This window comes from Equus przewalskii, chromosome 15 (genome assembly GCF_037783145.1).
Source record: "Equus przewalskii isolate Varuska chromosome 15, EquPr2, whole genome shotgun sequence".
In the NCBI taxonomy this organism is placed as follows: domain Eukaryota; kingdom Metazoa; phylum Chordata; class Mammalia; order Perissodactyla; family Equidae; genus Equus; species Equus przewalskii.
In genome coordinates, this window is record NC_091845.1 from 78265767 (window position 1) to 79419199 (window position 1153433).

The 1153433-nt window shown below is 41.5% G+C and overlaps 7 protein-coding genes and 7 long non-coding RNA genes across 28 annotated transcripts; 11 read left to right on the plus strand and 3 right to left on the minus strand.

The window, feature by feature from the left end:
• Positions 1–283: 283 nt before the first annotated feature.
• On the plus strand, positions 284–58394 carry TRPC1 (transient receptor potential cation channel subfamily C member 1). Of its 6 annotated transcripts, XM_008507723.2 has the most exons (13): positions 322–970; positions 5671–5825; positions 11930–12031; positions 16253–16455; positions 25866–25997; positions 28756–28951; positions 33662–33998; positions 41150–41289; positions 42957–43100; positions 53206–53381; positions 54860–55061; positions 55345–55539; positions 56508–58394. In XM_008507723.2, the coding sequence occupies exons 1-13, from the start codon at positions 802–804 to the stop codon at positions 56733–56735; spliced, it is 2379 nt and encodes a 792-aa protein (XP_008505945.1). In that variant the 5' UTR covers positions 322–801; the 3' UTR covers positions 56736–58394. The 6 variants fall into 6 exon arrangements, with proteins under 6 accessions (XP_008505938.1, XP_008505945.1, XP_070432359.1 ...); XM_008507716.2 differs by lacking the exon at positions 11930–12031 and having other exon boundaries at positions 284–970; XM_070576258.1 differs by lacking the exons at positions 5671–5825; positions 11930–12031 and having other exon boundaries at positions 594–970.
• Positions 58395–68434: 10040 nt separating this feature from the next.
• PCOLCE2 (procollagen C-endopeptidase enhancer 2) lies at positions 68435–135058 on the minus strand. The gene is made up of 9 exons (XM_008507704.2): positions 134473–135058; positions 133338–133446; positions 94874–95129; positions 89708–89832; positions 86555–86691; positions 78624–78778; positions 73744–73827; positions 71027–71194; positions 68435–69019 (listed from the first exon to the last, which is right to left on the minus strand). Exons 1-9 carry the CDS (start codon positions 134550–134552, stop codon positions 68889–68891), a joined length of 1245 nt encoding a protein of 414 aa, XP_008505926.1. The 5' UTR covers positions 134553–135058; the 3' UTR covers positions 68435–68888.
• A 14035-nt stretch (positions 135059–149093) lies between these two features.
• Positions 149094–175823, plus strand: LOC139076217 (uncharacterized). 2 transcript variants are annotated; one of them, XR_011527595.1, is made up of 6 exons: positions 149094–149223; positions 151586–151683; positions 168940–169348; positions 174258–174348; positions 174606–174725; positions 175241–175823. It is a non-coding gene; the product is annotated as an uncharacterized lncRNA (long non-coding RNA). The 2 variants fall into 2 exon arrangements; XR_011527594.1 differs by lacking the exons at positions 168940–169348; positions 174258–174348.
• A 19740-nt stretch (positions 175824–195563) lies between these two features.
• Positions 195564–198523, minus strand: PAQR9 (progestin and adipoQ receptor family member 9). 2 transcript variants are annotated; one of them, XM_070577582.1, is made up of 2 exons: positions 198179–198523; positions 195564–197808 (listed from the first exon to the last, which is right to left on the minus strand). In XM_070577582.1, exons 1-2 carry the CDS (start codon positions 198503–198505, stop codon positions 196525–196527), a joined length of 1611 nt encoding a protein of 536 aa, XP_070433683.1. In that variant the 5' UTR covers positions 198506–198523; the 3' UTR covers positions 195564–196524. The 2 variants fall into 2 exon arrangements, with proteins under 2 accessions (XP_070433683.1, XP_070433684.1); XM_070577583.1 differs by having other exon boundaries at positions 198097–198306.
• U2SURP (U2 snRNP associated SURP domain containing) lies at positions 198342–285383 on the plus strand. Of its 2 annotated transcripts, XM_070577580.1 has the most exons (31): positions 198342–198419; positions 203726–203776; positions 224254–224312; positions 235576–235969; positions 242660–242704; positions 244025–244156; positions 246190–246288; positions 248133–248247; positions 248703–248836; positions 251683–251750; positions 252320–252414; positions 252498–252533; positions 252624–252706; positions 253681–253846; positions 254032–254243; positions 255166–255209; positions 258292–258396; positions 259487–259553; positions 259635–259798; positions 261363–261525; positions 261935–262014; positions 262926–263013; positions 264033–264155; positions 265177–265333; positions 265989–266084; positions 266757–266823; positions 270830–270989; positions 275273–275383; positions 277742–277860; positions 279057–279233; positions 281162–285383. In XM_070577580.1, the coding sequence occupies exons 4-31, from the start codon at positions 235925–235927 to the stop codon at positions 281298–281300; spliced, it is 3090 nt and encodes a 1029-aa protein (XP_070433681.1). In that variant the 5' UTR covers positions 198342–198419; positions 203726–203776; positions 224254–224312; positions 235576–235924; the 3' UTR covers positions 281301–285383. The 2 variants fall into 2 exon arrangements, with proteins under 2 accessions (XP_070433681.1, XP_070433682.1); XM_070577581.1 differs by lacking the exons at positions 198342–198419; positions 203726–203776; positions 224254–224312; positions 255166–255209 and having other exon boundaries at positions 235887–235969.
• A 38722-nt stretch (positions 285384–324105) lies between these two features.
• CHST2 (carbohydrate sulfotransferase 2) lies at positions 324106–326446 on the plus strand. Its single transcript, XM_070577584.1, has one exon. It carries the CDS (start codon positions 324287–324289, stop codon positions 325868–325870), a length of 1584 nt encoding a protein of 527 aa, XP_070433685.1. The 5' UTR covers positions 324106–324286; the 3' UTR covers positions 325871–326446.
• Positions 326447–361007: 34561 nt separating this feature from the next.
• LOC139076218 (uncharacterized) lies at positions 361008–364430 on the plus strand. Its single transcript, XR_011527596.1, has 3 exons — positions 361008–361174; positions 361579–361691; positions 362366–364430. It is a non-coding gene; the product is annotated as an uncharacterized lncRNA (long non-coding RNA).
• Positions 364431–395466: 31036 nt separating this feature from the next.
• On the plus strand, positions 395467–401622 carry LOC103540956 (uncharacterized). Its single transcript, XR_542353.2, has 6 exons — positions 395467–395602; positions 396067–396252; positions 396688–397644; positions 398474–398582; positions 400634–400845; positions 401258–401622. It is a non-coding gene; the product is annotated as an uncharacterized lncRNA (long non-coding RNA).
• Positions 401623–440053: 38431 nt separating this feature from the next.
• On the minus strand, positions 440054–951647 carry SLC9A9 (solute carrier family 9 member A9). Of its 5 annotated transcripts, none has more exons than XM_008507627.2 (16): positions 951249–951647; positions 935745–935947; positions 908829–908906; positions 906990–907066; positions 812262–812377; positions 780349–780454; positions 714633–714771; positions 709889–709994; positions 690953–691041; positions 643503–643616; positions 641810–641921; positions 622879–623032; positions 549172–549223; positions 536213–536292; positions 444020–444125; positions 440054–442670 (listed from the first exon to the last, which is right to left on the minus strand). In XM_008507627.2, the coding sequence occupies exons 1-16, from the start codon at positions 951421–951423 to the stop codon at positions 442443–442445; spliced, it is 1935 nt and encodes a 644-aa protein (XP_008505849.1). In that variant the 5' UTR covers positions 951424–951647; the 3' UTR covers positions 440054–442442. The 5 variants fall into 5 exon arrangements, 3 of the variants coding, with proteins under 3 accessions (XP_008505849.1, XP_070433686.1, XP_070433687.1); XM_070577585.1 differs by having other exon boundaries at positions 441020–442670; positions 536213–536288; positions 549168–549223; positions 951249–951612; XR_011527598.1 differs by lacking the exons at positions 440054–442670; positions 444020–444125 and adding an exon at positions 445767–446330 and having other exon boundaries at positions 536105–536292.
• On the plus strand, positions 476017–497747 carry LOC139076219 (uncharacterized). 2 transcript variants are annotated; one of them, XR_011527599.1, is made up of 4 exons: positions 476017–476778; positions 491005–491148; positions 492239–496501; positions 497256–497747. It is a non-coding gene; the product is annotated as an uncharacterized lncRNA (long non-coding RNA). The 2 variants fall into 2 exon arrangements; XR_011527600.1 differs by lacking the exon at positions 497256–497747 and adding an exon at positions 478690–478842 and having other exon boundaries at positions 476642–476778; positions 492239–492419.
• LOC139076221 (uncharacterized) lies at positions 531463–537186 on the plus strand. Its single transcript, XR_011527602.1, has 2 exons — positions 531463–531826; positions 536907–537186. It is a non-coding gene; the product is annotated as an uncharacterized lncRNA (long non-coding RNA).
• LOC139076220 (uncharacterized) lies at positions 550982–557685 on the plus strand. Its single transcript, XR_011527601.1, has 3 exons — positions 550982–551150; positions 555366–555503; positions 556533–557685. It is a non-coding gene; the product is annotated as an uncharacterized lncRNA (long non-coding RNA).
• Positions 621695–623080, plus strand: LOC139076222 (uncharacterized). The gene is made up of 2 exons (XR_011527603.1): positions 621695–621842; positions 622869–623080. It is a non-coding gene; the product is annotated as an uncharacterized lncRNA (long non-coding RNA).
• A 113392-nt stretch (positions 951648–1065039) lies between the features above and the next one.
• Positions 1065040–1087001, plus strand: DIPK2A (divergent protein kinase domain 2A). 2 transcript variants are annotated; one of them, XM_070577588.1, is made up of 3 exons: positions 1065040–1065961; positions 1080171–1080474; positions 1084142–1087001. In XM_070577588.1, exons 1-3 carry the CDS (start codon positions 1065305–1065307, stop codon positions 1084471–1084473), a joined length of 1293 nt encoding a protein of 430 aa, XP_070433689.1. In that variant the 5' UTR covers positions 1065040–1065304; the 3' UTR covers positions 1084474–1087001. The 2 variants fall into 2 exon arrangements, with proteins under 2 accessions (XP_070433689.1, XP_070433690.1); XM_070577589.1 differs by lacking the exon at positions 1065040–1065961 and adding an exon at positions 1072551–1072618.
• The last annotated feature ends 66432 nt before the right edge of the window (positions 1087002–1153433 follow it).

Consider the following 1153433-nt stretch of genomic DNA (forward strand, 5'->3'; position numbering starts at 1 on the left):
GGCAATCCCACAAGGGGTTTCGACAAAACGTTAAGTCGTCAGAGGCTCAGCGAACCACGGCGCTGCAGACTGACTTACGTGCAGCAGGAGACGGCGGGGAAACTACCTTAAATCCGCAACCCGGGTGTGCAGATAGTGCACCCGGCTGTCCTTCAGCAGCTCGAAGCCTCTACCTGGCAGGCGGCTCGCGAGGGGCAGAGGGGCGGGGCGCTGGTAGGCCCCGCCCCGCCTCAGGCCCCGCCCACAGCAGAGACCGCCCCCCTGCCGCAGGCCCCGCCCCGGCGTCGTCGCTATCGCGGAGCGGAAGGTGACGTGAGAGTCGGGAACGCCTCCTGCTAGCGTTGCTCGGCCGGAGGTTCCCACAGCCCAGGAGCTCGACGTGCGCAGAAGCTCCTCTCGGAGCTCCTCTCCCATCGATCTCTCATCCTCCTCCTGGGCTGGGCCGCCCCTTGCGCGGCCCCTGCGGCTCCTGGCACGGCCCCGCGCTCGGCTGCCGCCCTGGCGCGCGCCACTCTGTCGTCCCCGGACGGGCGCGGACCTGCTCGGCCCGGGCGCCGACGCTTGGGGAGGGGGCGCTGGCCCCGGGGCCGCGCATGCGCCGCCACCAGCCTGGGGCTGTCAGTGGAGGGCGACTGCTGGCTCCGTGGGGAGGTGACGCCCTTTGGGACCAACGGGCCGCGCGGCGAGACAGCCGTGGGAACGACTCATCCCTTTTCCAACGCTGGGGCGGGGCTGGGGTCGGGGTCGGGGCTGGTGGGGGCCCCGCCCCCGTCGCCTGGCCTGCCCCCCTCATGGGCCGCGATGATGGCGGCCCTGTACCCGAGCACGGACCTCTCCGGCGCCTCCTCCTCCTCCCTGCCTTCCTCCCCATCCTCCTCGCCGAACGAGGTGATGGCGCTGAAGGATGTGCGGGAGGTGAAGGAGGAGAACACCCTGAATGAGAAGCTTTTCTTGCTGGCGTGCGACAAGGGTGAGAGCTAGGCCCCTTTCTCCGCTTCTGGGCGCCCCTGCCCTCCACACCCTTCATCCTCCCCCGGCTTCAACTTGGGGCGCTCCCTCCGTCCCGCGCGCCCAGCTCTGTGGCCGCCGCGCCGCTGCCTGTCCCGCCGCCCGGCGCCGCCCCTGCCCTGTGAGTGAGTGCGGAGCGGGCGGGGGCAGCCGCGGTGCCGCCCTCCGAGCGCCGAACCTGGGCGGCGGCTCCGGCTGTGGCCTCCCTGCGTGGCTCGGCTGTTTAGGTAGCGTCGTCGGGGCCCGGACCCTGGGGTTTTCGCCCCACCTGTGCTACTGACCGCCTTAATGACCTGATCTCCCTCTTGGAGCTTCACTTCTTTCTTTCTGGAAGCCCACAGGGTTTGTCTAGTTCCAGATCTTCCGTTCCGAAAATTCCATGACCTTGCTTGAGGTTCCTCGTGTTTGTAGGCTCTCACCTGGTTTTTGTTTTCCGTTCTCTTTAAAACCTTACTTATCTAGTTTAGCTTCAGCCACCAAGTGCCTTGGTATTCAGAGACTGTTGAATGCGATTGGGTATGTTACTTTCTCGGGCGGAGATACGTGAAATAGACAGGACTGGAGAAATTCTGCCTTAGTCTCAAACTTTCCCCAAATTTACGGAACAACTGTTCGTGCTTTTTATTGGAGAGGAAGATTTGTTGCTCCCTAGCCGATTTAAAATTTCTAGATTTAAAATCTAGAAGTCGATCACTTTTAGGGCCGTAATAAAGTCTCTTCACTTAAGCATACTTTCTATTGATGCATATAATAAAAGGAATGGGAAATTGGTTGCCCTAAGACTGCTTTTATTTCCTATGTGTAAAAAAGTGCTGTACATTTTCTCTTTCTAAATTTATTCAGCTTGCCTTACAATGGCTGTGCTCACTTAGGAAAACTGTGTTTAGGATCATGCAAACTTCCAAAACGTAAACCCAAAGGGCAGCTTACACTGTGAAAAGATTAACTACAGAGGGTTTTTTGTTTGTATGTGTGAGTGTGTTTGTAATAAATGACAGCCTCTCTAACCTCTTACTGCTTTTGAAATAGGATTTTATTTACACAACTTTTTGAAAACATTGATATAGAAACGAAGTCCGCCTATGTCTGTTGTCAAGCTACTTTTATTTTCTTATGTAATAGTATTAAATAATATCATGAAAGCATTCCTTGAAGTCCACCACGGACACAACTTTGACTACTCTTGAAAATGTAAACAAACGATATATGTCTATAACCTTACAAAGATCATTGTCTCTGGATTATGTAAAATGATTTAGTGTTACTGGAGTGAATTGCCTGAGTTCTCTATTCTCAAAAATTGTCTGAGAGGGGAAGGGAAAAGAGTGTGTTGTCCTAGGATGAGTAAGTAGCTACTGCATATACCCCAGCTTACTGAGCTATGGTTATTTTAAAGCAAACAGAAAGTATGTCAAGAAAGGGAATTTAATATTCCTGTCAAACTGAGGACAGAGGAGTGTCATAATGAAATACAGTTGGAGTAACTATTTGTATGGTGTGTATATTTAGGATTATTGCATGACCTGTCTCAAGCAAGAGAGTTTTATATGTGATAGTTTTGTAGCCTATCCTGTAGTGCCATTTGAAATAGCTTGGTATTCTCTGTCAGTTTCCCATTTTATAACGTCATTAACGTCCTTGGAGAAATTTGGCTTTTGGGGGGGGCAGTAAATATGCATGCTTCCCCCCATATAAATTTTTTTTTTATTAGCGAGATAAAATAGGTGTTTTCTGTTTCAGGTCTGTTGAAATGAGTTCTTGCGATTTAGAAAAATGGCTTATTTCTTAGCGTACTTATCATATACATTTACAATGAAAAATAAATTTGTTACACCAGTATATTTTTTTTTGTTTGCATGTTTGTATTTGCTAATATTGTTAAATATTGGTGCAGACATTGTAGGGGTTTGAATTTTAATGCCCATATGAAAACAGGTTAAAAGGCCTCCAGCCTGTCCAAAGTAGGAAATTGGAACAGCAGCCAAGCATAAAACCAGGATCCTTAAAGCACTATGCCTTTAACAAAGTGGTAGATGAGGAAAAGAACCCATCCAGCAGCACAGGGAGACTGCGAAGAAGTTTGTAAATAAGACTCCCCTAAGGATTGTAACTATGGTCCTGCCTCTTATTGGCTAGGGGTTTAAATTGATAAATGCTACCTACTTGGTCTGGGAAAACCTAAACTGAGAAATTAATATGAAAAGGATTTACAGAGTAGCAAAACCTCTGAGTTATCTGGAAGAAATAAACACGAAACATCCTTGGTGAGACAAGCTTTCAAACTAGGCTGCCTGGATTCCCACAATTAAGCTGCGTGCAGATGAGTTTGCAATACCCAACTTAAAGGAGACAGTCACCCATTATCAGAGGCAGGAGCACAACAAATAGCAGGATTAAATCCCTAAGACCTTAAGATAGCTATCATATAGAGCCCGTTAAATAAGTATGTTTAAAATGATTAAAAGTTTAAAATAAGCAAATAAAAACATGATGAAGTAAGTCAAAAGATTTGGAAAGGATCCCAGTAAAACTTATAGAAATAAAAAATATAGTCATTAAAAAAAATCAGTGAATGGGTTAATCAGCAGAAATAGCTGAAGGAGGAATAAGTGACTAGAAAAAAGATCTTAAGAAATTTATCCAGAATTCCGGAAAGACAGAGAGAAAGAGGAAAAATAAATCTTTAGAGACAGAGAAGTTGGAAGGAGATGATCCAACATAACGCCCAGTAGAAGTTCCAGTGGGAGAAAAAAATATGTGGGAATGAAACAATATTTGAAGAGATAATGGCTGAAAATATTGCAGAATTAAGGAAGGGCAGAAGACTTTAGATTCAGAAATCCTAATAACTCCCAAGCAGGATAAGTAAAAAATTAACCCTCACCTAGACACGTCATGAAACCAAAGAAAATACAGCAGAGTTTTAATGGGTGGGTAGCATTCTCCTGCTACTAAAATATTGAAATAAATTCACCTGACAAGGTTTTAAGTGTTATTTTCCAGTAATAGTGATGAATTTTCACTGTTCTGTGTGTTCACTGTCAGTTCAACTTGTGACTAAGAGCATTACTTTGTGAAATATTTGATAAGTTTTTGCCATGAAGTGTTAGTGTCTAAATGTTAATTAGTAGTGCTATCAGGAAAATATTCCTTTTTGTGACTAGTTTCCTTCTTGAGGGAACTCAGGAAATATGCCATCAGGAAAAATACCATTGAACTTCTTCTAAAATGTGTAGGGACTTGAAAGTCATTAGTTAAAATAATAGCAAATTTATTTGAAATTTCAACCAAAAAAACATCTGTTACTATTCTTTTTTTTTTTCTTTTTTGAGGAAGATTAGCCCTGAGCTAACTGCTGCCAATCCTCCTCTTTGCTGAGGAAGACTGGCCCTGAGCTAACAACCATGCCCATCTTCCTCTATTTTATATGTGGGACGCCTGCCACAGCATGGCATGCCAAGCTGTGCCATGTCTGCACCCCCGGGATCTGAACTGGTGAATCCTGGGCCGCTGAAGTGAAACATGTGCACTTAACCATTGCGCCACCAGGCCAGCCCCTGTTACTATTCTTATTCGCTCACCTAGTCCAGTTTTAGTATTTTCTCTTTCTTTATCATGAAATCATTCATTTCTTTTTCCTTCTGGTTTCCACTCTGTTCTTTTCCTGTTGCTTGTTCACAGACTTCTAAGGAAAAACTATATTTGCAAATCACTTAAAATGGTTTATTCATTTTATGTTTAAAAAGTAAAATGAAATAAAACAAACAAAATGCACCTTGCTTTCTTTCTCTAATTATCATTTATCTTGATTTATTTCCCTTATTACTGCACCAGCTGTTCAGCAAACAAATATAGTGGCCCTCTGTGAAAATGATTACCTCTATAATTATTCTCATTTACCCCCATGGGTCAACTGATTTGATGTGGGCTAGAGTTACGCAGAAGGTAATCTGCATGCTCCTGACAAGTCAGAATTTTGCTTTGAAATATTCTGACTTTGGCATCTGTCAGCCACTCCTGCCTTAAAGTTTTGTTTACTGGCCATTTAATCTAAACAGCTTCATTAATAAGATAGGGGTGTGTGTGTGTGTGTGTAGAGTGGAGAAGAGAGGAATTTGGGGGTATCCTTCCCTCTTGCTATACATACACACAAACAGAGGAACATTCACTGTTTTTCCACAGTATGTTTTCCCCTCTAAAACCTCTTTATAATATCCTCCACTTATTACTAGGTCTCATTTTTAACCCTTAGGATGTGTGAGTAAATGTGGTATGTATTTGAAATGTAAGACTTAAATCCTTTAAGCTTCCTCTATCTTATTTTTCTAGCCTCCAGTCTGTGCTTTTGGGCATTCTTTATTTGCATATCTTCTAAAAGTTTCTCTTCTTATAATCAGTCAGTTATGAATTTTAACTAACAACTTTTTATTTCAAACTGCACATTTAAAATTTTTCTACTTTCTGTGTTTTCAGCTGCTGTACATATTATTTTATCAGGATGTAAGTTTTCACCAAGGAAATGTTCACATTTTCCTTGCACATTTCCATATATGAAAATGAGTTTAGGTTTTTAAATCTTTTAAATCAATAAGCTAAGTTTTCTTTACAGTCATTCTTATTTATGTCATGGATATTAAATTATGTTTGTATATTATTATTTAGGTGACTATTATATGGTTAAAAAGATTTTGGAGGAAAACAGTTCAGGTGACTTGAACATAAATTGCGTAGATGTGCTTGGGAGAAATGCTGTTACCATAACTATTGAAAACGAAAACTTGGATATACTGCAGCTTCTTTTGGACTACGGTTGTCAGGTACAAGGCTAGATGATTTTATCCAGTAGCTTCTAAGTACTGTTAGATATGCCATGTTTTCTTCTTTCTTTCTAGTTTTCTTTCTTCCTCCCTCCCTTCCTTCTTTCCTTCCTTCCATTCTTTCTCTCTCGTGCTTTCTTCCACCATTTATTTGGTTTTGAGCCACTGAAAATTTTTTAAATAAACAAAAAAAAGCCTTTTTTTAAAAAGTATAATATTTTGACTTGATTTATCTTTTTCCTCCCCACTTTCACTTTTCCCTCCCTTATATGTTTTACAACATCTGACAGAGGTAAATTATCATGACTTATTAAAGATGACTTTGCTTTTATTACCTATGTTATTACTATTTATATTGTGTATCTAAAAATAGTACACATGTTCTGGAAGTGTCAGGGGAACTGGTTTTTCTGTGGCCCATATAATTTACAAGTATAAGAACAAAATGCTCCTGACTCACCAAGCAATTTTCAATTTGTCTTTGATGTTCTCCTGTTAATTTCATTAAATTTTCCCTTTTTTCCTGAAATTTAGTGTTTGCTTATAACTAAAGGTGAACAAGTTTTTTTAAACTGGAAAATATTGACCTTTTTGCATGTCTTCCTATCAGTTCAGGGAGAAAAGTAGGCATGCGAATAAGCCTTGAAAGAATTCAGTCAAGAGATTCTGAAGGAAATGTAATAATATTTTCCTTTCCTTTTTGATTTGCTTATGATGGGACTTAGCACATGAATTCTGGCTCCTTTTTTTTTTGTTCTTCTTTCAAATACTATGATTGTTTGCTTTGTTGTGGCTTTAAATTAATAAGGCATTTTTTTTTTGAGTGGCATCAGGAAATACAGAAGATTTTAAAAATATAAGTAGATTAGTTTTAGGTACATTTCTATTCTACATATATATTTATATGTATTACAGCATGTGATACTGTCTGTACATACACCTGTTTAGAGTAGAAAAAGAAATTGCTTTCCCAGCAATTTCAGCTATCCAGGACACCACTGAGAACCAGAAAGTAAGTCACAAATACCTCTGAGCAGCCAGAGTAGATGCCGTGAAGTTTCCCAGCTAAGTCTGTGAACTTTAGTCAGAGGAGTACTTCTGGAGCCCTCCTTCAAAGTCTGTTTTTTTCTCATTTTAGACCACTTGAACAAACTTAATTAAATTGTTTTCTGATCCTTAGAGGGTTAGGGGGGCAACAAAGGGGCATGAGGGCTGCAGTGGAACAAAATGAGGCACAGTACCTCTGCTTCTATTTAATAAAGAGATCAACAGCGTTATACATCTGATCATCTCTGAGCGACCTCTAATAGTAAGCTGAATGATAATTAATGTTTATAACAATGGCCCAGGGTCAGAAAGGAAAAGTTAAATTATATTCAGTCCCTCTTGTTTTAGAAGAAAGAAGAAGATATATAGTAGTTCTGAAAGCAGAAAACTTCCACCAAAATAGTTTAAATTTCAAAGTTAAATACTTAAAGGCATAAGCTTCAGTAACCTAGAAAATAAGGTTATAAAGAAAGTCCCTAATGATTCTAGGTAAGAGGTATTATTGTATAATAATCATTTTTGTCTTGTTACACATATGATTCTATGTATGCAACAGTTCTGCAGTATGCATGGTTCTTTCACATACCTGATCACAGCTGAACATCATAGCCAGCCTGTATAGATGTTCCATTTTATAGATCAGAAAACTGAGGCTCATAGACTTTAATGAATTGCCCAAAGTTCTAAAAGAAGTAAGGGCAAAGCTAAGATTTGTGCCTGACCTTCTGACTGCATTTCCCATGCTCTTTCCAGTTCACTGTGTTCTGTCTCAGGTTATCTGTGTCTTGTCTATCAATCAACAAATGTCCAGGGCCTTCAGTTGGTTGTGATTGTGGAAGAATAGATAAAACATGAGTTCTGTACTGAAGGATATTAAAACTAATTGGACAATGAAAGTACGTGTGAATTACAAATGAATTAAATAATACAAAAGTATATTTGATAAGTGCTGAGTGGTAATAATACTTGACCCTTGTATATTGCTTTGAGATTACGAAGTACTTTCCTGTATTTTGTCTTGTGTTATACTAGTGCCTCTCAACTGGACGGTTTTGCCCCCCAGGGGACATTTGGCAATGTCTGGAGTCATTTTTGGTTTCACATCTAGGGGATGGGTTCCTACTGGCATCTATTGGGTAAAGGCTAGGGATGCTGCTAAACATCCTACAGTGCAAGGACAGCCCCCCACAACAAAGAATTATCTGACCCAAAATGTCAGTGGTGCCACTCTTGAGACACCCTGTTTTATACTTAAACTTTTGTGGTTTACAATAAATGTTTTGGAAACATAGAAGACAGAAGATCACTGTGGATTGGAGCTATCAAGAGAGTTTTCATGGAGGAGTGTCAGTTGAGCTCAGCCTTGAAATATTAATAGTTGCTAATATTTATGTAGTGCTACTGTGTGCCAGGAACCTTACAAATATTCACTTCGTTGCTCCTCACAACAGTCCTGGGAGATGGGTACTATTATTATCTCCATTTTATAGAGGAGAAACCAAGGTACAGAAAAATTAGGTAACTTGCCCAAAGTCACTCCATAAATGGCACACCTGGAATTTGAACCCAGGTTTTGGCTCCAGAGTCTATGTTTACCTACTACCCGAAACTACTCTCAAAAACGTGTGGATAGGTTGGGTACAGAGGATGTTGAGAAGGATGTAAACAAAGGCATGTACAGTGTATATTCCTGAGACAGAATTGGCTTAGCCTTTTTGAACAAAATATTTGAGTTGGAGAGTAGTGGGAATTATCTGGGAAAATAAGTAAAACAAAACTGATGAAAAGGATCTGAATGCCAGGCTAAGGAATTTGAGTTTTATATGATAAATAGGGGGATTATTAAATATTTTTTGAGGAAAGATGTGATATGTGTTCAGTGGTATTCTTGGAAAAACCAGTCTGGTGGCTATATTCAGTATAGATTAGAAAATAGAAAGTGAGAAAGGCCGTAGCTTGGGTGAGCAGTTTTTGTAGTAGTACAGATATGAAGAGGTTAAAGCCTCAACTAGAATAGTGACTATAAGAATGGGGGGGAATGGCAAATGTGAGAGATGTTATGAAGGAAGAGTTGATAAAACTTAGAGAATATTTGAATTTGGAGGAAGGAGTTGAGAAGGGGTCCAAGATGATTTGGAGATCTTACACATGCGTGACTGGGAGAGGGGTGGAAGGAAAACAGGAAGTTCAGAAGAGAAGTCAAGCTTGAGGCAGAGAAATAAATTCTGGTTTTAGCCTTGTCTATTTTGGGAATATCAGGCAGTCTCCAATGGGCAGTTAGAGTGATTGCATCTCTAGGGAGAAGTCAGGCTGGAGAAATACAGTAGGCGGGCGTGGATAGGGGCAAGATCACCCATGTCGTGAGAGTGGGCAGAATCACAGGGAAGAGCAAACGGCTGGTGCGGATTCTTTCTTAGGGAGCTTCTACAGTGATAAAGGGCCTTAGAAGAAAAGGGTTTCAGTAAAAGAGTTGGGATACTGCAGCATTGTAAAAACCAAAGGAACAGTTTTAATATGTTGCTTAGAAAGCAAGGAAAATGAGGAGGTAGGCAAAGGCCTTGGAGACTCTGGGATCAGTGGAATTAGAGAAAATGATTGATTTTGGCATTGATTTAAGAACTTTGACAAAGTGAAAGAAAGAAGAAAACTTGAGTAGTAAGAGAAAGATAAGATCAAGTCAAGTTAGCAAAGAGTGAGGAAGGATTTAATGTTTTGGGAGGTGGGGATTAGGACTGTATTTCTGTGAATGAAGGACCAAGATCCTAGAGAAGACAGAAGTGCCTTAAATAGGATGCCAAGGTGGAAAACTTAGCTTTGGAAAGGAAGTAGCTTCTTAGTCTGAGCTTAGAGGAAAGAGTATGGGAATTGTTGAAAATACAAATTCTGAGGTGAATAGGAAGATAGCAACCTCGTAAATACATTATAAATATATGTATTGAATAGATTTTAATAAGGAATGGTCAAATATCAGAAATTGGGGAGCAAAACTAATGAGAACATTTTGTATACCTACGGATATTTTAAAAATAATTTAAAAGTTTTTTTTCTTTCAGAACTGCCTTTGCTTTATCAAATAACATACCATTTGTGCAGAATAAATCAATGGTAATTTGATTTACGTGACTTTTTATATAAATGTCTTTTTATACCTGAAGCTTATCCTTTTAAGCATTGAAAGATTTAACATGAATCTTTCTTTGTTCTTTACTAAATAGTGTGTCTGAATATAATTTAACTTTATCATCGTAGGTGGGAATCATTAAAGTGTAGTCATTGTCTTTGCTTTGTATAGTCTGAAAGCAGCAGCGTGTTTGTCCTCACAGTCAGTGGCTTCGGACTGCTGTGCGTTGATAGCGCTTTTGCTTCACTGATATTTCATCTTTTCAATGGTTAACTTTTAGCAGTTTTTCTTCCTTTCTCCCTTCTCTGTTGGTTTTAATCCAGCTATTCCCTTATACAGTAAAGATCTGAAGGATACTTGGGAAAGCCAGATATCTGTCATTTATAGACAACTCTAAGTCGGGGTGCCTGGGGCTGTTTCTTCTGGGAAACATGCCCGTGAAGTTAGCTTGTGACAGCTCAGTATGGTTTTTTGGGAAATTTAAAGCTGATCCATGGCTGTGTTTCAGATGATTGAAGTGGCCTGGTGTTTGACTTTGAGAGCAGTGGCATTACTATCGTTAGCTTTATAGGTTAAAATTAAAAATCATAAATAGAATGTGTAGTAGTAATGGACACCTGGTTCTTTTTGGTTGTTTGCCTCACCTGACCAAGAATGGTAAAAACTGGAGAAATGTTTGCATTTCTAGCAGACGAAGAAGAAGAATGCTAGACTTTAGGCTGCAGCCCAGGGAACCCTCAAAGTTTTAAGGGATAAAATAATTAAATTTCCCAAGAGAGTGGGAGTTTTTCCTGTGGGAATACATAGGCTGTTCCTAACGGTTGAATGTGGCCCCCAACCCTTTCTTTGGGGTGCTTAGTCCTATTTTTAGATATCCAGATAAAGTGTGCCACTTTTAGTCCTATTTTTGACATTTAGATACAGTGGACGAATGCTTTATTCTTTTCAACTACAAAGAATATTGAAGATCTGATATAGTTTCATTTTCAAAAGAGAGAATGTTGATTTAAATAATTTTTAAAGATTATAACAGTTTAAAAAACGTACAGATTGAAAATAATCAGAGCATTTTTTTAGATTAAATCATTGTTGACCTTCATGTTTCCTTTCTGCCTTTATGGTTTTCCTTAAAAAAACAGAAGCAAAAACAAAAAGAAACCCCCAAACCTGACATCATGGTTGCCCAGCATCATAATAGGAATGTGGATTTTGTTACAGAGGGTGGAAAAGTCTCTATTTCCTCAGCTTCTGTTTACTTTTTCCTCTTGTCAAAAGTTGGAGCTTCAAAATGAGCTGTAGATTGGGAGTGAAATTATCAAGTCATTTCTCCCTCCTGTCTCTAAGGACGTTGGTAGCCTACCTCTTTGTGGTTTTTACTTGGTACGATTACTAATCTTAGTGTCAAATTTGTCCCATTTCAGTCACCTGTGTGTGTTTTAAAGATGAGAACAGAGGATACCCCCCGTTTACGTTTTCCATTGTCCCCTATCCTCATGGTTGCGTGGATGATCATTTTTATTAGACTGAACACAATCCTTTCCCTGTAGTAATAGTTCTTGGCAATTTCTTTTATAGATTTGGAATGTTAAGATTCTTTTGGTCCAAAATTCAAGATAAAGGTCTTGAAAAAAAATTTCAATTTTAAATACTGCATGGATCAGCACTGTTCCGTTAATAAACTCCTCTGTTGAGCGTTCATTATTTTACCAGCTCATGCAGTGGAATCAGGACAGAAACGTGTGTGTTGTGATACACAGAAGTTCTGCTAAGGCGAGCAAATGTACTATTTGGACAGTAAATTTTTGAAAATTTAGTATTACTGTATATAATACAGTTTAAGTCTTTTTTAAAAAATAGTTTTATTCATGAATTAGTAAAAATAAATAGTTTACCTTTTTATCCTCCATTCTCATTTTTAACCTTTTTTTGTTTAAAGTCCACAGATGCACTTTTGGTGGCAATCGACTCTGAAGTAGTGGGAGCTGTTGATATACTACTTAATCATCGACCAAAACGATCATCAAGACCAACTATAGTAGTTAGTACTCTTAAATATTTATTAATTTGGATTTTTAAACCAAAATAGATCTCCTGCCCCGTTGCCAATTTTTTCCCCCAAATTTATTTTGTTTTAAAAAAATAGATTTTTTTCCCTCTGTAAAATATTGCTTTAAAGTAAGTAGATGCTTGCAAGAAGAATTGGTATTGCTGTCAGGAAACCTTTTTAAAATTAGCGATATTCCTACATTTTTGTCAGTGTGCACCCGTATTTTTAGTTTGGAAAATTTCTGTAGGTTACGTTGAAAATATATATTAGTTTCCAGATGGATTTAAGAATTAAATGTCATCAATGAAATCATAAAACTGGAAGAAAACAGTTGATGACTGTTTGATTGGGAGTCAAAGACTTTCTAAGCTTTCTTTAAGAACAGTGGAAAAAATCACAGTGGCACAGGCTTAGGCTGTATAGAAGTTAAATTTCTGAAATTGAGACAGGCAAAATTTAGAAAGCAGATGGGTAACTGGCAAAAGATATTTTCAGCTTACATCACAAACTCATACTCTTAATACTAGACAAATTGGTGAAAAACACCAAAATCAGAAAAGGACATGAAAAATAATCTCAGAAAATACAAAATATTACTGATAATGAAATGCGATGATAACGACTGATAAATACAAAGAAATATTAATTTCTGCTTATCAAATTAGCAAAGATTTTTAATAAATAATAATCGTTGATGGCAAGGGAGTGATACAGTCTAGTCTCATATACTACTGGTGAGGAGGATATTTTGGAAAGCAGTTTGGCCAGATGTGTCATAAACAAGAAAGATGTTCATGTTATTTCACCTAGTGCCTCCTCCTCTATGAACTTATCAAGGAAGTGGGCAGAGATATGGACAGAAATGTTAATTGCAGTCTTAACTGTAGCAGTGAAAAAAACATGTGACACAATCTCAACATCCCGAAATACAAGATTGGAAATAAAAATAATTACATATGCATTAAAATGGTATTTTGTAAAGAATATTTAGGAACGTGCAAAAATATGATATAGGAAGTGAAAAAAATAAGAATAGTAAACTGTATATATAATATAGTCCAAGGTTAAAAATATGCATAGAAAAGAACTGTATGGAATTATAGCGAAATGTTACCTAACAGCAATCATCTCTGATTGTCAAATTAAGGATATTTTTTTCTTACTCTTTTTTTTAATTTTTAATTTTTATTATTTTTTATTTTTCCTTCTTCTCCCCAAAGCCCCCCAGTATATAGTTGTGTATTCTAGTTGTGAGTCCTTCTAGTTGTGGCATGTGGGACGCCGCCTCAGCATGGCCTGATGAGCGGTGCCATGTCCATACCGGTGAAACCCTAGGCCGCCAAAGTGGAGCCTGCAAACTTAACCACTCAGCCACGGCGCCAGCCTCTTTCTTACTCTTTTTATTTTTCTTTATTGCTTTTGTAATTAGGAAGATAGTCACTAAAAATCAAATAAATGCTACTTTTAAAAAATGAGATATTTGTTGTATAGCAAAATTTTAAAATTATAGCGTTCGCTATTGGTAAGGATATAGTGCAACAAGCAGTATAAAGAACTACTGGGAGTGTAAACTGGCTATACTCAGAGGAAAAATATTCTTTTAAGAAAGAATTATAAATGAGTTGCACATTATCTGAGAACTATGAGAAGCTCTGCTAAATTGAATACATTATCGTATATTAACCGAAATATTGTACGCTCGTTTAGACTATTACAGAGTTTGTGTAAGCATGACTTTCCTCAGAGGATAGTATGAACTAGTCTGAGTGGTGATAAGAAACCACCAGGAACAGAGAAGAAAGGGCTAAGAATGTAGTCCCTGTCCAAACAATCAGAAATATCTAGAATCCTATTCAATTTTCTGTCATCTAGCCTGCAGTTATTGTCATATTTTGGTATACCTATTCCACCTTCTATACTTTTAACCCATTTACTTTCTTGGGGCCGGGGGAGGTGTAGTGTGCTGGGGTATTGGAGCAATGGGCTGGTCTTGTTTCGTCACCATGACCCTACCAATTGAATCTTGAGTTGTAAGGCCGTGGCAGTCTTCACCTACTTGGTGAAAAAACACTTTCTACTGTATCTCTAACAAAAAAAATTATCTAGCCTCTGCTTGAATACTTCAAGTGACAGTAGTAAGAGCACGTTTTAAGAGCCCTATTACTTCTAGCCAGGCAATGTCAAATATTTTTATATACTTTTTTTTTTTACCATTTCAGTGAGTTAATTCTGTCTTCTTGGCTTATCAAAATTGTCTTTTGATAAAGTTTGACTTTTAAATACAGATTGCTTTTTGATAGTAGGTAAATTATGTTATGAACAATGAAATTATGAACTTTAATCTTACTTATCTCTAATAGTATTTTTTCATATAGTTAAGTATATTTCATAGGAAAAGTGAAGACCATTTTTCTCTTAAGGGATTAAGTAAATTTTCTCTTCTTTGTAACCAGCAGTAAGGGGAAGAGGGTTAAATTTTTAGATTTCTCTGTAGTTTTTAAATAAATTCATTAATTTGAAGTTCCCAATAAATAAATGGGAAGTGTATAAAATATTCATAAAAGAGGGGAAAAAAGATAAGTATGTCAATGATATTAAAACTTAGCAGTAATCAAAGGAAAGTAAATTAATATTTCATGATAGTTTTTTTCACATAAATTGGGAGTGATCGTGCCCCATGCTGGTGAGTACCTTTAGTGTGAAAGGGTACATTCTTATATTATTGGTAATAAAAACTATTAAAAGGACTTTGATAGTATGTATCAAGAGCTTCAAAACTGTTCATGACCTTTAGCTCTATAATTCCACTTCAGGGGTTCTATGTTAATGAAATAATCCTACATTTTGAAAAACCTGTATTCATAAAGATGTTTGTGGTAGTGTTATTTAAGTTAGCAGAATAGACTATCTTGAACATAGGGTCTATGAACTTCCTTGAATTCCTGCGAAATTCTGTACATGAATTTTTTTCTAGAAGATTCTGGATGATAGCTTTCTGAGACTACTAAAAGGATCCTTGATCTACAAAATATTAAGGACCATTGTTTTTAGTCATTCGTACCAAATCATTTATGCCCAAGATGTCCTTAAAAGGACATGTGGGAGAGAAAGGACTAGAAGGAAATACTGTAAAATGTCTTTTGGGTAGAAGGAAAATGGGTATTTTTATTCTTCTCTCTGCTTTTCTATATTTTTCAGATATTTTATAATGTGTGTGCACTACTCTTACAATGTGAATAAAAATTACAAAAAACCCTGTGAACTTGATGAGTTTATATTATGGAATCAAACAGCTCTCAGGAAAACCTCTTTGAAAGAGTGAGAAGTATTGGAAAGAATATACAATAGTCATAAAATAGTCAGCCTTTTTTAACCCTCATTCTTTATTAACTAATGTTTCTTTCCTCACGTCATGCCATCACCAGGCCCATGAGCCGATGGTGAAAGGAGTTCAGGCTCCGGAGTCAGACACACCTGGTTTCTGATCTGCACTTTGCCACTCTGTCGTGTGGCTTGGGCACATTAACTTCTCTGAGCCTCAGTTTCTTCATGGGAATTATAATGCTCAATTTTGCAGGCTATTGTGAGGATTAAATAAGATGATAAATGTGAAGTGCCTAAGAGTTCCAAGACTTATTAAACAGCGGCTATGATTGTTGGTGTTTCTGTGCGTTTTTAACGTGAAGTAGTGTAGGTAATGATTGGGGCTATGCAGACAATTATACAAAATGAAGCATGCTTCCTGCGTACTTATCCCTCTCAAGCAGCGCTCTTGCTGTGACAAGGTTTGCCATAGAGGTGAAGGTTTTAGAGTTTTTCTCATGCATTTATACTCTGGCTATTTTCAACATTTCTGTTTTTCATTATATTTTTTTTCCTAAAATTCTTGTTCTTGATCCTTGTTCTGCATATTTTCGTAATCTTGTGAACATTAAACACTTTTTCGTAAAGTATTTCTCTAGATAGCCTCGCTTCTTTTTAGTTGTGTGAATGTTTCCTATTGAAGATTTTGTCTGTCATGATTATATTGCATTTATTAATTAAAGTTTTGAGGTTTCAAAAAAACTTAGTCCCGGTAAAGTGTTTATCATATTCCTTAAAATTCTCATGTTCTTTGTGCCTTCTGATTTTTTTCATTTCATTCTTCAGATACATATGTTTTTTTGAAGTCACAAATAATAACTTTTGGATATTCACATAAATATTTTTCAGAAACTAATGGAGCGAATTCAGAATCCTGAGTATTCAACAACAATGGATGTTGCACCTGTCATTTTAGCTGCTCATCGTAACAACTATGAAATTCTTACAATGCTGTTAAAACAGGACGTATCTCTACCCAAGCCCCATGCGGTTGGCTGTGAATGCACATTGTGTTCTGCCAAAAACAAAAAGGACAGCCTCCGACATTCCAGGTTAAGAAGTTAAGATTTTGATAAGTAGATGTGTGATACAGTAAGGTATATGTCAGTGAAGTTTTTTTGTCGTTTTCTTTCTATGTAGCTTTTAAGAAATATGGTGCTAGGATAACTTATGGAAGCCAAACTTCCAGCTCCTTTGCTTAATACAGTGAGTTATGCATTTTCTAGGAATGTTGACTAAATGATGAATAGTTAAGAAAATCCTTGAACTTATGAGTAAGGTTTATCTCATACTCCTGCTGGTGGTGGATGGGGGCACTATTTGCTTTTTGGAAGCAGAATTTATTAATTTAAGACAATTTTCAAATAGTGGAAGGAGTGGAGATACCACTTTGTATCTTATTTATAAGGAAATAAAAATTATTTTCTATCTAACTAAATATTCAACCTGTTATGCACTTAATTCCCCTCTCACATAATATTTAAGTCTTTTTCTCTTCCTCTTCTCCTCGGTCGAAAATATTAAGAACAACTGAGGAGTAAATGAACAAGAAAGTACTCCATCTTGGACAGGTTGAACAAGATTACACATGTGGGCATGTTGAATCAGGTGCAAGGTTCAGGGCTAGACTTGAGAACCTAATTTTCAGCATAAGCCTTTATATATATTATCCATATAAATATAGTTGAAATAATGTCAAGTGTAACATTCATTATGGAAAATGTGGTCTAGAAATGCCAGGCAGCCTGTTGACAAACTGTTTTCTAATAGAGGATTGTGGTGCGCTCTATCAAATTAGCTTTGAAGCTGCAAACCGTGCACCTCACTCCTTCCTCACCTTCAGAACAGATCTTTGGTAGGTTGACAGGCATAAATTCAGAAATTGGGAAAGTCTCCTGGGAATCAATTTAATGTTTATTTGCAGAGGTTTAACTGGAAATTTTTTCTATTTTCAAGTCTATTTGACAATGCGATCTGTGTTTCTCTTTGATAAAATGTGGTAATAGCTACGGCTATATCCTTTAACTTTTTAGCTTTAAAATGACTAGTCTGTAAAATGACAAACAGAAATGATCTTTAAGGTTTCTTTTAGTTTCAAAATCCTTTATTGATATTAAATACAAATACTTTCCAAATAGTATGCTTGGTAAGTACATGTGTGGTTGAAGCCCCTGGAGGTGGGAGGCTGGGGCTGGAGAGAACGCTTAACCTGGCTTGGTGTGAGGTGGGGAAAAAGCTTGTTCTGAAAGCTTTTAGAGGAGCTGTGGCTTGAGTTTGGTCTTTAAGTATGAATAAGAATTGCAGGGTGAAAGTATGGTATGTGTGGGCTTGTGGTTTATTTGGGGAACTGGAAATGGTTTGGTGTATTTGTAGAAGAGTTTGAGAGAGTTTGTTATTGATATTTGAGAAAACAGTTTAAGCAAATGTCAAAGGACCTTGACTAAAGTCCTTTCCAGGAATTGCTAAGTAGGGCTGCAGAAGAAAAGGACGTTAACAAAATGAGTCAAAAGAGATACAGGTAAAGGTTTCAGTGAAGTTGAAGAGCCAATGTACTGCAATAAGAAGTGAGGCAATCTGTATTCGTAAGATGCTGGTTTTTAAATTTCAGAGGTGGTGCAGTTCCCGGTGATGATAAGGTTTAGGGGCAATAATTTTAAAAGGGAGAGGGAAGGATGGTAGACTGTTGTAGTTTAGGAAAACATTTTCAGTAACATAATTGCTGCAATTTGGTTTTAGTCTCAATATTTGATGTATTATGAAATTTCAAATAACTTTGAAAGGAAATATGAAATCTTTATTATCTATTAAAGGAAGGCAAAGTTTTTAAAAAGTTGAGAAACACTGAAATTGGAAGAGATAACAAGTAATGGACTGCCAGTTAAATTTAATTTGCAGACGTACTTTGTTTAACCTGCACAGTTTTTTTTATGCTTTTGAATTTGAACGCCTGTAAGCCCCGTGTACACTCAGCTTTATTCACATTATTACCCACTTCACCCCTGAAAGCAATTGAATTTGTAAAACTTGGCTAGGTATCTACCAAGACAGTAGGATGTTGGTGTTGAAAAAATCAGTTAACTATGAGACTAATCTGAGGGATATGGAATTCTTTTATTAAAAATTATTTTGGGCTAGCCTTAGTGGCCTAGAGGTTAAGTTCGGTTCACTCTGCTTTGACAGCCTGGGTTCAGTTCCCAGGTGCAGGCCTACACCACTCATCTGTCAGTGGCCAGTCTATGACAGCAGCTCACATACAAAAAAGAGAAAGATTGGCAATAGATGTTAGCTCAGGGCAACTCTTCCTCAGCAAAAAGAAAGGCATGGAGTCTAGTCAACCCTTAGGGGGAAAATTATGTTTTTTTAGGTACACAAATAATACGTGAATAAATCCTTGTAAAAATTGTAACTTTAATATTGACCAATCCCAATTCTCCTCCCGTGTCTAGAACTAACGACTATTACCGGTTTGGTGTTGTATATCTGTTGCTTACTGTCTAATATTCTCATTGGTTAGAAATGTGATTCTTAACTGCGATGCTAGATTGGAAACTAGAGTCTCATCAATGGCTGTCAGTTAATGTTAAAGTTAGAAATTCCCTCTCCTGTGGAGTTTCTGCCTCTACGGATTCCATTCAAGTTTCCTCTCCCATTTCAATAATTTTGCCTGTTAATTAATCTTGCTTCATCTACTCCAGTTCTCTTATGCTTGTCCAAATATTTAAGTTGAACTATGTGTTTTAAAAGTACTTTGGATAATATGGAATTACATATTTCTGTATTCTTGGTGTGGATGAAGCCAAAACCCCAGAAAGCTACACAGAATATAATCACATAACTCCACAGGGCCTCAAAAAAGTTCTTTTTCTAAAATGTGGAGATTGATGATTTATAGCAAATATATTCAGTTGTATACCATCACCATAATGCAATATTCTAACATTTCCATAATTGGGAAAGATTCTCTCATGCTCATCAATGGTCAGTCCCTGCTCCCATCCCCAGCTGCAAGCAATCACAGATCTTTTTTCTGTCTGAAGTCTATAATTTTTTCTTTTCTAGAAATTTCATATAAATAGAACCATATAATGTGCTGACTTATGTCTCTGGCTTCTTTCACTTAGCATAATTTTTTTTGAGGTTCATCCATATTGTTGCATATATCAGTGGTTTGTTCCTTTTTATTGTTGAGTAGTATACCATTGTAGGATTAGCTTTTTGTTTATCCATTCACTAGTTGATGGACATTTGAGCTGTTTCCAGTTTTTGGCAGTAAACATTCACGTACAAGTCTTTGTGTGGACATTATGTTTTTATTTCTGTTGGGTAGATACCTAGAAGTAGAATTGCTGGATTGTATGTGTAACTCTTTAAGTAACAGCCAAACTGTTTTCCAGAGTGGTTGTACCATTTTACGGTCTCGTCAGCAATGTATGATAGTTCTAATTCCTCCACGTACTCACCAACACTAGTATAGGTTTTTGTGTAGACGTAGGTTTTCAACTCACTGGCTAAATACCAAGGAGTGTAAGTGCTGGATCATATGGTAAAAATATGTTTAGCTTTGTAGGAAATTGCCAGACTGTCTTCCAAAGTGCCTCTGCCATTTAGCATCCCACCAACAGTGAATGAGAGCTCCTTTCGCTCCACATCCTCGCCACCATTTCATGTTGTCAATGTTTTGCATTTTAACCATTCTAATAGGTATTTAGTGGTATTTCATTGTTTTAATTTGCAGTTGTCTAATGATGTATGATGCCGTGCATCTTTTCATATGTTTATATCCCATCTGTATATCTTCTTTGGTGAGGTGTCTGTTTAGATCTCTTGCCTATTTTTTAGTTGGGTTGTTTGTTTTCTTATTGTTGAGTTCTAAGAGTTCTTTTTGTATTTTAAATAACAGTACTTTGTCAGATATGTCTTTTTGCAATTATTTTCTCCCAACTTGTGGCTTATCTTCCCATTCTTTTGGCTCATGGGTTATTTTAAAGTGTGCTGTTTTAGTTTCACATATTTGGGGGATTTCCCAGATTTCTTTCTACTGGTTATTTCTAATTTTGTTCCAACAGTTTCAGTGTTTTTATACTGTATTTTTAAAATAAGTTTTATTGAAATAGAATTCATGTACCATAAAATTCACCCTTTTATTGTATTCACAGAGTTGTGCGTTGATTAACATTATCTAGTTCCAGAATATTTTCATCACTTCAAGAAGAAACCTCATAACCATTAGCAGTCACCCTCCTAGCCCATAGAAACAACTAAACTTACTTTCTCTTCTTATGGATTTGCCTATTCTGGATATTTCATATAAATGACATCTTTCTGCTTCTTATTGGTCATTTATATATCTTCTTTGGAAATATGTCTATTCTAATCCGTTTCTTGGTTTTTAGTTGGTTATCTGCCTTTTTATTACTGAATTATCTTCTAGATACAAGTCCCTCATCAACTATATGATTTGCAAAACTTTTTCCCTTTCTGTCAGTTGTCTTTTCACTTTTTTAATGGTTTACTTTGAAACACAAAAGTTTTCAATTTTGATGGAGTCCAATTGACCTCCTTTTTCATATCATAGCTAGGAAACCATTGCTTAATTTGGAGAATGTACTTTGTATGATTTTGTTCTTTTTTTTTAATGTATCAAGACTAGTTCTGTGGCCTAGCATGTGATCCAACATGGAGAATATTGTAGGTACTCTTGAAATAATATATTTTCTGCTGTTTTGGGGTGAGCATTCTATAAATTTCAGTTTGATCGTATATTTTTTCATAGTGGTCAAGTCTTCCTTATCCTACTGGTTTTCTATCTAGTTGTTCTATCAGTTTCTGGGAGATGAATATTAAAATTTCGAAATGTATCAGAATGTATAATCTGTCATTGGATGGATATTCTACAGATGTCTCATGTCTAATTGGTTAATAGTGTTGTTCAATTCTTGTTGTTGATCTTCTGTCTAGTTATTCTATGTATTGAAGGTGGGGTATTGAAGTCTTCAACTGCTGCTGTTCATTGTCTATGTCTCTATTCTGTCAGTTTTTCTTCATATATTTTGGTGCTCTGTTGTTAGTTACATATATATTTATAATTGTTTTCTCTTCCTGATAGATTGACCTTTTTATCATTATAAAATGTTGCTCTTTATCTCTAGTAACACTTTGGGGGGGGCGGGTTTAAAGTTGATGTTAGTGAAGCTTTCCTGTGGTTTCTGTTTGCATGCTATGTCTTTTTCCAGATTTTTACTTTCAATCTGTTTGTGTCTTTGAATCTAAAGTGTGTCTTCTGTAGACAACATATAGTTGGATCATGCTTTTTTAAATCTAGTCTGACAACCTCTGCCTTTTTATTGGATTGTTTAAACCATTCACATTTAGTGTTTAGGATATGGTTGTAATCACATATGTCATTGTACTTTTTGTTTTCTATGTGTCTCTTTTTTTCTTTTTCAATAAATTTGGTAAGTTTTTGGCTATTATTTTTTCAAAAATTTTTTCATCTCTTTGCTTATTTTGGTTATGAGTATGTTACGTTAGTTTGATTAATAGTATTCCGTATCTCTGTGAGTCTTTGTTCATTTTCTTCTTCTTTCTTCTCTCTGTTCTTTGGCTTGCATAATCTCTGTTAATATATCTTCAGGTTTGCTAATTCTTTCTTCTGCCAGTTCAGATCTACTGTTGAGGCTTGTATTATTTTGCTTGGGCTGTCATGTCAAGGTACTGCAAACTGGGTGACTTAAACAACAGAAATTTCTCATCTTACGGTTGTGGGGCCTACAAGTCTGAAATTAAGATGTTGTTAGGGTTAATTCCTTCTGAGGGCTGTGAAGGAATGATCTGTTCCAGCCTCTTTCCTTGGCCATCTTCTTGTTCACATGGCATCTCACTATATGTGTACCTGTCCCCAAATCCCCCCAAATTTTTTATAAGGACACCAGTCATATTGGACTTAGGCCCACTTTAATGTCTTCATTTTAACTGGTTTCCACTGCAAAACCCTATCTTCAAATAAGGTCATATTTTAAGATACTGGTGGATAGGACTTCAACACATGAACTCGGGGGGAGGGGGATGACACAATTAACCCATAACAAGCCTCTCTAGTGAATTTTAATTTCAGTTATTGTACTTTTCAATTATATAATTTCCGTTTTGTTCTTCTTCATAATTTTTTTCTCTCTTTTTGATATTCTCTATTTGATACAACATTGTCATTATGTCCTTTTTTACTTCTTTAATCACACTTTCCTTTAGTTCTGTGAATATATTTATAATGGCTACTTTGAAATCCTTTTCTGACATCTGTTAAATCTGACATCTGGTCACTCACAGGCATTTTCTGTTCCCTTTTTTTTCTTCTGGGATATGGGCTATATTTTCTTGTTTCTTTGCGTGTCTCTCAATGTTTTGCTGGAAACTGGACATTTTAGATAATATATTGTAGCAATTCAGTATGCTAGTCCCCTCTGTTTCCTGGCAATTGTTATTATTTGTTTGTTTATTTTTTTAGTGACTAGCTGGAAGATTTTAGTGAAGTCTATTTTCCCCACTCTGATGTTGCTCCTCAGTGAGTCACAGCTTACCTTTTTCTTGTACATCTAGTATTTCTTTCTTTGAAATCTGAACAGTCTAGTATATATTGTAGTAACTCTAGATACTGTTTTATTTTTTTAAGGAGTTTTTTTAAATTACTTTCCTGGTCTGCAGAAGCTGCCTACCTATGGTATATAATCATTGATCTCTGTGCTTAGTTTATTTTTTTATTCTTATTTTTCTTTTTTAACATTGATTCCTAAGGGTCATTTCAGTGTCTGCCTAGGTCACCCAATGATTTAGGCAGAGGTTATGTTAATACACTTTGAGCTCATAAGGGTTCTACCCACTCCTGATCAATCTGTGGGTTCATTGGCGAATACATTCAAAATTGTAGCCATTTCTCAAGAGTTCCATGTCGTTTTCTCCTTACCAAACTTTCTAATGTTCCCCACACATGCCTGATTTTTTTAGTCAGCCAAGGATCTGTGGAGCCCTTCTAGTAATCCTTCTATGGCTTTTATCATTTTCAAGATTTCTCTGTTAAATTTCTGCTTGGTCCACTGTTTGCTTCAACTCAGACTGCAAGCTCTGTCTTGCAAAGCTATGGGTTTTCCCTGTTTATCTCCACCAAAGATAGCAAAGCTGTAAGTTTTTGCCTCCCACTGAATTGATTTTTCTTCTTTTGGCACAAAAGTACAGGTTTACCAGCTTCAGGCCAGAAAATTGCAGTTCTCATTAACTGAACTGGGGGCAGGGGTGACGGAGGCAGCTTCAGTCAAGAAAGCCACAGATTCCAGGCATTCTTGCCTGAAGCTCTGGCAGTTTTTCAGTAGTCAGCAATTCTCAATAGACACTTTCCAGTGGCCTGAAATGGTTGATTTTTTTAAATATCATTTTGTCCAGTTTTATGCATATTTTTTGTGTTGTGCAACCACTAACCTCTTCATACCACCGTTACTTTTGATAGTGTTTTGAATACCATAAATGATAGATTTTGTAAAGTGAGGCAGCCTCATTATTTGTCAGATCATATCTAAATGCTTTCCACACAATGGCACTTCATTATGATTCCAGCATAATTGGTTGCCACCATTACTAGCAGTCACTCTTCCTGTGCATTTCGTCGCTAATCCTTAATATATTTTGAGACATGATAATGTAAGTTAATACAAAAGTCATTTTTAGAAACAATCCGATAAAATTAATTGATGAAGACATTGATGGAAACAGAAAGGTAAGTTGCTTATATACATATTTTCTTAGCTTTTTGGACAGTTTCAGTGTCGGCAAATACCTCTTCAGAAATCCTTACTTCAGATACAGATAATTGTGCCAGTTAATTGAATAGCTAGATCATAACTGGATTTCATAAATATTGTTGTTTTAAAATGCATTATACAGGGCTACTTTTGTATCTAAGTGAGACATGAAACCTATAGAGTGAGTAAGGACTATTTCAATAAATTTGTTTAAATAAAAATTTTAAATTTCCACATAGAAAACTCCATTGCAAGGAAAGTAAAAAGACAAAGAGAAATCTGGGAAAAAATATTTAAAACACTTTTGACTAGACAGAGGGTTAATTTCTTTGATATGGAGAGAGCTCTTACAAATTGATGAAAATGATGAATAATCACCAGAAAAATAGGCTAACAAAAATGAACAGGCAGTTTACAGAAGAAGTATAAATGGATAGTAAACATGAAAGGATGCTCAAGCTTCTAAAGAAATTCAGAGTAAAATAACTCTAAAATTCCATTTTTCATCCTTAGGTTGGCAAAGATTAAAAAAATTGATGATGTCCAGTATTAATGAAGATATGAGGGGAAATGGGCTCTCCTTATTGTTAGTGCTTTGGAAGCATCTATCAGAATTTAAAATACATATGCCATTTTATCAGGCAATTCTAAGTGTGCAAAGGATGTATGAACTAAAGAATATTCATTGCTTCATTATTTACAGAAGTAAAAAATTAGAAGCAACCTAAGCGTCCATTAATGGAGATCTCATGGACCTCCACCAAATGAAGAACCGTCCAGTTTTAGGAAGTAATGAGGTGGCTCTGTACATAGTGACATAGAAAGAGATCCTGATGTATTATAAGTTGTCCCTTTATGTAGCATGTCTGATTATATTTGTGTGTGAATAGAAAATATCAGGAAGCATATTTGCAGTTCTCTGAAATGTAACTATCTTTGAGGGCGTAGAGTTGTCGGAAGGAGGAGAATTGAGAGCATCATGTTTCTAAACTGCTTGTTTTTTTAATAACAGATGTATTAAATTTATATTTAAAAGAGAGATATGCATTATATAATGTCTACCAAATTAATAAATTAATAAGATATTGAAATATATTGACTATATTGAAATATGAACATTAATTAGTTTACAGAAGGTAAAAGGAGTACTTTTCTATTAGCTAGATATTATGCATAAACGAATAATTTCGTTCTTAAGACTTGAAATATCCTTCAAAAGTAACCTGGTTGAACTGAGTCATACGATGTATATATATATATATCATATTAAAGTAGTCTTCATTGGGGAAGGAAAAATTTAATACTTATCTATATCATATTCAAAATTTATTAGTTATTAGCATATTTCACTTAATGTTGAGTTCACGAATAGAAATTTTTAAAAATTAAATTGGATCGAGCAATACAAAGTTTTGAACCTATGAAAAGAAATACTAAAATAATTTCCTTAAAAGCAATAAATATAAAATTTTTCAATATTTATATCTCAAAATATTTAATTTTTAAGTCTTTTTTATGCATTATCTTGTAATAAATATATATTATGGTTGTTTTATTTTCTTTTAATTTGATAATACTTGAATTGTAAATTTATGAAAATTATAGGTTAAAAATGCTGATCATATGTGTATAATAAAGTTTATTTTACCTTATGGAATCAAATTTTATCGCAGGTTTCGTCTTGATATATATCGATGTTTGGCCAGTCCGGCTCTAATAATGTTAACAGAGGAAGATCCAATTCTGAGAGCATTTGAACTGAGTGCTGATTTAAAAGAACTAAGCCTTGTGGAAGTGGAATTCAGGTGGGAATGAATGGAAATTATAAATTACATAATGCCTTTTTTTTCTCCAGAATCTTTTCAGCCTGAGTGTCTTCATAAGCCAAATTATGGTTTATATTTATTTGCATTTATTTATATTGATCCAAGATGACCACACCTTGCTTCCGCCTACTTGGGATCTTCCTGCTCCCTCAATGGAACAGACGCTGGTGCTACTCAGGTCACTCCTTCCCCATCTGCCCTCTGCCACTCTCATGCTATCCTAAATCCCCCCTTTGTTCAGTGACCCCAAAGGCATTCTAAGCAGTGTGAAGAGTGGAGCCTTCAGCAAACTCGTTTATAACTGCTCTCTGTCCTTCCTCCCTCCTTCCCAGATTCTGTACTCGCCCTCGGAGCCTGATCCTTCAGAACTCTCAAAAACAGAATGCTTTCTGTGTGTCAGGGATGTTTCTCATGCACAGACATAGTCCCTTTTCACTGTTTGGTGAGATTTTCTGTTAGGAGAAACATAACATGTAGACATAAAAGTAAAATACTGCTGATTAAGAGGGTCGAGTTTTCTTCTGAAATGAAGAGTTAAGTGTACTTCTGGCACTTTGTATACCCAAAGAATCACTGTTACAATATTCCCTTAGAGAGGTGAGTTGGGGGTGGGGGAGGGGAGCTTTGAGACAAACAGCCTATTAAACTACTGATCTAAACATTAAAAAAAATAGTCCATAGAAAACTACATTTAGTAGACTTGAGGAAGAGCTCTGAGACTTCGCCTTATGTTAAAGCATCCCTGGTGCCCTCTGAAGAAGAAGGAACTGGTCGAGATTTCTTGCCAGCCCCTACTGTGAGGTTTCTAGGGGAGTCACACCTATTCCCACCTATTTTTTCAAGTCCGGCTGATATTGGAGCCCCATGTGTTGCATTGCATTCCTCCAGTGACTTGACAAGATGGAGAAAGTTCAAACTTCTGCTTCCTGCAAGGACAGTGAGAAGCTTAAAATTTTCTTTAGCCTTAACAACCGTATATACTGTGTTCTTGATAGCTCTGAGTTCTAGAAATTTTTAAAAAATGCCTATTCATAAGTTTTCAAGTTTGGAACTGCTGTATTTTAATTTGGATAAATTAAAATTTATTTAAACTTGATGTGACATAAAATATATACTTTGATTAATACATAAGACATGGTTAAAATGTAACTTGTTCCTACTTTTAACTTTATTAGCACATGAGGCTGTTAATAAATTATTCCTTTTAAATATGAATAGCTTCCTATTATAATCTCATAATTAGAGTTCTGAGTTATCATATAAAATAGAATTCATTCAACTCCTTCAGAAAAGGATTTGAAGCAACTGCTATGATTATATTGTAATCATAGAATAATGAAGTTAGATTTTGACGTGATCATAGAACCCGTTTACTTCAATTCCCTAGACAGGGAAAGTGATCTATATAGGTTAGATGTCTTACTGATTTCAGCATCTAATTAGGGACAGAGTTGACAATGAAAGTAGGAGCAGAGTTGTAACTAGAACATAGGACTCCTGGCTTCTAGTCTACTCTATTTCTATCTAAACTATACAGCTGCTAATTAGTTTTCCAGTAATCTGTTAGAGATTAAGCAAATTAGATTAATAAAATTATTAATTTTTACCTCTGAATCTAGTGGTCTGTCAATGTTTAGCTAAAGGTATCTTTGTGATGATAGGCACTTTTGATGAATGTTCCCATCTGCAATTAGATGCCTAGACTAGGAAGCAGGTAATACTTCATTTGTTAAAGAAATCAACTACTTGTTCTTAGATAGTTTTAGTTAACAAATGCATTATCGTCAATGCAAAGAATGGATGAGAAAAATGTTAGCCTGTAAGGAAAAGAAATTTTTAATTCTTTGAGTATGATTTTATGCAGCCAGTTCATTGAAAACCCCATTGTATGAACGATTAACCAGTAAGAAATCTTCCTATTTTCCCTTCCTTTCCCTTTAAGGGAAAAAAAAAAATCTGAATAAAAAATTCTTTTCTGAAGTCCAATGGCAGTTGACTTATAATTATTGACTTCTAATTTCGTTTTTAAATTGTTATTATGCTCAGGCATAAGTTTAATGTAATTACTATTTTTTAAAAGAATTATCTACTAAAACTTCTTAGTTTCTTACAAATTGGTTTAGGTATGCCTTTAACAAGCAGTTAAATCCTAAGTTTCAGGGAAAGTGATTCTGAAAGAGAATTCTTTGCTAGGCATGTTTCACTATCTTTCTTTCTAACTTGAATTTTGTTCAAGTGAGCACTTTAAAAATGAATCAAAACACTTTTAATATAAGAAATGCATAAACATATTGTAGACTTATTGAAAAAACCTCTAGTTAAAAATTATATAATATTTATTGGATAGCATTAAGATATTGTTTCTATTGTTTAGATAAATAACATAAAAGGAAATTCTGTAGCAAACTTCTAGAGAGTGAAGGCAGGTGAGTTAAGTGAAGAACAGCTAGTTGATAAATATTATCAGAATTTCTAGAAATATCATTACATATAAAAGAACGCTGTGCTCATCTAAGATTATCAGTGTGAACACAGGGAACATAATTGTTACATTTTCCCCCAAAGCTGTGGAGAATTTCTGTACCTACTAGTAGGTTCGAGTGTCAACACAAAATGACTTCAGATTTTGTGTAGCAGTTAGAATTAAAATGTCACTGAGTAACAAAATTTCTAGTGAGAACAGCTTCATTAGAAGATGGAAGTGACATTTCTAAGAACAGACTGTTGCATTTTGCAGGAATGATTATGAGGAACTAGCTCGGCAATGTAAAATGTTTGCTAAAGATTTGCTTGCACAAGCCCGGAATTCACGCGAATTGGAAGTTATCCTAAACCATACGTCTAATGATGAGCATCTTGACAAACGGGGATTATTAGAAGAAAGAATGAATTTAAGTCGTCTAAAACTTGCTATCAAATATAACCAAAAGGAGGTATGAGGTTTTCTGTGATCTATCTAAATTATTTCCTCCACAGTAGTCTGGTGGCTCAGAGCAAAGGCTTTGGAGCAACACATCTAGGTTGAGATCCTAGTTCTGCTTCATAAAAACTGTTTGTCCTTGAGAAGGTTATTGAATCTGTCTGAGCTTTAGTTTTAAGAATTCAGTAAGAATATGTATTTAAAGTTTAGCACGAGTACTAGTATTAAGCAAGTACTCAAAAGTGGTAGTTGCTAATATTTTTAAGACTATTACTTATAATAATATAGATGTTAATTTAATGTTTTTGCCAAATATTAGCTACGCAGGTGAAATTCTATGTAGTAAGTGACTTCAAAATGAAGTTGCTATCTTGGCATTTTGTCTGTCATAGGTTTGTTTTGATCTGGTTATAAGTAGCCCTTTCTGTAATAATAGTGCCTTTCTGTTTAAAAACAAAGTATCAGATATTATGTTTCCTGATTCTTCTTATTTGTTAATTCATTGTGAAACCCAAGGTGGAGAGGCACATGCTATGATAACTAAGTTGAACCTGGCTCTTCTGGCATCATCCCTTCCTATTAAGGGAAATACCTCTTTCTACTCCCCATACACACACATGCACATGATCAGGAACTTGAAGAAGGAAGGTATGCATTTTAAATTTTATTTTTTGAGATAATTTACTAAACATGTAGATAATGATAATCCAATTGATAGTATGGGGTGTGGATAAATGGTACTTTTAAGGTATTATTTCTAAGACATTTTTATTATTGATATAGATGTTGGAATAAAACTTGCTTGTAAAATTTATATTAATATAAAAATGGGGCTGAAATAGATAATGGTAGAAGGCAAGATACAGGACCTTTGGTGCTAGGAGCAGGATTTTTTGTTATCTTGGTTGAAAATTGGAGCCTCATAATGGCTTTTTTTAGGAAATTGATGCAGGAATTTTAAGCTGTTTACTTTAAGATTACCTAGACAGTGTATTGCTTATCTAGATCCCTGGCTCAAACCCTATACTTTTTCTAGTACACCAAGATTCTTGCTCCAGGTAGAACATTTATAGGGGAAAAAAATTAAGTACCAGAATTTGGTTTAGTGTAGCTATAAGATTATAAATCAATAACATACCTATGTGGCTTAAAAAGGAAATACAATGCTAATGTCTATAAGTGGAAACAGAGAATATAGCAACCGTGATGTGATCTTCCTCTAGTTATACATTTTGACTAGATCTTATTGGCTAGATCTTAGGTTAATTTACTTACTTGTGTGTTCCATAACCTAAAATAGACGTGAATACTAGAAAATGATAGAGTAAAGAGATAACACGATACAAAATCAACTTAAGTGATTGAAAAAAGAACCTTAAAGAAAGATAGAACCAAGATTATCGTGGTTAGGGAAGAAAAACTAAAAGGCCATTCCCTAATGAGATATATATATATATATATACTTGAAAGACTCACAGAGGATAACCAAATGTTCCATCCTAAAGAAGATGAAAGGGAAGAAAGCAAGAATAGTAATATTTTTAGTTGAAAGGAAGATACTCTATAATTTTAGTCATCAGTGAAAATGTAAACTAACTTTTGAAACTAGATTTCTAAATGTGATCAAAGGTAAAGATGATATTTTCCCAAATAGTTGGTAGATTTTGTTCAGATTATCCATCCTGGATAACAAACTACCCTGAAGCTTAGTTGCATAAAACAGTGTTTCATAGTCATTTTATAATAATTTCATAATCATTTTTTATGCTCTTGGATTCTCTCGGTCAGGAATTAGGAAGGGGCACAGCAAGGATGATTTGTCTCTGCTTCACTGTGTCTAGTGTCTCACCTAGAGATAACTCAAATGCCTGAGGGCTACAGTCCGTCTGGAAGCTTCTTCACTCATATGTCTGGTGCCTGAGCAGCAGCTGAGGACTCAGGAACAGGGAGCTTTGAGTGGGCTGAGTGCTCAGGTGGGTGGGTCCATAGAGCATGGGGCTTCCGAGAACTCATGACTGGAACCCTAGAGGGGCATGGCCAATGTGGTGGGTAGGCTTCGAGGAGATGGTCTGAGAAGCCTCAGAGGGCTGACTGAGTGCCTGCGTGTAGCCTCTCTGTGTGACCTGGGCTTCTTCACAGCATGGTGGCTTCAGGGGTGTAAGACTTTTTACATAGCAGTTCATGGCTCTAAGAGCATGTGTTTCTCAAACAAGGTGGAAGCTGCATGGCTTTTTAAGACCTACTTTCAGAAGTCACATAGCACCACTTTGTCCAGAATCTGCTGGTTAAAGCAATCACAAGCTTGTTGAATTGAAGGGTAGGGAACATTGATAGCCCACTTCTTGATGAGAGGAGTATCAAACAATTCTATCTATGCTTTTTTTGTTTTGTTTTGTTTTTTAAAGATTTTATTTTTCCTTTTTCTCCCCAAAGCCCCCCAGTACATACTTGCATATTTTCAGTTGTGGGTCCTTCTAGTTGTGGCGTGTGGGACGCTGCCCCGACATGGCTGGATGAGCAGGGCCATGTGTGCACCCAGGATCAGAACTGGTGAAACCCCGGGCCGCCGAAGCGGAGCGCACGAACCTAACCACTCAGCCACGGGGCCGGCCCCTGTATCTGTGTTTTAAAACCACCACAGACTTAGAACATTTCCAACTGAAGTTTTGTTCTTCCAAATACATATTAAATATCAGTGTTAATTAAGTCACCACTATATAGAGGGATGGCAAGGACAGCAGTCAGTCCTGAGATTGCTTTGATATTTGAGGGAAGGGTAACACCTCTAAGTTTGGGATGCTACTAAACTGGGTTGTTGGTGGGAGGCAAAGCTCTTTCTCTCTCAGGTATTTCATCTTGAGGGACAAATTAAGATTCCCCAAGAACACTGGAATCTGAGCAGAAGAATAAAGAATGACGTAAAGCTTAACTGTCAAAAATAAGTAAAGCTTATTAGGAAATTTCTTGATAAGCACAATAATAACAACAAAAAAGTCTGTCCAGTCTTTTTTTTTTGTGAGGAAGATTCACTCTGAGCTAACATCTGTTGCCAATCTTCCTCTTTTTGCTTGAGGAAGATTGTTGCTGAGCTAATACCTGTGCCAGTCTTCCTCTATTTTGTATGTAGGACGCTACCACAGCATGGCTTGGTGAGCAGTGTGTAGGTCCACACCTGGGATCTGAACCCATGAACCCCGGGCCACTAAAGTGGAGTGTGTGAACCTAACCACTATGCCACTGGGCTGGCCCCTGTGCAGTTTTTTTTTTTACTACATTGTTGAATAAAGTATATTCTATCTCAGGATAAATCATTTTAAAACAGAAGATTGCCAAATATTATTTTAGAGATTATGATCACTTGTACTTTACTTTGGTAATTTCAAACCTGATCACATTATTGTATCCAGAGTTATCAGAATCCTTAAATTATACAGATCTTCCTTAACTTGTGATGGGGTTACGTCTCAATAAACCCATTGTAAGTTGAAAATATCATTCGTCAAAAATGCGTTTAATACATCTAATCTGCTGAACATCATAGCTCAGCCCAGCCTACCCTAAACATTCTCAGAACACTTACACAAGCCCACAGTTGGGCAGTGTCATCTCACACAGAGCCTGTTTTGTAATACAGTGTTGAGTATCTCCTGTAATTTACTGAACATTGTACTGAAAGTGACAGACAGAAGGCTGTACTTGTGTCAGTTGTTCACCCGGTGATCGCGGGGCTGGCTGGGAGCTGCCGCTCACTGCCCCTGCCCAGCATCACGAGAGGGATCTTACTGCATGTCGCTGGCCAGGGGAAAGATCAAAATTCCAAATTCAAAGTATGGCTTCTACTCAATTCATTGCACTTTGGCACCATCGTAAAATCAAAAAATCATAAGTGGAACCATCGTTGAGTCAAGAACCATCTGTACTTCACTACATGAGCATTATATTGGGAAAATATTGCTTCTGAAATTTGCAAACTAAGAAACTTTGTAAACTTTGGTAAATTAATTTCTGTACTTGAGCTAAAATTTTCCCCTTATTTGGGAATAGTTTTCCTTTTCTTCTCATACAGAATTAAATTTTAAGCAGATTAAAAGTATCTTTAATACATGTTAAGAAATTTTCAGTATTTTCATGGAGCATAAGCATGTCTGATGTTTAGACTTTGCTTGCTTCACTATCTTGACATCTTGGTTTCTTGTAATTGAAATCATTAGTTTTTCTAGACTGAAGTCTCTTTCTATGGATTGTGCCTGTTAACTTTAAAATTTCATAAACATTATTATGAGTCTTTATAAATTAAATGTTTCAAAATGACTAAGTAGGCTAGTAATAGTAGTTAATACTTATATAGTACATGCTATGAGCCAGGCACTATTTTAAGAGCTTTATATTTAATCTTCATAACAAGTTTATGAGTAGATACTGTTAGTATCCCCATTTTACAGATGGGGAATTTGAGGCTTTGAGAGGTTTCAAAACTTGCTCAAGGTCATTTCATCAGTGGCAGAGCCTGGATTTCAATCTAGATAATCTGGCTCCAGAGTCTGTGCTCCTAACCTCTACACTCTTTTATTTTAGTACATTTAAGGAAAAAAGAAAACTATGCGGAGTGTATAGAATTGATTTTCAAACTGTTATTGAAACTTGGAATACCAGTTAAATAATGGTATGATCAGTTCGTATTTATAGATTTTATTTTACTTTTGTGTGTGTGTGTCCTTTTCAGTTTGTCTCCCAGTCTAACTGCCAGCAGTTCCTGAACACTGTTTGGTTTGGACAGATGTCAGGTTACCGACGGAAGCCCACTTGTAAGAAGATAATGACTGTTTTGACAGTTGGCATCTTTTGGCCAGTTTTGTCACTTTGTTATTTGATAGCTCCCAAATCTCAGTTTGGCAGAATCATTCACACACCTTTTATGAAATTTATTATTCATGGAGCATCATATTTCACATTCCTGCTGTTACTGAACCTGTACTCTCTTGTCTACAATGAGGATAAGAAAAACACAATGGGACCAGCCCTTGAAAGAATAGACTATCTTCTTATACTGTGGATTATTGGTAAGTATCCAGTTAGTTTGGAAGGTTCTGCCTTTCTTTAAACCATTAATTCTACCTTGCTTGGTGGCATTGTAAACATCTGCGTTCAATTTCTAAGTTTACACTGTTTACACAGCAAGAATTTGAACACTTCCACGATCATTGAAGACTAATGAACTTGATGGTAAGGAAACATCTCTTATTTACTATTACTTAATTACATGGAAGTAAAAAATTCTTTATTCTCAGTCTAAAATTGTTCATGATTGTTAAAACAGAAAAACAAATTTTACTGATGAATGCTTTTTTTGGTATAAGAGTATGAACCTTTGCTTAGGTATTTTGAAATGTAAATACATTTTGTACTCATTTGCATTGTATAAGCTAACTGTCTTGTTTTATTATATCATTAGGTTTCCTTTTAAGAACTTAGGAACTTTTGTAGTTACATCTTACTTTATTTCTATTATAGGAACATTTAAATTAAGCTTAATCATATAAATCAGTTCTTTATAATGATAGCCAGATCTCTTTAGAAATGGCAGTTTTGTAAAATGTAAGGCATTTTATTTTCTGAAAATTGTTTTTTATAAGTTTTATGCTATATAATAAATATCTTAAATGACCTTCTGCAGTTTTTACTGCTTTTGCCCTGGGGGTGGGGAGGAGTTGAGTTACAATCACATTGTATATTTATGGTCTTTTAATGACGTCTTTTTTATATCCCTCTGGATCTTCAACCTTGTTTTTAACCTCAGCATTTCCCACCTGTCCTACTATTTGCTATAGATAAAAGGATATTGAAATTTAGTCCTTTCTATGGTATACAGCACTGATTGATTACTATGTTCTTGATTGATTCAATTATTAAATAATTTGAGAAGAGTTATTATACAGTTTTCACTTTTAGTTCTCTTTCAGCTATAAAAATAATTTTCATATTTTGGGATTTTTATTTTTACTTGGAAATCACTTAATTTCAAGTAACTTGACTTCAGTCACAGTTTTATTACTTTTAGCAGTATTCGATCTATGATACATTAATGTTTAAAATTAGGTAGATAAAGTAAAAATAATACACGTCTGATCTTTAGGTTAAAGAGAATTAAATAATTTCTTCTTGTTAACATTTTCCTGTTTTCTGTATTTCTTCTGTCCTGTAAAATTCAATAGTTTAGGAAATAATTTATGCTTTATCATATATAGTTCCAAATTGCATGTTGTGGATCTTTCCAATGTGGGATTTATTTATATTGTTTTTTGAATAGGGAAAAAAAGTTAGGCTGAAAGGAATCTCTAAGAAACACTTCTTCCCTCTATTTAGTAACTACTTTTGAAAGATGGTTATATATCTTAGTCATAAAGGAAGAAGATTATGTATCATTTATCTATAACCTGTTGTTTAAATAGTAGTAAGAAAGAAAGAATATGTTCTTCATTTTGTAAATAAGAGTTTACCCAATTCCGTATAAGAATTGTTATATTCAATGTCAAATTAAAGTTTATATTTCTCAGCAGTGAGTAAAAATTCACTCAACTCAAAAAGTCATACCACTCTTTGAATATCATAAATATTGCTGCTGTCACTGATTTTCATAATAATGGTAAAACTATGGCTACTCCTTTTTAAGCATGATAGCCCTCTTTTCAATATCATTTACATTTCAATGTATACACACATGCACGCGCACGCACGCACACACAATATGACTAATTTTCTAACCGTATTCTGCCGCAGTAGAAGAGTGCAATGTGAATTAAGCCGGTAAAATTCCTGGGTGTTTTACTTTTCTCAGCACAGTTAGATCTGAAACAGTTAGATCTGAATAGACCTTGCCAAGAGGTCTTCTAAGCCTGTTATGTAAATAGAGCCCTCTGGGCTTCCTTAAACATATAGATCTGACCCTATTCTAACTGAGCGTGTAGGACTAGTTTGCCTGCTTCTCTAAGGCACTCCTTCTTATTTCAAGAAATGAATACAAGTTTTGGCTCACAATGATAGACTTTTGTGCATTTGTTTCCTGTTTCTTTTCCTTAGCCCTCTAGAAAAAAGTAGAGTTAAAGTATAAAAAGCAAGGTAAGGAAAAAGGAAACGATGTGTTGATGAATGCACAGAATATTAATAGTATCCTTTTACTTAACTTTTTGCCGTTAGAAGGTAATAGAACAGCTACTGTAAAATGTTTTTGGGTCTGGCCCTGTAGCGTAGTGGTTAAGTACAGCGTGCTCTGCTTCGGCAGCCTGGGTTTGTAGGTTCAGATCCCAGGCATGGACCTAAACCACTCATTAGCCATGCTGTGGAGGTGTCCCACATACAAAATAGAGGAAGATTGGCACAGATGTTAGCTCAGGGCTAATCTTCCTCAAGCAAAAAAAGAGGAAGATTGGCAACAGGTGTTAGTTCAGAGTGAATCTTCCTCATGAAGAAAAAGAAAAACATGTGTTTTTTAAAATGTTGTACACCAACTTTGTCCAAGTACAGGCGGAAACAGATGTGGTCCAATGGGACCAATGGAGCTTATAGTCTAATTAAGACAAAAAACCCATTAACTTGAGAATCACACAGATAAATAAAAAATCGCAAATGAGTTAAGTGCTACTACGTAAAGGCATGGAGATATTAAGTAAAGGTCATAGGAGAGCAAGCATATTATACGGGCATTTTACCTAGTCAGAGGGGTTGGAAAGGCTATCTTGAGGAAGTGATAAGTGAGCTAAGATCTAAAGGATAAATAGGAGTCAACTAGGAGAATTGGAGAGAAAAGTATTCTAGGCTGATATGAAAGTTACGTTCAGAGGCCCTATGGCAAGAGGGAGCATGGTGCAAATACGGGATTGAGTAAAGTCTGGAGCAAGAACAAGGGATGTGGAATTCAAGATAAAGCTGTAGAAATGGGTGTTGCACCAGACTGTGGACAACCTTGAAGGCCATGTTAAGTAATTTTGACTTTATACTAAGAACAATGGAAAACCTTGAAGTTTTTAAGTAGGTGAGTGACGTGATGTGATTTGCCTTTTGAAAAGATCATTCTGGCTGCAGGTGGAGAATGTGTTGGGAGGATTGGGCTGTGGCAAGAGTAGATGGAAGGAGACCAAAAGGGGGCTGGTGCGGGAATCCAGATGAAAGCTGATGGTACCTTGGACTTAGGGTGATTGTGATAAAAAAAGAGACAAGGGAGCAGATTTGAGAGAGATTTACAAAGTAAAGCCAATAGCACATGGAAATACATAGTATATGGGAGGTGAGGGAGAGGGAGATTATTAGGAACAGAGGTATTTGGGAAGAGCACTAGGTTTGGGAATTTATGAGAGGGTAGATCCTGAGTGTGATTTTGGATATGTTGAAATTGAAAAGCCTTCGAGATATCCAAAAGAGATGTCAGTCAGACAGTTGGATATCACAGTCTGGAGCTCAAGAGGAAGTCTAAGCTTGAGTTAGCAATGTGCAAATAGTCTGCATGTAGGTTGTATATGAGACTATGGTATGAATGAGACAGTTGAGAAGGCATAAAATGAAAAGAGAGGACCTAGGAGCAAGCCTTGAGGAATCCCAAAATGATGGGATTACAGGTTACTAACGTTAGTTACTAATTCTAAAAAACAAACACAAAAAGGACAAAAATAGTTTAAAATTATTGTGTTCTTTCAGTCCAATTCAGAAATATGAAATATGTCAAATGTATTAGTTTCATTTTGGTGTGGGGTGTTGTTCAGGAGGTGGGAAGTTACCTGCCAGTGATACTCACTATTCTTTCATATGTCTGCCTATTTTCATCAAAAGTCTTCTCCAGTTCATGATGTAATTGTTGTCAGGAGTTCCCTTTAGTATAATGTTGCATTTTACAGAAATAAAACACTTATTTCTGTAAGCATCTTTCTTGGTTTAGTGTTTTTCCTGTTACAGCATTGAGTTAATAAAATTGAGGGAATAAAATGTTACCTGCTAGACTATTTGGTTTAACATTTTCAGATTTTTTTTTCCCCCAAAGGAATGGCACCTCAGCTAACTACTGTTACCAATCTTTTCTTTTCTTTTTTTTTTTCTACTTTTTCTCCCCAAATCCCTCAAGTGCATAGTTTTATATTTTAGTTGTGGGTCCTTCTAGTTTTGGTATGTGGGATGCCGCCTCAACGTGGCCTAATGAGCAGTGCCATGTCCGTGCCCCGGATCTGAACTGGCAAAACCCTGGGCTACCAAAGCAGAGTGTGCGAACTTAACCACCCGGCCACAGGGCCAGCCCCTCAGATGGTTTTTATCTATTCATTTTAAATAGAAGCTTATCCAAATGGAATTTAAAAAAAAATTTTTTATTGATGTTATGATAGTTTACAACCTTGTGTAATTTCAGTTGTACATTATTGTTTGTCAGTCGTGTTGTAAGTGCACCACTTCACCCTTTGTCTCCCCCCAGCCCCCCCTTTCCCCGGTAGCCACTAATCTGTTCTCTTTGTCTACGTGTTTAACTTCCACATGTGAGTGGAGTCATACAGAGTTCATCTTTCTCTATCTGGCTTATTTTACTTAACATAATAGCCTCAAGGTCCATCCATGTTGTTGTGAATGGGACGATTTTATCCTTTTTTATGGCTGAGTAGTATTCCATCGTATATATATATATATATATCTTCTTCATCCAGTCATCAGCTGATGGGCATTTAGGTTGCTTCCACGTCTTGGCTATTGTAAATAATGCTGCAATGAACATAGGGGTGCATGGGACTTTTGGAATTGCTGATTTCAAGTTCTTTGGATAGATACCCAGTAGTGGGATGGCTGGGTCATATGGTATTTCTATTTTTAATTTTCTGAGAAATCTCCATACTGTTTTCCATAGTGGCTGCACCAGTTTGCATTCACACCAGCAGTGTATAAGGGATCCTTTTTCTCCAAGTGGAATTTTTTAAGTGTTTTCTCTGTCAGATCTGAAAATATTTTGAAGTGTTTTTTCTATATAAAATATTGGTACTGTATAATTAAGATGTTATGAACAGAGTTTTTGAAGAATGCTTCATGTGTTTCCCAGGGGAATTATTCTGCCTACTGGTGAGCCAGAAAATGACTCTGATTGGCTTAACTTGATCCCCACCCATATGTTATGTTGCAACACACTATTCTTTTGTCACTTTATATTCTCTTTAAAAATGTCTTAGTAAAGGAATGTATCATAAAACTATCCTGGGTTGTATTACTGTTCTCTAGTACTCCTAGGAATATATAACTATGGAGGAACTTCTTGTCAAAAAAAGGGCAGGGGTTTTTTTGTTTAGTTTTTATTTGTGTAGATTTATTCATTTAGCAAATTTTTGAGCACCCACTATGTATGGGTCATTATTTGGGACATTTAGGACACTGGTTAGTAAAACAAAGATTCTTACGCTTGAAGAGCTTACTCAGACTGGGGGGAAGATAGTCAGTTAGTAACAGACGTAATAAGTAAACTATATCCACTGTTTAAAAGTGGTAATAAGGGGAAAAAAGAAGCAGAGTTAGGGGATTGGGCATGGGAGCCATGGGGTGTGCATTTTTAAATAGGATGATCGGAGTAGGTGGTGAAGAAGTGATGGAGTTAGCCAAGTGGATGCCTGGGTAAGGAGCTTCCAGCCAGAGGGAAGAGCCAATGTAAAGCCCTAAGGCAGGAGACTGTGTGTTCAGACAAGAGCAAGGAAGCAAGGAGGCCAGTGGACTAGAGGGGTGGAAGAAAAGATTTATAGGAGATGAGGTCGGAGAGGAGAGGTTATATAGGGCCATATAGGCCATTGTAAGGAATTTGGTTTTGACTCTTGAGTGAAATGAGATAAAAGGGAAGGGGCAGTGCCCACTGTGTGCCATCAGCAGCAGTGATCTTGGGTTCTCATTGGCATTCACACTCACAGGACACAATAGGCTGAAACCTGGCACCAGGTGTACTTAGCTTTGTAAGGTACAAGACAGAAAGTACAGCCCCATAGTGGGCACACTCAGTTGTATGGGATGAGGCCATATGGCCGTATGGAGGGGTGTGGGCAACCCCAGCTAGAGAAGTCTGTTAAGAGGGACCTCACACAGAGAAGCTGAGGCCTGTGTTTCTCGACTTGTTTTCATATGGTCCTTGCTGTGTATACCTTCAGGGTCTGTGAGTCTACTCATAACCCTCCCAGTCCAGATGCAGTTTCCCAGTCAGTGGTTGTTTTTATAATATGTTGAACACAGCCGACCTTCCATATTTTTCTTAACATAGTATGTTTCCAAGGAAACCACTTTAATAGGTGATAACATGAGGTTATGTTTCCGTGGAGAAAGACTTCTGTCCTGGAGTTAATCCTGTCTCCTCTGGGAGTTGCTACAGGGTTTTGAGGAGAGAAGTAACACTTGCATTTTAACAGGATTCATCTGGTTGCTGTGTTGAGAATAGATTTAAGGGAGATCAAGTAGGCTATTTCAGTAATCCAGGCAAAAGAGGCTGGTGGCTTGAAGTTGAAGTGGGCAGAAGGGCTAACTCCTAAAGACATTTTGAAAGTAGAGCCAACAGAATTTGCTATTGCATTGAATGTGTCATTTAAAAGAAATATGAGTCAAGGATGATTGAAGGACATTTGGATTGAGCAACTAGAAGGATGGAGTTGCCGTGAACTGAGATGGGGAAGAAGTCTTCAGGTACATGAATTTGGGGACAGAGACCAGGAGTTCAGTTTGGACGTGACAGGACGTCCACCTGGCTATGTAGAGTAGCCAAGAACCTACACAAGTTGAGTTCAGAAAAGAGGTTTGGAGATATTATTATATAAATACCGATTGAGTTTAGAGAGAGAGATTTGAAAGTCTGCCACATAGATGGTGTTTAAAGCCATTAGACTAGATGAGGTCACTATAGGAGTGCGTGTAGATAAAGAAAACAATGAGGAACTGAGCCTTTTGGGGGGTGGTGTGTGTTTCACATCAATTTATTTGTTTTCTTATGCTTGTTTCACATTACTTATTAAAATCCCTCTCAGGGAAAGACATTGTCACATGAAACTTAAGGTTACTTTCTTTTAAATTTTGAAAACTTGTTACTAAAAAGTTCTTTTTCTCTTCTGAATGGGGCTCTAGCTGACGCAATTGTTATTTAGTTAATACTTTGAGTCTTAAAGTATTTTTTAGTTTATTATTGAATTAAGCGAGCATTATCTGATTTTTTTTTTCCTTTTTTTAGGGATGATTTGGTCAGACATTAAAAGACTCTGGTATGAAGGGTTGGAAGACTTTTTAGAAGAATCTCGTAATCAACTCAGTTTTGTCATGAATTCACTTTATTTGGCAACCTTTGCCCTCAAAGTGGTTGCTCACAACAAGGTGACTATTAACTATGTCAATTGGAGGCACAAATGAAATTTACTTAAGAAAAACCTGAGGTATTTAGCTCTGTAACTCAGAGTTACTTTGGCCCAAGTCTGTGGCTCATGTATTTCCATTGTAAGCCTATCCCTGTGCAAGGAAATAATGCACATTGTTTGAAGGATGTTAATTACCTTTAAATGTTGGTTACCTGTTGTATGCCAGGCACCATGGTTGATACTTGCTATACTTTATCTCATTTTATCCTCACAGGGACTCTATGAGACAGATGTCCTTATCCCCATTTTGCAAATAAGGAAAACGAAGCTCAGAGATATTAAGTAACTTGTCCAAGACCACACAGTAAGAAACCAAGACTGGATTTAAATCCAGGTCTGTCTAGGCATTTTCTTTCTACCAAGTGCCAATCCCTTATTCCTGAGTTAGGCTCATTCACCTCATTAACCGTCTATACTGAAAGTGAGAGCACAAAGTTCCTGAAATTGATTAGTGTTAGACATCTTTATATCTGCCAGAAAAAAAGTTCATCTGAATGGAATTCACTATATAGTATTTTACACATTCCAAATCGTGATGATTATGTTCCGCAGCTTAAAAAGTGATGTAAATGTACTAAGTTTCTGATACCTATATTTTTAAATTTAGAATTTGACAAAAATATAACCTTAGTAGACGTCTTGTAATTTTACTTTTAGAAAGATTTAAGCTCCCCCAAGCCCAGAAAAGGTAATAGATTTTGTTAACTATCTTTATTTAAACCCTGAGTTTAAAATTCTTCTGAGGTGTCACATTCAAGGAACTAAAAGATAGAATATTTTCTGGTTTTTGACTAATTTATAGACTATAGAAAAAGCAAACATCATTTTACTTTATTTAAAAAACTCTATTCTTTTAATTGATCAGTAGTAGGGAACATGTTTGTTAGGTATGTTTAATGACCAGAGTTGTGAAATGGCTGAGAAAATAAAAATTGGTCATACATAGAAATATGGTTCAATAAAGAGGTTGAGGGTCATTGGTTTTTAGACTGGTCTCTTTGGTTCGGGAAATGGAGTGCCCATATAATTTATTATGTGAACTAGGACACTTTGAGAGTGAAAGGGGGCACTATTATTAATAAGTATGCCAGGAAAACTGGTGTATAATCTGGGCCTATGCCAGGCAATTGGAACATGTAGCCACTCTATGTCTGGGTATAATAATGTACACTTTTTTTCTTGCTATTTAGAAGGGAGAAGGACTTCTGTGGTTCATTCTAGAATCCTGAGTAAAGGGCTGTTAATTTAATATGATAGCTAATTAATTAACAGCAAGCATAATTAAAGTTTGTGTTGTGGAATTTAAGAAAAACTAGCAAACATTTCATTCATAAAAAGTTTAATGACAATCTTTTCAAAATTGTTTACTTTTTTAAAATCTAAGAATTTTTGAGAAAACCTCTTTATAAAGAGTAAGTGGTATGGCCTCACATACATAGAAATCTTTTATTTAGTTAAAATGATGTTATTACTATTAAAAGAGGAGAACTTTATAAAATGTAAATGAAGATTACTCCTACAAGGAGACATAATTAAAATAGTTTTTTTTCAACGCTCAGAATATTTGTTTTTATTTTCCTGAAGTGAGAGAGCTATTTACCTTTGGCTTTTTCTTCCTAACCTTAGTTTCATGATTTTGCTGATCGGAAGGACTGGGACGCATTCCATCCTACACTGGTGGCAGAAGGGCTTTTTGCATTTGCAAATGTTCTGAGTTACCTTCGTCTCTTTTTTATGTATACAACAAGCTCTATCTTGGGTCCATTACAGGTAAATCATTAAAACTTCTTAAAGAATAGTTGTTAGATGTCATGATTATTACATCTTTCTACTTGTCCACTGGAACATTCTTCCCTTATGATGTTAAAGCTAAGCCTTGCTTTTGAAAATAATTAACAATTGAAAGGACATAGCATGTGCATCTGCTTTGCTTCTGGCTGAACGATAATCCTTGGCTTTCAAGTATTCAGACTTTATTAAGCTGTGGTCCATTGTCCCTCTCCTCTCTGTTCATAGACATAGATGTGTTTAAAATACAGTATGCTTCAGACAAGAAGGACATAAAGGTTTGCTTTTTACCAAAATGAACCTCACATTTAAAGTTTTAAGTGATAAATATAAAGAAGTGTTGTGCAAACAGAATTCATACTTCATGATGATTTTGAAAATGTGTAAGCTATAGTTTAAAAAATACTCTTACTTTGTTTAATAAATACTAAATGTAATATGTTGGAAAATAGCCTGTTTAGAGCTAAAAAATTTCATAGCGTTCACGTAGCTCAGCTTGATGCTTTATAGTACTTTATAGTTAAAGAAATTGAGCTTTTGAGATGTGTGTGATTTGTTCAAAGTAGTATGGTCATTATGCATGAGAGTCCAGGACTCGTTTGTAAGTCTCTTTACACTGAAGAAAGGACTCATAATCGGTTGAACTTAACCCACAGATTTTAGTAGTTGACTGTTTTTAGAAGGTGAGATCAACTCTGCTAGGTGACTAGCACTGCATAATAGTCTAAGTTAACTTATAAGTCTGAAAATCTGAGCAATATTCATTTTTCCTTGATAAGTCAAAATTTACTAACAATTTAGATTCTCTTTTATATTTTTAAAGGAGATATTTTAAATAAAAGGCATAATTACCTTCTCCAAACAGAGAGAGGAAAATAAAATCTGTAGGAGAAAGCTGATTTGATTTGGCTTGTCCTTTCATCCACAACAGTATTTCCTAAGATGTGACTCCCTTAAGCAAGTCCTGTGAGGTGCTCTGACTGAAATAAGTTTGGGACACACTGCACTCCTTATACCTGTTTTGGGAATTCACAATGCACATTATCACATTAAAGCCTGTGAGAAAGAATTAAGGAAACTTGTTTAACTTTGTTCAAACTATCATTACCGAAATGCATTTATCAGCATACCCGTTTTTCATGAAATATGCTCAGGTCTCTGTTTTTCTCCAAAACATAGTATGTGAAACACTGGTTTAGACTATCTGTTATTTTGATTTAATTTTGCTACTAGTATCTTCTGTAAATGTTTTAATTAAGAGTCAATAGTATTTTTATGTGCATATTGATTTTTTTTAGTTAAAAACTGAAAATGTCACTCAGTTCCTACTAGAAATTTCTTAGATTTTTTTCAAAGAGTTAAAAAGGAGGAAGTTATATTTTCTTAGTGAATCATCTGTTTGTTTTTCTTAGAACTGTTGAGTCATGTCTTCCTGATTTAATCTCTTCCCAAAAGAACTATAGATGTGTATACAAATATGGCATAAGTGGGTGTTGGTCATTTCAGCTGTTGTGCATGTTTTTCTCCTCCAGCAGGATAATTTATAATGTTCTAATAGCCATAGAACTAACAAATAATTTAAGTCAAGCCAGCAAGTATTTATTGTGTTCCTATTTTTAAAAGGTCTGCAGGTTAATCATAATATATGTTTAATTATTATCTAATCCAATAAATGATTTTTTAAATTATCTTTATTAAGATGTAATTTGCATACAATAAAATGCACCCGTCTTAACTGTAGAGTTTGAGTTTTGCAAATATGTAAACCTGGTTAATCACCACCATAATCAAGATATAGGACATTTGCATCACCCCAAAAAGTCTCTTGGTGCCTTTTTGCATTTAGTATTCCCTCACCCTCATCCCATGCAACCATTGGTCATCTGTGTGTGATGGTCTGGTATAGGCTAGTCTCAGAACTGAAGGATTTGAAAGTACCATAGAATTAATATGGTGTTATAGAGCAAATCTCAGACAGAAGGTCGTCTGCCCTCCTTAGAGCGTGATTGCTTCTCATGGTTGCAAGCTCCCTGCTCCAAGCCATTACGTCAAGTCTACGTTCAGCAGGAAGAGGGGGAAAGGCAGAGGGCGAAAGGCGGAAAGCATGGGCCAGCTTCTTTCTCTTTTTTATCAAGAGAACAGTCATTTTCCCTAGAGGCCTGCTAGATACCTCCACTTATGACTCAATGGCAGAATTTGGTCACATGCCTATTTATAGCTACAAGAAAGTCAGAGGAGATGAGTACTTTTAATTGAGCATATTACCCCCCAAGAAATCAAGGCCTGGTTAGTCAGGAAAAGGGTGAAAAGTAGAGATTGAATAGGAATCTGTAGAGTCGTATTTTCAGGCTTTTACTTAAGTTTTTTCAATAAAGACATTTGTTTTCCAGTGTAGTCTTATTAACATGACAGATTTGTATTGCACACTGGTGCCAAAGTATTCTAGAATAATTTTATGCAGAAAATTTATGATACATTTTTTTCATTTTGTTCATCTTAAGTAAATAGTGATCCAGTTATGAATATAAAACTAAAGGAAGTGCAAAAAGAAAATTGACTCTAAGTTAACTACATTAGCAAACTGCAACTTTTTTCCTGTTTTTTACATAACCTGCTATGTCAAGTAATGTTTTTATGTCATTACTGTGCTTGTTTGTTAAATTTGTCTCTATCTATTAACAATTTTTCCTTCCACATCTTTGCAGATTTAGAAGCTGACAGACTTTTGTTTTAACTGGTTATATTACCTGTAGTAGAGGTACAGATCGCTCCCTTGGTTAGAGTGACCATATTTTACCATCCAAATGGAGACGTTTTGGGGAATGAAAAGGAGGCTATGAAGTTGGGACAGCAAGTATAAACTGGGACTGTACCAGACAAATCAAGGTCATAGGCTTACCCTATAGGAGAACACAGAAAATGATCCCATATTCATCAGTGATTGCATCCCTTATCCTTACTTGACATTTTTATGATTGTATTTATTAAATTTGTGACTTATGTTGATGGTAAACTTTGGAAGGTGGCCTTCTACAATCTGACCCTACTCGTTTTCTAGCCATTGCTCGCTATACTCATCTCCTTGTCTGTTTCTGAAACCCTTCTTCTCCATTGGGCACGAGACCAGTCACTACTCTCACACACGTCCTGTGCTTTTCCACTTCCGTGTCATTGTTAATGTTATTGCTCTGTTTAGAATGTCCCAGCCATATCCTCTGCTTGTTGAAACTTTACTTGTTCATTCAACAGACATTTATTGAGTGCCTGGTAGGTTAGACACTGGGAATGCATCAATACACTGCAGTCTCTTTTTAAAGAGCTCATAGTTCACTGAGGGTTACAAAACAAGCTAATGACAACATTTAGAGAGGTAGATGCTTCAATAAAGAGCTCAGAGGAAGGGCGCTCACTTCAGTCGAAGGCATCACGGAAGACTTCTCAGAAGAGAGGACTCTGGAATCAAGCCTTGAAAGATGAGTAGAAAGGAGGTTGGGTTGAGGGAGAGGGAACATGCCAGCTTTAGTGTCCCTTCCACTGGAAAATCTATTCCTACTCCCCTACTCCTGTGTGAAAGACTATCCTCATCCAATAGAATTAATCCTTTGGGCCTCTGTAGCTTGTCTTAATTATAAGACAAATTTAGTTTGTCTCAAATTGTAAATTATGTTGTTTCTACTGAATCTAAAAGTCCCTGAGCATGGGGAATATATCTTCCTTTTCTCATCTGCACCTTACTCACGGCCTTACCATAGTAGTTACTTAATGAATGTTTGTTTAATTGAATTGGAAAACTGGTTAGAATGAGGTTGGGTAGAGACAAGTGCTGATTGGTGTGAGAAAAGAAAAAAGCTGGTGGAGAAATAGGGCTGTATCTTATCTGTTGCGTTAGCTGCTTATTCAAAATAATAACAGCAACTAACATTTGTTGAGCATTTTGTGTGGGCCAGGCACCGTGCTAAGTGTTTCCCACTTTAATCCTCATTACAACCTGTGTTATGTTTTTATTCCCATTTTACAAACGGGGAATCATCTAAGGCTTAGAGAGGCTAAGTAGTTCACAGAACTAGTCAGTGGTAGATACAAGGGTTGAACTGAGTCTGTCTGACTCCAGAGGCCCACCTAATCTTTGAAGTTAGCTTTCCTCCTTTTGTGAAGGATGCCAGCTGACCCACCTCAGCAGATGTCAGAGTCGTGGTTGGGCATAAATCAGTGATGTTACGTATTTTAACAAAAACAAACGTGACGATCGAATCTATAAATAATGGTGGTAATAGTAATAACAACAGTGGACATTTGAATCCTTTCTGTGTGCCAGCTATTGTTCAAAGATCTTTATGTACATTTATTACCTCATTTAATCCTCACAACCGTTCTAAGAGGCAGACTTTTATTTCCATTTTGCAGAGGAGGAAACTGAGGCATAAAGACATTAAATAACTTGCACACGGTCACACAGCTGGTAAGTAGCAGAGCGGAAATTCCAACCCAGGTGGTTTGGCTCCCCAGCTAATGGCCTTAACCACTGTGCTAACTGGCCTCTCAGTGTTTTGTATAGTACAGAGTAATATGATTAACTTTTATTGTACAGTACTTCTGTGGGCAGGCTTTAATAATCTACAGATTTTAAAAATTCTTCTGGTTTGTGCACGTGTTTCAAATGAATTAACCTTTAACACTGGTAGTTGGGTGATTAGACAGAAATGACAAGACAGAACCACAGAGCTTGGTTCAAAATGTTGCTCCGTGATTTACTGATTTACTTTATCTCTGTGCGTCTCAGGTTCTGGGTCTGTTGTGAGGATTAAATGGGTCTGCGTGTGTAAGATGCATAGCAGAGTACCTGACACCTCCCAGGCTTCACATGAATCCATTTGGATCCATTCTCTTTATATAAAGTTAGTGGAGTTAACCATGGCAGACCTGAAAAATAATACAAGAAAAACTTGGAAAGTTAATGTAATGTCTGACACCTGAGTGCATACTTTATTCCTAGTGAATTATTCGGTGGTACTAGATAATTATCAGATTTAATTTCAAGGCCTGTATAACGTAAATGGCATGTTGTCGTTTGTAGTGGGTGAAGTGCGATTCAGTGCTTTGCACTTTGGAGTATCCTGGGGCTGGATATTTTTCTGTTAAGAAGCATAGAATGGTAGAGCTGGAGGGAAACTTAGAGGTCATGTAGTCTAGGGGTTCCCGCCCTGGAGCAGCTGCAGAATCCTCTGGGAGCACATTAAACCTGCAGACTCAAGTCCTGGCCTTAGAGACTCATTAAGTAGATTGGGGTCAAGTCTGGTAGGTTTTTAATAGCACGTAGCTGAGTGAGTCTGACGTAGCATTTGGCCGGCCCATTTATGGGTCAGGGAACTAAGGCCCAGCTCACACAGTGTTAAAAATAAGACTTGCTGTAAAATGTTAGTTAACAATTACATTTTTTTGGATATTTATTCATATATTAATTCTACAAGCCCTGCTGTGTAGAGGAACTGTTACATGAGAACTAAATCCATCATACTTGTACCCAGCCCCAAATGTTTAATGGGAGAACTAAGATAAAAACCACAAAGTGACGTTTTTAAAAGGGCTTGCAAGGAGTTAAATGCAAGAATTCAGTTCCACCTCTGCCATCTATTAGTTCTGTTGATCTGAGCAATTCATTAAATGTGAGCTTCAGTTTGTCACTTGGAAGAATAGAGGTAATACTAGCCTTCCCTCCCTTGCAGGGTAAATGAAAATATGTGATAGCTCTTGCAAAATGGTAAAGGGTTAGATAAAAGGCATATAAAAAGTAGTTATATATTCAGCATTTTAATTAATATCCCGGGCTCTGGAGTTTGCCGATGTTGGGCCTGCCCTTCAAGACTGCTAGAGGAAACAAACAGAAATGGTAGTACAAAGTGACAAATACTATTTTAGAGGTTACATACACAGTACTTTGGGAGCCTGACTGAGGGGGTGCCTGGAGAGAGTCAGCAAAGCTTCTTAGAGGAGGTGACGTTTGATCTGGGCCTTGAAGGGGTGAGAAGCTTGCCTCAAAGAACAGAGGGAGAGTAACATGTGCAGAAACATGGCGTCATGAGAGCATGGCGCGCTTGGAGAAGACAGGGTGTCCTGTGTACTTGAACCATGGGTTGCAGTTGGGGAGAAGAGGCCGAAGAAGACGCTGGGCTGAACACTGGAGGTCTCTGTGCCAGAAATATGAATATTATCACGTGTGCCAAGGAGGTTTTGAGCATAAATGGCTTGATTAGATAAAACTTTTAGACAGACAGTTATGGCTTCTTCCGTAGAAAGTTTTGGATGGAGAATGATTACAAGTTGCCATTATTATTGCTTTCTTTTGTCAACAATTTTTATTTTTTTATTATTAATTTATTTTATTTTATTTTATTTTGAGGAAGATTAGCCCTGAGCTAACATCTGCCGCCAATTCTCCTCTTTTTTGCTGAGGAAGATTGGCCCTGAGCTAACGTCCGTGCCCATCTTCCTCTACTTTATATGTGGGACGCCTGCCACAGCATGGCTTGACAAGCAGTGCCATGTCCACACCTGGGATCCGAACTGGTGAACCCAGGGCTGCCAAAGTGGAATGTGCGCACTTAACTGCTGCGCCACTGGGCCAGCCCCATGTCAACAATTTTTATAATTTAACAGTTGATATGAACCCTAATCATATCAACCTTTCCACTAACAGGCATTTAGGATGTTTTTGCTGTTCTAAATAGTACTCTGTGTGTGAGAGGTTTTGCCTCTGTCAAATTATTTCCTAAGTATAAGTCTCCAGTAGTATTAACATATCAAAAGATAGGTCCAGAGAGTGCGTCAGTACTTCTGTTTCTTTACAAAGGCTGTGTTAATTGTTACACACAAGCAGTATAACAGTACTTTTTCATCACGTTCATAGCATTTGGTGCTATCTTTTTAAAATATACTAACTTAGTTTGCTTTAATTTCCATTTTTCTAATTAGTAGGAAAGATATATATATTTTCTCAGTGTGTACTAATATTAACTCCTATGTAAATTTTAGTATTGCTATTTTAATTACTTTTCCCTTCATTTCTTAATTCTCATATTTCTCAAATAAAACTGCTAAGTTGTTTTAAATAAGTAAATATTTAAGAAAGCATGATTATTACTTTTACAAATAAAAAGCTTTATAGTCTTTCTCAGTCTAAGATAAATGTACCATTTTTAATGTTTGCCTTTCATGTGAATGCTTTCTTGGTGGACTCCTCAAGCCAGTGCTCACTTCAGTGATGGCCACTGTAGCAACTTTTTGTTCTTCCATCTTGTAAAGAACTAATATCATGCTTTTAAAAAACAAGTCATGAAGTTTGTGGTAGTCTCGTTAAATATTGCTCACCTTGATATTGAAATTGAATTACACTTACCTTTTTTTTTAACTTTTTATTAAGCTTATGATAGTTTACAACCTTGTGAGATTTCAGTTATACATTATTGTTAGTTCTGTTCTGGGTGCACCACTTCACCCTTTGTGCCCTACCCCCATCCCCTTTTCCCCTGGTAACCACCAATCAGTTCTCTTTGTTTATATGTTTAACTTCCACCTATGAGAGGAGTCATACAGAGTTCATCGTTCTCTATCTGGCTTATTTCGCTTAACATAATACCCTCAAGGTCCATCCATGTTGTGAATGGGACGATTTTATCCTTTTTTATGGCTGAGTAGTATTCCATTGTGTATATGTGTGTGTGTGTGTATATATATATATGTATATATATATACCATATCTTCTTTATCCATTCATCAGTTGATGGGCACTTAGATTGCTTCCATGTCTTGGCTATTGTAAATAATGCTGCAATGGACATAGGGGTGCATGGGACTTTTGGAATTGCTGATTTCAAGTTCTTTGGATAGATACCCAGTAGTGGGATGGCTGCATCATAAGGTATTTCTATTTTTAATTTTTTGAGAAATCTCCATACTGTTTTCCATAGTGGCTGCAGCAGTTTGCATTCCCATCAACAGTGTATGAGGGTTCCTTTTTCTCTGCAAACTCTCCAACATTTGTCAGTTTTTGTTTTGGATATTTTTGCCATTCTAACAGGTGTAAGGTGATATCTTAGTGTAGTTTTGATTTGCATTTCCCTGATGATTAATGATGATGAGCATCTTTTCATGTGTCTATTGGCCATCCATATATCTTCTTTGGGAATTACACTTACTTTTTAAAACTTAGTAATGTTAAATTAAGGCTTCTACTTTTGGACTAAATTTTTTAAATTAATATTACAATATCATACATGGTTACTCTTAGAAAACCCTATTCACCTATAAGCTTACAGTGTCTAAAATTTCTTCAAAGGCAGTCTTTTCTGTAGTTATCTAAAGCAGTTATTATATTCTTACTCTCATAAGTTCTCTACTAATATAGTAGGACTTTATTCTAAGCTCTTACAGTCTGGAGAAAGGATTTCTTTTCCAAAGTGACCCAATAAAGCTATCGTTGATTAAGAGGGAAATGTATTTCTTATCTTTCTCACACTTTTTGAGCTTTCTGATTCTAAAAGGTCCCTGTTTCTTCCATCAGAATTTTACAAGGGGACCAAGTGAGGGAAGCATAAGACTTTGAAAAGTACCACATGGCCTAGTCAAATGTGCCAAAATCAGGCACATTGGACCTCTTGTTGAGAGGCTGAGTTACTAGCTTGTGGTGTGCCTACAAATTTTAGCACACCTTCTCTGCTTCATTAACTGGCTCACTTTAGTGGGCTAGAGGGCCTTGGCCACTTGCCTGCTGCTACCCTTTTGTATCACTGGTGACTGGCATATGTTATGTTGGCAGGCTTGAAGCAGTTAGGAGTTTTATTTGAAGCTGGATTTAACTAATTGTATAAATTTGACCTGGTTAAATTTGAGGGTGGATTATTGTTAAACACTAATAACTTTTGTATCTTAAAAGTAATACATGCGTATAGTAAAGAAAAATCAAAGGGATATAAAGTGAGAAAATCTGCCTTCTGCATCTCTGGTTCTACCTCCCATAGATAAGCATTGTTAACAGTTTCTTGTGTAAATTTCCAGAAGTTTTCTGTGTCTATTAAACCATATCTGTGTGAAAAAATATATATGATCTATCTTTAAAAATAGAAATGGGAGCTGTTGTAATACTGGCCTATCCCCTGCTTTTTTGACTGAATATTTTATAGACATCTTTCTAAGCCAGCACATACAGATGTACTTCATTCCTTTTAACAATAACATTTAGGATGTTCTAATTTTTTCACTACCTGTAACAACTCTGCAGTGAAAATCTTTGTACATACATCTTTATGTGCTTCCTGTTTATTGGCTAAAGTCCAAGGGATAGAATTGCTGAGTCAAAAGACAGTCGAACAAATGTCAAATTGTTCTCCAAATTTGTATGCCAATTTAAACACCAAGAATTTATGAAAAGTACCTATTGCCCAGATTTTGAAGGGTATTGAAGGAGAATGAAATTAGACTAGAATAAAGCTCCCGGATTCACTACACATGTCTAAATTACTAAAGATACTTATATTAACACTCGACTCTCTCATTTGGCTTGCACACGTATTTTCTTATAATGGACCGCAGATGAAAGAAAATTGATCACCCTGGCAGAAGAGATTAGGGCAGTCCTGGAGGAGGAAAGGCTGTCCTTTAAGAATTCGTTGCAAAAGTCAAATGATACTTTATGTTATAATGATTTTATATTTGTAAAATTTAAGAAGCTATGTAAATAATAAGCATTTATCTCCCTTTAGGTGTGAGCAAGGAATTTTCCTTTTATCCCTTGCAAATTAGGCTTTTCTTAAACCTCCATGTCTCTACCTTCAGAGCAGCACTTGTCTTCTGCAGACTTGGTCCAGATTCAAGGAGTGCACCACGCGACGCTCACACTGTGGGCATGACTAGAATGGCTTTTTGTTAGGCAGCTGAATTCTTGATGTTTTGAAAGTGCTGAAGTATCTCACCCAGCTGGAACAAGAGTAGCCTGTGGCTCGTGCGTTTGTCTTCCTTTTAGCCTGGTCATTTAATAGTTAACATTTTGTTTTCCTGATAATTTTGATGAACACCTATGTAATATATTCCGCAGATATCGATGGGACAGATGTTACAAGATTTCGGAAAATTTCTTGGGATGTTCCTCCTTGTCTTGTTTTCCTTCACAATTGGACTGACACAGCTGTATGATAAAGGCTATACTCCGAAGGAGCAGAAGGACTGTGTGGGCATCTTCTGTGAACAGCAAAGCAATGACACCTTCCATTCGTGAGTGTCTTTTTAAATTTTTAGTAAATATATTGTTCTCTTTCTGTCATGTTATGCATGAATTAGTACCTACAGAAATAGGACTTCAAATTTTCTTCAAGAAATTCCTTTTTAATGTTCACAACCTGTAATAAGTGCTTATTTTTCATGAATCAGTTAACAGTCGTCTTTACATATAGAATTTTAAATAAATAGTAGGCCCAGATTATTACGTCGTCTCTCTCACTGCAGTCTGTCTTAACAGAGGATCTCTCGGCATTTGGTGCATGTTAATATTTTAAGGCAGGACAGTCTTTGTCGGTCCTGTATTGCAATATGTTCAGCATCTCTGCTCCTCAAGTGTTAAATGTCAGTAGCAATTCTAGTCATTGTTACAGCCAAAACGCTCTCACATTTTTAATGTTTCTTAGGAGGTCATTAGAAATGAGAATCTTTAGAGCTTCAGGGATAGTTTTTTTCGCTTATTTACTCTATCATAAGGAATTGAACAACCAGTTGTGAGGCAGACAAAATACCTCCCCTCATTGTTAAATAAAATAAGGGAGAAGGGGCATGGAATTACATGTTTGCTGTCTTCCTATTATTCTACCAACTATTTTTAGTTACTTGCATGTCATCTTATTTAAGGAATAAGATTAAATGAATAATAAATATTCATCTGACACCTTCTATATAGCAGACACTGTTCAAAGTGTGCTGAGTGAATGAAGTATCAGTAAACAAAACTAGCTCATGGAGCTTAGATTCCAGTGAGGTGATTCAGGCAATAAAAAGAGAAATAAAATATGTAGTACATTTCACAGTGAGCAGGGCTAAAGAGACAAATAAAGCTTGGGCTGGGGAAGATAGATGTGCGAGGGTGAAGTTTTAGATAGGAGGCTCGAGAAGGCCCCACAGGAGGTGACGTTCCAGTAAAGTTATAAAGCTGGTGAAGGATCCAGCCATGAAGAAGATATCTGGCGGAAGAGCACTGGCAGATAGAGGGAATGGCACAGGCAAATGCCCTGAGGTGGGCGTATGGCTGGCATGTTCAAGGGAAAACCAGGAGGCCGGAGTGGATGGAAGGTAGTGAATCCAAGGAGAGTTGTAGGAGATGAGGTCAGAAAGGTGAGGGGGAACACGTAGGACCTTGTTGGCCCTTGTAAGGACTTTGGGCTACTGGGATTGAGAGCATTTGGTTTTTGAGCAGAGGAGTGGCAAAATCTAATCAGATGCTAACAGGATCACAGTGGCTGCTGTGTTGAGAACAGACAGAAAGGCAGTAAGAGGTTAAACAGGAATAATTTATCTTCCTTTTGAGTCTCTTTCTTTGTTTAAAGTAAGACATGTCTGTACTGTTGGGTTCAACCTCATTTATAAAGTATTATTCTTGGATTATCAGTGTTTTCTTTACGTAATGTTGATATAGATGAATTCTTCGTTTTTCCTAATAGAGTTCTTTAATTTCCTTTTAAACAGAAATGTAATTGTCTTTACAGGTTCATTGGCACCTGCTTTGCTTTGTTCTGGTACATTTTCTCCTTAGCACATGTGGCGATCTTTGTCACAAGATTTAGCTATGGAGAAGAGCTGCAGTCGTTTGTGGGAGCTGTCATTGTTGGGACATACAATGTCGTGGTCGTGATTGTGCTCACCAAGCTGCTGGTGGCAATGCTTCATAAAAGCTTTCAGTTGATTGCAGTAAGTGTTCATTCTTCTAAAAACTTTATATTCTCTTCAGCTCATACCAAGTGTATGCAGTAGAAAGGGCAACCAAAGATTATAATTAAGAATTAGTATCATTCTAAAATTCAATATAGACTTTTTAGTGTAAGTAATATATAGTAACAGCAAATCTTGAACCAAATTTTTACCCACAAAGTGTGGGAACATCTAGACAGTTTAAAACTCTCCCTGCCCCATATGTGTGTGTCTGTGCGTGTGTATTCATATCCTGGTCTGCTTTTTGATTCCCCTCCTACAGAATCATGAAGACAAAGAATGGAAATTTGCTCGAGCAAAACTGTGGCTTAGCTACTTTGATGACAAGTGTACCTTACCCCCGCCTTTCAACATCATTCCTTCACCAAAGACCATCTGCTATCTGATTAGCAGCCTCAGTAAATGGATTTGCTCTCATACATCAAAAGGCAAGGTTAAACGGCAGAACAGTTTAAAGGTGAGAAATTACGGTCACAACAGGGGAGTTTTATCAATTCCTCATCTCAGATGTTCCCTAAAGCATAAATTTGCAGATTCCTTAAGGCCTGGGACTGATGTTTTTCACTCCTGTATCCTTAATGCATGGCATAGTATCTAACATAAAGTAAGGATGCAATAAGTATTTATTGAGAACGAGAGGTAAAGCTGCTATTTTTTCATGAATCTCATCTCACAGTTTTAACACGTGGAAAATATTTAGAATATCTATTCTGTCGGTATAAAGATTGACTACTAGAGTCACCTCATTTTTCTGGTTCTTCTTGAAAGTTATTCAATACATAAATAATTCAATACATGTTGCTATAAACCTTTTTCTGCAAAGGGCCAGATAGTAAATATTTTAGACTTTGCAGGCTGAGACAAAATCAAAGATACTATGTGAAAAGAAATAGAACAAGAAAGAACATAAAATTTCCACAAAGCTTTTATTGATGAAATTAAAAATGTAATAATAATTGAATAATAATTTTTTTGTATTACAGGTCTATGAATTAAAAGAATGGAATTACATTTGGGGGGGAATAACATTTGTTTAATTGGGGTTCAAGATTAGTGTTCCCTGTCGTCAAATTAATTACAAATGTTCATCTGTAAAAAACGTTCTTAGCTGACAGGCCATGAAAACAGGAAGTGGGCCATACTTGGCCTATGGGTCCTCGTTTGCTGATCCCACCTGTAAACGGAGGACTCCTAGGACTATTTTTACATCAATGTAAGCACACAGGTGAATGAATAAAACAAATGTGCAGGCTAGATTTGTTTTAAACAAGTGTTGGATACTATTTTGTAACGCATAGTGGCAAAAATATAGTCTAATAAAGCATTAAGAGATATGTGTTTGTATCTGAATATTTTTTAAAAATCCACCTTGTTTAAATATTGTTTATGCACATTGTTAGTATCATGTTATTGTTTGTTTTGAAGGAATGGAGAAATTTGAAACAAAAGAGAGATGAAAACTACCAAAAAGTGATGTGCTGCTTGGTGCACCGTTACCTGACTTCCATGAGACAGAAGATGCAAAGTACAGACCAGGCAACTGTGGAAAATCTGAACGAACTACGCCAGGATCTGTCAAAATTCCGAAATGAAATAAGGGATTTACTTGGCTTTCGGACTTCTAAATATGCTATGTTTTATCCAAGAAATTAACCATTTTCTAAATTATGTAGAGAATAATTTTCAATAATAAATCTGAAAGACTGCATTTGCATAACATGCAATTACATTAAAAGGTATATATTGAAATCAAGAATTATGTAAAAGCCATTCTTTAAAATATTTGTACCATAAATATATGTTATGTAAAATATGTACTATAGAATTAGTTTTTTAAAACCCTCTGTGGGTGGCTTTTTGCAGGAGCAAAACAGGTTAGATAGATTTTGTTAGCATGCTGCTTGTTTTCTTATTTGCACAGTGCTTTAACCTTTTTTCTTTTTATCCTTAGGGAGGGCAGTTGTAATTGTACACCTTGCCAGGAAGTTTTAGAACATGAAGATCAGCAAATGTGGGCTGATCTCCATCCATGGGATACACTTGAAATAGAGAAGTCATGGTTTTTAAAAATCTCTGTTTTAGGAGTTCACATACATTTCAGTATTTATTGTTTAGGAGTATGGTTTCATCTAAAATAATAGTCTATTTTTCCTTTTTTCTTTTGTTATAATCTTAAGTAACAGGGAATGAATATGTGAATCTATTTATGTCTCCATAAATTTAAATTCACTTCAGTTTTTGTTATTGTAGTATATTTACTTTTACATGGTTGTAATCACTTTATATTTTTAATTTTGCTTTTTTCACTTAATAGTATTTTATATATACGTTTCCATGTATTGATATAGTCCGTGTATTTAACTTTTTATAGAATTATATAGTTTTTGAAGGATAGAGTTGGTAGACTTTTCGTTTTGCAGCCATGGAGTACTTGATTCTGTCTGTGGGTTTGCACAGGTGCTTTTCGAAGCTTAGGCATTTGGTAGCTTTTATTTTTTCTTATCATAATAGTGCTATAATTTTTTTTCAAGTTGGAGTGAATATTCATAGTTACAAAGCTAACCCAAAATAAGGATTTAGGAAATACTTCTTTATCATGTGTGGTCGTAGCCTGTTTTGGTTTTGTAAACATTGGAAGACCCTTTAATGCAAGGATTTGTTTTATGTTTAGACTATGGTTCTTGAACTTCTCTCCCAAACTGTTTTCCACAGAATTTTACGTAGCTTCTATAAAGTGACTTCAGGCTTATTTGTGGATCATTCTTGCTGCTTAAGATGAAAAGCATTGATTGTTTTAATTGGGGAATAAAATATGTATTTGAGTTTTTTCCTGTGTTCATGTGAGGGATGTGGTTAAGAATTGTCACAGGCCGTTGCTTATATATTCTGTAGTGCTAGCAGTTAAGAGCTTCTGGGGGGTGTGGTTACCTTCCTGACTGAACATCCGACGTCTGACGGCCGCAGGGTGCGGGCAGCCCGTGGTCTGTGAGCACCACCGGTCCAGGGCTCATTTGCTGTACTGTGTTTCAGGTTGCTTTTTACTTTTTACTTTCCAAGTTGTAAGTGTTCCCTCTTTGGGGAAAATTCTTATAAAAATGTTTATTGTAAAGTTATATATTTTGTCTACAATGGGATTCTGCACTTCCCAATTGGGATTTTACATCAGGATTTTTAGTCATTCTAAAAAATACCTAATTATGACATCAAAATATTTATAGAGTGCCTACTGTATGCATGAGTTATTTATGAGGTATATTTTGAATGACAGCATATTGTAAGAAAAAGGTGAATAAAATGATATTAGATTAAAAATTGAGAGTCTGTCCATTGTATTATCTATACCTCTATACTTTTTAAAAGTGATATAATTCATATATTATAAAATGCACTCTTTTAAAGTGTACAATTCAGTGGTGGTTTTTTTTTTTTCCCCAAATCATGGTAAGAAAGGCCTAAAATGCAAAACAGCCACATCAGACTCCTCTGTAGCCTTCCTCTCTCTAGTGGCAATCACCTTTAACTCTTAGCTGTTTCTGCTTAAATTTATAAGTACCATGTTTTGAAATAGTATGTCCACACAAAGACCTGTATGTAACGTATATAGCAGCTTTATTTATGATCCCAAACTGAAAACAAGCAAATGTTCATCAGCTGGTGAGTGGATAAACAAATTGTACATCCATACAATGGAAATCTACTCAGCAATAAAAAGGACTTGTTTGTTGTCAGTCAGAGTTCAGAGCAGCAGGACTCCCAGGATACTTGCAGCCCGTATGTGTGTCTGTGTAGTGATCCGTTTGCGAGGATTCCATGTTACACAGTTGGAGTTAATGAGGAGGGTCTGTGATGCTGTTGTCTTTGCGTCCAATGCTGGAGCGTGGAGTTCACAAGGGAGGCAGTTGGTAAGGGAAGATAGATGTAACAGTGGAAGAAACAAGCACAAGCTGGAACCACGAAGACATGTCACTTCTCGCTGTCCATAACCTTGATGTGAGTATTCTGTGGGAAGAGTTGCCCTTGGCCAGGTTGCTAAACATGCACTTGGCCCAGGACTCAGAGAAGCTGAAGGAGGACCCAAGGAAAGGTGGAACAATTGTGGGCCAGACTGCTGCCCCATGCTGACAAGTGGACCAGCAGGTAAGTTAACACATGTGGGAGCTACAAAAGTGCCTGCATAAAAAAATAAATAAAGGCTATGACTTCACCTCTGCCCTCCAAATTTCACACTAAAATGTATCTTGTGGCCCACCCTAACTGGAAGCATACAAGGAGCAGAATTCTGGGAAGCATAATCCAGCCTAGCCAAATTGCCACAGAAACAAACTACTGATATGTGCAATAAGATAGATTAATATTAAAAGTATTATGCTATGTGAGGAAACTCATCACAAAAGACTACATACTGGATGAGTCCATTTATATGACATTCTAAAAAAGACAAAGCTATAGAAACTGAAACAGATCAATAGTTACCAGGGTCTGGTGGGAGGAGAAGATTGATGGCACAACTCATCAAACTGTACACTTAAAAAGGGTGAATTTCAATGTCTGGAAATTATGCTTCCAAAATACATAATGCTACAACATACTAAAATAAAGAAATGAAATAACAGTGGAATGTTATAATTCATTATCACTCCAAAAGAAAACAGTGCTTGCGGGGCCAGTACCATGGTGTAGTGGTTGGGTTCGGTGTGTGCCACTTTAGTGGTCCAAGTTTGCAAGTTCAGATCCCAGGTGTGGACCTAGAACACTCATCAGCCATGCTGTGGCAGCAACCCACGTACCAAATGGAGGAAGATTGGTGCAGATGTCGGCTCAGGGCTAATCTTCCTCAAGCAAAAAAATAGGAAGATTGGCAACAGATGTTAGCTCAGGGCAAATCTTCCTCAGCAAAAAAGAAAGAAAGAAAACAATGCTTGAATACGCAAGTTGTTAACCTATCACTAACACAACACAGTGGGGTGAGGTATACTAACAAAGGCCAAGGTGAAGAATTTTATATTACTTTTTGAAAAGTATTTTGGCTGTTCTAGCTTCTTTGCTTTTTCATATAAATTTTGGAACCTGCCTATCAATTTCTACCAAAAAACCTTGTTGGGATTTTTAATGGAATTGCATTGAAATTGAAATTAATGTTTCCCTCAGAAAATACATTTATAAAATACCAAATAGCCTGAGTTTATAGGCCCTGGGGAGTAAACTAGTTGGGTCTAATTATTCAGAATTACACTAAGAAGATATTACTGATACCAGAGATAATATCTGCTCTGAATTTCTCATTTGTAAGTTAATTTGTCAGCTTTCTGGCATCACTGCCCCATTACAGGTTGTGTTTCTTGAAGAGAGACGTAGAAGAATCGCCAATTACAGTGTTTCATTTGATAATTTCATATTGTTTTTTATTTTCCTGCTGCCCCTACCCTCAGTTTGAAATAGATACTTCAAATAGGCAACTCAAAATTAGTGAGGGAAAATTTCATGTGCTAATTACATGCTTTAAAAATAACTATCTTTAAGAGGCGTGATTCCTGCTGTAAATTAAGTTACAGGAATACAAGAGGCCAAACAGCAGGTTTCTGTGGGAGCTAAACGTGTGTTTAAAAAAAGACCTGTTCTAGCCAATCAGATAAACGACAGGTAGACTCCATCTCCTTCATCCTGCTGCCAGCAATCTAGAGGTTCTCTCTCTCTCTCTTCTTTAGAAAGGGTACTTAACTCACCCTTCAATTTTAAGCAAAATTATTCTTTTTGAAGGATATTAAAATTATCAGGTGCTATTTGAAAAGAATTTTGAGGAGCAAAATAGACCAGCCACCTCAGTAACTCATCCAGAAACTGAATTAATTCTGTGAGGTTATTTTAAAATATCTAAAATTTTAATATTTTAAAACTCATTTTCTCCATTGTTATATTTCAGTGGAAATAGCAAACAATTACTATATTTTCTGTAAGGATTGTTTTAATGCAGAAGTTCTCTTTTTTTAAAAAAAAACTAAAACTAAGTGGAAACAGTTCTCTTATTTTCCTCCTGATCCTCAGCTTAAGTACAGTGTTGCTGTTGAATGGCACAAATTTGTTAAATGAACACTTAGCCATTATCTATTTGTGTAAATATCCTGGGACGGACATCCAGTCAGTCAGATACCCATCTAACATCTCCGTGCTCTAAAACCTGTTTCATCAAATTGGATTGGAAGAAAACTTAGGTTACCTACTTCAACCTGCTCATTTTATAGGTGAGAAAACTGACATTTTAAGTAATTTGTCCCAGGTTGTATAATGACTGACTTGAGATCCTGAACTCAATTTGTTGTTAGTATCAGGTAATATATAGCCAAAAGCTTTGCTTTTTGGCATTAATTTCTCCTTTAGGTTCATCTTCGTCAGAGAACAGAACTTAAGATGTCTGGTCCCTGCTTTCCTAAATGACTAGTTTATTAAAGACTTGTAATTTATGACAGAACAAAAACAGAAACCAGCAAGATGAGCAAGAGTTAAAGGGAAAGGATGGACAGGGAGGTAGTGACATAAATAGAAAAGCAGGAGACAGGAACCAGCCTAACAAGACAGGGTCCTCTGCAAGGCCCCTGGCCTAACAACATGAGGCCCCTAACCAATGGCAAGCTAGGAGGATCAGATAGAGGCCGCCCAGATCCACATTCCACAACCTCTGGATGTTCCCGGGCTTACGCATGCGCCCTAGCACCCAGGAGTTGTCTGAAGGTGACCCTAGCCTCATTACTATACTAAAAATCACACCCACGGGTGGAGAGCTAGCATGCTGATGATACATGCAATGCCTGTGGTGGCCTGTTGAACAACAGTGCAAGCACAAGCACAACCCCCCCTCTACATGCCATGACCAGGCCCTCCTCCCCAGCCTTTGCTTAATAAAAGCCCCACAGTCCCGCTTCCTAACGAAGCTGTCACCTGCCCCTTTCCTTTCAGAACTGGCTCCCTTGTGCCTCTCCTGTGCACAAGCTAATCAACTTTTACCTTTCTACTCTCATTTCTTGTCTCTCTTGATTTCTATCCTGGGGGACAACAAGAACCCAATGTGCCGGCAACAAGTCTCAAAACATAACAAGCCAGGCCATGGAGGGACGAAGGGCTGAAAATGGAGAAACCGGTTAATTTTATTTCTGTGTTACTTTATATCCTGGTCAATTTGGTTAATCAAGGATCTAGAAGCCTAGAAGGGATCTCAGAAAGGATCCAATTTAACTTTCTCGTCTTACAGTTAAGTAAGTTCTCCCAATGCCCTGCTGTGAAGGAGACCCCTCGTCCTGGAGGCTCTTAACTACATTATGTTACTGTCGTTTCTTGTTTGTGAGATAAATTAATCAGCTATATGGTCTTACTTTAAGCTTGTAAATTTTCTTAATAGATTTCTTTCCTTAAAGGCGCCATCTCACTGTTGAAATCTAACCTAATCTTGGTTTCAGAAGGCCACACGGACATCCTTCGAGCAAAAGATAATGTTTCAAATTTCTATCTAATCAAATCTTAAATCTAATCATTGACTTTATTTTTTAAGAGGAAGAAGCAATTTACAAAAACAAAGTAAGTGTTAGGATTTTAAATAATAACTTTAAAATTTCTCAGAACGAATTTCCATGTACGTATGCCCCAGAGCTCCTCTGCAGAACACCCAATTCTCGAGGCATACTCCGACACTTGGATATCCATCGATCCTATGTTAAAAGGAGGCTGTGAGTGTGTGAATAATGACTCTCATATATTTAATTCAAGATGATGAATTATAAAAGATCAAATAACATTCAATATTTTGTCCTTGGGTTAGAGCTCATACATACATCTAAGGGACAAACTTGTGAACCTCTGTGAATTCTAATCACTTACCCGCAGGTTACTTTGGATTTTCTATTTGAATAATTATATTATCTTCGCATTATGATAGTCTTATTTCTTCTTGTCCAGTATCATTTATTTCTTTTTCTTGCCTTACTATACTGACTAGCCCCTCTTGTACTATTTTTATAGAAATGTGGATTTCAGGCATTCGGTCTTATCGCTGATCTTAAAGAAAATGCTCTCACTATTTTGCCATAAAGTACGAGATTTGCTGCAGGTTTTCTTGTCAGCTTAAGGAAGTCTATTCATAGTTTGCTTAAGGTTTATGTTGTCATGAATAAATGTTGAGTTATATCAAATGCTTTTCTGCACTATTAAGATCAACTGATTTTTCTCCTTTAATCTATTGTGAAAAGGGCTTAACAGAACCTTTTCCCATTTTGTTAAGAATTGACCTTTGTTTAACTCTAGCTTAGTTTACCTGGTAATCTGATAACATAGCATGTCAACTGTGTTCTTAGGCAAGGCTACTTATACAAAATATGAACCCTGATTGTTAAATTGCTTTGGATTAGGAGGAGCTATAATTGAGCTATAAGTACCTGAGAGGGGAGGTGGAGCTCTGGGTTTTCCTGAGTGTGTGACTCTTATCATTAAGCATGTCATCTATGAGGCATCTGGAAGCTTTGCCTATGTTAAGCCAGAGTGTCTGCAGCTACCTGACATGATCCTGTCTCCTGGCATCTGAGTCATCATCTAGAGAGGCCAAATAAAAGAGCTCCCGGATGGCTGTGTGAACTGCTGCAGACTCCCGCAGAAGATTAAAGGCCGGCATGGTCCTGTTAAACTCTGGTCCCTGTACTTTGGTCTTTCCGAGGATATTGGTACCAAGAGAGGCCTGTGGCACTCTTGAGTCTGAATGTTTAATTGCACCTAAGACTCTTAGCTGGCAATGCACATCTATTAATGCAATGAAGTATGATCATTCATTTTCTAATGTTAAATCATCATACATTTCTGGGATAAACCCAATTTGATCATGACCCTTTTTGTTTGCTGGGTTTTGTTTGCTGATATATTTTTTTAGGGCTTTTGCACCTATGGTCATAAGTGAAGTCAGACTATGGTTTTCCTAGACCCTATTGACTGCTAAAGTTTTGGTATTCAGATTATCTTAACCTCAAAAAAAGAATTGCTGCCTGTTATTTATTGATACTCTGGAATAGTTTATGTTAGATTGGTATTTATTTGTCCCTGAGATGCTTGGTAGACCTTCCAAGTAAAACCACCTGGGCCTGGAGTTTTATTTGAAGAAAGATTTTTAATTACTGATTTAATTTCTTTAATGATTATAGGACTATTTAGGTATTCTATTTCTTCTTGAGTCTGAGTCGATAAGCCCCTCTCCCCTTAGAAATTTGTTTACTACATCTAAGTTTTCAAATCGATTGCTATAAAGCGGTTCACAATATCTTCTAATTACCTTTTAAGATTCTGTAGCATCTGTAGTAAGCTCCCCTTTTCACTCCTAAATTGTTTTCTTGTCTATTTTTACTTCTTTTCCTCCTTAATCTTGGTCAGAGTTTTGTCATTGATATTAGGCATTTTAGAGAACCAGTTTTTGGCTTTGATAATTACTCAATTTCTGCTCTTATGCTTATTTCCTCCTACCTTTTAAAATTTATTCTGTGTTCTTTTACTAACTTCCTACTATATACCAGTCAAAAATTATTTTTCACCCTTTCTTTTATAATCTAAACATTTAAGGTTATAAATTTTAAAGTAAAGTACTGTTTAAGCTGTGTTCCACTTGTTCAGTTTTTAATATTTTCTATTTTCCATTATAATTTCCTTTTGATTAGGAGTTATTTAAAGGCATATTTCTCAATTTCCAACATTAGGGTTTTTTCTTATCTTTTTTACTATTGTTTGCTTTTTGTTATTAATTTCTAATCATTGGTTGTTGTTGAAGGACGTCTGTATGATACCAGTTCTTTGAAATTTGTTGGGATTTGTTTCATGGTGCAGTAGGTAGGCAATTTTTGAAATTGTTCCATAATAAGATTAAAAATGTGTTTTCGGTTCCATTCTATGTATGTCCATTGGGTAAATTTAGTTAACTGTGTAGTTCAAATCTTCAATATCTTTATTATTTTTCTTTTAAATCTGTCAGTTACTGAGAGAAATGTGTAAAATCTCCCACTATGATGATAAACATGTCAATTTCCATTTATACTATGGCAGATTTAGTTATATATTTTGAAGGATATTAGTTGCAAATTTTAGAACTATGTCTCCTTGTAACCCTCTTCATCTTGAGCAATGCCTTAAAGTCTGTTTTTTTCCTAATATTAATAAACTCACATCAGTTTTGTTTTGGTTAGTATTTGCCTGGTATAATTATCTTTTTCTATCCTTTTCCTCTCAACTTTTCTGTGCCCTTATGTTTTAGCTGTCTCTTTCAAATAGCATATAATTGGAATTTGTTTTTCTAATCCAGTCTGGTAATATTTGACTTTTAACACAAGTATTTACGCTGGTTTTATATATTGAAATTATTGATATATTTGTATTTCTACCATCATATTTTGTACTATTTTCCCTTATTTCACTTTCTTTAATTTCTTGACTTCTTTTTTTTTCTCTGCTAGTTCTAAATTTTCAAACTCTATATTCTTTTATGGTTACCCTAGATATTTTAATGTAAATACTTAAGTTATCAAAGTCTTAAATTAATCAATATTTTTATCCTTCTCTCTCTCAATATAAGGGCCTTAGAACACTTAGGACAAAACTTTTTTTTCTTTAAATGTTTGTTTTCTACTTGAATTTACTTTTCTGCAAATTTGTTTGCACTTATATAAATACGTCCACAAATTCAAGCAAAAGGAGTTTCTGGTTAATATTCCTTAATTCTCATTCGAGCTTCCTGATTAGCAGATGTGTTATTATAGGGCTTTTCTTTAAAGAATATTTTTGTCATTTGTTTATTTTATTTCAACAGTCCAGAAGGTATAATGGAGCCTGGCAGTACTTTCCTACAGGAAGTAAAAACAGAAGGTAAATTTTGGGGCCAGCCTGGTGGCACAGTGGTTAAGTGTACACATTCTACTTTAGTGGCCTGGGGTTCGCCAGTTCAGATCCTGGGTGTGGACATGGCACTGCTTGGCACGCCATGCTGTGGTAGGCGTCCCACTTATAAAGTGGAGGAAGATGGACATGGATGGTAGCTCAGGGTCAGTCTTCCTCAGCAAAAAGAGGAGGATTGGCAGCAGATGTGAGCTCAGGGATAATCTTCCTCAAAAAAGAAAAATTTTAAAATTAAAAAAGAACGTAAATTTCTTCCAACAAAGGTTAACCTTCAAGTAAATAAGTAATATAACAGAACTTAAGATCTGGGAACACTGCAAGATTCTTCTATTTTTTTTCCTAGGGAGATTCACCCTGGGCTAACAGCTGTGCCAACCTTCCTCTATTTCATATGTGGGTCACCACCACAGCATGGTTGACGAGTGACGTAGGTCCACGTCTGGGATTCGAACCCGTGCACCCGGGCTGCTGAAGTGGAGTGCACCGAACTTAACCACTACACCACAGGGCCGGCCCCAAGATTCCTATATTTTTGCTACAGAAATTGAATTGAATTCAAAGGATGAAAATTAAGCTAGCAGGACCCTCTGAAACATCAGAATAGTTTATAATTCTGAAACGTTTTGTGATGTCTTAGTATGGTCACCCATTTGTTTGCCATGTGTGTTTGATTTCCCAAGGACAAAAACCTAAAAACAAAAACAAACGTTTCTCAATTATTCTTGAAAAAGAATAAAATTTGAAAAAGAAATAATCCCTAAAAGAGAAACTAGTACGGAAGCCCAGAGTTATTTAGCCAAACACCTTCAATTTATAACTCAGGAAACTGAAGTTCAGTCAAAATAAATGACTTAATAAACAAGAAAGAAATTAAGGAATGGTTGTTGGACCAGAAAGACTGGCCTCACTGCTCAGCTTTTCTCTGTTTTGAATAACTGAATTAAAAGACAAACCAGGGCCGTATGTTTTATTATTTATTATTATTATTATTATTTATTTATTTATTATTAACCATTAACCCCTTAACTAGTTGTAAGTCTTGTGTCAGAATGTCAATGGGACAAATAGTTTGGACTACTTTTCCCAATTTTTACCTAGAGTGTCACTCAAGCCCCCGCTCAGAAACCTGGAAAGTCTCTCCACTGGCAATGCAGGCACTGAGAGGTGTAGGCACGCTGCCCAGACTGTGCCAGTGAGAAGTTCTAGTAAAACGCAAGAAATACTGAACTCTTTAGGAATCACTCCCAGGTCCCATAACACGCATTCTCGAAAGGAACTAACTTGCCTCGACAAGGTTGGAATCAGTCAGGATCCCATAGTAACACCCTGGTTGGACGCAGCCGCTCTGTGAAGTCCATCTGGTTGAGAGGCCCTTGCTAAAAGCGGCGCTGGCCAGTGAAGACAACCCCGTGTCCTCTAGTTCATCCACTTCCTCAGCTGGGGAAATCTCTGGTGCTGATGGGCATCCTCGAGGGAGAGCCTAGGAATGACTCCCGACCCTGCCAGCCAGCCCCCATTCTTTGCTTCCTTCTGCTCACTTGCTGCCAGAACAGAAAGTTTGAACTTCCATTTTGCAGCCCTTTGAATGTCTGGTCACCTCTAAGGCTGGGAATTATTGTTTTCACCACAAGAATATTTTCCCTTATTTCTAGAACGTTGCTTCTACTAGGGAGACATGGTGACCCAAGTCTTTGTTCATCTCTAAAGTTCTTTCTACCTTCTTCGGAGAGGGATGGCTGTCCCTTCTCCCAAAGCTTCCGGCTGGCAACCTCCTGCAGGGGCTGGTGTCCACAGGCGTTGCAAGTACAGCTGCATTCCCAGCAGCCCTGTGCACGTGCTGGGAGCCCTGTCACTGTTCTTCCTCGAGGGAGTGAGAACAGACTTTTCAAAGGCAATGGCAGAATCCATCCTAGCTGCTTCAGCCTGATCCAGTTACCCGGGGATGAACAGGAGACAGGCGTCGGGCTCACCTCTAATTCCAAGTCCTTTAAAATGACCTATTAGGATTTAGCCTAGAAAAACAAGGACTGAACTCTGCAATCCGGATAAGCGGGCTTTCCTCTGGGGCAGAGAGGGCCTCTTCCAGTGCCAGTGAGGGCACTGGGTTTGGAATTAGGGCTTCTGAGTTGGGGTGCCAGCTCTGTCTCATGGGAGATGGGTGCCCTAGACAAGTCACCAAATATACCTGAGCTTCAATGTCTATTACAAAACGAGGGGGTTGCACTAGAGCCCCGAGGGATAGCACTCGAGCTCGAACATTCTCTGGTTCTGCAGAGAATTCGTGTATTTACATTACTGGATCCGTCCAGGCCCTGAAATTTGGGAACTGCTAACTTTTTTAGCATAGTGTAAACTGCTACAAAGACAACCTTGTATGTAAGTACCAGGGACTATTCTTCGTTCAGTTGTCCCACTTTCTACAAAAACAAGTTTAATGTCTGCTATATAGTCATTTAAAAATATTTTATTAAGCATTGATTTAAAAAAATGCAAGAGAAGAATATAACACGTCGGAGCAAATGCTTGAAGGTAAAACAAATATCACTATAAATATTGCACGCATAAAATCTCTTTTTCACATCTTCACACAACCCATTTCTAAAATACCCTTTTACAGCGATGTATGAATAAACTGCTTCCAAACTGTCAGTGCTTGATACATTCAGTCTCCTACGGCCGCACGAAACTGCAGGTTTTCGATCAGCTGTCTGCTCCTCTCGGTGCCGGAACGGAACTTCCATCAGCGATAGCGGAGGTCTCACACCTACAGCATGTGAAGAGTAAATCTTTCTGAATGCTCAATATTTAACTTTATAAGATGTGTTTTTTCCTACTGAGAAAAAAATAGATCTCCCAAAGGCAGTGACAGAACGCAGCTCCACTGGACACGGTCCGCTGTTAACACTGCTTGTTTTCCAAGGCATTCAGGAGCTTCTGGTTCTTGGTCTTGAACATCATGATAAAGCTGTTTGGCATGATTTTGCCTCGCCCATCTTCACCCACTTGGCCCATAATAATGTAATTTAGACCTAAAGAAAGAGAAAATCAATTTTTTTCTCTCTTGAGTGTTGGTTTGAAACAACTTAGACTATAATTTACCTCTAGACAAAGTGTAAGTAATATAATTATACTTTTATTCTATCTAGGATAAAATCTGGTTTAAGACTCTCATCAGCAAAAAACTAAGTTCCACTGAGTAATACATTCCAGCTCTGCGAACACTAGGAAACTGGGTGGAAGGGTTAGACCCAGGCGTGCCCTGCTCTGCCCTGCTGCACGTCTGCTGTTTTTCCTGTCTACCATGAACCATGCGCAGTGTTCATGTGAAAGGCTCTCCTTCCGCGGGGGCCCCCAGTGCTCCCTGACACGCCATGTTCCGACGGCCTCTCACAGTCCCATAATGCTTCCGGACTTCCCAGGCATTTGGCAGCTAATGATCCGCTCTCTTCTGCTGCTGTCTTGAACTTGTTTCAACATCTCAAGCATGTACACTATGTAAGTTTCTTGAGGGCATGATTGGCTTACATACTTCTTTCTATTCCCATAGTCCCTTGGAAAAAACAGGTACTGAAAGGTACTGATCTCTGTTATACCATTTTTTAATACATCAGTGTGTCTGGCTAAGCTGGGCCCAGACTGGGGCCCAAGCTGAGGTATGTTGGGTCAACTCTGAAGATTTATATTGCCTCAGAAAATGTCATAAAGAGGTGTGTACTACCACCTCCTCCATTCTCCCTCTGCCCTTGTGTGTCATAGAGAAATACATGTTTCCTTTTCCTCTGCATAATCCTTCCTTCGTGGGCTAACACTGTCATCATCATGGTCTGAGCCTGTGAAAGCGTGGTAAGCTGGGCAGTGGCTGCCACCTGAAGCCTGGACTGCCAGCTTCATTAAGAGACCGTACAGTAAGTCCCTAGACGGGAATTATTTGCTGTCCTGGAAGTTCTGGCGAGAAATGTTACCTTTTATAGATCCTTTGCCATTCCCTCTGAAGAGTCAGTGTGAGGCTGCTGAGCTCATGGCTTTTCTGAACAATCTGAATTTACAGTAAAGCTTTCATGCAGTGAGTATTTCTCTGTGTCTGTGTGGTCTGGTTTGATTTGTTTATGGGAGAGGTTTGCAACAAGACTGAAGAAAGGCATGAGCTGAGATTGACTAGAGAAATCAGATATATCACACAGTGGAATACTAGGCATTATTCCCATTCCAAAGAAACAGGGAGATCTATCTATATGAGCTGTTTGTGGAAAGATGTCTACATATACCTTGTGTGGGCGAAAACTTGCAGTAGAACATGTATAGCATGATCCCATCTGTCTAAGTGCACATGTGCATGCTTTACATTCATGGAACATTCTAGAAGGAACTTTTCATAGTACCTTTGGAGAAAGGGAAAGGGCCTCACTTTTTATTTTATATCCTTCTCTACTTATTTAAACTTTTTAAAAACCATGCAACATACATTACTTTTATAAGTTAAAAACTTTTTTTTAAAGTCATGTGCTCTGGCGTAACTTTCCTTTTTCCATAATTTTTCTGAATAAACTCATTACTGTCTATGGATTTAATGATCCTATACCTGCAAATGATTCCCAAATCTTTAATTCTAACATACAGAATTTTCTGAACTTCAGCTCTGAACTTCCTGTTGCTTCCTGAATGTTAGAGGAATGTTTTCCTCTAAACACTGTATTGGCATCTTAAATGCAATAATTGAAAATCCCTTTCTCCAGACTGCTGCTTTTATGTCTTTTCCCTAGTGATCCAACTTTCAAATGCTTCTTGGACTCATTCATCATTTCCACTACCTCTTTTTCTTCCACAAATGACAAGACCTGTGGTTAGAGCCCAGTTCTGCCTGACTCCAAAGGCCTTCCTTCCATTCCAGAAGTGGGCAATACATAAGCCCTGAATTTCCTTCCCTACACCAGTGATGGCATGGAAAGATCCACGGCTTGCTCAGAGGGGCTCTCTTGTTCCCTTCTCTGTCCCCAAGCTCCCCTAGAAGAAAGACTAAAGTTTTCCTCTTTACTCACCTCTTCTGAGGAGAGGACATTGCTTGCAGACCACAACGACCTTGGCACTCATGTTCTTGCCAGCCTGCTGAATTGCCAGATTTCCCTCTTTATAGATGTTGATGATTGAGACTGTGGCGTGCAAACTCCCACCTCGAGTGATGGTTGTGATAACAGTGCCAGCCAACACTGCAGGAGAAAACACTTTTGAGATAATGGAAGGGAAAGGCAAGCAGAACTGAAAATAATTTTACATTCTTCTAAGTTTCAGATGGGATACATTTTAATGTTAAAGAGAGGGGCCCTAACAGAGCTATCACATTTGATTCAGTACATGTGTCACCAAAATTCAGGTTGAACAAGGGGCCATGGAGCTGTAATGTTACCCAGTTTGTCTGGTGTTGATACCGAGGAGAGCTGGTTTGAGCCATGAAGATCTGAGTCCTTGTGTCTGTGCGGGTGAGCATCTACCTTTCTGTGTCTCTCCCCTTATCCCTCTCTTTCGCTGTCCTCTCTCCTTGAACTTTGGTTCATCCCATGGGTCCCTTTCTCTCTCTATCAGTAAATATCTTTTTCTGGGTCTTTCATATTCTCTTTCTTATCCACCCTGTTTATCTCATTTAACAAGTCAAAGTAAGGAACCGAGGTATAACTTAAAACATTTTCTTGCTTTAAAAAAAAAAACCTCTAGCAAAAATTAGTTGCTTTTCATTATGTAACTCTTTTTTTTCCATTGTGACACTTAGAGAAAAGAGTCTCACTTCTGAGCCACAGAAGGAAAGATGCTGTGTTTCTCAAACTGGTACTTTTGGTAATTTGGGGGGACAATAATGTGTGGTGCAGGACTTGCACTGAAGGACTTTTTCTTTTTTAAAGGAAGATTGGCCCTGAGCTAACATCTGTGCCAATCTTTCTCTATTCTGTATGTGGGATGCCACCACAGCATGGCTTGATGAGCAGTGTGTAGGTCCACGCCCGGGATCTGAACCGGGAAACCCTGAGCCTCCAAAGCAGAGTGCACAAACTCAACCACTACGCCACCGGGCTGGCCCCCTGAATGACTTTTTTATGAGCCCTGTCCCTGTGCAGAAAAACCAGTAGCACTCCTCAGTTACTGTGACAAGCAAAAGCTGCCCCTAGAGGAGTGTTACCAACCCTGGTAGAGAACCAATGGGCCAGCAGTGATAGTATTTGGTCATCTTGTCACATGAGTGAGTCACAACAGAATAAATCACGGTTTGGACTTGGCTGATAAAAGCCCTTCAGGATAGAGTGAGAACTCGCTGCTCATGTAGTGTGCAAAGCTCCTAAAATCAGAATTCTCGGGGCTGGCCTAGAGGCACAGTGGTTAAGTTCGCATGCTCTGCTTCGGTGGCCTGGGGTTTGTAGGTTTGCATCCTGGGCGCAGACCTAGCACAGCTTGCCGAGCGATCACCAAAAAAAAAAAATCAGAATTCTCATCATACCTTATACTTTGACTCCTGGGGATGAGTGCTCACTGCAAAACGTCAGTCTGTAGCCAAGGGACATCAGTGGCTCCCGAGGGCGGGGAGGGTGATCCCCCTAAGCACCCCCTTCAGAAGGCTAACTGGATGGGGTGTCAGTGACAGCTGGTGCTGTTTGTTTTCACGTTTACGCCAGCTGTTTGAGTTTCAGCACGCAAACTGCAGGAAGATGTGGGCCCCAGACTCTGCAGGGCCTTCATGCCTGCACTACTGCACAGTTCGTCCGGGCTGCGGACACACCACTTTGAGGTGCAGAAAAAGCAAGCAGAACCTCTTCGGGAAGGCCCTTTGTTTGGCAATCTATTTAGGTCATAGCAACTTTTGTTTCCGGATAAGACTTTTCTTAAATGTTCCTTTAAAAAATAACCAACATAGGTGCCGGCCCCATGGCCGAGTGGTTAAGTTCACGTGCTCCAGTACAGGGGCCCAGGGTTTCACTGGTTTGGATCCTGGGTGCGGACATGGCACCACTCATCAGGCCATGTTGACGTGGCGTCCCACATAGCACAACCAGAAGGACCCACAACTAAAATATACGACTATGTACTGGGGAGACTTGGGGAGAAAAAGCAGAAAGAAAAAAAAAGGAAGATTGGCAACAGTTGTTAACTCAGGTGCCAATCTTTAAAAGAAAAATAACCAACGTAATTAAATTTGGTATCTTTTGCTCTTAAGTGGTTTTCACGGAAAGTGCAATTTTTTGATTTGGGAAAAACTCCCAGAAATTCCAAGTCATTAGGCAGTATCTCCTCGGTTCCAATTTATAAGAGTTTCCAAAGGGATTTCAGATTTCCAAGTTTTAATTTAGCACTTTGGAAGGACACTACAGAGGAAATACCTGAATTTCTTCTGAGAGAGGCCAGCTCAGATATGTTTTTAATTAAGTTGAATTACAGATGTGTGAAAAAATGCTCAGAACATGAGAAATATGTGAGGAGAAAAGTATACAGGGTCTTTCAGGAACACTGAGCCAGCCAGAATCCACAGAGCAGCAGTATCATGTAGCGGGGGTCAAATTAGTAAGTTTCTGTGAAGAGTGTATTTTCTGAATACATATTTCTCTCTGTTGTGAAAACACAGGTCAGCACACCTCAGTTTGTTGGGAAATACTTTCTTGGGTAAATGAAGAGCGTTACTGAACTTTCACGATCACATTCATGGCAATTCCTTTGAGGCCAAGCACGCAGTCTCAAGTTTCTGGTTAAAGAGAAAAGCCTGGGTTTTATTTCTTACCAAAGTTACTTGAACAATAATTGCTCTCCAGAGTCCCCGTCCGTCTACACTTTTGTTGACACAGGGCCACAGTGGGCTTTAAATCTTAACGCAAAGGAGAAAGACATAAGGGTCAGGAAAATGAATTCAGTATAACTGACGTTTAGATCTGAACCCATCAATGTAACGTTCCCAGTTATTTCCCTGAGCCACCAATCTGTCACTGCGATGAAATAATTAAAAAGCAAGCATAAGAAATTCTTCATGCTACCAGTTGCTGCTCTCATTTCCTCCGTGCAACTCAATATCCTCTGCTGAATTTTAAACCTGAGATGAAAGATAACCTAAATGGAGCCCTATTCTCTTCTTTTATATATAAATAGCACTATAACCCAAAATAGATATAGCCTCCATGTGCCTTGCGTAGAAAAATCCAGCACAGCAAATGTGAACTCAGAAAATATAGGTTAATTCTTCACTTTACGAAAGGAATCGTATGGTGTTCCCCCTGAGGACGGAGGGAGTGTTCTTGGTACATTTAAAACATGCAATTGCCCAAATGTGAGTGGTACAAGTTTTTAGAAACACCGCTCATATGTAACCTGTGTTGCATCTGTAATTAGATGCAACTAATCACTAAATATTTGGGTTTGAGCCTGTCATTGGCTATAGTACCTTAAAAACTGAGAAGCAGACAAATGTAAAAGTAAAACTAAATAGATAAACACAGTGGTTCTGAACCAGGGTTGATTTCACCCCTGTAGGTGACATTTGGCAAGTTTTGGTTGTCATGACTAGGGGGTTCTCCTGGCATCTGCTGGGCAGAGGCCAGGGGTGCTGCTAACCATCCTGCGATGCACAGGACAGCCCCTCACAACAAAGAAGTATCTAGCCCAAAATGTAAACAGTGCTAGGCTGAGAAACCCTAGGTTAACAAGATGAAAATATGTAATCCCCCTTATCATCATTAAAACTGTTTAAAAAATATTTGCTCATTATTCACTTATATGCGGCAATATGCTGGGAAGAATGAAACAAAACAATGGTAACAGAATTATACTCGCTGGGTAGGATTTTGCAGTTGTCATATCGCCCTTCTAATATGTTCTGCTGCTTCTGCTGTGAATTTATTATTTACTCTTAATTTGTATCCCTACTTAATTCCAAAAACGATCTGAAGTGGATTACAATATTAAAACATATACAATTTAATGTTAAAATACATACCATAGCTTAAATATATATATATATATATTTTAAGGAGAAATAGAATAGAAAACATTTAGAAGGAACAGTGTTCCAGAAGGTGGGGACCTCACTTTGGCACTAAATTTACCTAATTAACTGAGCCAAAAAGTAATGGCGAAGGTGCGTCTCAGTTTGAGGAAAGAGCATCCTTTTATGTGGACCCCTGGAAACCAGCTCCTTGTCAGCGCCGGAAGGTCAGTCTGGAAGCTGGGTGGGTGTCCTAACGGCTCCTTCTCCGCCTCGGGTAGATCTCTGCTGTCTCACCTTTAAGTCGTCAGCTGGCCACCCTGACCCTCCTCCTCTTACTGTCGTCTGTCTCCTGCACTGCACTCCCCAACGTGGCACCAGGTTCACAGCCTTCCTCCTTATGTGCTCCGCGACCATCTCAGTGGGTCCACTCTCCTGGTGGATGATCCCTCTCCATGCCGGGGCCTCTGCCTCCCCAGGGACTTTCCCTCTGCTCCATCTCGTCACTCAGTCCCAAGCTCACATGTCCACCTGCTAAAGGCTTTCACCTCCAATCTCTCAAATTTAGACATCCTATATCCAGAATAGCCCCCTCTCCTTCAAGCTTATTTGTTCATTTACTCTCATGACTACTTTTTTCCCTATGTCTAGAGGTTCAACACCTTGACCTCTCTCGTTTCCTCTAATCCATCAACCCTGGCTTGTCTTGACTTCCTCAGCTATTCCACTTAGTTTCCGTGGTCCACTATTTCAGGCATTTTCTTGACCATACCTTAAACTCCCTCTTCCCTCTGTCCTTCAGCCCTGTGGGAATCCTGTAGGAGCCTCTGTTTTTTCTCTGCCTGCACTCAGACAGCTGAGTACACAAATGGACCTTCATCAAAGCGACAAGCTGTTTGGTGGATCAACTTACTCCAATTTCCAGAGCTGTTTTTCAAATTCTTTCCTGTTCTCCTAACCCCTCAGTGCTCCTAACTCCTTCTCATTCTCAGCAGGTGACTTTGCCCATTTTCTTGAGAGATCACAGATCATAGAAGAAAATGTCCTCAAGACCCCCACAAACCTTCCAGTTGTCTTTATCTGTACCCTCTCTTCCTCTCCTCCCCTGAGAGAGGAGGTCACCCATCTCTGGTCTAAGGTCTATCCTTCTGTGAGTCCTCTGGAGCCCAGACCCTCCCACCTTTGTAGAAATTTCCTCCTCAGTTTATTCCTTCTGTGTGCCATTACATTCTCCTTCTTGCTGGCTACTTCCCATTAGCATTAACATGTTCAAGACTCTCAAGGCTTCTCTCTCTCCTTTAGGGCCAAACTTATGGAATGAGTTGCTGGAACGTCCTGTCTCAGTTTCTCCACCTTGTTCCATATGCCCCTCAGCCCACTCTGTCTGGCTTCTGCCTGCACAGCTCCACTCACACAACTCTTGCCAGCCTCTCTAGGAGCCTCCATGTCACAGAACCAAATGGAAACATTTTACTCCTTCCCTCATCTGAAGTCTCATCAATACCTGGCTCCACTGACCACTCCCTTCTTAAAACGTTCTTTGCCACGGCTTCCATGACACACGTTCCCGGTTTTCCTTCCTCCTTCTCAGCCGTTCCTTTTCAATCTCCTTTGCCAGTATGCCCTCCTCTTTAAAAAGTGAGAGTTTCTAGGGAGTTAATTCCAGCCCTAACCTCTCCCTAGGCAATCTCTTTCTAGATCATGGTATCAACCATGTATATGTTGATGATTCTCAAATTTAAATCTCTTGCTTAAATCTCTCTTTTGGTCTGGAGGCCCATAGATCTAACTGTGCACATGACGTCTCCACTTGAGTGTCTCACAGACACCTCAAACCCAACAAGGTCACAGCTGGACTTACGGATCTACCCCTAAACCCAGTTCTCGCCTTCAGTGAACAGTAACATTACCCCTGAGTTGTGCGAGCCAGGCATCTGGGAGGCGTTCTTGACAACTCTCTGATCTCCTAGTCAAATTAATCACCAAGGCCTGTCAACATCCTCCAAGGTCCCTGGCTTGCGCAACAGTCAACACCTCTTGACTATCTCTGTATTTCCATCAGAGCACAGCTCACTTGGACAGCCACAGGAACCTGCTGAGCCCCCTGACCCCTACAATCCATTCACTTCCCAGTGGCCAGAATGATCTTCATAAAGTGTGCATGTAATCCTGGACTGTGCTTAAATCCACCATCAGCTTCCTCCGCACTTAGGATGAACTCCATAACACATAGAGCGTAAGGAGAGAGGTGGTAGGGCCTAAAGATGAAGCTAGAAAGGGGCTGGGGACAAAGTGCGAAGGGTCTTACATACCACGTGAAGGAGTTTGGCTCCTGTGCTGTCCAATATGGTAGCCACTAGCCACATGAGGCTTTTAAAACAATTTAATTAAAAATTCAGTTCCTCGGTATCACTAGCCACACGTCAAATGTTCAATAGTGGCTAGCCTTTTGGACAGCACAGGTGTAGACAATGAATTTAAGTGGGAGAACCACGTGGTCTGCTGTGTGTGTGTGGCGGTGGGGCATGCAGTGGGGACGTAAGACAGAGGAAGTCAAAGATGACCCTAAGAGTGTGGCTCTGATGCTGTGGACCATGCTCAGGGAAACAGGTGGACAAGCAGGTGTGAGGCAGAAAATAGTGTGATAAAAACGAGTTGAGTTTGACACATTTTAATTTAAACGACAAGCAGTCGAAAAACTCAAGGAGATAATTATAAATCCATGTTTGAAATTTCAGAGAAAGATTAGGACTGGGGATAAAAGCTCGGGAATCATCAGCACCGTGAGTGCAGCCCGACAATTCACTGGAAAGAACAAGAACATCCCGGTCCCCTGAGATGAGCTGGAGAAACACTGCAGGAACACGAGGCAGTACTCCTCCAGGCCACGAGGTGGCACACTGGTGGAGTGCCCGGAAAGGTCAGCCCTTCTCGAAGCATCTGTACTCAGCACGGCCTTATGCTGGATGCACGCAGAAAACGGTGAGCAAGAAAACCGGGCTTACTTCAGGCTATTTCATACCTTAACCTTAGATCCCTCCTCCCTACTTGTGTTCTCCTCCCTCAAATTGGACTTTGAGATCTGAGGCCTGAAAGTCCCGTGGGTGGAGCCAACAGGATGTAGAGACTAGACAGGGACCCACTCCTGCGTCTCCGATCATGCCCTAAACCAGAGTTTCCCAACCGACTTTTGTAATACATCGAATATTTTTGTTCGATTTACTCCAATTTGAAAAAATAATATATTTTGTATGATACATTTTGGAGCAAAGCAAAAAAAGCCCAACCAAAGACTGGCAGAAGTGAAACAGGCAGGCATCAAGGCCCTAGAGTTTTAACCTAAAATACTACAATTCTATGTAATAAAAAGAAAAGCATAATTTTATGTGACAGAAAAGAAAAATTAGGCTTACCATGACCTACGGCTATAATAGGGTTCCTAGTAATTTTTAAGTGGTCATAATTTTCTTAGATAACATTTAAAAGTTATTAGCAAATAAGCATTGTTACACCTTATACTCTGCCTTCATTAGTGGAGTCATATTATTCTCTTTCATAAATTTTCATCTTATTCAACTTTATTTTAGTTTCCGGTATCTTCCTCTTATTTAATTTTTTTTCTAATTCAAAAAATGTTTCTTATACTCCTCAAGTTGGTGTACAAACTTCAAAACCGAGGAACTTACCTGTAGTTACAGGGAACGTGGTGGTAACAGGTGGTACTGTAGTTGCGGGCAATTTTTTGGGCCTGAATTGGTAGTGAGCAATAAATCCATCTGCAGTTAAACTTAAGTCTGACAAAAACTGAATGAGAAGTTCATTTCTCTCAGACACAATTGGCCTAAAAGGAGAAGAATACGTTTTTAAAATATATATATATATACATATATTTTTTAAAATTTTAAGTGGCACCGCTCTGAAATGTGGAATGTTCTAGCTTTCCATTAATCTCTGACAATAAATTACTATTCGTTTAAACTTAAAAGTTAAAACACTTGAAAAGGTGAAAGTCTTAATCTGCTTAATATTAACGCTAATGGCTGACACGTCCTGAGTGTTTGCTCAGCGAGGCCCTGGGCTTCATGCAAGCTGGCCAGTTCCATCCTCTCAACAACCCTGTTATTATCATCCCCCCTTTTTATGAAGTTCGGAGAGTTCAGTTATTTGCCCAAAGCCCTACAGCTAGAATGTGGAAGAGCCAGGATCTGAACCCAGGATCAGGCGACTCTAGAGGCTGTGGTAGACACTGGGGCCGATGTCAACACTGACGCCGCGGCTGGTTCTCCACAAGCACCTTAGGGTTTGGCCTGACTTTGGCAGCACAGCTTTTTGAACTAAGCCTCTGGGTTCAAGCTGGAGGGGGAGCTGGGGATGCTGGCCATGGAGAATCAGATGGACAAATCCGATGAACAAATTCCCACATCCTGTGAAGACACAGCCCAAGGGACCATCTCAGTGGGCTGGTTGTCTGGGGATAGGAAAGCCATGTGGGGTTTAATGGGACTTGCATTTCCTGTTTAATGGTTGCTCTTATGCATGCCTGAAATGGAGACATCTCTGTCTATAATCTTTGCAGCAAGACGCCATGAATAAAGAGAACGTGATTACTCTGTTTTGGTGGTCATGAACGACAAAGAACTCTAACTTTAAAGCTATTTTAGGGGCTTCCTGGTTAGTGTGATTACTAAAGATTTGGTGGAGACAATTACTGAGGCTCAAAAGCTCTCTTAAATCTTACGGGATCACTACAAATACTGCATGATCTCACTTATATGTGGAATCTAAAAAAAACCAACAAAACACCAAACGCATAGAAACAGAGATCAGATTTGTGGTTACCAAGGTTGGGGGGTGGGGGAGGAATTGGAGGAAGTCGGTCAAAAGGCACAAACTTCCAGTTACAAGATAAAGAAGTACCAGGGATGCATGTAGAATGCACAGCATCAGGACTATAGTTAACACTGCTGTATGATATGATATGTATGAAAGAGTAAATCCGAAGAGCTCTCATCACAAGGAAAAACGGGTTATTCTCTTTTTTTTGCTTTCTCTTTTTATTGTATCGATATGAGATGATGAATGTTAACTAAACTTGTTGCGGTAATCATTTCAGAATATATGTAAGTCAAACCATTATGCTGTACACCTTAAACTTATATAGTACTGTATGTCAATTATATCTCAAAAAAACTGGAAAAAAATGAAAATAAATAGGTAAGTAAGTTTAAAAAAAGGTCTCAAATCTTAGGGGATAACTATATTATACAAGATAGCAGTTTCATTTATGCTTTTGCTATTATTTTAAACAATGGTAAAAAATGCTGTTTGCTTAATTCTATTTAAAAACTATTTAATTTAGAAGTGCGGAAAAAATTAAACAAGTTATTTAATTGAGTTAACTGGTGGTTTGACTAAACTCCTTTTTTGAGGCATCTTTTCAGCCAAGCCACTTCTTAGGCACCAGGGACAGCAAATTATGAGGCAAGGCATCGTTTCCCCTCCTTTGAGTGGGGGTGGGTGGAAGGGAGCGTAGATCTATACTTAACCCAACCAGTTAGAAACACTGCAGGATCTTTTCTGTCCTGAAGGTTATTATTCTCTGAGCCAAGGGATGGGACAAACCTAAGAGTGAACTTCATGACCTACATGTATAGTTCTGGTCACAAAAGTGACCAACATCATTTAAATTATGCTTTTGAGAATGAAGCCTTTAACAAATATTCTATCTTGCTTTTGAAAAACGCATTCCATTAAACAAATACAACCCGCGTGCACTAAACACAATTCTCACCTACAATTACAAATAAAATGTGTTGCTCTTGTTTAAATGATAAAATTATAAAAAGCACTTTTTTAAGCAGCAAAGGAAACCTTAAGACGCAACTGGGTCAGCCTTCTAGGCGGGATGTTATAATTATAGTGATCATTCACTGCCTCTTCTACGAACTAATCTTGGAGACGTTACATTGGAAATTGAATTTTTTCAAGGAAGAGTATTTTAATAACAAAGACATATTTTTGTTAGGCTGCTACTGAGCTTCAGCATGAACGTGCAGAATCACAGAGCCATAAATGTACTGAGCGCCATGTGTTGCATCTGCAGATTAATGTTACAAATCACCAGAAAGCCAACAGGAGGCCTCACTTGGATCCTGGCCGCACTGGTAAATCCCAGGAATGGATCAAGGATCCTGTTTGGCGTCTTACGTTAGCGGGCTCTGCCTTGTCATCCGAAAGTCTTCCTGTTCTTCAATCACTACAGCCAATCCACCACCATGTGCTGCCAGTTTTGCCTCCTAAACATTTCTTGATCCACATCCTCCTCTTCGTCTCTTCATTACACTTCCTACTCCTCAACTTTCCCTGGACCACTGCCGCAGCCTCCTAACCAGCCTCTCTGCTCATCTTGTCTAGGATGCGGGTTCTAGAGGTACTGGTCCTCTCACTCCCCTACCTAAGTGCACTTGGTGGGCTCCCATCTCTGCAGGACATGGAACCCGACTCAACCCTCCAGGCTCATCTCTCTAGGCCCCAACTCAAGGTGTAGGCTCCAGAACAGCATAGATCTCCCCTGCGTATCTTTATCAGTGGAGTTCCCTCTGCTTGGAATGAGTCTGTCTTCCCTTCTGCCTCTCACTAACTCCAACTCTTCTTTCAAGACTCCGCTTAAGAGGTACAGTCTCCTCCAAAAAACCTCCCCCGGCCTCCCTACCACTCATCTCAACTGGGCCAAAGATCTCGTCAGAAATCCACCCAGGACATCCCTTGGCCAATTAGCTATCTGCCTTAGCTCCCTCTCTCCCACTGCTAATCTTTGTATTTTTATCTATCTTTGTATTCCAGGTCCTAACATAGTCCCTAGCACATACTGGGGTGTAGTAAACATTTCTGAACTGACTTCAGTGGCATTGATCCTGCATTGAACCAGACACAGGGATGAGGAAGTGATGTCCCACTAACCCCAACACTCCTCCTTCTAGTCATACTTTTAACAGGGGAAAAGCTCCCCAAACAGGTTTTCTCATTTTGGGCACTGCCCTACTCAGAAATACTCTGACTATGGAAAAGTACTCGTCTGGTAAAAGTATCAGCTGGTGGGTGGGCAGCAAAGTTACTCCAGCCAAACTCCTCCGAAGTGAGTGATGCTCCACCGGCCCCTCCATCGCCTCCCTATCCCCCACCCTCATGGAGGTAACCACAGACCTGAATTTTGTGCTTATCCTTTCCTTTCTTTCATCTATAGATTTACAAATATATAAGCATCACTAAACAATATATTGTCTAGATTTGCATGCTTTTAAACTTCATATAAATGGAAGGGTATGGTGTGTATTTTTCTGTTATTTTTTTCACCCTCAACATTATAACTGTGAGATTCATCCACTGTTGCCGCTGTGTATAGTGCATACTACAACACAATTTAACATTCTCTTGTTGATAAACAGTGGGCTGTTTACTCTTTTATTCCTCATTACAAACGAAATTGCTGAGAACGTTCTTGTATATGCCTTGCGGTGCACATGGCAAGTGTCTTTAGTGGGCCCACCAGGAAGGAAGGGTTATGCTCTGTGCTAGGTCACAAGATACATGCTCACTTTCAACTTTACTGGATAACCCCAAACTGATTCCCAAAGTGGTTGTACCAATTTACAGTCTTTTCAAAGATTTATTCACTGTGTAGCTTTCGTCTTCGGGGAATGCCTTTTCATGTCTTTTGCCCACTTTTTCTATTGAGTTGTTGCCTTTTCCTTATTAATTTTTAAGATTTCTTCTTTTTTTTTTCTTTTTTTGAGGAAGATTAGCCCTGAGCTAACATCTACTGCCAATCCTCCTCGTTTTGCTGAGGAAGACTGGCCCTGAGCTGACATCTGTGCCCATCTTCCTCCACTTTATATGTGGGACACCTGTCACAGCATGGCTTGACTAGCAGTGTGTAGGTCTGCGCCCAGGATCCAAACCTGCAAACCCCAGGCAGCCGAAACGGAGCGTGCAAACTTAACTCCTGCACCACTGGGCCAGCCCCAGGATTTCTTGATGTATTCTGGAACCTAGGTCTTTGTCAAATGTGTTACATCTGTTTCCATTTTGTGCCTTCTCTTTTCACTCTCTTTAAGGTGTATTTTGATGAGCAAGAATTCTCATTTAAGTTCCCAGTCCATCTGTAATTGATTTTTGTGTGATATTAGACATGAATAAAATTTCATTTCCCCCTATGAATAAAAATTGTCCTGCTCCATTTTTCAATGGGGCCGTCATTTCCCTGCTGACCTGTGGTTCTGTGCAATGTGCTCAATCTGCAGATATACGTGGACATGTTTCTGACCTCTCTGCCATTTTGCCAATTTGTCTGTCTCTCCGTTAAAGCTACACTGTCTTCATTACAGCAGCTTTCTGATATGGCTCCATCACACAAGGCAAATCCTCCTGACAGGTTCTCCTCCTTCAGAACTGTCTTAGTTTTGCCCCACCCCCTTCCCCCTGCAATTCCACGCGAATTTTAGAATCAGGCTGTCAGGATAATGGGAAACCAATTTCAATACTTTAAAATGATATTGATTCTTCCCATTCATGAGAATAGTATATAGCTCCATTTATTTAGTTCTTTTAAAATATCTTTTGGTAAGGGTTTATAATTTTCTGTCTTGAGGCCTTGCACATGATTTGTTAGATTTATTCTTGAGTATTTTATAGTTTTTTGGTTGCTTTTAAGATAATCTTTTAAAAAATACAAAATTTTTAATTCAAGCTATTTAAGGAAAGATATTCTTGAATAAACTGATGTTTCCAACAAATAAAACCATGAATCTACAAGTTATACTTTAATCTGGTAGTGTATAAAATTAAATCACAGTAGTCTTCCCTTATCCATGGTTTTGCTTTCCATGGTTTCAGTTACCCACAGCCAACCCTGGTCCAAAAATATTAAATGGAAAATTCCAGAAATAAACAATTCATACATTTAAAATTGCTTGCCGATCTGAGTAGTGTGATGACATCTTGTGCTACCCTGCTCCATCTCACCTGGGAAATGAACCATCCCTTTGTCCAGCGTGTCCACGCTGTATAAATGACCCGTTAGTCATTTAGTAGCATCTCGATTATCAGAGCAACTGGTATCACAGTGTTTGTGTTCAGGTCATCCTTATTTTACTTTATCATGGCCCCAAAGTGCAAGAATAGTGATGCTGGCAATTTGGATACGCCAAAGAAAGGTATAAAGTGCTTCCTTTAAGTGAAAAGGGAAAAGCTCTCAACTTAATAAGGAAAGAAAAATAATGCAGGCTGAGGTTGCTAAGATCTACAGTAACTTTTATTACAATTTATTGTTATAATTGTTCTATCTGATTATCAGTTGTTGTTAATCTCTTACTGTGCCTAATTTATGAATTAAACTTTATCATAGGTCTGTATGTATAGGAAAGAACACGGTATACATGGGGTTTGGTACTATCTATGGTTTCAGGCATCCACTGGGGTCTTGGAACGTATCCCTGAGGATAAGGGGGGAATACTGTAATAGATTTTCTAAATTCAAACCAACCTTGAATTCCTGATCATGTAGTATATTTTAATAAATTGTTAGATTTGAGTTGCTAATATTTTTTCTTTTAGGATTTATTTTTCATCATATTCATAAGTCAGATTGGTCTTTAATATTCTTTTCTTGCACTCTCCTTACCTTGTTTCGGTGTCAGTTTACACTAGCCTTATAAAATTAGTTGTGGAACAATTCCTATTTTTCTCTAGAAGAACGTATGTAGTGTTCGAATGATCTATTCCTCAAATATTTGTTAGAACTCATGGAGAAAAATGATCTGGGCCTGTTTTTTTTTTTTTCCCCTCTTGATAGGAAGACTTTAAACTACTTATCAAATTTCTTTAATGATTATTTGACAATTCTGTCTTTTTCTTTTTCCTATGTCCATTTTTGCTTGAAAAAAAATATTTTCTCCAGTTGTTGAATGTAGTGTTCTCTATTTACCCATTATACCAAGCCTGTTAATGGTTGTTCAAATCTTCCATATCCTAATTTTCCATCTTTCTGAAACTGATGGTTAATCTGCCAATTATTGAAAGAGATGTGTTAAAAATCTCCTACCATAATAGTGGACTTTGTAGATCTTATATTTTTTGCTTTATATATTTTTGATGTACATACAAGTTTACAATTATTACACCCTCCTCATAAGTTGCACCTTTTATCAAAAGGACTTTGCAGACGTGTTCAGTTAAGGATCTGGAGAAGGGGGAAGAGTATCTGGCATTTTCTGGGTGGGCCCTAAGTGTAACCAAAAGTGCCCTCAGAAGAGGGAAATCTGACCACTGGAGAGGAGAAGGCAATACGACGACGGAAGCAGCAACTGGAGTAATGTGCTTTGAAGACAGAGGAAGGGAGCACAGCCAAGAAATGCAAGCAGCCTCTAGAAGCTGAAAAAGGCAAGAAACGGACTCTCCTCTCAGAGCTTCCAGAAGGAAACTGCCTGCCAACACCCTGACTTTGGCCCAGTGAAACTGATTTCAGACGGTTGACATCTAGAACCGTTAAGAGAGTAAATGTGTTGTATCAAACCACTCCGTTTGTGGTAATTTGTTACATCAGCAATAGGAAAAAAATACAGAGGGACATCTTCTCAAGGAGCTTAGAAATGGGCCTTTCTCCATCACATTCATCTGTAAAGCCAAATTTGGGCATAAGAACGTTTAAATTATCACTAACTTGTATGTATTAAAACATTCTTCATATTATCAAACTTAATAAATATAAATGAATTGAAACTGAAAAATATCTTGCTTTAACTCAGATGTGTCTATGGGAAATCACAGAAATGCATGTAAAATCAAGAGATGCATATAATCTAATTATGTTGAAGCCACAGAGTAGAAAAGGGTAAACTGGCATAATGGTGGTTTTGATGGCAACATGTACTAGTTTAAATTGCTGCTCTTCCTGGCATCGTATGTGACGGTATGAAATATCTTCCACCAAACACAGTCAAGTCTTGCACCAAAATACAGCATAGAGGAGTTGAGGAACTTGCCCAAAGTCACACAGCTAGTAAGTGGCAGAGCTCCTAGCTCCATAAATGTTGCTAAATAAATGCAGGATGTCTTTAAGGCTCATTCAGCAAAAATTTGAGCAAGAAAGCGGAGAGGAGGCACAAAGCCCCACAAGGTCCAGACAGATCTCTAACCAGGTAAAATCATCTCGGTCTGTCCTAAGCTTCCAGTTTTCCTTGTTTGGATCCCGCATAATCAACCGCCTGGTTTTTTCTTAGAATTTTCCCGATGCCACTCTGATGCTTGAACTCACCTTGGCAGGGCAGTGATGTACCCAGGTGTCTGGCTCGGCATCTGCCCCTGGGCCATCACCAACTCTGCTGGTTTGTTTATTTGGCTGTGGAAGCCTCTCTATACTCTCGTTAAGGTTGCCTCACTTTCTGGGTTGCCTATTCCTTGTGTTGGCGCTGCATGGGACCCCACCGCCACGGAACCCAAGGATTTCTGAACAAAACAACAGCGTAAAATCTTCCAGAAGATAAAATATAATTGGGCAATTTAATAAGAAACAAGTTTAGAGCCACTAAAATATTAATGGAATAAAACAGGTGCTACTTACGCAGGTGGACTATCACCACAATACTTTCCAATTCTCTGAGCGTCATTGGCTTCCCCACCATTAAAGACAGCCACGTAATCGTACCGGCAGTAGTTATCGCGCTCAACATCAAACTTCTCAAACTTTAACTCGACAAGCTTTAGTGAAAGCACAAATCAGAAGTGTCAAAACAGCATTACTGAATAACCTGAAACAGAATTCTTGCTCTACCTGTATTTGTAAGGGACCATGATTTTCCTTTGTAAAAAATATATTCATTCTGTTTAAATTACTCTTTTCTTGTTGTCTTCCTATTTCTTTTTTAGTTAACAAAATTGTGGTATTCTCTTGCTTTAACTTTTAATCCTTCCAAAAGATCATCTCAACCCCAGATCAACCCTAGGTAGAATCTTAAACTTAGGAACTCTGTTCACTTACAGCTACGAAAGTATAGGAACTCAGTAATCCTAGCAACCTCCATTAAGACTGAAATTGGGTGTGTGATGGCATAGCCCATCTTCATTCTTCTCTAAAAGAAAACTAATAGAAATAAAAAGTATTGTCTAAGATGTCCCCTAAGATGAGTGTTGGCGTGTGGTACATATGTATGTGGGTGGGTGAGATGGGTGGATAGAGTGGTTCTCCTTTCAAGGGAAGGAGACTGCCATTCCCACAGGTAAGAAGTGAGATTCTTCAGGATCAGAGGTTTAGGGAAGTGGGAATTGACTATGATGTCTTCTTGAAGTATGTTTGAAAAATGTGCCTACGGAGCACAACCTACTTGGTGATGTGGTTGACTTTTGAAGAGATTGCCCAGAAGCACTGATATACAAAATTGGTGTTAGATTTCTTAAGTGTTTCTTAATTCTTTTGCACTAGTACCAATAATAGTGTCCTAAATTACATAAGTCAATAGGAAGTTTTAACGTGATAGGCAATCATTCCCCTTGCAAGCAGGTTTTTCAAGAGTATCTTCAGTATGTGAATCAGAGGAAATCTCACTGGGTTCCTAAAGATGCATGGCACCCAGACAGCTGGTCCCCACTTTTGCTGGGTGGCAGGTGGGCAGGCAACCCTCCCTGCTGCTTACGGAAGATAATGGGGATTAATTCCTGTCAGGACAGGCACATGGTTATTAGCTACAGAAGACTCAGACACAGTAATCTGGGTGAAGATGATGACAGCCACAGCATCACAGAGACACAAAGGTAAACTCTGGCTTTGAACATAATTGCCACATCTCTACGCGTTTATCCACCTTTTAAAAAGTCAGCACCAGTGATGGGTGAATAATGGCTTTTCATACTTAACAACTGCTTTAAATCATATTAAAATATTTCCCCTCTGAGTCCAGTAACTTCTCATCAGTTAGTAATAAAATGCTTTCCAGGTTATTAAAACATTGGCTGAACTTCCTCTGTTTAGAAATTAGTCACAAAAACTTTTGGAGAGAAGATAAAAAATAAGTAAAGGAGCGAGTGCCGTGGCGTAGTGCTTAAGTTCGTGCGCTCTGCTTCAGCGGCCCCGGGTTTGCAGGTTGGGATCCTGGGTGTGGACCTAGCACCGCTCATCAAGCCACAGTGTGGCGTCATCCCACATACAAAATAGGGGAAGATGGGCACAGATGTTAGCTCAGCAACATCTTCCTCAAGCAAAAGGAGGAGATCGGCAACAGATGTTAGCTCAGGGCAAGTCTTCTTTACAAAAAAAAAAAGTAAACAGGAGGATAACGGGAAAAGTTATGATAAAAATTGGAGGTAAGTCTTTAATAGAAGAAAATGCCCATAGACTTGCACAGGAATTACTTAGGACTTAATTTTCCCATTATATTCCTCTCCTACGGACAGAGCTTCCAGTGATTTCAGACACTAAAACAATGATTAAAAACTCCCTCAGCTGGAGCCAGAAGTCACATAATAAAATAAAACCCAAGTTTAAATTGAAATAACCAAAAATAACAATGAAAAAAATGCTAAATTGTAATCTGTGAGTATAATTAAGTTGAAATTATTTAGTCTAATATGTTTACAAATGACAGAGAGAAAAATGACCAATACAATCTTAAGAACTACCAAATGGCTTAAACGTTTGAGAAATGTAATTCTTTAAATGTCATTTTAACTATAAAATATTGAATAGACTTATAGAATCTTTCACTATTAAATAAATGACCATATCTTTCTTCTTAAAAATAAAACTGAGCTTGGGGATTATGATCAAAGTGTGTACATGTGTGTGTGTGTTCAAATCACTAACTTCTTGCATGGTCTATTTGCCTGAATAATTTTCCATTAAAAAATGAATACATGGCAAATAGTATTAGTGTTAAGTGATAAGAGAAGATCAGTTTTTTTAAAACAATATCATAACCCTCACCATACAGTGTTTGAATTAAAGTCTACAGTGTCTGCAATAATAATAATTTTTAAAAAGTTATTTTCAAAAGTCCACAAAGTAGGCTTGGTCTATTGTCATGCTAAGTTCTGTCCTGCAATTAATTTCTAAAAGTGGTTCCCAGAAAGGGTAAAAATTCATACAACCACAAACTAATAAACACTGGAAAACTAGACTTTCTCTGTTGATTGTTTTAGGGCAATGAATAATTTGTGGGGAACTTGCAAACACTTTATTTTAAACAGCAACCAAAAAACCCACAAAGCAGACTAGCTTTCACCTCAGGCGCCCATTCGTTCTTTGACGAGATGATGTGGCCTGCCTGCAGTGGCTTTGTCAAAGCAGAGCGTTCAGACTGTTTTTGACTTGGTGACCAGGATGGCCATTATCAGGACTGGATGGGTTTGCTATGTGGGCAAATGGTAACTGAAATGTACCTGGACTTGGGGATTTTTTACCCTCCCACAGCTAGCCACTGCTGCTTATAACCACCTGCTTATAACATCTTCCACGGGGTTAAAGAATCTCATGTGGGATTTGCTTACCATTTGCATTTCAAAATCTGTTTTGAAATTGGAATTCTATAATAGGAAATTAAATCTGTGCCTTTGCAAGTCAAATAGTGCAAAGGCAATTTTAATCTGGGTCTTTGTATGAAGAAATACCTGTGTCCAGCAGGGCCTTGTTGTCCTGCATCCTTAGCTCTTGAGAGTTGGGGCTCTCACACTGTCCGGGCAATTCACACACGCATACTTTCTTCATATTTCCAGGGAATCTCACCTGATTCTTTGGGGCTACAATGTGCCACACACAGGTGACCCCTGCAGGGTAATCGCGGTCTGGCCAGTTGGGGGTCGTAAAAGAGCCGGACGGTCTTTCAAGGAGTCCGCCACAATACTGATCCCCTGAAGTTATGACAAACGAAAAAGAAAAACAGGTTTCTATCCTGATACAGGTTATGGCAACACAATCAAGTGAAAATTATGACTTTGGACTATAAAGTGATAGGATAGTAAATAAAAACAATGGCAGAAGCTCTTAAATTTTCTCTTAAAAAATTATTACACACACACACACACACACACTGAATGATCTCCATGTCACCTGACATATCACATCAGCAAGAGACAGTGAAGGAGTGGAATGAGGGCCAGAGCATCTTTTCTTTTTTCCATATTTTTGGACCAGACAAAACATTCAGGCGTGCACTCATTCAGAAATCATGCAGGCTCAACAAATTATATAGATTTTAAGAACTTTCTAGGCAGGGGTGTTTATTAATAAGGGTAAAATCCATGCCCAAGGACAAAATTTGAATTAGTTGGTATAGACAACTCTCATTACTAGAAAACTTTATATACTATATATCTTTGGTAATTTTTAAGAATAATTTTGTTTGTAAGAACAATACACGTTCATAAATTTTCAGCAATACGGAAAAGCATTAAAGAAGATGGGAGTGATTTCCAGATTGGGCCTAAATTGGGCAAGATCTCTCTTGATCTGAGAAAAGTGACTGCTCCAGAAACTAAGTCTCCTAAGACCAGGAGGGACAGGTGTCACGGGGTGGCCACTCCATTCCTCTCAGCTAATTATGACCCCGGGCTTGGTGCTGGACAGTTGGCACCAAGCAGTTGGCAACAGTTGGCAGTTCTGCTCCGAATGAAGTCAGTACAGGATCAAAATGACTCTCTCCCAGGGGCCTCAGGAAAGGATGCCAGTGTTGCCAGGACCTGCTGGAGGCGCCCTCACACCAGACTGCAGGGAGCCCTCTGGATTATGGGTTATGACAGACTGCCCAGACATTGCGCTCCTTCAGCCAGCGTCCCTCTGCTGCCCTCTGTCAAAAAACGTGTGGTCCCTCTGTCAGCTGCACGTCGAGATGATCTTGTGTGGGTGACGAGAGCATCCCCTTATCTTTCCTCTACTTTCCCACCCGGACCCACACCTTCCACAGAGCTCAGACTCAGCAGTGCTGGCGAGCTCTCCTTTAACGCACAAATCTCATTCTTTCACCAGGAGCTTCCAGGAGTTTCATCAGAGCTAAACTCTGCAGCACTTGTGACGGTTGGGACGTTAAGATGGAGGTTTCAGTTTCACGCTTAGTTTTCCAGAGAGTATTCCGTAGATAGATCCCTGCCCTGTACTAACATTAGCCTCTCTTCTCTGTGACTGGACTGGGTTTCTTGGACTGTCTAGCCTCCTAATAAAGCTATTTCTGCCTTCGTGAAAAAAACAATAAAATTAAATTTGGGGTAAAACCACCCCAAATCCCACCACCTAAAACTAACCACAATTAATATTTGACAAACATCATTTCAGACACCTCTATGCACATGTACCAATAGGTTGACAGAAATAATTTTAGAAAGATATTTTAATATAAAAATTTTAATTGAATTTTACTTGAATTTAACAATTTTACTTGAATGAAACTAAAGGAATTAATATACTTTAATGAAATATTTATTTGACACAGAAGATCATTCTTAAATCTCTAAATTTAAGAAAATATACTATAAAAATTGAGGTTGGAATAATTTCTAAAAATTTTTATTTATGGGAAACTTCAAGCATATACAAAGTAGATAGAATAATATAACAAATTTTTATGCATCCATCACCCAGTTTCAAGAATTATCATCATTCTACTATTCTTTTTATCAATGCCATTACCCAATTCCAATCACCTGCATCGTTGTTATTATTTTATAGATTTTTGGGACATAAATTATACTTTGAAATGCACAAATCTTAGCTGTAAAAATTTGAAAAATGGATATACCTATGTAAGCCACCCTCCTATGACGATATTGAATCCATTTTCCACAAAACTCCTGTATTCCTTGCCAATCAATCTGCCAACTCTCCACACAACTTTTCTGGAAAATTCCACGTGAGTTTTATTCCAGAGCGTCACATAAATGGAATCAGAAAGTGTGTACTCTTCTGTGTCTGACTTCTCTTGCTTAGCACAATGTCTGAGACTCATTCACGTTGCTGTGTGTAGTGGCAGTTTGTCCCTTTACACTGCTAAGTACTATTCCAGTGTGCGGAAACACCGCACCTTGTTCACCCCTCCTCCCACTGATATTCATCTGGGTTGTTTCCAGTTTGGGCTATCGTGAATGAAGCCACTATGAATATTTTTGTACAAATCTCTCTGTGGGCATGATTTTCACTTCTTTTGCATAAACACCCAGGGATGTAATTGCTAGGCCAAGAGTAGATGCAGATGTCTAACTTCATTAGAAATGGCCCCAAGCGGTCTTTATCTTTTTATTGTTGAGTTGTATGAGTTCTTTGTATATTCCGAATACAAGTCTTTTATTAGATATTTTTGTGAATATTTTCTCCCATTCTGTGGCTTGCCTATTCATCTTTGTAACAGTGTCTTCTTATAAGCATTAGTTTTAATTTTAATGAAGTTTGCACAGTGCATATTTCTCTATCCTTTCATGTTCAACCTATTTTGTCTTTGTATTTTAAGTGCTTTCTTGTAGACGACATATAGTAGGGCGCTGCTTTTTAACCCATTCTAACAATTACTGTCTCCTAATTGGAGTATTTAATCCTTTACCTTCAAGGTCTTTATTGATATGCTCGGATTTAGTGTGCCAATTACTATTTTGTTCTCTTTGTCTCCCCTTTCTTGTGTTCCATCTCTTCTTCCTTCCCTGCCTTCTTTGGGTTAGTTGAATAACTTTAGTATTCTATTTTAATCTTTTGGCTTCTAGCTATAACTCTTGCATTTTTAATGGGTTCTCTAGGGATAACAATATGCATCTTTAACTTATCACAATCTATGTAGAGTTGGCATTGCATTTCTTCATGTGTCGTACATGTAGGTGCGTGGATGGGCAACGGCACAGTTCCCTTTGCCTCTCCATCCTTTGTTCTGTGGTTGTCATGTGTATTATACATACATTACACATTCCACAACAGTGTTAACATTGTTTTGAACAGACACACATAAAGAAATTAAGAGAAGAAAAGAAAAGAATATATATTCTTGTATATTTACCATTTCCAGTGGCCTCCAATCCTTCCATTACCTTTTGTTACCCTGTGGGGCCAATTTCCTTCAACTTGAGGAACTTCCTTCAATATTTCTTGTGATGCAGGTATTTATCTGAGAATGTCTTTATTTCACTTTCATTTCTGAAGACTGGCTATACAATTTGGGGTTGACAGCTTTATTCCAGCACTTTAAAAATGCTGTGCCACTGCCTTCTGGCCTCCATTGTTTCTGATTAAAAGAAAGCCATCACTCACACCACTGTTCCCCTGGATGTAATTTAGTTTTTATCTGATTGACTTTAACATTTTCTCCTTATCTTTAGATTTCTGTAATTTAATTATAATGTGCCTAGGTGTGGCTTCATTTTTATTTATCTTATTTTGGGTTTGCTGACCCTCTTGGCTCTATAAATTGATGTTCTTCACTAAATTTGGGTAGTTTCAAGCCATTATTTCTTCAGATGTTTTTTCTGCACTATTTTCACTCTCTTCTTCTGGGATACAAATTGGAGTTACGTTAGACCACTTGATACTGTCTCACAGTCTCTGAGGGTCTTTTTCCTCCTGGTTCTTCAGATTGGATCATTTCTATTCAAATACACTGCCCTTTTCTTTTACCATCTCCAATCTGCTTGTAGGCCCAAAAGGTAAATTTTAACATTTCAGATTCTGTATCTTTTTGCTCTAGAATTATCATTTTATTTTTTAATAGTTTCTGTTTCTTTCCTCAGATTCTCAATCGTTTATTTTTTACTTATTTTTATTTAATTTAATTTTTTCATGAGGAAGATTGGCCCTGAATTAACATCCGTCGCCAATCCTCCTCTTTTTGCTTGATGAAGATTGTTGCTGAGCTAACATCTGTGCCAATCTTCCTCTACTTTATGTATGACACCACCACAGCATGGCCTGGTGAGCAGTGCCATGTCCGCGCCCAGGATCCGAACCTACAAACCCTGGGCTGCTGAAGCGGAGTGCACGACCTTAACCACTATGCCACTGGGCTGGCCCCTCTCAATCTGTTTCTTTCTTACACACATATTTCCCTTTAAGTCCTTAAACATATTTATAACAGCTGCTTTAAGTGTTTGTCTGCTAACTGCAACATCTGAGTTACCTTGGGGTCAGGTTTTATTCACCTCTTTTTTCTTCAATATGGACACACTTTTCCAGCTTCATCACATAATTGGATACTGGACATTATGAATGATACATTATAGAGTCTCTAGATTCTGCTGTGTTTCTATGCAAAATGATTTTTGTTCTAGCAGGCATTTAACTCAGCTAGACTCAAGCTCAAAGTCTATCTCCCTGGCAGTGGGCAGCTGCTGTAATCTCTGCTCAGTTCTTTCATCTTCCAGCTGATGCTTTTATGCCACGCCAGCTGGGCTCTCCTCCACAGATGTAGAGTTTAGCTGTCAGCCAAAGATCTGGGTGGATTTTATATGTATATTTTGTGCCTCAATTCCTCTGTAGCTCCCAGCCAGGACTCCCTCCCAAACATTCTGGCTGCTCTGACAGCCCCAGATTCTGTCTTGTGACATCCCAAACCAGTACAGCCCAAGGCAAGAGCAGATCAGGGAGTGCCAACAGGCAAAAGGCTGCAGACTTCACAGATCTTGCCTGCTGCAGTTATCCTCCCAGGGGAGAGGCTTCTACTCTTGGGAGCTCACATGTACTGATATAAAAACATCCCAACACACAGTGTTAAGTGAAAAGAAAAAGTTGTGAAACAATATGAATGTATGATCCCAATTATATATATATATATTTTTTTTCTTTTTTTTGAGTTTAAGCACTGTTCTTAAACTCAGATTAAAGGAGTAAATACATATAAAGGACCCAGAACAGGGCCTGACACACAGGAGGCATCAATAACAGAGACTCCTCGTTATTGCTATTATCGCCATTATGTGGAAACGATACCTCTTTCGTTTGGTTCAGCGGCAGAGAACATGGCCATGAAGCCATTCCCAGCAGTGTTGGCATCGGAAATCATCTGCACCATCATCTTGTTACCACTGGACACAAGGGCTCCAGGCCGAAACGTGCCGCAGAAGCGCCCAATGCGCTGGCCATTGGCGTGGCCATTGTACACATCCACGAAGTCATAGCGGCACAGGTTGTCACTCTCCAGGTCTATGAACCGGAAATTAAGAACTACCACTTTTCCCTCAGGAACCTGCCGAGAAAAGGGCCAAGTGGAAAACTGTGTCATGAAAACAACGTCTGAGGCCTTCACAGCCAATTACTAAAGTGAGCAGATAAAAGGATAATAATACCCAAGATGAGGCTTTTTCTTCCCTCAAATGTGAACTAAGCCAGAGAAGGTTTTTTAACGTAATGCATTCCTAATAAAATCTAAGTATTTATTCTCTTTTGACAAATCCCACAATTCTCTAGGGCACACGATCTTATTCCTTAAGAGTTGATCTCAACAAGTTGAAAATATTGGATCAGTCTTATTGATAAGTCATTGTTTACGAAGAATACCAGTCCTGACTGGACCTGGGCACACATTTGCATATTCTAAAACACCAGGGCACCCAGAGATATGTTGGCAAAGGAATATTTGAAATATCATTTCTTACAAATAATACAATAGGACAATCTCGGCATATAGACTGGTTCTATGAGGTTCAAACTGAAGGTATTTGGCAATTGTGCAGTTAATCACAGATAATTCACTTTGGGTCCTCAAAAGTCCAGATCAACTATCTATACTGATTACATTAACTGAGTAATTGTTGAATCATCTCTTCTGGAAGTCACTGCATTCTTATTTGTTTGTTTTCCGGGTGAAAATTTTACATACCAGGCAACCCTGAAACACAAGGCACTGACGAAAAAGATAAATTTTCACTTTCTCATTAGAATTCCTTCACCATAATTTCCTCCATATAACCCTTACAATGCTTCTCTCCTTATTCTCTGAAAAGGTAGAAAAAGTGGCTACAAAAGCATTCGGAAGGATTCTCACAAAAGCCCCATTTCTTTCCCAGGTCACACCATCTTTGAATTTCTTTATTCACGTTGTTTAGTCGTAAAGTCTCAATCAGATCTGTTTCACCTTTTCAACTAGATGAGGTCTCCACTGACTATGTTAAGAATTTCATCCTCTAAAAACTTACAGATGACAAAGGAAAAAAATAAAAGACCCACAAACAACACTGGTTGGTTTACATTTCTTAATTAACTTTCTCAGACACAAGGGTCAGTAGACGCTTTAACATACACGTCGCTTTCCCAGGTTGCTGAGTTGAGGTCCATGAATTTTGTTTTCCTATGATAACAGGAAGTGTTTCAGTGCTATTTGCCTTTTGAGCCAAACACATACACACCTCATGGTAGACACTGTAGTGGAGTCGTCACAAGAAGGGGGTTATTTTGCCTTTGCCAAGGTTGCATTCTAAGTGCTAAGAGCTTATCTTAATGGTGTGAATAACTGAAGCTCCTAAGCCACAGCCTAAGAAGCTGACAGCACAAAATGCAATTTAATTTTTAAACATTCTCACTGAGGCATCTGTGGTAGGACTTGTTTTTTGTTTTGCTTTGTTGCATGCAATCTCTATTTCTTCCACGATCAGAAAATTATCAAAACGCGATGTCACGTCTGTCACTTTAAATATAAGCAAGCTCTCTATGAAGCATTGAAAAATCCCCAGCCAGGAAAAACATTTTGAACTAAATTAATTCAAGTTGGATTGTCCTTGCCTGAATAATGACTATTTGTATAAATGTACAGATAAACTGTATGGAGGCCAATTCAAAGCTATGAGACTCATCAACCCACAGAGTGAGTGCAGAGGAAAAGGGGAGAGGTCTAAGGAGAGAACCGTGGGCACTCCAATGTCATCAGGTCTTCAAGATGAGGTCAAACCACCATACACGCAGTCAGTAAGTAGAGGGCAATCCAAAGGGTGTGGCGCCCAGAAGTCACGTGAAGAGAGTGTGTCAAGGAGGAAACGCTGGTCAACTGAGTCAAGTGCTGCTGCTGAGTCAAGGAAGACGAGGACTGAGAAACGACCACTAGGTTTAGCAACCAGCGGTTACTGGTGCGTCTGACAAAGCTGTTTTGGTGGAGCAGGAGGGACAAAGCCTGAAAAGAGAAGGATCAGGAGAAAATGGAGTGAGAGGAACTGGTGGTAATGAATATAGACCAGCCTTTCAAGAAGTTCTGCTGGAAAGATGAACAGTCATATGGGGCTGGCTGGAAGGGGATGTGGGATCAAGACAGGGTTTTAAAACGGGCTCTATCAAAGCATGTTTGCATGTCAATGGGAATAACTCCACAGAGAGCAAAACTGATGAAGTAGGAGAGAGGCAGAACCGCTGGAGGGTGTCATTGAGCAGGCTAGGGGAGATCCGACCTAAGGCCTAGTTGGAGGGGGAGGCCTTAGAGAAGAGCATGGACATTTCTGCCCACCGAGAGGAGGGAAGGCAGATGCAAGCAGGTTAGCAGATGAGAATGTGAAAGCATATGAAACTTCTCTTCTGATCGATTTTCATTTCTTAGTGAAATAGGAAACGAGGTCATTGACAGCAAGGGTGGATGTGAGAGGAGCTACTGAGAGTTTGAGAACAGAGGAGAAGGTGTGTAAATGGATTAGGGAAATATAGCAGGACTGTCAGGAGTGCTGAGGGCCCACCTGAAGTAAATGAATTAAAAGTGAGTCCTCTCTGCATGGTTGTGTTTTTTTTTAATCAGCTCCCCGGGTGGAGGTGCAGAGCAAGTGGAGAGGTGGATTTAGGCAGCGAAGGGCGGGAGGCTGGGGGACTATGGAGGGAGAGAGGGTCAAGAGAGCCGAGGAAGTAGCCAAGGGAATGACCACATGATGGACCACGGCATCCAAGCTGGGTAAGGACAGAAATCAGGACTCAGTGGGGTGAGGACAGAAACAACCCAGATTGTGATGGAGGCAAGGATAATGACAATGGAAGTGGGTGGCTGAGGAACAATGGAGGATAAACTCATTGGAGGAGAGAAGGTTAAAGACTCAAGAGCATCATCCACATAAATACTGAAATTACTATGAATTATGACAAGGAAGAATGCTGAAGACAGTGACAGTGAGCCAAAATTTACAAGAAATGAAGAAGACTGTCCTGGGATCTTTAGATGACTCCAACAAGGAGGGGCATGGAGGGCACAGCCTTGTCTCATGGGTAAGTTCTCAGTTCTTTGACACCAAGACTATTCTGTTGATTCATTCCTGTAGTCAGGCTGTTGAGAGGGAATACAGGCCTTGGATACCCTTTCCCAATGGGATAAATAATTCCCCCTTAGGAGTTCTTTACTTGGTCCCATTGCAATGAAAAGTTGAAGCTTCTCTGAGAATGAGACACAAATATGTTCAGCAACAGAAACTGGGTTATATCATTGCTGTTTTGAACATATGTTGATCCCAACAACCCTGGCAAGAAAACCTTTTGAAGGAAGGACACAGTGGAGACCTGTATCAGTTGTGGGTCTACCGTAACCAAAGACATATGCCATCTTGCACTGAAGGCCTAAGAGAAATTCTATTGCAAGTGAGGTGCAGCAAACCCCTTCACCAATACACAGCTGCTCTTCATATTTACGGGTGATCAAGACTGTCTGATGCCCTGGGATGTGAACCTTGCTGTGAGTGCCTGGACTGTCCTTCTAAGGGACTTTAGAAAGCGTATTCTCTGAAGATGATCCTTCCACTTGAAGAATCTACAGTCTGTATCCTTGCTTTTTCTTTGTTAAGGAAACAAAATAAAAATCCAGAAAAATAAACATAGAGTAATATAGCAAACACCTGGGTATCAACCATCCAAAACTGATTATTTTAACTTTTTGTCAACACATTTTTAAAGTCTCCTTTAATAAAATAAATTTAAAATTTCAGATAAAATGAGGTTTCCTTTGTCCCCATCCCAAGCCCCATTTCTCCCTCCTTTCTCAGAAGCAACCACTGTCACAGATTTGTGGGTTTCCTGCCGTGCCACCTTCCGTGCCATTCCAAATACTTTTACATGCATATACATATATCCATGCAAAATACATAGTTACATTTTTGTATCTGTTTTAAAAACTAATAAAAATAGGATAATGCTGTACATCAGTCTACAACCTGGGCATCCTTGAATTTTCTGGGTGAGGAGGAAGAGAAGGGGGAGAAATAAAAATAAAAACAAAAACACACAGGCCCTTCACAAACTCTTCCTTCTGCTTAGAACCCCTGTCCACTTCTGCCCTGCTCCCACTCATGCTTAGGGTCTCAGTCTCAAGGTCACCTCTTCCTGGAGGCACTCCCAGCCCCGTTGCCCTGCCACCCCCACCTCCCCCCACCAAGATGGACTCCGCCCACTTAGCAGCCCGCCTCTCCCGTCTCTGGGTCTCTGGGCGTGGGATAGCTCCACCCGCTGACTCCCTCCCTGTCTGAAGATGGAGCTCTAGGAGACGAGGCTCCCTCCTGCCTTGTTCCCTGCTGCATCCCCAGCCTCCAGACACTGCGTGGCTCCAAGAAGAGGCGCATCACAATTATTTGTTAAATAAATGAATCCAGCAGGTGCTACATGGAACGCCAGCTTCTCTGCACAAACCGTGGACAAGCACCTACTGAGTGGCTCCACCTCTTGTGTCCTAATATCTCCCACCCCATCTGGCAGGAGAGCTCCAGAAGGCTGCTCTCCTTTCTAAGTCATTCATTACTGAAAAAAAAAAAAGACACCTATCTTTTGGGCAACTTTATATTTCAAATCTCCCATAAATGCTAACATTTAATGCAGAAACTCAACTAAAACACTTTTTTTGGTGGCAAATTAGATAAAGCTACTGTTTTGTCAGATTATACTGACCAGAGGAGTCATTATCTGCCTGTAGAAAAATAATTCTCTGTTCGCGTTTTTTCCAATCAACAGCCAAGTCTAGTGTGGGCCAAAGTCTGGTGCTGCAACAATGACCTTAGCTCACCCCACAGCCCCTGGGATGTCCTTACTGTCACAGGCAAACGTGCCAAGTCTCTCAATGCCTGCCCGGGGCTGCTGCCAGAGAGTCAATGGGGGCCAGGGGATGAAGGGGGGCTGGGGTAGGGTGGTGGAGACACACAAGGGACTGGATTTTAAGCTGATGGTTTGCACTTTTAGGATACTAGTAGCAAAATGCAAATAAGGCCAGCTTCCCTTTTTAGTATAGAGGAGATTTCTGCAGCAATGGTAACGTTCCCTGGAGCCTGCAGCTTTTCTACCCCCAACACATCATTTACTAACTTGAACAAAAAGATCTGTTTCTGCAGCATGTCTGATTTTTTAAAAAGCCATTGTCTGAATCTTCTAAGATTTCCTCTTCCACAAACAGACCTTTGGGAAAGCATGTTCTAAAATGCAGCCCACGTTTTATTTACATAAAGGGGAAGAGGCAGGCAGAGCAGTGTCATCTCACACACAGCCCCAAACGTAACCCAGAGAAATCTAGTGCCAATTACATACAGTTATTTGGCTATATTTCCAGAGGGGAATAAATCAGAAGCTTACAAGATCTTATTTCTGTATATTCTGTGTATATTTAAATATTCCTCTTTTTAAAGAGGAAATCTTATAAACATTTGCAAAAGAAAACATACATTTTGATTAGTGGAAATAACATGGGATGTTTTGGACTTTTTTTTTTTTGGTTGAGTATTTCACCAAAAAAGCCTTGACACCCTCCCATCCGGGAGGAAGGAGGAAGGCCCCAGGCACCTCACGCCCAGCCCGGCAGCACCAGTGAAAACTGTCCGAAAACTCCTCCACTGCACGTGGAACAGAATGCTCACTGTACCTACAGTCACACACTGACGTCGTGTGTATCAGGGGCCAGGTATTTTTCTAAGCACTTTACATATATTATTCCACTAAATCTCTTACAGCAATCCAATGAAGTTGATATTATTAGCCTAGTTTTACGGTTTTCAGGTGAAGAAACTGAGGCACAGAGAAGTTAAGACCCTGCATGATATGCCCTCTGACCTCATCGTTCCCTCTTACATAATAATTTGGTTGTTCAAGGAACACTCCAAGCTGGTTTTCCCCCTCAGGGCCTTTGCACTGTCTGGTCCCTCTGCTTGGCACACTCTCCTCTCTGATGTTCCTGTGTCTGCCCCACCTCATCATTTAGGTCTCAGCTCATGTGTCATGGTTCCAGAGAGGGCTATCCTGAGCCCTTCCGCTGCTTTAGATCGTGTAGATCACATCACGATGGTATTTCTTTATAGATTATTTATCATCTGTCGCTCCACCAGAATGTGAGATCCAGAGATCAGAGCCTGTCCATAGCTAGTCCAATGCCCGTCTATTACAGGAGTTCAAAAAGTAGTTACTGAATATCTGGACACATTTTTGGCACCCCTCTCCCTGGTCTAATAGGCAAATCTAGCAAGCAAACTGCATAGGCAATAAAACCCACGCTGTCCTGTGCAGCAGCTGTGCCGTGAGGCAGCCGGGCAGGCCACCTTCAGCCTGTGTCAAATGACCTCGAAACCCCACGCCTCATGACTGAAGGCGCCAGCTGGACAGAGCCACAGCAGGAAGAGACGAGGGGAATCTCCCTCTCACATTTCCCAGCTGCATTTCTTAGAGACCGAGGGACTAATGAATGACCCCGGTGCTTCCTCCCTCCACACACAGACAACGTCAGCATCTCTGAACCTGTTTGATGTATGACCAAGAAATTCTTGTTTGTTATACCTTCAACATATAATCTAGAGAAAAGTCCAGATGTACTCTACCCCGTCTTTTTGAAATCCAGTTGTAAGGTTCTTTTCTTTTCCCTGCACGTGTCCTGTTTTGTGAAAGAGATCTAAGCTGCACTTAAACTCACGCCCCTTGGAGCAGTTCCATCAGAGCACTATTGAACGGTTTCCCAGGGTTCAAACTCCTCGCGCTGATTACTGAATAAACTTCACTAATATCTCCTAGACTCTTTATTTCAGTTGAAAAATAAATGACTGGGACCCTTAAAATCTTAATTTAAAAAAACATACCGCAGGCCACAGCACCCTTTACTAGCATAAACATTTACATAACAATGTAAACTCTCGCTTACGGGCACAAGGCCAGCAGCATTAGCACCCTCATGGGAAGGAAGAAACAGTTCAGAGTGGTTATGATGACTTAGCTAAAGCCACCCAGCAAGTCAGTGGCAAGCCCAGGTCTCCTGATTCTACCCCACTGTGTACTCCATGGCCTGACCACCGCAGAGACTGACGAGATGCTCACCAATCTTGCCTCCTCTCGCTGGGCACACATGAAGTCGACATTCCCCAGCCTCCCCCGCAGGTAGACTGGGGCCATGTGACTGGGTCCCGGTCAACAGAATGCAGGTGGAAGTGATACCCATCTCCAGGCCTAGCTGTAAAGTGTCCTGTGCAATCCTTCTGGAGTTCTCTTCTTGCTCTCAGGAGGGGATTCAATGAAGGAGACAGGAAGGTTCTAGGAGAAGCAGAGTGCCACACAGGAGCTAATTCTCGAAGGAGAGCTGCCTGAGACAGCTATCCAACTGCACGGACTGTGAAGGGAGCAAGAAATAACCATTTGTTGTGTTTGGGGGGTTGTTTGTTAGAGCAGTTTTGCACTTTGTGTAAATCTCCCTGATTAACAACCGGATGGTGACATTCACCAGTTGTCCTTACCTAGCAGCTCTGTGACAGGCAACTGTGGAGACATCTTTGTTGTTTTTGGTGCTTTTAAGTTCTACAGAATCAACAGTGTAATAGGGACACCAAAAAAGTGGACACAATCTCAGGCCGTGTGAATAGCAGGGGAAGCGACAGACAATTGGAGCAATCGCAGAAGTGAGAAAATTCAGTATCACTGAGGCACGTGTAATTTCAGTGTTCCCGGCGGAAGTATAAGTAGGACCTCCAGCCCAACCATCACGACCCCTGACTCCTCCACCTGCGGCTGGTCAGCCGGGGCGAGAAGGCACTCAGCAGCCACAAGGACTTCTTGAGCTGAGCGAAGAAATGGATCTTTTGACTGAAAACTTGGCTATGAAATGAACAAGAGGCTGGGGCTTTAGGAGGTGTCTCTTTTGCAAACGCTGCCTAAGGGTGAAAAAAATATCAGAGAGGAGACGGTGGCTGGGGCAAGCCATTCAGCACTGAGAGGGTTACTGAACTCAAGTCTGCCAAGAGACAACACAGATGGGAAAAACGTGAGCGAACAACAAAGCAGGACCCTGAGCAACAGGAACTCTGAGGAAATTACAGCCAGGATGGGGAGCCAGGAGCCAGGACAGGGAGCCAGGAGCCAGGACGGGGAGCCAGGAGCCAGGATGGGGAGAAGGGCAACTGTGCAAAGAGCTGCTGGTTTAGGTTTTGCTTGGGGGAGGGGATAAAGTACATTTAAATGCAGAGTATTCCTTTTCACAGATGTGCATCTTCTGAGTTTCCCGTGGCCGAGGATGTCACTAGGACCCTACGGTGGATGTAAGTGATGACAAATCTTCTGACCAAGTTATGCATTCATCATCAACCTTCTTGAGAACTGGAAATCCACCACTTAATTTTTCATTAAACATGAGCTGTCTTTTCAGGTGTTTGATCCTGAAAGGGTTTACCGCAATCAAAAACCATTACCAAACAATAGAATTTGAAAAAGTACTACCAAGCAATAAAATAAAGAGCTGGAGATTTATACCAAGCAATAAATAACAAAACCACTCTAGCAAGAGCACTCAGACGATTCCACAGCAGGGCAGCTCACCTTCCAGCTTGTATTTTACGTACAAGGAATCTATACCTCCCATGTTGTCCACTGAACCAGCCGACTGGTAGCCTGGTGTCTTCGTGTGTCTCACCGGCCACCCCACTGACCACAGCGCTGGTACCACATGACTGACAGGAGCAGCAGCATTGAATACTCGTCCCCCTACCACCCAAGACTGGAAGGAGCCCAGCAGTTTCATGTGTTTAGTATGTGTCCTGAATGCTGTCCTTGAAAGGTGTTAGCTGTGTCAGGAACAGAGAGCCGGGTGCTCACTGGTTGTCACTCACACGAACCACGTGTTGGAGAGAGAACTCCGAGTACTACGTATGTGTAAGATACACTCGTAGACAAGACCACCGGAGAAGACAGAGGTACAAAGCGAAGCTCTACCAAATCCATCCTGGATTATTTTCAAGCTAATATTGGGCGTAATATTTCTTTTAAAACAATGAAAAATCCAGGACAAATGGTAAATCATGTGAGATGCCCTGAATGACAAGTACTTATTGGAAATGTCCAGGACAAATGGGGACATACGGCCACTCTGGCCTTTGGGCGCCTGGGCCTCTCCTCTCAAGTTTGAAGCTGCCCCACTGCATCCTAAAAACCACAGGTTGACTAAATGAATAGCTGCTGAATAAATACAAGGATGAAAGAATAACAGAATGGCTTCCTGGTCCCTGCAGAATGAAGTCCAAGCTCCTTAGAACAACGTGTAAGGCCCACCTCAGTCTACATTCTGGTCACATCTTCTCCTTCGTATCCTGGGTACAAATCTACCCATCCTCAGAGATGCCCAGCCCTTCTCCTTTGCCACCTCTACGAGATCATGTCATTCCCTGCAGGGAATCCTTTCTCCCATCTCAGGTTGCTGACCGCCACGCTGATTTCAAAGCCTGTGCCAAATGTACTTTCTCTATGAACCCACCAGCCTCCCACTCCTCGACCAATGTCCTGACTCAGGGGGATGTTATCTTCCCTCTTCCCACACCCAGAGCCCACTGTCCTCCCCTCTCTTCTGGTAGATTCCTCAGCATCTACAGGGCCCACAGGGTCTCACAGGGCCTGGGGTGTGTTCCCTGCCTCGCAGTGGACTGTGACCCTTTCACAGGCAGGACTGGTCCATTCTGATCCATCTGTGTCTGAGTATCTGACACGCAGCTGGGCACCAGGTGTCAAGATGCAATGAAGGTGAGGAGGGAGACGGGGCAAAGTTTTCTATCTTCATTTCACATATTTTAGTCTCAGATCTCTGAATACTTTGGGACTTCCTATGCCACTTTATTTGTTCAACAAGTATTAATTAAATCAATCAACAAGTATTAATGAAATACCAGCTGCTGGCCAGTAACATACATCCAGCTAGGACAAAATGTAAACTCCAAGGGTCCACGTGACCCAGAACCTGGCAGTCCCTCCCTGGGGCAAGTTGGGGCCCCACTAAGACATACGAAAGATGACACCAGAAGTTTGTAAAAACACTTGACCCAATCAGTCTGCTTTGTTATAATCTCTCAATCTTCATATACAGGATTATGATTTTTTTAAAGTAAGGATATTTTTAAATATTTTTTAAGCTGTGTTTCAAGATAGAAGACTGCAGATAGGTCAGAGAAACTAAATCTAGCCAATTTCTTCACGCCTTCAAAAAATGGAACAAAGTGCTTAAGTCCTTTTAGGATATTCTTTCCATTCTCCAAAAGTTGTCAACATGAGTCACTCCAGAACAGCATAAACAGGATTGATGGAGATTCTTGGAGCAAAAGCAACCCTACCCTAAGCCACTGGTACATGTTGTCTGACGGGTAGGCTTCAGGAAACAGACATAGAAGCCAGGGGAGCCTTTTGCTAACTGGGGGACTTTCTGTCATACCACACCCATGTTTTCTTCTTAATGACATGTGAGTATAATTTTTTAAAGCTTTTAGAGGATAGACCTGATTTCAATGCAATGACCTAAGAAAAAATCTGAAATGACATTCTCAAGAAAATACTTTTGTAATCTGTAATTTCATCTGAGAAATCCGTAATGGATCAGGAACACAAAATTATACTGTTTTGCAAGGAATGAAACAGAAAGCCCTTCCCTTCTGGGATAAGAGAAATCACAGTAAGGTAATAAACACATTTAAAACAGGACAGATGCAAATGTGAACATCCAGGTCCCCCGGAACGAATAAGAAACAGGGTTTACATGGTAGCGTTAGGTTACTAGAAGAGAACTAAAATTGTTTTCAAACCTAATTCTTATATCAGAAAAGTTCATGTCCACAGATAGTTTATGACCTAAAATAGCACTAGGGCTTTACGGGAAAATAACAGTCCTGGTTCCTCTGCCCATCCCTGGTTCACAGTCCTCAGAGGCAATCAGTTTAACTCTTTCAACTGTTTTGTTTGGAATTCACCTCCTTGCTTCTTAATAACTTGTGCTTGTGCTGCTATTTCTTGATTTATCCCTTTAAAAGTTTCTCTCTTGGCTTACTATTATGGCCCCCAATTCTGCATCAAAATTCTGGTCATATCAGAATCCAGGATTTCCATTACTATGACCACACAAATATTACTCGCTGCTTAGCCAAGGTGTTACATGTCTTGCCAATGTTTTGTTTTTCCTAGGGCTAAGAGTTGCTTTGTGCTTTAAGTTTTCTTGGTTTTCTATGTACCTATCACTAAACCCCCTCTAGGCATGGTAAACTATCAGTTCTGTTTTATTCTTGGAAACATTTGGAGCCCTCCACCCTCCCATTCTCCCTCTATCTGGTCTAGACTGGCTGCTCTCAAGGCCCACTGCACAGCCGTGGACTCGTTTTATCATCAACTCAGGAAATCCCCCCCCAGGGCTGCCATGTCTTTCTTGCTTGCTTTATTCCCTCATTTTGCTGGGGCTCATCCTTTCATAGTTTTCTTACAAAGCGTGTACAGAGATAAAAAGTTTAAGATCTTATATCTAAAAGCATCTTTATTCTGTGCTCACACTGGCCTGCCAGTTTGGCAGAGTACAGAATAGCAGCTTTAAAATAATTTTCATCAGAATTTTAAAGGCATTGTTTCACTGCCTTCTAGCTTCCAACAGGCTCATGTTCTTTTCCTTTTCCATGTGATTTTTCCCTTCCAGAAGTTTGGAGGATTTTCTTGTCTAAACTGAACAAAGATGTACTTGGTGTTTGTCTTATTCCATTCATTGTGCTGAATATTATTTCTTTGATAATTCCTTCCCCTCCATATTCTCTGTTCTTTTTTATGGAACTCTCAGTCAGATTGGGACTTCTGGTGAGACTCTCTGATTTTCTCATCTTTTCCCTCCAATAGTACTCTCTCTCTCTCTTCTCTTTTGTTCTACTTTCTGAGAAAGGCTTCTTCAAGTTTATCTTCCAGCCCTTCTATTAATTTTTTCATTTCTACCACCAAGTTATTAATTTCCAAGAGTGTTTTTCTTATCTTAGTCTTTTTTTCAGCATCCTGCTTTTATTTTATGTGCACAATATCTTGTGATCTCTCTGAGGATAATAATCATTTTGAAGTTTTCTTCTGCTCTCTGCATTGTCTCTGTTTCCTTGGAGTTTTTGTTTTCTGTTTGAGGCTCCATTCTTTAATGTAAGAGGCTTTCCTCAAATGTCTAGTAAAGATTGTCTATTCATATTCAGAACTGAGGCGAGGCTGACTGGAAGCTCTGTGGCAGGACTTGTCACCACAGTGTGACTGGGGACAGGCTGGCTTTTTCACTGGGCCTCCCAAATGTCTGTACCCAGAGGTTCTTCCTCTGGCGCTGTTCCTGGTCTCTAAGATCCCTCAACGTCTTGCCTCTGGGTAGAGACCTTGCTGCAGCTTTCGTGGAGGAGCAGGGGGAAAGAGGACGGGGAGGGCCTCACCATTCACAGTATGTAGACTTTAATTTAATTATCCTGTTTTCAGTGCCACACCTCAGCCTGGCCCCTTCTGCTGGATTTGCAGTTCCCACATCCAGAGCCCCTCTGGTTCCCACAGAGTAAGCCCTGTGATGATGGAGGTGAGCGGCAAGGGAGGCAGCCCCCTTGCTGCTTGGGGTGGAGGAGGGAACCTGGGAGGTTAGCTGCTCTTGCAAAGGTTTCCAAACATAACTCCAATTTTTAACCTCACCTGCTCTGCTGTCTTCCAAGAAACCCAGTGCCTCCAATTCCTGAGCCTTGCAGGGCCTGCTTCTCGCTGGCGCCTCCCCTCCCCTCTGGCAGACACATTGATCTTCATTCTCGCTCCTTCGCTAATTCAGTTACCACTGACCATATGCTTTCTTATCTTCCAAAATTTTGTTGGTATCTCTTGTCTACTTCCAGTTCCCTTTGTTCTTGTGGGTCTAAACTTTTTAATTTTCTTACTGTAATTCTGGTGGGATTTTCAGAAGGGGCAGAAATAAACACACGTGTTTATGTATAAGAGTATATTTTAAAAATAAAAGCCAGATTCTACTAAGCACCTATGAAATACCAAGAATGATGCCAGATGCTATGGAGGACTCAGCAGAACTGAAAGACAGCTATATTACCATTTTTAATGACGTTATACTAATCTAATGTATGCTTGTACCATAATCTATAAAAAAATTCCCATATTTTTCTACATTTAGTATGCTTCTAATGTTTCATTAATATAAATAATGCTATTATGAACACAATTATATAAATCTTCTTGTGTTTAAGGGAATATATCTGTAGGATAAACTCCTAGAAATAGATTTGCTAAATCAAAGAGCATGGCATTTTAGATTATTATGGAATACCCTCAAGAAAAGCTGAATTAATTCCCATTCCCATTTTTCGCACCCTCAGCTACACTGGTGCTGTCAATACATATCAATCAGGTAGGCAAAAAAATGACATCTCGCTGTGGTGCTAATTTCACAGTGGGCATCTGCATGGGAAAGCTGGCTTCACTTACAGTGGTGGAGACAAGACGGATGCTGGCAGGTAAGAGAAACCTCACCAAAGGTCACCTCCAGGTTTCAAGCCCCACAGGCAGTATCCACATTAGAAAGGCAGTGAGAGGGTGAGGAAGGTTTCACACCGTTTTGTTTTAGAGGAAAGTAGATTGGGAGGGAGAGAGGGTATAATAAGTTTGGTTTTGAACACATCAAGTTTGAGATGTTAGAGGTATATGTTTCAGCATCAAAAGGCACTTAGAATGATGGTTTGAGGGGAAAAAACACGATTTTAAAAGGTGTAGTTCTCTTAGGAATGAGGATATGGAAAAACTTTTACAAGAGAAAACACAGTCCGAGGCCACAAATGACTCTGACTCCAGCCAGATGTCTCACAAACGCGTAGCCACAAGGAGAGGGTAAGAGAGAAGAGGGTGTGTGAGGGGCTCAGAGGTGCCAGGAGCCACAACCCAAAGGGCACGTCCCGGGGATGCTGGTTAGCTGCATAAACAAAGGAGGCCCCTTCTGTATTTCCCCCACTCTCTTCCCAGCCTGCCGACACTAGCTAACCTTGCTTACAAACTCTCCTCCGCTCACCCCCCAGGAAAGCATTTCAAAAAATGTAAATGAAATTAAAAACAAAAGAAAAATGGAGAAACTAACATGCTGTTTGAGAAGAACCTCAGGATTCCCAGAGGAGAGTTCAGTCAGCAGGAGAAAAGCCAGTGAAGTGTTTTGCTCAGCTGGTGTGACATTTAAATGAAATGTTCTGTGACAACAACACACTTAGGAAAAATCGTAAAAAAAAAGACACTAGAGGATAGAAAAAAGAAAACTGGAGCAAGGCTCAGAAGGAACTCAGTAGTGCAGACTGCACCCAGCCGGCACAGATGGCTCGAAAAGTTATGGCAGGTAGAGGTAATCACCTTCAGACACTGCCATGGTGTCCCCATCTGTTCTTGTTTCTTCAACCGCAAATCTTGGGATTAGTCATAAAATAAGAAAACCCAAGTTGGCCCAAGCACCCTTTACTCAAAGCCCTCGGCTGCCTGAAGGGGTGGCTGATGTTGAGGGGAGCCATTATCTTGTGGGTCTTCAATTCAAGGAGAAGGTTATTCTTAAAACTGAGAGTCCTACGCTGCCCGATGGAGCATTTCTGCTTTTATCCCGCCCCACTTGGCCACAAGTCTCAGGAAAGTGTTGGTGTTTCCTTGACCTTAGACCCATTCAGGTGAGAATTTTTCAATCCTAAAACATTTAACAAAAATCCACTGAGGTAAAATTTACAACCTATACAACTCATTAGTTTTACGGGTATATTTCAATGATTTTCAGTAAATTTTCAGTTGGGCAACTGTCATCACAATCCAACGTTAGAACACCTCTATCACTCAAAAAGCACCCTCGCATCCATTTCCAGTCATTCCTCATCCCCACCCCCAGCCTCAGACAACCACTAAGGTACTTTTGGTCTCTAGACATTTGCTTTCTCTATAGATTTTTTTTTTTTTACATTTCACATAAACGGAATCATATAATATGTGGTCTTCTGCATCTGGCTTCTTTCCCTTAGCATAGTATCTTTGAGGCTCCCCCATGTTGTAGCATGAATCAGCACCTCAGTCCTTTTTATGGATGAGTAATATTCCATTGGATGGCTATATCACATATTATTTATCCATCCATCAGTTGATGGATATTTGAGATGTATCTATTTTGGCTACTATTAATAATACTTCTGTGAACATCTTTCTACAAACCTTCATGTGGATGTATGTTTTCATTTTTCTTGCACCTAAGAGTGCAATTGCTGGATCATGTGGTAAATATTTAACTTTAAAAGAATCTGTTTTCCAAAGTGGCTACACTGTTTTACATTCCTATCAACAATGTGTGAGAGTTCCTGTTTCTCTAGATCCTCAACCACACTTATCTGGTTTTGGACTAAGTCATCCTGGTGGATGTGAAGTGGTGTCTCATTGCGGTTTGGGGTTGCATTTCCCTAATGACAAATGATGCTGAGCATCTCTTCATGTGCTTATTGGCCATTCACATATTTCCCGTGGTGAAATGTCTATTCAAATCTTTTGCCTATTTTTTTAACTGTCAACCCTAAAACACTTTTAAAATACAAATAGAAAAAAAAAGCATCAAAACTTAACTCGTAATAAAGATAAGTGTCTGAGTCATACTGCAAAATCTGGTTTCATGCATCCATTATATGCCAAGAGGGAGAGGCAAGTCACCCCAACAAGCTTGTTTGATGAAGTTATTCTACACAAAATAACAGTGAGCTGACAATAGTACCTCTTAAAGAATGAGTTGGCCAGGAACACTGGTTTCTCACTGTAATTTCTCGATCAGCAACAATTTCTACAGAGTATAAAAAGGAAGAACACTCTGAAGGATGGAAGGCGTCTCACTGCTTTCAGAAGACAATATGGAAGAGCAACCATCAAAACACATGGGGAAGTTTTAGAAATAACTACAAATGCAAATATTTTGTAATCAACATGTTAACCCATGATATAAATATATCAGAAAAATCGAAGTATGGAGAGTTTAGAATAATTTGTGTGCCTGGGAAGAAAGAAAGGAAATGTGGATAGGTTAAGATCTTTTAATCTAGGACATTTTCCCCCTTTTTAAATATGTGGTTCACTTAATTTGTTGTTTGGAATCACCATAGTAATGGTGTCTCAAAGACTCCCTGTAAGCACCAGAAAAATAGTCAGGAGAGGCAAACAGATCAATGGAATAGAATAGAGTCCAGAAATAGACCCACACTTATACAGTAAAGCCATTTTTGGCAAAGCTGTCAGAGCACTTCAACGGGTAAAGGGACAGTCTTTTCAACAGAAGATGTTGAGAAAGTAGAAATCCATAGAGAAAAATATGGATCTTGACCCCCATCTCACATCACACACAAATTAATCTGAGACGGATCACAGACATAAATGTAAAAGATAAACCTGCGCAGCTTCTAGGAGCCAACACAGAAGAATATCTTTACAATCCTGGGTAGCAAGAAAGCACTAACTGCAACAGTAAAAACTGACAAATTGGATTTCAAAAAATTTTAAATTTCCACTCATCAAAAGAAACTGTTAAAAAGTGAGTAGACAAACCATAGTTGGGAAGAAAATATTTGCAACACATATACCTGACAAAGAACTTATATTCAGAATAAATAAAGAACCCCTACAATTTAAGATAAAAGACAATCCAATAAAAAAAACTTGAATAGATACTTCACAAAGACCAATATGCATATGAAGAGAGTTCAGTCTCCTTAGTCAACAGGGAAATGCAAACTAAAATCACAAAGAGACATTACTTTACACCTTCTAGAATAGCTAAAATTAGAAAGATTGATGATATCAAATGCCAGAATGTGGAGCAAATAGATTTTTCTACCATTGCTGGTGGGAGTGTAAAATGGTCAACCACTCTGGAAAGCGACCTGGCAGTTTCTTATAAACACATACCTGCCCCGTGACTCAGCAATTCCACTCTTGATAACAATACTTATCAATAAAAAGAACAAACTGCTGACACATACAACAATATGGATAAATCCAAAAACATTATGCTAAGTAAACGATGAAGGAAAAAAAAGACTTATCTTCCATATCATTCCATTTTTATGAAGTTCTAGAACAGGAAAAACTAATCTGTAGTCCTTGGATGGATGGAGAATTGGCTGGGAAGGAGCACGACCGAAGGTTCCAGGTGCTGGAAAGTTTATCTCGACAGAAGTCAAGTCACTTGACAGAAGTGTCAGTTACACAGGTATAAGCGTTTGTCAAATTCATTGAACTGTAAATTTAAGATCTGTGCATTTCACTGTCTGTAAAGTATACTTAAAACAAAACAAGCGGAAACACACAGGGCCACGCAGGTGGGTGAACATGTATCGATCAGTCTACTGAGTCCAGAACAGTGCTTGCTGCTTACTTAGTACTCAATAAATGTTGGCCAAAATTACCAGTATTATCTATTACAACAAAGCCACTAGTTAAGTGTATCCACATCACTGTGTAAACTTGAAACCTGCTATTTAGGAAAAGTTTGAAATTGCTATGAATCTATATAATAAATTACTATAAAATCCAGTCATATTCTATCATCCTGTGATCTATCATAAAAATCCTATAATTTAATACATGCCACATCCAATTTATCTTGTCTTAATACCAACTGTATCCTTAATTCGAAATAACAGCCACTTTGTATATGAATAAAGGTAGAAAATATCAGTGGTTAATTTGGTAGTTTCCCAAAGGAGCTAAAGCTAAACTGTGGAGGGTTGTGACCTGTGGTTCTTGGTCTCTGCTCAGAAAAGTACCTGAGATGTGTCAGAAAACTGAAGCTGAATGTGTTGACGAAAACTTGTCAACAGTAAAACTCAGAAATGAAATGGCTGAAAACTCTTCCCAAACGAATGTAAATTCCTTGAGGGTGAGGCAGGAACACATGGGAACAACGTGTGTTTCTTTTGTTTCTCCCAGAAAGGCCACCCAATTTTTTTCCAATAAATTAATCAAATATTTATTAAGTTCCTACTACTTGTCAGGTCACATGCTGGGCTCTAAGGAAGGACAAAAGCAGAACTATGGCTTCTGCATTTAACGAGGGCGTTATCTCCGAGACGGTTTCTCAAACTTTTGGCCTCCAAGGACCACTTCATGGATATTGACAACATACACAGTTCATCAACTTTAGGCGCGTATTTAAAAGCCTAAAATTAATTTACAACCTTAAAATTAATTCTGTTTTCACATAAACGAGGGATGATTCTAACATATGCCAGTACATTTGGTAACAGTCCCCCAAAGGCAGTTTTATTTTTTATTCATATCTCTACAAGTTAGAAAATCCTAAGAATCAGATGACAACAACGGCAGCAAGTGTTTGCTGGCTTCGTCAGAGTTGTGGATTGTCAAGTCAATTTAGGACCCAGAATAAGGCAGTGATGTCTCCTTATAAACCGTGGTATTCTGTAAAACGTTAGCTTGGTGGACAGATTACACTCATGACCTACAGAGCTGACTGTTTCGATTAGGGCAGTAGCAGTGAATGGATTCCCGACTGTCTCTGATGACATTCAGCTTTACAAAGTATTTTTTCATGTTCTGCTTCAGCATTTGGGTGTGGCTTGAAAATATGCCCAATAATAAGTTATTGACTTATTTCTCTAAAAAGTGAAGAAAAACATCAAGTGTTGGGAATATGCTGAAATCTCAGCAACCAAGCTCTTTGTACCACAGTTCAATTGCAAAAGATTCCAGTACCTTATTTTCAATGTCAAATAGTGGTATTTTGGCTGTGGATAATAGGTTTAGGCTAGACGTGAAATAGGATTTATTGCTGTAACACACCAGAACAGGTCATTTGAAATAGAAAAAATGTCTCTATTGACATGATCAGTGAAGTGAAGCAATGTTTTTTGGGGGTTTTTTTTTTTTTTACTATATACTATTCTTCGTTTCAAAAATTTGCACGAATACAGCAATACATTAACAGGATCATACACTATGATCAAGTAGGATTTATACTAGGCATGCAGGGATGGTTCAACATCAGCAAATCAATCAATGTGATATGCCACATTAACAAAATGAGGAATAAAAACCACATGATCATCTCAATAGACACAGAGAAAGCATTTGATAAGATCCAACATCCATTTATAATAAAAATGCTGAATAAAATGCATATAGAAGCAAACTACCTCAACACAATAAAGGCCATATATGACAATCCCACAGCCAACATTATACTCAGTGGGAAAAACCAAAAGCTACCCCTCTGAGAATGGGAACAACACAAGGGTGCCCACTCTTGACGCTCTTATTCAACATAGTACTGGAGGTTTTGGCCAGAGCAATTAGGCAAGAAAAAGAAATAAAAGGTATCCAAATTGGAAAGGAAGAAGTGAAACTCCCTATGTTTGCAGATGACGTGATGACATGATTCTAAATATAGAAAACCCGAAAGAATCCATCAGGAAAACTATAAGAAATAATAACTATAGGAAAGTTGCAGAGTATCAAATAAACTTACAAAAATCAGTTGCATTTCTATACTCTAATAAACTAACAGAAAGAGGATTCAAGAACACAATCCCATTTACAATCGCAACAAAAAGAATAAAATATCTAGGAATAAATTTAACCAAGGAGGTGAAAGACCTATACGATGAAAACTATAAGACATTATTGAAAGAAACTGATGATGACATAAAGAAATGGAAAGATATTCCATGCACATGGAATATTTTTTTATTCAATAAAGTTAAAAATAAACAAAAAACTTGGACGAGTGCCTAGATGACAGCAATAGCCTCCTGACTTGTCCCCCTGCTTCCACCCCTGGACCCCATGCTCTATTCTCAACACAGCACCCAGGTGATCCTTTAAAACCACAAGTCACGTACGTCACTCCTCTGCCCAAAGCCTGCCGTGGCTCTGTGAAAGTTTTATCTGTCATTTTGGCTGAGTTGTAGCACCTAGTTATTCAATCAAACACTAACCCAGGTACCACTGTGAAGGTATTTCACAGATGAGTTAACATCTACAATCAACTCACTTAGAGTGAAGGCCGTGATCTTGATAATGTGGGTGGACCTCATCCAATCACTTGGATGGCCGTAAGAGCAAAAACTGAGGTTTCCCTGAGGAGGAAGGAATTCTGCCTCAAGACGACAGACTCAGCACCTGCCTGACAGATTCCAGCCAGCTGACCTGCCCTGCAGATTTCAGAACTGGCCAGCCTCCATGATTACGTAAGCCATGAAACCAATCTCTTTATATGTGTATGTATGTGTGTATTTGTATGCATGTGTGTGTATATATTTACATGTAATATGCTTATGTTTATATGTATATATGTCTTTCCTGCTGGTTCTGTCCTCTGGAGAACCCTGATACAGGCTCCCTGTGTCAAATGTCTTCACTTTGCCCCCTGGATCCCTTCTCCTCCCATCTCCACCCTACTCTCCTTCCTGGGTGGTTGACCTGGATGAATACATCCACGACTGTCTTCCCGCTGCTTGTGGCCATGGGAAACCCCAGCAGGAAACTGAAAATAGGGCAGAGACCTAGGTCAGGATATTTACTTCCCTGGTTTTTTCTGTCCCAGGTTGGCTTGGGTTGACTCCTGGGTTCTACTAAGCCTACCTTATTAAACAGACTCTCTGTAAATAAACCCTCCTGGAATGATCCCATTTTGAGTGTGCTGTTTCTATTGGGGCCCTGACTGATAAAGGTCTTATAGCATCAGCCCCACTCTTCCCTCTCTGATCCCAGCTTCTGCTACTTTCTCCTTCGTTCACTCCACAGGCCTTGTCACTGCTCCCAGTACATGCCAGGCCTGTAAAGCTCCTCGAGGACAAGAGTCTCTGTCTGCTTGGTTCACTGGTGCATCCCAAGGGCCTAAATGGTACCTGGAACATGGTAGGTGCTCAGTAAACATGTTTTGGATAAATAAAATAAAATAATTTCATCGATTCCCATGTTAGCATCTTTCCTTCTTGCATCCATGTTCTGTCTTCATCACAGCTCACAAAATAACACTAAGTGGAAAGAAAAACCTTGTCTCTTGTTGCATGGCTCTGCCACATGCTGCCAGGCCTGTTTCCCTCGCGATGTACTCCAGGATCACTGAATACATATTTTGGCTAAGTGTGAACATCACTATTTAGGCAGAAGCAAATATCATCATCATCAGGATGACAATTTTACTGTTAATTCTTCCTCACAAAGTGTGAAGAATTCCCCCCAAAATGACTTTTTTCCCCAAAAGATTTATGCCCTAAATAGAATGAAATACCTAAACTTAAATATAATATTTAAGGTGATTTTGTTTAACGTTATAAATGCTAGTTCACCAAACAATTCTAAGAATGTTAGAATTATGATATAATCTAACGTCTATCATTCAGCCTTATATCACTTACATTTTTTTAATTATTATTTTATTGAGGTCATATTGGTTTATAACACTGTGTAAACTTCAGGTGTACATTATTATATATCAGTTTCTGTATAGACAGCATTGTGCTCACCACCAATAGTCTAGTTGTTATCCGCCACCATATATGTGCCCCTTTACCCCTTTTGCCCACCCCCCCTACCCGCTTCCCCTCTGGTAACCACTAATCTGTTCTCGTTATCCAAGTGTTTGTTTATCTTCCACATATGAGTGAAATCACCTGGTGTTTGTCTTTCCCTGTCTGGCTTATTTCACTTAACATAAAACCCTCAAGGTCAATCCATGTTGTTGCAAATGGGACAATTTTGTCTTTTTTATGACTGAGTAGTATTCCATTGTATATACACACCACATCTTCTTTATCCATTCATCAGTCAATGGGCACTTGGATTGCTTCCATGTCTTGGCTATTGTATATAATGCTGCAATGAACACAGGGGTGCATGAATCTCTTTGTACTGTTGATTTCAGGTTCTTTGGATAAATACCCAATAGTGGGATAGCTGGATTGTAAGCTAGTTCTATTTTTAATTTTTTGAGAAATCTCCATATTGTTTTCCATAGTGGCTGCACCAGTTTGTATTCACATCAGTAGTGTATGAGGGTTCCCTTCTTTCCACATCCTCTCCAACACTTATTATTTCTCATCTTGTTAATTATAGCCATCTGATGGGCGTGAGGTGATATCTTATTGTAGTTTTGATTTGCATTTCCCTGATGACTAGTGATGCTGAATACCTTTGCATGTGCCTGTTGGCCATCTGTATATCTTCTTTGGAAAAACGTCTGTTCATATCCTCTGCCCATTTTTTGATCGAGTTGTTCATTTTTTCGGTGTTGAGTTGTATGAGTTCTTTATATATTTTGGAGATTAATCTCTTGTCAGATACATGATTTGCAAATATTTTCTGCCAGTTGGTGGATTGTCTTTTTGTTTTGTTCCTGGTTTCCTTTGCCTTGCAGAAGCTCCTTAGTCTGATGAAGTCCCATTTGTTTATTTTTTATTTTGTTTCCCTTGCCTGAGTAGACATGGCATTCGAAAGGATGCTTCTAAGACCAATGTCAAAGAGTGTACTGCCTATATTTTCTTCTAGGAGTCTTACCTTCAAGTCTTTAATCCGTTTTGAGTTACTTTTTGTGTATGGCAAAAGCTGATGGTCTACTTTCATTCTTTTGCATGTGGCTGTCCAGTTTTCCCAACACCATTTATTATAGTTTTATAGTATATTTTGAAGTCAGGGTTTGTGATGCCTCCGGTTTTGTTCTTTTTCCTCAGGATTGCTTTAGCTATTCGAGGTCTTTTGTTCCATATAAATTTTAGGATTTTTTGTTCTCTATTTCTGTGAAGAACATCACTGGGATTCCAACTGGGATTGCATGCAATCTATAGATTGCTTTAGGTAATATGGACATTTTAACTACGTTTATTCTTCCAATTCATGAGCATGGAATATCTTTCCATTTCTTTATGTCTTCTTCAATTTCTTTCAATAGTGTCTTATAGTTTTCAGCATATAGGTCTTGGTTAAGTTTATTTCTAGATATTTTATTCTTTTTGTTGTGATTGTAAATGGGATTGTATTCTTGACTTCTCTTTCTCCTAGTTCATTATTAGAATATAGAAATGCAACTGATTTTTTGTAAGTTGGTTTTGTACCCCGCAACTTTGCTGTAGTTGTTGATTGATTATTTCTAATAGTTTTATGGTGGAGTCTTTAGGGTTTTCTATATATAGAATCATGCCATCCACAAACAGCGAGAGTTTTACTTCTTCCTTTCCGATTTGGATACCTTTATTTCTTTTTCTTGTCTAATTGCTCTGGCCAAAACCTCCAGTACCATGTCGAATAGGAGTGGCAAGAGTGGGCACCCTTGTCTTGTTCCTGTTCTCAGAGGGATGGCTTTCAGTTTTTCCCCATTAAGTATGATATTGGCTGTGGGTCTGTCATATGTGGCCTTTATTATGTGAGGTGCTTTCCTTCTATACCTATTTTATTGAGAGTTTTCATCATAAATGGATGTTTGTTATATCACTTACATTTTTACAAGTATTTGTTGACTTTAAAAGAAAATAATGTTTTTCCTAAAGTTAACTAGATATAATATACTCTCAATTCATATTAACTGTTTGTCTATTTCCCTATTTAACTATTCATAAATTCCAACCCAAAATGGTTTTATACATAAAATTAACAGCTTTCAAATTGCAGCACTGTACTCTTGCATATTCCAGAAGTGTAACGTCCATTTATACTTCAATTGAGTAGTGGAATGTCAACATAGAAAGTATCTAAGAAGAGCTTCACTCCATGATACATCTAGAACATTCACCTATATTGGAAAGTAAATATTCAGAAAGTGGCCTTAAATCCAAACAGCGTGTTGTTTTGTTCATGTCACTGAGGCTGTTTTGCTGACTGTTTGGTGGTCCCCCAGGACAACCATATGGTGACTGATAATGCACAAACTCAGGGGGTGGTGTAAAGAGCACACATATGGAACACAACTAGAGACGCGGCAGGGGAGGACACAGGAAGAGAACATCTCTTTCACCTGCAGCATTCCACAGACTATGAAAATTTATGGAATAAGTCTCTTTTCCCAGAGATCTTTGGTAATAAATAGATACTTTTCTGCAGAGATGGATCGCTTCTGTGCTGTTCCGCCTAAAAGCACGTGGAGTAATCAACCTATTCATTCATTCATTCTTTCATTCAGGAGACATTCTGTACTCTTCATGCATCCATTCTCTCACTCAACTACTACTGCATGTGTGAAGCACTATGTTAGCTACTCGAAGTACAGACAACTAAAACAAGGGCCTTGACAGTTTAGCAGAGGAGACAGATTAGTAAACAGATGATCAGTGGTCAGTGCTGCAATAAAGATACTCCCCAGATGCTATGGGAACACAGAGGAAGTGGATGCCCTGTCTGCACTAGGGGAGAGAGAGAGAGTCAGGAAGGCTGTCTGGTAACCTTTCTGACTTAATAATTCTATGCTTTATTTCTATTTTAAGAAATACAGTTTCATTATTTTCAGATATAGATAGCTAATATTTATAGAGGGTAATGTAACAATATATGCATTGCTAAGATTTATAGGGATAAATATATATATCTCCAAGATTTATGGAGAGTAATGAAACAAGTTACTTAAAATTATAACACAATTATAATAATAAAGAGAAGTATATTGGGCATCTCTTGGAGTAGCTAGCTGGCTCCTGATGATTCCTTTGCTTAAAATTTTTTTTATCACATATATATGTATCCCCAAACAGTACACACTTAGTTGTAATCACTAAAGACCAATGGTGCAAGTTCCTATCAGCTTGATGACTGTGCCAGAGTCCCCCCTGAAATCCCAGTTGTTCTGGAACATCTCCAAGGGACGTCTACACAGGCTGACAAAGCAGTCTGGCTCCCTGGTGATGGTGTTCACTACGTCATTTCTCTCTTAGAACTGGAAAACAGTTTGGTGGCTCCTCAAAAAGCTACACATAGAATCACCGTATGATCCTGCAATTCCACTCCTCGGTCTGTGCCCAAAGGAACTGAAAGCAGGTGCTCCAACAGAGACATGCACACCAGCGTTCACAGCAGCACTATTCAAAACAGCCACAAAGTGGAAAAAACCTGTGTCCATTAACAGATGAATGGATAAACAAAATGTTCCTGCTGAAAGACACACCCTCCAAGTCCCCTGAAACGCCCAAGAAGAGGAAGCCTCTGTCTGTCTCAAGGGTGCTACTTCCTGACGCTCCTCTGTTTCCACATCCTCCCCAGGTCGCAGAAGAGTCATGAGTGGGGATGAGGAAAACAGCCTCCTCCCAACTCTGCGTCACACTGTGGCACCTGGGACCCAAGGCAACACTACTCACAAAAACAGACCTTTAGCTCCTCCCCTCTCCACATGCCAAAGCACCTCTCAGAAGTCAAAAACCGACAAACCCAGCATAAATAAGCACAGAAGCAAACCAAATCCACTGCCCTCTCCACAGGAGCTAATCTTAACCCATGAGCAAGGCCTTGCCATTCACGAGCATCCAGGAGACATTCTGTACTCTACTTACAAGGGACAGGAAATCTCAGAGAGGTTGCTGATACTACACCATCTGCATTCAGAGCGGTGGTGACCTCACGATTTCTCCGAGAACCACCAGTGGCTAGATGCCTGGCACCATCCAGGTTTCGGCTCAGAAGCCACATCATCGATGTCAATCTCTATGACGTCACTTTGTTTTACTGTCTTCATGGCACTTTTTCCCACCCTACGCTTTGTGGTCCATTTTACTGTCTCTCTTCCCCTCTGGAATGTAAACACCATCAGTGCAAGGACCTTCATTATTGTAGCCCTAGAATGTAAAACAGGGCCTGACACAGAAGAAGTATCCAATAAATATTTCATGAATGGATGATACTTATTATTTTGGGGGGTATTTACCGTGTGCTGGGCACTGTTCTTAATATCGTACGTGCAATAACTCATTTAATCCCCAAAGTGATCCTACGAGGCAGGGAGTATTATTAGCCATGTTTTATAGATGAGGACACTGGGACACAGAGAGTTTAACTTACAAACTCAAGGTCAAACAGCTAGTAAGTAACTGTTTTGGTAACTTACTGCTGCATAACAAACCATCCCAAAATTTAGTGTCTTAAAATAATAATGTACTCTTATTTCTTATGGTTCTGAGTTCACTGGTCTCAGCTGGGTGGTTCTTGCTTCAATTCTCTCGTGCAGTTACTCTCAGCTCTCAGCTCGATAAGTCATCTGAAGGCTTAATCGGGCTAGTCCTCCAAGACGACTTCTGCACTCACATGTCTGGCCCCTCAGCTGGGAAGACTGGAAAGACTAGGCGCTGTGAGGGGCTCTGTACCTCTCTCTCTCTCTCTCTCTCTCTCTCTCTCTCTCTCTCTTCATGAAGCCTCTCTCCATGGCTAGCTTGGGCTTCCTCACAGCATGGTGGTCCTTATATGGCAGTTAGCTTCCCCAAAAGTGCACGTTTTCAGAGACTAAGGCAAAAGCTTTAAGATTCTTATGCCCTAGCCCAGAAGTCACGTAGTGTGGCTTCTGCCCCATTCTATTTGTTTCATAGGGCCAGCCCAGACTCAGTGTTTGAGGGTACTAGAAAAAGGCATGCATACCAGGAGGCGTGGTTACTGGTGGCTCATCTTTGGAGACTCACCACCACAATAGCGGAGGTGGTATTTGAACTCAGGCAGTCTGGCTCCAGAAACCACACTCTTAACCATTATATCATGAGCTGTCTGATGGAATAAATGAATAAATTCATCACTTAATTTGTATAACTAGGGGACTGTTCTGGTGATTTGGGTTCCAAAGGTGAATTAAGGTCTCCATCTCTAAAGACAGAAAGTTATTTGCAATTTTTAACTGACAGTCCTTTCTCTTCTTCTAAACACCCGGCTTTCAAAAGTTAAGGGGCACTCTCGGCTGGTGCTGGGGTGGGAGGTGGGTGGTTGAGGGGACACGGCGTGAGGACAGGCAGGGAAGGTGTGGAAAAGCTTCTGTGGACAAAGTCTTATGAAAGATCCTATTTTACATGAAGAAAGGACATAGTGAGTAGGAATGGGTATTTCCAATGGGAGCTAGCCATGCCCCAAAGGGATTACCATTCAGCTCGAAATGCATTGGCTTGTAGACAAGTTCTATACAAACACCACACTTTTAAGCCTTATTACAGCCCTGGAAGAGAGGTAAAAAAAAATAATCACCACCACCACCACCACCATTTATTGAGTGCTTGCTTGTACCAAGCACTGTGCCAAAGGCCTTTCATCTACTACCTCCTTTCAATCCTCACATCACCTTTACAAGGCAGGTCTGACCATGACACCAACTTTGGAAAGTTCTGGAAACTGTATCACATACCAAAGAAATGGTTGAACAGTATGTCAGTCTGACTCTCCAATGCCCATTCTTCTAGTCGTGAGTAATGCCACATGTCCAACCCTCCACCTTGAACTTTGTCACCTTGTGCCACTGTTATTCATTTCCTTGACATCTCCCTCACTACTGAGAGTCTCCTTACCTCCCCCAGCCCCGTCCAGGGATGTGGTTTTCCAATTATTGCAGTCTCGGTGCACAACCCAGCACCCAATCTCTGTAGGCACTTTAAAAATAGTTTTAATGAATTAATGAATTATGATTTCTTTGGAGAAGGTCAGTCGTAGCCCAGGGCTTTTAGAAAGTCTGTGCCTAGCAATCAGACATTTCTAGGAGCAGTCAACAGCAATAAAATCTCTACTGGCTTCCTTGTGCCCTTCTTCTTGTCAGCCGGGTGCATGGAACAGCCCGTTTCTGACTAAATGGTCTCTCCCTCCCTCCACATTTGGGAAACACTATTTTATTATATGGAGCGCTCAGGAGTGTCTTGGGGGTGAGGTGGTGAAAGAGGTGATATTTAGTGGCAGGGCTTGTGCAGCTTCAGTTCCAACTCCCCCTTTTCTGTGGGTGTTCCATCTATTTTTAGATGTTTGTATTGGTTTTCTAGAGACTTGCCACATTGACTCTCATGATCTAACAAATAATACATCTGAAAAAAACACTTCTCTTCTCCCAAGTTCCTAGAGTAAGAAATTCAGAGTAATCAGCGGCTATAGCCACTGTTGATAAAGCTGCTAAATTATGATGTGCAACTGTGTAAGTCGAAGGTAGTCATGACATTTTTTGTGGGATCCAGGAACAATAATGCAAACATGTAAAACTTCTCTGTGCACGGAACATGGGGCAGCAAGTATCCACAGGAACACTCCTAACTCCAAGCAGAACAGCGTGGAAAAAAAGAGAGAAACCCTTAAAATTAGGAGCCTCTAAATGCTTCTCTGGTCACCAGCATAAAGCAAGCAGCAAATGAGACCACTCTCTTTTTTACTGTCAGTATCTGATTTTAAGGAATCTGCAAATTTATGGAACAATTCAAATTTGCCCATAATTTCACATCATAAATTGAACTCTGGAGGTGCACAAGGAATGTGAAAGTAATTCCATCAGTCTTTTTAATAATACATTCTTAAAAATCCTTTCTGAGTGTTTTACCTCTGTTAAATGCCTTCTCAATCCACATTGCTTTGTAGTGGAGCGGTTTTAAATGTGTTATCTTTGTGCTCCATTATTAGAGCAATATCTTAGGAAAGAATGACATTTTTGCTCATTAATATGTTATTAAAGAGAATCTCTTTCAGAAAAAATACTCAATGAAGACTTCATTTCCATGGTTTCTCACTTTCTTCTCTTCTCCTGAAGCCCTTTCTAAGGCATCTGCCTGAACACCACGCTAAAAATACAAGCAGTACAAATAAGCACATTCATAGAACATCAGGTTTTCAATCAATAAAAACATATTTGATTTCCATGTGAAAGAGCAAAGAAAAATAAAACAAAATCAAGCAACACAGACCCTTAAAAGTAAGCAGAAAAGTAAACAAATTTAGAAAAATTGGACGGAGGCCCCAGTGGGAAAAATGTCTCCTACTTGCTTATTTATTTAGGATATTTATTCTCCCTGCTTCCCAGGAGGATTTAAGGCAGCACGGAAATGTTTTTATTCTTCCATTCTCTTATCAACTGAAACCTAACTGGGACAGTTTAAGTGTTATAAAAATCACAAAGTCTCAGAATTATACTCTCTTAACTAAAAAACAAAAGAAAACAAACAAAACCAGTCACACAGCTCTTATCCCACGCACACGGTCCTCAGGCCTGGGTACGCAGACACTCTCTGCGAACTATACTCAGCTTTACTCAGGAATCAGATGCAAATCATATTAAGTCAAGTATTCGGTTAAATGACTATTCAGGCAGCTGAAATAATCGAGGCTAGTCCAACAAATGTATATGGACTTTAAAAAAGAAAACCCATAGTTACGATTGGAATTTACGTCTCTATATAATTCGAAATCCTACATGTAGTTCAAAGCCAGGAAGCATGTGTTTAAGGCCAAAATTCCATTCCCCTATCTGTCCTGCTGTGGTTATGCCAAGCAAATAATAGTAATTTTCGAATCCCTTGCTATACCCTTAGGTATAATTAAGTGACTTAAAATATTGAGTTCCTGTCTAAATTCACAACAGCAGCATTTGTTTTCTCAAATCATATACCTAGCACTGATCTTACTAGAACATCACTATATGTTTCAATTTTCACCCCAAACCCCATGCTGTTGACTTCCTTCTCATGAAGCCATATGAAGGTGATTCTTGGAAGACAAACCCAATCACATGTTTAATCTGCCATTTCTTTAAACTAAGCGCCAGTGCCACTGAAATTTAAGCAGGCTTTGGGAGGATGAATTCAGCATGATGACTAACATACATTAGCAACAAAATCCCCCCCAAAGCAATGTTACAGGAACGCCTTTACCTAATTGCTTATTAGGCATATTTGGAAATATCAAGGCCTGTGGTGTAAAACAGCCCTGTGATATCAAACAAAGGACATAGTAACAATTCCTCAAGTCTTGGAGCAGCGCAGATGTAAACGGGGTCATAACATCTTCTACTCTTTGCATGAGGCAATAATTATTTTCATCTTAAATAATCTAAGAGGTTCAGTAATTTTAAAAAATGTAAATAAGCCTCATTTCAAATTATCAATACTTAGGACTACTTGCAATGAGCATCATATCTATTTACACATGTAACTGCTACTGATTCTCGTCTCTGACTACTCCCTACCAGATTACAAACTCCCTGAGCACAGAAACTATGCCTTGTCTTTTTACCCCAGGGCCCAACCCAATGCCTAGTACGTGGTAGGTGCTCAATAAGTGTTGAGTGAATGTTTATTTATTTGCTAAATAAGTGCATAATAGTGCATTTGGACTACCAAATCAGAACATTTTGTGTTAGTCTTTTCATACCATACGAAAGCATGACGACCAATATTAGGCGAGATACAGTTCTTCAGGTCTCAGCTCCCCCTTATGAAATGGACATACTAATACATATCCCACTGACATCACAGGATTGGATGCAAAAGAAAGAAAACGATACAATATATTTAAGGTATGCTGAAAACCGTACATTACTATTTTAGATCCACAATCCACATAATAACTAGTATAGTTAATCCCAGCTAAATAGAAAAAATAGTTATCAAAACGATAATCCATGCATTACCTGGGGAATCTGAAGATCTTCTACATACGCTAATTTATGCTTTTTTTCTTCTGCATGAATTAGCTAAATAAGGAAAATTTTGCCTCATACTGTCAGCTTAAATGGGATTGATTCTAATCATCCCTATAATTCTCCTCCCCGTTCTGGCAAAGGTCTGCGACTTTCTGACCCTCCTACAGTATTTACTTCAAGGTTAAGGGGACTTCCAATGCTAAATTTTAAACTGCTCACATGTTTGCTGATTCTCCCCAAGCCCAACCTGTGCTGAAAATAATAACCGAAACCTTCAACAGCCGGCTCTCTAACTTCAATACCTTTAAACCTGGGGCGGGGGGAGGGGAATAAAGAAGACATATAAATAACAGATAAATACCTTGTAATCTCAATAGTGATTCATAAAAATGGGAACACATAAATGGATTATCTCATTTTAACAACTGTTTTGTAAATTACGCTCGGCTTTCAATCTAAGAACACAATCATTTTCTCCGATCCCTGCACACCAATTGCTGTTTTTGTCAGATAATAACAGCAACTGCCTAACACATTCAGATGCGATATTTAGTTTAACTTCAGGAATCAACTGAAAAACAACAATTCCTACATACCAGGCTTCAAGTTTCCTCTAATTTGCATGGTTGCTATGAATAAAGCTTCAGCTGGTCCTGCTTAGCTGGCCATAATATGTAGCCCAAGTCAAACTCTGAACCAAGTGCTTTCACAAGGTATTATTTTACTACTAATGCCTATTTCTCTTTTTCAAAAAATTGGGTCAAATCGTCAATATGAATCTCTAGTTCTACTATGGAATTATAAAATGAACAAATTACAGATGAAAAGATCATGGAAGTATTGGTGATTTGCCAAGTTTGCAATGAAGCCATGAATGGAAGGTGGTCTCTGTGTCAAGGTGCCTGCTGGGCCTTCTCTCGCTCCCACTCAGAGCCTGGGGAACACATCACAGGCAGCTGTCCACGCTCACATCTCCTCTGAATTCATCTGTGTGTCTCCAGCACTTCGCTCCGTGTCTGGTGGGCTCTTCATAAAAAATGCATCTTGCCTATGTAGCGGTGAAGTGTCACCGACCCTCTTCATCTCAAGTTCCTGTGCCCAACGTGTAGTAAGCCAAACACTGAGACATCGGTGCTTGGAGATGGAGAGATTTATTTGAATTGGCCAAAACGAGAAGGTGGGTTCGCTAAAATCCGCCCTCACAAGAGCAGAAAGCAGGGGTTTTATAGAGCTAAGGGGCTTGGCAGGAAAAGCCTTGGAGAAATAAAGGGGTCACTCCTGATAAGCCCCTGGGCAATCTGCAACGGCTGCTGGGGGCCGGCCTTGCAGTGACGGTGATTGCAACCTCCCAAAGGCATTCTCTTTCTTCTGCAAAACAAGCTCACAAATCTTGGAGACCCCTGAGTCACCCATCAAATTAAACAAGAAAAGGGCAATCTGCTTATTGAATATCTACAGTAACCCTCAGGTACCCGGCTTCAGAACCACATCACACTGGCTGTGTGCTAGCTGACAATGGTCCACTCTCCCCGACTTCCTTTAAGGATCTCAGAGATCTCTTGCTGTCTCTTCACACAGTCTTGCCCTTTGGACACATGGACCCAGGAGGAGGACCACTGTGATAAACAGGTCCAAGCGGTGCTATGTCAATACTTGGAGGTTCATTTCTTGTTGCAGGGCTCAGTACAGGTGGAGTCACTGATTCTCATCCTTAAAGCAATTTTGCCTCCACCCAATCCTGTTGTCCTTCCAACCTTGCTTAGAAGACCAGCCACTATTTTCAAAAGGCTTATATGTCCCCTGGCTGTCAAATCACACTTAACTCCTGCCCCTCCCCCATAGGAAGACTAGGTTTTTTAATGCAGATGCCCCTTAGGTTGCAGTCCTGAAAATCAGCTCTTACAGGAAACTAAGAAATGCTCAGCCCCATCATGGATTATAAAATATTTGACAATTTCTTAACCCTCAAATTCTCTGATTTCATCTCTAGCCTTACATTTTTGAGAACATACTCAGCAAAGTTAATTAGTAATTTAGTAAAAAGTTAATTAGTAATCAGTAAACCTAAGACTAGCTGAGGTCACCAAGAGTTGGTGGCCAGAAGGATAAAGCTGACTCAAGAGGCTGAGTTCCTGTCACAGCTTCCAGACCACGCAGAACAAGCGTCAGCTTCCGCATCTGCAGAGCAGAAGTGCAACTCAGCAGCAGGCAGCGCCTTCCTCCCCGACGTGTCTTTACATGACCAAATTAACCTCAAAGATTCTCCAGAACAGCACCGTCCAAAGGAACTTTTTGTGGCCATGGACATATTCATATTACACACTGTCCAGTATGGAAGCCACTGTCCACATGTGGCTACAGAGCGCTTGAAATGTGGCTAGTGTGACTGAGGAACTGAATTTTTAATTTAACTTTTATTAATTTAAATTTACATAACCAATATTGATAGCATATTGGATAGTATAGCTGTCTAAGAAATTGCTATGAAAATTGTAAAGTGCTATAATTTAAGGACAAAGCTAAATTTCCAGTGTGCGTTGTATACTTCCACACCAGCAAGTCCAATACAATTGGCTAGAAAGTTTGGTGGTGACGACTGGCATTCACGTTTCTCGAAGCATGCAGATGCTAAAATCAGACCTTCCACATTCGCCCACCGATAGTTTATGAAAACGATTTGGTGCTGGGACACACCTCCAGCGCGGAAGGAAGGAAAGAGAGGCAGGTACACTCAAGTAGGATCCTTCTCTCCAGCTACAGGAGCTCGAGTTTGAGGGCTACTCTGAGACTCTCCCATCCTGAGGGGTCTCTTCTCTGTGATATTTTAGTAAAAGTCATTTTGACTCACTCAGTGGGAACTCTATTCTTGGTTTACTGAGTGCAGGAGCAGAAAAATGGACTAGATCCACCGGCTTTGGGAAAGTCTTTCAGAGCCTACCCTAGATGAGACCAGAGCACAGCCCAGTCCAGAGCAGCTGCCAACCAAGGGTCCAGCCTGGCGCGGCCAGCCTGGTGCATCTGGCCTCTGGGCGGGCGCACTACCCACTACTGCATTCAGAACTGCTGAGACATGCTTTAGGCAGAAGATTCCAGGCACGTTCGTCTCCTTTGTTACCGCCCTTGTCCACTCCATCATCTTGTCTCTTCTGGATACCACAGGAGCTTCCTACGTGGTCTCCCTGTGATTCCATTCCTAACTCCCTACAAGTCATCCTCTGCATAGAAGCCAGAACGATCTTTCAAAACCAGATGCTCTCATTCCTCTGCTTAAGATTCTCTAGTGGCTTCCTAATCAAAAGAAAATTCAAACTCCTCACCATGGCCTACAGGGCCCAACTCACCTTGTTTACTTCTCTTACCATCGTCCTCCTTGCTCATTCTGTTCCAGCCACACTGACCTCCTGGCTGTTCTTCAGACCAATCAAGCTTCTTTGCATCTCAGGACCTTTGCACTTGCTGGTCCCTCTGCCTAAAATCCTCCTCCCCAGACTTGTACAGGGCTTAGCCTTAGCACTTAGGCCTCAGCTTAAATGTCACCTCCTCAGAGTGGCCTTTCCTGACCACCCCATCTAACCTAGCTTCGTAGCCACTCTCTATCCCACCGCTATGGGGTGCGTGTGTGTGTGTGTGTGGGGGGGGGGGGGTTTTACAACTTTCTTGAGGTATATTTTACATATTATAAAATTCACTCATTTCTATTCAATGATTTTTACTAAGTATACCAAGTTGTGCAACCATCACTATAAGTCACGTTTAAAACATTTCCATCCTCTCAGTAAGATTCCTCGTGACCATTCACTGTTACTCCCCTTACCTATCCCTTGTCCCAGGCAACCACTAATCCACTTTCCATCTCTACAGATTTGTCTTTTCTGAACATTGCATGCAAGTAGAATTACACAATACTCCCCTGCTTTGTTTCATTTTATTTTTAAAATTTTTTTATTGTGATAAAATATACATAACAAAGTTTACCATTTTAACCACTTTTAAGCGTACAGTTCAGTGGCAAGTACATTCATATTGCTGTGTGACCATCACCACTATCCATCTCCAGAACTTCTTCCTCTTCCCCAACTGAAACTTTGTATCCATTCAATACTAACTCCCATTCCCCCGCCCCCGGCACCCACCATTCTACTTTCTACTTTCTGTCTGTAAGAATGTGACTACTCTAGGTGTTTCATATAAGTGGAATCATGCAAGATTTGTCCTTTTGTGACTGGCTTATTTCACTTAGCATAATGTCCTCAAGGTTCATCGATGTTGTATTATGGGTCATAATTTCCTTGCTTTTTAAGGTAATTCTATGTTTAATTTCTTGAGAAATCACCATACTGTTTTCCACAGCAGCTACACCATTTTACATTCCCACCTGCGATGCACAAGGGTTCCAATTTTTCCACATTTTCGCCAACATAGCTATTTTCATAACATCCATCTTAATGTGTGTGAAGTACTATTTTCTTTTTACAATGCGTTTATCATTACTTGATATTTTCTTGCCTACTTGTTTGTTTAAACATTAATTGCCTGTCTCCCCAAAGTAGAATGCTAGCTGCATGAGGCCAAGGAGGTGGCTGTCGTGTTCGCTGTCGTAACTCCAACAGCACCCAGCACTCAACACGTTTGTTGAATGAATGACACTCAGGATTCCTAGCTTGAGCTCTACCACAGCTCTCCTCCTTTTCTCTCCCCCAGGATCTACAGGAGCTGGGGAGCTCCCTTCTGCTACCTGGATAAATCAGAGCACCAGGAAGAAAAACTGGGAAGATTTATACAAATGAATTACTTGTATTCCTGTGAAATACAAAGAAATAAAGATGTGGTCAAACAGACTTTGAGAACACCCAAGGCCTTTGTGAACGTTCTGCTGAGGCTGTATTTATAACCAGGAGAATGTGCTGGGCTCCTCTGGAAGTTCTTCATAGCTACTCATAGGCAAATAGAGAGGCAGCCCCTTGCGACAGAACAAACTCAACTGGCTAAGCTTGAAAAATATAAAGCTTTTAACTAGAAAAGCAAATTGTGCAGCCCTTTCTTCTGTACTACCTATGCTTTCTACAGATATATTTTTTCAAAAAAGGCTGACATTTGTTACTCAACTTTACGAACATTAGTTCAGGCAGCCTTGGCAAACCACAAATAAATATGTCACAGAGACTCCTTGTCGCCTGCTAGTTTTCCCTTCTTTGTACAGTGATAGAAAACTTAAATTTTAGCATTAGTGGAGCCTCTGGAAGCCTGAAAGGAAACCTTCACTTCTTAGCTTCCTTATAGCTATAAGTGGCCACGTGACTAAGAACCAGTCAATGAAATGTAAGCAGCAAGTTGCATGTAATTCTGCACGATGTCCTTAAGGAGAGGATAGAAGCCCTTCTTCTCTTCCTTTTTGTTTGCTGGAACATGAACATGATGGCTGGAACTTGAACAGTCATCTTGGACAATGAGGTGGCAGGCTCAGGGTGGCGGAGCAGGGAAAGAGAAAGATACCGGGTGCCCAATGATTGTGAAGCTGCCACATCAATCCTGAATTGCTTACCTCCAGATTTACTTTGTGAGAGAGAACCAAACTTCTGTTGGAGCCACTGCTATTTTGGGTCTCTGTTACTGGAAGCTGACGTAGACCTAACTCACATAGAACCTGTCCAAGAAGATTACAGTAGAACCCAAGCACAGAAATAAGGTCTTCCTAGATACAGATGACAAAGTAGACTGTTCCATAAAAGTCTCAGCTGTTCTGAGCTAATGCCATGCCCAGCTTGGCTAACGTGGTGAGGGGGTGGCAGCGATCTGCCATATTGCCTACAGGGCAGAAGGAAGGACAACTCCATACCAGCAATAATGAGGATAATGAAAATGACAACAGTGATGGCTAACATTTATTGAACATTTATCATATCCCAGGCACTGAGCTGAAGGGCTTTACGTGAACTATTTCATTTTATCTTCACAACAATCCTGAGGTTTACAGAAGATAAATCCTGGCCACACACTTTATGAGTAATGGGAAGAGAATGTGAATCCAGGGAAGGATGACTGCTGAGCCCACAGGCCTAAACCCTGCCTTACCCTTACAGTGCATCCCAATGCAGCATCCATTATCCTTGCCCTGCCCCGACATGTAAGAATGAGGCAGTCAGGCCGCTGGGAGGCACGCCACTTCTTTACCAAGGAAAACCTTCACTGGACAGTAAAGTCTGATGTCACACCAACACTGCCCAAAACACATGGCCACCCATGAATATATGCTTGTTAGGCACATGATGCCTCTCAGTCATTAACTTCTTTGAATCATTTTAACTTATAGCCATTTAATAACAATTGAAACACAACTACAATATGAAAACCAAGTTATATGTTTGTTTCAGAGCCTTATTTCACATTTATGCTAAATACCAATATTTCAAAGCTATTTCCTATGACTAATTCTCTCCTGGCCCCATGTCTTGCAATAATATAATTAAATTGGTACCAGTTCATCAGATAGTTGATATTTTATAGGACAGCATCAATGCATATAGGAGCCAAGTTTTATATTAAGTAGGGGGACTCCTCATATCTGCCTGTCAAATGACCTTCTTGGTGAGAATGCCTCATTGCGAAATAGGTTTCACTTTACATAAAGTTGGACTTAGCAAATGTTTGATCAAGTCAATTTACATAACTGCTCCAGGCCTCTGCCTTCCCATCTTAAAACGAGGATAACTTTCTCAGTTACTTTCTCAGACTGATCTCAAGGATTCAGTGAGATGCTCGTTAACTACTCGGCACAGTGCCTGGCACACAGCAAGTGTTCAGTAAGAGGCAGCTACTTTGAAAAATCCCAACCGTGCGTGGTGTAATCTGACTGAAGGAAGCTCTCAGTGAGCCAGTGTGTTCAATTACCAAACAATTTCCCAACAAGGAAAACATGAAGAAGATAACAGTCACTCCTATGCTGAATGGAAAGATGACTCAGTCCAGCTGACTCTAAAAAGTCTAAATCCAGACCTTTTTTTAAGCTGGCTGTCTCTAAATCTGATTTCTTATCTTGACTCAGCATAATCTATGCCATTACCAACCAGCATGGGCATTTTGTTGGTCTTTGTTTGATATTTACCGCTCCCCCCCCACCCCAGTTATTATTATTCTCTAATCTTACATTGCCTGTAGTGGTTGTAACAAGTCAGGGACATTAAGTGGGATTTTTTTTCCTTCTCTTTTTACCCCTGTTGGGTATAAAGTGGTCAGGGGTGAGGACCACCTTTGATCTTTCATTTCTTCCTGGGAGGCATCTATGCAAGGCACAGGCAACAAACAGCTTCTAAAAGTCACTACAACAGGCCTTTGACTGAAAATAGCCTTAATTTTGAATCTATGAAACTCAACTGAGTCAGGCTGGGTCTTCAGAAACACATCTGCTTTCAGAATTTATTCCTTCAAGCATTATCTTGTGCCCTTTCTAATCACTAATGCAGGACACCACTAGCTCTATTAATAAAAATCTCCCAAATAGTTGAGGAAAATCCAGAATTTCACTATTTCAGGCATTTGCCCCTAACCCAAAACCCGACACCAGACACCAGCAGCAGCCTCCCACTGTTTCCAAGACCCACTTCCAGGAGAATACCCTTAAAAAACGCTTACTGTGATTTTCCAAGTACATTTGCTATTTGGAGGGTACACTCCAGGAAAACCTTCGCTGCCAATAAATCCAGACTCTCCAGTAAGAATGCCACCACATGCGAAAACAGGTCTGGGAAAACAAAGGAGGAAAAGAAACTTAATTTGAAACATGGACTTACAATCTAACCTCAACTTCAGAAAGGTGTAGCCTATTAATATGGATAAAGTTAATACTGATTAATAAATGCCTGCACCATATAAGGGATTTGAAATACTTGCTAGCTCTTAGAATATTTAAATTATAGCCTGATAAAACATTCAGTCCAGCTACCATCTGTCTCCATCAACATAACTCAGTATCTCTTTATCCATCCGTCCATCTGCAATCAAGCCCTCCACGTAGTGGTAAGATCTTACAGGAAAATGGTAAATGGAAAATGTAACCAGAGGGGAGAAAGAGAGAGGGTGAGACCTCGGCTGGGTGAGGAGAACGGTTTTAAAGCCAGACAAGCAACTGATCAATATACAAAAGTTTTAATTTCCTCGATTTGGAGAAATGCCTAGTTCTCCCCTTTTCTGAAAATCGTGGGCCATTGGCAGAGCCTCTCATTGAAAAGGGAGCTTGACGGTGATGGAGGGGGAAGAGGAGATGCCAAAGTTGCCCATAGGTTGGGTCCCCCAGCCCAGGACCTGGGGCTGTCCCTCAGCGCGCAGGTTGGCGAAGAGTTAACTGTCCGAGAGCGGCTGCCTGGGCGCCGGTTGTTTCCCCAGGCTTCGGTCTCTGGGCAAAGCCTCCCCGGGGCAAGAAAACAGACGTAAACCAAAGGCCACACATCTGGGCCCTAGGGCTCCCTCCGCCCGCAGAAACCCTCGGGGAGAGGAGACGCAGGTCAGATTAAGCCCCCGCCACGTGGTGGCCGGGCCAGCTGCGGGCCCACCCGCAGGCCGAGCGGGGCGCATGAGGGAGCCCCGCGGGCAGGCGTGCGCCGGGGTCCTGCGCTCCTGAGGTCGCCGCGGCAGCCCACGCGGGGGCGGCGGCCTCAGGGTTGTGCGCTGGGTCCCGGGCGCCCCGAAGCGAGTGGAGTGAAGCCTCGGGCGAGGCTGCAGGGCAGAGGGAGGGAGAAAAGGAGAGGGGGCAGGGCGGGGGGCGCGTTACCTCTCCGGGGGCTGCTGCCGCGAGGGCTGGGCGGCGGCCAGCAGCAGGCAGAGCGGGGCCCAGGCGCCCGCGCCCCTCATGGCCGGTGCACACGCGGGCTCGCCCGCAGCCGGCGCGCACGCCGGGGCTCCCACCCGTCCGCACGCGCCCGGCTCACACGCGGGCTCCCACGGGCATGAAGCCCGGCCCGGCGGCGCACGGCCGGCTGGCTGCTCGCCCTGTCTCTCGCTCGCTCTCGCCCGGCCGGGGCAGCCAGGTATCCGGGTGTGCGCGGCGGGCGGGCGGGGCGCTTATAAAGGCGATTACGGTGCCGTCTGACTCGACGCTTAATTTCCCCGGAGGAGTTGCTCTGGCAGCCGCAGGCCACGGCTGAATATCCCGTTTGTTCTCCGGCGGCGGGAGGGGGCGGCTCCGAAGCCAGAGCCGCCTCCTCTCCTGGGCGGGCGGGCGGCTCCTCCCTGGCACCGCGGACCCACAGCCCTGCTCTCATCCCGCCTGCAGGGGCGCTGGGAGGAGGATGAAAGCGGAACCCCCTGCCGAGTGGTACCCAAGCGGGACCTGGCTCCGTGATCCACAGACGATTCACGGCGGGGGGGTGGGAGGGTCCTGGTTTGCTTTGAGGAGTGTTTTTCCCTAGTTGCTTTTAAATAGAAAGTATTAGCGCTTGCTGTTTGCTGGAAAACCTGAGGTTCCTTTTATTTCTGTCTTCTTCAAACATCCAGACCCAAGGCACGAAAACGGAAAGTTGAAGAGGGATTCTATCATATTTTAACTTCTCTTATTCTCTTACTTTAAACACATGCGCACACACGCTCTCTTTCTCTCAATAGATTCTTTCCTGTTTTCGCTGGTATATGAGAATAAGGGGACAGTTTCTGTGTGGGGATTTAGAAAGGCGTTTTCAGCTAAGCGATTTGTGAGTGAATTGTCATTAGCTGTCAAATAATGAAGACAGACCCGAGTCATCAGATCTCACCATCCTGTGTTTTTTGGGTTTTTTTGAGGAAGATTAGCCCTGAGCTAACATCTGCTGCCAATCCCCCTCTTTTTGCTGAGGAAGACTGACCCTGAGCTAACATTCATGCCCATCTTCCTCTACTTTATATGTGGGATGCCTGCCACAGCATGGCTTGCCAAGCAGTGCCGTGTGCACACCGGGATCCGAACCTGCGAACCCCCGGCCGCTGAAGTGGAACTTGCGAACCGCTGCGCCACTGGGCCACCCTGATTTATGTTCTGAAAATGGTTCTTTGCTGGCCTCTCTCTGTTCTTAAAAGATCTTTTCCAAGAATTTCTTTCTGTAGTATTGGTGAGCTAAGATTTACAGAGAATTTGTTTTGCTGAGAACAATTCCAGCCTTGTGGAATCAAGACTTTCCTTTATTTAATTACAGAAAAATAATTTTAAACCCTTATTTTGTTAACTGCTTCCCGATAACCAGGGATTAATAAAACAAAAACAAGAACAGAATGGATTCGTTAAGATCTTCAACAACCACACCACCACGAGAGGGATAGAGCTGAATTTAGATATCTCATTTGTGTTGTTCCCTCTAAATTATTTTCACCTTTCTAGGCAGAAAAATTAAGCATTAAGATAGTACATATGAAGACTTCATTTCTGATGATGAGCTTACAATGTTAAGAACATAAACACTTGTGGCAAGGAAATAAGTAAAAACCAGCTCCAAGGGAGAAGCTGACTTTTAGTAGTGAGGGAACCCAGGAGCCAATGGTAGGAACCAGAATTTCCCTGTGGGGTTTGTATTATCTTACTATTTTTGAAAAAGTGAAGGAAAAAACACCAAGAACTACAACTTAAAAAAAATTTCTCTAAAGGCACCACACCCTGTGACATTAAAAAAAAGGATTACAGAATTTGGCAAACAACGTTATATCCTGAAACCTACACCCTCAACCCAATAAATATTGCTTGAAAACAGCAAAGAGGAAAATAAATGATTGTTTATTTTGCACATATTTCAAGAATATGCTACCCAATAGCATAAGTATTTCAGAGGATACTTTCTTTAAAAAGTCATAGTTTTAAATTATAAAGTGAAAATATTGCTCAATTCACTTTCTGGTAATGATTTGAAGCCATCGTGGCCAGAAAATACTTCATTCTTAGGACTAAGCGAAGTTTTCAAAATTTAAAATTAAAAAACAAAGTATTAAACAGGCCTAAATGGGTAAAAAGCTATTTGAACATAAATATGCAACCGTATTTTCTTTTCTTAATTTATAGATTGATGACTGTGTTCCCATTCTCACTAAAGAGTTAGGGTTCAAACACGGACGGTCCTGTTGTTGACCCACACAGAAAGACACTGATGTTACCATGTGATATTAAAAGTTTACTGAAACCCATATAATTTGCTCTTAGAAACACATATTTGACTTGGAACTACAGTCTGACCAAAATTATAAACCTTAAATGTCCTGAGAAGCTTAACGTGTTAAAATTGAGACAGACCTAAGTAGACTCTGAAGATGTACGTAAGGTACATTTCTCTGAGACCACTTTCTGGGCTTTCGCGATGCAGAAGTAGTATAATGGGCAGAGAGCCTCAGAACTCCAGGCAGTAGGAGAGGGGAGAGGTAAAGAGGACAAAAGCCCTGTGGGCGGATTCTCGAAAGAAAAGTAGAGGGGTAGGTGAAGTCATCCTTGTTATCCAAAGCATAGATTCCCCAGTCTTTGCCATTAACCAGGTTGCACAGAAGGTCAAAGTCACCGGAATATGAAAATATTCCCCAATGAACTGACCACTTAAGAAATTAGACCCCACTCACACATTCCTTCCTGCATAATATGAGCATCAAGCTGGACCCAATATGGCAACATCTTTGTTGGTTAGTCTCTGGTCAGTTTATCAACCTTGCAAACATCTGAAAATGCAGTCTAAATGCGATGCACATTCAATCCACAGTGCAGTGCTGATCTTTTAAAAGATCTAGAATTTCATAAAATGGATGCAGGTGATGCTAAAAGAAGCAAGAGAATGGTGGGTTTTTTTGATAAGTGAAGACCTGGATGAGTTACTACAGTGAACAACTGAGGGAAAGAAACTTTAGTTTCCTTACAAGGTTGCTGGCCAAAAATCCCTTCAAAAGAATAATTTTTTTTTAAGATTTTTTATTTTTCCTTTTTCTCCCCAAAGACCCCCCAGTACATAGTTGTATATTTTCAGTTGTGGGTCCTTCTAGTTGTGGCATGTGGGACGCCGCCTCAGCGTGGCCTGAAGAGCGGTGCCATGTCCATGCCCAGGATTCGAATCAGCGAAACCCTGGGCCACCGAAGTGGAGCACGCGAACTTCACCACTCGGCCACGGGGCCGGCCCCCTAAAAGAATCATTTTTAATGCCAAAATATTAAAGAGAAGTCCGTGAGAAAAATGAAGAAGCCCTGTAAGACTTTTCCAAAAGCCATCTTCTATATTAGGATGCTGTGCAAGTCAGAAGTGAAGGGAGGGAGGTCCGTATTTTGCTAGAATGCATTTCTGTAGGAAAATTATGCTAAAAAATTCATATTTGATTCCTTCTTTGTTCATTGAGAATTGGCACACAGTTGCAAATATAAATGAAATTTTGTTAAAAGCAAAATAAATTTAATTTTTAGTTTCATATTTGAAGATAAAATCTTGAATCAATTTTCAACATCTGCTGTGAAAATTTGAAGCCTGTTTTAAGTAAATTTTAAGGGGCCTTTTCCAATACACTTAATCTCAGATGTGGACAATCTCCGATTACCTTGAAACGTACCTGAGCAACAATGCAGGGCTGTGCATCAGATTGAGGGGGAGGGGATGGCAGAGGAGATAATGGGGCCTGGACTCCATCTTTGGGTCACTCCCTCTGTTCTGTAGAGGCACGAGCCGTATCTGGAACTCAGGTGCGGTCTGTGCTTCCTTGAACACGCCACCGCTCCAGCTGTACCACAGGGATCTCTAGATTCATAAGTGCCACAGATGTGTAAAAGGTATAAATGAAAAGTATCTGGAAAGCAATGAGCGTGGAAATTCTTTTATCAGCCCAAGTTAGTGACAATACAATGTTCGTGACCTTTCCCTGATGTCTATAGTTCTGCAGAGCTATCAACCTAGAATTTGCCATGTGCTTTTCCCTGGGAAAACATACCAGTGTAGATTATGATATTAATACTTTAGTGATGGAACTGCCTTTTCTGAATTCAGTTTTTTAGGTACTATCAACATTTAGGAATTCCCCATAATCTTTTAATTCTTTGAATTTTTTTGAATCAAGAAGTCTTTGCTGGGCCGGCCCCATGGCGTAGTGTTGAGTTTGATGTGCTCCACTTCAGCAGCCTGGGTTTGTGGGTTTGAACCCTGGGTGCAGACTAGACCACTCGTCAGCCATGCTGTGGTGGCAGTCCACATACAAAATAGTAGAAGATTGCCGCAGATGTCAGCTCCAGGCTAATCTTCCTCAACCAAAATTTAAACAAAGAGGAAGATTGGCAAGAGGTGTTAGCTCAGGGAGAATCTTCCTCAGTGAAAAAACAAAACAAAACAAAACAAAACTTTGAATTCTTGTGCACAGATCCATCAGTAGGTACTCGTGTGAACACGAATTTTTAGAGTTAAAAGTTAGTTCGTGGGGCTGGCCCCGTGGCCTAGTGTTGAAGTTGGTGCGCTCCGCTGCAGGCGGCCCAGTGTTTTGTTGGTTCGAGTCCTGGGCGTGGACATGGCACTGCTCATCGAGCCACGCTGAGGCGGCGTCCCACATGCCACAACTAGCAGGACCCGCAACGAAGAATATACAACTGTGTACTGGGGGGCTTTGGGGAGAAAAAGGAAAAAAATAAAATCTTTAAAAAAAAAAAAGTTAGTTCGATGTTTTTTGATGTTTGTAAACATACATTAGAAGTGGACCTCCCCAGCTTCCTCTCAAGAGTAGAACATTGGAGTGGAGCCGTATTGGTCAGGCTTCTTAGCTACAAACAAATGAGTCCAGTCTAGTTTAGATAACAAAAGGGATGCATTTTAAAATAGAAGGTAGTTCCCATTACCATTAAGAGAATTGGAAAAACTGTTCCCAAGCTAATTTTCCTGGAATAATGGCTAAAGCTTCGCTTTAGAAATGGCCCAGTGAGAAATCTGTTGCCATTGCTGCCACCAAGACGAGCACTAAATGCAAGTGCTCCACTTTACTGCAGTTGGGACTGCTCTGAGCACGTCAGTGCATTTCTGCCCTGGGAAACTCAACTTCACAACAGCACTCCCACCCCAAAGGCCAGCCAGCTCTGCTGCCGCCCACAGAACGAAAGTCCGGCACAGACCCTCTTTCCTCTTGTTGATCTCTTGAATCAGAGCCTCATACAAATGCATGTGATTGGCAATGTCTGTGTCACATGTCTGCGTCTCAGCTGCAAGGGAGACTAGGAATTCAACTCTTTGTGGGGGATAAGGGCCGCATACTGTAGAAATGTCTCCAAATATTAAAAGGCTACTAAAAAAATAATGGACAGGCACAAGTAAGATTAATGTCCATGACAGGGCTCTACAAAGTTCAATTCATCTCTCTCCTTGCGTCGCCTTGCTGAGGAAAACAGCCCCAAGCGGGTCTTTATATATGTATAGGGATGCCGGGGGCAATGTAATGCATGGTGAGTGAAACCAGCTCCACTTACCTGCCCACGTTGGACAAAGGAGTCAGCTGTGTTTTGCTAGATTGGACGAAACTTTGTCCACTGGAGGTACTCCATAACGAATCGTCATCGTCAGCATCATCATCCCTATCTTTTACTAGCACTTATTATACACCAGAAACTGTGATAATTTAATATTTCACTTAATTCTCTCAACAACCTTGTGGGTTTTACATTTACATTACATTTCACCATTTTACAGGTGAAGATTCTGAGATTTACGCAGGTTAAGCACTAATCCAAAACCTGCAATATATAAATGAAATGCTAGGATTTGAACCCAGGCTGACTGGAAAGCTCAAGCTCCTAATCCATACCGCATGCCCATCGGGCAGAGCCTCCTGTCAGTGCACATGGAGACGGTGGTTGTAGTGGACGGACGTCTGTGTTTGTCCACCCAGGATCACTGAATCCATTCCTTGCTCCTCTAGCCCCAACATGGGGCATGCGACCATGGATTGTTCAATCAGAGAGCTCTCCCAGGACTTTTCTGCTGGAGACACTGGGAAAAAGGTTCTTCTGCATCTTTCTTCCTCTGGAAGAAGCATTTAAGCAAATGTTTTCCTAGGAAAGGAGGAGCAAGCCTGAGGTGACTGTGTCAGAGCAACAGGACACCCAACTTCCACATGGAGATGGACCTCCAAGAATTTGAAAAGGACTCTGTTGAGAACCCAGGATTCTACCACATAATACAAAGACTTGGGCATGAGGAAAGATAGGATGAGTGTTAATCAAAAAACTAACTTGAACCTAAAAAATCCTTAATGAATGGGCCATTAATGGTAATGAGGACCATGAAGTGAGGAGTATAATTAACACTACCACCAAATCAACCCAAAACACCTTGGAATTATTTTATTATGTTGACTGTTGGGGAGGACCCCTTGCCTATAAGAATGATTGTTATCAACTGTAGGTGAGAAATGTCTTTTCATTTGTTGGATATACTCTCCATATTTAAATACCCTCATCCAATAGATTGATCCAGTTAGCCAACTGGGTGCTTTATGTGGCTAACTCATCTGGCTATTTCACCAGGACTCAGTATTACTCATAATCATGAGTCATGCCAAGCTGGAGTTGTCTGCAAGGAAGGCAATGCAATAAGGCCACTTGGGGAAGTGCTGGGACCGCAAAGATGAGAGGAATGCCACCACGACTAGCTGCTAACAAGGAACCAGGAGTCTGGAACAAGAAATGCCCAAGTACCAGAGGGTATTGGCCCAGATCCCTCTGCCCCAGATGACCCTGGGGCCCCTGTGTCTTCCTCACTGATTCTCAAAGCTCAGGGCAAGAGTTTGGTGTTACACCCAAACCGTAACCCACACCAAGGAATGAGAACTGAAGCTCTCTCTTAAGTTGTGTGGGTTTCCATCTTTGGTCACCATCTTTCTTCTTTTTATGTTTTAAGTAAAAATTTCCCTGAGTATAAAGGAAATACACGCTCATTCTATAATATCTGAAAAATATTTTTAAAAAACAGAAAGAAAATCACCACCCAAAGACAACACTAGTGTCACTTTAGTCCCCTTCCTTTCCAATGCATTTCTTCTAAGATAAAATTTTATCTAGGTATTTGAAGAATTTGCTTTAATTCCAAGCCCTTCTTTGCTTTTGGAAAAGTTGCCAATAAAGAAAATGACTTTATAGTGTCACTATTACTGTAATAACAGCCTGATGGAGAATGACTTTCCGAAAGGAGTAACAGTGGGTCTTTTTCTATTTTAACCCCACTCACAAATAACTTCCTGTTAACTCATTGCCCTTCTCAACTGCTGTTTGGAGAAACCAGTTCTAATCACAGGCAGAGCTGACCAATCTACCCCAATACAAATATCCCTTCATTTGTTCCTCAAGGAAAAAGATTCACATTCATTGCTCATTAAACATCTGGAATAAAATAGTTTGTATTTCCCACTTGAGCCTGGTTTGTTATGAGTTGCAAGACTGCTTAAGGATTATTACTTTTGAAAAAGTGAGAGTACTGCCTAAAAGGCATTATTCAAATCAATATCATGTGCAGACAAAGGCATTAGAACTATGAGACTGAGTCAATAAGAGCTTCTTTAGAGTTCTGAGCTTGAAAGAAAACCAACTGCAAAATTCACAAAGGCATGTCTTGGTGAAAGAATTTCTCTGAAGTATTTAAGAACTAAAATTAAATTAAAATCTAGGAATTTCTCTAAAGAATTTGTATATAAAGACTTTATATATACAAAGAACTATATATAAAGAATTTATGTATAAATATATAATATATATGTATGTAATGTAGGTATATATATATATATATCTAGTTATGGCGATGAACACAGTCCTCAATCCATGATATTAATAAAACTAGTTTAAGTGTGTGCCCTGAGTCCTTTGCCCTCAGAATTCTAAAAACATTTTACGCTCGTCTAAATGCTTTTGAAATAATCCCAACAAAAACTTTATTTTTCCTAAGAAACAAGTAGAACTCTGAGTACACATTTTTTCCACTAAGATAATTGCAAAAGAAGATATATGTGGAAAAACATCACTTTCAGTAAATTCTAAATAAAGCCAAAATGCTTGAACATCAATATATATTTATTGTGGATATTAAATGGTTATTAATTTTAAAAATTAGCATGAGACTTTTTGGATGGAATTTAATAGGATTACAGCTCTTGATTGCGTCCAGAGCCTTTTCTCGGGGACACTGCAACTGCCGCTGCTTAAGTGAGGGAGGTTTGCCAGACGCTAATGACAGGAGGCTCCTGGCCCGCTGCGGAGGACTAATTGCACAAATGGGGGGTGGAGTAACGGAAGCGTTGTCTCCGTGCCTGGAGCTGGCAGTTGTCTCTGTTTTCTCAACTGGTAATATTTCCATTGGCAGTATCTGGAGGAGAGTTTTTTGTTTGTTTCATTTTCCTTTTACCTTTGTGGTATATTTAGGTATTATTTGTATATATCGGGAATTCTGAAGAAAATAGCTGGTGTATAAGTATATGAGTACTATACACATTATTTCCTGCGTGTTCTCATTTATGCATGTGTAGGTAAGGAGGCAGGTAGGAATGCGTGTGTGCGTCTGTGTGTGTGCACATCTTCCCCAGACAGTGTGGGAGACACACTCACAAATTTTCACCGTTTGGAGTTCCCTTTTCTAAATTCTATACTGACCATCCTCTTCCATCTACATAGTTCTCCTTCTAATGCTACAGTTTTTTTTTTTTTGTTTAACATTCACTAAAGTTTGATTAGATTTTTAATGCCAGCTAATCCAAAATCTTTCTTTCTTCCCTCCCTCCTTCTCTCTCCCCATCCCTCTGTCTCTCTCTCCCATCCTCCCTCCCTTCCTTCCTTTCACAAGTTCTGGAGGGCCTGCTTTATGCCAAGTGCTGACCAGGCTCTGGGGATACAGTGTTGAGGAGCACAGACCTGGTTCATATCCTCACGGTTGAGAATGCCCTTTAAGGTTATTTCTTCAAATAATTAATCTCATTCATGTTGTATTGGGTTGGTTGGGGTCCTCTGTGAAACAGACAGCAATACAGACTTAGATGGTGTATTGGGGGAAACGCCTGTGGAGGATAAAGGGAAGGAGAAGCGTGAGTATGTGGGGAGCCTCCAGCTGCAGTGCCGTGTGACACCTGTGAAAGGAGTTAGGGGAAGGAGGCAGACTGGGTTGGAAGAGCTTCAGACCACAGTGCAGCCCTGAGTAAAATCTTGGCCGGGGCAATGAGGAGCTCCAGCAAGGAGCCGGTTGGAGGAGTCCTGTGTTGGGGAGCAATGGCCTGACTCCAGTACTCCTGCCTTGCTCAGCCATTGGCTGCCAGCAGCTGGGGTAGAGGTGGCCTCGGCATGCCTCCTGCAGCAGATCCCAGAGGTACCGCAGCTGGAGGCTGCTGGCTAATGACAGTCCTTGCAGCAGGTCCTCTCTTGGAGGAAGAGCTGTACTCCGTGGCTGCCATGTGGGTGAGTTTTAGAGTTTTATCCTCAGAGGAAACTTGATTTTCAAGTTCTTGGCACAGGTGGGAACAGAGATGGGAGGGAGTGGGAGAAACGTTTCACTGCTGCCCTTGTGTAAAGACAGCAAATGTCAAGAATTTAATTTGGTGGCACTCAAATGCATGCCTGCATGCTTCCCAGTTTGAGCAGAGAGTCACTGTGTTGGGTGGGCAAAGCAATGGAAGTCCAGCTCCATTGGAAGTATATACAGGGCTGAATGCCTAAGGCTCCAAATCCTTTTTTTCACTCTTGTCCCACAGTGGATGCCTGCCAGCATTCAGGTATAGAATTAGATACATAGCAGGCATCCTGCATCACCTGCCTCTTCTAGGCTGCTCCTGTCATGGTTCCTCCTGGGCCTGCAGATCTAGGGACATCTTTGGATTGCATTTCCTCTTCTCTTAAAAGAAAACCAAACCAAAAACACAGTATCTTACATCACCACCACCCACAAAAGACTTGCAACAAAGGAAAGAAAGACCAAGCAAGAAAAATGAGTTTAAAAAGAAAAACTACAAAACCATCTCCAGAATAATTAGGACCCAACTGCACTCTGATTGAACCCTTCTCCGGGTTGCCCTCTCATCAGATAGCTCTCAGGGGTCTGAAAATGGAGGCAGCCCAAAGTATTTTAACCAACCACGTACCAGGCAAGTAACTCTCCACCTTCAAAATTATTACTACCAAGGAAATTTCGAAATACCCGGACTAGTGGTCAACTGAACTCTTTGGGGCAAAAACAACCAACCAACCAAGTTACTGAATCAGTAAGCATTGAGGGGGTAGTGTTTCAGATGAAGATCTGGTGGTTGGACTTTCTCTGTTTTTATCTCTGCAAAAACACTACATAAACAGGAGAACCTTGCTTCTTGGTTTCCAAAAAGAGGAAATATGAGAACGTTAGACACAATGAGCAGCCAAGAAGGTGATCAGGAGATCCTCTCTAATTGTTGCTTCTTCTCTATTGTTTCAAGATTGGATCTCCACTCAGCCAGAATACTAGCTCCATTATGTTAATTAATTTTGAAACATAACTGTGATTTCTTATCTAGATCTGTACTGGCCAATAGGGCAGCCACTAGCCACATGGGGCTACTTAAAATTAAATTTTAATTTTCAATGAAATGTTTTTAAATTAAATTTATATTAAGTGAAATAAAGTTTAAAAATTCAGGTCTTCAGTTGTACTAATCACATTTCGAGTGCCCAACAGCCACAGCTACTGGACAGTGCTGATCGAGGTGACTGGTTAGATTTTAAACTGACTTGGCCTGGTGTACAGGAGAGTCAAACAGCTTCTCACTTGCAAATGATTGAATAAATAGAGCATTTGACTTTAGCAGATGCTTATAACTTCTCTTTGCTGCGAGAACTCCCCTTCCTGCTTTCCTTCCTTCCTTTCCTTTGTTTATTCTTCTAATGTCTGCTGAGAAGAAGAGTTATGCTCCTAAACATCCTCAGCAGGTTGGGCCTGCCCCTCCCACCTCGGGTGTTTAAAGCCCAAAGGAAAAGAGAGACCTTAGATCAGTTAGAATTTCAAAATAGCAATCCACTGGAAACTGTCCCCTTCCTCTTGGAAATGGGCTTCCTGATCAGGTTAAATTCAAGTTTTTAAACTCAAGTTTTTAAAATTAGACAAAATTATATTATCTTAATTTATTTACCCATGTAAAGATAAACGAGCTTAGAGTTACAAAAAAATGAAAAATACATTTGAAAATTAAGAAAAACAATTATATTTTCAGAGGAGACTTTAAAAAATCAATGGCTTCATTCTAAAGACAGATTTCTAAAAGTTTTTACAATATGTAAAAATCTTACCAACATTTTAAAGAAATCAGAAATATTGTTATATTTAGTTTGGTGAAATGTCATGTATACAATTAAGGGCCCTGGCCCTATTGCTTAAATCATTAATAAAGCCTTCCCCATCAAACCAGGCACTGATTTTGAATTGAGTAGTCTCTACATGAATAAAAACATTCATTCATTTGGTCAATTGTGCAACATTTACGAATCTTACAGTGATGGATCTAGGTGTCACAAGAATGGAACATTCCCTATTCTTCTATAGCTGAAATTAAACCATCTCTCAAGCTCTAGGTGGCAGAAAGCTTCATCTTGCCTATTGACTCTAACCTCCATCACTTTCAGATTCTTCTCAGTTTATTTTGGTTAATCACTCCAGCAATTTGGTGATCATCACTTCCCTTCTCTTCCCTTTCTCCACGGGGTGATCTCATTCATTCACTCATCAAATATTTATTGAGCTCCTACTATGCACGAGGATGTAGGAATTGAGGATATGGTGGTAAATAAGACAGAGTCCTTGCTCTTGGGGAGCATAGATCCCAGTGGGGAAGATGGACAATGAGAAAGCAAACAAATAAGTACATGAAAAAGATCAACAGTGATAAAAGCTCTACAGAGAAGTAAAGCAGTGCGTTGTGATAGAGGCCTCGGTAAGCAGGCATTCAAGCTGAGAACTGACTCATAAGAAAGAACCAGCCTTGAGAAAGGGGAAAGAGCACTTTGGGTGATGGGACCAGCAAGGGAATAGACTCTGAGGTGAGAAAGAGCTTGGCTACCTAGTTTCTGAAGTCTTCGAAGTCTTCCGTGGTCTCCAGCACTGGCAAAGCGGGTACTGCATCCCCATCCTGACCCAGAGCAATGCATGAGGCTGCCTCAGTCAGGGTGGGACTTGGGCAACTGGAAAATTTTGAGAGAAACTTTAGTATTATCTCAGAATTTTATCACACTAGTAAACATTCTTTGATAAACTTGTGCATTTCTTCCCTTTTATTTTATATTCCTTGCCTTGTTTATTTTTAGCTTTTGGTATAAAATGGAAATGGTACTAGGAAAGTCTAAATAGAACTTGATATGGCATAATTTGAAGCAAAGACAAGATGACCCTTTTCCTTTGGCGGGAGCATCATCTTTCTTGTAGGACCACACTGGCTAGCTGTTGCTCTTGCCATACCTGGACACCTAAACAAGGCAATGCATATCACAAAGTTGTTAAGGATCTTCTTTAGGCCAATGTGATTTTTTTAAAACATGCATCACAAATAAAATAAGTTTAGTGTTCTCCCTATATTTGTTTAGTTGTTCTTTATTCCTTGAGGCTATGTCATCTACCCATCCGTCCATCCATCCATCCATCCATCCATCCACCTGTTAGGCAAATTTAGTTGAGCATCCAAGGTGAGCTCCTTCTCTGACTCCTTCAACCCTCCCTTATCTCCGTTCCTCAGAATCCCTACAACCTTTTTTCCCTACTGCACGGTTTAGCCCTTTATGACAAGTTACGTACATTATCCATTCTGATCGTTACACTGGTAGCAAGAATTAGGGCAAATATTATTCCCATTTTGCTAATGAGGAAACCAAGACCTGACATATATGAGTGCTCTATACTTCTATTAAATAGCCTTCTGCCTAATTTCTTATAAAGTTAAATGTACACTTTTGACCCAGCAATCCCACCCCAAGTTATTTGCCCAAGAGAATAAAAATGTATGTCCACACAAAGACTTATACCTGAATGTTTATCGTAGCTTTATTCATAATAGCTCAAGCTAAAATACCCAGGTGTTTCTCAGTAGGAGAGTAGATAAACAAACTGTGGTGTGTGTGTGTACAATGTCAAACTACTCAGCCTCCAAAAAGGAACAAACTCCTGAGAGGCCAGAACATAGGTGAATCTCAAAAACGTTATTCTGAGCAAAAGAAGCCAGGCTGATAAGAGAACATGCCATGGAATTCCATTTATATGAAATTTTACAGCAGGAAAACGAATGTAGGAGGCAGAAAGCATATCAGTGGTTGTTTGGGGCCAGAAATGGGGGGGGGGGGTATGTATGGACTGCAAAGGGGCACAAGGGAATCTTTGGGGCATGGAAATATTCTACCACTTAATTGTGGTGGTGACAAGAGTGCATGCTTTTGTCAAAACCCGTTGAACTGTACACTTAAAATGGATGCATTTTATTGTATGCACTTTATATCTCAAGACAATTTAAAAAATACGTATCTACCTATAAAGTATATATATCCATATGTATGTACCTATATGTCTGTATAAAATTTCCCCCTCATCTGTACAAGAAGGGCTGTGAGGATCCAGGGAACTGTGTATAAGTCAGCAAGTTCCAGACAAGGAAGAAGCTATACCAGGAATGAGAATGTTTCTTAGCTTTGAGGATAACATATAATGAGCAGATAGAAATAATTTCCAAAATGCAGGAAGCAGGCCACTACACAGACTTGAAGCTCAGCCCCCGGCAGATGAAGCCTCTGGCTGTTCTTACCAACTGTGAGATTCCAGTGAGGTATAATAAAGTGTAGAAAACTGAGGTGGCACTACCTGTGGCCTGGCCTTGGTAGAATAAGGGACAGAGAGGGGAGGAGTTGATGGTGGAGCAGGAGATGAGAGAAGAAAAGGAGAATATCTGGTCTAGTAAGTCAGCCAGGCCTCCCCTGAGACTCCAGGAGCCCCACCAGACCGCAGCTGCTTGCTGGCTGCCCCCAGAGTCTGGGGCTCTCCAGCGGGAATGAAGAGAAAACCTTTCCCAAATTGTCAACTCCACAGAAGATGGCTGCTCCAGCTAAATTAACAGAAATTGGTCCTTTTAGAGAATCTGACTTGGTGCTGGTCACCAGGGGCTCTGTGGTGTTCAACTTCTTGGCTCCAGATTCCTGGTCAGAGTGACACAGGGCAGCAGAGGTCAACAGGACTAGTGCCAAAATGGACATTTGTTGTTAATTCCCCTTTTTGTGATAATGGTGCTTGGATTGTCTTTCTCAGCTCTTAGTCCAAGTTGTCCTGGAGAGGACGGCTCCACCCAGGCTCTCAAGAGAGCAATGACTCAGGCTACAGTTAATCAGAGCTTCACGCTCCCCTGGCGTAGTGATTTCCTCAGGGATAGGCATGTGACTGCTTCCTCCCCAGAGCCAGAGGGATGCCATGAGACGTTTTCGGAGAGTGAGACTTTTCTCAGAAGAGCAGGATGTGAAAGTACTTTTCGCTCTGAAGCTAAAAACTGAGAGGATGTAGGGCTGGATCTGCTGTCACCATCTCGATTCTACTGGAGGCATCTCAAGGTGAGAGACGGAGAGAAATCAAGTCAAGAACACAGGAGAACGGTGCTTGGGCCCTGCGTCTAGCATGCCTGACAAGTCTATCCTTGTACTTTCTGTTTTCTCACTTATTTCCCCAATAAATCCACTTCTTGCTTAAACCAGTTGGGGTCAGGTTTTCTGTCACATGTAACTGAAATGACAAGCTCTTGTTGATTCCTGTCTGGAGTTTACCCACTCCACTCCCCCCACCCCCCATCTACTGCAAGTACCTCCTTCTCTCTCTCAAGACTCGCTGTAAGCAGCAAGCATCAATGAGTCCTTCCTGCTCCCCTGCCTCAGGTGCAGCTGACCCTCCTTTATTTCCCCACGCTATGCTCTGTACACACTTTATCACAGCACCTAAACTGCTTTAGAATCCGTGTTCTTATAGGGGTGACTCTCTTTCCCAGAAGCTGTAAAGCGATTGAAGGCAGGGGCTATCTGTCTGTGGGCTTTGTATCCTCTGAGTCTAGTCCAGTGTCTGACACATAGTGGTGCGTGACTAGTATTTGTTGCATGAATGAATGAATGAATGGGGAAAGAATCTACCCCGAAGTTTTCCAATAAGAGATGTTTGCATTTCAGCTGGTGGGCAGAGTGAGGCCATGGAGAATTGGGGATGGACAATGGAAAGAACCAGTCTTTCTGTCCTCCAGTCAGTCTGTCTGTGTATCTGAATGTCCTTGGGCATCATTCAAAGCTGGGACTCCCAGGCTAGGAGAGTGACTCATGATTGGGAATAGGAAGTTCAGGGCTGTTTAAATGCTACCTATGCCCAGCACTGATTTTTGTGGCCAAACTTAGCTCTCAGAGGGGGAGCTCAGTGGGCAGCTCCGGAGAGGCGGGGACACAAAAGCCAAGAAAATGAGGTCGAGGGTGAGGGAATAGTTTCTAAGCATTTAATAAATTCTTACTGAGCAATTGAATTGGTTTCTTATAGGTACTCTTTTCTCTCCATTAATATGAAAAGCTGAATGAAATTGTAGATATGACCTATAGCAGAATAAAATGACATTAAGGATGTAAACAGAAAATGTTTGAAGCATCAAATGATTTTCTAAAGTGTCCTCAAGGCAATATTAGTGAATAGTCTGATTAACTATCCTGTTATGGTGCACTGAGCTTGTTGACTTTTCCTATTTCCCAAATCGGAAGGTCACCAATCTCAAGCTCAATCATCTATTGGCTAAAAGACTTTGGGCGAGTCATTCAACGTATCAAGGGTATAATCTGATCACCTTTTCAGTGGAGCAATAAAACCATCATCCTCACTTACATCTCACAGTTGTAATGAGGAATAGATGAAACGAGAGAAGGAGGATAAAGTTAGCTTGCATACCTTTGTGTTTCCCATCCTGTGCTGTTTGTTTCATAGACTGCATCTGTTTTGATTTTCTTGGTTGCAAGTGACAGAGAAAAACGACCCAAATGGCTTTAAGCAAAAACAAGATACATTGGCTCTTCTAACTGAAAGATTCAAAGATAGATGTAGGCTCCAAGGGTATCACTGGAACCCAGTCAATCTCATCTCTGTTCTCTTCAATGTTGGCTCAGTTTCCAAACATTACCGTCTTTTAGGGTAATGAGATGCTTCTAGCGGCAGCAGACTGCATTCAAGTCTATTAGAAAGGAAGAATTATCGTTTTCCTAGGATTCCCAGCAAAAATCTTGTTGAGTCTTATTGACTGTTTGGATCATATGCCCCTTCCCAAACCAGTCATTGCAACCAAAAGAAAAGTCATATTCTTTGTGATTGGTTGGGCTGAGTCACATGCCCATACCTTGAGTCAAGGATGCAATCACCCCCACCATCATTTTATGAACTGAGAGAGGAAGAGTTGGTGATCTCCCTGAGGGAAATTGTGCTACAGTTACCAGTAGGGAGAATGGAAGCTGAGTGACAGAACAACTCGTCAATTACCCATATGTAACTCTAATTCCTCAGGCCACACAAGGGTGGTGGTAGTGGAGGAGGCAGAAGAGAGGGACAAACAGGGTCACAAGAGCAAACTAGAATTCCTATGGCTTTATCCCCACCTGTTGAGTGACAACTCCAGCGCCTCAGCTTCCTCTCAAATTATTTTCGGAGTCCCTGGAGACTTTAGCGAGGAGTCTCATTTGTATTTGTAAGACAGTTCTTTTGGGTAGCACTCAGGACTTGTAACCTCTTCCCCCTTTGCTGTGGCTCCTGTGATGTTTCTGTGGCTGCCGAGGCCAAGGTACCCATAGCACAGCACGGCTGCTGCAGCCTCCAATGCCCTCCAGAGGCGGCAGAGACCCCGCACACTTTGCTGAAAGGACCAAACCCTTAAAAAAATGGTGTCTCTTCCCACTTCTCCAACAGGTGCTCTGCCTGAGGACAGTACCCTTCACTCCCCTTTCTGCCATTCAGTCCCTCTTACCTGACAGATGAGGATCAGGTGGTGTGTGCCCAGCCAACACGTAAGCCAGGGGCTGGGCTGGGGCTCAACTATTTGTGGTTGTATAGCCGAGGACATGGAGCCGAGGAGTCCAGGGCAATTCCTGGATGCAGCGCCCTGTTAAGTCCCAGCTAAGAGTGCAAGTACACAGGGAGTAGGGGAGCAATAGCTGAGGAGCACCAAGGTGGAGAGGCGGTCCTGAGCTTGAGCTGATTGCCTGGTGAGCATCCCACAGCTGCTCTCCCAGAGCTGCTGGCCTGGGCAGGCATGGTATTCTGAGAGGGGCTATGCTTATAGATTTTGGTCAAACAGCCCTGTGTGTTACTACCTGCTCTTTCTCGCAGTCCTCTTACACTGTGAGTCCCTGGCGGCAAGGCTGACCATCATTCTACATGCTAGACTACAGGGACCCATGCCTTTCCTTCAGGGGTAGCTTATTGTTGCGCTTGGGCAAGTCCAGTGTTCCAGCTCTTTCTCCCTTAGAGTTTCCTCTCTTCTTCATGCAAATTCATGACTGTAAAGGATGGCAGCAGTGGCGTTGACTGCCCTGCTGGTCCTCCAGGCAGTCCTCAAACCCTGTAGAGTAGACATTGTAAATAATAATAACGACATCTAATATTAATCGAGAGCTGTGTACCGGGCAGAATTCTAAGGGCTTCACCTGTGCCATCTCCTTCACTCTTCACAGCAATCCTCTGAGTTAGGAACTATCATTATCCATAGTTCATAGATGAGGTCATTGAGGCAAAGAAAGTTTCAGTAAATGTAACTCTACCATGAGGCCGAGTATTTTTCTGTCTCCATCACTGATGTGTTTTCAGTGCCCAGCACAGCATCTGACTTATAGTAGTTATTCAACAAATATTTAATTGATGGATGTACAGTGGATGCTATGGTGAGCCTCCTTGGTCTCTCATTTAGGACGAAGGCGTTCATTCTCCCAGCGCCTGGGATGTTGGCTGCTAAGAGCTCCCGGTTGGCATCTGTCTAGGAATTTCCCACAGGACAAGATTTACAACCACTCCCTAAGGACAGCACCCAGTGGCTGGTCTACACAGGAGTTAAAAGATCAGTCCCAACTTGAGACTATTCCAAAGGACCATCCCAGCTCCCCCTGGGGATGGAATCAGCTAGGCCTCTGTTGCATCTGCATTGCAGTTCAGTCTCTCTCTGCCCAGTCTTGCTTTGCTCCCTCCTTTGTAGGTGTTGTTACTGACTACACCCCTCAATGAACCACCTGCATGCCAGTCTCCATCTCAGAGTTTGTTTCCAGGGAACTGGACCCAAGGCAGATGGAATGTGTTACTCACTCAGCCTTGTGGCTCTCACTTCAACAATCCTCTCTATAGATGAGCCTGTTTTCTAGAGCTGTTTGAGGTGACATGGCAGCTGGTTGCTCCACAATGTGCCATTGCTGCTGCAAAAGTCTTTACTATCCGCACTGAAACTTCAAAAGTTCATTCAGCAAGATGCCACTTCTCGTCACTGCTGCTTTCACTAAAGCGGAAATTCTTTGTTCAGCCCTGGTGGCCAGAGATGGCACTCTCGCCACCCTAGGGCCCAGTGCAGATCCATGCCCAGGCCGCAGCGATAGTTCAAGACACAAAGAAGGATGCGTCTTCCCTTGAGATTCTCTCAGGAGGTCCACCCACGCTTTACAGCCCTCCCTATGCACCCTCCATCCTGGCGACCCTCTCCAGTCAGACCAGCTGCCAAGGCTTCATGACCAGCACCAGTGTTCCCCCCATGAGCTAACGGCACCTCAGCCATTACTTCAGTCTCTCCTTCCTGCAAGGTGAATTCCCCTGGAGCCCTCTTGCTCTTTCTTCCCATCTGCCTGTCACCAGGGCCACATCATGCACTGTTGAACCATAAGATGGGCCCAATTCCTTCCCTGGGTTCTTCTGTAAATTTGCCTGACTCTCCACTCCCCTCACCTCTCCCCGGGAACAGCCAGGCTCTGAGAATATTGAATATATTGAACAGGGAGCAAAGGTAAAGGTGCAACATCTGCTCGTGGAGACAGGATTCAACGTCTTGTTATGTACAGCAGAGGAGTTAAGAAGTCAGATAAACCTGGCTTCGTTACTTACCCATGTGCAACACGCGGCTACTTCATTAAGTTGTTAAGATAACTAGATAGGGTAACGCATGTAAAGTGCTTGGCATCGTGCCGGGCATGGAGTGAGTGCTCAATACCTGGCATGTGCCGGTTACTAGGTCTTTGTCTCTCGGTTCTAGACCCACCCTTCTACGCTCTGCTTTGTGGTGCTGGCTCTGTCTGGGACTCTGCAGAACACTTTTCTGCTTTACCAGCTACTCCCTGTTGGCCTCTGCCTGGACCAACCAGAGGGAGACCTGGAGACTGGAGGAGGGAGGAGGGCCTTGCTCCTCTCCTGGGGGCTCGTATTTACTGCCTGTGCCGGTGGGCATCATGTCAGCAGTGCTCACTCATCCCGGCAGAGGCAGTTCCCTCCTGGAGCAGGCTGAGGCAGCACTCCCCTCCGTGCAGGGCCAGCTTTGTTGCACGCTGCAGAGACCCAAGCAACGATGCGCTGGCGCCCCGATCCCAGAGCTCCCTGCTCGCTCCTCCAGCTTCTTCCTCATTTCCCCACCTCTTGGAGGATAACTATTTCCTGCTACTGCTCTGAATCCTTCATGTCCTCTTTTTACCTTTTCAGTCACCTAGTCGACAACCTTATGCCTGGTTAACAGTTTTTGATGTGAAATTGTCACTGCTCAGACAGCTGATGTGGTTTCTGTCTCCTGACTGGACCTTGAGTGATATCACAGGCTTTCCGTTTTACCAGTGACCAAACAGGGGTTTGTGTTGGTTAAGGAGTCTCCCAAGGTCACAGAGTGGCTCTTTGGGATTGGGATCCAGGTCTACCCGCTCTATAACACACCACACTGCCCCCTCTCCAGGTCACTCTCATTTTCATCCCTGCCTCGGCCTCACCCAGCACGTGGTGGGATGTATTCCACCCACTACACCAGGGCCTGAAGGAAGGATCAGGCACGGCTGCTGCGTGGCTAAAAATGTGACACGAGTGCCTCCAGAAGCCGGTCTCCTCTCAAAAGCCTCTGTTTAAGAAAGTTATATTAACCGACTTCTGATTTTTTCATTAAGTAAAAAGGAATAAATAGGAAATCAGTAATAAAGCTTTTAGATGATGGTGAACGGAAAAGGGTTCCCTAAGGGTTGTGCAATCCTCTTGATGGAAGCTGATGCTCTAGACCTGACCCAGAACTCTGTGGGGAAGAGAGCCCCTCAAAACACAGCTATTTTAATTCTACCGTTATCTTAAAAAGTGTTTTACAGAGCATTTTTTGATGGAAGACAGGTGGTCAGAGGAAAGAAAGGGAGTTAGGCCAAGAGAACTCTTTGACATCAAACAATGATGGACTGCTCATCTTTAAAAGATGAGAAAGCAGCATCCTAATAGACTATTTGGGGAAAAGGCACAATGAGATTACTGGGAATCTGGCCAAAGTAGGGACAATTATTGGATGTTTCTGACTTTGTTCAGAATATTCCTGGCACTTAATGTCTCTATAATGCCATAGAGATAGAAGTTTTTCCTAAGATGAAGGATGCCACAGCCCATTATCAGAAATTGAGCTATATTTTAATTTTACTATAATGAATATCTAATTAGAAATGATATCCCAAAGAAAACAAATGAGTTGTTAAATAATCATTGTCAAGAAATAATGAGCAATGTCGTTAGATGAATGGGAAAGACCTACTGTTTGTGAAAACAGAAAATCCAGTCCAGCTGGTGGGTCACCACCCAGGAATGAGGGCAGGATTCCCGTCCAGGAGGAGATAAGTTGTTATGCTTGATGTTTCTCCTCTAGCAAAACAAGGTCATGTAAGCAAAGAGTCATTTTTATAAGCCTGAAGAACTAAGGCCACTTAATTTTGTATCACCACAAAAGAATGTTCCTAGGAAACTCACTGACAAATATAATTTTTGTAAGACATTGGTTCTTAGAATCATGGCAGGGAGTTGAATATTAAAAATTTGCTAAATATTAAGTGTTGCCAAATCAAAGCCAAGAAAAGTGAATATCTAGCTGTTTCTCTCTTTTCTAGTATCCCAATATCTTGCTTTTTCACGGAGTGTGTTTTACTTGGCTATTTCTTGGAGGCTGCTGTTGTTTGTGCTATTTAAGCACTACTGAATTTTAAAGAAGGAAAAATGACAGAATCTACTGACTTTTCTACTGGTCTGAAAGGGCTTCCTAATGCAGCATATATTACAATCTTTCGTATGACTGTGACCAAGAACACTGTTTTAGAGCATTTCCTAAAATTATTTTTCTCCATTCTTCAAGTCAGCAAGGAAAGCAGAGAGAAGTCAGCAATGTCAGTTGTGTGGTGTCCTGGATAAGATCACAAGCTTCAAGGGCCAGGAGATCTGAGTTTGGAGTCTTGGTTCAGTCATTCACTAGCTGTGTGATCTTGGGCAGATTTCTTAACCTCTCTGAGCCTTAATTGCCTCATCTATAAAATGAGGTGATGATAGTAGTCACCTCACAGGATTGATGCATAAAGTAGATTATATGCCTGGCACATAATATGTGCCCAGGGAGTTACTGTTAAATGAAAATACAGGGGCCTGGAACAAGATCGGAGTGAAGGTTGCCTCTTGCCAAAGCATCAACTGTGTATGATAAAGAAAGACTTCCATGAAGTTCATTGAAACTATTACTCATCCATATTTATTGAACTGTTGCTGCATAAAAAGAGCTTAGAATGTGGGGCTGGCCCAGTGGCGTAGTGGTTAAGTTTGCATGCTCTGCTTTGGTGGCCCGGGCTTCATGGATTAAGATCCTGGGGGTGGACCTATGCACCGCTCATCAAGCCATGCTGTGGTGGCATCCCACATATAAAGTAGAGAAAGATTGCCATAGATGTTAGCTCAGGGCCAATCTTCCTCACCAAAAAAAAGAGCTTACAATGTGCTAAGTAAGATACAACCCATGCTTTCAAGGACTTTACAGTCCAGTAGGGGCATAAAAGAACTATCCACATAACCGGTACAGAGGCTAAGTAGGGACCTGAGGATGAGACCAGCCCTGACTCTGGGGAGCCTCAGGATGGAGAGTCATGGGGCTCCCGAGAGCCAGAGGTGGGCAGTTCACGTGGTAAGCTTGTCCCGGGGGAGGTGACAGGGCCATTTCAGGTGGAGGAAACAATATGAACCAAGAAACGGAGGTGGCAGACTCTGAAGTCTTTTGGGGGAACAATGACGTGTTTGGCCGAAGCACAGGGTGGAGGTGGGAGAAGAGGAGGAAGTAAAGCCTGCTGGAGCCAAGCTGTGGAGGGCCCCGAATGGTAAGGAAACTAGGAGTTTTGTTGGTTGTTTTGTTTTGTGTTTAAATAGGTGGTAATAGGTAGCCAAAGGTAGCATCCAATGTGCTCAAGTCTCTTTTGCCTTCTTCCTCTCCAGCTAGGCCCCGTCTCTCTCCCCTCCCTTCCAGCCATACTTGTTGAAAGTCTTCCCTAAATACTTTGTCTGAAATTCAGATGCTTCTAAACCACGGCAACCTGGCTTCTGGCCCATCATTCTGCTTGGAGCTGCCTTATCCTGCACATCAGTGACCTTCTTGTTGCCACTTTGCGGTCCCTAACCCGTTGACACACGGACTGTTGCTCCCTCACCGTCTTCTCTTGGCTTCCATAACCCAACCTTTCCTTGGATTTCATCCACCCCATCGGGCTGCTCATTCTCATCTCCTTAGCAGGCTCCCTCCCTCTGCCTAACTCTCAGTCTACCTTGGGGATCTGACCTCACGCCTCCTCCCTTCTCCTCCTCCTCTCTCCCTGAGGGATCTTACCGCTCCTCTTCGGTTCCACACCGCTTGGCTGCCGTGCTGAGAATGCCGAGACCCCCATCTGCAGCCCAGCCATCTCTCCTGTGCTCCTGAACTACATTTCCGCTCGTTTTACAGACAACGCCGCTTGATGTCCCTCAGGCACATTAAGACCCACGGGTCCAGCTGAACTCAGTGGCTTCCCCCATCCTGTGGTCTCTGTCTTAACAAATGGTATGACAGTCCACTCACTGCCTGAGCCAGAAATCCGGTGTCAGCTCTCTCCTTTCCTTCATTTCCCACGTCCAGACACCGAGTGTCATTGTTTCTGCCTGTGCCTGCCCCTGGAACGCATCTACCTCTCTCCTTCCCCGTTGTCATTGTCCTATAGTCTCTGCTGGTCCTAAGCGGTCTTACAGTCTTACCTTTTCCCTCCATCCATTCTCCTCATTGAAATCAGGTTGGTTCTTCTTTCTTTTTTGAAATGGAAATATTGCCCCCTTACTTGAGTCCTGCAGTGGTCTCCGTTACTCTTAGGCATGAGTCGCAGACTCAGCACAGCTTATTGGCTCTATAGGATCTGCAGATCTGCCCCTGAAATGGCAAGTGGATTTTTCCAGTTTAATGGCTCCCCATTGCCCTCAGGATACAGGCCACACGTGGGGTCCCTAAGACCTTTCGTTTTCTGGCTCCTGCCTGCCTCTCCAGCTCATCCCTGGACTCTCGCCTTTGTGTCCCCTGCCCTCCAGTCACCCTGAGCCTCTTCCGGGTCCTGGGATGGGCCACGGTCTCCTCTGTGCCCAGCCGTGCACCTGCTGCTTCCTCTGTGTGGAGCGTTTGTCTCCCTTTCCGCACCGGGCAGGACTTCTTTATTTTTTTTACGATTTTCCTTGGTCTCTTCCTCCAGGGAACCTTCTTAAGCTTTGAAGTCTAGGTTAGGGGCCCCTACTATGTGTTTCCATTGTCCCTTTTGTTGCCCAGAGCTTTGATGCTTTTGCATTGTGATTGTCAACACACTTGTCAGATTTCCTTGTAATGTAGGCTGTAAGGTCTGTGTAGGAAGGTCTGTGTCTATCTTACCCACTCCTATATTCCCAGCACCACCCACCAGTGCGTGGCACATAGTAGGTATTCAACGAGTATGTGTTAGGTGAATGAATGCATGAATTCAACAGAAGTTATTACTATAATAGCAAAAAAATAGAAACAGCAGCTATTAAATATTATAATCCATTCAATCCCTATATATTAAGGACCTATCACGTGCTGGGCACTGGGTTAAGAAACAGATTATGAAAAAGCTACAGAAATATGGCAACATGTTTAAAACGCAATCTAATGTAAAATAAATAAATAAACAAAACCAGAATACAAAACTGCATGTACACTATGATTACAGCTCTGTAAAGTATGTAGGCAGCAGCCTGGTGTTGTGCTGTGGTTTTTAAGGTTTTCTATTTTTAGTTAAAGGCTTTTTGTTCAAAAGAAATGTTAGAAGCCCAACATATAAAACAGAAAAGAGCAGAGATTTTCTGCTTGACGTGGGGGCGGGGGCCAGAGCCTGCCCGCGCTTCCCCCGCCTCTCCCCTCTCCTCTGCCCCTGCATGGCCCCCACTACTCCCAAGCCGGAAGGCAGCAGCCACTGTGGCATGTTCACAGAGCATTATTTGAAAAGCCCCAGAATAGGCTTCTGGTTAAAGATTGCAGTTGAAAAGCATGCACTTTTCTTTGATCCCTTCAAAATGCCACTAAAATGACAGCAAAGCAGCCCAAAAGGCCCAAGTCTACAAGGACAGAGAGAGTGAGTGAGGAATCAATGTCGACTCATTTTTTGGAACTTGAACCGGGGCTGCATGAGTGGAGGCTAACCCAGCAGAGCTGAGAAACCCGAAACCTGAGTGTCTGCAGGTGGGGACTGTTGAAAAGGAAGCCAGCTCGTGGCACGGCACCCCAGAGAGGCCCTGGAATTGGAGGCAGGCTCTTCTGAGACAGAGCGGAAGAGGCAGGGCTGCACACAGGAGGTTGGTGGAAAGTCCTCTGAAGGAGCAGTTGGATCCCTGACTCCTTCGCCTTCTCTCAGCATCCAAATGACTACCTTTCTCCCAGCCCAGCAGTAGCCAGGTTTATGCTCTGCGGAAAGTGAGCCAGAAGAGGCTCCAGACTCAGGGACACAGGCCAGGCAAGGGGGGCAGAGACACCTTACAGACAGAGGAGAAGTAACTGATTGGTCTAGAGTTGGACGTGTGACCCAAACTGGACCAACTGAGTCCATCTTTGCCATTTTTATATTGAGGCTGAGAGAGAAAAAGCAGAGTCAGAAGCCATGTTTCCCCTCCACATAGAGGAAGCCCATCTGAGATAGGAAAGAATGGAGTCAAACACAGAGGAGAGAGAAAGAGAAAGAAAGAGAGGGAGAGCAAGAGAGAGGAGAGAGAGAGGGAGAGAGATCGTGTGTCCTAAACGTTCTAGTCCTTGAGGTTACTGGTTCTGACTGGTTCCTATCGCCCTCCCTTCAATTCTGTAAACTACCCGGTACCCTTCTGTGTTAGTTTCCAAGGGCTGCCATAACAAAGTGCCAAAGATTGGAGGCTTAAACAACAGAAATTCATTTCCTCATGGCTCCAGAGGCTAGAACTCTGAGATCAAGGTGTCGGCAGAGTTGCTTTCTTCTCAGGCTTCTCTCCTTGGCTTATGGATGGCCGTCTTCCCCCTTTGTCTTCACATCGTCTTCGCTCTGTGTTGTCTGTGTCCTAATCTCCTCTTCTTATAAGGTAACCAGTCAGACTGGACTAGGGCCCACCCTAATGGTCTCATTTTACTTTGCCCCCTTGAAGGCCCTATCATCCAGATACAGTCACATTCTGAAGTGCTGGGGGTTAAAAGTTCAGTAAATGACTTTGGGGGGAGGACACAATTTAGGCCATAACAACTAATGTGGACAAGAAGTAAATAGCTTTTGAAGTAACTTAAGCTATTTCTAATTTACTTTCTACCACTTGCACCCAAAGAGCTCTGACTTCTGGTTCGCTCAGCTCTTGTGTCCTGCCTGCCTTGTGGGTGTGACGGTCTTCCTTAACTCTTTGCCAAATCTGCACTGCCAGTCACCTTTCCATGTTTGTTTCTTAAAACGAGAAGTGCACAGCCTTTGGAGCTGGAAGATCGGACTAGCAGAACTCTACAGTGACGTGCTCATTAGGGGTCTGATCTTGGAGTTCTCTATGCCTCGATTTCCTCACCTGTAAAATGAGGACGATGATGACAGCAGCTTGTTGGGAAGATTCAATGTGTCCATGAATGTAAAGCATTTGGAACAGAGACTGACGTATGGTGAGTGTTACTTAAGTGTGTGCTGTTATCTATTCATTCAGTAGTCTCTATAGGAAATAGCTACGTGTCAGGAACATGGTGGATGCTTAACAAATGTTTATTAACTCTGCTTCATAAATGTTTGTGCTATAATAAGTAGCTCTTAAGGGTAACTTCAAATCTTCGTTAATCAGTATATTGCTATCTGCCAATTAAGGATGTCTTTATAACAGTCTTTTTCGTTGGTTAGTCAATGACCACTATAAACAACTGTGACTCTGGACCACCTATCTTAAATGCTTTAAGCAAGTATAGAGCCATTTTCTTATGCTTTAGAAGCTCTGTTGTTTAGGACGAGAGTCTTGGGTAAAAGTCGGGCTTGCTGCTTCTGGTCCTGCCTGCCCACTGCGCTGTGAGACCGGACAGAAGTCTCAGGTTCTTGGGCTCTGGCTTCTTCATCTACAGCCTGAGGCTGGACCCATCTTTAGGGTCTCTAACTCTGACATTCCATGTTCCTTATCTTCAAAAGAACAACTTATATGAGCTGCTCAGATCCTTTAAAAGTGACATACCCTCTCCTTTCCTACTTTGAATATAACTTTTAGTAATTCTGACACATAGTATTAATAGTAGGTGTATTCCTGGGCATCCATTACATGAATGAAAAATAAACTATTAAAATTGGGTAAAGATCAGTATCAGTTACAGTATCTTTTAATAAGTTGAGCATTTTATTTTTTTTAATGAGTAGCCCTCCTCCCAAAAGAAACCTGTAATATAGTAAGAAAAAAATTAAAAATGGTATTTTATTTTATGGAATTTTAACTCCTTGGCCATTCTTAGTTTCTTCAGAATAGTGTTTGAGTCCTGACCAGGCAGTCAGTTGGTCAGTCAGTCCGCAGTGTAGAGTCTCTGGCCCCGCCGGGAAGTTGGGGGCCAGGATGGGGGAGTTGCGGGGGAAGAAATGCAAAATCCGTGATGTCTGCTCTTGATGCAGTGCCCATCTTGTCTGGGAACACTAGCACAAAACACTCAGAAATATGAACACGCGCACACTCCAGTGTGTGCAAAGTAACTTCACACTCTTTCTTTCATTCACTAAGGATGTCCTGACTGCCCACTCTGTTCTGGGGATGGTGCTGAACCAGGCGTGCTCTGGTCCTCATGGAGTCCACATCTTAGTTAAATGTGCGTCTCTGAAGAAAAGAAGAAGGTGAAAGGAAAGTGAGGATGACACTGCCTCTGTCAGCCTTGTCTGCCGGTTCACACCCAAGCAGCGGGGGCAGCTCCCCCTCCCCGGCTCTGGGGATCCCCGAGGTGGGGCTCTGCTCTGGGAAGCAGCCGTGGGCCTTTTGTATCTGACGGACAGAGCAGATTCCTGTTTAACAGACCCTCCTCGATACGTTATCTTCAGTAATAATAATGAAATGAAAATCATAATAACGGACAGAAAAGAAGCACAATGAGATTTTTCTTTTATTGAACATTCTATCTATAATCACGCCAATAAAAATAACTACGTAATAAAATAAATTTTACAAGATCACAAAAAAGGGAAAGGTAAGGGATTAATACTTTTTCATCACATTAATTTTTTCAAGTGAAAGTGAAAAAACATACCAGCATACTAGCCTGCCACAGAAATGAAGAATAACATTACAGGTTAATAGTAATTAAGTAACAATTAAATAAGAAAAATAACAAGAAGGGATGAATTTCAATTTTTAAAGATGTTATTCAAATGCAGTAAAATATTACATGCATGAACTAAAACTGGCACTTAAACAAAAATACTATCCCTTGCGGTCTGCACTGTTTGCTTTAAATTTTAACCATAAATAAAAGTTCTAAGTGGTCACACAGAATGAGAGAATCGAACTGAATGAGAGAGAACTGCAGGAGCTCAAGGTCCATTAAACCACGCCTGCAGTTGTTTATTTCAAATCCGTCTCAGTGTGGAAGCAGAGAGTTCCACCACAGTCGGAGACATGGATGTGCTCAAAACAACCACGGGTGGTTCTGAACCATCGGAGCTTAACTCTCAGACAAGTGCATGTGGACAGGCCCATTTATGCCAGGGCTCCTCCGAGTTAACTTCTAGGCAGAATACAATGTTGTGAAAGGGTAAGCAATAAGATGCGTGAATTTTACTTATTACAAAATTAAATAGTAATCACAGAAATTTTTTAGAACTTAGACCAACAAAAGATTTTGGGGGAGGAAGAGTATTTTCCATTGTATCTGCCATTGTGTAGAATTGGCAGTGTGTGACGATAGTAAAAGCAGACCAACTTTTAGTCTGTTTTATTATAGTTTTAAAATTTTCTACATACAATGCACCCCTTATTGCCTGCGACCACTCCTGTCAGTACTCCCGGGACACTCATGCCACAGGGAATGAGGACAAATAGTATAGGAACTATGACTCAAAGCCAGATTATTTATTCTGTAAGCCCCTCCTGCCCGCCCTCCCCATTGCAGGCCCAGTGGACACAGGGAACCTCACGAAGCCCCAGCGGATATGCTGAATCTCACAGCCGAGTGAGGAGGCTGCCTGAGGCTGCTCCTCATGGGTTCTGAAATGATAGCATAAGCCGTTTGTCTCCTGGGTGAGTGCAAAATAGAGTGAGGGTGTGTGTGTGGGCTGATGTTCGGCAGGGTGGTGAAGAGCACTAAGAATAAACAGAAAATGAATTTGTGCCCTCTTCTGGAAACAATGGGAAATTTTGGTTTTAAAGTGACTGTGGATTTAAATAGGCTCTCCCTTCGAGAAGTTCAAAATACCTCACAGACACTGTTTAATTCATATTTTCAGTTTTCGTGTGAGTTTGGCAAGAGATGCCTACTAGACGTTTAATAAGAGGAAATTGGGAAAGGACATTCAGTGATTTCCCCCCAGCGTGAATTTATGAAACAACAGATGAGTTTTCGATATATCTATAGGAAAGGAAAGGAATCAGACCAAATCAGTAACAGGCCACTATTTAAAGTTATTACTTAGGAGCATAATATGACAGTATCGGGCACAGTTGAAGATGGACATTCGCAGTGACCCAGCCATTCCAGTTGTAGATACACACCACGGGAAACCTCCCGGATGTGCACAGGAAGACTTGCGTGAGAATGTTCTGACACACTGAGTTTATTGGGCTCAGCCATGCTTTTCTACTCGATGCTACCAATGACTCTAGGAAAATCACCTTCTTTTGGGCCACAGAGGGGTGATTTGATCATTGTTATAGAGAGGCTCACAGAACTCCGTTGCTACAGAAGCCATGCAGTTGCAGCGTTCCTCCTGCTCAGCCAGCTGGGCCCCTTGCATGGCTGCCCCGGGTCTCCCAGCTCGCTCACGGCACAGCCCAGTTATCACCCTATCTTGTGCCTCACTGCAGGCCTCTTCTCTCCTACCCTGAGCCCTCTCTGTCACCGCTGAGGCACAAGACACAACAGGACTGCCAGGGGCACACTGGCTTGATAGCCCCAGGATGCTGCGGGCTTCAGGTACAAAGGGACTGTCCCTGGCTTGTGCCTGCTCACGGGGCGGTAGATGCCACTGCTGCTTCCTGGTGGCTGCCAAGAGGAGCCTGGAAACAACACCCGGCAGAAGTGCGGGAAGTTAATACCCAATGAAGCAAATTTTAACCACGGAGAGAGAGAGGATGAAAGAGAACCTATGGATTCTAAGGAATCCTACAATTTCTGGAAACTTCCCACATGACCGAGCAAGCAGTTGTGCTTTCTAGTGAAGCAGGGACTGACTCTTGACAATCCACCTTCTGTCTGCTTCCCTCCTCCCTGCCTCATTGCCCTTCTCCCTTCACTTTGCTTCCTCGGGTCTGCATCCTTCCAGAAAAGCTTTAGAATGTAAATTTTGCCCAAGGCTATAATTTTTAGGGAACTCAGACTCAGACAAAGAATGTTTACTGCAGCAAAATTGTCACAATGCTCAGACATTGTTTTATGATCACAAAAAGTGATTAAACCATTAGTACAAAGAAAAATAGGGAAAAATAGAGAAAAAACGGAATTTCAAAGCTAGAACCTAAAATTAAAACACGCACTCACAGTGTGAAGAATAGCCTGTGACTTAGAATTCCCTTCAAGTCTTTCTCTGCTGCTCACCTGCAAGCCGTCCTGTAAACCTTATGTTTTAAATGATGACAATATTGTGAAAAGCTGTCAGTTCCTTAAAACATACTTAAGTGTATGGATGCCAATGATTAGTCTAGAAAAGAGAAAAGCAATATTCAGAAGAGCGTTATTTCACATACAACTTTAATACAATTTATTTTGTAAAATTGACCAGTTTCAGGAGTTTGTCCAAAAGTTATGGGTTAGGTGACCTCAGATTAAAAACTCAGATCTAGCCATCACTTAAAAGTTACATCTCTTTAAGTTTCAATTTTCTCTTCTTTTAGGTAAGGATAAGATAGTACCTAAGTCATAGGGGTGGCATAGGTTTTAAATGAGATAATTCAGTGTCTGGTACATAGTGCTTAACAAACATTATTGTCACCCATTGTAGTCCCATGAGGAAAATCAATTCTTCGTGAGCAAAAATTGGTGCTGAACAAAACTACATTTATGCTTGTCATCTTGAGAAAGAGGAATTACACTTGGAGCTTTCGCCATGGAAACAGCATATGATTTTTTTCATCATTTTAAGTGTGTATATGTGTGTGTGTGTATGTAAACACATTGAACCCACTTTGTTGAGCACCTACCTTAGGCCTGGCATTTTTCTAGGCATGAGGGTAGATGGAGATCAAGACGGATTAGGTCCCTGTTCTCAAGGATTTCTTGTTCATGAAAAGCCAATTGTTATTTTTTGTTCGTTTATTTGTTTGCTGTTTCAGAAGGAAAAGTTCAACCCTTGGCAGGGTGTCAAGAGGCCAACATCCCAGGACAGAATGGAAACCTAAAGTTTGTATTTTTGATACCCCAAGTGCTCTTTTGAAGGAAATCGAGAAATGTCTGGTCTCTGGGAAGTTGTGGAAGGGGCAGAAGGAGAACAGAGTCCAAGCGCCAGAGAGCACAGGTGTGGACAGTTGTCCCAGGGAGGTGATGCTGCACAGAAAGTGTTGGGGGCATGGACCGTAGCAGGACCACAGCAGGGACAGCGCTGTGTCAGAAGCCCTGCCCAACCAGGCTCCTCTCCTGGCTGTCCAGCCTTCGGCAGCGAGGTCGAGGTGGTAGATCGCAAGGCCCCAGGGCCCGCCCAGCTGAAAGTTCTGCCCTCCCAGGGATGGGAATTGACTCCTCTACACCTGCAGGAGCAAAGTACGGTTCTGCCACTGTCTGGTTGTCTGGCGCTCACCTCTCACCTCTGTGTCACAAGCCAGGTCACCATAAGCCCAGGGAGGACTTCCCCTTTCCTTGGGAATTACCAGTTCCGTGAAACTAATTATCGTAAACCATATGTACAGACTTAGTGTGTGAGCAGAGGCCTTCACCAGACTATCTTTTAACATTAAAACTCATCTTCAAGTGCTCACTGTGTTCCAACCACACTTGTCTTTTTCTCCTGTTCTTCAAATATACCTTATTTCTGTTTCAGGGTCTTAGCACATGTTCCCTCTGCCTGGAGTCCTTATGCCCAGATCATCACATGGCAGGCTTCATACTGTTCAGGCTTCAGCCTAAATGTCACCTCCTCAGAGAGGCCTTCCCTGACCACCCTATTTCATGTCGATTGCCCTACTTGCAGCCCAGACAGTGTCTAATATATTACCTGATTCCTTCCCTCCCCCTTTCTCTCCCTCCTTCCCTTCTGTTCTTCTATTTTCTTGGTCATCGGGTGAAAAGTGTTGAGTCAATCATACACCTTAGTTCATGGTGTACTGTTATCACTCTTCTTCCATGGATATTTCTCCCGTTCATCCCTGGTTTCCATTTCCATTCCTTCTGCTTCCACATATGCATCCACTATAAGCTATTAGATATATATCCTTTGGTATAAATGCAATGTTGTAAAATGTCAGGTGTTGTTTTGTATATGTTTTAAATTTTTATTAATAGTATTGTGCAATAGACCTTGTTCTATTTCTTATGCTTTGCACTCAACAGTGGGTTTTAAAGATCCACCTATATTTGCTATATGTACCTCTGGTTCACTGCTTCCAACTGATCCCCAGCATTCGGTAGTGTGCATTCATCCCCTCAGGATGCATCCAGCTCCCAGATTCCATATACAGCTCTACAGCGAGCATCCTCATCTTTACTCCTTTATGGACCTGGGTGAGAACTGATCTGGATATATACCCATGGAAAGGATTGCTGGGCCATATGTATATGCATATTTATATACACGTAAGTTCTAAATGCTTTACATATATTAAATCACTCAATCCTCACAATAACTCTATGGGGTAGATGTTACTGTTATTCCCATTTTACAGATGAAGAAACTGAGGCACAGAGTGGTCAATGACTTGCTAAAATTTAGTAAGTGGCAGAGCTGGGCTTTAAATTGTAGGTGACTCCCTCCAGGGAAGTATAAGAAGAGCCCCCAGTGCCACAGCCTGGGCTTTCCTGCCCCTCAGCCCATCCCCATATGCCATACACAAAGGCCCACCAGGGAGCCACCACCACTGTCCTGCCCTTTACCTAGACTATTTCTCCCGGGTCAGTAAGCCCCTAGCCCTCAGGCTGTGGAAGAGACAGACCAGATGGCCCCATCGTTATCTGTTCCTCACCCTGGCCAGGCTTTGGCACTACCCTGATGATATCCTACCACCCTCAACTAGCTGATACTTTGCCTCAAGGTGGCACCAGCCCAGGCAATGATTTGCCAAGGACAGTGATGCGGAGAGAAAACAGCCCCCACCTCTGCCCTCACCATGTCCCAACAGTGACCCCCTCTGCTTGGCCTGTCATTTGCCCACAGCAGGTCACAACCACCCCTTCCCTCTGCCCCCAGTTCCTCATGGTTCTCACCCAGATTTCCATAGATTTGTAGATTCATACACTTCCCTCTTCTTTCTGAGGAAACATCAGGGCTGGATTTTGTGGGAGACCTTATATTCTTTATAATGCTAATCACAACCTGAAATCATCATCATTGTTTATTTGTTTACTTGCTTATTGCCCTCACTGTATGACTGTAAATGCATCGTGAGCAAGGACCTTGTCTGTCTCATGTATCTCTATAGCTCCAGCTTCAGTTCAGTGCCCAGCACATGTTAGTTAAGAGTGGTAGAAGAAATAGCCATGTTTTCTACAGAAACACAGTTGAAAAACCCAATTCATTGTGTTCCTTGGTTTCCTTTATATAAAGTTCAATGGTCAGATAAGTAAAAGCATAGCTTTTGTTAGTGTAATAAAGAAGATTGTGGATAATGTTCTTTATCTGTTTGTTTTTCCTGGGAAGAGGTGTGTTTGCAAAGAGATGGCTGCTTGATCAAGTAGAATGTAGACTAAGCCTATTTGATTCTCCATACGAGGGGTTCTCAGAGTGTGATCTGAAGGTCGCTTGGAGTTCCCAAGGGCGCTCATCAGGTCAAAATTATTCATTCACAAAAGATCTATTCGAAATGCAGAATGGACCAATGGATTTTACTGTAACAGTGCCAAATGTTCATCAATGTGGTTTCAGCTTCCACACTGCAACTAACCTTTAAGAAACTACCATTTGTCAAGTTTTGATGTAGTAAACAAAAGAATGTATTTGATTATCTGAAAAGGCTATTAAAATGCTCTTCCATTTTCCAACTTCATACCTGTATGAGGTCAAATTTTCTTCATATACTTGTACCAAAATAACATATCGCAACAAGTTAAAGTCAGAAGCAAATATGTGAATCTAGTTGTCTTCTGTTGGACCAGACATTAAAGAGATTTGTAAAAATGAAAGACAGTGCTACCTTCTCACTACATCTTTTTTGTTCTTCTGGAAAATATAGTTATTTTTCATAAAAATATGTCATTTATGTTAATATGTAATGGGTTTATTATGGCTATTTTAAAATAACTTAATAAATAAATATCTTAAAATTTCTCAGTTCTAATTTGTGATACAGTAACTATCAATAGATGTAACCCACCAAAAAACAATTCTTTGAGTTCTCAAAAACTTTTAAGAGTGTAATTGTGTTCTGAAAACCCATTACAGATGAAAAAGTTTAAGAACATCTACTTTATTCCATTGCAGGGAGAAGAACCACAAGTCTGTGAACTAGCTGCAGAGTCTCGCTTCTCAGAACCTGGAGTCTTGATTTTTAAGAGCAATTTTTATATCTTAAGTAAATCAAATTAATTCCCAGAAGAACTGATACAAATACTTGTTTAAAACAGCCACAAAATCTCAGAGGCATATGACAACAAAATATTCATATAGCTCAAGAAACTAGGGGTTGAGCATCAAGGCTTCTGAAGCCTGGGCTTGGAGCTGGCACACTTTCTTTCACTCTTATCTCATTCTGTTGGCCAAACTCTAAGTCGAAGGACTCAACTTTACGAGAGTAAGTGCAATGTCATGTTGCAAAGAAGGAAAATACGAGGAGGAGTGAAGGTCGGGTCTTCGAGGCACTCTACCACACCAATGGTGTAAAATTTAGATGGCAAGTCCAACTTTCTAGTTACTGTTCTTACCATTGGAGGCGTGGAACTGCTTTCCTTATTTAGATCCTCGGAAGCTTACGGAGAAGTCTTTGAAAGACTTTTTCTTTTTTAATTGACCATAAACTACTTATGTAAATGGACACTCAATCCATAAAACTTTACTTTTGTCAAATTTCCAAGTCAGTTATTTAAGCCAGTTCATTATCTACCTCCCAAAGGATGTTCAAAAAAACTCCCCAAACCATCTCTTTATAGTGCTCACTGCAAATGATGAGGGAGTTAGACAAGGTTGGTCTCGAAAGTATTTTCATGCAGATAAATTTACTGGATAGTTAATAGAGTAAGAATAGTAATTATAAAGTATATTATTATACCAGTTCACCCAAAGAGGATTAGTTTTGACACTAAACAGAGCAAGGCACACTTTTGAAGAAATGTGTGTCTTCTAATAACCAGTTGTATTAATCGTACTGTAGATTGGGATAGTGAGGAAGAAAGGGGTAAAGAAATTAACTAAAAACATAAACTCAGAGGCAACACCATAAATACATACCCCATAAATAAGGCTCTTCTTGACACCTTTAAAGCTCTAAGGGAAATAAGAACAATGCTTATATTTAGATGAAGCTTTTTTCCAACTAGTTCAAAACTCTTTAAAAGAAATCCCCATAGTCTCTGTTATATGAAAGTTAAATATTTTATTCTCATTTTGTGTATAAATTTAATGAGTTTCTGTGAAAAACTAAAACAACTGGTGAAAAGTCTAGTCATTTAATTATTTGACTCAATTCAACTTCACTTAAATGATCTTAATTAATTGATCACTGGAACAAGAGGGAACCAACAAGGGGGATCTTTAATTCGTCGTTACTGAGCACCTGTCAAGTTAAACGCCGAGGGAATTCTAAGATGATCAACCTTGTCCTTGTTTGCATGGATCCAATAGTCTATCTGGGGAGGTGATCAGTGCATATATATGTATTTTAAGAAACTAATAAGAGAAGGCATTAAAATATAAGTGCTAAAAGTCCAGTGAGAGTAGTTGAAGAGGGGCCAGTGTTTTCTCCCGAGCATCCATAAAGCCTGAACCCACTTTGAAGAAGTCATATTATTTATGTGGGATTACCCTCACCCCCAGCTCCAGGATGATCCCTAGTTGGGCTAAATCAATCAAAGCAATCCCAATGTCTGGCCCAAATGATGGGTCCTGGCAGTTCATGGGCTTCCTATGGCCACAGGTACTGCACATAGGAACCCAGTCAGCAGGCAGCTCAGGCTTTGTGAGACTCCTGGGATGCAGATGCGCTCCTTCCTTCTGAATGAATGTGGTATGTGGACGTGAGGCCAGGACCTGCCGCTCAACTCCTTGCCAGGTTTGGCAGACGTTCCCACTACACGTGTCTCAGTAGGCAACAGAGATGCCCCCCAGTGCAGAACCACCCAGGGCCAGATATTCACAGTCTCTGGCGGCTTTACAGCTAAGGCGAAGGCTTCTCTTCTCTGGCTGCCATCAGATGGACCTGTGCAGTGCTGTGAATCCCAAGCTGGCGACGCGAAGAAGCTGGGGCAGTGGAAAATTCATTTTGTAGCAGCAACTTTGGTGACAGCAGCTGACTCCAGGGTCCTGTGGCAGCAGTTTCATGAGTAGCACTTAGTATCCTATGTCCAGGGACAGAACTTAGTGCCACCAGCAGCACTGTGTTTACCAGACTGGTTCTGTGGACTAATTTTGGCTGTGGTTCTTTCCACCTAGCCTTTGAGCTACCCAAGATCCTGTCAACAAATTTGTTATTTCCTAATTCAGTCAGAATCAATTTTTAGTGCTAAAACTGAGAACTCTCTCTAGAACTTTTTGCCAAAATATCCCCTTTTATCGCTTAAGCCCCTCTGAGCTGGACTTTCAGTTACTCGTAGCCAGAGGAACCCTAACTGATGCAGGAGTACCAGCAATAAGTGTTGCCAGAGCTCTGAGCAATAACAAATTGTTAGAGCAGGGCGTGTGCAGAAGTAAACTTAGCCCAATGCATCTCCTGCAGGCAAAGAGGTTTGTGGCGACTGCAGTAGGGAGAGGACTGCAGGTCTGAACTTAGCCCTGCAGCCTGGCTCCTCCCGGAACTGAGGGTGAGCATCATGCCCTCTCCACTGCCCTCTTTGTTGTGGGTAAGGCAGGTAGGAAAAATGACAGGCTAGCTCATCCTTTCCAATTATTGTGTGCTCCCCTCACTCCAACCCAATTCTACTTTGATACTGTTAACTAAGGGTTTGCAAACCCATCATCCTTCTGGTCCAGCAGGGTTGGCTGTCTGTGGTCTAGACTTTCGAGGGACAGATCTAATGCTGAGATGCCCAAGAAAGTGCCCTCTCAATTGGCCCCTATCCAGACAAGCCCACTTATTGAGTATCCCCAGGGCATAGGGGACAGATGTTCAGTGCTGAGGCCTTGTCAAGGGTTATGAAGACACGAAGTTATGAGGCAATGCCCCCATCTGAGGGAAGAGTATGTTGAGAAATTATCTTGAATGAATAAATTCTGGCTTCTTTATCACTATGCTTATTTCTCTGTGTTTCCACTTGCACTTAGATTTTGGCTTGGTTATTTCTAACTATTTTGTTAGCTCTTGGATGCCTCTAAGACTTTTTTTTTTTTCTAATTTGCTAACATTTTTAGTTATTTTCAGTGGAGAGTAGTCCAAAATATCTTGGTTACATATTGTCAGAAATGGAAGTCTTCCATTGAGATTTTAATTTCATCATTATATTTTTCATTCTTATAAGTTTTAAATAGTCTTTAAATCTCTTTGACTTTTTTAAATGATTTCTTACTGCCTGCTCATATTTTCGGGCTTGTCTTGTATTTCTCTAAAATTGTTAAACATAGTTATTTTACATTTTGTGTCTGGTATATCTAACATCTGAGGTCATTGGGGTCCTTTCCTGACACCTACTTTTTCTACTGGGTTTTGCTCATGGTGCTTTGTTCCTAGTATGTTTAATGTTTTTGCCTGAGGTTTCTTTGTTCTTTGAATTTGTGTGTGTGTGTGTGTATGAATTTCCCGAACTTATGAAAAAAAAATCCATAGATTCAAAGAGCCTTCTCCACTCCCACCCTCATCCCTTCTCAAAAAAAGGAAAAATTTCTAGGAGGACAAATTAAAAAACATGCATGTACACACATCTATATTTATAAGATTACATCAGCTTGAAGAGAAAACGTGGAAGGATGCACAATGTATTTTTAACATGGAGCATATGGGCCCGGAGGTAAAGGAGACGGTGGAGAAGGAATGATGTGGGTGATGAGGAGAAGGAGGGTGGGGGATAGCAAAGCCAAAAAGGGAACAAAAGATGCAAAAATTCATGAGCACATTTAGGAATTTTTATAAATGTATATATGTAGGATGAAAGCTTAAAAGTAAAATGTGTAAACAAAGGAAAACCATATATCTCTCTGTAGAGAGAGAGATTCAAAACACAATAATTGGAAACTGAACCTAAAAGTGGATTCAGAGAATAATGCTCTGTGGCCACATGCAAGGATGATTCAATCTTAGGAAATATATCAACATAATTCTATATACAGTTTTAACTAATTAAAAGTAAATAACCTTATGTTAGAATAAATATATGCCCCTAAAAGAGGAATCGATAAAATTCAGAAACCATTCCTAACAAATAAAGAACTTTTAAAGTTGGTGAAAAAAATATCAGCAGACAATTAAGAAATAAACGACGTCCCTGAACAGGTTAATTGCAGAAGAGGAAAAGCAAGTGGCAATAAAAATATGAAAAAATTAAATTGTCATTAAATTGTTAAGGAAACACGAATTATGGACCTCAAATCTTCATTTGTCATATCTGTAGTAAATATTGTCTTCTAGTCTGATTCTGACTTTCAAACTTTTTAAAGTTGTCTTTTTATTGACATACATATTTTAAACATTTCTCATGCGTGCAGATTTGTCGGGTTTTTTGAGTGTGTTATCACTTTTCACCCTTGAGATTTGCAAAATGTAAAGAGGTTATCAGAACACATAGGTGATAGTACCATATGTAACAATATTGTCAAGGATGTGAGGAAAGCAACGTTCCCAGCCCATGTTGTTTTTGTTTTTGTTTTTTTTTAAAGATTTTATTTTTTCCTTTTTCTTCCCAAAGCCCCCCGGTACATAGTTGTATATTCTTCGTTGTGGGTCCTTCTAGTTGTGGCGTGGTTTGATGAGCAGTGCCATGTCCGCGCCCAGGATTCGAACCAACGAAACACTGGGCCGCCTGCAGGCGTGAACTTAACCACTCGGCCACGGGGCCAGCCCCCTCAGCTCGTGTTGTTGATGGGAGTGCAAGCAATAGATTTTGAAATATGATCCACAAATATTAAAACACTAAACATGTTCATCTTTTGAACTTGCAATCCCACTTCAAGGAATCTGTATGGCAGGAGTAAGTGAACTAGACAATACAGGATGTTTCCTGCAGCACTGTTTATCACATAAAACTCTGAGAAGCGCGTAGCGGGGAGAGACAGCTGAACATCCATCAGGAATGAAATAATTGATTACTTTATATGGAGGGATGTTCATAATATACTATTAAGTGAAGAAAGCAAGATACAGGATGTAATAGACAATGTATTGTTTTTCTTGGCCCAGGGTTCATTAACCTTTCTGGTAAAACAGAACCTGGGCTTTCCTTTTGAGAGTGTTGTGGACTGGATGTTTGTTTCCCCCCTCCCACTCCCTGCCAAATTCATGTGTTAAAAACGGAACCCCCAAAGTGATGGTATTAGGAGGTGGGGCCTTTGGGAAGTAATTAGTTCATGAGATGGGATTAGTGCCCTTATAAGAAGAAACATGAGAGCTCTCTCCTCCTCCTCCTCCTCCTCCTCTTCTTACTCTTCTCTCTCTCTCTCAGATGAATAGCCATCTGCAAAACAGAAAGAGTGTCTTCACCAGACACCAGATCTTCCAGTGTCTTGATCTTGGACTTCCCAGCCTTCAGAACTGTGAGAAATAAATGTTTGTTGTTTAAGCCACCCATTCTCGGATGTTTTTGTTATGGCAGACCAAATTAAGACAGGGAGCCTATTCCTGATTCATGTGTGCCCATGCGCATGCCTGGACGATCGAGGTCAGAGCATTCCTCTGGCCACAGCGACGGATTCAGAGATGGGCATTTGATCCAATTAGAGGCAGTGAGTGCAAAATCTCTGAACTTTTGTTGATTCTGTTCAAAGAGAAACATACTCTACTTTTCTCCCAGGTTTGGAACTCTGAAGCTGTGAGCCAGGAGCTGTGGTGCCCATCTTGCCGTCACAAGGAGAGACTTGCCCAAGAACGGACCAATATAGAGAAAAACAGAGCCAAGACAAAGCAAAACCAGGTGCTGATTTAAGTTCCTAGGGCCAGCTATGCTTGAAGATTTTCAGTTTTGTGAACCAATGAATCTCTCTTTTAATTTAAACTACTTTCTGTTCATGTTACTTGCAACCAAAAGCATCCTGTTAACATACAGAATAACGTGGATGATTGATCCTGACTTAGTAAAATGGAGCCTTTATACTTACGCATTTGTGTTTGGATAAATGCATAGGTACATATTTGTTTGGTGCAGAGGAAATGCACTAAAAGGTTGACAGTGGGTTTCTTAGTGGGGTGAGAATTGAGAGGGTGAGGGGAGATTACTTTTTCTTTATACATCTCTGTAATGTTTGACTTGCAGACAAATGTTTGTTTCTTTTGTAATTTTTAAAAGTCTATATTTTGTTTAAATGGGTGTCATATATTTTGTGTTTTTCCAAATATGGGATTTTATAGAGGGGGTAAAGATGCAAGTGACCTGGAGAAGAAAAAAAGCTTAAATTTGACACTAGAAATTTTTTTTTTTTTTTGAGGAAGATTAGCCCTGAGCTAACTACTGCCAGTCCTCCTCTTTTTCGCTGAGGAAGCCTGGCCCTGAGCTAACATCCGTGCCCATCTTCCTCTACTTTATATGTGGGACGCCTACCACAGCATGGTGTGCCAAGCGGTGCCATGTCCACACCTGGGATTTGAACCGGCTAACCCCAGGCCGTTGAGAAGCAGAACATGCGAACTTTGCTGCACCACCGGGCTGGCCCCCGTGACACTAGAAATATTTTTTAAAAAATAATCATATTAACTGATGAAAACTTAGAAAAGCTTTTCTAAGTAAATTCTTGATTTCAGAACTTAAAGAGAACTGATTATTGCTCTTTGTATCTCTATCTTGAATATAAATGATTAATGCTCTTTAAAATGGCCTTCTTCCAAGCTAAACTGATGTGCATATGACATTAATCCAATATATTTAGGAATAGTAAACAGGACTTCTCCCTAAAAATTAAAATATACTTCCCTCCATGTTAAGAAAACAAGATAATAATTTCTCTATTGACCTGGAAATTTGTCTTTCTCAAATTCTAATTCTGAGTTAATAAACTAATTATAAGTTCTTATCATAGTTAATTTGAAATATGTTTTAAATGATTACTTATGACAATATTTGAGACTTTTTTCCACACTGGTATCTTTCATTTCTTTATTCTAAATGTATCCAAGTATCTGATCAAATTAAATGATCAAAAATCTTGATCTCACAATTTTATGAAAAAACAATTTGGAGGCATATGTTGTCACGGGGTATTTACATTTGCATTATTTAGTAAGATGGTTTTTTTTCCCTCCTGGAGGTTGGGCAAGGGAGATCATTGGGAACATTAATGACGAGAGTGCAGGGGAAAACACTGCCAACTCTTGCCTTTCAGTGGCATTTCACAGGTCTTAATCTTACAGCCCATTTTAAACCCATAAAGGTCATTTACCTTCTCTCACAAACCTTTAACTCACCTGAGAGATGGGTTTAGCCAAAGATAAAGCTCCTGTGAATTGGTAACCTGGCTTTCGGAGAAGACTTACATAGTAACTAAGGTGTTGGATAAACACTTACCATTTATTTACAGAAGCCTCACAGCTATGATTATCATACTGATTGTTTCTTCCTAGCTGTCTTGAAGCTCCTTTTTCCAGGAAGAGAGTCAGTTTAAACATAATTAAAAGTTGGGAATTATTTCCTTTAATTTGGGCTTATCAAGTTATTAGGTTGTATCAGCAAATACCATGTTTATAGGTAGAAATGATCACGCCTATTAGCAATTTTTAGGGAAAAAAGGGGTTTTTAGCAGAGTAAGATTTCTAATATACCATGTATTGAATATTATCCATTAAATCCATCCAATGAAAATTTTGACAAATGACAGTGAGTGAAATAAGTAAACAATGCCCTCTGAAAAAGCACAATATGTAAATACTTTTTATCTTATGAAATCCATCCCATAAGAGAGCATAATTAATTTTATTGACTTACAGTACCCTCAATATTTTTGTAATGTAAAATTTAGTAGCTAGTCTGGACATTAAATTTTAAACTCAGAATCACCATCAATCTTTTATTTAGATCTGATAAACTTCTGGGTTTCCTCCAACAGTGGAATCTTAATATGGGTCTCCCACATGGAGCAATTCACCTGCAGGATATTATGTCCTTTTTCACAAATCAGCAAAAGTACTACCTATTATAATGGAAATCACGTACAGCTAATTTTTTTTTTCACTTTGCATTGGAGCGAGGATTATGTTGCTTTGACTAACAGTTTATATTTTTTTTCTCAGCTTTAACTCTAGCCAAGTACTTAATTTCATGAATAGAATTGAAAATGCTGGGTTTTTTTTTAATCTTCTGGGTTGAATTCTGGGTCATGCAAAGATTAAGTGAAGTGACTCCAAACCTAAAATCCTATAATTATGGAATGTCTGTTTAGGTTGGTGTTTGGTCTTAATTTTCCCTCTGCTGCTAAGTTGGAAAGAGCGCTTTCTGAACCGCGAATTAAGTAAGTCTTGGCTTGTTCATCTGTAGTAAAGCAAACAGATTTAAAGAGGCCGTCTATTTAGCTACCATTTGTTTTGTTTAATCTGAGATTAGACCTGGGTTTACAAAAGAAATCTACTAAATTTAGAGGGGACGGGATTCTTTGCGACAGCATTACTTGATGGTAGTGTCTTCCCAGTCTCTTCTGAGCGGTTTGTGATTGGGAAAAAAATGTAAATACTTCAAGCTCTGACAAATTTGAGGATGCAGTTTTGGAGGGAATAGAAATATCTACAAATTGATCAAATAACTTACTAAAGGACTTCTAAACGGCAGCATATGTCCTTTAACCAATTTTTAAAGAAGCTTGTAATAATTCCTCTAATATTCTGTTGAATGTGTTTTTACCACTGACCATCACCTAAAGGAAGACCATGTGACTCATTACTGGAATGGCCTGTGAAAGAAACTCCCCGGGGAGGGAAGACTTAGAGTTACAACCTCGTTTCTGATTGGAGTGTGGTGAAAAAGAAACCAATCACAGCTGGAACCAGGGGCCAGGAGGGCGGCTTGCCTGTCTGGGGCCACTGTCGTCAGCAAAGCTTGGTATCAGCGTATGAGATAGTTTTTATAGCTAGTTTGGGGGTGTAAATTATGTCAGGTCTCAAAGGGACCTAACAGAGGATATTTCCTAGATTTAGAATTTGATGCTTAGTTTGTTTTAGGAAAGATTGCAACAAGTAATGTGACCTTCCACCTTAGAGATAGTATTACTAATTAATGAAGGGTATTCGTTTAATTTTGTTTTTGTAACTCTGATAAAAAAATGTCTTGGTGGTCATTGAAAGTGGGAAAACATATTTATGCAGCTGTGTTTTTCTGCCTGTTGCTTTCTCTGCTTGGAGAGGCTGCTGGGAGCAGAATGGTGTATTGGAAGGAGTAAGGACTCAGGGCCAGGCAGACAGACAGACCTGCGTTCGTATTTCAGTTCTGCAGTTACTGGCTGGATGGCTGTAAGCCTGAAACATACCCTCTCTCTTTCTTCAGAAGCTAAGTGGAATCAATGTTAATTGTACTGGCATGTGGAGATAATGCAGTAACACGTGCAAAGTACCTGGCACATAGTAGATGCTGTAAAAGGTTGCTTTGCTTCCTCTTTTCCTGTCTGCCTGGTAAATCACTCATCTCTTAGGTTGTCTCAACAATTCTCTTACCCTCCAGCTCTCAAGACTCTTCTCTTATCATGAAAATGGAAAAGTAGGCCAATGGTTGGGATATTGACCCCAGGTGGTCTTTGGAACACAGAGGACTGTGCTCCATCCAAACGACACAGAATATATTGTCTTCAGACAGCCAAGATTCCCGCAGAAGCTGGAGCAGCAGACCACTTGGATCTTCAAAGTGCTGGGAACCTGAGTCAGTTAAGGAAGATCTCTTGTTCTCTTTTGTACAATCCAATAATGAGTTCTGACTAATAAAAATCTCTGCCTTTATCATTGACTTCCCCACCTAATAACATCTTCAGTGACTAATCGTCCCGATTGATTTGCCCGTTGGTCTAATTTTCCACCTACTGTTTGCCTGTCTAAGAAATCTGCTGCATCTACGCAACCTGACCAGTCATCATTCACACCAGCTCAGGTTGCTATGCCAGCTGTCCTTTGACAAACTTCCCTCCTCCATCTTCTATCTTCAGAGTGACCTTCACAGCTCTGCATAAGTTTCTGTCATACTTCCATATAGAGGGACAGCTAAATCAATATTTTTGATCTGCTCTGCTGCCAGAATTCGACGATCTGTCACAGTTCTTGCCCAATTCACCCAATCAATATGGTTCAAATGTTTTTAGCTTTGTTTAAAGTGTTGGGTTAACTGGTTTAGTAACCCACCTCAGAGCTAAACTTTGCAGTATAACTTAAGCCACATTTTACTATACTTTTCCGCAACCCGGAGCACACACCATTTTATGGTTAATGGTTAATCTAATTGCATTCATCTTTTGCAACTCTCTTCCAAGATTTTTCCTTGATCTTCCACCTGGGAAGGTTTTTACTGATAATCATCCTATCTTGAATCATTGCTTCTAACCGATAGACCAACCATCACTTACTCTAAATGATATTGAATAAGATGCTATGGTTCACATCTGAATTTAATCGCTTGTAGATTTTCATAAAATAAACCTCTCACTTCTACAATTGAGAGTGTTTATAAGTTGTGTATGTTAACCAATTCCCCTTTCACGCTTTTCACATAAAATAAAGTAACCTTTTCAATCAATTTTCTATTGTGTCTATGATGTTATCATTTGGTGGTGTAGGTCAGGGTTGGCAAATCTTTACTGTAAAGGGCCAGAGAGTAAATATTTTAAACTTTGCAGGCCATACCATCTCTGTTGCAACTACTCAACTTTGTTGCTGTAACAGTCACAATTTATAAATGAATGAGCATGGCTGTGAGCCAATATAACTTTACTTATAGATATTGAAATTTGAATTTCACATAATTTTCACGTGTCATGAAGTATTGTTCTTCTTCTCAACCATTAAAAATGTAAAAACCATTCTTAGTTGTGGGCTGTACAAAAACAGGCCAAGGGCTGGACTTGCTCTGTGGCTGTAGTTTTCTGACTACAGTGTAGTTTATGGCTGGGAGCACATCCAGGTTTTGTGGGGAGGGAACCTTTTACAATTTGTGGGGCCTCTCTTTAAGAAAAAGAATACAAAATTACAAATACAAAATTAGGTGCAAGGCTTTGGGAGGGACCCATACAGATGAGAGGCCCTTGAAAATGGAGCCTCTTTAGTGTCCTGGGGGTCTGCTTCCGGTGACACTTGGACCATTCTCCTGCAGAGGTTCCCAGACCTGGCTGATTATTGGAGACACCAAGAAGGCTTTCCCAATGACAGGTTCCAAAGCCCTGAAGGAAAGCCCCGACACGTTGCCCGAATTAGAATCTCTGAGCATCGACCCTAAGAATCAGCTGTGTTGTAAAGCTCCCTAGGGAATTCTACTATGCAGCCATGTGTGCAAGCCACTCTTTTACTCCCCATTTCATAACAGTGAATGAGTCCATTAGAACTGGTACCACAAACACATCTATTGCCTTCATTGTGTAGCTTACCCAGAGATGGGTTTTAACTATTGTTATTGACCCATAGTCCAAATGCTTAGTTTTATCAGGAAAGCTCTATTGTTAAATTGTCCCAACAGAGCATATACACATACTCTTATGCTAGGCCAGCTACTCTCTTTTTAGTGGATGTTAACCCATCCATAGTTAACTGGCTCTTCACCATTGGGACTCAGTTTAATATTTTTACATATTAATCTTTATTTTTAAAACTTTTTAAAATCTTAAATCTTTGAGTTGGCGTACATTCCAGATAACCCATAAAATAAGTAAAAGGGAGTTGCAGAGCATCTGACCCTTACGTCATCAAGTAGCTGAGTCCTTGTCATTGCCTCATTGTCGAATTCGTAGAAGCCTGTTTTCATATCCCTGTGAGTATTGTGCATCCTTTGAATTTTCTTCAAATATAATATGATTATTTCCACCTTGCTGAAAGATCTTAGTCAAAACTGGATAGCTCTGTCTGTAGAGTGGGTAGACACTACCACAGACAGTCATTTATTCATTTGTTAATTCATTAATTCATACGTTCAATGCATATTACATGACTGTCTACAATGTGCTAGGCGGTGTGCTGGCGCTGCAGACTTAGAGCTTAGATTCCACTGGAAGAGAGAAACAATAACCAAAGTAACGTCACAGGGTGATAAACGATGTGCAGGAACTAAAACGGGGAAGCCACCGCGAATGTGTGCGTATGTGGGGAGGGGGAGGAGGTGGGAGGCTACTTAGATCATCAGAGGTGGTGGTGACGTTTGTGCTGAGACCCGAATGGTGACAAGAAGTCTGAGCTATGCACTCCAGTGCCTGGGAGATTGAAGCTCTTGAAACGTGGCTGGCGCCATATGTTGAAATGATAATATTTTGGATATAGTGGATTAAATAAAATATATTGCTAAAACTAATTTCGTCTTTCTTTCTTTTACCCTTTTAGTGCGGCTAATAGAAAATTACGTATGTGGTTTGTGTTATATTTCTATTGGACAGCACTGATCTAGAAACAAAGTTAACTCTGGGGGCCGGCCCCGTGGCTGAGTGGTTAAGTTCCCACGCTCCGCTTCGGTGGCCCAGGGTTTCTCCAGTTTGGATCCTGGGCGCGGACGTGGCACCGCTCATCAAGCCACGTTGAGGCAGCATCCCACATACCACAACTAGAAGGACACACAACTAAGATATACAGCTATGTACTTGGGGGATTTGGGGAGAAAAAGCAGAAAAAAAAAAAGAAAGAAGATTGGTAACAGTTGTTAGCTCAGGTGCCAATCTTTAAAAAAGAAAAAAAAAATTAACTCAATTCCATATTTTTTCCAGAGAGCACACATGGCCCCAGGATCCTCATGGATTGAGTGTGTTATGGGTTCTGAAGAATCTGAGCTAATATAACACTAGCTGAAATGTACTGAAACGGTTACCATGTGCCAGACACTGAGCGAAACTGCTTAACATCCATTTATTGAATCCTCACATTCCTATGAAGTAAAAAATATTTCCAACCCCATTTTACAGATGAGGAAATGGAGGTTCAGGGGGGCCAAATAACTTCCTAAGATGACAAGACTATGAAATAATGGAGCGAGAAGTCAAACCCAGTCCGGGTCTGATGATGCAGGAGGCAAGGAGCTACAGTAGGAGGAAGGAGGAGGCAGGATCGTAGACCACGGATGGGTCTGGACCGTCCCCCGACCCCCCTCCCCTGGCGAAATCTCCCACTCCACAGCCAGAAAACACCCTGCGTCCCCCTGGCTGCTGGGAATGTGTTCCCGAGCCTGCATTGGCCCTGCAGGAATTCCTGCAGGAATCCAGCAAGAGCCATTGCGTGTGTGCGCCTGTGTGTGTCCACAGCTCTGTGGGTACCACTCTCTGGAGGGGCAGAATCTCTCCTCCCACCTCCCACCTTGGGAGTGGGTTTTTTTCTGCCCTATTGGGTGGCTGCACCTCCACAAGGTTGCCTGACTGCAGTGGTCCAGCTCTGTGACCACAGAGTGGACAGTAGGATCAGAGCGCCAGACATAAGAGCCTCGCTGGATGCTAAGATGTCTCAAACACCTGGGCAGCTATTCCAGATGTGGCCTCCCATTTTTCAAGATGGCACTTGTTTCCTCTTTGGGATTTCTTAAGAGGGGTTTTGAATAGTCACCAGCACTTGTGAGGGGAGCCAAGTGACACTGTGGCTTGACAGATGTCTTGCCAGAACTGTGTATGGGACTGGACACAAGGTTGGGGGGGAAAGGTTTATTTTTTAAGGCACCCTCGTCTTCATGTGATGAGCTCCATTTTCTTCTGCCCAGGAAGAAAGAGAGAAGCTCATGTTCATCAGACTTGAGTCTGACTCACAGGACATCTGTGACTCATCGTTCCAGGACAGCTCCCTCTGCCACAACCCAGCAAATGATGGCCCGGGGCCAAAATGATTCTGTGAAACAGTAGGATGGGCAGATAGTGCAGAATTGCCACCTGGTGCTAAGAAAAGCCTCCAGTTTTCCTTTTTAACTATTAAATTCATTTTAGCCAGATTCCTCTTGTGTAATAAAATGGATGTGGGGCAGTGATGGATACCACTGGCCCTAGACCCCCTTATGTGTTTCTGTGATAAGTTGGGACCTATAAATTAACAACCTTTACATTTGGCAAGACATGGGTAACACCAGAGATCAAAACAAGGGGCTTCTGACAGGATTTTGCCTCTGTCATCTTTTACATTTGACTCTTTCTCTAGAGCTAAAAGTGACAAAAAGAAAACACCAAAGTCAAAAGCAAAAAAGTAAATGAAAACCAAACAAACCAAAACAACAACAGGAAATGAGGAGATGCATCTTTTTCTTGCCTTGGATGCAAGATATGATCATCTTCTTCTCATAGTTAGTGTATTATGTGTGTATATCTGTAGAAACATTTATTTCATTAAACTCATTTCTTTTTGCACTTTAAGACGTTTCTGTGTAACTAAAATAAAAAAATGAAAGAACTCTAAATGAATATGTATAGATTACCATCAAAACAGATTGATAGTGAGTAAGGATGAACAAACATAGTGAACCTCTGAATTAAGAGCTGGAGTCAGAACCCACTCGAGTCATCTTGAATCAATAATGTAGCTCTTATAAAAATATGTTTTATATTGGTAAATGTTTACATTCTCCCTATCTCTCAGTGTTCCACATATATTTTTACAGTTGTATAGGTCCAAGGTAGAAAGGATGGAAATTATGTGAGCAGGCAAGATATGGGACCTCTTTTATTAATTCTATGATTTTAGGAAGTACTTATAAATTGTGAAGGTGATCAGATTTCTGAAATTTCCACCTTCTTTTAGGAATTCTTTCAGCTCTTGAGAAAAAATTTTTGGAAGTTAGACACTGATAGTAGTCTTCTGAGACAGAGAAGAAAGAAAGAAAATATTTACAAAGGATTCGAAAGTCATGTCCCATCTATGTGGAGAATTTCCTTTCCTTTCAAGTTGCAAATTTTGAGTGGGTGTTCTATCAGTCAGTATGTTCTGTTCCTTTCTCTCTTTTTTCTCTGGTATTCCCCTAACACATGTGTTACATCTTTTGTAGTTGTCCCACAGTTCTTGGATATTCTCTTCTGTTTTTATTTTCCAGTCTTTTTTCCCTTTGCTTTTCAGCTTTGGAAGTTTCTGTTGACAAGTCTGCAAGCTCACTGATTCTTTCCTCAGCTGTGTCTGATCCACTAATGAGCCCATCTAAGGCATTTTTCATTTCTGTCACAATGTTTTTGATTTCTGGCATTTATTTTTGATTCTTTCTTAGAACTTCTATTTCTTTGCTTACAATTACCCATCTGTTCTTGTGTGTTGTCTATTTTTTCCATTAGAGCCCTTAACATAGTTGTTTTAAATTCCCAGTCTGATCATTTCAACATCCCTTCCTTCTCTGTCTGGTTCCAGTGCTTGCTCTATCTCTTCAAATTATGTTTTTTGCCTTTTAGTAGCCTTCTAATTTTTTATTGAAAGCCAGGCATAATGTACCAGGTAAGAGGAAGCCAGTACTGATTCCTGCAGGGGTTGCTGCTCATGGATTCCTAATGTAGCAGGTTGTAATTCTCTGTATCCACCTGTCTGTCTCTCCAATTTTGAGGACAGTGGTTTGCCCTGTGACCTCACTTCTCTGACGGATCTAAGAAGAGCTGTTGAATTTTCTGTTTATTCATCTTTTTCAGTTGTTGTTAGAACGGAGTAACAACTTCTAAACTCCTTATATGGCAGACCAATATTCTTTAGTAATATTTTTTTCCATTTAGTAGGAAATGGAAATCTTCTGGCTAACTTAACGGGGAGAAAATAATAAGAAAAAAAGAAATAGCTTATTGAAGGCTACGTGGTAGCTCACAGAATTGCATGAAGAGAAATGCAGGCAAGTCATGGAAAGTTCAGAATCCAGAGAAGCTCTGTGCTTGCAGGCCTGGCTTGGGTCACATGCCCACCCATGGCCAGGGAGAGCAGTCCCACCAAGGTTCAGTGGGAGAGGTGCTTCCTAAAAGGAAATTTAGGGGACTGCTAGAAGAAGCAGGGAGACGCGTTACAGCGATAAGCACCCTTGTCTATGGAAGGACGAGACCAAGTAGCTGCTGAAGCTCTGGCTAGCTTCTGATTGCTTCCCACTGCGATGTAGAACCACTGTTAATGTTTTCAGATCAAAGATTCGTAGAATTCCTATCCAATGTTATAACTGTGTGTACTCTTTTTATTGGATGGATTTGTAGTTATTAGGGGCTAAGTCTCTATGTGAAAATTATATGAACTATCTGATACATGGGAATGTCACTTACTGTTTACGGGCTTTACTATCTTAGATTCCTACTACTTGACATATATTCTAAGTATCCGTGTTGTGTCTCCCTTCATCTATTTTAAGTCAACATTAAGGGGAAAAAATTCCTAGGGAATTCTTTTCCTAAAGTTTCTTTTTTGCTTTGAAATAGAACCAGATTCTCTGAAGAAGCTGCCTGGTCCAGAACCTGCTTTGTCTTCCAAGGAAAATTAAAGCTAAAAAATCAGAAACCCAACAGACACTTGCAAGTGATTGATTTCAGGAATAAAGAGCTATGTCTTCCCATTTCTGGCACTTCTGATCACCATCTTTTTCTGCTTACCTGTTGTATCAGTTGGAGTTCAGTTGCAGGCAACAGAATCTACCAAGCTCATTGGGGCTGAAGGGGATTTATGAGTAGGCTTTGGTTGGCTTACAACCTGTGGGAAGGATTGGAGGAGTAGGCTTAAGGCTGAGCTTCAGAACAAGGATTACGATGCCTCTGCTGTGTGTGAGTGCTGACAGGAGGCGGCAGAATCAAGCTGCGGACCAAGTTCGGAAAGTATACTAATGTAGCTGGTCCGGGCTGCCACTTTGAGAAAGCTGGCTTCAGGCATGAACAGGGGAAGAGAAGTCAGCAAAGGAGATTGTGGAAGAGTAGCCAGAGAGGTAGGAGGGAATCCAGGGAGTGTGGGGTCATGGAGGCCAAGGGAAGAGTGGTGGGAGAAGGGAATAGAAAAGAGGATCTAAGAAATGACCATCAGTCAAGAAGGAGGTTGTTGGAAATCTCCTAAGAACTATTCTAGTGAAATGAATGGAGCCAGAATGCAGTGGGCGAAGGAGCGAGTGGGAGGTACAAAAACAGGACCGTGTCCACCACGCTTGCAGGAAGCCTGGCTGGAAAGGAGAAGAGAGAGGTGGGCGGTTGTTAGAGTGTGGCATAGTGGGGAGAAGGCGACTTTCTCTTTTTAGAAGATGGGGAATACTAGTGGTACATTTTTAAATGTTCGTAGGAAGAATCCTGTTGAGCAGAAGTAGTTAAACATACATACAGGAGAACAATGCACGACAGATAGAGGGTGATTCCTGAAGAGATGGGAAGTGGTAGGATGAGGGAGAGGAGGTAGTGAGGGAGAGGATGTGAGATGAGTGGTAGGATGAGGATTGAGGAGAGAGTGGGTGTGAGGGGATCAGAGATATGACATACTTGCAACGGAGAACTGGAGAGAAAGTGGTTTAGGCAACACAGGAGGGTCAGTGGGCAAGCACTGAATCCTAATACAGAAATCTGTACTTTATTTTAAGGTTTTTTGTGTGTGTGTGTGTGCCGGGGAGGATTTGCCCTGAGCTAACATTTATTGCCAACCTTCCTCTTTTTTTTTTCCCCTCCCCAAAGTCCCAGTACATAGTTGTACATTCTGGTTATAAGTCCTTCTAGTTCTTCTATGTGAGCCACTGCCACAGCATGGCTACTGACAGATGAGTGGTGTGGTTCCCTGGGGAACTCAAACCTGGCCACCGAAGCAGAGCATGTCGAATTTTAACCACTAGGCCATCAAGGCTGTCTGAGAAATATGTACTTTAAAAATGAGATATTTCAGATATCTAATACACAGATCCTAAAATGTGGGGCTGGCTGACTGAAGGTGAGCTTGCGGCAGTGCAAATCCTGTTTTATATGGCTGGGAGGTTAGCAAACCTTATGGATAAATTAAGATACTTCTGATTACCAGCAATAAACACAACTTAAACTGGATTGTAAAATGAAGGACATTTATTGGCTCACATAAGGAAAAGTCCAAAAGTATATAGGCTTCAGGCACAAAGTGATCAAGTCTCCTTTTTGGATTTACTCTATTTGGCCCCACTCCATGTGTTGACTTTATTCTTTTTTTTAAAGATTTTATTTTTCCTTTTTCTCCTCAAAGCCCCCCGGTACATAGTTGTATATTTTTAGTTGTGGGTCCTTCTAGTTGTGGCATGTGGGACACCGCCTCAGCGTGGCCTGATGAGTGGTGCCATGTCCGTGCCCAGGATCCGAACTGGCAAAACCCTGGGCTGCTGAAGCAGAGCGCGTGAACTTAACCACTCGGCCACGGGGCCAGCCCCTTGACTTTATTCGTATCCTGGCTTCCCTCAGGGTTTCACTTTGACTGCCAGTAGCACCTAGGGCTGAGGATCCCAGGAAAAAAATTGGAACCATAAAGGAAGAGGGGGGAGGGATGAGGGAAAAATATCTGCCCTCGGCCCTCCTTTTTCCATTCAATCTTCTACCATTTTCCCCCTCAGCAGGACCTAAGAAAAAGCCAGAGGGCAAGGGGGCCTAGAATCAGCTCCAGTTCAGAGCAGATGAGGGGAAGGGTGGGGAAATGGATGTGAGGGCAAACAGGCAGATGTCTGGCACAAGCCCAAGAGACACTGGGTAGCCAAAATGGGGTGACCCAGGAGCAAGGCAGACAGAGATCCTCCCAGCACACAGAACCTGAGGTACTCATCCCACTACAGCTCATGGAGGCCTTGTCCCTTCTAGACCACAGGAGGTGATGGCTGCCAGGTGCTGGGGGCACAGTGTGCCATGAGAAGCGGTGTGCTATTCTGAGTGGGAGTGCCTCTCGGCGGGCCAGTTCTTCTCTGCCACTGTACAGTGAGTTGGGGGGTGGCTGCGTGTCTCACTTAGCCACATCCTGACCTGAATGAGGGGAATTCACATCACGTGGAGATGCTGGGTGCTGGCAGCTGGCTGTAGTTCTAAGTGAGAACTTTGGGTTGACTTTGGGGAGAGGGTAAGAGCACTAAGATTATACAAGTAATAGTTGTATTACACTAAGGGAAGCATATAGAGAAAGGGGGGTGTGGGCTAAGCCAGCCAGGCGCTGGGCTGTGGTTGCTATTGTTTTGGGGTGCGGCATGTTTTCTCCTCCTGCCTTCTGCAACCTGGAGCTCCAGAGCTTGGACGGGGACCCCACGCTGGTAAGACACTTGGCTTGGACAAGTGCTTTACAGAGCACCCATCAGCCCAAACCTTCAGCCTCCCATTGTCCTTGTCCTCACACTCCCCAGGAGTTGGGATTACAGAGGTATGCCTGTGTGCCAGACAGCCAAGGGCGAGGATGAAGTGGCAGCTGTTGTTGTCTGCCCATCATCCCTCCCTTTGGAGAACAAACCTCTCCCCTCCACGTGGTTCTGGAAAGGGCTGCAAATCACAGGCGCCCATACTCTGACTCCAGAAGAGTCCATGTGACCTAAGCTAGGCCAGTCAAATACTCTCTCCCAGGAATTTGAATTGGGGACAGATATAACAGGGCCAGAAGATAGCAGAAGCTGGCTCACTCCGGTAGCAGCGCCCAGAGAGCTGCTAGGGCGGGAGTTCCCAGCTGGAATCTCGAGCTCTGCCCTGCTCCTTGTCCTTCTCAAGGCGGGTGGTCAGCTCTGCGCATTTTGGGAACTCCCCAGCATTCTTCCTACAAATCTTTTCGTGCTTAATTGAGAGGAGATTTTTCTGTTCCTAATAACCAACCAAAAAACTCTACCTGAAACAAGAATCAATGTGATTTAAAGACTTAGCAATCACCACAGAGCTTAAGAACTGAAGTCGGATCCCTTGCTAGGGTCATCTGGGACAGAGATACTGTGTGGGCAAATTCACACACATCACCAGAGTTCCGGGACAGGCTGGACTGCACAGAAGTCCATGGACCACAAGTGCCTGTGAACAATAGGCAGGTGTAAGGATTATATAAGTATTTTCTTAGAGGATACGGTTTTAAAATAACTCATGAATTTTCTTTTTCATTTAACTAAAATTGTAAAAGTAATACTAAGGGTACTTCTTCAGAACTAACGTACATTCTTCCCCTTCTGCCTGCTGATTTTGATGGAAAGGGTAATGGTTTTTCTTATCATGTTTTTTAGTGTTACACATACTTACTATTAATTTAGGAATAATTTGTTTGCTGAAAGATATCTTCTCAACACCCACAGAGGCGCACAAATGCAGTCCTAAACACTATGCTTACAAACAATTTATTCTTATTTCATACATTTGTTTTCCAGCAAAAAATGCATAGTTCTATTATTTATACAGAATTTCATTTTCAAGACTGTAGGGAACAAATGTCTCAGAAAACCAAAACCATAGCAAACTATACAACAGAAGTGAGTCACAATTTTGTTCAGCTACATGCACAGAACCGACCCAAGTGATATTTATTTCTATGGATTATTTTGCTTAATTTATCAGGTAATGTGGAATTATGACTAAATCACCCTTTTCTGGCAGAATACACTACTGATGTGAAACCACATCATGGTCCCTGTGTGGAAGTTCACACATCCTGAGGCAGCCTCTCTAGCTAGCTAAACACAGCTATTTAGGACGGAGGTGATGGCTGGAGTCAGGCTAGCCTAAGAAGAATTAATTTAGCAAGCAGTGGGAAAACATCATTCAGTTTACTTCTTCACGCCTGCATTTTCCTTACTCCCCTCTCCCTCAACTACCACCATTACGTGAACGTAAAACAAGGAGGTCTCCATTTGGTTGCTGCTAAATCCTCCCTCTGCCTCTGACCTGAGGAAAAAAACGAGTATGGCCCTTCAACCAATGCCCTTTACTGCAAAAGGGGACCTGCTGGTTGTACATTCTTGTAAACCCGAGTACAGCAACCGTGTTTAAAGCCTCAGTTGAGAAATGGATGAACCTCATAAGGCAGATGGTTTGAGAAGGCTTAAATACACGTGGAGTCCTTGGAGAAAGCTTTTGTCTTCAAGGCTGAGTTTATGGAAAGGGAAGACTGGTGGAACTGGTCTGGGAGAGGGCTGACAGGAAGAGTTCAGAGCCACCCTGTGCTTTATGCAGATGCAAGAGCAGCCTCGGAATGTCCCCCAGCCCTGAGACACAGCCAGCCTTTCCTGGCCTGGACAGCGATGGCACGGGCTTTCTTCTTCTTTCCGCTCCTAAGAAACAAGGAGCAGAGTGTCCAGGGCGGCATGTTACTGGCTATCTTATTCACTGCGGTTACACCCTCATCAGAGAGAACCGTGCCTCAGCTCTTTATTGCCTCGGTACTCAGTTGCTTAGGATAACTTCTGTCATAACCTCCATAAAAGAAAACCAGTCTGGTAGAAGCACAGACCTTCTCTGCTAGGCCTTGCCGGGAGAGGGAATTTAATGAAGCTTCTAACTAGAATTTTAAAAAGACTTTTAAATTTAGCCTTGTTACACACCTATAACATATCTGACCTGTTTTCCTCTTTTTTAAAAAAATGGTTTTTTATCCCTCTTTAAACTATACATTATTTACATTTTTAAAGACGTACTAGGTCTTCATCATTTGGGTAAGAGCTCAAGGTGAATAACTTCCAGGACAAAGATGAGGCTTTCCAAAAAACGCTGGTTCTCATCTATGTGCTAAGGCCTGTTTTTACAAACAAATTGCTATTAGAAACTTTTAAAGTATAAAATTAGAATACTTCTTTAAAAAATTTTCCTATTAATTTTCTTTTTTTTTTTTTTTGCATCCAGGATATTAAAAACAGATTACGCTTTCTAACTAGAGATGGAACTAAAAGAAGAAATGAAATTAATGTGTCCCCGTAACTCCCTTCATCTAGAAGCAAGGGTTTATTTACACGGTGTCCTTTCTTGCGGTTGTGGTGAGCCGTGAGGAGCAGGGCGATTTCTACAGCATGATTAAAGAACCAGCTGAAGACCCCTCCACCCCTCCTTGAGTGCTTATTGCATATTGTAGGTGGAGCTGTAAGGCATGAGAGAGGGGACCTGCCACTTACACACATTCCAGAATAATTTTGCACATTGAAGAAATTCTCCTTGAGAGATGCCATGTCTGGAATAGCTTTCAGAGACTGTTCAAGAACAACAAGTATGAAAGGTCATGCATTACATTTAGAAGCACAATACACTGGAGGACATTTTCAAAAGCTCAAACAAAAGGCTGTTTTTCCATTGAGTTCAATAGTAAATAAGTGAGCATTTTGTTGCATATAGGTGTTCAGAGCTTTCAAAAGTCACATCCTGTCACAGTTAGCAGCCCAATGCACACTCTTGGCCCCTGACCTATAAATAAACACTCTAATTCTGCAACCCGCTCACAGACTCGTAAGAAGCTATTCTAAAACAAAAAAAGCTACAAACTGCTTAGAAATCTGCCAACTGGAAATGCAATACACTTGTCCTTTTTTAACAACTACAAAAACTTGTATCAGCTTTTTGGAACAGTGACTAAGAATTGACACTGACACCCATTTTCACAATTAAGAAAAAATTATTCATAATATTGAAGAAGGAATGAAATCTTCAACAGGAAGGTGTGTGACCTACCACGACGGAACACGGCGATGTCAGCCTCGCCAACGAGGCACGCTCCCTGTTTAGTGACTCTAGACTTGTTCGCCTTTTGCTGGGCGATATATGTCAGAGGATACTGGCAATCCTTCAAGAAAAGGATTCCAAAGGTGATTTACCATTGGCTGGTGCTATCCCCTAATGCCTTTTTGCCGTATGCCCTAATTTTATGGAAACAAATTAAGGACATTAAGCCAGGGGTAAGTGTACTACTCAAAACATACCTGGGTGCTAGTGCTCAGGTCAAAAGCTGCAGGATGTGTTTAGGCTGCCAAGTAGAAGTCCTCACCTGCCTATCTGAACGCTAACATCACGGGAGTTCACACGCTTTTCTAGGGACAAAATTTAAAACTCAGGTGAAACTGTCCAGAGTTGAACTTGCTGTTGGAATCGAATCCTTGTTCTCCCCTTCTTGTGCCGTCTTCTCATCTTTTCTATATAGGATACTTTTCCTTTATAATTTCCCCTTGATTAATTTTTTTCTAAGACATGTTTCATAGGTTATAACACAAAGACTTTAAAAGAGGAAAAAGGCTAAAGAACATTAGTTAATCTTTGGAGATGTAAGCATTTAAGCTCACATTTTAAAAACCTTAAATATGCTATCTACGAACTTCAGACACTAACGACATCACAGTCTAGGCACTTTGGATGGACCTAATGATATGAATCCTAACCGTCCCAAAGCGATTGTTATTAGTGTCTTTATTAATTAGTAGTGATGATCCAATGTACACATGCCTGCTATCCCTTCTCCTGGATCGTACATTAAATTTTCTAGTTATTTTTAAGCATAAAATTCGCATAGGCCTAGGAGCAGACAGGAAAAAAAAAACAGAATAAAGAAATTGATTGTGGGTAAGTTACCATGTTAATTGAAATAAGATTCTACGCATTGCTCTCATGCTAATAGAAAGGAGAAAAGGACCAAACCCAGTGGCTTAGGACATTCTGCTTATGGCCAAGGTCAGAGTTTGGTCCCTGGCCAGAGGGCCTTTCCTACCTCTGTTCCACCAGCATACAAAAAGGTAACAGCTGTCATAATATGGATGGATCCTCACCCGGTGTCTCACAGGTAGTGGGTGCTTTGCTCAATGATCACTAAAGGGGTTACATGAATGAGTGAAATCAACTCCAAGGACACTGACAGAGTGAAGTCAGCAGTGGTGGACGTCAGCAGAGGAAGAACAACCCAAGACGGTGCAAACTATTTAAGTAGCTGATAACATTTTGTTTAAGATTCTGTAATTTAAGTTCAAGGATAGCCATACCTTACTTTGCCCTATTTTATAATTATGAAGTAGTCAATTAAAGAACAATTAGTGTCTGTATGCTTGGCCAGGCATCACAGCCCTGCAAACTAGTAAACGCTCACAATTGAACACACAACCATCTCCACATTCTAACGCCATTTTGAAAACTTAATTGTCACCTTGGACCAATGGTATGACCTTGAAATGGAGATAACTCCTACTGTTCCTGTCTCCAACTCTAGCTTTGTGCAGATTAACTAATTAAAGTTATGAAGAGATCTGAAGAAAACTATCCCTGTATATTATTGCCATTTGCCTTCAGATTCAGCACCAAATCAGAAAATATTATAAAAATCACCTCCATCCCCAAATTTTGCACTCTTAGAAATAATTCCCTTTAAGTATCATGATGAATTAGGCTAAATGGCTTTGGACTGCAAGCACTCACAGGCAGGATTTATGAATGGAAACATGTGAAGGCCGCTCCCGCCAGCTCCGAAGCCCCATACTTTCTTCCTGGGCTATTTATAGAAAGCGTATGGCCGGTGGAAAAGACCACGTTTATTTTTACAAGGCAGTCATGACATGACCAAAGAACTCACTTCCTCTCTCTGGGAAGGTCGTCCGCTTCACCTGAGGGTGCAGCTGCAAGGACAGGCAGAAAAGGAACCCCTTTTAGCCAACTAACTCAGCCTGAGTCACTGCCAGAAATCAACCCACTGGACAGGCACTGGAGTCAAACACCCTCATTTACCAGGCATGACTCTATGATGCTGCTCCTTGAGATGTCATCTAGATCATGACTAATAAGTAAAAATAAAATGCATTACATAACGTGCTTCAAAATTCTGCTGCCAGAATAGGTTGCACGGAGATAATGGAGTGCATTCTTATTTATCTTTTGTCCTACATTTCAAACAGCTGAACACAATAAAGGAAAACTGAATTTTTATGGATGTGGCAAAATGGAGAGTGGGAAAAAATATTTTTAAAGGTATTCTATTCTGATTGCCATACTACCCCTGAAATATATACTATACCTGGATAATTCCACGCAAATGGAGACTCAGTAAATATTTGCTGATTCTAAAATATCATCATTTATCTCAACAGAAATCGACATAATTTAGCAAATAACATATATGGTTTCACAAATCATCCCTGGTCTTATATAGTGTGTATCGTACCTATTTGCAAACATGAAGTGAAGCCAAACCACTGTTATCAACTAGAATGTCCTTTTGTCAAGGTTATGTGTGGTTTATAAAAACTAAGATGGAATTGGAAAAGAAAAGTGGAAGAAGGAAAAGGTAAAGGGAAGGAAAGTGAGTCCTCCTTCTCTCTGGGACACACTGGGTGCCGAAACCTTTGAGGGAAAAAGTGTGTCATCTTACTGAGCTCATGCATCATTATCACTTGAAAATGATACGGGTATAATTTTATCCTTAAGTGGCCTCTGCTTAAGGACAAAGACACAGCCAGAAGAGAATTTTCCTTGTGGACCCAGAAGATCTCCAACAAAAATTTAAAATGATAAATACAGGGTTTATTTCTTATTCTCAAACTCATCGACTCTTTTTAGAAGTCTAACTGTTGAAATTTCCTTCTGAAAGGGGAGGGCCCATTTTACAAGGCAGCTACAAAATACTCTTCCACCTGTTTCTCCAGCTTCCAAATCACCCTTCTTTGGAGCTCTAGAAGAGACAACAATGACATGCAAATAAGTTTGCATGTGGAAATATCCTGATTTCCACAATTGTCCTTGAATACACGTCCTGAATTAAGTTACAGCTGTGGATTAACATCTGTGGTTAGGCGCAAATTCTCAGCCCCTGTAACCTAACAGGAATCTCCTTGCACTTTGCAAAAGATGAGACACTGACACTCACCAGCAAACGTGCAAAAAGTGTATTTACAATCCCATTAAGAAGGTCTACATTAAATACAGACGTATATAAAGGTAACTTCTGTGTGCGAAGTAACACACACGAATACTGGTTCCTCCAGGGAACTGTGTCGAGCCTCTCTATTTACAAATACAGCAGCGATTAAAAGCATAAACAAAACCAGCAATCTTTTTAGAAGCTCCAGCCTACCAGTGCTGAGGTAAGTGTTCATCGACTTTATGTGCTTGATCTAAACTATACTATGAAGTCAAGACTCCCCATTCAACAACTTACTTGCCCCTTAACCAAAAGGACTTGTCAGGAAGCGTTAGAAGTATTTAAATAAGCCGCCTCAAAGGTTTGTGTTAGAGTTGCCATCTCAAGTACAGGTTAGCATTTCTAAGAAATGTCTTAAATAACACTGGCTGATATAGTTATTAGAAAGGATCTCAGGAGTGTGGTCACTAATTTTTCAATGATTTAGGGTGACCAGCATTCATTTCCACAGTCTGGATCCAAATGAGACATACAGTGTTTAACTAGGCAAAGCTAATCGTACTTAACTCAAAATCTTCAGTTACAACTCAAGTAATATGCTCCTAACTTTCACAATATAACAGCCTCATTTATTCCTGAATATTATATTTCCAACTTTAAGCAAGGATAGATGGCATCAGTCTAACACAGAGTCCTCTCACCCTCCCCAGTGGCTGCATACACAACCACAGCCACATTAGTGAGCTGGCTCCTTCTTGTAGAGAAGCCAAATGCTCGCATGTCCTGGTAAACGACTTCTGGTCCTATCAAAAACTTAGAACCAACACCATCTTCCTCCCCTCCTGGGTGGAATGTTAAACCTTGATTTGCAGTCAAGTATGAAAAGCTTATTCCTACTGCTCTCCCCATGTAAGAAACTATGTTTGAGGACCAGTCATTTGGGCATTGCTTCAAAAGGCACATTTATTCCAGTGGCAATTTAAGTCAGTAGAGAAGAATAAAATTAAAAACCAACAAAAAAAAAATAGGATGGAATACATTAAAGGAAATAGGAATCTGGGATCTATACAAACCACTGAGCTCCTCTCCAATAGTTTCACCAGAGTGCCTAAGGGAGAATAATTCACAGTTGTATCATGACACACACAGGCCTTCAGAAAACACTGTTTAAAAAAGTAGTTGAGAACTCTCAAGCAGCTCGCCCTGATGTCCAGTTCAAGTGAATGCAATGCAGAAGGGCTGCAAAGTTCAAAACTACGTGACAAAGAAAACTCAGTGCACATCACAGGCTTTGATAAGTTATGAAAAGTCATTGTATATATTACTATGTAAATAACATCTGAGAAACATTCTGAAATAATTAACTTGCGTTCACATTCCATGCATTTTCTAGCAGGTTAAGCCCTGGGTTTGTGTCTTTGTGCCCGTTTCCTACAAAGCTCCATTCTTTGGACAAATCCCAGTACTCCTAAGACTGAAATGGAAGTACTCAGGGATTTTTGTCTACTTACCCTCTTTACTGCACACCTGACCTCACGAGAGCTACTTGTTATTACCGCTGGCACAGAAGACGATTGGAAAATCGAACTGTTCGGGGTTTTATTTGGGATTTTATTCGCTGCCTTTGAAAAATCCCTGGATGTCACAGACACTACCTGATTTTTTCCCAGGAGCAAGAACCAGCGGCCCTCGCCCTCCTGCTTGACCCGCCTCCCTCTTCCAAAGCCCAATGCACCGAGACCCCCTTGTTGCAGTGGACTTTTCCCCTGTGGTTTTGCAGCACCCTCCTCGAGCAAAGAAGGAAACATAACGAAACTTGAAAACAAACCAACAATAACAACAACAGAAACTCCGACCAAACAGGTGGGCCAACCGGCAGCCTCCTCCAAGGCAGAGGCTCACTTTTTACTGCAGAACTCGGAGTTGTTTAGGAACTTCTTGATGACCAGCCCTAGACAGAGGACCAGCAGCAGCATGTAGCCCACGGTGCCTGAGAAGGTGGGCGCGGCAGGCGGCGCCTTGAGGAATTGGCGCAGGCCCTCCTCCACGTAGTACACCTGGTCATAGATGCTAAGGAAAGTGAAGATGTGGAAGAGCTGGTGGCTGTGGCCGATGATGTCAAAGAGGCCTGGGTGGATGCGCTCGGGGATCTTGCTCACGTTGAAGAAGGCGGCCACCACCAGCCAAAAGTAGCGGCGGTAGAAGTGCACGAAGAGCGTGGGGTTCTCGCCGCGCAGGTCGAAAAGCCAGCTCTCGAGCATGATGGGGCAGGCCATGCTGAGCGGCATGATGAAGACGAAGGTGCGCAGGGCGAACGGGTAAGAGCACCAGTCGGTGCGGCTCTTGCAGCAGGCCACGGTGCAGGCCACGGCCAGCACGAAGGCTACGGGCAGCACGAGCGCGCGGTAGGCGGCGATGAGGCGCGTGCAGTCCACGTGCCAGCCCAGGCGTTGCTGCACGTACGGGGTCATCACCCTGGCGTCCAACAAGCTCAGGCCAGGCAGCAGGTAGTAGTAGTAGGCCACCGTGCTGCCGAAGCCGTAGTAGCTGATGGACGCGTAGTCCAGGTAGAAGAAGGCGGCGCGCAGGCGCAGCGACAGGCAGCTGAACACGTGCGCCGTGCAGCTCATGGCGAAAGTCAGCAGCACCCCTGACGCGTAGCACCACAGCGGCAGCAGCCACGGGTGGTGGAAGGGCACGTCGCGGCCGCTCAGGAAGAACAGGCGGCAGAACTTGCTCAGGAACAGCAGCAGAGGGATGAAGTGCGTCCAGAAGTTGAGCGTCTCGTTGGTCGGCTTCAGCACCGAGGCCAGGCACTCCTGCGCCGTGCACGGCAGCCGCCGGTAGCCCGACAGGATGAAGCACTCCACGAAGTCGTCGGGCACCTCGTCCCAGCGCAGCAGCGGCCTGGCCGAGGCTGCGGGGTCCCCGGAGGGGTGGGGGCGCGAGGCAGCCTCCGAAGCCGCCGCGCTGGCGGCCGGCGGGCCCTTTGTGCCCGCGCCCCGGGGTTGCAGGCGCCGCGGCATGGTGCCCGGGGCTTGGCTAGGGCGCGCACAGGCGACCTCTGGCGCCGGCTCCCGCGCGCTCGGCAGTCCCCGCCGGCCGCCGTCGGAGCCTTTGTGCACCCGCCGGGGGCGTCGCTGCAGCTTCAAGAGAAGACGCGAGCCTCTGAGCAGCCGCTCCTGAAAAATAAATAAATAAGTAAAAATGATAATCAATTACCAGCCGCGCGGCGACCGGCAGGAGCGCGCGGGGCTCGGGGGCCCCCTCGCCAGGCTCCCCGCTCCCGGCTCGCGGCCGCCCGCGCTGCGGCAGCGGCGGTGGCGGCGGCGGCGCGGCGGACTGCGGCGGCGGCGGCGCTGCTGCGGTGACTGGGCATCGCGCGGTGCGGGCGCCGCCACCGCCGCCCCCGGCGCGGGAGGCGGGGATGTGGGAGCCGAGGCGCTGGAGGGAGGGAGGGACGGGCGCACCAAGGGAGGGCGGGGGCCTCCCCGGCTAGTGTTTCGCGGCCGCCACGGGGGATAGAGTTGTCCCCTGTCTCGAGTTCCGTACCATCCCCCCTCCCCGGGCCGCAGCAGCCGGAGCTGGCCCGTTAATGACTGATGCGGGGGCCAAAGGCTGCGCCAGCGATGAGCTGTGCGCCCGGAGGGCGAGGGTCCGCGCCGGGGTTCGAAACCCGACAGCCCGCTGGCGTTCGAAAGGACACTGGGCGGCCGCGTTCGCGGGGGGCGGGGAGCGGCAGCCGCGGGGGCCCGAAGGGCGCCCGCGTGTCCGAGCCGGGGCTGGCGGAGAGGTGCGACAACAGGGATCCCCACAGGGGCTGGGGGCGCTCCGGGATCGTGGGGCTTGGAGACCGTGTCTGGATCGGGGCAGTGTCATTGTCAGCTACCTGGGACTGCTCGTCTCTTTCCCTGTGTGTGTGTGTGTGTGTGTGTGTGTGTGTGTACGCGCGCGCGCACGCACGCGCGCGAGGCTCCCACTCTCCCACCGTATCAAGCTTTAGTTATCTCCTTTCGTCTATCGGACTTATTCAGGTGCGTCACTAACCTGCCTTCTCCCTGATTGTTGTCTGTCCAAACGAGTCGTCCCTAAACTGGCCTCCGGTCGCGCTCCCCGGCCCTCGGGGGCCGCAGGTCACCCATCCTCGTGTTCTTGTGCCTTTAGCTAGGCATCTTGTTTGGCGTCCAAAGTCCTACATCTCAGGGCGGGCTGCTCAAACGCCAAGTTTCAATGAAAAATTTCAGAGGACGACCAGGCGGTTCAGAAAGCCTGTAACGATCCGAGGAATTTATTAAGAAGGGGTTCCCGGCCCACCCCGTGGCCGAGTGGTTAAGTTTGCGCGCTCCGCTTTGGCTGCCCAGGGTTTCATCGGTTCGGATCCTGGGCGCGGACTTGGCGCCACGGGTCAGGCCATGCTGAGGCGGCGTCCCACATGCCACAGCTAGAAGGACCCACAACTGGGGCGATTTGGGGAGAAAAAAGAAAAAGATTGGCAAAAGTTCTTAGCTCAGGTGCCAATCTTTAAAAAGAAAAAAAAAGAAGGGGTTCCCAAGCAGAGCTGTGCCCCAGTCAAAGGCTGATCAAGTAGAGGACGTTGATGAGAGAGGACTTAAGGTAGGAGGTGCATTCTAGCAGGAACTGAAAAGAGAACGAAGATGAATTCATGGAGACTGGAAGGAGGTGGCTTGGAAAAAAGTTATGCATAATTAACCAGAAGTACCTGGCAGGCTAGACTGGGTGTCTGGAGGCCAGAAGAAAGGGAGAAGAGTGGAAAACGGTTGTGATGCACTGCGGGATGAAATTATGCCCTTGAGCCTTGTAAAAAAAAGCTGTCTGCTCTAAAATGTTTACCATTTCACAGAAGTTTCTGTTAGTGATGCTATGAGGGTGTGACTGAGTCTGACTTGTGTCATGGACCTGCAGTACAGTGTCATGGCGATAAGAGCTAACTTTTAAGGGACCAGGCACTGTTCTAAGTGCTTTACAGTTTTTAAATCTTTTAGGTGTTACTATTTTTCTCATTTTACGGCTGAGGAAATGGAGGCACCACGACCATAAATAACATGCCCTATTGGTGAAGGGGGATTTGAACCCAGGCAAACTGCTTCTCATGTGCTTAAACCAGAACACCCAACGACCTGCTTTTGCCCAAAGGAAACTAGTAAGAAATGGCAGTCTGATTTAGCAAAAGGCTTTCATTTTCGTTTTATAAATGAAAGGCTGCCTTCATCACTACAGCAAATCCTTTAAGTAGGTCAAGGAAGATTTACTCAGTAGTGGCTCAAGAAGGACTTAAGTTATGCATAAGAAATATTTATAACGAAGAAATCATTCAGTATTGTACATGTCTAAAATTACTTAAGGGTACTAGAGACAGTCTCTTTAGAAGTTTCGGCCTTCTCTCTCAAAAATGTTTTCCGCTAGTAATGGACTTAGCAAACTCTTATGCAATTAGGCCAAAGGTACATTTAGGTCTTGAGCCTTTCTGAACTATCACAAATTTCTGATTAATAGATTTTAAACAAATGAGATTTTCCTGTAGTTACTTAACTAGTATTTTGTTTTAGTATTTTCTGCTTTCCCACTGTCTATAGCTTTGTTGTTTCAAAGCAAGACCTAATTTCCCTTCTTATCTGGACTAGCACCCAGGCTAATTTGAAAAAGGGATTAAGATTCAGGCATTTATCAATCAAGCCTAGGAATGATAAACCTGAATCCAGGGCAGACGGAAAACAGGGTCTTTTTTCATATTCTCTTTGTTACTCCACAAACAACCTGAGCTGTAACCTGTAAAAAATATTGATCCTATAAAAATTCCTATATTTAGCAACCTCTTAGTTGCATAATCAGCTCACTTACATAATCAGGGAGAATATAGGAGAAAGTTCATATCAAGTAAAATAATGGAATTGACTGAATGTGCAAAAACTCTAGTTAGATAAAAGAACATTTATCTTTCTGACTAAGAATGGTGAGACTGGCTGTAATAAAATATGACGTGCTTTAAAACACTCAGTACTTTATAAAGTTAAAAAATCTGTCGTAGCATTTCTTGTAAGTCTTTGAGAAAGCCTTTGTGATTTCTGCTTTTCTCTTTTCTCATCCATCTCCCACCCCACATGAGGCACAGAGTCAGCTGATGCCATGAAGTGGTGTTCCTGAAAGCTCTCTGGTGCCAAACCACACTGGTATCCTTGCTCTACCTTGACAAAGCCAAGTAAAAAGGAACTAAGAAAACAGCAAAATTGACCTAACTTATTAAAAAATAAAGAAATAAAAGTAATGAAATTTAAAAAGTCAGCAATATGACTTCAAGTACTACCAATCTACAGAAGTAATTTTTCTTAAGTTTTTTGAGATATAAAAATGTGTTCCCCAAACCCTACGCAGGCTGGGTTTTGTAGTTTAACTCCAGTAAACTAATTGCCTCTGGTCAGTGAGAACCACGCGCACATCCCCTGGGCTGGCTGGCTGCCATCCTCTGGAGGTGCCCTGAAGAAAAGTCATATCTAAGGGAACCGGGACTGCCTACCAAGTTCTTGACAGAGAGGACTTGCCAGGTGTTACATCGGAAAGTCACTGCCAGCATTTACAGGCAGAATCAGCTGGTTCTCCCAATCGAAAACTTGTCAAACCAAGACCACAAATGTGGTTTCGTAATTTTGTGGCGGCTCTGTACATTCTGGTGCTGAGGGGTCCTGGCTGCAAAATGCAGTCATGTATAGGAACTGCAGCAAACGGGACAAATGCTTCGCCCATGTGGTTTGCTTTGGTGATATTCTTATAGAGCACTATAGGTTTATTTGTATTTCTTTCTACAGAAATAAAGTGAAGCATATATAAAATTCCACAGCAAGTTTGTTGTTCTCTAATATGGACAAGGAGCTGTTTGTAAAACCTGCAGAAAAAGTATGCGATGATATTTGCAAATAATACACTGTTTTCAGAGGAAATAATTTTTCCCTTGTCTCATTTTTAGCCAAAACCAATCAAACAAACAAACAAAACCCACTGTGGACTCAGTACTGAACTGCACCCAAGCCTCTGTATAAAGAGAATTCTATGAGCTTCAGTCCCTCTCCTCAGAATATACAGTCTAAATGAAGTGCCTCCCTTCCCCAAATGGAAAACAGCCAGAATGTTATCCAGACTCTTCCCAGTCAGCTTTGGTTACTACCAAATTTTAGGCTCTGAGCTTCCTGATGGTGGAAAACCGCCTGGCAGTGGCATCAGGTGTAACTATGGCAACCGTGGGGAAAAAGTGCAACCGGAAGTCCAGGTAGAGGGCGGGAAGCCAGGGAGAGAGTGGTGGGAGATTAAGTTCTATCTGGCACTATTTCTGCCCATTTACGGACATGGTGACGGGGTTCTCTTTTGAAGAAAAGCTAAGGGAGACTTGTTGAGGATGTTTTTTGAGGTTCCGTGCAGGAAATGACAGCTCCATACTGCCCTCTCTCCCACAAGTTGGCCTCTTCTCTACCAGTGGCCTCCAAAGTGGGGTGCGCAAGAAGACTGATTAAGGTGAAGAATAGAACTACAACTTCTCTTTCAATAGTTCTCATCCTTTTTTTTTTTTTTTTAAAGATTTTATTTTTCCTTTTTCTCCCCAAAGCCCCCCGGTGCATAGTTGTATATTCTTCGTTGTGGGTCCTTCTAGTTGTGGCATGTGGGACGCCGCCTCAGTGCGGCCTGATGAGCAGTGCCATGTCCGCGCCCAGGATCCGAACCAACGAAACACTGGGCCGCCTGCAGCGGAGCGCGGAAACTCAACCACTCGGCCACGGGGCAAGCCCCTCTCATCCTTTTAAGTGTCTATACTCTGGGAAGGTTTTATAATACACTTAACATGTAGTAGGTGAAGGTAATTTATAAATAATATGTTGTTGGGGCATTGAGGAGCATGGAAACGCCCGCTGATAAAGGGTGTGTGATCAAGACTGTTGACTTCCGTCCTATAGCCCATTGCTCTTGTTTGTCTGGCCTGCTTCCATCCCCTCCCCTGGATCCAGAATGGACTCCCCTTTCCTGCCTCTCAGGTGGCTGGAAAGAGTGTTTCAGGGTCACCATCTGTCAGGCACCAGTCCCTAAGCTCTGCCCAGACCTCCCCAAGGCTTCAGCCCCTCCCACAGCTTCTCTGAGCTAGGATGGCAGTCCCCATTCTGGACTTCTTTCTCCCAATGCTGCCATTCCTGTTTCCTGGCTAGAGCGTATATTGTCTTCCTACAAAGACCTCATGTTTACATGTTATGTTCGTCCTAATTCAGACTTAGCTTTTGGGGAGGAGACTGTCATTTGCTGTTGCTTGCGTTTGGTAGGCCCTTTTAGGTGGCTTCCATTTATTTAACTTTAGAAACAGTTATATAAGTCTGTAAGATGGATTATTGAATTCCTGCTCTTCATTATTTATGGACAACTCTCCTTGAAACACAGTGCCATGCACATAGTAAGCACTCAACACGTATTTGTGATTGGGGAAATTCTTTTCCGTACCGTAAGGCTTTAAAAGGTTAGAACTTAGACTCCTAGAGTCTTAGAATAGGGAAGTCACTTAATCCTTTAAGTCATTTGGTCCCACTCTCTTCCCATTTATGAGAGTTCTTTCAATGTATTGCTCATATACTGTCTTCAGGTACTGGGATATGCACTTTAGATTTATTATCTCTAATTCTCAGAATTCTCTTGGCAGGCGAAATCCACTCTCCTCGTTTTCAGACAGGAAAACAGAAGCTCAGAGATGTTAAACAGCTGGGTGGCAGAGCTGGAGTCAGACTTTTTTTTTAAATGGAATCTGCATTTTTTTTTTTTTTTTAGAACGATTGGCCCTGAGCTAACATCTGTTGCCAAGCCTCCTCTTTTTCTATTTTCTCCCCAAAGCCCCCCCAGTACATAGTTGTATATCTTGGTTGTAGGTCATTCTAGTTCTTCTGTGTGGGATGCTGCCTCAGCATGGCTTGATGAGCGATGCTAGGTCTGCGCCCAGGATCTGAACTGGCGAAACCCCAGGCCGCTGAAGTGGAACGTGTGAACTTAGCCACTGGCCACTGGCTGGCCCCTGGAGTCAGACTTTGTTAATTCCAAACTCCCATCTTTCCTTTACAGGACACCGCCTCCTGAGCGAGGCTGTTGCGCAGCCAGCCCAGAACATCTCCAGTAAGCGCACTGACCATCTCACATGGCCTTCCCTTCCATCTTAATTTTTTAAAGTTGTTGTTGGAAAAGTTTGTAAATAGTTAAATGAGCATGACGGATGAGAAAAAAACCACTGTTGCATCTTGGCCCAAGGATCAATCATAAGTGCTTTTGAATGTGGTCACCAACTGGATCTGGTTAGAAAGTCCCCAAAAAGAATGATGCCAAATAAGGCATGTGTGTATGTGGTGTGCAACAGGTGAATGTTGATTCGGCACGGCTGGAAGGGACATTTCATATAAAGAGCATTTTCCTGTAAATGAGTAACATCTGTTCTCAGGGGACTTGCCGTACCCTAAACCTCCACAGAGAGGCAACTGGCAGATTCCACGGTTTCATAGATGATTGTTGCACTTCCCATAATGTTGTTGACTACAGTGATTAACAGAAAGGAAAATATTCTGCTATGATATCATGGCATATTTAAAATCAAGGGGACGACATTTCAGTTACTGGGCTCTGTTTGGGCCTCAGTTAAGCTCACCTGCCATTGGCTCCATTTAGGTTAATTTCTTCTCTTTAAAAAAAATAAAAAAAATTTTTTATTGAGGTATAATTGACATATAACATTAAATTAGTTTCAGGTGCACAAAACAGTGATTCAGCATTTGTATATACTGTGAAATGGTCACCACAATAAGTCTAGTTAACATCCCTCATTATACATAGTTACGAAAATTTTTTTTGTTTTTTTGTGATGAGGACTTTTTTTTTTCCAGTGAGGAAGACTGGCCCTGAGCTAACATCTCTTGCCAATCTTCCTCTTTTTGCTCAAGGAAGATTGTTGCTGAGCTAACATCTGTGGCAGTCTTCCTCTGTTTTTAGGTGGGATGATGCCACAGCATGGCTTGATGAGCAGTGTGTAGGTCTGTGCCCGGGATCTGAACCTGTGAACTCCAGATTGCCAAAGTAGAGCACACGAACTTAACCATTATGCCACCAGGCTGGCCCCAAGGACTTTTAAGATTTACTCTCTTGGCAACTTTCAAATATGCAATATAGTATTATTAACTGTAGTCGCCATGCTGTACATTACATCCTCCTGACTGACTTACTATATAACTGGAAATTTGTACTTTTTGACCCCCTTCACCCATTTCACCCTCCCCAACCCCTGCCTCTGGCAACCACCAATTTGTTCTCTGTATCTATGAGCTTGTTTTTCTTTTGTTTAGTTTTTGTTTTAAATTCCACATATAAGTGATTTATATGGTATTTGTCTTTCTCTTTCTGACTTTCTTACTTAGCATAATGCTCTCCAGGTCTATCCGTGTTGTCGCTGAGTAGTACGCCATTATCTTCCTTACCCATTCATCCATCGATGGACACTTAGGTTGTTTCCACATCTTGGCTACTGTAAATAATGCTGCAGTGAACATGAGGGTGTTTATATCTTTTTGAGTTAGTGCTTTCATTTTCTTTAGATATGTACTCAGTTAGTTGACTTACTGGATCTTATGGTTGTTCTATTTTTAATTTTTTGAGGAAGCTCCGTACTGTTTTCTGTGGTGGCTGCACCAATTTACATTCCCACCAGCAGTGCACAAGGGTTCCCTTTTCTCCACATCCTCACCAACACTTGTTATTTGTTGTTTTTTTGATGATAGACATTCTGACAGGTGTGAGGTGGTATGTCATTGTGGTTTTGATTTCATTTCCCTCATGATTAGTGATGTTGAACATCTTTTCGTGTACTTGTATATTTCATTTTCTAATGTAATGATTTTCCTTTGAGGTACGATATCTGCTTTGTTGAAAATATTTATCAACATAATTATCTAGGTGTCAATCACTAAACTCATTTAGGGTATCATATCTTACACATGTTGATTTTTTAAGAGCATATTGCAGTGATCTTATGTTCCTTTTGTGCCCCATTCATGTGAAAACTACAAGAATTGGGGCTTACCAATAGGAGTTTCCTCAGCACACTTAATCCATTTCTACACAATGAACAAGAAGCTTTTTCTTCTAGGAACATCCTTATTCTTGTGGCCACCCACTGGCACGCTTCTTTTGAGCCTTGTGTTGAGAATTCTGTGGTCAAAATGCATTAGTTTTGTTTTATTCTTCCTAGTCCTGGGTAGAGATTATTAAACCAATCTATAGGAAGCATCCAGGAGACAGGCCCCAGTTGTTTATTTAACAAGGAGTGATAAACACCACCTATGTACAAAGCTGATACTACGTGCTCAGGCGTGGAAGAGCAGAGGAGCAAGCTGGAGCACAAGAAAGAGAAGTCAGAATCATCTCTGTCCTCAGCTGCAGGGGAAATGGGTCCACAATGTTTGAATTGCAACCACCTTGTGACTACTTATCTAATGCAGCCATTTTGAAACACAGACATTTCAATGCTGCTTCAAGCACCATTAATCTTTCAATGTTTTTACTTCTAAGCAATGTGCGAGCAGGACACCTGCATCCCATCCCTGACTCCCACCCGAGGGAGGTCAGGCTGGGGTGAGGGTTGAGCACCATCTGGCAAGCAAACCTTGTAAAGCTAAGAGCCGTGAGTCAGCCACACGTGTTCATCTCAAGGAGAACTGTCAACTCTGGGTTATTTGCTAGTCCCTTCCTTGGCTGGCATCTCACCTTCTCTAATTTCTCCTTTACTGTAACAATGCCCAGGCTCACTTACGTTTAATTAACAAATGGATTTGAATACTGGAGGATGGAATTTACTTTGTTTCTCACTTTAAATTGCATGAATGGCCACTCCTGTATTTTGGAGGCTTTTTGATTGTAACCTAACTTAACTGGGTCTCTGTTGGGAGGGACGCCGAGTGGGAATGGCACGGCTCTGCGGGCTGCACTTCTCTCTCAGATTCCCAGCTCCGCTTTGCATTGACAATCTTCAATTAACGTTTCTAACAGGTCCTTCCGCAATGTACATGCCTTCTACCTACTGTCATCAAACTCCTTATAATAACCACTTAGGGGAGACAGGCTAATCCGGGTCTGGTAGATGTCATCACAATACAACACAGCGCTTTGTTTCCTGAAATTATTGGAAAAATTTAAAATAGTATCAAGTAATTGGATGTGGGCTTGTCAAAACAATAGCTTTGTGAAACATTTTAAACAATTCAGAAATAAAGTGGAAAATGAAAGTCTCACAAAGAAGAGGATTAGAGATGGAAGAAGGGGTGAGCAAAGTCTATTTTACTTGAGGCTCTTTTTTGTAATTTAAAAAATATTAGTGACTTCACACTTATGCCAAGGCTCTTTTGACTTTGCTGTGCAGAAGGTCTTGCCTCCGGAGAGACGAGCATGGTACAAATACTGTAAAGGAAGGAAGAAAGGGGGAGGGGGAGAGAATTTCTCTGTGAGATGGGCATGGAAAGAGCCAGCCTTCGGTTTCCAAATTGGAATGGTATTGTCACTAGGGCTAACGTGGTTCTTAGATTCCATCTGAGTGTCATGGTTGGAGGCAGAAAATCATGGCCCCATCAGGGGAGGGAGGGGAGCCCAGTGGAGGGGCTGCTCCTAAATCCTATGTGATTGGTGGTTAGTTCACTAAGAAAAGGATTTTTGTTCTGAGTCACTAATCTTTTAAGACTGAGGTTGCTAGTTATCACTCTCCCCCATTCTAAACTGTCTCCTATCCAACGGCGCTAGCCTTCCTGCAGTTCCTCTAAGTCCCAAGCATGTGCCACTAGGAGAGGCTTCGTGTGGCTGTGCCCAGGCTGTCCCCTGCACAAAGACCTGGCTGAGGGGGCAGGGAGGTCTGAATGGCAGCCGGTAATCTGCCAGCCACACTCTGAGCCTAGACATGTTTGTCTGTCCAGAAGGGCTGCCTTTTCCTGATTCACTGGTAGGTTGACAGCTGCCCCAGGACCCTTGCACTTGCTGTTTCTGCCTCCCTCTGCCTCCAGTGCTTTCTGTCCTGACTTTCTCCCTTCATTCAATTCTCTGCTCAACATTGCTACTACTCAGAAAACTCTGCCACCCACTCTATTTAAAATGACAGCCTCTGCTTCCTCTCCCTGCTTTATTTTCTTCATAGTTCACTACCTGACATTATATAATATATGATGTAACATCTATCTATTCATCTTTTCTCCCCTACTGAAAGGAAAGCTTTATGAGGGCAGGGTCTTTGCTTGCTGCTGGGTCCCCAGCACCTGTCAGAGTGCCTGGCACACAGTAGGCACTTAATAAACATTTTTGGAATGTTTGAAAAACATCCCACCCCAAGGCTGTCTAAGCCCAGAGTTGAGCTGGACTCGGAATATTTGTATTGACCCTGCTCAGGCAGAATCTTCTCTAATTAACTGACCTCCACAACCCAGAAAAGCTAAACCAAAAATAGAAAACACAAAAGCTGTTGGCTGCGAACCTCAGTGACGAGAGCAGTGGTTTCTGCACTTCAGAATCAATCGCTTGGGGATCCGAACAAAAAAATCAAAACCACAAAATGATGCGTACACCCCTGCCCCCGGCTGAGCCTCTGGAAAGAGGCGCATTCACTTGGTGGGCTATTATGATGGGAAAGACTGACACAGCTTTGACTTGAATTTTAAAGGTCAATTCTCACCAAGTAGTTTGTATCAAAGAGAATTCCTCAAACCTCTTCTATTAATAGCCTCGTTTAGCACCCCTGCGGCTCAGCAGAGACTGGTTAGGATTCTGTCTCACCACGGTTTCACCTTAACTGAGATACGGAGAAACAAATGTCAGTGCGGATCCAGTGCTGTAGAGGTATAAAAAATTCACACCCTCTTTGCCTCTGGCCTGAGTTTTTAGAACTCAAACGGATCCTTCTCCTGAAAGTCTGGTTTAAAACTGCTTGGAGTTTCGTAGATGTCATAAGAGCTTCTAACAGTGCTGCATACTAATTTTTGACCCACTGGTGAGAGCGCGGCCAAGCATGCAGCTGCAGAGGGACACTCTGGTTCACACAGAGACCCCATCCCCACTCCCGCACTGACACTCGGGGTGGCCCTCTCGCTGGCACACTCATGGCCCCGAGGCCAGGCACGTTTGGGAAGAGTGGAGGGAGCAGCCAGGCGTTGGCTGCCGGCCATCGTGTTTGCTGAGGGCCTTCTCCGCGTGCCCTCTCCTGGACACCACAGCACCTGAGCTGCCAAGTACCCTGGAGGCCTCTCTCGGGGTGGCGGGTGGTGCGCGGCTAACAGCAGAGTCCAGCCCGGCATTGTTTGCGGGCGCTCAGGAGGGAAGGCAGCTCTGGGGAACATGGGTTCATGAGACACGGAGGAGACTTGAGTTCAGCCTCAGTGACTGACCGGTTAAAGCTGTATTTTAAATGTCTTCCATCTCGATGGAGGTGGGATTTCATTTCATCTAAAGTGTTTAATAAGAAACTTAGGAAAGTATAGTCTTGTGTTTTCCAGAGGGATGATGATATGTCTGTGTACTATGACCCAGGAAGGTGGCCCCTGCTGGTAGTTCCTGGAAAAGAACAATTTGTGCCTTTTTCGGGGGGGGGCGGTTTATTCCAGTTGCGATACTTCCTGTCATTTGCATTCTGCATGTCTGCTTTGGTGACAGAGCCTATGGTGAGATCACTTAGCCCTGTTGTATTTTCTCTTCCGGCCCTTTCTGCAGATTCAGAGCCTGTCCCAAGAGGCCTCCTCACTCTCACCCCGCGGCCGGGGTTCCACCAGGGCTTCCCCACACCTCGTGGCAAGGTGTTTATATCACAGGGCTTAAAACTGCCGGCTGAGAGCTCTCTGTCCGAAAGGCTTCTCTTCCCGAATGTGTAAGGAGTCCTGTGCTGCTCTCTGCATGTGACACCTGGGGAAAATTCAAGGTCACTGTGGTGACCACCCGTGGCCTTTTCTCCCCAGTGGATGGATAACATGCCCTGTGGGCACCCAGGACGGCCTGTCCATGGTCCTGGGGTGAAGTGGGGAGGGAGGGCCTTTGGAGACCCTGTTGGACATTTCTCTAGTCTTTTCTGTTCCTTCCTAGGGGGCAGCTTTTTAAGTTCAGATCCCGCACTTTACAGGTGAGCAAATCAGAGCTCAGAGAAGTGCCGTCTTGTGCAAGTCCACGCTGCTGTGTTTCTGACTCCCAGCCCTGTGCTTCCTCTGATACTACAAAAGGTACACAGTGTGAGGTAGTTGAAAGAGCCCTGACTTTTGAGTCAGATAGGCCTGTTGAAGTCTGACTTTGTCACGTACCAGCTGTGTGACCTTGGGCAAGTTGTTTCACCTCTCTGATCTGCAAAGGGAAACCATAATGCTTTCTTGCAGGGTTGTTGTGAAGACCGCTGTATAGAAAGTGCTAGACACAGACCAGGCATCAGTAAAAGGTAGCTGGCACTGTTACTCCTATGGCCCCTGCCTCCCCACCTTTCTCAGGAACAACAAACCCAGCCACAATATTGCAAAACACTGGCTTAAGATGGTACAACTTTCAAGGATGTTTATCTTTTGGTGGAGATCCTTAAAAATGAAAAGCCATTGAGATATAAAGGGATAAACTTTAGTGATGGAGAGGACACAGGTGCACAATCCAGCTAAACGCAGCAGGATGGGTTAAGCATTAGGAGAACAGCTCCATCTGAAGGTGCTGGGAGGCGAACACAGGAGGCATGAAGACCCACAGGGCCGTGTTCCAGGCACACAGTCAGCCTTGGGGGCAGGAGCCGTGGTCAGGTAATGCTGTCTAGTTAGACTGAGGGACAGAGGACAGCAACCAGAAACCCAGAGGAGCGGAGATGCATGCTTGCAGGGCTGAGTAGCTGACATCAGGGTGATCTGTTACGAAGTGCTGGGGTCTCAGAACCTGGTCTCCAGTTCAGGACCTGGAGAGGGGGGAGGTGGGGCCGCCTGACAAATCCCAACATGCCCACCACTGCCTCTGCGCCTCCCTTCTAAGCCAGGCTGGAATAGGTAGTGCATGTCCATATGTCAGTTGCCATTTATTATTTGCATAAAAGAGTGTTTTTTTCCTTAAAAATAGAGAGTTCTAGGGAAAAAACTAATTAAATTCTGAACCATTAGCAACATTTTAAATTCTCTTCTAATAGTTCTTGATATACCCACAGATGTTTCATATGATTATAATCCACGTGTGAATTCCATCTTATGTTCTGTTCTAAATGTAGCTATTTCCATGAGTTAACATAGTACACATCCTTTCGATTTTTAAGACCTATGTAATGTGTCATCCAGTTTACATTGCAGTTCTCCACTGGAAGTCTTTGGGATACTAAGAACTTATCATGATTACCAATTGCACTGTTATGAGGATATATTTGGACAGTTTGGTGGCTCCTGTTACAATTAACGAGTTTCTTTTGGGAAAAAAGCTGAGGTGTTTCTCCTCACTCCCCTATCAACCCAGAGCACCGACAGGTCTCACACCTCATACTCCACAGGGACGTGCCCTCCCTTTTGTCCTGGACCCTGGAGACACACAGTGCACGTGTGCATCAAGCTTTTAGCAAGGCTGACCTCCAGGCAGAGGCGAGAGTCTGTGCTGGGCAAGCTGACTCATGCTGGCTTCGCCCCAAGGCTGACTTCAGCCCCAGAGAAAAGGCGGAGAGGAAATACTGCTTCTTTCTGCTTAGAAAACAAGTGCCCCGTGCAGTAGACGGGAGCAGGCCCCGGAACTGAACTGGAGAGGGACCCTCCTGTGTGTCGTATTAGAATTTACTGTAGTGTCCTGGGAACAGGTCTTTTCGTGATAAAAGACCCTATTTGTTCATTTAGAGGTGGACATAGCCAACCCTTCATTTGCCAGTTGCTCTCCATTTGTTGTTCCAAAGGAAAGCGCTGAGTCCGTCACAATTCCGGCATAGCGCTGTCCTCAGCCTGTAAGCTGCATGAGGGTGGGGACTTGTCCGGCTGTGCTACCGCCCTACCCCCAGCACCTGGTACGGTGTCTGGCGTGCGATAAATATTTGTTAAATTCATAAAGGAACGAATGTATTCCTAGATAGAGGAAAGTTCCAATAAATGAGAGAACCCAGTTCTTTCTCTCCAGGGGACTTTCTATCTAATTTACACGTGCAGCTTTTTAATTTGCTTATTTTCATAGTTAACAGTGACAATGCAATGTTCAACAGACCTAAAGTGAACATCAGCCATGCCCTTGATGTAGAGACCAGCCCCAACAAAAGGAATTAATTACAGAAATTCTCTTGGGAAATGCAATTTAATCAGTAATTTTCAAGGAAACTACAGGATTGTTTTGAGTTCGGCGGGTGCCCTTGTTCCTGTGCAGGGAAGGGAGATCTGCCGAGTCAGCCATGCATCCAAGGCTTCGTCTCCAAATGGTCTCGCGTGAATTAATCATTAGATGACATCCAGGGCCCCACCCATGTTTATTTTCCATTTTCAAGAATATGTTTCACAAATCCCCAACTAACACTGAAAATAATTTTTCTTCCAAAAATTCTGTTAAAAAAATAAAACTATGATATAAATAGGATATATTTTTTTCCATTTCCAGTTCTAACTGGTTGTTAGCGTACAGAAAAGCTACTGATTTTTGATATTATTGATTTTTGATATCTGCCCATTTTTTCAAATTTCTTTAGTGTTTTTGTTGTTGTTAAATCTCTTAGGTCCTCTCATTATACTGTATCATTTGCTATCATTCTTTTAACCCACTGCTGAATTTAAATTGCTAATATTTTATTTAGAATTGTTTACCTCTGTCTTCATAAGTAAAATTGTTCTATAATTTTTGTGTTATATATTTTGCAGTAGGTTTTGGTATTAAAGATATGGTGAAATCATACAGTGAATAAAGTGCTTTTTGTCTTTTTCCATGGTCTGGAATGGTTTGAGAAGGATAGGAATAATCATGAAGTGCTTATCCCAGAACTGTAACGTTTTATAACATAAGGAAACATATCAACGTAATCTAAAATATTATCACAGTAAATGTTAATAGATGAAAATAATTTGATAAAGTTGAGTAAGTTTTCTAATAAAAATTCCAAATATAATAGGAACAGAAAGAAACTACCTAAACCTGCTAAAGACTATGAATTACACTCGGCGCATCATATTATTGAATGAAAAATTAAAGCTACTGCCACTAAAATCAGGGACAAAGCTGGGATATCCACATTCACCTCTGTTCAATGTTTTTTGAAAGTCTTAACTAATGAAATAAGACTCATTCTCCATAAATTTAACAAGTGGTATAAATATTGGAAAAGAAGATAAATTTTTTGTAGTGATGTGACTATATACCTAGAAAATGCAGGGCTCTCTTAAACAAAATTAGAATAATTAGAGATTTTAGCTGGATTACTGGATACCAGATAAATATGCCCAAATCTTTAGTTTCTTCTATATTAGCAATTGACTGTTAGATATGGGGAAAAAAATCCCATTCACGTTAGTAACAAAAATTATAAAATAACTTGGAAGAGATTCAATGACAAAGGTACAAGAATTCTATTTTTAAAAACTCTAACATTTTATTGAAGAACCTAATAAATGGAGCATTATACTGTATTCATGGATGGAGAGATTTAATATATAATCGTTAATTCTTAAACAGTTTAATAGGCACATTGAATAAAATTCAAATCAAAACGTGAAGGTATATTTTCTTTGAAATTGGACAAATGATTTCAACGTTTGTATCGAATAAAAATATTTAAAAGTTTATTGGATAAATTTAGAAGAGGAGTGAGGGAGCACTTACCTTATCAGAGAGAGAGGACAAAACTTACTATAAAACTGATAAAATCAAATCATGTAGCTGCAACAGAACTAGCATAGAATCCAGAGATAGACCGACTGTATTTGAGAACTTGTACATTGTTTGTGTTTAATTAAATGGGAAAGGATGTTTGTTAAATGAGATTGGCATAATTAACTGTTCATCTGGATATTTAGAAGGGTGAGGTCTTGAGTGAGATTGCTTAGGTTCAAACCCTAGTTTTGTGTCTTAGTTGCTGTGCAAACTTGGCTGGTTTATTAACTTCTCTAATCCTTAATTGTCTTATTTATGTGAACTGTATGAAGTGCTTACAGAGCACCTGGCATAGAGAGATTGCTCAGTAAATGCTAGCTGGTATTGTTACTCTTATTATTATTTCTTCACACTATACAAGAATAAATCCCAGATGGATTAAAGAGCTAAATTTAAAGCATTAAAAATAACAGAAGGAGGGGGCTGGCCCAGTGGCATAGTGGTTAAGTTCGTGCACTTCCCTTTGGTGGCCCCGGGTTCAAGGTGTTGGATCCTGGGTGCAGACTGACACACTGCTCATCAAGCCATGCTGTGCTGGCATCCCACATACGAAATAGAGGAAGCTTGCCACCAATGTTAGCTCAGGGCCAATCTTCCTTAAGCAAAAAGAGGAAGATTGGTAACAGATGTTAGCTCAGGGCTGATCTTCCTCACCAAAAAAAAAAAAAAAAAAGTAAAATAACAGAAGGAAATATAGGAGAATATTTGTATAATCTCAGTTTGGGGGAGACTTAGCCTATAGCAGGGTAGGAAACCCAGCAGCCATAAAAGAAAAATCTTATGAGTTGAACAACATAAAAATTAGAAACTTCTGCCTAGCAAAAAATGGTAATCAAAGTCAATAGAGGACAGACAAGAAATTAATATCTTTAAAATATAAAGAACTCCTACAATCTGATAATAAAATAGGAAAAGAAAAAGAAAAATGGGCAAAGGATATGAATAATCAGCTCACAAATGAAGAACTTCATATAGCTGATAAATGTATAAAAAGATGCTCAACTCTACTAGGCCAGGGAAATGCAAATTACAATAGTAGTGAGCAGTCTTTTTTTTTTTTAATCCATCAGACTGACACTAATTGGTGAATTTATTGATTTATAAAACTGAAGACAGCCTGCTCTGGCTGGAGGATGGAGAAACGCTGTCCTCAGCATTGCTGGCCAGCGTGTATCTCCTACAATTTTTGAAAAAGTCAAATCGGTTGGCTAATCAATTAAAATTAAACTCTCACATACCTTTTGACCCAGCAATCCCACTTTTGAAAATCTAGCCTATAGAAATAAAAGTGCCGGGGGCTGGCCTGGTAACACGGCGGTTGAGATCACACGTTGCGCTTCTCGGTGGCCCAGGGTTTGCCGGTTCCTGGGTGCGGACATGGCACCACTTGGCAAAAGCCATGCTGTGGTAGGTGTCCCACGTATAAAGTAGAGGAAGATGGGCACGGATCTTGGCTCAGGGCCAGTCTTCCTCAGCAAAAAGAGGAGGATTGACAGTAGTTAGCTCAGGGCTAATCTTCCTCAAAAAAAAAAAAAAAAAAAAGAAAGAAAAGTGCCAATAATTAAAGGATGTGTGTATCCGGAAATTTGTTGCATCATTTTTTTGGTAAGCCACTCCCTAAAAAAAAAATAATAATAATAATAATCTGAAGGTTTCTTATATTATGCATTTGTACAAAGGAATAAATTACATGTATACGTACTGACCTGGAATAACAAAAGCAGGTTCCTGAGTTACGACATAATAGCTCACGTTTATTGAGAACTTACAAGTGCTAAGCCATTTAAATGCAACATCTTCCTTCAAAGTGCTGGCCAGGGTTCTGTCCCACCTTACCCGCATCCTCCTCCCTGGGTATGCTGGGTTTCAGCTTTCTCTTCTGTTTTATCTGACTTGTCTTCCAGAAATGTATTGTCCACTGGTGACTTCCTCACCTGTTCTCTTTGCTGTTTTAATTTTATCTATCCCCCCCTTAAAAAAATATCTCTATGATGATGGTTTCTAGAACAGCAGGAGGCCAATGTGTATATTGAGTCTACTCTCTTGAACCAGAAGCCTCTCATTTCATGTTGTTAAACGAGAAATAGGGAACAGACTGCCCTGCATGTGCACGCACCGTTCATATAGATTTGTCTGAGGGCACAGGAAGGTATGAAGGGTACACACGAGAGTTAACTTTTCATTTGACGCCGAGGCAATCTTCCTCCTTGAGTGGAAAGCTCCAGTGACTTGTATGTAGCATTATTTCTCTTCACAACTGTGGCAATGACCTGAATCAACAAGGTGCTACATCTATTATCATCATATTACTTTGTCAGTTTTGAATTATTTACTCACAAAGAAGGCAAAACTTTTTAACTGCCCAAACAAATCATCTTAATTACAGCCTCAAGCCAAAGTCTTTTAAAATCCCAACAGCTAGGAATAACTCATATTGTCTCAGAACTTAAGAGCACTATTCCTTAGATTTTTATTTTAAATTTAAAAAAAGATCTATAGAGAAAAAGTTACAGGAAAAGGAAATTACATTTAAGAACACCTTTGTGACATGTGCAGAGAGCATGAGGAGATTTAAAAGCTACCTTAGTCTTCTTAACATGTGTGCATTTATAAAATTATTTGCTTTTCCGTTAGCAGAGCACACTCATTAAAAGTCAATGGAACAGCATGTTCCATTAGCAGCACGCAAAACCACAGGATTAACGAATATTCTAGCAAAAGCAATCACATTTATTAATGTCCCCATGGAGCTGTGGTCTAAAATAATAAACTGAGCCATAATAATTTGGTATCTATTAATCAAATAAATTAATTCCTCCATATACTGTTTCTCGTATATTTCAAATTCCCTGGTAATAAAAAGAGGAAAGAGGGGGAAAGTTTATTTTTAAAAAGGATGACTTTGGAAAAAGAATAAACCCAAAAGAGTGTAAGCAATTAATTTGCATTACTTGGCAACTCATGATTCTGGCAAAACCACACGCAAAGAGTAAATGAGCTGGGTTGACTCCGGGATAACCACATTCTGTAGTTGGGGGGCTGACAGGAATTTGGAACCAAGATGACTGCCTGGAAAGGCCGGCAGGGGCACAAGACAGATGGCAGAGAAAAGGGAATGTTTTTCCGTTCCTTCATCAAATATTAATAAGTACCTCCTTTTTACCAGTGTTACGTGCGTTTCAAAAATGATCTCACTTAAGCCTTTCACTAACCCTTACAGGGGAAGGAATCTGGTGAGAGAGAGAGAAATTTGACCAATGTGACATAGCCTGTAAGTGGGAGAGCGGAGTTTTGGATGCAGAGCAGTCTGACGTCAAAGCCAGTGCTCTCTTCTCTGTCACACTGCATGTGAACTGTTGTCTGCACCCGAAATTATTTGCTTAATCTCCGTCTCCCTTGCTAGGGAGTAAGCTCCCTGAAGGTGCAGGCCGAGCCCGCCTTGCGGATCCGCGTGTCCCTCGTGACGCTCTACGGATCCCTCTGTTGGGGGCAGGGCACTTCCGGCTCCAGTTACCTCCCATTTGCTGCAAGCTGCTCAGCCTTCCTTCCTTTCACTTTGCCAGGCCTCCGATGCCCGTTCTTAAATTCTTCATTGTCCGGTCTCCTGCTAACACACTTTCCCTCGAAATCATTTCCCATTTGGAAGCAGAGTAATCTTTTAAAATGTAAATCGGATACTCTTGATCATAAAATAAAACCCAAAACCTTTCCGATGGCTTCCAGGCCCTATCACGGCCGCTCTGAGGTCTGCAGGCCCCTTGCCCCGACCCCGGGCTCCAGCCACACTTGCTCACTCCCGGTTTCTCATCACAATGAGCTCTGTTCCACCTTGGAGACTTGGCACACCTGCTTACTTTGCTTTGTTTTCTTTAATTTATCTTAGAGAAATACATGCACGAGGAAGCACATACAAAGATATTTATTGCAGCATTGTTTGTAACACAACAGTTGAAAACAACCTAATGTCCTGCGTCAGTAGGGGGGGGCTATACACTGTGGAGTATATCCTCTGTACTTCAGAATACTGTGCAACAGTTAAAAACACTGAGACATGCGCTGATGGGAGCATGTATTGGTACAGCACCTGTAGAAGGCAATTTGGCAATATCTATCAAAATTAGCAATTCAAATACCATTTGACTGTGCAATTTCCCTTTTGGGAATTCATCCTACAAACATATTTCCACGGGTGGAAACTGACATAGGTACAAAGATCTTTATTATTGCACTGATTGTAATGGTAAACATTGAAAACAACCCAAGACTCCATCAACCAGGGCCTGATTAAATTATGGTATCGCCAAATAATGGAATAATACCGTGGCACTGAAAAAAGAATAAAGATGCTCTCTCTATGTTCTGATATGGAAAGGTCTTCAAGATGTGGAAAGGCACTTCAAGGTGCAGAACAGTGTATAAAGTTGCATAAGATGTGGGTAAAATGGGAGGGAAATAAGAATCTACGTCCATATTTGCTTGAAATGTATGAAGAGTGACTAGTCATAAGAAACTAACAACAGTGGTCACGTATGAAACTGGTATGGGAACGGTGTCGATGGACAGAATGGGGAGGGAAACTTTTCAGTGTGCATCTTTTTATGCTTTTGGGGCTTTAAGTATGCGAATATACTACCTCCCCCCACCCCATATACATATAACTAGCAAGAGGTGGGTCTACATATTCCTACGTGAAAAGGCCTGCAAGACACATTGCTAAGGAAAACAAGCAAGCTGGACAACCATGTGCACACACATATGGGTTGAGAAATGGAAGGAGAAGGGGATTGGGAGAAGGGCTCAGAAAGGGGCCTGACATGAGGGGCGGACTGGCCAAGGGGACTTTCCCTTTAGGTGTATGGTTCAATTTTTTTTTTCCAGGGAGAATATTGTATGTATTACCTGTTAGTTAATTATAAAGAAAGAAATAAAAAAGATTTCTGGGATGGAGTAGTGCTGGGCAATGACCAGATCAAGGGTCAGGTTCTGGGAGTAGATGACTAAAATGAAGTGAAGGTGAGGTTGGAGTCAAGGAGGTACAAGAAATGTTCAGGCACGCTGTTACCTAGATGGGCACAGATGTGGAAAAGCCTCAGTGTGATGCTGGGAGCTTCACACTGGGTCAGGACAACTGGGGCAGCTCTGAGGGCTATGAAGAATGAGGAGGACCCTCTAAAAGTCTTAATCAGGAGGGGCAGCCCCATGACTTCCAGAAGGGCATGGCTGGAGGTCCTAGAGCTGCATGGCAGACGTCTTCAAGGACAGAGGCCTTTATCTGATGGTGGAAGAGAAATAGTCTACTGTCCAATATGGTGGCCACTGGCCACATGTGGCTATCGAGCACTTGAAATATGGCTAGTACGACTAAGAAAATGAATTTTTTATTTTAATTAATTTAAATTTAAGTAGCCACATGATTATTCATGTTTATCATATTGGACAGCACAGACCTACACTGAAGCTGCATGAGGAAGTGGTGGTGGTGGTTTGGGGTGTAGAATACGCGGCCTCTAGGAGAAATGCCCAAGGGTGGTGCAGTGACCTCAGGAGAGGGCCACTACTGAGCCCTTGAAATGTGCCTAGTCTGAAATGAGGCGTGCTGTGAGTGGAAATACACACTGGATTATAAAGACAGACCCAAAAGAAGAATGTAAAGTATTAATAATTTTTAATATTGATTACATATTGAAATTATAATATTTTGGACATATTATGTTATTAAAAGTCATTACAATTTCTTCAACTTTTTTTTAATGTAGCCCCTAGAAAATTTTAAATTTAGCTCTCCTTATATTTCTATTGGACAGAGTTGATCTAAAAAGTGGAGAGGGAAAGGCTGAGTTGGGGATTAGGTCAGAGCAGGGCTCAGGATTACGGGGGCGAAAGGCGTTTTGGAAATGATAGCCTCGCTTTGGTACCTTTTGGTCTCAGGAGGTGTCTGGTTTTATCTCAGTTCGATGGAGAGGCCTCCTATGAGATCTGCTGAGAGGCTGAGGCCCCAGCACAGAAAGCAATAATATGGGCCTGAATAGGAGGGGTGGAGCGGGGATGTTGAGGACCTTGTTTATGGAGACAGTTCAGGACTTTCTCAGATTCTCTTTTCCCCATTACAATGTGCTCCCCTCTGGTCTTAACTTGGCTGATAATACCTCAACATTTTACCCCCTTTTATGGTAGAATTTGCCCTGATTAAGACCAGCCCTTCTCTTAAATATGTGAAAAGATGCTCAACTCTCTTATATTAAGAGAAACACAAAGCAATATACAAGGAGATATATTTTTCACGTAGTAGATTGACCAAGATTAAAAAAATGAAGTACAAATTGTGTGGTGAGACACGGGAAAACCAGGTGGTGGGAATTTAGTCAGTACAACCTTTATAGAAGACAAATTGATAGTGTCTATCAGAACTGTAATTGTGTATATGCTTTGACTCAATCCTGGTATTTATCCTGCAGATCTACACAGTGGAAAATGACATATGCAAAAGGGAATTCATTGCAATAGTGTTTATTGAAGAAAAAGACTGGAAATAACTTGTGTCATTAATAGAGAGTGATGAGGGGCCGGCCCCATGGCCGAGTGGTTAAGTTCGCGTGCTCCACTGCGGTGGCCCAGGGTTTGGCAGGTTCAGATCCTGGGCGTGGACATGGCACCGCTCTTCAGGCCAAGTTGAGGCAGCATCCCATGTGCCACAACTAGAAGGACCCACAACTAAAATATACAACTATGTCCTGGGGGGATTTGGGTAGAAAAAGCAGAAAGAAAAAAAAGAGAAGATTGGCAACAGTTGTTAGCTCAGGTGCCGATCTTTAAAAAAAAAAAAAAGAGAGAGGGTGATGAAATAAATGAAGGGTATAATTTCAGTAGAATTATAAAATAATAATGTAACTTCAATAGCAGGCAGCCACTAAAAATAATAAGGCAGATCTGTATGTACAGAGAAGGAGCTCCAAGATAAATTAAGTTAAAAAAAAGGAGGACAAGGGAGCACAATGTAGGTAGCGCACTGCTGTTTCTGTGGGGGAAAACCAATGCATTTGTTCAGTTATATGTTTACAAATGTGTAGATTTTGTTTGGAGGATATGTAAGAAATTAGTAACAGTGGTCTCCAAGAAGGGGAACTGTGTATTACGGGAAGAAGGGAAGCTTTACCTTTCACTGTGCTCTCTTTTGTACCTTTAAAGTTTTATGATGCACATGTATTGTCAATCCAATAAACTAAATAAAACCTCTAATGACTTCTGAGTAGGGAATTTTCTCTTCTCACAACCCCGTCGAGCATCTTTTGCCTGCACTTCACAGCAGAGCTCTTCCCTCGCGCTGTGGCTTCCTCTTTTCACTTCCCAGAGAGTCACACTTCCCCTCCTTCCACTTGGTAACTGAAGAGAAATTTTACGTATCTGTTTATTTGATTGTCAAGTACAGTACCTAGATCTACCAATGTTTAGGTGTCAAGGATTTTGATTTTTCCCCTCTATTTAGTCCCTTTCTTCATACTTAACCAAATTTTTTCAATGTTGACATTGAAAAACATCAAACTTCTCCTATTCTTTGACATTCTCTTGAAATATCCATTTAAATTATACAGAATTGGAAAAAAACAAAACACCGATGCAATGTGCCCTCTAGTGGTTAAAGAAAACACTCTCAAACTATTCTTTCACTAGCCCCTCATTTTCTCAAAGATCAAAGACTTCTGTGTTTTTAATATCTGAGTGAAAACCCCGTGTTCTAAATTAAAAACAAAAAGCCATGAGAAACATAACATGGTAGATGCCTTAGTCCATTCGGGCTGCCATAAGAAACCCACCACGGACTGGGCAGCTTAATCAACAGATGTTTACTTCCCACAGTTCTGGAGGCTGGAAGTCCAAGATCAAGGCATCAGCAGATTTGGTGTCTGATGAGACTCCCTTCCTGGTTCGTAAATGGCTGTCTTCTAGCTGTGTCCTCACATGGCGCAAGGGGCGAGAGAGCTCTCTGGGTCTCTTTTATCAGGGTGCTAATCCCATTCGTGAGGGCTCCACCCTCGTGTCCTAATCACCTCCCAAAGACCCCACCTCCTAATACTATCCCCTTGAAGGTTAGGATTTCAACATATGAATTTTGGGAGGACACAAACATTCAGCCCATAACAGTAGGTACTTTGCCTATGAAAGAAATAAAGGATGCATCATACAGTAAATAGCCATTGGAATTGGTTAATTAAAGAATGCCTGATTTTAGTAAACGATTTAAGAACCAGATTCATAGAAATTTTTCAAAAACTGTGTCACAGAATGTGGCGGTCAAGGTCCTTCATTTGCAAAGTGTCCTTAGACCTGGCCATGGTAAACCAGGGTCTCTTTGAAGAGGTCTGGAAGCCTATGGAGAGTTGGGATGTGGTTTTCTACAGGCAACTTTGTCCAACAGGACTGGACGTTCAGCTCACAGTGGGGTGAGTGGTGGTCATCTTGATGAAGGTGACTGACAGTTCCACTTAGGTCACTGGTAGGAAAACAGAATAGGTGTGGGCTACTTTTCAAGGCAGAATACCCAGTTCCCATGCCTGTTGCCCTTGGACTCTGGCAAAAATGCATGGGATAGTAACAAGCCACGTTTTCGTGGATTTACCACCTGTGAAAGTGGCCTTGACATAGAGACATGGCTTAAATCTGACTTTGTCACCTGGACTAGCCCTTCCTACCCCTTGACTGTTGTCTTTTTTGAAGTTGACAATTCTTTAATGTTTTAGATGAAAAGGAATGCTGGTGCAGGATGGGATCAAAGAAATGAAGGAGCTATCATATCTAGCTTTTTCTTCCTGGCCCTCAGATAGACAGGTTTCAAATAATCACTCTGCTCATTTCAGGGGACATTGTCATCGTTGGTCTGGGCAGGGCTCCCCTTGTGACTGATTGATTGATTAAACAATTTATTTACTATCTCCTCTTTCCTTATCTGCTTGCCTTTAAGCCTTCCCCGAAAGGCAACTATGATTCTGGGTTTAATGTGTATCTGTCTGTATGTTTCCTGCAAAATGTATGTTGTTGTTTTATGTACATGTATTTTTAATTGAATGGTACTGTATTATATAAATCATTCTGTTCCTTTTCTTTTCCTTAAGCATGTGCCTTTGAGATCTATGTATATTGCTGTGTGTACTTTTAATCCGTTGTTTTTAACTGTTGCGTAATACTCCATGCTGTGTCTACCACTTTAACAATCCACTCGCCCAGTGATGGATATCCAATTGTCTCTAACTCCCAGCTACCACAAATAAGCTGTTTCCTAAGGAAGTTGAGTGAGAATGTCTTTGGGATATATACTCAGGAATGGAATTGCTGCGCCATGGAATATGAATATATTCAATTTGACTATAGCACCAGACTGTTCTCCAGAATGGATGAACCAATCTATACCTCCCATAGCAGAGGGCAAAAAAATGTTCACAAATTCTTTGTAGCAATTCCTGTCAAAAAGTGGAACCCATTTCCCTTCCCCTTGAATCTCATTTCATCTTATCATTTGCTTTGAACAGAATATGGCAAAAAATACATTGTTTGAGTTCTGAGTTTAGACCTCAAGAGATCTTGCAACTCCTGTTGTTGAGTTGGGAGCCCTTCCACCGTGACATGAACGATCCTGGGCTAGCCTGTTGGAGGACGAGAGCCCCTGTGGGGAGAAGACCCAGGTGCCTCTGCCACCTCAGCTGAGGCCCCAGACATGTGAGTGAGTGGAGAGCAGGGGGACCAGAAGACTGGGCTGCCCAGTAGAGGCTAGTCCACATTGCAAACCCACAGAATTGTGAGCTCAATAAAATGGTTGTTGTTTTAGGCTTCTGGGTTTGGGGTGTCTTGTTGTGCAGCGATAGATAAGTGATAACTCCCTATCTGCAGGGCATGATAGATTCACATCCCCATCAACACTTTGCATTATCCAGCTTTCTAATTTTTGCCCATCTTATAGGTATATAGGTACAAATGATATCTTGTTTAATCTGGATATCTTTAGGATTACTAAAAGATTGAGTATTTCTTCACATGCTTGGTGGACTTTGGGCTTTCTCTTCTTAAACTGCCTGTTCAAATCCTTTGTCCATTTTTCTTACGAAATTGCTGTCTTTTTCTTGATGGTTTTCAGTTCTTGCATGTTCTAGATATTAATACCTTTCCATGTTTAGACACTACAAATATCTTCTACTATTCTGCAATCTATTATTTTTATCCATGATGGCCTTTGTTGAATAAAACTCCATAATTTTTTATGCAATCAAATGCATCAACTTTTTGCCTTATGATACATTTGTGAAGTTTTGTTTAAGAAATGCTTCTCAACTCCTAGGGTCACAAAGACATCCGACTATAATTTCTCCCGTCGACTTTATAGTTCTCCTTAGACAATTAGATCCTTCATATATCTTGAAACTAATCTGCTAATTTGGGAAGTGCAAAGGGCATTTTCCACCATGGTCCCATGACCCTGCTTTCGTGCATGATGTTAGATAGGGACTGGGATTTCTTTTTCTACATAATGAGCCCGTTTTTTTAGCACCATCTGTTGAGCAATTCATCCTTTCCCCCATTGATTTGTGGTGAGACCTTTGTTGTATATTAAGTTCCCAAATGGCACCATGCTAGAGATCTCTCTTCTATCCCATTGGCCAACCTGTCAGTTCTTGTGCTATTATAACATTGTTTTTTTGTTTGTTTGTTTTGTTTTGTTGTTTTTACTATGACAGGAGGTTTGATATTTTATTCTTATGTTCTAGGCATTCGGCTATGTACTTTCCTTCCAGATCCTTACTGAATGCTCTCAGAAACCTGCAAGGTCAGTATTATTATCTCTATTTTACACATAAGGAAACAGAGGCCCAGAAAATTTAATTTCATTGCCCAAGGTTCATGTGCTATTAAAAGGTGGAGCTAGGATTTAAAGTCAGTCAGTCTGGCTTGAGAACCTTGTGCTTCCTTCCTACAAGATGCTGAGCTTGTCAGCTCACGGTTTGGTTGCCCTTTAAGCTCACAGAAGAGTCCTGGCCAAGTGGGGAAGGGGAAAAAAATTCATCTCTGTCCCTCGGCAAACACTGGCATAGTTCTCGGTTTAATTGCCTCACTCTTCTCACTCAGACCCCATCATTTCTTTCCCAAATAACAAGATCACCAATGCTCAAAGTTTTAAAAACTCATGTTCTGAGCTGGATTTACATGTGTGATAATTTTAAAAATAGACCTCCAGGTGCCGGGAGTGATGTAGTGTTTTCTAATAATAATATATGCAATTTAACTCAATAGAAGAAAAGTTCAGTCAGCCTAGATCCTCACAATATCGGAGACTATCATTATTACCCGTCCTCTTTCTTCTTTTTAGCAGAATCTAAATTTGATTCAGATAATGCACACCCTAGTCAGCCAGGTGCTCATCCAAGCCAGTCATAGTCATCTACTCCTCTTGCCATCAGCTGGTTTAGGCATGGGCATCTACCCATTTCTGGACAATGAGACACGAAGGGACAGTCTGCTGGGGTGGCTTCCAGAAAGTTTTTTTCTTAGTCTTAAAAAAAAAAAATACTCAAGCTTTCAGGAAGAAAGGAACACTTCTTGTCCTGGTGTGATGTTAGGAGCTGTGGTAGCCATTTTGTGACTGTAAGGGGAATTAGCCTGAGGAGCAGGCTGCCCCATTGAAGATGGCAGAGCAGAGAGATGGAAAGAACCTGGGTCCTTGATGAAACTGGGCTGCTAAATTAACAAATCCTGGAACAGTCTTACCTCTGATCTTGATGGGTGAAATAATAAAATTTCCTTATAGTTTACACCACGCAAGTGAGGAGGCTTCTATCAACTGCAAGTAAAAGTGTCATATATGTTCCCCCTAAGGTGATACACGTGTAAATCCTCAAATATCTCTTGTGAATTCATGTCAAGAATGTAGGTGACCTCTAGACGGGCTACCCATATCCACTCCCCCTGCTCGGGGTAGAATTAGGGACTGGGAATGGGGAACGTCAAACCACAGGTCCCCTATGCCTGCCTTCCATCTCTTCCCTTCTCATCTCCCAGGAGCTTACTGTCTAGCAGGGCAGACAGAAAAATGACAGTACAGTGGGTGAGGACCTGTCTGGGACTAAGTGTGAAGTACAGGGATAGCCCGGAGGAGTGGGAGGCACATCCAGGAACAGAACTGCTGGATGAACAGTGGAGCGTGAGGGGGTTGGGGCAGGAGTGGGCTGAAGGTGTCAGAGGAAGAGCCTGCAGGTGGGTCTGGAATTTTGCAAAGGAATTAGTCAGAGGAGGGGCCTGGGAGGAAAAGTATTCCAAGCTGAGAGGAGGTGTGAGTAAAGAGTCAGAGACTGGAAACAACAGGCCCCAGTGGGGGAACTGGAACCCCTGGTGTGGCTGGAGCACAGGGCTCTCATGCCAGGAGAGGCTGAAAGAAGGGGTTTTTACTGTTTCTCCCACAAAGGTGAAAGGAAAGAGAGTCTCTTTTTTTATGTGATGTGATGTGATGTGTGCCCAAGTTAAAGGAAGTATGAAAAAGCTTCTTTGTGAGTGAGTAGCTAATGTATGTAGATATAGAAAAAAAACTCATATGAGAATTTTAGAAATGGACCTTTGGAATGATTGTTTATTGGAGGATATTAAAAATGCTATTATTTGTCTCTTTGTTCATTTGTTGAAGAAACAATATATCCAAGCAGACCAAAGGGCAGACAGTAAAGACTCAATTTCCTCCCACCGCATCCCCAGAATCTTAAGTTTCCTTCCCCAGTGGCAAGCAAAGTGGTCAGTTTTTAAAGAAACATATTGTATATATGCATAAACAAACATATATCTTATCTTAGTTATCTACTGCTGTGTTAGAAATTACCCCAAAACTTAGTGGCTTAAAACACAAACTTTTATCATCTCACATTTCCTGCGGTCAGGAATCCAGCAGCCTAGCTGGGCCCTCTGGCTCACGGTCTCTCACGAGGTCTCATCAGGCTGTCGCCTGGGGCTGCAGTCACCTCAGAGCTCCACTCAGGAGCATCTGCTTTCGAGCTCACTCAAGGGGTTGTTGGCAGGATGTAGCTCCTCACGGGCTGTTGGCGAAGGCCTCATTTCTTCACTGGCTCTTGGCCTGAGGCCTCTCTCACTCCCCGCCCCCGCCCCCCCCCCAGGCCTCTCCGTAGGGCACTCACAGCATGGCAGCTGGCTTCAGCAGAGCCAACAGGTGAGAAGAGCCAGAAAAGTCAAAGAAGACAAGAAGCCAAAGTGTTTCTGTAACCAAATCTCAGAAGTGACACCCTCTCACTTTTGCTATAGTATTGTGTTTGTTAGAAGCACGTCACTAGGTTGAACCCACATACACGCATGTGGCATGGATGCCAGGGGCTGGTGATCACAGGCGGGTTATCTCAGAAACTGCCTAGCACACATGTGTGTGCTACATTTCTAACTATAGATGCCTTTAAGCACAAAGTTTCCTGCCTTGCTTTTGTCATGCATCAGCGTATCTTGAGCAGTTTCCAGGTCAGTACATAACAATCCCCCTCATTCTTCCAGCAGTGGCAAAGCATTTCAGACCCGCTTCCACACTGAGGGAGTGTGGAATGGACGCACGTCCATCTTGGGGCGCGCCTTCCCTTATTAAAGTCCCTCACGGATGCATGGTTAGGGCATTTTTGATCTTTTGCTGCACATACTCTTCACACCAGAGTGAGAATGCACCTGGAAGGTAAATTCCTACAAGTGGAATTGCCGCATCAAAGGGTATCTGGACTTCACGTTTTGGTAACTACAGCCAAACTGCCATCCAAGGGAGGTTGTACCAATTTATTTTCCAACCGCAAAGTATAAGAATTGTCTACTTCTCCACAGCTTCTTGAGGTATTTTTTTCATAAGTTTTAATGAAAAAGGAAAAGAGAAATCACAGGAGAAAAACTGAAATCAAAGTCTCATAAGTGGGACAAATTGGAACCACTAATTTTTATTCACTAAAAATGGAACAAGGCTCTGCTATTTGTTTAATTTGATCTGGACTTTCTGGGGTATTTTCCTAGTATGATATATACAAACGAGAGCAGGGACTCCTGAGTTTAGGCCCCAGTGTACCTGATGCTCTGTTCTGGCTCCTGTCACTATAATCTTAGATGATGTTTCCATCTCTGAGGGTTGTGGGGCTCTCTAACAGCACTCAACAGTTAGCTTATCAGATTCCAACTTCATCTGGAAGACATGACACTAATAAATATCAAACCAAGTTTACACTGAATAATTATTTACTTTGGAAACTTTACAGCTTTGATCATCTTTTGTCTTTTCTACTGATATTTCAAGTATTAGAAAGACAGAGAATGTTGGGATAAAGAAGCCTTAGAGCCCAGATATAGCTCTCCTCCAACTTTCCTCCAAATTCTGGAATCCTTTCTACAGTCAGTCAGCTTCGGTCTGTGTATTTTCAGAGGGAAATACTGATATCATTAAGCTAGACTGTTCCATTGTTAAACAGTTCTAGAGGTTCCAAAATCACTTTGTACCTTGAGTTGGAATCAGAAATCTATGGCTCTGTGCCTGCATCCAGTGCATCTCCATCTGCCTTCAGAAGCAACAAGGAAAAAATCTTTGTTTCTTGTAAACAGCTGTCATAGCTTCCTCAAGTCTGCTGATCTCCAGGCTGACAACTTCATTTTGCATCGTTCTTTCTTCCCAGGAGTTGATTTCCAGATGCACCAGCACACTGATTCCTCTCCTTTGAAAATACTCCTATCCTAAGATTCAAAAAGATGTCAAGCATGAGAACACCTGTAATGCCAGTTTTTCTGCTGATCCCCACATGACAGCAGGTGTACTTTTAGGACCCTTGATTGAGAGTATGCATAATGACAAGGAGCTGTTGTGAATCCAAGAATGCTTTGACAATGTTCATAGCAGCATTATTCACAATAGCCAACAGCTGGAAGCAACCCAAATATCTATTGACAGATGAATGGATAAACAAATTGTGGCACAGACATACAATAGAATATTATTCAGCCTTTTATTAAAAGGAAAAGGAATTCTGACACATGCAAGGTTCACAGATGAACCTTGAAGACATTATGCTAAGTGAAATAAGCCAGCCACAAAAGAACCCACATTGTATGATTTCACTTTTGAGATATATAGAACAGTCAATTTCATAAAGACAGAAAGTAGAATGGCGTTTGCCCGGGGCTGGGGGGAGAGGGGAATGGGAAGTTAGTGTTCAACAGAGTTTCAGTTTGGGAAGATGAAGAAGTTCTGGATATGCATGGTGATGGTCGCACAGCAATGTGAATGTACTTAATGCCACTGAACTGGACACTTAAGATGGTTAAAATGGCAAATTTTATATTATGTGTATTTTCCCACAATAAAACAAATTGTATCCTACCGGTCCCAGCAGCATCTCCAAACATAAGAAAAATAATTGTCTATGTCTCTGAGACCTATTCATACACTTTACACTTAATTTTGGCTCACAGCCCCTACACCCCCTCCCCCCGCCATCTACATTCACCCCATGGTAGTCTCCGGGAGCCATTTGTACCACGTGGCACTATTTCCCTGGGCACAGTTGATTAGAACGAGGAGCAGCTAACCTGAGCTGGACTGTTCAGAGGCTCGCTGCTGCGATTTGGGAACTTGGTTTCAGGAACTTTTTGTTACTGTCTGTGTAGGGGTCAAACTGAGAGGACATATGGTTGGGAGCTATAAGGCAGCCATCTTCCATGTTCATTTGTTATTTATTCAACAAATATCTATTGTGTGCCTACTGTGCGCCAGGCATGGTAACAGGGGTTGGATTCAGCCCTGTCCCTGCCCTGCTGCCTGTAGAGATATTATCTCTAATGTTATCTCTAATATTCTTGTTATCACTAATATTTTGTGGACTGTTCTCTCCTAAACGAGCAACACAGTATACCATGGTTTTACCACATTTAACTTCCCCTTCTAAACTATGTTTTAGCACATTTTTTTAGCACCAGCACTAGCACAATTTCTCGATGAAAGCTTGGTTGACAGCGACAGGACGTTAGAAAAATTTTAATTGTAACAACAAATGTGACAGAGCACCATGGTCACTGGCAGAAGCTCCGTGTGTGTTCACAGGACTCCTGAGACGGACGGCGGGTGCTTTTCTTTACCTTTTACCAGCTGCAGCAGTGCCACCACGTGGCAAAATAGTAAATGATGTTTGCAGTCTGTTGAGCCTGCCTACATAGAAATTACACAATTCTTGAACAAATTTTTTTAATTGAGGATGAGAAAAGATTCATATTATTTCAAAATTTGTACTACACAAAATGAGACTTTTAAGTCTGTTTAAAATTAGCAAAATTTGCATTTTCTTAAATGGAGACCACATTGTGTGAAGGTCTCCATCCTGCCCTCTGAGCAGCCTCTAGTAACTCCTGGGAGTCAGCCTCAGAGGTGAACTCTTGCAAGTGGGACAGACACCCGCTAAAGTTCTACAGCATCCTTCATGAGGTCTTCCCTGACGCCTCTTATGCTGTGCTCCCCCAAAAGCGGGTCTGATGTAGATTTCACTCATTAGCAAGCATTCATTGAGTACATGCATGGTGCTCACCCTGTTGTAGGCACCGCAGAGACAGCAGTAAACAAATCGGACACAGTTTCAGTCCTCACTTATTACACTCTTATTGTGACATATCTGTCTCCTTTATGCCCTGTAAATCTAGCGACAGGGACCTGTCTCATTCCATCTTCACTGGAGCCATACCTTCTACCCATTGAATTCCCCAGTAACCATTTCAGAACTCAATTGATTCGCGATGACTGTATGTATTAGCACCATTCCCATGTCAGTTTTCTGGTGGGATCAAATCTGTGCCTGCCGGCCAGGGACAAAAATACAGAAGCAGACAGTTCATTTTAGATCCAGTAGTAGGCTGAATCATAACCCTCCAAAGATGTCCATATCCTAATCCCCAGAACCTGTGACTGTGTTAACTTTCACGGCAAAGGGACTTTGTGGATGTGATTAAGTGAAGGCTCTTGAGATGGGAAGATAATCTGGATTGTCGTGGTGGGCCCAATGTAATCACAAGGGTCCTTCTATGAGGGGGGCAGTAGAATTAGAGTTAGAGAGAAGATATAAGGACAGAAGCAGAGGTCAGGGAGGAGAAAAGATACTATGGTGCTAGCTTTGAAGACGAAGAAGGGGCCATGAGCCAAAGAACACAGGCTAACTCTAGAAGCTGGAAAAGGCAAGGAAACGGATTCTCCTCTAGAATCTCCACAATGAGCAGAGGCCTGCTGGCACGCCTTGGACTTCTGACCTCCAGAGCCATAAGCTAGTACATTTGTGTTGCTGTAAGCCACTAGCTTTGTGCTAGTCTGTTACGGCAGTAATAGGACACTAATATCGATTTCTTCCTGTCCTCCCTCTAACTTGCCCTCCCCACTGCCCATTCTCCCTGGTGCACAGAGCAGGACGTTTCTACTTTGTTCCCTCATTTTCCCAAGTCATGGAGATGTTCTAGTTTTTCTTAGCACAAGCCTGTAACAGTGTTTGTCTAACAGGGTTGTCTGACCATGGGCACTCTTTGGCATATCATTAGGGTCCCTGAGTTTTCTATGAGAATTTAAAATTCTGTAATTTTGCTTCCATGGTTAGCTAAAAAATGAATATGTAATTCAACTTACACCTCCAAAGTCAGTCTCATCCTCATACGAACACTAAAAGCATTCTCATTAAAGTCAGAAATAAGACCAGGATATCCACTAGCCTCACTTATGTTATTTTGGAGGTACTGGCTAATGTTATTACACAAGAGAAAAACAAAAGATATATTTTAAAAAATTGGACAAGAGGAGGTAAACTTGTTATTTGCAAATAATATGATCATGTACCTGAAAACCTAAGAGAAAAAAACTGGAAAACTATAAAAATAATAAAAGAATTCATCAAGGTGGCTGGGAACAATATTAATGTATAGTAATCAATATAAAACAATAATTAGGACATATATAAATAATGGGAAAGCTTATTCTATTTGCAGTAACAACAGAAAAGATAAAATAAATAAGGATTAAGGTAACAAGAAATATGCAAAGTTAATGTGAAGGAAACAGAACAAAACTTGAAAAAGAAGAAAGGTATGCCATGTTTTTCAATAGAAAGATTTACCATGGCAGCAATGTCAAAATAAAGTCTTATGTGTTTAAGACCTGGAGTTGGACTCGTTATTGGCCACCAGATGAGACTGATAAGATAAACAGTCTTGTTTCATTTTCTCTTCATAACATCATTCTCCAGCTGGCCTTTTGTATTACCTGGTCTTGTCTCAAGAGTTTTAGTCTTCATGGGGGATATGTAGGCTTCCCACTGGCAGAAGGAAGGTCATAGGTTAAGTGAGGCCTGATCTCTGGGTGGTCCAAGCCAAGCCCACCTTTGGACTGCCAGGCCATGGCAAATGAGGACTCCCTAGGAGATGCTGCCCTCTGCTGGTTGTCATGACTTGCCATGGGCACCTTCAGTCCTTTGTCTCACATACACATACACACACACACACTCGTTTAGGAACACCTATTTCCACAATACTCCATCTGGAACATCTTAGGTTTTATTATCTTGTTGATATAATAATTGCTACATAGTAAGGGTAATCTCACCAGGATCATAGCTAAAATAGCAATTTTTTATTATCTTCAACATGTCACCAGCCCATTCTTGGGCTATGTGCCTTTTGACACCATTTTTACATCTCTCTTACCTCCTGGGCATTTGTAGTTAAAAAAAATGCCACAGCTAATTATTATTGTCAAAGGAATTCTGGATATCATCAATAGGTAAGTTGGGTATTTTGTTTTTTTGGTGGGGGAGGGGAGATATGGGAGAAGCTGCTATTGCCACCCAAATGACTGGTCAGGCTAGTGTTGTGGGGGCGGGGCAGGCAATCAACTTCATTAGAAAGAATCTTCCATTCCACACAGACCACACCCTCCTTGAAGGCTGTTCTCTATTTCTAGAAGCCACTAGGATCTCTCTTAGCAGCAGAGCTAAGTCTGATTATTAGCTGTTCCTCCCTGCCTCCTTATCTTCTTTTTTCAGAGCATGGCACGTGCTAGAAATTCAATAACTGCCAAACGAACAAATGAATGGCATTGTGCTTTCACCAGCCTATATGCTGAAGCCTAGAGAGCAGGGAGACGCTGCTTAACAATTCCCTGGAATGGAGTGCCACCAAATCTGAGCAGCCCATTGGCATAGTACAGGAGATTTTAGCTTTGGAGTAATCATTTTTGAGGTCTCTATCTTTCATTGTGTATAATGCTAACTGCTGCTTTTGTTTCAGCCTCTTCACCTTTTTTCCCCTCTTATTTTAAAAGAAATTAAATCATCTAGGAGGTCCCTAAAATTATAGCGGGCCCTAGGCCTTGAGCCTTCTGTGCCTAACGGATAAGTGCCTGGGGGACCGATTGGTACATGTACTGACCATCACCCCTGGCGAGACTTAAATTGTACATGAGAAGCAGAACTTAAATGCCTCCAGGCAGGCGGGGTGTGGGGCATTTGTCCACTCTGTGTGTGGTGAAGGCCCTTTCTGAGAGGTCGCTATGACTCATCTCCACTGGATTGTTGCCAGACTTTCCCATTTTTCAAGAAAAACTGGAAATCCTGAGTATAAAAAAATAAAACCTCTCAATTTTAAAGTACTAGCCAAATTTCAAAGAAAAATAATCTCTCTGCTCAAGCCAAACAGAACACCTCTGTGGATTGCACCTGGCACTACTTTGTAATTTCTGTTGAACACAGTGGCAGGGAGGACCCTTAAAAACTGGTGACAGGTGGGGACTAGAGAACCAACACATCAGGAAGAGAAAAATGGCATGGTTTTAGTGTGATTGTAAAAACGCAATACTAATTGCAGTAAACTGTATGATTTTCTTACTCTTTACGAGCAGTCCCTTGGGAATAGTAATTGTGAATCTAATTAAAAATTTCAGATTCTGTAAAATTCCATTTGTATCATATTCATGCTATCTCATCCTCCTTAATTCTTGGTTTGAGTAATAGTCAAGATTTCATGACTTATATGTTTTAAGGAGAACTCTGCTCATAACCTTGATTGTGAGTTTTTAAAGGTGTATTTAATTAGGGGTAATACAGACCTATGTATTACCCGTAGTCAGGTCACATTTGTCTGACTTCCTTTGGGGCTTTACTGTATGAAAAAGAAGAGAGGGAAGAAGTTTGTGTTCTTTTAACTGTTTAGGGGTAAATATTTAGTAACAAGTATTTTTATGAGAAGTAGGACTTTAGGGATTTGAATGAAAAGCATGCATATATTCACTTTACAGTGACGCTCAGCCTGCAGTACTGCCAGAACAGGACGAGGCAAAGGCAATCCCCCTCCTCCCTTCCTCTCAGCTGATGATTTCACTTTCTAATCCTAGACTGTAAACAGACCACTAAGATCCAGGGTGATGAGTATCTAGAGCGGGAAAGCACAGGTTCCTATGGAAACAGAAGCAGAGTCTCTCACTTAGGCTTGGTGGAGGAGGGAAGTCTGAAAGTCTTCTTGGAGGAAGCGCCATCTTCAATAAGAGCAGAAAATTGATTAGCCTTCAATCAGAGGCCAGGAGGAGAGTGGGGGAAGAAGCCCACGACTGAAAAAGTGTGACAAGATCTGAGATTGGAAATAAATTCAGTGGGACTGGAGGTTGCAAAGCATCATTCCATTTTAATTTCAATGTATAGCACTTGTCACTTTCTGATCATTTCTTGTTTGTTTGCTTATTTGTTTATTGTGTGTTTTTCTACCCCCATCCCCTCACACAGAACAGGAGCCCTGGCCTGCTGATACCTCAGTGCCTGCCGCGTATGGCTGCTAACCTTTCCTGAGGGCCTGCCGAGTGTCAGATCTAAGTGCCTCCCTCACCACCACCCCAACCAACAGACAAAATGCTACTTCTTCAGAGTTCTCTCAAATGCTTCCTTCTCTGTGAAACCTTCCCCATCTCTTTACCTACCGCCTACCCTCACAATTAATTGCTTCTTCCAGAGTTCCCACAGCTATTGATTCTTCCCTGCAGCATGGGCTTAACTCCACATAGTTAGTTGGCTGTTCCCGTATTTGTCTCCCCCATTCTGCGTTGTTTTAAATCATATGAAGCAACGTGTTTTTGTCTCTGTATGCCTCTCAACACTTTGGGCAGGCTTTTATACACACAATGGGGCTCAAAAATATTTTGAATAAATGAATTAGGGAAAGTCACGAACCCTCCTTCTTTCTCCCTTCCCCTGGTCCTCAGAGCAATCTTTTAAAACTTAAAGTCCGACCATATCACAGCCCTACTTAACCTGTTGAAGGCCACGCCTCATCCTCAGAATAGAATTCTTACTCCTAAGCACATTGGTAACCTCCGGGCTCTGGCTGAACTTGCGCCCATCCACCTCTCCAGCCACGTTCCCCACTACACCTCGTCTAACAAAACTGGACTGCTTGCGGTGACCGCACAGTCGGCTGCACTGATCCATGCCACCAGGCTTTCATTGCAACTACTCCCTCTGCCTGGCATGCCTTTCCATTTTCCATGCCTGGCTCGGTTCAGGCATGACTTTCTCAAGCAGCTTTCCTTCTTTGAAGACAGACCCTATTAAGAACTTTTAAAAAAAGAAGTACTAAGTACAGAAAAGTGTATGGTGTTCCCCTCCATTTATGTGTTTAAAAGTGAAAACAGTACTAAACCTTAAAACGTAATTCTTAAATGATATACAACTTACGTGCTTGCCAGATTTGGAAAACCACCTATTTATCATTTTCTCTCATTCACCCTCTCTCTGCAGGTACCCATTTTGTAGATGCCCTAAACAATCTATCGGATCCCCCCAATGCCAGACTCTCAGGGTGAGTCAAATACTCTTCTCCGCTTGCCGGGCACAACTCAATGTTACAGTGACTTGAGCAGATTGCAAGTTTGCCTATCTCAGTAGGGTGTGAGCTCCCGAGGGGGCGCAAACACCATCTTTGTCCGTGGAGCGCCGGACCCCCTAGTTAGCCCCAGACTTATTTCCTGCGTTGAAAAGCTTCTCCCCAGCTGACCGGTGCATTTCTTCTTTAAGGAGCCGTTCCCTCCTCGCCCAGGAAGGAAAACTGGCTCGCCATCAAGGGTTGCCGCTGGGAAAAGGGTGAAATAGCAGCGGCGCCGAAAGTCAGGACGAAGACATTCCGCAAACTCCCGGCCCAGGAACCAGACCAACAACCCAGACGCCCACAGACGCCAGCGGCGTGGGCGGGGCCGGGGAGCGACTGACTCCGGAAGTCACGTGGCGCCGCGCCGCGCGAACGCCTCACCTCCGCAATCGACTATTCAGCCTTGCGGCGCCTCTGGCGGGCTCCGCCGAGATCCACTCTTTCGGCGCTCGGCTCGCCCGTGCTGCTGCCGCCGCCGAAGGAGGGGCAAAGCGCAAGATGGCGGACAAAACGCCAGGCGGATCTCAGAAGGCCAGTTCAAAGGTAATTTCTTAGAGGACTTCGTGAGTCAGTGGGTCTGTCACTGTCGTCTGGGGCCTGTCGACGCCCCTGGCCAGCTGGAAGGGCGTGGGGTGGGCGTCCGCGTTCTGGTCGCGACGGTCGGCCGGGCCGCCGACGCACGGTGGTGCGCAGGTTGAGAGGCCTGGTGTCTCTCCTTCGTCCCAGCCTGGATTGGGCTCCAGACTGGCGGGCCCAGGGGGCTGGCGTGGGTAGTTGGGCCCGCGCTCGGCACTCGAGTGCAGTCAGGGATTTAGATGGAGGTCCAGAGCCGCGAAAACGCGCTCGTGTCTTTCAGCTTGTTGCGCCCTGGGGCCGCCGGACAGCGCCTGGGAGAGGCGGGAATCGCTTCCCCGGGCTTTGGGGTCTACGTCTCTTTCGTCGGCGCTTTGGTTTTGGATCTCACACGCTGCCGGCCTCCCTCCGTGTCCTGCGCGCCCTCCAGAGCATAAATAACCTCTGGGGCGCAAGTTGTGCGGGGAGGACCACTAGCGGAGGGACGCGGGGCGGGGAGTGCAGAGGCGGGAGCAGCCCTCCTTTGCGGTGCTGCATCGCCAAGGTGAATGCTGCGCGCTACACGTGGTCTTCCCTCCCCTGAGAGGAAGCGTAAACTGAGCTCTTCTTCTGGGGCTCGTTTCCGAGGACTCGGAGACTCCTGCATCTCCATGTTGTGTCTTCTACGGAAAGGAGAACTTCCGAAGACTTGGAAGCCGCCTAAGATTAGCAAATCGCGTTTGCGTTCGCAGGGAACCGTGTGCACGTATTGTGAAACCGGTGAGCTGTAGAAGTAGTTTAGCGTTAGTTAGGTTACGGTTAGCATCAGGTCTTAGTTGCCATCTTGGGCGGGTCATTTAATCGTTTTTTGCTTTGAGTTTCTCATCTCGAACACGGTATTGAAAGTAATAGGTACTGCTCGAAGTAGCAGTTAAGCTTTTTGATGGAGATGCAGTAGGTTTTGTAACACTTGAAGGTTCTAGGGACTGTTCTTCTTAAAGAGTATGATTGTAACTTGGTTATTAGGAAGTTAAGTTTACGATAGAGGGGGCAAGTCTTGCGTTTACAATTCTCAGAAGCATAACTCGTTTTATACTTGCTTTCTCAGTTTCTAATAAATCATAATTTATTTTTAATCATCTTTTTTTTGGTGAGGAAGGTTGGCCTTGAGTTACCTTCCGTTGCCAATCTTCGTCTTTTTGCTTGAGGAAGATTGTCGCTGAGCTAGCATCTGTGCTAGTCTTCCTCTGTTTTTTTGTATGGGACGCCTCCACAGCATGGCTTGAGCAGTGTGTAGGTCCTCGCAGGGGATCCGAACCCCGATCCCCAGGCTGCCAAGTGGAGCAGGCGAACCTAACCACTACCCCAGCAGCTGGCTCCAATAAATCATAGTTTTTAAGCCATTTGTTGAATGATGTCCATAATTAGTTTGTAATTAGTAATGGCTTTACCGGACATCCTTTAGTTATGTAGAAACTATGGTACAGGGCCAGTTTGGGTTGCTTTGCCTTCTTTGTTTACTCTGTTAGTTTCTTCCCTCCCCAGTACCTTTCCCCTTGATGAGCAGGGAAATAGTCGGATACCTCTCCTTGCCCACTTCCCCTCAGCAGACTCATGACAAAAACAGCCCAGCTTACTATTAGGGAACTATTAGGAAAGCTACCTACATCCATAATAATTGATGCATAAGCTTCACGATTTTTGTTTTTTCTCAAAGTAATATTTTAAGTATCTCCTATTTGGGGCCTTGGATACATTGAAAACATTTTAATGTACATGTTCAGTGTTCCTTCTTTAGTACTTCTCATGGTTGAGGGTGGTGGTTCCTATAAGTAAGTTGTTGGATCTTCCAGTAATAAATCTTGTCAGGTTATATTGCTTTAGGGTATCATCAGTTGATGCTATTAAGAGATTTCCTACTGATGTCTGTATAAAGAATCAGAATGTCTCAGGACTCAAGTGATATTGATGTGATTTTCTACAATAATATGGAGGATGCATAATGTGGGAAGATTATGATTTTGATAATGAACAAAAGAGATGTGGATTCAAATTCTGTCTTGGTAATTAATTATATTTGCGATATTAAGGCAAACTGCTTAAACTTGAGCCTCAGTTTCCTCATTTGTAATTTGGATATAATTTCTTTTTTACAGAGTTCATGTAAGGATTAAATGAGTTAATGTCTGTAAAGTACATAATAAATCTTAGTTTCTTTCCCCTCTCCTTTTTTTTAGAAGAAATAAAAAATTGCTTACTTTTCAAAATGTCAGGATAAATTCTAATATTGAGATTTATAGTCTAAGTCATCGACTATCATAATGACTGCCCAGATTGTTGTTTTTTGTTTGTAACCCAAGTCCAGAAATTATTGGAGAGAGTCTGAAATCATTTTGACTAACACCACAGTGGTTGGAATTTCTAGCCTTTGATCTCTGTGGTTTGATTTCCCTTCCTCTGGGGAGAGCAGATGAGTGACACATTCTATAGTCAGATGGAGTGAATGGGTTCTTTTTCATGTTCATTCTTCTTCTTTGGTAGTTAACTTCCCATGGATATGAGTGGGGATGCTTGTTAATCATATTTCTAGACTTTGAGAAAATGTTAATTTTAAAATGTACAACATACGGATTTTTGCTGTTGAAATAGCAAAATTATTTGACATGTCTTAATTATAAAATAGATTAAATTAGGTAACCTCTACCATTTCTTCTAGCTTTAATAATGACATTTTAGGTATGTATAGTCAAATAACTTATGTATGTATAGTCAAATGACTATGTGTAGTTGTCCCTGACGAAGAGACCCTGGGCCCTTTTATTTTTTGTGTAGTTTTGCTGTACTTTTCATTTTAAAGTCTGGCAAATGTTGAAATTCAGTAAATGTTTTAGGAATGAACTAAAATTTTCCTATCCTTTTATTCTTGTTTATCACCAGACTAAAATATTGCTTTGGGGGAGAAGGGTGTTGGTGCCATGTTGGAGCTTTGATTTGCGGAGGAGAGACAGAGAGAGCCTGTAACTGCTTGCTTAGACATTTGTTAAACATTTTTCTTTAGCATTTAATTTATAAAAATTAACTTACTATTTTGATTTTAAGAGTTTTGTTTGCTTGCTTAGCAAAATGAGGATATGAAGAGAATGTGGTATTTTCTTTCCTTCTGCATCTCCTTTGCTGGTAATACTACTAATGTAATTGAATTGTGTGCCCTGTTCTTTTACGCTGTGACAGTGCTTACTTTTTACTGTATAGTTAAAAATTGGGTTAGAGAGCTAAATGAACAAAGTAGAAAATACTGCTGGCTTTCTTGACATCCAGTGCTAAATTGGTTTGGGAACTGTTTCAATTTGCTGCTGGTTAACAAAAGTATTTCACTTGCAAGGAATAAGTAAAATGATCCATTCAAGGCTTGTGATCCTTAGGTGTTTATTACTGCCTTTGTACATTTTTTTTTTCCTGTGGTTCTGAAGATATCTAAGATTTAAATATGATGAAAAACTTCAAGCAAAACACAAACCTTGAAAATTAGGCTCTTCATAGTTTGCCACTTCTGGTTTAAAAGGAAATCTTTATTATGGTATGGTTGTAACCTTATCTTAAGAATATAAGATGGCTAGTTTTATGGATGGAATGTTGTGTTTTGGGGTGGAGAGTGGAATTATGAACTTTGGTTTTCTTGATTGGTGCTTTTTATTTATTTATTTATTATTTATTTTATTTTATTTTATTTTTGAGGAAGATTAGCCCTGAGCTAACTACTGGCAATCCTCCTCTTTTTGCTGAGGAAGACTGGCCCTGAGCTAACATCTGTGCCCATCTTCCTCTACTTTATATGTGGGACGCCTCCCACAGCATGGCGTGCCAAGTGGTGCCATGTCCATACCCGGGATCCGAACCGCTGACCCCCGGGCTGCCAAATCGGAATGTGCATACTTAACTGCTGCACCACCAGGCTGGCCCCTTTATTTATATTTATTTATTTTTTACTTTAAAGATTTTATTTTTCCTTTTTCTCTCAAAGCCCCCTGGTACATAGTTGTGTATTTTTAGTTGTGGGTCCCTCTAGTTGTGGCATGTGGGATGACACCTCAGCATGGTTTGATGAGCGGTGCCATGTCTGCGCCCAGGATTCGAACTGGGGAAACCCTGAGCTCCCGGAGCAGAGTGGGTGAACTTAACCACCCGGCCACGGGGCTAGCCCCTCACTGGTGCTTTTTAGAAGCTTGAGTATTTGCAGCACTGGTGCTTGAATATGACTATTGATATGGTTAAAAAAGATTTCTTAGTGGCTTGAATTGATTCTTTTCTCAAAGTCCAATTTTTATTTTCTTTTGATTTTTTTTTTTTTATTCTTGAAGCTTTTTTTTCCCTGGAAAGTTAACCTATGAAAGATACCCATTTGCCTTACTGGCAAATGAGATGAGGGCTCATTTTGTATGCAAGTTGAAGACTCCTGCTTGTCTACCCCTTTTTACAAAGAGCATAATTTTTAAAATAAAAGTAAAAACTTGATACAGGATAAACTTGAAAACCCTAGTATTACACAAAATTTGCCTCTTATACTATTGTTAAATAGCTTTAACATTTTATTGCAGACCAGCCATGTGCTAGATATTTTGCTGAAGCAACTTTTGAAAGCAAGAAATGCTTCCCCTGTAACAATTGAGGCTCTTTGGTACTGTTAGGTGTCTTGAGGAGTTAAATTTTTTCACTAGGCCCTTCCTCAGTTTAGGTAAACGACAGGACATTCGAAATGTACTTACAACTTTTCGTGTGTTAGTAGTGTTGTGGATGTAATTTTAAAGATCATTTGAAGTTTGTTATTTAACTTTATTATATATAGTGCATGTCTCAGCGATCTTACAAAGTTTTTTTGAGAGGGAGACCTTGATTTGGCTTGGAGAGCGGTATTAAGCTATGTAGCTGCTACTTGTTAGTGAGTAAACAGCATAGTATGTTGACACTGTGGAGTGTAATTTTGTTGGCTAGGTATTTGTTTCAGCAGGTTAAGTCAACAAGTATGTTGAGGCTCTGTCACTTGCCAGATCTTGTGCTTGACTTTGAAGAAGAAAACATTAACAAGACCGCACTCCCTTTTGGGGAGCATGCTGTCTAGTGGAAGCCGAGTGTCAACATGTAATAGTACAAGGCTGAGCTATCAGAGGTATCTAAAAATTTAGAGAAGGAAGTGATAGTTGGTTGAATGGGGGATGGAGAAGGGGAAGCTTCAAGAGCATAGAGGAATTTGATTGAGTCCTTTTGAACAATGAGTAGAGTTTTGAAGGGTAGAGATAGGGGTATAAAAAAAGAAATGGGTGAGGTGAAAAAAATAAATTGCTGGGAAATGGTTTGATAAATGGTCTGGTTTAGCCAGTGGTTAGGGAAAGGTAAGTTTGAACTAAATTGTGGAGGGCTTTGAATGCTACAGAATAAAATTAGAGAGCCATGGGAAATTTGAGGCAGGAAAGTTCTTTAGAAAAGCCTCTCTATGAGCATAGTTTAGGAAGGATTTGGGAGTGAGGAAGGTGAGTTGGAAGATTATTGCAGTGCTGCTGATAATTGAGGATTGCTTCAGAAGTCTCACCTCAGATCTTCATTGGGAAGCTTTTCCTAACGTCTTCCCCACTCCTTTTAATATTTCCTGCACTCTGTGCTCTTGTGGCATAGCCATATTGTTTTACTTGTGTCTTTTATTAGCTCCTAAGGGCAGGAGCTGTGTCTTATTTTACTTTATATCTCTTACACAAGGCACGGTACCAGTAAATGGTTGCTCAGTGAAATGGTTGAATAAAGGGAAGATCTGAAGCGCAATGGTATCTTTGGAAAGGAAAAGAAGGGTCCCTGGAGAAGAGCTATATCAGAAGAGGGATGAACAGAATTTGACTCAGTTGATTATGGGGGAAGGAAGGAGTCCAGGGTGACCTTGTTTAAAGCTGCTGCTGGCTAATACTTATTGAAGAATTATTATGTACCAAGCATCGTTCTAAGTGCTTCACTTGTATTTGTCCTTCATAACAATCCTGTGAAGCAGATGCTATTCAGCTTTACAGATGAAGGAACTAGGCCCAAGGATACAAATCTGGGAAGTGATAAAACCAGGAAGTCTGTTCCAGAATCTGTGCTCTTAATGTTTTAGTACTTCCAGATTCTTGAACTATTTCTGCAGTAGAATTTGTACCTTTTACTAGACATTAGGGGTTTATGTGTGGATTTTCTTGCTATTAGCATCTGTTTCTTATGTCTTGGGTGGTTGGAGAAAGCAGGGGAGGTTTCTTTGCTGTGTAGCAGGAAGTCGCTGCTCTGTCAGTGTTGTGGCAGTAAACACTATATCTTATGACTTGAAAGAACTTTTGCACAAAAACTCTATTGTAAAATTAGTGGTTAGGTTTCTAGTCTACAATATAAAAAGGTAACTGTGGGTCAGACATGTCCTACTATTATTTGTATCATATTTTGGGAAATACACATTCTGAATTTTAAAGAATTGACTTGCACATTTATTTTGTGTCACAAACTTTCTGTAAGTCAGAGATTGCCGTTATTCAGTGTTACTAGCTGAGAAGAAATTGCTATAAGTTTGGAAAGATTAAGTCTCTATAACATGAGAAACACTTGCTTTGTGAGCATAGGAAGACATTTTCTGATCATTTAAAGATTGACTTTTATTTTTAATACTTGCAGACCAGATCATCAGATGTTCATTCATCTGGATCTTCAGATGCACATGTGAGTATAAAAGGCGGTTTTTGTCTTTAAAATTTAATTTCTCTTTGTATATATCCCTACACTTAATGATTTTACTTGATAAATAAATATGATTATAGTATATGTGCCTATTTTTTCACCTCTTTTGCTAGGTGCCCTGCTTTTTTTGTTTTCTGTTTGCATAAGTTGGCCCCTTCAAACCATGTTAGAAACCTAATATATATGTTTCCTTCCTTGTTTTTATTGTGTTTATAAAATTGTGTGCATACATAAATGTGTGTACTTGTACTTTAACTATGGTTTGCATTATAGACACTTGTTCTTTTCTCACTGCACAATACACCTATTGGAAATCCCTGAAAGTCAACAAATGTAGCTCTAATCTTGTCTTTCTAATGGCATCATAATATTCCACGGTGGGAGGTACATTTATTTATTAAGCTATTTCTCTGTTTAGGGGCATATAGTTTTTGTTTAAAGTTTTTTGACATTTTGGGTAATAACTGCAGTAAACCTTCCTTTACATATGTTATTACAGCAGTGCTCAAAGTGTGGTCTTCAGACCCCTCAGGGTTGCTGAGAATCTTTCAAGGGGTTTGAGAGTTCAAAACTATTTTGTAATAATACTAAGACATTGATTGCCATTTTCACTTTGTTGACATTTGCACTGATGGTGCAAAAGCAATTGATAGGCAAACTATTGGCACCTTAGCACAAGTCACAGCAATGTTGCCAAAATGCACTAGTAGTCATTATATTCTTCCTCAGTAGGCACTTTTGTGCCTAAAAGTATGCTGGTGACACTTAAGAGAGTTCTTCATGAAGCAGTGAAAATTATTAATGTTAAATCTTGTCGTCGTATATGGATATTTTTAATGTTTTTTGTGATGAAATGGGAAGTACATACAAGCCATTTCTGCTTACCAAAGTGTGATGTTGTCTTGAGGAAAAGTACTTGTGGGATTGTTTAAATTGAGAAATAAAACTGGCTCCTTTTTTAAAGGAATACCATTTTTACTTGGAGGAACAACTGACAAAACTATGCTTATCAGACTTGAGTTGTGGCAGATATTTTCTTGAAAATGAAGAAAATGAACCTATTCCTATAAGGAAACCAACTATTTGTTACCACTATAAAATTCGAGCCGTCAGGTGCAAGTTAGAATTATGGAAAACTTTCCCTGCACTTACGGACTTTTTGAATGAAATCAGTGGTGATATTAAGGGATGAGAGTTTTGATAATGTATAATGAAATTTGTGAATATTTGGACATTTGGGTTGTTTCTGGTTTTCAGTACTGCTAATATGATTTTTAAAAACTACTTGTATTTTTCCTGAAGATGGATGCATCTGGACCCTCAGATAGTGATATGCCAAGTCGGACACGACCTAAGAGCCCAAGAAAACATAATTATAGGAATGAGAGCGCCCGTGAAAGCCTTTGTGATTCTCCTCATCAGAATCTCTCAAGAGTAAGTATTGATAAAGATAAGAAAGGATAGTTAATGATTTTAATCTGTCCTTGATTGAATTTGGTAGTTGAATATCTTGGTTTTGTACTTGTTTCATCTTGTACTATTTGAAAATAGCATTCTTTATTGTATTCGGGTTAATGATAAACTTGACTTCATATAAGGAAATGTTTTTTAGTTCGTATGTCAAGTATGTTTTATTTAAAATTTAAAATTTTATTTGAGAAAAACGAGCATTTTGGGTATAAATGGTTAATGTTAAGATTTATTGTTCCCCCTTATACCAAACATTTACTGAACCAAATGCCAGTCACTGGAAATGCACAGATGGTTAAAACACAGTGCTTGCTCTCAGGGAGCTTGTAGTCTCGCCCTGGGAAGCACAATGGAGCAGGTGCTGTTCACTCTGGTTAGTGCAGTGCCCAGGACAATATGAGAACCCAGAGAAGGAGCTTTACCTCGTCTGTCTTCAAAGTGCTCTTGTGCTCTTTTAGTCTTTTTTTCTAATTCAAATAATGTTTTCTTGTGATTAAATTTGGAAAAGATAATGAAGAAGATAATCATCACCAGCCAGTATTAGCATTAACACTTTATTTTTCTTGTTTACTATTTCTAAGCATAAATATATTTGTACTTCGCTGAGATCCATTTTACAGGAACACGTTTGAAATGTTCTGTTTTCAGTTCTAATTTTTAAAAAATTTTAGCAAAAATTCTGTAAACAAACTTTTTAATGGATGGTTGTATTTCTTTGAGTAAACATTCCATAATTTCCTTAACCATTTCTCTCTTGGGTGTCTAAGTTTAGCTCTTAGGATGTAAATAGAATTTGAGCACAAAAATTTTGTTTGGTAAAAATGTTTTTCACTGATTTTATATGTAATTTTATCATTTGTTTAAATTTTTGAAATTTTGAAACCAAAGATGCTGAATGATGACAAAACATTTTTCTTTCTATTTTGAGGAAAAAAAATTTACTTTGAATCTGTTCATGAAACCCAAAATTGACTTTTGGGTTGTAAACCACTTTATTTTTTCAAAAGAATTTTAATGTAACTTTAAAATAGTTTGCAGCAGTATTACTCTTCCATTCTGCATCTCTCAAGGGCAAGCCTTTTTAATAACCAGGAAATTGAAAAAGTCTAATTTTGTAATTGGTTAACCTCTCATTTTGATAGGCACTAGAGAAACCGTTAGATTTCAGTTGCGATTAATATTTTAGGTTGTATTCAATAAACATCCTTCTCTTATGAATCAGAATCTAACATTCAAGTGCATAACTGATTGAACAAATACAAGTCTACAGACAGTTGATATTCAAGCCATAGTTCAGAAGGAAATTTCTTCCAAGTTACATAAATGAAGACTTCATTAAAATACTATTTTCTCATATTCAAAATTAATTGATGAATATTTACTTGTAGTGAAAACTAAAATACTGTATGTCATATATCCCAGCAAAGAAAATGAAATTATGATGTTTATAAACATCAGTATTATTGGTGAAGAATGAGGTAATTTACTAAATTAGAAGAGGAAGAGAGAGAATTTGTAGTACCCGAAATGGGGATTATAGATGGTATTTAGGTTCCTGCTACTGAACCATGGAAATGTATGCCTCTTTCTCCCTATTTGAAAACGTGTTTTCTATTACTGCTTTTTTTGCCCAGAAACATTTGTACTTTCCCTCAAGTGCTTTTATTTTTGCTGCCAACAAGTAGGTTGAATGAGTTCTAAGCCTTGGCATCTCTTTCTCCGTTTTATTTTTGCCTTTTTTTTTTTTAAAGGCTTTTGTCTGTTATTGACCTTGAGCTAGCAAATGAAGACGTTCTTTCATGAATACTTACATCAGAATCAAGCCCATGGTAGGCACCTGACACTTAGGGTAGCCTCAGCTTTTCCTTTTACAGTGAACCATTTTTTAAAAAGATCATCTGTTCTGAAGACTTGGTTATCAGTTGAGGTGTATCACTTGAGTTGTGGATAGCATTAAGAATGTGTATTAAAGGTATCCTTTTTATTTCTTTTTACAGCCTCTTCTAGAAAACAAACTTAAAGCATTTAGTATTGGAAAAATGAGTACAGCTAAGCGAACTTTAAGTAAGAAAGAGCAAGAAGAATTAAAGAAAAAGGTAATGTTTAAAATGTAGGTTTTGAGTTATCCTTGGAAATAAATGTGTCTAAGGGGGCAGTAAGTGTATGGACAGTAGAGGATGTTTTTCAGAGATTTTTGACCTCCAAGGTATTCTCAGCTCTTATCCTCCAAGTCAAGTCTATAAGTCTATCATACGGGGTATGTTCAGAGGAGTCCAGCTTTCTATGCCTGTCCCCTCCACTGTTTCCTCTCTTCTGTGTAACAATTTTGGTTCTTTTCTGGTCTTGTCTTTTTATATAAGCAATTGTATATACATATATATTGTACCCCCTCCCCTTTCTTCGATGAATGATAGCATACTGTATATAGTACTCTTTTCTCCACTTTGCTTTTTCCATTTAACACGTCAGAGATTACTGGAAGTGTATTGAAATACTCCTTGTTCTTTTTTTGTAAAGCTCTGTGGATATTCAATAGTTTATTCAATTAAAATTCTGTTGAAGGCATTTGTGTTTTGTTCTTTTGCCTTTACAAATAGTGCTGTTATGGATAGTGTTACGCATATGGTTTTTTGATAGTGTATCTTTGGGATACATTCCTTTAAGTTAGATTTCTGGGTTAAATGGTAAATACATAAATGTAGTTCTGCTAGATATTGTCATATTGCTCTCTGTAAGGGCAGGGCCATTTTGCATCCCTCTCAACAATGTATGAGAGGTTGTTTCCCCATAACCTTGCCAACAGGATATTAGCGAAGGAATTCTGCCAATCTGCTAGGTGAAAAACGGTCTCAGTGTTGTTTTAAATTTGCATTTCTCTTACAAGTAAAGTTGAACAACTTTTCTTGTGTTTGTTTCTGTGAACTATCTGCTCATATCTAAACCAGTTTGTCAAGTTAGTAGATTATCTCTGTTTTTAGAAAAACTCTTTCGTATATTAGTAATATTAACGCTTTGTCTATGACAAAAGGTGCAGTGTTTTTTTCCAGTTTGTCGATTATCTTTTTGTTTTGCTTCTGATGTTTTTTCCATGCAGAAACTATTTATTGATAATGGAATCGGATTTATTAGTCTTTCCTTACGATTTCTGGTTTTTCAGTCAAGATTTTCCCACTCTCAGCTTATGAAGGAGTTTCCTCATGTTTTTTTTCTAATACTTACATAATTTCATTTAAAAAAATTAAATCTGATTAATTTGCAATTTTTCCTGGTATATTATGTGAAGAATTGGTTCATTTTTATCTTTTTTTCAAATAGCTGTCAAGTTATCCCAAGATTATCCATTAAAAAGTCCATCTATTCTCCACTGATTTGAGATGCCCCTTTTATTGAATACTAAATTTCTACACGCTGTTGGATTTATTTCTGTGTTTTCTTTTCCATTGGCCTTTCTATTCATACATGTTTTGGGGACATTTAGAATAGTTATAATTGAAGTTGTCAAGGTTCTTCTGAGCCTTTTTTCCTTTAATGCCAACTGTCTGGAGATACTGCTGCTTCAGCTTCTAATACCCATGTCTTCAGTGGTTTGTAAAGGAAATCTTTATCTTCACTGATTAAATCATTGTGCTTTGGAAATGACAAACATTAATAGAATAATACATTTTATATGGTCAGTTGTCATACATTTTTGACCCTTGAATTGTGTCTAAACAAATTTACTTAGTAGGTCCTTTTCAGGTTATGCAAATTGCCAGTAGAGGAGCAAAACTTCTCTTAGTTTTAATGTTAATTAATATATAGTGTCTACTAATGACTAGAGAGTATTACCTATTAGGACTGCATAACCTGCTGTCATTTACATTATTCCTTGATGAGTTTCCCCCTGTGTGCAATAATAATTTTTATATTAGGTGATACTAATATTTTCACGTGTAATTAGGAGGATGAAAAGGCAGCTGCTGAGATTTATGAGGAATTTCTTGCTGCTTTTGAAGGAAGTGATGGTAATAAAGTGAAGACGTTTGTACGTGGAGGTGTTGTTAATGCAGCTAAAGGTAAGTGTGAATATTACAGTCCTTGAGCAAACCCAAAAGTCTTGGTTGAATGACTGCAGATAATTATGAAAGAAGTTTGGTTGCTTTTGAATTTTACGTTTCTTTTCTATTAGCACCCTCTAGTGGTGGTATTAACTAGCAAGATAAATGGCCAAATAATGGATTAATGAGAAATTAGAGCAAAATAAGTTTTTAAAATATTTAGTTCCTTTCAAGTTTCGAGATAGCAGAACACTTTGGAAAAATTTTAATATATTGCATAGTTTTGCTGTTAAATGATTAAATTATATTTTTGAGAGTGGGGTGGTAATATTTGAATTTAACTTCATATTTTGTCAGTAGTGATGTATCTTAATACTACAAGCATATTACATTTTTGTTTATTTTTAAATAAAAATAGTAAAGAAAATCCAAATAATGTGAAATTAGTTTTGAAACAGTATTTTAAATTTCAGAAGAACATGAAACAGATGAGAAAAGAGGTAAAATCTATAAGCCATCGTCAAGATTTGCAGATCAAAAAAATCCTCCAAATCAGTCATCCAGTGAAAGACCACCATCTCTTCTTGTGATAGAAACCAAAAAACCTGTAAGTCATACTTAAATTAAGTGACCATTTGTGTTCCGAGATGATACTGCCAATGATACTTTCAGTACTTCCACTGTAAGCAGGACTTTGGTATCTTGTTTTTAATTATTTTGGGAGTAGATGTTGAGTTTTGATGTTTAATCTTCCTGGATGAGAGATAATAAATTAGAGCAGGGCATATGGATGGTAGTCTTTTTTATTCTCTTTGAGCAGTGAACATATGCTTTTACTATACTCGTAGCATATTGCAAGTAAAAAGTTAACATATTTTAAGTGTCCGTGTAAAAGAATTCGGTTGTCTTTTTAAACAGTACTGAACTGAGGTTTAAATTATGTCAGCATGTGTCATGTCAGTTACCTTGGAAGACTATCTGTACTCTAGCAATGTGTCTGTTACCTAGAACATTTTTGGAATTTATTTGGAATTACTGTTAGAATTAGTGACACTTTCTTTTAAATATTCTCAGTATTAGAAAAACTCTTGTTTTTTGCGGGTAGGGTTTTCATGGTGCATGGTAGATAGATGTGGGTCATGTCATTTGAGCCAAATTTGGTGAAGAAATATGATTATATTGAATAGTGAGATTCATTTTTCTTGTGTGACTTTTAAAATAGCTCTGAAAGCAATTAAAAAAAATAACAGCTTTATTGAGATATAATTCATATACCATAAAATACATGCTTTTAAAGTATACAATTAAGTTTAAAAAAAATAATATTCATGGTTGTGCAATAATCACTAACCTCTAATTTCAGAACATTTTTATTACCCCAGAAAGAAACCTTATACCTACTTTTAGTCATTCCCATCTCCTGGCAACCTCTAATCTACTTTGTCTCTTTGGGTTTGCCTGTTCTGGATATTTCATGCAGGTAGAATCATACAATATGTGGCTTTTTGTGTCTGTCTTCTTTACTTAGCATAATGCTTCAAGGTTCATCTATGTTGTGGCATATATCAGTACCTCATTCCTTTTTATGGGCAAATGATATTCTATTTTATGGCTATACCACATAATATTTATCCATCTATCACTTGATGGACATTTGGATTTCCACTTTTTGGCTATCAGTAATGCTGCTATAAACATTTGTGTACAGGCTTTTGTGTGAACATATGTTTTCACTTCTCTTATATGTACCTGAGAGTGGAATTGCTGGGTCATATGGTAACTATTTGTTTAACCTTTTGAGAAACCGGCGAACTATTCTAAAGTGGCTGTAGCATTTTACTGTCCTATCAGCAGTGTATGAGAGTTCCACTTCTTCCACATCTTCGTCGACACTTGTTAAAATTGCCTGTTTATTTTAGTCATCTTAATGGGTATGAAAGTTGTACCTAATTGTGATTTTGATTTGCACTTTCCTAATATTGAACATCTTTTTATGTGTTTATCATCTGTTTATAGTCTTCTGTGGAGAAATGTCTTTTTAGATCCTTGGCCCAGTTTTTGTTTTTCTTTTTAAAGATTGGCCCCTGGGCTAATGTCCATTGCCAATCTTCTACTTTTTTTTTTTTCTTCTCTTCTTCTACCCAAAACCCCCCAGAAGGTAGTTGCATATTCTAGTTGCAGGTACTTATGGTTGTGCTATGTGGGATGCCACCTCAGCATGTCCTGATGAGTGGTCCTTGGCCCATTTTTTAATTGGGTTGTCTTTTTATTGTTCAGTTTAAGAGTATTTTACACCTATGAGTCAAGTCTCGCTTTTTTTTTCCTAAGGAAGATTTGCCCTGAGCTAACATCTGTTGCCAGTCCTCCTCTTTTTTTGGCTTAAGGAAGACCAGCCCTGAGCTAACTTCTCTGGCAGTCTTCCTCTGTTTTGTATGTGGGACACCTTTGCAGCATGGCTAGTGTATGGAGTAGGTCTGCGCTCCGGATCCTAATGTGCGAACCTGGGCCGCCAAAGTGAAATGTGCAGAACTTTAACCACCTGGCCATGGGGCTGAGCCCCGAGTCAAGGCTCTTGTCGGCTATAATGATTTGCAAATGTTTTCCCCATTTTGTAGGTTGTCTTTGCACTTTCTTGATAGTCTCCTTTGAAGCACAAAAGTTTTTAATTTTGATGAAGTTGAGTTTATCAGTTTTTTTTGTTGCTTGTGCTTTTGGTGTCGTATCTAAGAAACTATTGCCTAATTCAAGGTCATGAAGATTCACTCAGATGTTTTTCTCTAAGACTTTTATAGTTTTAGCTCTTAGATTTAGGTCTGTGAATCATTTGAGTTAATTTTTGTATATGGTGTGAATTAGGGGTCCAACTTCATTCTTTTTTGCCTTTGGATATTCAGTTGTCCTAGCACCATTTGTTAAAAGACTATTCTTCCTCATTGAATTATTTTGGTGCTTTTAAAAGAGGGATTCCAAAAGCAGTTTTGGAAGGAGTTTTAAAAGAGGAATTCCAAAGATGTTAACTGATTGTTTCAGTAATTCATATCCTCCTAAGGGCATTGTTTTGAAGAGCGCACATTTTTAGTAGTTGTTTATGGCAGTTACTTTAGATGGTAGTTCAGTTACTTTATGTTCATTAATTTTGTCTCCTGTTCCCCTCCAACAATTGTCAGGCCTAGGTATTACAGGCTTTGGGGGATGAAGTTGGTGGCTCCTTTACTTTAAGACTGCTGCTTGTCCTTTTGTTTAATTTTTTAAATATTTTGATTATTAAATTCTTAGTTTGAGAGGACAGGAGGGAAAGTTCAGTGATGATGGAAGCATTCTTTCTTTTGAACTTAAATAATTAGAACATAATTGGCACTAAAATAAAAATTATTTAAAATGATCTGATTATTGAACCATTAGTCTTGCTTAACCTTGTTTGGTTTGAAGTATAACTTGTCATATCCTTCATAGCCACTGAAGAAAGGGGAGAAAGAAAAGAAAAAAAGCAATTTGGAACTCTTCAAAGAAGAATTGAAACAGTAAGTTTTATAGTGCTGAGAATGGCTCTCATAGGTATATCGAGCTGGTAGTTACAGATGCAGGTATGAGGAGTGTAGTGTACCAGTTAGTTATCACTAACTGGCTTACCGTGAGGTTGTTTTCGATATTATAGTGGTATTTTGTGGGGTATGCTTGAAAATAAACTAGTGTTTTGTCCAGCGTCTAGGTTGCTTAGATTATGTGGATGCAATTCAATTGATTTATCTAATGTCCGGAGTCCTGTTTGCAGTGGAAACAATATAGTCACTGAGGTGGGGGTGAGCAGAGGTTGAACTTAGCCAAGAAAGAATAAATTCTGTGGTTTTACTGTTGAATTTCCTCCTCACTATAAAAGTGGGCTTTGTATTCCATTGCTTGTGTAGCAGAAATTTGCTCATGATTCTGTTATAGCTGGGAGACTCTCTGATCTTGGTTGTTGGTACTGGCGTCTAATTACTCACCAATATTTCAAGTTATTTGAAGATGGTGCCTGGATAAGTTCTATTCTTATTAAATGTGAACAAACAAATTTTGGCTCATTATTAGTGATTATAAATATTTTCAACAGAATTCAAGAAGAACGTGATGAGAGACATAAAACAAAAGGCAGGTTAAGTCGATTCGAGCCTCCTCAGTCAGATTCTGATGGTCAGCGTCGTTCTAGTAAGTGATGTTTATTTTAATGTTTCTATTTGATTAACTATTCTAAAAACTAAGAGTTGTTTTCTTTTCCCCCTTTTTTAAAGTGGATGCGCCTTCAAGAAGAAATAGATCATCTGGTGGTAATACAGTTTTTTGCTTTTTTAATTAATAGAAATTGTCCAAACTTTGTTTTTTGCAGGTTATAATTTTTTTTTTCCTCTTTGCCCTAGTTCTTGATGATTATGCACCTGGCTCACATGACGTAGGAGATCCAAGCACTACTAATTTATACCTTGGAAACATTAATCCACAGGTAATGTTAGAAAAGTAAGATGAATGTGGGCTCATATGCTTTATACTTTTGGAAGAGAACTACTTTGTCAATCACAAAAATAAAGTCAGGAATCTGAAGTAAGCAAATTTGATGGAACTAGATAGTCTCTAAAATTATCCTCTAAAGTTGAGCTTTATTGGTGTGGGCCAAATTGTCTTGCTACAATTCTTAAGGGCTCATCTCTTCTTTCTATAACTGGACTATATTCTGAGTTTGAAATGTTTTACTAGCTGCTGATTTATTTATAAAATCAGGATATGACTAGTGGGGGACAGTATTCTTTTGAGACTACCTTCTTCTGAGGCATAGCTTGCTTCCTTATGGATTTTTTCCCCCTCATAATAGCAAGCTAGTGTTTGTGCTTTCGTTTTTTATATTTTAATTATTTTCCCCGCTTCAGTGTTAATTGTGTTATGGGGAATTTAGTGGTTGTTATACATAATGTGCTCTTTTTAAAAAATTATGTGTTTTAGACTTCATTGCATATTTACCATTTTCTTTTTTCTCTCTTCTTGATTACACTAGTAGCTGGGTGCTGGGAAAAAAAGTGATCATATCTTTTTCTTTCGTTTACAACAAGTATTTCCTCCTTGACCTAAATGTGGTAATCACTGCTGCCTGGAGAATGTTGCTAAATGCCTAAAGGAACCATCGCTGTAGAACAGCATATTTTAGATGCAGGATCTCAAAAGGAGGAAGAGGGGAGGTGAAAGCCACCCAGCCTCTTCCTTCTGGCCACTTGTTTGTGTGAAACAGAATGTTTATGGTCTGAAAAGATTTGTGCATGCCACATGAGGGCAGGATTTTACCCGTGTAGAGGTCCTAGTTTGAATGGGAACTTGTAGTGTTAGTATGTCTTTTTCCATTTTGCAAAAACTACTTTACTTTCTTCTTGCTTGGAATTTTTTTCCTTTCTTTTTTGCATACCAAAAAACTCTTCTGCTTTTTAATAGATGAATGAAGAAATGCTGTGCCAAGAATTTGGAAGATTTGGGCCATTAGCCAGTGTGAAAATTATGTGGCCTAGAACTGATGAAGAAAGAGCAAGGGAGAGAAATTGTGGCTTTGTGGCCTTTATGAATAGAAGAGATGCTGAAAGAGCTTTAAAAAATTTAAATGGTAAAGTTTTTATTGTCCATTTATAGAATTCAGACTTTTTTTGGTTCTGAAAAATATTTATAAAAACTTTAGGGAGAATGGACGAGAAATGGAAGGGTTAAAAATGAGAATTAATTCAAATCACGAGAAATCTTTTATTTTCTTTTGAGAGTTAACCAAGGTGACCTTTCTTTTCTTTCTTGCAGGAAAGATGATTATGTCTTTTGAAATGAAGTTAGGTTGGGGTAAAGCGGTGCCTATTCCTCCACATCCGATATACATTCCGCCTTCTATGATGGAACATACGCTTCCCCCACCTCCGTCAGGACTGCCTTTTAACGCGCAGCCTAGAGAGCGGTTAAAAAACCCCAATGCTCCCATGTTACCACCACCTAAAAACAAGGAGGATTTTGAGAAGGTAATTTAAAAAATGTACATAGGGCGCATCTAATTTGTAAATACTAAATCTGGTAGTATTTCTTTTCAACAATTTTTTATAAATTTGTGTGTAATTCTGTTTGGCAACTCTTAAAGAAATAAGTAGATGTGTTCCCTGCCTTAGCCCGTGGAAACCTGTATTGAAATACTAGGTCATATTTTTATTTGTGGCTACCATTCCTTTTTTTGACCACTTAAGTTTTTTTCCCCTTTGTCGACTGTTGTATCCAGGTTTGCTTAAGTGCAAAATATCTAATTTTACTTTGTTCTGAGAAAGTGATACTTTGTATTTGGTAAAGTGACTTTTCAATTAGAATAGACCTCCTAAAGAGTTAAAGTGTTTGGATGGCAGCTAGCTAACTTAGTTCTCAAGATCTGAGCTGTTAGATACTGAGAGCATATGTGGTTTTTAAAAGCAGTTAACTACTCTAGTAAAAGCAAAGGGTGAGTATTTTCTTTTTATTAAACATAAAACCAACTTAATTTCAAGTTATAAGAATTTGTTGGTTCTATTATGAGTTAATTACACTTAAAATGACAGGGCTGGTTTTAAAGGCTTGGGAACAAAGTAGCAAACTGTATGGTAAGATGCAAACAGTTAATTATTTCACAAATTAAAATCTTTATCTGATAATTCTCGGTGTAGTACCTATTTCAGTGCATTGATGTGCATTCTGGCAGGAATGTTCTGATTCTTTGCATTTGGTGAACATTTATTGTTCACTGAACACATCCATTTGCATTTATGTAATTGCTTAGTGTATAATTCAAATGCAGTGATTGCCTGCAAAACTTGTGATTAGATGTGTAGTATTTTCAATGCATATGTATATTTTTGCTTGTTACTTGTTAACAATACTCACATATTCTATGTTTATTATCTGATGTGACTTCATATACAGACTCTGTCGCAAGCCATAGTCAAAGTGGTTATCCCAACAGAAAGGTACATGTTTTTCTTTATTATTACTGATCTAAATATAGACAATATCCCCTTCTGAATTAAAAAAAAAATGGTGTTGAGGAAAAGGTAATATCTTGACTGAGCAATGGTTCCTTCCCAGTCCTTTTTGGGGGGATATGTGAAATTCAACTAACTTTAGTATACTTTGCAATTTTATGTCTTTATCTTTTTTGTTTTTATTGTTACCAATGTAGAGAATTTTATAGCTTTAGTAGTTAGAATGTGTTTAATAGATTTAATCTGGAGTTGTTAGTCTAATATTAGACTATTATGATGGGAAAATAGGTCTTTTTAATGTCATAAATTTTGGTGTTGCAATTTGACCCAATCTTTTATTTTTTTCTTTGTTTCTGAATTATCTTTGTTTAATGTGCAACCGTAGGTTGAGTTCTCCTTACCTAAGGCATAGTTTGTTTTTTTCTAATTGATTTTAAGAAGGAATTCCTATTATTTTCATGAACACTGAACATACTAGAAATTTTTTCACGATAAAGGTGTTTGGAATTCTTTTATTTTCTTTTCTTCCTTTTTTTCTTTTTCAACATAATGTTAAAGCAGAAGAATTCATGCTCTAGGTATGCTCTTGCTCAGTCAAGCTAAGCCTTTTCCCAAACACAGGAACACAACACTGGTTGAATAATAAATGAACACAAAAGAATACCAAATTCTCTTTGACATTGGCCTTGGTGAGCAACACCAGCTGAACTGTCTGCGGCAGCGGGGGACCAGGAAAACATCATGGGATGGATTGGGAAAGTATACAGTTTTTGACCAGACATTGGTACGATCGACTCCAATAAATGTGGTTTTATTATAACTGAGAGACAATTTTTTGGTTTTTTTTTGTTGTTGTTGCTCAGAATAAGATAATTACCATTTTAAAATAAAATAATGCACTTTAAAATATATCACATTTTTGTACTACACTGTTTCATTCTGATAGAAAAGTCACCCTTTTTTAAATAAGAAATTAAACACACAATCCTTAAGGAAAGAGTTTGATTACAATTCTTTAATAATCTTGAATTCAAGTTAGCAACAGCTAATTGTCAGATTTTGATTTTAAATAATCATATGAAGCATTTTAAAACTTCCTTAAACTTTAAATTTTCTAAAATAGATTTTATCAGTTACAAGCCTGTTTAAAACTATAGTGGGTTTTTTCCCCACTGATGAAGCGCTCACAGAAAAGTATTTTTGTAGCATTCACAAAACATTTATCTGGTAGTAGCTTTACATGTAGCTCGGCTTATTTCTAAACAAAATTTTGAGTATACATTTTGCTGAAAAGTCTTGACTCACCATTTCAATGAATCCTTTGTTTTAAACTTGCTAAATCATTTTTCATCTATCTTTAATACTCAAGTCAACTTGCTTTTGACTTAATTCATACAAGTTTCTGAATATATAGCGTTTGTCCACCTATAATTGATTTTATATATTATGATACATAAAATTTCCCTTCACTTTAATTTGACACGTAACAGTGGGAGTTTTGGAACTGAATCATAACTTTGCATTATCTCCCTTCATCAAAATAATGTCATTAATTATATGGATGCTGAGAATACATTCTCATTTGGATATCAAGAACTGCATATTTGCAGAGTAATTAATACTTCTGTGAAACAAAAATAATTTTTAGATTTAAAATGAAGTGATGCTTTTGGTTTTTTGTTTTAACAGTTTGAGGTTGAATTAATAGTTTTAAATATATAGTTTCCCCTTTGTTAAAGATTTAAATCTTCATATAATTTTTTTTACTAGAGATTTTAGTGTCCACTTAAGTAGGTTTGTTTGCAAACTGTGAAAAAATAATTTTAATCACCATGAGATAAATTATTTTATTGTTCATGTACTCTGAAGCAGGGCATAATAGAGCCCCCAAAAATCTGTCTTATTCTATAACTGTATATTTATTTATATTCCAGCAGTTATTATGAACTTAATTTGAGCTGGGAATGCTAAAGGTGTAATTTAGTGTGTGCCTGTACCAAGAGCCAATATCCTTTTGCTTTTCCCACTTGTTATTTATCAACTCTATATGTTGGGGACTGGTGAAATGAGAGATCACAAGCAGCTTATAGTAAGCTGAGTCATTTTTGCCTGACAGTGTAAATCACTGTCTAAAGTTGTATTTGGAGTCTGATAAAGTATCACATGATTTTGGGACCCAGCTTCAGATTTTAAAACTAAAGGCTTTCTATGAGCCCAACCAATAAAATCGCGTATTAAGAAGTTATGTATGTTTATTTTTGGCATTAATATTAGAAAATAATGGTTATGACAAATGGAAAGGGCATCTCACTCTGTTCCGTATTTTGGAATATTTTGGAAAGAGGACTCCATTTATTTAAGGCTTTGGCAATATAATTGCTTCTTTGATTCATAGTACAGGCAGAATTGTATATATCATGAATTGTGTGAGCTAGTTTGAAGTGTGGTCCAAAGGGATGTTGCCTCATCAAAGGTCAAATTCAATAAAAACTCCATCTGCTATATGTGTACCAGAAAAGCACAGGAGTTGGATGGGTTTTTTATTAAATCAGGCCTTAAACTTGTCAGATAGTTTCACATTTCTACAAATTATAGTCATGTATATAACACTTCAATACCACCACAAAAGTGCTTGATTTAGGAATATTTTCTTTAAAACTGAGATAGTGTGTAAGTTTTTAGATGGCTATAATAACATGTAAGCTCTAAGTTACTGATTTTATATATTTGCAGCTTTCTCATTAGTTGTGATTCATAACTTAATGTTTTGCATTTGGAAAATAAAATTAAGTGGCATTTAGAAAATTAAGTCTTTATTACTATGAAGCTGTGTTGTGGTTTCCCACCCTCCCTGCACCTTTCCTTCCCCTCCCACTCCCTTATCCCTGTTGCCCCCTTCCCTCTTAATGCACAAGGCATTAACATATGCTCCAGGTTACTTTTTTGGTATAAAATTCTGTGTTAGCAGAATAATCTTTTTCTGCGCAATTATAGTAACTTAGGTCAAGTGTAGTTTTATATAGTGGTAGGTCTGAATCCATTTTCTTTAACTGTGTTGTTGTTGTAGGAATTTGCTCGCCCTGATACATCGAATGATAGAGTTTGTTGTACGTGAAGGGCCAATGTTTGAAGCTATGATTATGAACAGAGAAATCAACAATCCTATGTTCAGGTGTGCATTTTTTTATTATGATAAAATATACATATAAAATTTGCCATTTTTACGAGTACAGTTCATTGGCATTAAGTACATTCACATTGTTGTGTAGCCATCACCACTGTCTTGTCTCCAGAACTTTTCTCTGAACGTAACTGAAACTCTGTACCCCCTAAATAATAACTCCCTATTCCCTTGATCCCTCAGCCTCTGACAACCACCATTCCACTTTCTGTCTCTGAATTTGATTACTCTAAGTACCTCAGATAAGTGGCGTCATACAGTATTTGTACTTTTGTGTCTGGCTTATTTCACTTAGCGTAAGTCTTCAAGGTTCATCCATGTTGTAGGGTGTGTCAGAATTTCCTTACCTTTTAAGGCTGAATAATATTCCATTGCAAGTATATACCACATTTCGTTTATCCTCAGGTGTGCAATTTAAAAATACTTTTGTTTTTTTGGAATGAAAAATATTTCTAAGAATAAAGTTCTAAAAGTATGGGGTTATTTTTGCAGTGGAATGACAAAGCAGTTTTAGTAATTGGATGAAAATTTGCTTGGGTCAGTTTTCCATCTGATTTTGATTTAGTTAATTAAATAACATTGTTTTTAACATTTTCTAGGAGGAAAATGCTTTCCATTATGCTTTTCAATGAGAGAGTCTTTCATAAGTGAGATATAATAGAACAAATGAAGTGTATAGGAAATTGTTTATCTTCTGAATAGCTATGGTATCTGAGACATTCATTTGACGCTCTTAAGTTGTTCAAAAACCACTGCTTTTGAAATTATATTTTGGGAAAAATCTCTCCATTGCCAGACACAGTATCTGATACATAAGTATTCAGTAAAATTGATAGTAAGACTCAGCAAGATGCATACACACCTTTATTTTAATGTCAGTCATAAAGCCAGTCTGTGGTTAAGGTGAGAAAGGGGGTAGATGGCAGATGGCAGTGGATGAGGATTTCTCTTCAGAGATCTTTGCTTTAGTTTCGTTTAGCACTAAATAGGCAAATAATATTTGTCATTTGTGTATATTTACTTGAAGAGAGTTCTTCATTAAAGAATGGATGTTTAATTTTTTAAATTTGTTTTGTTTTAGGTTCTTATTTGAAAACCAGACACCAGCCCATGTTTACTATAGGTGGAAGCTTTATTCTATTCTACAGGCAAGTATAATCAATTACTTTGTTAATTTTGGCTCTTGAGGTATTAAACCTTTCTAATAACATTCTGGACATGTTTATTAGGGAGATTCTCCAACTAAATGGAGGACGGAAGATTTTCGTATGTTCAAAAATGGATCATTTTGGAGGCCACCACCATTAAATCCATACTTGCATGGGATGTCAGAAGAGCAAGAAACAGAAGCTTTTGTAGAGGAGCCTAGTAAAAAGGGAGCACTTAAGGAAGAGTAAGATTTTTTTCCTTACCGTTAATATATTCAGAAAAGTTGCTTTAATTAATGGTCTTTACTAAGATGTTGACCCTAAAATAAGATAGTTTTTTTCACTTGTGAATGTTTAAAATAGTAACATCTCTCATCATATGCTTTGTAATTTTAAACATCTTGTCAAGTATAAGTGTGTGTCCTTATAAGTGTGTGACCTTGACCTCTTGCTACTGATAAAAATTAGTCATGACCTCTTAAGCAGTGATTCTCTAGCAGTGGAATGCTTCAGATTCTTACAGAAATTACCCCGAGACCCTTAGAATTCTTGCCTTTCTGAATGCAACATAAAGAGAGGACAGATGATTGTATGGCTTAGGGAGGTCAGATGGTTGCCAAGTCTCTCCACACAGTTCGCAGTGTGTGGCCACCATGCAAGCATATGTTGTTATTAGTGCTCAGTCAGCAGTGGTACAGTGCTGTTAGCCTGGTTTAGGAAGCAGAAACAAATTTAACTATTAAATGTTCAGAGAGGAAGTTCTGTATACCTCATGGAAAAAATTAGCTAAAAGAATTTTTAGCATATAGGATTCTGTATAGTCTATAACTCTTAATACTAGCTGCATTGATGCATTGTTTGTGAGAGCATTTGCTAATGGAGAACTGTAGTATTTGAGAGTATATTTGCTTCTGAAGATGTATATTCATCATTACTTTCCTCACAGGCTAAATTTGGTTGTCTCCTATTTTTGTAAATAAAGTTTTTTTGTTAGTTTTTTTTGTTGAGGAAGATTTGCCCTGAACATGTTGCCATTCTTCCTCTTTTTGCTTGAGGAATATTTGCCCTGACCTAACATCTGTGCCAGTCTTTCTCTGTTTTGTATATGGATCACCACGTGGCACAGCAAGGCTGATGAGTGGTGTAGGTCTGTGCCTGTGATCCAAACCTGTGAACCTAGGCCACCGAAGTGGAGTGTGCCGAACTTAACCACTATGCCACGGGGCCGGCCCTGTAAATAAAGTTCTTTTGGAACACAATCATGCCCATTCCATTCCATGTTGTCTATGGCTGCTTTGGTGTTTTAGCAGCAGAGTCGAGTAATTGTGACAAAGACTGTGTGGCCTGCAAAGCCTAAAATATTTACTGTCTGATCCTTTACAGAAGTTTGTCATCCTCTGCGTTAGCCTGTCCTAATCCTATGCAGAAGTGCTAAAGTAACAGGCAGACGGCCTTCAAGGGAAAGAAAAGAACACGGCAGTTCTTTTTCAGTGTAATGGGCTAATAGGACTGGGACATGCTCAAAGATTCTTGAGAAAAATGCCCATAATTTTAAATTTACTTAATTTGTAAACTAGAAATCACTGGAATCATTTAATTGTTCCCGGAAAAGTATTCTTCCCCATGTAAGTTCTTCAGAAAAAAGTGTACTGTATTTGGGGAACTTAACACAAATCAGACTTAATACAATTTAGTCGTCAGAATTTTATCTTAGTGGGTTTTAAAGAACTTAGTTTATGAACAGAAACTAAAATGGCATTTGAAATTTATGTCTATAAATATTTATAAGTTAAAAAAATTTGTATTCAGACAGAGGGACAAATTAGAAGAAATCCTGCGGGGTTTAACTCCAAGGAAAAATGATATTGGAGATGCAATGGTTTTCTGTCTTAATAATGCTGAAGCTGCTGAAGAAATAGTGGATTGCATTACTGAGTCATTATCCATCCTAAAGACACCCCTTCCCAAAAAGGTATGGAAATGGTTTCTCTTTATGGAACATTTGATGAAGTGAAAGGGAGATATTAGTTGACTTCTTTTTGGATTGAAATTGGTTTGCTTTTTTGCATGAAGAACTTGACTGAAGAAATCTTTCCCTTGCAGTCTTATTTTCCTTCTGCCTGGAAAACTTATGTTAATTGACACAGAAGTTATCAACAGGTTGAAATGTAAATGCGTTACAAATTTTATCCCTGCCAAAGTCATGGTTGTGGTGATGTTGAATTTCTTATAACTCTTCTAAGTAGCTGTGTTTATTAAATTATAGCTAAACATTAGCCTTATGCCACTAATTCCAAAAGATTTCAATATGGAATTTTTTCCCAGATATGTTATTCACTGTTGGTTTTTAATCTGTTTTATGTTGTCTTTTGGTATTCTAGATTGCCAGATTATATTTGGTTTCTGATGTTTTGTACAACTCTTCAGCCAAAGTTGCTAATGCTTCATATTATAGAAAGTTGTAAGTATAATGATGTAAGCTGATATTCCTGAAATAAAATATTTATGGGTAAGGAGTTTATTAAAAGGATTTTGTTCATTAACACCCTAATAATAAATAATTTAAATTTTTTCATAGTTTGTAGAGTTTTGTAAAAACTTGGATTGCGTTCATTGAACTAAACCAGTTTAAGCTAAATTACCGGTTTTTGGGGAATTTTTTGTATCAGTTTTTTGATTAACTATTGATAATAGAACAAATAGGAAAAATTAAAAAATGACTTTATTTTTCTTGCGTATTTAGCTACTTGCATAATGAATAAGCTGAAACAATAGAAATAATGGCAAACATAAAGGCAGAGCATTAACTGTGTATAGACTCGACGTTCTCTTCTGATTGTCATTGTATTGCTGTAGTTCATTGTTCACGTTTTCCCAGGCAATAGGAAATTATGTTTCTGTACTGTAATTAATATATAGCTCTTCCTCAATTCTCCAGAGTTCTTTTTGGTGTTTATTTTATGAATAGGGAAGCTTAGGAAGTTTGGGAATTTGGGTCCTAATGTTAGCTCTGCTATTAGTTTTTTTGCCTTGGAGAAGTCACTTTTTTCCTTTTCCTATTTTATAAAACAAAGAAGTCAGACTAGATGGCTCAAAGTATCCTAGATGTAGAGTTCCTTGATAATCAAGGGAACTAGTTCTTAAGACTTTTAGGGATTTTGTAGGAGAATAATTCAGAATAATAGGAGTTAAAGCAGTTAAATTATGGTTTTAGAGTTTAAGCACCTAGTTCTTGATTTTTTAAAGAATTACTTGATTAATTTATACGTTTTTTTTTTAAGTCCACGAGGGGTTTTCAATGGCTAGCATGCTGAAGTGGATAGGGATTTTTAAACAAATTCTATTGTAAAAAATATACTATTTGAATTTCAGTTTTGAAACAAAGTTATGTCAGATATTTTCAGACCTCAATGCTACCTATCGTACAATTCAAGGCCATTTACAGTCTGAAAACTTTAAGGTACGTTTATTTTATTATTTTTGCCCTAGTGTTTTAAACGGGGGATGGTGGCTAGGAAGCACATTGGAGGGCTAGGAAAGTACCTAAGATAAGTATAAGACATAACTTGCATTTTTCAGAAATTATCATTTTAAAATTTAGTGCCATTTTACTTTCAGTATCAAAAAATGTCCTGAATTTTAAAATGTATTATCTATTATTATTTTGTCAGATATTTGTTTTAGGTTTAAGTGTTTTATTTAAATATTTTAAATATTAGCCTTCTCTTTTCACAAAACACATTCAGAAGATAACTTGTTTTGTAATGGTGTATATAATTTGGCTGGATTAGGAACATTCATTTTAGTTACTCGTATTTAGAAAGTATATTGACTTAACTAATTTTTTATAACCTCTTAAGATGTAGATTAATGTTAAGAAAAGCCAAAGTACCTTACTTATAATTGAATAACTAGATATACTTATCATGGGAAGAAGACTTATTAAGGAAATTTCTTAGTTTGAGAAGATGCCCAATGACCCCACCATTTAGGGGATTCAAACAAACAACTCCATTTAAAAACTTCTTGACTTTAAATTTTCTCCATAAGTCAGAGCTTATAGAAAAGTTTACAGCGGAGACAGAGAAACGTGTGAGCCAGAATCAGGAAGTACTTCTTTGAATCATTAGGGAATTCAGGTCAAAACTTGATTTACCTTGATATCCAGCTTTCCTAAGTTTCTCAGCTGGTCTTTCCCAGAATGTGGCCTCAAGCGTACCTCTAGTAGAATGGGACATGGAACTTCAGTGGTCAGGAGCAAATAGTTACTTTCTTTTTCGTTGTATTTAATTTTTTTCCTTTTAATTAGATGACATTGATTTTTTTAAAAGCATTTTAATGATAGTTATTCTCTTTGAATTTTAAAAACAATATCTGGTTAAAGGAATATTCAGCAAATTGTGGTGGTCATTCTCATGAGATGAAGTTTGAAACATACTGCCCTAAATGATAATTCGTCGTCTTTTCCTATTTATTTAGCAACGGGTAATGACCTGCTTCAGAGCATGGGAAGATTGGGCAATTTATCCAGAACCATTTTTGATCAAACTGCAGAATATTTTCTTAGGACTTGTAAATATTATTGAAGAAAAGGAAACAGAGGTAGGCACTCAGTGTATTTGTCTGATTATTTTAAAATGTATTTCTGGGGATGCTGTGGAAGTGTGATAGATTACAGATGTGAGTAACATTTCTTTGGGGAAAATACTTACTGTTTATCACTAAATAGTGACATTTTTTTTGCTGGAAGATCTGAAATTACGTATAACAGGAATTCTCTGTTTTGAGTCTTTATGTGAAAATTGGTGACTGGTTTTTTATTTGATGACATGAAAAGATTTATATTACTAGAAGAAAGCAAGTAATAGAGCAATATATAGCATGATTTCATTTTGTTAAACTAAAGATAGCTATATAAGTTAAATATGTACATGAAAAGATGTACCACAATGCTAGCAGGTTCTGTTCATCACCATTCTATTACTATTTACTTCCTCAGTAATTCTTGAAACCTTAGTCTTCATTTCTACCATCCTAATGCATCTATCATAATTTCACTGTGTCTCTTATAAGATCCTCCTAATTGGCCTCCCTTCTCCAACTACATGGTCCTCGTTTCAGTTTCTTAAATGTACAGTGTTTCCTCCTACCATATACCCTTATACATGTTCTTCCCTCTTTCTGGAAGTCTCCTTTTTACCTGAGATCCTTCAGATCTCAGTTTAAGCATAGCTTCATTGAGCCTTCTCAGAACTCTTTGGGTGAAACCTACTTATTATACACTGTAATAGTACAATATACCTCTTTGTTGTAGCAGTCATCATAGTTGCGGTTATATATATATTGTCGTGATTATCTGATTGCCTGGCTCATATTCCCACCCCAGTTCTGTCCCCCCTCCTCCAACTTCCCCCCATTCTACAAAGCTCTGACAGGAGGGACCAAGCTCATTTCTGCTCGTCATTGTATCCTCAGTACTGGATGATAAATTATGTTCTTATTATGTCCTCACATTGTAGCTAGGAATGTGGCTATCCAGCTGGTTGGTTTATACTGGATTGCAAATTAATGTTGTAACAATATGACTTTAGCAATATTACGAGTAGTATGTGTGTTTCCATAGGATGTACCGGATGACCTTGATGGTGCCCCTATTGAGGAAGAGCTTGATGGGGCACCTCTAGAAGACGTGGATGGAATTCCTATTGATGCTGCTCCCATTGATGACCTCGATGGAGTCCCTATAAAGAGTCTTGATGATGATCTTGATGGAGTGCCTTGTAAGTTCAAATTTCAAACTGATTATATCTAGCTCATAAGTCTGATTCCCAGAACTCTTTAATTTACATACATGCTGATATGGAAAAAGGTTACAATTTCTGATTAAGGTGTCAGTCATTAACTTTTTTCTGTCTTTTATTTATTTCTGACTTTGCAAAATTCAAATACCCAGTTATACATTTGACTGTGCCAAGAAGGTTTTCTTTCTGATCACGTGTCTTTTATTATTAGTTTTCCTAACTTACAGGTTCAGTTTTCCTGACTGCCTAAAATCATTTTTGGAAGTAGGAAGTGTACACAATGTTCAGTACATTTGAATTATATGTTAAAATATTGAATAATATATTCTATAGTTTAAACAATAATTAAGTAAAGATAATAAGGATTTTTTTACTTCCTCCACTTTTGCATTTGCTTGAAATAATAATAACCTGAATGTTCTCAGTTGATATATATATATATACACTATTTAAAAATTGGACCTCAGATGCAGAGAATTGGATTAGTCACGATACTTAATCTTGACACTAGCATTTTAGTCCATGTGTGGCCTTATTTTATTTTACTTTTTAGTAATATAGTGAATACCCATGAACTCTTTTAAGTTAGGTCATCCTTAGTAGTCAGGGTTAATAGCTCATCTTTCCTCAATAGTGGATGCGGCTGAAGACTCAAAGAAGAATGAGCCTATATTTAAAGTTGCCCCATCAAAATGGGAAGCTGTAGATGAATCTGAATTGGAAGCACAGGGTGAGTAAAACTATAAGTATTAAGCTTTAAAAAATTGAGTACTTAAAATTAATTATTGGTGCGTGTGTATGTTTTCCCTTTATATTTTATAGTATGTTTCAACCTTAAGACCCAGTGTTATCATATTTTATTGTCTAGGTTTTCATTGTGGTTGCTGTTATAATTTTCTTAGGTCCTTTGGTTTGGATGCTTTGAGAGGAATCAGAGAAATCACTAAAGACATTTCAGGTTAAGGCATTTCAGTAGAAAATGTAGAAGGGAAGCTATACCTATTTGGAAATCTACTTAGACGTCAGTTTCAGAGAAACCAAGCTTTGACTCTCCCATAATGCTTCACCTGTTAGATTCAGTTTAGACCTGCCTTTCATACTTACTTGGACATGTATCCTAGGCTTATAATCTGTAATTGTTAATATTTTTAGATTCTAATGAAATAAATCCTACCATCCTGCACAGAAATAAGGAGACATTGTGTCATTTTGTGAATTTGAATAAAATTGTAGTGTCGGTGTGAGGAAAGAAATAGATTTAGCACATGGGAATGGCTGTTCAAATAGATATAGATAACTTCTGTAATACAAACTTTCAGTTCTAAAGCTGGGCTTCTACTATGCTACTGCAAAAACGCTAATTTACCTTATGGAATTACATCCTTTCTTTCCTTCTGTTCAGCTGTAACAACTTCTAAATGGGAGTTATTTGACCAGCATGAAGAATCAGAAGAAGAAGAAAATCAAAAGTAAGAATCTAAGTTTCAAATATACTCAGTTTCTTATTGCATATATGCTCCTTTTTTCATTAAGAGATATGCTTGAAATAATAGTGAAGAGGAAAACTTCACTCAGAAAAACTTGAGGATCATTTTTAGTTCTCCATTGTTTTTCCACTGAATAAAGAACTTTTGATTTCTGGTCTTGATGCATCTGGTTTCACTGTGCCTTTGAGTTTATTTCTCTGCACTAGGTTATATGTTCTCACTTTGTAGTTACTAATTGGTCACATGTATTTATTTCAAATCTTAGCTGTCAAGTATTGTTTTGGCTCCACAAAAAGTGATTTTTAAAATGTGAATGGGAAGGTCATGTTCTTTTTCTTTTGGGTTTACATTGCTAAGAAAAATATTGTATTATGATCATTCCGTTATGTTATTTAAATACCTCAGAAGAACTAAGTAAATAAAGGAAAAAAACTTTTCCTTTAACCTATAGAGAAATTATCATTTTGAATTTTGCTCTTCGGTTATTACCCCAAAATTGTTTTTGCATTTAATACTGACTGTGATTATAGGAATTCTTACCCCTGAATTCTCCTGCAAGTTTATATTGGCAGTTTTTAGATAGCACTTGACACCTTTTTAAATCAATGTAAAGGAAGTTAATTTTTTAAGCAGGAAAAGAGATGACTTCAAGAACACAAAGCAGAGGCTTCTGTTTTTTGAAAAAATCTTCTTCTGTTCTTCTTCAATGGAAGAGTGAGCAAAGGGAGGGTCCCGTGTGTCCCAGCACAACTTGGGCATTTGTATGGATTCAGTCAGTGGCATTAGTAGCTTTTAGATTGTTAAGGAAATGTGATTGATCAGCATTTATGAAAAACAATTTGATATGATGGGGGAAACTTGGCAACAGTGCTGTCTTTCCAGAAACGTTGTTGTGATCAGATCAAGTCAGCAATGATTATGACAAAATATTTACAAAATATAGATGTGGTTTGCTGATGGAAATACCTATCCGAAGCTGTTTAGGAGTACGGGAATTGAGTACTAAAATTGGTAGTTTGCTTTAAAAAACAGTGGTTCTTTTAACCTTTTTTATATCTACAATCCCATCACTCAGTAGCATCTCTCACCATTTCTAGAATCACTGCTTTAAAATGACTATTTGTACTCATAGTTAGTTAATTTAGAGGAAAGGAAGGGTAGAAAAGCCATTTCAGAACTCAAATATTGTTGAATTGGTTTTGTTTCTACAAGTATTCACTTTATTGTGTTAATGTTTGAAATGTGAATGCCTTTTAGTATGATGGTAGAATAATACATTGATACAGTGAAGCATGGATCCCTGGAAATATTTTTTTGATTTTTCTTAGGAGCTCCAAGTAAATCATGATAACATAAAAATAACTTCGTGAAAGTACAAAGCAAGGAAAAAATACTTTTTCACATACAGTACAACTTTCTGGTCCTTGAAATTTTCTTATGCCTCTCTACTACTCCCTGGTGGCTGAATCCAAAATGCCTTTTTACTAAGGAGCTGCTTTTTGAAAGTAGTAACTGTATTTATTGCAGAAATGTGATTAAAAAAATATATAACACTACCAATGTTTTGCAGAAAAGTTAGAAATAGCAATTTAATTTCATTTGTAATGAATTCTGTATGGGTTTAGAATCTGGAATTTACATTTCTTTAAAAGAAGAGCAAGATGAAGCAATGATGAGATCTGAGCCTGAAACTGGTAACTAAGAGCTAAAGCTAAAACCAATTAGAGGGCCAGCCTGGTGGCGCAGTGGTTAAGTGTGTACGTTCTGCTTTGGCAGCCCAGGGTTCGCCGGTTCAGATCCTGGGTGTGGACATGTCACTGTTTGGTAAAGCCATGCTGTGGTAGGCGTCCCACATATAAAGTAGAGGAAAATGGGCATGGATGTTAGCTCAGGGCCAGTCTTCCTCAGCAAAAAGAGGAGGATTGGCAGCAGTTAGCTCAGGGCTAATCTTCCTCAAAAAAAAAAAAAAAACCAATTAGAACAGACTGCTCAGGCCTTGCAAAATTAAAATAGCAATTGTAAAATATGTGTATATTTTAAATTACCCAAAGTATAATGCAGCTCACTTAAAAAGTCTTAAATAATATGATTAGTCTTTAGTGCCTAGCCATCTAGATCTTTTCTCTCTCTATATAACAACATACATATCTACTTTAAACATAAATTATATAATACTGTACATACTGTTTTGTGATCTGCGTTTTTCATTGAAGTGTCATGGATATTATTTCATGTCCATCTGTGTATTTATCCACTCTGAATTAAGCATTCAGATAAGTGTACAAGGATGTTTACCAAGGACTATTTGAAATTGCAGAAAAAACTTTTTGAAAAAATCATAAATAATAGGGCTGAAATTGGTTAAGTAATTTCCATTGTGTAGATAACTATAGTTTAACTAACTGTCACGTCCTTATTGACTGACCCTTTCCAGAGTAATCTTTCAGTAAATGTCTGTATTTACACCTACACACAGAAATAGTTTAATCATTTAGAAGCATCTAAAAAAAAGCATCTGAAATTCTTGTGTTTTAAAAAATTAACTAAAAACTGCGTTTAGGAAGTTTCTGACAAATTAACAAGAAATATTAAGTAAAGTATTTTGAAGAAGAATCTAGTTTTTTCGTGGTTGGTTTTGATTTTTTTCTTTCTCACGTAAGTATTGTATTGAGTTGTACTTGAGTGTGGTAGTAATGATTTGTGGGGCTCTTAGAGTGTAAAGTTTGTAAAGCATTTTATTAGTGTTCTGGAAAGGATCTTTGGATGAGAAATTCAAGAGCTAGTAGCATGATCTTCTGTTAGTACCATGTTGTGTCTGATTTTGAATTCCCAGCACTTTGTGTGTCTTGCTTAAATATTTCTCATTCAGTGTGAATCTAATTATCACTCTAAAATAATTAAATGTTTATTTGGAAAGGTTTTGGTTATAACTTTCTACATTATGGATAGTTTTAAATATATGCTAAAAGGATACCCTCTACTTAAGGTAAAATGTATTTAGTACCCAAATACCAACAAATAAGGGTTTATCATGTTCAGATATTAAAGGGAAAAATGACATATTTTCTAGGCTATGCCAGTAATGTTAATACACAATCAATATTGTTTATAAGGAATTTTATTTGTGTAAACATAAACATTCTGAGTTTGTTTGTACATGGATGAATTGTTTTGCCCAGATTTAACATAGATACACACAAAGCCCAGTCCCAGAACATGCAAGTCTTTTTTTAAGCTCCTTCATTCTTTCTGCTTCAAGAACATTCTGTTAATCCTATTCTAGCAATGATGACCAGTTTTACATATAGTTGCCTGCCTCTACACTAGATTGCTTCTGGAAAGAAGTTTTCTTCTGTAGCTTGCCCATGGTAGTCACTTATTTTTTCATTTTCTTCTTGTCTGACCTAGAACCAGTACAACTTTCAAAATCACCTATGACATAAAGTATTAATGTGTGGTAATATTTAAAATATATCCATTACTTTATTCCTGGGGTTATGAGCTAACCAAATAAGGTCTTTCCTGCTGCATTGATTGTTTCATAGTAACTCTGTGTGACTCAGACTCATGTTCTAGTTTATAGGCTCTGCTGAAGAAAGGGTAAACATTTGGGTTTTTAAACATTAAGCTTGATGAAATCACTCTGAATTGTGAAGTATGCAGAAATCTTTGATTATTCATTTCATTTAACTGCTGCAAGGGAAGTTGCAGGATGAAAGGCATACAGATAAGATTAACAAACAATTTTTAAAAGTATGATTATGTTGAAGCTCAAACTTTTTTTGTGAAGGAAACAAGAATTTTATAAAATTGTGTATATTATTGGATCAGATATTTTATAAAAAATGTTTTAGTGGTGAATTGTCGTCTTACGTTTTGTTAACGTTACTTAAACTCTAAGGCAGTGAAAAATAAAAATGCCAGACTGAAGAATGTAACTTTTTTTTGCTGCCTTGACATACAGTGTATGTTCTGCTTATTTCCAAAGTCAAGAAGAAGAAAGTGAAGATGAAGAAGACACTCAAAGTTCCAAATCTGAAGAACATCATTTGTACTCTAATCCAATCAAAGAAGAAATGACTGAGTCCAAGTTCTCTAAGTACTCTGAAATGAGTGAGGAAAAACGAGCTAAACTTCGTGAAATTGAGGTTAGTATTGCAGTGAAGTTTAAACAGCACTTCACTGGCCTTCTTTCACCTTTTCCACCAAACTAGGCACCCTCTTGGCATTGTACCTTGGTACGTACCGTTCCCTCTCTGCCTAGAAACCTTCAAACCAGCTGACTTCCTTCAGGCCTTTTTAGTTCAAGCATCCTTTTCCTCGTATCCTTTTCGTACTCTTCTGGATTTGCTTACTTCTCCCTATTTATCTCTGTTGTGATTTTACAAGTATTGTGGTATATGTATTATGTTTTTTTTTTTCTTGCTTGCTTGCTTGTTTAATGTCTGTATTCCCCACTAGGCTGATTTCCATTAGAGGAAAGGACCATGTCTGTTGTCTGTTCATCATCATATCTCCAGTGCCTGGCACATAGGAGATCCTCTGAAGATACTGATTCTAATGAATAGACTGTATCTGCATTATGAAAATCATTACATTTTGGGGCTGGCCTGGTAGTGTAGCAGTTAAGTTTGCATGCTCTGTTTTGGTGGCCAAGGGTTTGCAGGTTCAGATCCCAGGTGCGGACCTACACACTTGCTTATCAAGCCATGCTGTAACAGGTGTCTCCCATATAAAATAGAGGAAGATAGGCAGAGATGTTAGCTCAGGGCTAATCTTCCTGAAAAAAAAAGGGAAAGGAAAATCATTACATTTTGAGTGTATGTGGTGTGTAACAAGGAAAAGTGAGATTTTCTGACATGTTCAAGTTATATGTACATTTTATTACAGTAGGCTCATTTTATGTGTCTGCACCCCTTAGTGATGGGGAGAGAGTAGACATTAAGTGGGGCTTAACAATAAGAAGGAGAAAAACTTGAAAGAGTCCAAACTATCTCAAGCAGATTTTTCCCTTCCTCTAGCCCCTGTCCTTTTTCAGTGCCTCATTTTTATTACCAAAGGTATTCAGACATGTCAGAGAGGGAAGGGTTTTGCAATAGGAGCGTTCCTCCTATTTCATCCACCTTCATTTCACCTCCACGGTGATGAAACATTCCCAGTAAATGTTAGCTGCAGTGTTTCAGTCAGTCCAGAGCCTCAGAAGTATATGTGAGAGTGAATCTTAATACTCTGTCCTTTCGTTTAACAGTATTTTGAATGCCTCTTGTGTGTCAGTGCTATTCCTTTTACTAACTCGTAATCTCTACCACATTAGTTACCCTGTTTCTGCTTCTCCACCCACACACTGTTAGGCTGATGATAAGTTCTTGCCCACCTCTTTCTCCAGTATCACCTAGCCAGAAAGTTAACGGAGAAAGTATTTTGTTTTAACCTTACACAGAATCAGTATGGTGTCAGTTATAAGTGGAGAGGAGAGATTTTTAGAGTTAATAAGTTGATTCATTTTTCCTGGGATGTATGCATATACATTCTTTATAAGATTTTTAGGGGAATAAGATATTGTGTATCAGTGAATGCCCTCAGCTGTGGACGTTTTTCAAGCTGCACATGTCCCTTCTTAACTCTCAGAGCTCCTCCCAACCATACTCAACTCTGCCTTACTGACCTGATGGAACTGTTGGAGTAGAAACAAAGACTGAGTTCAATAAAAATATGTTTTCTTGATAATTGGAGTTATCCCCTTATAAATGTCAAAACAGACTGATCATTGTTAAATGTTCTGTCTCCTTATTGACTTAGAAGAAAACCATGTAATTTAGCTTTTTATTAATTGGAATGGTTTTTATGAATCTTACTATTTCCACACTGTATATGTGATATACGTGTGTACACGCATTTCTGTACTTTGTGTGCTCTTTGATAATGTCTCTTCTCCCTTCGTTGTCAGACACTCAGCGCTTGTTTCTCCTGCTCTCATAGTGCCTACCTCTTAGAATTTACTTGCCCTTTTGAGCTTTGGACTGTGAACCAAATCCTAATTTTAAAACATAGATCTTGGCTTCATTTTAGAATTACCTAATTCTTCTCCCTTATTTACTCTGAGATTTAGTCATGTGGCATAAAGGTCCACAACTGGTGGCAAATTTGGACTAGAACTCAGCTCATGAGCATTGTTGCTGTGTTCTTTTTTCTCTGCCCCTAAATTGAATGCCACTTTCTGAATATGGAATCCAGTGAGTACTCTTTTATTGGAGAATCCTTAAATAAAGAATAAAGTTCTAATTAATTTTATTCTATGTTATAGTATATATAGTATGTATGATGCATCTGTATACTGTAGTTTTTCTTTTTAAAAGCTCTTCTCGTTCCCCAAATGTGTCCTAATAAAGATATCTTTAGGTGAACATTTTTTAGCATGGGATTAATAGACACCAAAAGATTTGTGTTATAAAATATTGACATTCTCTACAAAGCACTTCGAAAACATCCAGCCGTATGATGTTGTAGCGTTGCCTGGAAGCAAGTTCTTAATCTTTCAGATACCACTTAGAGCAGTGCCCAGGCTGGAGCTGTCTTTTCCAATTCTGCTGTTATCCTTATTTCTCCTAACAAGGATTGGAAGAGTGGAACACTAGATGGGGAGCCAGGTGGCGGGTCTTCTATGTTGTTGGAGAAGAAAGATCCCTTTTCTGTCCTGATCCCCGAGGAAAAAGTGAATAGTTGAGTGGGAAGGTGATACTTGCTACTGTCCTAGGGGAACAGAGGCGTAGATGGCTAAGAAGCCATTGCACAGGCTGTTCTCTTTTGAGTTGGGACCCTTTGTTACCTGTTTTTTGGGTGCCCTGGACTTGTGCTTACACCTAAGTTAGGCCACATCAGCAGGAACTGTAACTTGGGATTTTATAATGATTTTTAAAAAGGTTCCCTAGGAATGCCTTTCCCCAAAGTAGCATTCAGGTCTGTTGTTTGGCTCTTGGACACTTTACTTAAACTGATTTACCACAAATACATTCTATAGAACAGAGCCGTTTTAGTCATGAGAGGCTTCACACAGTGTTGAACTCCGACATTTAAGTATCTCCCCCTTACCTTTACATCTTACCGTCTTTTAAAATGTTATCATCCTTAAAACGAGAAAAAAAAAGCCAAGACCTTGTAAGGATTTTGAAAGAAGAGAACCTCAAAGCTCTGATTATAAATGACCCTGGTTATAGAAGTGGAATTAGGTAGAAAAAGGGCAAAAATCAGAGAACTTAATAGAAATGCTCATGAAGTCAGAAATAGTGAAAATACCTCTTTGAAAGGAAAAAAAGGTTTTGTAGCTTGTTTCCATTCTATTGGAAACCCTCATTTGTAGGGAGGGGGGGAAAGCCTAAAACAATTGAGATCTTATTTTTAAAATATAAATAAAATATTCTAACAGCATTTAGTCCATTTTAAGGACATATCACTGCTGAATAAAATAGTTTATGATGCTTGCATCTACAATAATTCCATTAGACAAGAATGTCTCCCCCACCCCCCTCTTCGAGTGAAACAAGATTGTACAGGTTTGGGACCGTAACCAGGTGGTACCATCCAGGATCCATGTGCTGTCCACCTCTGCCTCTAGCATCGTCTAAGTCCTCCTGCTTTTCACCTTATTTGTCCTTCCTTAGTTCAATAAGGAGGTGTATATAATCAGCCAGTAATCTCTTGGTAAACTATAGGTGGTCATTCTTTCACAAACAATGCTATAGTGAATATTTCTGTACAGATAGTTTTGTGTTTGTGTATGGATACATTACAAGAAATGGAATTTGAAGTTTTTGTGATCTTTTTTTAATCAGTATATACTCTTACTGTCTTAAAAAGTACATTCCAAATGTGATTTAACCTTTTTTGATGTCTTGATGACTAGTGATTGCACTATACTGTAAAAGGAGTGAAACCTTCAAACTATGCAGCTCTGTGTTTTGTCCTACACGAGCTGTAACCAGCATGCTGCTGTTCTTTTTAAATAGTTGCTTATCTTTGTATGTTCTGCTGGCTGTCATATCTTGCTGGAAGTATGCTTGCCTGTAGCGACATTGCCTTTCTAATTTGGGGAACCAGATACCAAATTCATTATCATTGTGTTGAGATAATAAGTAGATTCTTCAGGGCATATGAATCACAGTCATCTCATATGGCTATGCAGGCTGTGGACCCACAGCTAATCACTTGAATTTTGCGTAGTTGGGCATGTCTCACAAGTGGCCTTCAGATAAGGGGGTTTTATGTTGACATTATATTTTGACTGAGTCATAATCAGTTACTACTTTGCTGTTTTGATGTTTTTCCTTTTTACACACTTGTTTTAAAGAAAAGAATTTTTTAAAAAAGGGGCAAAGGAGGCCTTTAGAAGCTATAGTGATGAAAAGATTTATTTTAAACATGTTTTATTTCACAGCTCAAAGTTATGAAGTTTCAGGATGAATTGGAATCTGGAAAAAGACCTAAAAAACCAGGCCAGAGTTTTCAAGAGCAAGTAGAACACTACAGAGATAAACTTCTTCAACGAGTAAGGAAAACATATACACAAATAATGTGCACTTTCCAAAGTTACTTGTTTGACTACCTAGAAAATTGGTATATTGGTATACTTAAGGAAAAGTATATTTCAAATTACATTCTTTGGTGTGTAAATGCTGAATACTGGTAGACAGGGACATTTGAAATTTGATGTTCTACAATTATTTCAACTTGGAGAAAGGTCTTAGGGCATCAGCACAGTATTTTATTCTGGATACTACAAGTGGACTAGAAAACCCTGCTGAAAACATGCTTTCAAAACTGGAAGACCCTCCAGAAAGAGTCACATTTGTGGCAGTGAGATACTGACAGCCCCTGAAGGGGCACAGAGACAAAGATGGAGTTAGAGATTGGGAAGTTCGTTTAGGGTTCTTTCCATTGTTTCCAAGGAGGGACAGCAAGTGGTAGAATACCTTGTCAGTGAATTCTAAGCTTTTGAGGGACCTCATGTTCTTGTACATAAAAAAAGTATGGATATACAGAGAATTTTAGAACAAGGAGGCCCATATTGTAATTGTTGAACGAACTCAGGAATTTTATTGGGACTGCTATTAATTTTTACCTATGTCTTGACTGTCATTACAAAATAGATTACATAGAAAGAGAAATAGGACAAAGCTAGAAAGGAGCTGACAGTCACTACGAAGCTATTAATAGTGTACAAGTGGTGGTGTGAGCAGCAGTATGGTAAAGCAGCTTTGTGCTGCACTGATCTGTGGTCTCCTGGTGCCACTCTGCTGAGCACTTCTAGCCAAGTCACTGAAGCCTGCCTGTTCTCTGTGAGACTGGGTTGATTGTCCCAATTTAGCAGTATTTTGAGTTAGATAATAGCTACTATTACTCTTATTATTGAATTAAAATGTTTAAAATATTTTAAGTATTTTAACTGTAATTTGATTCCTATAAAATTATGAATCAGGAAAATACATCCTACAGATCACCAGAGGGAGTCAGTCTCCTCAGCATCACTTTTTAAATTTGTACACTATATGTTGTATTAGGAAAAAAGATAAATGAGATTTTTGAAAAGATGCCATGTATCTGTACCCCATGAGTGCCTTTGGAGATGATGGCAGGTGTTTGATATGCATGAAAGACTATACCTTGAGATGCTCACTGGTCCTGCTGGTAGTAATACATGTATTACCATTTTAGTCTCCTTGCATTCCGTGATTGTAATTGGAGAGAAGGATGTGTTTGAAGGTACATACCAGGAGTCAGCTGACTGGCCATCAACTCATTTTTTTAAATAAACTTATTGCAACACAGCCATGCCCTTTCAATTATCTGTGGCGGCTTTTGGACTACAGGGGCAGAGTTGAATACTTGTGACAGAGACTGTATGTGGCCCACAAAGCAGAAAAATATTTACTATCTGGCTCTTTACAGAAAACATTTGCCAACATCCTGTATAGGCTTTTTATCAGCTCTCAGATAGCTTTCTTGATGCATCCAAATCATAGAGAAATTAAATTCCTGTTAGCGGAGAGCTAAATTGGCTTTGTGGGTTCATTGTTTGTAGCCACTCCTTTAATTGTATTATCAACAGAAATCATAATTTCAAGTGAGAAGTGGTGATTGTCAGTAGCTGGGGATAAGCAAATAAATTATTTTTCTGGTTTATATAATTGTGTAGTCATGTCAGCAGTTTGTACTTTTATAAAGTAGGATTTAAAATGTCCAATACAGTGGTACTTGTTTCTCACTAATGAGATTTTCTGATGGACAGTTATCGTGAATAGTTATTTCCCCTTTTCGTCCTATTGCTTTGGTAAGAGTTCTCTTGATTAAATCAGCTTGCTGTACAATTAGAATCGCAGCTGACTGTTTTCTTGTAGTCTGAGATGGAAAGGTCAATATATTGTCAGTTTTTCATAGTTTTTTTTAGTGGAGGGACAGTACTCAGTAGGTAGTAGTTAAGAGCCCTGGCTCTAGAGCTTGGGCTCAAATCCTGACTTCACCATCCTGTGTGACCATGGGCGTGGTACTTAACCTTTCTGAATCTCATTTTTCATCTCTAGAATGAAGATAATAGTACTGTTCTTACGGGTCTTTGAAGGATTACATGAAATAGTATATGAAAGTTGTTTAGTAATTGCTTGGCCTATGGTAAGCACTCAGTAAATGTTTAGCTGCTGTCACTGGTATCACTACTATTATTAAATGCAGTAGAAGGAATGACTAGTTTTTATGGAAAAGTGGGTATTTTTTAAAAAGTCGTGTTATGCCGTTAGTAGTGATTTAAAAAATGGTTAACCAAAAGAGAAAATACAGTTACATAAATGAGATTAACCCAGGTTGCTATTTTTTAATGACTAAGTATTCTTTCTTTAAAAAAACAAAACAGGAGAAAGAGAAAGAATTAGAAAGAGAACGAGAAAGAGATAAGAAGGATAAAGAAAAATTGGAATCTCGGTCCAAAGACAAGAAGGAGAAAGATGAGTGTACTCCAACAAGGAAAGAAAGGTAGAACATTTCTCATTTAATTCCTAAACTGGTTTCAAGATTTGGAATGATGTTTCATTTTGTAATATTTTCATCACTAATGCCAACAAACTGAAAAAGTATTTTTTCATGATAAATATGTTTGACTCCTGCCTGCAGGAGGCAGAATTAGCTGAGAAATGGGGCATTTAGTTGGCACTTGGCTTATTAACTGGGCATCATCCCTTTACATGGTTCATATAGTACCTTCACCTTACTTCAGTGCAAGAATTCAGTTACCGTATTAGATAGCAAACCTGAGGCTTAACTAACTAAACAGCTAGCTAGGCCTTCCTTGTTGCCTCTATTTAAACGTTTCTTCTGTGCTGAGGCTCTACCTGCAAACTTGAGTCTCCCAGTCCTGTCTCAAAAGGACATTTTGTACCCAGGCCATAGGGACTTGATCCTCACTTTGTCTTCACTCTAATCAAAATCATTTCTCTTTTAGTCTTTATTTCTTACTTTCACAGTTCCTCAATTGCTGATTTAGTAGAGAAAATTGCTTCAGTTAATGGAACTGAGGTTTTCCTAATAAAAACCAAGTGAATGCAAATAAAAAAATTCTGGCTTAGTCACTTGACAGATAGTTACAAATATAGTATATTAATTGGTTAAATAATAAATCTATCACTTTTTTGTCTTTTATTATTGTTTTGTTATAATGTCAATTTCTAGAAAAGTTGCGAGAATAGTATAAAGAATTCCCAGATATCCTTCACCCACATGTCCCAGATGTTAAAATATTTCTATTTGTGCTATATTTTCTTATTCTCCTTTTTCCCCCCCTTCCCCCCTCAACCATTTAAGAGTACCTTGCCTTCGTGATGCCCCATTTTCTTATATAACCATAATAAAAATTTTATGATCAGGAAATTAACATTAAAAAAAACACTGTTATCAGAGACCTTAATGAAATTTTGTCCATTGTCCCAATAATCTCTTACAAGCAGAAGAAAATCCAATTTAGTTGAATTCAGTTTTTGTCTCAATCAACCTATCTTTAAGACTCATTTATTCTTAGTAAAAAGGGCTTTGAATGTTGTTGGAAAATAACGTTAATAAGGTCAGTGAAAATAAAGTTAGTGTAAACTGGCAGGAATTAGTAGCTAATTTAGTAGAAGGAAGATTAATGCCTGACCCTTGCTCACTTATGGAATGTTGGGGGCTTTGTTCCATAGGAAAAGGCGGCACAGCACATCCCCCAGCCCATCTCGCAGTAGCAGTGGTAGACGAGTGAAATCCCCATCACCAAAATCGGAGCGATCAGAGCGTTCAGAAAGATCTCATAAAGAGAGCTCACGATCCAGGTCATCTCACAAAGATTCTCCTAGAGATGTTAGCAAAAAGGCCAAAAGGTAAATGCAAGTCCTTTCTTGTAATATTTCCAATGCCAGTTTCCTTGTCATTCTACCAACTTTTGAAAATAATTTGGTTGGCAGCCATTTTTTAAAGGATCTTAGAAAACCAGAGAGATATACTTTGATTTTAGATTATTCCTTCCCACCTTCCCATCCCAGTCTCCTCATGACCAAAAAATGCTTCCAACAGGTAAAGACCAGCCAGGAGTTTTAAACGTTGTATCCAGTATTTCCTATGGAATAGGGGTAGCTGCTTTACTTTTCATTCTGTTCTTTAGTTTCTGTAGACTATTCTTTGATTTTGTCAAGGCTAAAAGAAAAATACATCCCACCCTACCCCAAACAGTCTTATTATAAGCAAGTTCTTGGGTAGAGACTTGTGGAAATAAACAGCATAAATACCATTTCTTCAGTGTGTAATTTAGTGTGTTATACCCTTTTCCCCTTGTAGTTCCAGAAAAGTGGTTCAGAAATGTTTTATTTATCTGGTGTTATACAGAGGAATTTTCCTGAGAGCTAAAACTGCTTTATATCCTAAAACTTTATTATTGTACTCATTTTTAGTAAAATCTTTATGACATAATTTTCTCCTTTTTAAAATAGCGCTTGCGTATACAGTCAGGCGCAGCATAACAATGTTTTGGTCAATGGCAAACTGCATATACAACAGTGGTCCTGTGCGATGAGTACCGTATGCAGCTTAGGTGTGAACAGGCTGTACCATGTAGGTCTATGTAAGTACTGGAGGAGAGGAAGAAATTTTCCTGTACCTTTCTAGGTTCTTCTGGCTGGTCTAAGAATTAAATTGACATGAGACAGATTAATAGAAAAACAAAAAGAAGTTTAATAACATGTATGCATGGGAGAAACCCAGGAAAACTGAGTAACTTGCCAAAGTGGCCAAAGCTGCCACCTTAACTACCATACTCAGCTAAAGACAGAGATGTTGAGGGTGGGGAGGGTCATGGACTTCAAAGGGAAGGAAGGCAGTTCACAGATAGGAAAAGAATCAAACGTTTGGAAAACAAGTATTTGGGGCATGCAGAAACAGAAGAACACAGAGTGGAGCCCAACAGGCTTTTCTAGGTTCCTCCCTTTCTGCCACCTAGTTCATGTTATGCTAAGGTGATAGCTTGCTTCCTGAGATGGGTTTATCTGAATTCTTTTAGGCAGTTAAGGGGGAGTAACAAGAAAAACTTTGAGTCTTTTGTTTCTTAAAAATAATCAGCCTAAAATAATCCTCATGTTAAAGAGAGACATTTTGGGGTGGCAGGTTTTGTTCCCCTTCAGTATACTCTCTGATGTTCTCATAGTGACAAGTCACCTGATGACACATTTCTCAGAACATACCCCTGTCATTAATCACTGCTTGACTGTTTATATATAGCGTATTTATTTGTTTTGGTCATCTTCGTGAACAGCACTTAGGCAATCATGCCGTCTCTAATGATTCCCTTGAATGAGCTTGCAGTAGTTGGGGCTTTGTCCCTCAAGAAGATAGGCTGCAAAGCTGCCTGGGCTTTTAAAATTGTGAATGATCTTAGGTGCCGTTTTGAACTTTATCTTATAGATTTAGAGGTTCAGACTTTTGGGGTATGTTAGTAACCTGGGGAGCTTGTTAAAAATGCAAATTCCCAGCCCCTAACCTCAAGACTTTGATTCAGTAGAGCAGCGGTAAGGTTCAGGAATCTGTCTGTCTTAAGCAAGCGCACCACTGATGATTGCTGATGCTGTGCAAAGGAAGTACAAAATCCGTGTGCACGTGTGTGTGTCCAGTAGGCAAAGTCTAAATTTGGAAACTTTACAACCTTTTTTATTTCAGTGACTTTGATTGTGCTTTGTTAAAGATCATTTTAGATGATATAAGGATAGTCAGTTTTGATCGCATGAGTGCTTTGATAAATTGTTTTTGTTTGTTTCCTCAGATCACCATCTGGTTCAAGGACACCTAAAAGGTCTAGGCGCTCACGGTCTAGATCCCCTAAAAAATCAGGGAAGAAATCCAGATCCCAGTCCCGGTCTCCACACAGGTCTCATAAAAAGTCAAAGAAAAACAAACACTGACGTCAGTTTTTAAGATGCTGTCATTTAGTGGAAATGCGATTTTGTTTTGTGCCTGAACGGTCTGTTTTTTTAAAAAAAAACAAAAAACAAAAAATCAAATGAAAGAGCATTCCTGGGGTTTTTTGTTTATTTGTTTGTGAATGCATGTGTAAACTCATGAGTAACTGCATCTGTAGACTGTCATTGTTTTATATTGTATAAATTACTTTCGTTGTGGCTGTTTTTCAAGATGAAATTTTTATTGTGCTAATGAATTTCATCAGAAATGTGTATAATGGATCTGCTGGCAGTAGTAGTATTTTGTTTTAGGATGTTGTGACTTAGCAAAAATAATACAGATGTCTTCCCCTCTTTTGTAGCTTTGACAATTTGAATTAGATTTCAAATAAAATCTGAACAGAAAACTATGATGTTGTGTTTTTGCCCTATTGGTGACATCAAGTCCCTTGAAGTCCTACTAATAAGTGAGTTTAGCACTTCTGTTGTGTTTCTTATACCTGACTGCACTTTACAAGCTCCATTGTTCAAGTAGCTAAAGTTTTATATTTACTAAGATGATTATCAAAATGAAGGGACCTGAGCCTCCGATTTGGTAGGTTTGCCAACCAGTTTCTTTGATGAGGTTCCCTTGGGTAATACTAGTACCCGGAGATCAAAGCACTAGGTGAATGTGGCATGGTGTTTTGTTAATGGAATGCCTGGCTAAACTATTTTTTCTTTTTTCAGAGAAGCAATATGATTTCAGTATACTCAACCTATGTCCTGAGCAACTACTTATTTTTAGGGAAAAATTAAATTTCTATCTTTTGATTTCATCTTCTATCATGAAAGAAGTTTATTTATAAAAGAAGTTTCCTAACAAGAGTTGGCCATAGAATTGTGTGTGTGGTGGTTGCTGCTTTATATTCCTCTGTAGGCTTGCTCTCAAACACTGGGATTGGTAGATTTCTACAGGGTTCTGTTGAAAGCACCTTGGTATTTTGTTTTTTTAAAAGAATTTAGTTCTAGGTTTAGCTTTAAGTAAAATTTAACAATAAAATAGTTTTCAGGAAGCTTTACATCCAATGATTTGTAAATTCAAGGTACAAAAAGTTGATTTAAACATTTGCAGTCAAAATCTCTTATACAATGGGAGTAAAATTGGTACAGTATGAGGAAGTAAGAAAGCTTGTGTGATGATCATAATATTTCTATAAATATAGTGTAATAAAAGGGTATGTAGACTTGAACTGACATTACTACTGTTTGTGGATCTTGCTTTCAGTTTTCATTTAGGTGCTTTATACAGAGACCGTGGAAAACTATTCTAATAATGGATTGTTTTGAGTTAGGTTACTTTATCTTTTCAGGTTGTTTTACTTAATCTTGCCTAGTCACAAAATAAAATAAGCTGTACCCAGAATTTGGGCAGTAGGTCTGTTAGCTGAGCAGTGAGGCATGCTGTTTCCAAACTGGGCAGACATAAGAGCTTTAGAAACGAGCTCATCAGATTATTTTACTTAGCGGTTCTTAGCAAAATGCAATATTGCTTGAAAGTTATTCCCTCATCATTCACTCTTTTGTTTATCCGTATTGTCAGGAAATGTTAGTTCCTAAGTGTTGCTCGACATGATTAAACATGAACGTTTGGTGCTGGTTTTTAAAAACCTACGAATATAGCCATTTTTGAAGTAGTATGCTTTTCTACCTTGTTCATTGCTTGGGAGAATGGAATTTTATATAATTATCTTTCTTTTCGAAAATAACAGTTATGTTGAATGGCTAGTGATTTGGGCATTCCATCATTTGTTGGTATCTACTATAGGCTTAGAAATAATTGGTAAGGTAATGATTTTGCCAGTCAGGTTGCAAGGAATGCTTGTTTCTCTCCCTTTAAAAACCTGGAGAAGCAAGAGTGAGTAGAAATTCTTAGGTCAGTCTTGGGTGCTTATTTGTAGTATTTTCGTACTGGAATGGAATTTCGTAGTTCTTTTAATCTTGATCCAGATACAGCAAACATCATTTGTCTTACAGTGGGTAACACTGGCTTCCTTTTGGGTGGGTGGATGGGAATTGCTTAGGCTTGATAGAATGTGTATTCTTTGAAGTTTGTTAATGTGTGTATTAGATTGTATTGGACTGTTAAAATCAGGAATTGCAAATGGTATTGATAGGTAGGTTACTTCCAGTTTTACTTAATGAACAAATATCTAGAGTAAACCTGTGTCATTCTCCATGGACTCTATGAAAGTTTGACGGTATCAGAAATTGGTGAGTTGTAAGGGGGGAGATATTCTAACATATTTTTATAATAGTATATTATTCATCTATTTCTGATCTAAAGAACACTCTTAATTAGATATAAAAATTTCTGCAGGTTGACTAAAATGTTCATGGGCACGGCCTTCTAGTTACAGGAAATACCTGTTCCAGCTCTGTAGTAGACAGTTCTTGTCCTCTCCCACAGCCACATGTGAGAGGAAATCCTCTCTTGTCTACTTATGAAGGGCGTGGCTTAAACTCTACCGTTTAACCTAACATTTATACACAGGGATTTCTTACCAGGTTAAAACCCTTTGATGTCCCTCTCTTCTACAGGTGAGAGAGTAAATAAATGGTGGTCTGTTTCTTACCTAGGAGAGACCTAGGACTGAAAAGGATCGTGTTTGTGAATCTTTTCTTGGACTTTGTATTTCCTTATTACTGTTAGTAAACATGGGCATTTCTCAACTGTAACATGTTGGGAAGTTAGAGATTAAAGAACTAAAACAACAAAAAGCCCTGACCTGAAAGAATGCTTTTATTTGGCTCAGAATGTTCTTGGCTTTTCTCCTAAAGTTTGCAGAAGTTACTATACAGTGACCTAATTTTTCTTTATTGCAGACCATTCTTGTGGGCTTAGCCTGAGACTTTTATCCCAATTAGACTCTTAGAGGGAGGAAATACTTGCTTATGACTTCTGTATTTTTTCCCCCAAACTTTAATATTCTTGAGCACTTGAAATGTTTTTAAGAAATTTCAGTCATCATCTAATTTAGGTTTATTAGGAATATTCTCTACACATTTGCCTCTGTGGTGGTATCAGTTCTGAAAATTATATAGCCATGATAATAGTTTACCACTATGATTGTTAAAAGTGAGACTAAATAGATCTCTGTGTTGCCAAAGTGACTTTACCTGTTCTGATGACCACAACAGTGTGATTTCTTTAGCAGAGAAAGTTGTTTTTGAAAACCCATAGTACCAGTTTTCCAGGACTGTACCTTTAAGAAATAAGAGCTTTTTTCCTTTGTTGTTTTCCTCTTCTATTAATGTTTACTGGGAAAGCTAATTTTAGGAAATTCAGTGCAGATACTAATGAAGACACTAGCATAAGTTGAAAGGAACATGTGACTAAAAACTCACAAAGTGCTTGGTTTCTTCATATTTCACATGCATGTTTTAGAATAGATTTTAGAGGATATTCAATTCATTATCTTTTTGGCTTATTTCTTTATTTTTGTTAACTTCCCAGGACTTAGATAATACGCAAATACAGATCCAGGGGCAGTATCGTGATGATAGACTAAAAGGTGGGAATGTGCTGCTGTTCAGAGTGAGCCTGTTCCATTATTGGAAAGCAGTGCCGCAGTGTCTCTTCAGCACCACCCGTGGAGCTTCAGTGTGAACGGGCTATATGTATTACTGGTTATTTGTATAGTTTTGTAGATCTTTAGATAAAATGCCCTTGTTCATTTTCACATGGCATTGTGCTTGGAGTATTTGTGTTCTATCCTTTTACTTCAGCAGGCTCTCGTACCTTCTATCTCTGCTGATTTGAAATATCAGGAAAGACAATTTTTCAGAAATGAGAATAATATAGTTGAAATCAGCCCAGCTGAAATATCCTAAGTGAGACAATTTCTTTTGAGTGAACTGATTCCATAATTTAGTTACTCTTGATGTAAGGATTAAGTTTATTGTGGAGCTGCTTTCCAGACTGTCACTTTATAGATTTTCTACATAAAGATTATATAGTTGCAAACAAAGGTTGTGGAATTTCCTTTTTGTTGTTGTTTTTTGACTTTTAATTACTTTAATAAAAAATGTTGTTTTCATAGCAAACTTTATACTGTTCATGTAATTTTCTCCATCCGGGTGTTCTGATACAAGCCCAGTACACTGTATCTAGGTTTCGGCAGCTTTCTAAGTGAAATAAGCGATGGGTCCCATTGTCAGTTGTAACTAAAATGCTACTACATTTTATATGTTTCAACTATAATAAAATATTTTCATGATAGATGATTCCTTTGATTAGGAAATGTCATTTCCTTATTGGTTCCCCTTTTTCTGATGAGTTATTTTGTTCTGTTTATTTCATTGAGGAAAATTTCAAACATATAGAAAAGAAGAATAGCAGAATAAACATCCCTAATACCCATCAACCTCAAATATCATCTTATAGATGTATCTCTCAGTGTTTTTAAAGCATAATCACGCTATCATTATCACATTAAAAAATAATTCATTTGGGGGCTGGCCTGGTGGCATAGTGGTTAAGTTCACACACTCCGCTTCAGCGGCCCAGGGTTTGCAGGTTCAGATCCCAGGCACGGACCTAGCACTGCTCATCAAGCCATGCTGTGGCAGTGTCCCACATAAAACAGAGGAAGATTGGCACAGATGTTAGCTCAGCAACAATCTTCCTCAAGCAAAAAAGAGGAGGATTGGCAGCAGTTGTTAGCTAAGGGCCAGTCTTCCTCACAAAAAGGAAAGAAAAAGAAATTCAGTGGTTCCTTTTTAAAAATTTTAATTTTTCACTGTGGTAAAATACTTGTAACAAGAATTACCATATTAACCATTTTTAGGTGTATGGTTCAGTAATATTAACCAGATTCACGTTGTGCAACCAATCACCAGAACTTTTCATCTTACAAAGTTGAAACTCTGTGCCTATTAAACAACAACTCCCCATTTCCCCCACATCCCCCACCCCTGGCAACTGCCGTTTTCATTTCTGTTTCTGGGAGTTGGCCTACTCCGGATAGCTCAAATAAGTAGGATCATACAGTGTTTGTCTTTTTGTGACTGGCGCGTTCACTTAGCCTGATGTCCTTAAGGTTCATCCATGTGCTAGCATGTGCGTGCGTTCTTTTTTAAAGCCTGCTTTTTTAAAGTTTCTGAATTTCCTTACAGAATTTGAAAAGGATTTTCCCCAAATGGCACATTAGCATTTTCCATTTTGAGTAAAAACATCAAAAGAAAACAAAGTAATACCAAATATATATGCCAACTGCTTCATACCACTTTTCTTTACCATTTTTATCATTTTTTGTGCTGTGCTCTCTTTAATGGTTATGTATGATGTAATTTCACATCAACACTTCGTAGCATGAGGTACAAAATATATTTTCAAAGTAAGCTATGTGGTTTTGAAATTGTAGTGTATTAATATTAATGATCACACTCATGCTTTTTTAGTTTATTGCCTGCTGAAAAGTGAAACTAAAATTTGGCATGTAGTAAACTCAGTGTTTGAATTAGATGTTCGTTTTGCCACAAAGAAAGGAAAAAAAGAGCTTTTGTTCTAACTTCTTTTTAGGTATTTTTCCCTATCCTTAGGAAACAGAGCATTAAACTCTTACAGAGTAAGAAGGAAACACAGGAAGGAAGTAGGAAACACAGAGCATTAGTGATGAAAACCTAATTTTAAAGTGAGATGTGGCTTGGCATCGTGGTGGAGGAGAAGGAGGCGCCTGAGCTGTGAAGTTGTATTTGGACTTGAAGGCCAGCTCTTCCTCCGCTGCTAGCTGTGTGATCTTTTGGAATCTTAGAATCTCTATTTTCTCACCTATGAAATTGGGTTTGAAATAAACCTTGCGTGTTTATTGTGAGGATGAAATCCCATGTAAATTGCTGGCACATAGTTGTGCTATGGTGGCATTTAAAATTAATAAACATTCAGTACTGAAAACTAACGATGGGAACATCTTTTAGCTAAAACGGAGTAATACTGCAGTTCCACAACACTGGTACCTTTAAAGATTGGCACCTGAGCTAACAACTGTTGCCAATCTTTTTTTTTTTTTTTCCTGGTTTTTCTCCCCAAACCGCTCCCCGCCCAGTACATAGTTATATATTTTAGTTGTGGGTCCTTCTAGCTGTGACATGTGGGACGCCGCCTCAGCATGGCCTGATGAGCGGTGCCACGTTCCACGCCCAGGATCCGAACCGGCAAAACCCTGGGCCGCCTGAAGCAGAGCGCTCGAACTTAACCACTTGGCCACCGGGCCGGCTGCCTGCACTGGTACCTTTAGAAGATATCTTTTTATACTTGATTTGTATTTAGTTAGATTTGTTAAACTTATACTTTGACGATATGTTGATTTATTGCACACTGAGTATCATTTCATAGTCTGCAGTCTACTGTCCCAGTCTTATAGATGACATTTACTTCTTAATCTCCTTTGAGAAAAACATTTTTATTAAGTGGACTTTTAAAAATAACTTATTATTAGTTGTCACTTATTATTGTAGAATTCCATTAACCAAAGTTCCTGAAAGGAAGCCCATAAAGGGAAATCTAGATGTTAACAGCTTTAAATAGAGTATGTGTGGAAAGATCCAGGAGAATAATATGAAATATGATGAAGCACTGGATTCTTTGCCCAAGTTCAAAGAAACAAAAAAATCTATACAAATTACCAGAGCTGAGCAGCAATGTGTAATTTTCACAAAATGAGTTGACAGAGAACAGTATCCTGAGAGAAGACTAAAAAGAAGGTTAGTAATGTGAGTGTAATTGATCTCTGGTATTTTGTGCTTATTTTCAAGTTATAGTTTGTATTTTCAGATTATGCAGAAATAAGAAATGTATCCTAAAACTACTTTGAGAATGGAGAGCTGAAACTATATGGAATTCAAAAAGGAAATTACACTTTAAATTCTACTCACAAATAATGGCTTTTTAGTAATGTCCTCAGGACATTTGTAAAGCTCTTTGGAGTTCTCATAGCCGCACAAATGTGAATCTAGAAGAGCAAAACTTTGATTAGAAACACTGTGCGGTCCTCCATCTGGCCGAGACATTGAAATTGAAACGAGTAAGCGCCTCACTGCACACTGGCTACCTTGGCAGCTAAACAGTCCTATTACATGAAGTGCTATTAGATGATTTTTCTTATTTCAGCGTATTTTGTTTTATTGCACTGCAGTAGCTACTGGGTGTGAGCAGTTTATTAGCATCTGGGAAAATGCTGTTCACATGGATTTTTGCCGTGCTAACATCTTAATAAAAGCTCTGTCAAACTCTTCACTTACTTCTGGCAAAGTAAATTATCTGGGCCTAATACAGATCTTCCTCACAGAGTGTAGTGAGGTCTCAAAAACCAAAAGGTGTTCTAAGTAGATTTTTTTATCTTTATGTTGTCCAGTCACAATAACATTTAGCTAATGTGAATTTCAACTCTAAATTTCAAGATCACATATTATGTGTACCTTATTTTTTCATAGGTTCCTTATCCTCAACTTCTCCTGAGATATCCTATCTTAAGACTGTGTCCTTCCCAGAAAAAGCTGCAGTGTGTCCAACTCGGTGCCGAATACTGGGGATGTGTAAGTGCCACAAAGCAGAAAGACCACTTATCAAGTTCTTCTCGAGAGCATCAAAGTCTGAAAATCCTGGATTAATTCTGAATTGATTGCCCTAAAAGCATGTTTAATTTTACTTAAAGAGCAGGTGTATGTTAGAGAAAGCCTTTAAGCAGGGAATGATCTTTTCACTTGTTTGTTCTCCTGACTGACCTGGCGCTTGTGAAAACCTCTCAGAATATTCTTTATTTGTGTGTATTTTGTAAGGAAGCCTAGTGTATTCTTTATTTTGCCTATTACATAATAAAACCGTGACTAACAATGTATGAAGAATGAGAGAAAGCTTTGGTGCTAAGGGAATTACTGTGCCTCCTGTGTATTTCAGAGCTTACAGTACCATTCGTGGTAAGTTGCAGAATTCCACCATCTAGATCTGAGAGGATTTCTGGAAGAGCTTTTGATATTCTTCGTGATTAACAGTCATGGCATGCACACTGATATTGTCCTACCTAGGAAAGAGTTTAAATGACTCTTCAAGTGCCACAGCCCCTCTCAGTGGGATTGAAGGTGCTCGGCTATACAGACCACCACTGCGTAGATCTCCTTGTGCCCCACACTGCCTTATATAACTTGGATTATAGGAAAAAGCCTTGAAGCTATTTTTAGTGCCTGAGCATACTAATACCTACCCCTCTTTATCCTAGACTTTGGCCTTTTGTCAGTTTATCTTGATGTGTCCTTACATGAACCCGTTAGGGATCCAAAGGCCCTTGAAGACCTTGCCAAGCTCCTTAGGACTGCCTGGAAGATGGTTCACCTGTCTTGAAACAGACCCTTTTGATGAAAATGGAGGAGAATATAATGTACTTTGGAGAAAATAGAGGACTTACCCTGCCCTCCTTACTGCTTCTGACTACCTTATAGTGCTTTTTCTCCTCCCCACTTTCTCTGAAGCTTTTGGTTCCCCCCTTGCAGAATGTGTTGCAGACAGCAAGGTAATTATGATAAAATATCTGATCTTAGTTAAAATGGTATTTCTCTCTGATTAATTTGTACAGATCCTTACCTTTGTCCAAAACACTGCCCAATGCAAGAGGAAAGACTGGGGCAAGGGCATGGAATGTTGGATGTAATCACTGCCATAATCTCATGTACGAATGGGTCTAGTTGTCCAACCTCAACACCTTAGAGCTCTTTGGATATTTTGGGCGGAGTGTGATTTCTAAAGAAGAATTTCTGACTTTGATCATTTAAATAAATCTAGATTAGCTCCTATAGGGCTTGATAGGCAGAAAGTTCACAGAAGCTGAATGCCTCCTTGAAAACCTAGCTCTTTGTATTTTGTGGCTCAGCAGGACTTGGCCAACCTTACAACAGAATATCTGGACTCCAAAGACCCAAAGCCTTCCTTCAGCCATCCACCATTGAAAAGCAGGGGTTCCAATCACTTCCCAGCTGTGTGGCCTTGATCGAGATGCTTACCTAAGGCATTTTGAACCTATGTTCTCATCTGCAGCATGAGTGTGCCATCCGCTTCACAGAGTTCATCAACAGGTTGAGCATTTACTACTATGCACTAGGCACTCCTCTTCTCGGTGCTGGGGTAAATGGTGATGAGCAGGACAGACAAGGTCTTTTGTCATAGAATTTACACACTATTGGGAGGAGCCAGACGCAAAAACAAGATCATTTCAGATAGTAAAATGTACTGAAAAACAGGTTGGTGAGACAGAAAAGTGGGTGAGAGGTACCTTTTTTAGATAGAGTGTCAAAGAGGGCCTCATAAGGGTGGTAACGTTCTAAGACCTGAGAAATAATGTGGAGCTGGCCATGTGAGGGTAGGGCCCTGAGTGCTCCAGGCCGAGGCAGCTGCAAGTGTGGGTGTCTAAGCGGGGACAAGCTTGGTGTGTTGAGGACTGGGAAGCAGTATGGCTGAGTGCAGTGAGGAAAGAAAGTGTGGCAGGAGATGAGATTAGGCAGAACGTGACATTTTAAGCAGACTACCTGATGTAGTTTCAGATCCCTGGCCACTGTGCAGAGAGAATGGGAGAGGGGTAAGAGGAGAAGCTGGGAAACTAGTTAAGAGGTTCTTGGCTGTGAAGGTTAAGTGGGATCATTTAAGTAAAGCATCTAGCATAGCCCCAAGTACCTAGCAGCCCCCTGATAAATAATTCAACCTCTCCTCTCATCATTTTCTCGGATTTTGTGATTCCTTTCCCCACGAGAGAGGCTAGGTATTCACCCTAAGATTACCTTCACTTGACCTCTCTTAAACAGATCCAGCCAGATCAGGACATAGCGGCCCTGTTGCTCTCAGCTGGAAGTTGTGTAGACTACATAAGCATTCTTCTGTATCTCCAGTTCGCTGCCACCCCCTGCTACCCCTACCTGCTGCACTGCAGGGTGTTAAAAGGTGTTTGGGGAAAGGAGTCATGTGGGCAAGTGAGCTGGGAAACACTGGGCTAAACAGGCTTCTTTACAGCAGTACTTCTCGGAGCCTTGAATGCGTACCATGTATCCCCAGCCAGGAGACAGCTCATATTTCCCGAACTTTTCTGGTCTCAGAGGGCTAAAGTGCCACTGAACGTACTTTGGAAAACACTTTCAAACTGGGATTGGGCCACTGTATTTCTCAGAGTCTGATGGTCTGATTAATGGGCTGGTTAGATGTGTCAGGGTCTTTTGGCACAAACAACAGAGACCATCTCTACCTAAATTAAACAAAGAGGAATTCACTGGAGGCCTATGGAGACTCAGAGGATTGATGGTGCAGCTGGAAAGCCAGATGTGGGAATCAGCAGGACGTGAGAGAGCAGCAGGCTGAAGGAGCTGGACTCACAGCTGTGGGCAGTCTGGCCAGGCCCCCCCCCCCCTCCGCCAGGAAGGATCGCAGCTGCAACCTTCACCTCTTTGTCCTTCTGCTGGAGGATTGGAGTCCAGGAAGGGGGCCCGTGATGGACCGAGCTTCACAGGTGGTGAATTTAGAGAAATTATAGCTTTAATGGCTACAAACTATCATTTACTGTAGTTTGCCAACACCCTGTGGTTAGAAACTTGGGTTGTTTCCACTTTTTTCTATTCTAAATAATGCTGTGATGAACATCACTATGCATAACATTTTTGTTTTCATTTAAAAAATTTTTTGGATTATTCCCAGGTACAGAAGTATTGGGTCAAAGAATATGAACATTTAAAAGCACATGTGATGCATGTTGCCAACTTTCTAAAAATGTACTGTTTCAGACGCTCTGTAATGTTGGGGGATGGTATTTCACCACACCTTTGCCAGCCCTGGGAATTTGTGACATACTATTTTAAAAAGTAATTCAAATGGGATGAAATTACTTGCTCCCAGCTGGGGAGATTTCTGGAATCTAAAAAACAAGAGGGTGATTTTGGCACGCACTCTAGATGAGCGAGGTAGTCAATGTAGTCATCTGAGGAGACGTGTGGTCTAAAGCCCTCCCATGTGCATGAGCCACACTGAGCGGCACCATGTCCCTAGATCCACACTGATTTCCTCTGACGGCTGAGGCAAAAGGCCAAAAACTTCCCAGTATGAATCTATGGTAACTGAGTTTTTAAAAAAATCACTATTTTATACTATTTTTAGAAGAGAGAAATTATGTAATAACTTAAGTGTAAGTCTTTGGGTGACTTTAGCTGTTTTCAATTTTTCAAGTGTAATTTTGCCAGGTATGTTTTTCATGTGTGTAAGTGTACGAGTATGGTCGTGTGTGGCAGGGTGAGGATTGTGGGACGTTTCTGGTACATTAAAAAATCAAGCCAAGGAATGCTGTGTCCTCTTTTACAGACAAGGGACCCCCTGAACGGGTTTCCATTTTTATGCTCTATCCTGGTGGTGAGGGACCTCCTCCTCCAAAGTGAATACTGAGAGATCCTCCTGCACTAAGAGTTAATACAAAACCGGACGTTAAGGTTCTCATCCTCCAAATCTTACCTTGTTTTTGATTAATCTGAAGAGTAGCAATATTGAACATCAAATGTCAGAGCAAGGTGGCAGAGTGAACCATACTTGCCCTAAGCTTTCTATCCCTGTCATCATGGGTGATGAGACACCTCCAGCTTCCGGGCCAGAGAGGAGCCAGTGCTTTTGGTGTGGGTTTGCCTCTTCAACAACGGGCCAGATTGGGAGGGAACCTCCCGTAAGCCTCTACCGCCATCAGCAAAGGTCGAGAGGAAGTCCTCACTCATAAACAGTGGTCAGGAGAAAACCACAGACACCCAACCCTGCCTCCTCCCCTTCCCTCCTCACAGCTTTTCACAACCACTCCTACCATTATTTTTCTTTAGTCTGCCAAGACTGCATTTACCCAATCCTTTATCACAGGTCACGTCACTTATCATGAGAGGCCCCGATTCCTATGCCACCCTTCACCTCCGACATTCTAATACCCCTCAGGCTAAATATCCTCTGCTCGGTCCAGGATTCACAGTCCAACAGAAGCAAAATCCCCGATGTCCTCAACCTCCTTTCTGAATGTTTCTACTGCCTTCCAGTTTCCATTCAAACACAGGTAATAGGAACATTCAGAAAAGAGGTTGAGGACATCGGGGACTTTGCTACCGTTGGACTGCGAATCCTGGAGAACAGCTGGGGGAAGGTTTGTGATCTCCGTGTATAATCTCATTTGGAAATAACATTGGAGGTCTTAAGTTTGAGTTCCTGTGTGGAGGTGTGACTCAAAACCCCCCACCTTTTCCGTAACAGGGACTGAGGTCCTCATGGATCAGGTAGCCCCATGGCACTATGATTTCAGAGTGATGAAAGATGCTAGACAACTCCCAGGGTGCTTTCTGGACACATGCATTGAGACTGAGTTGAAGCATCATGTTGCCTCAGAGGGGAATATGTGTAGGAGCTAGGGCGTTTGCATCCGAGAGGCTGCCTCTTATCTTGAAAAGGACCCTGTGCCAGAGTCAGGCAGCTTCGGTTCTTCCACGAACTAGCTGTGTGAGCTTGGGCAAGAGATGTACTGTCCTTGTGCCTCAGTTTCCTTGTGAGTCAAATTACTCTTTCCCAGACACAAGTCCACAGCCCTGCTACATCCGAAGCACGTGGGAGCTCTCAGCACTCTGATTCCAGGTCCCTCCCTCCCTCCCTCTGAGACCTTGGGTCAGCAGGTCTCGGATGGGGCCTAGGACCTGATATATATGTGTTTACTTTTAACTCTGGAAGATTCAAGCATATACAAAAGTAGACAGAATAGCAGAATGAACCCCCTTGAATATCATCAGCCAGCTTCGACAATTATCCCTTCACGGCCACTTTAATCTGTATAAATCCCAGACGTTATTTTAATTGTACGTATTTTAGTATATTCCTCTACAGGATACAGACTAAAAGTATCCACAACACCAGTATACACCAGAAAAATAATTAACAGTAATCCTTTAATATAAAAAATCCTGTTGGTGTTCACAAATGCACAATTGTCTTATAAGAAATGTGTTTTTTTGCAATTTGTCTGAATAGAAACCCAAATGAGGATCATGCATTATGATTGGTAATATATCTCTTAAGTAACTTTTAATCCACTGGTGTCCTCCAATTTAATTTTTTTCCCTTTAAATCTTTTGTTGAAGAAACTGGCTCATTCATTTTGAAGACTTCCCCAGAGTCTGGATTTTGCTGACTGCACCCCTGCCTTCCACCACGTTTTATCTTCTGTGAAGCAGTAATTTGATCTAGAGGTTTGATCTGATATGAGTTTGGAAATTTCGGCAAGAATACTGCATAAGAGATGGTGTGCCTTCCATCGGGCACACGATACCTGCTTGTGTCTCTTGTGACATTAGCAGCCAATGATGGTTATGGCCTGTGTCCACTAATCCATTATGGTTGCAAGTGGTGATGTCCTGAATTTATCATTCCTTTTTCACTTATTAGCTTAGATAATACAGAGAAACTTGCCCTCATCCACTGTTTGTTTATTCCACAGTGCAGTTCAGATAGGAAAGGCAGCCTAAATGCTCGATTCTTTTCCTTTATTTTCCAATTTTCAAAATCATTTTGATGCTGAGCTCTCGCTACCATCCTTCAAAGTGACCATTGCAGTGTTGTTATTATTTTTAGTCTCATCATAACCTCGTGGGTTTTAACGTGTTTGACGTGCTTCAATCCATTACAGTTATGATCCTTAGCACTCCTCTCTTCGGCCAGTGGCACCTCCTTCAAGTTGGCTCCTGAGTCCTTTGATGCATGACCTTGGTCTTCCATAGCTTCTGTGTTCTCTGAAATGACAAATTCTCCAGGCTCATCTTGTACATTTTTTACTCCAGACCTAAAACAGCCATTTCTCAAGCATTAGTGGAACTCACATTATCAAAAGACTCCTCAGGTAATTCTGACGTGCATCCAAGTTTGGGAGATGCTGGGTTAGATGTGAGGTTCCTTCCAATCCCAAAATGCTGGGGTTTTTTTCTTCTTGCCAATTAAAATAGCAGAAATACATTTGCAATGATTTTTAGATGTTTATATGAAATAAAAGTACGTTTCAATCACTGATATTCTTTACCTCTGCTCACTGCACTTTAAATTGGTACAACGTTTTAAAATGCAGTTTGACTAAATGTATCATATACTTTGACCCAAAATCCCACTTTTAGAAGTCTGGTCTAAGGAAATAATAAAAAAAATATTGAAAGAGATGCATGCATCACAGATTTATTTGCAAACTGTAAAAAATTAGACATAGCTTGAACATCCAAAAATAGAGGAGCAGTTTAGTAGATTGCAGAGAATTTACTGGAAGATATATTATGAAGCCATTAAATGATGCCTGGGAGGACTATGCAGCCAGATGCAAAATTGCGTTTATGATATGATGTTAAAATATGCATACGAAATGTTTAAAATGGATTATATCAAAATGATAGCAGTAGCTTAGTAGACTTATGGCTGGTTTCTCTCTACCCTCCCCCATTTCCAAATTTTGTTCCAAAATTACTTAAACATGTATTTTAAAATTCTACAAGTCTATGGTATTACATGATTAACTGACTTGCAGTCCATTGTCATTTAGAAACAACAGGGGTTAGAGAAAAGGGCACAGGGCATAAGGCACAGCCCAGAGTTTGGGGCATTACCTAGGAGTAATGGGGGAGGGGATATGGCACCAGGCTGAGAAAGGCCGGTGGAGGTGACAGTGGATGTGACCTTGCCTCCCCTTCAGTCTTACCTGAGCTTTGTCTTCATTATGCTCACAAACAAGTCAGCTACAAGCATGGGAATATTTAAAAGCTCCCTTGTCTCCTTGTTGGCCATCCCAGGCATTTCGTCACTGGGAGTACTGTGGATCAGTTTTCCCACCAAAGACTTCGGTGAAGTGGCTTGATGGCAGGGATGAGTGTTCAGCCTGGCATGCTGAGGAATTTGGCTTCAATATGTTCAGATATCCAAGGGAGACAATGAAAATTTGTTTGGGGCTTGCCCTTTTCATTCTTTAGACTTAGCACAAGCTCCTTTGGGTTGTCCTTTTTGGTAGGCGAGGCATCTTTTCTCAGCCGCTGCCTCACATCTGGAAGGCCCTTCCTTGGCTTTCACTCTCTTGACAGGAGGTGGTGCCTGAGGGGAAGCTGAGGGTGAGGAAGGGGATGAGCCCCAGGCCAGCTACCAACACTTAACCAGGCCTCTTTCATCCACATCTTTTGACGTCTACTAATGGGCACGTGGGAGGGAGGACCCGGGGAGGGGTAAGGATGGAAAGGCAGGTAAAAGCCGCATTACGGAGGACTTGGAACACCAGCTGAGAACTCTGGACTTGCTTCTGAGAGACCTACAGGGGATTGTGAGCAAGGGAACGATGCAATCTGACCCGTACTTTGGGAGACACTCTGGCAGCTGAGAGGGAAAGATGCTGACATGAAGTAAAAATCAGGGCCAGGGCAGCCAAAGCCATGCACCAGGTGAGAGGCCACGGGACCGTGAGCCGAGCCTGCAGCAGCGGAGAGGGTGGCGTGGATTATCCACTGAGGAGAAGTCTGCTATTATTTACCAAATTCTGTTGCCTTTTCCTCCTTGGCACATAGCTGGACCACCTGTATCAGTCCTATTGCTGCTGTGACAAATTGCCACAAACTTAGTGGTTTAAAACAACATGGATTTGTTCTCCACGGTTCTAGAGGTCAGAAGTCTAACATCAACATGTTTGCAGGGCTTTGTTCCTTCGGCAGGGATCACGGGGAATCTGTTTCTTTGCCTTTTCCAGCTTCTAGAGGCCACCTGCATTTCTTGACTGGGGCTCCTTCGTCCGTCTTCAAGCACATTACCTTAACCTCTGCTTCCATCTTCATGTCTCCTTTTTCTGACTTTGACCCTCCTGCCTCTCTCCTATTAGGACGCTGTGGTTACACTGGACCACCCATACAATCCAGGACAATCTCTCCATCTCAAGATTCTCAACGTAATCATGCCTGCAAAGTCCTTTTTGGCAGATAACGTATAACGCAGGCTCTGGGGACATCTTTGGGGCCATCATTCTGTCTCCCATACAGGAAGGTGGGATGATGAGGCCCAATTCTGACCATTGGAATGTGACCAGGGAATGAGGTTTTTACTCATCCCTTCCTGGCCTAACCCATAAAATCCCCCTTGTAGTTCATGTTCTCTCCCTTCCTCTCTGCTGAGCTCATAAAGGCGGCAGAGCCAGAAGATGGAGGCACCTGGGACCCTGGACGACCAGGCAGAAAGCTGTCAGGGGTGGGGACCACAGGGATGAGAGACATAGCAGTGTGAAGGGTCATGGCTGGAGGGACCAGGGGTCAGGGAGGGAGCAGCCCTGGCTGGAGGTCAAGGTTTCTGGATAAAAACAGTTTTGGTGGGGGTCTTAAGTAATTTTTAGTTCTACGTATACTCAGAAATAATAAAAAATTGTAATATGTAGGATGTATAAACCGTAAAGTCAAAATTCTCAGTGGTAATGGCTAACACTTTGTTGTTTAGAGTTCCTGTATTTTTTTCTATTTATGCACTCACACACACACTTTCACTTTTTATACTTGCTGTATCTTGAAGACACTGCCTTGTCATTACCTGTAAATCTGCCTCGTTCTTTAACTGCTAGTGATAGACATTTCAGCTGTTTCTGTTTTTTTCATACTACATACACCGTATCAGTGAACATCCTTGGGGCACGGGGAGGGCATTTCAAGGACTCTGCCCACTGCAGGACAGAGAAGTCCCTTGGAGTGGAATTGCTGTGACAAAGAATAGAAGCATTTTATAGTTGCGATGGGTATTTAAATTTCCCTCCCCAAATATACCAGTCCTCCCCTTTTAAGGGGCAAGTTGTGGAATCAGGGAAGTGAGGCATGGTGCAGAGGGAGGACGGATTCTTGTTCGAAGGCATGAGGGAGGTGGGAGGATGGGGAGGGGACGCATTAGAACTCACTGGTGTGAACTGGGGGCCCCAGAGACCAAGCTCTGGGAAGAAAGGCGCATGCTTGGATTAATACTCTGTTGCCTCTGTATTGAAACTTTTCATAATTTTTGCACAAGGGGCCCCACATTTTCATTTTACATTGGGCCCCACAAATTCTATAGGTGGTCCTGGCAGGGGAGAAACAGGGGCAGAGCCAGCGAATGCTTGTCCTTGTGCTGAGGGAGTTGCTGCGTGGACAGCACTTGGCCATGAGGTCATGGGGAATGGGCCTGGGCCTATCCAGGGAAGGTTGGACTCCTGGGGAGTCGGGGCTCTTGGTGAGGGCCAGGAGCCTGAAGAGCAGCTGGCCTGGGGAGTCCATCGGAGCCTGTGTTCACTGGCTCCCTGAGAGCGTCCTCTAACAGTGACCATCTGGGAACGCCAGTGATTCTCGAGTGTGGTCCTCAGAGCAGCAGCAGCAGCAGCAGCAGCCCTGGAAACTGGTTAGAAATGAGGATTCTCGGGCCCCACCCCAGACCCACAGAACCAGAAACTCTGGTGGGGCCCAGCCATCTGCGTTTTGACCGGCCCTCCAGGGGATTCTGATAGGTGTTCAAGTATGAAAGTCACTGTCTAAACCAGCTCCGAATCCTTAGGAGGCCTCAGAGCTAGTTTCCAGAAGAGCGTGAACCTTCCGGTCTCTCGAAGGCAGACGTGAGCCCTGTGAGACGAGGTCCAGGAGCCTGACTTCCTTCTTGCCCAGGCTGGGCTTTCCCCCTCCAGTTTCAGCCTGAAGGAAAAGCTTTGGACCATTACAAGTCTCCTGGGGGTATTAACTCGCATTTTCTCCCTCTCCATCATGAACATAATCTATTGGACTAATAAAATGCCACGCAGACCTCATTTCTGAGGCCCCTGGTGGATCCAATATATAGTCCATAATAAGTCCTCCTCACATAGGGTGTAAAGGAGGCTACACAAAGACGAATATCCTAAAAGACTTATTAATGACGTGAGTTCTGCTTTGGAGAAGCTGAAAGCCACCGTGTTAACTAATAGCTTTATGATCATATTTTAGACTCCTGGAAGTTACACATATCTAAGGTAAATATCTTTGTCAGGAAAGGGGCCTCTTGGGATGCCCAGAATATGAGAATATTAGAATCGGAAAGGGCAGCTAGAGATGGTAATAAAGTTGTGTCTCATCTAGGAATAATATTGAAAAATGCTAACAAAAACTGTTTAAACTCTCTGAAGAGTCAGCTCTCTGCTGCAGCTGGTAGAATGGGCTGCAGAAGCACCGTGCAGAATGGAAATGACAGGGACGGGTTGGGCCCTGCGGTGGAGTCCAGGTCTGCATGGCCCCCTCCACGTCCCCCTGGCTGGGAGAGCTGAAGCCATTTGAACCAGCAGTGGCTGAAGCCCAGGGGGCTGCACTCATTTTGAAACCGTGTAAAGGGAGTGCCCATCTCTGATGGAGTGGAGGCCTCTCCTTGTGCCCTGGGAGCAGGGCATGGCAGGCCGAGGGTAAACCTGGCACGCCCAATATGCCCAGCACTGGGACCTGGGGCACCCCAGGCCCCTGCACAGGCCTGAGGCTCACCTGGGGGCCGTGTCTGACTGGTCACTTTCGTGCTGCAGGGAGAGGTTGGAGCTGAACCCTCCCCACTGGCCGTCTTCCGCTCTCTTAATCCTGCAAGTACTTTGTGAGTTCGTCTGTGTGTCGGGCACTCCTTCCAGGAGTGTGGAAGTATGGATAAACTCAGCCTTCAGAGCCGGAGAACATTTGCCCTCTCCCTGCCCTCCGGGCCCTGGAAGAGGTGTCTGGTTCCACGGAGACAGCAGGAGGTCTGCGGGTCGCCCTTACCTGCCCCCACACTTTGACGTTCTTTGGGCAGCGCCTGCCCTTGCAAGGCATCTAAGTGTTCGCCTCAGGCAGGCTGGCTGCAGCCCCCTCTGTGTCTGGTGGAGACATGCCGAGGGAGGCTGGTGACAGACTGATTCACAGATTTTTCTCTAAGCTGCAGGTGTGAAAAGAAGATGGGTTCAGGGTATCATAACTGATGAAAAAGCCTCGGCGGAATAGAATCGACTTTCCAAGTCATTGACACCGGCAGGAAAATGTTAACTCAGTCCAAGCAGCTTGTTCTGGTCTAAAGCCCCGGAGTCCCTGGGGCTCCGGTCCTTCCAGCGGTGTCAGCCCAGGGCCGGCTCTTGTTCATCTTCTCCAGCACGTTTGCAGTGAGAGAGAACACGGTGCTGCTGGATGGCTTTGCAAACCTAAGTGTGTGATGTTCTCTAAAGGTTGTGGGTCCCTCGACCTTACACAGGATTAGAAAGCAAGTCTTAAGGAAAGAATATTCTCCAGATGCACTGCATTCAATTTCCTTTTTTATTTTCCCCCCGTAAGTGACCTTTTCTTCTAAGAACGGGCCTCTGCAGTGCAGGGTTTCCTTGTGTTTGCTGCGTTTTCTCCTTCTGGTTCATTCTTCGTGACATGCTTGCCACATTCCTAGCCTCTACCTTGGATGCTATGATTGGAAGGCACAGCTGGTGAGAAGAAAAAGTCTTCAACAGATGAATTCTTAAGAGACCAAGGTCCTACATTTATGTCAGCAGCTTAAAAAGACGCAGGGCAGGGAAGCCCACGGACGCTATGACACAGGTGGAATTGTGGCTAAGTGGGATGCTTCCAAAGCTTTAGATGGCATTGTTGGGGCTGTGAAAAACCTCTTCTCTTCTCCAACGTGGCTCCATAAATTCTGAAGTCCAGTCGGCTGCTGTGCAGCTGGATTTCCACTTCCTGTCTGAGAGAACAGAACATGGATATGGAACAGCATTTCTGCACACTCTTTTCTTCTCCTCTGGCTTTGAAATTTGTGTTCTTTTTAGTAAAACATGTAGGTTCAAAAACATGTATACAGACTTGTTTTGTCTATGTCACTTAATTCCAAAGAACTCTTGCATTTTTGCAAGTTATTCTTTTCAAGAATTTGGGGAAATAGAGGCTAGTGGTAACAACTCCATATTTTAAGTGGGAAACCGAGGCACATTTGAAGTCTGGCATTTTGTCCGAGCACAGTGTCCCGACACTCCTGGTTCAGTACTGAAAGAGTCAGTATTCTGACTCAGGGTTCTCAGCTGCAAGCAACAGAAACTGCCTAGTGCTGACTGAGGAGTGCCTGGGCGGCTCCGGGATGACTAGGAAGGCAGGCGAGCCAGGCTCAGAGGATGGGCAGGAGTAGAAATGCTAATGGCGCAGACCTGCAGCCACCGCTGCTGCCGCTCTCAGACCCGATCCTGGATCCTCGCCTCTTCCTGCCTCTGCATGGCTGGTTAGCCAAGCTGAGGTCAAAGGCTGAGCATGGATGCAGAGTCTGGGAATGTGAGGGTCAGCCCTTTCATTCGTCTAGCAGGATGGACTCTCATGTTGGAGAAGTTTCCAAATAACGGAAAGGAATTTGGTTGCTGGTGAAGTGTCTGTTCATATCTTTTTGCCCTGTTCTTTATCAAACACATTTAAAAAACATCTTTCTGACATGTCCTTCTTCAACATATCTCTGGGAAATTTCTGAGAAACAATAAAAAACTTAAGAAGTGAGAGCAAGCTTATCGCCAAACCATAAATTTAAAATGAAATATGTTTATTTCTCAGGCTACAATATTTCCTGTCGGCAGGGCATTATATAGAGTTATTTGGAGATGTTTGGTCTGTAGAACTAAGAAACCCTGGATGCCTTGATCTCTCATTCTTCCAGCTGTCAGACACAGTCCCAGAGGTGAATGAAAGATAAACAATTGAAGAAAAAAAGGAATCTCATTTGCTATGTTTTCGATTTTCAGAAAAGATAATGTTCTAAATCCGCAAGCTCAGAAAACTAAGGAACAATTTATTTTGAGCCAATTATTTGAATCTCTTCGTTTTTCTGTAATTGTAATAAAACACTTAACCAAGAGTGCGTTGCTCTGCTAGAATTTCACACCACTTGCTTTAAACTGCACAGTCCGTTCTTCCTACCACATCTGTGAACATGTGTTGAACATTAGTACAACCTGTCATTGAGAGGGCGTTGGAAGACCCGGTCTTGAAGCGTTTGCCGATTGGGTGAAGCACTGGGTTCCGGCCCTACGTTTAGCTGCTGCATTTCACGAAGGAGGGCTGTCTGACTTCCCGGCCTGCGCGGAAGTCAGGGAGGACCTCGCCCCTGGGTTTGTGGTTTGATAATCTGGTCGAGAGATTTCACAGGCTTTCCTGAGGTTTATGCCTTGGGATTTCTCTGCTGCCTGAGCCCACAGCCATTCTGCTGTTCCATTTTCTCCTTCCCCTTCCCTGGTTAGACTCTGCACACACCTGCCAGCCCGGGGCAGTGGCCTCTGTCAGCATGTCTTACGAGAAAAAGGAAGGAGCTGTCCAGTCCTCAAGACCAGAGCTGGCCAAATGCAAAATGAAGGAAAACACAGAGAGCTCCCAGATCAAGAACACAGAGTCCAAAGGCACCTGCATGGAGTGACATGTCGCTAGATTAAGAACAATTCTGTGGTCCAGTCACAAGTAAGAGCTTTCATTTAGTTCTGTGATAGGTTTTCTTTTGGAAATCACACAGATTTGCATCCAGGGACCCTGGGACCAGTGCTGTGTGAAGAATTGATTCTGTGATCTGAACTCTGTGTGTGAAGACTGCGAGTTGTGGAATTGGCGTGTTGAAAGAGTAGGAGTCCTGAGGGCTCATAAGGAACCACTATTCTGGCCTCTTTCCCCTCCTACAAGCCTCTCCCCTCCCACTTCTCCCCATAGAAGGAGGGAGAGGCAAGTTTTCTTATCTCGCTAATATCTTTCTCCATAATCTCTCAGCTCCAACCTTTTAGTACCTCAAAGTGGTCTTGGCCAAGGATTGCCGTCTTGAGCCCTTCCTTTGCAAGTCTTGTTATGGGTGGTCTAGTACCAACCTGTGAAATGTGGGAGTTCTTGACATCTATTGATTTGTTCTTGGCCATATGGAGAATGAAAGAGGCCCATTTTAACATCCTGCTGTGTGTGGATATGTGAGGGCGTCTTCGTCTTCATCATCTCCCAACTTGTTCCATATCACATTTAAAGTGCCTTTCAAGGGTGCAAAAAGCAAACAATATCGCATAAGAGAAAGTAGGTGGAGTTTAGGCAGGAGTGATGGAAAAAGAAAAACAAGTATGGGTTCTAAAAATGGAATGAGGCTAAAAACCACACATAGTTACGATCAGCGAGCCAGAATTTGACTCTGAGCTTTCTGGTCGAACTAGGAGGAGCCCAGCTGGTCTTAGAATGTGAGCCAGAAGGAATTTCTTTTGGGTCCAGGTAATCAGCAGATTGTGATGATTAAAGTACTTTTAATCTATTTAAATCAGATTTACTTTTAAAAACTAGACAATTATAGTGCTATTAATGTCCTCTGTTACCCACCTTTCCTCCAAAAAAGCTCCAACATCAAACAAATAAACAACGTAAAAATCTCCCAAAGAAACAAGTCTGTCCCAAAGACACAAAATTATTTTCACCTTCAAAGTAAAGTTCATGAAATGCTCTCTCCGTGAATATTGTTGCAGAGGCAGTTTTTACTTAAGAAGGAAACAGGAGTGGACGGTGGTTTTTGGATGGTGCAGAATCCATTCTATAATTGCACCTGAGCCAGGAGTTAAGGGGTGGGCGGGGGACCCAAGCAGGCCGGTGGGAACTCCCTCCCTGGAATTTGAGTCACCGAGTGACTTGGAGATGAAGATGCTTGGCTGTCATTCACTCCAGTGGCTGTGCCTGGGTACCACTGGAACCCAGTGTCTTGGGCACCCCCACCCCCTGACTGACCCACTGGCCCTGTCCTTTGTGAGCCTGGGACTCCTGCCTTCCTCCCTCTCCTGTGAGACTGTCCGCCCCGCTCCCACAGCTTTCTCATAAAATCCCTTTCTATTCATGGTGGTCAGACTCAGCTCCTGTTTCTTGGTACCCAAGTATTCTGACACACTCTCAGTATGGCTTCAGAGGGAAATACAGTCAGTGGGATGATTTGAGGGGGTACACAAGGAACATTTAAAGTTTTCGGTTATGTAATTGTTTTAATGCATATTGGGAAAAACTATAAACAGCACATCAAACCCACAATGTCATGGGTATTACTGCTTAGAATGACGATACATTTATTTAAGTCAGAAAGTGAGTCATTTTCAAGAAAAGCACTGAGTGATAGTACAGGTGTCTGTGGCTATGGGGAGAACATCTCAACAGCGGTGTGCAAATAGCTGGGGGAGGCCATGGGGACCTGCCACATTTTCCCAGGAAAAGGGACACCAGATTTCAATTTTGATGAGTTCCCTCTGTGCCATCCTGGGGCAGGTTGGAGAGAGGAGACGCTGGCAGTGGCCAGAACCAGAAAGAAGCCTCCTGCCATGGCCGCAAAGTGAGGCGCCCAGGGGCTGCACAGTCAGGCCCCGGCTGGAAAGGAGGGGCTGACCTGCTCCCTCTGAGACCCCCGGTGACCCCTCGTCTTCCCCCTTCTTGGCCTGTAGGGGTAGAGAGATCTACTGAGGCAGGGTGAAAACTGCCCGGGGCTTCTTATCTTTCTCTCCTTTTTTCCTCCTCCTCCCAGCCCTTCCTCCCCTGACCACCCCACCCTGAGCTCAGGCCTGCCTGGCTTTGCTGGCTGAGCAGCCCAGGGCAGTGACTGTGGTAAGTGTGGGGCTTCTGAAGCCACCTGGCCCCCAACAAGGGGAGAAGTGTGGAGCATCCCCCCAATTCTGCAGCCTCTCAGCTGGGGCTCAGGTCATCAGGAGGAGATCCCTTTGATGCTTTCTGATGTTTCTCCCATCTGCCAACCTCTAAGCTCGGGCTTCACCAACAAGGGGGGCACCCTCCAGCAACCGTGGGGGGGCCCCTTTCCCTTCCACCTCTCACCGCCCATCCCCACACGTCAGTCTTGAGGTTTCCTGGTACTTGGCCAAGTCAGGGAAGGGGAGGGTCTGAGCGGTGAAGCCTGAAGCTGGAACTCTCTTCCACCTGTGGCTCTGGGCTCCCAGCTGGCGGCTGATCTTTCCAGGGCATGGTGGATGCAAACCCCATAATACCTATGGCTTCCTGAGACCAGGCACTGTTCTGTCTACAGCAAGACCAGGGGTCAGCCAGCAAGTCACAGGGGCTCTTATCTTAATTCCACCATTAAGGGTCTGGTGAATGGCTTTACCTCTAGTTCCTTAGCTGTAAAATTAGTGGACTGTGCCATCTGATCTCCACTGGTTATTTATGGCTGCTGACAAACCGCCCCACACCTTAGTGGCCTACAACCACAATTTTGCAGCGCTGTGGGCTGAATGGGCTGTTGTTTGCTGGGCTCGCCCATGTGCACTGGTGAGTGGCACTCAGCTGGGTTGGCTGGGGGCTGGACTCAGCTGGGACGTCTGGACATTAGCCTCTCTCTCCACATGATCTTTCATCCTGGGCTTCTTCCAGCCATGCTGGTCACAGGGTCTCTGGAGAGGACGAAGCTGGAAGCTGCAAGACCCCTTAAGGCCTAGGTTCTGAAGGCGCACAACTTTACTTCCACCACATTCTCTGGTCAAAGCAAGAGATGAGGTCAACCCAGCTGCAAAAAGTGGGGAGATGGACCCCTTTTCTGGATGGGAGCATCAAATTGACATTGCAAAAGAGTGTGGACCCAGGGGGTGTGAATCATGGGGAGGGGCATGGGCATTCATGTAACAATCTACCTCATCTCGAAAATCCCTTCTGGCACAAACTATGGCTCTTAAAACCAATCGCACTTAAGCTATTGGGGGAAGGAAAGTATTACTTCTGGAGGAAGCGTGGTTCAGGGAGGAAGGCAATTGCCTGGCTCAAATCTCAACTCTGTATTTCTGTCTAGCTGTGTAACTTCAGGTAAGTCACTTTACCTCTCTGTTTCTCAGTTATCTCATCTAAAAAATGGGTATGCTAATATGATACCTACTTCCTAGGGTCCTGTGAATACTGAGTAATGCGTGTTCATGGAGCACATTGAAGCAGCTGCAGAGTAAGCATGCTATAAATGTTAGGTATTCCCACAGAGATTTTTAGTGTCCATTTGGGTTTTAGACAATAGAAAGTGCAACTCTGGAACCACCGTTGGGACCACGCTTTGACTTTCAATAACTGTGAGGACAGACACTCAGATGTTTCCCCTCACTCTAAAACTGGAGTTTTAGATAAAACTGTATTTTCCTAATAACAATTCTAATATTGGACTGGTTCTCTCTCCACAAGCATTCACACCATGGAGGCAGTTATTGAGATTTTTATAAAGTTCTCAGGCGGATAATCTGAACCACCTGACTCTCTCCCCAGATCAGGGTAACAGCTGCCTTCTGATGTCATTGTCCAAGGCGGGGGGAGCAATGGATATGCCTTCAGCTTTGGGGCTGGAGTTATGTTCCGGAGCTGAGATTTGAAACTGTCTGACCTCAGGAAGAGATTAAGACCCTTGTTTGTAACAGCAAGAGAGTACATTTTTACTGCTGCTCCACAAAGGTGTCAGGCTTGTAGTGGAGATACTAAGAGAAAACCAGTCTCCAATGGTTTCATCACAAGAAACATGGAAGGGGGGCTTCTGGTGTGTATTGTTTGCTTAGACCCCAGAAGCCACAGGGGTTCGGGATTTCCTGAGGGCTTCACCTTACTTTCCAGCTTTCTCATCCAACCCCAATAAGGAAATATACACATAATATTATATATATGTGGATATATCAGCATCATTATCAAGCTCCTAAAAGGGCTTACCATTCAGAAAGCGAGAAAGAAGGAAAAAACATTGCACACATTTTCTCTTAATATTGGTATGGCATATTTGGGGACATCAGTAATGGTTTTGGAGCCATACCATATGCTTATTCTTTAGTCTAAAAGTGTGTATTTGTGTGTGTGTTGTAGTTCTCATATAGCTAGTCATTTTTTCTCTTAAGATAAAAAAAGAAAATGTCTAAGACTTCATTCTGATCTTTAACATCCAGCTCAATGAAGTTCTTTAAAGATAAGTGGATTTTGAAGTCTGGTGAAGGCCATAAAGCTATTTGATTCAGTATGTTCCTATTAACTGCATTTGAGAAACATTGATGAAGACTAAAATATTATCAATGTGAAAATTCATCTTTTATTGTGAAGATTTCATATAAAATATATGCCTATGGTAAAATAATAAATTTCAAACACATAGAAGAGCAAAAAAGGAGATTAAAAATCTCCTTCAACTACTGGGGCCTCCCCTCAGAGGCAACCACTGTCAAGTTTCTGTCATAAATTCTTCTGGCACTTACCATCATAACTTTGTGTAATATGCTTGTACCTCTGTTTCTTGATTTATTGTCTTTAAATGGAATCTTTTAGCTTCTCTATCAGGGAGAAGACTTTAGCTCACTCGTACCACGGCCACCTTCCCACTGTCCACACTGGCTGCCTACAGCCTGTAATTTGCCTGATTCTTCTCAGGGTTGCCTCCATCAGCTGAGAGAATCCAAATAGATTACCCACTTGCTCTTCCTTCCAACTCTTATGTCTCCTCTTCGACCTCTTTCTCCACCTCCCGATTTATGGTTGTTAGAGGTACAAAGTCACGCTTTACCACAACTACATTCTGTTCATGTAACTGTTACTAAGGCTTCCATCCTCTCCTTAGCTTCATTCTAGAAAATTGAAAACCTATTAACAGCATTTACAGCAATGTTATTAGGTAGGTGTTGGTCATTGTAGAGCCAACTATGATTTGAGTCATACAGTAGAAAATGTAGTCATTCCTTTGAAAAACTTTGCTCATCAAAGAATTTTCTAAGCATCTCATCCTAGTGGATTTTCCCTTAAATTCTCCCAGTTTCCTTTACTTCTGTGAAGTCATATTCAACGGCTACTCTTATTACATGATGTAGATTTATTTTGTTTCATTTAATGTACTTGTCTAGTTCTTTCATATAGGGTATGGGTGTGATAAATCCTTTGGTACTTGACTGAAAATACTTTTACTTTTAATATTTGATCAAAATTGCCAGGGCATAAAATTCTTGGTAGACAATAATTTTTCACTAGACTATTAAATACACCATGATTGTCTTCTAGAATCCAGTGTTGTTTAAGAAAAGCCTGATTTTTATTCCCTTTTGGTGATCTGATTTTTTTTCTGAAAGCTTTTAGGATTTTCTCTGTCTTCTTGGAGTCAGGAGATGTGAGCAGAATGTGTCTAGATGCGGGTCTGTTTCCTCAATTTTGTTTGCCGCTTGATGAGCCCTTTCAGTCTGAAAATTCACATCTTGCTTCAGTCCAGGAGCATCTTCTTTTACTCTCGTTTTGATTATTTTTTCTCTCCAGGTGTGACCGTACGCTCCTGCTGGAATTACTGTTGGACGCGTGTCAAACTGCCCAGATCTGCTCTCCTTCTCTACTCCTCTGTCAGATTTTCCATTTCTTTGTCTTTTTACTCTATCTGTTCTGGGAGATTTTTGACTCTGCCTTTAAAATCAACAACTTGTACTTCAATCCTTTCCACTATTCCCTCTATTTTCTTTTTTTTAATTTTGGCGATCATATTTTTAATCAATCTCCCTTCTTTTTTCCTGATTGACCATTTTCCATAGCACCCACTGGCTGACATGAGCTTCCTCTGCAGATGTGTGGGTCTGAGTTTTGGTGAACAGGGGCCTGGTGCTTTCATGTAAGTGGGTGGGGCATCTTGAAAGACCAAGCTCATAGTTGCGTTGACGAGAAAGGGGGGGCAGGTGGCCTTGGGAGACGCACGTTGGAAACCTCCAAATGGGCTGGAGCTCGCCTTGTGGTGTTTGAGTGGGCCCTGCCGAGAGCCCTGGTGTCCTCAGTGCCTTCTTTGCCGCGCGGTGATTTCTCCAGGACAGCCCTTTGCATCCGGCAGGACTCACAGCGTCTGCGGAGGACCCGCACCCCACACTCTGTCTACCATCCGGCTCTGCCTTTTTCTCTACTCTTTCCCTCGGTCAAGCCATTTCTCAGAGATTCCTCAAAATTTCTGTCTCTGAGGCTGCCTTTCCTGGTGGTTGGAGAAAGAGATGAGATAGACGGGTGTCCTTGGTCCACCGTCAGAAGCCAGAGGTGGGAAAGTTTTTATCTTATGCTGATCAAAATTCTGCTATAAAATCCCCATGCGTGACCTGCTTTCCCACGAAGAATGCACCGAGTGTGCCCGTAGGCGCCATCTCTCAGGTGCTGAGATGCGGTGTGTCCAGAGGCCCAATTAGCAGGAAGAAGACGCCCGCCGCTCCCGCACATTCTTTGGTTAATTAGATCTGCTATGAAATCATTCATTTGATGACCACCCTAATGAAGCTAATAAAAGCCTCTTCTGAAGCAGTCTATTCTTCGTAACTTAAGTCCTGGACCTCGCTCAGCGACGCTGGCAGCAGAGCTAACAGACTCATTATCTTCCAAATTCTGATGTCTATTTTCACACTCCGTTGATTTCATTAGATACAAAATAAAATCGCTGCCTATTAAAATTGCATTAAAGTACTAAGTTAAACTGACGAAAGCCTAGAAACCTAGAGCCTTCGGTGCCCAGGATATGGGAAATTCCTGTTTCGCCAACTGAGGGGCTTGGGCCTGGCCCGTCCATATTCTATGTTTAGCGCCTAAACCTTCTGCGTTTCCCCAGGCTGTTGGGGGCCGGGGGCAGCAGTGCAAGCTGCCAATGAAATTATGTGGTTTCTCATCAGTTAGTGATTCCACAGTATTTTAGTGATTCTGCGGCTATTTTCAGATTTCTAGAATCCAGTGAGGCAAATGCAGGGATGGGAAGAGAGACGATTCCCATGGCCACATGGTGTCCTCAGAAAAATCCCCATTGGCGACCTTTCCACTGGTCACGGCTTGTGAGGAGGCCAGAGGAGTGGTTGTTCTTCCAGCGTCACATGTAATCAGTGTTACTTTCCTCAGAGATTTAAAAAACAAAAATTAACCAAAAAATAATCTTAGTTCTTATAGCAAATAGGAACCGAAGCTTTTGGAAAGCCCATAGCTTTCCAAAACCAATATGTAACCTGACCGTGTGCAGGGGAGGGAGGGGGGCCGAGAGGGCCTCTGAGGGCTGGTTTTGGAAGTTGCTGCTGGCAGCTGCACAGGGAGAAAGGCACTGGCTAAAAAGAGCCCGTGTTCCTGGACCCCATCTGGGTTCACTGGCGACCTTCAGCCGGTCACTGTGGACTTTCACTTCCTTCCTCAGCTGTAACGTGATCTCTCTTATTTTCTCCCTCCCTCCTTCCTTTCTTCTTTCCTTGCTTTGTCTTCCTTCATTCTCCATTTGTCTCCATTCATTTCCTTTTATCTTATAAAATACACCACACACAAGAAAAGTACATACAAATGTACATTGTAATTAATGCTAATAAGGTAACACCCATGTACCACCACCTAAATCAAGAAGGTAATCTCGCGAGTCCCCAGAAGCACCCTATACGCCTTCTCTATCGACACTTGCTTTCTCCTCCACAGAGGTAACCACTACCTGACTTGTGTGGAAAGCATCTGCTCGATTTTTAAAAAATATAATCTTGTCACCCACGTATAGCTCCCCAAAGTGTAATTCACCTGCTCTTGACCTTCCCGCGAATGAGATGGTCCTGTATGTCTTGCTCCTTTCACTCAACAGTGTCCAAACGTTCATCATGTTTTGATCCTCTAGTTCCTGTCTTCTCATTTCATGTTCCATTGTTTGATCATACAATTTATTTATCTATTTTGACTTTTTGGATTTTACAATTTTACAGATTCTCCAGCAAATAGGCCCTATGAGTAGAATTGCTGGGTGACAGGCTCTGAACATTTTCAAGTTTACTAGATAATGCCAAAACCTTTTTTTCAAAATAGTGATAATTGATGATCCCCACCAGCACGGAGTGAGTGTTCCCATCCTCACCAACAGTTGGCACTGCCAGATTTTTTATGTTTTTAGCAGTTTGGTGGTGTGTAGTAATATCTCATTGTGGTTTTTAATTGCATCTCCCTGACTACTAATGAGATTGAGCACCTTTTTGCGTGTATTGACAATTTCAACCTATTCCTTTGTGAAGAGCTTATTCAAATCTTTTGTAGTTTTTTTCTATTGGATTTCCTGCCTTTTTCTTTCTGATCTGTGGGAGTCCTTTGTATAATGTGAATTGAAGTCCTTTGTCACTCACATGGGTTGCAACATCTTCTTCCATTCCATGGCTTGTATTTCCATTTTCCTTATGTTATTTTTTAACGAACAAAAGCTCTTATTTTTAATGTAGTTAAACACGTACATTTTTTCCTTCATGGTTAGTGCTTTGGTATAATGTTGAAATGTTTTTCCCTATTGAGATCGCTAAGCTCTTCTTCTGCAGCCTCTTCCCAAAGCATTAGTGTGGTCCCTTTCACATTCAGGTTCCAATTTAGCTGGACTTCAGTTTTGTTATAGGATCCAATGTCATTTTTCCATATGGACACCCAATTGTCCAAGCATCATTTATTGAAAGAGAGCCTCTGTCCTACCCTTTTGCAGCTCCCACTTTGTCACAACTCACAGTCCATATATGCCTGAGTCTCCGATGCCTGAGTCTCCGATTCCTGAGTCTATTGTAGTTCACGGTCGATTTTTCTGTGCCTGCACCAATACCCCAGTGTCTTAATAATGAGAGCTTTATACTATGTTTTGAAATCCGCAAGAGCAAAGCTTCCTACTTGTTCTTCCCTGAGGTTCTCTTGGCCCTCTACATTATATATCCATCAACTTTTTGATGTTGGGTGTGTTGATCTGAATAACCAAGTTTGTCATTAGTGGAAGCAGTATCTTCTGAGTAGAACATTTTTAAGGACTCAGATATGTCACAGCAAATGGCACTCTGCAGAAGGTGATACAAATGTGCACTCCCACTAGTGGGTCATAATAAGATTTAGAATGGAAAAGGACTATATATATGTTTTGTGATTTAATTTGGGTGGGGACATAACGTTGACCTCATGCCTCTGGTAGCTGCTTAAAAAGTATGTGCTGAATATATGAATCTTTTGGATGAGTCAAAATGCCAAGTGTAATGACAAGCAGAATGTATTTTCCCTTATCATTGTAACTGCAAGTGCGATACCCATGTGACTCTGATCTTTCCAAATAATTGATCATATACTATTCTGAAAAGAAGGCCTAGATATACTTAAAGGCAAAGTGAGTATTTTTAAAAGCTCTTTGTTAACTATGAACCTTAACAGCAAAAGCAAACTGTGTGTATATAGTTTACAGAAGCATTTCAAAGGCATTAGCAGATTTGGGTGCAAGGAGTTTGCCAGCATCTTTTGCAATGCTCATGAGCCAGGAACGGAAATATTTACCGCTAAGTTAACCAGAAATATCACGAAGAAGTCATTCAGTGAGCTGGAGCGGAGCTGCAGGTTGAGAGAAATGGCTTCAGGTCGCACAGGCAAAAACACAAACCCTCAGCAAGGAGAAGCTAGCGACCGGAGGATGAATATTCGACGTGCGTCCTAAACCAAAACCCCGACATAAAAACCAACCAGTGGCTCCAATAAACTGTGTGGTTCATGACCTAACATCAATGAAGGGGGTGATTTGGCATGCAAGATGGAAACTGTAGTAAACAAACAAGCAGACAAAAACCCCACTTCAGTCTCTGTTAATGAGCATTCTGACCCCAATCAGACCCCATGCAAATGAGGTGCTGTCGACTTGAATTGTGTAATTGGAACTCACTGCACAGTGGAAGGAAGTCACGGGGTAGAGCTTATATTGTACTAGAGAGACACTGGACTAGGGAAACACTAAAGGTTAACGGAGCAGTTAAACTGAGGAAAGTTGCAAAATCAATTTTACAGCTAGGGGATGTTTGTACATTCCTTCATTCATTCGCTCAACAAATATTTGTTCAATGCACTCCACGTGCAGAGCACTTGTGCTGAGTCCTGAAGCCGTTTTGAAGAGGTACATTACGTACTGTAGAATGCTCACATGGGTTTCCTAAGGGACAATATGTCTACCTTTGAACGGTTACATTTCCCATAAAATATGGTCCTTATCTTTGAGAAACTTTTAATTTCCAAGGCAGCGTTTCTTAAAGACTAGGAACCCTACCACTCATGGTGTGCCAGCTGGTTTTCAGGAGAACGAGGAAGGATTTTCAATTTTAGTCTGGGGCTGGTCTGTCTTCAATGCTGTTCAATCTTGTGAATCTTCCCCTCCTTTTTAATTTAATTATTTAATTAATTTAGGTGATGAAGATTCGCCCAGAGCTAACATCTGTTGCCAATCTCCTCCGTTTTTTTTTTTTTTTTTTGGCTTGAGGAAGATTAGCCCTGAGCTAACATCCATGCTGATCCTCCCCTACTTTCTATGGTATGTGCGATGCCTCCACAGTGTGGCTGGTGACTGGTGTAGATCTGCTCCTGGGATCTGAACCTGCGAGCCCGGGCCGCGGAAACGGAGCACCTGGAACTTCAATCACTGGGACATGGGCCGGCCCCTCCTTTTTTTGTTTAAACAAAGAGAGAGCATATCTAAGCCTTCTGTGGGCTATAATCTAACTAGGATTTAATAACTTCCTTTGTTTTTGTTACATTTATTTTTTGATTGCTTTTCATTTCTGGAACATAATGGTTTTCATTTTCGGTGGTGATGTACAATTTCTATTTAACGTAAACATAGATTAGGTCTTGAACAGTGAGTCGGCTGAAAGAAACTTTTAAATAAACAACAGAACAAGTGATATCCACACATGGAAGGAGTGAAAGGCGTAGAGGAAGGCGTGAGGTTTGGGAACCTCTGCCCAGGGAGCACACACCGCTGTGGACTCAGTGCTTCCTGCGTGAAGGGCAGAGAGCGCGCGGGGCCTCTTCCTGCGTCCTTATGGAAGGCTCTCTGGAGGAGGCTTGTCAGCCTGTCTGTCTAGGGATGGAGACTGGCACTGGAGCAAGGGGTCTTCCAAATGGAGGAAATGGCTGGGGAACCTGGTGTGTGTGTGTGTCAAGGTGCGTGTGCTGCAGGTGGCAGCAGTTTCCCAGTGTAAGCATGCCTCAGAATTAGCTGAAGGGCTTTCCCAGGACCCATCCTTAGAGATAATGGTTCGGTAGGTGGGGAGGGGAGTGTTTAAACGTTACTTTGAGAAGGTCATTGGACCACAATTTGAGAAGGCCTGTGAATCTAGAGAACAAACACAGAGTTGGAAGTCAGAAGCCCCTGAGCATGGAGTCAGCATCCCGTTTGTGGTCATGGACTTGCACCATAGCTGGGCCGCTTCCGCTGTCCTCGGCTCTTCGCTGCTGTCATGGGGAAGCTCAGTTTCAGAACATTTAGGGATCTCCCACGTTGCCCAGGAGGCTCCCACGCATGTTTGCTCCAGTTAGGTGGCATTTCTGCGGCAGAGATCAGGAGGAGAAGGCGTGGATGTGCGAGGACAGAGGGAGGAGACATCCTTTTTGGAGTTCTCCGTTCGTCCTTTCCATCTGAGCCTGGTACCGTGTCAGGCATTCAGTCAGTGGTCCTTGGGGAACTCCACAAAATAAGGGCGTTAAAATTCTCCTGGGTCCAGCTATTCATGGGCAAAATTAATGCCCATTTTCAGTCTTCTTGAAATTTCTATCCTTCTCTGGTGGGAGATTATAAGGGCGAGCATCTGTACATTGCTTTGACAAGTGAACCATGACTGCATAAGCAGATGACATTCTCTACCTTCTCCTGACAGCACGAATCGGCGATGGGGGGAGTCTGGGAGGTCAAGAGAGACTTTCTCAGTCAGGAGGAACCATGAGATTAGACTGAACGTGAGCCCCAAATGCACACAGTGCACATTCAGCACTTTGCCTTGAACTTCCAGATGGATAATAATCTGTTAGGGGATATTCTGTGTGGGTTATTTAAAAGGATATAAAAGACTGCTGACCCAGGCTGGGACTCTGGGCAAGCCGTGGGCACAGCTGCAGCGATTGAGCACACACTTCTAAGGGTTTTCAGCAGAACATAAGTAAACAATTGCCTGCCTGAGTGATATGGGGGCTTCTTAAGGGCCATAGACACCCAAGCTGATGGCCGACGTGGTTGGACAAATCCAGCTGTTTACGGAAACGGTGCTATGCAACCAAAACATACCAAATGGCACCATCTCTCTTGGGTTCTTCTCCAACATGGCATGCCAAGCAGAAGGGCAAAACTGTAGAGATGGATGCCCAAGTGCTCTGAGCCGGCGACACACGCAAAAATGCTGCAAATATGTGAAGATGTTGCAGCTTCCACCTCATTATGGACAGAACTAAACAGGCCAGGCATCCAAAAGTTTCCAGAGCAGTGCCATACATAGTAATTGAGAAGAATGAGTTTTCCCCAGTGGGAGAGGCCTTCCTTCTGTCACTAGTGACTGTTACTCCCGCTTTGTCGGCACTGCCTTTCTGTCGAGTGCAATGCCGTGTGCTGTGATGCTGTCCATCAATTCTTCATTCTCTGGGCAGAGTCCAGGCCATGCCAATGGCTGAAGGCTCGTCCGCCACAATGAGTGTAAGGTGGGGGGCTGCAACGGCAGGTCTAAAATCCACCTGTCTCCTATGTTCCGGCAGAGGAGACTTTGGGGAAAAAGAAACAAAGTGTCCATCCTTAAAATAATGACGGAAAAATAAATCTGGATGAACCCAGATGTTTGTCATAAAAATCAAAACAGATATCTCAGTACAATAAATTCCTAATTTCTTACGTTGTACAGAAATTTCATCAAGTCAATTAGATCCTGAAACAAATGACAACCGAAGCATTGGCTGGAGATGAAGAAAACAATATATTTTCATGGAAGGCTGGGAGTTTAGATATTTATTGGATTGGAATGGACCTGTGGCGTTAAAACGAGGATTGTTTCCCAGAAACTGTAAGTGGGACACGGATACGCAGAGGAGAATTTTCTGCATAATAAGTTGTGTCCTAACAATGAAATCTTGCATAAAAACAGACAGCTAACAAGGCAAAGAAAAGATGCAGTTTGACAAATCAACAAAACATTTTGTGCTCTGGAAATGGATGTGGCAGAAACTGCTAGAGCCGAAAGGGTGCTCCTTTGAAGTAAGTAAAACCACATGTGATGTCGTGACTGAGAAGGACAAGGATATATCATCTGAAAACTAATGAGATGTTACATTTTGAGCCAAAATTGCATCCAACTTTTCAGCATGTAACTAGGCAAGATCCGAGCCAAATTATATAGAGTTGACTTAAAACTCTGGGAATTCAGAACTGAGACACAGCCATGGAAGCTGAAAGGGGAAAAGACTAACCGTACAGCTGAGAAGACGTGGAACAGAACCTTCCAGGTCGAGAGCTACTTTCTCCCTCCAATTTTTCCCCCCGTTGGGTCTTCTATCTTGTGACTGCCAAAACAACGCGCGCATGAAATTGCACATTCCACTTCATTCACCAGGACACTGTAGAAATGAAATACAGAAGCATGGAGGCCACCTGTGGAAAATTGCTACGTTTCTGCATCATAGTTTGTCTGTAAGTTACAAGAATGGAGGTAACATTGCCTAGAATGGAATTTGCTTTCGTGTGTGGCCACATGCACCACGAGACTCATGCCATCTCCAAGGCACTCATCTTTCTTCAGAAAGAACCTATGTCACAATGTGGTCACTAGTCTAATTAAGTGCCATCATTTCTTTCTCTTTCTGTTTAATGCAAGCAAAGCAGCTATTTCTACTACTTTTGGTAAATACAGAAGTTGAGAGGGATGGGCCAGTTCTGGGAATCTGTCAGTATTTTTTGACTTATTTTTGTGCTAGGAACAGGCCCTCACACAGTTGTGCAGGTTGTGTCCTGTGCAAAGGTTCCAGCGTCTGCTCGTTGGCTGTGCCATACCTGGGGCGTGGAAATGGGGGAGGGAAGCATCTCTTTTTAATTTGCACTGCATGGGCTACCAGCTGCTCCGGAAGCTTCTACGAGCCTTATACAACAGAAAGGGGGCAGCGAAGGGGGACAGTCCACCCACCTGCACGACCCTGAGTTATTTCTTGTAGTTATTTCTGAGTTATTTCTTTACCCCCATTAAACACCAAAGAAGCTGCTTCTGTGCTCCCAAACTGCAGTGTGCAGACCAGTGACTCAGGGATCTTGTTAAAATGCAGATTCTGGTGCAAGAGGTCTGGGGCCTCAGATTCCGCATTTCTAACAAGCTCTCAGGTGACCTTAACTTGGCTGGTCCTCTGACACACTCGGAGTAGCAAGTCCCCACAGACCGCAAGGCCAACGAAGAGCACAGGTCAGCTCCCGCCATGATGGCTACGCTCTCTGCTACCACGGAACCCTTCCCCTCCTCTCTGCCGTTCCGAACCTCAACCAGAACCTTCCCCGCCCTGCAAAAAGCCCTCACCAAACCGAATCTCCAAACATCCCGAAGAAAAAAGGGCTGGAGAAAGGGACCCGGCATGCTTAGTCTTGTAGACCCTGAGTTCCTTTAACTCACTTCATTCCTCCCCGAGAAGAAGCCCTTCACCAGGCTGGGCAGGATGATCGTGGACCACTCGCTCTGGGCCAGGCCGCGTGCTTTCCCTCCACACGCCCCTGGCTTTTTCTAGCCATTCTATGAGACAGCTACTGTTAGCCCTATATCCCAGATGGGAAACTGAGGCTCAAAGAGATTACAGACCTCGTCTGAGAACAGAGAACTAGTGAGTAAGCTTGTGGGGAATTGAATCCAGGGCCGATTCTGAATTCTGTCCAGGAGCCACTATGTCTTGTTTCTAAATCTTAAGGAACTTAACTCCTTCTGTCAACAAAGAGAGGGTTTTCCAACTGACAGCCTTTTATCAGACACTGTGGCACCTGCGGTAGAAGTCACACTGAAGGCACGGGAACCGTTAGACATCCCTTCATTTGTTTTAAACAGAACCCTATTACTGCAGAGCTATATGGATGTCCCACGGAGTCTCTACTAACGTGACGTGTCTCTGCTTCCTCATGACAGTTGATTTTGGTGACTGGTTGATCATTTTTAAAGCATTTCTGATCAGGGACTGGAACCTCAGTGTCAAAGCTCCTCCGGGTTTTCAAATGTGGTGTTTCACAATATGGTGAGTTATCTCTCCGGACTGATTAGGACCAGGTGGGAGACGGGTCCAGACGGTCCACAGTGAGGGGGACGGCCATCTCGCGGCAGATGCACGGGGGCCTGGCCTCTAAGCACCGACTGTCAGGGGACAGGCCCTCCGTGGGGACAACAGGTTTACTCCAGGGAGGAATTCCTGCCAACTGGAGCACCAGAAGGGGTGAAGGGCAGTGGTCAGAGCAAGACTCACTGAGTGCTCCCCAGTTCAGCCCCACTGAGTGTTTTCATGACTCATGAGTCCTGGGAAACTAGGGGAAAAGCCAGGAAAAATTAAATGATTTCCAAAATGCTTCAAGACCACTTTCCAGCTGGGGATGGCACAAGACGCAGCTTTTACTGCCCTTGGGAGTTTTGGCATGGAGACGTGGAAAGAGATGACAGAGTTTGGGTCTCTTGTTTCCAGGCAATAGTCTCTCCAAGATGTCTTTTTCTAGAAGTTATTCTTCCCTGTACTCTTTAGCATGACAAATAGCTTCATCAGAGTGGTGGACGTGGCCCACACTGAATTGCCTTTAGTGAACTGAGCCTTGACATTATGCCATTAGATTGCATTGATCGGGCTTATACAAACCAGCACCTTCTGCCCCAACTCCATAGTTGTTTTTATTGTAGATTGTAGAGACATACTTAAGGATATAGTCCACTTTCTATACCATATAATTCTTTTATAAGGACCCTTACTAAGTCAGCCAATAAATATTTATTGAGCACTTACATGCCAGACATTAGGCTAGTATTGTGAATAAAGTAGTGAACAAAGAAATCACGTGAATGAAGCTTACAATAAAAGGAAGATACATTTCTTCTTTTTTTAGTTCTCTATGTACGATAAAGCTATCAGTCTCTTGAGCAACTTCCCTTCTTTGCTCTGGCTATGAGGAAGCTCAGAGCCAATTTTTTGGACTCATCTCTAGCAACTGAACAGGACTTCATGGAATGGATTGTTATACAAGACCATACCCCTGGCTTCACGTTATTTTCGCTTTGATCAATTTTCTTGTATTTATCTTTGTTGACCACCTCACATCACACAACCATTATCTTTTTTTTAATAGGGGGGCTATAATTTAATAATAATTAAAAACCTGGCAGGTCCTTAGGACCAGAGGTTAGGAGATACTGATGATTAGGTATGGTTTCTGGAAATAAATCTCACTAAAAAGGCATACTAATTAGCGTGAGTGCAGTCCTGGCTGTGTGGCTCTTGGGGTCAGGGGTTCCAAGTGAGCAGCCCCACCAGTGCTGTGATGCATCAGGCCAGGGATGGGTGGGCTGTGAGCTCGCCGATGCTGCTGTGGGGGCTGGGCTGGAGTTCCCTAGGATCGCTGGCTGGCCAGACACTTAGAGTTTAAAGGTGGGAACTCAAAGGAGAAAGCACTGCTCAAGGGCAGATGGAGAACAAGGCACAAAGACAAAGCAGGAATAAAACCAAACCTGGAATTAGGCCGGAAGCTGCCACGTCAATTTGGAATTTTTTGTCCTAACAGAAACTAACTCTGCTGAACTTAGTGGGGAGGAAGGAGCTATTCGTGGATGCATTTAGAATAGCTCACAGAATATAAAAGAAAAACCAAATAACATGCTTGAAAGGGACAGGGTCCCCTCTGAGAGGACAATGGGACATCGCTCTAGGCTCCACTGTTGGGGTGAGAGGACAGCAACTCTTTTCCGTCTTTTGGTCTGTTGGGTGAAGCCTCAGATTGCCTGGCACACAGTAGAGCTCAATACATATAGATGGAATGAAGGCAGGAACGGAACTTTCATAGTGAGAACATCTAATTTGCTGAGCCTGGGTCACAGACATGCCCCTTGGGAGTTGAGGAGGGGAACTTCGGCCAAAAGTCCCACCAAAGCCACATACAGTGGGGTGGGGTAGTTCAGACACTGTTGCCAGAGGAGGGGAGAAAGGGCGGGGGCAGGGATCCAAACCTTCCAACCCTGGGCTGCTGAAGTGGAGCATGCGAGCTTAACCACTATGCCAGCGTGCTGGCCCCTCATTTAAGTTTTTAAGCTAAATTAAGTAGCATGGTTACCTCTGGAGATTCTTAGGCTGTGTGATGAGTTCATGAGTATTCACTATATTATTTAAAATTATATAGAATAGAAAAGGGCCACCCTTGAACTAATGATGACAGTGTGTTTGAAATCAAGGATTATGATTAATCCAATTCTGTGCACTCAAGTTCCATTGAAAACGCATAATTGCTGAAAATATGAGTGACTTAATCTATCTTGGTGCCCAGGAGCAGACATTCCTCAAAGGTGAATCCTGCAGGCCCCAGTGACACAGACAGGCCTGGAGGGAACTTTCCAGGTAACCCAGCCTCACATCTTTTCCCAGTTCACACTCTGGAGGAAGGTTCTGGAAGAACTCTCCACCATATTCCATGGGCTGGGTGCTGAGCCTCCAGCACCCCAGAATGATGGGCCCCCTATCTGTCTAGGATTAGGTAAAAGCCACAGCAAGTTTCCAACAGCAATTTCCTTTCTACATGACTGACAGCAGTGAAGAGAGACTGAAGGAACGTCCTGGAAAAGACTGAATTGCAATGAACCAAACATCAGCTGAAATTCAGGACAGCTCTGTGGCAAGAATGGCTCCTCTGCCAATGAAATGATTATGTGACTTATTATATGTCTGGGTCATTACTACGCTAAAAGGATAAGTGGATTAAAATGAAAGGAATTTCTGAACAAACGCAGGAAGGAAGGCATTATCAAGTCTTTGGATGTCATTAGTTGTAACAAAGTTTGGAATTAATTGCGACACTGTGCAAAATGGTAAAATATTTGCAAGCAAGGAGAGATGGAGATGCCGGAACCTGTAAATTTATGCCAGCTGAGCACTCACAGCTGAGCACTCACTGTGGGGGCGTCTGGCAAATGGATTTACTATTTTGCCAACTCTAGTAAAGTGTGACAAAATTGCGACAAAATTGTTTCTATGCAAACAATTGCTTAAAAACGGGGTTGTTACATCAAATGACTGTAATTCACGTGCTTTATGAGTAATCACAAAGCCAGAGACTAAATGAAAAATATTAGAAATTATTTTTCTTGGAATCATGCTGAATATTAAGATTGAGATTTTCTCTCCTCCCCAACTCCCTTCCTTTTCCATCAGTCTTACAATGTGCCAATATGACTTTGGTTTTTGTGGGGACAGGGGAGAGGGAGGAAGGGACAAGGATATCTGAGACCGCAGGGGAAGGGAGGTCCAGAAATGGAGAGATGGGAAGTCATTCAAACCCTACCACTTTCGTCTGTAAACAGGGATTAAACAGTGTCTGTCCGCACCGGCTCCTAGAGCTAAGCCTGTGCTACTTGAGCAAGCTGCATATGAAACTCGTGCTCTACTCTCCCTCCCCCTATTTGCATAAAACCTGTCCTACAAAAGCCTCACCCCTACGCTTCAGCAGAACCACAGGGGAAAGCAATTAGCTGAGCTCTACTCGTGACATTCTGGATTTTTCTGCAAAACGGGGCCAAGTCAAGATCCTTGAACATTTTTCTACCCTGAAGACCCATATGAGTTAAGTCACTTTCCAAGATTCCTTGCACTCACAAGATTTTGTAAGACGCACCGAAGAATAATGGCGCAAACAGTAACATTTTAAATTTAGAAGGTTCCTCCGGCTGAGAGAGGCTGCCCAAAATAGCACAGAAATAAAGTTGCAGTAACTTTGTCAAACTTCTAAAAACTCCATCGGGACAGGAGGCAACAAAACGCCTCCAGCAGATCAGCGCTCAGTCTGTCCGCGGCCCAGGAGCTTTGGCGCTGGTCGCGATTCGTCGCCGTTCAGGCCTCAACTGAGGTTTAACCATCTGAGCATCCAGCCCCCAACCACAGATTAACTACTGGAGGCCATTATAACTGTCTCCACTTGACGGATGAAATTGAGGCTATAGCTTAGTCTTCTTTGGTTCACTTGCGGGGGGGGGGGGGGGGGAGGTGAGGGGAAGCTTTTCCTCATTATCTTAAAATATACTTAAACCAACTCAAAGCAACTAAAAATGATCTACTTCCAACAACGGTGTTTCCTTTAGGGCTAAATCGTTCAATTTCATCTCTAAAACCAAGAAGCAAGACAAGTATTTCACTATAAATTAGAACCAAGTGTCACCTCCCGACCCTCCATCACCCAGGGGCCGGAGGACGTCAGTCACAGCGGACCCATCACTTCGAGCGGAGATGGGGACAGCATTTGCTGGGGGCGTGACAGAACCGAAGTGGCCCTGTCCATAGGTGGAGTAAAGCGGGGAGAAGACGCCCCGCTGGCACGCTCCTCCGGAAAACTGAAGCGTCTTCTTTGACCCCGGGGTCAGAAAGATTTATTACTTCCTCGGTGAGGGAGAAGCCGCTGGCCAGCTGGAGCGGGCGAGCCGGGAGAAGGAAGCCTGAGAGCGGCGCTCGGCATCCTCCGAGCGCGCCTGGCGCGGGTGCGTGCTCGGTTCCCCGAGGGGCCGGGCAGTGCCGACCCCGGGGGAAGAGTGGAGTGAGCGGCTGCCGAGGGATTTCCACCCAAACTTTATCACCAACTCTTTCTGAGAGCAAAAATGTGCGGCTGAGCCCGGCAGCGACACGGAGAATCCAAGTTTCTCAGAGCTCGGGGCGCCCGGGCGCTCGGAGCCCCGCGTCCGCGCCCTGGCGCTCTGCGCACGGATTGCTGCGGCCTCTGCCGCGCGGATGGCGGCCCCAACGGCGCCGCCGTAAACGGGGCCCCGCATCTCCGGTCCCCAAGGCGGCGGCAGCGGCGGCGGCGGGAGCCGGGCACGGCGAGAGGGGCGGGCGCGGGATGCGCGGAGGAGGAGAGCAGCGCCGCGAAGGGGAGGAGCCGCGGCGACGGACGGCGGCGCGCACCAACCCGGCGCCAGCTGGCAGGAGCCGCGCAGAGGCCGGCCCGGGCGCGTTGCAGCCGCTCGGCGCAGGGGGAGTCGGATAGCAGCATCCTCCCGGGCGCCGCTTTAGTGCGGCGGCGGCGGCGGGGGCTTCCTCTGGCCCGACATCTCCTTGGCCAGAAGCGGCTGGTACCGGGGGCGAGGCGGGCAAGGGAGCGCTGCGGCCCCAGGCTCCTTTGTTGAGAGCTGTGTGTGGAGGGTCCTTGCGGGCCAGTCGGAGGCTGCGGAGCAGCGGGGGCTGCCGGCAATGCCCGCCCGGGCATCCTCCGGATGATGGGAGAAGCAGCTGCTGCCGCCGCCGCTGCAGGGACGCGCTGCGCCCCATCCGCCGCCGCCAGAGAGATGGGAAGATTTGGGGCTCGGAGGCCGAGAGCGAGAGAGGCGGAGCCGCTTTGCCGGGAGCTGGGTCCCGTATAAGCCCCCTCCCCCCACCTCCCCCAGCCGGCTTCGCCCCCTGGAGCGAGGAAGGAAGCTGCGGTCCCGAGAGGGCGGAGGAGACGCCGCTGGAGCCGGGCGCACTGGGCTCAGCGGAGCGCGAGCAGGGCTCCGGGCCCGGTGAAAGTTTCCCTTCCCGAGCCGCAGGGCGCTCGCCGCCCGGAAACTCTGCCCAGGGCTTGGGCTGCCGAGTCCCGCGGCCCCCTCGGAGGCGTGGGCACCCCCAGCGAAAGACAAGGCGCGAGAAATCGAGGAAAGAGTGACAGCAGGATAGACCGCTGGGCGGTGATCCGGGGCCGCTCCGGGGCGCGCCTGCGGCTCCAGGTGAGCGGGGGAGCCAGGCAGACCCGAGGGTGGGCGTTACTTAGGCGGAGGAGGCGGCCGGGGAGGAGGATTGGGGGGCACCGGCTTACTCCGCTTCCCCTCGCAGGTCCTCCTCGGAGCCGCTGCCATGGGAGAGCCAGCCCTGGGCGCCGGGGACCAGCCGCCGCTGCCGCCGCGCCCGCCTCGGAGCCGCGGCCCCAATCCCCGCGCCCGAAGCCGGCCCGCTGGGTCCCCCTCCCGGGCTGCAGGGCCGCCTCCCCCGCGCCGCCGGCCCAGGCTGTGCCTGTGATGAGCCGCAGCCCGCCGCGAGCCCTGCCTCCGGGCGCGTCCGCCCGGTTGCTCCCGGCCGCCCCTGCCGCCGCGCCGCGCGCCCTGCTCCCGCCGTGGCCCCGGCGCCCGGGCCGCCGCTGGCCCGCGTCCCCGCTCGGAATGAAGGTGTTCCGCAGGAAGGCGCTGGTGCTGTGCGCGGGCTATGCGCTGCTGCTGGTGCTCACCATGCTCAACCTCCTGGACTACAAGTGGCACAAGGAGCCGCTGCAGCAGTGCAGCCCCGACGGGCCGCTCGGGGCCGCGGCGGGGACAGGCGGGGGCGGCTGGGGGCGCCCAGGGCCTCCTCCAGCCGCGCCGCCCCGCGCACACACCCGCTTGGACCCGCGTATCCCGTACCGCCCTCCCGCCGCTGCCGTCGGGGCGGCTCCGGCAGCTGCGGCGGGGGCCGCAGCCCCTCCCGGCAATGGCACTCGGGGCACCGGGGGTGGCGGGGACAAGCGGCAGTTGGTGTACGTGTTCACCACGTGGCGCTCTGGCTCGTCCTTCTTCGGCGAGCTCTTCAACCAGAACCCCGAGGTGTTCTTCCTCTACGAGCCAGTGTGGCACGTGTGGCAAAAACTGTACCCAGGGGACGCCGTTTCCCTGCAAGGGGCGGCGCGGGACATGCTGAGCGCTCTCTATCGCTGCGACCTCTCGGTCTTCCAGCTGTATAGTCCCGCCGGCAGCGGGGGGCGCAACCTCACCACGCTGGGCATTTTTGGCGCGGCCACCAACAAGGTGGTGTGCTCGTCGCCGCTCTGCCCCGCCTACCGCAAGGAGGTCGTGGGGCTGGTGGACGATCGCGTGTGCAAGAAGTGCCCGCCGCAGCGCCTGGCGCGCTTCGAGGAGGAGTGCCGCAAGTACCGCACGCTGGTCATCAAGGGCGTGCGTGTCTTCGACGTGGCCGTGTTGGCGCCCCTGCTGCGTGACCCGGCCCTGGACCTCAAGGTCATCCACCTGGTGCGCGATCCCCGTGCTGTGGCCAGTTCACGCATCCGCTCGCGCCACGGTCTCATCCGTGAGAGCCTGCAGGTGGTGCGCAGCCGGGACCCGCGAGCCCACCGCATGCCCTTCCTGGAGGCCGCTGGCCACAAGCTGGGCGCCAAGAAGGAGGGCGTGGGCGGCCCGGCGGACTACCACGCGCTCGGCGCCATGGAGGTCATCTGCAACAGCATGGCCAAGACGCTGCAGACGGCCCTGCAGCCCCCTGACTGGTTGCAAGGCCACTACCTGGTGGTGCGGTACGAGGACCTGGTGGGAGACCCTGTCAAGACCCTACGGAGGGTGTACGACTTTGTGGGGTTGCTGGTGAGCCCTGAAATGGAGCAGTTTGCCCTCAACATGACCAGCGGCTCGGGCTCCTCCTCCAAGCCTTTCGTGGTGTCCGCACGCAACGCCACACAGGCCGCCAACGCCTGGCGGACCGCGCTCACCTTCCAGCAGATCAAACAGGTGGAGGAGTTCTGCTACCAGCCCATGGCCGTGCTGGGCTACGAGCGGGTCAACAGCCCCGAGGAGGTCAAAGACCTCAGCAAGACCCTGCTCCGGAAGCCCCGGCTCTGAGAGTGGTTCCCGGGGGACCTGACTCTCTGTGGAGACCCCCACAGGAGGATTGTGGTGTATTTAAACTAGAACAGTCTAGACCCAAACTGAGGAAGCCCGAATATTCGGTTATAGTTCTATAATATAAATAACCACACAGGCACTTGCTGTCAATATTCTGAGTCATCGAATTTCAAGGAACAGCCACAATACTACACACACATCTCGGAAAAGACTAGACTGGAAAGTTCTGACGGGCTGCCCCTCCTCTCCTCTCCCCTGCCTCTCTCCCTTCCCTTTTCTCCCATTTCTTACCCTCTCCCCTACCTGCCTTCCATCTTGAAGTGGGATGTTGATTAAATCAAGATCCAGTAATCCAAATCTTGTTTACAAAATTTTCGTGGTATCTGTGAACATGTGAAAGAGTAATTTGGATGTGGGGGGTGGGGTGGAGAAAGGGGAAGTGGTCCAGGAGCAAAAAGCCCCATTGGGCATGATAAAGCAAGGAGGCATTCTTCTCAAGTAGACTTTTGTGAAAAAAGCAAGGGTTATATGTGAGTATTAATAAAGAAGATAATAAATAATATTCTTTTTTTATATTTGCCTCCATTACTTTGGATTTGCCTGTGTTGCTTGTCCTGTGTAGCCTCAGACAGACTCTGCTTCCCCTCCCCCACACCCTCTGTCCCTCTGATTCCTAGAGAACAGCTAAGATGGGTGGGGGCAGCTTCTGACTCTGATAAGAACCCGGGAGTTGTTTTCTCAGATGTAAATCACGGCCTGTCAGGTGCCCAGGAATGGGAACAAATCTTCAAATTCTAAAGGCAAAACCCAAGCAGGGCAATGGAGGAAAAAGCACACACTCCTTTCCTGTTCCCTGCGGGCACAGAGAGGAAGAAGCAGCCCCCTGGGGATCTGAAGCATTCGGTTTTCGTTACTGTTAAGTCTGGGGAACCTTGAAGCCGAGACCAATGTTTTTTTGGTTCTGAGGTTAGTTCAGAAAAAGAATTTTTTTAAAGAAAAGTGTGTAATTAATAAAACTTCTGATGATTAGAACACATGCCTCAAAAATCAGGGTGGACCTCTTATTGGCGATGGTAACAACTTCTTTGGTTAGAAAAGTGACAGAAGTATATGTGTCTGGAGTGTTTTTTTGCCACTGACAAGCACACGGTGCCATATGACAAGGGAAGTTTTATCTGGGAACTGTAGGGGCACTCAGACTTTTCCTCCTCTTCCTCGCTTCCCATCCAGATTAGTGCAAAAGAGAACGTGAACTTAAAATGGCTTATCTGCGATGCCCATGGGGTCTGTTGCTTTTCTTTATCATGTTTCCTAAAAGTAAAATTGCAAGGAAGCTATAACGTTGCAGACAGTATAAGGCTTCAGCCAAGAGCTTCTTTTAGATGTGAAAATGAATTATAAGTCAGTGTGTTGCATTTTGAGATTTGGTATTCTCCAGGGAGAAAACCATTGCAATTTTCCTGCGGTGGTAATGGTGTTGCTGCTGTCCTGAGCCCGTTTGTACTGAAGCATTCTACAGAATGTCATATGACGATAGGAAGTTATGAAGCCTAAACAGGCACAAGAGACCGTGTAGTTATATATTATATTAAATATGGTACAAGTTCAATATCATCATGACTTTATTTTACTATAATTTATTGTGATATCTCTGCTGGCCAATCTGTACAGGTTAAATGCTGAGGATTTTATTTGATGGAAAATAATATGTACATGGGAAGTATTTTAGCACAAGAGGGTTCTTAAGTGTAATTTTCATTACAATGTGAAATCTAACTGTTAAGAATTCCAGGATAAAGAAGCACAGAGGTTCAAAAAAAAGATGTATTGAGCAGTGGGTTTTATAACACCTTCTAGAATGGTTATGTCTTAATCTAGTAAAATCGTTTAAAGCATTGTGTTTATTAAGCCGGATTCTGGTTATGACACGTTGACCATGTTTTCTCTATTTTCATGGTAGTGCCCATGCTGACTTATCTTTAGCAGCAGTAGGAGATTGTAATAGCTTTAATTTAAGAATACTTTAACATTAAATGAACAAAATAAATATTAATGTTGGATGACTACAGATGAAACAGGTTTAACAGGAAATTAAGGCAGCGTCATTAAAAAGCAACTACTCTGAATAAAATAACCATTTAAAAATAAATTTCATGTGGCATTAGAACCAGCTCTTATCACTTAATCACAGTAAAATTCGTGCTTAGTTTTTGAGTGAAGGATTTTGAAGCAATCGAATTCATTCTTCTCTCAGTAGATCTAAGGACTTTGATTGCGTTAAAGTGGAATTATGATGTTTTTGGATCTTGTATTTAGAAAAATATTTGATGCTGTGTCGAGCCTTTGCAGCCTGCAGAGCGTTTGTGGCCTCCGCCCAGGGGAAATTTTAAGCTCAACACCCACAGTTCTGTCCTTGCTGTGTTTGAACGGGCTAATTCCCTTGTTTGTAGCAGCTACCTGCTCTCCACTCTGCCACTCCTGGGCTCTGTAATTTGAAAAGGTGAATTGCTGCTCCTGGAGATTTGTAGCTGGCTGCATTCTAGGAAAGCGAGACAGGTGTAGTTCCCACCAACCGCCGAGATGGCCATAGCACTGACATTCGGCTTCCACAGGTTTGAGACGGAGAGAAGCTTTTTTTTTGTTTGGTGCTTACAAGCTTCTGTCAGCTGCTGGTGCAAGCAGGCCTGTGCCACAACAAATTGCAACAGAGCCTGTGTCCATTTCTGAAGCAGCAAACGAGCAAGAGATCCTTTCACATTTCCCAACTTGGCAATATGTCCATCGGCAGGAAGAAATAATCTTCAGAGCAGGTTATCAGAGTGATTTCTATTTTCAAATTCTGCTCAACTAATAGCAGCCCTGACTTACCCCTTTGACGTTGGAATGCCTTTGTCAATTAGAAAGCTCTGTTTATGAAAACGAGGTCTGCCCAGTGCATTTAGTTAACAAATAGGAGTTTGCAACAGGGCAGTGGCACAGGCTGGGGGCTTGAGTTTCAGGGATCTCCGAGGCCACTCAAAGGCCTCATTCAGACTGGCCCGTGGGTACCTGGCAGGCAGGGACTGGGACAAATCCTGGACCCTTCAGTGTCCACCACCATCTTTAGTATTTTATTATTTGTTTTCCCAATTGCCTTATCAAGATAAAGGCGGGGATCTGAACATGCCTGCAGAGCTGATGCTCGCCGTGCCAAAGGGGGGGCGTGAAAGGTGTTTGTTCTTGCAGAAACTGCGTGCTACTTTTATTGTCGTGAGTCCGTGAACGCACAGTCTGAAGGACTGTGAGGTGGATTTTACCTGGACACAGGATAGCTGCTTTCAGGAAGTTTGTCCTACTGTGGGTGCTGAGTGAAACAACGGCTGCCTGTTCCCGTGCATCTCCATGCCCGGCCACGGCCAGTTCTGTCCAGGATTTCTCTTGCAGGCAGTACAGTTGTGGCTGGATTATGCCGTCGCTTTGAAATTAATGTGAATCCGAGTGAGGCCGTTAAATTAATATTCCCCAGGTCTGAGCAATGAAATGAAGATCACGTTTGAAACCCGGTCTCTAGAGATGACTTCAAAAAGACCAAGAGGGAAATGGAAAGGTGTGTCTGACCCGTAGTGTTGAATAAGGATGAGGTGTCACTTTACCAGCCCCCCCTCTCGCCCCCGCAACTTTCTTCCCCCCCTACACACAACACGCATGCGCACTCACACATGCAAGTGAGTTTCTGCGTTGTCTTGAGCCTGGAAAAGAGAATGTTTTAATACCAGCCAACACGTATGTGGGGAGGGTTGCTTGATTTCAGGCCTCCGGAGATCAAGTGGCAATTATTCTATCAGAATCTCTGACAGATCTGTGTCAGGATCCAATGTGGACAGATAGAAAATGACAATCGCAATGTGAAGAATGGCTTCAGGTGTGTGACGGGATGACCCGAGGTAAATGCACAGTTTGCAGGCCCCTTTTGTCACCCACCTGGAGGGCCCTTTCACATCCGGCTTGGCCTAGAACACAGTTCGTTCCTATACTTTCCTGCCTTTCCGGGCGGCCCCGCTGCTACTCGTGCAGTTTGAGTCCGAGCCACCGGGCTGCTCGGGTACAGGCGTTGGTACAAGTGTTTAATAATTGAAGTTACAGGGCTTGACTTTTATTACATCTGGTGCAGTTCTGCGCACCCTGAATCAAAGTATGCGAGGGGAATTGTTAAATTCTGAATAACGCATTAAGTTTGTAGAATGAGAAACTTTATGAACCAGTGTTTGGGGACGGTATTGTTTATAAACTTCAAGGGGGCTTAAAGGTCAGGAGCCTGTCTGTACATCCGGCAGGATGATAAAGGGGTGCCAAGGCCAAAGCTTCAGTTTGGTTATTTGTAATCAGATGTCAAAAGTATTTTTGGGCTGCTTGAACTTTCAGGCTTGTGACAGTCGCCCTGCCAAGTGAATGACAGTGAAAATGATTACTGTAACCAAAAGCTATACTCAGACCCAGTCAGTAATGGCTTCCATCCTGGCGTTTAGACAGGGCTTGACGGAAATTCACCTTGAAGCCCTTACTCCTCTAGACAGGACTAGCTACCTAATTCGTGAGGCTCAATGGAAAATGAAAATGCAGGACCCCTTGTGAAAAAATTATTGAGCATTTCAATTCGTCAGCAGCGGGGAATTGAACCAAGCATGGGGCCCTTGTGAGCGGGGAGCCACAAACTGCACAGGCTGTGTGCCGTCAAGTTAGCCCTGCGTCCAGATGCGGAGACTAAATGCCAACTACAGGAGAGAGCAAATAACAGGGGCCTACAGGTCCCTGGAAAGTGGATGCAAAGGTATGAGTTATTGTGTATAACTCTAATTAAATCAAAGACATCCTGGCGAGACAAGAGCATTTTGCATGACGGAATTCTAAGGGGATGAGTGCACACAGGACAGATGATCCTTGGTGACTGCAGTGAGTGACTGACAGTGCCCTCTGAGTCCTTGGTTGGGCTCGAGAACGATAGGGACCAATCCTGGTCGGCACCGAGACAGCCTGTGCTGTTGTGGGAATCCTCACAAGAACAGATCAGACATCTTCCATGAGGATGGAGAGTGTGGCCAACTTGTCCTCAGCGTGTGGATGCTGGCAAGTTCTGCTAATGACAATGTTCCCTTCCTTCTGGAACTGCTGTGGGACTCTCTCTATTTGCTTCGTGTATAATAGAGAGGGAAGGTCTATGTATGGAAAGCAGAAGGTCAAGTCACAATAAACTCAAGAAATAAAGATGCAAGATGGCTAAGCCAACTGGTACGCCTCATCAGTATGCTGAGGATAGCCGGCTAAGTCCATTTTTATTGTGGGTGTGATGTGTCCCACTCTCCTCTGGGTAGCAGTTTTCTACTCTCTCTATCCTTCTCCCACCACCTATTTCTTCTCTACTTTGTGAGTTCTTACTCATTATTGGAGATCCTGGATCTTTTTGAAGCTTTTATTTATCAGCCCTGTTCCAAGATGCAGAACTGTCTTTCTGTCTCCTATTTCCTCCTACTGCCTTGTGCACAGTTCCCTCGGTGTGGGTCCCTGCTGATTGGGATTCTCTGTTTACAGCCCATCTCCTCTCCTCGTGCAGGTCCTTCAGGAGGGAAGGGACTGGATCCTACTGTGTGTGTATGTCTCCCCAACACCAAAGCTGCGTCTTGCTCATAGGTCTTTAATAAGTCAGTGCTAAATAAAAAGTGTCACCCAAGAAGCCAGAGCAGAAGGGAGTGAGGGGCAGACACTTTGTCTAAGAGGCTTTAGAGTTAGGATGCGACATTCCACCCTGTCCTGAGCTTTGTGTGTGTGACAGATGGAAGCTGAAAAAGAAGGCCAGTTGACTTGGATGAAAAGGAATACCAAATAACTCCTGCGGAAGGCCCCAACTGTGGTCTTTCCATATTGATCCTTGAAACAGAGGAACAATAAACTGCAGCCCAAAAAAGAAAGGTAACAACTGAATTATAGTCAAGCAGAAATGATGCCGTTTTTTAAGGGCCCAGTAGGAAAATGTGTCACTGTCACGTAGGCTGAGGCTGTGTGTTTGGTTTTGATATGCTAGCTCACCACCAGTGTGATTGTCTTTTAACCTTTTCAGGGACTGGAAATTTTTAAGAAACAATGTGGAGGTCTAAATGTCACGTTTCCATTTTCAGATGTCCCACTTACTCTGGCACACTCTTCTTCCCTCTAGGACTGAATAGCTCCTGGGAGGAATGAAAATATTTGATTTTCTTATATGGGTGCTCAGCATCTTTAGACGAAGGAGGGTATTAGGTTACTCCTTTTCAAAAGAAAATAGAAGTAAAACACATTTTCTTTCTGAAATAATGGCATTCGCATTTGTAGTTTGTAGCCGTGTTGTTTAACCAGCCCAGCTTCCTGGTGAGGCCAGCATCCTTCGTAGGACGTGAGTTCTGAGTGGACTCTATTTATGCTAAGTGTTTGCTGCACATAGTTTTTCATTTATATTTTCACATTTCCCAAGTGACTTCTCGATGAGCTGTGCTCTTTATAACTTTCTATCACCATTTTAATTTCACCCTCAAATGCCTTAAGCAGCAATAACGATGGTGGCGATAATAATAATAGTGCCATCGTTTTCCCTTTGTAGAACGTCCGTTATGTGTCAGTCACTGTGCAAAGCACTTTATGTGTAACCTTCTATTTGATTCTCATAACAATCCTATGGGATGAGTATTATGATTGTCCCCATTTTACAGAAGGGAAATACAGGTGTAGATGGGTAATTTTCCTAAGGTCACAGAGCCAGTAAATGTCAAAGCCTCATTCTTTTTGCTTGGTACCTCAGAGACCACACTGTCTCCATTTAAGGGACAGGAACAAAAGAGCAAATCATTTTGTCCCAGCCCGATGCTTTCTGAGAAATTCATCCTGAGAGCTGGAGGCATCGTGCCTTCAGCCTGGGAACAGGAGTTACCGGCATCTTTAGAGATACGTTTTTTGCAGCAGAAAGAAAAAAGCAATTATTGGCTTAAGAGCTGTTGGTCAAAATTCCTCTTAGAATGACCTGTGTTAGCACAACGTGTCAGAGGCCATTTTGGTGGTGGGAAGAAGCTCTGTGTAAAACCTGAACAGGGAATTTAGGGGTTGGGAGAAAGAGAGTTTGAAAGGAGAGGCGAAGACGTACGTAATGGAGGAATAACAGGAGACAAGCAACGTGGTGGGATGCTGGAGCGACGAGCAGGCAGTGGCCAGTGACAGGAAGAGCGATGCTCAGCTTCAAGTTGTTTGTCCCCCTGAGCGGCAATGTAGTCGCCTCTTTTGCCCCAAACCTCCAGTTAGGCAGCTCATGCTTCTCCTTGAGTGGTGGCGCTTTGCAGGCTGAAGTGACCAGAGCAGCGCCAACCAAGAGGGCCTGGGGCAGAAAACCACAGGAGAGGGAGCACAGGGAGGTGCTGGAGATGTTTGAGAGGGAGAGAAACTTGTCTCCAACTGTGACTTGGGGCTTCTAGACAATCTTACTTAAATTTTAAAGGATGAAGTGGCCCAAGCACGGCTCAAGGAGAAAGTGATGTCCGAGAGGCTGATGTGTGGATTGCAACTCTAAAGCTATGCAGGTAGGAACTCAGTGGGCGGGTGGAGACCTGGCAAAGTTAGGAAATAGCGGCGTGTTATAAAAGCTGCTGTCATCAAGTCAGCTCAGACATTTACGAGCGTGGAAACTGAGGTTCAGAAAGGCTAAAAGATATAGTCTGTACCCCTAGAAATCACAGCCCCCACTTCCCAGTCGAGGGCGCTCTGACATAGTCTTGCCCTGAGCCGTTTCATTGCCTTGGTTCCTACCAATCTTTTGGCCACTCCAATATTCTCACTGTCTCTCTAGAATGTTTGGGATCAGAGAGGTGTGCCCTTTGGGATTCTGGTCAGGCTTTAATAGGAGATGAGGTGAAACCAAAGCAGACAGCTGAGTTTCTGGGTGGTCTGTAAGGGTCATTCTATGAGGCATCCATCAAGGGTCTTTGGTTGCAAAACTGACTCAACTACATTGAGCAGAACAAGAGATTAAGTGGAAAAGCTGTGGGGAGCCCACAGAACTGAAGAACAGCTAAAGATCAAGGCTGGACACTCTGGATTTCTTTCTTCCCTCCCTCCATCCATTGTCCCCGCCCCCCCCCCCCCCCCCCACTCCTTTGCCTTGCTTCACACATTCAGAATTTAAACTCTTGGAAGAGAAAATTACGTTGGCTGAGGTTGGGCCAGGTGTCTGTTCCTTGACACCTGAGCAGGGCATCTTGACCTACAGTCCCACCAACCTACACACAATTTGGGGAAGTAGTTTTCTACAAGGAAATCAGGGTGCAATTATCAAAAGTAGGGACGTGGATGCCAGGTGGCCTCAAACCAGTAAATGTTTTCTATATTCACGTATAACTTTAGTATCATTCTCCTGTTACCTTGAATAATTGGGGGCTATTTGCTTTAGAGTCCACTGCACACGAGGTTGTTCACTCCACACTGCTATGTGAAAATGTGGGCAGAGATGTGCCTTATTAGTTACTGCGGCTGCCATGCTTATTGGATATAAACAAGAACATTCATTTAGTCTTAAGTAATGTGGATTAATTCATGTAGTGAAATCCCTGTGGATACTGTATTTTGTGAAGTACTTTCCTTTGAGTGTTAATAATAATGCCACCTTACACTGCTATAGTGCTTTCTAGTGTACCAGGTATGGCGGAGATTGCTGGTCTCCCACCCCCTATCCATTCTCCCTTCTTTCTTCCTCACAGAACCTTAATTTTGTTCAAGGAGGCAATGTGCTCAGCTAAAAATATTTCCCAGTCTCCCTTATAGGTAGGAATGATTATGTGACAGCCAATAAGATGTAAATGGAAGTCTGCTGGGGATTTTTAGGTAAGTGTTATATTTCTGATATAGATAGAGCTTTTCTTGCCTGTTTTGTCTCCTTCCTTCCTTCCTTCTTCCCTCTCTTCCTCTTCTCTTCCTTCCTTCCTTCCTTCTTTCTCTCTGTCTCTTTTTCTTTCTGTCTTTTGTGCAGGTTGAGTCTGGAAGTGGAGGCTCTGTCTCGTGACTGAGAGGCAGCCATGAGGGTAAAAGTCACTTGTAGTAAGACAGAAGCTGGGGATATTGATGACATCATGGAGCCGGCGCACCAGCTGTGGACCACCAGCATTTAGAATATCTGTGGTGCAGGAAAAATAAACACATCATTGTTTAAGCTGCTGCTGTCAATTTTTTGTTACTCACAGCCAAATATAATCCTAATGAATACACTACATATTCTCGCTACTATTTTATTAGCTCATTTGAACTTGCCACCACTAGGCAGAGGTAGAATTATGATCTGCCTTTTAGGAGAAGAAACTCAGAGGGACTAAGTGGCTTGCTCAAGATCTCAAAGCACAGTAAATGTCAGGTGTTTTTTTTTTTTTTTTTTTTTGAGGAAGATTGGCCCTGAGCTAACATCTGTGCTCATCTTCCTCTATTTTATATGTGGCACGCTGCCACAGCATGGCTTGATGAGCGGTGCCATGTCCATGCCCAGGATCTGAACTGGCGAACCCTTGGCCGCCGAAGAGAAGTGCGTGAATTTAACCACTCGGCCACGGGGCTGGCCCCTAGTAAATGTCAGTTTCGATGTCCAAATTAGTACTCTTTCCACCCAGCCAGCGGTTCTCAGCTGGGTGTGAGACTGTCGCTGCAATCTGGTTGGGAGGAGGATTAGGGAACAGTCTTCGGGAAAATTTGCTTGTATGTGTGTGTGCCGTGAGCGGGGGGTGGTGCTGGTGTTTAGTGGACTGGGGCAGTGGTGCTGACTGTTCTTCAGGCCCAGGGCTGTCTCATGTAATGAAGACTTGTCCTGCTCCAAATGCGAATAGTGGTTCCTTTCAGAAATACTGAGCTAAATTAAGCCAAAGAGAATTATGTTCTTACTGACTCAGAACCAAGAATAAGGGTGGCTCATAATGAAACTTAATAAATGTTAGGCGATAACGATGTCATCGTTGTCACCAGTATCGTCATTGCTATTTTGGGCATTTGTGGCTATAATGAACTCAAAGCTTGCGTGTTTCTCTAGCTGCTTGAGGTTAGGTGTAGAGAAGATGGCTAATTGGTTGGTGGGTAATGGATAGGGAAGAAGGACGAGGGATATTGGATTGGAACTTTCGATGAGATCAGAGATTTGAGATTTTATATAAATATAAATAATATAGAGAGCGTTCTGGCAGGATAGCAAGTGGAACGTGTGGTCAGGAATTCTTGAAACCTGCATTTCCGCGATGGCGCAGTTCTGATTGATCCAGGGCTGAGGCAGTTGCGTTGGATGGGAGGCAGAGATGTTGAGGAGCTGAAAGGCTGGGATGTCACACAGCTTCCCAGCCTGATTACTGAAGTCACGGATAATGGTGGCAGAGGCCAAGGTGGGGAGGAGGTCATTGATCTGGGCACCCAAATCTTGCAGTTGTCCCTGGTTTTTGAAGATGACACTTCTCTCCTACGATTTGTTTGTCTCTTCACGTCCCAGTGCATAAGCTGGCTCATTACTGCACCTGTTTGTCCACACCGAGGGAAGCTCCGATTCCAGCTCACACCAATGTCTCCTTTCTTTGAGCACAAATCGGTACTCAGCCATGCAGTATTGTGTACTGGCTTCAAAATAGCTGACCGGTGTCAATCTGTTCTATATTCCTGTTTAACTCTAATCTCCTCAGGAACAATTAAACCATGCTGGTCACTTCCTATCTCCTGTACAGAAGTAGTGAATGAAATTTCTGGAGTGACTGAACTACTGTGGCTGAGGTGGACGAGGGATAGTGTTGTGTTAAAGGCTCCCAAGAAACTTAACAGTAGTCCTTCCTAGACCGGGGACTGTGTGAACTTTGCCTGTAGCTGCTGAGACACACACGCACACGCGCGCACACACACATTGTTGTTGACAGTACTTATTCTCCATGCTCTCATTGCCTCCTGCACGTGCTTCTATCACACCTCTGTCACGGAGCCTGTGGGCTTTTGGCTGCCCAGCGTCCAACCCCTGATTTTCTTTTGGGAATCCGTGCCTCCTGCTCTCCTGGTACATGTGGTTCTGCTGGGGCCAACTCTGTCCTGTCTCTGGGGTTTGCCATGGTGGAAGTCTGACTTCCCAGGGCGCAGTGATGGGTTAGGACCTAGCACGTGAACCAGTTAGAGCTGATGAGAGACCTTGAGATTTCTGCTGTGACTTCTGGGACAGGCAGGCACTCTCATTAAGGGGAGAAGACGTACAGACTGGCATCCAATTTGCCTCCAGGAGAAGGGAGCCAAACCACCCCGAAAGATGGAGAGAAAGAAACCAGGGACTGATGGGGAAAGAGAAACGAGGGACTGGTGACATCATTTTACCTGCTTTAAACTGGACCTGAGGTCGCCTTACCCGGGCTTTGCAATTACAGGAGCCGTTACAGTCCCTTTTTGCTTGAGGCACTTTACATGGGCCCCTTCTTCCTTGTAATGCAAAGAATCCAAATGAGTGCCAAGTTGCCCAGCATGTTGTAAGCTGTCTCCTCTCTCATATGCAAGCTCCTCTAAGTTGGGCCCTTGTCTTGCCCTTGTGCAGTCACCAGAAGGCACAGGCCTGGCACCTGGGATGCCTCCAACCCATGTTTATTTAATTGTGAATGGAATGGTCTTGAGCTCACTTTACAGTGTTGCTGCTCAAAGTGGGGTCCTCAGACCAGCAGCTTCAGTCCCTCCCTCTCCTGCCTGATCAGAACCTGCATTTTAATAGGATCCCCAGGAGATCTCTGTGCACATTACAGTTTGTACAGACCCGTAGACAACTTCGTTTGCAAACATCCAGCCTGGAGTGGTTCAGCACGAGGAACGCCACCTCAGCTCAGTAATTAGAGCTGCGTTTCAGGCCTTTTTCAGTGGGCCTCCTGCTCACAGGCTTCCATAAATGTATGGAGAAAGATGCTCAGAAAGACAGGAGTGGCAGCCACAGCTGGTCCAGCGCCACAGAATGAGGGGAGTAAAAGACCCCTGTGGCTGCACCTTGGCTGCCTGGATCCCTCCGTGGCACCACAGCCTGGCAGCCTGCCAAAGGAACAAGCGTTTGTTTACTTATGAATATGCTAACAACCCACTAGATTTTTCTTGGTTTTGGGAGCCCGGAGAAGGCTAATTGAAACTTGAACGGTGTCACAGTCAAGGGAATACTTCCTGTTAAAATGAATTCTGGGCTTCCATCCAGCAGCATGTTAGCCATGTGGCTGACTCAAGAATTGGATTTTTCGAGTTTTTTTGAGCGTGCATTATTAGGAAGACTAACGGCAAACAAGCATTGTATAAATAACAGAAAAATGACGTATACTCTCATTTCCGACCCTGTTGTCAGGTGATGAAAAAATTTGACTTGCCAGACTTCCTAAAAATCATGTTAGCTGTAAATGACAATGTAGAGCTTTTTCTTTTTTCTGATTTCTGCTCACCCCATTTAGAGAAAATATCTTTCTACTGCAAGAGTTTTGCACCTGACCGTAACATGAGCTTTGAATGAATTTATACAGAGTCTCATCTAAAGGTCATATGTGCATCTTTATGCATATGTGCATGTGACATAAGTGACTTGCATAACTTTGAATAAGGCAGGGCAGAAAGAATGAGTCATTTCTTTTCCGTAACTTAAGAATTTGTTTAAAAATGGCTGTGAGGAGACCTCAAGCTGCCAGGAGAGGAACACACTCACATCCCTTCCAGCTGCGGTCATCTCTTCTGGAAATGAGAGAGGTGACTGACTCAGCATCGTCCCTATGGGGATGTGGTCTTGGCATTGCCATTGGCAGTTGCTCTTCCAGGCTTTTCAAACCACCTGAAATAATTTCAGACCTTTGGCCATTATTTCTTCCAGGCTCCAGACTACAGTCATGAGTCAGTTGGGGATCAGTTCTCGGGGTTGCAGTAATGTTATGATGGCTGATAATAACATCAGAGGACTTCCAGGAGCTCCTAATTGCTTATAGATTGTTACCGCACCACTCTGATGAAAATATCCCAGTGTGGTAACTTGCATTTTAATATCCAATGTGTTACTCATCTTTTGTTTCTTTGCGGCAGTTAAGAGCCTTCATTTACACAATTTTTGGCAGCCAACATGGTTTACAAAGCCAATAAATGGCAGAGAGCAAAGCCACCACAGACTAAGCAAGACACATCGTGAAACACACCTGACTCTCGGTAGCCTGGAGGAACTCTCCTTGAGTGAGGGTTCTGACAGCTGGCCCCGCCGGCTCTCCCTGCAGAAGGCTGAGATCAGTCCTCACAGCGTGGTGACAAATCAAGAGTGTGGTAATAGATGGTTGTATGTACATTCTATCCATTTATCTATATAGATGAACGCACAAAAAAACATGTATGTGTGCGTTTTTTTTTTTTTTTTTAAGATTTTATTTTTTCCTTTTTCTCCCCAAAGCCCCCCGGTACATAGTTGTGTATTCTTCGTTGTGGGTTCCTCTAGTTGTGGCATGTGGGACGCTGCCTCAGCGTGGTCTGACGAGCAGTGCCATGTCCGCGCCCAGGATTGGAACCGACGAAACACTGGGCTGCCTGCAGCGGAATGCGCGAACTTAACCACTCGGCCACGGGGCCAGCCCCTATGTGTGCGTTTTTAAGGAAGCTATTTCATGGACAAAAAGCATTTTACATATCAGAGCTGAGCAAGGAAATGCTAGACACCCCACCTTGGGCTGGACCGCCCCTAACAGGTGGTGCCTAACCCACCAGGTTAGGCTGGAGCGCCCCTAACAGCCAGCGTGCAGATAATGCTCGCTTCCTCTGGGAGAGGGAGGCCCAGCCCTCTTAGATTTGCTGAATTGCTGATTGGTTCACTTTTCAAGAGTAACTTTATATTTGCAATGAATGGGTAGAAAAGATCCTCTTTTCTTTGACCTCCAGAGGATGGTAATAATTTGCTGAACTTGACCCAGTGCACTGTTCTAGCCACTGTGCTGTGCATACGTTTAATCCACACGGTGACCTTCTAAGGTAGCCACTACTCATTTCCTTGCTTACAGAAAAGGCTCAGAGAGGTGGAGTCATCTGCCCAAGGGCACACAGCTCAGTCCGCCCAAAGCCCAAGCTCTTACCACTTAATTCTTTTTCCCAGTTAAAGAGTTGGTAGTTGTTCTCATTTCAGACTGACATGGCTACCCTCTGTCAAGTCAAAAATCTAGGATGGGCCTGACGATTTGCTAAGAAGAGGAGGAAAACATCACACAGCTCCCTCCTTACATGTGGCAATTACTGAAGGATCTTTGTTTTTTAGTTTTTTTTTTTTAAAAAACTTGAAGTTATCTAATCCGGAGGCCCACTTAGGATCTAATTTCTGATTTGAATCATCATCACGTGTCATCCACACTTTGAATCAAATGAACGGTTTGAATGGAAACGTCCTATCTAGGAGCACAAAGAGAACAAGTATTTCTGTTTTGGTGCAGTTTGGAACCAGCTGAGGTGGTATGATTTCGGAGGCCTTATTTGTGAATTTTCTCAATGAGAAGTGCTCCAGGGGGCCTCAGGAACCTCATTGTTAATCAAGATTCACGTTTAAAACTTAATCACACATGGATATTGGATTTTAGAGTTTGGGTCTTAAGGCATTGTGAAGACAGCCTGTGATGTTCCAAGTGGTTGAAAAAAATCCCCAAACCTGTCATCTTCCACAGAATTATGTACTTAAAACTAAGGATAGACAACGTGTGTGTGTGACAACTATTACTGTGTCACGTGATAGCTCTGTGTTCAGGACAAAGCAGACGGCCGCGGAGCACAGATTCGGTTATCCAGAAAGTACACCCAGATTGCTCTGGCCTGTTGAACAACCAGTGAGAGGCAAGAAGTCAGGGCGTCTTTGGTGAAAAGTGGTGTCATCAGCTGGTGACATCACAGACTGGTATGGGCCGAGGACCAGGACAGTCTATGGGCTGATTAACTTCCTCAGGAAAGAGTTCTTGGGTTCCCCTTAACTTTCCCGGAGTATTCAGCAAAAACATTGTATCTTCGGCTGCTTTTTCCAGATGGTGGTCATCTCTGATGAGAAGACACTGTCATTTACCAGCTGGGGACCATTGGGCACCCTGTTTTGTTACTGACTTTACATGGTTGGCTAGAAAAGTGAATGAGATGAAACTCCTAGGAGAGCCTGACACTTAGAGGACGTAGTGGTCTCATATGGAAGACCCTTCCTTCCTTCCTTAGCAAACAAAACCTCGATCGGCAAACTTAGTTTAAACCAGTTTAAAACACTGATTTGGAAGTGAGGGAAAGGGCACTGAGTAAGGAAAGGAGATTGAGACAGGAATTCTAAGCCCAGTAATAAAGTGAGAATTAGGATTAGGTTTAAAATTAGGTTTCCTTTAAGAGAACATCCTTAGCAAGTGGTAACTTTTCTTCGTTCTTCCATCTGAGCTTGGTATTTTTCTCTCTTCCCCTTTTTTTGAAACTTGGGCAAGAAAAACAGCCTGAAACCATATCCTTCACTCCCCTTCCTCAAACAAACAATAGCAAACACTGGACCCACAAACATATATTTAAGAGTGATTTGGAACTCACAAAAACGATATTAAACAAGGAAATTCAGTGTTTTGGTTGAAATGACCTTTCTTTTTGGCTCATACAGTTTTGCCTATAGCTCACAGGGCACCAAAGGAATCAATCTGGAAGAAACAAAAAATCAAAGCCTTTTAACATTAAACAGCCTTTTCATGTTCATAAGCCATCTGTGCTGTGACTTCAGCCAGCAGAGCCCTGATGTTGCCACCCTAACTCTCCTTGCCCAGGAAATGAGTCCAGAGACAGCCCCCGGTCCGGCTGATTGCAGTGAGGGAGATGCTGGTGATGGGTCTCTATTGTCCTCCAGCTCAGCGGGACATAAACAGGAGTTAGGAGCAGGACAAGCAGTCCCAGGGTCCTGTGGGGCCCACAGCATCTGGATTACTTCCTCTTTTAAGCAATGGGGCCTGATTTCACTGGTACCTTCTCTACTACCTGCCTGGGTCTGGGGTGGTCATATTTATGCCAAGAATATTCTTCCCATTGGGCAAAGCAGCAGTAGCTTGGGAATTCAATACAGATTCTCTAAAGTATATACTTAATAATTCAGCAGAATAATACACTAAGGAAATAGTGAGTTACAGAGTTTATATGTTCAGATAGATTGAACTTAGAAATGTTTGTCCGAGAAGATGAAGTTTTAGCAACTCTTCTAAAAGATGAATTTTCTTGTCAATCATAATACATTGCATTTTAGGAAGTCAAGAAACTATGCAGAGATGGGAGTAAATTGATCAGATGGTAGATTTCTTATTTATAATCATTCCAGTTATTTTTATAAATGATATTAAAATATTTTATAAAACTAAAAAAATAATTTAGCAGAAATTCAAAGCATTGGCACGTGCAAGGGACCCAGACAGACGTATTCTCTGCCCTGTTGGAGTGTACATTGTAATAGGAGAAACAGACAATAAAGAGTTTAGATGCAGTGTGACAAGTGTCACTGTAGGGGAAGTTCAGGGAAGGAGCTAATCCCTCCAGGGTGGTTGGAGGCGGGTGGGGGTGTGCTAGCAGTCTTCCAAAAGGAAGTGACGTCTCTTCAGGGGTCTGAAAGGTGAGATGGAAATCCTCTAAAGGGGTGGGGTTGAAGCCACGTTAGGGCACCAGGTAGAGGGAGCAGCGGGTGTAAGTCCTGCCCTAGAGCTGGCCTACAGAAAGTGAGGGATAAAGCTGGAGATAAAGATTGGCTGGACGACTGGCAGCTTCCCAATAGCATTATCCTCTTCATCTATAGCAGCAGAATTGCCAAACTGAGCCAGGCACATGGCGGCCCAGGATAAAGACTACATTTCCCAGCCTCCCTTGCAAATGCATGTGGCCCTTGTCTAACTTGTCCAGTGAGAAGGAAACAGAAGTGATGTGTATATCCTCTTGGCTGCCCCCTCGAACAATGTGTCCTTCTTCTTTGCCCTTCCTGCTTCCTGCAGGCTGAAATGTGGAAGAGGTCATGAGCTTTCTGGGGATGGCTCTGCCCCAGGAGAGGATCTTGGGGCCTGTTCCTGGAGGCGTCTTGCAGGCATGGACTGCTCGTGCGCAAATGGTTCTGTGGGGGAAAAATAAACTTCTGTCTTATTTCATTTATTGCTTATTTGGGTCCCTATCATAGCGGCTGTATTTCTGTTCAAAATAATTGGCGAGGAAAGCTGGGTCCAGGTGTTCTTTCCTTCCATTTGAATAGCACGTCTACTGAGCACCTTCTCCGCGGGGGGACTGTGTGAAGTGCTGGGGTACAGCGGTGACCAAGCCCAACAGAGGACCCGCTCCCATGGAACGAGGCTCTAGGGAGGCAGTCTCTAGGGCTCTGGAAGCAAAATAATAATAGTGATAATGAGGAAGATGATGATTAGAGCAGCTGACATTTATGAAGAGCTTTCTCTGTGCCACACACCAACCTCAGTTCTCATGTTGTGTCGTGTCATTCTCACAACAGCCCTATGACTTAACTGCGGTTAGGGCCCCACTTTATAGATGAAGAACCAGGAGGTGAAGTAACTTGTCCTAAGCCCCATTAAGAAATTCCTTCTCCATTTTGAGGTCAGTTGGAAGCAGGATGGGGTCTGAAGCATCTGTGGGTATAAATAGGTAAGTGTGGCCAGAGGTATGGGTTAGGTTAACAGGGTAGTGCTGGGTTCATGCGTTATCTAAACCCTTGCGCTGTCAGGTCACTGCTGCCCCCTGTTGGTGGATGACTTCCCAGCTCTCAGACAGACCATACCCTCCAGTCCCTACAAAGCTGGTTCCAATAAGAGGCCACCTGCTACTTGCCAACTCCAGCCACGGCCCCAACCAGAAACATTGTAAACATTTGCTTTATTTTTTAATGCTTAATTTTAAAATTGTTTCAGACTAACAAAATGTTGCAGGAATACTGCAAAGAATTTTCATATCCTCTTCGCCCAGATTCCCCAAATGCTAACATCTCACACAGCCACAGTAAAGTTGTAAAAATCAGAAAATTAATGTCTATACTGTTGTAGAACCTAGAGACCTTATTCACGTTTCTCCAGGTGTCCGTCTAACCCCTTTTCTGTTCCAGAATCGAATCCAGGATAATATGTCACGTTTAGTTGTTGCGTCTCCTTAGTTTCCTTTAATTTGTGACAGCTTGCTCCTGTTTCTGTCTTTAATGACCTTGACATTTTTGCAGAGTACTGGCCAGTTATTTTGTGGAGTGCCCCTTAATTAGGCTTTGTCCAGGTATCACGATGATTAAATTCAGGTTATGCCTGTTTGACAAGAACACCACAAAAGTGATCTTGTGTCCTTCTTGTGCAACGTATCAGGAAGCACGGGAGACTCGTTTGTTCCATAACTAATGATATTAACTTTGATAACTTGGGTAAGGGGATGTCTGACAAGTTTTTCCATAGGAAAGTTACTGTTTTCCCCTTCGTAATTAATAAGTATTTAATGGGGAGATACTCTGAGGCCACGTAAATACCTTGTTTCTCCTACTTGTGCCCATTAATTTTAGCACCCATTGGTAATTTGGCCTGCAACAATTATTACTGTGGCATTTGTCAAATGGTAATTCTCTGTTTCTCTCATTCCTTCTACATTTATCGATTAGAGTTATATTGCAAGAAAGAGCTTTCCCTTCTCTCTCATTTATTTGTTTATTCAATTATTTATTTATATCAGTATGAATTCATGGATTTTATTTTATTCTATGGGCAATTATCTATTGCTATCTATTCATTTCATTGCTGAAATAGTCCCAGATTTGGCCAATCGGTTCTTGTATCATTTTGACATATTCCCATCATTTTTTGAGCATCTCTTACTTTTTGGCAACATAAGATGGTCCTGGTTCATCTTTTGCTTTTCCTTCTCTGTTCTGGAATCAGTCATTTCTCCAAGCAGCGATGACTTCTTTCATTGGAGAATGGTGGTTAGAAATTAAGACCTGGGTGCTGACAATGGTCAGCCTCTCTCTGAGGGCCTCCGTTGTGTGTTGCCATTCTTCGTTCTTTCCCACTCAGTTACTTCTCCATTGTCAACTTGTTTTGATGGCCTGTGAAGTGTCAGGATGTAAGCTATTGTTCTGACAGTTCTAGAAATATCAGTGTGTATATTTATTTTTATTTACTATGTTTCAGCAAATATTTATTGAATATTTACTGTTCTAACAACTCATCTATTTACCCATGAGCACCAAAATTTATTGCTACTATAGTCGAGAAGAGAACAGACTATGGATAACCTAACTCTGACTAGATACTTGCATGTTTTGGTATGAGTAGATTATTTAATTCCTTACCAACTGATTAACTCAGCCCATTTGCACAAGCTGCTGATCAATTTAGTGGAGCAAAAGTCAGCTTGACTAGTTGTTTGGCATTGTTAATCCTAATGAACTAGCTACATTTTTCATTTTTAAAACAATTGTGCTGTTGTGTAGGTAGAGCTTTAATTAGAAATTAAATTTCCCAGTTTGCAGTGCATTTGCCAAGATGGTTGAATCTTATCAAATTTCAGCATAGCTGGTACTCTGGGACACCCAAGCCCCTGAAGGATATCACAGGGCTACATGCATAGTCAACAGGCAATTTATGAACTCCAAGGCCAAATCTCCGAGTGCAAAAGCTAATCTATTCTGTGGTGGTGAAGGATGTCTCTATTTCATTTTCTATGGATTCCTCATCAAATTCACTCTATACATCAAACAGGAGTGCAGTGAGGAAATCCTTGGAACACGATTCAATCATATTGATTTAGCCAACAATTTCCCACTTGGGTAGTGCAGTTAGTGCAATCATATAAATCCAAACATCTAATTCTTCTCATCTAGAAAGTCAAAGACTTTTCTACATTGTATTTGATGCATTTAGCGGCAAATGATAGATTAAGAAGGAAAAGTGCGAGATTTCAAGAGAGAAGTTAGGAGGAATTCTATATATTCTTCTCATAAAAACGCATTGTTTGGTTGTTGCTGTTGCCCAGAGTCAGTTCCCCAAAAGATGAGCAGTTCCTGACATGATCCAACCTGGGTTGTCATTGCAAAAGCAGCTGCTGTTCAAGAGAGACATCTGAGCAGGATGTACACCAGACTTGACAATGGCGCTGTCCTTCCACAGAGAAGGATGTCCCCAGCAGGCCTGGGAGGAATCCACATATCTCCGTTACTCCCTGTGTACCTCAAGGGACTGTTTCAACACAAAAACTCTTCTTATGAGTAGTTCTTCCCTTAGAATTGTATTCTGAAAAGATAAGATCCATTCAAGTCTTCCACCCACCTCTTGGGACCCAATCTGATACCATTTCAAAGGTACTTGGGGGCATCATTTCTTCATCCAGAGCTCCTGGTGCAGAGAAGGTCAACTTCTCTCACCCCAGCCCAGGCACTCGCCCTCCTGTTGGCTCCTGCCGCCCCAAGTGATCGTGCTGAAGCTAATTCCCCTTTGTAGATTCCCACCAAGGGCTGGTATTGTTGCCGTCACGAGAAGTGTGGGGCAGAGGAAAACTCGTGACTGACCCGGATCAGCCAACGTGGGACAGAGCATGTTGTCCCTCAGTATCTGTCAAAAACCTAACAACCTGGTGTTGGTCAAACACCTTGTTGGGACCCCCACACCCCCAGCTTTGATTCCATGTGTTGTTGCTATTGGTAATTGCCCTAGAAGGTTCAGAGGGGTTCTATGGACTAGTCCTTGCACGTAGAAACAGCACTCATATTTTCCTACTTTCTTGGAATTCTGTGCCCTTATGATCACCTAGCACTACAATCACATCTTCAATAGGTGATGATTTTCTGTATGAGAAACACACCCATATTCTACCCTGGAGAGCTGGGCCCACCTGTTCAAGAAGTGCTGCAGTGGGGCTGGCCCCATGGCCTAGTGGTTAAGTTCAGCATGCTCCACTTCAGCAGCCCGGGTCTGGTTCCCAGGCGTGGACCCACACCACTTGTCAGCAGCCATGCTGTGGCGGTGACCCACATACAAAAAAATAGAGAAGGATTGGTACAGATGTTAGCTCAGGGTGAATCTTCCTCAAGCTAGGAGAGGAAGATTGGCAACAGATTTTAGCTCAGGGCAAATCTTTCTCAGCAAAAAAAAAAAAAAAAAAAAAAAAATGCTGCAGTAAGAAGGTCTGACGTAATGTGGATCTGCTTTGATGGTGAAAGGAAGGGAACATGGCAGACTCACCTCAGGGCCTTTGCACTTGCTGTACCCTCTGCCTGGCATGCTATTTCTGGGGATCTTTGCATGTCTGTTCTCCTCTTGCCATTCAGGTTTCCACTTAAATCTACCCTCTGCAGAGAGGCTTCTCTGACAACATGGGCACTCTCTTGCCTGTCCCCCAGTTTTATTTTCTTCATATTATTATCTGATATTATTTTGTGGGTTCATTTGTTTACTTGACATCTGGGGCTAGAATGGAGCCCCTTGAGAGCAGGGACCTGGTCTGTTTTGGTCATGCGTGTGTCCCAGGGTTTAGGCCAGGACTGGTGAAATCTGTCTTACAACAGGCCTGCAGCGCCCGTGCCATGTGTTCATGGAGCTATCCACTTTACCAGGAAGAAACGAGTCCAGGATCCTCCTTTGCTGGCAGGCTGTCATGTGGAGAATGTCTCTAAATTGTAAATCCACACGCCCCCGGAGCTGTCTGTCTGCTGGAATTTCACTACTATGATAACCCTCTCTCTAGAGATTAGAAAAGATGGATTTTGGTGGCAAGTGAAGAATCATTTGCCTCTTTCTTACTTTCAAGCCTTCTTCCCTGGCTGAACTTTGCATAAATTAAGCAGTGGCAGCGTCCAGGCCAGCAAGCTGTCCTCTGTGTGTGGAGAGCACTTCCCACTGTAAGTCATTTCTAATGTGGGGTGCAGACAGGGTTCGCTCTACTAGAACATTCTGGGGCTGGCTGCCGCTTCTAAGGGCCAAGGGAGGCTGTGCACCCCCACCTCACTGTGCAGCCAGGATGGAGGTCTGCCAGCTGACATCTCTGTCCTAGCTCATCCCCCCACCCCAATTAATATCACGAAAGGGCAACGTTGATGCAACACCGCACCCCAAGAGGCCCTTTGCTCCTCATTTAAACTATTAAAATGTCATTAAGAATTGCCCAGCACATTTCAGCTCTGTTTGCCTTCATTATTTCTTGTTGAAGAACAGCCATGTGGAAAGGAATGCATCTTGTTTCTGTGCAAAGTGGAGCTCATTGTTCTCAGGATGGTTTATGGTGTCCATCGCTGGAATTTATATCCCCAAGTCCACCCCCCCTACTCAGAGCTGGAGTTAGCAGATACAATTTCTGTCAGTGAAAATGAGGACAATCAATGCAAACACACCAAGACATTTATTTCCAAGATTTGACTGAATGAGTCACCGCGGCCACCACGTGGCAGACGACCCTCATTCCAGCCTCGGGGCCGTGTGGAGCTGAGACGCCTGGCCTGTCTGCCTGTTCTTCCTCGATAAAGCCTCCACCGTCCATGTGCCAGGCGAAGACCCCGTCAGAGGGACGTCCGTGGCTCAGAAGCAAGGCTGGTATCCAAAGACCAGCTCATGCGTCACGAGAAACTTCTCGTGAATATATAGGCTACCCGCAGGGCTTGTTATTTTTGAAATTTTGGCCCAATTTACATTTTTTGGAGATTAAAATGCACGCAGTTTGATCTCAGCTTTGACCTTTTAAATTGCTACAAGTTAATCTTTGGCTAAAAGCCTGGAGAGCAGGAATAATTATATTTTGTGCAAGAAGCAGGTTATTCGCACAGAGGGTGACGGCAGTTATGGTAATGTGCCTCTTAGACAACGTTTCGTTGCTAGAAATGGTATAAACAAAGAAAAACAGTATTTTTGTGCATTTTTATCAGAAAAGTGTACTTTGAGTCTGGACGGTTGCTTTGCAAACAAGCTGCTCTGGGGTATTTTCCTTCGGCGGGCTCTTCTCCGCGTGAGTGATGGGGTCCCAGCCAGCGCTGCCCCCGGGTGCTGTGGCGGGAGGCGAGGACACTCCCCAGCTGACGCACTTTGTGGAATTCACGCAGGGAGCCACTTTGGTTCAATCTGAAGTCAGAGTCCCTTTAGGCCACGTCCTGCTGACCTGTGAAGGAAGAGCAGTTTTTGCGTCCCCTGCCCTGTTCACTCCCCACAGCTGGGAGGCAGTGGCTCCTCTGGGAGCATCTACTTCTAGCTGGAAGGGACAGAAATAATAGACGAGCTTGTTCAGCGCCAGCACTGTGCTCAAGGCTCGGCATCCATGGGGTCATCCAGTCCTCACGCCCACCCCTGAGGGATGCCCTAGTTAACTCCATTTTATTGGTGGGAGAAAGTGAAGTTATTCACCTGGTGGGTGGCAGAGATGGGAGTTGGACTCAGGTCTGGCTGACTCTAGAGCCCAGCATGACAGGTGGCCTGTCATCTAAGGGATTCAGAAGGTCTTTCAATCCTGTCATTTGCTTGACTGAGGAAATGAGCAGAAATTCCAGAAATCTCTAAGCCCCCATGTCCAGGGGAATACGTTCTCTGGAGAGAGCCTAAGGATGTTTTCTCATGGAGGACAAGAGCCAACAGGTCTTCACATATTAAAATCTCATGAGCTGTGACTATGAAGGAAATCAATGGCTTTATAACACATGCAGGGGTGATGTCCCCAAAGTCAAAACCTGAGCCAAGATGGGCTTATTCTAAGGACGCTGCCAATGCCCATAATATGTTCTCTCTTCCTCCTCTTTAGCTTCTGTATTCTGTGCAGGACAATGAAGTTCCTCTTAGAAATGGAGGAAAAACACAAGGTTTAGTGTCATAAGATAAGGGTTCAAGTCTGGGCTCCACGGATGACAAAATAAACGACCTCAGGCAATTTACTCAAACTCTGAGCCTTATAAAATGGAGATAACAACCACCTCGTCATCATCTCCAAAGATGGGCCAATCTTTATCCTTTAAAGGTGGGTTTGATCTTTGGAATAGAGCTAAAAGCCTTTGCAGAAAGGGGCTGTGAATAAGGGGCTCGCTCCGGGAGAAGCTGGGCACCTGCAATGCGATGGCTGAGTCACGAGGCTCCTTTCCTCGTACGGTTCGTGAGCTGGCCCTGCGGCAGTCTGAGAAATGCTTTCCTCTTGGCATGACTGTTGGAGGAGCATCGCACCGTCTCTCCTTGGATGGAGAAGTTCTGTTTGCTCCGCTCTCTCATGGGTCACATGACGCCTGTGGATTTCCATCTTCCTGAGACCGTGGGTGAATGTGTGCTGCTCTACACGTTCACCCGTGAGGGCCTCAGGCCTGGGAAGGCACCGAGTTCATTTCCAAAGCGGTGAACGCTAGTGAACGGGAATCCCCATCCTCTGCTGACTCCTTACGACACGACTTCAGACAACTCACTGAAACTCCTCAAGGCTCTGTTCCTCAACTCCAAATGGGAAAATGTTGCCTGTGTTAAAGGATCGTTGAAAGGAACAGAAATGATGTATGAAAAGCATCTGGCACCCCACTGGCATGAAGTAGGTGCTCAATAAATTACAGCTGCTGTGCCTGAAGCTCCTCGAGCAAAAAGGATTTTCACAGTTGGCTTTAAAACGTAGGTTATTTCCAACAAACTAGGACTCTCCCAAGCACTTGAGGACTTTAATACAGTTTTAGATAAAAATTTACCAGTGCCTCCTTTGTGCCCAGTTAGCGAAGTGTTAAAGGAGATCTGGGGTCACTTCAAGCCGTGACTGAGAAGGAGAAAAAGATTAAGAAGAAGGATAACTGGGGAAGTGAATGGGGTCCCCGGGTTAACGTGTCGGGAACAGCAGATGGGCACTGCCACCGCCCAACCCGCCATGCTGTGGAAGCTTCTACTATGTGGAGGCAGAACAGACCGGTGGCCACCATCACGGCTCTGCAGCCTCCGGCTTTGAATCCCAGCTCTGCCGTTTACTGTGCAGTCTTAACTTCTCTGAGTCTCAGTTTTCTCATCTGAAAAACGGGATGGCAGCATTGACCTCATAGGGTTACTGTGAAGTTTAAATGAATTAATACGTGTAAAACATTTAGGACTGTACCTAGTGATACTCAATAAATGTTTACTTAAAAAGTATTGGGCTGACATTCATGGATATTATTTCCTATATGCCAGGTGCTGCTCTGAGCAGAGGAGAGGGGACTGGCAGAGTACTTGGCTGCGCGGGGCTTTTAGTGTAAGCAATGTATGTGGAACAGAAGCCCTGTGAGCAAAGGGCAGGGAGTGAGGACCACCAAGTGCATTAGGGAAGGCAGCTGGGGAAGGCCTCTCTGAGAGAGTGATGCTGGACGTGACCTGTGATGAATGAGGGTGATCTTAGAGCCTATAGCAAGGGTTGGAGGTAGAGAAAGACTAACTGGCAAGAGAGTTTCAGATCCGTGACATAGTCCTGTGGTCAGGAACTCCCTGGGATAGTATGTGGCTTCATATCCCCATGAGCACCTGCAGTGGCCAGTGGGCGAGGTCACCTCTGCAGAATGGCGGTGCACTCAAGAGGCTCCTCTCTGGAGGAGGCTGCGTGCAGAGGCAGCCCACGACTTCCCATCCGGGGTGCTTGTCTTCCGGAGGCGTGGACCCAAGATGCAAAGCCTCAGTGAGGGACCGTGATGGAGAGGACTCTGATCCTCCGAGGCAGGTCCCACCTGAGCAGCGTTCCCAGCCCCGTGTCACCAGGAAGCCCAAGAGCCTCACTGAGGCGGAGCTGGGCGTGAACCAAGGGCTCAGGCGGGATGCAGGAGCAGCTTCTCCCTCTGAGCCCCTCCCTCACCTCCCCTCACTTTCATCCCTTCCCTCCACCTCTGCCTGCAAATGCCCAGGGCTGGCAGCCGGTCTCGGAGGAAGGAATTCTGACAGCATCACTGAGGATCCACTGACCCATGGCCCCGTTGACTTAACAGCGACAACCGTAGAGGCGGACTTTGCCTATGCAGCTTAGGGGCTTTTAATGGGATTGGAAATTGGGTAATTATGGGAACAAATAATCAGAAGTGGCAGACTCTAGGCAGCTGAGGAGAAAACGGAATCAGATACAAGTTCCACATGTTATGAAGGCTATTTACCCCTTCTGCCCACCAGATGATTCCAACTCTGCTCAGAGCCACATTGCAGATGTGGAAACTGAGCTACTGAGAGGACTAAACCACATACACCCTTACCAGCATTACGCGTTTGTCCATTAATATGAAATGCCAGTGTTCTTCACACAGCGTGGGAACTCAGCAGACAACAGCACCTGCGCTGAACCACAGGCTTGCTTGCTCTCTGGCCTGGCACTTGTGGTCGTGCATAGTGCAATGAGCCCAGCTGTGGTGGTGGCCTGCTGGTTGCCTATCCAACATATATTTTCACTTTCAGTAGAATGATGACTCTGTTAGGGCTTGGCAATATGTCCAGCAAAAAGGGCACACTTCTCAGGCTCCCTTGCAGCTAAGAATGGCCGTGAGACACCATTCTGGTCACTGGGTTGTAAACAGAATGCTTCTAAGGGATTTTGGAAAAACACTTGCTTTCTGGATAAACACTCTTCCTCTTTTTGTTTCTTTCTCTTCTTCCTGCCTGGATGTAGATGTGATGACTGAAGGTATAGCAGCTATTTTGGAACCACAAGGCAACAAGTATGAAGATAGAGGCCTAAAATAAAAGGCTTGTGGAGCAGAAAGAAAACCCAGAATGCTGATGCCAGCGTTGAGTTTCTGAGCTGTGGCTAGACTGCTGTTTGCATAAGACCAATAAATCCCTCTCTATTTAAGCCCCTTGGAGTCAGGTTTTCTGTTATTTGCAGCAGTCCTCGTTTCTAACGGATACAAATAGCTTCCATAACAATGGGCTAGCGGACATAAATACATTTCCCCTTTTGAAATGGACACTAGATTTTATGTGAAAACAGAGGCACATGAGCGGATAATCAAAGCGATGCACTGTCTAGTTTTCTGTAGGACAACCAGCCTCTCAGCTTTGTCTTAAATTATGGCGTCTGGGTGCTTGTGTCTTTCGTTCCTTACAAACATTTAAATTGAAGCAATTCTTTGTGAGGACGCCAATGGGCCACTTGCGTCTCCAGATCAGGTGAGGGTTCGTTCGGCTCCTATTTAGCCTGATCTCTTGTCCTGGCTCCTTTCCTCTCGGCCATGTCCCCCAGCTTCTTCTTGGCCCTGTTTGCCACCCAAATACTGCTTTCTCTGCAGTTATTATCTCAGAGGCTGTTCCTGTTCCTTCATTTCGACCAAGAGTGACGTGAGCTACAGCCATGAGAACGGCCAGAGAGAGACCACTACAGTCCCATTCGCTTTTCCTGGCCTTTGAGACAAAAATTCAGCAAACAGTGCATTCCTAGGTAATTGTATGGTCTCACCCACCCCCTCTTGTTTGAGCTGCTGGTCTACTGGATGGAAAGGGGAACGCCGTTTTAGGCAAAGGGCTCCTGGTGGGCAGGTATGGGTTGGAGTCTGGAGCTCCCTACCCAACCCTCAGTTTCCAGAGGCTGGAAATGGCATATGCGTGTTCCTCAGCCGTCAGCAAGCAGACACTCTGATGTCTGCCAAGAAGTGACCAAGCCTTGCGACTCCTCTTTGCTCATGTCCACATCTGCCCGGAGATTTCCCAGAGGGGAGAAGTTCGCATATTTCCTCTGCCAAAGTGACGAGGGTCCTGTGCGGAGAGCCTGGGCTGAGCTGCAGGAGTGATTGTGGCGTCTGTGAACTGCTGTCCCACGTGGCAATCACCTCCCAGCCCTTCCTTTTCCCATAAACCTGTAATGGCATCCCAGATCAAGCTGTGCCGATACCATATACCTGCAAATGCCTAAAATGATAAAAAACGTTAGAAGGAAATGGGCCTCTGCAGAGACACTGCCGTCCCGGGCACCCCGGCACTGACGGCCGGCTGCAGGGGCTCTCCGCATCCGAACGACTCGACTCGATGTGTGAGAGCTTTTGTTCCTAGTCTCCGATTTCATGTCCTTACCCCTTTGTCCTTGTGTTATTTATGGGACAAGGCTGTGGAGTGGGCCGCTGAGGCACTTTCCAGCGTATGCTCCATGAGTTTGATGAACCTCAGTTGCATTTGCCTTCTCGTCTCCCCGGTCTAGGCTCAATAACTCCTTTCTGGAATATAAGCTAGCAGCCCGCTGAAGGCGGTGAATACACCCCCAGCCCCCCAGCCAGCCAGTCTAGACGCTTCCCAATCATTTGCTTCATTTCCTGATGCAGTGGGGCGCCTGAAACGGGGCACATGGCTTCAGGGGAGGCTGTGGGCCGGGCCGTCAGTCGCCTCCTCTGCTCCTCAGCTCCATAAATGCTGGTCTCACGGATGCTGCTATGACGCCCTCCTCAGAAGGGAGTCTGCCTCTTCTCCGTGGGGCCTTCCTTCCTCAGGTGGTTTGTAAAGTGCTAAGCTAACTTGAAGTGCTTGAAAATCAGAAGCAAATGAATTTTCTAGACCTGGGCCACCGGACAGGCAGGTGGAGCGTCTGTTTAACAGTCAGGCAGGGTCTGCAGTTGAAATATCTAAGTGCGGTGTAGTCCATTCATCACCGTTGGCCTTCTCAGTGTCAGAGCATCCTTCTTGTTGGAGACAACTCTCTCCTGGTAGGGGTCTTGGAGAGGGGCAGGGCCCAGATGTCCACAATACAACCAAGGAGAGGGACAGACACTCTTTATTCCTTACTCCTTGTTTGCTTGGTGAATAAGACACTTCTACCAGGACTTGGAATTTTCAGAAAGTGACGCAAGCATGCACGGTCTGCTGGAGCTAAGTTGTGGCAGGCAGAGCTGGGTGGCGCTGGCCCTGCTGGAGATGACCTGACAACACCTTGCCTGGAGGGGAGCATGTCTGTGTTCCTGGGCTGCCTGCCTTCCCTTTTTCTGCCTGTTTCCCAAACCTAGATCTTTAGTCTTCCAATTGATTCCAAGAGTGCCCCTAGGCTTTCAATATATCCCCTTTGGTATAACCTGCTAACCTAGCTGGCCCACAAAGGGAAATTAACAGCATTGCCCTCCCACCCCATCCACTAGAGCAAACCAGGAGAAACGCTGTTGGCACTCTACTTGGGTCATCTTTTTTTTTGTTTGTTTGTTTTTTGCTAAGGAAGATTTGCTCTGAGCTAACATCTGTGCCAATCTTCCTTTATTTTGTATGTGGGTCACCATCATAGCATGGCCACTGATGAGTGGTATAGGGTCATGTCTGGGAACTGAACCTGGGCCACCGAAGTGGAGTATGCCGAACTTCACCACCAGGCTGTGGGGCCTGTCCCCAGTCATCATTTTTGATGCACAGCAGTTCATTTCTTACGGGAGAGGAATGTCACCCACCCCTGTCATGATCTGAATTAAGGCCAGGCTTCTTTTCTTTATTGCATCTCTGGGAGAAGTTTGGAGGAGGTGACCAGTTACTGATGTTTTTACCACACAAGTAGCACGTGAATGCGTGCTCCCCATAAAAGGTTCAAACCATGAAGGAACACTGGGAAACACGACAGCCGCCTCCAGCACACGCCCATCCCTCCTGCCTCCTACCCCACACGGCAAGGGCTGTGAACACCGCTTTGCATTCATTCCGTCCACACATTTGTAAAACACATAAATAGGATATCCTATGGGTTTTGCTTTGTGACCTGTTTTTTCAATTAACAGTTCTTCTGGGAGATCTTTACATAAAGGCTCACTATATTCTTTTACTGAGTATATAATATTCCACATCATACTTCATTTAACCTCTTCCATTTAGGAGTTTCTAAATTTTCACTGGTAGAAAAAAATGCTCCCATGAACAACCTTGTATATTTATCTTTATGTTCATATGTGAATGTTTTTCTAGAATTGATTTTTTTCTAGAATGGAATTCTTGGATCAAATATTATATACATTTACAGTTTTGATAGGTGCCATTCAAGAACTTTCCAAAAAGTCTTCACCAATTTACAGTCTCTCTAATAGAACGTCCTAGCGCTCAACCCTCCAGCCCTTTCAATGATTTGATAGGCACTTAATTCTCTTTCCACTTAAAATGGCCAAAGTGGTTTTGATTTCCTGCAGCAGAGCCCTGACTGATATACCATGCAGACTCCTCTACTTGAAACGCTTCTGTGGCTACCAAGTACAGTCCATGCTAACACACTCTCTGCTTCCCTTGAGTCCTGCTTGTACTCGAGGACCAGCCGCAGTGCTCTTGCCTCTGGCACCCAGAATGCCGCAGCCTGCCTTTCCAGCTCTCCAGAGTTCTGCTCCATTCCCTAGTGAGTCGGTGTGGTTTTGCTGTTCCCCTACGTTCATCCTGTGCTCCGAACTAGTGTGTCTGCTGCCAGGCTGCTTCTACCTGCAAGGTGGAAGCACCCAGCCTCCACCCAGACGCCCTCCTGTCTTCAGCCCCATCCTTTCTTCATCCAGGCGCACTACGCTCAGGTGCATACCACCACTCCGGGGATGCTAGCGCACGTTTCTCCCATCTCAACTTTTGTGTGGGTCGTGCTCTGTCACGCACTGGCCCCCTCTCCAACTGAACTCAGCGCTTGATTATATCAGACTGTGAAGCTGTTCTTTGGTGATTATTCCACATGTGTACATTTGTCCCAATCTAGATGATAAAGCCTCCACGTAAGAGGAACCACATCTTGTTTTCCTTTCATTGTATTCTAAAAGGTTTAAAACAAGAGAAAAGGAAAGAAAGGCTATTTGTTGAATACCTACTATGGGATAAAGTGCTTTCTTAAGCATGACTTCATTTAACATTCACAACAATCCTGGGAAGATATTTTTGCATATCAGAGGTGTGAAACAACTTTCCCCCCAGGAAATTCCCCAAATTCAAATTCTGACCTGCCTCAGCGCGGTGCCGGAGAGCTTCCTAGATACCTGCCTGACCCGTTGCCCTGAAGGCCTTTAGTCCCAGGCTGGCAGAGACCGTGAGCTCCTACTATGAGTGATTAATTCAGGAAAAATGAGAATGTGCCTTCTTTGCCCAGAAAGCTGATGTTTCAGGACTCTCAAAGTATTTACGGTGTGCTTTTATTTTCTTTCAGGTATTTAAAAACCTTTTTATTTTGAGATAATTTTAGACTTCCTGGGAAATTGCGAAAATAGTACAGGGGCTTTCCATATACCCTTTATCAAGCTTTCCCTAATGTTAAAATCTTTCGTAAATATAGTATAATTATGAAAACTAATAAGTGAACATTGGCACAATACTATTAAATAAACTACAGACGATATTAGGATTTTCCCAGTTGTTCTACTGTCTTTTTCTGCCCCAGAATCCAGTCCAAGATGCACACATCATCATTAGCGTCACGTCTCCTTCCTCTCCTCTGCTCTGTGGCACCTCCTCAGTCTTTCCTTGTTTATCACGACTCGACAGTTTTGACGAATGCTGATCAGGTACTTTGTACACTGTCCCTCAATTTGGGTTTGTCTGATACTCTCTCGTGATTAGACTAGAGTTATGGATTCTGGGAAGAATACCACAGAGGTGCTGTGCCCTTCCGGTGGATCATATCGGGGTACATGATATCATAATGACATCACTAGTGATGTTAGCCTGGGTCACTTCACAGAGGTGGTATCTCTCCTGGAAAATGACCGTTTTTACCTTTGAAACTAATAAATATTTATTTTGAGGAAGATAGTCTGAGATTATGGAAATACCTAGTTTTTCCCTAAATTTTCACTCACTAATTTTAACATTTATCAGTGGATGTGCCTCCAACAGGTACTACTGTGGTGTTCTAATGGTGATTTTCTATTTCTCCCATCCCTCTACATTTATTTTTAAAATTTTTTTGTGAGGAAGATTGGCCCTGAGCTAACATCTGTTGACAATCTTCCCCTTTTGCTTGAGGAAGACTGTCGCGGAGCTAACATCTGTGCCAGTCTTCCTCTATTTTGTGTAGGATGCATGGCTTGATGAGTGGTGCTATGTCCATACCTGGGATCCAAACCTGCAAACCCTGGGCCACCAAAGTGGAGCGCACGAACTTAACCACTATGCCATCGGGCTGGTCCCCTTCTACATTTATTAATTAGAATTCTTCTGTAAGGGAGTGTTGTCCCTTCTCTCCCGTCTATTTATTATTCATTTATTTATTCGCTGAGTCATTTCTGTATCTCACTATGGACTCAGGGTAATTTTTGGGTTATAATCCAGTACCGTTGCCGTGATTTTGTTGCTCAAGTTCTTCCAGCTTTAACCGTTGGGAGCTCTTCCAGGTTGGCTCTGGTGCCTTTTAACACGCCCTTATCTTCTTCTTTTTTAATCACTCTTTTACTTCCTGCCATTGTGAGATGCTCCAAGTTCATCTTGTATTTTCCCTGCTCCAGCCCTGGAATCAGCCACTTCTCCAAGGAGCCCTGCTTCCTTTCATTGGAGCGTGGTGTTAGAAACCAAGATCAGGTGCTAGGTGCTCAGTGCCGCTGGGTTCCTACGACTTTCAGGCTCTCTCGGGAGCCAGGCTGAGCCAGGACACACGTGTGTGTATACTAATCCATGCAAACACGTACATCCATATGTCTATCTATCTATCTATCTATCTATCATCCATCTGTCTATCATTTATCTCTATCATCGATCATTTATATCTGTCTATCATTTATATCTATTATCTGTCTATCTATCATCTCTCATCCATCTGTCTATCACTTATCTCTATCTATCTAAAATAACCATGAGTCTTGATACCAAAGCCAAAGACTGGACAATAAAAGAACAATGAGACAATGAAGAGTCAGTGTTTAATGGGCACAAAGCTTCAGTCTGGGATGATGAAAAAGTTCTGGAGATGGATAGCGGTGATGGTTGCACAACAGTGTGAATATGCTTAATGCTGCTACTTTGTGCACTTAAAATGGTAACTTTTTATGTTATGTATATTTTACCACAATAACAATAATAATCATAAATTCACACTGCTACCTCCCACTCCCATCAAGCACCACAGGGTTCAGTCCAGCCTCCCTCTTGCCTTATTTGTAACTTATTTCTCTAGCAATAAGAAACTTGGTTCTCATTACCTGCGATATATTTTCTTCTGTGTTCAACACTGGCATACACATCAAGTAGTTCCATAATTACTAACCCAACACTCCCGTGAGGAACAAATTACCAGCTAGAGTCCAATGTTTACGTACGTTCTTTCTGTCTTTAGCCTTGTAGTATCCAGACAAAGACTGTTTTCCAAAGTTCCTTAGCTCAGTTCCTTCCTTCCTCACCCTTTCAATGTGGTTATGTCATTCCTTTGTAATACCCTTGGATCCCTTTGTCACAAGTGCCTGCTTGACGGCCAATGAGATAATGCATGTGAAGGGCCTAATGCACTACCTGGCGTGGAGCAGGGTCTTAGGAAATACGAGCTGACCCTGAATGGGCGGCGATGATGAGTGCTGTCCATCAGCTTCATTACTCCAGCCCTATGAAACGTCAAAAGAGCTTTGATCAGCTTTCAGGGCCATGCTTGTCGGTGACTCAGAACTAAGGTAACTGGCCCACAAAAGTCAGGTCAGAAGTGCTGCCCTCATTAGCATCAGGCTCGAGACAGCTGAGCTACTTCCCGGAGGACAATGAATCTACGGGTTTAAATGATGAGTAACTGTGAAGGGTGTGAATCGTGGAAAGGACAGAGGATTTCAGGGGTGTAAAACTATGCAGAAACCCAACAAAATCAGAGCCTAATCCCTCTTCTCGTCTCTCAAAACAACCCCTATTCCTCCACTCATTTGCTCTTTCCTGTCAGTCACTTCTTGATTCCTGGAGTGGATTCTGACGCTGAGACTCACCAGTGGCAAGTGCAGCTTGCTTTAGGCCGACTTGAGATTCACTTAGGATTTTTGTTTGCAGAAAGCAGCCCTAGATAACTTAAGCAGAGGAGGAATGTGTCGGACGATATGAAGCAGCTCACAGAATTGGAGAGAAAGCTTCTGGACTCTGTTTCGGAACAAAAGGGACCGTGGAAGCTCTGGGAAGCTCGGTAGCAGGGACGGAACGTCACTGTGTCCAGGCCATGGCAGCCAGGATGAATCAATTCCAGAAACGTCCCTTTGTATCTCTCTACTGAAGACTCAGTTTCTGGGAGTGTTCCATTGGTCTAGCCTGGGTCACATGCCCACCCCTGGGTTGTGGGAAGGCAGAGCACCCAGAATAGAAATCCATTCATGGGGAGAGGGTGCTAAATTGCAAATAGCCGGTGCCTGCTATTCTCTGTGATGTGCTCATCTTCCTCCTATTTATTGTGAGTTCTAAGTTAATTTATCAATAAAAACATACAGCAATGGACTCTCTTTCCCCACATTCCTTACGTGGATCCCCTTAAATCCTATGTAGTTAACCCCTCATTGCCTGGCAGGTGTGAGTTAGATGGCGCCGCATGGCTGGCTTTGCTGTCGTCTGAGTGGCGCTCTCAGTGGCACGCTGAAGGTTCCATCCTCCAGGGTGGTGGGAAGCGTGTGGTCAGGGCGGCTCCCTCGGACATCTGTCCAGTGTCTCTGAGGCAGCCCTTTACCTCGGGGCTTTCGTGTTGGTTTGAAGCCCTGGGGTTTCTCCAATTTCATATTTTATGAAATCCTCAAATAAAAGGTTGGGTGTGAAAGTCAATTTAATATAACATCAAGCTTAAGAGCATGAAAGTTTGGAATTAGAAAGACTGGCATTCAAGTCCTGATGTGGCCACTCACTGGCTGCGTGTTCTCTGATGTTATCAAGCTTCCCAAGGGCTCAGCGCCCTCGTCTGTAAAATGCAGAGAGGGTCTGGCAGTTAAAGGCACAAGCGATAGGATCAGATACTCAGACTGATTCCCTGGTCCACACTCAACAGCTCCTATGACCACGGGAAGGTTACGTAATGTCTCTAAATTCTTTCTTTCTCTGTAAAATAGGGTAACGGCAGTGCCTCCCTCCAAGGCTTGATCTGAGAACTAAATGAAATAGCTGCATAAGTTGCCAATGTTGTTATCATAGAATTTTTTTGAGGATTAAATTCACGTACGTGAGTGCTTCAGCATAGGGCCTGCCCTGCTACGGCACGCCCTTAATACACGGTGGCCGTTGACTCTGTGTGGGGTACTGGCTGTTTGTGAATGATCTGTGCTTCCTTCCTTTTGTGTGGGTGGCTGCGTCCCTGTGTATGCACATATATTTTAAGCAAATTGCCTTGTATCTGGTGAGAGACTTGCTGTTGCTGTTATTTTCTCCAGAGAATTCTAAGAGATTACAAAGACCTGAGGAGACTTTTTGAAAAAATGTGCATAAACTGATTGGATTCAACAATCTAACTTCCTCTGGGGCTACTGAAATGGTGAGCTTTGTCCTTAATTGCAAGATTCTATTTGCGGAGCTCTAAAGGTAGAGCTGAAAATGTATTCTAATAATTTAGGTGAAGAAAGCAACAGACAGTTCTTTTTTAAAAAGCTTGAATTCTTTGTCCCTAGTTTCCCAGAGATTTGCTGAATTCCTCACTTCACGTCGTGGTGCAGACGGAAACGTTTGACTGTGTCCTGATGTTAGGGGCGGCCCGCAGAGCCTGTGGACATGATTTTGAAGCTTAACCTTTCATTGGCTTCTGCATCTGGAGTGTTTCTCTTTTTACAACCTGGATTTCATATCTTTGTCATGAGTGCTACCATTTGGCTTTTTAGTTCCTTCTGAATTCTTGGACACAGCCCTTCTGTCCTCATGATTTGTCACTGTGTGTTTCTCTAGAGACTGCCCCACCTCTTCCCTGGAGGCTTCCAGCTCTGTCATGGCCCTCCAGTGACTTCCTGTTGACAGTGTCCTTGGGATGGAATCACTCCATCAACTCCTCTAAAGGACAGGTGGGTTTGAAGAACTAATTTAATGTCTCAGTAACCGCATCACTCCTTCGGTGGGCCTCAGGCTCGTGGCTTCTCTGACTTCCAGACACCCCTGCCCTGGCAGGGCGCTGCTTCTTAGCTGTTTGTTGGTGCCCTTTGAGCTCCCAGTGTGGGCCTCTGCGGCCTGCAGCTCAGTTCAATAACTGTACATCTTCTGTGAGATTGGCCTTTGTAATTCTTCAAAATGACTTCTCTGGGACTCCTCAGAGGCCTCCTCGTCTGACAATGCCCCATGATTCAGCCTTCAGTCTCTTCTGTAATTCCTCTCTCCCTAGTAGCACATACACATTTCACATTTTTGACAAAGTCTTGGTTTTCTGGGGATTTAACTATTTTTGAAGGGGATTTAACTGTTACTTTCAAATTTTCCCTTTATTTAATTGTTCATTGTCTATTCCCTTAATTTCCAAGTTCTACATAGGAGAATTCTTCCACTAAAATTCTACAAATTTTGCAAAATAAGCCCAATGTTAGACTTCTATCCCAAATCTCTCTTAATAGTAAACTGTCTGTGAGCTTTAGGAAACATTGTGTTGTGGGGAAAAGTTGTTGCATTCATCAAAATGTTAATAACTTTAGTTTTGCTCATGAATTATTTGGCAGTTTAATAACTTCTTGAAATCAATTCCTTTTAGTTTCAAAACCCCATGGTTCTTCTGCTAATCTGTAGCAACACTTGGCTACCCAAACGACTGGAGGCATAAACCGACCTGGAGACTTGGGAATCGGGACAATGAGGAGTCTGCCCTGTTGCCTTTGGAAATCCTCTTCTGAACTTCTGCATGAGAGAGCAGCGATATTTCATTTCTGGGGGGAACTGAGGTGGGATCTGGGGACCTAACGTAAAAGCCAAGGTGCCTCGAACAACGTATGAGGGGGGCACAGGGCTCCACTGTTCAAAAGAATGCTTATTTTTTCCACGCAGAGAAAAAGTATTTATTGAGCACCTACTGTGTACCCAGCATTGTGCTTGGTGATACAGAGGCATAATCAAATTTAAGACCTGGCTTCTGCTAGCTTCAGAGCAGTATGTTGGAAAGAGAACAGGTTTTGGGAATGGCATAGGTATCAATTAGAAAATGATGCACATCTGCGCAACCACCATTGCGGTAACGGAGTGCAGTTGGAGTTTAGAAGAGTGAGAGAGGAAGGTTGGAATTGTTGGGGAAGTCTTCCTGGGGGAAGTGAGATTTGAGTGGGTGTCTGAGGATGGAGGTTGTAGATGATGATGTCTAAAAGCGTTACCTTTATACACAGGACACCTGGGTGTGACTCACATGCCTCATCCCAGAGACTGTGTCACACTGGGGAAGTCATCTCGTCCTTCTGAGCTTCAGTTTCCTAATCTGTAAAATAGGGAAAATGCATCACAGGGTTGTGAAGATTAAATATGATACCATGGTAATTGACTGAGGTGCCCAGCTATTTCAATGTGAGAAAAGAAAGGTTTTTTGACCAATGGTGCTGGAGCCACTGGATATCCACGTGGGTGGAAAAATGGGCCTCGGCCCCTACACCAGTCCACATACAAAAGTTAATTTGAGGTAGATTACAGATATAATATATAAAACCAGAGCCATGACTCTTCTAAAAGAAAGCAGAGGAGAATATCTTAGTCATCTTGGGGTAGACAAAGATTTCTTTGTCAGGACATGGAAAGCACTAACCATAAAAGATAAAATCGATAAATTGGACTACTTCAGAATTAAAAACCTCTGCTCATCAAAAGATACTGTTAAGAAAATAAAAAGGCAAGACACAGATTGGGAGAAAATATTTGTAATACATATAGCAGAAAAGGACTTACATCCAGAAAATACCAAGAACTCTTACAACTCAACAAGAAGACAAACTCACTGAAAACATGGACAAAAGATTTGAACAGAAAACTCACGAAAGAAGATATATGAGTGGACAATAAATATACGAAAAGATATTCGATGTCTTTATTTATCAGGAAAAGGCAAATTAACACCAGAATGAGATAGCAGTAGATATCCATTAAAATGACTAAAATGAAAACAACTGATAATACCAAGCTGTAGAACAACAGGAACCCTTATACACTGCTGACAGGAATTTAAATGGTACAACCACTCTGGGGAACTCTTAGCCAATTTCTTACAAAGTTAAACATACATCTACCCCGCGAGTCAGCAATTAAATTTATAGATATTTATCCAAGAGATATGGAAACCTATGTCCACAAAAAGGCTTGCACAAGAACGTTGACAGCAGTCTCATTCATAAGAGCCAGAAACTAGAAACGACCTACGTGTCCAACAATAGGTGGAAAGATAGGCAAACTATGGTATATACACAGAACTGAACGTTACTTGGCAATAAAAAGAACAAATTACTGATACATAACAACATTGGTGAAACTCATTATGCTGAGTAAAAGAAATCAGACACAAGAGAACACACAGCATGACTTCATTTATGCTAAATTCTAGAAACGAGATGAATCTATGGTGATAGAAATCAAACAATGGTTGTCTTCGTGGGAGGGAAAGGACTAGAAAGTGGCACGAAGGAATGTTGTGGATGATGCACAAGAGCTATATCTTCACTAGACTGGTGGTTACACAAGTGTACATGCTTATCAAATGCATTGATCTGAATACTGAGGACCTGTGCATTTTACAGTATGTAAATTATTCCTAAATAAATAGGACAGCCTGTTCAAGTGCGCAGCACACGGTAACTTCTCTGGAATGGTGTCTATGGGTATTACAGGCATGGACAACAATACCAGGGGTTTTAGTCTTGATCTCCTGCCCTAGTAAGTCAGCGGCTCTGCCAGCCATCTCCTCCGCCGAGCAGAGTCCTGTGGGACTCACGTGGAACTCTGGGCAGATGTTGCGATGTTCTTGTTTTCACTCACAGTGATGCACCTGAATTCTTAACTCACACATATTCTCTTTCTCCGCTCACCCCCTTCTCTCTCTCTCTAACAGACATACAATTGTGGACATTCCTTCCTTCCTCCCTCCCTCCATTCCTCCTTCCCTCACTTCTTTCCTTCCATCCTATTAACTACCATCTTTATCCCACCTCATTCCAAAGCCAATATAATGTGGCTCATAAAAATACATGTCAGTCACTGGATAAAATGGTGTAGGGAATAAATACAAACCCAAAGCCCCAAGGAAATAGACACGACTTGGTCCTGAACCCTTGCTAGAGGCAGACCACAGATTTGGCTCTGAGCTTCCTAGCCACAGCAGCAGAAAGGGAAACATGATTAGTTACTAAACAGCCCACAGATCAGATTCACTTGCTTGCAAAGGAGCATCTTGAGCTGATCTCTGTTATCCAGAGCCCCAGGTTTCAAATTTGTTTGTCTGGGTGGTGGATTAGTGGTGAGGAGAGAAGAAACCAGAGACTTTTTTTGCTCTTGGCTCTGTTCTCCCGGCAGGGAGACACCGAGCGCTTCCTTCTGGGAGGGAGTGGGGCTGGGGCTCTCCCTGTAGTGGCGATGACATTATTTGTGTGCTGAGTCTCTGTTGTCATCCTCTGTGGGATCAGCCTGCCCCTCTGCACAGTTCATCTGCCATCTCAGTTTCGATGTTGACACCTTTTCCTGAATTATATTCTGGCAAGACAAGTTTGTTGCTGAATGGCCCATCCCAGCAGAGGTCTCTTTCATTCATCTTGGCTGTTTTTCTGTGATTATGGTAGACTTACTTTTCTCCTTCCCCTTGGGGGGTTATTTTAGACTTTACAACCACCTCTCCGGGTTTTGGCTGCAGCTATCAAGTGCATGGATGCAGGCATATTTTAGATGGGGAGCCCTCTCCCACTGACCCTTTCAAGAATGAGTTTCCTAAATGCAGGCAGGCACTGGTTTCGCAATATATTGCAGACCCATCTTCCTCTTGTCTTAAAGAGCTACTTCTGCTAAGAATCTGCCATTTGGTAGCTGGAAATGAGATTTTCAGACTGCTCACTGGAATTAAATCTTGACTTCCCAGAAAGGGGGCTGGTTGTAGTGTCAAGTACACCAGTTCGGGTGTTGGGGGACGCAGATTCCAGGTTTATATCTGGGGCTGACCCGCAGTGTGATGTTAGGCAAGAAGCAGACCTCCCTGGGCCTGCCCTCCTCAAAGTGCCGTGGAGGGGATCCCTCGGAGGGTTGCTGTGAAGGGCAAATAGGAGGTAACACTGGAAAAGGCTGTGAAAACCTGAGTGTTTTAAATTCTAGGTCAGTAAGGGAGACGAAAAGGAGGAAACGCTTTCGCTAGAACTGAATTTGCAGGCTGTATCAGGGCCTTGGTAGGGGGACAAAAGAACTAGGAAACATATCTCCTGTGCTGAAGCGTTTTAGACGGAGTTTGAAGGATACATGTAAAATGCAGACCATTTACTCTTGAAACTCATCTGAAGTCTTCCTTTTTTTTTCTGTCTGATGATTTTGGGACTAGACTTCTTTCTTTAATTTTTCTTTCTCTAAATACTTAACTTCTTCCTCCTAACGCTGGTATCTAGGCCTTACAGAAACATCTCTCACCTCCCTTGAGTGGTAAGTTTCAGGTGAGGAGTTTCATAACTTATCATGTTTCTCTTTTTGCTTTGGCTTCCAGTAACCCCAGAGCTACACGTGCTTCTTAGTCTAAATAACCATGATGCCCAAGGTGCTTCAGAGAATTCTCAGGTGGCTGTGCCTCCCACCTGCCCCCAGTTCCTTCATTTGGAGCCATTGACTGCTACAGCTGTGCAGGTTTTGGGTCTGTTCTTTCTCAGCAGCTCAGAATGGTCTGCTTAAACAGATTTCCTGGTTGCCGTTTGTAGACATATACATGTAGAGTCAATGCTTGGCACTCAGACCAGTACTTAAACTTTAACATGCTTGTGAATCCCCTGGGGATCTTGTTAAAATGCAGATTCTGATTCATCATTTGTGGGATGGGGCCTGAGAGTTTGTATTTCTCATAAGTTCCCAGGTGATGTTGATACTGCTGGTCTGTGGCCCGTGCTTGGAGTAGTGAAGACTTAGAAGTCATTCAACCCATCTGTTGAATGGATGAATCTGACTTGTTCCTGAGTGATACTTTCTAATTTCAGAACTGACTGTATCGCTTGACTCGTCTTCTCTTAAGAATCCTAATTCTTCCTAGATTCTAATTTCTAACTATCGGTTGAGCATCTTCTGCTAGAAATTTTTTCTCTCTTTCACCTCATGATGAGATTTCTCCTTTCTTTCCTTCCCTCCTGACCCACGTCACACTTTGAAGTCCCTTCCTAAAGAGAATATGTCGTGAGCTGGAGTGTTGTTGGATAAGACTCCAGTCTCTAGTCTAAGGGGTGGACTAGCTTGTATTTTTCCATAGAACTAGGGGTCCTGCTGGGCCTTGCGCCTAGTGGTTGCTTCTTAGGTGTTTGTTGATTGATTGACTGGCCTGTGATTCTAAATATTTTCGATAACTGAGAAGAGACTGGGAAATTGATAAAAATTGACTACCCTTTATCAACCTCTCCCTGCTCACAGAAGCAGAAGCTAATGCATGTGGCAATGACTTAATCCCTGTGAAGATTAAGGCCTTAACCTGCAAGAGACCAAGGGATGAGGGTGGGTATTGGTGTCTAAGCCCTGGTGCCTCTGGGTCAGGCCTTCACACAGTTTCTGCAACACTGGTTCTCCACACGTGAGGCCACAGAGACCAAAGGTATTCACAACCCAGTGGCCGGAAAATGCTGCAAAGTGTGCTGTGGGGGCTGCATGTGCGAAGCCATTAGTACCGCCTCCTTGCCACATGCTCTCTGCCACGGCCCTTTTCCACTGTCTTGATTCTCCATGCACTTTCCTCCCTGCTTCGATCAGGGATGCGAGGTGCAATTAGCCAGGATTCCTTACTGCTCACATGATATGTGATTTAGTAATACAAGATAATACTTAACAGTGATATCTTAGAACTTTTACATCTGCATAAATGGACCTCCTTCTATCGAGGTCTTCTCCTTGGCCTAAGACTATAGTTGCCCCAGTAAAGGAAAGGTTCTATTTATGTTGCAAAACATCTGTCGTTGGGGGGGTACCAAAACCAACTTATGAGTCATGCTTAAAGCATCCACATTTGCTAATAATATTTTTAAAAAAATAAATTTGAGTAAATTCAGGGGTTTCTGTATGACAATTCCATTCCCGTTGACTTGCGTTTGGTGTGATTCATGAGTGATTGGGAGAGAAAGGTTTTGTTACAATTAGTGAGTGGCAACTTGCACGTACATCAGTTGTCAAATGACATCTCTTCTGCTGTCTTGAAAAATTCAGCTAAAGTCCCAAAGCCAATAAAGATTGGATGACAAGTTCCTGCTAGACATGTCCCTGTGGCACCTGCCACACTAGCCCAGTGATCTTCAGCCCAGAATGGTCAACCTATAAGAAGAGATGCCCAGAAATTCCAGGGGGTCATCAAGGGCAGGAGTCGCATGCCTGGGGAGAGGGCTCTGGCTCTTCCTTCCAAGCCCGGGGTGGGGCTTCCCCAGGGCGCCAGCACTGAATTGCAAAAGCATCCATCAGGGAGCACCTTGGTCCCACTTAGCCCCAGGCCCCTTTTCCCTGCTCCTACCTACCAGGGAAGAGAGCTGAGTGGAGGAGGAGAAGGCCTGAAAGGGCCGTGGAATACAGACCTCTCTCCACCCGCTGTGGGTCAGGACTAAGCTAGAGGAGAAGGGGTCCCGTTGTGGAGGGAGAGGAGGCTGAGCGCTGAGTTGCGCAGGTTGGTACTTTGACCGCGACTGGACCAGGCCCGAGAGTGAGTCTGGATTACCAAAATGAGCCTTGTTCTTAGAATCTGCAGTGACTGGAAAGTTATGGGATCTGTCAAGTGTGGTCAAGTGTAGAGAGGGGAGCTCTGACAGGGCAGGTCTGAAGGCAGTGGTTAGAGGAAAACAAAGCTGTTTCCTGTTTGAACCCTGCTCGATTCAGACTGTTCAATGAGCTGGTTTCCCACATCAGCCTGGGTGCACCGTGGGAGTGTGTTCTGTCAGTGACTGCCATCTGTCCTGGGCGTCTCAGGGGAGAAAGGGTAGAGAAACTTTGGCTAGACTCTCTTTATATCTCAGCCTCCAGAACTTGCATCCTGGTGTTCAAGGGGTGGTCTGAGCAGCAGTCGGAGGCCCCTGTCCCTGGCTACGCCCCTTTTGACATCTGTCTCTTTGGATTAACACTTTTTTTTACCTTTAGGAAGTTTTTAACTGAGATGTAAATATTTACAGGAGGGCAGCGCCTGAGGCCATATCAGTCAGTGACTTTGGGGCATCGTCTGATGGAATCAAGTCCCCATCCCTGCTCAGAAACCTTCAGTGGCTCCCTAGTGCCTGTGTAATTAAATCTGAACAGTTTAGCCCGGCCCACTGGGCCCTCCTGGGACTAGGCCCAGGCTACTCTTCTGGACTGGACTTCTTCTGAATTCCCCCTCCTATCCCACAGGTCGATATTACAGCTCCTCTGGAGTGCATGCATCCTCTTCCACAAGCTGCTTTCCCCATATATTCCCATCATGCTGTTCTCCCCATCACTTCCTTTAAAAAGTCTACCCAGTGGGCTGGGTTCAGATGCCACCTCCTACACAAGGTCTTCCCTGAGCCTCTCAATCGATTTCTCTCCCTTAGTGACCCTTAATGCAGAAACCACCTACTTTGATAAGATGGCATTACACATCAGGAGTTAGAGAAAGAGAGGTAAAATTTTAGCAACATGACAGCTCATGGAGATGGTATTAGACAAACACTGGGACTTCTTTTGAGTGCCTCATCAGCACCTCCCCTGTCTGTCTTTTTTTTTCCTTACAGTTCTAAGGTTTACCCTTCCCTCTCCTATTGAATTTAATGAGATCTCCTCTCCCCGCGTGGCATCCAGGCCACCCTCCCCTGCCGACCACAAGGAGTTCTCAGAGGGGTTCACTCGTAAATTTTGTGTGTTAATTGCTGATGAGTGCTCCCCTCCCCCCTTCCCTGCAGACAGCGGTAAACAACCGGCTTTAAAAAAATTCCTGTGCTGTAGACTTGACATTTACACCATCTTATAGCTTTGTCTGTTCACAATTCTGGCACACAGTACTGCTTGCCAGCCTTAGGATTTGCTGTGTGCTCCCCTGATGGATTGTATACTTCTCGGCAGTCCGTTCACTGGGTATACACAATCTATCTACTCCATGTACTTTGTACTTCACAGGTGCTTAATAAATGTTTGGCGAATGACAGCCCATGAGATCTAAATCTACAGGGGAAACACTCCAGAGAGAAGCTAAATGAGAGTGAAAGGAGAGCTGTTGGAAGAGGTGTAGAACCCGGGCTCTGTGGACCAGCTTCCATCATGCCGCCATTTTGCCTGAGATTGGTCTGCAATCAGGCTGCAACATCCCTGTTCAGATAAGGCTATAGACATCCAGCCTGTAAGAAACTTCACATCCTTCTCCTTGCTTTCCCTCTTCATGCATACTCAGGTACGCACATGGGTGCGTGTGTGTGCAAAGTGGGGGCAACCAGCACAAATGTGGGCTTGGGAGTGAGGGAAGTTGTAGTTTTGACCACTTACTCCAACGTGTGAAGAAGAGGGTTTGAATTTTCAATGGACTCAGCCAGGTCTAAACACTAGGTCCATGATACTACACTCTTCTTGGGCTGGTTGGTAAAATGTAGCACAAATATTACACCTAGACCAAAGAGTGTGCAAGAGACACACTAGTGTTTCCAGGGTTAAATTCTCCTTCCTCCGTGGAGACTTCCAGATTCATACAGTCCTTGCACATTGCTCCTTCACGGAAGCTCCTACAGCATTTAATACTTGACACTGCTCAAGCCCCTGATTATGGTCTCGCAATTTTTAGTCAGTTTCTTTAATAACTTCTGTCTTTCATTTGCTTCAAATCTCATCTCTTCCATGGCTTCCTTGCTTCTTGTCACATGAAGCAGTGTGGGACACGTAGGAGGAACTCAGTAACTATTAATCGTTTTACTCTCTAATTAGACCACTATGGAGTAGATACTTCAGGGGGCTGGTTTTTAGGGGCATAGGAAAGTAATTCGGAGAAGTCATCTCCAAAGACCAACTGTGCAAATATCAACTGGGGTTGCCTCTCTTCCATCCTTAGGGGACTTGAACAGATCAACAGACTTTTTAAGAAATAAACCACAAGTAGCGGAAAAACACAAAAGTTCAAATCGCATCCGGTGTAACCCTGTGAGAGAATTTCTGCAGCAGAAGGAAGTCTGTTATTCTTGACCTGAACTTTAGTTGCAAAAATGCTTCTAATCTCACTGACAATGTTGTATTCTTATCCATAAATCATATCTGAAATTAGAGGCACCGACAGACTGATAGCAGAGGAAAAATTTCCCCAGTGACAGTAGATAATGTACGTATATGTGCATGTGTTTAAATCAGAGTAATTGGTTAGTATTATGGAAACTTCATCTCAGTTTTAAGTGGTGTTTTTCTTAATTTGATGTGCGTTATTTTAAAAACAGGGCACAGACACAGCCTTTAACCCCCCTGTGCCTTTGGCGTGATTCATACTGAAGCTTTCAGCCAGCCGGCTTGGAGAGCGCTTGTAACTAGAGCTCACATCATTAGTGTTTCTGCTGTCTAAGCAGAAAATATTGGGATGCAGCTTAGCAAAAGGCCAAGGAAAATATAAGGTATGAAGGGTAACAGATCTGTTTCTCAAACAGTTTTCTTGTGTAATGAGCATCCTAATGATTTTTTTTTCAATTAATGTATTTTCACATATCTCAGAATGAGAGACCCGAGGATATTTTGTTGGGATAATCTGTCTTTACCGAAATATGTTAACTTTGGAGTCACTGGTCTTTACTCAGCTCTTGCTCTGCCAGGTTTCCCCATCTGGGCCCTCACTGCTTGGTGTCAGCTCTTGATCTTGCTTCTGGGCTCCAGACTGGACTTTCTAGCTCCTCGATAAACATTTCAGAAAAGCCGGATTGATATTTCTAACTCACCAAACTAATAGTGACCTCATGATATATCCCCAATGATGCGTTAACATCACTGACATCCTCCATACGCCTGAGTCAACTCTGACTTATTTTTCTGTCTCCTATAATCAGAGGTGGCCAAGTCCTGTTGATTCTGACTGTGAAAGGTCTAGAGAATACTCTCTCAGGTTTCCTTTTCTATTTCCACTGTCTTAGTTCAGGTCACAAGCTCGCTTGCTTGCCTGGGTCACGGCAACACACGATTGTCTAATTGGTCTCATGGGCTGCCATAATTCCCTCTCAAAAGCACCCTTCATGTTGCCCCCAGGAGCTCTCCCTAAAGAATGACTCAGACGAGGCCCCTCTCCTGCTGAAAATCTTGTGGTGGGTCCTCTCTGCCTACTGAATCTGTTTCCAACCTAACTCTGCAGCCTCATTTTATGCAACTGCCTGCCATCTTCCTGCAATGGAACCCCGAGACAACTCCCTATTGCTCCACAAGATGCCCCCTTTGACCCCCTGAGCCTTGGCTTGGCTTGTCTTCACCCGTGGAGGCTCCAGCAAGACAACATACAAATGTCCAGAGCCTTCCCCTCGCCCCCACCCCAGCCTGCCCCAAGCATTGCTCTTCCTTTGAGGTTTTAAAAATCCCTCTTGGCAGGTTTTATGGAAACTTTTTTTACATTTCTCTCTCTCCTGAACGTTAAACTTGAGCTCCTAGAGAGCAGGGACTGTGTCATTTTTGTCTTTTTTAAGATTCATCTTAGTGATGGATATATGTTAAGTGCTCAGCGAATTCTTCTTGTTGAATGAATAAGTGAACGGTTGCCTCCTTTGTGAATCTTCATCTGATCCTCTGAAGCACAATTATTTTCTCCTTTATGTAACTATAGCATTTTGTATATAGCTCCAAGTTTTTTCTCTTTGCATTCGGTTTTTAGCAGTTTTCTATGATGTGAGTTGCTATGTTTTCCTTTGTATTTTTCCTGGTGGGGGCTTGAGGGACTTCTGGAATCCGTGGCTTGATGTCTTTTGTCAGCTTTGGAAAATTCTGGGTCGTTCTTTCTTCAAATAGTGCTCTGCCTGTTTCTTTCCCTCCTCCTCTTTTGGACTCTAATTCCATATATGTTGGATTTTTCTCCTAGGTACCCTATGTGCCTTCAGTATTTTCCATCCTTTTCCTCTGTGCTTCACTCTGTATAATTTCCACTGTCCTGTCTTCCAGATTAATAGCCCTTTTTTCCAGCTGTGTCTAATCTTCTATTAAATCTATTTATTATGTTCTCAATTTCTGATAGCAGTTTTAGAATTTCCATTTGATTCTTCTTTATAGATTCTAATTCTTGGTGAAATTCTCTGGTGAAATTCTCAATCTTGCCATCTGTTTTCATTAACGTATAAGTCAGAGGAGTTTTAAATAACTCCTTGGATCTCTGGAGGGTCTGTTTCTATTGTCTTTTTTCCCTCTTGGTCATCTCTCTTGGATGTCTGGTAACACTTTATTGAATGCCAGGCATGTATATTAAAAATTGCAGAGATTATAGATGACGCTTTCTTCCTCCAGAGAGAATTTAGAAAGTCTTCCAGCACTGTGACACTGCTGATAGCTCTGCCCAGCTTCTTACAGTCTTAGGAACCACTATCTGCCTCTCTATAGGTGTGTCTTACGAATCAGTAAATGCCTCAAGTGGAAATGCTGCTCAGATCGTTGGACTCATCTCTCTCTGCTTCCTGCCTCTCCTGGATCTTGGTCCTTTAAGTCCTGGCTATCTTGCTGGCCCCAAACTCCAATTTTTGTCTTCCCAACTCTGTGAGACATGAAAGCTCTGCTCAGTTTTTTTTTTTTGTCTCTCAGCAGTTGCTTTCTGCTTGGCTTCTCAGCCCTTCCACACACACTGTGTATGTATTGTCAAATTCCCTGAGAGGAAAGTGGTGTAGAACGTTGGGCTCATCTCAGTGAGTTTCTGTTCTCTCTGGGCCCCTGGCCCTGCAAATCCTGGCTTCCTTGAAAGTTTCCAATGTCTTCAAATGTATTCTTTTTTTCCATTTTATCACACCTTTGTAGTTTGCTCAGTGGGATGATGGCTGTGCTGTAAGATAGTCTGTCATAGCTGGGAGTGGGACTCTCTCTGTTCTTCTGTTACAGCACTTTCTTCCACTATAAGTTTCCAGGTGTGTTCATTTATGAGTTCCTTGAGAGCAGGAGCAGTATTTCATTTCATTTATTTCTTGTAAAATGCCAATTCATTCATTGACTCATTCAACGATATTTTTTTTGAGCGCCTACTATGGACCAGTGCTGAGAATATATCAATGACAAAATAGACAAGGTCTCGGCTGTAATGGAGCTTTCATCCTAATAGGGGAGAAGGTGCACGATGAAGAAATAAACAGCAAAAATGCCACATAGGAAAAGGTGTTATGTACGGGATTAAGTTAGAATGCAGGGGAGAAGGTGGGTGTCTATTCAAAGCCCTCTCTAAGCGAGTAACCATTAAGTTGAGATCAAAATGACAAGAAAAAGTCAGCCATGAAGAAACTGGGAGAATTCCAGGCAGAGGGAGGAGCCAGGACAAGGGACCAAGGTGTTTGCCAAAGTGGATTAATTTTGTGAGATTCTAAGTTAAAAATGTCGACATAAGCTTTTTTTTTTTTTTTTAAAGAGAACATTATACATTTTGAAATGCTTCTGGTTTTTGCTAAGTCATTGTCTCTGGTTTGTAAGTGTGTGCTGTGTATGGGCTGCTTAACTTGCTCAGGAATCATGACTATTAGTTATGGCTCTGGAAAGAGCGAAGGTCTCTGTACCAGGCTTAGCTCCCTGCAGGAGGGCCCCTCACTCACCAGGGTGGCAGAGCTGAGTGGAAGCAATAACTGATTTTTTCTTATCTTTGAGGCTATGTGTATTTGCACAAATGCTTTTTGTTTAATAATCACATTAATAATTATGATTTATGTAAAATTATTATACTTTTACCAGGGCTCTGTGTCAGTCAGGATCTTAGCAAAAGACAGAATCTAATTCACATATTTCATAAACTGCAACAAAGAGTCTGATTACAGGAGTGTGCACGGGGTTAAGGGAACAAACAGGGATGGTGAGGTACCCAGAGATTAGCAAAGGCGGGAACCATTACTGCCCCTGGCCTGAAGGGACAAGAGGCGTTACCCAGCCCGTTACTTCAGTCCAGTGCAAGCTGAATTCAGGGAGGGTTGCAGCCACTGCCAGAAAACGTGGCCTGGAGCAGGAAAGAAATGCTGTCTTCTCTTTCTTCCTGCCTTGCTTTGAGGTGTCTCCGTTGGCCAAACCCACGCAAGAGCCAGCTGGCACTGGAGGGTGGTGGAGTCAGTCCACAGGAGTTGGTCCCCAAGGTCGAGAGCTGCACAGACAGGGCCACGGCTGGACGCATGCTGCACACACACTTGCTGTTGACATAGCTGGCAATAATGAGCCTGAAGAGAGTTTGTAGGCTTCTTCTGGAGCTCCAGCCTCACTAGGACTTGCGTGATATAAAGTGACTTTCCCAAACCTGAAGGAGTTTCAGTCTTGTTTTTAACGACAGAAAATGATTTTGAAGAAAGCGGAAATTAGCTAGGGAGAATACGAGGATGTGAGAATGGAGTTCTCAGAGGAGTTCTGAAGGATTGTTTCAAGGCAGAGTCAGGCATTTATGCTGGTGGGAGGAAGGGATAGACCAGGAGAGTGTGGGGACAAAGGTACAGGTCAGAGAGAGGTCTGGGAAGAGGGAGCGTGAGGTGGGACATGGATTTCTCGATGTATAATCATTGATATCCCCAAAACGTCTGTAAATCTAGTCACACGCTGCAAATCTGTTTGCTAATGAAAGGTTCACGACATTGATGTGAGTATGATTTTATGACACAGAAATAGTTAACTTTTCAATTCAGCAATCAAAAACAGCAGAATCTTAAAACGCTGTTGCCCAGCATATTACAAAAGCACCCAGGTGTACTTGTCTGCATACCCTCCTGCACAAAACGTCAACGCTCCCAAGCCTGGAGACTTGCTGGGTTTAGGCTAAGTTGTATTTAGTTCATGTCTGATATTTTTCTCTAAAATATCTCAAACTGATCAAGCTCTCATTCTACGCCTGCATACTGTATAACTTTTCAGTCAATATTTTTTTGTTAACGTCTAACTTAAATTTCTGCTAGTTCTTTTTCACACTGAAAATAGGGCAGTTCTTACATGGGGAAGGACAATTGGATAAATCTTATTGGTTCAAAGGATATGTGCGCCATTTTGCTCCCAAGAGCTTGAAACAATTTATATCACATATTACTTTTCAAAAGTTTAGTTAGTATTTACCATCCCAAGTACTTTATAAATTTTTTTATTATTATTTTATTGAGGTCATATTGGCTTATAACATTGTGTAAATTTCAGGTGTACATTATTACATTTCAGTTTCTGTAGACTGCATTGTGTTCATCACCAACAGTCTAGTTTTTATCCGTCACCATACATATGTGCCCCTTTACCCCTTTCTTCCTCCCCCAACCCCTCCCCCTCTGGTAACCACTGATCTGTTCTCCTTATCCGTGTGTTTGTTTGTTTGTTTATATGAGTGAAATCCACATGAGTGAAATCATACAGTATTTTTTTCTCTGTCTGACTTATTTTGCTTAACATCATAACCTCAAGGTCCATCTATGTTGTCATAAATGGCACAATTTTGTCTTTTTCATGGCTGAGTAGTATTCCATTATATATATATATATATATCTCACATCTTCTGATGCATTCATCAGTTGATGGGCACTTGTGTTGATTCCACTTCTTGTCTATTGTGTATAATGCTGCAATGAACATATTGGTGTATAAATCTCTTTGAATTGTTGATTTCGTGTTCTTTGGCTAAATACCCAGTAGTGGGACAGCTGGATCATATAGTATTTCTATTTTGCATTTTTTGAGAAATTTTCATACCAAGTGCTTTATAAATTTTTAGCTTATTAAATCTCAAGCAACTCTGTGAAGTAGGTGCTATTATTGTGATCATCCTCATTGTAGGTGTGGGGAAGCTGAGAACTGTAGCACAGAGAGGTTAAGTACTTAACATGAGGCTGCACAGTTAGTAAACAAGATTAAAACTGGGATTCAAACCCAGGAAGTCTGGCTCCATAGTCTGTCGCTGAACTACTATGCCAGGTCTTCTGCCTTCAATGGAGACTTTGAGTTTATGATAATTCCACTACTGTGGGGCTCAGATTTCTATACTATGAGTTGAAATGTTTACCCAACATTTAAACTAACATTTTCAAAAGTGTCCAGTATATAAGTCTTCATCTTAAAAATACTGTTGATTGGAATATTACCATGAGAGAATCCATGAATGTTTCTCTGGGCCAGTAGAAGAGAAAGATCTAATCAGCATTTCTTAAAATGTGTCCCTTGCAGGAATGCGCCTCCAGGATGCTTCCTGTAAAAAGATTTCTATCGTCAAATAAGTTTGGGGAACACCACGTGCTATATCCAGATATTTGAGATTCACAACACACATATTAAAGGCACTGAAAACTCCTCCAGTAAAGACACCCGTTTAACTTTTTCATCCTAGGATTGACCAAGTTAAAATGACCAAAGAATTATTTTTTCGTGAAACACTTACTAACGTCCTATAGAACCAGATTGTACAACTTCGAGCTGGTCCCTTAAAATGAAAGCAGTGGCTCTGAGATTTCTAGAAGGCAAGCGAGAAGTGGAGAGGGGCTAAAAAGATGACACGAAGCGAAACGAGGATGCAGGCCGTCGTCTTTTTGCCTCCGCTGTCTAAATTCACCTTTTAAGGTCTCGAATAAGCTGCTGAACCGATATTTCCCTCACCGGATAACGTTTTGTTGGGTTTCTTTCTGATCTTAGGCGGCTCCAGACGTAAGTTGGGAAGTCTGGCGGTGAGCCGCACTGGCCCTCCCTGCGTGTGTGTGTGCACGGCTCCTCCAATAGTCCTGCTTTGTGTGACATTTTAGAGCGATTTCTGAATGCTCGAAAAGGGCAGATTCTAAATCCAGATCTGGTGAGAAACGGTATGACTTATCTGAGGGAACAGCCATGGAGAGCGCACACAAATGTGAAAAGGAGATCTTTTTAAAACACGGAAGTCTGAGGCGGGGTGGGGAGGGAGGTGCTTGGTGCAGGGATGTGCTGTTCACTGAAGGCTCTGCGGTCATCCTAGTCACCCGACGCTCTGGGCTGGGATTCCCAGCCGCCCTCTGAGAAGATGCGGAAGAACACTGTGTCTCCCTTCTCTCCTGTAGCTCTCTCTTCCTCCCTCTCCTCACCAGCCAGGTTTACGTTTCCTGTCATTTTGGACCCCTGGTTCTGACTGTGGCTTTGGGCCTCTGGCTTTATCCTCCCTTGTCCTATGCCTTCCCAGTGGTGGTCAACATGTCCCCCCATCTTTTGGTCCCTCAGGACAACAAGTTAACAGTCCCGAGAGCAACACAGAGAACAACTTCACCTTCTCGCGAGTCCTCCTTGCTCCTCGTTTCTCTCCCTCAGCGGGCTCCCGAGGCCCGGGGCGATGGGCGCCACCGCTGCAGGGACCCGCGCTGCTGCGCGTCAGGTTCCTGTTAGACTTGTGCCTGCTCTGGCGGGGAGGAAACTGCTCTCTGGAAGTACGCTCGTGACCTGTGCAAAATGAATTCACTTTTCCACGGCACCAGAGGACCATTAGTAAATTCATTGCCCAGAATACCCCGCTGGTGTCCTGGAGGATGGAATTGGTGTCACACGGGTGAGTGGTTCTCCCTGAGAACAAGTGTCTGTACACACAGGGCTCTGGTGTGCCCATGAGCCTCAGTTGGGTGGGTGGACTGGGGGATATTCGGCTGGGGGTCTGCCAGGGCAGGGCGAGCATGGGAATTGGGTTTGGCCACTGAAGCTTCTAGAAGTGGGTCAGGGGGGTTTTCCAGGGACTCTAAAACTGAATTCTTGACCGTGGTTTGCCACAGTAACATAGATTAATGACGAGGACAACAACAACAATGGCAACAACTATCAAATCCTGGCACAGAGGAAGATACTCCACGCACGTTGTGTCACTTAATTTAGCAAAAACAGTGTGAGGTAAGTGTTTTGCTGTCACCACTTTCTGGATGAAGAAATGAGACCTGAGAGAGGTTAAGCCCTATACTTAACGTCACGCACACAGAATATATTGAAGTGAGGTTCAAATTCAGTCATTTATTCAGCAGATACTTATGTTCCAGGCACAGTTCCAGATGCTGGGGATACAGCAGGGAACAAAGGCCAAAAAAGTGAACATAGTGTTTTACATGAGAAGTGTAATGGAGAAAAATAAAGCAGGATGAGGAGATAGCATTTGTGTGGATGACAGTTCTATTTTAAGCAGGACGGGGGTAAGGGAAGTCCTCTCTAACAGGACAGCATTTAAGTAGAGAGTTTAATGGAATGCAGAAGCAAGCCAGGTTCACATTCCAGACACGTGGAAACAGGAGGTGCAAGAGCCCTGTGGTGGGAGTGCCTGGCGTGGTCAAGGACTGAAAGAGAGCAGTGTGACTGGAGTAGAAAGGCTGGGGGAAAGGGGTAAGAAGTGAGGATTAGTGTGCTTATAAAAGAGACCTCCGAGAGCTTCCTCACCCATTTTGCTACTTGGGGACGTAGCAGGAAGACGGCAGCTATCAGTGAACCAGGGGGCGAGACTTCCTCAGACACTCAGTCTGCTCGTGCCTTGATCTTGGATTTCTAGCCTCCAGAACAGTGAGAAAGAAATGTTGTTTATAAGCCACCCAGTCTATGGCATTTTCTTATAGCAGGCAGAGCAGACTAAGACACACTATAAAGGCTAGTAATTGTCCCTTCTTTTATCGTGGGAGATGTCCAGCGTCTGGTGTCCTTTAATCGCCCATGGTCAGGTGGCCCAGCGTCTATGCCCCTGGAAGAGAATAATCAGTCTCTGGACTTCCGTGACTGGATCCTAGATGGATGCTCTAGTCCTTCACTCTTCCAGCCAGGCACAGTGGAAGAACACCCCCTTCATCCCAGTCCCTGCCCTGGCACCTTTGAAACTTGTGTAGGGAAGTGAGTTGCTGAGCAGAACAGCTCCGAGGGGGCCCCTGCCCTCCCCTACACCCACACACCCCTTTGAGTCACAAGAATGGACAGCTGGTTCTGGGTCTTCCCACAGTGCTTCTTGAGAGACTTCCTGGGCCAACCCCAGGTGGGTCATGAATGTTTCTGCCTCGACCCTCACCAGAGAACCCCTCACGGCACGTTCCCTTATCCGCACACTGCTCTGTACATCCTGAAATCTGACCCTTCTTCCACTCCCCTTCACCTGTCCAACCCCTCCGCTGTGCCCTTGGGAGCTCCTCCTCTGTCCTGAGCGGACGTGCATTCTCATCCCCTTCCCTGAATGTCCCCTTTACCCTCTCACTGTAACTGGAAGCTGGCTTTCCCCAGGACACTGCTTCCACTGCAGTCCTCTCAAGGAGAGGCTATGATTTCATACCCCAAGGCCCTTAAAGCCTGGAAAAAGGGCAAGTCTCTTCCTTGCTCTCCTTTGATGCTGCTAATTAATCACTGCTCTTGCTCCAACTTCAAAGACCTCAGCCCCTTTGAAGCACCTCATCAGATGTTACCACCTGCTACCCACCTTGTTGCTGTCGTTCGCTGACCTTAGTCGTGGGTGCCTCCAGCACGTGCTTTGCTGTCTTTATCTCTACTGCCAATAATAATGACAATGACAGTCTTCTAAGCACTCTAAAAGCATTATTTTAATTCCTATAATACTATGAGATGGGTAGTATTATTATCCTCATCTTATGAGTAAACTGAGGTGCAGAGAATAATATACTTTGCCTAACGTCATTCATAGTGACAGAGTCAGGGATGGAAATAGAGTCTGGCTCCAGAGCATCTCCACTTAAACACTGTATTAAGCTCCTGTCTTGGTGACGTTCCCAGCAACCTTAACACCTGTGCAGATGAACCACTCGACACGCTGGCCTCTCTGCTCCTGATCCCCTTGGTTCCTCTGCTCCACCACAGCTACCCACTCCTGTGGTCACATTCATGGCCTTTTTATCAGTTATAACAGCATTATCTCAAAATATTGATTTCAAGTTTTCCACTCTCTGGTGTCATCTCCCGTCTTTCCTACCCTCCACTGTAGTGCTCCCACTTTGGAAATTCCTCAGCTTCGTGGAAGCCTCAGCTCCAACACCTCCATTGACGCTGTATTATTTCACTTATATTAACCCTCCCTAAAATCCATGTCTCCTTTCAGCGGACGATGGCAAAAAGCCAGGGGAGCACTTCCTGATTCAGCTAGCTAATGCTGTGTAACAAATCACCCCAGAGCTTAGTGGTTCAAAACAATAAGCATTTTATTTGTTCACAATTTTGTGGGCCAGAAATTTGGGCAGGGCTTGGCTGGATGGTTCTTCTGCTCCATGTGGCATCCACTGGAGTCTCTCATGAGGTTGTAGTCAGATGGTGACTGAGATTGGAGGACCCAAGACAGCTTCATTCGCTGTCTGGGACCTTGGTGATGATGCCTGAGATCCATCTCTCTCTCTCTCTCTCTCTCAATTCGTATAGGCCTGCCTCCAGGTGTCTATTTTGGGTTTCTTTCCATGGCAGCTGGATCTCAAGAGTGAGTATAGTAATTAGCAAAGCTAGAAGCTGCAGAAGTTACACAGCATCACTTCTGTTGCATTCTATTAGTCAAAACTAAATACACGGTGAGCTCAGATGCAAAGGAGGGAGATAGACTCCACCTCTTGGCAGGCGAGTGGCGAGATCACACTGCAACAGAGCACGTGGAACGGGGGGTATTGTTCAGCCATCTTTGGAAACATGATTTAACCGTGATGCAGCACTGCCATTTCTCCTTTGCAAGCACTTCTACTCCCTTCTCCTCTCCTGCTTCCTCCTTGCTTGGCAATATTCCTGACCTGGTCAAACCCAACTGTCAATCCGCTCAATGCCTGCACCCAAGTAGCTGAACATTTCTGGAGAAAAATCACACAACTTTCTAACTATTCTCACCTTTATATCATTGCCATGAATCTCAAATGAGCGCTGAAGACTGCTGGGCAATCTTAACACTTTCCTGGGTGTTTACCTTCCTACTCTTTAGCAGGACCGTTTCACACCTCTTCTCTTTCCTTAAATCCCCAACAGCATTCTATCGGTCTAGGCCACACTGGGGTTCACTTCACTTCATAATTTATAGATGCAGTCAGATGAGAGGTACCTCATTTTCCCGTCCTGATATCTGTCAGCTTACATAAATCTGTACTCACACACCTTGCCTTCCATTGTGTTGAAATGGTAAAAGAATCCCCGATCCCATCTAAGGCAAACCCTTCCACTTGTGCAGGGGTCCGCTTGTGCACTCTCCATCCTTTCTCTCCTTATCAAAGACTTCATTTCTGCATGCATCCCTCCTCACACCAACATCATCAGTTAGTCTCACTCCCTGGGGATATCGTTCTGTTTCTATTTACACGCTCTTCTTGGTGATCACATCTAATCCCATGGCCTTAAATGCAATCTGTCCTCTGATGACTTCTAAATGAGATCTCTAGCTAGGGCTTTTCTGCTGAACTCCGGGCTTGTACATCTGCTGCCTACTTCATGTCTCCACTTGAATGTCTAATAGGCATTTCGAAATTAACATAGCTAAACAGAAGAATGGATCTTTAGCCTCCTACTCATACCCTAAACTGCTGTTCTTCAAGTTTCCACTTGAGCAAAGGGTACCACCATCCATTTAGTTTCTCTTGACAAAAACCTAGCCATCCCAGTAGATTCCTTGCTTGTTTCCAAACCCCACATTCATTCATCTCTCCATCCATCTATCTATCTTCAGGTCCTTCCACGCTACCTCCAAATATTCAGAATTTGACTGTTTTCCCATCTCCACTGCTATCACCCTGGGTCCAAGCCACAACGGCACCTCCTAGCTGCCCACCCTGCCTTCACATTCCCTGGCTACAACTTCCTTTATTATTAATTGGGTAAAGACATTGAGGTATGGTTAAAATCACAGCGTAGGACATCAGGCTGTCTGGTCCAAATGACAAACTAATTAGAGTGAGTCAACTTATTAAAAGGAATATCAGACCACATCACTCTCCTACTTAAGATTATTTAATGCCTTTGCATTACAATTGAACAAAATCAAATTGTTATGCATAGCCTAAAAGGCCCAATAAGACCCAGCCCCTGCCAAACTTCCTGAACTCAGCTCCTATTATCTCCCTTTACCCACTCCATCCAGCCAGCTGGCCTTCTTTCTAGCCTGACAACGTGCCAAGCTCAGGCCTTTGAATGTGATGTTTCCTCAAACATGTGCGTGGCTGCTCTCATCAGTCACATCTCTGTTCAAGTCATCTCCTCCCAGAGGCCTTCCTTGATTTCCGCAGATGGAGCAGGTTTCACATGCCCTTTGTGGACGCTCTAGATCGCATCACTCCACTTTCTGCATAGCAGTCACCACCTAAAATGTGCTTGTTCATCAGATCGCTCCCCTGTTCACTGTCAATCTTCCTCGCCAGAACGTTGACCAGGCCCGGCACAGAGTGTGTTCTCTGTAAATATGTATTGATGGGCTAGACTAGTGCTTTTTGATTTATTGAGTAATATAAGTGATTCGAGCACATGAGGAAATTTTCAAATAGCATCAGGTATAAAAAAAAAAGTAAAATTATCCTCCTGTTTGTGCTCAGGATCTCCTCCTCCTGGTCTTGCTCCCAAGAAGTAAGTTGGTTTTGGAAGCTGTAGAATTTAGTCCATTAACATCACTCCTCTTCTCTTTCATTTTTAGAAGTTCCATTATCGTTTAAAATACCTTCTTTTGTGTACCTCTATAACCATAAACAGCACATGTAAACCACTATTTCTTGTATCCCCATTATGTAAGAAGAGAAAATGGGCACCACAGAGACTCCCTTCCCCTCTTCTCTGCCCCTCTTCAGCTCCAGTCATGACTTTCACATGATCAAGTTTTATTACATTCATATTCCGATCTGTAACTGTAATTAAGTCTTCTGTGCTTTGACGATAGTTTAGTTTCTTAAAATCGAATACCATTAAATGGCAATTGGAAATTATGATTATGTAAATATTATTCAGTGGAGAACCAAGCAGTTTGATTAGACTTGTAGAGAAGGAAAAATAACCCTAAATCACCAAATGCATGGCACTCAAAGGAGAAAGATCCAATCTTCAAGGTCAAATGAATTCTGTTTTCCACTTCATATTCCTTTACTTGCTCAAATCATGCTGCAGTTTAATTTGACATACGACATTTCTTGACAGCTTTGTTTTGTCTTTTCCAAAATCTCTAATTGCCTGTCTTTCTTCTTGCTGATATGAAAATTATAATAATAAAAATAAATCTTTTTAGAGAAGTTACTGAGGGCCAGGCACTAAATATTTTGCATGCACTGTTTCATTTAATACCCACAACGACCTTATGAAGCAGAAATTACTTTTATACCCATTTGTCAAACAAGAAAACTGAGCCAAAGAGAATTTAAGTAATTGTCCAAGGTCACATACATAGTTTGTAATTTGAGCTAAGCAGTCTGATTTTGGAGACCATTTTAATAATGTTGTAATGTCTTTATCCAATTAGGAGGCATAACAAGCTCCTTAGTTACACTGTTATTGAAGTAAATCTATTTTTTTTAATTGAAGACCTTAATGGGAGGGATTTCTGACTTCCTGTTTCCATTTGAACTTTCAGGGTCAGTCCTGCTGCATAGCTGTCATCTTGACATTTTATTTGATTGCACTTCTTGTCTGGTCCACAGATCTTCCTCTTTCTTTTATTTCATTTAAATTTTTTCTGGCATGCAATGACAGTAAGTTTTTCAGAAAGGGTAACTGGAAATGAAAATTTCTTGGTTGCTGCATGTTTCAAAAGTCCTTGCATGATATTGCCCTCACGCTTGATGATAGTTTGGCTAGCTGTACATTTAAGTTAAAAATAATCTATCAGAACTTTGCCAGCATTGCTCCACTGTCTTCCAGCATTATCCAGTTAGAGTTGGAGAAGTCTGACATCAGTTTTTCTGCAGATATTTTTTCCCCTCTGGAAGTTTGAAGTTCTTCTCTTTATCTTTGATGTTTCAAGATTTCATAAGAATCTTTTCAGGTGTTGGCTTTTTGGTTCAGTAATTGGTGCAACCAAGACTTGTGCTTACGTCTGCTCTAGGAAGTTTTCTTTTATTTGATTTGTTTGATGATTTCCTTCTTTCCGGTTCTTTTTTTTCTCTCCTTCTGGAACTCCTGTTGGATTGGTGTTGGAGTTCCTAGATTGAAGTTAGACCTAGCATTTTGCTTAAGTGTTTTTCCTGTTTTTCTTTTTAAAAATTCTCCTTCTTTCCTTTCTTCTTTCTCTTGAGTCCACAGTCTTTCTTTGACTTTGTCTTCTAGTCCTTCTATTTATTTTTCTGTTGACAAGTATGTATTTAATTGCCAAAAGGATGGGCTGTTCCCTGCACCACATTCAAGCAGCCTGTTCAGATCTGATGGATGCAGTCTCTCTTTGAATCCGTATCTGCATCCTTGGTACTGGCTGCTCTGTTAACTTAGAGAGTCTTTTGTGCTGTTGATTTCCTCAAATGTGTGCTGAGCCTTGGCTGCTTGTTCCTATTTGTAATGAAAGGATTCGATTTTCTAATATGGGCCAGTAAGGTGAGTCTCCTCTGGAGCTGAGTGGCTCTGATTCTACAGCAGATTTTACCAAAAAAATTCTCTCTGAGCTATTCCTACTTTGGGGGCAGTTCACACCCTTGCTCCCTGTATATAACCTGTGTATTTTTATCCAAGTGAAGCCAGAGTAAAGTGGGTATCATGGGAAGGCTTTAGGGAAAAAGGCATTATAAAAAGTCAATGTGTGGCTTGAGAAGCAGAAGTGAAGGAGGAGAGTCTGTCTTACGGGTGGTGGTTCTGCTATGGGTTAGTGTTTAATGTGGCTGATGTGTACAAGGGAACCCTAAAGTGTTTTTGTTTTTTTTAAAATTATGGCTTTATTTTTTTAGAGCAGTTTAAGTTTCACAGCAAAATTGAGGGAAGAGTACAGAGATTTCCCCTTATAACCTCTTCCCCTCTACATGCATAGCCTCCCCCACTATCAACATCCCCCAGAGTGGCACATTTGTTATAATTGATGAGCTTACATTGACACATTATAATCACCCAAAGTCTATAGTTTTTATTACGGTCTAGTCTTGGTGGTGTACAGTCTATGGGTTTGGACAAATGTATAATGACATGTGTCTATCTTTATAGTATCATAAGAGTATTTTCACTTCCCCCAAAATCCTGTGTTCTGCCTAGTCATCCCTCCACCCCTCCAACCCAGGGCAACCACTGATCTTTTTACAGTCTCCATAGTTTTGCCGTTTCCAGAATGGCATATTGTTGGAATCATACAGTATGTGGCCTTTTCAGATTGGCTTCTTGCACTTACTAGTATGCATTTAAGTTTCCTCCACATCTTCTCATGGCTTGATAGCTCATTTCTTTTTAGTGCTGAATAATATTCCTTGTCTGGATGCACCACAGTTTATTTATCTACTCACCTACTGAAGGGCATCTTGGTTGTTTCCAATCTAGAGGGTTTTTTATGGTGGTGAGTTTTTTCTCCCTCCTCTCTCGAAACCCAGGAGTCAGAACCATCTCCTTCAGCCCCTGGGTACCTCACAAAGTCACTGCCCAGTCACTATTAGCAGCACAGCAGACCTCCAGGACTCAGAATATAGAGCAACTGTTTAAATCTATATTGTCTAGAGAAGGGATTGGGCATGCTACCCTTGGACCAGCTCTGGCCCCTTCCTAACTTGGTAGTCTGTTTATTTTACTAATATATTTTTTTCTTCTCTTGTGAATACAAGATCATTGTGAGAACTTGATAAATTCGGGAGAGTTAAAATATTAAATATCACTCATTATGCTACCATTCAGAAAAAAATTAACATTTCAGTATGCAGCTTTCCAATTTTTTGAGAAGAAATAGGTAGCATACAATATATATAGTTTTTATTTGACTTTTTAAAAATTTGTAGCTCATATCTTTAAATGTTCTTCAAAAACATGATCCTTGATGGTTGCACAATATTTATCACAGGCCGTACTACAGTTTATTTGACTATTCTCTATTTCTGATGTTTGGGATATTTCTAAAGTTTTTCTGTTATGAATAATGTTATGAGAAACATTCTTGTTCGTAAAGCTTTGTTTTTTTTTGCACATCTCTGTTCCTTGGATTAATTCTTAGAACGGCAGATAATAGGCCAAAGTGTTTCAACACATTTTAAAGCTTTCGATGCATACTGCCAAATTGTCCATCTGCTGAAGCTGTATAAATGGATACATTTTTGGTTAGTGTGTAAGAATTCCCTTGTGACTGAGCTAGCATCTAAACTTGATACTATCTTAAAAAAAAGAGAGAGAGACTGGGAAAAAATTTTCTATCAGCATAATAGAAGGGAATATTGTTCAATGTTTTTTCTCTTGTGTTTTTCTGATTCTTAGCGAGATTAAATATCTGTCTTTGTCTCTCTATCCCATTTGTGTTTCTTCTTTTATTATCTTTTCTGTTTAGATCTTTGCCTATTTTTCTGTTAATGTGCCTCTCTTTTATTAATTAATTTGTAAGACTTTTATAGATTAAGAATTGTTCTTTTCCATATCCATACATATATAGAGGAGAAAAATTCTTGTTTAATAAATAAAATCAAGATTTTTTAAAAATCCTAAATTAAAAAAAAAGTTTTAAATTTCTTGCATGAACCTTTTCTCTTATGGGTTTATATGCTTTGGCACTTTTGAAATTTAAATCTTTAAACCACCTGGAATTTATTTGTACAAGTATGATATAGAGATCTAACTTTATCGTTTTGCTAAACTGATGGCCAATTGTACCAACACCATTTGCTGAATGATATTTTATTTACCAGCCAGACTGAAATGTTATTTTTGAAATATCCTTAATTCTTACATGCATTAGGACCTGCTTCAAGGATACCCTCTCACCGTATCTGCTTACTGAAGTAGTAACACATTGTTCTAATTATTCTATTTTTACTTCATATTATTCTATGTGGTAGTGAGAATTCTAATGACTTGCCTTTTCCAAAAATTTAAAAGCAATTCTTGCCACTTATTTTTTCATATAAACTTCCGAATAATTTAATTGTACTCTTTCCTGTCCCCAATCTACTGAATCTAATATATTAAGCCTATAAATTAATTCGAAGAGAACTGACGTCTTCATACTCCCCAGGCTTTTCCTCCCGCATGATCTATCTTCTTGTTTATTCAAATAGCTAACTTGTTTTTATATAATCAGTAAAATGTCTGCAATATAAGATTTTTAATCAATCCATGAACTCCTGTAGAAATGTGGTTTGACCAAAGCAGTCCTGGACCAGGAGGCGTGGCTTCTTGCCCCAGCTCTGCCGCCGATCGGCTGTATGAACTCGGACAAGGAGCATCTTTGGGCCTCAGTGTTTTCACCTGTAAAATGAAGAAGGCTTCATGAAGAGTCCTCGAAGATCTCTCCAGTGAAGGCAGTCTGTGATTCCATGAATCATGATGCAAAATTTGTCCCCCAAAGGAGGAGCAACGTTACTATACCTCACTGCACGATTGTCACAGGCATTCGCAGAACTGTGATCAACGTATCCACCCACCCCTCCTGAGATGAGGGGCACTAAGAAACAGAAGACCTGTGTGTTCTATGGAATTAGTTCGCTTTCTTACATTTTCTAGCCTTCAGTGCTGTGATAAAAACAAATTTAAAAGCACCCTGCAACACCGTCGTTGAGGTTCCAAAGCAAGGGTGAGATGTGAGCCCTCAGTGGGAGGAGGCGGGTCTCATGATGGGGGCATGGAGCGTGGGCACTGTTACCATTGCGCAAAGCTCCAGGGAAGCGAAACAAAGGAAATGGAGGAGCTTTGAAGGTCCCTGCCAAACTCTTCTTAAGAGCAACAGGATTAGGAGGAAAATGAGGCTTCTGAGGGCATGACCAAGCATTTACTATCCCCTTGGAAGCTGCAAAACAAAAACACAATCATCTTCATCTCGCCATTAAAAAGAAAACATGAAGGACAGTGGATCTGGTTGATCTCTGTAAGTGGATTACAAAGCTTGGATGGAAATTCTTTTGCAATGAAGTGGCCCAAAGCTTCATGGCCAGGACAGAATACCTCAGCGCAGAGCTTTAGGTCCACCCTAGACCTTAGAAAAATGAGGCTTAATTCTACATCATAAATGGTTTTAATCTGCACAACTTTTCCTACTACTTTTGAAACAATTTGGTTTCAGGAACAATGGAAGCTCGAACTCAGTTTGTTGGCGGCCATTAACAGCTCTCATTTGGATGAATATTTTTGAAAGCTCTTTTTTTTTTTTCATTGTCACAAAAAATGAACTAGCGATGCATAAGCAAACATAAAAGAAGAGCTTAATATATTGGCAGATAAAAACACAGCACACAGTGAAGGAATGTATTATGGACATCAGCTGTAAAAATGTTTTCAATTCCTTTTGGTGTTAAGATACAGCGTAAGAAACTAGTCAGTTTCTGGAGAGTCGCTTGAGGCAATTTGCATAGAGAATGTTTATTGCAGGATGGCAGATGTGACTGAATAAATAGAGCTGGTTCTTGTGGATGTTGCCTCCCGTCTCTGTCCAGGCTCCCAGCATCTGGGAGCTGAGGCCGTGCGGTGCTAAGAGAAAGATTCCAGGGATCAAGACACAGTAACAGGTCTTCCCCACAAGTCTGTATAATTTTAACTTAATTTGCAGCTAATCGATGCAGCTCTGTTAGAGGTTTCTGTGAGGTGAGTCCTCTGAAAGAACTCTTTGAACAAGAGAAATGCAGGTTTACTCTCAGCCCCAGAAACATTTCCTTTTTTTTTTTAAGATGGCACAACATAAATTCACCCCGTTTGTGCACATTGTGATCCTTTCCCGTTCTATTGTGGAAGATGGTTTACCACACAGGCTCTTTTATAACCGGGTTCTGGGGAAGCACTTAATTACTCACCTAGGGAGGAGGGCTTCACGTGGAGAAAAGAGTGACGAAAATGTTATGAAAAGTGACATGGATTGAAAGGGAGGATAATACGCCAAATTATAAAACCAAACAGACAATTTTCTTTGATTTCCTTCCAGATGTAAGAAAGAGGTCGTGTGAACCAACCATCCTGCGAACAGACGATTGTTCCCTCTGGGGGTCCTAGGGAAGGGAAGGAGGGGCAGAGGAGCACACGGGTTGTGGCTCATTTGGGTTTCTCGTTCCAGATGCAGTGGTGACAGCGGACCTGCTCCACTGTGCCTTCCAGTTGCCTTTGGGGTCAGGTTCCAATGCTGAGCACGCCCACGAGCGCTGCTGGTCAGCCTCTTTTCCAGCCATCCTCCACAGGCCCCCAGGGTTCCTCAAGAGCAAACGTCACCAACTCAGGTTGGCCTTCCACGGTCTGCTGACCTACCTTAGATCTCCCACGCCTATGCGCTCACCGCATCCTGCGGGTTTCCCACCTGGCTTGCACCGCTGTCTGTAAATGTGCATTTGCCTGTGCATTTACTGGTTTCTCTGGCCGGACTGTGCATCCCAGTCAGGGCTCGCTGCCGCTCCCCAGCACCCGGAAGAGGCCTGGCGCAGAGAAGATGCCCAGTAAATTGTTGGTGACAAATAAGCCGCCTTTATGGTTTTCCGAGGAAGGCTGGTCTCCATTCCCCTGGCTTGTCCAGGCAGAATTCTCCGACAGCTTGATTTCCATCTGCCTCCCCTCTACTTTCTCACTCCCCGTCTCTGTCCTTCCCTCCTTCCCTCTGTTCATTTGCAACAACTTTATTGGTTTCCTTGTTTTTTTCTCCCATGTTGCTCTAGAAGGAAACAGATGGGTAGAGGATTTCAGATGAATACTGAATATCACATCCCCATTGATGAGATCATTTCGGAATTTTCTAAAATTACTCTTCACGGTTACATGGCCAGGGAGAAAATATCCCTGGGTTTTTGAGAGTTGGGATGCTGCTGCCAGGTTTAAACCATTATCAAAGAGACAAAGGCTCATCAGGATAAAGCTGCTGGAATTTTCTTCAGCAGTAGACTATATTCAATAATAGTACTCACCTGGAGGTACACTGCGCGACAGCTCCTTCTTTTGCGTGTGTGTGTAATTACTTGTCACTGTCCCTAAATGTCATATCTGGGACAGCTTATCTTCCTTTATACATTTGCAATAGCATCCACCTTGAGGCTGCCCATAGCAGATTACACGGCCTTGGAAAGTATTTTTAATATTACATATTAATAGCATAAGATTTTTGTCTCCTCCGTTTAAAAAAATGTCGGCCAGTGTGTCAAAAAGGTGATGTCACGCCTTGAGCGTATGAAAGGCATTCCAGGTGTTATGGCCTGCCTGCCACATTTGATTCCATCATCCCGTATTCCCCAGGAAATTAAGTTTGTATGGACTTGGCTCCTTCAGAGAAGCCAGCTGAACTCTGTCAGGGTGAAGCCCATCAGTTGTGTATGGAGCCATCTCTAGCATTGATGCTACAAACTGAGTTGTTGGAGCCAAAGAACAGGCAAACACATTCGTGGTACCTGGTGGCCAAATACCCTCTCTTCCCAGTGATGCCCTTAGCATTTTGACTCTAGGCCAACCACCTCTCTCTCCCACCTTCCTCTCAGCTGGAGAAAGGCTGCCCTGGTGCAGAGCTGCAGCCAGTCTCAACATCTCAGCGCAGGCAGGGAGGTCTGTCAGTAACCTAGCAACGTGGCCACAGAAGCATCCTCATGCTCTTTAGTTTTTCAAATAATGAAAAGATAGTCAATAACATTTTGCGATTTAAACAGTGCAGTCTCCAAGGACCTTAAAGTCTGCTGTGAATGGAGGAAAGGAATCACGAGGACCTGCTCCTGCAGGGATGGCTAGCTCTATTTTACAGATGGCTAAGCGGGATCAAGCAGAGCACAGGGGTCCATTCCACATGAGTGGCAGGACCGGCTCGGAAGTGTGCAGAAAGAACTTCGACCAACGGAAATAACTAAAGAAAGGGAGCTGTAAACCAGCCCATTTTTTCTCATTAAACTTTACGCCTCTTAGGGAGCAGAGAATGTGTTCTTCATGTGTTCTAAAAAGTATCAGCCTTACTAGTTCCTAAATTATAGCTGGAATCAATGGGTATGTGGTCTACCTTATAGCCTCACTGCTGAACGGAGGGAGAATCAGCTATCGGAAAAGTTTGTTAGTTTTCTAAAAGTGGGATTATTCTGTGATTGTTTTCTGACAATGTAATTCATTTCTGATCTGAAGGCAGATACTCTTGTTTCTTCACTCCTTCATTTTTTCTAACAGTGGTGGTTTTTCTAAAAAAATTGCCACACATTTTCTGATACTCCTTGAGAGATGGGGTCTTTGTAATCTCCTCTAGAGTCTGGATGGGCTTAACTGACTCAGTCAATGGGATATTGTGGAAGTTATGCCGTTTGACTTTCTAGGCTGACTCATATAAGGTGGTACAGCTTCCTCCCCATTCACTGGAACACTCACATTGGGAGCCTGGGGAAGCCACGTAGGAAGTCTGACCAGCACGAGGCCGCCATGCTGTGTGGAAACCCAAGTCACACTGTGAGGCTCTGCGTAGCTGCCCCGGTTAACCATCCCAGCTGAGCTCAGCCTGAGTCACTCGCCTCCAGACACCAGACATGTGAGTGAAGGAGCCTCCAGGTAATTATCCTGCCCCAAGCCATTCTACTTGTCCCATCTGAAGCCGTGACATCGTGAAACAGACGCTAGCCATCCTCTCTGTACCCTTTCCAAATTATCTGTAAGAATAATTAAATCATTGTTGTTTTACACCACTAAGTTTAAGGACATTTCTTAAGCAACATTAATAACCAAAACACTAACTGAACCCCAATTCACCCTCCACTGCATGTTTATGTCCTGGAGGAGAGGATGTGGCCCTTTCTCGGCTGCTGAGGGTGAGTATTTGTTTGTTTAAGGCAATTGTGGTCATGTCATTTCTCTCACTATGTGTTTAGATTGGGTGTGATCTGGAGATGCTATTCCGGCCAATACAATGGGTGGAGAAGTTTGCTGGGCTGCTTTTGGGAAAATTCCCCTTATTCTCAATGGGATTTGCAGGACAGGGTGGTTCCCACTGCTACCTTTGCATGTTGTTGTCTGTGCATGGTGCCTATGCCTGTGGTACCCATCCTAGGACTCTCTATCGGGGGAGACAACAGCCCAAGAGCACAAGCCCCACACTGAAGGTGCTAGGTCAAAGAGGAGCGGGGAGAAGCCATGCCCTTGATGATGCTCAACATCGACGGTGCTCAGTCCTGGAAGAAGCTCCACCTTTGCACTTCTTGTTGTGGAGTATAGTTTCCTCGTTGCTTGAGCCTGCTTGCGTTGGGCCTTCTGAGAGCTTCAGCCAAAGTTGCCTAAGTGGTCTTTGCTATCTCAGAGCACAGATTTTGGTCCTAAAGATCCAGGTTCAAATCTTGGTTCTGTCACTTACCAGCTGTGAAACTTTGAGTTGTTCTGACTCTATTCCTTCAACTGTAAAATTAGGATAAAAAAGGTTTTCGTTACTGAATTCTTGTGAAGATAAAATCATTCACTCAATAAGTCATTATTGAGTGCCTGCTGTGTGCCAGGCACCGTTCTCGGCACTGGGGAAGTGGCTTTGAGGGAGACAGATAAGCTTCCAGCCGTCATGGTGCCTTGATTGGTGCGAGGGAGCCGGGTAATAAATGAGCAAAGGAACAAGAGAATCTCAGTGGCAAATGCTACGAAGATGGAATGAGACGAGGCCCACAAAACGCCCAACACTGGGCCTCGCACACTGCCAGCAAACCGTAATGGTATCTATTGTTTTTATTCTTAAAGTTAATGGTATTCAGATCACCATTAGGAAAAGCGAGTGAGCATGAGTGAACTTTGATTTTGGTCTGAGGATTGTAGGAAAGCGAAGGGTGTTCGTTCCTCCTGTTTCCATCCATTAGGATTAAGAAGTTGAGGCCTGCTCTGCAGTGCACTGGTCTGAATTTTAGCCTTTAGCATCTTGGAATTGGCTCCTTCCTCGGCCCGGCCCCGCCCCAGGTTAGCTGGGAGAGGTGTGTGGCTGTTGTGCAAGGGGCTCCATGGGAAGGGCGTCCACTGGCTCTGTTCTGACCCTCGGGCAGCCGGGGTGATGGGAGAGTGTCAGACTGAGGTGGCCAAGCGCCAGCACGTCCCCAGGTTCTCCTTGCTGCCATGGCCTCATGCCGCCCAACTGTGCAAAGCGGGTGGACGGACGGAACCACGGCTCCAGCGCCCGCACGCCGAGGTCGTGCACTGAAAGCTGCGAGGGCTTGGCTGGGCGAGGCTCGTTTCGTCTTTGCGGGAGCAGTTCCTGTTCTACGTTTTCCAAATACCTAGAAATTGGAGAATAATGACAAAAACTACTCAGCGTGGATTTTTGTAGGGAGGGGTGGGCCAGGCATTTGTAAAGTATCTTTAAATTGCCGTGGCGTCCAAGAAAGATTAATGGATGAAAAGTCTTGACTTCCAGCTCAAAGTGGCAGAGGAAATTCTGCCATAAGATGGTCTGCCGCTAATCCCCATCAGTGCAGAGCTGGATGACTTTTTGCACTGTCTTATCTCTCTATTAAGGCATCTAATCACTCTTTTCCTGTTTACTTTCTCCCTAATATGCACAGTCTGTTAATGATAAATAGTGCTGAATACCCACCCACACCTCCAGCTGAGAGACTGAGCTCAGGGGCTCTCTGCCTGTGTGTTTGGAAGCCGTGCTTATGCTGGGTGCTGCCTTGACGCCGGTTATCCCAAAGAACACCCCCTTCTCACATCTCAGCTCTCCGTGCCAGGCTGGAATTCAATCTGCCTGGCTTGCTGGGCAGCCCTTCAGATCTGAGTAGGACTTCGGGCTGCTGCTGTCAAACCCACGGAGAAGAAAAACAAGCCCTGCCTGCCCGGCCCTGGCTGCTGGGCGGCCGAGACCTGCAGCTGCGTAGCCATCCTGTAGTGAGTGATGGGCCGTGACCGCTCAGCTGTGCAGGCTCACCACTGAAGATGCACATGCAGCCCTTTCTTTTCTTTGCGTGCTTGCATCTGTTCACTGAGGCATTCCCCTGGAGCTCAGGGTGGTGCATTTTTTTTTTTTAGGGGATTGTCGGTTCCAAGTGCTTCTTGCCGTCTTACAAAGGAAACCTGCTGAATCATCAGTGGTGGACAAATACCGTGGCTGGAGCTGACGTTTGATGGTGTTCCTGGTGGAGGAGGCCACTGTCCGTTCAACCTTTAGGCCTTCGTGGAGGGGTAAGGGGTCTTATTAGGAAGGGGAGTAGGTAAGTGGTTGCCTTCTGGGGTCCTCCTATCATCCTGCCTTTTTTCCTCCTCCTTCTAGTTAGAGAGAAAAGACCTGAGCTCTTAAATCAGACAGATCCAGGTGTGAAAGCTGATCTTGCCATTTAGATGCTGTTCGACATTGAGAGAGTTACGTAACCTCTCTTTTTTGTCTGCTTTTTTTTTTTTTTTTGCCTTTGGAAATGAAAATAATGCTTAAGTCGCAGTGTTGTTGGAAAGATTGGATCAGCTCACAGCATCCACAGGGCTCAGTGACCGTCTCATTTAGACGTCCTCTTTGAAAACACAAGTGTCCTGTCAAGGATTCCTACAACGCACTGAGAGCGCATCAATGAGCACTTCCCCGTCCCTGAATGATAATTAAAGCAAAGATTGACAGAAGGAAGTATCGAGGGGCAAGGGAGAGAGGATCTCGCAGGAAATGGGTGATCGCGCCAAAGACCTTGACTTCCTCACCTCCCAGCTTTGCCTGGGCTCAGGCCTTCAGGGGAAACTACGGTGTATAGAGAGTTTTCTTTATTTAATCCCTTCTAAGGTACAGACTTTTCCCACATTTAAAGATCTCTGATGTTTGAATTCATTTGACAGTTTATGTCATTTATAAATACAATTGTTTCTTTGGCGTCTAGGAAATAAGAGCACATCTTGTAACCAATGACATCCCAGTTTTGATGAATACAGTAACACTTTTTATAAGGACGACAGTTTCAGGAGTCTAGGGCCTGCCCTGGGATCTCATCACAGCTATTGTCCAAAACAGTAGCCGCTCGCCCGCTGTGGGTTTTGAGTGCTTGAAATGTGGCTGGTCCAAATGGTGATGTGGTGTAGTGCAAACGCTCGTCAGATTCTGAAGAACTAGTGCAGAAAAAAGTAACATTAAAACAGCTCACTAATACTTTTTTCATTCATTAAATGTTGAAATGATAATATTTGAGATATTGGGTTAAATAAACTATATTATTAAAACTGATTTCATCTGTTTCTTTTTACCTTTTTAAGGTGGGTACTAGAAACTTTCAGTTTCCGTATGCAGCCTGCGTTACACTTCTGGACAGTGCTGTCACCGAATGAGGATCTCAGAGATTGTCTATTGTGACCACCCTGTAGAAACTGGATGGACCTCAACCCAAAATTTGGCTCAGATGTTGAGACTGATTATGTCACATATCAAGAGGAGATGAAAAGGTTTGTTATTCATGCAATGAGGCTTTCGGGGGAGAGCAGAGTCCATCCCAGGCAGGTCCAGAAAGAGCCTGAGGGAGCAGGGAAAGGAGATTGGCTTGGGATTTTTCTGGTGGTAGGGGGTGGGACAGGGTGAGGGTTCCCGCGTGCTGGCAGAGCGTGAGTGACTTGAACCTCCCTGAGGGCACACCTGGGCTTTGCCAGAGGTGGGGCAGAACAGGAAGAGGGAAGGGTGAGGTTAAAAGCTGTCAATTCTAAATGCTGACAATAAAAGATTCAGACTTGTACATTATCTAATCCTGTGCCTTCATTTTACCAATGAGGACTCAGACACAGAAAGGGAAGGTGACTTGCCTGAGGTCACACAGCCAGCTTGTGGCAGCACTGGCACTGGAATCCAGGCCTCTGGGGACCAGAGATTTTTCCTCTCCCTCATAGTGTCTCATGGAAAGCCACCTTGGAGGACAAGAAGATTCTTTCTCCAGGAGATGGTCTTTGTGTTTTGTGGATCTGCTGGGAAGGAGGAAATGCTGAAAGCTGGCGGTCAGGTGCTGCCTGGGCCCCCAGGGACTCTGGCTCCTAGAGCAGCCCCAGGCCGACTTGGCTGATGTTTGCTGACAAGCTGGCTCAGGAAAGTGACTTGAAAAGTAAATACTAACTCAACACAAAATGAAAAGGAAACGAAGAGTCTGAAAAAAAACCAAAAACACAAACAAATCCGTGAGAAGAGAGTGGGCATTGTGCGCTCCCTCTTTTTGACATCAAAGTGTCTTTGAATGGAGCCAGGAAGCTCTCACATCTTTAAATCCACGTTTACTTGAGGTTTGAAAACTTCCAAGAGAGGTTAGCAGTCCGGGGACAGAGGGCTCCCACTGCACCACAGGAGCAGAGCTTAAATGCTTTACAAAGAAAAGGGAACACACTCGTTGGGGTTTGTTTTAATCCTTCCAGGAGAGTGGTGTGGAGTGTACAGCATGCATTTGGAAGCCCGAGTACTTAAACACACATCTGGGAAGGTTCAGAATCTTCGCCTGGTTCTCGGTGTCTCTGAAGTGTTAGTAGTCCAGTGTCTTGTTTATTGTGCCACACAAAAATAAATCTGAATCTGTTTTGATTTTTCTGATTCTCTTCCACTCTGGAAGTAGAGCAGCCTTTTTGGTGGAAGTGACTTGCATAAAGTCTCAAATAATTACCAATTCCAGCTGACACTCGCTGGGACCCTGGAACTCGCTCCATCTGCTGCCTTCCAGGAAGAACAAAGGATGGAAGGAGTTGCTGGAGAACCAGAGAAAGAGCGCCTCCTATATTATGGCCAACACAGAGAATTCCATAAAGATTTGCATGTGGAGTCAGCCCACAATTGTCTGGCGAATGGGAGAAGATAGATATGAAAAGGTAAAAGCTGTGGAGAACACTCGATGACTTATATTTAGCTTTGAACTGTTTTTGGTTGGTACCGTCTTTTGAATATGGGGATTTTATAGTTAAAACAATATCAACATATATCAAGTATGTGTTCTGTGCCAAGCCTGGGGTAAGCAATTTCACATTTCTGATATCGTCTCTGTTGATACTATTATTTACTGTCTGAAGGGCTTCTTCACCTGGAGAGGAATGCTTGCTACTATCTATCTTTTCTTTGATGCTCAATTTATTAACTTTTCGGACTTTATGAAACAATAAGCATTTCTTTAATGATTAAATAATATTCCGCTAAATATTTATACACTGCTTAACACAGCTAAGAAGTCAAAATTTAGGAGTTTGAGAAGATATTTTCCCCCCAAAACTTAGGAACTTATTTGATTAAACTCTCTCTCTCTCTCCCTTTTTTTTTTTTTTGCTGAGGAAGATATGCCCTGAGCTAACATCCGTGCCAATCTTCCTCTATCTTTTAGTATGTGGGCTGCCAGCACAGCATGGCTGCTAACAGAGTGGTGTGGGTCTGCACCTAGAAACTGAACCTGGGGTGCCAAAGTGGAACACGCAGAGTTTAGCCACTAGGTCACGGAGGCTGGCCCAGATTAAACCCTTCTAAACAGTTAATTTTCACAAGTCCAATGTATCAGATTCTCTTAAATGCTCTGAATAACCTAAGAAGGAGATAAAACACACACAGTATCACAATGATTGCAGACCTTGTTCTTAACACTTACACGGTTGATTTCAGTGTTGGATTATTTCTAGCCACATCTGTTTCCTCATTCTCCCTCTTGCTTCGCAGTAATTTTACCAGACCAACTTAGACGGCAGTTCTGGGATGCACCGGTGGATTCTTGGTCCAGACGTGGAACCTGTTTTTTAAGTTCAAGATGAGTTTAACCACAACCCAGGTTGATGGCCCTGACTGGGTGGTTTAATTTATTTTTCTCTTTAGTCACAGGATTTTAGGATTGTGAGCCTTTTGATATTTGTCGTCTTTCTCACTGTCCTGCCATTATTGGGTATTGGCCAGGTCTTTAAGTAGAATCAGAACACAGTTATGCTTTCCTAGTATCGCATTATTATTAATGAGTGCATTTAGACGATGCGTTTTGTGTAGTAAACTCTCTTCCTTGGGCTGTATGGGGGATGCTGCGAAGAGCCCTCCCCACTGGCCCTCGTTCCTCCAGTGGGGAGGCACGTTGTCTGCTGATGGCTCATAGCAAAGTCCTCCCTCAGAAACTGTCCTTGGACAGAGGGAGCTGCCTCGCCCCAAGGACAGGTTGGCGTGGTGGTACAGGTGCCCTATCCGCTTGCCTCAATAGCCATTCCAGCTTTAGAGCTCCCCGTGAAATAGGCTTAGATCTTTGTTGCCACTGTATCACACTTCAGCTCTCCCTTGTGCTCCATTCTGCTTCCCTCACTTGCTTACAGGGGTTCTTTCCAACAAGACACCCCAGTAAACCTCCACCCTGGACTTTGTTTTCAGGGAGTCCACCTACAAAGGCTAGTGCCAGGCATAGTCCTACAAAGCAGAATCCAAATTAGGATTTTGGACCCTGGGGGATGATGCCACTGACCAGGTGGCCATGAGGACTCCATCATTGTTAGTAGCCCCATGATGGTGGGATGGTGCAGTTGCTAAAATTTCTCTGGGGGTGAACTGAGATGGGATACCAGTGAAAGGGAATTCACTGGCAGATGTAATGTTCAGCGCTTTAGAGGTTCAGAGCAAGTAAAAATTTTTAAGATTGTGAATTGGATGGCAATTGTCAGGGGATATCAAGGCATTGAGAAAAACGAAAGTCTGAAGGTGATTAAACACCAATTTAAGGTGAAGTGTGAAAAGCAGAGGGCCTCCTTGCAACATATAAAGAGACTCTCATTTCCAGCAGCCAAAGGGCAGAAAATGCTCAGCATCAAGTCTAGGATTTAATTATAATGTCGACGCAGCTCTGGAAGAGGTTGAATTCTCAAACCTGGCAAATCTCCTGCCCTAAGGTCAGAGTCCTGATGAGAAAGGTGTGGGACTCTTAGACTTGGGATGGGATCACTTGAGTTAGTGTAATCGACACTCTTTATCCCTTGAGTCTCCTGAACTTTCTGAGCCTGCAGAAATGGCCACAGTCCTCACTATTAAAGACTGGTGCACCCCTTTCTTGAAGACAAGGCAAAGATTTTTGCCTTGAAAAAGACGTCACCAATCCCGTCTACCCCCAGGATCTATCTCTACATGGTTATCCTTTCTACCATATAACCTGGCCGGAGAAGTCCGGGCCTACTAAGGGAGGAAAGGTAGCAAGAATACCTGGCCAACATGTGGTACCAGAGCTGGAAGAGTATGAACGGGAGTCAGGATCAGTTGGGGCTGTTGGTGAAGGGGAAGTACACAGTTGGTTAAAGGAGGGTTTATTGAAATGGGAACACTCTCACAGGATATATGATTTAACACTTTGGCATGGACCCCAGGGGAGGATGCTAACACGCTGCTAACACACTGCCCTTGGAAGCTTGGAGAAAGTGATGGTCTACGCTAAGTGAAGTAGAAATGCCAGAACTGTGTGGTAGTTGGGAGAAGGGATCAAAGGCTGAGAAGTGGGCATGCTAGAGAGAAAATACGAAGTAAGGACAAAAAATATACCAACTAACTATGTTCCATGGGAAGGCCAGAAGAACCATCCATTTAACAAACAATAAGTAATGAGCAGGAAGGACACTAGCATCACGGAATGGTTCAGTGTTGGCTGTGCTCTGAAGGGCACGGCTGAAAGTAGGTGATGCTGTTCCAGGACCGAGTTCGGTGATAGCAATGGGGCTGATAGGATCCAGGCGGTGGTACTTAACTATCAAAAGCAAGGAGGGCACAGTTATCGTAATGAACGGCACAGGTCGAAGTGGCAGCCAGAAACCCTGAGCCACTGAGAGCTATGGAGATGGTTAGTAAAATGTAGTGTCTCTACAGGTGAGATCGACGGGCAGCCAACAAAGGATGGCTCAGCCCATCCAATCAAAAGACGTCAAAGCTAGACCATGAGGAGGTCGAGGGAACTACTCCAATAAAAGTTCATGAAGGCCCTTGTCCAGTTTCCAGACTTGAGCCAGTTTTTGGACAGAACCTGTTGACTGAAGGAAAGGCAGATTCTCCAGGACGAAGGAACTTGCAACACCACGCAGGTAAATATGATAATAATTCCTCGGATAATAATTCCCCAAAGGGCCTCCAATGGTACTCAGGTAACTGGATGAAGTTACTCTGGTAACTGCACACCCAAATATTTCAAACAGAGTTGGCAGCAGAGTCTCAGTTGACCTTGATACCCGGGGTCCCTCCCTCTTAGACAGCCTAGGTCCAACATACATAGTCCATTGAGTCCACGGAAGCATCCAGAGGTCGTTTCCCTGGAACAGACATACTTGGTAGTTTGTAGAACTGCCGTTTTATTCCTTGGCTTCTAAGCTAAGGGATATTGTGAGGAAAAAGCCAAGTGGAAGCCTTTGGAACTGCTCTCCTCCTAATGGTCACATGGGCTATTACTTTGTTGGCCCTCAATGAGCCACACCTTCCAATAGTCACACCTATGTGTAGTCCCCTCCAGCATCGACTCTGAGCTTGGGAAAATGGATGTGGGCAGGCATGATGCAAGCAAAGGCTGAGAAGAGTCTGCACGTGGTGGCTTGTCTTCTTGGAGTGCTTGCTCTGGGGATCTGTTAGCCATGGAAAGAAGCTCTAGGTAGCCACATGAAGAGACGACACGGAAAGAGAGGCCCCAGCCTGCCAGCCCTCCCTGCTAATGTGCCCACCACATGAGCGAAGCTGTCTTGGACATTCCTGCCATCTGACTGCATCTGCTTGAGAGACTCCAAGCAAGACCAGCAGAAGAACGATCCAGTTCAGCCCTGTGAACCCACGCGTTGGTTCTAAGTAATAAAATGGTAGCTGTTTTAATCCCCCACGTTTTGTGGTTATTTGTTATTCAGTAACAAGTAGCTTAAACAACTGTAAATTAAAAGCAATATAGCATCCTGAGGGGAATGGCAGAGATTAGTATAACTGATGAAGCCCTAAACCCTCTCAAAGCACAGAATTTTTTTGTATTTAATTATTTTATTGAGGTCACATTGTTTAAAACATTGGGTAATTTCAGGTGCACATTGTTGTATTTCAGTTTCTGTATAGACTGCATCTTGTTCACTCCCAATAGTCTAGCTTTTATCCATCACTATACATATGTGCCCCTTTATCCCTTTCGCCCTCTCCCCACCCCATTCCCTTCTGGTAACCACTAATCTGTTCTCTTTATCCATGTATTTGTTTATCTTTCACATATGAGTGAAATCTTACAGTGTTTGTCTTTCTCTATCTGGCTTATTTCGCTTAACATGATACCCTCAAGGTCCATCCATCTTGTTGCAAAGGCAAGATTTTGTCTTTTTATGGCTGAGTAGTATTCCATTGTATATATATACCACATCTTCTTTATCAAATCATCAGTTGATGGGCCCTTGGGTTGCTTCCACATCCTGGCTATTGTGAATAATGCCTCAATGAACATAGGGGTGCATAGGTCTCTTTGAATTGTTGGTTTCAAGTTCTTTGGGTAAATACCCAGTAGTGGAGTAGCAGCATCATATGGTGTTTCTATTTTTAATTTTTTGAGAAATCTCCTTCCTGTTTCTATAGTGGCTGTACCAGCTTGCATTCCCACCAGCAGTGTATGAGGGTTCCCTTTTCTCCACACCCTCTCCAACATTTGTTGTTTTTTGTCTTGTTAATTATAGCCATTCTGATGGGTGTGAGGTGATATCTCATTGTAGTTTTGATTTGTGTTTCCCTAATAATTAGTGATGTTGAACATCTTTTCAGCCTATTGGCCATCTGTATATCTTCTTTGGAAAAATGTCTGTTCATATCCTCTCAAAGGGCAGAATTTTGTGTGATACATCTGGTCATATACTTTTATGGAAGGAGAAATGGTTCAAGGTAAGAATGGTTCAAGGTCGTAGGCAGTGGTGAGTGGCTTGACCGGTTGGTTAGAGGCCTGGCAGGGGAAAGATTGGAAGGCTGGGGACACAGAGGTCTGGGAAAGAGGCATGTGGATGGACCTATGGGAGTGGCTGCGAAGTGTACCCTGTAGGTACCAGAGAACATTTCATTTCTCTGTTCCAACCAGCTCACCCCGACGCTGCACGCGGGAAGTATTATTCCTGAATTTAACTCCTCGCTCATTTCCTGAGCTTGTTTCTGTTTTGGCTTACACCTCCTTAGAGCAGGGAGATCATTATTTTGGGTCTGAGTGTGGTGAGAAAACCCCAAACCTCCCTTCCTGTGGGCTGGGGTAGTGCTCCGACGATTGTACCACAACTAATGACTTTTTTCTGATCTATTGGTTTGAATGCTAAGGTTTACACATACTGTTGACAAGAATTGCTGCGTGTGCTATAATTAATCTTTAGCTGTGAAATCGGAATCTTCAATCCAGGAAACACGTCCAGAGACGGCCAGGAGCACATTGCATTTAGACTGTCTGCAGTAGAATATCTTCTCCTTCCTGAGTAAGAGACTTGAGTCGGTGCTTGGTGCTGTCTTTAGCTAGGTTAGGTACTTGGCTGTCTTTCCAGCTCTCAATAACCTGCCTGCTTAGAGAACACACCTCTACTCATGGGGACGTTGTCCCGGAAGCCAGGTTTGTCCTACCTGCCGCTCTGGCCAGTTGATTGAACCAAGCATGGGCACCTGACCTGAGCTGAACAAACCATATTTTGTCTCCTGGAAACCTTGAATTGAGAATATGACCCATTCAGTCTGGGCTGGTCTTTTGAAGAGAGAGGACAGAGTCTCTGGAGCTGGGACATGTTCACCTGCTCACATGCGCACAGAAAAGCATCAGAGGCTGGTCTTTAGAGGGAAAAGAAAAGCCGATTTCCAGAGAACTTTCTTCTTCTGGGCTTCCATCCTTCCCTGATCCCACCTTCTTTTTGCCTCCGGAGATACTCCTATATCTTTATAAACCGCCTCCCCCCCGCCCCCACGCTGAAAGCCAACTTGAATTATTTTCTGTTACTTAAAATCAAACAGACTTAACTAACACAGGCCCTTTTGCCTGAACGTATTTTTGGTGCCTGCCTGTGGCTACACAACTTTTTCTTCCTTCCCTCCCTCCTTCCCTCTCTCTCTCTTTTCCTTTTAATTCTTTTCTCCAAGACTGCGTTATGATTGTATATTCAGGCTACAGAGAATCCCTGTTCTAACCTGAAGCCATTTTCTTGCCAAGAATCCCGTAGCTACTAACCCTCAGCTTTGATGGGTAAATTAAGCTGAAGGATGTACCTCCCAGAACATAGCTCACAATCTAGTACCTGAAGAAAATAAGCAAAGTCGTTGTTCTTCCCTAAAGGCAGCCTCCTCTTAGAAAGTACGTGTGTCTAGTTCCATTTGCGTGATCGTCAACAGCTCCTTTCACTGGGGAGGGAATGACAAGCACCAGAAGAAAAGAGGAAACAAGAGGGTGTTGTGGTCTTTTACGTGAGTTTCTTCATCCTTCAAGATTGTTTACTGTAGAAGAGAGACTTGACAGCCCCTCCACCTGTCAGTCAAGGAGAGTGAAACTGCAATGCGTTTGTTTAAATACACTTGATAAATCTCTACTCAAATTCAAATACTCTTTCTTGTCGTGGCAAAGCAACAAAAACCTGGATAGAGCACAAATTTTCAGAAATAGGAGAATGGTTGGATAAAATCTGAGATACCCACACTTTAGAAAGTTGAGTAGCTATTAAAAAGAATGAGTTTGAGTGACATGTATTATAGTATGAGCTCTATCTAGGGCAAAGGCTGCTCGTTATCCCTCTCCCTCCCAATAAGTCTACCTCTTTCCATGATTTTTAGCTGGGACATAGCTGAGAGGGAGAAAGACTACATTTCCCAGCTTCCCTCGCAGCAAGCTGTAGCCATGTGACCAGGTCCTGGCTGTTGAGATATGAGGGGCAGTGTGTTGTGTTCTGAAAAAGAGGGGGAGAAATGTCCTTTCTCCCTCTTTCCTCCATCTTATTTCCTGGAATGTGGCTGTGATGGAAAACTAACTTAAGCCATGTGGATGAGGGGTGCTGCCTGGGAGGGTGGGCAACAAGATAGAAAATGGAGCAGAGTTCCAGAAGGCCCTGGATTACTACCTATAGACTGTTAGGTCAGATAGAAAGAAAATTCTGTCTTCTTAATTTAGATCTGTTGTTTGCAGCCAGACTTATAGCCCAATTAATATCTTTTCTAAGTAGGAAAAGAAATATGGTTGTAGAGTATGTGTATAGTATGATTTCATTTAAAAATATCTGTGAAAGAAAGAATCTGCTTTACACATACGCATGTATACTTACAAATGTTTAAATGATCATGAGGAAATGTGGGAAAGTATATGGCCAAGTTTTTAACTTTGATTTTCTAAGAGGCGGGGTGAGGAGAAAGTATTCATACGTTAAACATTTTTTTTTAACTTACAACAATTAAATTTTTTTTTTAATTTATAGAGAAAAATTATTTCAGGTCTTCCTGAAATAGGAGTAGCTAATGTGAAGGTGCTTCTTTAAGCCACACAGTTGAAGGCTTTTGGGGTAAAATTCTGGAGCAGAGCCCCAGCCTGCTGTTCTGCCGTGCAGGGCACGCTCTCTGCCTGTGAGAGTTATGTTTGTGGGGTCACTCTCACAAAGTTTTTTCCAGATAGAGGTCCTGCTGGCTCTTTTATGTGGTTGGGTAAATGCTATTGGGGAAGACTGATGATTTTATGTTAAAAAAGGAGGAATTGTTGCGTTTTGCACAAAATTGTCTATTGATTTGCTTCCGTTGTGGAGGAATTGTGGGAAGAGGGGGACAGAATGAGTGAAGTGAAATAATGAAGCTGTGGAAAGATAGCTCCCTAGTGACAAGTGACCATCTGACCATGTGGCCAAAGCTCAGGGTGACAAGGGGCGTCAGGTAGCCCTGAGTTTACTGCCCGCAATGAATACAACAACGTCACTCACAGGGTATAGCGAGATTCACGCATTTGTTGATATGGCCGCAGTTGGAAATGAAAATTTGGAAATCATGGGCTTCAGAGTCAGAAAACAGCAGCAAAAGCTTTCAAAAGCCTTTTCTAAGCATTTGCTCAGAATATGTATATTCTTTTGTGCTCCACCATACCTCCCCATTTCTCTGAGGAAAAAAATGAATGCCACAAAGCCATAGTTTGACAAAGGTTAAAACCGCACTATCCATTGAGCATAGGAGCTAATTAAATTTTTCCACTTGTCCAAGGAAAGGGAAACCAATGGCTTCCTTTGGTTTTCCATCCTTTGGTCAAGTGGAAAAACAAACCACTGTGAAGGGCAGGGTACGACACGTACACGTTTAGGAAGGCATCCTTTCCAGGGCCGAAATGAAGACTTTCAAAAAGGACTAAATAAATTCGATATGCAGTCCTTAATTTGACAAATGTGGAGGTGGTCTGGCATAGTAGAAAGAACATGGAATTTAGAATCAGTTGAATAGGGTTCAAATCCTTGATTTTCCACTTATATCAGTTTAATAGGATATTAAAATAAAAATTTTGGGGTATCAGTTTTGGCTAGGACTTCAAGACCATGATATTAACTTACATTACAAAGTGAGGTATGAGACCACCATGCAGGAATTGCAAGGAACTGTTCAAAACCAGTTTTGGGTCTCTTATCCCCTCAGCCATCAGGAGTATAAAAGGATTGAATAGAGATTGGAAGAAGAATTTTGTTGAAAAGGTGGAACATTTTTCTTTTACCTCAAGCCTAGGGAGAAGGTCTCCAGTGGAACCACCAGTGAATTTGACATGTGTCTCAATGGATTGATATCTGAGTCATGCCCGAGACTCAGAAAGGCAAGAGACTGCTGTTGCTTCACTTTGCTGAGAGAGGAGTGAAAAGATGTTGCTGCAAAGGGGATGACTTTCACTCCCCAAGTTGGTTGGGGCAAAGAATATATGTTTCCTTTTGACCAGACATTGCCCATGAGTGTGAGAAAACTGATGAGGGTTGTCTTAGATACCAACCAGGAAGGCTGCCTGGAAGGCAAGGTGAACCCAGTGGAGAGTGCTGTTGGGTACTGCTGGGCTCAGTTTTATGGGAGAAAACCCACTGTTGGGAGGGGTCCCTGAAGAACCCACAAAAGGGCCTCTCAAAACAAAGAGTCAGTTGTGTACACCTGCTAATGGGAGGAAGCACTGGTGTCAACTGCACTAATGGTGGCAGGTGGGGCATGATTCTAAAGAAGGCTCACAGGACCCCAAATGTCAGTGCTTACAAATCTGGTTTGTTGCAGGAGAAGGTAAAATATAGCATCAGCATTAAAGCAAGGACATATCTCTCAGCCAAAGACTGCCTCACAGCAAGGGGTCAGAGACCAGGTGCAAGCTCCTGCTGTCTTCCTTCTGAGGTCTGTGCCAGGATGCACTGGCTCTCTCAGAGCAGGAACCACTGGCGTGTGCACAGAACACTTAGGAACCAGGGAGCTCAACGTAGAGTCATGGCCAAGATTTCTCATACTCTGCTGGTCATGTAGGTATATCTTTGGTATGCAACCAGCCCCGGTATGCACTGGCCGAGACTTTTGGGGGGATCTCACCAAGACCATGTGCAAATCATCAACCTTGCTCTTATCAATAAGCAATGCTGACAGGCTGGTACAAACCATCTCTAAACTCCTCAGACATGGTTATAAAGCGACACTATTCATCATGCCTTGACCAGGAGTCAAGGCCATGCTGGCACATTTCTTATTTGAGTAAAATAGCTCAGGCGTAGTCCAGGCTTGCTGGAATTGACCTTTGTAGTGCACCGAGTCATGATGGTATCTGTCCAGTAAGTCAGGTCTGCCCCTTACTTCTTGCTCTGGAAGCCTAGAAGAGGTGAACGCAGCCTCGGGGATGGAGGAGGAAAATGGAAGCTCGAGGTGGAGAAATAGTAAAAGAGTTGACCACATCTATTTCCTTCTCGAAGCATGTCTGACAGAAAAAAGATTTACTTTTAACTGGAGTTGAATCTTGTGACTATTACATAGGACTAGATATTTTAATTATTGAACTGAGACTGCTTTCATGACTACAAGTGACTGGAAAACTTTTTTTTATTGATGATGACTGACCATAAAACTGTGAGAGTTGCCTTAAATTTCATCTAGCAGGCTGGGGAAAAATCAGGCCCACAGAATGGGTTTGAATAGGTAGGAGGAGAAAACGATTGAGCCATTTGTTGATTATATCACACGAGTTTGATTCTTTTAATATATTGCTTATGTGAGAACATCAAAGGTAAGATTGGACAAGCGCTAAGGAACATCTAAGAAAAATTAGAGATGTTAAACAAGTAAGTAGGTAGACAGTAACTCTCCCTTTCCCGCCCCAAACCTAACTAGAAACAAGCGCTGGAATCTTTTTGCTTTCTTAATACAGCAAGACGTTTACATACATCATTTGGCCTTGTGCTGAAGGAAGTGGGATTAAGATACCAGTTTCATGAGTTTAAGAGCTGGTTTGCAGGACTAAGAGCTACCTTGAACAGCTGGGAAGGTGGCAGGGTTGACGTGGGACACATGCTCTTCTGGGTCATTAAGGCATGTGACCAGAAGCAAAATGGCAGCTCCTTTTCTCCACCCCCCCTGGCAGTTTGTTTGGGGCGGTGCGACTGGGTTCTGGCCACTTGAGCAGGGCAGAAGTGGTCTAAGCCACTTGTAGACCTTGCTCTTAAAAGTCAGGTGCACTCCCCAGATTCCTCTTTCTCTGCTACTGTGATGCTTCAAGGTCATGTTTTCTAGATGGAGGCAAGACAGACGAAGTTCTCCTGACTTCTACGGGGCTTTGTGTGAGCAAGTGCAGCCATAGCAATGTTGGGTTAAATTGTAGGTTAAACTGCCCTAACAGATGGGAAAGAACTAGGAAGAAAGGAAGGAGCGAGAACGTGAAGCAGTTTCCACAAACAAAGGTCTAAAGGTGGAATCTATACTTCTTTTTGATCAATATTTGTTGAAGAGAACAAGGAATAGGGAAAGAAAGAACAAATGACATTAAATAATTCTGCCTTGTGGTTGTGTTAAAAAAACTTTTAAAAAGGAATAACGTATGTACAGATGTGTACAAAAATCATAGAGTTTTTACAAACAGAATGTGTCCGTGTAACTAGCACATGAATTTTAAAAAACACAAACCCAGAGTATTAGCAGGATCCCAGAAGTTGTCTTCACGGCCTCTTTCAGTCACAAGCGCACGGGAGTCCCCACCACCCTGACGTCTAAAGCTGGCCCTGCACCTTGACCTCTGCTTGACCATGTGGTTAAAAAAGGATCTCACTTCCCAGTCCGCTCGAGTTTCCATATTTTACCCAGAAACTCTGGCTTCTTGACGCTTCTTAACCTTCCAGTTTTCATAACTCGTAGAATAAAAATAAGACAATGAGGAATTGAATGAAACAATTATCCAACTGATTTTAATTCTTAGTGGATTTTATTTTCTTTGAATAAATATTATACATTTTTATATGCCCATAAAAATGTATAAAATTAGTTATATATATTACCGAAAACGACATCTTATTACATTTTTAAAGGTAGAGATTTTACAAGGCAAATTGTATGGTCATAATCCAATACAATTAAAAAATAATACTGGAAAGTAACCAAAATGTTGCTACATGGAGAATAAGAATAAGTGGAAAACACTTGGTACAATCAAAAAATCAAAACTGAATTTACAATCTATTTAAAAGCAATGGAAATAATGCTTTTACTAAAATCTCAAGTCACTGCAAAAGGTATTTTCATAGAGAAATTCACAACCTTAAATATCTTCATTATTAGAGAAGAAAAACTAAAAGTAAACATATTACCAATCTTAAAAAAAAATTAAAAAAATACAATAAAGCAAAATAAACCAGGAAGTGAAGATTATCATATTTCGTTGATTCTAAGGCCCACTTTATTTTTTCTTTGGACATCTCTGAAATAAGAATGTGTCCTTAATTTCTGTTGACCATGTAGCAGTGTGACCTCGGTGCATGTAAGAACTCGGCTGTTCTTCCTGGTGTCGTGATTGAAATCCCTTGGCGTGTCAGTCAAAAGACCATTTAAGCACTATTTGAGGAAGGGACGTGAGTACTGACTGGTGTCTGAAATATTTTGAATGACATTTCCAGTAAGAAAGAACCAGCATTGTAACTTGCCGAACAAGTATCAGCAATTTGGAAGAACATCTTGGAAACAATGGTGGGATATTCTTTTAAGAAATGCTGTGTCACCAGCACAGAGGACAATGTGTGGAACAACTGGAACACTGATGACTGACTTGACAGTGATGTCAAAGCACTGGACTCTCAACGAGAAGACATTTTAGAAACACCATCTGCACTTTTATACTTTCCTTTTATGGATGCACAAGAGAAATACGATTAAAATTTGCGCCTAAATAAATCTAAAAGAGCTCTTCCAATGAGTACAACATAAGCATTCTAAGTGATAGGAAGGCTTTATGTCCCAGATTATGTGAAGTTATTTTATTTCTCATTGGTATCCAAAATAATGATGAAATGTGGTAACACAGCCAAAAGCTAAAGTTAATGAAATAGAAAACCAAAAGACTAGAATATATAAATAAATATAAAACTAGATTTTTGAAAAGATTAATAATGTATACATAAACTTTTCCTGAGCCTGATTAAAAAAAAAGTGTGAGAGCAAAAATATACAAGATGAGGAGTAAGAAAAGAGACAGAGCTACAGAGACTGCAGAATAAAACAAGAAGAAAATATGATGTGCAACTGGTCGGCAACCTACCTGAAAATCAAGAACTGGGGTTGGCAAACTTTTTCTGTAGAGGCCAGGTAGTAAACACATTTAGGCTTTGTGAGCCGAGAGGCAAATTGAGGATATTATGTTGGTATTTAAATAACCATTTAAAATTTAACCATTAAAAAATATATAAAGCATTCTTAGCTCAATGGTTGTAGAAAAATAGATGGTGGGCCAGACTAGGTTCAGGAGCCATTGCTCACTGACTTGATAATTTCTTCTTGGTGGATAATTTGAACAGAACAATTACTGTGGAAGAAATTAGAAAAGCACCGAAAGATCTGCTTATATATAACAGACACCGGGATCCGATTTCACAGTTGGAGAATATTTAACCCTTAAAGAACAAATAATGCCAAGGTTATTTCAGATCATAGAAAACCCTTACACATCATGGAAAGAGATGGAAATCTCCCAGATTCATTTAATGAAGTCAGCATAATGTTAATATCAAACTTAGTTGTTGCGCAAACAGTATACAAAACATATTGACCAACATTACTTATGGATATAGGTGCAGAAGTTAAAAATGAATTATTAGCTAAAGAATACAGCAAAGTATCAAATGCATGGCATATTACAACCAAGTAGAAAATTTGTCAACATAATTTATCATGGCAACAAATTAAGAGAAAAGCTACATGATCAGAGCAACAAATGCTGAAAAGGCATTTGATAAACAAAAACAAAAACAAAAACAAAACCCAGGAGTTATTCCTACCAAAAAACTCTAAAAGGCAATAAAAGAAATCTATGTAAACATGATTGACTATTTTTGAAAACAAAATAGGAAACATCACTGTAAATCCTGAAATGATAAATTCAAGTCACTGAAATTCAGAAACGAGATGCCAACTATTACTTTTCCTGTTCAATACTATTCTGGAGGTTCTACTGAAGGTGCTAAGACAAAATACTACTAAAATAATAAGCATAAGCATTGAAGAAAAAAGAGCTAAACTGATCGTGTGATTCTACCCCTAGAAAAAACAAGAAACTCTAGTTTCAAAATTTTCTAGAATGAATAAAGGAATTTGGTAACGTTGCACACAAGCTTTTCTTTATTCTAGAAATAAGAGCCTAGAAATGGAAACGGGAAAATATTCCATTTACAACGCCAACAAAAATCTTAAAATATGGATCAGAAAACTACAGAATGGATTTGAAGTGAAAGATAATGAGATGGAAGGGTGTAAATCAACATCTGGATAAATGGAAAAGCTTATCATGTTCTCCATGGAAGAGGTAATATCATATAAAATCGATGACATCACTATTAACATATCAATGAGATTCCAATTAGATTTCCATCAGGGCTTTTGGGGGGATAATTAATTATGATGATAAATTTCATACAGAGGAAAAAAATGCCTATGAACAGCCAGCGAAAGTGTAAAAAGAAGCATGGGGAGGCAGTATCTGCTTTACTAGGTATGAAAACGCTAAAAAACTGCCATAATGAATCAGTATGTTACAGGCATAGGGGAAGCTATATAGATCGGAACACAGATGGACAATTCCGAAATAGATCCCATTTTATATGTGAAAACGTGGTATTTTGACTTAGTGGAAGAAGAATCATTTATTTAATAAATAATGTGAGCACAACAGGCTGTCCATCTGGAAGAAAATTAAAGAGGACTCGTACCCAGTATCACGCATAAAAATAAATTTCAGATAGATTAAAGGAATGAGACTTGTAAGGATCTCTTTAAACTGCTAGATCTCGTATTTTGAAACTACTTTGGTGACCACGTCTTGAGCCATGCTGTCCAAAATCCTCACAGGATGAAGGAGAAGCTGGAAGGACAGAAGTCATGGCCAGCCTAATGTGCCTAGCTGTAAGAAAGCTGGGAAGCAAAGGTTTAAACAGAATGAAGAAAGACAAGGAGAACGGATATGGGACAGGTGACTGGGGGTGTCTGTGAAGGAAAGCCAGTTGAAGAGAAAGAGAGAGTTTCTGTGGGTGCATTTTGTTGTGGGCTGGGGTCAGTTGCTGTTGCTCCAAGACGGGATGGCTTCCCCTTGCTGTGCTTAGCTTTGGCAGCTGGCCAGGCCTGCACCGTGCTGCTGCAGCTGCCCCCAGAAGAACAGGAAGACTGACTTCTATTTCAGGTACTGAGGGGGAAGAGTCCAAATTTCATGTCTAGGAACCCCCCAAACTTTCTAGGACAGCTCTCTCACAGGAAGGAAAAGAAATATAATTACTGCTGCCTCTTTCTTCATACTTAAGAATTTTGAAAAAAGAAAAAAAGAAAGAAGAAAGCCAGAAAACTGAGCAGAAGGCTGACTCCTTTCTTCACTCACTATTTTTTTTCATGATGAAGAGTGGCCCTTAGCTAACATGTGTGCTCATCTTCCTCTATTTTGTATGTGGGACGCCACCACAGCATGGCTTGATGAGTGGTGTAGGTCCGTGCCTGGGATCTGAACCCGCAAACCTGGGCTGCTGAAGTGGAATGCACTGAATTTAACCACTACGCCACTGGGCTGGCCCCTCTTTACTCACTTTTGAGGGACACCAGAGACAGGTGTGGGGGTCATTAACCATTTCCCCAGCAGCCTTCAGAGGAGGACCCTTGGGTGGGGGTGCTTGGAAGCAAGCAGTTAACCCCTGGGATGGTTGCTGTTGAGAGAGGTCCTGTTCGTGGATTTTCTGGCATCTGGTCCTGAGAGAGAGCCAGGCCCAGGTTTCACCTGAAAGAAGCAGTGGGCATGGGGAGGAGAGAAGACGAGAGGCTGTCTGAGCCACAGAGACCAGGAAAGATCCATCCACTGCCCTCTCGGGCCTGGGGGCTTCTGGGAGAACAGCTGACCTGAACCAGAGAGCCAGAGGGAGCAAAGGAGCGCTCCGCCATGCTGGTCAGGATGTGAAGGACACTTGAGCTTAGACCTCACTGTGGCCACAGAATCATCTGGAGGGCTGGGAGGTGCTGAGAGGATAGTTAGCTCCCCAGTTGCCAGATAACCCTACCCCAGGCTAGAGAGAGGTTTATTTAAGGGCTGGAAGTGAGGACAGAGACGAAGCACGTCCAGAACTTCAAGGCTGGTGTAGGGTTCTTTGGCAGAGCCAGGGCCTGGGTGGGCCCGGTGTCCCTGGATAGTGACCAGGAGGCACGGCACTGATAGGATGGCCCCTCATCTCTAGCTCTCATCAGCCACGCCGCTTCCCAAGAATGAAGTGGTCAGGGCTGACCATCCCTCAGGAATGGTGTCTGGTGTGTGGCTTTGGGGTCAGGCAGACCTGGACTTAAATCCTAAATGATCCACTCACTGGCTGTCTGATCTCGGGCAGGTGGCCAAGCCCTCTGAGCCTCAGTGTTCTTGCTGTTGGTGGGGGGTGGGCTTCCACAGGAATGCGTTAGGAAGCACTCAGCACAATCTGGCACAAAGTAGGCACTTAATCATGCAGATTTTCTTCATTCTCTCAGAGGAACAAGGGTGGCCTTCCATGGCATCCTGGAGGTCCATTTTCCTAGGGTCAGGCTCCTCTGGCCTTGCCTCAGGCGGGTGGCTGAGGGTGGCTTAGGGAGCTCTACCTCAAGGTACGTTGTTACCCGCTGCTTTATCTACTTCTTTACTGTTGTGCCCTTTGCCTAGAATAGCGCCTGGCACACAGTAGGTGCCCAATAAAATTGTTCAATAAGTGGATCTCTTTTATCCTTAGACTACTTTGAGTGAAACCCTAAAAGTTCCATTAATTTTTTATCTGGATAATTATTGTCACCTGGAGATCCACCTGCCTTTTTCAGTTTATAGTTTTCCACAAAGAGCTGCCACATTCTAGGGTCGGTACCAGGTCTCAGACCTCATATCACGTTATGTGGATTAATGCGTACTCAACTCAAATCCCACATTAAAAAAAAATATTTTGCTGTAAAATAAGAGAAAGATTTCTGTGTGAGGCTTTAGAAATTATTGGCTACTGGAAACTTACTTAATTGACAATTTGCTGGGATTTCTTGGCAATCATCACGCTGCTCAAGAGTTTTTACAAGGTGAGCAAATCTAACTTGCAAATGGTTTTCAGAGGTAATGGAATTTTTATGAATACAAAACTGAACAGTTAATGAGGTTAAAATAATGTTGTATTTTGGCAATAAACATTTATTAATTTATATTTTGCTGGTTTCTTTTCACATTTGGGAGTCAATGATTTCATATTCTGGCCTCAAACGTTTTTGTAGGTCACTGAAGAACTCACATGCCGTGGGCACTGGGCCTAGAGTGTCTGATGGGGAAAATAGTCCATATGGATGTAGAGTTGGCACGTTCGTAATTTATTTTTCTGTAGAGTGGGTCTCAGTGCTCTCTCAGGAGAGGGAAACGACTTCTAAGGAGACTGTCTTCTAGCTCCGGCCTTGGCCTCTTCTCCATTCAGCCCTAATTCTCCTTTTAGTGTCTTACCCTTTACCTACCTCCTTTTGGTTTTCACACTCTGCATTGAAACCTGCCAATTACATCACCCTCCTTCAAGGTCACCATTCCTGGCTAATCAGGCCATTCATCTGCATTATTAAATTCTTGCAAAGATGAGCTGAGTCCTTCATTTTTGTATTCCCTTCAAAAGGAAGGTTAGCAAATATGAGTTGAAGGTAAGAAATAGTGGATGAATTCCCTTCCCAGGCACGTGGCTGTCTACACTGGCCTTCTGGGGAAGATGCACGTGTCTGAAAATCCCCTCAGTGTCTCTCCTGCTCATTCTGGCAATAGCATCCAGTCTTATCCCTACACAGAGAGTGGACAACGGAAGGAGGGGGAAGGAATGGAGAGCGAATATCTGAGAGCTGACTATCCAACTGTCTTGTTAGACTTGCTCCTTATACTGTGGTCTGAGGATAAGTAGCCTCTGTACCACCTGGGGTTGTTTGAAATGCAGAACCTCAGGCTCCACCCCCAGACCTGCTGAGTCAGAAGCTGCATTTTAACAAAGCCTCTCGGTAAATTTGTGTGGACATTGTACCACACCTTACCACCTGGATGTCCCTTAGGTACCCAACGCCCACCGGTCTGAATCTAACCCCATCATACGCCCCCACAACTTGTCCCACTTCTGAGGTTCCTCTTCCTCTGGGTTTCTGAGGTGCCTTAAATATAATTTCATCCTAGGACTTGTTTGTTGTTTATTCTGTTATATTTTTACTGTTTCTCTCAACTAGATTACAAGCTTCTTGAAGACAGGAGTTATGTTCGCTCATTTTCTATCACCAGCAGCTTTCGCTGAGCCTGAAACAAGTGTTGGCTTCTCTAGACCTCACTTTCCTCAGCTGTAAAGTGCAGGGGCTGGTCTTCATCTCGAAGACTCCTCCCAACCTTGACGTTCAGTGATTCTGTGAAATATCTGGAAGAATCAGAACTGCAAGGTTGAGAAGCACCTTGGAGGTCACCTAACTCAACAACTTCCTCCTGCCATCTTGCCCCAGGATACCCTTGCAAAAGCGTAAGCCCCTTTAGCCACATGCACATCAAATGGCGGTCCAACTTAAGCATAGACATCTCTAGCGACAGGGAATTTAAGACCTCTGCAGTCGGTATATTCCATTTTAGAAGACTCTACATTTTTGAAATTTATTCTTATGTTTTTGAGGCTTCATAGTTAAATTGAAAGAATGGATGTTTGAATAAGATAGAACTGGTCTCCAGTTGCACAAGAGCCACTAATTAACTGTGTGAGTTGGATAGACTCTAAGATGACCCCGTGACCCCTGCTTCCTGGTGCTCATGCCTTTGTGTAATTCTCTTCCCTTGAGTGTAGGTGAGTCCTGAGACTTACTTCTAACCAATAGAATATGGTGAAGGTAATGGGTTGTCACTCCTCTGATTACATTACACTATGTGGCAAAGATGATGTCACTCCTATAATTATGTTATGTCATATAAGACTCCATGTCCCTAGCAGACGGCCTTGCTAGCTCCAGTGCTGGCTTTGAAGAAGCAAGCTAGCATGGATTTTATAGCCACAAGGAGAGAAATTCTGCCATCAACCTGAGGGAGCTTGCAAGTGGGACCTTCTCCAGCCAAGCCTCCAGATGAGAACTCACCTCTGATGGACCCTTTGATTTCAGCTTTGCAAAGGACCCAGCCAAGCCATTCCTGGCCTCCTGATTCTTAGAAACTGCACAGTAATAAATGTGTGTTGCTTAAGCTGAAATTTGTGTTTCAAGAAGTGTAGAAGGGAAGGTGGCATCATGGTGGTAGTGGCGAGGTGGGAGTGTGTCAATTACATGAATTTATGTGCAACTAACAGAAAACCCAACAACTAACAATGGATTAAATAATAAAAACATTTAATATCTCATGTAACTGGAAACCAGTCTTTAGGCTTTGTTAAGAAAGTGTTTTGGTGGTGTCATCAAGGACTTAGGTCCCCTCCATCTTTCTTCTCTGCTGTCTTCAGTGTGTGTCTTTGTCCTTCAGTTAGCCTCCTCTTGGTTGCAAGATGGCCACAGTAGCCCTAGGCATCACCAAGCCCAGAGGTGGAAGAGACACCTTTCTTTTCTTCTCATATATCTTTGCTTTTAAGATCTCAAAAGCTTTCCCCACCCTCCCATTCCCATCCATTCATATGTCATCCATCAGAACTGGGTTACATGCCACCCCGAAAACAACCAATGGGAAAGAGAAGAGATCAGCATGTTGGGACTGATGAATGAAGATTCTCTGGGTGGAGAAGAACCAAGTCTCCTCTAAAGCACAAGGCCCCCTAAGCCTTGAATTAACTCAGGGTTCTGTTAGTGTCGAAGACAGGTAGGCTTTCCAACCAACCAATATCATCTGCTGTAGGGTGGGTGATGCCTGTGGGTGCTCAGACCTGGCTCTGTTTCAAATCAAAGTCTGTAAGTGGCTACCATCTACGAAATGTGGACTCCCCCTTCACAACTTCTCAAGCACTTTGAAGGGCAGTTTTGTGTTTTCTTGGGGAGAAAGTTATTCTGGATGTACTATATTTCATCAAACCGAAGAAACCATAGTGTATGAGATTCACCATTACTTTATTAACCTCTAAGACAAAAGTTATTTTAAACTCTGACATAATGTCTCAGCAGTGGTTGTGTGTGGCCCTCTGTGATGCTGCCTGTGATATTGCCCCTTGCTGCTTTGAGATTTCTTTCATCTCTTCTGAGAGATTTGGCAATTACTCTTGCTTTCAGCTGCATTGCTTGATGTGGGGCAAATATGACTGCTTCATTTCTTGTGGATTCCGTCTTTTTTTAGGTCTTGAAAGCAGTTGATTGTTGCGTTGTGAGAAAGCATGGAATTGTAGTTGTTCCTGTGACAACAAATATTTGCTCCACAAACGTCAAATTCACAGCCCACTCCCCTGTTTCTTCTTGCATACACAATAGCTCATTATTCGAGAGCCAGGATATAGGATAATCTTTTGTGTGCCTTTTAAATGGCATTGAACCTCAACACCCATCGTTGCAACTGTATTGAACTCAGCTGAAGTGATGACAATATGAGCAGCTGTGACCAAGTTTGCCAGGCAGAGGCAATGACAACTGTACCATAATTACCTTGATTCTAAGGCACATTTTGATTTTAAAGATGTCAAAATGTGGAGGAAAAAAAGCATGTCTTAGAATTGATGAAATATGGTGCATCTAAACAGCGCAATAGTTTGTGGCTTGATGGAAACTTCTGATGGCTTCATGTCCCTCGTTAACGCCTGAGAGAGCACGGGCGCTGCGTGTGCTGGCGGTGCAGGGGAGGCTGGTTGGCCGTGGCCTGACTGGTCCTAATTAGATCAGAGAGACGTGGAGCAGGGCTCTTTGCTGAGTTAGCTGTTCAACATGAGTGGGCACCACCCGGCCTTGTGATTTTCTTCTTGCTAATTGGACAAATGTCTGTGTCGTTTGTCACTTCCTGCATTTGTTTTCTGCTTCACTGCACTCTTCACCAAGGCAATGAGATGCTGCTGGAAATGAAGAGGGGTGTGCACATGTGTGCATGTGTGTGTGTGTGTGTATGAGCTAGAGAGAGAGAGAGACAGAGAGATATAGAGACAGAGAGACAGAGACTGAGAGAGGGAGAGACAGAGAGACAGAGGAAGAGAGAGACAAAGAGAGGAAGGCAGGGAGAGGGAGGAACAGAGACAGAGAGTAAGAGAGAAAAAGATTTCCAGTCGAGTCTTAGTGAAGAAAAACACTCACCTTTAAAAAAATAAGTTCCTAAAATGATGGGACCCAGTCAGCCACGTGAAATCGAAGAGGACACCACCAGCCCTGGTGGGCCTCTGCGGAAAGGGGTCATTGGTCCAGTTCCCCTCAAGGACCCTCTTTGAGATGAGGTCAGGCTCCTGCTGAGCCTGCATGTGAATGCTGTGAATAGTGGAAAACAAAACCAGGCTGGAAACCGGACCGCCCCACGGAGGTACAGATTTCCAGCAGAAAAAAATGAAAGGAAAAAAATGTTTGAGAACCATCTTGTCTGATGTCAAGCAAGTGAAACGGACTTACTTCCTTTCTTGATGATTCGATCTCTCAGCAAAGTTCCACCCTGCCTTGAAGTTTGTTGTTCTTCAGCATCTCGGGCCCTGCCCTGTCCCCGCAACCCCCCCCCCCCCCACCATGTAATTCTTTGCCACGTGGCACGAACCACACTGAGGTGTCAGCGTGTGCTTGCCAGATGCAGACAGGAAGGACTGGCTAACTGACGTCTTCTCCCTGCTGTGCCCTTTGCCCTGCAGCACAGGCACACTGGGGCTGAGGCCATTTCTGACAAACCGCATCTTTCTTCTTACTCTCCTAGCCCCTAAATTGTCGTTTCTTCTTCTAACATTTGTATTTTGAAATTTCACCTCTTGTCTTGGTGAAGAGCAGAGGAAAAGAAAAGTTCTTTCTCTTTTGCATTTAGTATGTGGTGTTAGACCATCACACATTAGTTAAAGGTGTATGCTCTGTAATCTGACAGAACTAGGTTCAAAACCTGGCTCCTTCGCTTACTAACATATTATTGGGGCAAGTTTGTTAACTCCTATAAATCTAGGTTTGCTTATTTGAAAAATGAAGATGATCAGGGAGACCCCTCCCCGATCGTTTGAGGATGAAATGAGATCGCTCACGCACAGTCACTCACTGCCTGGCACCTGCTAAGGGTTCAATAAACAGTAGTCAGTGCTAGTATATTTATACTTTTGAGGGTTTTTTTTTTTTTTTTTTTTGGTGAGGCAGATTGGTCCTGAGCTAACATCTGTTGCCAATCTTCCACTTTCTGCTTGAGGAAAACTGTCGCTGAGCTAACATCTTGCTATTGTTCCTCTATTTTCTATGTGGGATGCTGCCTCAGTGTGGCTGATGAGTGGAGTATGTCTGTACCAGGGGTCCAAACCCATGACCCCAGGCCGCCAAAGCGGAGCTCAAACTTAATCACTATGGCACTGGGCTGGCCCTTGAGGGGTTTTAAGTTCCTTGTCAGTCTTTATAGATCCCATTACTGTCAATCCTGTGCTCCCGGAGGGAAGATTCTGGCCTTGACCACCCTTTCATCTCACAAACACGCTTTCTGCGGCCAATCGCTTCTACTTCCATCCTGTATCTCTAGTTTTGTGTTTCTACTGCTGGTCAAGCCTCTCTTCCCAGCCCCAGATGTACCAGTCAACCTGCTGACAGGATCTACATTGCAGCTAATACTGAAACTGAACTCATTGTCCTCTCCCCAAATGCACTTTTCCTCCCGGGTTTCTCTCTCACCACCATCCCCGAGGCATCCGGTGCAGGACTTTCTCTCTGACTCTCCACCTCCAGGGATTCCCTGAGTCTCCTCTGCCCCCTCCACTCCATCCTCCTCACTCCTGTCTCGGTGCCCCTTTGATTTCCACAGTTTTACTGTAATGAACATTCCTAACTGGCCTCCTCATTTGCATTTTCTCCATCTCCAATCCATCCTTCACTCTGTTGCTCTTCTCTATTCACAACCCTCTGTTTAAGACCTTTGGTAACTCTGCATTTCCTTCAGTGTAAAATCCAAACCCCTCAGCAGGGCCCGCAAAACCCTTCCTGATTTGGTCCACCTCTCTTGCTTATCCCATCACTCTCCATTTTGTCTTCAAATTCCTCAACCCTCAGCCGTATTGGAATGCTTGGAACACTCTTCCTGATCGAAGGACGTCTCTTGGACTTTGTATAAGCTCTTTCTTCTGTCTGGAATGCAATTTCCCTAAGTTTTCCACCAGGTTATTCACTTCATTGGGTTATTCTTTTCAGCTCAGTTGACATTCCCATAAAGCCTTTCCTGTCTGTACCCCTCAAATCCAGGATAGGTTCCCTTCTTGTTGCTCATTGCATCCTAGGCATTCCTTAATCACTGCTCTGACCACATGCCTTGAATGAAGGGATTTTTTTTTAGCTTTGTATCCACCATACCACCATACTTAGTACTAAGTCTGGCATACAATAGGAATACAATGTTTTCTCAAAGAGTGAACAGAAGAAGGAAAGAAGGAATGGATCAATTTGACGGGAATAAATCTAGAAGGTAGATGGTCCTCCACGGCGCCATGTCCACATCTCTGTGCTTGCCACAGGGGACTTGCCACCGTGCAATGAGTTGCCTGTGCTCCATCTCAGTTATCTGGAGATGGAGATAACCCCCGGAGAGCACCCCTGTTGCTTGCTGTGCTCTCCAGAATCAAACAACACTGCCCACAAGGGCCAGGTCCCCAGGCCTGGGGGGAGTTAACCAGCCTGCTTCCCAAGTTCTGTCCTTCTGACAATGGAGGTCACGTAAGGAGTTTAAGTCCACCTTCTCAGCTACTTGACCTGGGAGTACTGCAGACTTTGGAAGAATGAACGCCAGGATGCATCGTATGTCAGCTCTGACTTCCAGTCTTTCTCACTGGATATTATTTAGTTTTTATATATCAGTTGTTATTGTCAAGAGACCTTGTAATGGTTAAAAACATCTCTTCCACCTCACTTTCTATCATTGTTTCCTGTTTGTCTGTAACAGAAAAGAAATTTTGATAATGCATGAATGTATCTGTAGATCTGGGGTGCTCTTTTAAAGCTTGTGGGTTTTTACGCCTGTTAACAGATCGCTGAAACCTCTGAAGCTCTGTCTTACCCTGAACATATTTCAGTTCCGAGTAGCTCTGATCAACTTAATTTTCAAAGCATTTATCTTCAGCACCCTGAGGGAATTTTAACATATCCTTTCCTTAGTTTGGTGCATTTCCAGGATTTTTGCATCTTGTTTCTGTAAACAGATAATTAAAGCAATGGGGACGGGTCAAGATAGCGGTTATCCGCGGACTTGCCCCTCTCCCATTAACAACTTCTATGGCCTGTTTTTCATTCAGTTCTTATAGGTCAAAAGTTACTTTTGGTTGAGAGCAATGCCTTTTGTTTATTTAAAGGATCTTAAAAAGGCCAAGAAGGCCACGCCCATTCCTCAAGTGGGTAAACTTGACTAGGAAGGTGAATAGATTAATCCCAGGTCATAAAGCAAATGAGTGTGAGTCTTGGAAGAACAAACAGGCCCTGGCATGCTGTCACTGCAAGACTTTGCCAACTGTACCCTGACGGTCTGCTCCTCTACAGTTTAGGTGACAAACTTCCTTTATCAGTCACTGTCCTTTATGACTAGACAGAGTTTTTTTCTCATAAGCAAAGGAGATTTGGCTTCCTTTAAAACTATCCTCAGGATCCTTTAATTCATAAGCTCTTCGTCCTCAGGTTCTCAAGACAACGAAGGGAGCACACCATTCCTCGGATGCTTGCAGACATCTTTGCCCAGGTGACACCAGCTTGTGGATGAATCAGAAATGGTGACCTGGACCAACACCCTGAGAACCTGAGCATCCTCCATGCAGTAGTTCTTAACTTAGCTGCACATTTAAAAGAAAATTCCAGAACTTAGACCCCAACCTCAGAGATTTGCATTTAATTGGTTTGGGATGAGGCTCAGGCACGGTTATTTGTAAAAATCTCCTTGAATGATTTTAACGTATGACCAGGTTTAGGAACCAACACTAGTCTTGGCTCTTTTGCTGATTTGGTGTGGACCCACTTCATCCTTAAAAGCAGGTTTTGTAGAGCCATGGCCCGATGGGGCAGAACTTTGGTTTATTTTTGATTTAAGCCACTTTTATTGTTCTCTGAAGATGCCTGAAGAAAGAACGTTGACTTATCCTAGGGAGTTACAGACTGATAGCATAACTTCTCTGTAAGGAAGCTGAGAAGAATGAAGCAAGTGGAATCACTGGAGAGTCTGCTAAGGCACCTGGGCGAGCAGAATTTGAATGGAACAAGCTGGCATGCCTCTGGGGTGAGTAAAATTATTCCTCATGAGCCTGTCAGAAGTCCTTGAAATACAGCAGTGGATAAAAGGGACTAGTGGCTATAATTTATTTAGTGTTTCCAGAAGCCTTTGATAAAGCTCTTCATTAAGAAGGGAGCTCAGTAACCAGCACTGGGGTGCGGGGACCACAGAACTGTCAGGGACTAAGGGCTGATTAGGAGATGGGACACCGAAAGTCAGGAACAAATGGCCATTTTTCAGGGTAGCCACCTCTGGTGGGGACCCATGTGATGATCTGGTCAAAAACTTTGCGACTTTTAAGATTCTTTTTTGTTTTTATTACCCAATTTCAGAACACCTTTTGAGAAACAAGGCTCCTCAAGCAAAGGGGTTAATTACCAGCTCTCTGCCGTCCTCCTTGTCCATGACAGCTTGTCCAGGACCGAGCAGCAAGGTTGAGTGGCTTTTTGTCTGGTTTTAACCCCAGACCTTGATTTACGCTCTGAACTGTAAGATCTTCTAATGTGTTACAAATGAAATGAATCACGGGTATTCCAGAGACTGTTTTGAAAGGGTGGTGGGATGTGGTAATCTGAGGAATGATAGGCAGACAAGGGCAAGAAGGGTAAGCAGAAGAGCTGCTTAGAAACTACACATCTCTCTTCCCATCTGTAGGGTTGGCTACATTGGCCCAGAGACCTGGTGTTGCCCAGCCAACCCTGGGCCCCTATATCTTAGGTCCCCTGGAAGGTTTTGTTTCTCCAGCATCTACTCCTGCTTCTTTTAATCTTAGCACTGCGTTTTTTCTTTGGCAAACTACTCATCACCCAATCCATGGAATTCGGGGGCGGGGGGTCTGTTACTAACCTACCCTCTCCCCCAATATCCATGTACCTTAACTCCAAGGGTGGGCATGTTCCCTAGGCCTGGTCAGTTAGCGTATTCCATCCCCTTGGCCTCAGTTAGCTGGTATACGACTGGGCACCTTGCCCAAGTTGGTCCAGGGAATTCTGGCCCAGGCATTTTGTTGGGACTCTTGAGAAAGAGCTTCTCTCTGTCCATTGTGTTTGCTAAGCTGGTGACCAGGGGCCAGCATGAGAAGAGCAGCTTCTTGAGAAAGGGAAACCAAACAGAGGAAAGCAAAGCCAAGAGATGGAGCATGACACACTTCTTGACAACGTCTTTTAAGTATCTGGATCCAGTCTTATTTATCAGATATGCCCACTGGACTTTTCTGCTATGTTAGTCAACAAATCCCTCATCCCACATGTCTTTCCTTAAGCTTGTTAAAGCTGTGTTTCTTTCACTCAGAGGATCCTTTCATAAGAGGTCCCTAGTGAATACCTTCCGACACACCTTAATGTCTCATCCCACCAAAACTAGTCTGTCCTGTCTCCTTAGGGGCAGGCTCTCGGGGCAGTGGTGCATGGCAAGATCACCTAGGAAATGAGTCTGTGACTAGGAAATGAGACTGATGAGCCAATGGGAGAGGGATGGGGAAGGGTTGTCTCGGGTAAAAGGTTTACATTTTGACAGCAGTTTTCTGGAGCTAATAGTTCTCCTTTTGGTTAACCCAACAGAGTGGTTGAGAGGAACACGGGGAAGGAGGGGGTTGGGGGTGAGTCGTTACTGAACGTCTTCTATGTGCCAGGCACTGTGTCAGGTGCTTAACATAAATTACCTCAATTCTTACACAAATTTGTGTATATTATTATCCCTTTTTCACAGATCAGAAAATAATGTCAATAACAATAATAACTACTATTTGAGTGCTATGTTCCAATGTTAACTGTAATTCAACTTTATCTATTATGATCATAATAACCTGCAAGATAGAGATTATAACCCATATTCTATAGATGATGAAACCAAGGTTCAGAACGGGTAAGTTCACCATCACACAGCTAAAAAGAGGATAAATCTGTACTAGGGCAGACTCAGTTTGAAAGCCACGCTTGATATGAAACAGACCTTCATTTATAGACTTACGATGGGGCTGGCTGGGGAGATATTTGGGGCTAAGGAGGGGCTCTCAGCATGCCTGACATTGACAGGAGAGGCACAGGAATAGATCATGTATGGTGTCGACCCTGAGCTACCTACCTCAGGCCCTGGCATAGTGACTACCAGCTTTGGTGGGGACCTCTGCTCAAGTTACTTGCCTAACAAGATCTAACGGAGTTCTCTACCCAGGACTGTATAAACACAGCAAGAAAGAATCATCAGGAACACAATGTAGAACACGGCTTTCATCCAGCTTATATGTTGTAAAATAAACCCACACAGATCCTAAACATACTGGATGCTCCTTATATTTGAGCGTCTGGTGTTAACTACTAGTTGGTGAAATGTGGAGCTGGCTGAGATTAGAGGGTGCTTTCTGGGCCCTATTAGTATTCTCTCCTTATGTTGTGCAAGTCTTGGGAGTTCTGTTGATCTGCGCTAATGTCCTGTGATGATTTTGTCCCATGTTGATCCATGCCAGGCCACTTCAGGCGTGTATCTTCATTCTGAGTCAGTCAATATCCAAGTTACAAAGGGATCTCTGTCCTTTTGTCTTTTAGAATGCAATGCCTTGGAGCCCAGTCTTTAAGATTTACCAACTGCATTTCAGTCACGCCATTTACTCCTGTTCCAACTGTTAAATTAATTAAACAAGGAGGCCATTAGGCCGAGGTGGCTCTAATGCCATGGCACCTACATAAGCAAACCAAAATCTAAGCCTGTCAATGCCTTAAGGTCATGAAATCAAAATGCTAGGGACAACCAATCACAAACAGCCAACTAGGGTTTAAGCTGCAAACCATCAAATAATTTTCTTTCTTCTCCTCTGCAACTGTTGCGTCTTTTCCCTAGCTCCTGTCAGCAGAGTGTTCCTAGTCGTTCGGGTTTGGCACTGCCTGATTGGAATTGATTTTTGCTCAAATAAACTCTTGAAATGTTTAATATGCCTCAGTTTATCTTTTAACACCACCCATGGCTATGATGCTTGTGGTAGGCTGAAAAATGGCTCCCACGGATATCCACGTCTTAGTCCCTGAAGCCTGTGTATATGTCACCTTACGTGGTGAAAGGTATCATGCAGATGTGATTAAGTGAAGGCTTTTGAGATGGGGACAGCAGCCTGGGTTATCCAGGTGGGCCCAATGTAATCACAAGGACGCTCAGAGTCACTCGAAGGAAATATGATGATGGAAGTAAGAGGCTGAAGTGAGGCGAGGAAGGGGTGATGAGCCAAGGATGGCAGCAGCCTTAAGAAGCAGAAAAAGGCAGAGAAACAAACTCTCCCCACAAGCCGAGCCTTCGGAAGGAACCAACTCTGCTGACACCTTGACTTTAGGCCACTGAGACTGACTTTGGACTTCTGACCTCTGGCACTGTAAGACAAGTTTGCACTGTCTTAAGCAGCTAAATTTGTGGTAATTTGTTATAGCAGCAATGCTCCACACCAAAGCTCAGGTGCTGGTGGATTTTTTTTCCTCCAGGAAGTGCTTTCTGCAAACACCTGCCACTCAGTGTGTTAGTGATGCGTTTGTGAAGGTGTACAAGTGACTTCCCCTGATCCGTCTAGGTGGGTTTCATGGATTCTTCTGACTTTAAGAGGCACGAATAACTCTCGGTTTGTGTGCGTCCTCAAAAATGCTCCCCCTTACAAGGCCTTTATTTTCCACTTGCTTCCTGTGTCACACTAGCAATCACTCCCCCTGCCACAGCAACTTGCTGGTAAAAACTGTCCACTTGCTCTTTCACTGGGTTTTGCTGGCATAGAAGAGATCTTGTCAGTTGACTAGTACAAAGTTAACCATTTAATTCACATTTACATGTTGTAATTTGAAGATGGCAGTGAAAGGCCAGCTTCCACACGCTCTCTGAGTTCTTCAAGGGTGGTGAATTCATCACAGGATAAGCCTCAGCTGGACAGGAAGGTGACTTGACTTGGACTATGACTTGGGTGTTTCTGGAGCCAATTAAACTCGGAAGAGACCAATGACTAAACTGGATTTTGTACACCCATAATTGGGCTTATTTAATGCTGGTGACTGATATTTATACTTGCCATTTGGGAGCCTTCCTTTCTTTAGTAAGGAGGACAAATTATCATCAGAAGCTTGCTTAATAGCCATGAAGTCAGAGCAAAGGGAAGTATTAATAGATAAGAGAGTTTTGGGGGTGCTTAATTCAGGACAGCTGTTTTCAAAAGAAGGCTTTTTTTAAAAGAAATGTTTGGTGAAGTCTAGCATGTGGGAGTCATAAAGGGAGAGCTGTTCTGGGTGCATCAGGGTGGGGGTCCCTCCTCCTAACTTGGGGTGGCCCCCAAAGGCCCTTGGAGAGCCACCATGGCTCTGCCAGCGACAGGCCTGTGTGTCGGCCCTGTGCCATGGCAGAGCACAGCTCCTTGTTGACATGTGCCTTGATCTCTGCCACCAACACTGACGGGGCTGAACACACATTCAGCAAGGCGGGAGGGGGGGTCTCTGGGCTTCCCCTATGTGCGTTCCAGGCCAACCCTCCCTCTTGTGTTCCAGAGTCTGTTCTTAAACTGGGCACAATACAATTGATTAGGATTTATTTTCCTAAATTACAATTACAGTTCGGTTTTGTTTCTTTAAAATTACACCCTGGTCCCCTTGATTGGAGTTTTGAATATTCTGATCTCGTCAGTCACGCGTTTACAATCTTTTAGTTTATTTCCACAGATGGCGGAACTGATGCATTATGTATAGTTTTACGGGTGGTGTCCCAGAGGGCAAAATTATTCCTGAGTGTTTGCTGGGCACTATGGTCACTCCATGTTTGATCCATGTGTGTGATGACTGGCTCACCTTTGAGTGGGGCTGCCTACTCTCCTTGTGGGAAACCCACCCATTAGCACAGCGAGGGTGCCTGTGCGGGGGACAGGGAAAAACACGTCTTCATCTCTCCCCCCAAATTCCTGAACCAGGAGGGGATTGTAAGTGTTGAAACTGGGTCAGACTGTCAAAAGCATATGAAGTCAGCTTGAAAATGTGAGAAACTCAAGATGTGGTTCTCTTTGTTCTGCAACAGTGCAAAATCCTCATGTTTTTCACTAGTCTAGAAGAGAAAAACAACTTGAACGCTCAGGTACAACTCAACTGGTAAGTATACTTCAGTCCCAGCATCTCTGTCTTCAATGTGACTGTGCTAACGCAGCTTTGCTTGGCTTGGTACCCGTATTTCTTACTCTCCTTCGATCAATTGCTATTTCAGCTGTAGTTGGTTGTGACTTCTTTCTGGTAATTGTGTTTAATTAACAAAGATGTTGAAACAATAGTTTTCTTTCCCCCCGGCATCTTCAGGGGCTGTGCACTTATATTATAGCTTCTGGCCTCCCTCTCTGCTCCCTCTTCTCTCTCCTCACTGCTGGCTCTGCCCTCACCTGGTTCAGAATTCCTGAGAAAGATGGAAGAGGAGGAACAACGACACTGGTGCACACCAATCACACGCATCTTGTCCCCTGCCCTGCACACTTTAGTCACATACCCTGTGGTTCAAACTATTGTCCTGTCTCCCACGGCATCGATGTTTGTTCCGAGACCCTCAGGTCCCCTGTCCACAGAGGGCTGTCTCCTCTTATGCAGCTCTGCTACCCGCCTTCGCCACTTGAACTTGACCCACTAATGCTGCCTTCTAGACGATCAGCCCAGTGTGGGAGACGCATCAATGGGCTAATTACATGTGATGGAGGAAAGTTTAGCCCTCAGAGGAGGAACTCTCCTGAGGTTAAAGCCACCATAAGTGCTTGTGAAATGCTGATATGCCTGGAGAGAAAGAGCTAATAAATGCCCTGTCGTTTTTTTCGAGGCGGCAGAGAAAGCCAAGTCTAGTGGGTGTTGGAGGGAGGAGCTGTCATTGTAACAAGTGTGATGGCTAGAGGTCATTTTAATTGAGCTGCAAAATGGACTTGTGTGTCTTTTTTTCTTTTTAATGCAGATGGGTCGCTGTTTTTATGGCTGTACTTGTTTCATCTTTCTTTTAACTGGCTGGGCTTATTGGCACAGCCAGCTTTCATGAACTGAAAGTTACTAGCAGTAATTTTTTTCCCTTCAAATGGAGAGCCTCGCCTCCTTCTTCCTTGGTTGTCTGTCAAAAGTTCGTAGCATAACCTGACTTGCGGTAGATGAGTGAGTGAACTGGGTTTGCTTGCAGTTTCTTGGCATGTGTTTCTCAAAACTTTAGCATATAAGAATACCCAGTGGATATTTGATACACCCGGGGACCACCATTTTCATAGAAATAAGATGTAACACAAATTTTTAAAAAGTAAAATTAAAACTGCATTTAAAATGAAAAACAAGAGTTTTGTCCAAGTGAGAGACATGACATTGTTTATCATGCTTCGCCAACATGTCCATGTCTGTACCCAGATCCGTAAAATGTGTCTGTTCAGTGGTGGGGAGTTTGAGCCACAGATGAGTTTCCCTACCCAGTCCATGGCTTTTTAGTTTGTGTTTCTCCTAAATTTGAAATTCTAATTAATAATTATGTCTTTGGTAATGGAAGGACATGTGGGGTGGCTCTGCCAGCTAGTTCCGGATATCTGAATAGAACCTGAACCCCCAATTCCAGAGGGCTTTCTCATTATCATCTGGGTGCCCATCAGCCTGTATCAATTCACAAGTCCTGCTGTGGAAACAGGAATATTTCAACAAGGAAGATGATGGAGAATGGATTTCTCATTTATTCTTTGGTTGTATTTGTAAGTTTTCTTCACATTTTTTCATAACATTTAGATATGGCTTTTAAATATGCCCATTAACAAACCACATATTTCTCTCTCTCAGAAGAGAAGAAAATCATTTTGGAAAAGAGCCAGTTTCAAGGGATGGAGCTGTCTACACAACAGTTTATTTCTTAAAAATCCTGATGTCTTATTTCCAACATTAAAAATGTGGTATTTCAGCTCTGAAATGATAGGTTCAGGTTGTTCAAGACACCGAATATACAACTGTGATATGTAACTTGAGCAACACAGTTGAAATGATTAGTTGCAGAAATGGTCTCTACTGGCTGCCAGAGTGAAGTAAAAAAAACTTACATCTTATCACCCACTTAATAAACTCCATGAGCCCCTTTCTCCTTGACATTTAGAGCATTTCGGTGAGTCAAAGCACAGAAGACTCACTGTCCGTTCTTTACATGGCACTCTGAAAAACCACACTTGGTGGCCACGATTTGATTTGATATGCAACTTTTTATTGTTAAATCAAGATCATGGCTTAAAATGACATCTATATGCCAATGATTCTCATGTAAAGAAAATTCCAGGTCTAGTCTGCTGGTCCCAGAGGAGGATGGGAGGTACAGCAGGGTTGCCCCAGGGGGACCACCCCAGTGTGACGCAGTCTGGATCAGCAGACTCCCATGACTCGCAGACACATGAGCTAAATGGATGCTTCCTGTGTGTGTTGCTGAGAGTTTGTAGTTGTGTGCTCTGTAGCATTAGCTGAGCAAAATACCTTGTTCCTAGCATTACCTGCCTAGAGTCTATTTGCAACACAGCAGATGGAGTGATCTCTTTAGAAGTCAGATTTTGTCAGCTACTTCTTGCCCCTGTAATAGGGTCTCACTTCACGAAGAGTAAAACCAGTCTTTATATGGACCTACATGCACATTTCCTCCCTGACCTCATCTTCCACAACTCTCCTCGTTGCTCGCTCTGCTGTAGCCACACTTGTTTCCTCGCTGTCCTTGAGCATTCCAGACAAGACTGGAACTTTTTCTCCCTGCAGAAATCACCATGGTTTGCTCCCTCACCTTTGTCCAGTCTTTACTCAAATGCCCTCTTCTTCTAGAGGCCTGCTCTGGTCATCGTATTTAAAATCCCAACCTCCACACTACTCCTCACCCTGTGTTCTCACCCTCCCTTACGCTGCTCTGTTTACCTCTCCCATGGTGCTGTCACTTGGTACTATACACTATACCTTTGTTGTAAAAGTCCATCTTCTTCGGCTAGAATGTAAGCTTTAACAGGGTGGAAAACTGTCTTCTGGTCACTCCTGTACCCTAAGCCCCTGGAACAGTGCTTGACATACCATAGTGACTCATTAAACATTTATTGAATAAATAAAAGTCAAGAGGTATATTGGTGACATTTGAGGCCCTCTCTGAATGACGCCGTGTGTGGGTGGATGTTTTCATTTGCCCAGCAAAGGCCTCCCTGGCTGCTCTAACCGTACTTTGTCACTATGATCCTGTCACACCTTTTCTGGTCTACCTTGCCGGGTACAAAATGACTATTTTTAAAATGGAAAGTCTTTTCTGTAGCAAAGGCTTTCGCTAGCAAAGAGCACAAAAAGGTCTAGAGCATTTTTACTTCATTTATTTATCTCACGTGAGCTGAGAGCTGACCAGACCTCTACTCTCTTCATTAGCGGTATCATCCAGTTGAAAAGTGAAAAGCCGACCAGCAAACACACATGGCCACAGAGGCTTTTCCCCTTGAAGATCATGTCCACAAGTTCACTCTTGTTTTCCCTCTAAGGATGCTATTTATAATTAAACTGGTTTGACAGACTTTTTAGCAAAAGTATAGCTTGCCCCATTTTTGCTGTTAGGCCTACAACTTTGAATGATGTTTCTGTGGCTTGTGAGTCGTCTTCGACTTTGGGCCCAATTTGTCAATTTTGTGCTAGAAAGTGTTATTTGTACTTGTTCTAGAAAAATTCGAGGGTCTTATCACAGAAGGTAAGAGAAGCTTCCCTCTGTGCTCTGAAGGTGAAGGGAAAGCTCATGCCCTCCTCTGACAAGTTTCATAGCAGACGATGTCCCACGTGGTGAGAGTAACTGACGACCGCTGAGTTTCCGATCCTTTTTCTTCATGGCTGCTTTTGTGCAGTTTTTATCCTTGTGGATCCATCTGCCTGGCCGCTAGAATCACGGCGCATGTTCTCCCTCAAGGCTTGTTCGCTCCCTACATGTTTACCATTTTGAATTATAATATTTACATCACTATTTCCATCTCTACTTTTATGCTCCAATGAAGGACTTTTAGTCATTGATCCATTTTCATGAATTGTGATGACACAATACTAACAACCAAAATGTATATTTGACAAATGTAAACATTGATGCCCAAATAGGGAGAAAATACATTAATAAAGATGAGCTGAGCCAGCCCTGATGGCCTAGTGATTAAAGTTCAGTGTGCTCCAATTTGGTGGCCCGGGTTCAGTTCCTGGCTGCAGAATGATACCACTCGTCTGTCAGTAGCCATGATGTGGCAGCTGCTTACATAGACAATCTAGAAGGACATACAACTAGAATATGCAACTATGTACTGGGGCTTTGGGGAGGTAAAAAAAAAAAAAAAAGAAGAGCTGTGCCCTGTTAACTGAAGAGTTGCTAGGCCACTGGCCAATCCCAAGCGTATCAGACACAGACTAACTTCAAGAATAGAAGGATTTCTTGTGAAAATCACAGTTAACATTACACTTCAAATGAGTGACCTGGTTGTGAACCAAATGGTTCTGTTACTTTATTTCTGAAATTGCCAAACTGCCTGCAGACCCCTTGACAGATAATTACAGACCACCTGTTAACCAAGTCCCAGGGCTGGGAAACACTGCTCTGGCCCCCAGTTACTCGAAGTGTGGTCCAGGGACGAGCAGATCAACAGCACCCGGAGCTGGCTGCAGATGCAGGGCCTCGGTCCCCTGCTAGACCGTCAGAATCGGAACCCGCATTTTAACACCGTCCTCAGGCATTCAAATGCACGTTAAAGTTTCAGAAGTGCTGCTCTAGACATCCCTTTCTAACTAAGGTGGAGATCAGGAGGGTGCACTTACTCTCTTAATAAAGAACAGCTGCACTTCAGCCTTTAAGGATGGCAACCCCACCAACTGAATTGGCAATTGATGGGGAGCAGAATACGCCACCCCAGAATATGCCACTTTGGAACGTGGGTTATTTTGAGCTGAAGACAGTGGGGGCCCAGCAGACTCAGGAAGAGCTTTTTATCTCCCCCTTAACTGCCTCAGTGAATTTAGATAGGAGCCTGTACCACAAAGAGAGCTATCACAGGAGATCACTTTTCTATCGGAAAGACTCACCTGCAGGGCAGGGCGAACATTCGCTTACCAAACCTGTGCTCTTCTCTTCTTGTGACTTCTCCTCCTCCCCTTTGAAGCCCCAGATCCCACCCACTTCTCCTTAGCTCAGGATGGTATATTAGCTTTATTTACCTGACTGCCGGGAAGCTCATATTTTTATGGGGCTCCTGTACATATGAAATTTGTTTTTCTGCGGTTAATCTGTCTTATGTCAACCTAATTATTAGACCAGCCAAAGAACCTAGGAGGGAAGCAGGGAGAAGTTCTCTGCACCTACCCAGTCACTGACAGGATCAGGCATCATCTCTTCATTTCCTGCTGGTGCAGATTGTGGGGTGAGGGTCGGGGGCAGGGGTGGCTCTTGGTCAAGGTTTCACCAGGAAAAGGATGCACGCGGAGACCCACAGCCAAGGCTGACTGAGGCACGGCTGCGCCACATTCTGATACAGTTCTCGTCTCTGGATCCAGCCTTATGAAAGGAGACAATTGGAGTGATTTGGTGGATGACGTCTCACGGTCCCCGGGGCTTGCGGGAGCAGTTATTTTCTCTTCCTTTGTTCAGGCAGCAGCTGTGTCTCCCTATAAATGACATCTCAAATGTGTTGTATGCCCAGGATTTAGAACTTGATGAGTCACAGGTTTTGTGAGTTGGTGCTTTTCTAGCCGGACAGTGGTCTCCGCAATGTGTGTACTCACAGCCCAGGGTTGAGAATTAGAATGCAAATGGTAGCAGCATGCCCGCCAGCTCTCTGTTACTTTGTAGCCAATGTGCTTTTATTGCCCCAGCAACCATGGTACCATGGGATAGTCCACCTGCCTGGTCACAGCTTGCTCCTAATTATCCTCTTTCCCTGGACTGTCCTACCTCCATTCCCAGCTTTTACAGCCCATCCCGACCACACTTCCTCTGGGAAGCCTTTGATGATTTTCTGCAACTGGATGACATTTCTCCCTCCTGGAAAGTGCCTGTAATCTACTGGTCCTCAACCTTGGCTGCACATTAGCATCATCTGAGAAGCTTTAAGAAATCCTGATGTTCAGGCTGCAGCCCAGACCAGTTCACTCAGAGTTGCTGGGGGCGGGACCCAGGCAATACTTGTAAAGCTCTCCAGGTCAGTCCAGTGTTCAGCCAGCGTGGAGAACTAGAACCATAACCTTTTCCTCTTAGGGTTCCTCTCAAGCCTCACTCTACTATGGATTACACAAGAGACCACTGTCTTCTATGCCAAGATTGGAAGCTCCTAGAAGTCAGGGGCAGAGTTTCCTCATCTCTGTGTCCCCCGAGAGCATCCAGCATGTAGCTTGGCGAACTTGTGCATTGTTTCTCCTTCCAATCCTTCGCTCTACCGTGGGGCCCATGGGTGACCACCAACGCTGACGAGAGGGCGTGTGGTTACTGCTCCTCTTGCTGCCCCCATCACCTCCATTTCTGGATTCAGGGATGAGGGGCAGAGGAAGTCAGATATATATGTGCTGAGACCAGGCCAGCCCCAAATTGTGGTATTCTAGGGCAAATATCATGAAGCAAAGGAATCGACTCTGCTAGAAAAAATGTGCTTAAAGGTCTACACAGCTACAGACTTCTTTTTGTCTGCTCAGCAACTTTTCGTTTGAATTATCTATTGCTGCATAAAAAATTACTGCAAAATTTAATGGCTTAAAACAACAATAAACATTTATTATCTCACACAGTTTCTGTGGACCAGGAATCTGAGAGCAGCTTCACTGGGTGATTCTGGACTAGGGAATCTGATGAAATTGCAGTCAAGATGTCATCTGGGACTGTGGGCATCTGAAGGCCTGACTAGGGCCTTCCACTTCCAAGGTGGTCACCCATATGGCCGATGAGCTGGTGCTGCCTGTTGGCAGAGGCCTCAGTTCTTTGCCAGATGACCTCCATACCACCGCTTGAGGGTCTTTACAACATGGCAACTGATAGGCCACCAGAGAGTAAGGCAGAAGTTGAAATGTCTTTTATAATTGTGCCCTATTATCTCCACAATATCATATTGGCTACACAGGTCAGTGTGGGAGGGGAAAGCACAGGGGACTTGGTTTTTATTCACTGCAGGAGCTGTCATTTAAATGATTCTGCTTGATCCTCCACAGGATGGGTAGGTGATGTTGGCTGGCCAACCCAATAACTGTGCTCCTTGGGTGAATATTATTGGTGCAAAGGTGGGCATGTCACACAAGCTGGGCCAACCACTGTCATTCCCAGGAGTTTGCTAGAGCAATTGAGAGAAAGGTGTCCTCTTGGTTTTGGGATTATGGCTGTAAGAATAATGGAAGCGCAGAGCTGCTGGTGGGCATCTTTGCCACTGTTGGGCCTGTTGAGAATGAGGCCAAAAAGGAGAAAAGCAGGGAGGGGAGAGAGAAAGAGAGAGAGAGAGAGAGAGAGAGAGAGAGAGAGAGAGAGGTAGGAGGCATCTTGATGGCTGGTTTGTGCCCTTGTATTCACCTTCACCAAAGCTATCTTCCAATCTTGGACTTGTAAGTTATACACAGGTTGATGTACATAAAGCAGGGCTTGAAATGTGATGAGCCCAGGATTGTGTGAGGATGAAATGAGATCATACATGGAAAAGTAAGACCCATATCAAAGGGCCAACTAATATTTGTTTCCTTCTCCTCCTTTTGTCATTTTTCCTTTTCCATGTAGACACAGTGCCAGGTGCGGCTGAGCTCTGCCTAGCCAGGATTTAACCCAGGTCAGTTCTGTTAAATCGGCATATCCTAAATGCTTGCCATCTGCAAGATGGTTAGTGGGCAGTGGAGCTTCAAGGAGGGTGACCTGGTGATTTTGCTCAGCTGAGGGCTGCCTGTAGACCAAGCACGGGGTTGGTGAGTTTCACAATATGACTGCATTGCTTCAGGCCACGTTATGAAGCAGGGAGCGTTTGAATCTGATCTCTTGCATGAGGTCCTTGTGGAGGTGCTCCCCTCCCACCAACCAGTTCCCCGGGGGAGGGGAGCATAGAGGAGGATATTGACATGCAGAGAAACTGACTCTGTAATGCTGCAATCAGATGGCCCAGTCCCCTCCTTTACCTACCGGCTGGCTTGTCGGGGCTCCCCTCTCCTCCCTGCTTGTTGCTAAAACAAATCAATCTGTGTGATGAGGGGATGAGATGGGCCAGGATATCCCTCAGTGAATGTGCTTTCTGGACTCCATCATTGCTCATCTGTCCCATCTTTGTTTATCCATGAACGATGCTGACATCGGCAGTGCCTAACCTTGATTATCAGCAGCACGTCGTAAGGGTTTAATAAATGTTTGTCAAACTGAAAGAATAACAGGTTGATGGACAATATTTGGGATGCATATGGAACCTTCCATAGGTAAGCTTCTTACTCCTCGAAACCTTCCCCCGACCTAGTCTAACGCCCTGCTCTGAATGACGAACACACCTGAACGCTTCTTTGCTAATCTCGCAAGTACTTCAAGATTTTGCTTCAGGGCCATCCCAGGAATATCTGTTATCCTTGAACTAGGCTATAGATGGAGAAGGGGCAGGAGACTGGATCAACTCTGTTAGTAAATCAGAATATAGCACAGAATGTGTTTTTTAGAAACAAATCTCTGAAGCGTTCCTTTCAGAAACATTTGAATTCCTCAAATAATCTACCTGTTTCGTTAATTTTGTGTGAACATTCCTCTTACAGCTTTTGTCTTTCTTTCCCAATCTGGATGGGGAGAGGGAGGGAGAGAGAACAGGTGAGGGAAGAAAAGCTGAGTTCAGGGCATGCCATCGGAATGGGCAGTCTGGAACTCACTGGTATGAGCTGAGACTGCAGTTCAAGGGCAGTTTCTCCTTCTTCCCAGAAACCTCGGTTCTGCTCTTAAGGCCCTTCAACTGATTGGATCAGACCCACCCAGATTATCTAGTATAATCTCCTTTACTTAAAATCAACTAATTATGAGTGTTGACTATATCTACAAAATATACATTCACACCTAGAATTAGTGTTTGATTGAATAATTGAGGATTTTATCGTTGACAAGTAAAGCTGACCCTCACAGCTGAGGAGAGGTAGGGCAGTAGTCTAAAGCCACAAGCATGGTAATGGTAGAAATCAGTCTTTCTCTGTAGCTAGTTCCCTGTCCCATAGGAATGCCAGATCTTCTCAAATTCTCAGTGAGGGATTCTCCAGGGCTTGTTTCCCAGGTGCTTACTCCGCCCATCCACCGAATTTAGCACTTCTCAGTTCTCTGTCCCATTCCCTCTAGTTTCTTATTGTCAGGGGTTCTCCCCAGGGTTTGGATGAGAATCGTCCTTTTGAAGAAAAACATGCTTGTCCTTGCGGAGATTCTGGCATGGCCCTTTGGTGGGGAGGGCATAGCAGAATCTCTTTGCAGAGTTAGAGAAAGGTGAGGAGGGTCGTGTGGCAGTTGAAAGGCTCTTCCGAGAAGCTGTGATGCACATCTCCTGCCTTCAAATATCCATCTCCAGCCTAGACCTTTTCCTTAAACTTCAGATTCACTTAAACAATGTCTGGACGCTCCATGTGGCTCTCCATTGGAGCCTCAGACTCAATGTATCTGAGCTGAATTCGCTGGCTTTTCCTCAAACCTTTTCCTCTTGGTAATACCCTCGGTGGATGGGACCATCCACCTATCATCATCTAAGCCTTAAATTGGGGGTCATAATGGCTCCTCCAGCCTCCTCACCTCACATATCCAATTAGTTGCCAACTTTGTAGATTCCAGCTCTGAAACTAACCTACTGCCTCCCCTCCTCTCCATCCTCTCTGATTCTGCCTTGGCTAAGTCTGTCACCATCTCTCTCCCGGGCTAGTGCACCACCTCCAGTCTTACTTGCACTCCGCCTCCCTACAATCCATGGAATTTTATTCCCTGTTAAAACATTTCAATAGCTCCCCATTCTCACAGGATCATAGCCCAGACTCCTTGGTTTGATCAACACCTCCTGAATTATCCTTATTCTTCGATTTTCCCTCCCTCCAATGCATAAACAACCTATCCAGTAGCCATGTGGAGTACTCATGGGTCCTCTAATGTGCCAGGCTGCTTCACACCCGTGTCTGCCCATGCTGTTCCCTCTGATTGGAATTCTTCTCTCATATCTAGGGATCCACCCCACCTTCTGCCCCACAGGCCACCACCAATCATGTCTGCTTGGTCAAACCTTTCATCTGTCAAGACCTCATTCAAATGTAGCTTCTTCCTTGAAGCCTTTCTTGACCATGCCATCTTCCTCCTCCCCGATCTTGAAGCCAGTGTCACTGTCAGAATGGACCACACATGAATATGGTATCATTGTAAAACTTAAAAATAATGTAGATAAACCGAAAGGCTCTTTTGATCCAGCCCTCCTAATCCCACTCCCTATTTGTTATCAGTCTGCTGTGGATCATTCTAGACTGTTTTTCATTAACAATTCATCTTGGAAATATTTCCACGTGTGATGCATATAGACCCATCTTGACAGAGAGTATAATTGGTATAGAAAATTCCCTAGTATGAGTGTGTTTAGTTTGGTTAACTCTTCTGCGATTGATGGATAGTTTTCCCCTAATATTTTTCAATAATAGTGCCACAATGAACATCATTTTGTATGCCTTCGTATGCATAAATGCCAAGTATTTCTTTTCTACACAGATGCCTAAAAGTAGAAGTCTGAATAGAAGGTATACTTATTTGATTCTACATATTCTTGACCTATTTTTGTGTTTGGTAGTTTTTCCTTCTTTTTTGTGCATTGGTAAGAGTTCTTTGTATATATTGAAGAATAATCTTTAGCCTGATACACACATATATGCACACAAAAAAGTATATATATTTTTTCTCTCTGCTTTAAAATTTTGCTTATTGTGTTTTTTGTCATAAGAAATCTCATATTTTTATGTAGCCAAAATGATCATTCTTTGTTTTTGGTTTGTGACTTTCTTGGGAAGGCTGTCCATATACCAGAGTTATTTACACATTATACTTTACTTTTTTATTATCCTATAGTTTTATTTCTTACATTTAGCTGTTTAAATTACTTGGAGTTTATTTTACGTACATTAGAGGGTATTACCTAATTTTATTTCTTTTTCCAAATTGAAAGTCAGTTGGTCCACACTATTTACTGAATAATGGTCCATCCATCCTTACCCCCAAATTGAAATGCCATTTTTCAGGAACTAAATTTCTAAATATATTCATGAGTCTGTAGTAGATTTTCTTGATCTCCTTGCTTTTTTCTGGGTCAATACCACACTGTTTTAGTTACTATACCTTTACGGTATGTTTTGGTATCTTTTGAGGAATCAGTATTTTTTAGTTGTCTGCCTTCTCTTACTAGACATTTGATGGATGGGACTGAGTCATATTCGTCTTTGAATTTGAAAGACCTTTTACATAATTCACGTACATGTTTGTGCGAATGATGCAAATAAATAAACCCAAAGCAACTGATGCTATTGGTGCTACACTTTGTATTCTCAGAGTCTCAAGGATCACGGGGAAAAATAACTTTTCCAGTTTTCACTCCACTTCCTATTGTAGCTTAGCACTTCAATGAGTTCTTTCATAGGCATTGTATTATTGTTGTTTAATTTGTTTTGAATAAATAATGCATCTTCAGTGTACAAAACCCAAAAGGTACAAAAGTGAAAAGTTAAGTCTCCCCTCAGTTCTTAAGAGGCAATCAGACTACCAATTTTTTCTTTAACCCTCCAGAACGGCAGCACACCCTCCACTCTGCCCTACACCTTGCTTTTTTCGTTAACGATGTATCTTGGAGCTCATGCCGTATCAGTACCTATGACGCTGTTTCATGAGATGTCTGTGCTGTGTTTTATTTAACCAGGATGTCAATTTAGTTGTTTTGATAAATACTCTTTATATGTATAATATTCCCAAATATCTAGAATAAAACTTCTGTGCCTGAAATTGGTGGGTCAAAGGGTATTTGAATTTTCAGCTTTGATTTGTATTGTTAAGTTGCCCTCCAAGAAGTTACTAGAAGCTTCATGAATGAAGGCCCTGATGGCCCTTGCAACCAGGCTTCCGACTTGCTCAGACATGCGCCAAGTACCAGGGGGCACTGCAGAGGCTCTAGCTGGGACCCCGACAGTGAGTGGAACTCTGTGTGTGTGCGCACACATGTGCACGTGCATGAATGTGTGGGTGATGTACCCATGGTAAGAAGCTCAAGGAAGAACCATAAGTCAATTAATTAATTAGAGTCCTATTTAAACTCTAATAATGAGTGGAAGCGTTAGTGCTTTGAATAAAGCTCCTCTTTATTATTCATTAGAAACTGGCAGTAAATAATAGGTTTGAATTTCACAGTCCTGGTGCAGCTAATCAAAGCACAGAGCATTTCTTAAGATCATAAATTATTATCCTTCACAACAGGAGCATAAAGGGAGTTTGGTTTTATGAACTGCTAACTGGGACACCAGCCTCTGTTTGGGTCTCAGGCTCACTCAGAGGGAAGGAGGCTGGCACGCACATCTCAGGACCGAAACCCTGTCTGAGGGGTTGGGCAGGGCACAGTTTCCTCAGACTCACAATATTGCATCTCCCTGGAGTCAGCTAGGACAAGTGGCCCAGCCCAGATTGAACAGTCTCCCGTGCTCCTTGTGGGTGGTGGTCCGCAATGAGCAGCTGGAAAGAGACATTTTTTAAAGCAGGAAGAGGGCTTTGCCTGGGGGGCAGCAGGCTATCTTTACTTCACCCCCTTCCCAAGTTGGCACTGGGTTTAGACTGTGAACGTGCCCCCCCCCCCCCTTTTCCATCTGGTATGTCATCTTTCTCTCCCTTCTCTTTATTCCTGCCCCCACTAATGTTTGGCATTTTGTGGGGAATCTTCTCCTTCCCTGGTGTGTCTTTCTCCACACAAAGAGAAAGAAACAGACACCAAGTGGGCAGAAATAAGATGAATCCTTATCTTCTGCATTTCTTTCCTTTCCTTTCTCCTCTAGTGTCTCCTCCTGTTTTTGAAGCTTGATGTAGTTTTCCCTCCTCTGACAGGCACATCCTCCCATCCCAGCGCCACTCTCTTCATCCCTCAGGTACTTGGTGTGCTGGCCCCTATGGCTGTTCCTGGGCCACAGGACCCCTGCATCTCCCTCATGTAACCTTTCAGTGCCTGCTTCACCTGGCACTTCTACTACAAGGGCTAGAAGTGCCAATTAGTAGAGGCAGAGAAAATGCCTTAAATAAAGCATTGACCAACACAATCATACTTTATACAAAATTTTATTAGGATTAAGTCAAATTAGAAAACTTCATGCTTCACCATTTGTCCTATTTCCCTGGGATGACCAGATGATACTTAGCTGAGTATAAAACAATTTGTGCCTCTGGATTCTACTGTTCTGAAAGCAAGAACACCGATGTGCATAGCAGTGTGCCTGACACCACCGTGGCTAATGTTTAAGGTCTAACACTGGTCAGCGAAGCGTACGTTACTTCCAAGCTTTGGGTCCGGGGAAGATGTCACTCCCTTCCTCCCTCAGAAGCAGACCCATCATAGCCTGGGCACCAAACTGGAGACTGCTTTTTGGAGTCTAATGTTAATGTCTGTATTTCAAGAGAAGCTAGGCTTGAGGTATCTTTATGGCTTAAAAGGCACAGGTCATGCAGCTGAATTAAGAGCTATTGTGTCGGTCTCTCCAGTGCGGGCCAGGAGCCACCCCTTGTAAGGGGAGTCCTGATGCTGCGTCCTGGACTCCTCAGTGTGGTCCATGCATCGTCAGCCCTGCTCCTCTCACTCCGGTCCCACTCATCAGCTGAGAGCATTGGAATCGGTCTCCTGCCCCATGGACCCTGCAACCTGTGCTGCAGAATCTCATTGCCCAACTCACAGGGGGACCCACCGCAGAGCCAAGAAGGGACTCAAATGGAAGCAAGGACAGGAAGGCTCTTTCTTCAGGTAGAACACGGTATGGGGAAAAGACACCAGCTTTGCCCGGGAGGGTCTTAACCAAGGTTGGAGAGCAGGACTGATCGAGTGCAGGGTACACCCAGCTGTCACCAACTCTTCATTCAATGGGACAGGCAGCTTGAAAAGGGGGTCCCCATGCCACACGGGTTCTGTGAGGCCATCAACAGTGGTCCCGAGCAGTTCCCTGACTCGCAGATAGCCCTCGGGCCATTCAGGGCAGGTGGGAGTCCAGGTCCTAAAATATACAACTTATCACTCCCTAAATAACTGGGCAATTCCCTTCAGTTTAGAAGCCACCTGTTTATGCTCAGAAACTCTTTTTCTTATTTTTACACTCTTCTTAATGAAGGGAATAAAATCCAGAATCTAGGAGAAGGGCCTGGAGAGCTGCCTACAGAGAAGAAAGGCCCAGCAGACACAGCCCGTCTGTTTTCTCCTCGCTGACCCCTCCTGACTGCGCCCCCCACCCTCCACCCCACCCAACTCACTAACAAAAATGGCCGCTGTCAAAAACTTAAATTCAGTTGCATAATATCGAAGGAGGATAATAAATTCTCATTTCTTCAGGTACCAGAGGATACATGGGACAGGGTTTCGATTCTCTCCAATTTCCACTCTTAATACATTTCCCAGCCTCTCCTTGACACCCCTCCCCAGCTCGGCCCACAGCCCTGGGTGAGCCTTGCATTCCTGTGATTACATCTGCACGCTCACGCCCGCTAATTCAGCTGGGATTGCCCCGGAGTTTGCTCAAGCTTGAGTTCATAGCCCCCTAAGCCGAGGTCCCCTTCGTAAATGTTCTCCTTGCCCGGAGTCTGGGGTGCAGCTTTCTGGTCCAGCCCCAGCCTCGTGGGAGGGCTGCAGGGGGAGGCGGCTTGCTCCTGGTAATTCATGGCCAGTTCGTCCTGGTTCACAATGCACTCCGCATCGTCTTCTTTTAGCTGTTCCTGGATTTTGGAAAGAGAGAGAGGTCACTTCATGACGAAGGCAGGAAACAACAGCAGTCCTGCTGCGTAGGAAAATAGGGTGTTTTCCTTTTCTTAATTGCCCTGTCTTGCCTAGCTGAAGCTTCTGCTACAGGAGATAGCAGCTTTTCCATCTCCATGGGCATGGTGAAGCGTTTCTCTGAGCCGCCTGCCTTGAGGACTCGACACCATAACGCAGCCATATGGGGTCTCTAGGCCTAAGATAAGAGTCGATAGAGAGCACGTGCTAATTGAGTGCCTCCTTGGGTTAAGGGAGTTAAAAGGAAATGCTGTGGATTTCGAGAACTGATACCTAACCTGGCTGACAGGCGTTACGAGGCAGCAGAATCCAGTGACCTTAGAGGACAGAATGATTCATCGTGTGGGTTTTCTAACACTCCTTCCTGTCAGAAAATTCTCAAAACACAGTTTCTGTTATATTTATTTTAGAAATGTGTCCTCACAGCATGTTTCTTGGGATGAGCATCCCAAGGCTAAGAATGGTTGGAAGTCACCACAGCGGATAATGGCAGAAACCAAGTAGATCTGGCCAGCATAGTTTTCCTCAGACAGAGCTTCCCTTGAAAGAAAGAATTAAGGTCTCAACTCCCCTTCCATTGGCTTTGGGAAGCCCATACAAAATTATTTGTAGAATGAGCCCTGGCTAGGTGACCTCAGGTCGGTGGTTTCCAATTTCAGCCTGTTCTAGAAGCACCTGGAGGGCTCCTTAAAGCACAGATGCTGTCCCCAAGCTCAGAGTTCCGAGGCGGGACCTGATAATTTGCATTTCTAACAAGCTCCCAAATGATGCTGAGAATGCTGGTCTGGGGACCACACTTTAAAAACCACCGCCCCTGGCCTGTTGTGCCTGACGCATATCTGAGATGCCGTTTTCTCTGTTGATGTGAGTGGCCAGCTGGATAACCTCCTAGGGTGCCTCAAACTCCAAGATTCTGCTCCTCTCCAATGCCTGACACTCTGATTTGCTGCTAATGATTCTAATTGCTTCTCAGCATTTTTTATTCCACTCCCTTGAGCTATAAAGCACAGACCTAATATTGAAAACCTCCAAACATAGAACTCTGTGAGGACACATTACTTCTTTTACATTTCTTAAATCCATCTTATGGTTAAAAAATTTTGGTAACAATAAAAAATTGCATTTTTAAAAGAAGAATGAGCCCACATCAGCAACAACTGAAAAGAGAAGAGAAATGCTTCTCGGTGTAGCGAATTTTCAAACTGCTTCCTCCTTGAGCCGGGGAGGAACAGCCCAAGATTCCTGGGCTTATCAATATTCACAACCTTGTTCCTCCGGGATATCTACTCACCCCATAGGCCTGAGGGCTGGTGAGTAGCCTCGAGATGGGACCGCACCATTCAGGTAAGGTGGTGGTCAGTGGCGGACCAGAGTGGGTTAAAATTGGTTTCAGATATCTGTGAGGCCTGTTAAGGAATACTTGCCAAAAGGGAGTTAGGATTTAGTTTCTCACACAGCATAAATCTTTGCACGCAGCAAAAGAGACAGTTACGTTCATCTTTAAATCCCCCACTCCTTCATTTAGGAGACAATTTGGTTTGCAAAAATTGCTCTTTATAATCCTTGCTCCACACACGTTTCCAGCCCTCGCAGGGAAGAGATGGCGAACGGACTCGCCAACATCAGAGCGAGGTGTCAACGTGCCTCTTCCCCTCCTCTCCCATCCCCTACTCCATGTCTCATCTGCTTAGAGAATGCATTCTAAGAATTGTCTTAAACAATAGCATAAAAGATTGCATTTTCTTAAAATTGCACACACAGCTTAAACCACCGGTAATTTTCACAAAGAAGCAAGGGGTATTTCATAAAATGTTGTCATTTCAGAGCAGGGTAGTGAACACAGATTGTTTTCCAAAATACTTTATTTTCACTATTCAACACAGTGACTTTATACTTCATACATCAATGCATCTCTATAGAAAATTATGTAAATAAGCGGTGCCCCGTTTACTCTATTGTCTAGCACCTATCTTTCTCATCGCTTCATCCCAAAGTACTCTAACAAGTTAAAAGAAAAATCTGTTTGTCTAAAGCCATCCTGTTTCCCTCCAGCCTGTCAATAATGAAATCCCCAGAGGCGGCCTCAGGCTGCCTTATTATTTTTTTTGCTCAAAGAAAAGTAGTGGAATTATTTCACCATTCCATCAGAAACAACTTTTAAGCTTTATATTATTTCCTCTGCTGGAGAATATTTCACCTCATCAACTTTCTGAAAAGCTGTAATAAATAGAGACAGGGAAAAAATGGAAAGCAGTTCACATTGGTTGGCTTGTGAAGATCCCCAGTCACCCCCTGGACTCAGGACACAAGAAGACCAGGGAGAAGGCCCCACTGGACAGCACCACTCTGTCATTCCCGTGATGCCCTGAGTGAATGGGGACAGAGGGAAGACGCAGCCCACAGGGGACCGGGAATCTGTTTGCTTCTGGCTTCAACTCATTTGCTACCCAAGTGGTGACAAGGCAGGGGATGCTCATGAACATGGCCTAAGTGTGATGCAAGGAGAGTGACGGAAAAGATTGTTCAGAGGGTCTGTAATTCCAACTGCAAATGGAAAACTTGCCGACTGCTTTCAGATGAACAGTTGTTGTGCTCAGTTAAGGACCAGGGAAGATATTAAAGTTCAGAGCCTGGCATTCCCTATAACATCTTGTAAGCATATCTACAACTCTGGAAAGCCCTTGATGATCTTCCGTTAATTTTCAGTATGGAGTCTTCCTTCCTTCATTTCACAGAGGAAGGAATTGAGTTTAAATCGTCCAAAGCCTCCCTTTGCTGTATGAATCCACCACCTCATTCCCTGCAGAAGATAATTGATCAGGGCAGAATCAGGCATGTGAGCAGCTGGATTCTACAGAGAGAAAAGCTTGAGACCAATTTGTAGGCAGTCTCTGGAAGACCTGGGCAGAACGCCCACTCTGTCACTTTACTGACTGTGTGACCTGGGGTCTAGTTACTTACCCCTCTGAGCCTCAAGTATTGTTGTGAATGTTAACCGAAATAACATATGTAGAAGTAAGTGGTTTTAAACTCTTAAATGCTATTTGAATGCTATTTATTTTATTTTAAAAGTTTATTTTCTAAGCAATACTTTCTGGAGAGTCTGGTGTCTCAGTCGTTGTTCAAATACTGTTGGGAGATGATTCCGAGGGTAGAGATGAGAAGCCGGAGCTCCAGGCATTTGGTGTAGCATTGGGGTTTACAGGCTGGTTAGTGGGTGGAAAACTTAAGCTGCTCCTACACCAAAAATCGCTATTTGGGCTTAAAATTGTTGGACCAGGAGCTAGCGTGAGGTGGTAGGTAAGAGGTGGGGAGAATTTGTTGGTGTAAGACTCTTCAAGGAAGCGCATGGGGCCATTCTGGCTGTTCTGACATCCCAGTAGCTGTGCGGTGAAGGGGTGAGGCACACACTGTGGGGCTGTGACTCGAACACGCAAAGCGCCATCCACAGCCGCAGCAGACGAGGAGCTGAGTCTCTGTTTTCCAACGTCTTGGTTTGCTGGGTGCTTCCATATGTCATGTGCTCAATGGACATTTGTCGAATTTATGGTATAGAAAAATATTCGGAGGTGGTGTGAGTGATGGAAGTAGATTCTGAGTATCTGTGTCAAGAAGAGAATGAAGGGGACAGAATGCAGCCAGTGAATGAGGTTTTCCTGAGGATAAAAGGCTAAGAAAGGTGAGGTGAAGATCGACGTCTTGGGCCTGAGTTATTCGACAAAGGGACCATGAAAAGAGTGGTAATGACATAAAATAAAGCGGTTAAAAAATAACCTTTGTGGGGCTGGCCTGGTGGCGTAGTGGTTAAGTTCATGCACTCTGCTTCGGAGGCCTGGGGTTCGTGGGTTCGGATCTTGAGCACAGACCTACACACTGCTCATCAAGCCATGCTGTGGCGGCACCCCACATACAAAATAGAGGGAGATTGGCACAGATGTTAGCTCAGCAACAATCTTCCTCAAGAAAAAAGAAGAAGATTGGCAACAGATGTTAGCTCAGGGCCGATCTTCCTCACACACAGAGAAAAACAAAAACAAATTAAAAAAACCTTTGTGTTTCACTTGCTTACTCAATCATTCATGCCTTCATGCACTCGTATATTTCTGTTTTTGTTTTATCTGCCAAACTAGTGAGGCACCCACACAAGGAAATTAGCAATTACTTCTAGAATGGAAAGCTCCCTTGTCTCCAGACTATGGTTTCCTTGAGGGCAGGGCTGTCCCCTTCACCTAGATACAGTGCTTGGCACATTTTAGATGTTCAAGAAATCATTGTTGAATTAATGAAGACAACAGGCTCTGAGAGGGTAAAGGAATGGCTCAATGGAACCCAGCCAGTTAGTTAATGGCAGAGCTGGGCCTGAGAGCAGGGACATTCCACCACACTGGGTGTCTTCCTTCTGTTACAGAGACACTGAGTAACAGGACTCGTCTGACTGGATAACTGATTTGGAACCTGGGAATCAGTGACTTTCCAGAGTCTTCCTTGCTGAGCAATTTCTGGAAAGTGGCTGGATCTCCAGGGTTATCTGAATTATTAAAAAGTAAGAAAACTCTTTTGACCTACAAAAAACCCCAACTGCCGATTTTGCAAAATGTGTTATTTTTCTCATCAGGTTCTAGTATATGTTTGGGAAGAAAGATTCCCCATTGGATGTTTTTGGTACAGCGAGTTTTGCTTCTCTAATAAGCTAGAAACATCAAGATGAAATGTTGAGCTCTGGGGGGAAAAAAACAATGACTTTTCTCATCCTTAAAGGGCATAAATTTGGAAATAGCAGTTTGGTTCAGAAGATTTAAGTAAAAGCTGGAACTCTACCCAGAATTTAACACGCGTGAATTAGGAAAGACAATTAGCAGATGCATTTTCTCCTTTGGCCTGAGCTATCAGCAGGGCCAGAGCTAAATTTAATGCGTAATTTAACTAACACCCAAAATACCTGGTTACATTGATTTCTCTCTCTCTCTTTTGTTAGCTTTTGTTTTGATTACTTTAAATCCTCATGTTTTGTCCATTGTATGTTACCAAGACCATTGGGTGCACAGCTTACTCATGCCTGTGCCTCACACGACGAGGTCCTACACAGATTGGTGAGATGCGAAAACTCCAAGCAAAGATCCGGCTCCACAAATGAACACCTGCCCCTTTGAGGGGACTACGCACCATTGTCCCTATCATGGACTGAATGTTTTCATCCTCCCCAAATTCGTATGTTGAAGCCCTGACGCCCAATGTGGTGGTCTTCGGAGATGGAGCCTTTGGGAAGACATTAGGGTTAGATGATGTCATGAGAGTAAGGCCTTCACGATGGGATAAGTGCCCTTATACGAGACGCCAGGAGGCTTACTCGCTCTCCCTCCACATGTCCACACAGAAGGGGTCCTGTAAGCACATGATGAGGTGGTGGCTCTCAGCAAGCCTGGAAGAGACTTCCTCCAGAACCCGACCCCACTGGCACCTGATCCCAGACCTCCAGCCTCCAGAACTGTGAGAAAATAAGTGTTGTTTAAGCCAGCCAGTCTACGGTATTTTGTTATGGCGGACTGAACAGACGAACACACCCCTTTCTCTCTGGACCTTTTAAGAAGTCTTTGATTTGAGAGCCCTGAGGAGCTATCTTCTATCTTGACTTTCTCTAAACTTGCCTCATCATGAAGATCATCTTGGACATTTGTTAAAAATTCAGATTTCCCAGTCCTCCCCTGGAGATTCCCATTCAGCAGGTCTGAGAGGTGTATTTTAAGTGCCCCGGGTGACTGTGGATCAGCAAGTGTGGAACACAGTAGGCTCTCTCTGGAGTATTGCCCTCCACATGAGGTTCAAATCTTAAATAGGAAGAAAAAGAACATGGCCTCTCATGTCCATAAAGCCATTTCTTTTAGGTGAGGATAGGTATGAGGTAAGTCCAGTTGGCCTGGAACCCAGGCCTCTCTAACGGCCTCCTCCAATTGTTCCATCTTGTCTGGAGGCTGGGTCAGATACTCGGCGCCACAAGGTGAAGCCTTGATGATGTTAGACCCGAGAGTGGATTAATGAAGCGTCACATCTCAGCTTGTGTAGGGAGACTGCGCCTATCAGAAGCATTTGCATGTGTTTGTATGTATAGGCTTGATGAATGGTCTTGTTGTCAGGATAAAAAACTTGTCACTGCACAGCTGTGTAAAGAAGGCAAGCATATTTATCTCTGTATAGGCTTTTCAGGAATACACTCTGCACTCTTTCATTTATAAAGCATTCCCATATGTCTTATTTTCTCTATACAACTGTAGGTGGGTACTATGGTCTTCTTTTACCAGTCAAGAAATGTGTAAACGGATGGCTTTTCAATTCTCTTCTAATCTATTCTTACCTCTTTTTCTAGAGTGCATTTAGTTTCCAGTGCCAGCTTGCCACCAGAGATGGTCAGGGATCAGTGCCAGGTGGGTGGGGAAGGGTGAGTATACCTGGAATGGAGGCCAGCCTTGCCCTCCAAGCCCATACATTTCTGCAGAAAACCAGGTTGCACTTGCTAGTGACTTGCTGAGTCCCCAAACTGTTATTTACGCAGCATCCACGAACAGAGCCAGCTGAGGACACCCAAAATTGTACATATCCCATCGCTCTCAGATTCCAATATACAAATCACTCCCCTTCTGCTTTGTTTCTCAGGAAATGTAGCCTAACAAATCGAGCGTGTTCTCTCTCTTTCCTTTGGACATGTCAGATTCTGTAAATGGACATTCGCTGTCCTGCCATCTTGGTTAAATACGCGATGAACCATTCTGCTGAGCTGGTGTTCAGGGTTTGGGTCAGAGGAAGGGCCTGAAGAGTCCAACCAAAAGCCCTTCTTCTCTAAGCCGTTTCCTCACTCTGTTCTCTCCAGCTTGAGGGAGGACTTCCAGTTCTGCACTGGGCACTTGCGGAGAACATAGGAGTGGGATCCTATCTTTGCAGCGCCCACTCTATTTCAAGAAAAACTGTGAAGATGGCACCGTCCCCTAGGCTATCCACGAAGTTCTGATTTAAAAACAAGGAAAAGGCAGAAACCCTCTATTCACACGCAGGTGAGCATATGCTCCTTCGGTTGACAATTCTAACCTTTACCATCTTAAAGAAAATTGCCCTGGACAACTGCTGGGGCAGAAAGACAGCAGCAGATGCCAGAATAAAAACACGCTGATGGGTGAGCAGAACTGCCTGGAGTAATCCAGCAAGCAGTGACTGCAGCCCCCTTCAGCCTGGGCTCTGAGCTGTTACTCAAATGTCTGTTTGGTGAAGGGCTCTCTCTTCAAGGCTGGGCTGGTGTGTCCCTTCCTCCCGGTAGCCTTCTTGAACCTGCCATGCTGAAGCACTTCAGCTCCATGGCAACATGCACATACCTGCCTGACAGCATTTATCACATCGTCTTGAAGCTAATTGTTCACGTCTCCCTCTCCCTCTTTAGACTCTAAGCCCCTTGAGGGCAAGAACTTTATTATTTTTAAAAATCTTTTTATTGCAAAATGAAAAAGGGAGACATCAAACTTCACAAATCCAATGTATAGCTTAATGGATCATTACAAGGCACGGCAACCAGCCAGGCCAGGAAACAGAACATTGCCACCCACCCCCTATCCCCATCTAAGCCCCTTCCGGGTGTGTCTCATCCTAATCAAAACCCCTCCCTCTCCCCACAAGGAGCAGCTATCCTCACTTTTGTACTAATCACTTCCTTGAGTCTGTGTTATAGTTTTATCACTCAAGTGTGCGCTCTGACACACTACAGTGTGGGCTTGCCTATGAAAAAAATATTGTATGTTTAAGTCCATAGCTTCCTCCTCCACCCTTCTAATTTCTTTATGAATTATCTGCTGAAGAATCTGGGCCATTTGACCTTTGGAGTTTCCCACGGCCTGAGTTTTGCTGATTGCAAACTCACGTGCAGCCCAGCGTGGTCCTCTGCCCTTGGTGTTTCCTGCAGGTTGCCAGCTGGATCCAGAGATTGGATTAGGTTCAGGTTCTATTCGACCCCTTTGTCGGGACTAAAGAAGGCACATCGTATGTGGTTGCTGAGTGGCCACTGATGTGTAATACCTCTGTCTATTTGCTCACTGGGGATTGCAAATAGTGAAATTCTATCTTTTTTATTTTATTAGGTAGAATACTTTTATAAAGAGACATTTTCATTTATGCTATTGGGATATTCAGTGAAATAGTCAATGCAGGAAAGGCAAGATAAATGCTTGATTTTTTCTATTTACCAGTTTTCAAGATAATGATTGGTTATCATCCTCCGAAGATGACCGATTCTTTGTTTAAACATCATTATAAAGTAATGAATTTAAATGCATTTGATTGCAATATTATCCTTGTTGAAGCTCAAATTAACCCACAATCTTTGGTCAGTGTGAGTCTTTTCACATTGGCTCCTGCGTCCTATTGACATGATGGCATTGTCTTTGATAGCTTCCTTGTCATTTGTATGACAAGTTGTTCCAGGCTCATCTTGTGCGTCTCCTGTTTCAGACCTCAAACCAACCATTTCTCCAAAACTCTCCAGTTTCTTTTAGCAAGAAATGGCATTTTAACAGCACAATCTGGGCACCACGCGTTGCCATATAAGGTGAGGTGCTGGCAAATGTTTAACAACCGACTCCCTCTCTCTGTAGAAAAAAAAAAGGCCTGGATTTGTAGTGTTTCCCAATTTCCATGGTGTAAACATTCCCATTGTGACTGAATTCATTATACCAACATGAAGTCGATAAATGTGATGTTGGGACAAGATGTGCACAGTCTGTCCTCACCAGCTACTGCAAACCCCCTTCACCACGCTGCTGGTGATACATCTCAGGAGTCCTATGGATATTTCCAGTTCAAGTTCAGGCATTTCTGATTCTCAAGGACACAGAGAATGTAGAATTAGAATATTCTATAATTACTCGTTTGTCTTATCCTGTATTACACATAGTCTCAAAGTAATAATACTGTTCTACCACAATGGTAATTACATACTACATTGAACAATTTTGCATATCCTCCCTCCATTCTAACCTCCCACTAAAAAACCCTATAGTACAACTGTCTGTACTGTATCAACACTGTCAGATCATACAGGCACCACCTTCTGTGCTCTCTCACTGCCCTCATTTAGTCCCAGCTCTCCAGGTAACTGTATTTAATGCTCACCTCCAGGCCTGGGTCAATGTCTCTCTAGTCATTTTGATTCCCTGCAGCTCATTCTTTAGCAGATTCCTTGAGGAGGACTCATGGGAACATGAGGCTTGTTCAAGAACTGAGTTCTTGTATGTTGACAACAGCTTGTGCCCTTTATATCTTGAAAGTCCGTTTTCCTGGAAGTAAAATTGTTGGCTTATACTTTCTTCATTTGATTATCTTAAATACGTTTTTATTTTCTTTTGACACAGGGTGTTGTTCCTGAGAAGTCTAATGAAAATATAATTTTCTTCACCTTATAGATCACATTTTTTTTCCTAGAGGCCCAAAGGACTTTTTCTTTAAAGTTCATTAATTTCACTAACACTTTTCTGATGTTTGCTGTTCTAGGTTGATATTCTCAGACACATGGTGTGGTTTTTCAATGTGTAGTTCCAATATGTTAAATGTGTTGTCATTTCTGGAAAGTTCTCTTGAATGAGTACTTGTTCTGTTTCCTAGCTTTGTTTTTTTCCTCAGAGACTCCTGTTTTCTGGATGATCAACCTTCTTCGCCTATCTTCAATATTTACGACTTCCTCTTGAATCCATTTTATCTTTTTCTTCATTCCTTTTTGATTTAAAAAAATTTTCTTTTTCTACCTGCTATTTCTCTTAAGGTATCATCCATTATGTTTATTTGGTTTTGTATTCCTTCTGATTCACTATTCATTTCTGAAATGCTTTTTTTCTTTATTTTAAATTATTTCCAGAGTTTTTCCCCCTAATTCTGATATATTGTTCTTTCATATCTTGTATCATTTTCTTAATGTCTTTTAACTTGTTTCAATACAGTATGTGGTAGTTCTGATCTATTTATGAGCATGTCTTTCTGGTTTGTTTTCATTGTCTGTATGGATGTTATTCTGCTCTTTATCCTCTTTTTTTTCTTATAATAAGTCTGTGTGAGATTTGACTTCTATTCTTTTCTGTTGTTCATTTTTATGTGAAATTATTTTCCCGAACTTGTAGAATGAGGCAGGAAAGCTTTTTAGCTTCACAGAGGTCCCTCTTCTGTCGTTTTTATGCAGTGCTAAGCATGGTGACCTGCATTCTGTGCTTTCCTGCCCCATTTCTCTCCCCAGCTGGTCTGGACCTCGTCTTTCCTTCCTCACACTTGTCTCTATCCAGCTCAATTTTGATTTCACTCCAGGCCGTTTCTCCTGGGTGGAGGGCCCTGTCCTGGAAGGGAGCCCCGGTGGATCCGTTTTGAGGGCTCTCAGGGGCCCCGAATGCTCCAGCCCCTTCAGTCCTTCCTGCTGGGACCATTCACTTACTCCTAGTGGAGAAGCCAACACTCCCCACTCCCTACCCCTACTCCAGTTTTAGAGAAGTTTATCCAGTTGGCCCAAAGACCCTTTCCAGGAAATTCTATGGGCTATTTAGGAGTTCTCCCATTTTCGGGTCCATCAGACGCTACCCTAGGGCTTCCGTTTTCCTCCTGCGTGGACACTTGTGGTATTGGTGGTTTGTCTCTACTCACTGGTAATTTGGAGTTTGTGAGAAAACTTGCCTCTAGTTTTGTTGGAAATGTGTCCATGGGGTTTTGGTTTTGTTATCGATTTGTTCTGCCTATTTTATATGGAGATCTGGAGAGACTGAAAGACTATGCTGTTGATGCCACTGCTGTCTTCCCAGAATCCTCCAGGAACTATTTTATTTGATCTTCTATCCTTGGTGATTAGTGTCTAGCACATTACTAATGAATGGGGACGTGGTCTAGTTAGATTTTTAAATTGAACTCTGAATGAACTGCCTAAGTTAACTGGGAACTATGATTCAAACAATGTAGCTTTTTTTTTTAAAGACTGTTTCATAAATTTTATTATTGTTTAATCATTGACAGATGCTCTGCACACTAATAACATCTTTTTGGAACAATGTAGCTTTGATTTATCAAAATCAACTCCCCAGGTCACCGCCAGGTGAGTCAGATGGTGTCTGGAGCCATAGTGGTTAACCTAGGACTTGCCTCTCTGAAAAAAATGCCTGCGCACTCATCATTTGCATACAATTTCACGTGACTTTCAGAGAGTTCCCAGATACCTGGAAACCCATCCATGCTCCACGAGAGGTCGTGAGTTAGGAAGCTCTGGTCAGGAGTGATTAAGTATTAAGGACTAGGGCAGACTAAAGGCCGATAAAATGGGATGCTTGCTATCCTATTTGTACTGGGGGTTGGTTTTATCAGTGATATCTACAGGATCTACCTATCAAATGTTAAGATAATTCTTTTGAGCTTCTTGGTTCCAGACAGACAATCCAGGGACAGAGAAAGGGCAGTGGAGTTTGTTGGAAAGGTTAATGGAAAGAAGACAGTTGTAGGATACCAAAGCAACCAGCTTAAGTAGGGCAAGTGGACGCAAGATAAACAGATAAACACAAGATAAAAGGGGGAAATACTGGAATCATGAGGCTGGAGGAAACCTGAGAGTTCATCTGACCCACAGCCTTGGATCTTAATACAGAAGAAAATCCTAACCCGGGTTTCTCTGAGTGTGGTCCCTGACAATCTGCATCCTAATCCCCTGTTATGCTTGTTAAAATGCAGATTCCTTGGCTCTTAAACCTGACCCCCTGGGGTGGAGCCTAGTAATCTGCATTTTAACAATCCCCTGAAAACCAGTGGTCTAAATGATGCAGAGCAGAATGGTGTCCGGTCTCTTGAAGGACTCTGGATGTGGAGGTGCCACATCTGTGAGCTGCACAGTGCAATAATAATAATAATGACAATAACATTACTTTTACTCTTATTACTATTGCTTCTCCTCCTACTATTGTGTCCTTGAAACTCTTCCCTTTGGACACAGGATGGGATCAAAAGATTTGTAGGAATCTTTGCTGCCTATCAGAGGTAGCTGAAATCCATTTGTACCATATTGAACGTCACATTTGGCTCAAGTTATTTTGAGAGAAAATAATTTTGGAGGAAAATGCTGCTGCTGCTTACATGGAATGAGTCTTGTCTTTTGGTGGCCTTCTGGTTAGGGGCAGTGCCACCCAGACCCAGGCCCTCTCTGTGAGCTTACTAAGATTTTGGCGACAGGCCTTTATGGGTTGCCTCCCTGGAAGCATGTTGAACTGAGCTCTGAGAAGTAACTCTGCTCCAGGTCTCCACTCTGGTTTGGGGGGAAATTTCTATTTGATTTCTCCTCCCCAAACTGAGTGGATGCGGTCTTGTGAGAGTTGGAGCCTTGGCTCCAGAATTCATATTTCAGACGGAGGCGGTCAGCACTGCCCAAGCTCTCAGGCTCATCCAGTACCCCATGGGGCCGCGTCCTACCCTTGCCTCTCGGAATGGAGTGTGAGCCTGGGGGGGACCAGTCCTCGTGTGGGCTTGGGCAGGGAGCCCATGGGGATGCATAATTGTACTCATCTTTGGGAGTACCTTTGGGAAATAGAAACAGTCACTTTTGCACTGGCAACTGCAGTGTGGACACTATGGTTCAGAATTCTCAGAATATGAAGTTAAGGAGGAGACCGCCATTGATACTTTCACGGGGAGGGAGACAGCAGACACCTAACACAGATGGCTGAGGTTCTGGCTGCTGTGACTGCTTCTCAATTTGAGCAAATTCTCTCAAACTCTTTGGACCTCGATTTTCTCCTTATTATGGAAGCCCATGATGCTCTGTTAGATCCAGTTAGGTAATTATTTAGAGTTTGCAATTACCGTGTGTGTTCATTTCCCAGGACTGCTGTAACAAACCATCACGAACTGGGCGGCTCAGAACAGCAGAAATGCATTGTCTCAGAGTTCTGGAGGCTACAAGTCTGAGATCCAGGTGTTGGCAGGGATGGCTCCTTCTGAGGCTCTGTGGGAGAATCTGTCCCATGCTACTCTCCTAGCTTCCGGTGATGGCCAGCACTCCTTGGTGGTCCTTGGCTTGTAGTTGCTTCACTCCAATCTCTACCTCCATGTTCCCATGCTGTTCGCTCTGTGTCTTCACATGATTGTCTTCATATTGGATTCGGGACCCACCCTTTCCCAGCATGACCTCAGCTTAACTAATTATATCTGCCTTGAACCTATTTCCAAATAAGGTCACATTTTGAGGTACTGGGGGGTTAGGACTTCAACACACCTTTTTTTTTTGAGGAAACAATTCAGCCTATAACTTCCTGCTATTTCTGAATAACCCCAAGTCTTCTGTTTATTTTTTAGTAGTAGTTAAAAAGACAGACAGGCTGGGTTTGAATCATAGCTCTGCCACTTATTATCTATGACTGGGCAAATTTCCTAAGCTCTTTGAGCCTCATTTTCATCACCCATAAAATAAAAATAGCTTACAATAGTAACCTCTAAGGGAGAGGACTAAGTGAGTTAAAAATAGATAGAATTTTTAGCATCGTTCCAGGCACATAACAAGAACTCAGTAAATGTTAGTTAACATTATTATTTTTTCACTGTGTCCCTTGAGGAGTTATAAGTATTAGAAATATACTTCAAACATCCCTAAGTCAATTTACTCATGAAACACCCACCACATGCCCTGCAGAGTTCATAATATTTCTTGTGCTGCTGCTGGAGACCCAGGAAAGATATTGCAAAGTTTCTCTCAGAAGATTCCCTTCTATTCTTGGAGCAGTGCCCTACACGGTGGTACCCAGGGAGGCTCATTGTTTCGTGACAGCAGGATTTCAATCAAGCACTTATATTACGAGGTCCTGGCACAGGAAAGACCTGTCAGGAAGGAGGTGCTTACTCAGAAGGTGCTGTGTTCATGTTGGGCATCGGGTGTTCAATGTCACCTTGCAGCAGCCCTTTCTCATCATCATGTCTGTCTCTCTGGGCCTTAGCTGTCCTTGAGGCAGCTCTAACTTTCCTATACTCTATGGACACCTCTCTTCTTGAACCTTCAGCAACTCCTTAGTAGAACGCATGCCCTGTGGCTCTTTGAGGAAAACAAAGCTCACACACACTCTCTCACCCACACATAACCCTCAGCAATGCTGACTGCTGTAACCCACTGAGTGTGCTACGGGTACAGGAATGGAGGTTTGTGACATTGGGTTATTTTTGAGCTATGGAATGAAGCCCATTCAGGAGAGTTTAGAAACTCTATTTCCTTTGGCTGAGCAGACACAAGAGGAGTCCTTTGTTGTCATAGGGTCACATGTCATAAATAATCACATTCTCCTCTCCAGGAGCATTTTTCTCTGAGATGTAGTCACTTTCAAACTTTTTTTCACCTCTAACCCCTACCTGGAAATACATTTTACAATTGCTGCTCAGTACATGCCCCAACATCTGCTCAACCACACACACACAAAACTAGAAATGCTTCTGTGATGCGCTTGGATCTACTCCTATTCTATTCGATTCCGTTCTCCGTCTTCCATTATGCTTACACTGCACATAGCTAGTATTCACCAGTATCCAGTTCTCCTCCTCTTTCTGGTACCTGAAGTAGGTACATCAGCATCCTTGATGTAGGTGGGACTAAATGACTAATTCTGGCTGATGTCCTGTGGTCATAAGGGACTACTGTCACTTCTACTCTGAAACATAGGGAGCCAGCATGCAACCCCCCAGCTGACTCTTTCCCCGCTACAGAGACCCAAGGAGGCCTCAGGTTGAGATAGTGGAGCTGCGGATCAAAGCCGCCTGGAGCACTGAGTTACCACAGGGAGGACAGTCGCTCTAGAGGGTCACCCACATCCTTAGCAGCCTTTAAGTGGGAGAGAAATAAAACTGCTTAATGGGCCACTGAGATTTGGGAAATGTTTGTTACCACAGTATAGTCGATTCTGTCCTAACCAATGCAGTATTCTCTACTATTGCATTTTTTATAAATGCTGGTCTTGAGTTGGTTAAATGATTCTATGACCCATATAGGTAGCCTCCTATGGCTTGCAAATCATATTTCTAAAGCATCTGCCACATCAATAGTCCCGAAGTATAGACAGAGAGAGAGCGTCATAGGGGAGGCAGAGTGTACACCAGCGCTGTCTCTCCTTGGGGTCCTAAGTTCCCAGGATTCATTGACTTAAGGACGAGGTGGTTGTGTCACTAGGGACCTAGAGAGTTAGGTTGCAATTGCTTTGGCAGGGGAGGCACCAGGGACTGGTTTCAAAGGTGATGAGTAGCGGACTTAGCCTTTCTGTGAGGTTTTGCCTTTTAGATGCACATGGATCCAGATTCAGGTCTCACAGATCCTGCGTTTTATCAATGGGCCTATGTGCATTGAGCACCCAGATTACAGGTGTATCCTGCTTATTATTAAAAGAAGTAGGAGTACAAAAGCATGACTGCCACTCACGTACCGCCATGCGGTGAGATCAGAGGACGCGTCCTTGGCTAGATAGCTGAACTTCCCTGCCCTCCCTGGCCCCGCCCCCTTCTCTTTCCAACCTTATTCCCACATTCTTTCACAAGACTTAGTTTCTGAAAAATGAAATTAAGCACTGATTCCTGTTTATGTATCACTGTCCCTCTGGGTCTTTGCATCTGTTCTTCCTCCCATTTGAACAGCTTTTCTTGGCACTTGGAAATCCCCAATCCACTCAGACAGCTCAGCCGTTTGTGCCTCTGAAGTCCCACTGATCTTCCATCACTGGTCTCCCAGGCCTGACGACGCTCTCCCTTCTGATTGTTAAAGTACAGCTCTCCTGCTCCACTCCCACAGGAACCACAGCTGCTTTGCTTTCAGCTTTCCATCTCGGGGTTCCACACAAAATTCCAGCCAAACAAAAGGGTTCCTGTGCACGGTAATAACCACAACACACAACCTAATGTTAGAGAATCCACTGACTTAGAAAACAAGGTTGGTTTACTAAGATTGACACGGAAGGCCTTTCTAGGCTACTCACAGTTCCCATATCCACCAAGTACCTTCCTAACTTTTGTCTTTGCATGCTCTGTCTCCATTACCAGGAAGGTCCTTCCTCACTTTGTCTTTTGAGAAGTCCTGTTTGTTCTTTAAAGCCTGTGGGACAGATTGCTATTTGCTTACCCAATATCCAGGCTCCCTTTCCTCCTTACAATAGAAGGAGGTTCTATTTCTTCAGCAGATGGATGGGCAACGAAATGAAGAAGTTTGTTGGGTAGAATTTCTAGAGACGCTCCTTAGAGAGAATATCAGTTTTGCCCATTTTCCCTTATTGCCTGGATCTTGAATGAGCTGTCTGGAGCTCCAGCAGCCATTTTGGCTTATGTAGAAACTTATACTAAGGATGGTAGAGGAGAAAGGTAGGAATCATAGGAATACTGACGATATCATGGAATTCTGTTACCAGTTGTAGATTGTATAATGCTGGACTTATTTACATGAACGGAAAATCTCTATTTTGATTAAGCCATTTTTATTTGGATTTTTTTGGTTATATGCAGCCAGACATAATCCTAATAGATTTACAGTTCATTTCAAGTAATACCTCTTTGTCACTCTCCTTATACCCCAACTAGAGAATTTCTCACTTGGATGCCCACAGGCCTTCATTCACACCTCTCTGATTACATTAATCATAACATAGCAGAATTATTCGACTATATATCTCCTCTTCTGTTAGGAGGAACATTGTCTCGTTCCTTTTTGTATCTGCAGTGTGCTTAATGCCCAGTAGCCGGAAATGAGTCCTCTCAATTGATGTTTGTTGAATTGAATGGAGACCTGAAAAGGATTTAGGGTTTTCTGTTAACATGAAAATTCTTTGGGGAAGGGTATTATATGAAACCTGAACCTTACTTGGGATTCAGTTGGCAAGAAATAAAGTCATGGGAAAGGACGCTGGATGGGGGCCTTCGAGACAGGAGTGTGAGAGATGGGCAGCTGCACCGGCCTAAGGAAAGGTGGGAAAAACCTCAGCCATGGGTTTCAGCCTGTCTGCATCTCCCCAGGGCAGCTCTTGTTTGCTCTCGTGCTTTCCCGTATACAAAACCTCACTCTCCGAGAGGAGACTGCCTGCATTAGGAAAGCTTTACATTGCCCGCCTGCCTCTCTGAGAGGCAAGGCCTCTCTCCCGAGACTGGGTATCACAGATAACTGGCTCCTTGAGCATATCTGCAAGTCCCTGCTGTGTGCCCCAATCCTGTGCCCTCGGTCCTCCCAAACCACTTTGGAAGGGCCTGTCACTCTTGAGTTGCAAGATTAAATGAATGCATGTTTGGATAAGATGCTTTTGGCCCCTAGATCAAAGTCTGCACTGCTCGGGGTCTAGACCCCTTTCAGAGCAAGTATAAAACCTGCCCTCCCCTTCAGGCGAATTATGGGTGCAAAAGGAGAGGAGCTCTACTCATATCACCGTGCCAACACAGCTTCTCAGGGTAGATCTCAGACGGCGGGCTCGGAAACTGATGGCTGAGAAAACGGAAAGACGCACTTTCTATTAAAACCACTCAAAAGTGGTATTGGCATTGACAAATATGATCCTTTGGCTAAATAAAACCACTGGAGAGCAAATTAAACCATGTCTCATGATATGATTATTCTCTCCTTGTAAAAATAATAAGAAGTGTTTTGGTAGATTTGCTGTGTTTGTGCATCTGCTTTAATAAACAGTTCCAGGGACTTTTTTTTTTTGGTAAGTCGCAGATTTGAACTTAAGCCAAACCAGTGGCAGGAGCTGTCTTCATTGCCATGGAGAAGGAAGAGAAAGCACTGAGTCGTCATACAATTTCACTCTCCTAAATCAAACCTTCCATTTGCCGCGATTATTTACCATTGCTTTGTAATTGTGAGCAGCCAGCTGAGTGAGCTGGAAGTCTATTCATTCTTTAAAGTGACATAAAGTGGCACTCAGAGTCCCAAACGATAATTGTTCTTTTCTCTTTGTTAATATCCAACCGCTGCTGGGAGTTCAGTGAAAGACTCATTTAATGCCAGCTCCAGAAATTTCTGTGGGATTTGCCTCTTGGCCTCTTTTTGAAACCCAATTTGAAATCACTCTCAGGCATTGGGAAGGCTGACTGGATTGTGACCTTCAGTCAGAATTCCTCTCTAAACATTTTAGCAGGATGGAGAACTTGCCCCCATTTACATCCCTCTATGACCCAATGAGGGTCATGAGTAGGGAGAATTGGCAGTTTCTCAGAAATATGATTACCTTGAGGACGTTTCCAGCATGAACTGAATCTTAGGAACTGGAGTTTGCTAAGGAAACTAGATCTAAGGAGATTTCCACCTAACCTAGTAGGACACTGATGCCTGGACAAAGACATGAAGCCTATGGGAAGCACTCCCCAGTGGTGGGAGGATGCTTGCTCTTCAGCCATGCTCTCAGGGGTTCCCCCACCTCTCCTGGAAGTGATCACTTACTGGTAATCTGCCAAATCTAGTAAAACTTTCTGCTGACAATAGGAGTGATAGAGATAGTTGCACCCTTTGGCTCTAAGAGGTTTCAAACACCCCTGAGATCACTGTTGATCAACTACAAATAGGAATATGGAAGGTAAATATGTGCTGATGTCAATGGGCCTTTTTACAGCGTGGATGAGTTCTTGCTATTCTGGCCCCCCAATTTCAAATTCTATGCAAATATCATTGAGTTTCTGACCTGGGTTAGAATCAAAAAAAGCAAGCTCATGCCCCTCTGCTGCTCTGACTCAAAATTGCAACACTAACAGCATTAAGCATTTTCAAAACACTAATTATGTTGAAAGCTCTGCATTAAGCACTTTATATGAATAATTTTCTTTAATCTTGGCAGGTAGCTGTATCATTATCCCCAGTTTGTAGGTGAGGAAACTGAGGCAGAGGAGCCAGCCCATGGCCACATAGCTGGGAAGTGGTGAAGCCAGGACGTGAACTCAGGTTGCAGTACTGCCAGCCCAACTCCCGCTCGCTTTGACTCTGGAGCTCAGCACAGCATGCAGAGCCCTGGCCTCGGAAAAAGTCCTCAGAGGGGCCTCTTGGAAAAGACCTTCACTCTTCTGCATTCTCTGAGGCTGCTTCAGCCCCAATCATACCTGAGGCCGTCAACCCAGTAGGTGACAGCAGCCCAGGAACTTTGTGGCATGATTCATGGCTTGGGTTGGGAGCAGAATTACCCACCATTTGGTAGAAAAGATTTGCCATGGGGGAGTTTACTGGAGACTTCCATTTGCAATGGCTGGAGTTTTAATATTTTGTCCCATGTATCCGGTTCCTTGAGGAAAAAGAAGAGGAGGAGAAGACAGCAGGGACACCACGGAGGAGGAGCCGAGATCTCTCCCTTCCCCCTTTCTCTCTACTACAGTGTTGAGGTTCTACTCACGAGCTGTCGTGTTTTGAGCATTTTAGGAAATGAATACGCAGTTGAGGGAGTGAGATGTGATTTATAACCCAGACCCCAGGAGAGGTTGGATTATAGAGGTTAGAAACGTGCCTAGAACCGAAAGATTCTCCTCTTTCAACCAACAAAAGGGAGGCCAAGAACATTCAAAAGTTGGTGATTTTGGAAGTTGGGGAATTTTTGCATTCCATGTGCCATCTGCTGACTGAATGCTAGTTGTTATCATTTTCTCCTAATTGAGCTTCTTTTTTTCTGTTGCTGATTTTAAGAGTGTTTGCATAAGAAGGCATGTGTGTGCCCTGGAGTGGTAGTGGTAGGGAAGGGCTGGGGCCTTGATTAACCTCAGGACCTGCCTGAGAGCTATGGCGAGGCCCTGCCCATGTGAACAGTGCTCCTGGACACAGAGAATCTAGGACCTTCCTGAGGATTTGCAGGCGGCCAGGCCAAGCATTCCAGGCTCCCTCTGTGGGCTGCTGGAGGGCCGCAGGGCTCCTGATGCCATTCAGAGCCCTTGGAGGAAATCTGATGATGTGAAAGGAGGCCAAGACATCTCAGTTCAGGCACTGCCGTGGGTCTGCCAATCACCGAGGGTTACTGCCTGGTGACATCCCCTCTGGCTCCCAACCGTCCTTTCAGCTGGGGCCTCGCAGAGTGTTCTTGCTCAGGCGAAGGCTGCATTGTTCTGGACTGTGGCGTGATAGTCTTTTTCTCCCACTGATTCTTCCCGGTTTAGGGATACAGCTCCAGATCCAACTGGAGCTGGAAGGCCATCACTTCGGATTTCAAGGACTGCTGAGAAGCGTCAGAATGGCATCTTCTGATGTTTCCTCCAGGAAGCAAACTACTCAGATTAACTCTAGACTCTTTAGCATAAAACTTCAGTGTCTGATAAACTGTGAGACTGGTGCCACTGCAGGTCACCTTTGAGTCATTATAGCCCCTGTCATCAGAAGTCTGAAAGCAAAATGTGGCTCCCCTCTGTCTGGACCTCATGAGGTGTGCATCAGCAAAATTCTCCATCTCTCAGGTCCCTCTCTGTCCTGGGAACTGGGCCGGCGGGGGACGGAAGACAACTGCTGGCGAGCAGGGGAGGCCCAGGAATGCCCAGCAAGGCAACTCTATATGGGCAGCCAGCACTGACCTGCAGGAGGGGGCCAAGCTGATAGCGTGTCCTATTCCATGCTTGACCTGCAGCTTGGCCAGCTCATACCTTGGGCAAAAGTTTTTGCTTTGCCAATTTAGAAGATTGTTAATAAAGCAAACTGTGATTTACGTGATGACAAAAAAAAAAAAGAAAAAAAAAAAGGCTGTCAAGATGCAAGCATCAAAGTGTGTTATGCACCAGAAGGTAAAATCCTTTCACCCCTTCTTTCTACTCTGGGTGCTTCTCTTGCTGTGCTGCCCAATGGGAGCTTCTCTTGTGATTTTGTCTCTTTTCTATGATTCACAGGTTACTGAAGTTGAAAGAAGAACCTGGAGCGGATCGCCCATTGTTTTGATTTATCCTTGCAAATTCTCTGTCTCCTTGCCTACGCTGTAGGCGCTGACTCTATAGCTCTTCCCTCAGGGTCTGAAACGATTCCCGTTGCTGCTTTTCGTGCAGCCCGGTACAGTCATTTTTCCTTCTTCTGCTCAGCCCCTTGTCCCTCAGTGGTAATGGAATAATAGTGAGTTAGTTTATAGAATCGTTGTATCTATAGATCTTTGCATTTTAATTAGGAATGGCCTGGGTTAAGAGGAGAATTCACATGAAGTGGATGCCAAAGGGGATTTTAGAGATTAAAAAATTTCCCAGAGACAAATGATTTGGTTTTTCCAGGAGGGCTCAAAATTACAAGTGCTTACACTTAAGTATAACTAGGATGGTGTTCTCCAGAAGATTCTGGCCTGTACCAAAAAATGTCTTCTTGAAAGAAAAACAAATTTAGGCTTTTGATCGATTTGTTTTTATTCAGAAAAGCTGAAATGGAATTAGTTTTATATGTGGAGGAGCGGTCATTTCTCCTACTGCTGACAGTACTACAATAGGAAAAAATGGAGCATTTCCTTCTGAACAGAATTATAGTGAATTGAGAACTAAAGAGCTTATGGAAAATAGCTTTCAAATGATTATTTTTGTTTGCTTAAATGCTTGATTATGATGATTGTAATTTCATCTATACACAGAGAGAGCAAGGAAAAAAAGCTAAGCCTAGACTCCCGTTATAACAAATCCAAAAAAAGACATCACACTTTATGAAATCCAAATGCCCATAGGTTTCTTGGGACTGCTAAGTAAAATATAAATACATGGTTCATGTTCTACTTATTTGCATTTTCAGGGCCAAGAATTCTTTCTAGGCTTTCTTTGAAAGGTTTACCTTGGCCTTGGGTCATTGTAACGACTTATGAAATAAAACTTGAATTTGGGATTTTCTTGCTTTACATGTAAAGGTTGGCCCTCTGAATTACAATGAGAAGTCTGCAGATGGCTCAGGGCTCCAGACATGGAGCTCATTCCAGTCCCTGAACCGGACAGTGTGAGTGAGATGATTTCATCACCGCTAGAGAGGGGCCGCCTCCCAGTACAGCATCACTACCGAGCACAGCCCTAGTGACAGCGATGTTCCATGAAGAAATTTTTCTTGTTTCTTGCTTAGAAAGAGTAGGATCACTACAGACATGTAGTCATTTTACTTCTCAGACTCTGACCAAGATGAATAACATTAATAAGCCTTGAACCAAGAACCTAAAGCCAAAAATGGTTGGATAATCAAATACAGAACTTCAAACGACCTTGGAAGATCCAAGGGCTGCCATGGCAATTTAAAGCTCTGATCTTCTCTGGGCAAAAGCAAACTAAATCCCTTTGCCTCTGCCCTCATCCAACCTGCACGATGGGCCCAGGATGATGAGGAAGCAGTGACAAAAGAACTGACCCTGCTGGTGGATCATCCGTCAGGGGGCCGGTGAATGGCTTCGAGAGCATTCCATTGTCAGACTGTAAACCTGCCTCAGCCTGACAAAGGACTGAGACCACTTGATAACAGCTGGTCTGCTCAGCTGGGCCGTCAGTGGTAGCCCAGGCTGGAAGCGGATGGTTCTGTGCTCACGGTGGGTGGGAGGGATGCGTACGGGGCCCTTGTCTACACCCGCTCTGTTGTAGGGCCAAACAGAGGAGCTTGGTCTTGGAGGCTCAAGACACTGCCTTCCAAACAACAGCCAGTGACACGTCGTGCCAGTAACAAGGCTGCTCTGTACACTTTGACTTGGCTTTTTGTTTCATTCAGTTTCAAGAATGTTTCTGAATCATTTTTAAAAAATGTCCCTTTGTCTTTACCCTTTCAGCCCTGAAGCTATGGAAAAGACCAAGACACAGCAAGGACACTCCACATTTATTAGGCCAAAATTGACCTCCTTTTCTCCCTCTCCCCCAGACCTGATCCTCCCCTTTTGCTCCCTGGCTTGTTGAAGCCTCCATCACCCACTTTCATGCTCATGCATGGGCCTGACCTCCACCTCTCTCTTCTCCCTTTCCCACTACAGCCAAACAGTCAATCAATCAGCTAAAGAACTCCCTGTTCATCCATCCATCCATCCAACCATCCATTGATCCATCCATCCATCCATCCATCCATCTAACCATCCACTATCCATGTCTCTCCAGCTCACAGCTGCTGCCCTTACCCAGGCTGCTAGCACCTCTCCCCTGGGTGGCTGCCACAGTCTCCTCACTGGTCTAGGGGCTCAGCTGACCAGCCCCAGCTCACTGCCCCACCTCCACTCCCATTCACAGCCAGAGTAGTTCTTCTGTGACGCTGACTGGATCATGGTACTTCCCTGCCTACAACCCCATCAAAGGCTTCCCACAGCCCTGAGGAGTCTAAACTCCTCAGCACGATGCAGCTGGGCCCTTTGAGACCTGCCTCCTGCCTCCTTCAATGTCACTGCATGTGCTGGGTCCTGTCTTCTTTCGTTCCTCCCACTTGCTATTTCCTCCACCTGAGTGTGACTCCACCACTGTCCCTGGCTACCTCCTCCTCCTCAGTTTAGGACTCAACTCAAGTGCCAGCTCCTCTGAGAAGGCTTCCCGGCCCTCCCTCCTCTGGACTTCCACAGACTCACCCTTTACAATTAGGGGTCATGTAATCTATTCTCAAAAAGTAGGACACTGATGGGAGTGAAGGGGGTATCTGCACATGTTATACACAGACAACAGGTGTAATGGGGACAGACCCAGGAAAACCAGGGTGTGTGGTCCTCTAATCATGGCATTTATCACAGCTTCAAATCACTTGCTAACTGGCCAGGCCTCCCCCACCCTACCTGGCAGACTGCAAGTTCCTGGATAACAGAGAATGCCCAGTTTCCAATGTAGCTGCTTGCAGAGTTGGTGCTCAATCCACATTTTTTTGTTAAATAAATGAGGGAAGGGATGAATATGGCTGAAACAAATAGGAATCTGGTCACGTGGTCCCAGACTCCAGAGTTCAATGAGAAACCATTTGTCCTCAGACCCTGCTGGCAGGTCTTGCTGTCCAATGGAGCCTGGTCTTCTCTGTTTCCTCTCTGAAGAAGCCCTCAGCCACTACAAATGGCACAGAAAAGGGGTGTACTAGATTACCTTGCTAACATCCCCCCCTGCCAAACTCTGAATCGTGAAGCACACCTGGCAGAAATGAAGCCGAGGGGTTGGGTCTCAAAGTTTGTTTTACGGAGGATACATACCTTAGGGTGTTAAGACATATTACATGATAAGTGCGTTCTGCGTCCAAATAAGTCATGGAAATTAAGCATATCTCTTTATTGCTAAGACCCTTCTAACCACGTGAAGTCAGCAGTGTTTCTCAAATTTAGATAGACCCAGAACCTAGTCCCCTTACCTCTCCTATCTCCCAGACTCCATGTTCCACAGAACCTACTTTGAAAACCAATAAAATCATGTTGCCCAGACGTCTCTCGGTAGGTGAAAGCTTTGAGTCCCTCAAGGTCAGGGCTATACTTTGTTTCTCTCTTCCCATTGCCTAGACCAGGACCTGGCACACAGCCGATGCTCAAAAAATGTTTGTTGCATGTGAACTGGAGTGTCACGCATTCACCAGAGGACAGAAGAGCCCCGGTTGGGGAAGCCCGTAAGCCTGCTCCGCCAGCCCTGCAGGTGCCTTAGGAACAGGAGGATGCTGACTTGCCTGAAAATGACCTGGGGAACGAGGAGGTTGGTGAAGCTTGTCTTTCACACCCTGTCCCCTCCCGTTGAGCGGTGCCTCACAAGGAGGCTTGGCCTCACACCCAGTTCCATCCCCAGCTTTGCAGCATCCACTCCCACGGGATTTGGCTGTCAGTGTCTGTTCACCAAAGCGCTAAGCTGCTGAGGCTCAGTCTCACCCAGTGCTGTTTGCCTTAGATGGTTCCTGCTGACTAACACCCTCTGGCCTCACGGGAGAGCAGCTCGGGTGGCAGAAGGCCAGGTGGCAGAGCTTATTTTGAGCAGGATTCTGCCCCCTGCCACACACATCGTATTCCTCACTCTGCCCACTTGTGAGTCTGGCCCTGACCATGTACCAGAGCCAAACGTCCTCTCCACCCACCCAGAGGGCTGGCTGTGCGGCCTCGCGGGCAGTGTTCAGGAGGCAGGAGGGGGAGCTGTTGGGCCTGAAGCGCAAACCCAACCTAAAACCACCCAATAGCAGAGGCAAAAAGGATGGGGCAGGTTTAAAGAGTCTGTCTGGAAGAATTTTTTGCAGTGTTACTTTGATTTTTTTTTTCTTCTGAGATACCATTCTTTCTTTCAAATTAACTATTTTTTTTATAGAATGACAACATTTCATGAAGCTACAAGCTGAATCTCTTCCTTTTCCACTGTCCTATTTCCCATCTAAAAGGGAAAAAAAGTCAGGAAATGCCAAAGTGAAATTTTGCAGTTGAGCCAATATGAGCTGCAAGTGAGTCCAGCTGGAGGGACTGTCGCCCACACGGGTGCTCCAAAGCAACGAGGGATGTGGCCCGAGGGGCCTCTCACCCACATTCCCTTTGCTCCTACAGACAGGAGCCATCCTCTTGCTCCTTCCCCGCCTAACCTGCCACTCCAGCCGGAACAGCAGGCCTGGGCTGGGGGCGGAGAAGCAGCAGAAGCCCCTCCATTGAGCACGTGGGAGGAGGACACAGAGCCAGAGAAGCCCCTGCAGCCCCTGGGGTGGGGCTCAGCTGCCCTGGGATAGATGATGACAATGTGTGGCCTCATCACTTCCGGTCAGGTGTCACCTCCAAGTGAGTTCAGTCTGGGCTGGCTCTGCCGCCAAATGAACCAGGAAACTCCTCTGCTTTTCAGGGCACTGGATTTCTGAACTCCTGCTGACAGCTGTGGGCTCACACTATAATTTCCACTGACCAAGTGAGTCAACTGAGCACCAGAAAGGTTAGGGAATTTGGCTCCATTCATACATCTGGGATTTGAACCCGACTCGGCCCAGTTCCAGAGCCCATATTCTTTCTGCTATATCCTGCCTCCTGCTGGCCACGTGGAGGTCCTCTCAGCTTTCCTGTGTCCGCTGAGCAGCCCTTGGGGCTGGGGGATGTCCCAGAGCTGTAAAATGAGGGGTGTGGACCTCGAAGTTTCCTTCCTGATCTTGCATTCCAGGACTCTAAGCAAACACATGTTCCACTGTCTAAAATGGGGTTCTCACCTAAGTGGACGCCTAGGAAGAGACACCTGCCCCCTTTAGTACCTCTTTTCCAAAATGCAAGACCCCCGGTGCCTTGGGCCAAGTGGCATGTGTGAGCCTGGATCCCTCTGTGCCTTGATGGCCCTTGCAGCATAGGTGCTCTTAACCGAGACAGGGGCCTGGGGCGGAACACCTGCTGGCAGACAGAATAGAAGACGCTAACGACACTAAGGCCCCAGAGCTGTCATTAGAGCTCTGATTTCTTTCCTTTTTCTTTTTTTGGAGATGGTGGGAGAAGAGGCCCTTTAAATTGGAAGATGTATGGGTATAAATCTCTCTTCCTATCTATCTTTATTTTGGAGTGTGTTTAAGGATAATATTATATGCATTCCTCTCCCCATATATCTCTATGCTTCTATCAATTCATAAATAAAATATACAGCTGCTCGGCTAAAACGTATCACTTGTCTGCAAGATTCCTCCTGCAGGTTAACGGCTCCTGCCAGGGGAGCTGCCCCGCTTTGCGCTGACTTTCAATGACCTACTTGTGTGCGCTGGCGCAGGCCGGGCTGAACAAGTGGCCTGGCAGATAGGTGCATCTGCATGTCTTCCCCATTCTTACCTTATTTTAGTATCATTTGGCTTCACTCTGCCAAAAACCAATCGTATGTGCATGAAGTTTGCTCTGCGATCACACCTTTAGATAGGAAACCTGTTACGAACAGATCCTTTTGGAAATGGCTGGGGAAGGGAGACTAATTCATGCTGTTTATCATTCACAGCTGCTGACCAATTATGCTAATTCATGCTGTTCTGTTATTGGCATAATTGGCATTTTCCCGATAATTGTCTTTGCATCCTCAGTGCTTATGGGAGAGAGGACCTTCGAGATGGAATCCACCTGAGGACTGGGCATCGCTGAGCGCTGAGCGAGTTTACGTTCTGTTATTGAATGTGATCTGAGACTGCGGTCAGCAGCTGTGAATTTTAGTATGTCACTGTCAATCATGGGCGCTTATCTGAGTCTTATTTGGCCTGGAATTGGAAATTCCTGCATAAGGTGACACTCAAGCATCGGGTAGCTTCAGAATCAGAAGTCATTTAATCTCCATGATCAGATTTTAAAAGATGATTCCTACAGTATTTACTAATACTCAATAATTGCATCTTTTAGCAAAAGTCAATGTTTTGAATGCCTCTGTAACCCTTATAGGAGGTATTCATGGTTAAAACCAAGCATCCAATTAGGAACCAGAGAGCAAAAAAGAGAAGGAAAATTTTTATAAACCTCTTTTCTTACACACATCTGTAAAAACAAACAGAATAAGATGAGATGATGAAACATAAATTCATATAAAATGTTGGAGAATATACTCAGCCTAGTAAAGCATTGGTGCATTAAAAATAATTCTGTTTCTTGTAAACTAAATTACAAAGAGTTGGATAAAAAAAATCAATGGACTATTATTTATGTTCCATTTAATCCAGGTGCTTTAATAATGTCTATCTGGCCAAATACAGTATTGATTTTTCATTGCTGTGGGATTCACGTAACCTCAAATAAAACTAAAAACTACACTCAAATCGCCTGCCCTCTCCTGTAATTGTTGGTGTTTACAGTGGGAAAGAACACGCTGAGTGTAAGCCACTGAGGGAGGAAGGAGATGGAAGAGCCGTGGTGTTCTGCCCGCTTTCAGCTGACAAAGACTTAGAGGAGGTGAGAGATGATAGGAAAGATACACACTGGTCTCTGCCCCCAGTTCCTGAAACCTTGTCACTTCCTGGGTGATCAGAGCCCTGGGGCATCTTTCGTTCTAATGAGGAGACTCTGGATGACTCCTGGACGGGGCCATCCCTGGAAAGACCAGGCCATGACTAGGAGCTTGGGACTTTCAGCTCCACCTCCCACCCTCCAGAGAGGGGAGAGGGGCTGGAAACTGACTTCGTAATTGGTCATGCCTACGTGAGGAAGTGTTCACGGGATCCCAATGGCAGGGGGGTCGGAGAACTCCCAGGTAAGTGAACACATCCACATTCACCCCAACTCCACGAGGGCAGAAGCTCCTGTGCTGGGGACCCTCCCAGACCTCACCCCGTGTATGTCTTCACCTGGCTGTCCATCTGTATCCTTTACCATATCCTGGTAAATACCACATACCTTAAGCCTATAAACGTAAGTGTTTCCCCAAGTTCTGTGAGCCACTTTAGCAAATTAATGGATGCTGAGGAGGGTGTTCTGGGAACCTCGGATCTGGAGCTGGCTGGTCAGCAGCACAGGTGACAACCTGGGCTTGTGACTGGCATCTGAAGGGGAACAGTCTTGTGGGACTGAGCTTGCCTGTGGGATTTGAGGCTGACTCTGGGTGCATGTGTCAGAATTGAGTCAAATTGCAGGACACCCAGCTGGTGTCCAAGACTTGCTTGTTGTGGGGACTGCCCCCCATTTGGTGACCAGGAGAGCCAGAGTGAAGGGTGGTGTGCGAGTAGGAGAACAGCTCACAGGAGAGAGGCACCGCGGGGAAGAACCGGGTTTCTCCCTCAGCTGGAAGGAAAGCTCTGGGCCTTTCCTGTCAGTGGGGTAAGGCTCCAATCCTGACCGTGCATTTTCAAATCTTAACAAGGCAAGACTATTGCCAAACAAGGTCCCCAGTAGGTATGCGACAAGGAAGCATAGAAGCGTAGAGGGGAGCCTGCCTCAGACAAAATGAGAAGTTTCAGGGTCTATTTCACATTAACTTCTTGAGGAAATCAGCTGGATTCTAAGTTGGTTGTTCAAATACTGAAAGAAAAGAAATTCATGGACAAGGGAGGGTGGAGGGTGGACAGTGGCAACCCCTGGGGCCTTGCTCAAGCTCCTTCTCACAGGCCTTGTGTACTATAACTTCTAATAATCGCCTTATTTAAATCTGATCCTGACTGTGTAATTCAGACACGAGTGTCTCCATTTTGCTGATGAAGAAACTGAACGCTCAGGAAGGTTGAGTTATTTGCTTAAGGTCACACAGCTCCTACTTAGCAGGAATAGGATTCCAACCTTGGTTGGGCAACATGTTCTTTCTACACATGGCCCATGTAGGAAATAGAATTATGTCTACAATAACATTATCATGAGGGTTAATATTCACAATTTCAATTAGTGTTTATGACAATTTTCATCTGCAAGAAGAAGGAGCTGATAGAAGTTCAGTGATAACTTTTATCTATGATAAAGTTTAATAATTTGATATTACTGGTTTAGAAAAAGCTGAGGTTATCTCTGGTTTTCCATGAGCTGAATTTGGTTCGTAGATAGGTTTTGTTTCGCCTAATGATGAAACATCTGATGTTTAAGAATTTTTTGAGCTAACATTAAACCAAATGGGAAAGCTTATATAAAATCTGACTTCTAGTTTCTCCTGAACAACCAGCAGACCTGGCAGTCGAGTCTGCACTCCTGAAAGGTAACAATTAGTCAGTTCTCAGTAGCAGCTGTTCACTTTAGAGGTTGTCTATAATTCTCCATTTTGTCATAGTCCCCGCCAATCTCTAATGTCTCCTCAACACTGAAGCCATACGTTGATTGCTTTTACTTCTTTTCTTTGACTCCCTCAAATCTGGCAGCTCCCTGTTCTTGCACTGCCTGCCTTGTCCCTGTAGGTACTTTAAAGAAAGCAGTAAAAGCTAGAAGAAGAGAGACTTGCGTTCAAAAACCTACTACACCACTCGTCAGTTCTGTGATCTCAGGCTATAGCCCATTAACCACTCTGAACCTCAGAGTCCTCATGTGTTACATGGGAATGATGAATAGTTTGGGGAAGATTAAATAAAATAGTCCATGAGATTATGGACGGTAAATGTTAACTGACTCTAAAACATTCTCAGACATTTCTTAGAGAAATTTTGCCCCTCCCCAATCCACAGAGGATGCTGTAACTGACAGTGTACCTACAGCCTCTCATATCCATCCTCACAGCTAACCTTTCTAATCACCTATACCCTTTTCTAGACCATTTGTCCCTTTTTAAAATTTCCTCTTTAGCCAAGTGATTTTTAATTGTGCTCAGACCATTTCCAACATGACTGTAATTACATAGCAACATTTTTTCACAATACAAAATGGAACAATTGAGCAAAATGTGCAAAGGCTCCTGCCCTCCCCCGCAACACCTTTTCACATGGCTGCTCATGGCATCCCTTCTTTGTCCGTTGAGAGAGGAAGCCCCAGACTTCTTGGCATGTGGCTACCATTGTGGATATTTCCATTATCGCTCCTATTTCAGGGGCCTGCAATAGTTAATAACATGGCTTTGCCCATCATGTCTGAATAACTTCTTTCTTAATTTTAATCTATGAGTCAGCCATGGTAGTGGTATATGTACCTGGAAGGGGCAATGGGGAGTGGAACTTGGAGTCCCATCAGTGACAAGTAAATAGTAACCCTTGGGCTAGATGCAGATTTTCAGAGTCCCAGGCCCGACTTAACCTCAAACAAGAGAGAAAATGGTCCATTGAGGCCCCTACAGAAATAACTGACCTGCATTTTTGGGAAAAGCATATAATTCGCATAAAATTACTCAGAGTAGAGAACCGCTTTCTCCTTGCATGCACGAGAAAGGCTGAGACAAAATTTGTGTTTTGCCTGCTGAATTCTCTACAGAGCTTATCTATTTGGACCAAGTGTTGGAAGAGCATCCCTCTTCTTGGGGTTCAGGTTAACCACTGTGTGTCCATCCTGTGGCTGAATAGGATGAGCGGTAAGTGGGTGTTTAGAGGTTGTGCTGGCAGGCGTTGGGGCAAATGGACGGACAAGGAAGTCTGTGTGGATCCACACCCAATGCGGACCTTGAACCAGGTGTCCATCTCATTCTGTGATTGAGTTAGCCAGCATCCTTTTTGTTTTACTTGGATCATAGCTCAGAGCCTCGTTGCATCCAATGGCGTGAACGCGAGCTCTCCCTGGGGAATGGGGAGGATGTGGCTCACCAGCACCATCTTCATGTGCTCCTTCCTCTTGGGAGTTCATTTCGCAAGTTCTAGATGTGGCAAAGAAGTTCCCTGGTCTTCTGAAGAGTAAAGCTCAAGGCTGCTTAGTGGGGCGTTGGCACCGCAGGGCCCGCTGCCTTGGAACAGATGCTGCCAGTTAAGAATAGATTTCTAAGTGTTTCAGGGCGCTCAGGCACAGCTGAGCCGTTTCACTTTTCGTGGCTGGTCTATTCTTATGCTTTGAGAGCAGCTCCCCTCCCTAGTGCAGCGAGAACACAGAACACAGGAAAAGGTTGTTGAATTAGGCATCCTGGGGGCTTTGAGTAGGCGGATCTGTTTTGGGAGCTTGCTCAGAGAGTTCTGGAATCCAGTCATTCCAGATACTGAGTGTGTCCTAAGATCTTTACCTTTCCTGCTGGAGGGCAAGGAACCCGGGAGCACAGGGTGTGTGGGACAGAGCCTGGGGCCACCACTGCCACTTTGCAATTTTAGGCTTGAGCCTCAGTTTCCCTATTTCTCAGACAGGCATCACTGTATTAAATGAGACGACGGGTGAGCAAAATATGTATGCTGGCATCACTGCACGCCTGATGCCCGGCATACAGCAGATGCTCAAGGATGTCAGTTCTCTCTTCCCTTTCTGATGCCCACGTGTTTGCTGCCCTAGCAGAAAGTGGGTTGAAGGCATGGAAAGAGTATTTAATATTTTATCTGTTATCCATCATTTACTTTCTCTGTTCTGAGGCATTACAGCTCTTCCCTGAGAGGTAAAGAAAGCCCTAGGAAGATTAAATCAGCATGTAAATTTCTGCTTAGTTCGAAGCTAAGCCCGGTAAGACATCTCTGTTTGCAGAGAAGCTGCAGCCTGTAGCAGGGCTCGGGCACAAGAGCTGCACGCAGGCAGGGCCATCGGGGCTGCTTGCATTAGTGCGCTGGTTCTCAAATGAGTGAACACGGAATCACCTGCAGGGCTTGTTAAAACAGCTTGCCAGGTGGGACCTGAACATCTGCATTTCTTACACTTCCCAGATGATGCTGATGCTCCTGGTCTGGGGACCACACTTGGAGAAACACTACTTCGCAGGGGGAGGAGGCATGCAGGTGGTTGGGACTCTTGGACTCTGGGACCATTATGGCCTTAAGAAGCTGCATGACCTTAGGCAAGTCACTTCAGCCCTAGGAGACAGCTTCTTCTTTGTCCAACTATGGGCAAAAAGTATAATATAGAGCAGAGCTTCCTAATCTTTTTTCTGCAGTGGGTGGTCACCCAGGCCCTGCCAGACTGCTGGAGGGCTGAGGGGATCAATACCTTGGCGCCTCTGAAACCCATCCAGAGAAGTCTGACCAAGGGATTACGAGAATGTGCTTTCAAGTCCTGGAAATCTTAGGGTAAGTCCTCCCTCTGCTCGTCCGTGTGGTCTCGCAGCTGTTCACATCAGTCTGCACCTCAGTTTGGTTAGGTGTGAAATGGGCATAGTGCTTGTACCTGTATCATAGGTTTGTGGTGAGGATCAAAGGAGGTAATGTACGTAGGGGGCTTGCCACGCAAAGTACCTCAACCATAGAGAACGCGAATACATAGCAGATAAAACCTCAGTGTTCAGAAATGTAGAAAGTTTTTTTAAATTTTGGAGGGAGGAGACTCGACAAGAACGCGTCTCAGACTTTAATGTGCATCCATATGGATCTTATTGAAATGCAGATTATGACTCAGTGGGGCTGGAGTGGGACCTGAGGGTCTGCCTTTTGGAGGCGCTCTCGGCTGAGCTGATGCCCACGCTCCTGGCCCACAAAGCCAGGTTCTGAGCCCCAAGCCTTGTCAGCAGGTGCTCTTGAGCTCTGTCATACGGTGGAATCATTTGGGAATCTTTTAACTTCCTCAAAGCCGAGTAAAGACAGTCTCCGGGGTTGGGGTACAGGCAGGAGTAACCGTTGAAGCTCTCCTGGTGATCCCAATGTGCACACAGTTTTGACAGCTCTGGTTCTCAAGGCTGGCTACATATTGGAGAGTTTTAAAAAATAATGATGCTGGGGCCCACTCCAGAGATTCTGATTTGGTCCAGGGTGAGGCTGAGCGTTAGGGTTTTTAAAAGCTCGCAGGTTATTCTAGCAGGCAGCAAAGTTTGAGAGGCTCTCTCTGAAGTCAAAGGCACTCTTCAGCAAGGCACAAGGGGAAGTCGGCTCGATTCATAGTCCAGGAGCTCGAGGTAAATAATTTCCCTTCAGATGGACTCCCTTTTCCCCGGGAGATCTGCACTGAAATATGGCCCAAAGGAGAACACTTTTTTACCCTTATTTTAAAGGCAAACACCTGTTTAACATCTGCATCCAGGAAGCCGTGTGGACCAGTAGCTCAGAAATCGGCCCAGGAGACAGCATTCGGCTCCTAACTGCTCAGCACTGCCCTCATGGTGACCTTGGGAAATCTTTTCATGTTGATGTTTCCATATTTTCTCATTTGCAAACCTGGCTAATGCTACAAAGCATCCACAGAACCGGTGTATGGTCAGACTCAGCTTCAAAAACGCCCCTGCTGCACGTCTCCCAGACTGTTCTGATTTGCTGGCTAAATTTGGACATTTATGCAAAACGCATACTTTGTGAGTCTTGAAAATCTGTCACATTTAAACTATAGTCTATCTCTCTCCCTTTTTTAATGGTACCAATTGCTTCCTGTTTTATTCATGCAAAGTTTCAGCTTAAGGCGCGCCAGAGATGCAGAGGAATCGGCAAGAGGGCAGAAATGGTTTTTCAAAGCTGCTGAAAAGCTGGCCTTGCAGTCTTTTTCTTGATCCCAGTGGAAAAGTGCCCCCTTGTGCACGTGGTCCCCCCGCCCACACTTCTCCTGGACAACTGCCTATAATTCAGCTGTGTGACACGGGCTCCTGCTCTCTGTGTCACCGGCACTTAGCACACTGCCCGGAAGACAGGAGGTGCTTAAGAAATGCCTGTTGAGCAGGTGAATGAAGGGGCAGAGAGAAGTAAGATCAGGCAGCACAGAAGAGCCAGAGCCTTCCAGGAAACAGGAAGGAGATGATATTGAAGGGAAAACAGGTGAAAATAAGGTAAGGATGCTGATAAATATGGAAGGCAATGAAGTAAAGGGCTGAAAAGCCCAGAGAAGCAGCTGCAGGGAAGGCCAGGAGGCCCAAGGTTTGTGTGGCCTGGGGAGGGGAAGGGGGCCCTGAAACAGCCAGAAAAAGTGAGAAGTGACAGGAGAGAAAGAAAGAAGGGCAGTGACTGACGAGCACCTGAGGGGAGTTGAGGACAGAGGGAAAGGAGTAAAGGCTGCACAGAAGGAGGCGGGAGAGGGCGAGCTGTCAGCAAGGACAGAGATGGCCTCCGAGGAGGCGGGAGAGTTGGCCCTTTCCCTCAGGGGGACAGACCCGAGCGGCTCAGGCCTGAGAGAGGCAGACTTGGAGGGAAGAGCCAAACCCGAACAAGGGAAGCGGGTCACCGTCAGGGATGATCGTGTTTTCTGGAATTGGGTATTTTCAAATTGCATAATCCTCCTTGTTCTCAATTAGCCTCTACAAGAGAGCAGAGTCCCTCCTACAGCGCAAATCCACCTCAGTTAAGCCCCAGCCACACACCACCGCCACCACAGACAACTCCTTGGCAGCCTTCCCCGCCCGCCCACCACATCCTGCCCTTCCCCCACAGAACCACAACTGCATCTTCAGGCATTTCCCTTCCCAACTGGCAGGCACTTCTGGCCAGTGTGACACACGGGCTCTTAGGCTGCCTTCCTGTCCCCACAGACCCTGGTTCCTCCAGGGTCACTGCCAGCCTATTCACACAGACTTTGTGCCAATTAGACAAAAGGGCCCTTGGGGGTCCTGGGCAGATGAGTTCGAGAAAGGTGCGGGGAAGACACCGCAGGACTGCTGTCACAGAGTCAGAGCCTCTAGGAGGAAGCTCGGCGTGTGTGTGATGGGGCAGGGGGTGAGCGCGGAGGAGGGTTTGGGGAAAGTTTCTTGTAGAAAGTGATATTTGAATTGAGTTTTCAAAGATGAGCGAAGGTTTTCTCTGTTCCAGGCGATTTTTTTGGTGGGGGAAGGTGGAATGAAGGGAGAGGGCTTCTCTGGGGCAGGAACAACATGTGCCAAGGAGTGGAGGCAGGAAACAGTATGAGGTTCATTATCGCTGGAGTGTTTGTGTGAAGGGCAGTTAGGAGAGGACCGAATAGCGGAGATGATGCTAGAAGAGGTAGGAAGGGGCAGGTCATGCCAGGCTCAGAACCAGATGTCACCTCACAGGAAATAGGGAGTGTCTGGTTTTAAGCAGGGACAAGACATAAGATTTGCTTTGGAGAATAATTACTTCAGAAAGGTATTATTACTTGCTTTTTATAGATGAGCAAACTCAGCCTCAAAGGGGTATCTATAAATGACCAGCTCTGTGTCACACAGTTAATGGCAGAACCAGAACGTGATGCCATTTTGTTGTGCATTAAACGTGGGTCTCTTCACCCACACCTCAGGTCCAGGTGACCTCTGTGAGATTTCCTTTGCAGAACTTGCTAGGGCCATCTCACCTACCTCAAAAGCCAAAAAGGACTAGATTCATTCCAGCACGGATATTGCCCCTTGGGCTTCTAAAGAAGTGATTAAAAAAAGTCATCTAGTTCCTTCATTTCTTAACAGAAGGACTTTACTCATACAAGGTTAGTCTTTAGAAAGCTAAACCAAATGCTCCACTGGGCATTTATTGGCATTGGTTTCCAGAAAACATTTATATTATCAGCTGAAAGAGGGAAATTGGGGGAAAGAGTACTCAGCGATCCCTTAGGTCTCCCTGGGAAGACGGCACCACAGTCAATTCCTAGTGGCCTGCTGGAGGGGTGGATTTGGAAGCCAAGTTGTGTCCACTGGTTTTGGTCTGTTCCTTCAACATAACTTCATACCAGGTCTGCTGATGATAACAGAATGGAATTTCTTCAGCATTTCCCTCCTTTTCCTGCCTTCCACACACAGGTGAGATTTCTGCCCAATGGAGAGATGGCCTCAGGGAGAAGAGAGGTGAGATTCAGAAGGGGTTAAGCTTCTGAATCACTGGTTGGTAAGCCATCCAGGAAACACCCCACCTTACCAGCTGTGCCTTTGTTTAATGCCACCAGCGAGAAACACGTGAGTTAACAGGGGACAATAGCCCGTGTCAAGAAGTGGAGCTGAGAGAGGAGCCCAAGGTCTCCTCGTCATCTGGAGTTTTACCAAAGAGGCACTTTAGGATGAGAGGGGATGTTTGTGCCTTGTTTATGCTTGGCTTCATCTTGGCAGCATTCAGGCCTCAATCAGGAACTTGGTTTCAAGTCGACAGACTTGGTAAGAGTCCAGCCAAGGCTGGCTCATAAATGAGACACCCCAGGCCCATCTTCAGAGCAGCAGTAAATTGCTATTATCACTGCAGATGAGGCTGAGGCTCCTGGACGTTTCTCTCAACAAAGATAATGTGAATAATAATGACTCTTCCCAAAATGTCCCCTCAGACATTCAAAATCCATCTCCTATTAGCAGTTTTTTAAAAGCTTAGTTTAACATCCTCCCCTTCCTTCTGGAGTATTCCTATTAAAATTCAAGTCCAGTGGCATTAAATGCTTTAGTTTTAACATACAGATATTTCCAAGGATTGACTGTTTACCTGCAAGCCAGGTGAAGGGCATTCCCACCCTTAGGTCACAATTTCCTTCCATGACCCCTATACATGTGCACATGCACACACACACACACACACACTCACAGACACTTACACTCACACTCTCACACACGCACACTCTTTAGCATTCTAGCTCCTCCTGCTGGTGACTGCTCAGCTCTGCTTATAACTTTGTAACTCAGGGTCAACCAATTGATTTGGGTCTATGAGTAGTAATTTGAGAGCATATTTCATATTTTGAGATCTGATCCTGGACCAGATATCAAAATTATAATTAAATTTTGGGATTAAGAAAAAGATTCCCTCTTCCTTTGCTCAGGCAGTGACGAAGCCATCAGATTTTATCTCAACATCTGCATGTTCAGGAATCCTAAATGCCCACTGATGTGGGCCGTTTGGGTAGATTGGGGAAGGGAGCGTTGAGGGCAGCTTTTGGAGAAGCTCCACTCAGCACGTCTGCTGCTGTGTCACCACGTTCTAGCAGGTGAGGCCTGTTCCCTCTCCTTGCCCTCGCCCTGGGTCACTATTACTTTGTTAGGTGGCAGCAGCTACTGATGGTGGTGATGACAGCAAGAGACGCGCTGAGCGCTAAACCTTTATATTCTTCATTTATTCTTCTTGACAACCACATAAGGTAGGCAATGCCATTTTACAGCTGAGAAACTGAGATTCAGAGAAGTTAAATATATTTCCCAGAGTCATACAGCTCATAAGTGGTGGAAACCAGGTCTATCTGACCTTGAAGTCCTCAAGGCAATTTTGTGGCCTTGATGATGATTCATAGCTACATGGGTTTCACTCTCTTTATGACAGGGATGCTGGGAGAAGTGAATGGATGGCAAGAGAAAGTCTTGAGAAGAGGCTGCCTATGGAAATATAAACACTGTAGTGTGGAATGGTCTCAAGGAAATCTTTCGGCAAATTTGATGGGTCTGGTTAATGAAGGTCGATTCTATTTAAAGCTCCTGATCCAAACTAACTGCCCATAACCTCATAAGAAAAAAAATGACTGAAGATAAAAACAAGTACATCGTTGACCAGAAGTGGGCTTGCAGAAAACGTGGCTCAAGTCACAGAATTGTCTCCTTGGCTTCTTTCCTGGCTTGTCTCAATTTCTCAGCTGTCAAGTGGTAGAGAAGAATGTTTGCTATTTGTCAAATTCATATTTCTTTGAGAATAGGCAAAACAGTCTAACAGAACGTTCTTTTGTAGGATATCCTCATAGGCAATGTAATCAGATTATGAACATTTGTTTTTATTTCTCTTTGTGTCTATGACCTAAAAAAATCATAAAAAATGGAATTCCTTAAAAAAATTCTAAAATGGGATGCTGACAAACCTGGACATTGTTTTCCTGTCTGCTCTAGCCTCCCTTTCTTCCTGAAGGATTCTGATGCAACTCGGAAGAACACGGGGGTGCTGTGGGGAGCAGGGGCACTGGACAGGGAGGTGGAGGATGGTTGGTGGAGGCTGAGGGCTCCCCAAGAGGACCTGGCCCCCTTCTGCCATCATTCCAGCCCCCACACGCCTTCCAGCTAACACCCAGGTGCTTGCACCATGAATCCACTTGCTTCCAGTTTAGCATCCAATATCTCATGTGAGCGTTACATCAGGACCCACCCCCTAGAATTATTGTGAGAATTAGATAATACACGTGAAGTGTTAAGCCCGGCCTGCAGGAAACACTCAAGAGTTAACTACTACTATATCTTCAAGAATTTCTCCATTTGCCCGTGAGCTCCATGAAGGCTGGACAGTGTTCTCGTTGACGAATCCCCAGGGCCTAGCACAGTCATAGGCACATGGCACACGCTCAATAAATACCTGTTACACAAATACAGAAAACCTGGCCCAAGACACCAGCATCTTCCACCTGGGATACAGGAGGCCTGATCTACCTGCTGGCCCTCTTGTCTCTTGACACATTGCCCACACTTCAGCCAGAGTGACGGTTCTAGAATCTAAGGATTATGCCGGTGGCTTCTGCAGCTGAAAACCCAGCTCTGGAACCTGGCGAGCTTGGCCCCTGCACTGTCTGGTCTCTGCTCTTCCACAACCTTGTCTTTCCCTGCTCCTGGCCTTTCTCAAACATGCTGTCCTCTTTCTTCCTCCCTCTCTTTCCTCCCGGCCTGCAAATATGCTGTTTCCTTCCCCTGGTTATGTCTATGCATCCTCAGGTCTCAGCAGAAATCTTCCTTCCTCAAGGAGGTCCTCCCTGCACTTCTCCAAAGTTATATTGACCTGTTTTCCCTTCTCCTGCCTCTTCTAGAACACCTTCAGCTTTCTTCTTTTTGACAGAGGGTGATCTGCTGGGTCACCTAGGCTCCCTAGAGCAGATTAAGCACAACTTGTCCCAACTCTGTAGTCAGCGGCCTCACACTGGTAGACTGACACCAGCCATGGCGGGGGAATTTACGCCATGGAAACTGGCATATGCTACCAAGCGGTTTCTTACCTTTTCTCGGGACAACTGGTTGTTAACATTTATTAGCATACCACTGGTTAGCCCCACAAGAGCTGAAGGTATGCCAGTCCCTCCTGCAGAGCCTGGCTCATCATAGGGTTCTATAGGTATTTATGGAATTAAATAAGCATAAATTGAGACTTGCAGTGTGGTCATACTGACCACTATATACATAATCTTTCACCTTAACAATGACCTCATGAAGTTAGCATTGCTTCCCTTATTTTTCAAATGAGGAAATTTAGGCTGAGCAAAGTAAGTGATTTGCCCATGGTCACAGAGCAAGTAAGCTGAAGATGGCCGAGCCTGCGCCCTGCGGCTCTGCTCCAGTTTGTAGCCTCCTGCTCTTGGCTGTCTGCACCCACACTGTCTCCAGCCTGGCTTGGGTCTCTGAATGTGCACTGCAGCCTACCCGTTCTCAAGCAGACTGGTCTCTCTGGGTTCACTTGCCTGGTCCCCAGTCTCACAATGGCAGCAGTTGACTGCCTACCTTCTGCCTGGATCAAGGTCTCCAGCCTGCCCTCTGGATGGGTCCTGCCGTTGAAGACCTACATGTGGCCCAGAGGGCACAGGACATGGCACAATAGGTAAGGGCTTGGAAGCCCCCAGAGCCCCATGCCTACGATTTGGCAATAGGGTAACCAAATCATCCTAGTTTGCCCGGGGCTTTCCCAATGTTGTCACTGAAAGTCCCATGTCCTGGGAATCCCCTACAGTTCCAGGCAAATCGGGATGGTTGGTCACCCTACTCAGAGCACAGAGAGATCTGAGGCCATCAGGGCAAGGAAAATCCCAAAGGAGCCCTGAAAACACAACATCCCCTTCCACAATGTCCACCTTTACACAGTCTGCTGATTCTTTGGGTTTGTGTCCCCATTTTTGTCAGTGGCTGGCACTAAGAGCAAGCCATTTAATTTCTCTAAGCTTCTGTTGATACATCTACAACATGGAGATAATGAGGACCAGCTACATAATTTGTGGGGCTCAGTATAAAATAAAAATATGGGGTCCCTAGTAAAAAAATTAAGAATTTCAAGACGGCGACCGCAAAGCATGGGGCTCTTCTGAACGGGGGTTTCTCTGCGACTCCACTGGTCTCAAGCCCATGAAGCTAGCCCTGGAGATAGATGACAACACCTATCATTCAGAGTTGTGGGGATTCAATGGCCCAAAGCATCAACCGCATTGTGCACCATGCCTGGCCCAGGGATAACGTGCAGAAGGTGGTGGTGATTGCTTCTGGGGTCTGGCCGGACGGCCCCGGGCTGGCTCAGCCTCTGCCAGAACAGACACCTGAATTCTTACCTTGACAGTAACGTGAATTGGGTAATCTTTTGTAAGTCACTTCAGCTTCTCTAGGCTCAGATTTTTCCCTCTGTAAAACATGGGGATTGCAGGAAATCTCTAAAGAGCTTACCAGCTCTAAATCTGTTTCGGCCAACTTCGTGACATTTATACATATGAGCACGGTCTTAATGTTCTTTTGAAAGCAGTTTCTCCCTCACTGGGTTTGCTGAGATTCTATTTGGCCTTCAAGTTCCACTCATATCACAGAGTCTCTCCCCCCCACCCTGAATACATAAATCAAGGGCTCCTAGATTATTTCTAAAGTTCCTCTAACACAAAGGTCAACCCATTTTACACGTGAGCAGTCTGAGGCTTGGGCCCCTGAACACCTCGCCTGGGGCCACAGAATGAGCTGGAGACGGGGAGCAATCAAACCCAGGGCCTCCATGGTATTATGTAGTTTCTTTCTTGGCTAAGGAGACACCAGAGGGTATCTTTACAATTATACTTTGCAATTATTCTTTCCTGAAAATTTTTATAAAAATAAAGAGGATGCAGAAAAGCAAAAAAAAAAAAAAAGGAAAGTAACTTTCCATTTGGGCTCACTAGAGAATTTTTTTCAAGTATGTCCCCATTTTTCTCAAACCCTGGACACCTGACCTGGGCTTGGTTTCAAGATTTCTCCAGTAGTTTCTGTTTGGTAAGGACGAGGGTTGCCTCTCTCCCATTTGAGTGTAGGATTTCCAGAGCCTTTCTTCTCACGTTTCTGTCCTCTGGGTGAATAAACAGGTGTTCCTTTAAAGGCGCATCTTCTTAACCTTTTGTTTCCCTCTATCTCAACTGGTCTTTTGGGGATATCTAATCATTTCCTTAAAAGAAAAGGTTGGGAAGAGGGAAGGAAAGTTCTCAGCCATTCCCTGGGTCTGGTCCATGGGACTCCCACTAGACCTTTCGCGGGGCATCTGATCATGTGCCTTGTGGTTGGAAAGTTTTGAGCTTTTCCCAAGGGTGAGAGTTAGAGAAAAAACAGCCTCTCTCTCTGTCCCTGGAAATCCTGTCACTTCCTAAAATTGTGCCCACCCTCGGCTGTGATGGTCCTTTGACTGAGGGGGCTCTGGCTGGACAATGGATCCAGTGCACTTTCTGAGTGATTTATTTTTTAATTTAAGGTTGTACTTTTCACAAGAAGCGGCTCAGGGCCAGACAAGACACGTATTGTTTCAGTGGGCGTGAAGCCTGTAATTTTATGCTCTTCTCTTAGTTTAATCCGACCTGCTGTTGCAGTGGGGCTGGACTCATAGATGCTTCCGAGTCAGCTGGAAAGGGTTTTCTGTGCCACCTTCCATGTTCACTGAGATTTAGGGCAACATGCCATTTTCTTCTTTTTGAAACAGCTTCGAAAGGAAGCCCAAAGGCTCAAATTCTAAGGAAATGTGATTTGCCAACCAGTTTGAGTGGGCCTGCGAATGAGGTTTCTAAACGAAGAACATTTTCCAGCAGTTTCCAGTGGGCACTTTCTTTCTTTTCTGTAGGGCTGTGTAATAATCTCTTTTCTAGAAGGAAGTCACGTAAGTCTGGGCTGCTAGGAATTTTCAACTGGTATCGGGCCAGCACGAGAGCTGAGAGGCTTGGAGTAAAATGCGGGGGTGGTGTGGCCTTTACAAAATAAAACCAGAAAGTCTTACACTTTTTTGAAAATCCTGATTTAGAATCTAGGTTTGCACCAGTTTTAAATGGATACTTCCTGCTTCCTGCCCGCTATTCTGACACAAGGCATGCTTTCTAGTTGCAGAGACTACAGAGTCATAGAGACCTAGCTGTGGTAGTGTTGGTAGATGGAGCATTCTCTAGAGGGGCTAAGGAAATTAGTGGGCATAATCCTGTGTGCGCAGAGAGGGCAGTGACGAGAATTGGTGTATCCACAAGAATTTGTGTCACGGGGCCCCTCTCATGCTCGTGAGATTGTGTAAACACTGATAAGCACAAGTGGTCATAATTTTCATGAACAGAAAATCAGAATGAAAATTTAAGTTCTGGAAAAATATTCTGGGTCTAAAATCCTTCAGGGCTAAGAATGTCCTCAAATCAAACTAGATTGTCTGTTTGGGAGGATGTCGGATGTCCGTAGGCCTCTCATTTTAGAGATCAGGAAATGGGCGCCCAGAAAGGTTAAGTGAGTTGCCGAAGGTTGTAAAAGGGAAGACTCTCTGTGTAAACAACTTGATTTCCAGAAGACTTTGCCTGTACAGTTCAACTAAGACTGAAACTGGCTTCTTACCGCCCCACACAGTCAGTGGGAGGTGAGGGTCTTTTCTTTAAGTCTGTCCAGAGTGCGCTCATTGACCCTTGCTTAATTGCCTTGCCTATGGTGGCCAGGCCTCCTCTTAGCTGCCCTCTTGTGTTTATACTTTTGCAATAAAGGGAAGGATGACTCAGTGAGCAGAAAAGATGGTGAAATACCCTTGACAGCCAGAGACCAAAATAAACAGCCTTGATAGTCCAGATTTTGATAATTTGGTCTGCCTTGGGAAGATTTTATATGGCTGGTGAAGTGAAATGGCATAATATTTTGGTATGGGATCATAAATATTCTACACTAATAAACTAATGTGCCTGATTTCTCCATTGGTTATGACCCTCTCTTTTGGGTAGTTGGGAAATTTAATAGCACTTAGTTAACGAGAACACATCATCTCTTTTGTTTTGCTGTTTGTATAAAAATATTTGTAAAATATTTTTACAGATAAAGAAATTAAAAACATAGAAAAGAATGACTCGCTCAAGGGCATACAGTTAAGTGGCAGATGTGGGGCTTGCCCCTGGGACTTCTTGTTCCAATTCAAAATTCTCTTTCTATCATCATTCATTTCTTCCGGGTTATGAGAAATTCTTCTCTAGGATCCAGGTGAAAGCAGACTTTACTCCCAGGCAGCTTAGGCGCCTCTACTGTCAATAACTACTCATTTTACCTTGCAGAACTACACAACAGTAATGGCCTAAGTAAAGTTCTATCAGCAGCAGGTGATATGTCAGATCTTATTACATAAAATAAAAATAGTGGGAAAACGTCTCTTCTGACTATGTTGACAATGGTGGGAAGTGGAACTATGTTCTGAATGTCCCTGTTCTTTTGTCTCTACCTATTGCCCGGGCTGACTGTGTTCCCCTGTGTCCCGAATACCAACCCTAAACATTATGAGACGCAAGAGTGAGGCTTGCCATTCCATATTTTAGTTTCTCTGAGATCCTCCTAAGCTCAGCCTTACAGAATAATCTGAAAATATGTGACACTTCCCCACCCAGTAGGGAAAAATGAAATGAGTTAGTCCTTTTGAGGGGTGAGACAATTTTATTTGTCTACCAAAAGGTGAAACAAAGAATTATTCTCTAATCTCATGGAGGAACAAAGTCTAAATGTTGACAGTTTGGTCTGTTAAATCTTTTTTAAGTTGCAGAGAATCAAAACACCCCAGGAAAATACTCAGTGCCCTCTCACAATGTCAGAGGGTACGGTGTAAGCTACTTTTGTTACTTGCCGAACAAGAACTGTGTGGGTCGGGCGTGGGGGTGGATGATTGACAGGGCATTGCAACAGGCTCGATCCAATAGCAAGTCAAGGCGGCAGGAATACACTGTGGAGGAAAAACAAATTGTTGCCAAAAAGCTGACCCTCGGTTGTAATGTCACAAAAGCACCTCTACGGAAGGTCTGGCCTTGCTGTTTTCGGAAGCGGGAACATTTGTCTGGAAAGAGGCTGTTCTCAAATCTTTGCTCCAGCCTCCTCTGACTAATCGAATCTTTCCCAAAAGAGAGATGCAGGTAAACCGCCTGCTGTCACACCAGGGCAGTCAGCACGGCCTTTCCAAATTGGACGCCGGCTTACAGGCCAGAGGATGAGGTGGGAGCCCGCGAAGTCATCTGTTCCATCATCCTGCTTTTCTGTCTAGTAGATGAAAGCCTACTCTGCTTCATACGGCTGACAGAGAAGTAATTTTCTACACCTTCCTCAGGCGGCTCATTCCTTGGAGTAGCAACCCTGGCTTCCTAGAAAGTCTTCTCACTTTTGCAGCTGAGTCCCTCACGTTGTACCTTCCTGAGTGCAGCTGGTTACTATTTTCTAATAATATCAGGCATCTGGGGACTGACATTATCCCCCTCACACCTCTGACCGTTGCTCAGACCAAGATGGCAGCTTGTGTTCCGTGATGACCCCGTCTTATGCTGCTGACTCAGAGTTCCCCAGTCAATCTTCCATCCTGGAGGACAAGCTCTTCTTCAGGTGTACACCTCCTCTCTTTTCAAATTACCCTCCTTCAGGACATCCTCTGGGCAAGAAAGCTAACTTTATCATCCTATGAGACTTTGATGAAGCTGATAATATTATACAAGGAACAGAACAAAGGCTGAGGAGGGTAAAAAAAAAAAAAAGCTAAAAAACTAGAATTAATTGATCTACTGTGGACTGAGCACCATACCAAAGGCTTCCATGTGGACCTCACAGCTAGTCCTCAGGATGCTCCTTCAAGGCAGGTTTGGCTGTTGCTGTTCTTGAGTTCCATTGTGAGGGGAAGAAGTGCAGTTCAGGGCCTTGCTGATTCTAAGGCCGCATGGCTGCTCAAGGAAGGCAGGGGCCTGGAGATGGGGAAGGGTTCCGTCCCAAAGGCTAAATCCTGCCCCTGCCTGCCTCTCTTCTTTTTTTTGGTCCCCCTGTAGCCATAGGGACATAGCTCCACATGTGAGTCACGAAGCATGCCCTGGGATTGGCAGAGAAGTCTACGCCACGGTCCTGCTCTGTCCTGGCAACCACAATGGCCAGAAACACTGCTTCCTGTCATGAGACTTCCTCATGGTCTCTCACCAGAACGTCAACACTTCTATTTTCTCCTGAATCTGCCAAAACATTCCAAGGGTTATTCCCCTCCTACAGATAGAGAAACTCATGTCCTGAGAGCAACGAAGGCGGGAACGTTCACCGTCTTTGACCTCTTGGCTTTCGGGAAACACTTGGGTCTTCTTCGGGTTCCCTTCTGGGTGGAGATGAGGCAGCATACGTCTCTTCCAGGCGGTCCTGGAGAACGGCCCTGGCTGGGGTGCTGGCCTTCAAAGAGGGCCTGCCATGGTGGGAAGTACCACAGTGCAGAGCAGGGAGGCTGGGTTCCTTCCACCCCGATCCCACATGGGCAGAACCCATCTCCAGGCAGTGGCCACCGCGGGCCCAGGCGCAGAGCTGACTACGCCACTGACACCTGCCTCCTTGTGGGACCGAGGATGTGGGTGTGCAAGGGTGGGGTGGAGAGGGAGCTCAGTGACCCTCCTTTGAACTCCCACTGTCCTTGTGCCCCTCTCCATCCCAGCACTCAACTCCCTGAATTATGACTGTTTAAGCCTCTGTCTCCCCATTGGGCTGTGAGCTCCTTGAGAACAGCGCCTGCATCTTTTCATTTCCATCCCCGGCAGGCAGTATAGTTGGTTAGCACAGAGGAACTGCTCAGTAAATGTTTATTGGACAAATGGAGGAGAAACATGGCTACCTCAGGTAGACTGCCTTCCCGGCCCATATCACAACCTGCTCTCTTCCATCAGATGTCAGGCTCCCATGCTCCTCCCTGCCCATGGACCATTTCTCACAGCATGCTGGTCCCTCACCCTCTGACCTGTCCCCAGAGAGGGGCTGGCCCCAGGGGACAGAGGTAAGGAATCCATAGACAGAGCCATGTGAATGAGCACTACGAGCAGATTTGGGGGTGGGGAGCGAATGGCTTGAATTATAGTTTCCAGGATGTGGAGGGGGACTGTGTGAGTGACACACAGCAGCTGTTTCCACTTAAAATTGATTAGCAAGTATCACTACAAATGAACTCTGAATTTAAAACAAAACTCCATGGAAACGAATCATTCTGAATCATTCTAAACTGATCGAAGGAAAGAAGTTTCTCCAGCTGAAGCCCCAAGATCGCCTTTAGTCCTGCTTTTCCCCACTGGCCAGCCTTCCTGGAAGCTACAGTCCCCACATCACAGAGATGAAATGGGGCCCAGTTCTTTCCTGCTGGCTGCTTGTCACGAATTTTAACTGGCTCTGAGGAAATGTCTCGGCACTTCTGCAAAGCTGGAGGTAAAATGTCGCCTGGACAGAGGCAGCCAGGCTAGCCTCGCTCTATTTTGGGGCAAGAATCATCCTCTTGGAGATTACCCTCAGAGTAACTCTTAGGACTGTCAGAATTGGTCTATCACAGCACTCAACAGTGAGCAGCTAAAAGGCTGGTGGGCAGTGCTGTTTCCATTAGCCCTTAGCACCTGGGAAGTTACACATGAAATAATTTGGTTTTTGAAATGTTCTTATCAGAGAACTAAAAGTCTAATTCATAGAAACAAATAACCCCAAGGTGTGATACTGGAGGAAATTTCAGAGAGTCCTGTGGTTATTAATGGCCATACAATGGGCAGTCTTAATAGAAAGCCTGATAGAGGAGGCAAATCAAATAAAGAAAATCAATTTTTGAGAATAAATTAAATTTAAAATGTGTCAGCTATGGACCCCAGTAAAGACAAGTTATAGTACATCTTCTGGTCATCTAACTAATGGAAATCATATTTTATTCCCATTATACTGGGCACACATTACCAAGCTCCAATTTCTCTAAAATTAGATCTTTGAAAAGATATAGTTGGCTCCTCCTGACAGGGCTGACGGGTGGTGAGAGCTCTAGCAGCAACACACTCCATCTGGGAAGATTCTGTTCTGCTCAGCTCTTTAAAGCATTCTTTGTGCTTCAAGAGTTGATACACTGCTGCTAAGTGGCATGACAAAACAAACTCAGTGGTCAGCTTCTCTTTCCTCTGCTGTTGGCACACAGAGTAAGTCCATGGTTGGTCCTGCCCAAACATCCATGTCACCCCCAACAAGAACTGAGAGATGCCACTTAGTCACTTTCCTACCTAATTTTGTTTAAAATCGTGGTGTAAGAATCATGGTTCAGGAACCATAAGATAATAAAGACCCAGGGGGTTGCTTGTCCTTTGGTCAAGGAGACTAGAAGACGCTTACTTATTGTCTGTACCAATTTTAGGCTTTTACATTATCTTCTTTAATTGGAAGAATTCTCACTTGGGAAGAGTTAAAATAAACCCAGTGTTTAATGCTTCCCTGGGGTCCTGCTAAAGTGCATGTTAATTGTGCGCTGGTAGAGTGAACGTGATCTGTGGCTGCTTGTTATGGAAGGTGCTGGAGAAGATGGAGTCTGGGATCTGGGTGGAGAGAAAAGGCCTCCAATGGCAGCCAGGAAGGAACTTTGGTGGTGAAAAGAAGTCAGGAGGCAGCAACGGAAGATGGTGATACCTAAGTCCTCTTGCCCGAAGCTACATCTAGAGGGTTCTGTGATCTGTATCTGAGTGTCTGAAGAGACAAGTCGGATTATACTTGGCTGAGGCAGCCAGGATGTAGGGGCTGTGGCAATGGGGACTTGGAGGGTTGGAAGCTAAGATATGAGGAGGAAATGATATGTTGTTGCAACTGCACAGGTGAAAACATTCCCCCCATCTTTAGACTTTGAAAGCCACTTGCCACTCACAAGACCACATATTTGGCCACATGGGCAAAGAGGCTTGCCAGCTTTGTTTCATTTTCTCAATCGATCCACCTAACAATTATGATGTGCAATTACTACATGTCAAGGAGTTTCTTAGCCAATGGGGATACGGCCATAATTATGACATAGTCCTTGCCCTCGAGTTTGCTCCTATTCCAGTAAGGGAGACAGAAAACAAGCAGACAACTTCAATTCCCTGTGCTCAGTGCTCTGAGAGGGGCTGGATAGGAGTCTGGGAGTAGACAGGACTGGCAGTTGCTATCAAACTCAGTGGCAAGAGGACCACTCATATATTGCAGTGCTTCCAGAAGAGCTGGTATGCAGCAGAGGGCCAAGCAGACAACATTCCATGCCGTGAACTGCCTTGGAGATGTGCCTTGAAGACTACACAGACATTGATCCCACAAGGATACTAATAAAATACCTGGCCAACCCCATGTCAGGTACGTAAATATGAGGTAATGCACTCTGGACATTTGATAAAACCCTGACGATCTGACATGGACCAAAAATAGGACAGTGGGGAAAATCAGCCCTGCGAGGAATAGTAGGATATAACAGACACACCAGGGAAGGAGTAGGGAAGGATGACATTGACACTGTCAAGAGCAAATTCATATTGAGTACTTAACACATTTACAAATGTTCCTGCATTTAATTCTCCCAACGACCGTCCCAGGAAGGAGCGATTATTATTATCCATTTCATAGATGAGCAAAGTGAGGCTCAGAGAGGTCAAGTAGCTTTCATGGGCACAGTATCGCACAAATACTAAGCGGTGGGCACAGGATTCAATCTTAGTTCTCATCCTAGGGTGGTTGTGAGGCCTAACTAAGTCAACACTTGCAGAGTGCCAGGAACAGGGCCCGAAATGTAGCCAGCACTTGGTCAGCATCAACCATTATTACCAACACAGACGAATCTCTCCTGCAGATCTCTTCTAAGAGAAAAATAAATGATTTCCCCTCAAATAACCAACCTAATGCAGACCCGTCGGTGATTAAAGGCACTAATTATCTGCCTCTAAAGGAGAAAAGAAATGTGGCGGGAGCCTGCCAGCTCCCTCTGTCCAGCCAGCCATCAGGCTCGTGGTGAAACAAGAACATGGTATGCGTGCCTAGGCAGCTCTCTCAGAGCCAGGCTCCTGCCTGCGTGCTCACTGCTCACGCAGAACACAGTGAAGCTCCTGGAGCCCATGGCTGGGAGGACTCCCGCCTCCTTTGCCCCTCGCTTTCCTCTCTCACCGGATGTTTTGGTGTTACCGAGATTAACAGACTTTCCTTAGTCAAAATCCTCCCGATTCCCGCCCCAGCAGAAGGATGTGAGGTCTTGGGGGAGTGATGGATGAGATTTGGTGAACCACACTTCCCACCAGTTTTTTCCAGATGTAGGCACTCTGGGCACTGGGGAGAGCAGACATCTATTTTCTTTCTTTAAGGAAAACTGTGTCTACAAAATTCATGTTATATTTCTAGAGATTTGAAGGATCTTTTTCATTTTCTTCCTTCTGTCTCCACCCCAATGTCTTTACAGGCCTTTGTCACCCAATGGGATTTCTAGAAGATTGTTACAACCACCAGCAGTGGGGCTGGATGTTGATATATAGTCACCTTTTTATTTTCACTTTTTCTCAGACAATCTGCTTTCAAAAACTACAAAAACTTTACAAAAGCTCAAGTTGTTTCCCCGTTGACTAATAAATGCTCCTAAATGCATTTCACCCTTCTTTCAACAAATTGAGACTGGGGTATTTCGAAGGGAAGATGAGAAATAAATTAAAACTGTATTAGGAAGAGGCTGTCATTACTGCAATCTTTAAAATAAGAAAGATAAGCAGGGATTTTGGTGTTATTTCTTTGAGGAACTCAAAGTAACCTTCAATTAACCCCGTGGGGAAGTAAATATGAAAGAAATGTTATTAGGTGCATTTTTCTCATGAGGAAACAAACATGGAGAGGAAAAGCGACTTCCTTGTTCAGAATACACAGCGCAGTCAAGCAAAACTTGTAAATACGTCCAGACCTCACAATTAGCCAGTAAACGTCATAGTCAACCATCCGGAAGTATGCATTGGACCAATTACAGCAAAACAACCTGTCAGTCACAAATGGCTGCCCTTTATGGGGCATGAACTCTGGACTTGCCAGAGTCCCCACCACTTCTCCCTGACATGGGATGGGGTCTCAGTTGTCATTCCTGGTCTTTACTCAGCCTGGGATACCCACTTCAGTTGCCTGAGGATATGGTATAAGACACCCTGTCAACACAAATGTAGTTGTTGCCAGGATCCTTGAGACTAGCTGCATGGGACAGAGGCAGGACAAAGGGACTTAGAGATGAGAGATGCTAACATTAATTGAAGACTTCTTGGGAGAGAGGGCCTTGAGCTTGGCCTTGCTAGAGGAAGACTGGCCAGGTGGAGAGGGAGTGGGTAGCAGGCAGAGAAGGCATAGATTATGATGCTGCTAAATACAGGGGCTGGTAGAGTAAGGCTGGGTTGGGTCATCTTCTGATTTCACACATCACTAGCTCTGGATCTCTGGGAAGGTCTCTTATCTTGATTTTGATTTCTTATAATAACGGTCAAACTAAAAAAAAAATCCACCATGTAAAGGTAATGGAAATTGCCACAAATTTGGCCTCTTGGGATAGCACCTAATCAAACCAGAGCTCACTCACTGCAGACCCAATCAATGACTAGGCATGCTGGGATGCTCATGCCTGGCGCCTGAATTGATGGAGAAAGTCTTTCAATAGCAGTTTGAGAATGAATGCAAGAAAGAGTCTAAGCGGGCCCTGGGCAGCCTGGTGCAGAGGCATCCTCGGTTCTCTCCTTGGGTGTCATGAAGCTTTCCTTTTTGACCTTGGCAAAACCACTTTGGCTGTTGCCTCCTGTTTCCCATCTGCAAACGGAAGCTAATGAATGATACCTACCCACAGGGTGTGGGCAGATTAATTAGTTAATGTTTGTCAAGTGCTTTGAAGCTCAGAGCTCTACCTCCTGTAAAAGCTTTTTACTGCTGTTCCTGAGAAGTCAATTCTCTTACAAAGAGAGGCCACCTCGCAGGGCGGTGGCTGCTCCCCATCTGATGGGATAAGATCTTCCCCATGTTTTCATCTATCAGAAAAAAGGAGTTTGTTTAATTAGCAGGCAGTGTTTTTCTGGAAACAGCTTCTGCAAATTAGCAAAGAGGCTTCAACTCCTAGTGTATTATTATCATTTGTCTTTCCCCCAGCTGACATTTGCAGTCTGTTGCAAGTCACAAATTCCTAAAGGATAGATGTACTGGGGGAAAGAAAGCTAAGTGGAGACAGTGACAAGTCACTAAGGATTTCTGCTACAATTGCAAATTTAAAATCTTGCAAGAAACATCTGCAAGATGATCAGGGCACAATGGTGGCAGCGAGAGTGGAGGCCGGGAGGGACTGTAGTGGCATGCCTTCCCACTTGGTGTTTCTATTTCCCTGACTCAGACAGGGGCTGAGAGTCCTTGGCTTGGCTGTCCCTTTGTTTCCCTAGCATATTGTATGGGCTGGTGCTGTCACCTGTGTCTGCTGCGTCAAGATCTCTGCCACAGCATGCCCTAAAACACGAGCTGTGAGTCCACTGGAGGTCCACTTAATTCTCTGCCCCCTGGACGGCCACTTTGGAGCAGCTGGGATGACGGTTCTTACCAATCTCTGAAGTTATTTCGCTTGTTTGCTTGTTCATACTCGGTCTCTCTTGGCTGCACTGTGAGCTCCAGAAGGGCAGGCACCTTGTCCATCTTATTCACTATGGTATCCTCAGTGCCTGGGCCTGGCCTGGTGCATAGTAGTTGCTCAATAAATATTGCTAGAATAAATTACTGCCTATCTTCTATATACTACAACTCCAAGGACAACAAACTCTCCTGTTTATAAGAAAAGGAAGTTTCTGTGTCTGAGGTGTTGCAGGTTGACTCATATCCCCCCAAAAAGATATGTTCAAGTCCTAAGTCCTGGTACCTGTGAACATGACCTTATTTGGAAACAGGGTCCTTGCAGATGTAACCAAGTTAAGATGAGGTCATACTGGAATTAGGGTGGGCCCTAAATCCAATGACTGACGTCTTTATAGGAAGAGGCAAATTTATACATAGAGACTCAGCTGCTCAGGGGAGAAGACGATGTGACGATGGAGGCGGAGATTGGAGTGAGGCATCTACAAGGCAAGGAATGCCAAAGACTGCCTGACGGCAACCAGCAGAAGCTGGAGGAGGCATGGAAGGATTCTTCCCTGCAGCCTCCTGGAGGGAGCTGCTGACGCCTTCATTTTACACATCTGGCCTTCAGAACGGTGAGAGAATACATTTCGGTTGTTTTAGGACACCCAGTTTGTGGTACTTTGTTATGACAACCCTAGGAAACTAACAGTGAAAGTTATTACACATCAACAAGAGACCCCTTGGGGAATGAGACAGGAAGCCCTCCTCCCCTTTGCTTGGAAGCTCAGTTTACTTGTGACCTCCACTGCAGAGCAAGGCAGTTATGTTTTTCATCATAGCAGCCTTGTGAGAGTGGTACCACACATGGATAGGAAGAGAGGGCAGTGAGTGGAACTTACGAGGGCCTTCCCTTTGTGCCAAGGAAGCTCTGCCCTGGCTGGTCTGTCTGGTCTTCAAACACGGCCACTTGAAGGCCTTCACATTCTGGGAGGCCTTTCTCCCAGGGCTAGCTTCACGTGGCATGTTCTCCATCATGGATAGCACCAGCTACTTACTCACTGGCTGCCATTCATTTTGGAGCTTCAAGTTCTTACTTTGTGTGGTCGTCAATGTTTCCAGTGGGACCAAGGGGCCTGCTATGGGCGCTGTGGTCTGGGTGTCAGCTGTGCTTTAGGACACTTCCCCTCACATTAATTATAATCACTATGGCCCAAAGAGTCAGCAGAAATAATGTACCCATTGCTTGGAAGTATATTCCTTCTTGTAATTGTGGAATATTTAAAAATTCAATTCAAATATTTTTGGAATGTCAATAGTTCTTGATTCTGATTTTTAGCCCCTTAGGAAGACTACTTGCTCTGGAGCAGTGATTCTTAGACTTGCTTAGGTGACAGACCCTTTGAGAGATGTTATGGAGTGTCTGCCCAAATAGGTGAACAGCCACACAATATCTGGATGATGCCTTTAAGCCCTGGAACCCCGGGCAAGTAACCCCTGTTCTGCCCCAGATGGATTATCTTCTCCCTCATTGCGGTTTGTCAAAAGGGGAAGCTGCTTGACTCTTCCCCTGGCTTCTCAGAAGAGGAGGGGGATACGATGGAGCCCTGCCTCTGCCTTTCTGGAAGACAGTGGAGGAGCTCTGACCTTTTGGTCGATCTCATCTGACTCTTTTTCCTTTATTTACATAGTTTACTAGTATGATGATTAATTTCTTGCATCAACTTGAATGGTCTGTGGGGTACCCAGATATTTGATTAAACACTATTCTAGGTGTGTCTGTGAGGGTGTTTCTGGATGAGATTAACAAGTGAATCAGCAAACTGTGTAAAGCAGATTGCCCTCCCCAATGTGGGTGGGCCACATACTATCAGTTGAAGGCCAGAATAGAACAAAAAAGCTGACCCTCTCAGGAATAAGAGGGAATTCCTCCTGCCTGACTGCCTTTGAGCTTGGACATGGGTCTTTTTCTGCCTTTGGACTTGAACTGAAACACTGGCTCTTCCTGGGTCTTGATCCTACTGGCCTTTGGACTGGAACTTACACCATCAGCCCTCCTGGGTCTCCAGCTTGCTGACTGCAGATTTTGGGACTTCTCAGTCTCCATAACCACGTGAGCAACTCCTTAAAATAAATCTCTTTATACATTGCTCCTATTTACTCTGTTTCTCTGAAGAACCCTGACTAATACAACCAGGGAAAGAGGAGGCAGGATCTGTACCTCTTTTTGCCTGTGAACTAGTTCTTGCTCAGTGTGTGTTCAAACCAGAAAGTCCAAGGGCTGCTTTTAGAGTACTAACTAGTATAAAATAGGATGCCTACAGACTAAAAGAAAAAAGAAGTCTACCAGACTAGGGTGTCTGGTGTGGTCATTACACAATGGTAATCAGAAAAGATAGTGATGCTTGCTTTGTTTCCAGCATATGGCTCCATTTATAACACATATGCACCCTGAGGATACTGATATTTTAAAATGGATTCTTGAAGCTGGCTTATGTCAGCCTTCAATTTGTCAGCCTAAGAAAATGATTACCTAATCCTCCAATTATTTAGTTGGTTCTGTATAGTTGGTCCCGATGTATCCATTTTTCCTTGCGTTATGTCTATCAGTCTGCTTTGGGTGGTGGAGGTGACAATCCAGGTGGAAGTTACTTCCCTTTGCCGTTCTTTGCTGTTATCATCACCTCTCTGCTTTACTCAGCTGAAAACTCCTGCTCTCCTGGGAGGGGGCAGGGATGGGGGCAGGGGAACAGCATCAGCCTTCCTTGGATTATGCCTATTGGACATGTAGGAGCGCCGTGGGGTCACTGCAGTGCTCCCCAGGCAACAGGTGGACCTGGTCTAAATCTTCCTCTCCATTCCCACAGCCTCCCTGGGTCCCTGAAGCTCCAACAACACAGCCCGGCGGGGAAGCACTCTGCAGTCAGACCAACCCTGGCTTCAACTGCAGTCAGGGACCTTCCTGTTCCTCGTGTGTGACCCCCACTGGGCGGCGTCCTCCGCTCCTGGAAGCAGTACCTGCCTATTCGGGCTGCGTGAGGAGAGCGTAAACAGCAAGGACCTGGGTGGTGCCTGGACCATGTGGATGCTTAGTAAATAGTAGCCGCTCCTCCTTAATCTGCACTGAGACTCTCCCGGCAGCTTCTTCAAGGCTGCTTCTCCCACCGCCTACACTACCGTCAGCTTCATCTTCTTAAAATAATGTCACTTCCCTCATCAAAAACCTTCTATGGAAAATATGCAAAAATTCCCCCAATCCTTTACTCTGGTTGGTCAGATTCCGGCCAACCTACTATTTTCTTTTTTATGTTTTTCTGTCTCTTCTCACTGACCGGAAAAAAAAAAAAAATTAAAAACAAGCGTCTGACACCTCCTTTTTTCATGGTGGTGGGAGCAGTTCAGAGCCCACTCTCCATTGGCCCTGGTTGAATATGTCCTCACTGCCTGTGTCACCAGGCCACTTAACCTCCCTCACCTGTAAGTTACTGCTGGTGCCAGGATTGCATAGGAAACTGCATGTAAAACAGCCAGCACCGTGCTTAAGCAATGAGAGCCCTGAGTCCCAGGAAGAGCCTGGAATCCTGGCCTTGTTAAGTATTCGTTACTAGGTCTGAGGACCCTGGTCAACTCCGTCTCCCATTTCCTCACCCTCCATAACCCAAACCTTGCCCTAGACTCAGTTCAGACAGACTTACTGACAGATGGGGTTTTGCTCTGGCAGGACCAGCGTGGCCGTCCTTTTGGTGTTTCCTCTGCCTCTGACTGCAGGCTCCGAAGGCTAGGGCCCTGCCTTACATGTCACACGTGCAAGTCAGGATAACGGTCTGCCCTAACTTTGCTAAGGGTGAGGATGCTGTGGGCAGGAGCAACTGAGCAGGACAGACACTCCTGGAAGGCCTTAGCCTGTTCCAAGGGACACAACATCCCTTTGGGCTCTGTGGGGTTTTCGAATCTTTGAAAGCCCATGGCCTCACGCCAGTCAGTATTACTAGCAGCAGGATCGAAAGGGACAGTTGTGGACTATCTATTGGTGCCTTGTCAGTAACTGTTTAAAGTGAATCCCGCAGCACTGGTCTCTGCCTATAAGATCAGCTCAGCGCAAACACAGAGGGGCGTGTCAGTCATCACTTGTGCATGTTCTGGTATGTACGGACATGCCCTCAATCAGTCCTCAGGCATCAAACATGTCCTGGGTTAATGTATCGCTTTAAGAAGGATGAATCTGTTTTGTTATGGTTGAAGCTCTGAAACCCTCAGGTATCGGTTTTCTATTCGTGCATGCAGCTGCTCTGTGAGCGCTTCATGTATGTGGTCATATGTGAATATTCACGGAGAATTCAACAAAAAGTTGTTAGCAATAATGGAAAGAAAAAATATACAGATTTTGGATGTGCAGTGAAAGGAGGTTTCGACCCTCTTTGGACCCAATTATTGGAGAAATGAACACTTTGAAGGGGATGGGGAAGAATTAGAAGGAATCCCTCCCTCCATCTATCCCGTCCTCTCAGCACTTGCTGGGCACCCCTTGTTCCCAGGCACCTGTGCAGTGTTTCATTTCACAGAGAGCGTCTAGTCCTGGTAGGCATTTCTGAAGCTACCTTGTGTTAACACCTGAACAGGGACACATTTTTCTGGCAAGTAAAAGGACTTCTGGAGGAAGCAAGAATGATGCTCTCTCTGGACAGCGTTGGAGAAAATGACACACTTGAGTTGTGGTAACAAACCCAGCTGGGTACTCAGCCCTGCCAGACGACCCTACTGTGTTTTGTAAGACGACTTGCTTTTCCTCTCTGAAATGACTTGCCGTTCCTCCAGCTTCCTGCTCTACCCTCATTGTCATCTGATCACCTTACCACACACTCTATTGGAAATAAGGAGGCGGCATCAGATATAACAGACAGGACCACCTCATCTTCCCACCACCAAACCTCCGCCTGTTTGCCCTGCGCACTCTCTTCCGCTCCTCCTTCTCGGCCAGTATTCATCCTGCCACCCCAAAGGCCAGTCCCTCCTTGTGGGATGTGGATTCCATCCTCTGACACCTGTTCAGGGAATTCCTCTTTTACTCAGTCTTCATCACTGCCATCTCCCTCTCTACTGAATCATACAACCGCTACTTACAAATGTGATCTCATATCTCCCGTATTTAACTCTCCTTCACATTTTGCCCCATTTCTTTGCTTCCTTTCAGAGCTCGAGCACTCAAAAGAGTTAATTTATGCTCGCTATCTCCACTTCCTCATTTTTATTCACTCCTCAATCCACCCCCAGCTAGTTTTTGCTTTTGCCCGCCACTGAATTTGCTCTTGTCAAGGCCAACCAATGACCTCTGTGTTGCCATCTCCAAAGGACTCTTCTCTGTGTCCCTCAGCCCCTGGCACAGCGGCCACTCTTCTCCACGCACACTCCTCCTTGAGCTCTCAGGCCCCTGGCCTCCTGTCTTCCCCACTATTCATGCACCTCTCCTTTGAAGTCTTCTCTGCAGACTCCCATCCCTCTCCTTAGCTCTAAATACTGGTGTTCCGGAGGGTCTGTCCCGGGACCTCCTCTCTTCCCCCAACCACCATCTCCTTAGGTGAGCTCATCCATGGCTTTAAATAGCATCTAGAGGTTAATAGACCATGTATATATATACATCTGTATATGTATTGTGAGCTCTAGACTCACATATCCAACTAGCTACTCGTCTCCAATGGCCAATCTCAAACTTAACATGTCTGAGACAGAATTCTGGAGTCTTCCTGTCCCCACCCAGTCCTTCCTATTTCTGTAAATGGCACCACCATCCACACAGCTGCTCAAGTCAGGAAGCTGGGAGTCAGGCTTGATTTCTCCTTTTCCCTCACTCCACTCCCCACAGCAAATGCATGAAAGTCCTCTGATCCTACCTCTAGTCTGGATCTCGGGCATCACGATTCCCTGCATCCAGGCCCCGCTGTCTCTTACCTGCACTAAGGCAACAGCCTCCTAACCGGCCTCCTGGAGCCATGCTCACTTTCCTACAATTCTCCACAGCACAACCAGAGTGATCTGTTAAAAGTAAGTTAGGTCACATTATTGCTCTGCTTAAAACCCTTTGATGGATGCCTACTTCATTTAGAATAAGATCTACACTCCCCTGAGTGCAGATCCTGTCCTATAGGCCCTGCATGGCGTGTCCCCCTCAGCGGCTTCCGTTGCACCTTCCTCCTGAGTCATTCTCTCCCTTGCCACCCTTCAGCCATGCCGGCAGCCTTTCTGATTCTTAAACACACTAACTCTTTCCCTGCTGGGCTTTGCACATGCTGTTCCCTCTGCCTGGAACTCTCTTCTCTCAGCTCCTCAAGAGGCTAGCTCCCTCTCCTTTTCAGTTTCAGAAAGCCCTCCCCTGCCTACCTTCCCCAGCGTGGCTCTCCCCTCTCTGGTCACTCTCCATCAGGCAAACATTGACCAACTGTGTCATCATTCCACATGCTCCATTTGATTTTTATTTTTCTGCCTGCTAGATTGTTAGGCTGTAAGCCTCATGACAACAGGGACAGTGTCTTCTTTCCCCAGCACCGAATACAGTGCCTGGCACCAAGTAGGCACTAAATAAATATTTGTGGATCCAATGAGGTGGTATATCTTTGTGTATATCACAATGGTCACATGTGGCTCTCTGTCAGGGTCCCATTTTCTCTTGCCTTGTGCTCATAGTTCTTACGAATGGGGATAGAGTCCACTCATCTGTCTTATGGTGAAATAAAGTAATTTTTTTCGCTTGGTAGTAATGATCTCCTTGAATCTGTCAGCAGACACACGTTCAGAAATAAGTCTTCTGATAATTTCAGTTGAAAAAGCTCAGAAATGGTCCTGGTGTATTCTGAGTACAGTGGGGAACTAGAAACATACTCCTCCAGAATTTCAACTAGAACTCACTTGTAGAGTCTCTTTCAGACAGGAAAGAAAGAAGAAGGGAGTGTAAGTTCTCCAAAAATGGCAAATGATAAATCCAAGTGAGAGGTAAACTTACTCTCTTAAAAAATCACCACCTCCCACAATTAAGGAAAAAAAGTCTATAAAACTAGATTTTGGGGGTGGGGTAAAGTGGGGTGAATGAACTGTAAAAGAAGTTTCCTCTTAAATGCGGGGGAAAAATGGAAAACTTATACATCAGATCAGACAATGCCAAAAGGAGAAGTCCCCTAGCATGGTGCCATATGGAACAGACACGAATTTTAATTCCAGAGGAAAAGGAGACCTAGCTTTTGTCTGTTTTACTTGTTCCATCTCCTCTTACTATATCACTAGTAGACTGATTTCATGTCTTGTATCCTGAGGCTTTCTTGTTTCCTATCATTTGAATTTAGAAGTGTTTTCCTCGTCCCCCATTCTCCGTCCCCTCTCCCCTTCGCTATTCTTAGTTCTCCCACAAACGTCTTCCATCTCTGGCCACCTACTGGAGATAGAAATATCCTCTAACATCTTTCCTGTTCAAGGTACTCAGGGCTAATACTCTGACTGTAACAAGATTAACAGGACATTCTGACCTCAAAATTTTGGGTGTGCGTTCGCACTGTTCCGGAATGTGGTAGTAACTGGATTATCCAGGCTATCCAGGGGGGAAATCAAGTACACACAGTAACTTTTATGAGAAGCAGTGTTAATTCTTCCACATTCACTCTAAACTCTTTGAGCGTTAACTAGTCCAATCCCCAACTTCCATGTTCCACTCAAAGTCGCAAACCTGGATAAGATGATCTTTCTAAGAAAAGAAAGGTTCTGAAAGGCTCCTCTCTTCCTGCTCGCAATGCACATCAACAGGGCGAGTTTTGCCGTCTGGGTGATTCTGCTGCACGGACAAGCACTATCTGAATTCCTGCCTACCTGTGGTCAAGAATAGATAGATATCTAGAAATCAGAATCTGAGCTTTCTTGAAAAAAATAAACTATTACATACGATACTGTAATGGTGGATACATGTCATTATATATTTGTCAAATCCCATAGGATGTATAACACAAGCAATGAACCCCAATGTAAACTATGGACTTTAGCTAATAATAATTATCAATATTGGGTCACCAATATGTAACAAAAGTACCACACTAATGCAAAATGTTAATAACAGGAGCAACTGTGTGCAGAGAGAGATGGAGTATATGGGAACTCTGTATTTTCTGCTCAAAATTCTGTAAACCTAAAATTGCTCTAAAATGTAAAGTCTAGTAATTAAAAAAATACAAAGTAGTTTATAGTGCCTCTGATTTTAAGATCTTTGATGATATTAGAGATTGTTTCACCGAACTATTCTGAACAGCCTGAGAACACAGCAACCGTGAACCATGAAGAAGCAGGTGGACTTCTGCCATCTTAATGGGATGCTGATGCAACACGGAATTCTAGATGCCCTGGTCATCCTCGACACATTCCCTTCCCCCGTCTCCTTGATTCAAAACCCTACACGGCATTCAAAGCTCAGTTCTCTGCCATCTCCTTTATCAGAACGTCCAACTCTCCACCTGGCAGTAATTTTGTCACTCTTGAACCAGGGGTGATTTGTGTGACCTTTTCCTGGCTTCCACACATTGTACAGAGGGCTTCTCCTGTTTCCATCACGAGTTCGCCTCAGCTGCTGGAGCCTATTTGGGGTGTCCCCTCTGATTAGCTTGATCCATTCCCCCAACATCCTATTTGTTGAGGACCCCAAGGATGGTTCTGACAGCACCTGGATTTCTCCTTTCTGGTACCGTGTTCTTGCCTGCCTGCAAGTGTGCATGCTTTGTGCTGTTTAATGTTCTACATCAGCTTTGCTTGACCACATTTGACCCATTTAAGGATCTTTGTCAAAGAGCCCTCAAAATATAACCTTATTGCCTGATGTGGGCCCCAAACTTTCCACTCAAGTTGACCTTTGCATGTGACACTTGTTCTAAAAGAGTCAGGAGGGCAAACAGCCCACTTTCAAGGATGGACCACTTAAGAACAGGGAGCTGTTTCCCAGCCTCAGCACAGCCATCACCCAAACAACACATTGCTCCCCACCATGCTCACAATAAATCCCGGGGTACAAGAGGCGTTTCCTATTAAGGCAACCTTACAGATCTGGTAACTTCTTGTCCCGTGTGTGTGTGTGTAAGTGGCCGTAGAGGAGTTGATGGGTGAGTAAAGAAAGAAGATGAGAACCTGAGACCAGGGCAGAAGAAGGTACTCAGTAGAGCCACGAGGAACAAAACAGCCAAAATGAAAAATACCTTGTAGAACCTGTAACTCCCCTCTGTCGGTAGCAGCAGACCTCTATTGACATGAAATTTGAAATCACTGATTAGCAAAACAATTTTGGTTTGCCACCAAGTTCCTCGGAGTGGGGGTGGGGGGATAACGGTGGTGAAGCTGCCCCCTCGCCCGACACCATGCTCACAGGCGGGCCAGCGACCCCCTGACCCGCGCCCGCCCCTGCTGTCGCCCGGGATTCCGGGGCTGAGTGCTGTGCTTGCCTCTCCCCCGCGTCCACCACATCCGTCTCCCGAGGGTGCCCAGCAGTCCTCCGCGGGGGCCGCGGGGTCCTCGTGAGCGCTCCCTTCCCCAGCTTTTCCTCCGCACCTGCACTTCCTGCGGGCTCTGCTCTCAGAGTTTTTTTCACCATCATACAGGAGGAAGGCTAGTTCAGAGGAAATCCTGAGAAAGAGCCTTGGAAATACTTAAAAAATGCTGGAGGCGCAATTCGTGGAAAGTGGATTGGCACGTTTGGCCAGGCCTTGCCTTCCAGGTGGAGGAAACAGGTGGTGAAGCAAGGAACGGTGTGTGACACCTGATGGAGGGGCTGGAACCATGCACAGGAGCAGCGAGGGGCAGAGGACGGTCCGCCTGCCTTATAACCACTGTGGACTTCAGGGCAGGAGGATAAACGGATGAAGCTTTAGAAAGGGGGAGGCAGGACGTTTGTGACTGGAATGAGCTCAGCTGTCTTAGCTTAAATTCAGAGCTGAGTGGTAGGGAGTGGTCTTCATCAGCTCCACATCTCACATTCGTCATTGGGACAGCTGGCTCATCAGAAGCTGAAGGGACAGTCTTCAGACAGTCTTGTCTGTCTCTGGGGAATGTGCCCAACGGTCAACCAGTCAGACCTGAACTGTGGAATAAATGGCACCTGGAAATATCTCTTTCCCACTAATCTTCATTTAAAAGTAGACAGTTAAGTGGTTTGGATATTATTTTGAGAGTGTCTCTTTAAGCAGAATTTTATTATTAATGGCAAATATTTTAGGGCATGGTTAGTTGCATTCTCTTGGGTGTCAAGAACATGCTGTTTCCTGAAAATCATACAGTATGTTCCTTCTGTTCCTGGCAGGAGTGACATATCCCATTGTCTCGTTTCCACAATGGTTAACTGTGTTACAGCAAATGTCAATAGTGAAGGAACTATCCCTTTGAATGTTTCAAATGTGACTTTTAATTAGATATAACCTGATGTATCATCATTTGAGCCGCGACTAATGTAAGATTATATGCATTTTAAACTTTTAGATGCCTGCAGAACATGAAAGGCACTTTATGAAGTTTGCATTAATGCATATTTCATTATAATGTAATTCTATATTAGATATTCCACTTCTGCATACAGCCAAAATAGTTTCTGCTCTGTAGCGATGCCGATTTAAATGAGTAAACCACAAGGAATCGAGAAAGCTTAACTCTTTGTGCATCTCAGCATTGTTGTGCTTATAGGAGAATTCTTTTGGGGCAGAATTTCACTTTTTTTTTAGTCAGCAGAGAGAGTACAGCACTTATGTTTCAGGTGGAACGGGGTGAGAAAAGATGGATGCAACATTTCTTCTGCACGACATTAACCGATGAGGGATAACCCTGAATGCCCCGAGCATTTTCCCTTTACTCCACTCAGACAGCTGATCAGTTTTGCTGCGCTGAGCAGTCAGCAAGGCTGACTTACACACAAGAGGGTTGTGAGGGGCCAGTGGGCTGCCTTGGCCACATGGCTAAGAGTACAAGGGCAATATAAATGAGTAATGAAACCCTGCGAACTAGATGCATGGCACTCCACAGGGCTGCCATGAAGCATCCCGCACAATATTACTAATAGACCTTTTACAGTTTTTATAGCTTCCCGAGTTATTTTTGAGTCAGTGCTAGCATTCAATTATTTCCTGTTGAATAAGGAACAAAACAGGCCTAAAGACTGAAAGGAAAAGCTGCTGTGGGGAGCAATCTCTCCAGATGGAAGTTTTTTGGCAGATTGTGGTTTGTGACTCAGAATGAGCCCAGATCATAGTGCCATATGGGTGGCAGCAGAGCCCGTAGACACTGACACAGTCACTCAGCAGACTCCTGAATTCCTACTATGCGTCGGTTACTAGCTGGGCACGGGGAAACAAAGATGAGTTAGCGATAGTATCTTCTGCCAAGGAGTCCATGCATTTATTCATTCATTCATTCATCAGCATTTACTGAGCATTAATGATGCGCATCATGTATTAGGGGACTGAATTTGTAAACATGGAGTAAATTACCATATGGATTTATGACAAAGTCGGTTACAAAGATAGGGAAAAAATGCTTCACAAGTGTAGAGGTGGAGACAGGGACAAATTATATCTAGCATAGTCATAGGCATTCTCCCAGAAAAAGGTGACATTCAGTCTGAATCTTGAAGAAGGATTAGGGGATTAAGGTGGGGGGTTGGGGGAGGCAAGGCCACTTCTGCCAAAGGAACAGCATGAGAAAATCATGGAGTTAAGGATTCATGCTTGGGAGGAAAAATAAGAAAATAAGAAATTGATTGTGGAGATAGCTCGTGGCTTCATAGGCAGGAAATGCAGCCAGAGAAATAACCTGTGCAAGGTCTTAGGAGAAGTGTGTTCACCATCTTTGCTACAGGCAGAGGAAGCCAAATAAGGTTTTTAAATATAGGAATGACAACGTCAGATTTGATCATTGGGAAGACTATTTTGCTAGTACACTAGAAAATGTTTTGGTGTGGGGAGAATCTTGAATAGGTAAACTAATAGGAAACTATTGAATAGTTTAAGTCATTGATTCTCAACCTGAGTACACATTGAGATACTTGAGTGCTTGTTAAAAATATCTTTTTCTCTCTGTCTCTCTCTTTTTTTTTTTTGGTGAGGAAGATTGGCCCTGAGCTAACATCTGTTGCCAATCTTCCTCTTTTTGCTTGAGGAAGATTGTTGCTGAGCTAACATCCATGCCAATCTTCCTCTATTTTGTATGTGGGACACTGCCACAACATGGCTTGATGAGCAGTGTGCAGGTCCATGCCCAGGATCCAAGACTGTGAACCTTAGACCACTGACACATAGTGTGAGAACTTAACTACTATGCCACCAGGCCGGCTCCTAAAAATATCTTATGCTTAGGCCCTACTGCAAAACAATGAACCCAAGTGATTCACGTGTGCCTGAGGGTTGAGATCCACATGCCTGGGTATTAGTTAGTGAGAACATTTATTAAACAGAAGAGGTTTTATCCTCCTTCAACATGACCTTGGATTGGAGAGAAGGTGACTTGGGGAAGATGGGAAAGGATTTGCCATTGTCGGGCCTTTACTCAAAGGGTGTTACTAATAATGACTGTGCTCTCTTGGCAGTCTTCTATGTGTCTGCTGACTAATATAGAGATATATCATTTCATTTAATCCCTACACTGATGCTCTAAATATGTACTTATTATCTCCAATTTACAGCTGAGGTAACCAGGTTTCAGAGACCTGAAGTAACTTGCTTCAGATCGTAGGGAAATCTGCTGCCAAAAGTTACATTCTTTGTCACTCCTCTGTGGTACTTTGGACTTTTATTTAAATCACATATAACACACAGGAACTGTGTTAGAAGAAATAAGAGCAGTCGGGGAGTGTGGTGTCCCTCTTGGGGATGATCAAGCCCACTTTCAGGAACTGAAACCTGAGCTCTTGCTGTGAAGTCGGCTGGGCTGGCCCTTTGGCCCAGAAAATGGGTGATTTTACACCTACTGTAGTGTTTTTGGGAAAAACGGATGGGAACTCAAGCACCCGGCTCCGGGTCAGGACGAGGTCATCCCACCCATCAGGCACTGTGCTTTCACGCTGTGCCCGGTTGGCTCGAATCCTCATTGTGTGCACATCACAGCATCGCCCCGACGAGGTGTTTGCTTGGTTGGGATTCCTGTGAACACGCAGTACAAAGAAACCTCTAAAATTAGAAGACACGTTGGCTCATTTTAAATGTCCTTTTGCAAATGTCTTTAAAACTTGGATTTGTTTCACCAATTGTTATTTAGCAACCAAATAATGTTCCGTGGCTGCCTAATTATCTGCATGGGTTCAGAACAAGTAAGCAGGAAACTAGTGGAAACAGTCATATTCACAGGAAACACTAAGTTCTTACTTGATCTGAAACTTTAATTTTAGAAATCTCTCTACACAACCAAGGTGGCTATAATAGCCAGCACCCACGGTGTGTGTTTGATTTGACAACCTGAATCTCATCTACCGGCCAGCAGGCTGCTTCCTGGCCTGGGAGATAGGCCATGAGGGTTGGGCTAGAGGAGGAGCACGTCACTGCAGCCAGGTGAGCCCCATGGCTTGCCTTGATAATAAAAGATGGCAGCAGTGGAACGCACAACAGAGTGCAGAATTCCTAACTCTGAGTCTGATTCCTTCAGCTATCAGATTGTGTTAATTCCTGGCAATGGAGCCAAGTAAGGGATGTCTTATTCATTTGTTATGGCTTACTCTGTTGACAAAAATCTTATTCATTTCGTTAGCGTCTGCATATTTATTATTGGAAGGAGGCCTTTGGCCCTTGGCTTTCCAGCTGTGCTCCAGTGGAGCCCCAATATTCCTTGGTGGGTGAGAGAGACCTCAGTGGATGTCATGAGGAGGAGAAGAAGTGGGGAGAGAGAGTTGGACTCTAGGCTCTAGGGTCTTCAACTCATCTTCAACCACAGCAGTTTTGCTTTTATTAATTTTATATTTGGGAAAAAAACCCCACAAAAGGGCTATAATTGGTGTGAAGAGCAATGCACTAGACATGAGAAATCTCTGGGTAAAACATTTGCATATGTCAATCAACTGGACTCCTCATAATTTTAATCATCTGGAAATCCAATTCTGATCCTGTATGTGTCTGCAAAAAGGTGGCCTGAACCTAGCAGAAAAGAGTTGTCGCAAAGCCCATGAATTTGACTCTCAGGAGTGGTCTGGATCTACCTGCAGGCCCTTACACCATGGCCAGTGGACTTAAAATGGGTTTAAAGATAAGGTGTCTGATTTAACAATCCTGGTTACTAGATGTCAACAGCATATATTAACAGAGAGCTGCCGGAAGCTGATATATTGAAAAGTAATAGATGCCACAGTAGAGGAAGCAAGTTAACACTTAGTCACCCACTGCCTGGAGGGACTGTCTCATAGTAGGTAGAAGTGTGGACTCTGGAATCTAACAGATTTCGGTTCATGACCCAATTTGGTCCCTTACTTACTTTGTGACTTTGAGCCTCAGTGTTCTCCTCTGTAAAATGGACATAAGTAGTCAGGCTCCACTGGAATCTGACAAGGCACCTCCTTCATAGGACTTCTGGACTTCCTCAAAGCTTTCCTGTTGACCTGCTGCAGCAGGATTCCTTGGGACACCGGTTAAACCTACGGGTCCCTGGGCTCAGCCCCCTGGCTGCCTAAATCAGCATCTTCATGGGGAGGACCAGAACTGAAATTTTAACGAATGCCCCAGGGGATTCTGAACTGCCTCCACGTTTGGAAACAATGCTTTAGAGGAAGCTTGACAAACGTAGTCACAGTTCTTAGGGAACTAGAGAATGGGAAGGGAATCCCCAGCCTGTGCTGACCCTGGCCTTGTACTCATGTCTCTTTTTTCCTACACCTGTGTCCTCTCTGTTGGCAGAGGAGGCTCCACTTGGGTACTTGGAAAGTCAGAACCCACTGCTGCCTCTTGTCAGGGCCAGAGTGGAAGCAGTCATGAGCCCCTGGAGGAGTCCCACGCTTTTTGCTTTTCTGTCCTTAAGGAGAAGGGTGAAAGAAGTAAGGAGGGATCCTTGAATGCCAGTTAAGTGACTGCCATATGTAAGAGACTAATATGGATGTTTCTTTTAAAGAAAAAGTCCTATTAAAACAGATACTCCTGTATTTGGAGAGGTACGGAATGTGTACTTCTTGTACCAGGCTCAGGAGCTGGCTCTGTTATCCTAGTGGTCTTGGAGAGTTTCAAGAAAGAAAAGAGCTCGCACTTGGATTGCAATGTCTAAGTGTTATGGTCGTCAACCTAGTTGTGCCTAACCACATTTTAAGAGGCTTTTTTAATAAATAAAATTGGATCCTCTTTTCTGTACTATTTCAGTTTGCACAAAGAATGTGGCAAAGAGATGGACACTGTAGACATTTTTGGCCCAATTTGGTGTTAGCGTTTTTCTGGGTCAGACTGAAAATCCTGATAGGCAGACAGGGCAGTGTTACATTTAACAAACACCTTTGTGAAACTCAAAGAGAAAGGGGGGTGGGGCAAGCAGGAGCCAGTCAGCTCTTTTTAATCATTTATTTCTAATTTAACTCATTCCCAGCTCAAATTGTGTGTATAGATCTTGGGACACGCATACATGTATTTTTAAATAGTTCTTTAAAGCTATTTAAAGACCTGACTGTACCCCAAGCCAGGTGATGGCATCACACGTGCTGGCTTCTGCTCACGGCAGCTGCTGGGTGGAGAAGAATGAGAATGGTCTAGGGCGAATCAATCACCTTTATGTTACAACCACTTTCAAGCAGGCCGAGGATTGCATGTCTAGGCTGCCACCTTATTAAACAATCATGAACGCAGGTATGGTGTTTGGCACTTTACCATTATGACACCAGCATCATCTCATTTGGAAGATTAGAAAAGAGATATTTGAAGAAGTTGTGTCTAGTCACTCAGTTATTAAGTGAAAGAGACAGGGGTGTGAACTCAAGAGTTTTGAATCGGAAGCCTCCCTGAGTTCCACAGCATCGCACCACCTTTAACTTACAACATCGAAGAGTGCTGTGTGGTCTGAAAGCTTCTTCGCTGTCTTCTCTGTTAGGCATTGCTGGAATTACAGCCAAGGAGTGGTTGCGAATGCTGGAAACCTTCAGATTCCATCATTTAAATCTTATTGAGGCCTCGTACACAAGGTTCTGCGTCAACCGACAGCTCAAGGGACGGGATTTTGGCTTCCCTATGCCACATCTGCCACCAATGGTTTCACTCTCAGTCCTCATCAATAGTTCTTTCCGAGTCCCCTGGAATTCCAACTTGCTATCTCACAATCCTCTCATTAGTGCTCCCTCCTGGGGCGGAGGTTCATCACGCGCCTCCTTGGACAGGTGCCCTCGGCCTCCTTCCCCGCTAGTACGTACTGGCTGTCATCGTTTTCTTTTGAAGTTAATTACAATTTGCGCAGCTGCATACGAGCTGAGTGGCTGGAGGGAAGAAATACAGTCTGTGGCTCTCTTGCTCACCTAGTTGGCTCAACCTTGGATGAGGATCTCCTTGCAAATTCTGGCTCAGCGCAGAGCATTCCTTTTCCTCCTACCTCCCTTTATGGCGAGTTCCCTCCTTTTACATTGATGTACTGCCTTGTTTCTAACCTGAAGAAATTACTCTTCAGATCTTTTTCACTGATGTTCTCAAGGCTTCCCATCATGTTATATTGTCACATCATTGAAAAGCATTGTTGTGCCTGGTGCACAATAGTTGTTACCAAAAGAGCAGATGGTTGAGGTGTTCTCTGGAGTTCTCAGCAATCACATCTACTCTGATGACTTCCTTTCCTGTCCCAGAGCTGAGCTCGGCTGTGTTCAGTTCTGATCCTTCGGTTCATGTTAACAACTGTCGCTCAGTTCACCGTTTTCTTACAATTATTAATGTGACTCTGAGAGTGACAACTGCTTCTGTCAAAGGATGGTGCTGCCTGGATTATAGGGTGTGCTACATACAATTACAGATCCCAAAAAGGTATTAACTGACATGGAAAAAAAAGCAACTGGGTCAAAGACTAATGCATAGGCAAAATCTCAAAAGCATTAAAGACACAACATGAGGACTTTTGCATCATGACATTGTAAACAAAATAATAAATGATTGGAATCATGGTTGATTAAATTCATGTTAGAAGTCCTCAGTATTATTATTTCATGCTTAGTCTCCTGGGCACCCTTGTGCATTGTCAGCTGACAAACTATAATTTCATGCTTGGCTGGCCTAATACAGTCTTAGGTTCCAGATTCTGTGCACAACCATGCCAAGCTGCAGAAGTTAAGTGAAAAGCAAATAAGTAAAACAGTGGGCAGAGGTCAAAAGACAAGGCCCATCACTGATCTGAAAAAGAGCAAGTCTCTTGGAAGACTGTGTGAGTGTTTTTGGTATCATTTCACTGAAGGACGGTTTTGATTACCCACTGATTCAACATTCATTCGACATTTACTAGATCACCTGCTGTGTGCCAGGCTTGATGGTAGGCCTAGAGGCTATAATGGTGAAAAAACAGGTACTAGTGAGTTGTTGGAACTTCTCAATGGAAAGCCAGATGGGGCCCCACCTCAACCATCTACGGCTGGTGGAGTCTCTGAAAGACCCTGTCAAAGAGGCTTTGCTTCAGGCCTTTGGCAGTTTTCCCAGGGCTCTGTGTCTGCACCTTCTCCACGATTTCTGCTGGAAAGGAGGCCCCCGACCCTTTCTCAGATGCAATTCATAATAATTATTTGTCCTTACTGTATTCATCTGTCTATATTTCAGAATATACTCAGAAAAGATCTTCTGCTCAGATCTTCTCTCCTCTTAGTAAAGATTCCTTTAAGGACCCAAAACCTGTCTTCAGGTGCCCTTTGACTTGCTCTTTCTAAGATGACAGTATGGATAGTTGGTATGAGAAATGCAAAGAATAGACATAGGGAATTCATTCAAATTTGTCAGTCATCAGCACAAAAATTTTCATTCATTTCTACTTATTTTGTGCAGTTAGGATCATCTGAACTTTATCACTCTGGCTGGTAGCAGAATCATAATTAAAGCTGAAAAGGGTACTTAATTCTAAGAAAACTCTTTAAGAAATCCTTAATAAAATTCTTAAGACTATCCCTCCCACCATCGTTTAGGCTGGAAAGTCTGCCCAAATGCCTTTTGGTATGTACATTGAATATAATCAGTTGTTTTCTCCAGTTTAATCTCAGGATAGCACTAATTTGGTCTGATTGGGGGGTGATTTCCTTTAATTAGGAGCGTTGGCACTGTTCTTCAGTGCTTCTGTCATGAAGGCCCTTTGGACCTGTTTGGGAGACTCCAATGCCTGAAGTTAAAGATTTGTGGTCTAGGCTGGTTTAAGGGACCCAGAGTAGTATTTAGAATAAATAATCATCCATTGATAACTGGACTGCATTGCAAGGGCGGGCAGGAGAGTCATTCTAGGTCATGGCTGCATAATGAACATTTAGACTGAAGAATGAAAGGTATTGGAGCACGTCCTATAATCATCATTATTGGGTATCTGTGAATTTAAACACACTTTTTGGAGGTGAAAAGTTGCTTGCCATGGTATTATGAGCAGGAGAAGATGTGCAAAATGGTTGGAGAGAGATGTGGAAAAGAATGACATTAGCTTCAGACGCCAAATTGAGAATTAAACTTCCTGAGGAATTTTTGAACCCTGCTCAAGTCAATTGAAGATATATTCTTTTAGCAAAACTACTTTAGTAAGCAAATGCAGAAAATGGTGCTCTGTGGGTGCTAGAGATTGAAATCTTTCACAGTGATGTGAGAATATTGTAACACTTTAATATATATTATAATAATTAATATCACAATAAGACCATAAATATATCATATTTTTTTCTGTAGTGCTTACTCACATGAACAGGAGCGAATCCAGATTTTGTGGAACCCAAAGGTTACACAATTCGGAGGGCACCAAATTCAGAGAATATAAACCTTTAAATATAAAGTAAGCACAGATCTGTTTCAAGGGGACCCCTCAAGTGAAGGGCCTGAGGGTTGAGTGCTGTTGATTCTTGGTGAATCGACCTCTGGCTGTAGAGCTGTGTTATGGGAACCCATGTCCCAAGCTGGGCCTGGCTGTCCTGCCACCTCAGTAGGAGGCAAAGGGAAACGTGGTTCCAGGGTTCTAGGGTCACTTAGTGCATCTGAGTGCTTTGCTGAGCATCTTAGGAGCTGCTTGTTGATCCCTTAGGAAGAGACCTCTCAATGAAACAAACAGCAGAACTTCTGCTTCCTTTGAACAGTGCACCCTGACCAGAAGTTACTGAGCTGGAAGATTCCTTATGAGTCCACTCATAAAGTTTATTGCTGATGTGTTCCTGTTTATCATTGAATTATCTTAGATTTAAAACACCCCACCCAGTGCCACCATCTATGTAGCAACTGGAGTAGCATCCGTAAATAAAATAACCTTCAAGACCAAACAGCTGCCAAGAACCAGATTTGGCAAGATTAACTCAAGCCGGTTGTTGAAACCAGGCAATGCTTACAGACGCACACCCCTGTGGACACCGTTTAAATATCATTATATTTCAAAAGACCAAGCAAACTGAAAGCTGGCTGCAAAAATTCCTACTGGGGGTCTATTTAATCACTCAGGTTGGGTGTGGTGTGTCTAGTGCACGTTCAAGTTCTGGCGTATGTGTTGTACTCACACACACATAAATGTGTGTCTCTTCCTGAAAAGATTATTCCTTCTTTCTATCTTATCTCTCACGGAACAATTGTCAAAACAATCCTCAAATGTTAGATAATTTAATCCTCAAATGCTAGTAATACAAAAATGACTGTAATCATACAAGTGGTACCACTGCCATCCATGGTACTGACACTTTTACTGTTTCTCAAATCTGCAACTATTCTATTGTTTAGTGTTTATTCCTTTATTTACTGAAATGACTGATACGGGCAGTTTAGAAACCCAGAGGAGGAGATAATGGTTCTGACCTCAGTAGACGGTTTGACTGCACACCGCATCCCAAAGACTTAACACCAAGAGAGGTTATGGATGTTTTTCTCCTTGCTTCTCTTCCTCTTTATCATTGAGGAGACTAATTGTGTGTGATCATGCGCGCACAAGTGTGTGCGTGACAGGAAATATTAAATTCCTTTTGATTTTTCTTTTTGTGGTGACGGGAACAGGAGGGCATTGTTTTAAAATTCTTTTCTTCTTCTCGGCAAGGTGTGGGAATGAAGGGTGAGAGTAAGTCAATTCTCAGAACGAGATCTTCTACCAAGATGTAAAGAGGGAAAAAAAGTAATTTTCAACAGCTAAGAGAGAACTGCCACAAATTGTAGTCAATCAAATCAATGACATGGCTTCATAATGTGGTCGTGGATTCAGCAAGAACATGCTGTGGAGAGAAAGCTGCAGGAGTCCCTGTGTGTCCCCCCAAGATGAAGTTAAAGGGTCTGATGGAACCTTCACAAGGTGATATGTCCATCATCGGTTCTTATGATGATGTCAAAGATGATTGAGATGGTTATGTATAAAAGGAAGCACTTTCGTCTGCTATTCGTACATTTTAAATGATGGAGGATATACATTTTCACCTAGGCTATTTACTCATCATGCTAGGTCCCGTGAGTTCCCATTTAAGGAGTCTCTGTCTGTGATCTGAGTTCTGAACAAGGTCCTGAGCCAACTACCTGAGCAATGTTGTATCTAGACTAACAGCCAGGTGTAGCGATCAATGATCTGAACAGCTTGCAAGTTATGGCTGAAAGAAGGCTTACCCTTCGAACCCACAAAACTCCCAGAATAATTATGATTCTAGCTTTTGGGCTGAAAATTATTTACACGAAAGATTATTTACAAAAGGAACAGCAGGGAGAAGAATTATGTAAATTAGATTCATTAAATGGACAGATTCACTCACAGTTCATTTTGGGATAATTTATGCCAGTTTTCTCTGATGTCATCTGTTGTTCAGGTTAATAATTAGTCATGCTCATTATGAACTGATGGAGGTTGATTTGTGTTTTGGCAGAAGGAGGCATATTATTTGGGAAAGCTCCTATGAATATTGAGTTTTCAACATAGGTACAAAGGTTTGTTTGCAAAAATGCAACTCATTTGCCCAAATGAATAAATATCCTGGTTGTGCATTTAGTTCTGTATTCTCAGGAGGCTTTGCCAAAGAATCTCTCTCTCCTTAGTAGCGTATAGGCAGTCAAGACCAAAAGAGAATAGGGCAAAATGTTCATTCTAACTCTGTAGTGCTTTCTGCTTAGAACTAAAGATAATATTTTAAAATATATTGAGACATCTCTTTTATAGGCCAAGTTACAGATCCCTTGAGAAATCCAATATGATGATGCCATTTGCAAAATTTTATGATCAGAAAATTAACTTTAAAACTCCTTTTTACAACTCCACCAAATGTAAGAAATGTATGCATCTAAGAAGTTAAGACGTTAATCCATGCAGACCTTTTCTCTGTTTAGCTTGCAATCCTTTATGTGTCTAGGTCCTGTGTAATTTAGTGACACTGCCCTTGAGATGGTAACAAGAATGATGCCCACTATTAATGTTGTTCCTTTTTTAAAAAACAAAATATTTCCTGGCATGTAATTGTTTTTTCAAAGATACTTGACCCTGCACAGTATTTTATACTTACATAATTTCCCATTTACGGTTCTTTCTTGTTTTAATGTGTTGGAGAAAAAAAGAGTGTTATGTAGTTCTTTAAAAGAAATTCAACCAAATAATGACAATCATAACATTCTAAACTGTTTATCCTGAATGTAAATTCTGAAGGTAGTAAAAGTGGTGAGAGCTGATTTACATAACAGCTGGATGAAGGAGTGAGTATCCAGGAAAACGCTTGAGCTTTTTGTTTACACAACAGAATAGAGGGTAAGCTGGATGCAGAGTAGAATTGGAGTGAGGATTCGTGAGCTAAGTTTTGGATAATATTGACAGTGATGTGTCTTTAAGGCATACAAGTGGAGGGGCCGGCCCTGTGGCTAAGTGGTTAAGTTTGCATGCTCTGCTTTGGTGGCCCAGAGTTTCGCTGGTTTATATCCTGGGCACAGACGTGGCACCGCTCATCAAGCCATGCTGAGGTGGCGTTCCACATAGCAGAACTCGAAGAATCTACAACTAGAATATATAACTATGTACTGGGGGGCTTTGGGGAGAAGAAGAAGAAAAAAAAGAAGATTGGCAACAGATGCTAGCTCAGGGCCAATCTTTAAAAAAAAAAAGGCATACAAGTGGAGATATCAAGTAAGTTGTATCTGTGTGTCTGGAGTTTGAGAGAGGTATAAATTTGTGACTCATTTCTGGTTCCGTGTCATTTTAATCCAAGAGTATAGATGGAATCACTTAGGGATAGAGAATAGAGTGAGAAGAGAAGGCAGCCTTGGATGGAACCTTGATTAACTCCAGCATTTGATGGACAAAGGAAGAGGAGCCTGAAAATGACTGGCCAGAGAAGTGGGAAGAAACTCAAAGAGAGTGCTGAGTCAGGGAAGACAAGGAAGAGAGTAGTACAAGAAGAGAGCAATCAGCAGTGTCATATGGTCTAGAAAGACATGTCAGAGAGAACTGCCAAATCTCCATCTGGTTTAGAGATATGGAGGTCACTGTTGACCTAACAAGCTGCTTTAGTAAAGTGCTGGAGGTGGAAGCCAGATCCAAGCGGGGGTGAGGAATGAACAGAAGGAGAGCAAGGGGAGACAGCGAGGATAGTCACCTTTCCTGAGAAGCTCGACTGTGAAAGGGAAGGTGCTAGAAGATGTTTGCTGAAGGGGCTGTGAGGTCCCTGGAAGTTTGTATTTATGTGATTGTTGTGAAATGGCTAAGACTTAAACATGCTTAATAGCCATTTCAAAGGATTTAGTTGAGAAAGAATGGTTGACGTTATAAGAAAAGAGGAAGTGTAGAAGTAGTTTGGTTTTAATGTTTGATACATTGTCGAGAGAAGTTCCCATCTATTGGCTTCTACATTCGCTGTGGAGTAGGAGGTGAATTCATTTATTGAGAGTGGGATGGGAAGTTAGAGAGTTGGAGGTTTGAGGGGAGCAGATGTAGGTTTCAAAAAGCAATAGGAGATAAAAATTATGAGAGACATGCAGGGTAGTTGGGCAGTGCAGGTCCACTTGAGGTTGGTGAGCCATAATCTGCATGGAAACCAGTCTTCACAGGTATGTAGCTCTCTCTAACAGGCCTCATCTCCTCAGACATGATCTCCCCAAACGCGGAGAGTTGGGTTCATCACTGCTTGAGGTGTTACCAGATGGATCCCAAAAAGATATTGGGCAAAGGAATATCTTTCCTTGCAAGAGTGTTACTGGAATGATGGAGCATGGATTCCAATCTACATAAGTAGGAAAGTGGACAAAGGATAGATCTAGTGAACTGAAGTGCCTATCATGGCAGAGAAGGCTCTCATCCATTCATATACCACCCTTCACACAGCTTGTCCATAGAAGGAGGAAAAATAATGTCTTATTTACAGTTACAAATCTTTAAAGCCACTGAATATAAGGAATTTCTTTTTGATTAAACTAAAGGGCAAAAGAGAACTAAGTCCAATTTTACTTATTTATGTTTTTGCTGAGGAGGATTCGCCCTGAACTAATATCTGCTGCCAATCTTCCTCTTTTTGTATGTGAGCCGCCACCACAGCATGGCCACTGACAGAGGAGTTGTGTAGGTCTGCGCCTGGGAACCAAACCCAGGCCACTGAAGCGGAGTGCACTGAACTTAACCACTAGGCTACCGGGGCAGGCCCAAACTAAGTCCAATTTTAACTACTCTCTCTCCTATTAAATTTGTAGGAGGGCACAAGCACAGACAAAATAAATTTCAAAGACAAGCTCAGGCTTGTATATATTCTTATCTGAATATAGATTTCTCCTTATGTGTCAGTTAAAGCTCTCTCAGTGTAATAAATTTGTGGGAAAAATAGTCTCCTCTTTTCATCTGGTAAAGGGTAAAGGAGCATCATCGTGTACAAAGAGCTGTAGTCCAGGTGAGGAAAAAAGGAACTCAAAAAGGAACCTCATTTAATTTTTCAATTATTCTTAGCAAAATGAATGCTGAGCTAATTGCTAGAGAAAACTGATACTTAGTGTTGTAAAAAATAAGCAAAAATGATCATCCTAAAGTCTCATTTCTTTTTCTGCACTTAGGGGCCCTTTTATATTATATTGTTTTTATTAAAATCTTTAGATAAAATGAAAAAAGAAAGAAAGAAAACACTAGCTAGGGGGCCAGCCCAGTGGCTCAGTGGTTAAGTTCATGTGCTCTGCTTCGGTGGTCCAGGGTTCACAGGTTTGGATCCTAGGTGCGGGCCTATACACTGCTCATCAATCCATGCTGTGGTGGCATCCCACATACAAAATAGAGGAAGACTGCCACAGATGTTAGCTCAGAGACAATCTTCCTCAAGCAAAAAGGGGGGGATTGACAACAGATGTAAGCTCAGGGCCAATCTTCCTCACCAAAAACAAACAAACAAAACACTAGCTATTGGAAAACAAGAGAAAAATAGTGGAAAAGAACTTGGTACTCAAACTCCACAAAATTTTTCAGGTGACTTGTCAGTTTCCTTCACCAAATAAAAAGAAATATGACAGCCAAGAGCAAGTCTAACCTTTCTTTTTTTTCCGGAAAGGAAAATGACCAGTTATTCCAGAAAAGCAAATGAAAGGAAATGGAATTGTCTTCTCACCAACTAAGCCTCAAATAAACAAAAAGTATCTAACAATTCAAGGTCTGAACTTGGACCTGGTAGGAGATATACACTGAAGCAATTGCTAGAACTCCAGTATGTGTCAATCTGGGAGCCTATAAGAAATGATGGATAAAATTTTTTTGGCAAGCAATGCTCCAGGTATGTTTCATCATTGAAGTTGGCCCTGCGCCGGCTCAGGAACTTCCACAGCAGGGCGGCCAGCCCAGGGCTTCCATAGAGAAGGGCTCCATGTATGGTTTAAGCAGATGGGTGGGTGGGAAAGGATCAAGGATAGTTTCCTTTGCTTGCATGAACAAATGGGTTGGTGAGAAAGATAAAAGGGGAATCAAAAAGACCGCTCAAGGAAACAGATAAATGAAGGAGCAGAAATACAATTCAAAATTCCTCCAAAGAGAATTTCTTCTAAGAAAATGCCGGCATTTTCAGCTAAACCGGCAGTCAAATGGAAACGACACCCAGTTGAGGTCAAGTTATAAATATAAAGCACAAGACAGAGCAAAGGCCCTGGGGTGGGGCGTCCCATGCCCTGGGTTTTAGTCCCAGGTTTGCTGAGCCTCACTTTCCCCCTGTGAAGAGAGAGGAATGCCTCCTGCTCTATACTAGAGCAAAAAGGCCAACAGAGTCGTCACCCTGCCCGCTCTCGGCCACAGCCACTCTATTTGACTTGGGAGAGCTGCCTTTTCAACCCTTCTTTCAAATACTTGAGACGTATTTTATAGACAATCATTGAGTGAGCAGCTGTTTCTAACTCTGTCTTGAAAGAATTACTCCGAAACCAAGACGATGAAGGGGATCCAGTTAGAAAAGATATTTGTGAGATGACAATCAATTTCAGGAGCCTCATCAAAAAGATGAGTTCATGGCCGGTCAGGAATGATGTAAGAATTTTCCTCTGTTTCTATAAGAAATGGGGTAAATTCAGGTCATGCTGGAAGCTAGATGGGCAGGTAAGCAGCTTTGATGGCAGCGTGGTGGACTGTATTCCATTTCTTTCCTTCATTTTCGTGTCTGCTTCCTGTGATTGAATCATAGGAAGTTAATATGTCAAGTATTTACTTCCTGGGAGTCTAAGAAAGTACCTTTATTTACAATATGCCATCAAACAGGGCCATCACATTCTGTTAAATTTGTGAGGAGAAAAACATGACAAGTGCACCGTATTTCTGGAAAATAGATTCCAAGCATGGAACAGAGAGCCAGGCGTCTCTTTCCTTTCTTTACACAAAACCCCGGGATATACTCTAGCTCGTAAAAGTAGCTTTGGTTTGGGCAAATTCTCACAGAATAATGCGTTTTAAGCACCTCCATTGTGCAATATAGTTTTGATCGAAAGCATAAATAGACATAAAAGACTGAAAACGAGCTCTAATTTCCAAGCCTATTGAGAAACGTGCAGAGAAATTGAGGGCCGTCAAGGCCTCAGGGGTTCTGGACTTGCCAGCACTGCCTCGTGTTGGGCGAGTGGCTTTTGTTAAAGAACTGGAAGGGGCATTCCATTGACTTTCTGGATGGGGAAACTGAAGCTCAGAGGGGTTGGCTCAGGCTCACATGGCCAGCAAAGCCGGGGCCGCAAACCGGAACTTCTGACTGGTAACCTTGCTGCTTTGTGACCTCTGGGGCCCTAATGCATGTGTTTTGAATGTGATTTCTGGTTTAATCTGGAGAATACCTGACTTTTCTCACAAGGAACACTCTATTCACTTAAATAATTGCTTGAATATAATTCTTGCAGCCATATTTTATGATAGAAAAATAGACAGTTTATTTCCGTGGCCTGATAAGATCCCCAAAGATTCTCCTGATAATGGGGCAGGAGGAAGCCAGCTGTCCCCGGTCTCTGCTGGCTGCAGCCATGGGGACCCATTCTTCCACCCCCAGCCCCTTGCCCCTGGCTACTGGGAGACGGCAGTGGTACACACGGTGTAGTCCTATGTCTGTGTGTTTACTCCCAGAGAGGGATTTGTGGCATTTTCAGACCACTGTTGAGCTGGAACATAATAGCATGCCTGAGGAACCTGTAGAAGGGCTTAATGGCGTTTACCCGAGAGGAGAGGTGCAGTGGCAGCCCTTTTGCTCCCGCAGAGGCGGGTGCTGCCAGGTCAGTCCTGGAAGCTCCCCTTCTAGGGCAGAACCTGGGTAAACCTCATCCCAGGGAACCAGGGAGAAGCTGTGGCATGTGGTTAGGAAGGAGGGTGGAGCACATCAATTCTGGTCCTTGGATAATAATAACAATAGCAGCCCTTTATTGAGGGCCTATTTTTTCCTAAGCCCTAGGCTAGGTATGTTAAGTTTAATATCCAAATCCCGCAGCCATCCTGAAAGACAGGTATTATTAACATGATTATCATCGTCATTTTACAGATTAGGAAATCAAGATTCGGAGAGTTCTAGTAACTTCCCAACATCACACTGGTAGTCAGTGGCGCAGATCTAGACTGAGCTGTTTGACTCATGCTCCATGCTGCTCCGGGCTAATGAGTTTGAACTTGACTTGGTAGGATATGGTATCAGCGCTGTATTCATAACATAGGTTAACCTGAGGGTTAATTTAAGCAAAGTCTACAAACAGAAGACAAGTTGATGAGACTGAATTTTCACAAACAGCTAAAATAACTGTTCTGCCTCCTTTTGAGTAAGATGTTAATTGTGGAGAATCTCCCTATGAGACAGCAGCTCAGAAGAAAGAGAAACACGTTCACTCAGAGGTCTAGAGAACTCCATTTGTGAGGCAAGACTGGGCGAGTGGCTTGTTGCAAAGAATGGGCTCAGCAAGAATGTGGAGCAGGTTCATGGAAACAGGTTTCCACCTGGGGAGAACCAACCACTGGTCTCCTCCCCACGTGAGTAGGCGTCCTGCCTCCCCTCCTTCTGTGACTGGCAAGCAGAAGCCAGTCATGAGGGCTGGAACCCCCAGCCACCCGCTTCCTTGTAACTGCGCCTCCCTGGCCCTTCCTCTCTGTGCCCCGATACCCCCCGTAATGCAGCAGCGGAGTCTGTGGATTTGGGGCCAGAGTTTTCTAGCATCTATCCCTTTCCTTTCTATTCCTATTGAACCTGCCAACATTTAGACCCTTGTGACTTCTCCCTAATCAATGCTGTTAGGTCAATCTTTCTAAAACAGGACTGTGTCACTCCTGTGTCTCTACAAATTATCCAATTCCCTGTTTTCTACTGAATTAAATCCGGACACCTTCACCTGATACTCAAAATCCTTACAGATTTCCCTGAACACAGCTTTTTAGTCCCTTCTGCTCTAACAGTCAACCCTAAATGTGCCACACTGCCATCTCACTTCACCCCAAGCACATCTAATGCTTTCCCACGTTCTCACCTTTACCTGGGACCTTTGCTCTGCCTGGAAAAATGTAATAAGCAGACCTTGGGTTTGTTGGGTACTGTCTAGTTTTCAAAGTGGCTTCACTTACCTTATTCCATTTGAAAATTGCAGTTACTAAGCGGGGCAGATATGATTATCCTCATTTTACAGATTAGCAAACAGTGGCCCTGAGCAGGCCCAGCACCTGTGGCTCCATAGCCGGGGGGCCGAGGCAGGCCCAGGAGCCCGAGCTTCATGTTCCCTCTACTCGCGGCTCTGTGTTGCTCTTCTCCTTTGTCCAGCCTTTCATCTGGCTTCCTCCAGTTTCTACTTGTCATATCCTACCTTTTTCTCAAAGTCCAGCTCAAATCCACTAACTCCATGAGCTCTTCCACAAAAGCCCTGATGGCTCCTTTTCTCTGAGCTCTTACAGCTCCTTGTCCAACTTACCCGGCACTTCGAGCAATTGGGGACAAGGCCTGAGAGTTCCTGGATAAGGGTTTGAGGCTGGCGTAGATCAAGGTTTTAAATCTTTTTGATCATGACTCCCATTAAGAAACACATTTTCTATCACAAACTAGTGTATACACACACACACACACCCCTGAACAGGTTTCATGAAATAGTATTGACTTCTAATTCTGCAATGCAGTATTTTATTCTCTCTAGTCTACTTTCATTTGTTAAAAAGTTCTGGTTAGGAACCCACTAAATTGATTTTGAGAACCACTAATGAGTCCTGATTAGCAGTTTGGAAAACTCTGGTTTAAATCTTATGTGTCTCTTCTAAATGGCCTAGACAGCATTTTCAAAGGTTTGCAAAAGACTGAGCGAGCAAGTGAGATTTGTTCATCAAGGATTTTGTCTGAATTCCTAACAGGAATACAAACAGTTCTCACAATGGCTGGGCCAGGAAGGAAGGGCCTCAGCTGGAGAGCACCACCTTCTACTTGCTGGAAGGCCAAGGGTAGGCATTTGTTTTCTTCCAGCTTCATTGAGGTATAAATGACAAATAAAAATTGTATCTATTTAAGGTGTACAACGTGATTTTCTGACGTACGTATATGTTGTGCAATGATTACCACACAAGCTAACTAACATCTCATCACCTCACCTAGTTACCATTTTGTTTTGTGGTAGGAACACTTAAGATCTCCTCTCCCGGCACATTTTGAGCACACAATGCAGTATTTTTAACTCTAGTCACCATGGTCTACAGGAGAGCTCCACAACTTTCTCATCCAGCATAAATGAAACTTTTTACCCTTTGACCAACATCTCCCCATTCCCCCAACCCCCAGTCCCTAGTTACCACCATTCTAATCTCTGCTTTTATGAATTTGACTGTTTTAGGTTCCACATATAAATGAGATCATGTAAGGACAGGAATTCTTAAAGGGCCAGTGATGAAGGACGAGGGTGCATGCATTTCACAGCGGGACATCTTCACAGGAGTGGGATGTGTGGGCACCAGAGAGCTGGGGAGGAAGAGTCCTCAATAAGGCATGTCTGTAGACTGAGAGGAGACTGATGTGCTCGTCATAACCCTGAATATGGCAGGAAATCAGCTAGAATTTAAAAATAATAAAAATGTAATAAAACTCCTTGTTTATATCTGCATAGTGAGTCTGAGGGCCTTCAGGCCTACAAACCTGTCACTGAATTTAGTATCATTTCAACCTTATGAAGCACTTGATGTTTGCAAAGTGCTTGTACAATTACCAATTACCATCATGTTCATCTTCTGAACATTTCAGTTCAGAGAAGGCCTGAGGACTTCAGGCTAAGAGTAAAAGAAAAAAGGAAAGGAAAAAGAATTGGTCAAGCTAAAGACCCAGCTTTTGACCTTGTGCCACTGGAGCTGTTTAAGATGTGGGGTACTTGCTTCTCAATGGGGTCCTCTCTTCCCTCAGCACCTGGAGTCTGCAGTGCCTGCAGCTGGCCTTGGGCAGCCACACTGCTCTTGGGAGCTCCGGGTAGGATCTATGTCCGCATGAAGCAGCGGAGGGAAAGGCAAAGGGCTTGGCAGCTGCCAGCAGAGGGCTAGGTGGTAGTGAGGATGCACGCGGGGAGAGGTGCTCGAGGTTGCTGGGAAAGAGTAGTGAGCAAAGGACAAAGCAGTTACGGCCTTTCCTGTTGCAGCTATAAACCCACGGTAAAGGGTTGGGATCGACTTGCTTAGGAGCCTGTGCATAGAAGCCAGAACTCAGCTCTGGCCATGTTTATGAGCAACAGGTCAGTGAAACCCAACACACTGGTGGATTTCAAGGAATCCCAAGGAAATGGCTTCAAGGTATGTCAAAGGCAATGGTTTGAGGATGTGTCTGTTTCCTTGGGTAAAAGGTTAGCTCTCCTGGGCTTCTTCCCCTACACTTAAGAGCCCACAGCCTCAGCTACCACTGGCAAGCAGCTGTCCCAGGAGACTGAGTGTGGCCGAAGGGCTGGCGGCATTCTGTTTTATCTGGTTTACCAGTTTAGGAGCAAAAAGCAGGCTTTTCTTTCAAAGTGAATTTTACTTCATCATTTTCTGTGAGATCAGTTAAAATCTCTGTCAGAGGTTCTCCCACTTCTCACCAGGGATAGGTCAACACCAGGAGCTGAGCTGAGAGGCTGAGCTGGCTTTTTAACTAGAAAGCGTTCTGGGAGACCTGCACCATTACACCGTGGGATCACGTTCGCCGCTGGAAATTTAAGAATCTACCTCTGAGTGAAATGATAATTTATATTTTGAAACACATATTCAGTGTTCCAAAATATCTTCCAGACAAGAAGCAGAACATTCCTGTCCTTTTATCTACATAGAAAACTTGTGGGTGTCTTCAGGAGCAACTGTACAGAAGCATGCTCGGTTTATTGCTCTCCCTGTCACACCACCTTCCACGCGACCACCAGTTGTCTTCATTACAACCAACTGGACTGTGTGACTCTGCTTAAAGTGCTGTGTTGGTCTCCTGCTGGCAATAAGAGAAAATCTTTTTTCTTGACCACAACATGTGTGGTCCTGCCCCGTCTGTCCATGATAACTCTCCAGTTTTACTGCCCACTGATCCAGTCGCTCTGAAACTCCCACCATTTTCTGAACACCTCACACCCTATTTATGCCTTTGCCTGAGCTGTTTCCATTGCCAGAAAGTCCTTCACATCCTTGGCTCAGCTCCTTATAGATTCTTACATTTTTCTCGTCTATTTCCAAACTTACTTCTGTGTCGCTTCCTCGATTCTCCAAAGCTGGCTAGCTGGCTACGACCCCCTCTGGCTTCCATAACACTTTTTGCTCATAACCTTAGTATAGCTCTTAGTGCATTGGTGGCTGCTGTCTCAACCTCATTAGGATGTTGGCATCTTGAGGGCAACCACCATTTATTTGTCTCTGTGGCTTCAGAAGAAACTAGAAGACATACTTATATATTTTTTTCTAGGAAAGAAGTATTAAAACTAAATTCAGTTAAAATCATTGAAGAAAATTTAAACAAAACCCTTATTTTTTTTCAGGGGAAGATATATTAAAACTAAATCCAATTCTGGAAGCATTAAATGTGTAGGTACCTGATAAATTACTGTCATACAGATGAATCAGATTTGTGACAGAAAGGAAACTTTGGAAGGCTCTTAAGCATGTGACACATTGCTCTACCTTTAGCCATCTGAGTCACTCAACAAAAATATAAAATTAGTAGCAGCGAGAGAGAATTCTAGTTACACTGGGTATAGGTAATGAGAGTCTCGCCCTTTGCTTCAAAGGCTGACTCCACTCTTCCCTGGAGACTATCTCCTTTCTCTTCTTTCTTCCAATTTTGTGCCTTTCAGGCAGGTTTATTCCGGCTCCTTTCAGCTATTCATGCCACACCTGTCATGGGACTTTCCTGCATGTTATTCCTTCTGCTCAGAATGCTCTTCCTCCCTTTCCATTGTTTAATTTCGTGTTAGGAAATCCCAGTTCCTCCATGGACTCTTTCCCACATGACTGGAACAGTATTTATTTCTCCAACAGTCTCTTCCTCCCTTAACCGCCAGCGCACTTATCTCTTTGCCACTCTTATTTATGAGTTGGTTTGACAGGTGGAGAATATGTCAGCACCATCTACCTTGTGAAGTGAACTTTAATTAGGGCAGGGCCACGTCTGTCCACGTGCTTTGTGCTGTGTTTGCCACAGCTTCACATGCAGACAAGGGCTGAATACTGTGGTCCACGAATCAGACCTGGCCCATGTCTCCCTGTCGGGTGATAATATGTGAGGCTGGCAGCCACGGCTCATGCTGATAATGTGTCTCTAGTAGCACACGAATTTGTTGGCTGCCTGAAAAAGCCTTGGCTCCTGCAGTTGAGAAGGAGTGACCAAGTAGCAAGTAAAGAAAATTCAAGTAAAATACTCTTTTTTCTAATGGGGAAGAAATATTAAAACTAAATTCAAAACTGGCAACATTAAGGTAATACATTTATTTTTGTGAGTCTTAACATTTTTTCCCTTCTCCCTTTTTCCTAATAAAATGATTCCATACCGACCTAGAAATCTTCAAATATAACATCACACCACTAACGACAAAACATGATGGCTTCACCTGAAAGGTTCAATTGGAAGATCTCCTTTATCACAAGAAGGCGCGAGAGGAATAATCGTCTCCAAAGGCTGGCATTGCTTCCATTGTGAAACAGAAAAATTGCTGCACTTCTCTATCAAGGCAAAATTGCTATCCGTGGTGTAATTTCCAGAAAAATAATGATGAGACGATGGACTGTAACTTAGAAAAATCATAAATGAGACAATCACATGTGCAGAACAGGGGACACAAAGGAACGGCCAAACACCAGCTACATCCATTTACTCGAGATCCAAGAAGAGGAATTAGGGCTCATTTACAGCTTAAGTGGAACCTTTGTTTATGGAGACTGAAGACTTTCTAATGGCATTAAAATATGGCTGTTGCAACTAAAAATTATCACAAGCATACAAAATAATGAGTATTTCAGTCGCTCAGAGACAATAAATGACAATGACGACTAAACGCATTACATGATGCCCCCATTTAACAGATGGAGATATCAACGGGCAGTAATGATAATAATAAATCTCACGTTATTGAGCACTTTCCTAAGTGCTTCACGCTAAGTCACTTAATCCTCAAAACAAACCTATGAAGTAAGGACTTCTATTATCCCCATTTTGCAGCTGAGAGCCTGAGGCACAGAGGGCAAAGAACTTTCCTCAAATTACACAGCTAGTAAGTGGATAAGCTACAATAGCAAATCAATAAATCCTGACCGCCAGACTCTCCTCTGTCTGACAAAAACCAATGGTGGAATGTCTCGGTGCATCTTTCTTTATATCATAGTCACGTTCCTGAAAAGATATCTGCAAATCAGAAATTGAAAAACAGAACCAGATTGGAATGTAAGCTCTGCGCGAAATTGTCAGTGGCTGTACTCCTGGTGCCCAGGAGAGCACCCAGTCAAGGTAGGCTCTTGATAAACGTGTGATGAAGAAATAAGTAGATAGAGAAATGAAGAGAGTCTAATATAGTGCTTTTCAGTGAGAAAGTGATCATTACGTTTTTAAAAATTGGACTTAAAAGAACTTATTTTATGAATCTGTTCTAGAAGAGCAGGGGGTCACTTTCTGATTTCTCGTTTATGTGAATCCATATTTTCATATCATTTTCTTAAAGTGAAGATGAAACGAGAAAGCATTCTCATGTAATAGAAATATTATTAAAACTTTTACAGGGAAAAGGCAAAACAAATCAGGGATGTCAAATCTCTTGTGGAATCCTAGGATTATTCTAGAAAACTCAGCTATCATCTTGGGATCCACAACTTTGCCCATTCACAGTGGGGGATCCCACATGTTCGGGCAACAATTTACAGTGTCATACTTATAGCCACTTGTCAGGGCTCCAGAAGAGTTTTAGGCCAGTTACAGAACGTTGCAAAGTATTTAGGCCATACGGTCTTGAGAAAACTGCTCTATTTAACTGTTTTAATCATGTTTTGGCTCTGAGAGGCAAGTGAACAAGTTACCATCATTAAGAAGTTGTTTTAATAACTAGTCAACTTTTCTGATGGATTTAGTCACAACAAAGGATATTGTTTATTATTCCCATTATATGGAGGAAGAAATCATGGGAGACCCGAGTTATGACCCGAACGAGAGTCTGGTACTGGTAACATTCTCCTACATTGATTCTTACCAAAATTCATGGGAACACAAGGATCCAGGAAGCCAGTATTTTCTTCTAGGGAGTTTTAATTTCATTTCACTTAGGTGCTAAGTCAAGGGCTATCTACAAGATCTTTCTATACAAGCACCTGCGAGGCCAAGGACGAGGAACAGCCAAGTTGAGTACCTGGGTAGGAGTGGGGGCTGCACTGCAGCCCAGTGCAAGGTAAGCTCTTCCCTACACCCAGCTTCCCAGGGGAGCAATTAAAATGCCACGTGCACCCTCATGTGGGATACCATTGGGGCTGTATTTAGGGAGAGTGTTTAGAAAGCCGATGGCTTAAGTTTGTTTCAAATAGTTTCAAGTTTTAGTGCTTTCTGAAACCACTCAAGGAGTTATCTGGTTACATTGTACTAGTGAACGTTACAAATGATTTTAATTTATCGCTCCCTTAAAGAGGCCCCCCCATTAAACTCTGGTGATGCCAGTGTCTCTCTTTCCTATGCTAAGGACCACCTGTCATTTCAAAGGACTTTGGGGTCATGATTCATTTTAATGAGGCAGGTATGCAAGACTTCATGAAGGTCCTGCCTCCCAACCCGACCCTCTCTGTTAGTACCTAGTCTACAGCCTGGCACATAGTAGGCGCTCAATAAAGGTGAGTGCGAGCTGTCTTACTTACATTCTGTGCTATCTATCCTGCTTGCTGCTGAGAGTAAACAGCCCCACTCCAGACTGCTGAAGCTTTTCATGAGCCACGGAAGAAGCCATCACATGGAAGTATCAATTGTATGCCAGGCACACTTACAACAGTAGCATCACACATATATTAATGCTGCCAGAACTCAGCGGCTGGACCACCCACACCAGGACCCTTGGGATCTGCGGGTGGACAGAGCCTGCTCCCTGTGGATTACGAATGCTGGCTTCAAGTGCAGCAGTAACCTTAGACGTGCCTTTTCCCTCCTCTGGGCTCATGCTTCATTTATAAAACAGCGCTCATAGAGCTAACATTCCTTGTTCCTTTGAGAGTTTTTTGTGAAGTAAACTCAAGTCATTCACAAGGCCACAGTCCTACCCCGATAAATAATTCATGGATGCCTCAGCTAGTCAGAATAAGAACAAAAGTAAGGGATCATCATTTAGAATGGAAATTGCTGCTCACAATATTCATACCTATGATTTAAAATAAGCGTGACTGTGTGGGATATAATGAATTCTGTCAAGTTTTAGGAGGGGAAGACACCCCCCTTTTATTGAGACTATGATGCCATTACATTTAAATCCATTAACTACTTGATTCCAAGTGTCATTTTGAATGGTCCTGATGTTTGCGTTTACTTTTCCGGGATTGCAGCTCTAGCCTGTCACTCTTCGGTATAGTAGGGGATATAGGGGTATATAGTCTGGTATCTGCCACTTTCTTGGCCGGGTTCTTTAATGGAAAACTCAAGAGCTGTAGCGTCCACACCCACCATGGGCCTTTCCTTTTGCTGGTAACACCTCAGTGCGCTCTTCATTCCAAACCAATGATGGGAAGGAAGTCTCCATTCACATGGCTTTATGTAATTCTAGTACTGTGTCAACTTGCCAACCCATTGTTATCTTTGTGCTTTCTTTACAAGTATGTAAAGTGTTGGCAACCACATGATAGCTCCTTCTTTTCAGTTGATACAACAACCCGGAAGCTCTCCGAACCCTGTCCTTACAGGAAGTGTTAAAAATGATTGTAGGCTGCCCTTTTTAATGTGGAAAAGGTCATTCTTATACTGTGTCATTCCCATTTGTAAGACCAATATATACACACGCTTAAGGAAAGAGATGATAAATGATAGAGAGGAAAGAGACTGTAGGAAGCAGACAGTCCGGCAGGATCATTAGTCACTGATGAATAAGGCAACCTAAGATTCCCACGCTGGCTGTAACACTGTGAATCCAAGCAAATCATTTTATCTGGTGTCTTAAAATATGAATAAAGGGACATCAATTTCTGCTTCTAACCTTCTCATTATAGGAGATCGTTAGTGAGGATGATAGGTGGCTGTAAAATTTTGAGTTCTGTATACTAAGAAACTCAACACATGATTGGTGAGGTAATATGTATTCAGTCACCAAGACAGAGAATGGCTTCTAAGCCAGGGCCAGGCTTGAATGTACCAGACTGGGTGTACTAATTGAACCTAAGAAAGCGTGGTCCAACCATAGGAAGGAGGTCAGTGTGGCAACAGGGATCCAAGTGTGTTGTGGTGGCTGTCTCTGCTTAGGGACAGGGACACTGAGGCTAGGGGGTGGATGTCTAGATGGGGTGTGTACTTTGTGTGCCAAAGGGCAGCCTGGGAGAAAACACTAAGATAACTCACTCTGCCTTCTTCTGCTTTCAGACTCACCTAGTGACGCTCAGGTAATTAATTGGATTTTCATGTATATCAATGTCCAGAATGAAGGAGCCCCAGATAGAAAATACTGCTGGCTTGCTCAATCCATTCATTCATTCATAAACAAATATTTATCGAGTATCCACTATGTGCCAGGCACTATTCTATGCCCTGAGGACATACCAGTGAATGAAAAGAGACCCAAATCCCTGTCCCCGGAAAAGATATATCCTGGTTGGAGGACAGTACTAAAATCAATAAATAAAGTACATACTGTGTCAGATGGTAAGTGTTACGGAGAAAACAAAGCAAGGAAGGGGTGTGGGAGTGCTCCTGTTGGGACTGCTAATTTAAATATGGAACCAGGAAAGCCAGTGACAAATTGAATGAAAGAGGAGGGAGGGAAGCATGTGAAAGTCTGAGGGAAGAGCATCCCAAACAGAGAGAATTGCCAGCGCAAAGGCCGGGGAGGAGGAAGGTGCTGGGTGTGTCTCAGGAAGCCAGGGTGGCTGGGGCGGAGGGATCCTGGGAGAAAAGTAGGAGAGGGGGCCAGAGGGATACTAGGGACCAGATGGTGACTTGAGCCTTCTCTTGGCCGGGAAGGGATATTCCTCCCCAGGGGGATATATATGGTGATTTGGGAATTTGGTGTCTGGTTTATACTGGTGCCTCCTTTGAGCTTGGCTGGAATGCATCCATCTCTATGAAATTAAACCACTCTTGGAGTATTTGGCATATTTAACTTTCTACACCTGAAAAGTTGAGGACCTGACTCAGAAACTTGGGGACTCCTTTATGGAAGTGTTCTTAGGTTGACCAACCAGGACCTCAACCTTCTCACCCCCTGTGTCTTCAACCGATGCTTGAGGTATGAGCTCTGCACTACATAAGGTAAGCAGTCTTAATATTCATTGCTGTAATAGTGACTTTATGAAATATTGAGTTGGGGTTTTGCATATAGAGTAAGCGATAACATGGACTTAGAGTTATCAGTGATAATGTTCATTTAAGTATATTAATGGACTTTAGAGTGAGAGAGATCTGGGCTTGAATCAAAGAACTGACGCTGGCTGTGGAACCTTAAGAAAGTTCTTTAAGTTCTCTGAGCCTTTGTTTATTCCATTTCAAAGAGGGTGATTGTGAGAATTAAATTAAATAAAAAGGGTGGTTATAAGCATTAAATGAACTAATGTACCCTGTGGGAAAGCCTCGGTGCTCATAACATAGTTCCCCTGCTCATCCCCCGCCCTCAATTTCTTCTTTGCACTGCATGACTCAGAATTGCTGCCCACATTGAATTACAATGAAATCTTAATTAACCATCAATTTGGCACCATAGGCTTCCAACAAGGCTCTTGAGCACGGGAGCCCAGGCTGTTTCAGCAGAGGCCGACACAATCTGCAGTCCACTTGTGTCCATTAGACTCTCCAGACCGTCCCAGCCTCCTACAGAGCCGGGAGGTGAAATGAAATTATAACGGTAAAGCACTCAACATGGTACTTGGCCATTGTTCATCCTCATTGAATGTTAATTTTTATTATTTTTATTCTCCTGTGCTTTTTGGAAACATTTTATGGGCATGTATATGCTTATTAGTTTTGCTATGAAAAAGTATAAAAAGAAAACAAAACTTTGTGAGCAACAGTGGCTTGTTTTATTGATACCAATGGTGACTTAAGATAGTCTTTCTATCCTCGGGTCTGAATATTGGGCGTGAATTGAATGTGAGTTGAATTCTGTGATGTTTAGTTTCATGTGTCAACTTGGCTAGGATATCCAGTTATTCACTCAAACGCTAATCTAGGTGTTGCTGTGAAGGTATTTTGTAGGTGTGGTTAACATCAATAATCAGTTGACTTTAAGCAAAGGAGATGATCTTCAATAATGTGGGTGGGCCTCATCCAATCCGTTGAATGGCCTTAAGAGCAAAACTAAGGTTTCCCTGAGGAAGAAGGAATCAGCTCTTGCCCGAGAGTTTCTAGACTGAGAGCCTGCCCTACAAATTCTGGACTTGCCGCCCCCCACAATCGCATAAACAGAGTCCTTGAAATAAATCTATGTTTATGTATATTTATATGTGTGTATATGTGTGTGCATGTATGTGTATGTATATGTACTCCTACTGGTTCTATTTCTGTTTCTCTGGAGAATCCTGACTGATACAGGTGCATGTGGAGCCTTATTTATTCTTCTTTGTCTTTTGTCAGTAAATCTTTATGATGCCTCACTTGCATGATGCAATTTTATTGAAACGAAACTTGCATAGCTCCACACCGCATAATCAGTTTCTTTCAGGCTCACAACAATTTCCTTTTGACCTGGGCCAGGCAACCTGACCCGGACTGGGGGATCCTCCTCCACTGACGGTCGCTGGCATAGCCTACCTATGAGGTTCATGGGGCACATGACCTGGGTTCTAGGCGGACAATAGAAAGAACATAAATGCCAAGTGGATAATTTGTCTCCAAAACCACAGATCTATCGAGAGGTCACAGAGTGGAAACTGGTTGCTTTGCTGCTCTCTGGGTATGAATTCGGAGCACAACTAGGATATAAAAACTTGGTTGTCTGAGTGCAAATATATTTGTGCACTGCAATTTTAGAACAAATGCACAGGAGGACAAATTACCCCGAGAAGAGATATTACTGAGAGTGTAAATCTGCTTTTGTTTTTTGCCAACCTGTCCGTAATCATATGGAAATAAACCCCTGGTGAAAAGTGAGACAAAAACTATGACATCATCTGAATTTAGTGTCACAGCTCTAAGCTAAAAATTTGGGTGGGTTCTCACTTTCATTTTCTTGTCTCCAAGGTATTTTTTTCCACGTTACTCCTTTTCTGCATTGTAAAGCATTCCTCACAGCATTGTCAGAATTTGAACAAAAACATCTTTTATCTCATTTATGATTTACCATTTTGTGATATTGTGATTAATAATAAGAAATATATATTTGGTTTTAGTCCCCGTTTCTGGTACAGAGCTCCTAAAACCTTTGGAATTTCCTAAATGATGAAAGCAACAAAGGTATCCTTTGTTAGGTTAAGGAGGTGACTTTTGGCCCTGCACCTATGGATGGAGACTGGTTGCCAGGAAACCAAACATGTGATTAGAGGGTTGGAACTTTCAGTCCCCACTCTCCCACCCCTGGGGAGAGGGTGGGACTGGAGATGGAGTTCACTCACCAATAGTCAATGATTTAATCAGTCAGGCCTCTGTAACAAGCCTCCAACAAAACCCCAAAGGACAGGGTTTTGAGAGCTTCTGGGTTGGTGAGCATGTAGAGATTTGGGGAGAGCGTCACGTTCAGAAAGAACATGGAAGCTCTGTGCCCTTTTCCTGTAGCTTGCCCTATGCATTTCTTCCATTTGGCTGTTCCTGAGTTGTATACTTTTGTAATAAACCGATGCTCTGCAAGTAAAATGTTTCTGAGTTCTGTGAGCCGCCCTAGCAAATTAACCAAACCCAAGGAGGAGGTCATGGGAACTATCTATAGTCTATAGCCAGTGGGTCAGAAGCAGAGGTAACAACCTGGGCTTGTCACTGGCGTCTGAGGTGGTGGTGGGGGCAGTCCTGTGGGATGGGCCCTGACCTCTGAGACGCTATCTCTAAGTAGGTACTGTCAGAAATGAGTTGAATTGTAGTACACCGAGCTGGTGTGCAGAGAATCGCTTGGACATGTGGGGAGGCCCCCCCCCCCCAGCAAGTTGGAAATTGGGTTCAGGAACCCAAAAAGACACTTTCTTACTGTGTATCTTATCATAAGCAAGCAGTTTTTATGTGTATTCTTTATATACATAAAAAGTGCTCTTTATGTCAAATTTTTATAACTTCCTACAAATTTGGTTGTCAAATAAGCAATGGCAGAGGAAAATTGTGTTTCCAGAAGAAATCAACTTGGAACGCAAACCAGCATAACCTGTTAAGAACCAGCTTCCCTTTGAGAGATCAGGAAGGCTTTGAGTAGTTAATGAGATACCAGAACCTCCAAGAGGGACTTATTGGCCAAGACGGTCGGCGTTCAAGAGGGTGGTAACCTACACTGTGCAGGAAAGCTCAAGACTGAGCAAGGCGACGTCGCCGTGCACAGATAACAGAGCTACGGAAAAACAAGACCGTAGCCTCGAAAAACCTCCACCTTCCACACCTCCGTCTGTAATTCCTAGAATGCTCTATTTTTGCAGAATTGCTCTCTATTTCTCTCTTTGTTTTATTTTTGCTTCTCTCTACAATCTTCAATTGGCTTCTCTTCGCTTCATTCTTAATTCTTTTTCTACACAGCCATTCCTCTAATTTGCTTTCCTTTCCTTCCTACTGTGAATTTCCTGTATTTCTCTTGCCGCCTCTCCCTCTCAACTTTTACCTCTTCATCTTATTCTTTGAATTTCTTTTCCCTGTTCTTAATTCTTCTTCCTCTCCCACTGATCTGTTGTGGCTTTAATCATTGCTTAGGCGCTTTAAAATCACCCAGTGACTGACATTTTCTCCCTGAAAGGAGAGGGATTTGTGACTGTGCAAAACTAACTACAAAGACCCAACACATTGAATTTTCAGCGCAGATTTTTTCTTTCTTCCGTGGCGCTTTTGCTCAGGATTAAAGATGGACGGCTTATTGCAACTCACAACGGCAAAGCCGTTCAGGCTTGACTTCTCAGCCCCGTGAGTCCGCTGGCGGGGTGTGTCTGGGCACTATGTTTACACTGAGTGCTAGAATTATAAAACTGCCCTTCACTAGGAAAAGCTTACTTGAATCTGCCTGGAAGACAAAGTGCTGGCATTTTATAACGTGGTGACCAGACTCATTCTTCTCCCCAGACCATCCATTTCCCTGAGCCCCAACTCCCTTCATTTTTTACAGTTTGAAACCAAGCACATGAATGGGTTCCCGGGAGAAGGGGGAAGGACCTTTGTCCGGTCCACCTGGCCAACTCAACCGGAAGTAAAATCTCTACAAAGGGAGGAGCAGTAAAATTAGTAAAATGGATCAGTCCTCAGGACTATATGATTTTACCTCTTCGCTTTGGAAATACTAGATTGCCATGAATATACCAAACTCATTTGACTCTGAGAGATTTCCCGTTAGCTCTTCCAACTTTAAGTATGGATGATACAGCTTTGTATTTTTCGAAATCATTCTTTCTGACAAGTTTGGTGGTGAATTCACTTTACCTTTCTCTGTTTCTTGAAGAGCAGGAGTGCACAGCTCTGGGATTAAGTGCCGGAAGTTAATCTCTGCTGTGCGGCTGCATCTGGGAGATCATCACTGTCAAAGGATACTTGTGGTCAAAGCCGTACCACATTCTGAAGAGCCAAGCACTCTCTGTTTTGGTTGTGCTTTTTTCCAAGTTATTTGCTTCCTGGAGAAAGAGAATAGAAAAAGGCATTGGATAAATAATCAATATAAAATATTGACATATAATATCAACATTAGTAAATGATATATACAATATTAATATATTTTCACTATAAAAATACATGTCAAACCAAGTTAAATTGAACCACGTTAAAAAACACTTTCTAGGTGAATGCATCTTCTTCTAAATGATGAAGCAGCTGCCAAGCAAATTAGCTCATAGATCTTGCCATGTGGATGAGACTCTTGTGGTATAATTCAACATTTAGTTCTCTTAATAATCCCCATTTTATTACACAGCTAAGAAATGTCATTTTTTGACATCAATACAAATGATTTTTCTGTCAGATTGCTGTTGTGGGAACTTTGCAGTTTACTTCTGTCAGATTTGGAGGGTGTTTATTTAAGACTTACAAAAAGATCAAGACTAAAGGAATGATAACAGTCTAATAACGATCAATTCGTTTTCACCCATTTTCCTTTGGATAGATCATTACCAAAGGCTGTTAGTTTTTGATATCTTCCTGCTTCGATTCTTGAGTTTTGAAAGAGATGTTCCTGATGGGAAGCCTGTAGTACTTGAATGAGCTTTTCTCTCTCCTTTTTTTTCCCCAAAAGGGCCACAGTGGGAGAAAGGAAGAAAATGAATTAAGAAGAACAAAAGAGAAAGCACTTGATGCTTGAGAGTAGAGGATAAAAATGTGAGAAAAAGGAAGGAAGGCGAACCTTTTCTGTGAACTTTAGAGACGAATGATAACGAACATTGCAGTTTGAGAAGAGGGAGATTCAGTGGCATTTTTACTTCTTTTGTGTATCGCATTTTGCATATTAAGACAAGAGAATTCCAGACTTCAATCAGTTGTAATTATCTCCATCATTAAAAGAATTTATATCTTAACGTGGACTCCATTGCTTTGTTTGGCCCTTTAGCTTCCACCCTCAAATTGCATCAGGAGTTCGCAGTCCAGTAATAACGTGAACATTCTCAACAAATTATGGCGCGTGGAAGAAATGGAGAGCCACTGGCTGCTCCTTGCCAGCCCTTAGATGAGCCCAAGTTGATTAACTTTCATTTTATTTTATTTACCTTTTTGCCCATTCCCAGACAGTCCCACTGATGGTTAATGACAACCAGCTGAACGCAAAGGGCCATATTCTGCTCTCTGAAACCTGTGTAACAGCAGACACTGCAGTTCCATCCCCCGCAAACAACATGGGAATACAAGAAAGCAAAATGTGGTCCATTTCTAGTCAGCCATGTATCCTTTGTCCAAAATGGTTGAAGCAGAGACTCACAATAAAATTAAATGCCAAACCGGCAGCCCTTCTCACTGGTTGTTTTAAGATCTCTGATTTCCAATCTTGCAGTTTCCCAAATGGAGTTCCCCAGTATGCCATTGTTCTACATGGAGTTGATGGAAATTCTGTGCCAATCGTTCAGGAAAGGATAGGTTTGACAGCGTTACACAGGTTTCTTATATACAGGGTTTCTCAGAATCTTCCATTTATAAATGAGCATTGTAAATCGTCAAGAGGGAAGTGTTTCTCAAACTTACTTGGCCATGGAACCCATTCCCAAACCCCACCGTGGGGCATCTACAATCTTTTCATGGACCTTCGACTTCCACGGATCCATTTTCTGAGAGACCTGGCGTGCATGCCCTGTTTTATAGAGTTAGAATTTATTCATCATATTCCCCCAAAAGTAAACCAGGGTGTCCAGTTCAATTTTCATTCTTTCCCTGAACCTTTCTTTAGCTATTTCTATCCCAATAAAGGAATCAGATTTTCAAAATCACTGCTGCGCATAATGTTTTCTTCATCGTCTTGCAGCCTCTGCAGGTTGTTTCTGAGTCACCATCTCCCAAACAGGCACCACATGTTGGGGCTTAGCTGGCAGTACCGCTGTTCACCCTTGACTCGACTAGTTAGCAAACCTCTGCGCCAACAGTGGGGAGTTGCCTCTCTCTTTTTTTTCCTTTCTTTTTCTTTAAGAAGAATAAGGACTTACAGAACTTTATCCATCAACAAGCATCGGTAATTTTTGATAGCTGATAATATCTACTGATGACAAGATAGTCATTGAAGAAAACTGATGGAAAGGAGTGTAAGCAAATTCTTGTTGTTTGTTTGGTTGTTTGCTTTTACGTAAAGGTAGGCTGTGACATGGTGAGCTCGGCTGATGGTCAGGGGTCCAGGATTCCAGCACCCACCTTGCAGCAGCCCAGCAGAATGACATTTGCAATGATGACAGTCCCCAGCTCTTGAATACTTATGGATTCCTAGGTAGCATGCTAGTCACGTTATCCAGTCATTATCTTTTACAGTCATTATTCCTCAATTTTCACAATAATCCATCAGCGTGGGTTGTGTTATACCTATATTACAGGTGAGGACCTCGAGAGGCCCAGAGAAGGGAAGAGATGAGCCCAAAGTCACACAGCTAGCAAGCAACAGAGCTGGAATCTGAATGTAGGACTGCCTGACTCCAAAGATGACATTCCTTCTGCCTGTATCTCACTCAGCCTTTAAACTTTGGGAAGCAGATGTACGATGGGCCACTTGGGCTGCAGTTTCCTTGTCTGTAAAATGAATTGAGGAAATCGGCCTGGCTGGTGTCTGAGGTCCTAATCATGTGAAAAATACTCTATTTTTATTAATGACGGCAACACCAATAACAGCTAACACTTCTTGAACACATCCCATGTGCCAGACACTATTCTAAGTGCTTTCCGTATATTAACTCCTTTAACTCTTTTAACAGTTTGATGAAGTCTGTTCTATGATGGTTCCTATTTGACAGATGAGGAATCTGAGGCTCCTGGCACCTGGAGAGGTTTCCAAGCACACCTGTAGCTCCTCAGCAGCCAAGTTCCTCTCATCTAGCTGGGGCCCCAGGGTGTGAGTGGAGAGGAAACCAGGGCCATGGGGTATCTGAGCAGGGAGAAGAGGTCGGGATAGTGGGGTGCTCATGGTGGTTGATACAGAGCAGCTACATGAACCCCAAACATAATGAAAATGCGTGCCTCTCCTCAGCTGGGTGAACTGCTGATGGCTCTGAAAGTGTCTCTGTAAAAAGCTAACCTCACTGTTAGGAATTTCTCTAGACTCTTAGAGAAGGTTTTCAGAGGTCTCCCAAGGTCTAAGGAACCCTCTCTGTCTTTCTTTCCCTTTCCCTCTCCTTTTTATTTTATTTTACTTCCTGAGGGGAACATATCAGAACTCACCAGCAATCCTGAAAGAGCTTATACTATTTCTGGCAAAACTTCCAGGGTTATTTTTCTGTCAGCTGATGAGAGCAAGAGACATCAGGTAGCATTTTGGAAAAATGTTAACACATGCAATCTTTTGTCCAAAACTTATTTTACTTGGGAGACTGGAGATGTTATTCATTTCATTACTTTGTAGAGAAATACACTGGGTTCTCATTAGAATAAAACATAGGGCATGTTTTCCCAGGTGAGAAAAGTACCACTGATGGCCCAGCATTGACTTTTCTGCTGACCCTAGATAAAATGTTCAGTGTACATCTTAAATATCTGTTGGCCCAGTTCTAGATCCATTCATTTATTTCTCTGAAGTTATTGATGACTTAATAACTCGGTTATGAAAGGCCATCAATAAATGAGTAGAAATAAATGAGTTAGTCTTCTGTGTGTGCTGCTTGTTCACCGGGGGCTGAAGATAAATGTGCCAAGGGAATGCCAGCCTTTGCAGTCACCCTGGAACAGGGAAGGTATCTGATGAGGCAGCACAGAGGGCAAGGCCCTGGAGGGCCCAGACGGGCAGGGGACAGCAGGTGGCATCAATTTACCTGTATTACTCTAAAGCAGAGATGGGCTCACACCCAAGGACAACGGATGTGAGCAGTTACTAGAAGCAGAATCAGGAAGTCGGTAGTATTTTGTTAATCACTAGCAATATTTCTTCCTTTTTGAGTTCCTTTATCCCAGAGGGAAAGCAGTGTGCATGCTGGAATAAGCAGAGGATCCAGAAACTGAAGACCAAGGTTTGGGTTCTGACTCTACCGTTTACCATTTAATAATAACTATCGCTCACCAACTCTGAGCCTGTAAGTGATCACAGCCGTAAATGGGAACTGGAGATTCAAGGGTATCGAGTCTTAACTTTTATTTGCCCTTGATGCTTTTAAGAAGCAGAGTGATATATGTGCAATTTCTGGTCCCTTTATTATCCCCTATTTCTGGGAAAATGTAAAAATGACTGGGGCATTTGATATCTTTCTTTTTTCTCCATAAACAGGGGAGTAGATCAGAGGCTGGGAAGTGACTGAGCACGGTAGGGAGTGAGCAGTTGTCTTTTAAGTGACGCCCTCACCCTTAGCACGGCCCCAGAGAGGGAGCAACAGGAAAATTACCAGTCCTCTTTGTTTTCCGCTTCTTTGGACCCCTGAGAGAAAAGAAAAGGCTCTGGCCAGAAATCTGTGAAAACCAGACCCTGAAGCAAGGAGGGATTGTTTGTTGTATTAACTTTAATGAAAAAGAACTAAGCAGATGGAAATACATTCCTCTCTCAATATCCAAATGTGGGGCCTTCCCTAAGTGATCTGGATGAGCGCTGCTCTGGGACCATCATGTGGGATCGCTCCTCGTTTCTGGAAGATTCAATGGATTAAGAGAGAGAGATTTTCCTATCTACTTCTCAAGGTTTCATATTCAATACTGATGTCAGCGGAAGTTGTGCGGAATGATAACAAAGACAATAATCATCATAACAAATCTGTTGAGGTTCCAAAGCACTTTTTCAAGCAGTGCCTGGGGATGGAATCTGACAGCAATACTCTGCCCCACCATCTCCCCCTACTTCGGAATCTATTTGCGTAATAATTTCAAGTTTATTGCCTAGATTTTCTGATTACCAGCAAGAGGACCAGATTCTGTGCCCTTAGAAAGAAAGATTTCTGGATTCTGAAGAGGGAGTATAATACAGTTGAGGGTCAATAGGATTTTTTTTTTCAAATTTACATTTTAAAAGGTAAATCATGGGGCTGGCCCTGTGGCCCAGTGGTTAAATTTCTGCTTGCTCCACTTTGGCGGCCTAGAGTTTGCCAGTTTGGATCCTGGATGTGGACCTATTCCACTCATCAGCCATGAGGTGTCCCACATACAAAACAGAGGAAGACTGGCACAGACATTAGGTCAGGGCAAATCTTCCTGACACACACACACACACACACACGAAAGGTAAATCATGAATTCTTAACCTCCACATAGAAAGTACTTTATACAAATATTCTTACCTTCCCCCCACCATGATAAATTCATAAATGTTCCAAGAATGTATAGTTAGAAAATATATGCTTAGGGAGGAAAACATGGAGTCGAGGATGGGTAAAACTGTTAGGATGACATGTAGACATCATAGATATACTACCAGATGGGCTAAACTCATGGTTTAGCTACAAAGAAAGGGCCAGGTTCAAATAACTTTGTCTGTATAAGAGATTGAAGTTAATCCACAGGCAAAGAAATTGTTTGGTTCAGGTACATATAATATTGAGGTGGTTTTAAAATGTATACCCACAAATTCTCTGTTATTTCTCCTTTTAAAATATGGAGACTAATTTCCCTTCCTATTGAGTGGGGATTGTACTTAGTGACTCATTTTTAATCAACAGAATGGGCAGAAGTGCTGGTGTGTTGTAGCCAAGGCCATGCCATAAAAACGTATTGGGGCTTCCTCCTTGCTGTCTCTCTGGGACCCTTGAGGGAAGTCAGCTGCCATATTGTGAGGACCCTCAAGCAGCTCTATGGAGAGATCCTTGTGGTGAGGAATTGAGTCTCCTTGCCAATAGCTAGCAAGGAACTGAGGCCTCCTGCCCACATGGAAGTGGATCCTTCAGCCCCAGCGAAGCCTTCAGATGAGCATCACTCTGGCTGACATCTGACTGCAACCTCATGAGAGACTCTGAATTGGAAACACTCAGCTAAGTTGCTTTCAAACTCCTGACCCAGAGAAACTGTGAGATCATAAATATTTATTGTTTTAGGCACTGATTTTGGGAATAATTATTGATGCAGCGATAGAAAGCTAATATAACTATATACTGGAATCATAAATTCTAGATGTAGAAGGCATTGGAGTGGGAGTTGGGAAGAGATAATAAAATGATGAGGCATAACTCTTTGTGGTTTACAAAGTGTATTCACAAGGGTAACATATTTGTGGTGTAGAAAACGTTTCCCCATTAAAAGCATATAAAAAATTATCCTAGGTCCAGTACACCATGGTACAGATTGCAGATTGAATACAAAGACATGAAATGATGGCTCAGCTTACAGACAGGGGGAAGTTCACTCCGTCTCACTGTACCTGCTTCACAGCATTCTTAACTAATGCCTCATTTTTATCATCATTTAGTTAGTGTGCTAACTCTTTTATATACATGTACACACATGTACCCACGCACACACATCCTAATGGAAAATGCACACACATCCTAATGGAACAAGAAGATTCCAGCTCATGCCATCCCCTAGTGACAGCACCCCCGAATCACAAACACCACAGCACAGATAAGTCTTACATTTAGACTTGTGATTTGAGTATATACTATTATGTATTTTTCTGAAAACAAAATACAACAAAACAATGTTTCCCCCTACAAAATTACTTCCAAAATTTATAATGGCTGGTCATGAGAGAGTAACTAGTATCGTAAATATATGATAGAATTCAAGTATTGGTTAACAGACAGCAAAGGACTGTGAACTCCAAGAGAAGGAAAACAAATGAGGTGAGCCCTATATTCTCCTTGACCTTCTGTCTAGAGGCCCCGCCCAGTTGTAGAGCAAGGAGGTGGGGTCCAAGCAGAAAGCAGCAGTCTCTCTGAGTTAAGGAACAAGAGATGGGAGCTTGGCGGTTGCTGAAGGGGCTGGAGTTTTGTTGTTGTTCTCTTGGGCAAGTTACTTTCATTCTTTGAACTTCAACTTTATCATTTATAAAATGGGGGTTATAATAGGTATCTTGATTGGTCAAGGTAAAGACTAAGTGTGATTTTATATAGGGCAGCTAATGTATAAAAAAACGCTCACTAAATTGTAGTTGCCATCTTCCTCCACTTCCTCTTCCTCATCGTTATTTCTGCTTTCTACAGCAGGTAATTGTAGAATCTTCAGGTAGGGCAAACATATGGAATTTAGCCATAAGTAGTAGAAAGTTAGTAAGGAGGGCATATACTTTTGGATGTATAAGCCATGAGTAAGTATAACCAAAAAATTCAATGTTGGCCAAGGGAAAACCCGAGATATTTGCTCATTTTATTTTTCTCAAAATACTATTAGTTGTAACGTAAGATAAAAAACCCTCATCTAGTTTAGATCAATCCCAGAGCCTAGTATTCTATTTCTGAAATATTTGTGGGAGTGTAGTGTGGAATTTACATTCTATGAGGCCAACTCCAACAGCACAGGAGCAAGCAGGGAAAAATGTTGATCACTGTCAACTTGGGGGGATATATATGTGGGAATCTTTATTCTGTTTTCTGTAAGTTTATTAGGGATATTTGAAAATATTCACAAGGCAAAGTAAATTTTATTTAATGACTAGATGACCCTACCATCTGTTAATTAATCTCTTCCCTTCCTGAACCTACTTACATTTCCAGGCTTCGCAGCTCTAGATGACTCTGAGGAAAAGGATCAATTGTGCAGAAGAACAAATACGTTCGTCCTTCTGCAGCGGAGCTCTTTCAGATTTTAGGGCATTCCAGGTTACAGTTTTCTGAGAGCTGGCAAACAAGTCTTCGTCCACCTTACTCACGCCCTTCATGTGTTTACAGTCACTTCCTGTCTCCCTCCTCAGTGCTGGTCTTTCTGGACCAGCTGGAGAAATCCTCATCCTTTTAATCTCTCTGTTCAGTTATTAACATTGCTCTTCTCTGGGCTTTTCTCAGCCCTGCTCTGACTTTCTAGAGCTGCAGTGACCAGAACTGATCCACCCAGGTTACATACAAGCATAAATGATGACCTAAACCAGAATTTCAAGGAAGGGACTATTGGAAGCAAAGATAAAATTGGAAGTTAGCATTAAGAGAGCACACAGAGAAGCAAGCACAGCGTTAAAAATTAAAATTATGTTAGAAAAGATGAAAATTAACCTCATCGTAACAGTTGGCAGAGTGGAGATGGGAGAAAAATGCATTTTTAAAAAGGGTTGGTTCCATTGCTTCCAAGCTCCAAACCTTGAAGAATTTTTACCTCCATCATACGAAGAATAAAATAAAACTCAACACCACAGCCAATGGTCTGGCCCCTCTCTGTCTCTCACTTCATGTCCATCCGCTACCACCTTGCTTGCCTGGCTCCAGCCACACTGGCCTTCCTGTGCTCAGAGAGCACACCATAACCCATTGTGACCTGCAGTGCCCTCTGCCGGGACCGTTTGCCCCCAGATCCCCCATGGCTCGCTGCTACACATCGTTCAGGCCTCTGATCGAAGGCTGCTTCCGCAGAGAGACCTGCCCTGACCAGCCAATTGCCTCCCCTCCATTGTTCTCCATACCCTTCTCTGCTTTATTGTCATCATCCTCTGAACTGACAGTCTGTAGTTGTTTCCGTTTCTCATCAGTGTCCCCATTAGAGCACAAGCTCTGGGAGGGTGAAGACTTTGAGGTGGTGCCTGCATCCTCCTCCTCACACCTACATTAGTACCTGACCTGGGTGGGCTGTATGAATGAATGAATGAATGAATGAATACATGCATGCCAGTTAAGAGTGGAAGTCTGAAAAGGATAGGCACATGAAAAGATGTTCATCATCGCTGATCATCAGGGAAATGCAAATCAAAACTACATTAAGATATCACCTTGCACCTATTAGAATGACAAAAATAACTAAAACAAATAGTAACAAATGTCAGAGAGGTTGTGGAGAAAAAGGAACCCTCATACACTGCTGGTGGGAATGCAAACTGGTGCAGCCACTATGGAAAACAGTATGGAGATTCCTCAAAAAATTAAAAATAGAACTACCATATGATCCAGCTATTCCACTACTGGGTATCTATCCAGAGAGCTTGAAGCCAGCAATTCCAAAAGGCCTATGCACCCCAATGTTTATTGCAGCATTATTTACCAATAGCCAAGATGTGGAAGCAACCTAAGTGCCCATCAACAGATGATTGGATAAAGAAGATGTGATATATATATATATATATATATATATACACAATGGAATACTACTCAGCCGTAAAAAAGAACAAAATCGTCCCATTTGCAACAACATGGATTGACCTTGAGGGAATTATGTTAAGTGAAATAAGCCAGATAGAAAAGGACAATCTCTGTATGACTCCACTCATATGAGGAATTTAAACATGTGGACAAAGAGAACAGATTAGTGGCTACCAGGGGAAAAGGGGGGTGGGGGTGGGCACAAAGGGTGAAGGGGTGCACCTACAACACGACTGACAGACAATAATATACAACTGAAATTTCACAAGATTGTAACCTATCATTAACTCAATAAAAAAAATTAAAAAAAAAAAACAAGAGTGGAAGTCTGGAACCAGATTGTCTGGGGTTCAAATTCTGCCTCTTCCCGCTCTGTGTCCTTGTGCAAGTGACTTAACTTCTCTGTATACAGTTTCCTTGTTTGAAATATGGGGATAACAATAGTGCCTCTCAGAGGGCTATCTTGGAAACTAAGTGAGTTAGTAGAGATCAAGAGCTCAGAACAGTGTTACCAACAACAGTCAGTACGCAACAATATTAGGATGATCATGAAAAAATGGCAAAGAGGGAAAAATAGTGCAGCCCTTCTTGGGCGGCAGGAGTTTCTATTAAAAGATTAAGGCAGGTGTGGTGCTCCAGCCAGTCACTGTGTCTGTAATGTTGTGCTTCCGAGGACACAGAATCAATTACAAGGAAAATTTCCTATGGGGGGGTGGTGTCTGAGGTTTTTCTGTTTTTGATTTTTAACATTTAAGAGACAAAATTCTCCACTGCAATACCCTCCATTTCTCAAAGTAGCACATTTGCCTAGAGTACTTACTTAAGTTTAAAACCTGCCCATGGAACATGCTTTCTGAAGCTTCTGGGTCTGGTACAAGTAAGAATGTAATGCCATTCACAGTCTAAAGGTGTTACAAGGCAAAAAGGAAAATCGTGACGTTGCTGGTTAGTCTCAGCTACAAGTTCTTATTTCCTGAAGGATATTTTACTCTCCATAAACAGAGCAAGAGGAAATTCCTTTAAAAATATGTACATACCATTACATACGCTTATTATTGATTTTGAGAGTATATGATCAGTAATTGCCATCACTATTTGTGAAATCTTTAGCTTTTCGTAAGAATAGAGTATTTTTTTTTAGAGGTTGACTGATGCAAAGATTATCCTATTTGTTAACGCAAGTGCATGATAATAAATGCAAGCCAAGTGGAAACACGCAACCCTCCTAAGCATGAGTTTATGCTCCGTCGTCTGACAAAAAAAGCAATGCTGATATAAGCAAAGAGCTGTCAGGCGAAATGAGGGCAGAGAGGTTCCTGACACATGGTTTGGAAAGTACCAAAAACCCACCTCTGTCCAGGTTGAGCGGTAGCTGCGTGGACACTGTGGTTTGTAACCTCTGGCCCACGCCCACTGTTTCCTGTACTTGACACTGATGATAAGAATTATTCCAAGATGTGGAGAAAACCTCTTTCTGAAATGTAGCTGTCTCGGTAGTCAAAAATTACCAGGAATAAAAACACTTCCAGGATGCTTCTTAAAAATAAAATTATTTTGAAGCAGCAGCAGTTCGGCAGGAACCATGCAGATGATAACAAGGCTAGTTAGTTTGCATCTGGATGGCTCTGTAAGCATCCTCTCCAGGAAGGTCCGAGTGGGAGACGTCATGGCGGCCTGTGAAGTTTTGTACTGCTTGAGGAGAGAGTATGATTTTCCCCTCTAATGATAATAATCCAGTACCTTAGTGATTATTATTTCCTTTTCCCCCCTTTGGCTACCAGAAAGCTTACTTGTGGTTCAACTACAGTCAGTATACAGGAGCTTATGATCTGCTTGTTCATAATTCTTTTTACTTGTCTGGTTTTGACTTTCTGCTCCTACTAATTTTCTTTTGCTGATTTTTAAAATTCTTTAAAAAATATTTTGCTATTATTTCATTATATGTAGTGGTGTAAGCTGCTTCAAATCCTTCATAAGAGAAGACGGGTTTAACTAAATAAAGTTAGGTAGTTTTTATAAACAGAATTTCACTCGATTGTCATGACAACCTGGAGAAGTGGACATTACTCTCACTCACACTTTACAGATAAACAAAACGAGATTCAAAGATATGAAACCTTGCCCTAGATCCAAATACCATGTAGTTTTCACTGTACTATGTCATTTATCTAACAAAAAAATACTTTCTACTGGTTTCAGTTATTCAGATAAGAGTTATTACTGAATTAACAATGGTGTGAATGAGCTAAAATAAGATACATTTAAATTGGAAAAAGAATGAGTTAGGCTACTAGGTAATCTTACCCATAATTATACGTGATTGTAAAATATTAGGCAGTTATGGGAAGGTGAAGAGTTTTCTTTGATGAATTTTCTTATTCTATCTTTTCTCTTTTAAAGAAAAAGATGTAAGAGAAGGACAAAATTTAGATAAAAGTTTTGCTTGAAAGTAGGAGAATGGATTGGTTGACCTCTATGAGATGAAAATGCTTTGTAAGAATCAGCTACCACCAGCCCTTACTAACTTCTCATTACAGCCCACCAGGGTGAGGAGACCGGCTTTGATCCGCTTCCTAAGGTCACCAGGCTGGCCCTCATCCCCGTGCGCTGGCACCCCGCTGTCCTCATCCTGTAGTTAGGTGTGTTTTCTGCGCAATGAAGTCTGTGAAAATAGCCCCAGCCTGGCCTTGGAACACAAGTGACAAAAAAATTCAAAGTACATGTGAGCCAGGATCATCAGCAACTTAATTTTCCAGCACATAGTCTCTGTCCTTCTTGATGTCTGTGTGAACCGGGACAGCGGCAGCTCCTGCCCGGCAGCACCAACTAGCTGTGCCTTATTGACGGATTGCGGGGAAAAAACCCTGCACTCCAAGAGAGACGGGTCCTCTTCCAGTCCGGAGAAGATCATAACAATTCATTAAGCAACATTACTTATCCACAATGTGATTCTATCACGTCTGCGTGCTTGCAATTTCGCCGAAAGGTGCAACATTTCTACACAATTGTTTGTTTTTAGGGCTGAGTTAAAAACGACTAATGCAAAATTGCTGATGACGGATTCTACTCCAATGTTAGGCTCACGTCAGAGTTTGGAGAATACACTTCCCTTACTTGAGGGAACAGCACATTGTTCTAAACGAGTTTCCCTCAGGATTTTCAGGTCTCAGCAGATAACGGTTGCTCAGCTAAGTCAGGAATGGATCACCTAGACGGTTTTGCCTTGCTTTTGCAAATGTTCAATTTTCTGTATCCCTAGACCTGATAAATGAGAAGTCATGCAGGAGAAACGGGTCCATTTTTTGTGAGCCCAACACTCATCGGACGTGCATCGGGTTAGTTGCACTGAGCTCGCCGAGCTGGCCTGTTGCTGGGCAGGGATCTGAGCCCTAGGCTGCCTGATTCCGAGAGCTGTGCTCTTGCTCCTGCTCCCGCACTGCAGAGATTCCAGGCTTCCTACTGCCACAGAGGGGGCACGAGTGTATGCTAGTTCAAAGCACTTTAGATGTTACGCAAAGGTTATTGACACCCTGATTCCCATGTATTTTACAGCCATCTGATTTGTTTTATCTGTGGAGGCGAGCCCCTTTAGAACAGGCCCCTGGGCCACATGGTGGACAAGCTTGGAACACTGCATGGAACAGAACATTTCACATCTCTATACTCCATGCATTGGCTTCTTTGACTTGCCTGGTGTGAGGAGGGCCTCTCCTTCAGATCTTCATCCAGATCCACGCCAACTCTGTTAAAGAAAACAGAAAACTGTAAGGGCCTTGCTGCAGATGAGGCGAGACCGTCTTGTGCATCGGATCACCTGAACCAAACACAATACGAATCAGGTTTGGCAGAAAACCATCCTGCCTCTCCCGGAATCAAAAGAACTTCAAACAGATTCATGGCCAGTGAGCCCTTGCACAGCTGGGCCTCAGCACAGCTGGTGAGACGGAGCACCAACAGCTGCTCCTCGCTGCTGTTTTTCCCAACAAGGGCAGGAGCCTGAGATCCCGCGATAGGAGCCCTCAGGAAAAAGACCTCCACAGCCCAAGACAGGAAACCTGGAGGAAAGGCCACCTGCCACCCCTGCAGGACTCATTGACCAAACTGCTCCGGGAACGGGGGCAGGGGGTGGGGGTGCTCAGGCTGGAGCAGGATCCCAGAGACAGAAAAAACCGGTCCTTTGTCCACATGCTCTCCGAGGCTGCCTGGAGGGAGGATGCAGGCTTATGGGGCCTGAGGCTTACACAACTTGGGGGGCTCCGTTTAAGGAAATTAATACAAAAATACAAATAGGAAAAAATTATGAATGAAAGTGACTCTTTAGAAAGAAAAATAAACTACAAAACATTTCATAATTTTAAAATCTGGCAAGTGTAAAAGATATCTCAAAATCTATAAAACACTTAATATTCTAATGAATTAACTGCCTGACACATCTCTAAAAGAAGCTTCTCCTCTGTAAATGTTCCTGGCATACTTTGATACTCTCTTTAGATGATAATGATTTGAATGAGAGAACCGGAAGATAAGGAAGTCTTTCCTCCAGCAAGACTGATCAGACTATTGATAACGGGGAGTCATTCAAGCCTGCTTCCTCACACAGACACACCTGCCATGCGAGGTACTGGGGCCAGTTAACGCCCTCAAACCCAAAATTTCTGATAGATTTCATTTCGTGAGATTCTCATAAACAACGCACAGTGTGCTCATCAGTATATATGCTGCGTCACTGAGAATGTTACTGAATTTCCCTCTTGACGGGGCATCAATGAAAGCAGAACCCTCCACTTTGAATTTTACACATCTCCTGATTGAAAGAATTTTCCACAGACAGCTTCTGGCTCAGAGCAATTAAGCCTTGTTTTCCTCCACTAACCATGGACTTCTAAGACATGTCCATCTTTGATGCAGCCTTGTGGCGCTATTGCTATAAGCTGCTCCTGCACAGGGATGGCCAGCAGTGACCTGCCCACGCACAGAAGTGACTGCAGACCACACAAACCTATCCCACTATATATAAACTAAATGCATTCCCAGTTCTGCTTCCCCTTTGTCGGACCCCCCAAATGCTCAAAGCCACTCCAGGGCCAACTGACCAGAGGAGACATATGACAGAGGGGAAGTTGTAGTGGAAAGAAACAGCCATCCAACCCCACTGCGGTTAAATATATTCCTTTTGCAAATCTTACAAAAACACAGGACCATGGGAACACGATGCTGGGGCTCTTCCCAGGGCCTTGGAAGGCCCAGAGCAAGTGAGGGGCCTGGAGCTTGAACTTCCTCTGCTCCGGACAGTGGGCCTCTGCCTGCGGTGGGGCCGGGTCGGGGGCAAGGGGGTGGGGGGGGGGGCGCCCAGACACCTGGCTCAGGCTCCACCAGGGCCTTTCCTGGGAACGCACAATTTCTAGAGCTTTAGAGTCTTTCCTTGGGCTCCTGCTCCTGTAAACACTTCTTCAGGCCCCTCGTAGTTGTAGTTCTGTTCTCTGGTGGGGGAAGGGAAGGCAGGAGACCCGTCAGCGTGTCAAAGGAAAGTGGCAGCAGTGGAGAGGCAGCTGCTTAAAATACCTCTGATTCTTGGACACTGGGTGTCCTCTGGGCGGAAGAGCCCGTCGCTCTAACCCTGGGGTTGGAGTGGGTAGCCAGTCATTGCGTGCTGAACTTTTGGCCCTCAGGTAACTGGGAAGGGGCTCTGTGGGGACTAACCTTTGATTCCTTAGAGTAGAAAGAGCTATTTGATCTATTTCACTGAAGTTGGAGGGTGAGAAGGAAGGGAGGAGGGAGGGAAAGGAGGAGGGGGAGGAAAGAGAAAAAGAGAGAGGGTAGGGAGGGGGAGAAGGTGGCAGGGAGGAGAATAAGAAGGGGAAGTGAAGGGGGGAGGGAGGCTGGAAGGATGCAGGAGGTGAGAGGAGGAAGGAAAGGAGGAAGCAGTAGGGGAGAGAGAGTGGAGGGGGAGTTAAGGCCCAGCCTCCCAAGGTGGGTCCAGGCAGTGACCTTGGTGTGCCACTGGCCTGAGTCCAGATCCTGTGAACAATGGGGTCCAAGAGTTGAGGCCCCCAGCCCCCTCTCTCAGGAGCTGGGCCACCCTCAAGCCTCGGGTGAAGCTGAGCGCACCAGCTGACGCTGGCAGCCCCTAGGAGCCTCTGTTACTGGGTGAGCCTAGATCCGCCCCTCCCCCCACCAGGGGCTACCGGGCACCTTGGAGGCCGTGAATTGAACTGAGGGTCCAGAAGTAGCTGCATCTGTTTAGAGCCTTTTTCTAGTTATCTGTGTAGAAAACTGGCGAGAACAGAAATCAGGTTTCACAAGCCACCCTACGTTTAAAGTTTGAGGCAGTAGTGAGGTTTTCCACTAAAATTTAAGCTTTCCTCCCCAGCAGCGATCAAAGCAAACGTTTCTAGTTTCAATTATTCCAGCAGCCAGATGGAGCTGAGCAATGACGGCAGCGGATTAGGTTCTTCAGTTTTGTGCGGGACTCCGTGAAAAGTACCTCGGAGGCCTGAACGTGATGCTGCTCTACTGGGAGCAAACACGTGCCTCCTCCCTCCTCCGTCTCAGGAAGGTTGGGGTCTGCTCCTGGGGCCGGGTTTGCAGCCTGCTTGGCCTGGAGCAGACTAAACATCTCAAGCGGCTTGAGGAAAGAGAAACCCTGTGAAAGTTATTTCCCTTCTGGGGCAGCTGGGGTGAACAAAACAGACGTAGTCCCTGCCCTCACAGGGCATACGATTTGGCAGATCTAATTAGAAAAGTCTAAAAAAAAAACGTGTTCTAGTTTAAGCGCTATGAAGGAAAGGCACATAAAAACGATGCCTCCTTCACTTATGATTTTAGCTCCTTTTGATAAAAATCTTGCTGAGATCTGGCTCCCTGCCTTAAACAGAGTGTGATGGGGATACCTTGCTCATTACTCGAGGTCTCAGTATCACCACCGGCCCCATAAAATCTCACCGTTGCCGTGTTATAATGACTTCTTGGACGTACACGAGCCTCTTCAGGCCCACATTAAATGGTCCCCGGCTGCTATGCTTTTTCTTTCTGAAATTCCTGTATCTGCCAGTTAGATGGCCTTGCTTTCTTGCCTGCAACGATTGTTGCATGTTCTCTCTATGTGTCCCCGCTTTTAATTCAGTATGGGACCGATAACCTCATAGTCGAATTTAATACTTTTTTTCTTTTCAAGTTTATAATACACACACATACACACAACAAAATAATAAAATTGAAATCTTATAGAAGGGCTTACAAGAAAACGCAGTTGTTCTCTGCCCCACCTCCCCCGCACACCCCCAGGGCAACTCCCCATGCCTCTGAGGGCCACTTTCTGCCTTTTCTCGATTGTGATACAGAAACTGATATCAGCATGCATGGCACATTCACGCAGCACCCCCAGGGTTAAGCCAACATGCCAGCTGCATCTGTATCTCTTACTCTCCTCTTTAAGAAAGCAAGTCAGAATGTGAAAGTGACATTCTTTTAGGGTTAACCTTGAATCCACTCACTTCTATGCATGAAAGATCATTTACACACTATGGGTTCTTGAGAGATTATTAGAAAGAAGACACGATGTCATCCGGCTTGTGGTGCCATGTGTGTATACAGCAGCGCCTAGGTGAGATCACAGGCGGATGGGATGAAGTCCAAGCTCTGTGTTATCCAAGGCTCTTAGCACCTTCCCCACAGCATACAGCCACGCTTTCTGCTCGTCTGATCCGCACACAGTGTGCCAGGGTTGGAACTGCACCTGTCTGTGTTTCTGAGCCCAGTACTCAGTATGGTCCCCGAGCTCTGGCCCTGCTCGGATCTGTCAGTGCCTCTCTCATCAACTGAAACCCCTCCCTCCAAACTCCAGCTGGTGATCTGGGCCATCCTGGCCAGTACTGGGCACCTGGGATGCCCAGCCACCTTTCCTGAACTTCCCACTAATGCCCTCCTCTTCTGATCACCACGTGGACCACCCATCTTGTTGCCCTAACTTGGTTCAGATCCCCCATCACTTAAAGTTCTTGCTGACTTGGACTGCAAGTAGCTGTACACCTCCAACTCTGTTCTCTGCTCCAGACCTGGCCCTGATGTGGCACCTGTGATCACCCTGCTCTGGCCATGGCGCCCCAGGCCTCCTCTGTGTTCACCGGTCTGACTGTACCCAGCCGTGCAGGGCAAGCCTGTGCTCTTCACCGTATTGCAGCTCTAGCTGGCATCCCAGGACTCAGGACCACCCTGCGGTTGTTGAGGGCTCGGGCAAAGGCAGCTGTGAAGAGCCGCTCACTGCTGTGTGACTGCATCACTCACTGTGCCTCAGTTTCCTTGTTAGTACAGTGAGGATAAAAACAGAACCTGCCTCCCGGGTTGTGGTGAGGATGAAACAAGGAAATACTTGTAAAGCGGACAGCTTAGGAACTGGTACCTAGTAAGCTCTCAGGAAGTATTAGCAGTTATTGTCCATGTTATTATTTTTATCATTATCAGTGCTTTTTTTTTGTTTAACAGTGGGCCCAGAGCTCGGTCCTGCCATGCTCACCGCTCACTGAGGTCAGAGAGCAATTTTCCTAGTCCTCAGATCTGCACTAGGCAACAGTAACAGCTACAACTGGGCCACAGGGAGTGGCCAGTGTATGGCAGAGATTTCTGATTTCATAGGAAAATGTCATTTCTGTTGAAGGAGGGCTAAGCTTCCTAGAGTGGAATTTATTTACAATTTACTGGTAGGCTAGCGGGGTGAGAGGGCAACAAAGAAGGAAAGGAAAGTGTCTGAGGAAGGACAAGAGAGGGATTGGGTAGAACTGATCAGAAAGAGAGCACAGAGAAGGAAGGGGGAGAGGAAACACGCATTTGCGTAAGGAACAGGCGCAGCTGGTGCATAAGTCGTTATAAAGGGGCCTGCGGCCTTAGAAGGGGAAGCCAAGGGCGGATGGATGAACAACCACACAGCCCAAGAAAACTTCTAAAAATATAGAGAAATGATGAACCAGCAAAGGATTAAAAAGCAACTAAAAAAGCTGGTTAAAATTTTATACTGGGTTTTGCATTCTTGATGTACCTTTTAATTTTAAGCAAGTTGGGCGCTTCCTCTGCGGTATTCAAATGAAAATGGAAGCGAGCTCTGCACACACTGCCAGCTGTGCCCCGGAGCAGCTCGTTCCAGGGTCCTTGTTCACAGCGAGCGGCCAGCTCCATTTTAGAGCAAAGCACTCTGTTCACCATAACGCACCCCCTTCCATCGCACCTCCATTCTTGCGTGAGTGTTATTAGACTTATTGAAACCTCAGGATGCTCCCATATCCAATCACGGCCAGAAAGAACGCTCCAAAGGTGGGTTTTTCTTAGAGGGGAAGCAAGATAAGTAACTAACAAAAGGCTCACTTCTCCCATTAAAGCTAACGAAATCCATTCTGATCCTTATCACTTAGCACCTCCGGAAAGGCACGGAAATACTGCTAGGGCTTAGTCTCATTGTGTGAGTTCCAATAGTCTTAGGTGCGGTTTGGGTTCTTTCAAGCCCCTGCTGACAGGGGCTGGGTGGTGGCGGAGGAGAAACCATTTCTTCTAAGAACTGTATTTGATGGCCACGTGTAAAAAATGACATTTTCAGTAAAGGAAGAGTGACTGGATATTGAGCACACAAATACAGCAAGACAATGGAGGAGTTTGAAACTCACCCGCTGAGGTTGGGGACTGTCGTGTAGCCTTGAGAACATCACACAGGGACCCAAATCTGGTACTTCACCCCACCCCCACCCCATAGGATTCGAATGAATATCAGTGGAGCTTGAGTATGACCAAAATTAATCGGAAATAATTAATCATTCAAATATTTTAAATTTGTGTTGGGGAAATGAGAAAATGAACTATAGTAAGCTGAAAAACTCCCCTCGTTTTATTCGTTATTTCAGTGTGGTGCAGTAGCTAAGAGCTGGGACCCTGGATCCGGGCTGGACGGGTTCAAATCTCACTTCTATCACCGACTGCATTTGTAACTTCGGGACAAATTACTCAGCCTCTAAACCTCAGTTTTCTCAACTATTGATGGGGTAAGTAATATGTGGTTAGACAGTGAGGGTTATGCATGTTGAGGTGGGCAGAGTTGTTTTAGGTGAGATCAGAAAGTAATTTGAGGCCAAATTATACAGGATCTTGAATGCTAAGCTTAGGAAAGTGTGTGCGTGTGCTTTTTTCCCCCTGTAGCAGTAGGAGTTGAAATAATTAGATTTACACTCTAGAAAAATCACTAGTGGCAAAATTGTGATATTAAGAAACTGGAGGCGTGGTGGGCATTTAGTAGACTACTGCAATAGTCCAATCAAGATGCCATTAGAGTCTAAACTAAGATAGCAGTGGTGGAGAAGAGATAGATTTGAGAGATGTGCACGTGGAAGGGTAGTGGTTGTGGACAGACCGACTGTAAAGTGAAGGAGAGGCAAGTACTGAGATGTTTCTGAGTTTCTACTCAGGACATCTGAATGGTTCACCCCTGCCGGTAACCATATTACAAGAGAAATATGTGTGGGAATCTTCGCGAGCTCCATCCTATTAGGAAGATGGGCCGGAAGCTCAGGGTCAGTGGAGTCTGAGCATTTCTATTATGAGTATAGCAAGGTCAGTTCTCTACAGTCTTATCAGCTCAAGAAAAACAGCCCCTCCTCCTTAAGAGCTTTGGCTATTTGCTTGTCTGAAGTGAAGGTTGAGACCAAACAATAAAGTCCAAGGAATGAAGGAAGGATAATGGGTGTTTCAAGGCCAAGACCCACGGACTGGGAGCCTTCCCGGAAGCTGGAGAAGGATGTGTCCCATTCAGTATTTGAAGACAGTCCAGCATCTTATTTAAGAAGGGCTACAGAGAGACTGGCAGGAAAGAGGCTTAGCAGAGTAATTTACCATGATCTTGGGAGAGTGGTGAACATTTTCTGGAAGAAGGCTGTGGCAGTAGATACAGGAAAATTTCAGTTTGGGTTCATTGGCACTATACGGGACAGCAGCACATTGGGGTTACTCAAATACAGTCAATGTGGGCTCAATATCAGGAAAAGCAACAGTCCTCCCGTTTCTTGTTTGCTTTCAAGCGAAGGATGATGGCTCACATCAGCGGCGTGAGAGTGAGTCCCTTGATCAGCGACTGGGTAGATGATGCTACACCTCTATGAGAAGACTGGTTTTAGGGCACAAAGGTAAATGTGTTACTCAGAGGCAACTCTGATTTTGAATCCGGGGAGTGATAAGATGGCATATCTGCCAATGAAGTGAAGGAAGAAAGGGAGGTTTCATAATTTGGGGACCTGAAGCATGTGATGTGCCTGTGGACTCCCCTAGAAGAGGAAGATACAAGTCTGGGGATGCTGCTGAGGGTAGAGCCACTCCTCTGGGTTTCCATGAGTGCATGGACACACTGTCTTCTGTTGGTCTCCTGTATGCTCTGTTTGGTTACACTTTCCCACCCCTGGGACTTGGCTGATTACCAAACTGAAAATGGCTGGATCACAGGTTCATGTGACATTCCTGTCCTGGTATCCTGAGCCTTGCCACATGACGTTGTTTTTCTCCCACGAATTATGGATGTGGAACCGATTCCATGGGTCACTGTCAGGCTGATCAGACTAAAGAAAAGTCTAGTCTCTCTTTAACTCTTTGCTGACCCAGTTTACTGAAAATACTAAGTAACAACTAACAAGAGGCACGTAGCATAATCATCGAGTTAGACACCCTGACAAGTTGGTCCCATCATTTACTTGTATGACTACAGGCAAGAAGCTGTGCCTCAGTTTCCTTTTCCATAAAATGGAATATGAATAGTAACTATCTCACAGGGTTGTTTAGAGATAATGCATGTAAGGAGCTCGGCACAGGACTACACCCAGAAAGTGCTCAGGAGAAGTAGCTGCCGTTCTTGTGGTGGCCGTTGATGCTGTCTTTGCTACTTAGGGCCTTCTGAGTGAAGATGTGACTGTGACCATCTCCAGCATAAGAGTTCTGTTTTGCCCTTCCCTCATCTGATCCTAAAGTTGATTTTCCTTGCGACTTCTGGTTCAGCGGAGGCTTATTGACAGTAAAGACTAAGAAGAGTAGGTGTACTCTGGCTGTGGAGATGATGGGCCATGGGGCTGGTGTTTACAATCTCTGACAATGTAGGAATACATTTGGGAACACGTAAGTGTGCTGAAAACATTATGTTCTTTGAGAAATAAACACCAATAAACGAGCACATGTCTCAGACACAAATGCAGGTCTACACTCTGTTCTTTAAGTTTGGCAAAACTTCCCCTGAGTTTGGAGTGTTTAGTTCTGCCAAGATGTAAGCTAATTTCAGGCTACAGATAAGAGCCAATTAGAAACCAGATTGAGACTGAGTGTGCAGACTAATTTCTTTTGACCTAAGCCACACACACACTGACACCTTTTGGTGGGAAGACAGATGTAATAGCTTATCAAGATGGCTGGCCTTTCTTCCCTAAGTCTTCACTCTGGGTGCCCTGCCTGGGCAATTAGGGATTCATCAAAGCCACGTGCATGTCCCCAGAAAAACTATCCTTTCAAGTGCATTAGCTTGTTTAAATTCTAGTGTGTAACCAGGTGGGGCATCTTCGCCATGTCAAACTGAAGATGTTGTATGAGGAAAAAGAGAGAGTTTACTACCGAATATAAAGTGGTTGTAGGAGTCTGCTTTACATGTTGATGTGAGACCAAAAGTGGCAGAAAATAAATCCCAGACTGTCAGGGGTCTGAGTGAGAGTGGAAATCTTACAACCTGGAAACTCTCGTGGTGACTTCAGGGTCAAACAGACAGACTCCTGTGACAATATCAGAAGTGCACCCCCTCCTCCCACTCCAAACCATCCCAAGCGATAAGGGACTCCAGGTGGGGCTGTGGTCTAGCCCCAGCTCTCCATTCAGGAGCACTCTTGGCGTGCAGTGCGGGTCGGAAGGGCTATCTCAGAGCAAGTCTTCACATTGCTGCTCGTCGACGTGCCCAGGCTTCAGTGAGAAGGAGCCTGGATGGGAATGTGTTCTCTTGATGCAAGGAGCATGTTCTCCCCCTGAGAAATCACCCACAAAAGTCAAGAATGGACTTTGACACTGAGGGGAAAATACATAGAACATACATATAGTTATGGTTCATAAACTTCCTCTACGCAATCATCTGGGAGAAAAGTTGAACCAGTCAAAGTAAATGATGACCAGGAGACATTTATGTGAAATGACATCCTGGAAATAACCCTAAGAGGAGAACGACAAAACTTGGCAAAACTGATGGATGTTTACCCATAGCGCAACTGATGTGAAAGGTACAATTCCAATGGATGGCTCTGAACTGTCCATCCCCAAATGACTTCACCTGTTAGTAGGGCGGGTGATCTACAAGACGTTTTGAGAAAGCAATCTCCCCAAATCATGACTTTCTTTAACTTCTAACTCCTGAACTTCCTTAGCACAGGAGAAAGTGCTTCATTCCTCACTGAAAAGTAGACCTAAAGACAAGGACTTGGTAGAGGTAATATTTGGGCTTATATTCACACAAGGTACAAGTAACTGAATCAGACTTATTCCTGAGAGCAGAAAGAGGAAAACAAAAGCCCAAGGGCAAAGGGGCATCAAGGTATCGAGAGAGGGCACATGGAGCGTGGAAGGAAGGGAGGCAGAGGGTGAAAAGGCAGCTGGAGAGGTTTATCTAATAGTGGCAGCTAACATATATTGAGTGCTTATGGGGTGCTAGAATATGCGCTAGGTAATATTCATGTATTACTGAAAGCACATGGAGGTTGGGAAGAGGATCTGAAGTTATCACTGTAACACCATGTATTTTAGTAATTAAAGATAAAAAATGAAAGATTTATAACCCATTTCTTTAAGTTAGCCATTAAAAAGCACTTGCGACTGGGTTCTGTAATAATTTTGCACCAGTAAATCTGTTGCTCCTGGCTATCCATCACCAATATCCTGAAGACGGTACAGAATTATTAGCCACGTGGACTTAAAACATGAAAACATAGCCAAAGAAAATTGCTTCACCAACACTAATAAATCACCAAAATTGAAGTTAAAACAGCTTTGGGATAAATAATGGTTGCCAAAACCATTATTTAAGCCCACAATTGGAAATAGATTGTGATTCATAAGCCCTACAAACTAACTGAAATCTTACTCTCCTTTGGGGTGGTTAATACTTTGTAAGGCCATGTGATACTATTAATAATCAATACCCAGCTTTGTGATATACATATATTTACTTTTTTAATGAAAAAACTTCTTCCTTATTCCCAGAAGAGAGTTAAGTCAGAAATACCAGTGTTAATATGGTAGTATTTTTCTTTTTGCTAGAAATGAAACAGTATCTTAATTTTAAAAGGGAAACTGACAGGAAGAGATAATGGATAAGCTAGGAGGCTACTATTGCCTGACTCATCAAAAGAGAAGAAAATAATTTTAGTTCCTTGCTTAGAGGGATTTAAGCAAATCACTTGAAAAGTAATGTTTTTCTTTGGCCGAACAGTTGCCATTAGCGATGAAGCTGAGGCGCAAGCTTGCATGCAGGACTATGTTAAAACGAAATCAAATGTGTAAACTTCAAAAAGTAAAAGAATTCATGGTTAACGCTAGAATTACACTGAAGACTGAACCTTGATTCCAGAATCAAAGGGTTAAAATCAGGGGTGTGAGTCAAGAATTAATGAAAATGCCAGTGGGAAGAAGTTATCTTAAAGTAGATGAGAAAGAGGAAGATGAAAAGAATGGGTAAAAATCTGCTTTAAAACAGGTTTTCAAATGATCATGAAGACTAGAGAAAATGCACAGCATGGGAACAGAATTAGCATCAAATTGGTAGAAAATGAAATAATGAGAGTTAAGTGAATGCTCACAGCTAATGCAACATTCAGGATTCTTCAGTCTATCATTCCAGAAGATCATCATGAGAGCTTAAACAACTGTTGTCTAAGAACTGATATTTTTCCTGACACCACACTATCCAAGCCCTAAAAGTAAATATCAGCTAGGACAGATGGATGCTTTCATTCATTCCCTCTTCCCTCCCTCATTCATTCATTCCCTCTTCCCTCCCTCATTCATTCATTCATTCATTCATGAAATCCTGGTTGAGGACGCACCATTATCATTATTACATGCTAGATTTTGTGATAGATACAAGAAATGTGTTAAACCCAGATACATCCTCAAAGTACTTATGCTGAATTTCATCAAATCAAAGATGCCATCAATTATGAGGCACGCTATTACTTTAGGTACCCCTAAAAAGAAAAGTACTATCATAGTATTTCTGACACCATTGATTATAAGACACAGCTTGACTTCAGAAATGTTAAGGTGTCAAAAAATGTGCAGTTGGAATCAATGACACACCCACACAAAATGATCAAAATCCAGTCTTCGAGAACAATGCCAGACCATGAAGCACACTAGCCTCTGCACAGCTCATGTGTGAATAGTTTATTATCTGCCTGATCCTTGGGGAAAAAGCCCAAGGAGATGTTTTTAAATCTTTTAACAAATATTCTTCTTATGCTTACAGATTAAAAGGCGATACATCCCCTCTCTAAATTCTATTGCCAACAACTCTTAAGTCTCTGGGTGAAATCAGGGCTCGGATGAGGCGAGGCAAGCCAGGCAGCCTCTCTCCAGCTTGTGAATGTGCTGAGCCTTTGCCTGATCCTTAGATGACCCTCCTCAAATTTTGCATCCTAGTGCCTTGTTTGCCCACCCTTGGCCTGACCTTGGGTGAAATCACCTCACAATCGTTTTTGCTGCCCTGCCCCTGGATCTTTGGGAACTGTGTGACATTTTCCAGTTGCTCCTCTCTGTGCGCTCTCCTTCTTTCTCCACACTGTCCTGGGCTCCGGGTGCTCACAGTGTCAACAGCATCAACTGCACTCTCTTGCCCTCTGACTTCAGATTGGTTTTGGCCACAGGGAAGCACTGGCAGAATATTGGAAGGAGGGAGGAGAGCAAAAACAGGGTATTTATTCCTCAGGCTCCCACCCTGCCAGGGCACCATGGTGGTCTGTGTCCCTCTGCCGAAGCCTCAGCTCCTAATCGGCAGCCTTCTCTATCCAGCCACTCTCTCTGGGTGCTGGTCAATACCCTTCTCCCTGTCCTCTTGGGTAATGGGTAGTAACTGCTCTCCACTGATTCCAGCCCCGGGCTACTGCATGATCCCTTATTGGTCTGCTTAGATCAGCCCATATCTTTGTAAATATTCCCTTTATTAACTTTCTTTAAATGACTCAGTTTGAATGTACCACTTGTTTCCTGCCTGAAATTTTCTATAAAATATAGAAAGTTTCACATCTGTAGCACTCGGCTGCAGAAAGGTCTCACTTGAACTGGAAGCTTCAAGTTTATAGGCAATTGAAATTTCTTAAGGAACTCCTGAATATAATAAACAAATCTTAAACAGAGTTTTGTTTCCAGCCTGAAAAGTTAGAATTGTGTTTTTAACTGTTCTCTAGGGTGCCTGAATATTCATGCCCCACTTGACCTCAACTGCTCCAGCCCTGGGCTGGGGCAGGTTTCCACAGGCAATTCCTATATCGGTTTTGGCGTCTGCCAACTGCAGATGTTAGGAGTGTAAATCATACCATAGCACAGACACAGGAGGACCTACACAGGAGGAATGAAAGTGTTCTAGAACGGAATCCACTTATTACACCCAAAGACAAAATGTACTTTATTAATGCTCCAGCTTAAACTACTAAATTCTGTAGAAATATTGAGTTCTCAGAAGTCTTTCTAGACGCTGAAATTGTACTCTAATGAAGGAGTGAGGTGGATGTCACCAGGTCAGACTGAGCGTCTAGATCCTGCTGACCTTTCTCATGGTGAGCTTGGTGGCAACAGTTCACATCAGGCTCAGAAAGGACCTCAGACCATCTTGTCTCACCACATCATTTTAAAGATGAGAATGCGAAGACCCCTAGATTTTACTTGGCAGAAGTTACTTGGCAGAGGTCATTAGGTAGTAAAGTAATAGAACCAAATTTTAAACCAGTTTTTAAATTGAGGTTGTTTCCTTTCAACTTTGTAGGCTGCCTATCTTTAAAAAATACCCATGAATAATGATGGGGGAGATTATAAAATCTTTTTCATCCTTTGGTGAGAATGGACTTTTAGGAGAAGGGAAGATCAAAATGAAGAAATTAGTGGAAGGTACTTATTGCCAAAGATGTCAGTATACGGCAGTGGAGAGTGAATTTAAAATTTGAAAACAAGATGGGGGTAGTGTGGTGTCATGTGGTATTTCTCAAACTCTAGTAACTGACATAGCACCTGTGTGATTTTTTTATACAATTGAAAGCCACTTGTACAATTATTTCTTTAATAATTTTTCTTTAAATTAACTTTTCTTTTTTCCAGTCTGGGGCCTTGTTGTTAAGAACATGTGTTTATAATTGTTATATCTTCCTAATGAATTGACTCTTTTTATCATTATAAAAGAGCCTCTGGCAACGTGTGTCTGTGTGTACGTGTCACAGTCCATTTTATCTGCAATTAACATACTTCTCCAGTTCTCTTACAATTACTGTTTCCATGGTATGTTTTTTTCAATCTTTTGCCTTTTAGCCTATTTGTATCTTTGAATCTAGTTGTATCTTGTTTTCTATTTTTTTAAAATCTAGTTTGATAATCTCTGCCTTTTGATTAGATTGTTTAGTTCATTAACATTTAATGTTATTATTGATATAGTCAGATTTACTTCTGCCATTTTGCTATTTGCTTTCTTTATGTCTCATGTATTTTTTATTCCTCTGTTCTACTTTTACTGCCTTTTTTTGGTATTAAATGGATATTTTCTATGTACCATTTTAATTCCTTTAATGACTTTTTTCTTTTTTTGATGAAGAAGATTGGCCCTGAGCTAACATCTGTTGCCAATCTTCCTCTTTTTGCTTGAGGAAGATTGTCACTGAGCTAACATCTGTGCCAATCTTCCTCTGTTTTGTATGTGGGCTGCCACCTCAGCACGGCTTGATGAGCAGTGTGTAGGTCCATGCCTGGGATCCAAACCCCTTGAATTCTGGGTCACTGAAGCAGAGGGCACAAACTTAACTACTGCAGCTCTGGGCTGGCCCTTTCATTAATGACTTTTTAAATATTTTTTTTGAGTTATTTTCTTAGTGGTTGCTCTAGAGATTACAATACACATCTTAATTTATCAGACTCAACTTCAGATTTATACTAAATTAATTCCACAGAGGAATAGAAAATTTGTTCCACTCTATTCTCTTCCTCCTTCTTTGTACTATTAATGTGATATATATTACATCTATATATGTTACAAACCCACAAATATGGTGTTATAATTGTTGCTTTATATAATCTTATGTGTTTTTAAGAAACTAAGAAGAAAGCAGAAAAATATAATCATGACATTTTTTTTCTTTTTTTTATGAAGGAGATTGGCCCTGAGCTTGGCCCAGATTGGCCCTGGTGACATCTGTTGCCAATCTTCTTCTTTTTGCTTGAGGAAGATTGTCACTGAGCTAACATCTGTGCCAGTCTTCCTCTACTTTATGTGGGATGCTGCCACAGCGTGGCTTGACAAGAGGTGCTAGGTCTGCACCCAGGATCTGAAGCTGCAAACCCCTGGCTGACAAAGCAGAGCATACGCACTTAACCACTATGCCACCAGGCCAGCCTCCATAAGGTTTGTATATTCATCTTTTCATTTACCATTTCTGGTACTCTTCATTTCTTCTTGTGGACTCAAGTTACCATCTCATGTCACTTCCTTGCTTGCTTCCTTGTAGCTTCCTTCCTTCTTCTCCCCTTTGTATTGTCATTGTCAAATATATATCACTATATGTTACAGGCTCCACAATTCAATTTCATAGATATTGCTTTATCCTGTTGTTTTTGAATTAAGAGAAGAAAGGAAAAGAAATGTATAATTATGCTGTCTCTTATAGTTAATATATAATTCCTTTTGCCAGCACTTTTTGTTTCTCATATGGATTAAATTACAGTCTAGTGTCACTTATTTTCAGCTTGAAGAATTCCTTTAGTATTTTTTGTGAGGCAGGACTACTAGCTACAAATTCTTTCAGTCTTTGTTTATTTTGGAATGTCTTTAAGTTTTCTTCATTTTTGAAGGATATGGTGTTCTTGCTCAACAGTTTTTTCTTGAAGCATTTTAAATATGTTATCCACTACCATTTGGACTCCATTGTTTCTGATAAGAAGTCAGTTACTGGGGCTGGCCCCTTGGCTGAATGTTTAAGTTCATGCACTCTGCTCCAGCGGCCCAGGGTTTCACTGGTTTGGATCCTGGGCATGGACATGGCATCACTTATCAGGCCATGCTGGGGCGGTGTCCCACATAGCACAACCAGAGGTACTCTCAACTAGAATATACAGCTATGTACTGAGGGGCTTTGGGGAGAAGAAGATGAAGAAAAAAAGAAGATTGGTGACAGATTTTGGCTCAAGTGCCAATCTTTAAAAAAAAAGAGAAGTCAGCTGTTAATGTTATTGGGATTCTTTTCTATGTGATGACTCATTTTTCTCTACTGCTTTCAAGGTTTTCTCTTTGTCTCTGACTTTCAACATTTTGACTGTGATATGTCTAGATATGGCTCTTTTTTGGTTTTTCCTACTTGGAGTTCATTGAACTTGAATGTGTAGGTTAATGTTTCTCATCATATTTGAGAAATTTTCAACCATTATTTCTTTGAATATTTTTCCTTCACCATTCTTTCCTCTCCTTCTGGTGCTCTCATTATGTGCATGTTGGTGTGCTTAATGGTGTCTCAGAGGATCTGGTCATTTTTCCTCAATTTTTTCTTTTCTTTAGTTCTTCAGATTGTATAATTTCTAATAATCTATTAAGGTTGCTGATTCTTTCTTCTTCCACCTCAGATCTACAGTTGAACCCCTCTGGAGACTTTTCCATTTCAGCTATTGTACTTTTCAACTTAGGAATTTCCATCTGTTAATATAATTTCTATCTCCTTATTGATATTCCCTATCTGAGGATTCATTGTTATTATGCTTTCCTTTAATTCTTTAAACATGGTTTCAGTTAGTTGTTTGAACATATTTATCACAGCTACTTTGAAGTCCTTGTCTCCTTCATTTGGGGCCCCTCAAATGCCATTTATATTGCTTGGTTGTTGTTGTCTTCCTATGCAAAGGTCACTCTATCCTGTTTCTTTCCACGTTTCAACTGTTTTGTTGAAAACTGGACATTATGGATATATGTTGTAGCAATTCTGGATTCTGATTAGTCCCCTTTCCCACTCCCGAGACTTGTTAATGTTTCTATTTTTTTGGTTAGCTTTTTTAGAGTCTTGCCTGGACAAATGACCTGAGGTCTATTTCCATTTTGGAAGTTTGGCTCAACCGATATTTTACAAGCTTAGTTTATCTTAAGCAATATTATCTATGAAGTCATGGTTTAATATGCTAGCTATATATTTTAATACCCCCTTAAACCTCAGTACACCATCAGGATTCATTGAACTTAGTTTTAGTTTTTGAGTTTATTTTTTGAGTAGTTCTATTTGTAAGTGTTGATATTTCACCACTTTTTGAATTACTTCTTACAAGTCTACCAAAGCACAAAAAGAAATCTTACTTATTTAAAAAAATGAAATAATACTATTTTTTTCCTATAATTACCACAAAGGTCCATTAGATCTTTTAAAACATCTAAGATATATTATAAAATCTTAGTGATCTTATTTTTCATCTATCTTGAAAAGTTTTGCTGTTTTATCATCCTGGAAACTATTTCCTCATTACTCATTATTCCCAATGATGCTAAAAAATACTAAAATAATAAGAAAATAAGAAGACTGATAGGATCATCTAGGTACAATAGCGAAATGAGTCATCATTTTATCATCCTTCAGTTTTTTTATTATGTTGCCCAAAGTATTGCATCACTTGTCAAAAAAGTGTAAAAGAAGACAGGAGACACTCTCTTTCTAGTCTACTTTTAGCTTTCATTGGACACAATTGAGAATTCAGAATTTTTTCATTTTTCACCCATAATAACAAAAAGAATAAAATTTACAATAGAAGACATTTCACAATTATTAGACAAATGAGAAACCAAATGTAAAGAGACAGCAAAACTCTATACTGTAAGGATAACAGTCAAATTGATTGTATTAGCAAAATCTTAGGCTGCAGCTCTTCAGATAACAATATCCTAGATGAGTTGTTTTAAACTCAAGAATCCATGAGTGACAAATATAATTCTAAGACCACAAAGCAAATATGACATTTTCATCCATTTAGTCACTGAACAGGAAGAACATTATCATGTAATATCTTGCAAAAACAATTTGGATTATCCCATGTTTCTAAAAGGGCATATCCATTATTCTTTTACCTTTAAGATGTTTTTGTGCAAAAATTACTTGATATGATTTGTAAGTAGACAAATGCTGAATCAGGTATGTACACAAAGATGAATGGAAGAAAACTAAAACAATTCAATAGACATTATTATAATTGCTATTTGTAAATCTAAAATGGAAATGTTTTGTAATGTGGAACTAAAAACATGGCCATCTCTTCAACAAAATTATAATCAACCGAAAGTTCCAAAAAAATCTTTAAGTTTTTCATTTTGATGATGTAAGTGCAAGAAGATCAATGAGTAATGATAAGCTAGAACCTCAGCGATGTATTTGAAGTCTGGAATAAGTATTTACAATTGAATAGGTTCTAGGTACATGCGTGACAGTTGACAAGCAATTAACTGAACTCAGAGGATGTTGCCCCTTTCAGACTTTTCTCTCTCATGTATCTAGGGAGAGAGAGAATATATAACAAAAAAACTGTGTTTGATGTATCCATGTTCTTACTAAAATTTTGAATAAAGTTGCTTTTCACTATCCTTTTATTGTTCTGAAAATCATTTGTAAAATGTATTAAAGTATAAAAAATAAAGGTTCATTGGGTCTAGATGGTAAATAGGGATGACTACTTTTTTCTAGTGTACTAGGGGTTAAACATAAATGTATAACTTAAAAAAAATTTAACTTTCATCATTGTACCACCTGAAGTACTCCTGCATTCATGTGTTTCACACATTAGGCACAGGGGTGTGCTAGGACAGCTGATGGTTTTGGAACCAGGATAACCCGGGTTTGAAGTTTGGCCTCATTCCTTTTAGCTGTGTGACCATAGACAAGAATCATCCCTTCTACAAATCCTAGTTTATTCATCTATAAAGAAAGAGTAATAGAACCTGTTTTGCAGAATTAGCATCATAGAGCATCATCCTAGCATATTTAACTAGGAAACAGCAGGTGCCCATTAAATGCTTGCTTCTTCCTTCTTTCCTTTTTGGTATCGATAATCTTTGCTGAGGAGAATGCATGACTAGGTTATAACTAGTAGAAAAATAGATCTGGTTCAAAAGAAACATTACAAATAGAGGAATAGCACTGTGTGTGTGGTGTGCGTGTGTGTGTGTGTTTAAAGACATAAAATTCAGTGAAAATAAACAAATCTTAGTGGGAAAATGAGATAAAGGGTGTTTATTGATGGATAAAAGAGAAGTGGAAAGATTATATTCTGGGAGCATTTTACAAACTTCCAGCCAGTAAAGACCTAGATGTGCTCTCTTAATACTACATGCAGGCTGGTACAGAGGAGACAGGAGCTCGTACTCTTGGATCTTCAGTGCCCATATCTGTTGGAAGTTTAAGGGTTCTTTTTGAACACAGGACATCTGATTATTCCTCGGTTTGCCCTGATGACAATTTCATTACCATTACTCAGAAGACACGGAAAGCAACCAGAGGGATTTCTATTTTGCTTTCAGTACTGACCAAGAAAGCAGAACAGTGATGACAAAGGAAGGAATGGGAACCATTGAGGAGGTTCGTCGTGTCATCTTGGGCTTTATTAATGTGAGGGAAAGAAATGGTAGACTCCATCAGGTATATTCTCTGGCTTCAGGAAGGCATACTGCATAGCACTCAGGAAAGATGGTAAAACTGATTGATGTTAGGAATCACTACAACTGTTTTGGAGTCCAGTAAGCAATATGTAAAAGCCGTATAATTGCTGCACCAAAAGTCTATTCCTGGGAATTGATTCTGACATTAAACTGCCCAACTGGAGTTTTAAATAAAACCGAAACTAAAAGCATCATCATGTTCATCAAAGATTATCACCAATAGTCCAAAAACCCATCTAGAAACAACTGACATAATTTTGTCTCCTCTCCTCCACTCCAATTCCCCTAGGACAGCAGTCAGCAAACCTTTTCTGTAAGGAGCTGGTAAAAGTATTTTAGGCCATACTCTGTTGCAACTACTCAACTCTGTGGTTGTAGCATGAAACCACCCATAGGAAATATGTAGACAAAGGAGCGTGGCTGTGTTCCAATAATACTTTATTGTGAACTCTGAAATGCTAGTTTCCTACAATTTTCACATGTCAAGAAATATTATTCTTTAAAAAATGTTTCTTAAACTGTTTAAAAATATAAAAATCGTCATTGGCTCATGTACCATGCAAAAATGGGTGGCAAGCCTGACCCAGGACGTCCCCACTAAATGTGGTAGAAGAGAGACTTGGAGAAGGTGGAGCCCTTCCTCTCTCCCACTACAGAAGTGGGTCTTGGATTTTTCTAGTACTAGCCCACAATAAACACGTATTTCTTGCCCATTTGTCACCTTCGATATTATTTCCTATTTGTAATGTTCTTTTTTAGGGAGACATATTTGTCCATTAATCGTGCTCTGGTCATGTCTCCCATCTCACCAAATATTACTGATTCCAAGGAGAAAGGAAAAATATCCAGATTTTCTGAAAAGCAGTAAATTTGGTTCCAAACAAAATAGCCCTGTCAACTTGATGGACCTCCCAAATAGACCGAAGAGCAGGCTGATGCCACAGATAAAAATAAATGTACTTGTAGGGTAGGAAGTCTCTGGTATAATCCAAAGGGTTGTGCAATTGGTTCACTTTTGCACTATACAATCCCTGGTGACCCTCTTAGAGACTCCTCCTGCAAAGGGAGTCTAACTTCCCAGACCTACAGATACACAGGGCTTTTCAAGGAGCATCTCTTCCCTCTTAACCTATGGCTTAAGCCTACGGGTTCTCTCCATTTCAGAGATTGTTTGGCAAATTGAGACTGGCAAGGAGCTTTAGAATTGAAGAGTCAAGGCCCAACCAAGCCTAAGGTTCACTTCAAAGTCCATCCCAGTCTATGACTCAAGTTCTCTTCCATGGGAAAATGACAGAACAGGAATGAGTTTAAATAATGTCATGATCACAGTTAACTAAAGCAGTGTGTGTCTCATAATTTAATATGTGTACTCATCACCTGGGGATCTTCTTAGAATGAAGAATCTGACTCAGTGGACATCTTAGTCAACTTGGGCTGCCATGACAAAATGCCATAGACTGGGTGCTTAACAGACATTTATTTCTCACAGTTCTGGAGGCTGGGAAGTCCAAGATCAAAGTGCTGGCTGATTTGGTTACTAGTGAGAGTTCTCTTCCTGGCTTGCAGATGGCGACCTTCTCACTGTGTGCTCACATGACCTCTTCTTTGTGTGTGTGGAGAAAGAAAGAACAGGAGCTCTCTGGTGTATCTTCTCATAAGGACACTAATCCTATAGGATCAGGGTCCTACCTGTATGACCTCATTTAACCTAATTACCTCCTAATAGGCCCTATCTCCAAATACAGTCACACTGGTGGTTAGAATTCAACACATGAATTTGCTACAATTCAGTCCATAGCAGTAGGTGAGTGTGGGGCCTGGGATTCTGCATGTCTAACAAGCTCTCAGGTGATGTGGATGCTGCTGGTCTTTGGACAACATTTTGAGTATCAGGGAAGTAAAGTCAAAGGTCCCAGGTCCTTTAGGACAGAGTGAGGGTGTTCAATGATGAATGGGATGACACACAGCTAATCATGTTAATAAGGCTTGTTCAGGAACGATGCTGATGACAATAACAGCACTGTGTCCTATTTGTATGTAAGATGTCTTCAAAGAAAGCACAAAAACATGAAGAGATTCCCACAATGGCAGCTAATTCTTCAACAACACCAAGTGAAACCGCCTTGGTCAGTATCTTTCAGATTTCTGGACCTTTTCTAAGACATGTGAAATTCTCCAGATCACATGCTTTATGCCTCCAAATCTGAAAGTCTCTTGCCACAGACCCCTTCTCTGGAATATTATTAAAAGTCCATTTTCAGATAAATCAAAGAGATGAAAACATCAGTACCATATGAGAAAAATAATCTTAGCACATAGAGGGGAAAGAAAATCCTGCCCGGATTTCCAAATTTGCCTGAAATTCCAACTTCTATTAACTCTACAGAGATCGGTGCAGCTTAAAAAAAGATGAAGAATCGGGCCATTTTGCCCTCATTTTATTTGTACTGCTGAGAATCACGAGCCAGGAGAAACAAGGACTGACTTTACAAAAGATCCGCGGAAAAAGAAAAAGAACAGAAAACAAAAAAGAACGCCTGCCCAGATGTATTTTGACAATTTTCTACAAACGAGGCTAGTTAACTCTGGGCCCAGGAATACTAGTTTTCTCTAGTAATGTGTTAGTGGTTCTCAGGGCTACTTTGGGTATCTGGGCCTTTGTTTCCTTGAGTATGAATTAGGCTCATTTGATGTGAGGTCAGGCCCCTGCGTTGGCATTCAGTTACCTCTAATGGTTTTAACTCAAAGTAAAACTTTGGAGCCTTCCATTGTAAATAGTGTGATGTCCTTCTATTTCTTTTGACTGGAAAGTGGCAGGCATAAAAATAGCTATCTGACCTTCCCTGGCTTGAGCTTGGGAGAACACTTTTTGGGATACTGCACAGACATTCTTAGACACAGGTTCCCGGCAGGAGGACCAACCTGACGTCTCCGTATGGTAAGCATCCCTGAGGGTCCAGGGTAGTGGCTTAGCCTTTCAGTCTGTTGTTGAACAGCTTCGAATCAGCACCAGGAAGTTTCGATTAACATCAGCTGCCAGTATTCAAAGTTCCCATTTCACTCACAGTTTAAACCTTCTCACCAAGGACTAAGTTACGGCACAAGCCAGTGGTAGAGGATTGAGTAAATGTACTCTGCCTGAAGCCATCCTTCTGCATCAAATAGACATCCAGCTGGCCTAGGCAGGTGCACGGGATAGAAGAGCATCTTTCCAGGGTGCTCTCTGCCTGGCTGTTTCTTTTCCAAGCGAAAACTGTCATCGACCTGCTGCTTTTCCTAGAGGCTACGCAGGAAGATTGACTTGGATGGGATCCAGAAGCTTTGTTACCAGATTTGTTTGAAAGAGTTATCTGAATATTAAGAGATCTTGACCGGCGATTCTTCCATTTGATTTGCAAGATCTAGATTTCTCAGGGCTGTGTCGCTGGGGTTCTGGGCTGCAGGGGCAGCGGGGAAGAAGACATCAATTGAGCTGAAGTGCTCAAGTCCTATTTAACAGTCATTGAGCTGCAACTGTGAGGCTGTGTTTAATTACGTTAGGGACAAGTCTCCTGAGCAGCTCACTTGCTTCCTGAGTAAAGCATTTGAGTTGAATACTGAGGCCAGATTGAGGAAACGCTGAGCTTGCTTGTTTCACTCTGGCCCCCACGCTCGCTCCGTTTGCAGGCTCCTAGGCCCGGCCCTCTGAATTGCAGCAGAGGAGAGGCTGGGGGCGCGGAGTCACCTCCTCTCTCACTCAGAGCTTGGGCTGAGTATTTCTGGGATCAGCCATATTAAACATACCACGTTTTTGCTTATTTGTTACCTTGATATGCAAACTGCAGCCCTGGACAGGTGACCCGGGAATCTGGGGTGAGCAGGGGCATATTCAGATTTATAATGAGTACAGTACCTCAAACAGTGTCTTGCCCACACAAGCACTTCAAACTCCATGGATTCGAAATTAAACTGCATGTCTTCTCTTTCACACGTATTCTTCTTTCTCCATTTTCTGTCTTATTAATAGCCTCACCTTCACCTAGTGACCCAGTCTCAAACTCGTACTCATCTGTGACTCCCCTCACTTCCTGTTCTCCACTTCCAGATGCCGCGATCATTCCACTTCCAGAAGCGTTTCTCAGTTTAGCTCTTCTTTTTGATCCTGCTGCTTCCAAGTTCCAGGCCTTCCTCCCTTGGCTGCAGAGTTATTTCCACCCTTTATCCCAGGGCACTGCTTCCAGAGTTGTCTTCTTTTGCCCTTTGCTATTCCTTTCCTGATTTCTTAAGTTGAATAGTAAATTTTATTTTGTTTTTCTTTAGTTTCATTTTAATTTTTCTAATTTACTGACAAGAGATTTTTGCATATTGAGGTATATGGGGTAACTATTCGAGTTCAAAACTGATTTAGCTTGAACTAATAAGCCTAACTCATGGCCTATCAAACGTACATTGTATATCTGCTTAACCATCAAAGTAAAGAATGGACTCTCTTAAGATACGAATGCAGACACCCTATTGGTGACACCCTATTGGTAACTCCTGATTAGTCCCTTTCCTGACCTTACCGTCACGTTGACCTAATTTGCAACTCCGTGAAATACCTCTCTGAAATTTTGATGAAAACATATCCTAGGTATGTTTAACATATGTTCTTTGTTCTAAAAAGATATAAGACTGTACTGAAACCCATGCTTCTCCCGAATGTCTTCTAAGGTCTTCTCGGGTTTTAATCCTCACTCTGGCTCATAATAAACTCACCCCACTTCTGATTTATCCGTTAGTTATGGACTATTTGCATCAACAATAATAAAAACATTTAAAGCTATACATTTTTCTTTGAATACAGTTTTAGCTCTATCCTAAACTCTTTGATTTAAAATGTTTTCTTTTTTGTTACTCTCTAGATAATGTCAAATTTTAGGTAGGACTAAAGATAATTTAAAACAATGCTTCCTAATTTGCAAGTAATTAAAAATTTTTGGTAATCATTGATTGTTGATTTACAATATCATTATATTATAATTAGAGAATGGGATCTATAATATTACTCTTTCTTCTCCCTTTCAGATGACTATCCTTTGGGTGAATAGGATTTTAAGATTATACTTTGTTTTTATTAATAATCCTCCTTTCTTTCTATAGGTGTTATTCCAGGCTTCTTTAGATTCTTGTATTTCAGATGATGAGTAAGTAACCTGTTCTTTCTGTCAGAAGGTCTGTGAGATTTTCTCCTTATCTTTGAAATGTAGGAATTTCACTAGATATGTCTCAGGTTTTTATTGTTTTTGTGTTCCCCTCTTAACTCATCCGCTCTAGGACTCAGAGGAGATGTTTTTTAGTGAGGAAGACTGGCCCTGAGCTAACATCCGTGCCAATCTTCTTCTATTTTGTATGTGGGTCACCTCCACAGCGTGGCTTGATGAGCAGTGTGAAAGTCCACACTTGGGATCCAAACTCACAAAACCTGGGCCACTGAAGCGTAGTATGTGAACTTAACCACTACACCACCGGGCCAGCCTCTCAGCCAAGATTTTAACCTGAAGGACCAAGTATTTCTTCAGTGTGGGGAATATTTTCTTCTGTTATTTGCTTGTTATTTTCCATGTACTTTCATTTCATATCTGCTGGCGTCTTATTGTTAACGTGGTGGATCCTCTGGATTCGTCTTCTAAGTCTCTTCTTGTTCCACTTGATTTCTACTTTGGGGGCTAGTTCTCTGTGTCCTGAGATATTTCTTTCACTTGATCTTCCAGAACACAAATTCTATTCTCAGCAGTGAGACTTCATTTTTCCAACGTCTATTGAACTTCTGAAATTCAGAAATATCATTCTGAGTTCCAGAAAGCCTTTTCTGTGCTCTAATTATATCTTTGTTCTAATTACTTTTATTAATGTCCCCTTTCTCTTCCATTACCTCTACTATAAATGAAGCTGCCTGCTCTACTTGCTCAGTCTACTCTTTCTCCTTCTGATTACAGAGTCCCTGTAAGGGGTTGTAATTTTTCATTGCCTCCTCATTTTGTGTGTCCCCTCAGTCCCTGTGCCAGTCAGCCCGTTGGGGTATTCTGTCAGTGATGGTAGAGCAGGGGGCAGGAGGCATGCCGGTGTCCGTTCCTGGGGGCTGGTGGCCAGCAAGCACGCAAACTGCTACCTTCTGCCAAAGTGCTGACTGAATCCTCGCCCAGCAGAGCAGACTGAGGCCGATCCAGCCCATCAGGGAAGCCCCAGGAAGGTCCAGGAGGGTGAGGATGATTTGGTGACCTCTTCGAATTCCACACCTATAGTCAGGAGGGACCTAGTTCCTTGCTAAAGGGGCAGACAGACATCTGTCAGCCGGGCTTCTTCAGGGAGTCACAAAATCCAAGGCCTTCGCTTCGAGGCTCCTCCCCTGCTGTTGGTCGCCAGGTCTTGCTGGCTGCTATGGAACCAGAAGTCCCCAACATGCTCTCCCCTTGGTGTGTCCTCTGGACTCTGCCTCTAATCTTGCTTTTCTTGACTCCAGAGAAGGGATTGAAAAGGACAAGGGGAAAGGACCATGCTTTCTTTATGGCAGCCACCTTCTCAGATTCCAAGTTATCTTCCTAAAGTGCAGGCATGATGATCCTAAAACCCTCAGTGGCTCCGCATTTCCTATAGCACAACGTCCAAATTCTAAGCCCTTTGAGCTGAGCCCTCCTTGAGCAAGATGCATTGGACCAGGCCCTATACCCTGTGCCTTCTGTCAGACCAGACAACTCACTTTCTCCAAACCCGAGCCGTGTGTTCCCCCTTCTGTGTTGATGTATATGTTCCCTTCATCTGGAAGTCCTACCACTTTCCCTGTCTCTGATTTTGGCATCCTTCCCATTCTCTAATTCAGAGTGCACATTTTACAGGAAGACTCAGTTGGAATTTATTCCTCCTCAGGGCCCCCATAGCTCCTATTTGTTTCTCAGGGGCAGCTCTGAACACAACCTGCCTTTTCTTAGGCACCTCTCTCCCTCTCTCACCCCAAACCCTAAATAATGCAAGGGCAGGTTCCAGGTCTGTTTCATTTTGTCTCTTCCCACAGTGTCTTGCGTGAAATGGGTGTGCAGTCTTTGCAGTGTTGAATTGACAATGAAAGCAATTAAACAGGACATTGGTGGGCCAATCCTGAGCCTTTCTTACTGTGAGTGGGAGACAGAGCCACAAAGATCTGCTGGAGTTTGACGGAGGGACTGACGTCCTCAGCATCAGTTAACAGGCTTTGCCCTTCGGAAAAGGCCTCTGAGTCCCACAGGAAGGACTTATCTTCTCCCACCCCTCGAAGGTGTTATTGTACAGAGGGCAATGGGAGGAAGAGCAGCAGGGGCTGTGGTCAGTCACAGCCACTGAATTTCAGGCCGCGCCGCCCCCTCGGTTGCCTGGGAGTATGAAGGTTAGTAAAGTAGAAGACGACCAGCTAAAGCTACGCCCATCCCAGAGGTGTGTGCTCTTCAGAAGACCTGTCATACACGAACCATTAAAAAGATGAATTCTGAGGGGGAAACGCCTCTGACATTTCAGGAAGTTTGAAAAGACGCATCATGTGAAGAAGTGAGAGGGGTAGGTTGTCAAACACTTTACCTGTCACCAGATCTCTGTGTGACGGGGGATGAGCAAAGAAAAGGCTGTTCGGTGAGCAGCAGTCTCACCTTGACCTGTCTAACCCTTCCTCTGCTTGGGGGCCCTGGAAACAGCTGGTCTCATGGTGCCATTTTCTGGCTCTTGCTCTGGAATCCATGTTGAAGGTGCTAACATACAGAGACCAGTATTATTAACTCTGTGTGTGTGTGTGTGTGTGTGTGTGTGTATGTGCGTGTATTATAGAGATGTGTTCACGTGCTCCAAGTGGCCTTCCCTGGGTGACAACATATCACAGCTCTTCCTGGAGAGGAGCCTCTTGCCCATTTAGGAATCCCATGAGTGACTAAGGGTGCTTAAATGGACCATTTTAAGGCAAGTGCCATGCCTGGCCCAGTCCTGGACACAGCAGGCTCTTGAAATGTGTGCTGAAGAGGGAACAGGCAGGATTTGGGGGAAAAGTAGAGATTCAGTCTGATGTTTTCTTTCTTTGTGGCCTTCACACCATTTGTTTTAAAACTGCATTCCAATTCCTCTTTTCCTCTTCACAACCCCTTCAAGACTATGTGTGTATATATATGTGTTTGTATGTATATGTGTGTACATGCTTACATGGGTAAATGTGTATATGCCTTTATATGTGTGTGGATGCATGTATTTCTGTATACATGGCTGTGTATATGTGAGTATATTTGTGTGTGTAGGTGTGTATATCTGTGAATATGTGTGTTTGTATCTTAAGTGTGTGCACATGTGTGGTTATGTCTGTAATGCGTGTATGTCTGTATGTATATGTGTGTCTATATTTGTAAACATGTGTATATCTGCGTGTGTGTGTAAGTTTGTGTATATGTGTATATATATGTTCATGCATACATATCTATATCAGTATATATATCAGATACCAACTATAGCCTGGTGATCAAGCCATTTCTTTATAGGAGCTAGATTGAAAAGGGTCTAAATGCCATCCAGCTCGTGTTTATTCCCCGAGTCTTGCAGCATTGCTGGAGGAGGATGGGGAAGGGTAAAGAAGAGACAGTTATTTTAGTGGAATGGGGTATAGGAGACCATTTGGGATGCTGACATTAGCCATCTGGTCTAAAGGGAGAGGGAAGATGCCGTTGGTACAGGAGAGAGGGCGGAGAGAGCTGAAGGAAGGAAGGAAGGTCTGAGAAGTGAGAGGAGAGAATTCAGAGCGCAGGGAGGGGTTGCCTTAGAGAGGAGAGGGGACAAGGCTTCCACCAGGTCAGGAGGCTCTTCCCGAGCTGGGTGCCCCTGGTTCACTGCTCTCAGGCGGTAGCCTCTGTGGCAGCAGACTCTGAAATACTCCTTGCTGTGCACCGAATTGTGTCCCCCTAAAACTTATATGTTGAAGTCCTAACCCCGAATGTGATTTTACTTGAAGATCAAGGCTTTTAAGAGGTAAGTAGGTTAAATAAGGACATAAGAGTGCGGTCCTAGTCCCGTAGAATGGGACTTACACGATGGCCTCATAAGATGAGGAAGAGAAAGAGATCTCTCCAGCCACATGCACCAAGAAAAGGCCACGTGAGGACATGGTCAGAAGATGGTCACCTGCAAGGCAGGAGGAGGGTCCTTACCAGGAGCTGAACCTGCTGGGACCTTGATCTTGGACTTCCCAGCCTCCAGAACTGTGAGAAACAGATGTCTGTTGTTTAAGGCACCCAGTCTGTGGCATTTTACTACGGCAGCCAGAGCAGACTGAGACACCCCCAAGGACTCCCCACGTGGCCATCAACCAGGGGCGGAGGAGCCTCCATGGCCCAGAGGGACTGTCCCTTTGGGAGAAGCACACCCTTGCTTTGTGACAGTCACAGAGGCTGGGAAGAGGGGAGGCCCTCCGAGGAAGGAGTGTGGGTCAGTCCTGAGCACCAAAGTGTTGACATAAAAATTCATGATTTAGGGGCTGGTGCCATGTCCTAGTAATTAAGTTTGGGGTAGTCCACTTTGGTGGCCCAGGTTCAGTTCTGGGGTGGCAACCCACACACAAAATAGAAGAAGGTTGGCACAGATGTTAGCTCAGGGCGAATCTTCCTCAGCAAAAAGAACACAATAAAATAAATTCATGATTTATTCTCTCTTCCTCTCACATCTGCTACCCAGTCTTCATGAGGAGGCTCTACTGGGTTAAGGACTCAGTCTCTGGAGCCAGAAGCCAGGGTTCATCATTTAGTGGTATTGTGACCTAGGGCAGGTTACTGAACCTCTCTGTGCCTTCGTTTTCTTATCTGTAACGTGGGGACAATAATACCATCTACCTTGTAGCCTTGTTGTGGACAATCAGGAAATTAAATATACATAAAAGAATCTTAGCACATTGTAAACACTCAATATTGGCTCTTATCATCTTTTGCTGCCCCTTTTCCTCCACTGCGTCAGCTGGGGACCAGTGGCCGTTCTTGGAACAGACACAGGAGCAGCTCAAGCCGAGGTACATGCTTCTAAAGGAAAACGCTCTTGATTATGTCAGGAGAGTAAGGTGGGAGCAGTGAAGCTGGGGGCAGCTTTGGTGACAGAGGTGAGGGGTTCGTGCCTGTGGGTTCCGTTTTCTCAGTGAAGCGGGAAGCAAGGTCACCGGCTGATACAGAGCGTGGAGGAGGGGCTGTGGGGGTTGTGAGTGATGGAGAAGGAATGAATTAGATGCCTGAGGGGGGGAAAATGAACCTTCTAGAGAAACCTAGTAAGCTTGCTGAGCAATGCTGATGACAATTTGAGCCTTGAGATCATGAATTTAAAGTGAAAACAGAGGTTTGATTGTGCAAATTTCTTCCGACATCCAGCGGCCGGGGAGCCGGGAGGGAGAAGGCGTGGGGCTGCTTTCTGACCGATTGTCCTCGTTTGCAGGGGTGTGTGTCTGCTGGGCACTAAGGTCTGCTTTTATACACAGCGATTGTGCCAATTTTTTTGTAACACATCACGTTAATGATGAAGGGAAATATATTGGAGGTTCTCACTGTGTTGCGGCTTCATTTTCATTTCCCGTCCCTTTCCCCCGAGACTACATGTGTAAATTACCAGTTTATGGGAATTTAATTTGTGGAATGCTTTGCACAAAGAACTCATTTTCTTAGTTTATGTGGCTTTGGGTACTTTGTTTTCTTTTCATTACGCTACTGGGGTCTTAATCTCTGCCACCGCAGCAAAGGCGCTAGGTGATAAGGAAGGCTCGTACTTATAAAGCGCTGATTATGCGCCAGGCACTGTTCTAAGCACTTTTCTTGCACAAACTCACTCATTTTTCACAACAACCCTATTTTACAGATAGGGCACAGAGAGCTTAAGTAACCTGCACAAGGTCACACAGCAAGCAAGTATCATGGCCAGGATTCCATCCAGACGGCCTGGCTGTCGAGTCCGTGCTCTGTGTCTCTGTGCTTCTCTAATGCACCCTTGATACTAAGTTAAAACATTGGAGTCTCTCCAAAATAGTTACTTTCTGAGAAAACTTATAATAGATCTGTGTGCCTCTACTTGTGCCAAGCCCTTACCCTCCCATCACGTTATATTTCTCTCCCCACTTCCCACGTCATTAAAGATAAAGGTTACCAGTGTCATCCAGCCAGCCAGCCAACACATATTTATGAAAGTCCTACCCTGTTTTTGGCACAAACGAGGTAAAGGTGATCAAAACTTACTCTCCTAGCACCCCCAGAACTCAGTCTAGCTGGGGATCAGACACATGAACGGGGGAGTACCACAAAGGGCACAGGGGGACCCCCTCAGACACAAGATCCTGTGAAAGACAGCTCATAGAAGAAAAAGAACAGGTCTATGATGCTGAACTTATTTCAGCCTCAGTAGGAGCCATTTCAGTCTCTGAGCAGATACCAGCTCGTCTGGTTGTGCTGGAGAAATACTCTGGCAACAAGATGCCAAAGATTCTAGTCACTGTGCTCTTGAATTTCCAGAACATAGGGAAAGGAATGCTGGGAACTGGAGGGGTCAGTCTGAGCTCATTTTTAGCAATTTTAATTTGTCTCTTTGACCAAATGGAACATGGCCGGATTCCCACAGATCAATTGGATGGGGTCCTGGCGTGTTTCTCGTGATGCGTAATGTGATAGTGGGCTGATCAGAAAGCAGGCAGGGATGGAGCCCCTCACACGTTGGATGCGTCTGACCCCAGTGTTTACTGGCCGGGCAGCCTGGGGGAGGACATTTAAGCTTTCCGAACCGCAGTTTTCTAGCTTAGGAAATGGAGAAGGTAATACCTTCCTCGTAGGGATGTGGTAAGGATTAGCCATGAGTCTGTAAAGTTCCTACTCTGAGAGGCAGTCAATCAACCAAAGCCATCATTATTCATTATTACACAGAGTTAAACGTGACAGTTAAAACTCTGGCACCAAACTAAAAAGCTTCTGCACAGCATAAGAAACCATCAACAAAATGAAAAGACAACCTACCAATTAGGAGAAGATATTTGCAAGTCATATCTGATAAGGGGTTAAAATCTGAAACACATCAAGAACTCACACACTTCAACAACAACAAAACAAAAAACCCGATTAAAGAATGGGCAGAGGATCTGAATAGACATTTTTCCAAAGAAGATATACAGATGGTCAACAAGCACATGAAAAGATGTTCAGGGTCACTAATTATTAGGGAAATGAGAATCAAACCACACTGAATTATCACCTCACACCTCTTAGAATAGCTGTTATTAAAAAGACAAGAAATAACAAGTGTTGGAGAGGATGCAGAGAAAAGGGAACCCTCATACTCTGCTGGTGGGAATGTAAATTGGTGCAGCCACTATGGAAAACTGTATGGAGATTTCTCAAAAAATTAAAATTAGAACTACCGTATGATCCAGCTATTCCACTACTGGGCATCTATCCAAAGAACATGAAAACACTAATTCGAAAAGATATACACACCCCATGTTTGCTGCAGCATTATTCAGAATAGCCAGACTTAGAAACAACCTTAGTGCCCAACAACAGATGAATGGATAAAGAAGATGTATATATATATATATATATATATATATATATATACACACACACAATGGAATACTGCTTAGCCATAAGAAATATGAAATTTTGCCATTTATGACAACATATGGAAATTTGAGGATATTATGCTCAGTGAAATGTCAGTTGGAGAAAGCCAAATACGATATGATTTCACTCATATGTGGAAGATGAAAACAACAACAGCAAACAAACACAGACAGAGAATGACTGGTGGTTACCAGAGGGGAAGGGGTGGGGGAGGGGGTGGGGAGGGGGTGGGGGAGGGCACGGGGTAAAGGGGCGCATTTGTACGGCGACAGATGGTAACTAGACTTTTGGTGGTGAACACTATGTAGTCTGTACAGAAGTTGAAATATGGTGATGTACACCTGAAATTTATAAAATGTTATAAACCAATGTTACCTCGAAAAAAAACCCCCACAAACCTCTTTGGCAAAATTTTCTTAAATATACCCTTTATTGCTGGAGCAGTCATCTGCTTCTCGTAATTCTATCTCATGTTGGGAATGTTCAGAGAGGGTAAAAATATCATCAAAATGCAACTTCTTATACTCAATTGCTATTTTAGAAGGTTATCATTGGATCATACTCAAGAAATTACATGATCGTTTCAACTTGTGTTGGGCTTTCTATTGCTCTATCTAGGTATAATTATACTTGTTTTATTATTATTACTATTATCCTTACTTAACATTGTGGTAAGGAGAAAGGGGAAGGGAATAACTATTATTGATTGTTTCTGTCTACCAGGCACTGTGCCAAGCAGTTTTGGATACATTTAAATGTCATAACCACTTGGGAGCTCAGTGGTAGCATTTTTCACATTTTAAAGATGAAGAAACAAGGCTCAGAGAGTTGAGTCACTTTTTCAAGGTCACACAGCCAGTGAGTGTTAGAGCCAGTCTGGCCCCAGGCCCTTTGCTCTGACCTCCATCCTGTGTGGCCTCCTGAAACAGGTATTATGGTCATAGCTATTCTACAGATGAAGAATGGCAAACCAGAGCAGTCAAGTGACTTGCTCAAGGTCACACAGCTAGTGAAGAGGGGGCCCAAGACTGAGTCCAAGTTTTCTTGATGGTCAGTCCAGTTTCCCCTCTTTTCCCTGGGGGCAGACGATATAGTAGAATGGTTAAAAACACAGCCTGTTAGGTTTCTTGCTGTCAGAGACGGAAGTTGCAAATATGGAATGGGAAAGACTAGAATGATGTTGGACTAGAATTGAAGGTATTTGTGTGAACCCATATATAAATGTAAATATAGCCACACACAGATATAGGCATGAACGTGTATGTAAATCTCTCTTTCTTCACACGCACAAACACACACACACACACAGAGTTCCTAATTCCTCCCACCTGCAGGGCCAGCCTTGAAGCAGCAATGAGCACACCCAGTACCAGATCTTGGTTTCTAAACACCATTCTTCACTAAAAGGAACCAGGGTTCTTTGAAGAAATGGTTGGTGCCAGGGCTTGAGCAGGGAGGGTACGAGAAGAGCCCAAAACATCTTATTGTGCCAATTAGTAAGGGAGGGCTCTAAAAATGATGGGACATGTCAAACAGACAGAGCAGAGGGGTTGAAGGGACTCCCGAAAGGCAAACTGAAGACAATTTGAACATCAAAGTAAATAATAGTAGTAACACATAATAATCCATTGAATAAAATGGAGAAGCACAAATCCGTGCTGATATAATAAAATAAGTGAATGACTTGAAAGTTGGTGAGGACTGGAATCTTTACACAGCTTCAGAGTAACTCCCCACAAAACATTATTAATTATGAAGGGGGAAAAGAATCGCTTTACAGTGGAGAAACCTGGTCGACACCATCTTAATGAAGTGCTCAAAGTGAAGATCGCCAACCACGCGATGGGTCCAAATGGTGTGTCCCCTGACAGCATGCAACGAGACGGACTCAGCAGCACTTCTGTGATATTCCTGCTGGAGATGCAAACCCTGAGTCTAATCATGAGGAAATATCAGACACCCCCCAAATGAGGGATCTCTACCAACGATCGGGCCAGTAATCTTCAAAAGTATTAAGGTTGTGAAAGTCAAAAGAACTGTTCCTGGGGCTGGCCTGGTGGTGTAGTGGTTAAGTTCACATGCTCTGCTTTGGTGGCCTGGGGTTCATGGGTTCAGATCCCGGGCACAGACCTACACACTGCTCATCACGCCCCACATACAAAATGGAAGCAGACTGGCACAGATGTTAACTCAGGGACAATCTTCCTCATCAAAAAAAAAAAAAAAAAATTGAGGAACTGTTCCAGATTGAAGGGCACTGATGAGATGTGACAAGTAAATGCAACGCATCATTTTGAACTGCAGGCTTTTTTGCTTTAAAGGGCATTAGTGGTGAACTGATAAAACTTGAATGGGGTATGAGGGTTTGATGGAAGAAATGTCTTGACTGTTAAATTCCTGATCTTGGTGGTCATATTGTGGTCACGTGGGAGAATATCTGGTTTGTCAGAATGATGTGCTAACGCATTTCAAGGTGACGATGTTATCAGGTGAACAGCTTACTCTCAAATGGTTCTGGAAGTAAAGGTTTTTATATTGTACTTGCAACTATTTTTAAGTTTGATAGTTTTCAAAATAAAAAGTTATCTCCCCTAACAATAAAAACCTCAAAACAAAAACCACAATAAAAAGGAACGGAGGCTCTGGATGCCGGGGCTGTAGTGAAGTGGTTGAAAACGTAGACCCTCGGTTTGAATTCTGGCTTCGCCACTTACTGGCTGTGTGAACTAAGGCCTACGTTATCTGTGACTTTCTTTCTTGGTCTGTAAAATGGGGATAACAAAAGCACCCACACAAGATCTTTGTGGATTTAGATGAGGTGGCACCCATCAAGCACTCATTATCATAAGGTTTATAATCAGTATTGCTCTGATTACATGGTGGGCACCAACAAGACTCTCTGTGGTCCATTTTCCCCGCGGGTCCTATGCCAGGGAGAAAGAGCTGGTGAACCTCTTCTGACTTGTTCAGCTAGAAATATAGTTCAGCTATAAAACATTGCTCTATGGCCAATCCTATTATTCAGGCAGATGGCTGAAGGTTTCATAGACTGATAAAGTTTAAAATAACACTCATATGTTTATAATCTTTGGATGTACACTTAGTTTTGATGTGCGATGCAAAGGGGATTAGATTCTTTTTTGATTATACATAATCAGTATATCAGGCCAAAATATTGTGTTAGGAATAATCTAGGCATTAGTAAGAAGAAAGTGATTATCACATTGATAAGATGTCTCTTAAGCAGTTTAAAAATATACGTGCATGGCTTATTACAAAGGATTAAAGTATATCCACTACCACTAATCCACTAAGTCAATTAAAAATGAAAATTTAAAAATTGAGATTAAAACAATGTTCTGGTTGGAAAGGAAATGTAGATCGCACTTTGATGTTGACTCTCTGAATTTATTCCTTTTCTGCCCTTCAGATCCTTACCATCAAGCTGCAGTAATACAATGCGAGGAGTTGAGTCTGGGGGTGGGAGGTAAGGCTAATATTTTGCCAGTTCTCTTTTGATGCACATTTTTTGGTCCATCTCCACTAATGAAATTCAGTTTTAAGAACCCTGAGTTCTTTTCCAGTTAGCTTTGGTTGACACGAGAGCAGATGGCCTCTGACAAAAGCCTCTTTGCTCTCTCATTTGGCAGTCTTTGAAAATGTTGCTTTAAAAGATTGTAGAGGTTCACAATGACCGTTGCTAACATGACAAAATGGGCTCCACCCCACCCCACAGAAAAGAGAAAAACTCCAACTGGGCCGGACTCTATCCTTGACCCCAGAATGCCCACTTGCGTATGCCCGTGTTCCAAACTAAAGAACACACTGCCTTTTTTTTTCCCAAAGGCAGAGAATTTTTGATACACCTTCAAGATTCCATTTATATCAGTGACATAATGGTGTCAGCTCTTTGAAGGAAGAAAGAAGAACACGCAGCTACTGGTATTACATCGTTAAGTGCCCGAGAATCAATTACGTCCTTGCTGAGACAAGAGGCAGTTTTCCCATTTAAACTTCACAGATGTATGGACTGGCAAATTATCGTTGGGTTGTTGCTTCTTTTACTATAATTAACAATTAAAAAACGCACGTTATAATGTAATTAGCTGTTTACTGGCTATTACTGGCTCAGGTCGTAGCACAGACTTCACTTTCAAGGATATGAACTGCTTGAAAAGTATTTTAATCAACCCTTTTATATTCAGTCACTAGTGTGGCACCATTTTGGCCCCTCGCAATTAAGGCACTGGAAATTTCCAAGCTGACGTGGGGTTAGAAGAAGCGCTCATGGAAACCTATGGGTTTCCTTTCCTAAAACACTCAGCTCAGAGTTCATTGATTCTCCATTTCGGGGAAATGTGGCACAATTTCCCTCCCGTCTCCCTCTGCCTTTTTGCTCCTGTTCATTCCTAAGTAAATTCTTTTATCTCAATGTAGTTCGAATTCTTAATATTTTTCATCCACGCACATGCACTCAGCGTGCATGAGAAACCAGTTTTGCTGAAGGTCAGCTAGGTATTTTATGATCACCATCATGTGGACAACCTATTTAAAGAAAGCTAATAGTTTAGATAACAAGGAGTGCCACGTTAGAAAAAGCGCTAGGGAACTTACCATGTGCCAGGCACTGTTTTAAGTACTGTGCATGCTGTCCATATACCAACTCATTTAATCCTCACAGTGACCCTCTGAGGTAGTTTCTATTATAATCCCCAGTTTATAAAAGAGAAAAGGGAGGTGCCAAGAGGCTGAGTAATTAGGCTGTGGCTACAGAACCTGCAGGTGGCGGAGCTGGGGTTCAAACCCGGGCAGCTGGCCCCTGAGCTCACGCTTTTAGCCACTCCAGTCTACCAGCATCTCCAAAACTGATGACCATTAAAGCAAGGTCGAGCCAATTTTTGTGTTGTGGTTTTCTTTTCAAATCCATAAAAACGCAGTAAAAGAGGTTTGAAAAGCAACTTTATTTCCTGATTGATGATCAATGCTGATGAGATTCCTGGGGAAAGTTCCATTTGCTCACTCTCTGCGAGGCTAAAGCATGAAGTAGTTAAATGCCCAGAAAATAGGCATGGAAATGATGGCAAAACTTATGCTTGTGTAACACATTCATGCACATAGCATTATTGAAGTCACCCTTACCTCCTTATGTGGTCTCAAAGAAAAGGAACCACTATATTTTGCCACATAATTCAAACTATTATTATTATTTAGATACGTAGGCCACTTTTCAGGTATTTAAAACTATTCTTGCCCCTTCTTCCTATCGCATCAGGGCCTTTGGTGTAGAGTAAACGGTCTCTACTAATTATCAAGTAAGGTACTTCCTACCTGTACCCTATCCTTTTACAAAATAGGGGTTGAGGCAACTTATACTAGAAGGTCAAGTTGTTGAGCAAGAACAAGTGATGAGAAAGGAGATGGGGTGGGGTGCGGGATGGGTAGAAAATGACGGTTTCAGAAAACTTAGGGCTGGACATAGTTACTACAACGGATCCTAGCATTTCATGTTTGACTGGCACAAGGGAGCTGTGCGAGGTGGGTGAGACTGTCCTGGCTCCTGATAATTCATCTTTTATTCTTATTCCCACCCGGCCGCTGGCACTTAATGCTGATATTTCTCTCAGGCAGGACTCCTGTGATTTCTTCCCCACCTGAGTGTCATAGCTGGGGGTCAGCTTACCTCTCAGAAGCCACAGCTTGATGTTGGCTGGAGAAACTGCCTCTCCCAGGAGACCCAGGGCAGAGTAAATGACAGCACCTGGGAAGCTCGAAAAGGTGCTGCAGGTATTTCCTGTTATACTCATGGGACAGGTGAAGCGGTAAGACCTTTAAACTAGGGAACGGAATCTAATGGTGACTCAGGCAGTGATGGAGGCTGTGAGGATGTTTGGCATGAGGGGCCCACCTTGGGACTCCATAATATGAACTGTGTGCAAAGCAGGCTTTGTCTCGCCTTAAGAAGAGAGATGGAGGGGAGAAGGCAGTGAGGGTGGAAGGCAGAGCCCCCGAGTCTATTTGCAAAGGGAGGCGTGGAGAGAGAAGTCTCTGACCACGGTTCGGGCAGTTCCTCTTTACAATCCTTTCCCAGGTGCCTGCCCTGCACCAGCACTGTGCTGGATGCCAGAAGTACCACGGTGACCCAGCCATATCCCTGCCCTCAACAAGTTGACGGTCTAGTGGATGGCACCAAGAGGCCGCTCCTCTCCATGGCTGTCCACACCCGGATACCCACTTGTAGAGGGAGTCCGGCAGAGGTCTGGGAGGAAGGGGGTGCACACATGGATGGAGATGGCCCCTGCGGAGGGAGACGTGGGGTGTGAGGGGTCATGGTCGTCAGAGAGTATACAAGACGAAGCCTTTGCATCACCACAATGGCAGCTGAGCCCCAGCCAAGGCCAGAGTCACAGAGGGTCCTGTGCTCATTACCCAGCTGTCTGACCTTAGAGTCATCTCCTCTAAATCGGTTATTTTACAGATGAGGAAACTGAAGCCCAAAAGATGCACTGATTCCCTGGGCACTGAGGGGCAAAGCTAGAAATAAAAACCAGATGCTCTGATGCCCTGTCCATGCCACAGTTAGGCCTGAGCCACAGGCGCTTGGCAGCTGCTAAAATGAGGAAACCCCTAGGGGAGGCGGCATTTTCACGAGTTATTTACACTTCAGGGTTAACTTCATCAGAGTCTTTTGGAGAATAGATGTGGAAAAAGGCTAAAGAGAGATGGGCAGCAGGCACCTGGTGGTGGGGAAAGCAGGTTGCGGCCACTGAAGTCAAGCTTTGCTGACTCACCATGTGGCTCAGTCACGCACAGCCATGGGTCCTCTTACACGTGTGCCTTCATGCTTCCTCACGTATGCTGACAGGGCAGAAACCACTTCTGACAAAATAAGTGAAGCCTGTAGCCTCAGGGATCTTCTGACTGTTAAGCACATGCACACATTCCTCTTCTCCACACACAGGCAGATCTCAAAGGCAGCACAGGGGCCTGGCCCCACTGCTGACTCAGTGATGCCCACAGACGCGCAGGGAAGACTGGACTTGGAAGCCCAGCTGGCCCGCCTGCGGCCCCTGTGGAGGGGGCAGGACGACGACAGCTGAGATGGGGAGTGGGTGCTCCCTGGCACCTCTCCTTCCACTGGACCTGGCTCCAAGAGGTGGCAAGGCCACTGCAGCTGCATGTGGCCTTCTGGGGAAACATCTTTTTCACTTGCCTCAGTGGCATTCAGAACCAATGGCAGCACTGTTCGTTGCCGACACACTTGGTCCCCCAGCCCTTCTGCCCAGGCACCTTCCAGGTAGGGATGGTCATGTGACCCAGTGGGGCCAAGGATACATAAGCAGGGGCTTTTGGGTAGCTGTCTAGGAGATTTGCTTTCCTGGTTAAAAAAGGGGGTGACAGATTCACATGTCATGGTGCTCTCTGCCCTCTTCTTCTTTCCTAGAACATGGATCTGGGGCAGCCTCTTATGACTGTGACAAACTGACACAACAATGATGATGGAAAGAGCCCGAAACACCAAAGTCATCCTCAATTTTCTGCACTAGTTCTGGACTGCTTCTTCCAGATTTCTTAATACGTGAGACAAATAAGACCCTATTTGTTTAAGCTGCATAGTTGGGCATTTTCCTGGTTTCATAACAAACACCAAACCCGAGATTCAAGGCTTTTCACAATCTGATGCCACAAAGCCTTTCCTGTCTCCCCTCCTGCCACCCCCCTCCCTTCTCCAAATCCCTTTTCTCCGATTCCAAGGTCACAGCCTGAGAAGTCTCTGGAAGAACCGCTCGCACACCCTGCTCGGCGGGCTAGCCTTGTTTGTACCACTACGACGGCACACGAAGCCACGCAGTATTTGTTGCTTTGCTCGCGTTCATTCAAATGTCTTCTAGCTTGGCTCCCAGCCTCCACCTTCGCCTCCTACGGTGTATTCTCAGGACGGCAGACAGAGGGGTTCTGGTAAAACACCAGTCAGACCATACTCTATTCTTTGCAAACCCTTCCAGCGACTCCCCCTTTTTCAAAGGAAAAGGAAAAGTCCTCATAATGGCCTATAAGGCCTGGTAGGCTCTTCCTGCCCCCCATTATTTCTCCAACCTCAGCTCCTACGGTTCTGCTACCGTCTAACTCCTTGGCCACACTGGCCCACTGACGTTCCCTCAACGTGCCAGGCACACTCATACAGTTTTACAGAAGCTGTTCCCTCTGCTAAAATGCTTTTCTGCCTTCCCCTCCTTCAAGTCTTTGCTCAAGAGACATCTTCCCACTAGGCCTACCTGGATCACGCTAATTCAAACTGTAACCCAACTGTTTTCCTATACTCAGTCCACCCCGTCCTTTACTCTGCTCTCTTTTTTCTATAGCACTTAGCACCTTTAAATATACCATCTAACTTACCTGTTTATTATACTAATTGCTTCTGGTTTATTTCCTGGTGGAATGAAAGCTCCCTGAGGGTAGGCATTTTTGTCTCTTTTTTTAACTGATTTATCTCAAGTGCCCTGAATAGTGCTTGGCACATTTGTTGAGTGTGTGAATAAACTGATTCACATAAGATGGCCATGGCACCGAGGACCTACTATGCGCCAAAGCCTCTCCATTCCTGGGGATGTGGTGAAAAGGAGATACTCTGCCAGCCTCTGAAGAGTCTGCAGTCTGGTTGATCATTTCCCATCCTGGTTACCCCACTTAGACTAGTCTCATTCACAGGCAGTGGGTATTTATCACATAAAGGAAGAATAAGAATTAAAACATTGATTTCCGGAGGGCCACTTAGTTGCAATCACATTCGTAATTCATACAGAAAAAAGATAGATGGCTCCAGGTTTTGGAGAACTTTGTACAGAAAAATGTTGTTGCAACGGGCAGGCTGCCCAAGAATCAATATCTGAAGGGCTCCCTTTCCCAAGAATGGAGGCCCGCTGGCTGACCTTGCCCACATTTCATCCCAACTGAGCCACTTCTCACCTTTTTGACTATGGCTCAGGAATCAGCATCCAAGACAGGAACCCATCAGACCAATAGCATCAACAGGCCCCCGTGGGTGTGAAGTTACAGCCCTGGTAACTTTCTTTGAACTTAACAATGAAAGGGAGAATTTAAACATAACCCTCGGGCCAGCATTCCTTTTCATGCAAATCTAATTGGACTTGATGATAGGAGTCAATCTCGATAAGTCTGCTCTTGATTTTATGGACCGGGGGACAATTCACGTAATGGGCGGCAGAGATTTCCTCCATTTGCTCAAATGTGTCAGGGCGAAAGGAGCTCCTTGATTTTGACTTTGTGGCCCTTTTTTTTTTTTAGAGATGGTCACTTGGTCCTTTTGGGGGAGGGACGTACCCCACAAGGAGCATGGAGATTTATTTACTTTTGTTCAAAAATATTGTGGTGAATAATTTTTATTGTGTGTTTCGACTCGGCGTATCTCTTTGATGGAAAAGTACTTTATAAGCGATAGGCATTTCAGCAGATCAAGGAGATTCATTACCCTGGCGGTTTTTCATTTTCAGATAGAAATGAGTAGAAATTATCCAATTTCTCTTTTTATAATAACGTCCAATACATTTAGTGTCCAATTTCACACTGCCCCTTGATTTATAGCATTTGCCAGATTAATCGAGATCTGCTGATGTTATAAAAGGTTGGGTCTCTCTTAACCCCATAAACCCCACGAAGCAGGCGCACAGAACACAAGGAAGAGACCTGTTTGACTCTCGGACTCCAGAAAGCAACTCATCTATATTCTATTTACTCATGTGTTTCTACCCTGTTCTACCCTGCTGCAGATCTTGAGGAAATGTGCAGATTCTTGGCAGCATGTGAATTTCTCAAACCTTTATCAAAACCAACTGGAAAGCAATGTCAGCGGGGAGCTGCACACCCAACCTTTAGCGTTTCAGTGGTGTGCAGTTCAGACAGCCCACTTCTGCCAGGTCTTTGCACACCAAGTTCTCATCTCGGATGCCTCCCCTCTTGCTCTCTCTCTCACTAGAGGGTGACGGGCTACAGGTGGCTTTCCTGGCTCTGCCACTTACCAGCTGTGTGACTTTGAACAAGTCACTTAATCTCTCTTGGTTTTGTGTCCTTGTCTTTAAAATGGGTACAATAATAAGATAAAAAGTCAAGTATATGGCACACAGCTTCACTATACTAGGATACCCGCCTCCCCGTAGAAACACACACTTAATTTCCCCTAATTTAAGCAAATTTTCAAGCTCACTTCAAGTTCCAGCGATTTTCAAGGTGGCCTTTACCATGAACTAGAGTATATAACGTTGTGTTTACACGTGGGTGCAGTTCTATTTCTGCAAATGTATTGAGAGTCATTTGAGGATGGGGGCTGGGCGTTCAACTGGGTTTCTTTGGTTTCCTACATAGCGTAACTGCTTCGTAGATATTTAGTGACTGATGATTTAAAAACAGAAGAACGAGGCAGAAAGGAAAAGGAGAGAACCCTCATCGGTTATCTTTTTTGCTTATTTGGAAGTGCTGTGTTCAGCGTTCATTGTGCTGGCCTCTCCCGCAGCTCCTCTGAGCTGAAGAAGTCCTCACGGAAGAACATGCTGTAATTCTCCTTTTCAGACGTGGGATGGCGCTGTAATTTTCCTTTCCGGTGCTCGTTGCAACAACTAACCACCTGGGCCTCTCCTTGCTGGCCCCATCCAGTCTGAGGGCTCAGCGTGAAGGAAAAATCCTCTCTACTCCTTATTTGTCCAGAATCTGCTGATTCTGCCTCTGAATGCTCCAGTGCCTCCCCTTCTTTCCACGCCATGGCTACTCCCCTAGGTCAGGTGCTTATCCTCTCTCACCTGCATTCAGCCGCATCAATTTCCATCTTTCCCCACCTCGATCCATAACCTCTGCTGCTGGACCAGTTTGACTCAGGTAGAGCTCCCATCATCTCAATGCCCCTGACTATAGAATCAGATCCCTCAGCCTGGGCCCCAGCACCCTCCATGACCTCTCTACACCCAGCTCTCTCAGCCTCACCTCCATCTCTCCATGCCTCCTGGTTTCCATCCTAACCAAGCTCAGGTGATCCATCCCACAAGCCTTTCTGATCTCATGTTAACCTCTTCCGGGTCACCCAGCACTGCCCTTGTCTGCAGCTCTGGGCCCTGTTTTCTTTCAGGCATGGATCCTGGGCCTTTCCATCATCAAGCTTTTCCATCCTTCAGTTGGAGTAAACGCCTTCTACTGGCAGCCCTTGGACCTTATCAAGACCCCTTTTAAAACTTTTATCTCTCTTGATCTTGTCTTATATTTAATAAATATTTTGTATATTTTGTATTATAAAATATTCTGGTTTTGGATGTCTTTTCTCTCCTACCTGACTATTTTGTAAGCACTTTGAGGACAGAATGCATGAGTAGGGTGTCTTTGCTTTTTAAAGAAGTTTTTTTTTCCCGCTATAAACCCAATACACCTGATTCTCTGAGTTAGAGGAAAGAGATCTGCAGACAGATTGCAAGAGAGTTTGAGCCCAATAGCCTTGTATCTTCTTGTTGAAGAAGATAACAAAGTCAAGGGTTTAAAGTAAGAGTTTCAAGTAACCTTTTAAAAAAGTAATCCTCATGTGTTTGTTTCTCTAATACTATTAAAAATGCTTAGCTTACAGATTTCCATTTCCAAACATAATTCTACAGCAAGCTCTACTATCCAAAAAAATTTGCAGACACATTACAGAACATTTGGGAAATTCACGAGTCAGAGCAAGGGAAAATGTCTTCCCCTTGAGTCCACCACATCGCCTGACACATTGGACTTTCACTAAATTATCTTAAAGGAATGAATCAAGGAAATCAAGCTTTTCAGGAGCTATGGGCCTTTGGAATGAGAGGACATCACAGGGGCATGTCAGGGCATGGAAGCCCGGGGCAAGTGTCTGGAGCAGCCCGCGGGGTGGCAGGATTTGAGGGCTGACTGGAAGCCCCATTCAGATCTCTCCTGAAGTTTCCCAGCTTGAAAGCCACTCCATCTGAAATGGCACACGGGAATGCTGTTCTCTGCTCTGCTCAAACCACCACTCAACCTGCAGGGCTAACACGGTTACACCCAAAACAAGATTGCTTAGCATTTTTACACCCTTTCCTGCCTGGAGGGACACTGGTGCCGGAGCTAGGACCAGGAGGAATCGTGTAGAAAGGGAAGTCACAGACAATGACAACAATCCTTTAAGACGATTATGCCAGCTTGCACGTCTTTTTACCTAGCCAGGCCCCATGGCTTAACCACGTTTCTCCTTACCCTCCTTGTCCTGTTCACCTCTGGTCTCTCTCTGCCCTTCTCTTGCTCTCAGTTCCTGTCAATCAGCCTTCATAGGACATCTCCAGACACCAGGGTACTGGGTTACCCCTGGCAAGGGGAGAAGTGAGTTCGAGCCTGCCACTGGTGTCTGTGGTACAAGCACTGGGTGGTGGGCAAAGGGTCTAGTCCTCCCACTGGCAGGCTCAGTGCCTGGCCCCCGTTCCTGGCTTGCCCCTCCCTCACCCCAGCTAGCTAATGAGACAGACCTTGGCCTGTGGAAATTTATTACGAGAGCACTTAGCATTAGCATGAGGCCCTGTTGCCGTCACTGCTCACAAAACATTTTGAGGCCTTCGGGTGGAAAGTGCTATAAATGCAAAACAGCCTTGGCCGGATCTTATTCAGTCCATCAGCAAATGATAGGCGAGTTATTGTCCTGTTCCAGCGAGTCCCTTCCGATTCAGGCAGATGACTTGTGAAAATCAGAGCAGAAGCAAGGTCCTCTCCCTTGCTTTCTTCATGGTGCAGATGAAAGAGAAGGAGTGAAAGTGTGGCTGCCCTGGTTCTTGGTCTAACACAGCAAAATGAAACATTTCCTCTCCACAGACTGTAATTTGTGGCCGATTAGGGATAAACGCATTCTGGCTGCCCAGCTCTAATCCAGAGGTCAGCTGGTGTGTTTCCTAATGGATCAACCAGAGAGGAGGCAAATGCTCATCACAGGGAAGTGAGCATCCCCAGCCGGGATGAGCTGGCGTGTAAGCACTGCTCCTTTGTCTGGATGGGGTCTGCCCGGAGCCATCTTCCTCCTGCTTAACTCATCTTCAACGAGTCCACTCAAAAGTCACTCCCTCTCAAAGGCCTTCCCCCACTGCCTGGATGACAGATAGCTAGGTCCCAAGCTGTATCTCCCTGTGAAGTCTCATAGCATTGTGTGCCAATCATGATAGCTCTTACCGGAATGTTATCATCTCACATTTGACTCAACCTGTTCCTCCCACTGGCCTCTGAGCTCCACGATGGCAGCACTAGGTCTGCCTCAGTTCCCCTCTACTGCTCCAGCCACAGTGGTTGCAACTGAGCAGGTACTCAATACATTCTGAATGAAAAAAATCACAGACTCTTAGCACTGGAAGGGACACTGAAGACCCCAGAGGTGGCGTAATTTGTCCAAAGACAGTGCTCCTTATAGCAAACTGTATTTTCCTGATTTCTAGTCCCATATTCCTTCCTAGAGTCACTTGTGAATCCCGCCCCACCCCCCAATGAAACATATTGCTCCCAGATCCACCCTGGTCCTTGGCTGCAGGCTCAGATTCCAGGACGGTAATCAGTGGACACAAGGTGACTGGAGGAAGGGGACACCCAGCGAGGGCCCTGTCATATCCAGCTCCCTCGGATTGTCAACGCATCCCACCTCCTTTGAGGCACTGGGATGCCACATGGAGCTAAAGATCTAAGACTTTAACCCAGAAAACAGTTGATCTCTACTAGAAGAACATTTGAGGCCTGAGGCAGCTCAACAGGCAGAAAAGTAGGTCAGGTTAAATTCTATACACAGGGGAGGTCCGTGGTTAAACGACAGGAGGCATGTTGTGATCCTACTGATACGGTCTTGGGGAAAGAAAGATTCCCCATTCCCCAGGGAGGTGGAAACAATTAAAGGACTTTATTTACCAAAACCAGCTATTCTGTTCAGGGAAGAAAAATAGCTCTTAAGAGTGTTCGTGAAATAATTTCAGTCAAGAGTAAGGCTATAAACATAACAGCATGAAAGGTACAGAAGGATATAAAGAGCCAGGTGCACCAGGAAACACACTGTCTGTAAGTCAAATGGCTGGGTTCTCTCTCACGGTCACTAGAAAATCACAGAGGGGAGTCAGCGGCTTGGCATTTCCCTTTTCAATCGTAAATCAATGGATCCTTCATTTTCACTAAATTGTTTTCCTGCCCTCCAGGGAAAATATGACACAAGCATAATGCAGATGTGGAAAGGAAAGGCCAGGCTGGGACAAAACATTTAATTAAATCCCCTTTTATAAAACAACCTTCCTTCATCTTGACAAATGGATGAAGCAAAATGTGCTTATACAGGCGAAACAGTTAAGCAGGTCCATAACGGCTTAGAACCAGCACCGACCAATCGCAGGCGGTAATTCACCTTACTGCTCAGCACGTGTGTGCCGGGGAGGGGCTGAGCAGCCGAGAGGCCCCATCTCCTTGGAAGGTGGCTTCGAAGGACAACTCTTCACACCCCTCATGGAGCAAGGTTTGTGTGGGAGTTGGCGGCACCCGAAGGTCTGTGTTTAAGGATCAGGGTGGAAACGGTTCTAGCGCGTGTCCCCCTGGTACACGAATGCATGTGCGTGTGCACATGGTAAGGGCTGGGACAGGCATGTAGGGAGCTCTACAAAAGAAGTTCAGGAACTAGCCGCTCTGTGGCCAAGTTCACATGCTCCGCTTTGGTGGCCCAGGGTTTTGCCAGTTTGGATCCTGGGTGTGGACCTAGCACTGCTCATGAAGCCATCCTGAGGTGGAGACCCACATAGCACAACTAGAAGGACCTATGGCCACAATATACAACTATGTGCTGGGGGGCTTTTGGGAGAATAAGAAGAAAAAAAGGAAAGACTGGCAACAGATGTTAGCCCTTTAAAAATAAAAGTTCCCTCCATGGCCCAGCCTGCAGCCACCTCTGCCTTCCAGCCTGAGAAGTCATCTAGTCTAGATTCAGGGACACTTGGGGAGCTTTTTAAAAACATGGATCCCAGCCCTACTCCAGACAGTGGAATGGTCTCCTCAGGAAGAGTCAGAACACCGTTTGGCAAAGCTCTCAGCCCGGAATGACACACAGGGTTTGGATCCCTCTGGGCTGTCCAGTGCCTGCCGTGGCAGCTGAAGAAACCAAGGTTGGGGTTGCTCAAGCACATGGTTGCTTAATCACTAGGGTCCCAGATCAGGGCTTGGACCCTAGCCTCCAGCGCCCGGCCTAGGGCGCCTCAGCCCTGTAAGCTGCCTCCAGGGCCACACTCCACCGTCTCCAGGAACGTCAGTGCTGGAGGACCCAGGGGCTCAATTGACTGGCTGAACTCAGGTCTCCCAGGTCCACGCCCAGGGCTCTTGATACAATAAGATGCTGCTTCCTGTGTCCTTGCTAAGGCCCATTTCTTTGGGGATTCAGTCATTCATGCAATTGTTCAATTCATTCAGCATCGAACTGTGTGCTTGCCCACTCTGTGCTGCCCACAGCTGCAAGGGATGGGGACGCAAAGATAAATGAGCAGTGGCTGGACCCTGGGGAATCACACAGCCTAACAGGAGTGACAGCAGTGATAACACATGATTATAGGAACATAATCACATGCTAGGCACCATTCTGAGGCTTTTCTGTTAACTTAATCCCCCACAAGAACCCTCTGCAGTAGATGCTGTTGTCCCCATTTCCAGATGACAAAACAGAGGCACAGAAAGGTGAAATAACTTGCCTCAAGTCACCCAGCTAAGGAGACGTAGGATCAGTGTCAGGGTCGTTCTGCCTCCAAGCCCAACCTCCCAGCCACCACCTTGAGCTGCCTCTGGCTAAACTCACCTATGGGCACAGTCCAGTGGGGCCACGGGGAGCAAGGAGGCAGGTCTCAGCAAAGGCTCGTGGAGGAGAAGTCGCCACAAATCAGCACCAGGTGGAAAGTGGAGTAGGAGGAGAATTGGGGCACGAAAGGCAGCCTGAGCTGTTAGGGCGTCATGAGCAAAGGTAACCTCACAGTGGGTTACCTGTCACACCCTGGCTTGTGGAATGACATGGCTTTCACACACGAGTAACCTGTCCCCCAGTCAGGGGCCAAACTTTGGGATCATGCAATTCTTCTCTGTGTCCCCCACCCCCTCATTGCCCAGGGCACCCGATAAATACTAGCTGAACGAAAAGAGAGGGCGGAGCAGAGAACCAGGGACCGGGGCTCTGAGAGGAGGAGGCTGAGTGTCTGCCATGGGCACGGCAGGCGGGTGGGGAGGCGGTTCTGGGGGATGTGCGGCCACAAGGGCAGGGCAGAAGCTGGTCACGCTGGGAGCAGAGGCGGCTCTTCTAAAGCTCGGGTGCCTGCGTCTGGGTTTTCAAGTTAAGGTCACAATGGCTCTGGGTTCAGGAGTTCAGAGGCCGCCCTGGGTCCACATTCAATCTGCCCCTGATGCTGTGGGCTTTCCAGGGCAGCGGAATTAGCCAACGCAAGTTGGACTGTCTTCATGCTCACTTAAGCCACTTTCGAACTGTGCTTCCAGCAGGAAACGGACAATCAAGGCAAAGTGAACGGTGCAGGACATGAGGGGAGGCCAGCCTGCTGACAGCCGAGAACCTATTCAGCTTTTGTTTGCCACTTTCCTCTGCAGGGGAGACCCACTTAAGGATTTTACAAGATCTGGAAACACAGCAATTTCGTAATGTTTCCTGCAGGAAATCAGAAGGTCCTTTCAGGCATTCTAGTGATTTCTTTAATTGCCGCTCTGCTAATGCCGCTGGAATTCTGGGAGGTTCCCTATTGTTTATTGTTGTGAGAGTGGGGATACACCCATCGGGTACATGAAGCTCTTTATGAAATGAGCCATAGGAACCTGGCGGAGTTTGCCCAGGGCCACAGCAAGCATTTGCTTCCCAAGGCATGGTCTTTATTGAACACAGGGATTCTTGCTCTCATTGATGCGAAATTCCAGAATGATCACAGGCGGCTTTGTGGTAGAAAACCACTTGAACAGCGCAACCCCCAAAGGAGCTTCGCTGGCAAAATTAAAGCTGCGTAAGTGTGTTCACATAGAAGAGGCTTTAAAATAAACCTGGCATAATTTTGTGGGCTGTTGTTCCACAGAGCTTGGTCCAGAACACTAGATTTAAAGTGCTTTTCTTGGGAATTCTGTCTATTTGAGGCCGGCTCCATTTTGGGATGTCAGGAAGTCTGTTCCTTCTTGCGCTGTATCCTTTCAGACAGGATCTTACTGTGTGGATGTAGATATTCCTGCGTATCCAGTTTTCTCTTTTATCCTTCTCATCTCTCCATCCTCCCTCCCTCCCATCAGAACTCACACATCCTAAGTCTCATTTTCTCAGGGCCCTACTTTCTGTGTGCTCAAGTGGCAAACAGAAACTGATAGTCTCATCTGTATTCATGAGTAAATGGAATGAGCTAGAATTGCTCTCAATTCTTCTTCCAACCCCTTCCTCCACTTTGTGGTAGAGTATCTGTTTAATAAGTCCTCTCTGGAGCCTTAAAGGGTATTTCAGGCCATATGAAAAAGGGTGTGGAGCTATGCCAGGGAGAGTGGGAAGTGTATGTAAATATGCTGGGACCCTCACAGAAAATGTCAGATGAACAATTTTGGCGTCAAACTGCTGTGTCATTCTTACTGCGTCAGATATCTTAGCATATATTCATAGCCGCTTTCTTAGTAGCCATAGGTCTCTCCACTTTTAGAAAGAACCCAAAGGTTAGTCACAGGTGTCCTAGCAGGTAAACGCTTGCACCTCTCAAGCACTTAGGACAACCCAAGGTGGCAATTGCTAATTTCATGTGAACCAATACCTGCTCTTTCTTAAAAGAAGAAAACCTTGTCATCTTTCAATGCACAGAGTTATACTGGGGTGGTTATTGTGTGCCCAAGATGGGTTGTGCAGAAGGAAAGTCTTTTCTATGTCAGCCTCTCTGTGGGCCCTTTTCTCAGAGTTCTTCACCTCTCTGTTTAGCTATATGTGAAGTGTTCTTTAATATATCCTCTAGGCAGCAGGTCATTTATTCATCCATCAATCCATCTGTGGATCCATGGATCCATCCACCCATCCATGCATCCATCCACCTGTCCATCCATCCATCCACCCATCCATCCATCCATCCATTATTTTATTGAATCAGGTCACTGTCACTCTCTAGTTCAAAATTTTCCAATGGTTTGCCATCACCCTCAGGATAAATCCAACTCCTTGCCATGGCTAACTAGCTCCCACATAACTGAGACCCTGCCTCTCTCTCCTGCAACTCAGCACCTTTATCACTCCACTCTGTCACACGGGCTTTCCTGTGTTCCTTGAAGGCCTTTTTGCTCACTATTCCTTCTACTCAGACCTTTCTTCACTGACACAGTTACTCTATTCAGGTCTCTGATCAAAAGTTACTTTCTCAAAAAGGTTTTCCTTTCTAAAATAAAGACATCTTCATATTATCCCCCTTGCCCACTTTTTATCCAAACACTTACCTAAGATAATCACCATAGAAGATCAGAGGTACTTATTTGTTTCTACCTGTCACTCTCCCTATAATATAAGCTCCAGGAAAGTGGGATCTTAGTCTTTTCTCCTCTCTGCTGTATCCCCAGAGCCTAGAGAAACACCTAACAATAGTAGGCAGTCAACAAGTATTTGTTGAATGAATGAGTGAATGTCTGAGGTAGTCCTGTGTTATCCCATCTTACGGATGACGTCATTGAGGCTCAGGCAGCTCATGTAGGAAGTGGTGGATCTAGGATCCAAATCCAGTTCTAAATCCAGGTCCACTGCTCTTAAACCCTCAAATTCAACTGTGTACTACTGCCAGATTCTTTGTTGGGGCCCCAAAGCCAAGGGACACAATCACTGCTCTCTGCAAGTTCACAGAGTAACGGAGGGGGCCACACAGTAAACAGACAATTACATTAAGGAGGAGTCAGTACCTGGGCAGGGAACAGAGAGGGGAATGTTCAATTCTCTATGAATCTAGTTGGGATGGAAAGTGTTGGCTAGCTGAAAGGGAGAGGTCATTTTAGGTAGGAGAAACAACGTGTGAGAAGCACTGAGTGTGGAGAGTTTGGAGTGCGAGCACTGTGAGTGGTCTGGCCTGCTGCAGCAGGAGAGGGTGGGGTGGACAGGGGCCAGGGCTGCAGAGGCAGGCACATGAGGAAACTCTACCCTTTAAGTACCGTGTAGACCAAAACGGACATCTAGTGACCAGGAGATGGACTTCCTGCGGGATGGTTTCTGAAGGACTCAATATTACCATCACAGAGCAGCAGCTCCGTGGAGCCATGCCCCATTTCTATATAACAGAGAAGACTCTTTCAATTCCCTGGTTCAGAATGCTCCCCAAACTCGCACATGCTTACAAACCGAGCAAGTGCGTTATCAGCTTTTGTAAATTGCTTGCTACCCGTGCAAATACTAATTTGTAAAACCCACACATTTCAAGTAACCTTTATTAACATGGGAAAGTGCAATGGGACAGGTGAGGTCAGTCAGCAGAGACTCCCACAGGCTTGCTCAGGTGTAGACAGGATGCGTGGGCACACAGCTCAGTGTAAGGAAACTGTGTGTGTTTGTGGGGTCTGGGGAGGCAGGCGCTGGGGATGCGGACAAGGATTTTCCTACTTCAGTTGGAAGAATGTTCTCTGAGGTTACGATCCTTTGATTGTTTCTAGTACTTAAGCATGGCCAACTGTCATTTAAGCCATGTAAAGTATGGCCGAGGACTCCAGTTACAGCTTCTGGGAAAGAAAGAGGTTTCTAAATCCTCTGTAACCCCTTCTGGCTGCACAGACACACGAACGCATGTGCACAACAAGCTGCGCCTACAGAAGAACAGAGCAGGGCCGGGGGGCGGAGGGCTGGACAATCACAGTTTGACGCAAGGTTTAGAGCAATTTGTGTTACCACATGTTTTCCATTTATGATTTCTCAAAGCTACCACAAGGTTCCTGCGCTGCTTGCACGGGTGCCTGCTGGACTGATGAGGCGAGCATTGTTCTAAAGGTTTCAGCAGAACAGTGTTTTAAGATGTAACCTCATTTGCTGCTCTTTTAATTGCTGCTTTGTAATGTTTTATCTATTTTAATTAATGTATTTTAATGCGCTGCTTGTACCCTGAGGTGCTTCTGTGAATGGTACCATTTTAAGAGAAGAACTAGATAAGCACATAAATCGACAGGTGAGGGACCACATTCGTGAAACTTGTGCCTGATGAGCGTTTTTCGTTTGCCCAGTGTTGAGGAGCAATAGTGTCTTTCAAGTGTAAGGACCGAGGTGTGACGTCCGAGATCAGACGCGGACCATGGGTGGAACTGGGAACGAAAGGCAATATTCCCAAGGGTTCTCTTAGTTTCCAATAACTAGAATTCATGCTATCATGTTTAAGTTTGATCTTATGTTCTCAACAAGTCTTTAAAAGTAACAAAAGCTTTAATGAAGGCAAAAGTATATATTTTCCACTTAACTCTAGTACAATTGAATTGTAGTTCTCTTGGCCAGGAAACAAATTCCATAGATCCAGCTCTTAACCTGAGTCATGTTACCCTTAGTCACACACTCGACTGCATTCCTTGGCTTAATCAAGTAGGAAATGGATGGTTGGCTTGGAGTTTCCTGACTCGAAGTAGGTGCTGTAATGACATAATACCCCTCCATTCCCCCATGGTCCCATGGAGCTCTTTATTTCCGTATTTAAGCACAGGCAAGGTCAAAACAATAGATGAAATTTCATAACACAGTAGTAGCTATGCCTAAATGTTTTTACTGACTTCCTAAAAACACTTTGGAATCAGCTCCAACTGCGTTTATAAATGAAAAAGGAAATGAAGTTCAACACCCAGCCGCAAAATTCTTTGGTCCTGAATTGGCCAGATGCCTAGATTTTCTTTACGTAAACAGGGTCAAATGTGAGGCCAGCCAATTGTAAACTAAGAGCTGGCCTCTCAGATCCTCATGGTCAAAGATGTCAGTGAAGTTGCCTGGTTTCCACAAAGGCATGTGACTTCTTCTTATAGAGAAACCCAAGCAGATGGATGCGACGAGCCCAGGGGTCCAGGCCTATAACCCTTGCAGCAAACGTGGCCCAACAGAGTACAAAAGAAAACAACTTTATCATGCCCCTCTCCCCGACACACACACACACACACACACACACACACACACAAACACACACCCTTGCTTCTATAGACTCCCTCTGTGGAACTGGTCCTGTGACTTTTTCTTACTCTCAGCTTATAAAAGAGTCCTCTGGTCACTTACAATCACAGAAATAGTCTCTGTTTGGTAATAACCATGTTCAGTTGCACGTAATAATACCAGAATCTGAATTTCATTCAAAGTGAGTCCCCTCCACCAGCTTGGGCCTGCTGCAGGCGGCAAGTCTTTCTATCCTCCTCCTCTTCCGCACCCTACTCCTGCTTGCTAGCTTGGCCTTTCCAAGGTTAGAGGACAGGGGAAGGAGGTGAGGTAAACGGGCAACAAAGCTTATGTTTCCCTGGCATGACTATGGTGATATTTCCCTTTGACTATGATGGATGTTAGAAGCTGACTGGTGTGGGCAATAGCGAGGGCTCTTCAGAGGCCCATCCACCCCCGCGTTCTCTCAGCTGTGGTTTCCTGGCATGAACTGCGAGTTCCATGCACCCCTCCCTTGGCCCTGAACATCTGACTACAGCCTCAGCTTTCTTCTGCTGTCATCTCCTCGCCTCTCCAGGTAACACGGTAGCACAGGGTCTAAGACAACTTCACACAGGCTTTCTCTGTTACACACATTTCTTAGACATGGTCTTGGTGGGAATGTACCAACTGCCCAAACTGTGGCTCTCACTCTATTGCAGGCTGCTTCAGTCAGCTTCTGGCCCTTTAGATTCCTCAGGTGGGTCAGGCTGCAGGTCTGCCCCTGGGTCTCTCAGTCCTCTGGGAACATGCATCAAGCTTGTCGATGGTCTCACTGAACCCCATTTTGTGGGCTTAAGACGAGGAGTGGGCCTCAATTGTGTTATTATCCCTTTCTCATAGGCGATGGCACTCACAGATTTACCGTGGGCAATGGGATGTGAGTAAACCTGATACACACCATGTCCAAGCAGCGGCGTTTAGAGACTTTGGGAATTTCAGCCTCTTTGCTCTGGTCCTCTGCCATGAAAGAAGAGCATGTTCCAGGTAGGGCTGCTCCCTTATCCCCGGTCTTAAATGAGAAAGCAGGTGGCAGAGCCTCAGCTGACCTGCAGCCAAGCAGAGTCAAGCTGAGCCCAGCAGAGTCGAGCAGACCTGTAGCTGACCCCTGGCCTTTACATAACTTGAAAAAGAAATACATCTTCACGGTTTCAAATCATTGAGGTATTTGGCCTATTGTCCTTGCAGCAAAAACTGACTTATATACTAGCCAAGCAGTGGCCAGGAAGGTACTAGGAAAATTAGAGGCAGTGTGTCCTAGAATCCAAGTGAAGAAGGAGATTTCAAGGAAGAAGGAGGGTCATTTGAGTTAAATGTTGTTGATAGTCCAATAAAGATGACGAGTGAGGCTTGGCCATTGGTTCGGCAACATGGAGGACAGCAGCAAGACTAACAAGGACAGTTTTGGTGGAATGATGGGGGGCACTACCTGCTCAGACAAGCTTCAAGAGAGAGTGAGAGGAGAGGATCTGCAGACACTGAGAGTTAAAAACTCTCTTAGGGATTTCGCTATACAGGACAGCAGAGAATAAGGCTGTATCTGCAGGGGGATGTGCAGACAAGAAAGGTTTTTTATTTTTATTTTTTTAAGGTGAAAGTAATGCAACTATGTTTTAAAATTATTCAGTGAAGAGGACAAAATCAGGATAACAGAAAGAAGAGCGATAAATGTTGGAGTGATGTCTTCCAGTAAGTGAGAGAGGATGTAACTAACACACAAATAGAAGGATGGGCCTTAGCTGGGGCAAGGTCAGTTTGTCCCTCGTAATATGATGGAAGGCGGAGCTAAGCACACTGATGCAGGGAGGTAAGTAGATATAGAGGGAATGTGGAAGCTATTTTCTGATTGCTTCTATTCTCTTAGTGAATTGGGGAGATCATAAGCTGAAAGAGAAAGCTAGGGAAGAGGTGACAAGGGCTGGAGAGGAGGAGAGAGGAGAAGGTACGAATGAACTTTTCTGGCATAGTGGGACTGTCAAGGGGCCGGGAAACTTTAGGATAATGGCCGGGAAGCCCCCAAAGGCCCTGAATGTCTGTTACATGCCATGCAGTGTGGGAGACAAAGGGAAGAGACCCAGACCGTGCCCTCAGGATTCCCCCTGTCTAAGGTAGAGAGCTGGCTTTCACAGAAGTGGGCCACGAATTCCTTCTGTGGTGGGTGATCTATCAGGAAGGGAAGCGTGGGATAGTGGTAGGAGCACAGAGCAGGAAAGAACGTCTTCCAGCTGGGGGGCAGGATGCTGCTGATGAGACAAAGGTTCTCAGAGGAGATGACCAGCTGCTAGTCAAGGCATGTGGGAGGAGTAGGGGTCATCCAGGTAAAGTGGGGAAAGGCTGTCCTGGTAGATAGAGGAGGCTGTACTGAGGAGGGAGTGTGGCATGTGGGGGAAATGAAAGTATTTCAATATGGCTGAGATATAGGGATGTGTATGTGTGTGTGTGCCTGCACACACACATATGTATGGACCCATATGCATGCATGTTTGGAAGAGGGGTGCATGTGTGAGCAAGTGAGTCCCAGAGATAGGTGTGCTCAATGCCATGATCAGCAACATTCTGCCTTCCCGTTTCCAAAGGCTGTGCATCACATTCTTGAAACTACCTCCGCATCTCACTGAGCCCAACTGATGGCAAATATGCTTGGCAGAGGTCAAAATTACAATGCTATTATTTATTTTTATAGCATATATTAGAAGTTATGGGACATACTGGACAGCCCAATGAAAAGTTAATTGTAAGATATAAACACACGCCAGATTTCCATTTTGCCTTCGTGTCCTACTGAATTACCCAGACTGAGGATTTGGCTTAGTGACTGAAAAAAAAATCCTAGCCAAATGTTTGTGTTGAGCATTGGAGCAGAAATATTAAGTAAAATAAAAAATTAAAACTATGCCGTCAATATATACCAATAGCTTTACAAAATACACTTACTGTTTTGTGTTTCTTTTGTTGCCAACAGAAAAATTCTCCAAAAACCATTGCCTCAAAGTTTACCTTGAAAAAGGAAACAGTGTAAATCACAGTTCGCAAATGCCCCACGTGACTTCTGTTTAAAATGGTTTCCAGTTGGCAGTCCCCAATGGTGCCCCTGCTAACTTCCGGCCAAAATGCTTTTGAAGACCCTGAAAAGGCAAACAACTCCAATACCACTGAAAACCCCAAATAATGGGGTGTTAGAATCTCCTAAGAGTTGGAATAATCATAATGCTGATAAAGCTACTTTGAGAACAGCATCCAGCGGCCTATCCCTACCCATCTCATGGAATACAGCATCCTTGCCAGTCTACGAGACAATGGAAACACACTTCGTTCTTTGCCCCACTCTCTGCCCCAATTTAGAGTACTTGTATCAACCAAAAAACAGACGGCAAAAAGTCACAGGGCAGGGGTGGAAGGTGGGAATTGGGGGTGTTGTGCCAGCTACACAAAGGCAGGGACTTTAGTCTCTTCTAATCTGTGCTTTATCTGGTGGCTGGCACAGAGTAGAAGCTCAATAAATATTTGTTGAATGAATGTGAATGAATGAAGGAAAGGATGAGGGACAGATGTTGGCATTTGCAATGGCACATTGCATGCTGGGAGTCTATGTCCCATAAGTAAAGTGGCAACCAAGGGTGGAGGCTGGGAGATGCCAGAGCAGAGTGTGCTGCCTTGGATCAGAGAGCCTGAAAACCAAACAGTGAGGACAACAGAAAATTCCACACACATAAAGCATAGCTTCAAAGATGAAATTTGCTTGTTCCCAGGGCCTGGGTTATAAATGTTTCAAATTGACTAGCTAGCTATGGCTCCAAGAAAAGAATGTGATAAATAATCAGACGGGCATTGAGGGGGGCGGGGGAAATCCACACACCTGACTGTGAGCAAACTTCGAATCTGGAAAGATTTCTCCATGTTCAAATGCCAGCAAAGACAAGAAAAGTAGAACAGAGCTTACCAAGGTGTTCTATAGAACAAGAAAACAGGAACATCTTCCTGAAGACCTAGAAGAAGTGAGCTTCTGGAATCAGGACAAAGTTTGAGAAAGCTGTTAGGCATCCTCAAAAACATGCAATAATCCTAGACTATAATAAACAGGTTAGAAAGTCACCAAGGAAAGAATAGGTTACATTGTTGGTATTTAAATCAACTCAACCTTACTAGAAAGCAATTTGGCAAAGTATATTTTGAGCTTTAAAAAATAGTCTACCTTTTAAGTCCTTAATCCCATTTTTATAGATCGAGTCTAAGAAAATAATCAGAGATACAAAAATGTGTGTATATTTATATATGTATGAAATAATCACAATGTCATTTATAATAGTTTAAAATAATTCTAGTCTAATATATTCTAATACCAATTTAAATAAATAATTTTGGTATATTCACATGATTTTGTTATTCAGTGCTTGAAAACATAATTTCAGGGGATAGTTAATAAAATTAGAAAGTTATCATACTATATTTTTAAGTAAAAAAATAACATCTGAATTTTGTAAAAGAAAATTTGATTACCAAAAGAAGTCTACAGAAAAATGTACTAAAGTGTTAACAGTAATTATCCCTATGTAAAAGGACTCCAGATGAACTTACTTTTTTAAAATAATTTTTAGTGTTCTAATTTTATGTAATAAGCACGTGTTAGTTTATATTCATAAAAATTAAACACTTGCTTAAATGGTATTGGTTAATGAAAAATATAATTAAGATTACTGTTTCAAACATATACATTTTCTCTCCTTTCTTTGAGAATCCCATTGAAATGACAAGAGAGCTGCACAAAAATGAATAGATCCATGGTGACAATAAATTAAGAAAAGAAAAGCGTGGGACTATTTTGATGACTAGAGCACAATAAACTGTAGCCCACGTGGACAAAGTCTGCAGGGCCAGCCAGAGGGGCAGGTGATGCAGCCCAGTCAGTGGCGGCCCGCAGAGGGGGCTGAACAAACCCATTCCTAGCATTTCAGCTAGGTCTTCCCAAAGACGATATTTTGCTTGGTGGGGACTCAAGCGTGGGTGCTGTGCCCGAGGAGAAAGAGTGACAAGGTGGCTAGAGGGGACATGAGGTGACCCTCGATGTCCAAATTGGATCCTAGGAAATAAAACAGTAGCCAGTGCCACTGAGAAGACAACCATTGAGATGCTTTTGAGCCATCATCTCCAAACATGGGTCCCGCCTCATTACTCCATTACTGGCCCGTCGCACTCTACGCGGCACATCTAGCACTGGGGATGGTGGAACCCTTCCCATTAAAAACAAAGAAAGAAAGCAAAGAAGAGCTGGTGTTCTTCCTCACATTACTCCTGCTCAGTACAATGAAATCGGCATTAGAGCATATTTTGCCTCTGATGGGCAATTCTCTGTCTTAAGCAATTTCTTCAAAGTGATAGTGTGTGATAGAATCCAGCACTTATTTTTAAAAAAACTCCAGTTAAAATCCCATATTTTGGCTATGCAATTGATCTTTAGGGTAAATGCAAAATGGGAGTTTTATTGCAACTCTTTGAATTCTACACAGTAATTTTCCTTAAACCATTTCATTAAGGTTTAAAACGCATACTAGCAGGTAGAAGATTATAAAGATTAAAAAATAAGACTTTATTTTCTGAAGAGAAGTTAAGGACCCCAGGGAATTAAATGATGTTGATCAAAACACTGACATCTATTTCAAGCAATACTAGCTCACTGCTTACTCATAACCAGAATGAAATGGGGGGAGAGAGAGTCCCCTACAGTCTGGTGCTTATAAAAATGACTTCTCTATATTGCTTTCACTTTTCATTTTAGGATTTCACATTACCTGGTCTAGAGGATAGAAAAGGGGCATGAAAATATAAGAAGGATATGACCATTTTAAGTTTTATTTCTGCAATGAGAAAGACATACCAGACAAATTCGAAGGCAAACCTGATGATCCACCAGCTATCATAAAATGCTGCACCACACGGAACACAGCAGATGCATACAAAAGGATATAAAAAATTAGAATGCAAGACCTTGATTACAAAAAACAGGATAGTGGGAAATTTAGTGTATATCTTTCAGAATCTGACATCTAGTAAGAATATAGGTAAGGATTTAGAGAATTTGAATAACAATCAAGAAACTCAATTTAATGCATACGTACAGAACGGTTTTTAAAAAATAGCAAACACACGTTTTTTGTCATGTTCATGGAACACACACCCAAATCAGTCACGTACTTGATCACAAAGAAAATCTTATATTTTATAAGTATAATTATTACAGGTTACATTCTCATAATTTGATAAATTAGAAATAAATAATAAAAAGGTGATAAAAATTGTAATCATTTGATAAACTAAAAACTCTCCCACAAAATGTTATTTATCAAAGAGGTAAGGAGGAGAAAGAGTGTTTTACCCACTGAGGTAAAGTAGCTCTTCTTTTCTTGCTTTCTTTGTTTTTAATGGGAGGGGTTCCACCATCCCCAGTGCTAGATGTGCCGCGTAGAGTGCGACGGACCAGTAACGGAGTACTGAGGCGGGACCCATGTTTGGAGATGATGGCTCAGAAGCATCTCAATGGTTGTCTTCTCAGTGGCACTGGCTGCTGTTTTCTTATTTCCTGCAGGATCCAATTTGGACATCGAGGGTCACCTCATGTCCCCTCTAGCCACCTTGCCACTCTTTCTCCTCAGTGGGTAAAACACTGTTGAAAACAAGATATTCGCACAGTGCTCAAGTATCGCCCCAGAAGTGAAAAACAAATTACGAAGGTAAGGCTATCCCTTTACAACGGAGGTTACCCTATGAACAAACAGCATCACCAAGGGTGGGACAACCTGACCTTATGTGCCTACTAAGATGAAATACACATTATCAAGCAAACAATATCACCAATGAATATTCTCGCCAAAAATGTTCAACCTGAATTTCAAGCCTTGACCTAATTTCCAGTTTACAGGAAATATAGCAAAGAAAAGATATATTAATTGATGCTATGAGGAAACAAACAAGTCCAGAATGTGGAGTAGTGGGCAAAACAACTGACCTGGTTTCTTCTAAAAATCCATGACACTTCCACAGTGTCATGGAAAAAGAAAAAAAAAGAGCAGCAACTGATTTAAAGAGACTAAAACAATTTTTACCAGATGCGATATATGATGCTGTTTGGGTCTGGAATTTAAAAACAGTATACAATTTTTTTTTCAATAACTGGGGAAATCTGAATATGTACTGGTAAAACTATTAATTGTTTTGAATATTTTTAAGCATAGTAATGGTATTTTGGTTATCTAAGAGAATGTCCTTATTCTTTGAAGATGCTTGCTTCAGTATTTAGATAAGAAATCTGTCCTTACATTCAAGTGATTCAATGAAAAATAAAGGAATAAATAAAAAACACATTTAATATATGTGATCTATATGTACACGTAGAGAAAGGTGAGAAAGCAAAATGGGCAAATTATTAACCATGGATAAAACTAGATAAAGGATATATGGATATTCATTTCACTATTAGGTTGAATCATAAGAAATTGCCAATACTTGACCATTTTTGAGCTACAAAATGACGGTTTTACATTTGAATACACCAACTACCACAGGAGACACTAGAAAAGTGATTAAAGGCCTACCATTAAGATGACTCCAGGAACCGGATGGTTTTACAGCTGACTTCTAACTAGGCTTTAAAGGCTAGATCATTTCTATGTTACTCTATTTCAGACCATGAAAAAACAGAAAAGTCTTTAGTTCCTGTTATGAATATAGTACAGCATTAATAGTATCTAAACCCAATAGGGATAGCCCTGTCTCCCCAAAAGAGAAAAAGAAAAACTATAGGCTAATCTCAGTTATTATTATAGATACAAAATTGTAGGAAAAAATAGCTATCCTGAGAACATAAGGATAATTCAATATCAGGGTATTTATCAATACATTTCATCACATCAGTAAGGAGAGGAAAAAACTATGTGTTTATCCCAGCATATGTTGAAAATGCTATTAAAATTCATCTGACATTTCTAATAAAAGTTGTGAGTAAAATAAGGTTATTTAATGATGGCTCAATGTTGCGCAAAGGACTTTAATACACATTTTCTCATTTAATCTTCACACATTTAATCTCCAGAGATAGAAGCTGTCATCCCCATTTTCCTCTCTGGGGTAAACATCTAGGAGAGGGAAGTCTGAGTCATGTCATAATTTTATGTTTAACTTTATAAGGCTAAAGTGATTTACAGGTGGGCTGTACCATTTTGCATTCTCACCAGCAATGTATTCTCTCCAAGTCTGTAGTTTGTATTTTCATTCTCTTAACAGCATCTCTTGCAAAGCAAAATGTATTTCATTTTGATGAAGTCCAATTTATCAGTTTTTCTTTTATGGATGATATTCTTGGTATAATATCTAAGAATCCTTTGCCTAACTCAAGGTCATGAAGATTTTCTCTTACGTTTTCTTCTAGAAGTGTTATAGTTTCATATTTTACATTTTGATCTACAATCCATTTAGAGTTAATTTTTGTATAAAATCTGAGGTTTAAGTCAAGCTTCCTTTTTTGGCCTGTGGATATTGTATTAGGTTTCTCTTGCTGTGTAACAAGTTACCACAACCTTAGAGGCTTAAAACAACGCCTATTTATTAGCCCACAGTTCTCTGGGTCAGATGTCTGCGCCGTGTGACTGGATCTTTTGCTCAGGGTATCACAGGGCTGAAATCAAGGAATGGGCTGGGCTGAGTTCTTGTCTGGAGGCAACAACTGCTTCCAAATCTACTTCCAAACTCATTCTTGTTGTTGGCAGAATTTAGTTCCTTGCAGCTGTAGGCCTATGGCCCCCTTTTCTTTGTCAGCTGTCAGCCTGGGATGCTGTCAGGAGCCAGAGGCTGCCTGCATTCCTTGCCACGTGTCCACCTCCATCTTCAAGTAGCCATAGTGCATCAAATCCTTCTTGTGTTCTGAGTCTCTGAGTTCCTTCTATGACCAGCCAGAGAAAACTCTCTACTTGTGAAAAGGCTCATGTCAGCACCCTCCCAGTAATTTCCCTATTTTAAAGTCAACGGTGCCATATAATGTAACCTAATCATGGGAGTAAAATCCATCATATTTACAATTCCAAGGATTTTGCAAGGTGTGTACAGCAAAGTGGGAGGGGCAGGAAATGCTGGGAGGCATTTTAGACTTCTGCCTACCACAGATATCCAATTGTTCCAATACCACGTGTGGAAAATCTTATCCCTCCTCCATCGAATTGCCTTTGCACCTTCATTGAAATCAATGAGCCATATTTGTGTGTGTCTATTCTGGACTCTCTTCTGTTCAGTCGATCTATGTATCTATCCCTTTGCTGATACCACATTTCTTGGTTATGGCAGCTTTATAGTAAGTCTTAAAATCAAGCAGTGTGAATCCCACAAGTTAATTCTTCTCCTCGGATTTAGTTTAGTTATTCTAGTCCCTTTGCCTTTCTTTCTAAATTTAAAAATCAGTTTGTCTACAAAATATCCAGCTGGGATTTTGATTACAGTTGCATTAAATTTATGGATCAATTCATGGGGAATTAACATCTTAACTATATTGAGTCTTTCAATCCATGAACACAGTATGTCTCTCCATTTATTTAGGTCTTTATTGATTTCTTTCATTGGCATTTGTAATTTTCAGCATACAGATCCTACATGTAGTTTGTTAGATTTATTCCTAAATATTTAAAATTTTTGGAGCTATTGTCAATATGTTTTTTAGTAATTTGTTTCCAATTGTTTATTTCTAGGGTATAGATACATATTGGACTTTTGAGTGTTGAACTTGCACCCTAGAGCCTAGTTAAACTCACTATTTCTAGAAACTTTTCTTTTTGTAGATTCTCATTCTACATAGACAATTCCATTGTTTGCAAACTGGGCACTTGTATTTTTTCCTTTCCAGTCTGTATAAATCTTGTTGATTTTTCTTGCCTTATTTCACTGGTTAGGATTGCCAGTACAACGTTAAATAGAAGTGGTGAGTGGACATCCTTGTCTCATTCCTGATGTTAGGAAGAAAGAATTCAACCTTTCACCATTAAATATGATGTTAGCTAAGGGTTTTTGTAGATGCCCTGTATCACTTTAAGGACGTTTCCTTCTACTCCTAGTTTGCTAAGAGTTTTTTTTAAAAATCATGAATGAAAATCACTTTTTGTCAAATGCTTTTCCTGTGTCAATTGATATGATCACGTTTTTCTTTAACTTGCTAACGTGACAGACTTCATTGATTGATATTTGAGTATTGGACCAGTCTTGCATTCCTGGGATCAATTGCATATAGTTGTGGTATTTAGTCTATTTATGTATTGCTGGATTTGACGTGCTAACATTTTGTTAAGGATTTTTGCATCTATGCTCACGAAAGGTATTGGTCTGTAGTTTTACTTTCTTCTGATGTTGTTGTCTGGCTTTAGTATTTGAATACTTTTGGCCTCTTAAAATGAGTTGGAATATGTTCCCTCCTCTTCTATTTTTCAGAAGAGATTGTTTAGTACTAGCATTATATCTTCTTTCAAAGAAAAATTTGCCAGTGAAACCATCTGGGCCTGCAGCTTTATTTTTTGGAAGGTTTTAAACTACAAATTCTATTTCTTTAATAGATATAGGATGATTCAGTTTGTTTCTTTTTGAATGACTTTTGGTAGTTTGTCAAGGATTGTTACATTTTATCCGTCTTGTTGAATTTATGTGCAAAGAGTTGTTCATAGTATTCCCTAATTTTCTTTTTAATGTCTCTAAGTTCTGTCATGAGATCTCCCTTTCATTTTTGATATTGGTGATTTGGATCTTTTCTTTATCCTTTTGTTGGCCTGGCTAGAAATTTATGAATTTTATTGACCTTTTCAAAGAACAAGATTTTGGTTATTGACTTGTCTCTATTGTTCCTATATCATCAGTTCCATTGATTTCTGATTAAATCTTTTATTATTATTCCTTTTCTTGCTTTGGCTTTAGTTTGCTCTCTTAATCTTCTAATCCTGGAAGATTAGATTGTTGATTTGAAACCTTCCCTGTCTTCCAGTATAAGCATTTAGTGCTACAAATTTATTTTTGAGCATTGCCTTAGCTGAATCTCACAAATTTTGATATGTTACATTTTCATTTTTCTTTACTTCAAGATATTTTCTAATTTCTCTTGAGTTTTTATCTTTGAACCATGGACTGTTTAGAATTGTGTTGTTTAATTTCTAAGTATTTGAAGATTTTCCAGTTTTTTAAATGTTATTTATTTCCAGTTTAATTCCATAATGGTCAGAGAACAGACATTGTATGATTTTAATTCTTAAATTTTTCAGGTTTGTTTTATGACCTGGGATGTTATCTATTTTGCTGTATCAGTGTGCACTTGAAAAGAATGCGTATTCTGCTGCTGTTGGGTGGAGTGTTCTGTAGATGTCAATTAAATCCAATTAGTTAATGGTGTTGTTCAGTTCTTCTATACAATTTCAGATTTTCTGTCTATTTGCTATACCAATTACTGAGGGAAGAGTATTGTAGCTTCCAACTATCAGTGTGCATTTATCTATTTCTCCTTTCAGATTTACCACTTTTTGCTTCACATATTTTAAGGCTATGTTGTTTGGCACATACACATTTTCTATAGTAATGTCTTCTTGGTAAGTTGACCATTTTGCTATTAGGTAATGTTCTCTTTATCTCTGAGAAGTTTTCTTGCTCTAAACACTAGTCTGTCTGATATTACTATGGCCACACCAGCTTCAGTTTGATGTTTCCATGGTACATCTTTTATACATCTTTTTCCATTTTTTAATATTTAACCTAACTATATCATTATATTTAAAGTGTATTGCTTTTAAACTACTTTCTTTTTTTAAAGATTTTTTATTTTATTCCTTTTTCTCCCCAAAGCCCCCCAGTACATAGTTGTATATTCTTCATTGTGGGTCCTTTTAGCTGCAGCATGTGCGACGCCACCTCAGTGTGGTCTGATGAGCAGTGGCATGTCCGTGCCCAGGATTCGAACCAACGAAACACTGGGCTCCCTGCAGCGGAGCACACGAACTTAACCACTCAGCCACGGGGCCAGCCCCTAAAGTGTATTCCTTATAGACAGTGTATCAGCATATACTTGACTCTTGTTCTTTATCTACTTTGACAATCTCTTTCTTTTAATTGATGACTTTATACCATTTAAGTTTAATATAATTATTGATATGTTTGGGTTTAGATCTACCATGTTATTGCCTGTTTTCTGTTTGTTCCCTCTGTTTCTTCCCCACGTGCCCCATTTCCCTCTCTTACTTTGTTTGAGGTTATTTGAATTTGTTGTGTATTCCACATCATCTATTGGATTTTTGACTATATCTCATTGTTTAGACATTTTTAGTGGTTGATCTAGAAATTACAATAAACAATATAAATGCTTTACTTTTCACAGTCTACCTTAAACTAATATATTACCATTTCAGGTGGAATGTAGAAAACTTACCACTTTACAGGTCCCTTTAACCACTCCCCTTTTTGGATAAACTCATAAGACAATCTTAAATTTTTCTTCCAGCAATCATATACATTTGAAAGGTCTTCAGAGAAAAAAAATAGTCTATTATATGAAATAGATATTTATCATTTCTGTTGCTCTTTCTTCATTCCTGTTGCTCAAAGTTTACCTCTAATATCATTTATCTTCCATCTGAAGAAATTCCTTTGGGGTTTTTTTTTTTTTAAAGATTTTATTTTTTCCTTTTTCTCCCCAAAGCCCCCCAGTACATAGTTTTATATTCTTCGTTGTGGGTCCTTCTAGTTGTAGCATGTGGGATGCTGCCTCAGTGTGGTTTGACGTGTAGTGCCATGTCCGTGCCCAGGATTCGAACCAACGAAACACTGGGCCGCCTGCAGCGGAGCGCACAGACTTAACCACTCGGCCACGGGGCCAGCCCCTGGTTTTTTTTTTTTTTTTTAGAGCAAGTAAGCTGGTGAAAAATTCTATTGTCACTTTTGCACAAATTGAATAATTTCTAATAATCTATCTTCAAGTTCACTGACTCTTTCATCTGTCATTCTTTATTTTGCTGTTAAGCCAATCCAGTGAATGTTTTATTTTGGTTATTACATTTTCAGTTCTAAAATTTCTATTTATTTATTTTTTGTAGCTTTTATTTCTCTGTTAATTTTTTCCATTTGTTTCCATTGTGTTTGCTCTTACTTCTTGGGGCATCATTATAATAGCTGCCTTGAAGTTTTGGTCTGTTAATTCCAACATCTGCGTCATCTTGGGGTTGATGCCTTTTGTCTTTTTTCTTGTGAGATGTTAAGATTTTCCTGGTTTTCATATGTTGATTAATTTTGGATTTATCCTGGAAATTTTGAATATTATGTTAAGTGACTCTGGTCTGGATATGTTAAGTAACATAGGATTCTCCTATGGAGAATGTTGATACTTTGTTTTATCAGGCAATCAATCACATTAGGTCCAAGACACAAGTTTTTACCTGCCTTCTGTTGCCTGTGGCTCCAATGTCAGTTCAGTTTCAAAGTCTTTGCAGTGCTATTCAGGTCTGTCCTGCATGTATGTCATCCATGTCCAATCTGGGACTTGAGTGATGCTCTGCCTTGTAGTTCATTTCTTAAAGCCTTGGTGTACCGTTTAGGGTCAGATACATGCATACACAACTTGGGGGTGAGCTCAAAAGTTTATACACCACTTTGTTGGATCACTGTCTTGCACTCCCTCCATTCCACTATCTCCTCCACATTTTCTGGCTTCCCAAAGCCCAGGGCTTTAGTTTCCCTACACTGCTACATGTTTCCCATGATTTTTCCGTAATATTGTGCCTGCTTCCAAGGTCAAGCAGTGAGAAGATTAAGAGAGAAAAAAATGCAATGGGAATTCTTCCCAAGGTCTCAGGACCTCAGTTCCTCTGGTTGGAATTTTAGGGGTCTGCCTAACTGTTGCTGCTATCATCAGCACTGTTGCCTCAGGATTGTCTGGTATTGGGATGAGAGAGAATAACATAAACAACAATGACAAACTCAGAGATTTCCCCCACTCTTATGACCAACAGGGGTCCCCTTTCCTGTGCTTTGTGTCAAAACCAGAATTTCTTTTCCAATTCTTTCTGTCTCCCTGGTTGCATAATTCTGGTCTTTTAATTGCCTTTGAGTCTAGGTCAAAAGATTTTAGAGAGGGAAAAAGTGGAAAATTCACCACTGGTTTGATAGTACTCTAAATTCTGGTTTCCTTCCCCAATCTGTCTGCAACCATTTACTTTAAGAGTCCCTAGATAGCTGCCAGATGCATTCTGTCCAGGGATTTGAATTTCATTCAGTAGAAGAGACAGAGGGGAGTAAGTAGGCTCCGTCTTGACCAGGAGTGGAACCCCCTCCACAGCCTTTTGAATAACGAGTTCCATCTATTGCATTTAAAATAACTTTTCAGACTTCATCTATACCTAAAATAATGATACACCTATTACTTAACATAAGGCACCTGTATTGGATCATGCTTTATGATAACAGGCTAAGAAATTCTCCTCAATAGAACAGAATGTTCATTGTTTGGTGAACTTAATAAATGGGTGAAGCTTATTGATGCTGATGTCCTCAAGAGCATGCTAGAGAAGGTAAACAAGAACGTGCCTAGTGGAGGGCAGCTGGCAATTGTGAAGATAAAGACTGTTATCTCTAGAACTGGGAAGATCTTGTACACAGAAAGAAAGCATATCACAGAACCCAGGCGGCACTGGAAGCAAATTTAGGAGCTGCTAATTCATAGTGCTTGTTATAAACCTAGGATATTTTTAGGTCAACAATAGGTTACTACAGATATCCATTATCTCTAACAGAATATATCAAACTAGATTGATTCGAGCAATAAATATTTAGAGTTATGAAACACTTTTTAGGCTAGCATAGGGAAAATAGGACATAATTTTGAATGAGGGGTAGGGGTAGGAAATATAAAGTATAAGTCTCCATTCAAGTGAGTAAATTGGTTTTCCCATGTTTCATGAGAAAGGGTATGTCTCAGGCCTGTCAACTGATACAAACTTATACAAAATATACAAATTGGTACAGAATCAATACAAAATAATAAAATTGATACAAATTGATGAAATGGTGCAACTTAAATGCCAGTAAAGATCCTAAGCAAAGATTACGTTAAGAAGATGAAAGCATGTTCTAGAATCTTTCTGAGCTGTTGGATACACAGAATGCTTTTTGTGAGCATTTTTCTTTAAGAGGTTTATCATTTTGAATGCCAAAATTAGAGCTGCCTGTAAAATTGATGAATCTAGTTAATACATAAAATGAACCAAGCTCCCCAGAGACTATTTCTTTCTATTTCCCACGTAAGCTATGCTTCCACAAATACAATTCATTAATAACACTTTATATGTATGTATGTGTGTGTATATATGTGCCATGGGCAGTAAAAGAGTGTTTGGATACGAAAGGGTCATCATTGCTCCTTTGGGTACATTTGCTGAGCACTTACTGTATGCCCTAAATTCTTTATACATACAACACCTTACCCTTGTAACAATCTAAAGAGGGAGATATCATTAATCCCACTTTACAGATAAGAAAATTGAGACATAGAGAGGTTGGGTTTATTGCTCGAGGTCCCACAGCTAGTCAGAGAGTCAGGGCTGGGACCCACGCTGTCTTCCTCTGGAGTGTGCGTGCTGATTTACTACATCAGCACATCAGTGGAGCAAATCGTTAAACATGCCGGGGACTCTGGATACCAGAAACAACAGCAAACGGAACACAGCTAGGTGCTAAGGGAACATAATTATATGTATTCCTCCATTATATTAAACTGACATTTCCTCACCCCAGTCATAAAGAAAGTCTGTAAGCAGATGTATTTAACTGTGCTGTTGTTTCAGATTAAAAAATTTTACTCAGGGCAGTTCTCTCTTTACCCCTGTGTGCGTTCCTATGATGGCTGTTATTAATAAATCTGTAGCCAGTGGGTATAAACGTAAAAGTGGGTAAAGAAAGCATTCTAGGATGGCATAAAATGGGGATGGGTCATAAACCAAAAATAGAATTTAAATATTTAACTAAAATAACCATAGTGGAGACATTGCACTATCTTAAAGTTATTCACTGTGCGATGGACACAGGCTAGCGTGTGCAATTTATTGTTTGATTATGGAAGAGACTGACAGCCGTCTGACTTAGGATCCTGGATGGGGTCAAAGATGGCTGTGAGGGTGACGAATTCCTTTAGTTCCAAGTTCCTACATTTGAGGACAAACATCCTCGCCTGGCTACTTCAGACCAGGGTGGGCCCTGCTTGCCCTTAACTGTTCTGAGTCAGAGAGAACCTACACGGAAGAGTTTCTGTGCTGTGTGAGCAGGTCAACCTAGCCACTCACGAAGGAGGAAGATTTCCTGTGTTTGTTTTTATCAGGCCTGCTTGGTTTAAAAAGTACGTCTCTTTTTCCCCAGATGATTTGTTAATCAACGTGGATTGCAGGCATCAGAAATAAGCTCTTTTATTTAGGGCAGCAGAAGAATGCTCTAGTTGGGCATGCGGGCCCTGGGCTCAGGCTGCCTGGGCTGGGGGCTGGCTCTGTAGTCTGACAGCGGTGTGACCCTGGGCCTCTTTGCTGGGCCTCACCCACCCTGGGAAGTGGCTACTCCTAACATCACTACTGTCCCCAGGGACCTCCCTACGGTCCCCATTTCACAGATTAGAGGCTGAGTCACACGGAGGTTATGTGTCTCACACTTGATTATCTTGTATCTGGCACGGAGCAAGTACCCAATAAAAGCTGGCTATTACTGTTTGAGACGTTAGAAGTCAAACTCTAGAAGCTGTGGAAGTCATCTTGCTGGAGCACTTTCTACTGTAGTCTGGAACACAAGTTCTGTATTGCTCTGGTGTGCAAGGCTTTCTGCACTGTGGTTCAGACACTTTGAAGAGATGGTCCAGCATGCCCGTCTGGGGGAGTCCAGGAGAGGTTTGCACTATTGCATGGGCTCCATTCTCATGTGCTTTGTTTGCTCCATGTGGCACCCTATGCTAAACTGAGGATGGGGTTTCACCCCCCGACCCCCCACCCCACCCCCAATTAATCACCACTGCCAGAGGGCTCTGCTCTGTCAGCCTTTGAGGTTTATTTGTGGGCATGTGGGATCATTTGGGGGGTACCCCTGTTTACTGGACTCTGCAGGACAAAGCCTGACACCTTTGATCTCTTGTTTCCTGGCTAGCTAAGAGCAGAGCTAGTCCCTGGAGACTGCGGCCGGGTTTTCCTCGCGCCATCACTACTGATGGATTCTGCAGGAGGGCGGAGGTCCGGATTCTAATCAAGAAATCATTCTGCTTTCTTTTCCGTGACAACCTCCAACACAATACTGTACGTGTCTTTTCTTTTTCTCTAGATTTTTGAGAAACAAGGTCTGTGATTTATTTCAAATGCTGCATTAAAAATATTTTATTATTATTTTTTAAAAGAAAATAAAACAGCTTTAGGACAAGAAATTTGTGCTTAGGACAAGGCTTAGTCAATGGAGAATTTGTTTCAGATGTAAAGATCATTCTGAGTGTCTCTAAGCACAGGATCATTGCTGTTTTAAAGTCGTTTCCAACAAAGGGCCATTCATATTAACACTAACATTTTTTACCTGATATAAAGTATTTTATCTGCAGCCTACTGTGGTAGTCTCTGGCTGAATGGCGAATTTTATGGGGATTTAAAAAAACTCAAGTACCTACCTAATAAGAGAAAAAAAATGTAGAATTAAGAAAAAAATCAAGAAGGGAAGGCAATGTAAAGTGTATAAATTAATCATATACCAAGAGAGAATGTTGAGTTCATTCAACATCACATTTGTGTTCCTGCCTCTTGGGTTTCCCCACTGCTGTCATTTTATTAAAACTCCAATTTACTTACATTCTGGCATTTTATTGGAAGTGTCTGACATGAAAGTTGGTTAATGAGACATTGCTCTGTAAATAAGCAAAGCCTTGCTAAATATAGTCCAAATGATGGACAACTATCATTTAAAAGCTATACTGAAATTAAAGATTTCTTTGATAACATTATAAACCGGGAAGGAGAACATATGATGGTGTCACTGTGACATGGTTGAACCAAATTTAAGTCACGCTTGTACATATGCTGGCTTATGGTTCTGTTCTTTCACGTTTATTCTGTCATGTTTTATTTCCCTCCCATTCATCAACACACGGTGACTCTTCCTCAAGTTAACCCCTGCCTCCCTCAGTATAGGTGCTACGGAGTTGAAACTGAAGGCTCAGGTGTGCCTGACCCCGCACAGCTCTGGGCAAATCTGGCAGTATTTACTATTAGCTCCATCTCCACTAGGGGTTACAAAGTCTAAACTAGCTGCTCTCAAAGTGTGGTCCTGGAACCTGCAGCATCAGCACTGCCTGGAATGTGGTAGAAATGCAAATTCTTAGGCCCTGACCCAGACCTACCAGATCAGAAACTCTGGGGAAGGGGCCCAGCAGGCTGAGGTTTAATGACGCTCCAGGTGGATCTGATGCTCACTCAGGTTTGAGAGCCATTGTCTTAACTTGCTGCCCTGAATCCGGTCTGCCCGGCTTGACTTCCTGGGTACCCACACATCTGTGAACCTTAGTTTACGCCCTCTGATTTCCTCATGACTGGGTCTCTGGTCTCTCTGACTGGGCTTCTGCTCTGATTTCAGATTAACACTCGAGTTCCCAGCTGAGATTTCCACCTTGCCTATTAAACGGGGCCCTGTCAACTCCTTTCCCTAAATACATCACAGCCCTGCCTTTGCCCTCTCCCCTCCTGGCTGATGGCCAAGTCTGGCATTGAATCAGTTGAGTCATTTGGAGCCAATTCCCACTGGGGCATCTCTGTGACATGGCGATGGTCATATCGCTGGCCTAATTCGACCTCCAGGCCCCCCCACCTGCAGACGCTGTGGTTGACATCACTATCTTTCCTTATCAGGCCCAATCCTGTAGCCTGGATAATTGTTCTAACCTGCCTAAAGCCCCATTAGTACACTCCCCTCTCTCTGCTGATCCGGATAGCAAGAGACCGCATAAGCTATGACATCTCTTTGAAGTCAATGGGTGCCTTCAGAAAACACTATAGGAGAGTTAGGCAAACACTTTAGGATAAAACACGTTACTGATTTGGGGACAAACTCTTCAGAGTAAAAAAAGACAACAGTAGAAAATAAGTTATGTTTGAAATACTTTAAGAAAATGTAGACATTACTACTTTATGTTCTGAATATTCTAATCTACCTGACCGAGCGTTCAATCTTTTATCTTATCGGGACTGCTATCCTCTAACTTTTGTTTTCCAGGCCCTACTTTTTCCATGCATGGATCCACTTACTGAATTTTATTTTCCAGAAACTTGAACACACCACTGTCTTACTAACAGTTCACAGGGCACGCAGCACCATAGAGTTTAATGTAATATGTGTGCCCATCCATAGGTGCCGACACAGGTAGCCACCGCTGTGAAAGAAATTGCAGGTCACATCTATATGCCTAGAAAATAATTCAACAAGCATTGCAAAACACTCTCCATTCACCTTTGGTCAAAGGCCGTTTATGTGTTTAGCAACATTCACAGTACTTCAAGAGGTTCTTTTTTCTTTGAATTTGGTTGAATGCATGGCCACCTGGCTGGGCTTAAGCATAAGCTTGCTTATACTAGACTGTGAGTCCTGCTTCTGCCTCCTCTTGGTCATGGATCGGAAATTATCAGTAAGTGCCTAACAAAAGCAATTTACATTTGGGGTTATATTCACTTAATTTTTCTTGTAGTACTTATTTATTCAATCTTACTATGTGCCAGGCACTATATTGGTGCTGGAATAAGAGAGTGTTGTCTGAAAGGACCTTCTTGGAAGTCATTTTCCAGGCAGATGGATCTTTTCCTGTCAGACGTGATGGGTATGGATTGGCCTTACAGAGAATGGGCTGGGACCAGGGAGGGGCTGCATGATCGTCAGATACATGGCTTTGAGGAGTAAAATGTGATTTACCTAAAGCACAATTACATTCTGGGACATGAAAATGATCCGGGTCAAATAAACAGTTAAATAAAGACGACAACATTTTAAAATAGATTTCCCCATTTACGCAATTGGCACAAGCTATCCATTTTTGTCAATTGTCCACTATCTATGTGCTTCAGGTTTACAGCAATCATTTGGGCACTTTTTATTGGAAGGCTCCAGCTGCAGTCTTGACCCTGTTTCCCTGTGAGAAATTGTCTAACTTGTGTCATAGCATCCCTCTGGCTAAACATGTGGCTCACGAATCACATATGTTTCAGCGTTTCCTGTGTTCCTAATTCTGTCCTAAGTGCTATGAGGAATTAAAAGCAAACAAATTCACTTCTCCCTGGTATTACAGCTTTTCTGTATAAATCCTATCGGATCGTGAGTATAAGATATGTGTATGAAGACGAGCTGTGCGTCTTACTCGTTTTTGTAAACTCCATAACATATCATTGTACTCGATAAATATTGTTGAATGGGAGAATTCACAGATAGATAAATTCACTTCTAGAGACAGGCTATGAACAGACATCATCCTGAGAGTTCTAGGACTCTTGGGAAAGTCAGTTCCAACTGTGATGGGTGATACTGTCTTGCGTTGTGAATGAAGGTGAGCTTTGCCCAGGGAGGTTAGTGCACAGACCTGCCATTGTCCTCTAGACCAAGCCAGCAACACCAGCAAGGGACGAGCCCGCTGTGCCACCTGATGGTTTCCTTTGTTCCACAGCGCTACTCACCTGATCTGAAGCCAAGTCAGCATGGGGGTCGTTCCTCCTCCAAATACCCAGACTGTGAAGAAGACGAGGAGCAGCGTGGTGCTAAACATCATTTGTTTGGGCTGAGACTCCGTGTCCCGAATAGCTAAAGCAAATGCTATCGCTCCTCGCAAACCTTACGGGGAAAACCAAAAAAAGAAAACAAACAGCTGCATGAATCTCATTCTCATTTCATTGAATTTATCTGTACAGTTTGCTAACAAACACAATTACGCTCTTAAATTAAATTTTTTATTTTGAGATAATGATGTAGATTCACACGCTGTTGTAAGAAATAAGACAGGCTTACTGTGTACCCTTTCCTTGCTCCCCACCACCTCCCCCCAAAACATAAGGTCTTGCAAAACTTTAACACAACATCACAATCAGGATTTTGACATGGACACAGTCAAGATACAGCACATGCCCGTCACCACAAAGATCCCTCATGTTGCCCTTTTTAACCACATCTACTTCCCTCCCTCTCACGCCCGCCTCAACCTCTGGCAACCGCTAAGCAATTCTCCATTCCTATAATTTTGCCATTTCGAGAATCTTATATAAATGGAATCATGTAGTATGTAGCCTTTTGGAATTGGCTTTTTTCACCCAGCATAATTCTCTGGATATTCATCCCAGTTGCCGAATGTGTCAATAGTTTGTTCCTTTTTATTGTTGCATAGTATTCCATGGCATGGATGTTCCATAGTTTGTTTAACCATCCATTTGTTGAAGGACATCTGGGCTGTTTCCAATTTTTGGCTGTTACAGATAAGGCTGCTGTGTGTGATTGTAAGTTTTCATTTCTCTGAGATAAATGCGTAGGAGTGCAATCACTGACTCCTATGGTACTTGCATATTCTTAAAAGAAATTACCAAACTGTTTTCCAGAGTGGCTATACCATTTTACATTCCCGCTAGCAATATATAAGTCATCCAGCTCTCTGCATCCTCACCAGCATTTAGTGTTGTTGCTATTTTTTATTTTAGTCATTCTAATAGGTGTGTGGTAATAGCTTATTGTGATTTTAATTTGCATTTTCCTAAAGGCGCTGAACATTTTTTAATGTGCTTATTTGTTATCTTTATACCTTCTTGGGTGAAATGTCTCTTCATGTCTTTATCTCATTTTCTAATTGGATTGTTGGAGTTTTGATTGTTGGTTTTGAGAGGTCTTTATATATTCTAGCTAATAGTCCTTTGTCAGAAACATTGTTTGCAAATATTTCCTCCTGCTCTGTAGCTTTTTATTAATGAAGTCTAATGTGTTGATTTTTTTCCTTTTATGAATGATGTGTTTGGAGTGAAGTCTAAGAACTCTTTGCTTTGCTCTAGGTCCCAAAGATTTTCCCCTATGTTTTTAAAATGATTTCTAAAAGTTGTTTAGCTTTACATTTTACATTTAAGTCCACGATCATTTTGAATTAATTTTTGTATAAGGTGTGAGGTTAGGTTGAGCTTCATTTTTTTGCCTATAGATGTTTAATTGCTCTGTTGAATTGCTTTTGCACTTTTGTCAAAAATCACTTGGGTATATTTGTGTCGATCTAACCCTGGGTTCTTTACTCTGTTCCCTCGATCTATGTGTCAATCTCTCTTCTAAAACACACTGTCTTGATTACTGCAGATACACAGTAGGGTTTTATATCAGGTAGAGTGATTCTTATATTTCATTTTTAAAGTTGTTATATCTATTCTAGGTCTGTTATATCTTTTCTAGGTCTTTCCCTAAACTTTAGAATAATATTGTCTATATCTACAAAAAAAAAACTTTTTGGGCACAATTTTTTAAAAAAAATCAAGTGTTAGACAACAAGGAAAACCAAGCTTATGCACCTGTGAAAGTTAATAAATAATTAAATAACATTTAAGACTTACTCTAGCCTGACTAAATACTTTACAAAGTCTATAATCTAAACTAACCTGTTAAAACCTGCTTTTTGCATGTTTTATTTTTCTTCTTTAATAATAATACGCTAATAGAATTCTTATGAATCCATATCAAATATATTTGCAGGAAGAGGTATTAAAGATTGAATGCTAAAATTTCAAATCAAAACATGATGACGTTAAACAAAACAGAGATACAGACTTTGAAGAAGAGTAAATAAGGGCACAAGCAGTAAAGTAAAAACGTTCAAGTGGAAGGTCTCTCTTGGGTAACACAGATGTACAAGACATTTACGGGCCCTGTTACATCAGGTAATGACATATAAACATTTATAATGACAGCCAGTATAAGTCAAAGAGGTAGTGGTTTGGTTATTTTTATGGGAAGGTTTATATGACATACATAAAATTTCAATGGTCCACTTTTTATAATATTTACTGTATCATCTAGGTTTCTAAATTTATAAATTTGTATTCATACATTAAAAGAATTTTAGGAATTCAATACCGGATAGGATGAGGAACACTGTCTCAACTCCGGTTTTTATCCCCGAGTTCTCGACTTAGAAAATAATGCTCCTTTCTTATCTCCACGCTGAGCATACACAAGAGACAAGTGGCGTAACACAAGATCCAGAGGATCAGACTAGGGAGACTTAATATATTTTGCCCGAAACAAGGAAGCCTAGGAAAGAGAGAGGAAATGCACTCTGATTATAAAATACCTTCAAGGAACAAAATGTAATGGAGGAAGGAAATTATTCTAAATCTCCACGTAGACAAGGAAATGGCCCGAAGATAAAGAAGATAACATTTGAAGTAGATATTAACAAAAAGTTCTGAAACATCAGAAATTCTGAACGCTTGAGATGATTGTACTCAAGAAGAAAAGTCCCACACCAGAGAGGTCCATGCGTTCAGACCCAGCTGGGGACGAGAGAGTAGGGATGTTCGTAGCCCTTAACACTGGGGAGTATTTCACTGTTCTCACCGGGAAATACAAATGGTGTCATTAGGGAATGGAAACTCAAGGAAACAGTCTTGCAACAGACTTCCGGATCTGAGGAGAGAATTTATAGGTCAAGGGAAAGCTCCCGGCAGTGTTTAATTGCAGTACAAGTTTAGAAATAGAAGGTGATCTTTTCATTTTCTCTTTTCCTCAAGCTCACATTGCTAGAAATGTCCATAAAACAGCATTACTCCAAGTTAGGTGGTGGGTATTAGAAGTAGTCAGTGATGGGACTCTTTAAGTATTTATTTTTATTTTATTGAATATTTATAGGTTTTTTTTTTTACTTCACGTTTTTGTGAGAAAGAATAGAATAGAGACCGGAATACAAATTAAAACTTGCCATCTCATACTTATTGTAAACTCTCTCATGTTAGCATCAAGGACAAGGAAGGACACAATCATTTATCTTTCTAAGTACGTTTGATAATGTGTTGTTATTATGTTAAACTAGCATAACTATGCTCTTAAATCTAAATTATCTATACATGAGCAGTTTTTGGCTTAAAAATATATTCAAAAGATATCTGTTATTCTGACTTCTAAAAATATATATAGTCTATTTATAAAGCTCTCTATATTTACAGGAGATGAAATATAGAGATCTCTAGGGGAAGAAAGGAAAAGTTCAGCCACTGCCTTGTACTTGTGGCAGGTTGACAAATATTGCCAATTAGGGCCAAACTCCAAGATGTTGACAAGAGGCTACCTTCTCCATATGATAACCACCTAAAAAAAACACAGAAAAAGGGGGTTTTTGGAGAAAGGATCTTCTGTCTATAGCCCTGGTCACATGTGGCGCATATGGCACACGCCACATGTGGGATGGCCTGGCAGCAGGAGAAACGTGGAACAGAGACAGATGAGGTTGCTAAGTGGACAAAGTGAAGCTAATTTAGAACTCAAGATAAGAACTGTTGCTGTGTCTCACTCATCTTTCATGATTCCAAAGTTATTTATCACACATTTGGAGCCTGGACAATTGTCAAGTCAGTGGCCATTGATGGCTTCATTCAGTACATATGTGTCTTGGTCTGCCACAACAAAATGCCATAGACTGGGCAGCTTCAACAGCAGACATTTCTTTCTCACTGTTCTGGAGGCTGGAGGTCCAAGATCAGGGTGCCAGCATGGTTGGGTCCTGGTGAGGGCTCTCTTCCTGGCTTGCAGAAGGCCGCCTTCTTGCCATCTCTCCATATAAGGGCACTAATCCTATCACAGGGGACCCACCCTCAGAACCTTATCTAAACCTAGTGATCTCCCAGAGGCCCCACCTCCAAATACCATCACATTGGGGTGGTGAGAGCTTCAACATACAACTTTGGGGGACACAGTTCAGTCCATGGCAATCCACACTGATGACCTGCTAAGTGGAGGTTCTGTGCAAACTTACCTACTTAACCCCATGGATTCGGGAAACAGGTGACTTTCGGATTGAAATAAATTACTTAGGCTACCAGCAAAATATTAGAAATAAAAAATGATATTGAGTAAGGAGTTTCTTTTAACAAAACGTTATTTCCAAAGAACACATACCATTTTGCTTAGAAACTCAGGAAATCCAGAACTCACTGTGAAAACTTGTGTTTTGTTTTGTTTTATGAATAATTTGACCCTTTGGATTTACCTTTCTTTTTCTCTTTGCTTTGGCCAACTAATGGAAATAATTCTATACTTTTGGGGGTTGATAGACTATACCATTTCATTTTAGATGGGTTCACTTTGCAGAGATTTGATATATTTCAGATACTCAGTTGGAAATTTAGCATCGTCTTGGGGAATAAAATAATTACCTGCAATTAAATGTGGTTTCATTTAAAATTGGTCTGTAAGGGATTCTTATGTTAATTATGTTGATGTTCTATTCATAACAACAGAGGACTATTGAACCAAGGCAATCTTTCTAGCAAGGACCCCTGCTGCATAAAATGTGCAGCTTCCTGTTTATCTTTAAAGAGCAAAAGTGAAACTTAATCTGTTATAAATTTGCAAATGTGTTCTGAATGGGTGAGGGTAAGATACAGTTACATTTAAATCACAGGAATATAAGGATCCCCTAGGACATTTTTATTGAAGGTATAAAGCAATAGTCAAAACCCAAACATTTATTGAGCACTCACTATGTGCTATAGACTACCCAAGACACAGTGGGAAGGCAATGATGAAGTTTGGCTCCTCTATTCCAGGGCTCACGTTCCTACAAAAACGATTCTCTTAACAGGTAGACTGTGATAAGGCGTATTAGAGGTGTAAAGAGTGTGCTTTGCACGCATCGACTGATGAAGCAAAAGGTAAGATTGCTAAACCTCCTGAGGGCCCAGATCAAGACCATTGTCAAAGATGTGCAGTGTTTACGGCACTGAAATCAGTGCAGGGGTAAAAGAGGTCTTTGTATACGTGGTTTTCTGTACCTGAATCATTTCTCCCACCCAAATTCTCTCCATTCTTTTTCCTATAACCCTCACACAGACTTCACCTAATTCCAACTGATCTTCAGAGCTCAGGTGTGCCACTGATTTCTCTACAAGTCCCCTCTGAGGTCTGGGCCTGGGTCGGGCTAACATCTTCCTAGGACAACCTGTGCTTGCCCTATCAGGGGACTTAAGACATGACACGGTGACTGGCTGGTGCTTTGTTTATCTGTAACACCTAGAGCAGCCAAGCCCATAATGGGCGCCCAATAAATATTTGTTGATTTGTAAATCAATGAATGGGTGAATGTTCTGATTCTTCATGATTCTAGATTACATGTAGAAAAGTGATTGATACTCAGCCAATGGAATGGATGAGTAATTGTTTCTGCAAGTTCAGCTTCTGCCCTTTTCATTATTTATTGAGACCCCTAAAGCCTTATATTGAGAGTCAGGAGACTTGGCATCTGGTCCCAGACATGCCCCGGACGGGTTGCATGATCATAAGCAGCTTGCCACATCTGGATCTGCGTTGTCTCATCTCCAAATGGAGGTTTTAAGATTAGACTTATGGTCTTTAACTAGAAGTGCACATTAGAATCAGCTGTGGAACTTAAAAATACACGTGGTCATTCATGTTAGCGCCCTGACTCTAGAGCTTTGGATTCAGCAGAGAAGGAGCTGGATCATAGCTGAGGCTCCCTCACTCCCCACTCGGCCACCCTGGTCCAAGGCTCATCACCTCACACCCTGGCTGTGCCCTGACCAACCGTCTGGTCTCTTGGCCTCACAGCCTCCAGCCTCTCCTCCTTCCAGACTCTCCATGTCCCTCTGGACAGTTTCCTCCAAACCTATCTTTATGAGGCTGTGGTCCCACCCAGCAACCATAAGTGGCTTCCCATGGCGCATAGAAACCCTTCCATTAGAACCTCACACCACTCTTCCCATTTACCTCCCCTGCTCCTCTGTGTATGTTTCACACCAACAGGTGGTCTTCTCTCTTCCCGTAAACGATTCTTATCCTTGCCTCTGTGCTGTGATCCCACTGTTAACCCCTTGTTTCACTTCTTTCTGCCTCTATTCCACCTCCGTGAAGTTTTCCCAAAATACTCTGGTCCGTGTTGTTCTCTCTTTCTTAGAAATCCCATAAAACACTTTGCTCATGCCACTGGTATTATTAAATGATAGTCTGAGATCAAGCAGTAGTTTAATGTGATCTGTTCTTTTCCCTCGATTCTTAATCTTGTAAAAGTCTGCAATTACATCTTCCTAACACAGTTCTTATATCTCTCGTAGTACCCAAAACATGAAACTCCGCAAATGCTTTTAAGTTGAATGATTGCAGTGGTTTCAGACTCCCTAGCTATGACATGGTAATCAGGTATTCATTCATTCATTGCTTTATTTATTCAGGCTCCAAGGGACAGCAGTAAACAAGAGATAGTCTCTGCCTTAAACGAGCTTCCAGATTAGTTGAAAATGAAAAAATACACACACACACATGTATATATACACTATGTCAGGTGCTATGAAGAAAACCAAAGTAGAGTAAGAAGATAGAGAATGTACTTAGGTGAGGGGTGGTGGTGTTTATGGTGGTTAGGAAAGCCACTCTGGTTAACTGACATTTGAGCAGAGACTCTAATAAAATGAAGGAGAGGCCATGTGTGTGTGTATCTGGAAGAAAAGCATTCCAGGCTTCGGGAAGAGTAAATGCAAAGGCCCTGAGGCAAGGATGTACCTGGCATGTTCAAGGAGCAACGAAGGGGCTGGTGTGGCTGGAATGGAGTGAATGTCGGGGGGGGGGGGGGAATTGGAAGGAGATAATGCTGAAGAGGTGACAGAGCCAGATCATGTTGGGCTCTTGAATAGCAAGGCTTTTGAATTTTGTTTTGAGATGGAAAACTTTAGGAAGGTTTTGGCTGGGTAGTGATAGGATCTATTTTACGCTTGAAAGGACCACTCTGGTGCTGCTATGAAAAACAGATTTCCAGGCTGGAGGTAGGAGGTCAGTGAGGAGGCTGCTGCATTAGTCCAGGCAAGAAGTGAAAGTGGGTCAGACGAGGTTGGTAGCATGGTGGGTGCTGGAATAATGCCAAAGGTCGACGATATTTGCTGTTGGGTTGGACGAGGGGTATGAGAAGAAGAGAGAATTCTAAAAACTTATGGCCTGAGCAACTGGAAGAATTGGGGGAAACCATGGGAACAGCATGTTTGGGTGTATGGGGGAGATCAAGGCTTATGCTCTGGCCGTGGGAATTCCAAGATGCCTGTTAGTCATCCAAGTGGAGAGTCTGAGTGGGTGTTTGGATCCGAGAGTCCGGAGTTCAGAGGAGAGGGTAGAGTCATTTTACTGGAGAGAGTGGGAAGATGGGGGTAAGGTTTGGAGCTGGAAAAGTGTAGGAAGATAAAGTTTACTGTAAATCAACTTTGTTTCTCCTCAAGGCCTTTGAAGCTCTGCTCCTCCCGCCTCAAGCGCTCCTCCCAGGCTGCCCCTCGGCCCGCTGTGCCTCATCACATGAGTCCTCGGGAAGGCTGCCCTGATCACGCCGGCCAAGTGCCCGCCACTTTCACCCAGGTCTTTTTTGTATGTTTTTTATTGCACTTATCACCACTGAAATTATCATGTTTATTTTTTAATGTTTAACATCTGTGTCGCTTCACAAGAAAGCGAGCTCGGTGAGAATGGAGCCTCTCATGGGGCAGGCTCTCTCCAAGCACTGGATGAATGCATGGTGAACGGATGAGGGAAAGGTCGTGTTTTGCATTTGAAACACAACTGGACCCTGAAAGAAAATGAGCAGTAGATGGACAGGCATGCAGAAATGTCCCTGAGAAACTGACCCATCCTTTAAGAGAAATGTCCCTTAGATGAGTTATTTTGCTTCCTTGCTTTCCATTTGGGATATAATCCATTGCAATCCCTTTTTTCCTTTCACTTCAAATACTGTAAGAGGATTGATTTCAAAGATTCAGCACATTCTTATTAATCTGATAAATCAGACCCTGGTTGGGTCTGCAATTGAATTATGTATTACCTTTACCCCCTGCTGAAGTCAGATGACCTTGCAAAGGGTAACTACTTTCAGCAAAAACGTCAGTCTGGTTTCCAAATAAAATTCCAGGATAGTACAACCTTGCTACACCGTTCCATTTTCAGTTCAACATCACTTTATCACATGGAAACGAAGCCAACAGATTGTTTCAGTAGAAAAGCCTTCTGCATTCAAAAATAAGTTGAGTTTTTTCTGGAAACTAAGTCTGTGTCAGACAAGCAGAGCTTTCTTTCCTTCACTTCTCTTCCTGAACTTGAATCATTAAGTTTAAGGCCACTGAGAAGCAATGCGACATAACTTCAGTATATTTTTACATAAAATGAAGTTTGTTTCTGGATGCCTTGGGCAGCCAGGAAGGGTAATTGTAAATAGGATTAGCTCTGTCACAGCTCCGAGTCAACATGCATAGATGCCTCTGGCATTGGAAGTTTATTTTTATATGGGTAAGGTGGATATGGTAGTGAACTGTGGAATACTCCTTGCCACTAGCTGAAATCTTCAACAGAGGGCTTCAGAAGAAAGGCTAACAGAGATCACATGAAGTCAACATTATATGAGCAGCACCCAACTTATGGCCAGATTGTGTTCCAAAGGTCAACTTAACACGTTTTCTCTTCAGACCAGCAGTTCTCTACTTGGGTGATTTTTCCCCCCATGGAATATTTGGCAATGTCTGGAGACATCTGTGGTTGTCCACACCTGGGGTGAGGTGGGGGTGGGCACTACTGTTAACCAAGTGGGTACAGACCAGGGGTGCTGTTAACCATGCTACAATGTACAAGACAGCTCCCACAGAAAAGAATGATCTGGTCCAAAATGTCAAGTTGCTGGGGTTGAGAAACCCTAGGTTAGACAGTGGATTGTTTATTCCCATAGGAGCAATGTTACAAATGGTGATAATGTCCCACTGCAGAGGGCTATTTTGGCAAAGATGGCTATCTGTCCATCAGAACTTGTTCTTATCATCCATGGTATGCTCCCATAACTGCATAAACTACATTTCCTGGCATCTCTTGCAGCTGCGTATAACCATACGGCTGGTTCTCACCAGTAAAATGAGAGCAGAAGTGATGCATGTCATTCCTGGGCCAAGGTCTTTAAGAAGCAGCTGTTCCTACCCCAGACTCTCCTTCCCCTTTCACCAGCTGGTTATGAATCCTGAGGAACCACTGTAGCAGAGGTTGGCAAACTTTAGCTACATCGGAATCACCTGGAGGACTTATTCAACCTCAGACTGCTTGGCTCCACTCCCAGAGCGTCTGATTCAGTGGGTCTGTGGTGCGACCTAAGAATTTGCATTTCTGACAAGTTCGCAGGTGGTGCTGATACTGCTGATCCAGGGACCACACTTTTAGAACACTTGACTTAGGGAATTACGACTCCACAAGTGGAAGACATCTGAGTCTCCATCTGGAGGAGAGGCGTTTCCCCTGCCCCCATGTTAATACTAACCCTGGCCTGTGACGTGAGCCTGAGAGGATTCACCACTGTGGTTCAACCACTGAATTTTGGGAGTCAGTGTGTTCCAGCAGCTTAGGCTTCGGAAGACTACATCAGCCCTACCTCTGCCTACCCTTCCCACCCACATCTCTCTCCCCTGTGTGTCCCTGTAGAATCACTGAATACTTTTTGAAGAGTCGAGGACATAGGGGCTAGGAGGGATGGGGTGGCCAACTTACAGAGTAAATGGTGTGGCTGGTTATCAATCTGTGTTTCCTCTCTCGATTGAATACTTAATCCATCAAAAGATTAAAAATCATAGTTATCTTAAGAATCAGAGTTTTTGGGAAAGATGCAAAGAAGAAAATTTTCTTCCCCCTTTCTAGACAGAAGATCCTTCTGAAGCAACGATTTGAAATAGATGTTTTGCCTTTTGCTTCTCCTCCCCAACTCTTTCTGTGCCTTTTCTCTCTCTCTCTCTCTTTGCCCAACATCACTAACATCACGTGCCCCCCCCCCCCCCAGGCCTAGGCCACCCTAATCTAAAATGATCGGTTTTTGACTCTCCGGTAAGAACTCCCATTTCCTCATGCAGCCAAAATGAGCTTCCTGCCAGGAAGAAAACAATAGAAAACCATGGGAAGGAAGAAATCTGCTGAGGAAGGGGAGCACACAATCCTCCTGAAGGGCGTGCGTTTAAAGTACTTCTTAACATGCCTGCTCTCACGTTTACTTGCGGGATTTAAAACAGCTCCAGCGAGGTCCAGTGACATTTTTCAGGCACCGAGGGAAGTGAGTGGCGAGTGGGGCGGAGGGTCCTGTAGAGCGTGGGCGAGGTTGTCATTCACAGGCTGGGCACCTGCCCCGGTGTCTCCCTCTGCCCTCAGGTGGAACCACGGGTCTCTAGAAGTTCCCGTGCTTTTGGAAGAGCCGTCCAGGCAGTCATGGAGGCTGCGCAGTGGGCCTGCAACCCAACCCCACTCGTGGAGGTTTGGTCCGTCTGTGGAGGGCTTGGCTGCCCAAACAGCATTTGAACTTCCCCAATATATCAGGGCTAATAATGCTGATATGTCCTAAATTATTTAATGGCCCTATGGAAATTTAGCACAGGGCATTTTTTAATGTAACTGCTTCTTGCTCATTTGCACATATAACTTACTTGAGTCAATCTTATTGACTTCTTTTGAACTCTCTCCACAGAACCTGAGGGCAGAATTAGAGGGATTTGTGCCTGGCACAGACTTATTTTTGGAACTTGGTTCACATGTGTTGATAGTTTTCTAAGGTTATGTCTACATAATACCCAAACAAGCAAGCAATTAGTAGGCAAATTCAGGCAGAAAATGGGGAAAAATAATGCAGACCATTTGTTAGCCTCAGTGGACATGTTAATTTGGTTAAAACTATCAATCAGATAGTCGTGATATCTGTGACACTCTGGACAGCCTGAAAAACCAAAGCATACATGGAAAATTCCTTAATTAAATGATAAAATTATTTATTTTTCTGTATCCTAGGACCATGTCATTGAAATATGGGAGAGGTGACAAGCATTCTGGATTGTCTCCCTTCATGACTCAGGGTCTCTCAGGGGCTGTCAAGCTCTTGTTGGCTGCGCTCCCTCACTACATAGGATGATCAGGTCATTTATAAGGTCTTGCCACTTTCTCACACTCAGCAAATGTCTAAGTAGATAGTGACATTTTTCACGTGTCAACATGTCCCAGAGAGGGCTAAAATATATTTTCCTCATAAAAACTAGTGTTTAGAGTTACATTTCAATTCATCTATCAGTGCCAGGAGTAAGTCACTGACTAAAAGTAGAATATCAACAACTGTCCCTAAATGAAGGGCGGGGAGGAGCATTGGTCTTGTCTTCCACTGATACGTCACTAGCCTTAGCATTGGCCTCAGACTGTGTCCTCACCAGCTATTTGACAGTCAAATCTTTGGAGTGAAACCTCAGTCTGTGATAGGAGGTTATCCCGCGAGTAGTTGGGAGTTTGTGTTTCTGTGGAGCACTAATGGCGTCTCATCTGTGGGGTTAAAGGAAGTGATGGAAACTCCCCAGCCACTGCGTGTTTCCTGGGCGGCAGTCCCTGTGCTGGGCATTGTACGTACACTTTCCAGTTGGGTTTCAACATTGCCCACCTAAGGTAAATATTACTGTTCCCATTTTACAGCCAAAGGAGCTAAGGTCTGGAGAGGGTTAACCACATTGCTCCACGGAGCACAGCCAGCCTCAAACCCGGGCTCCCTGCACTTCACCGAAACAGGAGCTCCTATTTAGAAAATACCGTGGTGTGCCAAATAGCAGAACCTAATTTGCTGCTTAAAAATGGAAGAGCCAGTAATTGTTATTGTCAATTTATTTTGCAGCTAAGTGAAGAATGATAATGTTTTGACCTAATAATACAACTCTACGGGGCTGGCCGCAGTTCTGAGCTAGTTCTTGGATGTTGTGAATTTATCATAATCACATAGGCTTTCTCAGCGCTTGAAACGGTGAGAACTTAAGGGGGATCTGCACTTCATACGGGCCTACTACGCCTGTCCACTTTGTCACAGGAGTGCTGCTCATGGTTATTCATTATTCCAGATGACTTTTTCTGTGACTGCTTGACACCCTGGTTAAAACATTGTCATGACTCATTTTCTGCATAAGCTGGTCAACCCTGTCCCATTTGAAGACCTCAGAAGATACAGTCCAGTTGGCCACTTTGCTCACTAATGCCCGTCCCAGGCCACAGTGGGTACTACGTAAAAGAGAAGGGGGCTCGGTGGAAGTTCATCTCCTCTAACAGAGAAAGAGTGCTGAGCCTGTGCTGCCTTAGTGGATTATTGGTCTTGTCCTGGTAAGGAAGAGATAGTGGCCTAATTAATTGCACAAGATGTGTCCAGGGCAGGAGGGGTATGTAGCATGGGAGGGTGAGAGAACACTGGACTCTGGGTGAGGAGGCTGCGAAGAGGTAGGCCTGGCAAGAAATGCTTAACAGCACGATGGCATCATGTAGGTTGGCTCTCTCTCTGGAAGTAACAACAAGGGGAGAGAGAAGGAAAGAGTCCTGTTGCATAGGGGCCTCAGTCTCTCAGACAACCCTTGTACATATGTTTAAAGAAACCTTTTTCCTAGGCTGAAGTTAGGTTCAACCTGATTCTTCACTCAAATCACCTGGCTCATGTAAAAGTCCCAGTGATTTTAACGAGATCTCACATTTTTAATTGGAAAACAAACACAATCCCCAAACACAAGCAAGCAAAGGTTTGAAAAATATTCTCAGATCCAAATGCTGCTTCTGAGGAAGTGTTAACAATGTTTACTGCTATCAACAATCAGGGAAAGGTTTTTCAGCCAGAAGTGAGTAGGTGAAAGATATTTTCTTTCATTTAAAAAAGAAAAGGTTTTATTTGTTGATCTCTTTTCCTTAAAATTATTGTTGCTTAGCTCCCACTGGTGGAGCCAGGCAAGCTTGGTCCGAGAGCTGCCTCTGGGGCAGTTTTTTCCACCATGGAGGAGAAAAAATGAATGCTAATGGAAAAATTTTCTTAAAGTTTTTCTTCCACGTCTTTCTCTTAGTCCTTTGGTGCTGGCAGCTATCTGAGTGCTGAGTGGCAGTGGATGATCAAATCAGCGGCAGAGCCTGGAGACACCGGGTGCTGTTGTCTTGATGGCTGTGTGAGCCCATGGATGACGTTTTACATCATATCTGTACACTGTGCTCACATTTTCCTGGTTAGAACTCTTCCTAGTTTATGTGATAGGACATTTCAAAGTCTCTTCAAAGTGCAGCAGAAATGGGCAAATTGGAGGAGCATATTCTCTGATATATCGTCAGGCTCCTTCAACCTACCCAGGTGCTTCTGGGGCTCCCTCGTGTCCAGATCCACACAGCCGCTCTGCACAGAGGCTCTGTAGCCCAGGAGGCCACCGTCCCCAAGTCACAGTGATTTCAGGAAAGCTGCCAGGGCTCAACTGGGCTTGGCATTTCTCCTCCTTCCAGCAACTCCTGGCTCTTGTTTAGTTTTAAATTAAATAAAAATTGCAGCACATGGGTTTGAATTAAAACAAGAGGCCTGATCTTTGTAATATGCACCACACCAATGGGAAAGCTCATTTGTGCGGAGCACATCTCCTCCTGGAATTTAAACTACAGAGCTCTGCCTCCTCGCTTTCACGGGAACTGAGAGCCGGGGTGGGGCAGCTCCCTCCTGCCATTAACCAGGGCTGTGCTCAGAGCAACAGAAGCTGTTTCAGGGGAGCTCAGCGTTCCTCTTAAGCCCTTTGTGCCCGGTGACACATGATACACCAGAGCAGTTCCCAACTCTGGCCTTGAATTTAAAGAAGGTCTTAAAACTGTCTCAGGGCTAACTTCCCATTGACTCTTCACTGCAACCTAGCTACCAAAAACAGAATTTGCATTATTAAAAACTTCTTAGGACAGAGAAGACAGAGAGACCACTACTGCTGACCTCAAGACCCTCCCACATTTTCAGGTTCCAAGGCTTCGTGTGTGTAGATTACCGGTCCATACAAAATGAATGGAGTAGGGTCTGCGCTAGGTGAGAAATTCGATCCAGGTCCTGAAAGTTGCTTCACTAAGTTTAATTGGTTTTAGAGGCAAAAGGTGGAGGCAGGGGCAGAGGGTGGGGGCGGTGGCAGTGGGGCCATCCGTGAACAATGCGAGCTTTACTCAAAAACACTGAAGAACCAGAGCTGTCCGCCCAGCTCCCAGCACTCATTCAGTGCTCAGGCCAGGCCTGCTCACTGCCTGGAGATGAGTTCCAAGCAGCTGCGTCCCTTCACAAACTTTCACCCCCAGGTGCATCCAGATTTGGAGACAGGTCTGATTCAGGTTTTGTGAGGCCTAAAAAACTTACAGATTTTGGGGGACCTCTTTAAGAAAAATAATACAAAAAATATCTTTTACAAACCTCATACACCATCAGAACACACCGCTAGGGCTCCTCTTGGGATTCGAGAAGGGGCCCCTGTAGGTGAGGGAGCCTGAAGCTTAAGTGTCATTAACTTTACTAGTGAATCCACTTATGCCTGGAAGGCATCAGCAGCTCTTCTGTCCAGTGCCAAAAGGGCTTGCATAAAGGAAGAGCAAAGATGATGGAAAAGGATTGATCAAGTGGTAGGTGTAATTGACTAAGATAGAAAGTTCTGGTTCTTATTCAACTGACCTTTGAACCACCTGAGGTGCACAGTCTTAGTGAACTGAGCTTTGGCCAAAGTCTAGTTCTCGCTCTTAGGCTGCAAGCCTCTTAAAAGCAGGGCCCCCATCTTTGTCTTTTTCACCCAAATACCTACCTAAGAGAGTGTGTCAATGAATGTCTGCTGAATGAACAGCTGGATGACTGTGCATGAGCGAATGTGTAAATAAACTCACACTCCCATTTTAGATAGAGGGTCATGATTGTTTACCTTCTCTGAAGGACTCTGAAACACGTTTTGAGCTAAGTAGAGAAAGGCTCCATCTAAATTTATTGTGAAGCATGGACAACTAGATTCCGCCAGGGATCTACTGAGGTCATCCTTCTTAGTGGATGGCCAAAGCCCCTCCAGGCATAATCAAGAACATTAGACTATATTATAAAGCAAATATTCTTTAAAGGGACTGGCTTTTTCTTCTGGTTTCAGCAGGTGTTTTTCTCATACACCCAGAAAAGGCAAGACAGGGTGTTATTTGATCTGCTTCCTCATCTCCTCCTCTGGCTTATGTTACCTTAAGTTGGCCTTTTAAATTCTTTATTTCCTGCCAAATACATTTAAAATTTTAGGTCCCAAGTGTGGTACAGCTTATCAGAATTCATGTAGGAAAACAAAGCTGAGTCTGGAGCGTTCCCTTGTAGAAAAATACTGCCCTGCATGTGGTGAACTCATCTGATCCTTCCCACACTGTGATGGGGGTCAGTGGGTGCAGTGGAGAACCTGAACCGCTGGCTGGGAGGGGTGTGGCCCAGATGTTGGTTTGCTGTGAACTGGATGGGGGTTGGGTTTGCATGAGGGACCTGTTAGACATGCTAGGATTGGCCTGGGTTAACAAGGGCATGGTTTTGATTTAACTTGTGTTTTCATGACCTTGAGGGTAAATCTGAAGTATTGTTATGTGGGTGAGAAGGCTCTAAATTCAAAGTCAAGAGGCTTGGGTTCAAGTCTCAATATTATCTCTAATTCGTTGTGAGATTGTGAGCAAGATACCCAACCTCTCCATGTCTCTCTTTTTTAATTTGCAAAAAGAGACCAATAATGCTTATCCTACCTTGGCCTGGCTGTGAGTCTCTAAACATTGCTCATGAAAGGTCTTAGGTGGAAAGTGACTTTTGAGTTGAACATCTATGATTCTCCTATGTAATCATATAAGATTGCAAGCTCCTCATTTTACAGCTAAGAAGACAGCTTTTTAGTGGAAAATCCAATGTTCTTTCCATCATACCGGAGACTATCATCAATATTGTTATTTCATAATAAAAATGGCATTAAAAATATAAGGAAGTAACCCAATCCCTTTGTTGTTAGATTCATTTCAATGAGAAAAGTGAACAAAACAAAAATCCAGTCAAACCTATAAAAACAAGCCCACTTTGGCCCAAGATGACTGAAATCCTTGAGGTCAAGCTGCTGAACTGCTGACAGTGACTGGCTCAATGTCTGGCAGATGACATGAATGCTCAGTATGGAAGATAAGGGATGTTGTTCTCTGGATGTCAGAATCGAATGTATGTAGGTATCCTGAAAATTTAGCATGATGGTCTGTTTTTTTTTTTTAAAGATTTTAATTTTTTTTCCTTTTTCTCCCCAAAGCCCCCAGTACATAGTTGTATATTCTTCATTGTGGGTCCTTCTAGTTGTGGCATGTGGGACGCTGCCTCAGCGTGGTTCAGTGAGCAGTGCCGTGTCCGCACCCAGGATTCGAACCAATGAAACACTGGGCCGCCTGCAGCAGAGCGCGCAAACTTAACCACTCGGCCACGGGGCCAGCCCCTAGCATGATGGTCTTTTTAATGATAGGAACTAGCTGATTGGCATTCCCCCAAATGAAACTAATAATGTCAACCTCACTAATATGATGGGGTTTTTGTGTTCCTTCTAGAAGGTGAAAATGCTTTAGAACAGGGCCAAATAGTAAATATTTTAGGTTTTGTGGACTATACAGTTTCTGTTCCAACAACTCAACCCTGCCTTTTTAGTGTAAGAGCAGCCACAGACAATATGTAAACAAACGGGTGTAGCCATGTTCCAACTTTATTCACAAAATTGGCGCAGGCTAGACTTGGTTCAAAGGCCACAGTTTGCTGACTCCCTGCTTTGGAATATCATAAAGATATTACCAAATTCTGGGCCTCCTCATGCCCCCTGGCCATACGCACCGTATTGCTGGCCTCAGTTGTTAATGCAGCTCTAATCCCACAGCTAAGCAAACACAGATGGTGCCAGACTCCGGAGAAGCCATCAAGCCAGGTGGCCATTTGGGCAGACACTTCACATCCCAACATGGCTGTCTAAAACCTTACGCTTTCCTCAATGTACTCTTTGTGAAATAAAGCATTGTTTAAAATATAATACGCAAGTTTAAAAAATAAGCCACTATTCTCCAGAGTAAAACTACTGATGTTTTGACGGAAAAGAAGGAAAAGTACTTTCCAGCTCCCAGAAATGCTTTGCAAAAATGCAACCCAATGCTGACTTCCTATTTATAAGTGATCCAACTTGCCCTTTGCTTTCTCTTAATAGAATTCAACTCATTGCCAAGGTTCATCGCTGTTCTAAGTCAAAGATCGCCTGTCAGTCCTGCTGAACCTCTTTATGATGCTCCCTCGCTCTAGCTCGTCTGGAAATGGAGGCAAGCACTGTCAGAGGCCTACAGAAGGGCAGTTTTTGATTCTGGATCTCCATTTCCCCTTACTTGGTTAAACTACTCATTCTCAGCCCAGGAGCTGCCACCTTTTACTGGGTGGCACAGGCTAGAATGGAACTGAAGGTGAAACAAGCCTTTTATTCCTAGTACTAGTTCTAAGAATGTGGATTTGGAAAAACTGGGTTGGATTTGAGGTGGAGTCACAGACCTGGATTCAGGAATGCTTTGGTCCCTGGCCAAGTCACTTAATCTCTTTAGGATTCTGAACCTCAGTTTCTTGATCTAAAAAATGGGTTAATATCTGCTCCATAGGATTGATCTGTAGTAAGTGGCAGATAGTAGATATTCAATAAATGATAGTTTCTCTCACTTCTTCCATATCCCATTGAATACCCAAAATTTTGTTTGCTCTATTCTGAGAGCAGTGTTTCTGTTGGTTTGTCTTACTCTCATGTATCTAATGCACTGCCTCTGAGTGTAAGGTAAGTGTGTACACTCAGAGCAGGCATGTGAGGGGAAAGATCTCCAAATAAGGACAGCGATGGTAGGAAAACTGATGGAACAGAAAGAAACCACAATGCCCAGAGTAATTCAGGGTCAGGGAGTTCATTTGGTTTATTTTCTTCTGGAAAAAGGAGCCCTCAGGTGTGGCTGAAGCAAGTAGAACACAAGCTTCTGGAGGGCAGGGACCTTGTTGGTTTTATCCACCCGTGCCCAGAACTGCTCTGAGCACCTGGTGAGTGTGCAGTTAATACTTGTGTTCTCCACTAATAACTGAGAATACTTAGATATGATTTGCTTTTGTATTGACCGTGAGAAGTTCCTGGAGCTTTGCACAGGGAGGGAACAGGGATTCCAAGGAGAAGGGATTCCAACGGACGAGCATGGCACCATTTGCAAACTATTCACCTTCAAGTATGCAATTTGTGAAAGGATCACGCAAATCGCCTGATAGAAACACTGATCTGAAATAGGTCAGAAGAGAGTCCAATACCTACTCTAGGTCAGTTTCTGGCAGATGTACCTCGAGGCTATCCCAACAAGATTCCCTTTAATTTCATTTTCCTTCTGGAAAGAGAAATCCCACGGTTGCTCAGAACTCAGGGAGTATCAGCATGGTGCTGGGTACAATGGGGTAAAGAGAAGTTATGCTTCCCCAGAAGGTCTCTAAGTCTCCTTGTGGTTTTCCACGTACTGTGAAAATGTGAGAAGCCGGCAGCACTAACACAAATGTAGTTCACATACCTGAAAACATCATCATGTGCTGGAAGTTCCAGGGGATCTTGTGTTTTCGGCCCAGATTCAGGAGGAAGGAGAGGGGATATATGTTGCAGGCCCTGGCAACAAAAATTGCCAGCTGTAGATAAGCAAGGGAAACATTGAGGAAAATGTTGCTGCAATGAGGGTACAAGTCCTTGAACTTTAAATATTATGCCTTTAAGTTTCTCTATATTATGACCCAGAAAACAGGAGTAAACATGTCAGTACATGTATGTCCAACTTGCTTCCAAAATTCATCTTTCAATGTCAATGCCTTTCCAGAAATAATAAGAGAACTCTGCCTTTCTTTGAATATATAGTTGGGTTAAAATTGTTAACCCAATGCCGTTTCAATCACTGTAACTTTTCTCATCGCATTTGTGTTGCTGATGACTGACTACGCTCAATTCTGCTGCAAAGCGTAAACAGAGGGGACTGGGCGGCTGCTGCGCCATCCTCTCGCGCAGCACTTTCGGAAGGATAAATGTGCTTCTGCTCACGATTACCGTCTGACTCCCCGTCAGTTTGTACTCCCTCTATCTAGCAAGCTTCACTTATTTTTTTCTTTTAGTTCATTTTAAGAGGAATTGCCTGTCTAAATGTATAATACAACTACTGCTTTAAGAGGCATTTTACTAAAATCCAAGCTTTACTGGTTAAAATCTACGAAAATATTGGTGGTAGTCATCTCTCCCCTTTTGCTGTCTTGGACTCCTTCCCTGACAGGCTGTCTATGCTAGTTTGCCCTCAAATGCGATGAAGCGATTTGGGAGGAGGATTCTAAGATCCAGATTTTGGATGAAATTTGAGGGTCTGGCTGAAAGCTCAGTGAAAAGAGAGCAGGAGGCGAATGCAGGTGCTTGTGGGAACAGGGCTAACGGAGAGGGCTCAGCTCTCCCGGCCGTTGAGATCACGTGCCTGTGATCTGAGGGGGCACCTGCCCATTTTCCAAGTGAAAAGAAGGTCAACAGCTGCTGACTGTCCTTGGGGACATCCTCAGTGGCTCAGTAGCCTTTCAGACAGACATCCATTGCCACTGGGAATGCCTGTACCTCAGGCCTAGAGCTGGAAAAGTCCTCTGCATGGAAGTGAGGCCTCGATTTTATGTGTCCTCTTACTTATAGGAAAGGGGCTAACTTATTAAAATAATCTTACATGTGCACAATGCTTAAGATATTCAAAGCCCATCCATCATGCTAATTTCATTTGATTTTTACTCTGTCCACGCTGTTTTCAAAGTCCTCCCTGGAAAACAGATTTTACTATTTTGTAATGAAAACATTTCTAAAGCTTAATAATCCTGGCTGTGTTCTGATACACCCTAATGCAGACTAAATATATTTCTTTATACAGAGTAGATTGACATAATTTTTATGTAAATAGTTCATAATTTAGTTAAACATATTTTGAATATTCAAAAAATGTCATTCTCCTTTAGTTTTCCCCCTTTATTTCTCTCAATATTTTCCGAACTCCTACCTGAACCATAAGCATTTAATAAAGGCTCCAATTTCCTAGGATGCTTTTCTCCGCTAACTAGAAATCACATATTAGCCTTGAATTTGAGCGTTGCAGCAAACCTGAGGAAATTACTTTAACAATTTAACAGAACAATCAGTAAAAGTCAGTAGTTTGTTCTCTTCCCTCATCACCCCATATTCTGTATTTCAAAGGATACAAAGGCCCCGAGTATAAACAAAGCATTAAAGATGTGATTCTGGAACGTGAACAGCGCCAGGCCCATGTAACAGAAGATGACATTCTCAGCCAAGAAGTTCATGAATTCAAACAACTGAAAACAAAACAGAAACAAAAAGTTATTAATTATGATTCAGGTTTGAGTCCACTTAATATCTTGTAACTGTATTTGGTCACTGGGTGATCCTCCTTTATCTGGGAAGGCATCCCTTTGGCCTTGTCTTCAGCCTCTGGAGGGCGCAGGGACCCCTGCCTATCCTGTCAGGCCAGCTGACTCTCCCTTGGCTCTTTACCCAGTGACAGATGCCACAGCCATGTCAACATCCCATCCTCCTTTCCAACCACAAGGCTGCCAGAGATACCCCTGGGTAATATTAACCAGCAGGATCCTCCATGGAACAATTCCTGTTCTAGAAACCGAAGCTATGTGATTTGCTCCAGGTGTACTGGAGTAAACGATGCAAAGGTCGTTTGGCCCCACCTGCACATCACCTAGCAGGTGCACTTGGTTTCCTAGGCCCTGAAGAACTAAATTGAAAAAAAAAGCTCTAGTTAAATTACTTTCCTCAGGCAGGCAGGAGGGACAAACCTGGAAAGCTTGGAAACTGGGAACAAGGATGAATGTCGATTATATTTCAGCATCAGAATGACCAGTATATTTCAAACCCTAAGACAATGAGACTCATTAAATTGACTGATGTAGGTATATCCATTAAATGTCTACAATTCTAGCTGGTGAAAAGAAAATGATTAATCCCAGGGATCAGCTTATGCAGCAAGAACACAATAGATACATCAAATCCAGTCAGAGGAATGGAGTAATAACATGCTATGCTGAGGGATGCTCCCAGAGTTGTTCTTAGTCCATTAACTAAACAATTTAAGTTGAACATGAAAAACGTCCTCCAACTTCCCGATTAGAAGTGAGAGGGAAATGTGTCCGGGGCCACAACAAAGGCAGAGTTGGAAGAGGCTTTAGTTTATGTTCCAGACTTTTCATCTGGAAGTTTCTGAAACTTCACTCCCAAACCTACATAAATCACCATGGTAGGTGAACGTCCCGGGAGGCATTTCTCTTGACTTTTTAAGGGCTCATTATTTTTTCATGTAATGTATTTAGAGCCCCACAAATAATGCCCAATGCCTATTCACTGACAGTTGACAGAAAGAAAAGCAGAGCCTTGTCGGAAACACTATTTTAAACCAGTAACAGTAAGAAAGGATTAAAAAAGTCGTAGCTCCTTTGGTACGAGATGGTCTTTCTGCAGTGGCAGTGATCACCAGTTATCCTGAGCACACATTTTACATTCTAGGCCAGCTCATCTACACAAACACCCAAAGAACCACGGAAAACTTGAAAACATGGGGGCACATACAGGGGACGGGCAACACTTTTCTACCTCATCATATGTTTGCTTTTTCAAAAAGCGAAATTTGGCTACTGTCTTAATCTGCTCTGGTTTCCATAATGAAATACCATAGGCTGGGTGGCTTAAACAGCAGAAATTTATTTCTCATGGCTCTGGAGGCTGGAAGTCCAAGATCAAGGTGCTGGCTGAGTGGGTTCTGGTGAGGACCCTCTTCTGGTCTGCAAACAGCAGCCTACTTGCTGTATGCTCACATGGTGGAGAGACAGATCATCTCTCTTGCGTCTCTTTTTATAAAGGCACTAATCCCATTCATGAGGGTTCCTCCCTCACCACCTAATTCCCTCCCAAAGGCCCCACCTCCAAATACCATCACACTGGGGGTTAGGGCTTCAATATATGAACTTGCAGGGGAGGGCACAAACGTTCAGTCCATAGCAGCCATGCAGTTTCTAACGCTAATGAATGCATGCCAAGGTTAAATTCACAGGGCCTCTCCTCCCATACCCATCCAAAGCATATTTTACTCTAGAGGTGACATTTTGCCATCTAGGATCCACTCAGCCTCTTCTTGGAGGCTACACCCCAATTTCCCTCTGGAGCCCACCTCCTTCCCTACTCTCAGCCCATGGGTTGACTCCTCCATAACTCAGACATGGAATATGTGATTTAGGACTAAATCACTCAAATCAATGACTTTCTTCAGCCAAAGTGTTGGTTCAGAAATAGGTGCGACGCACTAGGAGCCAAAGAAATACAACAAGGCCTTTGCAAACAATGCTGGGACAAAGACCTCCACCTTTTCACTGTATGAGACATCAGAAAGGTGCAGCTGGGGAGCTGCTGCTAGCCATCTGTGGTCACGGGGGAGGTGGCTGGCTGTTGGAGAGAGAAGCCACGCCTTGATGACGCTGTTTTCACCTTTTGTGTCAAATCCCTCCCAAAGCAAAATCTACCCTCGGACTTTTGAATTAAAGAGACCAAGAAACCATTTTTCGATTTGAGGCTAGGTGTCTATCATTTAAAATGATACATACTCATTTATAGTCCTGCCCCACTTTAAAAAAAGACAGAACAAAATACCTCTTCTGACCAAATGTAGATTATAAACAAAAGGGTGTGCAGTCAACTTGTTGACCTTTTTCAGATGGCAAGAAAGTCTGTTACTCCTGCCCACCACTACCCAATTTTAATCTATACCTCACCTTAAAGGGAGAAGAAAAGTCTATGGGGAAAGTCTGGGTTTTTCCTGTTGGTTGTTGAGATGTGATGCGACTTTATCCTGTGCATTTGCCATGGGGACCTGTTCAATATTTGTTGTAGAGATCTGCTTCCTTTGCATACCCAGATTTTTAACTTGGTTTAGTCACTCAGTTTATTGAAATCGAACACTGACCAAAATTACAAGTAACTTTACAAACACATGGTACAAAGGTTCCATTTTCCATTTAGGTCCATTTTCAGACCTGTTCTTTGTTCCTATTGTCATCTATTCCTGCACCAGTACCACATTCTTTTCAATTGATGCAGATCCGTAATACACTGTAATATGTCATGGATCTAGACTGTTCCCATACTCCATCTTCAGAATTTTTCTGGTTATTTTTGCACGCTTAAAAATGTTTTTATTGAAGCATAATCACCCAGAAAAGTGTATGAATCATAATTTAAAATTTAGGAGTAGAAAGGGGATATTCCCAGCACCCCAGAATTCCTCCTGTTTCCCTTCCCAGTTTTACCTTCATGCCCCAATGCGACTACTATTAGCACTTCTAGCATCACAAATTTGCTTTCCTTGTTTTTCAGTTTTATATGAATGGAATTGGACAACATGTTCTCTTTTGTATTTGTCATCTTTTAGTCAACATTGTGTTTGTGAGATTCTTCATGTCGTTGCATGCGGAAGTCATTCATTTTGTTTTTCATTATACGAATATATCACAACTTATTTATTCATTCTACTATTGATAGGCATTTGGGTTGTTTCCAGTTTGGGGCTATGATGAATTTTGCTGCTATAAATATGTTTGGATTTCTGTAGAATTCTTGGGACATAATGCCAATCAGTTTTCCAAAAATGGTCGTTCCAGTTTGTATTCCCGTCAGCAGTTCTAGTAGCTTCACAATTTGCCAATACTTGATTTTGTTGCTGTTTTTCAAATTCACACTTTTTGCCTCTTGACATTGCCATTTGAATTTGGGAAGCAGCTTGGCAATTTCCACAAAAAGTACCTACTGGCATTTTAGTTGGAATTGCATTGAATTTATAGATAATTTGGATAGAATGCACATCGTTATAGTATTGAAACTTTGAATCCATGAACATCATATATATCCTTACAACTAGTTTTGTTTCCTTTAATTTCTCCCAGTAATTTTGGTATAAAGATTTTCCACATTTTTTTGTCAATTTTATTCCTAGATATTGATGTTCTTTGTTGCTATTGTAAATGGTACACTTTTCAAGTTTCATTTTCTAATTGTTTATAGCTAGATACACATATATAATTGATTTTTTAAATTGATCTTGCATTCAGGGCCTTACTAAATTGATTTAATACTTCTCATAGTTTATCAGTAGATTCTTTTGGATTTTCACAATTATGTTGTTTTCAAATAGTTTTGTTCTTTTCTTTCTAGTCATTATACATTTTGCATCTTTTTCTCATTACACTTGTTAAGACCTCCAGCACAGTGCAGAGTAGAAGTGGTGTTAGGGGTATCTTTGTCTTATTTCCAGTCTCAAAGGAAAAACTTTCAATACATCTCTACTAAATTTACAGGAACTCTTTAACAGATTAAAGAAGTTACTTTCTATTCCTAGTCTACTAGGAACAGATATTAAAAAAAAAACCAACAAGAATGCATTGATTTTTATCAAATGCTTTTTTTCTCCTATTAAGATGATCATATGGCATTTTTTCTTTCATTCTCTTAATGTAGTTAATTACATTAGTTGATTTCCAAATGTTAAAACTGTCTTGTGTTCCAGCAATAAACCCTGCTTGGTCATGATGTATTATCCGTTTTTATACACCACTGGATTTAATTTGCTAATATTGTGTTTAGGGTTTTTGTGACTATATCATGGAGGACTGGCTTTTAATTCTCTTTTCTTGTGTAGTCTTTACTGGGTTGTATTGTTAAAGTTATTCAAGTTTCAAACAACAAGTTTCTGTTCTCTTCCTTAAATGCTTAGAAGAATTTTGGGCTTGGAGTTTTCTTTGTAGGAAGATTTTTAACTACAGATACAATGAATAGATATAGGATCAGTCAGATTTTATACTTATTTCTGCATAGTTTTAATAAGTTATGTTTGTCATTCCATCTAAATTTTCATATTTACTGCTTGACAATTGTTAATATCTTCAATATCTCAGTATTTGTAGTTATGTCTTTCCCCTCTAACATTGGTAATTTGTGTCTTTTCTTCCTGATAAATCTCCTTAGAGAGTTATCAATTTTATGAGTGTTTCCAAGAAACACCTTTGGGGGCTGGCCCCTCGGCTGAGTGATTAAATTCATGTGCTCCACTTCGGTGGCCGGGGTTCCACCAGTTTGGATCCTGGGCGAGGACATGGCACAGCTCATCAGGCCATGCTGAGGCGGGGTCCCACATAGCACAACCAGAAGGGCCTACAACTAGAATGTACAACTATGTACTGGGGGGCTTTGGGGAGAAAGAAAAGAAAAAAAAAAAAGAAGATTGGCAACAGATGTTAGCTCAGGTGCCAGTCTTTAAAAAAAAAAGTTGGCTAATTTGGGAAAAAATAACCCAAACTAAAAATGGGTTCCTAACTCACTCATTATATCCAAATAAATTCCAGAGGAATCAAGTTAAATGGAAACCAAAACCCATCTATGAATGCATTCAAGAAACTATCAATAATTTTGTATATAATTTTTCAATCAGGAAATTTTATAATAATTGTTTCTATTAGCAAAAACCTGGAAACAAATATCCATGATATAAGAAATGGCTAAATAGATTATAATACATTCATAGGATACATTTTATGGAGTTCTATATGTGTTGAAATACAGCAATTTCTAAGATCCATTGTTAAATATTAAAAAGTAAGTTGAAGAAATAAATGATGCATTTGTGTATGTATAAATTCATCTGAGTATATTAATATAAAAATACACTCATAATTTCGCTTCATTTTATGAACATTTGTATTAACTTTTTTTACAATGAAACTATGTTACTCTCATCATTTAAAGAATTAGATTAAATTAGAACAAAAATTTTAGCATGAAAAATTTTCCAAATGTTTTCTTCCTTTAGCCTTATTTGAGGAACAACGCTTCATCTTTCTATTTTCAGAGTTATCAAACATTCTTACCTATTACTAGCATTTTTCTTATTTTATTTAAAAATTGTTTTTGAGTGCAGAAAAATACAAACAACAGCAACAGAAGCACTCATCTTTTTGTGAAACATCTTTCTCAGTGCTCTCTTTATTCATAGATCTGTAGATGCACAGACAACATGCAGAATGTCACGTTAATCTGACCACATTTTTCATATAACTTACTTTAATTAACTCAATAATATTTTATAAACCTCTTTCCATGGCAATAAGTTTGAATCTCCTAAACAATTTTTAATGGTGCCACAATATCCCTTGGTATTTTCCTACCAAATTTTCTTTTACTGTACCCACTGTTATCCATTTTTAGACATTTGGCTATTTCCAGATCATTCCCTTATAAACAATGTTGTACTGAGCATCCTTGTATTAAGATTTCTCCCCAGCTGAATGAATACTCCTTTGGTAAAATTCCTAGAGGTGGGTTCCTTCTGTTAAAGGGTGTACATAAATTTTCTTTTTCAACATACTACCAGTCTACCAGTCTGCCCTTCAGAAAGAATAAACCAATTTGCATCTCTAATAATGATACAGAGGGTGCCTTTTTCCCCACACTCTCACCAAAATTAGCTTTTATCAATTTTTAAAAACCTTTGACAATCTGATAGACTCATTTATTTTAAATTGTAGATGGTTGTTAGCATTTTAAAAAAGGCTCTCTTCTTAGCAATGCAGGCGCACTGATTAGAACTCCTTTGGCTATTTATATCATGTAATAACATTCCTCTGAATGAACAGCCTTCATAATAATTTCCTTCTTGGGGCATTTAATGAAAATGTGTGGGTGAATTCAATTTTGTTTCACATGCAAAAATCTCCTGAAGACGTGTTTCAAAAGGAGAATCTACAGTCAGACCAGGCTGACGGAAGCAACCAACTTGACAATTAGAACTTCATTGCCTGAGTCTGGCCGGAAGTAGTCAATTAGTGAGGGAATAGACTTATTGGTCAATTTTGGGGAAAAAAAAGAAAAAGAAAAAAACTCCATCCCAAACCAATCTTAATAACAATAACAACAATCAATGTCAAACTAGTTGATTCAGTATTCAATATGAATAACCTTAAATCTACTTCCCCACACACGGTCAATGAAAAACGACTTGATTCAATTTTATTTATCCAGTACAGTAAACAACATTTTTTTTCCCATTAATTCACAGTTTGTGAGACTTTGGAGAGGATCGAGCTTTCAAGCAATCTTTGCTTAGTAAAGCTTTTCTTCAGGAAAAAAAGCGCAACTTAATAGTGGAAAGAAGACCAGGGAAATATTTAAGCTGCATCAGAGGATAATCTGTGTTTAAAAACACTGAAAGTTCATGGCAACCACTCATATGTTAATTAAACAACTTAATCTGGTCAGCAAACCATGTTCTCCAAAGACTTATTAGATACTATGTTTTTTAGTCTGAGTTGTTTATTCTACTTACTAGAAAGTAAAAAGTTATATCTATTTTATAAAATGGTTATCATTCATTCTGACTGATTTTTTCTCCTATTTGTAAAAGAATGAAAATTTACCATATTACTATGGTTCATGTAGAGAAATATTACAGCCGTTCCCAATACACTGCTTGACTAACATAATTAAATTCACATGACTTCCTCAACATGGTTTTAATTTGGCTTAGTATAGTTTGACACAATCTACTGATTTTCATCCACTTGTCTAAGTAACGCACTGAAATTCATTTTAACTGGGATGTTAAAGAACCTACAAAACTATAATAAAAGTGAAAGAAACGGAAGAACTAAAAATATTCTTTTATTTTCTCCATAATTTTGTCACAGGGTGAATTTTTTGTTTACAAAATTTGTCTTGATTCCTAACTGAGAGCTATCTTTAGAGGTTATCTCAGATTTCATTTATTGTATGCTATTGAGTATATCTATAATTATTTTGAACAAACTGGAGTATAAGTGTATAACTTTTATTCCTGTGTTGGGGGATTTACAAATAAACATTACAATATATTCTATTGAAATAATAAACTTTTGCTCCTGGGATTCTAATATTTGCTGAGTCCTAAGTCCTGAGGAAATTTGTTCAAGGTGAGCCCAATAATTCCTATGGGTTCTAGAGGTAGCATAGGAGAGGAATTGTAGCAAAACCTGTGCTCGTTACCACTAGGACAGAAATGATCCAGGGCGTGTAGCCTCCCCTACAGAGCTGGACATCTACAGTTACGTACAGGAGCGAGTGCAATCCTTTGAGATCCTTTTAGATTTAGGACATTGTAATATCAGTATTACTGCTTTCAAAATAGTAATAATGTTAATGGGACTCATTTTTTTCAGGACTTAAATTGTGCTGGGGATGTGTCAAGGACTTTTATTTACTTTTAAGAATTTTAACAATTTATGCGATGATGACAAACTCACAAATGGGTAATATTATTTCCATTTTACAGTTGGGAAGCGGTATTAATGCACTTGCCCACATAAGACACAAGAAAGGGAAGAATCAAGTCATCCTGAGTCATCAAGACCCACTCTTCCACCAGATGAGGCTGCCTGCCCTTTACACAAGATTCAGGTTCAGCGGCAGCATCATGTTTGTTAACAGTAGTATTGGTGAATATTTGCAATACTTTCGAGCTTCCAAAGCATATTTTCATACATACTTCTTGTTTCATCATCAGAGCAACTCAGGGCTTGGTAAGGAACATATCTGTGACTCTGGACACATTTTTTTCAAGTAAAGAAACCCAAGAGGTAAATTCCTTTCTACCCAACCAGGAGGAGAACTGGGGGAGTGACTTGAGGTGGAGGATGCGTATCCTCTCTCAATATCTCTTATCACTCACTCACCCAAGCCGATCCCCCAATCCTCCCTTGCCCCTAAAAACAAAAGTGAAAACAAAGCTCTGGCTCACATTTGTAACTTGAAGACAAATATCCTTCTCAGTCATCCCCTTTCCAGCCCATTTTCCCCTCAGAGAAATTCTGGACTTTGCACTGTGCCCTATAGTACCATGATGATGATTATATAGTATAGTTTTATATATATAATATATATATTATGCATATATATATACACATATATATACTAAAATAAGACGAACTTTCTGAAGTGTTGATGTTCTGTCTCGGCCCCACCTGCAGGAGGTGGGCCCCAAATCCAAGATCAGATTCTTCAAGTTTAGGCCTAGACAGGCCCTGAAGGAGAGCGGGGGCACCACTTCGGTGTTCAGAGACCTGCTGCTTTGTCACACATTTCTTTGAGAATTCTGGAGTTCCCTGTGCCTCCCGGCTGCTACCCAGCCCTCTCTCATTCCCTGAATTTCTTGTCTTCTTTTAAGCCTAATTTGACTTTTTAAAAGCGTGAGAATTTCAAAAGCACAGCCTATAAAAACACAACAAAACACATTTTAGGAAGATGAATAGGCATCATTAAGTAAGTAAAGTTAATATAGGAAATAAATGTAGTTACAGTTACAAGGAATTGAGCTTCATGAAACTGAGTAAATACTATAGCCAGATTTTCTTGAAATCCTTGAGCTTATAACTTAAGGGGAAAATTATTTTCTATGAATTTGCTAAATTACTTTAGCCAATAAACACTGATAATAGTGTTCTTATTTCTGGAGGTTTTCCAATTTTGATTCTTCCTTTTTTTTTCAGCTGTTAAAGTAAAAGTCAGTACAGGGTTTTCTAAGGTTGCATTTAAGTTAATATACTCTTAAGTTAAGAACTGTCTTGGGGCCAGACCCGTGGCCGAGTGGTTGAGTTCTCGTGCTCCACTGCAGGCGGCCCAGTGTTTCGTCGGTTCGAATCCTGGGCGCGGACATGGCACCACTCGTCCAGCCATGCTGAGGCGGCGTCCCACATGCCACAACTAGAAGAACCCACAACTAAGAATATACAACTATGTACTGGGGGGCTTTGGGGAGAAAAAGGAAAAAAACAAAATCTTTAAAAAATAAAAAAGAGAATTGTCTCTCAAGGGGTCGGCCCAGTGGTGCAGTGGTTAAGTTTGTGGGCTCTGCTTTTCTGCTTTGGCGGCCCAGGGTTCACAGGTTTGGATTCCGGGCGCAGACCTGCACATCATTCATCAAGCCATGCTGTGACATCACCCCACATATAAAATAGAGGAAGATTGGCACAGATGTTAGCTCAGCGACAATCTTCCTCAAGCAAAAAGGGGAAGATTGCCAACAGATGTTAGCTCAGGGCCCATCTGCCTCACCAAAAAAAAAAAAAAGCCTCTCAAGTCTGCAACTTCATAAAGTGTTTAATATCATGATATTGATCAGAAATATTGGTCTCAGGTAAGATTAGCCTTAGATCTACTTTGATGAACTTACAAGCCACCCACCCCCCTGCCAATATAGGATCTCAAGATTTCAAGGGTACTGTCACCTTGTAATGTATGAAGTCCAGACATCTAGCCAATGCTTGATTGCACCAACACCTTGTCAAGGGGCTGCCCTTGTAATTGAACATTGCCAAAGGCAGAAAACTCAGTATTTCCCAAGGAAGCAAATGGCATTTTTGAACATCTATAACTGTTAGAAAATTCTTCTTGGGTTCAACTGAAATTTGGTTCTCTGTCACTTCCAACTGCTCCTCTTCCTTCTACTTCTTTGGTTCATAGAAAATAAGTCAAATAGGGTTTCATTTTAGTCCCTACTGCTTGTTGTAACAGCAGAAAGGGAATTTCTATCAGAAGAGTTGTAAGAGTGGGCAATTCTACAGTCAGGCAGCAATGGTCACTTTTCATTCTGCGTCTTTTTGGTCTTGAAAGTAAACATTTTGCTAGGAATTTGTGGCTGGCCTGTGGGGCCTTGAGTCTAGAATACTAGCTGCAAAGGCTGACGGCCACAGTACCCAGAATTATGTTCAAATAAGTATTCTCCAGAAGGATCTTCTCAGGAAACCTAACACTACTGGCCTTTAAAAAAATGACTCATGGCATAACATAATTAGTTTCTCTGTGGTTTTGCCAATAAATACTATCTGAAGAAAATTAACTGGTTGAAACAATATATTACCTGTGCAGAAATTAAAACCAGGCTTTCAAAAAATCTCTTAATGAGTAAACCGAGAGAAACATTGAAATTAATATTAGGCACTGGTAAGAAAAATTCACAAGTTATCAAAATTTCTAAAGGTTGCTATTCCATTTCTTTAACTTTTTTCATTTAGCTATTCTTAATCTCCTTTCTTATTCATCTTGTGTGTCTTTTTATCTGTAATTAGTCTATGCTAAATTCATTCCTGAGAGGGAGTCTGATAAATACATACAAAAAGGGATGATTTCGAATGATGTCATTTTTTTAGATCTCTGAGTCAAATATCAGTATCCCAGCCCTTGCTAGTGATCTGAATGAAAACCTCTCACGGCATGGCTGAGGATATACAGCTCCATCCACTACGAGAACAATGTGCTCTTTCTACGTGACGATCTACCACCGGCAACATACAGAGCGTTGAGCCCTAAACACCACGAGCTGTGTTTGACCCCTCCATGTCATCCCATTTCCTTGATGAAAGTGTTGCAAACTAAAATACCTAGGACTGAGGACATTATTCAGTGTTGTTTTATGATCAGCTATTGCACAATGAAATGCCTTAGAATATCAGGACAAAGGCAAAACACTAGAATCAAATTAGTCGTCATTCAAAAAGGCTTTGCTTCCTGTATTTGAGAGTTAGAAGTTGGAGCACGTGTTTGAAATAACACTTAGTTGTATCACTAGCTTGAAAATTTCAAGAGCTTCTTTGCTTTCTGTTATGTCATTCCTAATAGACACTGCCACTTATGTTAGTGCATTTATCATATTCAAAACTTTCTAAATTAGCTAATTTTGAATACTCTACTGTGCTACTGTGCTGATACAACAGTAGTCAGAACTTTTCTGAAAAATGTCTTTTACTACCCTTCACCCATCTCCTATTTTTGAGGGAGGAGAATTTGAAGGCTAATTAAACTGATTTGCTATTTAACCTGACCAAATTCTCTGCTCAACTTTCTTCTAGCTTTTGGGTCATCTTTTGTACAATACATGGAGGTAAACATTTCATAATTTAGAAGGTAAAGAGGTACAGAGGTTTTTTTCTTGTATATTTCAATATGATTTTAAGTCTAATACCTGTACATAACACTCACCTTTATACTATCTACAAACAGTAATAGTCAAACTCTTAATTTTTTGTTCTCCAGATGGTTATAGATTTAATGGATTTGACCGACAAAGACAAGAAAAAACCACAACTAAGGGTTAAAAATCATTACTATTATGCAGAAGATTTTGAATTTACTTTCTGAACTATGATTGAGTGGATTATGGAAAGGCATTCAATAGAAGGCGCGAAGCTTAGGGTAGAACATTGATTCTGCTGAGCGTGGTGAGAAATTGGAGAGTGTGAAAGAGTCTTTATAAATCAGAGAAATCAATGAAAATGAAACACAAAATATGACATTTGAATAATGCCATTCAATTGGAGCACAGCTATCAAATGATTTTTATTAAGGCATGAATATCAATAAATCATTAACTGATGAAAATTAAGTTTGCTTGACTTGTTCTTTTGTGATGGACAGTTAAAATGTAGTGCACGTAGATTGTCAGTGCTTATATTGAACTCTAGAAAACTTATTTTACACCAATAACTTCGTCGAGCTTTCTTTTTCAGCAAGATTTATAAAGCCCCCTCTGAAGCTACTGCACACCCTTGACAATACAGGTAAGATGTCAACAATTATGAATTATTACAGTGCAAGAATGTATTTCTCTTTGTTTCCAAGGAAGGCAGTTACATTTTCACATAAAAACCATGCATGCATAAATCAACTTTAAATGAGAGCTTTAGCTTTAACTTATTTTGGTGGTTTGGAGCCAATTTTATTTTTGTTCCACGCTATTTACGTACTTCAAAGTTACCCCACAAAGATCCCCCAGAAAGTTCTCTTGGGCTATATGTGTATTTTTGATGATGCTCAAAACAAGTTTATATGCAACCCAAATCGTATTCACATATAGAGGGAAAGACTCTGCTGCAGATGTGCACTAGAAGCTCTTAATCAGTCTCCACTTTCTAGCTTAACCCTCATTCCTTCTGCTAAGCACAGCGACCAACGTCCTCTGCCCACCAAACGCTGATGGCACTGAGTTACTCTCCAGGGTACCCAAGTCACTTCTGCTCCACCACGTATACTTTAGGCTTAACAAGAGTCAATTCCACTTGTTCCAAAATCTCTTCATATCTGCTTTAAATTGCTATTTGTAATTCTGTAATTTAACTATACAGATTAATTATGTGTGAATATGAAATAAAGAGTTTATTTTTTCAAAAAACTGTGTGTAGAAAACACAATAAAAATTAGTTGCTTAGAAAATGCTACTAGATTAGTAGTGAGCAGGACAACTAAAAAATGTTGCAAAAATACATATTTAAATATAGAAGGATTCTTCACTTACATTGCTTTGCTGATGTCTTTTCATTCTTGGCTCTGAACTAAAGACACAGAAATAGAAACTGGAAATTCTGGTCGATACATTTTGGGTGTGCTTTATGCAAGAAAGACAACCTAGAACTCTGAGATTCAAAGAAAAAGCACTGACTCTTGATCAAAAGATTGGCAAATGAATATACATTTATGTAAATGACCATTAAATGTTGGAGGTATTGTGTTAGTTTTTAATGACTCCTTGAACTGACTTTTCCATTAATTGACCAGTTCTGATTTTGCGTTGGATAAAAGTGAGCATCTGTTCCTTCTCTATTTTAACGTTTTTCTGTATTTAGTATTTCGGCTTGGTTCTTTTTACAGCTTCTTGTAGCTGCTTTATGTTACTCATATTCTCCTTTATCTCTTTAAGGACACTAATTATGCCGATTTTAAGTTCTTAGTCTATCTGTTCCAGTAATACTGCTTCGTGTGGTCTATGTCCAGATTTGATCTCTGTTTTATAGTGGTTGTAGTCATTGGTCACTGGGTTATTTTGGCCTCTGAGCTCATATATTCCTGAGGTCAATCCTGTCTGTCAGTGTCCTAGGGGAAAGGCCTAGAAACATGCTGGAGTGTCCCCTCAGTGATTTTTAGGAGATGGGAAGGAATGAGCTCCACAGCAGAGAAAGCCCTCAGGATCATCAAATTTTTCATCACCCCCAAAAACTGAGTTGACTTCACTCCTCTGGCAAGTCCTCTGTCAAGGACTCACCCTTAAATCCTTAGAAAGAAGCAACACTGGGAAAAGGCAATCTCTCTAGGTTGCCTTCCATCAGCCTGGGGGTTTGGAGGCACAGGAGATGGAGGCGAGGATGCCCAAGGGCAGGGCAACTGGTCATCCGCATCTTCATCAACTTCTTTCTTGCCAGGTGCTACCCCAGACACCAAAATGGGTGCGTGAGGCTGTGGCAATGGGATGGGTGAGGATCACCCCAAAACAATGAGGGGAAGAGGTGAACGCAGAAGTTAAAATTTCTAACTGAACCTCTCTTCCCACTCCTGCTTCTGGCTGCTGTCCAGGCGCGGCCATGCCCCACACCACTTAAGACAGCTCTGGCCTCTCCAGGTGTTCTTTACAGCATTGTTGCTTGCTCAGCTCCATGTTTCCTCTCGATTATGTAGTTTCTCAAATTTGATTTGGGAGGAAGGAACCAGAAGCTAATGCTAGTTCACTATCTTGTCAGCACTGAATTTTGTATTATTTTTTGAAGTTAGAGTTGCTGATTGAGAGTGACAAATGGTATTGAGGGGTTCTCTTCTATCGGCGTCTCTGAGTTTAATTACAGACCATATCAGGAGTACTGCAGGGCCTGCTCAAGGCAAAACAGGGGAGATGATGTAGTCTGTGTGCTGTGCTTGCAGCCTCTCTGTGCGTGGCACTTCCTTCCTTTCTATAGGTGAGGAAATCATACATTCAGATTTTTGGGGACTGACCTATTTTCAGATACTTTGTTCCCTTTTTGCCGTATAAGTACAAAAGTGCTTTTCCACCATGGGTTCTATTTTCGGTCTGGAAAACATAGTTACTCCACTCAAAGAGAGCTCATTCCCTGTACCCCTTACACTTCAGATGCTGAACACTCTAGAACTTGCCTTCTGGAAAATTAAAGCTGAATACTTAGAAAAATGAGTAAAGTCATAAAAAGTCAATTTCTTAAAGAAATTTTATACAGATGACCCCAAAACTAATGTGTGAGCTCCAGAAGGGAGCCAAGCACATCTGTTGTGTTTGTGGCGGAACACCAACTCCCAGCAGAGAGCTCAGTATATCATAATGCTCAATAAATATCTGTTGAGTGAATAAAAAGAAAGCTCTCAAGAACTGCTTTGTGTCCCTGTAAGTTTGTACAATCTTCCTACACGGAAATTTGGAAAAACTGAAAATTTAGAGGATGTAAAAGCTTGAACCAGCAATTCTACTTTTTGGAGTTAATTCTTACAAGATTTACATTGGGATATTCACTGCTTAACATAAAAAATATGGAAGACAACCAAAACAGACATCAAAAGGAGAATACCTAAATGATTTAAAAGGAATTACACTTCTAAAGGCTCAAGTGCCATGTATGATGTTTCCTACGGGTTTTTACCAGATACACTTTATCAGATAAAGGAAGTTCTTCCTTCCTATACTTTGCCAAGAATTTTATAATTAATATGCACTGAATCTTTTTCAAAGCCTTTTCTCTATCTACTGAGATAAAGTTTTTCTTTTCATTGGTCACTGGGGTAAATCACACTTATAAAAACTTTTTTTTTACATTGATAAATTTGGCTTGCTAATATCTTGTTCATAGGCTTTGCATCTATGTTCATAAGTAAAACTGACATATACTTTTCATTTTTATTACTGCCATGGACTGGTTTTGATTTCAGGAGTTTTATGAAAGCTTTGTGAAATGATTTTGGGAGCATTCCTCCTTTATTTTTTTTCTTGAAATGTTTGCATAAAATGGAATTATCTATTTCTTGAAAGTTAAATAGAACTCACCTATAAAACAGTCTGGGCCTTGTGTTTTTTGGTGAATGGATTTTTAATTACTGATTCAATATCTTTAATGATTATAGGTCTATATAGATTTTCCCCCTTCAGATAGTTTTGATAAGTTGTATGTTCCTAGGAAACTATCCATTTCATTTAAGTTTTAAAATTTATTTGCATCAATTGTGCGTGACATGTTCTTATCTTTCTAACCCCTACAGCACCTGTAGTTGTATCTTCCTTTTCTTTTCTAATATTGTTTATTTTTGCCTTTTCTGTTTGTCTTATCAAAATGGTCTATTGATTTTTTCAAAGAAACAGGTTTCAGCTTTGTTGATCCTCTCATTGTAGATTTGTTTTCCATTTCTTTTATTTCTGCTTTTATCTTTAATTTTTGCTTAATTTTGCATCCTTTGGATTTATTCTGCTTGTTCCTTTTCTGCCTGTTAAACCGGTACCCTAATTCTTTGTCTTTTATAGTTTTTAATATAAACATTAAAAGATATAAATGCTTTAATTTCATTTAAATTCTACATCTAATTAGCTGCATCCCACAAATTTTGCTATGCAGCTTTAATTGTATTTCTTTTATAAAATTAATTATAATTAAACAAGAAATACATAAATATACTTTAAAAAGTAGTGAAAACATTACAGATGATAGAGTCCCCTTTGACTACTTCTCCTGGTCCCTCCCTTCCCCACCCCTACGGCATGTTTTTATCTGGAAAGACATACTCATGAAAACATTTTGTATGTTTGTCAAAAACGGTATTATTTTGCAAATCTATTGAGGAGTAAATTTGCTGGTCATAGGTTTACATATCATTAGTTTAATAGATACTACAGAATTGCCATCTGTTTGAGTTTATCATCTTACCTTCTCGTGAGCAGTTTATTGGAATATCTGTTTCCCTAAAACTTTACAAACACCTAATCTGAATAAGAGTGAGTTTGAGCAATTTCTCATGTTTATTGACCAACTGGAATTCCTGTTTAATGAATAGCCTATCCCTTTCTTGAACCATTTTTATTTATTTTCTTTAGATTCTTGATTAAAATTATTTTTGTTACATATTAAGTAGACATTATAGAATACTTATTACTGTGAAATATAAAAGAAAATAATATAACTTACATCTGCACATTCCCCATACAGTTGAAGAACACAACCTCCGCATTTCAAAATTGTTTTCCACTCCCCTGTGATCCCACCCCTTAGCCTGCCTCTGCCATAACCCCAATCCTAAATCGTATGTACTTTATTGCCTTGTTTTTCTTTATACTTTGCTGCATATCTTAGTATCTCTGAACAATATGTTACTTGGTTTTTATGTTTTTCAAATTTATATAAAGGAAACTCTGTTGCATACATTGCTCAATATTTTGTTCTTAAGACTCATCTGTGTTGTTTTGCTATAGTTCTGATTCATTCATTTTCCCTGCTACATGGTAGAAATAAGAGGAAATGTATTTATCTATTTTGTTGTTGATGAACATTTGAGTTGTTTCCAGTTCTTTGCCGTTACAGACAGTGGCGCTTTGACTATTCCTGTCTGGTCTCCTGATGCATTTATGAAGCATTTAAGTAGACAGTATCCACCAGGAGACCTGCCGGGCAGAAAGTATGTCCGTCTTTAGCTTTACTGGATACTGTTAATTGTTTTCCAAAGTTGTTCAAATTTATACTCCCACCAGCAGTGTGTAAATGTTCCCGCTGGTCCACACCCTTGCCAAAACTTGACATTCATTCATTCATTTATTTAACAAAAAGCTGTTGAGGACCTGCCAGGTGCCAGTCACTGTTCTAGGTGCCAGAGATGCAGTAGTGAACAAAACTGACCGTAATCCTTGGTATTCCATGACCATAATCGTTAGATACAGTTAACAAATAGATCTTCCTACATGCCAGGCTCTGTTCTAATACTTTACACACATTAACTAATTTAATTATCACAATAATTCTATAAGGTAGAAAGAAGTGTTAGCCTCAGTTTATAAATGCGAAAACCAAGGCCCAAAGAAGTGCGGCAACTTGCCCAAGGGCAGCACACAACCGGTACGTGGATCTGGGCTTGAACCAACCCGGCTCGTCTGAATTTGGAGTCTGTGCTCTTAATCACCATACTGTATATTTCATTTGCTCCCAATCTGGTAGTTGTAGTTTTAATTTGAATTTTCCACGTGACCATTTATATTGAACATTTTGGATATATTGTTGGCTATTAAAATTTCCTCTCAGATGAAATACCTGTTAATATATTTGTCTATTTTCCAAATCAATGGGTAGTTTATCTTTTTCTTATTGATTTGTAGGAATTCTTTCTATATTCTGGATACTGATCCTTTGGCACTTACATGTCAAGTTGCAAATATTTTCTCTTGTTTGTGACTAGACTTTCTATTGTTTTTATGATGCGTTTTGATGAAAAAAATACTTTATTTTCATGTGGTCAAATTGATCAAACTTTTCCTTTTTGTGTTCTTTGTGCTTTAGAAGTCTTTCCAAACTATGGGATCAGAAAGATTGTCTTCTAAAAGTTTTACCTTTCATCTTTACATCTTTAATCTAATCTGGAATAAAAAGGAAAAATGATCTATGCTGTTAGAGTCAAGATAGCAGTTACCCTTTTGGGGGAGAGCAGGGAGGTGACTGAAAGGGGCAGGAGAGAGGTGCTTCTGAGGAGCTGGAACCAGTTCTTGACCTGGTGCTGTTTGCACAGTTGAGTTCAGTGTGTGTTAATTCAGCAAGTTGTGCACTTATATTCATTTTCCTTTGTAAAAGGAAATGGACATTATACTTCAGTGAAAAGTTTAAAAGGTTAAATCAGACAGTCTCTCCTTTTTAACTCATGAGTTTAGTCCATTCACAGTTTTGTTTACTATTAATGTATTTGAATTTATTTCTACCATCTGCTTTCGAATTACCCTGCCTTTTCTATGCTTTGGGGGCTTTGTTGTTGTTGCTGTTCTCATTTCCTGCCTTCTTTTGTATTGATTGACCTATTTTTTTCTTCTTTATTTCTCCACAGGGTTGGATGTTATGCATTTTATTTTTACATACATATTTTACATAAAGTGAATTATTGTTAATGCTCCCTTACAAGAACTTAGCATCCTTTGATCTGTTTGCTCCTTATGTTGATAATTTATGTTCCTTTCTCATATTGTTTTTCCATCTTTCATTTCTTTAATCATTTTAAATATATGCACTTTATAGTCTTTATCCAATTATTCATTACATGAAAATCTTGGGATCTGATTCTGTTTGCTATTTCTGCTCTCTCTCATGGTGGTTTGTTCCCTTGTGTATTTTTAATTTTGGACAGCGAGCTAATGCTGGTAGAGCTTTAGCAAAGGTGACATCTTTGTGGCCTTGCCCTAGAGTGTGGCTTCCAAACCATGCTTTGTCTTTTTTGTGCCAGTTGTTCCAAGGATATTTCCAACCTAAGTCCATGCGTTAAATTTATTTTTAAGTTTGGGTCTTTTGGATATCACAGGCAATGTAAATTTAAACCATAAACTCTCATAAAGTCAAGCCTGAGGTTTAAACTTCTCGGGAGATACATTTGTCCCCACCTAGAACCCATGGATCTTTTCTGCGATATTGTAGATACAGTTGCTCACATTTAAGGACTATTTACTAGACAAATCTAACCCATAAGTCAGACTTGAAAAAATAGTTTAAAATCACTATTTATATCCTCTTAATTCAATTCCATTTATTTCCAAATATTGGTTGACTCCTTGCATTGTGCTAAGACTGTGCTAGCCCCTGGGGATACGATGGGGAATAAGGAATAAGACAAATTCTTGTCTTCAAGGAGTTAATAGTCGAATAGAGGGATTCACAGTCTTGATACGCAGAAATGCCCCAAACCTAGTACGGGCACCACAACTTCTCCCTTTTATGCCCAGGACAGGCATTTAATTGATCACGGCTTTCTTTCACATTGATTTGGGAAACAGCCATGAACTCCACCTCCGCCTTGTGCTGTCAATTCACCTGAGTCATCTCATGTCATCCCTTGTTTCCCCTGACCTCGGAGAAAGACCTGAAGCATCTAGTATTCCCCCGAGATATAAGCAGCTTTCAATATCAGAAAAGCCTGGGCACTTTCAGGGTGGCATAGAAACAAGCAGAGCTACCAAGGATTTCCCTGTGCCACTTAACATGGCCCCATGTATCTACTTAGACTGAGGTGCACTTCGCGCCATTATATTCACGACATTAGAAACCTACAAGAATATAAGAAACAGTAAGTGTAAATATGCTTAAAATTCCAGTAAAACACACCCTAAAATATTACCCTGAAAAAGAAAGAAAGGCTAATAGAAAGAGGAGACAGTTAGTTAAGCTCCTCATTAGGCCTGCTGCCTGCCTCTCATTACACGCACCTCCTGATTCTCATTAGGCTGCCCCAATTTCGTTTGGTTCTCAGGTCATTATTTGTTTTCAGACTGGGGCTACAGAAAGGGTTTCTTCCAGTCCCAGAATTCCATGGAAGGAAAAAGAGAAAATGTCAATAATTAATGAGCTGTCAGAGAGACACAGTTTCTGCACCTCCTGAAAGATGTAAAGTTTCTAGTCCACAGGTGTTAAGATGCTAGCAAAAGGCCAGCACTTAACTTTTCTGAATGTATTTTCATATTTGTCACAAAATAATGCTTATCTTTGCTTCCGAAGTGCATGATTTTATAAGGTAGGAAAAAACTGATTTGTAAATTGAAATGAAAAAATGCGGATGGGGATGACTTATTTTTACCTTTTACAAAACTCTAAAACTTTGCAGAACTTCATATTTTTCTTAGTTTTTAAAGAGACAGTGAATAAATTTAAAAAACTGTATAATTAACTTTATCAAAACTCAAAGCTAACCCCAGAAATCACCTCTCCTCCTAATTTGTACTCCTAGGAGCTGTTATTTATACTTAGTGTTGAGTCATGAAAAGAAAGTGTTGAGTGAGAGAGACGCAGCTTGAATCTCAGCTCTTTGGTTGCAAGCTGTGCAAACTTGAGAAGCTGAAGCGTCAACATCATTCCATGTAAAATTGGAAATTTTAATACCTATGGTGCAAGCTGTTGTTATGTAAACCTTCTGGCAAACATGAGGGGCTCAACGAAGTGTAACTGTTACCATTATTTATTTTTTCCATGTCTAGCTCATAGGGATTCTCCATTGCTAATTGTTGAAAGACAAAAAATCATGACAACATTGTATATAATGTCTACTAAGGCAAGGAGGTAATGAGGTAGGGACAAAATATCGGTGGTACACATATTTATTTCTTTCTTTTCCACCATATAAGCTATATAAAAAGAAGAAAGAGTTGAACATAGATGTCTCTTTTACCCAACTCCAACAATGAAATCTAATGGTAACGTGACATTTCTTTGACACGTAGAAAGGACATGATTTGGGGATCCTTTCTGAATGTAGACGTTGATGCCTTAGCAGAGCAGATGGAAGACCGAGATGGGAAGAGCAGAAAGCAGGAGGAAGAGCAGGACAGGACGGACCGTCTCAGAGAAACAAGTGAAGAGGAGGTTTGAAGAACATACCCATTGTCTACAATGAAAAATGCTGTGCTGAGGAGAAACAGCCAGAGGGATCAAGAGTTCTTCAACAGGGAGGAGAGACGATGGCCCAAGTCCCTGCTGACACAGGAGAGGAAAAGGATGGAGGCTGAACCGAGATGGGGGATCAAGGTTAGTAGATTTCCCATCCAACTGAAGGCCTCAGTTGTCTCCGTCAAGCTGAAGGCGAGGGAGGGGTGGGTTTGGAGAATGTGCAGAAAGGAGGAAGTGGATTAACTCTAACAAACAGGGAAGAACGTGTGGTGACCATGTTGTTTCTTTCTTTTTTACTTTTTTAATTTTTCTTTCTTTATTTTTTTTGAGGAAGATTAGCCCTGAGCTAACATCTGCCACCAATCCTCCTCTTTTTGCTGAGGAAGTCTGGCCCTGAGCTAAGATCCGTGCCCATCTTCCTCTACTTTATGTGGGACGCCTGCCACAGCATGGCTTGCCAAGCGGTGTATAGGTCCGCACCTGGGATCTGCACCGGCGAACCCCGGGCCGCCAAGGTGGGATGTGCGAACTTAACTGCTGTGCCACTGGGCTGGCCCCTGGCCATGTTGTTTCTACATCAATGGCTGGGTTGAAAATGCTCGACAGGACTAAAATCAGTTTATGCACATATTTTTGCAACAAGCCCCAAGAATTCCATCTACACTAATTGTTTGGACTCTCCAGAGCGCCCATATTTAAGACCAACGCATGGAATTAGATTTCTTGAGAATCTGCATCCATACTTGACCAAGATGAACAACGTATACTGAACGCTATACAAATGTCAAAAGAAATTGTCAGCCTAGGCAAAATATGGGCTACCTGTTTAAAAACACTAGCCAGAGGAGGATGCAGTTAATTTAGGAACTTGTACTCATATTTTTAAGGCTTTTGAAAAGGGCATTTCTCTATTTTTATAAACTATTGTTTAAATTAACACAGATCCACTATGCAAAGACCTCATCTTGAATAGCAAGGACAGAGCTCCAGCAAGCATTGATTATGCGCTAAACAGTGTTTCTGTGTGAGGTAGACATTATTTCTCCCATTTTGCAGAAGAGGCCTCTGTAGCTCAGGGAGGTTAAGTGACATATTCAAGATCACACAGCATGTAAGTGACCAGCGAGGACTGTGGCTCTGTCAGCTTAGTGACTGATGCTTTCCCTTGAATGCTTAAGTAGCACATGAATCTCATCCTCCAGATCTTCCCACAATCTTCCCTCTGCTCTGTGAGTGTCCTGGGAAACACTTCTTCGTTTGCCCTAGGAATTAGCATTCAAATGTCATCCCAAGCTTACAGCGTATTTTGGGGCCTGTGAGTACGGAGGAAGATTTTATCCCTTTAAAACATATCCCTTTAAAAAATATATATCTCTTCTATTATTTCACAGTGAGGTTAAGGGGAAGTGCCAGAATTTTAACAACCAATGAACAGGATTTTTACTGTCAGTTTATTCAAGGACTCTATCACCAGTAATGCCAGTTTGTGCTGGAGTTCAAGCACCAGGCTCTCATTCGGATACCAGTATGGAGTCCATGTTCTGAAAACTAGAACTGCTTGTTCTGTCTTCGCTCTCAGAGACATCCCAGACCCTGCTCCCCCTGACTGGTAGGATGTATAAACCTCAGCCCGGAAAGTATTTCCTAGGGATCCTTCAGGTTTCAGACTGTTCATAAAACAGTTATCTAGGGGGCTGGCCGTGTGGCCCAGTGTGGTTAAGGTCACGCGCTCCGCTTTGGCGGCCCAAGGTTTTGCTGGCTTGGATCCTGGGCGCGGACATGGCATCGCTCATCAGGCCATGCTGAGGCAGTGTCCCATGCAGCACAACTAGAAGGACCTACAACTAGAATACACAACTATGTACTGGGGGGTTTTGGGGAGAAGAAGAAGAAGAAGAAAAAAGAAGAAAAGAAGACCGGCAACAGATATTAGCTCAGGTGCCAATCTTTAAAAAACAGCAAAAACCAGTATCTGGCATTTTAAGGTTTGGCAAAGTTACTCTATCCACTTGTGCCCCTTAAGAGCGCCTCACTGCTGCTCTGAGTCGGGGAAATCACGAAAATCAGTGGGACTGCTGACCAGTCATCTCAGTTTTCCACCTCCGTGTTTCCCTGGGTCCAGCCAGGAGACTAACTGGCTCTTTCTCGTGAATCTGGGGACACAGGTAGCCCTGCTCTCCTGGATTTTTGACAATGAGCTATTGTGTCAGCCCTTTTGTTCCTTTTTAAGTGATTTCTTCATAATATTAACACCTAGCTATGTACTCGTTTATTAAACAGTAAATGTGTGTTGATTTTGTTTTCTTAATCTTTGGTGCTTCAGGGGAGAATTGCTATGTGTAGCTGGGAGGGGAAACTCAAACTGACGAGTTAAAGTATTAACGCAATAAAAAAAACCCCAACCAACCCAGCAACCAAAAAAACATACCCTTTCACCTAGCTGGTGGTACTGGGTTGTGGAATTAAATTGATAAGTAAACAAGAAAGAATGAAATGATACAATCCACAGGTTGTAAGAGAAGAAAAGTCGATGGTATCTAGATAAGTCTATTTGGCCAGTAATGAGAAAAGAAGGAGGAGGAATTAGAACTGATGGGAAAATTCTTAGGTTACAAGCATTGAGTAGACAGCACAAGATACAAAATTATACACACACAGTTTATTCTGGACTAAGTTAAAATGGCTAAGAAAGCTAGGAAGGAAAAATGCCAACATATTAGCAGTTACCGCGGTTGCCTTTAGGCAGCAGGATTTTAAGTCTCAGTGTTCTGTTTTGTATTTACAAGCATACTACAAGAATTATGTTATTTTTATAAATAGAAAAAAAATAACGAAGTCAAAGCCATCACTGAAACCTTTTGGCAGATGGCTTTGATATCTGGGTTTTTAAACCCACAGGGGGAACTACACCAAACTCTCAAACCACAGAATGCCCCCTTGTTTGGGGCAGGGAGTGGGCAAAGCAGAGGCCAGAAGCACCGCAAGCAAAAGTCTCCTGGGTCCGTCCTCTGGTTCCGAGGAGCAGAGGCCGATGCAGCCCTGCTCAGGACTCTTCCACTTCACTGGTGTCACCGCAGCGAGCACGTGCTCTCTGGATGGGCGCGCAGGGCAAAAGGAAAGAGGCGGAGATCGCCCAGCACTTCCGGTTGTCTCTAATGCAACTCCAAGCTAATGTACTTTTCCTGTATTTTAGCATCTACACCAGGTTTAAAGAAACAGACCTGCCAATAATTTAAGAGAACAAAGGCCCCTCTTGCCCCCCGCACCCCTCCCCAGCTGGCACCCTGGCTCCTCACAGCGCGCTCACCTGCAGCAATCAATTCCATTTCTAAGGAGACAGAGAGCAATTTATTCAGCTTCAATTTGCTGAGAGGAAAACTATTCTCTAATATTAATTCTTGAAGCAGATTCAAAAACAATTTTTGTTCCTTGCCAGGGTCTGGGGCTTTGAAAGATATTAATGTAGACAGTCTTTGAAATATTAGGAGTTGGCAGCCATTGTAAGGATCTTGAACTCAGCAAGGCATAAAAGGAAGTCTCAGGACAAAGTATATGTTATCTTCTGGGTCGAAATATAGATCAAGCTTCCAGCTTCCGGTGGGGTGAGGGGCCTGGGCCCCCGGGGAGCTGTGGACACCTACACACATAAAGTCTCATCTGTTCAGAGCAGATCTTCTCCAGAATAAGGATCGGGCTTATTTGAGGAGACATTTTATTTTAAAGTAGGTTGTTATATCTCTAGTTCTGAAATTCCCTCCGTGCAGTTTTACACAAATCCACAGAAATAGTTTGATAGCGTCTTTCAGCACCCGTATTTCTCTTTCATGTGTTTTCATTTTTGTTTTTGCTTTTTACCATTTTTCACAGAGAGCGTGAAATGTATTCCGGCCTCTCCTCGTAGGCTTTACTGTGAGATTACGAAACTCTATCATTTTAACTAAACACATTAGCTGTATCAGAGCACAGGAGGCTGAACGCATGGCTAAAGTGTTTGACAGGTGACAAAGCTTGGCAGCTTATATTTTTTCATCATTAGAATTTTCTATCAGTTCAGGAGAGTAAGAATCAGGGAACATTATCACAAAGCTGAAGTAACTGGGTAAGTTTGATTCTTTTTTCATTTAATTGACTAGTGGTCTTGATGCCACACAGTATATACATTTAGCAATATTCCATCAGAATTTGTCAGCTCTCATATAAAAGAGACAATCCTATACACCCGCTGGGCCAGTCTATCTTTCATCTTGTCTTTCTAAAACAGAGATGTGCTCATGCCATTGCTTATAAACCTTAGCTGGCTCCTGACTGTTTGCCAGATAACAGCCAGACTGCTTAGCATGACATTCAAGACCCAAGACTCTCCAAGATTCAGCAACAGACCCACCTCTGAGGCTTAACCCTCCCCACCTCGACCATTCAGTAGTGGGGACAGAACCAACGGGCGGCAGGGGCCATAGATGAAACTGTTTTGCGAGGAGGTGGTCCAGGCAGAGCTGAAGGACAGGCTTAGCAGGAGAGGGAGTGGCACCTCATGTCAAGAGTTGGTTAGTGTGCACCTGCGACAAGGTGAGGGCAATGTCACCAGGCTGGACTAGGCTGTGGCACGGCCGAGGTTAACTGGCTGTAATGAACGTAGATCCCCAGGGTGTGGGAGCGGGAGGAGAAAGAAGAAGGTAAAACCAGAGAAGAGTGGAGAAAACCATTTCCTTCCTTTTCTTCCAGGAACCACTTCCATGGACAGGCTTTGCAAAAACCACACACACTCAAAGAAGGCAGGAGTTAATATTCCTCTTTCGAGCACTAACTTTGGACTCAGGTTCCTTGTGTTCAGCTCCCCGCCCCACCACCGCAGGCTCTGTGACCTCAGTCAGGTCTTTGCTTTTCTGTGCTTCCTTTTATCTCCACTGGTAAAATGGAGATAAGAATAGTACTCACCTCATAGAATTATTGGAAGAATTAAACAAATTAACTGGGGCGTCTGCACATACTGAGCCTTCTGTAAATCTTAATGATTATTATACAGATCTTCCTTGACTTACGATGGGGTTACATCCTGATAAGCCCATTGTAAGTTGAAAATATCATCAGTAGAAAATGCATTCCATACACCTAACCTACCAAACACCATAGCTCGGCCCAGCCTCCCCTAATCGTGCTCACAGGAGCCCACAGTTGGGCAAAGTCGTCCCACGCAGAGCCTGTTTTATAATACAGTGTTGAGTATCTCATGTAATTTACTGAACACTGTACTGAAAGTGACACACAGAAGGGTTGTACACTTCTGGGCCGTTACCCCTCGTGATCACGGGCCTGACCGGGAGCCGCGGGGGCTGCTGCTGCCCAGCATCACGACAGAGTGTCACACCCCAATATCACTAGCCTGGGAAAAGATCAAAACTCAGAATTCGAAGTTTGGTAGCTACTGAATGGGTATTGCTTTTGCACCATCGTAAAGTCAAAAAATTGTACATCAGGGACAATCTGTATTATTATGATGAATTTGGGCATATTTTTCTTTACACACTTAGGAAATAAGGAAGCATAGAAAGCAGAATTTCACTGCAGTGTCGTGAGTAGGGTGACCAACTGTCCCAGTTCTTGGCATTTTTTTCCGGTGGTGGGGCTGGAAGCCCTATATCCTGGGAGCCCCTCAGTGCTGAGCAAACCGGGACGGCTGGTTGCTCACCCTGCTAGTGAGTGTGAGAACTCTTTAGAGACAGACATGCAGCTGCTTAGCAGCATGATATTAGTTGAATCACGAAATTGCTGCTTTTGTAGGCCGAAACCATCAAATAGCAGCAACTTCATATAGTCCAACCTAGTACAAGGTCTGAACACGGCTAGAAGGGGGCTAGGAGAGGAAGGGGCCCTCTGTGCATTAAATTTCCTCCAGATATTTTTGTCCCTGTAGCTCAAAAGAAAAGAAGGGCAACGATTGCTTCTTGAGCACTTACTACGTGCTGGCTGTTGGACCGTCTGATAAATCAGGAGTCTGTTATCTTTACTTTGATCTTCGTGATGCATGAGTCAGGAGAATCAACAACATGAAAAAAATGGAAAAGTGAAGCCAGCAAGAGCACTAACTCTAAAGAAAATGCAAAAAAGCCTGGAGGAGAACATGTGCATCTTAAAGATGAAGAGGAGACAGCCAGGGCCACCGAGGGAGGAGCCAGAGCTTCGGAGCAAAGTGCACTGACTCCAGCTGATCTAACTCGTCAGGTTCAGGGACCCAGACAAGCCCCTTGAGCAGGAATCAGAGCACCTCGTTTCCTGGTGGGAAATGCCTTTCTGGAAGGAAGTCAACATCTTATGGCCTCAACCACAACACCACCGAGATAGTGAAGTTTTATATAAAAACACAAGAGGGAAAAACAGTCCAAGTTCATTTTGGCTTTTGAAAAAGACCTAGAGGAGTTCTTAAGTCATCTGAGGCATTTTGGCCCCATTTCTACTAAAACATTTTAATTGTTTTTGATCTGTAATCCTCTCCAGGGATTTGGGTAAGACAAGGGCATTATGAAGTTTTGTTTAGGAAATGTCATTCTGTGAAAGGATCTGCCAGGGGATTTGGGAAGAACCCAACATTGTTTTGCTGAATAGTTTTATATGTTGGGTGAACTGAATACATTAGAGCAGAGACTTAACTCTTGAGAAAACTGGAAGTAAATTTTAACAAGGAGAAGAACACAGGAGTCATGGCTTTCCATTCCAAGGACTCTGTGATGGATGAATGGTTACTGGCTTCTAGGGAGAGATCAAGAAGCCAATGTATTTTATAAAGTATTTTATATTCATATAAACTTATAAATTTATAGAGTATTATATAAAGTTGTTGATACATATATATTACAAAGTGAAGAATCGACAAACGGAAGATTAGAAAGATCAGACACTATATCTGATGCGCATTTCTAGTAAAATTCGCAAAAGAAAAGTCTGTCAAAGGTGTGCCCTGTGTGGATTCGAATTTCTGATGAGACGAAAAGATGCCAGCCCCAGGACTCCAGGATGGAGGAGCGAGAATGAGAAAGCTGGAGTCCTGCTTGCCTGGGCTCTAACCTAACCATCACCTGTTCTAGAACCTGGCAAGGCAGCTGTAGCCTCGTTTAGGGTTTATGATTTACTGCATTTATCGAGTTTGTAACATGCACTGTGTGAGGAGAAGGAACGAATATCTGCCTTCGAGGAACTGAGAGAGTTGCAGCTAATTAACAAGATGCGGCTAATAAGCAAGTGAGTTATCATGGTTAGTCAAATATTCAAGTTATATTATCTGGTCAAGCCTTTTCCTCACTGACCAGATGGAAATGTGCCCACGCATTTTCTCAAGTCCATCAGAAATCTCGAAAACATTATCCAAATAGTTATTGCAATGTGCAGGAAAGGGAGCCAAGAATCAGACAGCCGTCTAAAGGGCAGACCTGGCCCCTCGCTGCTCTGTCAAGACGTGCATTTCTCACTACGTGTTTTCTGATCTAACCAGCTTCAGATCTGTAGTTACTGTATCCAAGTTCATTGAAAAATTGCCATGATGTCATCCAGGATTTGCCTATGTCAACCTATCTTCTTTCAGCATTTTAAATTTGATTTCATGAAATAAGATAATCTCATTACAGATCAGAAGCTTGAACTGCAAGATGTAATTATGAGTCCTAATTCTAGCACTCAGAAACAAAACAAAACAACCCAAACAAAACCTAACATGCATATTGTGTCACAAACACCGTAAAACCGAATATGTGAAAACTAATTTAATCCTCACAACAATGCTACTCACTCATCAACAGCTACTTGGTGAGTGCTATAGATTCTGGGGCCGTGAAGTAGAAACTAGCATTATGCCCGCTCATGAATGAACTTGATTCACCCCTCATGCCTCCTCTTCTGCATCCTGGTCTCACTCAGCTCTTGAGATTTTGAACGCTCTCTTGGCAACGAAAGCAAACCGCAGACCTCAAACTTTCTCTTTCCTAGTCTCTGCTCTGAACTCTCTAGAGCCCGCGGTGAATTGAGCTGAGTTTTACTTATTTGAGTCCTCCTTAAAAGAGAAGAAAGGGCACCTTTTCGTGTCCTTGGAGACGGGGATTCAGATGAGTGAATGAAGGAAATAAAACCATGAGCGGTCCCACAGTCCATCCTCCACTGGAAGTGGTACTAAACTAGGGAAGACTTAACGTGTGGGAGGCTTGTCTTAAAACTCTTTAGAAAAGAGGCAGTCTATGCAAACCTTCCTTTACTGGGTTCCTTCTCATGTCGTCTTTATAGCCTAATCTCTATAGAATACAATACATGGGTGTAAATCATGAGAAATGGTAGGAAAAGTAAGATCAAATGATCTAGGTACGTGTTACTCAGCACATACATGTGAGTCTCATTTTAATGAAGTGCGTCTATATCCTGGCCTGGAAAATCGCCCATGATGTAGTAAATTTAAAAAAGCTTAAAAAAATAGTAAAAGGTAAAAGAAAAGACTCTTCTGTGTAGGCGGACACCACAGGTGCACGAGCAGACCCAGGCCGAGAATCCAGGTTGCCCGTGTCCGTGCTTGTCCCCACCTGCCTCACTTCCCAGATGCCGAGGCTGTGTGAAGGCTGACACACCGGATAATTCAGTACTTGTGTTCTCTCACTTCTGGGAGGCATTGTGCCAGGCGTTGATAATTCAAAAAGTCACGGATACAACCTGTCAGAAGATGCTTTGAAAAGGACAAACGCACTGAAATCTGGAAAAATGCAGTACGTGAGGCTCAACAGATAGAAGCAGTCAGATATATGAGCGTACCATGTGCAAAACAGAAAAGTTGACCTTTGTTGTGTTACTGATGCATAACCATGAAAAACCCTCTACATCTTTAAATATCATAAATCTTTGAATCACTTGGAAGTAGAGGTATTCTAAAAATGCATCTGAGAGAGGGAGAAAAATAGTTCAAACGGACCATTGTAGGAAACGAGCCTGTCAAGGAAAGGTCTTTGTAGCTAAAGTGAGATGGCATTTCTTTGTTAATGAGGTGAACATTTATGAAGAGCTATTACGCATATTTAAAAAAATAATAATGTAGATCTCTTCTGTAATGTAATAAATGTCTGGGTTTAGTCCACCTAACCTATTGTCTAAAATATAATGCAATTTTTAACATAAGCATCTACAAATAAATTGAGTCATATATTGCAAATTGGGACAATTCACAAAGCTATAGCAAAGGCTTTTCTTATTAAAGATTTCATATGGTAAAAAGTGAATGTAATAACTACCTAGCCCAGATTTCACTTTAAAAAAAGCTCTGTTTATGAGAAGAAAGCCCATATTTTACACATTGAAAATTAATTCAGTTATCAGATGATAGTTTGAAATTGAATACCAGCTCATACTAATTAAAAGATGATAATGTTTCAAGAATCAGGTAAATCTGGAAGTCAAAGGAACACAAAAATTATTTACTGGTGCTTTTAAAAATTTGATAATAAATTCTAAAATGATTTTAAATGACATGTAACTTCTGTTTTGTGGCAGAGCCACAAATCAAATCATCTCTCGGTTCACCTAGGTCGAAGTTGGAAAGGTAAAGCTTGACGTGGCCACCACAAAGTCTGATAGTCCATGCTAACGGCTCTCTCCTGGAGCCCACTGCTTTGGGCACATCTCCTAGAGCCTTGGCACTGCTGCTCCCCAGGGTTGGGCAATGATGCTTTGCAGATGCAGGTGTTTTAGTGGGCAGAGCACTGGCTCTGTCAGGGCATTTGGGGACCCCAGACTCTTTTGGTTCACAGAGCTTGGATTTACTCCCAGAGAGTGGCAGCAGGACAGACCTAGGGGGCCTGGCACCCACCTGAGTCCTGTGTGCCGACCAGCAGGGTAGACTTAAGTGTTTCTTTATCGACCTTAATGGTTGCTTGGTTGGATGTTGGGAAACTGGTGGAAGAGTTGGGATGCTGGGGCAGAAAAATGTATTTAGGATAAATATGTTCAGTCTGGCTTGAGGCTTTCTTTGAACTGCAACCCCTACTTACGTCCTTAAGAAACCAGTGGTGCACCTAACATTTTACTTAAAGAAAAAGAAAAAGCTTAGAAAAGTCACTTTTTATGCTCTGTGGCATAAACTGAAACTTCTGAAACACTTTAAAATCAAGCATTGTCTTTTCAAATAGAATTCCTAGGTTGAGGCCTTTTAAAAAAGTGATAGAAAAAGTAACTTCAATTGCATAAATCATTACAATATTTGGGTGAACAATGGAAATAAACCATCTCTCTTTTAAAAGCAGATCTGAAGCATAAGTCCTGTAGGTTACTACTTAACTCATCATAACAAATCATAACCAAGGAAAACATTTAGGAAAGAATCAATCACTTAAAAGCACTTAAAAGTGCTGAGAAGGCACTTCTTGAAAAATATATATGCAAGTCAAAGTAAAATTAAGATATTGATGAACATATGGATTAGAGTAAATCTTTTTTCTTTTTAACATTGGCCCTGAGCTAACGTCTATTACCAATCTTTTTTTTTTTTTCTTCTCTTCTTCTTCTCAAAGCCCCCCAGTACATAGCTGTATATTCTAGTTGTTGGTCCTTCTGGTTCTGCTATGTGGGACTCCACCTCAGCATGGCTTGATGAGTAGTACTAGGTCCGTGCCCAGGATCCAAACTGGTGAAACCCTGGTCCACCCAAGCAGAGCATGCAAACTTAACCACTCAGCCACAGGGCCGGACCCTAGAGTAAGTCTTAAAGATAGCTTAAAACACTTTAGGGTTCTGTCATGAAAGTTGGGGTACTCTATCACAAAATCCCCTAGTACATACTATTTCTGAACAAAAAAATTCATGTTAAAATTAGAAACAGAGAGGTAGGTTCAATCCTGTTACTTTCTTCCAATGATGCCTGGGTGGTATATTTTCATGTCCAGTTGAACATTATCAATGAATTTACGTCCATTCTTTCTTGCTTAACTCTAAAAAGCGTTGTGTGACTTGGTTGAAATTAAGTACTAATATATGTTTTTGGAAACAGGCAGGATTTTCTTTATCTATTTCCAAGTAGTTGAATATGTTCCTTACAGTGATACGGGCTTTTGGAGTACTTACCATTCATGATACAAATGTATACCTTGTTGGGGAGGGATTCAGGGATTGGAATAAGGTGTTCTAAGGTGACAGCTCTTGACAATGTTAAAGAATCTAAAATCCCCAACACAAACATGTTCAATATTTGCACATGGATTATACCTTTAAACACACATTTGATTTATCTTTACACATTTACCCATTATATAGAAAACACCTCACTTTTCTTTTGCACAGTTCTGAAAAATTATCCAAGTGGACCTTAGCCATAGCTTCTGGGAAATAGACATGGCAAGTTTTATGCTAATTCGTCCTCAGTAGAGTACACTAATTAGAATCCCTGTCATTTAAGAAACACCAGTCTTCCTCAGCTGATGAAATTAGAGATTTGATTTCAGCCTCTCAAGAATTGAGAGTATGGACTCTAAGAAGACTTTATTTATTGGGGCTCCAAATAATTTTAGATGGAGAAAAAGTGGAAAAATTTCTCCTTCCTAGAATTATCTATCGTATGGGATGGTGTAGGTAAGTCTAGATTCATGTAGATCCCACACTTAGCAGCTTTCCAACTGTATTTCATGAAATTCATCGTAAGTAAATTACCACAGGAACCCAAACTGGAAGATGAGAGTTGAGCTGTGGGATACTTTAAGTCATTAACTAGAGATGGAGGAAAGCTAGCTAGGTGAGGTGGGGAGAAAACTGGACTTGGAACCTGTTCCCATTCCATTTTCCCCATTCGTGTCTAGTCGCTGTGTAATCCCAGGTCGATTACTTACCCTCTCCGTGTCCCAGTTTCCTCCTCAGTAAAATAGCCGCTAATAAGACCTAACTTACCGACTGTTGGCATGAAAATTAAAGGTATTCATTTTCACTAAACTGCTTTAGACAGTGATTGGCACCTACTAGCTATTCAATAGCCATTAATAAATCTGCATTCTACCAACTTAAAAATTAAAGAAGTGAAAGTAGATACCCCTAAATCACTCATTCTCAGTGAAGCGCCATTTTTTATGTAGTCTAACAGTTTTACATCCTGTGATTACTACAGTGAATCTTAAAGTGAAACCTCCATTTGTTTGCTTCAGATAGGTGAGCAAGTCACCCTGTAAGGGGGGCTGTCAGTTGTTTTTGGTTCGGACCGTGTGACTGCCTTCCCAGACCTGAGAACTGTGTAAATACTTATCTGGGTTATGTCTCCGAAACATCCTGCCTGCGAAGATAAAGGCCTGTATACAAACTGCCAAATCTCCGTGGCTCGAAGCCTCCACCTACGTCACACAGAATATAAAATCCTTTCCAGAGTTTCCTTTTCTCTTAAACATTTACGGGAATCCCAAAGGGAAGCTCTGTGAGTGACCTAATGTCTCCTAGGTCACTGGTGCTCAAGTGTGGCTGCACTTTAGAACCACCCAAGGAGTTTTACACAGTTCTGCTGCCCAGGCCACCTCAGAACCCCCGGGGGAGGCGCCAGGCCTTGAGATTTTGACAACTCCCTGGGAGATGCCAGTGCGCAGCCTGGTTGGAGAATCAGTGTCCCAACCCCCCCAGCATGTGGCTCCCACATAAAGTCCCTTGCACAGTTTGGCTCTGATCTATTGGATCAAACCCCTGCTCCCGCCAAACGACAGAACCTTAGTCCAGTCCTCCCCCTTCCAGTGTCTTCCTAGAGTCTCATCTTTGGCCACTCATTGGAATCCCTTGGTGAGAATTAAAATAAAATTGCAGCCTAGGCCCCACCACAGAGTAAATGAATCAGAACTCCTGGGCAGGGGGCCAGGCATCTGGGATTTGTAAAAGCTCGTCAGTGGTTCTGACATGCACCCAGGGTTGAGAATTTCTGCTCTGGGAGCTTCCAAGGGGAGGGAGCCAGGGCGGCACATATGATCAGAGCCTGGAACTTGCTATCCCTCAGCTGTGGCTGCCCACGTGGTTGCTTTGCTCAGCCATGGGGGTGCTGCCTGCACCAACCTGCTCTTGCTTTACGCTGAGCTGCTGGCCACGCTCTCCCCTGCTGCCCGCACTGTGCGGCCTGCTGCCTGCAAGCCTAGGACTGCCTCACTCCTCGGGGCATCCACTCTTTCTGCCACTGGCACCTTATTCTCCATTGCTGCCTGCCTCTTGGTCTCTGCCACTTCTCTCTCTCTCCATCCAGTAGGGGAGAACTTCATTTTCTTGTGTCCAGTTCTTTTAGGCAAGGTCCCTTAGTAGAGTTACTTGGAAACCTACTTAAATTCAAGTTTACTGCCCAACATTCTGGCAAGAGAGGAGGGTCCCAGCAGTGAAAGGATGCTGCTCCCACCCCCACCCCCCGCCCATTTGACCAACTAGTGCTCTCCTCCTCGGAGCGCAGGCAGGCTAGTAAGCAGGTGGGTTGGGAGGGCCACGTTTATCCTCATAGGGTCCTGCAAGAGGATGCTGACCCTCAGGCTGTACCAGATGCCTTCCCATTTATAGGAATTTCCCTCTTAAGGGGTTAGTTATTCCTCTCTGTATCTGCCTTCTTTCATTAACCCCCTTCTCACACATAATCATTACATGCCTGAATCCCAGTTACAAATAAAATTCAAGCTCTTTCCCTTGGGTTGCCTGGACCTCAGGCAAATCAGGAACTAGGGCTAGACACCTGTGTTAGTGCCTGGGAACATTCTGGAGCCTTTAATAGGGTGTTTTCTGCCAAGAACATAGGGAAGACCCTTAAGGAATGTTGTCACCTTACTCCACATGTATCTGAATCCTAGCAACAGTCCAGTCATTACACAAAACATTCAGTAGGGCCAAATGAGGAAGAAATGTTCCCTTAAAATCAGGCTACTTTTCCCTGGAAGGTTACATGGTCTCAAATTCTTTTAGTCTCTGATATACTGGATGAAGCAAAAGACTCCTGTAGCCCACCTGCTCCAACTTGGGTCTATAAAAGCAAGCCCCAAACCAAACAATACATTAGCACAAAGGGGGAGGATGGTGGTGTCTTCCCTAAAAGGGTCATGTAAATTATGATGTCAGAATTGAGTGCAGGCAGTGTCATAAAATTGAATCATTACCACACCAGCCGGCAGACCACCTTTTGAGAACACCTGCATAAGGACATAAAAAGTTAAGATATAGTTCACTTGTGGCCCTAGGGAAGACCCTGGGGGCTGCTTACAGAACTCCACCTTCGCCATCCAGAAACCGGCTGTGTCAGAACTTGCAATACTGAAACTCGCCTGTTCTTGCCCATGTGCTAGCTTCGGGCCCCTGTCTGCCTCTCTCTTTCTATTGGCCAAGAGGCCTTCCACCTTGGCCCTGTGCTGGAGGCTCTGGTGCTATTACCAGAGCACCATCTTCAGAAAGGAAAAGCACATCGGAAGGTGACAAGTGCTGAGGTGTGAAGTCATTGTCCTGGAAACCCAAAATAACGCTTTCTCCAGATCTGAGTCCCAGTGACCACGTTTTCACAGATCTCTGGGGAAGACAAGAGTTGTGTAAATTCAGTTACCTACAATGACTGAGAAAAGATTAGACATTCTTTCCCAACAGAAGAATTCTTTTATTTTCGCTAAGGTCTCTTTGCCCCTGTAGTTCGTCCTTGAAAGTTTAATTTGAATGCAGCAAGGCACAGTACAAAAAGGGAAGAGAAATACGTTTTCAAGCATAGTTTTTTAACAGCTTAGAACCAATGGAAAAATGCATCAGAAGCAGCTCGGTACTTGGGTGCTCACTGCTAAAGCAGGTCCATTATAAGTGACATTCTCTTCTCCCTCAAGAATAGATTGGTCACTACTGACTTCAATCAAGTTCTTTCTCAGTGTGACCCAGAGCAGTTGTATTAAGTGACTTTCCTAAAACCAAACTGTTATTCTCATTTATTAGATTTCCCTTTCAGGTACTTTATTCAGAGGTCTAGGTCACATGTCCACTGACGGGATTCTTTGGGTTGAGCTGTGCCTCCAGAAGCAATTCAATTTCTCTTCTGAAGGAATTGCACAAAGACTTAATGTTTTATTAAATCCATTTTCTGCATCTTTCAAGACCATCAAAAAAATGGCACCCTTAAATCTGGCAACATTCTTTAACAAACACAGATTCTGGCACACATATTCAGCCTTGATGTTTTCTGTGCTGCATCAATAAAATTTAATTATAATGAGTAGAAAAATTACAGTAATTTCCATTTATCACCCCAAAATGCCATTATGAGACTGAAGCCCTTCATACCTGCACCTATCAAGCAGGGTGATAAAACCGTAATGGGCTGTTCAAGGGGGTTATGCCATTGCCATCTTTAGAAATTTGAAGGTCATAATGAGCGCCCATCTGTCTTGAATGTCATCAAAGCAGGGACCAGGGCAGCTGATCTTTGAAATCCTATTCAGATAAATTTTCCCATTATGCATTGAATCAGACCCATACACAGAAGGACATGGATCATATGTATTGATATGGTGATAGTCAAACATTAACGATGGTAATTTTTTGTTTTCTGAAGGTGAAAGAAATAGAAAAAAAGAGAGTGAGACACAGCAAAAGCGAGAGTGAGAGAGAGAGAGACAGTGCCATCTCTCTGAGGGGCTGAGGCTCCACATAGTGAAAAAGAATACAAAGCCATTATTTTGGGGAAAATGTAATAGAAAAAAATAAATTTTAGAGAATGCTGAGTGAGGTAGATATACTTTCCTGGGGTTTTGGAAGATGAGAAGGACAAAACTTAAGAGAAGACTTTGGAATCTTCTTGGTAAGCAATTCAAAGGTGAATTAACATGGGTTGCAAGGATGTTGCCTATGGGGTAGTGATAAAGATTGTCCTGGTAGGTGACTCTGATACAAAACTCTTTCTGATGGTGATGAAGAATCAGAATAAAACAGCAATAACAATACTCAAATACTCTTACATGTACACGGAACTTTGATGAATCCTGAAGAAAGAGAAAACCAACAACGGTAAAATGGAATAAAGTATCTGTCACAAGACAAAGAGGAGCACAGGATGAAAGAAGAGATACCACCATCACTTTGGTGGCAAAAGAAAAGCTCTTCTTTGTTATATTAAGCCCCTCTCCAGTCAGTGTTAAAGCTGAGACAAGAGGAGAAGGGCAAAGGGAAGGGTGGTCGGCAGCGGGGCAAGGCTACTGGGGTTCATGATCCTCCATTAGAGGGATAGGGAGGATGAGAAGCCCAGGGAGAGGAGGAAGAATGACAGCGACAAAAGGAGAAAGGGAGGGATCAGAGATAATAATAGTGCACTGAATAAATACACCCAAGTGCTGCTTCTTAAAATGATTGATATATTATGCAGTTTCATAAATTAAAAGAAAGGGAAATATATACACAATATCTTCTATAGGAAAGGTCTGTAATCAAATACATGAAAAAGACGTTAAAAAATAATAACAGATTATCATCTACAACTCTATTCTTTGTGTGACCTTCTTAACTTCTCTAAGGCTCGCAAAATCTGACTAAGAATAGTATTTACCTCATGGGTTTTTTGGTGAATGTTAATTGGGATAGTTGAAACGAAACATACATTTATAGTGCCTGGCATAATATAGTGTTCAATAATTGTTGTTACTAAAATTTTTGAAGATCTGGAGAGGATAGATGGTTTACTAGGAAAGTAAAGTTGACAGAAGTAGAAAACCTAAATATTCAACCACATAAGAAATTGAAACAATTATCACAAAATCACTTCCAAAAATGGTATCAGGCTTAGTTTTAAAAATGTTTTAAAATATGTCCACAATTCTTTATACTTCTCTTTTCAAGAGGTGGAGCTTAATTCCCTTCCCGTTGAGTATGGACTGGTCCTAGTGACTGGCTTCTAACAAACAGAAGATGGCAGAAACGACAGCGTGTGACTTCAGAGACTAGTTAATAAAGGCATTGCTGCTTTCTTCTTGCACTCTTTCTCTTTCTCTCTCTGGTTTCACTTGCTCTGGGGGAAAGTAAGCTTTCAAATCGTGAGGACACCCAAGCAGCCCTATGGAAGACACCCAGTGAAGAACTGAGGCCTTCTGCCAATGGCCATGGGAGTGAGCCATCTTGGAATGGATCCTCCAAGACTAGCCAAGTTTCAGACAGTCCAGCATTGGCCAACAGCTTGTCTGCAACCTCGTGAGAAATGCTGAGCCAGAATTATCCAGCTCAGCTGATGCTGCTGAACTTGGATGCCTCAAAAACTATGTGAAATAATAAAAGTTTGTTGTTTTAAGCTGTAAATATTGGGAAAATTTCTTACACAGCGATAGATGACTAATACACGAAAGGTTGTTTCTCGAGGTGGGCACTGTGTATTTTAGCCTTCAGTGCATATCCCTTGAGTGCTCCTGTATTTCCAGGTCGCCCCTGGGCTGGAGAACTGACTCTGCCCTTCTAAGCCATCAAGCTTCCTTGGGCTTCAGTTTCCTCCCATAAAATTCTGGGCTTACCAGTTTATCTATATAGTCCCACCTTGCTCTGCACTTCTTGGATTTTATGACAAAATTTTCAACTGCAATTATATACTATGATAAACAAACATAGATGTGTGGTTAAGAGAGTAGCTAAGATTCGATCGCAAAGTTATTGTACAATTATAGCTTTATCAGAGAAAAAATTTTACAGGAAAAATTTTCAAGGGAAAGCACAGTTCATGTCTTTCTTAGCTTTATTTCTCCCCGCGCCCCTGTACCTGGCATATAGGAGGTACCTACTAGTGAGGGTGCTGAATGGTCATTTGTGGCCCCGACTATAATGTACAGTGGTGGTGGAGTAAGGCTTTCTAACTAGGGCTTCACAGACAATAATTCTTTCTGGGCACTGAAATTACAGGGTGTTCTTGTCATGATGCGGGAGCTCCACTCTCATTAGCATTTAAAAGAGAACGCTTATTAGCTGAACTACTAAATGTCCTTTATACTATATAATGAGTTTCATTGAAAAGAATCACTAGCTTAGCTAAGGAGAAATTTAAACGCTTTGCCATCATTTATAAATTCAACCCTTCTAGAATGATATTTTTAAAGGTACTTTGAATGAAGGGAAGAAGAAAAGTGGTAGAAATCTTGACAAAAGAAATGTAATTAGAGTAAAAAAAAAAGGCAATTCTATGCTTTATGAAGATATCTTTGATCTTACTTCTCAGAAACCAGGGGCATTGTTACCCACGACATTCTCTCTCCACTGTGCCTCGGAACAGGTAACTGGGATGGAATGTGCCTGCTTTTGTTGAAAATGATGGAGAAAAATTGCACAAAACCATAATCAAAAAACACTGTAATGCAAATCGATAAGGCAGGGGCACACTGCGGGAAACTCACACAAGTAATGGAATTGTACTGGATCTTTCTTTCAATATCTCAGGATTACCCTAGACATTTGCTTTATGCATTCAACTCATTACAGTTAAATTAATGCATCATATCAGAATTAAATAAACCATTAATTAGCATATATTGTTTTCCCTCTCTATTTTTTATCTTGGAATGTTAATGGTCATAACTCATTCATTCATTCACTTATTTATAAATTCAACAAGAATTTAATGAACTCCTAAGTTCAAGGCAAAACCAAATGGTAAATTTCCACTAACTTTTCATATAGACCACAACATCCTAAGAGGTTAATCAGGACAAAAGTATAGAGCCACAGAAGGTTAAGGTAAATTTAAATGTTACATATGTTAGTAGTTGATCAAAAGGAAGTGTGGTCAGCAGTGAGATTGGTGTCATGGATTGATGTCATTTCCTCCGTGATGCTACCTTCATTATCTTTTCAGGGCGCAGATCTGATTATTATCATCAGCCCTATGCCTAAAAGCCTTAAGCAATTATTAGCCTTATAGGATACAGTTCTTCTAAATGTAGCACAGTGAGATACTAAAAGGCCCACCTGAACTCACCTCTCCATTTTAATTCTCAGTTCTCTCCCACATTCCTCCCTTTCCTGCTCTCCAGCCTATACCAGCAGCCCCAACGCACTCCTACCTACTTCCTCAAGGCTACCTGGGCCCCAGGCACAATGCACTACATGTTTGTTTCTGGGACTTGTCAAGCTCTTTCTGAATTTTATCCTTTTGCAGACTCCTTTCTCTTTGTTTTCATCCTCCATGAAATCTACATGATAATCTCCTAATAATCCTTACACCCAACTCTAAAACACCCAACCCACCATCAGCTTCCCATGAACACCTTGCCTCCAGAAAGCCACTCAGTCCTCTGGCTCCCATGACACACTGAACATCCTTCTTTGTTAGCATTTGCCACATGGGGTCGTTGTTTGTGCATGTGTGTGCACCTGTGTGTGTGTCCCCTACCATATTAGGAGCTCCTAAAGCCTTTGTCTCCGCGACTTCTATATGGCATCTGCCATGCAACCATGTGGTACTTAGTCCACACTCAGTCCGTGCTTGAATCGAAAAGCTGGAAAGCCCTTCTGCTGGACCCGGAGACTGAGAGGTAGCAAGGCAAGCTCTGTACTCTCCACCCCAAGGATGCGGGCAGTCTTAGCAAAGCCTTGCAACCACTCACCTGGGAGCAGAGGGTTTTTCCAGGAAGAAGCATCCACCTCGCATACTTTTCACCCCAGTATGAACTAGGGCTTTTGTTTCTGATCCCCTCATCTTTGGATTTGATTTGGCAATTTATTAAAATGTTCTACTCAATGATTTATCCTCCAGATCAATGGCAAACTCTGATCCCTCCTCTCATCTCCACGCATTGCAGTCTGTGAGCAAGTCATCCCTGCCCAATCCTAGTTTGGGAGAAGGAACTAGATCCATTTCTTATGCTCTGTGTCAAATCACAGAATATTAGGTTTAGAGCACAATCCTTAAAACCCAGTCATATTGTTCGGTCATTCATTTTACAAATGAGAAAAGTGGTGCTCACAGATGTTTAATTATGCAAGGCCCCACTCTTAGTCATAGAGACGAGGGGCAAACCTCAGCTTTCTGGTCTCTCAGTCAAGTGTTTTTTCTACCGTATCATCCGGCCTCTCCCACCTTTCAGATCTTTTTCTTGAATTTTCTAGCAAAGTCACGCACAGTACATCATTTGGCTCCCATTGTCATTTTTCTTTATCGGAAATTTAAATTTGGATTGGCATTGCTGCTCTTCCACTCAATGGTGATAAACACTCAAAATGTCATCTGAGGGAAATGGAAATAAAATAAGCATCTGGAAAGAATGTGCTGTAATAACAATGTCATTGTTTGCCCAAAAATGCTAGACAAAGAATCTGGCTTTTCAAAATTAAATGCATGAAAATATCTATGTCCGCATCAAGCTGTATTTTAGTAAAAAATTAAAATGCAGTGAAATTGGCAGATTTTCAAAGATGATAGAATTAAATATAAGATAAATGACTAATTATCTGAATTAGCTGAAAGTATAATAAAGATAGCCAAACACTCATTCATTCATTCATTCATCCATCCATCCATGCCAAGTTTACTGAATAAATGATGTTAAGCCCTACAATTGCTACTATACCATCTATTAGTGAAAGAATGTTTAGTAAAAGGCAAAATCATTTGAACTACAAAGTCCAAAAACCTAAGTTCAACATTTGCCTCTGCCGCTTAGAAGCCTTGGCAAACCCTCTAACACACGGTCTTGTTTTTCTTTTTTTCGTATTATTCCCTGAATCAACATAAAAGAGTACTGTTATTTCTCCCACCTTAAAAATAAAAAGTTTTTCTTTGGCCTCACATCTCCCTCCAGCTATCATCTCATTTTTTTGCTCCCCATTTATAGCAAAACGCCTTTGAAAGACTTGTCTATACACACAGTTCCCTATTCCTTTCCTTCCATTCTCTCTTGAACCCATTATAATCAGGTCTTTACCCTGGCACTCCACCAATACGGTTCTTACCAGTGTCATCAATGATGTTCATGCTCTTCCTCTTACTTGACTCCTCAGCAGTATTCGGCATAAGTCATCATGCTCCTTCTTCATTTGACTTCCAGGGCACCATACATTCTTGGTTTTTCTTCTCCCTATTGGCTACTACCTCCCATTCTGCTTTGGTTTTTGGATCTCTCTTCCATTACTGCCTTAGAGATCTTGTCCAGTCTCATGTTTTCAATATCATCTCTATGCTGATACCTCCCAGAATTTTAATTCCAGCCTACACCTCTCTCCTGAACTCCAGAAGTCTTTATGCCCAACTGGCTACTCAACAGTTCCACATTATTGACTAATACACATCCCAGATGTAACAAGTCAAGACTCGGTTCCTGATGGTCCCCGGAACCTGCAATCTTGCAGTCTTCTCCAGCTAATGAATGGCTCCTCCATTTTTGGAAAATTTAAGTCAATCATGCCATGCCTGTATTTAAAAGCCTTCAGTGTTTTTCCACCTTGTTCAGGCTCTCCATGACCCCTCTTTTGTCACTCCTCTGATATTGTCTCTCCTACTCTCCTCTAGGCCACTCCGCCTCACCCACCCTGGTGACCCTGCCCCAGGGGGCCACTGTATCTGTTGTTCCCAGTTTCTGGACAGCTCTGCCCCAAGTGCCCGCACAGCCCCCTCTCTCACTTCTTTCACGTATCACTTTCTTATTGAGCCTTCCCTGGCCACCCGATCTAAAACTGTGAACTTGCCTTCCCATACACATACTCCTAGCTCCCTTTCCTGCTTTATTACTGGCCTTAGGACTTACCATAAGCTCACTATATATTCAGCTTATTGATTTTGATTGCTATAAAGCACCTCTCCTAGAAATTGGTTTTTGTTCCCTCTTGTATCCCAGCACCTTGAACAGTGGCTGGCACAAAGCAGGCTCTCAAAAAATATTAGTTGATGAATGAAGGTAATCAGTGCTGGAAGAAGACTTGCCTCTCAGGAGGAAAGTAAGCAGAAAGTAAACGAGATAAGTACTTTGTACATGTTAACGCATAATAAATGTTAATTATTTAAATTAATATTATATGCCATGTGTATCTGTTGGAAGGAGTTTTTGGGTGGGAACTGCAGGAAGGGAAGGAGAAATTCTAGTTAAAAGGGATGGTATGGAAGTACATGGTTTTGGAAGTCAGCTTCAAGCAAGGTAAAGACAGCTGAGGGAAACACCCTGGAGTCTGGCCCAGATTACCAGCTCCCAAGGCCTGCCTAGGGGTGAGGGCAGCAGGGAGCAGGGCTTGGGAGGCAGGCTGGGACTTGTGTCAGTGGGGTCATGGGGTCTGCATGCAGTCTCTGGATCGTTCGGCATGAGACCTCTAGGCTCACAGACTGCTGTGTGCTGAGGTCCCTCGCGAGTATCTCTAGCAATCCTTAGTGTCTGGGGCAACAGTCAGGGCTTCCAGCTTCTGTTTGTCTCTAGGGCTAGAGGCACACACCCTAAAGCAAGCAAACGGCTGATCCAGGGAAGGGATTGCTGCGTACATTCGTATTCTCTTCAGTAGAGGGCTCTGCCATCACAACGTTCCTCATGGTGGGTCACAGCTCCAGGCTGTCTCTGTAATGCTGCTTTGTGCCTAACACGTAGTGATGCTACATGTTTCTAATGGGTTGGAGTGAAAATCAATTCACCTACATCTGGATGGTCATTATGAGTTGCATAATATATTTTAAAGTGAAAATGCAATTTCAAAAAGGCACTCACTCTCGAAGTTATGAAGGATATAGAAGTCTCAAAGGTCTTTGCATTCAGATGTAGTTATTTGATTAGCTGGCATAGGCACAGTTCATGAATAAAACTCCTTTATAAATCATATCACCTTTGGATTTTATAACACTAAGTTGATTTTCATGGATTTTCCTAAACTTCACTAGTTGACTTTCTTTATTCCCACTAAATGGTCCTGGGGACAGAGGCAAAGAGGTTGTGTAGCTGCTACTTCTCCTGTTGACAGTGAACACAACCAAGGAGATGCAGAGGAAGACAGGCGTTCAGCAATGCTGTGTCATCAGATGATGCTGTCCAAACTTTTCCCAGAGAGGGAATAGCGGCAACCTCTAGCCCTGCCTCATCTTTTCTTTACAGTTTGTAATGGGTTTCCCATGTGGAGTTTGAACTTTGTTTGCCATGGTGGTGCAGGTGGGGCCAAGGATCTCCGACCTGTGGAGTCAATTAAAGGGCTTGATCTCATTTGCTTCAAAGTGGTGACCTCTGACCCTACACGCTGGAGTGGGGAATGTGTGTGCATATGTGCACACATATATGCATGCATGTATAAACATGTACACATGCTACATGTGCATATATTATGAGATAAAAAATAAATGGAAAATGATAGACCCTGAAAGAAAAGAAGCAAGGAAAGGTACGAGAAGGGGAGGGAATTAGCGTTCTTTAAGCCCCTGCTATGAACCAGGCACCAAGGAGAGAAGGCAACGGGGGGAACAAAGATGAAGGGATGCAATTATCTGGATGTTACAGAATGAACGTGTAAAAATCTCCTTCCTTAAAGGAGACTACTGTAAAAAGGATGCTGGCAGCCCGTCAGGGAATGCTCATCAAGCCATTTGGAGGAGAACAGAGGCTGTGGGGCACTGATTTTGGCTTTGTCTCCCTGAGGTGCTGAGCGCCTGTCACGCCATGAGATGAGTTATCTTTGAAGTTCTGCTGAGCAGTCTAGATGGCATGACTAAAAGTGCAAGTCCCTAAACAGAGTTCAGCTTCCCAGAATATAAATGCTCGGAGAACCAGACGAGGTCAGGAAAAACTAGCTCAAGATATTTCCCTTTAAAACCTAGAGAATGCTAGTGTTCTCCATAATTAAAAGGATCCCAGAAGACTATGCATTGGAGGTTTCTAGGTATTGGTATCAGCTTTTTTTGTTCATTTTTTTAAATCTGGGGGGATCCTTAAAATTTCCGTGATTGCGTCTTGTGATTCCTCTGAGGGCAGAGGGAAAGGGTGACGTTGCAGAGTCCCTAAGTAGGTGGGCAGTAGGTTTAGGTCTAGCTCATCTTGGGACAAACAGAGAAGGATGAAAACAATAGCTGTTTTGGAGAGCTTTAAGCTAAGTCTTCAAAATCTTTAGGAAATTCCTGGCCAATTACAGGTTTTGCTTAGATGTCGCTTTGGTTTTCTCCACTCCTTCTGCCCCAATATCACATCAGATGTCCTCAGCATCATTCGGTGTATTGTAGGAGCCTCTCTACCTCCATTTGCATCTGGGGGTAGATTACAATCATTTGGTCCAAGTCTTCATCATTCTCTGCATCCATGATCCTTCCCATATAACTTTGCAGTGCTCTCCCACTGTGTTCTGGTGACCCACTCAGCAACTTGACCTTGGTCTCTGCCACGTGATATTCTTTGGCTAATAGGATGTTTGGGAAATATGATACAAGCAGATGCTAGAAATGCACGTGCACACTGGGCCTTGTTCTTCTGCCAGAAGATGAATGACAGACACATGGGACTGGCTAAGGTCGTCCAGTCAAGCCTACCCTTGAATAGAGCTCAGCAAACTCACAGACATGTGAGTCAGCCCAGTTGAGACATCAGAGCCACCCAGATCGACCTAGCTCAAAAGTGTTGAACACTGCAGATGTGTGATAAATGAATGTTTATTATTGGATTCCACCAGGGTTGTGTGGTTGTTTGTTACACAGCAAAAGCTAACTGATACAAGTACCATTTGATCCATGCTCCTCTTGTCTTGCGGAGTGATATTTCTAAAATGAAACTCCAATTATCCTAAAATTACTCTGCCTAAGCCACTTCAGTGACTTCTGTTATGGGCTGAATTGTACCCCACCAAATTCATATGCTGAAACATGAGGTACCCCCCAGTACCTCAGAATGAGACCTTATTTGGAAATAGGGTTATTGAAAATGTAATTAGTTGAGATGAGGTCATACTGGAGTAGAGTAGTTTTCTAATTTAATATGACTGGTATCCTTATAAAAAGGAGAAATTTGGAGACAGGCACACTCACAGGGAGAAAGCCATGTGAACATGAAGACAGAGATTAGGATGGTGTGTCTACAAGCCAAAGGACACCAGGAATTGCTGGACAACCACCAGAAGCTAAGAAGAGGAAGAGAAAAGATTCTCCCTCAGAGCCTCAGAAGGAACGAATCCTGGTGACCCCTTCATCTCAGACTTCTAGCCTCTAGACCTGGGAGACCATACATTCTGTTGTTTAAGCCACTCCCTATTACCTTGAGGATAAAGTCTAAACTCCTTCACAAGATGTGGAAGTCCCTTCATAAGCTGCTCTCTGGCTTATCTGTGGTCGCATCCCTTACTGCATCCCACTAGCTTTAGCTTTGGCCCATTCACTAACCACCCAGAACAGTTTACCTGCTTCAGAGCTTTTGTCATGCTGCACCCCTGGCCTCGAATGCCCTCCCTGCTACCTTCCCATCCCCCACTAGACCCCACATCTTTACCTAATTAACTTCTATCCATGTTTCAAGCTCCAGATTGGGCTACCATCTCTGGAAATTTTCTCTTTACCTTCCAATCCCAACTATGGAAGGATGCCCTATTGAATTCTCCCCAAACAACCTTTACAGCTATTTCCATCACAGTACTTATCACACTGTGGATAATGAATTGTTCATAACACATCTTTATCCTCATCCACAGACTTGATAATGACCTTCTTGAAGACAAGGTCATATACTATCTGTCCTTTTATTCCTAGTACCTAGCACAGTGCTTGGCACAGAGTGGCTGTGCAGCAAATGTTTGTGGAAGGAATCTATGTGTACATGTGCAAATGTGCAAACAGCTGTGTTCTTGGCATATGGGAGATACCCTCTGCTTGTGTGACAACTGGCAGCTGAGTTTACTTGGAAGCGAAAGCACCCAATTAAAGACCAAACACTACTTTCTATTCTTCTTCATTTCCTTCTCTCTATATAGCTACCCAATCTTACATGCCTTATAATGCTTTCAGATGTAACTGACTGTGAACTATTACCGACTGTGGACCTTTCATCTTCAAGACCGGTAGTCTATGTTCCACATTTCTCAGGAGGGAGAGACTATTATAACTATATTTTTGCTTACCAAGAGAATTGTTAATGGTTATCCTGAAGAAAAAAAAAAATCTATAAATATCCAATCTATAATGAAGCCTTAAGCTTACTTTCTTCCTTTACTAACGAAATTCTTTCTGAGTGCACCACCAGAATTGCTACATAAACATTACACTGAGAGAAGAGACCAAGCCTGCAGTGAGTTCTTTCTGTTACCTGTTTAGTCCTCATTTTGGAATCCAACGACAGGTTGTTGTAGGTATAATGTGCCTGTGTGACTCCACAGAAGAGAACAGCGACTATCCCTGAAATTCAAAAACACACCGGTCAAAACCAGGCTTCTTTCCCATTAAAGTCAAAGGGTAGGGCTATCCTAGCAAAAAATGGACTTGGTGTCAGCAGAGTTAAAACCGCTAATAGGGGCCGGCTCCGTGGCCGAGTGGTTAAGTTCACACGCTCTGCTGCGGTGGCCCAGGGTTCGGATCCTGGTGCGGACATGGCACCGCTCGTCAGGCAACGTTGAGGTGGCATCCCACATCCCACAACTAGAAGGACCTGCAGCTAAGATATACAGCTATGTACTGGGGGGTTTGGGGAGATAAAGCAGAAAAAAAAAAAAGGAAGATTGGCAACGTTTGTTAGCCCAGGTACCAATCTTTAAAAAAAAAATCCGCTAATAATTGCCAAGATAATAAAACCTGGGTATACCTTGTCACTTGCTTTAAATGCGGGTCTTGTAGGATTAAACCTAAAGGAAAGCATTAAGAAGCAGATTCTTCCAGGGGATAAAGGATTCGCTGGTCACGAGTTAGGAAAGTCATACTTGGAAAGAGGAGAGCAAAAGACTGTACAGTCAGCTCTGGGTTTCTCGTACCACTGCAGACGACGTTGCTGCATTTTATACTAAACGCTGGCCTACACGCTCAGACAGTCTCTTTCCACTGTGTACCTTGAGGAGCCTGAAGAAGTTCCTGCCATACCATAATTTAGCATTAAAAACCATGAGCCATAAACCTAAGACATCTACAAGGTCTTGTTGCCTCCGCCAAGGCTCCTACTTGCCAAATGAGAGAGAAAGGTCCTTGTTTGCCTCAGGCCTCCTTGGCAAAGCTGGGGGCTTTTTCTTTCTGCTGTTGAATAATCTAACGAACACATCCGAGGCACACATTCCTTGCAGGTAAGCTGGTCTGCTCTTGTGGGCTTCCTACCTGCAGTGGGCCCTCAGCTGCTTCTTGGCTGGCTGCAGGATTTATTTCTTAAACCATCATTATACCCAGCTTTAAATGCCACGTGAGGCCACACATAGATGCAGCCTGGGGACAGAGGAGCAGCAACCACAGGTAAAATGAGTTATTTGTCCCTGAGCTCTGTTATTCTCTGTGCAATTGCCCCTGAACTGGGGTGGGGAAGTGGTGGGGTTGCATTCTACTTTGGATTAAAGATTTGATTAATTATGGGAAATTGGGCATAGAGTAGGGCTTTGGGAAAAACACAAGACGTAAGTATTCCTCAACTCAAACCAAGGGGATTGAATTGAATTTTAAGCAGCAGAATCTTTCCAACTAAAAACACTCATAAATTAAATGCTGATGATTCTTAAGAGTGTAGAGATACGTGAACTGAATACTGACATTTCAAATGAATCTTCAATAAAGCGTTTTAAAGAACCAAGCATATTTTTCATATGTAGACTGCATGATTCTATTATATGTTGGTTATTTTTTCGGCTGGTTTGGATAAAATATTGCTAAGACACGTTTTCCTAATACAAGTGCACAGACATTTACGTTACTTATTTCCTTTACAGAGTATGCTTCGAAATTTTAGGCGAAAGAATGAAAACAACCAGGAAATTTTGCCAAGAAATATATATGCAGTCAGCATTTCTATAGATGTTTTGGGTAACTTTTTAGTTTCTTAGCCTGTCTTCAGAAATTTTAAGAAAAAATGCATATAAAATATTATATTTCACTCTTCACAGAATTTCTATTAAAAAACACCCCGTACCAGGGAACCTTCAATGGTGCTGAAGCGCTTCAAGCACTTAGAGGCACGGGAGCACTGCCTTGCATGTCGTTTTGGTATCAAATATTTTTCTTTCTTTATTAAAAAATGTGCTTCGTGTATCTCTGCTGATTCTGAAGTCGGAGGTTTTTCTGAGTGAGGTTTAGCTGACCTCCCACCGTTGTGGAAACGTTTGGACTCTATATTGATCTGCAGAGGAGCAGTGAGCAAGAAGGGGACGAGGGTGTGGGGAGCACATTCTGAGAACAAGAAGAGGTAACGAAGAAGTCTTATTAAAGATAGGGAAGGGAGCTAAGATTGGCCAAATGCGTACTGTGGGCCAAGAATGCACAAGTTTTACTTACATCATCTTATTTATGGCATTGATTTATTATCTCACAACAACCCAGCCCCTCCCAATGTCTCCCCCTTCTCAGGAATAGAATCTCCATTCTCCCTGCTGCTCAGGCCAAAATTTTGGGATCACCCTTTACTGCTCCTCTTTCTGTATATCAGTGTTTTTGTTGGCTTGTCTTTTGAAACTTACCCCCAACCCAACCACTTCCCAGCACCTCCACCCCTAATACCCTTTTCCAAGCTACCATCATTTTTCGCCTGGATTACAGCAATAGCTTCCTAACGGGCTCCCCTGTCTCCACTGTTGACTCCCCACAGTCTATCTTCCACCCACCAATAGTGATTCTTTTAAGAGAATTCAGATCGTGTCAGTCCTCTGCTCCATACTTTGTAATGGATTCCCATGGCTACAAGGCCCCGCAGGATCCGGTCCTGCTCGCTTCTCCCCTTCCCACAGCTCTTTAACCTTGTCTCCTGCCATACTCCCTGCTTGCCCCACACTATCCTCCATAGGCGTGTTCCACCACAGGGCCCTTGCACTTCTGGTTCCCACTGTTGGGAAAGCTCTTCTTCAGATATCCGCATGGCTCTCTCCTTCCCTTAAGATGTTACATTATTGGACAGGCCTTCTCTATGCACTCTATAAAAACGATCCCTCTCATCATTCTCTATTCGCCTATCTTTATTTTTTTCATATTATTTACTGTCACTTAACATTTTATGTAATTATGTGTTTATTTTCTGCCTTCCGGCATGGCAATGGAAGCTCACTGAGGGCGGAGTGATTCATTGGTCCCTAATCCTCAGATCAATGCCAGGTACACGGTAGGCCTCAGTGAGTATTTGTCGAATAAATAAATAAACATTCCTATCCTCATGCAACAAATAAGAAACTAAAGAAATTTACTCAAGGTCACCTTGACAGTGGCAGAGCTAAGATTCAAAACTCCAAGGACTTGTCGGGCTTTCCTGCCTGTAGTAGGCCCTCCGTGAATGTTTTCAGGTGATCTTAAGCCATCTAAAAAACATCATGCCTGATGTCCCAGGGAAATAGAAATTTGATGAAGAAAATGGCTGCACTTGCTGTTTTGCGGATATTTGCCCGGTAGCTCCATTGGTTTTCCGTTAGCACACTAACAGGCAATGTTTCTGCTAATTCTTCATGAGTTTTGTGAACAGATATGTCACACAAGCAACAAACAATGAAGAGTGTGCCTACATGACCTGAGGCTTAGTTTGTAATTAAAAGAAAGCAACCAAGTTGATCTGACCCTAGTGTTAGCACACAAAATCATAATTCCATAGCTTCGGAATTAATTAACTCACACAAATTACCATAATTAGGATGACTTTTATAAGCCAAAATACGTTTTGAAAATGTCTCATCTAAACACATCTACTATTACCTACATAATACTCTGCCATCTAAACAGATTCAGAGTTGACAGTTTTCTACCTCATAAAAACAATTACATTTTCATTGTCATTATATCTTTACACACCTCTGCTTGCTGGCACTGGTTGTACCACTATTATGTGGGGCCCCAGAAAACCCTCCTACATGCTCTGGATCTTAGGTTCTCAGGCATATAGAAGGGAGGGGGACCGAAAGTTCTTGACGCCAGTCAGCAAACTAGTGTCTCAGCTCCAAACCCACCCTCCTGGGCTCATTCTGCGATCCTGGGTCTGGGGTTCTGCAAGACCACATCTTGCTTTGCCAGAGCCCCATACAAAGCCCCAGAGGAAGCTGGGACACAGTGGGGGAGGGGACGTTTTGCTCCTTCCTGTCTACTGGCTGTTCCTGTCAGCGGCATCTCAGCGATGATTCTGCACCATAGCTTCGGCAGTTGGTTCCAGCCTTGCTCTCCGTTTTTGTTTCTTCCTTCACTTCCAGACCAGCCTCATGGGACGCCCTCAGAGGAAGTAACGGCGGCCAGGGAGTGTCCTCAGAGGTCTGGGTCCCAGCTCAGCGGTTCCCTCTTAGGAGCTTCCAGAGTCTCTTCATTTTGCTCCTCCACTCCGAGGGCTCACGCTGCTTCCTGCAATTACTACCTCAGTGTTGCCTCAGTGCCCCATTTTATTTTTTTGGCTCTCCATCACCTGTTTTCCCAATTTCCTGCATTAAACTCTGTCAGTAACCAACCAGTTCCTCTTTTCCTGACTGAATCCTGACCAGTACTCTCTTGTGAGTCCCTTGTCATTCTAACTTTGATGGTTCTCTGAAACCACTGGAGGTTTGTCATCTGGAAATAAGATCCAATTATATCCTCCCATTATAACTGAGACAGTGGGGCGGCCAGCCCAGTGGCGCAGCAGTTAAGTGTGCACGTTCTGCTTCCTGGCAGCCCGGGGTTCGCCAGTTCAGATCCCAGGTGTGGACAAGGCACAGCTTGGCAAGCTATGCTGTGGTAGGCGTCCCACGTATGAAGCAGAGGAAGATGGGCATGGATGTTAGCTCAGAGCCAGTCTTCCTCAGCAAAAAGAGGAGGATTGGCAGCAGATGTTAGTTCAGGGCTGATCTTCCTCAAAAAAGAAATAAATAACTGGGACAGTGGGGGACACCAGTGGCGACTGAGACCCATATCAAGTCCTAGAGGAATGGACTCATGCCCAGTTCAATCCGATCTGCGGTTAGAATTGGTACTTTTAAAAAGTGATATGAGTCTGAGCCTCTAGATTGGAACAAGAGGCTTGGGGACAGGAGTAAGGTAGGCCTAGAGCTATTCAAGAGGCATGACCCAGACTCGGAATGTGTTTTCTGATTCCCGATCACATGATCTTTCCAAAATATGAGTGCTATGCTGCAGTGGAAGGCTGCCTCGCTGTGTGAGAAGTTCCCTATCACATGAAATGTTTGGGCTGAATGACCATCTGCCAGAGCTGTTGTAGAAAGAATTCTTTTCATAAAGCGGAATTTTGGATTTCCTTCAATTCTGTGGGTTTGTCATTTTCCCATACATTATTTTGTTAGTTCACTAGGATTAATACCTCAATTTAGTCTTTTTTTTTTTTCAAGTTCAGACAAGGAAATAACACTGGTTCCAGATGAAACCTTTACACATTTTGAATAGAGACAGCTCAGTTTTCTTAAAAAGACAAGATAAACTTAGACACATTCAAATATCTTTTCAATTTTAGACAGACAACCCTTTCAAAGTAAAATTCTAAAACGTATTACCACACCTTCTAATCAAAAGTATTTTTTTCAAGTAAGCAAGGAGATTTCAAGATAAACTCAGGAAGTCTCCTGTTTTAGAAAAGGATGGTTGTAAATCTTTGGACCACAAACTTTCAGGTCAAAGGACGTTGGAAATGGGGAATTCTGACATCCGCGTCAGAGCGCCAGAAGCGCCTCTCCTCAGACGAACCCACCCTTTCATCTCTCTTACCGCTGTTTCTCACGGGTCTGTCTTGCCTGTTCTTGTCACTCCCAGGTTGTGCTTAATTTACAGCTTATCCTTCTGTCCTCCCCATACGTCAGAAGCCACTTGTCCCCATCTAGAAGCTCAACTGTGGCCCAAGAATCTGCATTGGGCAAGAGAGATTTTGGCATCTACCCAATGCCTCCTGGATGTTAATATACGTCCAAATCACCTGGGAATCTGTTAAAATGCTGATTCTGCTCCAGGGGGTTTGAGGTGGAGCCCAAGATTCTGCAATTATACTACCAGGGGATATCAAGTCCGCTGGTCCCAGGATGACACTTTGAGAAGCAAGTCTCTGACCCACACTTTGGTACTCAGTATCAGCTCATCCTTGCTATGGCTTGGTCTTTACCTTGTATGTTCCTACAAAGAGACTGTTGCCTTATTCTTGCCTCTTTAGCATCTTGGGACAATTAGAAGACAGCTCTAAAAGAACAATGCAATTTTTGTTTCCTTTTTTTCTTGGCTTTATAATGTCTTTTGCTAACTATAAAAAAATGCCTTAAAATTACATTTTCGTGTTTTATTCTCCATTTTTCTTTTTGTTACTTTCCAGAATTAACATGAAGATTCCATGAAGTAATTTTAGTTACATGGGGCAATTATCTATCAAGGACATTTGAGGAGCTTAAAAATTTTTTCTTTATTTTTAAATTATTTATTTTTAATCACAGCCATACTAGAATGTGAAAGAAATTACTTACATGAGATAAAATTGATGATATATTTCACTATCAAATAGTTCAATAAATTCTTTCCCCTTCCAGAAAAAGAAAGGAAACAAATCATATCCTTTGATCGCAATTGTTATAATATTGGAAATTAACAAAAAGGATAGATACATAAAAGTATCCATCAGGAATTCTTAAATGTATTCTTCTAAATAAAATTGGAGTTGAAGGGGAAATCAAATTTGAAATTTTAGCTTATGCAGAAATAAATAACAATAGTTGTATAGTACATTCCTTATCAAAACCAATGGGATAAAACCAAAGGATTATTCTGAGGAAAGTTTATAGTCTTACATGCATTCTATTGGGGGGGGGGAGGAAAATAAATGATAAAAAAGAAAAAAGAAAAAGAAAAGAAATGGACTACTTGCCTCAAGAAACTAGACACGAGACATAAAAATGAATCCAGAGAAAGAATTAAAATCTTAATAAAGAAAAATGAAAAAAAAACAGCCAAAGAGAATACATGAAAAAAAAAAAGATTTGGTCAGTAAAATTAAAAGTCGTAAAATAATAGCGTGGTCCATGCCTGCCAGGTCTCCCTCCTTCCCAGGCAGCCATTCTCCGGCCGTGGCTGAAGGTATAAAATGGGTGATGTTGCTGAGACTCGGTTTTCTCATTTGGAGAGCACCCACCTGTCTCGCAGGTCTGTGCTGAGTATAAAGTAATAGGATGGATCTTAAAATGTTTTATAAACTTAATACTAATAAGTCAGTAAATCTAAGATTTTGCTATAATTCCTAGAAGTAAATGAAAGGAAGAAGGCATGAAAAGAAGAAATAAAGAAGCTCATTCCATGGGAAAATACAACAACATTTCCTATTTAACAATTTTCTAGAGGAAGAAACATGAAGCATCTAGTACGGGTCTCGCATATTCTACGTCTTTAATCATTGTTGCCTTCCCTTCCACATTAACTCTTGCATCAAGGAAAAGAGGTGAAAATGTGCTCCTTGCTGGTAGTAATCCAAACTTAGACAATACTCAGTAATATTACAGTTAAGGTATCAGATTTCTGCAAGTTAGCTTGGGTATCTTCTATTCATCCACTCAAAGGCTATTTATCGGCTGAGGTCATTTAATAAACAAAGCACCAGTTGTGGTGATGAGGAACACAGGATGAATAAATCTGGTCCTAGACCTCAAGCAGCTTTATTTCCTAACAGAGACAACATGTACACAAAGACACATAACAGCAGGTAGAAGGTGACAAGAAAATAGGAATCCTGATGGGGAGTGATTTCGGGCTGGGGAAGGTGGGGGAGAGGAGGGGAAAGTTTTCCTAAAGGACACAGGGGCATTTGTGTCTTGAAAGATGAGAAGAATTTGGGGATGCAGAGTCAGGGTTTGGGAATTCAATGTGAGCATGAGGAGAGAGGCAGGAGACTGCAGGGCATGTATGAAAAGCATGCATTTTACAGCACGCTTTGGGTTTTAATCCATTAGAGGTTAGGGAATAAATACACATTGAATTCATTAGTTACAACTTTTCTAAATACAAAACTTAACAGAAGAAACAACCAATACACTCTATGCTTAAAACGGTGATACTATTACAAGTACGAAAGTACTTATCTTTGTTTTCTTAGTCCTAGTATTCATAAAAATTAGAAGTACAAAACATCTAGTATGTCTATCGTCTGCTGACAAAATATTACTTCATTTTCTTTCCCAACAAAAGTAAAATCTGATTATTCTTTTTCTGTCTCTGCTGGAAAAACAAGTGCTCATTAAATGCACCTCCTATGTTACATGTCTAAGATCTTAAATTCAAGTTGTATTCATGGGGTCCCGCTGCAATGATGAATGGAACTAAGTATGTACATTGGGTCTGCAGAAAGTGGAGCCTGCTCAAAAATATCTGTGACCTAAAATAAATAAGGAGCTCTGAAAGAAATCAAGAGGTGGCCCAGAGAAAATAATAATAAGAGTTTCTGACTCATGTGTGTATACAAGATTGCCTTTCACTGTTCGCACAGCGAGATTTCAATGGTGGGCAAGGTCCCCCAGGGCTGGCAGCAGGGACTCATTTATGCAATATTGAGCAAGAACTACAACCAACACTTTATGACACTAGCTAAAAGAGCTGTTTGAGAAACCACAAAGATGTACACAGTGAAATTCAAATTAATTGGCAAGCAAAGAAACTTAGGAAACAGCACGAGGAGGTCCATAATTCTTTGGGAAAAATAATGATTCTGCTGGCAAGCAAATTCTTTGCAGAGAGATCAATTTTCAGAGGACAATTAACTCTTTTTGGTTACCAGAGTTCTCCTTGATTTGGTTTACACCGTTCTCCTTGATTCCCACTTCTGGATCCTCTCAGAGAGCATTAGTGCTACTAAATATTGTATATGTGTATGTATAAACATGTGCCTACGTGATCGAAGTTCAACATGTGGTTGTAAATTATATAAGGAAAAATGTCCTATCCTGGGAGTCAGGAGACCTGGGATCCCTCTGTCATAGTTCAGAAAATTAACTAGCTGGATGATTTGTACAAATTAAATTCATTGCCCAGTCTATAGTTTTCTTCTCGATGAATTAAAGAAGATGACCTGCATTAGTGCTCTTCAAATTGGGGTATACAAGAAACCACGCTGAGGGTAAAAGAAAACATAAGAACTCCATAATATTTAGTTAGAATTTTTGTGTATTCGAACATACGTAAGTACCCTTGTGGGCAAAAAACTACACTTGTGTGCAGTTGGTGCAGGATAAATCTATTTTATTTTATTTTTTGCCAATAAAGATCAAAAAACTCTGGCAAACACTGCTCCAGATGACCTGTAAGCACCTTCCAGTTTTAAGTGTCTGTGACCTGAACGGTTCAGTGTTCGCGTTTGCTTCAAGGTCTGCATAAACAGGAGTGAAGAATTACAGCCTCACGTTGGTGTTGATTTCCTTTCAACTAGATTACCCAGAATCTCCCTCTTGACCTACAGCTCCTCAACGGCTGGGTCTGCCACCTCCCTCTTTGTGCTGCCCTCAACCCCATAAAAGTGCCCAGCAGACATACGGCGCTCAAATGCAGGTTTGCCAAAGGAACGACTTTCTATTTCTGGAAATATTTATCTTCTTAGAAAAGAGAATGCAGGAGAAATTAGTTTTTGATCCTCACGTACAAATAGATGTTTATCTGGATTTATGAGTGGCAGCGTCCATTTTCTTTTAATATTTAAATTTTCTGATCCAAACCTATTGTCACCCACAGTCTCTGCTTCTGATAAGATTATTCAGTAGTTCTTTTCTCATTAAAAGTTGATGAAGCCTTCAGATACAGATGCTGAAAAATAAATGTCTGTCACATGGAGCATGATTCTCTTTGACGTTAAGTGTAGACTTGAGGGGTTTCTAAGACTGGTGAATATTGCATTTTTGGACAGGAAATATTGATTATATCATCAGAACACAGAAAGAGAGAGAGTGAGAAAGAAAAAAAATGTGTCTTGCTCTCAGACAGTATTCTGAGGGGTTTTAAAGTTGATGGGTTATTTTTCCATGCCACACTTTTATTTATTTTTGATCTAGTAAAGAGAGACATTTCTGACAGGTTTCCTACCGCCACCGCTGAACGTGAACCTGGAACTGAGAAGTCAAAGATTTAACGAAATGGAAAACTCCTTCAGGGAATACGAAAGATTCCAAGATTCCAAAGAATACAATTACTGTCTAGCTCACCATATTTGGCAACTCCACAGTTGGCAGATTCCTCATGAGTCTGTGGAATTTAAGCACATCAATACAGAAAACCGGACGGATCTATGATCGTATTTCTGGTTTCTACAACGCAGTGTAGGCACGCATGTAGGAGTTGCTTCATATCTATGTTGCAAGGTTTAGAAACTTCCCTTGAAAACAAAAATCTCCTTCATAATGTAGTAGTGGGTATTTATGTAAATGAACTTGAGGTCTGGAGAAGAAAAAAAAATGCTGTTTTGCTTAGATCACTGGTGTTGCACCTCAAATGTTGGTGTTAGTCAGGCTGACTGCCTCGCCCTTGTCTCTTTGCAGTTTTCATTTCCTTGAAGTGGGCAAACACATTTAGAGCAGTATCACCCATATCTCTAATCAGTAACCTCTCCCCAGATGTCCATGTCCAATTGCCCACTATACTTTTCCATGTGGAGGTTCCACAATGTGCAGAAGCCAGAAGGTCCTTGAGTGAACTAATGTTTGTGCCTCCTTTCTACTACAAGTATTCATTCACTTAGATTCCCCATTTTGGTGAAACGAACCATTGGTCCAGTTGATATAGGAAGCTGGGAATTATCTTCAACTCCTCTTTCTCAGAACTTCACCTACACGTTAACTGTTTGTGCCATCTGTCTTCTGACAAGTTTCTACATGCCTGGGCAGAATATGGGTTCTTGAGAAAGAAAGAACCTTCTGTTTTTTCCCTCTGCCTTCTGGCACCATGAGGAGATGTTAAATAATGACTGAAAACATTTCCAGTGAAGAAAGGAGGGATAAATTTGTCCACTACTCAAGTTACATGCAAAAGGTTGTTTGAATATTGAAATGATGAGTTATTTGGTTCAAGAAAGTGCAGGTGTGAGTTAATGAGTCATTATGCAAGGAGCTGTACTTTCCACCTGTGTTTACTGGATGCCATCGTTGCGTGTTTGCACTTGGTGCACTCTGTTCGTTAACTAATCCTCCTGAGAATTGTGGGTGCCTATTACTACAGCCTAATATTTTGAGCCTCTGGATTTTATTTTTGGCTTGGAAAACACTCAATGCACCTCATTTGTTGGTGCATTATTGGCTAATTAAGTTGGATTCACATGTCCTGTCTGTATGAAAGCAAGAGCAGTTTTAAGCTAAGAGATGTCAGCTAATGAGATGTACTTAGAAGCTGAAACTGGCCAGATTTGTTTTGAGAAACAATCCCAACTAAGTCCCCTCCTGGTGATTTGTTTTATTTACTGAGATCTAAAAATATATTCCCATCCAAGCATGCAATGCATCAGTGGCAAGCCAAATGGAACACATTCACCTCTGAGCTAAAAGACTTCTTAAGAGTTTCAGACAATTTTTGCCAAGCTGAGAGATGATGGAGATGAGAAGTAATGAGCCAACTTACTTACTCAGATCAAGCAAAGTCTCAACATGTCCAGCAATAGTCCTTTCATTTGGAAACCTTTCCTCCTTGCCTCTTGTAAAAAAGAAAGACTTTCCCAAGTTCCCTTCTCCTGTCTACTTGCTCTACAAAAGCTTTTGAACAGATAAGCAGGACCAGAGCTTCCAAGTGTCAGCTTGTCCTTATCATGACAATGTAATTAGGCCCTTGTCATTTGACACCAACAGGAGAGCAAGCCTGGGGGATGGCACTGAGATGAGCTAACTGTTAATGTTGCGCTTGATGCTTCTGTGTGCCGAGTTCTTCTTTCTTTCGGCCATCTTGGTCAATTCCTTAGTGAACAGGAGAGCATGACTTGTTTTTACCCTTCCACGTTTAAAAACTTTTTCAGAGTCTCCTACTCTCTAGAATTAGACTACAAAGCCTAATAGCATTATTTGATAATTGGGACTTTTTTTCTTTCAGATTTTTACATGTTTATTTTCTTAGATGGAAATCATTCTAAGCTGAATAACTAGAGAGCTACACTGTTTAACATTTTGTCTGAGAACATGAGGTATGCCAGTGGCCTCCCTCCCCTCCTTCGCCTCCAATGGACATAAAATATGTCCCAGGAATCTAAAAATGGAAGCTGCCTTTATTACAGCAGCGCCTGGAAGCTGAGAAATCATTAGACATGGTGTCAATGTTGCCATTAGAAATCTTACTCTTCGGGTGTTTAATGACAGCCCCTGGAAGTTTGCTTCTGGCAAAAACCTGACCCCCAAAGTCTCAGCTGGGAAAAAGATTATAAAAATGAATTTTCAAACAACCTGTCCAGCTGTGCTTTTTGGTTATCTTTATAAACTGAAAAGCAGCTTCTATGACAGGATTCAATTCCATTAGAGATTATGCTATAAATAATACTGCTGAATTATTTTCAGTATTCAATTTAAAATAATGGCTCAGTAACCTAATGACTTTTAGAAAATAGGTCTCTGCATAAAGCAAATTCTCCCTGATCATAAATTAGGTATGCATGTGTAGCAGGTACCTCATAGACAGAATATCTCAGGGTCATATATTTACTCAAAAGCCACATTCTGTACGTGTACAATGTCCTTCCACTACAAAATAATAAAATCTTTTTATCTTAGCAGTAACAAATTGAGAGACCAAGTAATAGGACGACTTATTCCAATCCCTCAGCAAGTTAGCGGGAGCCAGAAACCGTAGACATACCCCTCAGTGGCTGATGTTGTAAGTAGGGCAGACACATCTGTACACATTGTCTTCTTTCTATGTTCTCGCAGCTTGTGAGGGTGCTCTGAAGTCCATTTCCATCTACACTCTCTCATCCTCTGGAAAGGCTTCCTCTCACTTGCAATTGACATTCCGCCCAGTCTTCCCAAATAAAAGTTTTCTCAAACTGCACTTGTATATTTCCAATAGCAGAGAATCAGACTTCTGGGTAATGGAAATGCCAACCTTCATTTGCATGTCTAAAAGCCACTTATTTCCATAAAACTAAGTTCTTCCATGTGACTATTGAACACTTGCAGGTGCAATTTCCAAGAGACTGAGATGAAGCGGCTGCAAATGTGGCCCTTGAAGTAAAAGATGATCAAAATAAATCGAATGATCATCATCAAATTAGTAAGAACTGAATGTGAAAGCAGAAGATGCAGTAATGAGTACCCCCCCACACACACTGAAGTGATCATGATGAATCTTATAAGAAGCTGAATTGAAAAGGATAATGAACACTGTGCAAACTGTCTTTGAAAGCTTGATTCTTTTTGTTTGTCTATGAGTATGCACCTGGCATGAGGTGGTCCCAAGTATCCTAGCCTAGAGGCTGTGCTGACTTTGGGTCTCTCTTCCCTTCTCATCTGTCACCAAGTTATGCAACTTCTTTTGTTGAAATACTTTGTGGATTATTTCTTCCCTTGTACTATTTAGGTTTCTTTGTTTGCAGGCAATAAAAACTGATTCTGGCTATTGTAATCAGAAAGAAATTTATTGGAGGGAAGAGTGATAGCTCTCAGAAAGGAGGCACAAAGGCAGCTCCAGGGATCTGTGGCAGGAATAAATAGAACGTCTCAACAGGGCTGTGCTTTTGGAAAGAACAAGTGCCAACAGTTAAGCATCCTTCTGTCTCCCTCCTAAAAGGTCACAACCCAGTGAAAGAGTGTCTGGTTGACCTAGTTTGGATGTCCCTATTTTCTTTGGTGGGGGAGGGTGGGACACCTTGATTAACAAGACAGTATCTGACGGAGAGGGAGTAGTTCCCTAAGTAACATGATGCCATCACCAGTGAAAGTGCCCAAACCAACATCTGCCCACCATATGAATCCTGACTGGGCTTTTGTCTCCTCAGGTCTACATGTTTCTATTTTAACTGAACAGTTGGGGAAATGGAGTTTCAGATTAATAAAATTTATGATATATTCTTTGGTTGATGTGTGGATCTGCTTAAGAATATCTAACCAACGGATGTATAGAATTCACAGGCATATTATTAGGCACAGAGCATTCGCTACCTTATATAGCAATCTGTTATTAAGATTTTTGGAGTTTTTCCTTTTGTTGAGCTAAAATCATTCATTCTATTTATCAAAAAAATATTTATTGAGTTTCTAGGATGCTTCAGCCACCCTGCTGGTGCTGATATAGCCCTCATGGAGCCGACAGTCTGACATAACTTCTGCCCGTCACTGCTATTTCTACACATCAGCTCTAGTTCTATATTTCAAAACTATACAGACTAAATCAAATAGCGTAGTGAAGACTAGATGCACACATACAAACAACAGCCAGTTAAACACTATAACGGAAGACGTTTTCATTCATTATAATACCACCAAATATAAAATAGCTTAAAAAGTACTTAACAAGAAATTTGTAGGTCTAATGTGAAGACAACTATAAAAATTTACTAAGGGCCATAAAAGATAACTCGAATAAATGGAGAGACATAACGTATTCCTGTGTGGGAGGACTCAACATCGTAAAAACACCACTTCTCCTCAAACTAATCTAAGAAATTAATGCAACCTCAATCATAATCCCAAAGTTATTTTCTGTTTGAAACCTACCGAAGTTATTTTCAAGTCTATCCAGAATAATAAATATGTGAGTATAGCAAAGAAGCTCTTGAAAATGGGGAAGGTGAGTGAGGGATTGGCCTACTACATATTAAAATCAACCATGAAGCTAAAATGATGAAAACAGTGAAGACCGAAAGCTCAGTGGAACAACAGAGAGCCCAGAACACACATACACATATATGCACCAATACGCATGACATTATATTAGAAATTCATAGTAGGTTAAAGGTGAAGGGTGTTAGAATGAGTGGACAACCATCTAGGAAGAAAATCAAATCCCCACTATACCCCACATCACATATCAAAACAAATTCAAGTTGGATTCCAATGCAAAAATAAAACAGGACAACTATTAAAAGAAAGTATACATTCATTAATAAACACTTGGGCCTTCTAGACATATTCTAATAAAATCTTGGGCTTTCTAAGGAGGAGATAAAATTAACCACGTAAAACTTGAAAATGTCTACCAAACTTTTCCCTTACCTAAACAAACGAAGTGGAACATATTTCATAGATAAAACCATAAGTTGGACAATATTTATAGCCTACATGACCGTCAAAATGTTAATTTTCTTAATAGATAAAGAGCTCTTAAAATTCAACGGGACAAAGATAAGCATCTCAGTAGGAAAAAAGGACAAAGGGCATAAACAGGGAGTTCGCCAAAGGAGAAATACAAATTGCCAGTGACATGTAATTAAATGCTTTCCTCAGTAAAAATATAATAAACGTAAATCAGAATGAAATGGAGCTGGATTATCAAATTGGCAGGGATGAATGAGAGGCAGGGTGGTGAAGATGTGAGTGAGCACATTCTCTCCCACATCGTTGGAAAAGTAGAAAGGGATATACATTTTCTGGAGGATCATTTGGATGAACTTTTCCAAGCCATCGAAATTTTAGCCTTCCCTTTAATCAGCATTTTATTTCTAGGTGGTTATATAAATAGAAATCCACATATCGATCTATAACGATTACCACTGCTATCATATTAATAATATTGAGAACTATAAACTGTCGAAAAGTCGGTAGAATAAATTATGGAAAGTTGATATGATATAGTACTAGGCATTAAAAAAATAATATAAAAGAATAATTTCAGAAAAAACATTCACTATAAATTGTTGAATGAAAAAAGTAAGTTACTTAAAAATTTAAAAGGTATAGTTACATATATGTATGAATGTATATATTTGTGTATGTCTACGCATATAATTAGATGGACTAAGACAAATATTAACAATAGTTATTAATAGACAGTAAGAATACAGATCATTCTAATTTTATTTCCTGTGAATCTACATTTTCTACAACGTATATGTATTACTTTGGTGGGAAGAAAAAAATGAAAAACATTCTTAAAAGAAGATGTACTTTGTTTAAAGCAACAGAAATCCTTTTTTTCAACTGAAATCTTATGTGAAAACCCAACTCGTGGAACTAATAAAAGTGATAAAGTGGGGGGTGGCAGGCCTAGAGGCCCGCTCACTTGGTGGACATCCTTGGGCACCCACTTTGGAATGTCACAGCTGAGGGAATTCTGCTGAGAACCCATCGCAAGTAAACGCCATTCCCGGGACCTACATGACGTGTTGTTCGTGAACCCACATAAGGCCCCAGGATCGGGGCTTCCCTCTACAGTTCCTCAGATACTGTTTAACAGCTCATTCTATTTGGTTCACCACGTCCATTGCCACATATCCATTTGTTAAGCACTTTTTAAAAACTTTTCTAGATTTCCACTTTGCATTCTATTAGTTTACTTGTGGATTAGAACTAGAAGAATTTTATTATTACATGAAATACCCTTAGAAAATTATAATTTGATACCACACCCTCAGACTGTATTGAACGTTGATATGAGAAACGCCTCCATGAAGAATGGACCTCCACCTTCCCTGAACCTATGATTAAAGACGTTGTCTATTACGGTATCAAAGACTCTTATATAAAGAAGATGTGATATATTCCCCTAAAATTTTAGTACTAGAAAAAGGTTTGCCCATTTTTATAAATAAGTATGACTTTCTTTTATGATGCTGCATTATTCCTATATAACTCATCATGTTTCCCTTTAGGCTTTGGCTGCCAGAAAGCTCAAAGCTATATTTATTGCCAAACCGCAGGAATGAACAGCTGCCTAATTTTGCAAAAAACTCTATCCCAAAGCACTTGAGTGTTTACCCTCAACTAAATGGCCCCATGATATGCATGGCTCATGTTATGAGTTGTCTCAAATCCAATTTGGAAATAGGTGAGGATTAAATAATAAACAAACAAACAAACAAACAAACACATAAGTGATTTGGATGCAGTAGGCTTGGTCTTTGGCAGTAGAAAACGCTCACACCTAGAGTCTGATTTGTACCAAATGCCTATCAGGCACGTTGGTTAATCTGGAGTACTGCTCTGGGGTGAGTGTGTCCCAGGGTGCAGCCATGGACATTGGGTCTTTCTGCTACTGAGGCCAACACCTGCTTTCACCCATCTCACAATGCTGGCTCCTTAGAGATGGTCTGTGTGGCATCCGATGAGGATATCAGGTTGAAAAGGGTGGCAAAAGAGCAAGGAGCAGGTGAATTTGCAGTTTATACATGGACCACAACCTTTAAAGTAGTTAATAAAACAAGATCTAGCTGAAATGGACCAGGTAATAGATAATTTTCACATACAGAAATGAACAATTCTCAGGCATTGGGGGTGGTGTGTGTGTGTGTGTTTGTGTGTGTGTTTATTAGAAAGTTCAACAGTAGAATAAAAACATCAGGTGAGTTAAGATACTTCTTTACCTTTCCAGAAGGTCAAATAGGTAGGCTTATTATCAGCATTACTTACATAATTTTATAACATGTTATGTGCTGAAAAGGCATAGAATGTGGAGGAAAGGAAACCAGAATTTTTCGAAAGACTGATGTAAATTGTTTACCTCTGTTATTTCCTTTAAGGGTACTAGCATTCCTTTTCTCTGGAATGCATAAGCTCTTCAGCAGCCTCTCGAATAACAGGGTAAGGCACAGACACAGTGGATGTTGTGCTGGAACGATTTGGATACGAGGACCCGGGAGGGTGGACTCTGGTAACGTAGTCTTCATTATAGTGTCATAAAACCTGGCAGGCTGGCTTTCTGTATCAGCAACAGACACCTCCAAAGCCTGTGGGGAAAGCTTGGTCCCCTGACTCAGCAGTAATTTGGGTCAGCTGCCCAGAGCAACAGGCTGTCATGACAGAAAAGGTTTGCCATGGCTTTCACAGGAGAGTCAACACCCGCCTAGGAGCAAGTGGACCAGGCAGGCTCCTGGGGCCCCAAATATCTTCCTCCTCTTGGGGCCTGCCTGATGCTCCACAGAAGCAGTTTTACTCAAGGCAACAAAGCTTGGTGCCCAAGAGCCCAGGCTCTGGAATCAGACCTCCCAGTTTTCAATCCCAGCTCCACTTGCTGTTGCCTGAGCAAACTGGGCATATAGTCTCTAACTTCGAGTCTTTTTGTAAATTAATAAGAACATCCATGAAAGGCAGCTGGCTAGCATCTGGCTTATGCTAACCCTTCAGTATATGTCACCTTTTATTATTATTTAGACTTAAAGTACCACTTATCAAAATGTCAATGCCGAGGGAGGCATACCTTGTTACTAGTTAACTTCAGGGGGCTTTCTCGCCACTTGAATGCCGGTTAAGATGTAGTGCAAGGAGCCTAGGACTGAAACCTGGGCGAAGCAGGTAACTAGTCCAAAGGACAGAAATAGCTTTGACGTTTTGCCTGGAGCCACAGCGATTCTTGTACACGGATAGGCACCCAATCGTGGCAGCTATCCCAGCACAGACCTCACTGCTGCAGAAAGGCAATCTCATTGCCGAATCCAGATCACAGGCCCTTGGGACCTTAGGGATGGCCCCTGTCTCTATCAACTGTTCCACCTCAGAGGATTCTGTAGATAGAATTTTGACGGTAAAAGATATTAAACCGTAGAGCTGCTACATGAGCTCTTTGTTCGCAGGCTTGCCATAGAGCGAATGCGAAGACTTTAAACACTGGCGTTTGTGGAGAGGCGCACACTCTAGAGAGGCTGATTACATGGGTACTTGCTGTTAACACCCAAAGGGAAGCCACTACCCTCTTCTGCAAATCAGTTGTGTGTCCCTTCACATCCTGAGAAGAGACTTCCATTTGTAAAGTCATTTATCACTTCTACAAATTAGTTACTTGTGGATTTCAACACCCCATCTTGCCCAGCATGGAGAGAAGAGGAAATGGCATTTTGGAGACTTTCCATTAAACTGTTGCGTACAGATGGATGAATTATTATTTTTTTCTCCCCAGGGTACCCAGGAGAGGCTGATTCTGACTCAAACCTATAAAAGAGAGACTCCATTTCAGCTCCCGCTGGATGGTGGAGGGGTACATCTGGGGGCACACACACGTATTCACACCCCCAGTTTGCTGTGCAGAATGGAGCACTGACCTGTTAGGCCGGCAGCCTCGGCGGACAGGAAGGCACTCCAAGACAGGAGGAAAAACAGGCCTGTTTCCAGCATGGGGAACTCGCACAGTTTGGTAAATTTGGTCAAGTGACGAAGACGTGTTAAGGGAAACGACAACTGCTTTTATAGCTAAATCTCCCTCTCAGCTGAGAAAAACTAATCTGGTTGTGATAGTTTTAGAATCAGAGAACTGATTTTCAGACCTGACTGGGAGGCTGTCCCGCTCCCCAGGACGACACCGAAGGCCAGCAGGACTTCCCTGCTTCACTGGGGGCAGAATACTCCGGGACAAATTCAAACCTGTGTTCAGACAAAAAAGTGTCAGCCAGCTGAGGGTACAAAACCTCTTGAATTTGGCCTTGGCCATTGGGGTGGGCCTCTCAGGAGACTGCAGCAGATCTGAGGAGACAAAGCCACAGAGAGTGGCGGGGTGAGATGCTGCAAGTGTGTCAGCACCGAGGGAGGCCACTGCTCCTTGGGGAGTGCTAGTCTGTGGAGAGGCCACCTTGAAGACTCTTCTCTCTTGGGGGTGGAAATGGGTCAGGAGGAACACTTAACGTTCAGTGATAGGGGAGTGGCTCATGCCCTCTTAGAATAAGTAGGATAGAGGAGACGGTGTATTATTTCTAGGTCAGACAGGAAACCCTTTGGCAGGCAATGGCTCATTTTGGCTGGGATGACACTTGGTCAATAGCCTATGAGTTGCAAATAGAACAAAAGTGTAGTGATGCAAGTCATGCAGAGAACGGGTGAGGGGGAGATGGTTAGGAGTGTGTGAACGATGGGAAAGGGTTACATTGCAACTGAATCCACAGGAAGGACGGTATGTTGCATTTTTATGCTTCTAGAAAAAAATCTAAAGATTCCATATTAAGAGATAGTTAGCAGCAGGGCAGGGAAGCAAAAAGCATGACCCCTGTGGCAGAAGATCCAGGGCCAAATCTTGGCTTTACCAGTCACTGGCTGTGTGATTTCTGAGCAATACGTTAACCTCTCTCGGCCTCATTTCCATCCTATGTGAACTGACAATGAGAATAATACCTACCCACACAAGCATGGAGAGTAAAATGAGATGAAGCATATTAAAAATGTTTTGTAAAGTCTTAGAAAGCCAGGGACCGGCCCGGTGGCGCCGCGGTTAAGTGCGCATGTTCCACTTCTCAGCGGCCGGGGGTTCGCCAGTTCAGATCCCGGGTGCGGACATGGCACTGCTTGGCACGCCATGCTGTGGTAGGCGTCCCACATATAAAGTAGAGGAAGATGGGCACAGATGTTAGCTCAGGGCCAGGCTTACTCAGCAAAAAGAGGAGGACTGGCAGTAGTTAGCTCAGGGATAATCCTCCTCAAAAAAAAAAAAAAAAAAAAAAAAGTCTTAGAAGGCCAAATGCCAGGAAGAGGCAGAATAATGTCATGGTTGGGAGTGTGGTCTCTGGAAGCCAACTCCATCTGGGTTTACATTCACTGTATCAGCTCAGACATGTCCCTTGACCACTCTGTGCTTTGGTTTCCTGTCTGAAATTGGGGGTAATAATGCACCCTGCCTCTTAGGTGCATAAACCAGTTACTACGTGTTAAGCACGCAGCAGGGGGCCTGGTATGCCATAAGGGAGATGTTAGTTTTTTACTAGTGTGATTTAAATTAATTTGTTTTGTAAAACATCTTTCCTGGAAATGGATTCAGTAAGGATCTGGAAGCAATTCTTTATCTGGAAGAAAACATGGGCTGCCCTTTGACCCTTTTCAGCATCCCCTCTTATCACTCGGAGGCCGGCTTTGTTTCTAGCGGGGTATCTTCCCCTGAATTCCCTCCACTAGTTTGTCGCAGGAAAGGCTCAGGTCAATTTGAGTAATGGAATATCAAGAATCATAGGGCATTCTTTTCTGTCAAACTCCAGAAAGTAGTTCAGTCGAGCCCAAGCTTGTCTAGAGCCCAAGGGCCTCTACCCTAAGGAGCCTTTGCCTCATCACGAACAAGGTATGGAGGTTATTACGATGGAGGGAATGACTGTGTGTCTGTCTCCTTCACAGTCTGAGAACCAAGGCATCAGGCACTGTATGAGCCGTCCTGCCCCTGGGACTGAGCCCTCTTCTCTTCCATCTCTCCGCTTTCTCCCAGATCTGATCCAATCTCATGTCAGGTTTCCAATCTCCAGGAATTAGCCCTTCCCTTATCAACATGCTTACTCCTGTGTCCATCATTTCCCTTCACATCAGGCAGAGAGGAGTTTCCATTTCAGCTCTTCCATCTAGTGCAGGTTCTGAAGCCAAAAATCCTGGGTTTAAAGCCTGGCCCTGAAATGTTCCAGCTGTGTGGTCTTAGACAAGTTGTGTAAACTTCATGTGTCAGTTTCTCAGCTGTAAAACTGGGATAAGAACAGTGTCTCCCTCCCAGGGTTCTCATAAAAGCCATCTGAGATAGTCCACACAAAACACTATAGACAACAGCTGGCACATGGTAAAGTTCTCAATAAATTTCAGATGATATTTTTATTACTGTGTTCATTATTACTGATCCGTGACCCAGAGTGAGCTACTTAACCTCCCTGAGCCTCAGTTTCCTCCCCTCATGTGTAAAGTGAGGATAATAATAATTTTTCTTATAGGGTTGATTCACAGGGGGAGATATATATAAAGGCCCTGGAACATGTTAGACATTCACTAAACGTTGCTATCATCATTGCCGTTACCCTACTCTAAAGAACACAGACCACCATCATAATACCACTCAATAAGTAAGAGGCAATAGGGATTCACACCCAAGAGTGTGGTCTGTTTCTTGGTTTCACTCCCTGGATTTGAATCTTGGCTCTGCTTCTTACGAACTGCGTGGCCTTGGGTAATAACTTACGCTTTCTAAGCTTCAGCATCCAATAAAAATAGTGTCTGTGTGATGTGATCATTGTGAGGTGAATGAGGGGTAGTATGCAAAACAAACAGCAGGAACCCTGACATACTATAAGTACTGGGTAGATTATTAATCATACTTTGTGAGAAATCAGCCCTATCTTTTCTGATTGACTTTATTTTTGTCGCTGGATTGACATTCTCCAGGGTTTCCAGGACAAAACTGGGGAGTGGCCTTTGATTCTCTCCTCTTCTTGATCTCTCATAACCAACCAATCGTTAAGTCCTAGAGATTCTTCTAAGCATCGGTCTCCTGCCTGATATCCCCTCACAGCTCATCATCTCAGTTTCGCTTGATTCTAGCCCTCTTGCCAGTCTTCCTATGTACCAGTTCCTCATTTATGTCTTTACGAACAGGATTTTCAATGTGTTATTCTCCTGAACAGAAACCTTCAGTAGCTAATTGTAGACTATAGAAAGAAGCTCAGACTCTTCTGAATAACACTCCAAGATACTCCTCAAGCTGACTCCAACCCACCTGAGTCACCTCATCTTCCATTGCTCACCAGCCCGAGCTCTCTGGTCCCCTCAGGCACACCTGCCATGTACCACATCAGCCCCACCCCCGCACCTCCATGAATGCTGGTCTTCTCCTGAATCACTCATTGCATAGCCTTTGCCTACATCCTATCTGTCTTTCTGGCCAAACCCAAGTCCCTCTCTGCATGTAAATATTGCTTTTCAAATTGTTTTCCAAAAGCACGAAGTTGGCCAAGAGTTGACTGGACTGTTCCAGACACAATGGACTCATCCTCATTTGAATTTTTAGAGTCTTAATAAGTTGGCTGTGGCTTTGGTGCTCACATTCTATTCAACTCTTATTGTAGAGCTTGTCTTTCCAGGCTTGTCACTAAGTGAAGGCAGGATGCATGTTTTATTCATCTTCTGATTTGTCTTAGAAACCTTTAGTAGAACCTAGCCTTTTAGCGGCTGCTCAGTGAATCTTTGGGCCAGTCCCCATGGAAAAACATTCCAACATTTTGCCTTCTTTGCCAGGGCCCTGACCCCATTTGCACCCTTACTCCTTCTCTTTTCCCCCAAGGTCTTTGGTCCTCGATCCTTTGCTCTGCCTCTTCTCTGTGGTTTCCATAAATCCCTCACTCTTGACATTAGCCTTCTGGCTTTCCTCCTCAACTCTGACCTACTTTTTCCCCATCCAACTGCTGTGAGTGAACAGCCCACCAGACCAGCTTCATTACCTGGCTCAAATTCTTGAGGAATTCTATCCATCCTCCAACCCCTCTACTGCAAAAGAGGAAACGAGATGACACAATTGCCCAGATATGGCAAACATGTCATTTCTGCACTGCTTGCAGACCTCCTTCCATAAAATATTTATGGATGCTTGTTTAAACTCACAGTCATCTTTGGCTTGGCCAACCCTGTGAGCTAGTTATTGACACAAGCTTGAAAAGGAGGAAAAGACTACCCAGTTTATCACTTCCAGTCAACCCTGTGTTGTTCTTGACCTTGGATCTTTGGTTCTTCCTCTTGACTCTAATACAGCCAATCCTGATGCCCCCCTCCACCTATTTTCCTAGGAGGCAATTTTTTTAGACTATTGATATCTTAGGATCAGATAGCATCAGTAGTGCTAGAACTGGCCTTGGACAGGAAAAGAACCTGGGGCCCTCTGCCATTGCTACCAACCTATGCCTTGAGGGTGACTCAGAACTAAGATGGTCCCAGTGGTGCTGTGTCACACTTGAACTAGGCTATCTAGCCATTTCTTGACCTGAAGGTTGTCCATCCTGAGAAGCATTCCAGGGACATCGACTGCTCTTAGCAGTCCCCAGCTTTCTGCACACACACAAAGGATATCAGTGCTGTGACCACAGCATATGCAGACCCCATTGCAAATGAGCCGGCGAAGATCCCCAGGAAATTCCCCACGGACTGGAAGAATGCTGCAGCATCAAATGCATTCGGATTCTCCTTGGGACTGTAAATGGATATAGAACTGAAAAGAGAAGAGGGTAAAGGTTAGTCAGTGGCTGCCATCTTATGGCCCAAATACCAGAAGTCAGAATTCAGTACCCACTTTTGGGAAGGGCACCTTTTCCTACAAGGTTAGGTGCTGGTTGGAAGAGTTCGGGGAGACAGATGAGGACAGAAAGAGGTGGAGGAAGCAGAAATCTTTCCCCTTCCTTACAGCCCAGCCCCACGGTATCCATATATTGCTGCCAGTCAGTAAACATTTTTATCTTGGAAGGGTCGTAAAGAATATTGTTTCTGAGCAAACTAGGCATTAAAACATGGTAGGTGTATAAGGAATCTGCTGAGGAGATAGATAACTGTGAATTATTTAGTGGCCATATGTCTTCAGCGCTGTTATATATTCACAAATGTTCCTGATAAAAAGTGCACTTTTATGGCCTGTGCACAAATGGGCGATACAAATCACAGCATGTACAAAATATTCTGCTGTGATCTTGTCATAAACCACAAAGTATTCCTCCTCTCTAGTGTAACCCTTCAGAAACAGCCCAGAAGACGTTCAGAGCATCACAGTATTAACCCCCGGGGAGAGACAAAACTCTCATTTTCCCACCGAAACAAATGGCAGCAGCTGCCCGGGGTCATCTTTTATACCCCAATTCTGGTGGCGGCCAACAAATTTATTTCCAGAGGGAAAAATCAATCCACCAATAGGCAATCTGGTCACTTAAATATTTTGGAGGGCATCTCATTTGCCACTTTTTTTTTTTTTTTAACCAGGGCCTCAAATCCCTTCATATTAAATGAAGGACAAGGTGTGTCCTATTTTAGGAAATATGAACTCCATATTGCAGCATTAAAATGAACAGATGTCCTAGAACCAGTAGCTTTGGGGAGACTAAGGAAGTAACGTTTCAGATTTTCTTTTTTGCAGTTTTTATTTTAAAATGAGGTCTTTAATGAGGAAAAATCAAGAGTTTCGCAGTGGGTTCTGGAAGGGACTTTGTAGCAGTACACAGAGAGTGAAAAGTACACTAGACAGACTGGCTTGAGATTAGATTGGATTTTGCCGAGATGTAACTGAATCTTTCGTGGCTCGGATGATTTGAGCATGTTAACTCTCCGACCTGAGTTTTTGTGTCTAGAGACTAGTTGGGGGGGGTAGGGGAGTAGATTCCAATTCTCTTACACGAAGACGTGTGGCATAATAAAGGTAGTTTTAAGTGTTCTTAGTTTTTCCCCGGAAGTCTTTAAACCCCTAAAGTAGGCCAAACACTTCTGCTTTGATCACGTAATTGGATAAGGAAGATAAATGTGGATCTCGAATGGAGCCCTGAAATGTATGCAAGAAAAGGATTGCTTTTGAAGTGTTTTTCTTTTTGTAAAGTGTTGTGCTTTGCAGAAAAAAAGGAAAAGCAAACCCATATTCTCATATTTGGGTCCTCTGTTTCTGACAGTCCTGGGAAAGGGTGTAAAACCTCATGGCCATTATGAAACTTGGTGCCCAAGGCTGCAAATGTTGATGTGTGAGTTGGCGTTCATTTTCTTCATTCCAATGAAGAAAAATAATGATGAGAAAACATCCCAGTTGCATGCTCCTTTTCAAACAAAGGTTTTTGCATAGTAACAAAGCTTTGTAAATAATTCTGTTGATTCCTGAGTCTCTACCAGTAGATCTGACCTGCAGCAAGGACGTTTTCACCCCCGTCTCCACCTCTACACTCCCCGGTTGTGTTTTCCCCTTCTGGATGCTTCCCAAGCTTGGAGCACCGCCATCACGTCATTTGGCCATATCCCATACCATTATTTATTACTTATGCAATGTTTTTCTTTAAGTCAACTCATTTTTATTCAAATATCAGAGCTTTTATTAAAAAATAATTATGAAAACCCAGGTTTGATGTGCTAATTATATTTCTATTTAATACATAACAGATTATGTAATCACTAAATTTGAAAAAAATGTTCACCTGTGTGTCACCTTAAATCATCTGGTAACCCCACTGGTTCACAGTTTGCACTTTGGGAGATGTCGCTCTCTTCCTGGGCTCTGACCTCACCCAACAAGGTACAGCCAAACTTCATACCTTCCCTGTGACATTTGACTTAACTGAAGGGAAAAGCTTCATTCTCCTGGACCTACGGGACTTGTCCACTGAGTTTGCCAGCTCCCCAGGATGCATGCCTCAGGTACCTGCTCTGTGCCAGGTGATGCCCCGGGTGCAGGGACTGGGGGCAGGCAGGGAAGGGCATAGAGAAGGGAAGCAGAATTTGAGTCAACAAGCTTGTTACTGAACGGTATGCAAGGCATATCGAGGCAGAGCAGCCTGAGATGTAGACGGTGACTAGCTCTAGTTATGTGCTGAGTGTGGGTTTGTGAAAGATACGCAGAATTTAATGGTGCGAATGAGGAGAAGGGTGCTATTTTAGAATAAAGGAGCTAGGATTTGAGCAGGAAGAGAGTCAACAGACAATGAGGGGCCATGGAAGGGCAAAAGCAAAGGCAAGGAGGCAGATGAGCTGAGGGCCTTCGGAGCAGAGCTCTACAGTGAGGGCTGGAACACGGGGAGCGTGGACGTGGGCACCTGAGGAGGGTGGAGAGAGGTGGGGCATCACTCAGAGCTTTAAATTCCATATTAAGAATATACAAAAGCCCTCACATTTACACAACATTTGTTCCTTTTCTGCCTACGTTATAACTTTATGGCCCTGTGACATCTCCGCCAGGTAAACAGGGCAGGGATTGCTAGCCCACCTTTCCCTTCGTTCTTTTTTTAATAAAATAAAGAAACTAAGGGACAGAGAAATTAAGATCAAATAGCTATTAAGTTCAAAACATAAATTTCTTGCTTCTCCCTCAAAAAAGTGATCTTATTGGGAAGAAAATATGAACCCTCATCAGAACTGTTGAGTGAGCGTTTCACTGACTATGGGGCAATAGGAGTTCAGGTACCTGTAATTTCATGCCTGGATGGCACATGGCAGCACCTCCTGCATGCAAGGATAGAGCGGAGTGCATTGTATGGGGACACAGCACCCTCTCTCCCCTTCTACGAGAGGCGAGAGCTTCTCGTGGAAACCTGCTTTCACGGCTGGCTTCGGCTCCTGGACTTAAGCTTTGCCAAGCCTGGCCTGAGTCTTGTTCCTAGTGGCTGGCACATGGCAGGCTATATAAAGGTTAATCGAATGGAGGCAGGATGACTGGAAAGTAGAAAGGAAGGAAGAAATGCAGACAGGAAGGAAGCTTGCAAAAGCCACTCATCCCTTGAAATGAATTGTCATCTACCAGCATTTTTATCAGACAGTGACTGTATGTAGTCATGTTGTGGTTACTTTTAGGGTCATTAATCCAAGCCTGAAGGTGACACTTGAGACTCTTAACTTGAGCCTCAAAGAGCTGACCCTTATTGTCTGGATGGCCTTGGCCAAGTTACTTCATCACGATCAGACTCAGTGTCAAAGTCTGTAAAATGGAGATAATAGTACTTACCACCTCCCTCCCCCCCCCAAAATGTGGAGGATATGAGGTACATTTAAAACTTGTATATTTATCTTGTGGATTGTAGGGCCCTTCACTGAGTGCTGATTATGTGCACAAAAAAAATAAACACTCAGTGAATGTCAACCCTCATCACCAGTGTCATCATCATCCTGTTAACACTTCCGCAGGGCTCATAATGTCAGAGAGCAGAGAGCTGTGGCTGAGCCAAGCCTAAGTTCCAACTGTAGGGAGCCGGGGCGTGGCTCTGCTCCCGGCCCACCATGCTCCCAGGTGGCTGCAGAGGAACTAGGCATTTCTGCGTGGGAACAGAAAGGTCTCCAGGGAGAAAATGGCCATAGAAGTGAGGCTAAAAACTTGTCATGGTTAGCACGACCTCTTGGCTCTGGGGATCAAGGAGGGCAAGGGTGTCCTAGGCAGACTGGGCAGGGTCCTGCCCCAGGACAGGAACAGCCCAGGAGGCTGAGCTTAGCTGTGCCTCCCCTGGTTTAGCAGAGACGTTCTGCAGGCAAAGCCCTCTGGCTTCTGGTGAGGAGTGAGGCAAAGTCATCAGGAACCTGGCAGCCCAGTGAGGCTGCATCTCTCCCAGTTTCCAGGATCTTAGCAAGTTATTGCTCCAGGCTCCAATCCCTGGCAAAGGAGGCATCTCTCTGGGCTCCGGTTTTCAGCTGCCATACTGAGGCTTGGGATCACGGAGCAGCAGCTGCAGAAGGTCTTTTTCGGAAACAACTAAGGGTTTGGGTAGCACGTATCGTTTCCCAACTTCAACCCAAGAGAGGGAGGAATGTCATGTTCTAGCAGTTTTAGCCCTTTGGACTTAAGAGAGAAACATTGAGGGAGATGCTTGACCCAGGAGGGGATGCAAATACTGGAGGTGGGAGAGGAGGGAACTGCACTTGCAGCTAATCTGTGTGGTGCTTGTTCTTTGGGACGCTACTCTGAAGAGGCACTGTTTATAACACAAGCTTGTGAAGATGGATCTACGAGCCCCACAGTTCTGGGAAAGTATATTTAAGTTGGACGGAACCCACATCCTTGAAAACGACATGACCAGAAATACATAGCGGTGTTTAAATATTCATCTCATAAATTGGAAATAAGTCCAGGTTATTGATTCATTCTGTTCAGGAACAGATTATTCAGCGAAAACTAGTTTGATGATGGCATATTGTATCCATTCTCAGAAATAAATGCGTGCAGCATCTTTTATTCAAAAATTTTGAAATGGATGAAATATCGTAAATTACTTTGATGACAGCAATGTGCATAAAGCATCACGTTGCTCACTGTATCACTGAAGATTCACAGACATGATGGCAACTCTAGCATCTCTCAACTATCTATCTTTTCATCTTCATGATGTTCTTTCAGGGAACACACATGGCAGCTGAGGTGGTGTTAAGAGTGTAGAAACTGAATCTGAGATCTGGGTGCAAATCTCAGCTCTGCCACTTACTGGCTGTGTGACCTTGAGCAAGTTCCTTAAACTATATGCACCTCAGTTTCCTATAAAATGAGGATAATTACAATAGTACCTATCACATAAAGCCGCTATGAGAATTCAATGAATTAACGTTTATAAGGCTTTTGAAATGGTACCTGACACATAGGAAAAACTAGACAAGCGTTTAAGTAACCATCCTTCTTCTCATAAACCATCCCTCTGTCTGCTCTTCCTCCTTCTCTCTCTCTCTCTTTTGAATTGAGTGCTTGGTTTAGTTCCAAAAAAAGTATTTCATATTAGAAGTCCAATCAGCACCTCAACTAGAACAGAATTGCGACATCATCACCTATCTTTCTTATACTCTTACTGACTGCTTCCTGGCCTAGGATCTCTGGGTGTTAGGGATCATTTGATCTTACAAATTGTTTTGTTTAGAAGGGTATGTGACACATATGCTCAAAAAATGCTAGTGATGAAGGAAAAGAATGAGAAGGAAAGGGAGAGGAGAAGCGAAAGAAAAGGAGGAAGAAGAGAGGAGGTATTGCACTTATGCTGAGAGTGAAATGAGATAATGCAGGGAAAGTATCCTATAAATGGTACCACCATCACTGCTGCCAATGCCTTCCCCTCTCACTCTGGCCACCTTTCCTTTCTGGATCCTACTGAGTCATCTCTCTCCTGATTCTTACACTCCTTCTCAAGATCACCAATTTCCAACACCATCCACTCCCGTTATTCTTCACTGCTACTGCGAAAGTATTTTACTCACAGAAACTACCCAACAGCGTCAAGCTCCTGGGCAGCTGTTCTTTTATAACAACACTCTCCTCTGACTGGTCCTCCCAACTCGCACAGTCCACTGTCCCGGGCACCTGACTGGGACAACCCGCTTCCCTTCTCTCCCAGTCCAGTCTCACTTCTTTTGTTAACGTGAAATCAATGCCACTTGAAAACTTTTAAAAGGAAAGTATTAAGCAAACACATTGTATCCCTTTCAGAATTCCTGTGAATTTAATCATTAAAGAAAAAAATGAGAAAATGATACCATAGCCAAAGATATACAAAAAGACCTTCCATTTCCTCTGCCAAATCTTTAATCCTTAACAAAAAAATTTCTAACTACTGGCACTAGTTTATTAAAGAGTTCCTTGTTAGTTGGGATATATATATATAGATATCCCATATATATATCTATATACATACATAGTTTACTTTTTCTCCAATGACTGCCTCCAATGATTCCCTCTTTGTGCTGGATGTATAGTTCCATTAATGTATGTCTTGGTCCAATTCCATTATTCAATTCCTTTCAGTTATTACAACTTAGTGCAGTCCAGCTTAAAACCTGAATCTTCAAAGCAGGATTCTTTTTTTCTCTGCAGAATATTCTAGAGCAGCAGGCAGAACGGCTTGGAAGGGAGGAGAGGCAGAGGAGTTGTTCCTTGCCCTCCCTCCAGGGCACCAGTGCCCCTGGTGTTGGAGACACAGAGGCGGGATGGGGAGTCAAGCTCTCCACCTTATGTGGCCCACTGCTTGTCTGTGGTGGGTGGGCGTCCCTGGCCTCACTCTCATTCTTGCTTTATCCCTCTCTTGGAGGTCTCTGTTGATATGGTGGGACTTCCATTTTGCTGACAATCCCCTCACAGGAGCCACTCGATCCTCCATCTGCCCTGACAGCTATACACATTCCCAGCCCTTTTCTATGGCTTGGATCAGGGGCCACTTGGGCAGCTTGGTGGCTCTCACCTCTCTCTTGACCCCCAATATCACTTATTTGGGGTACCCATGAGGCCCCTCCATGAGCCATGAGGCACTGCGCTGAATGGGCTCACCTTGCCCACTCCCCAGACACACCAAACCAGAGAGCCTTCAGGTCCTGCTGACACAGACACAGAGGCTCCAGCTGACTCCTTTCAGAAATTCTAGGCCGGTCCCTGTGTTCTTATGCACTCCCACTCCAAGAAGCCACATCCAACAACCCTCTCTCCATCCTCTGTCTTGAGAGGGCCTCAGTCCCTCTGCAGTTTCCCCCAGTGGGGACTGAGCTGGCAAGGCCTCTTCTTGCAGGCAGCCCCAGTGTATCCGGGTGATTCCAGGGAGCCCCTTCCACTTGACTTAGGGGAGAGGAAGCACTCCCATGGGGAGGGAGTTCTTATCTGACTTGAGGCCAAGGAGATGGGATGGGGATTGGAGGAAATGAGGCTGATTCTATTGCAAATTACACCAGTTGGGAGGTGTTTGGTCCTAACTGCTGGGGAGTCCTGCTTCTCTTTATAGTATGGAGCCTTTTCGTGACTTTTGTTTTCAGCTGTACCCCCTAAACCCAAGTTGGAAAACAGGAAAAGGCCCACAGGATGAGATGTCTTGAGACCTTTATGTCAGGGTGCTTCTAGTTTCTTTTCTCCCTAGATGGATTTCTTTGTAATTCTGCACTTAAGGATACATTTTAAGGAGAAACACAACATAGAGGGGCAATGAAAATTTGTAAAAGCTGTTCGGTTTGGTCGGCTCTGAGTGTCACAGGGAAGAAACAAAGTCGAGGAAAAAGTAATTACAGTGCTATTTTGTGTTTAAAATTTTTATCTCTTAAAAAAAAAGAAACAAGTGGATCCTTATCTATTATTTATCTTTTAATAATTGTACCAACCTGCCCTTTCTCAAGAAGTTCCTTAATTATGAATAAGGAATTGATTTTTATGGGGCCAAGAATTGTGTGTACACATTGGAATTCATTCTGGCATCTGCCTGCCCATTATTCTGGCTTATGTTCTGCCAAAGGCCGATGAAGCTCTGTCAAGAGAATCTGCTGTAAAACATAATGACTTCAGGAATTGGGGGCATTCCAGGTACCCTGGGAGGTTCGAAGAGCTGCCTGTTAGTAATAAGAGGTTCTGGCCAGAAGTTTGCCGAGCTTGAGTTAGAACCATAGGGTTTCACCTTCCCAAGGGCCAACGACCCCGCAGGGTGGAGAGCTGTGTTGGGGAGGCACATTAATTAATACCTTCAGCTTCTAGAGGCCCGTTTAGTTAATGGTTGCTCCCTAAGAATCCAAATTCATACCAAAGGGTAATTTTCCAAATCTTTGACAAATATCACTTTGTCATTTTGAGGTCTGGTGCAAAAGTAAAAGACAAGGGGAATTCTGCGGCAAGCACGAGTTAGGGAATCATGGCTGCCCCAGAATAATCCCATCTCAGGCTGAATTAACGGATTCACTCCACCAACAAATATTTATTGAGGACCTCCTGTGTGCATGAAAGATACAGCAGGAAACACAACAAAGCTTCTGATCTCGTGTTCCTTGCATTCCAGTGGAGAAGACAAGATAATAAATAGCTAAGCAATAATATCTGATCTAACAACAGAGACTGAAAAGAAAAACAGAGCAGCATGAGGGGACGCGATAGAAAGTGACGAGGGTGCTGCTTTTTAGTTACGGTGGTCAGGAAAGACTTCTCTGAAAGATTATTAAGTGGAGTCCTGAATGAGACGGAGTGGGAAGAGCTTTCTAGGCCTTAGGCAGAGCTCGCTTGGTGGGTCTGAGGAGACTCAAGGAGGCAGTGTGGCTGGAGGCAACGAGTGAGGGAAGAGTGGTGGGAGACAGGGCTGGAGATGGGGCTCGGGCCACATCTTGTGGAAGCTTCAGGCCATGTTTAGGACTTAGGACTTTCTTCTAGGGGTGAAAGGGCAGCCACTGGAGGGTTTGGTGTAGCGGAGAGCTGTGGTATAGAATATTCCAGGTGAAGGCTATGTTAATAACAGTAGAGGAAGCTGGACAGGAAACAGCATGGTCGCATTCTACTCCTCAACATCTGGAGCAGACCAGGCGTCTCCTTATCCATCTGGATGCCATCATCTGAATGAGGCCTGACAAATCACGGCAGACCATGGGAGAAAGAGTGGGGTAGTGAGGAGAAAGAAGGAAAGAAGGAAGAGAGTTTAAAGGACAAATGAATTCAGCAGAAACAGCTGCATTGAGCATCTGAAAGGTAGTCATGCAGAGGAGAGACTGGCCTCATTCTTTGTGTTTCCAGAAGGCAAGATAAAGTCCAAAAGTAAAATATTATAGGTGAAAAAGATTTCAGCTATATAGTCTATTTCAAAATTTCCTAATTCTTAGATCTGACGGAAAATAGAATGGGCTCTGTAAAAGGGTAGTGAGTTCTCTGTTGTTGGAGATACTTAAACATGGAATGAAAGAGTTACTTGCCAGGGTGCTATGGAGAAAATTCATGCACTAGACGGTTAACAATGTGGGCTCAGGGAACCTCTCGCCCCAAGAGTCACTGACTCACTATTTTCCAACTTCCTCCAGGATGACCAGGAGAGGGGTGTAGGGTGCTTTCCGTGCCAATCCAGATCCTGCCACTGGCAATGGCTGAGCCCTCAGAGAGTAAGCAGCAGTACTACCATGGGGATGCAATGAAGGCTCCGATGATTGAGGTTGGAGTCAGGTTGATAAGGGCGTCAAGAACAGTTACAAATTTCAGCTCAGAATAAAGCCTTTGACAGATTCCTAAGTGGCTCTGGTCCATTAAGTTCCAACTTGAAGGTGACAAAGAGAGCTCTGAGTCTAAAATTGGTTAAAAGGGAAGCAGCGTTAAGGGAGGTCTGTTATGAATTATATGTGCATTTTCTTTAAAAGGAGATCTTAAATTACTTCGCAATTTAGCCTGAAAAGTCTTGTCAGAATTGAATTATTCTGTGGGCTTTGAGAAATTTCCTCTTACACCTAATACTGAGAGGAAAGGAATTCGAGATAGTCCTAGAGGTAAAAGTAACTTGCAAATTCTCTTCTTATTTCGTTTTCTTTTTTTCTTTCTTTTCTGAAGCAGAAACAGGAATTTGAATCTCACTTCTGAGAGCCTATTTAAAAGAGAGAGAGAGAGAGAGACTAATTCTCACGATCTAATGGGAATTTCAACCCCTTCTCCAACTTTTCAGTTCTTGAATCCTCACTAATGAAAGCTTAGCTCCAAAGAGTACTGTGATACGTGAGTGAACCTTTTAGTCATAATAGATATCAAAGATAGAGAAAAGTAGGTTAATAGCCACTAAAGATGGAAATCTAGTTAAAATGGAAATATAATCATTAACAGGTACCAGCAAGACCAAATATTAATCCCCAAGGTTGAAACGGAGAAGGAGGTCAGGCGTTCTAATGTTTGCTGAAAACTCAGAATACTTACTATTCCCTGCATTCCTAACTATGGGAGATTCACGAGGTGTCAAGCACTGGGTGAAGCATTTTTTTTTTGTAAAGATTTTATTTTTTTCCTTTTTCTCCCCAAAGCCCCCCAGTACACAGTTGTATATTCTTCGTTGTGGGTTCTTCTAGTTGTGGCATGTGGGACGCTGCCTCAGCGTGGTTTGATGAGCAGTGCCATGTCCGCGCCCAGGATTCGAACCAATGAAACACTGGGCCGCCTGCAGCGGAGCGCGTGAACTTAACCACTTGGCCACGGGGCCAGCCCCTGGGTGAAGCATTTTTGTAAACATTATCTCATTTAACCCTCACAGTAACCCCTGAAGTAGGTGCTATTATGATTTCCATTTTATAGATGAGGAAACTATGGCTTAGAGAGATTCAGTAATTGTATATATTTCACCTCATTCAATCATCCCAACAATCTAATGAAGAAAGTATCTGCATTTTAGAGATAAGCAGACTCCAGAAGGGTAAGTCATTTGCTCAAGGTAGCTTACTAGTGAGTGGAATAGCAGCTATTCAGCTCAGGTCTCACCTACTGAAGCCTGCGTACCGGGCAGACCGGGCAGTGGGAACCCTGGATCTCTCACCCGAGTGTGCTCACAGACAAAGAACTCAACAAACGCTTCACCTTCAGAGGATCGAGGCAAAGACCACCCCTGGGAGTTTGAGACTTTAGGACTTCTGGTCCTAATTTGTGGGGAAAATAATTGCATTAGCTAATATATCCACTTCAGTATGAGGAGTTCTGCTGACAACCTAGTGACGCTTGGGACAGGATTTCTTCACGGAGACCTCTCCTCTGTATTGAATGGGTTTAGTATGAAACTATATTCCATGTCTCTTGGCGTTCACAGCACCGCCAATGCAGGGCTTCATCCTACGCAATTGTCCACCCTGTGCTCCTGCGTGATGACTGTCTCTACAGTAACTGCTAATCTGTGTCTCACTGTCTTCCTCTGAAAAATGGTAATGGTAACCACTGTGCCTCCTTCATAGAGTGGGGATTAACTGTTCAAATGTGTGTACAGTGCTTCTCCCCGGAACATAGAAAGCACTCCATATGTTAGCTGTTATTACTGTTGTTACTCTTATTGGTATTAATATTATGGTTGGAATGATCACTACATCTTCCACCATTTGCTCAGAAGAAATCACTAAAAACTGAACTCTGCTTCTAAGAATATGGAGGTATTTAGGGATTCCAATTAATGTGTCAGAACATTATAAGAATCTTCTGGGGTAGATGAGCAATATGTTTAGAGTGAGATCAAATACTGAATTCATCTTTTTCCTAATGAGGCCCGTAGAGCAGAAGGCTACTGGGATAGTATCAAACAAGGAGACAGGTGCGTGTAAATTGTTAACAATAGCTAAGCACAAAAGATCCATGGTTGCCTTGCAAATCCAGCAGAGCTGAACTTGTAGCAGCCTTGCCGGAGAAGGGGACACCAAGGTAGACATACCACAGAAACCTTGTTCCTGTAGCTGAAGCAAAAAATATTCGTAAACAGAGGGTGTCTAATGAAGTTGTGTGGAATTGCTGATTAGCAACAACGAGGAAAAGTCATGAAGCCAATGGGGTTTGCTTCCATGGCAATCACCACTTTGCAGCTCACTGCATGCTACGTAGAGATGAAGAAGAATCTGCCAACAGGCCGTTGCTTGCACTGGGGCCTGCAGGGTCTCACAAATGCTGTGTGCTGAGAACAGAGATGAGTGGCTGAATGAAATGCTAGTTTCCTCAGGCTGGCTCAAAGGACTTTCTATAGACAATGGGCTGCCTTTTTGATGTGGGTGCCTTGCATTCTCACCTTAGACAAACCTCACTCCTATTACAAAAAGCTGCCTGAGACAGCCTGACGGACTCTTTACCTGGTTACAAGCCAACTCCCAGAAATATTTGCACCGATCAGCTCATTCCTGCAGACCCTTCCCCTGTTCTTCCACTTATTAGCAATTAAATGAGCATCTGGGCCCCAAATCACAACTTAATTTAATTAAGAATTTGCATCCATCTTTTTAGAGTTGCAGATAATTTCGCTTAGTTCAAGCTTATCTTTGGAGGCAAAGCACATAGTTATCTTCATAAACTGATGTATTTTACCAAGGCAGTTGCCTCACCCCACAGATTTCAATTTTATGTTTGAAGCATGGAAACTGCAGACCAACAAATCTTACCAAAGAGGGTTTTGCCTCCACATAATGTTTGTAAATTTCATTACCTGTGTCTAGGAGTTGCTATAAAGTAGATATTATGGAATGCTAAAGTTCCACAGAGGAGTCATCTCTGATACTAGATCTTCAGGACACAGCTTTATCTGGAATAAGAATGTGGACTTTAAGGTATGTTTGAATCTCAAACCAATACAACTTGTAAGAATTGAGACATTCCTAACTCAAGCATTTAATAGGCCTTTCCCACCCCATGCACTACAGTTTCTACGACTTGGAGTCAGAGGCCAAGCATGGGGACGAACACTTCACTGGGCCATTGCTGAGCTGTGAAGGAGCACAAGCCACTGCTCGGTGCTGGGATGTAGGGCGCTGTGCTCTGAGGCAGTCTTGAAACCTCAGGAGGATAGTTTGTACACAGCTAGGCAGGTACTAGCTCAGAGGCTGGGGGAACATGCAGGCTGGAAGGCTCGGTTGGGAATTGGGGTGGAGGGAGGTCAGTGGAAGGCTTCAGGTTAGAACCAGGTAAGCAAGCCACAATGAGTAGTAGACCACCAGGAAGGGGGCTGGGAAATCAGCGATTCAGGGAGCCCAGGGATGGTGTGAACCCAACGTAAATGCATACATGCACTTTTCTGGAAGGAGATTCCTTAACTTTCATCACCTTCTCCATTTAGGCCATGACCCCAGAAAGGTTAAAACCACTGAAGAAGGAGTACAAACATACTGATGGTAGAATAAGAAGGCAGTAGTCAAAAGCTGAGGCAGACAGCAATCTGCAGGACGTGAGACACAGGGAGAACCAGATAACCTGTGCAAGGTACAGGAACTGGGGGCCTTGGCAATGGAGGAAACCCTGGGCCTGAGCCATGGCCTTTCACATACCTCCTACTCAGGCCCGGGTGGTATGGGAGAACATATGTGAATAAGGACAGGTCAGAAAGAGTGACAATTCCTGACATCTGATGAATGAATGAAAAGCAATTGGATGTATTGGAGTATACGAGGAAGTTATTTGGCTTAAAACTAATTAGGCCTGACCTTGCTTTTCCAGACAGGCCTCACACGGCCTGTTAAGCATGCATCGTACATGTGCTTTAAACATTTACAATGTCCCAAAGACAAGAATGATGCCCTTAAAGATAGGGATGTTGCCTCCTCATATCAGCATTTCTTTAAGGATGAGCATTTCTTCCCAGAAACTAAGAATTAATTACTGACCTGCTTTAACTCATCTCATGACCACTGACCTGCTGGCCACCGACTTGCTGTGCATCCCTTGCAACCACTGACCTGCTGTGAAGCTAAGCATCTCGTGACAACAGTAAAAGAGAAATTCCGGTCATATGTGATGTATGCTCTTTGTTCCAAGATGGTATATAACCACTCGGTACACCCCACTTCTTCAGAGAGCTTCCTTCCTTGGTGGAAAAGTTCTCCTGGGCTATAATTCACAAAATCGGCTCATAATGAACTCACCTCAGTTTTGATTTATAGATTGATTATGGATTATTTGTGTTGACACATCTCAGTATATCTGGATAGTAAGGTGAGGTTTTGAGAGTTGTCTTTATACAGGAGTAAATGACAGAGTTAGGAAGTATAGCAGATAACACCATGAAGCACAAATTAACTTGTGGCCAGGATCAAACCTACTCTCTATTCATGGTGTAGCTTGTGTCAACTTTATTGATTCAATACATCCAAAGTCACCTGCCAGGGTACCCACCATCACCACCACCACCACCAGGGTTTGGCTCTCCTTGGGTCAACCAGATGTGTGAGACACAGCAGCTCTCAGGCATGGTTCAGTGCACCCCTGGCAAGATCTCCAAAAGATCCACTGTCTTTATTTATATGTCATGAGAGCAAATGGGGGAAACAGGCTGAAGGTCCCCCAGGAATTTGGGGGAGAAATGTCCTTCGAGGGCTAAATTATGAAATAAGTAATACATTGATAATGAAAAGCATTTGGGATGCAGATGTCTCTTTCTGACATGGATTAAAATTAGAGACTTGTTTGTATGATTCATAAGGGTAGGAGCAGGTAGCTGGGGTGGATCAGAAAGAGAAGCTGGTACAAGGTGCCCAGAGATGGGGCTCCTCCTGTTTGGAGGGCAAGCGGCAGATGGTGAGGGCTTCTTTTTGACCATTCCCCTCCACTCCTTTTACGGCAGGGCTCGCTCGCTCACTCTCTTTCTTTGTAGTTTTTTTTTTTGGTCAGCCGTTTTTCATATTAGCATTCTACCCATTTAACAGGTATGCTCCCAGCTAGTGCTGAACTTCACTTCTTAAGTGGGACTAAGGTTATATAGAAATTGCAAAGTCTTTGAGAGAAAGGGCAGAATTCAATAATTATTCCTCATTGTCTCCTCTGGATTAAGCGTATTCATTAGATTTTTATTCAAATCTATTAACACCTTCTTGGAAAATTCAGTTTTAAAAACTGCCTCAGGTCCATTGTACAGAAGCATCCAAACGGAAACAGAGGTGAGCCGACGACAGGAGAGGAGAAGGCCATACAGATGGAAACAATAAAGGACTGTGACTGCTTTCATATCCATTAAATGTGCGTGTGTGTGTACGTGTGAGAGAGAGAGAGGAAGAAGCTCTAAACAATTTTATGCTGAGAAATAGCAAAATCCCTGTGTTTGTGTGTGAAAAGCCTGCGTTATCACTTAATGCTAACGAAACATCGTCAGGAGGAGGCCAGCACATAATCAGAGGTTACAGCACCATGAGTGCATACGGAACGTGATGCTGAAGACCCAGGTAATTTCATCACAGCAAAGTATGCTAAGCCCCACAAACCTAACGCCAGAATGTGGGGACCATAATGAAATTGAAAGTCTCAGAGAAACTGATGAGCGCCTCTGCCATCTTCTGCCTTGGAATTGCCTGACAGTCCTTGGCTCCGGCGCCAGTCTGTGTAGGTGGCAGAGGAGAGGAAGGAAGGCATTGGTTCTGTTATATTATTTAAATTGAAAACAGTCAGCCCTTGCAATTGTAGATTTTAGAAAAATGAACTTAATCAGTAAGTTACCAAAATGATGAGAGAGAAAAAAAATAATTTCCAGCTTTTCAAACCATAATAGAATAAACTAGTAAGATATAAAATTGAGTCGGTAAATTGAGTGATCAGTCTGTGTAACACCAGTTTAATTTTAGTCTTAAGTACTGAATTTGGAAAGCATACATGGTCTATTTCTGCAAAGTGTTCAGTGTTAAAATTCTCTTGGACTTTTTGCTTTCTACACTGCAATGTTAGTAGCTGCCATTTACTGAGGGCCTTTTGCAAGCCAGAACTGTGATATGCATTTTTGTATACATTATTTGGAATCTTATCAACAACCCCACAGAAGAGATAATATGATCTACACATCACAAGGAGAAGTTGAGGAAATTGAGGAAGGTTAAGCTACGTGGCCAAAGTCGCATGGCAAGTAGGTGGTAGGACTGGCATTAGAACCCGGCTCCGAACTTCCCATGTTGCCCTCCATCTCACTGCCCCTACCCAGTAAGCTCTATGTTGGCAAGTATGTGCATCAACAAAGGTTAGTTATATGTGGTGGTCCCAATAGGCAAGTTCTTGTCTTAGATGTGTCTTCATCTTAGATGTGTCTGGTGAGGTCTTTAAAGCATCTAGTTTAACTTATGCCTGCATATTTCTTTAGTTCTTACTTAACGTGTTTATTTAACTAAAAAAAAAAAAGTGGCTCCAAGGGCAGCTGAAACTGAGGCGGAACAGGGTTAACTCTCCTTCAGACTTTCCCCTAGGCTTAACAAAATGTTTGTTTGAAAGGTAGAATGTTTTGCTTGTTATCTGGCAGGAAGTGGCATATCTGTCCTTGGCTGCCACTAAATTTTACAGATAATTAAAACATTGTTTTTCTATCAGAATGGAATGTATTTCCAAAGGGAGTGTCTACTGGGGGCAAAATGATGGACGCCTACACCACCAAAGCGAACTTGAGGACATCTAGACAGGATGTTACCAAGAAACGGGACCCTCAATGAGTTCTCCTGAACACATGATTTGTGCTTCAAAACAAGCAAGGGTTTGGGACAGTGGTCCGTGGTGACTTCAGCACACCAACAAAGGTTTTGAGTGGAGCTGATGGACCTGACCCTCCTTGCGGATTCAAGATCCTCCCTGCAGAACCATATTCCCCTGGCTTCAGAGGTGGCTCAGCAAAATTGAATGCATTTATTAAATGAGAAATTAATTATACTAAGATGAATCTTGTGCCAGATGGTGATCCCTTCTCTACTGAAAACACTTATGAAACATCTGCTTGAGGCTACCATACCTTGAAAATGTATTGACTTCTTAACGAAGAGAATGATTATTTCCCTTCTTTATTGCTGCATACCATTCAACATTCCCTTTTCTGCGTCAGGATTTAAATCAATGTGTCCTTCATTCTTGCCTAGTTTAGTGAAAATAAAATTGTTAGAGTTACATTCCTTTTGTGTCTCTCAACTAAGAGGTGATGCAATGCCATAAATAAATTGATTAGGGTGGTGTGGGTGAAGTGTAGAAATGAGGGGGGGGGTGCAGGAGAGATCACGAGAACTGAACTGAACAGAACCTTTAAGTCGGGCAGAATCTTGTATTGACTGAAAAACTACCCCTGATTGCCAGGACAAGTTATATATGGGATAAATGTGGCCGGTCAAAAAGCAGTGAAGATTTCTCTGGGAAGATTCCATCAAGTGGTGTTCTAATCCCAAATTCTGGCTTACTCGTGTGTAACAGTTGCTTGGTTGGCTTGAATGGGGAACAAACTTGGCAGAAGAAAGGAGAGAGATGGGACACACTGCTTGCTGCACAATAGATTTTAATATGCTGCCTTGTCCTCTAATAAAAATAAAGCAATCCCTGGTGGCTGGGCTGAAAGGGGGAAGGCTTTCGGTTTCAGCCATTTCCTGGAGTAGGATGAGATGGAGCCTTTTTGCAATATGTTTCCTATAGCCCAGGGCAAAAATTTTCTCCATGGGCTTCTCTGCTTCTGCTGAGCCGTGGGAGAAAAACAAACCAGGGTGCAACATCATTTAGCAAAGTTTGGATGAAATATAATTTTGGCGGTGAAATATACACTCTAAAGCTTTAGGGCCCACAAAAAATATGGAATAACTTTTCTTCAAGGAATTTGAACCTTGTGAGAGATAAAGCAGATAGCATAAATCCTAATTTCTTCTCAGCAGATAATATAAATCCTGATTTCTTCTCAGCACACGTACACAACACACACTCAGAGACGGAAGTGGCCACACATCCCCACACACCTGAATCATCTCATCAGGTGTCAGAGTTCTTCGAAAGCGAGTGAAGGATTTTGATTTTGATAGACGTTTGTGCTATGCTCAAGGCTTATTTATCTGTAGTCTTACAAGAACAACTTTTTGAGGTTTTATTATTTCCATAGGTTACCCAATATTGATATCACTTTTCTGTTCCCTCATAGACACATCCTGTGGAATTGTCTGGCTGCTTCCATCAAGGACATGATCTATGGGATCGTTAAAATGCTGTGACATCATGCTTAGGGATTATGAAAAACTCACTCAAAACTCAGCATACAGGTGCTCCCCTCATAATGTATAAAGTCTTGAACGTGTGTCATGACAAACATTTCTTTGCTAGCCTTCCTCTTCACTCTCCTTCTTAATCCTTAGCAAAAAGAAAGTGAAAGAACATTTAGCACGAATCCACGAAAGATGCTATTAATCTCAGAACTGAGTTAAAAGGAGACTGAAACTTACTCTTATACTATGTCATACGTATTGACTGAGGTGGGAGCAAATTGGTTCCTATAGTCTCAGATTTAGAGATTCCTCAAAGCTCTAAGGAAGGTGTGACCCTAAAAGAAGCAGAAAACTGGCTTCAATTAATTCTCATCATCACTGTCACTGCCATTAAGCACTCCTGTTCAAAGAGGCATATGAGGTTCTGTGGGGTTAAAAACAGATGCTGCGCGCTGCCCTCCTGAGAATCCCAGTGCTGAGAGCTGGTAACAAGCAGTCGGATTTTAACTCAGGGGCCACTGCTACAAGGCTCCGTTCCCGCCTGCCATTACCTGAGCTCGCAAGCTCCCTGGTACATTTCTTTTGAACACATTCGCACACCTTTTTCTTTTTTAAAAATGGAAATGTTGGTGGGACAAATCCACTTCATCGTAAGGGGCACATTATTCTGAGAGCAGAGCTTTCCTCGCAGATATCAGTGTCACTTCCACTGCTCTGTAATAAGTGGCTGCAGCTGTTGCTATGGAGACTTTCATTTTTTAAAAACTGTATCCACACAAAGACAGGCGATGCAGCTGTTTCCACGAGGCATCATAAAACAAGCCCAGATGCAACGACGCTCCTGCCTTTTGCCAGAATGTGGGGGACGTGTCTGTAAGTCCAAGCAGAATCAAAGATGCGGCTGTGGCTATGCTCTGACAGGGGCTTCTCCGAGAGCAACTCAGAGCTGGGAGAGCTGAATTTCTACCTGGTTTTCTCAGGCAGACACTTAGCACCAGGGTGTCGCTGTGGAAGCTGTTCACATAACTTCCTGCAATAGCTGCCTTTGAAAAAGATACCCTCATCCTCTAAATCTCCGTACACCACCCCCGAACATTCCGGAAGCAAGCTCTACTGACAAAACTTGCTCCGTACTTGTTTATCTGCAGTTCCACGGCCCCCTACCTGCCCATTATTAAATGCTGCAAGAAAGTCAGCCCGACCTGTTTAAAATCATTCCCCACCTTCCGGGTAGGAAGTGTGCTGCTGCCGTCCTTGCCCTTTAACGCGGAGGGAGTTTGGTTTTCTCTACGGGGTTCAACAGGCCCCAAGAAGACAGAAAGACACCTGCGGAGCTGCCGTGTCTCGAACAACAGCACTACCTTTCTCAGGGAGCAGGAATCTTTTGTTTGTTGGGTTTTTTTGTTTGTTTCCAGGGCCTTGATTTGCTTGGCAAACCAGATGCTGAAAAGTATGTGAATAGAACTCACAGCTTCGAAAGGTTGGTGGTCTCAATCCTTCATTCTAAACAAGAGTCAAACTAGTTCCCCTCTAGTTGACCAATCCCTCATTCCAAACGAGATTCAAACTAGTTCCCCCTCAGAGACCTGGAGAGGCAGGGAGACTACCCAGCAGAATAAGTAGGAAATGAAAGCCCACCACGTGCCTCCTGGGGAAAGGGTTTAAAAGAAACTATCTTCTCTGTCATTCTCTCTTATTTAACTCTTAAAGAATGCAATTACGTTTCTGGATTTCTCTGTATTTTATCAAACAATCAGTTGCAGCTATTTTGTTGTTACTAAGACCATTGAATTATAAATGGTATAAATTGCCAAATACCAGGAATCTAATAATAAAAGGACTTTACTTGGTAAGCATAAGTGGTTCTTTTATTCTGTGAGGAGGGCCTTTGTTTGCAAAGAAACACGGCTGTGCTTAACATCCGAGTAATCAGCAATCGTTGTGATGGAGGTTGTTATTAAACATAAAATTGAGATGCAACCTACAAATAACCTGCGGGAAGCTGTGGGGCTTTATGAACTGAACAATTGCCTCTGTTTGCTCCTAACCTGCCACTGCCACTCTCCGTGCCCCAGGCAAATGCCACTTCTCTCCTTAGTGCCCTTGCGATGCAAATGGCGCTAGGGGCTGACCACAGACAAGCACTGTGAGCAAGGAGAAATCCAAGTTCCTTCACAGTGTCTTAAGTGTTAAAATGTCATACACAATGAAATGGAAATAATTAAAAGAAACAAACACACATCTACAGATCCCTCAAGACCCGTAAGAAATAGTGTCCCCAAATATTGCATCTGTTTTCTCATCATCTCTCCAAGTAAGACATCAATGGCTCTTTTCATTTTTGTTTTAATTCAGAAACCAAAGGAAATATGGAGAATAAAGTCACTTGTGCAAGGTCATGCAGCTGATCAATAACTGTCCCAACTATTGTTTTCTGGCCTTTGATCTCCCAGCCCAGTGCTGCTTTCCCGTCTCCAGCTGCCCTGAAAGGCAGCAAAACCTGAGAGAAGTTGTCTCTGAACAGACTAGAATTAAGTGTGCAAAAAATAAACACAAGTAGAACTCATTAATTTATCAGGTTTAAATATTAACATTGGTAAGTCAACCCTTGTAGCTAATAACTCTCCTATTTCTAAATATTCATGATGCACAGATTGGTGACATTCTTGTTCCCCCAGTGGATTTGAGATCACCCTCCACAAACTCAACTCAGAGTAAATCAGAAACACTGATCAGTATGAAAACCCCCATGCTGGTCAGCAACCACAGCTAAGGAAAGAATTGGGAAATGATTTCCCAGTCGTTGTGAGGAGCTAAGATAACAAAACACAGGAGATACAAACTGTTAACTAAACCATAAGCCTGAAATACTTTCTTCACAAGTGCTTTCAATTACCTCAAATGCTCTCTTTCACTATGCCCGAGGTTGAGGGAAGAGACCCAGTGGGCCGCCTCTCACCCCTGGCAGGGCTTGCTGAAGATCAGAAAACAATGTGGGGAGAAGCTGTGTGTGATTTATTTTAACTGAGCATAAGAAAGTGGCGCCGGGGGATGCAAGCGGAAGAGCTGCAAGCGTGTTTGTTTAAGCACACATTTCATTTCCCTTAGACACGGGAAGCTGAGGGGAGAAACAGTCTCAATAATGACAGTAGGGGAGTTATTTTTCAAAAATATCCTCTCTTTGATGCATTGCCCATATGATTATTTCTATTGTAATTCATGTTTATTCGTTCAATGAATATTTACTGAGTACCTACTAAGTGCTTGGCACTATGGTGGAGGCTGGGGATATGCAGGTGAATATGGGAGTGGGGAGGCAAAGAGACAGACCATAAATACAGAAACCAACAATCAGTTTTTTGAGATGGGGAATGATCTGTGATCCTCCCCACACAAAGATTTAAAATAATTCAGAATTTAGAACTATAAAGTGACTCCACAGACAATATTTTGTCTGAGTTTCATCATATTCCGATGAAACAAGTTTTATGGTGAACTCTATTTTGTAGATTCGGGAACTGAAAGTCAGCAAAGTTCAGTGACTTGGCCAAATCCATTTCAACAGTAAATGGAAGAGCCAGGATTCAAATTCAGGATATCCTTCTGCAAAACTACTGCTCTTTCACTGTATCATACCACCTCCATAGATTGTTTTTAAAATTTGTGTACCTATGTACAATTTCCAAATCCAGTATTACACAGCCCTCTAAATTCATCTACTTAACCCTCCCACCCCCACTGCTAACTCACAGCACTGCAGATTTCAAGTTTAACCAAGGTTTCAAATGTCACTGTGAAGAGACAGGAGGGCTGGGGTCAGACCCTCTGGGTTGGGAGTGAATTCTGCCACCCTTGGGAGCAGCAGTTTACTGGGCGAGCCACTTGACCTCTCCAAGGACAGTAACTTACAGGGCTGCTGTTAGGATTCAGTGGGACAAGTGGCAATGCACGGCACACACCAAAATGGTTACATGTGCAGCTGTGGGGAGTTACTACTTCTCTTTGTCTCTAAAAAGGAAACAACAATAGCGCTAGTTTACCTTATTTATCTCTTAGAGTTGTCATAAGAATCACATTGTCTAACAGATGTGGGAAGACTTTGTGAATGGCAAAGTGTAATCATCGTTAAAGGAATCCTCAAACAGATGTCTGAGGAAGACATGTAGCTAAACTGGGCTTCTCATGATTGCCATTCACAAGGAGGACCCCAGTATGCTGCTGAAATTTTGGGTCCATGTCATGGTGTGAGCAGAACTCCGGGCAACAGCCCCTGTGGTCTAATTCCTAGGTTCTCATGCCCAGAGGCCTCTGAAGCACATCTTTATGGGGCTCTTTATTGAGCCCATTATCTAGTCATCATGTAGCATCACCCAGAAGGAAGGCCCAGTTCTACATATTTCCATAAGTGCCTCCATCAGATGGAATGTGTCCATGTGTTTGCACAAGAGCACTCCTCCCTCTGCAGACTCTTCTGGAGGAAACACCCCCGCTGGGCCCAGGACCCTCGCTCTCCCCCTCACTGCTTTCCATTCCTTCCTCCCCTCACTACGTCTGCCCCCCTACTTACGGCCCTCACACCCACGCCCCCTCCAGAGGCTGTGCCTGCAGCATCCCTACCACCATCTCTCCCTGTCCTCACACTCCCCTGGCCAAGACTTGAGGCCCTGATAGCCCTGGAGAAATTCTACGCTCGCATATCCAGCCGGAACACAACAGTCTTCCCATGTCCTCTTACTCATTTGTTTTAAATTCTTAGTGAATGTCTTTCTTCAATTTTTAAAAACTTGTTACTCCCATAGGTTTTCTTTGTCCTTAAGATAATCATATAAAAATTTAACTTTGCTATAGTATTTTTGAATGTTTCTAAGTGGCCAAGAGACGGGGGAGAGAGGAGGCCTGTTGGACCATTTGTTTTGACAAATCATTGGCTTGCTGGCTATGGGACCAGCAGCACGTAGCCGGCCCAGCAGCCACCAACCCTCTTCCTGTGCACGATCCGGACCCAAGCAGGAGGCTCTGGCTCAGACCCAAGGATTCTAGGTCAACACCTCTCAAGAGCTCAACGGTGAGATCTTAGCTAAAGTTTGCTCCTTAAGAAGCTCTTCCCAGTGAGGAGAGCCAGCTGTATCAGGTCAGCTGCTCCCAACAGTTACTAGCTGCCTACAAAAGGACTCAAATTTTGGCAATTCTTTTACCCTCTAGAAATTCCTAATACTTAAGTACGTTACCTTAACTCTATTTAATAATAGTTTTTGTGCTTCTTTTAATTAATATTTTATTCATTTTTAATGTTTTAATAATTCCTTTTAAGAGGCTGTAGGAAATGCAGGCAGGCGTTGAGGGGATTCTGCGCAGAGTCTAAAGCGAGAGCCGAATCTGTCTCCCGGTTGACTGTGCCATCGGATGCTTGGCTCTGCAGTGCTGGCTAAGTTACTTAATCTACCTGTACAGTAGGGGTGATAATAGTACGCGGCTTTCTCCAAAGGAGTCCCTTTAATGTTATAAGACAGTTCTCTTCTTTCAGTTTCAGCTCTGTCCCTGAGGACCATTTAAGCGGCAGTCCTACTAAAAACCAGGCATCTGACTTGGCATTTCCAAGACTCAGGGCTGAGAATGCCCGTGAGTGCATGTGGGCTGAAAAGTTTCAAAGGCGGGAGTTTCTCTTCCATGTTCTACGTGCAGAAATCTATGGGCAGCTCTTTTAAGTACTTGAGTGCATTCAGATTTCTTTAGAGGAAACAACTTTTACTGCTGCGGAGATGGGAAAGAAATACAAACATCAGGACTGCACATTTTCACACCATACCAAGTACACTCATCTGCTGGAATTGGAAGTATGTACATCTCTCATCAATCAACAACAGAAACACTGACTTCCAACCATAGAGGTCAGCTCCGAATGAGCTTTATGCAGTACTTAACAGTGCTCACGCCTGAGACCTGAGAAGAACCATCTAAAGCGTATGAGAACCAAACATTCTTCCGGTTGCAGTGGGTGCCATTCTTTGAGATGTCCCCCGCGATCCCCATAGCCTTGTGCAGTCCCCTCTCACATTACACCAGGAAACAACTCTGAAGAACTGTTACAGTAGTGGCTTTCTTCAGTTAGGGATGGCTGCTTTCCTTTCAGCTTTTACAGAGGGCAGGTTTTAGAAGGTCAATTTGAAGACTATGTCTGTGCGTTTCCTAAGACTACAATCAAGAACACTATCTACTATGTTCCCTGTGCCCTACAGCTCACAGAGTTCAATAACAAAGCAGCTCAGGCAGACGATCTGTGTGTTTTCTTTCACTGACTTGGAGAACCATACAAACGATGTTCTTCCCTTTTCACGTTGTTGCCAGGAGGCTCAGAACAAAATTTAGTGCTAACTCAAGGATCTAATTTCTGCCAGATACCCATTTTCGTGTTTCTTTTACGAGATGTCTTATCATCTTTGACTTTTATCTATCCTCTTTGAAAATACGTATTCCTTAGCCCTGTAAACGAACTTGATCCTTTGCGGAAGTAATTGAGTTTAATTCAAGATATCGTAAGTTTGTTGAGTACCTGTTAGGTGCCAAGCAGAATATTGGGCTCTAGAAAAACAAAGATGAAAAGACACGAAGTAGGGCTTGCTCTGAAAAAGCTCAAAACCTAGTGATGACCAGCTATGTGGAGAACCACCCATACAACCAGGGGACAGCCACGCTCTTTGCAGAGTGAATAAAGCAGGATGAAAGTGTCAGTGAAGGAAAATGACTTCTGACTGGAGACGGCAATTAGAACGGGGCCTGAGGAAGAAGGAGAGGTTGGCGTTAGGTCTCAGGGAAAATTAGAGTCATCTGGCCTATGGTGACGTGGGGACCTGGAATTGGCCACCCCAAGATATGTCTCTTTGGCATCAGGATTATTTGAGGCTGATTGCTTTTGATAAACTGGGACAGGGAAGGAGGCTCTGAGGAATGGAACTTGCCCTTCCTTAGGACACTTACATTTGTAAGGTAAATCTCTATCTGTGAAAGGTGCCTCCCTCTCTGTACCAGGAAGAAGAAAGGTGGTGACCTTCTCTCTAGAAACTCTTAATCAATACCAAAGGCAAGGACTTAAATCTGCATTTTATTGTGCTTCTCTGGTAACCTCCTGTAACTGACTTCCCTCCCCCTCCCAAGGTTGGCATTTCTTTAAGGATTAAGCATCTTTCCTTAGGGAAGGAACTGATTGCTGCGCTCACCTGTGACGGCCCAGCTCCAGACAATAGACTTGCCTCCGGCTACGCCCTCTGAGACAGCAGACCACTACCTGCTGTGTCCATCAAGCACTGTGCTGACAGGACAATCTTGTGACTATTGTGGGAGGGACATTTTAATCACATGTGAACCACCCTGTTTGGGGGTATATAACCACTATGTGCACCCCACTTCTTCGGTGCCCTTTCTTCCTTCGGGAAGAAAGGCCCCGGGCCATGGTTCCTCATAAAGCTTTGTTTAATTTTCTCTTGCTATTCTGTCTCATGTGAATTTAATTCGTTCTCTGGCCAGACGAACCCACCTTTGGGGAGAGGAAATGTCTTCCTCCCTTACAGTGAGAAGCTTAGTGTGGCTAAAGGGAGCGGCGGACTAGAGGTGGAAGTATTTGGGGTACAAATCAAAAACAATTATGTGCTTCTGAGGATCCGGGAACACAGTTTATATGCAAGAGACTGCAACACAGTAAAGGCTACTTTTCTACATTAGTACTGACCAAATTAATAAATAGCTAAACTACCAGGGAATAATAAAGCTATTTAATAACAGTTTACAGCACTCCCACTCAGCTGTGATACAGCTGAATTCTTGCAAAACTACAAAGAAGCAATAATTTAGAATTGGAAACATGTCCAATGTTTCTTATTAATTCTTATTAATTCCCCACAGATTCTGTCAAGTTTTCAAGAAGGGGCCCACTGGTTGAAACAGGAGTTACAGAGAGTTCTGGAGGCTCTGCTTCCAGAGAAACCACTAAACCTCACAAAGATACAAACGCACCAATACAAAGCAAAAATGAAAGCCTCTTCTGTTCTTGTCTAAACCACACTGGAACCGGTTGTGTTCATTTTTACCACAATTAGTGCATATATTTTCTTTACAGGACTTCAGCTTATTCCCCCAAAATAAATATGCTCCTATTAGAGTGTCTCAAAAAACAGGATCAGCGTTCTGACCTCAGTGAGTTAAAGAAGTGCCGAGCCCCTTGACCTGCTCAAGCACCCAGTGGCTAACCAGGTTAACCAACCCTCTACATGTTTCTTAGGAGCTGAATGGAGATTCATTTGATGGCACTCCATGAACGCTGTTATTTCTTTAGGCCGGAAGTTGCAAACTCAGGGGCCTGCAAGGCCCGCCTATGATGCAAAGGAACCAGCTGCCTTGGAAAAGCGGGGGAGCGGAGGAGAGCTAGTTCTTAACAGCGCACGGAGCCAGCCGCTTTCAGCACCGGCCGGTGATGCAGGGGGAACTGCGTTTCTCTGGTTATTTTTGTTTGTTTGTTTTTAAGAGACACTCAAAATCTTAACCGTTATGTGAAATTGGCCAATTTTTAAATGTTGGAAACTAATAGAAAAGATTTAAACGTTATGTCGACTAAACAAAATACGCCTGCAGAGGAGACCCGGCCAGCGGACCACATGTTTGTGACTTCAGCTTTAGACAATCGTATTAGCAGATATTGTCTTTGGCACATATTAAAGGAATTGTACAGAAATCTCTTTGGACACCTATTTGTTTTCAATGACCTTGTGACATCTTCGAGTGCTGACAGTAGTATAGAGAAGTGTTAAGCAAGGTAAGTGTCCTCAGAAAGTCCTGTTGGTTCTAGCTACCAGGAGAACTAAACTACCTCAGAATCCCACCTGTATTAGGGTATAGAAGCTTGTATGTAAATTATGACAACATTTTAAACACAAAGCTGAACTCAAAATAAGAAGGAAATCCCCAGGAGTAAGAAACAGAGAAAGCTCAAAGAACGAATAAACTCCACTTGATGCTTTTTACAAAGATCCAAAAAACAGAAACCTCACAAAAGATGAGTTTGTGTGCTTTCTTTAATTCACCTGAAGAACAATATAAACCAAATATCTTTCTCTTATTGTAGCTGTGTCTCACAACAATAAAAATACAGATACATAATATAAAAAGAGTAACCACTATGAGGGATAGGCAGAAAATAAAAAATAAAAAAGGAAGACCTCTACCATAAGAAATAGAACAACAGGACAATCTGAAGTGATTCACAAGATCTTAAAAATAAATATAAAACATAGCGAAAGAACACAGCCAATCTGAAAAAGAAAGAAACCAAAATCCAAAAAGTAAACCATAGGCCATAAGATTAAAAACTCAGTTGGCATAGCTCAAAAGAGAATTAGAGAACAGGATCTCAGGAAATCACCCAGAACACAGGTAAATAAAGAGAGGAAAAATACAGAAGAATGTTAAGAGACGTGAAGAATAAATGGCAAAGATCTAAAATATATCTAATAGCAGTTTCAGAATAAAGAAGAGAGACGAGGGACAGACAATATTCTAAGAGAATTTTGGTTGAATTGCAGAATCATATCAAGCTCTGAGTGGAATAAAGTAAAATTAATAAACACTTAGACTTGCTGTGGTGAAACTGCACAATTACAATATGTAAAGAGAAAACCAAAAATCAACCAGAGAGAAAAGACAGTTCAGCTTTAAAAATGAGTAACAATTACAGAGCATATTTTTAATCAATAGCAACAAAGTCCAAAATACAACTTTCTAATATGTCCAAAGTTCAGAGGGAAAACATTTGTCACCTTTGAATTCTGTGGCCAGATTAAACTATCTTTCAAAAGTGAGGGAAAAATTTTAAGTCAAAGACTAATAATTTACTACTAAACTACTACTACTGAGATAATTTACTAATCACATATCTTTAGTGAAAGAAGCACTAAAGGAAAATCTTCAGAAAGAAGAAAACTGGTCACAGAGGAAAGAGTAGGTTCATGAAGCAAAGTTATGAAGCAAAAACACTATTAAACGTCTAGATAAACCAAAATAAGCACCAATGTAAAAATAATGATGATTATTGAAGGTTAAAAATGAGGTGGATCTAAAATACCAGACAAGTAACAGCATGAATGATGGAAAGAGTGCAAAGAGTTAGAGCTCTTTAATTTCTTGGTATAATCCAGGATGATGCTACAGATATTTATTTATTTAAATAGTTTCAGATATTTATTTATTTCAGACTTTGTTAATTATGTATGCTATGTGAATTATGTATTTAAAATTTAAAGACAATGCCTAAAATAATAAAAGGAACTAGAATGAATCACTTCACAGTAGCAGAACAACAAAAATGGAGCACAGACAACTCAATAATCCAAATGAAAGCAGGAAAAGAGAAAACAAGAAGCACAGAAAAAGCATTTATGTTGAAAGCACAAAATAAGATATATGTGTGTGTGCATGTGTGTGTGATCAGGGATGAAAATAATGTTATCTATCATCCTATTCCACTCTTTATATATATGTTTTATAAATAATAATATATAATATATTATATATAATATAGCATGTAATATATGTATTGTATATTACATTATTATGTAGTCTATAAATCTATATGTAGTATATATATAAAATTATCACGAGTACAAAGAGATATATACAAGGATATTCACATGGCATTTTTGTAATACTAAAAATATGGGACAACTTAAAGGCCCACCAGTAGGAAAATGCACATTATATAAATTGGGGTATATTTATTTAATAGAGTATTACACAGCAGTTAACAGGAATGGATTGTATCTACAAGTACCAATATGGATAAATTTTTAAAAACATAATGGCAAGTGGAAAAAGCAAGTTGCAAAAGAATAACATAGCAGACATCATGACTGGCTACCTAAAAGTCATGAATAGTCCCCTTTTTCCCTGGTAACTTTCTCTGCTAAGGAAGCTGAAAAGCTAAAATATTCACTATCTTGCCCTCTCTTGCAGCAAGGGGTGGATTCGTTCAGGCAAATGAGATACAGTGAAATTCTCTGGGTGTCTTTCCCTTCCCAAATAAAAGACAAAACTTAAGAAGGAGAAGGCTTTGGCCATGCCTTCCCTTTTTGTTCTTACTGGAATCTGAATTCCTGAGGTTTCGTAGTCACCTACGAACCAGCAAGCGAAAAGTCACACACTAGGATGGCGGAGCAGGATGACAGATAACACCACTATCTTCTCGGATGCCATCTCTGAGCCATGGATCGCCACTGGACCACCCTTCCCTTTATGTGAGACAGAGAACATTGTTAATTATTTAATATCCTACCACTTGTAGCTGAATGCGATCTAATTGAAACAAATAAGTATAGTATAATACCATTTATGTAAGTTTTTTAAAACACAGAAATGTGTTATATATTGTTCACAGGTACATACAGACATAGGGTACATTAAAAAATGCTCAGGAAGGACACACTGACTTCGGAGAGAAGGCAGTTAGGGGAAAGAAGGGAACAGGAAGGAACAGAGCTACAACAGCAGCTATATTTTTATTCCTTTAGAAAAGAATTCTGAAGTAATATCAATCTTTAAAAAAATATGGGTAATGGGTACATATCTTTTTCTATATATTTGTATATAGCTGAATCATTTTAAAACTTCTCTCTAGAAAAAAAGAAATGCGAAATTATGTAAATTTGCTCGTTATCTCTGATGGAACATGGTTTGTTGTGTCCTTTGTGGGTGGCGTTCTATAACTTCTTTATCTTGTCTATTTCCCCACTCCAGTGAGTTAAGGCGGGAGTGAAGATAATTCTATTCTCAGGCAGACTGATCTGCTGCAACTGTAGCAAATGACCTAAGAGAAGAGAGATCTGGGAAACTTTTATGTTGCAACAGGGTTGAGTAAATAAAAATTCTGGAGAGAGTGTTCTAAGAACTTTAGACGGCTGTATCTAAAGAAAGCGAGCAAGAAAACATGATGATTGGCAGTTGCAGTTGGTGAGGGCAAAGATATGGGATGATGATAAGCCTGAAGAAATCCTGGCTCATGGGCCACTTTGCTATGGGGTAGGCCTGCTAGAATCAATATTTTTTCAATTACATTTAAAAACTGTTTCACAATCTAGTATTTGGACCGTAGGCTAGCAATGTTGTAGTTATTAATTTTTAACAAAATTTTAGCTATACAAGATATATATTCTCACGGGGAAAAAAATGAAAAAAACAAATGAAAGAGTGCAAAGGGTATCAAGTGAAAACTGAGAGATTCATTCTCTTCTTCTCTAGTCACCAATTCTCACTCCCAGGGGTACTGTTAATATTGCTTATGCTTCTAGAGCTTTCATACATAATTAGCAAATATATAGTCTCTCTTTTTAAAGAACAAATACAAGATAATACCATACATATTATTCAGTAAATTGCTTTTTAACCTAAGTCATATATTGGATAACTTCCAAATCGGCTCACAGAGAATTATTTCCTTCTTTTGAACAGCTGCAAATGTTGTATGAAGTTATCACATTTGTTAAACCAGTTCCATATTGGTGAACATTTAGGTTGTTTTTAATTTTTTGCTTTTATAAACAATGCTGTAACGAATATCCTGTTAAAATTCATCTTTTTCCTACACATGTGAAAAGCCACTTTTATCATACTCAAAATTCCCACGTGTTTGTTTGGATTTTTTCTGACCTGGTCTTCCCTAAAGCTGCCAGCCTTTTCCTTCACAAGCACCAGGCTTTGACGGCTGGAGCTTCATGATGCACTTTAGCATGTGGTAGGACTCGTTCCCAGCATTACACAGGACTTTCAGAATTTCCCTTGCTATCTTGAATGTTTATTTTTCTAGATAAACCTTAGCATCATTTTGTTAAGTTTAAAACATTCAGTCTGTTTCTCTGAGCAGCCAGCCATCACCACACACCCCGTCTCAGGAGGAGTGACTCTCCTGAGAGATGGAACTGGGGAGGTTCCGGACTGGGGACAACAGGCACAGGGGAGGAGGAGTAGGATGCAGAACTGAATAGAGGGTGGTTAAGCAAAAGTCCATATAATGAGCTATGAGAATCTCCAGACCCTTTTCCATACAGGGCTCCCTGTAGTGTATGGTAATTGACTTACAAGTACTATTAGAGTAATCATTTGAAGAAACTGACTGGTTCACAGATGCTTAGATTTGGAGGTGCCCCCAAATAAAGGCCAGGTGCCCCAATTACCCTACAACAAGGCTCACTAATTGACAAGCTCGGAACTTGCCCCTAGCCCACATCCAGTGCCTTCTTAGGCATTTTTCCTTCCTACTCTTAAATATGGGTATTCAGCCAAGCCTCTCCAGAGAGGTGAGGAAAAATAGAGAACAAAATGAAAAGACAGAAGAAAAGAATTTGCAGAAAACAGACACAATTTAAGGCATTGAAAAAAATCTTCCAAAATCTGTTATCAATATTCTGAGGCAAGAGAAGTTATTGCATTCATGAAACATGAAACAAGGAATCTAGAAAAAGACACAACTAGAAAATAAGGAAGGACTTTTAGAAATAAAAAATCAAAGGGCTGAAATGAAAATTTCAAAATTGGAACATAAAATTGAGCAAATTGCCCAGAAAATGTTTATATTAATAGATAGATAGATAGATAGATAGATAGATAGATAGATAGTTGGATAGATGTTTAGATATATATAAAGACTTGAAAAGTAGAAGAGAAAAGATGAGAAAATGAGATGATCAGGTCAGTGGGTCCAACATCTTTATTAAGCAGGTTTCATAAAAAGAGAAGAGAGAAAAGAGCAAATGAAACTATCAGAGAAATGGTATGAGAGAATTTCCTAGACTGCAGGATATAAGTTTCTAAGTTTTAGGGCCCACCAAATATGAAGCACAATGAGTGGAAAAGAGTGCTATATTCAGGCACATCAAAGAGAAGAATTTAAACAATTCCTTGAGACACAAAAGACAGATCACAAACAAAGAAGTGGAGTCAGACTGCACTTTATTTCTGAGAGCAGCACTGGAAGCAGGAAGACAACGAAACATGTCTTGAAAATTTTGAGGTAACATGATTTCTAAGCTAAAATTCTGTAGCCAGCCACAGTATCATTCCAAGCATGAGAGTATAATAAAGCCATGTTCACCACACAGTATCTCAAAATAACTAATTTTTATGTTCCCTTTGCAGAAACCTACTAAAGGATGTGCTCCATGAAAATATAGGGGATATATGAAATAGAAAGTGGATGTGAAACTTTGAGAATAGATAAGTTGTTGAAGGGAATAAGAGCCAAGAGAGAAATAGAGGTGTGGACAGAGACTTAAGGCTCATTAACTATTGAGATCAGGAGGAAGAGATGCATGCAGTGAGACAAAGCACAAGGGGGTGTCGGGAAGACAGATGGAGAGATCCGTTAGTGTTGGGAATAGAATGGATAGAAGTGGGGAAAGTCCTAAAGGTAGGCAGTTAAACAGTTTTTGACGCTTCAGAGAAGGAAGCCCGAATTCTTGGAAAAGGCAGTTTGAATAGAATGAAAGAAATGGATAAGCAGGTTTGGTTGAGTGAATGGGATAGAAGCCAGTGTACAGGGGCTAAGGAGGGATATGAGAAAGCAGAGTAATACAACTCATTTACTAGTTTTGGTGATGCAAGGAAGAAGAAAAATACGTTAATAGTGAAAGCAGATAGTAGAGAAGAGTACTATTTAAGAAGGGGAAAATAAGGGCATGTCTGAAAGGAGAAATAAAGGAGATGATACAGAAGAAGAGATAGAGCATAATAGAGGAAGAGATGAGTTTAGAAACAAAGTCTTAAAATGGATACAAAGGGAAGAGAACCCAAGTGAAAGTATTCACTCTAACAATGAAAGAAGGATAATTCATCTGAGACTAGTGAGAAGATTTAGAAGATAAAGGTAAGAACAATGATATGTTATGTCATGGTCTGGTTGACGGTGTAGGAGTTAATATGTAAGCAGTGACTTGGGTATGCCTATAAATCAAAGCCTGGAGGAGACATTCAGAAGGAGGGCAGAAGAATTGGAGGTTTAAGGAGCAAGAAATGGATCTGAGATACGTTGAATGGATAGAAGACTTGGGTTCTCTCTGAGTGGTTCTCTCTGAGCCCTCCTGAGAGCCAGACACTTGCAGCAAAAACCTTTCATGGGACCCAATAAAAGGACTTGGTGGTAGAAAACAATTAGTTCACAAGAAATTTGTTGAATAAGATAATTTAGTCAGAAGAAGGAATTGCTGAAAATAATTATGGACAACACATGTTTTTTTTCATGAATAGGTAACTTGGGTGCTCATTTAGTTTGTTTCATAAGATTTGTTTTTAGAATGTTTGTCAATTTCCAGAATATTTTTTTCCTTCTTATCATTTCAGTTTCTATTTTTACTAATTATTCCTGTACCTGTTTATAATAGTAAAAATTTACCAAAATACACACTCACAGTAAAATAAAACTAATATCCAACAGTAGATGATTGGCTAAATGTTCTCAAATACTAGGTAAATATGATACAATGTCTGAATAATGTATATATGTATATATTATATATATATACGAGCAGAAGTGGTTTATATGTGTATATGTAACGGTAGTTGTCTCTGGGTAGGCTGGATCATGGCAAGGGTTCAAATGTACTTCTTTTTGCTTGTCTACAATTTATGATTTTCTTCTAAAGTATATAAATTGCTTTTATTTAAAGGTAGAAAGCAATAAAAACACAGATAAGAAAAAATGCTAAAATTTTTCAGGCTTGGGTCTTTCGATTTTTTTTCTTTAATTTATGAAGTTTGAGTTAATTCTTAGTCAAGTATGTCTACTCAGCTGTTCGTCCTATCCTGTCATCTCCCCATACACTACCTCATGCCCTTTATACAAAGAGTTATAAAATCATGATATAATGAAAGGAAACATTCGGTTTTAACCAATTTTTCCCTCAATCCATTAAAAAACTTTCCAAACAACAATGGCAGGCACACCCCCCAACTGTTTTGGTACTTAGGTCTTTTCAAATTAATATATTTTTTGAACATTTAGTTCCCCTTATATTCTAGGTGTGGGGGTGAGGTGGGGTCGAGGGTGGAGAAAACAGCAAAAAAACAAAAAAGCTCAAAGAAGAAAACAAAGCATTATAAAACTGATGTGTGGCACTTCAGAAATCAAATTGATACAGGAGAAACAACCAGAATGGAACATTCATTTATTAAAAAATTATTGGAAAATCAATTTGTTTGCAGCCAGTTAGTCTCCAAAGTTGTTTTCAGTTGGATCCTGCTCTGCAAGGTGACTAGGAAGTGCTCCAGAGCCTGGGAACACGAGGGAAAAAACACAGGCAGGTTGACTCAGAGTGGATCTTTGGTGGAAAATCAAGAGGTCAAGGACAAGGCTATTACAGAGGTCAACATGAAGCAATTGGAGATTAAGGCAGGGGGCGCCATTCAGTCGAAGCTTTGGGTCAATCACCAGTGTTAGAAGCATCTGAAAGATAGATAGTGAGTGCCGGACTTCACCCTAGACGGCATTCTCTCCTGCTGCTCATGAGTGGGTCACTGCAGAGCTGCACTGGCCCTGTCTCTGTGCATAGTGATTGCCATTGGCAGCATCCAGCTTGAAGAGAAGTAGCTATCACTATACACAGTAGCAAAGCAGTTAAACTTTGCATTTCAGCCTGTTTCAGTCTCAACCCAGAACCCATGCGAATTTGCATGAGTGCAGCCTATTTAAATAGAATATTGTTTGCGGGATAGAACCAAACCCTAGGGATCCTATTGCCTTCAGACAGTCACCGTCACTCATGGGATAATCTCGTGTGAATAAATAAGGAGCTGGCCTGGCTTGCAGTCATAAGGACCTTCAGGATGGTGCCCTTGGGCTCTGACAGGTTTGCAAGAAGATCCTGGGGGTTAGGTGCCAGACCGCAGCATGGACGCCCTACTGAAAGCAGAGGTAAATAATTGCTTCTTTGTGGTGATTTCAAATCTCCCTGGCAGAACTGTGTATTTATCAAACCTCCACTTCACAGTATTTCTTTGTTTATAGCAAAAGAGACCAAAATACCTGCGATTAGTCTGAGTTGATTTGAAATGACATGCCCTGGAGTTCCCAGCTGATATGCACGAACTTACATTTCCATACATCCCTGAGGGCAAACTCTGACACCTGTCCCTGAGATGTCCACAGAGAGGGGACTACTGTGGTTTCAACTGGAATATTACACGCAAACAAAGGGAATTACTTCAATAGCAATTTAGTTAAAGAACTGCTTTAGAAACCTGAAGCACTTTAAGAAAGTTAAATCAGATCGATACGGATTTTTTTCCTAATGTAGAAAAAAAGAAAAAAAATAACACGGCGGGGGCTGAAATATGTGACAAACAATTTGGAAGCCGCTGTGCAGATTGCAACAGTCTCCCAATAATATACTGCTTGTATTTTCTTCTCAGTTTGATTCCTTGACTCCAGGAAGGACTGAAAAGACACAAAACATTTTTTTATGGCAAGCTGCTTTTACCGTGATCAATTGCCTTTCCTTCTCTACGCTGTGCTGTAGTCAGAGTCACATGATTACCATCTAACTCCGGGTGGGGCGGGGGCTGAGGTGTGCTGTTTCCTTGCTTGCTTGGTTGCTTTTCAAAAAACGTCTTAGAACTGAAAAGTGTGGAAAAGAAATTCCAACTATCAATAGCAAATGATTAATTTTCTGGCAGTTATAGACAACAACTTCCTGAAAAGAAAATTCAGCACAGAACCATGAAGAATTTGTGAAACATTCTGTAATTTTAATATGTTTGAGGCCCTGGCAACAAGAGTCTTCGGTACATGTTAAAACTTCTTGTGACCACCAAATTTTTCATAAATATTTATTAAGGGCTTACTAAGTAGTACTAAGTAGTAATAAGCCTAGTATTTCTGGAGATTTTACGTATATTTTTTTACATTTATAAAAATGTCATCTGGAATTTGATTTCACATAAGGTATCACGTAGAGTTATAACGTTCTTTTTCTTTTGTCTTCTCATAATTAGCCAGCTAAATGGCCCAAACTTCATCTCCTTTCTCATTTTTTCAGTGAATTGTAATGTTAATTTAAACAGACAACACATGTGCGTGCATGTCCACAGACAAACATCTGTTTATTTCTGGGTGTTTTATGTTGTTCATCTGTTCCTGTACTGGTACTACAGCGCAATGATTATAATAATTATATCATTCCGTTATCCTTTCTTTTTCAGGATTGCTTTAGACATCATTGTCACTATTCCTTCATATGAAATTTAAATAATTTTACCCAATTTTAGGAAAAGTGGTCATATTATTTTTGCGAATTGCATTGCATTTTGAAATTCATTTAGGGAGCATTAGCATTTTTAGTACTGAGCTTTCCTAGGCGAGAATATAGCATATCTCTCCCCTCTTCAGCTTTTACAGCTCCCTTTCCATGGGCTCTGCTCTTTCCTTCCCCTCGTGCTTTCAGTCAGCCGCCTGCTCCAGAGCAGCGTCAGTCACTTGAACGAGTCTGGCTCCTCTGTTTCCTTGGAGAGTCTTCAACAAGCCACCTGATGAGTACCTCGTCTCTGAGGGTTAAGACTAGTATTTCCTGGGCTCAATTTCATGTCCGTCCTTCTAGTTAGCTCTCTAAACAAGTCTCTTCACTCATTTGCGGAGCACCTGTATCCATTTCTGATCCCTCTTTCTCCCTCTCACCCTTGCTATGCATCATCTGGTAAGCCGTATATTTAGTTCTTTTATCAATCTTTCTGGCTCTCAATCATTTCTGCCTCTCTTTTCTAATGAGCCACAAAGCGTATTCAGAGATACCTCCAGCTTGGGAGAAAATAGACTGTTCAGAGCTCTCTTCAGATTCCAGGCACTTTAATTCATAGTCCTCCAACAGACAATAGAGTACATCTTACTGATTGCCTAATAAAACGAGGAGAAATTGCTCTCTGAATGGGCTGTAATTGGATCATGTCTTTGCTCACATAGCATTCAATAGGAATCCAGGACAGTTTAAAGTTTTTTCGTTTCTTTATTAGTATGAGAAAGATATAAACCCTATTTAGGGCATTGGAAACTTTCCACTCCCATCATGGGCAGTAGAACTATCAATTCAGATTCCACATTTATGGCATCCTTTTATGTGTCAGGTGGGGTGCTTTGTGTTCATTCAGATACGATCTGACTATATGGCAATTTCAGCTTTCAGAAGTCAGCTGTGAGCCCAGACATTTGAAATTAAAAAAAAAAGGTTATGAGAGCATGAAATAAAATTATCACAGGAGATAACTCAGAGCCAATAATAACAGTGAAATAAATGTAATGGGCATCTTTTGCTGAGTTTTTGTTATATATTAGGTGCTGTAAACAATTTCTCATCGTTGACTTTTACAACTGCGTGAGGTGTGTACAATTATCCCCATCTTATAGATGAGGACAACAGGTGCTCAGAGAGATTAGCGACACCCGCCAAGGCCACGCATTGTGAGTGACAGAAGGGGGAACTGCATCTTCATCTGACTGGAGTTCGTGTTCTTTGCAGTACAGTACTTGGCTTCCATTCGCCCTTACCGTCTACACAATTCTCAGCAGTTTAGAGAAGTTGATCACCTGGCTTTACAATGTAAAACATATTAGAAATGGCAAATTTGAAAGGGTCCAGAAACTTCTAGAAATACAAAAACTTAGAACTGAAATTTTGGAAGGAGAAAAGAAAACTATTTAAAAACACCCCCCCACCCCTGGGCCCCCGCCAAACAGATGAATGAATGAATAATCTGCGGACACTGAGTGAAAAGGCAAATAGTTCTGTACATCCCCCAATAATCTCTGAGGTTATTACTGGATTATGGCATTAAATAGGGTTAAACCTATTCTGCGTTAAAATGCTCAGAAAATATCCCAGAGAATGTTATTGATGGAAAGGACGTTTATGAATTGTTGTGTTGAGCTGACTTTACAGATATAAATAATTGAGGTCCAGAAGGTGTCACGGTTGACCCAGAACAGTGCTGGTCACTGGCAGAGCTGAGCACAGATCTCAGTTTTCCTAAGTCCTGCTCCAGGAGGCTCACAACTCCTCCTGGCTTCTTCTCCCAAGGATGCTAGTGACACCTCCTAGGAAGCCTCTCCTAAATCCGGATAAAGAAAAGAAATCTTGCTGTTTGATATTATTGAATTAGATGTCTAACTTTCACTTATCTATTATATCACTTACTCTTTCTTGCTCAGTCGATTAGGTACTAAATAAAGGACTGCCTGAGAGACGATCATGGTCTAGTTTGACAGACAAAGAAAGGACACAACAGAGAAAGTCCCTTGTGGTAGAAAGAAGGCTCAAGGTAAAATGGGAGCCCAGAGGACCCCTAACAGCTGGGCTTTAAAAGAATCTGGTATGGTTTCCAAGACAGGTGTCCTTGAGTTCAGTCTTGATGGATACCTAGGAACCAGCCAGGCAGATGAAGCAGTAAATGGCATTTCAGGCAAATGAACAGAATCTACCATGCATGGAGTCTGTAGAGAAATGTCAGATACTTTAGTTTGATAAGACAGGAATCAGAGAATTACAGCCAACCCTTGGGCCTAATCCAGCCTACTGCCTGTTTTTATAAATAAAGTTTTATTGGAACACAGCCAAATTCATTTGCTCACATAGTGTATCTGGCTCCTTTCACACTACAGTGACAGAGTTAAGTAGTTGCCATAGAGACCATATGGGCATGTAAGACCTAAAACATTTATCATTTGGCAATTTATAGGAAAAGGTTTGCTGAATCCTGGATTAGAGTAGATGGTAGCAGGGGCCAGATTACACACTGATGGCCCATGGGCTTCATCTGATTGCCATGTTTTATTTGGCCTGTACACTGTCCCTTTTTTTTGTTTAAAAAAATATGAAATATTTTCAATTTTTAAAAATTAAGAGATTTCAGGGGCCGGCTCTGTGGCCGAGTGGTTAAGTTCGCGTGCTCCGCTGTGGCGGCCCAGGGTTCGGATCCTGGGCGCGGACATGGCACCGCTCGTCAGGCCACGTTGAGGTGGTGTCCCACATCCCACAACCAGAAGGACCTGCAACTAAGATATACAACTATGTACGGGGGGGGGGGGTTTGGGGAGATAAAGCAGAAAAAAAAAGAAAAAAAAGATTGGCAACGGTTGTCAGCTCAGGTGCTGATCTTTTAAAAAAAAAGAGATTTCAAATAAAAATCCAGATTCCTAGCTTCTCTTGAAAAGCCAGAAATTCTATCAATTTTGGGCCTGCTTTTCTGCATGGCAAGAATTAGAGCTGAGTAGGAGCAGCCCCTTCCGATGGGCATGAGCTCCCCCTTCTCCCATTGTCCTTCTGCTCCCAGCCTCTCTCGCTCATCTGTCTACCTCAGCCTTACGAATTGAAGTTTACAAATTCCAGTAGAAGTTGCAGGTAGAGGGAGTGATGATACATTGAAGATCTAGAAACACCTTGTTGAGGAGTTTGAACTTGATCCTGAGGTGCTAGGCAGCCACGGAAAAATTTGAAACAGCCCACTGACCTGATGAGATTGGCCTTTTAAAGAACAAGACTCTGATAGCAGCATGAAGAATGGACTAACGGTGACAGAGAATGGGGCCACTGAGAGCAGTTTAGAGGCTTTTGAAGAAGTCCAGGAAGGAATTGAGGAAGGCCTTAACTTAGTGTCCAGGGGACGTAAAGAAGAAATGGATATTAGGAATATTCGCATGGCAGCCAAGAGTACAGCTGGGACTGAGAAACAAGTGGGAGATATTAGATTAACAAAAGTTAACCGCTACTGTTCTTGCTGCGATGGGGTGAGGAAGAGCATTAACACCTATGAGTCCGGAAATCATACTTAGGGATTCTCAGCAGAGTCCCAGAGTCGGTAAGGCATAGGGCCTGCTTTGTGTGGCTGAGTGATCAACCTTATGTCAAGACATCTTATGCATCAGGAGCTTTGGGAATGACAGATGTTGAAGTGGGGCAGAGAAGCTCTTTGGAAGAGGCTATAAAAAACCTATCTGGCACCATTGGCCATGGCCTTCCATAATAGGTAGAACGTCACGGTGGTTGAAGGGAGAAATGCCTTTGTTGGGAGGATTGGGGTCCAATGTGCATCCCAGATTTGGAAAATCTGGTAGATATAGATAAATAGAGAGACCTCATAGGGCCTCGAAAATAGTACTGAATCCATGTGCCTCTTCCCATTCTTTCCTAATTCTGTCTCCAAAACCAAGGATGGTTTCTGATGGTGGGAGAGAGGCTGTTTCAGGACCAACCTGGCACTATAACAGGAGACTCACCATTCTTCTCAGCCTCCCTAGATGTACAGCAGGCAAACTACTTCTTGCCTGCTGGAAAGACCCTCCTGAGCCCTCCAGTAAGGATCTATTCCATCTAATAGGAAGGAATATCACTTTAAGAATTGAAATGCTACTTTCACTTGTGAACCGAGAGATAACCTCAGCATAGTTATTTATGGAAAAAACACCAAGTAGATAGAATTTCCAATAGATTTTAGCCTAGTGTTCTCCAAACAGAGAATGAAAGACACAGAGGGTTTAGGCCATTTCTCTGGGGAGAGGAGAAATGGCAGTTTCCATGGAGCATCACATCAAAGGGACTCAAACCATGACACCCTGCATTTTGAAAACTGTAAAAGCTTCCACAGTCAAGTCCATCATAACAGTGAAAAGACTCTTACAAGAAGAAAGGATATTTTCTCAACGACCACAAGGCTCTCTAACTCATTCAGAAGAGTCGCTAAGGCAATTTTCTAAGACCTACATTTTATTAATATTATAGAGAGATGTTGAAGACTGTCCACAAGGAGCAACTGGAAGACAAGAGGAAAAGCCAGGAGGCTAAGAAGGTAATCTAGAAAATGCAGTCACTGGAAAGACAACCGTTTCTGAAGCAAAATTCCCAACCGTGCTCAGTATTTGAGACAACTGGTGATAAGTGTTCTAAGCAGAGTAATTTTGTTTGTGTATGGAAAAAAAGAAAGAAAGAAAACACATTTCCAAACAGTAACTAATATTTAGAAAAGAAGCTTACTTGAAGCAAACCAGAACCATTATGCTTGTCTGATGAAAACCGGATTTTCAAATTTGCAAAAATTTGCATCTTGTACATAACACACACACATTTTCCATGCACGGCATTCAAATATTAAAATCTTTACAGAACCTTTTATTTAGTGTAATGCATGTGTGCAATGTTTTTCATTGCCCCAGATAAAAATTCATCTCGCTGTGTCATGCTGTGTCAATCCTGCGGAAAGGCACACAAATCCTCATTCTACGGGGACAATAGCTTTGGGTAAGAGGATAAACTTGTCCCTCTTGATCTCCACTAGCCTCCAGCTGACTCTGGAGGGCCACCCACACGGCCAGTGGTTTCCTGCAAGAACTGAGGCGAAGCACTTCTAAGAAAGGCCTTTTCTTTCCCAGCATCTCAACAACCTCTGGCTCCACTAACAGAAAAGGCTAGATAATAAATACTGTTTTCATGGTGTTTTACATAAAATTTACAAAGAGCCCATCTCATTAAGTTTTCACAAGAGTCGCATCTATATTTTGGGAGTAACAACAATGAGGGTCAAATAGGTTGAGCAAGTTGTCCAGGACCATTAGGAAGTGGCAGCGGTGGGGCCTCAATCCAGGCAGTCTTTGGGTGACCCCAGACCCTTCCCACCGAGCCCCTTATTACAGCTGCGCCTTGGCCACAGAACAGCAGAGAGGCTGAGGGACCCCCACTTCCCTTCAGTGGCCCCTGTGTCTGGGAGTCATGACACGATCCTTTGGTTCATTTTCAGGAAGGGTCTCTTGTAGGACCTTTTTGTTTTGACATTTATTCCATTTATCTCACTTCAAATTGTATCAGATATCTGAGCAGTGGCTCCATTACTAAGTTCTATCACTTTCTGACTGAGGAGTCTTGAGTAAGTAGCTTAACCTCCCTGGGCCTCACTTTTCTCATCTGTTACATGGGGATAATAAGTATTTATCACACAATGTTGTCAGAAGGATTGAATGTGATTATGTATGTAAATCACTTTTCAGTACATAACACGTGGTAAACACTCAGTAAATATTAAAATTTAAAAAAAGAGGAGGAAGCTGGTAATGTACAAGTTCAGGTGGAGATGAACATTTACTTGTCTAATTAAACTGTGAGCTGCCAGAAGGGCAGACCATTATTATTTAATTTAATGTAGTCCGTATTCTACCCTGGGGCTCCCCCTCAATACATGTTAATCCCTTCTATACACTTTTAGGAAAACACTACTTTCTCACTGTTTGTGACCTCTTAGAAGGAACATACTCTTGTTTAGAATGTGAGAAACTAGGGGGCAGAAGCTATTTTCCTAAGGGCTAGATGGATGGGGACGGAGGGATGGGAGGATAAAAGCATAGAGAGAGTACCATCATAGCTCACTGTTTAAGACTCATTGTTAGTAAGACTAAATATAGAGACCTATCTGAGTCACTTAAATTGGTTATTTCTGTTAGACCAATCATTTTCTGAACTGTGAAGTTATTTTCTGAACCATACTTTGGTAGTATCAGAGTTACATTCTATAAAATAGGAGGCATTTAGTCAACACTCTCATTTTACAGATGACGTAAATCAGGCCCAAAGAGTATGTTCAAATATGTGTTTGAAATGTCATAGTCAAACTATTTTATTTTATCCAAGATTAATACATTCAAAATTTCTTTTTGTGCCAAAAGAAAAAATTAAAAATGTAGCTCAGTTGAGTATTTTGCTTTTGCCAAAAAACATTAAAACAGACACAAATGCTATCAGCAGAGGGTCTTCATTACCAATCTTTTACTAATTAAAATCTCTTTTGGGTAAATTCGTGACCATTTCTTTGTTTTCCTCTTGACATCTGCATTTAGAGAGGTCACCTGTTTGGTGACGTCATCAAAGTAAAAAGGTAATATTCTTTAAATGTAACTGACTGCAATCAGTCACCACATGGGGGGAACACTAAGAAATAAATGATCTGTCCGCTTAACTCATCAATCAATTAATGAACAATCACTTATTAAACTTGATAGTTCATCTGATGTCCAAACTACTCACTCAACAAATATGCACTGAGCATCTCCTAGTGCAAGGAAATGTGCTGAGTGATGACAATATGTTGTTGAGGAAAACAGATGTGGTACCTACCCTAGTGGAGTTCACAGAATAGTAGGAGATAATTGACAGCAGATGAGTAAACAAATGAGTATATAATTGCTGTAGGGGAGCAAAAATTGCCACCCCAAAATGTGTGTCTTTGGCTTGAAGATTATTTTAGGCTGATTATTTTTAAGAAACAAAAGACTCAGGAAGAAACTTTGACTTCCTCCCCTAACTGCCTAAAAAGAGCTTAGATAGAGGACCTGTCCCAGGAAGGAGATATCGCTGTAGATAACTATAGTCTAGGTGTGGTAGACAGGGAGGAAGCTAGCAAGGCCCCTTTGACCAAAATCCTCTCTGTGTCTCATTGTCTCTAGATGGCCCAACAAACGTTTTCTTACCAAACATGAACTCTGTTCATCTTCCTATAAATTCCCTCCTTCCCCTTTGAAGTCCCAGACTATTGCCCCCTTCTCCTTAGCCCAGACCGACATAAATACTTCATTTTACCTGACTTTCTTTGGAATTTTTCATGCTTATATGAATTCCCTGTGTGCATGTATTAAATTTGATTTTCTCCTGTTAACCTGCCTTATGTCATTTTAATTGTTTGACCAGCTATAAGAACCTAGAGGGGATGGGGGGAATTTTCCCCTCCCCCACATTGCAAATCACGATAAGAGCTATGATCAGGGCACAGTATTTAGGGTTGCCAGTATTAAACTTACATACACTAAAAAGAGTATTCATTGTTGATCTGAAATTCAAATTCAACTGCATATCTTGTGCTTTTATTTGCTAAATCTGGCAATCCTACCAGTATAGAAAATAAACATGCGTGTGTGTGTGTGTTGTGAGGGTTAGGGGAGAGACATATTAGATAGAATAGTCTGGCAAAGCTCACTCCAGACAATTCATTTAAATTGAGATTGGACAGATAAAAAGAAGCTGGCAAGGAAAGGAAGAGGGTGGGATGGTGGGATATTGTTGCAGGTAGAGGTAGGGGTAAAGAATTTCAGATGAAAAGAATGGCATGTTCAAAGGCCCTGAGACATTAATTCATTCAACAAGTATTCACTGAGCGTCTTTTATAAGCCAAGCACCAGGCACTGGGGATACAATGGTGATTAGGACAGAAGCACTCTACCTTTATGGATCAATTGAGGACGACAGGACACAGCTGTACAGAAATCATGTTTAGCAAGGGGATGAAAGATAATCCAACTATACCATTTTTATTCCCTAGGATGCTAATATGAGGCTCAATGAAAAAACAAAAATGTATATCTTTCTTGAATTCAACAACCATTTGTCCTCAGCTTGGCCAGGGGAAAAACAGGAAAAAAGAAATAGACAATAATTCGTTGTCCTTTACCATAATTGTCTTTGGGCTGCTCCTCAATAAGATGCCTCAAAATCAATGATAAGTAAAATGAACTCTTTAGAGAGATTTCAAACTCGCTTAAATAACTCCCTAAACCAATCAACTCAAGTGGGGAAAAAGGGCAAAATGCACAAAAACAACACAAAATAACCACCTGTTCGATCTACTGTCCTCAGGAATAGCAGAGATGTTCTGGATGCGAGAAATGAACAAAAGAAGGACAAAGTCTAGAAATGTAGCCATCTTCTGGGAAGTTCCAGAATAAGCACAAACACTTTATACTCCGGTGAGATGTCTTTTTGCTCTGAACGTCATTTTATTTGGGGAAAGAAGTGATTCTTGTGGATAAGAGCACAGAGCCATTCCTCTTGTTGCAGAAGCAATAGGCAAATTCTTTCTGCCTTGACAATTATCTATGAGATTTTTCAGATAATATCCATTGTATTAATGATAATTCAGTTCATGGGGAGAAATGATCAGAGATTAGCTTTCAGGCCATGATTTGAGTTCATTATGTGAACATTTAAGAGGAAAAAATGGAATTTTGATTTACAGCTCAATTCTTAATTTGCTCATTTGAACAAAATTAAAAAAAGAATTCATATTCCAATGTATTTTTCTGAATATTACAGACTTTGCTTAAAGTATATTTCTTTGGAAATGCTCTTACCTAGGGCTATTCATCAGTTAATAGCCTAAAGCAAAATCTGATAGGATGATTATGATGTAATAATTAATAATTCAGAGACTAGTTATGTCAAACTAACCTTAAAGACATGCGGTAGTCTATTTCTCCAGCCTGTTGCTGTCTCCTAGAACCTCAATATTTTAGTCAGTATATTTGTTATCCCTCTCAGATTCATGTCAATTAAAAATTTGACCAGCCTGCAATTTGTCCCTTGATCCAATCATTGATAAAAATATTAACTAGAGTAAATCCCTGATAGAGCTCTCTGCCAAGCTACCAGAAATATTGGCTTTCATAGCTGCTTAAATCAATACCCAATTACTTAACTTTGCTTACATCTAACTGTAAGTTCTACATATTAGTCCACAAGTTTCTGATGAGAGGCCAGGCACCTTGCATGAATCCAAACAAAATTTAGTAGGGATTAAAAATAATCCCTGCATTTGGGTCAAAAGTTCTAATGCATTTCTGAAAGCGTAGATGCAAATTCATTCACAGGAAAGCAACCAGAATGATGAATGGAATCGAACTATGTCTCGTACAGAACAGGAGTAGGAATTTGCAGAGGAGAAAACATTTAATTGTTTTTGTAATTTTATTTTTTTCTAATATGTAAATGGCTTTTGTATGAAAGAGAAGGTGCTCTTCTTCAATACTACAGGTGACAAATTCAGCTTTCCCGGAGGCTGGGCTGGCCGTGTGAGTGAGAGGACGGCCTTACCCTTCTACTTTTCCTCCTGTGGTAGAAACATGCTCACAGATGCCTTTGCTCTTAACTCTTTCATAAAAAGCCACTGTGCAAAGTCCATAATCCATGGCAAATGATCTCTGGGCTCAGCTTAGGCACAATATGGGGTGGTGGGAAGAGTGACTAAATGACGGTGCTGTGCCCCAGTTAAGGGGAGGGGCAGTCATTTATTAATGCCAGCTAATTATTGTCAAGGGAGATGTTATCTATGCTCTCCCAATGTTAGTATATCCTATAGCTTTTTCAAAAGAAACTAGAAATGTGAGTTTTTATCTTAATTTTTAAATCTGGGCAATAAATTCAGATTTTTCTCAAAAAACACTTGCCAGTCGACGCTGGGGAGGTCTGAAAAAACCAGGCTGCTAGTTACTATATGATTCCCAGAGGTTGGGCCAGGACCAATGGCTTGAAGATACAGGCAATCAGGTAGAAGATGAGTGGAAGGAAGGACTCATTGCTCCTCAAAGTTGCCTTCCCTTCAGACCACCAGACCTGGGTGGAGTGACCTCATGCTGGTCATGTTGGAAGGCAGTCCTCTCCGTGACTGGATTCAGTGACCTTTAAGGCCCTGTCTCACTCTGAGAGCCTATGGTTCCAAATAAATCTGTCTCTGAGGGTTCATAGAAGGGAATCGATGGCTGGAAGGTTCTTGAGAGTGTTTCTTGGAGAGAGAGAACGTGATCTTAGCTTTGAGAAATGATTTCCATTTGGACGCAGAAGACTTGGGAGGGAATTCCTGGATGAGAAAACAGCAGGTACAAGGGAATAAGGGTGTAAATGAGGGTGATCTGAGTTGGGGGTGGCAGAAAGAAGATTTTAATGGAAGTGGATGGTTTATGGCAACTAAACCTGGGGTCACAAACTGGCCACCTCCAGTCACGTTTCACAATCCCACTGTTTAAAATTAACATTGAACCTAAAGTCCTTTTGGAGGACTTGCATGCTCCACTTAGCCACTGGCCCCACCACTTTGTGCTGTCTTGTATCCTGGACCATCACAAATTTACATCACCTGCCTTGTCCCCAAAGTACTTAAATTGTCCCCCCTGGCAATAAATTTTGATTTTATGTAAATATATTTTCCTGAATCAAGTGCATAAATCAAATACCTCTTAAACATTGTTACATGGTTAGAACTTTGGAACTTCAAATAAAAAATAATCTAAATGGAAAATTGAGCGTTTGTTCAAAAGTAGAGGAAAATTTCATTAATGTTTTTGGAAGTCCCCACATTGGCTAATCTATCTCATATTCAGCTAATTTGGTAAGTTGTCCCCATGGTTTGAGAGCTTGATGTAAGTGTTTTACAAACCTGAACACAACTCTGAATGAGCAGAGGCGTTGGGGTTCTCTCAGGTCTGGTTGGGGCTGTTTTGTTCTGAAATAGCTGATCAAGGCTCCAAGCTAATCAGTCAAACAGCTGGGTGGTTGGCCAAGGATTTCAATTTTCAATCCGTTGTTCTGGCATCAGAGACACACACATTCCCAGGGTTTTACTCTCATAATTTAAAATCAGGTTTTTGCTGTCACAGAAATACCTGTGCTTGTATCAGCCTTTCACAAGCATCTTCCCATTAGATCCTCGCTACATACCTACTCATTCACTCATTAGACAGAGACCTAATCACAATAAAGGGCCAACTATTAATGCCGGTTGTACGTGCTCAGAACGTGGCACTGAACACGACTTAAAACCTCTATTAAGCAAGCATGGGAGATGCTTTTGCTCCCATTAAAAACGCATTTATTACTTAAATCATTTTTATTACAGAAGTAAAACAGAAATACGTTCTCTGCATTAAAGACTAAGGCAATGCAAAAGTATATAGAGTAAAACGCGAAAGCCATTCTCGTACATTTGTATGCACTTATATACCAATGTCATTGTTTTGCATCAATACTATTACACAATATGCATTTTTCAGAAACCTTATTTTGTAGCTTAAAATGTCTGAGAGATTTTTTCCATGTCATTTATGTTTTAAAGGCTCTAAATTTTCCCTAGTTTGTTTGTAGTACAATATATTTAATCTCCTCCTTATCAATAGATTATTAAACATTTCGGCTGTTTATATTTTTGTTGTCATTGCACTGATGCACTGTATAAATGTCTTTATCCACATAAGCTAATATTTCTTGAGGAATATTACTAGAAGCAGTTTTACTGGGTAAGTTTAAAATTTTGGATGATACTGACAAGAAGTATAAAAGTGCTTGATTCTCTTCATTCTTGCCAACACGGAACTGAACGCAAACAGACTCTAAATCTTTCTAATTTGATAGATGAAAAATGTCTCATTTTAATTTGTATTTTCCCATTTGTAAATAAACATCACTTTACTTGATGTAGATGTATTTGTATATGTGTATATGCACACACACACAGAGGGATCTGCAAATTATTTGTTCATATTTGATTCAATTTTCTATCGTATAATCTTTTTCTCATTGATTTGTAGGTGTTCTTTGTGTATTTAAAATATTAAGATTGTCAAAGATGTTGCAAATATCTTCTTCTAGCCTGCCATTTGTCTTCTATTTATGCTGTTATTTACTTTTAAAAATTTATGTATAATTAAATTGGTTAATTTTTTACTTCATTGTTTCTAAGTTTTGAGTCTTATTTAGGAAGACCACTAACATTCCAAATTTATAGAAACGGCTTCTAATATTTTCAAAGTTTTTCCTTAATATTTAGCTCTGTAATCCCTATAGAGTTTCTTTTTAGGAATGATGTGAATTAGGCATTTAACTTTTTCTCCCAAAGGGATAGCCCATTGCCCCACACTATTTGTTAAAACACCCAGTCTGTTGCCTTTATATTGGAAGGATAATTTGGCTTGGGTTTCACATTCTTTGCTTCAGAAGCGAAAATGTGCTGCTTTTCCATCTTCTGAAATTGAATGTCACTGTGGTCAAGTCCAAGGCCAACCTGATTATTTCTGCTCTTGTAAGTGGCTTGGATTTTCTGCCTAGATGCCCCCATAATTCTTTCTTTAAACTTGAAATTCAGTAACTTTGCCAGATTATCTCATGGTGTTGATGTTTCCAAATGAAATTTTCCTGGCATCCAGCGGGTCTGTTAGGTCTCTCAATCCACTCACTACATCATTTCAGGAGAATATTGTTTTAGTGTGTTTTTAAATATTCTCCATGTGTTTTCTTCTTCAGAAACACCCAACTGCCTGCCATCCACTTCTATCTTATTCTCTGTAGTCATGATTATACCTTTGTTCTTTTCTACTTTGTTTTGTGTTATTTCCTCAAGTCTATCTTCTATGTCCCTGGCAGTGTTTTCAGAGAAATTCATTCTATTTTTGTTGCTTCTAAAGAGTCTTTTATCCCATTAGTGATTTTATTTACCTCTCCAGCTTTTCTCCTGAGCTCTGCCAGCACACTTTTAATCTTCCTTGATTATTTTATGTCTCTTCTATAAAACTTGAATCTCATGTATACATATGTGGAGAGATAGAAAGAGAGAGAATCCATGTTGTCCTTCACAGTAGTGAAGGATTCTTTGTCTAGACTTTTCTGCAATACCTTGGTAAATTTGTTTGGGGATTGTGGGCTCCTCTTCGTATAAATTAAAAAAAAATTATTCTGCAGTTTTGACGACTCTGTCTCACTCCCTCCTTTTTGATTATTACTCACCTTTAAAAGAGACTGGCTGTTTACTGAAGCATAGTACAGGGATGTAGGGAAAGGGGTGAAACAGAGTTGAGTACATGAGGCTGACCACGGTTTTAATTTTGGTTCTGTTCTGGTTCTCGATTGTTGCATAACAAACCACCCCAAAACTTCGTGGTTTAAAACAACAATCAGTTATTTTGTTCACAAATCTGCAAATTAGGCGGAGTGCAGCAGGCTCAGCTCATTTCTGCCACACATGGTGTCAGCTGGGGCAGCTCTGACGGGGTTGGAGGATCCACTTCAAGGATGGATCACCGACTCATCTGGGAAGTCTTGCCGACTCATTCCCTCCCTAGGTGGGACTCTACACAGAGTGGCTTGACCTCACAGCAAGCTCCCTGAGCTCCAAGGTGGACTGTCCCAAGGGACAGGAAGTGGAAGCTGCTAGTTTCCTAAGGCCTGGTCCTGGAAACTGGCACAGCCTCCCCTCCTCTGCATTCTACAGAGTCAAGGGGAGAGAACAGAGACTTCGCCTCGCCATGGGAGGAGTGTCAAAGAATTTGGGGGTTGTGTTTTAAACCTGCTACAAGTTGTGTGTCTCAAGCATCTGTCACCAAATCTGTATCCTTTCTGTTGGGAATACATCTTTTTGCAGTTCATGGCATTCAGATTGAGGTGGCGCCAAGAAAAGATCCGTAAGTGACAGACGAATTATGTTTTGACTTGGAAATTGCTGCCGCCCCCCCCACCCCCCCCCCCGCCCCCCCAGCAAATAGCCTCCTGCAGCATCCTAGCTAGCAAACTAGAAGGTGGGGCAGCATGATCCTACTCATCTTTCATTGGAAGCGTCAGACTATTCCCCCTTTCTCTCTTGGCCCATCCACGTGATCTTCTCTGTGCTCCAAATGACGGAACATTGGCTGGTCCTTTCAGCAATGTGATCTGCTCTCGGCTCCGAGAGGAGCGGATTTGGCTCAGCATCTTTCCATCTCTTCTTCAAGATTTCACGTTATCTGGCAGCAATACTTCATACTTAAACACGTCGTAGTTTAGGATTTGGAGTTGTGACTGTTTCCCTGTTTCATGAACTATGAAATTTTTTCTCTACATTTTCCATTGTTTTAGCTTGTTTCGAGGGAGTCTAGTAGAGTAAAATATTTTATCCTGCTGTCTTAAGCAGAACCTCCACATGAACTTTAGAATCACCTTTAAAAAATCTGTTTGGATTTCAGAAGGGAGATTATACTGAAGGTGTAGATTGCTTGAGGAAGAGCTGATTACAATACTGAATCTTCCCATCCCAGGTCTTAGTATGTCTCTTCACTTATTGAGGTTGTCTTTTTCTGTCCTTCACTAAAGTTAAGCTATTTCTTCTCAGATATCTTGTAGGTTTTTATTATTTAGGGTATTCTAATTATTTTCCATTTTAAAATGCTGTTGCAAACAAAATAATTTTCCCATTACATTTTATTGTCAGTTGTTGCTGAAGTCCAAGAAAGCTATTGATTTTTGTGTATCCATCTTCTGTCCAGCCAGACTTCTGAGCTAGTATTTTGCCATTTGAGTCTCTTGTATTTTTAAGTCGACAATCATATCAGCTCACCTATTAAGTATTTTATTTTGATTTTCATTTTTTTTGGTGAGGAAGATTGGCCCTGAGATAACATCTGTTACCTATCTTCCTCTTTTTGCTTGAGGAAGATTATTGCTGAGTTAACATCTGTGCCAATCTCCCTCTATTTTGTATGTGGGATGCCGCCACAGCATGGCTTGATGAGCAGTGTGTAGGTCTGTGCCCAGGATCCAAACTGGCAAACCCTGGGTTACTGAAGTAGAGTGCAAGAACTTAACTATGCCACTGGGCCAGCCCCAGATGTTCATATTTTTTCACATTGGTTTATAACATTATATAAATTTCAAGTGCACATCATTATATTTCAATTTTTATACATCATTATATTTTGTACATCATTATATTTTTGTATATTTTGTATTATATTTTGTACATGATTATATTTCAATTTTTGATTTTCATATTTTAAATTTCTAAGATTTTACTTTTTAAATTTCAACTCATCCCTGTTTTATGGATGTGAATAACCTTCTACATACATCTCAGTAAGTAATTTATACAAGTTTTGGGCTTTGGTTTTCTATAGTTTTGTTTCCCCATAACATTGCTCTTCTCTGCTTTCATAATCTATATTTTCAGTGTAATCTCACTTCTAAAATCCTAACAGATTTTTATTTTTTAAGATGAGACTAGATACATATACTGAAGCTGCCATCTTGATGAAATTAGAAGGTAAACTTGAAGAGACCGACTGACCAGCTCAAAGGTGTAAAGTTAGTAACTGATGGAGTCACCATGTGACTCCCAGCCCGGCCTTCACTTCTCCAGGGAAAAGTATAACACACGATCCACACAGGAGGTATGTCCGAGGATGAAAATTTTTCCACCAAAACTTTTACCAGAATTACTAATTAAAAAAAATACCTAAATGCTGGGGCCGGCCCAGTGGCGCAGGGGTTAAGTTTACACGTTCCACTTCCCGGCGGCCCAGGGTTCGCCAGTTTGGATCCCGGGTGTGGACATGGCACTGTTTGGCAAAAGCCATGCTGTAGCAGGCGTCTTGTGTATAAAGTAGAGGAAGATGGGCATGGATGTTAGCTCAGGGCCAGTCTTCCTCAGTAAAAAGAGGAGGATTGGCAGTAGTTAGCTCAGGGCTAATCTTCCTCAAAAGAAAAAAACTAAATAAATGCATATATGTATATATTTTTCTACTTTCCATAAGTTTTTCTTATAAACATGCTAATGAAAAGGGCTAAAAGCAGACTGCTATTAAACAATAGCATCTGAAAATATAGATGGTCAACAGTCACATAACCAAGAATTAACTCCACTTAGGAAATATTCTGATGTCCATGAAAGCAGAGTAGGCAGGTGAAGATGGGAATGTGGTTAAAGATAAAAATGGATAGACTTCCAAATATACTAGGGTTAGGATTTAATTTAATGGCATCAGATAGAGCATGTTCACATTAACGTCATTAGATCAAATTTGACCATTTAGCTGCCATTCTGGAAATAAGCTATTTAAGCTAAAGAGGCTTCCGAATTGGACTTTCATATGTCCCATTTGAATTGAGCACCTTTAGAGAAATCAGATGAAACTACGTTATGATTCTGATACTACAGGATAATGCCAGCAAGTGTGTGGTCTGAATTTGATGCATTTCGTTTCATACAAGAATTCACTGGGCACTCACTCCACTATCTTTTGAAATGACAAACTCTTGTTGTTAACCCATGAAGAACAAACTAAATGGTGAAAGGAATTCTCCCTTCAACACTGCCTGTCCTTCTGGCAATAAAAAAAAAATGATGTATTTAAGGACCCCTGGGACAGGAAAATTGATAAGAGCTCCCAACTCCTTTCCCATAAACAACCGATATTTTAAAGCTATTAACACAGGAGCTGGGCATTCAAAGACAGTTAATTTATCATCCAGTAGCTGGCGAGGGTGTCAGGGCTTGCAGTCAGGCTCTGAAAAATGGGCCCTGAGTTCACCCTCTATAGCTGAACAGCTGCTCCTTCCCAAAGTTTTAATCAGATTCCCCGAGCATTACATGCCCCAGTAAGGCAGAGCCCACATAAAATCTGCAATAAGCCTGCCATGCAAATTCATTTTGGAGCCCAAGTAATAGGAACAGATTATATTCTCTGGGCCAAGGGAGAGCTTTGCATTTAGACCAAAATTATGATTGCATATTGATTTGGCCTCTTGCACTCTGGAAAATTTTTTCTTGGAAAAAAATTCAGCATTGATCACCTGAAATAAAAGGCATTTTCTTCGTTGTCCAGAATGAGAAGTCAGGTTTAAACACGTTGGAAAGAAACTCTGCCGTAGGACAAAAAGCATCTTAAACCAGAACTCCTGAAACTATTTACAGAGTTTTGTCTTTTTGTTTAGATGCCCTTCCTTCCCCTGCCCTGAGCTGAGAACCACAGCTTTCTCCAAATCCTAAAAGAGGCTTATAATCTCCTCCCAAAGAGTTTAACATGTAGAATTTTAGATCAGGTTACCAATAGAAGCCAGTTTGACAATCTTTAGAAATCTTACCTCACGTGAGGCCAGTTATGATCGGTTTTTCTCATAGATGGCTTCTCATGGATGACCCTCACACCGAGCTATGAGCAATCTCCTGTCACTAGGCCACTTCTTGTGAACATACGCCACTAGCCACAACATAGGGAAGGAGAGGGAATCACTATCAATCCTCCCACTAGATATTAGAGGACATTAGGTAGAGACAAACGGCACTCATGTGTAGTGACAGAAGTACAATGTATCGATCAGAAGAAGAATTCATTAGTCATGGAAGAATCAAGAAGAATCACACGATCAAATACTGCGAGTGACCATCCCAGCTCCGTGTAGTGGGGAGAGAGCAAGATTTAGCTATCCTAACAAACTTTGAGTAGTTTTAAATTATCTTAAGCGTTGGTATGGATTCAGGGGGTGGTTGCCAATCACTTCAAAATTTCAAGACAATTTGGAAAAAAATACCTTTTGTGTGAAGGATGCAGATCAACATCTGATTCATTGATCTACCCCTCATCAGAGGGTATCATTCAACCCTCTGGATACCATTTGCTTTTATATGCAGGTCTGCCTACAGTAAAGCCTGCTTTTATCATGAGATCTTTTGGGTACTTGAAATCCTGGTGACAGTAATTTCCTGTATTGAATTAATACAGTAGATGCTGATTATGATTCAGCTTCCTAAGTAGCTTGACTCTAGAAGGAAAATGAGCTGATCATGCTAGCATGGATATTCTGGTCCTCGGGTCAGTAATTTCTTGGTGTTTATTACATCAGCACCCTGGTGTCCACCTCTGCCTCATGCGTAATTGCTTAGTACAAGTCACTCACTTAGTAAATAGCTGGTCATCCTGGGCCCAGACTAGAGAACGTCGTCAGGCCCTCCAATGTAGAGAGATGAAATTTCAAATGGGGGCTAAAATGAGTAAGAAGCTACTAACACTTAGTAACAATGTACATCAGAAGACAGACTTACCTCTTCCAAGTCTCTCTCAAAACTGGCTTGTTGTCTAGAACATCAGCTCAAAATCACTTGGGGACACAAAGGTCAATTTTTAAAGGATGTCCATCACACAGCATATTAATAACTTGTGTGGCAGAAAATGTCCCCTGCTTTCCACCCATGGAGGTCCCCTCTTCCCAGGACTTGGAGAGAACTGAACAGATGGATTCCTAGTGTGGATCATAAATTTGACAAGAAGAGAACAAGGTAATCAAAATAGAGAGTAAGAGAAACTAGAAAGACAATGAGAAAGATGAAGGACAGCCTCCACAGAGAACATGATGAGTTCCACAACTGGAGACACTAGAGGTAAAAGGGAGAGAAAAATAGAGGATCCCAGAGAAGATGCTTTACCAGCTTCCTACTGTATTGGAATCCTTTGTACAGTTCGAAATTATTAGAGACTGTCCAGAGTTTCATAGCTGGTATAAATTGATTTTAGCATTTCTAAACCAAACTGAAAAGCATTATCTGTTGTCAGACTCTTTTGCACCATTCTGAGAAACATTTTGATGAACGTGACTACCGGAGCGAAAGTTGACTCACTTTAAGAAACAGCTCTTTTGCTGTGTCTCCACCTTCTCTACACAACATCCTCTCTCCCTCCACTATCATTCTATGTCCACCATCTTTGAATATTGTAGTGGATAACAGAGAGCTTGGTTTACCTTACTTTACCCCTCCCCATTAATTATCGGCATTATTATTGTCACAGTCATTCCTTACTAGATTTATGATTGTTTCACCAATTTTTTTGCTCATGTTCTTTGTCTCTCACTTCTTTCCAAGCTTAGTCTCACATTTCTATCATTGATTATCTACGAGTGGTAAACTCTGTCTGTCTGAAAATGTCTATATGAAAATTTCATTCTTTCCCTTGAATGGTATTTTAGTTGAGTTGAGAATCTTGGTTGTAGATTATTTTCCCTCAGCACTTTGTACATATTATTCCACTGTCCTCTGGTAGCTCTTATTGCTAATGAGAAAACTGCTGTTATCCAAATTGTTTTCCATTTTAAGTAATCCATCTTTCCTCTCTGATTGCTTTTAAGATTTCCATTTTGTCTTTGATGATCTCAGATTTCACTGTAATACACTTGGCTGTAGATTAGCTTTAATTTATACAGCTCTGGACACAATATGATGTGTCAATTTTTCTCTTCAATTCTGAAAAATTATCACCCATTATCTCTTTAGATATTGCCACAAATCAATTCTGTTTAGTTTTTCCTTTTAAAATTCTTATTGATGTATTCTGAATTTTTTTCATGCTATCCTCCATGTCTCTTAAGAAGCCTTTCATTTTTTTTTAAAATCTGTTCTGCATTCTTGATCATTTGCCAAATTTATCTTCTGGCTCACTAGCTGGATTTAATATGATATTTATCTTGTCCATTTAGTTTTTAATGTCAATATCTACTTTTTTCATTTTGAAATGTTCTTTTGTTTCCTATTTTCCTATTCTTTCCTAACTTTTTCTACTCTGCCACTTATCTCTAGTCATTTTCAATATGCTTATTTTATAATAGCTTTTTTCTACTCCTCCATTTATCTCTTTAGTCATTTTCAATATGCTCATTTTATAATTTATCTTGAATTTCTGTAATTTTTGTTTAGTTCCTTAGGGTGTTTATTCTTCTGATTTACTTTTGTTTTGTTTATCTCCTGGCTTTCTTCACAGTGGAGTTATTTCCTTTTGCGGCCTATAAACTTTTATTGTGAACTCGTTTTCCGAAAGTCTTGTTTTTTTCCTGTGGGATTTCCATGCGCCTGGGTTGAAAAAATATCACTTCAGAGCAGTTTGCATATTTGGAAATAAGGAAAGGGAAATGAGGCCGGGACAGGAGTTTCAACAGTCCTTAAAACTGTTTATCTTAATTGATCGGCTTGTAATTCCTATACCACAACAGCCCAAGCCAGGGATAGATGACAAGTTTCCTCACCATTTCTTTTTTTTTTTTTTTTTAAAGATTAAATTATTGTTTATGTGGCGCTTATGGCAGAGGGAGCTGAGGGGGTGGTTAGCAGACAGATAAGCAATTAATTATATTTCTTTGATGAATAAATTAAGGACTAAATAGAGGTGTATGTACTTTATAAAGATGCAATGCAGTTCGTTGTAGCATAAGATTTTCTATCTTCCAATTTGGAAAATGCTTCAATCTCTTGGGTGACAATTTAGGAGGCACTCTAGTACATATTATCAGCAGCACATTGCCAAAGCATCTCCTCTGAAATTCATCCAGCTTTGGGCATCTGCTCTGCCACCTCTCAAGTCCACATTATCATCATATCTTGCTGGGATAGCTGCAACAGCCTCTAACTGGTTCAACAGCATCTTCCTTGGGTGCCTCCATTCTCTGCTCCAGGAGATTAACCTGCAAGCCTTCGCCACGTCTTTTTGTCTCCAGCACAGAATGTGAGATCGGCGTCCCAGCCAACATAAGGTGGTACCCATCGCAGAAGAGGCGCGCCGGCCAACGCTGCGAGTCTTCGCAAGCCGGCCGCCCACGAGCCCGCCTGCCCCGATTTGTTCTCCTCACCATTTCTTAAGGCTGTTGGACAGTTGTGTGACTGAGGGAGGACTTTGAGACTCCTTTATTCAAAGAGATTTCTTCAAGTTCTGCTACCACAAGTGAGCCTACAGACAGGGCTCTGATTTCCATGTGGAAATGGGACTCCAGCTCAAAAACCTCCAAGACCAAAGGGTCTGTCTCCTAAACGAAAGCATGTGGCCACTGACAGTGGTAGCTTCTCACTCTTGCTGTGATTTCTCTCTTATTTCTCACACGTCGGGAATTTCCTTTTCTCTTCTTCAAAATCAGTTTTACACTTAGAAAAGAATTTTTGCCTTTTTAAATAAAGCATGTCTTTGAGTTTGTAATGGCATAGGGCCTATCTGCTTCATTTCAATCCACCATGTTCTGAACATTTTATTATTGTGAAATATGGTAGTTATTGTTCTGGGATGCCCATTATACTTGTCCTTCAATCACTTTCTTCTAATAATAGGTTCCATGCCCCTGGCCACAAGGATGGGGATACGATTCAGATCTGGCCAATCACCATGTTTAATTCTCTTGGAGTACTATGTGATTGGCCTAGAGGTGATCTTCTGATACAAGCAGAGCCAATAAGAGTCCTTCTCTGTGGCTGATATGCAAATATTGGGAGAATTAAGTGTTTTGAGCTAGACTAATATAAGTCTGGAGAAGCCATTAGTCACCCTCTCTTGCTTGGTAGAGCAAGTCATCTATCTGTACTAGGAAAGAATGAGGCTAGTACTCAGAGGGAGTCAGGGCCAAGAAAGAAGAGACAACCATGTTTGAATCCTGAATCCTGGCATGCCCAGAGTCAGCCCCACCCCTGTTAAACAGGCCAATGAATTTCTTTTGCTTACACTAATTTGAATTGGGTTTCTGTCACTTACATCTAATTTATACACCAATAAATTAAAGTACAGTGGAATTGAGATAGGAACCCGTCAGCATGGTTTCTTTTATTTATTTATTTTTGCTGAGTCAGTTTGTTGTGCGTGGCCTGACATGCAGCAAAGCAAGTTCTAAGTCATGGGCTGAGTTGCGAAGAAGCAGTGAATGAACGTCAGATCTAATCTGAGAGACAAGGGACAGAGCCACAGGATGAAGCCAAGGTCAACTGCCAGTAATCTGAACAGGGACACTAAGAGCGAGGGTAGGAGAGATGCCAGTCACATCCAGGAAACAGGAACCAGGGGTCAGGAACAAGAAAAGCAAACAGGGCCTCCGCAGCAGGCAGGGGTGTGGGCAGCAAACTCTGGGCCTTCTGGCTTCAAGCTGGAGGTCAGCTGAGCGCTGCCTCCCAGCGGCTTCTTCGAGACGCCAGGGAGGCTTCCACTCCTGCTGAGTGATGCCACCTGGCGTCCAAAACATGAAGTCGGTGTGGAACCGACCACCAGGACAAGGAGTCCTTAAGCAAAAAGGGCCATAACTTTTTTTTCTTTAATTATGCATCACAGCAGTATCTAGACAGGCATCAAAATAAATGCATTTCATGCTGATTATCAGTTTCCAAGGCAAATATCAAAGTGAATTACCTGCTGAAAGATGTGTCAAGATAAGAAACTTGTTTTTAAGTTAAGCAGAGTCATGAGAAACATTATACTCTGTGGTTGTGAAAACAGTTTCAGTTTATTCTCATGAAAAGGAGACACCTTCTTTTCACCTCTGCGTTTACAACTATGGGTCAAATGGGAGAAGCAGTAGAGATAATGAGGATAACTAACAAGGCTTTTCAAATATTTGCAAGAAGCAGTACGAAGAATATTAAATATCCATCTTCTGGAATAGATTTTAATGAGAGGATTAGTATAATGTCCCCATCTGTATTTGAAGGGCTTTACGAACTCACTCATCCAGTAATTATTTGAGAACCTTCTAAATAATTAGCTCTGTGTTGATGGGGGATGGAGAAAAGTATAACTTGCCTTCAAGGCGCTTACAATCTACTTAGAGCTGATAGTACCAAGCGACATTATGGAATTTCCTTGGTGATATATGTTTATAACCAATCCCTACACAGCTATTTTCCAGGATGGTTTGTGGAGCAAGGTTTTGCTGCACACATTCAATCTCGTTACAGCTATTGTTTGCGTGTTTCAGCGAGGAGTTGCTGAGGGCGAGGATGGGTGACCGTACCCCTCCAATCTATATCACCAATGCTCAGCATAATGTCTGGCACACATGGGTCCTCAGTACATTTTTGTTAAATGGCTGGATGACATCTCAAGGTTCCTCTTAGTCACATGGTTCTTTGAGTCTTACAGCCATCCCATTAATTTCCACGTTAAATTTCCCTTAAGATGCACGGGCTATAAGAAATGTGGTCTTTCAAAATGTTGCTCACTCTAAGCGCCACGCATTCAGCAGTAGCACACTTTCAATGACATATTCTAGTAAGAACCTCTAAGCAACATAACACTTATTTAAAAAGAGAAAATTGGTGCTCTATTTCTCCCTCTCTTTTAATGATCTACATTGAATTTCTTTACAAGCATTTGCTTAACAGGGAATAAAGGAACCAAGTACGTATTTATTGTCATCCAAGAACCAGCTGTTAAATGAGGCTCTTATTTTATCTCTGAGAAAATCTGGAGGCATTTGCACACTGTGGAATTATTTCCCAAGTAGATGTTTCAGTACAATAGTGGCCATATTTCTGTTTTGCAGATAAATGGCTGAGAACACTCAACATCCCTGTCTGCTCTTTCATGGATACAAAAAAATTTTCAGACTTAAACCTATGTAGAATCTGCATTTAATGAAGATTGCCAACCATCAAGTATGTTAATGGGCAATTCTTTGGACCAGAGTTGATCGTAAGTAATTTAATCTATTTTCAACAACAACAACAACAACAAATATATATCTATATAGGCCAAAAGAAGAAAATAAAAATCACCTATGATCCCACCTAACACTTTGATTATATACATATATATAGAAATTACATTTATAATATGGTATAATTATACACACATACACATGCACACACACATATACACACATGAATTTGGCTATGATTTTTTACCCAAAATAGATCTTATTGTAGCTACCATTTTAAAATTTTCTTTAAAACTATATTGTGACTATCTCTTCACATCAATATATTTTTTCTATATTATTTTTCAAATGACCTCATAAAATTACAACCAGCTAGTAACTTATGTACAACTTCTTGTGCAAATTAATGCACTCATCTCTATGGAGAAGTTGTTGCACATGTCGTTAACTACTTCTTAGGATAAATTTCTAGAAATGAAATAGATGAATAAAAGGATTCACAAATTCCAATGACTGTTAGTAAATATTGCCAAATAGCCTTAGCAAATGTTTTATGACTTTTCTCTTTCACCAGTAGCGTGGGAGGGTGCCCATCTCCCCAGACCCTGACTTACACTGGTATGATTGTTCTCTCTTGAGTTCTGAAGATATGAAGACTTGCTGAGCAAAAAGTGGTACTCCATTGTTGGATTAATTTGTTTTATTTCATTATTGCTGAAGCTGGTCTTACTTAGCAGGGTTATTGGCCATTTATATTTCTCCCCCTGGTCATGACCTACTTATACCCTTTGCCCGTTTTTCCATTATGTTTCCCTTCTCCTTATTGGTCTTTGATACAAGGGTAATAGCAGCAGCTGATCTCTAATGTTTATTGAGTGTTAGGAGCCAGGTCTGTTCCCGGTGTTTTATGTTGAGTCCCGCCCAATGAGACAAGTGTTCTTACCATCCTTATTTTACAAACGAGGCATCTGAGGCACAGAGAGGTTAAGTAACTTACCTAAGGTAACATAACTAGTACATTTGGTATATTAAACAGATTAGCATTCACCATTTATATTATAAAGACCATTAACCCATCAACATGTGTGGTGAAATTGCTCTCCTTGGCTTATCCTTCACCATTTAATTTTATCTGTAGTGGTTTTTGCCTACTAGGATTGCTTGACTCTACTGCCACTAAATAAATTGGCTTTTCTTTTATAGTTTCTGCTGTTAATATCTTGATCACCTGGAGAATATTTTAAATAAATATAATTGAAATACATGCAAACATTCATACAGTATAAAAGGATACAAAATAAAGGGTTAAATTATCTTTTCCCCCTTTGCATACATCACGGTCCTAAATAGCAAAAGTAACTCCTTTTAAGCATTTATGTTTTTCTTTCTTCTGACGGTTGCCCTATGACTCTAAATAATATGCACATACCTCCATTGCTTGATTTATCCACTCCACACAGAATATATATTCATTTCTGACTATGAGAGATGTGGCATTTTAGTTAATATCCCTTTCTTTCCCTCTCTCCTCCTCCACTTAACTTCCCACGAGTAATCTCAATTTTGCTTGTAACTTTATAACTCTAAGTAATATACTTCAACATCTATTTCTTGATTTATCAACTTTAGTCAGTATGCCTTAACTAAGTGGCTCATTCCTAATAGGGGAAATCACACGTAAAAATGGTTATTCTCTCTAATCCTTGGATCATAAAATGCCATATTTATGAAGGAATGCTTCACTAGAAGCAGGTTGATCTTTAGTCATTTTAATGAAACCAGAGAGATCTGTGTAAGTAGAATGAAATGCATTGATATAAATGATTATATAAATTATACTAAGTATGTATATATTTATATGGCACAGATTATATGGATTATAGAGCCCTTCCAACCATATTGCTTATTTATTGCTCAGAATGATTTTGTAATGTGTATAGAACCACCATTATTTTGTAGGTAAGGAAACAAGCATGGAGAATTTATGGCCATATAAAGTCACTGTCATGGTCTTTTAGGTTTTGTTTTCTTTCTGTCCAGCATCCACTTTTCCTTTTTTTGTGGCAATATTAGTCTGAGCAATAATCCCACCATTCCCCAGTCTTAGTTCATGTGCTTCCAAGTGAAACTGATTACAGCCTTGAACTCATGAAGCATGTGACTTAGACCTGAGCCAATAAATGCAGTGCATTATCCCCGCCACAAGTGGGTTTTGAATGGCATCAGAATCTGCAAGGTGTATTAAGATTCGGCCTGGGAACAATGGGACAAAGATTCTTGCTCTGTTCTCCTGAAGAAAGTTACAGCCCAGGCAGATGCTGGCAGCCCTCTTGTGACCAGGTGAGGGAGCTAACCCTGAAGAAGCTGAGTGAGCAAAGAGAGTCCTGCTTATTTCTCTGCATCCTTTCCTGAGCCATTTCTACTCCTGCTGTTCAGTTACATCAGCCAACATAGTTTCCTTTTTTTGTTTACTCCAGTTTGGGCTGGTTTCCTGTCAACTGTAATAATTGTACAGTTAATTCTTGGCTACCCTGACACAGCTTTTTTGACTTGGGCTCTTTCTATTCCACCATGCTGCCTCTAAAACTAATGTCTTTGTTCAGGATTCAAAAACACACATCCTTTAAGACCTTTTCAATGTATCTTTTGCCTTCCTTCATAGCCTATTAAATAATCTTTGGAAATGCAGATCCATCACGTGGAATTCATTCACTCATGAACCAGTAAGCATACATGTTTGGGTATGACATTCCCTATATACTTGAAATAAGAGTATGGGTCAGAGACAAGCTAACTTAAAAACTTTTTTGTTAAATAAAGCTACTTTTATTTTAAGATGAACAATTCTGGATCACTTGAAGCCATAAGGACACCACCCACCACCCGCTGCTGTGTGCAAGAGTTGTGGTCATCAAACTCAATTATATGTTAGTTGTCTGAAATTCAGAGCATATTTTATCTAAGAAAGAGTACTATAATTAGTCATTCGCTTCTTAGACTATCATGGAAAAGCTGATTTAATCTAAAATGTGGCTAAATTACTATACATTGGAATGAAAAGATTAGAGCACAGTATTGTCACAACACTAACAATTAAACTTTAAAAAATAATAAAACTGAAGAGGATGGTTCTTAAACAAGGAGGTTTGCTGGTGGAAGACGGGATGGTAAATGAGAGTGTGTGGTCATGCCAAAGGGAGGCACTGCCAAGGGCGATGATTTAGGTTATTTATCATACTTAATTTCACATCAAAATGTATAACTTTTCTTTTCCTTGGTACAGGAAGAGCTCTATCACTGTTCTTAAACTTCAAAACCACACACAGGTGGAACTAACAAAAAGAAAACACAAAAGAGGTTTTTATTTGTTCTTTTAATATGCATTTCAAGTCTATAGACTCTGTCTTCAAGAAGTTACTGTCAAGAAAGGCAACGGATGCATAAAGCCAAGATTGCACTGCTGTGCTGGAAGGGCACTGATGGAGGCATGCGCAGGGGTGGATAGGGGCCTGGCATGTGGGTTAGCGGTGCCCGAAGGAGGCGGCTGAGCTAAGTGGTAAATGACTTGATTAGGCAGAAAGAAGCTGGGGAGGAGTGAACTTGGTGTGTGAGAAGGCAGGGATTTACCAGCCAGAGTTGTGTCAGGGCGCCATGGGTGGTTTAGGGTGAAGGGAGAGAAGAGTGGAGACAAATGTTTCAACTTTTGGCCTAAAGTCGTGGAAAACTTTTAAATAGGGCTTTTCTAAGGGAACCAGAAGATAGTTGGAAGAGAGAGTGTGGGGGGTGGGGCACCAAGAAGAGAGGGAATATGTGTGCATGTAGACGTATAAAAAGAGATTGTTGTATGTGCTGTAAACTACGTTTAAGAAGCAAGTGAGCAAGTGAGAAAGGTGCAGAGTACAACACGTGGAAAGTTGTCCAAGGTGGAGGAAGTGGTCAGCCACAGATGGCACCCCTGGCTGGACAGTCCAGACCCAGGAGAGGACGGGTACACACCACTCGGTAGAGCTCACAGAAGGGGCTGCGGGGTCCCAATGCCCCAGGCAGGAGAAAGCCTGCAGAGTCCAGTGGTGTAAGTTTCCTGTCAAGTACCCCTAATGTAGGATGACTTTTATTGTAAAGGCAGCACGCACAGGGTCACTCTGCACAACACTTGAATTGCCAAAACTGGGAAGTGCAAGATCTCAGTCAGAATGGCAGGCATCTCATGCCTCGAAAGGAAGCGACCTCGCCGCAGCGGGAAACTCAGACACAGCCATAGGCCATAGGCCGGGAAGCGGGAGAAGCACTGCCCGAAGAACCACGTACTGACCCCCGGGGATGCTAAATAGACTGTTTCAGATGCCTGGTCCTGCGTTCAACAGCATCAACGTTCATCCTGAGTCTACATTTTTAATGGGAAACTACTGTGAACGCAGTGTGGACAGCAGGAAGGGCGAGCCCTCCCTCGGCTGCGGCTGCCTGACTCTTTCCCCAGCTCATCTGGGCTCTGGTGGCTTTGATTTGCTTGGCCTTTTACAACCTGGCAGCTGGGGAAGTGAAAACGAGGGACTCAGCAGATTTTTTAAAATTTCTGCTCCAAATGTTCCTTTAATACTAGTGTTTCTTGGACAGAGATTCCTGATGTCCTCATTAATTATTCCCGGTGTTTCTTTCAAAGCCTCCCTTAGCATTTGTGACTCTGCCAGGGCTTGTGCTCTGAATTCACCCTCCCTGATATTTTCCTCTAATGCAGGAAAGGCGCTTCTTGGTGGCCAGGGGAAATGTAAGTTCATTTGGGCCCTCTTGCTTGAAAGTTGCTGAATTCGGTGGCAACTTTGGGGTGGCAGCCTAAAGAAATGTCAGCTGGCCAAAAAAAGAGTGAGGCTGCTCTGGTTTTCTGCTCCCCTCTGTGAGATCTGACTTAAAATCCTTTCTTCCTTTGCAGCACATTTTCAAATGCGTTTGAAGTAATTAACACCCTGAATAGAATCCTGTTGTCACCTTTAATTATCAGATAGCTCCTTTCCTTTGGGGTATTTGACAGTTGCCCAAAATGTTGGTCTTAATCTAAAGGCAAGAAGAGACCTCTGACATCCTGAAAACCACGAAAGTGACACTTATTAAATATAAATGGTAAGTGTCTAAACAGGAGGTGAGGAAACAGCGCCAGTTCTCACCTCGAAAAGAAAATTCTTCCAGGATGAAGGGAAAATTACATGAGCTCTTAGCTGTAGCTCCATCCACTTCGCTTGTCACGTGATGACTTTAAGATGTGTGGGTTCCATAATGCCTTACATTTGCATTGAGAAATAAAGAGGGTATTCTTACTCTCAAGTTCCATCTCCAATTTGCCAAATTTACTATAAATACAATGGTTCCTATTAGTCTATTATCTGGAAAACTACTTGTATAAGGAAAAAAATTAAATGATATTGATTTGAAATGAAGAAAGCTCACTTATGTGCATTTTAGGAACCCTAAATGAGTCAGCTAAATATATGCACTGAGGAGAAAGGAATGTTACCCTTTGGGTAGTATCTTGTAATAGGCTGGAAACATGAGACTCATTAATAGTGTTAGAAATTAGGTGCCTAATGAATTGTACCCATGATTGGAGATTTTCTGTGGTAACAATTCCTTAAAGCTAGAAATTGCTTGCACCTCTATGACATGAAAGATACTATTAAAGCCACTAGGAATTATCACCAAGTGAAGCATATTTCACATGGTCAAAGAAACATAGGCCAAGTTCTGGTACTTACTATGTGAGTACTATGGCCACTGCGTCATTCAACACACTTTCCCCAAACAAGAGTGTGTACAGGTCGGGGTCGACGTGCAGTTCATGGAAAATGGCCAGCACCGTCACTAGGAAGAAACACACACAAGTATGCAGAGTTAGCTGGGACAAAGCCACAGACTTGTCCTTGGTTGTGGTCACTTCTAAAAAGTAGTCGTTAAATACTCATCTTCTCAAATCCATTCTCCATACCCACACTGGACCTTTATTGCAAAACCAATCTGATCATTCACTCCCCTTCTTAGTGATTTCTCTGGGTTCCCCACTGATTGCAGGGGAAGTCTGAGCTCCTTGGGACAAGTCTTCCACAGTCCGCACCGTCTACCTTCCCACACCTCCCTTGGCACCTCCTGCTCTCCCTATGCTGCCTCACTCAAGCCACATTGAACTTGCTATAATTTCTCAAACACATTGCGTAGTTTTTAAATTACCTATGCATTTTGGTTCACTTTACCAGGGCAGCAATTCCTTTATCATCCATGTGCTACCATTCCCCCATTCCTTAAATACACAAACACATACACACATCTTGCTACAAGAAAACTTTATTTCATCTTTAAAAGCTTCTCAAGGGTCCTCCCAGCCCCCTGAGACTTGGCTCGCTCCTTTTGGATCCCAGCTTTGGATCAAATCATAGAACTTATCACAGAAGAGACTGTGAGCTCCTTGGGGACAGGGCTCATCTTTGCATCACGGGGTATTTGGCAAATGCTTGATAAGTGTTTGATGCATGAATGACTAAATGAATGAATGAATGAATGAATGAAAGTTGTTACAGTGGCCTACTCCTGGGAAGGGAGAGTTGGTTGGTACCTCGGTCTCATTCTCTCCCGAGATCACACTCATTTATAAAAATGGACTCAGTGTTCCTGAGAGCGGGCCTAAGGACTTGTTTCTTGCAGCCTGCTGCATGGCAACTATATTCCACATACTTGTATGGGGCCTCTGGGAGTACATCAAGAGAGTAAATAATCACACATTGATTATCTGTGTTCATCAAAACTATCCAGTGTCTTGATATTTGAAGCAGTTGTGGAAAGTGTGAACAGCAATCATTAGGAAAATGATCCATTGAGTTGATTGCCCAAGGAGGAAAGAGGGTGGTAGAAGATGATACTGGTGGTAACTTTTTAAGGCAGAGCGGGCATTTTCATTTCTGTTCTTGCCTATTTTATAGACTGCGAGGTTAATAACTGTGTTGTACAAGAGAATGCTATGGGGAAGAAAAGCTGAGTTGGAAGGTTTTGTAAGCAGGGTCAAGAAGTTTGGCACTTGTCCCACTGCAATGGGAAGCCATGAAAGGATTTTAGCGGGAAGAGTGACACAATCTGATTTCAACCTTGGGAATAAAGCTCAGGCAGCAGAGCAGAGGGCAGAATGATCACGTGGCTGGAGGCTTTCCCAGGGGTTTCAGCAAGAGATGAGTTGTACCAAGACAGGAAGAGTCTCAGATTCAGGCTCCCAGCTCCTGCACATCCTGCTGTGCCCTCCACAGTGAAGGGGTTCAGAACAGGCCTCCCCAAGATGTGCCACTTTGGCATGTGAAATATTTTGAGTTAAAGTCAATCGAGACCCTGCAGGCTTAAGAGAAACTTTTACGTCTCCTTTCAAGAATTTAAATTGGGGGCCTTGCTCATAATAAGAGTTATTACCAGAAATATATTTCTAGGTCTATCTGTACGGCAGAGCAAACCTCTAATTACTGAACATCTGCTCTTCCTATGATCCTATCAATTACCCTTCTCCCCCTGAAGCCTCAGACCCTTATCCCATTCCTTGGCTCAAGATGGCATAAATATCTCATTTTACCTTTTTGTCTCTGAACCTTTCATGTATGTGGTGTCTCTGACTCTCTTATGCCTGTGGGTTTCCCACATATATGAAATTAAATTTGATTTTCTTCTGTTCATCTATTCCATGTCAATTTAATTCTTTGACCAGCCAGAAGAACCTAGAAGGGTACAGGAAAATTTCTTCCTCCCCCACAATATCCATCACTTTGGGTTCCGATAGGTCAATGACCAAGGTGCTTTACTTATCCACTGGTTCTCATCTTCCCTGTGTGTCACTAGCCCTTAGCACAGTGCTAGAATATAGTAAACCTTTAAGGAGTGAATGAATAAAAAATGTAATGTCAGGGTCGATGGTGCTCCCAAGATATTTGGGATAGAGAATTGGTGGGTTTTGGTGCTTGAGAGACAGAAGGAGTGACTCTAGGTTTTAATCTTGGGCAATTGGTAGATGGGAGTGCATAGAAGAAATTAGTTGGTAGACGGGAGAGTACAGTAAGTTTGGTTTTGGACGTGTTGACTTAAATAGCCAGGAGGAATTTTGAGTGGAAATTTCAATAAGGAAGCCAGAAATAAAAGGTTGGAACTACACAGAGTTAAGGCAGAAGAAAGCATTTGGAGGTTACAAGCCTATAGATGGAACATAAAGCCACAAGAGTAGCTGAGATTGCCTGGGCAAAGTCTATAGAAAGAGGAGAGAGTTCATGAGAGATCCTTGGGGGACGCTTAGAGCTAAGCGGTGAGTGGAGAAAAAGAAGCATGAAATACACATGTGGTATATTTGCCAAACTTGACCTTGAGCATGAACAAGTCAGCTAGAAACCATTTCCATCATGAATTTCTGTAAATAGATTCTTATTTGCTAAAAATTGTCCTAGAGGAGGGAGTATTGAACTCAACAACCAGCTTTGGGATAGAAGAGACAACAGAAATGAAATGTCATGAATTGGCATGACCATTAGCCAGATCCCATTGTACCAGGCCTAGAACCAATTTTTATCATTCCACCCGAACAGGTCCTTAATCATGACAGGGAAACTGGCAGAGATATACTCCCTAGTGTGTACCGAGTATTTGCCACAACACTTAGCCTTTGCAGGCGGTGGTGGGAGGTGGGAGGCAATTGCATCTACTGAATAATCTCATTCCCCTTCTTGGATAGAGTCAAGACCCTGCATCTAACCAAAACAAAGAGGCTTCGGCTGGGGACTTTAATTAACAGCATTTTCCTTTTGCTAGGATCTTGTGGAATAAAAGTAAAGTTATGCTTGAACTAGAAAATTCACTCATGGCAGCTCTATCATTGGCTCTAGTTTCTGTAGTGGTTTATTTGTATTTCCAAGCTCTGAAGATGACTTGCAGTTATCTTCACTCCCGGAGAGATTTCCTAGGCTCATGACTTGGGATGTGAGGTCGCGGGTTCCTTTCTCTCCTTCCCCAGTTATGGAGTCCACTTTGCACTGGGATGGACTCTGCATCTTCCCAGTGAGCGCCTTGGGCTTTTGGAGAGACAGGCTTTTAACTGAATATCCAGTTGTGTTCAAAACTGTTTTGACATTCCCACAATTCCTTTTGCACAAAGAACTGAACTCCACTTCATAAATGAGATCCCACACAAAAGAGAAAGCTATTACTTTGCACATTCCTATCTACGCTGTTAAGAAATGGAACAGCTTCAAAATAAAGCCAGGCAGTGTATCCTACAAGACGGAGTATTTGCTGGGACCAAAAATGAGTTGAATAGGTGAGTCGGGACATTAGCCACCCACTCCTGCTGCTAAGCTTGAAGCTTTTAAAAAACTCATTTAATTAACTCGCTGGCAGGGCTCAATCTTACACACAATGTCAAGACACTTGGTGGCACATTCCTGGGAGAGAATCTCTTGGAACAGCTGCAGACGTGCCCACACCAGCCATGCCCACACCTTGCTGGGTTGTAAGGACAACTTGGGCCCAGGATCGGAATAAAAAGCAATGCCTATTTAGATGAACCTTCTTGTGACAGAGAACACTCTAGACACCATATGGATAGGATGGGGAGAAGACCCAATCCAATTTCTTACATCTCTGATTTTATTACGGGATTTAGTCATTTTTGCCTTTGTCGTATTTCATCCCACTCAGGTCTTAGGGGCAAGTTCTAATGCTCCACCTGGGGCTGGGGCTCCTTCTCCTCTACACACTGTCTTCCCACCTGACTGTTCAGCTAGAGAAAAATAAGCTTTGTCTTTCAAATTGGTAGTAAAGGATGCAAGGACATGTAACCTTATGCTCAAATAAATACACATACACAAACACACACACAACTACCCCCAGGTAAGAGCAGGGGATGATTGAGGAATGTTGCTGAATAATTGGAGAGATCTGAGAAAACAGTGTCAGCAGTCAAACAGCAGGGGAAGGGGGGATGAACGATGAGGCGGTGGTGTGCCCTGCACTTCCGAGAAGCTGGCGATGAGAGATGGAGAGAGAAAAAACAATAGCCTACGGGGTGTAAAGCCCAGGGAGGCTTTCCCTTAGATTTCTCATTTACAGGTTGAGCGGATAAGCCAGAGGAAAGAGAGGCTGAAGACAGATATAAAAGAAGGGAAACCGCTGGATCAAGGAGCAGAGCAGGCAGGGAACAACGGAGGGGTTGAGGCAAAGGTGACTTCTCAGTAAAGCAAGACCATCTGCTGAGAACGCGGGCAGCAAGGCCTGAGCCAGAGGCTGGAGGAGGGTAGAAAATGTCCAGAACATCTGCTGGGGGGATGAATTAAAGTTTTATGAAAAACCACTATGGCCAAATATAGGGTAATTCTCATTCTTCAAGAGAAATACCCTAACAGTGAAGCATATAATTTTTTGATTAATTTCTTAATTAATTCATCATACCAAGAATCTTGCCCCCTCCCACAACTCTATTATAGCATCAAAACTAATATTGTCTCTGATCAAATGTAATTGCCATACCTGGAGATAAAAACATAGATAATGGCTGCCTGACCCCACCAGTATCTCAGTGTGTTGACTCTTAACAGACAGTTTGCTCTTTTTTTTTTCTGCTAGCTTTTTAACTGACCACTTTCCTGATGCTCCTTCAGTCACTTCTAAGTCTTCAGGGTGAGTTAGTAACAGTCGCTTCGCTAGAATCTCCATTAGCAGCTCTCTGACCCACATTTTCTTGGTGTTTTCAAAGAATTTAAATTTCAAATGATATTTTAATGCAGCCGTTCTCAGCAACCTGGCACAAGGTCTGCCTGGGTCTGCGGACAGAACCACACGATAGTTGCTACTCCTGTTATTCTGAGTCGTCACTCAGCTTGTCAAGCTGCTGGCTCTCCCTGGAGAGAGCTCTCTCTGTTATTCTGTGCAAATCAGTATGTATGACACTTGTCCCCAACACACCAAGAATGGAAAACGTCGCAAGCCTGTGCGGCTGAATCACGTCAGGCTCGACAGGTGGAGAACCCTGGTATTCTCATAAACAAGGTAGCATTTTTCTATTTCCAAAAGTGATTATTGTGAGAATGTGTTTCTTTTTTCTCAGAGCGAGGATGGAGGAGGAAATTCTCCTGTAACTTTTCCATTTTTTTGAAATACTGTATATAGTATGATTTCAAAGAGGGGCTTCCAAAAAGTTGAGGTGTGCTGGCGCAGGCTGGAATGCTGGAATTATTTAGAGCCTAAACCTTCTCAGTGAAGACCCGGGCAGCAGACTCAGGGGGCAGATTGGTTTTGCCAGTCAAGCTCTGCCAATCACGTCCTAGAAATACAACTGGAAAACCTGACCCTTCTGAAACAGGTCAGAGAAACAATGCCCGATCTGGACAGCTAATCGCTAGATGTTACTTTACTGAGGTCGTTCTAAATTAGAAGTTACACAAACATCATGGATGATTTAGCCCTAAAACACTGCGATTTTATTTTGGCCATCAGTATGATATATCATTTCAGAACAGAGTTAGTAGTGGGGAAAATAGTTTATGCAAGCACAACACTGCAGCCGTCTTCACCAGGGATCCTTGGGAGAAACAAGCCCTAATGCCCCCAGGCAATGATTTCCGGTATGGGCCCTGGGGGGTCCTGAGACCTATCCAAGAGGATCCCCAAGGTCAAAACTACTTTTGGAATAATGTGAAAATGTTACTTGCATTTTTCACTCTTTTTTTTTTGGTGAGATTGGTTCTGAGCTAACATCTGTTGCCAATCTTCCTCTTTTTTTTTTTTTTTTGCTTGAGGAAGATTGTCGCAGAGGTAACATCTGTGCCAATCTTCCTCTATTTTCTATGTGGGAAGCTGCCAGAGCATGGGCTGGTGAGCAGTGTGTAGGTCTGTCCTTGGGATCCAAACCTGTGAACCCTGGGCCCGGAAATGGAGCCCATGAAATTAACCACTACTCCACTGGGCCAGCCCCGCGTTTTTCATTCTTATTCTTTCATCTGTGTACAGTGGAATTTTCCAGAGGCCATATGCATGCTGGTGCAATTGAATGCACGAGCAGGTGTGAGAGTCCAGCCATTTTCTATTACATCACACATTAAAGAGATTTGCAAAACTGTAAAACAATGTCACTCTTCTCAGATTTTTTGTGTCTTGTTTTGGAAATAAATTTATTTTTCATAAAAATATGTTATTTAACATGTAAATAGTTTATGATTGTTATTTTAAATAAATCAACAGAAATATGTTTAAAAATTTTTTAAGTTTGAATACAGTAAATATTGATAGATATAACAAACATAAACAAAAATTCCTTGGGGTCTTTCCTAATTTTGAAGAGTTGTAAAGCGGTTGTGATATCAAAAAGCTGGAGAACCATAGTCCTAAGGCATTTGTTGTATGTAATGAATAAACTTATATCCTATACCTCAAGAATGATTCTAGCTAAGCATCATCTTTGAGAGAAATGAGAAAATATTCCCTCAGATAATTTTCTGCGGAGCTTAAATCTCTCATCAGATTCCTGTTGAGAAAGGCTCCCCAGATCTTAATATCTCGTGCCATGCAATAACCCACTGATTCTTTTGGCATACATGTAGAAGATTTCTAATAACTCTTAAATGAGGAAAATTATTCTTTTTACATTAACTCCACCAGCACATTTCTGGAATGCCATTTCTGTCATTAGTACTTGTATTTGTTAAGTCCTTTTTTGGAATGTAAGTGTTTTGTCGACAGAAATTGTTTCTACAATATCTGGATGCACAATAAAAAGGTTGGCAATAACACATCCTTTCTTTGACTTCAAACATGGCTGAATGGCATTCCAGAACAATCTACTTCCTGTTTTGCTTAAAAACCAGAAGGACAGTCCTCAGAAGTCACTGAGAGTATAGAAAGGTAATCAGAAGATCATGAGGTTTGGCACTAAGAAAAATAAATAAGATATACCAAGATTGTACAGGGAGACATCTGAGAATAAATCCTGAGCGGAGGGGCATGTTTTTCAGATCCTGTATTTGGGATCTTATGGGCTGAAATCTGCTGGCACTTTAGCTAGTGCTTTAATAATTTTCCCAAAGGTATCTACAACAGGAATATTCTAAATTTAACAGTCGTGCAGAACACAAACGTTTAACAAAGACCCAATTTTCTCACCAATGGGGTTTAATGAGCCATGGTGCAGTTGAATGGGGAATCTTTGCAGTATGCCCAGTATCTGAGTAAAGATGACACCCTGTCATACAAGCATCCTCCAGTCAGGGTATTACTTAAGTATTTTGCCATTTTAAAAATGAATATGGTAGGCAAGGGTTTGCCTACAAATTATGAAATAAATTCAGAGAAAACCAGCCAAAGTGGGGGTGGGTCACTAAGATATAAACACTTGGAGGTAAAGATATCACTGTGACCCACTAAATGTAACAATTGTAAGGAAAGAGGCAATTGTGTTAGTCACAATCGTGGTACACATAAAGTAAGCGGGCTTCACAAACAAATTTTTGTCTTGCTACAAAAAGATATGAAACAAGCAGATGTCTTATACCATCATTTCCCAACCTGTGGATCAAGACCCTGCCCTGAGGGACAATACAGAAAGGTTTCAAAATGGACGGTGAATATTTCTACTAAGTACATTAGCAAAGTTGCTAACGGTGAACAAGAGTAATACTGAGAAGAGTCAACACTGAGCCTGTATGAGACAAAGGGGAAAACAGATGAGAGGAGAGGAGTCATACCGTGGATCCACTCATTTTCATTACACTCATCACTCTGTGTGGCTGGCTGAATAACGCTTCCCCAAAGACATCCATGCACTAAAGCCTGGGAGCTGTGCATATTTTACTTGGCAAAAGGGACTTTGCAGATATAATTCAGGTTACCTTAAAACAGGTAGATTATGTTGAATTATTTGGATGGGTCCAACCGAGTCACAGGAGCCCTCAAAAGCAGAGAAATTTCTTTGCCTGGAGTCAGAGAGATGCAGCTGAACAGAAGACAGAAGAGAGACTCAAAAAAGGGAAGTCAGCAAGATTCCAAGCGTGGGAAGGATTCCACACACTGCTCCTGACTCTGAGATGTAGGGGCTCACTTGCAAGGGCCAGAGAGAGAACTCTAGGAGCCAAGGGTGTCCCCAGCTTCCAACCAGCAAGGAAACGGGGAGCTCAGTTCTACAACTTCAAGGAACTGGATTCTGCCAACAATGGGAATGAGGCTGGAGGTGGATTCTTCCTAGAGCTTCCCAGTAAGAGCCCAGCCAGTCCACACCTTGATTTTGGCCTTGTGAGACCCAGAGTAGAGACTCCAGCTGAGTCAACCTGGACTACTGCCCTGTAGCTCTGTGAGATGATAAATTTGTGCGTCTGAAGCTGCGGCATTTGTGGTAATTTGTTAGGGCAGTCCCAGCACACGAATGCACTCTGCTTCCCTCTCACAATGGGAACTACAAAATGGTGGGCAGGCTCAGCCCCCAGGCATTTGGCTTTTCAATACATGAGTTACTGAGTAGGGATGTGGCTAGAATGACCCCTCAAAAGCATAGTCCTCCTGGACCTACCCCATCACTGATGGAAAAGAAGTCACTGAGACAAATCCATGTTTCAGATCATGCTTTGTAAGGAAAAACCTGGACCGATGAGAAGTCTGTGAGTTTGTGAATCTGTGAGCCTACCGGCCTCTCTGTGCTGATTAATTATTCATGTGTGTCATCGTCAGTGGGACTGTCACACACAAGAGATCACTCGTTAACTCAGAATGCATTATTTTATAGCTCATCAAATCACTTTATTTTCCCATGTTTGTCCTATCTGGGTCACACTGTTGAGCACAGTCACTGTGAAGAATTGATGCTGAGGTGGAGATGACGAAGTCCCAACCAGGACGGCAGGTTAGCAGAACCGGGCAAGGCCAGTCTGAGGCGAGCAGGCCAACGTCATAAAGCAGCTCTCATGATCAAACCCATTTTAATGTTTCTTCTTTGAGCTTTTTATATATTTTACTAATTTTCTACAATAAACATGCATATTTTTAGAACTAGAAAGGATAAAAAACCATTTTAAAAGTTGGCAGAACTTAATAAGGAGATAAAGCATGGAACTTGGGGTCTCTTCCCGCCACCCAGGATGCCGTATGGGAGGATCCCTCCCCTCTCCCCTTCCTCAGGACTTCCCCGGGGGCTTCCAGACTGCTGAGCCCTCTTTGTGATATAGCACTGTGGACCCTTCCTGTCTCTCCAAGTGCTCTCCTTTGTATTGCGGAGACTGGCTTCTCCTAATTTCTCTTCAACCCCTCCAGCCTCTCTTTCTCTCTCTCCTTTGTAGACCCATCCCTTTGACACAGGTGCGCCCCCAGGAATATCTCCTCAGTCCTCTTCTCACTCTATTGACTCTCCTTGGGCAACCCTAACCACACCCAATAATCTCCCTCTCCAGCCCTTGCCTTCCTTTCCCTTAGCTACAGACTCCCATATCCAGCCATTGCCAAGACAACTCCTCCTGGAGATGTTTTACTGGAACCAATACTTATTAAGTACCAACTGTGTGCCTGGCACTGGGTATGCACATTCTACAGATTCTCCGTCCCCTAACCAGCCCCGGCCAATGTGCTGCGCTTGTCTTGAATTACCCTTCTCAAGGAATGGCATCATCATCAACCTGGAAGCTTTTTGTTTGTGTTAAAAAAATGTTGTGATTTATCTTATTTATGGAAAAATCTCTGGCTTTATAGGATACAATATCAAGAGGCAAGCCAGACTTCGTAGTTCAGTAGTTTACAAAGTCAGTCAAGGAAGGAAAAAGAAACCGGTTCCAGAGGTGGCCTATTACATCAGGTGCTTCAGCATGAGCTAGCTTTGCCATGTCTGAAATTTTAGCCCTCTATGCTAATCCCTTCTGGACTGGAAAATAATATAAGAATGCAGAAGTTCAATTGCAGATAAATGCATATTCTTACGTTAAAGCCGCGTTTTAACAAACATACCCCCTAGAAATAGCCAGCAAACATCTGAACTTTTCTTTGAATTGGTTCTCTTGGATAAAAGTGGGTCATCACTGGTATAGGTCGTTCATCTATATATTCATCAATGCCTTTGACAGCAGGCAATTAATTCTATTGATCGAACGAGTGAAGGAATGAATGAAACTTGAAGGTCCTGCAGCATGTGACTAAATCCTTGGGTCAGACCAGCTCCTGATTATTTGGATTGTCCCATTGTGATCAGTCATTTCTTTGCCCATTCCCTTTCCTGATAGCACTTGTTATAAAAAGCTGTCTCCATTTCAGTTCAAAATAATAAATTGAACAACACAATGTTTTTGTCTGTAGCACCCTGATAAAAGGTTAGTCCCTGTCCTTTCTTGGCTATCTTCTAGATGGGGCGAATCTGCTTTTCAAGGAATCCTGACCCAAGGGGCCTCTGCGAAGCTTTGTAGAGCGAGAAGACTCAACCCCAGTCTGCTATGAGTGGGTGCTCTCCTGGCTCCCCGGGGCATCTCACCCTTAAGGAGGCACTCAATTTCAGGGTTGTGCAAGTGCTGATTCTGCACTTCCATTGACCTTGCGTGAGTGCCACCTTCAGTTTGGCTCTCTAGTTGCCCCACTCTTCCACAGTTTTGACCTTAGTCAGCCAACTGAATCTCAAAGGGAGCCAGAGAGCCTCCCGTCCAAGGAAATACTCTCTAAGAAATTTTCAAATCCAATTTGTTACAACGTGCAACATCTTCTTTAACACAAAAATGGAATGTGTGGACTGGACACATTCAAACTTCTGTTTCAAAACTTCTGTCCTGCAGGTCTGTCTTTGAACATTGCTGAGAATGAACTGTTTTCATTTAAACAGACCTATTCTGTTCCCCAAAGCAGTGAGCCAGAGAGGTCTGTCAGCCACAGCTGTTTCCCAGCTGTCCATGGAGCTGTTGAATTGCTTCAAACAGTTTTTCAGTGTGTTCTTGAAATCCCATCTTCAGAACACCTGGAGTCTTGCTTTATCCACTTTCAATATCCTGAAGCAAAGTCATCCATCCCTCGGTATTCACAGGGGAATTGGTTCCAGGACGCCCGTGGATACCAAAATCTGTGGATAGCTGCTCAAGTCCCTTATATAAGATGGTGTAGTAGGATTTGCATATAACCTATGCACATCCTTCTGTACACTTTAAATCACATCCAGATTACTTATAATACCCAATACAATGTAAATGCTATGTAAGTAGTTGTTATACTGGATCGTTTAGGGGATAACCAGAAGAAAAAAAGCCTGTACACGTTCATTATAGACGCAACCATCATAGGCCTTTCCATCTGAGGTTTGGGTGAATCTGCAGATGTGGAAGCCATGGGTATAGAGGGCTGATGGCATTTGTATTGTTGGTTTTCATCCATTATCTTCTCCACTTCTGTTCTGTGGAGCTGACTCTCCATGACTGGGCTTCCAATTTCTAAAGCAAGATCTTTGTGTTAAGACCTTGCTCTTCACCATTCTGTCCTAAAGTAAAGACGATGGGTGGGAACTTGACTCTGATGTCAAACCACCCTGGGTTCAGACCCCAGCTGTGATGTGAATGAACTTGGTGATCTTGAGCTAGTTAAGCTTACTAAGTTTTCAGAAGCTTCATCGGCAAAATGGAGATAAAAATACTCCCTCCCTCAGAGATTTTTGGAGAATGATTAAGTGGGATAAATTATGGAAAGTGCCCAGCATATTGTAGCTCAATTAATGTTGGTTACTATTACTGTTGTTATTCACACGTCATCAAAACCATCAGAGGGTTTGTCCATTATAAAAAGGAATGACACCTACCTGTGTGTTTCCCCATTGACTCTCGAAAGGGGCTTCAAGAGGGAAAAACTGATATTATCAGGCAGAACAGTGGTGAAAACTCTTCCCTCCCTTTCTCACAAATTAGCCCTTGCATTTCTGCATTTGGAAAAACGCCTAATTCCTATTCAGTGTGCATTTATTTTCTCTTTCTGAGTCTCAGGATCTGCATCTAAAAATGAGGTGAAGCAAGGCTGTCTTTAAGGTCCTTCCAAAGCTCAAATTCTATGGCTCTCAGACCTACACTCCAAACTAGAGGCTCCAGGCATGCAGTGTGCGCATTTTCCTAACTATGCAGGTGGAGCCAGGCGCAGCCGTCACATCATGGTTGCACCACATCGAGTGCAGATTAGTGTCAAGAACAAATGATCCTGAGTTTGACTTTTCTCTGCATGAGGGAGGAGAGAGGTGTCAGGGTGTGTGCCCTTGCCTTGACCCTGACCCCCAGGATTATCAAGCCAGGACACCCCCAAAGGGTGTTTGAGCCCAGGAAGATCTTGCTAATGTTGAGCAGGTCATGTCCTCTGTGGTTGTGGATGGGAATGAAAAACCCCTACTCGGAAGGCCATCTCTTACAGGAGAGAAACATGGCTAGTGGTTGCTCCAACTGGCATGTCATCTTCTTCACGCAAGCAAAATATTGTCTTGAAGTGAAGGAGGCTTTACGTCTTTCCGGACCCCTCTCCCCACCAGAGCAGTACAGGGGTCCATGGGGTCCTTCCTCTGTGCTTACAAGGCTGCATGGACTATTTCTGTCCTATCTTTCAAACTTACTGTCAGTTATTGTATCCATATCCCTCTTTAGACTGGAGCTTCGTGAGGGCAGGACTGTGTCTGGTTTATCACTCCCTCCCGCCTCCGCCCCGAGTCACTCCTATACTGCCTAGGCTACCGCAGGAGCTGAATAAAGTTTTGCTAAATGAAGTCAATAATAAAATGAATACTTGACTATTGGGTTTCCTTTTAACCTAATTAAGGATAAGCCTGATTGGAACACCACTGTTCTATTTTGAGAAATAGCAGTGGCATAGGACAGAGAATATTGGACATGCTTTCTTTCCCATCTCTGCCACTTACGAGTCTTGTACACTTAAATCGCTTAAGCATTTAGAACCTTGGTTTCTTAGAATGGAGATAACAGACTGGGTACAGTGATGATCAAATTAAATGATATATGTGTACATGCTTAGTTAATGGCTGTTATCACTACATGACATACTCTCCAGGTAGGAAAATTCAGGTAGAGCCTTTAATTTCCTGTCAATTGGTGACTTTTGGTTTCTTCTAAGCACTGACTCAAGTGCACCATTGCTTTGATGGGTAGAATAAGAATGTTACTGATTTTAGAGCTGGCTACAACTTAGCTAAAGTCAACAATATACTTTGATCACATAGATGTTAGCATCTCGTCTCGCAAGAACACAGTCTAGTCCAAAGGAACAGAAGTCCTGGCTTTCTTTTTTTCTTTTTTTTTGAGGAAGATTAGCCCTGAGCTAATTGCTGCCAATCCTCCTCTTTTTGCTGAGGAAGACTGGCCCTGAGCTAACATCTATGTCCATCTTCCTCCACTTTATATGTGGGACACCTACCACAGCGTGGCTTGCCAAGTGGTACCATGTTCGCACCCGGAATCGGGGCGCCAAAGTGGTACGCGCGCACTTAACAACTGCGCCACTGGGCTGGCCCCAGTCCCGGCTTTTGTATCAATCTCTCATTGACTTACTGCGAAATCTCAAGAAAATCCAAAAATTTCTCTGCACTTCAATTATTTCACTTAAGAAATGGATTCTCTCTACCGGAGAAAACTATGTGAAAATAACTGAAATACTGTGTGTGGAAGCTAGTTGAGTTCTTTGAAAGACATACACAATATAATTCCAAGCTGTTGTTTTTATTTCTGAGTAAATTTGCTCAAGAATAGAGTCTGAGTTTATATGATGGTGTTTTACAGATCTAGGTTTATGTAGAGGCTTTTAAACTGATGCTATCCCAGTGTGCTTAACATGGAATTGGATAGACAAGGAAAATGCGTTTGTCGTACTGTTAAATGATGCTGCGTGCAGGTTGGAAACACTGGTTGCACAGAGAAAACGGCTGGTCTCTCTGAGTCTCTAGCAGCCTGCTGCCTCCAGTGAGAAGTATGCTGGTCTAATATCCTCTGACTTCCTCCAGAATATAATTCCCCCCGGCCCTGAAATTCAATGAAAGCATGTGAAAAGACCCTGAACATCCCCTCACTGCTTCCTTCTCCTACAGCAAGACCAATCCAATGCTTCTCTACCGAAGATTCAATACTAAAAGGAGAGTCACCCAAGTTTCTCCACACATGACTGGGCAAAAGATTCAGGGACATGAACCTTATACTGTACGTGAGCATTTTTTTTTTCCAGAATATGGGCATAAAACCTTCTTGATTTGTTCCTATGCTGCTTAGCAGATATTAAATGAATGTTATCTTTGTTCTCTGGTAACTGGTAAGCCAACACCGGACCGAAGGGGCTGCTTTGTAAATTACATCTTATTTTTTTTTTCTACAAATAGAAAGTTATTCAGTTTTCTCTTGAATTCCTGGGTAGAATGTTGATAATACCAGTGATGAGAAACCACAAACTTAGTGTCCTCTTAAACTCTGAAATGCAGAGGCAGAATGGGCCAAGGGGAAACAAAATATATGACTTTGAAAAGAAGGCGTGATCCAAACAAAAGAAAGGAAGACCGCAATTAAATATTGAGAAGCAACAATGAAGAGAGCGTGTGATCAAAGGGAATGAAGGAAAAGAAAACTGAAAAGTAAAAACTCCTCTGATGATGACAATGTTACCAATCATTTCTCCCATGTTAAAAAAAAATTGAAATTCTAACCAGAGAGTTCAATGACAAATGAAAAAATATGAGAGACAGCCCAATTAAGTCACCCTTTCTGGAGAGGCTTTTCTCCAAAAATAACGGTTCTGCTTTTAATTATAGGTTCTTGGGTCTGCTAATCAGCTGTCTTCCTCAAGGCTAAGCTTGGTGCAAATAACAGAGAAGGATTCAGCAAAATGCCTTGTTTAATTAAAAAGAATTTAATTAAAAATATTTTTACACACATGACCAATCACCATTATTTATGCAGATGTTCCCTCTTGCTTCTTTGGAAAGGCTTTTTTCTTTCTTTTCCTCCTTTTTTTTTTTTTTAATGTGCTGTTCTTCTGCAAGAACTACTGTGAAATGAGAAGCGCTATGACTGGTAGTTAATACCTATTTTTATCAAAACAGCAGTGCAGCTCACCCGTGCAGCTGTAACCATAGTAACTCCAAATAGAAAGGGTCTTCAGATTATCAACACCATCAAAGGTAAGACAGCTCATGTGTCTCTGGAATGGTTACACTGCAGCAAACTTTAAAGGCTAAAGCTGGCTTTTTTCCCCCCTATTACTTAAATGCTGAATGAAAATAGTGACTTGAAAGTACGGTGTATAAAAACACCTTGCATTTTGGAAGACGCTTATTTCCTCAAAGTGTTAATAATAGAAAAGATGAAAATTCAATGCTAGACATTTGTCCAGTGCTTCTATCTGATCATGCTGAGGAGACAACAATAATCGTTGTGTCAAGTGGGAGAATTTGTTCTAAAAAACCCCGCCCTCGGGCGCCCTGCAGGATAAGCAGCCATATTTTGTGTCTGTGCACTCAGAGACTGGCTATGGTCAATGGTCATTGTAGACATGCTACATGGCAGAAGCTAGAGACTCAGGTTGTGGACTGGCAGTCAAATTACAAAGAAAAGGAGCCTTCAATTAGAGAAGAAGTAGAACTGGTTGAGAAAAGCAGTGAAGTACCAACTCAAACACAAATCTGAATTTGGCTTTATAATTTGTGGTGGGGGCATGGGTGAGCAGGGAATAAAAGTCTAGAGCACCTATGCTCAATGATTCTATTGGAGGAACTATGATCTTCATAATCCAAAACAGAGGCTGGTATACAAGCCTTTGTACTACACCTTGTCATGCCTGATATGACCACCGGAGCAGCATATGGATGCATGGAGAAATTACCCCAAATTTTAAATATTTAAATGTACAGCAGATGATACAAAAAGTAGAGAATTCACATGAGGATAAGTATAATTTGATTATTTTTTCTTTTAATTTCTTTACATTTGGGATTTACCATGGACTTGGGTGGACGAGTAATGAAATATCATGAAAAAACGATTATTTCATCATGGCTACTTAAGAAAAGAATGGATATCTGGCAATTTTATGTTCAATTAGAAACAAATAAGAATGTTATGATAGTGTTGTCTAAAAAGACAATAGAGTGCCTTAGAAGAACTCATTGTTAGTAAAAACTTATTTAATCACACTTAGCAATTTACAAATAATTTTCTATGCAGCATTTCATTAGATCTTACAACAATTCTGTGTAGAAATCTTTCTGTTCTTTCTGTTTTGTTCTGTTTTTACAGTATCTATTTTAAGGACATGGAAAGTGAGGTTCAGAGACGTGAAAGCACTAAAATGTGGTGCTCCCTTCGCCCACGACACGAATCTTGCCTTAATGAACAGACACCTTCAATATCCACTGGAAGGGCCTATCATTACCTCATTTTTAGGTAACTCTCCTACCCTATCACATGTCTATTTTATTTTTAGTGGCAGTTCTTCTTGGGATTGAAAGTTTATGATCCGTAACTGTGATCCCATGATCCTAATTGTGATCCTTTTGTGTGGAGAATTTTCTAGAAGCTCTCTTAGATGCTTTAAGCCACAAACAAGCGCTGGTGACACATTCCCCAGTACCCTAGCTCACACTTCCCCTCGACACCAATTTGCCCCAGAATTAGAGTGACACCTAGCTGTGATTTTAGGTAGCACATGCTGGGAAAGCTGGGTAACAGAGGCTGCCAGGAGCTAGTGGGGTTGGTGGCATCTCAGGAGGGAGGTTGCTACTCCCAGAGGTGGAAGTCTCAGAGGTTTTCTAGCATCACTTTCTACACTTCTTCAGTCTCCGGGAAACTAGGACTTATGCAGTTCACACTCTCTGAGGAGGGAACACGTATGGTGGGAGTTTATCTTTACTACAATTATGCTAATGAGTAAATTGTGCCATCCTTGAAATTACATACATGTCCTATAAGTTCATGATACTTACCTCAGACTTAAAACATCAGTTCTGAGCCTATTTTACTCTCTACAATTCACCATGTTTACTTAGAATGTAAATATTTCACTCACCAATTCTTATGTTCAAAAGGTCTCTGGACCAGCATCATAGCATCAGCTGGACACTTGCTAGCAGTGCAGCTTGGACCCCACCCTGGACCTACTGAGTCAGAGTCTCTGGGGCTGGAGCCCAGTCATCGGAACTTTAAGCTCTCCAGGTGAGCTTTATGTGTGCTCAAATTGCAGAACCACTGATGTAGGACAGGAAGTGACCTCAGCCATCATCTCATTCCTCTAGGAGTATCTCAGGAAACTAAGCCTAGAAAGGTTAAGTGGCCACCCGAATTTGTCCTGTGGGTTAGTAGCAGAAAGTGAACCAGACCTCAGATTCCCCAACTCTTGATCATAAAAATAGCATGGTGCTATGACATTTGCTGTTGGGCTCAAAATTAACAAAGTGGAGATGCTGATTTTGTATCTATGTTCCTCTTGGCTTCTAATTTCAATAAATGAATTATCATCCATGCATTTAATTTAGGTTCCAGACAGGATAATGGCAGAGTGAATTTTCTAAATTCAATTAACATGAACCAGTAGTCTCCTTATGAAAGCCAGCATCCAGGGCTGAGGGCTTCATCAAGCACTTGGGATTCTCGGCACACTTCAGCTGCCGGAACAAGGCAAGAAGTGTGACTTACATGTAATATGTGAAGTCATTGAATTTTTTTTTTTTTTTGACTTCAAGGCTTGCACGATATCATATTGAGTTTGAAGATTTTCCTTTAAGATCTTCTCATTACACTTCATAGTGATTTACTGACATGATATAAAAAATGATTGGTTTATTTTCCCACTTCTATGAAATTTTGGAGTTTTCAAATAAATGCATAAATGTAATCACAATGTACATACTCTGCTTATTTGTTTGCTTTGTTTTAATAATCATTTTTTAATTTTCCTTTCTGGCATGTCTCTTTTTTCCCCATCTCTTCCTTTCCCAAACTCTTATGTTCCCTCCTCCCAAGTAACCCCACTTTATAATCTCGTATGTAGCCCACCAATGCCTCTTTATACTAAATTCTCTTTATAACAATCACATACACATGCATTTGTAAAAAATGTTAAATAAGAAGTTTAAACTGTGGAATAAAGAAAAAAATAACATTTTCCACAATGAGATACACAATTTTAAAGTACTCATCCAAAAACCAGTTACATGACTCCCTTAACTTCTCACCTACACTGAGAATGTGAAAAGGTCTCTAGACTTCAGCCTACAATTCAGATTTGTGAAGGGGGTTCTTTCACTACTTGTGAGTTGTGACTCTTATCCTCCCAGATGGGGAGGGCTGGGTGTGTGTGACCCTCATCTCAAGCCTGTGGAAAGGGGCGTTGAGTAGACCATCAGACAGCTTAAGATGTGACCCCGGGAGTTTGAGAACACAGCGCAATACTGTTTGACTCACCTGAGAAATCTAATGGGATGTGGCTGTCCAGCTTCCCTGATGGTGGCTTATTATCAATCAAATAAAAAATTTCCTTAGCTCATCTCTTCCCCACCTCGCAGGAGTCAGGAACTGCATTTAGCCAGGGACAGATGAGGCACCTGAAAGACAGGACCCCAACCACACCTGTTCTCCCAAAGGCATATTGTGCGTCCTATAACCTAACAATTCCCTTATTGAGAGGATTCACTTTACTTCTTGGTTTTTTTTCTTTTCCTTCTACTTAAAATATGTTGCAATAAACATCCTTGTCCGCATGTCCTTATTTTGACTTGCATTGAACAGACTCCCAAGAGTCAGATTACGGGGTCAGAAAGGGCTGAGTATTTTGAATTCTAATAGCTGTTGCCAAACTGCTTTCCAAAGTCTGTTAATGTTTTAAATTTCCGCTAGAAATGTCTAAGTCCACTTTTCCTGCCTCCCTGCCAGCAATGACTGTTACTTGGAGTTATAATTGTTGCCAATCTGCTAGGGGGAGAATGATATGCTGTTACTTTCTGTTACATTTCTATGACTTCTGGCGAGTTTGAACAATTTTTGACATTTGCGGCCCAAGCTGATTTGCTCTGTGATGAATTGCCTCGTCATAGCCTTTGTCCACGTTTCTCTTGTTTACTGTCAGATCATCATTGTAAAGTGTTCTTTGCATGTTAGAGATAGTAATGCTCTGTCCTCTATAGTTAAATGCTTTTCCCCAACGTGTTGTCTGTTTATTGACTTTGTTTATGGTATCTTTTTTCATTTATAAATTTTTATTTTATAGTCAAATATGTCTATTCTTTGTTTATAGAGTCTGGGTTTCTCCTCTTCGTTGAGAAGAATTTCCCTATCTATAATACATAAATACAGACTTACAGATTTTTCTGCAAGAGTTCTTTTGTTTTTTTTTTCATTTACATTTTAACTGTTCTAAATACATGTTTGAAATGGTTAGATATGTATCCAGTTTTATCATCTTCTACATGGATAGCCAGTCAATTGTGCAAGTACCGTTTGTTAAATAAATGACCCATTTTCCACTGAACTGAAACACCACCGCTGCCAAATTCTCATTTATACTGGGACCTGTTTGTGGAGCCTCTATGCTTCTCCACTAGGCTGTCTATTCCTAGGCCAATACCATACTGATTTGATTATAATAGCTTTGTAGTATATTCTCATACCTGGTTAGGCAGTTCCCTCCATGCTTTTATTCTACCTTATAAACCTCAAGAAAATTTTATCCAGTTCCAGTTTTTAAAGTGTTAGGTTTTCATGGGAACTGCGTTAAATTTTTATATTAGTTTGGGGAAAAGTGGCATTTTTATCATAGCATTCTTGCCATCACAAAGATGGTGAGCCAGCATAGGCTACTGGCTTCCTCCCCAAAATCAATTATAGAGGAAGTAAACAGAGAAAAATGCATTTGGAATTAACAAACAACAATAATAACACCAGCAAAAGCCATGAGAAAGCCCCAGGGAGAGGGAAGGCTGTTTGGGTTGCTGCTTGTGGAAGGGCGGGCGGTGAGGGAGGCGGGAAGCAGGCAGCGGCCTCCAGCAAACGGCAGCTAGACACAGCACTGAAAAGACAGAGTAGAAAAACACCGTGTAAGCCCTGCCCTTCTGGCTCACGTGCATTTCCACGGAGTAATTCTTACTCAGGTTTTTGCCACACAAAGCATACACAACTGGCTGGACACAGGACAGGTGCTCATGTGGCTACTATCAGGGCAGTGCAAACGGTCTCCTGGGGTGAGGAGTTGATGAGAACCTTGGCATTGTCTTTCCCTACAAGTCTTGGGGCTGGTGGATTACCACTGTTGTTTCTCCCTAAGGGTCTAAACCCCGACCTGAGCAATTGTTCATGCAGGTTTCTCAACCTTGGCGCTATTGACATTTTGGGCCAGATGACTATCTGTTGTGGACGACGGTCATGACTGCATCATCGTCTTCTTTAATTTATCTACTCAGTTGTTTGCTTGGAAAATCTTGAGTTTTATCTGCCCTTGATCTTCCTAAGCTCTCATAAGGTCGTTGTCCAAAATTGTCTTTGACTACTTTAGGAATTTATCCCGTGTGTGTGTTCTTTTGTCCTGACTAATCTTCCTCTTTCAGGCTGCTGAAAAGTCTTGTGTGTTTATTTTTCTTTGTTGGCTTTTTGGGGTTCAGACTGTTCGTTGGACTCCCCCACCTCCAGGATGGCAGACCTGTAAGTGGCAGGAGGTAGGCCAGTGGTGTAGAAGCAGGTGGGCCGCCCTTCAGGCACCTGGAGGAGACCACCCCCTTACCCAGTAATCAAGGAGACCACATTCACTTACACAGGGCCAAGCAGGTCAATCTGCTCCCCACTTCCCATCACCTAGATCCACAGATTTCCACAACTCAAAACTTTCTGGACGATTCATAGCTTTCCAGTCTCCATCTAGAGACATCTCTGAAGCTGGTGTCTAGGTATCATGCTACTCACGGTAGAGAAAGCTCAGTACCTGTTATTCTGTGGGGATTGCACAGAGCTCAAGGCTTCACCAGCACTCAGTAGCATATAGACATCTATCTTATTTTAGCAAAATCACGTAGATTGGAGTGGGCAATAAAGGGCAAGGAAGCCAAGTCAAGGTTATCACTTTCCCAGAACCCACTGCTGACCTTCATGAATCTTTTAGAGTGATTATAATGTTTTGACATGACTGTCTCAGGGCCAATCATTCACCTCTAAACCATAGTTTGATCTTCAATAAAATAAGGGGGTTAGATTAAATGATTCCTAAAGTCTCTTTCTGAAAAAATATCCTACACTTTTATTATTTTAAATCACTCCTTATATTATCTAAAAGCAATGTGCAGACATTGTCTGCATCCTTGGTTGCATAGAGCGGCTATAAAAAACGTTATGAGACAATCTGGGAAATTTAAATCTAACTATATATTTTATAACATTTAAAAATTACATTAGTTTTCTATTGCTGTAACAAATTATCAAAATGTAGTGGCTTAAAACAACACAAATGTATTATCTTACAGTCTGTAGGTCAGAGTCTGACATAGGTCTCATGGGCTAAACCGAGGTGGCAAAAGGCTGTGCTCCTTTCTGGAGGCTCTGGGTGAGAATCCGTTTCCTTGTCCTTTCCTCTAGAGGTTGCCCGCACTCCTTGCTTCGTAGCCCCTTTCCTCCATATCCAGAGCAGCAAAATTGTATCTCTTTGTGCCTTTCTCCCATAGCCACATCTTCCCTTGATCACACCCAGATTTTAGGGACTCGTGTGATAAGATGGGCCCACCTAGATAACCCAGAGTACTATCCATACTGCAAGGCCCCTACCTTAATCACACCTGCAAATCCCTATTTGCAATGTAAGGTAACATATTCACACGTTCTGGACATTAGGACGTGGACATCTTTGGAGGACTATTATTTTTGCCTACCACAAAAACTATTGTTAATATTCTACACGTGATGAGGCATTGGGGTTATGTGTAAAACCATAGGTTTAAAATGGAAATTTGTTTGTAGCTGCTTTATTTGGCCAAGAACCCAGATAAGATCTGCACCTTCCTTTTAGATGATATAAGAAGTGGTTTAAAATAACAGTATCAAATACTTTTGCTGCAAGAATAATTCTAGCTAATAATTTGAAAAAAATGATAGAATTAGAAGAGAATCACCATTTTGTCAATCTTAATGAAACTAGTAGGTTCAGACAATAAGCATCAATGGATGAAACCATTACATGAAAGTTTCATGGGGAAATTCACAAGGATGGGGTCAGGCTGTCACCACGTAAACCCAACTGATTACACTTAGCATTACTAAAAGCTGGCACCCAGCGAAGGCGTAACTTCTGATATGATGAAGCACAGTCTGTGCAGCATCCCCTATATGGTATTTTTGCAAAAACAGGTGAAGCTGAATCTAATCAAGATTTTTGAGCTAACTTGCACTTACAGTATGAGGATACAGGAACTTAAACAACACCACGATGAAGCAAACAGACAAATCTAGAATGTGGGGCATCCTATAGAGCTGACCCGATTTCTCAACAAGTCAAAGCATAAAAAGAAAAGACGAGGAGGGAGTGCTGCCCTGAACTAAAAGAGAATGCAGAGATATAACAACTAAATGTTACATGTCAACCTTTTATGGGTTCTGATTAAAGAAAAAAGGCAAAAATCAGAGAAATTTGATTGTGGAATGGGTATTAGATGTGGGTATTAGAATGTAGGAATGGGTATTAGGTATTAGATGATACCAATGGATTATGGAAAATTTTGTGGGTTTATGGTTGTGTAAGAACAATGTCCATAATAATGTCTATAATTATAGAGATGTGTACAAAAATACATGGGGATAAAATGGCAAGGTCTGAGATTCACTTTTACATGTTACTATCTTTTACCTATGAAAGTAAACATATAAGTGTATTTGTGTTTTATCCAAAGCAAAATTACCGCATTACATATACTACACCCCTAGCTCTAACCCAGCAACTCCCAAACAAATGTAGTTGGTTAAGGGAACATTCCACTAACCAAGAGTAGATTCATGGAAATCCATTACTATTACCAGGAAAGCAAGAAAAAATGTGCATCTTTCACTTGCTGATGGGAAAACAGCAGCCTCATCTTAGTATAGTATAAAAATAATAATAAGATAACAATAAAAAATCTCATTTAATCCTTAGAAAGAACTGTTAAAATAAGTCTTATTACCCTCATTTTATAGATGAATAAACTGAGGTTCCAATGGGTCAGACAGCATGGGGATTTAGACACAGACCTATCGCACGCCAGGGACAGTGTTCCTAAGCAATATTCAAGGGCTGTTCTATGTATTCAATAAATATTTACTATGCACTGTGCAAAACTCATCAGGCCTTTCGTATTTTGAAGCAACTGTAGATACTTTCTTAGGTCTAGTCATTAAATATCATTTAATGTTGATGATAAAGACAAATAAATGGATCTTACTAAGCACTATGCACATTTTGACTTGTTTGGAGAATTGAACTAATAATTTACATCAACTAGATTTATAAACTCTAAACTCAATGAAAAGAATTATGGACTGTATTTTCCCAACTGGCTACACAGGTAGCCTCTATTTACTCCTTTTAGATAAATATTTATTTCTGATATTGAGTCTACCCAATTTGGGGACATTAAATGCATCAACATACTTTGAAACAGGGCTAACGCAAATTAAATGTCAAGTTTCTTGGATTTCTGACAAACTATATAAAACAAAACAGTAATGGGCATTAAAAACCCAACTCAGAGATTGTCAGGCTTTAAGAACTTGTTACTTATCTTCTACTAAAGAAAAGAGCACAACTGAGACATTTGGACAGGAGCTTATTTAATCTGCTTCTCTCAAATCAAAGGTTACAGTATTTATAGTTTTGAATGGCACATAACGTGATATTTAAATCATACAGATATTTCTTCTCATTTCTCTTTGCTTCTGAAGCATGAATGTAAACTAGTTTATGGGTTATTAAGTGTTGGGGCAGAAAAATAGACTTGGAAAACAGACTTTAGAAAGAAAACTTCAGACGTTAGTTCAAGCTCGTAAAGATAAAGTGCTTATATTTCATCAAATATGACCATCTATGCACTGCACTGTATCTGTGCCTAATTCTTCTACTCCATAGAAGTCAGGAAGTGTTTCTATTAAGGTGTTGTGGTATTTCTATTAAGGATCATATTTTTGTGAGGAATCTAAAAAAGCCAAACTCAGAAACAGAGAGTAGGAATGGTGGTTGCCAGGGTCTGGGAGTTGGGGAAACGGGGAGACGTTGGTCAAAGGGTACAAACTCCCAGCTATGAGATGAATAAGTTCTGGGATCTAAGACACAGCATGGTGAACATCGTTAGCAATACTGTATTACATACTCGAAAGCTGTTAAGAGAGTAGATCTTGAATGTTATCACCACACACACAAAAAATGGTAACTAAGTGAGAGGTTAGAGACGTTAACTAAGCTTATTGTGGTAACCATTCTGCAATACATATGAGCGTCAAATCATCACATTGTACACCTTAAACATACATATGTTATATGTCAATAATGTCTCAATAAAGCTGGGAAAAAAAGGATCATATTTTTTGGCTTACAACAGTTCCACATCTATACTTCTCTACAGCAACATCATCCAATAAAAATATAACGAAAGCAACATATGTCTTTTTAAATTTTTGAGTAATCACATTAACAAAGTAAAAAGAAATGGGTAAAACTAATTTTAATGGTATATTTTATTTAATTCAATATTAAATGAATATTATCATTTCAAAATGTGATCAATATAAAAATTATTGAGATAGTTTTCTTTTTTTTCATATTAAGTCTGAAACCTGGGGTGTATTATTTACTTAGAGCCCATCCGTTTGGACTAGCCACATTTCAAGTAGCCACATGTGGCTCGTAGCCACCATATTGGACAGAGCAGCTCTCAAATAAGCCCTATTTGAGGTTACCTAAATCAGGACAACCTGGATTAATTTTCTTGGTAGAAAATAGGACAAGTCTATGAAGTAAGAATTATTTTCTAGTTTTAAATATTGGACTAATACTTCTGGAGTTCAAAATAGCACAGCTGTATTTGAGTCTTGAAGCAGCTGCATCATATGAAATGAAGACATTTTAACCCAAGTAGGAAACAGGGAAATTGATGAAGTGAGAAAATGCAAAGCCCACATGTGCGGGATGAGTGGCTTCCTGGAGACCTTGGAGGAAATGTCAGTCCTGTAAATACCAGGATGAGATTCTGGCGTCTTTTGGGTGATTAATACTTAATGCAATGTGCTGAGTTCTTCCTTTTCCTAAAGGAAGCTCCTACTTTGGACATCTTCCAACCTGAAAAAAACCCCACACTATTATAACTGCTTCTGCAAATCTACAATCTATGGCTGGAGCTCTCTGGAAAGTGTTAAGCCGCTGACTACCCGGTGAACAGGGAGAAAGAAATATTGGCTGCATGGTCAGACAAGAAGGAAGGCACACATTTTTGTTTTAGTTGAATGTATCTTTTTCAGAGGACAGAAACTAATATTGCCACGCAGCTCTGTGCTGGGAGTTCAGCTCTGTGCTGGGAGTTGCCCCCTCACCTTGAGTCACTGTCCCTCCAGCAACCATGAGAATCCTTATCTCCGGGGTGACCTGGGTTACTCAACCGCGTCACATTTCATACTTGAGAACAGACCCCCTTTCAAGCCCCACACTTTGCTCTGGCAGTTTCTTCCATAAATTTATTAATTCATTAATTTATTAAGTATTTATGGAAAACCTACTGTTGTAGATACTAGAAATATAAGAGGGAAAAGGTAGGGGAAAAAAAACAGAAAGAAAAGAAATAAAGCTCCTCCCTCACAGGGGACAAAGAAATAAGGAAGTAAATAGTAGATCAATAGTAATTAGCGCTGTGCGGGAATGGAAGACAAGGAAAGAGGATGGATGCACCACGATTTAGGGGGACTGTAGTGGGGGAGGAGGGGTGTAATGTTTGATAGGCTGGTCAGGGAAGGTTTCATCAAAGTGACATCTGAGCAAAGACATAAACATGGTGAGGAGGGAGAAACGACAAATGCAAATACCCTGAGGCAGCAACAAGGCCGGTGTGTTCAAGGAACAGCACACACGGGTACACTGAGATCCCCACGTGTCTTTACATACCTTAAAGACCTCTCTCTTTATCTCAGCCACCCCATACAAAGAGACATTTCAGACTTAATAAATTACCTTGGATAGTCTAAATTTATCAAACTGGGACCTAAGTCAATGAGGAATGAGGTAGGAGCATAGTATGAGGTCAGAGGGCTCCCTAAGTGGCTTTAGCCATTTGTAAAATGAGGGATATTAACTGAAACATCCATGTCCGGTTGTTGAGGTTTTCACTCTATTGCCATTTGGCTGGTCCTTTCTCTCCCCTCCCCCATCCTCCTACTTTCCCTGTGTAAATACACCTGAAGACGAGCCATCCTGTTGATCAAGCCCTCTAAGTACTTCTCTCGTCCCCTCTCCTGCCATTTACCATGCACGGTCTCTTTGGGGGCTCTGCCTTTAGTTATCCACTCTCTGGTAAGTGCTTCTGCTGACCTTTACGTCATCAGCAAGGTCAATGAGGAAAGGAGGATGTTCAATCAATCAAATAATAGTGAAATCATCCTAACTGGAGGTACGCTGAAAATTGGCCAAGGCGAAATTGAAACATGCAGGAAGAATTAGGTTTAAGTCTAGATAGGCACCCACAAAAGAAAAATACGAGTAGTTACTTGCACCTAGCTTAGATTTAGCTTAGGCTAAATGGGAAAGAATTAATTTAAAGAAGGGCAAGAAAATGAGACCTGGACAGCATAGGTTCTCTTTCATAAATTAGTGAGTCACAATAATTTAGGCAATAAGTGAATAATTGTGGGGTAAGATTAACTCGGTGTTTTAAGGTTGTTGAAGATCTTAAATTGCACCAATTTAGCAGAGAGTAGGTTCAGCATGTTTTAATATAACAATTAGCTCCCAGCAAAAAGAAGGGAGCTTGGGTTTTCCTGCTCACGTATGGGTTTCTGCTGTGAGATCTCTAACATTTGCTGAGTCGGGTTAGAACGCCAGAATGTCTGGGTGGGGGTCTTTGGGTTGACTGTTAGCTTTCTTTAAAGCAAAAGTTTGTTTTAAAATAAAAACCAATCTCACAGAAATAGGAATCATGGAACATGAGAGCTGGAAAGGGCTCTGGTTGAAACTTTTCATTTTACACATGAAAAGTAAGGTTCTTCATCTGTAAAATGAAGAGGTTGGAAGAGATGAGATTGAATATTTTCCACTTCCAAGAACCTATAAAATCTAGAAAGGCTAAGGGGTACCCAAAGTTGCCAGACTTGGAAGGAACCCGGTTCCCAGGATTCCCTATATGGCTGTGAGTTAATTCTGGTCAGCTCAGTTGTTTGACACGATACAGATAACTAACCATCTTACTGAGTTGAATTTTTTTTTCTATTTCAATCAGTTTTCCTGTGTCATGTAAACATAACCTCAGGGATATCACCAGCCACAGAAGGAGTGAAGCATGAACACAACACAATTGTACTCAGAGCTGGCTGAATCATTAGAACGCCACAGACCGGCCTTCAGCACTGGGGCCAGGAAACAATGGATACAATGACTTTCAACATGTAGATTTGTGCAAAGGTGACCTGAAATAGACCTGACGGTGAAAAGCAAAATGCTCCTATATAGCAGAAGAGAACAACCCTAACTAATGAGAATCACGGATGGGTTGAAAATATTTTATCTTGAGTCCATGCTTCCAGTGGCTGCCAAGGGACTTCTGCCTTTCACTGGGGCCGTGAGAGTGTAGCATGAACTCTTCCAGCAATGACTGAGTGGCCAGGTCATCTCCAAACCAGGAGATGGAGCAGTCTATCCCTATACACCACTCTGGGGCTCTTGTCCTCTAATCTACACCATGGGTTCTAAATCTGAGAACTACTTTCATTTCCTCCTTTTCCAGGAAAAGGGTCAACATCATACATTAAGAAATTCTTTTTCTTCCCCCATACTATAAGCAAAATAAAACAGATAAAAAACTGGGAAAAAAATATTTGTAACTTATATTACAGACAAAGGTTAATATCCCTAATATATTAAGGGCTTCTAAAACTCAGAAAATAAAAGACCAACAACCCTACTGGAAAAAAGGGCATCTTATAAACAGCTGGTTTTCAGAAAAAAAAAAATGCATCTGCCCCCTAAACAAATGTTCAGCCTTACTCATAATAGAGAAGCACAAAGTCCAACGACAGGGAGATATAATTCTTCACCTCTCATATGGGTAAAAATTCAAAATTGTGACAAAATCCTGCATTGGCGTGGCTGTAAAGAATAGGTACTGTCATACATTGCTGGTGTGAAGGCAAAATGGTACAAACTTTATAGAGAGGAATTTGGCATCTAGGAAAATTGCAAATGCATTTGCCTTTTAACCTGTTTCTAGAAATCCATCCCAAAGAAACACTGGCAAAATGGGAAAAGCTGTTAATTTCAAGGTTATTAACTGCAACACCATTCATAATTACAAAAGACAAGGAAGAACTCAAATGTCCATCCACAGACAACTGGTTGAGTAGATGGTGGAGTAGTCTGCAGCTATGAAAGAGAATGAGAAAGACCTCCATATATTGCTGTGGAGTACTCTCCAAAATACTGTTAATTAAAGAGTAAGGTGAAGAGCTATGCGTATAGCAGAGTGTGTGCCTGTTTGTGTATTGCTGAGATTTAAAAACAGAGGGTGAACTAAAAACCAACCAAAATGGATGGAAAATTAGGGTAGAGGGGACAGGGATAGAAAGAAGCTAGATTTCTCTTATTTTGTTCTATGGTGTTCATTTTGGACTTCTGTAGATATTAAATCTAATTTTAAAACAAAAATTAAAAGCAAATGAACATTTTTGTATATTTTGAACATTTTGTATAAAACGAAATTTTGTACATTTGTATATATACAAATGAACATATTTGTATATATTTTGACTTGTGGCTTAACCACACAGAGGAATTATTTCAAGTGATCTTAAAACAGAGTAATTTTTATCTGTTCATTCTTAGTGGGGATATATCCAAAGGTTAAAAAGAACCACAATGAAATCTTAAGCAGTTTTCAATAATCATATTTTTAATAATAATATGTGTATTATAATTTTGAAAATATATATTTTAAGGAAGTAAGAAATTATTTAATGTGATAGCAAGAAGAAAAGCAAGAAGAAGAAAAACTAAGTGGAAATAAAAATTCAAGGTAGTTAAGTAAAATTCCTATAATCCTAAATTTGAACTTGTGATGAATTTGTGACATTACTTCTCCTTCAAAACAAATAAAAATATCTAGAAACAATGACCAATCCAGTAGCAATGAAAACCCCTAGTGCCCAAATTTTGGTCTCTAAGTAAATTTCCCCTCTTAGAAAGAACAAAGACTTCTTTAAGAAATGGTTAGTTCCCAGTCAGGATATGTGAAACCAAGAAGATAAGGTTGGAACATCTAGTCCTGCCCCCAAACAAGAAACCTATGAAAGACCATTGGAGTCATAACAAAGGATGCAGGCGAAACTTGAAGAGGCTCCCAGTTGTCAAAGATGGAATATTTTGATCATCAAAAAGAATAATGACAGCAGTAGATTGAAGCATATCAACTATGTTAAAATCCAAGTGTTGATATAATACTTAAGGAAAGAAAGGCAACATCTTGGTCATATATAAAGGGAAAGGGAAACAACTAATTATTTTGAAAATCAGTACATAAAGGGAAAGAATCAATTATTTATCTTACTTTTTTGTTCAAATGATATCACAGGGTACTCAAATAGTTGATATGAAAAACCGCTTCTTTGTAAGAGAGTATCAGCTAATAAATCCAAAAAAAAGATAGAATTAGCCTACCACTATTTTGTAACTCCTAATAAATGCTAAATTAAGCAGTAATCATCAATGGGGACTAACGCCATTAACTGAAACTGGGAACTCTAAAATGTAGAGCTTCTCAAACTTTACTGTGCATGTGAATCACTTGAGGATATTGTTAAATTCTAGAATCTGATTCAGTAGGTCTGGAGTTGAGTCTGAGATTCTGCATTTATAACAAGACTACACGGTGCCTATACTGCTGGTCAGAGGGCCTTCTAAGAAAGAAAAAGCAGCCCCAGACGTTTGGGAGCTGGCCTGTTACCATCAGCTGGGCCTTGGTCTTCTCCTGTAGAAAGTAAACAGTTTCACAGAACACCACCAGACAAGGTCATTCTGTGACCATGATGAATCGAGATGAAAACAATACCACTGCATAATCACATCTAAACACAAAGAATGAACACTGTCCAAACCACAAAACTGACCGAGTATCCTCCTATTATGGCTATTACAAGGGGCTTCTGCTTCTTTACCAATTGTAGCTTTAGGCTCAATTCAATCTTCCCTCTTGCTGGATAAGACTTACTAAAATGCCCAATCACCCCACGTCTTGACAGCGTCTAAGCCGGAGCAAAGCCCCACTTCCTTTAAACGCTCCCTAAAATCATCAAACAGAAACCCAAGTCCTATGATAAGTCCTTTCTAATACCCTCCGGCAGGTTCCATGCTTCCTCTGGTGAGCATGCTCCCTCATTACAATGAGTAATAAACACACCTTGTTCAACTCCAAGTGTGTTCCGGTGGTCTCTGTCAGAGTAGCAATTCAACAGTGTGATGGCTCAGGCTGACAGCTGAGTCCCTAACCACTATGTGCTTCCTGATGCGATGCTAAAGAGACTCACAGCCACTGATAAAACAACCTTGCCAAAAAAGATGAACCTGAATTTGATTAAGCCTCTAGATTTAACTATCAGTTTACAAGATCCATATGCAATTCAACTACAAGACAAATTGCCTCTTTTTCTTCCTAAATAAATGACAAGAAAAATAGAAAGAGGGAGAATATGTAGATTAAAAGAGACTCAATAGTCATATCAATCAATTGTAATGTGTAGCTCTTATTTGGGTCTTAATTTGTACAAACTACTACACAAACTAATAACGATAATGATAATGACAAAAAGACAAGTGGGATATTTAAACAGAGACTAGCTCTTCGATAATATTAAAGAATGATTATTAATATTTTAGGCTTCATGATGACTGGTAATTTTTCAAAATGCTTACAAATAAAGTGATATGATGTCTAGAATTTGCTTTAACATAATCCAGCCCTGGTGAGAGGGAGTGTAGGGGTGTAGAAAGAAAGACATTGACCAGATTTGATAATTGCTGAAGGGCATATGACAATTCTTTTTACTGCTCTTGCTGCTTTTAATATGTTTGAAAAGTTCCATAGTAAACAATTAAAACAAATTTTTTTTTTTACCGTTTAATTCAATAGATCATTTTTGAAAACAGGCAAGTTGAATGGAGAAAAATTAGGAACTATAGCTCAAAATGGCTACGTGTTCTAGAGAAATAAACTATAATAAATTTTAAAGTCTTTCCCACTACTAAAATTGCTTTCAGATGCATTTTCTGAGAGCTGTGAGAATATTCACCTGTTTATTTCTTTTCTTTTGCTTGTAATCACTAACCGATGTGTCGCTGCAGGTGCAGAGGACTAGGAATTATTATTACGTAAACCCAGGTGATGGTCTTTAGAGAAACGTTCAATTTAAATGTTTGATTCTTGAAAAGAAGAAAACATTTGAGCAATTACCTGGATCTGTAGCAGACATCAGGGAACCAAAAAATAAACAGTCAGTGAAATGAAAGTCTCCATTTTTCAACTGGCCAGCATATACCATGGCCTTCACAAAGCCATACATAATTAACCTGTTGAAGAGAAAAATAAGATCTTCAAACACCAAGTTGAATCCTGTGTAAACCCACGTTATCATGGCTAACCTTCTAGTGTGTGTCCTCAATAAGCATCGTGGACAAATTACTGCTATTCTGCTAATTTATGGCCATGCTGGCTCTCAGCAAACTATCTAAATCTCTTGACTATGAAAGACACCTTTACCAAATATCACGCCTAATTCACCCAGCAAAAGGTAACAGAACAGTTTATAGTATATTTCAATGACAACAAGATAAGTCTCAAGGATATGAAAAATAACCTGTCAAATATGGCACAGCAAGTCATGCCCACAAATATAGCAGCTGGGTTGACATCTGTAAATGGATTGCTTTTCAGTTTTCTTTGCTTTGTCTGCTAGGGGTGTCTGAAAAGGTTAAATTTCAAGTCTGTCACTGTGATGAGAAGGATATTGGCCACTCACAGGGCACTCAGTCAACCAGTTACTTTACAACAGATGAGTCTCTAGTGTGGCTGGTGTCAGGACACTTTCACACTGGGCAGAGAATCGCTCATAGGGTAGAGCGCCTGTAACTTCAACACACTGAAATGTGCTGAAAATGAGTCCTGAAATGGTTACCTTTTGACCCTGCAAGAAAAGCTGTTCAGGAGATTATACGAGTTTTATAAGCTTACCAAACCCACACCATTGAATGCAAAATTGTCTGTTTTGGTCATCATTTGCCACCCTATACCTTTAAAACAATATTTAATCATCTAATTGATTGATATTTCTAAAATCTTGGTAGAGGAAATACAGAAATTGGTGAACTGGACCATAGTAAGATCACTACAAGTGACTCCAGGGGAGTCCCTAGAAACTACGGACCCTCAGACCGATAGACCGACGTTTAAATATGCACACGCATTTAAAGTTAGTTTCCTGAAAAATGTTCTAAGGTTGTGAGCATGGCTAAAAAGGCTAGAAATCGGATGGAAATTGTAATGTCAATGAGAATGCAGATGTTTCAAATTCTGTTAAGAAAAATATCTCCACGAGAGAATATTTTAGACACACCTACATTTAAACCCATGTTCTACCGCCCACTAGCTATATGATTTTAGGATATTACCAAAACTTTCTGAGCCTCAATATCCTTATTCACGAGGTGGGGATCACAATAATGGTTAGCCCATAGAGTTGTCTGAAGGATCGCCTGAGAGAATACACATTGGTTTCTGGCACATAGTAAATTCTCAATAAGGTTATATTTACTGCTGATAATAGTTATTAAAATAGCGAATATTTACCCACTATTTCCACTTCTTCACATGTTTCAACTCATTTAATCCACACATTGATCCTATACGGTAGGTACTATTTGCATTTTACAGATGAGAAAGTTGAACACAGAGTGATCAGGCAATTTGCTCAAAGTGACGCCACTGTTAAGTTGTGAAGCCAGATTTGAACGGCTGGCATTTGGCTCCAGAGCCCGAGCTGTTGACCAGCACAACATATTGCCTAGGTGAGTAGTTCTGTATTTTACATTACATGTTCTCTCACATAATATACTCGCAACTACCCCGTGCGGTGGTTGCTCTAGGTAGTACAAAGGGGCAGCAGTGGAGTATCCCTAAGGACTTGGAAATAATATTACCCTCTGAGTTGAACTATTAAGACCACCATAATGGGTCTGAGCAGAGAGACCCAATACTGCTGTGAAGAGTATGGATTCTAACAAGGGAGTCTGAATCTTGACCAGGCTGAAGGCGTTAACATCTGAAAGATTGTCATGAGTCACAGCAATGGTTGCTGGGAAGAGGCAAGTCCCAGGGGCCTCAGGCATGCTGGCTCAGTCACACTTACCCTGGGGAGGGCATTCTGCTGTTTACCAGGGCGCGCAGCCCCTTAACAAGTAGATGGAAACTTCATTCAGCTTATTTGTTCATTCAACAGACTTTTACTATTGAACCCCCACTCTTTGTCAGGCTTGTGCGAGGTGCTTAAGATGCATCAGTAAACAGAACAAAGATTGCTGCCCATCTGGAGAATGCTTTTGAGCAAGATAGCAATAAAAGATAATCTCATATTTGAGTTATATATGCTATCCACATCACTCTCTGAATTGAGCCTGCGGGTCTGATCAACACTGGGACACTGTGGCCAGTCACGACATCAGCACGGAAATGCTCTCTGACAGTCATCCCTCAGCCGTTCTGGGGTTAGCACACTTCACCACAGTCCTGTCTCATCTGAGCCACACTTCAAATATGGAGCATCAACAGGCTTTGGAATCAATAGAAACTTTATGACCTGTGACTCTATTTCTGAATTCTATGCCCATTAGTTAATTTTACAGGTTAGGAGTCTGAGGCTGAGAATTAAAATAACTTTCCCAACCAGCCTGTGGCCGAGTGGTTAGTTTGCACGCTCCGCTTCAGCAGCCCAGGTTTTCGCCAGTTTAGATCCTGGGCACAGACATGGCACCACTCATCAAGCTATGCTGAGGCGGCATCCCACATGCCACAACTAGAAGGACCCACAACTAAAATATACAACTATGTGCTGGGGAGCTTTGGGGAGAAGAAGGAAAAATAAAGTCTTAAAAAAATGACATGCCCCATATTGCACAGAAGCCATTAAATTGGATAAAATACAAAATATATACATATGTACTACCCAGGCTTGGCAAGGTTATGGAAACTAGAAGTCTCATATACAATTGATGGAAATGAAATTAAATTCCTTATGGAAACCAATTTGACAATTTATGTTAAAAGTATTAAATTTTTTATATTCTATAGCTTACTAATTGTTTTCCTAAGAATTTATGCCAAGAAATTAATCAAATACATTCCAAAAGGTCTGTATTCAGATTATTTCAGATTACTATTGCTCATAAGAGTGAAAAATCAAAGCAATCTAAATGTCCAGTGAATAAATTACAGAACACACATGTGATGAATCAATATGCAGCTATTAATACCATATACCAGACTGTATACTAGGCACAGAAAAGTAAATTGACACAGCAAATTATAAAGTGGTAATAAATAATTTCTAATTTTATAAAAATTGAATATACTTAGGCATACATACAGATACAAAATGACCAGAAGCATATGGTCTAGGATGTTAATATTGGTTATATAACAGAATGACACGTGACTATTTTCTTTTTTTACTTTTTTGCATTTTTCCGATTCTTTTTAAATAGGTTACAGTAAAAACAAATAACAGCGTACATTAGTGATTCCTAGTATGTGACACAATAAACATTCATTGTGTCATTGAATCCTCAAAATTCTATGAGTTAGGCATTATAATTATTCCTTTTTACAAAGGAGAAAATTAGGATTCAGAGAGGTTAAGTAACTTGCCTAAGGTCGCGGAAGTTAGCTTGTGACAGCTGGATTTGAGCCCAGGCAGCTGGATGCCAAAGCCTACATTCTTAATGACCAACTCTATAAAGCTTTCGAATTGCTTTGAAATGAGGAGGAACACGCACGTACACACACAACCCTATACACACAGTTTATTTAAAAAAAAAAGCAAATGAGTTATTTACTCCAAATCAACTCCCAGACATAAAATAACTATAATTCCAATAGCTTCCTTGAGATAATACCAAGAAAAGAAAACAACAACAAAAAAGCTCAGTTCAGTATGAGCACCATATGGTCATTGTTATTATTAGTAACAACAATGGTCATTATCACGGGTAATTATAAGAAGTCAGTAATTAGTGTGCATCTACTATGTGCCAGCCACTCCTTTCTAAGTGGTAGCAATTGTCATTGCTGCTACATTATTATTAATAAAAACTAAGTAGTTATAATTGTATTAACTGGGAGACTAAAAACATGAACCCATTAGCAACCACCATCTTCTCACAGAGTGGTATGTTCTATTAGCACTTCACAGAAAGTACTTGAGATGGCTCAGGATACAGGAAAGAGGTGGTTTGATGGGGAGAGGGAATCCAGGGAGGTCCAGGACATGCAATGCCACAAAGAAGATGGACCCAAGTGAGATATCCTCCCGGGGTCAGTCTGTGCTCAGCGACAGCCCAGGTATCAGGGATAGGCAAAAGCAGAACTGCCTCATGAAAAGAAAAATTGTTGATAACATTGATTTCAACAAATATCCACTTAGTGCTATTCTTTGAAAAGCAGAGTGTTTGTGCTACGGAGGATACAAAGGTGGAAACCCATGACCTGCCCTCAAAGAGTCCAGTATCACAGGATGGCAGTTGCGTCACTGATGCTAAGAGAAGGCACTGGGTAAAAGAGAACTTGGGGAAATGCCCAACACAATGTTCCACACGCTCACTTTATTGAGTGTTTGTGACACACGTACTGATTTTAAATTTCATGAGCTTGTTTCACACTATTAAAATTCCACACCTAAAGGCATGTTGCAAAAATGTTTCAAAACAAAAAGTTGCAGAAGGCTCAATTGCTTGGATGATTTTTAAGTATGCCATCTTAATCTCTCTCAGTATTTTTAAAAAAGAATATTATGTCTTCTTTTTTTTAAAAATAGTCTTGATCAAGCTATGAATAGATCTACTGGAAAAGGCAGTCTTTGAACTGCTAGGAACAAGCAAGGGGAGGTATTGTCAGTTTGGAGACATAGCTGTGTGTACCCGTCCCGTGGACTGTCAGAGAAGCCCATCCCTGCCCATGGGAGCACGTGAAGCAGGCCCCTCCGTGGAGCTCACTCTGCAGTGGGAAAGCCCAGAACCAACAGGCTCTGGACGCGACATGAAGGTTATAATCTGCATCTCTATTTCAGATTTCTATACCCAAATATTCTTCTTTGGAGAAGTATCTTTCCCTATTTATTTGTTCATATTTTATGGAGAGTTCCAATCTTACATTTTCTGTGTTTCGAGGGCATGCATTTATGGAGAACTCATAAATTCATTTTTTAAAGCTTTATTGAGATATAATTGACCTATAACTGTGTAAGTTTAAGGTGTACAATGTGATGATTTGATATATGTATATATTGCAAAATGATTACCATCATAAAGTTAGTTAACACATTCATCACCTCACAGTTAAAATATTTTTGTGTGTGGTGAGAACTTTTAAGATCGACTCTCTTAGCAACTTCCAAACATACAATGGTACTGTTAGCTAGTCTCCACGCTGCACATGACATCCTCGGCACTTATTCATCTTATAACTGGAACTTTGTACCCTTTGACCATCTTCATTCACTTCTCCCATCCTAACCCTCTGCCCCTGGCAACCACCAATCTATTCTCTGTTCCTATAAGGGAACTCATAATTTCTCAGCGCTGAGCTGGATGCGATTCAGAAGGTCTTCTAGTCAAATTCATTCATTCACTCCCTCATACACTTATTAATTTGTTCACTAACTCATTCATTCAACAAATAATTAACAATGGACATAATTCCTTCTCTCAGGGAGCTTACATTTTATTGGCAGAGCCCAACACTTAATAGCTGATTTATAATTTGTTATTTTATTAGTATCTTGGTTAAGTCCTGTGGAGAGATGTGTACTGCACATGTGCACACACGTGCACAATGGGAACATTGAAGGGGACTTCATATGGAAAGGATCACAAGTTCAGTCCTAGCAATGCTGAGATTGAAGAGCTGGTTGGACTGTTGGGTATTAGATTTGGATCTCAATGAAGGGTTTGCTCAGGAAACAGATTAGAGAGCAGACACCTTGGGTATGCACGAAAGTCTGAAGAGAACATAAAGTGGAAGAGAGCCTACACCTGAGGCCTGGGGAATTCCAGAATGTGAAGATGAGGTAGAGACGATGAGGCAGCTGAGGATACCGAGAATCAGGCAACAGACACATGGGTGAAATCTAGTAGAGCATCACAAGAGTCAAGAGAAGAAAGTGTTTCAAGGATAAAATAAATAAGGTTGAATGCTGCCAAGAGGGCCATTTTACTTAATGTCATTAGGAGCGTGGGAGCTAAAGCGAGATTAGAATGGGTTGAAGAGCTCATAGAAAATAAGGAAACTGAGACAGGAACACAACCAACTCTTCTGAGAAGTTTGGCTGTGAGGGAAGGCAGCTCTGTCTCCAGACAGAGGAGGGATTGGGGTGAGACTTGAGTTGATTGTAAAGACATGAGGAAGAAGCTGTGAAGAAGCTCACATCTCATGGGAACTCATGAATGGGGATTACAAATTCATAATTCTGTTGTCAAGACTAGCGGCATGAGGCAGTGAGTCTGACTTTGCATGGAATTATTCAGGCCTCAGAGAGAGTCTATAGGACCATGGGCTCCTATGGGTGTCAAAGGGATGATTCTCTTCTTTTGTCACTGTTTCTACTGTATATATATGCCATTTGTGTATATGTATGTAATGTATACACATTAAGTCCTATAAGAAATGCAAACAGGGGCCAGCTTGGCAGTGTAGTGGTTACGTTCATGCACTCCACTTCAGTGGCCTGGGGTTTGAGGGTTCGGATCCAGGGTGCAGACCTACACACTACTCATCAAACCATGCTGTGGCAGTGTCCCACATACAAAATAGAGGAAGATGGGCACAGATATTAGTTCAGGGCCAATATTCCTCACAAAAAAAAAAAAAAAAAAAGAAAGAAATGCAATTTCCATTCTAGCAAGGAGAGACAAATCACCTATGTTGGCAAAACACGTGATAGAAAGTGGTAAGTATCCTAGGAGAGGTGCAGATTGAGTGCACTGAATTCACAGAGGAGAACAAGCTCTCTTTACTTGGGGACACAGGAAAGGCTCTGAGAGGAAGATGGCATATTTGCTGAACCTGAAATAAACGCTGAAGTAATGAGACTGCCAGTGATGTCCCATCTATATGTGGGATGTCTCAACTACTGATTTTTTTTTCCTAGAATGCAAAACCTTTCCTACGAAGGTGTTTCCTTCTTGAATCATTACAAAACCCAATGGTCAAACAAATGAAACCCCTCCTTTGGTAATCCAGGGACCATCTGCCATCTGCCACCCACTGCAGAGATGAAGGGGCGAGGCTTGTCCCGGCTGAGCTGTGGCTCCACTTCTGGCTTTCAGCTCAGCCCCCAGTACAGGCTGCTGTGCCCCTAGAGCCTCAAAGCCTGTGGGCCCCGTTGTACCTGAAGCAGGTGCTCAGGTCGCACAAGGCTAGATGGCCCCTTTGCTTCTTTCTACCTTTCCTACCAGGCTCAAGACATTGCTCCTTTTACTTCATCGAAGCTTGGCGAGAAGAAGAAGATAAAGGAGTCAGTTGGGTGGCTTGCGGACATATTATGAGCACGGGGGATCAGGTGAAGCCCCACTCAGCTTTGCCATGGTGACAGGTGACCCCCTGTCCAGTTCCTACAGCAGATGTCTTGTACCAGGAACTATGAAGACAGTGGACTGCCTGCTCCCAATCCTCTGTCCTCTGAAGGGGGGAGGAAGACAGGCTTTAGAGGAAGGGGAAGGTTGCGTCCAATTTTTTGTCTATAAGTGGAAAGAGGAGGCTGGTTAGGGAACGGGATGGGGTAGGAGGAAGGGGAGCAGTGAGGGGAGGGTTCTTTGTCAGGGGAATAAGTGTGAGTGTTGAGGTTGGAAAATTCTATGCCAGGACATTTGGCCACTCAAATATTTTGTTTGAAACAGCCATCACCAAGACAACTACATCCTACAGTTCTCTCTGTCCATGCCCTCTACTCTATTCTTACCTGCCAACACCCCTGTGGAACTTGATTTTTCTCAAGGCACCTATCTGTCATTGGGTAGGGGACCCTCTGGCCCTGAAATTTTAAGAAAGAATAAAAGTAGTGGGAATGAGAGTGAGGCTAGTGGGGAGGGAATGAACATTTGTCGAGTACCTACTCTGTGCCAGGCCCCATATTAGTACATTTATATATTTTTTAGTCTCCACACACACACACACACAGACACCAGTTGGGAAGCCATCATGAATCTTACTTTATAAACAAGAAAACCCAACAAGTGATAGAAATGAGATTTAAACACATGTTCCTTTCTACTTTTTGCTATTGGACACTAAATAGAAAATTTAAGATATCTTTGCCTTGATTTCCCAAATTTAAAAAGTCAATTACTATATTCTTTGCTCCTGGTAGAATGTCTTTGACATGATACACAGGGGGCCAGCTCTTCAAGGGGAAGGCATGGCCTAAAAGACCTTCCTTTTAGGCACCAGTTTTCACTGTAAAGGGTATGGGAAGCGTCACGGCTGCCATGATTCTCCCTTTAAGCCACTTCTAGATCAGGCTTCCTGTGGACCAAGAAGACAACATGGCCACCATATTTTTTCAAGAATGGAAACGGTCCAGAGGGGAGGTTGTGATGAAATACGCTGTTCTTTAACCATGGCTGGGGTCCAAGGCTCTGGGACCTTGGGACGCTTGGAACAAAGTGAAGGGAGTCCATTTCCCACATACTCTTACTGTCTGCTTGCCTGCCAACTTGCCACCTTCCTCAGCCTCCCCCAGAGGCTTCACTTACTCCTGTACTTTTTTGCCAATTCCTGCTCCTACAGCAACCCTCACAGGTGCCTGCTGGGAATCAAGCCTCTCTTCTGTTAAGCGCTTCAAAGTTCTTGGAGGAAATGTGATATAAATCCCAAGCATGAACATGGAATGGGCATAAGTCACAATGCTGCCATGCAGTAGGAGGTAGCGATCTACTGAAAGACGAACCACACTCGGTGAGAACTTGACCAGGCATCGTGATTGCATGTCTACTCACAGCCACTCTTTGGGAGTATGCTGGCTCATGCAGGGGTGAAAGGGGATCACTTCTGAGAAGACTGAGAGGAGCAACGAAGGAAGTGCAGAACTCAGCCACACTCACTAAAGGCATCAGGCACCCAAGTGACAACCTCCCTTACAGAGCTTGTCAGCCCTCGCCAGCATCCTGGGATGCATGGCCCTTAAGGTGCTCTGAGTAATCTCGGTTCCTTACCTTTCTCTACTCCCTGGGCATCCCACCTTCTCTTTTCAGAAAACCATGCTTAGCGCTCACTGGATATAATCACAGCTCTCTCGCTCCCACCCCTCTTTCAACTTGTATTCCCACTGTCCATCCTCTGACATGGTTTACAAAGCTCTCTTCTTTATCTCATCCAGGTCCTAAATTCCACCCATGCATTCTTTGCATGCCCATCTTACCTGACTAATTTGAATAGAGAGAGCACATCTGGAATGTTCTGCCTTCTGTACTCTGTTCCCATCTCCATTCTATGCACACATTACCCAGCCTTGCTAGGTGCTAAGAGTTACAAAAACAAATCTGATGGGGCTTCTGTCTTCTAGGAGCTCACAGCTTAGGGGAAGGGATAAGCAACATGTGTACAGAACTGCACTACTAAGTGAAAACTAACAAGTTTGGTAAGAAAGCTAAAGATAAAGTGATATGAGATTCAGAGGAGGAAGGGAGAACCATGATCTGGGGAAAGAAGGCATTGAAGGTGAATCTTTCTTGAAAGGCAGATGGGGTCAGACATAAATAGGAGGAGGAGGCACAGGGTTGGTCACTGTTGGAAAAGGTAACATGGGCCACCAAAACAAGCAGGTGGTAACACATGAGATGTGGACAGTGAACTTGAGTAATTCAGTGTGATGGATTCTTCCACAATGTATTGCTACATAGTCTAATTCAGTGGTTCTCAAATTTTGCTGCATATCAGAATCACAGAGGGAGCTTTGAAAATCATGACACCTGGAACTGGTGCAGCCACTATGGAAAACAGTATGGAGATTCCTCAAAAAGTTAAAAATAGAAATACCTTATGACTCAGCCATCCCACTACTGGGTATCTATCCTAAGAGCCTGAAATCAGCAATTCCAAAGGTCCCATGCACCCCTATGTTCATCACAGCATTATTCATAATAGCCAAGTCATGGAACCAACCTAAGTGCCCAGCAACTGATGATTGGATAAAGAAGATAGGGTATATATATATACCATGAAATACTACTCAGCCATAAAAAAGGACAAAGTCGTCCCATTCACAACAACATGGATAGACCTTGAGGGTATTGTGCTGAGTGAAATAAGCCAGACAGAGAAAGATGAACTCTGTATGAGTCCATTCATAGGTGGTAGTTAACATATAGACAAAGAGAACTGATCGGTGGTTACCAGGGGAAAGGGGGATGGGGGGAGGGCACTAGGGGTGAAGTGGCGTACCTACAACAAGACTAATAATGATGTACAACTGTAATTTCACAAGGTTGTTAACTATCATAATCTTAACAAAAAAAAAATCATGACACCTGGGCAAAATTCCAGACCAAGTATATCAGAATCTCTTCAGGGGGGACTCAGGCATCAGTATTTTTTAACGTTCTTCTATTGTTCCAATTTGCAGCCAGGATCTAGAACATCTTGCTTCTAATGTCCAGACCAATCACCTGGGGATCATCAGGTCCGGAGAGAGGCCTGAGATTCTGCATTTCTAGTGAGCTCTCAGTTGGTGCAGATGCTGCTGGTCCCAGGTCACATTCTGAGTAGGAGACTTTAAAGGAAGACGCTGTTAATTAGGCAGAACCACTCAGCCCTGACGGTAAACTCCTTAAGAGGGCAGCACTTTGATTCACAAATAGAGCTTGCCCGAGAGGCAATTAATACAGGGCCACGTACAGATAAGCACCTAACACCCGCTGCTTGGTGACTTGGTCTCCCCGTTCACTTCCGGGTGAGAGGCGAGGACTAGCGAACAGCATGTGAGGATTCAAGATATTGCTACTTCTCGGCTCCAGTTTGAAGCTCCTTGCAGAAGAAAATTAAAAAGGAGTAGGGAAGAGGGAGTGAAGGAATGTCTCACCCACTAAAATGTAAAACTGAACGGACCCCAGCTGTGCCTTTGATCTATAGCTCCACAGAGACTTCCTCCCCAGTACAGAGACACATCCTTCGCTGACAAAGGGAAGGAGCTGGACAATTGCTTTGGTCTCATTACACCCAAGGCTGGTCACTGCTAAGTCCTATTGAGTTTTCAAAAGTGGTAAAGGCAATCTTCAAGCTTTTCTTTTTAAATATTTTTTAAAATACTAGCAGAAATTGCATGTTCATTATAGGAATACTGTGCCAGTTAGATAAAACAGGTTTCTTTGCTTCAGGCTGAACGATACCAACTCAGAAGCTCTGATTGGCAGTATAAATATGTGTGTGTGTGCATGCATTTGTGCATTACATATATACACACACCTATCTAGACATATATGTACATAGGTATATACATATATTCATATGATCTTTGATTAATAACAAGTAAGGAAGCCTGTACAAAATATCCCAAAGTCTGAAATTCTTCCAGGCTAAAGCAGCAAGAGAAAAGCCCACTGCCCTGTCCTCTCTGGCTCTTGGACAATATTTTTCACCTTTAAAAACACACGCATGACAGTTCCCTCATGTGCCCTCACCCCTCCTGGGAGGTGGAGGAAATCAAGGTCCATTATTCTCCTGTCACAGATGAAGTAACTGCCACAACAAACTTGGAGGCCCGTCTACCATCTTACAGCCTTTGGGCCGCCATTTTTCTTCAAGTGTGAAACTGAAACACTGTTGGGAATCAGCTATTTAGATCAGGAAAAAAAAAAAAAAAAACCAAAGACTATTCAACCCAGAATCCCTACTTAAAAGTACAGAAACTATGACCCACCCAGGTTGATGGCTTGGTCAAAGTCACATTGAACCCGGCAGGTAGAGGAGCCAGGACTGGAAAGCCAGTTTTCTCCTAAAGAGAACTGGCTGTTTCCAAGACTGCTGCCTGGGATTTCAGCAAAGGGAATAAAACCTGTGATTCGAAGATAACTTGCCTAATCTATCATGCCCAGGAAATATTCCATCCCTTTTCACATTCCCTGAAGCATATTTATGTTCTTCAGCTGAACCATTTGGAACCCTAAAGCCGACTGCTGGTTGCGATAGGATGTAAATAACAAGAAAATGCAACTCTCTGGATCTTCCCCAATCAGCTCAATTTTCCAGCAAGCAGCAAGCTTATAAATAATGTAGATATTTAAAACATATTTAGCTCATATTAAAATGTTACACTATTTACTGTTTGATTGATGGTTTAAAATATATTATCATTATTGATGACAAGATAGAATGAACAATCTATCCTCTGCATGATGAAAATCAAACATTAATTCCTTGCCCTGATTCTTCCTTTTCAACCATGTCAATATATTTTTGAAAGCTTTTTGATCTAGTATGGAGAGCTTCAAATGGCCTGTTTTGTTTACGACGCATGTAACACAACTCGTTACTGGAAATTGCTTTGTAGTTGTAAAGCAAACTTCTTTTGTAATATTTCAAATCACTTTTCAGAGCAGACAAACTGTTCTCAAGGGCTTCACTTCTAATAACAGAGTTTACCCACTAATCAGATAGAGAAGAAATCACCAAAATACTTCAGAGGAGAAGAAAACAATAAAGTATTTAGTCCCGTAAAGTAATTATTGCCTGAGATGCTGAGCTTCGAGATCATTGCTCCTGCTCCCCATCACCCCAGCAACACAAATATCTGCTAAAGAAGGTCATTTGGTTTGCTGAATTTTGTTACTCCCTAGTGTCCCAGGCATAATATGAATGGAGCAGGCTCAGGGCTAGATCTATGTGGAGCCAGCCTGACCAATCCGTGGGAACATTTCTGACAATCACCCAGTCATCTGGTCTACTCCACACCAGAGAATTGATGTAACTTGATCCTCAGCTATGCCCCTACTTCCCGTCTACTAACCTCAATCCTTTTGACACATGGACTGGCTTTACACTATTAGGCATTGAACTGTAGACAGTTCTGCATGTCCCCATGTGATTTGAGTTGAATGGGCTTTGAATTCAACTGTAAGACAGAACCTGGTCGTGTGAACCATCTGCAGATGAGGGTCAAGTAAGGGGGCCAATAGTTAATGACTCGATTTCTTAACAACTGCATTCCCCCGGAGAACAAAGTACCTGTTATTATGCAGTGTGATTTCATCTTTAAGGATACAGCATAGGAGAAATAAGTGCCTTCTTCTTTATAAAAATGAGGTTCAGAGGAAGAGGAAATAATCAACTTTATTTATTAAGCCATATAATACATTTTTAATCAACTGCCTACTATATGCCCAGCTCTTTGTTAGGTGCTGGGCATAAAATGGTTAAAAGATAATGAGCAGTCTTTCTGGTACATAGAGAAGTAAACACACTTACAGTCTATCATGGTGAGTGTCTCTGCCACTTTCTAGCTCTTTGACCATAGGCAAGTTACCTATCTCATCTTTTCCTCAGTTTCCTTGTCCTAAGGGCCATAATAATAGTCCTCCTTTTGTGTTATTACTAGAGAGTCACTGCTGAATGACCCGAAGTGTTCTTTAGTTCTTTCAGCTATCACTTTTGTTGGGAAACACAAAAGGCCATTTAGCATCAACATTCCTTCAAAGACCCAAGAAGTGAGAAAACCTCCGGTTTGAAGCTATCAAAAGAAGCCTTTAATAAGCTGTTTTCAACAAAGAAACATACATTTTCACCTAATTCCACCATGGAAAGTTGCCAAGACCTCATTGGAAAAAGATTACTCCTTTAAATGGTTCTTCATACTGGATCTAGTGTTGTCACAAGGCATGCACCACTGAGGCCACCTCTCCCAACACCACCAGCTCCAATTTCAGGTCCCCCTGAAGAAAATAGGCAAGTAGCCATGCAGAAGATGGTGAAGCCAAGCTTGCCAGGAAGCCACAAATAGCTTAATAGGTTTGGTCATCCACATAGTGAAAATATTCAAACAAATATCACAAAATTCCCAAGGCCCAGGGAAGTGACAAGAGAAGATGAGAAGTGAAGACAGATCTACAGCAAAAGAAGTAGTGGAGGAAAAAGAAATCAGTGTATTTGTGCAGACCTTGAATATACTAATTCCACTGTATTCAACATTGGTGAGATCTCAGCTAAAATATTTTCTTGTTCAAAACACCTCATTTGGAAAACACCTCCTAATATAGTGAGGGTTAGAAATACGTTAGATGGGCAAGGCATGTAGAGCTAGGTTTGCTACCTGAGAGAAGGCCAAGAAGCAACATGGCGCCAAGAGTTTGAAACTGGAGGGTGGCCATAAGGAAGAGAGAAACAGGATTTGTTCTGTGCTCTTCAGGAAGCCAGGAAAAAAGGTGGGGAGGTGGGTTACAAAGGGTTACATCAGCCTATTGAAAACCTGTCCAAAGAATGAGGTGGGAATGCACTAAGGTGGGAGGTAGTGAGTTTCCGTCCCTGGAGGAATTCAAGCATCCTTGAAATATTCTATAAAAAGGATACTGGCTTCTTCTATATAAAGGATACGAGTGTGCTTGAGGCAGTGAATTTAGGAGATGGAACTAAATGATTTTCAAGGTGATTTTAAATTCTACAACTTTATGGTTTTATAAAAATCTGGAGAAAAAAATTAAAGACCAAGAGAGGAAGATGGGAAACTTTGTAATTGACAATATTTTCTAGCATTTAGTCAGTTATCAAAGTAAAAACAAAACTGATAGCACCTAAAATCTGGCACCAGGAACTGATTTCATTAGCCAGAATTCTTTTCCTAACTTGACAGTAGCTTCTTCACAAATGCTTAGTTTGGGATTAGAATGAGATTAGATGAAGTTATCTTTGTGTCAAATACCTCAGCTTTCCCAGGAGATGGGAGGAGGCATTCACAAAACTCATTTCACTCCCTAAGGCCAGGGAACAGTCATTTTGCTTTTCCAGATGACCCTAAACAAGGTGTCTAGCAGCCTCTCTACCACATCCAATACCAAGACTTCTGTCTGGCTTCTAGGAGGACCTACAGGCACCTCCAACTCATTATCTCTGAGCCTGAACACAGGATCTGATCCAGAACCCTGGTGTTCCTCCAGTGTCTCTTTTCTTAGCAAAGATACCAACTTCCATCTAGAAAACTGGCGGTCATCTTGGACACACCCTACCTCCTCAGCATGCTCATCCTCACATGGAATCCACCACTAAACAGCCATTTCACCTTTTGAATTGGGTTCAGATACATCCACTATCGAGTCCAGGCTAACACCACATCTCCTCTGGATAGTTCTATGTCTGCTGAAATGGCCTCCCTGCATTCCCTCACTTCCCACCAACATGTAGCCAGAATCATTTTAAAACACAAATCTGACCACGTATCTCCAGGCTCAAAACATTTTGATGACTTCCCATTGCCCTTAAATTAAATGCTAAAATACTTGTGGTGGTTATTCCTTCCCAGATCCATTCTCCATCCTTTCCACCCTGCTCTGTGTCCCAAGAGGCTGACCTGTATGGGCTCCAAAAATGGTTTCCCTCATTCTCTGGATTCTGGTTAAATTTGACCAACGGGTGTGAAAGGACACTAGCAAGAGATCAGAGTGGGAGAGGAGAGTAAGGCTGAAGTTTTTATTCTTTATTCTTTCAATTCTCTCCCTTCAGGGTCTATATGGGCTCTCTTTGTCCTTCAGTCAGAGGTCATAGCTCTGTTCAGTTGGTCCTGTCCACATAGCACCCTCTGCAGGTTCTGGTACCACTGCACCCCTTTCCCCTTCAGATAATGATGCCCCACAGTTACTAGCCCTGGGAAACTGGACTACCCCATGGTTTTTCTTTGCCTTTACCACATCTTTTAAATAGTCCTCAAATATCAGTCTTTCAAGGAAACCACTCTGGACCCTCCTGCGAGAGTCAGATCTGACTAAAAGAAGCGTTTATAATGCCTATACTTCTTCATAGCACTCACCATAGAAGTAACTGATTGTGTAATTGATTGTCTAATGTCTATCTTTCCTGCTATGAGGAGAACAGGGTGCCTCTCTGTCTTAGCCATCCTCAGATCCCTAGAGTACTTTCACATAGGTTCTCAGTAGCTATTTATCAAATAAAAGGATGGTGAGAGTGGAGAAGAGGGAGAGGTAGGGAGGAGGGCTGAGACAGATGTGAAAGAGCCCTGATCATATGACCAGAACCATCACAAACAGACGACTCCCAACTTCAGGGCCAAGAAGTGAGAACAGCGTAGACTGTCCTCTCATTGTCATAGAGAAGCTGGGGGAGGTATGACAGCAAAACATTGTCTGGCAGGATACATTTCACAAAAAGATTATTTGCCAAAGAGGTTATCTTCAATTAAACACATTTTCAAAATGTAAGCTTTATACCCAAAAGAGTAAGTCATTTTCTATCGTACTGCACACCAAGCCACCACGCTCCATAGCCACTTGGCTGGATTTGACATAGGTGTTACCTTGAGCTATTTTCAAAAGAGAAATGGTGTTTTTTCTTTAAGACTCAAACGTCAATTTTTTTAAAAAAACACATAGTTAATTTCTTATTAAGTATTACCTGTTAATTATCAGTTTACATCAAAGAAAGGATTAGTTAAAATGTCTCATCCCAGACTCATGACAAGTGGAGAAGAGTGGCCACCATTGGCCTGGGAGCCTGTGTGGGACTCAGGCAAGTCTCTCCTGTTATGAGGTTGTGAAAACCAACAGGGAGAAGGGCACTCAGAATAAGCATCCTAAGGGAGTACAAGTCAAAGTTAGGAAATCAGTCCAGAATGGGGTTACCAATTCAAATGGTGGTGGACAAAGGCCGAGGCCAAACAAAACAAAAAAATCAGACAAACAAACCAGCATGATGATGATGAAGGGAGAGGGGGTGGGTAAGGGAATGTGTGGCAGGCAGAGGGAAAGAAAGAGAGGTCATTCTAGAGGGAAAGTATAAGAGCTTGCTAAAGTTCTTTATGTAGCTCTTCTGCTGTTGGCTCAGATGTCTGGGAAGTCTGTGGGAGGCAACAGCAATGTTTTCACCAACCACAGCTGGTGAGACCAGGAAGGGGGAAAGGATGGGCAAAAGATGAGGGAGAGAGGACTGCAAATGAAGTACAGTCTTTGGCTGCTCTACAATCAGTAGCTCTTAGAGGTAAAGCCTCTGGTGCCTCCCAGGGTGGGTGGACCATGGTGGAGTGCCCCTCCAGAACATCAGGGATGCCCTTACAGCAAACATCACCTTATACAGGTATCAGTGCTTCTCAGACTCTCATGTGCAGACCAATCACTTAGGGATCTTGTTAAAATGCAGACTCTGATTCAGTAGGTTCGGGGTGGGGCCTGAGACTCTGAATTCTAATATGTTCCCAGGTGATATGGATACGGCTGGTCAATGGAGCACACTTTAAGTAGTGAGGTCCTAAACTACACACAGGGTAGTCATCTTCCAATGAATGGCACTGAACATGGCTTTTCTCTTTCATTCCTCGCCTACCACAGATGTTGTAATCTCTCTGCTAAGTGGCAGTTGAATGCCTTTAAAATTGTTAGGGTTAGTGGCTAACAGTAAAAGATTACACAGAAAAAATCAGACTATGAGCTTCTCTTGGAAAATAGGAAGATCTAGAAATGTTGGGCCATTATTTCCTCATGGAAACAATCCATTGGAGCTGAGTGGAGGCTGCCTCCCGCAGAGGGGTGTGAACTTACTACTTGCCACAGTCTGAACCTAGAACCACACCCAGGTGCCTTCAATCTTTTACATTCCCTGCCTCATCCTTTGCATTTGTGCTGTGAATTCTGACACACTAGTTCGAACCAAGATGCATCCCACTTATTGGAAGAGCATTTTGTTTCCAGTAAAGTGTTTTTAGTTATCAACATAATTCTTCATTTTGGAGAGCTATGTCACTGGTATTGAGGATGGAAACAAGTCCATAAAGAACACATTTTCTGTAGAAGGTGGTCTTATCTGTTTGCAGACAAGGAAAGAAAAAATGAATACACAGTTGAATAAACAGGGGCAGGGTTAGGAGGCCCACTCTTCACAACGTGGATGCAACAGTCTCAAGTGGTAAGAATTAAGCAGCTAATCATGTTCAATGACAACTGAAGGATCCAGATGGTGATGGTAAGTTCAAGCCACAGTTGAAGATCAAATAGGTTATGGTGAGTTAAACAGGAGAGAAAAGAATGACTGAGCCAACGGAAAAAAGTGAAGATAGAGCATCCCACCTAAGCCATTTCTTAGGAACTGGCAAGTTTACAAGCCTCTGACTTGAAGACATTAGAACAAAAAAGACACATTCAGAGAGAACAACATAAAGCTAAAATAACTCCTTTCTCCTGCTTGCAATCTTTGGATGTGCAAGCTCGCCTACTGGTTTGACTTGCGCTGTTTACTTACATTTTTCTGTTCTTCTTACATATTTCTCTCCCCCACACATAAGATTTTGAGAAGAAACTCAGGGGAAAATGTTTTCCTTGCACAATTCTTTCACGTTTTTATTGAAACAGTATCCCTAACACCAACAGAGTCCTCACACAGGGAACATTTCTGCCCTTGTTAGGGAATCGAGAGGTTTGGATGAAAGGTGCAGGGAGCAATGTGACAGCAAGACTCGATCAGGCTCGGCCATCTCCCCGCTGTCCCAGTCCCTCTTACCAGGAACTGAATCCCTCACAGAGTGAAATGCCTGAGTTCCGACATCTTCCCTGCCCACTCCTTCTTACAGCCTGGACAGGCAGGCTCTGCTGTTGCCCTGTAGGTGGCCCAGGCACCGAATGCACAGGCATGACACTCAAGGTTAAGGTAAATTGTACATTTAAATCATGTTTTTACTTGAGAAAAAAGTCTACTTTTCTTGTGTCTTTAATAAAAACACGCATGAACCCATAAAACCACAGCATATTCTTTAGCTTTCAAGTAAGCCCCTTCAGGAATAGGAGGAATTATCTTCAGCTTTTAATTATGTTTGCCCCAAATAATCTAGTCACTATTTTATTTGAGTATTTGCTTGCTTTTCCTAACAAGGAGATGGTGAGAGTCTTAGCAATGTGGAAGATGGTGGTACCAGAAAAATACCAGAGTCCATATTTTTACTCGAAAATAAAACAGATGCAGAGCCAGCCCTGATTGCCTAATGGTTAAAGCTTGGTGTGCTCAATTTTGGCAGCCAGGGTATGGTTCCCAGGCGTGGAACCACACCACTCATCTGTCAGTAGCCATGCTTTGGCGGCGACTCACATAGAAGAACCAGAAGAACTTACAACTATTCACAACTATGTACTGAGGCTTTGAGGTGGGAAATGAAAAAGGGGGAAAGATTGGCAACAGACATTAGTGTGGGCTGAATCTTCTCCTGCAAAAAAAATTTAAAAAATAGATGCAAATATATGTGTGATGTTCCTTGTTGAATATCATGTAGGGCTAGTTAAATCACACCTTGGTACTTGCTGTTTCCTTCACGTGACATGCCTTCTACCTCCACCACTCCTGCCCTTTGATATCCACCTGAAACAATCCTACTCAATCTTCAAGTCTCAGTTCAGGGGCCGTTGTCTTTGGGAAGCCATCTTGACCTGCCCACTGTTTGCCCTGGGTCTTCCAAGGCAGCGTTCTCTCCTTCCTTCCCCATCCATGATTCTGTGGTTGATGTAGCTTATTATGTTGTTCTGAACATCTGTTTACTTGTCGTACCCAGGCTGTGGGTGCCCCAGTCCCGGCGCCATACATTATTCTTCTTATCTTCAATATCTAGCACAGTGCCTGGCATTTAAAGGTGTTGAGCAATTGCTTGTTGAAAACATTTATGATAAATGAAAAAAAGTTCTACCACGGTAGCAGCATTGAGCTATCCCCAGCCCAGTCCTGTGCAGGCCTTCCTGTCATTCTGGAATATCACCCTCTGTTTTTCACTCACCGACCCACGTGGATGTAGAACATGGTTGTACTTTTTGCAGGTCAACTGTCAATCCAAGAATCAGAGGCCCACCTACCCGGAGATTCCTTGAGGTGCCCTCCTGGAAAACTGCTTCTACTATTGTTCCTACTATTGAGTAGATGCTCAATAATTATTCAATTAAATAACTAATCTACTTTTTCTCTCATACTTGGCTGTAATTCCTAACCGTAATAGCTGGCAGCATTTTTAAAAGGCTTCCAAATGAATGTTCTAAATTGAGCCTGATTGATATTTGTAAAGATTCTGATACACACACACAAACACACATAAACGTGCCACACTTGGGTTCTTTACTGGAGTTATGAGGCAAATATTCCAAAGGTTCTATCCATACAGTTAAGACACATGACAAATAATTTGGAAAAACAAGACAGATTTCTACCTAGGCTGCTCTTTGCTGTCCTTTTCTGGCAATCACAACCAGGACTGACTGTGAGGCTGGAGGCCGCCTGTGGAGGATGCATTCGGCTGCCAGCGCCTTGGGTCTCACTGGCTGAGGAAAGAACAAATGAGCAGGTGCAGAGTTTTATTTTTTTTATTCAACCCAGACATACAAGGTGTCAAGAATCCAGGCTCTCCTGCCTGTAGAAGCCTCCTCGAAATGTTTCTTAGGCCTGTGGGTGTCCTGACACACCCTTTATAAATGCAAGAGCCAGCATCTCTTCCCACCTCCAGCTTCTGTTTCTTCCTACAGTCTCTCGGCTTCCTCCGCCTTCCCACACCCCCTCCACCTGTCCCTGAAGAACACATGTAGCCTTCAACAGGAAAATGGGCAGAGCACTGAAAAGTGCCTTCTTAGGTCCTTATGTTCAAGTCTCCTTTCTAGGTTCAGTTTAGGAAGGTAAAAGAATGGGTAAATGAAAATGTTGGCTGTCTAGTTACAGGAAGGATCAATTTAATATTTTGAAGCTATAACCTATGTATAGTTTAGTCCTTAAGCATTTTTCATAAGTCTTATCTTAGTTAAAAGAATAAATTCCAAGTCACCAAATGTAATTTTTGTACCCTAAAAAGTTCCCCAACAATATTTCCTAAAAATCCCCCCTTACATCTCCTACCTACTGCAGCCTCATGCCACATCCTCAGAGAGTGTGGGAGGGAGCTATATGAGAGGACCAAGTCAGAAACCCCTCGTGTGGGCAGAGGGAGGGGAAACGGTGGGGCTTTCCATTTCTTAATCTTTTTAGTGGCATGGTACAAAGAAACACTCAGAAGTGGTGAGTTTCCACTCTCTAAACCTGGGGTACCGTGAAGTTTCAGGGAAGGAACCTCTGGAGAAGAAGGTAACTCGTAAAGAGAGAGAAGAGAGGGAAGAGCTGGAGGTGTGCCCCACCACTCCATCCTGGGTCCCAGGGAGAGGCATTATTACATTGGGCTGTGGAGATGGGTAACTTCCCCCCGAGCCCCAGCCCCCTAACTTCCTTCCAGCACAGAGTCTCTCACACCAGCCGTGGGCAGAATCGAGGCCAGAATCAGAATGGCGGTGGTTGTAAGACTCAGCAGCGCAGGACAGGGAGGAGAGGGGAGGAGGGAGAGAAATCCCCACGTGGTAGCAGCTCAGTGCAAGGAGAGAAAGCTGGAGCCCTTTCTGAGGTGACCTTTGACACTGTGGGTCGATGTCCATCCAACCAAAGCAAATGAGGAAGACTAACAAAACGTTATTTTTTTAACAGAAGGTTTGTTTTTATGTCTCAGCAATCTGACTAGTCAGTGTTTAAAACAAAAGTACTGTTGAAAATATGGCCTTTAAGAAAATCTTTGTAAGCCAAAACAATTTTGTTAGGTGAACAAGGGTAACAGGATCATGTTAAGTTTGAAGCAGTTTGATTATGGAGGGGTGGGAGTGGCATGGTGAAATCAAGGATGATGCTGCCAGATGTAAACCTGGTAACACTCTCCTTCCGCCTGAATTTAACAGTTTCCTGAGAGCTAAAATGAGTTGTCATTGTCAATAAACACGGGTGGCGCCCCCTAGGGCCAAGCCAGTGCACCAAAGGTCTGACTCCCATGAGCGCCCACTAACCAGCCAATCACCCAGCACTCCGGCTCCCTCCCTCTCCGCTTGGTCAGAATCTTCTGGCTTTAACTTCTTTTCCTCTTGTTCCCTCAAGGAAGGGGACATTTTCTTTTTACTCCCCAACTCCTCTCAAATTTCCCTTTCATTTTTAGCCAATTTTGTCTTCAGTGGCCACTAATTGGTCTCTGGGCTACATTTTCCAAGACTATTTTCTTTTTATTTACCCATTCTCTATTCCTAAGGCTCAATTACTTTTGATAATTGGTATTTTAATATTTGCTGAGTGCAGACAGGGCTCAGGACATCAGTAACTTGGCTGTCTCCTAACTCTCCATTTCATTTAAAATGAGTTCCTGTGTCATCCTTATCCCATATCATCAGTTCTTGCTATTGCTAATGCCGTCTATTCTTTCTGTACAACTTTCAAATTGTAATTTTTTTCCCTCAGTCTCCTGACTATAGTTTGATGATTACTCTCCACTTCATTCCTCTCTAGGCAGCCCAACAGGCTGATTGAGTTCTGGTACCCCTACTGATAAATAAACACAACAACACATAAATCTGCTCTGAGTTGCAGCATCTGCTTTCTTTAGGTGATAAAAATAATATGTCTCTCTGGGTATGTGATTGATGGAACAAAAATTGCTTTTAGAACTCAACAAACCAATAAGCAGGAATAAAAGAAACTGTGTTCCTGAAAAGCAAGGTCAGGACAAAAATTTGATCAGACTCTTGTACACATAGTTAGATGCTAAACTCTAAAACCAGGTGTCCTGGATAGAGGGACCCAAACCTGCCATTGCTTCAAGTTTCAGTCCGTCAGGAGGCCAGGATGGTGATGGATGGGACCTCTACATCTGGTGCACAAGTCCTCGGGAATTTGGGGCAGGAGGTGATTTTCATATTTTTCACGTTAATTCAAAGGACAAAATAGTTTCTAGCAAGAAGCCTAGACTAGTGGGTTGGTTGTCCCATGGAAAATGTGTATTTCAATAACATTTTCAGCACCGTCAGGGTGCTGACTCTATACTGGTCTCAACTCACAGGAAGCATAGTCCCTGAATAAGTTGACATTTCTAAACTATGCACCTTTTATAACATAAAGAACCTGAAGGAGAGTGGTCAGTAGATCAGTTATCCAGAGAAGGCAAGCCGTCTAACATCTCACCTGTCCAAGTGTGTCCCTGGTCCAGGAGTGTCCTCATCACCTGGGAGTGTGTTAGCAATGCAGAATCTCAGGCCCCACTCTGGACCTACTGACTTGGAATCTGCATTTTAACAAGATTCCCAGGTGATGTGAGTCTGTGAAGTTTAACTTGTAAAAGTTCGAGAAGCACTGCCTAGTGAAGGAAAATAAAACACCCCTGACAGTCAGAGATGCTAGAACAATGCTTAGATAACTGGCCAGTTCTTCATTTGACTCCCGGAGATGGAAGTTCTGCCATTGCCGGAACTGAAGTCCACTAGAGATCTCTCCTCCCATGTCTTCACTCCCTGTCTCATTCCCTGTTTGAGTGAGTTGTAACTTTCTAGAAATATAACTGTGGAAAGCCACCTTTGGGTAGAGGAGACTGGCCAGTAGGGGATGTGACAGACAGTTGAGGACAGTCTCTCGTCGCTATTTCCTGGCTAGAAAACATCAATTAACGTATTTCTCAAAACTGAACCAAAAAGTAGCTCCTTCAAATCATTTCAAATTATGTAAATAGACTGAAATAAAACTCCATTGATTGCCTCTGATGAGAAGAGCCTGATATGCTAAACATTAAAAAAATTAACTTTTACAAAAACGTATTTAGTGAGTGAAGTCACACATTTTATCCAGCACAGAGTAATTACAGACTTCTGCACCCACGGCCTTCCAGTGACTACAGCATCACTCTTCACAAGGAAAATATCAAGGGGCCACGCTGGACGGGCCTCTAGAGGTCAGGTGGTTCAAGCTCCTCACGTTATAGGCAGGAAAACCAAGACAGAGAGTTAGAAACAGAGTTTGTTCAAAAAAGAGCCCAGGCCTCGAATCTCTTAGTCCAAGCCTCCTCCCACCCCAGCACTGCCTGCGCCTCCATGATTCCACCTTCATCCTTGAGTATATATCACTATCCTCCTGTTGGATTTCTTCGGTGCTCATCTTTCCCACTCCTATTATTGTATAAAAGCTTTGAAGGCAGGAGATGTGTCTTGTCCTTTATTCTGCCCAGTGATTAGGAGAAAGTTAGAAAACAATTCCAATCAGTGGCGAGAGCGAGGGCAACTGACTGCACTGGGGCACCAACGACACGTTTAGGATAATGGAAATACCCTCTATATCGATTGAGGTGGCGTTTAAATGGGGTATACACTTGTTAGAACTCATCTAACTACACTTAAAATGGATGCCTACTATTGTATGAAAATTATACCTTGATAAAGTTCATTTTAAAAGGTGACAAAAAAATATTATCACACATATTGTTAATTTTTTGTCTGATAACGCACCATTAGATTTGTGCTTGCCCCTGAATATTCTGAATCTAATCTGTGACACTTCTCTGCAGTGGATAAGCTACTCGTCCATGAATAAGCTATAATAGAAGTCTGTTCAGATAGGAGGCAGGGAGAGGTGAATATACATTTTGTGGCCAGAGTTTTAAAAAGTATTGACCCAGTTAATTAAATAATGTCTTCATAGACTGAAAAAAATCCATCTCTTTTCTAAAATGCTGAGGGAAATACTCTGCGAGGCTACGGTTGATTGGAAATATAGTAACCAAGACAGTGGTTATCTTTCCTTAATTCTCAAGGAATCCATCGTTGCAAAAAGCACCAGCATAAGGTTTAAAGGATTCACCCCAGTGCCTCTAAGACTGGACTTCCGCATTGTGGGACTTTTTAATAATCACTTGACGATTGAGATGAATCATAGAAGATTTTGAACACGAGAGATCCCCACGTCCACAAAAAGTCATGAGTAATTGGGAAAAAAAATGAATAGTCGGAAAAGAAGCCGCCTTCCTAATTATAGGGTAGCAACAATAAAGGCCTGGAGTTTTAACATAACAAAGGAGAAACAAATTTTAATTAACACTGTCTGGCACATAGCAGATATTCAATAAATATTTGTTGACTGATAAGTAGGGATTAAAAAACTAGTTTCTGAGTACTTTGAGAAGAGGATACAACTGTCTAAAATTTTATCTTCATTTTTAACCAAGGTGGATCAAGTATAAGACTGCATCTCCAATATAAAAGGTGAATAATAAAGAAAATCTGTATTATAAAATGCTTTCTCTGAAAATGCTACTTGGGGCATCAACAGAACCACTGTTACCTTTGATAAACCAACCCTAACGACACGGTGTGTTGTGCCATTGGAATCAGAAACATTTAGAATTAAACTATATCCCTATTCACACTACATTAGCCTACAAGGACCACTCTTTAGGCTTGACATGTGTTTCTCCCACTATTATTAGATTCCTGTTTAGTGAATCACATTCCATTCACTAGCAAGGGAAAAGGCTTCTGCCTCTATCCTGCCAAAATTTTATGCTTAGCAGAGCTCACCTTCCACAACAAAGCACATCTTGGTGTCAAACTTGTATAGTTAAAAAAAAAAAAAAAGACAACTGAGAAATAAAACAGATTAACTTACTGAGTGCTTTCCCTTCATAGATGAAGAAAATGCTTTTGACAATGACCCGACTTGGCCTATAACTTTTACTTGCCACAAGGGAGTCTGTTACTATCGGATTATTTGTCTATGTCAACAGATTCAATCGTTTAGCTAGCATTAATTCATCTGACAAATATTTATCGATGCCTATTTTGTGCTAGTTGCTGTCCAGAGCAGTCACCGTGACTCCATGCCTGATAGATCGAAGGTAGCACCATGCTTCCTTTCATTTCTTGCACAGATTTTATTTCTTCTTCATGTTCTTCTACATCTTATACTGTCCCTTAAAGTTGTTTTTAGGTCTCCAGTTGTTAGTAGGTGGAGCTGTTAGTAAAAAATTAGCAGAAGACAACCACGTTTCTAAGGACCGCGGCTCTTCGGTGCTAGGCCCTTGGGGAAGAGGGTGATGAAAACAACATGGTGCTGTCCTCTCGGGATTTGACAGACCAACATTTTACGAGAAAATACACGATGACTACTTGTGGTGAGGATGCCAAGGCAATGACAACATCAATGATGGAGAACAAATTGGAGTGGGATTGCGGGGGAAGGAAGGAGGAATCAAGTAAAGCATCATTTAAGCTGAAATCTGAAGGATGGGAAGGAGGAAGTCATGTGAAGATCTGGAAGAGGATCCTTGCAGGCAGGGAGAGCAGCACAGATAAAGGCCTTGAGGAAGGAAATGTAGCGTCTTCTGAAATCCAGAAGGAAGTGGAGCAAAGTAGATGAAGGGGAGTGAGGGGTGAGGTGAGCATGGAAAGGAAGGCAGAGCCTTGCCAGCCATGGGAAGGTATTTGGATTTCACCTGAAATATAAGAGAAGCCACAGGAGAATTTCAAGCAGGGCTGGGGAGGTATGTGGTCTGAGTTACGTTTTTAGAAGATTGCTGTGGCTGCTGCGTGGAAGTGCAGAGGTCACTAAGGAGGCCCTCCCCAGATCCAGGTGAAGAATGATTTGCTGGGACTTGTGGAGTGGCAGCAAGGATGAGGAAGGAGCAGATCAGAGATCTGTTTAGAAGGGAGAAAGAAGCTCACCGAAATAACTCCTGAGTCATTGAATAAGGGGATAGGGAGATGAAAAAATCAAGGATGACTCCCAAGGTCTAGCTGTAACAGCCAGATGGATTATGGTTCCAATAACTGATATGACGGAGATATTTTGCAGGGAGCTTGTGACAGTGAAATGGTTGAAACGTTTTTTGGTCATGTTAGGATTGACAGCGTAATATCCAGTTCTCGCCTTATAATATTAAAGGTCATCCGCAATCTGGTCCCTGCTTACATGTTTAGGTTCATCTCCTTCCCCTGTTGCCTCACAGTGTATGCTCTACCAACACCTAGTTCCCTCTATCACCAGGCAGTTCCCTACCTCCACACCCTTGCTGTTCCCTCTGCCTGGAATCCCCTCCCTTCATCAACTAGCCACCTCTTTCTTATTTTTAAAATGTAGCTTAAGCATCATCTCCCTAAGGAAGACTTCCTTGTCTCCCAGCCTGAATTAAGTACCACTCCATTAAGCTTCCAAACTTCTACGTTATTTTTTGGTCCTAGAATCCAATAGACCTGGGTTTGAAGCCAGACTCCTTGTTATTTTAGCTGTGAAGTCTTGGAAAAGCTACTTGACCTCTCTACACCTCAGTTCCTCATCTGTAAAATCAGCATAATAGTATCTAGCTCATGGGATATTGTGAGGAATACGTGATATAATCTAGGCAGAGAGCTAGCACAAGTTCAGGGCTCTACAAACATCAAGTCTTTTTACTCCTGTCTCTATGTCTGTCTCCTCCACTGGATCAGGCCTCCTTGAGGCCTTGCCTTGTCTTTGTATCTGTGGATCCTGACACAGTTCTGGGCACATGGGAGACACTTAACACATATATAATAAATGAAATCCAGACTCCATAGGATGGCATACAACACTTTTGATCCGTAAGCCCTCTCCCATCCCGTCACCTCAGACTCCTCTCTACATGCTCCTCTGTGCTATCTCCCCTACTCACTTCATTGTTTCTTCTTGCCCCCTAGAAGATTCTCACTTTAGATGCCCTATTCTTCTGGAGTTGCCTGTTTACCTTGGTCCTTCTATCTGGAAGGCCTTTCCCAGCCTGGAAACTCATACTGTTACTTATCATTCAGAGTCAACAGAAATATAATCTACTCTGTGTACCTGGCCAATCTCCCTACACTGTATCCCACAAGGATATTACCTGGGTACACATTTTTATTATAATGTTTCCTATTGTACGAAAGTTACTTTTTAATGTGTGTGCTTTTTCTTCTATCCTGTGAGCTCCTTTGATACAAAGTCTGGTATTCATCTCTGTAACTCGTTCTTCAATCTGTATCACATGCAGCAGATAGTTGATTACATAAATGTTTGTGGAACTGAAGTGCACATGTTAAGGCCAAGTGGGGTGGAAGGAAGCACTTACCTTATTTTGACAGTCAGAACCAGAAAGGGGGTCATGAGGACTTCAAGGAGCCTGCTCACCCATCACACCCCCTTTGACAGGGAAGTATTTGGGAGACTTTGGCATGACTGTGTAACTCAAGAGCAAGGATTAGTCTTATAACCCATCTCCCATCCTTCCTCAAACCTACCTTCTCTCTCTTGTAGCATCTAAATAGAATAAACTGACCTCTTTTTTTGTTCAGCATTCTCTGGGTTTCCATTATAATACAGACAGTCCATTTCCACTTAGCCTGTCGTTCTGTGTGGACTTACGTCTGGGGAGGAAGCAGCTGGGATTTCTTTACCGCTTCTCTTTGCTTCTGTAGTTCCTACTCCTGGGAACATACTTTCTGTTGGGCAAGTTCTGATAATTCTCTGTGTGTCCTTCTCTACACCTGACCTAGAAATAAGAACTCATCACTCTCCACTCTGGACTACCAAGACATTTTGTATATTCCTATGTTACAAGACTTATTACATCATATTATCATCTGTTAACAAGGCTGTGAGCACTGCAAGAGCAGAGGCTATTTCCAATTCATCTTCATATCTTCAATGCTCATCTAACTGTCTGGCATATCATAAACATAATAAATGATGGATGGACCTGTGGATGGATGGATGGATGGATGGATGGATGGACAGAGCAGAAGATAAAGGCTTACAGACTAAGCCACTCCCCCCACTACCTCACCTCTACTAAGCTTCCTAAAAAGGCAGCGTAACTTTTTTAAAAACCTATCAGTTAAGATGCTATAGGCTGCAAATAACAAAAAACCTTGACTCATATTGGTAACTTTTCAGCTCTGCCAATTTCACCTGATCAACAGACTGGTCCTTTTGTGGCCAGAGATTGCTACAGCATCTTGTTCCAGCCATTATATATGGACATGACAACCTTTAGGGATGAAAGGGCTACCTCCCCTTAGGAGAGAGGAAATCTTTTCCAGAAGCACCCCCAGAGACGTCCCCCCAGGCCTCACTGGCCAGAACCAGTTCACGTGCCCAACCAATCTCTGTCAGGGGCCCTGGTCACACCTATAGGGATTTACTCTTGAACTAGGGAAGAGGTCACCATCCTCAGAGCCATGTGGGTGATGGTAGATGCCTAAACAAAATAGGGGTTCTAGAAGCAAGGGGGAGGAAGAGAGGGGAAGGGTAGATATTTGTTCCCCAAGTCTAAGTTCTCAATTGATTCTTTTATTCAACACACATATCCAAACAAGGCTGGGGATGAGTTCTACTGCTCCTTCTTGGGCCTGTGCAGGGTCTATAAAGGGATAAGGACAGTACTCCTGCTTGCTATCCACTTCATTCTGGATTTTCCAGCTCCATAACTTGTTCTCACTCATCTTCCATCTTCCACTCAACCTCATAACGTGTTCTCATCCACACTTCTGAGCCAGGAAGTGCTTAGATACAGCTGTCCGCCTCTAATATCAAATATTCACACTGTTAAGATGATCTGGGATGTAGTGTCCCACAATGAATAGGAGGCTCTTAGATGTCACAAAGCCACCCTTCCTATATCCTGACCCAGCGTATGACCTTGATGCCCAAGTTGCAGTCACCCCTCCAAACCCATTGCCCTTTTCTGAGCAGATCCTACTACATCTTTTGTCCAGGTCATCTTTGAACCAAATTGTTCCTTTGCCAGTGGTAACACAGCCCCATGATCTGTTTGCTTCTATCACTCTCCAACTGTCAAAGGATGTGAGACATCACTTGAAATTGTGCTCCAGTGGCTCCTTTAAGCACTTCTCTTGCCTGCCATCTGTTCAGCTACAGCAATATGTCCAGGAATTGCCTTGATGTCTTAGTCTGGTTTGTTCTCAGTGCATGACCTGCCCAACAGAGTTTGTTTACATGGCTTCTGTTCCTGAGGATTGGATCTGCTCCAGGAACCCTGTGTTGGTTAGTGACTAGGAACTGTCACTTGATGTTTATTGGAGCATGTGTCACTGATTCAGAGGATGAACCTGATGACAACAGAAGGCCCAGATCTCACACCTCAAAAGATAAGCGCACTGTGCCATGAATTTAAAATATTTTGCTTTGTCTAAAACTTGGTGGCAGTTTATGCCTCTGTCAAAAAATCCTACTTTAGCCTCACAAGTCCTATTTTGTATTTCATCTGTAAATACCTTAGTTTGTGTTTAATCTGTGACCTAATCATGGACAAAGTAGAGAATCTACAAAGAAAAGTGGGGCAGCTCTTCATCACTCTCCCCGCATGTGGGCAGAGATACCTCAAGCACCATTAATGATCCTTTTCTCATAAATGAAAGTGTGCGTGTTTATGCGTTATCCTCAAAGAAAGAGCTTTGTACAACATTGCTTTCAGCTGCATATGTCAACGTCTCAGAGAGACCCGTGGGAATTGTGAATGAGGATTCGAGGACAGCCTCTGACTGCTTCGACTTTAACTTCTCATTAACAAAGCCATAGCTTGAATGTTTAATGTCCAATTTTACAATAGACAAATCCACGCTTCAATAGAGTCCATCTAAATACTTCATTAACCTCCTCCCCAGCCACACCTCCCGGGAATCCAAGGCACTGTTGAGCTGCCTTCTCCAAAGGAGCTTTTGTTACTCACAGAAAATAACAGTGACCAGTTTGTGAACTTCAGAGAAAGGAAATTTGGAGCAGAGAAATGAAAAGTGGCAAAATAGGGCATGATTTTCACTAGAACAGTTTCAGTCAGAACACACGCCCATCCTAGACTGAATATGCTGAGCCATTGCTAGCTCTTGGAATGGTGAAACTGAGGACAAAAAGTTGTCAAACCACTGGCCGACCTGAGCATCGGTAAGTAAAGACTATACTTTGCCTTATTCTCTACATCAACTGGATATTCCATTTTTTCCAAAATAGTCCGTTCCATGAACTATTGCTACATCTTTTTGCTCTCACCTTAGCTCAGCTTTTGGCTTTAAAATTCCCAGATTTTTAACTTTAAAATAGACAAAGTTTGGAGAGAAAATGGCTTTTGAATCTTTCGCAAAAGCTTAGGTTTTGAATGTCAAAAGCAAAGGCCTTGAAGGACTCCATATCATTATGAATAGATATGGAAGAATGAGATTTTAGCCACAGCCAGGTTTCCAGTCTCTCCACCCTCAGCACCAAATCCAGATTGGAAGCAGTTTTCCAGGCTAGGAGGAGAGAAGAAAGGGATGAGAGGAGAGTGAAGGAAGGATTTTACACATTGGTGTGTCCCTGGGCTGCAGGTTGGGCATGGAGATGGAGGGAGAGATGCCACTCTTCACATAGACTCCAGGTGATCTGAGAGCATAGGATTTACGGATTGTTTCTCAGCTAGGCCCCGGTGAGGGCCCCCACTTTACCTTGGTCACCGGAGGACCATGTCTTGAGAGGAGTTGAGTAGAAACAGGAGTGTGAGGTGCCCACACAGACAGGCCTAAGGCAACTTTTCCTATAGCCCCTGGTGTGATTCCTGGCAGAGAGACAGGTACGACAGCCAACAGACCCAAGAGGCCTTGCTGTACAAACAATGAGGACATGGTAGTCATCTACTTGGACCAAAGATAAGAAATTACCCAGGACGCAGATCTAGCTATGAACTGTGGACAGCTGGCAATGAAATACCAGATGCCCTCGCTTTCCACCAACACTATGACTCCTGGAACTTAGAGAATCCCCAAGAAAAGAGAAAGGGAACAATCTGAACTGACTGAGGATAACGGGTTGACTAATAAAAGCCTGAATTGATTGAGGTTAATGTAACTAGTAAAGATTTTGCTTTTGCCCCCCAAGCATAATGGTGATTTGAATTATAGAAAATAAAGTTACATGTACAGGCTTATACACCTGAGTTGGTTGACAGATTATTTATATCTATAATTATGGAAAAAGAAAAGAAATACAGAAAAACCCCAGGATAGTAGAATTCTGTCTGATTTTTATTTTTTCTTTAAATACTGTTTTATTTTAAATGTTTTCCAAGAGGCATGTGGACATTAATACTAGAAATAAAATTGTTAGTTACAAAAGGAAGAATTCGGTGTAAACAACCAGCTTGTGAGCCTCAGAGAGATGAAACAGAAAAGAGAAGATCCCACCTAAGCCCTTCCCACTCTGCAAGCCGATGTGGAGACCCCATGCCCTTTTGTCCCAGGAGGTCGCAGGAATTTTTGGTGGCTCATTCTATGCCCTTTCCTTCCCTCTCTCTCTTGCCAGGAGAACCCTGAGCTTGTTCAGTAGCCTCTCTCAGTGCACTCTGGGAGGGGGAGGCCCCACATCCAGCCCCAGGAGTGAAGCATGACAATCTAAGCCAATGAAACATGAGGGGAAATCTGCTGGGGGTGGGTGGGTAGTGTGGAAAACGCATCTTAGCTCTCAAAAGGAGACTCAAGATAGAGATAATCCTCTTCTCAGCCTCTGGATGTCTGTGTGCGAGAAATAGCTGCCTGGAATTGTGCCAGCTACAGTCCAACCGTGAGGGGGGTAGTTAACTTGAAGGGAAGAGAATGGAGACAGCAGAGCAAAAAGATGGGAGGAAACTGGCCTGGATTTAAGTTGAACCAACTGTGAGAGTGCCAGATGGCTGGCTATTTGAGATAGTAAGTCCACGTATTGTTTCAGGCATTTTGAACTCTTCTTGTTTATTTTTCACTTGCAGCACTGTTACATGGTGTCCACTCTTAGCACATGGTACTACCAATAATGACTGACTGACTTGTTTGTTTCCCACCCTTCTCTCATCCCACCCTGTGCCGTGAACATCTTGAGGACACAGACCATGTGTTATTTATCTATCTCTGTATAGCTCACCTAGGGCTGTGAAAATGTAGGTGCTCAATGGGCTTATTTCGAACAAAAATTATTCAGCCATAAAAAGGGGTGAAGTTCTGACACGTGCTACAATAGGGATGAACTTTGAAAACATTATGCCTAGTGAAATAAACCAGACACCAAAGACCAACATTGTATGATTACACTTACATGCAATATCCAGAACAGGCAAATTCATAGAGACAGAAGGTACATTAGAGGCTACCATGGGCCTTGGATGGGGCAGGGAGAATAGGGAGTTCTTGCTTAATGATTATAATGTTTCTATTTGGTGTGTTGAAAAAGTTTTCAAAATAGATAGTGATCATGGTTGCACGACATCGAGCATGCAATTAATGCCACTGATTTGTACACTTAGTGTTTTAAATGGAAAATTTCATGTTGCATATATTTTACTATTTAGAAAAAAAAAGAATGAAGGAACACTGTCCCTACTACCTACCACTGACGGATCTCACACTCAGAATGGCCACAAGGAGGATTTTGATGGGGATCTTGGAGGATGGCAGGACAGGCTCATGGTCATGAGGCTGTAGGAAGCCTTCTTAAGGGGTTCACAATTCAGAGGAAGGAGGAAAGGGGGAGAGCTGGTCTCCTTGTGGTCCTCCATTTGTAAAGGCCCAGGATCCACAATAACCACTTGTGACTTATAGGCATCTTGATCACTGAATAGATCATTCCAAACAGATATTCTGGGAGAAGGACCAAATTGGAGCCAAAGGAGTAAGCAACTGTGCAGTGGAAACAGAGAGAGGAGAGTCTGTCCACTTGAGCCAATAATACTCAAAACTGTTAACTGTTCATATTTCCTTACAATTTTATTTTTCAGCATTCTGAAGGATGCCCTATTTTCATTCACTCAACACTTAACTACCACTGAGCATTAGTTAAAATTTTTGCCAATTTAATAGAAAACCACATAGAATCATGACGGTAGCTGTCACCACTGCAGACCAGTGAGATACCAAGAGGAAAGCCTGAGGTCCCAGCCCCTCAAGTTAAATACCCAGAACTATCCCAGCTTCCCCATGGGTCGTACCTCAGCAACAGTGAGCTGTCTCCAGCAGAACGCTTTTCCCCCTGCCTTTGCAGCAGCCTCCATTCTGGGGCGGTGGACCACAAGAGCAGAGGAACAATGTCCATCTGTGGCCCAGCCTCCGACATGCTGAATCCTGGGCAGCTAGTACAGCATACTCCCCAGGACCCCTTGAAACAAGCATTTTGTTATCCTCTTCTCCTGTTATTTCTTCTCATCACTAAGCCTTGTTGTCAAAAGAGTCTAGCCTCTGAAACACCTGAATCTAATTTAGTGGGTTATGGTTATTTCTAAATTTATTATGCAATATTTGGCATATTCAAAAAGACATGAGGAATAAATCGACACACAACTACAATAACACACATCCACCCAGCTCAGAAATAAAATGTGATCTAGACAGTTGAAGGCCTCTCTTCAATCACATCTCCAATCTTTCTATTTCAACAGATAGAAGAGTTCTTCAACCTCTCTCGATAACAAACCAAAGCTCGAGAAACATAAATACTAGGAAATTATTCTGCATTTGCTCATTAATTCATATATGCTTTCATTCAACTAATGCATCAAGAGGCTAGTGTATGCAAGCATCACGAGAACAGCTTACCTAACCTCTACTCCCCATTCCCAGCGTAGGCCCCAATTTTCCTACTTTGTATTCAGTTAAATAGCAAATGGCCTCTTGCCATCTTTAGGATAATAACCCTTCATATTGCTCAACCTCATTAATAAATTGTCTTTCTCATTCTCATCTCTAACGTCATGAACCTCAGTCTCTATAGTCTCCCATCTCAAAGCTCATTCTTTAACCTTCTAATTTATCTTGTGATTCTCTAACTCTTTTCCAATGTCCTCAAGTCCTCCCATGTGGATGTGCCACTACATGAATGAGTAGAATATCTACAGTTCCTAGATAATAACGTCAGCACTCAGCACTTACTGAGTGCTTATTAAGTTCTGGTTACTTTATATACAGGTACTATCTCTAATCCTCATAAATACCTTGCTGAGAAGGTTCATGTAGCCACCCTTGACGCAGGAAGGGTTGATAATCACGGAAAAGGCTTGCCAACAAACTGTGACCCGGAGGTGAGAAGGCCAGTTAGACAATGACGGGTAAGATCTCCAGGGGGAGGCAACCTAAGCCAGGCATCGGTCGCCCGGGGGCACAGATGGAGACAAGATATCGATATCGGGAGCAGGAGGGGCCATTGCCTAAGAGGTCTTGCCTGCTCCAAGATAAAAATATACGAGCACAGCAAAAACATGATAATATCAAAACAGAGGCCGAGGGAGGGCTCCTTGAGAAATCACTAAGAATTCTTGGCATTTGCTAATTACTTCATCCAGAACACCTGCGTATGTTTAACAGACGTAAGCTATGCATATGTTGAAACGCTGGTTATAATAAACTCAGAGTGGCCATCAGCCCTCTCCGCATCTATCCTGATGTGTACATTGGATTGCGACACCAACACTTCATGGATAAGTAGACTCTGTTATGGAGAGATTCAGCATTGCATTCAAGGTCACAGAGGTGACAGAGCTGGGAGGTGAACTAAGGTCAAGTAACAAGGCCATGCTCTTTTCTCTACTCTCCCTCTCAAGATGACTAAGGAAAATCCCAGGTGAAGTGTCTTGTGGCTAAGTCACAATAAAGATGATCAGTTTGTGAATTGTGTTGTCACCTGCACTTTGGTCAAGATGCTTCAGTTCAATCTGGCTACAGCCCATTTGGATCCATTTAACAAGTGACAATAAGCACACTCAGAGGTAAACCTTTGTTTTGGGTAGAGGAAGAGTGTATTCCCTAGGACACAGAATGCAATCCTTGACAAATTCAACATTAATGCATGTTAGAGCCGCACTTCTTGTTCTGTTGGTAAAATAAAAATGAAAGCAAACTCTCTTCTTTCTCCCCATTCCCCAAAGAGAAAGCAATCACTGGAATGGCTTTTGAGAACCAATCACCTAAATGAAAATCTTAATAATGATTAAAGCTTCTGCAATTAATATTGTGAAGCAGAAAAGTAGACAATAGACCCCTAAAGGCCTCAAATAAAAGGACTCCTGCCCTTTGGGGAACTCCAGGAAATGCTCAGGTAATATTTAGTTCAGCCCCAGAATCCTAGAATTAAAAAGACAGGCCATTTGTAAAATTAGATTTGCATTAACACTACAGTGAGCCTGGGGAAGTAAAGTTGGAGATTAAGACTCCTCTCATTGTCTGTCCAGTGAAGCCCAGGGCAAGGAGTGTTACAAATCAATGCTCAGCCCAGAGCCTGGTGTCCATGAGCTAGGAACAGCCGACTGCGTGAAGGAAGCAAAGAACCTGAGGAAAGCTAAAAGGAAAGTAGGATTCTGTAAAAACGTTCAAACTATAGCCTTCTTCTTGTCAGATTTCATGGTCACCAAATAAGGCTTTGAATAGCTAATTTGATTTCTTAGGTATAATAATTCAAGGGAAGAATGAACTGAGTGGATGCCTCACAGATGCTGCCAACAGTACAGTGTTAGTGTGTGAAATTATGGATTCTAGAATAAGAGAGACATGAGTTCAGATCCCTGCTCTTCCACTTGCTACTTGTGTGACATTGAACAAGTTGCTTGGCCTCTCTAAGCCTTAATTTATTCAACGGTGATTTTAATGTGCCACTTTCAGATTCTCCTTTCAACTTACCCATTCTTTTCCATGTATTGTCATTTCTCTTTTTGAAAATCATGACCATGAAACCTCAAACATTTCTAGGCTATGCAAACAACTTCCCTGATGATATTTTTAATAGACGATGCTCTTCCATGAATCCATACTTTTATATATGTTGTGTTCTTTTTTGAACCTTCCATTTGACTTGTTAAGTTCCTAGCAATTCTTTAAAATCTCTGCATCCCCACTTCTGGGAAGTTTGCTCTGCAACCACCACAACCTCTCACCTCCTCCTGACACCAAATTCAGTCTCCCCCTGTCTCACATTCTTCCTTGTATACTTGTATTATCATAATTCATCACCTACTACCTTCTATCTATTTGTTTATGTGTTTGTTTCTCTTGTAGCCCGGGAGGTCCTTAAAGGTAAGAACTCTGTCCTCTTTGCCATTATACACTAGCATTCCGTCAAGTGTTCAGTTATTCATCAAACAGACGTTCTTTGAGCATCTACTACACATCAGGCACAATTCTCAGCCTTTGGATTCCAAGGTAAACAAAATAAAATCCTGCTCTCTTAGAAGTCATGTTCTAGTGGATGCAGATGTTCGATAACTATTGAACAGACACAGAGCACATCCTAAGTAGAGACCTCTGTGGAAGTAACTACTTACTCCCTCTTTCAATTTTTGCCTAAATTTCTGGGGTACTTTTTAATCAATAGTGAGAAGGGTAAAGACTGAGAAATCTCTCCTCTATTTGCTCTCAGTTCTCATGATATTCAAAATAAATAACTGCAGTAGGCGACATCTGTAAGAGAAGAACACAGCACACTTCTGCACTCCTGCACACAAAGGAGAGGGTAGTTAATTGGTTCACTAATCAGTTCTTGAGCAAACGGCTGACACCGTAATGGGCCAGTAATGAGAGGGCTCTTCCCAGCCAGGCTGCAGGCTAATCACATCTGGTTTGTAAAGTATTAATCAGCTTTGAGTCAGTGGGTAGGGAACAGTAAGAATGCGGTTACTTCCTAAATAAATTATTTTCCACTTACTCTGACAATCATAATTGGTGTATTTGAAAGAATTATTTTAATAGACTAAGTAGAGCAAAGCTCAGATATTGAGTCATTCTAATAATATTCTTTGATTAAAACACCGAGTTACAATATTTTATATTGTTAAAGATTTATAGTAATAATAACTCAATAGACTTCATGCCACATTAAAAATGTCAAGGCAGTTATGTCGCATTTTCAGATTTGTCTGGAAGGATCATGATTTCTAGTTCTTTTACATCATTTCACCATGAAAATAGCATTTTCTGGCCTCGTATTTTAATTAGTCCTTTAACTGGAATTGTCTCCCTGGGTTCGCTGAAAAAATTAGCTCTTTTCATTTTCTCATTACTTGTTATGTTCCAGGTACACTTAATGTTCTTCCTGTTAGTCATTTGCCCTCTTCCAATTTTTACCAAGATGTTCTCCCAGGAATTGGAAGCATTTTTATTTTTGGAAGACAGCAGGTAGAATAATGAAGTTTGAATCACAGAAATAAAGACTTGATTCCGAATTCACTCAATGCCTAAAATAAGAACCCTACTAAAGAGAATTTAAAAACTCCCATGAGTGGCAAAGCTGGTGAGGACTGCACTGACAACACGTATCAATCTCGAGCTTTGAACAACATATGTAGGATAAAGCTCTGTGGATTTTGTTTGTGTAGAACATATATTTTGCTTATGAGTTAATATTACAGTTTCGTATAATTTGCTATCCTATACTAATATTTTATATGTGTCTACAGAAAACACAATTTTCTGGCATTTATGTTTGTATTTACTTAATTTTTTTCTAAATATATAATATAAAGTTTTACAGTAAAAAATTTGAAAATGTGGGAAAAGTATAGAATGAGATAGATTATCCATGGTCTCCCTTTTCCTAAGACTTTGTCATAATCATCATGATCGTCGTCAAGAATGCTTACACTAATTAAATACCTAAAATGTGCCCACATGCTCTATTAATACTTTATATGCATTTCTCGTTTAATCCTCACAAAAACCGCATGAGATAGTATGTTGGATTTTTAAAACTATTTTTAAGCGATTAGCCTTTATCCCTGTTCTTTTTTGTACTCTGCCCTTTATCACAGGGGTTAGAAGACCACGAACTACGTGTCCTAGACTCCATTCCCACTTGGATTCTGCCTGCAGTCTACATTTTGCCATCTAGTGAGATGCTCTAGCACTAGATTTGAGAGATAAAAGAGTCAGAATCCATTTTTCTTCCTCATGCAGTGGCAGACGTGGGCTTCAGCAGAAATTAGTCTTTCAATGGCCTCTGAATCCCCTTCCAGCCACGTGCCTGCCGTGGGGCTGAGGCATACCTGGGCTAGCAGCAAGGTTTCCTACAGTCCCTCACCACTGGATGGGATCCGTAATTCCCCCACTCTCTGGGGCACACTTGTAAAATCTAGTATCTACCCTCTTGATTTCCTTCTCCAGCCCTACTAACAGTTTTGTAAACCCCCAAATATTATTACATTCTTTTTACTTGAAATGTCTAGAATGGACCTATTTTCCCAACTAAACCATTAGTGTCACAGCTAAATAATAATGAGTCCCGGGATATTTTACAACACCAACAGCCAGTTCTCTAATTCTCCAGACACCAACTTGGTGTCCAACAATTCCATTCAATTCTGACACTATCTACCTAGAGTTAGCGTCGGATCCCACAAGTTAAAGGACTCAGCTCCACAAGACTGCCTCAATTCTGATGCCAGTTGCAAGTCCTGGGCCACCTATGGTTCTGACTCACCAGCTATAAATTGGGAGCTGCCACAACCCAGTCTCAGTTCAACAATTTTCTAGAATGGCTCACAGAATGTAGGAAACTCTTTATTATCAGTTTATTATAAATGATACAACTTGGGGACAGCCAAAAGGAAGAGATGTATAGGGCAAGGGATGGTGGGGGATGGGGAGACATGGGATTTCCAAGCCCTTTCTAGGCTCACCACCCTCCCAGCACCTTGATGTGTTCATCAACCTGGAAGTTCTTTGACCCCTATCATTTGGGCGTTTTATGGAGGTTCTATTAGATAGGCATGCTAGATTAATTCACTGGCCATCGGTGACTGAACTTAACCTCTGGTTGGATATTTTTGGCAATCAGCCCCCATCCTGAAGCTATCTAGAGGCATAAACTCAGGTTTGGTTGAAAGGAACTTGTTATGAATAACGAAAGACACTCCTATCACTTTGAAAATTCCAAGGGTTTGAGGAACTCCGTGCCAGGAACCTGGACAAAGGCCAAATACCGTTTATATTTCCCACTGTACCACAACTCCCAGTTCACAGCAGAGGACAAAAAGAGATTAATAAACTTGTTTAAGGACACATGGCCAGAAAGTGTTAGAGCTGAGGTTTACACCCACTGGGTCCGTATCCACAGGCAGCACTTTTAAACTCTATGATAAATTGCGTATCACTTTGGCACTTTTTATGCCAGTCTAATTTTTATGCATTTTTATCCATTTTTGACCCATACCATTTATAAAATGTTGCAATTCACTATTTTTTTACATGATATCATAGCATTTTCTTTGTCATTTACACATTCGACTTAACAGACCTACAGAACATTCCATTTTATTTAACACAATATACTTAAACAGTCCTTTAATATTGGACATTGAGATGAATTCCAATTTTTACTCTTAACTAATGCTGAAATGATCATCTCTGTTCCCAAGCTTCGCCTTCCTACATTTCATATTGTACCACAAAGAGAGATTTCTAAAAATAGTGTTACTGTATCTCAGGCTATGAATTTCTTCAAGATTTTTATACTTATATTTTAAGATACCCTTCAGATGAGCAGATGAAAAATGAAGCAAATTTGAGGTTTGCTTTCAAACTGAACAAAGTGAAAAAAAATTTCCTTCTTGCTCAAACTACTTACTCCTATCAACCACCACCCCAAAAACAACAACAAAAAGTCTCTGGTTTTTAAAAAGTCAAACCCAAATAGAGTATTTATTTAATATTTACTAAAAATCTGAGGCTCTTTGCTATGAAAGGAAAAGAATTACAACAAAGATGATGATGTTGATAATTGTCACTTTAATTCAATTTACAGGTTAATATTTCCTTACCAACCTTACCTGTTTTTGTGATCAATGACCGCAATAAAATTAAGGAAACTCCAAGGTTCAAGATAAATTTCATTTAGATACCTAAAATTTCATTTGAGGATTTTGCCTTCAAGCAGTGATATTTTCTATAATAGCATACACAGACTTCCTCTGTCCTTTCGCTTCTCTTAAGCCACTGTCTGAACACCTGGACCAATGGTTCTCACAGTGTGGTTCCTATACCCAAAACTTCAGTATCTCCTGAGAATGTGTTAGAGATGCAAATTCTAGGGCCCTATTTAGACCTGCTGAATTAGAAACTCTGGAGATGGGGCTTGTGTTTTAATAAATTCTCCAAGGTTTTTTTTGTCTTTTTTTTCATCTCTATCCCCATCCATATCAAGGTGTCTTGGTCCTATCCATGCTCTGTCATCAAATATCAAGATGCTATTTCTCTCAGCTGGGTTTCTATAAGGTGAGTTACATTAGTATTGTCATCAGGACTCTCTCATTTAGTGTTCTGACAAAGTCCAGCTTCTTCCATGTGGAGATCCTGGAATTCCTTAGATTACGCCATTTGAAGAAGTTGCCAACTCAGTGAGAAGGTGGCCAAAGTTATAGATTGACAGTTGCCTCGTGTGATACAAAAGCATATGAGACTATATCAGTGAGAGCAGCTTTGCTACTTTTCATAAAAAATTGAGAGGAGCCTGCCCGGTGGCACAGCAGTTAAGTGCGCATGTTCCGCTTCAGTGGCCCGGGGTTCAATGGTTCAGATCCTGGGTGCAGACATGGCACCGCTTGGCAAGCCATGCTGTGGCAGGCATCCCACATATAAAGTAGAGGAAGATGGGCATGGATTAGCTCAGGGCCAGTCTTCCTCAGCAAAAAGAGGAGGATTAGCAGCAGATGTTAGCTCAGGGCTAATCTTCCTCAAAAAAAAAAAAAAAAAATTGAGAAAGATATATAATGTATATCAGATTATTATTATCTTTTTACCAGATTATTATTTTGAACTGCTAAGAATGTCACAGGTTGAGGATTCAGAGCTGAAGTAGGATTTTCAATTGGCTATGCACTAAAAGTAGATATGTGAATGAGATAGATGGGCCTTATACATATGTTAATTCAGTTTTTCCCAAACTTTAGCCATTCCTCTGTCACTGTTAATTTTCATTTCTATGACTCAGCTTTAAAGTTAAATATATTTACCTTTGTTCTAATCAGTAATAGTCATGAAAGTATAGTTTTTATAAGCTAGTTATATACTTTTTTCTGGTACAAATTAAAATAAATATATATCCATTAAAATAAAGATGTCTATTTAAAACCATCTTGCAAACCATCAGTGATATATTTGGTAAACACAAGATCAATTTATTTATTAAACTGTCACATCTCCTCATTAGGAAATCCCAGGAAAGAATGCAGACTGTGACAAGAGAATCTAGTTGTGCCACAAATGTATAAAACAGCCTCACTAAGGGGACGGGAAAAGGGCTGACCTAAAAGCCAAGGCAAAAGGAACTGCACATAAATCCTGTACTCTAGCTGATAAAACTGTTTTCCACAGGGGTATGGGTTAAAAATTCTAATGCTGCAGTACATGTACACTGGAATTAAATAATTAAGTAAATGGTTTCTTCTTATGGGAGAGAAAATTTATAGATCAGCAAGGAGGAGGCTAGAATGATCCGTGTGGTAATAGATTAGAGTGGAGACATTGGTAAGAACTCATGTTTAAGTTAATACACATACAGACAGTTACACATGGAGATACTTATACATGTATCTATATACACAATTAGTATACACACATGTATTTCTTTGCTCTGTTGGCTGAAATGGCCTAAAAGAAACAACCCCAGTTGCAATGAGCATATGTAGCACTCAGATCTTGGTTTCTAATATTCTCCAATAAAAGGAACCAACGCTTCTTGGAGAAACGGCTGATTCTAGGACTGGGTGGGAAATGAGCCCGGAGTCTCTTGCAGTGCCAGAAAGTAAGGATGTGACCCGAGGAAGTGAAAGTAAGGAATAAAACCCACAATGATGGGGGTACATCAACAGCGCACAGGAACCAACTGAAACAGTTCCCAATGGCCAAAGCTAAAATAATTTGCGCAACAAAATAAATAAATTAGTATTGGATTAGAAACAAAGTATAAATAAATATCCATGAGTCCATACGGAAATAAATAAATAATTGAATAAATTAATAAATGGGGGAGAAGAGACAAATCTCTTTGTGTAGAATTCCAAAAAGGTATGCAGATACTCCACGGAAAGGACGGGGAGCATAACTCTCCACCCTCTAAGTGTGGGCTGCTCATAACGACTTCTTTGCAAAGAGTCCAGTATGGAAGGAAGAGAAAAGAGTAACTTTATAGTGGAGAAAGCTGACAAACAAACACAAATTCAGCCCGGTGATCAAGGTCAACATCAATAATCACAAATCATGTTGATAGTTTGTGCCCTTGATGTCATGTGATGAAAATGGCACTTTACTTCTGTGAACCTCCTTGCCTAAACCCATACTCCCAGTCTTAATCATGAAAAAAAATCAGACAAATTCCACTAGAGGGACATTTTATAACATAGCTGATCAGTACACAAAATTGTCAGTCATCAAAAACAAGAAAAGTCTGAAAAACTGTCACAGTCAAGAGCAGCTTAAGTCGACATGACAGTTAAAGGTAATGGAATATTCTGGAGGAGATTCTGGAACAGAAAAAGGACTCTAGGTAAAAACTAAGAAAATTTGAATAACATGTGAACTTTAGTTAACAATAATGTATCAACATTGTTTCATTAGTTGTAACAAATGTACCAAACTAATGTAAGATGTTAATTATAAGGGCAACTGTGTGTGGGGGATGGAAGGAGACATAACCGAAACTATACTATCTGCTCAAATTTTCTGTAAACCGATACCTGTTGTAAAATATAGCCTATTATTTAAAAAAATAAAATAAATACATCACACCTCCCCAAGAAAGCCCACTGCCTGTTCCTAGGAGGTGCTCTTCAGCTCATTCCAATAGGACTGATGTGTAGGGTTGTGCCAATTTGTGCCAGTTTAGGAGGCTGATTCAGGGCTGAAACCCAACCCCCACTTTGCTTATACAGCCTGTGGCCCGGGAAATAGGCTGCACCACTACAGAGGGGCGCCTTTGTGTAATTTGCATGGAGGCATTGGTATGTGCTTCTAGTTTGCATAAATGCATGGCATTCGTAATCATTTCGAGAATGAAAGCATGAGTGTGAAGAGAAGACTGTTTTTCTGCTGCACAATTCTTGAGATATGAATGCAAGTGAGAAATTCAGCTTGAATGTCTCCTGACAGTTTGAAGCCCCTAAAGGCAGAAGTTTGGACCGGATGACCATCCAGGCTTTATGATTCTGTGGATGCAGGTGGTGAGTAGCTAATATGATTAATAGTAATAATGGTAGCCAACACCAATTAAATACTTAACCATGTCCCAGGCACCAGCAGTATAGAATTCAAAGTAATTTTTGAAAAGCCAAGAATCTCTAATGCCCCAGGTTAATGCCAATTCTCATTTGCTTTAGAGCATAACAATGCCCCAGTTGTGCCCTTGGCTCTGGTGTCCTCAGACATCCACTCAGCTGGCAGAAATCTGTCGATGCCCCTGACCTCTTGGCAAAGGCTGCTTCACACTCGTCAAAGCCGGCCCTCATGGTGCCTCTTGACTGGGGAGACCTACTCTCTAACAGGTCCTCAATGTGGCGTCCTCATCATGGGACTCCAGGCTGTGTTAATCAGAGATGACAGGTACCTGGACATGCTTGTTTCCCACACAGGTGTCCCTAACTCAAAACCCTTCAGAGCTGCAAACTCCACCATAGTAATAAAAAATTCGACCCCCTACTCCCCAGGGCCCCATCTCCGCTCACTCACCAGCCTGCCCAGGCCCTGCATGTGTTCCTCTCACCATTAAAAGAACGTCCTGATTATTTTTTTCTCCTGTCTTATTTAGATAATAATTAGAATTCACCATTTTATGCTCCAATGGTTTTAACAGGCTTCAAAAATCTCTACTGGTCTAGGAGCTTTTTTAGTCAAAATGATTAAGTGAAAAACAGCTTTAAATGTTTCCTGAATTAGGCAAATGAATAATGATTAAGTCTGATTAAGTGGAGAATCAGAGGAAAGGGGTATGAGCCAGGAGTTGCTTTATACCAGGTATTTACCATGCCAATATCCAGAGGAAGTTTTTAATGAGAAAGGAATTAGAGGACACTTATCTGAAGTGAGCCCACTAAGCAGGGACTGCTTTACATATGGTAGGGACCCAAATGCAGAGTTAGGCACTCGTTTTTAACTGAGTCTCAGTCTAAGGGCCAGTTAAGGCCATTTGTTCAACTTTGCCCTCCTCTTTTGTTGTTGACTGCTTCAACTTTGAATGCCAGAAGCTTGTCAAGGAAAGCTTGACCTTTACACAAAGGAGCTTTTTCAGTTTAACCTCTCATTTTAATATGACCGCATACAAAATATACCAGTTTGATGCTCAGGTAATCACTCAAAGGAGAGAGCGATGAGGCTTCCAGATAAAACACAGCACAGAGACTGAGAAATGAAAAACACTGACCAGCGAGCTTTGGACAGCAACCAAGACATGTTTTTATAATTATCTTCTCTGGTTGCATGGTACTTACAGATATTTTTATTGTTGAAGTACAGAAAGAAAGACTCCAGAGAAAGAAAGAAGAGGGATTTTCAAATAACTAATTCAAATTATCACAATTCGATCTCTTGAACTGTTCTTATTTTGAAGTGATACCATTTTTTTTTAAGTTCATTTTTACTCCTGTGTCATAATTCTAGCTCAGTTACTGGCCTAGGAGTCTGGAAAGAGCACTAAAATCATCCTTCAGGAAAGCTCTGCAGCTGTGCACTGCGGCCTGTACTGGATTAAATGCTAAGCCTCCTTCAAGGCTTGGGATACCAGCACCACCAATGCCCAGAACACTCGGGCTGCTGTATATATATATATATATATATATATATTTTTTTTTTTTTTTGAGGAAGATTAGCCCTGAGCTAACATCTGCTGCAAACCCTCCTCTTTTTGCTGAGGAAGACTGGCCCTGAGCTAACATCCGTGCCCATCTTCCTCTAATTTATGTGGGATGCCTACCACAGCATGGCTTGACAAGTGGCGTCATGTCCACAGCAGGGATCCGAACCGGTGAACCCTGGGCTGCCGAAGCAGGATGTGCGAACTTAACCACTGTGCCAACAGGCCAGCCCCTGCTGTATATTTTTTCTGGAAGTTCTTTTCATCAAGGCCTTGACTTTGGGCAGTGTAGATTTTGAATTTTCATATCGTGACAGGTGCCAAAGTTTACCCCGTGTGAGGAGCAATGGGGATAAAATGTTGTATGAGATTAACAAGTTTCCTGCCTGAAAGAAAATGCATTTCAATGGAAAAGGAAGAAAATAAATAAACACAGGAGACCCCTTTGGAAACTGATACGTGCTATGAAAAAAAAATTAGATGGGGTAGTCAAATGAGTTCCTTCTCAAGGGGGACACCTGAGCGGAGGCTGGATGAAAGGAAGAGCTAAGATAGAGTAAGGGAAACTGCAAGGGCAAAGGCCCTGAGGCAGGAATGAGCTCAGAGTCTCTGGAAGAGAAAGCAGGCCGTGTGGCTGGAGAAGGAACATAAGCAACCATCAAAAGGCGGGCTGGGTAAATCATGGTAAATCATGTCACCTAGTTGGCCATGGCAAGCAGGTACAATCTTCTTCCCAATATGGAGGGAAACAATTAGAGGGTTTTAGGCAGAGAACATGGCTTTCCTGCATGGAGAATGGATTTGGGGGTATGAGAGTGGCTGTGGGGCACCAGTGTGGGGGCTATTAGAGTGGTTCAGGCAAGAGATGACGGTAGCTTGAACTCAGAGTGGGGCAGGGAGCCGTTGGGGAGGAGAGTGCAGTGTCCATTCATTCAAATATTTATTGAGTGCTCCTTGAGTGTCATACGCTTTCCCAGGTTCTCTTCTTTCTCCTTTTGGACCCCTATCCCCAGCACTTCCATCTTACCCTTCTCAGAGCACTTAACACACTGTACTTTCACTTTCCCAGTTATTTCCTCCTTTGTCTCTCTCACACGCTACATCGTGAGCTCTTGGACAACCTGTGTAGGATATAATTTATCTTTCTACTTTCAAACCCCAGTGCCTGTGATCTAGAGGTCTCTCAATAAATGTTTTTGAGTCTAATTGAAATGTTAAATTGAATTCAAGATTCCTATCTCAAATTCTCAGGAAAAAAACTTTGTCATCAGGCCCTGCCTATTTGAGTACATTCACCTTTTTTTCTAAGTGCTCAAATGATTTCTTTCCAACAGGTGTGATTTACCACCTGCCCGTCACAAATTTAAAAAGTACTGATTAATATAAACAAAATTAGAAAAAAGTGGCTAGAAATCCTTGTTTTCTCAGTCGTCTGCTTTTCATTTTCCTCCCTAACCATAGAAAAATATGACCAAATAGAAAATTTTTGTCATCACTGATGATGGCCTTCATGACATCCAAGATGAAAATATTTCTCTCTCCATATTCAACCATTGACAAGTCCAATTGCTTTTTCCCTCAAAAGTAATATTTTTTAAATCTCTTTTTAACCAAATGTCATAACTTGAATCATCAGACAATGACAGTGCTGTGGTAAGCTCAACAACGGGCCCACAAGATAGCAGATTCTAATTCCTAGAGCCTGTAAACCCCTACCTTATATAGAAAGAAGGACTTTACAGGTGTGATTAAGTTAAAGATCCTGAGGTGGGGAGATTACTCTGGATTATTCAGGTGGGCCCTAAATGCAATTACGTATATCCTCATAAGACAGAGGAAGAGAGATTTGAACACACAGAGAAAAGGAGATGTGAAGATGGGGCAGAGAGAGGTTTGAAGATGCTGGCCTTAAAGATTGGAGTGATGCAGCTACAAGTCAAAGAATGCCAGCAGCCACCAGAAGCTGGAAGAAGCAAAGAACTCATTCTCCCTAGGACCCCTGGAGGAAAAGCAGCCCTGCTGATACCTTGACTTTGGTCCAGGGATGCCGATTTCAGATTTTGGCCTCCAGAACTGTGAGAGAATACATTTGTCTTGTTTTATGCTTCCAAGTTGGTGGTAATTTGTTAAAGCAGCCATTGGAAACTAACACAATAATGCTATGCTTTGAGTTAATTTTTTGGTAATTCTTAGGGATTTGGTCTGCTTCCTGTCCTCTGTAGCTTCCCACTTCACCTCTCAGCTTACTGGACAGGTGGCACTTCTCCGAGACCCGGTGAAATGACCATCTGCCCAAGTGCTTTAGAGACTCAACTATTGACCTTGTCCAGAAGTCCACTCCCTACAGGATGGAGAGTGTGTGTGGCCAAGGAGATGGGGCCACCCTGAACCCACAATCCTCCTATCCAGGCCACACTCTAGTATCTGAGACTCTAGGATGCCCTGTCATTAGCAGTCCCAAGCCAGCTCCTGGGACTCTGTGGGCTCTTTTCCTAAGTCTGAGATGAGCCAGAGTGGGCTGGCAGCCAGGGATCAGAGACACAATCTTACTGCCCCTGTGTTCTGGCACTGAACTTGGAGTCTCAAGAATTCAAATTGGAACTGGCCTTCTGGGTCATTATGAAAGTATATTTGTCAAGGTAGCTGTATGAACATTTATATTTAGCAGCCTGCTGGCTTGACTTTTTAAATATTCAGGCACATGGTATGTGGGTGTCCATCTGTGCTCTTGTTCCGGGTCCCACAAATGTTAGAGACCCACGGATAGGTCTGGGTTCACCAAGCTGCCAGCATGTGACTTCTTTGCCCTCCCCAAGTCCTAGTTTGAAGAGTGTTGCATGTTTTTGATCTCCTTGATCAGAGTTTTAGACAAGTTCCTGGCAGGTTACCACAACCAACGGGGGAGAGAATCCAATAACAGAAAGAATTGGGGCTTTGGAATCAGACTTGGCATCGAATCTGTGCTTCCCCACTGGTGGCACATTCTTCAAGTTCATGGAGCCTCAGCTGCCTCTCACCTGCTCCACTGCAGCGACCTGAGTCTCTACTCTTCCCCCCACAGTCCATTTCTCACTCAGTAGCTGGAGTGATCTTTTTAACAAGACAGTCAGATCACATCATTGACAAACACTCTCCTTGACCAAACTTTAGTCTGGCTCCTGCCCTATTTTAAGCAGGCCCTGTCCTTGGGCCTCGTCCTCAAGAGCAAGAATCCTCTAAGTCAGTTTATGGAGAATCCCCACCCTTGGTGTCTATCACCCTGGCCTGCCTTCAGCAGGAAACCTGGTGAGTTAGCTTGGCCAGAATCCCCCCTTCCTAGCAATTTTCCATCCACTGACGCGCACCCTGCTCCTTGACTGTAAATCCCCTCTTGTCCTTGTATTCGGAATTGAGCCCAGTTCTATACTGAGGTCTCTTTTCCTCTCTTGCAATAATTCCTGATTAAAATTGGTTTTGACCACTTTAACTACTGCGCAGCTCTGGTTTTTCTTTGACATTAGTCCTCTGCATAAAACTATCAAGTGCTCCCCCTCCCCCTTAGAAGAAGAGCCATACTCCCCAGTGAAGGCCAGGGTCTGCATCCAGCTCCTCTCTGACTTCCTCTCCTCTCTGCTTCCTCCTGGCCCACCTTTCTCCAGACCCACCTTCCTTCCTTCTGTTCCTTGAATACACTATGTTCATTTCCATTTTAGGGTCCTTTGTATCTGCCTGGAACGTTCTGCCCTACATCTTCTCAGGACTGGACCTCTTCTTCTAAGTACCTCCCAGCTCCACCATCACTGTCTGAGGTCTCGCTCTCAGGCTCGCTCTGTCACATCAGTCACTGCTGAAACCTTCATGCTCACTTGTTTGTTTACTTACTGACTGTTTCTCTGGGTGGAGTGGAAGCCCCCTGTGGGCAGGGATTTGCTGGCTGGTTCCTGCTGTGATCCTAGCATAGTGCTTGCTCTGTAACTACCTCCTGAATGGACACTCGTCATAGGGTTTCTCTGAGGGTTAAATGAGTCACTCAGCCATCTCATGAGGCCCTTAACAAATGCTGGTCCTCCTCACCCCCTCCCTCTGACAGGGTATGTGTTTCATGACCCTCTGGCCTCACGACCTCTTGCTCCAGGAATGTTCATGCTTTATCTGGTTCCATCATGAACAGAAAGAACCTCTTCCTCCAGGGAGACCCTCTCTGGCCTGAATATTTTACTTTCACTGCTTCTGACCTTGCTGCCTTAATAGCAGAGAGGCCCTTTCTGGTGAGGAGCTCCTACTCTTCCTTCAAGCCTGAGCACAAGTGTTCCTAGAACTTACCTCATGGCATAGCGATAGCTTTTGTACTAGTCCATGTTTTCCCATGGACCATAAGCCCCCTGAAAGCAAGGGTCACATCTTATCAATCATTTCTTTCCCACAAGTGAGAAGCATATCCAGTAAGCCCAGCGAATACATATGTTCCACACATACGTTTAATACATATACCATCTAACAACAGCTGCTTCCTGACTGCACTCATCTGTTCCTTCAAGTGTGAGAGTGTGCAGGGCCATGCAGGCCTGTATGTTTGTAAAAATGTCTTTGTTTATTGACTTGTGTGCTTGCTACCACTGTCCTCCTTCACAAACTCACACACATGCACACATACAAACACACACTTTCTTCATCAAAAAGATTTCAGAAGTCTTAAAGGGGTAATGTAAAATATGAAAGACTTATTTCAACTATGTAAAATAGGTGAAAGAGGGGCAAAAGAAGACGAAAGGAAAATAAGGATGCTACTAACTGAGGACAGGAAGAAAGCTAAAATTGCAGAGCGAAAAACCTAAACATAATAAAGATGTGCATAATAACATTAGATAAGCATATGAATGATAAAAGTGTCATTTTTGTCACAGAAAATAGTTAAATATGGCATATCTATTTTCTAAGTAAACAATTTTTTGTCGATTTTTTTTTCTAAACCTTCATTCACTTCATGGATACAAATATAGACTAGTAAAGAAATTTTAAAGCACTTTGTCATTATAAATAGTGTGAACACATGGCTTTACTATTTGCTTATTTTAAATTAATATTCATAGATGCTGCGCATATTTCTTTGCCTTATTTGGGAGCATTGCCACTGTTGTGATGTTAAAAACAGTCAGTATGGTGTCATTCTTTATCATAAACAATCGAGATTTTTTCTTCCTCTATCCTTTGTTTTCCTCCTTTTAGAAAAATGTATCCATGGTTAAAGTTAAGCAGAAATTTAGCTGTGAAATCACATTTCAGAAACACTACAGTAATTTGAAAGAGTCACAACCCACAGCAAAATGCTACAGTGTCAAAGAGCTGGGCTACGAACTCCACGGCTGGAGACTTAGCTGGAATTCCTTCTCTCCCACTCAGGAAAACATTCCGGATGCCAAAGATTGAGCATGCTACTTTATGGGACTAATGTTAAATGCTCTCCACTTCGTTCAAACGTGAAAAGCAAACATTCACAAAGTTCAATGCTTTCTCAGTAGCCTAATATTTGTGTCACATATGAAAGCTGGAGTCAAGGAGAATAGCTAGTTGGGGTCACGCTTTTGATCTTTAGTTGATTTCCAGGCCTCAGTGGCTGCATAGTTGATTTGCTTCTCGTAACTCTCAGACAGCCAAAATTGCCCTTGAATGTCCCTTTATTGGTCCATGAAATACAACTATCCTGACATCAAGAGCATATTCCTGTCCAGTAGTCCTTGAGCATACCATTAAAGTTTGAGAAGCACCAGATAGACTAAAACGAGGAACAAAAGGAAAATCTACATGCAGTTGCTTAGGCCTCTAGATTGCTCTGCCTTTGAGGTATGATTACACCCCAGCGGTGGGTAGGGGGGACATCTAAACCATGCAGGCTCCCCTGCAGGTGCCACTCGACTTTGTTGTAAGGTTAAGCCTCCGAGATCTTAATATTTGTTAGTAGATTTATCACTGTGAGGATAAAAGTTCCCAGCAGACAAAGAGAAAGAGAGAGAGGCTCTCAATTCAGCCTCTCAGTTGAACGCATGCTACTGCATTGTCTTGATATCGCACTTAAAATTGGCCTTAAATTCAGAGAGAAGACAATTAATGCATCAAAGGGATCTTACTTATAATCCTATCTTCAGTTACAATAATTATTTTGAACTTTGTTCTAATTTTCAATGGAGTCTTTAATAGCTTTAGTAAATGACAACGTGTTTGAATTTGCACTGACGTTTTCTATTCTCACAAGCTTCACATTTCTTCAGAGATCCCCAACCTTGGTGCATTATATTTTTTGTAATACCTGTAATCAAGGCCTTCACCCAGGTCCTATGCAAAGCTAACAAATAATTATCTTTCACAATAGAGCTAAAAACAGGAGTCTAATTAATTAAAGTACTAATTGTACTTCCCCATTACTGATACATTAGTTCCTGCTCTGACATAAACATTAATCAAAGTCATTGAATAATTTAGCTCTTTGTTTCCCTCACCTGTGTAGACGGATCTACCCACTGCCCTGTAATGGGAACAGAGAAGAAGATGTTTCATGATGCTATTTGGTAATGTCTTAGTTAAGTGCTAATAACTGATAACCATTCTATAGTAAAATGGGAAGAAGGTATGGGATAAAAGCAGAATGCAGTTATATATATATATTTATATTTATATATAATATAAAATATATAAATATGTACAAATATATAATATTTATAATGAATATTGTATAGTAATATTATATTTATTTGTTTTCTCTTTAAAAAATAAACCCATGGAGGAAAGAGCTCTTTGAAGAAACAGTTTAAGAATTTCACAAAAACATTTGCATTTTAATGAAGTGGGCCATTTAGATTGCAATAGTACAAGGACAGTGGATTTCCTTTAATTATGTGATTAGATAAATATTTATATATTTTTTCTCTGTTGAAATCTAGACTTCCTGTTGAGTCCAAATGCTGGCTCCCTTCTCTCCAGCTGGCAGAACTAGTTTCCAGGGCTGCTGGAGAAGACGCCCATCAGATGCTGTTTTGATGAGACACAGTCATCGTTACTGGACACTTCCGTTTTTGAAGCCAGGCTAACTGGGACCCCAGGTTGGCATTGCAAGGTAAGTCACAGCTGCTGTTCTTGCCACTGCTCACTCAGGTTCCTGCTATGTGTGGAGGAGGATGCACACTCTTGGAGGGCATCCTCTCCTCTAACCACCTATCACCTTAAAATCACCAGGAGGATGTCCCTGGCAGGCCCACCTAATGGTCTGACGTGGAGACTGTGGTAGAAGAGATGACGCATGGCCTTCATCTCCCTTCAGGGGAGCCGTGACAGCCCTCAGCTGTCAGCCCCCTATAGGGATTGCCTTGGTTGAAGAGATTCACCTTGTCCAAGGGCATACTTCCTTCCAGGGGCAGCCTGCATCCAAAATATAAAGAGCATAAAGACCTGGCCTCCTCGTGTCGATTCAGGATGGCTCTGAAGGGCCGTCCTGGTTCCTGGGTTTCTCATCCCCTTGCGGTCAGCTTGGACCTTCACTGAGACTGCCCTGTAGCTCAACTTTCCCCTCTGCTCCACCCTGCCTCCTTCCCAGGCCTGCAACACAAAAGCATTCTCTAATCTCTGCACACAGACCTCGGCTTCAGAGTCAGCTTCCCGGGGAACTGACCTATGACAGAGATGAGAGGAAGTGCCATCCCAGAAGAGGTTAATAGTTTGACACTGAACAAGGTCAGAGTAACGAGGTGGGCATGGCATCAACAGGCCAGTGCTGAAAGGATGTGAAAGAGAGTAGTGGGAAGGACGGGGAGAAGTGGGCCACACTGATGACTAAAATGAAGTAGGCAATGTTTTCCCTTCGCCTCAGACTGAATCGAGTCAAGCGAATTCTGGACCAGAGCCTGGGGCATCCTCAATGAGCCTGACTGTCGAAAATTCCGTTCTCGCCAACATAGCCCGCTGTTGAGAGGCAAGGATAAATAGGGCTGAGAGGGGAGGGCCAGTCCTCCATCCAGTCTTTTTAATCACCTCTGTCCCTCATTAGCCTCTTCAGAACAACTCCAGACTTACTTCCAAGAAGAATTACTTCACAGTGATCTTCAGAGGTTTTAAAACAAACTCTAGAGTTCTCAGCAAGCTTCTCAGCAGCAGCATCGGCGTGGGCAATGCCCGCGCCCTCAGTGCGGAAGGGAAATGGCCTTCCAGGGGTCTGTCTCCTTAGCAGAGAGACAGCAGCCCATGGCAGTTAGCACTGCTGATATGCAAACAAACTATTCAGAGTTCTAGCAGAATCTGGCCACCATCCTGTTACCCTGAATTCTCCTTTTTATCACCTTCGCCATAGGCGGTCGGTGGAGTGAGTCTCCGGATGAGACCGTGAGTTTTAGACATTGTCTAAAGGGATAGATGCTGCCTGATGAGGATGAGACATGATTTAAGGCAGGAGATCCTCACGGGGCTTAACCACCCAATGTGCAAAGAGAAACCATCACAGCCGACGGCATGAGCCTGCCCATCTTGGGGGAGTCGTGCTGTAAGGAAGGCATAAGGTAGAGGCGAGAATGTGGCAGCAACTTTAAAGAAGAGTAAGTGTAGACCTAATACTCAGTGATGTCTGTGTCCCCAAAAGCCATCTCAGGCCTGGCTGTCTGCACACAGTCCCAATTCATGAAACGGCACCAGGAGAGCTGTGTGAAAAGGTTCCTTTTCTTTTTTTAAAGTTATCTGCTAGATGCTCTGAAAAGAGCTTTTTGTGTTGAGCTTAAGGCAGCTCAGTTTAACGAGCAGTAGGCAGAGCATTGTTAAAACGGATAAAAATGGGAGATAAGCTTTGCTCCCACAATCTGTTTCCAACGGATACGGAAAAGAAAAGAAGTGGCTCCTTGGAAGCACATTGTGGCTGCACTTCTTGGGCTCAAAGGCCTTCCTCTGGAATTAATATTTACCTTCAATTACAGTTTCCTGGGATAAGGCGTCCCCACCGATGATCCTGTTCTGAAAAGCTTTGATTTATTGAAGAGGTAGGCAAATCCAGTCACTTAGGTACCTCCATAGAAAGCAGCCCAAGAATAGATTAAAATCAGAGCAGGAGGAACATTTTATTTACATTTCTTTGAAGTTCAGGCCTTCCCTCCTTCTCTTCCTCCACTCCCCTGAGCAGAGTAGCTCCGAGAAGTTTCACTCCGCTTTTTCTAAGCTCACATCTGCCCCTGGGCTGTAGCTTCACTTTGTATTTTGCCACCTTCAGAAGGCTTTTCTGCCTCCTTGAAATTAGGATTTGGCCTATGTGAAAATAAGGTGTGAATGTTTCCCTTTGCTCACTCCAAATGCATGCAAGTTGGGGACCAGAGGACTAGCTGAATTAAGCAGAGACACCAAACATGGATTGAAACCTCAGCTTTCTTTTCCCATTGTCTTTTCTTTCTTTCTTTTTTTTTTTTTTTTTTGCTAATTCACCCTGAGGAAAATTCACCCTGAGCTACCATCTGCTGTCAATCTCCCTCTTTTTTTTTGTTTTTGTATGTGAGCCGCTGCCGCAGCCTGGCCACTAACAGATAAGTAGTGTAAGTCTGTGCCTGGGAACTGAACTCGGGCTGCCAAAGTGGAGTGCACCAAACTTAACCACTAGGCCACAGGGGCTGCCCCCCACCTTCTTTTAATTACAGCCAAACAGAGTTCCAGTCTTCTTTGGATGGGTGGGAGAACAAGGTGGAAGATTTCCTCCAAGAGAGGAAAAGAAAGGAAGCCGACAGGGGCTGTCCCCCTGGGCCCGATGCAGCACCAGACTCTTGTTCCTTCCTAGTGCCCTCCAGGGTGCTCACTGCTTATCCCAAGTCGAGTTTTGGGATGGGGACTATCCGTGCAACCTTCGAGGCTTCGCAGGGATGGGTGCTGTTCTCGCTGTAGCAGACCCTGGAGCTCTGTGAGCCCCTGATGGTCCCTCACTGTAGACAGCTGCAGACGTGGCTGAGTGTGGAGGGGACTCATTCTTCCCACCTTCAGCTCAGTGAGTCCCAGCCTTGCCGGGACCACTTACACACCTGCACTGCCCAGAAGGGTGAGTAATAGTAATAGATACAAGAAAAGGTCTTGAAACTAACTTTCTAGTTCTTTATGTGGAGAGAGGAGGGAAAAAGGGATACAGAAGAAAAAAGATTTTTAATAAAGAGAAAAAAGTAAAGTCCATAAAGCAAATAGTTACTGGAGATTGCCTGCTGACGGGGGACAGACTAACACTTGTGCTGAATCTTCCCCCATAATCAGGGATGTCTGGATGTCTCAGGATTCTTCTTTCTCCTTCTAGAAGCCAGGAGAAGGGCTTGAAGCCAACCACCTTCCATAATTTGGGATAGGCTTTCAGAAGTCACGTCTGAGAGACTCTCAAGACAAAGATATGGACAAGGGACAACCAGCTGGCAGGATTAACCGCCTGAGTCCACAACAGTAGAAAAGTGAGACCCACAGAAGAGAAAATATGAAAACTAGAACCACTGTGACACTACAAGGGAAAGTGTTCTTGCAGCCACTCTCTCACTGAGTTCCTTCCAATAGGGAAACCGCAGGGTCCGGTGGGATGTTCTCCGACTTTTTCCTGCTCTTATCCCTCTGAACAGGCGTGAGCTCTATGACCAGGAAGCTCCTGCCAGTGAGCATTCTCTATTCTTCCTTTGTCAGGGTTTTCCTTTTCAAGCTCCCAACAAGATAATTTTGCCAAGGGAGTGTTTTCTTGTGTGTGAAAGGTTTCAGGGATTGTTTGTTCTGAAAAGCATCTGCAGACAATAATTGGGAAATGTGTTAAACCTGCCATCAATTCGGTTTATTGACATGGAAGCCTCAGTGGTGCCCGTGCAGAATAGACTTCTCCCCGTAGTGAGTGAGCGACTGAAAAGGCTGAGCCGCTGGGAAGGACGAGGCCAACAGAGGCAGAGCCAGGAGAGAGTGACAAGGGGACAACAGAGGGGTGGAACCTGAGCCAGGAGGCCTGAGACAAAGGTCGTTACGAAAACAGAATCTCCTCGAGATGTTCGAAAGGAAAGCCGGTTATCGGCGAAGCTCCTCCGATAAAGGAATGTTCAGGGATGAAGACAAGGGTGGGTGGGGAGGAGAAATGAGGGAGGATGTGTTTGAAGAGAATCCCATCTGGGTGGCATGGTTCCTGTCTGTTAAGCTGTTCAGTTTTAATAAAATCTCTCTCCCCTCCATTACAACACAGCATTTAGTTCTGCCATGGAGAAATTCAAAGTCGCTTGACTTGGTTTATGGCACCTGGACAAATGGTAATTATCAGCCTGTAATTCTCTCGAGGGGAGCTGATGTTTCAATAAATTACAAGAGCTGAGCTTGAGTGGTTTACAGCACCATCAAAACCTTGCTATGGATGTATAATCTTAGAACGGCAACTCGCTAGTGAATGGGCGTGTTTGCACAATGGGTGATCCAGGAGCCTCCAGCCCTCCTCAGACAGCACAAGGGGCTGGCAGGCACTCCCCAGATGCCCCCAAGCCACCTCCAAAGGGAGCTCAAGACTCTTCCCCTCTCAGTAGCTTGCCCATGCTCAGTGCCTTGGCTTCTCCAAGGATCCAACACATTTGGATACAGACTGGTATGCACATCTGTAAGACCTGACAATCCCTCAAATAGTGATCCCAAAAGGACGACAGGTGTGTCTGACGTGTTTACCTTAGTCATGGGCATCTCAGAGCAAGGGGGAGTTTTAGACGTTACATCCAAGGACACAGGGAAAGAAGGAGTGCCTAAATCAGCGTGCAACCTTGGTTGCGGTAATTTAGTATTAAAGTTGAAAAGATCTGTTTGGAAAATATGTTAGATCCCTCCTAGAAGCAATAGAAATATTTATTGTGAGCATCCTATGTGGTCACAGATAAACGTCTTGTTGAACATCTAGGTGGAAGATAGACATATGGCAGGATTGCTAAAAAGGACTAAAAACAAATATCATGATTCATTCTTCATCTGACTTATTTGTAATATATATGCCTCTGACTTCCAAAAAGAGTTTGAAGTCACTTAGAATATAACGTCATAATATGTATTATGCCAAATATATTCTATTACGTATATGTGAATATGCATGTGTGGGTATATGTATGCTTGTGTGTACGTAATTTTTAAATGTATCAGGGGAAGAGTGGGAGAGACGTGTTGGATATCAAGAAGAAAGTTAAAGCAACTTGGCTCTAAACTTTTGTTTGAGCTTCCTATAAGAAGAAAAGAAATTAAAAGAAGAGAAGAGAAGGAAAGGAAAAAGAAAAGAAAAGAAAAGATGATGGGCGCCATACCATAAAAATGCTGGGGAATTGAGGTTCTGGTGAGAAACTTGCTCAGTGGCATGTCTTAGGGAATACAGTGGTGGCTCCAGGGACCTAGTCTCTGGAACACCAAGGCAGGTAATTCACCATTTCTTACCAATCAGGTCTTCTGCCTCCTCTCTGTACCCACACGAAGTCAAACAAATCATTTTTCATCCATCACACTGTCTCATAAAGAGAAACTATCTAGAGGCCTTTCTGTGCCTGTGGTCACAATACATGAGGGCCACAATCCCATAATTAGACCTCAGGATTCAGGAAAGAAAAGCTCTTCTTCACAGAACATGGCAGTACCCAGGCCTCGTAAATCCTTGGAGTAAACCAATTAAAGCCATTGACTCACCAGGCAAGGGCTTTAGCATGAAAAGAGAGTTACCTATTGCTGTCATTCCCACACACTATCTAATTCTATTACCACATTTTTCATGTGCTTTCTTAAAAATATCCAGGCCCCAAGTTGCCTGACAAACTTTAGCACAAACATCCATTTGCCTTATAATCTTGGCCCTATGTGTATGAAGCATCCAAAGATTTTCAAAATCATTTATTGGTCCTCCACACCTTTGCACATCAGAAACCAGGGCACTGTGGGAGAGTGTCGGTTTGTTGGATGGATAATCCATTTTTGTAGCAATAAATACAGATAGCCTGAAAATATTAATAGGAATGGTCACATTATAAGAATTTGTGCAATAAAATATTGCCAATTTCAGTATCAACTCAAAACAAAGGTGTAGGCTTCCCTTAATTGGGCAGTGAGAATCCTTAATCCATCCTTCGGTTTATCCAAGGAAGCACAGAGTTAAGTTAAATGTCTGACTGAAGGAATAAATTAATCCTGGTAGTTCTACTCCTTTTAATTGATCTCTTAAATGCTTCTGTTTCTATTTTTAATTGTCCTGTTACTGCAAGCTGCCTCAAAGCCTTTTTAAAAAGGTGTAAATCATGTATAAATAAATGTAATAGAATACAACAGCTTTCTACAGGGCCTTCAGTAAGCGGCAGCATGAACCAGCAGATCTGCATCAGGGCACAGGAGAGGTGAGGGGATCAAAGCTCTCTCTTGTGGAATCCCAGAAACCGTCCCTTGGAAACAGCGTCAGCCCCGGTCCACAGTTGACGACGCCAGAGGAAGAAAACCCAAACCAGGAACAGGGAGAATTCAGAGCTTGCTTGTCTTTCCAATAACATAGATTGGTGACACTTAAATCAAAGGCACAAGGTAGACTCAAATGCCTTCAAATTCCAAGCGGGTAGAATAAATGGAGACGTGGTGAAAACCCACAGCAAGGTGGGTCTTCTGGGGAAAGGCGAAACATATTCACCACCATTCAAATTTAAGTTTTTATAAAACACGCTTCAAGACAAACAGAACACATTGGTTGACCACACTTGTTGGCTCAGTGGCCATTTTTGACCCCTGATCTGAATAATCAATATATTTCACTCCACCAAAGGGTCTCAACAGTTGAACTACTAGCACTTGGAATGGAACAAGCTTTCACCACGCAGGACTTTGCTGTGCATGGCAAGTCCATGAATATCCAAGTCTCCCAGGAAGCGAGAGCTATAATATCATTCAGACAAACTAGAAGTGTCCCCCCAACCCCGCAAATTTCAAACACGCATCTCCAGCCCACCAAGGTGAGAACCGTAGTGTCCAGTTCCATGGCTAACCTATTCTATCTCTTGACATTTTCATATCACCTCATATTTTTCCTTCCTCACAATAAAAGTATAACATGACTTTCAGAATTTAAGAAGGAGAGTATAGTAACAGACCCTTTCCTTTGTCTTCTACCGGATTAAAAAGGGTGGTGTGAAGGGCTTGGCAGGAAATATGAAAATAATGAGACGAGGAGGAGGAGGAAAAGATCAAAGGATGAGTCAAGGCAGTCACTAGGCAAAGGAAAGAGCAGGGAAAGTATGTGGGGATGAGGTTGGACTGGCGATTTTTATTACTGCCACCACCACACAGTTTTTCAAAGCTGCTCTCTTTCATCCTCTTCCATCACCTTGGAACTTTCCCAGAATGTCCAATTTGAGAAACTTTGCATTTGTATCTTTGGCCCGTATATAAAGGTAGAATCCTGTCTTAATGACTACCATTTATAACATCTAGTCCTGCATAATGAGGCCATTGCCAACTCATGGTCAACAGCCCACACTAAGCCAAGGTTGCTGTTATGGATATAATTAGCTTCCTAAAATGAAAAACTCATGTAGGACAGAAGGATTCCCAAGTCATTGTTTATTTACCAGTCAACCTAGTTAAAATACCTATTGACATAGTGTTGCATTCAAAAATAGAAATTACTTTTGGATGATCACACATTATAATATCCTTTGTAAGTCTGGTATCAATTATCAAAGTAGGGCTTTTTTGTTTCCTCTGAGTGGAAAATGTTGAAATCTATGGAGACTTAACGGGTGTAGGAAGTCCCCCTATAATGGCCCTCACATCTTTAAAGAAGGTAAGAAGTTCTCAGGGATGTGCAGACTTGAAGATGTTTGGAATCAAGTTGTTAACAGAGAAGAGAGGATGAACCAAGGTAGGGATGGGGGTGGAAATACAGCTGTCAGACAATTTCAAAAGTTCAGAACAGAGGAGAGTCAGAGGAGTAAAGCAGAGGAAGACCCAGGCAAGGAAAGGGCAGGAGCTATAAATGATACTAAGCTTGGTTCTAGCAGAGACTAGCAGACTGGGATGGGACGGGGGGGGATGGTGGTAGACAGAGGGGACACCGGTGGGAGGGGTACAAAGGGGTCATCTAAGGCTTAGTATAAACTTGCGCTTTTAAATGTAATGTCTATGCTTATTGACCAGGAAGGAAAGACTGCAAAATGAGAGGTTACTAACAAGTTCCTACAGCCTCAGAAACTGAGTCAAAGTAACCTTGGACATTTTTTTAAAACACTTGTACCTTTTAATATTTACAATAATATCAACAACTAATATTCATTAGTTATGTTGTAGGCAATGTGCTTACATGGACTAGCATTTTCATCTCAACACCTTGGGCATCTTCATCTTACAGCAGAAGAAACTGAGGTGGAGAGAGTTAAATAACTTGCCCAACTCAGTCACTTGGGCACTAAAGTTCCAAATCCCTGCCCTTAACCATTAGGTGACACAGCCTCTTTTCACGTCTGACACTGTTATTCCCGGGGTGACAGACTCTGTGAGAACTATTGCTACATCCCTGAGGTGGACCCCAGAAACCCTGTGTGCACTCTCCCCTCCCCAGGACAGAATTGTTCAAATCAAGGTGGGCACTTGGCTCCAAGTTAGAGCCGATTCAGCTTCTGCTCACCTCCAAATAATTTGGGATTGAGATAGAAATGAGCAGTCAGTTTGGATTGGTCCTTTTTGCTGAGAAACTATTAGTGCAGGGGCTATGGGATGTCTGCCTTCTTCCCTCCACCTCCACTGAGAGGCAGGAGGAGGAGAAAGTGGAAGGACACAGAAAGGAGATAGACAGCGAGCACTTCCTAAGTCCTGAGCTGTTGTCTGGCTCCTTGGGACAGGCATCAGGCCCTTCTGGGACAGCTCCTTTCCTGCCGAGTGATTCAGTGAGACGCCCTCTGTTCTCATAATAAACACTCCTTTTCTGCTTAAGCTGCCCTGAGTTGATTTCTGTGACTTAAACCAACTAGTTTAGTTGCAACTAAAATGCCACAGAGACCTCCAATCTGTGGTTTCTATCTCCTCTTATGTATTTTACTGTCCTAAGCACTGTTCCTTTTCATCAGCATTTTCTGTCTTCTTGTGGATGAGGGACCCTTTCTTAGATCCCACTGAGATTCAGTTCTAGAACGATAATATCATAAGCACCAGCAGACCTCCATCTCCTACTGGAAGGACTGGGAACAAAATAACCCAACGAAACCCAGGGCAATGTGGGTCTCCGTGCCCATGTCTCCCACATTTTATTGGGAACATTTCATAGAACGCCCCTACATAGGGACTGGGCAAATGGATACATGCTCAGAGCCGTCCGCTCTCACATGCCTTTCTTTGAAATTCCCCAAACAGCCCTGTTTAGACATCATCTCCTGATGAGTTCGATACTGTTGTAAATATAGAGAGGACCATGAACATTTGCTTTATGGAATGCCTTAAAAAATCACAATAATAACCACCACCACCACCATATCTAATATAAATACTCCTTTTATTTGTAGAGTGGACTTTAATTTCAATGGTGTTTTGATCTTTTAGTGTTTTAATTTTAATGGGATATTTTGATAGTCTACAAATTTCATTGAAATGAATTCTACTGAAACTCTTAATAAATAATTAAAATAGCCCATGACGGAAGTTTAACTTCTGCATTCCCAAATGAAACTTGGCAGTGGGTTGTTTCATTAGTGATGATCCCCAAAGCAACTTTCCCACACAAACTGTGTCTTTATGAGGGAGACAGACGCGAGGATACTACCTGTGATTATTTTCTCTAGTTGACCTGAGCCTGCCTGAGAGACTAATATGCCTGTGGACGAACACAGATAGAACGAGGAGATGGTCTTCTCCATCCTCCTCATTTTACACACGAGATGCTAAGGCCTGAAGAGCAAGGTCACACAACTTAGTGGCCAGGTTAGGCCTGGATCCTGAGTTTGTCGGTATTTCTGATTTAAAGCTCTTTACATTTCACCTCTTCGAGAAGCCTTTGTGGCTGACTTTTACAGTTTTTGTAATCTTAAGATGTGGGCTTACAGTTGAAGAACTCAGATTAATTCCAATGAGGAGCAGCCAGCAGAATGGCTGGGCACTGAAGGGGGCATTCTGGTCCAGACTCTGCCATTTACAAAGCTGTACTTTTGGGTTCCATTTGTAAAAAAGAGGGGGGATGGAACTGTTGGTTCTAAGGATTTCTTGACATCCTGGAGAGTCCTCAGCTGTCCTAGAAGACCTGGTTAGCTCTCCACTGGGGCTCCTGGCGGCAGCTTCTGCTGGCTTTCCTATAGAGTGGGCAGAACTGGGAACGCATATGCTAACTGGGAACTCATATGCTCTTCTTGTGAGCTGAGGGAGTCCTCCTCTCTCCATCCTTCAGAGCCCAGACAACGTGCGTGAGATACAAGCCACAGTGACATTCAGATTATCTGCGTCAGTCACTAAGGCAAGAGCCAGATAGCTCCCAAGCCTTGGAAATTTACATTCTTCTGCTTTGTTTTCATCTTGACTTTATCATACTAGACTCTGAACAAAGAAATTTTGAGTTGAAAGAATCCAGTCATCTGACTTAAGGTGAATGTCTTTATAGACAGATCAGTTCAAATAATTGATCTGTGATTTGGTTACTCTGGTTCTAAAGAAAATCGCAAACCCTTGCACTTCTCTTTTATAATAAAATACGACCATGGATTTTACCCTCCTGTTTCTGGTATCAGTTCAGCCTCTGTGATAGGTGGTAGTAAAAACCTTTGAAGTGCTTGTTTGCACACACCAGATTTTCTTTAACATACTGACCAATAAATAATTCTACCCTGTAATCTTTCAAAAACAAAAAAGTCATGAAAAAGAAGTAAAAAGTGAAATAAAATGTTTTTCACATTTATTTTTCATAAAGCATGGAAAATGGCTCAGGATCTCCATCTAGTGGAATCTTTAAGGTCATAACTCTGTTGTAAAACCAGTAAAACAAGAAACTTGGCGATGAAGCCATCAAGACAGATGAATGACTTTTTTCCTACACAAAATGTCTTTATTGAGAGTCTGATTTTATGTTGATGTTGCTTCTTTTTAACTGGGAGGGTTCACATTTCCTAGGTAATGAACAGATTTTTCTCTACTAAGATCTCTGACCCTCGAAAGCCATTCTTTGTCCTATCACAGGCAGGCTACTTGGGTTCTTCCTCCTGTCCTTTGCCCAGCCCATAGTAGAGGGTTTCACTGCTTTTACTAAATCCACCCTGACTGGGTGGGGAAAGGGAAAGAGACTATTGCTCAGGAAATGCCATTTTTCTCCTAGTTACTAATTCTCATCCAAAGTTTGATGGAGAAAGTTGCTGATGGCATCTAACAGGTGATGTTTGTGCTCTCGGGTAGGTTAAAGAGATGTAATAAATCACGAGGTCCCCGTCTACTGCTCAGGGTGAATACAGACTTATTTCTGTGCAGCCAACCGGAGAAATTTCAAGAATAGCATGACATTTTCCAGATAGACCGCGTCTGATCCTTTTTCCCCTGGGAAGGCAAAACACATGCAATGCAAGTTAACACTTCCACAAGTACAGCTAACGGCTTCCCTCAGAGTAACTTCTGGAAAACCTTTAGCTACAACCACTACCTCATGTGTCCACCCCAGTGATCTGGAAAGGCTAAGAAGTCCTTTGCTGAATTTTCCATCTTCATTACATCTGGTGTTTTGTTTTAGGCACCTGAGTCCATCACCAGTGATCCCTGAGAGATCATTGAACCAAGAGAGATTCCTGTTTTTTAACTCCCCGGCTTCAGACTCTATGAGTTTGTCACACTGTCCCTAAGCTGCCTAGAAATATGGGGGCTTTAGGGTTCAGTAGGGATCTTGTTATAATTATGCTGCTCAATAGCTAGCTGTTTATTCATGACTAACACATCATATTTGGTAAATAAATGCTTATTAATTAACAAGACAAAAAATAACAAGTGTTGGAGAGGATGTGGAGAAAAGGCAACCCTTATACACAGCTGGTGGGAGTGCAAACTGGTGCAGCCGCTGCGGAAAACAGTATGGAGATTTTTCAAAAAGTTAAAAATGGAAACACTCCATGATCTAGCTATTCTGCCACTGGGTGTTTGTCCAAAGAACATGAAATCAATAATTAAAAAAGATATATGCACACCATGTTCATTGTAGCATTATTCACAATAGCCAAGATGTGGAAGCAACCCAAGTGCCCATCAACCAATGATTGGATAAAGAAGATGTGGTATATATAAACAATGGAATATTACTCAGCCATAAAAAGACAAAATTCTGCCATTTGTGACAACATGGATGGAGCTTGAGGGTATTATGCTAAGTGAAATAAGTCAGAAAGAGAAACACAAATACCATATGATTTCACTCATATGTGGAAGATAAACAAACACATTGATAAGGAGAATGGATTAGTGGTTACCGGAGGAGAAGGGGATGGAGGGAGGGTGAAAGGGGTAATGGGTTGCATATGTATAGTGATGGATAGAAACTGGACTGTTGGTGGTGAACACAATGCAGCCTACAAAGAAACTGCAATATAACAATGTATACCTGAAATTTACACAATGTTTTAAGCCAATATGACCGCAATAAAATAATTTAAAATAATAAATGCTTATTAAATTGAATTAAATAGCATTTAATTTATACAACTGTCCTTTACTACAAAAAAAATCATCAGTTTGTGCTAACAACTGCTCTCTATGAAAGATACAAATCTGTGATTGCTGATATAAATCACTTACATAAATCTGTGTTTCATAGTCACCCTGGGCTCTGGGCAGCCAAATTCATTATTACTTTCACGTCAGATTTGAGTTTTTATTTAGGATGTATGGTGGGATGATTGCATTAATGGCCCTGCTTCTTCAGCCTTCCATCCCTTTGCCATGTAACTTTGTAGTGACCTCTCACTCCACCTGTGGCCTCAGCCCTGTGGCTTGTTTGGCCAATAGGATGTTAGCAGACTTGGCTCAAGCAGAGGCCTAACAAGGCACTTACACATTTCTGCTTTCTCTTTCGCCCCTCTGCCATCACCATGAAAACAGGTCCAGGCAATCCTGCTAGAAGATGAGAGGCAGGTGACCCAATCAATCTTGTCACCCCAGCTGAATATCAGACATGTGAGTGAGACCAATTGATGCAAGAGGAACCAGCCCACAGAGCAAAGCCTAAACCACCGACCTGCAGACTCTGGAGCTATTATTACCTTAAGACACTGAGTTTTGTGGTGGTTTGTTAAGCAGCATTATTGAGGCAACAGATAACTGATAAAGGATGCACACTAAGTTTTGGAATGGCTTAGGGGTTAGAGGAAGCTATTATTGGAAAACAGTAATCTGTCAGCAAAGAACTATAGTTTGGGATATTGAAAGATGAGAGCCAGAGGAAACAAAGGTGAGAAAGTGCTTCATGCTGAGGATAAGTTGACGCTTAAACAAAGTTGAAAAGGATGTATCAGACAACAAGGCCAGAATCATTATAAACATGCTTAGCTAATATGTATGGAAGGAAGGGATTCCAGCAGAGGAGGATGGCTACCACACAGGATCTGCCCTCATCACACATTTAAAAATAGTCAGGTGATTGCTTTACCATTAAGAAATTGCAAATTGATCATTCTACAACAAAGTCTTGGGGTTTTTTTTAGCTGTAAATCGAGGGGTAGACTAGAAAAGTTCCAAATCTCCTTCCACATGTCCCATGAGTCTATAATTTCAGTATACCAATTGATTATTTTGTGAGATGTCCTTAAAAAGCATGATAGTCATGCCCATCGTTGCTGTATGCAATTGGAAAGCAGTGTCGGTAGCATTAATACCACTATGATCTGGGTGTGCCTGAGCTGAAGAATACCTCAGGAGAAATACGCTAGTAACATGGTGAGGGGGTTCACAGCATGTCTCATTCAGGAGGCACGCCCCTTGATTGGATCTCTAGATGTTTCTGCAGGGGACAGAGTGAAGGATCTGAGGTTCGACTAGGATAACATGGCAAACCCCCGGAATGTTATTCGTGCCAAGGCATCTTCAGACAGGACTGGGCAACAAGAGTTTTGAAGATGTGGATGATTCCCCACCTACATGCAATTTCTCATACTCCTTCCCCATCATATACACATATGGGATGGCACTGCCCTTCAGATGGTTTGGTTACTGAAACAGAAAGTGTGTGTGTGTTTGTATGTAAGAAAGTGGACAAATAAATTGACTTCAAGGGCTACATTAACTGACCAATGTGTTTGCGGGAGGGAGGATAGTTTCATGGGCAAAGGTCTCATTAACCTCAACCAGAAAGCTCCCTGTGGCCAGGGACTCATCTCGTTCTTCGGTACCTATAGCATCCAAGCCCAGGGCAAAAGACATGGAACACCCTCAACAAATGTGTTCTATTGTTTCTGCTCTTTTGTAGAAAAGAACTCTTAGTGTGGCCTTGTTTTCATAGAGGTGAAAAGGTTTAGAATTTCTTCAACAGTAAGAATGAATCTTCCCTCATCCTTTACAGCATGATGTTTTTAAAAAATTCGATGAATGTTTAAAAATAACAGCCTATTTCCTTAATGAGATGGCCATTTAGATGTCGAGTTTCCCAATCATCTTTATCACTTCATGTATTTCTATGACACCTTTCCATGTGATAACCTAATGATTAGACAGGAGATGCTTAATGGTTTAGAGTTAACTACATAGACCGTAATTATATCTTCCCAGTATCTCACTCCCTCAGAACTTTTTAATGATCAAAATACATTCTCTTGAAGAGAGCTGGTAGGAATTCTGATGTTTGCTCTGCTTGTTGCAGAGTTTGCACCAGGCAATTACCGGTAAGTAGATAACAGCTATGGAGAGACTCTCATAACCACACCATTTGCTCCTTCAGCTGGACTTTTCCATCTTTCTTACCATTTCCTTTCCCCTCTTCTCTATTCTTCACCTCACCTCCCTTTTTGCTTTCATACAACATTCACTGACACTAAGGTACACATGGAGCTCTCCTCTTTCACAATGATTCTCCCTCAGGAGGAAAAACTCGATAAATATTGCTACCCATAAATATTGGTGATCGCCATGATAATAAGCGATCAGAAGAACACCACCGATGCAGGCGGCATTATGAGTCTGGCATTGTTCTAAGAACTTCACATATATTAACTCATTTAATCTTCACAGCAACCTGCCCTGTGTTTTATCCCCATGTTATAGATGTTGAGAAAGGTTGTTCTATTTTTTTTTTTTTAAGACAATGAAAGTTTACTCTCTTGGAATCAGACGCACCACTACTTACAAGGTCTTGGAACTGGGTGGAGTGTATCTCATCTAGACTAGGAGGAGCTGGCTTAAGATACCAAAGGGCTATTTTAGATGAAAAGAAGTCCTACTCATGCATACAAAAAACACATGGATTCTATATAGTCTGACCACTCAGATGTGCAGTGCTATGCACATGATAGGTGCTTTAATAGTAATTGTTGACTGAATAGCATAACATATTAAGGCTCAGTGAGTGTGTCTCCATTCAGCAAAATGTGGGAGCTAACGGAGAAAAGTAGGATTTCTTGGTAAAGTTTCCAATTCCAACATACGAATGCTATTTTGTTTAAAACAAGATTAGACCCTTACCTCTGTGCAACAGTTAGTATAAATGTTTACATTTTATCACTTGGAGAAAATGTTTCATGTTAAAATAAAAAGAGTTAAAAAATAATAAGATCCTTTAAAAGGATCTATACCTATAAAAGGTAGGCATGGCTTCATGGTAAAGAGCTAAAGGATGCACTCGGGTCCCGCCTTCACTGTCTGTGTGACTTGGGCTAAATTTTTTAACTTTTCTAAGCCTTTATTCCCTTATCTGTAGAGTGGAAGCAATAACACGATAGAGTTATCAGATTAAAGGAAAAGATAACTACTTAGCAAATATTTAGCAAATGACATGTAGTGGACAGTACATATTGTTAGTACTAGTAATCAAGGTGAAACAAGGAGCTGCCAAAGTAAATAAAAACAAAATGGTATTTTATAATCTTAAAAATACAGGAGTGGTTTCATGGCCGACCCACTGGCGCAGTGGGTAAGTTCGCACGTTCCACTGCAGCCCCGGGGCTTCGCAGGTTTGGATCCCGGCTGCAGACTTACAAACCGCTTGTCAAGTGGGCCATGCTGTGGTAGGCGTCCCACATATAAAGTGGAGGAAGATGGGCATGGATGTTAGCTCAGAGCCAGTCTTCCTCAGCAAAAAGAGGAGGATTGGCGGCAGATGTTAGCTCAGGACTAATCTTCCTCACAAAAAAAAAAAAAGAGAGAGAGAAAAACAAATACAGGAGTGGTTTCTTCAGCTCTTACTACAACCTGAACTTGCTTTAGACCCTGCACAGCATCATGTTTTTCCTACACCCAGAGACCAAAACTTCTCTTTATTCCCCTCGGTAGATTTATATAATCCTTACCCATGTTAACATTAGTGAAAACGAGCCCATATTGAATTCAGTTTCTGGTACCAGCTCAGTCTATTTATTGTTTTATTCTTCAGTCCCTCAAGTACTCCTCCGAAACAAAAGCAAAATCAGGAGAAGACATGAGAACTGTTTCTTTTCCACACTATTGCAAATGCTCTCTTTCGCTATTTTCTGAGAGCAGCCTAATGGCCCCCAAATCTCTAGGAAGCTATGCTAACTTGTAATTCCATGTAAGCTAATGAATAAAAAGTGCACACAAACACATAAAAATAAAAAACAGAGCAGCAAGTTGGGCCAATACTGATCTGAAAAGGTAGTACATACTCCAGGAAAAGGCAATACAGCACCGCAACGTGTGTTAGATAAAGAAGAGCATATGCTCTGGCTGCAATTCAAAATCTCTGTCCCCTCAGTGTGACATGAGGATGAATGATGTTTACATGGGGAATACACTCTCTTGAGTGCAGAGATAACATACGTCAAGGGGTGTGTGGAATTCCTAGGGTGTTCATGGCAACTGTGGCCCCTTTTGCTCCAATTTCAAGAGAAGGTGTATCTGAATGCAAGTAAGTATGAGTGCTTATGGCAGCCTGGAATCCATTCTAATTGTATAAAGAAAATATACCAGAAATTGGAGATAGACCCAATAACTAATCCAAATACAAACCAACAGACAGGAAAGCACTCGCAGAAAACAAGGGAAAAAAATTTAATACAATTTAGACAGGGAAAGGCCTTTCTAAGAATGACCTAAACCCCACAAAATAAAGTCCTAATAACGTCAATTACACAAAAAAAGATATTCTTGAAAAAAACCTTCATCATAATCAAATGACAAACTGGGGAAAATATTTGCAACTCACATCACAATGGACTAATCTCATTGATGAACAAAGTCTTCCTACAGCTCAATAAGAAAAAGACAAAATAGACAAAAGATACGAAGGTCATTCACTGAAAGGAAATATAAACGGCTCAAACAAATCTAAAGACGCTCCATCTCACTCACAGCAGGAGAAATGAACATGAAAATGACACATTATTATTTTTCACCTGTCAAAATGGCAAAGATCAGATCAAAAAGTTTGTGGAAGGGCAAGTGGCTCCCCTGTAATGTTCTGTAACAGAACCTTGATTCCAAGCACACATTGTACTATATTCCAGCTTGGGCTGCTGTAACAAAATAACACAGACTGGTTGGCTTAAACAACACACATCTATTTCTCACAGTTCTGGAGGCTGGGTGGTCAAAGATCAAGGTGCAGGCAGATTCGGCTCCTAGTAAGGGCCCTCTTTCTGGCTGGCAGAAGGCCACATTCTTGCTGTGTCCTCACATGACAGAGAAAGAGAGAAAGTTTTGGTGTCTCTTCCTCTTTTCAAAAGGACACTAATCCCATGATGAGGACCCAACCTTCATGACCTCATCTAAATTTAGTTCCCTCCCAAAGGCCCCACCTCCAAATACCATCGCATGGGGGGTTAGGGCTTCAACATAATAACTCTAGGGAGACACAAGCATTCAGTCCACGCTAGCACAATAGCGCAAAGAAGCAAGGGGAAAGGGGATCTCATATCAGGCCTGAATTGTAGCAGCTGATGAGAGCATCTGTAGAGAACAGGGAAAGGAACATTCTCTAAATAGAACCAATGTTCACTGAGTGCCAACTGTGTTAAGATGGAGTTATTCTTGGTGATCTTTATTTTATTATTTTGTGACATTTTGAGCGGGATTCTGATTCAGTTGCATGTAGTACATGGTGTGCACCAAAGAAGGGCAGTGATGGAGTGACTAGATTCAGGGAAGCTTGCCTTTCCAGATTAATAATATCCCTAGCAGTCACACACACCACACATAGACAGACACCTTGAACTTGCTGAGAGTGGGTGCCATGGAGGAAAGGTTAAGGTCTCAAGCTCAAGGATAGCTAACGACACTGAATGGGGATTTGTTTCCTACATTGAACTGTCCCGTTTCAGCCTAACTTGTAATGGAAACTGTAGGAAACGCTTTCATTATAACTGGGAATTTCACTGATGTTGTGGTGGACTTGGTTCATACGGCATTATGATTTCCTTTCTACTCCTGTTGCCATTCCTTATATCTTTTTCTATGAAAGGAGTGGAAACCACTCAGAATCTTTTCTCCTCTTGTCATCACTTGGAGGTGGCCAGTAGAGGACTTCACCTCCTCTTCTCACTTACTGGGGCGGGGAAGTGACCACATTCCGTTCCTGAATTGATAGAGAGGAAGAAGCAGCCTCTTTTCCAGACTGCTCTCCAGGCTGGGCGGCAGAAATGGAAGACGAAATGCTCAAGCTGGGCCTCAGGCCCAGGCAGATGAGTCCAAGCAGCCTCGGAGGACGCCCAGATTGTGTGTGTGTCAGGGGTGGGGGGCATCAGAATGTTTCCTATGGGCCCCAGAGTGGCACACACATGACTGAGACCCCTGGCAGCTCTGATGAGACTTTGCTGCCAGGACAAAGAAGAGAATAAAATCGAAACATGTAGAACATGGCTGGAGTCCAGACTGTGGTGATGGTCTCTGTGATGCTAGCATGCCCAGGTAACTTCCAGGAGGCCCCTGCCCTGATACCCGGATGCTCCAAAGTCACCTAGTATTGGACATAATCTCAGGGAAAGAGTCTTAGTTGCAGCCACCCAGAATAGTAAAGCCTCAAAACAGAAAATAATATTAGTTAAGGAAAAAAGTAAAGAAAATTTTATTTCTTATACACTCAAGCTTATGGATTAAAGCACATTCAGTATAGTCAAGCACAGATATCTGAGAACGAAGGCTCCAGTCAGAAGGGCCTCAAACTCCAGGTTAAGTCATGTGTCGCTTATTCTGGAAGCCCAGGGGCTCTGTGGTTTTTTCTGAGTGTTCTCTGCCCAGCTATTATCTGAAGTGAAAGCAGGTCCAGGAAGGAACCAGAGTACTTCACCCCTATTAGTTAAATACTTCAAAAGGCCTTTTCACCTCAAAGGCAGAGTCATGACCACTACTGTGAAGTGCTAATTAGCAAGCTGACTGGCTGCTCCCAAGTCCAGTGTGTGAAAAACTGTCAGACCACAGAGCTGTGACAGGAACCATTAGAGACATCACTGTGCCCAGGGGGTCCCACCAGACTGATTCCAGTTTCAGAAGCATGGCATCAGCTCTGCGCTTCCATCGTGAGTTCCAGAGAAATATGGAAATAGAGTTGATTTTAACTATGTTAAAGGGTAATATACTTTACAATAAACGACCATTGTTAGAGACGTGGTGGGTTTTGGTGTTCGTTTTGCTCAGCTTTACTTTTTAAAAAAATTTTGAGTGTATGTACCACTCGTTCCACTTAGACCAAGAATTCTATTCCAGTGGAGGTTGTCTATTATTTTTTTTTTTGGCACCTGAGCTAATCTGTTGCCAATCTTCTTTTTCCTTTCTTCTTCTTCTTTTCCCCAAAGCCCCCCAGCACATAGTTGTATATTCTAGTTGTGAGTGCCTCTGGTTGGGCTCTGTGGGATGCCGCCTCAGCATGGCCCGATGAGTGGTGCTATGTCCGTGCCCAGGATCCGAACCAGCGAAACCCTGGGCCACTGAAGCATAGTGCACGACCTTAACCACTTGGCCACAGGGCTGGCCCCTGGAGATTGTATATTAATCTTCACTGTGACTAATGGTATGCTGCTAAATGTTTAACAGCTGGCTTTTTTGGGGGGAAAACAAGCCCTGATTTGAAGCATTTGCCGATTTCTATGGTATAAATACATAATGACCAATTTCAAGCTACCAACGTGAGGTCTGAAGTAGAGTTGGGAAAAAACGCACAATTGCTAGCACATTTTTACAATGTCTTTCTATCATACAGATACAATTGTGAATAACCTCAAGAGCATGAATAAAATGTAGCAAAATATTAGGAAGTGATAAGTTTTTAGTATTTATTAACTTTATTTTTAATATAATTTATATATTTGTATATTCATACAATAAACGACCATTGTTAGAGACGTGGTGGGTTTTGGTGTTCGTTTTGCTCAGCTTTACTTTTTAAAAAAATTTTGAGTGTATGTACCACTCGTTCCACTTAGACCAAGAATTCTATTCCAGTGGAGGTTGTCTATTATTTTTTTTTTTGGCACCTGAGCTAATCTGTTGCCAATCTTCTTTTTCCTTTCTTCTTCTTCTTTCTGTGCAAGCCACTCAGTGTGCCGCTGATTGTCACCCTGTCCCTAGCATGGTGATAGCCACACAGTAGGTATTTTACACATATTTGGTGAATTACTTAGTTCATTAATTAATGAGTAATTATGAGAGCCTAAAAGTTTTCCAAATATAAATTTAGTAAAAGACTCAGGTTTATTTAAAATCAAATAAGATGTGGATAAGGGGTAATCCCCACATATAAGGCAAACAGGCATATAAGGCAAAAAGTCTATGTTGTTGACCTCGATGAACAACCAATCAACTAGTAAACTTTGACCTTTGCTGCTCTGTAGCAGCCATATAACTCAACAGTTGGATTTCAAACTCAGCAAGATATAAAAAGCAACTGTGAGCCAGTCACTTAGCCTTCCTGGGAAAGGCACCTTGGTTGGGGGCCTTCACTGGTACCAGCGCTATCTTTTCTTTTTTAAGTTGAGCCAAGGGTTCATAGGTGCTTGACTTATTATGCTTCATAACTTCATGTAGGCATGGAGCACTGGTTAGGAGCACACGCTGAAGCCAGGCGGCCTGGGTTGGAACCTCAGCCTTTCACACTGACGGCCCCTGTCACACCTGTACTTACTCCCTCTGGGCTGCAGTGTCCTCACCAGCAAACTGAGGACAAAGACACATGAAGCGCTCAGAACAAAATACAGACTAGGTGATCTACAAACGTTAGCTATCTTATTATTACCATGTGTGTCGTGTATCACACCACAAAGAAGACAAAAAGATAATTTTCAAAAAACCAAAAGTTGAACTACATATTGCTGCAACATTTTCTGATTCTAAACCTGTTCATATTCTACACATATTTGCCCACTCTGAGCCTTTCAAACTGACCCAGGATATGTGGACAAGCCTGCCCCAAGGCTAGGTGAAAATGCCCCCACATGTCCCAGCCCCCTCTGGGACCCTGTCAGTCCCCTCTCCCCTGCCTCCTGGGTGCATTTTCTCCTCAGCTTTCCTGGCTTCACGAGCCCCCTTTCGCCTCTCCACTGTGGACCGTTGGCCCCACCTGGTCCAGGATTGGTGGCCTGGAGTTGGATTTCCCAGCCCCACTGCTAATTTATTTGAAGGACCTAAGGTCTCAAGCCTCTGGTCTCACTGGCTTGAGAGAGAACAGTGCCTCCTGGGACCCACCTCTGCTGGTCTTGCCCCTCATAGGCCCCTGTCTGAAAGGGGACAGGAAGCTAAATGACATGTACAGCCTGAATCTGCAAGTATGAACAGACTGGAGTGATCTCAGCACTGAGAAGACCTTTAGGTAACAGAGAAATAAAGAGGAAAAACATTGGGCTAAACACACAAATAATGAGGTTAAATGAATTGATGCCTTTATAGTGTCTGGCACTTAAGAGGTATTCAATAATTAATACTTTCCCTGGGACACAGGAGAACTGAATAATAAATAGTTCACTTCTTTCAAGCCTGACTAAATCATTTATCATCTTCAGGGAAAACCAGGAGGTTGGATTAGCTGATACCCAAGGTAACTCTGCCTCAAAACATCGTCACATATTTTCCCTTAGGTTAAAGTTTGATTTTACATAAAGCCCAGAAATAGGAAACAACAAGCCTTTTTGAGTCAGTTCAAAACTGTTAAAATTGTGATTTATAAATTTTCCCACCAGAGGGCACAATATAAAAGCCAATGGCCGTTGAGCCACAGCTGGTATATGGTTTCCCGTGTATAATTGTTTCATTCTGTGGATTTTGGAACGGAGTTTCAGCTTTCTAGGTGGTGAGAGTTGCCCCCTCCTGTTTAACATCCATTTTAATATAATCCACACTCCATACTTCACATGTTTAGGGTTTGCTTGAGTTTGAAATCCACAAATAATTTTACCAAAATGGCTTTTCACATCTGCTTATTGAAACAGATCCCTTTTAAAGTTCCAAATTTTCTTTCCAATAAGCAGAGATTGTAACTTTGAAATGACCTTGAAATGGAAACTTACAATAACACACTGTGGTGCCTTTAAACGTTGCTAAAATTTGGCTTCAGTTCTGCGTGGGTGTTGGTTAAAAAGCAGGGACGTAGCTTTATCAAGTTGTTTTATGCTCTGAATCTAGTTTATATGCCAATCTGTGGGACATTGAAGAAAGGTACACATCCTCATCATGTTCTAAATAAAAGGTATCACCTGCAAAATTTAAATCTATGTTCTTTAAATCAGAAGTACCACAGTTTGTTTTTCACTAATTTACTATTCCGCTTTCTCAAAGCATGTGTTTATTTACAATACTGGCAGTTGGAAAGGATTTTGATACATATAATAACAAATTATGAATTATTCCTATCTTTTGAAAGGAATGGGGTATCAAAGATCGTTATTAACAGTCCTCTCAATCTTTGTGCCAAAGGCAGAATTTTTCCTCCATCCATTCAAACCAAATTTTGTTAAGGGCACTTTCCCCAGTATTGAGACATTCTTGATAGTGATTTGATGGACTTACACAGTGGAGTTGGAGACTGGTGAGAAAACATTAAATCTGAACAGCAAGATGCATAATGAAAACAAACTACAAAGCATTATAAAGTCATCTCTTCCATTCTAGGGAATATAATTTGTAATATTTTCCCCACCTTTTTTAAAAAAGAGAGAGCAGACAATACACGATTTAAAATAAAAACTATTTTCCATAATTATAACTTCCCCTACAGGCTAAAGGATTTTTATAAACTAATTGGCAAAAAAAAGACCAAAATTCAAATTAATAAAACAAAAGATGCATAAATATTATTAGATGTTAAAATAAAAGAATTGGAGAGAATCTATAAAGGGGGATATTTTTCTAGATCAGAATTCTTTCCAATCGTAAGTGATGTTCTAAAGCGATATGTTATTTCCCCTTCAACACAAACCAATTTCACACCACGGTAGGAATGTTGCTTCGACTGAGGAAAATCTACCCCTGCACATGTTTGTTATTTTAGAAAGATTGCAAGTTTTGAACACTTTCCATCATAAGAATTTTGCAAACTCACTTAAGGAGTGCTAAAATACTTTCTCAATACAAAAATTATCTTTTGGGGAAGAAAAGAACTCACCACATTCAGGAACTGAGTATCTACATAGTGAAGGCCACATTAATTTAGTTCTTTGGGGGAATTGAGGAGGCCACTAAAGAACTTTTTTGTCCCCTCTTCCCTGGGGCTATCCTCTCTCTCAGGAGCACCAGGCTGGCATTGGCATGCTCACCACAGAGATCGTGTCTGAAGCTCAGTTCTACTGGGCCCTCCTGGAAAACAGCCACTTTCATTTAAAACTGGACAACTAGAGTTACTTGCAGCTCAGCTGCCTCAAACAAACTTAACAGGGCAAGCTTCCAGCAGGGAGGAATATAGTTAACAGACCCAGATGCCAAGTATCCAGCTGGACTACTTCCGTCTTCTCCCCAACTCCAAGACAAGAAAACTTTAAGCTCAGTTTATCAGAGTCAGAGTATTTTTTTTTTATCAAAAATCTCCTTCTAGGAAAAAAAATTCTTAAGTAATTTTCTGAGGAACTTTAATGGAATTAAGATCTGCTCTGAGAAACTAGTTATCCACCTATTGAAATTTAACCAAAATTTCTTTTTAACTGCAACCTAAAAACGATTTTCTAAGCATTTTCTTTTCCTATATGAAATGAGGAAATCTTTGAATTAGCCTCCCTGAGTACTGCTTCTCAAACTCTCTGTGAGGGAGCATTAACTAATTAGTTAATTAATATCATTTCCAAACTATTGCCACTGACACTTTTGTAAAATTCAATAAAAATGAACTATTGGAGAAATGATATTTTTACATTATACAACACACAAGGTGAGATATTTATTATTAAATTCAACAGATATAAAATGATTCTCTTAAGTCTTAAGTCACTGGGAACATTCCTAAGGCTTATTCTGAGTTTTTGCGCTCATTCTTCCCATGCATTAGTGCCAGGCTGCAGGCCGCACCTGCAGTAGCCCTGTACTGACAGCCTCGACCTCTTCCAGAAAGCTTGTAAGAAACTCTATATGTTCTCATTATTACATTGCCTAAAGTGTATCAACATTTCTCAAAATAGGTTTCAAAGTACCTAAATATCTACAAACAACTCAAGGTTTAAGTAAAGTCTCTTTCATCTTGTGGAACTTTAAAACAAAAATCCGTAACTACTACTGAATGCTGAAATTCTTCAGTTCGAGAGGAATGAACTCAGAGAATGGCTTTGGGACTGCATATCAGTACCTAACTAAGTATGTCTCTTATAACCTTATCCATCTGGAAGATAGGGAAGAAGAGAAAAAGGAGGGTTGGAAATCATCTGGCAACTATGTAAGAAAATATCTTTAAAAATAGCTGTATTTTCCTAATTGGAAACTTGGAAAATTAGTTAAACTTAGAAGGAAAAAGAGAAAAACCTTTGGGGAGACTTTTGTACTTTTTTTCCAACAAGAAAACCAATTTCCCTACAAAAAGTTAGTTATTAGAAGTAGCCAAGCTAAACTGTGTATTAGTTGAGTCTAAGAAAAGATTACAGACACAGCTCCTGAAAAGTATCATTTCGGCTGCAACTGAGTGTGTTAATGCTGGTTGACTTGCATGCTCTGTGTCTGTGACTTCCTCTAGAGATTACCTAAGTACAAACCTCCAGACATTTGTGAATACAGCACCATTACCAACGGAGGACTCTTGCAATAATATGAAGTTCTACCTCCAGGGTCTTAAACAATTTCACTAGATTTATATTCATTTCTGGATCTGGTTTAGAGATGTCTTTTTGGGGAAATCTCATATACCGGCCGGCTTGATGGGCAACTGAAATAATAGTTGTAAAAAAACCTAATTAAAAATTAAAAGTGGTATGTATGTATGTGTGTGTGTGTGTGTGTGTGTGTGTGTGGGTATGCATACAGTATATATAGTGTACTGTTATTATTTATCACATTTATCATAAGTCTCAAACTTTACTCATTGTATTGGGTGATTAACGAGAGAATGGCTTTCAAGGGGCGGGTAGGCCCTTAACCAAGTATGAAAAGCATCTGCAGAAATCTAGGAAGTAGAAAAAATACTTTTAATTCCCAGTTTTGACAAATACTAATGAAAAAGTATTTGAGAAAGTAATTTAGCTTCTCTAATACTGAGTTTTCTTACCCATAAAGTAGGATAATTTCTGCCCCTGCCTGTCTCATGTAGCTGTTGTGAAATGCAAATGAAAACACTTTGTGAAGAAGGTAGAGAGCTATGGAGACAGGCCATTTTGCCCGTATTTCTAACACTGGAGTACCCTTCCTAAATCAACAGCCCATTTTGAAGTGAGATTCTTTCCTAAGGGATGTGCCATCCACAATAACCACTTGCATTCTTCCAAAGGAGTCTCCACGTACTTTCTACTCTTGGAGGATAACGTCTACCTTTTCCTGCACCCTTCACCTCTCCCTGCTGCGAGAAGGCTCTAATTATATTCAGCCCTGTGAAGCACAGTGGCAACTTGTTTGAATAATCAGGTTATTGATATCTGTAGAGGCCTTAAATTTGCAACCCAGAATAGATACCTTTTTACTGCAAATTAAAAGAAATGCCTTCACAACCATGTAAGCAATTTATCTACATATGTTAGAAGCCATAGATCTACCTGGATAGAGAAGAGTCCAATAACAGAATACCAAATTATACAAAATCAACAGAAAAAACTAAATATATCAGTAAACTTTGAAACAGAAGTGGCACGTAAGTCCCAGACAGGAATAATCTATCAGTAATAGATGATGAAATTATGGTTAGTGTTTGGAGGCAAGAAACTTTGGAGGAAGGAGATGCAACCACAGGACAAATAGTCAAGAATTATATGAAAACAAAGATTTAGGCACCTATCATCCACTAGCAATGACCTTCAAGATTATACTTGCTCATCGAAGCTAAAACAATGATGTCATCGTTCATATTCATGACTCCATTGAAAATGTAGCTGGCCTATTGGAAACCTTTATAGCTACTTCTCAAGCAGCGGGAATTAGTAAGTAAGGGTGAAATAGAGCAATAAAGCATCTCAGAGCTGTAGTTCAGATTGACTTCTATTCCTTTTATTGGGGCCATTTCATTTTAACGACATCAGAGTGTAATTGCTAAATCGGGTTGAGCACCTCCCACACTGGTGGTGCTGAAACCCTTAGAGCAGAACGCTGGGCATTTCTCACTGTGATGGCTCTGCCTGCCTGACTAAGAGGATTCTACCAATTATCTTCTACATAATACATATACAATATTAGACCCAGACATGGGCACAGAGACAGTCATATAAATTCCATGGATGTAAACTATAAAACTAATTGATTTGGTTTAGTTTCAATGAGGCCTAGATAATGTGGATTAAATGCAAGTTAGAATTATCTTGATTCCCACAGTCTGTCCTTACTAAATCCTAAGTATGGTATTCCATATCTCCACAAGTTTGGGAGTGCAGCATAGCAAATCCACCCGGGGCTTTTGTTAATATGCAGATTAGAATCCAGGAGGCCTGGGGTGAGGCCCAAAGCTCTGCATTTCTAACAAGCTCCAAGTGCTGCTGATGCTGCTGCAGGTCCAAGGATGCAATTTCAGTCGCAAAGGTGAGTTTAGCATACAGGTCCTGGAGTCAGTCCCACCCTGGGAAAGTTACCTAAGCAATCTGAGCCTCAGGCTTCTCACTTACAAAAAGGGAAGAAGAGAAGTATCTATCTCTACGGTTTGTTGTGAAGATTAAGTGAGATAATAAATGCAGTGGTCTGTTCCAGGCCAGGGACCTAGAAAATGCACCCAAAAAGCTAGCTCTTGTAACTTTTGTTATTTCTACTACCTCTTTGTCAATTAATTCATTGCTTCACTTGGCAAGGTAGTTATTGATTCTTACTAAAAATGAGGTCATGATAACTAAGAGGTCATGACAACTAAGAAAAGGATGGAAGGGGATAGCATATGAGGTCCACATTGTCCTAGATTTGACAGTGAAATCCAGAGCGAGCTTATGATTGAAGCCAGAAAATTGATAGTCACCCAAGTGGCCTTTATTTCTCTGCATCTGATCAATGTCCACGGCCCACCAGCTGCCTCTCCCATCAGCTCTCAACTCCACCAAGTAGCCTCCGGTTTCAATTACCATCACCTCCTAACTGCTCTCTTGCTTCCTGCCTTGGCCTCTTCTCGCCCGCCCATTTTCACATTCTAGTCAGAGTGACCTTTTAAAACCCCTCCCCCCCCCTCCTGGTTTAGCAACCTACAGCCTGCAGAATCATGTCCAAATTTCAGAACAAGGTCTCAAGTTCCTGGGCTAAATTCCCCCCTCACCATCATTATCTCTTGCTGCTTCCTGGCCATATTCTGGCTGCCCTGGATGAAAGGTAGGACTGAAGATCCACCTTGCTGCTGGCTTCCCGCAGGCTATCCTCTCTGCCTGGAATGCCTTCTCCCAGATCTTTGCCTGGCTCCCTCTGAAATAAACCTAAGACCTCAGGTTAAATGTCATTTTCCCAGAAGCCTCTCCCGGCCCCCTAAGTGTGCTCCCACAGCCCCATCTACCTACCCCATTATGGCTCTTGTCACACCAACCCTGCCCGTAAGCAGACCCTCCAAGTCTGTGATCTCTTTGTACCGTTCACTTCTCCTTGCTCACACTCAACACAGGTGTGCTTTTCCGTGTATTTGTGTGGCTCCCTCATGAATGTTTGCCTCCCTCGTAGACTGTAATCTCCAGGCCAGCTGGGACGGGGCCATTTTCTTGCTCAACAAGACTGCTAAACGGTAACACTCATGAAATAAAACGTTGAAAATGAAGCTAATTATATTATAATATTTTTAAGAATAAATTGAATAAAAGTTGTGCAAGACTATTGTGCAAGACTTCTTTATTGCAAGACAAAGAAAACAAGTAGAAAGGGAGATATCAAATTTAAAGGATAAAAAGAAAATATCATAAATATATCAATTCTCCCTAAACTCATTTATAGGTTTGATGCAATTCTAACTGAAATACCAACACAGTGAGTCAAAGAATTTGATGAGATGATTCTAAAATTTTTGCAAGAAAAGAAAAATATCCATATAGCTATCACACTTATCAAGAATAATGTATTGGCAGGGTAGAATTTGTTCTGTTAGATATCAAGAGTTAATTGCTAAAAGGTAATGATAATTAAAATAGGGTGGCATGGTCACAGGGCTGGACAAATGGATTGTGGAGAAGTCTGACAAAACTAAGCATTAGTAAGGATGTGGTGCAATCAAACACTTACACCTGATGAGGATTTTAGGCTGGTTACTTTTAAAACTACAGATGAGAAGCAGGCTCAGAGGACTAGAATTTTGCTTGCCCTTTCGACAGACATTTGCATTTGTGAAGGAAGGGCGGGGATGAGCTTGTAGGGACCTGAAGTTGTCCACCCCAAGATATGACTCTTTGGCATCGGTATTGTTTTGGGCTGATTGCTTTTGATAAACTGGGACAGGGAAGGAGGCTCTGGGGAATGGAACTTGCCCTTGTTGGGACACATTTACATTTGTAAGGTAAATCTCTATCTGTAAAAGGTGCCTCCCTCTCTGTACCAGGAAGAAGAAGAGAGATGACCTTATCCATAGAAATTCTTAATGGGGAAGGCAAGAACTTAAGTTGGTTGCTGTCTGGCAATCTCATGTAACTGCTTTAGGGTGGTGGCGTCTAACCTTTCTAACCTTTACTTAATCCGATTTGATTCTTGTCTAAAAGTCATGGCATCACCCAATGACCAGACCCCACCTGCACTGATACCATTTTAACTTTTTTTCATGTTCTTTCCTTTGTCTTGTAAAGAGATGAATCATATACCTATGCCTTAAATTTAGCCCTAACCCTCAACTCGGGGCAGCAGCAGGAGCTCTGACTGCCCGTGGGTCCTGTCCCCACACACCAGCTCTGCCTGCCCATGGGTCCTGTCCCCATGCCAGCGGGGGCAGCAGAAGCGACGACAGCAGAAGCTCTGACTGCCCATGGGTCCTGTCCCCATGCTACACTATTCTCTAAATAAAAGAGCACTACTGCCAGATCTTAAGAGTCTAAGAAATCTTTCTTTCGACTCCTCGGCTCACTGACCCCGCATCACACCTGCTGGTGAGAATGCCGCTTTGGAGAGCAATCTGGTATTGCACAGTCCACTCCAAGCTCAATGTTTAAAGAGTCTTCTACATGGGTCCCAGTTGACTTGTAAAGAATATTCATAGATGGAAACAACGCCATCAATAGAAGACTAAGTGAAGTGTAGGATATTCACACATTTGCATACTATTAATGAAAGTGAGTGCATTACAGCTGAAAGCCATAACATGGATGAATCTTAGAAAAATCTCGCATGGAGGAAAAAGCAAATGACTTGACAGCATAAAGTCTGTTACTGTTTTTACAAAGCTTGAAAACACATGGAAAAACTATAAAGAAAATTCAGGATAAGATTTACCTCTGGAGATAAGGGAGAAAGGAGAACAGGGCAGGGCACACAGGTAAGTTCTACAGTTTTGGTAAAGTAGTTTATAGTTTGGTGAAGGATTCACGGGTTTCCATTTTTAGGTTATTCTTCAAGGTCCTGGAAAGGTGCAATAAAGACCATGTGGGAAAGCTCCTTAACCTTATTTCTTCTTAAACTGTTCAAGCAAAGCGAGTAAGCTGCCGAGATCAAGCTCTCACCATCTCCAAAGGTCCGTCCTTTCCCGAAGCACCACCACCAGGCAGACAAACAGATGCAAACCAGACTTCACGTGACAGCCCTTGCAAGGGACGTGCAGCCGTAGAAGAAAGCCCCTCAGCAGAGAGACTGCACTTACAGCGAATATGGCTCTACTTCCTCCTCCACAGTCTCTGCATTACCAGTTGTAAAAAGAGCAACTGAAATTCTCAGATTCAATAAAACTTTTCCATAATTCCCCACTCTAGCTGGGCAAGGGTCAATTTTCCATGAATGCCCTTGGCTTTGGTAGCATAAACTTTTAGTGACCTACGCTCTCTATCTTATCCCCCTTGAGCTTTACATATATTTTTCGTTTATTTAAAGATTGGCACCTGAGCTAACAACTGTTGCCAATCTTTTTCTTTTTCTTTTCCTTCTTCTCCCCAATCCCCCCTAGTACATAGTTGTATATTCTAGTTGTAGGTTCTTCTGGTTGTGCTATGTGGGATGCCGCCTCAGCATGGCCTGATGAGCAGTGCCACGTCCGCGACCAGGATCTGAACCGGTGAAACCCTGGGCCACTGAAGTGGAGCCCACGAACTTAACCACTAGGCCACAGGGATGGCCCCTACATATATTTTTCCATAAAACTTTTATATCCAAACATAGAACATTATAAGATCCTTCTTCGTATATCACTTAAGTCCTCAGGGTAGGAATTCATAGTTATGGGTTCCAGACTATCAGGAAGTCTAACAGAGGTGGCCCGTGAGTTAGCCTGTCTCTGATGGACTTGATTCTCCATTGTATTTTCATTTTGTAGCCATAGGTTTGATACCAGGTTCTGAGTCCCATTTTCTAATACAGGCTCTTACCTTGATATCTCTAAAGATGCTGTATAGCTCCTCCCTGTGGTAGCTTATTTGCAAAGATGATCACAATAATTCTTCCCATCCCTGTATGCATGCCCCTTTGTAATGTGACTTTATCACACCTCCCAGCAAGAGCTGGAGCCTATTTCCCCATGCCTTGAATCTTGGCTGCTCTTGTGATAACTGGACCCACACAATGCAGGGAGAATGATGTTGCATGACTTTTGGGACTGGGCCTTAAGAGGTCTTGCCCTTCTGTTCCCATCATCCTGGAATGCTGCCCTGAGACCACCATGGGGAAAAGTCAGGGCTGGCCAACTGGAGGGCGAGAGACTCCATGGAACAGAGCTGAGTCCCCAGACCAACCAGCCAAAGTCAGAGTCAGCCACCGTACATTTGAGTGAGCCCATCGTAGATTACCCAGTCCCAGTCAAGCCCCGGATGACTGTGGTCACGTGAGCAGGCTCAGATGGGAAATACGGAACTGCCCAGCTGAGTCCAACCTCAAGCGCTGAGCCACAGAATTGTGAACTAATAAAACGTTTGTTGTCTTAAGACACTAAGTTTTGGGAGGGGTTTGTTACATGGCAATAGATAACTGATACACTTCCTTTATTTTTTTACCTTTTATCTAAACGCAGTGTTGTGTATGTGTATGTGTCGAAGCTGAGCCACATTTACTGTAGCTCTTCCATCAGATTTTGGTCAAAGAGAGAAAAATGTTTGACTTTCTGTCTGAGGGTACTAAAGAATGAAAGTAAACTGGATAATCCCAGGACTTGAATACTTCATTTAGAAGGAATCCCATAGGTAGACTCTTTAGGATAGGTTGTTTAGTAATGAGACTTCTCAGGTAAGTTCTTTTTCAGAATAGAGTACATTTCAAATATTTTTCTTTCATTACTAGACATTTATCTTTTTTCATGTCAACAATCTCACATATCATTGTTTTCCTTCTCCATGATTCTCAACATTTCTCTTCCTAATTTGGAATTAGGTTTTACTTGCTTTCCTTTTTTATTCTTTCAGAATCTGTTTCTTTTTCTCTTTTCTGTCATTCTCATCCCTGACATCTTCCAGCTTGTGACAGAGGGACTAGATTGGTGACTAACACATAGGTCCCTGTGACTCTGATGGCTTCGCCTCCTTTGCCTCCAGGCATCTCTGATGTTTTCCATGGTCCCCCTGTCCTGCCTTTTGTTTATTTTCCTCATAAACTCCACTCTTCTCACTGCTGCCAGAAATCCCACTGTGCCTGCTCTGGTACGGATGTGAGAAACCACACTGCCAAGCAGCTCGGCTCTACTTGACAGATTAGAGATTATTTGCTCTTATTTAGCTGTGTCAGGGCAGTGCCGTATTTATTTTCCTCTTTGACACTGGTGACAGCTATTACTGGGCCAGCTCTGAATCCAGAGAGTAAATGAATGCACAGAGGAGGCATGGGGCCTTCCAGGCTGACTCAACACAGCCTCCCTGAGCTCTGCTGTTTTGCAGCCTACTGAAAATGGAGTCTCAGAGAACAGCAGCCCAGACAGTCTCACGGGACAGTGAGAAAAGCATGGTTGGGAGGGTGGGGGAGGGAGAGGGGAGAAAGGAAAGACAAGATGAAGACAGATGGGAGAAGAGAAAGGAAAAATGTAGGGATTTGTGGTTGATAAGAATTAACTGGGGGATACCGGCAAATACACTCCTGGCGCCATTGCCTCTCTGCTGCTGCCTGCCAACCCAAGCTGTTCTTATTAAAACACACACAAAGAGAAACAATAGAAGAAGCAGAGTTTCCCAGGAAAGGAAGCAGGCAGCATAGCCAAGCAGAGTTTTGTAAATCTGTTAGAAAGTTCCTTCCACTTGTTTTCCCTTTTATTTTCTCTTTCACATAATTGACACATGCAAGAGAATATCTACGCAAGTTATAAATTATAATAGTGCATATGTTGAATATGTGGAAACATAGTCCAACCCACAAGCCAGAATACTGCCAATAACTTGTCTCTTCTATGTGTTTCTTTCCATTCCTTTCTTTTCCCTTACTCCTAGAACTTACCACTTCACTGAATTTTGTGTTTTTAATTCCTTTACTTACTACGCTCATACATATATGCCTTCTCATCTATATGCATGCATGTGGATATGTCTGTTCTGTAGAAATATTGCATAATCTTGGTCATTTATGAACATTTTAAAAATGATTCAAACTACATTTGGTCTTATGGGACTTGATTTATTGATCTTACATTATGTTTCTAAGATTCATCCATGTCGTCATAAGCAAGTTTATTTCATTGTTTTTCACTGCTGAGTAATGTCATATTGAATGAATTTATTTGCCTATTATCCTTTTATGAAATATGAGTTGTTTCCAAGTTTTTGCTATTGTGAACAATGTTGCTACAAACATTTTTATATGTATCTCCTGGTGTACATGTGCAAGTGGGTCCTTAAGGAAAATACTCAGAAACGCAATTATGAGGTATACAAATATATACAAAGTATATAAAAATACATTTATAAATTTAAAAATTACATACTCACAAATATATACATTGGACTAAATTTATATGAAAGAGGAAAGAAGTAATAATAGACATGGTACTTCTGAAGAAGAATGTACTTTTTGTCTTACACTATAAGACAAAGACTTAATATGACAGTAATTAGGACAGTGTGTTATTGGTACAGGGATAGATTATAGAGCAATTAAATAGAATTAAGGATCTAGAGACAGAAACCACAATACATGGTACAGGAGGCATTGCAGATCCTGGGGAAAGGTGGGACTAGACAATAAATGATCACAGGATAATTCATTATCCATTTGAGGAAGAAAATTGTAAATGGCTGTCTACTCTATACATGTTAAAAAAATCAGTTCTAGAAAATGCACTGACTGCAAAAGGCAAAACTTTAAAAGACTTTAGAAGAAAATATCTTTCTGACTCTGGGGTAAGAAAGGATTTATTAAACAAAATACAAAAATGCTAACCATAAAAGAAAAAAATTTATAAATTTGATTACATTAAATTTAAGAACTTCTGTTCATTAAAAGACATCAACAACAAAGTAAAAGCACAAGACACAAACTAGGAGAAAATATTTACAATATATAAAATTGAATACAGATTAACATGTGGGTCATATAAAGAAATTTGGCAAATGAATGAAAATATTATAAAATAACTCAATAGAAAAATGGACAAAAAACTTGAGTATACATTAATAACAAACAATCAGAAAGAGAAATTAAGAAAACAAACCCATTTACAATTGCATTGAAAAGAATATAATACCTAGGAATAAATTCAACCAAGGAGGTGAAAGACCTGTACTCTGAAAATTTTAAGACGCTGATGACAGAAATTAAAGACACAAATAAATTGAAAGATATACCATGCTCATGGATTGCAAGAATTAATATTGCTAAAATGTCCATACTACCCAAAGCAATCTACAGATTCAATGCAATCCCTATCAAAATGCCAACGGCATTTTTCATGGAACTAGAACAAATAATCCTAAAATTTATATAGAACCACAGAAGACCCAGATAGCCAAAGCCATCTTGAGAAAGAAGAACAAAGCTGGAGGCATCACACTCCCTGATTTCAAACTATACTACAAAGCTATAGTTATCAAAACAGTATGGTACTAGCACAAAAGCAGACATATAGATCAGTGGAACAGATAGAGAGCCTAGAAATAAATCCACACCTATGTGGTCAGCTAATCTACGACAAAGAAGGCAAGAATATGCAATTGGGAAAAGACAGTCTCTTCAACAAATGATGCTGGGAAAACTGGACAGCTTCACGCAAAAGAATGAAACTGGACCACTTTCTCACACCATATACAAAAAGTAAACTAAAAATGGGTTAAAGACTTAAATATAAGACCTGAAATCATAAAACTCCTCGAAGAAAACATAGGCAGTAAACTCTTTAATATCCGTCTTAGCAATATTTTTTGGATCTGTCTCCTCAGGCAAAGGCAACAACAGCAAAAATAAGCAAATGAAACTACACCAAACGAAAAAGGTTTTGCACAGCAAAGGAAACCACAAAAAAAATGAAAAAGCAACAGAAGATATATTTGCAAATATATTTGCAAATGATATTTCCAGTAAGGGGTTAAGATCAAAAATATATGAAGAACTCATACAACTCAGTATCAAAAAAACAAACAATCGAATTAAAAAATGGTCAGAGAACCTGAACAGACATGTTTCCAAAAAAGACATACAGATAGCCAACAGACACATAAAAAGATGCTCAACATCACTAATCACCAGGGAAATGCAAATCAAAACCACAATGAGATATCACCTCACACCTGTCAGAATGGCTATTACCAAAAAGACAACAAATAATATGTGTTGGTGAGGATGTGGAGGAAAGGGAACCCTTGTGCACTGTTGGTGGGAATGTAAATTGGTGCAGCCACTATGGAAAACAATACGGAGATTCCTCAAGAAATTTAGAAATAGAACTACTATACAATCCAGCAATTCTACTTCTGGGTATTTATCTAAAGAACATGAAAATACTAATTTGATGAGATAGATGCACTCCTATGTTCATTGCAGCATTATTTACAGTAGCCAAGATATGGAAGCAATGTGAGTGTCCATGGATAGATGAATGGATAAAAAAGATGTGGTACAATGATATAACGGAATATTGCTCAGCCATAAAAAAGAATGAAATCTTGCCATTTGCAACAACATGGATGGACCTAGAGGGTTTTATGCTAAGTGAAATACGTCAGAGAGAGAAACACAAATACCATGTGATTTCACTTACAGGTGGAATTTAACAAACAAAACAAAGAAAAAAACCAAACAAAACAGAAACAGACTCCCAGCTACCAAGAACAAACTGGTGGTCACCAGAGCAGGGAAGGTAGGAAGATGGGTGAAATAAGTGAAGGGGATTAAGAAGTACAAACTTCCAGTTATAGAATAAATAAGTCATGGGGCTGTGATGTACAGCATAGGGAATATAGTCAATAATATTGTAATAGCTTCGTATTGTGACAGATGGTTACTAGACTCGTCATGGTGATCATTCCATAACGTATATAAATGTGCAATCACTAAGTTGTACACCTGAAACTAATATAACATTGTAGGTCAACTATAATTCAATTTAAAAAAATGTTGGGTAGGTATTATATGAAAATATAATCAACTCCATTAACAATCAGGGAAACACAAATGAAAACTGCAATATAATTTCCTTTTACAACTATTAGATTGCCAAAAATTAAGAGCAAAAATTGGTACAACCACTTTGGAAAACAGTTCAGCGTTATTTTGTAAAAATGAATATTCATTTGTAGAGCATACCACCTGGCACTTCCAACTCTTAGGTTTATATACAAGATGGCCACCAAGTATGGGAACACAGACAAGTACATAATAACTGGTTTGTTGTTATTGCATTATAGTACATGATAAAATAATAGCATGCATATTTCCAGACTTTATAGCCACTCTGAATGCAGCCTAGAGAATTCTTCAGTTTTAATTAAATGTGGCAACAAGTGAAATCCCTCCTGTTCCAACCATATCTTTGCTCAGGCTCTTGAAAAACATCTTGGTTCTTTGTGTTCGTGGATTGCAATTCCCTAGAGAATCTGATGAAACATTCTCTCTCTCATGAAAAATTCATGAATAATTTAAGGGGTTCACTGCCTCCCTGAAGCCCTTCTGTGCACTATCCAGTATTCATGTTTCTTGGGTTAAGAATTCTGCTCTAAGTTATTTTTTTTCCAGCATTAGAGCTTCAAGCACGGAGGTATTGCTTGGCCTCCGTCTGTGAACTATACCTCTTGAAGTTTGGGTTGTAGACTAGCTAGCAAATGTGTCCCTTCTTCTAGGTTTAGGAATTGGTATTTGAGACTACTGACTCTCACCATACATTATCCTAGTTAAGGACAGAGCAAAAGCAATTCCAGAACCAGCAGTGAAGACACTTAGGTCTAAGGGTCCCCAGGTCAGCAGGCGTGATGACACAAGAGGGCAAAGCAACAGCTTTCACGAGGCCCCTTCACTCCTATGCCTTATGGTCTGATGGGCAGAGTGTCAGTCATGGCTTCTGTGGCATGTATGTTAAGATGCCCAACAAGAAGATCAATACTCTTGGGGAATACTGATATAAATAGGATAAACAACTTCACATTTATGAATCTAGGTTTTTCTAGAGTAAGTTACCCAGAGTCCAGCAATTCTAACCAAGTAAAATGGATTCATACCATCCCTCCAACTACCTTCAGTAAGAAAAGACAGATTCCAGTTCTATTTTGCAATTATATTCACAGATCATTCTTAAATATTCCGATTTTTCCTAATTGCTAGCCATAATGATAAATGTAAGAATCTTAAATTACTGAGGGCTTGCTTCATCTAGCAGATAAGGTTATTAATTGCAACACACCATAGGAAATGTAAATATTAGGAGAACGAGGAGAACAAGGAGGTTCCAAGAGCGCGTGTTCTGAAGTCAGGCTGGCTCTGCCATTTACTACCATCGACTTGCTGTGTAACCTTGGGCAAGTCCCAACTTCAGCATTCTTGTATGTAAAATAAGGATAATAACAGTACTCACTACATAGGGGCATTGTGAGAATAAAACAAGATAATGAGTGTAAAAAGCATAGGTCAGTGTCTGGCACATGGGATGAGATTTAAAAAGTGAATTATTCTTAAAATTAACACTCTGTTCTTCATCATTTAGATCCATATCCCTTTCTCTAAATAGTTTTGAAATTGTGGAATTTGTTTTAATTTCTCATAACAGAGAAACTGAAAGAATATCATTTTCATTGCTCTTAAAGAAGAAGCATTTCATGGATATTGATGAGTTCTGAGGACAAAATGTGTGTGCTGACGGTAAGCATTAGGTAGGTTGTCATTGTGATGATATATCTAGGTAGCATATAAGGGTGGGGACATATGGTCAAGATAAAGGAATAGTCCCCAAGAGAGATGGAGGAGATGAATAGGGAAATATTTCAAATACATGGGTTTCATTTAAAAACAGAGACGTTTTAAAGATGTTTCGTAAGTGATAAAATGGCAAGAGGACTAGAAAAGTTGGTTGAATTATCTAAGTACAGCCCATCCTTAAAAAACTTTTTTAAAGATTTCTCTGATTTGATTGCCAGAAAGGATATTGTTAAACTTTCTCATGTGATATGAACGATGGTTTACGTCTAATTTCTGAAATCATATGAAGTTAATAAAACTTAAGAACTTTTTCATTTAAATAGACCCAACGATCTCAATTCCTATAAAGCATCTGAGTCCAGTTCTAAAATCAACCCATAGTTTAGTTAGATACACTCTTTACCCACAGAGGACCATGGCCCATTAGCTGAGTTTTCATTCGTGTCCCATAATCACCCATCATGGCCTTCCACGTTCTCCTAAATTTCTGATCCTGGGCTTCATGGCCATCTGTCAGCTCACCCTCCAGCACTGCAGTCCCCATATTCTCTTAGACTGCTCTGTGAACCCTCCTCTCCAACTCGGAACCTTATACAATGTTTCCCACTCCCACCTGGACTAATGCACTTGATGGATGGAAAATCTAACTGCCTCATCCCTCTGCATTAAATGACTTCCCAGAATCTATCTCCTCTTATTCTCAGAGTCCAATCTAACTGACTGTCCTAAATCTTCCCGCCCATTTCATGCAAGTCTATCTGTACAAACCTAGGCATCCCTTCTTCCTCATAAAAATGTGAATTCTTTTTGGATGGGATTCCCAAATAAAAATCTCTCATGTCCATGAGAACTCCTATGGGACTAATGAAGAAATGTGACATGTTAGTGAATACTGACTCATTCATATATTTTTTTTAGCTTAATATTTTAAATTTTATTTTTCAGTGCTAATAATAAATAGAAGTAAAGTACATTTTTGGCATTAAGATTTGACTCTGGAGCCAAACTATTTAGTTACTAATACCAGCTCTATTACTTACACTGTGTTATTCTCTCTAAACCTCGGCTGTCTTAACTGTTAAATGAGGGTAATAATAATATTTACTTAATAGGATTATTTTGAGGATTAAATGAATAATCCATGTAAAGTACTTTTAAAAAGGGCATGGTACATATCAAGCACTCAGTAAATGTTTGTTGTATTGTTCTTATTACCATTAATTTATCAGAAAAATATGACCAGTCATTTGCTAAGGTTTGAGTGTAAGTTTGAGTGACCCATACAATGAGAGCCACCAAATTATGAAAGTATCAGTTTGGCCTGAATTTAAGCTTATGCCTTTCCTTCAGAAGTTCTGAAATTGTACCCAGAAATCAACAGCACAAAAATACATTCTTGTTTCTTATCGTACAGTACCCAAAACAATTGGGCTTGCCAATATTCTTCCATTATTTCTGCCCATAGGACAAATGGGAAATCACTCATCACCTCCTAGGGGTTGAATCCAATGGACACCCCAGTTCATATCTCTCTTAACTTCTCCCATGTTAGACACTGTCCACCCTTCCTCTCCTTCCTTTGACTTCCAGACACATGCCCTGCTGGTTTTCATCCCGTTTCTCTGGCGCATACTTCTTAGTCCTTTGCGAGCACCTCTTCCCTCTCTTCAGATAGTGCTGTTGCCCAGGTGTCTTCCCTTCTCACTCCACACACTTGCCCTGGATGACCCCATTCTCTCTCAGAATTTCGACAAGTTGATGACTCCACATCCACCTTTACTGCCACTGCCTAAGGCCAGGCCCTCGTCACTTCCAACTTGGCCTATGAAAATTGCCTCTTAAATGGTCCCTTGCTGCCATCTTTTCCCTACTGTAAAATTTCTCCTTCACACGGCGACTAGAATGACCAGCCTAAAGCGGAAATCTGACCTTGTCACTCCCACACTGAAGCTCTACAGTGGCTTCCCTTACCTTGCTAGATAAGACTCTCAAATCTTTAACTCTCTCTCCCTTCTGCACTTTCATCTCGCGACCCACATTAAGAAGGCACCTACAAGTGTTTGTTGTTCAGATTATGCCCAGTGCGAACAGACAACATGGTTCTAAAAGTTTTCCAAGGGCTGCACTTTTTATCCAAATCACTTTCCATTATAAATTATTGATTGCAACCTTACAATCAATTAGAAAGTTTCCCAAATCCAGTAAATGAATATCACCAGATCTCTTGAACTGAAATTTTTTAGAACAAGTCAATTATACATAACACACACACATTACACATTGTTGCACTTTTTAAAAAATTTTTAGATTTTTCATGATGATGAATGTATATTATATAAATGCATACTCTTATGTATACTTAAAATCAGTTATACAAAGGAAACAGGGTAATAGTGAAAACTGATTATTCCATAATTTGACAGCATTGTCCACAAGTTTAGAATTTGGATCCACTATAAATTTCAGATCCTCATGTTACAGAACTGCTAAAGATCCATCTTTGCTATGAACCAATGAACATGTGTTGAGAGTCCACACATCCCAGAGCCTTCAGTCAATGTCCAGGAACAATGTAGAGGGATGCAGAGGAATTCAACAGAAATTGCTAAAGGAAGGGGGTGATGGTACGACCTGCTGGGTCAGGAGCCCAGGTTCTGAATCCTGCCCTCACCGTGACCCTCCTTCTCACAGACGGTGAGATTGTGATAACTAATTAGCCTTTCAAGATGTTACTTTCCTCTTCTTCAGAATGAGGGGCTTTAGTTACACGATCTCTAAGGCCCTTGCCAACTTTGAAATTTGAGTACTTAACTATGGCTACCCACCGAACAGAGGTGCCCTCCCCTGAACACGCTCTGAGAAGGATCCAATCCAATCTACTGCGTCTCAGTCACAGACAGCTCAAAGACCTGTTGGGTCTCCAGACCTGATGAGCCTCTATAGTCTAATTCCGGCACACCTCCACCTTCAGGTGCCAAAATCTTCAGCTTCCTCACTGCCTTAACCAGGCTGGACATGTTCTTATGACATAGTCTGAGTTGTTCTAGGCTTAGATCAATAAAAATTTCACAGATAATTCATCATAAAAGCCCCCTGCTTCCAGGTCCACAGAATGATCCCTCTGTAGGCTTCCCATGACGCACCCCAATCACTTCATAAGGGAAGGGCTGGGTGAGTGACAGTGTGTGTTCTTAGCTTTGGTTTCTTGTGTTGGGATATAACAGCTGTGTGCAGTAAAATTCCAGGGGAGGGCTGGCATATGAGACAATGTAAGACATCCACACCATCACAGGCATAGCAGCTGGACAGGTCTGCTGCAGTGGAGAGGTAATGCATCGGGTAGGATTATCAGTGAATCGGACTGGCTTCACCATTTTGTACCACATTTTGCTTTATGATGAGCTGCAAGCCAGAGACTGGATAGTTAGATGTGGGGTTTAGCAGCATAACCCATAAAATATAACGAGAAAAAACAAGTCTGCATTCTACAGTGTATCGACTGAAAACCATCCCGGTGGTAAACAACTCTGGTGATATTTGGAGATGCCTGTGTCAGACTTCTCTCTTGTAAACCTTCTCTTAGAAAGAAAACGCTTGACATATAGTTAGCATTGTACTCCTGTCGAATACAGGTAGAGTCCTGCAAAGAGGATGGGAAAAGAACGCAGTGTGCTTATCTGCATTATTTAAGCAAAAAAACCCCCCAAAAACCACAAAACAAAAGAACGGCATGCGTTTCACATAACTCAAGCCAATTATACACATTCCCTAAGTCAGAAGTCCAAGACTCAGAGAGAAAATCCAGCAATCTAATTCCAGTTTGCTTTAATTCGAAGCCTTGTGTTTGTCAGAAGACATCTAAGCTTTGGAAGTGAGCCAGAAAAATGTGTAAAGATGTGATATACTGAAAAAAATACACAATTCACCCAGTCAGTGTGAGTCCAGTAAGTGTGCGATTCCTCCCACAGATCACTGGCCCCACAGCCTCCTGGATCTTGAGCTCTGAATGTCACTTACCCTATGACGATACAGGAGATGGCAGTTCCCAAGAAGGCGTATGTTAAAATAGATCCTAAGTTTTGAAAAAAGTGTCTCTGGGGAGAAAAAAATATATATTTCGTACAGTCCATCAGCATTTTTTCTTAGTGTAACAAGATATAAAAATAAATGTACGTACTTTCAAAGCCCCTCCCTGCGCTTTCTGTTGAGGCGCGTTTTGTTTTCTGGAGCCTCAGTTCCTGGCCTTATTGTACAAATAAGACTTGACTGATTTACACTGCAAAGGACAGAGGTTTCTCAAAGAAATAGGGAAAAAGTACATCTGGAAGGTGACGGGGTAAAGACAAGAAAGACAACTGCCGGAACCGGCCAGACCTGAGAGGGGAAGACACTGGGCCAATTTCCATGTGGGACGCTGGGATGATTTATGGAAGACAGAGTAGTTAAGAAGTTTTGTTGTCACTGGAACTCCTTTAGCATTTTAAAAGCACTATTCTAAAAGATTTAGGTTGCCTTTTGACTTTTATTGGATCTCTGATATATTTCTTCTGAATATGAATAATGGTAATGAAACAAAACCTTAATCACCTACAATTTATTTTAACAAATCACACAAAATGATGCTGAGTATTGGGGCTCGAGATAAGGAAGAGTAACCTGAATAAATCCAGCCTGCTAAACCTTTTCAGATGCCTGCCTGGGAAAATTCCCTTCCAGTTCTATAAGTGGGATCTGAGGAGCCAGGACTGACAGCAAGAGGGAGCCTGGAGTACACAAGAAAATCAGGTTGGGACTGAACCAGCTGCCAGGCTGCTTGCAGACAGGCCAAAGGAAGGAGAGCCCCAGGCATCTCCGGGTTGGGGGTGGGCAGCAGAAAAGCAGCCTCACCACCTCTGCATCTAGAAATCTTCCAGGCCAGAGCCTTGCTCTGTGGCACTGGGGGCGATGACACTTACACTATTATGTGAATTACTAATCTAGGAAGTGTGCACATTCAGGCTGTAGCTAAGTAAGCTCCTGCAAGTGCACAGAAACTGCAAAACTTGACTTTCTCTCTATGAGCATCAACAGCTGAGTATTAACAAAGCATTCTTGATTTCCACCCTGATGGATGAACCCGATGTTAATTAACAGCAAACTCCTTGATTGTAATCATCTGGAATAACATTGTCCAATAGAAATATAATGCAAGCCAAGTATGTCATTTAAAATTTTTCTAGTAGCTACATTAAAATTAGTTTTAAAAAAGCAAAATGAATTTTTAAAAATTTTGGTGAGGAACACTGGCCCTGAGCTACCACCTGTGTCAGTCTTCCTCTATTTTGTACGTGGGATGCTGCCACATTGTGGCTTGATGAACAGTGTATAGGTCCACGCCTAGGATCGGAACCGGGTAACCCCACGCCACCAAAGCAGAGCATGCGAACTTAACCACTAGGCCACTGGGCTGGCCCCGCAAAATGAATTTTCATCATATGATGTGTTTTATTTAACCCAATATATCTAAAACATTATCATTTCTACATTAAATCTATATAAAACATTACTGAGATTTTTGCATTCTTTTTTAACACTAAGTCTGTAAAATCCAATGCGTATTTTACACTTAAAGGCCATCTTCATTCAGACTAGCTGCATTTCAGGGGCTTAACGGCTGCATGTGGCTATGGGCCAGTGTATCAGACAGAGCAGGTTTAGCAGAATTCTAAGCATGTCAGATTTGGATCTGTATTGCATAATCTAAGATAATGATATTCTTACCAAATAGGTAAATCCATGAAATAACTGTCTTTTCATTAGTGCTGGTAAAATTCTCTACTTATTAGTAAAAGAATAAAATGATTACTATATATTTACCTTCTTCAGGCTATATCCTGCGTGAAATATAATTGGTGGCAGTAAAACATTGAAGAAGATTTCTGGATCAAATGTCATCTGCCAGAAGAGACAAAAATTGCAGTTAGGAAGATGCTCCTTGGGGCCACTCAAAAATGTGTTTAAAAAACCAGTTAGAGTCATCTTTGCTAAGACTGAGTGAGGCATATTAACATGCTTTTCCATTAGCAGAGATAAAAATAAGAGAAAGTGTAAACTCAGAAAGCCATAAATGCAATATCACTGTAAAGTAATATTTTACATGTAACTTCTATACTCCATTCTATCACTATCAACAACTACAACAAAGCCTCATGAAACCTCTCTGGGCAAAGACAACTTTTTCCTTTGATTTTGATTAGTTATTCATTTCTTATACTTTAAATGTTTTTATTCTACTTTACATTTTTCTGGTCAAAGGAATTGGAGTGCTCAAACAGTTTAGTTTCTGACAAGGATTTATTTAAAGTTTTCCAAAGTAAAACATTTTTAGAAATTATCTGTTTTCCCTACTTTGTCCCATTCAAAAGTTTAAAATATTTTCCAGACTCTGCAGAAAAACACATTTGCAAGTGAAAATGGATTTTTCTAGTATTTGTTTATAGGCTTTTACTTAAATGGTAAAATAAACTTGGCCAAAAAATACATATATTACTTGAAGTACAAGGAGATGAGATGTAGAAATTCTTGAATCCAATATCTGCTATTTGCTGGGTAGTCTGAAAACAAAAGCTCACTTAATCTTTAAAACCTTCCTTGGACGCATCCTCTTCTTTCCCTACTTCTCTCTCTCTCTCTCACTTACACACACACACACACACACGCCATTCATTATTTCGCCACCAAGGCCTTCTTACCTTTATAGGACTCATCAAAGTCTTTTCAGATGTAGGAATTTCACAATTATAATTTCTAACTTCCTCCCCCTTTGATGCCGGACTGCTCACTCATCTCTGAAGCTGAATCTCACAGCCCCTCCTCTCTTTGGTCCACTTTGCTGTCCGTCAGAACTGATCCTTCTCTTCTTGGCTCTTTCAGCACTTTGGACCCTCCCTTGTTGCAAATATGTTTAATAACATACTTGCTGTGATGATTGGTTTGCGTTTGACTGTTCCCCTCATTATATTGGGAATTTATCAAGGATCATAATGATGCCTTAGTCAATTCTGTGTTGCTCTCATCTCTCCCAGTGCCAGCCCATTGCTCAATGTATATTTGCTGAATTGAAAGAAAAATTGATTACTTTTGAGAGTCAAAATGGAATGAATCGTATGTACCCGTAACATCCTTACACATCACAGGTAAGGATGATTTAAATAAAAATCAAGAAAAGCCTCTCCTGACTCCTTTTCCACTTTGGGCCTAATTGAGCTTTGCCAGAGGCCTTCTTCTCCCTTCCCCATAGTGGCCCCTCAATTCTACTCATCTCACATTTGGGAAGGGGGAGGTGGGGGAAGTAGGAGCCACTGAACTGAGCCAGCCCCTAGTTAGTCACCCATTGAGGTTACAACCTCCTGTACCAGTGAGCATTCAGGTAGACCAGTGATGGTCCATCCATAGTGCTCTGTGCCTCAGTTCCTTCATCTTTAAAATGACGATAATGATGTGATCCCTAATTCTAAAGTAGTGACAGAAATTAAATGAATTAATATTTGCAAAGTCCTTGCAGCTTTGCCTAACATCTAGCAAGCACTTTTAACTATTTATTACTAAAGAAAGGAAAATATGTGAATAAATATTTTCAAGTTATACTATTTGAAGAAACTGTCGTGTTGTCAGGAACTCTTGAAGGTTACAAGTCTGTAAAAATTGGGCAAAGATCTTACTTTTCCTTTTAAGTTTACTCTTTTTTCTAAGACTATCTGAAACACCATTATTGATCTATTTTTATGAGGCCTCTTTGTGAGTCTATCAATTGCATATTTGAAAGTTTTTAGCAAAGAGATATATCCTGAGTGCTGTGGGAATGAAGTAGGCAGGTGTGGCCATCTGGAAGAGAGCATCACAGTGGCACAACATCTTGGACAGAAAATTCCTTGCCTCGGCAGTTTTTCTGCAAAAATCAGGTTAATCACTCAACCAGAACATTTCAATAATCAGAATGCCCCATTCCCTGCATGCAGGTTAACTAATGTGTCATTGAATTATATTTTCTGGAGCAGCCAGATGAAACTGGCAGGCTGAGAATGGCATGCAGCATACAAGGATTTATTTGTATATACAAAACAGATTTGTGTTCCTTTCAGACTTGCTATAAGCTTAGGAACTGCTAAATCAGAGTTCTGGGAGTAACTCCAAACTCAGACAATTTCTCAGAAATGGCTGGATCTGCCACTGCACCAACCTCCAGATGGCGATTCCAGGTGTCATTTTCCTCAGACTTTGTGTTCAAATCATGGCCTTGGAGGTGAAATCGTTTTTAAGGCCCAAACAATTAAAATTTTTCATTATAGTATGATGGGCAGAGATCTAAGACAAGGGAGAATGGAAAAAGCAGAAAGCTAAAAATATTTCAGCTAAAGACGTTAGTCTTGTAGGATACAAACCTTATAGACCAGGACTGTCCAACAGAACTTTCTATGAAGATGGAAATGTTCTATAACAGTACTGCCCAATATGGTAGCCACTAGCTACATGAGCTATTGGGCAATTGAGTTTGTAGCCTAGTGCAATTGAGGGATTAAGTTTTTTATTTCACACCTATGGCTAGTATGAGCCCAAATGTATTGGGCAGTACATTTATAGACAGTTACTAGAATTTAAAAATTCATACCATCCAGTTTTTAGATGGTCTATCATACTATACAAGGTATGGCTAGAATTTGCAGAAACAGACCCGAGACTCTGAGATGGAAGAATTATTAATGTTTCATGAAAGTAGTGAGATTTTTAAATATTGGATTCAATTCTTAAAATATTAGATAATATGGGAGACAGAAAAGTATCAATATGTTCACAGAGATGCCGTAATTTTACCTTTTATCTCATATATGCAATGGTATTTGGCTGTGAATGGCCCAGACACATATTCACAGAAATAATCAACCTGAAAACTTCCAAGAGTAGAAAGGAAAGGTACCAAGTTTAATTCCCAAGTTCATTAGAAGGTTATAGCTATAAAATTCTGTTTGGGCCTGAGTATTAATGCATCCAGCAACTCAAAATGACTTACCTGGGAAGAAATACCAGTGTTCTACTCAACTACTAAATAAATAAGCACTAAAATAACCACCTTAATGGGGAACTGTGATTTATGTGGCATATTACTCCCAAAGAGGCCTTTTAAAAACATTGTTCCATCAACTCTGACAACATTCCTGAGCGGTAACTGGCAAATGCAGTTAGCTCCATTTTCCAGAGACAGGGGAAGGAATGAATGGCATGCCCAGTGTCAATCAATGTGACAGGGACATCACCGGGAATTGGGTGTACATGCACGGGCAAACTAAATGTGTGCTTTCCAAGGGAATACCAGGCTAACAGAACCACTTCAAGCAAGATTTAGGAGTGTTTAAGAGAAGTTGGCACTCAGAAGTAGACTTTCATGATTTGGGCCATTCTCAATTCCTTTGGAAAAGTAACAGTGGCTAACAAAACAATGTGTTCAATCATCTTCAATGCTTTGTTTGTTAAAAACAGAACAAGCTTCTTCTCTGCTGCAGAGCACTTGCAGATGTTTGATGGATAGACTGAATCCATGAAGGTCATAGTCAAAGAAAGGAAAGATGCTGTGCCATTTCAGGACGGAGATGGGGCTGAGTCGTAGCTCAGAGTCCTCTAGGACAGAGATGCTGCTCTGGGCTTTCTCACGCTGCAGGGATGCTCAATGTTGAAGCAGTCTATGAGTTGGGTTTTGAAGGATGGGTAGGAGCCTTTCTGTGGGATGCCAACATAGAGAACTACTCTCCTTTGTCTGCTCTGCGGGCAGTGGGCCAGGGTTGATGAAGCCACAGAGGAAACTGCCAGCTTCCTGGAGTTTCAGTTACACTTGATAGCAATTAATTTGAAATATTTTAAATATTAAAATAAATTCAGATATATTTAAAAGTGAAATTCAAAATCTGTATACAAGGAAACTTGGCTGGTTTGGGGCAGGCAGCTTTGGGATGCGCCTAGAGACGGCTCAAGGATGGGCATGTCCTTTCCTCTGCCCTAAGGTATGCTTTGGTGTAAGAAGCACTAGGGTGGGAGAAAGAAGAGTAGATTCTGAATGTTTGATGAAAATATACCACATACTAATTAGACTATGGATTGAGGATAGGAGGCACGGGACACACTTGGGAAACAGAAACAGACAACATGGGGCTCCTGAGGGATGGAGAAAGAGGTCCAGGCCTGGCATGCGGGTACCACCCACACTATGAACCTCACTCTGACTCACTGGAGATGGGTTTAAACTATATTCATTCAAACATGAAGACAAGTAGGGATATTTTACACAAGCAGGATTAAACAATAAAATGGCTATTGGGAGTATAAATTTGCATAACCTTTAGGAGGGTAACTTAGCAATAGGTATCAAAATGTTAAATGTCCATACCATTTAATTCAGCAACACCTAATCTGAGAATTTATCCTGCAGATATGCTTACACGTGTGGAATGACGTTAGAACAAGAGCATTCATTGCAGATAAAAGAATGGGAACAAAGAAAGCACCGAGGATAATTGTACCATGGACTGGATAAATAAATTACAGTATAGTCCATAAAATTGAAGACTAGGCAACTATTAGAAAGGCTTAAGAAACTATGAACTGATGTGGTTGCTCTCTAAACTTTGTTGTCAAGTCAAAAGAGAAAGGTGTTGAATAGCACGTCTAGCGTGTGTAACAAAAATTGCTATGGGCCCACCATGCCCCATTTCCTTTTTGTCCTGGCCAGTGACCTAGACTACATTTCCTTGTGTCATGTGGGGCCATATGACAGAGGTCCGGCCAATTGAATGTGTATAGAAGCAATATAAATAATTTGCAAGCCTGGTCCCTAAAAATCCCCTAGATCTTCCACGCTCTCTCTCTCTCTGCCTTTGTGAGCTCATGTAGAGTATCTGGCAGAGGTCACAAATCCCTAGGGATTGGTAGAACCACTACATCAAAGGAAGTTGGGATGATTAATGGCTCCTAGAGAAGACGGCAGTGCTCCCCTCACTAGCTCAAAGGCCACACTGGATTGGGACATGAACAAGAAATAAAGCCTCATTGTGTTAAGTCATTGGGATTAGAGGTTAAAGCATTTGTTCTATTCCACAATTTGTGTGAAAAAGAAAAGGGGGAGCGTAGAATATTTACCTGTGTATATACACTATTGGTTGCCTCTGAGGAGACTAGGGAGGAGAATTTGATGGCTGGAAGCAGGGTAGCGGCTGGAAGAAAGATTTTCTGTGTGTACTTAGTGAAAGGGTGACTTTCTTTGCCCTGGCTTCACATCTAGGGATACAGAAATGATCACTGCTTAGCGCACTGCCACCCATCATTTTCCCCACCATGACACACACAGAAAATGATTATATTGGGTCAATGGAGTAGACCATGGGGAAATTAGAGGCCTGAAGAGACTGCTCAGGGCTGAGAGGAGAGACTGGGGCTCCAACCGTCCTCAGCCAGAGATGAGGATGAAGGAATTTATATCTGGTGGTGCACCTGTAACCGATGGACACACCAGCTGGGGAGTGCTGTGCAGGGTTGAACACTCCTGGCCCTGGTCCCACCTGACACTCACCCCACCCCAGGAAAGAGAGTGACCAGTCTGATCGGTGAGTTGGAGAGAAGGAATTGAGTGTGTGCAACTCAGCAGCCCCCTTTCCATGTTGGAAGCAGCATGCTTGCTGGAAGTGGATGGCCCTGGCTTCTCCCAGCCCTCAGCTTTCTAAGAGCAGAATCCACCAGAAAGGCCTAGGATGTCTAGCTGGGTCTGTGGCTGAGTGGATAAGTCTTTCTAATTCTGGAGTGAAAGACAAGAAAGCCAGCTTACGGACCAAGCCTCATTATTTCACCTAACTTTTGCTCTTCATCTTTCTCACTTCTGTATCCATATCTCAACCAGTTACAAAATCAGGTAGGCAAAAGTGATGATATTGAATGACCCCTTCAAAATTCCAACATACCTTTTGGTACTTTTTGAATGTTGAGCCATGTGAATGTATCACTTACTCAAAAATTAAATTAAAGTCATTTTTTCTGTCGTTAAAAAAGAAGAAGTCTTGGATAGATTAGTTTGTTGGGGCCTCAAGATTGGCCTGGAGGAAGGAAAACCATTGTCAAGCTGTAGTTACCAAAATGAGCACAAGGTAATAACAATCTGAATGGAGGTGGCTGTGACAGAATGGAGAGAAAGGAACAAACCCAGGAGACATCCATTCATTCAACAAGTATTTACTTAGAATAAGCCAGGCGTGTGGCAGGGAGGAATGGCAGGGCTTGCAGGTGAAATAGAGAGGCAAAAATGAAAACCCCCAAAAGAATCTGTTTTTGCACCTGAGCGAATGACTGAGAGAACGTGACTGGGGAGGAGGTGACCTGGCACAAGTAAGAGGGTCACAAAAGCTGAGGGCTAACTGAGGCCTCGGTTCCCTGAGTCTCAGGGGTCTGTGAGTCACTCGGAAATACGTGAATGGCGGAAAGGTCAGGGCCAAGGAGAAATGACCCAGATCATCAGCACAGAGGAAATGAATTGACGAGTATAGACGGGATCCCCAAGGAATGAGCGCCCTAGAAAAGAGAAGAGGACCAGGGCAGAAGCCTGGGACTGGGAAGAAGTGGCAGTCCCGGCGGAGGGACAATGAAGGGACGATCAGAGAGAGGAGGAGGAGGCGGTGGCTCAAGGCACAGAGGCTGGGGAGAAGAGCAGCGAAAGAAGGAGGCAGGGCCGCCAGCCTCAGCCAATAAAAGTACAGGTCGCCCAGTGAAAGTGGAACTTCAGATAAACAACAGTTTTTCAGAATAATTTCTTAGTATCACACTTGTAACACACTTTTTCCCAATTATTAATTATTTATCTGAAATTCAGTAAGTAAAGAGAGAGGCAAGAATGAAAAACCCCAAATGAAACTGCTGTCACGCCTGGTGGACTGAGGGACCAGCGGGGAGCAGCTGACTCTCCCTACCCCGGCCTGGTGTTGACGACCTCGAAAAGGGGTTTCAGGGCCCAGGAGGAGTCCTTTGGATTTCCTAATTAGGAAGTGGTTGTTGATCCTTTTCAACTGATTTCAACTAAGAAGTGGGTACAGGGAGGTAAGGGAAAAGTGAGTGAGGCGAATGTGGAAGCAGTGGGTTCCAGGTCCCTCATTTGGGGGGTGGAATGGCAGGCTCTTTAGGGAAGCTGATGCATGGCTCTTAGACGAGATAGAGGAAGGCAGGAGATGGGAGACAAAGGTACAAAGGCCACGAGGGAAAGAGGAGGAGAGCAGAGCAGGACATAGAAAGGTGAGGGCTTAAGTTTAGGGAGGTAAGGAAGTGATACGAGCAGCAAAAAGCTAATAAATCAATGTTTTTAAAAATGGGAGAAATCCTACCCTGGACATTTAAATCTGTGGAACAGCCTCACTCGGGATGTCGCCCACAGGAGAAAGCACTCTTTGATTCCTCCAGCTGTTTCGTCCAGAGCTGCCGTTCCTGGCAGGCACTCCCTAGAGAAACAGGCTTTCCCTCGCGTGGGCTCATGTTCAAGAGACACTCAGTGCCATGGACACACAGGCTGCCCCGGGGAGAAGCTGCCTGGGAGGGCACCCACCTAGGGGTCTGCAAACTGCTCGCTGCCCATCCCCAGCTCCAGGGAGGGGTGGCTGTGATGGGAAGTGGCCACAGCAGCCCCTGCGCCCGCCTGGCCCTCCCCTCCGGCACCTGCCTGAGCAGTTGTGAATTCACCTGTTGCACACACTGGGAAGCAGTGTCAGATTTTCTTTGAGTGAGGGGTTCCTCTGCTAAAAAATGTTTGAATCCCTAGCCTAATATTGTTCCCAGAAAGTTCAAAGGACATGTGGAAGGTCACCGGGCCACACAGAGCTTAGAATCCTAAACTAGAGCTGTTTCTCTTTTATTATACTTATATTCTTCATTTTGCTTCAAACAAGTTTTAAACGATGTGTCAGAGTTGAAGTCCTCCCCCCCACCCCTCCCCAGAAGTAACCAATACTCTGAAGTTAGAAAGTTCCTTCCATGACTATATTCTTGTACTTCAGCTACATGTATCCATAAGCAATAATTTGTATTATTTTTGTATAGTATATTACATATAATTAGCATATTTTTAAATTTTACAGAAACTTTATATACATATAAGTAGTACATTACATATAGTGTATTTTCAAATTTTACAGAAACTTAACTATAAATATCCTTTTGTATCCTACTTTTTACATTCAACATTTTTTTTAAGATTTATCTATATTAATACATGTGGATCTCGTCCATTTGCTTAAACTGCTGTCTGGCATTCTACTGGATGACCAGATCATCACAGTTTCCTCCTTTCTCTAACAAGAGAATTCAGGCAGTCAGATTGTTGCCTATTTTTGCTATCGCTAAAAATAATGCAGTGGAGATTCTTGCACTTAAGTCTTGCAAACACATGAAAGTTTCTCTAGAAGTGGAAAATACCTAGAAATGGAACTGCTGATAAGGCATATGAATCTTCAACTTGAGTGGGTATTGCCAAATTACTTTAAAGTGGTTATACCAATTTATACTCCCATATGAGAGTGTAAGAATATTCCCCCACATTCTAGCCAAGACTTAGTATTGACAAATTTCTAATTTTTGACAATCAGATAAGTTTGAGTTGTTATCACTCTTTTGTTTACTTTGCATTTCCCATTACTACTGAAATGAGCATATTTTCCTTGTTTATTGGCCTTTTGTGACATCTCTCTAGTGAATTTTTGGATCATTTCTTTTACCCAGTGTGACTTTTTCTTGTGATTAGTTTTTCACACAATCTGGTTACTATTCTATTTTGGTTATTTGCATTTCAAATATATTCTTCTATTCTGTCACCTCTTTAAACTTTTAACTTTGTCTTTTAACTTTGTTTTGGTGTCTTTTTCATGCAAGAGTGTTTTTATTTTAATGTAGTAAAATTTATTCTATTATTACCTTATGATTTCAGCTTTCGGTAACTTCTTTTAAAAAATCTTTCGCTGTCCTGATGTCACAAATATATTTTCTCCTACGGTTCTATGACTGGCTGTTTACAGTTAAGTTTCTAATCCATCTCAAGCTTATTTGTTATATGATGTGAAGTAGGAATCGAATTCTTTTTTCTCCCATGTTGACAGCCAATTGTCCCAGGAGTTGTCATAGGTATTTGGTAGTTTATCCTTTTCCCACTGATTCTGGTTGGCTCTTCTGTCACTGTCCAGTGTTTTTCCAAAGATCCATAAGACATTTAGTCTAGTAAATATTTGATATCTATTATCCTATCGCTAGCCTACTTAATAATTCAAAATATAGGAAAAGCTTTATACAGGTAGGTGTTCAATGAAGCATTATTCACATGAGTGAAAATTTAGAAATAACTTAAAAGTCAAATACATTTATATCCATTATCCTGAATTTTTAAAAGCCTGAGGAAAGGTGTAGGTTATGACAATAAATAAACAAATCAAATCACAAAGTTTCAGAGACCGACTAATTTAAACCACATAGAAAAAAATATTTGTAAAAAGACTGGATGTAAATTTAGCAAAATTTACAGTGGTTGCATAATATTGTGGAACTATTTGGATTCTTCCTTAAAAACAAACAAACTGTCCTGTCCTTCTCAAATGAACAGCTTGTAAGGTTATCCTTTAGGCAGTTATACCACAACTGTAACAGAACCACTGATAAAAAATCACATATCTTTCTAAAGTGACAAAGAATTATGAACATCTGAAATAGAATGGAAACTTTTAAAAAGATTAAGGAATAGTGAAAAGTGATAAATAACACATGAGGAAAAGTTGAGAATTGAAGACTCAGATCTGTTATGGTTTTTCAGTGTGATAAAACATCCGGACAGGCCTGGTACGGAAACAAGCAGGTGAGCAACAAATGCTCAGTGAATGGTCAACCCACACCAATTTATTACGTCCCAATTTATTGAGTTTTCATCCTTTTCAAAAATTACTAGAAGGCTGAGGATAGTCCCCTCAACCAGAATACGTGGTATTATGAATGTTGATGGTTAAAAATGGCAGATCACTAAATATATATATTTTGCAATGAAGTTCATAGAAGCAGAACTAAATTACAGAGAAATGGTAAAAGAAGCACAATGTAGAGAAAAATTTAATAATCATAAATGATCATTGAGAAATTATGAGAATATTATGCTCAAAACTGTGATTACTTTTCAAGTTATTAAAATTCCAAAAGTTAGAAATACACTATTTTTAATATTATATATGCAAAAATGACAGATGTAAACACTGGTATTTCATTGGAGGTAGGTAGTGTCTACAACTCCAGGAAAATAAGTGGAGAATTGAGAACAAAACATTTACATAATTCTAAATATTTAACCTGGAAACATGGAGTTGTGGAAAGAACATTTAACTCAGCGTCAGAAGTCCTGGTCCTAATGCCAGTTCTGCCACAGATCATCCTTGACCAAGTCATGTATGCTGTTAACCCCTCAGCTGGCTACTCTGAAACATGGGGCAATATTTGTTCCCCTTGTGGAATAAGGGTGAGATTGAAGTGGACAGTGCAATAAAGCCCTTGTAGGTAAACTAGCTTGGAAAAGGGAATTCACAGTCCTTATAATTTGGGCAGGGCTGATGTTCAGGGTCTGTCTTCCTCACTTATAGACCAGGACAGTTACCACCTGTGAATTAATCATCATCATAATAATAACAACTATCATTTCCATATGGCTTCTATAGTTTTAAAATTGCCTTCATACATATTCTCTCATTTTCTTCTTCACAACAACCCTTTGAGGTAAGCATTGTGAACACCTCACTTTTACTGCGGTGGAACCAAGGCTCAGAGAGTTAAGTGACTTGTCCAAAGTCACATAGCTTGTAAGTAGCAAGACTTGGACTCAAACTCTAGCTTCAGATTATGATTCCATTGCTTTGTTGATCACACAACTAACGGTTAATATACTTTGAACACTTACTACAGGCCAGGCACTACTCTAAGCACTTTACTGTATTTTCTCATTTGTAAGTCACAATGACCATACAAAGCAGTTAGGAATATCCCATTTCACAGATGGGGAAATTGAAGCATAGGCAAGTTAATTATCTCAGCCAACATGGCGCAGCTGGAAAGTGGCATTTGAACCAAGTAACACGGCTCCAGGGGCTGCCTTCTTAACTACAAAATTCCATCTGCCATCCACCTGTGGGTTCAGGTCACCCGCCTCACTGCTGGATGTGTCCCCATTAGCTGCAAATAGACAAAGGCCACCTGGGTTTGCCAGATCAGTGCTCCAGCAGCTAGTCGCCGATGGCCAGAGAATCTCCCATGTTTCTGCATAAGACTCTTGACACATGCACTTACCTCTGCTACCTTCATGACTCTTGACTAAGGTAATTGTAGGTCCTAGTTTGACCAGAACAGTTCCAGGCAATGCTTTGTCCCAGCCTTCATCGTGCACCAGCCCCGCCCCCACCAACCCTCTCAAGTGTCTCAGTTTGAAGGACAAATGATATGGTTTCCTACTCCTGACCCTAAACACCCGGACTCTTGGCCTTTAATTGACTACACAAAGCTTGGGTTGGCTGATGGTCCCTTGTGGGCCTGCCCTTCTTTGTGTGGATTGCCTACATCCCCCCCACTAGCTATGGTATTGACGTGACAGTGGGACTCCATTCCAAGATTGACTTGCTATCAGCAGGGGAAGAGAAAATAACAGCCGGGTGTGAGAAGGGCCTGGTCCCCCAATCTCACCAAGAGTATTCATTCCTCAGCACCCAGGTAAAAATTGCAAAAAGAACGGCATCCAACATAACTGAAAACCTGTGCGTCAAGAGTGATTTTCCCTTCAAACTGGAATTGCTCTTAATGTTGGCCAAACTTTATACTATAGGCAAAAGAAACTGAGCTTTGCAACCCTCAGAATATGCAGGAACTTCGCAGTCCCACAAAGTCTCTTTTTTGCCTGACAAATTGTCTGAGTTTGCATTATCTTTTCAGGCCTTAGCTTTGAAGTGTGCATGCAGCTTCCCCATCACAAGACCTCACCAGGGAGCAACTGGCCTGGGGAAGCTGGACAGGAAGGGCTGAGTCAGCAAGGACCACAGCCATGGCAGGAATGCTTGAGGGCTTGCGGGGCAGGGCGGGATGAGGTGCTGAAATCAGCAGAAGGTCGATGCCAAACAGCTTGATTTAAAATTAAAATGATGTGTTTTCCAAATGATATGTTCACCTTAAAAATGGCAAATTTAAAAAACAACACCAAACTTCCTCCATTGTGCCAACCTCAAGCTGGGTCCCAAGGGAGAAACCTGTGCCCATCAAGGGCAGACATTAAGGAGGCAGCATAATATTTACTGCACATCTAACACTAAACATAACCTTTTCTCATTTATTTTGAAAAGCAACCCTCTAAAGTGGGTATCACTAACCCTGTTTTATGGATTAAGAAAAATATGAGAAGTTAACTAATCCAAGGTCTCAAAGCCGGGAGGGGCAGAGATGGGATTCAGCCCTAGGTTTAACTGCAAAACTGCAATGGACTGAATATTTGTGTCTCCTCAAAATTTGCACGTTGAAATCCAACCCCCAACGTGATGGTATTAGGAAGTGAGGCCTTTGGGAGGTGATTAGGTCAGAAGGGTGGAGCCCTCATGAATGAGATTAGCACCCTTCAAAAGAAGACCTCTTTCATTCTTTGCTCCATGGAAGGACACAGCAGGAAGACAGCCATCTGTGAACCAAGAAGCTTGCTCTCACCAGACACCAAACATGCTAGCACCTTGATCTTGGTCTTCCCAGCCTCCAGAGCCGTGAGAAATAAGTGTGTGTTGTTTAAGTCACTCAGACTATGGCATTTTTGTTGTAGCTGCCTGAACAGACTAAGACAAAACCTTATGCACGTCCTTATATCACCTCATGCAGTCAGAATTTAATCTGAAGATATGAAGCTCTACCAGTGGAATTTTAAGACAATCGTCGCGTGGGAAAGGACTTTTTGGTGAGGTGAAAAATGAGGTGTTTGGATATTTCCAGATCTTCTAAAAATGCTATTATATAGGCATATATTCACTGGTGTGCTGGTAAACCATCTCTCTAGAGAGGAAAAGAAGGCCACAAGCCCTGATTTGCAGCACTTGATAATTCCTGTGGTGTAAGTACTCCTAACATGGCCCATTCAAGCTGCCAATGTTTCAACAACCGGCTTGCGAAACTCTTGGATATTTCATAAAGGATCAGCTCTCCATAGCCAGGACGAGCCCGCTGTAGGACTCCACTGCGTCATTTGTCCCCAACTATGTGTTAAGTCATGATTCGGGTGCTGTTCTTGAGCCCATAACCTATACACAATTTCCTAGCCTATGGAATGTATAGGAGACCAGAATATCCCCCCTCCAAATATCCCTTTTTGGCATCAGGATTATTTTGAACTGATTATTTTGAGAAACAGCGGACCCAGGAGAATCCCTATAAAACAGACTAGAAGTTACTCTTTTATAAGAGAAATTTACATAAGGAAGTCTCCATTTGTAAGGCTGTCTCTCTCTCAGCACCAAGAAGAGAGGGATGCCTCTAAATCATTAGTAACTTACCAACGGAGAAGGCACAGACTAAATCTGCATAACCACCTTACCTTTGTTTACCATACTTTTGCTGATTACCTTCCTAAAACTTGCCTCCCTCACAACCTTCTTTCTTCATTTTAGCTGAGATGACATTTAAGCCTAATTCTAATCCATCTCTGGGTTACTCATTGCCTAGATTTCTCCCATGCGTATATGAAATTAACGTGTTAATAAACTTGTTTGTTTTTCTCGTATTAATCTGTCTTTGGTTACAGGGGCCCTAGGCAAGAACCTAGATAGTAAAAGCAAACATTTTTCCTCCCCAAAAGCATCAGTGTGTCGGATGCTGGGATTCCCTTCAATGCAGGCCTTGTTGCCCCTGCTGCTAGGAATGCTGTCAGTCCCTTCAGGGATTGCCAAGACTGCAAAGAGCCACCTCACCCACGGTCACCCCCTTTCCAGAGTAGACCACATCTAAGGACAGAATGATCTAGTATTTTAGGGGCCAAGCCATCTCGGTCCAACTGGGGATAAATCTGAAGAGGCATTCTAACTCCAGAGCTTCCGGGGGGGTAGCCGTAATCACCGGGCCTGCATCTCAGGTTAACTTCTCCCTCGCCCCATGCAGGCTTCCATTCATAAAGTGTTGGTCTCAAGGGCACCTAACCATCCTCTTCTCTAAACTTCACCTCAGAGTCTGCTTCTCTGGGAACGCAATAGGCAACAGTCAGAAAGAAAGGTGAAGAGCACCTGCATTTGCAGCACGTCTTGCTCCACTCACCCCCAACTGCGGTAGAACTCCCTAAATCGGACAGCGTCCAGTCAGCATTACAATCAGAAACGGATCGAGAGGAGCAGCTGGGAGACCCCAACTCAAGACAGGCTTAGACGGCCACAGGAGACTAGCCAGTTAAATGCCCAGACACCTTATGGTCCCGCCTCTCCTGTGCCAGCAGATACGGACCCTACCTTCAGGCTGTAGAAGCTACTAATGAGGAGCTACTTAAAGACCTGAGAGAAGAACAGGGAAACGCAGTCGGACGGAACATTACATAACTGCTCGCTGGAGGCCAGCAACAATAAATGTGCACATTGCCGCAGTTTAATGTCTTGAAGCAACAAAGCAAAGGGGAAAAGAATTGAAAGATCCATTTTCAGTTTTATGCACTCAGACTGAAAGTCTGGTGGGAAATCTCTCTTCCTCCCTCCCCCCGCCCCATTTGTTTGCCTCTCCTGTGCCCAGCCTCTGTTTCTTTCTCTCCTTCCATCCCTACTTGACTATTTGGAGAAGAGACTTATAGCAATTCAACCTTCTAAGTAGCAAACAACCATCACAGAGCGCTGGCACTTCACTCTGAGGGAAATCTATGATGGATATTTAGGCATAAAATGGTCCCCAGTGCAGACAGGGCAGCACAGCAGTGAGAAGTAGCAACTGACAAGAGGAGAATGATAGTTCATTACACCATCGTCTCACTTACCGGGATCCACACAGTATCCACCTTGTGCCAGCCACCCTGCCACAAGCTGGGATACAGTGTGACCACAGACAGACCCGGTCCCTACCCTGCTGGACCCTCCTCGAGTGAGGTGACAGACATTCATCCAAACATCATAGATACAAATATTAACTTACAACTCAGCCAAGATACAGTGTGAGATCAACAGGCGGAGTTGTGAGACGGAAGAAGCGACACTGGAGTAGAGCAGTGTGGGGTCACTGGGGTGGGAATGATGTCCCCACAAAGCTAATTGGGCCCTGAGAACATCTTTATCTCAGGCCAAGAGCCCATGTGCATACCGGTGCTGCTGACACTTGGATTACAGTATTTAAGATTTCAGAAAGGAGCAGAATTTTTAAAGAAATTTATAACAAATAGTCAAAATAAAACAATTTTAATAAAATATGAACTATTCTATTGGTCTCTAAGTTGCGGTGTGCACACGCTAGGGAGTGAACAAGATGATCCACTTGGGTGTGCAAAGAACATCTTTATTTCATTTTTATGTCAACTTTTAAAAACTTCTAGTTTGATACTGCTTTATAATGTACATACTATATTGGTACGGTAGTACTTGCATCTCATTTGTAAATAGATATGCATGTATTAGGTGTATACACTCAAAAGTGTTTCACTGATGGGTGCATAATCAAAAGTTTGGAAATCAGTGTTTTAAAGTATTTAGCAATCAGCTGGTGCTTAATAATAATAATAAATATTTTCTGAGAACTTACTACACACCTGGCATATTAGCCCCTTATGTGAATTATTTCATTCAGTTCTCATAATACCCTTAAGGTTGGTACTTACATTGCCTCATTTGACGAAACTAAGGCTCCGAGGGTTCGGTCACACGCTGGAGCTCGCCCAGCTGGTTAAAGGGAGACCTGGGTTTGAACCCAGCTATCCTTACTGCAGAGTGGGCTCCACCCATGATATTAAGCTGCCTCATACATGACAGTTCCCACCACATACATACTGATGCTTAAAAGAATAATATTTGAGGGTTTTTTGGAATGGTCTCTTAGGAGGGATACTTTGTTCTGGGATAACACGTAATAAATATAGACTTATTAATAAATAAAGAAAATAGTATCAAATAACCAGGTATGAGTCATACTTCTTAAAGACTGGCCTCTCGTGGAATATAATTCCCCATGACCTTGACTGAGTCGGACAGGGAGATAGAGAGAATAGCTGTAGAGCCCCCAGCCACCCGCTCTCCCCAGTACAGCTGTGAAAACCTGTCCTTTGATACCTAAGTGGGTGGCAGCTACTCCGTATCCTGAAGCACTGTGGAATATTCCACCATGCTGGCTCCCACAGTTTCTAGAAAACATGTCTGTACTACCACCTTAAGTCCCCTCTTGAACTAGGCAAATGGATGGACAGATGGATGAAACCCTGGGTTTCTATACATGGTCAAGGCTGCAAAGGCCCAAGAGCCACCATCATGTTCTTGGTGACCTAAGATGGTCCAAGATCAGGCCATAGTCAGGAGGAAGGGGTGACTGGGAGATGGGTGGGCATCTCAGTTGCTTCTCCTTACGGTGGCCTGTGATATTTCTAGGTCTTGAAGCCAGGGATCTGAGAAGCCATTCTCTTTATTCCCATAGCCATTCCCATCTTACCAAATCTTGTTATATTAGAAAGAACATCAACCCCAGTGTTCAACCTACTCATATACTTTCACACAACTCCTTTCCTTTCCCAACCAAGAATGAGTGTGAGAGACATCAGTACAATCTGTGCTCAAATCACATGGCAGTACAAGAGACCACTGTCACCAAAAGCCTTTGGAATGCAGTTCTTTAACAGCTGGTTGGAATGTAATTCCTGCCCCAAATAAATGTTCCAGTGGTCCGTTTCCTTAGAACACGAGTCCTGAGTGATGAGCTGTGAGGAAGAAGAAAAAAGTCTCCTATCCTAAGGTCAGGAGAGTTTCTGAGTGCTGTGTCCACAGCTCTGTCTCGGAAAGCCAAGCCGCATTCCAGGTGCAGGTGCTTAACTCAAACATATCTGGTGAGGGAACACTGTCTGAGGTGAATCTTAATCTTGCAGTTTGGGGTGCTCCAAGTTACAGTCAAAGGATAGTAGAAGATCTCCGTATTCTTTGGGTTGTCCATTCTGAAGGCAAGTCTGCAAAAGTGGCCAGGACTCCACGCACAGCCTGTCAGCCTTTGGCGCACCATGTTCCTGTTATTTCTGCATTTTCTGCGTTTTCATTCCCCATTCCAAGTTGACATCTCTCTTCTTCTCCACCCTTTTCTACCTCCACAATAGAATTTTTCCAGGACTTTTTATATAGACAAAATGATCTTGAATATCGATGAAAAATATAACAAAGACCTGGCAAGGTTAAAAAATGACTTCCAGAAAGCAAAGCCATCTAATGTCATTTAGTTTTGCACTCTGCTTTGAAATTCTCTTCTTCCAGATTTCTACACGGCTCACTTGCAACTTCATTCAGATCTCAGCTCCAGCTTCACTTCCTCAGTGAGGCCCTCCCTGCAGGACATGTCTAAATACTCTTTCTCTCCATCCTCTCACTTTGCTAACTTTTCTTCATAGTATAGGTCTCCACTAGACATTAGATTATAAATGCTTGTGCTGGACTATCCCTTGTCTCTTTCTCCCCGAGAATCTAAGCTCCAGGAGAGCAAGGATTTTGATCTGTTCACTGCTGTACTTGCAGCAGCACCTAAACAAGTATCTGGCATATGATGAGTCCTCAGGAAATAGATATTTGTTGAATGACTAAATGAACGAAGAAAATCTATGTTATTTAATGACTAAATTAAAACCAAATGGAACCAATCATCAGGAAAATACAAATCAAAACCACAATAAGATATCACCTCACACCTGTTAGAATGGCTATTATCAAAAAGACAAGAGATAACAAGTGTTGGCCAGAATGTGGAGAAAGAGAACCCTTCTGTACCGTTGGGGGGAATGCAAACTGGTGCAGCCACTAAAGAAAATAGTATGGATCTTCCTCAAAAAATTAGAAATTGAACAACCATATGATCCAGCAATCCCACTTCTGGGTATATACCCAAAGGAATTGAAGTTAGGATCTTGAAGAGATATCTACACTCATATGTTCATTACAGCATTATGATATGAATAATAAATACGGCCAAGATATGAATAAAGGAAATGTGGTGTATACACCCACACCCACACACACACACACACAATGGAATATTATTCAGCTATAAAAAAGAAGGAAATGTCATTTGTGACAACATGGATGGACCTTGAAGACAGTACGCTAAGTGAAATAAGATAAAGACAAATATTGTATGATCTCACCTATGCCGACTCTGAAAAAATGGAACTCTTGGAAACAGAGAACAGACTGGTGGTTGCCAGAGATGAGGGATGGGGGAAGTGGTTGAGGTGGTCAAAAGGTGCAAACTTCTAGATAAATAAGTCCTACGGATGTAATGTACAGCATGGTGCCTATAGCCGATAATATTGTATTGTATATTTGAAAGTTGCTAAGAGAGTAGATCTTAAAAGTTGTCATCACAGGAAAAAAACCTGTAACTATGTGAGGTGATGGATGTTAACTAAACTTATTGTGGCAATCATTTTGCTATATATGCATATATCAAATCATTATGTTGTACACTTTAATACAATATGGTATGTCAATTATATCTAAACAAAACTAGAAAAAAGTAAAATAAAAAGTACTTCACAGCAAAAAAAGAAAAAGAAAAGGAATACTTAGAGTCCTGAGACATCTCAGAAATCATTTCTCAGGCCAACTTTCTGCAAAGGAAGTGAACAAAGGTGGAAGAAAATCGCTAAAACAAATAAAAAATGTTGAGTTTCTTTACTAATAACAGATCTCTTAACTAAGGTTTAGGATGAAAGTAGCTAAGTCTGTCCAAACAGCCTCAGCCCATTCACTGCCAAGCTTGACATTCCCTGGGACCACCTCATGTGCTGAGAGCCAAAACTTGTCACGATAGAGAAGCATAAATCGCGACTCCCTATTCTCTGTAGCACAGAGCAATAATTGATAGTGTCCTACAAATGTTTCTCCAAACCCCAAGTGCTGATTCTGTGACGCTTACTTCTCTCAGTGAGCCTAGAACGGTTTTAGAGGAGATTTCTTTCTTGACTTTTCTTTATCCTCCCCAAAAGTGTCCCAACATTAACTGTACATATTTATCTCATGGTCCAATGACTCTTTCTGGTCAAGCTGTTCCTGTTACTAGAAGAGCTTTGTACTCTGGCCTCTGCAGCCGGAATAATCAAGCAAATGGAAAAATTGGAAAGAACAAGGATAGTTTGTAAATAAATACATGAGAATTAAGACTGAACCACAAAAATTCAAAATCACCATTAGAAAAAGCTGATCAGTGAGAAAAAAGATTAAAACACTGATGTTTTCAAGCTGCAAATACAAAATTATTTTTAAAAATCATATGATTCGTTGCTGTAAGGGCTTCCTTAAAATATCTCTAAATATACACTATTATCAACACAATTGATAGTAGCTTCAGTGTGACCTACTTGCAGCCTGGCCATTCTCTTTATTGAAACAATAGACAGGACAGATTACTCAGCAGTGTGACTTACTCCAAAATAACTTCCCTTACCAAATGATAGGGTCACTTGTCACACAGGAAGTGAAGACTTGGCAAAATTTTCACTGGGTAGTTTCCTTTGACTTTTCACATTACAGTCAACTGATTTGTGCATGATAGGATGTATAAATTTAATTGTCTTCACACTTTTTGAAAATGTACTGGGTCTGCAAGACCCTTCCAGCCAAATGGCCTGCTGACCTTTCCAACTCAATATGGTAAACATATATTTAACATATCTTAAATCAAAGATAAATAAATTAATAGTGAAATAAATTGAGTCATTCACTCATCACTTTTAAGCCATTCTTGTGATTTTCCCCTACACATAAGCTCCTTCCCCTAACTTCTAACTTCCCTGTTTCTGCCTACCCCCTGCCATGAGCCCACAAGACTAGGGCAGCAGAGTAAGCTGTTCTTTCTTCCTCCTTGTGCGCAGTTGGTCCGAACTCCACATTATCTTTCTTCCTTCCTTCTTTTCCATCTGCCCCTTGGTTATCATCCAAGCTGAGGCCTCATCTGTCTCCTTGCTTCCTGTCTCTATCCTGCACATGGCAGCCTAACCATCCTTTTGCTTTTGTCCACATTACACTCTTCCACTGACTTCAGAGTTGGCATTGCTCAACCTGGCACTCAAGGCCTTCCATAATCAAGCTCTGCACTTATTTCTAGCCCTATGTTTCACTGGTCTTCCATACTTCAACAAATCGGAAATGTTTTTCTTTCTTGGAATATTCTTTTTCCACCCCCTTTTCCACCTCCATATCATGCTTTTCCCTCTGCCTGGAATGCCTCTCCCACCTTCACACACCACATACATCACCATCAGCAGAGTCAACCAACTATCCTTCTTTGAAATCTTTCCTATCACCCTAACAAGAAATCATATTGTCCCCTTTCGAGTGCCTGTAGTACTTGGCGCACTCCTTTGGCACCTGCCTTGTAGTGTATTTATTCATATGCTATGTTTTCCTCTGATTTACTCAGAAGCTCCTTGAGACCATTCCTTGTTTCAGAATTGAAACTGATGGGACTCACTCAGTTCATTCGTGTTCAAAGAATGAATGAATGAATGAGTGATGGAGAAAGGTCTTTCTGTTCTCTAAAAGCAAGTTTTAAACTTATTATTGATAGGAAATTCAGAAAAGATTAGTGGACATCTGGTATTCCTAAATATTACATAACAAATTAGTGTTTGTAAAACCATTGTGGAATAGAATATAGGCTCCACTAAGATAAAACTAGTTAAGGGTAGCTTGGATCCACAGAAAAATTTGACAAATGGTGTTGGAAACATTGACTAGATAGTTAGATACAACACAATCTAGTTTTATTCTCTCAGAAGGTTGTTTTGAGATCATCAGCTGCTCAAAATGTATAGAAAAATGCTGCTTTCACCAGTATTTAAGTGAAAATATTTTTTTCTTTTGTACACTTTCATCTGTATTGAGCATGAACAAAACAAGCGTGGCATATGGTATTTCTTGAAATTTTTATGTTTACACATGGCATAAAAGCACAGAACACTGCTGCTTATATAAATGCCAACAGCTCTCATATTTTCCAGTTTTATACCTTCTTGTTGGAAGGGACTCAGGGAGCCATCAAGCCCGGTGCTGTTTCCAAGTGCATCAATGCCTAACCATCCCAGAAATACATGTGCTCTTACAAACCTTCCAAGAGGCGATTACATAGCACAGGAATTCATCCCAGCCTCTCCAAATCCTGAAGTCAAGAATTTCATCCAAGCCTCTAAACTATATTCTTCTGAGAGTAAAACTCATTTCCTTATCCTGTAACTTTCAGAAACAAAGGCCAGTACTCCCTTTAATCTGTACCACAAAGAAAAAGGACCCAGGGGGGCTGTACCAATGGCTTCTGTGACTCAACCATGCTGGACCTCTGCCCGTAGTTCTGACCATCCTCTACTTCTGTGACTCTGCTGTGCTGGTCCTCTTGCTGTACTCTGGCCATCCTCTTCTCTTTCCAGCACTGGTTCTCATCTCCCCCTACCTGTCTCACTGTGAGATTCCCCAAACTTCAGCCCAAGGTGCCCTGCCCTTCTCTGTCCAAAGAACCACTGGAGAACCTGTTCAGTAGTGTGGACAATAAGCCACTCAGGACCCAGTGTAAAGTACTATGGGTCCCAGTTTTGCCTCTGACCAGTAGTGGGACCCTGGACTCATCAGGTAATTTCAGGTAATTTCTCCGGATATGAATCTGTTATCTGTATGTACACAACTAAGATGAGAGAATATCTTAGTTTCTTCAAGCATTAAGCATCCAGGACACTACAATTCTACCAACTCTAAGATGATAATTTCCAAATATTCTAGCTGTATATCCTCTACCAAGCTCTCAGACTCTTTCCTTTGTTCATTCAGTCACTCACAAACTATATATTTAGCAGCAATCATGCACCAGGTACTGTGCTAGTCTTTGAGGATACATTGGTCGATAAAAAAGGCGTGGTCCCTGCTTTTGTGAAGTTTACTGTCCGGTGGACAATAAACAATGTAAGAATGATAATTAATAAGCAAGTACATATACAATCTCAGGTGGTGCTAAGTACTTTGAAAGAAAAGAGAGGGAGAGAGAGAGAAGACACAGTGTGAGAAAATTGCGGGGCAGGCCCTCTCTGAAGAAACGGCATTTCAAGCCAAGATTCTTGGGGTAAGAAGGAGCTTGACATCCAAAGAGCAGAAGTAAGGCCATTTTAGGCAAAAAGAATGACATATGTAGAGGTCCCGAAACAAGAAAAGTTCTTTGTGTGTAAAAGGGGCTGGTGGACCTGCAGCAGCGGACTGAGGGGAAGAAGCACAGAAGGGGCATTTCTCTCCTCCCCATATTCACCCGAACACAACAGCGGACTTGAATCAGGGTTTCCCTGACTTGTCTGCCCCTTAGGACCACCTGGTGATCTTCGGAAAATCCCAAAGCTCAGGCCACACCCTAAACCAGTAAATCACCAACTCCAGGGTCAGAACACCAGCATCAGGATTTTTTGAAGCTTTGAGTGACTCCAAAGCTCAGACAAGTTTGGAAACTACTGATTTGAATCAATTTTAATGCTTAAGTTCTTGTTTACTCATCTATCAAATGATGGGGTTTAACTTAATGAGGTCGGGTCTCTTTCTGGCTCTAAATTAGATGCTCTCTACATGCAGACCCAGAGTCACTTCCACCCCTCCTCTTCCTCAAATCTTCCTTCCGTCCCATACTTCTTTCCTGGGACTCTCCTAGTCTCCCAGTCAGGCCAGAAACCTTGAAATCTTAGATTCTTCTCTTCACGCTGTTTCTAAAAATCAAGCAGATTCTGTTGATCCAAAGCATCTGTGAAGCTCTGTTCTCCTCTCACCTGGATACGCACACCCTGCAGCCTCCCCGCCAATCCATCCTGCCCAGCGACCTTTCTCAACTTAATTCCTACTGCCTATCCAAACCATGCCCACCCTTCAAAGCCCTTCTCAAGGAAGCCTCACTGACAAGCTCAAGTATCTGCGACAACTAATCTGTAAAGTCTTATAGTCCTCATAGTCCGTACAATGGATACAATTTAGAACTTAATTATATACAGGCATTTATCATACATTTATCATGATATTATCTCCCCAACGGATGTTACATAAATGAAACAAACAAACACACATTTCATTAACCCCGGAGTATATTAAGCTTTCAAACATTACCTAGCAGCAGCTCCGGCAGCACTGGTGTTAGAGGTAGTGCAGTGGCGACAACATTGCTGGTGGCAATAGAAGAGGCAGTGGTAGTATGAGGAGAGGCAGTGATGACAGTGCACTGTAAAGGGCCTTGTGGTCACCAGGAGCTTTATATACATCATCTCATTTAAAAATTAAAACAATCCTACAAAATAGTTCTAATCTCCCCACTTCACAAATAAGAAAGTTTAGATTAGATCAAAGAACTTCCTAAGGGTGTATGGCAGATCAGCCTGGTCCTGAATTTTGTCCCCATTACTCCATACAAGCCTCCCAATAAGCTTTCCAAAGAATGGACCCTTTTTTGGAATCCTTTTGCATCTGACACAGACCGATCAATTGATTGACATAAATTGTTGCATGCAGTGGAGAATTCCCAGTAAGGAAGACAGACTTGTTAGTTTTTCACTTTTGCAGACTAACTAGGGTCCCCCAAAATTGGCACATAAGCAACAAATGTGCATTAAGATACACTGTGGCCATTTACTAACAAGATCCTTTCCACTTAAAGTCGTCTGATACGGTAAGTGTACCAGCGGATGCCCCTTTTTATACCAGCAATGGTGGAGGATTTACTCTGGGTACTGAGTTGCCATTGCCAATTTTGGACGCTTGGAGGAACAAATGCTAACCGTGACTCAATGAGTCACATGATTTAGAAGTTAACCTAGAAAATCCTTCAGCCATTCAAGGTCAATTAAACATTTTATGTGCAGAACACGTAATCCTCTCAACAAAAAAACCAAGAGGGCCTCAGCAAGTTAGACATTTTCTCCATCCCTTGCCTTAATTTTTCAAAATCAAACTCTGGCGTTTGGCTGCTGGTAAGGGAATAGCTATGTCGATAATACAGTAACAAAATTTCTCATCAGATGTTTGTTAGTCATCCTGCTAGAGAAAAAAATCTCTATAGTAAGAGAGATAATTGTCAGCATCTTTGGGGGGTCAACCTGTTTGGAGAAATAATGCTGCTCAGAAATATAGATAAAAATAGGTAGGAGAGTGAGGAGGGAAATACTTAATTTACGTTCGGGTACTAACCAAAGGCAAAACTGAAGAGTATCTTTTAATTAAAATCCTTTGCTGCTAATAAGGGCACTTAAAAAATTTATTTCAAGATAGATAATTTTCTAGCATCCATGTGAAAAGAAAGAGTCACATAGACGAGATCATCCAAAACAGCAGAAGATCTAGAAGTTGATCCTATTTATTTCAGAAAAGCATTATTTAATTTGTTTTTTTGTGTGTGTTGCAATTCACTTTCCTAACTAAGTCTGATTTAGGCTAACATCATAATTAGTTTGCCTTTCCTGAGCCCTCGCCAAGTGCTAGGAGGAAGTTAATCTAGAAATGTGCTAGCAGAAGATAATGTGGAAAAGAGGAAAAAGAGAACACTAAAATTACCCATCTCGAATGTGGATAAATGGCAGACCAAATATCCACCCTCAGCCACAAATTTCTCAAAATAGAAAAAAAAATGTACCTATTAAAAGAAAACTAAGTCCGTCTTGGATAAAAGTGATAAAATGCACTTGAACAATATCAAGGAAGTTCTCAGCTCTGACCTAGCAGGATCTGGAATAAGTCTCATTAGATCCTGGTTCTCAGCACATGCTTGTATCGCTCGATGCGAATTCACCTATTCCGAAGACTGATCCAGAACCCACAAGGCCCCACAAAAGGTAACCTCACCTGTTTTCTGACCCAGAGCCCTGAGAACAGAAGGAAGTTTTCCTTCTAATAACTGAAGCAGTTGACAAATTTGCAACAATAAAGCCATTTTTAAAAGATGAGTCACTTCACAGTTTTTCTCTTTTCACCTAAGATTCCTCAACTAAACCAATGGAGTCAAGATCTCTTGAGATTGGCTGTGAGTGGGTACATTCATAAATAGCCAAGTGGCCAGCGTTTTGTGTTGGCAGCCAAGAGCCAGTCATCCTAGATCAAGGTTTGCAATTGCAAATTTTTTCATTCTCCTCCATTTTCCTTTTGGCTTATGGGAGACTTGAACTAAATAGCCAGCTGGTGAGGTATACAATGATACTTAAAACACGTGTGTGAAAACTTGAATCAAGCATTGTGAAAGGCAGAGTCAGCTGAATTATTATTTTTTACCCAAGGCTTTCAAAATAATTATACTAAAAACCATTCTTTTCTAACTTCTAGGAGAAAATACAGGCAGTTGAGCTATATACTATTGTAATAGGAGTATATCAAGGCATTAACCCCTTAGTCAACTAAATCTCTCCAATAGTGTGGTACTGTAAAAGGACATATGGTAGTCCCCTTTATCCACGGAGTATATGTTCCAAGATCCCTAGTGGATGCCTGAAACCACAGATAGTACCAAACTCTCTCTATATAGTATATATATACACACTATGATTTTTTCTATGGTAAAGTTTAATTTATAAATTAGGCACAGTAAGAAATTAGCAAAAATAGCTAATAATAAAATGTAACAATTATAACAATATACTGTCATGAAAGTTATGTGAATGTGGTGTCTCTTTCAGTCCAAACCTATTCCTGAATCTGTGTAACCATCCCCCACTTGCAGTAAACGGCTTCATGTCACTCATTACAGGGGACGCCTTGCTGAAGTCTTCATATAGGTTCAGGGCTTTCTGTTGCAACATGTTGCTGTCAATCAGAACATGGTTTGTGTTCACGTCTTCCACCCACAAATTTAATGCCTTTTCCATCTTAACTAAGCACGTACCACACACTGTGGTCATAAGTTTTGCAGTTTGAGGTGCGACAGCAAAACTAGCACAAATTTCTTCTTCCTTCTACACAATTTCATAAATACAAGATTTATTCTTACTGTAGATCTTAGCAACTCCAGCATATGATTTTTTTCTTTCCTTATTAAGTTGAGAACTTTCACCCTTTCACTTAAAGGAAGCACTTTACGGCTTCTCTTGGCATATTTGAATTGCCAGCATCACTATTCTTGCATTCGGGGGTCATTATTAAGTAAAATAAGGGTTACTTGAACACAAGTACTGCGATACCACGACAGTCGATTTGGTAACCAAAAAGCCTACCAAGTGACTAATGGGCGGGCGGTATAAACAGGGTGGATACACTAGACAAAGGGATGATTTATGTCCTGGGGCAGGATGGAGTGGAACACCGTGAGATTTCATCATGGTTCTCAGAATGGTGCACAATTTAAAACCTATTGATTGTTTATTTCTGGAATTTTCTTTTCAATATTTTCAGACTGCAGGTAACTGAAACCAGAGAAAGTAAAACTGCAGATAAGGGATGAGTACTGTACATGTGTGTGTGAATGCATTACATATAGTGCTTCATACATGATGCAATTATTTACAGTGGAAAACAAAAATATATGACCAGATAGAATCCTTACCTTTTCAAGTATAGCATTGCCTAGGTGAGGATTGATGTTGTGCTGGCTTATCTCTCTCTTGTATTTATATTCATAAACTTGGTCAGTGATATTAATCAGCAGAGTTGATGGACTGAAGGCCAGTTTTCCACAATCATACACAGTCCCACTTTCAATATCAGTTGGCGCTGTAGCATATCGCAAGATTAATCCCATTATGAGGCCTAAAATAAAGAATAAATAATTACACTGGAGGAAGGCAATCTAACGCATTCACTATTGGATGCTTTAAATATATGTTTTGGAACTTACAGAACTGACAGGAGAAAGGGTTGGGTCATTACCTGGTTTAGAAAATTGTTCACTCTTCCACAGATACCGGTTCAATAGATTGTATTGTTAAATATTTTCGGCGAACACTATTGCGTGAATATCCAGCATATATCCCCCCTTTTTCCTTCCTAATACACCCACAAATTTTGGAGAGAAGAGCTACCCACCTCTTCTATTCCATCCAAGAGCTTGGAAAAGAATCTGCTGTTCTGTGATAGATACTGAGTAATCTAAACAGTCTGGAGATAGAATTCCCCTGGAGAAAGTTTCTGGTCCATAGATCAGCACGTATCTAAGACAGCCCCATCAGACTAAAGAAGCATTCCTATACCATGGTTGGGGAAGAGGTGTTCTTGTTCTCTCCCTCAGGACATGACCAAGGCAATTAGTTTCTCCATTTTTTGCTGGCAGTATCTTGTGACTTTGAGGGGATCCGTTCCAAGGACATAATCAATATACTGAGGATGGTAGGACCAAGATACAGGCAGAATCCAGGCCCTGGATGACGTCACTGAGTCACCAGATCAACCTATCCTGGAGCTACCCTATTATAGACTTTTTGTTATGTGACATTACACATTCTCTAATTTTTCAAACAATTGTTAATCAAGTTTCTGCTTACCTGTAGCCAAATACATTCTAATGATATAACATTCCTTGTAGTGAAGAGTTGAACCCAAGTCACAATCCTTGACTTTTAAGTTTATAAACTCTGTTAGCATGCTCATGGTAACCTGATAACTGTGAGCTTTCTTAACATTATAGATTTATTAACAAATAGCAAAGAAACTTCAGAAGTCTACACATTCCTCAATTCAAAATTAGGATTGATGTATGTGTTTTAGGATAAATCCACAATTCACTCTTAAAAACATCAAATATTGGTGTTTTAACATCAAACACTCTCTTACAAATCCAGGCCTCTAATAGCCTTTCACTTATTTAATAAAGCATTTGTTGGGTACATATTTTGTGCCAGGCATTTGTAGATTTAAAATAAAAACAGTCCCAGTCCTACAGGAGCTCAAGTTTGTAAAATGAAGACCCCTAAGCAAACAGTTATAATTCACCGTGACATGTGCTATGACAGCTGGTAAGCACTGTGTGTTATATGAGTCTAGAGGAGACACTCCAATGCCTTTCAATGATGCAAAGCTTTAGATGAATCTTAAAAGGTTGTATAAGATTTGTCCAGATGAGCTGAATCGGGGAATGAGTTGGGATCCAGGCTGCACGTGTGAGTGGCAGCCTGTGAGTAACACAGAGACAGCCTAAAGTTCCCCAGGACTGGCATTCTCCAGTGTGGTGGATAGTTGTCGGGGAGTGGCTGCTTAGCCAGCAATTGTGTTTCCTGGCTGTCTTGCTTCTGGTTGGGTTCTCACCAATGGAATATAAGCCAAAGTGATGTGTGCCACTTCTGGGCCACAGCATCACAAAAGTAAGCAAGTTTTCTCTCTTCTTTTTCCCAATCTGTGAGACGGGTGGGGAGGAAACAAAAGTCCTGTAGATAGACAGAGTCACCAGACTGAAGAAGCCTGGGTCCCTGAGATACCCGCTGGGGGAAAACCATCTACCAGCCAGAAACACCTGCAGTGGTCAGTTACATGAGTAAAAAGTTCACTTCTATTGTGTGGTCACTGAAATGCTAGTGTTTCTGTGTTAACAGTCACTAGGACAACCTAATATAACGTAAAAATACAGAGGGACTTAAGAAATCTGGTGGATGTGAGTCAGTAGTGGTGTAAGACCAGAGAAACAAAGAGAGAGACAGACAGACATAAAGACAGAGAGAGAGAGAGAGAGAGAGGACGCTAGACCGCAGATCAGAGGCAGGGACCAGGTCATAAGTAGGCTCCTCTTTCATGCTAAGAAGTTTTTATTTTTAACTCAAAGGTAATGTAGATTTTAGGCAGGAGAGTAAAACAATAGATTTTCATGCAAGAACCAGCATTTCGGCAACAACGTGGAGAACTGGTTAGAGTAAGAGGTGAGAATGAAAACAGATTTCTTGGAAGAATATTTTTCCGTTATTTATTCCTACTTCAGTATTTGTCTCACTCCTCCACAATAGTGAGAAATACTATATCCTAACCTTTGTGAGCCAGAGAAAATAAGTGATGGACATATAACCACCGTGAGTGCTCCATCCACCACAGAACAGAGGGCACCTTCCATGTGCAGTGTCAACACAATAAAACTAGTCAGGACAGAGAAGGGAAGACACATCATCCACGCTCCAAGTGGTTCCGGGGGTCTGCATAAGAACATCACTTTTCCAACACTCTTTGCCTAGGAAGGATTCATTTTCTAAAATTTATTCAGCAGGTACCATGAACAGAACCCGTATTAACTTCTTTGAAATTCCCAGAAGGTGAGCCATTTATTATTGCAATATGCTTTCAAAGCAGTAATAAGAGGTAAACATGAAGTGTCCGTGTTTTTTCCCAAGAAGGGAAAACAACTATTTGTCATAATGAGTGCCTAGTACCTGGGTTCTGTGGTTAAATTCATACAAGTCCTCAAAACCTCAGTGGCCTTGCCTGGCCCTCTGCACTCGCTCCAGTCCCACCCTTCGAGAAGGGGCACTCTGGAGTAAATGGAGTAAGCTGCTTGCTGCCAGAAGTGACCGGATGTGATGGCCATGAAAACACGCCTCTCAGATAGATCTCGCATGGCGAGGAGTGTAGTTGACAGATGGTCTCAGCTTCCGCGTTCTGGAATCCATCTCCCCACTCATGCTGAGGCCCGCCAACGACTGAGCACAGCAGGGATACTAAGAAAGGGAGATGGGGCTCCTCTGAAGGGCCATCAAGGCTCAAGGATGCCCCATCAGTCCTGCCAAACCTTTCTTAGAATTGCACCACAGCCTAAACCTTCTCCTGCCCAGCCCTCCTTCCTTCCCTCTCTCCACAGGAGTTGGGGCTGCACCAGGGTCTGACAGCGGTCCCAGCATCCGCAGGCTCCCTCCCCGTTTCCCTCAAAGGAGTGTCTCCAATAAATCTTTTGCACAACTAATCTCTTCCCAGGATCAGCTTCTGGGAGGACCCAAATGAACACCTTAGACACAAGGCTCTGTCCCACTTCTCCCCAACCGCAGGGACTGAGCGGAACCATCATCATGGCAGAGCGTAAGGGCCAGTAGGGCCTCACAGCTCACTCAGTTAACAAATGCATGTACCCATTTGTGCGACCCACTGCAGTCGTAGCAACTGGAAAATCCTCATTTGTCAGAGGCCAGACCCCTACTCACAGAGTCTCAAGATGCTTTAACAGCCAAACGTCCACTCAGTGCTGTGGCCATATGCTGACACAAATATTGAGTGCTGAGTTAATGCACTCCAGCACAATACGGCATGAGAGCAGGTGACAGACAAAGTAGGATTGCTAGCAGGAAGACAATGCTAATGAAAGGGGGTTGTTTTCACACCCACACAAAGATACAGGATAGAGAAAGCACCGACCACTCGTGCATAGAAGAAGGAAAGAGGAGACTGGCTGCCACAGCTTATGGACACAAACCACCACTCTCATTGGTAAGCCATGAACCAGGACCCTACGTGGCCAGGAGAACAGGAGCAAGGCTGCCCCAGCAAAGTAATACCACCCAGCAGTGATGGGCACAGCCCCGGTCCCAGGTTGTATCCTCAATGCATGACACTTCACTGAGCTCTGCCCCTGGCCAGCTGGTGGCATCATCTTCTCCAGGCAGAAACTCTATACCAGCTACATCCCCTGCTCCTATAAGTTGGGGCATCTTGGCATCCAGGGCAGCAGCAGTGTGGATCTGCTCTCTAGTGAGCCCTGACCTCTCTCCAATAGCATACATGCCCTGGGATGGAGCTGGGACAATAGAGCTCATCCCTAAATCACTCATCATCCTACAAAGTCCATCTCATGTCCCACCTGTGGGTTCCTGTGCTCTGATGCAGGCTGTGCTCACGGAGCTCCCCATCTTTGAGTTCTTACAGCACCCACAGTTTGAATCACACTCTTGATTGCCCCATTTGTTTGTTGAGCATTGCTTTGCAGACCTCGGCTTTGTCTTCGCTACTAGACAATGAGACTGTTTAGGGCAGAGACTCTGCACCATTCTTTTTCTATTTTTCCTCTAGAAAGGTCAAACACTTTAGACAGCATTGTAAGCCAACTTTCTCCCTTGGAGTCAGGAAGAAAGCATCTTCTGAGTTTATGTAGTTAGTCAGTGACCAACATTTTAAAATGTCACATGTAAGGAACATCACACCAAAAACTGTGATGTTCCCTTCCTTGCAGAGCTTGCAACAGAACTTCATAGCAGATGCCCAACATGCAGTTAACATGGTGATGTTTGCAGGAGAAGAAAGGAGGGAAGAAGGAAGGCAAGAGGAAAGAGCCTCAGGAGCACTCCAGGTGAGAAGCATCTAGAAATCTGAGCCTTGTCTTTCTGTACTGGCTCTCACTGCATTCTCCACGTTGAAATACGAGAAAACCTCACTCCCTTCTCCCTCCTTCTGCTTTCATGCCACAGACACTCAAGACGCTGCTAGGACTTGTGGGAGCTATAAAAATGAATAAAACATGGCCTTGGCCCTAAAATAATCAAATATTTGGCCATGGCCCTAAAATAATCAAATATTTTAATGCTACCAGACCTTTTCTTCCTGCCTAATCCTGTGGTCCTATTTTTCAATGAGAATAAAGTACAGGTGTTTCTTCGGTCTCTTCTTACATTAAACTTGCATTTCGCAGCCAACTGCCCTACATCTTATTGACAGCTGTTCTACATGATGCCAGAGCATTTTCCTAAAGGGGCTTTTCTTAGAGGAATATGAATGGGGATTTACATATATACACACACATATATATAATGATTAAACTTATGTACAATGAAACAGATTACAGAATGGTTTTTAAAACACAACAGAGTGTTAAAATCTTTTTGTCTATGTCGACACCTATGATTGTGTTCACCCATCAGCACACACACTCCCACACTGCATGGCACACTCCAGCTTGCTCTCTTCAGATTCTGTTTCTGTAGGAGTGGTCTCCTTGGAGTCGCATAGTGCAACAAGCCCAGCTATACACACTTATCTAATCAGACTATTACACAGATATATATTTAAATGCCATGTGATATTGGAGAGAATTTAGGAGCCTAAAGCACATGTAGTTAATACATGAAGATCGTCTAGTAGTTCTTTCACTCCCTATGCATTGAGTGGCTACCAAGAATAATCTAGACAAATGAGGAATTATTCCTTACTAAAACAAGAAGATAAATCCTTAAGCTATGTAATATTATATTCCAACTTGGTAAGTGTATCAGATCCTGTTGATTGTCAACCCAGCATCCATGCCCTTTTTTCCCAGCAACGCCCCGGTTTGTTCATCTATCCACCCCTCCCCACACAGCCATGTGATCAAGGTAAATTGAACTCACTCTCAGCTCCAAGGGTGTTCCCATTTCCCTTGTGATAATTGGTTCTAGGACGGCATGTATTGACCCTATTCCGGTCAATAAAAAGTGATGAGAAGCTGGCTAGGGAGCTTCTTAGAAAAATATTGACATCCTAAGAGAGAGACAGAGGAGAGACGAACTCTCTTCTTCCTCAGGATGTTGCTGGGCTTGGTTAGGACACCAGCAACTGCCATCCCCACCTTGCTGCTAGCCTGATGCTGAAGTCAGCCACGAGAGAAGCAGAACAGAAAAAAGGAAAGAATGTGGGTCTTTAATGACAATAGCAGGCTGCTGAGTCAACCAGCCCAGAAGACTATTCTTCTCTAGACTTCTGGTTACAGGAGATAATAAATGTCCTTATTGTCTACGTCTGCTTCAGTCAGGGTTTCTGTTGCTAGCAGCTGATTGCATCCTAACAGATACAAACATTTTTCTTTTCTTTTAACAACTGAATGTACAAAGTCCTAAGGAACCCTAAAGGAGAGACCAACTAACCCCACCCCCCAAAGTGTTAGGGAAGACTTCACAGAGGAGGTTCCTAAGGATGCATAGGAGTTCACCAGGTAGAGAAGAGGCCATGGACTTTCTAGGAAGAAGTATACAGAAATCAGTGAGCAGTGCCAATCAGCCACATGAAGCAGTTTGGGACAGCTCTCTAGGGCAGCTGAGATCAAGGGCCCCAGAACGGCTGAGGAACAGAGAGCGTTCCAGGGGGAGAGGTGGTTGGCAAGAAGGTCCTGAGGAAGAAATGAGTGAGTTCTTTGTTGGGAAGCAGATTTGCTCTGTCTTGGAGCAGAGGAAGCTGCATTTGGAGACAATTATCTGAAGGGAAAAAAGAGAATCGAGATATGGTGAGGACATGGAGAGGAAGTTAGCCTCAGAGTTAGTTTACAGGTGCGCGAGGAAGAACTTAGCAAAGGGATTTGAGTAGAGGAATTTCAAGATAACAGGAGTAAAATAAAGCCCAGTGAAGAGTATTCTTTACCATTATTACCAAAGAGTGTTCTTTACATTGACTTTTTATGGTGGGTGACTCTCTAAGGCAGGAAACCAGTGAGATTATTTCAGTTACTTAGATTTAAAAAGTATGAACTAGGGATTCAAATGTGGGAATGAAGAAGGAAAGGGTGTGACAGATATCCCAAGGAAGCCACGTCAGTGGATATCATGTAACTGTCTGCAGATGTATCCACAAATACTAGACTTCAAGTGATATCACCCTAATTGTTAACTTTGTGCTTGGTATTTATCTGCCTCCTCCATTTTATCAAAGTCTGTCAGAGCACTGATTTAGAGAGATGATGGATGTTTGAAATTCAAACGCTAAATGCATTTCCTAACATTTTCCCCTCAGTTTACTTTTACCCTGAGATTAGTCAGGGATAGAAACGAAAGTAAAAATATACAATGCCTTCTGGTTACTTATGGCTTTTGTTCTTTCTCTGCTCTCCCACCAACCGTCTAAATTCAAAGAACTAAAGGAAAGTGTGGGTGTTGCTAAAAAGGGACATAATTTATTGCTTTGTGCTAGTTCACTACCAACTTGCTTTGGTGAAGGAAAGAGTCCCACAAGGCTTTCAGAACAGGTCTGGGGCACCCACCAGCAAGAATAGCTCACGATATTGCAAGGTAGAAAGTGGTCCATGAAGCTGTTCCACCTTGGGATGGCTCGTTCAAAGTGTCTATCTTCTCACAGGACAGAGCCATATGGGAAATGACAGAAAGTCCCGGCCATCAGCTCTTCCACCACGGTGTGTCCAATGTTTGTCCCCATCCTTAGTGCATGCCAGACAACACACACAAGCACACATATGAACACACACACAAGCACACATGCATGCAGACACAAAAACAACATACACAAAAACACATACACATACACACACAACACACACATTTCACAGGACTCTGGGATTCCTATCATAGTATTACAGATAACTTTTCTTTAGAAATTATCTCAACCACCAACTCATACACAGCGAACACCCTTCCTTGCAATCATCTTAAGTTTACAGAAGAAATATAGAGTTAGAGATCTCTACCTAGATGCACACTGACTAAAACAAAATGACTTCTTACTTTATGTTTACACAAAACAGTCTATTTTCTTTCAAACCAGAGGTGGAAACATTACAAACTATTAAGAGGGAGGGACTTTCCAATAAATGGAGATTGTCTTCCAAACCCCTTTTTCCTCACAGGAGGGTAATGAAGTGAGAAAGAGAAAAGATAGGAGAAAATAGAGGAGATGAAACTAAGAACTGCATGTTCAATTTTATTTTCCAGGTGAAGTAGTTCTCAAACTTTAGTGCACCAGAACCTCTGGAAGGTTTGTTAAAATGCAGAAAGCTGGACCCCACCCTGAGTTTCTGACTCAGTAGGTCTTGGCTGGGACCCACATATTTGCATTTCTAACAAGTCTCAGGTGATGCCGATGCTGCTGGTCCAGGGACCTCACTATGAGAAGCACTGTGCTGTAAGACAATAGTTCCCACCAGAGTTAGCACCAAGCCAGGCATGGAGCTCCACCAAAATCCATGCCATCTCAGGCTCATGCACATGGGTTTCACTGACCTTAGAGAGCCCAGAGGTGTAATTAACGATTCTACCTTTGGTCTGTTCCAAAGACTCAATTCAATTAAACTAATAGATGATGAAAGCCTATTTTGCATGATCCACATGAATAAGGCACAGTCCCTTCTCAAACTATTTACAATGCCTTCCACACCCATTCTGACAACCACAGCCAATTAAAACCAGAATGACTGTGGATTTGCAACATGCTTTCCCTGATGCTGGGGCAAGAGTTTGCAGGTCGGCCCCATCACCCTTCCTGGGACATTTCAACCCAGCTGCTTGGCATGGATGCACTTTCACAACATTACTCCCACTGTCTTTCCCATGCTGGGGTTTTTGCAATGGACAATAGAACATTTCTGAAGCCTTGAGTAAAAGAAAAACTTAACCACCCGCCTCTCTTCCCCACCCTTTCCCACTCCTTGACTTCATCAGAGAGTTTACATCAAGAGCAAGAGCGTATCAAGACTTTGAAGAAAGGACAACTGTGGCTTTCAAAAATGATGTGTTTGCCAATTATTCTGCACAGCCTTGGCCAAGTTGTAAATTTTCTGAGTTTTTGTGTACTTATATGCAAAGTGAAGATCATCATGCCTGTTTTGCATGGATGTGGATTAGCAAAATGTATGTAGTTAGATATCTCAATATCCATCTTTCTTCTGTAAACTTCCTAAGGTACCATCACCTGGCACAGAGTAGACATTTATTAAATAACAGCAACACTTGTGAGTAATACAGGTGAAAGAACACGAGTTTTATGGTCCTTGGTCTGAGGCTCAGCCCTATTCATTACCAGCAAATTACTGTATGTCTCTAAGTGTCAGTTTCCTCATTTGTAACATGAAAGTGATAACACCTTCCCCAAACACACACATACACACATAAACACACTCAAGTTTGTGATACCAGTGGCTACAGAGGATTAAATGAGTTAATTTATGCAAAGTACTTAGGACAGCATAGTTCACATCTTAAATGCTATTTGTTAGCTATTTTTATTATACATTATTTTCACATAATAGATATTTAACAAATGTTAGTTCTTCATGTCCCCACTTCCATAACCATATAATTTTAATTCAACTTACACTACATGTAATATCTCCATAACTAGTTTGAATCAAATTTATCTTCTTGCTGTGAACACACACCAGCCTTCGGACCCCTGAGAGGGATCCTGGAGGCCTGTAGCTTGCTCTAAGGGCTTCCTCTGTAGCTCCTTAGGGATTCAGAAGCACTGACAAATATACAGGAGGTTATTTGCTTAAAATCCACTTTTAAAAACCTACAGAGAGGAATAAGCTTTCGACTTTCCCATTTTTTCTTTGGCTGACACTCGTCTTGTTCTGAGCCATCAAGTTGGCTCTGACTCCTGGTGACTCTGTGAATGAGTGATGTCCCACAATGTCCTGTCCTCGACAACCCTCCTCAACTTCCGTAGACTCGTGCTATGGCTTCCTTTTGGAGTCAACCCATCTCCCATTTGTCTTCCTCTTTTCCTGCTGCTTTCTATTTTTCCCAGCATTATTGTCTTTCCCAAGAACCCTGCCTCCTCACGATGTGCTCAAAGTAGGACAGCCTTGGTTCTATCATTTTTGCCTCCAACGGTCGTTCAGGCTTAATTTGCTCTAGGACCCACTTGTTCGTCTTTCTGGCAGCCCAGGGTATGCGTAGAGCTCTCCTCCGACACCATATTTCAAATGAATCCATCTGTTTCGAGGCAGCCTTCTTCACTGTCCAGCTAATGCTCTACAGCATGGAAAACCTTGCCCTGATCGCTGAAGCCACTTAAAATCAACCTTTTTACACCAAAAGGGAGAGCAAGTATAGTTCACTGGGCTCTTAACCCTAATTACCTTTTCTGCAGATCCCTTCAAATTAAACCAGAGCCACTCTGATTCTCTCAGGACATGCATCCACAAAACCCTGAAGCCAGCCAGCCCTCACTGTTCTGACAGTACAGCGTGCTCGCCTCCCCTTCTGACAGGAATCCAACAGGTTTGACTGAGCACCATTACAAAGTCAGAGCAGACTAGAAGAACTAAGAGGGGCGAAGTAATACTAACTCAAATCCCGTCTGAGAGAAAGGCCTGGAAATGTTAGAAGCTGGTAGGCTCTGGGAAGAAAGCTGCTGGTTTGGGCTGAGAGCTGCCTGGAGGCTGAAGTCAGTCTTGGCCTGGACTTTGAAGGACTTTTGCAGCTGGACGGGAGCTTGGTGATATCTATTTCATTTCTTGCTCATTTTACAGATGAGAAAGTAAGGCCAGAAGTTAAGTCATGGCCCAAAGTAATGCATCTAGCTACTGGGGAAAAAAAAAGAAAATTATCAAGATTTAAAAACTCAAATCCCCAAGAGAGCACCCAATGCTTTCTCCATAAAGCATGCCACGTTTGAATAAAGTAAAATCCTCAGAAGGGCCTTCCAGGCAGGAGGCCGGGCGTGAAGTGCTAGTAAACATCTCCTGTGGGCCTGGCAGTCAGGGAGGCAGGGCTGGACTGAGGAGAGTGAAATGCATCACTAGGGTGGAGCCACACCACGTCCAACAGCCCAATTTCATCCTGAGGAAACTCCAAGTAATGTTAGCATGAAATTAAAGCCTTACGATTTTTCAAGAAAGACAGCTTTTAAAGCTTGGTGATTCACCACGTAACTATATTTTCTTTAAATCTTGAAAAACATGCTGTTGAGTGAACTGAATTGACCCGATTAAACTGCTAAGTATACTCATAGCCAGTCAGCCGTAGTTTAACAGTTTAATATGATATGATTTAATGAATTCAAAATCTAAGCTTTGTAGCTTGAAATTTCCCTTCTGCCCACTGAACTCTGAGCAAAATTTCTACAAGAATTCAGAGACTGGCCCTTATATTGTAAGGCCCTGAAATCAAAGGTAGAATTCTAGGAGGTTCAAATTGTTCTGTCCCTAAGCTCAGATCCCAACCCTCAAATGCGTGGCATTGTGAATGTCCTATAAAGTATGGGAGCCCCCAGTGATGTGTAATGGAATTCTTAATGTCATCAGGGAACAAGGAGCAATTTTTCTTTTATGAGCAACGAGCAAGGGTTACAGAGCCCTAAGTGAGCAGCACTAAGTGCACCAGCTGCTGTCAATCAATATTTTGACCATTAATAGTCATTTAAGCTTTTAGTCCAATTTAAACAAATATCACCATAGCTTCTATTTTAAGCCAGATGGATTCTAGTCCTTCAATTTTGAAATAGTGAGACCCATAGAATGTCATGAGACAGAATTACCCATTCCCGCTCCTGGTGAAGTGAAACTATTCTGATAATGCTGCCTCTAATTTTTAAAAGCATCCTAGGACCCTCAACACCAAGAGAAAAGCTATTTTTCACCTAGTGGATTATTTGTATTTGGTGTATCAGATTTCTAGCCAACGAACACTGAGTCAAACCAAACACCACACATGATTTCTCTTGGCCTCTACAACCCTTCATATGATATTTTAAGGTTAACAACCAGGAAACTGTACCTAACAATAACCATAAAAGAGCAGTTACATGTTCTTTTTTTTTTATGCTTTATCTCCCCAAATCCCCCCTGGTACATAGCTGTATATCTTAGTTGCAGGTCCTTCTAGTTGTGGGATGTGGGACGCCACCTCAACGTGGCCTGACGAGCGGTGCCATGTCGGTGCCCAGGATCTGAACCAGCAAAACGCTGGGCTGCTGCAGCAGAGTGTGCGAACTTAACCAATCAGCCACAGGGCGGGCCCCAGTTATGTGTTCTGTTTGATGACTTTTCCCCTCATTTTTCTTTAATTACTTATTCCCTAAGTCCCTGCTCCCTAAATTTTTTTAATTGGATTCCCTGGTATAATGATAAAATGCATCAGCATCTATTGTGTCTTCTAAAGGACATTTGACACACGTCAATGGGATACCAGCAGAAAGGCAGATGGCAGAGTGGCCTGAGGTATAACAGGAAATTCGGTGCTTGAGAAAAATATTTATGGTTCTTGATACAGAGGAAAATGACACGTTGTACGAACAGTTGATGAGAGCAAGAGCAGTAGTCAATCCAGTAGGAGATCTGTCAGACAAATTCATTGGTAAGCACTGGGTGCAGGACCATGAAACCCTAGAAAATGCTTTATTATATTTGTCTGTAGGATGGAGATGTCTGAGGTACAGTTTGTTCTCAAATGTTCATCTCCTTTAAAAAAGGAAACTTTTAAAAGTTTTAGTTTTAAACATGGTTTTGTTTCTTTTCTTCCCATTGATTATCACCATGACCCTGGCAGGGCTCTGGCAGAAACCATGCGTTCCATCCTCTGAAGACAAAGGGGTTTATCTAGTCTTACTCTGAAATTTCACTCTTTCGGACTTCCTGGAAAATAAATCTGTCTGACTAATCCTGAAAACATAAACAATATGAGGATGCATCTGGATGTCATGGACACCTCCTCTCCACAGGACAATCATTGAAAGAATTTACTTATTTTAAAACCTCTTCAACCTCTCTTAGTAGAGATAGAGGTTGAATCTCAGCTCAGCAGCTAACTACATGACCTACATCTGTCTCTCTGTTTTGTCACCTGCGAAATGAGGATGTTGGACTTATGACCTCCAAAGCTCTTTCATAATCTATGAATTCCAAATTCATTTATAACTGGACAGTTAATTCACTTGGCATCTCCTTTTCCCTTATCATTTGAAAGTGTTTATTAGAATGTGCCATCTTGTTCTTCTGTTGTAGTTTCAGACTATTTTATCATCCGACTGACAGAAAGTCCCTAATAAACATTTCAGATAAAACAGTTAGATCACCTCTGAAGAAGAAATACAAGAAGTCACTAAGGCCGTCCACATGGACTGTTTTCAGAGACTCTCAGTGACAGAGCTTTTAGGATGAACATGAACCTCATCAGGCATGTGGATGAGTCAAAGCACGTGGAACCTGCCCTAAGTCGCTATTCAATTTTGGAGAATTTACTCCACTTCTTTGAGATTCAGTTTCTTCCCCTGTACAATGAGAGGGCTGAAGAAGATAACCTCTAAGATCTCCTTAAATTTGAATAATTATAATCCTATGTCAACAGAAAAGTTAAACAACACTAAAATAAAAGTTTTTCATTGATTTATATACTTCAAGATGACTCGAAGATACTAAAAATTCTAGTAACGGAATAGTTATACATATATATGCATTTCTTCATAATTTTTATAATCTTTCTGCATTTCACTATTTCAGAACTTGCTTTTAATAACTTTTACGTAAAAAATTCATGAAAGAGAAATCAGACAGCTCAACATAATCCCATCTATAAACTTTAAGCCTAAACTGCCTTTAGAATAGCAATTTAGAGAAATGCTATCTCAACACTTGTACAAGGCACTAATATTTTATGACTTCACCCAGAACTTAAAAGTTTCATAAAGTTATTGAAGATTAAAGGTAATCTGGAATTTTTCAGGTTCAAAAGTTAAAAATACATTTATGTGTTGTGAGTATAAAGTATATTTTAATTTTAAAAGGTCACCAAAATTTAATCAACAATATCTTTATCATAGATAACATATCATAGATAAGATAACATATGGTATCACAGATAAGCTGAAATTGGCCAATGAGTCATAGTTCAACCAAATTCAGGGTTGTGAAGAAATCTTTCCCTTTAAAAAAGTTCATAATTTTTAAATGTGTGTTGTTTAGCTAAACCATATGTAGCCCTTTAATTTAATGCCAAGAATTACACTGTTTCTGGCTTCTCAGATTACGTTCCATATCCTCATTGATTATTTATTAACCCAGTCAAGAGAAAGTTCCTGGTCCACTGATAATGGGGAAGGGTAAATGACTGGAGCCTAGGGTTTCACATCTGACAGCATCACTTCCTTTCTGTTTAACTGTTTCTCTTCAATCTGATTGTGAGTTTTTTCACCTCAAATGAGAGTGCTGTCATGTGCTTTAAGATCCTCAATACAAAGGAACTTAACTCTGCTCTAAGTGAGTCAGCACATCAGTCTTCCCAAAGAAATTACACTGCTTCACCTGAAACTTCTGCCTCCCAGCTCAAGTATCTCACAGTGGGATCCAGTTAAGGCAAAGGATTTCTTATGGTCTCAAATCATGACCGTACGTTGTTAACATCAGGACATGATACGGTTAGTACATAAAATGTGCGTTGATCCTGCTCCCAGAACCTCAGGGACGTACAAGGCTTCAGGACTCCCCAAATGAGGGAAGCGAAATATAACTACATCCTTTGCTATGAATTATAGCAATGCCTCACCTGTTTCTGTTGTGTTCAAAGTTTCTATCCCTTAATAGCTGAGATAAGAGTGGTAAAGTGAACTATTTCATCAATAAGATCAGTTTTAAAACTACTGGTGTCTTGCATTTTACTTTAAAAGATGAGAGTACAGACTAGATATTCTCTGTCACATTTTATTAAACCTTCTGAAAGGGAGGGCGTGGTAAATTGCACAGCAAGAGCAATACTTCAGGAGTTGAACATGTTAAACAATTGCTTTTCCACAGCGTGGGCTCCTTTCCCCCCAAAAAAGATATGTGACAAATAATAGTAATAACGGCAATAATATAAGTCAGAAAGTCTGAAATCAGGCTAAGAAATGAAAAGGACTACATAAAGAAACTCTTGTATATTAGAAGAAAAAATATAATTATTTCATATAATTAAAATGGATTTGGACACAATTATTCCAACAGCAGGGGTGGGGTACATTTCTGCACGTTTTCTTCCTGAAACTAGTTGATGTAAGCAGATTTGCTGCATACATTTTTAAGTGATGTTATTTCTGGAACTTTATAATGCTCCCCAGTCCCTCTTGTGAAAGAAGGCTGCTCTTTGTGCGTGCAGAGCCATCACTTCCCAGCCTCTACCACTACAGAAACAAACAGCTACCCAGCTTTCACTCCCCACATGACAATGGACCGGCATCTGTCAACAGACTTGCATTCTGCGCCGCGTGAGAACATGACTGTGACATTAACTCTTGTGACAAGGCAAATTTCGGCAGCTCATCTGCAAAGAGATGAGCCTTCATTATGCTGCAGCACCTTTCATCGAGCTAATGACATTTCAATCAGCACGTTTTCTCCAGTTTCGGTACTTTGCCATCTGAGCACAAGTCTCTAATTACGCCCAAGCAACAAGTTTCACATCAATCCTACAATTTCTGCACTCACCGTACACCATCGCTCCTCCAGTTTCATGCAAGAAGCGAAATCGATGATTTTTAAATAACCAGATTGTCAAAATGGTAAGGATGAGCAAAAAATTGAAGACAAGCAGCTCCACCGCTCCCTGATGTTGAAACTGATACTCATCCTTCTCAGACATGAACCTTCGCTGTCTCTCCATTCTCCAGTCTTCCTGGGATTCCTTAGACAAAAACTTAGATAAGGGCTATTTTATGAAGGTTTGCCTAAGACAGTCTGTCAGCCTGAGGATTTCAGAATAAACACTGCCACTTAAGTTGCTACTTCACCAGCATTCTGCTTTGGCTTAGTATTCAGATGGCTTCTAGTTACAACTTCCTGTTTCTCTCTTAAAGCAGCCTCGTCTCTTTTCAAACTCCCGAGTGTGGTTTCATCATCGACCCTTACTGTCTTAAATGATTGATTCCACGAAATCGTCTTTCATATTGGACAAACCTGCAAGCAATCATTCTGAGATTTTGAGTTATGATCTTACCGTTTCAAACAAGTCTCCTTAAGCTGCATAACCAGTGAATTGCAGATGAATAATAAAACAGATCACCTTACAACAGCAACATTTTCTAAGTTTAAAAAGCCAATTTGCAAATCATACATAACCTTACTCACATGTGAGATTTTTCCTCTCCAGCCGAAGCCTACCAATGTGATGGGGATTGATAGCTCTGGTTTGACCTAAAATGATTTCACAGGGAGTTTTTTTAAGTTGAAAAGCCAAAAAGAATTTCGAATATGACTCTCTCTGTTTGGCTTTACACAATTGGTAGTCACAAGAGAAGCATTTAAATTCTGAGTCAATTGTTTTTCTTTTAACAAGAATAAATGAAAGCAAAAGACAAAAAGAAAATTCTGTCTCCATCTCTACAGCTGCGCTGTTTGGATATGTTGTGTCAAAAAAGAAAAGAAACTAAACACCTATCTTTGAAGGACGAAACCATGCAGCCATCCTCAGTGATGCTCCAGACATGGTTTTCTCTTTGTAGAGCTTCTGGCCCAGACATTCTCGACCCACAGAAATCTGCCACAGATCACGAACTTCCTCTGTCCTGTGGCAAGACACTGTGGCTCACCTAGGAATAGGCTGCCACCAGTAATGAAGTCTCTGGAATCACAAGGCCGGGACCTGAACAGGGCTTGGACCATGACAGTGACGATTCTTCAGATCTTCTTCCATTGGGCAGGTGGGTTCTATTTGAATTCATATTTTTATGCTTTTTGAAAAAGTTCAAGGTAATACTGCCATGCTGCTTTCTTAGCAATCGTTACTATTTGTGTGCCTTATCGGCCCTGTAGGGCAATTAGATACGCTCCAGGGTTAAGTAAGGTTTCTCATCATTTCAGGATATTATTATAACTCAGGACTATTAATCCTCTAGTATCCTCATACTTGACAGAATTAGAATTCAATTTATACAGTGGAAGTGATTCATTGAGCAGGATGAGTCCGAGGATACCCTGAAAGATCTGGTCACCACAAGCTAGAGGTCAAACCTGTAATGTATTGGGAGCTAACTAGCTCCTCACTGACAGTTTCCCCCACAGAGAAAGTCTATCCACCACATAATGTGAAACTGCTGCTTCAGCTCCTTTGCCTTCTGCAGCTTCGCAGCTCACTTCCTCTCGGAGTGTAGCTCAGCAGGGGGTATTTCTGCGACCCTAGACGTTCTTTAACATACTGCCCTTTCTGGCAGGCGTCTCTGTGATGACTAATATTCACACTGTTTTGAAATCTGTCAGCTAATGCTTCAAGCATTTCATGAAACTTTGCTAGCAGGTTCTACCTGCATAATTTTGCAACCCCACAGGTTTAGTCTTGAGTTGTTAGATTCACAAGATAACGCAAATTCAAAATCCGGCAACTTCCTATTTTTTTTTCTTTTCGGTCATCATTTAACTACTTTGGTTTCCTTTTAATAATGCTGATTATTCCACTTGGGCAGACCAAAGTTTCTTTGGCTGTCTAATGATGACGTCCAATTTTACTCTCTTACCCAAGGAAGCAACTCAGCGAGAGGGTTAAAGGCCCTCAGAAAGTTTTGATTGGCTAAGATGTTGTTTTCAAAAGTCCCAAATTTGATGTCAACATACTCAAATAAGTATATTTCACATTAAAAAAACATACACAAGGCTTCTCTAGAGAAAACTGATGAGCCCTGGCATACTAGTCTTACCCGTGTGGCCACACTCTGTGAGGGCTGAGTGGTGGCCTGTTCGCCACAAGTCCCATTCGTCCCATTTCACTCATTCCGGCTCCCTGCATGGCCCCTGCTGTTAGTTGAATGTGCGGCCCCTGGTTTATTCCGGGAATGGGATCCATTCACCAACCCTTGTCCAATCTCGGTGCTGCTTAACATTAGAATGGAAAACTGAGAAGAAAAGGGGGTTCAGGAACCTTCTCCAATTCTTTCACTCAGAAAAGTATTTCAATTCCTTCTACTGTGTGTTTTCTTCTTAGGAGATCATTTATATTCTGCTGTACCAATAAAAGTAAGAAAATGAAATAGAAATACATATCAATGTGGTATCTACCACAGAGCAGAAAATATGCTAGGAAATTTAATTTAGTTTAACTTAACATTCACAAAATCCCTTCTACAGATGAGGGCTTTAACGCTCAGAGCTGTTTGGTGACATAGCCAAGGCTTCATAGCCAGAAGGAGTCAAATTCACGTGTGGGGTTTAATGGCCTGAAGATGACTTTTCAGCTAGGGTGATCAACTCATCTTAGCTTGTCGGAGACTTTCCTGGTTTTAGCACTGAAAGTCCTGTATCCCAGGAAACTCCTTAGTCACAGGCAAACCAGAACAGTCAGTCACCCTAAAAGCTAAGGTTCCCCAAATTCACAAATCCTGTACCATCAATAATAACTGCTTTCTGAGATTCCTGAGGGAGACATTCACACAAAGAAGAATATCAATTAAAAATTAAGGTACTGTTTCATTAGATGGCGACCATAACCCTTCGTGCCATGTTCTCTGATGAAGGTAGGATGGAACCCAAAACTTAGGCAAAAGGCCCAAAGAAGAATTCTTGATTGTCCCTTAATCCCAGTCTGAACACCTACTGGGTACAAGATGCAACATGCAGGCGAGTGGAAGTAAAGAGAAAAACAGGATGGCCCAGTCTATTGTGGTGAGAATGCCCTGCCTCAACCTGCTCATCCAGCCCTGTGGAGGGAAAGACTCACAGATAGAGGCCTCCCAGGCCGGGTAAGCTTTCCTAGATTAGTAATCTCACCCCAACTGGTGAATGTGACCAGTTAGAACCCACAGACTGCATTCCAGAATCTGACCAACCGTTTGAGAGTTCTACGTTCTTGGAGAGGACAGTGGAGACGGTGGGCTCAGAGGATCGAGAAGGGACACTTTCCCACCGTGAGGAGAGATGCTGAGGGTTCCCCTTCTCCACTCCCTTGAGCCCAGTCTTGCTTCTCTCTCAACCATTGGGCTTAACAGAAAATACTTAAGTAAACTCAGGCCCTGGGCTAAGGGAAAATCCCATTGCCTCCTTCCCTTTGCCTCTCCCCTGATATTTATCCTTCCCTGAGACCAGTGAGGTGGGAATTTCATATTTTGCCCCCCAAAGCTTCTGAAATGGACCAGGACAGAACTGTGATTAAGTTTACTTGAAGGCCACACAGTGCACTAAGCCAAAAATTGCCCCCCTATTCTATTTGCAAACTTGCCATAAATCCATCTGTTAAAGTAGTTAAATGCAGTGACCGTTAGACTGGGGGCTCGGATGCCTTGGTAGCCTATGCAAGCAAACCAAACCCAACTGCACTCAAAACCAAGACAATGCAACTGAAGAACAATCAGTCACAAACAGCCAATCAGGCTTTCCCAAATGAGGCAGCCGCTTCAGCTACAGCCAATCAAATAATTTCCTTGCTTCACATCCATGTCTTTCCTATGAAATCTTCTCTCCTAGCTGCTGGCAGCTGAGCGCTCCTAAGCAGTTTCGGTTTGGCACTGTCCCATTTGAATATGTGTGTTCAAATAAACTCTTAGCAATTTTAATGTGCCTCAGTTTATCTTTCAACACATCTTAGCTTCCCCTACCAAAAAATGACACGTTAGCACAAAAAATGCACCTAAGTTGAACAGTATGAACCTCTCCCACTAGCGGATCCCCACAGAGAAATGAGAGTTCAAAAATTTCACAGGAAAGTTAAATTTCATAATGAACACTTAAACAACATTAAATCTCAAACAAATTCACTGTCCAGTACCTGGTTTTTCTTCTTCAGCTTCTGCAGAGTCTGGGTCTCTGGACTCAGGGCCATGAACCCAGAGCATAACCCCCAAGTCCATGTTCTTTCCACTGCTCTTCTTTATGGTGGCAAGGTGAAATAAAGGTCACTGCAAACTAGTGAAAATGAGAGGATTTGTGTAATTTTATTAAACCTCTCATGTACAGAAACACATGTGGCATGAATGACGACCTCTTCCTTCTTCTACCCCACGGGCTGTGTTCCAGCCATGCTCCAAGGAGGGAAAACTGGGGTACAGACCTCACTGCTTTCCCAGGTGAGGTCTCCTCTCTGGATTTTTGGTCATTGATGCCCAAAAGTACAGAAGGTCCCCCATCCAGCGATGACCAGAGAGGAGGGGAATCCCCTTCCACTTGCACCGGCTGCTGCTTGCTGGTCTTGCCCCAGCAAACATAGCCTGGATCCCACCTTTCATTTAGCCATTTCTTCACTGAAGAGTCCCAGAGCTGTACAGAGCTGGAGGGAGGCAGGCTGGCATTGTGCTTGGGATCTAGCCATGTCATCCCTATGCCCCCAAAGGGCAATGGCCTCACAGCCAAAGCCACAGAGTGAGAAGAATCCCAAATGGATATTCCTTGATTCCTAACCCAGCCTCTTCTCTCTCTTTTGTCCCCAGCCTTCCATCCACAGCACCTCACTCCTTTTCTTTTGTAGGGGCATCTCTTCAAGAAATTATAGATATTATGTGTTGGGGCTGGCCACGTGGCCAAGTGGTTAAACTTCCACGTACTCAGCTTGGCAGCCTGGATTCACGGGTTCAGATCCTGGGCACAGACCTACTTAACTGGTCAGCCATGCTATGGAGGCATCCCACATACAAATTAGAGGAAGACTGGCAGATGTTAGCTCAAGGATAATCTTCCTCAAGGGAAAAAAGAGGAGGATTGGAAATGGATGTTAGTTCAAGGCGTATCTTCCTCAAGCAAAACAAGAGGAAGATTGGAAACAGATGTTAGCTCAGGGTAAATCTTCCTCACCAAAAGAATAATAATAATAAATCTTATATGTCAATTATATCTCAATAAAAAAAAATTTTTAAAAGACGCTTTAGTCATTGGTCCCCTCTTCCGTCTTGCCCATGTTGAAGGCTACATCGTAAGAAAAACATCACTTCTTGGCTTTTTATTTGGCTCAATTTCTGTGGGCTCTTCACAAGTCAGGGTAACTGCAGGCTGGACTCAGTGGCTGGAACATTCCCCTGACCCATATCCCAGGATGGAGGCTTCAGAGATGGAAAGATGTATGGGCTCCAGAGCCGAGGACAGGAGGACAAGATGGAGAACTGCCACTCAAGCTGCAGCTTGTTCTAACGCAAACTTCCTGCAACCAGAGACCTGAGGAAATTCATTGCTTTGATCTCTATTCAGTGTCCACATGATAAATTCACATTCTTCTTAGCATATAGCTCCTACTCTATGTCTTACAGACTAATAACTCTGACAGACTTTGCCCTATCACTTCTCTGCTAAATTATAAAATTTTTATATGAACTGCCAAAAGAAAAGTGCCACACCCCTCACCTCTCCCTAATCTCTACATTTTTGTCCAGTGAGAGAAAGGAACACAGGAGCAGAGAAGGCAGAGTTCTTGACAAGGTGAAGTTGTATATGCTTGGAAATATTTTTCTGAAATGATGTTTGTGAATGCCAAGTAGATTTTGACAGAAATGCCTCTTAGTCCATCCTAAATGTATTCAAAATCCAGCCTTGGAGGTAGCCTTTGTTGGAGGGTGTCTTGATGTGAGTTCCCTCAAAAGCAGAGCCTGAGACAAGGACTCAGATGCAGATGGCTTACTTAGGAGATGATACCAGAAATCACAAGTGAGAAAGTTTGCACAAAGACTAGGAAATACTATTTTGCAGAAACGAAATTTTAAGCTTTGTTGTAGCCTAATGCATTCTCCATTTCACCCATATCTCTATAGGTCTGTGCATTTTGAAACTTGAATAACTTAATTTATAGATATGCTCAAAACATTTCTTAAGCAGCACCTAAGGTGAATTTTATTTATGCTTAAGGCAACTAAATTACATAATAAATTGCATGACGAACAATGTGGGTCTCTTAGATAAGAAGGCAAATTGTGCCCTATGTGCCAGCAGAGTTAAAGCCCCGTATGCCCCGTGGAGAGGAAATTCAATTTGCTTTGAAATGTCATTTTCTGATGTTATGTCATATCTAAAGTTTAAGTTTTAAATCAAAAGTTTATAAATACCCTGAGACTCTTTGAAACTACGTAGCTTGGTGTATGCACATACAAACGCACACTACACACCCCCCCAAGGTCTTCCTCCAAATCAATATTAAATCAATCATAGGTGGTTACCTAGTCATCTTAATCGAGTCTAGCAGGTTTTAAGGGATGTCATAGAACAATGTGATTTTATTTCTGTAAAAACGGCCTGAATTACTGCAGAAAAAAACAGAAAATTCACAGAGCAAGACAGAGCTTACAACCGCAATTTTGTTGTCGTTAAATCATATGTAGATCCAAGAATATTTCTTTGTTACCTAGGGTAAGGATGGATACACAAATAACAACAATTATATTATTCAGTTAGAAGATCCAAGCATCTGAATAATCCATTCTCACTTCTAATCTCTAGCTGAATGTTTGGGTCCCCCAAAATTCATATGTTGAAACCTAATGCCCAATGTGATGATATTTGGAAATGGGGCCTTTGGAAGGTGATCAGGTCATGAGTGCTCTGCCCTCATGAATGGATTAGTGCCCTTATAAAAGAGACCAGAGGGCTCACTCGCCCCTTCCACCATGTGAGGACACAACTGGAAGATGGCTGTGCATTAACCAGGAAGTGGGTCCTCACCAGACAACAAATCTATAGGCATCTTGACTTTGGACTTCTCAGGGTCCAGAACTGTGAGAAACAAATGCTGTTGAAGCCGCCTGGTTTACGGTATTTTTGTTATAGCAGCCCAGATAGACTAAGGCACTATGTGAGGGAAAGAAGTGTTTTCCAAAATATTATCAGGACCTATAAATCTCCATTAAAGCTGTAACAGAGCACTTTGTGTTATAGCAGCTGTGGAAAGGCTCTTCCAGGTTCCCGGATTCCTCAACAAATTACTAAAAAGACAGATAATTATGAAAATCTCTTCACTCTTAGCATCCTTGCTAAAAGAATATTTTTCAGTACATTTGGACTTGAAAATTGAAGGACTGTAAACAATATACCGTTGTTAAATGTTAAATGAAGAATCTTTTTGTTAAATCAAAAATGTCTTCCTAACTCTACTCTGAACTTACTTTAACCTTGTCTGTTAAGGTATAATCATGAGAAATGTTGAATTAGGAAAAAGCAGAATCAATTGGTTGTCAGCAATTTAAGATTGAAATAGCACTGGACTCCACCAAAATCTACTCTTATAGCTAGATTTATCTCCACGTGAAGAATGGAATTGTTCTGTTAGAGATTCAGCAGCCTGACCTTACAGCTCGCCCCTTCCACCACCTTAACCAAAGGAGAACACACACACAACAAACAGCTCAACATAGTCACACCCACAATATAAGGCTTTTGGTGAACTATGTTTGAGAATGTCGCTTGGACCAGAGGCCTCCCACCTCACCCCAAATCTCCAAGGAGGCTGAGGAGAGCACACTCAGAGACAACCTGCTGGCATAAGACCTGATCTGCCGAGCAGAATCTACATCCATGCACTCAGCCTGTTTTAAGAAGGCAGGCCTCCTGTAGAGACACAGCAGGAAAAGAAAGAGAGAATGCTGGGGCTTCAACCACTGCTCAAACTTCAGGGTCACTTTGACTGCAGCGATGAAGAAAGAGAGAAAAGGTTTAACCTTCTCTGCTACTGAGTCCAGGAAACTCACATCTAGTAAGGCGTGGCCCAACCGATGTGATGCCTGGATCACCCACTCAACGTTCCTGTTCCAAGGGATCGAGAGTCAAGCAGAAGCTCCTCATGGCACTTCCAAAAGGTCAGAAGTACAGGTAGAGGGTTCCTCATGCATGGACCATTGTGGAAATGTGCGGATAAGAACAGAAGGGCTCCCTATTAACTCTCCCTAGGTATTCGTTCTTTAAACCTGTTGGACTTAACTGTCAATCCTGTGGTGGGCTGGGGGCGGGCTGACCTACTCCAGAGAGGAAACCAACACACGCCAGAGCAGCCCTGCTGCTGTTCAAGAGGATACTTCTTCTGTATCCTCCTGGGACCAGTGTGTTGAATGGTCTAACTGTTGCCCCCAGAAGCTGTGAGGAGGGATAAGAGCTCATTAAATTTGCCTTAACTCCACCCTACACGGAAGGATGAAAACTCACTCCTGTTCAACATTTTTTTGTAAGTTGTGCTGATCCAAATTGTGCAACCAGCTCAAAAAGAGTATATAAGCTCCATGTGTCAGCATAAAAATACTCAAAAAATACACAATAAAACATTTAAACACCTCAAATTTGAATACTAATTATTTGATTATTAAATGATGAGAGAGAGCACTAAAGTTCTAAATCAAATTTCTTTTCCCCTTGTAAACTAAGATCAAATTTTTTTGTCTCTACTTTCTGATTTTGTTGGCTTGGTCTCATTCTGACGGGGCCAGATTTCCTTCAGCTGCTGCGACATTTGGGGCCATCTATGAAGCACTCGACACTTAGAGCATGTTCAGCAGCCATAAAGTTGAATTAACCCAAGCACAAATTCCTCATGCGTTCTGCTGTGATGAACAGGACATAAAAATCGCAGCACAACACTTCCTCCAACCAAGTTTAGAAAACAGAAGCAGGCAATTCCTGTCCCACTAGAACATTGTTCTCAAGCAAAATGATCTGTCCCTAGCTTTGTAAAAGCACAATCCAGGTCCATACTTTTGTTATCATGCATGGAACATTGATGAGAGTTTCATCTTAGGCACGTGAAGAAAATGCAGTTACCGGTAAGATATTTTGATTTCAGGTTGACCAATACAAACGTCAGTCTGGACATGTGGTCCAGAGGCCATTACCAGTGAATCTAAACCCACAAGGGAGAAACTGCTCATTCTTTGTCACACCACATTTCCTGCACCAATGGGGAAATTCACTTGGATATACTGTCTCGCCATTAGAGAGTGGCATTTAAAATCCTGTCTTTTCTAAAACTTTGAAATGCTTGGTGGTGACACCTCTGCTCCAGTCCTCCAGTTTTACCCAAGGCTTCATGGGTCCCCTCTGTGTCTGTTCCGTATGTTGAAAACCTCTTACTTATTTACTAATGAAATGACAAACATCTGAACATTTAACATACTCCACCATAAAGTCATGTGAGGGAAGAGTTAAAACAAGAATGGTGATAATTTTGTGGTTTGTTAGGGGTGCAAGATGGAAATATTGTGTTAGTCTCTACTTTTGTGTGCATTGCAAATTTCCACAGTAAAATGTTCTCAACTGTATTTTTATTTCCCTCTTGATTGCTGCATTTGTAGGACCAGTTCCTCCCAAGCTTGCATTCTGCCCAGTGATGCATCCTTTATTTTCATTGATGCCCAGTTGTGACCTGCGTATTCTGTCATCTCAACCCCTCTCCCTTCTCTGTTTCTCCATCCCCAATAAAAATCCCAGACTGTTTTAGTCCTGGGGCTGCAGCTTTGGAGCTGGTATTCTGTTAATCTAGGAACCTTGTCTTATAGATGCAGTCCCCTCTTATCACCATGGTGGCATCATTTGGAGAATTAACCTCGGCAAATCCCTAACTGAAGCCTGTAGATATTTACAAGCAAGAATCCTTATGCCCTTTTTCATGTGCTTTTCTCCCAAACCTTGCCTTTCCCTGGCTTTTGGACGTTCCAGGCTTTGGATACCTTTTCCCTACATCATCGGTGGTAGAACTATTCCTTCGACTCCATCTTCTCCTGCAGCAGTTTGATATTCCCCTAATTCCCCTAATGTTCCATCCCCTTCTGTTCTTCCAAAAATTCTGCAGGCTCAGCAGAGCTTTGTTTTTTTCCTCCTTGGTACACTGAGTGCAGGATCAGAGTTCCCAACCTCTTCTTCCTTTAAGACCGGACAGTTGTTCTGGGGTCCCCCATATGAAATCAGTTAGTTCTGGGTCAGCCAAATGTGTCCACTGTTAAAACACATCCAGTCATCCTCATCATGCCGAGTGAGATAACTCTACTCATAAGGTACCTTCCATCAGCCCAGCAGCTAGCCCTGGCCTGGAATTTATCTCTTTTGAACTACTTGGCTCCCCATTACTGTGCCTCGTCTTCCCTAAACTGTTGCTCCGAGTCCTAACCCTTTGAGTTTCCTGGATATCCTCCCCCAAACCATGACCATAGATGCTTTACCACCCGAAATAACTGTGTCACCTTCAAACTCATCAAACAATGTTTAATGTATTCTCTGTTAATCTTTCCAGTCTTTTTTTTTTTATCACAAATGTTCCAATTTTTCTGGAACTACCGGCACAGCATTTCCTTGAAATTTATATATATGATGAAATTGGGGTTATCAATTATTTCTTTCATGGGTTATACCTTGGTGTTGTATCTAATAAGGCGCCGTTTCCAAGGCATCTGGGTTTTCTCCTATGTTATCTTCTATTGGTTTAATAGTTTTGTGTTTTACGTGTAGGTCTGTGATCCATTTGAATTAATTTTTGTGAAGGGAGCAACTTCTGTGTCCAGATTCATTTCTTTTGCATGTGGATGTCCAATTTTTCCCAGCACTATCTGTTGAAGAGAATATCTTTGCTTCATTGTATTGTTTTTGCTCCTTTGTCAAAGATCAGTTGATCATATTTATGGGGGTTTATTTGTTCTGTTCCATTGATCTATTTTTCTATTTTTTCACTAACACCACGCTGCCTTGATGCTGTAGCTTAATAATAAGTCTTGAAGTTGGGGAGCATCAGTACTCCAATTTTGTTCTCTTCAATATTGTGTTGGCTATTCTCAGTCTTTTGTCTCTTCATATAAACTTTAGAATCAGTTTGTCAATATTCATTAAATGACTAGCTGGGATTTGATTGGGATTGCATTGAAGCTATAAATCAAGTTGCAAAGAACTGACATCTTGACAATATTGAGTTTTCCTGTCCGTGAGTTTGGAATACCTCTCCATTTATTTAGTTCTTCTTTGCTTTTGTTCATCAGAGTTTTGTAGTTTTCCTCACATAGATATTGTACGTGTTTTGTTAGATTCATACCTAAGCATTTCATTTCTTTGGATCTTAAGGTTGATCATATTGTGTTTTTTTATTTCAAATTACACTTGTTCATTGTTTGTATATAGGAAAGCAATTGATTTTTGTATTTTGACATTATATCCTGCAACATTGCTATAATAATTTATTAGTTTCAGGAGTTATTATTAATATTTTTAGATGTGAAATGATATTGTGGGTAAATTTTGGTTTTTCTAAAGCCTTATTTCTTTAAGATAATACAGATGAAATCATATGATGTCTAGAATTAACTGTAAAATAATCCAGCAGGTGCTGGGGCCTGGGGAAGGCGTGGGGAGGTACAGATGAAACAAGAATGGCCATTTATTCATAACTACTGGAGCCGAGAGATGAACACACAAAGGTTCCTCATGTTATTCTCTCTTCTTTTGTGTATGTTAGAAAATTTCTGTAATAAAAATGTCTTTAAAAAGGAGAAGAAGAAGAAAAAGAGGAAGGAGGAGAAAAGGAAAGTAAAGGGAGAAAAAGGAAAGTCAAGGGTCTTTTTTTTTGAGGAGGATCAGCCCTGAGCTAACATCTGCTGCCAATCCTCCTCTTTTGCTGAGGAAGACTGGCCCTGAGCTAACATCAGTGCCCATCTTCCTCTACGTTCTATGTGGGACGCATGCCACAGCATGGTTTGCTAAGCAGTGCCGTGTCCGCACCCAGGATCCGAACCGGCAAAACCCGGACTGCCAAGAAGCGGAACATGCGCATTTAACCACTGCACCACCGGGCCAGCCCCCAAGGGTTTCTTAATAATGTTCTCTATCTGGGTGCTTACTGGGGGAGTTAGCTCTCTCCATCTTCCTTCATTGATCTCTTGAGCTCCCCAAACTCCTTGATTGAGTAACAACTAAAATATTTTCCTTTTTCCTGGTCACATCTTCTTTCAAGAATTCAATTGGGGCGGGCCAGGTGGCGCAGCAGTTAAGTGCGCATGTTCCGCTTCTCAGCAGCCTGGGGTTTGCCAGTTTGGATCCCGGGTGTGGACATGGCACCATGTGGCACGCCATGCTGTGGTAGGCGTCCCACATATAAAGTAGAGGAAGATGGGCACGGATGTGAGCTCAGGGCCAGGCTTCCTCAGCAAAAAGAGGAGGATTGGCAGTAGTTAGCTCAGGGCTAATCTTCCTCAAAAAAAAAAAAAAAAAATCAATCTTTCTCCACCTCTGTTTCAATATGTGTTCCTTCATTTTGCTTTTGTTTTTTTCTCATTGATGTTCTGATTGCAAGATCTTTTCAGCTCTTTCCTAAGAGTTTTCTTTCCTAGATATGTCACTAAGCAAACCAAATCTTTAATAACAGAGTGTTCGGAATGGAAATCTTAAAATTGTTCCTGTTAGCCTTTGGTGCATAATAAGGATGGTTTTGTTTTGGCCTCTACTTCCCGCTTAAAAAAGTGAAAGAGCCCCTATAGGAGAAGGCCCATCTTCCTCTTTGCCTGTTCCACTACCCTTCTGAGGTTGAAACTATAGCTGGAGTCTCTGAAATCTACACTCGTGAGCAGACTTTTTGTCACATCTAGTTCAGAGCCTATTTAAGACCCAGAGGTACAGGTACGGCATTTCTAGAACTCTCTGCAGGAGCCTCATGAGCCCCAGAGACTATTTGGTTCTTGATGTAACTTAACTGGAACTCTGCTTCTGATCATCCCTGTGCCTGATGTTCCAGCTGTGGCTATGTTATAAGCCAATGAGAGCTCCCCCAGCCCAAGCCAGCCACCAGGTCCTACACTCAGAACCTCAGTCTCCCTAGGCCACCTTTTGCTACTCAAGTGCCCATTTTGTGCACAGACCTGTTTCCCAGCCCATATTTAGAGGTCTTTTAGGTCTAAAATTCTCTCTTGCTCCCCTCTGGGGTGCTGACTGATGAAGCAAACACTCAAAGAACAGACAGTCAACTGTATATAGGGCTTAGCAGGGCTTCTGCTAAAGCACGTTGGAGAATGTAGCTTAGCTCTGAAGTTTTTTAGATCTAGGATCTGCACATTCACACTGGGGCTGTGTCCAGACAGCAGTAAGACTCTGTGTCCAAGACCCCAGCCAGCAGCAAGGACAAGCCTGCCTTGTGCCCTGTCTCCAGTAGGGACTGCTGCCTGGGGAAGGGCGCTACCCAAGTGGGCTCCCTGCTTGGCCACAGAAGAGGGGGTAAACTTATTTGCACCTGAGAGCTCAGGGAAGCACAGAAAGAGAGAAAGGGAGTCCCTTCTCCCTTATGAGCACAGCCCTTTAGCAACCAAGATGGCCTGATGAGTACCGCGCTCTGTCCAGAGTGGGTGGAGGGAGGGGCACAAGCTTCCTCACCAGGGCTATTCCGAGAGGACAGAGTGTTGGTGAATGTGTCCTTCTCTCTGGACCAAGGTGGGATCACGTGCAGAAGAGGAGCAATTTTCCTCCACAACTCTTAAGTTTGAGGTTTTAAAATTGAAGAGACTACAATGGGAAGGCCAGAACCTCAAGTGAGTCATCTAATCAGAGAAAGCCACAAATTGAGAAGCTTTCCCTACAAAACGTCACAGAACTCTTTGATTTTACTATTGATATAATAATATAATTGATAACTTTGTACAGTAATGCTTCTAACACAGTTTTTCTAAATTCTGAAATTCCACCTTTGGAAACACAATCTTGTATTTCAATATCTCTGTAGTAACAGTAATTGCACACAGTGGGAACACTCTATGATTAGTCAAATACTGTGGTTCTCAAAGTGAGATCTGGACCAGCGGCATCAGCATCACCTGAAAACTTGTTCAAAATGCAGATTCTTCCACCCCAGACCACAGCCTAAGAAATTCTAGTGGGGTAGAGCTTAGAAATTTGTGTCTCACAAGCCTTCCAGATGGTTCTGAAGCTCACTAAAGTTGGAGACCTACTGGTCCAAGAGATAGCTTGCTGGATGTATGTATTGATAGAGCAATAAATGACTCATATCATAAAGGAAAAGGAGCCAATACGGAAATGAAGAAGTGCTAAAGGCCGGTTTAAAAATATGTAGTAAAATAACTGGTGTGTAACATCCCATGTAAATAATGCCACACACACCAAAGCCTCAAGGTGACAATTAATTCATCCAGTCATGGATAAATCAGATGCCAATGTGTACATCTTTAAGAAACGGTTGTGCAGCCAGTGCTATAAATTTTTCTTTTTTTTTTTGACTGTGCAAAAAGACAGTAAACATCCTGCTCATTCTCACTGGCATTGCATCACTTCCATTCCCAAAGGGTCAGCATCAGTGTCTCCCTGCAGTTTCCCACAGGACTGGCCTCTACTCTCCTCTTCCATCATCCATCCGACTCCTCGCCCCGCATACACTCTGCCTCATCAAGAGCCATCGCCGTTTTGAAATAATATTGGATGTGGTTCTGCCCACAATGCCGCTAAGAGCTTTGACACAATAGACGTTAAGATGATTAATTATTATTCAGACATCTGAGAAACTAATAGTGTTTTCTTGTTCCTCTATCCTTCTTTTCTCCTCGTCTGCTCTGAGGCAGCTCCTCCGGATGCCATGTCCCTTTCTCCCTTCATGTGTCCAGGCCCGGCTCTACACTCCAGCCCAGCTGCCTAGTAACGTCTTTGTGATTCCATGCTGGTCCCATGCTCATGCTTTCCTTTCTTTCTTCCCCACGTTTTATCTCATTTCCTCCTTCTTTTGCTTCCTCTTGCTCTTCTCTTTAATTTTCCCTGCACTCCTCTCGTGTCCTTCATGGGATCCCTCTTTTTCCCTGTTGTCCTCTCTTGCTCCTCCTTCTTTCATTTTCTTTCCCCTTTCAGCCCCGCTTCCTCAGGAGAGGCTGAGCTGCCTGGGAGGCAGGCAGGAAACACAAGAGGTGCTCTTGGGGCCTGAGGACACTTGGCGCCCTGACGGGGAAGGGCCCCGTCCAATGCTGGGTGCTCCTGGCAGTAACAATGTCTAGAAGCCAGGATTGGCCTGACATTTATGCTCTGTGCACATTTTTTTCTGGAGCTTGCCATGTCTAATTCTTCTAGTTTCAAGCACTTGCCTTCTCGGGCTTCATTTTCCTATCTCTCCCCTCTTCCAACTCCACGACACCCTGAGAATATCTGTGACATAAAACAGGCAAGATGGTCACCTCACTCCCCTGTTCTTATTAGTATAAAACTATTGCAGAAGAGGTATTTCACTAATAAAACGTACATATAAAAATAGCCTTTAAGTCACCAGGTGACAGAGATTTAAACATCTTACAAAATTCTTGTTCTTCCAAGGTGTGCGCCGTTCCCATAAACTCAAAGCCTCGACGAGAAATCCAGAGGGCATATCGAAGTTTGACCATCCAAGCTTTCTGGAAAGTGCATTTCTGGGCAGCCATCTGCTCCTTATTGTGACAAATAATAATTCCTTAACAATTTTTAATACTTTTCTCCCATTTACAGTGGCTTTCTGCTCAGGAACATGCCTGCTTCTTGCTGAATGCCACCCTGTTCATTCCTCAAATTCAACTGTGCCCCTTCAATGCCCAGTGACCATTGTCGCCCTTAAGGGTGGCAGAACTAGATCAAAGTATGCTTTTTGTTGCCTCCCAACAATCTTCCCCTTAGTATTCTACAAAATGTATTTGACACACATCCCACACCTTTTAGAGTGTATGTCTGTGTGTCCCTTTCCTCATTGTGCCCATTGTTTTATGCCTTTTACAGACAATAACAAAAGCTAACATTATTGTTACCATACCATCTTACACACTCAAGCCTCCAATGACGGAGGTACTACCATTGACCTATGTACCATGTGAGGAATTTAAATGCAGACGAAGCCACTTGTTCCAAGTCCCACACACAGGAAGTAGTAACGCTGGGATAGGAAATCCGTGTGTCAGTCGTCTCCAGATTTGAAAATAAAGAGTCATAATGTAGACTTCATTAAGGCCTTTTTGTGTTTCTGTTTGAGCTCTTTTTTCCTTTTCCCCTCTTTGATCTCATATCATGTAAATCTTACTAAATCAGAATTTGGACAAAAGGCCTTGAAGTGCATAAATCGGTTCTTGAAAAATAACATCATTAATTAAAGGCCAAATTTTTGTCTCATCAAACAAAACACGATTAAAATCGCCAGAACATTTTCTTGGGTTGAGGTGATGGAAGATTCTAAGCACCACACTTCCAGATGAAGTTTTGAGTACTTTGCTTCCTTTTTTAACATGAGTCCACTTCCTGCTTTGGCAGTTAACTATTTCTCTTTATTTTGCCCCTATTTTTTTTTTTCAACATGCAGCATCAAAAGAACCACGCTTTCCCTGCTTAGAATGATGTCCCTCAGGAAAATAATGAAGTAATCTGACCTCATTTCTTTTTCGTTAGGATTAGATGAGGCTCTCTTAGGCCGTTCAGGCAGCTATAACAAATTACCGTAGACTGGGTGGCTTAGAAGCAGAAATCTATTTCTCATAGCTCTGGAGGCTGGAAAGCCCAAGTTCAAGGTGCAAGCGGATTCAATGCCTGATGAGACCTCCTTCTGGTTCATAAACTGCCATCTCACTGTGCCCGCATGGTAGAAGGGACTAGAGAGCTCTCTGGGGTCTCTTTTTTGAGGGACTAATCTCATTCATGAGGGCTTTACCCTCATGACCTAATCACTTGCCAAAGGCCCCACCTCCAAACATCATCTCATTGGGGATTAGCTTTCAACATGCCAATGTGGAGAGGACAGAAAACTATTACACGGTCTATAGCAGTATGTAAGCAGCCTTAAGTTGGTTGCTGATGGAAGCACTCTTGCCTTCCCCTCTTCTAATGCTGTACGCGAAGGCATTTTAGTCACAAGTGTAAGGAGTCTTGTATGGTTACCTGGACTTTATTTTGAATACACATATGAGATGAGCCTTTAAATGCTTAGGGCTTCCTTGGGCTGTGTCATGCCCTGCATATCAAACTTACACAAGAAAGCCAATTACACGCCGGACGGTTAGAGTCTTTGATTTTTAATTCTGAGTCTGCCGCAGGCATATGTGTCTCTGAGAAAGCCTTTGAAAAACCTTGTTTTCACTTCTTCCCTTGTAAAATGAGATTTTACAATCTGCTAGGGAAATTCTGAGGATTAAGTATCAGACGATGGCAGAGCACTTTGAAAGTACTAAATGGGGTTATTAATAATTTAAGAGAGAAGCAAAGCTTCATCTCAGTTGTTGAAAGGACTATGTGGCATACTTATTTCAATCATTTATCATTTCATTGAAACCTCCTCTGCCTTGAGCTCCTCAAAACACCTGATTCCTTTTAAAATAAGACTTTCAAATTAGTTCTCTTTTTATAGTTTTTCGAAGTACTTTCACACCAGTTATCTTGTTGGGTCCTCAGAAAAGTCCCAGGAGGTGTAAATATTATGTAGGAATGAGGCTTTACAAGGGCTAGAATACTCTACAAACGCTTGCTCAAACAAATAGGAGTTTATTATTCTCACTCGAGGAAAAGCTGAGGGGTAAGAAGTTCAGGGCAGACGCAGGGGCTCAACGGTGTCATCAAAGATCTAGGCTCCTTCTGTCTTTTCCTTCTGTCGTCTTTGGTGAATTGGCTTGTCACCTCATGTCAAAGTGGCTGCTGTGGCTCCAAATACCATATTTATTTTCAAGTTAGAAGGAAAGGAAGGAGGAAGCCCTACTAACCACATCTGTTCCTTTATGAGGAAAACAAAAGCTTTTCTAGAAGCTACTCCAGGCAGCGTTTCACTAGAATTGGGTCACACGATCCCTGTGAGGGCAAGAGAAGTGAGTATATGGCTTTCTAGGCCCTGTGGACGGAAGCAGAAAGGAAGAAGGGGGCTGAGAATGGCTTTGGGGAACCCAACGGGAGTCTTGAAGAATAATGGGCATTGAAAAGTCCATTTTTCAAGGTGAAAATTTTTTCAAGTCAATTTTTCTTTAATCAAGAGGAGATGAAAACCGATCTGAAACTCTCTGCTCAAGTGGAAACATCTAACAATAACTTGTAAAGTCAACTGAAAATTTTTAAGGGGTGACCATGCTGAGGACGAGTCCAAGTCCTTTCACATCTGGCCCCGCTGCGCCCCCGTAACACCGCCGAGGCGAAGAACGGCTTCCCCCTTGTGCACACGATGAACTTGTTACTTTTTGAGGAATTGCCCTTTTGCAGTCTAACACCTCAGCGCCCACCCTCCTTTTCTTGTTCCCCTCCATTATAAAGAGAAGCTCAGCAAAGTCATACTGAATAAGTGAGAAAAATCAGTCACTTGACAGAGGACTGACATGGGGAAGACAGCCTTTGAGGCTCCCTGTCTGAATCAGAGTTTGGCTGCAAGAAAAACAGCTGAAAGGATGCAATACAGGGAATTGGGTGCTTAGGTAAGTGTTGTATAGTCCAGAGGAATGAGGTCCCGAAATGACTCCCAACCCACATCATAGAAGAGGCCCAACAAGGGAGCTGCTGCCTCTGACACGTTCAGAGCTGTGGGACTTCAGGAAAACGCTGTCGGGTTGGTTGACCTGAAAACTCACTGCCAATGCTGTGATCTGGGGAAGGTGCAGCCTCTGCGCTCCCTCTCACAACTGCCTGTCAACACACACGAAGCTAGTGAACACACACTGACTTCTGCTCCAGAAGAACCCCAACTCCTCACAACCATGTTCCAAAGCAACAGGAAGATGGCAGCCATCTCACGTCCGCCTTAAAGACTCTGCGTAAGTGCATCTGATCGGGGCACCTAATTTCCATCCAGAACACCATCCCTGTGAAAGTTCGGGAAGGGCACGTTTTAGAACGCCAGTCTCTGCACGACTCTAGGCACATGTGGAGAAGGTTGGAACTGATACTGAGCGCCAGTCTGCCATATCCATAACATTACTGCCCCTCCTGAATATGGATGGGAGAAAGGGACTAAAGGGTTAGCAATAGAAAGCAGCTTCCCATTAATGTCTAACTTTCGGCTGAGACTTGCTCACACTGAATGAATTTAACGTGGTTGTAAACTCTAGTGACAAGGGCTTAATTTAGGATAAATTACACGGGATATCAGATCTGGTGACTGGTATATAAAAGCAACAACAGTCATTATTCACCCAGGACTTATTTTGTGCTAGACACTATTATTAGTGCTTTACATGTGATTTACTAAAGCTCACAATAACCCTGTGTGGCAGGAAATATTATTAGAGCCAGTGTTCACATGAGGAAATTGAGGCAGAAAGAGATCACTTACTGAATGTCATAAAGATACCATAAATGTGGTGGGGCCACATTTAGCAGAGCAGTCTGGCTCCAGAGTCCAGGTGCCTAACGACTACAATGTTTTGCTGCTCCATAAAATTAGTTCAAGTATAAAGCCACACTGGAGGAATCTGCCCTTCACAATCTCCCTTTCGATTTACAATTAGAATCTGCTGGCTCCCTAATCAATCGATCTTGATGACTCTTACAGAAATAATCCAAGATGGTATGGTTATAAGAATTCCTGCTCAGCAAATCCTATTTGCCACTGATTTCTATCATAAAATTAGAGCTGTATTTTGCTTGAGATTCTTTTTGAGATTTAAACTCACACTAAAAGCAATTTATTCTTTTCCTAAGAGTTCTGAAAGCCAAAAGTGAAGACTACTCATTTTACAATTTTCTGTTCTCAGAAAATAGCCCCAAGTCTCCTGAGGAGCCCCTGGGGGCCAAATGTTATAGGACCCTCCCCTTAGGCACATTTGATTGGTCCGAGGTTGTTCACGGGATATTGAAAACTGTAACTAAGAAAAGAGACTCTGTTCTTAGGGGGCAAAACTGGGCATTGGGAATTGGGAAAGCATACCGTGCAAATGAAGCCAGATGACCTGAGGAAATGACACCCAGGAAAGGAGAAGCAGCAGTGACCAACGGATGGAGAGAAAGTGATGGAGAGCGAGGTAATCGTGGAAGCGACCAACCTGATTCTAGCTGTGCCTGACACCAAGCTCTGTCACTGCCTTTATTTCATGAAAGTACTCCAGAGTTCTTCTCAAAACTTCCAACAATTTCCCCTCTGTTCTAGTTACTCATTCATCACTGTGTAACAACAAACCATCCCAAAACTTAGTGACTTAGAACAATGTATCATTTATTTTACTTATAAATCTACAGTTTGGGCAGAGCTGGGAGGGGGCAGTGTGTCTCTGCTCCACTTAGCACCAACTGGGATGGCTTGAAGGCTGGGGGCTGTAAGAGTCTGAAGGCTGGCTCACTCATTCCCAAGTCTGGCAGTTGATGCTGGCTGTCAGCTGGGACCTCCACTGGAGCTAGGGTGGGGCTACCCGGCTTCCTCACAACCGAGTAGCTGGATTCTAAAGGCAAGCATCCCCCACAGCTCTATCATCTTCCAAGGGCGAGTACCCAAGGGGCAGCTATATCACCTTTTATGATTTAACTTTAAAATTCACAGGCAGTCACCCCTACACAGTCCAGGGTCTGCCTAGATTCAAGGGGAATGTCAGTATGTATCGTAAGAAGAGTTTTGGGGCGTGATAGATTGATGTACCTGGCTTTGGAAAATATGATTTGTCACATCCTCTGTAAGGTAATATGGTGTTATTATGATGCAATAAATATATGTTTGGTCTTTGTCCCTGGTTCCTGGCACATAGCTCCTAAAACCCCTGAATCTCTGGAGCCATAGAGTGTCTCTTGTATACTGACGAGGTGACTGCTGGCTGGGGGCCTCTATATAGCTTCAGGATGGAGGCCTGTTGCCAGAAAGATTAAGGCACAATTAGAAAGTTGCGACTTTCAGCCCCACCCCCTGACCTATAGGGGGGCCAGTGATTGAGTTAATCATCAATGGCCAATGATTCAATCAATCATGTCTATATAGTGAAACTTCCATTAAAACCCCTAAATAACTAAACAAATGGGGTTTGGAGGGCTTCTAGGTTCATGAACACGTCGAGGTGCAGAGAAGGTGGCACACCCAGAGAGGACACGGAAGCACTGCACGCCCTCCCTCCCCGTACCTTGTCCTATGCGTCTCTTCCATTTGGCCGTTCCTGAATTATACCCTTTGTAATAAACCAGCAAGCACAAGTAAAGCGTTTTTCTGAGTTCTGTGAGCTTTTCTGGCAAAGGATCAAACCTGATGAGGGAGTCATGGGAACTCCCACTTTATAGCTGTTTGGTCAGAAGCAGGGTGGCTCAGGGCCTGCAGTTGGTGTCTGAAGTGAGAGCAGTCTTGTGGGAATGAACCCTTAGCCTGTGGGCTCTGGGCTAATTCTGGGTAGCAGTGTCAGAGTGGAACTGAATTGTAAGACACCCAGTTGGTGGCTGGAGAGTTGGAGAATTTGTTGGTGCTGGGAAAAACCCACACATTTGGGGTCAGAAGTGTTGTGAGTAGAAACAGCTCTTAGTTACTTACAAACAAAAGTGTGTTTAAGTTTTAAACAGATAATATATTTGTGTGGTCCAAAATTCAAACAAAAAATAATTTGTGTGTGGGGGGGTATGTGTGTATACATAGAAATTTAGTGAAAAATGTCACTCCTTCCCTACCCCCAACCCTCCAGTTCCCCTCTGTGGGGGCAACATATGCTATCAGTTTCCTGGAAGTCTTTTCAGAGTTATCTTTTGCTGCTGTAAGAGAATGCTGTGCAAATATGTAGACCGCTCCTTCAACTATTCTGTGCAAATAGTAGACCCCCTTGGGTACTTTGCTCTTTTCACTTATATTTAGAGACCATTATGTAATCTATAAATATTTCCTCAGTCTTTTTAGGCTATTGGTATTCCAGTGTAGGGATGGACTATATAATTTATGTAACCAGTGACCTATTAATAAACATCTAAGATTGTTTCCAATAAACCTATTACAAACAACTCTGCAGTAAACAACCACTCACGTCTGTCACTTTGTATGTGCATCAGTATATTTATAGGATAAATTACTTGAAGCGGAACTTATGGCTCAATAAGTATATGTACTGGCAATTTTGTTAGATTTTGCCAAATCTCTGCACCAATTTTGAGAGTATATGTTTTCTAGCATGCTCCCTAACACAGAGCATTATCTTTGTCTTTCTGATCTTTGTCAATCTACTAGGTGAAAAATGGTGCATCCGAGTAATATGCATTTCTCTCATTATGAATGGTGCTAAGCATTTGTGCACGTGTGAGTTACAGACATTTATATTTCATTTTCTTTGAAGTGTCTGCTCCTATCTTTTGCCCTCCAAAGAGTGCTTTAACAAGCCAAAACTTCATCATCATCATCGTCATCATTATTATTTTTCTTCTTTGCAATGAACCAGCTTTGACTCCCTGGCAGACATCTGTAACCGCAGCCCTAAAGGCCTCTCCCGGTGAGGACGTCAGAGGCAGGCACAGAGACAGGACCCAGGACGGGCAGGACCTTACAATGATGAGCATCAGAGAAGAAGTATCTTTTAAAGAGAGATTTTTTTTTTTTAATTTCATGATTCAAATGTTAAAATGCCTCTAAGGGAACCAATGGTAAGGCAGAATTTTCTTTATTTTCAGTAAATTAAGGAAGGAATAAAGCACAGGGCAATATGCAAAGGAGGAAGAAGGGGCAGAGCTTAAACGCTAACTTCGATGAACTTCCAACCTCTAGCTGTTTGTCTCTAGGGCAGGATGAGATTCGCATAGGGTGGTTCCTCCCCTTGGTTGAGCCCTCAAAACGAGAAAGCAACAAATTTCACAGGAGTGTGGACGGTCTGTCGACTCAACTTTTAGGCAAGATTGTTTTGATGAAGGTTCTTATGGCAACAATACCTGAGTGAAAGTGATTCTTCTCATTCTTTTTCCACTGTAAGCACAACCTGTGGGTTTCATTTGCTTGCTTGTTCACTTTTATTCACTTTAGGATGTTCCTAAGCTGGAAAATACATATTTAATTACAGGGTAGCATTCTCTGGGTCTCTGATCATCAGCTGAAAATCTACTTGGGGATGAGGACCCCGCTCAGCTGCACTTGGGGGCTGCTTTGTGTCAGTGAACATGGGAGCAGAAGGGGAAGGTGATGGCCAACCAAAACCAAAGGCTGGTGAGGCAGTCTCCTTACCAGACCGTGAGGCAATTGCTCCAGGTGGGGCCAACTGTGGATTTTCCGTGATACTGAGGAGAGTAGTACAGAACAGGAGGTGGACACTGTGGCAAATATAAAGAGGACAAAAGAGCATTTTCCCATTGCCTAAGCCCCTTTCCTAGGGACCTTATAAGTAGCCCAATTGATTACCTGGACTCCCTCCCTCTTCCTTGCTCTGGGGGAGTCTTACTAGGCAGAACAGAGTTGCAGATAAACCCAAAACTGGTAGCCTCCATTTGTTGTGTCTTATAATCTGGCCACCCCAATTGCCTTGGGTGGTGGGGGTTGGGAACCAAACTTATTGCATATATCTTAGTCTGCAAATAGAAACAGCAGCATCGAGTTTTACAAGTGGAACAGAGTTAATGTGCGTGTTAAGACTCACATCGATATAAAAAGGGAGTGTTGATTATTTTCCTCGCATGAGGAAAACATAATCTGGAATCTAGACATGTGGAAAAAATGAAAGATGTCAACTAAGACTCATTATCATTAGCCCCACAGCTAATCTGACTCCCACAGATAAATCAAACTGCAAGTATTTTTCTGCACATACAGCATAACATTCCCTTTGTGCAGCGACGGCATTCATATTAGAAAGAAGAGGTCTTCTGGGCAAAATGCTGATGCTGCCGCAGCCGTCTATGGGCTCCCTCCGTGAGTTCTTTTCCCCACTCTCACGTGTGACACACAAGCTAATTACAGTTAATATGTTAGCTTTTGATGCTTAAGGTTTCACTTCCACCAGCGTGGATTTTAAGTAAGGATCCTTTGAAACCCAAGAGCCTTCCAAATGCTGATGTGATGGCAGAGCTTAGATACAATTGCTCTTGAGTGTGTGTTGGCGAGATGGGGGAGGTGGGACCACCAACCAAGATAGGAAGGGGTTCTGCCAGGCGGGGATGGCAAGGCTGGGATGAATCTGCCAGGGTTAAAGAGTATAAGGAGCAGGGTAATGTTCTCAAATACCACCCAAAGTCCTTTCTGTGTAATTCACATGGTTTTTTTTTTTTTTTTTTTGTCAGCTCTTATTAGTCTTATTATGAAGACTAATCCAGGAAAGCAACAAATTGGTGACACATGAAGTTAAGAAACTTGTTTGAACTTTTTTCCTAGCAAGACTTTTTTGTCCTCCTAATAATCTGGCTTGTCAATGATTTTCTCAAATATCCCATAGCTGAGTTTTCACACATCAAGATCTACAGTTTGAAGATCAGACAAGAAGGAAAAAGGACAAAGCTCAAAAGGAGAAAGCTCGTCCAGAGGCTGGAGGAGAAAGTTGAGCCTCCTGGAAGTCCTCCAGAGGGCAGGTTCTAGAAAATTGAAGTCAGCGGGACAAATTTCCTTCTTTCCCTGTGAGCATTACTGGGAACTGCCAGCCTGTCATTCCTGCCTCCAACCCCACCTGGGTGAGGCAGGGCAGCAATGGTTGGGGAATCTAGATACAGGCATCTGAGAATAACCTCAAGAGCCTCACCGTGCCAGTGGCCTATGGAGAAGCAGCCAACGGTTCCTGGAACCTTGAGGAAGAGATCCCAAGGAGACCTAGCATCAAATGAGAGGGCCACAGTGTGGGGGGACCTGACAACTGGGGACAGTGGCAAGGACCATGGACATTCTGACTTGATACTTATGGGCTGTGGACAAGGCACTTAGTGTGTCTGAGCCACAGTTTCCTTATCTGTATCTAATCTCATAGAGCTGGTATGAGAATTGTACAAGCAAGTGCACCCGAAGTTCTTAGAACTAGACCCTTGCTCATGATAGGTACTCAATAAAAGCTAGTTTTTATAAGTATCAGTTGCAAACACTGCCCTAAACACTGGATGAGACCAGCCTCATTCCTGTGGTTGATGGAGCAAGTCCCCAGTCACTAAGGGACCAAGAGACACTGTGGCAGATGTGGCAAGTGACCAAACCAAGTGAGATACCGTGACCAGGGTCAGCAAGGATGAAATGACACGTCTCTAGAGCCAACTCGTGAACCACACCCCCCACCCCGATTTATATCAACCAGAGAAGGAAGAGATGGAATAACACAGAGTAATTACCCAAAATATGCTATCTTAAACTGGATGAGATGGAGACAACTTCACCTGACAAATCAACTGTTTTCTACCATCAAGAAACACGAAAGTAGAGTAAAATGGGACCAGTCCTAGAAAATAAGGAAAGTTCCTTTTTATGCATATGTGAGCCACAGGAGTAGACTTAAATCTTGTTCTAGGGTCCTTTGGCCTTGTTTTACAGGGAAATGAATTTAATTTTATGCACATTTGATTCATGTTCATCAATCCACTGGGCTGCACTTGTCTGTGGAAGTGCTAAAGACCACCAGCATTCATTGATCAGTAGTTTCTCTGTCAATTACAATGACTTTTAAAATAAGTTTTATTTACTTTCCCGATTCTAGACATAATAAAATTTGAAACTTAAGCAAAGTATAAAGGAGAAAATTTAAATCACTAGTTATTGTGAGAACGAGAAGTAACCACGGTTAACTCTGTAAAGATTTACTTCAATTTTTTATTTATGCATATATAATTTTTAATCATGATGATATGATATCTAAAATTTTGTAATTTTTTTTTTTTGCTTAGCATTATATCATGAAAATTTTCCTAGGAATTACTCAGAAGTAAACATTTGTTTGGAAATCATTTTAATGCCTATGTAATATTCCATCGTGTGAGTAAACAAAAATGTATTAAACTTTTCCCCTATTGTTGGACATTTAGATTGTTTCCAATATTTCATTATGATTAATAATGCTGTAATAAACTCATTTTACCTAAATCAATTGGCATGTCATATTCTGGATTTCTAGAATTGAAACTACTAAATCTTAAAATGATATGAACTTCATATACTTTACATTCTTATTTTCAAGTTGTTTCCCAAAAATGTTGTCTAAAAATGTATTTCCTCAAGCAGTATATGAGAGTGCCCTTATCAGCTAGCCAAAGATGAACAGTATCCTTTCTTTAAGAAAGCTCTTCATATTTCATTGGCTTTTTTTCTTCCAGTCATCCATCTATTAATTCCTTCATTCAACAAACATTTAGTGACTGCCTGCTCTGTGCTAAGCAGTGCTGAGTGCTGAGTGACAGCCATAAACAAAGTCACTGCTCTCACAGAGGGCTGGGTGTAAATAAGGTCAGAAATCCAGCCAGCACCAGATGGCATGGGGCCTTCTGTGCCATAGCACGTAAGGACTTTGCATTTCATTTTAAACGTAGTGGAAAACCGTAAAGAAAGTTCAGATAGAGCAATGACACGATCTCGTTTACATTTTTAAAGGAACATTCTCACCGTTGGTGGTGCACAGAACATAGGGAGGCAAAAGAGGCCTCTATTAGCCTACATCCCTGTGCTTCTAGGCCAGGAAATTAGAAGAGTGGCTCAGACAGGGGAGGTGGGGGTGCGGGTGGTAAGATGGATGTGGACTCTAGATTATCATTTGTAAAAGGTTTGTTTTACATAATTATGTTTATTAGCCTCTTCTTTGTTATTTTGTTGGAAATATATTCCTGGTTGTCATTTAACTTTTAAATTTATATATGATTTTTGACATACAAAAATATAACATTTCTATGTATCAAATCTTTTTCAAGCTTCGTAATCCTTTCTTGCCCTGAAATTTTCTTTTTTGTCTTTAATGGGCTTATGAAACATGATATTAAAACTCTAATTCTTTTGTCACAGTGTTGTCTGAGGCCTAAAAACTTGTGACCAAAAAAATGGGTGCCAGGTAGTCCTACATTCCAAAGTGGAGTGCCTACACTTCAGTGCCTCAGCAGCACTGGCACAGGAGTGACAAACACCAGTGCTTGGCCTTAACCAACCCACAGAAAAAGGTCTAGAAGAATTGACCAGGGAAAAGCCAAGGGAGGGTGGCTTTCTTTAGAGAGAGTTGTTGGTGTGGGTCCCACACTGACTCCAAAGGGAGGACCTGCGGACTCTTCCCCTTCAGCTCGTGCCCATTTGGAGGGTTCTAGGAGGCCACTCTGGGAGCTTGCTGTGTGGTTCCCTCGTGTTTGGTGACACAGTGGACCAGAGTGAGACTCAAGCCACTTGCCAGTTGTATCTGAGGACAGATTGGCCAAAGTGACCCCCCGCAGCAGAAGGCTGCATTTGGGAAGTAATAATAGGTCAAAGTGCTTATTTCTCAGGGGCCAAATATGGACAGGCATGCTGGTATGGAGACGTTGTTGGAAGGGAATTTCTACAGTGACCAACCCTCGTGGTTTGCCCAGGACTGTCCCAGTTTTAGCTCTGAAAGTCTCCCATCCTGCGAAACCCTCAGTCCCAGCAAACCAGGGCAGTTGGTGACCCACACCTTGCCCAACAAGTCATGCAAAAACGGGCGAGGCAGGCCTCAGGAAAAACAGGCTAAGGCGGGAGGCAAGAGGCAGCCCAGGAGAAGCCCTGCCCCTTAGGGGACCTGCAGTGGAAAGGACCCAGAAGTGGAATCTTAGAGCCGCCCCGAAAATCCTAGCATGATAAAGAGACAGCTTTAAATATCTGTGACAGCCAGGGGGAGCAACACCAGAGGGACTCAGGGCCCGTCAGTCAGAACTTTCTGCCCCTCACTGCTCCTACTTTATGACTGAAGGTGACTGGAGGGACTTATTATCTAAAAACGGTTGCAAAAATGATGTGTCCTTCCCGCCCAGGACAGTACCCAAGTGCACAGGAAGAAAGGGCCAGACGTGGCAGGATTGCAGGGACGGCAGTGAGGGAGCATGAAACTGACTGATGTCACCTCCTCTCTCTCTGTGTCACAGTCACAGTGCCATGCGGGGAGAGGAGGGTCTCACTGGGTTCTTCCCCAGGAGCCAGCTTTCCAAGGGCGCATTTGTCGAGTTCCATCTCTTCTAGGTCTGTATGTTCAGCTCTGTTGAGCGCTGTCTTTGATGCTGTGTTGATTCTAATGGAAATACGCTATTTCAGTTATTGGCATTTTATAGTATGGAGTCACATGTTCGCTCTTTAAGATATGCTTTAGAAAAACCTCACAAATTCTCAACACTCAGCCCTTTAGGATCTTAACTGAGATTGTATGAAAATACATTAATCTGGGGAGACTTGACATTTTGGAAAGTGCAGTCTTCCCAGACTGTCTGTGTTTGAATGTCAGCTTTGCCACTTGCAAGCTGTGTGGCCACAGGCAAGCTATTAACCCATCAAGGCTCAGTTTCCTCATTTGTAAAATGAATCTAATAATCATACGTACTTCAGAGAGTTGTGGTGAGGACTAAAATGAGTTACTAAATGCAAAACACTTAGAAAAGTGTCTAACGAAGTACACACTATGTGATTGCTATTGTGTTATTACTATTATCCAGACACATGGGAGGTATGGCTGCTTTGTACAGGGTCCGCTTAGCTAAGATGAACCACGCTTCTCACACTTTCCTCCCGATCTGGTTCTGGTTAAGGTTGGCCCAAGAGAAATGTGTGCAAGATCTGAAGGGAAGAAATGAAGCAGCGTCTGGGTCTACAGCTCCTCCAGTCAATACTGGACCTCTTCCTTCAGCTCTGAATCTGGGTTGGGTTCATGTGCAGAGGTCACTAAGGCGAAGGGCCAGCTTATCCTGCAGGTCACCCAGGTCACTGAGGTTGGCAGTGATGAAAGACACAATTTCCAGTGTTTCCCTGCTGTCCTCCACTTAAGGCCATCTTTCTTTCCTATTTGCCAACTCTGCTGACATGAGGCCAGCGCCGGATGCAAAAACGACTGCCTTATATTGATTTCTCAGCTGGTTGCCACAAATGTGTAAGGTCTAATCCTTGAGTAAATCCCTCACTCTCCACCACTCATAATGGTTCTGCTTCACTGATAGAACCCTGACGGAAGCAATGTTCTCCATTTATTCACTTTTTTCATTACACCCCTCAGTACAATCTTGCAGTTTGCATCATGTATGTTTTGCACATTTCTTGATAGGCTTATTCTTAGCTATTTTATGTCTTTTGTTGACGTTAAGAATAGGATCCTTTGTTTTCCCTATCATGTCTTTAAATAGGTAAACTTAGAGAAATTATCGATTTTTGTAAATTTTATATTGTGTTTGCGCACTGTAGCAAAGTCTCTTATTAGTTCTAGAAGCTATTTCAGGTACTCTTTACACCACTTAGGAAAGGAGGAAGTACTGGAAGCACGATACTGCACCCTTTCCCTCTTAGGAATGTCTCAGACTGTCCCGTAATAACCCCTTTTGTTCCCTTCCATTCTTCCTTCCTTTTCACTGTGGCAGGAAGTATTTCTCCCTCCTTGGTTCTTCAGCAAAAATTTCAAGCTTTTTTCGGTTTTTCCTTGGAAAACAGTGCTTGCGAAACTCTTCCATGATATTCTACCACTGAGAAAAAAAAAGAAAGCAACTACCCTCCAGACTCCCCATTTCTCCCAGTTTTGCCCCAGGCCTTAGGATAGATTATCCAGTTCAGCTCATATAATAAAGCTCTTAGTGTTTCTTTTCAGCCAGTGAAAATCAGATCAAATTGCAGACTCGAGACGTAAATGACCCAGAATCTGAACGAACTCACCCTTGGTGAAATTTCAGCCCCACAGAAAATTGGGTCTGCCTCATTCTGAAAATGCAGGACTGAGCTAAAGGAAGCCAAGAAGGCTGAAAGAGGGGACAGAGATTAAATAAGCAAATCATAAACACTTAAGAAAAAGAATAATTTTCCTCAGTCCATGAGCCTATTGCAAATTCAGTTCTTAATGACCAGAACATAACATCATTGCTTGCATAAAAAGGGCTATTCTTCAACCCCAGCTCTTCTTAGCTGAATCATTGGCATTTAACACACAACACAAATCACTCTTTAAAATGTTATAAGTAAAGAAAAAAGAATAAGTGATTTTGCTGAATGAAAATACTATGCTTCCTCTAAAATAGATAGAAATCTAAACCTTTCTGTTCACTGGGCTCATGGGCCAAACCATGCCCACCACCTCTTACTGTATGGGCTGCAGGCTGGGAATGGTTTTCCTTTTATATCTTTAAATTGTTGAAAAAATAAAATGAAGAATAATGTTTCATGGCGTATGAAAGTTATATGAAATCCAAATTTCAATGGTATTAAAAGATAAACTGAGGCATATTAAAAAATTTAAGAGTTTATTTGAGCAAAAACCCATTGAATGGGGCATCGTGAAACCAGAAGAGGTTAGGAGCAGTCCACCAACAGGAGCTTCAGGAGAGAGAGAGACTTCCAGAGAAAAGGTGGAAGCAAAGTGAGGAAGTTATTAATTGGCTACAGCTTAAAGCCTGGTTGGCAGTTTGTGTACGACCATCCTTAGGTTTCAATTTCATAAACTTGAGGCATTTATAGGCATAGGTTTTGGTTTGCTTATGTAGGCTGCCACGGCATTAGAGCCACCTCAGCCTAATGGCCTCTGTGTTTAATCAATTCAACAGTGTCCATAAGTAAAATTTTACTGAAACACAGTCACGCTCATTTGTTTACACGTAGTCTATGACTCGTTTCACGTCACAACCAGAGTTACAACAGACTATGGCCTAAAAATGCTTCTTGTCCAATCCTTTACAGAAAGAGTTTGCTGACTTCTGGGTAGACCAATTTCAAAAGCTTGCACTATTGATATTTTGGACCACTCCCTATCCAACCTCCGCTCCCTTATCAAAAACGTCTCCAGACATTACCAAATGTCCTCTGGGGGCCACAATCCCTCCCGGCTGGGAACCACTGCTTTAAATGATGAAAACACCACTCGTGTAATTTTCACAAGGCCGAAAGGACAATTCAGGTTGCTAAAGGGTGAGAAAGGAGGAAGGGATGGGAAGGGAAAAGAGAAATGCAACTATATCCTTTCTGAGTTTTTTAAACACTATTTTTCATTTTAACCCTTCCCAAGCAGAAAATATATAATGGTGTCAAAAAATACAATGCACGGGGCTGGCCCCGTGGCCGAGTGGTTAAGTTCATGCACCCTGCTGCAGGCGGCCCAGTGTTTCGTCAGTTCGAGTCCTGGGTGCGGACATGGCACTGCTCATCAAGCCACGCTGAGGCAGCGTCCCACATGCCACAACTAGAAGGACCCACAATGAAGAATATACAACTATGTACCGAGGGGCTTTGGGGAGAAAAAGGAAAAAAATAAATCTTAAAAAAAAACAAAAAAGTACAATGCACATGGATTCTAAGTATGCAGGGATCATAAGGTTGCTTTTGGTTCTCAAGACTTCAGCTGTCGCCTCATTAATGTAATATAGCACCTCCTACTTACAAAGACTTTCTACATGTTAATTTTCTGATAAACTCTCAATTATATGCTGAGGTTGCTACACATTAATTTGCTATAGGCCCTGGGCCTTATTTTTTAGGTTCCAGAAGATTCCATGATGAAAGAGAGTTTCCTCAGTCCCCTCAGTGAGGCTTCACTCTCGGGGGAGACTCCCCTCAGAATTCTTTCTGGTTTAACCTTGTTGAACCTTTCCTGACCTCACTCTCCCTGGCTTTCCCCTTGCTGTGACCCTGAAGACCAGCTTCCCACCTGTCTCTAGATGTCCCAGCTTGAGTTCAGCCTGGGATTCAGATATGTCTGGCATTTCTGGAAATTGTGCAATGGGCTCAGCGGCAGCCTGTTTTCCCAAGGACCGAGAGCCTCCTGAGGCAACACTTAGCCTGAGGGAAATAGGAGCCAGACACAGGAGCTTAGCCCAGGAACACCTGAAGGGAGAGAAGACTGTGAACACAGTGAGTTGTCAGCCACGTACATTTGTCTCTGGGCCCTGTCCCCGCTAGACTGGAACTCAGTCCCTGGAATAAAGCTGGAAGAGCTGTTGCCCTCAAACACTGTGAGACCTCAGGCGTTTGTCCACCTAAATAACAAATTTTGACATGGGAAAAGTGTTAGATTTTCTATCTTAATTTTCAAAAAATTAAAAACATAAGTCTCATATGAATATAGTGAGCATGTGTCAAATATTTAACTCTGTGATGAAGAAACTAATAGGATGAGAAACTGATTCAAAAACCAATATGAGAAACGAATACAGTAGCTGCTCATTATTCTCCGATTCTGTGTTGGCTACTTTGTTTACTCACTAAAGTTTATTTGTAACCCCCAAATCAATGCTCATGGTGCTTTTCCAGTAATTCGTGGAAGGTTTGAGGACATGCAGAGGTCATGAGCAGGGAAGCAAAAAATTTAAATCCCCCAAAACCTAAGTCAGCAGTTGAGGTCAAAGAGAGGCTCTGCCTTCTTGTTTCGGCTCTCATTCTCTAAACAAGTGGGCTTTTTGAGGTCTATTTATTGTTGTGTTTCTTGCATTTCTGTATTTTTGTTGGTGATTTTACTGTACAAAATGACTCCCACATATAGTGTTGAGATGCTGCCTATTGTTTCTAAACTCAAGGAAGCTGGATATGCTTTACAGAGGGTTCAATGAACACACAAATCAAGGGGATGCATTCAGCAATGGATGAAAATGTTGTGACCACAAGTTTGAAAGAAGCTAACCTGCTATTTCTCCTGGGAGCGGTGGTCCAGCATTGACCAATTCAATATTTACAGTGACTTCATAGAACAGAACTACCATAAATAGTGAGCATCAACTGCGTGTATATGCTCAGAGAAAAAAAGAATGCCGGAATAAAATTGCAAAGTTAGATTAAAAGAATGGTCAATGACAAATAGGACAATAAAACTTTTGTTCTAAACAGAAATCATTGGCAGATAATCAATCTTCTACAAGTTAACATCCAACTTTATAGAGCCTAAGGCTTAATCAGTAGTAAATAGAAAGTCAAACAAAGTCACAGTCCCTTAGAGCATCAGATGACCTTTATTAAGCTTGATAGGTAATGCTCTAGTACACAGTGTCTTAACCTCAGCACTGTTGACACTTTGGGCTGGATAACTTGGATACCTGTCGTGGGGAGTTGTCCTGTGGTTTGTATGATGCTCAGCAGCATCTCTGCCTCTACCCACTGAACACCAGTAGCACCTTCCTTCCCAATTTCAACAGTTAGAAGTGTTTCGTGATATTGCCAAATGACCTCTGTGGGGAAAAATTGCCCCTGGTTGAGAACCAGTAATCTAGTTTGATTTAGAAAGAGCATGCGGTTGTCTTTTTGCCTTTTTTCCAAGTTTGGGTGGTTTCTTTGAATATACTCATAAAAAGGGGGAGAAAGATGTCCTTTGCCCCCTGCCACCACATAGGTTCAAAACCTTCAAAACATGTCATAATATTTAGTCGTGTATATTTGATTCTTCTCTTGTTTATCTTCTGTCTTGCCCACAGTGGAAGAATGGAGCACAGTGCCAGGAACATAGGAGACATTCAGTAAACATTTCCAGTAGGAAGTCGTGAAGCTTGAGGGTTCCAGGATCTCAACCTGAGGTGAAGCGTGGGGACTGGGCATGGAAAGAACAGGTGCCTGAAGAGAGGCAGTCCTACAGAAGCCGAATTATTGCTGCCCACAGGGGTATCTGCCTGCCATCTCCCAGAAGGATGGAGGGCTGCAATTTATAAGAGATGAAGCCTTGAATGAGTAAGAAAGGACAGGCCCAGTTGGAATTGTGACTCCATTTTAGATACAAGCTTCTAAGACCTGGGGAATTAAGCAATACTGACACCAGCCAAGGATAGCGCCATGGAGGCAGTATGGCCTTGAAGGGATCAAACCTGGAGGCAGGATGGGCACAATTCCTGGCTCTTCCACTGCTTAGCTGAAACTCTTAGAGCTTCAATGTCTCCATCTATAAAATGGAAATGACGATAGTACAGCAGTGAACTGAATGAAGTGCCCCAAATTTCACATGTTGAAGCCCCAATGTCCAATGTGATGGTATTTGGAGATGGGGCCCTTGGGAGATAATTAGGTGTAGATGAGGTCAGGAGGGCAGGGCCCTCATGGTGGGATTAGTGCCGTCATAAGAAGAGACACCAGAGAACACTCTCTCTCTTTCTCTGTCTCTCTCTCTCCACCTGCAGGCACTGAGGAAGGGCCAGCTGAGGACACAACAAGAAGTGGGGGTCTGCAACCCAAGGAGGGAGCTCTCATCAGACGCCAATCCTGACGGTGCCTCGATCTTGGACTCCTACCTCCAAAACTGCGAGAAATAAATTCTGTTGCTTAAGCCACCCAAGCTATGGCATTTTGTTATGATAGCCTAAGCTAGAAAAGCACCAACCTCAGAGCATTATTGGGGGGATTAAGTGAGAAATATATGTACATCTCCTGGCATAGTGTCTAAGGACTCCCTACATCTTAACCAAATGACACATATAAGAACTCCCCACATTTTAGCCAAAAAAGACAGAACCTGAGACCATAGTGGACAGAGGCCGACTGTCCAGCTGGCTCGAAAGTGCCTCCTATACACTGTGTTTCTTTCCTGTTGCTGAAAGCTTTGGCTCCAGTGGTGCTTTTACAGCAGCAGAAGCTGCTACTTTTCCTAATTTATTCTGAAATTAGAACTGTGAAACAATACCAGTCCCCAGGACGCAGTTCAATTATTTTTATAGCTACCGAAAATGTACCGGGCCCAATCTATAAGAGCAGATAAATAATAATCCAGTGTCGCCTTTTTGAAAGGGCACTGCATGTTGCATTCCATTTGTGCCCCACCCACCAGAGCCATGGACTATGTGACCTGAAAGAGTTCATCGATGCTCAGAAAGTGAGAGTTGTGGCCTCTGCACAGGCAATGTAAAGCTCAGCCAAGACTAAACTTAGCAAATTCTGTGGCAAATAGACATGTGGTCCGCACTCAGTAGGATATGAAATAATGGTCCAGGGTCAACAGCATACTTTTCTTTTTTTTTTTTTAAAGATCGGTAGCTGAGTTAACAACTGTTGCCCATCTTCTTTTTTATTTTTTTCTGCTTTTTCTCCCCGAATCCCCCAAGTACATAGTTATATATTTTAGTTGTGGGTCCTTCTAGTTGTGGTATGTGGGACGCCGCCTCAACGAGGCCTAATGAGCAGTGCCATGTCCGCGCCCAGGATCCGAACCGGCGAAACTCTGGGCGACGGAAGCAGAGTGCGCGAACTTAACTACTCGGCCACGGGGCCAGCCCCAACACCATGCTTTTAATAGGAACATTTTCCACTTTCCTTCACAGTGGTTTGTCTCAATGTCAATACCTGACAAGTATTTAAACCTTATTTATATCACCTTTTCTTTCCGTTGTAAACTCCTTTTTGGGGGATAGCGAGGCAAAATTGGCCCTGAGCTAACATCTGTTGCCAATCCTCCTCTTTTTGCTTGAGGAAGACTGTCCCTGAGCTAACACCTGTGCCAATCTTCCTTTACTTTGTATGTGGGACGTCAACACAGCATGGCTTGATGAGTGGTACATAGGTCCGCACCCAGGATCTGAACCCATGAACCCCAGGCCGCCAAAGTTGAGTGTACTAACTTAACCACTACACCAATAGGCCAGCCTCCATAGTCAGCTCCTTTAAATATAGTGACCATCTCCTTCCACGTGTCTGTGAAAATGGCTAGAAAATAATTCAGACAATAGACATTATTCTTGGCTATGCTTAGAACTTCAGTCAATAAAGAACAGGCCAAAGCCAAAATGAAGGGTAATTTTGCAAGGACAGAAACAAGCATTATATGACATACTCCAGAGATTTTGGAGATTTCCCTGACACATGTTTCCCAGAAGAAACTCTGTCTCAGAAAACACTTTATTTGGGTAAGTGCATGAAAACTGGAAAAGTTTCTTTGTTTATAATGTTTGGACAGTAAACATTTCTGATTTGGAACATTTGTTTTAAACATCTTGGTGTATACAGAATTGTCTTTTGTTTGAGAGAATTGGGGAACAATTATAATTTTTGTAAAAGTTTTCCACCTGTTGCTTGAATTTAAAAGTGTTTATAGAAGTGTGGCAGCAGAGAGCAGCCCTGAGGTCTAGACCGAATTGGGGTCTGCTGAACTGGGTGCCGGGTCACCTCTCTCACAACCTCAGGACATCTGTGCTGCTGTGCTGTCTGGGCACAGGGTCAAGGTCAAGGGCACGGCCTTGGGAAGTGTTCCCCCTGCCCCATCCTCTTCCAGAGCTAAATCACAGGGGTTAGAAATGACTTTTTGAGGAACTCTCCCTATGGCCTTGGAAAGATGTACAGGTATAAAGAGAAAGGGTAGACCCTAAGCCAGTTCCTGGCTAGCAACTTTTAGTCAATGAAGCAGATGGGAATTTTATGCTGCAAACCGAGATGGGCAAGAATGTCATATTTCTTTCTTTAAATCAAATTTGATCTCAACCTATGCCTGGGTTGGTCAGAGCTGTTAGGAAATTCAATCCCACGATCATTAGGCTTGTTCACCAGGGTCATAGGAAGGTCATGGGGACCTTATGCAGAGAGGAACATTTCGAAGGGTGAGAAGCAGCCAAGAGTTTGGTCCTTCTTTGTTACGTGTGTAAGCAAAGCCCACACGGTCCCTTGAGGTCCGGACCGCTGCTCTTCTTTGGGCAAAGGCAGGAGACCCTGATGGCGCGCATTATCTGACATCTCACCAGGACACCTAGCAGGCTTCTGGCCCAAGGACCTCTGACCCCTTCTCAGCCTGAGGAAATGGCTTTCCTTTCTTAGGCTGCTTCTGAAGGACTCTTGGGACCTTCTACTCGCCACCCTGTCTCTGTCACAGGGCTTCTCAAAGTCTGATCCTGAGAGCAGCAGCAGCAGCAGCAGCAGGGGAGCTGGTTACGGATGCAAACTACCTTCTGAATCATCTCTGCGGGAGGGGCCCAGCAGGAAATGCTTTAACAAACCCTCCGCCTGACTCTGATGCAAGACTACATTTGGAGAAAGACTGACCTAGCACAATCCATTCAACTAACCCAGGTTTTCTAAAGCAAGAACATCAGGTAACTTCCGCTCTCAGCCTTTGATATAGCACTCCCAACCGACTAAAGGCGAGGGAAGGAAGAAGTCTGGCTACAATCAGAGAAGAAGCACGAGACATAAGACATAAGTATCTTGCACAGAAAAAGATCTGAACAGCCATTTTTCCGAAGGAAACATGCAGATGGCCAACCGTTACATGAAAAGATGCTAACATCACTAGTCATCAGGGAAATGTAAGTCAAAACTACAATGAGATAGCACCTCCAACCTGTTAGAATGGCTATTATCAAAAAGACAAGAAATAACAAGCACTAGTTAGGATGTGGAGAAAAGGAAATACTTGTGCACTGTTGGTGGGAATGTAAATTGGTGCAGCCACTATGAAAAACAATATGGAGATTCCTCAAAAAGTTAAAAATAGAACTACTATATGATCCAGCAATTCCACTTCTGGGTATTTATCTGAAGAAAACGAAAATACTTGAAAAGATACATGCATGCCTGTGTTCATGCAGCATTATTCACAAAAGTCCAGATATAGAAACAACCTAAGTGTCCATCAGTGGATGAATGGATAAAGAAAATGTGGTATGTATATACAATGGGATATTATTCAGCCATAGAAAAGAATAAATTTGACCTTGAGGACATTATGCTAAGTAAAATAAGTTAGAGAAAGACAAACCCTGTATTATCTTTCTTATATGTGGAATCTAAAAAAAAAGAAACTGAGCTCATAGATACAGAGAACAGATTGGGGGTTGTTAGAAGCAGGGGTGAAATGGGTGAAGGGCATCAAAAGGTACAAAGTTCCAGTTATGAAATAAATAATCCTCATGGGGATGTAATGTACAGTGCAGTAACTATAGTTAATACTGTATTTCATATTTGAAAGCTGCTAAGAGAGTCAATCTTAAAAGTTCTCATCACAAGAAAAAAAACTTTGTAATTATTTATGATGATGGATGTTAACCAGACTTACTGTGGTGATCATTTTGCAATATATATAAATATTAAATCGTTACGTTGTACACCTGAAGCTAATATAATAGTATATATCAATTATACTCCAAATAAATAAGTAAATAGTAAGTGCTCAATAAATAACTGGAGAATGAAAAAATAAAAACATAAGCATCTCTCTTTCTGATTTTCCTAAAATAGGAAAACAAACATACCAGTTAACATCTCAGTAAATATTTTAATTAATTATCTTGTCACATAAAGAGTAACTTAAACAATGATAGATTTCTGACCAAGCAAGTTCCAGGAACAATGAGATGTGGTAAAGGTGGGGTGGTTTGGGGTCAGGAGTTAGGAATGAGACCAGGAAAGTGCAGTAATAGGTGAATAAAAGGTGCTACACCAAGGATGGGAAGAAAAATGACGTTTTCCTGGACCAGCATGAGCTTCTAGAGAAGTTGTTCATCAAAACTTTTATTTCCAAAGGGGAAGCCGCAGAATGGCTGTGAGGTGGTGCTTGAGAAAAGGCCGTGACTTACGCTGCTCAAAAACAAAGCGCAAGGCGCAAGGAGTCCTGATGCGCCGAGGCTGCAACACACCGTCTTCACTCTTGCCCTCCGTGCAAATGCAGCTGCACCTACGCATGTGGCCCCTTAGCCAGGGACGACCATGTCCTAGGCCCCTTGGCATCCAGGTGTGGCCAGTGGAGCGTGAACAGAAGTGATGTGAGTCACTCCAGGCCTGGGCCTTAAAACAAGGCACACACCGCCTCCATCGAACTTTTCCTTTCTGTGAACTGGAACAGGGAGATGCTCGTGACCCACCTCTGACCATGCAAATGAGGGTAAAGACCTAGAGGAGAAGCGAGAGGGAAAGAAGTTGGGTCCCTGAATGGCCACGTGGGACAGAGGAGCCCACCTGGAGCACCAGGTGAGAAAAATAATCTTCCTTAATCCACTGCTTTGTTGGATTCTTTGTTACAGCATTTTATTTTTTTCATTTTTATTTTTATTTATTTATTTTTTTGAGGAAGATCAGCCCTGAGCTAACATCCGCTGCCAATCCTCCTCTTTCTGCTAAGGAAGACTGGCCCTGAGCTAACATCCGTGACCATCTTCCTCTGCTTTATACGTGGGACACCTGCTATAGCATGGCGTGCCAAGCGGTGCCATGTCCGCACCCAGGATCCGAACTGGTGAACACTGGTCCGCCAAAGCGGAACGTGCGAACTTAACCACTGAGCCACTGGGTTGGCCCCTGTTACAGCATTTTAGATTTTCACATAATTAATATAAAACCAAGAACCCATGTGAAAGATCAGGGCAATGTTTACAATTCATTGAAGCCCAAATAGCACCAAAGCCCCCACAGCGCCTAGCACACAGCAGGTGCTTCATAAATAGTTGCTAAACGAATGAGTGCAGCACCATTAGGAGCTGTTGGGACAAGAGGTGCCCAATTGTCTCATAAAGTAATCTGCCTGAAAGTAAATCGAAGTGGCGTGTTGCAATCTGCAATGAAAAGAGTGAGCAGCACACAGAGTCAATGGGTTAAAATCAAATGGGAGTCTTTGTGTGTACAATGTAGAAATGATTGCTAATTATACAGCTGTCATTGAAGTGATTTGCAGATAGTAATCACAGTCACTGTCATTTTCCAAAACAAAAGACTTATACACGCACAGACATATACAGACAGGTAAATTCCTCTTTTAACAAGTTTGATGAGACATCAAGATGGCTATGCTATACGTGCTGTATAAGAAAATGAAAATCCATTGCTACAATATGCAGACTGATACAAGGTAGCTTTTTCCTTACTCTGTAGAAGGCAGTTTTGGTAGCCTATGACATATGACTCCAACTCCACGGGCTGAACATTTTTGAGGGTTTCCCATGTGAGAAGTATCGCATTAAATACAGTGAACAATTCAAAGATACCAAAAAACCATGCATAAAGATATCAGAGCAAGAAAGTATGACATAAAATAGAGGTTTAAGTTTCTAAGAGTTGCTTCACCAGCTCTGGCTCTGGGGTGTCTCTGCTTTATGCCTATCATAAAAGTTGTTCTGAGGTTTAAATAAAATAATATACATAAAGCACACAGTATATTGAGTGACCTCCAGCAAACGCTAGTTCCTTTCTTCATACTCTGTAATATAGTATCTTAAAAATTTGAAAGAATTTTCAAACTATTTCATTAGTAATTTGTTCTAGAGTCATAGGAGTTGTTTTTGCCTATCCCAAGTCCCGACGTGTAGCATATACTCACACACACTCTCCATCCAGATAAAGTAAGGAGTGATGCATTTTCTAAAACAAAGGATAATTGGCTATGATGGGGAGCAGAGGTTTCAGCTGCAAGCAGGAAAATTCCACTCTGGTTATTAATGCTGAAAACTGGTTTATTGGAAAGAAATTCAGTGGCTTACAGAATCCACAGAAAGCTCAAAAATAATTGCCCATTTCCATTTTTCCCTAGCCATCCTTACTAGCCATGGGGACAATTGTTGTAATGCCACTGTTGACATGACCACCTTGGAACACTAGACGTGTCCTTAAATAATCTTCCATGATTTCCTTGACTATCTACTGGTGCCAGATCCAATTTCTGCACCACTCTAGAGCGGCTGGGCCTTCATGCCCTAAGGCCTGGGCCACTTGCCGGGCATCCTAGACAGATAGCCCCAGCGATGGCTTATGCTGTGCCGAAAGCTTTGCTGCAAATATCACCACATGGCCTATTACCACCTACTTTATCAGTCTCCCCTGAGATGGGGTTGTTTTGCATGGCCAAAGCAGCTCCAAGGTCAGTCCATCCCATAAGCTGCCCCTGAGGGCAGGTTAACACAACGTGGAAGTGCAGAAGAGTTAACACCCAAGAGAGAAGGACTTCGATCTGCAGGAGATGGAAGGTAGGAAGATGCAGGCAGGTAACTTGCCATCTTCTCTGCCCCTGCTGGACTATTCTGAGACAGGGCTCCGTGCATGCGCTGTAGACATGTCTCACATCACTGAACTACCAGTTGTGGCTTCCTGAGACACTGTGGCCAGATTTGTCATCACTTTGTATTTTCTTTCCCTGCCTCACTGCCCTTTTTCTCCTCACTCTTGCTTCTCTGAGATTGCACCTCCTCAATAAAAACCCAGCATCTAAGGTTTTTTCCCAGGATCTTTTACCTAGGAAACGAGTGCTAGGTCAGTGTCACACACTGAAATTTCAAATTTCCGGGCTGGAGCAGTCACTTGGCTTATACTGAGCTGCAATGCCCATGCCCTGCACCAGTGAGCTAGGAAAAGGAGCATCTGCCTCACTTATGATGCTGTGGTGAGAGGCGGACCCCTGTCTCTCATCGATTTTGAATTAACCCCAAATAGGAAGAGTGTTTGGATTCTGAACAGTCACGAAGTGACTCATGTCCCCTCTGAACCAGCTTGGCCTTAGCAGCTCCCTCCCTGCCCCTGGGCTTCTCCCCTCTGTGCCTCATCATTCAAGGGTACCTCCTCCACTTGCATCTCCTGACCCTGCCAGGTCAGCCTTCATCTGTTCTAGACTCTGCCTCTGATGTGCTCATTGTTCCCATCATCTCCATTAGACCGGACATTCCATGTTGACCCATTCGTCGTAGCTTCCTCCGTTCCCAAATGCAGAATTCAGTTCTCCTTTACATTTCACAATTCACAGTTCAACCAGCTGTCCGGGAAGTGGGAGAATTCCCACCCCCCTCCACCCCCCACCTCTTCCTTAAGGTTCTTATGGATGGTCAAATAATTAAAAAGGCACATTGGCAGGAGAGAATCAAAGTTTAACAGCATGTATACATGGGAGAAATTCAGGGGACACTGAGTAACTCAGCCAACTGACCGAGGCTGCCTGTTTAAGTATCTTCAGCTACAGACAAGGAGACATTTGGGGTAGTGATTTGGGGCTTCAAAGGAGAGAAAGGCAACCCACAAGGAAATGGAAAAGCAAATGTTTGGTAAATAGAACTTTGATAACAGTGGGCTTAGCAAGGATCCTCCCAGTCTACCGAAACCCAGAGTTATCTATGGTGATGGTCTGTCCTGGGGACAGGCCTTTATTTTAAATTTCTTTTAGGCAGTTAGAGGCTAAAGGTCGAATGTTCTTGCTGAGTCTGAGCCTTCATTGTCTTCAGCTCGAAATAATCCACATACCAGAGTGATGCATCTTGGGGTGGCCTGCACTGGACCCCATCACAGCCAACTCTCACACCCAGCCCAGGCATTGAGTCCCCTGTCTGGTTTAGCATTCCAGTTCTTTGCTGCCTTCAAAGTAAGAATAGATAGTTTCAGGTATAAACAGAAAATGCTGAAGATCTTGCATCTTTCAGGATAGAGGAAGATTAAGCCAGAGTCAGCAAGGATCCAATTCTTTGGATTTGAACAAACCAGACATCTCAGCTTTTCTTTTTTAAGGAAGTATCTGGGGGAAAAGTCTTGGATTGCCTTCAAAAGGGACTTTCCTGTAACTACAGATGCAGTAGAATACAGCTATAGTCATTGACATAGCTGCCTGGTTTGGTGAAAATGTAAAAGTTGTGTGATTATTTAAAAACATTATTCATTCATGCAAACAGAAGTGGTAATGTTCTCTTTGGCCAGCCCTAACCTGCTCTGATCAGCAGGTTCTCACTCTCAATACTTCTGGGGACCCCCAAGGCATGCTAAGTTATTGTATCTGTCTCTCGCTTCCACAGAGGCTGCACTGTACGGTTATACAGGTCTGTAATGCATAGGGACATCACATATAAAGGAGCGTCATTCCCATTGTAGACATCATAGAGTTATTGCAACACTTTTTCTGGCAGATGAGAGTGAAGTGTTTTAAGAAACTAAGTTGTCAAGAGTTTAGCTAAGCTACTGCATGGTTTTGCTGCCTCGGCATCTCTTTTGTTTGGCCAAGCAGCCTGCAGTAACCTTAAACTGACACTAGCCCCCTCGTACAAGTACATGCCCTAGGTAGCAGCCTGCAGAGTCAGAAGCAAATGTCAGTTCCTGCTATGACTTCCCCAACAACACTTGTGATCAACAATCTTCCCTGCCTCCCAGCGCCTGTGTGCCTTATGCACCCCTTAGATAGGGCTCTCAGGGGACTTACCACAAGCCAGCTCTTTGGGTTTGAATTAACCAATCCTGCCCTCACCTGGGAACCCTAAAGCACTCCGCCCATTGACCCTAATAAAGGCATGTGCCCCTGGTCCTCTCTCTCTCTCTCTCTGTCTCGATCTCCCCGTGTGGCCCCTCAAGGCATGTTGAGTACTTCCTCCAGGACCTGTGTGTAATCAACTTCTCTATTTCAATTTCTCTTGTGGTCTCTTGTTGAACTGCAGCTCACCATCTGGCACCCCGTGCTCCACTTAGTACACGTTAATTTAACAAAGTCATAACAGAAGTATATTAGATCAATTTCCTGGCAGAGGTAAGAAAGGAATACTGAAGAATGGGCACCTTTTTCTAATTTTTACAAGGGCGCCACAAGAGCTAGCAGCAGCTCTGTCATCACTCATCTGGCCATTTTGCTGTAAACCCAGAGCTTCTTGGGGCACATCATGAGGCACCCCCACTGCTTCTAACTAAGCTGCTTTGTCCCGAGCGGACACCACAGTTCACCACCATTCACATGCTTCCCCAGGGGTCAACTGAATCCAGGCTAGAATGTTTACTGCAACTGAAGGCTGGGAGAGAATTAAAATACAGGAAAGGAAACAGTAAAGCTCCTTGTATATCAGTGTTCTTCCCTCCCCTGGGCCGATCTGCTACCCAACTATCCCTAGGGAGATGCCATGTTTTGGAGGCCAGCCTACTGCCCATACCCATAATGCCGTTGACCATGTCACAAAGGAGGGGAGACAATATTTCCTTACTCCAGCCTGATGTCCTTTGAATGCCATGATAATCTCTGCAAAAAATACCGCTCGGACCAAGACGAAGACACTCTGCTGCCTGTGCTAACACAGCTCAGTTTAGCTTCTCTGGGTCCTGACTTGGGCATTCTGGAATTGAATGTGTCTTTACCTTTGACAAAAGATCAATTAATATATTTTCTTTAAAAAATTTAGTCTACCTCTTAACTAAAATAACAAATTGTTTACATTTCCAGCAATGGCTCCTTCAGAGTCACTGAAGTTCGGTCTTAAAGCACCTTACTACACATTTAACAAATATTTAAGGAGCTCCTTTTAGGAGCCAGGCCCTTGGCTAAGGACTAAGAATATCATTCAAGTGTGGCTCACACTTACCTTCCAGTTTTCAGAAATTGACAGGTAAATAAATAGTTTCAAGAAATTGGCAAAGGAGTGACCATAAAAGAAGGTACAGGTTAAAATAGTTGCATGAAGGAGGAAATGGCTCTTCCCAGTTGAGGTTGGAGGGGAAGGATTGTAAAAGCTTCAAAAAGGAGGTAGTCACAAGCTGTTGGCAACATAAATAAGACAGGAAAAGGATATTCCTATTAGAATGGCATATGCAAAGATGTTTTTAGAAAACCCCAAGCAGCTGAGAATGTCAGAGTATAGGAATGTGAGAAAATGTCCACCAAGAGATGGAACTTAGAAGTATCAAGATGGTGGAGGGCCCTTTATGCTGCACCAAGAAATTTTGACCTCAAATGCACTGAAGACTGAGGTGGATTGTTTTAACGATAAGAAAGTTGTTGATTTTCTTCCTGCCATTTGGAGAATTGATTCATTAGAGGCACCAATACGTAGACTGTTGTGGTGGTCCAAGTGAAAGGTCATTATGGCCTTCACTGGGCAGCCTTGGAGCATTCCAGAAGCTGGAATGAACAGATACAGAACATGTTAGGAATTGGAGTTCAATAGAACTTGGTAACGTTTTGAGACTGGTCCAGGTCAAGGTGAGAGGAAGATGAGCACGTTGGTATCCTGGGTTTTGGGATGAGGGGGGAGAGGTTTTGTAATATTTTGCTGAGAGAGGAAATACAGAAAGAGAATAAGTATGGAGTTTGGGGTTGGGGGGAGGGTTTAGACAAAATTAGAGTGGTACAGGTTCTAAAATTATCATCATTCCCATGTCCTGTGCATCTGAATCACTCTGGGCAGGCCCCATTCTCTGCCCAATGAAGTCTTGACAAAGCCTTCCCAACTGCCTGGGAGTTGGGGCGGGAAATTGTTCCAGCCTTCGCCTTCCTATTTTAGACGGGACAACACCCTCACGCACTTATTACTCCAAGTCCAGATTCTCTTGGCTTCCCATCTCAGCTGGTACTCCTCACCAAGGGACTGACTGGAAATCCAGTCTTTATAATTTGCTACCACAGATTCCAAACATACCACCAGGAGAACCCCAGCAAAGAACAAGAACATAATACTGAAGTCTGGAATAAATTAAACCACTTGGTAGAAAAGATATAAGTGATATACATCCATCTGATGGTGAAATTATGGTCTACCCTCTGAAGTCAGTCGCCACCTCCACAGAGTGTGTCTCAAAAACTGGATGACATTGCCAAAGAGAACTAGAGGAACGGCCGTGCACCCCATGGGGTGGAGGTCTCCAGAAGCTCTATTGGTATGTGGAGAGATCAGTCCAGCAGGGAGAAAAGAAATAGGGATCTCAAGACACACAGAAAAAAGTTAGACCCTATTGTTATCTAGGCTTGAAGATCAGAAGTAAACAAGCAGAGAAGTAAATATCAAGGAAACTCCAAACCTCCTCTCTGTAGAAATTTTTTTGTGGTAGAGGTTAAACATTTCCTATTTCTTGGAATAAAATGCATTCAGAAATTTTATCTTAAAGCCAGTAGAATCATAGCCATTTCTTTTTCCATACAGTTTCTCTGGATTGTTTCAGACATTCTCCGAAAAAAAATTTGTTCCAGCAGGGGTCTCTCTCTGCACATGGTACAAAAATTCTTAGATGTTGCAATGGAATATTTTTGTTTTGCTTACCATCTTACAATATAAAAGGACGTGGTTGTGAACTATGTCAAAATGCTTTTCTTATGCTATTAGAAAACCACTGAAAAGGTATAATATAATCTTTCATATCATGATCTGGGTGATGATTAAACAGGTGTGTTCACTATACGATAATTCATCAAGCAATACATTTATGATTTAGACACTTCTCTGTTTATAAATTGTACTTCACAAAAGTTTATTTTTTAAAAGGTATAATCCTTAATTTGACTTCCATTTGCATGTTTCCTCTCTTTTTTGTTTCATTTCTCAAGTAACTAGAATATGAGAGATGGGCTATTTTATTTATGAATTTCATTGAATTTTATATATTCTTTACAAATAATGATGCTCAGTTGGTGTGTTGGTAGAAAAATAGGAAAAAAATCAAAACATCGCTGTAATATTCAAAAGAAAAATGAAACTTTTTTGAGAGTGAGGATTATCCAGCAAAAAGATTTGCCCTGCTTTTTGAATCACAAACTTTCAGAATGAGACATCGCCATTGTTGGCATCAAAGCTTTTGGGATGGATCTCAAAGATCAGATGGATACCCCTCCTCTTATGTGCTCTGGGGCTTGGTGTGTACTTTTGGTGGGAGCAGGCCAGCAGGGGCATCTGGCCACTGAAAACTTGGGTCTTTCTGAAGAGATTTGCTCATCCCTGCTGTCAACCAGTTGACTTACTCTGAGCAGAAGAAAAATGGCCACAAACGGCCCCTTGCCGAGTTAGCATACAGTGCTAGAGAGAAATGCTTGTCATTAAAATAAAAATAGAAAACAATTAAAACTCTATTAAAGTTCTTGGGCCCAGGTTTCTGCAAAGCACCCAGACTACTGGTTTTATTTCCAAGCTTTAATCTGAAGCTTTCGTTATTTTTCCTTTGCTTTATTTCTTTGTCACTGCATTGATCACTTCTTTCTCTGTCTCTGTTTTCATTCTCTCTTTAATCTCTCATTTCTCAAAATCATTTCTTAATTCTAAAAAAAAAGTATAAATATTTCAGTAGCATATTTTAATAAAGTGTATATATTCCCTTCACAAAAATTAATATTGGGCCATAAAAAACTTCAGTCTGTCTGACCACTAATAAGACAGAAAACATTAAATGAAAATGTTTTATTCCAAATGACATTGCCACTTACTTTTTACCAGTATTGGAGTAATTATCTTAATTCTCTCTTGGAAAAAAAATCCATTAAGATCGTTTAATGAAGGAAATATATATTTATAATGGACCAAATGGCAACATGCCCTTGTCTGAAGCAATCACACTGTCTAATAAAAGAACACGCACATTCAAATATGGTGCCTCTGAACACCGAATATTGCAAGAATTCCTAGTCAGCAGGAGGCTGTGCCAAAAGCACTCCACAAATTGGTTTCCCCTTTCTTACTATCTTGTGGCCTCATTCTAAATATTTCTTTAACATTAATAGTAGCATACTGGATAGTTACAACAACACGGACCTTAACATCCTGTATTTATTTATCTCTGGATCTCCGGGCTATTTAAATCAATAAATATTACAAATCCTTCCACTGGAAACTTTTCCACGACTTTATGTTTACGTGTTTCTCCCTGCCTTCTATGCGAGCCACGTCTCTGCCCTCTGTTTTGCTCATTGTTTCCTTTCTCTCTCGTGTGTTCAGCTCCTGTACAGACATTTCTCTGCTCTGGCCCTTGCTCCAGCCTCATGTTCACTTCAGCCTCCGCCTTTTTTTCCCTCACAAACCTCTTTGATTCCAGTTGACAGTTTAGATTTTTTTCTTTTACTTTCCAGAGGCTCCTGTTGCCATGGTGACACTTGGTGATGACGAAGACCATGACTGCCTCCATGAGCACTCCAGACGCTGCAACAATGCCTGTTAGCCGAGAATTCTGTGGAAACTTGTGAGAAGGATGCTAGTTCACACCTTTCTGTGGGACAGACTGCCAGGAAATTGTTTCTTAGTATTTACCACTTCACACCCTGCAAAATTCCTCTCTTCCTTGCCTTTGCTTGCCCTCCTTTCCTACTCTATTCCTTTTGAATATTAAAAACGTACCTACTATGGACTGAATTGTGTCCCCCCAAATTCACATATGGAATACTAACCCCACGTGTGACTGTGTTTAGAGATAGGGCTTTTAGGAGGTAACTGAGGTTAAAGGAGGTTATAAAGGTGGGGCCCTAATCCGATAGGATTGCTAGCCCTGTAAGAAGAGGAAGAGAGAGATCCCTCTCTCTCCACCATGTGAGGACACGGCAAGAAGGCAGCTGTCTGCAAGCCAGGGAGAACCCTCACCGGGAAGTGAACTTGCTCACTTTGATCTTGGACTTCTGAGCCTCCAGAACTGTCAGAAAAAAATGTCTGCTCTTTAAGCCACCCAGTCGATGGTACTTGTCGTGGCAGCCTGAGCTGACTAATACAATACCTTAATATTAACATTTATAGATCTTGTTCAATGCTTTTGATTTTAAAGACATTAATTTTTGGAAATAATCCCAAATAAAGGATTGATAGAATATTGCAAAGTGCATTCTCAATATTTCATTCTTGAATATTAGATGAACCAGGAGTAAATAAAGGTGACAGCACTCACTACAATTTTTGTGATCCTTTTTGTTGTTACAACTTTCTTATTCTCAAGAAAATGTAAAGAAATGTGTATTTATCTTCATCTTTATAGATACTATAACTTACTCATGAAGAGCTAGAAAAATTTTTCTTTTATTTTTTTGCAATTGTGTTGCCTCCCCAGGTTGTAAAGCTAGCCAGCTTGCAACCATTAATATTGGTCTTCCCCTTTGTGCCAACTTGAGTGGAGGCAGGAGCAGTTACAGCATCAAAGCTTGCTCAGGACTGGTGTCAAAAGACTTAAAACTGCTTTAAAAAAGTAAAGTCCATTAAACAAACAGACTTTTCTAGTGACACATGTTCTAGTACACGAAATGGCAAAAGAAGGTCAAAAACTGACCATACACAATCAAAAGAAAAACTCAGCACATCTCAAAGTATGTTAAAGACATCAAAACTCAGAATTTGGCTAATAAAGAGGTCATGAGTCAGCTCGTTCATTCACTCCTACATTTGTTTCTACTCAAGTTGTCAATCAAGATAACATTTATTAACTTGAGCAGCTGTGAGGCACCCTCATGTTGAAAAAAACAGGGTCATATGCTATATTATCAGTGCGTAATTTTACAGAAAATTTTGGAGTGTAAATACTCTGAAATTGTTTGAGAATTCCTAGGGAATTTCAAGGAAAATGAAGGAACTGCTCACAGCATGATACGCAAAGTAGTTTCTAGTTATAGTTCTAATTGTGTTATAAAACCAGCTGATTTTTCTTATTATCGTGGTAGATAAGAGCCTCTGTGTTATTATCATTAGTAATGATAACTTCCTGGTTTTGAGTAGTCAAGAGGCCTTCACACCTGGAAATGTAGAAACTTTGATCTCCAAACTGCTGCGGATTTGAGCGACCAAGTTGCTATGTAGGTGGGTGTATGTGTGTGTGTGTGTGTGTGTGTGTGTGTCTAGATAGAGAAAAAATGAACAAGCGAGCCAGAATGGGAATGGACTGACTCAAGAGGAATTAGGTCTGTTGCTGTATTTTGTAATTTCATCACTGATTTTATGAGTAATGGATTAGAAATTATTGCAATATATAACCATAACCAATTTTAGGACATCTACAATATTACTAATTGACATATAATATAAATAAAATGCCCTTCTGAGTGTTGTGAATTTACACCCACTTTGGTCTCTGGAAACTCCAAAGTATGAAGGATTCCATCTAGTATCTGGGCTTCTCAGACCAAATCTTTCATGTTTTTTAAGGGGAAAAAGCCCATCAATGAAATGTTCTTCAAAGAACTGTCTTCTCTTTGCTATCTTCTCTGTGATAAGAAAATGCTCATATCATACTGAGCTTCTCTGCAGAAATATGAGGATTCTCATATTTCTGATAGGTGCTCCCACTGAAAGGAGAGGAGAGATTGGAATAATAGGGATAACGTGGAGGAGGGCCAGACTGACCCAGAGGGCAATGAGGCAAAGGCCTGTGGACTTCCGGGCTGGTTAACACTTGGTCACTCTATGACCCCTGAGCGCCCAACTCCTTTCGTGTGCTAACTCCAAGCAGTGAGGTCTTCCTAGTGCTTAAGTCTTGGGTCATCCAGAGCACACCCCTTAGGTTGGTGTTTAGAAAATAAGTCTACTTGGAATGAGAAGCAATGACTCTCCTTGACTGATCCCTAGAAATTAGCAAATTGGTAAGTGATGTGGTTACGTTGTGATAAGCAAAGGACTGAGTGAAGAATCAAGATCTGCCTTCTTATCCCAGCTTTCTCACTCCCTGAATAACTTTGGGTTGATTAGTTACTATTTCTGGGCCTCAGTTTCTTCTAAAACTGTAGGGGTGTTATGATATCTCCATACTTAATATTATGGCTAACAAACTGAGGAATAACCTGTATGCACTTCTGCTCTTCAGATGACAATGATGTACAGTTGTCCCCTGGAGACAGTGATGGCATAACACATTTGAAGGAGGAGAGGCACAGGACTGGATGAAATGAGCCTCTGATTCCTTGACTTCAGGATCCTGACACTTTAGGCTAAGATCTCACATATTAACTTATTTACAGCCCCTTGTTGTAAAAAGTATTTGAGATGACTTACAAAGATGTGTAAGAAGCAGAATGAAATAAATGAATGGGATAATTGGAGTAAAGGGAAACTATTTTAGTTGAACATTAGCACATCACGTATAAACAGGTGGAAAATTTGGTTTTGACTCTCTTGATAGTGAATTAGAGAGGAAAAGATGATCAATTACAAAATTCACTATCTTAGGGCCTGTGTTGGTGGTGGTTGGAATGTAGACGGAAATGAGGTGATTGGTTCAGAACAATTGTTCCTAGAACTGAGGTGAGAGAGCTGTCTTCCATGGTTTATTATAAAGGAGGAATACGTGATGTACTGTAGTGGTTAACAGGTGAGATATGCAACAGAAGAGGGCCTTTGTCAACATATAAAATTGTACGTTAAGATACAGACTCATAACCCTGGGCCCCTGTCTCAGGGTTATGATTCAGCAGCTTTGCATCTGTGCATTTGACCAGAGCCTCAGGTGCTTTTGAGGCAGTCAGGTCTGTGGACGTGCTTTGGAGAACCACCCCTGCAATAAAGAAGATGTTGAGTTTCAAGGGCTGTTTGTTCAATGCATTCTTCAATAGAGGCAGATGGCAAAGTGACAAAGCACAATTAAATAAAGGCAATTTTATGGGGGCCAAAGAATACAGTCTCGGTATACAGCTCTCTGAGGCTCATGTTTGATCCTAAGTTAAAATTTAAAACATCAAAAGGGATTCAAAAAGAGGTGACTTCCTATTGTGAGTTTCACTTTATTGTGAAAGGAGGCTGGTCCCAAACAACCGCACTCTTAGACAGACAGGCACACGGAGGGAGTCCAGAACACGTGCAAAATGTCTCTTCCTTTGGTTCAAGTTGATTATTCCAATCCTTACATAGTTCACAGAGGGACTGAGGCTCAGGATTGGCTTCTTGACTCTTATTTGTCTGTAGTTCCTTACAAACTTGAAACCGAACTTTTAAACTGCCAGGGCATCCGCAGATGGCCATTCCTTTGAAGTTGGAAGCTAGAGGACAGCCGGGAAAACGCCTTCCCTCTTGATCTCTTTTCTCTCCTTCCACCTCCCTCCCACCCCTTGATCATTTTTGCTTTTGTTTGCCTCATCCTCTTTTATTTTTTAGCAACTTTATTGAGGTGTCGTTTACACACCATAAAGTTCAAAGCACATACTTCCATGGTTTTTAGTATATTCACAGACTTGTGCAACCATCACCACAATTGATTTTAGGACACATTCATCACTTCCGAAAAAAGCCCCATACTACTTAGTTGTCACTACTCATGGCCCCTTCCCTCCAGCCCCTGGCGACCCTAGCTTAGTTTCCATCTCTACAGTTTTGTCTATCTGGGACATTGCATAGGATTGGGATCATATAACAATGGCTTCACTTTCTTTTACAGAGTTCACCTTCTTCTACCTGTTGTTCAGCCTCTTGTGATAGATTGTTCCTAATCAAGGCAGGGCTAGGGAAGGAAAGAGCTCCTAATCCTGCGTTAGGAGGCACCTGCAAGCCAACCACACTATCTGGTTAAGATCTTTTTGGCAGTTCTTTCAGTCAGCCTTACTAAAAGGCCTTATCTATCATCCTCACCTCAGGAAATGACTGGGTCCAAGGAGGATAATGGAGGATGGGGGAAAAAGTAAAACCTTCGTGCAACCGAACTTCTTTTTAATAAGCTTCATGTTTTAGAGCAGGTTTAGGTTCACAGCAAAATTGAGTGGAAAGTACAGAGCACTCCCATACACCTCCTGTCCCAACACACATACGACCTCCCTCATTTTTTTCTTTTTTTTGAGGAAGATTAGCCCTGAACTAACATCTGATGCCAATCTTCCTCCTTTTGCTGAGGAAGACTGGCCCTGAGCTAACATCTGTGCCCATCTTCCTCTACTTTATATGTGGGAGACCTACCACAGCATGGCTTGCCAAGCAGTGCCATGTCTGCACCCAGGATCCGAACCGGCGAACCCCGGGCCACCGAAGCAGAATGTGCACACTTAACTGCTACGCCACTGGGCCAGCCCCTCCCCCATTATTAACATCCCCCACCAGAGTAGTAAATTTGCTACAATCTATGAACCTACATTGACATATATCATCTTTCAAAGTGTATATTTTACATGAAGGTTCACTCTTGGTGTTGTGCATTCTATATGTTTTTGCAAATGTATATGACATGTATTCACCATTGTATAACATACAGAATGGTTACACCATCCTAAAAATCCTCTGTGCTCTGCATATTCACGCCCCCCCCGACCCCCTGGAAATCACAGATCATTTTACTGTTTCCATAGTTTTCCCTCTTTCAAAGCTCCATATAGTTGGCATCATACAATATGTAGCCTTTTCAGGTTGGCTTCTTTCACTTAATAACATGTATTTAAGGTTCTTCCATGTCTTCCCATGGCTTGATAGCTCATTTCTTTTTAGCGCTGAATAATATTCCATTGTCTGGGTGGGCCACAGTTTATTTAACCATTCAGCTACTGAAGGGCATCTTGGTTTCTTCCACATTTTGGTAATTACTAATAAAGTTACTATAAACATTCATGTGCAGGTTTTTGTGTGGACATAAGTTTTTAGCTCCTTTGAATAAATGCCAAGGAGCCAATTGCTGGATCATATGGTGAGAGCACGTTTGGTTTTGTAAGAAACCGCTAACTTGTTTTCCAAAGTGGCTGTACCATTTTGCATTCCCATCAACAATGAATGAGAGTTCCAGTTGCTTCAATTCTCCACATGTTTGGTTTTGTCAGTGTCTCCGATTTTGGCCATTCTAACAGGTATGTAGTGGTATTTCACTATAGTGGGGTTTTTTGTTTTTGTTTTTGGTGAGGAAGATTGTCCCTGGGCTAACATCTGTGCCAATCTTCCTCTATTTCGTATGTGGGATGCCAACACAGCATGGCTTGATGAACAGTGTATAGGTCCATGCCTGGGGTCCAAACCCAGGTACCCTGGGCCGCTGAAGTGGAGCATGTGAACCTAACCACTATAAAACTGGACCGGACCCTCACTGATGCTTTAATTTACAATTCCCTAGTGAAAGATGATGTGGAATATATTTTCATTTGCTTATTTGCCATCTACATATATTCTTTGGTGAGGTGTCTGTTCAGATCTTTTGCCCATTTTTTAATTGGGTGGTTCATTTTTTTATTGTTGAGTTTTAAGAATTCTGTGTATGTTTTCGAAACAATCCTTTATCAGATGTGTGTTTGAAAATATTTTCTTCCTGTCTGTGGCTTGTCTTCTCATTTTCTTAACATTGTCTTTCACAGGGCAGAAGTCTTAACTTTAATGAAGTCCAGTTTACCAATTAGTTCCTTCACGGATAGTACCTTTGGAGTTGTATCAATAAGTCATTGCTATACCAAGGTCTCCTAGGTTTTCTCCTGTTATATCCTATGAGTGTTATAACTTTTTGTTTCACATTCAGGTGTTTGATCCATTCTGAATGAATTTTTGTGAAAAGTAGTCTGTGTCAAGAATCATTTTTTTGGTCTAGTCCATTTTTTCCAGCACCATTTGTTGAAGAGACTATCTTTGCTTCGTTGTGTTGCCTTTGCTCCTTTGTTAAAGATCAATTGACTATATTGATGGGAGTCCATTTCTGGGCTCTATTCTGTTCCGTTGATCTATTTTCTATTCCTTTGCCCATACCACGCTGTCTTGATTACCGTAGCTTTAGAGGAAGTTTTGAAGTTGCACAGGACAGTCCTCTGACTTTGTTCTTGTCCTAACATTTTGAGTTGGCTGTTCTGGGTCTTTTGCCTTGCTACGTAAATTTTAGAATCAAAGTGAGATATTCACAAAATAACTTGCTGAGATTTTGATTGGGATTGTGTTGATTCTCTATAGATCAAGTTGGGAAGAACTAACGTCTTAACAATATTGAGTCTTCCTATCTATGAACGTGGAATATCTCACCAGAGTAGCAAAGAAAAGGAACCTAGAAGAGGAAAACCATTGTCCGTGTAGCAGGCCTGTGGCTGCCCTGCCCCTGTCCCTTGGGCTTGAAAATTTCCTTGTTTTCCAGTGCACTTTGACCTGCCAGTATCTGCATCTCCATCTGAGAGTTTTCCCCCAGGCGGCAGAAAGCCATTCCTCCCTCTTCTGGGAAATGCTGGTAAAAAGCTTGAGAGGAAGTACACTTCCAAGAGGAGTCCTCCATCAATGACAGGGTGGTGCACGTGATATGTAAATATCCCAGTTCCTTCTCCCATCTGATGGGATCATCCTGAGTGTCTTTTCCAGTGCTTCCTAGAACTTCCCCAGGGATTCAGCTCCATTCACCTTTGCTCCCTTTTCCTGTGTCATTTCCCTACTCCTTATCAGTGTCTTCTGTGCATCCCAAATAAAGTGCCTGCATTCCAGTCCTTCTCACAGGGTCTATTCGGGGAAACCCAGACTGAGCACCCTGTTTAGGGGAATTGCAAGCAGCTGACCAACAGGTTTTATATTCAAAGAGTTTTATAAAAGCAAGTGTGGGCCAAATATGCCGGGCCCTGATTTGCCAGATTTAGCTCATAAAAATACGAGACGTCCAGTTAAATTTTAATTTCAGATTAACATCAAGTAACTTTTTAGTATAAGTGTGTCCTAGGTATTGCATGGGTCATGGTTATACTAGAAAATTATTCATTGTTTATCTGAAACTTAAATTTAACTGGATATCCTGTATTTTATCTGGCATCCCGATGAGATCAACAAAGGATTTGGAGCTTTATCTGGAAGACACATTGGCTCCAGTGTGGAGCATGGATTTGAGAAGGGTGGGGACACAGGTGAGGAGCGGCTGCCATTGCCCAGAGATAAAGACTGGGCCTAGGGCTGTCAGGAAGATGGGAGAAGTGGACGAAGGCATAAGGACATTTGGGCAGCTATTTGCACTTCTCGGACCAGCTACCAGGGCAGCAGAACTATCTCACTGAATAGAATGGGAAATGACTGCCAAAAATGAATTCAACATGTCCTGAAAAGGCCCCCAAACTTGTTAGAGAAAGACAGCAAACCAGCAGTGCAGTGCCTCCGTTCCTCGCCCCCTCCATGTGCTTTTGCCCATGGAGTGAGGCGCCCGTCCTCAGACCCAAACACCCCGCCTCTGAATCAGGCTGCAGGAGTGGCTCTGGACCTGATCACTCCTCCTGAGCTGTCTGATGACTTGCTCAGAGCCTCTGGGATTTACCAGCTGGGTACGACCAGGGGCATTAGGAAAAGCAAATTCTCTTGTAGCTCATTTTCTCTCTGTTGTTGTTTTTCCCTGAGACGGACCTGGCCCTATTCGATAACCCCAGCCATGATGCCCACGTTCCTCAGAGCTATGTCACAGAAAACCCATTCTCATTGTGGAGATGAATAGCAAGCGTGTTTGAAATCACATAGCCGTCTCTGTGCGAAGAGCTCCTCGGTTTCATTTCAACTTTCATGAAGGAAATTCTATTCCTGTGGGAATCCACTTCAACAACAATATATTATAAAAAGAAAGAAGGAAAATGAAATCCATTATACCAATGGTAGATTCTCTCTTCTATCTTGTTCTGTTTCTTCAGTTTGTAAAATGCACACCAAAGACCATTAGGGAACATCATTTGAATTGCTTCACTCCAAAGTTCTGAAAGATTTAAAAAAAAAAAATGCAGCAAAATGAAAACAGGCCTTCCTTCATTTTCTAAGACCTGAATTTGATTGTCACTCTCATTTCTGAAATTGTATAGGGCGATTTCCTCAAACTAAATTCTAAATACTTGTACTAGAAATTAAAAAGGTACATATGTGAGTGCTTATCTAGAAGTCATATGTTTTCTGCCCACATTCACATGCGCACACAGACACGGTCGTATGAGTGACTTGTGGAAGCCAAGCCATTGAGCACAGATTCAGCCACTCCACAGAAGTCAAGTTGGCTCTCAGGGTCTGTGGCTCTATTCTGTGCCAAGGACCATTTTGGCTACTTACGTATAGTGTGTATTTATTTCTCATAACAACCTCAGAGGGTGGATATTCCTCTCCTTACCTTACAGTTGTAGAAACTGAGGCTCAGGATGGTTGAATAACTTTCCCAAAGTCACTTAGGTGATAAGTGACAGTTATGGGGTAAATCATGTCCCCTCCAAAATTCATATGTTGAAGTCCCAGGCTCCGGGACCTCAGAATGTTACTGTATGTGAAGATTTGGTCTTTAAAGAAGTCATGAAGTTAAAATGAAGTCATTAGGGTAGACCCTGATCCAATATGGCTGTTGTCCTTATAAGAAGAGAGGGATACCGGGGATGTGTGCGCAGAGGAAAGACCGTGTGAGGCCACAAAGAAGGTGGCCACCTGCAAGGCCAGGAGAGAGGCCTCAGGAGAAGTCAATCCTGCCAACTCCTTGCTCTTGGACTTCTAGCCTCCAGAATCATGAGAAAATAAATTTCTGTTGTGTAAGCCATCGATTCTGTGGTACTTTGTGTGGCAGCCCTAGGCAACTAATTATAGTGACCAATCCAGAATTTTCACCTGGCCTGTGGGTCTTCTGAAATCTTTTTTTTTTTTTACCAGGAAATCAGGTCTGGGAGGAAATGGGGTTAACAGAGAATTGATTTTACTTCGTATCCAGTATCCTAGACAAATAGGAGTTTCGCTCAGGCTGACTGAGTTATCCAAGTTGGTCCAATGTGGTGGTTGTTGTGGTGGTGTGGTGATGGTGGGTGTTCTAGAGAAGAAGGGAAAAGCAGCAGAAGCTTCTAAGCAGTAGCAATTCAAACGCAGAAGGGTAGGCAGTAGCATTGTTCTTCCAGGTGATCAGCCTCTTGAGTCAGACCCCAGACCAAGACCAGAATCTCAGAAGCAGAATCCATTCTCCCTCATGGAAGCCAGCACAGGGGACTGGCAAAAGTGTATTGTGGGCTCACATTCTCTTCCAAGGCACCCCCTCTCCCAACAGTTTCCCAGATATTGCCCTAGAGACTTGATGGCTGAAGGATCAAGCCCCTCTCCTGGTCTAGCACAGATCTGCTGGGGTGGGGCAAGGCAGAGCAGAAACTGGGCCCAGTCTATGATGCTGACAAGTTCCCCTGAATGCTGAAGGGGGCCAGTTTTGCTTTTCACAATGAACTTTTCCTTCTCAGAATTTTTAGCACCTCCCAAAAGAGAGGGAGAGAGCACAGTTATTCATGGAATCCAGTTTGCTTAGATACCACTTTGAATGAATCGGGGCCAGCTTCAGATAAAAACAACTACTCCCTCTCTTTGGTTTCCCAGGACAGAGGTTGTGATTTTTTTCTACCCACCCCTCACCACCACTCTCAAAGGTGAGGGTTCTCGGCCCTGCATCCTCTGGGCTGGATGGACACCCAGTTAAGCTCATAAATCACTCTCTTATAATTCCCATTTGTTCTATCAGTTACTAAACATCCAAAAAAATTCTAGTCTCTGCAACTTGTTTTTTGTGATATGCAAGCTGTCCAAAGTCCAGGGCTCAGGGCAGGGGCCTTTAAGCCCAGGTTTAAGAACTGTGCTGGGCTATACAGCTCCCCAGAGAACTGAAGTGCTGAACAGGAAATTGAGGCAGAGATGGTACCGATTTGACCAAGCCCTTAGAGCAGGGACTTATCAGCATGGAAGACCTGAGCTTTCAATACGCAAAGGCCCAGGGCATGCTAAAAATTGAACCTAAAACAATATCCAATCCCACTCCACATCACACTGTCCCCCATACTGGCAAGAGAAATGTCCTAATGCCCCCATTCAGTCCTTCCATTGTCAGAATCAGCCAGAGTGAGACACCACAGATCCATCCTGATGGCCTCTGCCGCAGCTGGGTGGTCTGGGGGTGAGCAAGACTTGTCTGGTTAATATAATCACTGGGGATCCTCTCGTTGCCAGAGGAGTCCAGTTTGGACTGGGGATTCTCTGGAAATGATTTCAAAGTACTGAGATGTTGAAACTACTCTTTCAAAGCTCCTGATGGGTCTGACATGGACTGTGAACAGTGTAACATCCATGGCCTTGATGTAATAAGTGGAAATTGACCGGAGTAGCCTTCTCTTATAGTTAAGACAGAGTTATACTACAAATGTAGAATCATTTCTATTAATATGTGCACCTTCCTCCCCCTACACATACATTTCTGAGGGGTGGGGTCTCTAGGTGGGTAGCTGCATCGGTCCATTGGTCGGTCACCTTGTAAGAATGAATGCTTTCTTCCTCCCAGGACACCTGGGCTGTTGTTGTGGAGCAAATCATACTGTCAGAGTTGACTAGGATCGAGAGTCTCTGGCCAGATCCTCAAGTTTCGAGTGTGGGGAAAACACAGCAATGGCATGCATGCCTGCAGTGGGAGCAGGGCCATCCTGCTGTGGAAGCCCCGGGTCCTGCTTTCTGTAGTGAAGTGCTCCTTTCTATGACTGTTTCACCTAGGACTACTGCTCTTCACACTTGTGCTATTTTTGTATAGATGAAAATTAGGCTGACTTGGTATGTTAATGCCGGAAAGCTTAGGTGGCCCTCACTGACAGTAGGCAGCCTTTGTGTGTATTGGTATTGAGAAATTTCTGTGGCCAGAAGTGGAACCTACAGTCATAATTCATATAATCATATACTCAAAATTGTTTTCCTTGATTACTTCCCTATATTTCAGTTGCCTGTGGTCTCTGCCACCTGCTAAGATGTCATACAGAATCAGAGAATCCATGAAAATTAGAGTTATAATGAACAATCGGATGTCATCTGAGCCATAGCCCCACCTGATGAGGAAAACTCTACTGTCATGTCCCTAAAAGTGGCAACCACCCCTTCTTCAATATTTAAAAGTGTCCAGAAGTTCGCTGCTTTGTGAAAGAATCTATGCCATTGTTATACAACTCCTAACAAGGATGTCTCTATTTCTGTTTCTTTTGTTTTCCAAGTTGAGCTAAAATTTGTCCTGTAAAATCCAGGCTCTCCTCTTAGCTCCACCATCCTGGATAGGACGCAGTAAGTGAGTCTGCTGGGGAGCCCTTGCCCAAAGCCAGTGGTTCTCAAAGTGTGCCTCTTGGAGCCTACAACCTCATTCTCTGAACCCACCCCGTCCCCAGCCCCAGCAAAGCATTTCCACTTTCGCATGCTCTTCACATTGGGATCCTATGTGAGATTTCATTTTCAGAATGGGCTCTTGCGTTCCATCCAAGAAGTCTTCTGCCTAATCCCCTAAATCACACAGAGAAAGCGTCCAGCCCTGTGCAGTCTGTGAACACATGCAGTGGGTACCCACTCTCCAGGAAAGCCTGACATGGCAAGCTTAACAGGGCCCAATCCCATGAGGTAAATTATGGAAGTAAAAACAAGGGAAGAAGAACAAAAGCATAATATGCTCTAGTGCTTGGTTTCTCTCCCGCAATTTTGCATGCTTGTGACCTTGTAAATCTGTCAGAGAGTAAAGGAAGTTGGCCTCTCATCACCCCAGATGAGAACAGGAAAGTGGTAGATGATGAACTCACTGTCGATTATCCATCTTGGGTGTAAAAGAGAGAGTTATCTCATCTCAAGGGGGAGGAAGAGTGACTAGGTTTTACCGCAGATCTTGACCGTGGACGACCCTCTGTGGGTCTCTCCTTCCTAAGATGTGTTTTTGTTCAGATCTTTGAAACAGTCGAAGAAGCAAGGCCTCATCCGTCAGAGCTGAGAAACCAGTGCAGTTAACATCTGACTATTACCTCACCTTTTCTTGAGTAAACAATGAAGCAACTTTATTTAAAAATTTGACTGATGACTCTCTCTTGGCATTTGGAGACTTTTATTCACTGCTGTATAAAAAGACTTTATTAATATATTTGAGGCCTAGCAGAGATAAGGGAATCTTCCCTAATCTTTAGCCAAATATTCCCATAAAATGTTCTAGAAGAAAGAGAAGGGGAGGGAGATGAGGAAGAGAAGCAGAAGGAGGAGATGGGGTAGGAAAGGGGTAGTGGAGGGGTAGGGAAGAGGAGGGAGGGAAAATTTCCAGCTCTTTGGGTCTAACGAACGAATCTGCTTCAGTTGTCTGTGAGGGGTGAGTGTCTGTTCAACTATAGCTCTACCTAGATAATGAGCAGATAGCAGCGTTAGTCATATCTACCCCAGCCATATGTAGGGTTTCATGATGGCTGCTACATCCTGGAGCTTCAGTGCCCTTGGGATGGGTCTCTCGAGGCCTTGTGGCGTTCCACTATTAGATTCCTGAGAGGGGCCTTGTGAGAAAGTGAGCCAGGGCCTGATCCCCAGGTATCCGCAGCTGTGCTATCCCCAGCCTCCAAAGCTGGATCCCACTTCTTTTCCTTGAACTCTTGGACTCAAATTTCTCGGCACCACTTGCCTCAAAATTTAATGTGGCTTCTCCTAATACTGTAAGAACTACACTTATCTGCCTGGCCCTCCTGGGTCAGACCTCCCTGTATTCTCCTGGCATAGCAAAAATAGACACTGCCTCCCTGTGCCCAGGCTCAGACTTGTTAACATGACTGTCAGACATTCCTGGATCAAGGGTTCAAGATATACAGATGTTATAGACTGAGTATTTGTGTCCCCACAAAATTCGTATGTTGAAACTTTATCCCCTAATGTGACTGTATTTGGAGATAGGGTCTTCATGGAAGTAATTAAGGTTAGATGAGGTCATAAGACCAGGGCCCTGATCCAATAAGATTAGTGTCCTTAAAATAAGAGACCCCAGAGCTCTCTCTCCACCGTGTGAGGATACAGCGAGAAGGTAGCCATCTGCAAGCCAGGAAGAAAGCCATTACCAGAACTAAACCTTGCAGGACCTAGATCTTGGCCTTTCCAGCCTCCAGAACTGTGGGGAAACAATTTTCTGTTGTTTAAGCCATGCAGTCTGTTGTATTTTGTTCTGGCAGCCCAAGCAGACTAAAACAAAAGGGTAAAACATACGCCTGTCTCACAGTTTTCCAAGGAAAACATAAAATTAACACTGGCCTCCATGTATATACCATAGGACATTTTGCAAAGATTGTCACAGTCATTGTTAAACTAGATTTTAACTGTAGACCTAAGTGGTACATTATGATACTCATCTTACACAAGGGAAAATAAGACAAGAAGGAAGGTGGTTTGGGCAGTGTCACACTGGGTGTCAAGGTCTGCACTTGTACCCAGAGCACTTTGCTTTGCACAACGCTAAGGTGCTTTCCTAACAGTCTTCACGCCATGAGGTCATCTGCAAATCTGATAAAAAGGTTTCAATGTCTTCACAAAAACATCAAAAAAAGTTTTAAAAGGGGAATTGTTAGTCACACCTTCTAACCAGAAGATGACAGATGGGTTGCATCTTGTAAGCCAATGAAGACTGCTTGGCAGGAGCTGCCAATCCTGTGTATTGCCAAGAATCTGAGGTCATGTTAGGAAGGAACACCTAAATTAACCAGCAGTGTCGGCCACAGGCACGAGAAGTGGGGTGCGCAACATGAGAACCTGGGGTTACAGATGCTGCTCCAACCTCCAGGACAAAATGGAGTCCTCAGGGATGAACAAAAGAGCTTTCCAGTGTGAAGGACAAACATATTATAAACAAAGTTGGCCAAAGACAATTTTTTTCCCCAGAATTCTTTTTTGAATTACTTCTCTCTGGTTGCCTCTCTCTGACTTCTCATTCTTCTCCATCAGTAGGGAAGATTGGGGCCTCAAAACTAAATTCTAAAAGAAATTCCTCACATGAAGCTTGATATACAAGATAGTGAGCATCTGAGGGATAAGGTCTTCAAGATTTTGCAGTACACACAGAAGCAGCTTTCGTGAAGGACTGATAAGGAGGAGAAAAATTATTTCTCAAGAACATTCCTATCAACCGTTTCATGGTTGGTAGAAGAATTGGCTATATAATCAGGGAGTGCACAACTTTGATTATAGTGCATTATACCAGGAGACATCATAACACTGCTATAATTATATATCAGCAGTTAGGCCTCAAATTCTTTTTTTAAGAAAATAGCTACTATAAGTTTTACAGAAATAGATCCAAGATAACAAGAAACATAAGGATCACAGTAAATATCCTTTGTAACTAAAAAAGTGGTGTCCTGCCCCTCCACACTCCTCCATCTTAATCCTCCTCAAAAATAAGTCCTTACTGCACAGGACAGTAAACGGCAAAGCACATTCAGCTTTCAACTTGGTTTTTCCCCCTTAATTATTTAGTCCTGCATAAGCTAGATGCACGCTTTCAAAACAGATTCACGCTTAAAATTATTTAAAAAGTAAAATGGCTCAATCAAGACTGACTAATTTAGCAATACCCACTAACAGAAGCAACTTCATAAGTGCTTTTTTTATTTCACCAAAGCTTATAAAATGACACTTTCATTTACCAAAAATGATGAAAGCTTTTTTATTGTTATGGAAACCAGAAATTTATAAAGGAGATGATTTTACATTACAATTAGAACGTATTTTAATTCCATCTTGTTGATTTTTAAGAAGTTGTGATTCCTGAAGGTAATGCTTTTTCTGTTAATTTTGAGAAGTCCTTTGCCGAAAGCTCTTACCTGAGCCTTCCTCCACTTGGGTCCGCTAAGCCGATGTCCTCTACTCCTAGTGTTTATGTTCCTGAGGAAAGTTTTCTGGTAACATAAATAAGAAAGCTGAACTTCTAACATGGCTCTTCGTAAAATGAAGGCAATAACTAAATTATAAAATTGCACCCAGAAAAAGAGAGCAAGTGTGCGACTCTAGCAAAAGCACTTAAACATCATGTAAAAACTAAGTGAGGAAGATCCACACCCACTCAGTGACAGGCTTGACTTCAACAAAAATGTGACATTTATTTTATTTCATAAAGCGCTTATTTCCAAATTAGCAGTCAATTACTTAAATATTCTTTCTTTGAAAACGGGGCTCAAATGAGATAAGAGAAAACTAATGAGTTATAAAAACACACAAGGGCCTCAAGCATAATTTTTTTTAAGTCATAGAATAGAACTGGACACTTAAAATACTCCATTATACTTGTATCAGAAGTAGTTAAATTTTTGCTACAAGTTATTGGACAGAAAGTAATAACAATCATCTTAACTTTAAGAAGTGCTTTAGTGCTCCCAACTTGCACGTGCTTGTGGCCCACATGTCATCTGGGCCCCGTTCCCATGCGGGTCTGGGAGAAACCGATCTGACCTCTGCTCGGGGAAAGCTCTGAGCCTTCCTCATCTCCCACAAGTACAAGGTGAGAGGACAGGAAATAGTCTATATTCTTAAGGTCATTTCAGCCTCCGGGCTCCTTCTGCTCCAGTTCCAGTGTTAATTCAGACGCAAAATATCCCTCTTCTTGAGTTCCACAAAAAACTCTGCTCTCGTAAAGCGTATGAAAGTCTGTAGAATTTCTGAAGACCTGGGGTGACGAGAGACTTAGGAAGGGCTTGCAGTGCAGCACACAGGTAACCTCAGATGAACATACTCATCTCTGATCTTTTCCTGTCCTTGAGTGTCTCCATCACTGGGAACGTGCCCTGACCCTTCTCCCCATCGGGAGTCCTGCCTCCTTCCTTCCAGAGGTTCCAGCCTCCCTGCCCTCCTCCCTTCTTGTGCCCTTCTCCCAGGGACAAGCCAGCTTCTCCCCCGATCTCCAGAGTCACAAGTTCTCCAAGAAGACATTCATCAAGATACCATACATATCTGAATATAAGAGATCTGAGAATTCCAAAAGAGAAGATCCCCTTTAAAGAGTTTTTGGCCAACTTAAATATGTATGTAAATGATTACTATAGAAGAAATAGTCAAATGTCTTCTTATGATATTGAATTTCTCAATTTAATCACACAATCATACTCGGAAGCACACATTACATAGGACCTATATTGCTTTTTAAAATGCAGATTTATTTTTCCCCACTCTCTGAGTTCATGAAAATTCTTCACATTTGACAAGGATGTCTTTGCCATCAATAGAGCCATTGTTGAGCCGTCTAACACAGTTCTCCAAAACACATCAAGTTCATTTCTTTCTAACTAGTTTCAAGTACAGCGTATTTAATCCAGTCAAACTGCGTGTACTGAAATGTTATCCCAAGCCATAAGAATCAACTTGTTATTTTCTCCATAATATAAGCACTTAATTTATTGCTTTTTAAAGTGACCTTTAAGCCTTATTTACAATGACATTCAACACTTGCATTTGAGAGGTTGTACCGGGAATCATGATTACAGCTGGGTTAAATTTCTCTGCCTCCTATTTGTGTAACCGATTCTCCAGAGTGACCTTTATAAACAATTGAAATTAACATTGATTAAAGCTGTTTCTGGCAGATCTTCCCCAAACGGTTCTTTGTTGTCCAACATGAAACTATTGAAAGAATGTCCTATAATATGAGACTTGAATTTAAGGTTGCTATCTTTTTTGGAGGGATAAATAATTTTGAGGGGAAAAAAATCTAAAATCTCACCTTATGTTCTAGCATATGGGCAACTGACCCTTAACTTTTACCCTAGGAATGAAGTGGTGCAAGCTGTGAAATTTTCCCTATTACACATATATTAATTCTATCATTTAATCCCTGTAACAGGGCAACTATAATCCTATGTTACAGATGGAGAAACTGAAGTGCATGAGGAAATGTAATGACTTTCCTAGGGTTATATCACTTGACTTTGGTCAAGTCTAGCCAAGCAGTTTTCTTTAGAATAAAATAAAAACAAAATATAGTAACCTTTGGAAGCTGTTAAGAGAGTAAATTTTAAATATTTTCACCACACACACACACACACACGAAATGGTAATTATGTGATGTGATGGAGGTGATAGCTAATACTATGAGGTAATCATTTTGTAGTATATAAGTGTATCAAATCAGCATGTTGTACACCCTAGACTTACACAATGTTATATGTCAATTATATCTCAATAAAGCTGAAAAAAAGTGTACAATGAACTCACAGTACTGTGTAATAATAGAAAAACAAAAGACCACTGAATTATTTTTATTTATTTATTTATTTATTTTGAGGAAGATTAGCCCTGAGCTAACATTTCCCACCAATCCTTCTCTTTTTGCTGAGGAAGACTGGCCCTGAGCTAACATCCATGCCAATCTTCCTCTCCTTTCTATGTGGGATGCCTGCCACAGCATGGCTTGCACCTGGGATCTGAACAGGCGAACCCTGGGCCACTGAAGCGGAATGTGCACACTTAACCACTGCGTGACCAGACCAACCCCTAATTATTAAAAAAAATAATACAGTAACCTGGATCATGGCCTGAGATTAAGAGGAATGTTTTTCTAACAACTGGCTACGTAACGTTAAAAAAATGAATACAATTCTTTTAAGTATTCCTTTATTACCAAATGTTTTCAAATATCCCTTGCAATTCTTTTCAAAGCCCTTCCCTTTATACCTGTAACATGTCACTTATTACCAAATTCAAAGGTTTAAACAATCATTTGCTCTCAATACATTTTTACATTTTTAAAGAATTTGTGCCTATGCTAAAATAAGAAACCACCCATTTGGTACTCACTTATTTTTAAAACAAAAATGACACATCATTTCAAAGATTGTCTTTCCAAGAAAGTTTTGTTCTCCCTGATGTACTGAAGTAAAGGAATTTTCTCTCCAGAATCTCAGGAGGACTGTTCAGAAGGAGGAGAGCACTCAGAGACAAGGCAGACGGCTCTTCCCAGGAGACGGCAGGCCAGAGGTCAGGCAGGATTTTGAAAGGGGTAGGATGAGGGCTGAGAACTGAAATGCAGGTGTGTGGGTGAAGAGAGGACCACCTGCAAAGGGAAGGGCGTGGGGAGACTGATTTTTATACAGCTGCTCCAAGGGTGAAAACATGGAGAAGGAGAGCTGCTCACAGATGTGGGGGGCACTTGGCTATATGAGGCACAGTGTGAAATTACGGTGCCATCTCTTTAACAAAACTCATAACAAACGTCCAAGTTATTCTTTGAGTCTTTTTTGCACTTTCTTTGATTGTTCTTTCATGCAGAGGTGGACATACTTTGTGCTTTGTGTACAAATTCGTTTTTGGGTTAGGGAGAGAGCACAGAAGAGGTAGCTAGGCTAAGTTCTTCAAGGGGAGGCTGGCTGGAGCTCATTGGATTGCTAAATTCTGGATTCAGCCCGACCTTTTAACATTTTAAAATGCCAAATATTTTGCTTTTGTCCTCATTCAGAAATGATAAGACGTGAATAAGGTTCATGGTTCCTAAAATGAATCTGAACTGGAGGAAGACGCCAGCTCATCTATCATGAGAACTCTGTCTCATAGATTGCAGTGCCTGCATCTTCAGCATGGCACCCTTCTCAGCTTGAACCCAAACATCATCAGAAGCGAGTTGGTTAGTTCACTTAATCACTATCACAGGAATCAGAAAGGACCCAAATTTATATCATCAGTATATTTTTCTCCTTGTTGGTGAGCCCATTTGGTATGAGACCAAATCAGAAGAAAGCCCCTTGTTCAGAAGGACTATTGTTGGGATGGAATCAAATTAAGCAGAAACAATAACTTGAACTTCAGAATAGGGAAGGTCTTGGTTTAAAAAAACAAAAACAAAAAACACCCTTGAAAGTCCATTGGTAACACCCCTGCATCCATAACTACACTAGAACTCATCTGAGGTCAAATACTCTGAAGTCCAGCTGCTGGGCAAGCAGGTGCTCCTTGACTGAGCAGCCCCTACCTACTGGCAATAGTCTTTCTTTGGACATGACGATTCATCCACTCTGGGGACAGCCAAGATTCCTGTCTTTCCAAGGACATTGCACACCTATGCAATCATACTTCTGCTTTGATCTTCAAGTTGAACTGTCAATAAGCAATCTTATTTCCTACACCTTGCTGAGGCCTACACTGCAGTTTCCTGAGAAAATACTACCATCCCCTCTGAAATAACAGGGCTATAATTTCTGTGTGAGAAGCTAGCAGTCACTCATTCCTTTTTAAACAGAATTCCTCTTTAAATTTCTATTTCGCCTTTCTACTTAATTTTAAAGACTCTAAGAAATCTATATAAATTCAAAGGTATAAAGTCTTGTAAAAAAATGTTAAATGACATTCTTCGTAAAGTTTTAGGCTTTAAACATTAGTAGAAGATATGTCTTTGTAAGCATCATTGTCAACACCTCATTTTGCTCCCTATCAACATTTTTAGATTCAACAGTAAATTCCTTCCTAATCGCCTCTTCATTGTTAAGTCCAAATGAAATTCCAGCATATCAACTACTTACATAGTTTATTTATTTGCTCTTATTTTTGTTTTTGTTCTGCCATAAAGCTAAAAACAAAATTGGGGGCATGCATTTCAGAAGGTTCTGAGCTTCCTGGGACAGTCCAGTGTCACACCAATCAGTAAGTCTAAGCATTCTGAAACAAACAGGTCTGGGAAACATTTGCTCTGCCTATTTATACATTGGGACTGTTTCCATGGCATTCCAAGACTTAAATAATGCAAAGAGCCCTTCCCTACCCATTCTGATTAATTATTCATTCACAAATATTTACTGAGCAGCTCTACTCTGTGTCAAGTACTGTAGTAGGTATGAGCCACACAATAGAGAACAATGAAGTTTATCTCTAAAATCAATGTCTACCAAAATTTTTAAATTGAGCAATGCTATTAGAAAAGAAGGCAGTACACCCATCAAACATATTTACGCATGCATGTTCATAATTGCGTGTATGTGTTCCTATACTAATATCTTACACATTATGGGAATTCAAAAAAATAGTCATTTTAAATAGATGAGATTTTCAAAAGTTAACAAGAAATATGTGTTCTAATATTTTCTTCCCACACCCCACTGAATCAATGTGCATAGCAACCGAGGCGTGTGAGCACCGTGCTCTGAAGTCCACTGAGCCCGCTGACCAGTGTTCAGTGCATCTGTCCTTGAGATTTAAATAGCGAGTTTGTAAAGTGGAAGTCTATTTGTTGAACTATTTTACATATGAATAAATTTCTTTCAAAATGTAATATTAATTTAAGAATTACATGTCAGTGTAGGAAAACAACTTAAGAAGAACTACATTTTTCTTCAAATTTCTGTAATTCCACAGATACAAAATTATGCTATGATTTTAGATTGGTAACTTAAATAATATATGGCATGAAATGAGTATTCTAGCTTGGAATTCTGGCAGAGAACATAAATATTTGTCTTATTGTTCTATTTCTTTACCTTTGTACTAATCAATATGAATTAACTTTAATGACATGCCAATACAATATACAATATAGTCATTACATAGTGTCTATCATGCAGTTGATAAATAAAATATCGACTGATTAATAGTTCTGATTTTTTACTAAATTTTTCTTTAACAAATAATGGAGGTAGTGTTGTTGTTGTTGTAATTCATCTTACTGCTACACTAATAATTCTTTAAGAAAACTTTTTGGAAGATGAATGAAAAGGTAACAGCCATAGTCGTAATTGCTGAGGATGTGTTGGGTAAAGGAAAACATCTTGTAATTTTTAAAGATACTAAAATCTTAAAATTTAAAGACATACACATATTTGCAAATAAAGGTACATGTGCGTATGTTTGTGTCTATAAGCCACGGGGTTTGAAAAGAGAAAGAAGTGATGCTACATGGGAAATTCCCTTAGTAGGAGAGCAAATCTTTGAGATTAATGATGAAAGCACAATACTGGAAATAGAAAGGGAGAAAATAGCTTCATAGGAAACTTCAGTAATCATTCCCCAAATCTTTGAAAAGCCTCATTTTAGATCTAATATGAAATCAGAATATTTTAAATGGAAAAACAATTACCTGAAGCTGGACTATTACAAAAAGAGGATGGCTATATTTGAGATCTCTTGACTTCAAGAAAACTTAAATGCATATTACTAAGTGAAAGATGTTTATCTGTAAAGGTTACATACTGTATGATTCCAACTATATGACATTCTGGAAAAAGTACAACTATGTAGGCGGTAAGAAGATCAGTGGTTTCCAGAGGTAGGAGGCTGCAGGGATGAATAGGCAGAGCACAGAGGACTTTGGGGCAGTGAAACTACTCTGTATGGTACTACAACAGTGGATACTTGTCATTACATGTGTGTTAAAACCCATAGAATGTACACCACCAAGAGTGCAACTCTCTGGAATGTAAACCATGGACTTTGGGTGATTATGATGTGCAAATGTAAGTTGATTAATTGTTACAAATGTCACTCTGGTGAGGGATATTGACAATGGGGAGATCATGCATGTATGGGGGCAGTGGGTATATGGGAACGCTCTGTACCTTCCTCTCAATTTTGCTGTGAATCTAAAACTGCTCTAAAAAAATAAAGTCTGCTAAGAAAAATCTATAAGCTCTGGCATACTACCATTTTTTAATAGGAGGTAAATTTTTTTTAAGTAAAATTGTAATATCATTTCTTCAGGTTTTAACTAAAACATTCCATTATTGTAGTTTTACAATGAAATTATATGACTAACATGAGCCACTTACATATGTGTGGCACAATGAGTATAATAAATATTGACTAAGTTTTGGTTGGTTGAAGTACTTTTCTATAAATGCCATTGACTATTTCTGTACTCTCCTTTGAACAAACAAAAGCAATGATTAATTGGAAAACATTTTTAGTTTTGCATGTGCTCATAAAGATAGTGACTCAACATATTCAATAAAAGACCATTTTGGAGACCGTACTTTGAAGTAAAGCAAGAGACTGAATGAAAAGCAGATAATAGATCAGGTTAGAGGAAATTGAGACAACGGTTCAAAGGAAAATTACTGACATCCCCGAGAACCTTCTAATGGCTTAAATCTGCTCTACAAATGTTGGAAGAAATAGTTCCAGAGAACTGCAATTTTTATCCTTATGGAAAGACCTAAGGGGAAAGAAATGCTTCACTTTTTGTGTTTCTACAGTACCCACCTCATTACATGCAAAGGTCAGCATGGATGTCTGCTCTTATACTGAGGATGTCTCACAACTTTTGATGTAAGTAACAGAAAACTAAACTTAAAGTGTGTGACAGATTGCTGGCTGTCTCCTAAACCTACTTTCCCCTTCTTCCTTGGTAATCAAGGTCTAGTTAGGCATGCAGCTGGAGACTACATTTCCCAGTCTGCTTTGTAGTTTGGCAGGACCTTGTGATTAAATTTAGACCAATGATATATGAATAGAAGTAATGTTTGCCATTGCTAGGCTTTGGCCTTAAAACTTTGGGGTATAAACATGGCAGTGACCCAGCTTCAACCATCCCAAAAAGGAGGTCACCCTAGTGATAGGAGAGGAATAAGATGGAGGACTCCCTGTTCCTGGATGACCTCATAGAATAGAGCTGCTCCCTCAGCCTGAGATGGTCAAGCCAAACCATGATACAAGAAAGAAATAAACTACCATCTTATTTTAGCAACAGTTTTTGTTTTTTGTGTCTTTGTTAAAGCAGCTTAATATTTACCCTAACAAAACAAATTTAAAAATAAAAGGGATTTATTGACTAATGTACCTGGAAAGTCTAGGGCTTCAGTGGGCTTCAGGATTGGTTTCATCAAGGACCCATTCCTTTCCAGGTCTCTGTCTTCTACATATTAGCCTCACACTGAGGCTGGCTTTCCTGTGGTGGTACAACCGTTAACCAATCACTGAGGTCAGAACATGAGAATACGGTATCTACCTTAGGGGTGAGCTTCATGCCCCACCCTAGAACCAGGAGTGTATGAAGTAGCTGTGACTATCAAAATGAAAATTCAGGGAAGTTTCTAAGAAAAGAGAAATAGATGCTAGAGAGATAGCCACACCTCAATATTCACTACATGTGGTTCTAAAAATTCCCACTATAGTGGGAATTTTTAAAAAAGAAAAGTGCTCCAGGTCTATCCTTCCTCCCTGACCCCATCCCCTCTGAGAACCTCCGCCGTATAGGTTGTGGGCTTCTTATTTGTTTTTGCTTCCCCAGGACTTAGAATATGTGCCAGGCACACAATAGAAGCCAAGGAAGATTTGTTTAATTAAATTCATTTAAATTAAGTTTAAAAAGAATAATTAAGAGAAAAGAGAAAACATATGTAGGCAAAATTTCAGGTGTCAATTTATAACTTGAATTTTAAGTTTGAGATATTGGAGAGACGAGATTGAATCAAACATCTTTGAAAGAAAACAAGAATTTTTTGGATGGAGTAATAAGTTTTTAAAAAAACATTAAAGGGAAATCAGAAATCACTACCCTTTCTTTCATGAAGCTTTTGTTACACTTTACCAGGGGAATAGAGGGCTGGGGTGGGGGTAGGCTGCTGAGCACCAACAGCAATAGGCAGTATGGAACATTAGATGACAGGATTGAAGTCACCAAGGGCCTAGTCAATCTCTAGTCTAGACCCCAGCTGACAATTACAGACAGAGCTCTAGCGTTCAGAGTTGGGGAGCAGGCCAGGAAGGCAGCACCCAAAGAATGCCATGTTGAGCTTATTCCATTCACATTCTGCCCCTTCTCAAAAGCAACTTAGGAAGCAGGAAAATTCTCAACCATACAAAGTATAATTATTATCGTTCCAGCCTCGTCTCCATCTTCTCTGTGCAGAAAATCACGCCCTTCAGGCTTTTCCCAGAAACCGTCTGTTCAGGGCCTACAAAGTTCCACTTGAGCAAGATTATCTGGCTTTGTGGCTACATCCCTGTGGCCCACCATCAAAGGAAACATCTTTTATTTTTCTTTTTACTAGGCTGAGCTAACCATAGGGTAAAGGTTGTGGAGAACCAGATTCCAATCCTAGACTGGTTTTAAACATACTGCTTAGGAGAGAGAGCCTAGTAAAGCAAACAGTGCTGAATGAGGAAAGGCCTGTAAGATCTATAGATATTAGATTCTAAACTTCTTGACAGAAATGTCTATGTCTAATCTGTACTCTTGGTCCTCTAACAACGTATTGAAAGAATATAAAAAATTTCTTTTTATGAAAAAGTTCTTCATAAGGAATAGCCATGTTGTTTAATAGAAATGTAGGCAAAAAGTAAATAAAATCATAGTAGCTACCGGCAACTCCTAAGGTGTTGGAAAATATTTTAAAAATTGCTTTGATCAAGTATTACTAGTTGCTTGAAAGTGAGACCCAATCATTATTGTTATTAAATATATAATCACTAATCTGTTTTATACTCATTTGCCCCAAACTAGTCCCCAAATAGCAATCATTCCCTTTCATATATTTGTTAACAACAACAAAAAATACATTGTTAAAAATATATCTTTAACAGGCAAATTAATCTATGGTGGAAGAAGCAGAATAATGGTATGGGAAGGATGGGCATCAGTAGGGAAGGGGCGGAAGAGAACTTTCTGGCGGGGAGGAAATGTCCATATCTTGACCTGGCGATGGTTACAGAGGTTTATATGTATGCAAAAATTTATCAAGCTTTTAAGATTTTACTTTTAAGATTTATGTATTTTACTGTATGTAAAATATAGCTTAATTTAAAATATTTTTTATAATATACATTTTGCTTAGGTGAAATTCTAGATTTAGATGCCTTTGGTTTCAAAGATTCATTTTATTTGTAACAACAAGAGCGTAAATACTACATAGTACATTGCGCAGGCAGCATTTCTTCACATATAGTCAAAAACTCATATTGAAATTCTCATCACCTTCCACATAATGCATTAGTTAATGAGGTTGGTCAATATCCCTGGAAATTAATGGTCTTTTAACATAAATTTTTAAAAATGGGAAACTGAGGAAATTCTGCAACTCCAGCTAATTTTGCTGCAGTTTTGTGTCAGTGAAAGTATGTTTTTGTCTATGGTCCAATCACCACAAAATCCTGTATCCAGGAGATTGTAATTTTGTGGCTATGATCATGTCACTGGTTTTAATATAACTCTTTCAATATATTTAAAATTTGAGGATAAATATAAAATTAGAAGGAAGAAATAATATATTGTATAACCAAACTTCTGAACATAAAATTCAGTGTTTGGATCAACTCAAAACATTTTCCTATATTTTTCACTCCTTTTTGACACTCCATCCCCATGCCCCACCACTGCCTACTGTTCAAAACACAAAGCCTATTTAAGACATCAAGCCCTCCACATACAATTATTTGCTCAGTGCTTATAAGTTCCTAGGCACTGTGACAATAAAGGAAAAGAAAGTAATGGACCTTTCCCCAGATAATCATCTGCAATCTAAAGGAGACAGAAGAACTCGCTTTAAAATTATTTTTAAAACAGTTAAAATTTATTTTATTATTATTATTAAGTTACTATTTAATGAAAAGATAAAAGATATCATATATAGTGGTGTGCTGGTAAATGTTTAAAAACTGGCTCTCCAGGTGAAAAGAAAAAAAGCCTTGATTTGCAGCTTTTGCCACTTTCTGAGGTGTAAATACCCTCGCACGGCCCAATAACAAGGTAATTCCAGCACACCACTGCTTAAAATATCTAGTGAGAATGAAAATTATTTCTATAGGAATCTCAAACTATGCAGAATTGTCAGAGAAATCCACATTATTTGCATTTACTAAAAATGAAATACCGTGTCAGATATCAGGAACAAAGGTGATTAATTATAGCCTCTGCTCTGAAGGACTTTATCGGGGAATGGGATTAGATAAGTAAATCACTGACTGTAAAAACAAACCATCATTAAGTCTTATAATAAGGGAAACGTAAACGAAGGAGGAAGTAACTGGATCAAGAGTAGGAAATGCTTCCAAGTGGAGGTGATACTTGAGTTGAATGTTGGTCATGGGTAGGAAGTACTTATTCTCAAGCACAATTGGTGACCTGACTTCAGCAGTCCTAACACTGGGAGACAGGCAAAAGCTGTGTTTACCAGACATTTTGGGGAATGCCTTATTTTTTCCTTACAAATCTTCTCAAAGGCAAAATTTTAAATGATATTCAAATCAACTGAAAATGCCAAAAATAATTGAGTAAAATAGTAGCAATTTTCCTAGTGATTAAAACCAAATATCTTAATATCTTTTACTAGCATTTCCCAAAGTAAGTTCCATGGAGTGTTAATAAATCACATTCAAAATAAGATTTCCTGGTTAAGAAAGCTTGAAAAATATTTAGTGAAGAAAATGAAACAGGTTAGTTACTGCAATATTTCCCACAGCCTTTAATCTCTCCTGTGCATTGCGATCCTTTAAGAGCAGGCTATAAAACGTCCACACTCCTTTACACAGACTTGTAGTACTAGTGCTCCAAAAAGTGCACTTCAGAAAATACAAAAGGACAAATGGTTCATTAACAGTTTTACAATGACCTTTTTTTCAACAACAGTTTCTTTGTAGACACATAGCTAGTCAAAACAGTAACACGTCTGTCATTAAGATAACATGAAAAAAAAATCACCACTTTAGTTTTACTTCATTATCTCTCAATTATATCACCCACAGCACAACACCTGACAATTGAGACGAACTTAAAATATCTCTAGAATACTAGTTAAGGTGGTATCAAACATGAACAAACATTACACCACTTGTTTTAAAAGACCTAATGGCATTTGGTGAGGTGATACAATAAATGTGTGCCCCTAAATCTTGGTTCATTGCCAGTAGCAAGGTTGACCTTATGCACAACAAATTGTCTCCACGGCAGTAGTTGCCAGAATGGTTCTTTTGTCCTCATTTTCCATACCATCTTTATAAATTCTTTCCTTATTTAGTTTTTAGGGCATTTCTTGGAGTTCTCTAATAAAGAGAAGTCCCTCCCTGAGGTTGAGTTAACTTGACAGATTTATCAGATATTTTCTAAGTGAGAACAGCAGGAAGCTTGCCCTGAGAGAATAGATACGGAAGTAATATACTAGTTTGGAAGAGAGGGGAGAGATTGGTGCACAGTATGGATTTCCCTTAGGACACAGCAGTCTAAGTTTGGTAGGCAGTGAAGTCTCTGTGTTTGGGTGAGGCACTCCAAAATTGGAAGAATTTCTCTCTCCTTCTAGCTTCTCATCTCCTGCTGGTGTCACCCAAAAGTCCAAGAATGATGCAGTCTGTGAAGGGCAGCCTCCCAGCAGACAAGAGGTGGGGACAAATGAAGCATAACCAGCACACCTTCAAAGCCAAGTGGATAGTGATAGATGCCACCATTCTGAAACTTATTCTCCCTAATTTATGTTGGCAAATGTTTACTTATTACCCCAAATAGGATATACCCGGTATCTTCAGTCTTTTTAGACACAGGCTAACCAAATGCAGCCCACTGCTGCTTGCTTTTGTAAATAAAGTTTTATTGGAATCCAGCCACACCTATCAACTCTGCAAAGGCAGAGTTGAGTAGCGTCAAGAGTGACCATGTGGCTTGCAAAGCCTAAAATATTTACTATCTGGTCTTTGACAGAAAAAGTTTGCCAACCCCTGATTTAGACAGTCCTTCTTTTCCTTTCCATTCTAATTTTCTAAAACGTCTTCTAAGTGACTTAAAGTTTAAATTTTTGGAATTGGATTTTCTCTGTGAAAGATTCAGGTTATTTTACACTAAAAAGCAAATTAAAGTTAAGTCTCTGTAATAGCTAGGCTAGTACATGCAGCTGAAAAGTGGGAAAATAAAATGTTTGTTTTGAAAATATCCTTTTTTAAGATCACAAACATCTGGATATTTCCCAAGACATCTGGAACACTAACTGACTCATTTATATTTAGCCAGGTGCATTTTGTAAACACTAGAGGTAAAAACTAAACGTTAAAGGTAAAAATAATAATTTCATGTAACATCTTTGTACAAAATACTCCTAATTTTAAATATCTGCCTTCTTGCTCTTTTAAAGTACACCAAGAAGTATAAACAAGTCTATAATTCTGTCAGAGATTTTGGAGAATTTTAAGAATATGATATTGTCTTGTTTTTCTTTATTTCTTTATTTGGTTACACAATCTCTGTATTCTCATTGACCGAATGATAGAAGATAATATCATTACGATATTTTTTAAAAAGTTCTCAAAACTTAAACAATGCATTTTTCAGTTATTATATAGTAGCAGATCAGCAAAGTGGTATGAGGAGTGTCCCATGTCTGAGCAATTAAATTGAAATAAAGCTCATTCCTTGTTCTGTCAATGTCAGCTCTCAATGTTGGAATGGCCTTTTGTTAGAGCAAAATAGATTGTCACAAAAGGATCTGGGGCTTTAGAGCCAGAACGGGGTGTGACTGCTGGACCAATTATCTTCTAGATTGTTTGGGTCTAAGCTTCTACTCAGTAAAATGGAGATATTTTTGTTAGGGATATGGTATATATGGCGCCTGAAAAATAATAATAATAAAACAATGGCTCCCATTTATTGACTTGCTTACTATGTGCCAGCCACTAAGCTCAATGTGTCATTTACCTTATATCATTTAATCCTCACAAAAGCCTTAAAGGTTGGCATTGTTATTATCCCTAATTCAGAGATGAGTTAATTGAAGTGTTAACTTCCAGTTTACAAACTCTGCCCTTAGAAGAGCAGCTACCAATCAACCAGCGCCTACTGTGTGCTGGGGACTTTGCATGTGTTTTCTCCATTAGTCCCCGGTGCCAGGAGGTAGACGGTAAATGAGGAAATTAAAGTTTAGGGAGGTTAGATAGTTTGCCAAAGTTACACACTAGCAAGGGGCAGAGCTGGGGTCAGAACCCAGGAAGATAAACCTCCAGGGCCCTTGCCTTTAGCTTTTATTATATCGCCTCAGCAAGGAGTAGCTGGTAATATTATTATTACCATAGGTATCAGTTTAAAAAAACCATAAAATCAATACATTAAAAAAAATACATCTATGCATATGCTTGAAACTTGACAAATGTACTTAGGAGATCAAATAGTTTCATCTATAATCTCTTGAATTGAGAGCATCCACTTTTGTACTGAATTGCAAAGTAAATACGAGGACAACTAGCAAAAGTCAAAATAGAGCTAAGCACTCCACACCTGGATCCACTTTCCCAGGACAATCCTTCTAGAAACAAAATTTGAAACTTTGTATTCCAAAGTTACGTTCACATCTGCATCAGATATCTTAAACAGTGTGTGTTGCCGAGAATTGACAAAGCTTGCAATTATGTCATCTCAAGCTCTGAGAAAGTAAGGTGCAGTGATGTTTATGAAAGAGCATGGTGCCAGATGCACTCCACATCAGAAAAATCAAACTGAGTTCCTATGTTCTTGTATCCTCACTGCAGACTGTCAGCCAGAGCACTACGCAGAAAATACATAGCTTGCCTGACCTTGCCCTTGCCGAAACAGTCTCAGACTTATGGGATAGATGGATTAAAATCTCTATCTGAATAGATCTTTTCCTATTTTGACTTTGTGGTTTTGTTTTTTTAACTATCATTAGATTTGGAGATTGCTGCTAAAATATCTGCAAAGAAATGGCATATAATCTGGAAGATTGCTGCAAAAGTTTGGTTTTTATTACAACAGTTGGACAGGTTTTGAAGAAGATGTCCTCAAACAATAAAAGACAGTGTTCAAATAAAGTCAATTTTTTTTTGACCACCTAACTCTCAGCAAGCCACTTCTTGCAAATTCTGCAGGAAGCATAGGACCTGGTCCATACCGTGCAATCCAGTTGAGGAAAGAAAATGTTCAAAATGTGAGTAGCCTTTCCTGTTTCGCCTTTTCATCATTCCACTCTTTGCCTATTCATAATGAACCATAATTGGTCCGTCTTTGGGTCACCTACCCATTGGAGAATTCCTGAACACATGAGTGTGCCACCTGGTAGTAGAAAGGTATTTACCTGCCATTTGCAAAGGACTGGAACTTCCACGGATCCTTTAAGAAAAAAGGCAGTGTATTTGAGACTTCTGCTTGTATGACCAATTATTCAACTGATTTGTTTCAATCATTTTATTTTTCCAGCATTAAAGTCAAGTCTTATTCATTATTACCATTTAATCTTAGTTTTAGCTGGTCAGTATAATGAGCAGAAAATCGCTAGGCAGAAATAAAGGCCTATAGCCTGAGAGATTCCTGTCTCTCACACTGCCTAGGGACATGGAGAAAATTCAAGGTACGGTACCTGATGTAACCCCGAATTCAGAAGTCATGCTGAGTGTGTACCTTATAGTCCTAAAAATACTTTGAATTTTCCTTTCTTACTCTAGGATATGAGATTTGATAGTTTGAAAACAGATTTTAAATTTAAAAATTTAAGAATTTAAATTCTAAGTTCATTTGGAAAATCTGTAATGCACAAGAAGAACTCACCTCATTTTTATGATCATTCTACTAATAGCTTAAAAAGGCAAAATTAAATTCATTCCTAAGGAAAATAAACTGTTTTTATGGTAGCTTTGTATAGCTGAAGATAGAAGAGATTAAATTACTACTTCAATAGTGAATTGCTTTAAATATTTTAATAACATGCTGATTTTTACCAGAGAACCTTAACTGCTCCCTCATTAGTAGGTAGGGTTGCCACATAAAACAAAGGATGCCCAGTTAAATTTCAATTTCAGGCAAATTTTGAATACATTTTTTAGTAAAAGTATGCTTTCTACAATGTTTGGGACATACATTACTAGAAAAAGTTCCCTTATCTAAATTTCAAGTTTAACTGGGAATTCTGTATTTTTATTTGCTAAATCTGATAACCGTGCAATCCGTGCAATTGAATGGTTTTCAATTGGTGTTCAGGAGTTCAGTTGGCTATCAGCACCCTTTACATTCACCCATTCATTCATTCACTCACTCATTAATTCATTTAACAGGTATTTAAATACCTCCTATACTGTTGTCAGCATCCAGAATAGTTTTGCAAAAACCCCCTACCTCATAGATCAGTGTTTCTCAGCCTTCACTGTCAATTGTAATCAGCTGGGGAGCTTTTTAAACAATGTTAATGGAGTTCTAGATACAACCCTCAACGATTCTGAATTACTTGTTCTGGGGTCTGGCCTGGTCATCAGACTTTCACAACCTCCTCAGACAATTCTAATGTATAACCAAGGTTGAGAAGCACTGCCATAGAGGGAGACAAATTATATTTCTTAGTCCTTGTTTTTGCGATGCCTGCACCTGTCATCAGGTGTGCCTATAAATGGTTGATCAACTCTCTTCAGAGAAGCAAATTACATACAATTTTAACCAATTGAGATTTTTCCAAAGCCAAATAACTATTAAGCTAGTACTATACATTTTTAATTAAACTATTTTGCCTAAATTTTAGAACTATGAATATTTAAATAAATGCGTTCATCCATTCATTCAAAAATACTTATTTTTGTCTAAGCGCTGGGCACTATACCAGGCACTGGGAAGGAGGCCATGAAAAAGACAAAGCTCCCATTCCTGCAGGAGGGACAGGCAATTAATACGAAACAAAAGATAAATACTTCCTATGAAGAAAACAAATCAAGGAGTCAAAAAGAATTAAGTAGTGGGGAGGGGTCATTTTAGATAGAGCAATCAGGAAAACCTTTTCAGAGGACATCTGACCTGACATTTGAATAATGTGAAGGACTGAATCATGCAAAGATCTCCAGGAAAAGGTAAAAGAAACAGCAGGTGGGAATGCCCTGAGGCCTGAATGAGCTTGGTGTGTTAGTAGGAAGAGTTGGAAGGATAGTGTGGCTAGAGCAATGGCAGGGGGAGAGTAGTACAAGCTGAGGCCAGACAGAAGGTTATGTAGGTCCCTAGGCCAAGTTAAGGACATATTCTGGGCTGTGGAGTAACAGATACGGTTTAATGGACATTCTAAAAATATCACCCTGGCTTCCGTGTAGAGACTGGATCGTGGGGTAATGGTCTGGTAGAAGCAGGCAAATATTTAGGAGACTGCTGCAGTGGTTCAGGTGAGAGACGATGGTGACTTAGACCAGGGTGGTAGCAGTAGAGGTTTCAAGAGGCAGTTGGACTCAGGAGATAATTTGAAAGTGAATCCCACAGTTTGCGTAGATAGGTTGGGTCTAGGGTGTGAAGGAAACAGGAAGTAAGAACATCTTAGATTTCAGCCATCTACTAAGATGGGGATAAAGGCTGACACAAGAGTTCTGACGGGGCCAGGTTAAGTTTGAAGTGCCTAATGGTCAGCCCAGTGCATAGGTCATTTTGGTAGATATGCATGTCTGGAGCTCAGAGAAGCAATCAGGGCTGAAGATATAAATTTAGATCATTGGCTATATGCGGGGGTGTAAGTTTTTTCTCTTAAGTTTAACACACTGGACTGTTTTTAAACAAAGTGGGGCAGTCATTTCCTTTCAAAGCGAACTACTTTCTCTAAGAGTTATACCTGTCACTTTTTAAACCACATTGGCATCTGATGACTTATAATCCTTTACTGTAGACAACGTATATAAAAGGAAACATTGCCCCTATAACTTTTTTAATGTCCTTGGGATGGACACATGAAGTAACTGTGAAAATTACTTTGGATGATGCATGAGGTCTTTTTAAACTATAACGAAAAAAATTTTCTCATGGCTGAGAAATGATAACTTTCACCTGTAACTGCTTTTTTTCTTAAAATTGTCTTATCACACATTTTAATATTCAAACAATCCAGAAACACTTTTTAAAAATAAGTAAATGATGAATGAAAATTAGATTTTTTAAGCTACTGTACTTTTTAGAATGAAGTTTGTCAAATAAAAATGGCAAGTAATAGGATATATTGGAATATATGAGGAAGCCATTTTGGTGTAAACCTAGTTCGGCCTGACCTTGTCTTTCCAAAGGGCCTGACCGAGGCCGTTGAACATGCATTGTATATCTGCTTTAGAGATTCCCTATGGCAAGAGCAAAAGGTCCTTGAGATAAAGGTGCAACTTCCCTCCCCCTCCCAATGTTGGTGTCTCCTTAAGGATTAAGCATCTTTCCTTGGGCTAGAAACTGATTGCTGTGCTCACCTGTGACCGCCCAGCTCGAGACAATAGACTTGCCTCTTGCTACACCCAGGAAGATAGCAGGCCCACTGCCTGCTGTGTCCATCAAGCGCTGTGCAGACCGGGCAATCTTGTGACTGTTGTGGGAGGGACATTTCAATCATATGTAAAGCACCCTCTTTGGGGGTATATAACCATTCTGTACACCTCATTTCTTTGGTGCCCTTTCTTCCTTCGGGAAGAAAGGCCCCAGGCCATGGTCCTCAGATTTCAGCTCAGAATAAACTCATCCAAATTTTCATTTACAGATTGGTTATGGATTATTTTCGTCGACAAGTTCATACAAGCAGCATTATTTTTGATAGGTTAAAAGGAGAATTTTAATACATCAAGTAATCTTTGTTATAATAGTCGCTCAGAGAATATTCAGTTTGTAAAGTTTTCAGAAAGCTGAGTTGTAGGAGGAAAAAACCAGGATTATTAGCTTATATTTGCCACTAAACTAGTTATAATGACTGAACATAAATTGTTTAACTGCTTTGAATCTTAGTTTTCTTATTTCTGAAAAGACAATAAATCTACTTCAAAGGTCCTTTAATTAAGTGAAATATTGTATGTAAAATCATTTTATTAATAATAAAATTACATATGAAAGAGAGGTAAATAAATCATGGAATAGTGTCTGCATACGTCTCTATTGGTAAACATCATATATCCAGTACTCAAGAACTCAAGGCAAAAGGCAATGATGCTAACCTCACTACGATAAATCAGTGAAAAGGTATTTTAAACTCAAGACCATAAGGTCTAAAAATCTAACCTCTTTTTTTTTTTTTAACGCGTTTCTCTGGTGGTATTAGTTTATTTCTTTTTCTTGAGCTGTTAAGGTGATTGAGTTTATCTTTTTTCTCTCTCTGATAGGAGTAGATGAGATAGTTGAGACGGTAAAATTAAGGAGTAACCGCTGACAGATGGAGAAGGAAGAGAACTGCAAAGAGTTCAGATGAGACACAAACTGCAATCCAACCCTCCTTCAAAATGTACAGTATAAGCAATATATAATTATGTATTTATATTAGTGATTATATTTATTGCTGAAAGTTTTTTTAGAAAGAGTTAATTTTAACTAATCAGCAAAACACTATTATTGGTCAACTTTTAGACTATGGAAACAGTTGTATTAAACAGTAATAGGATTCATTCCCATTTCTACCCCTTGACTCCTGGACCTGTGAATCCTGACTGTGGGAGAAACACCACCACACATAGCACGCTGATTTAGACAGAAACAGCCTCCTATAGAATCCGGGAGCGGCGCCACTCTCTACTACTGCTAGTGATCCACTACCAGAAGTTTCGCTTTCTGCACAGCAACCTTATGCTCTGGCCGGTCTAGAGGTCTGAGTTTCAAAGGGAGGAGTTCTTCCAAGAGGAGACACAGGGAGAACGCCATGTGAATATGGAGGCCTGGAGTAAAGCATCCATCAGCTGAAGAACGCCAAAAATTGCTGGCAAACTACCAGAAGCTCAGAAGAGGCAAGGGAGGATTTCCCCATAGGTTTCAGAGGAGCATGGTCCTGCAGACACTTTGATTTAGGACCTATAGCCTCCAGTATTGTGAGACGACAGATTTGGGGCTTATTCTTTTAAGCCACCTGGTTTGTGGTACTTTATTGTGGCAGCCTTAGAAAAGTAATACAGCCACTATTTTAATATGTCCTCTAGATTTAACAAGGCACAGCACTTGTTTAGGAAGATTTACTATTTTCTAGGAACTATTAGCTGAGGGTCTCTGTCTCCTGTCTTTCAGAAGTACTTAAGGAGAAACACGAAGGTAAATTGAATCAGGTAGTACAATCTTTAAGTGAAAAAATGTTTATGCTCTCCACAATAAAGCATCTTTTATTTTTTTCACTTTAAGAGAACAATACAGTGATTCTAGATATGGAATAACATTGGCAAGGAGACTTGGAGAATATGAGCCAATTTTATAAGTGTAACAGAGGACGATTTAACATCCAATGATGTACTTTTAAACTTTACCCGAGCCAAGGATCTAAAAGACAAGGGAGGTCATTATGTTGCCCAAACTTCTAAAATAATATTTAATTTGGGCTAAGGAAGTATAGACACTCCAGACAGAAGGGGGAGGGGGAGCAGGGGGAATTTTAAATAATCCCATAAGGAAACTTTTAAAGGAGTGTAACATCCATCATTTTGTCAACAGCGATTTGGTTAAGGCTGAGATTTTAGAGCAGTTCAATAGGACTTTGAAACCTAAAATGAGGTGTTATTTTACTGCTCAAAACACATTTTAATACACTGATATAATTCAGCACTTCATCACTAGTTACAACCACCAGATAATCTGCAAAAAGTTCTATAAATGTCAGAGCCAGAAATTCTTTATATCTTTAAGAGAAAAACCAGAAAATTCCATTTTGTGAGAAAGGAAATCATGGGATGACATTTGGGTTAAAGAAGAGATTTGAAAAGTGGTTACAGGAGATAGTAGCAAGAAAGATATATTTAGTAACTGAAGTGGTAACCAGTAGTTTGCAACTAGTTTATAGTTAAAAGATCATAAAGAGGCAGAAAGCAGCTCCCAGAGAACCAAAAACCATAATCCTACATCAAGAGTCAGTACACAATCCAGAAACAGAAATTATCTAGACAAAGAAACATGATAGGAATGAGATCATTCTCATCAAACGGTTGCGTTGACCTGAAAATGCTAACAGTTGGACAAGGCTTTGATGAGACAGAACCTCTACACGGGGCAAGCAGGCGAATGAAAATGGTTTGTATGTTGCACTATCCAGCAATATTTCAACATTACCTTTTCTCTGAAGCTTAAGGATATCTAATAGTTGGGATTTGAGCAGATCTAGGCCCCAGAAGGAGGAAATCACTCCTGAAGATGCTACCTGCTGGTATGGAGGGCCATATTCTCTAGAGAAATAAGTATAAATTATCAACTATACATATTGATATTTAGAAAAGAGCAAATTAGTTCAAGCCATCTCCTATGGCCCCTTAGAATTTTATGCTGGATCTTTTGCTTTTTGCTGGCCAAGAGAAAAAGTGAGAAGACTGCCTGAAACATTTTATTGTCAGGCCTCGAAGAGGATGTATCCCGTCCACCACATTGCTTTCCCAGAATCCAGTCACAAGGGCATATCCATACCGCAGTTTGGGCCAGGAAAGGCAGTCTCCTCGTGGAAGACGAAATGGGATTGATAAGCATATAGTAATTTCTTTGAAAAAATTAATACATACAAACATACACAAATATTCCCTTATTTTCATTTTGTTGGCATTTGCAGGTATGTTTGTGTTCAACTATTAATTTTTAACCTTTCTGGATTAGATTGGTCTTAGACAAATCTCTTTAATGCACAGTTTATACTTAGGGTTTTTTTTTGTTTTTCTGGGGCGGGGGGCGGGGAGGGGAGGGGGAAGATTAGCCCTGAGCTAACATCTGCTGCCAATCCTCCTCTATACTTAGTTTTTGCCTGTAATTTGATCTAAAAGTTTTTACTTTTACTAGGTGAGTTTATTCCATTTAAATTTATTGATCTGATAGATATGTTTGGTCTTCATTCTGTCAAATTATCTTATGTTTTCTTCTAATTTTTTTATATTTGCTATAAGATTTGCTTTTTCTTGGTTTACTTTTAAGCTTGTTTATTTTTTCTAATAATTTCAATGGTTTTCTTTTTAAAATTAATATAATCTATCTGATTTTTATAGATTGGAAATGTCTGTTTGTTGATTTTAAACTTATACAATAATTTGGTTTTGTATCAAATTCTTAGAATGTTCTTTCTTCTCCTGAGGAAAATGTAAATAATGCTTCATGGTCTTCTAGCACTGATTGTAACTGGGATGAATTTCTATATAATTTTCTCTTTACTTTTGGAATGAGGTCCATTTTTAGGCCATTTCTTGACATTGACTTATTTGTGTAAGTGTATTCTAAAACAAGATGTTGTGAAGTTGCTAAATAGTTTTCCAAAGTGTTGTACTACTTTACAATCCCCCCAGCAATGTATGGGTTTCTGTTGCTTCACATGCTTGCCAACACTTAGTATTTCTAGTTGCTTTAATCTCAGCCATGTTAAAGGGTCTGTATTAGTAACTCATTTGAATTTCAGTTTACATTTTTCTGATAACTATTGATGGTGAGCATTTTTCACGTGTTTATTGACCACTTATATATTTACATGTTATTTATATACATACAATTTTATATGAAATATAATTACAATATAAATAAATATTATTCATATAATAAATATATATATAATTTGATAAATAGATATAACATTTTCTTGCAATCTATGGCTTGCCTTTTCATTTTCTTAATAGTATGTTTTAAAGAGCAGAAGTTATCCTGAGAAAGAAGAACAAAGTGGGAAGCATCACATTTTCTGATTTCAAGCTATATTATAAAGCTATAGTAATTAAAATAGTATGATACTAGCATAAAAACAGACAGATCGATCAATGTAACAGAATTGAGAGCCCAGAAATAAACTCACGCATATATGGTCAGCAAATATTTGCCAAGGGAACTATGAAACTCAATGCAGAAAAGACAGTCTCTTCATTAAATGGTACTGGGGAAATTGGATATTCAAATGTAAAAGAATGAAACTAGATCCCTACCTTATACCTCTCACAAAAATTAACGCAAAATGGATTAAAGACTTAAATACAAGACTGAAAACCATAAAGCTCCTAGAGGGAAACATAAGAAGAAAGCTCCTTGACATGGGTCTTGAGAATGATTTTCTGGATATGACACCTAAAGGAGAAGCAACAAAATAAAAAGTAAACAAGTGGGGCTATATCAAAATAAAAGGTTCTAGATAACAGAAGAAATGATCAACAATGTGAAAAGACAACCTATGGAATGGGAAGAAATATTTGCAAACCATATATCTGATGAAAGTCTAATATTCAAAATATATAAAGAACTCATACAACTCAATAACAAAAACAAAAAAGAAAAAAATTCAATGAGAAAATGGACAAAGGACCTAAATGGACATTTTTCTAAAGAAGATATAAAATTGGCCAACAAGTATGTGAAAAGTTGCTCAACATCCACTAATCATAAGGGAAATGCAAGTCAAAACAACAATAAGATATCACCCTCACACCTGTTAGAATGGCTATCATCAAAAAGACAAGAGATAACACAAGCTGGCAAGGATGTGGAGAAAAAGGAACCCTTGTGCACTGTTGGTAGGATTGTAAATTGGTACAGCCACTATGGAAAACAGTATGGAGGTTCCTCAAAAAATCAAAAATAGATCCAGCAATTCCACTTCTGGGAATATATCTGAAGGAAATGAAAACATTCTGTCAAAGAGATATCTGTACCCCCATATACATAACAGTTTTATTTATAATAGCCAAGATATGGAAACAATGTAAGCATTCCATCAAAGGATGAACAGATAAATGTATAACATGATGACTATACTTAACACTAATGTATGGTATATTTGGAAGTTGTTAAGAAAGTAAATCCTAAGAGCTTTCATCTCAAAGAAAAAAACTTTTTTTTCTTTCTTTTTGTATCTATATAATAGATGTTAACTAAACTCACTGTGGTAGTCATTTCACAAATATGTACATCAAATCATTAGGCTGTATGCTTTAAATTTATACAGTGTTGTATGTCAATTATATCTCAATAAAACTAGAAAAAATTGAAACTAAAGCAAAGATACTCTTGCAAAACTTAAAATAATAACCCACTTAATAAAACCACTCCCAAAGGAAGCAAGACTGTGACTGTGTCTTAACAAAACCCATTGTAATACAGGTTTACACCTAGAAAATGGATAATAAAACAATCCTCAGTGGGAATCAGAGAAGAAAAGAAGAGAGGCAGTTATCATCATGGGATCTTTCAGCACCTCTACAGCATCAAGCAGGGAAAACATTTAAGCAAGGATAAGCTGGGTAAGCATTGTGAACTAAGAGCTGATAATTAAGAAGAAAGTGGAAAAGAAAAAAGGAGCAGGAAAGTCAGAATCATAAAATAAATGGTGTTTAGAAAAGAATATTAGTAGATTTCAAACTAGTCTTAAAACACATAGCTGCTCTCACATTATACCTTGGGATGAAGTGTGGTCTTACCTTGCCAAATAGAGCTGTAAATGCCACAGCAACTTCCTGGCACTGAGCATTACTTCGAGATATCAACAGTCAGGATGCTCTCCTCATCTGTGCCTGCAATTTATGTTCAATTATGTCTCAGATCCCATATGTCCACTCTCTCAATAACCTTTGTAACCAGCTCCCCAGTCACTTTAATTCCTTATCTCATAAAATATATTTTATTAAATAATTTATTAAACTATAAAGTTTACAATAAAAAGTATTTTAAAAATAAAGAGAAGTTTTAATTTTGATAAAGTAAATTTACCATTTTTCACTTTTATGATGGGAGCTTTTGGTGTTTTATCTCAAAAACCTTTGTCTATCCCAGTTCTGTGAAGATTTTCTCCTAGATTTTCTTCTAGAAGTTTATCGTATTTTAGCTTTTATGTTTAGATCTATGATCCATTTCAAATTAAAGATCTGTATTTTTTGAAAGGTAAATCAATGTTGCATTTCTGCAATAAATTTCACTTGGTAATGATGTATTAAGTATTGCTGGATTCGATTTACAACATTTTAATAAGAAGTTTCGCATCTATGCTCATGAGGGATATTGGTCTGTAGTTTTGTTTACTTGTAATGTCTCTGTCTGGTTTTATGGTATTAAGATACTGTTGGCCTCCTAAGATGAGTGGGAAGTGTTTCATTACTACTATTTTCTCAAAGAGTCTGTATAAGATTAGTGTTGCTTTTCTTTTAATATTTGCTTGAACTTACCAGTCCTACCCCATGGGACTGGCGTTTTCTTTGGGGGAAGTTTTTAAAAATGAATTTCATTTTGGGGCTGGCCCCGTGGCCGAGAGGTTAAGTTCACGCGCTCCGCTGCAGGCGGCCCAGTGTTTCGTTGGTTCGAATCCTGGGCGCGGACATGGCACTGCTCATCAAACCACGCTGAGGCAGCGTCCCACATGCCACAACTAGAAGGACCCACAAGGAAGAATATACAACTATGTACTGGGGGGCTTTGGGGAGAAAAAGGGGAAAAAAATAAAATCTTTAAAAAAAAAAAATGAATTTCATTTTTTTAAATAGGAGAGTTATTCATATATTTATTTTTTTCCCCTGTGCCAGCTTTGTTACTTTGGTCTTTCAGGAATTTTCAATTTTATCAAAGTAGTTAAAATTTTTGTCAGAATATGTCCTTATTATTCTTTTAATGTATATGCGCTCCATGGAGTTTTCTCCTCTTTCATTCCGTCTTTGGCAATTTTTGTCTTCCTCCATTTTTTTCTGATCAGTCTAGCAAAAGGTTTATCAATTTTACTGATCTTTTCAAGGAACTAGCTCTTTGTTTAGTTGATTTTCTCTACTTGTTTATTTTCTATTTATTTCATTATTCTATTCTTTATTTCATTTCTTCCACTTACATTGGTCTTAATTGTTTTTTTCAGCTTTTTAAAATAGAAGCTTATGTCATTGATTTTTAAATGTTTCCTTTTTTCTAACATTAGCACTTAAAACCATAAATTTTCCTCTAAGAGTCACTTTAGCTGCACCCTACAAATTTCAATGTGCTATTTTCATTATAGTTCAAAAGTAATTTCATTTTATTCAGTTCAACAGTTCTTTTCAAATTTATCATGTTATTTATTCATCAAACCATGCTTTATTTAGAACTATATAGTTTAATTCTCAAATACTTAGGTATTTATTTCCAGATAATGTTTTTATTGTTTTCCAATTTAATTTCATTGTGGTCAGTGAATACATGCTGTATAACTTTGATTATTTTACATTTATTGGAACTTATTTTATGGCTCAACATATCTATCTTGATGACTATTTCCTGTGCACTCAAAAAGAACATATATTCTTTGTTGGGTGCAGTTTTCTATATTTCAGCTAGGTCAAGCAGGGTGATATTGTTCATGTCTTCTATAAACAATGATTTTCTGTCAACTTATTTTGTCAATTACTGAATTTTGTTGAAATTTTCAACTATAATTATGGATTAATTTTTTCTTTCATTTCTCTCAGTTTTGACTTCATGCATTTTGAAGCTCTATTATTAGATGCATACACATTTAGGACTGCTATGTCCTCTTGATGAATTGATAATTTTATTGTTATGAGATGATATTTTTTACTTTGGTAATATTGTTTGACCTGAAGTTTATTTTGTCTGTTATTGATATAGCCACTTTAGCTTTTTTATGACTAAAAACTTATCTGTATATTTACAGTGATTATTATGTACACCATAAAGTTTGGCCTCACTTTTTTATCCAGTATGAAAGTCTCTGACTTTTGATTGGACTGTTAGAACATTTGTGTAGATCCAGATTTCTGTATGGTGTTATTTTTATCCAGCCTAAAATAACTTCCTTTATCATTTTTATAGTGCTGTTAGTGATATATTTTCTTAGACTTTTCTGAAAATGACTTTATTTTGCCTTCATTTTTGAAGAATATTTTAACTAGACATAGAATCTGATTATAGTTTTTTTTTTCTTTTAGTATTCTGAAGAAGTTTTTTCATTGCCCTCCAACCTATATTTTTCCTAATGAGAAGTCAATATTAATTCTTATCCTATTAATTCTACTTCATGTAAAATGCATTGTTTGTCTTTGGCTCACTTAAAATTTTTCTCTTTATAATTAATTTTCAACAATTTCATTTTATGTCCCTTGGTATGATTTTCTTGGTGTTTGGTTTAATTGGGGCTCATTGAACTTCATGCAATTGTGAGTATATAATTTCCTTCAAATTTGAAAAATATGTACCATTATTTCATCACAAAATTTTCTGCTTCCCCTCCCTCTGGGATACCATTTTATATCACTTGATATTGTCCAAAGCTCACAGAGTGAGTGTGTTCATTCATTTTCAGCACTTTTTGCTCTCTGTGCTTTAGTTTGAACAGTTTTATTGCTATACCTTTAAGTTCATTAATGTTTTATGTTATTGTGTACAACTTCATGTTTTCCTATAAATTCTTCAAAATATTTATAATTGCTATTTTAAAGTCTGCTAATTTTATCATCTATTTTATTTAGGGCTTTGTTTCTATTAACTAATTGCACTCCTAGTTATTAGTCACTTTTTCCTGCAATTCTAGTAATTTTTGATCCAATGCTGAATATGATGATTTTTACGTTGTTGAGTTGGATTTTTAGTCTTCCTGTAAAGAACACTGAGTTTTGTTGTGGCACAGTTATTTCCTCCATTCAAGGTTTTTCAAAAACCTTTGTCCATGAGATGGTAGAACAGCCTTAATGTGGACATCATTCAGCCCTGCTACTAAGGTATGACCCTTTTGGGGTCTCTACTGAATGCTTTGATTGTTCAACAATGTTTCTCTGCTCTGACTTGTCTGAACTCAAATATCTCCCAGGCCTGTTCATGCTCTCTTCCTGCTTTGCATTCTGTAAGTGCCTCGAGTTAGAAAGGTGGAATGATTGTAGGACTCACCTGTTTCCCTCCTCTTTAGGATCAGTCTTGTGCTACCTGTTTTCCAAAGTCTGAAACAGTTGTTTCCCATATTTTGTTCAATTTTTTAGTTGGTTATGGTTGGCACACTAATCTAGTACTTGTTACTTGCTTTAATTCTTTTTATTGTAAAATGAAATAAAATTACAGAAAAACACACAAAAGAAAATGTAGCTTAGTGAATTACTATACAGTTAAATACCAGCTATAGTCTAAATGTTTCTCAAAAAATTCATATGTTGAGATCCTAAGGTAGGATACCTAAGGCAATGGTATTAGGAAGTGAGGCCTTTGGGAGGTGCCTAAGTCCTGAGGGTGGAATCCTCATGAATGTGCTTAGAGCCTTATAAAAGAGGCTCCAGGGAGCTCCCTAGCCCCTTCTTCCTACTGAGGATATAAGCAGAAGGCTGCAACCTGGAAGAAGGCCCTCACCCAACCATGCAAGTGCTGTGATCTTGGACTTCCAGCCTCCAAAAATGTGAGAAATAAATTTCTTTTGTTTATCAGCTACCCAGTCTGTGGTACTTTGTTAAAACAGCCCAAATGATCTAAGACAGTACTCTTGAACCATCTTGGCCAAGAAATAGAAATTGGCTAGCCATCCAAAAAGCCTCTCTGTGTGCCTTTTCCTATCACAGCCTCCTCCCACCCATATCCACTCTCCCAACTTTTATACTCATTTCCTTGAAGTTTTTATGGTTTTTGATCACTCAAGTGGGCATCCCTAGACACTACAGTTTAGATTTACCCATTTTTGTTAACTTGATCTGAATTTTAATTTACTTTTCATGTATAGATATTCCCTCCATTCCTTTCTTTTCTTTAATATTTATCTGTTGAAGAACTGAGCTGTTTGTCCTGGCCAGTTTCTCATAGTCTTGATTTTGTTGATTACATACTCATGGTGTAATTCAACAACTTCTATTTTTTTTCTATTTCCTGCAAGTTGTCTTCAGGATCCAGAAGCTTGATAAAACTACATTTTTATCCCTTTGGTAGCACTATAATCTTTCATCCAAAGGCACAAATAACTTGTTTTTAGTCAATTTTGATGTTAGCAGTCATTTGTGCTCGATGTCTAGATTCATTAATTCACTGGTATTTGCAAAATAGTGGTATCCCAATGTTTTTATTTATTAGTTGGAATAAATTTATAAGAATACACTCCCTCATTTATCATTTACCAAGTAGCATGGTTCATTAGGAAGGGTGAAATGAATGCTTGCTTCTTTCCTTTTATTTGTGTTTTTAAGATAATGATTTGTGACTGTATTAGTTTCCTATGGCTGCTGTAACAAATTACCACAAACTTGGTGCCTTAAAACAATACCCAGGGGCCAGCCCCATGGCTGAGTAGTTGTTCGTGTGCTCTGCTTTGGCAGCCCAGGGTTTCGCCGGTTCAGATCCTGGACAGGGACACGGCATCACTCATCAGGTCTTGTTGAGGCAGCATCCCATATAGCACAACAAGAGGCACTCACAAGTGGAATACACAACTATGTACAGTGGGGCTGTGGGGAGAAGAAGAAAAAAAAGAAAAGATTGGTAACAGATGTTAGCTCAGGTGCCAATCTTTAAAAAAAAAAAAAATCTATTTATTCTCCTACAGTTCTGGAGGCCAGAAGTCTGAAATGAATCTCATGGAGGTAAAATCAAGGCTCTAGGGGAGAAGCCCTTTCTTCTCCAGAGACTAGAGCTGCATTCTTTGCAATCCTTCACTCACGGCCCTTCCTCCATCTTCTCTCTCCGACACTGTTTCCATCACATGGCCTTCTTCTTTTCTGTCTATAGTCAAATCTCCCTCTGCCTCCCTCAGAAGGATACTTGTGATTACATTTAAGACCCACCTGTATAATTGAGGATAATCTCCCCATCTAATTTCCTTAACTTAATCACATCTGCAAAGACACTTTTTCCACATACAGTACAATCATAAGAACTGGGTATCATTGGAGGCCTACCACAGTGACCAATGAAATCTTTAAAAAATATTGTTTAATATTACTACGAACTCACAAATTTAAACACATTTGGTTGGTTTCAATCCATTGTAACTTTTATACAATCTATGGCTAGCGAGAGCCTCAATTTGACTTCTGAATCCCTTTGACATGACCCTTGTAATCTTTGCTTGTTTCTCTGCTATACAGTACTTCAAGATATTCTAGTACATTTTCTACTGTAGACCTGGAATCAGTCATTTCTTGAAGAAGCCCTGGTTTTTTAAAAAGAAAATAGTATGTCAAAACAATACTCTGGAAGCTGGGGTTGCTATTTGCTATGGTTGGTGATTTTTTCTTAGGATTTTACAAATTCAAGATTATAGGCTTGTTACTTAACCTTTTTTATTTTACATCTGTATCTCCTTTTTTCTAGCCAGAGAATCCTGGGTCTCAAGGTCGTAAGAAATGACAGATTTAGACTATATCATAATTACTCATTTTCTTTCTCTCACTTATGCTTTAACCCATTTAAGTACCTGAAATAGATTACTTCGTTTCTTTTGGCATAAAGCATTGTTGTTAAAAAAAATCTGATGATAATATAATTTTGATGCCCTTATAAAATATATGCTCTTTTCCCCAGATTCCCAAAGGATTTTTTCTTTTCTTTAAAAGTCTAGTAATTTTACTAGAATATGTCTTGGTCTTGGTTGTTCTGCTTTGATATTCTCAGGTAACAATGTGCTCTTTTAATGTATATTTCACAACAATATTTTCAGCAAGTTTTTAATATTTATTCTATTCCCTAGATTTCCTGTTTTTTTAAGGGACTCCTATATCTGAATGTTGACTCTTCATATCTTCAGTATTTGTCATTTTCTCTCAAATCCTTTTTATCTCTTCATTTTATTTTTAACCTTTTATTTTATTTTTTATCTTTTAATCTACTTTTTCTCTTAAGGCATTATTTGTCGTGTTTGGTGTCTGTATGTGTGTTGTGTTTTCTCTTCTAGTTCATTCATCAGTTCTGAAATATTTTTTCTTTTCTTTCTTTTTTGAGCAATATCAGCTAATTTCTGAGTTTTCCTAATTCAGATTTTTGTTGTTTTTTCATATCTTGTATCTTTTTTTAATGTCTTTCAGCTCATTTTGAAATGGTATGCTTCAGTCTGCATATATCTTGAGTACGTCTTTCTAGCATGGTTTCTTTGCCTGCAGGGTTATTCTGTTTCTTATTGTCATCTTTTCTGATAGTTACTTCTATGGCATTTGACTTCAATAGTTTTCTAATGTTCATTTTTATGTGGATTTAATTTTCATGACTTCTTTGAAGATTTGGTTCAGATACCCTTTCTAACTTCTTTTGAGCTCCTTTTTCTGCTGTTTTCATATACTAGCAAAACTCTGATGGCTTGCTTGGGGCAGTTCCCAGCTCTGTCCTCCTCCCTTTTATCTAGACCTTTTTTCCTTCATCTCAGTTGTTCCTATGCTGCCCAATTTTGTTTCTTTCCAGCGGTTTGTCTTCAGTATGAGACCTTGCACTTGAAGGGAGCCCGAGTGGATCAGTTATGAGAATTTATGGGAATTTGTGACTACAGATGACTTGTTTTCACCACCTACTTGTATGTTGAGGCTTGTGAGGATACTCTGTTGTCTTGTTTATCTATATTGTTTGGTTTTGGCTTTGTTATCTAGTTGCAATGTTTGTTTTTACGAGGGAATTCAAAAGAGCTCAAATCTATCTACCATCTCTCAGAATTCTCAGAATTCTACACAGTTACTTAACTGAAATAATTTGATATTAAAAAAGTTAGATACTACAGAACCAAAAGGCACAATATGAACCCTTGAATATCGCAGAGCTAGAAACTGCAGGGCACAACTACCATATCTAGAGCTGGGAGACCACAGAAGGGCGTACTGCTTGGCTGGTGCTGGCATTTCTGAAGTTCAGATAAGAGGACTCATAGGGTTGGGATCCAGCCCTAAGAGAAGCTGGTGCTACCACTGGTATTGGTTTCCCTGTGCGGGCACCATCAGCATGGTGTTTGGAAAACTGCAAACTAGAGTCAACTGCTCCTTTAGTAAGGGAATGTCACTGCGGGTGTGAAGCTCTATAAGGTGATGCTATAGGAGCAAGAAGCAAATGGTAAGAAAAAGAGGAGTTTCTTTCTTCTTCCTTCTGTTTTGCGATCACCCCCTATTGCCCCCTATTGCCAGAGCTTAACAGGGAACAAGCTGACAAATCAGAAATGCTATTTTCAGAGTTCCAGTTCCAGATCACAGAGCAAAATAGAGAAGGGTAAATTTGAAGCTGAGAGACAATACCTTAAAAACTGGCTTATAACTTATATTCTTTTTGTAAACTTTCATCATCACATAATCTTTATCTTGTTTAGTACTTTTAACTTTTCCATTTTATCTGATATTAATGTTACCTTTCCTCTACCTTTTGTATGCAGTTGTTTATCTCTGTTTCCAATTTTTTTTTTCAAGATTGGCCTGAGCTAACATCTGTTGCCAATCGTTATTCTTTTTTTCCTTCTTCCCAAAGCCCCTCAGTGCACTTGTATATTCTAGTTGTAGGTCCTTCTGGCTTTCCTATGTGGGATGCTGCCTCAGCATGGCTTGATGAGAGGTGCTAGGTCTGTGCCGAGGATCTGAACCAGCAAAACCCTGGGCTGCCAAAGCAGAGCATGCAAACTTAACCACTTGGCCACAGGGCCAGCTCCTCGCATTTTTTGTTTTCAACATTTCTTCACTACTTTGTTTAAATGTGTGTTTTTTTAAGGAATGTAGTGATAGGTTTTTCAACCCAATCTGAGAATCTGATTTATACTTTGGGGAATTTAATCACTCATATTTTTTTTCCCTTTCACCCTACTTTGTTTCCATTTCTAAAAGTTTTCCCTTATTTCACTTTAAATATTTCCTTTATTTAGTTTTCCTGTTTTATCATTACTATTACTTATTTTTTTCCTCTTTTTAATTAGGAAATTCTATTATACTTTTTCATTCAACTGGTGATTATCATTTTTATACACTCAAAATGAAATCCATATGGAAGTAAGGGTTATGTGAAAATATGATATCAACCATTTCTGTTTGCCAGGTGCTCTGTTCCTTCACTGGATGAACCCTTCAGAACACTTGTTCTTCACCTCTCCCAACCTCCAAACTGCTAGGATTTGTTGATATATTTTAATCGCCTTTAGTTAGAGTCTATTATCAGGGTTCCCTTTCAGCGTGCCACTTCTATTTCAAGAATCAATGGTTAGTACTTATATTACACATACTGAGCCACTCTGCATCTCTGTTTAGATTTCTCTTTACGTAACCCATGTGTCAGAGCTCATCACTCTTCATTTAGTCTAGTTCCCATGTCTTGACGGCTTTATTTTCTTTCATTTGTTTGTTGTTTGATTATAGTCCTTTCCTTCCCTCTTCCTCAGTTGTGCTCAGTGATATAGTCTATCAGTCTTCACATATTTCCAAACAATTTTCTTTGAAATTGACAATCAAATGATATCTTAGTTGTATTAGAGTTATTGGATCATGGTTCTTTTTCTCAATATAAACGATGCTAAATTTTCTTCTAATTTCTAATATTGTAAGTGAAAAGGCTGTTATGGTCTGATTCTTTTTCCTTCATGATTATTCTTTGTCTATCAAAGTTACTTAGACATTTTTTCTTTATCTTTGGAACTCAGATATTTAAAGATTATTTCTAATATGTTCACAACAAGATAGTATTAAAAGTCAGTACGTGGAGAAAGTCGAAATCTCAACAAAATGATTGGTCCTTAAGATATTAATGAATAGATTCTATGACCCCTTCTAATTATATGATATCAGCAAGTCTTTCAGGTATCCATTTTGTTTGCTAATTTGTAAGTGCTGATATTTCCTTTCTCGTTAACCGTCACCGAGGTCCTTTCTTTCCTGTTGACTATATAGTCATGCATCACTTAACAATGGGGATACATTTTGAGAAATGTATCTAGGCAGTTTTCCTGTGTGGGAACATCATAGAGTGTACTTGCACAGACTGGTGATAGAGTCCGCTACATCCCTCGGCTGTGTGGCACTCATTTTGCGGGACCACCATCTCAGAAGCAGTCTGTCGCTGACTAGAGTGTCTTTAAGTGGTGCGTGGCTGTGATGCAATTCCTGGGACTGGGTTTTGATTGTATTACTATGTAAAAGCAAACCATGATAATTTTGATTAAAAAGCTGGTTATACTTGCTCTGCTACAGCTCGTGGGAACCCCCTTCTTCCTTTTCTGCAATGTCATTTTTGGTAAATAACAAAGTCTTAGTTTAAGTTTTGAGTCTGTGGTCTTATTTTCCACAACAGCGTTTTTCTACCTCAATCCTGCCTGAGTGAGCTCTTTTGTTCTACAGATAAATGTCTTTCTCCAGTTTAGGAAATTTCTTTTTCTGTGAAACGTTTAATTATTGATGCTACTCTGTCTTTTATACTTCCTCCTTTTGGAACTCCTGTTACTCACTGTTGGGTCTTCTGTATGTGTTCTTCAGTTCTCTGATCTTTTCTTCATATTTTCACCTGTATTTTTTGTTCTGTGCTTTGAAGTTTTCCTCTACTTGATCTTTCATGCTATTAATTCTGATGTGTGATTTATGTGTCGAGTTTTTAAGTTTGAAAACCATGATTCAAATCCTTGGGTTGGGACAGGGATACTAGACAGGGATACTAGTTACTGCAATCCTAAAATTTCCAGGCTAAAGACTCAGGCCTGAAATAAGCATATAAAGTCAGCGGAAATGAAGAGGGAGTAATAAATTGTTGTGTTAGTTTCCTAGGGCCGCCCTAACAAAATAACACTGACTGGGTGGCTTAAACAACAGAAATTTCTGTTCTGTCAAGGTCCCAGCAGTACTGATTTCCTTTGAAGCCTCTCTCCTTGGCTTGAAGATGGCTGCACTCTTGCTGCCTCTTCACATGGCCTTTTATGTGTGTGTGCACACCCTTGGTATCTGTTTAGTTGTCCAAATTTCCTCTTCTAATAAGGACACCAGTCAGATTAGATTAGGACCCATATAAAGGGTCTCATTTAACTTAATCATCTCTTTGAAGACCTTATTTCCAAATACAGTTACATTTTGAAGTACCAGGGGTTAGGATTTCAACATATGAATGGGGGGGGGGGGGACCAATTCAGCCCATAACTACCACCATCGTAAAAACAGATATTTGTTGAGTTTTTTATTCACATCAACAACTCTCATACCAACTAGGTGTCCAACGATTCAATTCAATTCTGAAACCAACTCCTGAAGTTAGCGTCAGGCTCCACAATTTTAAGGACTTGGTCCCACAAGACTGCTCTTACTTGAGATGCTGGTGACAGATGGGGTGCCAAGCCTACCTATATTTCTGCTCAGCAGACTAAATATTCAGAGGCTCCCCTGACCCTCTCCCTAGGTTTGATAACTCACTGGAACAACTCAAAGAACTCAGGACAGTGCTTTACTTATGATTACTGATTTATTATAAAATATTTAACTCAGGACCAACCAAATGGAAGAGATGCACAGGGCAAGGTATAGGGTGGCGCTGTGGTGTGGAGCTTCCATGCCCTCTCTGGGTGCATTACTTTCCCAGCACCTCAATGAGTTCACTAACTGGGAAGCTCTCCAAACTCCATCAGTTAGGAGTTTTCATGATGATTTCATTACATAGACATGATTGATTAAATTATTGGTCGTTGGTGATTAACTCAATCTCCAGCCACTCTCCTCTTCCTGGAGGTTGTTGAGGGGAGTGAAAGTTCCAAGCTTGTAATCAGGCATTGGCCTTACTGGTGACCAGCCCCCATTCCGAAGCTATCTAGGGGGCTGCCCAATCACTAAGGAAATTCCAAAGGCTTTAGGAGCTTTGTGGCAGGAACCAGAGACAAAGACCAAACTTTTTTCTGTTATACCACATTTGTGCAAAAAGGTGACACACTGGACCGTAAGATGCTTTTGAACCCTTGATGAATACAGACTAGGAGAAATGCCATTTAAAAGCTGTAAATATATCTGCCTTTTAAGAGGTTAAATTTACATTTAAAGCAGATTGTCTTTTTGTTTTAAGAAAGCCACAAAAATGGGCCTGTAAAGCAAATGTAAATCAAATCTCTACCTGTTGTTCCTGGGAAAACTTGAAGTATCTTGAATGTAAATATCTTAGAGAAGCTAAGAGTTTGTAAGTTAAATGTTATCTTAGTATCAAGTTTCCACAGATATTTTTTTTCTTCCTCAGGAAAAGTGTCTTATTCTCTCTTTGGATTTCGATTGCCACGTATATTATTATTGTCCTTTCTCTTTGCACAGTTTTTGTTGGAACTCTGGTGTTGTAAGGAAAAAAAACTCTTAAGAAGAGAAAGCAGACTGGAAATGTAACAATACAAATCAGTTGCAAACCCAGCCATCTTAGGGATCAAGTAAGTGACATAAATGTGTGTGAAACTGTTCATTCTAAGACAATATTTAGCAGTGAGTACTTTAGTGGTAAAACTGGGAAGTGTATGTCTTCTCAAGGAATGCAACATCAAAAAAAAAAAATTTAAACACTATGAAGTTTAGTTTCCAGCCATGATGGAGTAAGAGGAACCAGATTTATCCTTCCATCATAACAAACAGAAAACTGGATGAAATATATAAAACAATGGTTTTCAGACACTGGAGGACAGTCAGCACAGGACAGTGATCAGTGACCCTATAAATAAGGAAATAAGGAAGGTAAGTCCTATTTTGTCAAGCTTGTTTCTGGAGTTTCGAGGCTGTAACTTATGGAAGGGTACCCAAACAGAAGTCAGGAATCACACTAAATTGAGGAAACAGAGTTTGGTGTCTGGGGAGGCCAATTTTCTAGAATTTAAAGATATAATAACATTGAGGAGGCAGTCAAATATAGAGAGTACTGCAAAGATCTGCAGAAGCTTGATCTGGAGTCTTTTGCTGAGGACTGATCTGCACATATGTGAGAAGAAACTACCAGAAACCAGAGAAAGAACAACTAAAAAGGAGGAGGCAGAACAATCTTTAACTCTCTCACTCTGGGAATAGTTTGTGGAAAGACTAACACATGGGGCATTCAATACACTGGGCATGGCGCAGAGTTCTCAGAAAGGTATTACCTTAATAGTGGAGCCAAACAAGCTCCTAACTATAGGCTGCTCTGGACCTACCCTACAAAGTTTAAAATAAACCTCAAGAGTATCAAACTAATTTCAATTTAACTGCATCCCAGAACAAACCCCAACAATATTTAAATGAACACACTAAAATCCAGCATCTATCAACAAAATTCACAGTGCCTGTCATCCAGTAAAACTTAGCAGTCAGACAAAGAGGCAGGAAAATATGACCCATAATCTAAATTAAAAAAATAAAATTATTGAAATAGACACAAAAATGCCACTGGTTATATTAGGACATTAAAAGTTACTATAAATACATTCTGTATGATCAACAAGTAGAGTAAAATAGGAACATGATGGAAGATTCTTCAAAGAACCACAAAGAATTTGTAGAGTTGAAAAACACGTTATCTGAAATGAAAAATGTACTGGATGGGATTAACAGCACATTAGACACTGCAGAAGAAAAGACTAGTGAATTTGAAGATATAGTGATAGAAACTATTCAAAATGAAACAGAGAAATGAGACTGAAAAAAATCAACGAGTGTCAATGACCTGTGGGAAAATATCAAAAAGTCTAGTATACACATAATTGGAGTCACAGAAAAAAGAAGGGGAGAAAAATATTTGAAGAAATTGTGGGTGAAAATTTCCAAATTTGATAGAAAGTATAAACCTACATATCCAAGAAGCTCAATGCCTCCCAAGTAGAAGAAACATGAAGAAAACCATACAAAACACACAAAAATCATACTGCTGAAAACCCCTAGTAAAGAAAAAAATCTTACAAGCAACCATAGAAGGCACATTACATACAGAAAAACAAAGTTATGCATGATAGCACACTTCTCAGTATACAAGGCAGAAAACAATGGAGCAAAATCTTTTTCTGAAAAAAGTCAACCTAGAATTCTATATCTAGAGAAAATATTTCAAAAATTGAGATGAAAAAGACTTTTTCAAACTAAAAACTTGAGAAATTTCATCACTAGAAAACTGCACTACAAGAAATGTTAAAGAGGGGCTGGCCCGGTGGCACAGCGGTTAAGTTCGAACGTTCTGCTTCTCGGAGGCCCAGGGCTCGCTGGTTCAGATCCCGAGTGTGGACATGGCACCTCTCAACAAGCCATGCTGTGGCAGGTGCCCCACATATAAAGTAGAGGAAGATGGGCACGGATGTTAATTCAGGACCAGTCTTCCTCAGCAAAAAGAGGAGGACTGGCAGTAGTTAGCTCAGGGCTAATCTTCCTCAAAAAAAAAAAAAAAAGAAAAAAAGAAAAAGAAATGTTAAAGAAGGAAATGCAGGAGAGAAATGAAACCAGATAGAAATCTGAATTTATGCAAAGGAAGAAACAACATGGGAAATGGATGGATCATTGGCTTTAAATGGGAGATTAGAAGAATTGCTTTCTCACCCCAACGATGGACTACGTCAAAAAATGCCAAAAAAGATGAAACTGAGATATCAGAGTCCTCTGATTCATGGAAGGAAGTAATCTATTTAAAGAAACTGGATATAATATAAATAAAAAATAAAAATATAAGGAAAAGTATCTTTTCCTTGGCCTTATAGATGTTAACAATTTACCTTATTGTGTCTTATGTAACAAAAGACTTTCAGATAAGTTGTAGTTTCATTTTGAGATGAGAGTTTAAAGAAAAAGGAACTGAATATATTAAAAAATAGATGTGAAAAGCTCTTTAAAGCCAAACATTATTCTAGCTTTTGAAATCAGAAGTGAAAAAGCCACGGAAACACTTTACAGACTGAATTATTGTATTGCATTGGCTGGAGCATACAAAATACGAATGAAGCTGTATACAGATGACATCGCAATACCTGCTGGATGAAAAGTCAGTAAAATAAATTACGTAAGTTCAATTTTCCACATATACAGTAACTTTTTAAAGATTTAACTGAAATCATGAAGATTGGGTTGATATCTCGTCTGCAGAATTGTAATTTTACCTTAAAAAATGGGCAGGCCTACAGATTTTGCTGGACTAGCTGTTTTGCCTACATCTATCTGGTATCAGCACCAACTAATCATCAGAGAAGATCTTTTATTTGAATGACAGGCATTAAATACAACTTGTGCTGAAATATCAAAGTGGTAAATGAACTTTTTGAATTTCATAGTTTATCTTGGAACACCTGCATTAGCATTTGCATTGATGGTGCAAAAGCAATGGTGAGTAAAACTGCTAGCATGAATTAAGTCAATGTATTCTTCCTGCCACACGTTATGAAAAAAAAAAGTTTAAGAATGTCCTTAAAAAAACTTAGTAAAAACCATTAATTTTATGGAGTACATGTCCTTTTAACATTTTGTGTGACAAATGGGAAATACACGTAAATTAATTCTTCTGCATACTAAAATACAGTGTCTTCAGAAAAAGCACATGTAAGTCTTTTGAGTTGCAAGCTCAAATAGCTGCTTTTGTCATGGCAAACCATTTTTACTTGAAACGATGACAGACAAACTATGATCATTTAAGACATTTTCTTGTACAGAAATGAAGCCTATTAATGCAAGGAAAATAACTGAACGATTTGATGCCAGTGATAAAAACCAAACCATAGCAAGGGTTGGAACAAGCTCCTCTGACTCCTCGGAGGCATATCTTAAGTTTGTGGAAGCTGATGTTTATACACTGGGGAATTGCAGTGGTGGGCAGGAGTTGTTCATATCTAAGAAAAAGAATACAAAATAAATATGAAATTAGTCACAAAATGAATATTTACTTAGAATCAGAATATAACAAATTACTGGAAGATTGGCACTTCAGGTCCCTTTTTTCTGAGTTTTGTTTAGGCAATTTAACCAGAAATGTTTATATGGAAATGCTTCTGTCTGCAACCTGGCTTCCTTGCTGCACCTAGAACCCACTACTACTCTTAGAAACTCCTAACACTTAAGAGGGTCCCATGAAAGTGAGAGGACCTGAAGCTTAAGCCACATTAGCTGCACAGTAATCCCTTCTACTCTGTTTCTATTAAAGCATGATGCTACTCGTATTATCTGATAGATGCAATTTTAACTAATGAAAGAAAAAACTTGTATACAACTTAATTTTTACAAACTGAAAATACCTACATAACTAGTGTGTAGATCAAGCAGAACCTTATCAGCACCCCAGAAACCCTTCTTGTGCACCTTCCAGTCACCAAATCCTTTTGTACTGCCTAAGGATAATTGCTGTCCTGATCTCTAATTCCTGATTTTGTACTTTATATAAATGGAATCATACAGAACATATCCTTTTGTGTCTGGCTTTTCCTCAACATTTTGTCTGTGAAATTCAACCATATTTTGCACAGTTGTAGATCACTAATTCTCATTTCTGTATCATATTCTACTGTGTGAATATATCACACTTTATCTACTCTTTGTTAATGGACATCTGAGTTTTCTTCAGTTTTTTGCTATTACGAATAGTGTTGCAATGAATCTTCTAGTATACATGTGCCGGTGAATGCATGCATGCATTTGTCTTGGCTATACACCGAGAAACGGAATTTCTGGGGCATAGGGTGTACATACGTTCACCCTTAGTAGATACTGCCAAATAGTCTTCCAAAGTGGTTGTGCCAACTGACACTCTCACTAGCAGTGTATAAGAAATCTGATTATTCTACATCTTTACCAGCTCGAGTACTGTCCACCTTTTTCATTTTAGCTATTTTGGCTAAGTACATAGTGGTATCATATTACGCCTTTAATTTACATTAGGCTGATAACTAATGAATTTGAAGTTTGTATATCTTCTTTTTTGAAGTGCCTTTTTTTAAGTCTTTTGCTTGTTGTCCCCCAAACCCCTCCCCAATTGGGTTTGTTTATCAATTTGTATGAGTTCTTTACATAACCTGGATACCAGCCTTTGTCAAACATAGATACGGAAGATACTTTCTCATACTCTGTGAGTTACTTAATCATTCTCTCAATGAATAAAAGTTCTTAAAACAGACCTATTTATCATTTTTTATCTTTACGGCTAGAGCTTTTGGCATTTCCTGTTTAAGACATCTTTACCTATGTGTAGCAAAAGATTAACCTTGTCCAAAGAAAGGTATGGCCCTTGTTCCTGGCTGCTGGCAGGTAACCTGTAAACTCTTGGAATGTCCTGCCTCATAAGAGTATCTTTGTTTACCCGGGGGCGTTTAAACCATTCCAAATAGTCTTTGCTAACAATGCGATTTATGGTGGGGACCTTGGGCCACTTGGTATCACACTGACCTCTGGAGGAGCTGGAGACTACGGTCAACAATGTGGGAAGAGAGCCATGGCTATGTGATTGAACCCCCAATAAAAACCCTGGACACCAAGGCTTGGTTGCACACCCCTAGTTGACAATACTGTGTGTGTTGCAACACCGTTCCTGGGAGAAGCAAGCACCGTTCACACCACTTCAGTGGGAGAGGACAAGTGGAAGCTCTCTGCACCTGGTTCCTCCTGCACCCTGCCCTATGTATCTTTTCCTGTTGCTGATTTTAATCTGTATTCTTTCACTCTAGTAAACTGTAATCATGAGCATAAAGCTTTGCGGAGTTCTGTGCTTCGAGCAACTATGGAACGCGACGGTAGTCTTGAGGATTTCCCAAATCACAGCCTACCAAAGGTCATGCAGACGCTCTCCTATGCTTCCCTTTACAAGCTTTATTTTATCATTCACATTTAGATTTGTAATCTCTTTAGAATCGATTTTGGTGCATGGTGTGTGAAGTACAGGTCAAGATATATGTATTTTTCCATATGATATTCACTTGACCTTGTACCATTTATTGAAAACATCACCTTGGAAACAGCACTGCTTAATCACTTTCGTCATAAATCAGCTGATCACCTGTGTATATGTTTTCACTATTAGTTTAAGTCCTCTGGCTTTGTTGTTCTTCAAGACTGACTGTTATTTCTGGCTCTTTGTATATCTGTATGAATTTTCAGCTTGTCAATTTAATTTAAAAACCTGTCAGGATTTACTGGGGGTTTTGTTGAATTACAAATTAACATCTTCACATCTGACATCTTTACAACATTAAATCTATTAATCCATGAACATGGTATATCCCTCTCTGCATTTATTTAGATTTTCTTTCATTTCTCTCAATAATGATTTGTAGTTTTCAGTATAGAGGTGTTATCTTTCTTTCTTTATATTTATTCCTACATAGTTAAGTTTTTTAAAAGTGATGCTAGTATAATTTATATAATTTGAGTCTGTAGAAAACCCAAAAGAATCTACAAACTATTAGAATTAATAAGAAATATAGCATTGTTGATGTGAAGACAATATACAAAAACGACTTTATTTCTATACACCAGCAACAAATAGTTAAGAAAATATAAAAAAAGATAGGCTAATGTTTTATTAGAACAATCTCTCTTTAAATATGACTTTTTAAAAGATCTGTAGAATATAAAAATAATTTTTAAAATAAATTTCTTTTTACTATTTTCCCCAAAATTTCTTTTGCAATTATTTCCAATTTTAAGAGAGAAAACAATGCAAAAAATGTAATTCATTGGTAGTCGTTTTGGTAGAAACATACAGCCCAAAAATGAATAAACATACATGTTATGATTTAATGGTTTTTGTAGGAAAGTTTTCATTATTTACCATTGCTCATCTCTTTGGTATTTGAGACCTTAACACTTGACTTTCTTTTTTTCTCTTGATATTGGAGATTACATAACTGTTCTTTTAATTTTCTTTCATTATTTACAGTTCAATATTAAGTACTAGTATCTTAAAAACCTGACAACCAAAACCTAATCCAAAAAAATTTAAATCTGCCCTTATACAAAATTTAAAGCTTTTTTTTCTTTTCTGCTTTTTCTCCCCAAATCCCCCCAGTACGTAGTTGTATATTTTAGTTGTGGGTCCTTCTAGTTGCGGCATGTGGGATGGCTCCTCAGAGTGGCCTGATGAGCGGTGCCATGTCCATGCCCAGGATCCAAACTAGCAAAACCCTGGGCTGCTAGAGCGGATCACGAAAACTTAACGACTCAGCCGCGAGGCCGGCCCTAAAGAATCTTTTTAAACAAATTCTAGAACTTCAACTACTGTATTTACTAAGTCTGTAAACTGAACACTGCAATTATGTGCTGGCTTTTCTTAGAATGATACATTTATAAAAATAAAATTATTACGATAGTCTAGTTTAATTCACTAAGTGCTATTTTTAGTTTGCCAACAAATCCTAATGGTCTTGTTATCTTGTGATTATATTAGCACCCAATATATATTTTACTTATCTATAATCAAGTTCTATTTTCTAAGTAGCAGGTAAATCTTGAAGGAAGCTTAATTATAATAAAGGAATAGGTAATCTTTCTATTCCATTTGATGTGATTTAAATGTTTAATTCCTGACTTTTCAAAAAATAACCAGAGCTTTATTATTTACTGGAAAAAAACAGAGAAAGTCCTGTATATCAATCTATTTTCTACAGAAAGTATAGGACAGCACAAGAGCAGAAAAGTAGTAAACGATCTGTCAAATCAGATAGACCAGTAAATCAATTATATCTCCAAGATGCGGAATCTCTATTGTGAACCCATAATTCCACTGGCCACACTCTCTAATCAGATTACACTGGATGATAAAACATCTCCATAGTTAGTTCTTGTGAAATTGTGATTTATGATAATAAATATATATTTGGTCTTCATCCACAGTTCCTGGCTCACAGCTCTCAAAACACTTGGAATTTCCTGAGTGATAGGAGCAATGGGAGCATCTTTTGTTATAATATTTGGTCTCTTGTCCTCAGTTCCTGAAATGATTTCAGAGCAATAAAGGTAAAAGGGTGCCTTGTTATTCGTAACAAGCCCCTTTGTGGGTTTATGTAATCCTTATGGAAGAAGCCCACAACTAGGTTAATGCAAATGAGGTGACTTTTGGAAAGCCCCTAAGGAAGGGAGTTAGTCACTAGGGGACCCAACAAAGAATAGAGGGTTGGAACTTTCAGTCCCACCCCTTGATGAGGGGAGATGGAGGGGCTGGAGATTGAATCAATCACCAATGGTCAATGATTTAATCAATCATGCCTATGTAATGAGGCTTGATAAAAACCCAAAAGGACAGGGCTCAGAGAGCTTCCAGTTGGTAAACATGTGGAGAACTGGGAGAGCAGTATTCTTGGAGAAGGCACGGAAGCTCCGAGCCCTTTTCCCATACCTTTCCCTATGCATCTCTTCTATCTGGCTGTTCCTCAATTATATCCTTTTATGATAAACCAGTAATCTATTGAGTAAATTGTTTCTCTGAGTTCTGTGAGCCACTCTAGCAAATTAATTGAACATGAGGAGGGGGTCAGTGAGAAGCATAGGTGATAACTTGGGCTTGCAACTGACTTCTGAATTGGGGGTGGGAGAGGACAGTCTTGCAGGACTGACCCCTTAACCTGTAACCCAAGGAGGTGGTCATGGGAACCTCTGATTTGTAGCTGGTCAGTCAGAAGCACAGGTAACAATCAGGGCTTGCAATTGGTATCGGAAGTGGAGGGCAGTCTTATGGGACTGAGTCCTTAACTCATGGAATCTGAGGCTTTCTGGGTAGCGAGTGTCAGAACTGAGTTAAATTGAAGGACACCCAGCTGGTGTCAGAGAATTGCTTGTTGGTGTAGGGAACCCCCTTCCACACACCCACCCTACACATTGGAATTGGTGACCAGAATCTTTTTTTTTTTTTTAAAAGATTTAATTTTTTCCTTTTTCTCCCCAAAGCCCCCTGGTACATAGTTGTATATTCTTCGTTGTGGGTCCTTCTAGTTGTGGCATGTGGGATGCCGCCTCAGCATGGTTTGATGAGCAGTGCCATGTCCGCGCCCAGGATTCGAACCAACGAAACACTGGGCCGCCTGCAGCAGAGCGCGCGAACTTAACCGCTGGGCCACGGGGCCAGCCCCGACCAGAATCTTTAGTTCCCTAAAATGGGAACTCTTAATTACTTACCTACAGGGTTTATAAGCCCTTTTGTAAGGCAAAAAAAAACAGCAACATATCTCAACCATATAATTTTGAACACTAAATACACATTATGATACCCAAGTACAAAACATAAATGCATTCCTCATCTGTAGCTGATCTTTATAATTGGCACAGCACTTAGGCTGAAGATTATGGCAGGTCTTTTACCTATACATGTGGTTGCCATGAAGGAATCCTGGTAAAGATACCTTACTTAGTAAGAAGTCCCAGCTTTAGCTATCCAGCTTTAGCTGCCCTTTTGCTCTGAAAAGGGCAGCTGCGGTTCTCCAAGCTTTCTGGCATGCTTGCTTAGAGAGAAGAGCAGTGGGCTGCAGCTGCCATCATCCAGCAGAGGAGACAGGAACACCATGTGTACAAGCCAGCAGATGCGGAGAGGTAGGAGACATAGCAATGTGAGGCTTAGGAGGAAAACAGGCTGTCAAAGGAGAAAGAAGCAAAATTATCCTGGTGCACAAAACCTACTCTCCTAAGAGAGGTGCTATCCATGCAAAGATAATGGCTGTAGCTACAGGAATTTCTTCCCTATTTATGCTCCTTTAATATTTGCATATATCTCAATATTTATCACAAGCACGTAATAAAGTTGGTACGTATGTACCTGTCTCCTCCACTGGACTATCAGAACCTACATCCTCAGAATCTGGTACTTGGGCCCAACTGAATAAGGGGCACTTTCAATATGTATACCAAGCCATAAAATAGCTAATAATAAGGTTAACTTACACAGGTGTACATGTTTTGTATTAACTTTTGAAAACGTCTTCACAATGGAATATGTAAGTGACCTCTCATTGAAATGGTGTTAATTTTTTTGTCTTTGCATACAATATTTTCTCTGCTGAAGTGAACTAGAAAAAAACCAGAAGTTTTAAAAATTTACTAAGAGAAAAATATGCCTCTCTGGATTAGCCTAGTCAAGGTGGAATACTTTATGTAACACTGCATGTTAATCTGAATTAATAATCATGAATTATAATGTTACCATTGCATTTGAGCTAATTTGCATTATTCTGATCAAGTCAGAAAACTATATAATTCAATTATCTCAAGCAAAATTATGATTTTTGTGTTTATAAGTTTGAGAAGTTTATTTTTACATCCAACGGAGCCAATAATTTGATATGACATCTGTCCTAAAAATACCTATGTGTAGAGTTATTGATTTAAAATACAATAAAATGTGTTGAGAATTCTACTAAAACATGGAACAGTTTTTACCTATAAAACCTGTCCTTAAGGTACATCTCATATACATAAATCAGATAACTAACATTACTTAGAAAAGCTACAATTAACATTGTCAAGTGCTTGAATTTTAGGCACTGAAGTTAGACACAAGGTGGGAATAATATCATTTTGTGGAAAAACGACTGCGTAGGTTTTTTAATTAGACTGAATGTCATATACAATATGATTTCTATTTCTATAGATAACTACAGATTTCAACAGCTAAATTAAGCTTAGAAACACAAATGTGGCACTGAAGAAAACGGACAGGGGGAATTGTATCCTCCTCATCCTCTTCCTCTCAGTCCCCCCTCCTCGGTAAATGTTAACTCTTCCAGCAGTTTCAGACAAAAACCATGCAGTGATAGCTGATGCTCCCCTTTCCCTCACATCCAAAGCTGGAGTAAGCTCTGTTAGGTTTGCCTTCAGAATGCATCCAGAATATACCTGTTCTCACCAGCTTCCCTGCTATCAGCCATGTTTCTAGTTTGGATTATTATGATAATATTTAATCCTAAAGTACTCATTCCTTCAGTTGTTCATCCATTCACCCATCCAGCAATGATCAATAAACCACCACTTAAATCAGACACTGTTTTGAGTACCTGCATACACAGAGAATTGCCTTTTTGGCCCTTACAAAAGCAATACCGCTTACCCCTCCTGAATCTTAGTACCGTGCGTTGTTCTAGGACATAACTGCCAGGGCACTAAACAGTCAATATCGAGAAAAGTAATGACCAGGTAAGGAACCATTTTCCAAATTGGGATTCCAAGGATTTGCTTCTACACCAAACTAAACCAGAAAACCTAGTTGATATGTCATTAAGAATATTCTGATACATCAGTGTCAGTAAATAACTTTTGGCATATAACTCAGAAGGAATAAAAAGAGTGAAATTGCTATATTAATATTCTTATTCCTCTCATCTTAAATTAACAAGATGTTTTTGGTCTTTATGTCTCTAAAAATGAAAAAGAGAAAAAGAATTGATGTTGAACTCTGTCAGATTCTAGCAATAAATAATAATCATCCATGGAAACTTAAGCTAAACGACAAAGAGCCCAATCTCATTAAGAAATACATTTCAATCAAATATTAATTTTTATAATTATTCACAATTGTAATATTTATATTTTGATGAGCTATATACTAGTAATAGTTGTAATGACACAAAAGATCTTTTCAGAATTGACATTTAGAACATTTTGATCACAAGATATGCAATAAATTTAAATATGCACTTTTTTTTGCTGCAGGAAAGAATGATAACCAATAAAACTTTCACCTAAAACCATACTACGTAAGAGTAGAATTCTGTAGGTCAAGGTTCTCAATAGCATAGCACTACTGACATTTTGGGCTGGTTAATTCTTTGTTGTTGGGGTTGCTTTGAGCAATGCAAGATGTTTTGCAATATCTGGCCTCTTCCCACTAGATGCCAGTAACCCCTACTCCCTAGTTATGTACCAAAAACATCTCCGGATAGTGCCCACTGTTCCTAGGAGGCAACAGTCCCTAACTGAGAACCACTGCTGTAGGGGATAGAATAGCAATACGCTCTAAAACTTTGACTATGAGAGAGCTAGTTCACTTTTTTTAAATAGATGATGGGCATCAAAACACTATGCCACTTAATTCCATTCCATACAGTTAAAAGAGTGACAGTTATCGTAAAATGACACTTTACAAAACACTGGAAATTACATTATTTGTCATTATTTAACCTTATGGGGAAGAACTTTGGGTGTCTGCTTATAAGCCATTCTAGTCAAAAGCATTCTGTAGTTTAGAGGACAGGTGGGTAACGTACATTAACATCCACTTACTGATCTTTTGTCAAATCCTAACCTGGTACTTCAGAACACTCAGTTTCTCGCACATGGCTCTAAGCCTTTGTTTCCCCTTGAGGAATGTATTAAGTTCTTGAAGACTATCTTTCTTTATAAAAGTCTAGAAAACTTAACTGAAAAGAATACCAGAGCTATTAAACAAATGTAAAATACTTAGATACACAAGAAGCATTTTTTAAAATTCAACTATAGACTAGTAATTTTTTTTAGTTCCACTCTTTAAATGATGCCCATACAATTCCAAGGATTTGGAGGCTGAAAATAGTTTAAGAACTCCAAAGACCTTTTCCACACATAGAAACAGTACCTCCTTAATCCTGTAACTAGTCTCTCCCTATGGCCCAATCCTCTCAGCTTAATCAGTTTACTGGCAAGAATGTGAATGGAATCATTCATTCTCACTATAAATAGAAAAAGATATGAAGTGCTTTCATTGTTTTAAAGCAATTCCACAGAAATTATCTAGTACTAACAAAACATAACAGGACAGGTAGAAAAGATGTCAGAGACAAGAAACTTGCAGTTCAGTAATAACTTGCCTAGTTACAATTCAGCAGCAGCAGAGCTGACCTCTCCAGACTAAGAAAATCCTCCCTGGAGCTTCTGCGCATACTTTACACAGTATGGAGTCTGGGGATGCTTGAAGGCAAGGGAAATAAATTATTGCCAAAGGTGGCAGAAGGTCCCTAGCTGTAGCAGCCAAATTTCTCAAGTAGTCATTTTGTACAACACTTTGAAGACCCAATCTTCCAATGTGCCTGTATTCAATGGAACATCATTCAAAAATCACTTATATGTTGAATAACTTTATTAAATTGTCCAGAAGCTTTTTTCGGAGTTTGAATTCTTACGTCATGCAAGACAAAACAGTAACCTCAACAGTACTTGTCAAGAGGACGGCTCTGCCTTTTACAATCGAATGGCTACTGAGAACACGGAAAAGCGAATTTGATAATCCAGCTTGGATGTTTCTCATGAAGCCCCCCTAGAGCTGACCACACACGCCAGTACCAGGGCTTCTAAAACTCACGGTTGGATCCTAAAATGAACTCAGTTAAGACGCAGACATTTACCACCGTGTCAGGAACCACCTGTCCCCCGGACTAACAACTACTCCTCACTGTAACTGTCCCAGCGCTTAAACGAAAGAGCATTATCACGATGCGTTCGCAGCTCAGCTCAAGAGTCCAGGTCCCTAAAACTCAGCCCGAGACAAGGCGCCGCGGCTGATGTGAGCCACCGGGCCCGCGCGCGGCACGGCGGCCGGGGCCCCGGCGCAGGGAGGAGCCCTCGGGGCGGCGCCGGGACAGCCCCTCGGCCGAGGCGGGGAAGCGGCGCCAGGCCCGGCTGGGAAGCAGGCGGGGAGCCAGGCCGACCTGCCCACCGCTCTGCCCCGATCCTTCGCAGCGCTGGGGCGGGACTCCGGGCGGCCCCGGGCCGCGTCGCTTCCCTCGTCAACCGACTTTCCCTTTAACACGGCGTCTGGTGGGCTGCGCCTTCCCCGCGCCCACTCAGGAAGATTAAGACGCCTCCACAGACCCGCTAAAGACGGAGCCCCAGCCGCTCCGCCACCTCTCACGCCCGTCCCACGTCCCCTCCGCAGGCCCTCCCCCGGCCAAGCCGCACGGGCTCCCACCGCCTCCCTCGGCCTCGCCCAGCCCCCGCGCGCGCCCCCGCTTGAGGCGCGGGCCACACCGCCCAGCCCCCGCCCCGCCCCGCCCCGCCCCGGCCCGCGCGCCGCCCGGAGGGAGGGGACGGCACGAGGCTTCCGCAATTCTTTTCTTGCTTTTTCCCCCACTTTGGGGAGCGTCGCCACAACAGCAAGAGACAGGCCCCAGTAAAACTCCACGATCACAGATTAACTAGTCCTGAAAGTCGCTTCGCCTCCAGAGCTCGAGAGCTCATCCCTCCTCCAAGGCTCGAGCTCCGCCCCCACGGAGCCCGCCCCCAAGCCGCCCCCGCGAGCCCGCGCTTACGCTTTCCGGGCGGTGCGACGCGCTCGCCCCGCCCGCCGGCCCCGCCCCCGGCCCCTCTCCCTCTCTGGAGAGCCGGCGCGCACGAACTGGGGCGTGCGGCGTCAGGGACGCGGGGCCGCCTCGTCCTTCCCACCTTCCTACACTGTTGCTACTTTTCGCTGTGAGACATTGCAGCTTCTCTTCCCCTTCCGTGAGTCCCTCCTTCCCTCTCCTCAGAGACGTCCCCCACTCGCCCCGCGCCGCCGCCGCCGCCGCCGCCGCCGCCGCTGCAGCTCGCGCGCCCCCAGCGAGCAGTGCGCGTGCGCGTACGCGGGCGCGCGGCCGTCGGGCCCCCGCACTCCCCCCGCCCCGAGCGGCTATAACTTGGCTGGCGGGGCGGAGGCGCCGCCGGAGTCGGAGGGCGGGGAGCTCGGAGGAGGGAGCTCGAGAGTTGTGGAGACTAGTGACGGGGAGAAGTCGCAGCCCGCTCCGCTCGGCTCCTGCCCGTTCCCCTTCTCGCGCTCACACATCTCCTCCGCCTCCCGCCCCGGCCCGCGCCCTCGCCCCTTCTCTCGCCCGGGGGCCCCTGCCGGTCGCTCTCCGGCTTTCGGCGCGGCGGGGGCGCCCCGGGGGTGCCCTCGCCCTCGGCGTGGGGCGCGCGGGCGGCGGGCGGGCGGGATGTGGCGCCTGGTGCCCCCGAAGCTGGGCCGCCTGTCCCGCTCGCTGAAGCTGGCGGCGCTGGGCAGCCTGTTGGTGCTGATGGTGCTGCACTCGCCGTCGCTGCTCGCCTCCTGGCAGCGCAACGAGCTGGCCGACCGGCGCTTCCTGCAGCTCAATAAGTGCCCGGCGTGCTTCGGCACGAGCTGGTGCCGCCGCTTCCTCAACGGGCAGGTGGCGTTCGAGGCGTGGGGCCGCCTGCGCCTGCTGGACTTCCTCAACGTGAAGAACGTCTACTTCGCGCAGTACGGCGAGCCCCGCGAGGGCGGCCGCCGCCGCGTGGTGCTCAAGCGCCTCGGCTCGCAGCGCGAGCTGGCGCAGCTCGACCAGAGCATCTGCAAGCGGGCCACCGGGCGGCCCCGCTGCGACCTGCTCCAGGCCATGCCCCGCACCGAGTTCGCGCGCCTCAACGGCGACGTGCGGCTGCTCACGCCCGAGGCGGTGGAGGGCTGGTCCGACCTGGTGCACTGCCCCTCGCAGCGCCTGCTCGACCGCCTGGTGCGCCGCTACGCCGAGACCAAGGACTCGGGCAGCTTCCTGCTCCGCAACCTCAAGGACTCGGAGCGCATGCAGCTGCTGCTCACCCTGGCCTTCAACCCCGAGCCGCTCGTGCTACAGGTAGGCGCGGACCCGGCGGGGCGGGCGCGGGGCGACCCGGCTGGTGGCGAGTGGGCTCTTGTCCCCTAGACGCGGGCGCAGCTGGGATTCGACTACGGGCCCTTCAACGCCAGAGGGAGCGCGTGCTTACTCCCAAAATGTCTCTGCAGCGTTTCCCCGGCCCCCTCCCCGCCTCTCCGCGGGTCGCCGCCGGCGCAGCGGCCCCCGAGCCCCCGGCCCTTCCTCGGTTCTTTGCAAGTGTGTCTGGACCGCGTTTGCCCGCCCCGTTAGTACCCGCGTGGCTGGCCTAACTTCGGCCCCGAAGTCTGTCTTTGTTTTAGTCCTTAGCTTATTTGACCTGGCAAATCGTTGGGACAGCCTGTCTGGGGACAAGCTGGGGAAGATAAGATGAGAGAATGGGGACTGTGATCAGGGGTGGGGGAAATCCGCGAGCCGGGCTTTGCATGGGTTTAGGAAGGGGAAAAAGTAAGGCATCGTTGGACTTGGGGCTGGGAGGGTTTAAGGCCAAGACGGACGTTTGCATCCTGGTCCTGTGACCTGCCCTGTTCATCTGGTCATTTGGCTGCAGGAGGGAGACGAAGTGTGGGCCGGGGGGAGAAACGGGGGAGAGATTCCCACCTCTCGCCTGGTTAAGTTAGTGGCTCTCTGGGGACTTTATTTTGAAAACAGATGTGCCGTTTAGGGGAGTAGGTTGCGATCTTTTTACAGGTGACAGCAAAAAAGAAAACAAGCCCCCAAAACTGTGTTTACCTTTGGAGTAGTTACTGAGTTTCCACGCGTTCTGACCCGGCTTTAGCGCGCGTCCTTGGCTGATGGGTACGACGACGCGGGGGTTGTGATCCCTCCCGGGGAGCGCAGGGGAAGTTATCTTGCTACTTTTCCATGCCAGTTTTGCAATATTTCAAATGCAAGGGTAAAGCGTGACTGAAAATCCATCACAAGCAATTTTGCCATACTTCACGCCCTTTCTGCCCTGCTACGAATGTCACTGATGGCCGGGGGCGTTGTACAGGGTTGTGTTGTTGTTTTAAAATCTAAAGTGCATGAGTAGGAGTATGCAGTGTTCATTTGTATTGCTTGCTTTTCCCAAGATCTCTGCTGCCCAGCTTAGCTAAGAGAAACCTGTTTTGTTTGATTAGTTCAGCCAAATACTTTCAACACAAAATATTTTGCCTCAACCAAGACTTTAGTGTGGGTCTTAGTAAATTTTAAGCTGTCATAGGATATATGCAAAGGGTCAAATTTAAGATTGTGTGTTAATTACTGCTCTCTCTAACACTGAATGGTATATAAGACTGCTTTAAATTTCCTCAAAGAAATTACTTTATTTGGTAGTTTCCAAACTAGTCAGCCTCTAAAGCTGAAGCCCATATTTATGATACATACATTTGATTTGAAACTTGTCTTTTCTATTTAAGCTGTCTTTTATCTTTGAGGAGTAGATGTTTGTTAGCAAAGTTGGTCCCTGGAGAAAGGTTTAGCAGTAGTTTGCTGAGTAGATAGTTTGCCAAATTCTCTGGGACCCAAGAATTGAGTAAGGAGCTACCTTAGTAGTAATACAGATTTTTTGCACTTAGAATAGTGACTGCCTATTGAGAGATTTTCATCAGGTAATTCTGAGTATTGATGTATTAGAAACAACTAATATTTTAAGAACACTATATCCAGTTATTTATAAATATGTCATGGCTTTTTAATATGAGAAACTTTGGCATTTGATTTGCACTAAGGTAAATCTGCTTTCTTTCGGAAGCTTTTATATTTTCTGAAGTTTGAAGTTGTCTTGGCTTTTTCAGTTTACTTTATAAAGTTGAGATAATCAAGGGTGCTTGTATCTTGTTTTCTGATTAACTCTTCCCTCAAACTTAATCTTTCTTCCTCTGTTTTACTCTTTAGTGATAAACAGCTTTAAAAGAATTACAGTTATATTCTTGTAATCTAAACTTAGTGACTCACTTGCTCTTGAGTGGGTAGATAGATGGGCTATAGGACAAGACTTTGCTTTCAGTATGAGGAAATACATGTTTCAACATTGTTGACTGTGACATTTGTAAATTGCTATTTTAATTTAGGCAGCCTAGTTCTATAGTCAGTCACATGCTGTGTGAAATGTAAATGTGGAGTCTTAATACCAGTCAATCATATTGGTATGTTTATTTTTTTACCTGATGAACAATCAAGTAGAAAAAGAAACTCTCTTTTAAATAAGAGATCTTCCTACAGCTGCTACTTTCTTCATAAAACCTTTGGTAACAACTAGTGAGTTAGGAAGTATGAACAATATAGTTGAGGTTTGATGATAGTATAAAACTACTAAAAGGAAAGGAATCTCAAAATTCTGTGACCAAGTGCAAAGATTGTTACATACGAAGTCAAATCATTACGTTCATTACTTTTTGTTGACTAGACAAATGTATACAATTTTAGTATTTATACTGGTTTCTAGGAGCTGTTTATGGTTGTGTTGGGATATTAAATGATAATGGTAGAAAAACTCACTCACATTTGGCTCTGTATTTTTTGGTTCATGTATTTTTAAAAATGTTTTTAAGGGTACAAGTGTGTGTTTTACAGCTTAAAGAGGAACTCACTTTTTCTTTTTCTTTTCCAGGAGAGGGAGCCACTTAAGGAATTTTTGGACAGTTGATGATAACTAGATTTTCCTTAATTTTTGGACAATAAAAGATAACTTCTTTGGAAAGAAAGGCTTTCGAGCTGACTTCATCAAACTATTCTTAATAAAACTTCCAATGTTGTAAACATGCTTCCAAAATAAACATTTAAGAGTCTCCTTTGATAAGATACTAAAGAAAGAACTCAAAAATGTATATGATTGAACCTGTTAAACTCGCCTCTTCTGATTTTAAGAAATAACAAATTGAAGTTTCTCTTTTGCCTTGAAAGGAGACAGGAAAGGTTAATTAAATGTCTGTAAAATATATTGTGCATATGCCTTATCTATGTAAGGCTATTTAGATTTGTAATATAAATTTCCCAATACTATGAATAGAATAGAATGAAATAGTATGAAAGAACAACTCTGCCCATTGTTGGATAGTTTTACTAGCTTACGGCAGCTTCTCTGGCTGTAAGGAAAGTTGTTCTGCCATAGAATTATTATCTTCTAAAAAAATTGTATAAACATCAAGCAACAAGATAATGCTAGTGCCCTTAACTTCTACTGTGAGACCTTCCTTTCCTCTTCACATTTTTACTTCACCAAGAAGTGTATTTTAATTACAAGTATGCCATAATCCATAAAGCTATGAAAAAAATTGGGGAGAGGGACTTTGTTGATTTTGTATTGTATAATGACATTCTTAGAAGGTGAAAAAATTGAGGTGTTGAAGTATTTGGCAAGATGTTTTCTGTTATTGGTAAATTTTCTCCTAGTATTTCTACTTACCTATTCTTGAATTTATAGAAGTTGTGGGTGTGGGAGAGAAATGCCGTCTGGATTTCCTGAAGCCCAGACTGTATGTCTGACTTTATGACCTGGAGATAGTGAAGATGATCTTGTCTATAGAAATAAAGAAAGCTCTTGGTTGTTTAGAGGGGAGGAGTTGAGGTTTTGTTTTACTGTCGTATTTATAGAACTTTATTTGTCTTAAGTTTTCTGAATCATGGTTTTAATAGAATTTCCCTAATTTTTACAGTATGTAACTATTATTATTTAAGCTATGGATTTTAAGCTTTCATGTCAAACCTTGTAAATGACATAATATATGTGAAATACTTCATACAGTACCTGATGATTAGTAAGCACTCAATAAATGTTAGACATTAAATAAGGTAAAAGTAACTAACTGTCTCGTGCATTTGATCAGCTGTTTTGAAGCTTGTTTGGAATATGAATCACCTTAAAAATAGTTATGATTCTATCAACCATACCTTTAGTTATGCTGATTTAGCCCATTCCTACATTATAGGATGAATTTTTACAGAAAACTTTGAGTGAATGTTGTTGTTTTTGTCCTTAAAAGTCATTTCTATAGGAGAAGAATATGTTTTTAAGATGCACTACTAAAAGTTATAGTTTTTGAAGTAAACAAAAGATTATGGCCATTTAACTCTCTTTCTTTAGACAAGCTGATAAACTTTTTTTATGGGGCTCACTTTACTTATTATAAAATGAGACTATTGGATTAGACCCTTTCCTTTTTAGCCACAACCTCCTGTGACTCTGAGACTCTTGATTTGAGGAATTATTGTTTTTCTACTTCTCTTCTGAGCTTAGCTTTAAATGGTGGGTTTAAGTTCTTCTAAAAGGAAATTGGGGAGTTTTGGTACTTGGTGCCTGCTAGGGGGATGGGGTGGAGGCCAGAATAGATAACCCTGTTTCAAGTTTGTCTTCCTACTCCCAGATTTTTACACGTATGAAATCAGATTAAAACAAAACAAAACCCGAGACTGCCTTTAAAGGAAAAAATATGAAGCTGATGGTAGCCAAGGATCTTGTGGGGCGATGGCATCTAGCAAGGATGTCCAGACTGTCTCAGGAGTTTCTTTTCAAGCAACAGCTTCAGGAGCCACCCACTTCTCTCTCATTGGCTGCTGCTGTCGTAACTGCCTTCCCAGATTTAGGCTTCTGAGATGGCTCTGGCTAGGTGGTTCGGGCTAGAGCACTTTTTATCTAATAAATTCATAAGTTTAAATCTAGAAGGATTTTTTTTTTCTGTTTCTCTGGTTTTTCATTGAGGTTTCATTGACACTTTTGACACTTGAACATCCTTCTTGAAAAAGCAAAAAAATAATAATAGATGCTGTGTACCTCAGGTCTAAAAAAGGAGGAGACTTTTATTTTGGAAAAGCCATGGAAACAGTCAGTCACTCCTAGGAAAGCACCACTTCCAGATCACTGGAGCCAAATCGTTTGACACCCTGGCCTATTTTCTGGATTTATCCATACCTTTTGACCATTATTAATTCTGAGGTCCTTTCTGTACTTTGTCTTATCTTCGAACTATTTTCCTTCATATTTCCACCACATGGGTCAGTACAGATTCCTCATGCACGTTGGTGGGGAATAGCTTACTTTTGGGGATCTGCTTTCTGGACGTTGGTGGTCACTTTCTCAGGGGATCATCAGACTGGTTTTTATTCTCTGTTTTTCTGGCTTATGGTCTCTGGCCTACTTCCTATATTGCTATCATTGCTGCTGACCCTTCACAGAATGCTGATTTTTTTTCTTTCTTTACTTTTCACTCATTATGTATATATTAAACTCATATGGCCTTAGACTATAAGCCTTGCATTTTTCCTATGCATATGAAGAACTTTAGTGATTGTAAAATGTCTTAAGACTAGTTTATTACTAGTAAATTTCTAGTTTAAGATGAGGATAGGTCTTCATCCTGGTCATAGACCCTGACAGGTTTTAAATTATGTAGTCAAATCTTTTATCCAATTTGTGTGTCTCTTTTTTTGTTAATATAGATTCTTGAGAGGAAGTTATCTGTGAAATACCTGGAAGCTCTTTGGACTTAGAGCCCTGGACTTAGAGTCAGAAAAACTGAATTTTATTTGTTCATTTAGTCTAAGGCATTTGGATTGAAGGGATTTTTCTAGGCAGCAAGTAGCTTACTGTGTAGGAGGTAAGCATATAAATGACTAATTGCAATCAATACAGCATAATAAGCCCTACCAAAAAACATAGTGCATTCTGTCAAATGACTCCTTTAGGGAGGGACATCTGGGTGTATCTTCATAGGAAGATTTCACAGAAAAATTGACTTCTGAAGGCTAAGTGAGATTTTGCTCATAGGTGGGAGTGGGCAGCGCAGGAGTGGTGGGGGGCAGTACTGAGTTGGCATTCTGTCCTACCACAAAGTTGTAGGATGTCATTGAGCAAGTTACTTAGTGTTTCAGAGCCTGAGTTTTTTAATCAGTAAAATGGGAATGTTAATACTTATCCAACAGGATTGTTTTAAAGATTAAATGAGATAGAATTATTCAGATAATATATATGAAATATCTTCACTTGTAAAATTTTTATAGTGTATTACTACTTTGCAAATCAACTGATTCCATTTTTAGACAGCTATAGTTGTTGAAAAGTTGTTTAGTACATTATGTTCACATCTGTCTTAGAAATATATAAATTTCACTCTTCCTATGGCAGACATTCAGATGTCTCCCCCTTTACATATACACACATCATAAATACCTAGGTTTTTTTGAATAGTAATTAAATGGAGGCTTAGGGATTTGTCCCATATGAAGTACAATGAATAGAATGAATATTGTAGGAAACAGGGTTTAAATAAGGATTCAGTAATATGAAGCAAATAGTTTAATTTTTCTCTGTAAATCATTACTACAGTGTAATAATTGTACCTAGTACAGTGATGAGTGATAATTTTAAGAATAGGGGTTAAGTGTAGGTTATTTATAGGTGTTCTTAGACTCTGAGACAGAATCCAAAAAGATTTATTAACAGAGGTAGGTATGATGCTTCAGAATCTTCTTCATATTTTGCCTTTTTAGTGCTTATTTAGAGTTTTAACTGTGACGTGAAGAGATCTGACAAGAATTGTGTGGCCTTGCTCAGTAGTGCCAGGAACTGATCTCTACGCCCTTGGGATACAGGCCAGGGCACAGTTTGTGCAGGCCTTTGCTTTCTGGGGCATTCGGTGTGGGCAGCAAACAAAGAACAAGGTAATTTCCCATTTTACATACTATAAAAAGAACAAAGCAGACTCGTGTGATGGAGAATTGTAGTGGGGATAGAATACTTTAAATTGAGTGGTCAGGAAGAGTGACATCTTAGCTGAGGTCTGAATGATGAGAAAAAGCCAATGGTGCTAAAGTTCTGAGGGCGGAATGTTTTTAGGCAAGAGATACGGCAGATCCAGAGGCCGCAAAGTGGGATCAGATGTAAGAGTAGGGAAGAAGCATGGTAGAATATAAGGTCATCGAGGTAGGCAAGGACTGTATGTCCATAGCCTTGTAACCATTCTTAGTGAGTTTAAGATTTTATTTTCAAAGCAATGGGAAACAATGGAAGTGTATTTGGCAGGGCCTGGTTTGTGGAAAATGGGTTATAATAAGGGATAAGAGAGGAATCAGGAAGACTTTCACGCTAGCTCCTGGGAGAGAGCTGGGTGGTTTGCATTAAGATGGATGCAGTGGAGGTTATCAAAAGTGGTCAGACCCAGTGTATTTTGGAGAAATAACTCACAAGACTTCCTGGGTGGGTTAAGGTATGAGGGAAAGGGAAAAATAAAGATTCGTCTGAGCAACTACTGAGTGATGATTCCATTAGGACGAGGAAGCCTAGAGGAGAGAGATACTATGCTACTAGCAGGTGTTTTGCTCTTCTTCTGGGGGCCTGTGTTAATTTAGTTTGTGTATAAAGCAATCAGGGAAGTTAGTACTGTTGTATTTGGTGGACTGATTAAAGAAATTGGTTCTTGACTAAAGAAAGTAAGGTAGCATTCTTACGTTATTGGGTCCAAAAGAAGCTTATTATATCTTTTTTCTTTGACATTTTGTTTTATTGTGAGTAAATGTTTGAGTATGGTGTTTGTAGGTATGTATTTCAGCTTCAAAATGTGAATCAAGGTTGCTAGTTGCCAGAGTAGGTAAGAAAGGGTCAGTTGACTAGTAAATTTATGCATATTTAAAATTTGTGGCCAGGTTTTTTTTTTTTTTTAATGGAAGAGAGCATTTCTTAACCCATTTATTGTAAAAGATAATTTATTTCTATTAAACTGAGGTAGTTTTTTCTGTTGTTGATGTGTTTTGACATTCCCTTCCAATTTTAGATACAGCTGTTGGACATGATATTCAGTGAAATAACACAACCTTGCTAATTTCAAGGCATTGCTTAATATTGTTGGAATTCTAGGTGGGTGGAAAATGGCATTCAGAAAATTAATGAAATAAGTGAAACATATCCTAGGACTTGAAAATCTTGAGATTTTTAAGATTCTACAGTATTGGCAATGGATTTTGGCCACTGTTTGGTAGTATAAATTAAGAAGCTAAGGTCTTAAAGAAATTTTAGAAAAAATTAGGTAACCATTAAATCATCCCAGTAATTTTACTATGTTCCCCCTCCAGACAGTTCACAAAACTGTGAACACATTAGTCTGTCACCAGCACAGTTGACTAATCTCTATGAACAGCTGTTATAACATGCGTTACTACAGTGGGATTTTGTTCAAATTTGGGCTTTTAAAAATAATTTTGAAACTTACATTGAAGCTTTAAGAATTTTCTATGCTTTTGATAGGCGTGTACTTTCTAAAAGTGTTCTCAAATTTATTTTTGGGGTGTGTGTAGAAATGCCAGTTCCGTAGAAAACCTATAACCAGATTTTAGATTGTATGTTTTGATTATTAATAGATTTTTTTCAAACCGTTTTCTTTTTGCTAGGTATTTCCTCACTTAAAAAGTCTATTGCAGCACCTCTCTTCTTTAGGCAAACTGCAAAGTTATGTTCCTTTTACTGGAATGTTGTGATGTAATAAATGAGTATAAAATATTTTACATTTCTTGTATGAAAGGAATTATCTTTTAAACTTAGTATGCAAACCCTACTTTTGGTTATGTAAGGAGACAAAAAAGATAATGGAATACAAGCACTTTAGAGTTGACCTTATTTTAATCTATCAGTTTCATGGTGTTCTCTGTAAGTAAATTAATTAATAAAACCAAAAAGTAATGTTATATATTTTTACTCATACATCCCATGTCTCCTTTCTTCATGACTGTGTTTTGACATAATAGAATAAAATGACTTATGGATCTGGTAGGACAATGGCTACTGATCAAAGGGTATTGTGATAGTGTAAAAACTTGTTTTTTAGAATAACTTTATATACCAGAGGATATTGGTTAATTCCATTGTGTAAGATGTCTCTGAATGTTAAGGCTTTGGCATAGGTGTTTTTTATGGCAGGTAGACCGTATTGAGGAGCTTGTGTTTTATTCTCCAAGTGCCAGCATGATCTGGGCCCTCCCTCCCTCTCCAGACTCCATTGCCTCAAGCCATTTCCTCCTTATTCATTTCACTGCAGCTGCTTTGGCCTTTCTTTTCAGTTCTGAGAAGACAGCTTCTGGCTCCAACCTGTGCCTGGAACATTCTTACTGCCCCATCCTCAGTCTGTCTAATATTATACTCATCCTTCAGGTCTCAGCGCTCCTTAGAGAGGCTGCTCTTTACTACCCAATCTAAAATAGGTCCCTACTCTTCTTTCTCAACATACTCCACTTTTCTGTAATTTGTAACAAATTCCGTAATTTATAGTTTATATGTGTTTAATAACCATCCTCCCAACTCAGGCTGAAAAAGCTTCCTGAGAATAGGGACTATGTTTTATTTACAACTGTTTACTTAGCATTTCATGGTGGAGTTAGGCTAGATCTAGGATTTTTTAATTTGAAATCTATGTTCTTTTCATTCCACAATAACTCTCTTGTTGCCTTTCTACTTCAGCTGCTTATTGTAGTCACTGGAATGTAGGTTAACGTACGATCCTTTATCTGTAATTCCAAATTTACAAACCTGTAGAAAAATAGATTTTGTCAAATTAAAAAAAAAAACAAACATGAAAACACATGAGGTAATTTATATGCTTTATCCCACTTAGGATGAATAAACTTACTTTATTTTTGCAGCACAATAAGTTTTCTTGTGGGGTGCCTGCCCCAGACTCCTGGAGGTGTTGCATAATATGAGTGTGAAATCTGTGCACTGTTACCTTTCCAAAATCTGAAAACTTCTGAAATAGGAGGATGTTGGATTGAGGGGTTGTATTAGCCTGACTTCGCCTCTTACTACCCCTGTGACTTTAGGCGAATCACTTAAACTGTGCTGATAAGACTGAACCAGTTTTACAACTCACGGTGTAAGTTCTAGAGCCTCCAACTCTAGAATTCTTAGATTTCACATCCTCTTTATTGATCACATAAACTATCAATAGATAGGTAATAGCTTACTTAAGCATTTAGAATTTGCTTTGTAGTGCTTACCTATTATAAATGAAAAGCAAATTACAGTGCTGTGTTTATCTGTATTCATGTGACCAAGTTTTAAATTTTTTGTATTTTTAGTGCTGTGGATGCCCTATACATTTTTCACAGCATTGAGCCTTTTTAAAGTTTGGTAACTAATTTATATACTCTGTTGTAAAATAGAAACTACTAGAGGACAGTTAAGATGTATTTCTAACTTAGTGGTTCTTTTGCTATATTTGGAAGGTGTTCATTATTTGTAGCACCTCTCTTGATGAATATCTGGATGTTTTATTTAGTAGGTTTAAATACGAAATATAAAAATGTTTTGGTAAGGAATCTACAAAGTACCTTTCATAATTTTTTTCCTTTGATCCTTGGATTGCCCTGATGATTATGGTGGTACAAATATTATTCTAGTTTTATGGAGGAAGAGACTAAAGCCCCAAGAAGTTTTGACTCTGCCGTGGTCACACTGCTAGTGAGATGCAGAGGTGAAGGTGGACCTTAAAAGCTAGCCTTGTGATTTCAAGTCCATTATTATACTTATATACTGTATTTCCCTTTAAATATAGAAATTTTATAAAATATTATCACCATAAAGAATATAAAATGTCTAAATTTTCTAATCTTTTGTATAGTATTGATTAGATACATTTTATGTCACCTTCATTTTATTTTCTCTTAAAATGGAAGAAGACCTTTGTGGTTTCGTTTACTTGTTTCTGAAACCTTGGTTGTAAGCTGCTGTCAATGCATATAATAGATAATATTGTTATTAGTATTATTTGAATTTTATGATATTCAAGAAGTAGCTTGCAGTTTTCTGTTACCAAGAAGAAAAGATACCTAGACATGGTGATTTATCTTAGATTTCATATTCAAAGTACTTTTTACTTTGTAAATGAACAATGAAGGCATTTAATGTTTCCCTAAATCTTAGGAGTTAACCATGTTTGGCTTAATGCTTAAATTTCCATTTTTAATTTTTACATTGGCAGTAATAGTAGATATTGTCTTTGGCTGTTCACCAACTTAATTTTTTGAATATAGTAATAGAAAAGTAAATATATAGTTTTATAACTGTTTTGTGTCTTTGTACAATCTTTAACATTATTTTTAAAGACTGCGTATTACACTTTATGACATACATTTGAGCGTGATGAGACGCCCTGAACAATTAATTGGAGTGCCTCCAATCCAATTAGAATATAAACCATTCCAAGTTTAAAGACTCCTTCCTTCAAATGAAAAGTATTTGTACATATTTTTTCAGCTGTAAATAATTCATTAAAATGCACACGTTTTAGTTGATTAAACTCTGTGCCCTGTTGTTCTAGGCACTTTGAAAAGTGATTTTAAGATTTGGTTTAAAATAAAAAAATGTGAACCTCAGCAGTAAACTTCTCATGCTAGCCACTGTGGTTTATGCACTGTGGGAGTCTGGTAATCAGGAAGTAAGTTGTGTTTCTCATGGCTCCATGTATTTACCGAATCCAAGCCCTAACATCTTAAAATTTTGTCTCTCATACTCTGCTTGACTGTGGTAATTTACTTCTAAGCCAGAATTGTTTTAAATACAAATTTTAAATATTTTGGCTTCCTTTGAGCATTTTCTTTGTGCTACAGTGTGTTCAATAGAATTCTGTTTTCATTAATGAAATCTGACTATTTCGATTATACAATGAAAAATTCTTGTCATATGAGCAAGTGGTGTGAATTAGTTTATTAAAGTTCTTCCAAAAGATTAGGTAGCAAACTATATGAAAGAATTGTAGTGCTCTTCTTAAAATGAGGCGTAGCAAGATTTCAGTTAACATTGTCAGCAATCACTGTATGAATGTAAAGTTGCTCAATGTGACATTTGTTCATATATTTTATCCTCTTCTATGAGGGACTTGGGTAATGAAGTGTATATTTGACTGTCGTTTGCCAGTTGGAAAGGCTCCAAAAACAAGGAGGCATTTGTACATGTGCAGATGTTGGCAGGGTTCCCTTTTCTCCTGTTGTCAAAGACCATTTTACTTTCACAAAGATATGTTTGTGTCTGTTCTACAATATGGCATGTGAATAATACACCAATAGCGTATGGCGGAGTTTTTTCTTTTACTTTTTGCGTGACAGAACTATATAAACTCACATATTTACTTGTCTTTAGTGTTTCATTTTTATGTCAGAGACTTTATACCTGAAGACTTTTGGGAAACAAATCTTTTGTAATCATTTCATCTAGCTAAATTTTGAAGATCAAGGAGATATTTTAAGTTGGGAGGAAAAGTGGAAAATAACATGTGGTTGGCAAACAGCTTTTGCACTTCACATTGGACATGGGCAATCTGTCACTTTTCCCAATGCCCAAAAGAAGTAAAAAATTCTTGGGTATAAGATAAAAAATGTACTTTCCACTAATTGCTAAAGAATCAGTGTATATTGTCTCTGAACTAAAATTGAATTAATTTAGTTACTGTATTTGAAGATTCATGCTATCGTATCTAAATTTCAAATTTACATAATTAGTGTTTTGTCTCAAAACTCAGATGTTAAAATTTAAAAGAAAAAAGGTATATATACAAAGAACAAGTACAGTTATTGTACATTGATAGAGTTGAATGGGGACACAAATGAAAATAGGTAATTATGGATGAAATTTTAAAGTTGATAAAAATTTTAGTCTAAGCATATTACTGAGTTTTGTCAATTTTATGAAAGCTCAGGGGAAAGTTAGTGTCACTTAGGGGGCCGGCCCCATGGCTGAATGGTTAAGTTCCCATGCTCTGCTTTGGCGGCCAAGGGTTTGCTGGTTCGGATCCTGGGCGTGGACATGGCGCCACTCATCAGGCCGTGTTGAGGCAGTGTCCCACATGCCACAACTAGGAGGACTCACAACTAAAATATACAACAACTATGTACAGGAGTTATTTGGGGAGAAAAAGCAATTAAAAAAAAAAAGATTGGCAACAGTTGTTAGCTCAGGTGCCAAGCTTTAAAAAAAGAAAATTAGTTTTACTTATTTTCTTGAGGGATCCAAGAAGAAGAACCTTCTCCAGCTCATTTAATATATGTAGATTGTTCAATTTTCAGAATAGAGGTAGGCTACATTTATATTCTATAGTGTTTTACTATGTTTCCTCTGCAGTGTTTGTGTAAACATCTTCTTCTCATAATTTCCTTTTTTCCAATTTGAGGAAAGGTGCTAGGCTGAAGGACTGGCTCTTAAAACACACTTCTGATTACGTGATCTTCCAAGAAGTTGTTTAAAATATTACTTCCCATCCTTTTGCACCCGAATGCTCATTTTGTAGATGGGCATTTTAGCACTGGAAAGTGCCTTAGATAAAGCCTATCATTTTAGTTAAGTTGAAAATGATTTGTTCATGGTCATGGAAGACTTTTGTTTTAGGATATTAATCCTCCCAGTAGTTATAAAATCTATTAGAAAACCTTGCTGAGATTAGGAGAAGAAATAATTTTGAAATTGGGCTAAGGGTGAACAGAAAATCTGGTGGCAGTGGAAAGGAAACAAGACTAACTTGGGACCAAAGGCACTTGGAGTGGAGGTTGCGTTGATAGGAATCAGTGCTCTTTATGAACCTTTGGGTGTAGGTTAAAAGACATCCTTCTCTGAATTCCACCGCTGTCTGCTTCCAGACTCGGTAAGGCCTCTATTTAGTGCTTCCTTGGGACCTGCACCAGTTTTTAGTAACTAAGACTTAATATGCTCATAATTATTTGTTCGTGTCCATCTTCTAAAATTTTTATTTTAGAGACTGTTTAGTTCACTCTTATTGCCAGCAGAGCACAAGGCCTGGTGCTGGGATATGCTTCCTGGCTAATAGGCCTGTAGTGCTGTCCATTCAAAAGAAAGGATTGATTGATTGTACTTACACAGTAAAAGGAATACTTTTATTCCTTTCAATAAGGATAAAGGAAAGCATAAGTACTTTTAGATTTGGTAATAAAGAAGGTGTCTTGTGTTTTCTTGATCAGTTGAATTCTGAGATTTTGATAGACAAGACTTATCATTCTATTTTAGCTGTATAATGTAAAGTTGTCTATTAAAAATTTTTTTTCAGGACCCTGGTAATGGTATGAATTAGAAAAGAGATCAAATTTATCTCTATTGAATTACTCACTATAACAGGAAAGCCCAAGCTCTTGCCTAGCAGCGTTCTCTACTGAGAGGATCTGGGGCTGGACCTAGGCTGTCTTCATCAGTCTCTTTTATAATATTAAGATAATTCTTTTGTAGAGTTTTCCATCTGATGAAGGTTGGCCTTTTGCAAAATATCTTGGAGCTTGTGGAAGAATGGTGGCCGTAAATTATGTTGGAGAAGAACTGTGGAGTTACTTTAATGCACCATGGGAGAAACGAGTCGACCTCGCTTGGCAATTAATGGAAATAGCAGAGCAGCTTACAAACAATGACTTTGAATTTGCACTCTACCTCCTGGACGTCAGCTTTGACAATTTTGCAGTTGGTCCTAGAGATGGGAAGGTAATCATTGTGGATGCTGAAAATGTTTTGGTTGCTGACAAAAGGTTAATTAGACAAAGTAAGTATATAACTTTTAGATTTGTTTTTTGAACACATTTTTTCTATGTCAAAATAATGTTTCCATTTATATGAAGCAAACCTTTAATTTCCTCCTTTGGTGGCAACCTTGTGTCTTTCTTCCTTTTATTTGGTGAGTATCAGTCAACACTGATTTATTATACGTGTACTTGTACTCTTAGTCACAGTTTCTCCATATTTAGTAAAATATCCTCTGGGTTCAAATGGACACGTATACTCTGTGTGTGTGTACACATCTTTTTCATATGACCTGCTGTATTCTGTGGTTTAGGAGCCTATTGCAGAATCAAGGTTTTATATTGTTACAGGCTACCAGAGAGACTGTACTGCTCTCACGGAGGCCTTATCTTTCTCTAGGATCTCTTAGAGTGATGTTCTGTATTCCGTTGTTCTGTGGGGTCCTTACAGTGATTTTTTTCTCTTTTAACCATTTAGATGATTCCTAGCATTCCAGATCACTGACTTTGGTTTGACATTATTACCTCTCACCCACAACTTTCCTCTCCATTTATTTGTGAGCTTTTCCCAGGATAGGTGGACAGAGTGTCTGAAGTGTTTTGAAAATTAAATGCCATAGAATTTTAAAGTGTCAGGGACCAAGCCTCCTGTTCTGTAACTAATCTACTTAGTAAAAGACGCCAAAGGGTTGTTGCTTGATGGTGTGAGGGTCTTGTATTTTTAATCCCCTCCCTGCCCATCATATGAGGATCTTTCGATGTACAAAGACCAAAAATTTGTGGCACCTGGGGAATGCAGTAAATGCTACAGCAATACATTAGAGTGAGAAGTACTTTTTGCATGATCTTAGCTTGATCTTATTAAATACTTCACTTTTCCCAATGCCTTGTTCTGATTCCATGCACACCAAACTACTTTGTGATAGTTTCTTGACTTGCCGTGTAGACCCTCCCACAAGGAGTGGACGCCCTGCTGGGGTGCTTCCTTCCCCTCTTGCTTCTTCCCCCATTCATGAAGGTGGCAGCAGCTTACACCATGCTTTTCTTTTTTAAGATGTGCAGTTCAATAGTTTTTAGTAAATTCACAGAGTTGTACAACTTGCCTAAACTTTAAAAATTTCATTCTAGTGTTTGTAAAAATAATTTTTTGTAATTTTTTTAATGAGCACATTGCTGGAATACGTTACAGTTTTATACCAACTAATTCCTGGCCTTGGGTCAATACAGCCATCCAGCATCTGTATTCCTGTGTCTCATACAGTGAGCATTGCTCCAGTGCCGCCTTAGCTCTGGCATTCTTGTCAAATGCCTCACATGGTGGTGCTATCTAAATGGCCACTTTGCGAAAGGCCGTATCTGCTTATTCACCCTCTTTTCTGAACTCTTTCTAGTAAATGACTTTTTTTTTCCTTCACAGGGAAATTTCGGTTTTGCTGTGGCGACTCCCTCAGTGTCCTTCCCTTTGTCATCTAAACTAGTAAAAAAAAAAATACGCATTCATCCCTCTTTTTCAGACAGAGAAGATCCATCTTTGAGAACTTGTTGCATGAGTTATCTTCTTCAACTTCCCACCCCCTCCTTAAAATATTCTCTTAACCTCCCCATAAACCGTACGTATAAGACTCTTCCCTGTTTTCCCTTTCATTTCAACTGGATTTTTTAAAAGTTGCTTACTCTACCTATGTCTTCTTCCTCGGCCTCCCTCAGCCGAGTAAAGCTTGATTTAGAAGTCTACATGGCCATTAGCAACCCCCTAATTGGCAGATTAGTGAAGTGACTGATTAGTAACAACTTCCTCAAATTCCTCCCTCCTTTTGTTTTAAAAAAGGAACTATGTAAATGGAAGGAAACCAATCTGATCTTATCACTCCCTTGCTTAGTGCTTTTAATGACTTCCCATTGTTCTTTCAGTGAAGTACAGACTCCTTGCCATGATTAGCTGACTGGTTCCTCTTAGGCCTCATTTTTAATATGCCTCTGTCCAGTGCCCTTGATGCTTCAACTTCAATGGCCTTTTGGTTTCTTGAAAGAACCTTTCCACTCCTGAGCTTTCCTATATACAGTTTCCTCTGCCTAAAGTGCCTGTCTCTCCTTCCTCCATACACAGCTAGCTTCTTGTCCTTCAAGCCTTAGTGTACATCTTAACACTAGGAGAGATCTGACCTTTATATCTGACAGTAGAGAGGGTTACTTCTTTCGTAAACCTTCCTACGGTTAGAAACCTTTCTACTGCTGGTTCCTTTATAGTGGTTCCTATAATTTATGCTAGATAATGTTTGTTTATTTACTTAATGTCTGTTTCACATACTTGATTGTAAGCTAGTGAGGGCAGGAACCGTGTTTTATCTGTTTTGTTTGCCACTATGTACCCTTCCTGCCATAGAGCAGGCATTCAAATAATCATTTGCCGAATGAGTTTTTCACTGACCTTTCCTCTGCCAACCCATTAAGTTTCAAAGTTCTACCCTCAGTCTTCTTTTTTCAACATGCTTGCCAGTATAGTTCAGCTGTTCTTCTTGGCTCCATCAGGCACATGTATGTTGATGTGTTCTAAATATTGTACTGTACCTCTGACTTCAAAGTCGTCTCAACTGTATTTCTAGTTGCATATATGACATGACCACTTGAATTCCTCATCGCTACTTTATATTTACTCTAATTTATATATAAAATATTAACAGTATTATGTTAATAATGTCTACCTTGTCATCCAATTAGGGCCTTAAATTTTATTTATACACTTACCTGTTAATTTTTGTCTCAAATATTTCCACAATCTGACTTTTTTTCCTGGACCTTCTTTTAGTTGCTGTCATCGTCTTAGTCCCTCCAGTCTTCAGCCCAGAGTTACCTTTCTATAAAACAAATCATGGTCATGACCTCACAGGCACAACCTATTTCTCTAGCCTCATCTGTACCTCATCCCTAGACACCTGTCTCACACTCTGGCCACAGTGAACTTATTGTTTCCTGAACCAGCTGGACTAATCCCTGAAGTCCATGCCTTTGTACTTACTGTACCCTGGGTCTAGAATGCTGTTTTCTCTACTTTCTTTTCAGACTTGCTGATCTTTCTTTTGGTGAGGAAGATTGGCCCTGAGCTAACATCTGTTGCCAATCTTCCTCTTTTTGCTTGAGGAAGATTGTTGTTGAGCTAACATCTGTGGCAGTCTTCGTCTATTTTATATGTGGGATGCTGCCACAGCATGGCTTCATGAGTGGTGGTGCATAGTTCCGTACCCGGGATCTGAAACCGCGAACCCTGGGCTGCCGAAGCACAGTGTGGGAACTTAACCACTACAACACCAGGCTGGCTCCAACACTTGCTGATCTTTTAAGACCTAAATCAGAACCTGTAGTTCTCCTCTCTGAAGTCTTCTACAGCCCCAGGCAGAAGTACTGCTTCCTCTGTGCTCTGCAGCATAGTGTCATGCCTCCCTATGGCACTTTCTCTGTGTGATGGAAAGTTTCCCTCTAGACTGAACACTTAAGTAGTGGGGACCTTCTTATCCTTCTGCCTGGCATTGGTGGACTCCCAATAAATGCTTGTGTATAAATATATTTAAATGTTTATAATACAATTTTAAGAACAAATACCACTATGTTAATTAGTGAAATGTTCTCTTTGGGGAAGCATTGAAAACTGTTTTAAAATGTATTTTTCTCTTTCTGCTTTTTCTCCTTTCACAGATAAACCTGAAAATTGGGATGTATGGTATGAAAGCAAATTTGATGACTGTGATAAGGAGGCTTGCTTATCATTTTCAAAAGAAATTCTTTGTGCTCGTGCCACTGTGGACCACAATTATTATGCTGTTTGTCAGAACCTCTTATCCAGACATGCCACCTGGCGTGGCACTTCTGGAGGACTCCTCCATGATCCACCAAGTGAAATTGCCAAAGATGGCCGACTAGAGGCCTTGCTGGATGAGTGTGCCAACCCAAAGAAGCGCTATGGCAGATTCCAGGCTGCAAAAGAACTGCGGGAATATCTAGCACAATTGAGTAACAATGTGAGGTAGTCTATGGTGGACATTTCTCTTAGTTTAAATATCGCTGGCTGAAACTAAACCACCAAAAACCATCTGGGAAAACGAAATTTGGAATTAATACATTCAGAGGATGATAAACTTGCACTGATAGATCTTTTGTTAACATCCATCAAAATAAGACATTACTTCAAAAATCACATGATGCTTCTGCAAATAAGTTTATTCTTACACTTTGGAGACTTGAGCATCATTGACTGCTTTGCCCCAGAATGCCTGAGTGAATTAATGAATATTGTTAAGCTATTGGAAATGAGTCTGATAGTTACATTGGCTTGTGTATCAAAGGGTACTTGGTACTTGACTTAGTTTGCATTACTATCATGATTTTGTGAATCTCTTGCATTTGCTTTGAATGTCAAGTTAGATGGGCCTGTTTTATAGGCCACTTTTCCTTCTGATGTGTAGGGGGTTTTTTTTCCATTTTTATGTTTTTTTATTTTACACAATCAGGTTACTGTAGGTGTTCATTTAAATTTGGACTAGTTTTCATTCAGTGCTATGTGCGGTACACTTTTACTGTTAGGGCAGGATTCCCAGGTTTACTGTGTTTTTTCTGAAAGCTGAGTATTTTATTATGTAAATACCTTTCTCCCCACTTTCTGTGGTTTCACCATTGCATGAGATCATTTAAGATTATTTAACAGTTACATCCCTCAATGCCAATAATTATAAGTGTACACTAAACATAAACTTGGCATATGATTCAAAATGTCATTTTGTCCTTTAAATGGCTTTAAGAAGAGTATAATAGCAATCTACATTTTGATGTTAATTTTGATTGAGGAAAAAAACACCAGTATTTTTTAAATGCTAACTAGTTCAAGATGATAATGCATATGCCAAAGAAATATTAGACCTAGTCCCATGGTTAGAATTTAAAATTGGCCACCTACTTATTCTTACTATCCCACTTCCAATACTTTTAACTCTTTCATTATTAAAGTCACATCTCCCTGGTTCTTCTTCGGTGTTGAAAAATTAAGCTACTGCTTCCAAGCATATGTACCTTAAAAATATTCATTGGTACTTTTGCAAAAATTAACATGGTAGTCATCATTTGAGTTTAATCAGGCATCATAACTTTTTATTTATTGATAGACTAGTAATTTTTACTATAAAACAGACAGTTTAGCCAGTCTGCCCAACTTGGTCTTCATTACCCAATTGTTAAACATCAGATTTGAGTATGTGGATAAAAATTAACAAATGTGTGAAATTTGTGGGCTATCTTTAAAAGTTACAGTATATAAATTAACTATCACTAATGTAAGTGATATTTTTCTGTTTGAAATTATTACTTCTGTTTACGGCAAAGTTTGGTGTAGTGTGCAGTATTTAGTCCTAGACTGACTTTATTCTAAATCAGAAAATGATTAAAATATGCACAACCAAAGCCAATTTTTTCTTTTCTTTTTCATTCATTCAACAGCTATTTATTGAGCATCAGCTCTGTACCAGGCACATTACTAGCTGCTACACACTGTCTGAATATGACATATGGTTAAGTAACTTTACAATGGTTATCAAATACTTTAATGTAGGTATTTCTTAAGTTGGAATGGCACTCATTAAGTTAGGATGATGCTTTCATGTTATTTTACTATCGTGATGGAAATTCTACTCGTACCGTATGTAACTGGGTTGCTACAAAAAGGGCAGGGTGAAATCTGAGGTTAATCCCAGTTTAAAAACTGGAAGGAGAAGGGTAAGATCTCTCCATTATAAAATAGATCACATTATGTTATTTTTATGCATCAGTACATTACATATATCAGCTAGCCCTCAAAGAAACATTTAGTGCTGGAGATTTTACAAAGCTGACTTTTTACAACTTTGGAAAACTTTTGAGGGGAGTAGGTAAAATTACATGTCAACATTCGCCTCTTACTCAAAACTTCAAATAAAATACACATTTTCAAAATGGAGCACCTTTTATATTTGATAAGTATTCATTACAAACTTTAGAATGCCAGTCCCAGAGGGGCTGTCTTTCTGTGGGTTAGCAAACGTTTATCTTATTTTTGGAGGAGTGATTGTGGTTGCAGAGCAGGAAGTGACAAAACGCTGCCAGCAGTGATTGCTACTTGAGGGAGTTTTTTATGACTACCGTTTGTCCCATGAGGTTATGTAGAATTTCTTTTATCTTTGGGAAAGATTGAGGAGAAGATAGTAAAAGAATTAGGAATTTAAAATTACAGGGAAAAATATGTATGTGAAAAGCAATAAATATTTTGTTCATTTTGCTATCAAGATGTTCACTATCAGATATTTATTATACAGCAGCAATTTATATTTTTAATCATTGCCCATTAATAGACGCAGTGAAATATTTTTGAATCAGACATTTGGGGTTTGTATGTGCATTAAAATTGTCTTTTGTACTGTAAGTTACTGTTTAATTTGAATATTTTATCAGAACTGTCTTCCTGTGCCTTTATAATATAAAGTTGTTTCTACAACTTTTAATGATCTTAATAAAGAATACTTTAAGAATCACACTTTTCAGACTATCTCTTAACTTGAAATATCCAAATTTTTCTTGAGTGGAAAGTGAGGTTGTATAAGTAAGTTATTTTTTCCCCCTTGCTTGTATTTTCATAAAATTTTCAGAAACTATCTGATTGGGTATGAGCTTAACATCTCTGCCAGTCTTCCTCCACTTTGCATGTGGGTTGGTGCACAGCATGGCTGATGAGTGGTGTAGGTTTGCTTCGGGGATCCAAACTTGCAAACCCAGACCACTGAAGAGGAATGCAGCAAACTTAACCACTATGCTACAGGGCCAGCCCTACAAGAGAATAATACAGTGAACAGATTATGGTTATAGGAACTTGAAAAGTTAGCAACATGTGGCCAAACTTGTTTCATCTATACCCCAACCTACTTGCCCGCAGCATATTTTGAGCAAATCCGAGAGAGATCAATTTGATTTACATGTACACTTTAGGCATTTTCTCCTCCAACAAAACCACAATACTGTTTCACATCTAAAAAATTAACAGTAATATCTCAATATCACCAAAGCAGGAAAGCTCTCAAATACTATTGGTGTTTTCTCAAAAGCTCAGGATCCAACTGCAGGAGTTCTAAACCATTGGCTATATACATCATGATCAATAAAGATAATAAATGGATTGAAACGTTAAAAATGTAAATTATGCATTCAATATAAGACAGCAACCCAGAACAAACCAACTCAGTCACATCTAGAAGGATATTGAGGGATTATTCTGAAAACTGGTAACTTAGGAGAGAAAGAAGCATTTATCCTGCCTTGCCTCAGAGTATTCAAATAATTGAGGAGAAGAATTTGTAGAATATATAGAATTATTCCAGTTAATAAATGCAAACGGAATATTGTTAAACTATCCCCGTTTTGCAATTCCTGATGAATTGTCAAGAGCTGGACAATGATCATCAGTGTCTGCTGAAGCTATTGGAAAGCTGATGAGGAATTTTGTATGGATGGATCAGGACGGCAACACCTGAACTCATTGGTTGCTCTTAATGGCGTGCCTTCTAATAGGACTCAATGAAGAGTACCGAGCACCACCTATGAAGTGTCATGCCAGAAAAAAAGCCTGAATCTGATCAAGCCCCTAGATCTATCCATTAATGGGAAATACACGGCACAAAGGAACATGTTAAAGGATGCCGTGGGGATGCAATCAACGAAATCCAGAACATGGGGAATTCTATGGGATAAATGACTTGGTATTGTTTAACAAATTCTAAGGAAAAGGATGGGGACCCTTTACATTAAAAGAGACATAAGTAACACATATAGTAAGTGGAGATGTCATCTTTGTATCCTGATTTGAACAAGTCAACTTTAAAACAAGGTGGAAACAAATTTGAACAACTGAACTATAAGGTTAATGTCTTGGGTAAACTCATCCACTTTAATTTTGCACTTGCTTTAATATGTGGAAAAATCCAAGTACCTAGTCTATACTAAGCTATAGTTTATTATTCTGAACTAAATTAGCTATATGTCTAAGTTTTAAATACAAACAGTTCTTTTGAAAAGTTACTTGCCCATCATCACAAAATAGTGGTCGACCTGGGCTCAACACTGATTTTCTGAGTGATTTCAACATTCTTTCTATTGTACTGTGTTGCAACTTTTAAGAACCAGAAGCATAGAGCTGAAGGCAAGATCATATAAAATACAATCGTGAAAAACATTCATATGCATTTTCTCAATTGTTATAAATTAGAGGAAGGGAAGATTTGTGAGGGCAAGGAGAGGTAGAGAAATCCCAAGTGAGATACAAGGTAGAAAAGAGGAAGTCAGGGTTAGGAGAGTAACATGAGGAGAAGAGGTAGAAAATGAGAAAAATAACATCTCATGAAAGAAAGGGTAAGCTATCTTTCTCTTGGACCTGAAAACTTCAGGCCTCTCATATATCCGTATAGGTTACTTAAGATTGCTCTTCCCAATTTGAGTGTACTAATATCTAATGTCTCTGGGGATCTACCTCAGCCTTTTGAATTTTTTTCCTTTCACCTTTCATCATCCCACAGATACTGTTGAAACTCTAGGCCATTCCTTGTACCCCAGGTTGTAAGAATATAGACTTGTAAGAAAGTCTACCTTCTAAGGTGACAGACTATTAAAAAATAAGCTCAATAGTTATTCAGTCAGACTTGGGATTTGTTGTTGATTTTAACTCTCCTTTCCTATGTACATCTCATGTTTGGGTAACTCAGAATAATGAAAGAGGTCACCTACAGGCTGTTAGATGAAGACAGGACTAGCAGAAGCAATGCTCTTTCATGAAAGTATTTCATTTTAATCCTGAAACAAATCCACTGGCCCTCCAAAGTCATTACGTGGTCTCGCTAACTTCCTGTTTTTTCTTTTTGTGTTTAAAGACATTCATTATTGGTTTTAGTTTCTTATAAAGTATCTTCAGCCATTTTTTTTTTAGCTACCCAAATTACTTAATTATATTTGCAGTATCCTAAGGGCTTCTCACGTAGGTCATCTTTCCATTTTTTGAATAATTGCTTAGTAATATTGGGTTGGTGGGGAGGGAGTGGTAAGGAAAACACTCTCAACCCAAATTGTTTATTTTCTGAGACTTGCTTTAAAAGGTGTATTTCCAGTTGTCTCATCAACAATTCTAAAAGTCAACTTTTTAGAGTGTTGTTTTAATCAATGCATATATTTTTAAATACCATGTGTTGACTTTCTTTGATTTACCCATTGTTACTGGAACACTATGATATTTTTCTGGTCCTTTTATGTAATGATTTTCAGACATAACTTATTTTAAAATGTTTGGGGAAGTAGAATTGGGAGAAGTTAGAGGCAGATTTTGGTCTCATGAAACCAGTGATACTGGTGCCCCCCCAGTGAGATGCAAAGAAGTTTCAAGAAGAGTTCTTTCCTCTCTTCCTCTAGCACTAATATTCTTTTTACAAAGTCATTTGCTAGTGTTAAAGCCATAAATAGAAATCTCAAACCTAACACTCACTTGTCCCCATGGAAAAAAATGTTTCTCTGATGTCGTTTGAGAAAAAGCAATTAAAAAGGAAAGATAGACATCTTTGAACAGTTAAAAATGTATATTTAGATGTTTCTGAGAGGGAGAGTTTGAGTCTCTTCTTTGGTACTTGCCATTTGTTCCCCTAGACAAATTATTTGACATCTAAGAGATAGTGTTCACATTAGAGAAACAGAATTTCCTCTTTCACTGTATCAGAAGTTTGCTGGACAGATGAGGTAATGTACGGGAAAGCACTTCCTAAGTGTGAAGTACTACACAAGTATATTTTAATAACAAACGTTGATGATTTGCCCAGAGAGAAAAGAAGAGACTTCATTCAAGGATTAAACAATTGGCTCTTGCTAGCTGGAGGTGCACAGCTACCAATGACTTTCACCTCTTTGAAACTTAAGGCTGTAAACTAGTTTTAGCAGGGGGAGAGGCCCCAGATATTTTTAGAAAACTTCCTGTGGTTTAGATGAAATTGCCAAAGATGTGATTCAGCATGAGAACTTGAAGGTTCCAGTTTCTTGTGCTTCATAGGATAATAATTTATAATCAGCAGGGGAAAAAAATTGCAGACTTTTTGGGGAAAAGAGCAATCACAATGGGGGCTAACATGGCAAAATGTGCAAGCTCATTGATAATCAAATGATAAACCACTTCATCTCTATCCTCCTCACTGGAAGGAAACAGTACCAGCAAAAATGATGGAGAGTCAGATGAAGAGTTTTCCTTCTTGGCAGAACATGGATTTTAGGCAAGGGTTCAGTAGAAGGATGGGGCTAGGCGGCAAAGAGAAATCCCTGGGTGGGTCCAGATGTTTCCTTTGCCCTTTTTGATGCCTATACTAAATGAAACTTTCCAAAAGGAATGAATGAATGTCCATTAAAAGCACCCCTCTCCCCAAGCCCAGCTCTTTGCTCCTTCAAATAAGTTGTTACCTCTGACCAAATTAGCTCTGACTCCTGGCAACAGTATGAATGTATGAATGAGTCACGTCCACAATGTCCTGTCCTCAGCAACCCTACTTCAAATAAGTAACTGCTGTTAATGCTGTTTGTGTTGGATTACACACATTAAATACATGCAGATTTTTTATGTAACGGAGGTCACACTAACTACATAATAGGGATCACACTGGTCTTCACTGGAGTTTTTTTATGATAGGCCTCAGAGCCTAGTCATCTAAATAGATCTACTTCATTCTTCTAAATGAGGGGTTGGCAAACATTTTCTTTAAAGACTAGATAGTAAATATTTTAGACTTTGCAGGCCATGTGGTCTTTGTTGCGGTTACTAAAATCTGACATTGTATGGGACAAAAGCAGCCATAGACAATACATAAACTCTTGAGCATAGTTGTGTTCCAGTAAAGCTTTATTTGCAAAAACAGGCCAGGTTTGTCCCATGGGTCACAGTTTGCTGACCCCTATTCTAAATTATTGTGTAGTATTTCTGCATAAAAATAACCAACTTTAACTATTTCTCTAGTTAATCATGTCCAGTTCTTCACTATAGAACACTGCTGTTATGAAGATCTTTATACAAATAACCCTGTATGTGTAGGAGTACTTCTGTAGGAAGTGAATCTGCCAGGTCAAAGGTGTGCATATTTAAATATGTAAATATAGCTTCCAGATTCTCCAAAGACCTATACTCTCTAAAACAGTGTATGAGAATGGGCTTCTTATCGCCTGCCAACACTGACTTTTATTTATTTCTTTATATTTTTACCAATATTATGTAAAAACACTATTTCCTTTATTTTTATTTGCAGCTGCTTAATAGTTGATGAGGCTTGAGAGAACTAATAACACCCCCTTACCTTCCTGCCTGATTTAGAATAAATTAAGAGGCAATGCAGGAATCAACAAGATGGAGAATATCACCTGTTATTGATATAGCTGTCGGACAGCATGGCCTATATCCATGGTAACAATAGTTTTCCAAATATCCTAGAATTAATCTTTCCCACTTTTATTGGAGGCAGAGTTGAAAAACAACAGGCTTTCTGCCATTGGCAATGTCTCCCTAGAAAGCAGGCATGGAGAAGCAGAGAATTTGTGATTCATAAGACACTCATATCCCAAAAGGGAACAGAAAGAGAAAGTAGCTGAACTGCATACATCCAGTTCACTTTCCCAAACTCGCCAGTTAGATTAGTCACTGCAGAGGAGAAGACAGATGAGCAGGGCCACTCTTAGACAGTCCTTTCCCCGGAACATGAGTAGGATGTCACTGTCTTCTCCCAACACCCTAGCTCCAGCCTTAGTGAGGCTGACCATCTTTTGATGGCCATTTAAGGTTTTTTGTGACCTCCTGATTCTTATCCTTTGCTCATGTTTAAAAGCTGATTTGTTCATATTTTTCTATTGGCTTATAGGAGTGCTTCATCTCTTTAAAGATATTAATTTTTGGTTTATTTGTTGCAACTACTGTATTTATTAAATCTAAGATGCTATTGCTTGTAAGATACCATTATTTTACATACTAAGGGAAGGGAGTTTAAAAAACACTGTTAATTAAGCTATGTTACAATGAGTCTTATCACTTAGAATTTTCATATATATATATATATTGAAGGAGCTTGCATAAACTCTTGTGTGTGTATACTTAAAAGGGAAAACATAAGCAAAATAGATGGCTAAGGTATTCTGGAAGCATTTCATATTCAGAATTAACTCACTCTCTTGACTCACTTTTCTGTTCGAGCCCTTGCTGTACATGTTTTTCCACATGATGCGTCATCCTCTGTGTCAAGAACATTGGTACAGCCACATTTCTCCAAATGGTATTTCGGCATTATCTCCAGATTCTTTTTTCAAGCCAAAGCCACCAATTCTGTAAGTTTTGACGTTGACACTTTCTTGAACTTACCAGTAGATCTAACAAGGTTTTCGATAAAAAAACTAGGACTCATACTGTATTCCTTAAATGGTTCTTGAGTAGTGTTTTCACCGAAGTGTTTAGAGGTTGCACATTTCCAATAATAATGGGAGCAACAACCAAATTTGAACGCTTCACAACTACTGCCTGGCAGACGGCAAAGGTAAGACACCATTGATTGTCAAACAAATGATGATTTTAGATATGTTAACATTTAGAGAAATGTTTATGTTATAATTGATGAATTAGAGTGCTTTTTCCGAGTGTGTCATGTATCTTTTTTTGTCCTTTCTTTTTTTGTGGTAAAACACATAAAACAAAATTTGTCATTTAACTGTTTTTAACTGTAGGATTCGGTGGTATTAATGACATTCACAATGTTGTGCAACCATCAGCACTATCTATTTCCAAAATGTTTCATCATCCCGAACAAAGCTCTGTACCCATTAAGCAGTAACTGCCCATTTCCCCTGTCCCCAGCTCCTGGTAATTTCTAATCTACTTTCTGTCTTTATGAATTTGACTATTCTAGATATTTTATATAAATGGAATCATACAACGTTTGTCCCTTTGTGTTTGGCTTCTTTCACTTAGCTTAGTGTTTTTAAGGTTCATCCATGTTGTAGCACGTATCAGAATTTTATTCCTTATATGGCTGAATAATATTCCGTGGTATGTATATACCACATTTTGTTCATGCAGTCATCTGTTGATGGATGCTTAGCTTGTTTCCATCTCTTGACTATTGTGAATCATGCTGAAATGAACATTGGCATACAATTGTCTGTTGGAGTTTCTGTTTTCGATTCTTTGGGGTATCTATGTATCTAGGAGTAGAATTAACTGGGTAGTAGAATTAACTGGGTCATATGAGAATTCTAAGCTTAACTTTTTCAGAAATCTCCAAACGATCACACATCTTTTAACTCTAACATCTGATCGATGCTGTGGAGAGGAGTAGAAAGTTGTCCATTATTGTTCCAGAACTCGTAAGGCGGCAGCAATGACTGACTGGACCTGGAGCAACAAATCTGTCAACAGTGTCGATGCAAGTTTATGTCTTATAAGTGCAAGAGCTGCCAGAGGTTCTTTAATTATATCTTTAGAAACAAAGAGATTAGCTGTTGTAAATAAATCTAAGGAGTAAGCCTATGCCCAGAGTTACCCAATTCATATTTTTTAAGTTTGAAATAGTAAGTGGAAAGAGCTAAATGGCTCTGCTTGAGAAAGAGAGAGAGATTGAGAAACCACACAGATGGGCTGGGGCTTGATAAGGGAAGAAGCAAGTATGAGAAGAAGACAAGCAGGGAGAAAGAACAATTAATTTAGATCTATTAACATCATTTTAAATAATACCACTCCTCATGAGCATACACTAAATGATAGGCATTGTGCTTCACACTGTATTTCATTTTTAAAGCAAGGTTGGTATGCTATTTCCATTTTACATATAGGAAACGATGTCCCTAGAGGTTAAGTGCCTTGCCCAAGACCACAGAGCTAGTAAGCTGCAAAGATGGGATTCAAATCCAGGGCTTGGCTTCCAGATGCCACTGTGGAAATTAATAAAAGAAACTTTAACTAAATTAGAGTTGGGAAGGCCTTTATGGGGAGTGCTCATGCCCTATCACACATGGTGGATTGCTCCCAACAGGAAGAGACCTGCTTGCATCTAGGACAGAAGTACAACTACTTTACTGTGGAAGGAAGATTTCTCTCCCCACCCAGCAGCAGCCCAGCCAATGAGAAACACCACAGCTCAGCCAATGAGAAGCCACTGCTTCCCTGAACTGTTACTTTCCCCCAATGGACTTTCCTTTAGACTTTTCCCTTCTCCTCCTTTTTCTCTATAAAAGCAGCTTTCTTCCTTTGTTTTGTGGAATTGCCTATGGTTCGCCATAGCATGTGCACCCTGAATTGCAATTCTTTTGGCTATTCCCAAATAAAGCTATTTCAAGGGTAAAATAATAGGTGAATTTGCTTTGTAAGTTCACATCCCCCTTCCTCAGCCATTTCCACTGTGCCATGCTGGCCGTACAAATTCCCTATGTGCAATTCTTTTTTTGACTACTGCTCTTTCCTGTCGACAGTTGTCAGAAAGAGTGAGTCCTCTCTTTTCCCTCCAGGTTTGCCTTGCCCTTCCTGGGACTGGCTGTTCTGTTCTGATCCTGCCTGGAGCTGTGCAACTCCTTTAGGGTGTCTGGTGTCTGGTCCGTGAGGTACAAAGCTACTTTCCCAAACTCTTAAACTGCCCCTTGTGCTGCTGATATGAATTTGCCTTCTTCTAACCTCCTCCATCTTCTTTCCGCGTACTTCAGTGTCAAATTCCTGTTACTTGCTGCATAAGGAGGCCTCCTATTTTCATAGGAGAAAAAAAAAAGGTAGCTTATGGGGGTGTCTTTCTAAAGTGTGCCCAACAACATATCCTACCCAGACCCTCTATTTCTCATTTATTTGTTTATATTTTTGTTTCAAAGATTGTCTCTCCTAAGAGCCCCATCAAGGGATATTCTGCCCCTGGGGTTGCAACTGCCACTACAGGGGGTCTCAGATCTGTTACAGTTTTTCTTTTTTCTGTTACTCTAAGAGTTACATTTGCACAGAGCACACATGCCATACTAATTTGTTGATAAAATGATTCTCATAATAACATTCTCCAAAACACAGCTTCCTCTCACTGATTTCCTCCTCAAGAACCTGCACTTGTTTTCTATTGTCCCAAATTCACTCCCAGTTCTCCCCTCAAGACTGTTAGAGGCCAGCAGCAGCAGGGGGAGGAGAGCTAGCTGGGAGCCCAGATTGAGGGGAGGGGCTTCAGGGCATCGGGAGAGCATCTTAGAGGGGTGCTAACTCAACACCCAAGCTGAAATACTGGGTCCTAGTCCAAAGAGCTAGAAAGCCTAGACATCTCTTTATGGGACTGGTTAAAAAGGGATGGTCCATCTATGCAGTGACATACTGTGATACTTTCTGGCACTTAAAATGATAATGCAGATATGCCTTTATTCACATGGAAGCGGGTGAATCCAGGTTTCATGGGGCCTGAAGTTTACACAATTTAGAGACTGTCTTTTAGAAAAAAAATAGATTCAGATACTTGGAAGAGGTCTATGCCTACATGGGGCTTTGAAGCGTAAGCTTCGTAAATACACTTCGTGAAGAAAGCAGGTTTCTGAACAGCATGTAACACTTTGTTCTTATTTCGGAACAGCCTAATGGGATTTGCAGAGGACTGCTAGCAGTGATTATCTGTTGTTTTTGCTCTTTGCATATTTATTTTCATTTTAACTCTGCAGTGTCATTGTATATGTGTGTATATGCATATGTCTGTGTGTGTGCATTTCAAATGCATATGTGTATGTCTATAGCTATATGTGGGTGTATGTGTATTTAAATATATATATTTATGTTTTTCACTTGAAGGCCAATGCGTCCTCCAGACTTCTTCAATCCTGAGGGCTAGGCAGACTAAAAAGGTCCAAGGTCATAGGATAGAAAGTTGGGAAAGCAAGTAGAAGCAAGGTTTAAACCACAGAATAGGAGACTAGAAGAATTCTCTAAGAGTTGGTTGCCTGGTTTGTTTTTAATAAGCTTTTTGTTAGGCTTTTTGGTGTTACAGAAAAGTTGCAAAGATAGTACAGAGAGTTCCTATATAACCCTCACCTGGTTTCCCCTGCTGTTAACATCTTTCATTAAGTGGTAAATGTGTCACAACCAAGGACCCAACATTGGTACATTATTAACTAGACTCTATGCTTTATTTGGATTTCATTAGTTTTTCCTTAATTCCTTTTTCTGTTCCAGGACATCACGTTACATTCAGTCCTCATGTCCCCTCAGCCTCCTCTAGCCTATGACAGTTTCTCAAACTTTCCTGGATTTTAATGACCTTGACAATTTTGAAGGGCTCTGTCTGATGCTTTTCTCTTGATTAAACTGGGGTTATGGGATTTGGGGAAAATGACCACTCAGGTGACATGCCACCTCATCACCTCATACCAGGGGTTTGTGTTACCGGCATGATTTATCACTGATGATGTTAACCTTGACCACCTGCCTGAGGTAGTGTTTGCCAGGTTTTTCCACAGTCAAGTTACTTTTCCCCCTTTCTTACTCTATTCTTTGGAAGCAAATCATTAAACACAGCCCTTAGTCAAGGGTTGGGGAGTTAGGCTGCGTTCTTCAGAGGAGAATCTACATAAATTATTTGGAATTCTTTTGTATGGGAGACTTGTTACCCTCCGCATTTATTTATTTATTCAATCATTTGTTTATATCAGTACAGACTCATGGATATTTATTTTATATTTTGGATTATAACCCAATACCGTAGTATTTATTGCTTGAATTGTTCCAGCTTTGGCTGTTGGGACTTCTTCAGGTTGGCTGTTGTGTCCCTTTGACACTCCCACCTTGTTTTTTCAGCCCTTCCTTACTTTCTGGCACTACAAAATGCTCCGGGTTCATCTTGTATATTTCCTGTCCCAGCCCTCGAATCGGCCATTTCTCCAAAGACCAGTGGATCCTTAATTGAAGAATGGTATATGAAGCAAGATGTGGGCCCTTGGTGAGCTTGTTGCTAATGGAGTGTCGTTGCTTCTAAGCTCTCTCAGTGGACAGAGCTAGGAAATATATTTACGTGTGTTAACATACTTGTGCACATATGTATGCACACATATCTATAGTGATTTATGTATCTATCCATCTGTATCCATGTTAAGCTAAACATACTGATGTCTCCACAGGGTTGTTCTAGCCTTCCCGTCTTATTTGGAGCCTCCTTCTCCAACAGTGAGAAACCCAGCTCCCACCGTCTGCCATGCCTTTACGTATTTGCTCAGTCTCAGTATACACGTGCAGTGGTTTCAGCCTTATTAACCCATGCTCCCACAGGAAACAACTTTATCAGTTGAAGCACAGTGTTTATGTACTTTGCTTTTGTCTTTAGTGTTAAGTTTCCAGTCAAAACATTATTTTCCAAAGTTACCAAGGTCAACACCTTTTATTTAAATGCTAGGCTTTTGTTATTGGGAGCTGGCACTCCACGTATGAGTGAGTATCATGGAAGGTTGTTGGTAAAGATGGTCCAATAATGCCTCCCATCTTGCAAATGTGACTTTTCTCCTCTTCCCCTTGAGAGGTAGATTCTGTTTCCCCATTCCTGGAATCTGGCACTGGCTTTGCTACTTGTGTTGGCCAATAGAATGCGGCAGAATGGTGTGACTGAACCTAGGCTTCAAGAGTCCTTACAGATTTTGCTCTTGCCCTCCTGGTACACTGCTGCTGCTGCCCTGTGAGGGAGCCTGAGCACACCGCCTGAAGACATGTGGCTTAGCTGACAGGCAGTACCCATGGCCAGATATGTCCGTGAGGCCATCGTATACCATCCTGTCTCAACTGAGCCACCTAATACCTAACCATTGCAGCCACCTGAGTGACCTGGCAAGAGCAATGGAAGAACTGCCCAGCTGAGCTCAGTCTAAATTGTGACCCAGTGAATCATGAGCAAATAAAATGGTGGTTGATTTATGCTTTTTTTTTAAGTCATTAAGTTTTGGAGTATTTTGTTAAGCAATAATAAATAAATGATCCAAGCACTGATGCAGCCTAGGCATTTTTTTAACATTCAAGGAGATTCTATAGCTTCCCTCATCAAAGGTTTTAGAATGTTCCCAATAGGCTATATTATATTAGATCAGCCAACTTAAATCATTGCAGGTCACATGATAAACAGTACTGCTATTTCTATAAACAAATATTACGAAGCGAAGCCATTCATTTCACATTTCTCCATCATGTGATTTTCATGGAGATTCCTGATGCTGGATCTTTAGAACATCAAGGGGTAGCTAGGGCTTCCCTTGTGTAAATAAATGGCCAGGTAGAGCTTTCAGCTCACAGCATTTTCTCAGCCATCATCACTTCTCTGCTGCCTCTTTGTCAACTTATTTTTAATTTCTGGGTCTAGGTTTAAAATTGAAAGCTTTCCACGCTTTCTGAGTAGCCTCATCTTTTCTGTGCTTTCTGTTGCCTCAATTTGTGTGTAAATTGTTGGGGGTTTTTGCACCTTTTCACATAATGCTTTTTATATTTTCCTCCAGTCTCAGCCTGGTCAGCTGGGACCTGCCAGGTCAGGTCAGCTAGGACAATGCTGACACAGAGCTTCTCAGGAGGGTCTCCTCTCCAGTTTTGGAGAGTATCTCACCGTACTCAGAGCACATTCTCCAACACATGGGCTGCCCCACTCTGTGAAGGCACGTTAACATGCAGGCAATACCGGGATTGTAGACAACACTTAAACACGTGACACGGCATCCGTAGAAAGCCATAGAAAGAAATTTAGTAGAGATAATTGAATACAATCTCAAGGGATTATGGCAGAGACCTTTAAAAACCCAAAACCAATTCTCTTTTTAGAATTTAGGGCCAAAAGGGATGTTAGAGGTTTAGTCCAGCAGTTTTGAAAATTATTACAAGCAGAGGAAAAGTATTTGCAAACAAAACCGCCTGTGGATTCCCAATAGATAGGGCAGACAAACGCACACCCACTCTGACTGTGGTAGCCATCACCTGTGCCAGCCGCGGGGTGGCTCCAAAGGAGGCGCTTCCTCAGAACTCTACCGCTTTGAAAAACACAGTTTCAAAATCATTCATCGAATCTGATCTCTTCATTTGATACATGAGAAGTTAGACTAGGAGTGGTTAAGGTCACTCCAAGGCAGTGGTGGGGGCAGTTGGTGACAATACTTTCTTCAGGAAACTAGTCTCCTACCCCAGTTTGGGTCTTCTTTCACTATATATCCTACTTCTCATTCAACCTCTCCCACTTGGTAATGTTTCATAATTTAAATCCATATTACCAATTTTTGAGCATCTCTTACCTATTTTATTTTGTTAAGTGTTATTGAAAATGGATGTGCTTTTTATACTCATCACAGTAGGATGGTGAATACTAAAAAAGAGTAGTGAATAAAATAAATGCATGAGGCAATACTTAAAACTGAAAAAAGAGAAAGGATTTATCTCATTTTTAATGGTAACCAAAGTAAAAATCTAAGTTAAAAGGTAGAGAAGCATCTTTAAATTTCTCACTTGATTCTAATTTTCTTCTTGTGATGCACACTTTTCTCAAGTACAGATATTTCAGTCCTGATTGTGAGAAAATGAATTATTCACTCTTAACTGAATTCACGAAACTAAGCTCTGAATTACAAGTATGCTGTTCACTCTAAAATCTAGGTGAATCTTGGCAATCATGGGGAAAATTGTTAAGCTTTCTAGATCTTTAGGAATGTTTTTGTTATTCTGACAAGCTGTCCAGCTGTCAAAAGCACATCTAGGTAATTTTGACCCTGAAGAAAAATTTATGTCATACCTTTGGATGAATTAACCCTTTAAGAGAACAGTTCAATAGTTTGGATCCCATTTGAAATTCCCAGCAATTCTTTCTCCGTAAGTGTTTTTACTAAACCAGCACTAACGGTTTTAATTAAGAAGCATTTACTTACTGCCTTTTTTTGTGCATTCTATAGGGATAAAAAGAGCAATTTAAAAAACTATGAATTCAAGCCATCAGTTTTTTATTTATGCTTCATGTATGGTCTTAATAAAATTCTAAATCTGAGTTTTGAGAACTGCTAAAAGTAATGTTCATATCTGTTTTGTGTTTCCTTTTAAAGTTCTCAAGTCACGTGTTAGGAAATGACCCATGAGATGAGATTCCCTTTTGAGTTTACATGCCACCTCAGGTTATATTTAGTGCTACTGGCAAGAGATTTTATGGATCTGCAGATCTTTCAACTTTGTTCAAGTTTTTGGCAAGATTTTTTCTGTGTGTGTGATATTTGTTTCCTCCTGGCAAGTTTCTGACAACTTGATGCTTTTAAAAATATATGTCTGTGATGTGATCTTCAATACTTGCCTTGGCACCATTTTATTTTTTGACACTAAAAAGTTAGCTTGTACCAGGCCTTGAGCTGAATAAAATATATGCTCATACATGTTGCCACATTTTGAGAGACTGTCCTTTCTTCGGAGGGCATTTCTATTTGTGGAGGCATGTAACCAGAGTTACATATATGATACTGGAAAAAGATGAAGAGTTGTGGCCACCGGAACTCATCCTTCATCTACTCGCCACCTGTCTTCAACAAGACCAAGAAGAAACGCGGGAGCACTTTTCAGCCTGACTGTTTCCAAAGAAGAGACTGTTGAAAAATTATTCTTAAAGGAGGGAAAAGCCTAATCTGAAAAAAGTGGGACACATTCATTAATTTTTTTCTGTCCGTTTACATTTCAAGTCTTAGGAAAGCAGGTTTATTGTTCTCACTTTGAAGTGATTTAGAAGGACATCAGTATGGGCTGTCTCATCATAGTTAACTGTTAGTCCATTAGTTTACTGTAAGTGAAAAGTTTGGGAAAATGCTGGTTCCCCCCCTTTTTCCTCTGAGCAGCTGCCTTGTAAATAAAAGTGCATGCCTGCTTAGCAGTGAGGTTGGCTGAAGGAAGGAGAATGGTTAGGACATTTCTTTGATCTCTACTGAGAAAGCAAATTCCACTTGTGTGCTTTACTCTGCAGGACACAAGGAGGCAATCCTTGACAAAAGTCTCCAACGTGATTTCCATATGGACTCCACGGCCTTAAAAGCACTCTTTCTAATCTTCTGTTTTATAATGTTCCAAATTTAAATGCCGTCTGTCCCCACCTTTTAGTTCCTTTGCTGCCACTCCAGAGCTGAGTCATCATAAATTCTCTCTTCGTCTTTGAGGCTGGGTCAAGCCTGGAGGATAACATGAGAAAATGCCTCATCCTTAAGGTTGAATTAGCTCTTTGGACTTGAGAATAGATGTGCTTTGCTGAGAGCTTCTATGGCGTCTAGCTAAATGTCTTCATCTTAGACAATGGAGCACCAAGTTCAAGACGGCTGCAACCTCAAGGCAAAGGCTTTGTTTACTTCTGTGAGCCATGCTTTGGCAGGGAAGACTTAAATGCTGCTGTTTTGCTGAGATAAACTAGTGGTGCCTATGGATAAATTTAAGGATATACATTCTCAGAGCATATTTAAGTCTTTTAAGGATAAATCTTAAAAAATTCCAGTTTGTCTGCTGAATCATAATTCAGAGTATCAAATTTTAAGATTGAGGGTGTTTACCAAGTTTTAGAGAAAGGAGATATGATTTGGATGCCAGGATATTTATGATTGAGGCCTCTATTTCCCACTCATGAGCTGAATAATCATGGGAGAGTCACTTTGTTTCTTTGGTTTTCAACTTTCTCCTCTTATGAGGAAGTAGGATTAAATTGTTCCTAAGGACATTTTCAGCTGCAGTTTCCTATAATTTCAAGACGAGGTGAATTTATTGTAGTCTGCGGAATATATTTAAGAATGCTCAAAAATTTCTGTTCTAAAAAATAACTATGTTCTAAAATGATAAATACTATACCATTGGATAAGTCATGTTGAATGAGTTACTGAAAAGTTGTTAAACACTTTGAAATATTCTTTCAATAAATATCTATGCCTTTAATAAACTGAACCTCTGTCAGCATGATGGGAAGTGAACACTCATAACTATAGTATGAGGCAAGATGACCTGTATTGAAAGCTTGCTGCAGGAATGGATGTGTTTTGCGAACTGTAGCGGGTCATAGCAGACTTTGTATCAGAAACGTGTTGGTGCAGAAGGTAAGACTAAGGGATAAATTTCTTCTTAGACCATTTGTCTATACTGTCCTGTGAGTCTTTTTAGTACCAAAATGAAATGTGTGTGCATTCATGGACATCTGTGTGTGTGTGTGTGTGTGTGTCTGTGTGGTGTGTGTTCTTTGTTGGGGTGGGGTGTGGCATTGATGGAGATGAATGTGGAGGATGATCTGGTTGCTAAATAAGCACTATTCTCTAGAATTTGATAAAGTTTTTAATTTATAGGAACTGTTTTTAAAGCATATAAAATTGTGTTTCCTTTGCACATTCTTCTGTCTCTAAACAGCTATGCATTCTATTGGATCCTAAACTCGTTAAGATTCTCATCAGATTTCTCTCAAATATTTGTAAAAAAATATTATATTCACATTTGAAATAGAATGTGAATGTTCCCCTGTAGAAAAGATGCACTGAATATGACTATGCCCCTTCCTTGATTTATTTTTCTCCATGGTACTTTTCATCATCTGTGTACTACTACATATGTTAGTTGTTTATTTGCTTATTGTCACTTGCAAAAATGGCTGCCAGGATCTTAGCCAGGTGTGTAGAAGCATTTCAGAGAGATGGGGTAAAGGAGGGCTAGTCTAATGCTTTGAAAATAGGCATATATTTATATAGATATATATCTATATGGGATATCTATAGTTATATATATGTATATATATATATATAAAGGATATATATCTAAATGGGATTACCTATTTACTAGAATAGTAAACACCCATTATGGGCTTTGAACACCAAAAGATGAGCAGGTTACATCTCCAATGTCTTTCCTCATACACTTGAAATTCGAGTTTCCATTAGACATCACTTGTCTAAACGTGGTTTGTTTATTTTTTAATTAAAAATATTTACTGACATAATTAAATCAAATGTGGATTAATTACTAAAATCATATTAGATATAGTAGCTAATTTGTTCATATTAAGACAAAGTGACTTAAAAGTCTGAATCTTTCCAACAATCGTTTCTTTCCAATCATTTTTTCTTCTATTGAAGTTGTTCCTTATCAGTAGGAATGTTGATGGCTACTAGAAAAACAGAATTTGTGTTCTCAAGAAAACTTGTTCTCATCAGGAACAGATTCTAAGTTATTTTTTGTGAAATAGTTTTCAGTGTCTCTTTTCCTGCAAGGTTTTAGCATCTATTCCTGATTTTTCGTTCATTATGTATTTGTATATGAGATTAATATTGATGTAGTCTGTAATACTTATGTAACACATTGAACTAAATTAAAAAGCGGGAAGGAAAATGTGACATTTCTTTTATACATCATTACTGATCAAAGAATAGAGCATGGGTATTTTGCTCCCAAAGACTCCATTTAGAAACTTTCAATGATATCAAGGCGAGTATCATAAGAAGGCTTATTAAAATATTTATAGAAAAAAAAATAAGACTCTAATGTCAAAGTGAACATTAAGTAAAACATGCAAACACGACAGAACCAGGAAAATGAACACATTATTATCAAACGGCACAGCCATCAGATGAAAGATACGATATAAATAGCTGGGCAATTTGAAGGCTAGATGGTTCCAGTATTATATTTGGAAAATGGTACAAGCCACTAGCATTTAAGAAATGACAGACTGTTTAGTGAAACTTCTCCACTGTCAGGAGGAAATGCATGGGAAACCCTACCAATGTGGTCACTCGTCATTATGTTAAATCACAGAGTGCACAGCTCAGAACTGACATTCAATGGAAATACTGGTGTGGTAGAGGGAAGAGTGGAGAGAGCGTTATGGTTAATATTCTTTGATTGTGACTAACAGAGTAACTCAAGCTAGCTTATGTGAAAAAAAAAAGTATTTATTTTAAGCGTCTCATACTCCAACAGCACAAAAGTGGCCAGGCTTCAGGAGGGGAGTGAATCCAGGGACTGTATAACTTCAGTTTCTCCTCTTTTCTTGTCTCTGCTTCTTCCTGTAAGTGTGCTTTGAGCACAGGTCTAACTCCTGGCTGGGAAGACACTCAAAGACCATTTCTACATAGACTTGTAAGACAAAGCTAATGTGATTCTTGCAGTGTTGATCATTAGCAGAAGGTTGGCCCTGGGGTGGTGACCCTTCTGATAGAGCTGGGAATCCTTGGGGCTTGCACTCAGCATGGGAAGAGTTTGGGGGTAGAACAGCTGTGTAATAGGGCAGGTCAGAAATTCAGTGTTCATGAGGTCTCATGTCTGGGAGGCAGACCCTCTAGAAAAAGACTAAGGGCTTGGCTAAGTTCTTACAGGGCCTTACCTTGCTTTTCCTGGCCTTTTAATTGGGAGAAGGCTCTTACCTGGCCTCCTTGTGTGGCTTGCATTCCATCTCAGCCCAAATATCACCTACTCAAAGCCCTTCTTTGACCACTCTGTTTAAAGGAACTGCCACATCACATTCAAAGTACTCTTCCATAATTACCCTGTTTTATCTCCTTCAAAAAAGTTATTTCTCTGAAATTATCTTATTTGTTTACTTCTCTATTATCTATTCTCACCTTCTGCTGTTCGTGACATCAGAGCCCTTTTCTGACTTGTTCGTCTTTGTGTCTTCACGATCTAGCACAATGCCTAGCACATAACAGGTGCACAATAAATATCTATTGGATAAATGACTAGGAGCATAGAGCACTACTGCAGAATTAGAGTTAAGAGCAATATGTGGTGCTAGGAGCAAGGAGTTTGTGTGGTGCCTTGATGGTCTGGAGCAGAGTGAAGATTTTTCTAGTCCTATCAGAGGTAGGATCTGCTCTCTCATGTTCTTGGGGGCCTTAAAGTACTTACTTGTTTATTATAGCTACGCTTCAGGAAGGTTGGGAAATCAAGACTTAGCAGATGGTTTGTGGTCCAGTCTTAGCATAAGACAGAGGATTACGTGCTCAGAGGTAAAGAGGCCTTGGGCACCTCAGATGCTCTCTGCTCCGTGAGGAAGGGCTCTGCCATCTCTTACAGATGATTGTTTCACCTCTGTTGCCTGTCTTCCAGATTCCAGGGAAGACAAATGGGGTTTTTGGGAAAGGAAGAAGTGGCTGCGGCTATTCCACTGGGTTTCTAAGGGAGATTTTTTATTTCTTGTGGTTAATGAAGCAAGAATTTATTTTAAATCCTCTCTATACATTTGAAAGACTTCAATTAGACTCTATGAAAAGGTAGGATTTCTGCAGTTAAGCATGAATAGTGATCTTAGGGTATGATGCTTTTCTAGTAAGGTCTATCAATGTGTTTGATATCGTGTGAGTCAAACAAGGTCATATAAGTATATGGTTTTCTTTCTTTTCTCTTCCTTTGGGCTGTCTTTCTGAGACATGAACTTCATGACAAGATAAGATGTGTGTCTATTTAAGCAGGAGGAGCTTCTCTGAGAAGGAAGTTACAGTGAAGTTTGGAAGAAGGCAGAGAAGCTGGTCAGTCTTGAACATTAACTTTTTCGCTAGAACTTCAACTCCACTGGCAGAATTTGGTAACACTGCATTAAAAATGTGTTGCCAGTTGGTCTATATTATAGTCTGAAAGTAATTTTTTCTGGAATGGTCATTTCTTTAATTGTTTTTCCCTAAGAATAAACTTGTATTGCACAGCCAGGAAACGTTGCTTTCTAAATGTCAAGTTTCAGCAATCTCAGACTAAACAAATGAGTCTAACTTCAGTAACTTGTGGCTTTCACCACAGTTTCTTCTTCCTATATTTATGAATCTGTTATTTATACTCTACTCTGGGGGAAATTAAGAAATGCAATTAAAGGTTGCTTCTCCTAGAATATGTTAGGAAAGGGGAGATTTTAGCATACGTTCCTTCTCAGTTCTCCCCTCAGAAGAATTTACACCTTCAGATGACATGCCCTTCTCAGAGCTGACGTGAAAACATGTTCAAAAAGTTCAGGGCTTCACAGAGAAATGTCAGGTTCTAACCTCAAGTCTGCATCAGGTCTAAGCTTCTATTGAAACAGTGCTGGGTGCATCTCCACTGACTTTTCAGAAAAACTCAACTTCTATACAGAGGATCTAGGTCCGGTATCTATTCCCTTTTTACTAACAGTACATTTCCATAAGGCTGAGGTATTCTGGGAGTCAGCGAAGGTGAGGACTAGGGAGACAAGAAAATTTAGTTAATGGTGACCACTGGCATGCCCAATCCTGCTGAAGAGTGGAAGGGAGTAGGATTCCTTTCTCTTCTGGCTGTACAATTTCCAAGTCTAATTTCCTTCAAGATCTTCTCACCAGCCTTCCTCTTCCAGCCAGGAGAGAATAACAGAGATTAAATTTACCCTCTTGCTGGAAACAAACAAGAAAACAAGACAAAAATAGATGAAAAAATAGTTTTCAAGGTTCTAGACATTGGGTAATGAAAGATAGTGATCCTTGAAAGATGAGAAACACATGAAGTTAGCCCTACTATTGCCTGTTTTATTGCCTGAGAGAATTTCCAGGCCATGGTGCAGGGAAGGGAAACTGAGGCAGAGGACAGTGGCCTCCCTAAGTTAAGAAGATACTGCTGGGAGTCCAGAGAGACTATGTTAGGTAGGCTTCACAGGGTGTAGTATTGAAAGGAGGGAGCTGCACAGAGAGAGAATCTTGGAAATATGTAAAAGGTCCCCTCTTGGATTCAATAGAGTCTTAATCAACATACCCCTGTGAGGAAACGACCTGGGGTCAAGGACAGAACCATCCAAAAAAAGATTTGAGGTAATAGAACCTGGTGTTCACACACTACCAGGGAGAGGGCCTGACTCCACTACCTGCACTGGAAAACCTCATAATTCACAGGGCATTGACTAGGGTATTCAAAAGGGACTGAGCAGAAGAGAATAATTAATTAGCCCTAAACTAAATGCTACTCTAGTCCTACCTAACAAATCTTAAAAGCAAGATCCTAAAAGATCAAATTTTTCCCGAGTAACTTAACTGTATTGAGAAAGAAAGCTCAAGAATATTTGTACAAAAATATACAGCCCTCAATAATATAAAATTCACAATGTCTGGCATCCAATCAAAGATTACCAGGCATTCAATGAAGCCAGGAATATATGACCCAAAATGATGAAAAAAATCAATTAATTGAAGCTGAACTAAAACTGGATAAAGATAAGGATATTAAAACAGTTATTAAACTATATTCCATATGTTCAAAAAGCTAAACAGAATATCTTTAAAAGGCCCAAATCAAACTTCTCGACCTGAGAACCATAATGACTGAGGTTTTAAAATATGCTGAATAGGATAAACAGCAGATAAGACATTGCTGAAAAAAAGGATTAGTACACTTGGAGACATAATAAAAGTTATCCAAAATGAACAATCGAGAAAGGAAAGAACATGAAACAAAAGAAAAGAGCATCAGTGAGTTTTGAGACAACTTCAAGCAGACTAACATGCATATAATTGGAGTCTCTGAATGAGGAGAGTATAGAAAAATATTTGAATAAATAATGGCTGAAAAACTTTTAGATTTGTTGAAATTTTAAACCCATGGATCCAAGAAGTTCAATGAACTCTATGCACAAGAAACATGAAGAAAACGACAACAAGGCACATTACAATTAAATTACCTACAAGGAGTGATAAAAGGAACATCTTCAAAGGGTCTAAAGGAGAAAAGAAAAAACACATTATAGATGATTAAAGATAAGATTGACAGCAGATTTTTCAGAAACTACGCAAGACAAGGATGTCCACTCTAGTATGGAGGTTTTTGCTTCCTACTTCGCCTTCTTTGACCCTACTCCAGAGAAGGTTTTGGGGCACCTCATTACAGCCTCACAAGGCTAGTCTAGCCTTCCCACTTGGCCTTTGCTGGCAAGGATGTGAATGGGGCAAGCTTTTTCTGCGGTGTTTGCCTGGAGTGTTGTGATAACTGTCTACAGGGTTCTGTCTTGCTAGGTTGTTCTTTTCCTGGTCCTTTAGCTCAAGGGAACAGGCTTTTGTTGGGGCTTTTTATTGTCTGCACCCATTGGCATTTCTGGATCACTGGCTTGTTCAGCCCCAAGTCTGGGATATACGAGGCAAAAAGAAAACCGACAGAACTCACCACTTTGTCGTTCCTTGGGTCCCGAGTTCCCTAGCCAGTCTGCCTTCTTCTCTTCACCATTCAGAGTCTTCTTATGTTTGTTTTATATATAATATTCAGAGTTTTAGTTGTTCTTCATGGGAGAAATAGGGAAAAGTACATTCACTTGATTTTCTCAGAAGCAAAAGTTGGAACAACTGGTTGTTGACAAATTGCAAAGGTTAATTCAGTGGAGAAAGAATGGTCTTTTCAAAAAATGTTGCTGGGACAGTAGGAACATCACATGCAAAAATTGGACTTGATCCATAACCCATACCACATAATAAAATCAACTTGAAATGGATCATAGATCTAAATGTGAACCCTAAACCTATAAAACTTCTAGAGGAATGCATAGGAGAAAATCTCTGTAGTCTTAGGCCGGTGAAAGAGTTCATAGATACAATGCCAAAAGTACAATTCATAAAAGAACAGATTGATAAATTACACTTCATTAAACGTAAACATTTTTACTCCTCAAAAGTCACTGTCAAGAAAATGAAAAGACAAGCCACGGGCTTGGAGAAAATATTTGTACAGCACATATCTGATAAAGGACTTATGTCCAGAATATGTGGAAAGTGATCAATACTTTATAAGAAAACAAGCAACTAGGGGCCGGTCTCGTGGCTGAGTGGTTAAGTTCGCATGCTCGTCTTCGGCGGCTCAGGGTTTCTCTGGTTCGGATCCCGGGTGCAGACATGGCACCGCTTGTCAAGCCATGCTGACACGGCGTCCCACATGCCACAACTAGAAGGACCACAACTAAACATACACAACTATGTACTGGGGGACTTTGGAGGGAAAAAGAAGAAAAGGAAAAACAGAAGAGTGGCCACAGTTGTTAGCTCAGGTGCCAATCTTTAAAAAAAAAAAAGAAAGAAAGAAAACAAGCAACTGAATTTTAAAATGGGCAAAGGATTTGAAAAGACAGTTCATCGAGTAATAAAACCTAACACACAGGATCCTCATTCCTACATGGCAACAACTGGCTGGAGCTGAGTAGCAATTGCCACCTTAGATTTTAGGCATGAATTTTCCAGTTTTCTTCAGTCCCTACCTGTTAACTGCCTGGTCCTTGTAGGGTTTTGAGTTACCTGATTGATCTCTGCTCTAAGTCCGTAAGGAGAAAGAAAACTGTTTCCATTTGCCAGGCTGCTTCTGCCATTGTCAAGTTTGTATGTCACATTATTATGTAGAGTAGGGTTGATTCCCTTCCCTCCTTTCCTTTCCTGACTGTTGTCTCAAACTCGGTTTTCACGCTGGATCCCTCTTGGTGCTTGCATAGCTGCACATTGTCCACAGTAACTTTGAAATGATCAGTTGTAGGGACTTGATTAAGTACTTCTTTTCCTACAGACCATTCTTATCTCTGTCTCTACCAGTTATAGTAAAAAGAATGATCTAAAATAACATGAACTCTATAAATAAAAATTTATGTGTTAAACATAATTCATCAGATTCAAATTAAACTCCTAAAATTGTACTGAAAACGGAATTTATTTTGTGTGTCCCTGTTTGAAAATGATTGTCTCGGCATAATGGGCATTAAGCGCTCAGTGGGATTTATGATTTGGAATTAATTATATTGCTCTCCAGTGCTGCGGACATCACAGCGTCTGCCTTCCCCGGGGGACCAGAGGACCTGAGGCCTCCAAGGGGAAGGTTCTTGTGTTTGCTTGCACAGCCTTCTCTGCTTTCTTTTAGGTTCACTCTAAAATACGCACCAAGAATGGGTGGTATACGAATATGCAATTCCTAGAAAATAATTTTTATTTGTCATTTTCATTTGGCATTGAGACTTTCATTTCTATCTATTGAAGAACAGTGAAAACTAATCTTTATTCATAACATTTTTCAAATTACATTTTTACAATATTTCAGGAGTTCCATTTGTGTTAAGAAGTCCGTATTAAGCATTTGCATAATTTTTATAGAAACTCGCTCATGAGATATTATTAACTGCTATTTCTAAAATGTTTTCTTTTTTATTTAGAGAATTCTTCATGTCCCTGGGAAACTCTACACAGAGGACAAGCCTGCAGTAAATCTTTGTGACAACTGTAGTTCTAAGGGATTGGTTGGGGTTGGGAGTGACTGAAAATTGTCGATGACATTGAAAGCTTATGTCCACATAAAAACCTGCACATGGATATTTATAGCAGCTTAATTCATATTTGCCAAAACTTGGAAGCAAGCAAGATGCCCTTCAGTAGGTGAGTGAATAAATAAACTGTGGTACACCCAGACAGCGGAATATTATTCAGCACTAAAAAGAAATGAGCTATCGTGCTGTGAAAAGACGTGGAGGAAACTTAAATGCATATTACTAAGTGAAAGAAGCTTGTCTGAAGAGGCTACATACTGTTGTGACTCCCACTATATGACATTTTGGAAAAGGCAAAGCTATGGAGAGAGTAAAAAGATCGTGGTTGCCAGGGCTAGGAGGGCAGCGGGCATGAACAGGTGGAGCACAGAGGATTTCAGGCAGTGAAACTATTCTGTACAGTATTGCAATGCATTACACATATGTCAAAACCCATAGAATGTATAACATTGTAACAAATGCACCACTCTCGTGGGGGATATTGATAGTGGGGAGGCTGTCCACCTGTAGGAGCGAAGGGTCTCCGGGAACTCTGTACTTTCTGTTCAGTTTTCGCTCAATTTTGCTGTGAATCTAAAGTTGCTTTTAAAAACATAAAGCTTACTAATTTAAAAAAAATGGTTGGTGGGCATATGAAATTGAAAAGCTATTTGACACACTGGGAATAACACGGCCCTTGAATCAAGCAGACATTATTGAATCTTGACTTTACCAATCATTACTCTGATAACTTTGTGAAATTTAACTTTTCCGGGCCTCAGTTTTCTCAGGAGTAAATGAAGTGAATAACATTTACCTTGCAGGATTGATATGAGGAGTAACTGAGGTAACTTCCTACATGCTCAATAAGTAATAGCTGTTATTTGTAGTACATTTCAGGTTTGGGGCCAAGGAATTGATCCTTCATACCAGTGAGAGAACAAGGAGGCATGCCCAGTGCTGGCATGCTCCCAGGGCCTGGCGGCCCTTTGTTAGTAGACAAATTTACACCCTTTTCAGAAGCAGTGTACGGGAGACAGATGAGATGACATCTGACCAGTCTCAAGTAGATTGTTTTGAAACTTTACCTTTTATTCTAGCAGTGATAATGTGACATCTCCTTAAGTAAACTGATGCTTTTTTGGAAGTACCATGCCTGCTCCCATCCCTGAAAAACTATTGGAAGTGATGCACAGACAATTTTTGTTTCTTGATGAGTTTTCCCTCCAAATATTAGGAAGTTGTCTAATATTTCCAAAAATAGAAGACAGAAAATATATATATGAAAAAAATTTCTAGCAAGAATAGTCCCAGTATACTGGATCCTAGTCACTAATCTTATTGAGAAATTAAACTTGCAATTAGGCGTATAAATGAAGAGCAATGACAGAGTAAAGTATCTTGAGAAATATAAAAAGAGAAAAAGTTACGGCAATTGGCAGGAATGGGTGACCCTAAGAGCTGTCAATGGCTTCTTTTCCATTTTATCCTTTACCTCATATCACAAATCCCTAATTAAAAAACAAAAACAATGTCCAGTGGCACGGCTTGGTGGTCTGCCATAGCATACATTTCTGCCTTTTTTCTTCCTAACAGTTCCCCTCCTTTTTTTGTTACTATATCCCTTTTCCCCCTCCCACCCCACGGGCTTCAGGTAAGAAGACCTTTTTTCCAATTCTAGAGATTGGTGACACTGATCTAAAATAATCTCTCTTCTTTGCCATAGTGGTTGGTTCAGAAGTGAGCATGTGATGTGACCCAGGTTGCCAATGAGACGTGAGGAAAGATTTTCTAAGAGCTTCAGGAAAAGCAATTCCCTTGCTCTTAAGAAAGAGCCACTGAAAGGGACATTGTGTTTTTCTCTGGTCATCACGGAGGTACAGATAAAAAGCTCAGAACTACCACAGCTGTTTTTCCACCATGCAGAAACTAATCTAAGAGTGACATTAATTCTCAGTGGAGGACTCAGTGCAGGGAATTCTAGAGAAATAGGACTGGCGTTATTGGCTCGTTCCAAACCCATACCGTGCCTTCCTCTGGAATTCTAGTTATATGAGCCAATACATCTCCTTCTCTGAGCCAGCTGAAATCAGATTTTTCTTTGAAGCTGGAAGCATTCTAGCTAATATCAGCCAATTAATGAACTACTAAAAATGGTTACTTCTCACGTGTGGGCTTTTATTAACATTGTGTACAAAAATGTTAAGAAACATAGGGTAAGACTTTTAGATCATGGCACAGGATAAAGAGAATCAAGAATTTGATATCCTGGGAAAAGAATTCTGAAAGGCAGTTGACTTGCCTATCTGAAACTACTACCACTCACTTTTGAATGATTAAGCCATTACACTAATGTCCTTTTGATTCACTTTTTTTCGCGCTTTGTGAATTGTTCTGAGACCTCATACTCATTTGGATTAGAGACAGCAGAAACACCATGAATCACTACATAAGAGAGTTGGACTAGACTCAATGGGACTTAATCACAGTCAGTAGATGGGAACTGACTAATATTGACAGTTATAGCAAAGGTGATGGGAGGGGAATTTTTATAAGTGGGTTTAGTGCAATGTTGAATCTAGATGCAATAGCATTTTAAGACTAGGTTTGCTAACAAGTATTTTTAAAAGAATGTAATGTGTTATTAAATTGTGGAGCTAGAATCACACTGATATTTTCCATGATATGAAAACAACCTCTCTGGATTTTTCAATATACAAGTAATTTCCAATGTAATGGAGGACAGCACACATTCCTAGTTATCCCAAATTGACTTTCATGTATTTTGACTTTTACTTGTAAACCTTCTTAATGAGAGTGGGATTAGACTCTCATTAATGTAGAATAAGTATTATATATAATATTATAATATATTATAACATAATACAAATTATAAATAAATATAATGTAGAATAAATATAATATAATAATATGTGTATATTCATTGAATGAATGAATGAATGAAGCTTTTTGCTCCTTCATTTCAGTGACTATTTAAGTTACCGGCCTACCTAGGGAGTTCTATGCAGTTAGGATGCTGGATTTCACAAACCACTCATGAAACTCTTCACGTTACTTTATTGTCAGATTTCCCTGTACATTTAGTGCCCTGTTTGTCTTTCCAGATGCCTATGGAGCATTTCACAGGTGTGTCCCACCGTCAGCTCACACTCAGCTATCCAAATCAAGCCTCTCTCTCATCTGGATCTTCTTCCCATCTCTCTCTCCACCGTTTTCAGTCGGCAGCATGCTTTCCTCCTAGTCACAACGGGATACATCATGAGTCATCATTGACTTTTTCCTCTCCATTCTTACTCATATTTAATTAGCCTTGGAGTCATGTTTACTCTTCCTTTCAACGTCCCTTCCTTCTTAGTCCCACGCTACAGCCCTCAACTGACTCATTGTTGTTATAGACATGTCACTCTTTTCCCAGATTTTATTTACCTCTAATTCAAACTACAGTACACACTGTTGCCAGATTAATCTATCTGAAACATTGCTTTAATTGTGGCTTTCTTTGGCTTGAGAACTCACAGTAACTATATGTTGCTTGAAGTTTGAATTCCAATTGAATTTGACTGTCATTCAAGGTCTTTTATCATTGGTTTAGAATTACTTATAAAATTGTCTTTTAAATCTCCCCAGAATACACTCTGCTGTAACTAGACTGGTCTCTGGTACTTACTAGGCACATTCCTGCCGCTATACCTTTGCTCATGTTTTCTCTGTAGGGATGCCCATATTTTTTTAAACTCTTCTCCAATTCAGTCCCTGTCCTTGCTTTTCACCTCCACCCTAACTCTCAATCCAAATATCCATGTCCAGCTAGGTCATCTTTGTTAGTAATTCTGACTGTCTCAGGTCACGGTCATTCCTTTCTGAAGGAGCATATCTCCAAGGCTAAATTGTTTGCTATTGCTTCACGTTGTTTAAAGCTATAAAACTGGATATTACTATTATTCAGCTTTGAAGGGAATGAACCTTTGGCCCCAGGTCTGGCTGGACCCAGGCAGTGGGTCCTGATTCTAGTCATAATATAACTTGGTGCTTATCTGCTAACTGTGGTTTTCCTCTTTGTGGCTTCCCTAATAGGGATTTCTCCAATGGAAAATGATAATTAAATATTGACTTAAAAAGTTCTTCCTTATGCTTAAGTACACTGTAGTTGTAAGGTCTCCCTTGTGGTTGGAGAATCCTTTAAGACAATTTAAAACGTTATTTAGAAAAAGACTGTAATACCTGGGCTCCATTACAATACATGAAAAACGAAGAATAAAGTTTCTATGTGGGGCTGGCCCCGCGGCCAAGTGGTTAAGTTCACGCGCTCTGCTGCAAGCAGCCCAGTGTTTCATTGGTTCGAATCCTGGACGTGGACATGGCACTGCTCATCAAACCATGCTGAGGCGGCGTCCCACATGCCACAGCTAGAAGGACCCACATCGAAGAATATACAACTATGTACCGGGGGGCATTGGGGAGAAAAAGGAAAAAATAAAATCTTAAAAAAAAAGCTTCTATGTAACAATATCTTGAGTCTATCAAAATATATATACTTTAAAAAACACTGGAATATTAATATTAGCAGTGGTCATTTGGGGCTGATGGCACAGAGTAACTTGCTGTCTTTTAAAGTACAGTTTACCTTTGTATTTTAGGGAAGTGGAATAAGACCTACTCCTAAATGTCCTTTAAAAATTCCTGAATGAAGGCCCAGATCCCTGTTCATTTTTTCCAAAGCATTAAAGGATACGAACAAATAGAGGCTTGAAAATTATTCATTAGGACTTACGGCGCAGGAAGATAATTAGATGCCATATAGAAACTGTCTTGCTTTGAATATCAAAAGTTAAGAAATGATATAACAGAAGTAACTTTAAAAAATAAATAGCTTTGTTTTGTTTTGTTTTTTACATTGGTTGTTATTAAAAATTGAAAACATACTGAAAAGCAGAAAGAATACTGTGTATAATAAACACCATCTACCCACTACTCGGACTTTACAATTAGTAAAACTTTGCCATGTTTGTTTTATCTATTTTTCTCAACTAAATATAAATATAGACATCATGACATTTTATCCCTAAAGACTTCAGAACGGATTTCGTAGAAAGTTAAGACAGTTTCCCACGTAACTAAAAATATACTGATAATAATTGCCTCATACTATCTAGTATGAAGCCCATCTTCGAATTTTCTGTCCTATCCCCAACATATCCTGATAGCCTGTTATTGAAACCACGATCCTCAGGAGGGACACACGGTGCGTTTGGTTGTGACGTCTCTTGTCTGTTTTAATCGAGAACACCCCATTGTGCTTCCCTCTCCCCAGTGTTAACTTGTTGATGAGACTGGGCCAATTGTCTTGTCGAACAACCTGCTTTCTGAATTTGTTTAATTGCTTCCTGGTGGGGCTGCTTTAACTTGTTCTTCTAGCTCTTGTTTCTCTAGAAACCAGAAGTTCCATCTTTGGGAATGATTAGATTCCGGTTGAACATTTTTGGCACAAATGCTTGAGCGATGCCGCCTAGTTTGTGATGCATCCCATCGGGAGGTGCGTGATGTCTGGCCGTCCCTGTACCCTCAGGCCAAGACTAATCCCTGAGTCAAAGAGGCCCCAGCCTGATCCTTCCCCACGGAGCTCCTACCTCCACCCCTCCTCCTAAATCTCTACAACCATGCCTTGCACCACCGGGTAGCTGAATTTTAAGATCGACGACTCTTTTGAAAATAGAGTCCTCTATGTAAGTTCACTTAATTTTAGAAATGCCTTGAAGTACACGATAAATATCCTTGACTTTGAAAGATGACCACCCCAAATCAACTTCCTAAAATGAGCAATAGAAGCACTGTATTAGACCAAACGATTTAACAGATTGATTAATTTTCCTCATGCATAAGCTCAGTTTTTAAAAAAAGCTTTCATGTTCTGCAAAGTGAAGCTTTTGCCATGTTTCCTTCATGCTGCAGAACTCCGGTGGCTTTTGCTGTGTCAGCATCCTGGGGCCCTCACGCTGCCTCTTTTCTGGGGCTCTCAGGACACGGAACACAAATGCACTTTTGTGTGCCTTGCTGTGCCTCTCACGGCGCGCCTTCTGCCAGTCAAAACTGACTGTTCCCGCTGTGCCAGGCTCTTGCGTGGGTTCCTGGGCCTTTGCCAATTCCTAAGCCTGGCAACAGGACTCGTGCTGCAAAACTTTGTGTTGTTACATTTCCCACTCACTTTAAATTCTGGGCAAAAATATAACTCTTTACTCTTTCTCTGGGAGGGTACTTATATACTCCTTTTGAATTTTGGAGTCTGGCCATGTGAACTTTATGAAAACTGCTAAAATTGATGTAATTTAAATAAAGTAAAGATTTAAATGGATGCCTAAACCCATAATCAACTGTGTGTATTTGCTGCGGTTGTCATGGGGCATCATTTGCCTAATTAATGGAATATCCACTAGATTTGTTGATATTTTAGCAACATTTCAGAATGGCATCTAGGATGCAGCCACTGACTTGCTCTTGAATTTTATAATATTCTTAGTGACGTTATCCTTGGAAATTATGTGCTTAAAATAAGTGGGGGAGTGGATTGATCACTTACTTAGTGTTTAATTTAGTAGACTTAAATCTCAGGATGCTTTGTCCTTGGGCTATTTTTGCATTAAAGAAAATATACTCTTTTAATATGGATTCTTGAAAAAAAGGCAAAAGTTAGAAATATTAGAAAGGTTGACAAAGAAGTAGGTAGAAATAGAAACATTTATTTTTCACAGTTAGAAGTAATCTGCTTTCCTTTTTTAGAACTGCCTTTGACTAGAAAGGATTATACAGTGTATGTTCTCCAAGCTGTTATGTAAAATTTTATTTCTCCATGAGTTCTTAAGCTAGAAGCCAAAACAATGTTTTTTTGGGCCTAAGTGCATTGCTTGATCTTGCAAAGCCTATTTCATGGTCTGCTAGATTCTAATGGAGATGGTTGGTAATGAGATAATATTTATTTATATAGAAAGTAAATTTACAGCAGAGTGCAGAAAGCATGTAAGCAAGCAGTACCAGCTTTAAAAATTCATAGTGAAACCATATGAATGTTTCTAGTTTCTCCAAGAGGACGTTTTCTCCACACACACGCTATAGATGCCTCATGCACATACCTATAAACATATGTATGCTCTGTTTACTCATAGGTACACAAGAACTTTGCGGTGTCATTGTGGGTGATTCTTGCTATCTAGTTTAAGCTTTAGGATTCTCTCTATCCCAAGGACAGTTCATCAGCTGGCTGCTTTCCTTGAAATCGATTGATAGCAAATGTTGAATTTATTTTCTTAAAGCAAGGTCTGTGCACCAGTTAAGTGATTTATATATTTCACCATCTAAGAACAGCAAGAGAAACTTCTAAGTGTCTTTTGGTGACCTCGATAGCTGATGTGTTAATAACATTTCAGACTGACGATTTGCAGCAGGCTTCTTACCCAAAGCTCTGTAGTAAATTATTGCTGCATTGCAGATTACAGTTTAATTCCTTAAAAAATGCCGCCATTCTCAGATCCTTATTGATGTTTGGGCTGCAGAATCCAAAGTTGTCCTCAGTCTGCTGCATCTTGGAAAAATTATCCTTATAGATGGAACTTAATGTGATTCATAAACAGGCTTTGCTCCAAAAAACATATAGTGTGATACCTTGATTAGTGAAAACTCTGGGAACTAATCTCTTTTATGATGACATTGGCAGTATTAAAGCTGTGGGAAGTAAAGCTTTGTATGTGGTTAGGCTTGACAAATGGCACACACAGCTTCCACTTGTCCCATCTAAATACATGCAGACAGGGCTGCAAAATCGTGAGGCTTGCAAAATATGCTTCCCCTCCTTTTTGCCTTAGCCCCCTAAACCAGTGTTGTCCTATGCTCTTTACTCTCAATTTTGCCAAAACAGACGAGGCCCTAATAGATCTTCCTTCCACCAGCTTGCCTATTGACTGAATATTTTTTGATGAACAAGTTATACAATGGCTATCCATGTCCTGATTTTGGCCTGCAAAACTATTTCATCTGCCCTGGCAGCGTTTTGTTTCATTTGTTTTAACGAATTAGTTACCAACATTTGGAAATACAAACATTTTACATAAAACTAGGAATCAGCATCTCACTTGGAATAAAAGAAGCTCTTGCAATAATTAATTAATTAATTGCTTGCTTTATTTTGTGAGGGAGGTTGGCCCTGAGCTGACATCTGTTGCCAATCTTCCTCTTTTTTCTTGAGGAAGGTTGTCGCTGAGCTAACATCTGTGCGAATCTTTCTCTACTTTATGTGGGACGCCGCCACATCATGGCTTGATGAGTGGTGCTAGGTCTGTGCCCAGGGTCCAAACCTGGGAATCCTGGGCCTTGGAAGCAGAGCACATGAACCCAACCACTATGCCACTGGGCTGGCCACTCTTGCAATATTTATAACCATCCAGACTTTCCCTTGGCCACCCTCAGTTGAAGATGGGTGATGGCTGTCCCCTACAGACAGGGCATGTCCTCTGACGTTAACCGCCCCCCCCCCCCCCAATTGCTTCACTTATTTACGTCACCTGCTGGCTCCTGTGGGCATTTGTTTTGACTCTTGTATTTAGTGAATATCTTACCCAAAATAGCACTTATGTTTTAAGAACTTAAGTTTTATGCCTATTCATTCAAGTTATGATGGGGAAGATTTGGTTTCCTTATGAAAGAATATCAGACCTTGGGAAACAAGCATGTTATGAAATCTCCAGGTTATGAAAGTGAAGTTGAGTTATTCCTATTAGAAATAGGAGGGAAGGGATGATGCTTCAGTTTTTTCCCCAAGAATGCTCCTCCCAGTCTCCACTCCTCCGAGAGTGGCAGCTATGGAGGTGGCTGGAGCTAGATGAAAGTTTGTCCTTCATCGTGGGGTCTTACCGAAACCTGTGCTGCCGCGCCCTTCAACAGGTCAGCTGGCAAACTTTCTCCAATCAACCCGTCCTCAAACCTTCTACCTTTCTTGACTGCAAGGTTAATATTGAATTTCTTCCCTAACATCCTTTAGAAATGAGATTTCTCCTCATTTACTTCCCTACAACTAAATCTTAGGAGGCTTATTTTATATTTTCCGGTAGATTTGGTGCTATTTCTTTCATTATTTTGTCTTATTTTTATATTATATGTCATATTTTTTACCCTCCTGCATGAAGTTCTGAAGCTAACACCACTATTTTTCTATTTTTTTCTGTCTTGCTTATGAAATATCTGATGAATAAGTGTGTCATTGGAACACATTCTCTTCATTAATAGAGGCGTTACTGCAAGCCTGTGTTAACGTCCCACTGGAAATAAGCCTGCAGGAATGCTCATATTTTCAACAGGTTTTATTTGCTGAATTTCTCCCTGGTGCATTCTTTCAGAGCAAAGTAAGAAAAATGCATTTTTATGCCTGACATTTGGATGTTATTTTAAAACTGCCCATTGTTTTTATATGCAGTTGTATATACTGCTACCTAAGGCTGCTTTGTAAAATTGCTTGTTCTAGAAACCTGTTGATCATAAAGTTCTCACTTTGCGCTTTTCTATTCTGCCGCAAGCCGGGTCTGCAGGCTGAGCAATGAACGCAGACAGACCAGCCATGACGGCACTCCTTCAGCTCTACTCAAGATGGGATCATGTACGACGCTTTCTATTCTATCCATCTGGGAGGTGTGGTCATGGGATTTTACTAATCTAATACTTGTCAGGGGCAGAGTAGTATAAAAATAACGTCCTGAGAGGGAGAATATTTCTTTCTCATTTGAGCTTAGAGACAAAGGCATAATTATCGAAGCATGTCAGAATATAGCGTGTTCAGAGTCAAGCCAGGCCATCCGTGCCTGGATGACTATAGAGACCCCAGTGTAGACATGGGAATGTGAACTGGGAGGTCATAGAAGAGCATGCAGAGGACCCCAGGGAGAGGGACATGTGATGGAGACAGAGTTTTAAGCAAAAGCCTCCAAGGAAGTTCAAGGGATATTCCTTTAACTAATCTACTTTTTCCTCCCATTTTAACTACTTCCGACATATGTAGACATTCCCCAGAGTTTTATCCACAGCCACACTGTCAGCAGAAAGCTAAGTTGATCCAGCCATGGCACTGAGTCCCAAAGGTTCTGAGGGGCCCACTTGAGTAAAATTTTCAATAGTATTCATTATGGTCGTTAACTAGACAATTACATTAAGAGACTATTATGACACCAGTAAAATTGCATCTGACTAAAATTTAATTTTTCGGCTGCATTTTCTTAAACTGAATAGAGGTCTCAATATGGCATCCAGGGCCACCTATGGTTTGAGCCTAATTCATCTCCCCAGGCTTATCTCTCACTTGAGATTCTCCCATGCTGTGTGATACCGGATTGCTTCTTCTCGTCTTTTCCTTTGATCAGGAGTGTGAAACAATAGAAATATATACATATCTGCCCCTGGTTCCTGGCACAGAGCTGCTAAAACCCTTGAATTTCCTAAATGATAAGAGCTGTGGGAGTGTCTTTTGTTCCTATATTTGGTCTTTGACCCTGGTTCTGGACACAGGGTTCCTAAACCCCTTAGAATGTTTCTGGGTGCTGGGAGTATCTTTTGTTCTGATGACGTGACTCTTGGTGGGCTCCTAGATGGGAGCAGGTCACCAGAAAAACCAAGCTATGATTAGAAGCTTGGAACTTTCATTCCCACTCCCCATGTTCTGGGAAGGGGAAAGGCTCTGGAGATTGACTTAATGGTCCGTCATGCCCACATGATGCAGCCTCCATAAAAATTGCAATGCTACAGAGCTCAGGGAGCTTTTGGGCTGATGAATGCATCTACATGCCAGGGGGGTGGCACATCCCAACTCTACAAGGACAGAAGCTCCTGCACTGGGGACCCTTCCAGACCTCACTCTATATGTCTCTTCATCTGGCTGTTCATTTTTATCCTTTATTACATCCTTTAGCATAAACCAGTAAGTGTTAAGTCTTTCCCTGAGTTCTGTGAGCTGTTCTAACAAATTATTGACCCCAAGGAGGGGGTTGTGGGAACCTCAATCTATAGACAGTGTCAGCAGTACAGGTGACAACCTGGGATTTGTGATTGGTGTCTGAAGTGGGGATAGTCTTGGGGGACTGGGCCCTTATCTTGTGGGATCTGATGCTAATTCAGGTAGATAGTGTGAGAATTGAATTGAAATGTAGAACACCCAGCTGGTTACAGAGGATTGCTTGAAGTATGGAAGACACACACATCTGGTGTCAGAAGTATTGCGAGTGTGTGAATGGAGGAAAACACAGGAGATTTTTTTCTAGACAATGGGAGAAATGCCCTTCAATGCCTTTCTACTTGTTATATGCTGCCCACTTTTGAAGACCCAGCTCAAATGTCACCAACTCCATGAGGATTCCAAGAGCATCTCATCTGAAATACTCTGTCCCTCCTTTATTTCCCACTGTATCTTAACATCTCTATTGTATCACATTCTGTTTGCCTTTTGCTTATAGTTGCTTGTGTCCCTGTCTCAATTCTCACAAAAGATTATACACATATATATATATATATAGAAAGAGAGAGGACTGACATAAGTCGCTCTTTTTATTTTGTGTTGTACTCAGCACAGTATCTTAAGCATAGTAGATGCTCCACAAATGTTTATAAAGTTATGGGTCTCTGGAATTGCAACTTGCCAAAAGAATTAGCTTGATACCTGAAATATGAACTAGAAGGAAACATATTTTATTTGGGCAGAAAATTTAGAATTGGACTTTTGAGAATGTGATAATTTAGATTAAAATCATAAAGAAAGTATAAATTTGAAGGCAGTTGGAACAATAGTCTGTCTAATATGAGATTCAGGGAATAAGGTAGAACTGGGGTTGAAAACGTTAGTACTTAGCAGGGTTCTGATTGGCTCAGTTATTCTCAACATGTATGTGTTTCCATTTAGGGACATCTGCCCTTTCGTGCAATGTAATTTAAGCACTGTAAATTCACCTATTATCTCAGGCATAATGGATATTTGTGCAAAATGAAAGAAATCTCTTACAACATTGTATATATCCACTGTGGGGAAAAATATAAAGCAAATAAGTAGGAAAGTTTTTGAAAGTTTTTGAAAGTTCTCTCAGAATCTTACAGTCTTAGTCCATTCCAGCTGCTATAACAAAAATATCAGAGACTGGATGGCTTATAAACAACTTATTTCTCACAGTTCCAAAGGCTGGGGAGTCTAAGATCAAGGCGTGGGCAGATTCAGTGCCTGGTGAGGACCTGCTTCCTGGTTCATAGGTGGCCATCTTCTGTGTGTGTCCTCCCTTGGCTGAAGGGCAAGGGAGCTCTCTTTAGAGCACTAATTCCATTCATGGGGGCTCTGCCCTCATGACCCAACCACCTTCCAAAGACCCTCCCTCCAAATACCATCACATTGGACATTAGGTTTCAACATATGAATTTTGGAGGGACACAAGTATCTGATCTAAAGTGTATACTATCTGCATATAGTCACTATTAATATTTTGGTATTTTGTTTTCAATCACATTTTCATAAACTCACACATAAACACACATTTGGAGGAAGACAAAATTCTCTCACTTACGTTATATAATAGCAAGGCTAAGAAAGGGCGGATATTTAAGGTCTTCACTGATTTTTAAGAAGATTTTTATTATGAAAAATTTCAAAATATGTGTACAGGGAGTCATAACAGTTTTAGGAGTCTCCATCTCCTGTTTTAACAATTAACTTATGACCAATCTTGTTTCATTTATGCCCTCACCCATTTCCCCCCTCCTGTATTATTTTGAAACAAGTCCTAGATACTAATATGTGTTTCTAAAAGATGAGGATTCTTTTTGTAAAATCATAACCACAAAACATTAGCACAAATAAATATAATTAACAATATGTCTTCTTTCCATCAAAATTCAGTGTCCAAATTTCTAAGTGTCTCATAAATGTTATAGTTTTTTTGTTTTTATTTACATTTTTATTTGAACTTATTTAAGTTGTTTAAATCAGGCCCACATATTATGATTAATAGGATTTTGAGCCTCTCTAATCTCTAGGTTTCATATCCTTTCTCTTTTTTCTCTCTAAATCCTTGTGATTTATTTGTTGAAGAAACAACATCATTTGTCCTGTACTTTCTTATAATAAGTTCTTTATTAATTTTGATTCAAATAAAGCCTCAGAGTTTACAGCTACCTCTGATCTAACATGAGAAGAAAAAAATTAGAATTTATGGGCAGATATAATTGGCAAGCCACGTACAGCGTCTGATGGATAACTTTTGTGTTTTGAAGCTTCACTGGCATTAAAACCATACCCACATGATCATGAAATTCCAAACACAAATGCACGAGTTTTTTCAGAAACTAATTTTTAAGAAGGGTCTAGTCCTTGAATGGTATACTCTATATCAAATCTCTAGAGGTGCTTGTGGAGAAAATCCAATGCTATGGGTTCAAAGTCAATAATGAGCGTAGTTCATCGTATGTGTGTGTGTGTGTGTGGTAACCTTGCACAAAGACAAAACAAAACATTATAAAAACAAATAAAAAAAATCCAAAAGAAAATAAAAAGTTACAATAGTCCCCCTCGCTGTCCCCAGGGGAGATGTTCCAAGACCCCCAGGGGATGCCTGAAACTGCAGATAGTACCAAACCCTGTGTATACTGTGTCTTCCCCTATATATACACAGACCTAGGATAAAGTTTAATCTATAAACTAGGCACAATAAGAGATTAACGGCATTTGGGGGCCATTATTAAGTAAAATGAGGGTTACTTGAACATGAGCACTGTGAGATCTCCATAGCCGATCACCAGTAACTAAGTAACTACCTGGTGGGTAACATACACAGCATGGATAGCTGGACAAAAGGATGATTCACATCCCAGGAGGGAAGGAGCAGGCCTAGTGCAAGATTTCATCATACTACTCAGAACTGCGTGCAATTTAAAATGTATGAATTGTTTATTTCTGGAGTTTTCCATTTAATAATTTTGGACCTCAGTTGACTGTGGGAAACCACAGAAGGTGAAACCTCAGATAAGCGGCAACTACTGAACTTGGTGAAAAGTATAATTGTCCCGAAATTCTCAAAAGTGTTGCGCATTGTGTTCTCAGTCTTTTGTTTGTTTTTTTCAAGGAACAAAGACACGCTCACGCTAATTCAGGTGACAGGGGTTTGTCAGGATCCATGGGAAAGTGGAGGAATAGAGAGCTCTCTGTGCAATCCGGGAAGACTTGGAACAGCCGTATGGTCAGGACCATTGGGCACATCAGCGGTCCTGCAGTTGACCTACAGCACTCCTGGAGACCCAGTGGCAGCTGTAGAAGCTCTACCCCCTAAGCCAGCATCCTTACTCTGGAGGGGCTCCGCAGACATGACCCATCGAGCACCATCTCTGCTTCTATTGCTCTTGCATCTGTTAGTTGACTTTTCTCCACATCCTGGTTTTTGATGCCCTGTGGCTTCTACCACCTCATGACTTGTACAGATGTATAGCTTCTTCCTGCTTTCATTCTGAATGTCTCTCCACTTCTGATGCTGGTACCCACTCCTGTCTCTCTGTGTGCTTTACATTTAAACACCCCCTTCAGAGACTCATTCAATTGCTCTCTATTGTCATTTTCCTGCAGAGCTTGAGTACCAGGTATTTTTCATCCCAGCTAACCAAATGGTCACCAACTCCCATTAACTCTACGTCATGAAGTGCTCCCAAATCTATGATCTTGATCTCCTTGGCTACTCTCTTATTATCTTCCATTAGAACTATTGCAACTCTCCCCCAGCACATCTTCCCACCTTTAATTTCTTTCTTTAACTTCCACGTTGCAGCCAGAGTGGTCTTTCAAAACTACAATTTTTTAACAGTGATTTTGTCTTGCTTTTAAACTTTAAAAAAAAAAAAATCTATTTACACATGGGATAAAATAGAAACTCCTTAAAATGCCCTACGAGTTTCTGCAGGAGCCGTCCCCACCCTCCCAGCAGTCTCCTCCCATGGGTGCTCTTTCCCAGCCACTAAGAATTATCATCAGTCCCACAAACAAATTACGTATTGCCTTTCATTCCTCTCTGCCCTTTCTTGTGTTCTTTCTCCTCCTTGAAATATCGACACCTTCTGCCTCCCTTCTCCACCTATTAAAATTCTACTGCCCTTCAAGGCAAAACTAAAGGTCATCTCGTCAGTGATTCCCCAGGATGATGGAGCTGTTCACCTGCAGTGTTTCCACAGTACTTTATGTGCCTGCATCAGACCACGAATCACGTTGTTCTGTAGTTGTTTACTCCTGAGACTGTTTCCACCACTGCTGTGGGACCTCTTTTAGGACACGTTCCATGACTTGGCATCCCGTGATGAGGGCAGGGCCTGGCACATAGTAGGCATTTATGAGCACGAGTGTTTGTGGTATAATAACTGTGAAATGACTCTTCTTGCTGCAGTGTTTAAAGTTCTTTGTTTCTGTTAAGGATACAAGATTGTTGAGGCATCATTTCTGAAACGTTACCCTGCTGGAATATGTGTAAAATGGAATTGCTGCCAGTGGCAACTTTAGCTGAAGAGGAAATCTACTGTTGCTAAACTTCACCAAATAACTTACCAGCAGTCATCACTGTCTGCCTGGGAAGAAGTATCTCTTCTTACGATTTTATGAGTAAGAAGTTACTGCTTTCTGATCGGAAAGAAAAAAAAGAAAGACTGCAAGAATTTTATGTTATCCTCTGAGAAGCATCACTGTGCTTTCTGCCCCTCTTTTTTTTTTCTCATATAGAACGGAAAAAGAGACCCTGTGGGGGTCCTGAATCTGTGGGAAGTGATTCAGCAGCAGGTCTTGAATGAGGAAAATCACAAAAATTCTACTTTGACCTTAAACATTCATGACCAACAATTATAAGATCCTTCAAGAATTTCAGTGCTGAGTTGTTCTGAAGTCTGGCTCATAACCTCTCCTCTCTACCTCTGTGCCTTAGGCCTCCCAAGTGGTTGTCTTATTATTATTACTCAGAGGTGGGGAGAGAGGAGTTAGTTTATATAGTAGAGATTTTTTAAAAGGTCTAATTTTTTAAAATAACGCTTTCATTTTTCCATGTGGAGTTACAATTTGGGGTCTTCAAATAGTTGACTTCATCCTTCTTGTGACTTTGCTTGTATAATTGCTAAAAACTCCAAAGAAAACGACAAGGGGCAACTGCAGTGTGATCCACTTAATTTTCATTAGACACAGCTCCCCACGGTAGTTACGGAACTAGCTTTATATTTTAATTCTGCGGCTCAACTACCTGTGTGATCTCGTGCAAATTACACGACCTCTCTGCGCCTCAGTTTCCTCATCTGTAAAACAGATGATAAAGATACATACTTCATACCAACTTCATTAAATGACTTGTTCTTTAAAAATTGTTTAGAATGGTGCCTAGAACACAGCAAGTGCTATATGAGCGTTTGCAAAGCATGAATATTCTTATAGGAGTGGGTGGCGTATGTGAAGGTGGTCTGGCATGTGCACTTTGGCAAAAAAAAGTTGAGAACTGTAGCCCTGTTTATTCGATTTTAACTTCTTGAAACAATGTCATGTCCCATATATTTTCTTGTTTGCTCTTTACCTCAATGCTCTGAAGAAGACGAATAATAAAGATATTAGCATCTGAACGACTTGCTCCAGGTAATACAGATAATTGACAGCAGGGAGAGAGGTGGAACTAGAACTTGGCTTTCCAGGGGCATCTAAGTTTTTTGAAAGTTGGACTGCATGATTAGAAATCAGTAAATGATAAGTTTAAAAAAATTTTTTTGGCAAAATGACAAACTTTAGCCTGTTTATTTTTTTTTAAAATGCATACAAAGACAGTTAAAAATCACTTTGTCCAACTTTATTTTGTGCAACATACAGTCCAAGTTCTGAATATGAATTAATTTTGATCTTGTCAGTAAGAATATTAATGTTTAATATAGTGAAACAGCCTTGTGCTACGATCAGAGCTGTTTGGCAATTGTTAGGTTCTCTCAATAAACATCAGGAGCTTCTGGTGATTGAAGATCTTTTAGGTCACGTTGGTCTCCCCCAACCCTGTACCAGGGTGGAGTTTCAGTGAAAGTCAGTCTTAGGCCAAATTCTACCAAGCAAACCATTACTTATTAGCAAAGAGACAGCATAGAACTTAGCGCTTAGTTAAAAGCACCTACTCCCGTCGTCAGATGTTTGGTCAGTGAGATACTAGCTTTTATTCTCAGGCTCTGCCATGGATACAAGAATGAGACTCAGGCTGTTCAAAAAATGACTTTTGGGGCCGGCCCCGTGGCCGAGTGGTTAGGTTCGCGCACTCCGCTGCAGGCGGCCCAGTGTTTCGTTGGTTCGAGTCCTGGGTGCGGACATGGCACTGCTCGTCGAGCCACGCTGGGGCGGCGTCCCACATGCCACAACTAGAAGGACTCACAATGAAGAATATACAGCTATGTACCGGGGGGCTTTGGGGAGAAAAAGGAAAAAAATAAAATAAAAAATCTTTAAAAAAAATGACTTTTGCTATTTGTATAAAGTGTGCATGCAAGAGGAAAGAAGAGAGCGTCTATCAGTCAGAAGTCAGACACCTCAATTCTTAGGACGTTAAAAGAGACTCAAGCATGTATTTTGAAAATGGGAATATTAACAGTAAGTTAATATGAATTTAAAAAATTTAAATATACATTTGAAACAAGGGAGACTACAGTAAATATAAATCTGAAAAGAAATTCAGATATACATTGAAAAGAATGGGAGTCATGGTATTATGTTGGAAGAACAAAGCACAATATGACACTGAAAGGCTCATGAAGTAGGTTCCAGAAAGTAAAAATTAAGGATTTTAAAAAATGAATTGAGATTTAAAATTTTAGAACATATACTTTAAATTTTTGCTGATTTTAGAGGGACTGATTTTGTCATCATATTCTCTACTCTTTGGATATAAAAATGCACACATATATACCTATACATTTTTTAGTCTTAACTCTGCCCTACCAAGCGCTATCGTTGTTCACTGTAAGCGACACTTGGGGAAAGTGAACATGATGCGAAGTGGGTTGGAAGGAACCTCGTCATCGGCAGCAGCAAACTGCAGCTGTGAGATGAAGACAGACCGACTCCTACAGCCACCATGAGAGTAACGGCTTTTCCAGTTCATAACACAGGCCTGAGATTATTTGTTCTGTGTCTCCATGTAATTCTTCCTGAGTTTCTTTGTGGTGTTGTATTAGTCAGGGTACTCCAGAGAAACAGAGCCAATAGGAAATACATATGATTTCTTATAAGGAATTGGCTCACATGATGATGGAGGCTGAGAAATTCCACAATCTGCCATCTGCCAGATGGAGATCCAGGAAGGCAGGTGCCAGTGGTGGAACTACAGTCCTAGTCCGAAGGCCTGAGAGCCGGAAGGCCAGTGGTATAGGTCCAGTGTGAGGACAGGAGAAGACTGATAGCTCAGCTTAAGCAATCAGACAGAGAGAGAGAGAATTCTTTCTTCCTCCATCTTTTTGTTCTGTCCAGGCCCTCAACCAATTGGATGATGCCCCCCACACTGAGGAGGGTCATTTGCTTTACTCAGTTCACCACTGCAAACATTAATCTCTTCCAGAAATACCTTCACACACGGATCCGGAAAGAATGTTTAACCAGCTATCTGGGCACCACATGGCTCAGTCAAGTTGACATATAAAAAAATCACCATTGCAAGTGTATACTGTGGTACGCCAACCACGTGGTCTTTTCAGGGATATACTGAGCCCCATTTATGGTTGTTATGTCAATTATTCTGAAACTTCAAGAGGGTGGTGATCCTACAGCCCATTCCGCTGAATTCCAGCTGTTCCTATTGCCCAATTCTTCTGTTTAACCGTGGAAGCCTGCAGCTCCCTCCGTGTGAGTCTCCTTCTCACTCTGGTATCCTGAGAAATGTAAAGTCTTGGGGCGCGGTGGAATCTTGCATTCTTTGTTATTCTTCAGCTCATACAATGCTGAAAATACTTAACACTATTTTAGTTGAATGTGTATATTTTATGTGGCTTTGACTCCAGCTCACACCATATGTAATCTTTCCATTGTTATTCTCAGTGAAACAAAAAATACCTTTTAGCTGGTGTATTTACATTTATTTGTTACCATATTCTTCACTGATATAATAAATGATTTAATAATATCATCTTGATTTAATACAAAACTGAATAGAAATATATATTTTTTCTGTTCTTCTCTCATTATTTTATGTTAGTCTTTCTTTTCCATGTATCATTATGGATTTATAGCTTTTCAGATTTAAAGTATGGAGTCAACTTCAGCCAATTTTCTTCTTTTCATGCTCAGATTATCACAACTTTGGCCAATAGGAGCCCCATTTTGATTGGCTCTGGTGTAATTTGGATATGACCGCATAAACTTTAAAAGCTTTCTTGCTTTTTGGCCAATAAGATGGTCTTCATTTGCCTTGTGCCTTCCTGTCCCAGACACAATATCAGACATTTTTCTAAGAAGCCTGGGAAAAGCAGCACTGGAAGCCATAGAAGCCGGTGCTAGGGTACTTTTAGAAGTGACATTTGCAGAGCTGGAAAAGGTCTTTTTTGATTTTTGTTTTGTTTTTTAAATTTTGTAAAATTATGAGGTAATCTTGCTTCCTAGGCATATTTCCCATGGGAAATTTCCAATTACATTCTCTCAGTAGGGTTTTCCTACTTTAATTCTTGACTTTAAAATATTATCTCCTTTCTTTCACACGCTACTATATATAGTATACTATGTATGTCTTATAGGAGTCTAGATTCTTAATACAATCAATGTAAGTAGTTATTTACTTTACTAACAATAACATAGTTCCAAGATAAAAATACAACATTAAGAAAAACAATTAAACTACTAGAACAAAGTCCAAATGTTTCTATGTATGTCCTTTTGTTTTTAAACCGCATTACTCTAAGGGTTTGCAGTCAAATTTCTTTGTCTAGAAATTATATAGCCTTTGTGTGGCTATATAATTATCATGTGATGGACAGTTTGGTTCAATTGTTTCCATTTGCTTTCATTTTGAGGGCCTTGGCATATTAGCAGCTAAAAATCTCAATTCTTAGAGCAGTGGAGGCTTTTAGCTCTGAATCTTTTCTTGATGGCTATTGTCAACTAGGAGAGAGAAGGGTGTGCTCTACTGGAGGTAACACAGAACGCAAGAGCTCCATCTCTGAAATTCCCTACATTGCCTATAACACCATCATCTCTCGTAAAAACATGTCATTAAACTATATATGTAAAAATAGAAATATTATTGAATTTCTAGAATATCAGAATCTATATATTTTATGTATTTAGTTATATATATTTTAAACTCTGCTAAATCATCTCCTAAACTTTCCAGCTTTTAAATTTATTTTGCTTTCTTTTCTGAGCTACAATTCTCTTTTTAATGTTACAATATATAACATGCGTTTAAGAATGCAACATCTCATGACTTACATTGTTATACCAAGTTTACAGTATATAAATCCAAATCTCCTGATTAGGATTATATTGACCTACTACCATCAGTCTTTAATTTTGCTCCAGCGATATCAAGGCAATACCTCATATGTTACAAGGCATGTTATTATCAAAGAACAAAACATGGATATATAGGCTTCTCAGATTTTGCCTGAACTAATGGGTCAAAAGCATCCGCTTTACATATATAATTGATATCTTTAGTTTAATAGCAGGTCTAATCATCACAGCTATTATTCAGCAGACTTTGGATAAATACAGATAGATATTATCTTAGGACTTACAAATTTAGACTTCTAAAGTCCAACTAAAAATGTTATAAAAATATCAAGAGTATATTAAAATAAAATGCAATCAAATTAAGAAATAACTGGAAAATTAGAAAGATTTATACTCTAGAAATTCAAGCAGAAAATTTTCTGTGGATTCATATAATTTTCAGATTATCTGGTCTTGGTCTTGTTAGAACAATATTTGTAAAGAACACTGACATTTACAATTATAACACATTTCAATTGAAATTTATTTCAAATTAAACAAATGTCATGTTTTACATAAAATGTTAGCTCTTTAGTTTTGGTGCAGAAATTCTAATTCTTTTTTTTTTTTTTTTTTTGAGGAAGATTAGCCCTTAGCTAACATCTGCCAGCAATCCTCCTCTTGTTTGTTGAGCAAGACTAGCCCTGAGCTAACATCCATGCCCATCTTCCTCTACTTTATATGTGGGACACCTGCCACTGCTTGGCTTGCCAAGCAGTGCATAGGTCTGCACCCAGGATCCAAACTAGCAAACCCTGGGCCACTGAAGTGGAAAGTGTGAAGTTGACTGTTGCGCCATTGAGCTGGCCTAGAAATTCAAATTCTTGAATGGAAACTAATCTCATAGTAATTGCACTTGTAACTATAAAGTACAATATAAAATTATATTCTTAAAATTCATGTAAACCAATAGAAATTTCATTTCTATTATACAATGTTTCTTTAAAATTATAGTTTTGTATTTAAAAATGTCAAAGTATAAAACTTAAACAGTTAAAAACGTAATTCTCACATAAATATAGAGTGAGAAAAAGGTATATTTAAGTCATTAAAGAGGAAACCAGCAGGATGGCAAAGATGGATCAAAGGAGGATTCGGAAAAGAATACTGAATGAGAGTGCTAAATTAGGTGCAAAACAGGACAAGAAAGCTTTAATCCTTGGAGTTGTATTTTCTACAGGGCAGAAATTATTGACATCTCTACTAGAGCCAAATCACTTGCAACTTATCAATTTTCTACGCGCTAATAACTACTAACTTTACAGAGTCTGAACTTTAATGAATCATAAATCGTAAGTAAAACAAAGGTATAATTCTGTCTTCTATCAGACAATGTTCCAGGATGACAATGAAAGGACACACAGTCATCCTTTGCCTTATTTCCATATACTCTACAAATTTTTCCTAACAGGGGTGTTTAAAACAGCAACAACCACCAAAAAAACCCCCTCAAACTTGCAGTGAATATTTTGGAAATAAAAGTGAGATGAAATACGAATATTTTATTAAAGAAGAGGGAAGTAATTAGATCACTCCCTCCCCACTTTTCTAGAACTGAGGTCTTTGCTGTTTGCACGTTTTAAACTGTTGTCCTTTCTCCCTTCCTCCCTCTCTGTTCACTTTCAGAGACTGGTCTCAGGCTCAATTACTTGGCTTGTAGCTGGTCTTTATCAGGCCAAAGACTCCTTTTTATTTTCGAGCTTAAGTCTCTGCTAGCAAAAGAATAATTATTATTTTATAATTTTTCTTTATTTTTATATACAGACTTTCAGTGTCATCCAGTCTTTCTGTTTAAAAAGTCATCCGTCATAGTCAATCAAAATATTCTAATATAGATTTAACATATTTTATACTTTTGAACCATATACATTTAAAAATAGGAATTTTATCTGGTAAATGCATTTGGAGTGCTCCTTTCCAAAGGACACTTCTTAAGATTCTGAAAAAATTCTCGACATCATTTGTAACTCAACGAGTTTGTGTTTGTAACTATCTAGGGAGATTTTTACTTCTTTATTTTCTAGGCTAACACATTCTTTCATCTATGACAGAGGGATCACGTCACAGGCTAACGCAGAGTTGCCTACAATCATACCTCTTTGGATTGCAGCATCCACTCTCTGCTTCCTACTGGACTAGTCTTTTCTCTATCCCACTCATCTTTCTAATTTAGGCTTACTTAAGAAGAGAGGTTATTTCGATCTACTTCCAATGACTTAAAAGTGGAGGAACGGACAGTAGAGGAACTAATTTCTGAAAAAGAGACTTTTCCTGGGCTTCAGCCTTCGTTCCACGTACTATAAGTGGAGTGGCCACCACTGGCCATATTTCTAAGGTGTGACCGCCTTAGCGTTTAAGAGCTTCAACGATAGTGTTTTGAATGTTTGATCTGATGTTGAAATAACTGTGTAGAAACTTTCCTGGCATCCCTGAGGAAGGAAATCTGGAAGCTGGTGGGGCTTCATGGCATGGGTAGTTGTAAGTCTAGGAAAAAAATATGAAGGTTATTGAGGTTCTTGGGCACTCCTTCATCCAGATGTTTCGCAGAAGTCCATGTTGCCTAACAGTCTGGTGGAGGGACCTGCCTGTATCCCCTCTGAGATGTGAGGATTTGCACTTTTTCTCCTGGGACTTTTTAACAGATACTTTTACAGGACTTGTCCCCAAATTCTCTCTGTCTCTCTGCATTTCTTTCTCTATACTTAGTAAGGTTTGCAACCTCTCCTGGGCATCCAAGGGGGGGTCAATTAAAATTTGGCTTTCTTTTGTATGCTGCTTCTTCCCGTAGATAACAGGCTCCATCTGGCCAGGATGGAATTTTTCTATTAGAAAAAAATTTTCTATTTTCTCTTAGATGATTCAGGCCATAATGGTCCTAGAAGTTATCAAGGGAATGTCTTGGATCATTTCTAGCACAGCAAATTGTCCAGAATGGAGTCCATTGAGTTGAAAATAACTGAGCAGGAGTGAGGCTTCACTCTCCTGACTCTTGGATGGAGGAGCACCCATAAAAAGTGGATCTTGTCTAGGGAGGAAAATAGGCTACCTAGAAAAAATGATTTGTGGAATCTTTACAGAAAATATGTTTAGTGGTGGGGAGGGATAACGGAAGATAGCCAGAACAAGCAAACACAGAAGACAGGCTCAGTATGATTCTTACCTGAAATGATGAAAGCCGTTGAACTGAAAACTGCTCAGGGAAGGTTTTCTGGAAGTTGGACAGGAAGAGATTTTTCCGGTAGCCCATCTCTTCTTCTTCAAGGTCTGTTCTATTCCAGGTTAGGCCAAGACTACACCAAAGTGTGGTGGGGAACGACCAGCACAGCATTTTTCACTTTGGAGGGTGAAGTGACGGGTCAATCATGTCAGCCAGAGTCCAGGCACTATCACACAACAGTTTTTACCACACAAATTTAAAAGCAAGGGGCCAACCGGTGGTATAGTGGTTAAGTTGGCATGTTGCGCTTTGGCGGCCTGGGATTCACAGGCTGGGATCCTGGGTACGGACCTATACACCACTCATCAAGCCATGCTGTGACAGCATCCCACATACAAAATAGAGTAAGGTTGGCACGGATGTTCCTCAGGGCCAATCTTCCTCAAACAAAAAGAGGAGGATTGGCAACATGTTAGCTCAGGGCCAGTCTTCTTCACCAAAATAAAAAGCAATCAAAGTATTCACTTTGCACATTTGGGGAACAGCAGTAAGAAAGGTCAGATACACATTTAAAAAGAGATTTGAATAAACATTTTAAAAACAAGGCACATCACAGTAAACAAACATTTGAAATAAAAGGAGTCAAATGCTCCTTCAGAAGAACGAGGCGAGTGTGACCTTGAAGAGGTCATGTCATGTAATATATTGAAGGTGATCAACACCTTAAGGATATTTTTGTTATGGGAATTTCTAACTTGTAGAATACAGGACATAAGGACTTTGTGAGGGTGAATGAGAGCTTCTTTCTTTATCATCACTAATTGACAATGAGACATTTAGCAAGTTAGGTAACCTCTCTGTGCCTCTGTTCATCTGTGATATATATAGCCCTGCATGTCCTAGAAGGTTCAGAGAGACTGAATGAGTTTCTACACACATGAAGCTTTCAACAGTGCCTGACATACAGTACGTGATCAAGAAATGTTCGCTCTTGCTACTTCGAAGGTTCACTCTGACATGGACACAAATGACGTTCCACTTCTAGGGGACCAGCCAATGCTCTGGTGCAGTCAGGCCACAGGGTCATCTGGGGAGTGGGGAGGACCCAGAACCCAATGGAGCTGTAGGCTCAGAGCGCTGGCCTTGCTGGCTTTTTATATTGACTTCATTCAAGGGTAGTGGGATCTGCATAATCATTTAGTCCAGGTAAACACCATTGAAAGCCATTTATTTCATTCATGAAAATTATTTCCTAAGCTTCCTCAGTGTTAATTAACAAATATTCTGGTGTAGATTTCAATAATTGCATTTGAAGTGCTTACTAGACACCTCTGTTGTGTGGATTTCTGACTGGGGGTCTTACAGTCACTAACAAGCCACCCTGGGGATATAGATTAAAGTTAATTTATATATATATCATCACTGTTTATACTTAAAAATCACCACATGGATAACTTGACCTCTCAGTAAGTGTGGAGTGAAGTTAAAGACAGAAATCAACTCTGACCCCAGCATTACTGTTAAGATTCTTCCATCACACCAGATTATACTGGAATGCTTATAAAGCAGAGCCCGCATTTAATATTTTTACCATTTTTCTCCTTACCAATACAGCTGCCTTGATTTAACTTAGGCATCAGGGTGGTATCCTTAAAGTAAAATATTATTACAGAAGATAGTTTTTGTGATAGGAAATCAATCATGCGAGCCATATGAAGAATTCTAAGTCTCAATATGTCAAAGTTACAATTTTTCATATTTGTGCAGAGAATTCTTTTAAAGGGAACGATTAGGGAAAGACTGGAGGAAATTGTGGTGTGATGTAAATGAAAGTATTCTTCTTCTGAGAAAGGGGACTTTGAAACTTGAGATGGCAGCTTTGAAAATATAGAAACATAAATTCACAGAATAGGCCTTCCTTGTTTAAAATACTTTATGAAGGTGAAACATGCATGAAAAATTTTACAGAGATTGAAGTGAAAAAATAGTGATGCAAAAAATAGAGAATCATAAAACTAAAAAAAGATCAAATGTTTTTATTTTGAAAAAAGTTTTAGATTTACATAAAAAATTGTGACGATGGTACAGAGAGTTCCAATATATCTCATGCCTAGTTTCCCTTATTACTGATATCTTACACTAGTATGATACATTTGTTATGACTAGTGAACCAATTTTGATAGATTACTATTAATTAAAGCCCATTCTTTATTCAGATTATCTTGGTTTTTAACCTAACGTCCTTTTTCTGCTCTGGGACACATTAAATTTAGTTATCATGTCCCCTTTAGGTTCCTCTTGGATGTGACATTTTCTCAGACTTCCCGTGTTTTTAATGGCCTTGACAGTTTTGAGTAGCACAATTCAGGTATTTTGCAGAATGTCTCTCAATTTGAATCTGTCTGAAGTTTTCCTCATGATTAGACTGGGGCTGTGGGATTTTGAGAGGAAGACGACAGAAAGGAAGTGCCATTTCATCATGTCATATCAAGGATACACTCGCCACGTGATTTATCACTGTTGGTACTTACGTTGCTCACCTGGCTGACGTAGTGTTGTTAGGTGTCTCCACTGTAAAGTTATTCTGTTTTTCCCCCTTTCTGTCCTCTACTCTGTGGAAGGATGTCATTACTCACAGACTACATTTAAGGAATGGGGAGAGAATCTTACACTTCAAAACTATAAATGTAAGGCAGAAAACCAGGAAAATGTACCTATATACACCATTTAGTAGCTTCCTTTTTCCACCTGTGAATATATTGTGTAAATATTTTCATGCCAAAATTGCTTCTACAATATGATGGCAACAGCTGCAATTATTCCATGGTGCTAATATACCATCCTCCATTCAGCTGTCTGTTGTTGGCCATGTGAATGCAGACTCTCGGAACAGTAAAGCCCGAGGATGCGGGTGTGCGAGCCTCATGACCAAGGGCTCAGTGCAGAACACCTCTGGAGAAGGCTGTGGGTTGTCATTAATTTTTTTGAGTCTCCGTCATGCCATGATGCAGAGAAAGTCACCAATTTCTTAATTCTATCCTCTACTTTTATGTGGAAAAAAAATACAAGACAAGAAGGTAATATATAGAGTTTACTTAATACATTTCAAGATGTTTCATAGATGCAGAGCAGATAGAACCTAATCTCCAACATGGTCAGAAAAATTACTTGAAAGCTGGAATAGGTCAAAGAGATTACTGGATGTTTGCTCAGTGCAGCACTGGGTTTCTGTTGTCGGGGCCGTTTACAAGGTCGGACAGAGGTTAACTTGCGGATTTTTGTCAAGTGGATGTGCAAATAACATCTGTCTAGTAGAACAGATAACCTCAGTTGTTGGTCATTAACCAGTTTTAAATCCAACTCTGTAATCCTATCCTAACGTTTTCTTGTTAAATTGCCTACATGGACCTTTTCAAATGCTCTTTAGACCAGTTTTGGCATCTTACCAGTTCTCTCATTAAATAATGAGTTAAATAAAATCTCTCACATGTGTTCCTTCATTCTATATTTGCTTAAGACCCATAATTTTGGCTTTTTGAAGTTATATTGGAACAACACTATATAATGAAAGTTGTTTACACTTACATTTCAGCACTACTTTAAGATCCTGAAATGTTTTGATTATGATGTTTCAGCAGAATATTATTTGCTTTTCATGCAATTTTCTATATAATGTTATAGCACAATATTATCTGACACATTCTAGTTTAATGAATCCTTATTTATTAAAAAACTGTTAACCTGCTTATATACTTAACCAGAATTTTCATTCCCTACATATATGCGAAAAGATGACTTTAGTGTAATTAGAAAATGCAGTTGGAATAAACTCCAAATACTTAAATTATTAGGTAAATCTTGACAACATTGTTGGATCTGATTTCTATATTGAGTTTGGCTTTGCTCAGGAGTTAACAAACTATGGTCCATCTTTCAAATCTGGACTGTCACTTGTTTTAGTTAATAAAGTTTTATTGGCTCGCTGCCATGTTCATTCTCCTATGTATTGCCTATGGCTGCTTTTGTGGCACAACTGCAGAATTGGGCAGTTGCGACAGAGATCACGTGTCCCACAAAGCCTGAAATATTTACTATCTGGCTTCTAAAGGAAAGCGTTTGTTGAACCCTGACTCCATGTATTCTAGGATATGGCTTTCCAGGTACTTGGGTAATGTTTTACTTTACTAACAGATAGAGGACATTGAACAACAAAATACTCTATAACAGCAGCAGCTATTTGTCCGTTTTGCAATGGAAATAGTTTAAAAAATCTAATCCACCGCTAATGTTTTATTGATCAACATACATATTTATTATATTTATTAAATAAATATACTTTTGACTTCTCATTCGTGAGCTAGTCTTATGTAATCAAGCTTTCTAAAATATTTGCATTATACTGTTGACAATAGGTTCTGAGTCATAATGTATTTTAAAAGTTCAGTCTGGCAAACAATTGCTTGCCTTGGGCATATAATGGCCTTTGCTGAGTGAGGAGTAAAGAATATTTCTGTCATTTTATTCTAGGCCCACTTTCTGATGAAGTCATCTAAGGCAATAACATTTTTGGTAATATTTGTAAAGCTGCATTTTGGTAAGTGTGGTTTTGAGACCAGATTTTACGTTAGTATAAGAATAGAGCAGAAACACATGTTTTCATATGTTGCACATAGAACATCTTTTACTTCATGAATTGATAATTTTTGGAAAGGAAAACTTTGATCATTATATAATTAAGAGAAGGCAATCCTGAAAATGCCGTGTCCTTAAAATCTGGATAATACCAATGATAGCTTGATTAGCTGCCAAACTCACTAAGCCAACCTCTGTCTACAATTCTTTCTCCCAGTTTCTTTTTTTTTAATTCATAAGTGGATCTGTTGGCTCTTGTCCTTGAATCTATTGAAATGTTCCTGTTCTCAGTCCTGGGTTATGTGCCTTTTCAACAGATGTTCACTGAAGGCAACTAAGGGGTTGAGTGGTGTTTATAGGTCAAGTAACCAAGAGGCTAACAGGGAAAGGACCTTGCTGTACTTGTCTTTCTTTCCGTCTGATCGGAACCCTGAACATGACAGACACCTGACATGCATTTATTAAGGATGGTGGAGGGCACCTGCAAGCAACTCATGCTTGTTAGAGGCTGCTCCTGACTCTGGGATTCTGGATCCCAGCTGCTAGGCAGTCACCAAGGCTGCAGGTTTCCAGGGCTCTCCACCACAGAGCTGTCTCTCCAGCCTCCAAAGTCACTGAGGACTCTATCACAGTAGATTTCTAATTTGCATTCGCTCCATTGTTCCTTTTTTTCACATCCTACAAAGGCTGCTGGTGGGAGCCTAAGAGGCCATCCCAGAATTCTAGCTCTAAATGTAGGATTTAGAGAGTTGGTTGGATTTATATAACTCCCCAGCATATGCTTGCTGTGTGTGCTCCATAACTAATGATTTCCTGCTTGTTTCTTCCAAGCCAAAGCCTTGAAGTCAGCTGACTGAAATCACATAGGTGACTGGGATTTTGTGAGATTGAGCATGCCAGCTTTTAAAAATACTCAAAGTTTTGGGAGAGCCCTCACACTGCTCTGCCTTGCCCAATGTATGCCATTTCAGACTGAGATTTTTAGACTCAAATTTTTTTGTACTCAAGGAGAAGGAAATGGTGAGTTCCAAAATTGTAAATGCTAGGAAACACTTCATGTGCCTTTCGGAGTTCAGGAGAGGAGGCCTTTGGTCTGTGCCTGTCACTACTCTGCTGTGTCGACACTGGGATGCGGCAGAGTTCATCCTGTTAATGTTGTAAAATCAGATCCTATTTTTGCTCGCCTAATTGGGAAAGCGAGGCAATGCTTTTCTAAGTCATTATTGAAAAGAAATCATTAAGATAATTAGGATAGTCTTTGTTTAAAGAAGCAAATATATGAGGTGAACTCAGAATCATGCTAGTGGGTAAAGGAAGAAATCCGAGACAAATAGTGTCCTTTCTCTGACTCCCATTCTAGAAATCCTCTTATTTATTATTGCCTAATGACACGGTTCACTTCTTGTTGACTTGACTAGTCCTTTCTGTTTCTATTGACAGTCAACCTTCATCCAGTTTATAGAGGACTCAACCTTCAATTCTGCTTCAAAATATTTCTCAATACATCCGAAATTGGAGGCTAGGGTTCTTCTGTGTTGGGATGGGAACGGTTGACTATGCAATCTCTAAAATTTTCAACTTTGAAATCTCTTTCTCATCCGTGAAGATGTTTGCTAATGGAGTTTAAAATAATGACCATAAAGGAATCTTAATGTTATGTTGTAAATGATACTTGAACTTGACTATAACAAAACCGAAATTACACAAGAAGCAAGAAAGGAATGACAGGTAATTTTCTCAAGTCAATGAGACAGGCCAGCCCTAAATGGAAGGTTATTCAGATAAGGAGAACTTGGCAGGTTTGCAGACACTGTGTTTGAGTTTTGTTCCTGTCGGAGAACTCTCTGAAAGGTGCCAGGTTTAACGGAATTTAGATAAAGACATTCTCATTTCAGCTGAAGTTTGAACATTCTTCTGTGTTTGATTCATCCCTGTGATGTTGCCAAGTCTGATAGGATTTCAGAAGCACTTCAACATTTTTAACAGTCTCAGTTCCTGAGCAAGCTGTTATAGCATCTCAACCTGGGGCGTAGGAGAAAATGAGGAGAATCATAATCTAGGCAGGTGAACTCAAGAGGTGCCAAATAATGGAAATTTCCAGGATAATAACATTCAAGAGCAAAAGTAAATGAGCCAACACAGGTGAATTTAGGTGGCCTCAATGGTCTGGGATTTACGGAGTCCAGAGAAAGCCCCCACCCTCGCTCTAGAATCTTTCTCTCGCTGCCCTTGGACCAATTAGAGATTCGTAAAATAAAGCACAGCTCAAAAAATAGCTATTAATTTTTCATGTGAGTCAGTCAACTAGCTTTCTCTTGCAATGTTGCAGCCTGCTGAGGGCAGGCTCCTATAGGAATCGTAGGAAGGATGGACAAACAGCACTGAGGGACTGAAGAGGGGCAGTGCCTGGCAGGCAGCTTGGGCAGGCTACTGCAGGGTGGGGTGGGTGCTTTGGAGAAAAGGAAAACTGAAAAGGCACCAGAGGAAGAGTTCAAAAGGTACATTGTCTGGATCCTTGGTACTCAAATGTGGTCTGTGTGCACCAGCAGTAACAGCAGCACCTGGGACGGCGTCAGAAATGAAAGACCCAGACCTGCTGAGTCAGAATGAGCATCTAATCAGATCCCCATGTAATGCATAGCACACCGACGTCTGAGAAGCACTGGTCTTGAGTGCTTCTTTGTCAAGGGCCTGTTCAAGCAAAATGGGGAGCTGTGTTCTCCCAAGGTCACTGACAGACTTTCAGGATGCCTTCTCCAGCACGCGGATTCACCAGCCAAATGGAGAATCAGATTCACTTTTCAACAATGTCGTTTTTCTTAGCCACTATTTTAGCAGAGAGAAAGAAAATTAAACCTAGTGTATTGCTATGGATGAAGGTGTCTTGGAACTGCCAGAAAGAGATGTGTTAGGGACCAAATCATGTCCTAAGAGTTAAAGAATGGTCATGAAGAGGCAGGAATGTGCTGTACTAGGAAATTTAGAGGTGAATGTGACAGAGCTCAAGTCTTTATCATCATATAGCCTTAGGAGAGTTATTGACCAGATTAGGACAGTTAATAGTTTTTAGGTTTTAGGTTTTAGGAGATGGGGAGAATTTTCTATCAGGAATAATTTTTTAAATGTGAAGGAAAAGTGAGTTTTTAAAAGACCATTTTCAATACCAACACACAATGTTAGAACCAGCTTAAGAGTATTATGAGTGGCAGGCGTCCCACATATAAAGTAGAGGAAGATGGGCACAGCTGTTAGCTCATGGCCAGTCTTCCTCAGCAAAAAGAAGAGGAGTGGCAGCAGTTAGCTCAGGGCTAATTTTCCTCAAAAAAAAAAAAAAAAAGAGTATTATGAAAAGCAAACTTTGTAAATAGTTTCTGTGTGACAGATTTTGATGGGAGAAGTGACACCATTCTTGGTAAGGCTGGCAGCAGAGCCAGGTAAGGAGGTAGACCAGAGGTTTACTGGGAATAGCTGAGGAAAAGGGAGCTACTAGTCAGCATTAGGGAAATGCCACTATCAATAGGATTCACATCAGAGTTTATGGAGCTGGTATTTCCCATCAGGGACACTGCTAAATATGTTAGTCACAGTAACGTAAACTTTTCCTACCCTCCAGTTGTTCAAGAGAAGGCAACCATAGTACAAGCCAGCGTATGTAAGTGCCATCATGAAGGAGCATGAGAATTTTGTGCTTTATCAGAAGAAACAAAAGAGTGAAAGTGGACAGGTGAAATAGAGGGCACTGAAGTGGGAGATGAGGGGTGTTTTGTTGGTACTCAGGTACGTGGGATATGTAATTTAGAATCTGGCAGTGCACTTATCTCAGTATTTGGCCCTCTTCTGTGTCCTACAAGAACTTTCTAGCTTGTTACCCAACAGCTGTAAACAAATTGGCTTGCAGAAAACACCAGCTGCTGTGCAATCAAAATTCCTCTTTCGCTTCGATTCCTTGTTGTGTCTTGGTTGTCAAGACCTGGTGGAGGTTTAATAATATGATTCTTAAATGTTTGAATGCTTTGCATAGTGTTTAATTTTAACCTGATCCATGAAAATACAACTTAGCAACTCTCCTCCTATTCTGTGCTTGGTTGATTAATTGGTCTGGGGCTTATTACACTAAGTCGCCAATAGAAATAGTTGTTTGAGAGCAGGGCTGGCCTCTGGCAACGTTTAGCAATCAATGGAGCTTTGCAGGCTCATCCCTATGACTTGGGCCTCTTGCAGAGCCTCTGGATCCTCAAAGCCTCCTCAACTTGTGTCCTCCGTTTGTGTGAAACCTCCCTGACCATTGCTTCATTTACATCCAGACGTTCTTACGTTACAGTCCATTGCAGTTTTGTTAGCCAGGCTCTCCATCATCAAAACCCAGCCGTTTCGTGTTTCATTTCTGTTAGTTTCAGATTGATTTTTTCTGATTTTGTAAACTAAGATGGTATGATAAATGCTCTTATTGATGTTTTTCCTTTCAGATAGCATAATTACATTTAAATAGTATCATTGATATCTTTGAAGGAGCGAGTAGAGTGGGAATTTCAGGCATAACTGGAGAAAAGCCTTCAGCAATTACTTCACGGAGGGATTTCCTACACCCAGATGGAGCAAAATGGTAGCTGCATATGGACCACAAACATTTTTTGTTTGTTTATTTGGTTTAAACGTCACAGTTTTTTTTTAAACATTAGTTGCCATTATACACAAATCTGAATTTCTGGGTTCTCTTGATGAGTTTGAAGCTCTGGTTTCACCTGGTTCATATTCTCTCCCGTCGTAGTTGGCTGGTGCTGAGTGGCAGCTGTCTCCTTTGAGTGGGTCATATCCTCTCACTTTGAAGTACGGTTCTACTTTTCTCGTATTCTTTACCTTCTTGACCCTGGTGGGCATTTGCATTTGGAAATCCTGGTCCACTTGGTCTGTGTTCAGACCTGTCCTAGATTTAGGGAGCATGGAGGATTGGAATTTGCCACCCCAAAATGTATCCTTTGGCTTGATTATTTTTAAGAACAAAAGACTCAGAAAGAAACTTTGACCCTCCCCCTAACTGCCTAAAAGAATTTAAAATAGAAGATTTGTTCCAGGAATGAGCTAATACCATAAGTAGAGTGTAGTATGAACTAGATGTGATAGATGGGGAAGAAACTAGCAAGGCCCATTTGATCAAAGTCCTCCCCATGTCACATCGCCTTTGCAAAGTATGACACTTGCTTTTCCATCTTCCTGTGAATTGCCTTCCTCCTCTTTGAATTCCGAAGCCGCTACCCCCAACATCCTCCTTTGTCTTTAGCTGAAGATGGTATTTAAGGTGGTGGCTTTGACCATTTTGATGAGTTACTCAGTTTTCCTGGGTTTCCCCCATGTACATATGTTATTAAACTTTGTTTGATTTTCTCCTGTTATTCTGTCTCACGTCAGTTTAATTCTTAGATCAGCTGAAGGACCTAGAGGGGAGAGGAAGGGTTCCTCCTCCTCCACAGAAGCAACTAAAACTGATGAATAAATTAAGTATTCTGTTTCTTTGACATCAAACTAAAATATGAAATATGTATCAGCTCTTGAATGATAAGAAAAAATTCTTTTGAATTTAATAAGTTGGTAAAGTCTTTTAAAATCACAGATAAGTTCTTGTATTACTATGGTTGAAATTAACCTTGATGCAGAAAATGAGCAATTTTGTCTATTGAGAGGATGATCATAGTTTTCAGATATATTTTAGAGGCCACTAGAAACTGAAGTAATAGAAGGTGATGCTGAGGAAATTATCCCAATGAAGCTTCTGCTAACAGCCCACTTTAATAAAAACTTCCAAAAATCTAAAGGTTGGAAGTGACATTTAATAAAACTAAAATCTGTCGAAATGGAAGGTAGATATTTAATCTCTCTTAGGAATTGAGGCAGAAAGTCAAGCAGAACTAAAAAATAATAGGCTTTAATAAGGGAGGCTGTAAGATTACCAAGCAAGATACTGTAACACATTACAAACTTCCTTGTGCTAATGTATGCTTTCCATTTAAAAGGTGATTTTCCTTATTAGTCTGTTTGATTAAAGTTATTACAAAACAGATGAACTTATAACTATGAATTTTTTTTAAGTTCTTGGTTTCAATGGAAAATTTCTTTCTTTTTTTTTTTTTTGCAGGGAAACATTTGCCCTGAGCTAACATCCATTGCCAATCTTCCTCTTTTTTTTTTTTTTTTCCCTTTTTTCCTCCCCAAAGCCTTAGTGCATGGTTGTACATATCTGGTTGTAAGTCCTTCTGGTTTTTCTATATGAGCCACTACCACAGCATGGCAACTGACAGGTGGGTGGTGTGGTTCTGTGACCAGGAAACAAACTTGGACTGCTGAAGTGGTGAGCATCGAACTTTAACAGCTAGGCCATCAGGGCTGGCTCACAAAACTTCTTTTGAAGAAAGTAAAGCAAATGAAAGAATGACTTTAGTTTATGGCAGATTGAAGTAGAACCAAGGTATTTCTGTTGTAATAAGCAGTGCCAGAGAACTTATGAGGGCATGTGGCTGGATGGAAAAGGAAAAGTACGTAAGAATGTGCTCAAAAGGTGTGATGCTTGTAAATCCTTCTTCATCTCAGAAAAAAGATTTTGGGTTTTCTCATCTCAAACTTTGGCTTGTATGCCTACAGTAACTTTTGCCACCAGGTTTTCAATGTTTCTTCAATCCAGGCATCTCTTTGAGAGGTGTGTGTGTGTGTGTGCGCGTGTGTGTGTGTTGTGGGGGGGTTGCAATTATTTCTGTCTATTTTCCATAACTTTTATTATACATGTGTTTTGCAAATAGGTATTGTCTTTTATAACAAACTTCCAAATTCTGATTTTGAAAGCATGGCAACATTGTGAGAAGCAGACTTTTTTTTTAAAGCAGAGCAGCTTGCCCCAGGCCAGAAAGTCAATGACCCGTTCAAAATCTACTCTATTGCTCTTTTGTTTTGTAGCTGGAAGCTGTTGTCTAGCTCCTAAGCCTCCTCCTCAGCGTCCTTTTGGTCCTTTTGACAGGCCCTGGATTTGAACAGAGAGTTTTGAAACCAGGAGCCTAGATCAATTATTGTCCTTTTCTGTGGTTGTTTATTAGTTTCATTTGTATCACTTTAGAAACAAAGAGATACAGACATTTAACTCTTGGGAGGGAGTTTTTGGTCTCTTTTTCATCCCATTTAGCAGCTTCAGCCGCAGAATCAACTGAAGAAATAGAGATGCAGGTGTCTGGGCTGTGGGAGTGAGGCCCGTTCATTCACTCCACACCCTGCAACTGCTCCCGAGACATTCAGAGACGGGCGAGGGGCCGGCCTTCCTGTGCCTGGGGTTCGGTACTCCTAAGAAACCTTGGAGATCATTGCTTTTCTAGACTTCCTCCTGGGTTGTCTCATGGGTCATTCACTCTCTCCCATCTTATCCCCATAACCTAAGTCTGTTTCCTGTGTTAAGATTATATACAAAATGGAGACCGGACTTGAGAATTCCCTGAGCAAACCAAACCGTCTAAGCCACGTAAGCAAAACTAGCTCTAGCTTATTTCGTGAACGCAAGTGAAACTCAACTTGTAAATGCCTCTGACAATCATAAAAGAAACTTGTCATCTTCCCAAAAATGGTATGAGATAATCACTTTTAACCAATTCCCTACTGTCTGGAAACACTCCTTGTAAGAGCCAGTTATTATAAAGGGTAAGCAACTTCCTCGTGTTCACTGTGTGAGCAGTCCTGGAACATCACGCCCCTGAGCGTCACGTCAGTCTTTGAATTTGATGGCTCCCAGTTCGAGAACTGTCCTTATACACACAATGAACTCTTACTAAGTACTATTTATTGGTTTAGTGGTTTTAATTTTAGTATTTCTGGATTTTTCACATACATAAAAAAATTTTGAATCAATATTTTCCACATTTATTATTTAAAAAAAATGCCTTGAATTCGTCAGACATCATTTGAAACTTATATTTGAATTGTGAAATTTGGTTTTAATATCACTAAAAATTCTAGAGAGCTCAGAGGTGCCTGCGCAGCCTCTTATTAAAATATGTATATAATTTACAATCTCTTCTCTGTTAAAGTAATACATAGTGATAGTAGAAATATTGAGAAAACTTTAAAAAACAAGAAAATAGAAATCATCCATAACTTTATGCAGAGATGAATTTGATATAGTTTTCAAATATATTTATGTGATATTCTGTATTTGCATTTATTTTTACAAAATTTGAAATTGTGCTATATTTTTTTTTTACCCTGCTTTTTAAAAATTAACATTTCATTATGAAAAATTCCCTGTATACTTATATATTCTTTAAAAATATTTTGAATGGCTGAATAGCATGCTATTTGCAAAAGAAACAATTTAATTAACTACTTATTTTCAGTCATTTAGATCGTTTCTGATGTTTTCCTATTATAAATAATCCTGTGACATCTTTTTACCTAATGTTTGCTGTGCGTCTCTAATTATTTCCTTCAAATTAATTCCTAGCAGTAGAGTGATTGAAACTGTTTCACTGAAATACCAATGACCTCCAGGTTGCAAAATTCCAAGAACCCTTTTCATTCTTGTACTCACCTGGTAAATACAAAGAACTACGACATCAACAACACTTCTTTTCTTCTTCACAATTCAGCAATTTCAATAGTAACATCCTTTTCTCTCTCTATTCACTTTTCTTAGCCTATCTTATCTACTCCCATGGCTTTAGATATGCACGCTACGTTGACGGTTCACTAATTTCTATTTCCCGTACAAATCTCTTTTCTGAACTGTTTTCTCACCTCTTCACTTTGGATGACTCACAGGCATGTCACACCTCACATCTTCAGACTTGATCTCCTTGTCTCCTTCCCAGCCTGTTCCTCCCCTGGGGTTTGCCCCATCAGGGAAGGAGCCGCCATCTACCCAGTTTCGTGGCTGATCACTAGCTCATGCTGGAAACCCGTTCTTGAGCAAAGACCTCACGTCAAGGTCTATGAGTTTTATATCCAAAATAGATCTGAAGTCCATTTCCTCTTTCCAGTCACCATCTCATACCATTACTACATTACTATCGCTATTTATAAAGCAGTTTATTGCTTATTTCCCCCACCAGATGACAAGTTTTTATTTATTTATTTATTTATTTATTTATTTTTGAGGAAGATGAGCCGTGAGCTAACATCTGCCACCAATCCTCCTCTTTTTGCTGAGGAAGACTGGCCATGAGCTAACATCTATGCCCATCTTCCTCTACTTTATATGTGGGACGCCTACCACAGCATGGCTTGCCAAGTGGTGCCATGTCTGCACCTGGGATCCAAGCCAGTGAACCCCGGGCTGCGGAAGTGGAATGTGGGAACTTAACTGCTGCGCCACGGGGCTGGCCTCAGATCACAACATTTTTGATGGTGGGATTTGTATGTCTTGTTCTCTCTCCAGTCTTAGCAGAATATCTGACTTCTACTGGCGCTCAACAAATTTATCTTAAGTGAAATAATTCATATCGCCAAATGACCTTTCAGAAATGCCGTAACAACTTACATTCCCATCAGGTATTTATAGTTTTGCTAGTCTTCCTGAAACCTTCATCAAGGTGATAGAAGAAAAATGATTATGCTTTTTTTTTGTTTTTAAAGATTGGCACCTGAGCTAACAACTGTTGCCAATCTTTTTTTTTTTGCTTTTTCTCCCCAAATCCCCACCGTACATAGTTGTATATTTTAGTTGTGTGTCCTTCTAGTTGTGGCATGTGGGATGCCACCCCAGCACGGCTTGATGAGTGGTGCCATGTCCGCGCCCAGGATCCGAACTGGCAAAACCCTGGGCCGCTGGAGCAGAGCCTGTGAACTTAACCACTCGGCCACAGAGCTGGCCCCTTTGCTTTTTTTTAATTTAAAGTTTTTGTTATGATGAAAATTGACCTTTTAAAGATAGGTTTATTGACTGAATTTATTCTTTTGTGAACAGTCATATCAAATTTTTTATTGCAATGTTTACTTTATATTAGCTGATTGTGAGTTATTTATATGTTAAGAATCTAAGCCTTTTTAACACGTTATAGATTTCCCCAGTTTGTCATCTGCCTTTTAATTTTTGTTTATGATGTTGTTCTGATACACATGAAGTTTTAATTTTTATTATTAAATTCTATCAATGATTTATGTTTTTTACCTTTCTTTTATGCTTAGAAAGTTTTCGTCTTCACATAAGGGATTAGTCACCTATTTTTTTCTGGTTGTTCTAATTAAAGAAATATGCATATTTCATTCTTTCTGTCATGTAGATTTTATCTTGGTGAATCGTGAGATAGGGATCTAATTTTATTATTTTTCTCGTATGTGCCTATTTAAGAAGAAAGGAATATTTTATATATTAAAATAATATTAAATACAAGGGACATAAACCTTAGAATTTTTATTTAATGAGTTAAAGAATACTTTTAATTTGCTCTTAAATATTACTCTTCATTTTATCACCCAAGTTGCTGTCCATAGCTGGCTTTGATTAAGGGTGCTGTGCGTGTGTATGTGTGAGAAAGAGAGAGAACATTTTATCTAGACCTTCTGTCCTAGGTCCCTTACTATCTATCTGACACTGCTGATGGAATATGAATTCACATTGCCACCATTTCCATGTGCTGTCCATTAATAATTTGCTGTGGCTGGAAGTAATAATCATCTTTATTTTGAGTAATGCTTCATGATATTCAAAGCACTTTTGTGCCGTTTTCTTTTTTTTTTCTGAGAAAGATTGGCCCTGAGCTAACATCTGTGCCAATCTTCCTCTATTTTATGTGAGATGCTGCCACAGTGTGGCTTGACAAGCTGTGCTAGGTCTGTGCCCGGGATCTGAACCTATGAGTCACCGGCTGCTGCAGTGGAATGTGAGAACTTAACCACTATGCCACGGGGCCAGCCCCATGCCCTTTTCTATTCAAATCTCAAATAATTCCTTGAGGTTGACAGAGCAGGTATTATTAAACTCACTTTTGTGGATGAGCAAACAGACAAGACAGTTCAGTTTGCTCCAATTAGCACAACTAGTAGACAGTGGGTCTGAGATTAGAATTTGGCTTTCTTTAATTCCCAGTGTAATATTGTCATATTATATGTGAGTAATTAGGATAGAACCTTGTAACGATGTTGTTGCTGCTCTGTATTGTGGAATGAGATTGTTTATATTTCAAGTCCTGTTGATTTTGTGTAATTAAAGCATTTACTTTAAAAAATGCTAATTTGAGATCAGAAACACTACTCAAATTCATAGTAATTCATAAAAGATTACTCTGGTTCCTCCAGAATAGACTCTATATTTTCCAAAGTTATTTTCTGTCTCAGTATTCCCGAAAAATCGAACAGCTCTCACCAGTCACTGAGAACTACCTGGACCCATCAATCTTGGCTCAAAGTCTGTTATAGCAACAGGTCAAAGCTGGAGATTTTGGTCCCAAGCTCTGTATTTTAAAGAGAATAGAGTCTTTTAAACAATGAAATTAGTCTTCTCAAAGAAAGGAAAATGATCCCATATTTCTAATAATGCTATTATTTCTTACACTTTAATGACTTTTTTGCTCAGAAGGTCTTGAATGGTAACCTTCATTTTTCTATATCTAGTGGGTCTTTGAATCTGGAGTTCTATTTGAACAGTTGTTCAGGGGGTTGGCAAGAGTTATAAGGCATTTATATTTTATTCTTGACTGGATTCTAGTTGAGAATTTGAATGGCACAGATGTTGAAAGACTCGCTTGCTGTAGACGTAATGAAGCGAGCAAATGAAATCTCCCAAGGAGAAAAGTGTGATGTCCTTTACTTTTATCTTTTAGGTACAGGCTTGTGCCACGTCTGACTTTCTTGCTGTGGGCAAAAAAGCAGCCAGGGTGAGGGAATGAGTTTTTATGAAAAAGACCAGAAAGAAAAGAAAAGTGAAGGTGTGGTAGAAAGGGAACTGAAATGCACCTCAAGCACAGACGTTGCTGCCTCTAAATATTCTCTTCCTAGAATTGTGTTGAATTTAATATCCTTCCAGCGTTAATGAGCAGTGGGGTGTATTTATTCTTGTATTTGAAAAGGTGGTTTTTCATAGTTTATAGCATAGTTTGTAGGAGTAAGGAGTAAGGAAAATAACCCATAATTCCACCACTCAGATATCGACATTCTTTTGTTGTTGTTATTTTCCTTTGGTCTTTTCTCTCTCTGTACACAAATATGTTTCAAATATTTGAGGCAACCTTAAAGTTTTAACTTGGTTTTCCTTCTCTTAGGATTGTACAGTGTTTCTTTTTATGTGACAACCAATATTCCACTAGAATAGAAAAAGTGTACTGAACCAAGGCCAAGTCATTAACGTGTAATACAAAGCCACAGAACCTTGGAAAACAACTATAACCAAGAAATTCTTTGTGGTATTTGATTTCATTTGACCATTGTATGTGCAGGTGCTCAAAAATGTCTGTTGAATTAATGTCGACTTTCAATGAAAAAGATATGAAAATAGGCTAAAGGAATAAGGATCACTATTTTCACCTCTTTTCCCTCATTTATTATTTTGAGTTCTCTGAGAAGGAGATACCAAGATGGGAAGAGAATATTCGAAATTTAATGGAGGAAACACTTGTGTTTTATTCCCTTCGCATTGCTATAACAGAACACCATAGACTAGTTGGCTTAACAACAGAAATTTATTTCTCACAGTTCTGGAGGCTGAGAAGTCCAAGATTAGGATGCCAGCAGGTTTGGTGTCTGATGAGGATCCCACTTCCTGGTTCATGGACAACTGACTTCTCACTCTGTCCTCTGCATGGTGGAAGCTGCTCTCTGGGGTCTCTTTCTTAAGGGCAGTAACCCCATTCATGAGGGCTCCAGCCTCATGACCTAAACACCTTCCAAAGGCCCTACCTCCCACCATCCTATTAGGGGTTAAGATTTCATCATATGAATTTTAGAAGGGCACAAACATTTAATCTATAGCATTCCACCACTGGATTCCTCAAATTCATGTCCATCTTGCATGCAAAATACATTCATTCCATTTCACAATCCCCAAAGTCTTAACTTGTTCCAGCATCAACTCTAAAGTCTCATCTAAATATCATCTAAATCAGGTATGGGTGAGACTCAAGGTAAGATTCATCCGGAGGCAAATTCCTCTGCAGCTGTGAACCTGTGAAAACAGACAGGGTATGCACTTCCAAAAACACCATGGTGGGACAGGCAGAGGATAGACATCCCCATTCCAAAAGGGAGAAATAAGAGACAAGAAAGGAGTGACAGGTCCCAGGGAAGTCCAAACTACATGGTAAACTCCACGAGGCCTTAAGGCTTGTGAGTAATCCTCCTAGGTTCAATTCTCTTCCTTCTAGGCCCACTGTGGTAGCAACATCACCCCCATGGCTCTGTGGGATGGCCCCGCAGTGGCTCTCTGCTTGGGTCCTGGGGATCTCCCAGGTTGGGGTCCTGAGCCAGAGAGTCTGCTGGACAGTCTCATCCTTTGAAATCCAGGTGGAGGCAGCCATGTACCTCAGCCCAGAAAAAGGCCGCCAAAGTTTGCTGCCTTGCCCTCCAGAGGGGCAGCCAATGTAGCCTGTGCTGCCCTGGGGTCCCCCGGAGCTGCGCCTCAGGTGGCCAAGGGGTGTGGCACTGGAAGGCAGGGAATGGGGCCTGTGATGAGAGGGGGCACTGGGCAGTGTGAGTTGATGTCCTACAGGTGCCAGTCTTTTGACTTTGCACCCTCTCTCGCCCCTGCCCCCTTGCCTTCTGGGCCTGTGGTGGACGTGGCAGCTCTCCGAATTGCCTTGTGGTCATTTTTCCAGTGGTTTGGAGAATAGCACCTGGCTTCTGTTGAGGTAGCTGACTAGGTCATGGTTCACACTCAGGCTAATCTCTTTACCAAATGCTCACTTGGCCACACTCTTAGTGCTGTCTTCCTAACTCACTTTTTTTGCAATATCCATAGGCTGAGAATTTTCCAAATCTTTAAGTTCCAGTTTCTTTTTGCTTAACAATTCCATTTTTAAGTCATTTCTCCTTTCTCACATTTTATCATAAGCAGTCAGGGGAAGCCAGGCTGCACCTTCAACACTTTGCTGAGAAATCTCTTCAGCTAAATACTCAATTTCATTGCTCACAAATTCTACCTTCCACAAAACACTAGAACATGAACACAATTCAGCCAAGTTCTTTACTGCTGCATAACAAGGATTGCCTCTTATTTTTTGTCCAATAACACGTTCCTCATTTCCACCTGAGACCTCATTAGAATGGCTGTTACCGTCCACATTTCTACCAACATTCTGTTCACGGTTAGTTATGGATTCTCTAAGAATACTGAGGCTTTCTCTACAGCTCTCTCCTTTCCTGTGTGAGCTCTCACCACAGTCGCCCTTAACAGTCTGTTCATGGCAATGTAGCCTTTTCTAGCATGCACCT

Bases quoted from the DNA above. Each gene is read 5' to 3' on its own strand.
- TRPC1 (XM_008507723.2), top strand. From the start codon at position 802: ATGATGGCGGCCCTGTACCCGAGCACGGACCTCTCCGGCGCCTCCTCC. The intron at 16,456-25,865 runs GTTAAGAAGTTA...ATTTTATCGCAG, and splicing joins GACAGCCTCCGACATTCCAG to GTTTCGTCTTGATATATATC. The intron at 43,101-53,205 runs GTAAATCATTAA...TATATTCCGCAG, and splicing joins CTATCTTGGGTCCATTACAG to ATATCGATGGGACAGATGTT.
- PCOLCE2 (XM_008507704.2), bottom strand. From the start codon at position 134,552: ATGAGGGGCGCGGGCGCCTGGGCCCCGCTCTGCCTGCTGCTGGCCGCC. The intron at 95,130-133,337 runs GTAAGCGTTTTT...TTTTCTCGGCAG, and splicing joins AATGTACTTGGAAAATCACA to GTTCCTGAGGGAAAAGTGGT. The intron at 71,195-73,743 runs GTAAGAAATAAA...TTTCTCCTGCAG, and splicing joins TTATTGTTCAAGTAACTTTG to TGTTGGCTGGCACTGTTATC.
- PAQR9 (XM_070577582.1), bottom strand. From the start codon at position 198,505: ATGACACTGCCCCGATCCAGACACGGTCTCCAAGCCCCACGATCCCGG. The intron at 197,809-198,178 runs GTACGGAACTCG...TTTATTTTTCAG, and splicing joins CGGCCCGGGGAGGGGGGATG to GAGCGGCTGCTCAGAGGCTC.
- U2SURP (XM_070577580.1), top strand. From the start codon at position 235,925: ATGGCGGACAAAACGCCAGGCGGATCTCAGAAGGCCAGTTCAAAG. The intron at 252,534-252,623 runs GTAATACAGTTT...TCTTTGCCCTAG, and splicing joins AAGAAATAGATCATCTGGTG to TTCTTGATGATTATGCACCT. The intron at 264,156-265,176 runs GTAGGCACTCAG...GTGTTTCCATAG, and splicing joins TTGAAGAAAAGGAAACAGAG to GATGTACCGGATGACCTTGA.
- CHST2 (XM_070577584.1), top strand. From the start codon at position 324,287: ATGAGCCGCAGCCCGCCGCGAGCCCTGCCTCCGGGCGCGTCCGCCCGG.
- SLC9A9 (XM_008507627.2), bottom strand. From the start codon at position 951,423: ATGGAGAGACAGCGAAGGTTCATGTCTGAGAAGGATGAGTATCAGTTT. The intron at 780,455-812,261 runs GTAATTGCTCAA...GTTTCTTCCTAG, and splicing joins GATGTCTGCTACAGATCCAG to TGACGGTGCTGGCCATTTTC. The intron at 714,772-780,348 runs GTAAGTACCAGA...TTCTCTTTTCAG, and splicing joins GTGGCCATAGTACTCACATA to TTCTATATCCATTTACAGTC.
- DIPK2A (XM_070577588.1), top strand. From the start codon at position 1,065,305: ATGTGGCGCCTGGTGCCCCCGAAGCTGGGCCGCCTGTCCCGCTCGCTG. The intron at 1,065,962-1,080,170 runs GTAGGCGCGGAC...ATTCTTTTGTAG, and splicing joins CCGAGCCGCTCGTGCTACAG to AGTTTTCCATCTGATGAAGG. The intron at 1,080,475-1,084,141 runs GTAAGTATATAA...CTCCTTTCACAG, and splicing joins CAAAAGGTTAATTAGACAAA to ATAAACCTGAAAATTGGGAT.